The sequence below is a fragment of the Ictidomys tridecemlineatus genome, chromosome 7, assembly GCF_052094955.1.
Source record: "Ictidomys tridecemlineatus isolate mIctTri1 chromosome 7, mIctTri1.hap1, whole genome shotgun sequence".
In the NCBI taxonomy this organism is placed as follows: Eukaryota; Metazoa; Chordata; class Mammalia; order Rodentia; family Sciuridae; genus Ictidomys; species Ictidomys tridecemlineatus.
This window is the reverse complement of record NC_135483.1, coordinates 20318325-21471757: the sequence shown is the minus strand read 5'-3', so window position 1 is coordinate 21471757 and position 1153433 is coordinate 20318325. Positions and strand designations below refer to the sequence as shown.

Below are 1153433 nucleotides of genomic sequence, written 5' to 3'. Positions count from 1 at the left end.
AAAGGAGAAGGAAGATGATAAATACTGCATGTATGCTAACTGTCTGCCTGAGAGAATTTTCTAACATACAGCCAAAAGAAATATAGTCCAATAAAAGAGCAATGGTCCTGCTGGATCAATTAAACAGAGATATAAGTTTGAAGTTTCTAAGATACTAGGATTTTGGAAACCTGGTATTACATAGGAAAAATCCAAAAATAAGGATCACCAAAATCTATGTAAACATTCCCCCTGGGATTCCTGTCTAGCTATTAAAATGCACATTTATAAGGCAAGATTCCAAAAGTCGTAACAGAATAGCCACTAGGAAGCTGGAGAGGTTAGCAGATTTCAAGGCTGCACTGTTTAGAAAGCACTGGATTTTCTCAGGCCCAAAGAGAGACTTTGTGAATATCTCCGTCTTTTGGTGGTAATGTAGGAAGGGCCATGCTCTAAAGTTACCACCAGGTCCTAGGAGTAAGGGTCTAAAAATACGTGCAAAAGTGCAATAGCTCTGTCCCACTGAAACCTGAAAGCAAGTTCAGCAGGATTAAGGTAACCCTCCAGCAATTTAAATCCTTGCCAAAATATGACTTAACTCTTTTTAGAGGGTGATGATGTGTTCTAGAACTACTACAATTTATCACCCTACATACCCATCTTGTAAATTTAAAATCTACCAGAAAAGCAAAGTAAGAGAGAACTATGAACAGCAACCAGGAGATAAAACAGTCAATGGTAGAGACTCAGAGATGCTAAGATATTGAAGTTAGCAGACAGTCTTAAAAATTACTGATTACTGTGCTAAATATGAAAGATGAGATGGCAAAAGTGGACGAAAGCTGAAATATTTCAACAGGGCATAATAAAAAGAGGACTCTGACATTTAAGACTTACACAAAATATAATATCTGAAATTAAAAATTCATTGAATAACTTAAGAGTGGACAGAACATAGTGGAAGGTAAGATTGGTGGATTAGAAAACTATTCAATAGGGAAATGTCCAAACTGAAGAACTGAGAGAAAAGAACCAGAAGAGTGTATAAGTCATTCATGAGACATACTCAAACGATCTAACACACATATAATTGAAGTTCAGAAGAAGAGGAGAAAATGCACTATGTTTGAACAAAAAATTGTCTGAGAGTTTTTCCAATTTGATAAGGACAACAGTCCACAAATCCAAGATAGTTGGCAAACTCCAGGACAGATTTAAAAGTAAGTACTTACCTGGATACAATATAGTTAAGTTAATTTACCAACAAAAGAGCAAATGTCAAATTCAACTAGGAGTGGGAGGAAGCATATTAATTTCAATGAAGCAATAATTAAAGTGACAGTAAACTTGTGAATAGAAACTATGAGAGTTTAAGAAGCAGAAAGACAAAAAGCTGCCAATCCAGAAGTCTACACCCATACCATGTCCTTGTAAAGTAAAGGCAAAAATGAACAAAACTGAAAGACAAAAGATGGCACCTGAAATAAACATAGACTTGCATACAAGGGGTTATCCCATATGGAAGCGCAGAGCTACAGGAGTAAATGGAGAACAACAGAAAAGGGTAAAGATTTATGCTATTCTGATAATTTGTTCAATCAAGAAGTTTTCAACAAAGGCCTTCATTTTTCAAAAGATTTGCCATATCACCCAAGCATAGGAAAAATGTTATTGAAATATGTTCAGAAATTTTAATTCAAAAACTTTCTATCAACTTTAGAATGCATGCTTTTATTATAACCATTTGTTAGTAAGAAGATGAATTTGACCCCATCCAACATATTGATCATATGCCAGAATCTAATCTGCTAGTTTCCAAGATTCATTTGAGTTACCTCTGGGGACTATTATATAAATCAGCATGTTCTCTCGACAAACATTTCTGTGACATGTTGTCTGAGATTAACAGGGAAAGAAATGCAATGTACAATTATGGTTTCATTCTGTAAACCATAGGCATTGATTGTTGCCCACTGAGGGCAAAGTATCATGAGAAGCACCTTCTGCATATAAATACAAGGGGCAGAAGACATCCATCCATCCAGCCTTAATCAGTCCTTAATTTCCTGGGAGATAATGAAGATCAAAGTAGGAGAATAGTTGAAGATTATTATAGAATTCTGTCTCCCACACTTCCTATGCATGCATCATTTATTAATGATTGACATTTGTACTTGACGCTATCCTAAGCATTAGGGAAACAAATGTTAAATCAATGTAGTCTACTCTCTAGAATTTATAATCTAATAGACAAAGAGACAAACATAAAACCCAACAAATGCAATGTGTTGTAGGTGTCATAACAGGAATCTAGAAGGTTACAGGAGAAAATAAGCAATTCATCCCAGATGTGTCAGGAAAGTGTTCATGGGGAGGTGAACATAAGATCCAAATTTTGAAAGATGAGAGGCCATTTACCAATAGCTGTGAAGGAGAAAAGCATGTCAGGTAGAGGGCATGGGTCAGAAAAATAGTAGATCTCATTTGGGGATAAATCTGACACTGTGTGAGGTGAACATGATTAAAGGGGATGCTGGGAAAGTTCACAGAAAAGAGATTATTGAATATATTCTATGCCGTATATAAGATACAGGACCTTATTTTGATGTAAAAACTGCCACTACACAATCAAAATCTTCTTTTAAAGGAGAAAGAAATGTGGCTAAGCTCTGCTAGAACTCCTATGATAGCCATGATTCAAATGTGGCTATTTAAATTCAAATTTAATAAAATTGAAACGTCACTTCCCTAGTCGCACTCGCCACATGTGACATAATTATAAGAGACATACAACTCGCCACTCTTTGATTTCACTATGTACCCAATGGTTTAAGAAACCTTAAGTTAATCTTTCGTTTGAGCAAAAAGCAAAACAGGGGGTTCCAGACCAGTGGCAGTGGAGATTTCATTATCACGTTGTTCAGAAATCTAAACTGGCAGAATCTCTGCTGTCCTCACAACGCAGCTTCCTGGATCACCCTAGGCATCCTCACCCAGCTAGCTGTCTGGGAGGAGTGTGGAGGATTACATATAAAAGACTTTATGAGCCACAATCATAAATGACACATATCCTCCACTAACAGCTCATAGGCTAGAGCTCAGTCTCCTGGATGCAGGAAGGCTAAACAACATCAGGTGGCCGGGAACCCAGGAAGCAAAGAAAACCTGTGAAGAAGAGCCTCCAATCTCAGCCACCCCTGGATCCCCCTTGATAACTTGAGGTCTTATTAGTAGTATCAATTATTATCCTGCACCTAACACTCCCTGGGGCCATCAAGACCCCGCCTAGTTCTCCTGCTAAATGTTCCCAGACTTTGAGATTTAAAGAGTGTTTCTCTTTAAAGAGTGTTATAATGTTTTGAACAACCAATAAAAATAATAATAATAATAGTTGCATAATATGATCATAATTACTGTTTTTGAATTTAAAATGGTTTGAATGTTACATTTTATGTGGTGTTTATTTTATCACAATAAAATGATAATAGCCATATAGTAATAGCAAAAAAATAAATAAATAAAGAGTGTTTCTCAACCTTCTGCTTTACTGTTAACAATAGTAGTTGTCATTTTCCCCCCACTCTTGTATTGTAACTTAGATAAAAACAGAAATTAACATGAGAAAATAGATGCACAGATTTTTTTTGTATGGGTAAGTCAAATTTTCACTGTTCCAACTCAATTGGTTGCTAAACATTTCATTCTTAGAATATAGTGCACTGGATTTATGTCTTCTCTATTCACCTTGTTCAGAAATCGAAACTGGCAGAATCTCTGCTTCATTTATTTTAGAAATTTTTGACAGTTATGACATTGCTAGAAATCTGACTTCTGTTTAAGTTAGGCATTGTTCTTTATATCCCTGACTGTTATAAAAGACTTAATTTGCTGGGTGTGGTGGTACACACCTGTAAGGCGGTTTCCGAGGCTGAGGCAGGAGGATCACAAGTTCAAAGTCAGCCTCAGAATAATGAGTCCCTGAACAGCTTGAGATTCTGTCTCAAAAACAAAACAAAACTTAAAAAAAAAGGAGGAGGAGGAGGAGGAGAAGGCTATGGCTTAGTGGTTAAGTTCTCCTAGGTTCAATCCCCAGTACTCTCCCCCCACAAAAAAAAGAACATTTCAATTTATAAGATGTCTAGATTAGTAATTGGTAACATTTGCTCTATTGCAGAGGAAATTGTATGTAATAAATGTCATCACTAGCCAAGAGTGGGAAGACATCATTTATGAGCTAACTTGGACTTTCTGGAGTGTTAATATGCTTTTGCAAAACTTAAAATTTAAAACTACTGCACAGTTTATAAAATATGTATATATGAGAATATGCAATACTTACAACTACTATTTTAAATACACCTTCATGAGTAACTTATTCAGCATTATTCATTTGTTCACTCATTTGTTCATCATCTACTATATGCCAGAAATTGTTTTAGGCATTAAGGAAATAGTAGTGTACAATCCAAACAAGGTTTAGCTCTAGATGTTATGTAAATATCTAGAAAGATGTTATGTAAATATCTAGAAAGAACAGCATTTACTGGAAAACTGCAAAAACTTGCTATGCAAGTATTAAAACAAAAATGTGGTGAATTAATATTGCACCTTGAATTATGATTAGTATGACATATTTTGCAACATTTGGAAATGAAATGAGAGAAAAAATAATCAATACATAGGTATGTGGATAACAAAATGAAGTTAAAGTCATTGTCTTCAGTAAGTAAACACCTACATTGAAGTGAACAGAACAGATATATTCTCAACTCATCATCTGATAGGTTAAAATTTTCAACTCCTTAAACATATTTTTTGGCAAACTTAACCCTGGGATGAGGCCAATCTGAATGTAGTAATATTTAAAATCACGAGCCCATGTAGAAGGCCCAAGTAGAAAGTTGGTCATCATCTGTTTTAGTCAGCTTTTTCACTGCTGTGACTAAAATGTTCTCACAAGAACAATTTTACAGGAGGAAAAACTGCTTTGGGGGCTCATGGTTTCAGAGGTCACAGTCCATAGGCAGCTGGCTCCATTCCAGGAGAGTGTGGTGGAGGGAAGCAGCTCACATAATAATCAGAAAGGAGGGAAAGAAAGAGAGAGAGAGACAGACAGACAGACAGACAGACAGACAGTCCACTCTCCAGATACAAAATATATACCCCCAAAGCAAACCCCAAAGACCCACCTCCTCCAACCATACCCTACCTGCCTTCAGGTACCACTTAGTTAATTACATCAGAGAATTAAATCACTGATTGGGTTAAGGTTCTCCTAACCCAATCATTTCTCTTCTAAACCTTCTTGCATTGTCTCACACATGCGCTTTTGGGGAATAGGTCACATCCAAACCATAATACCATCTTAGTCTATTTCTGTGGCTATTAAAAAAAAAATCTTAAACTGAGTAAATTGTAAATACTGTAAATGTATTTCTGAAAGTTCTGGAGGTTGGGGAGTCAAAATAAAGTCACCAAGTCACCAACAGCTTCAGCGTCTGGCCAGGGCTCCCTCTCTGTTTCCAAGAAAGCATCTTGATATAAAGAAATGGAAGAGAAAAGATGATGAACTCCCACCCTCCAGCTCTTTGTGACGGCACTAATCTCACGATAGGGGGCCAAACCCACGAGGTCTAATCCTCTACCTCTTAGTACTGTTGCATTTGGCATTAAGTCTGGAGGGATGCCAACATTCAAACTACAGCAGTAACATTTGCTCTAAAGTTTTGGTGAGGAATGGTGAAATCTAGGTGGCGCCCTAACCCAAGGGTGATACAGTTTCAAATCACCTTGAGGTCCAGCCACATACAGCACTAGAAATACTTCAAAATGTTTCAAAGAAGTTGTAGTAAATGTTAGTGATAGAATCCAGGCCTTATCCTCATTACCCACAATCTGCCACTAACATCTCACTATACCCTTTTTCACATATCAGTCTTTCCATCTTTCATCCATTTATCTTATTTTAGATGCATTTCAAAGCATATTGCAGACATCTGAACACTGTGTATATCATTGACAAAAATTTAGTATTTGTTCTTGTTAATTTTTATAAAAGTCATGTACAATGAAATGCATAAACTCAAAGTGTATGGTTAGTGAATTCTGATAAATGAATGCGCTTGCGTTATCCAAATCGCTATTAAGATATAGAACATTTTCATCACACAAGGAAGTTCCCTCAGGCCCCTTGCCAGTCTATTCTTAAACTCAACCACCAGCAGCAAACACTGTTCTGATATTATTCTACCACAGGTTATCCAGCGTTAACATTTCATGTAATTGGCATCCCACTACATATGTACACTTGCAATATATATTATGCAGTTTAAGATTTCTTTCACTTGACAAAATATTCTAAACCTATATTCATGTTTTCCCATGTAGCGACAATTCATCCCTCATTACATTGGTATTATGTATAATACATAAATATTTCATAGTTCTTTTATTCATTCTTATATTGGTGAACATTTGGGTCAATTTGTGGCGGATATAAAGAAAGCTGCTATAAACATTCTTGTACAAGCTCTGTTTGTCAACATGCGTTTATGTCTGTTGTGTGAATATGTAGTAGGAGAATTGCTGAGTCACAGAATAGAGGTATGTTTACTTTCATAAGAAAATGGAAAGACACAGAAATTTTTCCTGTTTATTACGCAACAGATGTAAAAGCATGTTAGCATTTCTGATAACACAGAGAACAGTATGCCTGGTGAAATAAGCCAATAAAAACAAATACTGCATGATTCTACCTCTATGAGGTATCTAAAAATAATCAAATTCATGGAAGTGAAAAATAGAATGTGGTTTCCAGGAACTGGAAAAAGCGAGAAATGGAACATTGTTTTTTTTTGGTTTTTTTTTGTTTTTTTTTTTTACTGCATATAAAGTTTATGTCATGCTATGTAAGTTCTAGAGCTCTGCTACATAACTGTTTTAGTCAGCTGTGCCATGCTGTGACCAATATACCCAGCAAGAACAGCTTAGAGGAGGAAAAGTTTATTTTGATTCATGGTTTTGGAGGCTCAGTTCATAGTCAATCAACTCCATAGCTCTGGGCCCAAGGTGAGGCAGACCATTGTGGCAGAAGGGCATGGTGGAGGAAATCTGCTCAGTTCATTTCAAGCTCAAGGAGCCGGGGATAATATGATCCCTAGGGACACACCTCCAGTGACCTACTTCCCCCAGTCACGTCCTACCTGGCTACAGCTGACACCCATTAATCCATTTGAATTATTAATCCATAAAATAGATTAAGTCACAACTCTCATAATCTGATTATTTCACCTCTGAATGTTCCTGCATTGTCTCACACATGAGTTTTCAGGGAACAACTCATATCCAAATCAAACAATAACATAGCACCTATCACCATTAATAAAGCATGATACAATCAAAATAAAGTCCCCAAATATATTAAGAGGATAGATTTCAAGTGTTCTTACTACTACCCCTTAATAACCCCCACAAAAAAGGCATAGGGAAATTTTGGTAAGTAATGGATATATTTATTGCCTTGGTCACATCACTTGCATGTGCACGTGACCAAACTCACCAAGACTGATGCTTATGCACAATTTTGTAGGAACATAATAAGTAAGTTAATTGATTATTTTTAAGAAGAAACTGGTAGGCCATTTTCTGAATTGGATGTAAAATTTTAGAATCTCATCAAAAATGTATGAGGATTCCATTTGTTCTACATCCTCACCAACATTTGGTGTTTTCAGTCTTTTTAATTTTAGCCATTCTAGTGAATGTGCAATGGTATCCTATTATGATTTTCATTTGCATTTCATGATGATACTCAACATGTTTTCATATGACTATAGTCCATTTATATATATATATATTCTTTTCTCATATTTTTAAATCTTTTCTCCATTTTACACCGGGTTAGCTATCCTTTCATTATTGATTTCTGTGAGTTCTATGTATAAACCTTGAGTTCCATTTCTTTGTCAAATAAATGTTTTGTGATTATTTTCTTCAACCTGTCATAATCTTCATGGTGTCTTTTGATGGGCAAACTTTTTAATTTTGGTGAAATTTTATTGGTATTTTATTTTATGATTATTTAACTCTATGACTAAGAAGTCTTTACCTACCCCTAAGTCATGAAGATGTTCTCTTGTGTTTCTCTATAAAAGCATTGTCTTGTTTTTTCCATCCTTAGTTAACTTTCTGTGTCGGGGTGATATAAGGAATATAATTCATTTTTTCAATGTCATTCTAGCACTATTTGTTAAGAAGACTTTTCTTTCCCCACTGGATTGGCTGACAAGTAGCTGTATAAGAGGGGGACTATTCTAGAGTTATCTCTTCTGTTCTACTGATCTACTTGTAGATTTTTATGCCTGCACTCTAGTGTCTTGATTGTGGTAGTATTAGAATAAGATTGTAAGTTTTAAAATCAGGTAGTGTCAGTCTTCCCTCTTTGTTCTTCTTTTTCAATTATGCTTTGAATATTCTAGGTTATTTTCCCTAATACAAAAAATTTAATTGGCTTGAAAACTGTTGGCACTATATTTGGGACACTACTGATCTATAGATAAATTGAAATCTTGAATCTAGTGGGTCTTACAATTGATTAACAAGGCATGTCTCCACTTATTTAAGTCTTCTTCAGTTTTCCCAAGACCACTTGGGGAGCCTTCAGTGAAGAGTTCTTTTTGTTTAAAACTGTTTTATTAAAATTCATCCCTTAGTATTTTATTTTTTGATGCTAAAGTAAGTGGAATTGCTTTTTAAATTTAATTTTCAAATTGTTTCCTGCCAATATGTAAAAATATAACTGATCTAGTAGATATTTAGTAGATTTCTCAGAATATTCTAATTAAGAAATTATGTCCTCTGCAAATGGAGACACTTTTCTTTTTGCTTCTATATTCTCATGCTTTTCTTGGTGGCTTTATTATAATGAATAGGACTTGCAGTACCTAGTGAACACCTCCAGTACAACAGAAATCATGAGAGTGGGAGAGTTGTCCTTGTTTAACTAATCTGACTAGGAAAGCGTTAAACATCTCAACATTAAGTATGATTTTATCTGTAGAGCTTTTAAAATGATGGTTTTCAGGTAGTGGAATATCTCACTATTCTTAACTTTCTAAGAAATCTTTACAACAAATGGGTATTAAATTTCCTTCTTCCATATCTACTGATTAATTATATATTTCTCCATTTTTACTCCATGATATGATAAATTCTGCTAAATGTTTTTTTTTCAATATTAATGACATCTTGGACTCTAAAAATAGACTTTCCTTGATGATAATTTAATATTGCCAAATTTGATTTGTTATACTTTTAAGAACTTTTGATACATGTGTATGAGGGATATCAGCCCGTGACTTTCTTTATTTTGTAATACCTTTGTCATGTTACAGCATCAAGAATCATAAACTACTTAAGAATAAGCTTGACCCAGAAAAGGAAAGATGCGTATGCTGAAAACTGAACAGTACTGATGAAAGAATTGAGCATAACATGCTAAATGGTGCCGATGAGACCATGGGAAAAAGGAAACACACTGTTGGTGGGAGTGTAGATCGATAAAATCATCTCAGAAAACAGTACAGAGGCTCCTCACAAAATCAAAGATTGTTCTGAATTTTGGTACATGGCCCATCGTTTTTATTAATAGTGCTTTATTTCCAAGGTTTTAATTGAATTTGTATAATGATCATTGCATGCACCCTACCTAAGCCACAGGGTTATTATCTACGACCTTCAGGTGACAGGTTGCAAGCCACTGTATAAACATAAAATACTATGGCAATAATCTCTCTTTTCCTCTCCCTTCTTCCTTCCTTCTTTCTTTTCTTTTCTTCTCTCTTCCTCTTTCCTTCCCACCCCCTCCCCTTCTTCTTTTCTTCTTTCCCTTTCTCTCTACTTTGGAAATCATAATAAAAACGCCATACTTTATTTTACCTGGCATGGTATACATATTTTTAGTGCCAGAAAAAAAGTTACTTTCTAGATAAATTGCTAATGTAGTTTACCATTGTTGTTGCTTTGGGCCATTCCATCTATCAGTAGTAGATCATGTCCCCCTTCACCCAAAGTCTCTTTTTGCTTCCCTCTACTTCTTCAACCTTTTGTTTTTTTATTTGCCCTATTTTGGGTTCAGTTCAGCATTGTAAGTTTTTTCTGATTATGTATTTTCATTGTTTTTGTTTTGGTGGTTTTTAAGCACTGGGAATTAAACACTGAGCTACATTCCCAGGCCTTTTAGAAAAAAAAAATGTTTTTGTTTTGGACAAGGTCTCACCAAGTTGCCTAGACTGGCCTCAAACTTGCCATCCTTCTGCCTCAGTCCCTGAGTAACTAGTGTTACAGGAGTGCACCACCATCCCCAGCCAGCTCTGATTCTGTTTTTAATTACTTACTTATATTCCATCTCATTCTAGAAAGGATTTAAAAGTTAATATTTAGAAGTAAATTAAAAGTCATACACCATAAATGAGAGTAGTATATTCAATTTAGTAGGTACTCTTGGTTGACTCTGTATCTAAAAGTATTCTGGAATCTTCTCATGATTTGGCCTCCTCTTAAGAAATTCCCTTTCAATATGTTTCCGCTCTCTCTCCCACTGTTTCTCATTCTCTTGATTATCTCTCTTCATTCAATTTGCTCCATTCTTTCTTCTTTTTGTTTTTGCCTATTTCCGAATCATTGAATTTCTTAGTAGAAAAGATATAACTCTCTAAGATGTTAAAGTGCTCCCAAACCTCTCAACCGGGGTCAGTTCCTTATTACCTGGGGACCACGTCAAAATCAGGAGAATGATTCCAGGAATGTGTATTTGTGTGCAGTGTTCATATGTCTTAACTATAATCTGAAAAGTTTTTTTGGCACTATAATTGGGACACTACTCATCTATAGATAAATTGAAATCTTGAATCTACTGGGTATTACAATTGATTAACAAGGTATGTCTCCACTTATTTAAGTCTTCTTCAGTTTTTCTCAAGAACATTTGGGGAGCCTTCAGTGCAGAGTTTTTGATTGTGTGTGTGTGTGTTAAATCATGAGACTTTCTATGATCATGCTTCAAAAGAGACTGAGCATTAAATAAGTTTCTATCATGCTCACCTGACACCTGGGAGTTTTGAAAATTTGTTCATGATTAGACTAGGGAGAATTCTGGCTTCACATACTTTGGTGATGGTGTGATTCCTCCCCACCAGTCACTCTGCTTCAGGACCCTAAAAATACCGTCCATTAGACAAATGAAAAGTTTACAGCTGGTGCCTCCTCTTCAAATTCTTGGTTTTGGCCCAGTCTACACCTCTCATAATTTCACTCAAGCTGCACTGCTGGTAGAACTTGCTAACTATGAGTAATTGCACAGAAACCATTGGCGGTGAAGATGGTGTCCTCAGAGCAGTTCTTCTTTCTAATAGGAGAGAGAGCACACCTTAAAGAAGGTGCAAAACAGGGGCGTAGGTGATTAATTGGATGTAGAATTGGAAGCATCCAGTGTTTCCATTAAATCTTGCACAACAGCCCATCCATTGCTGAACTCAACTTCCTGCTTCCATGGCTTGAGCAAAGAAGGAAGAGCCAGAGGCAATGTAAACCACTTGTCTCATATTGTGCTGTTGCCTCACCAAATGGGTTATGGAGAGTAAATATGGGAAGACCTGAATTGTTCATGCAAAATATTAATAAAGGGCTGGGTCACCAAGGGAATGTGGCTGTGTGGCTCAGGTGGATGGTCTACTGCCAGAACTCTAACTTCTTTTTCTTTTATTCTTTTGCTAATTCCAGCCATCTTTCAAATTTCTCATTTTGGTCATAGACCCTGGTTTAATGAGGCAGAAAAACCTGGAAATATCTCCAATTTAACTGAAACAGAAGTAGCTTACAAATGAGAGCTCAGGTGGAACTTGAAGCTATTTTCCAAATGAAGAATATGAAAAATGAGGGACTTGTGTTCAACGAAATGTCAAATCATTCTACCTGTATCCTTTGTTTCACAACTATGATGTCATCTCACAAGATACTGACATCCAAACTCTGAGAAACAAAACAGGCTTCCTCAAACAAAACACAAATTCTCCCCCAGGCCTTATTCCATCTCCAAAACAAAAATAAGAATACCAACATCAGACTTGCTCTTTCCTTTCATGGATATGTTGAAGATGTGAAGTTACAACAAGCACAAAGCTTACTTGTTGATATTATAATACTGTGATCAGAGATATATTTATCAAGTACAATCTGATCCTATCACAGATCCTCTGGTTTCAAACATTTCAAGCATTCCTGTTTCTCTACGTGACAGATTTGGATCATTCTTCCAGAGTCAGTTAGGCCCTACATGGTCTGGCTCAACCTCAAAATGCCTCTTGGTTCTCTCTCTTCTAGTCACACGCATTCCCATTCAGCCCTCGGGGGCACAGTGGTCACTCAGGCCTCAGGGTCTCTGCAGAAGCGATTTCCTCTGTTAGCAGGACACTTTTCTCCTCTCTACCTATTTGCTCCCTCTCGTTAGTCTAAGTTCATTTCCTCAAGGAAACCTGGGTGACAAATCTGAGTAAGGTATTTTCCCCCTCAGGCCTGTCTTTAAAATTCTGCTTCTTGCAACATCCATCACTCACTGACTGACATTTATTTGCGTGATTCTGTATCTAATGCCTGTTCCCCCCGCCCTCAAAAAAAAAAAAAATCCAAGCTCTACCTGTGGTTCATAATTCCTCTTCCAGACCCTCAGCATCCCTGGTATATGGTGAACATTTAGTATGTAGTGAATAAATAGAAAATAAAGATGAAAGAAAATATTAGTGAAAAGGAGGGTTGGAATAAAGGTGAGCAAGCAAGGAAAGAGAGAGAAAGAGGAATAGAAGAAATATCGAGTTGGAGAAGAAACATCAGAGTCAATGATTATTTAATGTAAAGCTAATCTAGTAGCACAGTTTAAACTGCTCAATAGGCTCATAGATGTGGTTTTGATCCTTTTCTTTCTCAGGGTGGCACTTGATCCCTCCTTAAAGCCCACCTCCGCCACACATGGCTACTACAAGTAAAATCTTGTTTGCCGTATGGTATGGATTAAGATGAAACAAGATCTGAAAATAGTCAATAAGACAGACTTTTAAATAGACTAATCTAGCACTCATTACATGAGGTTGGAACCTTACATGTAATTACATAAACTGGAAGAATCTATTCTTTTTATTTTTTAATTATTTTGGGTTTTAATTCACAAAAAAAGTATCCATCCAATATAAACCCTATATTATTTTACTTTTGTTTTTTCTTTTTAGTTATAGGTGACAGTAGAGAATATTTTGACATATTTATACAGACATGGAGTACACCTTATTCTATTTAGGATTTCAGTCTTTTGGTTATACATGATGTGGAGATTCACTGTGATATATTTATATATGTACATGGAAAAGTTAAGTCAGATTCATTCCACTGTCTTTCTTATTCCTGGCCCTCTGTCCTTGTAAAATAGCCAATTCTTTTATGTAAATTACTGCACACAGGTCTGGGAAACTAATGTGGGTTCTTCTATTTTGTTTCTGACTCGCTTAATGTGGTATGTTATCCAGGGCAAGCTTTTGTCACAACTAAAAAGAAAAAGCAGAGCAACAGATGAGGATCTTGGGGAAAAATGTTGAAAAATCTGCAAAAGCTCTTTCCTTTAGTGCTTTAACAACATCTCTACCCATTCCACTGTGTTTGACTCACTGGCGAAGCTGCCAACACAGATTAAGAAACTGCAGACATTAACCCAGGTATTAAAACAATGAATTCGCAAAATAGGCTACATATTAGATCCAATATTTGGTTTTGATAAAATAAAAACAACGACTATCCATACTGGGAGGTCTGTGTCTCTAAGGAACAATAGAAGCTCCAGGACTTAAAGCTGCTAATGATTAGCAGACTCTTAAGCCAGATGCCAACACTCTTACAAGGCTAGCTATCCCAATATTTTTGTAGTAAAATTTTTTTTTAGTGCTTTACTTTTCAAATTTCACAGTTTTGAGTGGTTTTCTCCACCTTTTATTTTCCCCATCAGACTTGTTATTTTTGGTGTTCAATTTTGCAGAGTGTGAAGTTTTTCAAAAGCACAGACATTGGCATTATAGCAGAAATGCCCATAAATGCCACTGTCTCTGGCTAAAAAAGAAATAAGATTTTTGTCTGGATACCTGATTATGTTGGTGAATTTCTGAAAGCAAGGAAAATATATATTGTTTCAATGTTTGAACTGACTTCTGTACAATATTGTCTAGAGGGAACTTGGGACTTCAGCCTTTACATGAAGATTCAATTTTTCTCTAGTCGGCCAAATATATTCTTCAACCATCCCCACATGTCTTAGAGGGGTCGGAACTGCCCATCACCAAAATTTGTGTTTCAGACAGTCGTAATTGCAGATATTTTTGTAAAAACTACATAATCCTGTCTCTGTTTATAACTTCAATGTTCCCAAGGTCCTGGATATTAAGCCTTCTGATCCTTTTTCAGCTTCTTCCTACTTTCCCTAGGGATTTAATAGAGTTTCGTGGTGAGAGTGAGATATACCCGTATGTCTATGCATCATACACACACACACACACACACACACACACACACACACACACACACACACACATATACATATATCCTAGAGTTCTATACAGATAAGGCTCAACCATCACCTTGCTTCACAGACATATCTATGCATAGACATCTGTTAATTTGGGGAAGGATGCTGTTTTTCCCTCTATTGAACCAAATTACCTGAGAATGCATTTACACCAGCTTATGCAAACATGGCCTAAAAACTATCAGCTTTTGAGTTTCCTCTCCAAGAAGTTATCTCCTTTATAATCATTCCCCAAATCCCTCGCTCACAAATGTTAGTGCAATAAAACTCATAATTTTCACTATCAAAATAAAAGAGGGAAACCTCTGGAAAAACTGCTTCGAATTCTGGCTTTAGTTGAGAAAATTATTTCATCATTGTGGACCTCAGTTTCTCCATCTACAAAGGATTACAAACACATTAACAGTTGTTGCAAACAGTAAATAAGATGATGAAAGTAAATCCCATTATGGATCTGATGTTCAATACAAGTTTGATATTCCTAGGATCAGCAAGTTCACAGAACATTTTCCAAACATTAGACTATATTCTTGGAATAAAGAGATAAATCTGAGATCTCTGCACTTAATGAATTCCAATCTTAAAAGTGGTATTGATGAGAAAAACAAACAAACAAAACTGTCAAACTACCATGATTGAAGGATGTCCATGAAGGCAAGAGGCCCTCAAGGAGGACTATGCAAAACAGACTCAGAGATTCAGACAAGGTTCCTCTATCTGGACCTTGAAGACTATGTAGACATTATCTAGATAAAGAACAGGATTGATGCTGTTCCAGGAAGTAGGAACATGTTTAAACACATGGAGGCATGAGAAATTCAAAGAAATGCAAATAATTGGCAAACCATCTGAAGGACTGACAAAGTTGTCAGCACATGATCTTGGAACTTTTGCTTTTGTCGATTTCACTGTTTTATAATTACCTAGTTATTTATCTTTCTCATCCACTCTACAGCATTACCTGTGGACACAGGGAGAGTGTTTATCTATCTTGTTCAATCTCAAGCAAAAATCACAGTGTCTGGAACATAGAAGAAATGCAATGGATATTTGAAGAAATAAATCAGCATAACTTAATGCAGACTACTAATTTTAAACTATGGAAGTATAGACTCAGAGAGGTTAATTCACTTTTCCAAAGAAACATGGCAGATTGGATGTTGAACTCTGAACTCCTGTCATTCTTCTATTAGAATACTCCATGAGACTGTTTCCATTGTAAGTGTGTAAGAACTGCTGTGGATTTTATCATAGAGGAGTTGGGTGGGGAGCTGCTGATAGCATCCAGGACAGTTCTAGCACTTAACCAACCTGAAATCTTTGAATTTGGGGTGCAATGCATTCTTTTCACAGATACTTTGGAAATTGAGGACCAACACACAAGAGCACAAAAAATGGTAAAATTTACAAATTCTGTCCCAATAACTACAAATAACCAATACACTTTTTAGAAGTAAGTAGGTTTTTTTTTTCTTTCTTCTGAAGATCTCAGGACTTTCATTGCAAACTTTATTTATTGGACATAACAACATCTAGGGGGTGGAAGGCATGGCTGATGCCACACACAAGAGTCCAGGAACAAAGTCAAGTCAACAAGCTTTTTTCACTGTCTCCGAAGCAGAGGATTAAAAAAGCCTAAAGTAACCCCTAGTGCATCTAAGTAAGTCCAGATGAAAGAAGACTCTGTCATACAGTATTTCTTTAGAGTATATTTACATAGCCCACTTGACTCACCAGGAGTGTCTTGATTCAAAGTCAGCTGGGGTCAAACCTGTTAAAGATCTCTGTATATGTGGCTGTGGCTGTGGCTGTGGCTGTGCTCAGCCATAGCACACTTACCTGGTATGTGTGAGGCACTGGGTTCGATTGTCAGAACCACATGTAAATAAATAAAATAAAGGTCTATCTAGCAACAGTTTTTTAAAAAAATTTTTTAAAGATCTCTGTGTACACAATACATGAGGTGCTTCTCTAATGTACCTCATCAAGATTAATGAGGATTGTTTGCCTTAGAGTTTTTGGTCCACCTTTGGCATTAGTGTCCCTGCTGTCGATTTTTCCTCAGAGTGGTGACATCCTCAGATTCTCACTACATTCTGGGTCCTTATCAAAAGCATTCAGAAATACTTATGTCTCCACTGGGGGGAAAAAATCAGGATAAGAGCAATAAAAACCTCCCTGAATCATACTCACACACACACACCTCTCTCAAGTTACTGAGCTTACTCTTTTTCCCTCTGAAACCAACTTTCATCCCAAGAGTGTCTTTACAAGCAGACTTCATTTCCACATCACATTCACTCTCAGGTGATCTTATTCTAGCTTCTCTTCCCATCACTCAATAAAATTTGCGCTTGCTTCAATTGCAAACAGCCAAACAGCTCTCCTCCCTCCACATTGCTAAACCCAATCCTCATGTTAGGGCATTCTTTATCAGAGTCTTCCTGCTGAAAAGTTTCTTTGCCCTGGGATTCCACAACTATGTGCTCTCCTGACTTTCCTCCAATCTTTCCAACCTCTCCATTTCAGTCTCCTTTGGAAACGTCGCATGCTCAAGCTACCTTTCCGATGTCTTGGCTTTCTTTCTGTCTTTCCTCACTCTCATGACCACTTCTTACTTGGGTCTTCCTTTGTTCTATTTAATCCTCTCCACCATTCTCATGACTTCATATAACATTTGGTTTACTTTCTGTTGCCTTCCAAGAACGTGTACCGAGCTCTAAACACATGCAACCAGCTCATCTAGATCTCCACTTGGCTGTCTTACAAGTATCTCAATTTGAATGTGCCCAAAACAGAACTGATTTTCTCCTTAAACACCCACCACCATTCCAAATATGTGCTTCCTCTATTATTCAATAGCATTTATCTGGTTGTTCCTCCCAGAAACCCAGGAGGTTGGCCCCAATTATTAGTCCCTTGTCCCACCCATTACCAAGACCTGTCAACACAACCTCTTAGCTGCATCTCAAACCTGTCCATTTCTCCACTCCTCCATCCTCATCACCCAAGATCAAGGCACCATCATCTCCAAATAACTTTCTGAACGTTACACATTATCTTCTTCCAATTTACTTTCTACTTAGAATCCAGACTGTGATATTAAAATAAATGTCTCATTACTTCATCTCCCTACTTAACACTTTAGAGAATCTTCATGTCTCTTATTAGAATCAAAATTCTTGATATGATTCTTAAAATCTTAAACAATATAACTTACTTACTAAACCAACAACGTATATTTGTTTTGTATATGAAGCAAGCATATAAAAAAGTTTCCCTTCAAACTTAAGTATTTTAAAGTCTATGCAGCAGTAACCATCTGTATACCCATTATCATTCCTATGCATACATATACGCATAGCAGCTTGGATTCAAACCATCCTAAAATTCATTTTTTAACCTGTCTTTATTTTAGCTTTTAACATGTATTTGAATAAAGGCTTAAAAGCCCTCACATAAAAGAAAGTCTGAAGTACCTCACTCGGCCACGAGGCTAGAGACAATGGTAAGGGGTTCTACCTCTTTCCCTCTTTTCTCCTCTCTTTATCTCTCTGTCACTTGCAGAAACCATACTCTGAGACATGAGACAAATGAGCGTCTCCAAATAGTATTATACAGACAGTCTAGGCTCTACTTTTCCTTGATACACTGATCAATCTAGGGGTAGAAATGCCCTTTGCATCTTCAACTATAGAATCTTGATAAAAGCAGACACAGCTACTAGAACAACATATGTAAAATGTTGTCCTGTTCACCTTTAAATACTTCTTGTCAATCCTCCCATTTGCCCAGATGCCTGAGGTTCATGTGGGCAAGATATTTATGTCTATTTACTCAGGTGTTTGGGAAGAAGGGTCCAAAAAGGATCCACCTTATTAGCAAGTCTTTATACCATCTCAAATGGAGGATGCTTCTGCTGTATAAAATTTATTTAAATAAATCAGTTTATGAAGAGAAGTAAACCACTGACACCATTTATACTGCATGATGATTTTCCTCAATGAGCCAGAAAGGCTTCAATTAACTTGTATAGGTACCACTTCAGAAATGACATGATCTATATTAAGTTAGTTTTTATTGTCTTTATAGCCATCTTAATGGAGCCAGGTCTCAGTGTAATAGAGAAACTGGCTGGCATTAAAATGACTTCTTTGTACAAACTCTATCCCAAACAACTCCTGAGATCAACAGATAGAGGCCCTGTCCTAAAGCATCAATAATAAACCTACAGACACACTGCAGCATGCTATGTATTTGCGCATAGCCACAAGCATTCAAATCTTTACCTGTTACAGCAGAAATTAATGAGCACTCTCATTATATCAGGTAATAGTGATATGACTAAAAATAAGAGACTATCTCATAGCAGGCATCACTATGTTTAGTAGCAGAGCAATGAGTAGATGAATGTCCAATAATGAACAATAGAAAGGTAAAGAAAGCTCCAACTGGCATGGTGGAGCTTTAAACACATTTACCTGCCAGAGATAAATGAAATGCCCTCCAGAGTTAAAACTAAGGAGAAAAAGAACACAGCATAACCACAAATAAACATAATTCTAAAGATATCTGGATGAAGTAAAAAATTAGAAAAGAACATCTCTCACTGATGTAGGATGTTTAAGGATGTAGTTAGTGCTCACTGAAATATGAACTTTCTCTTGAGATTGGGAGAAACTTAAATTAGCCATGCATTTGTAGTCAATACACATATGGGTGTTCTGTAGGATGCACAGGAGGCCATATTGTGTCTCGCATGAGATATGGCCAAGAATCTCTCCTGTGGACCAACATGGACCAGGTGTCCTATTACCTTGCCTCTAGCATACAGCAGCTTGGAGAACTCAAGCAAGGGAGTGATGGTGTAAGTAGAGGCCAGAGTCTCAAGTCAGCAAGTAAAAAGTGTATGTCGTAGACAAAAAATCTTGAAGGATCTCTTTCTTATGGATCTCAAAGTTTGAAATCAATTGATCTACACTAAAGAAAAAGAACTCTAAAGTCAGATGCCAATCCCTGAATGCCATCTGGTTTTTAAGATAATCATGAAATCCCTAGTGGTAAATGAAGCATCAGTGGGGAATTCTTAAATATCACACTTTCCCAAATGGTTTGCCCAATTCTGCTTTCAAATTAAATCTCTAAAACATCAATCTGTAACAGGAGACCTCTGGCTTTTTTGATTTTTATGTGGTGTGGGGTGAGAGAGGTGGGATATTAAATGCAAGGACGAGAGCCCTCCGCCCTATCCCCAGTGAGCACAAGAGTGGAAGTTTTTAATTTTCTTTATTCCTTCCATGATTTCTTCCTCTGTATCACTGAGTCAAAAAAGAACAAAGAAACAAAATGACCAAAGTCAGTAGACTTCACCATTCGTGGAGAAGAAGGTCCCAGTTTCAGGAATCCCATTTATTAATATTGTCTCCGTGGGAAGGATATTCAGAGATATGGGGAGCAACTCAAATGCTTTCTCTTCTTCCCATCTGCCTCTGAGATCGATCTCTCTCTCTCTCTCTCTCTCTCTCTCACACACACACACACACACACACACACACACACACACACACTATAGCATATGGGAGCAAGAGTCAACTTTATGCTTCTAGGATGTAAGATGGTGTCTCTTTCCTTGTATGAATCTGCAGTCAGTTGCTGTGCAGATTAACCACTGACCTGCAATTAAAGATGAGAATTAAGTGAACGTTATGTGATGGTGATGGCGATAGTGTTCTCACTTGGTCAGCCCATTAAGAACACCACTTCTCGTAAAAACTCAAGAAGAGACATCAACTCCAGATGTTAAGACATAATCATGGGCTTCTTTGTCACGACACATCTCAGATGAAGATTTTTTTTTTCTTTCTCATCGTTGAATACGTCATTTAAGAAGAGATTAGCATGGCCAAATTAGCTTTCAATAAGGAAAGAAACCTTTATATAAACAATTGTTCCTCTCCATCATTAATTTAATGAAAATAGTGCAAATTATGGCAAGAGAGGAAATTGCAATCACAAACCCTTCTCTGCTGCTCACTCTTCCCATGTTTAAAAATAAAAATTATCCTTCTAGCGAATGGTCTTTACCAAAATATAAGTTAAATGATAAGATTATTACGTGACTTCAAATAAATTTGCTTATCCAAAGAAAACATTTCCCAAAGTTTCCAAAAGTTTAGCTGAGCTACAAGATATATAAGCAGTTCAGATAGGGCTAAGCCAGTATCTTCCCTTCCCATCTAACCTTTTATTAAAAACCACGCACTTTATTTCAACATTCTGAGCAGATCCTAGACAACTTTGTGCATATGAGTCCCAGAGCAGACATAAAAACCAGATGGGAAAGAGATTTACAAGAACCAATCTCAAAAGAATATTTGCCAGCAGAATGTCAACTCAACATTGATTTCAGCAATGTATTTTGATTTACAATACAGATGTCTTTTCAGAATTTTCATTTCTCCTTATGTATGAACAAAGTGCAAGGAGGATATAGTCCCAGCTGCTCACTTCAAATGTTCCAGCCCTAAACAAAAAAACAAAAACAAAAAAAATTTATAACTTACTCTTATCCCCTGGGAAGTTCAGAATTTTTAGTAGACTTATAAGCAAATTGTTAAATCAGGCAATTGCCTAAATACTTACAAATATTTTACCAAGGATACAATCTTGCTACATCTCAAGGATGTAGCAAGGATCTTTAACAAGGCAGAGAGAAAATGAAGGACTTTCCTTGGTCACTGTCTCATTATACAACAACAGTATATTGAGACTTGACATAGTCCAGTACCTGGTGGTAGCACCAGGTACTGGACTATGTGCTAAAAACTCAAAAACACCTTCAAAGTGTTCTCAATATCCTTGAAAGAGAACTAAGAAAAATGGAATGTAGTGAAATATAAAAAGAACCATTTGAACACTAAGAAAGAAGCATATAATTCTACTACATAAAGCAAGGAAAGAAGGAAAATGGAGGTAAAGGAGACACAACTGTTATAAAATATATAAGTAAAAAAAATTGAATATGGAACGTATGTATGCTTCCCGTTTTCATTAGTCATGGGGAACAAAATTAATTCTGAAATAATTAAACATTATAATCAGCAAACATTTATTGGACCACTTGCATAATCATTGCCAGTGGATAAGAAGCAAACAGCTCCATGGAAGACCTGAAGTATACTTTGCTGGCACACATGCAGAGTGCTCCTGATTTTTTCAGTGTTGGAAAAACTGCAATATTTAAATTCAGCATTTTTTTCCAGGAAGCTTGATGTTCTACCATATGTAAGTATAATGAGTACCTTCATCCAAGATTTATTGAGCTCCTCCTAATGTGATTGGATTTGTGACATGGGTAAAGGAGAAACCTGGTAAGGCATCAGTAATGATGAAATTGAATATAATGGATGTTGCATATGAATATTCACACAGCACTGTTGCCATATACTCTATTTTTGTAGGACAGTGTGTATCAATTGGTTTATGTTGACTTTTGATGGTAAAATTTCTGTAAATATACTCAAACTTCACTGACCCCATGATAAATTTTAAAGATTTGCTCACTCAATATAGAAATCCACAACAAACTTTTCAAGATGAAATTTCACTTTTTTCTTAATTTTAAAATGGAAAAAAATGGCATTCAGAAAATAAGATCAATTTTTGAAAATCCTTTTTGGGTGGTCTACTATGTGAAAAAGTAATGCTGTCTGTCTCTATTGGGCTGAATGTTACTTGTTAGCCACCTGTCTTTACCAACGGGTACTTGTACATCCTTTGGCATATAGTGTATCTCTAAAGTAATAGTATTAATTCCACATGTGCTACTCACAGATTTTATTATGAAGCTCAGTCACTCTGAAAGCAGCTGTCTCACTGCCTCTTAGCTTTACTTTATAAACACCATAATTTTCATGGTTTGAAAATCACTTTCACATTCATTATTTCATTTATTCTTTGAAACGGACCCTTGAGGTAGGGAAACAGTTAATAAGGCTCATTTTTAAATGAAGAAATATTTTAAAAATGCTTATACAACTTAATAAAGGTTACCCAGCTAGTCATGAATATTTATAATAGTGAACTCTAGACACCACAAGAATGGTTTCACCTGACCTATATTGTTTGTGTTAATTATCTGGTCTTATTTTATTGCAATTCTTTGAAAATATGCAATCTCAGTAAGATAAGAGGGGTCATTCTGGATTAGCCAGAATCTTTGATGGGCTCAAACATCCTAAAATAGTATGAAATCTCCTAACTTTTCATTTTAGAAATGCAGCCAAATTTGTAAACTTCTTCAAGAAAGCAGAGCAACCCTGGGGTAGAGTTTTTGAGGTGTAAATTTCTTATTTTCCCTTGAAAGCAATAATTCATCAAAATGTGCATTTGATGAAAAACTGGGCTGAGACCTTGGAGGCATGTGATTACAGTGAGTTTATGCTCTGAGCTTCCAAGACGGTATTCTGCACGGCCGACGTGATTCAGGAATGACAAGAGGAGCTGTACGAGTTTTTCTTTTCCTCCCCAGTTCAGCCTCCTTGGATTGATAAATGGGCTTAGCTGCGTCTCTCCTGAAGGACGTTATTCAATGCTCTGTTGGTTTTATCTCCCTCAGTAGGCAGGGCCCAGGAAGGGGATCTTCTCCAAGGAAGGTAAATACAAGGAAATGAGTTAAAGCTCAGGCTCCAGTGGAGGGAGCTCTTACTCAAGAGCTAAATTGGCCTTACTTTGAGAATACATTAAATGTCCTGGTTTTAATTACCTCTATTTGAGAAAAATTCAAGTAACACCAACCTATTAGACTGCCTATAGTTCTATGACTCTGTGTTAGAGAGCTAAATGTAATTTTTTTTTTTTTTGGCTTCAAGACTTATCTGGCAATGTTGCTGTTCTCTAAAGTGAACTATGGGACTACTATATTAATTCCACAGATATTTATTATTGCAATTGAACTGAAGAATTAACTCAATTATCCTCATCCTGAAAGCAAAATTTTGTATCAAAAGACCTCATTTGCTTTGTTGTGATTATTGCAAGTACAAGTGGTTTCATTGTCTGCCTGAAGTTTTAAGATAGGTCTAGGAGCAGTTTCACTATTTTTCCTGTTAGGAAATATTTTCAGTCTGTTGGAACTCAAATACTTGTGAAAGGTTTTAAAAGACCTGCAAAGAATAAATATTATTCTCCAAGGAACTCCAAGTCCTTTGCAGGCAACATAGTACTTACAATACACAGGTGAAGCTCATTGTAATGAATTCCGCAAGATATGCAATTCAGTTGTAGTGGATCTGTGTAGTAATGAAGACATTGATAGAAACAAGTTTCCTAGTCTTTTGGAGGACAGAATGAAATAGCTGTTCTGTAGCAAACCAACAGGTGCATGGGGAGGGTGCCAAATCAGCTCTGAATCAAACAGGAACAAAGTGAAATGTATCATGGACACAGCGTAGCTCTCATTCCTCTTCTCTCAAGTCTCCCCTCAGGTAAATTTTTTTGTGTGTGTAGATGTGGTGCTGGGGATTGAACCCAGAGCCTTGTGCATGTGAGGCAAGCACTTTACCAACTGAGCTATATCCCCAGCCCCCTCAGGTGAATATTTTGGATGAGGATGATGTTTATGGTGAGAAGGGGAGCAATGAGAAAATATCCAACGTGAAATTATCCTCTTGATTCTTTAGTCCATCCTTCACATAGGACCTTATCAAATATTTCTATATGTACTTCTCTTGCCAAATTATTATTTTAAATAAAACAAACATGAGGACAAAAATGGATGGTTTTCTATAGTCTATAAGAAGGTGAACATATTCTTGAGGGGAGCACTGAAGGCCACAGCCCTCTAACTTGGGTCCTTAACCTGCATCTATTTCCTGTCTTAGCTCACTCTTCATCCCATGGAATCTCTGACCCAAACACATGGAGTTCAAAAGGACCTGCTGGATCATTTGCTGTTTCAGTCAGTTTTTTTCACTGCTGTGACCAGAAAACCTGGCAAGAACAATAGAGAGAAGTAAAAGAACAATAGAGAGAAGTCGGGTTCGTGGTTTCAGAATTCTGAATCCATAGATGGCCAACTCCATTGCTATGGGCTCAGGATAAAGCAGATCAACATGGCGGAAGGGTGTGGCAGAATCAAGTAGCTCAAGACATGGCAAAAAAAAAAAAAAAAACCAAACAGAGAGAGCATTCTCCTCACCAGGGATAAAATATATACCCCAAAGTCATGCCCCTAATGTCCCACCTCCTCCAACCACTCCCTACCTGCCTACAGTCACCACTGGTTAATCCATTCAATGGATACATTCACTGAATTCACCCATAACCAAATTATTTCACCTCTTAACTTTTTTGAATTATCTTCTGGGGGATGCCTCATATGTAAACCATAGTACATGCTGCCTAAGCACCTGCATCCTGGACCTGCTACAGAGTCCCTTCCTATTCTAGATCTCCCTCAGAGTGGCAGTCTCAGTGGCCCTCACACTCTACCATCCAAAGTTGTACTCCTAGGAGTGTAATGCGTTGACTCCAGTCCCAGAAGTGGTGAACCAGGCATTGTGTCCCCTTCTTTAACGTAGAAAGTAAGATGTAAGATGCAACAATTTACTTTAAAGGAAATGACCCAGAATACTCTTAAATGCTGGACCCCCAAAATCTTAACTGAATGGCAGATGCTTAGTCTTCAAAGGATTTATCTTCTACTTTTTGGAGGGCATGTGCCTTTCCAAGATCTCTATTGTGCTGACCTCCTCCTGCTCATCCTGCCTGATCACTGTCACTCCATCATGTAATTGATCAATGTGGTGTTCAGTTGTATTCATGTGCTCTACAGTTTTTGTTGTTGTTGTTGTTGTCTTACTAAAACATAACAAGGGCTGAGAAAGTTTGTCTTGGGGCAAAATGGTAAATAAAATAGGGCTATTTGTTCTATCTGCAGGAGAACTATTTCTGATTCTCCTGCCTAATTTAAAAAGAGAAGAAAATATATTTAGCAAATCATTGACTATATATCATGTAATTGAGTCTTTATTAAGCTTCTGTAGCAATAAAACCACCATGCACAGCAGCTATGATCAGTGGTACAACTTTGTTGACTTGCGGTCATCTATGGTTATTTTCCAGACTTCATTTGGTTTATGCAGAGGCAAATGGAATTAAATGAAGATAGACTACAGACCACCAAAAAAAAACTGAATTCTTTAGATTTTTAATATTAATATCCACAGCATCTTCTGTTTTTTATTAGTGATCCTGGCCAAAGCATAGAAGTTTCTACTTGACCTTTCCAATACCTAAGACAATGACTATTATCCCATAAGACTAGAATACAATGTAGGAGTTACTCCATAAATAAACTTTGTCAATCCAAATTGTACATCTAGGAGTTGGGGAATGACTATTGGATGTACCTGCAGACTCAGTAGATCCACCATAGTCTGAATTTAGCCAAGATTTTTTTTTTGCATGCCTTCCTTGTACCCCACTTTAACATAACAATGATTGAGGTCACTAGTTATCAATGTTAACACAGACCCCATGTCCAACTAACTCTTAACTTTGGAGTGTTACCCTTTCTCCAGGATATCACTTGAATAGGTTTTGGTTCTTTTGGAGAAGGACTGGGAGGATCTTTGTGGTGTGTCATAGCATTTCTCCTTTGAAAACCCAACCATCTTGAGTCAGTGGGTCCCAGTCTGAAAACTGGCTCAGATCCAGAAACCGGGCAAGGGACTTTGGTTTTATTTGGGCAACATACGTGTTTGGGTCAGCTTTTTCCTTGCTGTGACCAAAAGGCCTGACAAGAGCAATTATGGATACATAATTATGGATACAAAATCATGGATACACACTGAACACCACATTGATCATGGAGTGACAGTGATCAGGCAGGAGGAGCAGGAGGAGGTCAGCACAATAGAGGTCTTGGAAAGGCACATGCTCTCCAAAAAGTAGAAGATAAATCCTTTGAAGACTAAACCATAGACAGCTGGCTCCATTCCTTGGGGCGTGAGATGGGGAAGAACATCATGGCCAAACTGTGCAGCAGAAGAAAGCAGCTGGAAACATAGCATCAGGAAGCAGAGAGAAAGACTCCACTCAACAAAGGCAGACAAAGTCCTGCCTTCAACGGCCCACCAGCTTCAGCCACATCCTACGTGTCTACAGTTACTACTCAGTTAATCTCTATCAGGGGATTGATTCATTGATTGGTGTAAGACTCTCATAACACAATCATTTCACCTCTAAACCTTCTTGCATTTTCTCGCACATGAGATTTTGGGGGACACCTAATATTGAAACCATAACAATACCTCAGCTTCTTGTTTTTCAATTTTTTTAATTTTCTATTGATTGTTTTGGCAGTCCACCTATTTTGCCCAAAGGTACAGCATGCTCTATTAAGCATCTCCATAGTTCCCCATAGGTAAGGCTCCCTGGCTGCTAGTCTGATGTTATCTGTTCTTATGAAAATGATTTCTAGGCTTCTGGTGTTAAAAACTATTTCCTGTTCTCAATGGCTTTGGAAACCTGTTATCCTCATTGCTATTAGTGAACCAAGTTCTCATTGCTATTGGTGAGTTTCCTCTTCCTCCAGACCTGACCAAGACTGAATTTCAAAGGATGCTGATTCCCTCCCACTAGTGCACTCCAGGTGTCCTATACTGAAGTGTTTTTGGAGTCCCTTCTATGGAACATAATCCTCTAATGGTTCTTCTAGCTTCATGTAACACATCCTTTTTGGCTTGTCCACTTTGTTCAACCTTTTAAGTATTTTCTCTATTGTATTCCACTAAGAAAAGAAGTATTTTTTACGTAAGGTTGGACCATTTTTCAGTCCAGGCCATGAGAGCAACACTTGCTGTAAGTTTGCCTCATCCTCCCAGATCTTTTCCAGGGTATTATATCCCCCAAAGGATGCTCTCAAGCTCATCTGCTTAAAGAATCAGTCATTTCTTGAAGGGGCAGTGTACCTCCCTGACTATCACACTGATGTTCTCTCATGTAAGTGCCTCAGGATGGACAGACCAAGCTCTAAATCCGTTGACAGTTGTGGCTGTACCATATGTTCAACAGAGGTGCCAAAACAATCTTTGGCTTGTTATTCACTAAATAACTCATTTTAAGGTGGGGAAGTTGGGTGGAATTTGGACTACTTTAGTGTTAAGGCAGAGTTTGTCTGTAAAGGTTCTATAGACTCATGCGGTTCTCAGATTGGCTAGGGGTTCCATGACAGAGTGTGATTGAAAAACAAACAAAAAACCTTACAGCCACACCACAACAGTGGTTATAGAGATGAACAGTGAGAAAGCAGTCTGTTCGCTGTATTGATAGAAGCCTTGCATAACAGTAGGGCTGTGTCCATTTCCCAAAGTCAATTTTCCACCTTTGAGGGGGAATAAAGAAGGTGCTTGATGGGGGCTGTGGCTGTAGCTCAGTGGTAGAGCACTTGCCTGGCGTGTGTGAGGCACTGGGTTCAATCCTCAGCACCACATAAAAATAAATAAACTAAACAAACAACAACAACAAAAGAAGGTACTTGATAATTGGTGAGTACTTTAACAAAAAGGAGAACAGGAGGCTGATGGGATTAGCTTATCTTCCTCAACCTCCCCTCAGATACCACCAACAGAATAGTGAGAATTTTGTATCCTAAAGAACAGATGTTTATATGTCATCTCTGAGCTGCCCCTACATCTTTGCTGTTGTGAACATTACAAAGCTTGAATTGTGTGAATTCAGAGTGAATTGTGTGAACTCAGAGTGAATTGTGTTTGACAGTTTCATATTTGGGATGATTTTCTCATTGAGTTATTTTTTTATGCCCTCATGTTTTATATAACTAATGTTTGTGTTTAAAAAATACATCTGATGATAAAGTGTGATGCGTTTTTAAGGCAGGAAGAAAAGGATTCCAGGTTCCCACATACCAACAAGTCTGATGTATGTATGATGAAAAATTACTATTTTCTAGGCATTCTGCTGCTCTGGTGAAATACCCACACACACAAACACACAATCTGGCACTGTAATGAAAACTCCTTATCAATGATTTTAGATAACTGGTAATCCAAGCTGTCAAATATTTCATGTATTATTTGAGACAAACAACTTAGAATTGCATCAAAACTGGAAAGACATATTTATAAGTCACATCCATTTGATGAGTGAAAGAAGTGGTTATTTTAAAAGCCAATTAGAACCTCTAAACAACAACAAAAAAGATTTTATTAAAAGGATTAATAATTATATTTAGTGAAAGATCTCAGGAGCCAATTTATTTAGTAGTATAACTTACTTAACAAAAAAGTAAACATAATTGGTAAGAACCCAATAATGTCATCATCCAATATTCAAGTGAATAAAAATTCAAGGACAGAGGCAGTATCAGAAGTAGAAAAGAGTCCACTGTTTCCACAAAAAGTCAATGAATTAATGACCTGTTCAAAAATTTTCATATTGTAAATGGCATTTATTAAAATCTTTATGTGACTTTTAATTAAGTTAAACATAACAAGCTATCTTGAGAAAATTTAAACTCCTTTTAGATGTAGGTCAATTATTTAATAGAAATTTATTATCCTTGCCTTATAAGCTTTAAAAATTAAAAGAAATATAGGGAACAAGTTAAAAAATGTGAGTTTACTTACCTGATTATCATCATCATCATCATCATCATCATTACTTGAGAGAACTCGATAATAAAGTGTTTTAAGTTTTAAATAGGGAATGGAACTCTGCTTGTACAAGTCATTTTTTGCCCAAAGGTACAGCAGAAATTAGTGACAAGATTTTCAAGTTAACTTGGATGAGGTTAAAAAGATTGAGCAGAAATTTTAAGAAGAAAATCACTGCTGTTTCCTCTGTCTTCACTTAGACTCAGAGAAGGAAAAACTGCATGAAGAATATCTCATTAGTCAGCCAAAGAAATTGTTCTCCAGGGAAGTGCCACTCAAGAGAGCACAGGATTCCTATTGGATGGCTATGCACACAACTATGCGTATAACTCACTGGTCATCCTAATGCAGAGAAAGCTGTAGATGAAATAATTTTACTCAGGGATTCCCAGGAAAGTGTTTCAAATGTTCTTCTAGGGTAAAAAGTTTACCCTGTTCTATGAATAATAATAAATGCTGGTGAGGATGTGGGGAGGGGAAAGGTACTCTCTTTCATTGTTGGTGGGACTGCAAATTAGTATAATTTGGAAAGCAATTTCCTGAAAAAAAAAATGAGGAATAGAACCACCATATGACTTGGCTATCTATGGCTCTCCTCAATGTTTATCCAAAAAATCTAAAATCAGCATCCTGTAGTGATACAGCCTTTTCAATGTTTACAACAGCACACTTCATCATAGCCAAATTATGGAATCAATCCAGATGTCCTTTAACAGACAAATGGATTAAGAAAATGTGGTCTATACACACAATGGAATTTTATTCAGCCATAAAGAAGAATAAAATAAAATAATGACACCTGCCGGCAGATAGATGGAATAGACAAAATTATGCTAAGTGAAATAAGCCAGACACAGGAAATCAAAGGTCAAATGTTTTCTCTCATATCTGGAAGCTAGAGCAAGATAAGGAAGAGAAGACAGTAGGGGAGGGGATCAGATATCATAAAAATAGAGGGAAGTTCAGTGAAGCAGATGTAGGAGATGTAGGAGAATTGAGAGGGAGGAACGGAGGAAAAGGGGGTGATAAACGGAATGAATTTAACAAAATCATGTCATATTCATATATAAAGATGCAAAATGGGATTTCACTTTAATTTATATGTAGAATAAGTTAATAGAGGTGGGAGAATAGGGGAAGGAGGAGGGATGGAAAAGGTGGGTAGGTAGGGCTCCAAATCAAATTCCTTGCATGTATGATTTTGTCAAAATAAACCCAATTGCTATGTATAATTATGATGCTCTAATAAAAAAATAAAGGCTGTTCTAAGTTCTTCCTTCCCTCTCTCCTCCCTGCCATGTCAAATATGCAAATCAGTGTGAAATTTCTAAAATTTTCCAAATTTAAACATTCTAAATTAAAAAATTAAATTCTATAAAGAAAAGGGCAACTTTGTAAAAAAATCATTGTGAAAAATAACTTGGGAACTCTTTCCTTGATTTTGTGCTGAAGTAAAAAAAACAAAAACAAAACATTATTCCTTTTTAACTACATAAAGACAAAAACTACTAATCCAAATCCTGGGAAGATGGGAAATAGGAGTGATTAATGGTTAAAATGGACAGTTCTCTAGTGAAAGCAACCAAAATACACTCAGGAGAAGGATCTCGGAATAAAATTAAAGTCTAAACTTGGAAAAATAAATTTGGAGGAATGCCACGGCAGATTTAGAGGCAGGCAAATTAAAGTTAGTGAATTTCAAATTAATTTCACAGATGGTATCCAATTCTGGTGTGGCTGGCATGATTCCAGGTTATATTGGAAACATAAAGAAAAAGCAAAAATCTTACCTCAGTTTTCTTTGGAGATGTGAGATGCCTAATCTTTATAATTGCGTGTTTATATGCATGTTTGTGTGTGTTTGTGCATATGAGTATGTGTGTGTGTTGTGGATATCTAATATTACATAAAAATTAACAAAGAGAAAAAGTAACCCAGCCTGCTGGTCTGTTAGGAAATAAATTCTCAGACACTTGTCAAGGGAAATATCAAGTAAATATTTATTGCATCTAGTTTTAAGAACTGCCAGACATATCTTGTTATGACATTGAAAATAAACTTGATCTTTACTCATAGGACAAGATTATATACCAATGACACACATATTATAGCCAAAGTCTGGATTCTATACTTCTTATGTAGAAATAGGAAAAATCATAGCTGCCTGAATAAATATATGTGATATTGAATATTTGATTTTCCAGTATCCTATATATACATAAATATGTACACTTCATTATTCACCTTTTGATTCACTCTTGTCTCCTGAGACACTTGGCTCTTTTTAGATTTTGGCAAGCGGATCTGTTGACAGTTTTGAAACTTCTTAGTTCCCCAACATTATAATATTTAGAGCTTCCCATCCTAAATTATTTCAAACATCCAGAAACGCAAGCACATCAGATATCAAACACAATTTCTCTATAATTTTTAAAAGTTTCTAGCAATTTTTAAGAATTTAAGTTTTCTGAAAGGTAATTTTCTTGTAGTTTGCATTTCTCGTGTTTACCCTTTCGTAGAGATGGACTGAAATACTCTTAATGTAATATTACATTTTGGAAGCATTTGATTTACACCTTTATTGATTTCAATTTTTCAGGGTTTTTGTGGTTGTTGTTATCTTTTGTTTTTTAGGCTAACACATGTTTTTCGATAAGTTAAAAAAGCCATCGACAAGCTGGTAGACTTGTCTAGACTCTAAGCCTAGAGTGCCTAATGGATAAACCTGCTGTTTAGTTACCCCTGGGGATGTTGTACTTGATATAAAACCAAGTTTTCTATCATGGCCTATTATGCTCTGCAAACATTTTTTTATGCTTCCTCTCCAGCCGCATCTCATGCATTCTTTCTTTTTCTACTCCATCCAAATCATACTAGCAAACTTTGTTCTAATGAGCATCATGTGTTGGAAAGAAAAAGGGTTTTAGTTAGAAAAAATAGCTAGGTTGAAGGAAAATATTTTAGGGTTTATTATTTTGATTTGTATAAGTTAGGGAGGGTCTGAGCATGCTTGTAGGAAGACAGGAAATAGCTTTGGAGAGAAAAATAGTGAGAAAAAGAACAAAAGACCTCCTATTATTATTATTATTATTATTATTGAACTATTGCTGTAGTTTAGTGCTTGCATGGCACATGAAAGGACCTCAGCTAAATCTTTTTTAAAGATGCCTTGATGTCAAGGAGAGTATGGTGTTAAATTGTTGGGAAAGACTTTCCTTCTCAGCTCTTCCTGTGGTGGTGGACAGCTTCAGCACTGAAGGCCTCCTTCCTGTCTTTGCCACAAGCTTCGCTCAGTTCCTTGTGAAGTGAGCCTGTCCCTAGGGTAACTGGCAGCATGATAGCTGACTTCCCCCAACAAACAAGAGAGAGAACAAGGGAGAGTGGCCCCCCAGACACACTCCAAAGCCTTTTTCTTAACTGAAGTTTGGAAATGACATTCCATCCTGTCTGCCACACTCTACATGTTAAGTAGAGGACAGGAGGCACACAAGGCCATGGCTGTCTGGAGGTGAGGATCTGTGGGGGCAATCGGAGAGCCACATTCACTCTCTAGTAGAAGACTCAGACTTCTCAACACGTGACAGAGGATGTGGAGTCATAATTTGAAAAGCAGATAACATATTTACCCCCCATCTAGAGCAGTGAAGAAAATTCTTCAAGGAAGGTGACTTTTGAAGTATAATTTGAAAAAAGAATTGAAATTCCTCAGGTCATGAAAATATTATGAAAAGAGGAATAGGTGCAGATAGTTATGGCATGGTTTTGTGATTTCAAGAACTTCAGTGTGCTTAAAGTCTGTGTTGGGGAAAGTGACCGGAAGAGGAGTTGAAGCAGAGAGATGACGATAGACCATGGAGTTTCTCATCTGTTATGCTGAAGAGTTTAGATTCCATCTTACACTTGTAAGAAGTTACCAGAAAGGAAACAATGAAAATCATATCTTAGAAAAATAACCCTGGGAACAGGAGGTAGGGTGACTGAGCACAGGGAAAAAACAAGAAGAAGTCAACATTCATGAGCTTGTTGTGACAGCAGAGACAAAATAAGTTGAACTAAACTTAGTGGTCACAGGTATAAAGCAGGGGAACATTCAGGGAAGATACAGGTTGAAAGAGATAAAGTGTTACAACTGCCAGGTTCCCAGCATGCATAACTCAGCAGATGTTGATGACATGAAGCACAGGTGGGTGGAGAAGGAGGACAAGTTTCCCTTTGGATAGGTGCAGTTTTGAGGACTCTATAGGACGTCATAGATAATATGAATAGACTTTTCATCCTAGACAGAAAGAGGGAAGAAACATAAAGCCATCATCCTTCTATGAAGACAAGCAGGACTGAATTCAACTTCATGGATATTTATAAAATGCTTGCTATATTCTCGGCACCACCCTGAATGTATTAACCTAAAGAGTCATACCTAAACAACAAATCCCATCATTATGTACAACTATAATGCACCAATAAAAATGTGCAAAGACAAAAAAATTAAATATTAAAATAAATTCAGCAAGCTGCAAAAAAGAGTCATATCCAAGTACTAATATATAGATTACATTCTAAAAGAATAATAAAAGAATCACCTGAACTATAAACAAACTCAGATTCACGATTGTAAGTATGTTATCCTCAGAATCAATTCTGGACTTCCAAAATAAATGTAGAAATCAAGATGAACATGAAGAAAAAAACATGATCAAAAGACACAGCAAGCAACTATTATATGACCACATTTGAATCACTTATATTGTTTTATTTTCCTGAATTTACCTTTCATGGTATGTATTTTTCTTTTGATTCAATTATAAATGTAAACCACAATTTGGGAACAATTCTACCTTTTATGTGATTCAGTTTTACACAAATTGTTAATAAAATGTAGGAAAAGATAATATTCAGTGAATCTCTTAAGTATGAACTTGATTACTAGAATTCCATTGGCTAGTTCCATTTAGTTCATAATGCTTATGTAGCTCATGTTAGTTTGCAATCCACAGCTTAGTTCATTAAAGTTTGTAGTCATTTGTTAAAATCAAAATTGCACAGTACTCTAACCGAGGGTCTCTTAAAAATTAAATTACTATTTACTAAAGTGATGCTGAGTTTTTAGTGTGTTTGTACATGCATGTGTGCACACGTTTTAACAGCACAATATTGAAGACTATTTTAGCCCTTATTAATTTTTTCTCAGAAAAAAAAAGACATGTGCTGCAGCTGCTTAGTTTGGGTGACAGGTTTGTGTGTGCTGTTCTCCAACACTCCCTTATCTGCTTTCCTCACACTCTTCAGAATCATGACTACAAGACCTTTGCTTTTCTTCCTGCAATCCTAAACATCACACATTTTACATAAAATTATGCATTTGCCATCGATTTCAATGTAGTCTGTTTGGACCACACAGTTTGAACCACAGATGTTTAGATTCCTGAAAAGCCCCCGACTCATGAATGCTCCCTCCTCTTTCATGGCCATCTGCATCTTCACAAACCTACAGTGCTTCTAACGATGACAATGACTAGGGGGACGAGGAGCTGTCTATTTCTAATTGTCCTCATCAAATACCGAACTTTTCTTTGTAGAGAACAAAAGTAAAATCAAACATGGCTATGTTTCCAACCATATGAAAATAACACACTCAAACAAGAAAGCAGTTTCAGTTTTGCAGAGTGGGATAACCAATGGATGGAGATGGAAGTGGATTTTCCCTCAGTTACACACTCCATGTGAAACAGCTATGAAAATTTATACCTTTGCTTGTAAAAAGACACAAAAATAATATAATCAACCTAAGCACATATTTATTTAACTAGCTTTAACTTTTCCTTTAATTCCAATTTGGTTGGCTTTTCATACAAATGCGCTTATGAGTTTAGTTTGATTCTTTGAGATGCTCTATTCATGCTTAAAATGCACCAGTAAATATTCTCATTTTGAAAATCTATAGAAGTCAGGGATGTTCATGAAGAAATATAAGCAATGCTCAGTACTGGAAAGAATCATGTCTATTTTATTCATCAATATATATCTAGAACATAGCTCAAAGCCAGACAACTAGAGAACACCCCAAGATATGTGCTCATTTAAATGCATGAAGAGTTCCAAAGTAGTGAAGGATCAGGCTACATAAATTGGTGACCGTTGGTCCTGTAATAAAAACAAGAGAGCCGAGGAAGAGAGAGTAAGTAGGTGCTGGAATTCTACCTACTCCACTCTGACATGGCTCAGTACACATGGGAGAGAGCAGGTCAAAATGAAATGCTTAAATATTGGCATACAACACATACCAATGTAGAGAATCCAACCTGATGACACTCGGAAACCAAGCAAGATCAAGACCCTGTGGAAGAAACTCCAAGGTTAATCACAATCATAACTAAGATAAAGCTGCAGTGCCACAGGACAGGAAGGGATAGGAGAAAGAAGACCAGAGCAAAACATGTGAATGAATGGGGACCAAAGTCAGGGCCCCAACGGTGTCACTCTTGAGGGACCAGGAGCATGAGTCTGGAAACCCAGCACAGTGTTTCAGTTTGAAGCAGAAAAAGGGCAGGAACAGGATGTTGCTGTTTGTGTCACTGAGAATTCACTGGATACCCAAAGAGGTAAGAAGAATATGAAGGGAGCTACAGAAAATGTCAGCAGAACCCAATCTCTTGGTTTCTGAATTCTGTGAAGAGCAGTTTCAGGTATCCATCCTTGTATGTGGCTCATACAAGCTAAACTCAAATTTTACTTGGTGTATTTCCAAGCTGATGACTCCCCACAACAATTCTTTCTGAGGACTACAGAGATTTCTGTCTAGAAGCAGATCCCCAGATGCTAAAAAGGCTTTATTGTCAACCTATCATTTCTCAACTTTCCACCTTCCTAAGGCCTCTTTCACAAGAACAAGAAAGCCCGAGCCTTTCCCTAAATCCTTCTGCCTTGAAAAAATCCTTAGTATTAAATAATAAATGTTCACTATCCATAGGGCCCTGGGCAAGTTACTGAACCTCTCGAAACCTCAGCTTACTCATCTGTATAGTAGGTAGGATGAAAATAGCACCTGCATTAGGTTATTGGGAGAATAAAGTGACTAGTGTCATTACTTTTAAATTTATCATGCAAACTTTTAACTTTGTATTTCCTTTTATTAAAAAAAAAGAAATGGTTTTGTATTAGTGGAAAAACTGCTAGAAACCCAGAACAACAAAATAGTTGAGAGGCAATCCTATCAATCCTGTCTACAAGATGGTTGAGATGGTGAGTTTGGGTCTCTGTGGGAGATAACTGACCGACTTTTCGAAAGATGGCCAAGATTCTACATAGAGACTCAAAGGAGACCCAGCACATAAACTGAGATAAACTGATCCAAGGATAAGAGCATGTGTCCCAGGGACAAATTGGAGGAAGGGAAGCAATGATACCCAATAGCTTTCTGCTTCTGCAATTCTGTAAAAACTAACTTCAGCTCCTTGGCTCATGGGTGTCAGGCACAAAAATAATATGAAAATGTGGACTCAAAAGTATTTGTATTTTAGCTCATTGGGTTGCGCATTATACAAGTCAGGATCTTTTCTTAAATCACAACTTTCCAATATCAGCTTTCCTTCTCACCAGTGATCTCAAGGTCTAAGAAAAATGAAAAACATTCTCATACATCAAAGCATCAGTGACTCTTACACACTTCATCGGAGTTTTAAGTGGAAACGATCCCAGAAATTTTATTTTCATCTCTTGTCTTCCAACATCAGTTCTCTTTGGTGTTTGGACATTTCATTTATCATTCAGAAATAAGGAGTTCAGAGAGAGTGACCTTGTTCCGAAAACTGAAATGTATTCCCTAAAATATTACAATATTTATTTCAATTGAAATTGACACCTATTTCTCTACCTTCACAGATGATGTTAAAAATTAACTTTTTAGATAACTCAGAAGCATAAAATGATATTCCATTATTAAAAGAAATAAGATGCACGGATTTGAGTCCGGAAACCTGGAATTGACATCTTGTTCTGTCCCCTATGGCTATGTCACTTTGGACAAGTTATTTAACTACTAACACCAATTTTCTCCTCTGCGAAATGGGTTACAATAATACAAACCTCAGCGGGTTGTATAATGCTTACCTGATATAATATGAAAGATTGCAACTCTTGCTTTCTATTACTTAGGAAAATATAATAAAAAGCTTATTTAACAATATGCTCTCTATTGATATAATCCCCCACCCCTGCCCGGAGAGACATTCCGTTTTCAATATGATATTTGCTAATTGGGAACCTAACTTTTTTTAAAGACCTAGTAGTAAAATATAGTGTGATATGCATAGGATAGGAGATGGACATCATCACAATTGATCCCACCCTCGATTCTCCAGATAACTAGCTGTTAAGTTCTTGGCATCAGTTTCCTCACTTTGAAAAATCAAAGAACTGATCCCTTCCAGGTTTGATATTTCCCAGTAAAATTTAAAATATTTATTATGTCTTATGTTATGTGTCAAATTAATTTTGAGTTGTTGAATCTTCCTTTTACCAACCAAAAGTTTTGGCAAGTGGAAGGAAAACCCCGAATGCACCGAGTCTCTGCCCATTTGTTCTGTCTTGCCTCCTGGGACGCCTCCCTGAGGCCAGCCCCCCATCTTGTGTGCACCGCACTCCATTCATTCTCCTTCCTTTCCTCGGTCCTTCTCCCCTCTTTCCTGCATTGCCACTTTACCCTCTGTGTCGGATCAATCTGAGGAGCAAATGTGTTGTGGTTTCCGCTCTAGCGCCTCTTTGTTCCTCTGCCTCCTTTTTAAAGACATTACTGAAAAGCTTTCTCCATACTCCATGTCTGCTGTTTCTTTCTTCCAATTAGTTCTAAAACATTTTGCAGCCCATCTTTTGGCTTTTTCACTCTAATTACACTGATTCCAATGACCATGACCGCCAATGGCCTCACATGTAGTCCCTTGCCTTATTTGGCCTGTTGGCAGCGTCCGACATGTTGATTGCCACATCCTTGAAATACTTTCTCAATTGGGGTTCCAGGTCACTCTAATGTCAGTCTGTTGTGCCTATTGTTCCTCTCCCTTGGGTTCTCTTAATTTTCAAGCACTCCAGCAATCAGTGGTACTCCTAACCACACTTGTGATAACACCCACGTTCTCTTGCTAGCCTGGACTTTACCCCTAAACTCTGGGTTCTTGTATTTAGCTGCTGTTTTAGCCAGCTTTTTTGCTGCTGTGACTCAAAAAACCCAACTGGAACAATTATAAAGGAGAAAAAAGTTATTGAGGGCTCACTGTTTCAGACGTCTTAGTCCTTAGAAGTCCGGCTCCATTCCTTGGGGCTCGAGATGAGAAAGAACATCGTGTGCAAGAGTGTGGCAGAGGGAAGCTGCTCAAATAATGATCAGAAAGCAGAGACTTCACCCACCAGATACAAAATATATACCCCAAAGGCATGCCTCTAATGCCCACCTTCTCCAGCCATACCCTTTTCATCTTCAGTTATCTCCCAGTTAATCCTATCAGGGGATTAATTCACTGATATCAGTGATTAATTCACTAATTTTTCCTCTGAACCTTCTTGCATTGTCCCACACGTGAGTTTTTGGGGGACAACTCAAATCCAAACCATAACAGCTGCCCACTTGATACCTCTACTTGGGTGTCTGAAGGACATGTAAAGACTATATTTCTGCACTTTGATCCCCAAAATAGTCCCCTATCTCAGTTAATGGCAACTTACATTCTTCTTTTTGTGCAGGTCATAGTTTTGAATTCATTCTTGACTTCTCTTATTCTCTCATGTTCCATTCAACAATTCCTTTTGCCTCTCCCTTCCAGATAAACCCAGAGCATGAGTACTTCCCTGTCCCCTCCCTCTGCCTGGTACAGAACTCCAAGATCTCTCCTCCCAACTATTTCAATAGCCTCCATTGCTTCTTTCTTCTGTTCTCGATCTCCCAATTTCTGTTCTATTCAGAGCCATCCTGCTAAAATAAAATCAGACCACTTCCCTCTGCTCATACCACCCCCGGGTCTTACTCAGAATCAATGCTTGCCATCATGTGGTACCTCACGCTAGCTGCCCTCTCACCCCCTTCCCTGCAGGGTGCTACCCCCACTCGCCTACTTGCTGAGTCCTAAACATGCCAGGCTGCTCCCTACTCAGGGCCTCTGAATTATCTGGTCATTCCCACGACTGGAAGGATGCAAGATATACACCAAGCTGTTAGTGACCTTCGAGCAGCCCAGAATGGTTCTACTCAAACATCCAAGAGCTTGATTCCTCATGTCCTTTAACTCTTTGTCCAAAGATTACTTGCATTATAAAGCCTCTTCTGACTACCTACCACCTAATCTATCCCCTCTCTCTGATTTATTTTTCTCAGTGCCCCTTATTACCACTGTCATAGTAAATATTTTATTATTATTTTATTTATTTATTTAATAGTGTTGTAGGTACAAACGAGGCAAGGCACAAAAGATAGCAGGAAACAGTTTTATTTGGCTTTAGCCAGGTTCAAAGGGCACAGCTTTTGCTGTGATCAATTAATCCCCTGCACCTCAAGTTCAGGGAATTTCAGAGTTTTATACGCAGCGTGTAAGGGGAGGGCCTCAGAAGTTCACAGTCTTCAGAAGTTCACATAAAAGCAACCTTTTCTTTCACTGTTCTGGGCATGTTAACTCTTCAAGGACATCACTTGAGAAGGGGAGAGCTTCTTCTCCCCTTTCTTTCCTCCCCCTGCCAGCTGTTACCATGGAGCCCATTTGTAACTTATCTTAAAAATGTAGACATCTCTGTGAAGCCCAGCTCAAGGCCAGAGGCCTTGTCTGCACATTTCTTCAAAGTACTATACTGGATATGTTTGTGAAAAACTAGTAAGGGGGTGTCCAGCACCTGGACTGCTGGTATCTTCTTGGCCAGTGGCCAAATAAACAGGGTGACATGAAAATAGGAAGTTTCTCTACATTGGACCCTTTTGCAGAGACTCTTTCGCTGAAAGTCCTAAAATCAGCCATAGTGAAGATTTCTGGAGAGGCCCAGTTAAGACTTTTCAGTGGAGAAAGGGGGTGCCACTTCAATAGTTGATAGTCTGTTGCTTTCACTCATGGAAACCGTAGTTTTTCTTTGCTTTCTTCACTGCCCCATGGGCTAGAGCAGTGCTTGCCCTATATTAGGTGCTAAATAAATGTTTGGTAAATGAACATTAAATGAGTCAAAGAAATAAGGAAAGAAGGAGTGAATGAGTCAGCTGTTTTGTGAATAATCAAGTTCCCTGAAACAAACAAAACTATAATATTATGTTAATAATATTCATAGCATTTTCTATCATGAATAAGCCAAACCAAACCAAACCAAAGCATTAACTCTAAAGAGGTAGGTCTTCTTAACTATGTGTACAGCGGCTCTGATCTTGGTGTGTTTATCCATCAGTCCTCATGTCTGTCTTCTTTTGTTAAAGAGAGCAAGAAAGAAAACCTTGTACAGGAAAGGACACCATCCATCATATGAGACAGAGAACAAGCTGTTAATGAGTTTCAAGTTGTTACAATGTATGTGTTAAGGTGTAATTGAAGACAAAAAGAGATCTCCCCAGTACTATATGATTTTGAATGGTCATGAGGTTTTTCCATGATTCACTTGATCTCATTGAGCACTTTCCCAAAGGCTCAATTCATTTTAACAAGCATTTATTGAAGGCTCGTATAAGCAAATACCTGAAGCATACCTTTTGATAAGAGACGACAATTATCTAGAGTAATGAGACAGGGCTCTGTTTTGTAATACATAAAAAAAAAATCTTCAGTGGTTCCCAGTGTCTGTGCGATTTGGAAATGTGTTGCATAGATGATTACCCCCTCGGGAGAACTCGAGCACTCACTAGTCAATAAAAGTAAACAATGCCATATCTGAATATTATGGAGGGACTCATGCAGAACTGCAACCTGAGAGGTGAGGTGATGAAGGGGAAAGGGCAGGGCTTCCGTGACCAAAAGAACAGGTTGTGCCCCAAGCTCCACTACTCACAAACTATACAACATTGCAAAATGCGTTTAACTTTTCCAAGACCTAGTCCCTAAGAAACAAAAGAGAACTAAAAAAAAAAAAAAAAAAAAAAAAAAAAAAAAAAAAAAACCAACTTTAGTCCTTGTAGATGTGTAGATTAAAGACAAGGCATGTAAAGCATCAAAACCTGGCACACAGAAGACTCCCAGTAATGGCAGGCGTTACAAACAAGCAGTGAGGGCTAGCTACAACCACTTATTGGAAACCCACTTAAGACTCACAATTATATGGCAATGCTTCAGAAAACTCTGACGCTTTGATTCTCTTCTCCATCCACATCTCCGGGCTTCCCACATTTGTTTGTCTCCTCAGTCTCTGTTCATTTGTCTTGGGTCCATGTAGTCATGAAGAAATAGGAAGGAAAATGTGACCTGATCTCCAAACCCCTGCTCTGACTCTAAAGAGACTTAAGAGAGGGAAAAAGAGACAATAGTTTATAACGGTGAGTTCCACTTCTAGGGTGATGGAGTACATTCCTTTATAGAACAATCCTCTCATTCACAACAGCTAGAGACCATGGGTTAATTCAAACTTGAGAATTTTGAAAAGAAGAAGGGAAAAAAAAAACCAGCAGCAGATTATGGAGGGAAGAGGAAACTGGGTGCAGCAGTAAGAACAGGGCGAGTCTTGTGTTTCTCTGTGGCTTTGACCCCAAATCAGGCTGCGGTGGCAGAGTTTCACTGCAGTATGGAAAGCTGAAGCTGTAAGAGAAGCCCCACCTTCCTGGCTGGAGGAACCCAGGAATGAAGCCACAAGGAGGACAGAGTCCCAGAGGGCAGAGAAACAGAAGCAAATCGACTTCTATATGGGAAAACCAAAAGTGGTTCAGGTCGACCTCTTAACTAAACATGTAGAAGACATTTTTAAAACAACCCAACAAGGCCTGGGAGAAATGAACTAAGACTTCAACAGCTTACCTCAGAGAGCCACCAGGCAGTTATACTACGTGTCACACCGGGTTCGTTGGAGAAAGGGAAAGAGAGGGGAGAAGGAAAGGGAAGAGGAGGGAAGAAGAGAGAAGATGAGGGGAGAGAAAACATTAACAAAATTTCTCAGAAGAATAAAATTCTATACCATTCTATTCCGAGTTCTATACAATAAAAATTAAAATTTCAGAATGCTCATGACAGAATCCAAAATAATTCATAATACAAAGAACCAAAACAGATGATGCACTACAAATGACAGTTTTACTTCAAGAAACTAAATTTAGTATTTAAAAGTTATATCAGGCAGAAAAGACTTAAAACCAGAATATATAGAGAATCCTTACAACCTGCCAATTTAAAAATTTAAATGATTTAGTAGATTTTTAATGGCAAAGAGATATGAATGGGTAATAAGAACATGAAAAAAATATTCATCATCTTTTGTCACAAAGAGAAAAAATTAAAACAATAAGACACCATCAGGTACATTTTAGAATAGCTAAAATTAAAAGACACTGATAGTATCAAACATGGTTATGTGCCCTACTAAATGGCTGATGGTGATATACAAAGGTACCATAACTTTAGAAAAACAGTTTGGCAGACTTACATGTTCACATTAAGACTTATACACAAATGTTCACAGAAGCTTCATTTGTAACAACCCCAAGGTGGAAATAACCCAATTATGCATTCGTAGTGAATAAACAAAATACAGTGTAATCATATAATAAAATTGTACCCAACAGGCAAAAAGTTTTTACCTACTAGTTAATACATGCATCAACATGAAGTTCACTCTTAAAATTAATATCAAACAAAAGAGTCCAGGCTCAAAAACAGGGCCTTCTGTATGTTTCCATTTTTATAGAAACCTAGAAAATTCAAATGGGCCTATAATGACAGAAATAGAACAGTGGTTGCCTGGGGTAAGAAATTCAGTGAAGGATGAAGTGCAAAGGGCACGTAGAAAGTTTTGGTAGTGATAGAAATGTACATCTTAATTGTGGTCATGGTTTTTGGGTGTAAAATGTGTCAAAATGTCAAAACTCCTTAAATTGTACATTTTATGTAAGTGAAGTTTTATTATATAGAAACTCCTTTAATAGGAAGTAAAGTATTAAGATAATTAATGCTATTTTAAAAAGATCTTTATCACTTCTTTTTAATCATACATGACAGTAAAATTCATTTTGATATAATTGTACAAGCATGGGATATATCTTGTTCTACTTAGGACCCCATTTACATGGATGTACATTATGGTATGATTCACTATGGTGTACTCATATAAGTACATAGGAAAGTTATTTTGAATTCATTCCACTCCCTTTCCTTTTCCTATCCTTCCTTAAGCAACAATATAGATTGTTTACCTATCTATAATCTTGAGATCAAGAAGGATAAAGTTGAAGCAATAAAATGAAAAAAATAGGGTAGAATAGGTCAAAAAAGTAGAGATAGACAATCATTTCGAGTTTGGAAATTTAAGTTAATAAATCTTAAAGTCTAATTTTTGAATGCATACACAAGGCTTACTCACCACTTACGATTTCTTTCATGCAAAGGTAAAAAAACTGTTATTAATATTCTAAATGCAAAGTATGTCCTAGTTGTCTGTTGAAGTTTTAATTGAAAAACACATCAGAACTATGTTTAAAAATGGACCTTAAAGCTCAGTGCTTGCTACAGAGCTCTGCACATGTGAACCTTGCATTCTCAATTTTTAGGACAATAATAGAAACCATGGTTCCTTCCAACCAAATATTTTTTCCTATTGTGTTAATAAAAGTAAATCTCTAGGACTTCATGGCATCCTGAGCCTCAAGGTTTTGACTCAGTCAACAAAAGGGACTTTTGATTTTCATGGCAGGTCTGGCACTGGGCTGGGTGCTCTGGGGAAGGACTGGGTACAAGGCTAAGGTTACTGTCACTGTCTTTATCAATATAAAAATTAACTGAGCACAGGTAAAATGATTAAGGAAATAATAGCACCATAATAAGTGCCAAAATGTCCATGGAGTAGTTAAACTACAAATGCAATTAAAGGATCAGAGAAAGCAATACTGAGGTAAAGAAATGAGTGAAAATGTTTGAAACTACACTCAGGTAGCAAGGAATGACAGAAGTGGGAAAATAATTTATTTTAATTCACCCATTCATTCATTCGACAAACATTAAAAATCCACTATCCATTCTGAGCTAAATGCTCAGAATACAGTGGTGAACAAATATGCACATAATCCTTATCCCATATGCTACTCCCAAACTAAGGGAAGGAGCAATCGTTGAATAAAGAAATATGCAAATAAAACCTTATAAAATATAATTGGTGCTGTAAAACAATGAACATAGACCACAAAGAATGAGAGGGATTATATTTCAGTTGGGAGGATCCAGGGAAGTGACATTTCACCTTGGACTTAAATGAAAGGCAGCCAGCCAAGTAAAGAGTAGGGTGAGGGGGATTGGAATAGGGTAGAGCCACCTATACAGAAAGAGGAACATGTGACAACCATAGGAAGGAAGAACTTGGTACCTTTGAAAAGGTTCAAGGACAATGTGACAATGCATAGTGCTTAGGTGAAAGAGGGACAAGGCTGGAAAAAGGTAGACCAAGGGCTGAGCATGCAAGATCCCCAGACCATGTTCAGAATTCCAGATGTTAAGGACAATGTTGTGACCAACTGGTGGAAAAGACAACTCTGAGGTCAAATAAATTAAATATGCAGTACAAGAGGCTACAAGTTCCTCAAGAGCATCTGCCTAAAACGACCAGCCTGCTTCTCTCTGCTTCTCTTTAGGTTCATTTCTCCCTGGTTCCTTTCCCCTTTCTCTAATTCATTTTTTATTTCACAAAAGTCCTATGAAAGACAATCTCATTGGCCCAGCTATTCCCTTCATCCTCCTTTGGGCAGAGCATCTTGCACCAGACCATGTTTCACATCCCTAGCCAGCCTACAGATTCGTAGCCTTTGGATCCCAGGGCCATTCCTAATCCAATTAGCTGTGACCAGGAGTCAAATAGCCCAGAAATGGTACAGGAGAGATGTCTGAGATGGAAGCTAAGACACAAGTGCCATGGTTGACCTGCTTGACACAGCGGGAATGAAGGCCGCTCTGGTGTAGGGCAGGAAAATAATGGGAGACCTTGAAAGTCAGCAAAGCTGAGACTTTTAATGGAGATAATTAGAATCTTATGAAAGAAATAGCAGGGATTAACATGATAGCATGGAATTTCAGGAGGACAAGTATTTGACATCTCTTTTTCCATTAGACCATGCATTGAGATTTAAAGGTTATAGTGAGAAACTGATGTGACTCCATTTTTGAAAACCCAGCTTCTACCTCAAGGCCTGTCCAGAGAGAGGGGGCATGACCCTTGTCCTTGGAAAAACCCACAGAACACTCCTAGGCAAATAGGAGTGAGTTGTTTTTCTGTTAATAATGGGAGAGATCTGCAGCGCCAGGTGTCCCTGACTCAGGCTAGGTGAGGACCCATAGTAACCCCCTAGCAACCGCCAATCAGCATGAGACAGGGAAAATACCTGGGATGCCAGATGACCCCCCAGTAGTCTCTATGGTTGATAACATGTTAGGATACCATGTAGTTTAGCACGTACACGCCTCACGGATTAAACCAATCAGTTCAAAGGAATCTCCCTCTGTACTGACCAATCACCCCTACCCAACTTGTTCCCGCCAGTGAACACTGTTAAGAGTTGTTGTTTGATTTTCCCATGGTGTGAAATGATTGGCTGTGTGATGTTGTGCCGCATAGAGTACCCCTCCCAAACTTATAAAATCTCACCGAACAAAGGACCCGGGTTCACAGCTCAGGACTGCTGCGTTGGAAACTGTGAGTCCAGGGTCGAGCTTGCAATAAAGACTCTTGTGTGATTGCATCGGATTCGGCTCCTGGAGGTCTACTGGGGTATTATGACAGGATTGCTTTTTCTCTTAACGTCTTAGATCAAATGTAGTGAGAAACAGGAACAGGTCAAAGGGGTGAAGGTAGAATCAGTCATAGGATTAATAAAGTTGGATTACAGGATTTGGCGTGGCTTTGTCTTCTTGAATTGACTGACAGACTCAGGCACAATTCCACAGAGGAGAAGGGACCACAAAGACCACAAAGGAGGGAGGAGAAGGCATTCCTCTGTCCAGAGGGCCTTCCCAAAGAGGGGACCCAACTGTCTTATCACCTCTCTGAACTTGTGAAAGATAACCAAAGTCAGGAGCCATCTGTCACGTCTGCTCCTTTCTGAACACTTAACATGGGACAACTTAGTATTTTCTCCCAACATTATCTCCATCCTGAGCATATGTGATTCCTCACCCTTGACTTTCCTGTTTCCTCCTTTGCCAATACACAGGATATTCCTCCTCACCATTACTTGGTACCCTTCTTTCAGAAGTCTGCCCAAATCTCAGCCTCTCTCTGAGATCTTCCTAAGAGGAATCTCGTGACTTATTGTACCTTTATTTCTAGCTTTTAGAATGTGCACAAATATTTTATGATACAGCTATTTTTCACCTAACATCATCATCTATCTCAACAAAATCAATGGTAAAATAATTACCCTCTGAAGCAATCACACTTTTTTTTTTTTTCAAAGAGCTTCCTTTTTATTTTCTAGGTGCAGACATAATATAATGAAACAGCACATTTTGTGTGGTTCGAGCCAGTGGGAGTGTAGGCAATATAGGTATTTCTGACCTAGTATCCAATCATTCTAATGCATTATGAAATCCGAAGACTACTCTGTAGGTCATTAACAATAATTCAGGACACATTCCCATGTAGTACTCTGAAAAAGTATGAAAGCACAAAACCTCAAGAGAACTTATAGCAGAGAACAAGACTAGAAACTCTAGCAGGTGGATTATTTGCTTTATTGTACTTCATTTATTATTTATTTTTGAAATGTCAGCAATCACAATGACCTTAATAACTTTTTACTAGTTAGTTTGATGCCCATAAAACCTTAAAAAGAGAAGTGGGATATTTCCTTTTATCATAACAAAGAAACTGCTCCCCATATGCTGGGATATATAGTTATTAAATAATCAACCACAGACAATGGGCAAATTTATATATAACTTAACTCCTTTAATATCAAACCCTGTGTCTTAAATTACAGCCTCATACCCTCAATAATGGTGTTTCTAAATGTCCTTTGATCCCAGCAAAGTGTTTCTAAACACTGGATTTGGGCTGGCAATAACTGTGACACTAATGGAAAGGAAATATTAAGCACTTAAATCATCCAAAAGTTGAGCAAGGTTTACAAATTCTTTAAACTTGGAGGAGGAACCACTTTTGAATGTGAAGTTGTGATTTAATTCATGCATTTCTTAAGTATGGGATTCTAAGTGAGCATTTGTGATGCAAAGGAAACCTTCACTAATGAACCTTCAGGGACCAGTTAGCACAGTTTGTTAAATTGGAATGCTAATTAGGTCTAGGCAATAGTCTAAATCAACCTAAATGCTTGTTAGTTTGACCAATTATAGGTGGCCAATAAGTGTTTGTTTAAATTCAATAATTCTCGTCCAGAGGGAATATTCTTGACTATGAGTGGCTGAATTGAAAAATATAGGCTATTAGTCACGAATAAATTGTGCACGAACTGGTGCTACTGGAGGCCAAGGTCACAGCAATGATGCTCAACCACATTCCTTTTACTTATTAGGTCTTGGGCAGCAATCTTTCCAAATGGACCCAGATTAATGTGAAGCTCTTTCATGGCATGTTTAATCCCATGAAAAGTACAAGAGTCTTGGAGTGAAACACCCGGGATATAAACTAGTCCTGAACGCCAGGCTATTTAATGACAAAGCCAAGTCTGGAACCCAATGTGATGATTTGTGGGGAGAATTCCTCCATTTTGACCCATTACACCTTGCTTTATTCTATATTTCTCTCTTTCATATCTCACCAACCTGCTGCTTGCCAACAGTGTATTCTTAAATATTAATTCTTAGGTTCACGCTAACAACTTCAGTCTGTAGCATTTTGATTTCACCACCACAGTGTCCTGACGCCACAAAACCAACCCAGAACTGTCCACATGACTCCGGGTGCTGGAAAATGCAAAGGACCATACTTTACATGAAGCACCAATCCTGCAATTACACAAGATCCAGGGGCATGCCTCTGGGTAAAAGACCCATTTAGAGAAATTACAATTTGTCTTTTGGGTCATTTAAAGAAAAGGGAGTGAATCATTGTATTGAGAGAAACAACTTTGGTATTAGATTGAACCACGTAGAGCTTAAAAGCACTTCAGCAGTTAGTATTAGACTTAGTTGCAGGTGGCAGAAATCCCACAAATAAGCGCTTATTTGAGTGGCAGCCATGGTATCTGTGTCCCGGGTAGTAGGAAGAAGGTACTGTTAGGACAACTGCCAGTAGTGTCATATATCACTCATACTTATAGCTGAATGGCCGGAACTTAATGAAATGGTCTTGTCAAGGCCAGGAAGGCTGGTCCAGCCTTCACACTGGGTGCCCTGATAAAACCCAGGCATTACCGGTAGGTAAGAAATAAGCTTATAAATTGCGGTTTTGGTTTCATTCCTTCACTAACTATGGACTTTGGGAAAGAATATTATGCAGAAAACCCTTCTATAAATTAAGAAACATCTCCTTTGGGTGAGTATTTTTCTTAACCTCTCAGCGGTGTCTGAAACAGCTTCCAGAAACAGTTTATTCTTCCTGTGACTTTAATTGAGCAATACTGTGCTGAGTTTTCTCTGACTTCTCTGATTCATCTCAATTTTTGTTGTTGTTGCTGCTTCTGTCTCCTCTTCCTCTTAGTGGTCTTATTGACTCTGTCCTGTGACAACTTCTTCCTCACTTTTCACCTTACCCATACTTCCCACTGTTACACATGGTGAAAGGAAGCACAGAACAAGTTTATTGAATACCTACCATATTCTAGAAACTATGAGCACTTTATTCATAGCATTGCAATTCTATCAGCAAACCAAACAATACCATTGTTATTCCTATCCTATGTTTAACATAAAGGTTGATGCGATTTGTCCAGTGCAGGGCAGGTACCAGTTTTGGATTTTAGTTGGAGAATGGTCTGACTCCACAGTTTTGGAGCTTATTATTAACCCCACTCTTCCCACCCACCCCCCAACAAAAGAAAAATAACCCGCCAGGTGCCATGTACATAACTCAATTCCTTACTGGATAGTTCTGTTTGCTTATCTTGCAAACATTTCAAACAGAAGACCCCCCAGAGTGAACTCATGGTTTCACCAACTATTTATTGAGCATTTATTAGGTCTCAGGCCCTGCTAAAGATCTACTGATGTAACCTAATGGGAAAATCTCTTACATCATGAAATTTGCAGTCAATTTGAGGAGACAAACAGTAAAACAAACAGCATCAATTTGTGATTTATGCTACAAAATGTAAAATAAAACAGGGTAAGTAGACAGAAAGATGGAGAGGGCTACGTGGCACGTAGAAAAATGGCCCCACAAAGATATTAAATGCTAATCCCTGGAAGCTGTGAATATGTTGTATTGCATGGAAAGGGGATTTTGCAGATGTGATTAAGGTTAAGGACCCTGAGATGCAGAGATTGTTCAGGATAATGTAGCTGAACCCCATATGATGGCCTGGGCTCTTAAATGCGGAAAATCAAAAATATGTGACACAGACAATTGAAAAAGAGGCACAAAAGGTATGAGGGAAACTCAACCACCACGACCGTCTTAGAATATAGAGGAAGGGGCCAGATGCCCAAAATGTGGCATCTCATAGAAGCTAGCAGTGGTCCTCAACTAACAACCATTGAGAAAATGGGGTTGTCTTAGATCATAAGGAACTTTCTTCCAATGACACAAATAAGTAGAAAGAAGATTTTCCCATACAGCCTCCAGGAAGCAGCATACCCTGGTGTTGGCCTAGTAAGGACCTATCATAAACCTCTACCCATAGAAACTAATACATTTCTGTTGCTATAAGCCAATGAATTCTGAAAACTTGTTCCAGCAGCAACAGAAAACGAATGTAGGCTATTTTAAGTATGGTAGCGAGGCAAAACCATTCTCAGCAGAGACATGGAAATGCAGCTGACGGAAGAGCTCCCCAGGCCAAAGAATGACCTCAAAAAGAGAGGAAATTGGTGTGTACAAGAAAGATCAATGAGGTCAATATGGCTGGAGGGAGGGAAGGAAAAGTCATGGGAACTGGGATGGATCCAGCACACCAGACAGACTCAGGACAGGCAACACTGGAAAACATTTCAGCAGATGAATCTCCACAAAACTCACCTCGAAACTTTGTTGTTGGGTATTCAGAAGTAGAACTAGTTGGAACCTTTAAGCAATGGGTGGGTCTTTGGGGCTCTGCTGTCTTGAATGGATTCATGGATTTCTGGGTTATTGAGGGATTGGCTTTGTTATCAAAGTGACCTCTCTCTGACACACTTGTTCTGCCTTTCCTTGTGATACTTTAGGCCACGCTGCAGAGAGCCCCGTCAGCAGAACGACGCTTGCAAGATGGGGCCCCTTGGTCATGAACTTCTCAGCCTCCGGAACTGTAAGGAATACATTTATTTTCTTTATAAAATCTACTAGAATTTTTGCTAGGACAACATAAAGCTGACCAAGACAGCCAACTTACATTCTGGAAAAGTTCCCTGTGGGTATTGTAAAGAGAGTGAGGTGAATGGGCCAAAAGTGGCAAAAAGAGAGTCTTGTTAGGACACATTTTATTTACTTTTTTTTTTTCCTTATTGTTTTCCAACAATTCAAACAAGAGCAGACAGCTTGGACTAGAGTAGAAGAGGTGAAGTATTAAGAAGTGATTACATGTAGGATATGTTTGAAATTTACAGTCCACTGTATTTCCAATGTCTTGGAATTGGGGTGGGAGAGGAGATGCCATATGAGCAACTAAGCATACAGTGGTGCCAGTTAGGGAGCTGGGTAAAGGGGTAGTAGAAGAAGGGGAGGGGGGCTCATGAGTCTGACTTGGGGCATGTTAAGTTTGGGATGCCAATTAGTCATCCAACTCATGTTGGTTACATGAGTCTGAATTCAGGGACAGTTTGGAGGCCTCTGGTAGGCAGAATAGCTACCTCCCAAAGATGTCTACATCCTAATCCCCAGAATCCGTGAGTATGTTATTTTTACAGGGCAAGGGAAAATTAAGGAAGCAGATGGAACGGAAATTGCAGAATAGATGATATAAAGAGGATTACCTGAATGAGCACAGTGGGATCATAAAGGACCTTGAATGGGGAGGAGGAAGGCAGAGGACTCAAGACCAGAGAGACGGCAGTGTGAGAATACTGGCCCTGAAGATGGTGGAAACTGTTTTTTAAGTTGGTGATGAAGCCAGAAGTCTAGAAACTAGAAAAGATAAGAAAATAAGATTCCTCCTGTTAGCCTCCAGAAAAGAACACAGTCCTGTCAACACCTTGAATTTAGCTCAGTGAGACTCATTTCAGACCTCTCTAACATAATTTGTTATTTTAAGCACCTGCATTTGAGGCAATTTGGTACAGCAGCAATAGGAAAATAAAACAAGGCACTGAATCTTGTTTTTTCTTCAGTGCACCCTATCTTGGTAAATAGCATAAACTTCACCTACTTATGCAAGGCAGAAATACGTGCATCCAGTGGAATATTACTCGGCCATAAAGAATGACTTTATGACATCTGCAAGTAAGTGGAAGGATCCTGAGACTATCATGCTAAGTGAAATAAGACAGTTCCCAAAAGCCAAAGGTTGAATGTTTTCACTGATATATGAAAGCTAACCCACAATAAAGCAGGGAGGGCATGAAGAGTAGATATTCAGTAGATTAGACAAAGGGGAATGAAGGGAAGTGAGGGGGTATAGGGAAATAAAAGAAAGTGGAATGATCCAAAATAATTTTCCTATGTACATATATTAATACATCATCATGAATCCCACTATTATGTAGAGCCATAAGAATGAGATCCTAATTAGAATATTAGATCCTAATTACAGATATTTCATGCTTGCATAATTACATCAAAATGACTTCTACTGTCATGTGTAACTAAAAATAATGAATAAAATAAAAACAGTGTAATGGTCAATCTGAATTGTCAACTTGATTGGATTAAGAGATGCGAATGATTAAGAGGCTTATAGGTGTATCCATGTGGGTGTGTCTAGGAATGATTGGCACGTGGGATAGCCAACTGAATTGGAGACTTTCCCTAAGCGTGGGCAGCACTGTCCGATAGGATTATGGCTTGGATGGAATAAAGGTTGGAATAACAAGAAATCAGCAACAGATGCAAGCTAGATTCTTCTCCAATAGGTTCTTAATTGCTGTTCTGATCATCTGAGGATATCGAACTCTCTTGCTTCTTCACTCTTCCAAAGCAGACTGTCAGTGATTCTCCAGGGAGTTTCCAGAAGCCTTTATTCTCACACTAGGGTAGCAATCCTGATCTCTCTTGTTCTGGGGCTTCAGCCTCTTGGATTGTGCAGCTTATGGTTCTTCCAGCTCTCCAGCCTGAAGACAGCCACTATGGACTACCCAGCTTCTGATCCTGTAAGCCAAGCTAATAAGTCCCCTTTTTATAATTATACTTCCTGTTGATTCTGTTCCTCTAGAGAACTCTAATACAGAAAAAGAAAAAAATGTAGAAGATAATTTTAAAATGCTATTTAAATAAAAAAGAATTATTTCCCACTTTAGTTACACCATGCCCTACTGAATTGTCAAAAAGTGAAAATACAAAGTACAGCTAGGAGAGGGGGGTGTAAAACCCAGTAATTCCCAGTGAAGTGGGGGGGGGGCTAAGGCAGGAAGATCTCAAGTTCAAAGCCAGCCTCAGCAACTTAGCAAGGCCCTAAGCAACTCTGTGAGACCCTGTCTCTAAATAAAATATAAAAAAGGGCTGTAGATGTGGCTCAGTGATTATGCACTCCTGAGTTCAATCCCTGATACAAAATAGATATGTATTATTTTATTTATAAATTTACATATATAGACAAAGTACATCTACTGAGAGGACAATAATAGGAAAGAATTAAGGATGAATTCAATATAAGAATGTGCTTTTCTTAAAAAAAATATATATATACATATACATACATACATCCTTGATTTTTTTCCTTTCCTCATGCTCCCAATGGAGTCAACATCGAGTCCTCTAGATTGACTAAGTGTTTATTCGTGGTTACCCACAGTGCCACTTCTCTGATTCAGATCATGGTGGTCAACATCGGCCCTCTTTTGGAGGAAGGAGGGAAACAGTACAGCCACTATCCATTCTCTGTTTAGCAGCCAGAGTAAGTCTTCTAAATTGAATATTGTGGGTAATTATTCCTTCCTTCTTGGGACTCTTCAATGGCTTGCAGTTTCACTCAGAATAAAGTCCAGACTGCTTGCTGTGATTTAGAAGAACCTCCCAGCTTTACCAGCCCTTAGCTATATTTCCTACCCCTCTGTCCTATCGCCAAACTTTCAGATTCTGTACAGTATAGGGAAAGCTCTTTACCTCTAAGGTTGCTGGCACCAGCCTTCCTTAGTCCCTACAAAGGAAAAACTCCAAACCCATTGTTCAGCACCCCTCCTCTGTCTACACTCAAGCCCCAACTTACTCCCTTCATGTTAGTCCTAATATCCTAAATTGTTAGCACCCTTGTATGAAGACCTATTCTTTAAGGATAGTGGAAGGAGATGGTCATCATTATATAAAATTCATGTATGAAGATGGGAATTTGGTGTCAACATACCTTTTATACAAACAGAGATTTGATAAATTGTAGTATAAAGGTGTTTAAAGAATTGTGATGCAAAAAAAATTATGAACGTAATGCACTCCACTATTGTTATGTAAGAAATAATAAAAAAGGACCAATTCTTTAAAACATCACAGCCGCCCCCCCCCATTTGAAATTTCACTTTGTACAGTTTTAGATATCCAAGGTCAATCGTGTTTCAAAAATAGTAAATGAGGGCTGGGGACATAGCTCAGTTGGTAGAGTGCTTGCCTTGCATGCACAAGGTCTTGGGTTAAATCTCCAGCACCACCAAAAAATATTAAATGAAAAATTCCAGAAATAAACAATTCTTAACCTCTAAATAATTTAATCACAGTATATTGTAATACTTATTATTTTTTTTGGTAGTGGTAGTGATGGGGGGGGGGGTGTTGATATCAGGGATTGAATTCAGGGGCGTTGGATCACTGAGCCACGTCCCCAGCCCTATTTAGTATTTTATTTAGAGACAGGGTCTCACTGAGTTGCTTAATGCCCCGTTTTTTTGCGGAGGCTGGCTTTGAACTCGCGATACTCTTGCCTCAGCCTCCCAAGCTGCTGGGATTACAGGCTGGGCCACCGCACCCAGCATACTTATTCTATTAGTTATTGTTACCAATCTCTTACTACTGACTAACAAATTATATTTTATCATACGCATTAAGGTATAGAAAATAGATCAGTATGTTGGGTCAGATCTGGAGTTCAAGGCATCTGGGTGTCTTAGAATTACCCACCTACAATAAAAGGGAACTACTATAGTAAATATTAGAGGCAGAAAGGAGAGTGAGTGCTTATCGTGCTCATTTTTACTTTGATTGGTCCCGGGGCCAAAAGGAATCAGACAGGTCGATACCGAGTCACTGAGAAGAACAGAAATTTTGTTCCAGTTGAAGGTTGCCAATACATGCTGCAGGCAGTTAACAAGTACTTTAGCCATTTCGCGCCCACCTCCTAGCTGCAAAATGACAATAATACTACAACCCTCATCGGTTTGTTATGAGAAAATGCTGAGCAAGGAACCCAACATTAACTGAAAGATCGCTCTCAATTAAAACAAAGGCCTGACTCCAGGTAAGATCTGTGGGCAAGTCTACCCCACCTCCACCACGAGTACCGCCCCCTTTGCCAGAGAGCTACTAGTGATTGGCTACTTCACCCTTCCGTCTCGCTCGGCCCGGCGTGCGGTCCAATCCCGACCGGTTGCTCATGGAGACAGATTCCCAGGCTTTCTGAGTGGGCGGTGTGCCTGTGACGTTCTTACGACGTATTGCGTCACCGTGGGCGGAAGTGGCGCCGGTTGTTTTGAAATCGGCTGGCCCGGGGCTTTCGAGTTCCTTCCCACGTAAAGGACCGCCGTGTCCCAATTCCGGGCCGGTCCCCTGACACCTGCCTTTGTGCTCCTGCAGGCCAGGGGTCGCAGCCGCGCCATGTCCACTCCTCCGTTGGCCGCATCGGGGATGGCGCCGGGGCCCTTCGCCGGACCCCAGGCTCAGCAGGCCGCCCGGGAGGTCAACACGGCGTCTCTCTGCAGGATCGGGCAGGAGACTGTGCAGGACATCGTGTACCGCACGATGGAGATCTTCCAGCTCCTCAGGAACATGCAGGTGGGCGTGCGACACGGGCAGCTAGCGGGGTGCTTCTGGGAGTGAAAGGCTGGGCGTCAGTGGCGCTGCCCTGGGCAAACCTCGAGTGCAGGTCACCCCGTGTACACCCCGAAGTGTCCCCCAAGGATGTGCCAGCCCCCAGATATCTGCAGGGGTGATGTTTTCCAGACCAGATTGCTCTACGATCGAAGCCACATTTTCTAGATTCGACTGGGTTCTCTGTGTAAATCCCATACCTTTCAAGACACGGTGGGTCGCACTTCACTTCCCTTTTCAGATTATTCGAAAAATTTTTCCAGCAGAAATTTTCCTGTGGAGAGGAGGGCAGTTCAAGGAGTTGAAGAATTTCACATTTTGCTAAACAACAACAACAACAAAAAAGCCCCTTCCTTTTCTTGGCACAACTAATATACAATAAAACTATGTTCATTTAAATGAATGGACTTGTGAAACCGCCCCACAGTCAAAACAGTGAACCTATCACCCCTAAAAGTTAACCTCGTGCCTCTGTGAAATCTTTGCCTCCCATTCTCCTTCGGAGTAACCACCGTTTTCTGAAATTTGTGTTTTCTAGAGTTATATAAATGAAATCATACTGTATGTAGGCTTCTTTTGTCTGGTTCTTTGCCTCAGCGTTCATCAATAAGTCATTCTTTTTTATCGCCAAGTAGTGGTCTATTGTATGAATATGTCACAGTTAGTTCATCTGTTGATGGACATTTGGGTTCTTTCCACCTGGGGGCCATTGTAAATAATGCTGCTATGAATGTTTGCTTACAAACCTTTGTGTGCACATGTTACACTTTTTCCTGAATGGATATTTTAGGGGTGTAACTGCAGGATCATAGGTTATATCTCTGTTTAACATCTTAAAAATTTTTCCAAAATAGCTGACCTATTTATATTTCAATTTGCACCTTTCAAGCGTCCTAGTTACTCCTTAACCTCATCTGCACTTGTTGTTATATATCTTTTTTGCTTTGCAGATACTTCTACCAGTGTGTGGCTCCTCTTTTCATTCTCTTCATATCATCTTTTAAAGAACAGACATTTTTAATTTTGATGGAATTTAACTTGTTGATTTGTTCTTTTCAGAGCTTGGTTTTGGTGTCATACCTAAGAAATTTTTACCTAGCCCAAAGTGACAAATATTTTTCCAATGCTTTCTTCCAGAAGTTTTGTAGTTCTAGTTTTCATATTTAGGTTTATAACCTATATTAGGTTAATTTTGGGGGGAAGATTATAGTAATAAGTATGAGTTTAAATCCATTGTTTTCCTTTTAGGTATCAAATTGATCTAGCACCTTTTGGATAACTGGGTAACTTGTTTTTTATTTTTTGCCTTGCCAGATATTGAACCTAATCTAGCAAGTGCTCTACCACTGAGCTACATCCCCAGCCCTGGCTGATCCATTTTTTAATGCTTGCTTATCTACATGCTATGAGATTCGGATTTCTTGTTTGACAGATGAAGATTCTGTAGTTAAGAGAGTTAAAGTGGCATACCCAGAGCTAGTCAGTAGTAAATTTGAAGCCAGGTTTTCAGATTATAAAAGTTTTATTTCTATGAGTGCCTAACACATATTTTATTGCTTTCTTTTTTTAAGTGGTTAAGAGTTTTTCTCCTGATTTTATGAGTAACTCTGTTCTGTGAAAATTTACTTTACCTTTACCACTGAGCTACACCCCAGTCCTTTGTATTTTTTTAGTTTGAAACAGGGCCTCACTAAGTTGCTGGGGCTGGCCTCAAATTTCCTATTCTCCTGCCTCAGCCTCCCCAGTCACTGGGATTAGAGGCATTGTGCCATTGTGCCCAGCTTTGTGGAAGTCTTAAGACCATTATCAATAAGTCAGTGTGAAATATAATACAAAGAAAATTCAAGAGAAGATCAAAACTCTTTAGCAGTTATTTTAAAAATAAATAGATTTTTGTATCTAAAATGGTGAAGATGTGAATTAAATGATGTCTTAGAGTTTAACATATAATGTATTTTTTGATTTTTAACCTGCTGTATGTAAAGTACTAAATTAGGGCCGGGAGAGGAAATAGCTATCATCTATCAAGTACTTTTCTTGGTGAAATATACAGTTGTAGAGACATTTTCAAGAAATATTTTTATCCCTATTTAACAGTTAAGGGAAATGAGCTTTGAAGAGAGAAGTAACTTCCTGTTAACTTCCTTATATTATAAATTTGCTATCAAATTGTCCATATTATTAAAAGAGATACAATGCAGGTCATGCCCACATAGAACTAAACTCTTTCAAAATGTGTTATCAATTACTATTCCATGTGGATCTATATTCAAAGCTAATTGGTAGGGGGCTAGGATAGTTATTTACATGGTCTAACTTACCTGAGGCCCTGTGGGGCACATTGCAGTGTGCCCCTTCCTTTCGAAAATACTGTTAAGAAGAGGTAAAAGGGTGCTCTTAACTGCGTATCATCTGGTTATTTTTTAATGCAGTGGCTCCCTCGTCAACATTTTGAGTTATCCATGGTCAACCATCATCCAAAAATGTTATCTAGGCCTTTTGAGAAAGAGAAGGAGGGTTAGCTTTCCATTTTTGTGACAATATTCCTGAGAAAATCAATTTAGGAGGAAAGAGATTTATCTTGGCTCACAGTGTGAGAAGTTTCAGTCCATGTCACTTTCAGTCCATTGATTCTGGGCCTGTGGTGAGGTAGACCCTCATGGCAGGGAGCATGTATTTGAGAATAGTTGCCCAGTTCATTGCAGCCAGGAAGCAAAGAGAATGCACAAGAGAGGAAGGCAACAAAATATACCCTTCCCCAGTCCACCCTCCTGACCTACTTCCTCCAGATAGACCCCACCTCTAAAGGTTGTGCCACTTACTAATAGTGCCACAGCTTGGCAACCTAGGCTTTAGCAGGTAACCTTTTGGGGACATTTAGATCCATACCATAACAGAAACCACATTTTCATGATATTTATTACAATATATTGTTATAATTGTTTTATTTTACTTGTTTTTCATGTACTGTGCCTGATTTTTTAAATTAAATTTTCTCACTGTTTGTATATGTAAGAAAAACTAGTATATATAGAATTCTGTACTATCGCTAGTTTCAGGCATCCATTGGGGATTTTTGGAAGGTATTCCTCTTTGAGAAGAAAGAACTACATTTTTTTAACCATTTAGATTTGAAATCATCCTCTGTATTATTAATCCATAAAGTTAGAGTTGTGAAGTACAAACTGCTAATGTTATTTCCAAGCATTTATTTTAGAGAAATGGTTTTTTAGATGTTAGGTGTCTGTTTTCTGCTTAAGAGTCTGATGAAAACCATGGACTCTTCTAAGAAAAATGCAAAAGCACATTTTGAAAATAAGTTTGAGAAGTTAAAGAATATATCCCCAATTATCCCTAAATCCCTGATTAAGATTCCCTGTGAAAAAATGGCATTGCTTTGGTTCTGTTAATTATCCTATAAATCTCTTATTTTATTTTTGGCATTCATAATACATTGAGAATTCAGAAATAAAACAGAATGTTTTCCCTCCCATTTCTATTAACTTGGTACCTAATCCATCTCTGCTGGCAGTAGTTGTTAACAATGCTTATTACTAATTTTATGTATCCTTTCCAGATATTTTTTGCATATTTAAGCAAATGTGTACATATATTTTTCATTTTCCCCTTTTGCACTGATAGTAGTATATTATACATATTTTGTACCTTGTTTTTTACATTGAGTGTATCTTGATACTTACTCATGTCTGTACAGAAAGGTCTACCTTTTGCTTTTTGTAGTATATGTTGTCTGCTGCATGGAAATCCTATGATTTATTAAAACTTTTCTCTAGTGAGACCATTTATACTGCTTTTAATTTCTCACTGTTAGGCTGTAGCACATCATCTCCTACACAAATGTGCAAGTCTGCTTTAGGATACATTTTTTAAATAGCTGTGTGCTTATGTAATTAGATAAGTTTTGATGAATTGTCCTCCACAGGGATTGTTCTAGTTTATGCGACCATATCTTGACTAAAACCAACACAGTACATTATTAGTTTTTGATCTTTGATCACTTGATAGATGCTGCAGTTTTTTACCTTATGTTTCTCCTAATTTGATTAAATTTGACTATTTCTTTATAAATGTATAAATCATTTATACTTTATTTTATGCTAAATGCTTATATATGTTATATATGTTATTTGCCCATTTTTTTTCATCATTTTGTGGAACATCTTTTTTACCTTGTTCACAAGTTTGTAGGACTTATTTATATGTTAGAGGAACTTGCTGTTTATGATATAACTTGCAAGCATATTTTTTCAGTCTTTTGATTTTTTTGTTGTTTATTTATTTATTTATTTGCTCTGCCTATGGTAGTTTTTGCTATGCATGCTTTTAAAAAAATGAATTTATTTATCTTTAAGGGTGTCTAGATTCTATGACTAGTTAGGAAGGCCTTCCCTGCTTCAAAATTAGGGAGAGTTCTGGGGGTTTTTGTTTCAGTTTTTGCTTTTAAAACTTTGGTCATTATAGAATTTACCCTATTATAAAGTGTGAGGTATGGCCCTAGCATTACTTTTTTCAAAAGGCCGATGAATTCATTTTTCTCCTCCATCCATTCCCATGCTACTTTACACAAATGACTCCATTTTTGAATGTTCTTTTCCACATATCTGTCTGTCTTTTAAGGATTAAAGCCAAATTTTTAAAATATTTTTTGAGGCTTTGTTCTGTTTACATTTATTTTTTAAATTTTTTAATATTAAATTTTTGAATTGTAGATGGACATGATACTTTTATTTTATTTATTTATTTTTATGGTGCTGAGGATCGAACCTAATGCCTCACACATGCAAGGCAAGCAGTCCACCACTGAGCTACAACTCCAGCCTTTCATTTATTTTTCAGAGTATTCCTGGCTCTTCCTGATTATTTAGTTTTCTCTGTGTTAGAATGAACTTTAGTTCTAAGAAAAACCTATCAGTGTTTTCTTGAGATTTATTAAACCTAGAAAGATATCATTATGATGTTGAGTCTTAATAAACCAGCCAAAGGCATGGAATATCCTTTATTTTCCTAAGAAGTATGTTAAGTTTCATTTTTATTTTTATTGAAAGTTGTTCCTAGATCTTTTATCATTTTTGTCACCATTATTATGACCATTTTCTTTGGGTTTATTTTTATAGGTAAAAGCAAAGCCATTTCTTTTTCTCTATTATTTTTGTACTCATCCCCTTATTGAATTATTTTAATTTTTGTAATCATTATCATTTCATTTATAAACAGTGACTATTATACAGCTTCTTTTTTATTGTTTCAACCTCCCCCTTACGTTTTCTTCTCTGATTATATTGGTTACCGCCTCTAGAACAGTGTTCATTAGTAGTATTACTGGTCTTAGTAGACATCCTTTTCTGTTCCGGACCTTAGCAGAATATTTCTGATATTTTCACATTAACCGTGTGCTGAGTTTTTAACTGAGATAAATATATTTTATTATACTGAGGAGTCTTATTATGTTTTATATTTATTTTAAGTGTGGATATTGAATTTAGTTGAATGCTTTTTTAGTGTCTAGATGTATGATGATGTTTATCGCCATCTATCCAAGCTGGTGACCTATGCTGGGTTCACAAAATCTGACTATTCCAATAACTTAAGAAAACAGTGAAGAAAGCACACAAACACACAGAAGTACCTTTTCAAAATCAATCTCTACCCCATCTACTGTAATTCATTTCTCTCTTTGTTTATTTTCCCATTCCCCTCACAACCTCTTATATGTAATTTTGTATAGCAATGAGGGTCTCCCTTCATTTCCATGCAATTTCCCTTTTCTCTCCCTTTCCCTCCCATCTCATGTCTCTGTTTAATGTTAATCTTTTCTTCCTGCTCTTCCTCCCTGCTCTGTTCATAGTTGCTCTCATTATATCAAAGAAGATGGCTCTGTGACCTTAGGGATCCGTGGAAAGAGAGAAAGCCCCTGGAATTCTTTATTCACATACAGGGGACACACAAGGGGAGGTTCCATGGAACATTCTATCCCAAAAAGGGCAAAGGGGTAGGATTACAAAGGAACAAGTGGATGTAATTCAGCCCCATCTGGTGACGGCCACTCCTGAAGCCACACCTTCCTTATCTGAGCCAGGTAAAGCCCAATGTATTGTTGGGTGCAATAACTGTTCAGCACCCCTTTACTCAGGACTTACAGGTGCTCACATGGCTTCTGTCCAGAGCAGCTCCTGACAGATGTATTTATGTTTTTCATCCACAGTCATGAGTGAGATGATTATTGATGAACTTTTCAGCTGAGGAGTGAGATCAAGGGATCTTCAAGGCTGTTACCATGTATGCTGTGTAATATGGGAACCTCATTTCTATCATGTTGACTGCTACCCCAGTTTCTAGAACAATGCCTCACACATTTAAAGTATGCAGGGGACTGAGGCTATAGCTCAGTTGGTAGAGTGTTTGCCTTGCATGCACAAGGCCCTGGGTTCAATCCCCAGCACACACACACGCACACACACACACACACACACAAAAAAAAAAAAGAATGGAGGAATTTTTTGACTCAATTTTTCCTTTCTTGAAGAAGCTGCTATAAAAGTAGTATCGAAATTGACTAAGTTAGGCAAATTGGAGAAGGATGATTCTTTGCATTTCTAAAGGATTGACAGATTTTATTAAGAGTTCTTTCATGACACACACTTCTCAATGAAGGGCTAAGTTTAGATTTGTGGATAAAATAACTCGTTAAAGTAAAATAATTCAGACTGCATGTTAAAACCTGTGGATGTGTTTGCACTATACTGCATGTGGTGATACAAATATAAGTGTCAGCCTTTATTAAATAGAAAATAGGGGCAAAGTATTAAACGTAGTAAATGCCACAAGAAAGGTTCAAAGTGCTTCTCTTTTTTTTTTTTTAAAGAGAGAGTGAGAGAGGAGAGAGAGAGAGAGAGAATTTTTTTTAATATTTATTTTTCAGTTCTCGGCGGACACAACATCTTTGTTGGTATGTGGTGCTGAGGATCGAACCCGGGTCGCACGCATACCAGGCGAGCACGCTACCGCTTGAGCCACATCCCCGGCCCTCAAAGTGCTTCTCTATACAAGATAAAATCATTATATTCCTTACTATCATCCACACATGAAAGCAGGGGTATACTTAAGTGTCTGGAAAAGTTCACACATTGAGAATTCATAGTAAGAAATCCTCCATTGTATTGGTGAAAGAACCCTTAGTAATATGTCCTTTTAGAGTGGGTTGCCTTTGGTAGTATACCACATTACCTTGAAACATGCAAAGTGTTTTAATATTTGAGAATTTCTGAAAAATCTTAATAATATTTCAGATAATTTAAGAGGATCTACCTCCTTTTAAACCATTGTATTTGGAAAATGAGAAAAGGGAAATTAATTATTCAAGCCTATCTTATATGTCTTTTATCAATAGTTTACTTTTATGTAGTACTTAAAAGTTTTTATTAGCTTTACCTATTAAAAATCTTAATTTACATTTCTTTATTTTCATTGTTCTCTTTTGCCTGCTAAGCTGCCAAATGGTGTCACTTACCACACTGGGACATACCAAGACCGGTTAACGAAGCTACAGGATCATCTTCGCCAACTTTCCATTCTCTTCAGGAAGCTGAGATTGGTTTACGACAAATGCAATGAAAACTGTGGGGGAATGGATCCCATTCCAGTAGAGGTAATTTTTTGTGATTCGGGCATGAATATGAGATGTAAGATAGTATTGGGACATTTGTAGTTTTTTTTTTTTTTCCTCTCTCTCCTTTTCAGCAATATTTTCAGATTTTGAATTTTTATTGGTTTCCCTTTTAACCAGAGAAGATGAAAATATCATATATATATATATATATATATATATATATATATATATATATAGAGAGAGAGAGAGAGAGAGAGAGAGAGAGAGTGTGTGTGTGTGTGTGTGTGTGTGTGTGTGTTACTGCTTTATATTCACATTAATAATTTCTTCTAGACTTAACTTCAAGGCTGCTTGTGGCTTTTGTTGGTGGCATTAGGAGGAAAGGGCTGTCTGTGACAATTTTTGTCATGGTTCTCAGCATCTCCTTTTATTTAAATCAATGCATGATTTTTTTAAGTAAGAGTTTTAATAGTGTTATAAAATACCTTTAAAATGGTTTTCATGAAAGTTTTTTACAGTTAAAAGATTTTTAATCAGTATTAATTTAGGTTTGATTTGTAGTCAGGTAGAATCACTCTGTTTGAAACATATTTTCTAAATTTAGTCTTGGGTTACAGATATATCTAGTTAACTAGGTGTGTCATATTTCTCTAAGTAGCATTTTCCTGTTGACATAACTTTGTCACCTAAGGTAGCTGGGAAGCTTAGATGCTCTCTCACTACCTGTAAAGGACGATTTTATGGACTCTGCTTTCTTTTTGAGTGATCAGCATGTAAGAGATGAACAGAGAAAGAGTTAAACGCAAAACAGCCTAAAAAAGAAGCGGTCAAAGATGTGAGAGGAAGGTCAGGAATGTGGTTGACATTGTCAGATGTTCCAGAGGTTGAGGAACATTAGAAATGAAAACTGTCCCCTGGGTTTTGCTAGCTGAAAATCATTGGTACATTTGAGTAGATGAGCTTTGGAGAAACATGTAGCATGAAGTTAGATCACAGTGGTTTGAAGATTAAACAGGAAGTAAAGAGCTGGAGCCAGCGATTAGAGAAGCATAAATACATAAGAGAGAAAAGAAGTAGATGGAAGGAAAGATGGAAGCAAGAGTTTGGGGAGTTTTTGCTCTCAAAATGGAAAAGACTGGAACATGTTTAGATGATAAAGGAGGAAAAGTGTAGGGAGAGACTGAAGGAAGAGGAATGAGTGAAGACAGGGCAGAAGAATCAGCACAGACTGCATACACATTAATTATCTGAAGAAGGAAGGACAGCTCTGTATTAGAGGAAAGGAACAAATAGTGAATGTCAATATGGGTAAGTTTGTATTTGTCCCAAGAACAGGAAGAAGTTTGGAGAGGCAGCTACTACTTTGACCAATTATATTCTTCTGGCCTGTTCCCACATACAGTACCAGATGGCGGAAGCTGTTAATTCTTTAATTCTGTCATATTTACAAGGGGCTTCTTTAGTGAACTTCATCACAAACCACCATGTTTAATTATAATTCTGCTATTAGTTTCACTGATTTGTAAATTTGACCTACCAAAAAGAGATTCTTGACAATGAAAAGAAGTTAAGACATCTAAAAATTTGCATGCATACTGAAGTTTCAGATGGCATGTTAATGACATTTATATAATAATGTAATCCATGCAGTTCTTTCCTTCTAGTATAGAGGAAGGAAAGAGCCTATCTTATTTATATCGAACTGTAACTCACAAATCTTACTTGACTTTAGTTTTGCAGTGTCTTATCCAGTGTCTGCCAATTAAATATTTGCTGATTGAATGAGTAAGATATTATTTAATTATATGTGACAACCAGTGTTATAAAGGCCTTTTGCAAAAGAAACACAAAGGGTAATATATAGAATGCATCAAAATGATAAACTTCTAAAACTGCTATTTCAGATAATTGTCAGAATTGAAATTTATTTTTAAACTACTAAAAATGTGAAAATTGGAATTAATCTGATACATCCTCTATACCAGTCTAATTGGACAATTCAGGTCACATTTTTTATTTTTAACTTTTGTTCCTCACTCTTTAGCAACTTATTCCATATGTGGAAGAAGAAGGCTCAAAGAATGATGATCGGGCTGGCCTGCCACGTTTTGCTAGTGAAGAGAGACGAGAGATTGCTGAAGTAAATAAAGTGAGTTATTCATCTGTATGTTTTACATTTCAGAATTCTTGATAAAAAAATACTAACAAGTCCGTTGTAACTCAAAACATAATTTAAATTGTAGAATTACATAAAATTGTTTTTGTGGCAGACTCATCCTATTTAGAATGAAGTCAAGAACTAAGGTAAGCAGAAATGTCTGAAGAGACACAAAATTCATTCAATAAAATTCTTAAAGAACCCCACAGGTCTCCATGACAACCCATTTACTTTTCTCTTTTCTAAGCACAAGTCTACCTTGCTTTGTATGACATATTTTGAGCAGCAAATGATAAAAATTTACAAATAGGAAATGTGAATGTCTCAATGCCGGAATAAGAAAGTGAGAATTAGCAAAGCATTAATCTGTTGCCCCCCAAAAGTTCCTGACTGGAATGCATTTATTGCCCAATCTTTTAAAAGTTCAGAAGACAGTGTTCAGATAGTTCTCATGCAATACACAGAACAATAGGGAGAGTTGTCAGTTCATTCTGTGGAAATGTGGCCTAAACTTACCAAAACCTAACAGAAGTTACACAGTGAATAGAACTACCAACCTCCCTCTTTCACTTGTAAATTCAGCTCACTTCTCTGACGTTCTGTATTCTGGTTAGTAGGATGCATCAGTGTATTAACAGTACACCTTAACTAAAAATGATTTTCTGAGGTTCATAAGCATAATTTCAATGTATACATGTAATATGTAATGTCAGTAGATTACACTGAAAAATATTTTCTCAGGTGTCTGAAAGACATTTGATAGAAATCAATACCAGTTGCTAATCCAAAGAACACTGAAAACAATTAGCAGTATAGTTTCTTTTTTCATCTTTTAATGTTGGATAAATAGCCAACATTTTTTATACAGGTGAAATAAAGAAGTATATTCCTACCAAAAATTGGCATAAAATAAGTTGCTGTATACACTAATGTTTAACATTATTTTTGAAGTTATAGGCAGTACAAAAAGACAATAAACAAATGTTAGGACATAAGAGTTGTAATATTATTTACAGGCTTATTAAAATGCTCAAAGAAATTCATTTGATAAATGACTAGAGTCTGTAAAAGTTCCATAAAATGGCTTAATACGAGATTGACACCAGGCTCTTATAATGCTGTAAACCAATTAGATTATAAGGTTTTGTTCACAATTACAAGAAATATTGAGTAGATAGGGATTACATCAATAATATGTGTGACAAACCTTACTTGATACATAAATACATTTAAATAATTAAAATGCCTAGAGAATTTTGAGGAGGGCAGTGGGTATTATAAAAATTCCAACATTGATCATTTCATTGTTTAACAAACTATGAAGGCAGTAACAGTCCAGATCCAAACAGGACTTTTCTCAAAATCATGCAGAAGTAGGAATTTATTTTAGTGCAGTGCCAATCAAGAAATAAATCCCAAAAAAATCCAAATGAGATTTTTTTTCTTGAAAGTAAAATTTCTACAAGAAAATTCTGATGAAAACAACGAAGTAGAATACTTTAAAAATTAAAATGTAATATGAAGATATTATAAAGATAGTAGTTAAGCATGTAATACTGGTATAAGTGCAGACAGATTAGTAAAATAAAAGCCAAAAAATAGCCTTCCCATTGACTATGACAGAAGGAGGATTGTATAGAAAATCCATCTTAAAAATAGGAAAGGAGAAACTAAACTAAACTAAACTACCTTTTACATTATATATACCATGTATCAAAATGAATTTCAGAGTTAAAAATAACATCTTCATGATAAAATATGAGACAATTAAAAGAAATATGTATTTCAAAACTTGGGAGAAAGGAAAACTTGGACTTTATGTCATAAAGCATAGTAGCTTTGTTTTAAAAGGTGAAATGCAACTTAAGAAGAGTATTTCCCACAAATGTGATAGTAGTCATGACAATTACAACAAAGAACTCACAGAAGGAGATTGGTTAAAAATGAAAAGGGGACTAGAAACTTTTAATTTTAGAACTTGAAAAATACATGGTGCTGGGCTGGGATTATAGCTCAGTTGGTAGAGTGTTTGCCTCGCATGCACAAGGCCCTGGGTTCAATCCCCAGCACCAAAAAAAAAAAAAAAAAAAAAAAGATAGTGTTTGCTACCCTAAAGATGTGAGACATTTATTTGTTAAGAAGTGGCATATTTCCATTAATAATATGTGTATTTTTTACTGCCTCTGCTCTCCTGAGCTCACCGATTCCAACTATTGTGCTTCCCTGTGCAGGAGGCCTCCTGTTCCTATGAGGGCAGGACGAGAGAAGGTTCACAGCCACCTGGTGACCAGGAGGTCAAGTTTGTGAGGCACCTCGGGCTCTTCTAGTGGTACACCTCTGTGAGCCCCACCCCCAGTTATCATGCCCAGGCCACCTGGGTGCCCTTGACATGGTCCTTGTCCCTCCTTCTCTGGGGTGGTTCAGCCCTATTCTCAGTGGCAGACTCCTGCACCCTTTGGGTTGTAGACTCCTCCTCTCTGCCAAGTCTTTGACTCCCCCTTCTTTTCTATTCGTCCTAAACTTTACCTTCTTGCATCTGCTGCTCTTTCTTCTCTAGTAACTTTTCTCCCTATGAGTGTCTCGCTTTTTATTTTCCTCCACTCTGCTATTTTCATTAGGGCTTTGAAAAAAAGAAGAGATACATATGTGTATCTTGACCACAAAATTTTTCTGGGTCAAGTGTTTTTTCAATACACTAAAAAAAAATGCGCAGCATTTCAATAGATAGCCAGCATTTATTTATGTAATAAAATTTATTAAAATTTTATTTATGTAATAAAATTCAGTATTCCAAATGTTATTTTCCCTTATAATTCAGGTGTTAAACCAGGTTCTGCTTTAACTTCAGGAAACACTTTTTGTTATATTATTCAATTGCTGTTACAATGAGGAAAGAATGAATTTAGATATTTTAAATTAATCAGATTAAAATCCACACTCTGAATTTCTAAGGCAATTGTTTTTTAAAAGAAAACTTAGGGGCAGAGTATCTTGTCTTGAGGAGCATGGGTAAGTGCCCATCCACTGGCCTCAAAGCACTCTTGTACTTGCTATTTCTTCTTATTTCTGTATTTTGAGAAAGCACTGAAGAATTAGGTAGGCAGAGGTGAAAGTTGGGACACAGCTAAGATCACTTAAACTTCAGTCCCCAAAAAAGCAGAAAGAAAGTAAACTACTGAAAAGCAACTTAATACCAATAATTCATGCAATTCTCCAACTTCTTTACACCTTGTGTCTCCCTTCTAAAATATAGGGTTAAAATATATTATCAACATTTTTTAAGATATGGAGCTCATGATTTATTGATACATGTATTTTTTCCTCAGTGGCACTCATACCTGAGAGTGTTTATGTGAAAACTATGTTAATTTAAGTAGCTGCCTTTGGATGACAGATTTCTTAATTTAATTGTTTAACCACATGGATGCTCTTAAAAATAAAAAGTTTTAATTTAATTTGTCAAGTATTGTTAAATATCTGTATTCATAAATTTTTGTCATTTCTATGTTAATCAAAGTACATTCTTATTATGAACTTAAAGGTTTGCTTTTTTGTTCATATACTTAATAGGTACTAGAGTTTTAAAGTTTACAGAATTTTGCTAGTGTTTTCATCAGCTTTCTGTTACTGTAGCAAATATAGGAAATAAATCAGCTTCAAAGGAAACGTTTATTTTTCGGCTGCCAGTTTTGCAGCTTTCAGGCCATGACTAATTGCCCCATTGCTTTGGGACTGCCTGTAGTGGCAAAATACATCATGGGGCATGTGTTGTAGTACACACATTCACCTCTTGACAAGGTAGGAAAGAGGCAGAGAGGAGGAGACCAGAATCCCACAGCCCCCTTCAAGGGCTCGCCCCTCCCAGTTACCCAAAACTTCACCACCCTCCACATTCATCGCCTAGCTAAGGGTTAGGGACCAAGCCTTTAAGAATTGGGCCTTCAGGAGACACTTATCCATACCACTGCAGCCATCTACACTGAAGCATCCAAAATACTTCTTGCCTACTTTGGTGTGGAGTATAAAAATGAAGAATTTTTAATAATAACCATCTCTTTTTTTAATACCAAGTGGCAATATTAAACAACAACAAAAAGAAGTTTGGAAATGATTGCCAAGGATTTTTGTTTTCTTGTTTTTTAACATTTTTCTAGGTTTGGGGGAAGCTTTATATTTTGCTCTTTGAATATTCGAATATTAAAGTGTATGAGTGCTTTTTGTGTACAAGGCATTCTCCCAAGTATCAGAATTTCTACCATGAAGGAGCCTGAAGTGTTGTCTGCCCTCAAGCATGGTTCAGATGAAAGGACAGGTTTCTGCTTAGAGAACCTAAGGCTCTCTAATGGAAAGCAGCCCCTGTTTCATGTACTCATGTCATGTTTTGATGGATCTTTGTAGAAACATCAGTATCGCACCATATTTTTAATACATTGGCATTTACTTATATTAAATAACTAAGTTGCTTTATACATCTATGATCAGTAATAGAATTGTTTCTCATATTCAATTAAATATCTTCAGTTTTATTGTAATACATATTTTTTATTCTGAATAAAATAAATATATTTATACTCCGTATTTCATCCACAATTGGTCATTTTCAATATTGCTATATCATCTACACAAAGTTGTACAGAACAGACTAGATGTGTGTCCTGTCTGGTTTCTAACAATGTATGTTAGCTACTATAGCACCTGAAACTTTGAGGCCTACTGTTGATGAACATAAATCATCAGATAACAAAATGGCCTGGTTTTATTCGCTTTTTTGGTTTAAATACTTTTCATTTTTTCTTTATATATCCTGGAATCTGTAAGCCCTGATGCCCAAGTAAAGGATAAATTCTTGTTTCAGAGTTTATGCTTTAGGGACATCAAAATATGTTTTATTTTGCTTAAGGCTATTCTGTTAATGGTAAAATAAAATTGAAAGAGATAGCAGGCAGCATTTACAGGGTTGACATATAATTGAGTCCAGGCATTTAGAAATTAAAGCATTTTGGGTCAAGTGTCACATCCTTTGTATGAATATTAAATTACATGGTATGACTTAGCATAAACATATTCTGTAAGTATCTACTCTGCTTACACATTCACCTGTTAATGTAACAAATTAGGCACAGCTGATGGATTTTGAAAATAGCAGCTGTCAACCTCTGTTAAAATCAATCAGTGGCAAGATTGTATATATTAAATCCTATATCATGTCATGAAAATTTATTTACAATTTAACCACTAATAAGCATAACTGTCAGCTCTGTGTTGATAGTTTCATGATGTGTTTTGACTCTAGATATTTTACTTGTATGCTAATTTTTTAATTTGAAACTTTATGGCATCTTTGAAAAAAACTATCCAAGTACTTTATATCATACTTTAAAAAAATCTTTTACTACTGCTTAGACTTCAATATTAATTTGAAAATACTCTTACTTAATTTTTTAGGAATTAATGAGGTGTTAAAAAGAAAATAAACCAGTATATTAGAATTTATATTTCCAAGTGAATTTTCTTGAAAGTAGTCTTATTGGTAGACTTTACATTTATTCCGATAATGGTATCATCTGCAAACCCTGTTCTGATACTGATATACATTCTGTTTTTAACCACCTAAGAATATAATTTTATTAATTCTAGTTCCTATTGTCTTTTTTTTTTTTCTTTTTTTGTTTGTTTGTTTGGTACTGGATATGGAACTTAGGAACACTCAACCATTGAGCCACATCCCCAGCCCTATTTTATATTTTATTTAGAAAAAGTCTCACTGAGTTGCTTAGCACCTTGCTGTTGTGAGGCTGGCTTTGAACTCGTGATTCTCCTGTCTCAGACTCCAAAGACATTGGGATTACAGGCGTGTGCCACTGCGCCCTGCTAGTTCTAGTTACTTTCTGAATATTCAGTCACTGAGCTTATTTACCAGACTGGGCCTTTGAATGGATTTTAACTGTGTCCAACACATAAAACCCTCCTCTTTCTCCATTGTCATGGGCACAGTTTGGTCCAAGGTATTTTGGAGAATCCATTCCACTAGAGGTTAATCTTTTCATTGCAGTTTAATCATTTCTCTTGTCTTTCAAGAATTTTAATGGGTCCCATTACCTACTGCCAAGCCCAAATGTATCCTCCTTGCAGTCTTGGCTCACCACTAACTCTTCTCGACCCGAACAAAAGTATTTTTCCTGTTTGCCAACCTTTTCAATCAGGCAGTGCCTTATCTTTTAGAGTTCCAGATCATCTGATATTTTTCCTCTGCCATCCACCTTACCAGGTTATAGTCTAAGCATTTGTTCACTAATGCTTAAACTTCCTCCTACTTGATGCTGAGGTTCTGAAACTTTCAAAAGTGATTATATTCAAGATGATTCAGAACTTAATAAAAATAAGTTTTTTAGAAATCAACTTACATTCTCTTCCTTTTATTCTACTGAGGTAGCTCTTGTCTTCATCTGTCACATGCCTCTGTAACCACTGTCCTCTTATGTGTGGGTGTACAGAAAATACAGGTGGAAGGAACCTTAGATTCTATAGTCCCCTTTTATTGATGAGATTGCTGAGAAGAAATTTATCTGAGATCACATAGCAAGGTAGAGGCAGAGTTAGAACTGGGACTGGGATTGCCTGTCTCTCAATACAGCACCTTTGTTCTTTGGTTTCTCTGTGGTACTTCTACCCTTGGTGGATGCAACTGTCTCTAGGATGAAAAAGACTTTATAAACTTGGCCATTCCTCATCTGTCCCCTAATCTGGGTCAACTTTACTTGATAGTATATACACTGCTTCAATAACTGATTTCCAAATAGTTGGGATGATACAGCTTGGAAGATAGGTCATCTGAAAACTGAGTGAAGAGACTGAGTAGCTAAAAGTACCAAGTTTCTCTTCCTAAAGGCCATGTTAAAAGTGAGGCTCAGAGTCAAATCTGTGTTCTGTATGGTCAGATGTGTTAGGACTGTGCTGTGCAAATTCTTTCAAATATGAATTAAATTTAACATTATTAAAGATTATTAAAATCTCTGTGAATTCTTTTTCTTTTTTCTAGTAGTACTTTTTTTGTCTTCCCTTTTAACCATTTCATTCCTGTAACTTCTCTAACTCTGGATAGAAGTAATATAAGCAACTTAATTTGCATATATTAATTTTTAGTTTTTTGTTTTGAGATGCTAAGGATCAAATCCAGGCCCTTATGCATGTCAGGCAAGTACTCTACTGCTGAGTCACATCCCCAGCCCTTAGTTTGCCTTTTTTTTCCCCCCAGTTTAATTTTTATATATATATAAAAATGTATGTATAATAAATCAAAATATATTTCTGTCATATACTGTCATATATATACAACCATATATTTTGATATATTATACGTGGAATATAACTCATTCTAATTAGAATCCAGTTCTTGTAATTGTACATGATGTAAAGTGTCACTGGTTGCGTATTTATATATAAACACATGAAGCTATGTTAGTTTGCTTTTTAATGAAATCAAAACTGAGATTTTTTAGACCTTTTGTGATGGATATATACTAGATTACTTGGAGGTAGTTTAATATATCTTTAAAATAAACTAATTAAATAATATATCTCCAAATGTAATGTTTCCAAAAGGTTATTGAATAATAATGATTATTGTTACAATAACTAGTAAACACTAACTAGAAGCTCCTTATTATTTTCTTCTTTTACCTAAGCAAATATTTACCACATAGGACTTGAACAATGTTTAAAATGAAGTTTATAGACTCTAATCTAGTAGAACCCAAGAATAGACACCTGCCGCATGTGGTCTAGGCCTGCAGCAGATCTTAGTTGTGAAGATCATTGCACTTAACTCTGTGCCATTCTGTCTTTGTTTTCAGAATTGGAAGTAGATTGCACTCCATGCTATGGGCAAACAGTGACTTCTCCCACATTTTTGAAAGACCAGTTGCATCAGGCATTCTATTTTTAATTATAGTTTTATATTGATGGTTTACATTTTGTTCCTATCACTAACATTTGTTGAATGCTTACTTACATGCCAGGCAGTTCTGACGTTTTACATGAATCAGATCATTTAATCTTCCTAACAACTCCTATGAGATAGGTTCAGTTATTACCTTCATTTTTCTGATGTGAAAATAATTTTGGACAATGTCATCCATTTAATTAGGGAAGCAACTGAGTGTCTCAACACTCAGGAAACCTGGCTCAAGTGGGTGTTCTCTACCGTGATGTTCCACTGCCCCTTAGAGAATCTAAGTACTTAGATTTTATAACAATTGAATACTTAGCTTATTTTCTTTGATGGTGGAGGTGGAAGAATAAATAGAATTGGGGACTGGAGCTGAATTAGAATTCAAGATGCCTATCAGGGAAGATCTGGGGACAGGAAAAGGTTGAGACCCGCCTTGCAGGAGTCTTAAGCTTAACTTCTGTCTGGATTGTTAGAGTCCTAGCTTACGACATTTTAATCTTCTGACTTCATGGTCTATATTTCATGAAACATTCTTGATAAATTCTTTTTGTTTTCACAGAAACTCAAACAGAAGAATCAACAGCTGAAGCAAATTATGGATCAATTACGAAATCTCATCTGGGATATAAATGCCATGCTGGCGATGAGGAACTAAACTGATATTTAAATTTCCTGCTCTACATATATTATGCATTGTTTTTTTCCCTTAAATATATTTTCCCTTTGAAAAAGATTATTTATCTACTTTAATTTTAGTTACTAGAACTAAAGTTCCTATATTTACATTGTGGCTTTACTGTATTCATTAACTTTTTTTTTTTAATGCTGTTGATTCAATGAAAGAGTATTATAATAAACTGTGATAGGGCTTGAGCTTTGGTTAGTCTTCATGATTGAATAATTGTTTATAAAAGCAAAATAAAGTTATATATATATATTTTTAAATTTGACCAATGGTTATACTCATTTCAGTTACCCTTTTAGAGTTTAAATCTATCATCTAACATCTCTACAATGGAGTAGTAACTAATGAGGCTGCAGTACTATAGCCCCACATTTTGGGAGGGTGTTCACTCAGAGTTGATGCCAGTTTACCCAGTCACTCACAGGCCTACTTGAGACCAATTATGAATGTGGTAAGGGTTATTAAACACATAGACCCCACTAACCCTCCAAATTTCAACTTTCTCTTTAGTGTATGGCAGTAGGTTGAAAAAGGTAAATTCCATTGTAACGTGCTTTTAGGCAAGCTAATCTCTTCTCATTGTAAAATGATATATTCTTATTTCATCACATTCTGGCTTAAAATTTTGGTTGCAGATGTTAGACACTAAGTTCAATATAGATTAAGCCAAAAAGGGGATTTATTCCTGCAGCAAAAAAAAAAAAAAAAAAGCAAAGATGTTAGAGAAGAGCTTCATAGAATCAAAGAAATTTGTGGGAACCAAGGCTTCAAAAATTAAAGCTAAGATTTAATGCCTCCAAGATTTTCTAAATCTTCTTCTACTTTCTTCTTGTTTCTGATGCCCTATTTCTTTTCACTGAAGACAGATTTTCTTAAAATGGCAGGAAAGATGCTCTCCACTGTCTTACCTTGATATCTTTTCTGTATCCTGATCATAAAGGATAAGCTGCTTCTTCCCCTGTAAATTAAGAAATTCTCTAATGGACTCTAAAAATATTGGGTAATATAACCAACCAATGGGCCAATTATGTAAATTGGCACTATGATTAAACTAACTTAGGTAAGAAATGCATTCTTATGGCCAGGATTGACTGTGGGAGACATGGAAGATTGTACCGGATAGGGAGCAAATTTTAGAAATAAGAAAAAGGACCAACAAGGAGAGTTTTCAAGTAAAACAATGGCAACCATGGTCTGCTGATGTTCTTCATTTGTATATAATGCTATCTTAGATATAATTCCAGTTATTCAAACTTCAAAAGCCAAAAAGCATTTGCAGAAAACCAAATGCATCTTTCACTATTATGGGAGAAATTACTGGTCTTAATTTTAATTTTTTCTTTCTGAATTTGTGGGCTTCTGTGTTAGCATTTGTCTTTGCAGCTGTTTCTTTGCAGCTGCTTCAATTAATTGCTGCGTGATTTTGTCAGGTCTTGGTTAGCCTGGGGTAAAGCATGTAGGAAAAGGCTAAGAAAAAAAAAAAAGGAGAGCTCCAGCATTCTGGTAAGGACATTATCTTTAAAATGATTTGGCAATCTATGGCCTTGATCATTCAGACGTTAGATTCCCTTGGCACCATTACACACCAAAACCTGTTAACTTGACATTTTGATGTAGTTCCAGCTTGAGTAATCCGTTTTTCTTTCCCTAAATTCCCACTGAAGTTTAAGCTAGACAGACGAGTTTTTCAGCCCTAGACTAAAATATGTGCTTGTCCTAAAGCTTCAAGTGTTTGTTATTCTGAGTGTCCTTAAATTTGTCTAACATTACTGGATGCCTTGAATTTTTGTCTAATCCTTTAAAACAGCAGGGCATCACGAACTGATTTTTTAAGCATAAATGGAAAGAATAAGAGGTCTTTTTTTTTTTACATCTGGTAGTCTCCAATTTTTTCTCATCTTTTTAAAATTAAAACATTAGATTTATTTTAAAGTTTATATTTTTACATAAAATTGATATTATATTCTGATGCAAGAGTAAAACTGTCTTCCAAAATTTCTTACTGTTGCCAATATGTAATTTGCACTCCAAAAACTATTAGAAAATCAACAGATATTATAAATCTGTTTTTCTCTGTGTTTTTAAGATCTTTATTATTCTTCCTCTGAGAGCATCACAAGACCACCAAATGGCATCCTCTTTGTTAGAACTGCCTAAACTGTTTTAACTTTTGTGGATATCTTCCTAAGGCTTATCTCTTCAATTTTAACATGCAAAGAATCACTTGGGTGTGTTTTTTAAATGCACAATTTTTAATATACTACAAATATATGGAATCAATCTCTAAAATGGAGGTCTAAAAATCTGCATATTTAACCAGTTTTTTAGGTAATCTGTTACTGGAACTGAAAAGTATTGCCCTCAACAGTTCAGTGAGAGTTTTAAGTACTGTAATAGGAAAGAACCTCGAAAATAGCAGTAGTGATATAAAATTAAACCCATATTCAGGCATTTTGAGTAGTTAAAAATTATATTCTATGTCAACAGTTCTCAACCATTCTTCCACAATAGAATCAACTGGGGAAATGTCAAAATTCCCTATGCCAAAGAAATACCCCAGATCAATTAAATCAGCATTCCATTCAGGCTTAAGGTGTTAAGGGTATCTTGGTGATTCCAACGTGAAGCCAAGTTAAGACCCATTGATCTGTATAGATTTATATGCCTTGAAAGAATCTTGAGCTGGGTGCAGTGGCACACCCCTGTAATCCCAGCGGCTCAGAGATGGGAGGATCTCGAGTTCAAAGCCTGCCTCAGCAAAAGCAAGGTGCTAAGTAACTCATTGAGACCCTGTCTCTAAGTAAAATACAAAATAGGGTTGGGGATGTGGCTCAGTGATTGAGTGCCCCTGACTTCAATCCTTGGAACCCTCTGCAAAAAAAAAAAAAAAAAAAAAAAAAATCTTGAGGGTTTTTTTTTTTTTCCAGTCATAAATATTTGGAGCAAAGAACTTACAGAGAGCAGAAATTTAAAACTCATTTATTCATACAATTGTATTGTTTTAAAGGATGTTCTTGGATGTCAGAGCAAAGAATCCTCACTCTTGTCCTCCATAAATGTACCACTACTGAAAACAGAAAATAGTTTTCAAAACGGGGGGCGGGGGGGGAGAGTGCAGTCATTTGTGAATCCACAGTACCTAAAATCTGCAGATGGCATAGCTAACAAATAAATCAATTAAAGAATGCAAAGTGTGAACAGCAACAACAACATAATTGTGAATTAAAACCATGCAAACTTTAACTGTAAGCTGACTCTTACAGTAGGTAAATTTTATAGGCAGAGGGAATGAAAGGGATCATTGCATGGTCTTCCATTCAGGACATTCCAGAGGTCTAGTGAAACCAAAAGGAAGATAACATTTTTCTGTTCCTGGTCCCAGGCTGAACATGGCCATATCTTGTTTTAGAAGTATACCTAACCTGGACTTATAATTTACTCATTGAACAATCATTTAGTGATTACTTACAGATTCCAGGCAGTAAGCTAGGAACTGGGCAGACCACAGTGGTAACCTTCACTCATGGTTATGGAATATAAGCCAGAAGACAGCCCTTTGTGAACACAGGCTCTAGGATTTGGGACTTCACATTCACCAATCAGGTGCTCATCAAGCAACCCAAAGAACCTAAGAACTGCTTTTATTCCATTGAAACTTAGGTTTTCATGGTGTCTGTGGACTAGGTAACAGAGCTCAATTTAGAGGTCTCTTGCCCAATGGAACATCATATAAATATTCTCTGGTTAAAAAGTTATTGTTGTATTTACCCAAACTTGTAACAATCTAACTTAGGATAAAGATCCAAGAAGGCAATACTATAAAAAATGTTCCCCTCCGGAACATGAGAATATAGCACATCCTTAATTGCAATAAGGTGAGGGAAAATAGTTTTCAAAACAGATTTGGGGGGAGGGTGCAGTCATTTGTGAATGTGCCGTACCTAAACTCTGCAGATGGCATCGCTAACAAATAAATCAATTAAAGAATGCAAAGTGTGAACAGCAACATAAATGTGAATTAAAACCATACAAACTTCAAGTTATGTATGAAGTAAGTATTTTAACCACTGGCACTAAAATTTTAAATTGAATTCTCTGATGAAACAGAAAGCTGGCATAATTGCCTGAGTAAAGGGTGGTTTGAGAATTACAGCTGGTCGGGGAGAAAAATAAATGTGTCTCTGTGCTTTGAATAGACAGTAAAAGCATGACAGATGAATAGAAAGGGCTTGCCAAGGTACCAACAATAGTCCAGGTGAGAAATAACTACAGCATAAAACACCGTCTCTGTGGCAGAACCTGAATTAGGTAGTAGCAAGATTTTCTCCCATGATGCCCATCTTGGTGGATTCCTATGTGAGGCTTATTCTTGATAAGCCCTACAAGGTTGTAGCTCTGCAGACTCTTGGCCTGATGAGGTCAGAGTTTGTGGTAGTTCCTGGAACTGCTAGCTTCTGCTTTGAGCATTTTTTTTTTCCTGGACCTACAAAAGAATTTGGTAATAAGTATTTCATACCAGTATCAGGTTATTTCTTTACTTGTTCAAAATACTTCCTGTATTTGTGGGGGAGGGGAGAGGATCGGGTTGAGGGTGGGGAGAGATGCCATGTGATATGGTGTGGATATGAGGTGTCCTACAAAAGCTCATGTGTGAGACGATACAAGAATTTTCAGAGGTTAAATAACTGGGTTATGAGAACCTTGGCCTATTCAGGGCTTTATTCCATTAATATGGATTAATCAGGTGGTAACTGCAGACAGGCAGGGTGTGGCTGGAGGAGGTGACCCACCTGGAGTGTGTGACTTTGGGGTTTATATTTTGTCCCTGGTAAGTGGAGCTCTCTCTCTCTGCTTCCTGATGGCCATATTCTGAGCTGCTTTCCTCTGTCATGCTTTTCCACCATGATGTTCTGCCCCACCTCAGGACCAGAGCTAGAGAGTCAGCCATCTTTTCTTCCAATAGTTCCTGTCAGGTCTTTTAGTCACAGCGACACAAAGCTGGTTACAGAGCCATGTCAGTTCACAGAGGGGTCTTGCCCTCTCCCACAGCTGAGCCCTGAGGAGTGGGTCGGAGTGTAGGCTTTGGACTTAAATATGTACCTGTATCCCAGTTCTGCTGCTTGCCAGCCCTCCCTTGGGCAAAGTTTTCAACCTGCTTATGCCTCAATTTTCTTCTGAAAAAGGAACAAACAGTGTGTCTTCACCAGGTTTTGTTTTCAAGTAGCTCCCATAAAAGCTTATATTTGCAAGAACTAAATACTCAAACTATACCTATGCCTTAGCTAATGGGCAACTCCATCACGGGCAGGGATGAGAGGAGACAGGGGTTTAGCAGTGTCCCTTCACTGAGAACAGGAGGGATCTGCAGATGTCACATAGCATTAGTCCTACTTGGGTAAAAACAAAAGATCTTTGAAAATGTATCCATGCTCATTTATTTGCCCCCTGCAGCTGCCTCCCCAAAGCAGCTCCAGGTTGCTCAGGTTCACAGTGGAAAGTCAAAAACTCAGTGCAATCACCACGGCCACTTCCCTGTCAACAGAGCCCTAACTCTCCACCCCACTCCAACCTGGCTCCCCTCTGTTTCATTCGTGCACTTTTGTCTTCAGTCTCTGACTTTGTCCCTCTTTCATTCCAATGTGTTTTCTAGACATTTCTCCCTTCCACACACCCAGGATCTGCACTGGTGGCCTCTCGGGATGCCCCACTCTAGCCTGTCAGTCACACACGCTGGCACACCCCCCGCTCTGGCTTGGCCTCTTCCACCTGTCTAAATCCCTAACCATCCTTCAAGGTTCACCTCAGATTCAATCGCTGCCCTTGAGATGAGTCCATGGTGACTCCCCCCATCCCTGCACACTGGGGACTCAACATCCCCAGCCCTCTGCTTTGTGTGCCAGTGTCACATGTTTGTGTTTGGTCTGCCCAGGCACATGGCAAACTCCCCACGGTCAGGACGAATTCTCCCTCTTTCCCCATTCAGCGCAATGCCGTGGCCATCATAAATGGTCAGCTAATAGTGGTAGAGCTTGCTTGATTCAAAATTCATTTTAGTTTGTAAATTCTCATGGATTAGAAAATAATCTTTTCATTTTGTACTTTCCATTTTGCCTCAAGCAGTGACTGCATGTTTAGAATCACATTTTATGCAATAAATAATATTATTGAAGTCACAATAATTTATGTATTAGTGAATACACTTATACGTTAATAAATATATTCTATTTGGCACCCATGAAACAAAATCTTAGAATAAGCTTGTACATTATGATATCAAAAGTTCAGACTCAGACTTTAGAAGATGGAAAGACCCATTCTGCTCTTGGATAGGCAGAGTTGACATTATCAAAATGGCCATACTACCAAAAGCATTTTACAAATTTAATGCAATTCCTATTAAAATCCCAATGGCATTATTCATAGAACTAGAAAAAGCAATCATGAAATTTATTTGGAAAAATAAGAGGCCCAGAATAGCCAAAGCAATCCTTAGTAAGAAGAGTAAAGTAGAAGGTATTACAATACCAGAAATTAAACTATATTACAGAGCCATGTCAACAAAAACAGCATGGCACCAGATACATAGACCAATGGTACAGAATAGAAGACACAGAGGCAAACCCACATAAATACAGTTACTTCATACTATACAGAGGGACCAAAAACATTCACTAGATAAAGGGTAGCCTATTCAACAAATGGTGCTAGGAAAAATTGGAAATCCATATATAACAAAATGAAATTAAACCCCTATCTCTTGCCCTGCACAAAACTCAATTCAAAGTGGTTCAAAGACTGAGCCACTAGAATGAGACCCTGTGCCTAATACAAGAAAAAGTAGGCCCAAATCTTCATCATGTCAGCTTAGGATCTGACTTCTTTAACAAGACTCCTAAAATGCAAGAAGTAAAATCAAGAATCAATAAATGGGACTGATTCAAACCAAAAACTTCTTTTCAGCAAAGGGAACAATAACAAGAAAAGAGAACCTACAGAATAGGAGAAAATCTTTACCACATGCACCTCAGATAGAGCATTAATCTCCAGAATATATAAAGAACTCAAAAAGCTTAACACCAAAACAAACAACAAACCAAATATTTATTAATAAATGGGCTACGGAAATGAACAGAGACTTCACAGCAGAAGAAACACAATTGATCAAAAAATATATGAAAATATTCCATATCTCTAGCAATTAAAGAAATGCAAATCAAAACTACTCTAAGCTTTCATCTCACTCCAGTCAGAATGGCAATGATCAAGAATACAAGCAACAATAAGTGTTTGCAAGGATGTGGGAGAAAAGGTAAACTCATATATTGCTGGCAGAACTGCAAGTCGGTACAACCACTCTGGAAATTGGTATGGAGATTCCTCAGAAAACTTGGAATGGAATTACCATTTGACTCAGCTATCCCACCCCTCGGTTTATACCCCAAAGGACTTAAAAAGGGCATACTACAGTGACACAGCCACATCAATGTTTATAGCAGCTCAATTCACAATAGCTAAACTATAGAACCAGCCTAGATGCCCTTCAACAGATGAATGGATAAAGAAAATGTGGTATATATACACAATGGAATATTACTCAGCCTTAAAGAGAAAAGAAATGATGGCATTTGGGTAAATGGATGGAGTTGAAGAATACCATTCTAAGTGAAATGAGCCAATCCCAAAGAACCTAAGGCCGAATCTTTTCTCTGATATGCAGATGCTAATTCACAATAAGGTGTGGAAGGGGCCTAGGGAAGAATAGAGTTATTTTGGATCTAGGCGGAGGGGAGTGAAGGGAGGGGAGGGGTTGGGGGCGGGGACAAAGGATAGAAGAATGGATCTGACATTATTACCCCATATGCGCATACGACTACGCAACTAGTGTGGTTCTACATCATGTACAACCAGAAGAATGAGAAATTATATTCCATTTATGTATGATGTGTCCAAGTGTGTTCTACTGTTACATATAACTAATTAGAACAGATTTTTTTTAAAGTTCAACCTCATAGATTGAGACCTCACCATGAAGAGGTAGTGTGTAGAATAATACCTGACCTACATTAAGTCATTCAACCAGGAAAACAAGTGCATGAGATGTTACGATTCCCTTTTTACAGATCAAAAACGCTAAGCACATGCTAGAAAAAAACAGAGTGAGGACTGAAAGCAAGAAATAGTTGCCTGAGAAGAGTCATGGATAATCAATAAAAATAACGGATTTTAGGTGCCAGGTCCTATACTATATATAAAAACTAATTTAATCTGCACAACTTCCTGAACAGAGCTACATTATTGTTCCCACTGCCAGGAAATGAAAGTCCAGAGAGAGGTTCGAGCTCTTGCCCTAGGCCACACAGTTAGAACAGATTAACTGGACTCACATTTTCATCACTCTGGCTGCAGAATCCCCATTCTTAACCGTACAACTAACTGCAGGAGTCAACAGTGTGGTTTTAACATAGCTGAAAATGTGTGGCCTGACTGTCTCCATTCCTCTGGAAGATTTGGATTCTTCAGACCTTGAACTCCTCCCAGGAATCACCTGAACCCTCGCCCTAAATAAATAATAAATTACCCAGGATATTGGAATTGCCTTGGCACGGGCCTGGTTCCGAGACAGGCTTGGCAAGTGTTCGGTGCTGGTCATCACCCCCACCATTGTCCCTGCAGCACAGCTACTTGACCCTGCATCACCTAGGACACATGGATGGAATCCTGCTGGATTTTCTGGGGTCTTATCTCAAAGAGGGGAATTTGGAACAATTGATCATCTTTTCTCCCTCTACAGCATTGGAAAGGACATTTTGAACAGGCCTTAGCCAGGAGAAAGAACATAATACCTGAAAGCAGAGCTAACATTATAGTCCTTTAATATTTTCCACCCTCAGAAATCTCCCCTTCCCCCTCCTCCTCTGTCACAAGCCAGATTTGATAATATAACACAAAAGTAGGATGAGCAACTGTACTTCCAGCGAGGAGGTAGAGTGTCTTCAGAAAAAGAGAACTTCCGGTATAGAATGAGCCAATGAGGACTGGCAGTTGCAAGGGGGAGATGGACAGCTGATACGTTGGGGTCTCGAGCCACACCTCATTCACAGTGGATGAAGTTTTCTGAACATCAGCAAGAAGAGAGTATTTCCTGGCACAAAAACAGTCCCTAATGCATAATAGGCACTCAATAAATATTTGTTGAATGAATAAGTGACCCATAAAGAGATTTCAGAGTATTTATGGAAATAATTATTGACTTCTGTGCCATGTGATTTATATTTATCACCTCATCTAAAACTTAAAGATGCTAGTGTAAGTAGGTTTTATTAAAACATCCTCATTTTACAAATGAGGAAACCGAGGTTAAATAACTTCCCCCTGGGAATTGTAACTACTCTAAGAGCTAAAAGATTCAAATTCACGTCACTATTGTCATAAAACTTATGCTCATGCAGAGTATATTCCACTGCCACTGTTCAAAGAGGCTTTGCTTGACTGGGTGTGCTCCAGAATGTTCTAGAAATAAGTATCGAGTGTCTACCTCTAAGGTCAACACTATTTGTGAGAGCTTAATTTTGAGTGACATTTTGGTTCTGCATTTGTGGGATGTCACTGTCACAGGCCCTCCACCTGCCTGGGCCGTGTGTGCACTGAACTGCCTCCCTGGTCTATCTCAGCACCACGGCCACTTTCACCAAAGAGATTGGTCTCTGCACCTTGGAGTGTAATATTGCAACAGGACGGATAAGAGGAAAGCAGACGCTGCCGGATCTACCCTCTTGAACATTTCCCAGGGAGGCAGGGCCGTTTTGCACACTTTGTTGGGAAGGAGGGAGGACGCAGAAGCACTTCACGCAGCACTTCTGCCACAGAGTCAGAGCCCTGGTGGCTACTTTCTTCCCTTTTTGAAACCAAAGGGACCAGTGCCTTTTGAATTCCACTTGAAGACAGAGAGGAGGCCGCCAGGGCCATTGTTGTCCTGACAATAGAAGATGATTTTCATAGACAAGTTGATTGCTTTCTAAGCAGCAGAAAAATAAAGCCGATTTCAACAACTACCCAAGAGCCACTCCTGAAAGGATCCAGAGAAAGGACACAAAGCCGAGGCGACTTTAGCAGCCTGCTGGCTTTCCCCCCCCTCCCCCCCCCACCCCCCCACCCCCGAACAGGGGCAAAATGGGCTTCGCCATGTTCCCTGGTAGATGGATGAACATCCTGCCTGGGGCTCTACTACAGTCTGTGGCCTGCAGAAGCTTATCCAAACTGGGAAAAAGGAAACCAGGAAAATGTGCTATAACAAGGCCTGACCCAGCCTAGACAGATGTGGAGAGAGTTCTTAAATAGATAATTATTGTAAGTGAGCAGAACGTGTTCTGAGCCTTTAAACACTCCTGTGATAAACCTGCCTCCCCAGAGAAGGGGGAGATGGCTCCCTAAGGACACTCTGAAAAGGGTGGTAGGAAAAAGACGTCTAAATACAAGTATGCACATCCGCACACACATGACATTTCCATACAGAGTGACGATGCAACGCAGGAAGAAGCAAAGACTTCACTGTCCTATTTGTTCATTCTGCATGTTAGAAGGTTCATCAAATAGCAGTGGTGATATTCCTATATAACCTAAATCAGTGCTTGATATTCACATATTTCTTCATATTTAAAATGTACTGAATACCTTTTTTAAAAAAAAATAGACAGCATTATATCAGGTGACCTATGTAGATCGAATCATTTAATTACTCCCAACTCTTCCTAGGTGGTGTCAGCTTCACTTTTTAAATGAAAAAGTTTAGGCTTAAAGAAATCATGTAACTTGTGTATCAGAGTGCTTTAAACGGTAGGTTAACTATTCCTTAAATGGACTTATATAAAAAATCACCTCATGTTATCCTCGATAACAAGAAGTCTGGAAGTCTAGTTGAGTAGGACTCTGGCTCTATCCCTTCTTCTACATCTCCTCCCTTAGCAGGTTGGCTGTTAGTGTAAAGGCTTTTTTGTCTTATGGTTGTATGATGGCTGCAGCAGCTCCAAATATCACTTGTTTATCCTGCTAAGACCACAGGTAAGATAGAGGAGAGCAGGGGCTGCTCTTGCTGTAGCATCCTTTTTATCAGGAAAAGAAAAATTTGCCCCGGGCCACCTAATAGACCTCTCCTTATATCTAATTTGCTAGAAATGAATCACATGGCTGTCTAAAGTCATACGGGATGTTGAGCAAGTGAGTCTTTTAGCCATTGTCATTGAAGGTAGCTTTCCAGGAAGAAGGAAAAAGAAAGAGAAGGGAGAAGAAAGGCAATTGAGCTGACCCCAGCCGTGTCTGGTGGAATCACCAAGTTTAGAGACCTGGCTCTCATTTCAAACGGCACGTACCTTTTGACCCACTCCATGCAGAAGAAGTAGGGAAGCCTTCCCTTGGAAAAGCACAGCCTGCCACTTTTAATACCAGGCCATGTGCTCAAAGTGAGTCAGCCAGGGGTGGAAGGTTTCCAGGAAGTCTGTCAGAGGCTGGGGATCTGGGATTCGCACTGTAGGTGCTGGGATTCTGAGGGTCCCTTGAGTATGAGGTCTCCAGGGAATCGAGCTGTCTTCTCCTTGGAGAACAGAAGGTCGTCCAGGCTTGACCAAGGCTGACCCCACGCTCCTGGGGTCTGAGCAGGGATGAGGATCTGAGCAGGGCATCTCTTGCCTGGTTCGCCCAGGCTCGCCGCTGGGTGAAGATGTGTGTCACAATTTCGGTGCTCTTCAGTTCTATGCCCATTTTACGTACAATGCTTCTTCACCTCCCATCTTCTGCTGCATTTTTAGGGGTCTCTCTGAGTGATCCAGATGTGTTCTTACTCCATAACATACACATTTTCTTGTGCACCATTAATGGATTCTGTCAGTTGCATATTGAGAAATTTATGTCTAATAATTATATAACAGCATTGGAATTATTTGCACATATTGACTTTTATTAACATATAAATACACTAAAAATGTGGATTTAAAACTTCTACTTTCATTTGCACATTTAACAATCCCCAAGATGATTCCCAAGAAACAAAACATTGCATATGGACTTTTTGTACATACATACAGACATCTCTCTCTCTCTCTCTCTCATACACACACACACACACACACACACACACACACACACACACACACACACGCACATACACACACCACCCCTACCAGGAAAGTCGAAAAGTCAATGGTAAAGTAAATAAAAGAAGTCCAATCCTCACTTCAAAAGATTATAAATGAGAAAAAGTAACTAAGAAAGCATCTTGTCTTCCCATTCACTTTCACCTTGACATTCGACATGCAACTTTTCACATAAGAATAAGACAATAACACTCATTCTGCATGATTGGTGGGGGACTTAGAGAAAAAGTGAATGGAGCATCTCACACAAGGTTTATCTATACCAATAAATACTTTATTATTGTTCAGGCAAGGAGAGGAGAGATTTATTGTTACTGACAAAGTTGGCTTAGGAACCTACAGTGGTTCATCTAAAACAGTGACATCAAACAGTAGCCCTAATTTCAGTGAACGTCTCTGGTCCTCCCAAGGTCCACATGCCTTCTATGGGCAATCAATTATTATGGCTGTGATGAGTAATTGATTTATTATGTCTAATAATTATATCATATCTATTAAAGTAGATTTCACAGTCAGCTTTTGTTAAAAATCCCTAATCTCAGTTTCCCACACAAGCAGGGAATTTTGGCCCCTAGGAAAAGAAGTCTTTCCACCTTTCCAGTTTGTCTGTCCTTGCAAAATAACACCATTGAATGGATTGGTCAAATACCAGTACAGTTTTTCCAGAGTTTGGAGTTATTTCTTTTTTCTCTGATGCTGGTTAGAGTATTGCTTTTTAAGCCCTTGGAGTAGAAAGGCTTTGTGGCTTTAGTTAGGGTTCAAAACAGGAAAAGTAAATCAACAAGCTTTGATTCTAGGCTGAGGTTCTCAAAGTATGGTCCGTGGACGAGCATCACCAGCCTGACCAGGAAGCTTGTTAGCCACACCAAATCCAGGCCACTCCCCAAGGGTACTGACCTGAAAGTCGAATTTTAACAAGATCCACAGAGGATTCATATGGATATTATATTTGAAAAAGGCCATGACAAGTCTGTAATCTGGCTTCATTTAGATAAAATAGTCCAGCCTAGCTGTCTGGACCACTCTGCTAAGATTTGGTATAAATTTCTGGTTGGTTTTTTAAAAGAGATCCTTTCCCATAGCATCGCCTCTGGGCCTGCTGTGTGAGGAGCTCCTTTGTGTGAACTGGAGCAAGGGAGAGAGGCTCTGAAGAGCCTGTTCTACATGTCTTTTTCCAACTTTGCATTCAGAGATGCCCTGCTGATAGCCAGGATTTGGCCATGGTGGAAGTATTCACACCACTGAAATAGGAGAACACTACAAATCAGAACATTTGCCCCCCGAGAACGCATTTGTAACTACCCAGTGTAAGCCAGAGTCGCTGGTTCTCTGGCATAATTACACAAGCATCTCAATCCTATTGTCCCTTCCAATGCACTTTAATTCTTCTTCCAACAGAAAAAAAAAAAAAAGTATGTTTCTTTTCATTCTATTCTTGGTAGAAATAAAGAACAATTGGCTATCACCTAATATCACTGAAATACTATAGCTCTGCAATTTTAATACTCATAGGAATCATCTGTGGTGTCCATATAAAATGCTTTTTTATAGCTTCACACCTATAATCTGTATTCAGTAGGCTTGTAATGGGCCTGGGATCCTACATTTTTAGAATACTCTCCAAGAAGTTGTAATGCAAGTGGCCTTCAGAATACCTTGAAAATCATTCAAGGCTGCAGCACACCCTTAGGGAAGCAGTTCTCTGCATTCACTGAAGAGCTCGAAGCAATTCTACCCTCACACCCTGCTCAACCTGTCAGTGCCCTGTGTCTCTTGGGAGAAATAAAACTCTGTTCATCAAAAATCCCCAACTCTGAACTCAGTGGCGTATCACTGAACTGCAAAGCCTATTGCAGACACCTGTGCAGATAGCAGTGAATGGTTAACCAGTGTGATTTCCAAACCCTCAGATTCTCCATCAGAAAATTAAGATCCTGTTGGAAAGCTGCAGGTTGCCAGCTTCCCAAGGATATCAACTCCAACTGAAATCAGCAATGAATCCTCAGAGCCTTTGGCTCAGGTCTCCTAAGTACATCATTATTATTCTAATGGATTTGGGAAATTACATGTTCCCTAGTAACAATCCATGAACAGACTACACGAATAGAAATGACTTGCTGTGGGCCTTTTGAAGGAGTTGGTGCGGAGTTGGTTTCAGGTGTTGTTAGCTGATAGATTTTTGTCTCATTGTCCTCCGTGAATAAAAAGCAGGTAATTTCCTGTTAAAATATATATTCTGGGTTTCTGAGCACAATGAGAAGTTCTGACATTGATGGACACTCATTCTGTGAAGCATCTAGCCAGACTGAGGAAGAGGATTAGGTCTTGGAAAGATGTGAATCACTTTGTTTTCCTAACTGGCCTTGTCCCTGAGGGTGTTAAGAGTTTGTAACTTATTCTAAGCTTCACTTTGAGCTCTGATCATCTTCCCCTTCCTTCTGTGCACCTTGCAGAAGGCCCAGCATTAATTCTCTGGAAATTGTCCTTGCTTGCCCTTACAGACTGGCCTAAGCCAATCTCACACTTCATAACTATCGGATCCTTTTTTTCCCTTTTTCTTAAAATTTAAATTTATTTTAACTAATACATAAAATCACAAATATGAAACGTAGCAATGAGGTATAATATCATGTTTTGATACATGTATATATTTTGTAATATTTAAACCAGGTAAAACACATCTATCTCCTCAAACATTGATTTTAAAAAGTTTTATTTTAGTATTGATATACCTTTATTTTCATTTATTTATACGCAGTGCTGAGAAACAAACCCAGTGCCTCACACATGTCTTTAATATCAATAACACCTAAAGTAAGAGGTAGGTAGAGTCTATAACAGAACTCCTCACACTTTAAAAAAATTTAAATTTTTTATTAGTTCACTTTAGTTATACATAATATCGGGGTTCACTTAACATAATTATACAAGCATGGAATAAAATTTGCTCCAATTCAGTCCCCAGTATTTACTCTTTCCCTCTTCTCCTCTCTCCCCCTGTTCCCTGGATGCTTGTATCCACCATTTCTGCAGTTTGGCCTTTTGAAGAAATGATAATGAACTGCTACCTGCGATGTGTAAACAGATTGGGGCAACTAACGGCATGTATTTTTATTGGAGTGTCTTTGGAGACATGTAATAAACTAAATTACGGACCACATCCTAGACTCTTGAAAAGAAATAGATTATTCCAATTGGATTCTGCCCCTGATCTGAGGCAGAAAGGATCAATTCTACCTTGAAAAGCTATCAATGTGGAGAAGACAGGAAGAAACTGTCCCCTGCAGTGAGATGTGACGCTCTCCACTACCACTTCGTAAAGCCCTGAGGGACCCCCTACACAAAGCCCTGTAACGTCCTCGAGACACTCATTTTTCCTACTTATTTCTGCCTGGTCCCCTTTTTCATCCTATCTCCAGTGCTTTATACTCTCATGACATCTCACAAGAAACGAGAAAACGAGAGAAGCAGTCCAGGAGCTTGCACAGCCAGTGGGTGTCCAACCTTAGCATTGAAGCCCTTTGTTCAGATCTACCTTCACCCCATGGTGCAGGTACATAACCCATGCACCACGCTGGGCGAAGCAGGGATGGATGTGGGTGATGCTGAAGTGAGACCTTTTTCTGCTCTCCCTGGCTCTTCACCCTTGAGTGGCTTCCAGTGGACACCACTCCACATCAATAGCCTGGCCCAATGTCATTCTTCCATCACCCACTTTACAGACTAGGAGACTGAATCCTCAGGGGGACAAGGACTTTTCCTGAGTTTGCAAAGTCAGATGGGGCAGAACTTGAACTCTTCCAGTTATGGTTCAGAGCACAGAACACAGGCTTTCAGAAGTGAGGTAGAGATGCCCAGTCTCCTGAGACAGAACTCTGGGGAGCTCAGTGGGATGATATGAGACAGATCTGCCCCCTCCCCCTGGGAGTGTCCATCCCCCTACCTCCCCCAGCCAGATTGCTCATTCCTTTAGTTCCAGGTAATGGCTTTACTTCCCCTCCCCTACCCCTATTCCAGATGGAAATTTCTGTCTTCATAGCCCTTGGTGTCACCTGATAATAAAAATGTCTCTTTTTTCTTTTTTTTAAAAAATTTGTTCTAATTAGTTATACATGACAGCAGAATGCATTTTGATTCATTGTACATAAATGGAGCACAACTTTTCATTTCTCTGGTTGTGCACGATGTAGAGTCGCACCATATGTGCAGTCGTACATGTACCTAGAGTAATGATGTCCATCTCATTCCACCATCTCTCCTCCCCAGTTCCCCCTCCCCTCCCCACCATCCCCTTTGTCCAATCAAATTCCTCCATTTTCCCCATGCTCCCTCACACCCATATGGATCAGCATCCACTTATCAGAGAAAACATTTGGCCTTTGGTTTTCGGGGATTGGCTAACTTCACTTAGCATGATATTCTCCAACTCCATCCATTTACCTGAAAATGTCATGATTTTATTCTCTTTTAATGCTGAGTAATAGTCCATTGTGTATATATACCACTGTTTATTTATCCACTCATCTATTGAAGGGCATCTATGGTGGTTCCACAGTTTAGCTATTGTGAACTGAGCTGCTATAAAAATAAGTGGCTGTGTCCATACTATAGTATGCTGTTTTTAAGTCCTTTGAGTATAGACCAAGGAGTGGAATAGCTGGGTCAAATGATGGTTTCATTCCAAGTTTTCTAAGTAATCTCCGTATTGCTTTCCAGTGCTTGCACCAATTTGCAGTCCTACCAGCAATATATGAGTGTGCTTTTCCCCCACATCCTTGCAAACACTTATTGTTGCTTGTATTCTTGATAATTGCCATTCTGACTGGAGTGAGATGAAATCTTAGAGTAGTTTTGATTTGCATTTCTCTAATTACTAGAGAAATTGTATATTTTTTCATTTATTTGTTGATTGATTGTTTATCTTCTTCTGAGCAGTATCTATTCAGTTCCTTAGGCACCCCCCCCCCAAATTTTTTTTAAAAAAGATTTGTAGCCAGACACGTGGTAACTTGTCATGTTCCCCAGGAGAACATGACTTTTCAGGTAAGTTGTGCGATCTTTAAAAACTGGCTTCAGATACAGCCCATCAGCTGATCCTGTGCCAATTGCTCATCTCACTTCCCCAAAACCATCCCTTTCCTCTCGCTCTCCACTTCCCATTCTCCCTTTCAACTTCCTAACCTTTCGGTGGCCTTTCAGAACCTCACTCCTATAGAAGTAGACCTTCCTGAAGCTTCCATTTACATTTTAGTTTATTAACCGCAGCAGCAGTTATAATCAAGGATGAATTCTCCCCGTCCTGTAAAAGACTAGAAAAACAACTCCATGTGTGTGTTCCTCACGGTGGGCACGTCACCCTAACGACGAGCCTCTGTGGCTTGTCTTCACCTGCTTCTCTTCCCATCCTCCCCTTTCTTCTCTGTCTCTCAGAAGACTCCCCCCACCACCCCACTTGTCTCATTCCCACCCATCTGTGTTTCAGTCAGCTTTTTCATTGCTGCCTAAGAGACCTGACCTGAACAATCGTAGAGGAAGGAAAGTTCATCTGGGGGCTAACAGTTTCCGAGGTCTCAGTCCATAGGCAGCTGGCTCCATTCCTGGGGCTCAAGGTGAGGCAGGACATCAATGGCAGAAGAGTGTGGTGGTGGGAAGCAGCTCACATGATGCTGTCAGGAAGCAGATACACACTATATACCCAAGGCCACACCCCCAGGGACTCACCTCTCTGGCTACACCCCACCGGCCTCCAGTCACCATTCAGTGAATCCCCATCAGGCTTAAGGCTCTTATAATTTAATCCTTTCTCCTACAATCCTTCTTGCATTGTCTTACCTATGAGCTTTTGGGGGCTCATCTCGGATCCAAACCAGAACAATCTGCCTTCTACCTTGGAAGGAGGTGTTCAGCCCCAGTAGAGTTGAGCCCTGTAACATGCTGACTGGACCAGCCTACACGCCATTCACCCTCCCACCACATCGTTCACCAAGAGCAATGACCTACAGCCTCTTCGTGGACCATAATACCGCCAGAATAATCATGGCATGATAATGACTAATGTTCATAAGAATATAGAAGAAACAAGAAGAAAAATCTTAGAGGAAGAAGAAGAAAGGCAAAGGAGGAAGAAAAGAAAGAAAAACAAAATACGAGTTGATATCACTAAAAGCAGTAAATGAGGACTTCTGCATCATGCAGTGTTGTGTGTATGTGTGTATATTGCACAAAGTCCTCCCAGGAGCCCTAATATTTTCTCTTATTTTGTGAATGAGAAGAATCTAGTACATGAGGAGGCTTCTGAGATGTAAATGGCCGACTTGCTTTCTATCAGCAACCCAGAGAGTACATTCTTGCAGCAGGAGGATCAACAAGCGCAAGGCTGATGTCCTGCTGATTGGCCCTCTCCAAATCCTGACCCAGTGTCCTCCCCAAATCCTGTCCCCGTGTTGGTAGATCGCTATATATATACGCTTCTCTCTTAGGATGCAAAGCTGATTCATTTTCTTTCTAAAACCCTTTGTGACCTCGGAGTTTGCTCCATCTCCAGGGTTGCCTTACTGGTACTTGCCTGTGGATTTCCACTTTGGAGACCATTTAGGGGCATTTTCTTCTTTTTGTGGTGCTGCACATTTCACCTGGGGCCTCATGCATGCTGAGCAAGTGCTCCACCTTTGAGCTCCGTCCTGTTATTTAAACTTGAGATCAAGTGCCCCAAGTCGCCCAGGCTGGCCTTATAATTCTGGCTACCCAGGATTGCCACCAGGTGCCACCACCCAGCATTTGGGGGAAGTTTTTAACACTGTGTTGGCTTGCACAGGCCAACCACTGGGCTCCTGACTCTTTTTTCCATCTCCAGATCTAGCAAAATCGATTTCTATATTCAGTGCTTCTAAGTGGTTTACTCAGGCATCCCCTACATGGTCCCCTGTCTATTTTGTCACAGTTCTTCCTTTCTGTCCACCCCTAAGGTAGACGGCTATCCTGTTCTTCTTTAAAACAGACCCTATACTGGAGGAGTTAGACTCATTGAAAGTTTGAAGAAACATCGAGACACCATTTCCTTCCTCTTTATTGTCTCCTTCTCAGCAATTGTAGACTGTTCTTGTGGGAAGATTTAGGAACCCAACATTTTAGTCTCCATCTTGAAGGAAATGCTGCTATTAGAATGTAAATGAGAAGTGCAAGTTCTCATCTCAGAATGCTTGCCTGCCTTTGAGGCCCGACTTGCTCTGCATCCTGTTTCTCATCTGGTCTCATCTCCTAATCTTTCCTCCTGCTCCCTCTGCTCTGGCTACCCTGCCCCCTCACTCCAACCCTTTGGGGTCCAGACATGAATCTGCCTCAGGACTTTTGCACTTACTGTTTTCTCTACCTGGAATTCTTTTCTCCCCACAGAGCTGCAAGCTCACTCCCACCATTCTCTGCTCAAACATTATTCATCAATAGGCCCTTCCCTGAGCCTGGTATAGCCTTGCTATCTCCAAACATTTTCTATTTCTTGCCCTCTTATTTTTTCCTTCACACCATGGCTCAGCATTTCATTCTATATTTCTTTCCTTGTTCATTGTCTGCCTTCCCGTCCAGAGTGTAAGATGCAGAAGCTGTTTCCACATTTAAAAACAAAACAAAAAGCAGCAGCAACAACAAAATCATGACCGAGTCTCCAACACCTAGCACGTGCCTTGGTGAGTACCAGCACGTGTTGAATGAAGGAATGCTGAGCTATGGTGAGGCAGAGACAAGGTGCCGCTGGGAAAGGCACCAGATCATCAGTGTCACACCTAAGAAGCTTCTGGATCGAGCGCTGATCCTAAGATGTAAATTGCTCAGCGGCATAAGAGAGTTCCTTTCACCTCTCCAGTGCCTGCCTCTGCAGCAGTTATTCTTGCCAGCTTGTTTTCCTCTTCTGCTGACCTCCTCTTCCAAAGGAAGGGTCATTCCCACTCATCCTCTGCTGAAGAACACTTGCCAAGCACATTCTGGCTCTCTCGTGCCAAGTGACTGCCTGGGCCATCGTAGTTAGAGGTTAAGGGGCCAGTTCTCGCTTTCCACTTCTCAACACTCCCTGGCAAGTCTCACTCTTAGCTTGTCCCTCGGGATTTCATATGGACTGACAAAGAGAATCAAAAGGAAACCGAGAGACAGACAACATGGTGTCTCGTTGCCACCTAGAATTTAATTTACTTTCTTAGATTTGGAATCTACTGTGAGCACCTGAAACGAGGCTCGTCTTTCCCCCATCTTTCTTCCTGCCTCACTTCTGCTTTGCCTGGCGGTCACCTGACTTAAACCTACATGGCCAGTGAGCCCTGTGTCCAAATCCTCATTCTGACGGTACTATTTGTGTTCTTTGGAAACAAATTAGCGATGGCTAACATCCGTTGTGCCACAGAGTCGTTTAATCCTCTTACACTTTGAGAAATGATATTTATTGAGCAGTTCCCTTCCTCTGGGGCCAAGTACTTCATGCACTCTAGTTCTAATCCTTACAATTCCAGGAGGAGGCAGCTACCGTAATTAATCAGGTTTTATATGTAACGAAGTCAAGGCTTAGAGAGGTCGGGTAACCTGCCTATGAGTCAAGATCAAAGCTCGTCACCATCCCACCCATCACCTCCAATTGCCATTACTATAATTATCATGTGTCCACAACATGGAGACTCTGACCCTGTGGCTGGGGCTCTCCTGCTGTCCTTCTCAAGTGTTTCAGACCTGATCTGACTTGCATGACTGCCCAGCTGCTGGAAGAAGGCTCAAAACTGGCTACAACTTCAAGAAAAGCAGGCCTTCCCTTCTGGTCTCCTGGCCCCTCAATTTTATCAACCATGAAAGAAAGCCTTGGACTAAAGGCTCAAAACTATTCATCAGTAAATCAATGACATAAATGCATTCCGGTCCATCCAGTGGTGTAACTGATAATATCCAGTGACATCCAACTTCCGGTAGATGTTGTTTCTGTGACCTCTTTGGCTTTGTTAGTAGGACTCTGCGCACATTGACCCATTTTCTCTACCACAGAAATCCTCACTCAGAACCATGGCGCTCTATTTCACAGACGATGCAAAGGGGCCGTCTTGGGTAAGCTGTAAATTCATCTCTAACATGTTTTTGCACTTCCAGCTATGACCATGTCGACTGCAAACAGTGAGGGCTAACATTCATTGTGCCACAGAGTCTTTTAATCCTCTTACATTTACTTAACCACTAATTTAATCATCAGAGCAATCCCATGAGTCAGCTACTATTATTAATACCCAGAGGTCAGAGGAGAAGGAATCATCATCCTAAGTTGTTGGAGCTCTGTTCTTGCTGAAGTTTCCCAGCAGCCTTTGGTTACTGGGCTGAGCATCTGCCAGGGCCTCTGGAATAAGCTACAGAGGTGGGAGTCACAGGGAGAGAGAGACAGAAAGACTTCCTCCTAGGTCCCCGTATATAGAGACTGCCCAGCTGCTGCTGGGGCTCCGTGTCCTCTCATCACTGAAGGGGGAGTGGCTGTTCTTCACTGGCTCCACATAAATCTGTAAACAGGGAGAACATCCTCAATCTGGGTCCTGCTGCTGTGGCATCTCTCTCCCTGGTGAGATGCCTCAGAGACTGAAATGTCCTTCTGTTATGCAATGTCAACAAAAGAGCCTGCTGCTTCGATTTCCATGTTCTTCTTTTCCCCAAATATCCTGGAGCACCAGATGCGTCGGGCCTCACCTCAGAAGGTTGCCTGGAGTCCTCATTAGAAGGCAGTGGGGGCACTGATGGCGGAGGAGGTGGCTTTCCGGAAGTCAGCAAAGATAATAAAAGACCCCAAAAGGGAGCTGCCATCAACCTTGCTCTTGACCAGCACTGTTGCTTTATAACTTGGGGCTAAATTTTCAGGCCCCGGCGATAGTCAAAGAGGCCATGTGTCACCATCCATTAGAGTTAGTCTTACTTACTGAGCTTTGCCTAATAAGGCTGCAGGATGACCTGCCCTTTATGCTTACTCCCTCAAGATTCAATGCATGTTGCCACTTTCCTGCCAGTTAAGGCAGCTCTCACAGTAACATTATTTTTATAACAAGAAGGGTCAGAAACTTTTCAAAAGTGACATAAATTCACCTTTAACTTTATTCAAGGGGATGGATTATTATTTTTTTCTCTCTTTCTTTAAAAGAATCGGTTTGGAAGTTTCTTAATCGCAGCAGTTTCCAAGTCATGCTGACAGAGTTCTTGGATTCGGCCATGCCGTTTAGCAGTCATAAATATGCACCCTGCCTAACCGAGCAGTGGTGTGTGCCTCAAAAGTAGCACAGGTGTCCAACTTTGGTGAAGGATATCCTTTCTTGTTAACTCACATCTCAGTACCCAAACTGCTTTATCTTGTCTTCTTAGAAGCCATTGAGCAACGACTGCAGCTCCTTAGCTCTTTAAGCATCTCTTCTCTTGATCTTCCCTATATGCTTGGCTGAGGTTGATATCTATAGATCTAAATGAACCAAAGGAAGTCCCTATTTAAAGGAATCTTAGAGAATATCTCAGTCAACTACGAAATTCTTCCTGATGCCAGACTCTTCTGAATTTATTTGCTCTGTTCATTTATATTTAGTTCAAATCTTTGACATTCATAAGGATATAATCAAAGACCTTCAAGAATTTCCAAGTGTAAAAAGATCATTCTAACAGACTTTTTCCCTGCCACCCCCCCAAATCAATAAGTATAATTGAATAGTCAAGCAACATTTTAAGATTCTTTTTCTAACACAGCATACTCCACTTTAAAAAAATCTATCCCAGACCTCCATCTTCTGGATAAGAACCAATCATCAATTTCATAGACCTGCTCAGTAACATTTTTTTCCCTATCCAATACTTTTTAAAAAATTCATATACACTTTTTATTTTTCAAATAAATTTTGATTTTTAGCAAAATAATGCATAAACATTGTTGAAAAGTCAAATAACAGTAAAAGCTTTATAATAAAAAAACAGCAGTTTTGTATCCTAGTGTCAAACACTTTAGACTCTTAACTATTTCTTCTAGAATACTTCCATAATTCCATAATGTATTTTCCCTTTTATTTCTTCTAGCATCCGTTTGAGACATTGATTTTTTTACATTTTGTTAAATTAAGTCACCTCCCCTTCCTTTATACACTGAGACACACTCTCTCATCCATATGCCTGTCTTAAAAATATTTCCGTCCATATGTTTAGAGTCAATCATATTATGTGTTTATATTTTATGACTACATGAATATTGTACTCTGCTGAGCAAAGTATACTTTCTTATAAAATTTTTATTTTTCCTGGATTTTTCAGTTATCTTTTGTTTTGTTTTGTTTTTTAAATTTGGTTAATGTGCTTGAGTCCAATCACAAACTCTTCCTATAGCCTTGGCAGATCTACGCTATTCCACCCTGACCAGCTGACCCACGCCGGCTGACACTATTATTCGCAAGGTTGAATGCATCTAATAATTCATCAGTTCCAACTTTTTCCTAGAGCTGGTCAATTTCCTTCCAGGTCAGCTCTTTCCCTGTATGCAACACCCCTTCATCTCATCTTTATGCTTTATGGCTTCTTTCTTAGATTCATGTCTTGCTCTTTCCTGATTTACTATCTTATTCAGCATCATCAAGTACTTCTTCTAGTACTTTCCTAAGAAACAAGGCCAAAAAAGTTTTTTGAGTTCTCAGATATCTCAAAAAAGCGTTGATCAAGGTTAGGCAGGATTTGGAATTTGTAACTGAAAACACCATGTATCCTCAAAAATTTTAATGTCGTCTCTCCATTGTTTTCTGAGATGGACTCTAGTGTTGTTGTTGAAAATCTATATGCATTCTGATTTCAGGATCTGTATCTCCTGTATCAAAAATGTTATCACAACACATCTGTGTGGATTTGTCTTTGTTGTCTTGGGCATTCCATGGACCATTACAACATGGAAACTCATAGAATTCACTTCTTGGAAATTTTCTTGTATTGTTTCTTGGATGGTTTGACCTCTTCTACTTTCTCCTCTTTTTTCCTGGATTTTCTACATATTGAAGTTTTCAAAAAGCAGTTGTATTCGATTCCTAATTTTCTTATCTTTCTTCTTGAGTTTCTTGCAGTTCTCTTTTTGTTCTCTTTTTGTTCAACTTTTACTTTCAAAACTTTGAATGAAACTTTTAAGTTTAGGAACACATTTTTGTACTTTCTAAGAGTTCCCGGTTTTTTTTAATTGTTCCTGTTTCCAGTTCCAGAATTCAATATACTCTTGTCTCTTCCTGAGGGGGGAGAGGATTTGTGTATGTCTCTCTTCAGTTCCTTGCATTTCTTCTCATACCCTCATCCCAGCTCCCTTTTTCTCGTTATGATTTTGGTCTTGTTTATTCATGTCAAAGATTCTCCTCAAATGTCAGGAAATACTTGGATGAGGAACTAAGAATTCAACTTTGTGAGCATAGATGGAGGCCGAGGACTGACAAGTTTTGCCCTAGGCTACCTGAGCAATGAGTTGGCTTTTTCTCTGAAGGACTTTGGTGTATCACTGTCTTTTCCCTGGAGCGGTTCAATTTGTTTATTAATGATTTCTTGCATCTCTTGCTTATATTTATGTTCTTGTCTGTGGAGATCCTAAGAGCAGGCAGGAAAACGGGGGTGGGGGGTGGGGTGGGGGATGAAGGTCCCTCCATTCTTCAGGTTTTACTTAGCTCCCCCATTTTCAGCCTCACCTTTATCCATTTTGGTTCAGTTCTATGGTTCTACTATGCTTGCCTTCTGCACGTGAGATTAAATTCATCTAAAATTTAAGTGTGTGTGTATGGGGATATTATGGGCAGGTAGAGAAGGAAGTACCTAAATGTCCAACAACTGATGTATGAATAGAGAAAATGTGGCACATATACACAATGGAAAACTCTTCATACATTAAAAAAAAAATTAAATCCTGTCATTTGTGATGACATGGATGGATCTGGAGATCATTATGTTAAGTGAAATAAACCAGACACAGAAACACAAGTACCACATGATCTCACAAATAGAGTCTAAAAAAATGTTGATCTCATAGAAATTGAGAGTAGAATGGTGGTTACCAGCAGCTGGACAGAATTGGAGGAGGGAGGGACTAGGAGAGGTTGACCAGCAGGTACCCAGTTATAGTCAGACAGAAAGAAGCTCTGGGGTGGTACTGCACTGTAGGGGGATCAGAGATGATGACAATATACTGTATATTTCGGAAAGCTAGATGAGAAGATGTTGAATGTCTTCCACATTAAGAAGTGTGTTTGAGGAAACAGATATGTTTAATCTGATTTAAACATACTGTATATGATGCAGTAAAACATCACATGGTACCACATTTATATATACCATTTTTAGTTTTCAGTGAATCAGTTAAATAAATTTTTTTAAAGAAAGAATATACTTGATGGTAGGGAGGAGGAAGAGGATCTGGGAATCCAGATGTATCTTCCATCAATGCGCCTATTTTTAGCCCATGATTCCCTCCCACTTCCCAAAATACTAACTTAGTATCTAAATTGCAGATACAATTTAGTATCTAAATTGCAGTTCCTGCATCTGTGGTCACCTAATTGTAAACTTCCTCTTGTTTGCTAAGTCCTTTCCTCCTCCTCAACCCCTGTCCATCTTCTAACAATCTGTCCTGATCTTTTCCTACTATCACCAACTTGGGCCTCCTAACTCTTTTTCAGTTCCCTTGGTTCTTATGAGATTCTACATTATAAATTCTCTCACTCTATTTCAGTGACATTTCAAGCAAGAAAGAAGACACCTCTCTGTGTCATCCATCACATTTGATCCGAAGTCCTATTAGCTTTCTTTACATTGCCAGTCTCAATCTGGCAAATGGCACACATTTCAGGACTTTTTTTTAATCAAACAAATAAAATCACTATTTAGCTTAAGAGTTGATATTTTCCTCCTACAAAACTGCACTGTTATGTGCTTGCTAAGTTGGCGATTAAGTTTATTCCATAGATAAATGACTCAAACCTTTCAGGAAAAAAAAAATTCAAATCTCTGCGACAGTGAAAAGGTTTTGGGAATAGTTAACAACTCTGAGATTAATTATCAAATACCATTCTGCAGGTCTAATTCAGAGGTAGAGAAGCCCAGAGGAGACTTGTTAGGGGGGTGCTCTCTCTCTCTCTCTCTCTCTCTCTCTCTCTCTCTCTCTCTCTCTCTCTCACACACACACACACACACACACCACACACACACACCACACACATACAAAAGCACACTTCTTTTCCAGGTCCTAATAATGAAAGGATACCTAGGTAAAAAAGGAAGCTGGTATACTCCCTGTATCTCTGATGGAGAGGAGTTCTCTTTAAAACAGAAGGCGCTGATCATCTACCCTGGGATGTCAGCTCTGTCTCCCTGGCTTGTAACCCTGCCTTTAGGCATCTTCCCTGATTGTTGTTCACCTGGAATGTGTCCTTGCCAAGTGGTACTACATTTGCTTTCTGCACCCAACTTCCCCTGCCAAACAAGGACACAGCTGCAGTCAATAACAGAGTGCTTCCAACTCCCGGCACAGTGCAAGCTCCAGGTGAGGAGGGCTTTGGAATTCAAGTCCCATAAAGAAAATTTAGAGCCCTTAGTTAGAGATAAAGCCTCATGTAGCCCAGCCATCAAAGACCCCCACTCCTTCCAGTCCCTTCTTTGGGTATGATCCAGGGCAGCAAGCATCGGTCAGGGAAATGCATACAAGAAGGAGTACGTGATTGTCTATAGGTGTTTAGCCATCACCCTGAGGCTTCTTACAAGTTCTGCATTCCTGTTACAATGAATCTTTTTTTTTATTCTAACAAACATTCTTTCCTGCCATAAAAAGAAATTGAAATAGTTATTTTTAATTGTGGCTATCAAAGTAGGAGAGGATGGACCATGGCCCAGTGGTGAGGGTGAGAGGCGCTTTCATGAGGACACCAGAATGAGAAAACCTCTTGGGGAAACAGCTAAAGAGGAACACTTTCAGCCACCTAGGTACCCAAGCTCAGGTGTGTTTTATAGAATATCCATTATAAAGAGTTTCCACTGCTGAGAAGTTTTTTTCTCTAATACAATTGGACATTTAGCCTCATGACTAATGTCACATGTTGGTAAAAGATGTCTTTCTTTCTGTCAGTTTCAGCTGCAGGTCCCCCGAATGGAGACGGCACATTATTACACCATTACATTAACTATTCAGAGCGAGTCAACAACAGCTTGACGAGGGACCTGATTTTGCAAAGAGAACAGACCACACTGAACTCTAGATTCCTTCACAAGCAGAGAGGAATCTGTTCTTTTGTTTATTGACATGAGGTCATTCTGAGGTGCAGCACCAGGGGCTCTATTTTAAACCATGTTTAGTAGCTCCTGGGACAGCCTGGAAATTAGCTGGTCAATTAGACATACAGCCTGGATGTACTTCTAATTGACAATGAATACATTTTGATACTATATCTGCCTAGGACATTATCCACAAATTGCTTTATGCACTGGATGGTTCCAAATTGTTATATGGACATCTGTTTTTGTTGGCCACAAACATGCTATTTACAATGACAATTTTATCATTAACTGAAAGCATGGCTCCACCTCCCATATATATTGTTCTCAAAATGTCTAACTTTATGATATATATACATACATATATATATATATATATATATATATACACACATACACACATATGTGTACATATATAAATGGTATATTTGCAAAGGGTCTAATATTTGTAGAGTAGAGAATTTCTTATGAAATGTGTCCCTTCATTCATTTACCCCAGAGTACATAGCTGTCTTGCAAGAACATGTGTATATTTTCCTGAGTGGCTCATTTAACACTGACCCTAGAGTAGGAAAGAATTGCAATCTTCATCTACACGGCTCAGACCTAACAATGCAAAGCTCATTCAAGAAATACTCGTAGCGGAGCTATCATGCATTTCTTTAATAGTCAAAATAGATCCCAGAGAAAACTATCCTACAGACACATATTGACAGACATTTTATAAAATACTGGTCAGTATCTCTCAAAATTGTTAGAGTCATCAAAACCAAGCGAAGTCTGAGAAACTGTCACAGTCTCAAGCACCCCAAGGAGATATGACATTCCAAAGAAAGGAAAGATTTTAGATGGGATCCTAGGATAGAAAAGGCAAAAACCTAAGAAAATACACTTCAATTATGGAAATTTGGTGGGTAGTAATGAATGGTATTGGCTTATGAGTTGTGATGAGTGCCCCATGCTAATGTAAGATGCTAACAACAGGGGAATCCAGGTTTGGGGTGTGTGTGCTATCTGTACTGTCTTTAACACATCCTTTAAAACTATTCAAAAAATTTAAAAATAGTTTAAAAACCAAATAAATAGAAAAATAGATCACATCAAGAGGGATTTTCCAACTTGCTTCTGAGATGGACATTGGATGCTGAGAATTGTTAGTCTCTAATCTAATTTTTGTGCTGTGGCTGAGAGTACACACCTGGTCTTACATCATTTGGACAAGTTAATTTCTCGAAGCTCTGCCTCCTTTCCTGTAAAATGGGAGTAATGATGTCTACCTCACGGCCACCTCCAGAGAAGCTGATGAGATGCGATTCAAAAATGTTACCAGATTGCCTGCAAACAGGAAGTGTTCACCGACATGGTGACTGTCGTAAATAATAATAAAAGAAACCTGAATCTTCCTGTTGGAGATCTTAAGGAACCGGGTTCTGTTTTCTTGCCAACAGAGCTTCAGGAGCCATGCCCTGCAGAAACAAGGCGGCGGGAGGAATCTCAGGGCAGAGGGGGAAGCTGTCTCTCTGCTAAGTTGAAATGAGAGCAATGGCTCAGAAGCTGTAGACAGATTAGTCACAGATTATTACTTGACTTAAATTCACTGACACATTTGAATGGCGGAACGGGTAGTGGAGGCAGAGGGCAGAGAGAAGTGAGTCAATAAGCCTGCCCTTGTCTGTTCTTGGTGAAGCATGTCCTTCCCTGCCATGGCCCACGCATCACGGCATGGCCATCTACATACTTGTAACTAGGATGGGTCATTGATTTTCACATTTGGTTTGATGCTTGCCTTGTGGTTTGCGATTTGAAAATCTTTTCTACTCAGAAGGAAGAGACAAATGATCATCAAACATAACAAATCTTGAACTCTAACTACCCAGAAAACAGCAGCCTCGAAGCTGATGGCCTGAGAGTCAAGGGCGTTTTGTTTGCTGTTTCCAGAGCTCTGAGAAAAAGATTGCCTCTATTGAAGGAAAACTGAATGCATCTTCCATTTTTCAACTACCTAATGAACATAAGTAAACTTTTTAAAGAAAGTTTTTGTCTGTCTTCTCTAAAAGCCTTGGAAGGGACAAACTTACTCTAAGAACTTATCCATTACAAGGTGATTACCCATTTGGGTTAGAACTTCACATTTGGTGATTGGCTTCCTGCACATCCCAGGGGTCTGCTGTATTAACCACCCTAAGAGAATCAGTGGCCAGGAAGCCTTATTTCAAAGTATAGGTCAAACCCAGTGGGTACCTAATAATCTTCTCCTCACCTTTCCATTGTTAACTGGTAGGGAGGCTTAGTAATTGGCCACTTTCAAAAGACAATGTTGTCACATAGGTTCACAAAACCTAGTTGGAAATAGCATTGCATTTACTAATCTGCAATTCAAGTTCATCCTAATAAAAGCATCACAGAAATATAAGTGACCTTTACAAATAGGCTAAGGAAAAAACTGGTATGTTTTCTAGCTAAGGAAAATGATTATAAAATCCACTCTCCCCCCCCCCCAAAAAAAATGTTGCAAAGCCACAGTATTCCTTTGGACTAAATTAGAGTATAGCAGATTCGATAAAAACTCAAGCATAATAGGATAAAAGATGGTGCCAACTTTCTCAATTAGGATGTGATAGAGGGCTTACAGGTTATGGCCATTTTTAAGAAGCATCTAACACAGTAAAACCCACCAGCTCATTTTCAAAAATGATTCCCAAGTCCCATTCCATATTGGATTATTTTAACTCATTATCCATTCAGGAAATTCCAGTACAGAGCGAGTTCATGTTACTCATTGGGTGTTTTATCAAAGACTGAAAGGAAATAGGAATTGATTTGTACAAGGGAGATTTTCAAACATCTATGAAAAACTTAGCTATTGCATGAAGTAAAGTACACCTCATGGAGATGCTGCTTAGAAGGGACAACCTTTGCATCCCCCCCCCCCCCCGCAAAACTCTCTCTAGGTCACCTTCTCCCCTTGCCTTGAGAAAGGACTCAGAAGGGAAGAGGGTGACAATTGCCAGGTTTCCTTAATAAGTACCAGCCCTGCACTTCCCTAAGGACTGAGCACCCAGGCACATTCTCTTAACTCTGTATCTCAGATTGTTTCTCCATAAAATGGGCATCATAGATAGGATGTGGCCCATGTAAATCCATTCCCTGTTATTGGTGTTGTCGTTACTGCCCAAGCTGAAGAGGATGGTTAGACTGTCCCATGCTGTTGCAGGTTTATGCTCTGGACAGAAGGAGAAAATGTCGTTTAGGTGGTCAGATACTGGGGTTGAAGGAGAGCTCTCCTCTAAAACACCCACTCCACTGGATGGCAGCAGGAGGCTCTGCATGCTTAGGCCTTCCCCAGACCCCAGAACCAAGCAATCCATATAGGGACAGACCCCCAAACTTATCATTGTGCCAACCCCCAAAGACAGAGGCCTCACCTGTCTTCCTCACTGTTCAATGATGGAGCCATGACACTCCGCCTTGCCCTGTTCTAGTAGAATCCTGAAGGAGAGGAGAAACTCCCTCCTGCAGTTTCCACCAAAGTCCTGTGGCCTGGACACTGAAGTCTATTGGTTCCTACTCCAATTATAAGAACAGAGAAAGGACCCAGAGCACACCTGGTCAAGCTTACCTGGCCGGATGCTCTTCACACCACACAATTTTTGTTCTGGATAGTTGTCATATTTGAAAAGACACAGTTTTGCTTCAAAATCATACCTTTTAGAGAAGCTTTTATTTGTACTTATGTATTGGTTTGGATGGAGCCACTCAGCCACTTTCTCTTATGTAGGAGGAAAACCTCTCAGTCCAAATCACTGAAGGTTAAGACAATATCTTGTTTGCAGTTCGATTCCTGTCCAGCAGGGGGCCAGGAGTCAAGCAAGCACTTCTTTTCATCAATTCCTGCCGTGGACAAGCCAGACATACTTCATCTTTTGATTGGACCCTCAGGGCTGAATTCACAAAGAATGCATCCTATGCCATTAAGCCAATAAATGAGCCTATTTTCAAAAGAATCATTTAAGTAGTTCAGTTGCTTATTGGGTATTAAGATGCAAAGCCTCTGGTTGAAGGATGTAGGGGAAGTAGATCAGGGCTCCTCTTCCAGCCCTGGCTGCCACTCTGAAAACACAGTTGCCCCACCCCTCGCTCTGACCGTGCACAGAAGAGGTGGCCCTAGGGCATCTGCCTCCCTGCCACTATATCTAAGTAAACACTGACATTGAATGTTCTTCAGCCGTCACCAAGTCAAATTTCAACAGAAAATGAGTGACAGTAAAGCAATATCTGCCAAAAAGATGAGTTAAAAGGTTTAATTCCATCCTGATCTTATCAACGCTTCTCCTGATCATATTCAAATCTTTCCAACTCCACACCTTATTATAATTGATTCCATGTTAATTATGATTGGATTAATAAATGGAACCTAATGGCCTGTCGGCTCTGTCCAAATGTGCAAGGAAAATTGAGATGTCTTCACTCAGCCTTCTCTAGGCTCCCATTCCAATTCTGCCTCTTGAGGAACTGGGGTGATTGGGTTTGTATTCTTCGATGCACCCCCATACAAGGAAGGGGTTTAATGTTCATGCTTCTCAATAATTTATACTTCTTACCAGCATTTTCCAAAAAGTTTTTCATAGAAGATGACTAGTCTTACAGAAGCCCTTGAACAAAGAAGGAGGGGGATTCCGAGGTCAAATAAGTTTGGGAAACATTACATATTATCTCTTCCCCCCTGAGATTCATAATATGTGACATTGCATGCTAAAGGCTCCACAAAGTCAGGCAGAAAACAAAACAAAAGGCTATTTGACTGTATTTCATCCAGCATTTTCAACAACATCAATAGAATCTTTTCTTCATAGGCCTCTATTAATAGTACACAAAGCTAGCAGACTGGCGAACAAGGTTTGGATTCTGCTTCAGAGACAAATGCTAAACTTTCCTTTAGGACTGGAGCTGAGGAAAGCGAATTTTTAAAATGAATTAGCAGTACATGTGCATTTGTGTTTAAGATAAGATTGCATTTACTTAATTAAGACCCTGGGCTTTATGCAGAAGCACTGAAGGGTATAAAAAGGACCAACGATTGTCGTTTTCTGGTCAAAAGAACAAGATCTTGCTAAGTTTAAATTTTTAAATGCACATTTTGAAGTAATGGTGTTAACACAAATAGTAAGATAGTTCGCGAAAAGTTCCTAATGCTCTTCTGTGTTGTCTAGGCAGGGTCTAAGGCCGGTTTCCCTACAAGCCTAACGGCAGCCCCACCTTCCAGATCAACCAGCACCCACCCTCATGCTCTGTCCCCAACGTCTGTGGCTCAGGCTTAAAGACAGAAGCAAAGAGGCAACAGGACAATGGTGGAGAGGCAGGGAAAGGAAGGCTCTGGAGCACAGGGGGAGCAAAGAAAGAATCGGATCATGAGTTGCTCCTCCCATTTCCCAGGCCCAAGTACCTCTCCAAGGCTGGTCATTCAGCTCCTTAATTCAATTAGTTACCTAAAAGAACCAAGCGATACTCAGAGAGGAAAGCAGTCTACATTTGGATCCTTATAGTATTTCTGAAACTAAAAACTTTAATGATTTTCTTGTATATTTTACCTAGATATAGAGATAGAAAAAATTCTTTTCAAAAATGTCCATGCCATTTGGATGTAGACGTGAGTGTTCTTATTTGGTTACCGAAATCCCAAGGTTTATATAATGAGTTCATTGCCCAAGGTTACAAAGGGAACCCCAAAGAAGGGTAAGTCCTCCAATTCTTCTCAGTGTACAGCCATGTGCTGCATAACGATGCTTAAGTCGACAGTGAACCCCAAATGCAATGGTGGTCCTGTAAGATTATACTGCTTGGTGATGTCCTAGCGGTCCTAGTTTGTGTAAATACAGTAGCAGATATCTTTACAATGACATCACCTAATGGCACATTTCTCGGAAGGTATGCCCCTCATTAAGTGATGTGTGACTATTATATTATGTTGCCGTGTGAGAACTTAAGCTACACACTTGTCTTAAACCCACCTTCTTATTTAGGAGAATGTGAAAAATCATTATAAGTCTATCTCCTCTAAATACAACCCCTTTTCTCTATTCCCCATCTCTCATTCCCTGTCCCTGTCCATATTTCTGAAAAAAAAAAAGTTAACATCTTTAAAGTACCTTAAATGTCTAAGGGCACTTTATGTAACAGCATAAACCACCATATAAAGCAGAGGAAATTCAATCTTCTTGCTGTTTTGTCTACAAATGTCAAACAACCAAGCACCTGGTTTGATTGATTTTTCTAAATTGTGCTGAAGGAGTGGATGGGCAGTTCTCATGTAGCAAACATGCCATTTTATCCTTCTCTTTCCTAAATGGAGCCTCATGTTTAGCATCAAGTTTTATTAACATTTATTATTAAGATGTGGATGCTGACATATGTCACTACATTGTATTAAGAGTTATCAAAGTGTTCATTAGACAGTTGGTTTTTTTTAAGTATGGAGTCTCTTTGTGGCATTGTGAAAATGAAAAAGGTCAAACTGACTCAGCCTTTGGCTTAAGAGCTCTGTAAAGGAGGGGATCTTTGTTTGTGATGGTCATGAACACAGAAATAAGGATCATGAAGGCGAGCTTCATGGAAATGAGGCATTTGACCTGAGCCTACAGATATACAAAGGATTCGAAGGTGTTGAGAGGAGTATGAGCAAAACCGTGGAGGTGGGAACATGGGGGTCTGCTTGGCCATGGCCAAGGTGTGGAGCTGAGGGTGGACACTTTGGAAAGTTAGGTTGGGGTGACCTGCAGTGGTTTGGGACATTGGCTGTGGAGGCTAAACCTCTCTAGGTGTGCACGGAGAATTTTGGTTTCTCGGAGCTCTTTCAGAGAGATAACACAGTGGCTAAGAACAGGGACTCAAACCCAGAGACCCTACTTCCTGGGCTGATTACTTGACCCCTCTAAGATTAAGTTGCCCGGCCTATGTACTTCAGAAAGCATTAAGTTTGTAGAGCACCTTATGTCTCAGGACCTTTTTTTTTATAAGAGTAAAAACTACCATATAAAACAGAGGAAACTCAATATTCCTGTTTTTGTCTACAAATATCAAACAAACACACACCTGGTTTGATTGATTAATGAAGAAAACAATAGGTTCTTTCTCCTAGGGCTGATGAAAGAGTGAGGTGAGTTTATTCATTCAAACATAAATACTTATTGAGCAGCTACTCTTTGCCAGGCATCCTTCTGCATGCTGCTGATACACTCCAACTTGTGAAAAACTCCTTAGAAGAAGTTATATTCTAATGAGAAAGACAGGATGTCAGATAAGTTAAACTTATAGATCATGCCAGAAGAAAAATAAATAAATCAAAAAAGGAAGATTTTAAGTAACAAGTTGATGGATTGGTCAAATAATAATAACAACAACAACAACAACAACTTACTTACTGAAAAGGTGACTGTTGAATAAAGATCAAAGATCATGGGTGCATAACCATAGATAATAGTTGTCAAAACATCCCAGGGAGAGGGAGGAGCATGTACAAAGGTCCTGAGACAGAAGATTGGCTGGGGTGTTTAAAGCAGATTAGGAATTCCAATGTGGCTGGAACAGAGAAAGATATGAGTTCATGTAGGTTACGGTTGGGGGGAAGGGGTGGTGCATGGACCTTATATTGAGGTTCAAAATAAGGACTTGTCCTTTTATTTTGAGTGATGCAGGAAGCTATTTAAGAGCTTTAGAAGGAGGTGATATGATCATGTGTTTTAATTATTTTTCTTAGTGTTGTCATAACAGGTTCTGGGGAAGATCAAAATCTCTAATGCTGGCCAGAATCCACAGAATACCAGAGTCTCCTCTAATACTTTTTCAGTACCATTTTACAAGGAGGACATGCATGACTGTGACCAATGGGCTGCTCACCTCAATAACAGCATCCGACAGATCCCCTGTTGGGTGTGCTCTTCCCCTGAATTTGCTGGGTGAGGTGATCACAAATGCAAATACCAAGCTCTATCAGCTGCCATGTGCAGAGCCAGTTAAAGCGTGAAGGCAGGAATTAGCCAGGAAAAAGCTTCCCTGGAAGTGCCAGACTCCTGGATGCTGCACTAGGTGATCCCCAAGCCAGCCAATGACATCCCGTCATTATCAAGCAACCCTGCAGAGCTCAAAACCCCCAGTTACCTGGGGGTGGGAGGTCAACTTTGGCAGGTTGGTTCCTCTTTTTTCTCAGAATCTAATGGTCATATAATGAGTTGATAATAATAATAACTCTAACACAGGTGAGCAACCACCAGGAGAGCCACTGTCAAACACAGACATACATTGGTAAAAGTTTTCTGAAACTTTATTTGGGTAATAGTATGAAAAGTCTTTAAAAAAATGCATACCCTTTTACCTAGCAATTCCACATATGGACAAAAATGTCAATATATGTAAAAGATGACTTAAATACCTACCCTGGTTCTCAATCACTTGAAACATGGATTTTGTATTTTTCCAGGTTGCTTCAAAGACTTTGGCATCACAGACAGAAGGTTTAATTTGCCAGTGAGTCGTATGAGAAGGAAACAGAATTTACTCTGGCTGGGGTCACCAGAGAAAGTGTCATTGGCAGGAAGGTTCTGAGCTGGGCCTTGCAGAATAGGTGCATGGTCTTTAAAACACAAGTCATTCTCTCACCTGATCATAATACCCCTGACCTACATTTTTCTGGAAAGTTCCCCCGTCTGTCTTCTCCTCTCTTTCAGCAATTACAGTTACCCGGTCACATTTGATAAACCATGTCTCAAGGAATGAGAGCCTCTTTTCCTATGTAATTTTTTTTTCTCCAAAACTGTGCTCTACACAATGTTAATAGGTGTTAATGGATATGAATAGGTACTATGGGAAATTATTGTACAATCAATTGCTTGGAGTCATGTGGTTAAAGCTATACAAGTATTTTGGCTACATAGCTTCTCAGAACTTTTGGTAGGCATCAAGAAATTCCAAGAGTGAGGCAACATGGGCAGAAAATTGTTGCAGACTCATTTGACTATGGAGTTCTCTTTTTGTGCCTATTAACATTCTACAAACCAAGTGTCATGTGGAATGCAACTTCGGAAACTTCTAGATTGGGCAGAATATTGGCCTTGCCAAGGTAAGTAAAAACCCTTTCCATATCAACCTTTGTTACCATTCCTTCAGATGGGTGTGGCTTCTGATGGGTGCCCTTTGGCTCAGCCCTAGTTAGAGTATGCACTGGCCAATGAAGAACCCAAACTTGGAGTAAATCATGGTGCGACAAGGAACTGACAGCTATGAAAAGCCATCACACTCGAGATTTTAAGCCCATTCTGTAAACAATACATGTGCCTGTTGCCAGAAGATTTACATGTTCAGACGGCAAGACTTCTGTGCTAGCTGTCAGTCAGAAAAAGCCTGGGGAATTCTCAAGGGGGTTTTAAAAAAAAAATTCCCCCGGCAGATGTGCGTCTGAAACACAATCCCACATTCCGTTCTTTCCCTGAACGTTGTCTGGAGGCAACGGGCCACATATTTAAAAGGACTGCCAGTTCACCTTGTGTTGTCAACAAGTAAATATGTCAATCACACTCAGAGAATGCCTGACAGACTGTGATTCACATTTGCATCCAATCCAAAATAGCGGCCTACAGCTGCCTTTGGCTGGGTGACAGTCTCAGGACACGAGAGAGGAGCTTGTCCCCAATCACATGGTCACCTTCTCTTCATTTATCATCTTGAGGGTGGTGTATGTTTGGCAACCACAACCTTGGGACCTTGAGCCTTAGGGTCTCTTCTTACATCATAGCATTGGAGGATACAGTCCCCCAGCATGACAGGACAAGATGAGAATAAGCCAAGCCAGCTCAGCCAGTCCCTTCCACAGCCTTGAACAAGCAAAGCTGCATAGATAGGTTCTGGCAGCTGACACATGATCAGATAGCTGTGGAGTAAATGCCCATAAAGCCTTCCTGAGCCAGCCCAGGGGATTTGGATGTACAGCTAGAATGACAGCAGCCTTTCAAATAAAATGCATACTCATATAAGAAGGTACATACGGTTACTTTAATTGTAAAGGTAAGGTTTATAGGGAGCTAGGTATATGTTCTGGAGGGGAGTTGCTTGAACTTGAATCTACTGTACCACCCATGACCTTTGTCCTCTCTATGCCTCAGTTATCACATTTGAAAGAGAAAATAATGATAGTCCCTAGCCCTCATTCAGATTCCTGTGAATTTTAAATCAGATTGCTATATAAATAGATTTTGGGAAAGCACAAGGTCTATAATAAGTGCTCAATACATTGTTAACTATTATTATAATTGAATTGCTCTCTTTCATGAGGCTTAAGTGAATATGAAGAGTGCATATTTTTTCTTACTTGAAAGTATATAAAGTCAGAATGCTGGATGCTTCTTCCAAAACTTAGAAATTCTATTTTGGAGCCAAGAATTAAATGAAGGATGCTGATCTTTTCCTTTGAATATTTTCTCTATCTCTCTGCTTCTCCCTCTTCTCTCAGGTACATTCCTTAATATCTAAATATCTCACACACACACACACACACACACACACACACACACACACACACATGACAAAACAACTCCACTCACCTCCCATTCTATGTCCCAAATGTGCTTGTAATCCATACATAAAGGATGAGAAAGAATCGTAATTTTCTTGGGGAGCCATTTTCAGGATTCCAGTTCATTTCATCCCCCCAAATATCCCCATCTTGTAATGACCAAGGGCTATGGTGAACAGAAGTGTCATCTATGATAATAAGGGCCTGGTCACCAGGACAGGAATTAAGTTTGAAACTAGTGCACCATGTCCTCACAGGACATGTGGCTCCTAAAGAGACAGCCTTTGTGCCAAATAGGGCCTCAGAGGAGGTTGGAAAGCAAGTACTCTGACATGGGGACCATGGTCAGCATCTCAAGGCAGGTGAGAAGAAAATGAAGAGGACAATGAAATAAAAAGCAGCAGGCAAAGTCAAGGCATGCCAGGAAAAGCACAGGACATGCTGTGGCTGCAGAGGCACAGGCTCGGGGGAAGCCAGTGGCAGAAAAGGAAAGGAGAACAGAGAAAGGGGAAGTGGACATCAAGAACAGGCCATTGGGAGAGTATCATCTGTATTAATGGGAGAAATATAGAGGGAGGGGGAAGTCTCTTGCACGTATCTGGAGAAAAAAGAAAAGGAAAAAAAAACCTTCAAGGTCAAAAGGTCACAGGAACTAGGCTGAGACCCTGACTTTGTAAGGAGGGATTGGAAGTCTGCTTATAAACAGTTCTTGTGCTTAGTTTAACTGCCTAATAATCTGATAAATATTTAATTTGTAGGATGCAACACATTATTTCAAAAAAATTATTTTGCTACTTTCTAGTAGCTTTTTCAGTTCTTTCTGGAAATTTCCAGTTCAAGGGGCTGAAGTAGGGCCAATGTGTATGGGCCTACCCACAGGAGGAGACATTCCCACATGTGGACTCTCCCCACATCTTTGCCTCCCTAGAGGGGAGAAGCAGCAGCCGACAGGGACTCTACAAAAGGTAGAAACACTTCACGTCCAGAGTTCTTGGGTCTCACAAGGAGATCAGCTGTTCAGTCTCCACTGGGAGGAAATCGACACTGGTTTATTATGTGAACGGAAGAATCTAAGCGTAAATAAGATACTGAGAAAACCAAACTAGAATCCAGAGCTCTCAGTCCTTTTTAGGAGGCCAATATTCAAATGAGTGCAAAATTTAGCAGCCCATTTCACATCCACTTTGGGATTGGAAATTAAAACAAGAAGACCAGTGAATACCAGGCCTGAATATGGTTCTAATAATGTGTTTGGCAGCAACATCTTCCCTGCCCCACTGGAGAGACTGGCAGTAATGAGACACTTTATACAGGGATAATAGGATACTAATAATAATAGCTACCATTCATTGAGAGCTGTTTTTCAGTTCTGAGCAATTAATATCAATTAATTCATTCATCACTCAACAACAGTCCTATGAAGTAGATCTTATTATTATTTCCATTTTACATACCAAGACACTGAGGCAAACAGAGGCCAAATAACATGCCTGAGGTCACATAACAGCAAACATCATGGCCAGGCCTGGTACTCACTCAGTCTGACTGCAGGGCCGGTGATCTTAATCCTCGTGTGCATTGTGTGCAATATTTGTACCATTGCATCCCTGGACAAGGTCTGAAAAGTACACTAAGTGATTCTTTTCAGATTCATCATCAAGCCTATGGATTAGAACTTTTTGCATTTATAGATTCAGGTGCCACTCAAGCCATGTGACCCATCCTCAAAAAAGATTTTTGCTTCTAAAAGACGATGCCCTGGATCATTCTTTTCTCTGTGCTTTTTTTGGTCTAATTAAATTCCTGGCATAGAGCAATGCCCCATTAACCATTTGGCAAATGGATGGAATGACTGCTGGTGAAAGATTGGCTGGTGCCCTCAACAACACTCAGATTCTGGGTTCTGCACTCGGCATAGTGCACTGTAATTAGTTGTCTAAAACATCTGTCTCTCCTAGTAGGGTTCAGGCTCTGTGAGTGTGGAAACCATGTTTTATTTTTCATTTTTATCCCAAGAAAAAGGAAAAGTACCTGGAGCCTAAGTGTACTCAACAGGTTTTTTTTGGCACATAGGTGAATTAGGTTTATAGAACCTCACACCTGCCCACAGAGAACGCTGGGTTCAGTAACACCAATTATCAGATGAGTGTTGCCTGGGTCTCCAGGATTCCACTGTGATCTCATTCTGACTGTAAGGAGGGATTTGTTGAGTTCAGTCAACCAAAGCTCATTTAAATGACAAAAAGCTCATTTTCTGAGCTCTGGGCCATGCATGCGGCAGAAGAGAAGAGGGTGACCAGGATGGTTGGAGTGGAAAAGATGCCCTGGGAGGAGACGGGGTTAAGACACTAATGAAATCACCAAGTATTATTCATAGGGAAACCTCTGCCCTCGGCAAATGTATGTAGCCTAGAATGTTCACTGGTGATGTGCTAAGTATGAAAATTAAAAATGGAAACAACCAGCGGTATCCATCTATGAAGACCGTTAAACCAGGGAGAGGTGACAAGTGATCAGGAGCTTTGCCTGAAAAGAGGAACCATGAACGGAAGCAGCAGAATTTTATAAAGAGTAGACACAGTCTTTATTGACAGAGAAGAGAGGACAGCAGGGAACTTTGTGTGTAGATATCTGGAATAGGTTGGAATCTTCTTAACTGCTATGCCCAATAGCATGGTCCAGGAAAAGGAAGAGAATTCTGAAAAGAAGGGTCATCTCAGTGCCACAAATCACACCTTCATAGTAGAAATGCCAACTCTGATACTCAACTGAGATATTAGAAATGCATTTGCTCAATTTCACACAGACACAGAATACCGCCCCTTGAATCATCAGTGATCCCATTTTTCATTCCCACAAGTCCCATGGATACAGAGTCAGACTTAGATTGACCTAAGTGTACTTTGAAAAGTAACTAATTGGCATTCTAAGAAAAATGGTTTAATGTCAAATGAGATTGGGACTTCTAGCTGCTGTGGAAAAAGCACTGAATCAGGAATCAGGAAATCCAAGTTCAAGTCCCCACTTTGCCACTTCTTGGCCAAATGACCTTGAAAAGTCACTTTGTATCTTTTTTATTCTCAACATTTAAAATCCAAAAAGCATAAATACCAATCATTAATTAAATGAGATAATGTATGTGAATCCTTTGAATATATACAATACAAGAAAGCCACAGGAACTATGTAATGAGAATTCACTAGGAAACCTTAAATGCTCATCCATTGCAATGGACTGAATTTTGCATATACCCTCAAATTTGTAAGTAGCAGCTCTCTCCCATTATGACTCTATCTGGAGATATGGCTTTTAGGAAGTAATTAAGGTTAAATGAGGTCATAAGGGTGAGGTCCTCATCTAATAGAATTGGTAGCTTTAGAAAAAGAGAAAATAAGAAAGCTCTCTTGCTTCCTGCACACATGTACACACACACACACACACACACACACACACACACACACACACACACGGAAAGACCCTGCCAGGACATAGCAAAAAGGCAATTGAATGCTGGCCAGAAAGAGCCCTCACCAGAACTTGACCAGGTGGACTCCTTGGTCTTAGACTTTCTAGAACTGTGAGAAAATAAATTTCTGTTGTTGAAGCCACCTAGTCTATGGTATTTTCTTATGGCAGTCCCAACAGATAAAGGCTAGGTCTATATTTGCTAACATTATTTTCCATGCTTCTATTTATATTTATATTTTTACAGTTGGTGTCAGATGTCCAGAAACAAGAGCTGGCATATGCATAGGAGAAGGAACGCACTCTCATCTCTGTCAGAAAAATTCTCTGTGGGAACAAAACTGGATTTGTGAGACTTACTAAGGAAGATGAAATGTCTAGAATTAAAGAATGGAAAATGATCCTGGATGACATAGGTGACCCGGTGGGGGAACTCAGTGCCAATTTTTTCAGATGTAGAGTGTGGCTAGAAAGGGGACAGGTAACACCAGGAAGAAATTAGCATGTCTGGCTGCAGAATTTAGGAAATAATCATTTTTGTGTAAGTGCCAGTTCAAGAAAAATTAAAGCTGATAAGCTTTATATTTTAACGGTGAGTTAAAACAACTGTCAAAATTCATATTTAAAAATTTCTCTCCTATGAACTTCTACTGTTCTAAAGAATGGTATGATAACTGTGTGTTTTAGTCAGCTTTTTCCCTGCTGTGACTAAAAGATCTCGTCAGAACGCCTGTAGAGGAGAAGTTGATTCAGGTTTCATGGTTTCAAAGGTCTCAGATCATAGACAGCTGGTTCCACTCCTTGGGGTTACCAGTGAAGCTAAACAACATGGTGGAAGAGTGTGGCAGAGGGAAGTGGCTCACATGATGATCACAAGACAGGAAGAAAGATTCCACTCGATAGCTATAAAACATATACCCCAAAGGCACACCCCCAATGCCCACCTCCTCCAGCCACACCCTCCCACCTTCAGTTACCACCCAGTTAACCCCATCGGGAGATAATTCACTGATTAGGTTAAGGTGCTCATAACCCAAACGTTTCTCCTCTAAACCTTCTTGCATTTTCTCACACACGAGCTTTGGGGAGTCACCTCCCATCCAAACCATAACAGATTGACAACAATTAATTAAATGTTTCAAAATAGTAGAGAAGATTTTCTAATCCCCACCACCACCAAATGGTACATGTCAGAGGCAATTGATACGCCAGTGACATGACACTTTATATATAGGAATTCAAGTATCATAGCATGCCCCATAAATAGGTACAATTACTATGTGTCAAAATAAGAATATATTTATAAAATTTAAAATTCATCTATCTGAGATAATCTGTTTTACTAAACAGAAAATTGTAAATGAGAATCTAGCTCAGCTATTTCATTTATTCTTTGAGAAGCCCACCCGGAGCTCTTAAGCCATGGAGAATAGGCCTATCATGGTAGCCTGCTATTTTATTTCCTTCATTCTCCTTTAAAATTTTAGGTTAACTTTCCTCCAGCTGTTTACAGTAGCAAAGGCAAATGCTGTTTTCATGGTCTCCTTCCCTGGGAAAGACTCTGGGGAAGCATGTTGGTGTCTCTAGGTGGCTGGCTCAGTAGTTTAAGAGGGTGCATGAAGTGTTATTATAAAGGTCATTATTGCCTCTTAATCCATGAAATTGATTCTTTAGTTCATTCATTGATGCATTCAAAGGTGAGGGCCTCATTAATTTCTTGGTTCATTCTTTCACTCATTTATTGGGTCAACTTGTTTTATTTGCTGATTTATTCATTGATTCATTTGTTTGGTTTTTTTTTTCACAAATTCTCATTATTTATACTAGTGCCAAGGAACTTATAGTATGAAGGAGAAGGAGAAAATAAACAGCTAATGACATAGTTCACTTTTTTAAAAAAATCATGATAATAGCTACAAAAAAAATATCAAGAGTATAAAATGAGGGATCCCATGGAGCCTGGGAGTCCCCCCTCCCCTGACACCGGGACATTTATCTAAGAGTAGAGCTGCAAGCCTAGGAATGTGGTCAAAGGGGTGGAAAGATACATCCCAGGGCAGGGGCCCAGGTGTGAGCAGGGACAGGGAGATCAAGAGCCAGGAAGACCAATGCGGCCAGAGTGTGGAGAGCAGGAACAAACCTCGCACCGGAGCAATGGGGTGCAGGAGGCCAAGACCAGGAAACTTAGGGCCTCCTGAGCTTTTATAAGAAATGTACACTTTAAGAGCAAAGGAAAGGTTCCGATGGGTTTTAAGCAGGGAGCAGAATGATCAAGGGGAAGGCTCTCTCTGCTTCCTGTAGCCTCTCCTGGCCTATCAGGACTTACTTCTCCAAAGCAACATAATCCTGGTGAGAGGAAATGGGAAAGTGCTATCTGGCATTTGGTGATGTCATGTGCTGGCCCAGCCAGTTTAGAGTTCTGTTTTCTTTTCTTGAGCACAGTTAAATATTTAAAGGCAGAGCATTGGATGGCTATCGACTTTGACCAGAGATGAGTAATTAGTTAATGGCTGCAAAGTGTTTTGTGGAGGGAAAGTAAAGTGGAAAATATTATTAAAATGACCTGCCTGGGTAGTGGCAGTTGACGGGGCCTCAGGGCAAGCTTTTTCTCTGTGATGTTCACCCCACATCAGAGCAGCTGGTCCTCTGCCATGGACAAGAACAGACCATTCGGCAGGAGGGAATATCTACAGCAGGACAGGGCTTCATTTGCTTCACTTTCATCTTAGATAAATATCCTGTGGGGGGATCTGTCAGAGTGGGCACTCCCTCTACTTAAACACACAGTCACTAGACACTCTGCAAATGACCTGCCTTCCTACTGTCCCTTCCCGGATGGTAGAAGGGAGCAAATCCTGAGACCATCCCTAGTTAACTATATGAAGTTAAGTAAATGACCTTAGCTAATTTTAGTTAATGGTCTTTAATTAAGCCAAGCCTTAGGTTCCTCCAACACAGATTTGTCCAATCATTCCAATGTTCACCAAATAATTTGAAGACCGTTTGCTGAATGTCAGGCTAGACCTGGAGACATAACGGTAAGCAAGACAGAATTCCTATCCTCGGGAGAGAAAGATGCGAGCCATGTAGCAAAGATATTGAAGATAACATCAGTTGCCGTAAGAGCACATAAATAAATACATCCTTGTGTTTAACTTTTCATTCTGAAGTGCTTATAGACTTGCAGGAAGTTTAAAAAAATAACACCAGTAAGTCTGGGGTACCCATCCCCCAATATCCCTAAAAGAAACATCTTATATAACTATGAGTATAATATGAAAGTCAGGACATTGGTATTAGTGCAATCTGCAGAACTTATTCAGACCATACCAATTTTTTTTCATATCTTTTACATGTAGTTTTGGAGCTTTTCCTATGACCTTGAGTCTGGGTTGGCTTATGATTTGCTTTATGCAATAGTATGAGGAAAAGGTGAAGGCCTGACAGTTTCATGCCTAGAAGTCAACAGGCCCTGAGAGCCTCCCCCGAGCAAGTACCTCACTATGCAAACCATCCTGGATTAGTCTGCTGGAAGATGGGAAGCCACGTGAGCAAAGCCAAGGCATCTGAGCCAAGGCCATCACAGACCTCTAGCCCCCAGAAGATCTGCTAGCTGACCACAAGCACATGAGTGAGCATAGGTGAGGTCAGCCACACCTACCCCAGATCAGTAAGGCCTCCTCACCCACCTACAGAAACACGAGCAAAACTAGATGTTTATTAACATATGCCACACTGGTTTTGATTGTTTTTATGCAGCATTATTGTGGCAATAGATAACCAACACGGCAAGAATTTCAATCCCTTTCCTATCTTGAGAATTTAATTTTCTCTGCCTGGATACGGTGGATTCAGAGCTTTGTCTGAGTTATGCCAGATTTCTGCCTTGTGCGAGCAAGCAGCACCCTTCCGGTAGAAGACAGTGATGTGTTTTGCTCTTGTGTACAATACAGCCTACAAATCTCTTGCAGGCTGCTCTGTGGCAGAGCTGGAGGCAGGCTGCTGGCATCATCCTTCAACCTGAAAGAAGTGAAATCGAACACTAGCTCCTAGGCCCAACCGTTTTCCATCCAATCCCTAGCAAGAGTCAGAGCTGACTAGGGAACTTCGGGGCCTAGGTTTCTAACTTGATGGGCCAGAGCCACAATATTTTCACATGCAGATATTTGTTACAAATATTTATAGGTAGGGGGGGATCATCTCTCAGCAGAGCCTGAATTGTGATATTCTCTACCGTCAGTAGATGTCATGTAACTCCATAGTTTCTCTGACCCTGATGGATTTTTTTGTAAAAATTGCTTCAAACAGAATATTGATCTCCTTAAATTTCTTTTCAAAGGCTGAAATTTTCTCCAGTAGACAAGGAAAGAATGCATTATGATGATCTATTAACAAGCACTTCGCCAATTAATTCCTATTCATATATTATGGCTAAATCTAGCACACCAACTAGCCCCGTGTACCCTAGTTACTGATTCCAAATGCAAAGTCATCAATAACTTTGATGACTACTTGCTTTCATTACCCATCCTCACAATAATCCAGTAAAAAGCTTTCATTTCTAGGCAAGCCGCAAATACAACCCAACAACTCAATATTGCCATTGCTACACATCAGCTGACTCAAGCTCACTTTAACCAATCAATATAAAGACTGACTCTCTCCCTCCAGTGGAAAACAGAGACCAAGGTCTCAGAATCAGCAAATCAGTCTGGGCTTGAGTAAACCTGAGAAGGCTTATTTGTATGCTGTCTCTTAAAAAAACTCGCATTTTCTCTGCTCAAAGTCTGTCTACTTCAAGGCTCCATTTGCTATATATAGGCTTAACAACAACAACAACAAAATGCAGGTCAAAGAGGTATTATTCTGGAACTTGCAGGCATCTATAAAAATTGGGTAAAAGATTATGTGAAGGTAAATACAGCTTAACCTTGTAGCTAGCAACATTCAGTGGACCTATTTAGAAGCTTCTAGAAACAGAAGTCTACGTTCTTATTTTTCTATTTACAGTCTGTATTTTTATGTTTCAGAAACACTAGTGGAAATGAGCTAAACTTATATATAAAAGTGAAAAATTTAAAAATTAATTTTGATAGAACCATGTCTGACACAGCAATTAAGTTCTGGGTAGGCTAAGTTCAGGCTGAGAAAATGGAATGTATCCCTTCTTCTACTAAGTACAGAGAACACATTCGCCGAGTTGATATTGAGCATAGGAGCTTATCCCATTTAAATTGTGAAGTCCTTTCTTCCTGAATGCAGATCACTTAGCTGGAGATTGTTAATACACACCATGCAGCTTCCCTCTAATAGTATTGCAATGATTTCTGTCACTAGGTTGAAGCTCCTCAAGGTCAGGGATCACATCTTCCAGTTTCATTGCTATCTATTCATTGCATAGAGAAGCAGTGTCTGCCACATAGTGGTCATACTCTACCCATTCATTGCATGAATGCATAAGTATGTGCATGAATTAATGTATCAATAAACTAATTAGTGAACCTAGGATTATGGCCATAACATTCACTGTCAGAAAAAGGGTTTAAGATCCAATACTCACAGTGGCTTCCTTAACCAGTCTGCAGAGACCTCTCTCTTTATAATAGAAGTGTTATCACCTTAATCAGATCCCTTTATAAGGCTAATCATCCATCCTCCAGGTTTTATGAATATCAACATCTAAGGGCACATAGCAGCACCATTCTCTGGAAAATTATTTTTAGCTGATAAGAGTGGCCTCACTGTAAATGTATGGAAGATTATGGAACCCCTTCCTAGGAATGGCCATTTGCCAAGGACAATGATTCAAGAATACAAACGATGGTCCCTTGCCTCAAGGTGGAGCAATTCTGTGGTGTCATTCAGTCACTAGAGCTCCCTGTAGGATCAGGATTAGACTAGATTTTAGCCAAACTCTTATCTGGACTTAAGTTCTTCCCATCATATCCTACATCCTCACTTCTTCATAGGTTTTCCTGATGTACTCCTTTAATAAATCCATCGCACAAGAATCCCCATCTTCAGCTCAGGTTGGTAATAATGACAGCTCCACCCCCCAGAGGTGGATGGATTATTGAGCCTAGGTAACTGTGTACCTGCATCTTTCACCTAGGGTGTACTAGGCGATGGTGCAGGTAGAGGGGCATGTGCTGATTTCTATGTAATATCCATGCATTTGAGAGGTGCTAAAAAACGTGGTAATTATATGGCTTGTAGAATTGGTTAGCTGCTTGCTGAAGAGACCAGTGCTGATTTAGGTAGATTAATCAATGATTTAAAACAAAATGTGACTGTCAGAAAGCATTCTGAATGGTATTTATGAAGACCCTCTCCTACAGCAAGAGAGCCCATCATGCTGAAAATCGAGACCAGAACCTAATTCTAAGAGCCAGAAACTTGTGAGGGAATTGAATTCTTAGCTTTGATAAGACTCCTAATCAAAAGTTAGAGCCCTGGGGGAAAAGTTAGACCTTGATTCTGAGAGTAAGCATTGGACAACATCCTGAGAGCTAAATGAAGGCTGATTTATTGATATGGGACACCTCTCATGGCACAGGGCTTATCCTGATAGGAGCCTCAGCACTGCTCCTGACACATTTGCTAGGAAGTCTCTAAATAAATTCAAAAGAGTAATGACCACAGTAAACACTGTAGAGATGTCAGAATTTCAATAACAGAGTAGAGAAGGAAGGATCAAGAAAGCTGAGAGAATTGAGAATGTAGGAATGGATCTATTCTCCACAACCAAGAGCCCATCATCATCCGACTATGTTCCCCTGGAGGGCCAGCAGGACAATTTGTTTTTCCAAGGGGAAAAAGCAGTCCTGTTGAGAAGCTCATAGTGTTTGTTTTCTGCAGATCAGTACTGACAGTATGCAATGCTGCTATAATAAAGTGGGCTCCCTGCAAGCAGTGTGGACCATGAGGGACCAGCATGGAAGAGGCCAGGTGGCAGCACTCAAACATCTAAAAGAAGGTGAGCCTAAGTATCTTAATTGGCATCCAAGTTGAAATCGCTGCTAAGCCTATTCCCTGCAGGCCCCTTAACTGCCTATATTTCCCTCTGTCTTTCACTGACCCTTCCACACTGAAATGAGAAGCCTGTTCATCACCAGAATTCCTACTCCTAAATCATAGATTCAATGCAACTTTGTTTTTCATATAAACAAGGGTATGAAATGATAAAAGGATATCTTGAGGAAAAATGATTTCTGCCACACTAAATATTATAACTAACTAGACTATAGCCAGGTAATTATGAAAAACGTATGTTTAATCAAACTAATAATTTGACATCACATAAATACACACGTACACACAAATGAAGCCAGAGATTATTTGATGGTGTTAAAAATGTGAATCTTCGCTTTCCACTCCCTTGGGTTAAACGATTTCCTATTTGTAAATACAACTTGGGAGCAATCCTGCAGTGTGTTTCTGGATTCACAGCAGTGAGGCATGTCCTCAAAACCATCAGATGTTTTGGAAAACACTTGGTTTCAGACCTTATCTTATGGAACTATGGCTGTATTCATTAAGGGAGTGTAACTGCTGTCACAAATATCCCCAAGTCCTGGCATGGTAAAAAATTTGTTTCTCATTCACATCAGGCACCATGGTGATCATGCATGGAAAAAAACTTATGGACCAGTCCAGGAAATGGCATCTATCCCTTCTGCCCATACTATGGCACATGGCTCCACCTAAGTGGATGGGTTCTGGGAATGTCAAAACAGTGGCCAGAAAGAAAGAGAGAAACAAAGATATGAGTGAGCACTCTCTCTCTCTGCCCAAGTGGAATTTCCACTACGTGTTGTGCTCTTTTGCTCCCTGGGACATTCATATTGATCCTTAGGGGAAGGGAGGACTTCCAATCATGTTGACCCTTCTTTCTTCTCCAAACACAAGTGTAAGCTGTTTACTCGTGGCCTTGCTAAGAGGCTGTTTGATTACCTTTTCTTGAGATAGATGTCTGCAATAGGTTTTCCTAACACACATTATTTTGGAAATGAAGATCCTACCCATTAACTCTTTAGGCACCCAAGTTTTTGTAGCACATCACATTCTTTGTGCCATTCCTTAAAATAGTTGCTAATAAGTTGATCAATACATTTTGTAACTGTCAACATTGGAAAGTACCTCTACTGTCCTCAACACTTCTTTCAACACAGTTTGAGAAGAAGAAGAAGAAGAAGAAGAAGAAGAAGAAGAAGAGGAGGAGGAGGAGGAGGAGGAGGAGGAGGAGGAGGAGGAGGAGGAGGAGGAGGAGGGAAGAGGGAGGAGAAGAAATTTATACTGTTTGGAGGCAATCTTATTTAACTAAACTATCAGTTGTTTTTCTCTGCCTTTAGTTAAACCTATCACAGTATGCCTGTTTTCTGATGTTTGTGCCCTTGTGTAGTCTCTTCCCCTGGAGTACTGGCTGAGCTTTTTGACTCACTTGTAGGGAAAAGAACATAACAAAAATAATTAGATGTCAGCTCCAACTATAGAGTCTAAAAAAGATTGTAGCTGCCATCTTGGGTGTTTGCCTGCTCTTTCTTATTTAGTTTTTTATTTTTTAAAATCCAACTGCTAGTTTGTGAGAGGACTTATAGAGAGGCAAAGTCGCAACTGAGAGAGAACTTCAGTCAGGCCAGTGAGGACCTGAGGTCCTTATTCCAACACCCATGAGGAAGTGAAGCTTTTCAAGAATGAGCTTAGAAGCAGATTATCATCCAATGAGCCTTCAGCTTTATTTCACAGCTCCACTGAAACCTGAGTCCAAGGCTCCCATCACTGTATTTCTGATCATCAGGAATGATTAGATAATGTTTTTGTTTTGTTTACTTTTTTATCAAACAGGAATAGTACAGAGAAGGCTCACTCAGTATCTCCCAATGGTTATATATTATATAACTATAGCACAATGTCACAACCAAGAACAAACCAGGTACCATGTGTACAGAGTTCCATGCTATTTGCCTAATGTACAGATTTGTGTAATCAATCACAACAATCAAGAAACAAAGACTTTCTATCACCACAAAAGTCTCCCTCACGTTACTCCTTATAGTCATATCCATGCTGAGCAGTGTTTCTCCTCCCTGACAACCACTAATTTGTTCTCCATCTCTGTAATTTTGTTATTTCAAGAAGGTTATATGAATAGAATGATATCACATGTGACCTGTCAAGGTTGACTTTTTCATTGAGCATAGTGCCCTTCATATCCATCTGTTTTTTGTTTTAAGCCATTAAGTTTTGTAGCGATTTGTTATGCAGCAATAGATAACTAATACACCACTCTTGTGGGGAAAATTGCTTTCTGATTAGAGTGAGCTGAAAAGAGATTTACCACTGTGTACAAAAACATGTACATGGAACGAATACCTCATATAAGTGTTCATACCAAAGAAAAGAAATTCACAATAACCTCAAACTCACTTTCCTAGGACTCCTTTGTTCATACCATGGAAGAATTAGAGAGGATTCTAACTGCACCGATGTAAACTAGTGTTTCTCAAAATGTGTCTTACCAAACAACAGAGGTAGCTCTTTTAAGACTATTCCCCTCAAGCTAAACATTGAGAGCACACTATTATGTCATAGTTGGTGGTTATGGTTGGCCCCTAAGTGTGCATAAGAATTGCTTTAAGTTCTTTGAGAAAAAAAAATGTGTATTTTTATATCATTGAGTCTCAGCCCTAAGAATTCTGATTCTGTAGCATTAAGTGGGGACATTTGGGATTTTTTTTCATCTTGAATAAGCTTTTGAGGTGATTCTGAGGCAGATTCCCCCAGCACCGTACCTGGAGAAGTTTCACTTTACAGTATTTTTCCTGTTCTTGGATTTTTTTTCCAGATTCAAAACACTTCTCCATTGCTTTCTAGCCTTGATAGCTTGGCTTGTTGCCTTAATGTCATGCATTGAATAGCAGGAAGCAAATGGAGTAGCGAGCCACACATGAGACATAATATTAGTTCTGCCATTACTTGTACAACTTTGAGATCCTTCTTCAAGAAATCTCAGCCTCCGTTACACTGCCACTTCACACAGTTGGTGTGAGGTTTTCAAAAATTTGTATGAATTGTGCTGAATTATCCAGAAAACTCATCCTTTCTTTTCCAGTTGTTGGTAGCCCCATGCTCTGCCATTGTGTCTGGGACACTGATAACCAGAATGCATTTTTTTTAAGCTTTTACCACTGTGGTTCATGGAGCAGCTTCATGGCATGACATTCCTCCATATAAATCATTTATTGGCGGGCCAACTGCCAATGAAAATAATCACAGGTAGAATCTCAAGGCTGATTTTGTTTCCTAATACATTTTCCCCTTTGTAAAGGACACCATTATTAAAATATTTTTTAACAATTTCTGAAACCAGTTGCCTCTTTACAAGAGTCTCTGGTTGGTAATGAACGAATGAACACTAAATGCTTTTACATAAGTGGCTGGGGGGGGGGAATAGGAATAGTTGTGTTAAGAACAGGTATTTAATTAAGAGCATTTTATGGTGCTGTTAAGGTAGCAGAACCCCACAGCTTGCTTCACTAACTCTACATTTCCAAATCTAGCTTGTGCTGTTTTCCTTCCATTTTCAACATTTCGTTTCCTGGGCAATTTGAAAACAGCAGGCCAGTTTGGGGATAAACATTAAAATACAAATACTTCAGCTGTAGTGATTTTGCAAAGCAGCCACACAAAGCTCTTGCAGTTTTAAGCATATTTTTAAAAACACACATTTCTTGGGGACTGCTGTGCCATAATATCTTACCATGAATAGGTTGTTGATTCGTGGTGACACATTTAATGTCAGTGCTTTTATTTCTTAACATAAAATTTGGGCAACAGACCTGGCCCAGATTCAGAGGGAGGCAATGCTGACAAATTCCTGTTTTGTTGAAAGGCTGGAGAACCTAGATTCGTAGAACACATTGGCCACTTCTGGGATCTTCCGGGACCTCCTCGAATGATGGGCAGTTGTAAATGCTGTTGGACAATTCTGGTTCTTTTGAAAATACAGTTAGGGCTAAGTATATTAAAAAGCAGATCTCACACACTGCTTGCAGTTTCCAAGGGGTTCTCTCTCTCACGTACTGGCCCAATTCTTGCAAAAGTTCAATGAGAGCAAATATTACTACTTCCATCACGGTGATGTGGACGCTGAGTCTCAGGTGAGCCGGGCAACCTGTATGGAGCTCCTAATTGTCAGAGAGAGAACTTGAACTTAGGTGCCTGACCAGCTATAGAACTCATTTTCTCTTGTTTAGTAAATGTGTCTGCAAAATGTCCAAAGGGTGAAAGCTTACAGATAAAGAACATGTCCATGTAGTAGGAACAAATCAGATGGGTTAGTTATTTGGGAGTGTTCCACTGGTTTTACATGTTCAAATTTACATTGACCCTAGGGACCCCTTCCGTACCCTTCAAAGCCCAGTTCTTCATCTGTGTGCGTTTTCTCAGTTCTGCCACTTTTATTCTTTCAGTAAAAGTACTTGGAATTGTGCTTAGGATTAGGGATTTAGCAAGAACAACATGGTCTTGTGTTTCAGGAAGTTACTGTCAAATGACGTCAGACAGGTATTAAGCTTAAAACTGCAGAAAGGATTTTTAAATTACAATGGTGGTAAAGGCTTCAAAAGATAAGGACATGGAGTTTTGAGAATGTGTAATAAGGACCACTAGACTCAGTGGAGAGAAATGAGAGAATAAATAGACTATGGGGAAGAGTTAAAGTACCAATGTTGGTTTCCCTGAGAAAATAGCATGACACTTGGATTATAGGTGATGGCTTATGGTTCTTCCCTCACTATTCTGCATGACCTTCGATGATGGGAAATATACTTTATTTCCTGGTGTTAACCAGGCTCAATATATTTAAATAACATCAATGATTATTTACTAATATTAATTGCATTAATATTTATAAGAAACTTATTTTGTGCTACACCTCCCTCTAGGCTTTTGTAAATATTTTATTTCACATAAGAAAGGAATTATTCTTTTACAGATGAGGAAACTAATGCATCAAAAGCTTACATAAGGGCTGGAGTTGTGGCTCAGTGGTAGAGCACTTGCCTAGCATGTGTGAGGCTCTGAGTTCGATTCTCAGCACCACATAAAAAATAAATAAAATGAAGATATTGTGTCCATCTACAGCTACCATTTTAAAAAAATCTTACATAACTTGTTCAAGGACACAGTAAAGGAGGTGGAATGATTTGAACCAGGTGGTCTGAGTCTGAAGCCTTTAGGCTCAGGGACTATTTGAAAATACAGATCTCCATGATTTGTTTACCCTAGAGTTCCATAGAAAGTAGCCTTCTTCATTAAGTACTGGATTTTTGCTGAATTTACTGCTTCAACTAAATAAATTGTTTTATAGGTGTCCTGCATTAACTGGCACGTCCTAACATCATAACCTTGAGGGGATGTTCGTCCACGAAGGGAGGTTGTCATTGCCCTGAATCTGTAGATGGGGAGGCTGGATGGTTGTATTCATCTTAGCTCACCTGATAATCATCTGGACTGAACCTGTCCATTAACAGAGTGGTCAAGCTGTTATTAACTGGGGATTGAGCTGCTTCTAACACAATGGTTGGCCTGTTGGCTGTTGGCTTTAATAGGCTGCACAGACAACTGGTGTTTCCATTGGCTAGGCTATCTCTAGGAATTCAGAACCATTCTCAGTTCGAACCCTTAGCAATTCTTAAGAAGCACAAGCTACAATCACCATTTCCTTTTTCAGTTCTATTGTTTTTTTCCCTTCACATTGAAGAAGCCTTATGCAGGCAGACCAGCTTAACTAACTGCTCTTCACGGTGCTACATGTGTCTGTTCTCTAATGGATCCAGTCCATGGACACAGAATGCTTAAGCTGACTTTCACTGCCTCTCCCACCTCCCTTTTTTTTCTCTCCCTGACAAGTTCAGTGTTAGATGTTCCAGAATGAGAAATATGAGGACAAAGAAATCTTTGGCTCATGCATTCATTCATCTCCTCGGAGGACCATCAGTGCATACTCCTTTTAAAATCATTTAATATCATTTAAGCACTAACTGGCTCCTTTCATTTTTACTTTATACACATGCACATCAAACTCCTTTGTTCTTTTGGGATGTTGCTCTATTTGCAAATACTTCCTGTGCAGCCTTTCTCCTTGTAGATTTTCTAGTTCTCTTCTATTCAGACTGTCACCTTCAGAGGATCCTTCTTCTCAAGCTAGGAATGATGGACAGTGCTGTGGGCCAACTGTCTAGAGCTTGGGCTTAGTTAGGGTTCTCCCCTGAAGCCAGTCACATGATTATTTTCCTCGGCAAAACAGGATGTTGGGTAGGTGATTGGTTCACTGTAAAATAAATTGCCAGCTGTAAATCTTTTTCCTGTTTCTATTTTTCTGATTTTAGCAAAGAAGTACTGGGGTTATGGAAGGTGGGAGTAGGTAGAAGGAGATCTGGGAATAGGCTGACCAGGTATTGTATGACTTGACTAAATTGCATCAATGAGGAAAGAGGGTTAATTCACAAAGCCAGTATCTAGGAAAACAAATCCCCCTGCCCTCCATGATCTCTCAAATGACAGAATATACTAGTGGCGAGGATAAACCTCTGGACAACTTTTGCCATGACCACACTTGGCCCCGTTGGCACATCTTGTCCAAGTGACTGTGTCCTATCCAAGTGGCTGTCGACCAAAAGCAGGAAGAGGAAAAATTATGTATGTCTCTGGATTTGGGTGGTTCTCCCTGATATTAATCACTTGTCACTGGATTTGTCCCTGAGCCCAGAGCTGGCACTAAGCATCGTACAAGAAACCGAAAGAAATGGTTTAGTTTATTTAATATTTCTAAAACTTTACATAGTCTGCCTGCACAGCTGTAACCACTGCAGATTTGGAAGCCACCTTTCACATACTGCCTGAGACTTCTTGGCTGTTAGCTCTGACAGGCATCTCAGTTCCTTCCATTTCTGACTCTCCAAAAGATCCATCCTGGAGCTCAGGCAAGAGCAGTGCATCAAAAATAGACACTAATATCTACACTTTCTGCTGTAACCATGGACATCTGTTGTAGTTGTTGGACACACTCTTTCGAATTTCCCCAGTAATACGAACCAGGAGAGATGTTCGGCTTTGGAGCTGACAGCTAAAGTCCTTCAACAGCTAATCCATACCCCCAATTAATATTCTTGACATGCTTTGAATCTTAAGTTGTTGAAGTTTTTAATTAAATATTGAAGAATTTTTGTGGCACAACATGACAGCCTGCTGCCAGATAATTTACACTATCGTGTTACATTATTTTTTTTAAAGCACTTTCCCTAGTATGCAAAATCCCTAAGACATGCCACCAACCCCAAAACACTAGGGTTTTCCATAAGCTAAATTTTCAGAAAAGATGCTTGTGAGCTTGGTTAGCATTTCTCCTAAAAGGCTCCAGAGAAAAATCTTTCCTTAGCATAGTTATTAATATTTAACAGCTCAACGGATTTTAGGAATTTTCTTCTTTATACAAATATTTGTTGAACGATTAAGTATATTTTAATACACTATCTTATTTAATCTTCATAAAATACTGTGGCATAATAATTTCACTTTCCCCTTGAAGAGGTGATAAAAGTGAGGCCTATCTTGTAAGCAGTTTGTAACAAGGTCACGAAAGGAGAAGTTGCAAAGCAAGGATTTATTTGCATTGACCTCCAGAGCTCAGAATTCTTTCTCAGATTCTGGCCCTTTACTCATTTTTTTTCTGGGGGGGTACCAGAGATTGAATCCATGGGTGCTTAATCAATGAGCCACATCCCCAGACTTATTTATGTTTTATTTCGAGACAGGATCTCACCAAGTTGCTGAGGGCCTTGACGGGTTGCTGAACCTGGCTTAAGACTTGCCATCCTCATGCCTCAATCTCAGGAGTCGCTGGGATTACAGGCGTGCACCACCTTGCCTGGCCATTTCCTCCTTTCTATTACATTTATTAACACTTTTTTTCTTGAGACTTAAGGGAATAACTAATCACCTCATAAACTTGCTTTCAATTCCATGGTGTTTTCTTAATAACTTGACATGCTTTGAATCTTATACACATGCACATCAAATTTCCTTGGCAAAACAGGGTGTTGGGTAGGTGATTTGTAAAGGAAATGGTTCTTTCTTCCACATTTTATTGATCATCTATTATGTGCTATATGTCAAGCCGGTGCATATGCACACAAACTCACACACACTGCCCTGGTCTAGGAGCATCTTCCAGAGGTAAGATAGTCTGGCATTCATCTATGCATGTGATCATCCATTAATTGAGCACATATTTATGGAGCACCTATTAATATATTCTATTAAGACCTAATGATTCAGCAAATAATTCAATCTTTGTTCCTGAATGAATGCAGTATTTGCTCTTGCGTCTCCACCTGGTTCTGTCTTCATTTCCCCTTTTCCTTCCACGTGCTTACTCTAGTAAGGTCTTTGCTGAGTCATGAGAGATTGGCATGCTATGGGATGAAGGTGTCCATTTTTAAGTGGAAACTGATAAAATGTTCTGTCCACCCCTCATTTCCAATTATTTCATAGTCAATTATGACACTGGAAGATATTTTTATTTATTTCTTCTCATCCTTATTTTTATTTAACCTTTTAAATGTGCAGTTCACACCTCTCCCATCTTGTCTGTGAGCTCTTTGAGTCACTCCATGGTGACTCTACACATAGTATAAGCTATAAAAATATCCACTGAATCAATTCCAAGTCCATTTCTCTGCCCCTTGTTGTTGCTATGTGTCTATAAACACGAGGTGGCAACTCTGAAGTCTTGTTATAACAGGGTGACTATAAATATGAATAATACATACATCCTAAGCAAATTCCTCAACCGGGCAGCAGATACTGCCACTAAACGATCCTGCCAGCGACTGTAACTTCTTGATAAATATAACAAGTGCTCTCCTAAAAGTTATGCTCTCCTGAAAGTGGGTTTTAGACATTTTTCCCTTCCCTTCTCAATAAAAAAAAAAAAGAAAAAAAAAAAGAAAAACTGCAGAACTGAATGGGATGGAGAGGGGCACTAGAACAAAAATTGTCACATTTGTATCTTGGTTTCCTATCTTGTACGTACTCATAATAAATGGACTCTATCTATACTTCTACCCTGGGAAAGTGTTTTTGTAAATAATAAGCATATTGATCTTCCAAACAAGGTCTAAAAATATTATTTTAGAGGCATAATTTAATTTTTGCTCCTTACTTCCCATTTTCTGCTTGGCCTCACCAGTTTTGTGCTCTACTTCCTCAGGATTGTTCTCCCATCTCTGATAACTATTTACACCAAGATGTTAGTGTCTGATAATGACTTCATTATCAACTGCCTCTAGATTACACTAATGATATGTCATCGCTACATATCGAAACTTTCCCCAAGAAAGAAAATACGGTAAAACAGAGAAATCTTGATGCTTTTCATCTTGCAATATATTGAGTTTCTGATCCCCCATCTACTCCAAAGCCAACATGGTAGGAGATCACACGTTGGAATGTTGCAGAACATTTAGCATATCGACAGCATTGAACATATTGATGTTCAAAATGAACGCATATAAGATTTCACGTTTTTTATACTCTTAGACCGGTTACAATCCTAAATGTCTTACACAGATTAATGAAACCTCCCTGCATCTCTGTGTAGGAGACAATCTCATCTTCCTCTGGTAGAAAATGGGCACACTTCCTGCTAGCAGGAAGAGAAGGGTTTGATCTCAGCCGTGTGTCATGTGAGCTGTCCAGTCAGTCACCATACCATGCTGAACCATTACAGTGGTGGCTACAGAAGGGTGACTGGAAGTTTACAACAACCCACAGAGGAAAAGTCCCGACCGTGGAGACTCAAGTCACCTCATCAGTCATATTTGGCTTCATGTTTTTTCTTCCAGCTCCTTCTCGTTGGGCCTTCTTATGCCCTCTCATGGCTTTTTGTGCATCATGAGCTTGCTGTGTGGATTCCCCTCTCACCTTTGCCTAATGTATATGCACTTTCCAGAAGTTAGCTTTAGGTTCACTTCCTACAGGCAAATATAGATACTTCCCCTGAGTTCCCACGACCCAAGATGCATACCTTCTCAGTGCATTTATCTCCACATACTGTCATCGACTGTTTACCTCCCTCTCCACTAGGGAGTCTTTCCTGGAAAGTGAGATGAGCTCTTCATCTCCATTTAACCAGCATCTAGCCTGCTGGCTGGCACAGGTCACATGGTTTGTACAAGCCCATCATCTCCGAGTGGGACTGGAATAAAACTGATTTCTTATTAATGAAAGCTACATTGAGAATTCAGAATTCTGGAAAGCATTAAACATTTCCATTTTCTTTTGTGGCTTTCCAAATCAAGAAACTACCTAGGAGGCATATTAAATGGTTTTAAAATTAAGTAATGAAATAAATCACTCATTTATTATAATCAGCTCTATGCCGTGAGTAACCAGAGTGAGATTTAGAAGTGTGTTTCCTGTTTTCCTCTTTTCCCTTCCTCTTCTGCTCCTTAAATTGAGTTTTTTTTTCCCAGCACAGTCATTAGCCTATTAGATGTGAACTTTGGAAAATGGATGGAGGGAGCAGGCCCAGTAAGAGAAGACGGGAGGACTAAGCCGAGCAAATAAATGGATCTCCATAATCAAGAGCAAGCCTATAGGGATACAGCCAGAGAGAAGAAAAAGAACATCTGTGACCATGAGAGGCAATATGGAGGGTGACCTAACCATTTGAAAAAGGGTTTCATACCATCTGTGGGATGAGAGAATGGGGATGTGTGGGGGAAGCTACGAGAAATGAGATAAGACATGTCTTATATTCTTTCATTTTTATGAGATGTGAATGAAAACAATTTTTGATTATTTATAGTTAATCATCTGTAATTCTTCAAGCATGACTCCTTTAAGAAACTGAGCCAATAAGGTCACCAGGACTTTTAAGGCTATATAATTATTATAGACTTTTATCTACAACTAAATGGGAGCTTTACAAAAAATGCTCAAAAGATACATCAACAAGTTTTCCGTTTTTAATTTCATTTAAGGGCGACATCTAGCAGGACTGAGATGAATTTATGTTTGTCAGCTCATTCCAGCCAATTTTCCTTATAGAGGAAATGCCAGGAAGGGGACTCTGGTCTGCCATTTAACCTGGCTTTGGCTAAGCTTAGAGATATCTTTGATTCAGAGAGATTTATGTCACTCATTGTAGAGCAGTAATTCCAAAATGTTCTGGGTCCTTCATCTCTTTGAAACTCAAAGAAAAGAAAGGAAAGTATGGACATTCCTCAGAAAAATAAATGCACACAAGGAACACACACAAAATTTACTTATACTTTGAATGCATTCATGAATATTCTGAAGCCTTTCTAGATGTCAATAAACTTATCCATTATCACTGTCCCTTGGGTGGGTTCCCTGGCCCACCAAGTTCCAGCATGTTAAAACATTCCACCTTACTTCCTGTCTCAAACAAGCCAAAGTTACTTTAGGAAAATTTGGATACCATTATCCTAATGACATCTAGCAATTCCAAACTGAATCTTTTCACCTATAACTGAAGACCACAGAATCACTCAGTGGGTTAAAGAAGACAAATGCTGGTCTTTATCCCTTCTGAGACAATTTAAAATCACTGTTCTACAGTAGACATTGTTAAATAATTGACATGTGGTTCTGAATGGCAGGTTTGTGAAAAATAGCTAAGGTCTTTGGGTAAGCTAGAGGAGGTTAGAGATAGCAGGTTTCCTTGAATTTTCTGGACAGAAGTTTTTGAGGGTTCTTTTGTGACTTCACAGGGTCAGATCTGTAATTAATGAATAGTTTTCAAAGCCATCTCCAACAAAAAGCATCTCACAATAATCCACTCAGACAGTATTTACCTGCTGACAATAAGCCCCATAATTCACACTGTCCATCTGAATCACTTTTCAAAGAATGTGAGTAGGGTTTCTTTCTCCATTGCACCTCCTCTCCCTCCATTCTTTCTTTCTCAGGAACATGCCAGCACTATCCAAGGCCAGTTAAGCTCACTGCCAATCTGACTGCCAAATGAAATGTTAAAATTCCCTCTGCCCCTCCAAAGAAACCTGCAGTCAAGTAACATAATTCCAGCCAGATGTCAAGTACTTTTAGAGTGCAATTTCTCATATCTTGCTTCTTTCCTCTAATCATCTTTATGGAATACATTTGTAAAAATAAAATATGATGCTCTTAAGAATTATATGACATTGCTGTTTTTTCCTTAACTGAAGCATAAAGCTTCCTTTTCCAATAAAATATCAAGAGCTCCAAATGTATTCTTAATGCTAAACCACAAACAACACTTACCCCATTAGGCCACAGTAATACCTGTGTTATAGCACATAATTGTATTATATAGTAAAGCAAGATTTCAGTATGGAAAAAAATAAGTATATTGAGTCCCTGTTATGCACCAGGTACTGTATATAAGACTGAGGACTTTCTTCTTGAGAAACATGAACTCTGTATCTTCTAAAGCAAAGATGTCAACCTTGGGTAAAATAAGCCTATATCTAGGTACATGTATGACCTGCACATATGGTGTGATGCTACATCGTGTACAACCAGAAAAATGAAAAGTTGTGCTGCAATTGTGTACAAGGAATCAAAATGCATTAAGCTGTTATATATATACCTAATTGAAATAAATGAATTAATTAAAAAATAAGCCAGTGGTTTTTACAAAAGGAAATTCAAGAGGTAAAAATTTTAAAAATGGATGAGAGAGGACAAAGATAGATATCTATATCCAGAATAAAAAAATATTCAGGATAAAATCAACTAAACAAAGGGTTCAATTTTTCCATGTATGTCAGAAGGTAGTTAAGCCTCATCAGGGATCATTTCTTCCATATTAACCTACTTTGAGCATACATGAGAGTTAGGATCCAATATCTGTAAATAGTTTATTCCTTTCAAGTTGAGATAAATGCATTTTCCTTCACTCCTTCCTTCAATGGGACAACACTCAGAGTGTATTCTAACATCCCAAGAGAGGAACTGCAAACATCTTCTCAGATCACGTGTCAATCTCCCCCTCCCCCTTCGGGACCAGGGATTAAACCCAGGGACACTAAACCACTGAGCCACATCCCGAGCCCTTTTTTGTATTTTATTTAGAGACAGGTCTCACTGAGTTGCTTAGGGCCTCACTAAACTCATCATCCTTGTAGGTTATGCAGTATAGAAACCCTCCTTGTGTGGGCAAAGCAGAACTTATGTGTCACTCTAGAGACCGAAAAACCGGACAAAATCCTTTGACAAGCTAACCTTGCACCTAGATACAGACTTTTAACTTGGGCTCTATCAATCTGGTTCCTGGACTTTGGACTTGGAATCTTACATGATGAATCTAAAAAAGCAAGGTCCCAGAGTTGGGTTGTAGTGATTATAAAGAGGTTAATCAACTGGGACAGCAACTTTGATGATGATGTTGTGGCATGTCCAGCGCTGGCCACAGCAGCAGGGCAAGCTGCAATGTACAGCACATCATGGAGGTGGCAGCATTGTCCACAAGGGTCCAGTTCCGTGCTGTGGTTTAGAGCATCCTTTCCTGCCTGGAAGTCTTTCTGCAGAATCTCTTGCAATCTTGTCCTCTCTTGAACTATTTGCTAAGTATCTTCCCTATTGTCATCAGTGACTAAAGCAAGCTGTTGGGACTCATGAAGCATTGCGATCTTACCTTCCATCTCTTTGTGCCATTAAACACTTCTTTAAAAATTTGGATGTGATTTAAAATTACACAAAAGTTAAGAGTCATTCAAAGAATTTCTGGATATCCCTTCAGCCAGTTTCTTCAACATATGTGTAATTTTTCTAAATCTGTTGAACAGTACATTGTAGACAAGATGCCATTTCCTTAAAACATCATTAAAAAGATTATCTTACATGATCACAACATAATTTTCAAAATCATAAAAGGAACATGGATACCATACTGTTATCTGGTCTCTGGATCTTTTCCAACGTTTGCCAGATATCTGAATAATTTCCCTTAGAGGAAAAAAAAATTTAAATCATTCTGGAACTACTTAGTACATTTTAAATAAGTTTCTCTCCCTTCTAAATCAGCGAGAGTCATTTTTTCTGTTGCTTGTGACAGATAAATCAAATGGATTTTTAAAAAATTGGAAACAGAGATGAGGTTCTGCAAGTAACAGAATTTAAACTGTCTAATTGCCTATGTGGAAAAAGACAGGAGAAGAGGGAAGAGAGGATCCCAGTAATGCTGGGCTGGCAATGTGTTGAACTATTTTGTAGTGAGCTCTTGAGACCATCTCCATGTGAAGGAAGCTTCCATGAGAGTGAAATCCATAGGATTTGTTCGGGAGGTTGGCTAATGCTAGCAATTCCTTATGCTCATCATAGACTCCTATAAGAAAGAGACACAGGGAAAGAGGCCTTTCTTCCTTCTCTAGACATAACTGTGTCTAGAGCTAATGCCTGGCACTCTAATAAGTCGTTTTGAGACCAGAGAGAGCCATGCCTGCACCCTGCTCTGAGGATGGCAGGCCAAAGATGTGGCATCAATGGACCCCTCAGCACCTGGCTACCCATCCCACCTGCTAGGCTCGCAGCTTTGTGAGACACATTTTTGTTATTATTTAAGCCAATTTTTATCACAGTTTTCTGCTACACACAGCTGAAAACACCCTATAGATAATATTCAGTTAAATGAGTCCAGCTCAGGGCTGACATTCTGTTTGATGGGTTGGACAGTCTCATAAATATAAAGCTAGAGGAGACGTCATCATCCTCTGCTACATCATATAGCTCATTTCCTAGATGCTCCTAATAGCTTCTTCTTTTTTTTTAAGCATCAGAGAATGTAATAAAAAAATGTAAACCTCTAACAATTATTTGAAATACTACTGGTGAAGACTGAGCATGAAAAAGCCTCTTAATATGCGCTTCCTGCATAGTTAGATAAGGAAGAATATGATGTTCTATGGCCCAGCGGGGTGAATATAATTAACAGAAACGAATTATATATCTCAAAATAGTTAGATGAAAGGATTTTGAAGTACTTGCTACAAAGAAATGATGAAAGTTTAATTTGATAGATATTTTAATTACTCTGAGTCAGTCACTACCCAATATACACATGGACTGAAATAACACATTGTGCCTTATAAATATGTACAAATATCAGTATCAAACAAAAAAAAATTTTAAAGTGCTTCTCCATATTCTTGCTTGCAAAAAAGAAAAAAATATCCCTTCAATATTTATTAAGTGCATATCAGTCCTTTGTACAGATTCATTTATCAACCTACACAGTGTGCTATATAACAGTAATTAATCCCATGTTACAGATGATGAAATTGAGGATTAGAGAGATTAACCAATTTCCTCAATTTCACGGAGATCGTAAATGATGGAATCAAGACTAAAACTGAAGTAGTCCAGTTCCACAGGTGATGTGCTACCTTTTTGATAATTAAGCCAACGTGATAGTTCCCCATCAAGGGAAAATTAACCCAAAGGGTTCATTTGAAATAAGAAATAGGTGAGTTGAGTGAAGGATTATGGCAAAGATATCATTTCCAAACCTCTACAAAGCCTTCAAAGAGACCGAGACTGATCATTGGAGGAAGGGGTATGTTCAATTTCCATCAGGGATGACTCCCTCCCAGAGCAGCCCCGACCACCCAACTGTCTCTGTAGTTAAAACTGGTTGGCACAGAGGAACCATAAGGGGAATCGCAACATTTTCAAAGAAATTGTTATGTTTAACAAAAACCTCTCAGAGAGCAGCTAAGGCTAACAGCCTCATTTTCTACAAAATGAAGCTGAGACACTTCCTCAATTATATCCCTGACCTGTTCTCTTGTGCTTCAGAGCATAAGATGGGCTGTGAGCTGCCCCAAGGTGGGGAAATGCTTGCTTATTTTAACGGAGTTCATAACCCCCTCTTAGCTCTGCAGGGGCCCCTATTCCCATCCTATCTGCTCACTGGCAGTTTGATACTCCAGTCTCAAAGACAGGCCTGGATAATTCACCTGAGAAGCACTGAAGTGTGTTCCTATCACATATGCCCCGTCTCTTAAAACATTGCTCATTTCAGTTTCAGAAATCGCAACACTGAATGAGATAAGTCACTCTATCAACTCTATGGTAGGGGATAGGAAGGCAGTACTGGGCTACTTGTTTATAGGTTGAGTACTTGACTTCTGTCTAATAGCAATAGTTGTGTAGAAAGCATACCTCCAACATATTCCTAAACAATTAACCAACTCATCTTCCTGGGATTACTTGATCCTGATCCAATTTCATAATTAACCAATCAGAATGTGAGGAAAAAAATAGTAAAAACTCCTACTGTGATCTACTTACCTTCTGCCAGGTGTTGAGCTTAGTACTTTCCATACATTATATCAATTAACCCCCATAACAAAACTGCAATGTGAGTATTGTAATCTCCAGATAACGAAGGAGAAAACCACCCTGTAGCCCGTGAGCAGTGGTGTTGATGCCAAAGTTAAAACCAGAGACCCAAGGCCTCCCTGGTCCTCAAGATGCCAATTCATCCACTTAATATGACTAAAAAGGGAAAATCATCTGAATATTATTGCTCTGTAGCTAACCTCCTTTCCAGTAAGATCGAATGCTAAGGAGAAATATATGAATGTTTTTGAGAGAAATATAAAGCAAGAAATGAGATGGGACACTCATCAGTTTCGGCATGTGACTTTCTTCTTGCAGAAACACCTCCTCTAGGTTTGTAGAGCACCATCAGCCCTGACTTTCTTATGGCCCAAATCTGACTTCTGAGCTCTTCTGAGATCCCATTTAAGTGCCTCCCGCTCTGTTAACCCTCAGCTCTGCCCTCCACCCTCTTTTCTCTCTAAATTCCTTCCCTAGGTGATCTCATTCACTTCCATGACTTAAAATAACATTTTTGTACTGATGACTCATAAATCTCTATCTCTAGCTATTAATAGTCCCCTGGGCTCTAGATTTATGTATCCAACTGCCTACTTGATATTGTCTCTTAGCTGTCTCATAGACACCTTAAATTTAGTATGTCCAAAATAAAACTCTTGGCCACCACAGTTATCTGCCTTATCTCAGTTAATGGTGTCATCACCACCAAGTTTCCTGTGCCACAAAAGCATAAATGACCATTATTTTTTCACCTTTCCCCACCCCTCTTATCCAATCTACCTACAAGTCTTACCAACGATTATTTTCAAAATACATTCAAGATCCCGCCATTTTTCTCCATCTCTGTTGTTACAACCCTCATCCAAGTGACCAGTATCTTACAACTGGGCTGCCGTGGTCAATACTCACTCTTCCCTTGTGGAGTTTGTTCTTCATCCAGCGTCCAGCCAGGGTGGTCATTTTAAAGCATAAAACAGATCAAGTCAATCTATGGCTTAAAAGCCTGCAGCAGTTCTGCTGAGTACAGAGGAAAACATTCTCCTCAACATAAGCATCAAAGCCGTACAAGGCACCCCCTGACCAAACGCTCAGACAACCCCACTCCTCTCTCCCCACCTCTCTCCTGCCTCCCTGGCCTTTCCCTTCCCCCCAGTGCATCTGAGCTCATTTGTGACCCTGAAGTGGGGGAGAAGTAATCTATTTTTTCGCTTGGTTTGATGATCAAAAGGAGCCACATCCATATCTGATATAGAGATGAACTGGTCAATATTCAGAAATCATGAACTGGAAGTTTTATGCATTGACTGGATAGACTTTGGGGTTGTCTCCCTAGGGAGACACTGAAGGAATAATGATGGCGATAAGTGGTCTCCTTAGCGCTGCTCATAAAATATTCTTAATTCCCTCTCTCCCAATCACGAGGGAGGATCGCAATTCCTTGCTCCCTTCTGGATGCATGAGACATGGAACTAAATTTGATCACTGAGTTGTAGGCTAAAGTGACATGTTTTACCTCCAAGTTCGAGCACTTACCTCCAGAGCTCCTTTTCCTGTGGTCTGGTGTACAGTGTTAGTTTTGATGTACTTTTCATTCTGCGATCCAGAGCAACTATGATCTGCAGAGCTTCTCTGCTATCTCATGGTGACCATAAGCATAAACCACTGAAATTGCAGTTTTGGTTTTTTTTTTTTGTTTGTTTGTTTGAGTTTACCAGTGTCTGAGCCTCTGGTAAGCTCTCTTCTTTGATATCATTTTTTTTAAAAATTCTTATTCTATCATCTTCTAACAAGAAATTAATGCTCTATGCACTGTTTTATGACCTAGTCATAAAATAGTCCCGTGTATCTTTTTCTGTCATTTATATATTTTTCTGCAACATCAGCATTCATGGCTGCCTAATAATCCATAGTCAAGATATTATATGATTTTTACTCAATCCCATATTGACAAATCTAAATGAGCCATTTCAAACTTTAGTATTTTAATATATAATGGATTTTTTTTTTCTTTCTGATGGTACTGCGAATTGACCCCAGGGCCTCACACATACTAGGCAAGCACTCTATCACTGATCTATATCCCCAGCCCATAATGTATATTCTTACAGCTAAATCTTAATGGTAGGGTCATGATAATTACCAATTCTTAAAACTTGAGCATTAAAGTATATGCAAAATATTAATGATTCGGACATTTAGTCATTAATCGAGCTACATTCTAGACATTAAGGATAGTGTAGTAAACAAGCTATGCAAAAACTTCATGAAGCATATTAACAAATTGCTTCCAGAGAGTCTACCAGTGTCCTTAGATACATCTTATTACCAACAAAATCTGAGTGCCCACTTTCCACACCTTTAGTCTCATTGCTCAAAAGACCATAAATATCTTCTTGCTACACATAACATCATCTATCTGGAATGTCTCAACCATATTGGAAAATAACAAGAGTGATAGTATCCCCTCAAATACAGTCTAACCAAAATACACATGTTTATTTTCAGAAAAGTGTACATCACAAACTAAAATTAGTGGTCAACCTTCTTTTTTTCTTTTTTTTTTAGAGAGAGTGAGAGAGGAGAGAGAGGGAGAGAGAGAGAATTTTTAATATTTATTTTTCAGTTCTCGGCGGACACAACATCTTTGTTGGTATGTGGTGCTGAGGATCGAACCCGGGCCGCACGCTTGCCAGGCGAGCGCGCTACCGCTTGAGCCACATCGCCAGCCCAACCTTCTTTTTTAAAAAATTATTTTTCATTGAAAACTGCACTAAACACTAAATGTCCACCTTCACAATAAACAAGTAGAGTAATGGTAACACACTAAAACAAAACGTACTTCTGATAGCCACTTTTCCTTTGGGGACAGGTTAAAGTTTTTCTTTTGTCACAAAGCCAGGAATGTACCTACACAAAGGCTCAAAATGGGCCATCTTTTTTAAACAAAAAGGCAATGGTTCACAAAAGACTATGAATAGAAATTGAAACTAGTTGATACAAATCTAATAAGATTTGTTAAAATCAGTCAGCTTGTGAAACAGGGCCAGTCTCACTTGATTATGGTGCTTTGTCCATTTTACAGCACTTTTCCGTTTGTAGAAGTTGTTTGTCTTTTTCCCTCCATTGACTGTCAGGTCCTTAAGAAAGAACAAGTAAAACTATTCCTAACTGCAGGAGATAGCGCTGCATCTCATCTCTACTTCTACTTCCCAGTCTGGACTTGTTTGCAGTAGCAAATACTGTATGCCTAATCGCCCTGTGTATCTTCCTCTTTGCTGAAAAGCAAGTTAATTATGCAAATAGAGGCAGGGACAGTTGTATGGTTGAAAAAGTGTAGTTACAATAAACTAGCACTCTTTTTAGACCAATAAAAATGGAGTTGGAGAAACAGCTATTGGTGGTAATATTTTGCAAGTAGAAACTTTTATATATGATTATGTAGAAATATCACCTAATATAATTATGTAGATAAATTTATAAGAAATCGGAAATTAAAGAGAGTGGAAAACTATGTTCTTTTTCCATTCCAGTTTCACATATATATGAAATGCACATACACAGTGATGGTAGAGGACAGAATTTGGAACCCCCAATCCGTGGAAGTTGAAATCCAAATCAAAAACACCTATCCTGAAAATTCACTGGCAATTTTGTATGATGGAGTTTTAGGCATGCTCATTTTAAGCCTCTCAAGGGAGAATTTTAGAAAGAGCCCGCAGGAATACGATTCCGATAGCTTATAAGGAAAATATTATTTTTCAATAAGATATAAAATATTTACTACCTGCCAGGGATGGTGTTCTGAGTGATTTATAGATACTACTGTGACAGCATAGTGTTTAAGGATGCATTTCATCCTACATAAGCAATAATGTGAGCTGTATATCAAAACCTTTACAAAGAATCCAAACCCCAGTAGAATAGAAATTAACTATTTCTGAAAGTAAAGTGTGTGAATAGCTTTAATATGATGAGTTCTCTGTGGAGTGTTTCAAGTATCTCCATTTAGATTTGTCCACCAAGCTTATAAATTTGGGTGTGTGCGCAACAGAAAGATGCAGATTCGAAAATGGAAACAGGATACACTTGGGGCTGTATTTATTTAATTTGTCAGGATGATTCTCTTTCTTTTGAGTCCCTTGCTGGGTCCTTAAGGGATATTTTTGTCTTTCCCTAGACTATCCAAACCTTCCCCAAATCTGGTTTAAACTTAGACTATTAATAACAGAAAAAAGATCTCTCCAAAAGGCCTTCAGCCCTTCTCCTCCACTGCTGTCTCCTCAATGATCTGACCTCCCTCCTCCTGCTCCTCATAGAGGCCTCTGCTACCCCCAGGCCTTTCTCAGCCACTTCTGCAGCCCTTTTCTAACCTACCTGCCTCTCTTTTTCTTCTCTTCTACGTAGATGACCTCCCTTTGCATTTGCTTCTTCTGCATGTCATCTCTGAAACGTTTCCTCCCTACCATTTGTGATCCCGGCTCTATATTCCTTTTAAGTTCTGCTGCAGACTCACCTCTACCTTTCAACCTGCCTTTGATTTTCTTGCTCCATTATGGAGGCTTTTGGATGTCCCAAAATATGGGGCGTATCTGGTGACCCCCACTTCCCACTTGCTTACATGATGACTGGGATTATTTATTCTGTAACTTTCTAGGCAGAGAGGCATGTCTGATTTACCCGGTAAATATCAAAAGAAAAATGACTGCACTAGTAGTTAGTGCCATGTGGCCCGCCATTCAATTTTTTTAAAAAAAATATTACCTTAAATAAATCACCTAACAACTGTTTCCTTATCTTAAAAAGGTAGTGGAGAGGTCTCATCTTTAAAGTGCCTTCACATTTAACATTCCTTGACTCTTCAAGGGGAAGAACTGTCTTTTGTTTCCCTTTTCCCTTGTATCTTTTATAATGTCTACTACAGAGCTGGACAAAGAGTTAAGTAATAAATATGATTTAATACATTCAATAAATGTCTTGGTAAATCCAGGGGAAGGTGGCTATGTGGGTGATATAGTTCTGTGATCTTCTTGACTTTGTTATCTCTCATTTCTTTGAACCAGTTAAAAATGAAAATCTTCAAACGTTTAATCATTCTCGTTCTATATTAATGACATGTATACTAATGAATATTATTTTTTCTATTTGCTTTTCAAATCTGTTTCAATAAAATAAAATTTTCTTCCTCTCTTCAGAAAGTCCTTTTGAATTTACCTGCTCCAAGAAGGATATATATTTAGTTGCTTTTATAAAGTTGACTTCTAAAAAAGAAATAATCCAATTCAACACCAAGAATGGTTTTTTTGTTTTTTTTTTTTAATTACTGATTCTTGGGAGGTGAGATAATGTTGCATAACTGAGACTTGAAATTCAATTCTCATCTATGGTGACTGACTGTTTCAACTTTGTGAAGTCATTTTCATTAACAATTTTTGACAGAGAAAAGCAAAAGAAAATGATCTTGCATCTTCTCACAGCTGCAGATTTGTGAGCGGGGAGTAAATGACAGGAGTATATTTGGATCAAAGTGTGAAGATGTACTCAATTCTCTTCCAACACTCATTCTCAGCCCCATTTTTAAGATATAAGAATTAAATCTTATGTATGCCAACCAGATCCATATTTCCATAGGAGTTACATTTCCAGGCAAATGCCTTATATTTCCAGGCCAAAATTACCTGCAAAACCTTGTATGAAAAGAACTGACTGAAAAGAGACATCTGGGTATCCCTCTGGAAGACCAGTATCTCCATGAGGTTGGAATGTGACTTTCTCAAGAGTCTGTTCTGGGCTGGCCACCATGACTGCTCATTTTCAGATCCCATTAGACAGTGGCAGTAGAACAGAGAGTCTTGTCAGAGTGACTACCAGGTGGGACAGGGAAGGTGGTTAGGACACCAACCCTTATCCAGACACCCACCCTATGAGCTAATTCCCCTTCTCACCTACCCAACACTCTATCTTGTTTCAGGCATAAATTAAATAACAGCTACCCCAGAATCAAGGCATGCCATGGTAATGGCAAGGAAACCCACCCATTCCGGGTTTTAAGACAGTCTCAATTTAAAATTCTTTGTATAACTATTCCTCAAGTTCACTCCATTAGTTAAGTTGTATTTTAAACTTTAGCTTTGATCATATGGTCTCCATAGCCGTGGGTCATAAACTAATTTTAGTGATGATCCTGACAACATCCTTCTCAAACTTGTATTTGCTCAACAAATATGTTTTGAATAAACTTTTATTCACTCCACAAATATTTATTGTGTGCTGACTCGGGGCCAGGTACTGGGCCAGCATTTGGAGATACAATGATTAATAAAATACAATATCAACCTTCTAGAACAAAGTTCAGCTATATTTTCTGTAAAGAACCAAGCAGCAAATATTTCAGGCTTGTGGGCCACATAGTTTTTTTCACAGCTACTCAACTCTGCCATCATAGTAGGAAAGCAGTCATAGACATAGAAATTAATGAATTTATTTATTTTATTGGCTGTGTTCCAATAAAACTTTATTTAAAACAACAAGTAGCAGACTAGATTTGGCGCACTGGCCATGTTTTGACAATGCCTATCCTAGTCACTTCAGGCTGAATCAGTACTAGCAATAAGTATATCACGTGAGGCTCAAATGTAAGCCATGTGTGTATTCTTTTAAATTTTCAAGTGAGCACACTTTAAAAAGTAAAAAGCAACAGGTAAACTTAATCCTAATAATATTTGACTCTATTCAAATTTTGACTATATTCAAAATATTGTCATTTCAACATGTAATCAGTATTCTAAAATTACTTATTAAATATTTTGCATTTTTGTGCTGTGTCTAGTTTACACGTACAACAGCACATCTCAACCCAACCCTGTCACATTCCAAGTGCTCAGTAGCTACCATAATGGCTCTTGGCCACCATATTGGGCAGCCCAAGTCTAGACAGAAGAATAGTCAGGCAATTGTTGGGGTGCGCATGAGATATTTACAGTGAGCATGAAGGAGGAAAAGCCAAGCTATTTCTCCAGTGGCTATGTCTGGTGGTCAGGGAGGGTCCTTCAAAGGAAAGAAATACCTTTCAGGTGAATAGGAGTTCTTTAGTTGATGACAGAGAGAAAAAGGATTCTAGGTGGAGGTAAAGAGACACCTAAGATCCCAGAGAAAGGGAAAGGTGCAGCTTCTAATAAGTCACCTGACAATAAGAAGCCTCTCAGGACACACAGTTTGGGTGGGGTGCTTTCGGCAGCACCCGCTGTGGGACTGGAGTGAACTGAAGTGGATGTGAGCGATATTAATGAGATAGAAGTCCATCTCGCAACTGGAGTCCAACTTGAAGACACACTGGACGTGGGGGTTGAGGAAGAGAAAAGAGGAAAAGCTGATATTGGGGGTTCGGGCTTATCCCAAATGCAAGGACGGAGTCAACAGTGGCCAAGAAGGGACATTCAGGAACAGGGGCAGATTTGGGGAAAGAGGAGGAGGTTAGCCTTGAACCTCTTTGAGGCCTCAGGGAGACACAAACAAAGATAACAGAAGACGAACAGGCAGCATCCATGCACAGAACAGACCTCCACCCCTGGGAATGGTCCTTATGTCAGTATCTGCTCTCTTCATGTGATCAAGTATCTCTTCCTACCCTGCCCCCCCACTTCTTCCAGTGGCTCTACTACCTCCTGAAGGGCTAAAATGCTCATTCTTTCTCTCTAGAATGCATGTTCCATTCCGCTTTACCTTATTTATCACTACTGTTCATTTTGGGGTCCAAAGTCTAATGTCAATTCCCAGGAGACTTCTCAAATACCCCCCAATAAGGTCAGAGCCCCCTTACTGTTCAGATTCCAAGTATTTTTCCTTAGTGACATTTTTTTTTGCACTTGTAAATCCACATCTGTTTGTGTAACTATTTGATGAATGACTCTCCGCCTTGAAAGTAAAGATCATTAAGCCAGAACTGTGTCTGTTCTTGCTTGACTTTGTAATACTAGCCTCTGCCACTGACCTGAAAAGAGTAGATGCTCAATAAATATTTATTGAAAGAATAAGCTAATATTAAAAGTCCCTGATGAAACCCAAAGTTATCTGGAAAGGATCATAAACTTTAGCATGAATCAGAGCAACGAATTCCAATATTCATCACAAATGCAATCAGGCAAGAAGCATTAACCTTCTTAACTTTCCTATAATTTAACTTTAATTTTTATTTTCAATTCTCCATTCATAGCTGATGCAGCAGAAATTTAGTCCCAGTTGCTTTATTGCCTCCAGCACTGGTAGAAGCAACCCCAGCCCAGACACTATGACCCTGGAACTGTGATAGAGCAGCAGGGGGGGAATCCTCATTTCTCTTGTCTTCTAATTTGGGGTCAATGCTAAGAGACCTCTGCCTTCCTTTGAGGGCAAGGTTTTCAGAACACACAGTCAAGACCTCTGACTTTACCAATTTTCTGTGCTGAAATATCCATTTCCTCAGGCTATAAATGCCCTAATATGCATGAATGGAGGTAGCAGGTGGAAGACAGGAATAAAAGAGAAATTCTGGGGCAGGGGATTGGTGAATGATATTTTAAAAATTCTGTCACATTTGCTTATTTAAAAAGTAAGCGATCAGGGCCAGGTGCGGTGGCGCATGCCTGTAATCCCAGGGACTTGGGAAACTGAGGCAGGAGGATCCTGAGTTCAAAGCCAGCCTCGGTAACTTATCAAAGCTCTAAGCAACTTAGTGAGACTCTGTCTCAAAATAAAACATTTTTTTTAAAAGGTCTGGGGATGTAGCTCAGTGGTTAAGTGCCCTTGGGTTTGATCTCTGGTACCAAAAACAAAAAGTAAGAGATCCAGTATGACTAAGTGAATGGATCTCACATTAGAGAATTTCAACCACCACAAAGAATGTGTGTAGCAGCACAAAATATGAGATAAGAACAGAAGTGCTTTCCAGGCATGGCCCAATTGCTGGACTTGTGCCCCCATGGCCTGTCACACGGTGTAGGACTAAGTAAATCCTGAGCTTATAGCTCCTGATTAAACACCATCTTACATTTCTCCTTCATAACTAATTACTCACTCAGTGGGCCAGCCGGGTTGCTGTCCTCACTCTTGGATCACAAGACCCATGAAGGCAATGTTCATGCGTGGCACAAAATACATTCTGGTCAAGTATTTGTTGAATAAACAAATGTGCTCATCAGAGAGGATAAAAGGTATAGAGCCCAAATTCTCCTTTCAAGTCCCAGCTCAAATTTTTTATAACTTTATTTTTATTTGTTTATTTATTTTTTTATGTGGTGCTGAGGATCAAACCCAGTGCCTCACATGTGCAAGGCAAGTGCTCTACCACTGAGCCACAACCCCAACCCTCCCCAGCTCAAATTTTAAGGATTCTAAGGAAGTATACATTCCTGCCTCTGACCTCCCCCCTAAAACATCATTCATTCCTCTCTGAGCACTTATCAAGCAACAGTATACAAAGTGGTGAAAGATCCAAGCCCTAGATCCAGAATGCTTAAATGCTAGCTAAGGTGTTTACAGCTGCTATAAATTGGGGAAATTGTTTACAGTCCCTGAGCACTGCTTCCTTATCTACACAAGGGAGTCAATGGTAGGATTCATTTCATTAGGATTGTTATAAGGATTAAGTAGGCAATAAATTAAAAGCTTTTTGTTCAATAGCTAGCCTATTTAAGCATTCAAGTATTACAGTGACCACTCTCCACTTTCACGATGACAGTTTCAAAACTGCTACCTTTATTGAGCATATACTATACATTGGGCACTGGAGAAAAAGAACCTTTTGTGGATTTTCATAGTGCAGCCATAGTTTTTGTTTTACCTCTCCACCATTATGAAACTAAAGCTCAAAGAGGTTACATAAATTGTCTGAGGTCTCGTAACTAGTAATTAGATTTATTGTCATTTGAGCCCAGATGATAATGCAGCAACCTTACATTACCACCTGGAGAGACATACACATCTTATGTCTTGTAGTAGGTCATAAATTCCATTCCAGGCAAGGATTTGATCTGATTTATCTTTGTATCCCCCAAAGCATCTAGCTTAATGCTTTATATGCTAGCAATGAGCAAATATTTATTAAATGATTGAACATAGAGTGAAGGGACCCCAAAGTCACACTTCATCAATGTCATAATTTTGTCCTGGCATTGACTCTGCTGAAGGTGCTCCCACGCATTCTGATGGAGAGACTCCTTTTCTTGTTTAAGCAGCATCCACACTAACCCTCACATTGTAAAGAGCTGTGTCCCCCTAATAGAAATGCCAAGTAAATAGGTCCCTTGTGCCATCAGACCCCTCTGCACCTTGGGTGGATTTATCAAATATGCAGTATCCTTAAAAGTTTGGGCTTACCCGGTGTCAGCAGCAGGAGGAGCACTATTCAGTAGTGCGCCTACATGATCCAAATTTTTAAAAAGTCATTTATGATAGAGCAATTTTTTCTCACACAACATGTTTAGGCAGAATAATGCATTAAGAACTTTGGAGAGGGGCTGGGGTTGTGGCTTGGTGGTAGAGTGCTTGCCTAGAACGCATGAGGCACCAGGTTCCATCCTCAGCACCACATAAATGTAAAATAAAGAAAAATATATATATTTATATATGTATATATATATATATATAAAAATTTTTATATATTCACATATATAAATATATAAAAGAACTTTGGAGAACTTCAGACATAAACCAGGAAGAGCTAGGCAGTGAATTGTCATCTTAGGAGTGGAACTTAGATGGGAAAGGTATAAGAGGTACTCAAAACAAAAAAAGGTATAAGAGGTCACAGGTCACTAAGGGAGCAGTCCTCAAACTCTGGTCCATGGACCGTCAGCATCGACATCACCTGGAATCTCAACAGCAACATAAACTCTCAGGCGCCATCCTGCCTTTGAAATCAGGGACTTTTCTGTGGGGCACAGTAATCTGTATTTTAACAGGGTTTTATAATAATTCTATGAATGCTCAAATTCAAGACCCACTGAACTAAAGCTCAGATTATTACAACTCATACCCTCATTTCACAGTACCAAGATACATGATTTCCCCCCATCACACAAAGAGTTAGTAAAGACCAGAATGTCTATCCCCCGATTTAGAGAGTGAGAGCTGAGAGAGGTAAAAGCACATGTAAGTCAGATCTGAAGATGATGAAGATACCTAGCATTTGTTCCTGGTTGAAGACCACAGGGACAGACTCTGACCACCATTGGATCAATGCATGGAAGCATGAGAGCAAGCCAGTGCCCTTCACTGCAGAGAACTTAATCCGATGGCGTGCAATAGTCACCTTCCTGAGGATAGCAGAATATGTGGCAAAACTTCTCAAATACTGAACCTCAAACTCTGACTAGAGTACATATTATAAAATTAGGATTTCCAAGGTCCACAAAGGGTACCTCATAATCACCATATACTTCCGATTCTGGCTTTTAATTCCAGAGATTGCTTTTTAAGGTAGAATGCAGGGGAAAAGGTGTGGGAAATTCTGGTCTACATTCTGTCAATACAGTTGGCAAATTTTTTTTATAACCGATTGATTCATGTTTTAAAGTGCCAATCAAATCAGTCTGAATCAAAACTGCTTAACTCGTAGTCTAGAATTCCCTACAGGGTCCCTGGTTCCCAGAGGTCTACAAATCCCCTGAAATAATAAGCAACATTTGAGGAACATGTGCAAATGTGAGGTATGTCTGGGGGATTTCCACATAATTTTATTAAGTTTTTTAAGGAACCTATGGCTTATGCAATCACTAATATTTTTGAGTCCATGAAAAGGCAACCAATGAAATCTGTGATTTTTTTCTCTAGTTTTGACTCACAAGTTTTTTAATTCATGCTAACTGTAAAACTCTCCTGGTTGTTAATTCTACTTCCCTCTTCAGTCTGTACTCTGAATTTTCTTAAATTCAAATTCTATTATGTTCATGCCTAAAAACCTCTAATGGCTCCACCTTTGCCCGTCAATCTAGGCATGAATGTTTCAGACTTCTCACAATATGGCTTTTAGTACTGGGTCTCACCTTCTTGTCTTTCGCTTTACCCACAGACATATGGACAGCTTGTTTTCTCTAAAAATATACTAACTTTGCCACTTTAATCTATATCTTTGGAACTACCTACCTCTACTTCTTTCAACACTCTTTACACACTTAACAAAAGCCTTCTTTTTCATGAAGTCATCTTGATTTCCAAAATATTCATTATTTTCCTGTCCTCCCATGTCCCCAAAGTAAGTATCTGTCAATCTTCTTATGAAGCTAACCATACTTGAACCTGTATCATCACCACTCATGTGCTTACCACCCTCCTGTGCTTCAGTACAGGAATTTCTCTCACTTTTGTTTTTTGATTTGTCACTGAATCCATTCAGGGCTGCCACCAAGAAAGTGATATTGACCTATCATGTGTTTTTCAGATTTTGTTAGGGAAAATTTTTTTTTCTTCAGCTTCAAACCAAGCCACAGAGAGCAGCTTCTAAGTTTAACTTACCTCTAAGATGAAAGAATACAATTAAAGCAGATCAATAAAACAACAAAGATTTTCCCCTTTCCCTTTGTTCTTTTTTTCCCCCTGCATTGGAAAGCAATCATATGTATTTTGAAAAGTCATGAGTGAAAAATAATCACTTTTTTATTTTAATCAATACATCCACCTCTAGTATTCATTATTTTCTTTTTCTACTTTTTTTTTCTCCTTCAGTAGAAATGGCTTTATTGGAAAAAAAAAAAAGAGGGTAGGATAAAGACAAGATGTTGGAGATAGGGCTTAGGAAACCAAACATACCTCATATATTGGTGGAAAATTCCAGCCAAAGTTGGTGTTCTCTGGGAAGAAATACAGAGGGCTAGAATCCCTGAGTTCAACCCCTCATACCAAAAAAAAAAAAAAAAATAGGCACAGAACTTCATGTTTTCATATTGAAAAAGGAGTTTACCATATTCATCAATTTGCACTCTTATGAAAGATATCTGTGATCACTATTTCCCTTTCATGTCCCTCCTTCCTCTCACTGGCTAACAGAAGATACCAATTGACAAATGCAAACAGAATGATGGCCACATGAATATAGTTGTTTAATGACCATCCCTCCAAGTGTTTTTTTTATAAGAACTCTTATTATTATTCCAGAATCCAAGAATCAACAATTCTTTCCAGTACAATTCATTTATTCCTGAAATATACTTCTCCAGCAAATTCAACTTGGGCACAGTGAAAATTGCAACCTACCAAGGATGTCTTTACTGGATCTTTATTTCCCAAAATTTCCTGTCTGATTTTTGGGCACATCTTTCCTCTGCCTGCCTGTCTTGGTTAATTTCTCTATAAAATGGGAATGATTTCTTGCTTTCCTCATAAAGCCCTGTGTCTGCTCTAAGTTATACGATGCTATAATTTACTACGTGCAAAAAGTAATGCTAACAGTTTGAATTATATCCTTTAAAAGCACTGTAGGAGTGCTTAGGATGAATCCAATAAATAATGCAAAATAAGTTTGACCCCTAGGAGAACTGCTTAATGGAAGAGTAACTGACATACTCCCAAGTTAATTGTTACCAACCAGGGTAGGTGGAGAGATGATTTGCTTCTTCCAACTTCAATTTGAAAGATTGCTTTTATGGTTTCTCAGGTCTCCTTCATTGTTGATTTTTAAATTTAAATTTTAAAAAATGAACAATGATAAGAAAATATATATTCTGTTGTTTTGACCTGGGTTCCTACTCCTTCTATCTATTCTTTTTTTCCAAAATTAGTTGCTATCATGGTTAACACCCTACAAAATCTGTTATGATTAAGAATCTGCATACCTTGCTTTCCTATATAATCCAAATGTGTGTGGGTAATGGTATTCATTGCAAAGCCTTTTACATGGCTGTGCATTATCCTAGAACATTGGAAAATTCACATTCAAATATTAAAACAGAAGCCTTGCATGAGACACATACTTATTTTCATTTGAGCCTATCTATTTAATAAGCCATTTGATCTGGAATCTGTTTTCATTACTGTGCCTGAAATTTAACTAATTTGCTACCTTAGGAACCACTATAAAGTTTTGATATTACAAAAATCATATTTTATTCTAATTTTATTTTATAATAATATAGAAAATGTGGTCTGCGGCACACAATGGCCGACTCAGTGCTATGGAGTAATGCCTCATTTATCCAGGATGGCTGGGTAATGAGGTGGTGTGTATTGTGATTTGTTCTGATAACTGAGGCTTATTCTCTACACATGCCAAAAGGGTTTATTTGAACTAATTTTGATGCAAAGATTTCTCAAATGCATTACACAGTTTCCAGCCTAATTAAGTATAGGCTGAAGCTATTAACCTGTTCTTAATGGTACAGTCGGCATGAGGCTATCAGTCATTGTACGGGACCACATCACCAGCAGAGGGAAGCCGGGGAGGGGGCAGCTTGCTTGCCCTTTTGCTCAGGGTTTCTGACTTGTTCTGCTTTCTGAGCCCTGTCTGTAACTGACTCTGTGTTTCCTTTCTCACGATCAGATCCCTTTTTATCCGTTTTCAATGCTCCTGCTCCAAGCAATTTTTCATTCCTTTAATTTCCCGTTTTTACTCTATAGAAAGTCAATAACAAATTCCTGCTAGAACTGCACGGTAAAGAGGATCCATTCTAGTTTTCATATGTAAGCTCAAAGGAGAGTCATCATTAGAAGTTGGTAACAATGCATGAGAGTGCAGTTAGGGAGTACTTTGTGTTCCAGCCACCTGGGACACCAGGCCCTGAGAATGAGGCTTCTCAGGGTCCCCTGGAGCATGGAACGCATGCCCATATAATCCTGCTTCACATTTTATCTCAGTTTTACACCCTAATAGTGTGTCTGTAGCTAGATGACAAAGTCTTTGAAGATAGGAAACTTATTTTATTTATTGTTCATCAGATTTGTCACACTATTTAATACAGAACCCGAGTGCATAAAAGTGTTCACGTGAGCTGGCTATGCTATGCCTTCCCCAGGTCCAGGGCAAATTCACACTGAAGTGCTAGTGCATGTAACACTTAACATTCTGTCCTTTGACATTATTTGTGCCAAACCTTTCCCCCCAGCAGAACTGATGGCCTTGTCTTAGGCATTGCTGTAAATAAATATAAAAACTTCTTGTTTGATTTTGTGGTATCATAACTGAAAATCTGCCTCTACCTCAGTCATTCTCTTTTTCTGACCCACAATTCTTTCACCGAGATGTTTTTTCTAGCCTGTGTAGTTTGTAAGTATAATCTCCAGCTCTATCCTGAAGCCTAACAGTAGCCTTTATTTTTCACTTTTCATGTCCAATTAACATATAAATATTTCTTAAGCTGTAAGTCAAACTGTTTGACCCATCACAGGCACTCCTTCCTTTGATTGTGACAGTCAAAACAATTTTGAGGAGTGCATGGTCCTCAGAAATGAAATGCAAAGGCACTTCATATTGATTTAAATGATTCTGGAACATTTAGATATTCATTCCGATTTTTTTTGTAATGTCCTGTGTTATCTAAATTCTTCTCACCCTGCAAAAGTCACTTCAGAAAATTATCTTTCCTTATGATATTAATTCTCTGTTTGCCCAGGATGTGAAAGTACATATTCTCCCAGCCACACTGAAAGTGTATCCTTCTTTTCTAATGGCTTTGGTTGCTTCTGAAAGTATTCTCCAAACCTGTAACATATCCATGCCACTTGTGTGTGGACTTGGAAAGTGGGATCACTAAATGCAAAGTGCTAACACCAAGCTTTACTTAGCATTTGGGACCAGCAGAAGGACTTGCAGAGTGGCACAGCCTTACATACATTACCTGAAACCAAATCCTCCCAGAGATAATAAGATCTGCTCAGCTTCCCGTTCTATTGCATTAATTCACTGGAAATCTTCTTTAACATGACCTTCTTTTCTCAAAGTTAACTTTTAAAAACATCATCTCATTTAGCTGCAAGAAAGCAGGGGCAAAAGTCACTCTTGTGCTCATTGTAAGCATTCATTTTTCTTCACAACACTCTTGAAAATCCAAAGTGACTACATCCTATCCTTAAGCTGTGTATAAGCAGAACACAGGAGCAATCTCATGGTTGGATGAATACATTTTATAGTAAAAATATGCATTAAGAAGTGAATAAAATATACATTCATAAGTATATCTTAGAAAGGAATAATAAGATGCTCACGTACTTACCAAAGATTAGAGACAATGAGATTCTGTGTGAACTTTCGTGATCAGCTTACTATATTCCTTCCTTTATCTGTAAGGTTCACCCACATTGAAGCAAATACTTGTATTTCATTCTTTTAGCTATGTGATATTATTTCAGTCTATGAATGTATAACAATTTAGCAACCCATTCAATTATTGGTAGACACTACGAGCAGTTTCTTGTTTTCTGCAACTATGTACAATGCTGCTTGAACAATCTTGTGCTGTCTTCTGTGCACACACAGTAGAATTCCTCAATAGGAGTGAGGTTATGGTTGTAGGAAATGCCCACCCACATATCTGCTACATGGGCATACTGTTTTCCAGTTGTACTTGCTTGTACTTTTACCTACAAAAAAATAAGAATTTCTATTGCCCATATCCTCACCATACTTGACGTTAATCACCTTTGAATTTCTTGGCAAGCTAGTAGGCATGAAATAATATCTCACTGAGGTTTTCATTAGCCTGCCCCTGATTCATAATGAAGCAGAGCCTCTCATTTCACAATTGATAGTTTGCATTTCTTCTTCTGTAAAGTATATGATTAAGTCTTTTGTCCTTTTTCTATTGTGTTGTTTACCTTTTTGTATGGTGTATCTATCCATATGTTTCCTGTTACTATGTAAGTATACCTGAGACTGAGTAATTTATGAAGAACACAGCTTATTTGGCTCATAATTCTAGAAACTAGAAAATCCAACAGCTTGCTGCCAGCCTGTGCTCAGCCTCTGGTGCATTCATAACATGGAGAGGGCACCCTGTGGCATAATAAAACAAGTGTTCTAGCTCCATCCTCTCTTCCCTTTCATATAAAGTCACTAATCCTATCATGGTGGCACCACCCTTATGACCTCATTTAATCCTCATTACCTTCCAATGGCCCCTCCTCCAAATACCATTATCCTATAAATTTGGTGATTACATTTCTAACACATGAACTTTTGGGGAACACACTCAAACCATAACAGACACAAATTCTTAGTCATTTATATGAATTGCAAATAACTTCTTTCAATCTTGGGATTTCTTTTCACTGCCTACATGGTGTTTTTATTCATAGAAGCTTTAGATTTTAATGTACATAAATATTACCAGAAATTTCTTTTGGACTTTGTGATTTGTTTAAGAAACAATTCTTTAAATTTATAAGATTATTCTTCTGGAAGTATTAAAATATCATCTTTCACACATATCTTTAATCTGCTTAGAACTAATTATAGTTTTCAGTGTGAGGTATAGAACCAATTTTTAAAAATATTTTCCATTTGAATAACCAATTTTCCAAGAACCATTTATTAAATAGTTGATCCTTGCCTCACTGACTTGCAGAGCTTGGACTGACATAGCTTAAGTTTATATATATATATATGTTGTGGGTATGTTTCTGAGCTCTTGGTTTTGCTCCATTTGTTTATCCCTGCAGCAATAACACAGTCATAATTACAATAGCTTTAAAATGAGGTTAAATCTGGTAGGGAAGTCTCTTTTCTTACATGAAAGCATTGCTGTTTGGAAATGTTTGAACTAACTTTAGGTTATTAATTTAAGGTCTTTCTTCATTTTAGTATGTATATTTAGAGCTATAGATGTCCTCTTAAGCAGTTTTTAACAAGATGAACAATTTAGAATCAAAGACACAAATAAGTTGAAAGCAAATTATAGGAAAAGATAGACCAGACAGTAACCAGATGAGAGGTGGAGTGACTATATTAATATCAAACAAAATAGACTTTAAGACAAAGAGTGTTACTGCAGGCAAAGAAGGACATTTTATAATGATGAAAGGGCCAATCCATCAAGAAGATATAAGAATTATAAATAGGTAGGCACTTTACAGAGGAGCACAAGAAAACATGAAGCAAAAACTGAGAGGGAAAAATGGATAATTCAATGCTCTACTCTCAATAATGGATAGAACATCTAGACAAGGAGATAGAAGATTTGAACAATATCATAAACCAACTATAGATTACAGACACCTGCAGAACACTCTAGGCAGTAATAGCAGAATGCATGTTCATCTTAAGTGCACACGGAACATTCTCCAGGAAGGGCTATATATTAAACCACAGAACAAGTTTCACTAAGCTTAGAAGAATTGAAATCATGTAAAGGATGTTCTCAGGTCACAGCGAGATGAAATTAGAAATTGGTAAACAGAAGAAAATTAGGAAATTCACAAATATATGGAAACAGAACCATGCAACAATAAGTAACCAGTGGCTCAAAGAAGAAATTACAAAGGAAACTAGAAAAATATTCACATATTAATAAATGTGCCATGGCAACTAAAATTCCACATGCAAAAGAATGAAGTTGGTCCTCTGTATCATACCATATTAAAAAATTAACCCCAAATGGACAAAATACCCAAATATAAAGGCTAAAACTATAGAACTTTTAGAAGAACACAGTGTAAGTCCTTACAACTTTGGATTAGGCAAAGGTTCTTTGATACGTCACCAAAAGCAGAAGCAACAAAACAAAAAATGTAGTCGTCATCCTTATCCATGGGGGATACAATCCCAGTCCCCAGTGGATGTCTGAAACCCCACATGGCACTGAGTCCTTTGATTTAGTGCCTTTCCCACCTTAACTAAGCACTTGCCCACTGTAGCTGTAACTCTTGTAGGAGCGACAGCAAAACTAATATAATTTTTTTCCCTTCTTCACAATTTCACAGATGGAAGATTCATTCTTACTGTAGACCTTAGCCAATGCAGAATACATTTTTTTTCTTTTCTTTATTAAATCAAACACTTTCTCCTTTTCACCTAAAGCGTTTTACAGCTTCTGTTTAGTATATCTGAATAACCAGCATCACTACTCTTGCTCCTTGGAACCATTATTTAGTCAAATAATGAACACAAGCATGCAATATCACTAGAGTCCATCTGACAACCAAGGCTGATGGTGGGTCATGGTACCACAACTAGTAAGTGCCGTGAAGCAGCCTATGGGAAGGTGGGGTACACAGAACAGATGCCCTGGACAAAGGGATGCTCCAATTTGCAGACAGTGCAGAGCATGGAATTTCATCACGCTACTCAGAATGGCACATCATTTCAAATTAATGAATTTTTTTTTATTTGAGGAATTTTCTGTGTAATATTTTAGAATCACAGTTGACTGGATGACTGGAACCACAGTAAGTGAATCAATAGATAAGGGGGACACTACTGAAGATAAATCGGACTTTAATAAAATTTTGAAAATTTTATGGTGCGAATGATACCTACCATAAAGTAAAAAGGAAACCTATAAAGTAGGAGAAATTAGGCATAAATTATTTTTCCCTAATAAGTCTAAATCCAGAATACATAAAGAATGCCTGCAATTCAATAATAAAAAGAACTGAATTTTAAAATGAGCAAAGAATTTTAACAGACATTTCTAAAAAAAAAAAAAAAAAGATATAAACACGTGAAAAGATGCACAACATCATTTGTCACTGGAGAAGTACAAAACTACAATGACCACTGCTTTATACCCATAGGATAGCTACAGTAAATAAAGGCAGAAAATTTCAAACATTAGTGTGGATGTGAAGAAAACAGAGCACTTAGTGCTGTGGGAATATAAAATAGGGCTGGTGCTTTGGAAGAGTGGTTTGGTGGTTCCTCAAAAAGTTTACCATCAATCTGAAATCTGCATTTGGGGTAAAAATTGGGAGTTCATAACCCATTTGAATCTAATGTATGAAATATGATATGTCAAGAGCTTTGTAATGTTGTGAACAACCAATAAAAAATAAAAAATAAATCAGTCAAAAAATAAAGTTTACCATCAACTTATCTTAAGACCTGACAATTCTACCTCTAGATATATACTGAAGATAACTCAGGTACATATAAGTACAGTGTAAACATATGCACCCTTATACACCCCTACACACCTTAGATATATGTAGATGTGAACACATGCCCATGCAAAAACATGTTTATTCATTTTCATAAAAGCATTATTTCTAGTATTGCCAAAGTTGGAACAACATAAATAACCATCAACCAATAATTGGGTTAATAAAATGTGATATATTCATACAATGGAAGATTATTTGAGCATAAAAATGAAGGACTGATACCTGCTACAAATGGATAAAACTTGACTCATTATGCTAAACAAAGAAACCATTTCCAAAGGCCACATTTTGTGTGATTCTGTTGACATGAAATGTCTAGAAAAGGCAAATCCAGAATGACAGAAAAGTAGACTAGTGGTTGCCAGGAACTGAGGTGAGGGGGCATTGAAGCCCGTCTACTTATGGCTACTGGGTTTCTTTTTGTGGAAATTAAAATGGAATGGAATTAGATAGTAAAAATAATTGCACTCATTTATGAATATACTGAAGATTACTGAATTATCCACATTAAAATGGTGAATCCTATGCATGTGAATTAAATATTTCAATTTTAAAAATCAATTTTTGGCTTATTGATACTATTTATTATGTACTTGTTTTCTATTTCATGGATTTCTGCTCTGATCTTCATTCTGCTATTATTCTTTTAATTCCTTAAATGAGAAATCTACTTCATTGTTTATGAGCCCTCGTTATTTTCTAATGTTAATATTTAAGGCTATCTATTTTCCTATAAATACTGTTTCAGCTGTTACCTACACTTCTTGAGATTTAGTATTTTAATTATCACACAGTGTGGCATACCTCCTGATTTTCTTCATTATTTATTCTTTCATCCATGAATTGTTTAAAAATGTTTTCATAACATCCAAGAGTATAGCTTATATATATATTTAAATATATATATAAATTTAGGCTTAATTTTTAAGCTAATTTCAATTTTGTCAGATAATGCAGTTTGTGGAATACTGTTCCAGTCAGCTCTTGGGTATTATAAGCATCTCTAAAACCTCAGTGGCTTGGCACTCACAGAAAAGTTCATTTGTCACATAAAACCACTGGTCAGCACACTTTTCTGTGTGGCTCACCTCCAAGTGACAACACAGGGATCCAAACCACATTCATCTAGTGACTTTGGCCCCCTAGAGAAAGAGCATGTGATAATCTACGGGCTGTGTTCAGGGCCCAGGCCTGGAAGTGGCAATCACTTTCACTTAGGTTCCTGTCACCAAAACTAATCCCATCTTCCCAGCTGGATGCAAGGAGACTGTAAAATGTAGTTTAGCTGCAAAAGAGGAAGCAGGAATCAGAAGCATTTAGCTTGTCTTTGCCACAGATACCCACTCGCTGTAATCGGTTGAGACCAATTTTGTGGCTTAGCCATGGGAAATTTCCATAAAGTTTTTATGTTTCTTTGAAAATTATATGTATTCTACAACTGTTGAACACAGTTTTCCATAAATGTCTATTAGCTTCCATTCAAATTTTCTACACTCTTATTGATATTTTTATGTGCTTGACTTAATAACTGGGAGAAAAATGTTACAGTCTCTCATTTTGATAGTAAAATTGTCACTTTCTTCTTATAGTCCTCTTAATTTGTATTGTACACATTTGAGACTATTAGGTACATACGAGTTTATAATTACTAATCTTCCTGGTATTGAATACTTTATCATCATTTAATCTATTTTTATCAATAATAATGCTTCTTTTCTTAAGGTATATTTTTGTCAAATATTAACAAAATCATATCAGCTAGCTGAAATCCTGTATGTTTTTCAACCAATGGTTTAGCTTATATAAGGGATTCTTTTATACTTGAGGTGCCTTTAAATGATTTCATTAATATCAAAAATTTTGATGATCTTTAAATTTTATAAAGTACTTTTATATGCGGCTTATGCTTTTTTGTTAAGATATTTCATTCAAGAGCATTTAGTATCAGTCTCTGAAAACATCTGATGCTACAAATTGCTAACCAACATACAGTCATGTCCACATCATGAGTTATGCCAAATGATATCAAAATATGTTGACTTAATATCAATCAATCTTCTTTAATTAATCAGCTGATGAGATGGACAATTAAACTGCTTTAGAGGTCAGAATTATGTACTCATAAGACTTGGCTTAAATATTTTCTTTGCTCTGTGGTATGTAAAATGTGCTTTGACATAGACATCAAAATATGTCATTTCTTTTTCACCAACACTTGCTCTGGACTTATACGTGCTCTACAAATATAGACCCTCTATTTCAGGAACTCCAATCCGCCCATTTATCCAATCACTTTCCTCTTCATCGCCTGCTCTTGATGACCTGTGTTCTCTCTGCAGTTTCAAGTATGGTGCATAACAACAATGATACCTTTCATCTCATGTGGTTCTTTGAAGTATGGAAAGCACTTGAAGAAATATTAGTAGATGCTTCATGCCTACTTGTTGGGTTGAATTCACCTGCTTCTTTGTTGCTTCTAAATATGAGTTTAACAAGGATACCATCAAGAAATTTTCTGTGCAGCATGGAGAGCTGAGTTCTTCTGGGGTCCTAAGTCCCACTTGAAATATCTGCTACAATTTCCTTATTTGTTATGTGCCAAGAAAGACTGCTCACTTCTATGAAGACCAACTACGTTGAAAACATTAAATTCCATCGTCATCATTGAATATGTTTTCCTATGAAAAGTCCAATCGGTTGTTAAAAGCTGAACGTATGAGCTGAAAGTAACTTACAGCTGGTTGATAAATACCCCCAGATTCAACGTAAGAATATTTTCCAGATTTATTGAACTTTTACACTTATTGGATTTGATTGACTTGTTTTCATTTGCTTGGCCCTCACCTCTCCTTGGTTCTGAACTAGTCCATGGGATGTTGCTGGCCATGTTGAGCTCTGTAACTCTGCTGCTCTCACTGAAATGATCTATTTCCACGGTTAGATTGCCAGCTAGAGATGGGCTCGGCTCGAGCCTGCTGAGCTACTTGCACTGATGGATGACACAAGAGAAGGTAGCACTTTCCAATTTGGCGTCTTTTAGGTATTAACTGGGTCTTTTATTCCACATCCTTTCAGTCTTACCCTTATTTTTCTTTGAACTCATTGTCTTCTAGACAAGAAAATGACACATTTCCTTAAGTAATCCCACCTGCCCAGCTAGGAGTTGATGTCAATTTTTTATAAAACTTTTTAGAAAAGACTGAAGTGATTCTTAAAACCGGCTGTTCTTCCATTAGAAACAAGAGGGAACTTTTGTTAAAGTAAGTAAGAATATACCAAATAATACAATATGTTATGGAAAAGGAATCACTTTAAGCTTGAAATATCTAAGAGCATTTTATGATATTAAGAGAGAATAATAATTTGTAACATTTACAGTAACTTGATACGTAAGCAATGATTATTGCCATTTCGCAAATATTTCCATTTCTCCCCTTCCACACACTTGGCAGAATTGGTTTCCTTGGGGCCCTTGTAGGACTTGGTAGCTTGTTCTGCCCAATGACCATCTGGGATATAACTTCTGAGCTGCAGCATGCAAAGCAAGATTCCCAAGAGCTCTGTTCCTCCCAGCTGGCAATGGACAAAGTTTGAGACAATGACTAACTGCAATGACTTGGATGAGTTTCCCCCAAAGGATCATGTGTTCAAGGATTGGTCCTCATAATGACATTATTGTTAGGTGGTAGAACCTTGGGAAGTGGAGCCTCATGGAAGGACTTTAGGCCATGGGGGCATGCACTTGAAGGAGAGTGTCTGGGCAGTATCTAAATCTCTCTCTGCTTCCTGGCTCATGATGTTAGCTGTTTGCCCTGCCACAGGAGTCTGTCATGATTTTCCACCCTTGCCAGAGGCTCAGAGCAACAGGATCACTCAATCTCAGATGAATTTCCAGACTGTGAGCCATAATAAACTTTTCCTCTTTATAAATTAATTGCCTGAGGTATTTCATATAGTAACATGAAGCTGACTAATACAACTATCTTGTCAATCAAAGTACCCATGTCACTGCTTTGGGAAGTCAACCCCTGTTGATTTGCAATAAACAGACAGCATGACCAAGAAATAATCCCGTGTTGCCTTAAACTACTCAGATCTATGTATTATTTGTTACTGCAACTTAAGCCCATTTTAAGCTTTATTTTGAAGACATTATGGAACTTGCTATTGCCAATAGGTAAAAATTACAAATCATCTCAGGATACTGCTTGCATAAATTTAGAGATGAACCAACCATGACAGAGTTTTATGGATTTCTACTTTTTGAGGCTGTTAATAAGTTGTTTGTCCAAAGGCCAAATATTCTTTCTGGTATGTGGATACTGAAACACAATAGAAAGCCGGGGAGAGAAGAATAGATGTTCATTGGATTAGACAAAGGGGAATGAAGGGAAGGGATGGAATGGGAATGGGAAAGACAGTAGAATAAATCAGACAGAACCTTCCCGGGTCCAAATATGAATATACAACCAGTGAAACTCCACATCATGCACAGCCACAAGAATGGGATCTTAATTAGAATAAATTATATTCCATGTTTGTATAATATGACAAAATATGCTCTACTGTCATGTATATATAAAAAGAATAAATAAAAAATAAAATTTTGAGTTCCAGGTTTTCAATAGCACAACCATTTTTTTTTCCTATAAAATTCTACCTAGTATTGCTGAACAGAACCATATTTGGGCATTCCAGATGTAGGATAACTGTGGACATTTTTAACTTCTGAGGAGTGATGTTAGGGATTATGGTTTCTATACATATATCCACAAGGCACTAATTTTAAAAAACACAATAAATAAATAGCAGAAAGATCAGTAGAATAGAGAGGAGGGAAGAGAGGGAGGGAGAAGAGAAGAGAAAGGGGAAGTACTGGGAACTGAATATATTCCATGCTTGTATAATTGTATCAAAATGAACCCTAATATTAGGTAAAACTAAAATACACTAATAAAAAAGCCTGGATTCAGGAGCATTGTTTTTTTATTTCTGACTGCATCCCTTGTTACTGCTCTCATTCTCTGACCTTTTGAAGCCCCAGTTCCCTAACTTGTAGATTGCAGATGATGATGACTCTGCTCCACGTGGTACTTCTGGAGAGAACCACCAGTGAGGACAGGAGAGCCCCATTGTGAAGAGGAGTAAGTGTTTGTTCCAGGGCTGGACTTAGAGGAAGCGCTCAATAAATTATGGCTCTCCTCCTGCCTTGAAGGGATAGCAGGAATTCAGGTCCCGTACCAATATTGCAGGGCTGTTACTCCACATTATTACCTACTTTTCTCCTGTTTTCTGTTCTACCTGATTCTTGCTGATTCTGCTTCATTGTTTTCATGAGAGAAATCATCCTGAGTAGCAATCATCCCATGGCATTTGTGCGGATAAGTCATTGGTAACAGAAGCCAGGCGACAATAATGACAGACCTGTCTCCCACAGTGAGCACTTGTTTGTGTACCTCATTTTTCTGCTCTGAGCAATTTTAACACACTTTTCTTCTTCCAATAGCCTGAAAAGGTAGAAATTTTTGCCCTTATTTTGCAAATAAAAAAGGTTAAAAATAAATCTATGCCTACAGTTAGGCCTAGTATCATGTATGAATTGATACTGCCAGAATTTGATCCAGGATGATCTGAAGATTGAGCTCAAAAAAGGAAGCATATATTCAGGTTTACTCCCAGTCTCCAGATCTAGTATCTTGGCATTCCATCTAGTGTAGTATCTGTGCGTATTTCTCATTTTGATAAAAATATTATTATTAATAGTTGCATTAAAACATGCCAGGTTATTAGTCTTGCACATTTACCTCCAGCTTCTCCAACTTCAGTTTCAACTACATGATGTGTGAAATGCACCTATCATAAACAAAGTCATCAATTTAATACATAATTGTACTTGAAAAACAATCAGAGATGACCTTTCTTTCTTCTGCAAACCTGTTCTGAATGCAATGTAACAAACGTAACAGCAAGAACTTGTGCACTAGGGGCTGGCAGAAACTAACTCCTTGCAGTCTGATGATGGTGGTCATGGTGGAACTGTCCAGTAGTGCTGCTATGATCCAACAATGGCACCATGACCAGTGCTAAGCAGCCTGCAAGATGCACAAAGCTACCAAATACCATGGCCACACTCTGAGAGTCACTCAGATGTTGTAGGTTAGGTATATGTAAAAGACAAGACGTGGGAAATAGAAACTCAAGGTCCTTCCACCGAGTGTATAGAGTAGTTCCTACTGCAATGGTTTTATTATTCACTACATACTATAAATCAAAAATATTTTTACTTGTTAATTTTTAAAACTTTTCTGATTACCTTTTTCAGCAGCAATGAATTCTAGGAGTACAGAAACATGTTTCATACAATTTTAAATATTAAATTTCCTGTTCTTAGGAAAGTTTGTGAACATGTAACTGGTATAAAACTTTTGCAAGTATTTGATGTCCAACATGAAGGTCATAATGATATTACTGACCACTTGAAAACTAAGGTGCAAATCTACAGAAGAAACATCAGCATCTGTTTCAAAGTTAGTAGCTCCTGGGTGCAGGTTTTCCTCTAAACTTACCATTAATACATCAAAGGAGGAAAAATCCTCTGGAGAGGTGCTGTGTGTAATGTCTGAATCTGAAATTCTGCAAATGCACTTGTAGTATCTCAATTCATGGTGAGACTCTTTTGATGAAACTCCTGTTTTTAGTCAGATCAATTTATTTTATGAAGGGGAAAGGAGTGAAAATAAGAATCCCTATGATTTTGCAACCTCTTAGTTTGGTTTGGAGAAATACTTGAGTCATAGAACAATTTAATTGAAATTTTTGGTTTAAAATGTTTTCAAAAGTATATACTCTGACTGGGCGTGGTGGCACATGCCTGTAATCCCAGTGGCTCAGGAGGTTGAGGCTGGAGGATCACAAGTTCACATCCAGCTTCAGCAACTTATCAAGGTCCTACGCATCTTAGTGAGACCTTGTCTTAAATAAAAAATAAAATAGGCTGGGGATGCAGCTCAGTGGTTAACTACTTCTGGGTTCAACCTATATATGTACATACACACACATCCACACCCTGAATGGTGGCCAAAAGGGTATATTATGTAAAAATATTTGGGCTTACATATCTACAAATTTTTATTTTTTAAATAGAATTGAGGATATCTTCCATGTAAGAGCATTTTCTCTGGGTTTATCAGGTACTTGGATATCTAAGGAAGAATTTTTATTCAATTAAAAGTACTTTAATATGCAGATGAATCAATGTAATTAGGGAGGGAATCAGAAATCATAAAGTTAAAGGGAAGATCAATTGAGTAGAGAGAGAACCAGATTGAGGGAGGGAGGAAGAGAAAGGGAAAGATAATCAGAAGGAATTTAGCAAAATCCTGTTATATTTACATATAAAGATACCAAAGGGAAGTTCAGCTTAAAGTGTATGTAGAAGAAAGGAAGCTGAGTAGAATAAAGGGAGGCAAATGGAGGAGAGAAGAGGGGAGAAAAAGAGGGAGATGGGACTTGAAATCAAATTTGTTGCATGTACGATTTTGTCAAAATGAACCCAATGATTATGTATAATTACAATGCTCTAATAAAAAAAAGAAAATAATAAAAATGGGTTTGCTTAAAATAAAGAATTTTTATTCAATTCAAAGTTTTTTGATATGCAGATAAGCATATTAAATATGCTAATAATTTCACATTTATTAACAAGAAACTACACTTAGAGTAAGACTGTAGGCAATTTTTTGATAAAAATCAGAGTAAGATCATGTTTAAAAAATTAATTTCTTATGCTGGGGATATAGCTCAGTTGGTAGAGTGCTTGCCTTGCACTAGTTCAATCCCCAGCACCTCAAAAATATATATATATATATTATTTCTTAGGAAAATATCAAGCAGTATTAGAAACAGATAAGGGTATGAAATGGATTAATGTATATGTAGTGCACTAAGCAAACATAGGTGTTCTGTTTTTGTAACTTTTGATGTTTCAGATAATCAATGTAATAATAATCAATTTTTATTTTACTTTAAATGTAAATGGATATGTCTTATTTTTATGCTTAGAAAAAATTATGTTTGAAATGGATTTTCAATAGAATTATCTAATAATCCTAGATGCATTTTATGTAAACAAATACATTAATTAATACATACTTATTCCCAAATAATTAATTTTTTTACGTATCCTCTCTCCAACTTACAGTTCTATCTGTGGCCACTCATCCCCAACAGGGAGTCCACATGCCATCTAGAGAAGCAGAACCTGCAGGGCGCACTGAGTGGTTTCAAGTAAAGAATGGAACATATTCATCTTGCTGCCTCTCCTAATTTTAAAAGTAAATCTCTTTCTCCTATGTTCTTTTTGATTCCAAAGCATCAAGGATTCCAGGATACAGCAGTCACCTGAGCATTATAGCTGATAAATGTCTTCATTGCCTCAAAGAAATGTTCCAGGGCCGTGGCGCTCTCCAGCGTTGCCTAAATCCCAAACGGAACTACATGCCTTTGTGACTCTGAAGATTAATCTCTGTCACTCACAGCTCGTTGGCTTCCCTTGCTCATTTCTGCCAAGTCTGCAGATGGTGTGAAGTTCCGTGCCAGAGTTATTTATCCCCAAGTTCACTTCTCACATAGCTCCCACTTTGAGCCATTCCAGGGAAAGTGAAATACTGAACAGTTACACAACTCTTTTGTTAACCTGTGGTCTTTACCGCTCGGGTCCAAAAGAACATCACTGAAGTCCTATCTGCTATTCTTGAAGGCTGTTGGGACATCCCAGCTGATGCAGCAAGACCGCTGTCCATAAGCAGTCTCTCAACCCACAAACAGAAATGTCTTCAGAATACACTTGAAGAGCAGAGCGTTCATTTTTAGACATTCCTAACACACTTCCAATGCTGCCTGGGCTTCACTGCATTGTTTTTTCCCAGAGCTTGAGTTGTGGAATTCAACATCCTCTAATTTTTAATCCTTATTATTCTACAAGTCAGCAAACATTTTGGCACTGAGGACCAAAGACAGAAAGACGTAAGGTGAATAGGAAAGCTGTAAAAAAAAATAATAATAATAATCACATCTCTAACAATGGCAGAACTAAGATTTGAATTCAATGGTTTGCATTTAGAGTTGACTCTTGTAATGCCTAAGCAATATCTCAACACTCATGAAAGTAGCAGAAGCAAAAGGAGGGGAAAAGGAGGAGAAGATGAGTGGAAAGGAGAAAATTGGGAGACAAGGGGAAGAAGACTGAGGTGGAATAAAGGGGAGAACATTAGAGAAGCAGGGAAAAAATGAGAGAGAGTCATGGTTTTATAGCTTGGATAATATGTGCACAATAGATTTTGGATAAATTTAGGAACCCTTAAAATTCTTATCATCTTTTCTCAATGTTTTTACCAAATTTTTTTTTCATACCATATGAGTCTCTTACCACTAATTTGCTAGAGAAGGCTTCAAGTATTAGAACAAGGCTGGCTTTAAAATCTGCAAGACTCAATTTCCTCTTCTGGATATTGGACTTATACACACCATCCTCCTCTTATGGATAAAGTTCTGTAAGTAAAGCATTGAAAATTTTGAATTGGCTTCCTTTGCACTGAACAGTAATGCTTTGATCTTGGAACCAAGGTGCAGAAATGGAGAAGTAGATGGGGGAAGGGCAACAGAAGAAATAATAACACCACTCACTGAGCACTTGCTAGGTGGCAAGGACCATGTGCACTACCATTACATGCTCAGAAGTCTATATTCTCTCCCTCTGTCCTCTCAAGTTAAAGCAAGGACTGAGTGGTCCATCTGAAACTAGACCTCCAGACAAGGGCTAGAATATTAAGCAGTAGCTATGGAAGAGGCTTAGGGTAACACTGGTTTTAAGTGCTGCTCCACAGTCAAGCTCATTATTACCATTGTACCCTAAAATGAATCCTCTGCTCTGTGCTGAGCTCTGTGGACTGCTTCACCTTCTGGCTGCCCATTAGTTAGACCAGCCACTGGGACACATGGACTCTCCCCTCCCCTATCCTTCCAGCCATTCAAGACATGGTCAGTTTGGACAGTATGGACTCTCATTCAGGAATTTCTCCCAGCAAGTTCTGCTGTTTCAGTAACACTGTATTTAGAGCTGGTAAAGGATTCTGATTATTGTCCACCTTTGGAGACTTTGGAGCTATCCCTTATTGGTTCCTTTAATCCTGTCATCACTTCTATAAATAGTCCTCCATTGAAACTTCTTTCAGGAGCTGGAGTTGTGGCTCAGCAGTAGAGCACTTGCCTAGCACGTTCAAGGCCCTGGGCTCAAGCTTCAGCTCCACATAAAAATAAATTTTAAAAATAAAGGTATTGTGTCCAACTACAACTTAAAAAAAAATACTTTTAGAAAAAGCTTTCAATCATCTTTTAGAATTTAACAACTATTTCCATCACAACTCTATTCCACACAGACATAAACAATGTGATCTTAGATAAGTTTCCTAGCATCACAAGCCTCAGTTCCATCATCTGTAAAATAAGGATGATGTACTTCCGAGGGAAGTTACAAAGAGTGAATGAACATTGTATGTACTTTGATGCCTACCCCTTCTTGGGCACATAAAGCATAGCTGTTATTATTATTTATAGCCTTCTTAGGAAATATGAATGCTTACAAGGTCAGGCTTATATACTAGTCCACCACCCTCCCATGCACACCTTTACCCAGGCAGTTCTCTCCAATACCCAACATCTAAGTGATTATCTTAGTTTCAAGGTCGCTGTCGTTCTGATTCATTCTATTTCAATTGGCCTAAAGTCCTTGGCATTTTCATTGAACTTGTAAAGCTCAGAGTATGTAGAAGGAAAGAATGTAGATATGTGGAATCAGTCCACCTTCCTGGCAAACAGATACACAAGTATATATATGCTAGTCCAAGATCCTACTGTGTTCTTCCATGAATCTCCAAAACTACCCTTTTAATTTAATAAATAAATTCCAATCATCTTCAATGGCTTAGTACCTACCATTATTGCCTCTTAGATATATCAGATTTGGGAACATCCCACTGTTCTACCATTGTTCTGTGTCTGGGGATTGCAATTAGGTTTCTTTCTAAGTGCCAACTTGGATCAATTGGCAGTGGCTGCCTGGAGTGCTGGGGTGGAGAAAAATTCTCAGGCCAAGTGCAGGCTCAGCAGGACAAATGAGAGTTGTGATTGATTAGTGATGTCTGCAAAGGACTTGGGGTGAGGGGGAACACTTCCACACTGGCTGCTTGCTTGCTGACCGTGCATTAAAGTATTAAGGGATTTTCAGGAAGACAGTAAAATGGGGTGGCAACATCCCAGTGTCTTACACTGCTCCCTGCCTCCTGGCACTTTTCTTTGCACCCTTCTCCTATAGAACTTACTTCAAATAAAAGGTAATGACTGAGATTACAGACACATTTTCTCATTTACACCTTTCATTTTTATGTGCATTTGCATTCAGCAGTGAAATTACAACACATATCTGGTATCTGTTGTAAGCATCTGGGGATGGTTTATATTAGAGAAATTCAAGAAATAGAGCTCTCTACTGGACAGTGATTCAGGCAAAGATGTTCAACATAGCTCACTGAGCTCATCTCATCAATGATATGTTCACGCAGCTAAAGGCAAATGTTTAAACATTTAGTTAATGCACCATATGTCTTAAATGTTTTAGTTCCATCTGACATTTTAAAAATCCATTTTAGTGGAAACTTGCCAAGTAAATTTACCTCTCTGGAAGATGATTATTCCATTCATCTTTAACCCAATTCTCCTGGACCTCTCCAACACAATGAACTCTTAATTTGTAGGTTTGCAAATCCAAAGACAGTGCTGTCTTCATGTTCTTCCTCCTGAGCAGGAGAAATGCTGGATTAGGTGACTCCCTGTGCTACAATTTATGTCCTGAGGACTATAAATCTAGATGTAGGCAAAGAAGGCTCTGGAAGGATCAGTCATTAGCCCAGGAGCTCAGTGGAATGGCAGGTGAAGGAAAAAATGGGGGACCAGTAAAATAAAAGGAATGAAGTCTGAATTAAAAAAAAAATAAGGACAAAGGCAAATAAAGAACGTTTATAATGGCATAATAGTTATAATCCTTATTTTTACATTCCAATGAATTAGAAGCAGTGGAGGAGGAAAATAATAGCCGTATAACTACAACCCTTGGTATTAATGGTTAGAAACCCAAACTTTGATAACTGAATAAATTGAAGTCTCAAATCTTGGCTCTACCAATTATTAGTTGTGACCTTGAGTAAATTATTTCAACTCTTTGAATCTAGATTCATCACTAGGTTGATTAATATATTAAACATGCATAGTAGATGGATATAAAAACAGATTTATCTTTTAAAAAGTAAGCAAATTCAACTTCATGTATAAACTCCCAATCTGCCTAGAGCAGAAGTTATATTTTATCACATTGCAGTACAATTTGTATTCAGTGGCTTTTATAAAGCCAAATTAAAGTATCATTCTCTCAGTCTTTCTCCTATTCAAATCACAGATGCTTTTGATCAAGAATTCATTGTTTCTAAGGTTTCCCCTAATGAATCTCACCTTCTACCTGAGGGTAAATAAGTCAGTTAAGAGAAGAGGTGTTTTATGTAATGTTGTTGAGGTCTTTTTCCAGTTGGCCTTTGGCACTGGCTTCTGCTCTTTCCCTTCTGCATTCTAGCTGAGCCCTGGGCATTGCAAGTTGGCCTCCATTCAAGGAAAGCTGATCTTGCTTGATCTTTGTGGTGTCTTGTTGCTCCCTCCTAGTGAACACCTCTGGTCAAAAACTCCTTGACTTCTATAGTGTCTCTGTCCTGACCTCAGACCCCTTCATCTCATGAAGCTATTCTACAATTCTGTAGTCCCCTTTGAAAGTCTGGAGAATGCCGTATTAATTCAATTCATGTAATATCAGAAAGTTCCTGAGAGGTGACCTGCAGCTCACCATCCATGCCCGACCCTTGATCACTGCTACTCCATACTTCTTCTACCATATAGGACATGGAATGAAGCCAGTAATGGAATTTACCTGAGCAGATATCGATTTCCCAGTCTGTCCCCACTCGGTAAAGGAAGGACTCTGGGTTAATGACCAACCCTTGACTTGGAGCTCCACTATCTTTACCTATTGAAACAAGATGTGCAGAGGTAACCAAGGAAGAAAAGGATGAGCAGGAGAAGCAACTTTAAAGTCAATTTCTTGAGACTTAAATCTTTGGAAGGACTAAAAGCTTTCTTGGGAGGTGAGGGCAATTCTAACAGCTACAGACCACATCATCTGTTCCTGAATGGGTGGAGGCATGGAGAAGAGTTGGGGAAATGAAAGGGAGTGAGAAAGTGTGGGACACAATTTGGACAGGCTGGAATGATGACCCAGAATTTGGGACACAAAAAGTAAGCTTCAGGTCATGGCACAGTACTCTGTCTCCCATCACCCCCAACCTCAGCTTCTGTTCATCTGACTGGTCTTGTCCTTTGGTTGGGAGGTGGTAGATGAATGGGTGGCAGCCTCCACTTCTTCTAGTTTTTAAGCAAATCGGCTGCTTACCATCCTATGGTAATTCAAAGCCCTGCAGAAGTTTATATCTGCTCCCAAAAATCTCTGCCTGCTCAGTGTGATTGAGCTTCAAAGACAAGAGGGAGAGAAGAGAAAACAACCTAGATGGATAGTAGCTCTCACTTTCTCAGAAGGGAGGAGAACACCAAGATAAGGGCAGAGATGCACTGGGAGGAGGGATTGAGGAGGAAGGCTTAGCAAGGAGAATGTCTTTGAAAATATTTAATCAATGGATCTTTTTTTAAAAAAAAATCCTAATTATTGCTCATTCCTGTTACCCTTGAGGCATTTAGTGCTTTAGGGGGAAGGCTAGAACATCTCAGATAAAATAAATCATTGCTTGGCTTCAAATTTTTAAAAGTAGGCTTCCTATAGTTGGTTGCAGAACCAGAGGCTAAATATAAGCACCTTTAAGTTTTAGAACCCAGAATTTTGATGAGGGGTGTTCTTCAAATTCCAAAAGCTGAGCCACACAAATCAAGAGCAAAGGTCAGAAAGACCGAAACCTGGGTTTAGCATAAACCTTAGGTGGGCAAAGGGGAGGATGGAACTGAAAAGCAGTTTTTGTCACTGCAGTTGGTGTGGAAGACCCAAGGATAGAGCCTGAGAGGGAGAGAAGTCAGACTGTAGACAAGTGAACTCACTTCCCTGTCTCCTGCATGTCAATGCTGAGGGAACAAGACACCTCAGGGGACACCGCCCCAGAACTCACACCTTGCAGAGATGACCTCAGTCAGCACAGCAGCCACACAACATGGTGTCTAGATGTTGGAGTAAAAAGTGCCTGATGGATGGGCGGACCCGAGAGTACATCTCCCACCTCCTACTCTCCACTCTCCTCAGTCCCATTCCCTGTAATCTGTGAGAGATTTGACATTCCCATGAGCCCCAGGGACAGACCAGGAGATGAACCCAGCAGCTCCTGGGATAGTTAAGGTGATGCCCAGGTCCACTGTGGGGGAAATCCCCAGGCCCTAATGTGATCGGCAAATAAGTTACCCTGATGCAGACAGGATGCAGCAATGAATAGAGCACATGCCCCTTCATAGGAGAGGACCAGAGAGAACTCATGCCCCAACATCTCAAAAAGAAGTTAGAGTCCATCTGCTCCCAGGCACCATCTTAAGGAAAGCAGGGAGGAGGGAGTAAGTATCCACATAACCCGTTTCAAACCAGAAAGTTGAAAACTCCTACTGGCAAGGTCAAGTGTTTTCCTCATAAGTAGGTTAGGAAAGTGAAAGAAGAAGTCATAGAAAACAAATTGAATTTTGGAAAATAAAAGAAGGTTGGGGAGGGGTTGCTATTTTTGTTTGAATATATGCATTGGTCTGTTCAGGCTGCCCTAAGAGAATACGATAGACAGAGTGGATTAAACAATAGAAATTTATTTTCTCTTAGCTCTGGAGGTTTGAAGTTCAAGATGAAGGTGTCATCAAGGCTGGTTTCTGCTGAGGCCTTTCCCTGTGTGCAGAGAGAGTGCACTGGTGTCTCTTCCTCTATCTCTTTCATTCCTATCAGATTAAGGCCTATCCATATGACCTCATTTAACCTTAATTACCTCCTTAAATTTCCTGTCTTCAAAACCAGTCAAAAGAGGGGCTCTATTCATTGCTCAGCGGTGGAGCGTTCACCTTGCAAGGGCGGGACCCGGGTTCGATCCTTATCACCATATAAAAATAAAGTCATTGTGTTGTGACCATCTACACCTAAAAAATAAATATTTTTTAAAAACAGTCAAAACAATCATATTGGGAGTTAGAGTTTCAAAATAAGGATTTTGGAGGGACACAGTTCAGCCCAAATGAAAACTGACAAAAGTTGTAGCATAAAAAAGTTTTGTCTAGGCCAGGTTTGGCAGCACATGCCTGTAATCCTAGTGGTTCAGGAGGCTGAGGCAGGAGAATCATGAGTTCAAAGCCAGCCTCAGCTAAAGTTTGATGGCTGAGGAGCAGAGTACAGCTAAGCAACTCAGTGAGACCCTGTATCTCAATAAAATGCAAAATAGGGCTGGGGATGTCGCTCAGTGGTCAAGTGCCCCTGAGTTCAATCCCTGGTCAATGCTGAGTGAATAAGCCACCTCAGGGAGTGACAAAAAATAAAAAAAAAGTTTTACCTAAACTTTGTAAGTAAATCTTAGTCCACTACTTGAATATGAGTCTTAATAAGAGAGAACTGTAATATAATATATCGTCATATTATATTAATAAAATTAGCTAATTTTTAATATATGCCATGCATTGTTAAGTGCTACACCGGTGCTATTGTATTTAATCTAATAGCAATTTTGTAGGACATATACTATTACTATGTGACTACACTCCTATCAGCTCTTTTGGAAAAATAACCTCCCACCCATCACTCTACAAAGCTGAGTCATACAGTTCTGATCATTTATAAGGGTGTCTTCCTTGGGACTCATTTATTTGGAGACCACAGTGTTCAGCTTTCTTCCTCTCCATTTCTCTGACTTACTGGGGCAATACCCTCAGTTACTCAACATCAAAAATATCAGTCTTGCCATTAGTCCCCATTCCGTGCAAGGCACCATGACAGGTGCTTTTGTCTGTTGAAGGTCCAGGTACTGATGCCACCACCACTGAGAACATAGACCAACAAGATCACAGAAGCAGCCACCACTGATGACCACAGCCAGTCATGTACCTGTCACCACCAATGTTACTGTAGCTATGCCAATCTTGATGCTTGTCTAAGTAATGCCACCTTGTCATATCCTAAGACAATGACTATTTCTGGGGATTCATTCATTGTGTTTTCCTGCACTGTGCCCAGTATCACCTGTCCTTTAAGACTTCTGCTTCTTTTCTCCCCTTAGCTATATCCGTCCTCAATACCTATGTAGACATTTATGATTTTATGATAAATACAGTGTGGGCTCAACTTTAAAGTTGAAAGAGCAAATAGAGACTCAGAAAACAGAATCAGAATATCTAAATGGATTAGCCATTCAAACTAAGATTGGAGGTGCAAAACATAAAATAAAAAATAATTTTGAATTAAATGATGGTTTACAGATTAAAGCATCCAGCACCATGGTTGCGTTTCTTGGAACTTAATCCAATGCAGATCATTCCTTTTGTGTTCAGTTGGTTGGTAAGTGGTTAATATCTCTAGAGAAATTACCTGTCATTCTCACAAAATTTTTCAAGAAAAATACACCTCAAATATTAAGTAAAAATAATCCTATGGGCAGATTCTGCTACCTTTCTTTTTTAGCTCTTTTTGATCTGAAGCTGCAATTTTTCTCTGAATATGCCAAAGCCCTGAGCCTAGAGAGAGAAATAAATCTACAGTTCATCTTCCCACAGATGTTATTTTGGAGCAACTCCATTCAATGTCTCCTAGATAAAGCAATCAACCTGGAGAGGAATGAGGAGCCCATATACTAAAAAGTGACATATAATTATTACCGTGCCTATTAACTGAATAAACCAGCCAGAGCCCAATTACATCGTTGCAACATACAATGAAATATCTCTTAAACAATTCTTCAACATAGAAATAAACCTGTCACGGAAGAAAAATTTGCTGTACATCAAGGCTATGTATTGAGGAAGTAATGTCGGTGTCAGGGTCATGCTGGCTGTAACTCAATGTGCAATTAAGGGAAATTAAAGGCAGTCCTCATTACATACATTTTACACTTTGTTTATTGTGCTACAAATTCTGTAGTGGAACCACTGACTTGTAGCAACAATAGCTCATTTAATGGAAAATGAGAACGTTAACAAAGGATGTTTGATGGCTGAGGAGCAGAGTACAGCAATTTACATTTTTCCCTTGTCCCCGCTCCAAAACTGCATCTCTGGATTGAGTCAAGCATGAAGTAGCCACACAGACACAGCCAATATGACATAACTGAAATTCTACCCGAGACTCAAGAGAAGAGCAAAACAAAACAGGAAATAAAGCATATCAATAGTTTTGGCTCAATGTATAAATTTCTAATCAATCATTTCACAGAGAATCAAGAAGAGAGGGAACAAAAATGGGTGAGACAGCTTTACAGATATGGGACTCATCAGAAGATTCCATTCTGCAGAGATCATGTTTGAAGGCTGTTGAGTGCCCTCTAAGAATATCTATAGAAAATTCCCTATATCTTAAATTCAGACACATTCTGTGTAAAAAAAAAAAACAAAAAAACAAAAAAACATTGCCAACAAAGTATTATTTACACACAGGCAGATAAATAGCAAGTGGGTTATATAAAAGGATGAATTGCTTGGCAATAGTGTGGTACTCAGATAGCTGTCCTACCGGGAACCTTGGGTTTGGGGAGATGGAGTGGAAACTGATACCATGGAATCCTGTAACAGGTAAGCATTTTAATCTGGCTCTTGGGTGCTGGATCACTCTGTAGACCTCCAGCTGAAAGTAAGTGTTAGATCTCCCAGTAGAAAGTATTCCCACAGCTTCTCATAAACTCACTTTGACTTTGGAGGAGGAGGTCAGGGTGTGTGATAGTAGCTGCACAGGAAGAAACAGCAGAGAAATGGGATCACATAGGCTTTTGAAAGCCTCTTGCAAGGAAAAAAAAAATATCCAGGACTATTTTTGGATGAAGGATCTGCATCTGAATATTTGAGTTTCCTCTGCCCTGAGCTTTTATAATCCCTGTCTCTTTGACCACTAACTCTCCTGAAATAAAACAAGCATTTGCATATTTAATGCTAACTGCCCATGTAATCAGACTATTGCCAACATTACTCTCTTTCGAGGAAAATTAAGAATGGCCCAATGACTTTGGAATATCTCTTGTCCATTCACTTAAGGATCTCTTCAAAGAAGGCAGCCTGGAGTCGGAGGTGGAGCAGGTGCGTATCATTGGAAGTGGGTAGAAGGGCAGAGAAGCCTGCAAGAAAAAAGTAAAAATGCCTAAATCACTTGCCAGAATTCTCAAGCAGGGAAGGTTGTGATTCTGAGCAATTAGAGGCATCTTCCAAAGTCAGCTCTGCCAAGCTGGAAAAGAGGAGTTATTTAAAATTCTACTTTTCTTCCATGGGGAGAAAAGAGGCTGTCACATCCTTCAACCCTTCTCAGACTCACAGTAATGTTTATGAAATGATGATTTCAAATTGTGTATTCTTGGACTTCTCTCATGCTCCTTTTGAAAAAGTAGTTTTGCATTTCTGGAAAATATTTCCTGTTAGTACTTCCGTGTCTGATCTTAATTGGGTTTTTGATTCATGGGATACTATGAGGGGAACTGGTGCCCAAGAGTGCTGAAAGGACTCAGTTGACCAAGGTTATAGAATGTGGTTCCAACCTTACCTACACTCTTTGGGTAAGTGGTTTAGTAAATATTGTCTATAAATAGAATTCTGAAGTCTTTCTTCCATGGCCCCTCACAGTGAGTGTGGCTTAGATCCAAGACCTGTGAGCTAGAGAAACAGCTCATTTGCCCATTTGCTCCCCAGTGTTTATTAATTTATTCAGCAAGTGCCTGTGAGCACCTGCTATGCATGCGGTGCTAGGTGCAGTTGGTAGTGAAGTTTCTCAAACTTACAGGGGGCTCACAGCTGTACAGTCACATCATTGCTAGAGACACAATCTATTAGAGAATCTCCTAAAATAAGATACCAAATTCTTAAGTTTTCTACCATCAACATTATCAAATCAAAATGCAAACATGACTAGGATTGGTAAAAAACAAAAACAAAGCTGAGTTATTTCTTGGTAAGCAAGCAAGGACCACTGTGGTCAACAGACAGTGCCAGTAATCACTCTGAGTTAAAAGCAAAATGACAAGAAAATCTTAAAGAGAGAGAGAGAGAGAGAGAGAGAGAGAGAGAGAGAGAGAAGGCTTTAGGAAAATGAGTCTGAATCTTGAAATGCACATTTTCCTGGTTAAGGAGAGGATACTGAGGGCTAGGGTTGTGGTTCAGTGGTAGATCACTCGCCTAGCACGTGCAAGGCCCTGGGTTCGATCCTCAGCACTACATAAAAATAAATAAATAAAATAAAGGTATTGTGTCAACTATAAATAAAAAAAATGTTTTATAAAAGGAGAGGATAGTGAAGTCTCCTTTGAGATTGGTCATTGTTCTTTGTATAGAGGCTTAGGAATGTTTTGCAGACAGTAGGTTCATGGTCACAGAGTGAGCAAATTTATATTCATATTATGAAAGTTTGGTGGAACTTTTCTTTGGTAGGATAACATATTTGTCCTACCTATATCTTACCTCCACCTATCTGAACCTTTGGGGAAATGCTGTAAATTCATGTGTCCTTGAACATGTGCATGCATTCAGACAGGAGGCCACTTTCAAAGTCTAGTCCAATTACTATCTGAACATTTACATCCCTTTTAAGTTCAAATGCTGAAATCCTAACCCCCAAGGTCATGGCATTATAAGTTGGGGATTTTAAGAGGTGATGCCCTCAAGAGTAGGATTAGTGCCCTTATAAAACAGAGTTCAGAGAACCTGCCATCTCCTTCACCATGTGGAACACAGTGAGAAGGCTTTATCTATGCACCAGAGACCAGGCCCTCAGAGAACACCAGTGTGCTGGTGTCGTGATCTTGACTTCTCAGCCTCCAGAACCGTGAGCAATAAATTTCTAATGTGTACAAGATACCCAGTTTAAGGCATTTTGTTACAGCAGGCTGAATGCATGGAAACTCCAAAGTCCCTCTCAGAATGGGAGTCTTTTCATATCTTTTTAGGAAAAACATTCATCCATTCTTCAGTCAGGTCTTCAGTTCAACCCCAACAGTGCATTGCTATCATCTTAATAAGCAAGCAGAACAAGAAGACACTGTGTGCTGGCTCTCTATGAAGGGCTTTATATACATATATACATTTAGTTCTCATAAAAGCCAGTACTACAGGTCATAATAGTATCCCCACTACTAAATAATAATGGTAACTAGCATTTATTGAAGACTTACTATGTGCCATGTATTTCATGGATCAAATCACACTTTGTGTTCTCCTGGATGCAAATTTTGTCAAAGTGAGGTATCAAGGTTTTGTTTTATTTATACCTTTGCTTGTCTCTTCCCCTTGAACAGCACTTCAATGTTCATTCTTGGGGGAATTAAATATAATTACCTGAATCATAATTGATAACTCAAAGGCCATCATCCTAAAAGCACAGTTTGGTACTCCATACCTCACAGAAACATTTCTATGTTTTTCCTTTGTTAACACAAGTGCAAAGCAAAAACCCCAGAGCTTCTCCCTGGGAAATCCCTCTGTTGCTTCTCCTTCTTTAGATGTTTCTCTCTGTCAACATTCCTGTTTGTAACCCAATTCCTTATATGACTGCCAAATTTCTAGGTCCTTCTTTACTTCCAAAATAATTGCTTTTCCTTTGCTAATGACATCACTGTTGACACTACCATTTTTCCAAGCAAAATATTTTTAAATGTATGTAGATATGTGGTAGATAAATTAAATACTAGCTTCATTAAATACTCTGCAAGAGGAAATGAATCTAATTAAATTCTTTCTGCTGAGACAATGTTATATGGTCTTGACTCTCTTAAGAATTACTGATTCATTTAACAAATAAATACTAGGCATCATAAGAAGGACAAAAGAAATCACAATTTGAAGATACAAACAGGTAAAGTAATACAGTTCAACATGATAAGAGTTAGAATACAATAAATAGAATATAATAAATTCAAGTCCTTCGGGGAGGATACAGCACTGGGGCTAACGGGGTTAAACTGCCCATCTCCCACTCAAACCCTGGCTCCATAAACTCTAATATGTATTGCTCTAGCCAAGTTATTTAACCTTCCTATGCCAGAGTTTCTCCATATAAAATAAAAATTATACTAATGTTCTTTACCATATAAAACTGTTTAGAAAACTATTTAAAACAAATATGTTCCTTAAAACCCTGCCAAGGCATAGAAAAATAAATGCTCACTAAATATTAGCATATTTAATGTTAATATTAAATGGCATTTGTAGCCCAGAAAAGTGTAGAATTACTTCTATCTTGACTTCTCAGAGATTTTACCAATGTCCGGAACATCAAGTCAAAGTGTACTTCACAAAGAAGATGGGAAAGCACTTTCATGTCAGAGTGAACATCAAGGGCAGAGGTCCAAAAATTTAATTAGCACAGCTTATTCAAGAAGTCAAGACAAATTTCAACAAAACTAAAAGTCATGACTTCCAGATTCCCAAACTTGTCTAAATTATAATCTCTTCTCCAACTTTTAACTTAGATGTGGCAGAGGTATTTTTAAGTGATGGCTATAGTGATGTCTACCATCTCACACTGATGTACTGTACCTCTTCCAAGTGACAGAGTCTAGGTCTCCTCCTCCTCCTCATTGCCTCAGCCAGTAGAGTAGGGCAGAAGTAACCTCTAAGGACATATTGTAAAAATGCCCATCACTTCATCCAGTTCTCTTGGACTACTCCCTCCATGTTGTAAGGAGGCTCAAATTAGTGCCTGAAGAAAGACCACAGGGAGAAGTCACACTTAGGTGCTTCAGTCAACAGCCTAGCTGAGGTTCAGCCCATAGCCAGCATTGTCTTGGTCTGTCCAGGCTGCTACAGCAAAACACCATCAAGTGGATTTTAGAAACCACAGAAACTTTTTTTCTCACATTCTGGAGGCTATAAAGTTCAAGACCAAAGTGCTAGCAGATTCAGAGTCTGATGAGGGCTAGTTCCTCACAGACAGGGACTTCTAGTTGTGTCCTCATGCGGTTGGGAACAAGCTAGCTAGATCTCTAAAGTCTCTTTTATTAAGGGCATTAATCTCAATCACAAGGGCAAAATCTCCCAAAAGCTCAATATTCTAATTGTATCACTGTGGGAGTTAGGATTTCAACATAAGAATTTTGAGAAGACAAAAACATTCAGACCATAGAAATGAACTTCCAAGGATGTAAGGAAAATGCCTCCAGGTGATGCCAACCTTCGTCTGTCACGTAACTCTCAGTCTCTGGGGCTTCCCAACTTACATGCCAAACCTCATGGCTCAGAGACAAGCCATCCTGCTTTGCCTGTCCTAATTCCTGACTCACCCATCCGAGAGCAAAATCCAGTGCTGGTCTTAGTCCCCTAATATTTGAGGTGGATTTTTACTCAGTAATAGTAGCCAGAATAGGAAATTTTTCATATCTTTCCATGGGGACAGATGCTGCTTGCCATGTCACCGTGCATGGTGACCACTCCCATCCTATGGGGTTGTCCCTACCTGAATCCATGGAGAAGCCAGCAAGGCAGTCATCACGGGTTCCCTGAAATCAGAGATCCCTTACAACAGCAGGAGAGCAAGCCCTAGGCCATGGTAGGGAAGGAGGAAGAAGGCTCACAATACATCCTTGATGGCACCCTTTACCTCCTTCCCTCTGTTCTGATGTTCTGTACTCAGCTTCTTTCAAACATCTTACTATTCATTTTCATAATTATCCTTTCAAAATACTCTCTTGAAAAAAAATGTTTCACATATATAACTTCTACCTGGAAACGCAATACCTCGGTATTCTTCCCAAGGATGCTCCAGAGCCTGACCCAGAAGTCACAGACAGTAGGCTGATTGTGCACCCACTCCCACAGAGAGCTCACAGCTGCAAGGAGGTGCTCAGTCAGGATTTGCCAGCTGAATGAATGCTCAAGACACTGCTCTTATTGAATTAATGTTCTCTTTTTGCCTCTGCTCATCCAGGCCCCTAAGTGGCCCAGAGCACAAGTTCCAGAGGAAAGAACACAAAAAGGAGACTGACGGTACTGTCCAGAGGTCAAACCCCGCCAAGCCACAGTTTGGAGAACACCCCTCTTTGGCGTAATGTGATGCTTCCGGAGAAGCATGGTGTAGTGTCCTGGGAACTGGGATCTGGGTGGGCCTCAGCTGTCTTCTGGGAGTGTCAGAGCTGGAGCACAGCTGGAGCACAGCTGCCGGCTACAGGGCTGATTTCCTAACAGAGCCTCAACTGGGAAATGGCTACATTTCACAGCTGTGCCCACCAGCTGGCCTTCACCAGCCCTTTCACCTCCGAGGGGAGGCTGTTTGACTTCTGGTAGGAATATGCAGATCTGACAAAGACCAGAGCTTGTCTGTCTGGCTCTAGCATATAAACACCACGCGGGGGGCCTCTTTACAGTGCATTTGCCCAGGGCCGATATTAGCCAAACTGAACAACTTATGGTAATTCAGAGTAATAATCAGAAACCCCTCTCTCTCATCATCATCATCATCCATATTGACATGAAAAGAAAGCAGTGTTTGTTCAGGACTATTCCTGTCACTATAGAAACAGCCTAGTCCCTGCCCTCCATGTGTTCACATCCCTGCTCTCAATAAGTTCCTCGTGTTGATTGACAACCCTCCATGCACACAAAGGGAAGTTTAACAAATACTTTGATTTGTGCATTGTAAAAGCACATGAGTTATGAATGGAGATGTGATGATCCCCTGAGAGGTAGGAGAAATGGAGGTATTGGCAATAACAGATTCGCCATAGTACACTTTCTGAACTCTAGTAGAAGGAGAACAGGATCATTTATAATGATCTGTGTATACGTAGAATTCATGGTTCTTCATGTGACTGATCTCGAAGTAGAGTGACCAACCATCCCAGTTTGCCCAGGGCTATCACCATGTTAGCACTGAAAGTCCCACATGCCAGGTAACTCATGAGGTCCCGCACAAATCAAGACTCTTGATCATCCTAGAAGTCAGAAGATTCCCCTGGCCAAAGTAGGTCCCCACTGGCATATTAATGAAAGGATCTAAAATGTTGTGCCCCTTTCCATTAAAAGACAGATTACTAATCAAATTGACACACTTTATTCAATGACTCAACTATCCCTCGGGATGAGGTACTAAGGGTCTGATGATAAATAATTCACACTGCCACATATTAAAGAACCTACACTCTAGTGGCAAGAAAGTCAAATAAATAGGGACTGACAACAGAGCATGATAGTTTCACACATTTTAAAAACACACAGTAATATTGGAGCACACACAGAAGGCCAACCACCTGGCCCTGGGGGACAGGCAGGTGTCTGGATCAGGTAATGTCTGAGACCTGAAGGCAACCAGGAATTAGTGAGGTAAAAAGTGAAGGTGAGAGAGAGAGATGCACTGGGAGGCAGGGGAGCAGGGCAGTAACAGCCTCAAGGGAAAAAGAGATCATTGATTCTCCAGACCAAGTGTGCATGTATGCATATATAACAACAAATCCCACCATTATGTACTACTATAATGAACCAATAAAATAATTTGTGAAATAATAAAAAAAAAGAATCACAAAGGACCCAGACCAAGGAAAGGCTGGCTTTTTTGGTTGGAAAAGAATAGAAAGGATTGAATTCTTCCCAGTTTTGCCTGGAGTCAGGTTTTTTTTTTTTTTTAATAGTAAACATTTTAAGGATATGATTTCTTGCTTTTCACATGGACAAAGTCAATTCTGGAAGAAAATGTGCTACTCTGTATTCCAATCTCTCAGAACATGTCTTTGCCCTGGTGACCCAGGAAGGTGAACCCAAGCAGCAGCTCCTCCCTGTCACCTCCCCTCACGCTTCTCTGCATCCAGGAGTCTCCGGGGTGAGCTCCCAGGGTGGGTCTCTGTGGGCTGGATACAGAACTCATCTGTGTTTTGTTTTTTTAGAGCCTAGGTATTTCTCATGGGCATTTTTTTTTCCACCAGGACTCATAGAACTTCAAAGGCATAATGATATAATGGAAATCAATCATCAAAGTTGGATTAAAATACTTGAGTTAGCAAATACTAAAACTGAAGCTTTTCTTAATATTTTATTAAGAGTAACCCATTTTGATGAAAAATTTAGAATAAAGAATACAAATTAAATACTAAATCTCTCTTCTATCTGTTCTGCTCCCAAGCAATTCCCAGTTTTGCTTAGGGTCGGTCAGCCTTGTTGGTGGCCAGTTGTCAGTTCCACCTTTTTAGATATTTTCTGTATGTATCATAAGCAAAGATGGGTGAATGGTTTCTGAATGCCAATCATATTAATAATGTCGCTATATAACTTCTTCTTTTTCAATTAGCATACTTCTGGTGTTTTCTCTACATTTTGTGTACCAATCAGGTTTTATTGCAGTGATGTTATACAACAACCAACCTCTGATACTTATTTCTTGATGTGTTACATGAAACACGAAGATCACATGTTGTTTGTGTGTGTGGCGTTGTTTAACTGGGATCTGGGCTGATTAACTGGATTTTCCCCCAGGGAGCTCTGCTCAGTTCTTCATTTTGGAATCCAAGCTGAGAATCAAGTGACTATGTGACATTAGGCTCATGACTCTTGTGACAGAAAGGCTATACCATCAAATTTTAGAATGTGGCAAACATCACACCCATTTATATTCCATGGGCAGGATATGGTGTATGGTCAAGCATGAGGTTAATAGAGCATGTACAGAAAGGAATTGAATAATTGTTAATTCAGAAATAGTGCCATCTTTCATATCTGAATCTACTCCATTCTTCTGAATATCTGCATAGTGTTCTATGGAGAAATATGTAGATTGTATCCCTAATTTTTATTTTTCCAATCAATGCTGTGATAGTTTTCCTCAAATCAATTCTTTAAATACTTGTGAAAGCGTATCTGTAGAAGTAGAATTACCAAAACTAATAGTATGTGCATGTAATTTGTTCAGACACTCCTAAATTGCTCTCTAAAAATACAGTATCAATTTATGCTAACCCAAGATATGTGAGAGTACATTTCCACAAAGCATTCCCAAACAATTTGTATTGTCAGATTTTTAATTCAGAAGGTAAAATATTGATAGTTTAAATTGCATTATTTCATTAATGATGGGGCATGCTTGTTTTTAACTGGAAGAGAATTCTATCAAAGCCCCAGAATTCAGATTATCCCAGAGCTCTTGGAAAAATCCTGGAACCCAACACAACTCACCCACCAAAGACACTTGGTTTCCTTGTACCTTTGGCCTTTTTTCTGGAGGATCACAAGGTAAGTCAGCTTGCTCTAAAACAGGGTTGATAAAAGGTCTTCAACTGGAGAAACAAGTGCTATAATTAGATTGCATCTAGGTTTAGTGACATAATGAGAAACTGTGAAACTGAGGACAGGTCAACAGGGAAGAGTGATGTGATCCATTAGTGATGTCTGCCATGAACTGGAGAATGGCAGGTGGCAGCATATATTGTATTTATTTGCCTTTCCTGCCCTTGAAGCTGCTAAAATTCTGCCAGCATTTTAATCTTCTCCTCTTCCACTTAATTCATCTCAAGTCACAGAAGGTAATTACTGAGTAAATATTCAGTGAAGGGATGACTTGTGCTCTTTGCCATGCCTGGAAGACCGTTCTGCATCACATGAAACTTTTTTTTTTTTAAAGGTCACAGAAAATGATATTGAAAAAATGTCCCATAAATACTTTGGTAATGTTTTGGTGTGGGCTTTGTTTGGTCTTTTTTATCTTTGCTGAGCTAAGTGGCTTAGGCTTTTAAAGACACTTTTACCATCAGTGCAATATTATTTTGATAACCCACTTCCTGGTGATGTTTGAAAGATATTTAATTATTGTGGGGGGTTTAAATACAGTGTCAAAGTAAATCATAACAGGATTCTTCGGTCAGACTCAAGGTTAAAGGCAACCACATTTCCCAACAACAGAGCAACATAATCATTCCTTCTCCCACAGATAACGATGGTCTTCCTGTCAGCCTACGGGAATCCCATTCCCTTTCCCTCAGTGTAACCAGACTCCCTGCCACAGAGAAACAACATTCTCTGTAGCTTCACCACAGGGTGATCAGTCACTGCTGCACAAGACCCATCTCCAAGTGTTGCAGTAACCACAGAAACCGCACAGAGCCAGGACCAAGCACGTGGTCATGAACACAGTCATCATTTTCAACACAGAGAGATGAAGTCACTTGATTTTTTCTCTGATGCAGATAAAAATGTTGAAATTCAACATCAGAAACAAATGCTCTCCCAAAAGAGAAATGTTTGTTGTAAAGACAAGACTCCACTGGAGATGCTTGTGTAAGGAGCGGGTGAGGGGACCAATGGGACAAATTCCTGAGAACCCTATAAAAGCTAGACTGATCCAGTTTCAGAGAAGTTAAGGGGGTGTGACATACAGGAGTAAAAGAGATTGTCATCTGCAGGAAAATTAGTTATGTCTCCCCAAGAACCAAGTGAGGGTTGCATCACCTCTATGGCTCAAATGTGAAGACCCCAAAGAAAGAGAAATAGAAAACTAAAAAACACTGAAAAATAACTAAGCAAGGAAAATCTTGGCTTTAAAAATGGCATTTTTTTTTTCCCAGTGACTGAACAGTAATCTGCTAAGGAGCATTAGCAAGAGCCCCTCCCAGTGGATTTCAGCCTCAGCTGGGGAAAGGCTATGCTTGGCTCACCAGCACCGCTGATGGGGTCTCACCTTGAGGCAGCTCTGTAACCTTGCTTTCTACCTCAGCTTCCCAGTCAGCCCTACTTGCAATCTGCTTCATTTGGTAGGATGTCATGAAGATTAATTAACCACATTAATACAGTAAATGTTCTTTGGGATGGTCAGGGAGAAATGTGATTATGATCATTATTGCTGTGGATTACTAAGTAGAACATCATCAGAAGTATTCAAAATGAGATGGTGGCAGGGATTATATCTGGGAATTGGAAAACAAGCCAAATGATGATCTTTGAATGGTTTCAAGTGCCCCAGCTTAAAAATACTTTCTTCAATATTCTTGTCCAGGGACTTAAAATGTCCACATTTAAACTAATTTAATGTTGGACTTAGAGTCAGAAGGCCTGCAGTGCATTCGGTTTTTGCCACTCCTTGGTTGTGTGATCTACTTAACTGTCCAACCTACTTAACTGTCCAACCTATTTAACTTTCCTCAGTCTCAGTCTTTTCATCTATAAAATAGGCATACTGACACCTCCCATATCTACAAACCTCACAGTGTTCCTGAAAAATCTAAGTGAAATGTGAATGTTTCTGAAAATGGAAACGTCATCTCTTCTAGGGTTCACTATTATGGACTTTTGATCCCTTACTACCAATTATTAGTTCAGGTGACAAAATTCACCAACATAAGTTTACCCTTTCTGACTGTGGAGAGGGATCAGAAAGGGTGATGTGGTTTAAAAACAGGGTCTCAGTAGCCAGGGACCTACATGGAGCGCCTGGGTGCTTATGAGAAGTTGGAAAGTCACCAGATAGAAACTATACCTTTGGCTCTTTCCTGTCATGAGGCTTCTCTACAAGGAATGGGGGCCAAACCTGTAATGGCTTACATACTGGTAACTTGATAATGTTAGGTCTGAAAAAAGAAGCAGAGATCATTCTAGTTCAATGTCTTTATTTATAAAGTAGAAAACCAAACCTCAACCTGACCCAGACAGGCCTTTCTTCTTGATGCGGGGACCAGGGTTATTTCCATGTCACACAGTCTCCAATAGGCAACTAGTTATTAGGTGCTCTGGGTGCAGTTGCCTTGAATTATTACTCATACCCTCATTTCCAATTCCACTGCCCCAACCCAGGTCCAAACCCCAACATTATAGGCTTGGGCTAGTATGACAATCCCACATTCTATCTTTCTTTTTTCTTTCCTGACCCACAACCTTCCCTAAACACTGCTTTCAGATTAGCTTTCTAAAAACATCCACTGAGTAATGCCTCCTCAGCCTCTGCTCAAATACCCATTAATGGCCATTGTGTTTAAGAGAAGGGTGACAGTAATATCTGGGTGCCCTACCCGAGTTATACAACACTCTCTGTACCCAAAGGGGTAACACTGTGTACCTTTGTCCCTCGTGTTCAAGTTCTAGAAAGGATTGACAAAAATGATAAATGCACCACTTCCCTGGGTTTGCTGTTCATCTTAAAAAGAAATCCAATTACAGTTTGCAATTGCATTTTGGTGAAACATAATGAGCTCTCTTTGGAGTTGCCTTATTCAGATCAAATTACTTCTTGGTAATTTAAAGTACATTACATTTCCCAGATACCTCTCAGTGCACCCACAATGTTTGAGGCCCTGTGTAACTACTACACAAACATCGACTAGCCAACTCTGGATGAGTTAATAACCACAGGACCATTACATGGTCACCCATAAACAAGTCACTCTTCATTTCCTTTATGCTGGGAGAGCAAAGGTCATGGAACTCCTTGGGAGCAAGTTGCTTCTCAGGAAAATTAGAGTTAGGAAAAGTCCCCTTCTAAAATCAACATTGCAGAGAGGTCTAAACACTTCTGTGGGGGTGATCAGTATTATCAGTCAATCACCCTTACATACTGCCATACATGACACAGCTATCTGATGACTAGCAAAAATGACAAACCCCTGCAACATCGACTAAAACTCTCAAGGATGACATTTCCTAAAGCATTTTCATTCCAAAAAAGAAAGAAAGAAAAGTGGCAGACAGGAATAAATAAAGCATGGGATCAGAAGTTGTGACAGTAAGAGAGAAGAAATAGTAATGAAACTTTATAATGGCATATTGTCCCCTGATTTCTCCAAGAAAGTTCAGCACATAAAATGTCAATACATCTGACAATCATTAAAATTTTCTCTGATAATTTTGACAGGCCAGAAAGGTCAGCTAGTAGTTTTTAAAGTGTAGCACAACCTGGTTTTTCTGCTATTACTGAGCCAAGAGTCTCATCAGGTGTTTTTCTCCTTTCTATTCAATGAGAACTACAACGTTCAAGATCTTTACTCTTGACACTTTTACATTCATTTGCAAAACTGTGTGCCACTGGACTTTATCAACAACTACATTTGACTTCTGATCATTTCTCTGCTAACTGTAAGCAAGAGTCTAGGGTGTGAAGAATTTTGGAAAAACAGTCAACTTCCCCTCAACAGCTGGAATCACATAAATATCATGTCTCAAAGATAATTACCAAACCATGCTTTAACGTTTTATATGAGCATCAACCATGTGGGACAGTGGTCTTTTGTGCAGAAGACTCATTTGGTTCCAAATTAAATTTGTTTTCTGTCTACAGGAAAAAAAAAAAAGTAAACAATATGTTAGCCATATAAGAACTTGGAGAATAATCACGTTACTCCTAGAAACAGAGAAGTAGATTGCCTCAGAGAGTCAGAATGCAAAGTAGAGCTATGGGTCGGAACACACGTACATAGAAACCCTCGATGGAGACAGCATGGTTTCCAAGCCAACACAACTTTGCAGAAACCTATTTTAATATATTATCGTAGTTTTGAGACTACAACATTCTTGGAATTGAAGAGGAAGAAAGGGGGAAATTTGGTCAGCTATGAAAACAAATGAAAAGGAAGTGACTAAGGCCAACCTTAGCAGTGCCCAGACAAGCACTGTCCAAGGAGAAGAAAGCTGTGGCTATTTTGGACATAAATTACTCTAGTCTGCAGGATAATATAATTCCAATATGGAACTGAATAGAGACAGCAGATTTTAAATGTGTCTCGGTTTCAAATTATTTATGATGAAACGGAGGCCTAAATTTAATATAACTTGATGGTGTATAATATCTATGTTCTCTTGTCCTTTCAGCCAGAACCATCCCTCACACTTGTGTCCAAAACGAGGTTGAACACCCTCAGTCCATCCTGCACTCCCTTTATCAAAGCCCTTCTTATCCAGTGTCTCACTATCTGTTCCTCCTTGTTTAAAGATCTCCTTGAGGATCAATAACCAGAATACACAAAGAAGTCAAAAAGCTTTATACCAAAATAAATAAATATGCAACCTAATCAATAAATGGGCAAATTAACTAAAGAGACACTTCTCAAAAAGAAGAAATGAAATTGCCAACAAATGTATGAAGAAATGTCCAGCCTCTTTAGCATTATGGGAAATGCAAATCAAAACTACACTGAGATTTCATCTCACTCCAGTCAGAATGGCAGCCATCTAGAACACAAACAATAATAGATGCTGGAGAGGATGGAGAAAAAGGAACACTTCACACTGTTGATGGGACTATAAATTAGTACTACACTATGGAAATCAGTATGGAGATTCCTCCAAAGATGAGGAATGGAACTTCCAAATGACCCAACTTTGTACCACTCCTTGGTATTTATCCTAAAATATTAAAGTTAGCATACTATAGAGATTCATGCCTACCTATGTGTATAGCAGCAGAATTCACAATAGCCAAACTCTGGAACCCGCCTAGGTGTCCATCAACAGATGAATGGATAAAGAAAATGTGGAATATATAACAATGGAGTTTTATTCAGCCATAAAGAAAAATGAAATTGTGTCATTTTCAGGAAAATGCATGGAATTTGAGAACATTGAGTTAAGCAAAATAAGGCAAACTCAGAAGGTCAAAGGTGGTATGTTTTCTCTCCTATTTGGAAGTTAGAGAGGAAAAAAGGAAAAGAAGTAGATGAAGGGTGTGTCATGAAAATCAAAGGGAGAACAGTAGCCCAGAGAAAAACAGTAGCTGCCAAGAAGAACAGACAGGAGTCTAGGAGGCTAGAGGAAAAGGAAAGGGGAAATACTGGGGGAAGAAGCTGACTAAATCATTGTTCTATTGTATGTGTATGAATATGCAACAACGAATCCCACCATTGTGGACTGATATAATCCACCAACAAAGAATAAAAAAAAAAAAAAATTCCTAAATTCCTAGGATTTAGATTTCCAACTAGAACAGTAGGCTTTTCAGAGATGCATTTCAGTTTCCCTCCCCCCCCACAACTTCATCATTTTTCCACAATTAATCATCAAAAATAGGTAGCAATTTGTGGCCTCCATGAGCCTCATCAGACTGCCAAATGTTGGTTAGATGCTTCAATGCCACAAACTACGCAATTGCTTGGTCAGGTCAGAAGAAAGATCCTTATGGACTCATCTTGATGAGCTGCTCCTTTTGGGGCACCAGTAGTGTTTCCAGAAGTACAAATCTGTCTGTTCTTCTTGGCAGCCATATAGAGGTTGGGGGTGCATCTCCAGGAGGAAACCCTGCTCTGCTTTCCCCATCTTACCCCCATGTCACATTCTTCTCTCCTGCTGTGTACCATTCATCCTCGGTTCCTTAGCAGTGGATTTGCTCTCTGCCCTCCTAGTGCATCCTTCCTACCATCCCACGTTGAAATCTGCCACCCTCTCTTACGGAGTACATCTCCCTCACTTTCTTGTGTCACAGGTTACTTAAGCAGCAAATGTGGTTAAGTCTTCAACATGAACTTCAGAGATCCCTAAAATGGTTCTTTGATATTCATTATCTTGATGGTCAGATTACTGTTCACTTCAAATCCTTATCACACCTCCTCCCACCTCTAGAAAACTCTGAAGCCTGCAAGTAGAATTCAGAAAAGTCAAGTTGTTTATCACAGAAATTATAAAGTTGAGAGATACAAATAAGGCTCGGCCTATGTCACATATTTACTTTATTAACAATTAATTTGCAATGTTAAAGCTTTATTGACATTAGATTTCATTTATTTGATAGGTGATACATATATAATGTCAATACTCTATTGTATTTATCATATATATAATGTCAATAAAGTAATGTAGAAGAAAATATCAGATGTATAAAATCTTGGGGAGACAATTGAATCTGCCTAAAAGGCCAAAGAGAGTCTGTCTCTAGAAAATGCCAAAGGGGATGCCTAAGAAAATGTCTCTCGCCTGACAAATCACTGAAATCTGAAGTGATCCACAACCAAAACAATTAACATTGGCTTGATCAACACATTCTCTTTAATCATTTCAATGGCTTTTTGGTATCTTTGATGTGCTAGAAGCTGTGCTGGGTTCTGAGGCTATAAGAAACAGAATAAAGACGGGTCCCCAAAACTCCAGTGTATTTGTCTTTATATCCCTCTGCATCCTTCTTCCAACTATTGTTGACAGCGAAAAAAGGAAAGACGACCTCAAAGTGTGATCTACGTGAAGACAGGGACATGTCTATTTCATTCATAACTATATCCCCAGGGTCTAATACAGAATCTGGAAAATAACCACTTCTCTGATTCAATGAAGGCAGAAAGTGAAAGGTTGGTCCCATAGATTACATGTAAGAGGGGGAGCTAATTTTCTGATTAACTACATTTAAGTTTTTATTGTAGCAGGGTAAAACATAAACAGGGTAGAAAGTAAAAGCCAAGATATCAATGAAGATATAGTTTTAAAAGCACCTCATTCATTTAATAAGTTTTCATTAGCAATACAAAATGAATTGCATTCCAGGACACTCAAGAAACTCAAAGGTGCAACCCTAGAGTTATTGTCATAACATTCAATGAATCATGAAAAATGGAAGAAGCTTCAAAAGTTCAGAGGTAAGAAAATATCATTCAGAGTTTTACAAGACACAAAAGGCGGATATTATGAATGAAAAATTATGGCTGCCAATCCATAACCAAATTGACCATTATCTGTTTTCTGAGCATTTAAGAAAGACGGTAGCACTCATGAGAATTCCTCAGAAAAGATGTCCAAATGATTTCAAAATTAATTTAAAAGAGTATGAGTATACTTATGAATGATTTCTCTTAAAAGAAGAACTATGAGGGGAATTTAGACTTATAAGATCTGTTTTTAACTTATTTTAAGCAATAATAATGAGACTCACATGGTTTTAGTATTTCTTTTTTTTTTAATTTATAAAATGTGTTATATTTTACCACTTCTACTTTTAACATATCCCAGGCACTTTAAACATCTAGAAAGTCTAGCTATTTTAAGAAAGTACTTAGCATTTTCAACTATATATATACAGTAATGAGGAATAAAACGCACTTACAAAACAACGGTTCTAACAGAAGAATGACTTTTACATAAAATCTATCTGCCAAAGACCTCTTTCTTCTCATGGTCAAAGTCTTCTCCATGTCCTCTAACCCACTGAACAAACGTGGACCCGGGCAGGTCCTAGAGGTGGTCTCACAAATCTATTTCAAAGACACTTCTGATTTTTTTTTTAAACAAATGGGCATTTACAAGACATTATTCTCTAATTCTATCACACGTCGGGAACCTCTTTACACTAAGAATGCGCAGATGTAGCCAAAATTTTAAAAGGTTGCGGGGCAAGTTGACAGCAGGTTTTTCATATTACATACACAGGCTTCTACAAATGACTAGTAAATCTTCCCAAAGGGTGGTGGGCATTTCCAATTGGTTAAATATAGTATGTTACTCTTTTTTTTTTTTTTTTTAATCTTTGGCAGAAGGAACACCAACTGCTATTTCAGAGTCGTGATCATGAGTGGAAGTGCAGGTCTCGAGGGTTGAGGTGCGGTCAAGGTGTGGTCTCGCTAGCTGAAGTGCAGGTCTGGCAGGAATAGGTGTCGTGAGGGTGCGTGGATCTCACCAGCTGGAGGGGGTCACACAGGCCCTAGTCCGTGGGCTCCGCTGTCTAATGCGTTGCTGAGCTTTTGGGCATTCACTCTCCTTCTTGGGCCCTGGAAGATACTGGCCTTGGTGGCATTCAAGCAGCCACCATTCTCGCCATCTGGTTTTAGTATTTCAAACTTTGGAAAGTTATTCCATGAAATGTGATAATTCAGTATAATTTTTAAATTCTTGCTATAAAAATCAGAGAAGGAAATATATAATATATGGGGTAATGATAATAATATGAAGGGAAAACATAAATTTTAGCTAAACAAAAGAAACATGCTTTAATTTAATCAAACAAATGCATAAGACACCAATTAAACACCTACACCATTAAGGAGACACGGTCAGTTTGAAGAGTTTGAAGCAATCAAATATATTTTGTATAATAAATATTACTAAGCTGCTTATCTGTGGTGGGTATTTTCTAGGTACTGGGGAGACATGGTAAACAGAACCCCAAGTTTTATACCAACCCTATATTCTAGGAGACAGGCAACCGACATTTGAATAGGTTAGGAAAGAAAATAATCCTGTAGAGCAAGAACATGATAGAAAAGTCATTGTAAACGTACATAAAATGAAAAAGAAATATAACTGTAAGAAAATATTTGCATCCAAAATGACAGAAAAGAACAATTCCTTAATGATTCCAGAATGCATATATGTATTTCTAGAAACTACCCCTCAGGGCTCCACTAGCCAAGCTATCAAGTCTCAAACCAACAAGATTTACACAGGAGAAAATACAAATAGGAAACAAATGTCTGGGAAAATGTTCAAACTAACTTGTAATCAAGAAATGCAAATTTAAGCAACTTTTTAACATCTGCTAAGTTTTTAAAAAAAAATGCTTGAAAAAATAAAAACCAGACTTACAGGAAGGATGACAACATAAATATAGTCTCCACTCCCTTCCAGGAAAATAACTGAAATTACCAAAGAAGTGGGAGATGGAGTGAGGGCAGGGAGCATCAGCCTTGGACCAGGGAATGGTGCCAACCACATATGAACTACAGAGTAAAAAACGTCTGCCATTTTCAGTACTAACTGTGAAAAAAAACAATGACCTTTCCGAGGTGGTGGTTGCAGGAAAGAGGAGAGGGAAATTATGGCAAAGCCCAGGAGCAGGTAAAGTGCTGGTGAAATGTGGTTGCACTTGGAGTCTTCCTCCCCTTAGCCGTGGGTCATCCACAGACCTGTTGTCAAGAAAGGAGGAGAAAGCTGCAGGCCACTCCTAGCCATGTTCTTCACAGTTGGCAACTTGAAAGTGGCTCTAGTGAGTTTAACAGGGAATTGAGGGAGAGAGGGGTGAGGAATTTTTGTAAGGTTTAGAAACAAAGGCATCCTGTGGGAGAGATGGGAATTAATGGTTTATGAGGATCAGAGGCAAAGGTAGGCATTTGGGACAATTTATTTGCAGCCAAATCAAGCAGGAAGCCCACAGGCCAAAGGATTTTTTCTTAACTGTATTAATTCTAACACTGTTTCTTTGCCCTAAGCCTGAGGCTCAACACAGAACTGGAAAGACCCTTCCCAAAGGACTGAATATTCCTCTGTTGGAAGAAGTCACCACTTCTGGGGTAGATTGAACAGAAAACAATTTTGCAAAGTACCCAGGATTTCAAGGCCTATGGTTCAAGGAGCCCTTTTATCTTTACAAATTGATTAAGACCTCCTTGCACATGTGATGTCACTTCAGCCAGCTCTCCACATATTTTTTTAAGGAGAGAAGCCCAGTTGCACCCAAACAATCACAGAAGGAAACTTAACTATTTGCATCACTTAGGGGCAAGTGATAAGTTTGGATAGAACTTTCCTCCTTCAAAGAGGGAGTAAAAAAAAGAAATGCCAATATGAATCTAAGAAACAGCAAAGTAACAGTGGGTGCATTTGAGCATGTAAACTCTAGAATCAGGATCCCAGCAGTACCATTTACTAGCCATGCAACCTTGGGCAAGATAATTAACCTTTCTATGCCTCATTTATAAAAAGAGGGTAATCATCCTGAAGATTAAATGAGATAAGTATTAAAATATCAAAATGTGTGACATATGGTAAATGTTAAAAATGTTGCCATCATCAACCTTAAATTACTATGCCTAAACAAAAATTTTGTAATTAACATAAAATAGATAAACTTAATATATTATTTCATTCTTTTTGCAAAGTATTTTTAGTTGTTCTCCCAGGCACATGTACTTATCACCTACTTTAGAGTTAGAGAGAATGGTGTGGAGTCTCCTTTAAGGTTAGGGAGACTTATTGTGATCATTGAAATGGATGGAAGTCTTGTATATATAACTTCTGAGAGGCAACTTTGAAAGTTGGTGCATGAGTTCACTAAGATATTTCTTCCTCAAGCACAGCTACTGCAGCTGATGGTGGTTGAATCCTGCGGTGAGGGTAACTTGAAGTTAGTTGTATAGCACAAGTGAAAAACGAAAATGTGATTGTACGAAGCCACTAAGACATTGAGTCCATTATAGCATAACATAGCCTATACTGACTGATACAGAAGTAAAAGGAAAAGAGGAGAATATTTCTGAAATATTACTTCAATAAAAAGAGTAAAGAGTTTTGGATAATAATTGCTTTACATATTTAGAGATTGAAGATAGAATAGGTCTATGGAACAACAGCTAAAACATGAGATGCCAAGGATCCAAGTGAGATTAACAGGGAGACAGCAAAGTCAAAGAAGAAAAATTAGGAGATACCTATGGCAAGAGCTGAGCCAGAACCAAAATTACCCTATACCATCATATTGGAATTAAGCTGTGGAATTTGGAAAATGATTATAGATGTGCCCAAAGAATGCTACAAAATGATTCATTGCAGTATAGTTTTCATTCTTTAGAATAGAATGAAAAAAAAAGGAAAACCTAATATCCAAGAATAAGGAATTTGCTCAATAAACATGTGCAAATCTTTATAACAGTGTTGTCCAACAGACTTTAACCATTAACAAAATTTTCTATATGTGTACTGTACAGTGCAATAACCTCTATCACAGGTATCTATTCAGCATTTGAATATTACTGTTATAACTGAGGAAGCATAGTTTTCAATATTATTCAATTTGATTTAATCTTCAAAAATTTAATTTAAATACCACATTAGATGGCCAAGTCTACAGTTTGTAGCTTCTGAATTCAATAGTTCATGTTTAAAGTGATGGCATAGATCTGTATTTGTTGGCATTAAAAATGTTCATGATTTGTCACCAAGTCTGGTAATTCAGAGAGCATTTGTAATTACTTCTTTGAATATGTACAAGAGTGTGCATGTGTACACAAATACTCCCCACCAAAAAGTGTCATTAAGCTGGGCACGGTGGCATATACCTATAATCCCAGCAATTCAGGAGGCTGAGGCAGGAGGATCACAAATTCAAAGTCAGCCTCAGCAACTGAGCTAAGCCCTGAGCAATAGAGACCCTGTCTCAAAATTAAAAAACAAAAAGGGAAGGGAAATTGCATGGAAATGGAAGGAGACCCTCATGGTTATACAAAATTACATACAAGAGGAAGTGAGGGGAAAGGGGAAAAAAAAACAAGTGGGAGAAATGAATTACAGTAGATGGCGTAGAGAGAGATGATGGGAGGGGAGGGGATGGGGGATAGTAGAGGATAAGAAAGGCAGCAGAATACAACAGACACTAGTATAGCAATATGTAAAACAGTGGATGTGTAACCTATGTGATGCTGCAATCTGTATACGGGGTAAAAATGGGAGTTCATAACCCACTTGAATCAAAGTGTGAAATATGATTTGTCAAGAACTATGTAATATTTTGAACAACCAACAATAAAAATTTTAAAAAAATAAAATAAAAATTTTAAAAAAAGGGCTGAGAATGTTGCTCAGTGGATAAGTACTGCCAGGTTCAATCCCAACAACTAAAACAAAACAAAACAAAGTGTCATCATTGTGTACTGGACAGTGGCAATGTAGATGATTTTTATATTCTTCTTTAATCCTTTCTGTATTATGTGAGGTTTACAAATGAGATTATAACATTTTTACATAAAGAAATGCAAAATGTTTTCATGTTAAGAACAAAAATTTTAAAAAGTTCTTGTTTGTAATACTGCCTGGACTGCCAATGGTATTACAAATTGATATAATTATTCTGGAAAATATTAAATAGGTTTATACCTCAAGAATATATCCTAAAATAATGTTTAAAAGAAAAGGAAAAGTTTTGTTTAAAAATTCTGTCCCCCCTAAAAAAAAAATTCCTCTCCTAGAGAAGAGCTGTTCCAAATTATTTTGCAATCATACAACTTTTTCAAAATATGTCCACAGATTAAAATGGAAAGAGAAAAGGGAAAAATATGTTAGAAGCTGATTTAAGATAGTAAAATGCTCTCTGGCTTATTTTCCTTTAGTAGTTTAGTTGTGCTCACTCAATAAACAAATCTTTGTAAAAGAGCTACTACATCAAAAGTATAAACAGTATCAACCATGAAAAATATTCCCCGGTTCTCAGTGACTCCACACAAGTGGGTTTTATCAGTAGTTCACTTCACAGTCTGATACAGGAGGCAGCTACCAAGATGGCTGTCTTCTGAATGGCTATGCTTTTCATTTCTCAGCCTCTGCAGCCTCCTTGGAAGGGATCAGAGAACAGGGAGGGTCATGCTGGGAATTAGATGGCCAAGTCTACAAGTGACTTATGTCCCCTCAGTCCACATGCTATAGGCCAGAATTCGATTGCCTGGCCCAGACTGCACTGCAAAGAATTTTGGGAAATATAATCTTCCTCTACGCCCAAGAAGAAGGTTGGAATCAGAGATCATCTACCTAGTCTTTGCCGACTTTTCCATATCAAACAGACTTTATTTGATTTCTTGATAAATTTATAAAGCAGCTCAATCAGGCTGATGGGTGCTGCTATTGGAATGTCCAGTGCATATTTTGAAATTAGAAAAAACTATAATGGCCGGTAGGTATATATGAAAGTATTCTCAACAGCACTCATCATCGGGGAAAATGTAAATCAAAGCCATAATGGGATACCATCTCCCAGTTGTCAGGGTGCCTGTTCAAAAAGTAAAAGATAACAAATGGTGGCAGGGACATGGAGAAGCTGAAATAGATATAAAGCATGGGTGGTGAGGTAATCATTATGGAAAATGATATAGGGCTTCTAAGAAAATTAAAACAGAACTACCATATGATCCAACAATCCCCCTTCTATTTATCTAAAAGAATTAAAATCAGAATCTCAAAGAGATATTTGTGCTCCCATGTTCTTGGCAGCATTATTCATAGTAGGCAAGATGTGGAAATAAGCTAATTGTCCATCAAGTGGATGAGTGGATAAAGAAAATATAGTATTCATACACAAGGAAATACTGTTCAAACTGATAAATAGAAGGAAATCCTGTCATTTGTGACAACATGGATGAACACTGAAGATATTATGTTTAGAGAAATAAACTAGTCACAGAAGGACAAATTCTGCATGACTCCACTTATATGAAGTACCTAAAATAGCAAAATTCACAGAAGCTGAAAGTAGAACGATGGTTTCCAGGGCCTCAGCAGAGGGGAAATGGGGAGCTGCAGTTCAAGTATAAAGTGTCAATCAGACAATGGAAGTTTGTAGAGATCTGCTATACAGCATCATGGTCATAGTCAACAATATTGCACCATACACTTGAGAAAAACATGAACAAGAAGGATAGATCTCATGTTGTTCTTGTCACAATAAAATAAAATCTTTTTTTTTTTTTTTTTGGTACCAGGCATTGAACTCAGGGACACTCGACCACTGAGCCACATCCCCAGCCCTATTTTGTATTTTATTGAGAGACAGGATCTCACTGAGTTGCTTAGCACTTTGCTGTTTCTGAGGCTGGCTTTGAGTTCTGGGTCCTCCTGCCTTAGTCTTCTGAGTTGCTGGGATTACAAGCATGCACCACCACACCTGGCTTGAAACCATTTTTTTTAAAAAATTCCCTTACATCATTCCTATTCAACATCACATTGGAAGCACTGGCTAGTGCAATAAGACAAAAATATAGAAAAATCACAGGTGTGATATAATAATCACCTATATGCCCATCAGCTAGAACTGTTTTTAGCATTTTGTTACAATATCATAGGCAGTGTGTACATATCACTTTGCACATTGCCTCATGCATGCTAGGCAAGCACTTTACCAACTGAGCCCTAGCCAATGTTTCAGGAATGATCAGTGCTCATACTTAGCACTCTAGCTCATTTTTTTAACTGCAGTAATGGAATTCATTATATGAATATGTCGCATGTTATTTATCTACTTACCTATTACTGGATATTGTGGTTATTCGAATGTATCTCTATAAAATTTCAGCAAGGGACGTCCTTCAACATGTCCCTTCATACAGATGTGAGAGATATGTGCATAAAGGAGATGTTTCAAGGTCAAAAACAGGATTTTAAAAACATTTTAAACATGTATAACTTACATACATGTGTAAAGATATAAAATACATATATAACAAATTTGTAGTTGAAATGAATTCTGAAAAGAAAAATGATGTGATGGATGATGAAAATCAATGTTCAGACTTTTCATAAGTGAGAATACTGGGTCATAATCAGCAAGCTGGGATTTAAGAAAGATAACATCTTGCATATAATTGAAAGAATTAAAATGCCCACTGCAAAAAAAAAAGGCAGAAATACAGCAATGTATTTGGAAAATACCTGTGATATTAGTTAACCCTCATTTTGCTGTGAGCCAACAGTATTTATTATCTATGATTTAGACCCTCAAAGTATATATTTATATAAATGTATTAGTAGAAGAAAAAAGTTTTGGAGAGTCCTAACTCAAACCTTAATGCCACACCACCAAGTCAGAATTCTAGGGCATTCAGATGAAACCAAATCCTAATAGCATAAGCAAAAAAGAGAAAACAGTCACTGCATATACTATGCTGCAGAGAGGATGGGGCTCGAATAAGGCTGAGAGAATTAAAGACAGGGCTTCAAATGCAGCTCAGACTCTCTCCCTTGTTCCATCTCTTATCAATACATCTCTGCCCACTGGATGTATTCTTTAAGCAACCCAGTGTACAAGAATGGCCATGGCCATAAGCAGGTCTAGAAGATCCTCATTTGCAGCTTCAAGTTGAGAAACTCCAGGGGAGGTCTCTGCTAGCCCAATAGGTTTTTTTGTTTTTTTGTTTTTTTTTAGCTTGGCATCATTGGGTTTACAGTTATCTGCCATCATGTTTAATCTCTTCACTCACTTTCTTAGAACCTCTTCTGATTCTGTGGTCATTGTCCTGTAGACAGTGAATCAGAGATATATGACACATGTAAATTAAAATACATGGTTTTATATAAACTATGTGATATTTTCTTTATATTGTCTTTATATTTTTAAGATTCACAAAATAAATTAGCTACTCATTTATCATCACAGGTATCAGGAAAAGTCCTCGTATCAGCCGAATGGAACTCTTCTAAGTGATTACAGCAAGTGTAATCAGAACACCTGCTTCAACTATGTGCTTGGATCATTACCAAACTTGATGTTTATTGAGCTCTGACTGTGTGCATCCCCACAGGTGTGGGTCTACACTTACAGGATTTATCACCTCACATGGCCAACCAAAGTAGAACCACCAGGGAAGATGAATCCATGCGGAGGAAACACTTGATCAGCTGCTGGTTTCTGAGCAGTTGTCCCAATCACCACCAAGTCATTAGGGGACTCAGTCAAATTTAGACAAGATGTTTGGAAGAAGTGAGATTTCCAATAAAGGAGTAAAAGCCATTTGTTTAAAGAGAGAGATAGAGACCTAGAATAGAGACTCATATTTAGAATATTTACTTGAACATTCTACCCCAGGGGTCTTCAATTAGATCCAGGGATAGAATCACCTGGAAATGCTTAATCAATCAATCAATCAATCAGTTCCCCAACTCCAGAGATTCTCATTGGGTTCATCTGAGCAGAGTTTTATGACTTACACTTTTAGTGATAACTGTGACTGATACTTTATAGCACTTACTCTGTGGCAGACCCTTCTCAATGTTTTGTTGTTTTTCTAAATCCTCTTTTTAACCATACAAGTTAGAAGCTGTTATGATATTCTTAATGATGAAACCCAGAGAGGCCAAATAACTTGATAAACACCAAACGGTGTTGGGATTTGAAGCCAGGGAGTCAAGAGTTTACAGATTCTTTGTTTTACAGATTCTCAAAAAAATAAAAATAAAATGAATTACGAAACTCACTGGGTGATTCTGATGATTCAGAATCTGAATCATTTAGAAACCATAGCACAATTAAATGTAAGAAAATTATCATGTACTGAATACCACTTAAGGGTAAGGACTCTCCCATCCAGTGCCCAGCATAGTAGAGAATGTTGTTGAATATGTTCTAGGCAGGAGTTTTAGAAGAGTTTAGGTGGAGAGATCTGCTGGACCTGCTACAGCTGGGAGAAAGTAGGGCAAGCGGAGTGATTCATCCATGTTTCCTTTCCCCCATTAAAGGGAAGTGCCAAGACCCAGAAAGTAAGATGTCTCATCCTGGTCCTCCCCCTCATGCCCTGCCTAGCCTCTTAAATCAGTGGCTCTTGAGGCCCACGTAATACCTTATTTGGAAAAACAAGATTTTCAATTCTTCTCCTTCAGTTCATCCTTTCCTCCAGTTCGATCTTAAAAAAAAAAAAAAAAAAAAAAAAAAAGGAAGATTAAGAGGATATAAAGCTCCAAAGATTGCAGGTAAATTTTTTGTACATCATAGATGCTTACTGGATGGATGAACACATGAATGGATGGATGGGTGAGTGGATGTCAAGCAAAAGAGATTGGTAGATGACTAATAGTAAGCTAGTATCCATACTCCCTATGGATTGGGCAGGGCTGGCCCAGCTCCAGTGACATGTAATATTTGATCATGATTAAATACATAATTTTTGGATCAGGAAGCTTAGTTCAATCTGTCTCTATGACTTACTAGCTATGTGACCTTGGGCAAGTGATTTATCCTCTCTAAATCTCAGTTTATTCTTTTTTCAAATGAGAAATAATAATAGCACTTAAATCTGAATTGTAACATCTACTTCCAAAGGTGCTATGAGATAATGTACATTCAGGCTGGAGATGTAGCTCAGTGATAGACCACTTGCCCACCATGTACAAAGGCCCTACGTTTGATCCCCAATACTGAAAAAAAAGATAACGGATTGCTAAGCATAATATTCAGCACATATTTTTAAATGCTCACACTTCATATCAATCAAAATTTGGTTGAAACTTCCAGCTGAGTGCAGCAGTACATCGCTCTGGTCACAGAGACTCAGGAGGTTGAGGCAGGAGAATGGCAAGTTCAAGGCCTGACTGGGCAAATCAGCCAGACCCTGTCTCAAAATAAGAAAATAAAAAGGGCTGGGGTAGAGCATCCCTGAAGCAATCCTCAGTACCACCAAGAGAAAAAAAAATATTTGATTTCTATTATTTGGAGGGGAGGTGTAAATTTTTATAGCCATTTTATTTGTTCAAAATACAAACCTCTTTTGGAACATGAAAGGCAAATGGAAGATCTTATTCAGGTTGTCATGGAAGAAAAGAAGGAAGGGAAGAGAGGGAGAGAGGGGAGGGAAGAAAAGGAGGAAAGGAAGGAAGTAAGGAAAGGGGAAGGAAGGGAAAGGAGATAGATGGAGAAAGAAAGAGAGAGGAGGGAGGGAAGGGAAGAGAGAGAGAAAGAAAGAAAAAGAAAGAAAGAAAGAAAGAAAGAAAGAGAGAGAGAGAGAGAGAGAGAAAGAAAGAAAGAAAGAAAGAAAGAAAGAAAGAAAGAAAGAAAGAAAGAAAGAAAGAAAGAAAGAAAGAAAGAAAGAAAGAAAAAAGGAAGGAAGGAAGGAAGGAAGGAGAGAGAGAAAGATAGATAGGGGTTGAGAAGGAGGGAAGAGAAAAGGGAGGAAAAGAAGGAGGGAAGAAATGTAAAAAGATAACTTTCCTCTACTTAAAAAAACATGAAGCCTTTCTTTAAACCCACATAATTCAAAAGTCTTAGCTACCAAGGACAAGGTTATTTCCAGTTACAAATCTGAACCAGGAAAGGAAGCAGTTAATTTCTGAGAAAATGGTTTGATTCTATAGAAATTCTCAAAGGTTTAAATAGTCCATGTGCAGGAAAGAGATCATTTCAAGGTTATGAGCTAAGGTCACTCCAGCTGAAGAGCTTGGTTAATACAAAATAACCGTAGAACTTAATTTTTTTTCTAGACATGCATATTATTAATTGATTTATCAATTTATTTATGCATACATTTATTTTTTATTTATTTATTTTAGTGCACCAAAATCAATGTAGTGTTAGAGTGAAGCAAACCTTAATTTGAGTCCTAGTTTCAAACTTTAATAATTGTATGGGCTTGGGTAACTGGCTGACAACTGTCCACCTCAGTTTCCTCATGGGCAGAGGGGAGATGATGTGATCACATCACCTTTCCAGATGTTGGGCTGGTCAAACCAAGTCATGCATATAAAGCACTAAGACCTGCTTATAGCAAGCGCTCAGTAAATATTGGTAACATTTGTAGGTCATGGATATTATCTCCACAATAGTTGTTCTTATCCTTACTGATACACATAATGTTCTTGATCACCCGTACAAACTTCCTGTGGCTTATGGGTGCAGGGGCCCTAGGCTTTTGCTTTGCTCAGAGCTCACACAGAGCACATCTGGGTAAACAAAAATTACCATGTCTTTCTCCCTCCTTTGGTTTCTTATTTCACACCCTTCAACTAGAAGATTTTTCTTATCGCTCTTTGCCAAAATGCCTTTGGGCTACCTCCCCTTCCTTGTTACAAAGTTCTTCAAACTTCCACTTTTCCCAGAAATCTGTCTCCAAACAACTGGAAGTGAAGAAAGACTCCCCTCTCTTCATCCAGCACTGATTTTTGACTTGTAATTCCATTTCAACAAAACCACTGGCACTGATGCTGATACACAATGTAAATAATTCATTAGAAATATATATATATTGGGCTGGGGATGTGGCTCAAGCGGTAGCGCGCACGCCTGGCATGCGTGCGACCCGGATTCGAACCTCAGCACCACATACAAACAAAGATGTTGTGTCCGCCAATAACTAAAGAATAAATATTTAAAAAAAATTCTCTCTCTCTCTAAAAAACAAAGATATATATATAATATATATATTATATTAATAGACTTGCAGTGTGTTTGCAGAGTCTATTATATCAATCAAAGGAATAACAGGACTCTCACTCTTTAAATAGGTAAAAATTTAAGGGGCCTGCAGATCCACCTTGGAAATATAGAATGCTAATACAGCAAGGGACTTTAAAATGCATGTATTTTAACACTCTCAGTTTGTAAATGTGGGAAATATGTTCCAGAGCATTACCACCACAGCAGACTTGGCAGCATTTTGGAATTTAGAGGCTGGATGCATGGAAGGGTAAAAATAGGAACTGCAAAGTCAGATGTATAGTGGCTAAAACCCAGGATGTCATGTAGCAATCAGCAGCAGCAACAGCAGCATCACAACAATCAGTAATGTTACATTTATTATAACAGTGATCTTGGCATTCAGCAAAATGTTTCACATTTATGTAGAAAGAAACTAAGGGTTAAGACTATATAGAAGGGACTAACTTAGATTTTGAGCATCACACCAGTGTTAGGTGATTGCTCAATGTCTTGTCTGACCTAAGGGTTAATTTACGCTGCTGCAAGAGAAAATGGTATTGTAACAGGGGTTCACTTGATGCTTTGACTATATCCTTTGTCGCTTTGAAACTTACATGTTTTCTTTTTCCCAATCTTTTCCCTGACCTTCTCCTCCCTGATCTTCTTTTCTCTAAACTTCTCTTCCCTGACCTTCTCCCTTATCTTCTTTTCTCTGAATCACCTCTTTAACCACCACCCCCCACAGCACTGTTCCCCAAGATGGGCAGAATCACAGTCCCCTGTGTTTCTCTTGAGCTAGCAAAGCAATGAAACATTTTTCTTTTTCTCAAGACCTTGTCTTCATTGTTGGATTGGGGTCGAGGACAAGGACGGAGCTTTCAGTCACAGTATTTTTCAGAAGGGAACAGAAGTTGCCATTACAGACCATCCTCAGAAGAGTTTCACCTTGAGCAGGAAATATCTATCCCCCAGGGGTAGGTCCTAGACCAAGGGACTCTTTGTCTTGTTTAGAAAATCTTTCTCCCCTAATCTGGCATGGAGCCAATTTGGTCTGTACTCCAAAAATTAGAGATAGCTAACTAAATCTTTTCCCCTGGTTGTGGGGAGCAACATTGGGCCACTTTAGAGCAGGGTATTAAGTGTCACTTAGGGGCCTCAAATAGTGAAATTTTGGGCCATTTTTAAGATGCCCTCTGCGATGTACTTTAGATCTTCTACCCCAGGGTTTCATGATGCCTATTTGCAGATGAATTAGAGGAAGTCAGGACAGTAACTCTGCCCTTCCTTGGGAACTAGGATAGAGCTTGCCTTTTCATCTAAGGACAAGGACAGAGGGGAGGAAGGAGAGTACATGTTTCCCAAGCCATCTCAGGAGACTCTCAGCTCCATAACACCTGATGTTACTCTGAACCTTTTATTATTTACAGGGCTGCAACATAGAAAAGACTTGGGCTAGGAGAAGTTTAGGGAGATGAAGCAAGGGTCCCCCTATGAAGCTGAGGAAAAAGACCTGTCCAATCAGCGCAGAGCTGGATGAAACAGAACAGTTTGCATAGCAGCGAATCCAGAGCCAGGGACCATCAAGAGACTTATCTGTCCTGTGGGAACTCCTGAAACTAGAGGGCCAGGGGAGTACTGGATTTCCTACCCCCTAGGCAATGGCATATTGAGACAATTTTTATTTGAATATTAATGAACAGGGGGACTTCACAAATTTGAAAATTTTTGAACAAGGCATTGGACATCTGTAATATACCTGTGTGTTAATTCATTAATCCTTCTAACAATTCTTTTTTTTAATATTTATTTTTTAGTTGTAGTTGGACATAATATCTTTATTTTATTTTTTTATTTCTATGTGGTGCTGAGGATCAAACACAGGGCCTCACACATGGTAGGTGAGCGCTCTACCGCTGAGCCACAATCCCAGCTCTCCTTCTAACAATTCTTCAATCTAGAAATTATTGCCTTCATTTTTACATAAAGAAACTGAAATTTAGAGAAGAGCTTTCCCCAAAATTTGCAGACATGTCCTCCCTCCAGGGCTTTTGGCTTTTTGGTCTCCTCCTGTGACAGAGGTACCCAAATGTTTCTCATTAATCCGGAAATACCTGGATAGTCCTCAGTCAGAGCAAGTCATCATCCCCTCGCTCCTTTCTCCAGCAAGGCCAAGAATGGAACACAAACTGGGAACTCTGAGTATTTCTTGATGCTTAAGAGGGACATGGTCACTAGTAGTCCTGGGCCCAGATCTCAAACCCATGGTTACATTGAGAGTGTCCAGAGCTAGGGGCACAGAGTAGGGTTGGCAGTACCAGTGTAAGTCAGCTTTTTCAATGCTGTGACTAAAAGACCTGAAAAGAATAATTTTAGAGGAGGAAAGCTCATGGGAACTCATGGTTTCTGAGATTTCATTCCATAGATAGCTGGCTCCATTCCTCGGTGCTCAGAGTGAGGCAGAACACCATGGTGGAAGAGTGTGGTGGGGGAAAATGGCTCAAGAGTGAGGATCAGTAAAGAGAGAGAGAGAGAGAGAGAGAGAGAGAGAGAGAGGGAGGGAGGGAGGGGGAGAGAGGGAGATGGAGAGAGGGAGAGAGGGAGGGAGAGAGTACTTAACTCAACAAAGACAAAATATATACCCCAAAGGCATACCACCAGGACCCACCTCCTTCAGCCATGCCCTACCTGTTTATAGCTATCATTCAATTAACCCCTATCAAGAGATTAATTTACTAATCGGGATAAGGCTCTCAAAACCCAGTCATTTAATCTCTAAACATTGTTTAACACAAAAGCTTTGGGGGGACAAACACCTAAACCATAAGAGTACCCCACTGTCAGGTTGAGCCTGGATGCACAAAGCCTCAAGACAGCAACCTGAAGAGGGCTTTGGAATCCAGAGAAGAAAGTTCTATGTGGGTAACATAGATTTCTTACAGGGCACCTGCAGTGATGTGGGTTTGACCAACTGTGTGGAGGCCCATAGGAACAAAATAGGGAATGTTTCCATGTCCGTGGAAGAGGGATAGCAATATCCCTTGGAATCCAGAGCCTAAGAAAATGTGATATTCAAGGCCTAACCTAGACAAAGGAGAGAGTGGGCAGAACCTGCAAAGGACCATGAGGAAGAAGAGGGAAGGAAAGAAGAAAAGAAAGGAAACTCTAGGCCCAAATGGTCAATTAAACTAAATACTAAGAATGTAAACCAATTCTACTTTGCTTACCAACTCATTCTAGGAGGCCAGCATTATTCTGATATCAAAAACAAAATGGCATTCCAAGAAAAGGAAACTACAAAGCAATATCCATATTTAAAGTAAGTTCAAGAATTCTTAACAAAGTTCAGCAATGGAATTTTATGGTCCAACAATGCTATTAATCCAAAGGGACCAGAAAGAAAGAGAGAAGTCAGGATGAGGCAGCAAATGGTTATACAGGAAACTCAACCCCCCAAAAAACTAGGTTAGAAGCAAATGATAGGTGGTATTACCTCAGAATTTCTGAGCATTTGATCCTAGTCTTCAGTGTTTGTCTAATGGGCCTTGCAACCTGGTTCATGAATATTCTTAGGTTGATCTACCAAGAAACAGAGCAGAGACAGGGATTCTGATGCATGTGATTTACCCAAAAGATGCTGTCCATTGAGCTGGGGCTGGGGCTCAGTGGTAGAGCACTTCCCTTGCATGGGTGAGGCACTCACTGAGTTCGATCCTGAGCACCATGTAAAAATAAATAAATAGAAAGATAGATAGATAGATAGATAGATAGTGTCCATCTACAACTAAAAAAAAAAAATTAAAAAGCTGCTGTCCAAGGAAAATAGGGAGTGAGGAGTGGATACAGAAGAGGCAGAAACATAGCAAGGATGTAGTCCCAAATTAAGAGTGCCCTTGACCTGATACACAGGTTTCTGTAGAATGTAAATTGCACCACAAAATCATCCAACTTGAGACAGGGGCTGGTTGGACATCATTTATACTCTACATGTGCCAGTCATCCAAGGCCCCTGAGGAGTAGGAGGTATCAGCTCCCAGCATCTCTGGGTGAGAATCTCATAAGCCAGTATGTGCTGCTGGCTGCAGCACTCACTGAATGGGCATAGCAACTGTAAAGGGGTTTAGGGTGTGACCAAACATGGCTTCTGCCATAGAGATCTTTAGACAACCACCCCACTCAGGAAAGCTGGGGTCTGAAGCAAGCATGTGTGGAGGGGGTGAGGGGGCATGTGTTCAACAAATATTTCCATTGTCAAATTGGGAGAACATGCAGCTAATTGTATATTGGAGACAAGGAAGAGGGAGTTTAGCAGATATAGGAGGTATAGGATCATGCTCAGGCCCTGGAGAACTGGAGAAATGGTGAGGCCATGGTCAAAGATAAGGAATAAAGAGCTAATGCAGGACTTGGGACGAGATATAAATTCAGCCTAAGTATTTTCATTGTGAAGAAGGAATTGATGGCTTATAAATAACATACCTGGAGTTCCACAGGCATTTCAGGGTCAAACTGTGCAAGGAATATAGGACAAGGAGAAAGTTAAGGGCTCTAATTCTGACCTTGCCCTTCCAACGCCAGAGCTCATCTTCTGTCCTGGTTCGATCCCACCACATACAGACTAAGGGAAGGAGTACTTCACTTACCAGTGAAGTAGGGAAAGATGATCCCAGGAACCAGATAGTGACAATGAAAATGGAAAGAGAGGGGAAAAAAAAAACCCACACACATAAGAGTTTATTCAAGAGTGGATTGTCCCAGCCTCAGCAAAAGCAAGGCACTAAGCAACTCAGTGAGACTCTGTCTCTAAATAATAAAATACAAAATAGGGCTGGGGGTGTGGCTTAGTGGCCCAGTGCCTCTGAGTTCAGTGCCGGGTAACCCACCACCACCAAAAAAAGAGGATGGTCTTTGCACTCTGCAACCAAAAGAGGCATGATTGGTTGGAGACTCTTGGACAACCTATGCGGCAGTCTCTCAGATGTTGCCCATAGAGGACAAAAAGTTGCATAATTTTCCCACCATGTCTGCAAATCATTGGTTTGGGGTGTCCCCTAGGGTGTCTCAAACCCCTCAGTGCCAGCAGAAAGCCACTCTTTAGGCTATGTGTCATGAGTGGGTGAGTGCACATACCTCAGCTGGGGACTCTACCACTGTCCCCTGCACTGTTTGCTCCACTCTGTTTCATAGATTAAATTTCCATGTAACTTTTCTAAAGAGAGGCTCTCTTGTCTAGAAGACGAAGACAGTCAATAGTCCAATAATCAAAAGTCCACAGCAGAAGGCACATTGATAGAGAGGCTATAGGCTCCTCTGGCCTCACCTCCAAACTCCGCGTAAAATTAATAGTGTGCTCTGGGGACATCCCTCCCATTATCTAAGTCTTGGTGAAAAGGGACAAGTGTAGAAGCATGGTAATCTCTGCCATATCGATTTCTCCCGTGAGCCTCTCTGTGCCTCCAGGGAGACACTGCTGCTCTCAGTGCCTATTAGCAGTTCTGTCTCTTAACCTCCTGGTCAGCCTGGCAGTGTGAGTCCAGCAGTGGCCCCAGCTCCAATTACTCCATCGGACATAGCCCGGCTGGACTCAGCTTGCAGCTCCACATGTTGGAAAGTGCCTTCTCCACCAGCACAGGGACAAGCCAAGAGGAGCATTCAATGAAGCCCAAGCTGTAGTCTGGCAGCGAGACAGGAGGGACCCATCCATGAATTAGCTGAGATGCTACAGCCATCCATCAAGTTTCACCTGGGTGTTTAACATGTACCTGAAGCTAGGACCCTGCCACAGAAATCACATGGAAAACGGGTCCCCAGAGGAGGCAGGATGGCTAACCCTGCAAGTGGCCATAGCTATCATTCCATCAGAGTAATGTGATCCCACAACCTAAACAGGAAGGTCCATACAAACAGAAAGGTATTGAAAATGTGCACCACTTAGAGGAAATAATTCTCTGCTTGCATTCATTTCTAGGAAATTTTTGGCAGAAACGCCTATCTTCCAAGTGAAATTAGGTGTAGAAGTGACAATAAAACACTGGCTATTTATTACCTTGTTTAAAGATGTATAGCTATCTTACCATGGCTAAGACAGGGATACATTTCCACAGTTTAGCATTTCATTTAGGTTGGCCTAGTGCCCAAATGGAAAATGTGATAATCTGCCACTTATTTATGTTTGGTGAAAATTTTCATAATGGCAATTTAGTTCAGTCCGTATTGTGTTCTTTGTATAAGGGGGAACAACCCTGTTAATTTGTGAATTGCTGTTAATGGCACCTTCCCTGCTGCTTTCAGGGCTTTCTTTTGAATTTCAGAAACATACCCAAACATGCACTCTCCTGGGCCAGAGATTTTGCCCTTCGACTGTGAATGGTCCTGAATGGTGGTGTGACACAGGGCTCTGGAGCCAGGCAGCCTGGGTCTCATTCCTTCTCTGCCATTTATTGACCATGCCACACTGTCCAACTTCCCCTCTCTTGAGCCTGCTTTATCATCTGTTAGATGCTGATAAACAGTACTTACCTGAGAGGACAGTTGCAAGAGCTCTCAGAATCATGCTCAGCATAGTGTGGATTTTTATCTCTTTTACTGAGGTTACTCTGTTTCTTGGCTCTTTACCCCCTGCTCCCATGGCCACAGGTATCATTATAAAAGTGCCCTTGAACTCTGTTAAGACTTTAGAATCTGTTCTATGAGTGGATCATGCCAAGTAGTTGGAGCATGGGGACAATGAAGAAAGCTAAGTCTGGGAGGCCAGTAGGAAGGTTAGGATATACTTCCAAGTCCACCACAGCAGAGGTGACCCCAGGCCCCCACCTCACAACAGAGCAAATGGCCCTTGATTCTGGAGGGAAGAATGCAGTGTCAGCAGCAAAGGTGAGTGAGCATGACCTTGAGCCAGAGGGTCAGAGGACCCAGGCTGGCTAGGACTGTTGTTTGGAAACCAAATTGAGGCCTGACAGTGGCCTCCGTGCCAAGGCTCTGCACTTGTCTCATTCTCCCTTTGCCAGATGGAACTAGCCCCATTAGCCAAGCTGCTGGCTGATCTGCTCTGGGCGAAAGGTGTTGGCGGAGCCCTCTACTCCTGCAACTTGGGAAGGCAGGCTGTGACTTCAGTGCCTGGGCACCTCCCCTCTCCTGACTCCATGTCTCCAGGAGCAAGTCTGCTTGACCTTGAAAATAGCTGATCATGAGATGAAAATTATCCCAGTTCAGCACAGACTAAGAAAACACTTCAGGAAAAAAAAAAAAAAAAGGAGCATTTGGAAGATTCACAAAATGTTGAAGTCTCCTGTTTTTAGGGGACTGAACGGGTTCCGTGAGTGTGTGTGTGTGTGTGTGTGTGTGTGTGTGTGTGTGTGTGTGAAATTTATTTTTTTTTATTTTTTTATGGCTGATGAGCTGTTACAAATGAGAACTTACATAAGGCCCCAGGTCTCAGGTCTGTAGGCCCATAAGTTGCCTCCTCTAGCTTCTCGGGTGCCTCCAGGAAGCCTCCACCTCTGGGGAACATGTTTTGGAGAAAGTGGCTCTAGTGCGTGTGTTACTGAAAGCTAGGTCCTTGTCCCGAATGCCAATCCAATGAGGAGGACATGGTTTTGAGGAAAAGGAAAAAGAAGTTTTATTGCTTTGCTAGCAAAGGAGAATTACAGGGACTCCTGACACAGTGGTTGCAATCCAGCCCATCAGGGGGAACCGGGAGGTTTTAAAGAGATGATTCAAAGGCTGTGGTCCAAGTGTTCTCTGTCCAGAGCTGGAATTCACCTGTTAATATGACAGCCAGTCATTTCTTAGATCTTCTGGTGCCATCCCCAAAGTGTGACTACTTGATTCCCGTGCCTGAGGTGGGTGTGTGTGTGCCCAAGGACAGAGAACTCAGCCTAGGATGGGGAAGAAAGGTAATCCTCTGAGATTAGGGAGGGTGAGACTAGAATGACTAGGGATTAGGGAAAAGGATGGTGGGTGCAAGAGGAAGAAACATGTCTGGTTTTAAAATAAATCACAGTGGCAGAGCAGCAAGGGCGACATTCAAAGCAAGAAGGAGCCCACTGCCACACCTGTGGCGCATCAGAAGCAGCAGGGTGGTGCCCTCAGGGTCCCAGAGGATCAAGATTTTGCAGAAAACTGAGCCCACCGACTGCTACAGGATGAGGAACAGGATGGGAAATGGAAAAGTGTAATGATGAAGAGAAAAAAAAAAAAAATCCTTGACTGTGAAATGACAAGATAAACGGATCAAGGCAGATTGGAATAAGTCTTTTTAAAAAGTATCCCAAGAAGAGCTGAGGAAATGGATGAGCTGTCTGCACATGCGCGGTGGGCTGGCCTGGGCAGCCTTGAGCTGGATGGACTGGCTTGGCTGCCTCTGCCAGACTTCCCCTGGTTAGCAGGCTTCTGCTTCCGTGCGCCCTTTTCAAACTGGCCACCCGCTTTTAACAGGCTGCCAGATTCCTGACAGGGACTGCCCTTTCTACACTGCTCTAAGTTTTGCTCTTTTAGCCAGCCAAATCATGAGCCCTTGGTGTCCTCCTCTTATAAAGAAGCATGAGGTGAAGGAGAAACTTCCCAGGTGAAATCTGAGGAATCCAAAAGGATGTCACAGGATTCTTTCCCCACGAGGTGAAAAAGCCTCTCCATCATTTCACAGAACTCTGTATCTGGTGAAAGAGATAAAAGGTCATTATCAGGAGTGACTTGGACAAACTGATACCAGGTTGTACCCCAAATCACTTAAAGCAGAATCTCTGGGGATGGCATTTGGAAACCAGGGTCAGGACACTACAAAGCTGTAGATCAGTGCTTTAGAAGAAGCTGTTAAGTCGAATTTACACATTTATGTATGTGTACACACACACCCACACACACACACACACACATACACATAAGCACATACAGATACATAAAAGATATTTATGTGTATGTACATACACACACACAGAATCTGGGCCAGAGGATAAAGAGTAGAAAACTGAGTCTGCCACCTAATAGTGAACGAGGAACAGGATGTGTATATCTATCTATCATCTATCTCTTCCAGATTTGTTTCCAAACAAGTCTCCAAAACCAGGAAAAAGGAAAGAGGACCACAAGTCCTTCACAGTTTCACGCTGCAACACCATTTCCCTGGCTGACTCAAACGTTATCTAGTCCCCAAGGGGAATACACTCATCTGACCAATAATTCCTTGCTATTGACTGGAACTCAAACACTGCTCCACGTTAACCCGTACACTTGTGTCTGGTACATCCACAAATGATTTATATCCAGCAAAACAGATAACCCCCACAGTTATGATTACAGTCCCGATAGGATATTGTGCAGCTCCATATCTTACCTAGCAGTCTCAGTTACCAATGTTAGTCTAACATTCTTCTTTTCATTGTCAGTTATACTTAGTTCATCTATTTTTCTTTGAAATTATCTTTGCCATGTTTTTGGTTCCATCATTAATGAACTGAATACATTTTGACATGCATTCATTCTATTTTCCATGGAGCTCTTTTTTTCTAACTTAATTTGAAAATTAGGCTTAGGAAATGAGCAGCCACTTTTCATTCTCTCATCTGACCCCCTTCACTTGCCTCCAACGCCTGCCCCCTCTAAAAATCTTCTCCGGACGGCTCCCCTGGTGCTGGAAATTCCCACAATGGAAACTCCTTGCGAGTTAAGTCAGTCCTGTTAGAAAGCCCTAGGTGAGTCTCGGAGAACTAGATCGCCCAGCCGGTGGCTATCGGGACTCTGTGGGAATAGAACCAGGGAGGGGCATGTTTTGAAGAAGTAGCAGGAGATAAGAGAAACTGAACAGGGAAGAGAAAGGAGGGGAGCGTAGGAAAATAATTAGCAAGCATGATGGCCAAAACACACGACAATGGAGAAGAGAAGCAGCCTGTGTTTTCGGAAGAGGAGAGAAGGCACAACAGAAAAATTAATTACCTACATTGCAGTTTTGGCCCCGGGGTTAGCCTCGCCCTGTTTATAAAGATGAATGAAAGAATGGGAGCATAAAGCATATCTAAATGATTAGAGACTGGACCAAATAGGCTGTATTGATCTCATCTTTCAAACGCACCTAACCTATTAGAGCTGGGTGACAAATGCCTACTGCCCAGTGTGTGCACCACGGGTAGGAAGGGCCCAAAGCTGAACCCAAAGATTGTTGACCTTGTCTTTTCTGTTGACTGTGACTTTGACAAAGTCCCATGCAGGCTGATTCAAAGGAATATTGCCTCTATTTGGAAATTCACCAGCCTCTCTGACCATTATCCCACTAGTAATTGCATACTATAATTTACCCTGGAAGTCACCCTACTTCCTTCTTTACAATAGCCAGGAGGACTTACTTCCTGTTAGTACTTCAGAACAACTCAACTGAACCAGCAACTTACAGGCCTGTGGAGTCCGGGTTATGCCCCACTCCCATCCCTGACACAAGTCCCATGCTGAACTGAAGTCAGCATTTTTCAAATAGTTCATCAGCAGTAGGAGGAGACCTTTCCAGCAAGGTCACTGTACCACTAAAGCAATCAAGTGTTTGAGTGCCCCCAGCCAGACTGAGCTAATTTAACATGAAGTCATCAGAGATAAGAAAAAGCCAGAGGAGTCATAAAAATACATGCGTCAGAGGCGCTACCCAGAAGGAAGGTGAAGTTTACTGGGAGATGAAAGGAGTGCACCAAAGTGATAAGAAAAGTGAACTGAGAATAAAATAAAGATTTTATGAGAAGATAAGATAAATAATAGAACAACTCTTTTTCTACTATAAAAGCAATGAGAAGTCAACTAAGGACTCAGTAAGGTTTTGCCAAGATAGGGAGGAAGGTCACTTGCCAGAGGAGTTCAACATTATGAAAAGAAAAAAAAAAATGGATGAATGTGCCTTTTTAGTGTTCAGTAGGGAGGAAAGTACACTGTGAGCCAAGGCAAAGTGTTTTGCTTAGGAAAGAAAACTATAATAGTGACAACCATGGGGACAAGAACATCTCCAAGAAGAAGGGAATCTGGACGTCCGTTTGGAACTTGAGCCAGGAATTTCCAGTGTTCACAAGGAGTACAAGAAGCAGTTATGAGCCCAAGGTCATAACTTTCCCTGGGAAAGGCTTCCATCTTCTCAGAGTCCCTGTTCCACGGAGGTCCAGGACCAGGCTCTTCCAATTCCATGATGGTAGGACGCCATTGATAGACCAAATGTCAAAACTGGAGATAAACTCCCTTCCTTGTCGCCAAGATTCATCACTTCTGCTGTTTCTTGCTCATTGTGGAAATTCAGTTGCATTGAACACTTGGTCTTAGACCAAGGAGAACTAGTCCGGAAGCTGGGAATTAGAGCTTTTGCCAAAAGTCCGTGTTCTCAATTTCTATACTCACCTCAACAACAAACAGCAATTTTCTGCATCGCGTTGACCCTACAAGGTCCCAAAGTCCTATTTCAGTGATACGTGTGAAGAAAATTCATTAGCCATTAGGAGAAGGTTACATGAAATCTTTACCTCAAACTCTACAGGAAAATAAATTTCAAATAGACTTTTAAAAGAAAACATTAAAATATTAAAAGAAAATATAAGCAAATACTGAAGACCATTTTTATTTTTACATATGGGCTAAGTTTCAGAAACAATGGAGCAAAAAGTGATGTTGTAAATGATGTATGCTCCTGGTCAAGGTCCCCAGGATCCTTTTGCTCTTGGGAATATTTCGTGCCAGTTTCTGCCGCAAAAGTTCTCTGGAAGATTGTCCTTCAAATACTTAAGCCTCCTGGGCTAGGGGCTTCCATGAGCTCCTCTTGCTAACTTCTTGTTTGTGTGTGTGCTGGGGATATGAACCTAGGGCCTTGTACATGCAAGGCAAACACTCTACCAACTGAGCCATATCCCCAGCTCCTATTAGCTTCTTGAAACTGAGGTTTACACTTAACCTTAAAACACATTCTTCTTCCCCTTGTCATCCCAATTTCCTCACTTCACTTACAGTTTTCTCCTAAGAGTGTTTCCCTAATAAATCACGTGCATTCTGATCTCTACTTCATTCTTTGTATGAAATTCGATTATGATATCTGACTTAACTAAATAAATCACAAATACTTATGTGGAAATAGGCCATAAATAAATTTTAAAAGGTATTTTTTATGTGTGAATCCAAGAATATATGTATAGCTCTGTATCAATGGCCTCAGTTGGGGTCCTCCCCAAAATTCATATGTACAAATCCTAGTCCCAGTTCTAAGAATGTGACTGTATTTGGTGATAAGATCTTTTAAAAGCTAAATAAATTATAATAGGGGAATTAGGGCAGGTCGTGATCTTATCTGAGTGGTTGGTGTCCTTGTAAGAAAAGGAAATGGAACACACAGAGTGACAGCAAGATATGTGTGCACAGAAGGACCATCATGTAAAGACACAGTGAGAATGTGACAACTTACAAGCAAAGGAGAGGGACTCAACAGAAACCAAACCTACTGATGCCTTGACCTTGGACTTCTAGCCACCAGAAGTGTGAGAAAATTCCTGCCATTTAAGGCACCCAGTGTATGGATCTTTTTAATGGCAGCCCTAGCGATTATATATACATATATATATACAATCCTTATAGAAGTGTGTGTGTGTGTGTGTGTGTGTGTAGTCTCTCACAAGTATATGAGAAAATATTTCAAAACATAATCAAAATATACAAAACCACATATAAGTCATCAAGTTAAAAAACATAGAAACATGGATAATAGGCAATTCATAGTAGAATAAATCCATTATATATATATATATATATATAATGAAGATGGATGGTCAGCTTCATTTTATCCTCCTTTTGGGCTGCATTGGCTCCACAGACAAGCCTTATTTTCCTACCATTCTCTCCACATTATTGTCCAACCCAGCTCTCTCCCATTATTATGCCACACCAAGTGCCTGGACAATTCTGTGCACAAGGTAGACACTAAATAACTACTTCAGGACAATGTAATCATGGTTTGAAGTGGGCAGAAAACCATTTTTAAGACAATTCAATTGAAGATGTTATCATGATGGTTCTGCAAAATCATGAAAGAGGAAGAACAACTAGCTTTGCCAAGTGCAAGAGAAGACCATTCATTACAAGTAATGGAAGAAATGCATATTAAAAGGCAGTGGGGTTACTCTTCACAAGTTTGCATAAGTATAACCAAAAGCTAGAGAGCTTTGCTACCTCCAGTGCAACAAAAGACATCTTTTCACTTTGCTGGTGATATTGTTCATCAGTAAATACAATCTGAAAATGCATTTCTGGTCACAAACTGTGAAGAGTAAGTCAAAATATGAAAAACACTATGTGAAATTAGAAATGCTTCCAAAAGTCCAACAATAAAGGAATCATCACATAAATTCCAGGACATTCGCTCAAGGGAATAATATATAGACACCAAAAATGGCAAATATAAAAACCAAACACCAACATAAAAATTAATATAAATTTACAAATTTGTATGTAAGTTACATATGCATTATAATTATAATTAGACAAACACATGCAAATAAAGAACAACTAGGAGCTAGGCTTGATGGTGTATGCCTGTAATCCCAGTGACGCAGGAGGCTGAGGTAGGGGGATCGCAAGTTCAAAGCCAGCTTCAGCAGAAGCAAGGCGCTAAACAACTCAGTGAGATTCTGTCTTTAAATAAAATACAAAATAGGGCTGGGAATGGGGCCAACTGGCCAAGTGCCTCTGAGTTCAATCCCCGGTACCCCCCAAAATTAAATAAAAATACAGAAAAAATTAAAATGTTAGCTTCTCTCTCTCTCTCTCTCTCTCTCTCTCTCTCTCTCTCTCTCTCTCTCTCTTCCTTTTTATGATGTATTTCAAACTTCCAAAATTTTTGAGTTGTGTATCTTGAAAAACTAAAATCTTATTGAGGGAAATAAGACATTCCTATGTATATTGATAAATGAAGCTTAGACAATGCCTGCAATTGGAAAAGGTATATTCTAACATAGGAATACTTAAATAAATATATTCTAACACAGGAATACTTAAATAAATAAAGGATGGGACATTAATAATAACAGCTGACACTTTCTGAAATCTTACAATGTGCCCAACATTGTTTCCAGAGCTTTACAGAACTCTCTCATTTAGTCCTCCAGTAAGCTCGTGAGGTAAATATGGTTATCTTCTGTAACTTAGCTGATGAGAACTTGAGACCCAGAGAGGTAAAGAAAACTATCCAAATGCAGACAAAAAGCAGTTATCAGAAAAGTGGCGAAGTGTCCCCTCAAACCCATGCTTCCTCTTCATAGTGCAGGATTGTGACTGGGAAGTAGCCACTGAGCCAGGAACGGTTCCAAATCTGCCTCCTCCTTTCTCCCTCATCCTCCCCATTCGATACAGAAGAGCCAGGTTACTGGAAATCAGCACATCCTGTAATCTCTTCTTCAGCAGGTCAAACACTGATCTATAGAGGAGAATTGGGTCTATAAATTAGGAGCCTGAAACTAAGATGAGCGATTAACTTCATTTTTTTAAATGATGTTAAAAAATGGCAATGCCTGGCTGAGCCTGTAGCTCAGCGGCAGAGCGCTTGCCTAACATCTGCAAGGCACTGGGTTCGAGCTTCAGCACCACATAAAAATAAAGGTATTCTGTCCATCTACAACTACAAAAAAATTTTTTAAAAAAAATTGCAATGCCTTCTTCACCAGTTCAATGGCCAACATTCAAAACATGTTACTCCCCAGAATTGAAGAGAGTGCCAGGAAATGATAATTTTACATCATGCTGGCAATCCTCCTGCCTCAGCTTCCTAAGCCGCTGGGATTACAGGCATATGCCACCGCACCATGCTCTGTAAAACTTCTGATCTGGGAATTCTTTTGGAAATTTTCTTAATTAAAAAAAATAAGGAATATGAGTCATTTTATTTATGAGTCACTATATTGTTTATCTCCAAAATTGTATAATAGAGACTAGTAAAAACCACTTAAATATTCAGTTAAAGGGAAGTGGAAAAATTATATTTTGGCCACACGTAAGTTACTATGCAGCTATTTTAAATTATGTTGCAAGAGACTATTTAGCACCACAGAATGATCATGATACATTATACAGTGCGATTCCACTCTCATTGTGTTTTAAAAAAAAACACATCTATATCAGGCATGAATTTGCTCTTTCCACGCAGGTGCAAGAACTATCACATCCCTTCATTTTTCTGCTTTAAATGAAATCTGACTCAGAACTCCGCCTCCGTGGCTGAAACTAAGCACCACATCAGGAACAGTTGGGGCACCCTCTCCCCACAACCTCCCCCACCTCCACACACACACCTCTATGCATCTTTATTTGGATTTTTGTGCTATCCCAGCACTTATGTGGCACCAAGAAAAGAAAGAGCTGCCTGCCTTTTGCCATGACCATTTCCTCTGCTGCTATTAACTCCTCGAACTACAGCTTGATGATGAAAAGGGACATGGGACAGCACTGCACCTGTCACAGGTCCAGCTTCAGAAAGTTTCTGCCCATTCTCACAGCAGTGGTGGTTGGAATTCTGTCCCCAGGGACACACCTCAGAGGCTTTTCCACTGCCAGGGGACTGGGAGGAGGAACCCTGCCATTCTCTCTTCTTAACCTCTTTGGGACACTTCAGCACTCTTCCAAGGTCATACTACCCCTATATTTAAGCTCCAGTTTCTCTCTGGCCTCCTCTGGGAAGGCAGTTCTGCCTTAATTCCATGGTAAGCCTAGTCTTCCAAATGAAGGCCTTGGTTGGTTATTTCTTTGATGACTCCTGAGACCCAAATAAACTGACCAGTCTCCATTCCCCAAATCCAACCCACATGGGTACACATACACTCAAAGACACATACAAACCCACACACAGATGCATTTAACCCTAAGAATTCAAAAGGATGAGGCTGGGATGTAGAATAGTGGTAGAGTGCTTACCTACCATGTGCCAGGCCTGGGTGGTTCTATCTTCAGTATCACACACACACACACACACACACACACACACACACACACACACACATAGGAATTTAAAGGGATGAGTGTCTTATTCTGCCACCCCACCCTCATCCCAATACTAGGTATTGAATCCAGAGCCTTGTACGTGCTAGGCAAACACTGATCTACAACAACTGCCTTTTTTTTTTTTTTTTTTTTTTTTTTTTTTGAGATAGCTCTCACTAAATTGCCCAGGCTGGCCTCCAAATTGTGATCCTTCCAACCTCAGCCTTCCAAGTAGCTGAGATTACAGGCATACACCACCACACCCAGCATGAGTGACTTTGTTGCAGTTTCCAGAAGAGTGTGTGTGTGTGTACGTGTGTGTGTGCACATGTGTGTGTGTACATGTGTGTGTGCACATGTGTGTGTACATGTGTGTGTGCATGTGTGTGTGTATGCACGTGTGTGTGTGTGTGTATGTGTGTGTGTATGTGTGTTGGGAGAAGAGAAATGGGAAGGGTGGAACGGGAGAAGTGGAGAAATTATCTTTCAGCTAAGCACTGAGAACATGTCACCAAACCACCACATATGTCTGCATTCAAAAGTCTGAAAATGTTTCAAGTAATTTTCTTTGCATGCTGGAATTAAAGGAATATTCTTATTTTCTTCTTTGTGTTCATATTATTTTCCACAAAAATATTTATCCTCGGCTGGGGTTGTAGTTCAGTGTTAGAGCGCTTGTCTAGCAGGTGTGAAGCACTGGGTTCAATCCTTAGCACCACATGTAAATAAATAAAAATAAAAGCCCATCAATAATTGAAAAAAAAATATTTATCCTCCTTTATTATTTTACCAAGTGACTTTTAGGGTATTATTTTTTGTATTTGTTTGGGGATGGAACCCAACACTCATACATCCTAAACAAGTGTTCTGCCTCTGAACCACACACCCCAAGCCAAGAGTACATTTTTCTTTTCCTGCTAAGATGTCAACTATATTTCTAATTTTTTGGGGGGGGGTACCGGGAATTGAACTCAGGGGAACTCAGCCTTTAGCCACATCTCCAGCCCTATTTTGTATTTATTTAGAGACAGGGTCTCACTGAGTTGCTTAGTGCCCTCGCTTTTCGCTGAGGCTGGCTTTGAACTTTCGATCCTCCTGTCTCAGCCTCCCAAACCACTGGGATTACAGGCGCATGCCACCACATCCAGCATCAACTATATTTTTTTTTCTAATTCCTTTACCAAACTTATTAGTATGCAAACATTCTTTTAATGAAGAAAAACTAGGAAATAATACTAATTACTTTATTGAAGGTCAGAGACCATGGTTGTAAAAGCACTTTGAAAGAAATAATGAGGACATTCCAAAACTGCCTTTTAAAATAACAGCTCCAAAGGAATCACCGTGTAAGTTTATGAAGTGACTAAATTAAAGGTAACAATGGTGTGGGATATGAGCACTTGAATTGATTTTACTTTTTCTTGATTTTAATCTTTTTTTTTCTTCTGTAGATTTTCCAGACATGGTTTCACTATCAGGCTGTGAACCCACATTGAAGTTAAATTTTTTTTTAATTGATTTTATTTTTTTAAATACATGCCAGCAGAATGCATTACAATTCTTATTACACATATAGAGCACAATTTTTCATATCTCTGTATATAAAATATGTTCACACCAATTCATGTCTTCCTACATGTACTTTGGATAATGATGTCCATCATATTCCACCAACATTGCTACCCCTCTGCCCCCTCTCTTCCCCTGAAGCTAAATTTTTTATACTTAAATAATGTTTAACCATCCCACTGAACTAAAACACAGCCCTTTTGGAACATGGGTTTACAGGTGATCCCCAAGTTTGAAAAAGAATCACTATTACCCTTTCTTTCCCTTCTTTCAGAATCAGAGATTTTCATGATGACTGTCAACAGTCCAAACCACAAAATAGGGATGGAGATGGTGACCACCTCACAAAAAAGGTCCAGCAGCCCTATAGCCAGGCCTGGGATGAAGAGACTGCCATGCATTCTCCAGTAACTCACTACTCTAGAGACATCCCATCTCAATGCTGTCTCTCATCTTCACACTTTTTCCCACTTAGGTACCCATCCAGATGTTAAAATGCACGTCTTTGTTTTAAGAAATCTCCATCACAAAGCCAGCATTACCCCTGGCTCCAGCACAGATAAGTCATGGATATGTGATCAAAGTTCCCTGGAGGGAGAAGGGAGGTGGAGGGGAAACAGAAAGGGCAAAGAACAGGAAGTATCAGCAATGTTTTCCCAGAGTTGGGCTCATCCGACTCAGGAATGCCTTGTATTCATTTACCAAACCCAGGCATTATTTGATGATGATATATTTAAGGGGTTCTTTCCTTCCTCTCTATTTCTCAAGTGGCCCTTGGTCACCTGAAATTTTGACCAGGTTTGGTAGTAAAGAAAGGCAGCCCCTGCAGCCATCTTGGTCAAGGAACCAGCCTGTTTGTAGGCCAATGGCCCCAAATTCAGGTCCTGCTTCCTGCCTGAGATCTGCAAATCCTTGGTCTTAGGAACAGACCCCATCCTCAGGGAGCTCAGAAAAGGAGAACAAGTGCCTGTGCATGTGAGAACTGGGGACAGCAGAACTGTGTCCAACAGTCCCTCCAGCTCCACCGATTCCAGGAAAGTCTTGGTGTCAGCTGTACCCAAAGTGGGGAAGTGCTTAGACCTTTCTCTTCCCAGTCACATTGCTCTGAATCTGAACTGATAGACTGTGGTGTCCCTGAGGGCTAAGTCCTTAATGAGTTCAATATTTATTGAACTGCTAAATGCCATACATTGTACTTATCTGTCTTTTTAGTAATAAAAGCCTTAGTCAAAATAAGTATATAGTTTTTGTTTATTTGTTTCAATGGAGGAATATTTCCCCAACTAACATGTAGGCCCTAGGAGATCATAGACTTGAACCTGACACCTCCCGCCCAAGGGCTTCAATATCTAAGGGTGACATTAATAAATTAATTAGTCAATAAAGTAATCAACTCACACACACACACACAAAAAATGTTGTAGTTGACAGTGGCAGGAGGTGGAATGTACCGTGGAAATATTTTAGCTTTTGGAATTGGACCTGTATTCAAATTTAGGCTTACCATCCTAATTCTGGTGTTCCAATATATAAAAGGAAATGATATTTATCTGATTGAATCCTGAAGATTTAATGAGTTAATGAACATGAAAGGCCTGGCATGTTTAATTGCTGTATAGTACCTGGTTCTTTCTAATGCATCAAGAAAATTCTAATTTCTCACCTCTTTTTCTCATTTAATTTTTGCTGTTTTGGGGGACACAGATTGTTTATGGTTCCCATGTGTCCATGTGTTGGAGGTCTGATCCTGAGGGTGGTGGTGCTGGGAGGTCCTGTGGGGCCTGGTAGGAGGATGTTAGATCATTGAGGGGTGTTCCCTCAAAGGAAATTTTGGATCACTGGTCTCTCCTCTCTCAGCTCTAGTTGGAAATGCAACACTCTGCTCTAATACACGCTCCCAACTATGAGTTGCCACTGTCCACTGCTGTCACCTGAGGCAAAGCCAATGGGGACCCCCTGCTTGATTTTGAACTTTGAACCTTCAACCACTGTTTAATTCTTAAGTAACTTATCTCAAGTATTCCGTTATGGTAACAGAAAGCTGACTAATACAATTGCCTTCAAAATGACAATAATGTTGCCTTCTTTGTGGTACTGTTGTGAGGACTAAGTTGCTACAGAAAGTTCCTTACACAGTGCTTTGCAAATATTCTCTCTCTACTCCTTATATTTCTCCCAATTTCACTTTGAAGCTAAAGAATGGAAGAGGCTGGAAGAAAGGATGGGTTTAGCTCTCGTTAAGAGTCTCAGAGCAAGCGTTTCTTAGTCTTTAATTCTTCAACACTTCCTGGGAAAGGAGACTGTAACAGACATTGCCTGTGCCCTAAAATTTATGCTCCTCTTTTTCTCAAGTCTAGAGTACCTGGGTTCTGATACCAGGATGCTCAGAATAAAACTACACTTCCTAGCATTTGCTGCAGCTAACAGTGGACATGTGACTGAGTTACCATCAATGAATAGCAGTGATGAATGCACTTCTATACCCTGTCTTTACAAGAGAGGGGTGTGTGCCTTCCCTTTTCTCTTTCCCAGGCCCGGTATTTGAGACTCAGTCATAGTGGTGAGCCATCGTGGACAATGTGGACAAGTACACTGACCTCTGGTAGGCAGACCATATGTATCAGTAGCTGTCTCAGTCCCTCCTACTACTGTCACAAAACACCCCAGACTGGGCAGTTTATACAGAACAGGTCTTTGATGCTCACAGTTCTGGAGGCCAGGAAGTCCAAGACCAAGGTGCTAGCAGATCTGGTCTCTGGTGGAGGCTCACTCTGTGTTTCATAGATGGGGACCCCTTGCCGCATCCTCCCATGGTGGAAGGGGTAAGGAAGCTCCCTTCAGCCTCTTTAATAAGGACATCCATCCAATTCCACCCTCATGACTTAATTATTTCCCAAAGTCTCCATCACTTGGTATGATCTATATTATCTGGTGTGATGGCACCCACTTGTAAACCCTCAGGAGGCTGAGGCAGGAGAATCCCAAGTCCGAGGCCAGCTTCAGCAAAACTTCATGAGACCCCGTCTTAAAATAAAGCAAAAAAGGGCTGGGGTGGTAGCTCAGTGACTGAGCACATACTGAGAAAAAAAAGAAAATTGATACTCTACACATTGGGTATTACGTTCCCACATATGAATTTGGGGTGAGGGGACCCCAACATTCACACCAAGGTAGCAGACTATGTCCCTGAACCATGGAGAAACCATGTCAGCCCAGAATGCTTCTATTCAGTCAGCAGAGTGAGAAATAAATATTTCTCTGGCTTCAACCACAGATACATTGAGTCTTTATTGTTGCCCGTGAAACTAAATCTGTCATAACACAGAGGAGATTCTGTGAATCTTCAACCTTTGTTGGTGACACATTTTGACCTTGGGCACTTTTTCAGCCCCCCCGGGAGGCTCCCAGTCACCAGACAAGGCTGATCTGCTTGGCCGGTGCTGGCTGCACCCCTCTTACTGGCTTGCCTGTCCACAGAGATCAAGTCCGGGCAAATGGACAACCCGTCAGAACCCAGCCTAGCTTTGAACCCCCTTCCAGGGCCACCCTTGTGTGAGAGGCCCTCCCTGCCACATGAGAGTTCCCGGGGGATCTCCCTTGTCTGAGCTCCACAGCAGCTTCCAGCGACACACTGTTTTCTAGCTCATTTTGGTGCATGCCCTTCCTCTTTATCTTAAAAGCCAACTCATTGACAGAAAGAACTATGCTTTAGACCTATTTGCCAGATTTTTGAATTTTGATCAGATTTTGGGAAGTCATTTTTAGCCATGAAGCATCATGCTCTGAACTCTCAAAGCTCTTGTGGTCCTTAATGGTTTGTTTATATGTTTTCCTAAATTGTGATGTTCTCAAATTCCAAAAAGTATGTCATAATAAGCTCTGCCTCCGCAGCACCTGACTCATGCGTGTAGCTCAGCCAATGTTTATTGATGGACAAATGATTCTTAGTTCAACCCTAATATCTAGAATAAAGCCTCGGACTTCATGACCAGGTGCCTCCAAACATTATAATGACTTAATGTGGGTGTTGCCAAGGAGAGAAGATTTTGATCTTTAGGTTTGTACTTATGTTAATTAAAACACTTTCAACTGTAAGCAATAGAAGCTTGACAGACGATTTATGCAAAAAAGAAATTTTTAGTCTTGCAGAGAATTCGAATGTGCACCTTAGCTATGGCTACATGCAGATATTCAAAATAAGTCATCAGATCTGTGTCTCTGCATGTGTGTGTGTGTCCATGTCTTAGACGTGTCTTCCTATGATAGCGCTCTGTTCATGATACTCCTTAGTTGCCCAAGACTTAGACTAGCAAACCCAGCGGCCCAGCAAAGAATATGTTCCTGAACACCTGTGTCAAAAGGTGACAGGGAGTAATTTGATTGATTGGTCCAGTCTGGGACATATGTCCATACCTGAACAGTTATGGCCAAAAGATTTTGGCATTTTATTGGACATATCTAGGTCACATTTCCTGAAGCTATAAGAGAGATCAGCCATATTAATTCCACACAAGTCCCAGAAGAAGAAGAAGAAAAAAAGAAGGATTATATTCCAAAAGAAGAGGAAAAAGATATAAAACAGAGATATCAAAATATATCCCTCACTGTGCTGAAGTTGATAACTCCTCTTAGATTCAATCTCACTAAAGTTATCCCAGATTGGAGCAAATTTTATTCTATGCTTTTATAATTATATCAAAATGAAACTTCATGTTATTTATGAATAATAGGAACCAATAAAAAAGAAAATATTAAATGGAAAATTCCAGAGATAAGTAATTCATAAGTTTAAAAAAAAAAAAAGCTGTCCCAGGATCAACACCATTCTGGATTTCTTCTCACCATATTCTTTCCCCTGTTATTATTCTGAATTCACCTTAAAGCCTTTGTTCAGTGTCTCCTGTGACTCAGACCCTCCTTGCACTGTCAAAGTGAAGTTGGTAGTTGACCAGATAGAAAGTGAGCAGCATCCCATGATTTGGGAAGACCTTAACATCTCAACCCAAACCAGACTTTGCAAGACCTCCTCTTTCAAACCTAGGATATAACTGGAGCAAGTCCCTGCTGATGGCACAGGAGGGGACTCTGCTTCTCGGCATGACCTTCTGACAGGAAAGAAATTCAGGGTGATCTTATTGACTGGCCCCATCAGCCTGTCAGGAAAACACTTGGTAATTAGTCAAACAATTTGTTTTATAATTGAAATTGGAGCTATTCTCCAAAATCTTCAGAAGACATTGGACCACTGCAACCCAACCACTGAAAAGATGGGATCCTCAAATAATACAAGAATCTCAAGGTACCTTGGTCCTTCAAATTTCCAAGGACTTGTTGAACACAATTAGTTTCCAGAAAGAGAAAATCTGTTCAACACTGAACATCGACATTCAAAATTGAATTCTGAAAAAAAAAGAAGAATTTTGGATATACTTCCTTCCTAGAACCCACACCACCACCACCACCACCCCTGTCCCTTTCCCTACCTTTGTCTCCTCCTACCAAATTGCACTTGAGACTTCCTTAAAATCTCAACCCAAACCAGACTTTGTAAGACATTTCTGAAGCACATAGTCCCAGTTGAGTGTTCCCTGGGATCAGTGTCTTGCTCTGCTTTTCTCTGTAGTGCTTTTTTAGTATCTTTAACACTCCCAGGATTTCATTTAGTTATTTGCATGACTTAGAGCTTCATAGTTTGCTGATCATTTTTCCCAAACATGATCATGTGTCACAACAGCACTGAGAAAAAAACTATGACCCTGTGACTGAGTTATAGTCACTAGACTAAGAATAGCAGTGACAAATGCATGATCCTGCCTTTACAAGGGATCCCTCTCCTCTCTCCCACTCTCTGTGTCTGAGACTCAGTCATAGCAGTGAGCCTTCTTGGACAATGTGCTCTAAGTGAGGAGGAAAATGAGATTCAAAGAGGAGTATGTTGTCGACACAAAACAGCTCTTCCTCCCAAACAAATAAAAGATGGTTTATTCTGAGCTAAACATGAATGATGGAGGCCCTGGAACACAGATTCAGGTTACCCTGGATAACATACTCCATCATGCAAGAAGTGAAATGAACTTTTATAGTCATAGAACAGAAAAGAGTTATTAATCAATATATTTAGCAAATGGATTAGTGGGGGTTTTAGGTGGGTGCAATATACGGAGTGGGGATAGCTCTTGTATACATATTAAATATTATCTTATGATGCTCTTTAATTTAGGATTCTCCAAAGAGGTCTGCTAAGCTCAACCATACATTCCAAAGTTTTACCTAGTAGTCACAAGGATGTTAGGTCAGAAATTGATAGTAAATGAGTATTAAATGGGACTAAAGGCATCCTCTGATAATTTTGGGCCTTGATCTACAAATTCCATCTCTCCACAATCACAATATTCTAGTCAGCCAAACAGTCTGCAGGATCAATACAGATGTGACTTCTTTAAAGAATCTGAGTTCACAGTGTAGTTCAAGGTCATGGCTCATCAGGGAAATAGCAGATTCAAAACCAAGTCCTCTCATTTCAAATCTCTTACTTTTCTTCCTATACGACACTAGCTCTAAATCATATGTTATTTGATGATCTTGACTTCCCGTGAAGTCTGCAGTGTTAGGAGGAAGCCCCTTTTTCCTCTGGATTCTAAGAGCAGAAAATCTAGTGCAGGTTTGTGAGATTAGTATTCTAAAATAATTTGTTGGCTGAGGAAATGTGCCCTCAGTTGTGTGCTCCTTGGGAGCTGGGTGGTCTTGGCAATTCCGTCTTGCAGGCAGGCAATTCAGTCTAGTCAACTACAAGAAATTTCCTACATTCATACATGAATACACAATCAGTGAAACTCCACATCATGTACAGCAACAGGAATGGGAGCCTCATTAGAATAAGTTATACTCCATGTATGTATAATATGTCAACATACACTCTACAGTCATGTTTACTAAAAAGAACAAATAAAAACAAATAAATTAAAGCAATGGAGAGGGGCTTGGGATAAAGCTCAGTTGGCAGAGTTCTTGCGCGTGTGTAAGGCCCTGGGTTCGATCCCCAGCACCACAAAACAAACAAACAAACAACAACAACAAAAAAGAAATGGCAAATGTATTGCATTCACAAACTTCTGGAGGGCATATGAAATGAACAAACAGTTTCCTATTTATTAAGTAGAGTTGGGTTTTTGCAACTTGCAACCAAAAACAAGTAAACATGGGGTACTAATCTCTGGTTGTGGGAAAATCCAAATTAGCACCACCCCACCAGAGACCAAACTCAGGGACTTGAATCTTAGTTCATGATTAATCTTCCTGAAAATTGAACAAATGGGCCATTGGGAATACCACTTTGCCTCCATATTGATTGGATGGGTCCTATCTGCCCCATGTTGGAAGCCAGAGACCAAGGGATCTTAAGACTGATACTGTGATGAGAGATGGGGCTATTCTTATTCATAAACTTCAGAAACAACCAGCTAAGTCTTGTGGCCAAGTTTTTCTGAGGGATACCAGGTGTGCAATTTCCAAGCAAATGACAATCGACATAACTATTGATTGCTCTGGCCAGCTAATTATGAGCCTATAATTCCCTGGGTCCTAGGACTTTTCCCCTGTTGCCCTTACCAGAAGTCTCCCACTGGATCTCATTTGTTTGCCTTCAAAGCATCCCTAGAGAGAGACTTCTCTTACCATCCTTCCCCTGTCCTTCTCTGGCCTGCTGGCCTCTCAATAGCTGTGTCACCAGATTTCAAAGGGGCTTTCAGCTTATTGCATAATCGGCTCCTCCTCTGAGACTGTCCCCACTCCCATCATTACCTCAGGGTGTTGGAACTTTGCTGTGAGCTGCTGACAGATCATTAAGGATCCCAGCTGTTCCTGAGCCCTAACAACCCCTTTCAACTGGGTCTCCTTCCAGGAACAGCTGCAAAAGCTCCAGAAAGGAAGGGAGGAGACACATTTAGCATGATAACAAATCAGTAGGGAGTGGCCAGTTTACCCAGAAAAACTGTGATGCAGATGTATTCACCCAGCAACTTTTCCCATCCCCCAGGAGGGAGGCAAATTTGTGCTGTGTGGAGACTTTCCCTAGCCAATGGAAGGAAACCAAGAATCACAGCCCCACCTTGGCTCCCAGAAGAAGAGTCTGGAAAAGCTTCTTGCTTCCTCCATAATGAAGCACAAGAAGGCCAGTCAGGGGTCACAAAAATATTATTATCTCACATATAATTGAAATGTATCTCATTGATACCAAATTAACAATATGGAAGAAGCCTAGGTGGCTGACATCTGGTCACATGCAGGGCACAGGGCAAAGTGTTCAACGCGGGTTTTCTTACGTACACTCACAGTAAGCCACTGATGGATGAGGAAACCAAGTATTATGGTTTGGATGTGAGGTGTCCCTCAAAAGCTCACGTGTGAGACAATGCAAGAAGTTTCAGAGGAGAAATGATTGGGTTCTGAGAGTTTTAATTCAACTAGTGAATGAATCCCCTGATAGGGATTAACTGAGTGGTAACTGAAGTGGTAGGGTGTGGCTGCAGAAGGTAGGTTACTGGGGGCATGGCTACGGGATATATATTTTGTATCTGGAGCATGAGTCTCTCTCTGCTTTTCTGATCATCATGTGAGCTGCTTCTCTCTCCACACTCTTCCGCCATGATGTTCAGTCTCACCTCTGAGCCTTGAGGAATAGCCAGTCTTCTCTGGACTAAAACCTCCAAAACCATGAGTACCCAAATAAACCTTTTTTTTTTCTTTTTTTTTTTTTATTGTTGTTCGTTCAAAACATTATATAGTTCTTGATATATCATATTTCACAGTTTGATTCAAGTGGGTTATGAACTCCCATTTTTACCCCGTATACAGATTGCAGAATCACTAGAATGGCAATGGAAGTGTAACTGATGTGATTCTCTAAATAAACCTTTTGTCCCCTAAAGTTGTTCTGGTCAAATTTTTTAGTCACATTGGTGAAAAAAGCTGACTAAAACACCAAGGGATGAGGAAAAAGAGATTGAGAAACTTGCCAAGTGTGCGCAGGTCAGAAGTGGAGCTGGGATCTGAACTCATATCTGTGTGAGGGAGTTTTAAGCTCAGAACTATGACTCCGTTTTGGCTGCCTGCATGCCAGCCAGTGCAAATTCTATCCAGTTTCCTAACTGGTGAGAGCCTGGACTTTAGGGGCCCCTCAGTAAAGGCTGGCTGGCTGGATTGTTTTTAAGGAAGACGTATTCATACCATTATTCTTTACAGCCACATGACTTAGAAAACATGTAATGATTCTTCAAAATCTATTTTAATCATCACATACGGTAAGAAAAGACTTTACAAGGAAGTCCCCTTCCCTCATCCAATGGGCAAACCTAATCCTTTCTTCCACACTCTCATGTGTCTCTATCACGGCATATGTGGAACAATTCTTTAAATGTCAAAGATTTAATCACTCTCTCAAGAGAGCTAGGAAAATTGATTTGAATTCCCCATTTCCATGGCTTCGGGAAATGCTCCCTAAAGAGTTTTGCTAATTTCCAAGGGTGCGATATCTCCTGATCTGTTCTCTATCATTGCTCCCCACCCCACCCCCACCCCATATCACTACACAATTTGAAACACCTTCTTTGAGCTCTACAATCAATACAAGTTTTTCATGACCTAACAATTTTGAGGGTAAACATCAAATGGAATCAAATAGTGTAGCACTCTGCCCTTGACCATCTTGTTTACCCCCACCCTTAGCCCTTTCCCTGTTCTCTTATGAGCAATATAACTCCCCAGATTGTTCACTAAGTCTGTACAGAACAACGTTCCCGGGAAAGATTCCAGGCACCGACTGCCATCAAGGCCTCCGTGTAAAGGAACCATGAGCAGTTGAAAGTGGGGTATGGGGAAGGGGGCAGCTGGCTTCTCAAATTCTCCTGTATTTACCAATTATTTATTAAGTGCCCATATCTGTGATTTAATTTAGATAAAGACATACAGAATAGATATGATCTCCATTGCTATGAAGATGACATACTGGTAGAGGGGACACTCTCCATTGCTATGAAGATGACATACTGGTAGAGGGGGACATTCAAATTAACAAATTAGATGATTTCTGATTGTGGTGATGTGAAAGTAACTTGGTGAGGTGGGCAGTGACCAATTAAGATGTAGTGGTCAGCCTGGCCAGATCACAGAGGTGACGTTTCAGCTGAGAGTTTAGGAGGTAGAGGAATTGAGCAGGTGGTAAGCCTGAGACCCGTGTTATAAACTGAAAACACTGTAAGGTGTATACTGCAAGGGTAGCAATAAGTTCTGTGTGTTCTAGGAAAAAAGTGATAAAGGAAAACAAAGACAAGTAGTAGCCCCAATAAAGAATTTTTTTTCCCCAAGTCCAACAGAAATCGATTGGAGATTTCTGAGATATGTAAGTGACAATATCAAATTATCAAAGCATTATACATATTCAGTTTGTATTTTATAAATGAAAGAAAAGTGATTTTATAAATGAAAAATTGTCATTAAAGGTGCCTGCCTGCCAAGCACCTGAACATTTCTGCAGTATTAGCCACATATTTGGTAACGAGGGGTTTCAAGATGGTATCGTGTCACAGAGTTCTTGGCCTTCTGCCATTTCATTGACTCCTGCTCCACCCCAACACTCCCTCTGGTTTTTCTCTTGTCCCACATCAAACATTAAGTCTTCTGTTTGACAACTACAGAGTAACAACGCCCACTGACCCACTCCAAGCATTTATCACAAGATTCAAGTAAATGGTAAGGAAATTCTGGTAAAGAATTCTGGCAGCAATGATTAATATAAAAATAAATATTAACTGTTTAAAGCAACAATAATATTAATGTGCTGTTGAATCTATCACATATAATGTATTTACAAGATAAATATTTACTTGATTAACCAAAAGAAGAAAAGAGAAAGAACAACAAAAAAATCCAGATGTGATTTTTAAAGAATTTTTATTTATGGTTAGCATAAAATTTATATCAGTGATTGCATTAATATAAATAGTTCTAAAAATCAAATTGAAAGGTAAATATTGTCAGATTAAACAAAAATCAACTACATCTTTAAACAAGATAGAACGTCTGAAAAACATGAATGTGAAAGAATGAAAAAAAAAGAATGGAATGGAAAAAAAATAGAAAACTTATCGTAAGAAAGCTAGCTTTGCAATGTCAATATCAGAGAACTGAGCTGTAAGGCAAAAGAAGAGCACTCCATAGTAATAAACAGGGAAACTCAACAGGGAGAACATAGCAATCCAGAATTTATATGCAATCAATGAGACACACTCCAAATACATGATGTTGACAGAACTTAATGGAGGAAATAAGCACATTCACAAAAATAATCCAAGGGCCAAACAAAAGTCAGAAGGAAATTTAAAAATCATTTCGAACTGAATGGCAATTCAATTTGATACTAAATACCAAAACTTGTGATGCAATACCAAAACAATGCACATAATGAGAAAATTTTTAAAGGCTTAAAATCAATGTTTAAAGCTTAGAATTTTTTTGAACTTACTTCTTTTTTATTTTTTTTATTAGAACTTTACAGTTATACATAGAAGTTAGGTTCATCCCAGCAAACACACTGGCATGGAATCCAATTTCAATTCATAATACCCACCCTATCCTTTCCTCTTTCCCTCCCCTCCTCCCTCCCCTCTCTGATTCTCCTTCCTCTACTCTACTAGACAGACTTCTTTTCATTCATCTATTAATTTATATTTGATTAGTTCTTTCTACCTAAGGGTAAAGGTGAGGGTCCCTGTGGTATATTTTCATGTGCACATAACATGCTTTTAAAAGATTTTATTCTACATCACCTCCCCTGGACCATCATCACTCTGCTTCTGGAGCTCCCTCTTCTACATTTCTGATCTTTCCTTTATCTTTATGATATCCTTTCCTTCCTTCTCTCTTTCCTTTATTTTACTCTAGTTTCCACACACAAGAGAAAGCATTTGATCTTTGAATTTCTGAGTTTGGCTTATTTCACTTAGCATGATAGTCTCCATTTCCATCCATTTACGAACAAATGTCACAATTTCATTCTTCTTTGTGGCTGAGTCGAGGTCCTTGGGTCCTTGTTGTTGGTTTGGGACTTTCATCTCCTCACTTCTCTGGGTTGGAGGAATGTCAGGGCTCAGGTGGAGTAGATTTGTGTGTAAAGTGAGATTCAATGTTGCTTAGCTGTGAGTATTTTTTACCTGCAGGATCTGTCCATTGTGATTTTGAAGTGTCCCAATCTCTTCCAGCCCCTCTCAGAGGGAGGGGGAAACCAGGAAGGGTACTAAGGACAGCAAAGATATACAGCTTTAAGTAAAATTGATGTCTGTAATATTATTTGCCACCTATATAGAAATGGTGAGGTCAGCATTTACCAACAGTTCCAACAACAAAAAAACAAACAGTGAACTAGATCAAGAATTAGGCAGCAGGTGTCCCCTATGTTGTCTAGTATATTAATGATCAACTCAACTTGAATGAGTGGAAATTACATAGTCTAACTGTTCAATATTTTTGTATTAAAGTATAGCTGAAGATTAAGTGTTATTAATTTATGTCTGGAGAAGGGAAGCTGTCTTTTGGTTGGGTTTAGTTTAGCAACAACAATTGCAAATAATTCATGATATTAAGGTAAATACCCAGTTCCTATTATGACATCTTCAACATTAATTACATCCAAAAAACAGGAATAGTGGGTCCAGCAATTGCCAACAGTAAAAACAATAACCATGAAATGGATCTGGCAAACAGCAGGTGTCAACTATATCATCCACAGCAGTAATGATTGTATCAGCATTAATAATGGGGGCAGGGGTTATGTAATTAGTTCTGAAAGATGGCGAAAATACAGTTAATTAAGGGAAAAGAAAATGTGTTCGAGTGTTAGAAAGCCTCTCCAATTTCAAAAAGTGAACAGAGAAAATGCAGAGAAGATATGGCAGGTAATGTTCACACGGAGGAAGGAGAAAAGTGGAAGGAGCAAAGTATTGGAAGAGGGGGAGAGAGAACAAATGAATTTGGTCATTAGCAGGAGTAGATAAATAAACAAATAAAAATAATGCAGTACCAAACCAAAATATACAGTCCAGAAAACCTCCAAAGACAAAGCAAAGAAAAAATAACTACATTTTAAAAAGCAAAAAAAAAAAGAGGAAAACAAAAATAAGTGTATGTATCTATGTCCCCGAAATTGACACAACAAGAATTCTCTTTTCTCTTTCCCTCTTCCCCTTCTCTCCCTCTTCCTCTCTCTCTCTCTCACACACACTCATGTGCGCGCGCACACACACACACACACACACACACACACACACACGCCAGAGAAAATAAAAATAAAGATGTCTTAATGAAGAAAGAAGGAATTGTTTCCACTGAGGTGATCAAAATAGTTGACCAGATTGGTTGGTCACTCTCTATGTCCAACAGTCTTTCTTTCCAATTCTTTTTGCGTTAAGTACTGATAGAGCAAGGGGTGGGGGTTGTTAACCCCTTTTTGTTTTTTGTGTTGCTCTCTGAATTGCCAGTTGAAGTGGCATAAGATTGAAGCTTTTTAAGATTCAACTTCCTTACTCACCTGTATGAGGGGGATGGGCTAGGAAGTACTGTCAGTGGGCATTTTGTTCATTCGGACCAGTATGGTGCACCCCCAGGGTACAGCTTCAGTCCTGTGAGGGGAGTTCTAGCAGGTGGGGCTTATGTCTAATCAGGCCTCAGGATTCTTTTGGGTGGTATCTGATTTGGAGAGATTAGAGGAACCCACCCCTAGGGTTTTGCAGTAGCAGATCTCTAATTCAAGTCTGGTTCCCAGGAGCCTCCCAAGAATTCCAATCATGGGTTGGGGGCGGGGGCAAATCTCCACTTAATCCTGCCCAAGAGCACAGCCTTAGTCCCTGAGTGTCTTCACCCCTACCCACTCAGATGCCTGGCCTACTTTGGCTGGCTCTGTGGGTTCCCATTCTGACTCAAATCCCCCTGGGTAGAGTTCACTCTGTGCCTGTTTTACTCACTTTCCACCAGGTACACCATAGGCACACAGTAGGCACTGCTGGAATATTATGGCAGTTTTCCTTCTGATATCTCAGCTCTCACAGCTATGATGGTGCAATTGCCCCAACATGGCTCCCCCTCAGCTCTCCATGGCCAATTGAGATACAGAGTGCACTTTTCAAATACCAGTGCACAATGCACCCTCTGGATCAGCTAAGATTGGGCAGCTCTTTGGATCTCAGTTTCTTCTGTACCAAACCTGTGTTCTTCCTCCCTCCGTCTGTGGTGAATCTATGCCACAATTGTGCCACTTTGGGCACCAATGTTTTCTTTCTTCTTTGTTTACTATACCCAAATTTCTGAGTCCCTAACCCACTTTGAATATTTGATATTGAATTTTGGTGAAATCCTTCATTCACCCACCTCACTGAAAAGCTGTACATCTCCTGCTCTCGTCCTGAGCCACGGTGTGCCTTGAAATGCACACTACTCTGCTATATTCCATCTCCTAAGCTTTCATTTTAAGAGGCAAAGAAAGGATAAAGAACCCAAAGTTAGTAAATAATAGTAACAATAATAATTGTGTTTTGACAAAGCAAAACTGAAAAGACAATTCAGAAAAGCCAATCAAAGTAAAAGAGGTTTTAAGGATATTGACCAAATTGATAAAACCTAAATGACACTGATCAAGAAAAGATTCATCGCTACAGTTCCAAAAGAATTAAGAGGATAATGCAATACATATATTCCACAAAATGTTCTTAGACAGAATACATAAAGAATTCCTACAAATCAGTAAGAAAAAGAAACAAAGCAACCCAAATTTTACAAAGCAAAAACCTTAACAGGCAGTTCTCATAAGCAAATATAAAAATGTCAACAAACAAGTGGATTAGTCACTATGAAAATATAATTAAAGCTACCATAAGGTACTACCACACATCCCTAGGGATGACTAAAATTAAAAGAACTAATTAACAAAACTAAGTTTTGATGAAGACAGAGAATAATTAGAACTCATAGATACTACTAGTGGGAGTACAAATTGATACTTTGGAAAACTATTTATCAGTGCCTACTGTTATGGTTTGGATATGAGTTGTCCCCCAAAAGCTCACCTCTGAGACAATGAAAGAAGGTTTTGAGGAGAATGATTGGGTTGTAAAATTCTTAACCCTATCAGTGATTCAATCCTCTGATAGGGGATTAACTGATCGGTATGGGTGTGGCTGGAGGAGGTGGGAATTAGGGCATGGCTTTGGTGTATATATTTGTATCTGGAGAGTGGAATCTCTCTCTGCTTCCTGATTACCGTGATGTGAGCTGCTTTCCTCTGTCACCCTCTCCTGCCATGATGTTCAGCCTCACCTCGAGCCCTGAGGAATGGAGCATTCTGTGGATTAAGATGTCTGAAACTGTAAGCCCTCAAACAAACTTTTCCTCCGCTGTAGTTGTTCTGCTCAGATCCTTTGGCCACAGCAGCAAAAAATCTGACTAAAACATCTACTAAGACAAACACAATTGTCTCTGTGACCACTCAATTCCAATTCTGTGTTTATAGCCCTCCTAAATGTGTGCTTTTGTCCAACAAATGCATCTTAAAGAATTTTTGTAACAGCTCTATCATAAAACCCCCAAAATAGAAATAGCCAAATATCTAAAAGTAGGATAGATGAATCTATACCCAAGCTCAGTAAATCTTACAGATAATACTAGCCAAAAAAGCTAGACAGAGTAGGTTCACACTGTGTAAGTTTATTTCTATGAAATTCAAAATTATAATACTAACCCATAGTGTCAGAGATGGGATACACTAATCTAGAGTATATTGGCTAGTAGAAGGCTGGAAATTTCCCACATCTTGATCTGAGAAATCATCTCATAATTGTGTATATATGTAAGTTTACTGAGCACTATACCTAAGATTCATGTACTTCATTGTATGTGAATTATACATACAATGTTGTATTGTATACAACATTGTATGTACAATTATACATACAAAGGTTGTAATGTATACAACCTCAGGGTATTAGGATTCTCTAAAGGAACAGAACCAATAGAAGGAATTTAGGGGCTGGGGATATAGCTCAGCTGGTAGAGTATTTGCCTCGTATGCACAAGGCCCTGTGTTCAATCCTTAACACCACCAAAAAAAGAAAAAAAAAATTTAAAAAGGGAATTTATTAGATTGGCTTACACATCCAGAGGCTGAAAGTCCACAATAGCCATCTGCAGGCTGGAGATCTACAAGAACCAGCAGCTTCGCAGTCCAAGAAGCTGAAGTCTCAGAACAACAAGGATCAATGATGCTACCCCAGTATGAGATCAAGACTTCTGGAAATTCCCTGGAAAAGCGCTGGTAGAGTTCACTTTGGAAGAGTGAAGGAATAAGACTCTGAAGTCCTCAGGCAATTGCAGCAGCAATCAAGAACCTGTTCAAGTACAACTGAATTTGTACCTGCTGCTAATTCCTTGTTCTCCCAACTTTTATTCCGCCAGACATTTGCTAAGAGCCATAGTCAAGCAGTATGATGCATGGCATTTTTGGTTGAAAGATGAAGCCATTGAGATGATATGATTATGTTAAGATCTGCATTCTTATGGATATTAGACTCCTGCTGTCCACCTCGGCCTGCTACGGGACTCCTGGAGAGTTCCCATTGGTTGGGGAAGTGCGGTAGGAGGGAATTCCGGAGGAGGCACTTCCTGTCGGGGTCCGGGAGAACGCTGAGTGGGTCATTCGGCAATCTTCCCGGGAGCCTATGGGGCACTGGATGCAGTTTCAAAAATAAAGTTTGTTCCTGCTTGAGTGGCTCGTGATTTTGTGCCCAGCCAGATTGTGGCAGACATTTAGGGAGGTTCTCCACTTCACTTTGCTACCCCACAAGCCAATCATTCCTAGACACACCTTCACTGACATACCCAGAAGCCTCTCGATCTTTGGCACTTCTTAATCCAATCAAGTTGACAATTCAAATTCACCCTCAAGATAAAAGGTACAACAGTTTAATAACAAATTATCTTTTAAAAACAGTAGTCACATAATAATATAAATAATGATGGTATACCTATTTCTACTCTGCAAGCCCATAAGCCCCCCATAACAAAATTACAGCTGATTCATAATTACACTCTTACTTCTTGGCACCAGCAGGTGTCCAATGTGTGATCATTGAATTTACTGAATTACAACAATGAGGGGACACAAAATGGGCATGCTTCCCCATTTAAAGCGCTCTCTCTGACTCACTGGATGGTGCATTCCTGATGGGAAATCTCTAGAAATCCATTGTTTCTGCTGTGTGGGGTCAGTCCTTCCAGCTACCAAATGGCAATAGTCAAGCTTCTGAAAGTACCAGCCTCAAATCTGCCAATACCTGGGAATGCTGAGATTGACAAGAATGCCCAATAATGCCAGGTGGCCTCAGGGAGGGTTTGGAGAAGGCAAAATATAAATAGAATTCAAAACAGGTTGGCAATAGTGTATGTCAAAATGAACGGACTTCAGGAGCTTAAAAATGAGGGAACTCTCTGAAGATAAAACCTGTCATGTAGGTAAGAAATAGATTAAAAATAAATCAATTAATTAAAAAAAATAAAAATTAAAAAATTAAATTTTAATAAATAAATAAAACCTATCTGTGAAGGATGACCTAACCTATCTATCAATGTTCACCAATCAGTACTAAAAGAGTTTGAGAAAATGCACAAAATCATTAAGTTATACTAGAAACCTCAAACTTCAAACACATAGTATCAGCTTGGTTCATGGGGTGAGCCACCTTATCAGAGAAAAATAAATCAATTCTTGGTAACTTGGCCGGAGCTGATAACATTATCTACTCCCTTGAACCTGTTCTGAAGAAAGGGTGTGTAAGCATAGATGGGCATGCCATCTATAAAAGCTACCCCATAAGGAGCAAATGTGCCAGCATTTACCTTGTCCTGTCTTGACTTGGGATCAGAAAGCAGAAGTATTATGGTTAATAGAAAGGAGTTCACTGTTGAGGGACAAGTGGCATTTTCTGTATTATTCTTGCCTACTTCCAATCCATTTGGAGTTGAACCACCTCTCTTTGTTCTGTTCCCTTACTTCGAAATGTCCTGAGAAATGTACAGAGACCTCATTTAATTTCTCACGTGGAGCCACCTATCTGGAGAGAATGTGACTCTGGACATCATGGCTGATAAGGATTATTAACTAACAATTGTTGATTGTTCTGATCTGCTAGGTACTGTGCTATATAATTCAGGATAGACTAAAAAGGCTGTTTCAGAAAACCTAAATCTCAGTGGCCTTACACAGAAAAAGCTTAACAATTTTTTCATCACTATGGTTGAGTATGTCTTTGGTGGGAACAGTTAGGGAGACTCTAGTTTCATCAGAAACCTAGACCTTTCTTACCATTTGCACCACCAGCCCCCCAGATCCATGGAAAGCTCTTTAAACAATTGGCAGAGAGAGAAAGAGAGTACGCCGGAGAGCTACTGGGCCAGTATGAAATTAAAACACTTCCTTGCAGTCACATTCCAATAGCCAGAATGAGAAATATTTCCTGAATGATTTGAAAGGAGAGCCTAGAAATTGTCATGCACGTCTTTGCACAGTGCACTAAGTGCTTTACACTAGTTATATCATATAATCCCAGTCACATTTCTTAAAGGCAGGATACACTCAGAGTATTCTAATTTATAAGAAAGTAAACTAAAGCTCAGCTGGGATAAGTATCTTGTCTAAGAACAGGTAACAAATTACATCTGAGCCAAAGCAACATTATAACATATCTAGACTATGTTGAGATTACATTTATTATGACAAATTAATGAATTGGCATTTAGTTTTATAAGTTTTAGGGCATTTACAAGACCATGAGTTTGAACTTGTAAGTGGAAGACTATGTCCTGGAACACAAGGCATTTCCTCTTTTAAAGCTATGATGAATGGCCAACTACACCCTCTAGATGACAGACATCCCACCTGAACAAACTGAAATGCATAAGGACACACGTCAACAGCAAATGCACACATACTACCAAGCTAGGTATTATTCTCAGGGTCTTACATGAATTGGATCTTTTAGTCTCTACTAACAACTCGATGAAATAGGTACTATATGAAGATATTGCAACGGAGAGAGGTTAAAAAAAACTTTCCCAAGACCACATAGCTAGAAAGGACCAGAAGCAGCTTTTCATCCAAGGCAGCTTTATTTGTAGAATCCATGGTTTGTGCCACAACGTTAAAAGAAAAACTACAACCAAGATGGTACCCACACTGTAGTATTCTGTTTTCATACCCAATAATGCCTGCACTCACTCACTTAGAAAGAAAACTCAGTGTTACTCAGTTATTACCGCCTTTTTCCCAGGAGGACAGGCCACTTCTTCACACTAAATAGGTATACAGGAAATATTTATGAAACTAGAATTATTTGAATTTTCTTATATTGAATTAAATGGCAACACTTTTCCTTTAGTCTAATCCATAAAATAGAAGTAGTTCAGCATTTTATATAAATTATCTCATTTATTCCTTATAAAACCCTACCAAGGATGGCATTTTGCTTCTATAACAGATCATAACACCATGTTTTAACATAAAAGAAATAAAGTCTGATGATATCTGACGTAGATATGAACCTCCAGGTAACACTTTCCTAATGACTTCTGAACATCTTTCCAAATGATAAGAAATCCTACTCTGGCATTCCAAGAATATAGACTGTTGAAAATTCAGGACTTTGCTTTCATAATTCTATCTTCCTTACTTCCAGGGAAGTCATTTCCGTGAAGCAATGGTGTGAACAACAGTCACAAGTGGGAAGAGCCATGGGACAAGGAGGAGGAGGAACTAAGTGCTCCTGTAATTTTAGAAAGACAGAAAAAAAATCTTAGACTTCTAAGTTCTATTTCTGGCTCTGCCTCTGTTTTCAAGCCAGCAGCCATCTCTCCACTTTTCTCTTCATTAATTACAAAAGGTAGAGAAGAATATAGACAGGATATAAAGCACTTTGTCCTGCTTGGATGAAAGATTCCCTGTTGTAGCCGGCACAAACCCAGAATTGATCATGTTACAAAATCCACCTTGTGTCATAATACATTGGTTTCAAATTCTGCAGGAATACTTTTACTCTGAATTCATTAGTTCAGAGAAGGAAAAAATTGCATTTTTCAGTGAGACCGCCAGAGATAGATGCAGCACATTGAAAACAATGCTGGTTTTGAACAAAGCTAGCCCTAAAATAACTCCTAACAGTGGTGAAAATTGTGGTCTATCCTATCTTCTTTCTTCCTCATTCAATGTGCCACTCTCCTAAATCCCGGTTTTTATATATTATGTCCTCAGTCTATGACTACATAGGTCACTCAACTCAGGAGCATTTCATGTTAGAGGAGAAGAAATTCTAAGGAAAGAAAGATGGCCCAGCACAGTGGCCCATTAGCTATCCCTCCCCTTTGATATCCACAGGAACAATTTCCTGTTCAGAAAAGATGGTGAAGGTAGATCAGAGCTAAAGAAGGCTGAGGTCCCCCTCATGATTATGAACACTTTTTACTGGTACAGAGCAGTTGTTGAACTTAGTGTTTTCCCACCGCTATCACTAGCAATAACCATCCTAAATTGCCTTGATTGTGGTTGCTTTGAACCTGAGCTCTGGAATTTCATGAAACACACTGAGAGACTCCACAGCTGAAAGTGTGATTGTAGTCCTGGGACTCTTCAGCCTTGGTTCAGAGATAGACCATTCCTTGGTCCAGGGATAACTATAGGCTGCTGAGATGACATAGTTTTAGATCTATACTGAGCACCTCCTTTCTCTAACATAAACAAATAGTCCAGAGCTTTGTCAGTACTGAGTAACACCCGGTTAATTCTTTGTCATCAACAAATAAATCTCTGTGATATCAAACGGCCTCCATCAGCAGAAGAAAGACAGCTCTTTACCAGGGTCTCCATCATATGTTGTCCCATATTTCTTTCAAACATGATTAATTTCTTCTAGTAAAAATGGATCTTCCAACTTCCACCAGGCTCTCCTACCTCTGTTCCAGGTCACAGAATAAATATGTGAATCCGGGTTCAGGTACTCTGATGTTCTCCTTCCTTCCCAATGCTCTTGCCCTTCATGAATGGAGGCATCGATCTCTTTTTAAAAGAAACCCTGTTAATATGAAGCAAATGGCCTCATAGGAAGTGGGTGATTGAAGCTGTTCTAACTCCACCATTCCATCAATATACTCAAACATCTAGAATTTTCTTTAGGTTCCCTTGAGACTTTCCTCCCTCATTCTACACACAAAAAGTACTCATGCCAGCCTCATGTAGCTCAGTGTCACAGTGTCTGCCCAATGCTTTCCCATTTAATTTCCAAAGAGTTATCAAAAAATAACAATTTTTTAAAAAATACCCAAGACTGAGACCCCTTTTTGAGTACTTGACTATATTTTCTCTTCCTCTTTCTTCAACAAACACATGTATGTGGCTCTCGCAACACCTAAATTTATTATTGAGAAAACTGACCAGAGCACAGCTTCAATTCACATCTCTTAATAATTTTCCTGGTGGCTTTCAGTATCAGGCAGAAAAAAAAATCTACATTTTCACTCACATTTGACGCTGACCCAGTCAACTGATCATTCAGCAAGAATAAAAATGTTGTTCTTGGTTTAAAACATAAACAATGTGTTACCCATCCTTGTGTTTTGGTGAATTCATCATTAGAGAGAAGAGTGAGACCTCAGTGGAGCTTAAGCCCTTTGTCTTATAAAGTATCTTAAAAATTCTTGGACAAAATTAGCTGCGTAACATCAAGTTCACACTGGTTCTATCGTCTCATTATTTCTAGATCCTCATTAAAAGCATGGTAGCAGTTACTCCAATTTCAAAGTGTCTTCTCACACTCTCACACACAAAACCTTGGTTAAAAAATAAAAAGCTCTGATCTTAGTCAGACACACATGAAGAGGCCAGTCACTTTAGTTCATTATTTGTAAATAATGCAACAAGCCCTTAAATTTTTTTTTTTTTTTGTAAGCTGAAAGCAGTCTTGAAAATGTATGTGAACTCCACACATCTATGTCTAGAATCATGGGAGCCTGTTGTCTCTCTTTGGATAACTTAAGGAGAAACAGGTATTTAAACACACACTTGGGGATTGGTTAGAGAATTACAGATTGTAATCATCATAGACTAACTTTAGTGATTCAGAGCAGTAGAGGAGATAACACAAACACCAGCAAAGGCAGGGAGAACTTCTAAGGAACTTGTAACTTCTAAGGGTATAAATAGAATCTCATCACCTTCAGATCCTTTTATTTTTTTTCATTTAACAAAAATCATTGAGTATTTAAAATGTGTGAAATTCTTCATAGATCTGAAAGCCACAAAAAAAAAAAAAAAAAAAGATTTGGAGTCAGATGTGGTGGCCAGCACACCTGTAATCCTAGAGACTCGGAGGCAGGAGGATCTCAATTTCAAGGCCAATCTCAGCAACTTTGGGAGGCCCTGAGCAACTTAACAAGACCCTGTCTCAAAATAAAAAATTATTAAAGGGCTGGAGATGTGTTTCAGTGGTTAGGTACCTCTAGATTCAATTGCCAGTACCAAAAAGAAAAAAAAAAGAAAAAAAGAAAAGACAGGGCTTTTCCTCCAAAGCTGAAAACCTATTGGGAGGCATCAATTCTTAAAGAATCTAACAATCTAAAATTATAAGAGATATAAAAAAAAATGAATATACAACATATAATGGAAAATCACTGTAATAGATTAAAGGAGAATATTATTAGGATGTTCCCCACAGGTGCTAATAAGGCTTGTGAAAGCATTCAAAGTCCTGGTCATAGGGGAGACTTTATTATGTTTTTTTCCTCAGGATCTGAGGAAATTCTAGTCCCTTCCAATAAGGGGTCTCATGAGAATTAGTGTTTAGTCTCTTTGTCCCACCAGCTACAGGAATCCTGTCTCCCTGGGACCCAGGCAATAACTGGGCTAATTCACTGACAGCCGGTGATTGAGGCCTTTCAGTGTGTCCTCCGGCTCTTTTGATGAGGACAAGGAAGAAAGTGTGCTTCTTTCTCCGCTATATCCGGTCTCCTAGAGCCCACTCTCACACCATATAATGTTCTCTTTCTATGTCTCTCTTTCTCTTCTCTACCTCTCTCTCCTTTTCTCCTTCTCTCTCTCTCTCTCTCTCTCTCTCTCTCTCTCTCTCTCTCTCTCTCTCCCTCTCTCTCTCTCTCTCTCTCTCTCTCTCGCTCTATCTTGTACTAGTAACTGAGTATGAGACTCAGGCCCCAGTTTCCAGGTTGGTAAGAAGCTCCAACCAGGTCACCAGGGGCCCAGATCACGGGTGGTGGTAGATTCTTGTTCAGCAACATGAAGTGGACACTTCATGGTGGGTAATTCTTAGGTTTCTTCTCTACAGTTGAGGACCCAGAGAAGAGGAGGAAAGAAACTTAGCTTCTTCATCTTCAGCCTACCATAGTGGCTTCCCTGGTCTTCTCTTTTGAGCTTTTCTGAACACTCTGATTCTCTTGTCACCATTTACACTGGGATTTAACTACTGCCAACATCATCTACTCATTCACTCACTCACTCACTCACCTATTCATTCAACAGATATTTGAGCACTTACTTTGTGTCCATTCTGTAAAATGTCCTTAGATATTCTACAGAACAGAAAAAAAAAAACAAAAAAACAACAAAAAAAGTCTCTGCTATTGTGAACCTAATAGCCTATTCTGGGCAATAGATCATAAAAAGTTACATGGATAATTGCTTTTGATACATGCTGTGAAAAAAAATGGATGAGCTAGAAATTTTAATCTGAGGAATTAGGGAAAGCTTCCATTGGAAAAGTCACATTTAAGATGAGATATGAATTACACAGAATGGGGATAGGGAAAATAAAATCTTGAATTCAGAAAGAAATTAAATGAGAGAGAAGCAAGAGGTGAATTGGAAAGCTATATCACAGAGGGTCATTTGGGTCTTCTTAACTGGATCCTAAATTTTAAAAAAATCACCAAAGAATTTGAAGCAGGAGAGGGACATGATCAATTCTGTGTTCTCGAAAGTTCACTCAGGTTATCACATAATAAATGAATTGCAGAAGGACTCCTGAAATGTCAGTCCAGAGACCTCCAGTTGGTCTACTCTGACAGCATTAGATGGAGAAAAGAAGATGAAGTCAAGATACATTTTGAGACAGAAGCAACAGCCCTGGTTGCAGAGATGCAGAGGATAAGAGAAAGGGACTAACAAAGATGGTGTCCAAATTTCTGGCTGGAACAACTGCATGAATGGAGGTGCCCTTTTAAGAGATGCGCAACTATGCAGAAGGAGCATAACTGGAGCCCAGAGGAGGGTCAGGAATTCCCTTCTGGGCACACTGAGTTTTAAGAGCTATATGCAGAAGCTACTAGCAGTCACTTGGATATTCAAGTCTGCAGCACACACACACACAAAAAAAGATAACTGAGATGAAGATATAAATTTGGAATTTGTCAACTTATTCATGGTATTTAAAGCCCACTGAGAGGGAAGATCCCCAAGAGAGGATGAAAAGTGAGAAGAGAATGAAGGAATAAGATCTGGTTACTGCTACAATTAACCACTGTTAACTGTCACCGGGGAGGGTTTGTCTTTGGATCCATAAAGAATAAGGGACAGATTTACTTTCAATTAAAATGATGGTGTTAGGATGCCAGGGAGGTTTTCTGTGACTCTTCCAAGCCATCTCAGGACCTTGAAGCTCCTCCCTTCTCCCAGTCTGAAATCCATCTGCAAAAGAATAGCACTATGATGATAGAAGAATCCTGGTTATGTAAAGTGGGGGCATATGTCTGGGGTGTGTGCTATTTACTTCTTGGTACTAGGATTTCTCCCCAAAAGTGCCATCTGCAAATTTTTAGTGTTGATGTTCTTACTAGCCCTGTTATCCTAGTGAAATCACCACCACGTATTGAGCCAGAAAGTAGCTATCAAATCCTACCATTCAGACACTTAATGGAAATCCAGTGAGTAGATCACAAAAGAAAGAACCAAGTACCAATAGGTATTCTTCCCACATTAGGGTTGATACTTAGGCAACAGCCTACATCTTTATTTCAAAGTCCTCTTAGTCTGTGAAGTTTTCTGAAATTTTTCAGAAATTTGTGAAGGTTAAATTTCTGAAAATTTTCAGAAAACTTCACAAACTAAGAGGACTTTGAAATTTTATTTTTTCCCACCGTGCTTTGAAAACATGATCATGTCAGCTAAATTGGGGTGTAATCATGGAAACTACTTCAGGGCACAGAATTAGTATTTACCTAAAAATACCTAGTCAGTTCATTCAAGGTAACAGTGTAATCATCTACTTCCCATATACTTATTTATTTATTTATTCCTTCCTTCATTTATTATGGAACTAGCAATTTAACTCAGGGGTACTATGAGCTATGTCTGAGCTATGTCCCAATGCTTTTTTTTTTTTCTTAGTTCTATTTTTGAGATAGGGCTCTCCAAACTGCCCAGACTGGCCTTAAACTTCGGATCCTCCTGTCTTAGTCTTAGAAGTCATTGTGATTAATGCAGGACCCATGTTCAGCTTTTTCTTTCTGAAAAACTTCAGAAAACTTCACAAACTAAGAGGACTTTGAAATTTTATTTTTTTTCCCCACAGTGCTTTTTCTTTTGAATGTCCCAAATGAACAGCAATTTGAAGGGGAAAAAAAAAAAAACACCCAAATTTCTGCTGTTCCTGGTGGATAGCACTAAGGTGTGCTCTATACCAGTGGTTCTAAAACTTTATGTGTAAGAATTACCTATCCTCACAGGCTGATATTTAGCAGAGCAGAACCTAGCCCATGAACCCACATCTCTAACTAACATGGCCTCAGGTGATGTGGTTCCTTCAGTCTTTTGTTATTGTGGTTAAAGTTCCTGGGGATTGAACTCAGGAGCCCTGTGTCACTGAACTTCATCTTCATCTCCAGAACTTTTTATTCTTCATTTTGAGTCAAGAATGAGAGGAATTGGGTTTCAGTTGCTGATGGTGGTAAATGGGCAATGTTCAGTAACTCACTTTTCACCTCTTTCCCTTCCCCTGTGCCGTCCCTCTTCCCCTAACAAACCACATACATACACTCAAGTCCAAGGTTCAGGGACTGCTTCCTGAATTAATCCAAACCAAGGCAAAGGCAGAGTCAGGACAAATAAGCAGAAGGGAAAACAGAGCCCTCTCCCCAGGATGCTGCTGCAGGGCCCTGCCTGATTCTGGGTTCCTGAAACATTCTGCCGGGCCCCAGATTCAGTCTCAGGCCAGAGCATGAACTAAGCCTTGGGTGCATGCCAGCTATTTGGCTGCCTAAATGCCCAAGTCCAAAATCTTGAAATAGCGTGGGCTCCCCGTTCTCCGTTGACCTTCCTCATTTATTCCATCATCACTCATTGCCACTTCAGCCCACTCCTTTCAAGAATGGTTCCTCATCCACGATGTTTGGGTCCAGTTCAGACCCTCATCATCTTTCCCTTGAAACACAAGAGGCAAGTGACTGGTCTCTCTGGTCTCTTTGTCCTTAGTCTGGAATCTTAAAAAAAAAAAAAAAAAAAAAAGAATCTTGCATAATGAGTTTTAGAGATGAAAATATGGCCAATCCCCTAAGCCTTCTACCAGTTCCTCAGATAAAGTCCAAGCTCAAAACAGGCTTCTATGATGAACTTCCTGCTGGCTTCTCCAGCCTCGCCTCTCCGTCCTCACAGTATGTGCCCCTTACACTTAAGCCATTGCATTTCCCTGGGCAGGTGCTCTTTGGCTTCCATGCTGCCTCCCACATGCTTGGAATTCATTTATGTGACAACCATCATGGAATCCAAAGGTGAGCCAGACACCATATTAGAATCTAGAATGTAGTCGTAGAGCTATGAACAAAAGTGATAAGAATCCTGCCCTCATGGAGCTTACTTTCTAGAAGGATAATGTAGGCAACAAACAAAATCAGTAAGTAGAATGTCCAATGGTGACATGTGCCTAGGAGAAAAATGAAGCAAGAAAAGGGATAGTGTGTGAAGAAGCAAGAAGTTTAATTTTAAAGAGGTTATAGAAGGAGGACCTTGATGGGAAAGAAGAGGCTATTTGAGCAAACTCCTGCTGAGAGAGGCAGTGAGTCTTGCAGATGTCTATGGAAAGGTGTTCCCACCCATGGAGCAAAACTGAAAGCTCTCCTCATCCCACTTCTCTGCCCAGCTTGACTTCCACAGTTCACCCTTCAGGACTCCTATTGGATCTCCAGCTACCTGATTCTTTTCTACTCCCATTGCTCATTTGCAATTAAGGATACCATCTCAAAGCTGTCAGACCTTCCAGTCATACTTGTATGATAGCCTTTAAAATATTGATGATAATAAAGTGCAGTAAACATGTATAAAGTCCTTACTGGATACCAAGTCCTTAGCTGATTGTTAACATAGATGATTTCCTTTCATTTCTTACCGCCATCAGAAAAAGATGCGCATTTTTATCCTTTCGTTTTGTAAAAGAAGAAATTGATAAACACATTAAATAACTTGTGTAGGATCACCATTAATTCTAATTTTCACTCTGTTGGATAACAGGAACTATGTGGTTCTCTAATTTATATGCTCCATGAAGGTCTGACTCTAAGCAAGGGTTTTAAGCTCAAGGCTTCAAATAGACCTTAATTAATTCACATAATAAAATGGAACTACTCTCTGCATGCACCTCATCAAGTCAGGCAGAAATGGCTATATGAATTTATACACATTTGGTGACACAATAGTTGATACACATTAGTTTATCACACATTTGTGATGGTCTGACTTAAAAGTGGAATTCATTTGGTGAGACTCTTGGGTCATGTGACAAAGATTGGTATCTTTTGGAGAAGCTGCAATGGAAATTCAAATTTGGCTGACAACTGGGAGAGACCTAGTCTATGTATTAAGGCTCCACAGAGTGAGGGAAACAACAGTGGTTTGGATTATGAGTTCCAAATAGAAAGTCTTTTGCATGGATGTTCTGAATCACATGTGTCAATGTATGATCAAGCTGCTTCTCACATGAACAACTCCACTTTAATCTCCAGGTGAGTAGCAAGTCTCCAGGTGAATAGCTCCAAGGAGTTATTTATATAACAATGGTCAACAGTTCTCCCAAGCAACCAAGCAGCTCCAGGGAAGCCTGTTGCACTACCTATCTTGCTAGCTGCATATTTCTCCAGTGAAGGTGTTTTGTCCCTCAGGGATCTTTGGCAATATTTGGGAACATATTTGGGTGAGAATGGGGATGAGGTGCTACTGGAATCCAGTGGGTAGAGGCCACTGATCTGCTAAATACTCTACAATGCAGAAGACATAATTTTAGAATTATCCCCACATAATTTTAGAATTATCCAGTCTAAAATGTCAACAGTGCCTTGATCTTGTTGTGTTGCCTTGTATGCATCCTAGTATCTTTTTTTATGTGGTGGTGGTGGGGGATACCAGGGATTGAATGCAGGGGCACTTATCACTGAGCCACATCCCCATCCCTTTTTTGTATTTTATTTAGAGATAGGGTCTCATTGAGTTCCCTGGGGCCTCAGTAAGTTGCCGAGGCTGGCTTTGAACTTTCAATACTCCTGTCTAAGCCTCCCAAGTCACTGGGATAACTGTCGTGAACCACTGAGCCTGGCCCCTAGTATTTTTTTCCATCCAATAATATGGTGTCGAGCATAAGCACTATCCTTCATGTTAGTTATTAAGGAGCATCCTTGTCGCATTACATTAATTTTTCTGATGTTATCTTGGGATGAATCATTGGAGCAAAATGATCCCCAGGTTGCTCCTGTAGCCTGCCTTGCCCCACATGCCCTATCCACAGGGTGAACCCTTATTCCTCTTAAAAGCTCAAAAGTGTCACTTTCAATATGAAGTCTCCTCTTACACTTCACAGAAAGAAATAATCCCCCTTTCCTTTGTACCCTAATTGAATCCCACTTATAACTCTGGGATAGGAACCACATAACTTCATTGCCACTATTGATTACCTGTTTGTCTCCTTCATAACCTTCCCATTACCTCCTCATTAGAGCTCAGAGACCAAGTCTTATTTTCAGTTTCCTAAGCCCCTACCACAGCACCTGGCTCTTAGTAGGTTCATAATGCAAGTGTTTGAAATGAATACATTTGTAGGGGGAAGTCTGGTTCCAGCATTTGTTCTATATTCAGCTACTCTAATTTTTACTGTAAAAGTCAATTTTTTTCTTCAGTTTCCAAATAGGATAGAAGCCAAGCAAAACCACAATGACCATCCCTCTGCCCACACTACTAACATTTCAGGTTCAAGAGACCTTCGACCAGTGCCCTCAAAGCAACTATATGAACTCCTAATACTGGTGGGAAAGGATGGTAAAAATAGGCTGCTAAAAAATCAAGCACTTTTGCCCAGAAAAACAGCCGCTGGCACCTTCCTGTGAGTAACAGAAGTTTCTATTTTAAAAGAAAAGCAGTCAAATAAGAAGTAACTTTATCACAATGCTGCTTTCCCAGATTTCTTGGCCATAGCAACATATCAGCCTGTATCTGGCTGTTGGCGGTCCAAGACAGACCCGGCTCCAGCGATGATTCACAGAAGACTTGTGAGGAATGAGACTTTCACACGAACTCACCCCTTTAAAAAGAAAAATGTAGCCAGTAACAGGCCCAGCTCTGCCAATCATGCCTGCAGCCCTCAGCTTCTCTCCCTGGCACATAACAAGGTGAGCGATGGGTGTTGCCAAAGGCACAGCCTTTCCATGGTCCCCCACCATGCATCTCCATCTTTCTGCTCTCCAATCACCCAGGATATACATTTCCTCTCTTGGTTCAGATGTTCAAGTCTCCCAAAAGGTCCATGGACTCAGTGGTGAATCTGGGTTCATGAATCTAGTCATTTTTTTTTTTATCATCCTTAAACTTTCCTTGGTTTTGAATGCTCTGTGTAGGTTTTGGATGACCTTCAATTTTGCAATTTAAAAAATACGTCCGCTGACATCATTCTGACTTCCAGGTATTAAATAGTCAAGATTTCTAAGTTTGTTTATCTTTTCATTCAGTCAAAGTCTCTTCCTCCATCTGCTGCTGATAGGCTTTGAGAAACAATCCTGACCATTAGGAGTAAAATAGCACCCAGTTCATCAGAAGGAAACAGAAGGGATGAGTGTGCTTCGTGGGCCTGAACTGAGTAGATTATCATTCTTGGGCAAAATGTGAGCTTCAAGTTTTCCTGAAGTCAAGCCAGAAAAAAAGGAACAGATTGCAAGTGCATGCAAGTCCCTACTAAAGAATTTGAACAAGCCAGCAGGGAGGTTGCCTTTGGCATCTTTCCTGAGAGAGCTTTATGGGCAGCAGGAGCACACTCCTGTCCCCACAGAGTGGGTAGTCCCACTGTCAGTGTGGAGTCCCATGCAACATGTGAATCCAGTCCAGTTGACACAATCAAAGGCTCAGAGCCAAGAGAGATGACCTTGAATCCCAAGTCACAACCTCCCAGGCATGATGAACAGCATGCTAGTTAGGGCTATAACACCTGAACTTTTGACAGTGGACCCATATTGGAATTTCTAAGACTCAGATAATTCCTTAATGCAATGATGTCCAACAGCCAAGTTGCTATTATCAATAGCTGTGTTTATTCAGCATTCCTCATAGATGCTGTCTTTGCTCAATCCCCTGAATAACTCAGGAAGAATATTGATTAAGAAAATTTGGGTGCCGTTCTGTACTGCTCTGTACTCTCAACATACCTCATAACAATGTATTAAACCCTCTCAGTGACCCCATCAAGCAGGTCTATGGTCTTAATTTTGCTGTGAGAAAGTGGAGTTGGAGATCTAATAGTGTCATCAGTACACAAGTGCTGACTGGGGTGATTCCAATATGAACTTGGGCAAAGATCTGTCTCCCAGTCTCTGTTTTTGTTTTTTAATAACAACGTTATTGAGGTGTGACTCATAACATAAAATTCACCTTTATAAAGTGTGCAATTCTCTCAGAAACTCCAGAGTCTAAGGTTGAAGGATCACAAGTTTCAGGCCAACCAGGCAATTTAGCTAGAGTCTGTCTCACAATACCATAAAAATGGCTAGGGTGTGCTAATATGTTCTAGGCCCTGGGTTCAATCCCCAGTGCAGCAAAAATAAATAAATAAATAGAGGACAATTCAAAAATTTCTTAGCATATTCACAGAGTTGTACAACCATCATCACAATCAATTTTAGCACATTTTAATCACCCCAGAAAGAAACCCTATCTCCACTAGCAGTCACTCCCAAACCTTTCACCATTCCCAGGCCTAGGTAACCACTACTTCCACTCCTAGGCAATTTATTTTCTGTCTCTATAGATTTTCCTTTTCTGGACATTTTATATAATATATAGTATATAAAATATGGTCTTTTATGGCTGGTTTCTTTCACTTAGCATAATGTTTCAAGGTTCCCCCATGTGATGGCGTATATTAGTATTTCATTTTTTTATTGTCAAATCATCACAATCTTAACCACTACACTGTGTTACTCTCTGAGGCTGGTATTATTATTATCATTTATTTTTTACATGAGAAAACTAAGGTTCAGCAAAATAAAATAAATCACCCAAGGTCACACAGACAGCCAAATGACAGCAAATCTAGCATAGCATCAAAACCATATTCTCAAATTCCTGCTATGTGAGCTCCAAAGCATGTCTTTCCTTAGAGAAGTTAAGTACACCAGGAAAACTGCCTCATGGGTCCTAGTAACTTTCATCTTACTTCTAGGAAAAGCAACAAAGAAATGGTTGAAAGAGTGGACTTGAGAATGAAGCTCAGAATTGAGCCATGGGACTTTAGACAAAGCACTTGATGTTTACAGACCAGTGCTTCTTCATTTGTAAAAGACATATAACTGCATCTACATCTTAGAAATGGGACACACTGCCTGTAGGCTGTCACCCAGCCAGGCACACCGTGAGGGCTGTACCAATGATAGTGTTCTATGGGCAATCTGTGTCAAATGGGTCTGGACAGAGAAGAAGGTTCAGCTGGAGAAAGAAGAAAAGAAAAGAGTAGGCCACATAATGATGACTCTGAATGCTCATTTGTTTTGATGCTTCTGTCTCTAGGAGAAATCAGCAGCATGGAACATTTGCAAGCATAACTTGATCTAAACAGACATCTGGAGAGGACCCCAAGGGAGAGCTGCTCCGCTCCTCCCTCCCTTCAGTCCACCCTTGGATGGCCCACTCCTTGCCTATGCAATTCCTCCCCTAAGTCACTTGATGCCAAAAAATTTAAAAACTTTTTTTGTGTGTGCGAGTGGAAAGTGCACTGCATTCCCCGGGAAGCCTAAAGTGGCTCAAAGAGTAACCTCAGTACAAGCATGCCAATTACATATTCAACCAAATTTATTTCTGCATTCCCCTTCATGCAATTAGAGAAGATAAGTATTAGGTTCAGGATTCACAGTAGGTTCCTGCATTTTGAAATGAAATCATTTATAATTAATTGAAAATTGTCTTTTTCAAAAGTAATACAAGCCTATTTTTAAGATCTTACAGGCAGGCTCTGTATCAATTTGGAAACTACAGATATAAAACAGGGGATATGGGAAAGACAACAATTAAAACATGCTCTTTTAAAAGAGGAGAGAAAGAGGGAGGTTAATTAACATTACAAGCTATAAAAGAGCAAGTTATTTCAATCACCTAGTGGATTTTTTCTTTTGCAAAAAAAGCCTTTTATTCATTTATTCAGGTAATGTGCACCTATAGGTAAAATACAATAGTTCAGCTCTTGATTTCAGAAAATTAATTCCTTGTCAATACATTTTTTAAAGTTGTTCATGTAAAGGGATCGGAGGGAGGTGAGTAGATCTGATGACATTTTTAGATAGTTCAGCTCATACTCATGAAAGTGGGACATATTAGATGTAAATCATTGATCCACCCAGGCATGGACTCTTTGCACATTAATCTAAAACATTTATATTTTGGAAAGTAGAGGGTGAAGGCAACAGCACATTAGCAAAGGCTGCTTGGCACCATCCAGGGCTATTTAAAGATCAGGCATGCATTGATTCAAAGAATAATTCATAAGCACCTATTACAATAAAGCCTAGAATCCAGTAGTTTGGGAATTTGTTCTGTTCTCACAGAATTCTAATTGTAGTATACCTTGCTTTTGTGACCAAAACAAGCCACGCATGCCAGCAGTCATGACTTGTGTCATTTTCTACCTTCTTCCCTCCTCCATTGGTCTGTGCTTGGCTGTGGCACTGACTTTGGTGGTCTATGGAACATCAGCATGTATGATATTAAAGAGGTTTATCTTAGAATGCTTGCTCTGGGGACACACACTCTCTTGAGGCCTGGGCACCACACTGTGAGAAGCCCAAATTAACCCACACTGAGGGCCCCAGCTGCACTCTTCACAAACACCCAGTCTCAATTCACCAGCCATCTTGGCAGAGAGAATCAACTTAGAAAAAGATCCTGCAGCCACCACTGAGCCTCCCCCAGTGAACCATGCTGGCCTGTGAAACACAAAGCAGAGAAGAGTTGATTTTGCTGAGCCCTGTCCAAGTTGCAGAATAACGTAGATAAATACATGGTATTGTTTTTGCTATCATTTTGGTTGGTTTGGTCATGTCTTTAGATAACCCAAAACAGTATTCTGAGCATAGTATCAAGTACAGCTATGAAGTGAACTCTGCTTTTCCAGTCTAGTAGCTACTTTTCTGAACCGTCAGGAGGAAGAGAGTCTACCTCCAACCTATGCTGAGAGTTTGAGAAGACTGGCTCATGCCCATATATTCCTAACAATGTCACCCTTTAATAGTCACATCATGAGCATCATTCATTCAGCTATTTCTAAGTGTCTGCCCTTTCTCTTATGCCAGGGAATACACACACACACACACACACACACACACACACACACAGAGAGAGAGAGAGATACATTTTATCATTCTTCCATGTAGCAGTCAATAATTAAAGAAATACCTCTATATAACAATGAAGAAGACCAGATTTAGAGATCTTATGTCAGTTACCCCAGATGTTCCAGTTATTGTTAACAGTAGTAGAGGTAAGGATTACAGTCAGTCCTCTACCACCAAAGCTGGGGTCCACCCAGGACACACTGTCTCTGCATGAGGAAGGCATTGCTGGCCACTTCTACAGCCTGGGCCTTGCGTGTCTTTACCAGCAGAGATAGTGGGGGCTTCTACTAACCTCACCACACCCTCTAGCCATTATCCTGCCAAGCATGTGTGTGTGTCTGTGTGTGTGTCTCTGTGTGTGTGTGTGTGCTACACACACATATATAAGAAGGAAAGCAAAAGGAACCCCATCTCTTCGGTACCCATGCCACACAGGGATTCTCTGCCCTGGTTTATATCCAGCCATTGACCACTAGAGAGCTTGAATCACCGATAGGAAAAAGCCCACCCCATCTGTCCAGTCACAGCCAGACCTTTTTCTGTTCTCTTGGAGATGCCAATACAGAGAATGATTGGGGGGGGGGGGAAGAAGTGTTGCTACTGGTTGAGTGTTGGGTCCCAGGTGGCAGTACTGGTTCTTATTGAACTAGAGTAGTTCACATGGCACGTCAAGAACATGCCATGTGTTGGCTTCAAAGCCTTTTATATCTCCTTTCCTCTTTCCCCACTAGACTCCCACCCACACACTCTTGGCTGTCTGACTGGTGCCTCAGAAAGAAGGGAATGAAGTCCAAGAAAAAGTAACCAAAGGGAAAAGGAGCCCAGGGTGGAACTGGTCTTATTCGTCTACCATTCCATAATGGCTTTTCAAGGTAGAAAAGCTTTGAGCAGCCGAATCACCATGCCTATTGAAATGTGCTATGGCATTTAAATGTTAATAATAATAGTTACAGAGTGACTAAAGAGGGAATGACAGAAGACAAGATAAATGGGGATGGATCTCATGAAGATGAAGTCTGGAGCTCTGCCTAGCAATTACTATCTGCTCCTAACCCCCCTCTTCCACACAGCCCTTCTCCCACTGATAATGGCCATTCATTTGTAAGTCCATCTACCTTGCTAGATAGTAAGCCCTTTGACTAAAGCATCCTATCTCAGGTACATTTGCAACGCTGTTTTATGCTATGCTGACATGTGCATTCTTTCAGTGATTGAGAACGAGTGACCCATTTTCTTCATTTCTATGATTCTCTTAGTGGCTAAATTTGGCCCAACATCCAGGCTAGTTGTTCTACCCATTCAGATTCTGTGGCCATAAATCATGATATGACAAGAGGGCATTGAGAAAGTCCTATTTGGCCATGACACAAAATCTGAACCCTTGAATTCTACCGAACTGCAAACTCCCTTCTCAAGAAATCCCAAAAGATATATGTAGAGAAGAACCACAAAACCCATATATTTAGTGCATGAGAATTTAGCTCCAACATCCGTCTTTGTCTCTAGTCCCCATTGCACAAAGCTGGAGGATTCGAAGAGCTGTGTCCAGGTTATAGCAAGGCCTAGCTGGACCTCTCTCCTCTTCATGCACAGCCAAGGTGAGGTACAATGAGTCCATGGAGAAACATACCAAACCAAGGAAGCTGAGACATGGCATTTGCCATTTTCCTGGGATAATGATCAAGTGCAGGACATTCCTTGGGCATGGTGACTTTTTCTACATTTGTGCAAGGGAAGAACAAGACAAAGAAAGAAAATCTCTAGAGCAGCTAAAGGAGTCTTGAGAAACTGCCACCCCAGGGAACCCAGGGCTTATCCCTTTTCTTGTTAGCAAAGATCTTCAAACATCTGGCATTGTGGACCCATAAAATGGCCTTGACCTTAATTCCTCATCAGCATTTATTTTTGGCAATAAAATTGGGGGCTGCACATAGAAAAGGAGCTACCCCAGAAGCCATGGATACTGATGATGTACTTTTCCTGAGACCTCTAATTCGCTTTGATCTGTGGCATCTGGGCTCTAAGGTTTCTCATTTTTCTGCCACTCCCCCCATCTGTCTTTATGTTGATGCCTGGTGTACATGCCCCATCTCTTGGCCATGAATTTTCTGGGTCTGGTCTTAGATAAAGAGAATGGCACTATTCAAATCTGTTCTGGAATCTTTGCCTGTGATCTCCCTTTCTTCTCATGTCTTACTTGCTGGAAGGTAGATATCAATCTATCAATTAATATATATCTATGTAATCAAGACTCTACAAGTCCCTTTGCCTTTCACTGATAAATATGATGTTTAGATACAGAACACATTTTCCTCTTGAGCTCTACCTTTTTTTGTGATATTTTTGAAATCAACTTAAAGTATCCTCAATATCACTTGAAAGTTTTGAAAGATTAAGCCTTTAAGGGAAGAGGCAGAGGGGCCCCTCCCCACACCTGGCACTCCTCCCCATTCCTATCCCTTGAGTAAGAATTTACCTCTAAAACATTAAGATGCTGTCTTTACCAAGAGGACCTCTCTCCAAAGCTCCTTCAATCTCCCCTCTCCAGAGAATCGGCTGACAGCTCACAAGACTGAGCATGAGTTAATACCTAATGTGAAGCAAAGTCAAAATCAAATACATCAATCGCTTAACTAAAAGCACATTTCGAAAGAGGACACAGCCAAGTGGATTGCAATCCTGAGCAAAGCTTGTCCTGGCAGGTGTCTGATGAAGGTACTGCTGTCATGCTACCGAAGACCTACTAAGCAGACCTCTTAACAGTACAGAGCCCTAATGGACAGAGCTGCCTCCAATTCTGGGAGCCAGAGCTGAGGCAGGAAAAGTAGACCACCCACCAGCAACAGCATACCTTCATGTCTTCCTGACCAACACTAGCACAGAGCTAGAATTCCCAGAACTAGATCAGGGGCCCCAGGCTACAGTTGAGGAAACAGATTCCCCTTTCTATTCACACTTAGTGGGTCAGCATTGCATTCAAGTTCTTGAGATCTAAAATCCCCACGCCTTGACCTCTAAATCACCAGTGTCTCATGCTGGTCAAATCCTGGCACTGTTGCCACAAATCAAATAAGAGGCTGGTGGGAATGGAAGGGAATGCTGTCACCAGAACTTCTAGGCTTTTTTCCAACCAGACAACTCCATCATTTGACAGGCCGTGCATCATTTCTCTCACCAAATCTTCTAGTGAATATCTTCAACTTAGGTTACCAAGGAGCACCCACAGAGGGGATAAATGAAGACTATTCTCCAGGCCAGAGGGCAAACCCTTGGTATCCTGATTTGCTCCATCAACCCCACTTCCCAGATTTATGTCTCGACTATTTGACCCCAGTGCTCACAGGAAGGAACAGGGCACTAGAATGTGAAACAACAAAATAAACTTCATTCTCCTATAGCCAAGCAATCTATAAGTCACTAAGATTGTCACCACGCTAAACACAGTGGCAGGAACAATGCCAGGCACAAAGGCCAAAATGAAGAGTCTGAGAGATTGAATTGAAAGGAAGTGATATTCTCTCTGAGAATTGACCTTTAGGGAATGCATACCTGTCACTGAAGGATGGTCACCTCACCCACACTATACCAATTACCACATGCGTGCTGCTGTAACCAGGGAGGGTCACCGATAACTCGATTCTGTAAAAAGCAGCTTTTAAAAATAAAATTCAATTCTTGGCATGTGTTGCAATACTTCTTCTGTTCCAAACTTAATACTGAAGTCACCCACAGGACCGCTGTCTTAGCCAAATACAGTAAGGAACAAAGCTTTGTCACAGAATACCCAAAGGAATGGCATCCAATGGCCAGGATCAGGTAATAATGCAAAAAGGTTCAGGAAGTCTCTTTGACAGCTCCACTGGATGTGCTCAGCTGAGCAAGCCAAAGATGCTCTGCTTGGCCTTCTCAAAGCACCACTCTCAAATATAGGTCCATAAACTACAGGGACAGGTGTCCTCTGGCTCTCAGAACTTCTGACTCCAAGAGAGGCAATTCCCAGTTTGTCAATCTGTTCAATACAGAATGATGACAATCAAGACTGTTCATTCAATCTCTATATAATCCACAATGCCTATTCAGTTGCCCGTGAGTATCTGCTTTCTTATATAATTTGCTAACCTTTCCCCATATATCATTCTTCTCTTCTTAGCTAGATCATAAGTTGTATGAGAGCAGAGACAGTCTAGCCCTATTTAGCAATTCTAATCCATGAGAACAGACCCCCTCAAACACCTCACACTTAGCCTTCAAAAAAAGAGGACTATATTTCAATATCTTGCATTATACATGATTTGGAATGAATCATTTGCTCTAATTCGTCTCATTTCTTGCTTCCTAAACTATTTTTCCTGGCTTTTAACCTTTTCGTCTGTCTTCTTACAGATGATTTTTCTTTGCTTCTTGTATTTAGCCTTGAACTTGGGACCTCCTTCAGTAGTCAGTAAGACAACAGGCCAACCTTCCTGAATCCAAATTCTGATACCACCATGTATTAGCAGTATTATGCTGCACGAATTATTTTAACTCTCCAAACCTTCCTTTTCTCAACTGTAAAGTGATGCATATACCTTCTTGAATTCTTTCTTTCTTTCTTTCTTTCTTTCTTTCTTTCTTTCTTTCTTTCTTTCTTTCTTTCTTTCTTTCTTTCTTTCTTTCTTTTTCTTTCTTTCTTTCGCTGAGGATTGAACCCAGGAGCACTTAACCACTGAGCTACATTCCTAGCTCTTTTTTCTTTTTCTTTTTTATATTGAGAAAAAGGTCCTAAATTTCTTAGGACCTCACCAAATTGTTGAGGCTGGCTTTGAATTTGCAATCCTCCTGCCTCAGCCTCCAGAATCCCTGGGATTACAGTTATGCACTACTATGCCCAGTCTTCATCCTTAGATGATAAACTGATGCATACGCAAAACAATCAGAACAATATCTGGCACCATAGAATTGCTCAGTAAACATGACCAATTATGGGGTCTTTTTCTGTCACCTCTTTAGCCACCTGGACACTTTAGTCAACCTGGGAAAATACCCAGTGCAAAAACCTTCCAGGTCCCTCCTTCCTAATAACCTGATGGAGGAGAAAGCACTTATTTCTGTTACATGGACACACTGTGGCTAAGACAGAGAAAGACACTATAGGAAACACTAAAACTTTCTTATTCAGTGATTAATTCCTTGTTGACTCCAGCTTATTTAAATGGAGTTCCACAGAGTCTTAGTTAAATTAAACAAGAAGGTTTTTCTTTCCTTTGCCAATTGATTTTCTATCAAAGAAACATTTACCTTGCTCTTCACTAGGTAGCAAAACTCACAAATAACCTGCTACATGTCTTACACGTCCACTCCTGGTCTCCACACTTGAGTGGACACCAAAAAAAGCATTATTTCTTCATTCAACTAACATTTATTGTCCAGGGACCCTGCTTTTCAGTAGTTAACGTCTAGTTGTTACAACAATAATAATACATGAGAGATTATCAAAGAACAATAGAGAGCATGAAATTAAGTGCTGAGCTAAGTAAATGGTGCTGATTATAAATCCAGTTATTCCGGAAAGACACGTGAGATAGTGGATTACAATCATTTACTTGTTCACTAAACAAACACTTCTGAGCACTGTGTGCCAGTTTCTGTGTTAGGCTCTGGTCACAGGTAGAGGGCACTGTGGCCTTTCTTCCCTACCGTCCTCCTCCACCGTGTAATAGTCATGCAGCTGGGGAAACGGAATGAGCTGTACCGAGCACGGTATCCTCATTCACCTAGGCAGGGATAGACTCCCAAATGGCCACTGAGGTTGAGAAGAGTTGGTGTTCTCATCATCTTTTGGATCACTGGGACCATAAAACCCAACAAAGAACAATCTGAAGGAGCAAAAATTTTATTTTGGCTCACAGTTTCAGAGGTTCAGCTTGTGGTGGCTGACTCCATAGCTCTAGGTCAAAGATGAGGCAGAACATCATGGTGGAAGGGCATGGCTGAGGAAGCAGAGGGAGTTCTGCTTGCTACAGACAAAATATATATTCCAAAGTGCACCCACCAATGACCTACTTCCTCCAGCCATACTACCTGCCTACAGTCACTAGCCTGTTAACCCGTAGACCTCTCCTCATCCAATCATTTCACCTGTGAAAATTCTTTCAGTGTCTCACGCATAGTTTTTTGGGGGACAGCACATATTTAAACCATAATAGTCAGTTTGAGGCTTCTGGGAAGTTCTTCCATCCCAGGAGGACACATAAGTCTCTCTCAGTTTGTTGCCAGGCGTGGTGGTGAAATCCGTTTTAGTACTTCTTCCATCTTGTCACCAGATTGAATGGAAAAAAGAGAGAGGGGCCAAGGAAATAGGGAAACAGAGTCAGTTCCCCCAGATCAAGTCAGACATCTGGAGTCCAGTTATGTCACTCAGCACCTTTCCTTGCTGCTCCTATTGGCTGGAGCCTTGCATTTTTCCTGTTGCTTACAGCCATACACATTCTAACCCACAGAACTCCTAAGATCAATGAGAGATGAACAACCCTCAGGAAGCTCCCAAATGAGAGCGCATGAGCATGGAATCATCGCACTGCCGTTTATTAGTTACATAAGGACAGGAGAATCATGTTCCAGAAATAAAAGAAGGGAGGAGTGAGACGTTGGCAAAGATACAAGAAAGGTAGCTTCATCGGTTTCAATGAGTCTTTGAAGAGCCGCCGGTGAATGATAGAAAAAGAGTGAGTAATTAGCACTGGTGTAGCAAATCACTGCAGAAATTGGCTTAATTCTTACTTCTTCATCACTTTTCATTGTTGACAATTATGTCTTAAGAGAGGGAAAAGAGAACACCTTCCTAGAATGAAGAGCCAAGAGTGAGCAGGTCCCTTCATCTTGATTCCTATTTCTGGACACAGTCTGGAAATTTCCCTTTTCAAAGGTTATTTATTTTTTTAAAATCTCTGAAGATGGAACAGGCTGCAGAATTATAGAAAATCAGAACACATTACCTACTGTGCATAGCTCTTGGTAATTATGTGCATGTAAGGAAAAAACATCTTCTCTGTTTGATATCATTAGATGGTTGAAACTACCCTCTCAGCTACCTTCCTCTGCAGAAAGAAACTTTTTCTTCCTGTTAAAAAAGCCAGACACCTGTTAGCTAGACTTGTAATTATTCATTTTACACATGGTTTGGGCCTCATTGGGGTGGTTATAAAATTGGAAATTTCCAAACCAGATTTGGGAAACACTGAAAAGTGTTGCAATGATTGTGGTTAGGAAGAGCCATGGACTATAAGCACTCAGCTTCTCAAATTAATTTCCATATTTTCCCAATTCTTATAGGTAAAATCAAAAGAAGTAATCCTTCTTCTGTTATGGTACTTTCTGAACAGGCCTCTCTGGAGTCCTCTGAGGTCCCCAGAACTGTTTGGCAGCTCCTTTTACAATGTGTGCTCTGCTGGGAAATATATTTGTAGATATTAAGAACTCAGATTTTACAACGAGACCAACCTGGGTTCAAATTTTACTTCTGTAACTGATAAGCTGTGTTACTTTGGACACATTACTTAATCTCCCTGATTCACTGCGTGAAATATAACTGACCTAAGATTATTTTCAGGATTAAATTAAATAATGTAGCCAAGATAAAATGCAGCCTGATATTCATTATCTTTTAAGAAATATATTGAGTTGAAGACATAAAGCAGACGAAAGTACCCCCATGGAATTTATGTAATAAATGTCCATTGTTATTGTTAATAATACTAGGTCCTTACCCCCACCGTATCCATTCTGAAGTGCTCAGAGAAGAAAAAAAAGGAAGGATTCTGTTCTGCCTCTTGTCTCCTACCTCATATCCATTCCATCTTCAGTCCTGTTAGCTCCACTGCCTTGCTTTTGGAAAGCATCTTATCTACTTCTGCTCCCAACCCAGCCCAGGCCACAATCAAGTCAATCATAGTCTCTAGCTGGGCTTCCCACAACCATCCTGGTCATTCATTTTCCTTACATCCACCCTGCAAAAGTTGGTCACTGATTTTTCTTTTTCTTTCTTTTCTTTTTCTTTTTCTTTTTTTCCAGACATGGTCTCACTAATTTCTGGAGGTTGGCCTCAAATTTGCAATCTTCCTGGTTTGCCCTCCAGAGTTGCTGGGATCACAGGTATGTGCCACCGTATCTGGCTTTGTCATATATTTTTTATACAATTAAAATCATTGATATTATTTGCCAAGCCCCAAAAATAGCAGCCCATGACACATGAAATGAATTCTAAATTATTCCCATGTTTCTGGATAGTCCGGATATTCTTAGCTCTTCCAGAGTCTTGAGTCCTCTTTATCACTTCATATTGGATGCTCTGGTCTTTATCCTGCTCCTCAAACCAACCAAGAGCTCTCTCTCTCTCTCTCTCTCTCTCTCTCTCTCTCTCTCTCTCTCTCTCTCTCTCCCCCCCCCCTCTCTCTCCCATAACATCAGATAGCTGGCTTCTGATCCTGATTCAAGAGTCTGCTCAAACGAACTTCCTCCAATGCATCCCATGACACTCTGTTGTCTTCATAAAACAAAGTAAGAAATGAGCCTGTTTGTTTGTTTGTTTGTTTATTTATTTATTTACCTTTCTAGGATTTTCTTGCCCCTGTGGGAGCAGGCAACTCCCCTGGCTGCTGCATCTCCTGGAGTAGGTGCATAATGAATGTTGGTTGAATAGTACAATACCCAGATTCCAGATGTTGCTTCAGCTTATTAATCAGCTTCCCAAGTCCAAGCTTTACTCAAGAAGAGTTGGGGCCCTTAAAGTCCTAAGTTCAAAGAGCAGAGGCCCCAGAGGTGTCAAGACTAGTGTCAAAGCCAAGGCAAGAACCCAGAAATCCTAAGGTTTCAATGGTCCTCCTCACATGACCCTTTCGTATGACTCTGCTAACTCTGTGTTCCTCTGACCCTCTAGATTAGCAAGAAGAAAGCAAAGAAATTTGAAATCACACCAACTTTCAGAGGAATTGAAAAAGAACTGGGGTGAGAATGAAAATGAGCTATGGGAGGGTCAAGGGCAGAGGCACTAAAGCTCAAAACGCTGCAGAAAGACAAACGAACGACTCTTCAGTCGCCATGAGTAGTCTTTTGCCACAGGTTAGGAACTACAAGTTGTTGATGTGGAAAATGTATTGCACTCTATTCTGATGGAAAGAATTTAGGATCTCTGCATGGAACGATATTGCCATAGTTCTTCAAGCCTCCTGGGTTGCTTTACTCCATTTAGAAATATGTCTACCTACAAGTCAGAGCTTTTTTAAAACATTTCTCACAAGGAAAAACTCATTGACTCCAAATGAAGCTCATTCTGTCTCCCAATAGCTCTGATGAATAAAAACATGCTTCATTACACTGAGCTAAAGTCCTCTCCTAGAAATTTTATCGATGGTCACTTTTGCCATTTTGAGGTATTGAAGGGCAGCTATTCGTGTCACCCTGAGTTTTCCTTTTCCCAGGTCCTTCAATTACTTTCACATGGATTGATCTTTTAATGGACATCAGGGTTTTCCTTCTGGTTGCTATCCATGTGGCTAAACATATGAACACGACTTTTAGTTGTGTTTCAGGTGTAGGGTGTAGGTTAGCAGCTCAGAAGCCAGAACAATCCTTGCTCTAGAAATTCCATTTATGTGACATGAAAATTATTAATCTACATCAGTCCTCAAAGCCACCTCCTCTTCTCCAGCCAATTACAAATAATGAGGAACACTGGCTGCTCCTTCCCACTCCTTCCCAGTCCTACTATGAAAGGATTTTTGCTTGCTGGAAGAGGAGCTAGGGTGACCTACATAACAAAGTGATAGGAAGCAGGGTAAAGGTAGGAGAGATTGTAAAACTTTGTAGCCTGGTTATCAAGGAAAAGTATTTTTGGAGCTGAGGTTTTTATAAGTAGGAGACACTGGAGCAGCTGCAAAGTGCAAAGGAATCAGAGAGAAAAATGAAAGGTGATATTGTAAAGTGCCGAGGTAGCTTATCAATGAGATTCTCTTTGATGTTCTCCAAGAAATGTAAATGAAAGACTTCAATTGCTTTGAACCACTTTTAATTGTTAGACTATCTTCTCTTAAATATGACACACCATTATATGACTGGACCACATGGGTCACTGAATTTATAAGGTTATGCACATTGATCCGATAGCAATTATGATGATTTGCACACCTCGTGATTTTACTGTGTACCATGAACTGTACTAAGGCCTTTACATTTGTTATCTCATTTAATTCTTTCAGCAACCCTTTGAGGTGCATACTATTATAATTCTCATTTTTCAGATGAGGCAATACAACAGAGGAATAAAAGAAATTTTCTACAGATACACAGATAAGTAATGACAGGCTCACGTTTGTCTGACTCTAAATCCCCTCCATCGCTTCTCACAGGAGCCCCTGAGCAGGACAGCTCTGTAATTGTCCTGAAAGAAAAGGGAAAAGCCAAAACTGTGAATCTAGAATCCAGGAACCTTCAGATGCACCAGGGAAATCACGCTCTCTAAAGCTTGTCTCATGACTAATGCTTAGTACTGATGCAACATGAAGATCAGACCCAACATCAAAGTGAGAATTGAGGTTTCTGGCACATTCTGTAGAAAGGGCCCCAAATTTTTAAAGCTGAATCTCATTTTTCACATTGTTGATTGCACAATTTCAGCGAATGGGTGCTTCTTTTTTTTTGTTTTTGTTTTTCCCTTGAGCCCATCAATTTGGAAAACTTAAAAAACAAAACTGGGTTCATGAGAATGTAATTGATAAAGCTAACTCTTTCCTAGCTGACTTTTTACGGTTTCAGCTAAAATGCAAGCTCAACTGAATTCCATAATGGACTATACTTCATAATAATTGTAGTCTATTTGTATGCAAATAGCTGAACGGCATCTCTCAATTTCAGACTCTGGCTGTAAACTCACATCAGTTTTGGATAGATTCTAATTATGCATCTGATATAATAGGTATTGAATCAATGAGAAATTCCAGCACCAGTTTTGAGAGTTAACTCTCATTATTCACGATTTGTACCTTGGGTTTGAATGGTGCATCTTTATGATAAAATGTGTGGGGGGTGGTACCATTATTTGGTAACTGTTTGAACTGACACGGTTATTTACTTGCTCTGAACCACAGTGTTGGAAAATGGGAACAGTGATGACTCCCTGATAGGATTATGGGATGATTAAATAACACAATGTGTACAAAGTACTCAGGAAAATATTTGTGGATCAGTAAATTACAATTTTTCCTATTCTCTGTTGCCAGATCACCCTGATGGTCACTTGAAAACTGCCAAGTAACCAAATCTTAATGTATTGCCTTGTTAAAGATGCCTCAAAAAAAAAAAAAAAAAAAGAAGAAGAAGAAGAAGGAGGAGGAGGAGGAGGAGGAGGAGAAGGAGGAGGAGGAGGAGGAGGTCCCTTCATGGCTCCAGCCCAATCATTAATGTGAAGACAAAGACAGTATTTAATAGGAACCAAAGGAGCAGGAATCAAGCCCACAGGACGGGGCTGGGCAGACCCTTACAAAAGGTCTGCTCTGGACCCACATTTGCACACTCGGTGTCACATGATATCCTCTGGCATGAATGATGACCACCCAGTCATGCATCTCTGAGGACAAGAGCCATAGAAAGAAAGCAACATTCTTTATAGGAGATGTTTATTTCCCCATTAATAAAAGGAAATTACTTTGTTGGTTGGGAGCCCAGATTTTAAAATTACTCCCATGGCTGTATCTAAAACCAATTCAATATTTTAAAACTCAAATTTGTTTGGCATAATAGACTTGAGGCTGTCAGATCTTGTGACATGGCCAGTCATAAAATGTTCCATGGGAAGAGAATGGGGCATGCTGCAGGGAGTGGGAAGAGGAAAATTGTAATTACTTATGTCCAGAGGGGCATAGTAAATGCTCAGGACAAACTCAGTTTCAGAAAATAGTAAAAAAAAAAAAAAATCATCCAAAAGGGTGGAAGATGTTTATACTATCTGTCAACAGTATAGTGTAATTAAAGAAGACCAGGCAGTGGAGCTGGATCTTGGTTTAAGTCCAAGATCTACTATTTATTCTCCAGGTGACAATAGAGCTTGCTCAGCCTCTATTTCTTTATCTGTGAAATGAGAATCATAATATTAATGTTGTTGTAAGGAGACACATAATATAGAAAAGCACTTGGCTTGATACTCACAGATTATAAGTACTCAGTAAATGATAGTTGTTGATGTTATTTTGTTGTTATTGTGTATTAGCAGTTATTATGTGTTAGATCATCTCCTTATTTTGCCTCTGATCCTTCAGGATATAACAAACACCTTGTCACGTTATTAATATCCCCATTTAATTAATTAATTAATTAATTTAATAGGCTGCTGTTTATTTAAAGTCTTATATATACTTTCATATCCATCAATAAGTTTCCAAAAGTGTGTTAATGGTGGCCATTTCTTTGTGCAGGAGTTGAGGGCTTACATCCCCATTTTATAGAGGAAAATATGGACCCAAATATCCAAAGCCACATGGTTAAGAGAAAGTGGAGCTGAAAATAGAATCTGGGTCTTCTTATTTCAAAGCCCACATTATATGCATTGCTAAGACTACCATTCGGGTAAAGCATCATTAATGAGATGCAGGCTATAATCTAAGAAAAACTCTGGCATATGGAAGTAAGAGACAGCAAGACTTCCTGACAGATGAGTTTGTAGAATTCAAAGGAAAATTTGTTTCAGAGATCTGGACAAATGGGGCTGTTCGGCATCAACAGCAAGGTATACCCCAAGGGTAGATTCAAGAGCCCATGGCCACGAAGTAAGACTCAGAGCAGAGTTGCCTCAGACAGCAGGATGGGGGGCTCCAGGTGATCTAGAAGCCCACTAAGTTGTTAAAGAATCCCTGTTGACAGTAGGAAGGATTAGGCTCAGAGGATGGGGTGGCACCAGCTGAGCTGCAGGTGGGACTCAAGTAGATCCAGATGTGGGAGGAACAGAGGAAAAGCAGAAAATCAAACAAGCTCCGACATCAGCAACCAATTGATTGGCACTTTTTTTTTTTAAACTTTGCAAACAGTTTCTCTGAAATTGTGCAGACAGTCTTAAACCTGTCAATTTGAGATGCTCCAGATTTACACATGCACACTGCGCTGCCGTTCTCCAAAGTATAAGACTTCAAAATGCAATGTTTCTTTCTCTTTATAGCTATCCACTGTTTCATGACCTTGAATTTAATGACAGTGACTTCTCCAGCTCTTCAAATTAGCGGATAACTTCTCCATGAGCAATGGCAATTCTGGAAGATATGTCACACTCCTTGGCCTACAATTTGCATCTGTGACTCATGACCTCAGGGTATATCACAGAGTCAACATATAAACAGGGAAATTCACTACCCTAACCATGTCCTCGGCAGACAACACTAGTCAATCACATCCCTTCTTTTAAAGTATCCTACAAAATTCTCATGATCATCCCTCAAGAATCACTAGATTTAGCTTGTAATAAAACTTACTGACCAGTGAGGCCCAATGGTTAACCTTCCAACATGTCCCTGAATTTAAAATAAAGCTAGTGATGGCAGTTTTAAATTTATCTCCTTGTTTAATTCCAAGGTACATTGGAATCCTGTGACAGGATGAAAAAGGAGAATAATACGAACCTGAAAAAAGAAAAGAAAAGAAAATCCTTTATGGCAGAAGGACAAGGAAACCTAGATTCTCACCCTTGCTGTCTAATGGGATTTAGCTATGCGCACACCTATTATGTGCTGTGCTGTATTCTAAGCACTTATGTTTTAATCTCATTTAATACTCATGACATATTAGACACTTTTATCATTCATTTTCACAAATGAAGAATGGGGTATTAAAGAGGCAAAATAACTGTAAAGGTCATGCAAGGTCATCAATGGTAGCAATAAGATTCAAATCCAACACCACCCAAATTTATAAAAGAGCTCTTGGCCTCTGCATTTTATACTGTCTCAACCAGATATACCAAGGCCAGAACAGAAACAAGCAATTGTTCAACTTACATTTCTTCTACTTGATGATGGTGCAAAAGCAATGTATGTTCAGTAGAAACCTTATTTTGAATTTTGAATTCCTGGGGCTGGTGAGATGTGGCAGCATCCTCCGTTGCAATGCTGGCTGTGGCTGTGAAGTATGGCTCCCCTGGGGGTAAACAATCCATGCTCTACAGCATGCAGTGTTGCTGAGTTACAGCCTGCAGTAGGTTAGGTGTATTTAATGCATTTTCAACTTATGGTGGGTTTACTGGGATATAACCCCAACATAAGCAGAGGCAGGTGGGCACTGCCAAGATTGTGCCAGTTCTTTAAGAGCTTCACATCAGCCTGCTCTCTTGGGGCCAAGGAATAATAAAGAGCCATGACAACACAGGACGATCACTTTGCACAATCTCAATGGGACCAAGACATCAGAAAATTTCCCCTTGGGAAATTTCATTACAGCCGTTAACTAGGAGATGAAAGAGAGATTACATGGGCACATGGCCCATTGATTCCCCCAACTCTGTCAGGTTCACAGACTTCTCATAACCTGTCTTCTCCCCAGGGCCACATGCATAGCCTCAACAGATGTCCTTGCCAAGTGGGGGAGTTGGAGATATGACAGTTGATGCCAAATTTTCAATGACAATGCAGAGATCAGTCCCAGAGTCCTAAGTTAGTTCTGCAGTTTGTTGCTACTGCCACTTCTCCTTTCCTTAGCTGCTGAGTAGATCCAGGCAGGGTGGCCACATAACCATTAGCTAGTGGACCCTACTCCTGTTTAGGCTTCTGATCCTTCTGTTGTGAGAAAATCATGGCCACCTTAACAGGAGCTTCCTCGATGTCTTTCCATCTCTATTTTTCTCCCCTTTTGCTCTCTGAAGAAACCATCTCCCTGCTTGCCATTGCTGTGCCCTTCTGGGGCTCTCATATCCATTTCTCCTGGGACACTTCTTCACTGGTTGTCTCCTTCCATCTTAAAGAACAGAGTGAGAACTCAGGCATTCACAGTTTTCCTCTTCCCCACAAAACATTCCCTCCCTTGAGCTGGCTACCTGCTAATGCCTGATCTCTTTCTTTTCAGGCCCCTCCAATATTCTTGCAAGAATAACAGAAACATAATGGACTCTATCTACTTCATCTCTACCTCTTCCTCTATTACCTTCTGTAATGTCACCTACGTCACCATGATCCAAGTGAGAGGGCTTCATAGATACTTGTATTAGATTGTGCCATGGAGAAATCTGTTTTATGAGTGACAGAAGGATAAAGGTGGTCAAGTGTTAGTTTACTGGTTCACATACCCAAACCTTGGAAAAAGCAAGACTGGATCTTGCCAGCACATCATTGGGGTGTTCTGTCTGTCACGACTGTCCATCTGTCTCTCATTTTTGTAGTTGTGTGCCAACATGGAAAATGAGCCACAGACCATTTTCATTGTGTCCACCGGTCTGCTGGGGAAATCCAGAGGAAGGTCAAAATTGGCCTGCCTTGAGTCTTGTGGCCACCTCTTAACACATTTGCTGTGGCCAAGGGAAAGCTATAGTGGTTGGGTCCATCTCGGTCCTGGGTTTGGAGGCTGGCTAAAATCGAGTAACATCTGGTACTAGAAGGAGCTGGGGAGCCACATACATGGCTGCTGGGGAATCGTGAACTGTACATTTTCCGTGATTTGTGTGTACTAAATAGACCTATGTTGTACCACTAAGAATCGTGCAGAATACAATCATAGATGGGGGAAGAATTGGAGTCATTATCAAAATCATACAGTCACTAATACTGAGCAGAAATACTGAGATAATGCCTCCTTTACTAGTCAATGTGTATTTAAGATCTTGGATTAAGGGGGCCTGAGGAATCTGTGAAGCCTGAGCAGTACACTTTGAAGGGTCAGATATTCTAAAATAGTACATCCATCTACCTGTTGCTCTTTTGCACCTGTAAGATTCTGTAAGTTTCAAAATCTCACAATTCAAGCACAAGCCTTTAAGAGAGGGCTCCTGCCATAGTTATAAGTTATGGCCAGATGGATCTGACTCAAAGATCCTGCAGCAGCAAAATAAGAAAATGATAGGAACTGAGGCTAGGGGAAGGAGGGACAATGGGTCTTTCCCAGTTTGAATTTAGTGCACAGTAATGTCATACGTCAGGACAGTGCTTTGGTGTTTTCTAAACACTAATGTCCCCCACTAGCAGAAGAGAATAGTGAGGCTGAGAAAGATTTGTAGAGAAAGGGTCAGGTTGTCAGATGACCCTCAATACTCCCTGGGATTTAGCTCAACCACATTTTATGGCTAAGGAAACTGAGGCTCTGAGAGTTTAAAGCGGCTGTCCATCTTACACAGCCAGAGAGCGCAGGTGTGTGGACTTCTCACTCGGGTCTATTAGCCCAGTTCCAAAGTTAATGAACAGGAACAACTGAGTCTGAAACAAGGCTGGCTGACATCCTGTCTCGTGCTCTTTCAACCCAGCCAGCACGTTTCTTATTTATGCTATCAGGGTGAACAAAGTCTTTTTGCAAGACTGATGCCCTCTTTTCCCTTTACCTCCACTGGCTGGGTAGGAGGCAGGTGATTTTCCCCACTTCTTAGCTAAGGGGACCAACACTGTGATGATAAGCTGAGCCCAGTCAGGAAGCCACTCAACCCAGCTGGGCCGGAACCTTATCTTAGGAATTGTGATTCCCCAGTTCAGCTGATCCTGAAACCAGCACCGGGTGGGCTACTTTCAAGTGTGTTTGTTTCTCCCTGTTCTCAAGTTCAGTATGACTACTTCATATTCTGGGCCTTCCATTGACTTTCAGTATTTCGTGGAAAAAAAAATTGTTAGAGTAGAATGGAGTGACTCTGTCGGCCCCATTTCTTATCTCACTCTGTATTTTTACATCGTCACGTAAATTAAAGCCATACATTATAGATACGGGACATGTGCATTATAAACTCATTTAAAATTCTGTTCAGCACACATTTGTAGGACTTTGCTGACTAAGTGACACTTAACCCACCAGGTGTAAACCAGCATGTTTCTGTGGGGCCTATTCAGAGCTGGCTGACCTGGCAAGTACTTTCACAAGTCTCAGGCTGTCCCCAGGCTCTTTGATCTGAGCATGTATCTGAGGGGGAGCCCAGGAAGGCAATGTGACATGCGGCATGTGCCCATGATGTCACACTTTAAGGAGAAGAGTGAGATGGCCTGTCCTCCCCAGTGCTGGCAACGTCTCCTGTAGTTATCACAGTAATAGCAATGCCATTCACAGCCAGGGATGGCTTTGCAGGTCCCAAGCTTGGCTTATTTCTCTGCTGCCACCATCTTGAAATCCTTGGTGTTTTAAGCCAGGGGCCTTCATTTTTGTTTTTATTAAACTCTGCACATGACACAGCCAGTTTCATCAACAGCAACCATTTAGTGAATATTTTCTCCAAGCCAGATATTGAGCATCATCTCATTTAATCCTTATGATATGCAATTATTCAACAAATGTTGAACAACCCATTAAATTCCAGATATGGTGCCAGGATACTAGAATAACCAAGACAGGCATGGTTCCTACCTTCATGGAACTTACGCTCAAATGGTGTCGACACAAATAATTTAAGATGCAGAACTGCTTTCAAGGAAATAAATAAAGGACTGAAGGAATATAATAAGAAGGATTCGTCTGAAATAAATTAGCCAGGAAGGAACTTTCTGAGTGTCTACGAGATAAGAATTCTTGTACCTATTTTAGAGATAAAATACTTTTTTTATCTAACCGCAGATAGTTTCAGTGTCTTAGCCAGCATCATAGAGCCAAAAAACATCAGAGGAAAGCTTCAAAGTCAAGTCCATGGATTCAGTGGCCACAGGTCTAGAATAAATTTTGTCAAACTTTTATTTATATATATTTTGTCTGGGGAAGGGGGAGGGCATAATCAACTTCAGATTCTTATTTGATGGATCTGGGTTGGTGCTGATTCTGCTGGACGCAGAACCACATGTGAGTACAAGGCCCTACACCCCTGTGCTAGGGGAACATGTGTGGGGCTGGCCCTAGGCAAAAGTCACAAGTACTGAGCCACGGAGAGCCAGCTCTTGCCATGGAAGTCTGTGGCAGTGGACAGGCCAAGCAGGGCAGAACTGGATTCAGGGGCTGCCAATCTTCATGAACTTGTGAACCAGCATTCAATTCACCTTCAGGAAAAGAATGGAAACACCACCACAGCAGTTCCCTCTGTGATGGTGCAGAGGGGAGCTTCCCCCCACAACCCTGGGTTGATCACCCTGAGTGCTGAGGAACATTTCTCTCTTCTGTCCAACCACAATATGTCTGACTGTCCTTTAAGCTCTTTTATTTTAATTCTTGCAATGTTCTCTATGCAAGTAGAGCACAAACGGTTAATGGTTTCCTCATACTCCAATTGGCTCCCAGTACTCTCTTAGGTTTCTAAGTTCAAATCTAAATAGCTCATTCCATTTTATTTTGGTCCTTATAGGAATATGGGTGTCATTTTTAAAACTCCCTGTAATAATCTCTTTTTCTTATTCTTCTGCAGTTTTTATGAGCCAAATATAACATTATAAGATCTGACTAATTTGTAGCAAAAAATAACCACTTCTCACCCCTCATAGAACATATTCCTCTCCTCCCCACAATGTTATTAAATTTATGGCCACTGATGAATGCTAGGTTTCCTTCTACTGTATGTGTATATGTTGAGTCTCTGTTCTCTGTCTTTGGTGATTAACACAGTACCTGGCACAGAGCACATGATTGATGTATATCCATGGAATGCATGAATAAACAACTATGGATTAACTTCTGTGGAATACAATCTGTTTTTTAGAGTATGCCTGACTTTCAGATTACTAAGAACCTTTCTGAAAAGGGAAAGTGACTTCACTTAGAGCAAAAATGAGGCACCTAATAAGCATTTTTCATTAAGAGGTAGTTTGACCAAAAGGGGGGTGGGGCGGGGCAGAATCTGTAATTATTGTGTTGCTAATGGGAGAAGGACAGGGAAAGAGCCCTGGCAGTCAGGCAGCCCTGCTTCTAGCCTTGGCCCCACCCCTTATTAGCTGTGTGATTGTAGAGAATTCATTAGACTTCTCTGGGCTTCTGTGATCTTGGCCAAGAAATAACAGGGAAAGCTGGTGAACTCGAAGGCTCTCTTTAATATTAACAAGCAATCTAACACTTGGATTGGAGTTCGATGCTATATAAACCAGGTGTCAAAAGAGAAGAATTTGAATGGAAATGCATGTATCTGTTAGAGGATTCTAAAACCAACACAGGTCTTACTTTTTACCCTGGAGTATGCCTCTGCACCCATGTAGTTAGTACAATGGCCTTGAATGAACATTATTTCCTAAATGTCCCCTTTATATGCAAGGCATCCTCTGCCCTCCTTGGGCTCAGCACTGGCCCTTGTGTGGCTGAAGAGTTCATGGTTCTTCTGGAGCTGCATTTACTCTGCCCTCCAAGCTCCCCTGGCCTCTGCACAGCCATTGATGCCCAGGCTCATTTAACCAGCACAGCTACCCAATATGAAGGTGGATAATTAAACACCGTGGATTCCAACTGTATTCTCAAAGCTGTGAAGGTTTCCTGACTGCATTTTCTGCCTGAATCCCTCAGTGCTCCCCAAGGGCTCACCCTTCAGAGCCTAGGGATAAATTGTTTTCTCTTTCCCAGAAACACGGCTTCCTTTCCCTTTCTACGGGCCAATTCCTCCTTCCTCAGCACAGCCACTTTATTTGAAACTGGACATGGTGGGGACCTCAGCTCAGGGAGAGCCATGCAGAGATCACTCGGCTTCTACCTACCTTTGTCCTGTCCTACCTGCTCTCGCCTGGGAGCCCATTTTTGCAGGAGATTTTGGTTTTGTCTGTTTCCCATCCAACACACAAGCTTCCCACAGGTACCTAATGTGCCATCTGCATCTTAGCAAGTATTATCTCCTCCTTCAGCCTGGATCAGGGTTTTTTCTCTTAGCATCTGGAATTTGTGGGTAGCTGTGGGCATTGGCAGAGCTTACAACAAATGGAAACGAAATAGCATCTATGGAATGGGATGGTACAGGAGCACATATCACGGTGCTCCCAGTAAGCAAGGAGAACACTCCAGCTAAGCTGAAGGGAAGGGGAAGCAAAGCAACAGGTGTGGTATACTGTGGACCTACTATGTGCTTTTACTAATGTTGTCAAATCCTCTCAATGACTGCAGGAACCCTTAGTTTCAATTCAGAGATGGAAGAAGTAACAACGAGATAGAGAAACAAAAAAATTTACAAAAAGTCACAAAAATTTCACCTATGACCTTCTTTATGGTTTTTGGTTTATATATTTTGTCCTTGCTGAGTACAGCACTCGCTCTCTCTCTCTCTCTCTCCCCCCCCTTCCTGATCTTCATGTCCTGAGCTGCTTTCCTCCACCACATTCTTCTGCCATGATGTTCAACCTCACCTCTAATAAGTAGGTTCAAACCCAGGTTGGTGAAACCTCAGAATTCATGTTCTTTCCTTTTTTACCCAACTTCTGCGGCTGGTGAAGAAAGAATGAACGCGAGAACAAATGGAGAAGTGGAGAAGGAGGTATAGGAAGGTGATCCAAGGGCACCAGAGTGGGCTATCAAAGTCAGACACCACGTCCTGCTCCTATTATGACTTGATTTGAGAACAGCAATCATCAGAATGGGGGATTCTTTTAGGAGTCTTTCCTCATCAAGCCTTTGCTTGGGGCATTTGCCACAAGTGTATGGTGTCACATTTCACCTATGACCTACTTCACAGCCCATGTTTGGGTACAGATCACCCATCTTTGCAGTTTTGGGTCTTGCCCTCTCACATGTGAACTCTGTTATCCATCACTGTGTAAATAAGCATCAAGTGCGGTAGCTTACAACAGCATCATTTGATGATTATCTTTCATGATCCTGAGGGATAACTGGATGGTCCTTGCTCAGGGTCTCTTGTGTGGCCACATCAGGCAGGCACAGGTACTGACAGCATCTCCAGGGCTTCCTCACTTATATCTTTGGTTGATGCTAGAATTTGGTGCCTCACCTGAGGCTGTCTTCCAGAATATCTGCATGTTAGCCTCACTATGGGGCTGGGTTTCACAGACTAGGGGCAGCTACATCGACTTTATGACCCGACCTTGGAGATCTCATAGGTTCTCTTCTGCCACCCTCATGGCTCTGCCTACATTCAAGGGGAGGGGCTTACATTTCCTTTCCTGATGAAAGGAGTGTCACTGTGACATTGTAGAAAGAGCATGTGCAGAGGGGGATCTTGTGAACATCTTGGATACTCTTCTGCCTGTGTGCCCTCTGCTCATTTCACCTGTCTCCCACGTGCAAAATATACTCCATCCTTTTCCCCAAGACCACCAAATCTCACACCATTACAGCATCAACTCAAAGGCAGGGGCTCATCAACTAAGTGTTATGGTTTAGATACTAGGTGTCCCTCAAAAGTTCATGTGTGCAGCAATGCAAGAAGGTACAGGGATGAAAATGATTGGGTTATAAGAGGTTCAATCTAATCAGTGCATTAATCACCCAATAGAGATTAACTGGGTGGTAACTGTAGTCAGGTAAGATGTGATTGGAGGAGGTGAGTCACTGGGGGTGTGCTTTTAGTTTATATATTTTGTCCTTGCTGAGCACAGTGCGCTCGCTCGCTCTCTCTCTCTCTCTCTCTCTCTCTCTCTCTCTCTCTCTCTTCCTCTCTCTCTCTTCCTCTCTCTCTCTCTCTCTCTTCCTCTCTCTCTCTCTCTTTCTCTTCCTCTCTCTCTCTCTCTCTCTCTCTCTCTCCTTCCTGATCTTCATGTTCTGAGCTACTTTCCTCCACCACATTCTTCTGCCATGATGTTCAACCTCACCTCCAGCCCCAAGGAATGGAGTCGGCCATCTATGAAGATGACCTCTGAAACCGTGAGCCCCCAAATAAGCTTTTATTCCTATAATTGTCCTTGCCAGGTCTTTTGTTCACAGCAAGCTGACTAAAACAGTAAGTGAGGCTTAAGTACTTATCCAAGGGTGAGGCTCCTTGGATAAGTACTCTCTTCCTCCCTCTGAACATGTGTGAATGACAGAGACAAGTCACCTGCCCCCGACACATCATTTATTAAATCCCCTATGAAGCCCTGCACCTAGCAGTTAGGTGAGTTATCACGTTTAATCCTCAGCAGTCCGGAGAAGTTGGTAACTTTATCCCTCATTCCAGAGGATGAAAATAAGGATACAGAGCAGCAAGTGGAGGTCACTGGCTCCTCAGAGAAGTTAATTGAACACATATTCTACAAGACAAATTATACCTTAACACGTCAGTAATGCAAGCATGATTTATATTTAGCAATTAGTCGAAAAGTGTCTGGGTCTTGAAGAGTCCCTGAAACATTTTCAGGAAACCCAAGAGGTCAAAACCATTGTCCCAATAATACCAGGACTTTACTGGTTCTTTTCACTTGAATTGCATAATGATGGTGCAAAGGAAATGGAAGTGAGAAAGAAGGAGGCCTCCTCCAAGAAAGAGCTGAGCCGGGAACTACTTACCACACCCGCTCAAGGAACAAACATGATTGGCACAGTTAACAAAGATGCAGGAGACAGTTTGGAGAGACCCCAAGATCTAAGACAATTTTATTAGGGAAATAATTAACTGCAGGAATATATTATAAACAACCAAAAGAAAATGGGACTAAGTTTAGGTCAATAAGAGGTAGATAGATAAGAAAAAGATCGATCGATGGATGATGGATGAATGACAGGTCAAGAGGCGGCAGGGGCTCCTGCTCACAGCAGCATGCTGAAGCTGTGGTTAGTGTGGCGTGCATGCGGCCACCAGAGTCAAGGTTGGATCAGGCCGGAGTCATCTGTGGATACTAAATCTAGGGGGTATTTTTTTAAAAAATAGAAACAGATCAACTTTTATTTAAGAATGTCATTGATGAAACAATAAAATTATTAATTTTATAATGCTTCCACCCTGACCCATGCCCTTTTAACATTAGGAATGTTTTGGATGAGAAGCAGAATATTTCCTTGTCTCCCCACAAACTACTTACTGTGACCCAGTATTTTTATAGCAGAGAATTCGGACCACAACTTGACATGACCACAATTAGCATCACTAATGAAAGACATACAGTGATCACCTGCCTCCAGATGTGGCTCCTGAGAAGGATGCCTATGCGGTATCTGGGCCAGGAATGTATCATCTGAATCTAGCCGCAACAAAACATTACAAAATCCCCAAAGGAAGAATGTTGCTTCTTTTCTTTATTTTTATTTAATGAAGGAGGGTGGCGGCTCTTGCTCTTAAAAGTGTCACTGTCTTAAAAAAAAAGGGGGGGGGGAAGGGACAGGGGAAGATTGTAGAAATAATCCACATTAAAGGATGTTTCAAAAACAGGAGAACTAAATGCAGTGCCTGAACCCAGCACTGCATCTTGTACCTGTAGATGGCTTCATTAGGTCAACTGACAAAACTGGAATAAGGACAATAAAAATAGTATTGACAACATAACTTTGTAAAGGTGAAACTGCACTGTAGTTATTGTAGAGAAAATCTCATTTCTTTGGAAGTGAACACTGACATATTTAGGTGTAAAAGGCCATGATATATCTAACCTAACCACAAATGAATCCAAAAAAAAAAAAAAAGAAAAAAAGAAACAAATCAGAGGATCGGGGAGAGAGGATAAATGATAAGGCAAGTGAAATAAAACCGTGAAACTTGGGTCTCAAATAAGAGAGTATCTGGCTGTTCTTGGTGTTACTTTTATTTCTGATGCTCTTAAAAGTTTACATTTATTTCCCCCACCCCCAAGAAAAAATTAAAAGGAAAAATGCGGTGGGTCAAACCACTGGTACTTTTGCACAGAATGAGGCATTAATGCCACCAGATGGTATTTTTTAAAAAATAGAAAAAGATTGACTTTTATTTAAGAATGTCATGGATGAAACAATAAAATTATTAATTTTATAATGCTTCCACCCTGACCCATGCCCTTTTAACATTAGGAATGTTTTAATATTGAGAAACGGGAAGAACACAGAGAGCACTTCTGCTGTGTGCTCAAGGGTGATGCTCATGGTGAGGAAGAGTAAGAGTGCAAGGAGGTGTGAGCTGCCTTCGCAGCTTTCCTCTTGGAATTCAACTTCGAGTTAAAAGAATGACGGGTGGACAGACTATGGTGATTCGCACCTGGGTATTGGACAGATACTTTCTCAGAAATCAAGAAAATGAGACTTCACTTCAAGGAAAAATGATTGTTAGTATTTTTCACTGATAATAAAATTTGAGCTATCATGAACATTGGAAAGCTTAGGATCTACCACTTTGAGCTTGGCACTTCCAAAGCTTAAATATTTCTCTGATGATATTGGTAATGATCCTGAATACTATGATTTTATATATAATAAATGAAATGTGTCGAATTTGGAAGATCTGTATGACTCATTGAACCAATATCATGTAAAGGACCAATGCCTGATAGTACAAAATCATGCATAGGTGAGAATCTTTCAAAATACAAGAGATGCTAATGGATTTCAGTGTAACTGAGAATGAAAAGTCTATTAATAAGGCTTCAATGTTTTTTAAAAAATTACTACTTAATGACGTAGTATTTAAAACGAAGCTTCACATTGATCTGAGAGGTTATTAAAATATTCTGCCCTTTTTCTATTTCATATCGGTGTGAGACGAGCTTTTTCTTCACATAATTTAACCACAATAAAATAAATGTAAAAGCTGATATGAGCATTTGGTTGTTTTATATTAAGCTAAAAATTGGGGAGTTTTAAAAAAATAGACTAGAGATGTAGTTTAGTGGTAGTGCACTTGAATAGCATTCACAAGGCCCTTGGTTTGATTCCCAGCACCGCAAAATAATAACAATAATAATAATCAAAAGTAATACCCCTTTTCCCACTGATATTTTTGTTTTAAAAATAGTTATTTTCACTTAAAAATACATCATGTATATGAAATATATCATGTAAATGAAATGAGTTCACTGTTACTTTTAGATAAATTAACAAATTCAATTTTAAAATTTAATAAATAAAATTTAAAACGTCTCAGTTTTCATTTCTAAAGCAGTATCTACACAGAACAAATCTTTGGAAGACTCACTAACTTGAAAGAATATAAAGGTCTCCTGAAATCATGTGGGTTCTTACTGGAAGGGTGAGAAACCCAGGTGCCTACCCTCCCATCAAGGCGGCTGGCACTCTGCTGGGCACTACCGGACAGGTGCTCCCACTAACCACACTGGACAGTCAAGGCAGTCACACAACCACGGTTAGCCCGTCGGATTTTCTCCTCTGGGATTTTTAATTTTTGAATGAAATGAAACTGTGGTACATGGTGTGGTTTCTGTCCCTCCATTCTAGTTTATAAGACCATCTGGAAGTGCCTTGCTCTCTCTGTTCTAAACCCAGTTTCCTCAGCCTTCCTTTCTTCCTTTAAAATATTCATCTCTCTCTGTTTCATCCCCACACATGCCCTGCCCGATTTAGCTGGCATCAGATTCTGAAGCCTGTTAGCAAAAAAATTCTTGATAATATATTAATGACTTGCTTTACCCTAAAAACAGTCTCTCTATGTTTTCTCCACACGTTGTTGTTGTGTGCTTTACATTGAGTGTCCTGTCAATCAACAGGTCTGAAAGCCTTGTCCTCTGCCCCAGGTGATGACCAGGCACGGTCTGTCCCTTTTGTTTCAGTCTTCATGACTAGAAACCAGGCTAAGACATGGTTTCCAAGGTACTTCCCGTTTCTCATGGTTAAATTCCTCTTTGCCTGAAGGAGCTGAGGGCATTTCCTATTTAGTCAATTGAAGTCTATTGTTCTTGTTTTTTTCAATGTAAGTAGGTGAAACTATATTGAGCTATAAATAGCACTCTAAAAATAATTATGTTTTGTGGTTGTAATTATTATTATATGGTAAATAAAGAATCAAGACTTCATGGGGTTAGATTGAAGAATACCATGTTTGGAATTAAAAAAAAAAAAACAGAACTATCGTTCTAACTTTTAACTCACCTAAATATGTCCATGAACAAGGATTCAATGCTCTCCTCAGTCCCTTCCAGCTCTAGAGTTATATAAAGTTCAGCAAAATTTCAGCAAGTATCACTTCCTATTGTGTCCTCCCTGGACAATGGTTATTGAATCCTTTCCCTCACAGTGATGTCTAACAAATAGCACAGGCTCTGGACCCTAGAGGATAGGTGCCAAGCCTGAGCTAATGACCTCACCTCTCCGAGTGTCCATTTTCTCATCTGAAAAACGGGAGCGATGAGACCAAGGTATTGCTGTGTGGGCTAATGAGGTAATGTACACAGCCCACTTATCACGGCCTGTAACAGAACATGTGTTTAATGAAGGCTGGCCACAGTGCTGTTAAAGCTACAGCTGAACACAGATCACAGTCATCCTGCCACTGAATAAATATATTTTTGCAGAAAGCGTGCTATTTCTTCTTCTGGAATTCTAAATGTGTTTTACCTACAACTCAGAAAGAGTTAGGCTAAATTTATCACTTTGCATAGAATCAGCAAAAACAGTAATAGGGAGTACTGCCGGTGAGTAATGGCAGATATTTGTAAAGGATCAGAGTTTCTTGCCAAGGAGAGAAAGGATCCAGACCCCCTTTGTTACTGAACTTAATGGCTGCTGTCCTGTAGCCCATCATTTTGCTAAGAGGTGGTTCAGGAAACACCAAGGAGGTGCTGCCGGCAAGCAGCTCCTATTCAAAGGAAGCCACATCTTAGAACGTGCTTTCTTTGTTCCCCGATGCATGGGCTGTTATGGGCTAAACTCTGTTCACTTAATGGCATATTACTCAGCAATAAAAGAGAATAAAATCATGGCATTTGCAGGTAAATGGATGGAGTTAGAGAAGATAATGCTAAGTGAAGTTAGCCAATCCCCCCAAACCAAATGCTGAATGTTTTCTTTGATATAAGGAGGCTGATTCATAGTGGGATAGGGAGAAAGGGCATGGGAGGAGTAGATGAACTCTAGATAGGGCAGAGAAATTGGAGGGGAAGGGAGGGGGCATGGGGTAGGGTAAATAATGATGGTGGAATGTGATGATCATTATTATCCAAAGTACAGGTATGAAGACAAGAATTGGTGTGAATATACTATGCATACAACCAGAGATATGAAAAATTGTGCTGTTTTGTAATAAGAATTTAATGCATCCCACTGTCATATATAAATTTTTAAAAACCCACATGGCAAAATCATAATCCAAGTACCTCCCAATATAACCAGGCTTGAAAAGAAGGTCTTTGAAAAGGTAATAAAGTTTTAAAAAAGGTCTTTATGGAGGTCCCCAATCCAATATGACTGGCATCCTAACAACAACAACAACAACAAAAAAGACATTTGGACACAGACTTCAGAGGGAAGATCATGTGAAAGATATATGGAGAAGCCAAAGAGGAGGCTCAGGGTAAACCAACCGTGCCTACACCTTGATCTTGGCCTTCTAACCTTCCTTCAGAACTGTGAGACAATGCATTTCTGTTGTTTAAGCCAACAGGTCTGTGGAACCTGGGAAGCTAATGCAATTCCAAAGGCCTAGAAAAGTGTCAGACATGCAGTTGGTGTTCAATAAATATTTGTTGAATAAATACAACAGAACAGGAGCAGTTGACAGCTGGCACCCTGATTTTAGTAAAAGCACATTTATCTACAGCCTGCAGAAAACAGTCACCAGCATGTCTGGAAGCTCAGTGGACTCCCCAATCTCTGTCCTTTGTGAAACTGAGAAGATGCTTTGCACAAGAAGTCACTGGAGCAAAGGCAACACCATCCTGGGAGAAGAATCTGTCTGACATCCAGTGGAGTCAAAACCAGGGCCATTTAGGAGTCAAGAGGAAAACAGAAGCAGCTGCTTCTCAGATCTGATGCAAACTATGCAGCCACGACACTGAGTCCTGCCCAATGTGGAAACTTCTCCATCTATAAGTCGTGGGCCTTAGTAGAGGTAAAACACGAGAGTGCTCAGCTCTGATGATCCCCAAGTACCATAGTTCAACCTGAGAGCTTTCAAAACTCTCTGTTTCTTTCCAGTTTTTCCCTTTCATGGTTATCGATAGTGAGGTTTTTGTGGTGAAGCAATCTGTCCAAGCTTCCAAATTAGTTCTCGCAGTGTCAGGTAAGCGGCTTCCAGAGGCAGATAATTCAGTAATGATTCAAACAGCTACAAACAACTAGAAATGCACTGGCTTACAGAACTGCAAGGCAAAGACATGTACTAACTCAGGATGTCTTTATCCAGAAGCCCTATACTGTGCTCAAAGACTCAAATACTCCGGAGCTACATCCAGAGTGTCAGTATTGCCCTGAAGACTACGCCCTTCAAGGTGATAGGATCACATCTTCCTTCACATCTTACAGATAAGAGAGTCACTTTAAATTGCTCCTGATGGGTGAACAAGAACTTTTTCAGATTCCTCCCCAGACCCCTCTTCACATCTCATTGGCCCAATTTGGATTCACATGCCCATTTACAATCCAATCCAATCGTTGTCAAGGATTGTCTTCAGCCAATCAGGTACCTTCTCACCCCAGTGCAATAACAATACTTCTCTCTTAAGGAGGAAGGCAAATGAACATAAGGTAGGCGATCTGTAATGTTCACTACAGCAGTCCACCTGGAATAGGAACAGCTTTTTCCTGTCTGTTCTATGCCATTTTTAAAATTAATCATTTATTTATTTATTTCTATGGTAAAAGAGATTGAACCTAGGACTGCTTTGGGGGCTACATCCCCAAGCCCTTTTAATTTTTTTTTGTTTGTTTGTTTTTAGACAGGGTCTTACTAAGTTGCTCAGAGCCTCACTAAATTTCGGAGGCTGGCCTTGAACTTGAGACCTTCCTGCCTCAGCCTCTCAAGTTGCTGGGATACAGGCGTGTACCACATACCTGGCTGCCATGCTGTTTTAGTTAGTTTTTCATCACTATGACCAAAATAAATAAATAATAAAAGAAAAAAAGAAAGGAAAAGTCCCCCCCCCAAAAAAAAGAGACAGAAACCAACCAGAACAACCTAAAAGAGGAAAAGTTTATTGGAGCTCATATTTTCAGAGGTCTTAATCCATATATGGCCAACTCAATTGCTGTGACCTAAGGTGAAGAAGCACATATAGTGGGGGAAGGGCCCAGCTGTGAAAAGCTGCTCATAGTGGAGTTATATGCGGGGAGAAAGAAGAGTGGAGAAGGAAAGATTCAAAGATGCACCCTTCCCAGCCCCTCCCCCAGTGATCTATCTCCTCTAGCCACACCCCACCTGCCTGTGGTTGCCACCAAACCATAAAACATGCTATTTCTTATCTGAAGAAACTTTAAAACTTACAAATAAGTAAGAAATGGTTAGTTGCATCTTTACACAACTTCTTTTCTTATAAAAGAGCAACATAGTTCCTTTAAATAGTGAGCTTCTCACCAGTAATTATAAAAGGTTAGAAAACAGAAAGTTCTGATTTTCCTATGACTTTCAAGAATAGGTCGTTAACATCAATCCAGATCTTCCCGTATGAAAATCATCCCCTTGCTTCTCCTACCTTTCAGTATATTAAATGTAATTGGACTACTCTAGGAACACTAAAAGCCACTGTTTTATTACAAACAGTATTTTGCTGCTCATTAAAGTAGATGCATTACACTTAATGAAAACTCAATAACTTATCAGCAAGCATTCTCAGGAGGAAACCGTCATCATTGCCAGCCTGGAGCTGTGAGCTGCCGAGCATCCCCGGGGATGGGAGAGGGAGGGCAGGGAGGCTGTAGCTCCACCCATAGAAGCCTGTGTTCACACCAGAGGCTGCTCAGACTGAGCCTAGCCCTTGGGCAAATTATCCCCATACTTTGGCTCAGCAAATCATCCTCTTCAACTTTTACAGCAGGAGAGCAATAGAAACCTAGTTAGTCTTTACAGAGTCTTAAGTTTCAGCATAGAGCAGCCCACTGGGAAGGTTTCATACAGACCCCACCGCACCTTGGGTAACAGGTTACATTAGAAAGTATGGACTTCCATAAGGTAGAATGACATGGCCCAGGAAGGAAAACACCTGGAGTTTCTCAAAAGATAAAGGGTGCTCTGAATAATCCCAAGTTCAATGAAGAACCGGAATCTCAAATCAACCCTCAAAGCAGTTTTGCTCCCTTAATTCTTTTAGTCTGTTAATGTCTTCACCATCTGTCAGTCATTCAAGTTTAGAGCCTCCTAGTTAAATTTGACTTCTCCTTCTCCCTCATCCCCATTGCTAATCAGCCGCCAAGGCCTGTCAGTTCTACCTCTTCTACGCTTCTTTCTGTCTCTCCCTCTTCATACCATTTGTTGTCACCCAAATTCAGACCCCGTTATCTTTTTCTTGAAATACTAAAATAGTCTCATCACTAGTTGTCCATTTCCCATCTTTCAGCTGCTCTACCAATTGTTGCTTGATTTTCATCAAGACCAGCTCTATTTCTGACACGTACCTACTTACTGAGAAACTTTAATAGTCTACTTCTACAAAAATAACCCTCAACCCCTATCCTACATTTTAGGATTCCCAGGGTTCTGACCACCTCAACCTCAACTTCTAACCCTCATCTGTGTATACACACTCACAAAGGTTTCTCTGGGTCCCCCAAGCACATCCCAAACATTTTTTTTCTGTCCAGCTTCTACCCAAGAATTATTCCATATCTGGCATCCCATAAGTCCCCATTGCTACCTGCCACCTATCCTCTTAGATCTAGCCAATGCTGTGGTCTTGATGGACACAGATGCTCAAGCAACTAGAGGTACTTTCTGAGAATCCAGAAAATATTTCTTTTCACCTATTGCATTGATATCTCTATTTTCAAAGTAGAAATAATAGCTTTCCCATGGTTTTCAATTCATTAATTTAACTATTTTTTTTTATTGAGCACACTACTGTGACTTCTACAAGCACTAAGGATATAATAATAAATGTACACAACTTACCAAAACTTCTGTCTTGGAGCAGAAGCTTGACTGGCATGTTCAGAGAGGAAGGATGAGAACTGAACGGTAATAGAGGGTCTGAGGAATAAAAGACCCTGAATGCAAAGATCAGGTTTGAAATAAAAGATGAACACTAAGTAGAATTCCCCCAAAGCCATCATCAAATAGCATCTACTGAGTATTTTACTTTTTCTTTTCCTCCTAAGAATTCTCATTATTTATTTCCAGGCTGGACTACTGGAAATCAACTTGCATACTTTTTACGTGGAATTGCTTTATTTCACATTCACCTATGCTTCTCCTAGGGAAAACCGTACTATGGCATCATTTGCTTTTAGGAATAAAGTCCTTCTACTGCACATTCTTTCCACATGTCTTCCGGCTTCTGTGTTTTCTGTTATTAAATCAGTTGACTGTCTTATTAAAGCAAAGATTGCATTTTGATCTTTTTCACCTTGGCGGTCTTTCAGATTTTATTTATTTAGTTAGTTTTCAGCAGGTTTATTTTGACATTATTTCTTTATATTTGATCTGCTTAGTATTTATATAGTTTGTGTCATTAATTAGCTTGGGGAAATTCTCATTCATTTTCTCTTCAGATTTTTGCTCTGCCCAATTTTTCCTCTATTTTTCTTGTTAAACTAGAGTTAACACATATGTTTGGTATATTTACAGCCTTTCATATATTTTCATGATTATTACTATAATTTTATTTTTCATTTTTTTGCTTGTTTTGTTTCTCACCATGCTCAAACTGAATTTTTTTATTGGCTTAGATTTTCCTATTTACTAATAATCTCTTCACCTGTATCAATCCATTTGATTCTTTAAAAATAATCACAGGTTGGTCAGGTATGGTGATGCACACCTGTAATCCTAGAAGCTTGGGAGGCTGAGGCAGAAGGAGAGCAAGTTCAAAGCCAGCCTCAGCAACGGTGAGTTGCTAAGCAACCCAGTCAACTCCGTGAGACCCTGTCTCTAAATAAAGTATAAAATAGGGCTGGGGATGTGACTCAGTGGTTGAGTGCCCTTGAGTTCAATCCCCTTACCCACACCCACCAAAAAAATAATCACAGCTTGGATGGTAAAATTTCCATCTTGTCATCTATTTTCTTAAACATATTAATCATAGCAATTTTCAAGTTCATAGCAAACTACAATTTTGGATCACCTGTAGTTCTGTTCCCTTTATTTATCTTTCTCTTTGTCCAATTTTGATAAAACTTATAATGCTAGATCTTATATTAAAAAAAAAACTATAGACACTTTGGATGATATTTTCCTGCTAGAGAGGAATTGCCCAATCACATGGCAGGTAGCCAAAAGAGGACATGTCTCCATCAGTTATTGCCGTCTAACAAATCCACTCCAAAAGCTGATTGCATTAAAAGAAATGACAAGCACTTCATATCATAATTCTGCAAGTCAGGATTTCAGAGAGACCCCAGCAGGGATAGTTCATCTCTGTCCTATGTTGTCTAGGGTCACGGCTGGGATGGTTTAAATAACTGTAAAAGACTGGGACAATTTCAAGTCTTATGTCTGGGGCCTCTGCTCTCTTCCTCAGAATCTGCTGAGGAGCTGGCTCCTTTACATACCTCCTTGTGACCTGCATTGGAATGTTTAGAACAGAGAAGAACTGACTGGAATCACTTTCCACATACTGTGATCTTAAGATAGCAAGACTTTTTTTTTGTGTGTGTGTGTGGCAACTGGTTTCCCACAGAGTGGGCAAATCAATAGAGAATATTCCAAATGGCCTAGGTGGGGGCTTCAAGGCTTATTTTTCTCTTAGTCTCAGAAATCCCAGAAGGCCACTTTCTGGGTATATTTATGGCATATTTATATTCATGGAAGATTCAAGGAAAAGCAAATTGGCATCGAAAGAGAAAGAAAATTGGTGAAGTAGATTATGTCATTCCAATTAACAGATTCCAGGCTGGATAACAGACTTTGAAAGTTTTGTTTATTTCTGTTTGCCTTCAGTTCTGAAGTTTAGCCCTTTGGGGGTAACAGCCAAGAATGTGGGTAGGGTATCTATCAGGACCCCTCTCCTTTCTTGCATCCTGGATTACCATTTGTGCTCTCAGTTCTGGGAAGATGAAGACACTTGGTCTTTATCCTGATGTTTATTTAATTTCTTGGCCATTTCCCCTTCTTTCCAGAATCTTCTGCCTGCCTTGAAAGCTCTCCCATTTTTTCAACACAGTATTTTTGTGCTTTTATAGCTGTTCTTAATGGTTCCTAATGGTTTGATCCACTGTAAGCTATACTATCACAGTCAGAAGGAGAAGCCCACAGTCTTCAATGCAAATGATTTTCTCTAGTTCAGTTCTCACAATACTGAGTGTTCTGGTCCTGATTATCCTCTTCTCTTACACTGTGACATACTTTCAGAAGATGGCATCTTCTTGTCCTTTCACCCATGCTCTAGTTTTGATATGAATGATAACCCTGTTCCATTGGATCACGATGCCCCTTGTCATTAATATAGATTCTGCCTATGCTTCTTTTGGCTTCCCCCAAACATATACTTCGTCAGAAAATGTCTAATCACAAGCCTTACTTAAAGCTATGGGTATACCTTTATAGCTCATTCTGGTCCCTGGAGAAGGACCAGTATATAAGCCACCATCAGTGTCCTTCACATCTCACCCATGGCAGAATACTACAAGGAAACATGCCCTGGGACATATTTAGAAGGTGCTTTGTGATCTCATACTCTAATTCATAATTAATTGCATGGGTTTAAGATTTCTGCTTTGCATACTAACTACCAAAATAGAAAAAAAATCTAACATCTCTAATAATATTAAAAGATATTAATACTCTTTCCTCTCTTCAGAGCACAGTAAATTTCATTCTGGGTTGCTAAATATATCAATAGATGAACCACCACCCATCTGGTGGTATGAAGAGGAAAGTAATTGTCAAATACCGAAGAGGTAAAAAGGCCTAAGCTTCCTGATTCACCTGTTAGTGTTCTTTCCTGAGCAGTGGGTTTGCCAAGATTGATGTCAGAGGCAGCCTGAGAGCTCTTCTGCATTAGCAGAAAGCATTAGTGCCTCTATGAGAAAGTTTTTCCTCCTGTAGACAAATCCAGTTGACGTGCATGTTTGTGTGTGTGTGTGTGTGTGGACATGTGCACATGCATGCACACTTATACACTGTCTGGTAGATGAGAATGAATTTTTGTGATTTTTTTAAAAAAAATTGATTCTAGTAGTTTGAGGGATTTTTCTAGAAGAGGATAAGACCTCAGGTAGCGAGGGCTCAGCCTTTATTGACAAGCACTTCACAAATCATTTTTGAATGAATAAATGAGTTGATGAGTATGAATAATTGCATAAATAGTGGAAACACACATCCCTTCTTTAATGGGAATCAAAAGCAAAATAAAACAAATAAAAATCTCAACTCTAAAGACCAGCTGGGGAGAACCTCTAGCCAAGGAGTATCAGAGGACAGAGAGTCTCCTTTTAACCTTCTGCCCTAGATTCCTCGCAGCACAGCATAAATCAGGGGAAGTAGGTTCAAAAAGTATTTTATTAAAGTTGGGGAATAACTAACAAAGAACAAAAGAAGCACAGGGTTAGCTATTCTGATTGGCAAGACACAGTGTTCTCTCTCTAGGCTCCAACGTTCAGTTCCATGAACACATGGCCCTTGGGGAAAATGCTTCCAACTACTTTCTGTTTCTATGTTAGAGAGGGTGTATTTGACCATCCCTGCTTGAATATGGCTTCCTCAGCCTACTAATTCGTTCAAGTCATTTATTCCACAAACATGCTTTGAGTACTAATTGTGGATCAGGCACGTCTAATTTGAGTGTCCTCAAAAATGACTAAGAAACTATCTTGGTCCTCACCCAACTCCCCAACTTGTGCCAGTCAGACACCTACATAAAAAACTCCAGTATAATGTGATATACACTGTGAAAGAAAAAACGCACAGGATGCTATGGTAGAAGAGGTAAAGGAGACCTAACATATCCTGAGAAAGTTGCTGAAGAAGATGAACCAAGAAAGTCTGAAGAAAGTATTGGCTGAGTTCACTGTTGAGGAATCAGTGAACAAATGGCTGGGGTAGGCTTGGGAAAAGAAGGGAACAGAATCCCAGGTAACAGGGACAGCACAAGAAAAGTATAAAGGCTAAAAACAGCAACCATTCAGTGTTGCTGAAAAGAAAAAAAAAATGAAGGTGGAAGGACAATAAGAGACATCAGGTGGGAGATCATGGAAGACCTTGCAGATTGGTATTTAGATAAACCATTCCATGTTTTTATTTTTCCTATATTATGTATTTCAATGGTCTGAATGTTCATACCTCCCTAAAATTTTGTAGACTGAAACTGAATCCCCAATGCGACAGTGTTAAGAGGTATCAGAGGTGATGAGGTCTCTGCCTTCTAGATTGGGATTAGTGCCCTTATAAAATAGGCTTGAGAGCCTGTTCCACCAAGTGAGGCCAACATGAAGGCACAGAATCTGCTGGAATCTTGAAATTGGTCTTTCTAGCCTCCAGAACTGTAATAGTTTTCTGTTGTTTATAAATTACCTGATCTAAGGTATTTTGTTATAGTAGCCTGAATGGACTGCAACAGCATTCCTTTAAAAAGTGGCCCATAGCACCAGGCATGATGGCTCACACCTGTAATCCCAGCAACTCAGGATGGTAGAAGCTGAGGCAAGAAAATTGTAAGTTCAAAGCCAGCCTCAGCCATGTAGTGAGGGGGTCTAAGTAACTTAGTGGGACCCTGTCTCAAAACAGGAAATTGAAAAGGGTGGGGGATGTGGCTCAGTGTTGAAGTGCCCTTGGGCTCTATCCCCAGGAACACCCGTCCCCTCAAAAAAGATCCTGTAGCTTTCACCAGTTTCTGAAAAGCATCCATGACCCAAAAGGCTCAGGGACCTGATGTGAGTTTGGGCAGTAATTCTAAATATGATCACAAGTCAGAAATATCTAGCCATATTTAGAAACGTTCAGATGAAAGGACATAACCCCTGCTTTTTGAATCACATTCTGGATGTGGGCTTAGAAATCTAAATATTTTTTAAAGCTTCTAGGCCCTCAAGTCCAGGAGCTGCTGGTTAGGACTGAGAGGCGAGGCCTTCACCCTTGCCTGCCCCAGGTTTCATACACTCGGTTTCCATTTTCTTCTCCTTTTATTCACATCATAAATACGCTCTCAAGTGAGGCCCAAATGTTATATAAGAATGTGGTTTTCCTTTGAAGGTTACAATAGGGTAATCATAATTGAATAAGGTACTCTCAGTTTTTATACAAGGGCCATGGCCCACTGAGTAATGGAGTAGGGTGACTCTGAGATGACTCATGCTAACTCAAAAGCTTTTGGGTGGTCACCTTGGGAGCAGTCCTCAGCATCCACATAGAATGACTACAGCACTCACCTAAGTCACAGGAGAAAAGTTGCTTCTGCAATGAAAGATTCAGTAATATACTGCAGAGTCACTGCCGCCAAGCAGTTGGGTGCTTTATTTTTTATAGACACTACAAGTTGATGGGCGAGAGAAAAAAAAAGGGGGGGGGGCCCTCAAAATAAAGTGTTTAGACAATGTTAGGCAAAAAATAGCTGAGGGAATTTGTTCCTGCCAATATCTAGAAGCTATAAATAAGGAGTTAGAGTGTGAAAAGGAAGAAACCTAACATGCAATGCTTCTGAGATATGCTTGGCTTAAAAAGATTTCTTCAAAAAAGTTGGAAACAGATTGGCCATATATATGATATTTGATGAAAAATCTGAATGTTCTCTTTCTTAGCTAAGAAAGAGGGTAGAAGAGCACACTCATTAAATGGAAAAGCATTCATAGATGCTCTCAGTAAAGCTATTCTACATTTGGGGATCAGAAAGAAAAACAAAGATGAATACACACCATACAGATAATTTCCCACATCTGTTAAAAATGCAAAATGTCAACCACCCCAGAGCCCCCACCTCCTCTCCCGTCTCCACAAGCAGTTTTACAAATCATCACCATGGAGGCGATTATTTCCACCAAGTGACTCTTTGGCATGAGTTGTGGTTTGGGTAACTTCAGCATAATGGTTTATTTTTGGACTCAAGGTGACTTGGATTTAGAGGTGGGTTCATTTTACCAGTGAGAGTCCTCAGTCCAATGAACTAAATCTCATTTGATAACCACAAATAATTGGTAGTTTTTCTTTTGCTCCAAGAAGATTGTATAGCAAAAAAATCCAGAAAGCTTGGTGAGATTTGACATGCTATATTCAGTGTTCATGTCATATCAACTGCAGGATGCCTCGTCTTACAAAATTGAAATCTTTTGTTTGTAGAGACTGTTTAAGAAATATGGCATCTTGTTTAATAAAAGATGGGTTCTTCCTTTGGCAATTTTCTATGACTTTAAAGATTTAGGAAATTGTTTCTTGCCCTGCTATCAGTAGAATCCTGGGCGAACATGGATAACCTTCAGGGAGTCCATGAAACTCAACTTGAAAACCATTCTTTTAGCATCTCACAATAGCATAAAGAACCACATTTCCTAAGTTTCAAATGTCTCCCTAGAGGCATTCTCGTTGACTGATATTTGGAGTCCCCCACCAACCAAGGGTGGAATCTTTTGCTAATTATTTTCCAAAATTCTATTTCTTTTCTTGCTGGTTAATTTTCATATTCTGACAACTTATTTTAAATTGAAATATAAATAATACATAATAAAATGCAAGAGGTAAAGTGCATAGTCCTTGGGTTTTGACTGTCAGTCACACAGATATAACCACCTCCCAAATCAAGACTTCGAAGAGTTCCATTAGCCAAGCTCCCTCATTCTGCTCTCTGGTTATATCTTATCTCCATCCAAGCCCAGAGACAACCACTGTTATTATTATTACGTCAATTAGTTTTGCCTATTTTAAAACAATAAGAATATTTGTCTTTATGGTGTCTGTTGATAAGCAGAATCAAAACAAATAGTTTTTATTTTTAAATGTTTATTTTTATTCCTTTTTCAATTTTTATATTTTTATTTATATTTTTTAATAAGAAATGTTTATTTATGTCAAGTTTAGGGGAATGGTTTCCAATCTTGTCCTAAATGCCACATATTTTGATATGCTGATCTTGTATACCAACACCTTCATCTATTTGCTTATTTATTTTTGGGGGGTGGGTATATTCTTTGGGTTTTCTAAATACACTTAACACAGTTTTTGTTTCTTGTATTATGACACTATGGCACTGACTGAGATCCCATACAATGATAAATTGAAGTAGTGAGGGTAGACTGTTTTTTTTTTATTATTTTAGAAGGAAAGTACTCATGATTCACCAAAGACTATGATGTTAGCTATTAGGTTTTCAGAGATACACTTAATCAGGATAAGGAAGTTCTCCTCTGTTCCTATTTTACTGAGAATTTTTATCATGAATTTTATTGATGCTTCTCTGTATCTATTGAGATGGTCATATTCCTTTGCCCTTTGTTAACAGTGTGAATGACAGTGATTGACTTTCCAATGTTCAACCAACCTTGCACCCCAGGTCTTGATGTGTTGTTGTTATTAGTCAGCTTCCCATTACCATAGTGAAATACCTGAAATAATCAATTTATAATTAGAAAAGGTTGATTAAATTTGATTTTTGATCATGGGTTTGGAAGGTCCAGTTCATAATCAGTAAGCCTCTTTGTTTTAGGTTTGTGTAGAAATAACACATAATGCATAATGGTGTGAGTGTGTGTTGCAGCAAAATTGCTTACCTCATGGCCAGGAAGGGGGAAAGATAGATAGATAGATAGATAGGTAGATAGATAGATAGATAGATAGATAGATAGATAGATAGATAGATAGAACCACAGTCCCCTTTAAGGGCATGTCTGAGAACATTCAAGAACCAAACTATAGCAGTTATCCTTTTTATATATTGCTATATAAAAGGGTTTTTATGCTGTCTGTCTTATGAAGAATATCAATATGTAATTTTTCTTTTCTTGTTATATCTTTGTCAGGTTTGTTTAATAAGCATTATGCTGACTTTATAGAATGTATTAGAAAATGTTCACTATTTTCTGGAAAAGTTTGTGTAATGCCAATATTATTTCATTCTTGAATATTTGATAAAATTTATTAATGATGCCAATTGCATTGTGATTTTTCAAAAGAAAAGATCTTGTTATAAATTCAAAATTTTAATAGGTATAAAGCCAAATTTTTTTTCTTTTTGTGATGATTTTGGTAAATTATATTTTTCAAGAAATTCTTGCACTTTGACTTGCTAAATTGACATGATTTTTAATAATATCATCTTTTTAAAAAGCCTTTAAATAACTGGGAATTTGTAGTGATGGTCTCTTTGTTCCTCATATTAGTAATTTATGAAGTTAAAGTCTGCTGAAATGAAATTTCTCAGCTATTTTCTGTCTGAAATGTTTTTCCAACATTATGAGAATATTTTCATGGTGTATTCTTTATCTTTGGATTTCAATAACTTGACTATTTGGGGCTGAGGTATATTTTTTTTCATTTTTATGCTGTTTAGAATTTCATGTCTTGGACTTGTGGGTTGATGTCTTCCATCCACCTTTATTTTTCCTTTGGTACTGGGGATTGAATGAAGGGGTGCTTAACCACTGAGCAACACCCCCAGCCCTTTTTTATATTTTATTAGAGACAGGGTTTCACTAAGTTGCTTAAGGCTTCACTAAATTGCTGAGGCTGGTTTTGAACTTGTGATCCTCCTGCCTCAGCCTCCCAAGTCACTGGGATTACAGGAGTGTGCCACCTCACTCAGCTTCTGTCCACTTTGAAAAGTTCTTAGTCTTTGTCTCTTCAAATATTTTTTCTCTCTTATTCTATTTAATGGAACTTTGATTATTATTATTTCTTTTTAATGGAACTTTGTTCCTGTGGAAGCTCTGTTCAGTTTTAAAATTACTTATTTCTTTACATACTTTAGTTTGGATAACTTGTTACTACCTCTTTAGGTTCATTAGTTCTTTTCTTTTGAACCCAGGGGCACTCAATCACTGAGCCACATCCCTAACCCTTTTTTAAATATTTCACTTAGAGACAGAATCTCATCGAGTTGCTTAGAGCCTTGCTAAGTTGCTGAGGCTGGCTTTGAACTCATGATCTTACTGCCTCAGCCTCCCTGAGCTGTTGGAATTACAGGCATGCACCACCAGGCTTAGCTCATTGGTTCTTTATTCTGCTGTACTCAAGCAGTTGTTAAACCCATCAAACAAGGTATTCACTTCTGATGTTTTCATTTTTAGTTCTAGAATTTCCATTAAGATTTTTTCCCATAGTTTTTATATCTTCTGATGAAATTTTATAGCTTTTCAAAAATGTTATGTACCTCCCTCATAGATGATTTGACATTTATTATAATTACTTTAAAGTCTTTTTCTGCTAATTTTAACAGTTGGGTTATATATGGCTATCTTTTGTTAACTTTCCCCTCTTTATCATGGACACATTTTTCTTTTTTCTTTTGCATGTCTTATAAATTTTTATTATATATCAGATATTGTGTGCAAAATAATTGTAGTGATTAAAGTACTGTCCCTAGAAAATATACCTCTTCATCTGTTATGCTGCTAGTGTGAGGGCTAAACCAATGAACTGTAGTTGAACTTAGTCTGGACTTCATTGCAGCACTACTTGGATTCTATTCACCACTGACTTCAAATACTTGAGGACAAGGTCAAGACTTTTCCTTTAGTGGGCTTTTGATCTGAGCACCAACACTATCAGACCCTGAAGCTCTTTCTGTGCCTTAATCCCAGCTTACAGCTTTCCAATTTTCTTGAGATTTCTCTATGCTTTACAGCTCAGCTGCCAGCTTTGTTAGGAACTGAGAAGTTTCCTCTGCTTCTCATCTCTACTCGTAGATTTCTTCACCATGGGTGATCTATTTCTTCTCAAGCTGTTACATTGACCCAAGTTTTCAGAAAGATGCCACATTGCAGTAGAGAACAGTCCTATGCACCTCAGGATATCTATCTCAGCAATCCTGCTCTGCCTCAGCTCTCAGTGAGCCAATTCCTTGCATCTGATCGAGATCCTATGCACCTTGAGGGATGCTCAGCTTTGTGCCCTGGTCTGAGAATTTGGGGAGTCCCTGGTTGATGTCTCTGAACCTCACCCACTTATGGCAGTTTGCCTTGATTCTCCTTATACTCTCTTAGAATGGAGTAATGTCCTGGAATTGCTAGGGATAAAGGCAACCATGGGTACTCCTAGGAAGGGACCGTCACATCTAAGATTTAGTTCACTTAAGTTCCTTTGCATTTTAGCTCTCTGCAGGGTTTTAAGTGATCATGATATCACCGTCTATTTGACTTGCACTCATTGTGCTCATTATAAGGATGAGAGTTATGATCTCTTGAAACTCTCTACATCCTAACCAGAAACAGACGTCTATTCTTCCATTTCAAAAGTCTTCAGAGCTAGACCTTTCCTAAAGATTTTGAAAAGAACAAGTTTCCTACTGTTTCCTGCATCTTTCTCATGTCATCTGATATGATCCACAGTTCCGGGATTTTGCACCAAACTTGTGCATTGGGAAGAAGAAAAATGGGACTCCATGGAACTACCACTAGGAGTACCTCCTGTTAGCCAAGCAGCCATCCTGAGCCACGCCAAACAAACCTTTGAGCTATGGTCACATCTTTCACATCCATCTCTCACTTTCCTGTCAACTATCTATATCTGATGGAGGGTATTCAAGCCATGGCCCTTTGTAAACAGTGCCCTTCTCACTCTTCTCTTCTATTACATTCCAAGACATGGCTTCAGCATGCACTTGAATGTACATCTTCTATAACGTCTTCCCTAACATGCTAAATGCCTCTTAGAGTTTTGCTACACTGTGGATGTAAGCCTGACCCTCTGTAGGTGCATACAACGGACGGGAAAAGATAGCGCTTCCTTCTTCCAGGTGCCATCAAACAATCTAGGATGAGTCTCACTGACCTGACGGGATACATTAACTCCCCTGGAGTCAGGATGAGGGGTGGGGTCAGCAATGTTCAAATGAAGGGGACCAAAAGGGAAAGGAAGGTGGATCTCCTAAGAAAAACAGGCTGCTATTGGTAAGGAAGGGGCACTAACAGTCATGAAGAAGGCTAAAATTGCTTTTCTTAAAACATAACTGATATTGATATTCACAAAAGAAAGAGGAGAAAATTTGAGGGGGACTATCCATTTCAACCTGAAGACAAGATGAATGTGAAGGACATGGTACCTAGGAAAAAATCTCCAACATCCTAATAGAGGGCTATTATTATAAATTAGTTGCTGAGGAAAATGATACATGACTTTTTTTAAAAAAACACTGAAGACCATTGTTGTTAACTTTCTAAGAACCCAAATATTTTAAATATTTTGGCTGTCAAACTATTTTGATTGTATATTTTCTATACATTTTCTTAAAAAAATTTCAAACTATTGACTCTCTTAGCAATTATAATTCAGTATTATTGTCCCTTCTTTTTAATGACATAAATCAAAAATAAATATTTTCATTTCCTCATTCAAAATCTATATAGCTTTTTATTAAGTAAGTTTAAATTTGCTCCCAGTAAGTTTTAGCAAAACATATTGCAAATATACAGCAAAATATTTTTAAATATTGATAATATTTGAAATGCCAGCTTCATGTCTCTGACTCATTCTAAATGAATGGTTACAGATATGAACAAAGATTTCTCTTTAGGAATATATACCACAGCACTGATCTCACTGATTAAATCCTGATCAGATATTTACCACATAATTATATATGGTAAACACACCTAAATTTAAAATAAAACACCTAAATTTAAAATAAAATTTTAAATACCTAAAAATTATAAAATGCCCAAATTTCTAATGGTTAGGAGTTGATGAAAAAATTATGGAATATATGGAATGGCCACATAATGGAGTACTATACAGTCATTAAAATTTGACTGGATATAATTTAATGACATGGGACAATGCTTACTATAAGTTTTTTAAAATGTCCTGAGATAACATGTATATGGATCTTTGGGAAACAGATAAAATAGCCTCCAAGTCTTTCTCTTCCCAGCCTAATTTTTTTTCTACTCTAAGATAGGATGATCTAAGTCTGTCTGATTGAAGACACATTTCAGATCTGTTTCACAAGCAGATTTGGCTAAGAAAACCAGGTTATTGTCATTCAGTTTGGGACAGAATTTAAACTTGGCAAATGATTTACATATCAGTGAGGGTATAACTTATTTATTTAAACCACCAGGAAAAAAAAAAAAAAAAACGATCCATAAGGATTTGCACCCAAATGCCATTTCAGTCTTGAGCTACCTCAAATATATTCCACTGAGTGAGAATGAAAAACAGACCATCACTCAACAAAGTTCAGCCAGAAAAATAAAAATGCAACTTGGCGCAATTTTGGCTGACGGACAGCCCATTCCTGAATATTATGATGATTTCATGTTGTTAGGCATTAAAACCTGATTCTAAATGAAAACAAGAGGTGCCTGTGGCACTAGAAAGACCACAGCTTATTTGGGGTCAGTATTGAAATCTGGAACATTAGGCTAAGAATGTTTCCACTTTAACAGGTTAGGGAGAGATTCTTAAACCCCTTTTGGTAACATATTTGTTATTATTAACAGGCACCTATAACATACTGCTATTCCAGAAGCTAATATATTAATTCATTTAATCCTCATGAAAACTCCATGTGGTAGAGACGAGTCCTAACTGGAAGAAACTGAAGCACAGAGAGGTCAGGGAAGGTCATAAAACCATTGGGCGAAAGAGTCAAGATTGGAACGTAGGTGGTTGGGCTCCCAACTGTGCTTTTAACCAGCACATTTGGACAGTTAATCAGTGTGAGGTTAAAAACCAATAAAAAACCCAAATCCAGGGAAGCAGATGAGTCCTGTCTTACTCTGTCTTCCAAAGCAGATTTGCACTTCTAACATCAGGCCCGGAGCCTCCTTCTTCGTCTCAATATTTTGAGCTCCTGCACACCAGAAAGACTGCACTAAGTCAGGGGAGTCCAACACAGAATGACTCAGGTGTCTACAAATAGCTTCTAGTTTTCTCTTCTCTGGAGTGGACTTGGCGGAAATGCTCAGACCATCAAGCAGCACCATCTGTAATTTGTAAAGGAGGATTTTCTCAAGGTATCTCTACATGTTGTAGCTCTCATTGAAACATCTGTGCGGTAGGCTGAGACCAGATTTTTAAAAGGAACTTTTCCAACTAGCCTTCTCAGTCATTCTCCAATGTGAGGATGATGCTATCATTAGTCACACTTGGGGGGCTGGATCTTACAAGTTTCTCCACCTTCAGTCTGGAACCTGAAACTTCATACATTCGTTTCTGAGCCTACCCTGATGATTTGCCTTTGATTGGCTTGTGCAAACTCATCCTGATTCCCTCTTCACACAATCCTCAGTATAAAGTACTCATTCAGAAAATATGGATAAGTATCTTTCAGTCACCATTTTACAGATGGACAAGCTGAAATACATAAAATCCTGACTGATGCCCTGAAACCAATCAACTTGACATTCGCTCCCTTTCGAATATGCAAGGTTGGTGATGTGTCCTTTCTGTAAAAAATGTCCACTGAAAGAAGGTAGGTGGGTCATTCACAGAGATGGGAGGAGGGAGGAAGGAAGGAAAGGATAAGAGAGGAACATAGAAGGAGGTTCATTTCTGTCCTAAAACCTTACTCTAGTGGCCCTGAATCATGAGCTCCAACACACCTGGAACCGTTTATAAATTCTTTTGAGAAATGCCAGTCCAATAAATGCTTCACCAGCCGGTAATTCATGAGCTCCAGGCAGTAGTTGGAACCAAGGGGGGTAATGGCCACAGCTGTCAGGCTCCAGATGCTCTGGGGCCGGGCCCTGCCACTTTGTCCCAGCGTCCGTGTGGAGGAACGCTGTGAACTGGGCACATCACCACTGTTCGCACTGGCCAGCTTCCAACAGCACCAGCTGCATCTGGCCTGGAAGATGGCAGTTGCTGGCGGCCCTGTGTTCCCCACGAGGCTGGGTGCTGGGCTGCAGCCAGGCTGTGAGAGCTGGGCCTCCACCGGGCATGCTCAGTCCAACATCCTCTGCCTGTCTCCCCTGCAACCCCCACGGAGGCATTGGGTTTCCCAGCACACTGCATGGGAACAGGTGTCTTTCTGTAGTCAAGAGAAGAGATGGAATGAAAACCACGCAGATGAAAAGTTATGTCATTTATTAATAATTTCTTTTTTTTTTTCTTCTATAAATTGGACCGAAAAAGTCTTTGGTGACACTCTCTATAGAACAATCTATCTTGGATGGCAAAACCCAGACATAAAGTTACACAGGTCAGTGAAGTAAATCAAGAGCTATGGCTTTGTCATTGCTTGCACACTCCCACGCACACTTTAGGGCTTAATTGCATTAGATCATTAATAGTCTATAACAAATGGGGGAAAACACTTCCGAAAAGACCTGTGGTGACACTACAAAAAAAAAAAAAAAAACATTGGCAACATATTAGAAAATTCTGTCCCAAATGTACATTGTATACAAAATAAGGTATACTTTTTTTTTTTGGCTTTACAATCTGCCACCTAAAATAATTCCAGTTTTTAATGTCTTTCTACCCCTCAACATATCCTATACATATTTTTCTCTCAAAATCAATATACAAGGTTCATTACATGGTAACTAGGTCATTTGCACGGCTCAAATTTTAGTAAGAATTACAACCGGGGAAAAAAAAAAAGGAATGTTATTTTTATAGAACAGAAAACTATTGCAGAAATCAAATGACCTTTGAGGCCTAAAGGCAAATCATTACAAAAAATAGAGTGACTGAAAGGCTAGCTTGACTTGATTTTAAACAAGGGTGAGACGACGCCACTCTGGGAGCTCAGCCTTCTCCGTGGCTGCCTTCCCTTCCTATTCACTGGACATGGAAGGCCCAACTGTGGGTGTATCACCAGCCTCCTGCTATGGAATATATTGCAACTGTAGACTAGTGAAAACCATGGTCCCAGCTAAGTAAAAACCATGGAAATAAAATCCTTTGATTTTTTGGAATAGGTAAAAAGGAGAGAGCTTCCAGGAGTTATCTTCATTATCAAAAAATCATGCTGTAAATAGCAGGTTTTCTATCCAGAGCTTCTGGACAGCATTACTCAATTGGGTGTGTGTGTGGGGGGGTGGTTCTTAGGATACTCCATTTCTTTCCTCCTTTTAAATAGACTTGGAGTCAGGAATAATATAATCTCTACATACTAAATTTTAAATATTGAGTGAGACAAGTTTAGCACAGTCTGATATTAATGTATGTTCACTGAGAACTCAATAAATAAATAAATAAATAAATAAATAAATAACTTTGTCCCCCATCAAACATGCCTGAGGAAAGAAGTCCAGCTTTGAAAGGACTTCCTTGGTTAAATTTGGTCAAGAGTGACAAAGTATCTCAAGGGTTCTTGTCCGCAGTTGCTGTACATGGAAACTAGGTAGATGAATTCAGCAACTGGAGTCCTGATGTACGGCTGCATGGGGGTCATATAAACTATTAGAAGGCAGAGGCATTTTTATTTCAGAGCTCATGGCAATAAGTGGTCCTTTTAAGACTTGGAGCTCTCAGAGACCTGAAGGAACATAAGACACTTTGACCCTGGAAATTTCATCTCCGCATTTGCATGTGTAATTCAGCCTTGTCCAGCAAGAGTCTCATACAGATTCTAATCTGATAAAGCTTTCTGCCTTCTCTGCGTCCTTTAAACAGGTTGAATTAAAATTTTGTGAGTTCTTAAATCAAGTGCTTCCTCTTTTTTTTTTTTTTTGTTTTTGTTTTAGAAAACACTATATAGGTCTATTCACATCACTCATCTCACCCCTGATTAAATTAAAGTTCAGTAACCTTTATGAAAGGCCACCAGCATAATATTCCTTCAAGTCACCAGGAATTTGAGAATCACCAAAATAAAGGCTAACATAGCCTACTGTAATGAAAACCAAAAAAATCATTCCAAAAGGGAAATTGAAGGAAGCAACCGGAATTGATCCTTCTTTGAGCACCATTTGTAACAAGAAGAAATTAAACTGTAATGCACATAGGATTCCAGACACAAAATTTTCCTTACTTCTGAAGCATCATATCTGGAGGTGTGCTAATATGCCAGGTACACCCACCTAGTTATCTTTTGTGACATGCCTATAGTGATTATTGCATGGATTTTTCTATACAGTCTCAACTTTGGGTCATTTCATTTTTAACAATGGTGATCTGCTAAATGTATTATGTGTATATGATCTCTGGTATTTATAAGCCTTTTCATGTAAATAAATACATAGCCAGCCATTCTTTAAAAAGAATATTTTTAAGACCACATGTCCTAATGTGGGGCTGGAAAAGATGTGTGGAAATCACAAGGGCTGAGTCCTCTCTGGAGTTCCTGCATGTAATTCATTATGTGGTTGGCACTACTCTCTGCTTTGGCATCCTGCCAGCTCAGCTCATGTAGGTCACCTAGGGACCCCTGGTTATCATTAAAGTTGGCTAAGAGATAACTCCTGACATCCTACAGCAATGGCTACGATTTGTCAACTTGCTGCAATGCAATATACAACTCTTTCCTAAGAGAATTAAAATTACATCTTACTGTTGGGCCTCGCTGATTTGCTGAGCATTGTTCGATTCCCAGCTGCATATTTCAAATGAGAAAAGAACATGCTAGCTAGCATCCCCGAGAGATTTACCCAGAGAATGACAAATGAAACCGTGGAGATTTAAAGTAGATGAAAAGTGTGTCAGATGCTGTTCTCATTTATAATTACCATCTTTTTTTTTTTTCATATGGCACTTTTTTGTTGTTGTTGTTTTTGTGGGGACTATGTGCCCCGTGAGCTTTATGACAGGTAAATTTGGCAAGGCAGGTCCCTGAATGTCCTTATGTGACTGACTGGCACAATTAGGGACATTGCTTTGTAAGCCAAGATGACAACATGAGTTTTAGCGTGGCTTAGGGTTGTTGGATAAAGTATTGCATTTTTTTGTGAAGGTGACAGATACAAGAGTAATATTCCAGTTCTGAAAAAAAAATAGTTTAAATGCAAATTTGTGAAGGCTAGATGAATAAAGGATTAACTGCTAACCCTTTAACATGCAGCTTAGATGACATGAAACCTATTGGGCATTTAATAGAAAAATACACATGGACCAAGAGCTAATTGTATCAAATGCATAAGAGACATCACATCTACTTAAGGGACAATGTCACATGTTTGAAAGTGGGCTAAGGAGAGTCAGTCTGGAGGAGAGAGATTTAGGGAGTTGTTCTGAGTCACAGGTGACAGAGAAAAGTCCCTCTTCTTGAACTTCCTTGCCTATATACCACTCGCAGCACAGCATCCGGACCTGGGGGCTCTGATTCTTGCTCTGCTGCTAGGCAACTTGGAATTATCATCTCTTTGACCTCTAAAAACACCTGCTTTCACTCCTGTTCATAGTTCCCCACAAGATATCCAAGTTCCTCTTTCTCTCCCAGGTACCTACAAAGAAAGGATGAGTTAGCATCCACCAGACAGGATTTCCACTGACTTTAGCCACATACTTGACGTTATTGGAACACAGTTTTGTGATGAACTTTCCTTCTAAGACAAAACTGGAAATACATGTATGGAATATGGCAGGTGGTTTTTCTTTTGGGAGGGGGTACTAAAGTGCTTATTGTTTATTCTGCATAATATATCGTAGGGACCAATAATCTGTCTAGTCCCTGTTCTCTTTTGCCTCTTCCAAGCAGAAAAAAGCATTTGTTATCAGAAGTCTTTGTTTTTTATAATAGAACTGAGATATGATTTGTGGGTTTTTTTTTGTTTGTTCATTTGTTCTTGTAGTTTCACAATCATCATAAGCTCAAGACAGCCTTTGCAGCAATAGAAATGTTCTTTTTAACAAGAAGCACAACTGAACTTCTCACAGACTAAAAAATTACAATGAAATAAAAGAGTATTATGCCAGGCGAAGTGGTGCTTGCCTGCAATCCCAGCAACATGGGAGGATGAGGCAAGAGGATTGTTATGTTTGAGGCCAGTCTCACCAACTTAGCGAGACCCTGTCTCAAAACCAAAAAAGAGAAGGGCTGGGAATGCAGCTCAATGGTAAAGTAATCGTGGATTCAATCCCCAGTACCAAAAAAAAAAAAAAACAAAATAAAAAGAGTATTCACTTTTGTTTCTGATTATTTTGCTTGCCAGTTTCTTGCTCAAAAAAATGTTTGAGCAAAAATGGTATTAGGGTCCCTATGGTGAGGCATACTCTGTTTACAGCAATCCTCTTGTTCAATGGTGTGCATTGAATATTATTACTTCTTTCTCAACAAAGAAGCTTCCGAAACTTGAGGTTTTCACAAGCATTTAAGAGCTTGTGTTATAAATAATCTGTTCCCCCAGTACAGCCATTTTTCCTTGGCCTCTAAACTAAAGCCTTTCCCAGCTCTAATCAGACACAGGTTAATGGCTGACTCTGTCATCAGGCCCAAAACCTCTGAAAGGCATTGTGGGTTGACATTTCCATCTTACTAACATGCTGGTGGGTTGTGTGGATGGTTCCTTGTGCAATATGAACATTTCTTAATTATACTAGTAGTGTTTTCTTGGTACTAACTCCCCCCACCCCCCCAAAAGAAAAACATTATCATACTTATATATCTCAAACAAAACTTATATATTTCAATTCAGTTAGAATTGCCTACCTGAAAGTCATAATACTTGCTCTCATGCAGCGACATTTTAGAGATAAAAGTTCAAATGGGTTTGAAAATTCAAATTGGAAAACAATTTGCACTGGCAAAGTTGAATAATGAACTTGTCTTAACTTATGCTTAGTTACTTCTTGACACTGGGTAGAGTGACTTATTGTGTTTCCCGTGAAGTCTGAGCTTTTGCAACTGCAGGGGACCCTGCGTGACCAGCCGCATCCATGTCTGTGGGAAGCGGAGCAGCAGCTTTGAAATATTCACAACCAACACAATTTTGATTAAAGAAAGAACTCTGGTTTTTAATAGTTTTGATCATTAAAAAAGTTTAAACCTGCATAGCAATCATTTCAAAAATAATTATTTAATGTTCCATAATTAAACTGTACACAACCTAGTCTTGGGACATAGAAGCCAGTGAGGTGAGTTTGGTGCAGTCCCAGGAGCCAGGAGTCAGGTTCTCATTGGCCTTTTTTTTTTTTTGTCATTCTGTTCGTCTAGGTTTATTTGGATACTTGGCACAATCTGGCTCCGCCGATGAGCGGATCTGCACTGGGAAGAGAGCGCAGCTGGACCCGGGACCTGCTCGCTTCCCCTCCCCCACTCGGCCGCATTCCTCAAAGTCGTTCAATGTCTCGGTATTTCTTCCTCAGGATGGAGACCTGGTCTTTAAAAAGCACGGGGTCGAGCCTCATCTGAGAGTGGATCAGCGGCATGTAGCCAAACCAGCTGGCAAACGTATTCATGCAGCTCTGTCGCTGGGCAAAGTGGTCAGGGTCAGCCCAACGGGAAGCCCGGGAAGTCTAGGGAGAAGGAGAGACAGGACAGTGAGAGCTGTGCCCGGTGAGAGGGAAAGGCTGCAGGACCGTGAGCCAGGTGACTCACGGCCAGCAGCAGAGTCCAGGCCTGGGCCCAGCCTCACCTGCACACGGCAGGGGAAGAAGCAAGGTGCGGGGGCATCAGCCTTGCCAGCTGTCCCCAAGGCACCCAAGTTCATCGCTGGGGAAACACACCTATTTCGTTGAAGTTTTCTGAGTTGACTAATTCGCTTGTCAGGGAATGAAAATGCTTACCAAGTAAAACTCAACCACGATGGTCACTAACTGCACTTCTCTTGTCACCCAGGACCAACTACTATGACTAACAATGCTTTCTTGGTTTCAAAAGCAGTTTTTAAAATCCTTCTTGTTGCGGGGACAGGGTGGCCCACGCCTATAATCCCAGCAGTTTAGGAGACAGGAGGATGGCGAGTTCAAAGCCAGCCTCCAGACACTAAGCAACTCAGTGAGACCCTGTCTCTAAATAAAATACACAATGGGGCTGGAGATATGTCTCAGTGGCTGAGTTCCTCTAGGTTCAATTCCTAATATTAAAAAAATAAATAAAAAATCCTTGTTGATTTGAAGATACCAGTAGTAACTGTGAAGTCTGTCTTTCTACCTATTCCACTCTGGTCTTCTCCTGTCTTTCTACCTTTATAAAGATCTATGGAATCCCTTTGTTTAAAACTCATATGCATAGCTGAAGTTAGAAACAAAACCTGACACTTCATGCGGGACTAGTATCACACGGCCGCTAAAAATCTGACCTCCCCTCTAGAGACTTTTCTACTGAGATGACTCCACAAAGCACAAGGAGCTTGTCCTAAGGCTGTTCTTCTGCACTTAAATCCCCTAATTATGCTCTTCTCTTAACCCAAGAATGGTTGCATTTTCTATTCCTCTAAAGTGCCCAAAGATTACTTTTTAAAGGGCAATCAGTTCCTATAAACAGTCAGTGCTCACCTACAACAGAAAAAAATGTATTCTAGGCAAGTAAAAAAGACCATTAAAATCTTTTTAGCTCTCTATGTTGCCCCTAAGGTTGATTAAATATTTTTAGATCATGTAAATGATTGACATTGATATAAAAGCAAGCTTTAAATGACTTGAGTAACAAAATTTAAATAGAAAACTAAGCCTATTATCTTTAAAGCCAAGTTTTTATGAAAACAAAATATGGCTGCCCTATTATAGGACAAAAAATTTAGGTAAATAAGCAGCTCTTTAATGGTGTGTGTATATGTGTAAGTTTGTATGTATGTATGTGTGTGTGTGTGTGTGTGTGTGTGTGTGTTCAATGTGTTTATGTCCCCACACATTGATACAAATACACTTTCATGGGAAAGTACATTTTAGTGTGAAAATCATTCAGAGTCACTTTAAAACTGTGAGTGTCATCATCCTTGAAAATAACATCAAAAGTAAATACAAATGTCAAGTTATCTCTGAGAAGCAGAGGAGAAATAAACACTATCTATGAAGTGTTTTCATGAAGTTCATTTGCGCTCACAACCAGCGGGGAAAGTAAAAGCATGAGGTAATAACACCCCCATTTTATGGATGAGGGGGCAGGCTCAGGGACGCTCCAGTCATTTGCTTGCTCCTTTCCTTAGCACTAGGAGACTCCACATGGTAAATCAGGGAGAGGTCACAAATGAAGCCGACTGTGGGTTCCTATTGGAAGGGACACTCAGTCCCATAGGTGTCTTGCTTTGTTCCTAAATTCATGTGGGTTTATGGGCCATTTTGAGGGGCTCTTTCCCATAGTGGCTGACCGGCACACAAGGGCAGGAGTACTCACATATGCAAATGGAGATACCCAAGAGCATGGGCTCATTCTCATTCACAAATTAAAAAAAAAAAAAGGTGAATTGAATCATTTAAGTATCTTTTTTTGCCACTAGATTTGAACATTTATTCTGGTTCAACCAACATGTATTAGAAAAGACATCTTTCCTCTGTAATGAAAACTGAATCTTAGAGCACGATGTCTGCGTGCTTTACTAGGCACACAAAATTTCAACAAACTCATGGGTATGGAAGGGAGAAGGGGGCAAATGCAGTACCTGGTTGCATACAGGTAGATCTGAGGTTCCATCGAAATTTGCCCCCATGGGATTTGAAAAATTACTAGAAACATTGCTTTGACTGAATTTGGCAAATCTACGAGAGGGCACAAAATGAACCCCTAAGATTAAATATCCCTGCAACTCCTCTTGCTAGTTCTTTCAGTAACTGGAGGGAAGTAGAATTTTCCACTGGAATCCTTTGCTCACTAAGGACATCTCTTTTGTCATAACCAGGAACTAGAACAGTACCTGGTAACCTGTATGTGCTCAGGAAATGCTAGATGATTAAATTTTATTAACTTAAAATCCTATATATTGTTTGCTCTCACTAAATTAAGTAAATGTGAAAAAAAACCAATTTGGTTAACATGACCCTTGCCAAAACCTAGGTTATTAACACACAGATCAACACCTGTTAGAACATGGCCCATGAAAACACCCAAACTGAACTGACACAATCATGTTAAAGACTGCTTATCCAGGTGGACTCCAATCCTGCTGCCTACTCTGTGATCCAAGTCAGGTAGCTCTAATGGCCTTAATTTATGTTTTTTGATTCTTACATACAACATTGGTTCTGTCCAAGAAGAATAAAAATAGAACAACTTCAACATCTTCAAATGGGTACCAGGAGTCTAAGGTATAGGAAATCTATCAGTGCAATGAACAGAGTCTAGTAAAATTTCCTTTACTTTTAAAAAAGCTTTCCCTTCTATGAGAATGATTTCACCATTTTCATTTTAAAGATGAGCTGAATTTCAGAAGGCAATTGATGTGCCCACAGGTTGTTAAAGCTGGTTCTAGAACTGAAAATCAAATACTGTGACTCTTGGCATTTTACTGTGATACATACTCTACTCATGAGCAAACACTGGTGGGCTGTGTTGAAGACAATATTGTTTGCTTGCTATTAAATAAGGCACCATGAAAAACTTTAAAGACATTCTCATGGGTCTTCAACTCCATGGACCAAATGTTTGTGCAACAACCCCCCTACCACCACCACTGCCGCTGCAGCCCCATTTCCATATGAAGCCTAATCCTCAATGTGATGGTACTGCAGATGGGAACTCTGGGAAGAGATTAGGTCATGAGGGTAAGAGTGTTTAAGAATGGGATTAGAGACCTTATAAAAGGGACCCCAGAGTGCTCTCTTGCCCTTTTTCTAGCATTTGAGAACCCTGCAAGCAGACAGTCATGGATGAGTCAGGAAGCAGACTCTTACCAGATGCTGAATATGTTGGAACCTTGATCGGGCACTCTCTAGCTTGCAGAAGGGTAAGAAATGGATATTTGTTATTTAAGCCACCCTGTCTATGGTATGCTTGTTATAGCAGTCTGAAGGGACTAAGACGAACTCTAAGGACATATCTTTTGCAGGTCCCTGTAGGTTAAATGAGAGCTTTACGTTCATTCCAGAGCTTTCAAATGTCGGGTATTTCTGATATCTCCTCATCATGCTTCTACAGAATTCCTGGAGGAACACAAGTCCTCCTTACCTTTGGCTGCACCACCAGTGAGCTAAGCAAGGGAAGAGTTCCCTTTCCCTTACCTGTCCCATCATTGTCTCCTTATACTGCTTCTTCTGGGTCACTTTTATTGGAGGCAATTTTGTCACAGCAGACACCAGGAAATTCATGAGAATGTCCTCACAATTGGCCAGTTGGTCCACCATGTTCTTCAAGCTGGCTGGCAGGTAATGGGAGTACAGGTAGTGATAATATCTGTCAAAACCAAAGACAGGTTTCCCAGGGTGTTATTACAGAATGACAGGTGGACTTGATGCACATAACCCTTCCTTCAGTCCCTACACATGTTGCTGGATGGTGATGATGATGACCACTATCTCTCACCTGCTATATGCCAGATAATATTCTAAAGTGTTTTATAAATGCCTCCTCTAATCCTTATATAGAATCTATGAGGAGGGTGGTATTATTATTCCCATTCTACAGATGAGGAAACAAGGTACAGAGATACACATAGCTGCAGATACTGCTTGTTCGGCTAACTTTAATATCAGTCCGGTCAGTTAGAAACAAACTGAATACTTAGATGGTAAGAGAAGTTACTTGCACGTGAGACAAACCATAAGAAAGAATCAGATTCATCTGTGTGGTGGTGGAGGGGGAAGGGGAACAAGGAACTTTTGAGAGGTGAAATCTTGAGAACAGGGTTCAGTTTAAATGTTCACATATTGGGCATTTCCAACCCTGTCTCCGAGATGGCAAGATTTTCTATTCTTTACAACAAAGATTAAGGTATGACTGGTCTGATCCCTTCACTAAGACAAAAAAACAGGGTTCCACCAGGGATCCAGTGAGAAATGCTACCTATGTATACTCACTAGTCTGGCTACCTTTCTCTAGATGGCAGGTTTTAAAGATCAAATATACACAACTGAGTGCAAAATTTAAATTTCCATCCATGGCTTTTTTCAACATATCCTTTTGGATGTGTTTACCTGTCCAAGACTGAACTTTCTATATTTCTCACAATTCTCATTCCATCTGTAGCTTTCCCCATCTCTGTTGATGACTGCTCTTGTCCTTCTCATTCTCAGATCAAAGAAACAAAACAACAACAGCATCGAATTCCCCAAACACACAAGTCATTAAATTCTACACCCAATCTATTAAGGCATCATGCTAAAGCATCTTCAAAATATGCCCACAATCTAGTCATTACTTATTATCTCCACTGTTCGCTTCCTGGTCCCATGCTCCCTCATCTCTAGAAAATGCCAATCACCTCTTTATAGATGTTCCTTTTCTACCTGGTCCCTGTGTGGCCTGTTTTCAACACAGCATCCAGAGTAGATGCCTGAAACATTGACACGGTATCAGTTCATGTTCAAATCCCTGCACTGGCTCCCTGGGTCACTAAGAAGAAAAGTCAAGTCCTCTTGCATCTGGGCTCCCTAAACTCCCTGACCTGTTCTAACTTACTCCACTCTCATCAGACTGTTCCACCCACATTCTGCCTCTTGGTGTTTATTCTAGCTGTACTCCAGGCCAGAATGCTCTTGACCAACTTCATAGTCTCTGTGCATATCTCACCTGCTCAATAAGCATTGCCTTGGCCACCTGCCAACCTGTTCCGTCTCTACCATTTCTGATCCTTTACTCTTAATACGTCACTCATCTCCTTAACATCCTATTGGGTCTCCTCTGCATTGGCAGAAACTTTTTTTTTTTTTTTTTCTGTTTCACTCAATGGCAACTCCAAACATCTACAACAATGACTGGGGCTCTTCTATTAAGATACGGTTTTTATTGTCGCTATTCTCAAAGTTGAGTTACCCAATATACCCCTGAGCAGAGTTTCCACATTTCAGCTTAACTGAAAATACTATTCAGGAAATGCAGTAAGCCAAAAAGTTTCATTGGTTTAAAAAATACACTTGCCACAATGACAAAACTTATATGGGGACACAGACTAATGTTCAATAAAGTTTAGATTTGGCCCAAGTCCCTAATTGTGCAGTTGCCAGAAACTAAAATATGAGGAGAGATGAGAGAAATGTGTAAACTGCTCACTTGTGGTAAATAGCAGCTCCTGTCAACACCATGGAGTAGTCGTTCGTCCACTTGGATGTGTACCCCCACCGCTCCTTAGAGTTATCCCAGAAATGGCTGCGTGCGGGGTACCCCACAATCCTCTCGGGGAAGCTCTGCCACACTGTGAAGGCAAAATCCACCTGCAGGCAGAACACAAGCCAAATAAGCAATCAACAGTGTTAACAAATGTCAACAAAACATTACCTTCCCCCTCTAATTCATGATGCAAAAGCCCGAGACTGTTTCGAAACATTAATTCCATGTATTCATCAGCAAATTAAACTTACTGCTTGACATTTCGCCCCATAATTATGCACATTTTAATGTTTTCTGTTAAGGAAATTTCAGATTAGTGTGGAAATGAAAGGAAAAAAAAGTTTGATGATATGTCTTTTAGAAATCCTCTCTGTTCAAGCAAAAAAAAAAAGTTAAAAAAAAAAAAAGCAGTTATTCCCTGCCCCAACACAAGGTACATGTGACTATTGAGTCACAAGAGGCAGAGATGACACATCTGTTTTATAAATGAGAGCAGACTTCCTGTGTGCATCCAGAGTGAATCTAACCAGCATCATAACCAGCAGATATCAAGGCCAAAGTGACCGAAATTAAAGCATCTTAAGAGCAAGAGAAAAGATTTTTTTTTTCTTTTTTAAAGCACAAGTTTAACATGAAGACAGAGTAGATAACCCCAAAGAAAGAAGAATTCAGGCTTCTCAGGTTTGAAGTGCAAGGAAATTCCACAAAAGCACCCACAAGTGAAATCGCTAAGAGTAAGTGAGGACCAGGCCCAGGGAAGCCACAGGATTATTTTAAAGAAAAGGAAGCTGAGGGCTTTCCAGTGTTTATAAGGATCCAACGCAAGTCCTTCTGAACCTGCTTCTGTTTTCAAGTGTGTAAGCTCACTTCTGACTTGCTATGATCATTTGATGAATCAAAAATAAAAAACAAACAGAAGATAAAAACTATAATGCATCATATAATGCTCATAATGGTGTAGTGCTTATAATGCAATAAACCTACTTCTAGGTGCTTATATGTTTTTACTCAGTGAGGTATGTGCTCTTATAATCTTTAATTTACAGGATGGAATATGAACATATATGAGGCTCAAGTAATTTGTGTGCAGCAGCAAGTGCCAGGGCCAAGATTCCAACCCAGGCATTCTGGTTTCAAGTTCAATGTGTACTGTATTCTAACCTCTCTTTGGCTCTCTCGCTATAGTGTTGAAATCAATTTATGACTTATAAGGGTTACTATTTAAAGCCTTTGACCTATTTCTTCTTGATAAGCAAGGCAAATAGAAATTTCATTGATTCTGCAAATAATTCAAGTCTCAGGACTGTGATGGTGGCTGGGGGATTGAACGATGTTGCTAGGTCTTGCCATCAAAGAAGTTCAAAAGAAGAGCAAGTAACCATTCATCAAAGCCAAAAGCTGAAAACAGCCCAAGTTCCATCCACCGCAGAGTGTGATCATGAGACACACCCGTAAAGCAAGTGCCACAGCATGGAGACTCAGAAACATTATACTAAGAGAAAGAAGCCAGACAGAAATTGCCACGAGTCACAAGATTCCATGCACAAGAAATATCCAGAATAGGCAAATCCCCAGATAGAAGACAGAGCCAGGGGGTTGCCAAAGGCTGGGAATGACTGCTTGACTAGTCCAGGGTTTCCACTGTGGATAATAAAAATGTTTTCTAAGACAGAGGTTATCATAACTGCCCAATATTATGAACAAATGAATCAGCACAGAATTATACACTTAAATGTTAATTTTTTTTAAATGCTAATTTTACATTTTTTAAAATTTTTACCCCGAAGCCAGTGGGCCTTGACCAATATTTCCCGAGCTTTTTTGCCGCATTCTCATATCACATATTCAATGTATTAGGAAAGATTTTTCTTCAAATTGACTTTTATAAAAAAAAAATTACACTTATCCTAGGTAAAAATACCAGTAAAATTCTGGGTTTGATTATTGGGAATATTATTTTCTAACAAAGACTAAATTAAAAACAATTGTTTAAATAAAATACTTGTAATGAACCATGAACAACTCTTTTCTATTTTATGTACACAAACCATCTTTTTGGAAACACTGGCTTGGATGATTTTTAAAGATCCTTTTATCTCCAAATTCTTCAGGCTTCCAAGTCACTCTTTTTGTAAACAGCCATAAATTCTGAGTGAAACCTTGGTGTCTGTGATGGTTAATTGTATGCATTAACTTGACTGTACCAAGAAGAACCTGGAGGAAAAGATCACTTCTGGGCATGTCTGCAAGATTCACATTCCAATCAATGGACTCCAAGGAGGCAGACTGTGCTCCCAACCTGCCTGGGCAGCATTCAATGCATGGAGGGGCAGGAGGCAACAAAAAGGTGGAGGCATGAGGAATCCACTTTCTTTCCTTCCTCCCTGCCGGCTTCTGCTGGGCCATCACCTCCTACTGCTATTGTTCTGGGACTTAACCATTAGCTGCCATGGTTCTCAGGCCTTGCTGTATCCCCAGTTTACAGATGGCAGATGGTGGACATCCGATCCTCCACAATCCTTCAGGCAACTCCTCATAATAAATCTCCACTAGCTCTGTTTCTGTGGAAAACTCTAATACACTCCCCTATCTCAAGATGAAAAGATTTAACATGGCTTACTCCCCAGAATCGAACCTTGAGGGGAGTTGGGGGAGGAGGCTGGTGGAACTTACATTAAGAAAACTTGGTGGGGAATGGGACATCTCAAAAACTCAGCAGGGGGAGTGGGCAGCATTAGCCAGGAGACTGAAATTAGGTCACGATAACCTATACATTGTCACTGGCATCCCATACTAATGGCACCAACTGATGGGCCAGTACATTCTGCTGCCTGTTGTCAAAGAATCTGCCCGGCTGTCAGCACTCTTTGGGGTTTTCCGTTATTCTTTGAAAAGGAAACACATGCACGGGCAGCTACTATAGAACCCAATGGGGTGTTTTTTATCACATGAATTTCTTACCCTCTCAAAGCTGTTTCAAGTCATTTCAAAGGAACTCAAAAGTAAATTCAGATAAAAACTATGATTCTTGGGATAGCGCTGCTTTCATGGAGATCATTAACACATCAAAGAAGGCAGAGGTCAGCTTAAGGCCTGTTCTCTTAAAAATCAACATCTGTTTTCTTTTGAGGATTTGCAGCAACCCAGATAAATGTAAATAACTATAAACCAACTATATCTAATACCCTTTATAGGATGCTGTTTAAAACTCTATCGTTAGTGCTACAGAGAGACATTTACACAAGCTGGGAACCCTTGGAGAGGAAATAAGCTGAACCAACATCTATTCACCTAAAAAAAGAGAGAAGAGAAATCCTTGCCCATGACCATTTTAGGCAACATAACCACTCCACTGATGAGCGGGCAAAAGCAAACCCGACTGCCAGCCTCTTAAATTTACATATCATTTTCAACCCACGTTGACTTCTAATTACTTCACATACAACACATGTTCTTCCCAGCATGCACAGAGTGGTTGGAATTGCTATTCTTTGAAAGGAAATTCACCAGCACAAAGATGCATCACAACAGCTGAAAGTTATTTCACAATGGGACATGAAAAAACAAACCCCAGGATGAGACTAATTGCCTCATGCCCAGGGGAAGAGGTAAAGAGGAATCCATACTCCAGGCCACAGGACGATGACTCAGGTAGTGGTCTTGACCATTCAATCCCCCATGACAGTATGCTGTTCTTCAGTGTTTGCCCTCTGAGATGTACTGCCCACTCTTTCTGCCCTGCTCTAGGCACTGGGAATGATGGGACCTCAGGGCCTGCACCACCTGGTCCTCCTTACTGGCTGGTGTTTGGATAGGTCAGGGCAATGGGAAACACCAGCAAGAAAATGGAGACAGAACCAGAGAATGTCAAATGTCTCCTCCCTGCGACCTTCTTACTTTGGCACCAGTGTTCTAGCAGCAGTCATGTCTCTCCATGAGCACAGCCCTTGTAGGGAGGCCTCTCCTTTCCCTTGAGGTCTAGGGGTAGACACTGCTTCCTGATCTTGCAGGTACCTCCCCACCCATCCCTCCTAAGTAATCCCAGATTCTTCCACTTGAATCCTTCCCCTTGAATCATCTGATTCAAATTCTGTTTGCTGCCAGGACTTTGATAGATAGAGGCAGGAACTGTGTAACCAAAGTACCTGGCATAGAGAGCAGAACAAAGAAATCTCTCAATAAATACTTGTTGAATGAATGTGCTCCTGGGATGCCAGCTTCCCTTGCAGGAAGCAGCAGAAAAATGCAGGCTGGTGTGTCTCCCAGCTTGTATTTCATAGCTATCTTTCCCTCTGAATGTGAAGCATCTCTTCTGCCGGCAACCCTTGCTCCGGACAACTCTTGCTCTGGCCGCTGCACAGGCACAATTGGCTGTGTGTTCCCCCTTTAATCCACACAGCGCTCACTCCCTCAGCCATTCATTCAACAAGTATTTATAGAGCTTTGGCTACATAGAAAGCATTTTAACAAGGTGAGGTCCGGGACACTGTGTCCTGGGGTTATTTAGGTTGCCCTTGTACATAGCGTCTGTTCAAGTCCATTGGATGGAAATTGGAAGCAGCCGTGGAATTTCAAGAAAGAGACACTGAATTGGGCGGCCTAGGTCAACACCAAGGCCCACTGTTAGGGCCAGTGTGGCGTGGGTCCAGAAGAGTGTGTGCTGCTCAGTGCTTATGCTTAACTAGAAAGGAAAATAAAAATGAGTAAAAGAGGCAAAAGAAAGGTGGAGGGGGGAGGATAAACAGTTAAGTCTCTATGCTGTTTCAGCTAGCATGAATGGAATGTTTCTGATATATTACATTTTTATACAGTTGTCTTTGATCTCAACTATGCCTTAAAGTAAGGCTTCAGAGATCAATACTCATTCGAGTTGTAAAAAATTGGTTTTCTATCATATCTGTCTTCTCCCCCACATGCATTTTTTGTGGGGGGAAATCTTATTTTTGGTCAAATATCTGAACACCTAAAATAGCAGGGGTCTCCATTTCAGCCTTAAAGTCGGGGGGGGGGGGAGAGCGCTTTAGGTGAAGACAGGAAAACTGCCTTTAGAACCCAGAACAGCAATTCCTAACAGGGATTAGGATAAGTAGGGAAGGATGGGTGTCCGATTCTGGACTGCACAGTCTCAGGATAATGCATTAGAGAACCCCCTACCATTGGCAGTACTCACCTGCCTCCAACTGTGCTTTTTAAGAACAAAAAACAGAGGGCAGGCTGCAGGGGAGAGACAGGCCCAGTCATGCAAATGAGAAGCCAATTAGCAGAGAAAACAAAAGAAGAAATGCCCTCCTCTGGGTGCCAGGTGGAGCAAGGTGCTGGGTTAATTAAAACCAATTCTGCAGAAAGTTTTGAAAAATGTTTTCAACTTTCACCACAGCAAAGGCAAGAGAAGGGCTGGCACCTTGGGACGCGGGGCACTTGCTGGAAGAAGTCTCCAGCCCACTCAGGGCTGGCTCTTACCTCAGTTGTGGAGAGCACAGTGTCCTCGTCAAGGCTGAGCACAGCGTCTGTGATGATGTTGTCATAGGGCAGAAACCGGCTGCTCATCACCTGCAGATTAGGCAGAATGCAGGCAGGAGGGAGGGAAGGAGGGAAAAACAGAGGTATATTCAGAGTCCTGTTTTCAGGAAAATTCCCCCTTCCTCACCTTCATAAAGATGTTCTACTGCCTGGTCATTCCTCAACTTTGAAAGATTTCTGCTCCCTTTTGTTCAACAACTACTGGGCACCTTCCGTGTACCAGGCACCTTGCTGGTTGAAGGAGGACAAAGATAAATAAGGTATGTGCCCTGTCTTTGAGGAGCTCGTAGTCTGTAGAGATCACAAATCATTTGACTAGTTTTAGCTCAAACTGAAAAATGCCAAGAGACCAGAGGACAGAGCAGTCAGTTGCCTGGAAGTACAGAGGAAGACCTTGAGGGGCAGAAATCACCAGGTGCAGATGGCAGTGGGCAGTACACATAGGAGGCTCTGCAGATGCAAAGGGATGGAAGAGAGAATCAGCACCTGGAAGGCAGGATGGAGTGAAAAAGAGGTGTGGCCAGGCTGATCACAGGTCTGCAAATATTTACAAATTCCACTATATGTTTATTTTAGTACAGAATATAAAGAATATATTGTCATTTCTATTGTAGCTATACCAATCTAGGATAGTAATAAAAGTAATTTACAAATCATTTCATTAAAGTAAAACTAAGTATGGGCTGGGAATATAGCTTAGTTGGTAGAGTGCTTGCCCTGCATGCACAAAGCCCTGGGTTCAATCCCCAGCATCACAATAAATAAATAAATAAGACTAAGTTGACTTAAAGAAAAATTTTTAGTAAGTAATAACACATGTAATTCACAGATTTAGAAAAATTGTGCAAATAATATAAGAATAAATTCTGGCCAAATCCAGAATCAAGCATGGTGAGATGTGTGTGTATGTGTCTGGTTGGGGCTTTGAGAACAAGGGCATCATCAGGAACATGGAGACTGGGGAGACCACTGTATGACAGTCATGCCTCCTCACCTTTGTGTAGAATACATCACCCAAGAACTAGTACTTTTTGACCATTTAGTATGTACCAGGAAATGTTCCAAGTCCTTTATAAACATCATCTCATTTCATCTTTATTACAACCCATATTATAGAGAAGGAAACTGGGGAGCAAGAAGGAAAAGTGCTTTGCCCAAGATGCACCCTGGTTTCAACCTGGGAGCTGTGACTCTGAGCATTTCAGCCAGAGTGCTGTAACAGTGGCAGGTCTGGAAAGAACCTCAAAGTGAACATGGGGACAGATGAGGTGACTGCACCTTCACTGCTGTCCTCTGGAAGTATGTAACGGTTATGTCGACCCTTCTGAATTCACACGGAGAGACCTGAGACAAGACACGCTTGCCATGGCCTGAGAAGCACAAAGCCCAGAGACTGAAGTAGCTCAACAATGGAGATGAAGGGGAAGGGGAGGAGGAAGAGGAGACACCTAACTGGCTGCCAAGGCGCACACGCTCTGCAAATCAGAGCTCCGCAAAGAAGGCCCAGCTGGGCCGATATGGAGAAGCCAGCTCGTCTGCAGGACTCGTCTCCCATTCAGGCTCCATGCCTGCGAAGCACGGGCATCTTCAGACATTAAAGACTGGCCGGAGCCATGCTAACCTTTCTCTGAGAGCTCAAGGAACAAAGCTGCAGTGTGACTGGCTTCAGGGGCTGCTCCTACACATCTGTCAACTGAGCCAGGCTTTCTTCCCTAAAACATCTTTCTCAGGCTTTCAAAACAAAATAAAACACAAAGCGATCAGCAGCCACATACACTCGGCACTCGGAAATCTCAGCCCGAAGCAGTTCTCCTGGTCCTGTTTACATGTCCACTGAGGAAGGAAAGACCCATTAGCTGCCAGCTTAGCGTTGCCCTGACCTTTCCCTTGTTAGGCCTGTAGGGGAAAACTGCAAAGACAAGGCCCATAAATTCAAAACAGAATTTCACAGCCAAAGCAGCATACACACATCGATTTTCAATTCAAGGCTAGATCTGGAGATTTTAAATGGAGAAGAAGGAGGTCCTAGAATTCTTCCCTGTCACTTGCTCTCTGGCTTTAAAGGATCTGTTTTCTCTTTTCAGAACCTGCTTCATCAATGGGTCACGAACCCATCAGCCAGCCACTTTCAAGTGTAGTGGAAAAACAGGGGCTTTTTTTTTTTTTCTTTTTTAAATACTTTGTTTCAGTCACCTTCCCAAGTGGGTTAGTGGGAGAGGAACCAAGGAAAGTGCCAAGTCAATCATGAGTGAACTGGGTTTTCCCTGTGAGTTCACCTAAAAAGTATTTCACCACGTGAGCACCCCATTCCTTCAGAACTAACAAACAGCACTAGGTAATGACCAAGACTCAGGAAGTTTACTGTCTAGTGTGGCAGATAAGAAATGCCTACAAATAATTCCACAAAGCTTGGAAATACTCGTTGAGCATTTACTATGTGTCCATACTCCTTGGTACACCTGTATGCATAGCAGTGATCATTTGATCCTTTTAGCTACTGCATTAGTTAGGTATTATCAGTGCTTCCACTTACTGAAGGAGGAAGCACTTTTAGTAACTCACGTTAGGTCCCACAAGAGTAAGTCTGATTCTAGAACCTGTGACAAATCAGGATGTGATAATACCTCCCAGAAGAATAGCCAACAGCTACTGAACTCCTGGTGTGTGTGTAACAGGTACACTGGGCTAAGCAGTGATCCACAGTATTTCATTTAATCTTTAAGTAGGTCTCTGTAGTAGCTCAGGCTCCCTAAAATACGCAGTCTGAAGCGAGGCTTCAATGAAAAGTCTTCTTCCCTATGAGGGGCAATCACAGGACATTGACAGGGAGAGAAAAGACACACATCATGGGGCCCAGTAGATCAGTGGCCAATAATTAGCCTGTGACTAAACAAACTGCCAGGAGCCCAGACATAGATATGGCTGGGAGAATCTGAGGTATCTCATGAAAGACACTGGATAAAGTCCACCGGGAAAGGTAGTATTTTCATCATCATCATTTTACAAATAAAGCAATTGGGAAGTTTTTTTTTTTTTTTTCCCTCACCAAGAGTAAAAAAATAAAGTCAGTTAATAAATCGGTGCATACTACCTACAGGAGTCAGAACAGCTCCAGTCACTGAGACTGGATCCGATCTGAACATCCTGACACATCCAAACAAAGACATCAACCCAGAAAGAGATCTGGTCACCCAGGGCAGGGTACAAACCCGAGTTGCCTGCATACCTCTGAGCACAGACTAGGGCTGCAGGCTCTGTCACGGGATCACTGCAGTTACTATGACAGACTGTTCTTCTGGGAAGGTAGACATAAGGGGTTGGGGGCAAAAGAGTTTTGTGTGCCAGTCCCCTTGGGAAACTAGGGTTGACAGGGTAGAACGACTGATGCCCAGAGCATGTGGCTGGACTCCAGCCCTATGAACACTAACTGCATTTATCTGGTTCCTCATGGTGTTCTAAGCCTAGAACACAGTGCCCAGCACACAGTAGGCATCATAAATGGCAACTGAATAGATCCTGACTGGGCGACCACGGCAACTCTCTATGCACTAGGTTGAGCCATATGAAACTGTCACTTTTGAGGAGTTGGCTGATGATTTCAAATGGTTTGACCAATAAGTTGATATTCTGTTACTCTGGCTCAGGGGTGTTTTACTTAGTGGGAGCCAGTCCCTCATGACCTGATCCCTTGAGTAATGATAAAGTTGGTCTCTTAGATGACACTGCTTCATCCAACTTAATTTCATTTAGTAGCGACTGATTTCTTCACCAATGGGAAAATCTACAAGAAAGCAACAAGCAGAAGCTGGAGAGATGAGCTCGCCACCCGCTGCCAAGAGCCGAGGAAGTTTCCAGGAGTAGTAGCTGGTGAACAGGGCTTAAAGGACGTAGGGGAATGACGACAAACAGGAAGAGTTGAGGAGAGCAGTCAAGTTTTAAGGCAAATGGCAAGACAGAAAGTAGAGAGAGGGACACAATGGTCAACGGTGTCTATATGGTGAAACAGTGGAAAGACGAGAAGGCTGGGTATGGCCAGATGACACTTGGCATCCACTGTCAGTTTAGCACATTGGCAAACGAAGGTCCAAAGGGCCACAAGATGATCCAAGAGCGTTCAGCTGGGCAGAGTGGACTGGAGATCTGAAGCAGGGATCAGAGAGCAGCCCCAGTGAGAGACTTTGGATAGAAGCACCCAAACAAAATTAGGATGAAAATGTCCTTTTTAGGTAACTGTGAGGAAATCATCTAACATCTTTTCTGAAAGACACAGTTCATTTGGATTCATAATGAAGCAAACCCATGTAGCACTACCATCCTCAAGATTTGTGGAAAGGTTATTATTGCCAGGCCCTGAATTCATGCAACCCTATGGGATATGCATCGTTATTTCTACTTTGTGAATGAGAAAAATGAAGCTCTAAGAACTTACATATATATATACACATAAAGTCAAAAGTTACTAGTTTTGGGATTAAGACCCAGGTTTGCTGATTCCAAAGCTGATGGCTGTTAAAGCTAAGGATATTCTGAGACAAGTGCAGTTTTAGAAAGCATAATATGCAGAGCTCTTATGGGGTTGACTCTTCTAGGGTGAACACCGACAGTGGCCCGTGAAGAAATAAAGATTCCATGGTGGTTCCCCATGAGGAACTTGAGGCCTACCTTGCTTTCTCCTTCAATGACGATGACAGGCACAGCAGTGGCAGGCCAGCGGTGTTTGGCTGGTAGAGGTTTGTCACAATTCCATAGAACTATGATCTGAAAGGAACAGGTCATTAGATGGAGGGCCGGTTTAGGTGTATCTAATGCAGGTCTCCAACCCAAAGGCTCTTCGCTGGAGAGTCCAGTCAGGTAGAAGGGACAACACCAAAACTGAAATCCAAAGTGAGACTGCTCCCATACAACCCTGAGAATCTCATCACTTCAAGGAAAGGAACAGAAAGCACAACCTAAAAATGGGTCTGTGGGGTAGGAGGAAAGAAGTAACTTCAAGGTTGCTGGAGCTTAATAAAGTAGTTTCCAAAATTCTGATATCTTACGATGATGAGGAAGATCAACTCTGATCAAGTTAAATAAAAATGTATACTAAACATCTGAACATCTGTTGTACACTTGCTCTATGCCAGGCAATGTGGGCGAAATAAAAGAATTCAAGATAGATCTAGGATGAGCTCATGTTTGGAGTTTCCAGAATGATTGCTGATTTTTATGTGACTTTATAATTTCCAATAAAGACACTTAGTTCAAAAACATGTGTGCTTCAACATGATTTGATTCTTTCTACATTTATAAACCTTCTTACATATACTAATTCACAAATCAGAAAAACCACTGTTAAAGAGTGGGGCAATACTGATTTTAAAAATACTGTTATCATAGTCATGATCTTCTGCTCTTAATTTTATAGTCTTGGTTGTGAAAGAAAAGTTGGTGCCTCCTGACACCAACAAGGCCGTTTCTTCTATTGAACTTAGCATCCCGCAGCTCCGGGTGATCCAGGGGCCTTTCTGATATTACTCTTATCATTTTGACACTTAAAAACTAAATAATGTACTTACATATAGAAATGTGTAAAGCGTGCGTTTCTGAGTGTGTGTGTGTGAATCTACAATAGCGCAAAGGTCTTTCTGTAACCCACCCCTACTTGTGCCAGATTTTACTTCCAAGAATCTTTGGGTTGATGGAAACAATAACGAGGCTTGGTGCATGAAAGGAGAGTAACAGGGTCTGATGCTACATGAACCCTGCGAGCCAAGCGTCTAACAGGTAAGAAGCCAAGAGGAATCTCTGATCTGCTGAGGAGAAGAGGGCAGGTGCGCTCACCTGGGCACAGTACTGGGATTTGGCTGCAGCCACGAGAAGCTTCAACACTGGCTGGGACTGAGAGACCAGGGGGGTCACCGCATGGATGACTGCAGTGAATTTGGAGGGGGGCTTTAAACCTGCGAAGGAAAGCAGAGAGGGGCTTAATGGAACACTGAAAAACAAGACTGAGAAAATGACTCCTTTTTGCTCCATTGCTTCACCTTGGAGCTAATGTTCCCTTCTAGCATATTTTCCCTTTGCCTCTTACGTCCTGACAGAACAGAAATGAGGTGAAAAGCTGCTACTTAACTACTGCCTCAGTCTCGAGAGACCTCAAAACATGACAGATTAATGTCCATTCCCAGGTTCTTCCTGTGGCACTCCCTCCCTCCTTTAGTGATGTTTCTTGCATCTTTCTTCAGTTTCTCAGTCCCAGTGTCTACACACAAACACACACACACACACACACACACACACACACACACACACACACCACTCACACTCTCAAGCAATCTTCCAGTTCACTTCTATCTATCTCAACATGAATTTACACAAATGTGTTCTCTCTCCCAGGGGTTTGCATGTATCTGATTCTTAATTATGCAACTGACATTTTTTTTTGCCTGATTAATAATATCGAGCAACTGACAAAGGTTAAAAGAACAGCACCCAGAACCTGCCTGTCTAGGCTCGGGTTCTATCTAAGTTCTACCACGTAGTGGTGGGACCTTGGAAAAGTACTTAACTGTCTGAGTTCCCACAGCTGTGGAATGGGGCGTCAAGTAACAGTATAACACTTCAGAGTTACTGTGAGGATTAAATAAGTTCATGCACATGAAGCAATTAGAATGGGACTTACAAGTCATATGAGTTCAGTACATGTTGGCTGTTTTCCCCACATCCCCTCCCACCAGAATCATGATTTTGGAAAGGAAGCCCCAGTACTCCAGGAATCTTTTCTCTGTGAGTCAGTAACATATCTGAGACCAAAAGTATGTGATGCTGACTCCTACACACGGTGTGCTCTGAAGCCCTGGGTAGAGAAGGATCATACATATGCAACACAACCACGACCACCAAAGAGAAAGCAAAGCAGCGAGATGGCTTCTCCCGGTGAGTCTTCCCACAAGAACCCATAAAAAGTTAGAATTAGGTTAAGAACCTTTTAAAACTTCATTAGTTTAGAGCCACTGATTTGGCTTTAGTAGCTTAAATGAGAACAAGAGAGCACAGGGACATTGGAGTTAAGCTTGATATCGAAGGGATCAAGGTTAGAATCAGACTATACATGTTAGAGAGTCATATGAATGTTCTGTAGAGAAGATTAAATCATCTGAAAAGCACTTTATTTGTAACGTAGAAAGAATATAATGGCCCCGCTACCTAGGCAAACATTCAAGAAAGAATAAACACAACTGAGGAACTGCATTTTTAACAATGGGAACAAGTTGCTGGTTTTAGATTTCCCTATAATAGTTTAAGAAGCATCCTTGACACACTTCTAATGTGCTAATTCAGAGTAAAAACCACAAAGCTCTAAAAGAAATGAAATGAAAATTCTTAACTGCTGTCTTCACTGGACATTTACTAAATTCTAAATGTATTACCCTATCTGGATTATTCAGTGAATTTGATATGGTCCCCATAACACGATTGGTTTGGGTTCAAGGGTTCTGTGTCACTCACTGTGGGTACTTCAGGCTATGGATTTCTTTGTGTTTCATATTATTGGTTTCATGTTAAACATGAAAGTTTAAAATGGTGAGATGGTTTGGAAAATAATAGCCTAGAGAGAAATCTTGAGTCTTTCTGCCACAGCAACTTGCAAGATGCTTTACCATCTCAGGGTTTCTGTAGGGCTCTGGTGAAGGACAATGTCCAAGGCTCAGGTACCATGAGAGCCACCAGGACTCAAACCGTGGAAATATCTATGGCCGCAGAAGTGGCCTATTGTGGAGCTTTCTCCCTGTCGTCTCCCTTTCCCCACTGTGATTAGATTAAATGCTGCTTGAGAGCAGAGATGTATTTGACCTTTTATTCCATGCACCTAGCATTGCATTAGAACAGCATATAAGAGGAGCACCATAAATGTTCAGAGAATTTAATAAATGTGCCCTTGTCATACATTTCTAGTTATTTCTCCTTTACCTTTATTAATTCAGTTTTTCTTTGGTATAGATAGAGACTGTGGGAAAAAAAAAAGTTGGGAGAGCTCTTCTAACTCTAGTTTATATATGAAGAGACCTAAATTTATAGCTAACATTATTACATTCAAAATGACCCATAATTTGAGGGTCCTCTATTTTAATAAGAAGTAACTCTATTAAATATAAAGAGTAGCTTCTCCGATGAGAAACGAGGCTCCCCAACACCACCGTCCTCACTTTTCAGTGCTCTACTGGATTTATAACTCTTGAACTTGATATGCCATTTACAACGGGGCTCGGAAGGCAGTCTGTAGCGCAGGCTGTTGGGAAGACCCCACTATAGAACAGAAGAATCAGGGGTCTGTCCTTCTGGGTCACACCTTGAGTGTAAGCAAAGGCAGCTGTCTGCAAGGAATGCACTTACCTAAATTAGCATAGTAGTAAGGAAAATCTCCCAGATAAGATGAATACTGTGGTAGTACGAACAATCCTCCAGGATGTTTGTTCCATATTAAACTGTTACGTGATATGTGCTTGAATATTCTGTCCTGAATAATCTAGAAAACAAAAACGTTGCACATAGTGAGGACAAGAGCCCGATATTTGATCAGGATCTTGTTCATCCAAATCTGAGGGACTAAGGCATTCAAAGTACTGATACTACCCCCTTCCCCACCCCATCCCCCCATTCTCATGGATTAAAAACATCTGCAAGACAAAGAGAAGCAACAGGCAATGGGAAACAGGAGAGGAAAGAGATTATGGCTACACAAATGTCCTACTAAAACTTCAGTTTAACCATAAATTCCATCTTGTTGTTCTATGGATGAGTCGAAGCTCATTTAGAAGTAGAGTGTGTAGTGCAGACAACCTGTCCTTGATGGTAGGGCATCTAGTGTGGATCCAGATCAATAAAAGCAAGATCTACTCTCCATGTACACAGAGGTCGATGTGGACCATGCAGAGACCCAACTTTAAGCATATAGAAGGCAAGACACCTTCTCCAGGCTTTTGGGGTTTTGATCATTTCCCTTAATTCAGGAGGTAGATTTATTTGCTTATAATATTTTCCTTCCAAAGTCAATTGTGGGACTTTGGGTACTGATGAGCTGAAATTTTCCTGTATCTCAACCTCTAAAAGTACAGACTTAAAAATCATTCAAAACATCCTGTGTAATAGGACAAGAAATACAACATATGAAGACTAAGAATAGTCAAGCTAGTTTAAGTTTCTTTGGATTTTGGGACCTTGCAGATCATTAAATTCTATACGTTTAGAGTCAAACACTTTTCCATCCCAAATCATTTGTCAGTTGAAAGTGACTGGTTTACTTCAAGGCTTTGAACTCATAATTATATCATCTACTCCTTACGATAAGATTTGGATACATGCACAAGGCCCTGGATTCAATCCCCAGCACCCAAACAAAACAAAACAACAACCAAAAAACCACACACGCACACACACACACACACACACACACACACACAAAAGGTAAGATTTGGAAAATCATTAACTTGATACAAAATTTCACGTTTTCAGGCTTTTTTTGTTTTGTATTGAAAAACCAGCCTCTACCTCAGAGCAAAGCCTGTCCAAGGAAGGGGGTGTGACCCTTGTCCTTGGAAAGACCCACAGAACACTCATAGGCACATACCCACCCTACTACAAATAACAGGAGAAGTCTTTGGAGCCAGGTGTCCCAGACTCAGTCAGGCTAGGTAAGGACCCATAGCAACCCCCTAGCAACCACCAATCAGCATGAGACAGGGAAAATACCTGGGATGCCAGATGACCCTCTCAGTAGTTTATGGTGGTTGATAACATGTTGGGAAACCATGTAGTTCTTCATGTACTCCACTCGTGGCTTAAACCAATCAGTTCAAATGAATCTCCCTCTTGTACTAACCAATCAGCCTTACCTATCTTATTCCCGCCAGTGAATGTGCTGATCATGTTTTAGAGTTGTTTTATGATTTTCCCACAGTGTGTGATGATTTGCTAAGAGATGCTATGATATATGTGAAGTCCCTGCCTTCCCCAAAAGAGTGTATAAAACTGCTGCAAACCCTGGGCTCGGGGCCTCTCAGCCTCACCAGTTGCTGTGTGCGCGGGGGACCGGGCTAGCTCGCAATAAACACCTCTTTGCTGCTTACATGGATCTTGGTCTCTGGTGGTCTTCTGGGGGTCCCGAATTCGAGTATAACAGTACGCGTGCATGTGAGCATGTGCATGTGAGAGTGTGTGCTTAGCATGTATGAGGCTCTGAGTTCATACCCCAGCACCAAAATAAATAAATAAATAAACAAACATAAAAATAGGATAAAACCTTAATGTAAATGTTAAGGAGAGATTGAAGGTCCATATCACCATTTTCTAGATCTCTAATTAATACAATGTGATTTTAGGTATAAATAATTTGAAATGGAGTTTTATTATTTGCTAAATCATTTACACCCTTGTCTCATCCCACATGGTGACTCAACAAGTAATAAAGTGGGCTACATTAATCTTTGAAAATCTTGTCATATTTATTTTCCTAATGAGAGAGATGGAAGAAAGCAGGGAGGAAATTTAAAGGAGTGCGCATATCTTGGTCCAGTGATATCTGAACTTTATCTTTCACTCAGATCAAAATTGCTAATTTCATATGGCTGGGCAGAGATTTCTGACTTGGTGCAGATTCTAGGAACATAGCTAAAATATGGATTTTATTCACGATGGTACAAGAACGATGGGTTATAATGCTGTTGCCTCCCCATTAACTGTGAGAAAACTGTCATGGATATGAAGGGGTTTCACATGGTTAGCAATTTCACTTTGTACCTTCATTATTTATACCTTCCAAATCTAAACTCATTATCTAATTTATTTTTCTTTATGTATTTTTTTCATCTATATCCTGTTTTCTGTTGTTGTTTTTCCAAATTTATGTGCCTTTCAGTATATAGTATAGTCTGGATATCAAGACACAGAATGAATTGTTAACAGACAGCATTGAAAATCCAACCAACACACAAAGGACATGAAACTCAGAGATGTCAGAGGTGCACCTTCCCTCCAGGTCTCTGAGTGGTACGCTTTTCATTGTTATTATCTCTTTGGTTCGGTATCACAATATTTTTATCTTTTCAACTTCTAGGATATGATAATCAGTTAAGGTACTCTTTTGAAATACTAATAAGCATTTTATATTCTCTTCAAATGGTTCCAGACAAGAAAATACCAGAACAGGTATGAGAGCAATAGCAAATGTTGAATTTAACCTTGGCCAAGCAATTTGCCGCCTTATATCTCACTTTCCTCATTTGTAATAAAATAATAAAGCATCACATTAATTGTAACAATCTCTTAGGATTTAAGAATAGCTGCTTAAGTGTTTATACTTAAGACTTGAAAAATCCTTGTCCCTGTGTTCATTTTCTATGTATATTTTTTTCTTATTTGTGCACAGCTGTAAAAGATATTATCTATATGGATATTTTCCATGGTATTTTCATGGTTTAGTTATTCTAAATGATCATAAATAGGGCAATTTTTCCATGTAAAGCAATGAACATATTTATGCATGCATTTTTTTTCCAGATTAAGGATCAATTCTTTAGGACTTGGGTAAAGAATATGAATGTTATCGAGGCCATTCACATGTATTGCCAAGCATCTTTCTAAAAGGTTTATATCAACTTGATTTGGCAGAAGTTTGAAAGAGTAGGGACCTCATTTTATCAAATAGAAAGATCATTTTTCCTCTTCTAATACCCAGTTCTCCCTATCACTACACTGGACAGCTCCCAGAATTCTTTCATCGAACCTAGTGCTTATGCTTTATTGTTGTAAGAGACTTCACATTTGGATACTTCTTTGGCTGTAAAGAAAATCAATACTCACACACACACACACAAATACACACACATAATACAATAATATTTTGTTATGGTCCAAAATGGCACCCTCAATAAAGATAATATTTCTTTTTTAATATTGGAATAATTAATAATTATAATTTGGAATAAAGATGATATGTCTTACAAATTTAAATGAAAGAATGACAGGCTCCTTATTTTTTCTTTTTTTATGTGCCATCTTAACTTTTCAAAATAATGGGCAATCGGTTATAGGTTATAGTCATCCTATGTGGTCCTGATTTGAGCTTTTGACCAAAGCAATGTTGCCCAATACACAATTCCACCATATACCACCTTGCTGAAATAACAAGATCAATAATACTATAGTTTGAATATTCACAGTCTGATAACTGAAGAGGAAAATGGGAAAAACTTCACAAATCTCCCACAAACAGTGCTTTCCTAGTTACCATTAGCTGTTTCCATATATCATTATAATCTCATACTCTTTTCTTTTGCTCATCTTGATTCTGACTCAGCATATGGTTGAATCCTGAGTGCCAGGTAACTGTGCAATGCTCTGACAACAATGGAGTCCATGAAGGAATACTGTCCTGGTAGTAATTTACCATTGGCCCTAACATTACTTTTCAATGTACACAATATATACCTGCTCTAAAAAGCTTAGCACTGATTAAATAGCCCCTTAATTCCAAGAAACAGGACAAGGAAATTTCACTCAGACTGGAAAAACCATCAGAATTCCACTATGACAGTGTGCTTCACAAGTGAAATGTTCTAGTGCCTTGACCCGGGTTTTGGAAAGAAGGATGCGGAATCCTGTCTTCAGTTGTGTCTGGGAGCATCACATGAAATTCTAGAGCTCATAGTCTCCAAAGACCCAGTAATTCCATTTCCATGGTCTGGAATAATAGTAAAGAAGAAGGACTAAGAGTTCAAGTCTGAACATAATATCTTGAGCAAAGAATCCTCAGGTCTCTGCTGCCTAAAGGTAACTTTGATTATTCTCATACCTGAGGAGCTCTAGCGCTGATCAATTGACTTTTATCATACAAAGTGGGCATTTTTTACATACAATACTTAAATTATTCTTAACACATTAGCTTTGTTTATTTGTGTGTGCAGATGGCATTTTCTGCCACTTTCTCTGCTTTTCTGTTTATGCTGATTTTGGGGGGGTAATTAAAGTAATGAATTAAGATGGGAAAAGTGAATGGTTTCCCTACATAATTTGGTAGAGAGGTCAAATTATTACAACCCAATTTTGGATTGATATAAAGAGATTTGACAGCCACTATAAATCTGAATGAAGTATGTGATTTTTAGTGTTTTAAAAAATAACTGTGTTGATAAAGAACTACACAGCTTAAATTCAAAGGAAGTAGGCCTTTCAGAGATGAAAATGGCTGAACTTTACATTGAATTCAGATGAATATAACACAAACAACTATTAGTTTAGGATAACGGAGCACTAACATCAGAGACAAGGAAACAGATCCATGCAAGACCAAACTCTGAAGAAAGAAAACAAATGAGCCACTATCTTTCAAATGGCAACTTAGCAAAGTGTGCCTGTGTGTGCTTAAGTTACAACCTTTAAGGCTGATCAGAATATAGCAAGACAGGGTCTCTCCCAGGAAGCCTGTGAGGGTTTAGACTGAAACAATTTTTTTGAAGAGTAATTTGGCAAAATAAATTGAGCCTTCAAAATGCCTAGACGCTTTGGCCCAGTAATCTTACATTAGGGACTCCATCCTAAAGAAATAGGCAGAGATGTAGTTTAAAACACATGCAGAAAGTCACTGCTTGGATAAAGACTGTTACCTATGAAAAAAATAAATAATTCGAAACATCAATAGTAATTAATAGCAGACTGGTTAAGTAAATAGGTTTACCCTCCGGTGGCATGGTAGGGTAAAAAAAAAATTAAAACATATGATCCGGGCATATTAGAGATAGACACAAAAGGTCAGAATCAAAAGGCCAGAAACACACCCAAAGATGCATAAAAATGATGTGTGAAAATACTAAGAAGAGCTTAAGAAATATGTTGGGAAAACTAGACAAAAATTTATTAATTCAAAGAAAAGAAAAAGATTAGATTTTCTAACACAGATTGTACATAAAAGCAATCTGGATTAGATAGTTAAAATTCGTCATGAATGTATTAGAAAAATTTATTTGTGTGTCTGTGTGTGCATACCTACTAAATAAAAGCTGGCATTGTGCCACATACCTGTAATACTAATACTTGCGAGGCTGTGGCAAGAAGATCAAGAATTTGAGACCCAAATGAGATTCCATCTCTAAATAAATATTTACATAACTACACACAAGAGAAATAAAATTTTGAGTCAAAATATCTTTTCTAAAAAGTAGCAAGTGGAGAAGTGCAGATGAAAATATTGCCTAATCCTAAGGAAAGGATTGAAAAGCATGTCATAAACTGGGGGAAACATGTATAACAGAAGAAACAAAGGGTTATTTAATATTAATAAGCTCTTAAAAATTAAGGGCTGGAGATGTAGCTCTGTGGTAGAGGGGTTGCCTGCAGGGTTACCTGGGGAGGGAAGTTTCTAGCAAAAATTAATAAGAAAAATGGAATAATAATATCATGGCGATTTTTTCTTGTCTTTGTATTTACTAGCATCCCCAGAAATAGAAATTAAGAAAATGATTTATTATTTTAAAAGCTATAATGTCCACTATGAGTGAGAAGGGGTAAAAAACAAAATAGTCAAAATAAGTCCTCTTATATAAGCCAGAGGGAGTTTAAATGAGTTAAGTTTCTGCTGCAGGAAAACTGACAAGTCACATTAGAAATCTTAACACCTAGCATATTGTCTGAACCAGGATATAGAATTAAAGGGATTTTTCAGAAGGACAGAATCTTGACTTTGTGCAACCATTTAGCTTTCAAGCTATTGTTTTGATGATGGGTATGATGATGAAAAACCAGAGACAATTATAATGTATCCAAATTGGTAATTAATTTTTAAAATTAAGAAATATCAGGCCAGGTGCTGTGGTGCATGCCTATAATCTCAGCAACTGGGGACACTGTGGTAGCAGGATCACAGACTTAAGACCAGCCTGGATAACTTAGTAAGACCCCATTCCAAAGGAAGAAAAAGAAAATATAAAAAGGGCTGAGGATGTACCTCAGTGGAAGGGTGTCCCTGAGTTCAACCCTAAGTACCACCCTGCTCCCTGCAAATGTATGAAGTGATATTAAAAATAAAATATTAGATAGTCATTATGATAATTTTGAAAAATAATCAAATAGTTGAAAATCTAATGACATGAGAAAATATTAATGATATGTCATTATGCAGAAAAAACAGGTTATAATCCAAGTATAAACAGACACTGTTTTAAATTAAAAAAAATCAAAACAAACTGAAATTTGTGTATAAAAACACTAATGTACATGTGTTCATGGGACTCTATGGTATGCTGACAGTGGTTTTATATGCTTTTTTTTTTTTTAAGGCTGCAAGGATTTTCTATTGCTTTCTAAAATAAACACATACTTTTTTTGATAAAAGCACTATCCACTCCAAAAAGAAAAGGAAGAAAAGTAATACTCATCTTTGTTAAAGAAGGGCCTAGGCAGGATCTTGGGTAGACAAAAGGATTGAAGAAAAAAGTAGACTGTTTGTTAAATATTCAAATCTGCTGCTATGAACACAAATGAAAATCCATTTTAACTGAGGAGGTACTTGTGGAGTCATAAGAAAAGTTTGCTTGCAATAAGGAAGCACCTGGCAGTCACCATGTCCCTGCTGCCTTCCTGGGGATGGGGGCGGGTCCTGCACAACCCTTTTCACCTACTTCCAGCATGAAAACAATGTACGCCATGCAGGAGAGGACACTGGGCAGCTTGTCTCAGGGTGGCAGCAGGAGCTGCAGTAACGCTGGGGTCAGACAAACCTCCAGTGCACCATGACCAGCACTGACTATAGTACACACTAGGGTAAGTAAAGTGACATGTGGACCAAACAGAGTGATTTAGTTTCCTTGGTATAACTCAGACTTCTCGGTGTATGCTCCAAACTACATTAGATTCTAGAGTAAAAATAAAAAAGACAGTATTTCCAAAGAAAATATTCCTAAAGCATGGTGATAAATGTCCCCAAGTCCTTCTGTGAACACCTCAGAGTCACCTCCAGGAGGCAACTCCCCAGGGGATCTCCACCCCCACTCCTGCAAGCCTGTAACTCATGAGCGTGCAGTTTCCTAAATCTTTTCTTAGCTCTTTGCGTGGCTCAGGTGTAGCCTCAGGCCACTGCTCTCTGCTATACTTCCAAAGCTTTTTATCATTGGCATGCTTCCCGTTCCTTTTCCCCTCCTGCCTTAAAAAATAAAAAGCAATGTGAAGATGGGCATCCGTCTACCTAAAAGATTTTTGGCTTTCATAAAGTTTAACACTTTCTGCACCCGATGGGTGTAATCCTAATTTTCCTCTTAATATAACCTTGCAATAGAGGTGCTGGTTGATTAGCTTACATATGTCTTGAGAATTAGTTTTGCTGTCCCCCAAAGCTATCAGAGACTCTGGTGCCCAGTAAACCATTCATATTTTTAGAGTTATAGAGGACTTCCCTTTACTTAGTCTCAATCTTTTTTTTCTAAATGGCTCCAGAAATAGGTCTTCAAAGGATGCCATTGAGTGTGAATGACAGGAAAATAGTCATTACCCACATATCCCTGAAATGATGTAAGGCAGAGTTAATCTCAGAGTCAAGGAGCATAATTTCTCCCCCTGTTGCTTTTGCTCTTGGTGTATGTCAGGAACCAGGGTGCTTGCTGAGCAAGGAAAGCAGTCAAAGAAGGGTCACTGACATATCCAAGTACAGACAATTTGGTTTTGCCCCTTTGACCAACCACACACCACCAATAGCAAACTATAAGTGAATAAAGAATTATTATTCGAGATCAGGAGCCAAGCGGTCTCACTTACCTCTAGTGTAGTTAATACAATCTTCTCAACTGAAGAAAAATAAGCCTCCCACAAGAATTGTGTCTGCTGTCTAAGTGCTAGGATTTTATCCTGATGAATAGACCTGATTGTAGAAGGAATCTGTAACATAAGGTGAACACATAGTAATTATAATCGTAAAACAAAGAGATGCATTTGATCAAAACAACCCAACTGGGTTACATCTTAATTGTTTCCAGCATTCAGCTTTTAACACATAGGTCTAGTAAAATCAGCAACCCTTGAGTAGAAATGTGCCTAAGAGACAACAGATATAAACAGCACTTCAGGGAATCAGCCTCAAAGGCTTTTAATATGTGGAAGTTAGTTTGATTTTAAGATTCAGGAGCTCTCATCCATTGCTTAGGATGTTCCTATAGTCACCATTGCTATTTCTTCCTCTTGGAGTCTCAGAAATCCTTGACCTGAACATAGGCCACCAAATTGTACAGAAGAGAAGCCAAAGGCCTTGGGGAAAGTCTCCCAAGCACTAGCAAGACTTGTCACCCGTAAATATCTACAAAAGGACTTTTTAGAGAATGTTTCTGAGTCTCCCCATCCAACATGAAATTAGGTTAGTCCCTTCTAAGTGCCCAGCCTTGCTCCCTCCCTCTTGATCCTTTGCAGTCTCTGGATCTGTCTGGCTCTAGCCCACACCCCAATATGACTGGAGCTCTCAAACACCATATGCATTTAGTCATACACTACTCTCTGCCAAGCCGCACAAACCTGAAGAAAGGTCTCATGTCCTGTTCATATTGCTGCACACATCTTAAGGTCACGAGAGTAGCTTTTATGTAGTAATTACTTAAGACAAAAGAGGTGAACTGAGCACCACTACCTAAAGTCTCTACAGGAATATCACTGTTTTCAATAGCAATATTGCTTAGTGGTGAAGCACAGGGGCATAGGAGTCAAACAGACCAAGGAGAATTCTTGACTCTATCATTTACTAGCTGTGTTTCCTTGGACAAGTTAAGTGATCTCCATTTCCTCATTTATAAAATAGGGTGAACTAACATCATAAAGTTGAAATCAAGACTATGTGAGTACCTACTTAGCAAAGTGCCTAAAACATGGGAAGTTTAATCCATGTGGCTTATTGCTACTATTATCATCAGGGCAATGCTATTCTAAGCGGGACCATTGATTCTGCTTAAAGTTAGCCAAATGCTTAGTATCTGTATGTGAACCTGCTTGGGTCTAGACATGTAGAATGTATTTCCTGTGTTTCTGGCAAGTTTTCTGGGCTTACTTCCTATTTTCACCTACAGTTCAAGGTCTATTGCATTTATGGACTCTATATTCTTAGGGGAGATTCCTTGTGATTAGCAACTGCCCTTTTGTGCTCACCTCTTTCTGCATGCTTGCCTCTCTAATGCATGACTAATCAGACAGACATGGGAGCCTGGACTGAGAAGGAATGCTCTGTTAGCCGCATTAATAGGAAAGTTACCCATGACATTGACTAAGCGTATAACTGAGTTCCCATTAGAAGAGAAGAAAATGGTAGCACACTGTTTGAGTCAAGATTCTCCTTAAGAGAAGCGATGAAACTGCTTTGCAGTAAGAACAGAAGGAAAAGCTCACTTGTTTTGGCAATGCTCAAAACTAGACACTAAATCTGTGCCCTAAATGGTATATCTGGATTTACAACACTGAAAAAAACATGGGGCAGCAGGTAAAGAAGCAGCACTGGCAGGTAAACAGCCTACAAAGTTCAAGGTCAAGTGGAAATAAAATATCCTTGGAGGAGGTAAAGAGCATCATGCATATCATGAATCCTTGGTAAGTCAAAGAAAATTTATTTTTATTTATTCACTGAAAATTGCCTAGCTCGCCAAAGGAAAATTAGAAAGATAATTATCATATTCAATTTTCATAATCATGCCCTCTTCTAAATGTCAATGGCATTTTCTGAGTCATGTAGGTTAGCATCGTGGCAAGGAACCAATCCACTGGAAAGATGCCTAAAGCTATCATTGCCAGGTGGTCTCCAGAAATTGAGTCTGCTGTGGTCCTGAAGCAAGAGGAGTAGCACTGATCACCCCACAAGAGGGTCCCCTCTCTGACATAGCCACCGTTTCCTCTTCCCGCTCTGGTGCATGTGTCTTATCAGCTTGTGCATGTGATACTCGTGTTATGACAGAGCTCCGAAAAGGGCTCTGGAAGACAATTCCAATTGACTGAAAGGACAGAGTTCCAAGTTTTAATGGCATTTGGCTATTGGTTATTAATCTGCTTGTCCTAAGAGACAGGTATGGGAAAGTGATAAATTAATTCCAATTTGGCTGGATTGTTTTGGAACTTGAAGAACTCAATGAAGTCTTAATAAAAGGTCAGGTACGGTAACAAAACTAATAGAATCTACCAAGATAGATATAGGAAAGCCACCGTAAGCTCTCTCGATGACAGGATGACAAGAATATATGCAAATAAAAACATCCGAGCTGTTCTAAAACAGGAAATGAAAAATTGTAACATAACAAAAACATTTCCCAGAGCGCACATTTGGGCTCAGGGCCAACTCTTTAAAACCATTGTTAATGACAGTACAGTCGCTGTTCAATATGGAGGCAGCTGTGCAAAGACAGTGTGCAGATGAGATGGAAGAATATCATCAAGCCGGGTGAGCGAGGGGGATGGAAGACACAGTCTTCAGAGTCAAGCCAAAAAAGTTACTTCAGAAGGTGAAACACCCATGAACTTGGGTGAAATGGTAGAAACTAGACATCTACAACTGGGTGCTAGAATGCTCCCCATCCCCACCTGTTCACAGAGAATCCGTGGGAGCCTTGGTGTATAAATGGATAAATTATGGCTAGAATATTTCCTTTACTTCCCAAATTTTCTCTAATAAGCATGTATTTTGAAAAACATAAAAGAAAAAAAAAGGAAACATGGAAAAGGAACAGATCTATCACTTTTGTTTGGTCTTTACAAGTAGATGATTTGGCATCTACCTGTGCTCTGTGTATGTGGGAGAGTTACGGGGGGATCCCTTCTTCAGGATGTAAGCAAGGATTCCTTATGGAATCATAAAGGAGAATCATTGCTACAAAAGCAGCCCTTTCACAAAATCTCCAGACCCTTTCTCAGTGAACACCTAAGAAACAAAGTTTGAGCTCTCCCTAATACACAGGTTCTGCCATTTCCAGGCCACATTGGTTTGGAAATTCCTTGGTTTTGTTTCTGAAGTCCCAGAGGCCCATAAGACACAGACAGACCTGAGGACCAGACAAAAGGACTGTTTCTGGAGCTATAGTGGGCTGCGCTTGTTGAACCCAGGGCCCTGGGTTACAGACAGTTCACCTCCTCCTTTAGTGAGAGGACTGCTAGACTTTACCCACCCCCTGGCCAACTGGCCAGCATCACTAGAATTAGAATCAATAACAGAGTTAGAAACCCAATTTTATGGGTATCAAACACTTTTTTAAAAGCAAGGATATTATAGATAATCTTCCTACATATAATGCAGTAGTTCAAAGATGAAGTATACAATGCAATGAAAGAAAAGCATCAAAATATACTGTAATTTTCAGAGGAGAGAGTATGGCAACCATAGTGAACCTCAAATAATACTGCACAAGGGGCTTTAGGAATTCTGGATGGACATTCTTGCCCTTGGATTTCTCTATGAACATTGTATCCACCCCCCTTAAGCAGTTTAAATTTTCATTAGGGGCTGCTCTTTAAATGAACATTTAAAAGAGAACATTCAGGCAGGCCCACAAACTGGATCATCTGAGTAATGATAACATTAAGTGTAAGAACCCATCCACAGAGTTCTGTTCTGAAAATTAATCTGAAGCTGAATGCAGAAGGAGAGGAGAGGAATCTGAAGGAGCAGAGGAGTATTGTTTCCAAAAACTCTGGTTGCTGAAGCGGGTGGAGCTCCACTTCTTACCATTGAAACTCATGTTTTTTACCTACAATTTCTGCTTTTCAGAATACATTCTGTGGGCCTGGACAGATTTTTGTGTTGGAAAGTGAACAATACCATATTGAATGACTTCATGTGCACCGCGACACAGGTAATTTTCTGCTGATAAAATTTCTTTTATAGAGCTGACCTTTTGGATTCATCTTCTTTGAAAGTTTGGTTGGGGGCTGCAAGAATCTGCTGATCTATTGAAGGCTACACACAGCCCCTTCCTTACCTGTAATAACAATCTTTCATCGCCTATGACGGCAGCTTGGTTCCAATTAATCACTTCAGAGAATGGCAACTCCCATCCATTGCTGAGCATCACAGGGACACAGGCAGCCTGGGTAAAGAAGGGACTTCATGAGCGTGAGGTTAGCAAAAGCAGGATCATCCCAGCCACAAGTGAAATCAGTTCAAATCCAATCAATGCCCTTTCTTATGTTGCATGGTCCTGGGCTGCTTAGGCTGGGGAGAAAATGAGCTGTCAGAACTGTCAAGTCACATGAAGGTTGTATGTATCCAGACTTATTTTAGTATTTGCAAGTCTTGCCCTAGAATGCCAAAACGCCATTTCTGTTCTATCCCATGGCTTGGCTGACCTTACTTCCATGGAGACGACAGGCCTTGCTGCATAGGTTTTATTGATGAAACAAAAGCTTTCACTAACAAAGTTTGAGCACAACACCAACCTTGAATATAAACAGTTTTGTCAATGGAATTGCAAAGTGGTTTACCTCCATGTCATGAGCAACAAAGAGCAAAATGGGACCTGACCTTCCAATGTAGCATTTTGTAAACTTCATTATCACAGGGTGTCCACCTTTCCTTTGCTCTGCAAACACCTAACCCAGAACCTTGCTCCCTTCAGTGTGGAGTGATCGAAGGCACAGTCACACCAATTACCATCTGTACTGGAATCTAACAGCCGATACATATAAATAAGCTAATGATGAAATACTGGTTCTAGATAACTCATAATCCAAACCAGGGAAAATTCATTCTGTGCAACATCTCAGAAAGCTAGAACATTAGTGATGCATGCCTCACAGAACACACAGAGCACACTGGGAAAGACTTTCAGGAGAAGGAGGCTCTTCTGTTGGAGGACACAACAGAATGATCTGCAGTTAGGATGACAGGGCCAGAAAGTCATGAAGCACTGCAGCAAGGCACAGATTCAGACAGGGCACATAGCACAGTGGGCAAAGGACACAGTAGCAAGAGGACAGGAAAGGTCGAGAGGTTGAGAGCATGCTTTCTCTCTGTAGTCAAAGAAGGCTGGTTGCTACTGCCAGGTAGGAAATGCGGGCTACTCTCTGTGCAGAAGAAGGGTTTTCTGCAGAATGTGACTGATGAGAAGAGAAACCTCCACACAGGCTATAAAGTGGAGCAGAATCTCTGAATTGCAGAGCGTGGGAACAGTGGGGTCAAATAAGTAGCATCATCCTGTGGAACATCACTTTAAATTTAGAGAGACCCAGCCACAGAACCCATGATGAGGATAAAACTCATATTTTGTTTTGGGGGAGTACCAACAATATACCATTTTCATTGCTTTTGAGATTAGCTTCCAGAGAAAGGGCAAGGTTCCTTCCAGGAGCCCAGCAGGCCAGACTGGCAAGCAGATCTGCCTTCTGTTCACAATCATGTCCCTGAGGAACCCACTTTCCCTGGTGGCAAAGCCATTTCAACTTCTGTCTACAGGAAGTGAGTATTCCTTCCGACTGTGCCCGCTTTTCAGTAATGTTTCAGATTTTCTTGGGAAAAAAATTCACACTTTCAAGGAAAGTGTTTAACTTTCTGTTTAACTATCCCAGGAGTTGTTAAGGTCAAATCCACCAAGTGTGACTTCATCTTCAGCCCTACTCTGGGGAAGTTTCAAGGTCTCTTACCTGCAAAGCCTCCAGGAATCTGAAGGATCCAAGCCTGCGACCACGAGGAACCAGACAGAAAGTGGCATTGTGCAGCATTTCCCGATAATCATACCTAGAAAGAAAGGGGGCATCATCAGCACACGAAGATCCATCAGGGAAGCAGGGATGGCTAAGCATTGGTGGGTGTTCACATGCATGAGTTTACCCAGAACACTGAGGAGAGCCCCTGAGGTGGTTGGTAGGGAGCAGCTCATGCTTTTCCATTTGCGGGGAGAGGCAATGTGGTACAGAGGAGAACAAATGTGAACAGTCACATTGGACATGGCAATTGTGTTCTCTTTTGCAAACAGTACACAAAAAGACAAGTCTGAAGGTCCTAGTAACAATTTGCCTTGTCCAATCTTTTCTTCCAAAATGATGGAATACATTGCTCCCATAGGCTTAAAAAAAAAAAAAAAAGTCACTGCTGTCTTCTCCTTTACCATGCAGCACAACTAAAACAGTTCTTGTTCCTTATCCTCCAAACCATGCTATTAAAAACTACCCGGGCCACTTGATCACAAGCACGACACAACACTTACTTTCTCCCCCAAGCTGGGTTTCCACATTTAACCAAGAACATTCAGCTAGAGACAATCACTGCTGTACAAGACACGACTTACAGGAGAAAGAAGAGATGAGACAGAAGGAAGCTAGCCCAAGAAATGAGACAGAATGATGCCAAGGGGGTGGGGTAGATGTGGGCATGGCAAACAGGATACAGAAGAAATCATGACTTTTTTCACTGACATACCATTTAGTGGTATTATACTGTTATTGCATTTTGGAAAAAAAATGCAAACTATGAGTATCACCTGTCTCTTATAATAGTGAAGTTTAGGAAAGATTAAATATAATACTTTGTGTAAGACTGTCACTTGAAAAGTGATGACCACAAACACATTTTCCCACACACATTCAGTTTCAAGTTCATTATGAGTTTGAGAAAACTTGGGCAGCTAGAGATGGCGCACGTCCTGTGAAAGCACTGGTTCCTACAGCCAGGAGGAAATCACTCTCATTTTTCAAGAGCTTCCAATGCTGAGCAGACAGGTGTGATTTTGACAGTAGCATATGTCACCAGCATTTTCTAACTCTAATAGTCTAATTTAATCATAGCCTGAAGGCATTGGATTCTTCCTCCTCTTTTTGGGATATTGATATATACATTTATATTTTTAAAGTCCACATCTATTTTTATATTCTCATACAAACTAGGCATATGGGAGTAAGCCAATTTTCAATTATAAACCCGTCATTAAGAAGAGACATCATGCAAAGGACCATTTGCTTAAACAAGCGTGTACAACTAATTTGCACAAGAAAAGGTCACTGTGAATAGATTAAGATTATCTCCATTGAGAATAAAATAAAAAACCCTTGCTGCATTAATTAAACTGCAAAATAGACTTCAAAGTAGAAAAGATTTTTAAGAAGCCTCAAATTTAGCTAAATAAAAAAATATTAAATTATGATGGTAATGACTTCTCTTTCCTCACCAAGCAGAGAAAAATAATTGAAAAGTTTCTTCAAGTTCAAATGTTGATAATAACTGAATCCGTCTTACAGGGGGAAATGTGTATACAAACAAACAAACACACACACACACACACATACACACACACACTTATATGTAAAGTTTAATCAGATTTTATTATAGAAAGGTCGAATATACTGTAGATTACAGCAAGGTTTAATGGATGCCCAGAATAGAAACCCCTGAGGGACTGGCAGAGAAGGTCCTACATCCTCATCATTAGGCTGCTAAAAATGTAAAACCCTATTAGTGTTCTGGGTTGTAACAAGTTTCAAAGTTGCCAGTTGCAGAATTTACTTTAGGGAATGGGTGGAGGAAGAGGAAGGGCAGAAAACGTATAGGAAAAATTGAAATGAGAGCTAAACTACAGTGTTGACTTAAATGGTTGCACAGAAGGACTAGTTGCTGATGTAGCAAATGAAGTGACATGACTGAAGCTTGTAGTCATTCTCATAATGAGATGTGGGAGAACATTCTGGAAGGAATTAGGAACCTGCAAGGTAGCTATGAGACCAAGAGCAAAACATGGGTGCTTTCTGGGTCCCAGTTTCCTCATCTGTTAAAAAAAAAAAAAGCCAGTAGGACTAGATGAATAAAGATCCAACTACAAAACTCCGTTAATATTTCATGTTAGCATTTTTTTTTTTTTTTTGGTAAGAGAAAGGAATGTCCTTTGAGAATATTCCATGTCTTGGAAGGTTTCCAAGTTTGTATGTCACATAGATATCACTTATACATATATAAGGCATGTTTACTATGTGTGTGTTCACCTGGACACATGAAGACATTCAGAACATACATGCATAATGTAAGAGTAATTCAGATTTCCAAGCATGCTCAGCCATGAACTCACCTCTCTTTTGGGCTTTATGGACAGTGAGGCTAGGCATTCTTGGTGTGCTCTAGCTAAAAGGTAGTGACACCCTCTCAGTGGGGACAATGGTGGTTTCAGTTGGGCCAATGGTAGTTCCGCTTAGCCTTGTGCTTGTTACCCTCCCATTTAGTCCACGGGATGCTCTAATTTCTAGATACCTAAACCCATTCATTTATTTAGTCATTCTTTTGGGAAACACGATGTTTCACACATGGTATCATTCCTACAGATGTTGTCCAGAGGTCTTCCCTAGTGGCTAGATCTACCAAAGAACAAACTGACCAGCAATTAAATGAGAACTTCAAGTTTTGTAAAACCTCCTGGGAGTGTTTGTGTCACAAGAGGAGATTATAGTCACCTTCCAGAATGTCACTTAGAGAACTCTCCTCAGCAAAACAATTTAATGGGCAAAAAACTATAAAAACATTTTATTTAAAGTCTCTAAAAACTTTTCTAGGGGGATAATGACAAATAGAGAAATGTTCATCTGAGAAAATCCATCCACTCTTGGCAAGAATCATCTGTGCCATCGGATCCAGGACCTGCCCCTTACACCTGCTACCCGCTCCGCCTACAGGAGCTCTACCCTGGGCAGCACCCTGTCTTCCATCAGGAAAGTGAAAAAGACAACTCACAGAAGGAGAGAAAAAATATTTGCAAATCGTGTATCTTCTAAGGGACTTTTAGCTAGAATACATAAAGAACTCTTCTGGCTCAGCAATAAAAAGATAAATCAATTTTAAAATATGGCAAGAATTTGAATGGATGTTTTCCCATATATATGTGTATATATATATATATATACACACACACACACAAATATATAAATATATATTTATAATATATAATACTACATATATAAAATAATAATATATAATATTTATATAACATATAAAAATATATATAAACATAAATACACACACACAAAATGCAGTAAGCACATGAAAAGATACTCAGCATCGTTAGTCACTGGGGAAATGCAAATCAAAGCCAACATGAGATATCACTTTTCATGCACCAGGATGGTTAAGATATTAGAAAGGACAGATGAGAACAAGTGCTGATGAGGATGGGGAGAGATCAGAACTCTTCATACACTGCTGGTAGGAAAGAGAAATGGTGTAGCCACTTTGGAAAACAGCCCGATGGTTCCTTTTCAAATTAAAAAAGGATTTACCAGATGACCCAGCAATTATACTCTCGGGGACATTTATTCCAGAGAAATGAAAACCTATTTTCATGTGGAAACTTGTCCACAAATGTGCACAGCAGTTTTATCTGCAATAACCCCAAAGTGGAAACTACCCAAATGTCCTTCAATGTATGAATGACATAAGAAATTGCAGTATATCCATAGATAGAATACTTCTCAGCAATAAAGCAGAACCGACTCTTGATGTACACAACAACCTTAAAGAAATCATGCTAAGTCAAAAAGCGAATCTCAAAGAGGTACACACTGCATTATTCCACTTACATGACATTCATGAAATAACATAATTACAGGGCTAGCAAACAGATTAGTGGTTACCATTGGTTAGGGGTGGGGGAGAAAGACAGGCAGACTTGACAGGTCAAACGAGGGAACAATCTTTTCAAACTGGCTCTTCTTCCCCTTACTTAAGTTTAGAAAAGTAAATCATATTCTAATCTTATATTACTTAGAAGTAAAAGATAAACATATACTATCCCAGACAAGAAGGTAAGTAGATGAGAATCTTATAGAATGTTTGGCTTCAATTAATAAATGGTTTTGTTAACCTTTTCACGTGGTCATTGTTCCTACTCTGTAGGTAATAACACAGAAGGTAGAGGGTTTTCATAAATGACTACAAAGAAAAGTGCAATAAAAATGACATGACCCTGAATTTAACCCAGAAACCAATACCACTCAATAGCCATAGTAATTTTCTCCTTAAAGTTGCATTTAACAATATATGGGATACAACCCATTTAAAATGGGCTATGTATTAATGCATAATGAAGTATTTATTTCCCCTCCATATGAAACACACTTTTGCTGGCAGCAATTCAGTGCAACTGGGGAAAGGAGACCAGAGTGGCACAGTGCCACAAAGTGTTCTCTCAGGCACTAGCATGCTCTGCATCACCTGGGAACTTGGTAGCATAGCAAATTCTCAGCTTCATGCAGACCTGCTGAGTCAGAAACTCCAGGGAAAGGGCCCAGGATTCTGTTTTAGCAAGCCCACCAGGTAATTATGATGCACCCTAAATTGAGAGAACCACTGGCATGGTAGTTAACAGCTTAGTAATTAAGAGCTTAGTGGTTAAGCAGCTTTAGACTCAACCAAACCCGGGTTCAAATTCCAGTTTTGCTATTTACAAGCTCAGTGATCTTGGGAAAGTTATTTAATTTGTTTAATCTTAGTTTCCTAGTTGGTCAAAGAAGGATAATACTTCCATTGTGGGGATTAAATGATACATTTTAACTAAAGCACAGGCACATTATAAGCAACCCATAAAGGGCAGCTCTAGTCATTACAGCTGAAAAGAGGCAACAGAACATAATGGAAAACACAGCCAATTAAAGTTAGAAAATCTGGGTTGAGGAATTGGGTTTTGAATTTACCACTTCCTGTCTGACCCCACACAAATCATTTAACTTTGCTGCATCTCAAAGTTGTGAAGAGCAAATGAAATTATGTACCTGCAGTATAATCAGTAAAGCACTATGCAATTGCAAGTTATTATAGTAAATTATATCAGAAGGGGGGAATGAAAAAGAAAAAAAACTAAAAACAATTAAAAAAAAAAAAGAAAAATCAGATTCCCAAAGATAGAGCCAAGAGACAAATGTGGAACAGACCCTTTAAAATAAAATGAAAACAGAAGCTGTGAATCACAACAGAACAGCAGCTTCTAATTGAAAGGATTTTGCCTTATTATCAAAAGCTACACAGACAAGGATGTCGCTGGTGGATGGAGCAGGTCCTCCTGTGGCTACCACACAGTCCCTCTGTAGCATGCACATTTGCCAAATGAGCTTGCTTTTTGCTGACTAAAGAGGGCAGGAAAGAAACAAGAGACCTAGTCTCTCATCTCTGTATTCACACAATTCTAGTCTCCCCAGGATGTTACAGTTTGTCTCAAGTATTTATTTATAAAGTAACTTAACATCTATAGCTGATCTGCTCCCTCCGGCCCCCATTCTCATAAGTAATTAAACTTCTCGGCTTACACTCAGGTTTAAATCATATTGCTTAAGGAAAGAAAGAAGGAAGGAAGGAAAGAAAGAAAACATAAAGGGCTTATGACAGTTGGAATTTCATAATTCCATAAAGCACTGGGATGAGGAAAATAAAATTAACATCCTTGGAGCAACATCTCTGTGCTTTTATCATGCATCCAGAAAACAGCAGGTGGATGATGCTTACAGTGTATCAGGCACTATTCAAGGAGCTGTGGCCCAGGAAAAGACAGACATGTTATCAAATGATTAGAACTCAGAGATGGGAGTACTAGGTAGGAGGCCTGGGGTGGGAGTGATATGGGGTAGAGAAGGAGGGCCACAGTTGGCACAGGTGGGGACAGGGGCAGGCAGGGATGCCCCTGGAGGAAAGGGCACTCCCATTAATTAGTAAAGATGCAGGAAAAGTCAGCCTGCTTGAGAGGTATGAGGAGGCCCTGGGCATTTCTGGAGATAGAGATAGTACAACAGGGACAAAGGCACTAAGGTAGGCACAGTGGGGGTGACGAGTACAATGACCTTGTGCAGGTGATTCTGAATCACTAAAGGAAGGGCTTAAGCTGAAGAATATGAAATGATATCAAAGGTATCTTCAGGACTCAATGTAATCCAGCTCCATAGGGAAGAAATGGTTCAGAAAGCTCAAAACCCTGTCAACATTGGTCATAGCTGGGACTAGTAGCATCCCCATTTAAATCTAGGCTTCTTGAGTCTAAGGCCACTTTCTTTCCATGACACCAGGCTGCCTCTGGTCAGCCACACAACCTGCTCTGCCTGAAAACCAACTTCCTACGAGGCCACACCCTCAGCAGCTCACCTGATTTCAAACATTGACAACAAAAGCCACCGTAAAAAAAGGACCCTTTCTTTTCTACTCAAAACCCTGTTCCAAGTCACCATGAGCAGGTCAGTTCAAGGTGGCCCTCTGTTATTTACTAAGCATGTTGCCTCAGACCCTCCTTAGCGGTCCCATATTTAACACTACAATTTCAATTATTTTTTGAGAAAATCTTAAAGTTTATAGCATGTAATATGAAACTGGCCCATGGCATAGATTCGAATTGAGAAATGCATGAGTTGGAGCCAATCATTTGGCTGGAAAACAGACCCAGCTGGCCACTGTTCTTCCTTTGAGTTGTCTTGAAAACACACAGAGCGGAATGGCACAGGCTCCTGTGGTCTTTGAGAATTCCCTGGGCTTGAGTCTCAGTTTCTTCATGACGCCTGCTCACCCAGTCTGTACACACGAGTGAGCTGCTCCATGTACTGGGGTCAGGTAGCTGCAAAGGAGCTACTCAAATGTATGGGGATGGGCCCTTGGCAGGGCTGATACATTTGGCCACAGCTTCAGGGACATTGGAGGCCAAGGGAGTTGCGGAGGCTTGTTCCTTGGAGGTGGTGCAGTTCCTCACACAGGCAATATGCTGCCTGGAGCGCTGCCTGCTGGTAGGACTGCCAGGGCACCCGGTCATGCCAAGGAGTAGCAATTTCTTTTTTATGATGCTCCTCAGCATGAGACAGCCAGTCCCAAGCTGTCCACCACAGAGAGCAATGTTCAGTGAAAATCAGGGAGGGGCAGGTATTTGTTATACTTCTTGGCTTCCCATGGAAGACAGTCTCCTCTCTATGTCCACTTATAATCCACGTCAGTATGGGCAAGGGAGGGAGATAACACTCCGGGCACTGTGGCTGGGGTGTGAGGGTCTGGAGAGGCACTCAGGTTCCCATACGTCGACTCCTAGAAGCCACATATGTTGTGCATAGAGTCACATCCACCTTTCACAGAAGAAGAGAGTTGGGAGGATCCTTGGAATCAAACATCCCCTCTGAACACACTGAATCAAATTCTCATGTCATTTCTAAAGTCCCCCACCACTGCCCTGTCTTAAATATCTATTGACAGTGCAGAACGATAAGTTAGACTAGGTGGTGATAGTGCAGGTGCCAGGTCAGCTTATACTTCCAAAGTGGGGGAAGACCATGTTGATTCCTGATCATTAAATAGCAGCTTAATGGTTAACGGATAAGGGTATGTGAAGAAATATGACTGCCATTAATGATAATAATTGTATTATTATCATAATATGTATAATGTATCATAATGTATAATTGTATAAATGATAATAATAAGAACTCCAATGATCAAATGTTTCCTGGGCAGGGGAGGGGGACACTGTGTTGTTCCATCTGTACTATTTATCTTGACAGCTACCATGTGAAACAGGGGCTGTCTGCCCCATTTCACAGATGACAATACGGTAGAGTGTAGAAGGTCTTGCGGGGTTTGTACCAGGAGGGCAGCAGGGTCTACAGTGTATTATGTTGCCTCAGAACCTTTCCTAGGAGGGAAGAGTAACAGGGAGCCAGCAAAGGTGAAAATAAGAGATTCTGAATACATTGTGTCCCATGACATTCATCTCAGGAAGCTTTTGAGAGGAGGCGAGGTTTAGCAGCACCAGCTTTTATACTTGGTAATGCCAAATTTCAAAACTATTTGGAGATAAATGCAATTCCAAGACACGTGGGTCTAAATTCTCTGGTTAGAAATAAAGCATTTCTGACAACGCTAAATAAAGAGCTACCTGGGTACAGAGAGCAAGGGAAGGCATTAACTATAAAACAGCCAACAGCAACAATGGCCTGGGATGGATAAATGGCCCAGAAGGGGCTTGTGCAGGCTGCATCCTGCACAACAGGGAAGACTGAGGTCATTATCTTACCATTAACCTTTCACCAAGCACTGCCCCATAGTGGGAGGCCAGGTTGCTTGGACCCAAGAAGCATGGCCTGAAGCCCAAGAAGAACAGCACAGGGAAGGCAGGCAGGGTGGAATGTGTATCCTCGGATGCAGCTCCTCCCCCAGGACAGGTCAAATCCCAGGAGGCTAGCTGTGGAAGGGCACTTCATGCCCCTGTTTCCTTCATCTCCTTAACTTCCACTCCTGCTGCCTGGAAGAAGCCTCTCTTGATCCTGGAGTCTTGGCCTCTATGTTGACTCTGAAGCTCACTCTATTAAGTCACCCCTTTTCTTAACTTCCTTCCCCTCCTCCAGGAAGGAAGGGCTTTGGTCCTACTTTCTGTCAACTCCACGCCTACTCACTCTAGCACTGGCCTAAGGTAGTCACTAAGAAGAGACATTAAGTGGTTGAAAGTGATTAGTGTGCACCAATACACCTTTTGCTGTATAAAGGGCCATTGAAGCAAGAAGGAGGAAAAGATTCAAGCCCCTGATCACAACAATCTCAACCCCAGCTAGTAATCTATGCCAGGCCTGCCTAGATTTTCACTTTCATATTTAGGTGGAAATCAACTTACTTACGGGCTTTATTTCTAAAGGCCTAGCAACTTGGTAAAATATTTCATCTTCTCTCTGTACAATGACAAGGGTGGAAAATTTGTGTTTCATCAGGTCTGGTAAATAGCTTTATTTGTGAATTGAGCTGAATGCATGCAGAGCTGTGTTCACACCTTCCATGACCAGGCTGAAAAAAAAAATATGTATGGAACGTCCTCCATGGCTTATCCAATGACAAACACTTCTTGGTCCAGAAGCAATGACTTTCAATCCACAGAAAACCCTGAGCACAACCCAATGTTCCAACCACTTCCCTTCTTGATCCAAGACACATTTTCCTCAGAGGTCAACCTTAATCAGTCCCCAGATTAGGAGGATGCTTGGAATTCCTGCTGAGCTGTTTCTCGTAACCAGGGAAGGCCCTGTGCAGACAGAGGCTGTCTGGTGCCCTGAATTCTTTGTCAGTGCTTAAGCCTTTTGTCTGGTCCCCGAACTTAAGTGATTATGAAAATACCTTGAGAATCCAATGACTGTTCATGAAATGGTGCTGGTTCTGCTAACCCCACCTTCCCTTCTCCTCTCCCACAATTCCCATCACGGGGTTCCACTCTGTGGCTTTTGATGATCAGGGCCAGCTCCTTCCTGGGCCTTTTGCACCGAACATACTGTATCCTCAAGAAATTCTAGACTAGCAAGATGACATGAAATTTTCATGAAGCAAGTTTTCAATGGAAAGTTTGTCTTATCTGGGTATGTGAATGTAGAAACATAGATGCAAGGGGGTGTGGGTGACCCTAGGACATAAAAACTTGTGTTATGGCGAAAGGTCTGATGGCACATATTGATTGGCCAGATCAACCTTGCACAAGAATTGAATTCTTAGGGTCTGGGGAGGTCCAGAAGTCTTGATCCTGTCCTATCCTTTGGCAGAAGCTCAACAGCTCCCTGGGGAAGACAGTCTATGAAGTGAGTCCCCCCTCCCTCCTCTCCCAGCTGGCCGTACCTCCCACAGTCCCCTTGAGAAGCAGTGAAGGAGCTAGCCATTTCCTAGGTGGCCTCCTTCTGGAAAGAGGTTGTGGGACAGAGAGAAAATTAAAGCATCTGAAATGGGGAGCAGAAGACCAGAGGCCCTGACCTGAGGAGATGGCTCTCTCTCTTTCTCTCATACACACACACACACACACACACACACACACACACACACACACACGTGTATATATATTATGGGCCTTGATATTTGCTCACTGACTGACCCTTGGAAAAATATTCACACCCCTCACCTTGGCTGAAGGGGCCCATGAAAACTGCCCCACCTGCCCACAGCTGTTGGCCCCTGTCCTCGATTGCCACCTGCGGCTCTCAATTTCTCAACATAGCACACTCTCTTCCACCTCCTGCACTTGCTGTGCCCTCTGCCTAGAACATGCTTCTCCCGGACCCAGATGTCCCTGGGTGTTCAACAGCCTCTCTCAGAGAGGCTCACAGAGTGGTCTGGGTGCTGGGCACTCCCTCCCCACTGTTCTGTCTCATCTCTGGCCTGACATCTAATGCTGTCTGAAGTCATGCACGAGAGTGTTTTGCTGGCTTCCTGTTTTTCTCCCCAACACACCTGGCTCTTCTTCATTGCTCTGGCCCTAGACCCCAGGACTGTGCCTGGCCTAGAGTGATCTTTGAAGAAATCTTTGTTGATGGATGTCAGATCATTCTACCCTCAGCCTGTTCCTCGGGGGTTGATAAGGCCTATGAGGTCATGAAGTGTCCAGACTGCTGCAATATTCACAAGGAAAATTCACATGACAAGTTTCTAAGGATGTGGAGAAGTTTCCTTCATCTTTGTTGCATGCAATGCTAGCCTTATTTCTCTAATTAATGTTAAGATTCATCAACTTCTCTAAAAGCCATATGCTATAGAAGCAAGAGCCCATGAAAAATGTCTTCAGAAAAAAAAGAAATTAAAAACAAAAGAATGTCTTTATAAGTGTTTATGTAGAGTGATACAATGAAACCTGACCAAATTCATATTCAGAATACAGAGTTCCTGATCTTGATTTTGTCATTAACAGATTTAAAACAAGCAACTTAGGTTACGAGTCCACGCTTATTCTATTTACAAAACGAGATATCATTCTAGTCTTGCCTACCTAAGGATCCATCCAGGGAGGCAGTGTACATTGAAAGTACATGCAAACTCAGAGGACTTAATGGATATTAGGAGGGATGAAGTTAAACTTTTCTTGGAATGGTTTTTGTACATATGAGGCATCATGTAGAAGATGTCAAAGGCCTGGCATTGTTTATTTATTTATTTTTCATCTTCTATGAATCCCAAATTGCTATGGCATATACCCCAAAATCCACTTCAGCTTCAGAAGTACAGATCATTTTCCAAAAGAAGCATCTGGAACAGCTAATTTGTTACCAAAGCTGATGATGAAACACACCATGCCGTGAGTATGGCCAGCCATGATTCTCAGTTTTCCCTTGTATTAGGTTTCAGCTGTTAACCAATCAGTCTGTTTTCAGGGTATGAATTTGTAATGAAGATGGCTCTGAACTCTTGGCTAGGGGGCCCCTCAAAGAGAAAGCAAACCTGTCACATGGACCATCTTGTTGCCTGGTTTCCCTTCAGGTATCTTGGCTTTTAAATAACTGTCAAGTAAAACTTGGCATCAAAACACAAAGTGAGGAACTTGCTTTGTAGAGGAGCTGACAGCTCCGCTGTGTGTCAGATAGATAGCTGCCGAGAGTCCGCTCCAAAGGAGACTGTGTCCCCTTTATTAGGCTGTTGCTACCACAAACCACCTTTCTTGGGATTAAGTCTAAACAAAATTCAGGAATGATCTTTATGGAAAGTTAACCCAGCAACGGCTGATCAACCATATCCCTCTCCACAAGTGTTGGTTTTGGAATTAGAAAAGTTTTGGAGGTGCGAAAACATAATTGGAAAACTTTTTTTCCCCTGCTTAAAGGGCTAATTGATTTCACAGGTGTTTAATTATCATTTGCTGTGAGATAATACCTTGTAGTGCCATAAAAAATGGATTTAATTTTCGAGTGCTTGCAAAACCATTGCCAAAGCCAAGTTAGAGCTAAAGCTAGATAATTATTCTATAAATCAAACACACTGCCTCCTTTCTTTGAAATTTTTAATACTTGGGGATAATGATATCTGACAACCTTGAAACCGACATGAAAAGGATTTGCCCACCAAGTGCCAAAAGGCAACCATTGGAACATTTCAGGCAGTTTGGTCATTAATGGGAACTCAGGCAGCCTTGGGACCCTGCCTGCATGCTTCCAAAATAGGCCAACAGTCAGACCACTGGTGTGTATCCAGGCACAGTATTCTCTGAGGTCAAATGGCCACACATCTAGTAAGGTCTATGGTAAAGCAGACATGAAGCCCAAATGCCCTTAAGAAGAAAAGAAAGAAAAAGAATGGCAGCGGTGACGGACAGACAACTATAAACTCTAAGCGTCCCAGAACATGGAAAGTACAGTTTTTGCAACTTGATCCATGAATACTTTTTTATCTTATGCTTAAGGCACAACACTTGTGATTTCAGTAATAACAAGGGAGGGAAATCATGAAATCAAAAAAAAATGTTAACAGCTGGAAAGCACCACAAAGAGCATCCTGTCCAGACATCTCAGATGATCAGCAAAGTCAGAAACCTGCCCAAGAGACCACCAGGGACCTGACAAGATAAAAAGGGTAGTTCTGAGGGAGCAGAGAAAGGAAGAGATAGCTTGAAAATGCATTTGGAGTTCCATCTTGCCCAAGATCTAAAATAAAAGAGGGAAGTGTTTAAAAGAGACAGGAGAAAAAAAGTTAAGCTCATTCCATTAGAGTGCCTAATCTTCACCAGAGCCTAGTTTCCACAGAAGTGCTTGAGCAGCCTTAAATAACTGCACGGGCAGTTTAGTTGGTGCCACATATGGGATTTTTTTTTTCCCTTCAAAATTTTCTTCAGAAGCTGCTGAAGTCATAACAAGTTGCATTAGAATAAGTGTGCTTAAATGATTTACGAAGACAGGACAATCTGGCTGGGTGCGCACACACACTGTCGGCATTATTTATTTCATGCCTGTGTACACAGCAGGCACGTGCTCAAACCACTGTATGATGTGTATTTTCAGATGGATCAAATTGGCCTTTACACTTCTGGCTCAAATCTCATAAGGCAAGATGCAATACAATCAGTGCCATTCCTAGACAATGTATTTGGGCATGCTATTAAGAGCTTCGTCCAAAGGCATGTGGGCTGATAGGGCAGGGGAAACCCCAGCTTTACTATAGACTGAAAGACTACAATGGAAAACCATTCATAGAGATTGGATCAGGGTTGCAGTAGAAACTCCCATAATGACTGGGAACAGTGGGGAAAATTAAAGCTAAAATATATTGAGAACTTACTGCATTCCCAACCCTCTGCAGGGCACTTTATGTCCACTTGCCTGTTTTATCTTTCAGAATCCTAAAATGCAGGTTGTGATATGCCTCCCCTATTTTATGGAAGAGGAAATTAGGGATCAGTCTAATTTGTCTAAATTCACTTACAAAGCAGGCAGGTGATCTTTGAACTGAGGCTTTTGGAAGACAGAGCTCAAGTTATTATATACAATGCACAGAGTTTCCCTTGCTTAATGCTTTTGGAAATGTGCCATGAACTAGCCAAACGACCTCTATCTTGAAGGACACCATGAGGATCATTATGGAATCTACTGGATTAATTTACGGTCTTCTAACCATAGATGTATGTGGCATTGGGACGAGGCTCCTATGCAGTCCCAGTCAGATAGGGTTTCCTATCTATCACATCACTCTCAGGTGAATAGATAGTGAATAGATAGTGAAGATATGAAACAAATGTCCATTCTTCTGCTATACTTCATTCTAGCCAGGCCCACTTTTAGAAGATGAAAATCTCAAGACCTCTTTCTAAGACTTCATGTTATTTTTATTCTCCCAACTTGTCATGAGGCTTTGGTGTGAGGATCTACAAGCTGCCTTTTAATTCACCTATAAGCTTGTGTGGAGTCCCTGCTGTGTGTGCAAGTACTTGAGGCCACGCAGGCAGACTAGAGGACAGACATCAAGCCTGTAGAAGACGATGCTGTTTCATTCATCTATCCATTCCTCCATCTGCCAACGGTACTTACACTGGAACCCTATGTATTACCAGGAGCAGATAATACAGTGGTGAACAAACAAACAAACAAACAATAAAATCATGTTCATTTACCCTACACAATCCTCTACCTTGTTTGGGGAAACTGAGAGGAAATAACTAAGCACATAATAAAATCAACAGCTTAGAGTGAATGGATCAAGGAGAGAGAGGACATGGGAAAGAAGTCTGACCCAGTCAGGAGATGGGGATTAAACAGAGACCTAAAGGAGAAGTGTCAAACAGGACTGGGGTTGGGGATGCAGGGGTGACAGTAGTTGCAAAGGCCATTTACGACATTTAAAATACATCCTGGAAAGCAGAACATACCTGCCACAGCCAGTTATCTTGACAAGTCAAAAAAAAAATCTTGCTGTGACATAAACTAAATCCACAGGATGTTATACAAAACAAAGGCTGGGACTTCTTACTGCCTGGAAAAATGAGTGCTCCTAGGCTGGGAGTCTGGAGAGTCGAGAACTTTCCATTGACAAATTGATGGTAATCCAGCATTCCAGATTCTACAGCCCCCTGAGCAACAGCTGAGGGGCTAGAATTAACCCATGTTACAGACAGGAAAGCTATGGCAGAATGGGCCTTAGCAACTTGGCTAAGGACATTAATGAAACACACTTAGGACTGGGGCAGTCCATTTTACTTGCTCTGTCCCCTAGGACCTACCAACTCACCTATGGACCACTTATTTATGAACCCCTTTTCCTGTTTCCTCAGAATCCTACAGATTCTGTAGAGATGATGCTGAGTCCCTAAATAATCACATTTTCACAGTAATTAAAAGCCCAATTCCCTAATTCCCTAAATGCACGAGCAGCTTGAATGCCTGTATTTTGCCCTAACGTTGCACATCTCTAGGGTGAAGGAAAACTATGACTTAATTGCACAAAAAGGCAGCCTTCCAATAAAGTAGCATTGGACTGGGAGGAAAAGGAAACCTGAGCCTGCTGGAATGGGTGCCCAGGGAAAGAGGCTGCTCGCAGCATGGGCACCCAGGAGTCTGGCTTCTGCCATTCCGCAAGTACCAACTGCTTGTGGGGAGAAGCCAGGTGAAGACATCTTTCTGCTCCAGTGACAAGTCCTTCCTGCTGCCTCTAATCATTAAGGTGAGAGAGGTGGACCAGGGAATTTCAGTTATTAAGGCATTAGCTTGGATTGGAGCCAAGAGCCAAAGAAAAGCCACAACTGGTCTTCACCCCAACAAAGATGCCGTTTCCATCCATCTTCCTCTTAGACTAATTTAGGGATTATGGGACCTCCCCAAGAACTTCCGATGCTACAAAATAAAGATCATGTTATGAGGCCGGATCAGGTCACAGCACTGCCACCTGTATCTTCAAGGATGCTAATCCCTTAAGAAAAAACTAGGAAGAGTTGAAAAATACACACATGCATACAGATGATAGATCACAAAATACATTTTCTGTTCTTCAAATCAAAATCCTACTTAGAATAAGAAAGCTGCTAGAAAGAGTTCAAGGAAAGACTTATAAATAATACAAAACATGTTTAAAAATAATAACTTAATAGGTAGAAATAACAACAATGTAATGACCATGACAAAGGACAGCACCCCCGGGTGCTCAGCAATGTGCCAACAGCTTTACATTACAGTGTCGTGCTCCAAGTGTCACGACCTCTGAGGTTCATACACACCATGATGCCCATTTCACAACTGAACTCAGAGCTGACAAGCTGAAAGAGATCCAATAATTTGCTCAGTTATTTTCACAGCCAGTGAAAGAGTTACAACCTGAACGTGGCCCCTGAGCGTGAAGTGTGAGATGCTGCTGAACTTCACTGGCACTCCACATTGGCAACTCTGATGTCATGAGGAGAAATGTTATAAATGAGATCCTGCAAAGCATTTCGTATGGAAAAGATTTTGGTGCTCATTCTCATATGTACCATGAAATGTAAAACATAGAACTACATAAATGCTGACCTTAAAGAGGCTTATCTCTCTGTTTTCTGATAGCTGCATTTTGGATAAGTCAATGCATTCAGTTAGTTTCTCTCTCTGTCTCTGTCTGTCTGTCTGTCTGTCTGTCTGTCTCTCTCTCTCTCTCTCTCTGTCTCTCTGTCTCTCTCTCTCACACACACACACATCTCTTCTCTGATAGGGTTCTAGGCACATGTTCAGTTGTCTGAAATGATCAACAACAACAACAACAACAAATATATATATCAGCAGCAGGTGCTTTCAATTCACCTGCCACGTGAGATCCTCTTGTAAATTACTCAGTGATCAAAGGTATGGGCACCAAACCCAGCCACTGCTTTAAAACCTTTTGGAGGCTGAGTGGAGATGAGGAAGAAAAAGTCAGAAACTGCTCAATAGTTTTGTGGGGGGGGGGGGGGAGGAAGAAAATAATGAACTTCATTGAGAGTAAGTAAACTCAGCAGACTGAAACCAAATTAGAACAGCTTCATGGTCTTCTCACTACTTCTGATGTAGAAATTTGGAGGATATATATGAGGGGAAACTCTTTTGAATGGGTTTTGGATGAATCCTTACAAAGTAACCTAAGTTAAAGATATAAAATACCTACTTGGATTCAGGTGTAGGGTTTACATGCATATGCTGTCTCTGGACTATTCTATCAGAAGCAAGAACCAAAAAGATAAACATTCATCAATGAAATGTGTCCAGCAACCTTATTCTGAGATGCTACTGTTTATTATTTTGGTGGTGTTTTAAACATACATCTAGATCACAAACTTATATGCATATATGTATTTAACATGTTTTCAACACCATAAGCTGGTGACTTTCAGTAATGTTCTTTGTAAAGGAAAGAGAAGAACATATTCCACAGAGTAATCTGTTCCAGGGACTCTATAGTGAACAATTAGAGAAAATTACCAGCATGATCCTGCTCACAGATAGATTCAGTTTCACCCATATTTCTTCATATTTCTTCAAGTAATTGCCCATTTCCTAATCATGAGATTTCAAGTCAAAAGTCTATATTTCAGGTTACTCATGGAAAAAAAAAAAAAAGGAGGAGGGAAGATCCCGCAAGACTACCTACACTCCCTTGGGGCAAATTGGAAGGTGCTGCTCTCATTTGTGATGTCACTTACCTGGCCCCAGGAGGCATTTGAACCGGTAACCTAGGTCAATAGGTAAAGTGGCTGGAGGTCAGAAAAAACTTGCCTCAGAAGGAGGGAGCCCAGCTAGAAGCAGCTGTCCTATCCAGTAAGGATTAGTGATGTCGCTGCAATATGAAATGCTTTATGTGGGCTATAAAATTATCCAAACTCAACGCAGGACATTTTGAGCTTCTTTCCAAATGAGTCTGGCCTCTCTCTACCCCATCCAAACCATGTCCTCTTCCCTCCTGGGAACGTACTTTATGGCCCCAAACATGAAACCACAGACATCTACACCCCCTCATGCAACATTAGCAGAGTAGCCACTGCACACCATCAGTGCTACCCACTTAGCCCCCAGTTGACAGACCCTGATGGGCATCCTCTGCTAAGTCTGCTTACAAGCTGATTCATAATTTACACAAGGTATTCAGGCATGGAAGCTAAGACATAAAACATTTATTGACAAAGGGAACAGTCTGTCATTTTAAAACAATTATGTTTCTTTAAGAAAACTGACAAATTCCATCTTCTCCAATTTATTTATTGAGCCTTATAGGCAAGTTAATTCTTGAATTTGTGGGTGTAAAAGGAAAGCAAAAAATTCTGTGTGCTCCCGGAAATTTTTATGTTGGAATTCATGATTCCTTGAGGACCAAAAAAATTGGGTGCAGTGGCCATACCTCCTGAGCTCTCCTGTGGAGACAGCACTTACTGTATGCTAAAAACCTGGTCAACATAATGTATACAGGGGACAACTAAACAGTGAACATTGGTATTTAGGTATGGATTTTAGCCCCTGGACACGAGTGTGAAACTTTGCAGCTTCCAATTTATAAAGCCCACAGAACAGAATTTGTGCCCCGCTGATGAGTATTTATACACTAGAGATGCAGAAATGTGTGCTGTACAAGCAAACCATGCTTCATGGTTAATTTTGTTGCCAGCAGGATAACAATGTATGCTACAAACTCCAGCACAGTCTCCCTTGCTTTTAAAGAGACCGCATGGCCAGGAAGCATTAACTGCACACAGCATTACCATCCATTAAGAATGTAGCCACTCACTTCAACCAGTAGATGGGGTACATCCACATGGCAAGTGTTGCCACTGAACTGGCCTGGGGAGAAGGACACTAGATCCTTCCTTCATAACCCCCTCCCACATAGTCAAAAACTACCAAGTGGAGAGGGTGAGGATGCAACTTACCTCTGAAAAACACATTTGATAATTTCCTGACTTCTCTCTCACTCCAATTACAGTATAAATTGACAGGGGTAGAGACTAGTGGATGACCTGTCTAATATCTTATGCACACCACATGGATGACACACTATAAACACACACACTCAGTCAGTCACTTTTCTTGTTCTTGCTCTGGACCAATATGTACTAAGTGCTCACTCCATCATGATACTTCTGCAAGTGGACAATTATTGTGGGCTTCAGACACTGAGGACAGGCAAATGTACATTGTGTGCAGTTAGAATTGTGAGAGGGGTTAAGAACAGACAGGCAGTGGAGGGATTACAGGTGGGGATGGCCAGGGGAGCCTGGCCTGAAGAAGCAATATTGACCCTCAGGTCTGAGGGCTGAGGAGAAGCCCACATCCACAAAGGGCTGCAGGAAGTACAATTTAGAAAGTGAAAACCATAGGTTTCTTGTGCTGTAACACTCTTTCCACACTCAAGGAACAATGGAGACAAAGCCAGTGTGGGTGGGCAGGATGGCTTGGCAGAGGAAGGAATGCAAGTGACAAGGCCAAAGTACCTGTCTAACAGGGCAGTGGGTGTCCCTGGCTCTGATGCATGTTCATGGTCTTCAGTGAAAACACACACACACACACTCTGAGTGTTTCATTTTCCAGTTGCCACTTTAAATTCCACATAGCAACTTCATTTACTTCTCAAAATAGCCCTAAAAGGTAAGTATTATCATGATCATCCTCTTTTTTTTTATAGAGAAGGTAACAAAGACACAGAAGGTTCGGTCATTTGCTCTTCTTGACACAGCTAATGTCAGAGCCATGATTAAAACTCTAGCAGTGTGACTCCAAGGTGCATGCTTTTAACTTCCACATTCTGAGAAGCATCATTTGATTTAAATGCTACTCTCTATATTTTGATGAAAGTATGTTAAGTCTAGGCTACACACACACACACACACACACACACACACACACACACACACACACACATATACATTTGGTATTGCTTTGGTTTGGTGGCAGAGAGGACCAGTGTGACCCAAATAAGAAACCTTCAATTTGGCAATGAAAATGAGACTAAGCGGACTGATAATCAATCCCTACTCTTGCCAGACACCAACTTCCTCATGAGTCTGCCTTCTGTACACTGGTCCCCAAAGGACAGTAAATCAGAGTGCTAGATATCTCTGTAAAGTTTCCAACAGAGAAGCATCCTCTGCTTACTCTCCCAGGCTCCAGATGGCTCCAAAGCCTGGCTCCTTTCTCCTGCAGGTACTTCAGACCTTTCAGCAATGCAATTTGAGGGGGGAGACGGAAGGTCCAGAGCTGGTGTGATCTTTTAAGAAGCCCCAGAGAACCCAGCAGAATTTCTTACATGCACATAAGGCAGCATAAATCACTGCCCACTTTTTCTACCTGGATCCAATTTTCCAAAAGATGAAGTTGTTTTATATATTGCAGAAAAGGTTTCTGATGCCAGTTAACAAGTTGCCTGCCACAATTTATCCCAACCTCTTCCATGAGCAAGAAGGTGCACAGAATTTTAGCAAACTCACATATAGACCAGACAATTCTATAACTACCCCACTCTCTCAAAAGGAAGAAGAGTAATGGTGAGAAATGGTTTCCAGCAAGATGTTTAAAAAAAGATAATCCTTAAAGTGCATATTTCAAACCAATTGAAAAAAAAAAATCAGGGGTCTTTACAAAAAAAAAAAAACTCCCAGACCAAGGAACATTTTAACAGGTTTACACATCTTTCTTTATACCTAAATTATAAGTATCCTTGACTTCATACAGTAATTTAATTTATGCACATGTATAAGAAGCCCCAGCTGGGAGTGGTGGCATATGCCTATAATCCCAGAGGTGCTCGGGAGGCTAAGGCAGGAGGATTGAAAGTTCAAAGCCATACTCAGCAAAAGCAAGGTGCTAAGCCACTCAGTGAGACCCTGTCTCTAAATAAAATACAAAATAGGATGGGGATGTGGCTTAGGAGTTGAGTGTCCCTTAGTGTCCCTTATCAATTCCTGATACAAAAAAAAAAAAAAAAAATTAAAAAAAGAAGCCCCACAGGACAGATCATGGTTACTAAGCCTGGCACACTGTCAGGATGGGCTAGATATCCCCTACTTTCCTTCCTCTTCTCCAAAAATACATGGATTTTTCAAAAAGTAGAAGCTGTGGTATTTCCTGAAGAGTTCACAGACCTAGCATTCACTCATCTGCATAAAAGATGAATTTCTATGATGGAAGCCCAAAGATCTCAGGGCCAAAATGAGTGCTGGGGATGAGCTAGCCACGCTGCGCAAAAGCTTTGTCTCCTACTTATTGGATTTTTCATGGAGGCCAGAAGGATCACATCAAACCTCCATTACTTCAACCTCCAGGAAAGAGGGCCCTCTCGCATCATCCTCTATTCAGTGTTACCCAGGCCTTCTGGTCACAGAGGGAGGAAAACATCCACGCCTGCCTTAGAAATGACTTCCTTTTGTCTTTTCTTGGTGACAGCTTTCTCTATTTCCCTCATCCCTTGGGGGCCCTTGGAGCTGGAGTATTCCATCCCCATTGTTTCTGTCGGGGTCATTCTACAGGCAGAGAGAGTTATGGGGTAAGAGTGTTCGTTGCTGACATCAGGACTCACCAATCCCAGTCCTGTCTGGAGATGATGATGCTGATCTATAAATTGCTGTTAAGGAACCAGGTGGTGGCATGCACCGAGTGTCCCAGAATGGAGTTAAGAGTACTTTAAAGCTACTCTCAGCTGATGGGGAGAAGGACAATATTACACTAATAAAGGAAATGGGCATTATGGTTACTTGTTACACAGAACTTTTCCTTCCTCGTATAAATCCTAAAAGTACGAAGATTTAGACTGCTGAAATCTGGGGCTCAAGATGTACCTCAGTGTAGAGCACTTGCTTTGATCCCCAGCACCACAAAACAAAAACAAAACCAAAAGGCAAGTAAATAAAGCCCACAAGCTATCAGAGAATCATTAAAAAGACATTTTTAAATTGTAAATTCAGCAGAAATTTCATCTCAAGGATGACTGATAAAAACGGGGTTAAGTGGCTACCTGAAGTAACAGAGCCAGGATTCAGCCCAACTCTGAAGCACAAATATATCTGCTGCAGTGTGGAACTGTCTGTCCGATAGGGAACTAAGGTAAGCATTGCCCACCACACCTTTCTCCTAGAATTGCCCAGAGAATCAGCTGAGCTTGCACATGGGAAGGATGGTTCAGAACCAGCTGTGCAGATGGAAAGTATAATTATTTCATTAGGAAGCAGCATCTATTAAAATTACAGAAACCTAGACTTTTATCCCTTTTTGGTTATTTCCCAGTAGCACATGATTAGCCATTCTTGGAGATGATTCTATGAGCTGGTAAGAAGTTTTTGCGGGTTGGTAAATCTTTCTAAAACTATTTCCAGGCTGTATGAATCTTTGTCTAGGAATCTGTTTCCCTGGCCTTTCAAAAAATGAAGGGCATTTTCCTTTGTTCATAGATAGCTTCCCTTCTTACCACCCTTGGCAATAAAACCAAATCTAAGAATATAAACCACCCTGAAAACGTCCCAAGGACATCTAGTTTGCTTCCCTTACATATAATCCACCCCTTCTTTCAAAAAGAAAGCTTCGAAATTTATAGTCCAGGAAGATGGGTGGAAAAAAAAACTGATGTTATTTGAATGCAAAATCACTGAAGTGTGGATTTTTTTTCAGGGGTGGGGGGCAGGGAGGTAATCCGTGGTGGGAGCAGACACAGAAGAGGAGGAGGAGGAAGAAAGGGGTGGGTGGAAGGAAAAGCCCACCTCTGCGGTAATTCAATTTTTAGCTGTTCCATGGAGACAAACCAATTAGTGTGGATTGTCGAGGTGGTTTGTATGAATTGGCTACCTGCCCATTATGAATTGGATGGGGATTAACTAGCTCATTCCAAGCTCTCCACCAAATAGCAAATGGCCATATGAAAATGATTTTCAGTCAGTGAAAAATTGGCTGGATTAAAGACTTGGGGGTAAAATCCTTGATAACGTTCTACCACTCTTCAAAGAGAGTTTGACTGTTTCAGATCTACCCACTCCCCCTGAATATCTCCCTACTCCTGTGTTTTTCCTCTTTAAAAGTTCTCTTGCCCCCACAAGGAAACATCCATTCTTAAACTCGACTACTAACCAACCAATGAACCCAGCCCTGGCTCCTCTGTACTAACAAGACCATTTATGTGCTCCAGCATAAAGCTGGTCAGTTCCTAGCCCTGCACTTCTCAAAACCTCTTGGTGAAACGCATGACCATCTAATTTGTGGGTCTCATTCAACCCACAGTTCTAGAACTGGTCCACCTCGAAAGTGAAACCTGGGCTCCGTATGGAAGGATTCCGCCCAGAAGGTTGTTAGCCCTTTTAATCACTTGTAACTGGACTTTTCCCTTATTCCGGGGACCAAGTCCTTCCTTCATATTCAGGCTCAGGAGCTGAGACCCAGGGACCACTGCTGGCCAAGAGCATGTTTATTGGCTTTTCTCCAAGTAAAAGATCCCTCCACCAGGGTGAACACCTGATGAAAAAAGCCCAGGCAGTTGTCAGAGGCAGCCACCTGTGGCGTCCCATGGGTTTAGATGGCATCCCTGTGGGTTTCCACACGAGAAGATCACTGCCTTTCTTCCTGCCATCCAGTCCCCTCTGGGGAGCCACCTGATCCTTTTGGCTTAGGTGAGACTGATCACCCTAGCGGCAGCACATGATCAACGTGTGAGCCAACAGCACATGGTCACATTCCCCAGCCACATAGGGTGCTGGGAATCATTTAGGAGACATGGCTGCTCCTCTGGCAAGCTCTCAGTCAATGTTGGTGCCTGCACTAGGGGTAGGAAGGGTGTGTGTGTGTGTGTGTGTGTGTGTGTGTGTGTGTGTGTATCCTTCCACATGTCCTCGCCACCAAGTGGTAGACTGCAATGAAAACATGTCTCAGAACAAATTTTGAAGTTTTGTCAAAATCACATCCCAGGAAGCAGGGTCTGTTACCCATGCCAGACTCTGAGCAGCCATGTGGACAAGAGTTCACTCCTTCGACTTCCTCCACTGACCTCCCCACTACCCCCAAATCTCACTTTTTGAACAACTTTGTATTCCCGGGCATGTGTGTTCTTCCTGGAGTGTTGGACCTCTTGTCAACACCCACAGGCCCCCTCCCAGTGTCTCCCCCACTCCAGCAGGTAAGGCTTCCCTCCAGACCCCAATTAACCTGCTGGAGTTGGCCTCCACATCCAAATGGGGAAGAATGGAATGGAAACCAATTTGCCGATATAGAGTATTAGAACAGGAATTCCAATGAGTAAAGAAACTTGACTTTTCCATGAAGTAGAGGTTTGTTTCCTCAGCCCACAGGATTAGAAGGACAAACTTCTACACATATTCCACCCTAACTCAGATCCAAGTCAGAGCTGGCTAAGGGGCTGGTGGGCAGTTCAAGTTCCTGAGTATTGGATGCTTGAGAATGTTCTGGTCTCAAATGCAGGATGAAATCAATTAGCAGAAACTTCTCAAATCCTCCCAAACATCAACCTCCTCACCATAAAACATCAAATAAACTTAGTAAATTTATTTTGCTCTAGCCACATTGGCCCTTACTGAAGGATGGCATACTGGGAACAAAGCCCATTTTTCAATGTAATAGTTCATTTTATAGTATCATATTCTAATGTCAAACATAAAAACCACCAGCATATAAGTTCCTGACTTAAAACAATCCTATTTGATTAAGCTACATTTTAGTGGATTCTTTTTGGAAAGAAAGGGTACTTCAAATTCTTTAGCCATAAATATTCATATTCCCTTGCTCTAGCATAGACTTCCCCCTCTTGGGAATACTCTTATGCTAGGTGAGTAGTGAGTGCTTTCAATATATAGTTGAGAAAATGACATCAAACACAATTGTCTTTTAGATCATGAATTACCTTTTAAGATTTAGAGAAAAATGCATTTTACCATGAGAGATTAAGCAAGAAAATAGCATGAGGTGATATTACCACCCCTAACACAAGAAACAATGGACCCCAAGCTTGAACACTGCTGAAAGTCAATCATGAAATGATTCAATGCCATTTCTATACTTCTAAGGCTTTGCTCCTTACTTCACAAAAACTGGATTTATGAAAATGAAAAAAACTTTATCTAAAGATGACCAAATTATTCATCGGCTATTACCATGAGGGCTCATTTTTCTGAATACATAGCAAAATTAAAATTGAATTGATCAAATGTGGTAACAACATATTCCTGAAATTGCAGGGTAAAAGGGGAGGCACAGAGGTATTCACACATGTCCTGTACCCTAACTTCTCCCATGATTTTAAGAAATGGGTCGCCTTTATTCAAGCACTTGAGCACTGCTGTGCCTGGATATCCACCTACATTCAATATCTGCTGCCTGCTAAGGACTTGCCGGCACAGGGAACACAAAGGTGATCTGAGAGCTGATATTGTAATGATATAATGATGGGCATCAATCAGAAAGAGCAAGGAGGGGTCTGTGTTGATCTTGGGTGTACCATGTGTTTCCAAATTCTAGCAAATTGTCCAAAAGTCTACACTATTTGCCATACAGTGGCTCTGCTCACAGTGAATTCATAATCATGCCCAGGCAGTTCATTCATAACCAGTCCTTGGTCCACATTTAATTTATTGTTATGCAACTTGCTCTGGAGTAGGAGGCCTCTACCCACTGCAAGTGCTAAGAAATAGAAGGCAATTTTACCACTGCATGAAGCATAGAGAGATTGGGAGCCTACTGAAAACAGGCCTTTGCCACTCTTAAAGAAAAATCATTAAAAGCAGCATTTGGAGGAATTCATGAAGTGAGTTTTCATTCCAAGAAGGCTAAAGCTATAGAGAGGAGGAAAAAGCAGAAGGGTAAATACTAACTAACCAGGACAGCTAACTTCAAGGTCAGAGCTCAGGTTTTGACATTTATAAGGAATTTCCATATGAGTAGTATCTAACACAGATATTTTAAAAATATACCCTAACATGCTTTCCTTTTCTTTCTTTCTTTCTTTCTTTTTTTTTTTTTTTTAAGTTTTTTAGCAGTGCTGCGTGTTGAACCCAGGGCCTCATGCAAGGCAAACACATGCTAGGCAAACACTCTACCCCTGAGCTACACCTCCAGCCTTGCCTTTCTTTAGTTTGAACTTTATCCCCATATGGTTTCCTAAAGTAATTGAGAAAGAATCAACCCTAAAAGCCCTTTGATTATTTCATTGTACAATTATGTAGATAGTAGGGCACCTTTTAAGCATGTCCCTCTAAAAATGAATGGCAAGGCAGAAATGCATATACCGGAATATCTAGCACCAACCACAGGCTTAAGTATTAGAGCCTTTCCTTCAGAAAGCTCTGTAAGAAGCTCTCAGCCCCAGCTCTGTGAGGGGCTTTTGCACACATCTGTTTCAGCTCAGTCCCCCAGAGATGTCTAAAATCTAATTAACCAATTAATTTGCAAATATATTCTAATTTATTCAAGGCAGATTTTCTTGGTTGTTAAATTATCTGACAGTGAACCATATGCAGTACACACTCACTGAAATACCACAGGTTGGTTGTCCTGTTGCAAGAATGGATATGTGCATTCTGGTCCACACATATTTCTATCTCCCAATGAGAAAATGAGTTGGCATTTCCTCCATCGTCATTAGGTTGTGCATGCTTTGGGGGAAGCATTGCACAGTGTATTTGTGACATCAAAGGATGATCTTGCACACTCAGGTAGTTTCCTAAATGTGTTCCCATAGTATCCCCTTGTCAGGGCTGGAGTGGGTGTGGTTGCTTAGGAGCAAGGAACTAGAGATGACAGTGTGTCTTGTCTTAATCTGCTTTTCTGGGTTGGAAGAGGGAAGTTTAAATTATAATAGAAGAATATACTGTCATACTGGGAATTACAAACCGCTGTTAATTTGCATGCAGAACTCTGTTCTACAACAAGGCAGCCACAGCAGGTAATATTGTTTACTCAGACAATCAAGCAGTAATTTACTGAACTTGTGGATTAAAAAAAAATAAGAAGGGATAGGATGTTCTTAATTGCTACATTGCAACATTTTATCCAGCTCAATGACTGTATAGCTACAGATAAGAACTGAGAATAACACTATCAAATGTTAGGGGATTGCCTAATTTACAAAATGAAGAGTATCTGGATGCACAGAGTTACCTAAAATTATGAAGCGTGGATTTTAATGTTTTCTGTGGCATGTTTGGATAACTGCTAATTGTGTATCACTAAAAGAAAGGCTAAATTTTTTTTTTAAAAAAATATTGTATTTATTCAAATTTGTATTTTATTATTTTAATATGGAAAAGAAATGTCAATAATGTACTATGTGTCTAACATAAATTCTACTATTTCATTAATTTCTAAGACCTTCAAATACATAAATCAAATACTGAGGTAGGGGAAGAATTCATGTCCAATTCAGGGCTGAGGAGACCAAGATGGGATTTGACATAATAGAGTCTGAATTTTCTCCAAAGATGAGGGAGAAATGAGAGAAAAAGTCGTAGAGTTTGCTGTCCTCTTAAGGTCTGTGTCTCCTACAAAATTCATGTTGAAATCCTAAGAGTGATGGCATTGGGAGGTGAGCCTTTACGTGGTGATTTGGTCATGAGTGTGGAGATCTCATGAGCCCCCAAAAGAGTGCTCACGTCAATCAGGTAAGGATACCATGAGAAGCTGGCAGGTTGCAACCAGTAAGAGGATCCTCAACAGAATCTGGCCATACTGGACGGGCACCTAGATCTCAGACTGCTAGTGTCCAGAAATTAATTTCTGTTGTTTATCAGCCATCCAGTTTATGGTATTTTGTTCTGAAACTCAAACAACTAGGAGCACAGTAAATACTTCGGTCAGTTCAAAGTAGTCCACCATAGAATCATCTACAATTGCAAATTTTTCCTGTCAATAAAATTACAATTTCCTCTGAAATAGGGAAGCAATAAGAAAATGATTAAGCATGACTAAGACCAACATGGACTTCTCTCTCATTTGTAAGAAGAGAACTAAAATGTTGTCAGAAGGTAAGCACCCCTATGGGATTAGGGCGATTTTCAAATTTCACATAAATAAAAACAGCTAATCAATATTCAGAGGAGATTCATTTGGCATCTCTGTTTTGTGATTCTGGTTGTTTGTTAAAATGCCATCAAAACATAACATACTATGACTCCCTTTACCAGGAAAGACAGGCTGTGTGGCTTATGAGAGGCTATAAGTAGCCTAGGAGAATTTCTTAGCTATCTTCTTTGCCAAGACATTGATCCTCTTCACCCCTGTAAACCTCAGTATTAGTATAAACCAAAAGGTAAGCAAATTTGGGCATAATGGGTCAGTCTTATAGTAAGAAACTCCTAAGTTTAAATAACCATTTCTTTTTAACATCCATGTCATAATGCTAGACTGTGTCATAATGCAGGATGATGAATGGATATATATTCAATGTCTTTCTATGACTTTTTAAAACTATAAGTAATAACCCTATCTTCTTTCTTCTTATTATCCATAGTAATTGGCTGATTAGCTATGTATGATATAATCCCAACAACTGTCTGCTAAACTCTCTTAATCATGGGCCATAAAAATGTAGGTAGCACTCTACTGACAATATGAACTTAAAAGTTCTCTCAACCAAATGGAGTCCAATATTGATGACAGCTGAAACTAACAAACACATCCCCTTTCTATCTTCCTCACTGTCAAATCCCAGATACAGGTGATTGCATTTTAAACACTGCCAGTTTTAAAACACCATTTTAATTTCTGAATTACTTCTTTCTAACCAGCCCTAAAGGGATCCTATAAAAGGGTCAGGCAGTTATTTTCCTTTCTATCTATATGTCAGACAAAAATGTAAGAGTTTAAATTGCAGGTCAAAGGAAAAAAAAATATTGTTAAGTGTTGGTCAGGTTTTCTATGAAGGAGGCATCTAAAGACACTGCCAACACAAAAGGAGATGCTCTTCTCCAGGCTTTGATATTATAGCTGGGAATCACCTGCTAAAGGATAGAGAAGGAAAAAAAAAATGTCAGGATGAAAAGCAGAACTGCGGTTCGGAGTCCTGGGTGCTAACTGCACATGTCAAACTGTTTCAGGCGATGCCTTTACTATGTGAGAGTTGCTCTTTTATTTGCCTTATTTCCAGAGCCTTGTAGTTTCTAAGGGAGCAAAATAATCAGTTATCAAGTCCCTCTGTTGGGGGAGGAGGAAAGGGGGGACGGGGAAAGACAGGGAAGAATACGATGGAAAACTGAAAAAACCCACACCAAGACCTGGAATTCCAGATTTCCAGCTCAACAAATGTATGTCTGGCCTTTCTTCCCATGTAGGCAATGGACAGAGGTCATGGGGGGGGGGCTGCTGCAGCAGGTGGAACCAGGCTGGAAATTCAAACCTTCCAGGGAGTGAAGGGGGCAACTGCTTAGTGGGAATTTGGATGCTACTTATACTCTAAGCCTAACTGTTTTCTGTACGTGCTTTCTTTAGCCAACACAAAAGGAGGTGCTCTTCTCTAGGTGCTTTCTTTAGCATGTACAGAAAACAAGGGAATTCGTGCAACAAATATTCTGAGCACCTATTGGTGCAAAGAAACTACATGAGATGCCCACCGTGCAGAGATGAGTAACATCCAGGTCTTGGCCTAGAGGTGCTAAGAATCTAATCATCTTACCGTGGATCAAACAGCAACAATAAAGAGTGATGAATAAGATGTGCTGCAAGAGTACTCCAAGTGCATCAGGGTGCAGTAAGATAGAGAAGCATCTAATTCGTGAGGGGTGTATCCAGAGGAAATGACACTTGAAATGAATTTTAAAGAATGATAGGATTTAGAGACGGGGGAAGGAGGAGTATGTGTGTGTGAGCAGAAATTGCAAAAGAGCACACAAAATTGAGAACTTCATAACAGAAACAGGCAGAAGCAAGAGCAGTTTATTTCAGAAACACTCAAATTTATTTTAAAACACACTAGACTCCAGACCTAGAGACTAAGGATGGATCTTATAAAACTGCTTTTTAAAAATGCCCTCACACATGTGGTCCAATGGGATTTTGGAGAAATGCATTGCATTCCTTGTCTACAAAACAGATTTTGAATTATTTGCTATTTCTAAAAGACATTTTGACGTGTTAATAAAAGTAAAGACACAGGATGATGATGATGATGATGATGATGATGATGATGATGATGATAATAAAAGATGTGGGCCATAGTGTTACAACTATTTGCAAAAGATCTTAACATGGGTTTTCTCTCCATCTGAGCCTTTTTCATGACAAAGTACAGAACTGACAATAAAGTAGAAAGATGACATGAAATTAAACAATTACTCATCACTAGTGATTGGAGATTTGCCTGTTTACTATTCATTTTTCATTCAATGAATAATTATTAAGCATATATTAAGTCTTAGGCACTTTTCTTCATACTCGGGATTGAACACAGGATTACTTTACCACTGAGCTGCATCCCCAGCCCTTTTTTAAAAATTGTTTAATTTTGAGACAGTGTCTCACTTACTTGCTGAGGGTCTTGCTAAATGGTCAAAGTTGGTTTCAAACTTACAATCCTCCCGCCTCAGCCTCCTGAGTCGCTGGGATTACATGACTTGGGCACTTTTCTAAGGTCTTAAAAACTACAACAATAAACAACCACAACAAAATCATGTAAAGAAATGTCATACGCAAATCCTTATCTTGGTCTGTGGGAAAGAAGATGAAATTTAAAATAAGAAAACTATGTGGCCAATTCGAACCTACTTTTCTATATATAGTCCTTGGGTGAATCTCAAAGCTGACCATGGCTGAGTGTGTGACAGAGGGGGCATTTAGCCCTAATGACTGAGGGTCTTGAAGACCTTGGATGGTGATCCTAGTCTCTTTTGCACAGGGCTCTTCCTCCAGCTGGCTCAGCTTCGTCCAGCATGAACTTCAGCATCTGCAATAACTAGAGACCAGTACAGCTGAAATGGCCAGCCCTTCCCTGCCCTCACAAGGGAGGGTCACCAAATTAATAAAGAATCAGACGTAGGGTGTCATAGTTGGAGCTGCTGCCCCGAGAAGCCCTGGAGGCGGGGGGGGGGGGGGGGGGGGGGGGGAGGGGGGGAGCCAAAGCCCAACTCCACGCAGAACCCCCTGGGGGGCAGGGTGTGGAGGGTGCTGGCTGGCCAGACTCTATAGGACTCTAGTGTCACTACTGTGAAGCTGAGGTGGGAAAAAATAATTAGGTCCCAAATCTGCATTAAAACATTTTTGCAGGATTTTGTTCTTGAAGTGGAAAACTGTTCCCACCGGGTCTATTTTTAACAGTTTTATTTTAAAGAGATCAGAAAACCTCCTTGTGTTGAAATTTCTCAGCGGGAAATTTTACAGTAATGCTAACTTAAATGCAGACTGAAGGTGACAAAGCAGAGGAGTGAGTGAATGGCTTCGCTGTGGAGATGCGGCAGCTCCCCCCCCCCCCCCCCCCCCCCCCCCCCCCCCGCCTGAGCCGGCATCTGGGCCTCAGAAAGGCCCAGGACACAGCAAGGTGGTCAGATTCCATTCATTCATCAGGATCCTGACAGCAAGCAGAATCTCAAACTTGGGCAAGGAAGGAGAACATAACCAGCTCTGTTGTTGTTGTTTTTAAAATGAAAGTTTTAATACCCGCCACCTGAAGTGAGGCAGAGGCACTATTTGAAGTGAATGGCGACACTTGCCTGTAATACACTGAGTCCACATGGTGACAGAACCTGTGGTAGCAACTGATTTACTATGAGAAACACTCAGCCTATCACCTAGAGTCAGACTTTCTACTACAGATTCAGAAACGTTAAGAAGGGCGATTATTCTGACTACCCACTTCACTAAAATCGAATCAAAGGGGAACTCATTGGCAATAAGTGACACTGCTCATTCATTTGCCAGATATTTGGTGAGTGGCTGACTATGTGCAGGACACTTGAGATACATCATCAAAAGCAAACCCCCACATTCATGGAGAACTTATTCTAATAGACCTGTAAATACACAAGCCATGTTCCAGAAAGTAGGTGCCCTGGCCAAGTCACCTGCAATCATTTAAAACTCTCCCAAATGCTAATCTGAAGAGAATTAAGGCAGGAGAAAGAAGATTTTTAAAACAACAGACAGGAAAAAAAAAAAAAAGCCATCATTTTAAATGCCATTGGCCCTCCCCGTTTCCCTAACACATTGGTCTAGGTTTACAATCTTCCTAGGATTCTACTCTGGAACATGAGAACTATGAAAAGGCACTGTAGTGACCGAGGTGGCACACCAGTCAACTTGGGCTGTTACGTTGCTGCAGTTACAAATGACCCAGTTCTCAGTGGCTTTCAGCATATCTACTGAGGGTTGGCTGTGGGCCACAGTCCACATCGTCATAGGGGGCCCAGGCTCCAGGGCAGCCACGCCTTTGTGACATTACTGCTTTCATGGCAGAAGGAGCAGAGAGAATGGAGGAGCCACTCAGCAGGTCTCCAAGCTTTCGCTCCTACGAGGGGCAGGTGACTGCAGCTCACATGGCATTGGCCAAAGCAGGTTAACACAGCCAGAGGTCAACAGTGGAAGAATATAATATTATCCCTCAGCCAGGAGTGGGGAACAAAACAATCGATGATGAGTGTGTTGTAGCATTTATCAGAGTGCAGCCAACTACCAAAAAAAGATAGAAAATATTTCCAACCCTTTCATTTTCCCAGACTTGTGATTACTATTAAATTGTGACCAAATCTTCAGAAGGGAAATAACTCCCTTTCACATCATCTTTCTTCACCAGACCAGATGTGCACAGGATGGAGAATGAAACAAAAACAGCCTGGAGAAGTTTGAGGAGAAGAATTTTTCCTTCTGTGGTTAGATGTCAAACGGTTTCTTTTCCCCCCTCAATCATTCCTTTCAACACGAAGGTAAAGAAACTCAAGAAATGATAGCCTGGAAGCCTACATTTTCCTTTGCAGCTAGGAAATTCTTTCTGAGATTCACACGATACCTTATACTGGCAAGTGAAAGAGGGTAATGTAAGTCTCCTGAATTTTTCGACATAGCCATTAAGTGGAATTAGACTACTAGAAAGACACACCTCAGCCAGCTGTAAAAATCATGTCAGGGCTTGTTTCTTAGCAACATCCTGAAGAATAAACTTTAGTATTCAGTCACACCAGTTCAGACCCAGCCTTACAATTATTGATACTCATTTCCTTTACTGTAAGCCTTAGCCATGATGATTCTACGACACCAAAGAAACTTAACAGATAATTTTTTTTCCTCTTTAAAACAAAAACAACAACAACAACAACAAAATCTTTGAAAGTGAGAGTGAGTATAAGGGTATGCACAATAATCTAGAGCAAATACATATTTTATGAGTTTTCCCAAATCAACAAAAGTGCTGGTGGCTGTGTGCACACCTGTAGTCCCAGCTACTAGGGAGGGAGGAGCCAGAGGATCACTTGAGCCCAGAACTCAAGAACAGCACAGAGAGACCCTGTCTCAAAAGAAAAAAGGAAGAATAAAAGAGAATTAGAAATTGTTCAGTACAGTCTCTGGTCAATCCTAAAAAGATCTGAGTTGGTATTCTTCGTGCCACTTTGGGAACAGAGGGCCAATCACTTAGGACATTCCTAAACCATGTGTTTGTGGGGCAATTCTTTGCATATGTAGAATATGCTACCATGCAACCCATTATTCTGTATGATTAAAAATGTTCTATTAAAATTCATAACTAAAGAATTCAAGTTTTATACATGTTTGAAATTTTATATTAATTTATCAATAAGAATTTTAGGGAAAATTGCATGTAAGCCTAGAATTGAATTAGTTTTTGCAACCCCAGGAGCAATGACTGTCGACATATAATCATGAATGAAAGTCCCGTTCCATGTAGGAATTTTTGATAGTGTGTATGACATAAACAACTAATACCATTCCACTAGCAAGTCTGGTCCCATGCGTGGACTCAGCCATTTATCCAAAGGACATTTTGAGTCACAACATGGACCTTATAACTTCACTTATCCATTCAGCTTCATTTGCTAAAGATCATGATGTCAGGCTACCAAAGCAATGAACGGCCAATTCTCCAAATATGCATGCTGATTGACCAACTTGCTGAATTTACCAAATTTATAAACATTTTTCTTTAAATTATTTATGGAGTTTGCAGTCGCTTAATGTGATGGGAAGGAGCATTCTGGTAGTGTCAGGTTTTCATGCTACCTTCAAAGCATCTTGGGGAGGGTCAAGTCATCAAAAGCTAAAGATGATTTAGTTTTCTTCTGAATGTTTAAGATCTAGAAAAGTATTTTCCTTAATTAGTAACCAATGAGTCAGCAGGAAGCTTAAAAACACATAAGTTTGTTTGGACTCTTTTGACTCTGTTTGGCCTTACAGACATTTTAACCTTTTCAGGATTCTTTTACCTTATGAACCCAAGTTTTCAACAGTTTTGAATGAGGTGCAGTATTTAGGGACATATCTTTCCTATAACATATAATCACTGAATAAAAATCAAGGGCCTGTGACTAGAATATATGCTCAACAAGGGCAGCTATGGTCTAGGGCAGGTATGATCTCGTTTGGAGGTGATCAAGTCCACGTGTTGCCTGTCTTTATAAATCGAGTTTTAATGGAACACAGTCAACATTTGTTTTATTACTTCTGTGGCTGCTATTGTGCAAAAATGTGGCATAGTTGAGAGGCTACAATGCAACAATAAAACCTAGAGTCTAGAAGAGCTTTTATTTGGCACCTCAAAGAAAAAGTCTATGACCTGGATCCAGTTCATTACCATATCCACAACTCCTGATGCCATGCCTGGCTCACTTGGGAGGCTCCCGAAATGCAAGCTGAATGAATAAACTTGAGAGTGGCCCTTGGTTTCTGATGCAGGGCTGAAGAATTACCACCCATTTCAAAGCTCACTCCCTTGTGAGCTCCCGGGTGGGGAGGGCTGTTGGTTCTACATGGTGACACACAAGTGAGGTAACTTGAGTCAATGGGTAGATTCAACCACTTCTGTGGTTCCAGGAAGTTGGCCAACCCCGAGGCAGACGATCTCGGTTCACAGCCATGTGGAAACCAACCCACATTTTTACAGACTATATTGGGAAACACAACTAAGCTCGCCAGTCTCTAAAAACCCCCGTCACTCTCTATCTCTAAAAAGAAAAAGAAATCATAGGCTGGCCAATATGTCTTCCGCCTTCCGAAGGTTGACAGTGGTTGAGGTGATGAGATTCTCCAAAAGAAGGAAGGAAACCGCAAAACCCATGCCCAGGGAGGGCTCTTCCCAAAGTGCAAACCACTGCACACATCAAAATGTGCATCTTCTTCCAGAGAGCCCAGCACTCTCCTGGCATAACACAGCTTCCATAAACTTGGCTTGATGAAAAATACTATTTATAAGTCAAGCAAGGGGCTTCGGCTGGGGCTCAGTGGTAGAGAGCTCACCTAGCACCTGTGAGGCACTGGGTTCAATCCTAAGCACCACACAAACATAAATAGATAAATAAAATAAAGGTATGGTATCCATCTACAACTAAAAAATATTTTTTAAAAAAAGTCAAGCAGGATGAAATCTAGTAGGGATTTTCTGCCATTTAATGCTTAGGTCAAACTGATGCCTATTAAAGAAACCAAACCAAACCAAGTGCCTCATAGTTTTGTTCGTTCATTTATTTCAAATGGCAAGCGATAAGGTTTTGCTTGCTTGTTGCAAGGGGGTGTTCAGTAGCTTGCTTTAATTTCCTATGGTGGACTAACTCCTCCAGCCCCACCCCACACTCCAATTCGCAATTAGCCTCAGTTAAAATGCCCAGGGTAGGATACAGACATCCATGATGACTGTGAGGCTTCAGAGGTGCCCTGAGTCCACTCATTTTCTTCAAAGCAGGGCCACCTAGTCCTCGATGTCAATCACTGTGCTCTGGGTATGAAAATATAGTATGACATTATACTTTTGAGCAAAGATATTTTATTGTCTGCCAAGAAAAGGGACTAAACCCACACAATACCAAGGGCTGAACAAATAATAAAGAGAAGAAACTAGCCAGGTGTGGTGGTGCACACCTGTAATCAGGAGGCCGAGGCAGGAGGATCAGAAGCTCAAATTCAGTATCACCAACTTATAGCAAGACCCTGTCTCAAAATAAAAAAGGGCTGGGGATGTGGCTCAATGGTTAAGCACTTCTGAGTTCCATCCCTGGCACCAAGAAGAAGACGAAGAAGAGAGAAGAAACCAAGAATACTACAGCCATATCCCATATTCAAAGAAGTGCTCTCACCCAGCAAACCCACTCGAGAGGTGTACATCACCAGGAAACAAAGCATCCATGGATGTGATTTAAATTTTCTTTTAAGTACTGGAACATCTAACAGTGGTCCTGGGCACCCAGCATTATGGGGGGAAATCGGCTCTTAAGGTTCCATTTGTCTCACATCATCTACTGGTCAACTTCTACTTCCATTTTAAACTTCCTTTGGCCTCTGTGCTACATTTCTTGAGATTACAACCCATTTCCAAGTAATTTCAGAAACTTCTCTTCAGCAAACAATGCTTAGCCTTATTGCCCTGGATGGTGCTGCCTGGGAAAGCAACAATAAAAGCCCATCAAAATCATCACAGCTCTGAAGCACACATTGGTGAGGCGGAAGGGCTGGGGCTAATGCTTGGGCCCACTCAGGCTGTCTCCTAAAGGCACATCTATTGATACCACGTCTCTTTCTGGCTTTTGGAGGGTCCTTATAGCCTTCATAGTAAGCAAACTGACAAATTTAAAGTTGAGCTATCCTCCATAATGCCACAAACTCAGCACTGGTCGCTGGCATGCACCTGGAGAGAGGACTTTTGGCAGGTAAGGAGCTGTGCAGGTGGCTTTGGGGGTCTTTGCAGAGACCACAGATCTGCTAGAGTAAAAAGTTGGATAGCATTCTAACAGCATGAACAGGAAAATTGCCATCAGACTTGAATGTACATCTAAAATTTTGAATTATACAAAATAGTTCATCTGTGAGAACACTTCAAAGTTTTCCCACCAGAAAAGTGCAAATCTGCTTTTGCCTTCGCTTCTGTGAGGTTTTCACCCTCTCAACCACCTTATAAGTGGCATTTGGGGATTTGCAGAGGGTCAAAGGGAGGAAGGAAATCTATTCTGTCTGCCTCTTCAAAGAGACTGGAGTTTCTGCTTATGTAAGTAGAGGTTAATAAGTGACTCTGATCAGAAAATGGCCTTATACTTGAAACAAGATTCTGCTCTGGAAATTCCTTAACTCTGTTGGAGATAAAAAGAATAAAACTAAATATTATCATACCTCCTTCTCTTTTCTCCACCCCATTTCTTGGCAACTGCTGCTCCATGTCAGGCAGCAGGAAGAAAAAGAGGGATCTTTTATTCTGAACAGCCACCAAAGAAAACTGGGGAAGAGATTGACAAGTGGGCCTCGGTATCAATGCTTGGTAAAGGGTGAAAGTCAAGTCTACCCTTAGCGTGCTCAGCTGTTGAAATCTGCACCCACTTAGACATGGTGAAGATGAGGTTCTCTTAAATGCAGTCATCAGTGCCAAAGGTACAACGTGAGCATCCAGCTCCATACCACCAAGGAAGAACAGCCACTGATTACAGCAAACACACAGCAAATACATCCTACTTCAAATTACAGTGGTGTCATTAATGTGCAAAGATCCATACACTTTTCTTAACAGCATGCTGGAGATAGCCCCCATCCCATAAATTCTCATCTCTGCTGTCGATTGCACTGAAATGAAACTGAATCCCACTAACACCTAAATGTTCACCTGCTGCTTTACTTTATTAAACAAGCACTTAGGAGAGCGGGTTTGTTGGGGGAAAGGGGTGGGTATGGAACCAAGCTATATGCTAAATGATTAATAAAAAGGAAACTTGCCATTACATCCATTTCTTTCTCCAGCTTTCTGTAGTAACAACATGGCTCAATTGCCCTTGATTACCACAAGGATTTAGATTTGCTTTTCAAAAAGTGCTAATCAGTTTAGGTTTAATGGAAATGCAGCACAAAAGTGGTCACTCTGTTAATACAGGTCTGCTGACCCACCCATCCATCCACCCGCAGAGTGCTACATTAGGGACTAATTTAAAAACACAGCTACAAATAGTTGTTTATTTTGAAAATACTCAGTTACCATATACTACTAAAACACAGAAGATGGTATCAAAACACAGCCTACCATCAATATAGCCTTCAGGATGAAGGGTAGCCAATATAATGACCCCCTTTCAACCCATTTCCACACAGATGGCATTATCTACTCAAGAACTGAGCAAATAAATCAACACTCATCTTAAATGCATTCCTACAAAGAGCTGTGTATATGTGTGAATGCAAATATTTTAAGTAAATATTAAAAGATGGGAACTTGCCTAGAGATTCACATGTAAATTTAACAGCAAAACCAAATTATTGTATTAAGTCAATGTTTCTTAATATCTAAAATTTGAAACTGTTCTGGCAATATTGACATTAGTCTTGGCACAGGAGGAGAAAGGAACCCTATAATAGATTCTTTTATTCCCCTGAGAATGAAAAGTAACAGAAGAAAAAAAGGGGGGGGGATCTAGAATGTTAGTTCTAAGATATCGTGATGGAGACACAGGTCAGTCAGTACCTCCTACAGGTACAAAATGAGGAGGGGCTCAAAGTATATGCTGAAATTCTTGAAGGTACTCCTACCAGTTGATACCATTGACAGTTTCCTTCCTGCCCTGCTTCTAGGTTTCTGATAGCATTCCTGTATTTGGAGGAAATTCAGAACTCTTTTAATGGCTACCCTATGAAAGAATTAATTCATTTTTTCCTCCTTATCTCATATTTTGCTCTAACCCAGGTGCATCCTTGGAGCCCTCCCCAATCCACTGTCTCTGTGAAAGCCAGAATTTCTGTGGCCTTTTCCAGTGGACATTGGCCCTTTGATTTTTTTTTTTTTTTTTTTTTTTTGGTATTGGGGATAGAACCCAGGGGTGCTAAACCACTGAGCTACATCCCCCATATCCCCAGTCCTTTTTTATTTGAAGACAAGGTCTTGATGAGTTGCTGAGTTTGGCTTTGAACTTGCGATCCTCCTGCCTCAGCCTCCTGAGCCCCTGGGACTACAGGTGTGCCTCACTGTACCCAACTGGCTCTTTGATTTTTAATCAAGGGTTGATAGATACTAGGGATCAGCAAAAGGAACTTAGAATTTTGAACCCATAGAACTTGGCTTCAAAACCTGTTATAAGTCATGTGACTATGTATAAGTTCAACTGCACAGCATCTCTCTGTACCCCCAGTTTTCATATTTATGTGATGCATTTAATAATACACCTCTCATGAGGTTGCAACAAGCCGTGAATGAGATGATGTGTTTTTAAATACCTGGCACATACTAGAGAAATCAAAAATGGCAACTGTGTTGTATGTAAAATTATACTTTATTAAGTCAGTTGGCCTGAGAATAAACTTCCTTGGGTATATCTGGAATTAAATATTCCTGGATGTATTTCAAAATGCTCCACCTTCTACCGACTGAACTCAGTGCCCTGGTGAATACTATTCATGAGGGCTCCAGTGTCTGTTAGTTCCTTTCCATCCCACAGGGAACTCTAGTAGAAACACTACACAAGTGACTTGTCAATCAATTCAATTCCACAAATAGTTGGTGGCTACTCAATGTTCCCATGTAACAATGACTGTGAATGTTCCTATGCTCAAAGACAAAGCAGCTAAACTGTCGACTTGGTAAACACTAAGATGAATTGTCAGCACTATTTGACATATGTGACTGATTCACTGCAAATTGAGCACAAAAAATATATATCAAATTTTCCAAAGGAAAACTACACTTTGGATATTGAAACTAGATATTTATCTAATCATCTGCCACCCCTGGGAAAAACCCTGCAGAAACTCCCACATCTCTGCAATTTACCCCAGCATCTTGCTCTATACCTAAGCTAATTAATTAATTACATTCATCCCATTTATCAATTTCAGAAGGCAGGCTTGCTACCTGCTAAGATGGGGTGACCAAAATGGGCAAAATTATTCAAAGGTCTCAATCTTCCTATCTGGAAAACCCAGGTAAAAAAACAATGAAAAACAGGAGAGATGTAAAAGCTTAAGACCACCACTACCAAAACCAAAAAAGCTTAGGATCTGAGCCACAAAACAGAAGGGTTGGATCCCTGACCATCATCCCTGACCACTGCCAGAGTTTGATCCCCAAATTTGCAATTCACTACCTTTATGACTTTGGGCATGATAATCTCACTGAATCTCAATTATGCATCTGTAAAATAGTAACAATAAATCACAGGGAGCCTATCATTGATAAAGCAAACTTTGTTTAACAGTTCAAAGAAAGCTTTCTTTTCATGAGATGTAATCACCTTTGTGTTTTGTTTGTAATCTATAACAAATATTACTATGTTTTTGTTCTGGGCCATACCTTAACTAAGACATCTATCAGCTACTTATTTTATAAGTAGGTCTTTTAGTTCATTCAGAACAATATTTATAAAGCCCTGTGACATTTCTTTATCTTTTCTCTATTAAGAATGCCATATTCAGTCTTCCAAAAAAATCATAAGGACTTAGTACCAAGCAGAACATTTCTAATCCATTTATTATTCTTCTCATTCAGTAGTTTCTTTCTTATTGCTTATCTGACTTCTCCCTTTGATTAAATATCTACAATGTAAAGGATTGTTGTCCCCAAACTGATAAGAGTAAGAGTATTCTATTCAAATATAATGTCACTTCTCAGAGTAATTATTTTTAAAAGCACATTGAAAGCAAAAATTCAGCAGACTTGTGGCACTGAGACAAACAAATGAAGTTAGTAGAGATACATGTAGTCATTTTCATGGAGACCATCATTTTATACTATAATGAACTGTCTCAAGATTATGGTGATAATAAAAATAATAGATGATATAATAATAGATTAAATAATACAATTACATTCATATAGATTCATGGTCCTTGTAGATGGAGACAGCATGAGTTTCAGACCTTCAAATTTGGTTGCTTAACAGCTTGGGAAATAGGCTGAATAAAGTAATATGAGATTTCTCATTCTGCAAAATCCCAAGGCCATTGTCACATACAGTTACAGACACATCACTATGTGTGTGATTGTGTGTGTGTGTGTGTGTGTGTGTGTGCACGCGCATGCACATGCACACACATTGCCTTAAAGAATGATATGGATTAGTGCAATGTCCTGTAGATGGTCTAGAGAAACTTGAATGCTTGCTAGACCCTGAGGAAGCTGAGCGTATTCTACTCTCAGATCTCAGCTAAATGCCCTTGAACCCTGGCTTCTAAGAGGCCAGAAGCTGGGTTTCTCTTTCAAACTGACTCTGTTGAGTTCTCTGTTACCCAGGCTCTAGCTTTCTGTCAAGACCTATTCAAATCTCACCTCCTCTCCCTTGCATTTTTCCACTGCTTCCAGGCCCTGATGTCACCCTTTGCTGTCATTTAGCCCTTACCACTCCTCCCTCAACTAGTAAGCCGAGCAGTCTGCATTCAAACCTCGACTTGTCCAGTCCTGTGCTCTTTCCACTTCTGATGACCCACTCTTCCTCCAAGGCAAAAACCACCTTGATGATGTTCATGTGGTCAATCCAAACACATCCCTAACCCTGATGGTGGATCACTGGGAATTCCTGCAGCCACCTGAGGGTGGTAGAGAGTGAAATTCCCAAGAAATGTTCATGGGCTGGGGGGTGGGGGTTGATGGGTTCTGTATTCCTTTTCTAGGATATAAAATAGTTGAGACAGCTGGAGCAAGGGCAGCTATATTGGATCCAAGGTGGAAGCTACATGCTTTAATTGTTGGAGCAACAAAACAGAAGGGTTGGATCCTGGACCATCATGCAGCCTCCTTAGTAGCCCTGGGCTCCTACACTTCAGAGAGTAAGAAATGAACTGTCTTATTTGAGCCACTGTTTTCTTGAATTTTGTTTTTTAATCACTCCTGGCTATTTTTAATCTCTCCAACACTATAACTGATGCAAGTTTTTTAAATATATGCTTTGAGTTAGGTAACAGGTGTGAGCAACAGATCTGGGACCGGGACACGCTGCTCTGTAGCTTGTATAGGTATTAACATTTAAAAAAAAATGAATAACCATTAGACCTTAATTTCCTTAAAGAGCTGGGATTGTTTTGTATGGGAACGCATATCCCAGGGGACTTATAAGGGTCTGGCTTGGAGGACCCCCCAATAAATGTCTGACTGAATATGGAAGGACGTATATTTTTATCTTCACAAGGATACGCAGGTTTCTAAAAGCTGACCATCGCTTTTAATCCCTAATACCATGAGCACACACAGAAAAGGGGCCTCATATACCTTTTAATATCGCTGGATGATTAGATATGTTCAGCTTCCCCTTTCATCCTCAGAAAACAGTATCTAAAAATAACCGCATCCAATGGTCCTATATCATGGGAGGAGAGCAATGTGCCAAGTTACGGAGTCGTCGTGAGGTCTAGCTGCACAGGAAAGGTCAACATCCCCTTTGTTCTGCTCACAGCATCTAAAGCCAACTCTCAACCACCTAGAGCTGCATTTTGGCACATAATTACAGTTTCTACATGAATAAAGCAATTATTTCCCTTATAAACTTGCCTTAAATAACTTTCAAAAATATATGATGAAAATCTGAAAAAAACTGTCCCATCCTCCCTTCCAATTCAGTATGATTTGGGGGATATATCATTGACATCAACAATGTACGATATGCTGGCACAAAATAAGCATATTATTACCTTATTTTGGTACCTTCCACACTGATTTTTATACAGTGGATATTTACTAAATATTTGTTACAAGTACAACAAAGGACATATATTTCAAAAAGGTACATGAATAACATCAAAACTTATCTGCCATTGATAATGTGAAGTTTGAATCACTCAATAGTAAAGTTCCAAAAAAAAAAAAAAAAGTAGAAGTCCTCAACTGTGGGTGATTTTGCCTCCCAGGGTCCTTTTGCAATGTCTAGAGAGGTTTTTGGTTGTTGCATTTGGGATATGGGCAGGTGTTTTAGCATCTAAAGTAGAGGCCATGTTTAGAAGCTGCTAAACATCCTCCAGTGCATAACACATTCCTCACAATAAGAATTTTCAGGCCCAATATGTCAGTAGTGCCAAGGTTTAGAAACTCTGGTTTTACATTGGCTTGAGGTCGTGGGTGTTAAACTCTTGAGATTAAACTCCTAGGAGGCAGGACCATGTTGACTTTCCGATTGATGCAGCACCCTAAGAGCTTGATAAAATAATAAGTACAGTCTGTAATTATCAATGAAGGCCAGATAGCAAAGGAAGCTTAGAATAAACAGGGTATCCCCAGGTTCAAGCCTTCTGATTATTCACTTAATGACAACAGTTCCTCAGATCCATCGGTGAAATTGAAGGCATGGACAAGTTTAAGGTGACAGGTCCTCCAAAATCTCAAGAGTCTATCTAAGGACTTAAGTTCTTCTTTTCTTTTTTTTAGGATAATTCTTTTCGTTTCAATGCAAACACCACTACAATAACCTTATGCCCTTAGATTGAAGGCAAAACATAAGGCAGTAATTTTTTCCTCTCACCCACAGCTCTCCTTCCTCAATGCCAAGCTGTACACCACACTCTGCCCTCAGGCTCGCAACCCCTTCAAAGGACACTGACTATCAAGTTTCTCAGGGAACTTATAGTCACTTGGCACTAATTTGCATACAACTTACAAGGACCAACCCAAGTGAAACGGAAATTCGATAAGTCCCATTTTTCCTAAGCCTTGGTCATTGGCACACTCAAAAGCCCTACTTCCTTTTGAAAACCCATTGCTTCTCCTAATTAGAGTCAGTTTTGCTAATGAAGATTATAGCATGGCTTTACACGCAACCCCGAAGAGGCAGCATTTATGCAGGTGAGTAGCAGTTTCCCTAAACATTTTGATTATGGCTTTAAATGCTCTAAAATACATGTAAAAGTCCTATCATTAAATTTAAACAGCTTGATGATATGCGGAACAAGACTATGAGAACGGCAAATAAATTGCTGTAATCTGCCATACTGTCACTTACCCTGCTCCTGAGCAGCTATAATTGGCTAATAGGATAATAAGGTGGCAGTTTACAAATCTGAAAGCTATACTCCTTTGTTGGAAATGCCCTTGAGGAGAAAAAAAGCCTCCGAGTCAAGAAGGCAGAGTAGGTATGATCAAAATCATCACCCTGGATTCAAAATATATTTAAGTGTTTGTCATATAAACTCAAAAGGAGTCACCCAGCACTGCTGTAGGTAAGGGCAGTCACAATGTCAAATGTAACAGTGTTTATTTAGCCTTTAATTTTTCCTGACGTAGCAAATGTTCATTTCAGAAGCGCTTCCCCCTTGCAGAAGGCGTGCAGGTTAAAGAGGATCAGGATGAGGCCACCCTGTACTGAAAGACTGAGGGCAAGGAAAGCCTCCTTAGCACCAGGCCCTGGACAGCGGCTTCCGTTTCCAGTGGACCCTTCTCCTGAGCAGCTTCCAACCCTCTTCTCAGGCCTGCTGCCCCTTCTACTCCCACAGACTGTATCAAGTTCCTCAGGGAATTGACAGTTTCTTGATATTTACCCGCACGCAACTTTTGTCTACATGGGCCAATCCAAGTAAAACATTTCCATTAGCCCCATGTGTCCAGAGCTTTGGACACAAGCCTTGTCCACTAACACTCAAAGGAAGATTCCTACAACACTAAAACCACAATTCCTAGAGCTAGGCACTGCCTCAACTCCTATCAGCCAGGTCCCAAGTGTGCCCAAAGGAGAATGCCCAAAGTAAGTGCTCTCATAAGACTTGGCATGTGAGGATTCTTACCAGAAAAGACCAGATTAAATCTGGCAAGAAAACTGTTTCTACTCCTACAGGTTGAGCATCCCTAATCCAAAATTTCAAAATGCTTCAAAATCGGATTTTGGGATTAGGAATGCTCAACTAGTAAAATCTGCAAATATTCCCAAATCTGAAAAACTCCAAAATTCTAAAATGCTTCTGGTCCCAAGCACTATGGGAAATGCAATATTCAACCTGAACGACTACTGTTTAGAGAAACCTGTCAACTGGGAGACCAGAGAAGAAGAGATGCAGTGCTATGAGATGGCATCGAAATATAGGACCATGAAGGTCATAGTAAGTGGATGTTGCTGTCACTGCGATGGAACATCATTGAGGATTTGGAGCAGAGGTGAGGTAGGGGCTGAGGATTTGTTGGGTGGAGTAGAATTAGTGGTGGAGGAAGATGGGATGTGGGAGCTGTAAGGATGGAGAGAAGGCTGTTGCCATGATCAGGTGAGGGATGACTGTGGCTGAAACTAGAGAGGTAGCAGCAGAGGTGGTAACTAAGGCTGAACCCTAGACATACCCATAGCTGCAACAAACATCATGTGCAAATGTGGCCGATGTGGTCCATAAGGGGAAGAAGGGTGTCAAGGACGACACCAAAGCTTCTGGCCTGAGCAACTGAGAGAAAGGACTTGTTTTGACTGAGATGAGACAACTGCGGAAGAAGGATCACACTTGGGGGTGTCGTCAGAGGGAGAAATCAACAGCTTGGCTTTGGACATGTTATTCCAAAATATCATCATGATCTTCTATATTTAAAATCATGCTCTCTGCTTCACTTCTAGACATTCCTGACTCTTTATGGCTGCATTTATATATGTGCACATATGTATGTGTACATATGTACAAATATGTATTTATATAGGACCATGTGTGTATTGAAAGTGAGAACAGATCAATGGATGGCTGGATGGCAGACTCTTTTCTTGAGCTGGCCATTTCTTTCAGAACCAAAAATGTCTGATATGCCATCCTCTCTCTTTCTGAAGTGAACTTTCTACTGAATAAACAAAGAGTATAAGTACAATGAAGTAAAAGGAAAAAAAAACATTAATCTATTAACAGATGAGGCACAGAAAAGACATTTGGACAGAAGCAAAGGTCTCCAAGAACAAGTAAAGCCATGCTGTTAATACCACCAGGCTACATAAACCTGTTCCATGCCAACGCCATATGGGAAGCTTACGGGAGAATTGCACGGAGAATTGAAAGGCCCCTGCACCCCTCTGAGGATTGCAGAGTGAAAATGGAATTTGGGCAGTGAAGCAAGAAGTATCCAGGTTGACCCCCATGGGGTACAGCACCAGCAACTCAAGATATCTGCACTTGAGCAGGCTGCTAAACCCCTAGTGCAGCCCGACATCTCTGCTCACCCTGAATCCCTGTCTACACGGGCCCTCCTTTTCTCAGCCCAGCTGGGAGGAACCAAGGGACAAGTAACAGTCGCTGTACTTCTGGCTTACATTTGTTGAGGTTTGACAGTGATGAGACTCCCATCCGGACTGAACTTTAGTCAGGCTCCTCAGAGCCTGCTGCCCAGGCCTGCATCACCTGGTTTGAGCACAATCCACTGAGTTGGTTTAGAAAGAACCACCCACCCTGGATATCTGGCCCAATTCCTCATCCCCCACTGTCCCCCAAGGGACATTTCAGCACCTGGCTTGCCTTCTGCAGGACTCCAGGCAGGTCTATTTAGCAGTATCCCCCTCAGCCCTGCTGGATTCCCCAGGAGTCATCCATTGACCACTCCAACCCTGCTTCTTGGTCATCAATCATGACTTATCCCTGCAGTATCCAAATTTGGTCCCAGTTCCAGGGAAGGTCTCTTTCCCCCCCGTTGCAATAGTTCCTGACTAAAATCTGTTTTTATTGCTTTAACTACTGTCCAGCTCTGGTTTTTCTTTGACACCAGCAGAGTAAATAGCCCTTAGAATATTTCTGTCCCTGGAGGTCCTGTTGTTGCTATTTATGAGGCTGCTGGTAAGACGGGCAAGGCAACTGAGTGCAGCACGGGATCCTGATTTCATCTCTATTTAAAATCGTGTTCTCAGTTTCATTTCTGGACATTCCTGACACTTCATAGCTACATTTATAGATATGCATGTGTGTATTACTAAATATATATATATACACACACATACGCATATATATGTACCTACATATATACGTATGTATGTGTGTGTATATATAGCTCACAAGGTTTCTGATTCCATCTTTATTTCACAATGCTGTTAAAATTAACAGAATCAGTCCAGAAAGAATACAAGACAGCTCTATCTGTAGTTATATTCATAGTGCTGCTGCCCGCCCCCTACTGCTCCCCTGTTCTTTTATTCCTTTTTAAGTAATCCAGGAAAAACAAAAAGTCCCTCTTGGGAATGAATTTAAAGTGATCATGAATTAGTTACGCCACTTCCTTCCCACCACGACCATGATGAAGGAAATGTTTCAGATTAGAGAGTGGACAGCGTAGGTTCCTCTTCCTAAGACTGTCATCTCTGCTACCTGGAATTAGAGAGACCTCAGCTGATCCTGACTGTGGCAAATTAGCTGCATTATGGGAAACATGTGCTCCATGATGCTGCCTCCTTTATCACAGTGTCCAGCGTGATCCTGGCCCCTCATCTGCAGAGGTGAGGAGACAGCAGAGGAAAACGATGAGAAATGGCAAAGGAGCTAAAAATAAATGTGGAAGTGTGTGTAAAGAAGAGTTTAGCTGAATGTAAACAGACTGACTAGCCTAGCCTCGACCAGTGGACACAATATCTATAAGTTTGGTGGGCATGCTCTATTAAAACCTCCGATGGACACACCCTCTGTCAACAGAAAATCTTAGACAACGGAATCAAAATGGCTACCAATCAGGGAAGGCTTCCAAGTTAGGGATGTGGTCACATCCTGACTTGGTGGGCTCAGTTTTAATAGCATCTCTGTGGGGCTTACCTATGATCAGGGAAAAAGGATTCTACAATGCAGAAATGTCAGATGTTGTCTATGGACATCAACCAGTCCTGACCAGGAGAGTTATCAAGGGACTTTAGTATTTTAGTTACAAATAATGTAATACCTGCTAACCATTTATTGGGTGCATACACTAGCTAGGTATTAGGCTAGGTTGTAAAGAATGAAGACAATCTAACAAGCTTGATCAATGCAATTATATTATAAAACATAGCAGGGCCTGCAGAGTCTATTCACAGTCAGAACCCTAAGTAGTTTCAAGCATTCAAAAATCAAACAGTAAACAACTTCACGCAAGATTGAAGGCAAGTCATTAAGACCCATCCAGGTCTGAGTGTTATATAAAAATGTTAGTGCCGTTAATTACCTTCCAATAATAATGCAAATTACAGAAAATAATGAGACTGTTTACCCAGCAAACTAATAGGGACTGGCATTTCAAAGTCTACCAAAATAACCTAGCCAACAAGAAACGTTTTTCTTCTCCCAAAGTGTGGCAGCTTGCCTTTTTCCTACTTTCCTGCTGACCCACTTCAAAGGTTTCATGCTGCAAACACTAATCCTGTCCTCCTTTGCTGGAGTAAGTCATATCCTTTTGCTTCCTGCCTAGTGTCTCCATTCACACCCAGAGTAATGCTCATTACCAAACAGTCAAACCTGCAGCAGCCCACACACGCATCCCAGCACACAGGGCCTACTTCCACACAGGTCCACTGCTTGTGCAGGTCACGTGGTTTTCTCAAAGTTAAGAAAGGGGCACTTGAGGAAAGAAAGCAGCAATACTTTAAAATGCAATCAGGGCTATGCACTTTTATTTTATCTGGAACATCCAAGAATTGATAGTGTGTTGGATTTTATTGCTACATATACAAAAAATACATATTTCAAGGATTTAAACTTGGAAAATCATACACAGGCATGCTTTATATGTGTGCTTGCAATATGTACACAGGCTTGCGTGTGTGCATGTGAACACACACACACACACACACACACACACTCACACACACAAATTGAAGAATTTCTATTTAAAGAAATAATGTAACCCACTTTATAGTGCAAATAACGATCTCTTCTATTTTATCACAAAGCCTTCCAGGTCATATATTGACTTCTAACCAGCTTAAATGCATAATCGATCATACACAGACAAGTCTCTCTCACGCACTATTTTGGTAATAAAATTCAGATTCAGGAGTTAAAAATCAGTCAAAAAGAAAACAAACAATATTGGGGATATGGGAAGGAGTGAACTTGGAGCAAGAGGAAGCCAGCTGGTTACCTGGCCTTTTAAAAGGTATCAGGGAATCAGGCCTAAGGCCATTAATCCCACAGTTTTGCGCTCCTTTGCCAACTCTCAGGGCTTACAATTCGGAGCCATCATTCAGATTAAAAATGGGTTTCCATAAGGACTTCTGCTTCCCCAGGAACCCTCCTCTCTCCCGTCCCCACCTGCTGCCCCTTCACAGAGCAGCAGAATGAAATCCAAAAGGAAAATATTAAAATGGAGAGAGGCTTTAGGGATTTGGGGAAGTAGATGGAGAGAGGTTCTTATCTAGGCTTTCACACAGTATTCCTTGTACAAAGTCTTCTTAATTACATGGAGAGGAAGAACAGGGACCAACAGAATAGCTGCTTCTAAATCCACTGCCCTTCAGTGAAGAGTTCACCTTCACAGGTTTCCACCCTGAGGGGCCGTGGACTCCCTGCTCTAAGGGTGCCTCACTTGTTATTCTGTCCACAGAGTCTCCCTGCTGGGCAACCACATCATATTTTTCAACTGCAAAGAATACAAGGCAAGGCTGTGTTTCTATAATGCCAAAGCAGCAGACAGTTAAAAACGGAATGATTCCACCTGAGTAATTCCAACTGAATAGTTCTGGTCGTGCTGTCCGTACAGGCTGCATGGGGCTTTCTCACCTGCAATCCACAGCCTCTTGGAAACCCAGTATCTGAGCGAGAAAATTAAACTGCATCCAGCAGGGCACAGAGCATGCATCCTGCCCGCCTTCAGAGGAGGTGATTTCAAAAGTGGCTGGCAGTCATGTCACAGGGCTGTGGGAATCTCACTGCCAACGGGCAGACGAAAAGCCTGACTGCTTCTCAGTGAATGGAAGTGCCAAGGGGAGCTCGGCATTGCTGCAGGGCGACCCTGGGCCAGAACCCTTGCTTGGCACCTTCCTGTGTTGTTTCAACTAATGCTGCAACAATCTCCAAGGTCAAGTGGGTGAAGGACCTGAGCCCTGGATCCAACCAAAGCAGGCCTCTGTTTCAATCCCAGGCCCACCTTTCCCAGAGGGTCTTTCTGGCCCCACACTTTACATTTTTAAGCCTCAGATTCGCTCCTCTGAATGCAAGAACCTATCTCAGGGATAAGACTGTTACTGACCAAAGGGCTTTGGCACAAAGACATGCTTTCTAAGTGGTTATTGTTCTTCTTCTTATTGTTATTATACCCATTTTATAGATGAAAGGAAGTCCTTTGTGTACGAGGCAAAGCCAAGAATTAAGGAGCCCTCCTTAATTCGTTTGACCCATGTGTACTCTTTCTACTGCATCTGTTGTCTCCCCATGGATCCAACCTGCAGGGACAAAGCCCAATAGCAGAGGTGTCAGGGCCCATTAAACCATCAAAGCTTCACTTACCAAGCAACCCTTGGCTGCCATGATCCCACAGGACTTTGTAATCTGATGTCCTTTTCAGAAGTACAGTTGAGGAGCTAGGTACAGTGGTGCATGTGTAATCCCAGCTACTCCAGGAGGCTGATGCAGAAGGATCACAAATTGGAGGCCAGCCTCAGCAACAGAGCAAGAACTTGTCCACAAATAAATGAATTAATTACTTGAAGTAAGCAATGGGAGACGTGCCAGTTTTGGGGGGAGGAAGTAGTAGCCCTGGATCCAACCAAAGCAGGCCTCTGTTTCAATCCCAGGCCCACCTTTCCCAGAGGGTCTTTCTGGCCCCACACTTTACATTTTTAAGCCTCAGATTCGCTCCTCTGAATGCAAGAACCTATCTCAGGGATAAGACTGTTACTGACCAAAGGGCTTTGGCACAAAGACATGCTTTCTAAGTGGTTATTGTTCTTCTTCTTATTGTTATTATACCCATTTTATAGATGAAAGGAAGTCCTTTGTGTACGAGGCAAAGCCAAGAATTAAGGAGCCCTCCTTAATTCGTTTGACCCATGTGTACTCTTTCTACTGCATCTGTTGTCTCCCCATGGATCCAACCTGCAGGGACAAAGCCCAATAGCAGAGGTGTCAGGGCCCATTAAACCATCAAAGCTTCACTTACCAAGCAACCCTTGGCTGCCATGATCCCACAGGACTTTGTAATCTGATGTCCTTTTCAGAAGTACAGTTGAGGAGCTAGGTACAGTGGTGCATGTGTAATCCCAGCTACTCCAGGAGGCTGATGCAGAAGGATCACAAATTGGAGGCCAGCCTCAGCAACAGAGCAAGAACTTGTCCACAAATAAATGAATTAATTACTTGAAGTAAGCAATGGGAGACGTGCCAGTTTTGGGGGGAGGAAGTAGTTCTCTCTGGTCTCCCAAGCACAGGAAGGCAAGGCCCTGCTGGGGAAGGTTAGACACTCACCCTTTTCTAGTTTCAATATTACAAATTTGGTGTCTAGAAGGAGTGAGGGACTTCAAAGCCACAGAAATGCTGGATTCAATGGCAGTCCCTCAGCAAGGTGGCCTGTTGAGTGGTCAGGTGCCTCAGATTGTCAAGGCTCCCGGCAGCCACCGTCTAACTCTCCCCCTATGACAAGCTGCAGTCTAACTCCCATCCCCACCACGGCCTTTCCAGGGCTTGTAAAATGCGTGAAGGGCCATAGGCCAAGTGAAGTGGGCTGCCAGCGGCTTTCCCTGTCAGCACAGGAAACATCCTCAGGAAGGGACCACCTGCCTGACCAGGCAGAGCAGGATGTGAGAAAGACCAAAGCCCGGGTGAAGGTGAGCAGGGACTCCAGGTGTGTTTGATACCTTGCAGCAACGCATTGATGAAAGATGGTTTCCACATGACCTACTAAATCCAGTTTGCAGAAGAAAAATTAAAGTGAGTGAACATGCCCAGGCGAGGAAATGATAACAATCAGGTCAGTAAAGAACTTGGAAACTACAGTTTTGCCAATTTTTGATTGTTTTGATTAAAACAATAAAAATAAAAACCTGCCCCCTCCCACCCCTCGCCAAGCTTCCTTTCTGCTCTCCAAATTTAAAGCTGGAGGAAAATGAAGTGATTTGAGTTTTATGGTCTGGAGTGTGGAGGGTTTGAATAAAGGGCCATTTACTCTCCTATATTTTGAATACATTTATTCCATTCTGATAAACACACATTCACACTGGAGAGAAGATGGTCTTCAGAATAGGCACTTGCTAGGATTAAATTTACATTCTCTGTCCAAACACAGACACACACATTTTTAAACTGACAGTGGTACATGTTGAGCTCACATCTGCAAACACTAGAAAGGCCAATTGTTTTTTTTTTTAAATCAGTTTACAACTTTAAGTATTAGAAATACTCTTTTCTACTATTCACATTAAGATTTGAGAAAACATAATAGAAAAGTGACCTATTTTAATAGCAACACATTCATAACATTTCTTGCTGTACCCAAGAGCCAGCTCAGTCTCAGTCCATCACCGAGAGAGAAATCTGTGCGCATAAATAATTAGGCAATCTCAAAATGAGTCTGCAGATGCTCTGAGATGAGCCTGCTGACAGTCACAATGACAGCTTGCTAACGTGTTCACAGGACACCAGCTTCTCTTAAAAGATGCTTTCGAAAGGATCAGCTGGGTTCCTACTGGGTTAAAACACAAGCATTTGAGGCAGTTGGTGTTCAATAGCTACAAAAATCTATTCATCCTATCTAGAGAGTAGGGGAGACCAAAGATTGTGTCTCAAAGGTACTCAAGGCCTGTGTTTCGAAGAAGCAGCAAGATAAATGTGACCCACATAAAATCAAAGCTTATCAGCTGTCAGCGTTTTTTAGATGATGCCACCTTTTGGGCTGGGGAGTCAAGAAAGTACATATTTGAGTAAAATGTCTATCTACGACAACTTGAGCAAAGAACACTCTATGTCAAAATGCACTTTTATGTGTGCTCCTAAGAGTTAGTCTAAATCCAACCTGGAGCTACACAGGCAAGTGTCTCCTGATGAATGGGAGAGGTTTAGATTAACCGCAGCAAAACAGATCAGGCCTCCACTCCACGCCAGATGTGGACTAGAAGGGGATTCACCAAGATGGCTATAGGGAGGTTCTTGCCTTCCAGGAACATGAGGCTCAGTGGGGTGAACCAAAGCGTGAACAGTTCATGTGCACACAGTATGGAGGGTGCTCATCGAGAAGTGCTCTGCGGGAGCACAGAGGAGAGGGAAGTCCTGCTGGAGCTTGAGTGGATGGTCCGCAGCCAACATCTGGGCTAAGTCGTGGTCTAGCAGTACCCAGGTCAGCAGAGCCAATAATGTTTGCTAAGGCAGCGTAGGCATTGCTTCTCCACAAAGGCGTGCTTTTTGTGTACACTGTGTGCCTTTCACATATAAAACTCATGGGGAAGCTCGTCACACATTGTATTTAAAAACGGTTTTATTGTATTATTATTGTCTGCCAAAGAATGCCTGGGCATGGTTGCTCAGTGAGTCAGTTCCAATTCAAGATCAAGAATGGGTAGAGACAGGGCAGAAAAACCAGGGCTGAAGTCAGGACATGAATTCACTGTTAGTGGCTGTTGTTCATCACAAGTCTAATTCTGGGGTAGGAATCCATTCCACCCTGCGATTCTTCCTACCAACGATAAATGGGGAAAACTACCACATTTTGCCAAGACATAGCTACCAAGTTGAGTGAACTCAAAAACCCTTTGATTTGGAATCAGCAGATTCCTAGAAGATTCCTGGAGACTTCCTCATCATGCTCTGCTCTAAGTCCCCAAGCCTGGTGTGTTTTACTTTTATCGATCACCTATTTCGTGGCTACTGAATCTAGGAGTAAGAAAAGGCAGAAGAAAAAAAGTGAAGCAGTAAACTACTAGCTACTTTTTATAGGTGTGTTACTATGTGTTCTCAAGTAATCAGCACATGTAGGGATTAAGCTCAGGTTACCTGCCTTAAGGGCATTAAGAGCATCCTCTGCTTCCTACTGAGGTAGACACTTGGGTAAACCCAGTGCTAAGGTTCAGTCCTATATGAAGCAGAAAGGACTTGTAAGAAGTCCCACTGAAGCTAGAATTCTGGTCTGCAAGAAATGAAACCTACAGTGTTAAATTTAGCATTTTTCAGGAAACTACTTGGCAAAATCAGAGTAATGACTTTTAGAAGATTTGGCCATGTACTGTTATAATTTTTTTTTTCCCAGCACTTGTATGGCTTCCCAGGCAAACAAGGGGGTAATGGTAAAACATCAGGAAAACAATACAGAGACCCACCACAGCCCGCAGGAACCCTGGTCCAACAGCACATTTGGCATCTTCTTCCACTCATTTTATGTTTCCTTCCTCCTCCATTACCGCCAAGGAGCAGCTCAGGCTCTTGATTTAGCACACATATCCTTAAATAGAATCCTCGTCATTGTTGTACAGGGTAGGGACATTGCAAATACACTCAGCAATCTGGACACAAGGTTTTTCTTTCTTTAGCCCACAAGGTAGTTCTTGATTCTCCCATCAAGTTCCTCATCGTACATAGATGAGCTTGTTTTTTATTGCTCAAAGACATGATTTCAGGATGTGTGAGTATTACCACCAAACTAAACAAGCTTCATTGTCATGAATCATTCATTCATCTGTATTTATTAAGCTCTTAATATGCATGCAACACTGAGTTTGTCTAAACCTGTGCCCGACACAAAGGAGGCATGAAATTGTATCTGTCACTTATGGGAGGAGGGTTCTGTTACTTTCAGCCACATCTGAAGGCTCACACCAAGGAAAAGAGGGAACAGGAAGTTGCAAACGCAGAACCTCAACATCCTTAAAGACACTGGGGAAGGAACAGAGCAGGGGAGGGTGCTACTTGATTCTAATGCCTTATTAGCTGCACGGATGGCCCAGACACTACAAAATGCACTCCCTCGGTGAACCAAAACTCCCTATGCATGAATGATGGGAAGAAAGAAAATAGCCTCTTTTCTACTTTAAAACTTCTATGTCTATTATCGATATATTAGGACATTTTATAAACTTCCTAATGTTGTCAGATCACCCATGAGTTACAACTGACAAAGTAAACGAATATTTAATGATTTATCATGGAGTCAACTAAACATGAATCAAAATGGCATTCCTGAAAGCAGTCAGACAGTGTTAAAAATTATTTTCCATCTCAATGACCTATACTTAAACCCCATTTCCTCCTTTTTGTTCCAACTCTTGCTTGCCTAGAGAAATTAGTCTTATAACAACTTGACACAGACAGTCTTTATCAAAATATCAAATTAAATGGCGCCTCTAATCAGAATCTAAGGACAGGCTCAATCCCAGCATGACCATATTCCCAGGTTCCCAAAGGCATGAGAAAGAACTGAAAATAATGAAGTGGGTCCTCAGCCAAAGAATTCAACTGTAAAAGTTATACTAATGACAGCTGTTGGAAATGTTGAATTCTTAGGGACACTTTTCTCAAAGTTCATTTGTACCAATTCAGAGTATGGAAAATATTTCCCAAGAACCTGGGTCATTCGAGCAACAGTAAATACCTTAAGTTTTTATAATCTGTTAGAAAGCTGACTTAACTCTCAGTATCTCTTCAGGATCTTCTGATTGTGCCAAGAAAACCAGTTGCTACCATTTCCATCTGAAACAGTGATACTAAGCAAGCCTGCAAAGACCAGCTTGAAGGAGAATTGGAGATGTGAGAACAGCATCTCAAATATGAGACTCTGTCCTATTTCCAGGACTGCAATTATCTGGAATCAGAGTTCTTACTCTAAAAAAGAAAGGGAAGAAGAAAAAAAAAAAAAAAAAAGCAGTTCCTGTAACAAACCTGGTATGCCCAGGCCTTTCTTGCTTAATTTAGTTTTATTTTAAGGATGCAAACTTATGTTTAGCAAGGAATGACGGTAAAAGAAGGCAGCTATGGTATTATTTTAAGGAAAAATGGATAATTGTAAAGAAATCTACCATTTGGGGGAGTGTATATGGTCTTGAGCAAATCATTAAAACGTCTTTGGATTTCAGCTTCTTCGTATGAAAAACAGTAGATTTGGGAAGAATGAAACCGGTGTGAAGCTGGCCCAGTCTAGGTCTTCGGTGAACATTGGCAAGACTTGAGGTAGAATTAGACCCGCACACATGATGCCTGTCATTCTTCCACTTATTATCAGCACTCCCAGAAGAGGGGTACCTCAGAGCACCCCCTGCCAGGTATCTTCAGGGATATTCTTGTTACAGAGTTCCCTGAGCAAGAGGTCCAAGGGACCATATCAGCCTGAAGAAAATGGGGGGTGGGGGTGGAGGCAAGAGAGAGGGGAATAAGTGAGAAAGAAAGAAAAAAAGTGTGCAGAAAAATTACCCTGTGGTTACATTTCATTCACTTTAAGTGAGATAAAACTGAGTTTCTCTATGGAAGAGTTACAGGATGTGTGGTCTCTCTGGGAAACTACTCAAGCTGCACACGTAAGTTTTGTGGACTTTTGGTATGTGTGTGGTGCTTCAATTAAAAACTTATTTAAATGTATCTTTAAAAAAAAACTGAACAAACTAAAAGAGCATTCCATTTTTATCTCTGGGTAAAGGAAAATTTAACTCAAAAAGGTCCATAAACATACCACTTAATCAAATTTACTTATTAGAAACTGGTGAAAAGTCAGAATCCCAAGTGGAAGAGACACGGGTTCAAATCCAGGGCTGCCGTCTGACCTGGGGCAAGTTAACATGCTGGGGCCTTGGGGTTCACAGTGAGCCTCTTCAGGAGGCATGTGGGCATTGCAGTGCGATTCCCCTTTCTCATTCCCACTCTACTTTGAAAAGCCCTTGAAGTCAGAGTCCCTACCAAGTCCCACCATCTTGATATGGTGTCTGACACATGGCGAGCAGCTTGATAAATCCTTGCTGAATGAAAGCTGATTGTTATAACCAGTGTCTTGCCTTCTAGGGACCTACCACCTACAACAAAGTGACAAGAAGAAGACTGTGAAAAATACTCATCATTTTCAAGGTCCTCTACTAGCTGGTGGCTCCCAATTTTTTTCTAAATCACAATCAACCTCTCCCATTGGCAGTGGTCCTCACATTTCTTAGAAAAGGCTACACTTCCTGCCACTGCCTTCCCTTACCCCACATCAACTTTCCGTTGCCGTTCTTTAGTCTTAACCTGGGATTCTCTGCTGGCGAACCATTCTTCTCCCTTTGGAGTCTCCTCATACCTCCCTTTATCACTGCTATTTATTTCTTTCATAGCATTTAGCACACAGTAAGTAATCATCACATATTAAATCTCGATTAATTTACTTCTTGGGCTTGATTTAATTCTTGGAACACTAACTTAGAACCTATCTAAAAAACAATTTATATTAAGTCTCCAATCAACTAGTTTCGTGTAGGAAGATTGAACATACCAGGAGGAGCAAACAAACAAGAAAACAAAAAGACAAGATGGATGCCCAGGCAGACATAAGTAATAGATTTCTTATCCATTGAATTCTGAGGAGCATTCAGAATCCTTCTTACACAGCAGTCTAGGAAGCCACTACCAATCAATCTGACCTGTCATCAGTTGAAATCTGTTAGTCATTCCAAGGGATATATATCCTCTCGTATGGCAGCCCTCCAAGACCTCATAATCTCAGAGAATGTATCTGAAATCTGCCCTAATATATTCAATGTTTCCTACATAATTCCTTAGAAGCACAGAACATTCATGCTTTGTGTGTTAAACCCCTTACACACAACTGGTATGTGTCAAAACCAAAACATCATCTTATACACATAGGCACCTGAAAATGAATGAATGAAAAATATCCTACGGGGGAAATACTTGTCTCCCTGGGAAAGAACAATGTACAATGTGCATCTTGTTTAAGGAGCACAAGCAGGTGTCCCGTGTGAGAGCAAAGAAGACACAGGTCATGTCACTCGGACCCCACCCCCACCCCCAAACTCCATCCTATATGACTTGACAGATTCAAAATTGAGAGAATCACAATTCTGAGCCCAGAGAGCAAACAAGAGAAGAGAGATGGCCTGCTTTTGCACATCTCTCTGGGTATGAAGATGGCCCAGACCACGTGCTAGCCTGTGTGCTCACCCACAAGCCACCTGAGTTCTCTGTGGAAGACCACATCCCTTAATGAACTTTCTCCTCTCCAGGGCCAAAAACACTTCTAAGATCAGACAAGAGGACTGCCAAAGCAAAGATGCTTTCACAGAAGCAAGTCAGATAGCTGCTGGAACACCAGCAGGTGGCAAGGAGTTAGTCCCCAGCATTTCAATAGCTAATGCAATCAGCCCATCTCCCAGGGTGGCCATTTTCCTGTCTCCACACCTCTCTCTGCTCTCACCCCTATTTTTCTGAGCTTACTGTAAAATGCTGGCTCTAGATACCTAGCCCCAGAGCCCTGTGCAGAGGGTTGGGGGAAACATTCCACAGGCCTCTGTCTGCCTGAGTCAGGACAATGCCCCTCTCTGCAGTGTGTTTCCTCCCAGCTTCAGACTTTTGTTATTGGTGGGAACATCATTACCTTCAAATAACATCCTGAACTCACACGCTTACTGCTGAGCACACTGGCACTTTCCGTGGTGACACTTAAAAATGAAGAGCTCTATTAATTATTAATAATGGAAAATGAGATACTCTGAATGGGAAATCAGCTCTCACTCTGCTGATTTTAGTCGCCACAAGTTCTGCGGTCCTGTGTATGAATCCATGAAATACGGGGTGACTGTCACAGCATACTTGGCAAAAATCTATTCTAGGTCTTCCTGATTAAATTCACATTTTTTAAAAACAAATTAACTGATAAGTTTTTACCCACTATTAGGAAGCTCTCACTTTTTAAAGCAATCGATAAAGTTTGGTAATCAGCCTGTTAGTAAGTTCAGGTATTTACAAGCCTGTAAAACACACCTGCTGCATGTGCGCCATTTTACACTTGAACACAGCACGGGTTCTGTAACATTTCGCAAGAAGGCAAAAACCTCCTTCCACATCACTTGTAATATCAGAGGGCCATCGACCAACATGGCTCACATTTCTCTTTCCCAAATAGGATCTAAACTTTAAAGAAATGGCTTCCTGGCTTATTTTAATCAAATATTAAAGCTTTTCTAATTTGGACTATATTTTTCTGGTATTCAGAAATTAGCCTCAATACTGTATACTAAAAAAAAAAAATTAAAACAAAGAAATATTGTCAATAATGGAGAATTAAGGGGAATGATATTTGTTCCCTTAGGAAAACTATTTTCCAAAACTAGATTTACAAAAGTAAGTAAAAGTTAAGATCACTCTGTATATCCTAAGAATTACTCTCTTTCATCATTGATGAAAGACATGATGAAAATCAGAACTTGCCAGGTAAGGAAAAGTGTGGTTAAAAGAGAGGGTTCCTGCCCCTGATTCACAGAAAATTGGCAACAACCTAAGTTTGGTTGTTCTGTGAATGTGAAATAAATATAAAACAAAATGGTAACAACAACCAAATGAGTCTTTTTAGAGTATATTTATCATTCACCTAAGTCACTAGATCAAGTGAGTATAATCCCTACCCGTCCATAAATAGGAACAAATACATTGATGTTCATAATTTTTTAAAGACTTTAGTTCACCCTTTATTACGCACTCCCTTGAACTATGGTGCTGTGCTGTCATCTGTAAATTGGATTATAAGGAGAACATGCTGGAAGTTGTCACTAATGATCTTCAGTTATAAATGAAAAGGATACTTGTATATTTCCAATGGCGACTAAATGCCCTGATTTGGTATTCCTCACCCTCTCAATCTTTGTTCAGAATAGGTCACAATTACATATGTTTTGTTCTTTTCTAGTCCTGTCAGCAGACTTATCTACAGCAGCCTTCTGTAAATCATGCCAAATAAGCTGGCTAAGTAAACGCCATAAAAAAATGTATTAAGCAATGAAAGGCTGCCCAGCCACTCACATAAAACAGGGCGCCATCCAGCTCTAACAATGCAAAGTGTCCCCTGGGCTGGGGCACATGCCCAAGAAAGGAAGCCACTGCCCTTGTGCTTCTGGCTGGTGCATCCTCAGGGCCTACAGCACTTCCCTTCTTTTGATCTGCTGGTAAAGGCCCTTTCACGGCCCCTCAATTGCCACTCTTACACAATGGAGCTGTCAGAACTGTGTTTAAACCACGGCATTTATTATCCTTTAAGAAATCTAATTCACCTCCAAAAGGTCTGGGAAAGAGGTATCCCACTGTAACACCTTTAATGGACAGGGGGTTAGGTTTCTCAATAAAGCAGACACACTAGAGGCCTACTGGCAGAGCTGACATTAATTTAAATGCCTCTGAAATGCTCATCTCATTTTGCTATCTGTCCCTTACACTATTCAAGTTAAACAGAAAAAAAAAAAAAAAGGAGGTGGGCCGCTTTAACAAAAAACTACCATGATGCCAAGCATTATAAAGACTTCAATAAATTCTTGTTGAGGAGATGACCCAGGAAAGATTTCTCAAGTGCTCCAGAAAAAGAGTAAGGAGTGCTTTCTGTCTCCTGGAATCACCTCTCAGAAAAGGGATGCAGTCAAACAGATATTTATTGAGCTACTTCTCTGGTGCCAGGTACAGTCTTGTCCTAAGGGCTACACACATGGGCAAAACAAGAGCCATATTCTCATGGGACTTAAATTCTAGGGGCAGGAGGGACAAGCAAGAGGAAGCCGAGAAAATAAAGCAGGTTGCAGCAAGTGAAAATGATGTGGAGATGCCCACACTAGATGTGATGGTCAAGGCAGTTCTGCCAGGTTGAGGCCAAAATAGCCAGAAGGAAGAAAGTAACCCTGAAGATCAGGCAGAAAGTAATGGAGGTAGAGAGAAAGACAGGAGCAAGGACCCAGGGGTGGGTGGGTGGGGGGCGGGGAGGCCAGCATGGGCAGGAACAGCAAGAGAAGCAGAACATTCTGGAGACAAGGTGCTGGTGGGAGCCGGCCCAGGCTGGACCTCTCAGGGCCTTGTGAGGTGAACAGGCTTCATTTCAACTACAATGGGAAAAATGGTGGAGGTTTAAACCAAGGCTTTTAACCAAACTAACCAAACCCTGAAATATGCCTCAGATGGAACTTCTAGCCACTTACACAGCTTACATCAGAAATTTCATTCAGCGGGATGCTCAGCCAATAAAATAAAACGACAGTACAATAATGATGACCATTAAGCACAAATAAGGGTTGAATGGAGCTTCCAAATCAGTAATTAGTGTCAATGTCGTGGGAGATAAGCAAAGCCTGATGCTGTCACAGAGCCACAGAAGGCTAAGAAGACCTGAAGAGTATAAATGCAATAGCTCTGGATGCTGGAACAGAAAGGAGAGTTGTGAAAAAATGCTGGTGGATTTCTAACAGGGTCTACGGCTTAATGAAGAGCACCACACCAATGCTAATTCTCAGTACGACAGATAGCAAAATGAGGTGAGCATTTCAAAGGCCAACTTTAGGGGAAGCTGGGTGAAGGATATAAGGAACTCTATACTAATTTGGTATCTTTTTTGTAAGTAATAAAATGGTTGCAAAATCAAAAGCAAAGACAATGAAAAGCTGGTTTGCAATCATATGATTGCTGGTGATCTAAAACTCAAACACATTTTCATTTCTTGTGTTTTTAGCTCTATGTTACTAAGACTTTGAAAAGAAAAATACCATGGTTGGATGCTAAATGTATTTGCCACCATTTACTCACTATCACCATTCTCTGCCTCCATTTCTAAGATTGGTTCCCTAGAAATCCTGCTGGGGGGAAGTATGTCAATCATCTAGACACTGGCCAGGAAGATGGGGCCCAGTGTTTTCCTTATGGTGAGCACTATCTGCATTCTTCTCTTCCATAAAAGGGTGTCCCCAGAGTAGATTAAATTCCTCAGCCAGATGCCCACAGAAGTTCTCATTCCACAAGTCCCAGTTAGACCACACCAAAGAAGGCAAAGAGGTGGCAATGGATTGCTGCCCATCAAATCACTCCCACAAGAAAAGGAAATCAGAAATGTTTCCACTCATCAGCCACCTCACAGGTACTGTGACACATCTGTCTACTGGCTGAACAATCCTTGCTCTCCAGAACTTCTGGGGAAATGGTCCCCTGGTGTAGATGTGACCACAGCTGACAAGCACAAGGAACGGCCCCCTGAGAGCTCACAGCTGCTGCAAACACATCCAGTCTGCTTTCTTGCACTCAGAGTGTCACTGGGCAAGAGATATGCTGAGTTATTGTGACAGTAAGAGAGAAAATTCAAGAAGTACAAGGAGAGATGAAGAAGTGTCCGTAGGGAAAAGGGGAAAGAAATAAACCGAAAGCCAATTCCATGTGAGTCTGCCTCTGATCCATAGGTTAGCCATTTAAACACTATGACAATCTGGTCAAGGGTCATTGTTCTCACTTTACAGACAAGTTCATAGGACTGAGTGTTTTGAGACTACCTTGAGGATTCTTTTTATAAGATCATGGCAGGATCCACAAGACTCTGGACTAACAAAACAATACAGTCAACTGGTGCTCTCCAAGGTCCAGCCTCTTTAGCTCAAAATGGATAAGGTAACAGCGCTTGACTCAGGTGTAATTGCACATTTAGCCCAGGTTCAGGCACATGGTAAATTTTTTAGAATTACTAAGTACTTCCAGGAATAAATTTCCCCAGTTGTACAATTATGCCAGTGTAAGAAAAGATCACAGATGATTAGATGATCCCTCAATTAGCCTTTGGTGCAGGCAGGCACCTCCTGCCTCCCAGCCCACCTAACTCTCCAGCAGGTGATTCTCCAACTAGGACAACCTGAGGGATAAAACTCCCTCAGCCTGAATGGCCTGTTCAGATTCTCTATGGAATGGCTGGTTGAGTCTGAACATTAAAACTAAAACACCCAAAGGTGTCTGCAACTGACCATCACAGCCCACTCAAGCTCAGAGAACTGCTCTGGTCACCAACAAAAAACAAACGGAGAGCCAAGAGCAAATGGGAACCTTCTCTGTGCCTTGGGGAAATACAAATGGTGGATCCAAATTTTGAATTTCTCACATGCTTTTTCTTGAAGATCGTAAGAAGCATTCAACATCTGTGTCTTCTGAAAGCAGCAAAATGTGCCAGGTCCATCTCTCATCTTTCACTCCAAACTGGACTGGCCAGCTGCATAAATATGCTGTTAATTCCACATGATCACATCTTCTTCTAGTCCTCAGCTCCATGTCTTCTACAGAGCAAGGCTCAGTCACTATTTTCTAAGAGCACCATTTACATTTTTAAAAAACACTGACAGTCAACCTGACCTATCAATTGTCTTTCTTATAGGGAACCACAAGTATTTGTTTATTTTTAGAGTACCCCTGTGAAAATGCAATAAAGAGGAAAAAGCAAAAAAGAAGAAAGAGTATAAAGAAGAGAAGATGAAAGAGAAGAGACAGAGGTAAAGAGACAAAGAGCTGATTTTTAAACACATGAGGAAAAAAAAAAAAAAAAAACACTGCTGACTGATGTGGTATTCAGCAGGAAGCCTGAAGGATTTGTGCTGGGAATGGGGTGGGGGTGGGGGAGGGTGGCGGCCGCATTGCAAGTGAGAGACAAACCCCAAACAAGCGCTCCCTTCTTGCAAGTGGCTTTGCCCAACTGCCGAGCTCAGGAGGGATTCTTCATAGGAAACTTCCAGGGCTATGTACTACCATCAAGATCACCCAATGATGTTCAAATCCTGAGACTTTCTCTTTAAAATTTTATATTTGGGGACTTAGGGAAGGGGCATGAGCACTCTCATTTTGCTCTATTCCTTCTTATTTTATTTATTTATTACAAAAAGCAAATACACATTTGCATCTAAAAAAAATATAATGATCTCCCTTCACATCTAGAAGATATGTGGAAAAGAAGCTATTTCAGGGGTGTGACTCATTGGAGAGACAACTCGGGTAAAAGAGAAGGAAGACCCAGTCTGGCTGGGGTGCAGGCCTCCTGATTTGGGGCCAGTCATTTTCAGCTTCCTATACCATACCAGCACTCTCAGGGCACTGGGTGGCAGATGCCAGGGAGGAGCAACAAGAAATAATCGGTTTATTCTGCTAGACTGGATCCTGACCCCTGTGAGTGAGTCATCCATGATTATACAACGTGACTTCCACAAGGCATATAAATATAATGTCCTGAAGTCAAGACCCATCTGAAGGAAAATTCTTTCCTGGAATTTATGAAAATATCTGGAAACCTTGTCTCTGACAACATTGGCAGATGATCATGCAGAAGCTCTGAAATGGGCTCCAGATCATTCCAGCTGCAGCCTAAGAATGAAAAACAATGGTAGGTGATAGAGCTGACAAGGGGACAACAGGGAGTTGTTAAAAGATTTCAAGGAGTTCAAGGAAACCTCAGGCCACTCGGGGGTCCTGGTCCGCCTTGCTCATCTGACTCCTCACCGCAAATTAACATCAAACTAGGGAGAGAACAGAGTATGCTTCAGTAGTTGCAGCCTGGACTCAATAGTAATTCATTCTGTCTCAGATGTTTCCACCATTCTTTTAGGAACACCAGGGTACAATCTCCCTCTCTTAAATCATTTAGAGGATCCCTTCACTGTTGATGCTAGTCGAGTAGAAAATCAAGAGTGGAGACACCCGTCACCCCACACAGCCCCTTTCCCAGAGAATGCCAAGGAGATCCCAACCTCTCTTTGCCCTAAACTGTTCCCTGTCCCGTGACTCATGCCATTAACGTCATCTTCAGCAAAGACAGAATCGCATGTCTGCTACTCTTAGCTTCTTAGCTGGATTTCAGCTGAAGGAGTGGGAAAAAAATAACTCCTTGGATTTACTTCATCAACGATTCTATAATAATAGAAGTAGCTTGCAAAATAATTCCATAAACATTATCTCATTTGTTCTTTACAATAATATTGGAAGACAGCACAACTCACATCATTTTTTTTTCCCATGAGGAACTTAAGGCTCCTGGATTAAATGCAATTGATTCTAGGAAAGATTAGGTGATTTGCCCGCGCCTTGTGACTTGAACCTTGGTTGGTTGGCAAGTTTAATACTAGTAGTCTTCTATATCAAAGCGACGCCAACATCAAAGCTGGGGCTGGACTTCCAACCTAAGGACAGATAGAAGACCCAGCATGTCCTATTTATCTCCCGGGGGTGGGGGGGGAGGGAGGATAAATGATTGCTTTACTTTGAACTATAATTTGTATGGTTTCTCTGGCAGGTTCTTCGACACATAAAGGGATATTCCACTATGAAATTCAGGCTATTTCAACATGGTTCTCATCCACAGACTAATCATTAGAAGCTTATCAGCAGTTTTCTGCTGACATTGTTTGAATGTAATAATTCTACACATAATGTTTACACTGTTTTTTTTAACTTAATAGATGGTAAAGCTATTTCTACACACCTAAACAAACAGCATACATTTATATCTACCCTTGTTCTCTTAAAATTCTGGCCAGTATTCTTTCATATATATATATACTATAATTTTTAAACCAATCGGTCAATAATAGAAATTTGGGTTATTTCAAATTTTATATTTTTACCAAAAACATGAAAACATTTCTTTCTACAATCAAATATACAAACAAATCAAATATACAAATAGTCAGCAAGTGACTATTTGAGATAAAATCCTGAAAAATTCTGTTTGAGCTGGATATAAAAACCTGAAACTCTGATGCAGAGATACTATTGACTGCAAAGCTAGTTTTATCACAGGAAACCATTGTCTTTTGTGGATTTTCTTCATAGAAACTGTTGGGTTTGGGGTATTTCACTATTTTTTTTTTTCATGGAAAAGATGCTATTCTGGAGGGACTGAATGATACAATGTCTTGACACAGAAAAGTTATTTATACATAAATTACAGTAACGTCACCCATGTTAACGAGGCTGTCATCCTCTTGTGTGATTTACTGTGATCTTGTAATAGAAAAGCTTCATTTCTTTGGCACCTGGGTGGTAATGGGACCGATAATTCCATGCTGCAAATGCTTCCTTCTCTCTTCTGATAGAGGGTTGTTAAAATCTTGAGTGCATTTTTAGGTCAGAGTAATTCGGATACCCGTCTCCAGGGCACCAGTGCCTGGCCTCTCTCTCCCTCCCTCATCTACCCTGTCTCTAATATACACACACACACATACAGTTACTTCCACTACTCAGGAAACCCAGTGGACCCTCCTCTACCTTTGAGATAAACAGTTCTCAGGATGGGGACCTACACTTGTTCTGCAACTGAGTTCTGGGAATGACAATATATGCATAATTAAAACGCAGGACAAGGTAGCATGAAGTTAAAAATGACTAGGGATTCAAGCTGGAAATTAGCACTTTAACAAAGTGTTCAGACTTCAGTTTAAATTTTAACAATACTATTTAAGCAAAGCTACATCAAAGCATGATGGATAAAGAGAAATGCAAATAATTTCAGAAAGTCTATGGAAATTAATTTCTTCTCTCTGGACATTACCAAAATAGTTACATTGGTAATAATACCATGGAGAAGAAAACCAAAGGAGATGAGAAAATGAATTTCTATAAGTTTCCATCTCTAAAGATCTTTTCATAAGTAGCCTCCTATAGCTATGCCCTTTTTTATCTCTATCTGAATGCTCATAGAAAAAAATCTAAAAATCTATGGATGCTTCTTTAATATTTTCATTGTCAGTAGGCTTTCATAAGTGCTCACTAGAAAACTGTGGTCTAATACTAATTTAACTGAGTTAATGGGGGTAGCCTCTAAGATGCAAAGCTCTGGCCACATCTGAAATAATTTGCACATCTGCACCTTCTGGTTGCATGTAATACTTATGCCCCTCCAGAGAACTGCAGATGAGGGTATGCCTGGGCAAGCAAACAGACATTCCATCCTAGAGGTAATTGCTAATTTGAGTGTGTCCCATCAAAAAGTGTGTGCTGGAAACTTAACCCCAATACAACAGGGTTGGGAGTAAGGGCTAGTGGGCAGGGTTTAGGTCTGAAACTCACACCTTCATGAATGGCTTAATACTGATTATAAAGGACTAGAGGCTGTATATAAGTTTAGTCTCCTGCTCCCACTGGCCATGTTATGATGCTGTAAAAGGCCCTTACTAGATGTGGCCTCCTGACCTTAAACTTTTCAACATCCAAGACTATAAGCCAAATAAACTGCTATTGTCTAAAATTCTCCAGTCTAGTATTCTGTTACAGAAGCACAGAATGGAGCAAGAGATTATTCGTGGGGAGTACTATTAGTGTACAGAATCAACATTCCCTTCTTTCTTGACACTTGTCCAGTAGCTCACTGTCACTCACTAGCTTAGCACTTACTGAGTGCTTAATGTGCTCTGTGCCCTCGGTGCAAGGTTCCAGAAATACACAAATGACCAAAGCTTGGTCAGCACATGTTTGAGGCTGGAAACAGGATTCTACCATAAAGAACATCAATGCAGAGAGTCCTATGCCTGTTCCAGAGATGCTGCATAAGCCCCCAGTTAGCATTAATACCTACCAAATGACTTTCTGTCTGAGCTTCACAGCCTCCTGTAATATAGCATTAAACAGTATGAGATGCTATAACAAAAGAGACATCCCAGCAATATTACTTCTTGGAATTTATATTAGATTTAACTTGCTAAATTTAATAGCACATTCTTTCATTCAATAACAGTGAGCTTTTGCCCTACACCTGACATGGTCCAGGTGCTAAAAGAATCATTAAGAACATTATCAATGCTTTCCCAAAGGAGCTCCATAGATCATTCTCACTTGGAAATATGGCCCCAGTAAGCAGTAATGACCATGCTGCTTAGGCATAATGCAGGAACTAGTCTCCAAAGATGGTCTCCATCAATTGCTCCCTTTTCTGAATACATGTACTAATTCTTCCTTCTAGAAGTGAAGTCAGTCCCCCCTCCTCTTGAATCTGGGCTGGCCTTAGGAATTGCTTTGATCGTAGGATGTTGCAGAGGTAGCACTGTGTCTGTTTGGAATGCCTACCCACCCCCTTATCAGCCTAGTACTTCTGCTTGCACTGTTTAGGATCTGCCCTCGGAACCTAGCTGCCATGTTGTGGGGAAATCAGATTCTCCTCTGGAGTGGATGCTGCATGGGAGACAGCCAAGGCTTTCCAGCTGAGCTCCTAGGTGAACACAGCCACCCAGGGACCCCAGCTCCCACCACAGGGAATGGAAGAACCATCCAGTCAATGCGCAGAATCTTCAGGTTGTTTTTAAACCACTATTGGGGGTGGATGTTTTATGATATGCACGAATAATCATTGCCATGACACATTAGGCACACTGTAGGAGCAGAACACAAGGACAATATCTGTAGATCAGTTTACCTTAAATGAAATATCTAATACCTATTTTTTTCTTGATGAAAAAAAATAATCTATGGGTCAGCTAAATTCAATAGTTTACTCCCACTGTGGAAGAGACCCTTATTTTTGCTCCACAAATTCATACTCATGGAGAACCAAGAAAGCAGCTTTATAGACAAATAATAAAACAGTACTTTTCTTCGATGCTCATTAAAGTGAAAATCGAGAAGACACCCGAGTTTTTAAGGACTGATTATTTGATACTGATTCCAAGCTCAAATTATAATAAATGCATCAATGATAATATATTTTACGAATCATGAAAGTAGTTTTTACATATGTATTTTTCAAGAAGGTTTTAAAATTCTCATTTCTTTTTGTTGACAGTTGCTATTGTGAGGTGAAAAGGGGGAGAAGGGAGTGAGGTTTGAAGAAGAAAAGGAATGAGAACAGAAGCGGGGGGTGGGGGGTAAAATTTTGTTTTTTAATCAGCATTAGTAGTGAGACTGAACAGGAAAATCACTCCACAATTAGAAACACATTCCTAAATGGCAGTCTCCTGTGTTCTTGCCCCCGTGTTATCTCCTAAGTAGGGACAACAAGGACAATGTTGTCATTTAGCAAAGAAAACACCACAGAAAATAATCATTATGCGAAATCTCCTGGGCCATCAGAGGGGCTGATTTCTTATTAGTTATTGCAGCTAGGGTTCGCAGCATGCCTTAACAGGACCAATTTACAGACCCATCACTCAGTAGTTACTTTCCCCCAACCCCTGGGGAGGGAGGTCAGCAAGTCATGCCAGGGACTACTTAGGGGAGGAAGAAACAGACCTGTGACCATGAAGACAGCTTCACACAACTGGCCTGGAGCCACAGGAAGGGCTGGTTCAGAATAGAGCCCTGGATGCCGCCTGTTAACTGGTGCACCTCCTGCATGGGATCAAGGAGGAGCCTACCCCCAGCATGGAGCCACAATCGCCCCATCCCAAGCATACACCATGTGAATTTTGAAACAAGTTACTATCTTCAAATTGCAAAATGCAACATCACAGTAACAAGTCATCCGTTCACATTTGACATCAAAAAAGTGATTTTTATTTTCCTTTCCCTATTTTAAAAATGTAATTACAGCTTACAAAGTAACATCCTGGTGGAGATGCACTTCCTAAGAGCAATGACTAATAAAGGCTTCGGGCAAAGTCCCATCTGCAACTCCTCTGACCAGCTTCATTAACAACAAGGGCTTAGATAATAAATACTAACAGGTGTTGCTTTTATCTGAAGATTCTAGTGCACCTTACACATGCTCCTCATTAAGCCTCATGCCGCCTGGCAGGGACAGACCCAATGAGACACATAAAGGCAAATCCCGACATTCACCAGAGGAGAAAACAGCAACCAGTTTATATACTTGGTAGAGCAGCAACAATATTACTGGAGGACATCATTAGGAACATTACCTAGAAATCTCTAATCTAGATGCTTTTTTTCTGAGCATCATTCCCTCTTTGGCAAAATAAGAATAATGACACCCATTCAGTCAACTTCATGGGGTCTGAGTGAAGATCAAATGAAACAGCAGATGTAAAGGTGCTGAGTAAACTCTGATGTCCAAGCGAATAAAAAGCTTTATTTCTATTATCTGAGCCAAACCTAGACTTGAGGCAGAAAATGTCATTTCTAAATACTGTGACCAGTACAGTTTTCCTTTCCTTCATACAGCTTGGGCATTATTTATACAAATGCAAATTCTATTTCTATGTCTGTGATCAGATTCCTAAAAGGGACAGGAGGAGACCAAGTCAAAGAAAGCAAAATGAGAGTCAGAGCATACAGACATGACAATGTCCCTTGATTGTAATGTTTGCTTATCTTCAGTATTAAAAAAAAAATTCATCTGTCTAGAAAACATTCATGACTGAAGAAATAGAACTGTACAAACTCCTCAAAGGATTATCTTGCCTTATTCAGATTTGTTCTTCTCTTCCCACCCCACACCAACTCCAGTTAGAAAAACTGCAGCTTTAAAAGTTTCATTTAAATCTCTATATAAGAACTGCAAATGTTCAGTTGCCAATTGGTTTTGCTGCTAGAGGAGATAATCCACTTTGGTTCAGATGCAGCAGCTTTTGGAAGGACCAACATCTTCTTAAAAACTGTCATGGACTACTAGGACCAAACAACCCTAGCACTTCCTTCCCCAGTTCTGGAAATTCCAAGCCCTTCCTAAAAGGGAAACAGGGCATCTCCATTATTTGAACTAATTTATATTCCCTGGTCTAGTGAAAAAGAACTCTGGTGATTTGCTTAAAAATATCAACAGTACTTTCCCAAGATGAGAACAGATGGACAAGTAATCAAAAGTCAGATCTGAAAAGAATGGGGCATGCAGAGGTGGGCAGAGGGATTGTTCTAGAGCTGATTGGTAGTCAAGGTTTAGTTTCATACAGAAACTTTTACTAAGTAACTTTCCATAAGCATGAATGTTATGGGTGACATCGGTCATCCTTGGGCTCATCCCCCTTGCCTATGATTGAGGAATTCCTAACCATCCTGCCAATTTCCTGAACTGTCCAATATTCTTTAATAGTTTCTTTTTCTGATTAATGTAGCTGGACTCAGTTTCTATTGTTTGCTGCAAAGATCCCTCACTGGATTCACCACAGAATGAAGAGGGAACTTTCTACTGTTAATGCCAGATGGGACCTGAGCCATTCTCAAGGGGCAGTTCATTTCCCAGATCCAAGAACCAGGAGAAGGCAAGAGGAAGGCGACTGACCCAAAGTCATTTAGCAAGATCTTGGCCAAAAATTGACAGTGAAAAGAGGGAAAAAGGAAAGGATAACAAGAGGGAAGAGGCTTGAGGAGACAAACAGGGACAAATGGGCACTGAATTCTCAGTATGTTTAACTGACTTAAGCAACATGCAATATAAGGCAGACCCCATCATCCACCCTATCCCCCAGGTGCCATCTGAAATAACTCTACTTAGTCCACAGAGCTGCATGAAGCACACATTTAGAGCCATCCCAAACCTGCAGCTTGGCTCAGTGGGTATGAGCTCACCAGCCAATTAACATCGCAATCACTTAAGGAGAGGGGAAACACAAGGGCATGTGCTTGCCATCAGTAACACACTGAAAAGGTCTCTCAAGACTAAGAATTAAACAGGTGGGGTTCTGGCTCTAGCTCCGTGGAGCCTGTAGGCCCCTGGATGGAAGGAATTGTTCTCATGTGGAAGTGTGTTCAAAATATGGAAATTTAGATATGCTGACTCACAATCTGAATTTGAAGAGAATAACTAAGTGATTCACATAAAGCCAATTTTAAAATTGCCTGCTCTGGGGGGAAAAAATCCTTTCTTTGTCCCCACTTGACTAGTGAAATCTTTATTGCAAGCCCCACCTATGCATGGCCCTGGATGAGGGAGGCCATTAGAATCTACAAGGGTCTGACCTATCTGGTCCAGAGTTCACATACAATTAAGAGATTGACTTTATGTGTCATCAGCCACCCTCCAGAGTAGTACTCAGGGGGTTTGTGTTCGCTGCTATAAAAGCCAAGAGGAACAATGCTAAATGAGTGAGAATCCCTCTGGACTGCATGCCTAACAGAATCTAACAGGAAATTATCCATTTACGCCTCTATGCTGCTTCTTTCCAAATCTTCTGAGTACAAAGGCAGTCAGCAATTGCCAGTAATCACTGGGCCATGTGGATACTACTGACCTCACACTGGCTTCCTTGGTTACATCATGCCCTGAACAGAAAAATAATTATCACTATAGGCCAAAAAAGGTAAAGTAGAAAACCAGAGGACCAGGGCCTCTACCCTACGGCAGACATGGAGCAGAAGAGGGAGGAAGGAAGGAGAGATCTGCTATGGTTTGAAAAGACATAAAACTCAACCCTAGATCTATTAAACATTAGGCAAAACTAGCATCTCTTAGTTTTATACATTGGAACCTGCCTGTTTAAAGAGGATTTCCTACTAGAGGTAAGAGTTATTAATAGGGTATACTCGTAAATGACTCTCTCTCTCTCTTTCTCTCCACCCCAACCATATACATAAAGAACATAAAGTCCATAATCTCAGTAAAACTTTTTCCATGCAACTGCCTTAGCAGACTTTGGTAATGTTCTCTACATCCCTGAATGGTGGAACTTCTTTGCTTCTCCTTTGTCCATTTCCTCCTTTTTGTATTCAGAGTATTTTAGAAAGATTTACTGGTCCCAGATGGACGTAAGCCAATGGCTGCTGTACAGTCTATGAGCCTGGGGTTGAGAACTCAGGTGATTTCCTTTTAAACCGAATGGGATAAAACTCCAGGCTGGGTCTCTTCCTCCATGTTCTGCTCCTCACACAAGTTCTCCCTACTTTCCTCCAGCTGCATCAGTAGTGCAGAGGGTCAGGACAGATGCAGGAGTGCAATTGAGGTACTAAGAATCAGTCCCCCCATATTCATTAATTACTATAATTATCGAGTAAGTCCTGAGGATCCAAACACAACAGTTCATAAAGACATCAGTTTCCAGGAAACTGGAAGGAGGCAGGGATCACTGAGGCCAAAGTGACAATGCATGGTGACAAAGGCAGAAGAGAAAGAGAAGGCAGCCAGAAGATCCTCACCAAACAGAAACACTCTCAGAAAAGCCTCTGCCTATAAACATCTCTATTTCCCTTCCATTGTGTGGATCTCTAAATCTTCCTGGAGAGTCCAGGTAACTGAACATAACTGCACTGCTGATATATCTTGGTTAAAAGATCTGCCAAAAATTCCGGAAGTCTAGCAACTAAAGCCCTGAATGTCAGAATCCATTTCATCAGTCTCACGGCAGAAGCTTCACCTTCAGTCCAGCCGTTAGAGGTACAATTTATAACCCCTTCAGCACACCATCTTTGGCTTCTCTGCCAGGTAGGTTCTACACAATAATGATGAGCCCCAACATATCAAAATGGTTTACTTAACATATCACATGGAAGAAATGCAGAGTTACAAGCACCCTGGGCCTGTAAACTCTCTTCCCTGACTTTCTCAGCCCTGCCTCAGCTGGCTATCCTCCTTTCTGAAGGTCCAACTGGCAACACAAATAATAATCTCTCTGTTGCATCAAAAATGTTTCCAAACAAAATTTGCAGTCTTAGGCCTCTTAGCATTTAGGCTGCAGGGGCTCGCTTCTATTTCAGAGCATCTCAATCCATGGCCCATCTTAGTTCCCATGAATACTTGGTTAAACATTACTTTGACCTCTCAAAGATGGGTTTTAAAAATCGATTTACCTGGAAAAAGTGATCTCTGGAAAAAAACCGATCAATTCTCCTTGTGTCAAATGAATATTTTTTCTACTCAACAAATTCATGGGTCAGGGCGGGGTGGGGGTGGCAAATTAAGTAAACTCTAGTTCTTGTCCTTTTTACTCTCTAAGAGAAAAATGGGCACAGGGGTTCTATCATTCAAAATACAATCTCAGTAAAAATCACAAAAATAACATTGTGGGTTGGTAACCTGCCACTCAATCGGGTTGTAAACTAGGAAGATCCTTCCATTTTTAATCAGATTTATTTACAGGTATGGATGGCCTTATGGACGAATAGTCCATATGGTGACAGAGGAACAAAAGGGGTCAGAAGGGTCCTGTTCTTGGTTTAATGCTCTGCTATTTCTTGACATCCATAGCAGTTTTTGAATAAGAGGGTATGTGTTTTCATTTTGTGCTAGACCCAGTAAACTATGGAGTCAGTCCTGCTTTGCAAGCTAAATCCTCTAAGCCTTAGTTTCACTGGCTTATGAACAGCTCCCTTTCATGTTCACTGCCATGGGTAAATGAGAAGCTAGAGCAGAACAGAATGCTACTTGTTCAGGAGGGCCTGGAATGAGAGGCCACTTCCTCCTTATAGCAGAGGCCTGGTGTGAATGATGCTGTGGATCACAGGGCAGCACATCCTTATCATGACATCTCAGACCTTTGGAGTGGATTAAGAGCACCTAGGCCAATGGCCTCATCTCCCAGGTGAAGAACCTGGACATGGGGTGACTCATCAATGAACAGTTATTTCCTGGCAGGGAGGCTAAAACCAAGGCCAGGGCTCTTTCCAGGACTTTGGGTTCTATCTGATAAGCCTGTTGAACCAGGGCAGGAACTTATCCATCCAGCTCCTTACTTTACATCAGCACTTACACCCAGTGCCTGGCATGCAATAAATATTTGGTGGATTCCATGCATCTAAACAAACAAGAATGCAATAGACAATAAATTATATCCCACTAGACAAAGAATCTAAAAATTCTCTCTCTCTCTCTCTCTCTCTCTCTCTCTCTCTCTCTCTCTCTTTTTTTGTTGTTGTTTACTTAACCTCAAACTTTCTCAAAGTCTTCAGTTGTTAAACTCTTTCTGGAAAAGCTGAAGAAGAAAAAATCCTCCTCTGTAAATAAAGTGGGAACTGCAGAATAATCATGATGATGATAACAATAACATTTATTTAGGACACCACACTTGAAGAAAAGTTAAAGTCTAGTTCGCAATTGGCTCAGATCTCACACCAATAAAAATCAGCAATATGTCTTCTCCCCTCAGCCCCTGGTAACCCTTGAGTATGTGAAACCTCAGCTGTGATCTATCAGACATGACTGAGACGGAGTCTACAGGATCTCTTGACAATATCAATCAATATGTAATAATAATAATAATAATAATATCCACTGCATTAAAGGGGAGGATTTTTTTATTTGGAGAGAAAAGTAAAAATGAGACTATTTCCTTATGGAGCAAAGACTTGTGACAAAGAGGAAAATGGGCATGAGAAGGCCAAGGACTTTGAGTTATGCACCCATTAAAAACAGAACAGACACACAGAAGGTCAAGGCCAAATAGAAAACTGAGGTAATTGAGACCCAGGTTGACTAAATAGCATCCCAGGTAGTAAACTACTGGCATTAAGTCTGAATCCTTTCTGACCCTTCGTTTTTTCAGCTGTGGTGTAATGGATACAGCTCCCAGGCTGCCTGGAGGAAGAAATCAGCTCATATGTGTATGGTGTGTGGCAGGGCATTGGGTAAGGGAGTAATAAGTGTTGTCTGCCTATAATGCAGGGCCCAAGAAAGAATGACCACAGGGAAGGTAAAGAAACGCACTGGCAGTGGAGGCAGGAGACACAAGCTCAAAAAGGAAATCCACAGGCAGCTGGCTAAAAGCACAAGAAGTGCCCCACTCTCCAAGCGCCTCCCCATTACCCCGTGCACAAATGTGAGCATGCCACATGCCCTGCCGTGTGATGTGAAAGCCCTCGGTGGGAGACATCATCTCTGGAGGTGATGCTCAAGCTAGCCAGGAAGCAGCTATGCCACATGGAGAATGAGACCAATATTTTCTGAATGAACTAACTGAAAATAAATAATGCCATCCCCCAAATACTCAACAAATTATAAGTAGTTTTTCTAGTGAATCATCATCATGCCAAAGTAATGATGATGATAACCATTTACCACTACTGCTCCTATTGAGGTCACAGACAAAGAGAAAGAATAGAGCAATGTACCCCAAATGAAGGTCTTCCAGAAATTCCTGACTGCAAAGACTGTAGCCATATTCATGTGCTTTGCTTAATGTGTCTAATATTAGACTGGAAGAGTAGGTCAAATGGATGATCTTGTCACTGATCAAGTAGGGTCAGACTGTCACTCAGTGTCACCCCCACCCCTGGGGCCGGTCAACACCTTTCTCCAGATGCTCACAAACTGAGAGGAAGAGAGAAAGTACCAAATAAAATATGGGGGTGGGCACAATGAGTGACAACCATCATTTCTCCCCAGGCTATGAAGAAGTCTCCTTTAGGCAGTGCAATGCAAATTAATTCTTTTATCCATGGAGCCACCAAATTAGGACATTCACACACACAATCAAGCTGTCAAAGATCATACAGGCTTCTTCATTTTGAAATTTTACTTTAGATTTCTTTCTAAAAATCTACATCTGGTCAACCCCCACCCCCAAAAATCATTTCTAAAAATGGATGAGGGCTAGAGGGATGTGGGAGAGGAAGAGAGAATGTGATGGCAAAGTGTCTATCAAGTTTTAAATATATATTTCTATATATATGCAACATGACAAGTTGACAAAGTCCTCTCCAACAGGCAGGCAGATTGATAATTGGATACATTTCCTGTACATACCCACACATACCCAAGCCCAGCAAAGGAGACATGATTAGTTATACGGTAGGCTGAGATATCAAGAATTGATATATCTTTACAAAATACAAGCTACATTGACATCTATGGGAGGGTGTGTGTGTCTGTGTGTGTGTCTGTGTGCACATACGTGTGTAGGGAGAGGGAGAGAGAGGTGGCCAGCTCTTGATATGTATGATAACCAAGTTTATCATTCTTTCAGAGACCAAAAATAAAATGACAGGAGAAACTGAAAATACCTATTTTCCAAAGACACCCAGTGCCAGATACCAGTGGAGAATAGCTGCCCCTGGAAAATCTACTTTTATCACAACCACATCAGATCAATGCATCCTCCAGATATATTCCTTTATGAGGACATCACTGCAATACCAGTTCATTCCTCGGGGTCCTATTGCAGCTAGGGCCGAAGTCTGAGAGCTTTGCACTCACCCAGTCTGGGATCTAGATTTTTCACCCCTTGAAGTGCTCTGCAAATTAGAGCAGTAAATCACAAACTTGAGTAATTAGAATCACATGGGATGAAGAAAGTGCCCATGTGGAAATTAAATTAAGCGAATGCATTTACTTATTTTTGCTGAAATGTTACTCATGATGCACAAATATTTTTTAAACAAAAGAATCTTAAATCATTTTAATTTAGGATCATGTGTTTGTACTAAAATTCAGTGGTCCATGTTGAGTTTTATAGCAGAAAAAATGGAGCCTCTGGTTAGGATCTGTACTTAAGGCTTTGAGGGGCTAAAACTTCAAAATGTTAGTGTCTGTTTACATAAGCACGTTGAACAGGGAAGTTATTAGAGACTTCAAAGCTTTGTTTGCCAGCTCGGGATAATTAGACTTCAACTTAACCGCATGTTAGCCAGGGAGCAATCCCTCCAGGCTAATTTAACAGATTTTACAGATTTATTTGGTAAATCTGAGACAGCATTTTGTTCACCTGATGATAAGACTAGTTTTGAGGCACTGCAAGCTGTATTACATGGTATCTAATCCAATTTCTGGGTCTGGGAGCAGGGGGAGAGAAAAGCTAAGCTCAGGACTGCTAATACTACTTCCTACAGGAAGGCATGGAGGCAGGACTCGGGAGGCTGAGGGATGGAGTGGGACATGGCTGACTTTATAAGGGAGGAAGTAAGTGGGGATGGAGAAACCTGCCTGGGGGTTGCAAGCATGTCCAGGGCTTCCACCGAAACCTGGAAGTGACTTCCCATTAAGCTCTAGTGTGACCAGCTGGGGAGGCAGCCCCTACTGGGGACATGCCCTCAAGAAGCTGTCACTTTCCCTTCCCTTCCTTCTTATCTGGATGACCCTCTTTACTTCCCTGTATCACCTCAAAGGGCTCCTGGCTACAGAATGAAAGGCAGCCAGCGAGCTGGATGCTCAAAGAAACCAGAGGTGCCCCCTCCAGCTCCTCCACGATGCACACGGGCACCAGCAGGCACAGCACAAGCTTCTTTCATCTACTTTTTAAAAAAAGCACCAAAACTTTTTATCCCAATAAAAGATACGTGGGAACTCAGGATACAAACTGGTTAAGAGGTGAGGTTAGGAGTGGAAGCCACTCCAGTCCTTTCTCCATGAATTGATCCCAGTCATGCATCTGTTTGAGAAAATCCTTAGGAGTCAGCAGGACACAGCTTAAGGAGGACCATGAGGGAGATAGCATGGGCACCTGGCTGTCCAAACAGATGGGGCTTCAAAATCACCCTGTGGCTTACTAACTCTCTGGCCACTCTTCGCCTTGATTTCCTTATCTCTAAAATGAAGGCCTGCACATTTCCTGGGATATGGTGAGAATTAAATGATAATGGAGGTTAAAGAAGACAGTCACCCACGGTGAGCTCTTGAGAAACCATACAGCAGTGGTAGGAGCTGATATTGTCACTTCTATGGCTGGTACCCTGTCTCTATACACACACACTAGTGTCCTCCCTCCCTCCCTCGCCCCCTTCCTTCTCTCTCTCTCTCTCTCTCTCTCTCTCTCTCTCTCTCTCTCTCTCTCTCTCTCTTTTCCATCCCTTAATGCAAATCATTTTTCTCCAAAAACCTACCAGGTCACCTTTCTTGTGACATCCAAACTCAATTGTTTTGAATAATCCAATGCAAAGATGTCATTTTATAAATCATAACTCTATTTATTGATTTACTGATTGATTGATTAGACCTCTATAATAGTTTCTTAACATAGATTATCACAGGTACAGAGAGATCCTGGGTTGTCAACATACTGGGCTATAACTATTATGGGCAGGTATAAGATTTGAGGAAAACTAGACCCTCTGGCACAATGCTGTGTTCTAAGTTCCTGGTTTGCAAGAAGGAACCTTAACCAGGGGAACCTAAGGCACTGCTCTTAGGAAACACTGTCTCAGTAGAAGAAGTGCATTTACGCCTCCCTCAATTCAGATCATTTTCCCAACAACACCTCTGTCTTTGAACAACTGGACAAAGTCCATGTTTGCCCAAGTACAATGGTGGTCTAACTTCACAACATATTTACACAGAACTGTACCAAAAAAACCCAAAAAACAAAAAACAACAACAACAAAATGGGTCCTGGGAGGAAGGTGGAATTATTTGCATACCCATGTTTTCACAAACAAAAACCTGAGAACCAGGATTTTTCTGCCTGTCTCCTGAGTAGGTGAGGCCAGGGCCTGCTCTTAGTCAACATCTCTGATGGGGTGTGGATCCAGAACTCCCAAATCCTGTCACAAACATTGCAGGAATTTGTTTGGGATCTTTCCCATCCCAGACCCCTCACCAGAGAACCTTTAGTGGTAAAAGAAGTGTGTGGGCAGCTGCCATTTTTACTTCTCAACTAAACGCCACTAAAACCCATCAAATTTAGAGAAAACATAGAGGCTAAAGAAAAGTCCAACCTGGAGCCCTGACATCATCCAACTGCTGATTTACAAACAAAAAAGCACAATAATAAGCATTGTGTGGGTTAGGGTCCCATCTACCTCCCCAATTCTTTTAAGGCTCATGTAATACATTTTCTGTATTGTTTAGAGTTGGACTATGCTCTAAGATTGACCTGGGACACTCTTAGCTACACCCTGCCCCTGTCGCATAGGAGATCAATAAACAGGACCAATAACCACTACTACAATCTCCTCCACTTCCTCATGTTCTCCTGCAGCCCCCTGCCCTAAAACACCCCACTTAGCTCATTCAAAAACCTTTTTCAGATTTATGCTTGTTTGGCATTTTTTTCCCAGCGTGGCTGTGTGTATTTAATATGATTAACAGCTTTAGTCATTAAAGAGTGTTTCTTTAAGAGGATTGTATGAGATTACCCTTAGGGTCTTGGGCTGAAGTCACTGCACATGTACACAGCCCAGGTAGGCAGTGGAAGTCCATCATAACATAACAACTTTACTCAGTGCTTAATATACCCGACGACACAACCCATAAAAATATTCTTCCTAAACTAATCAAATCATTAAAATGTCAACTTCCACACTCCATGGCATGCCTGCCCCTGGCCCAGATTCAATTCAAATGGAATCTGGCTGAACTGTCCTGATTTATGAAGTCTATCTCTGCGCACTACCCCTCCCTGTTGCTCAACTCTGCCGGCCTGGAGATAGTCATCCCACAAAGCAAACACACTGGCTGCAGGCCAGAAGCCACGACACAAACTGAGCTCTTGTCATTAGCTGTTCCCGCACAATAAAGGCTGTAAGGTTTTCTCCTGAACTCAATGTGCTTCAGAGCATTTTTCCATTTGTTTAAAGTCTGAGTCTGGGAAGAAAAATCACTCCTATGCACCATGTGCAGAGAGAGCACTGGATTGAGAGAGAGAGGAAGCATGCAGGAAAGTGTGCATACTGGCCTGTTGTCTCTAGTTTATTAGCAGGGCCTGATTATGACAGTTACTTCCTGTGGCTCTTACAGCTTATTCTAGCCACAGACTGCCTGAACAGTCTCCAAAACAATACCGACTAAATCGGGCAGCTAGTTTTGTGGTCCTTTCCTCCTGGGATCCCAGTACCAGAAGCCTAACCAGGAGATAGATACCTCCCCTCACCGAAAAGGGTCACCAAATCCAGGCTTCATATTTGCACTTTCCCTCTGTGGACATCCAAAGTGGTTTCCAGACTGCTGTGTGATGCAGTATGGTAGCCCTGAGCCACCTGGGACTACTTCAATTGAAAATAATTAAAATTAAACAAAATTAAAAACTCAATTTCTTAGTGAAATTAGGCATACTTTGAGAGCTTGATAGCCCCGTGTGGCTTATAGCTGGTGCACTAGATGGTACAGATACAGAATATTCCAGCATTACAGCAAAGTCTACAGGAAAGCCCTATAACCCAAAGCACAGCATTATCTTCAAGTGGAAGCATCAAAAAGTGCCAGATGTTAAGCAGTTACCTTTCCTTAGGGTGGTAGAAAGGAGTGAGCCACCTATCAAAGTATACCTGATTATTTTCATTGCAAAATTTATCTTTTTGCAAAATAAGCATGCATACTGGTCTGTTGTCTCTAGTTTATTAACAGGGCTTGATTATGATAGTTACTTCCTATGGCTGTTGGGATTTTTCAAACAGTCTCTTGGAGCTTACTCTAGCCACAGACTAGATAAGATAAATTTGGACTCCATACCCCCTGGTATTCTTTAAGACAAATGAACATTAACACATAAATAGAGAAAAGTATTCCGAGGTCTCTAGATCAAAGAGATTCAAGAAATACTGAGCAGTCACTATCTACCTTACAATATCTTTCTGGGGGAGCTGAAACCCATCAAACATTCATCATCCCAGCTAATCCAGACCATTTGTATTTCCCAAATAGACTACATGATGTCATGCTCTGTCCTTTCTCTCAAGCTGTTTCTTCTAGTCGGGTGCCCCCATCACGTGTGAACATTCTAACCCCATTCAAATGCCAACTACTCCATGAAGAGCTCAGCACCCCATACTCACTGGCCTATCCATAATACATTTATAATATCAGCTAACACTTAGTGTGTGTACCAATTTGTATTTTTTACAAAGTTCATCTTATTTAATCTTTAACCCAGCTAATCTGACTCTGTGAGGTGGGTATCATTGTTATTTCCATTTGACACAAGAAAAAGACAAAATTGAGAAAATTAAATTACTTGCTCAAAGTCTCACACCTGGAATTTGACTCAAGGCCCTTTAACCTAGATTAAATTCTTTTGTCGTTGTTTTCTTTGTGTTAGGGATTGAACCCAGGGCTTTGCATTTACTATGCTTACACTCTCTCAGAGAGGCCTCCTCCCCTGGATGATAAACTCTTAACTGATGCCCTATGCACTCTCCTTCCTGCAGTGTGTATCCCACTATTCCTTTGATGAGAATGAGTAAGGTATATTTCTGTCTCAAACCCATCTCCTTCCTTTGATTGTAAATTCCCTGAATGCAGAAAGTACTTGTTGCTCATTTTGCCCTCATCCAGCACAAAAGATAGAAAACAAGGAACAAACGATTTATGGGTAAGTGAATAAAAGAATGAGCGGTTCCATTAGTTCATAGTTACCACAACTTGCATAATCTAATTCTAGACCAAACTGGGAAGTGGTAGCCCTTTTCAATACCCTAAGATGATTCTTGGGCCTATCAAAGATGTCTTGGTTTTCCTCTGAACAATTTTAATAATATCACTGATAAGCCATGGCCCTCAACGCCAGGATTTACCAGCTCCCAGATTCCTAGTATCAGCCCAAGTACCATCCAAGAAGTGGGACTCTTATGGGCCAGTCTATATGGGCAATGACCAAACAGACTCCATTTTACCCTGAGACTCCATATCATGTAAGAAATGCTTCTCTCATGGGAAAGCCCCCCTTCTGTACCCATTAATAGTTACCTAGCATAGCATACTTGGCAACACAAAATAGCAATTCTTATACAATGTAAAATTGTTCTCTTTGGTTTGCATTTTTCTTAAGCAATGTACCTTGTCAGAGATTGATGGTCTAGACATTAGTAACCATTCTCTAACTTGTACTGAACTAGTGTCATTTTGACCCACTTCCCTTCTGCTTGCTGGCTGCTATGCCAACCTGGAAAGTCCTGTGGGAGATACCAATATGTACCCATTGCAGTGTCTCGCCAACTGCCCAATTCAGCTTCTGTACCTGTTTGCTTGCAGTTATGTCAACCTAGATATGGTTTTTGCATTTTTAGCCTTTAAATATCCTAAAATGCTCAAGCTCGGGGCTGTTCCTTGCAGAGACAATATGAGTCCTGTGAGGAGCAGTTGCTGGCAGGCCAGCTAAATAAATACTCTTCAACTGGGACCTTCAACTGGGACCCTCCCCACAACAGTACTTCTGTCAATGCATCTTCCCCAGGGCCCAGCCCATGCAGGGGATAGATGACAGCAGCCTGCCCAGTAAGATCAAGCAGGGTGCTATCCAGGCAAACAGGTAGAAGAAAATGCTAATCCAGAAAGAAGATCCAGAGATTGGGATGAAAAATCTCAACGGTTATGGGATTCTGGGGAAAAGAGAACAGTAGGCTGAGCTAGCATTCCTGAAGAGCCGGGCAGGCAGGGGAGCCTTGGAGAAATGATCTTGTAGGGCCAAAGCACTGGGCAGCCTGGAAAGATGTCACAGCTCATTTCAATTCAAACGACCTTTACTAAATAGCTACACAGGGACAGCCCTGGGGTCTGGGGAGTAGCTATTTAAAGGTGAATTAAAACATGCTGTACTCTCAAGAAACTCATTATTCTAGCAAGGAGCCAAATGCTAAGTCAATCCACCAAGATAACCAGGTAGATATTGATAAGGCCCTTATAATGAGGCGTAAAGAAGCAGAAATAACATCATTAATTCAGAATGAGGGTTTCTGGTCTGGGGAAAACTTCACAAAGGTGAAATCTGGTCTTGAAGGATCAGTACGAGCCTGCCCTATGTGCACAGTGGAAGTTGCTGTACCCTGCTTGGATCCCTCTTACTAGGGCAGTGCCATCATCCTCCAGCTGCTGTGAGTGTTGGTCACTAATTCTCCAGAGAATTGCCCTTGAAGCTGAGCCCCTTTAGTGTCACCTCTAGGGGAAGTGCTTGCACGATTGCCTCCTCTGCCCAGGAGTAGCTTGCTAATGCCAAGGACTAAAATGATACAGGAGTCTGAAGTCTAGCCTTCTAGCCCTGAAGTGGGACCACTGATCACTTCATGGGCTTGCTCTATTCAGCTGCCCTCATTGCTTTACCGGTTTCTATACAGAATACTCTCAATAAGTCACTCACACAAGAATCCTCACCTTGAGCTGGCCTCAGGGGAACCCTAAGACAGCAGGCCCATGAAGTGGGCAAGAGAGGGTTAAGGTGAAGAGGCTGTCAGGGGCAGGGGATCCAGGTGTCATGCTAAGAAGTTTGGAACTATCATGTAGGCAATGCAATGCCACTGGATATTTATAGAGAAGAAAGAACTTCAAGTTTATAAATTACTAAATTTAATATCTATAGAGGGGAGCAAGGAGCGTGAGCTAGGCTCATCATGGAGAAAGTTGGTGGTCCCGGCAAACTCCAAAAAGGCTGGATCTAAGGCAGAGGAACTAGGATGTGGAAAGGGGTGGGAAGAAGAGCAAAAGGAACAACATGCCTTGAGACCCATTGCTAAGGAAGCAAACTGAGGCCTCGACCACATAGGGTTCAGGAAAGTTGATTGTGAATGACCCTTTTTCAGCTCAAAGGGGCTCTGAAGAAGCTTGGAAAAGAAGGTCTCTATTCATATCCAATTATACCCTCAGGCTCAAACCTCAGCTATTCTACCACGGGTCCGGCAAAACACTTCAAACACAAAACTGTCATTTTTCTTCAAGTGCTACTCATTTTTTAATTAAAGCCCAGGGTAGAAATCATGACTTCGAGCCTCATGCCATCCAAGCTACAACATGTGTGTCAAATGTAATAATATTTGGGCAGCATCCCCACACCACCTCCTCCATCCTGCTAATGAAAGCACTGAGCTCCAACAGGTTCTGCCTGCCCTGTACTCGCTCAGGCTCTGTGCTAATTCTACAGTCTTAGTGCTACAACTTAGATACACATTATCATTCTATTTTCAGATGGGACAACTGCGGCTCAGAGAATATAAACTGTACAAGGAGCCAGGTCATACACACAGGCTGATCTGGCCCCAAAGTCCATGAGCCTTTCCCCACCTCATCCTGCTTTCTTAGCCTTGTTAAGGCCCCACCCCATCCATTTTAACATGAAACCCCATTCCTCACCTCTTTAAACTCCATTCTACCTTCACGTTTTCTATTAGGTACACCTTGAAAAGAATTGCAGCTTTCCCTGCAAGCTCACTGTACCCTGTGCACGGCCGCTAAACACCTGCCTGTTTATGTGAGCCTGAGTCTCTGAGCTTCTGAGTCTCTTCCCAGGGTTTGTTGTCCCTAATGGTACAGGGCAAGGACAGAGTGGCCCCTATCCTTTATATCCCAAGTTTTCCACAGTGAGAAATTGATGAGAAAATTTCTACGTTCAATCCAGAAAGAGCTGCTGAACATTCCTATCTAATAAAAATTACATTTGATAAAAAGTCAGATGGTCTAGGGTCTACTTGTCTACTTTCAGCACAGGGATTTAGCAATCAAGGGATGCTGGGAAAATCTGTGGCTTCCCTAGACCCAGTGATTATTGGATCATGACACCACTGAGACAGAAACTCTTGAGATCTTTTCCAATACAGGTTGAATATGCCATATCTGAAATGCTTCTGTGCAGAAGTGTTTTCAATTTTGGAATTTTTGAGATTTTGGAATGCTTTCATATATATAATGGCACATATTGGAGACAGGACCCAAGTCTAAACAGAAAATTCATTAATGTTTCCTATGCAACCTGTACATACCAGCCTGAGGTAATTTTACACAATATTTTTGGTGCTCTTATTTTCCAACTGTAACATGAGGCATAAGGTCAGGGTGGAGTTTTCTACATGTGTTATATTGGTGGCTAAAACAGCTTTGGATATTGGAACTATTTAGAATCTGCAGTTTGGGACTAGAAAATCCTATACGAATAATCTAATCAATATACACATATATACTAAAATGAAATAACCCCTAACTTTTTACCCAGCAGTTTATTTAAATGTGTATGTGTGACAATATTCATGTAGAAGCCCTAAGCAGTTTAACCAGAAACTCTGGCCACTTTCTTCTTTTCTAAGTGTTTTCTATGGAAGCATTTATTTAGGCAATTAAAAAAATGGTTTTATTTAAATCTTTAAACATTTCCTGAAATTGGCAAGAATGGAGTGAGCAAACACTCTTACAAACAGCTGGAAAGTGAGTTGGGAGATCTTTTGGTGGAGAATAATCTGACAGTTTATAATAATGCAATTACAAACAATTTAATGGCTGGCAATAAGTAATTTGATAATTACTTATTGTAATTATCAAATGCGCCACAAAAAGGAATACTGCATCACCACAAACCCTTCAAAATGCATGCATACAAATCTATTTACTAGAATAGGAAACCTCCTATGGTAGATGGCTTGGTTAAAATGATGATGATGTTATTGCAAAAGAAAGAGTGTGTGTTTGTGTGTGTGTGTGTTGGGGAGGGTGTTATATCTAGTACATGGGCATATAACTGCAATCAGCATTAATGTCCGAGAGATAGAAGTACGAATGTTATTCAATTTTCCCACTGATATTCATTACATGTTTAATACTGTGTGTGTGTGTGTGTGTTTTCTTATTTACCATGTGAAACCACCTCCTGGCATTGGCCCAGGAAGTGGAAAGCTAGGGTGTGATGCCCCCTCCCCAACACCTAGTGTCACCTGGCTCCTGCTGCAAGGTAGCCTATGCCAGGGCCCCAGCAGGGACTCCTGCAAACCTCACCAAGCTGTAAGGGCTTCATCCCACTGCTCCCTGGGCAATAACCTCATCACCTACTGACCCGTTCAGTTCTAAGCCTTTCTAAGAAATCTTCATTTCTGTAAAATGGGAATTAAAAAGATAGAGAAATTCTGGAGTTTTTATTTGTTGCTCCTTGCCAACTATATTCTTAACTTTCAAAAGTGGGAACAGGGAATCTATACCCTAGAGTCAGTAACAGTGTTGTCCCAGAACTCAGTTACTTTTAATTTTTTTCTTTTTGTTCTTTAGAGCTGATTTGATATTTCATTCCCACTTGATTGATAAGAGAAAATTCAGTAGATAACAGCTTTGCCCACTATGACTATATGTACATAAAAGACTGCTTAGAATGACATACATGATAGATTTTTTTTTAAAGAGAGAGTGAGAGAGAGAGGAGAGAGAGAGAATTTTTAATATTTATTTTTCAGTTATCGGCGGACACAACATCTTTGTTTGTATGTGGTGCTAAGGATCGAACCCGGGCCGCACGCATGCCAGGCGATCGCGCTACCGCTTGAGCCACATCCCCAGCCCCAACATACATGATAGATTTTAAGGAAGAACTATTCCATGACTTTTAAATTAAAAAAAAAAAAAAAAAAACAGAACATGGTTGGGTTAAAATGCTTACTAATGAAGAACACATGCATTAAAAGAACAGGCAACTATTTATTGCTGATATATTTCTATTTTTATACTCATTTCCCAAACTCAAAATATAGCATTTATTATTGGCCTTTTATACCAACAAAAAAATAAGAGAATATTACCCTTACTTCCTGGGAACCTAGATTGGGCTCATGCATAATGCTATAAAACAGATGCTCTCATTTATTGTTCCCATTTTATTTATTTATTTTTTTAGAGAGAGAGAGAGAGAGAGAGAGAGAGAGAGAGAGAGAGAGAGAGAGAGAGAGAATTTATAATTTTTTTTTTTTTTTTTTTTTTTTTTAGTTTTCAGCAGACACAACATCTTTGTATGTGGTGCTGAGGATTGAACCCGGGCCGCACGAATGCCAGGCAAGTGTGCTACCGCTTGAGCCACATCCCCAGCCCTATTGTTCCCATTTTATTAATGAGAAAACTCAGACTTGGGAAGGTTAAGAACTAATAGCATATTGCAGGTGAGCAAAGGTAGGTATTACTGCCAGAGTTCCAAGCTCCTTCCACCTTTCCTCAACCAAATCACCAGGCTGTATTATTTAGCTTTCCATAAATGTGAAAAAAAAAATACCTGAGAAGTCAAGTTAAGATAGGAAAGCCTTATTTGGACTCACCATTTTGGAGGTTTAGCACGTGGAAGCTTGGCCCTATTGCAGTACATCATGGTTGCGGGGGTGTGGTAGGGCAAAGCTGCTCCCTCATACAGCTCAGAAGCAAAGAGAAAGGAGGCCCCAGGTCCCAATATCCCCTTCAAGGGCACAAATGCATTGACCTACTTCCTCCAACGAGACCCCACCTCCCACAGGTTCCATCAACCCTGCCAATGGCACGACCAACCTGGGACCAAGCCTTTAACACATGAGCTTTGGGGACCCACTGAAGATCCAAACCATAACACCCCTCTCTCTGAGGCTCTGTGGTAGCTATAATTGTCCAGGCTTGCTTTTCTCAAGCTGAACTCTGTGGAGCCCTCTCCATGGCCGAATGGAAAGAAAGGGCCAAAATGTGATAAATCAGGGGGAACTACCCTCCTCTTTTTTCCCCCCCAGTAGCATGGATTGAATCCAGGACACTCTCCCACTGAGCTATACTACCGTCCTTTTCATTTTTTATTTTGAGACAGGGACTCCATACATTGTCTTGACTGGCCTTGAACTTGTGATCCTCCTCCCTTGGCCTCCCAAGTCGTAGGCATTTCAGATGTGTACCACCACACCTGGCTCTACCCTCTTCTTCTAATTGAGGTGCTCTATGATTATTTAATGCTGAATTTTCCCATAAAATTCTACATCTACAGAATATTTGAAAATTGTAGATGTGCAAAATTTCTACATTATGGATAAAGAAACTAGAAATGTCAAAAGAATGGCTGGAGTTTAGACAGTATCCATTTTAATCTGGACTTGTTGGCGAGGTATATTTGTGCCTAACTCAGTTTCCCTCTTGGCATTAAAATCTGAGTAATGATTTTTTTTTCCACTTTAGGTCAACATTCTGATGGAGAACCAATAAAAGTCACTGTAAAGCACTTAGAACACAGTGAAGTGCTTTGTAAATGCTTTCTGGTGCTTAATTCTAGCACCCTTCAGGGCCTGTTCCTGAGACTGGTCACAAAGAAGAAAGGTAAGGCAGGCCAGGGCCTGCCAAGGCTCAACTGGGAGTTGAACTACCCATAGGAGCCAGCACACAGTGTAAGCAAGCAGACACAACCATCATCAACAAATAGAGCAAATCCTTGGCTTGGAGATCAGGTGCCGGCTGGGAGCTTGCTTCAGCAGACAACAGGCACTGGTCCAGGGGAGGGTGAGAGGCCCACAGAGTCTTGATTAGGAACTCCTCCTGTTCCCATGTGACTCCTCCATCAGCTCTGACCCCCACCTGGGACTGTGCTGAGGGATTTTCCACCATCCTCTTTTGAGAAAAGTGAAACTTATTTTGGAGAACTGAGAGAATTGACTTCTGGCTCCTTGAGAACACTTCCTTGTTCCACAATTGCTTCATCAGCATTTCATAGAGGAAAAGGGGGATGGCTTTGAGGCCAGTTTCATGACATTTATGGGGCGTATTTTGGAGAAGCATATGTGCTACCTGAGCCAAGAACTGTTACAAAGGCAACTCCTAAGCCTGAGGTAAAGTCCTGTTCTGTCTTGTTAAAGAGGACCACAGTGAGCTATTCATTCCACTTAGGATTCAAGAAAGGAAAAAGGCAGACGTGATTAAGCACAGATGTGTGTGACCCACAGAAATAAGGAGATAAGCCACTCTCGTGGGCAAATACACTTGCAATCCCACCACAGTATTTCCAACTATTGCCTAAAGATCTAGCATTGACTTCAGGCTCAAACACATGGGTTACACTTTGCATTTACCCAAGGTCACCCTCTGCTTTCTTTCCACTAATTTCTGTTGAGAAAATGCACCTGTGAAAAACACACAAACTGCATCCTATCATTTTCAGGGATTAGGTCTGTGAATTAAAACTGATCACCTCTTTTTTAAGAGGGGACGTTTATCTCTTCAGTGCTGGCGCAGCAAGTTGTCCTAGTAAAACACAAATCACCACTAAATTCTGAAGCTTCCCCAAAAGCCAGTGATGCTTTCGCCACAAACAACCCCAGGAGGTTCACTGGAGGGTGCTTCACAGGGAGGACAAGGTCAGGGTTATAGATGTGAAAGTCAAAACTTGCCTAACTTGCAGGAATCAGAGATTAGTGTCTTGATCATTAACTTGAATCTCATTCCTGCCTGGCTCTGGGGAGAGCCAAGCCCAAAGAACAAATGATCCCCAGGGAGGGAGGGAGGGCCTTCAAACTTAGGGAGCTCAAAGTCTAATGGGGGTAGAAGATAAGCCAAGGCAAGGCCCGAACCAGCCTGACTGAAGACAGTAAAAGTGACTGTGGCCAAGTAATTAGCCTGAAGTTGTAATAGGAAGGCAGAAATTATTATCTCAGTTTCACTCTGGAGGTCAGCCAAAGTCCCCACTCCTACCCTCGGAGGCCTCTCATTTGAAGAGAATTTTTCCCAACTACCATCAGTACAACCAACACTTGGAGGCTATTTTTCTGCCCCCAGGGATAATAGAGCGAATGTCAGCATCTCTCTGTTATCAGTCCATCAGCACTGAGTATGGGGAGGCATGTGTTTTATTTATGTCCAATCTGCTTCCAAAATAGGTTTAAGATAGCTTACAATCAACACTCATATCCACGAGACAATTTCAAAGAGAAAGAAAAAAAGAGATATCTAAATATTTTATTGTAAGAGGAGATAGAGAAGGATGCTGTGGACTACTAACAGGTTGGTCTTGCCAGGAAACACCAAATTTGGTTGAAAGCATTCTGCCGTCCACAGTGAAGAGAGAGAGACAGAGACAAGACAGACAGACAGAGGGGTGGAGGAAGAGGGATGGATATCATTCCGAGAAAAGTAGCAATAACAGTTTATGAGAAGGCATAATCTTAATCTTAATCTTTGGTTAATCTTAAATGACCAGAGAACAAAGGCGACAAATATCCATACTGCTCAAGCAGCATCTTTCAATTCTGACATTTTAAGACCATGAACTCTACAGACAGTCTGAGAAAAATTCTGGAACCTTTCTCAGGGTAAACTGTCAATCACACTCTCTTGCTCCTATGGTTGGTCAGTCTTCATGGATCCAGATAGAACACTGTCTTTGGGAGTTTTTTTTTTTTTTTGTAAAGTTTAAATTCATTCTAACTTCAATAAGCATTCTCACTGAAGGCACACAAGGCCACTCATTAAAGCCACCCTGTGAACGTGGTTTCTTCCTCCTGCCATGTACAGCCAACAATGGCTTGTAGCCATAAATCAGAATCATTCCGCCTGAAAGGAGTTTTAGCTTTAGCAAAACCCTGGTAATTTGTCTTGATCTCATTTTTTTTTTCCCTTCTTTATCTTGGGAGGTACTTGTATTCTGATGCTGCGATATATTCCCTGTTTATCTACTTATGTTTTTGAGTTGTTGGTTTTGAATTCTTGGCTTTCAGATATTCTGCATCTTAAATTCTCCTAATTTACTGTGTAATTAAAACACCCATGCACATTTGTTCTCAATTAATAGAGACAAATTATTCCCCAGTGGAAGACAACTCTACTCCAACTTGGAACTGAAAGGGCGGAGAGGCCTGAACTGTAAATGCTATCTAAAGACTCAGTATTTAAAACACAGGTTATTGTCTCCTGGGGAGATAAATATTCCAGAATCCATTGCCCCCAGGACCAGATGATTCCACATAGTCCCAATTTCCTAATATTAACTGTTTTTAAAAATTAGTAATTTGTTTATAAAATCATCTTCAGGATTAAGGAAACATTAAGCCAAATAAACGAAAAGGCAACTGAAGCTCATTAAGTAACATTGAGCCTGAAAAACAAATGCCTGTTTGAAACCAAAAGATCCATCATGAGCCGACACACCCAGAGCATGAGAAAAGTCATAATGGGCAAAAGAGATAGCTGACATATTTATAATCTGGAATTCTATGTCAGTATTTTGTGTGTGTATTTGTGTGTGTGTGTGTGTGTGTGTGTATGTGTGTGTGTAAGTGTGTGTTTCCCAAGTATAAAGGTAGGAATTCCTGTAAACATCTGGAAGTTATTCATTTAGGCTTCATTATGAATCATTTGTGAAAATATACAGAATAAATTAGGATTAGAGTTCAACTGTTTCATATGTAAGTAATAAAATGAGAGAAACTTTCCAACAGTACAAAATCCGGTCATAAAGACGCCATTAACTTTTCAAGACTTTCCAAGAGACCTTTGGAAAAGGAAAGACAGAAAAAGAATCACCCATTCTCCATCTGCTAACCTGAGAAACTCTGCTGAGTACTTCATTTAGGGTACTTCTTTTAAGCCCAACATCAATCCCATATGAGAAATGAAATTATGCCCATTCATAGACAAGAAAAGTGGAGCTCAGGGAAAGAAAAACTAAATAATGTCATCTAAGTATTTTAAAATTACTGACAAGAAAATTTCTAGAAGGCTTGCCATAAAAGCTACAACACGTCCTTACAGAGGCCACAAACCTGCCAACCAGCAGGTATTTCATACAACTGACTCTGAGCAGGCTCATTGTAAGGGCCCAATGGGGATTTACTCTGAGTGCTCTGTTCAGAGTTCAACACACTTTACTTACATCAGATAAGGTACTGTTCCCATTTTTCCTGGAAATGGGGTATGAGTCCAGTTTCTGTTTATTTAAGCTTCTGCCACAATGAACCTTTACTTTGTCAAAATATGAGAACATAACGGCTAAATGAAAGTAGCCACAATAGGAAGAAAAGCTGTCTTGTGCCAGTATCATGGAGAAGTCCAGATTGTCCCTGTGGAGCTTAAATCAGCTTAACTTGATAGAATCAGGATGAACACACGGGGGAGGAGATGGATAGAAAAGACAGGCATAGAGTAAGGCCAAAAATCAGCATACTGGAACAGTCAAGTGGGTGAACTGTGCACAAAGGTATTGGACAACCTCACCTTGATTGTTTTAGTGGGAACCAGCCAGAAGTTCTGCGTCACTCAACTGACGATAGTCCCTTCTGGTATATTTAATATGAAGATTTGAACTGGCTGTCTGCACTGTATTCATGGATAAACAAAAATCTAAAAAGAAAAAAGTGGTCTCTATACTTTTAAACAATGGGGCCCATTATATTTAGGGGAAAGTCTTATTGAATTTTGGACTTCAATTGAGATAAGAATAAATTAAATCAATGTCAGAACAAAAGTTACAAAAACACACAATGATGGTTCCTAGATTAAAAATCTAATCCTATTTGAGATCGTTTCCATATGGAAACTTTTCTGAGGGTTAATAAGTTCCTTGTAAAAGCGGAAAGTGGGAGAAGAGATAAGATTTGATAATATCATTATGACCCATCAATGTAGGGGAAGAAGTGAAATACTCGAGCAACCAGGAGTCAAGAGAAGTGGAAGATTTTCTTCAATGCTGTGTATGCTTTGCTATTTGAGAAGCTCCTTTCACTTGTCTATCTTCCAGATGCTACACAAACTCTGTCTATGAAGGTGAAGAAATAGGTTCAGGGTCTCAGTGGACCAGTAGCAGCGTGGTCGGAATTCTGTTCCTAAGCTTTTCTCAAAAGATATTTCCTCCTTTGCATATCAGCAGTCATAAGCACCCATCATGCCATGCACATTTGATCAATTCATTTATTCATTCACTCATATGAACTGCACCCTAAGAATATAAGAAAAATGAGCAATGACTCTGCCTCATAGAGGTTACCTGCTGCCCACAGGGAAAGACCAGCAGTAAGAACCAAGGGAGAAAGGGTCAGGGGCTGTAATCCTAGCAGCTTGGGAGGCTGAGGTCCTAAGCAACTCATCGAGATTGTGTCTCTAAATAAAATACAAAAAAGGACTGGGATGTGGCTCAGTGGTTAAGTGCTCCTGGGTTCAACACTGGTACAAATAAATTAAAAAAAAAGAGTGGGGGGAACTCAGTGTAAAGAGATCTATGCAAAAGACCACAAGCAAGTCTTTTTGTCTGCCTACCCCTGATTTAAAAAAAACTCTTCATATGAACTACTCCCTCAACTGGTAGCACATTTGGCAGGTAACTTGATTCACATCAGGGGTCTGGGGCCTGTTTTGGTACAGCCTGCAAGCTAAGAATGTTTTCTTCATTTTTCAATGGGTTGAGGTGGGGGCAAGGGAGATAAATATATGAAATTCAAATTTCAGTGTCATAAATAGCTCTATTGGAACAGAGCCATGCACATTCACTTATGTGATATTTATGGCGATTTTCAAGCTACCATGGCAGATTTGAGTAGTTGTGACAGAGACCATATGGCTTACAAAACAAAAAAAATATTTACTATTTGGTTTATTAAAGAAAAAAGTTGGCTGACCCTTGGTTTTGATGGTTGAGATCTTATCTAACATAAGAGTAAATTAAATCATGTCAGAAATTATTAGGATCAGAACACATCAAATATGGCTCTAAGCAGCTTCCCATGGAACTTGGGTTGTGATTACCCTAGGACAGCAACCCAGCACATAGTAGACATAAAGAATCCTTTTTTTCCCCCCCTACTGCACACCACCATCTTCTGCCTTGATTAAATAACATGCATGTTGGTGGTACAGATGATAAATTATAAATATGTTTAAATGTTAATTATGTACAAAATTAGTGTTATATTACTTTTTGGGGGGTGGGGCGGGTACCAGGGATTGAACTCGGGGACCCCACTACTGAGCCACATCCCCAGCCTTAATTTGTATTTTATTTAGAGACAGGGTCTTATTAAGTTGCTTAGCACCTTGCTTTTGCTGAGGCTGGCTTTGAACTCGAGATCTCCCACCGTGCCCCGCATCATATTACTTTTAAGATACAATTGGTTCACTTGTTGAGCGCTTAGGAGTGGAGATAGAGAGAGCAGGATACCAATTTCCTGAAGGAACCTACAATTTAGAAGGAAAACAAAATCAACTTCAAATACAGCCTTGATGTTCCTCCCCTCCTTTCAGTTCCGCATTGGCTTAAGAGAGGCCAGCCAGGAAGAAAGAGAAGACAGATCTATGCGCAGTGAAGAAATTCATCAATTTTATAGTAACATAAAGGTTATTCATCCACTGACACACTACAAGCCATATTTACCAAGTGACTGAATAATACAGTTAGAAACCAAATACTTAATAGCTTTTAATATTGGCAAGGATGTGAGTGTGTTAATTATCTTCACTAATTTGCTTTTCTTCATTTTTCCCACTTTTCCCACTGTGCCCCAAATAACAATTTCCTCTTTTGTTTCTAGAGGCTTCCAGGGATTTGTAGATTATCTTACTTTGAGCTCCAGCCCAGTTGGCTCCTCAGTTACCACTTAGCCAAATATGCACCCTCCCCCCAAGTTTACACACACACCCACTATGTACGCTGCCTCAAAAAGCCATGGGGGGCAGTGTGCTGGGTTGCCTTGGCATTTAGGAAAGCTGGTCTTTGGTACTGACTGGGAATATGCCCTGAGGCTGGGAAAGGGTCATTCTGCTCCCATGACTGTGAATGGTCTTCCCCAGTCTGGGAGCCCCATGAAAGCACACAGCCTCACCAATGCCCTGAGTGCTCCCAGCTGCCTGCTGTCCCCATCCTGCCTATAATGAGGTGATCGATTTGGCCACACTCCTGGTGACAGTGCCACCTTGAAAGCCTCCAGTACTTGTGGCTCCATGTGCCAAATGACCAGCCCCAAACCATCAAGACTGAATGATGCCTTTGCTCCAGTTCTGACCACAGTGTGCTATGAGTCATTCCTGCAACTGTTTGATCACCTTTCCTGTTTTTAGCATTCATTATAAAACCAACAGAATATAATGCTTTCAGTATCCTAATAGCACCGTGCATATACTGAACATTTATCAGGGGCTGGCACTGCCTTGGGGACTTTGTACACATTAACTCATTTGATGGTCACAATTCTCCTATTAAGTGCTATTATTATCCTCATTTACAACTGAGGAAACAGGTGTGGTGAGTACCTTGTCACCCAACATCATTTCCAGCCACCTTCCCCGCCTTCTACAAGCTTCTACTCTTCTCTAAGGTGCTCTTTGCTTCAGGGAGAATGGCCTAGTCCAGCTCTGACTCCCAGCAGAGGATGGCTCCTGGTGGTTTAGCCATTTGTGGTGCGGTTCTTCTGCTCCCCAGTGAAGGGTGTAGGCAGAAAACCTGGAGGACGTCTGCCAAGGACACCAGGAAGGTCTCCTGTTCCTAGAAAAGCCGAGGAGGGTTTCTCCAGGCCCTGCCAGGCCCTGATCTGAAGGCTGTCATGCTCTCAAGAACAGAATCCATTTGTGAACCAAACTGGAATGCTGAGATGACAGGGTGGGAAGGGTAAATCCCTCGGAATCTGGTTCATGTCCTAAATTGTAACATGAGCCAGCCCTGGGCTCCCTATCACTCTGCTCCTTGTGTAGGTGAATACCTACCCTTACTAACAGACAGCAATCCAACCAGGCCTACATTTGGAGCCTTATTTTTTACCCCCGCGCCCAATGCTCAGTGGGGTGATAATGCAAAACTCATTACAATTTAGCATGTTCTCTGCAACTGTGAATTATTTAAAACAAATGCCCAACCAAGTGCATGCTACCATCAACCTCATGAAGGAAAACAACTGCTTCTCTACTCACAACACTTCTGACACCAAAAACCAATTCTCCAACTCTGGACACCAATGAGTGGTCCAGTGATTCCATTTAATCTTGACACTAACTACCCTTAGTGCAGACCCCACAGGTTTGTGGCTCAGTCTCAAAGATGACCTCCAACTTCAAATGCAAATTACAAGTCTGGGCCTCCCTCACTCCCGACCTTCTGGCCAATAGGCTAGAAATCAGAAGTTCCCATGAGCCTCTGGGTGGGGTCCATTATTTTCTAGCACAGATCACAGAACTCAGGGAAACAGCTTATTTACTATTATCAGTTTATAATAAACATTACCAAAGAGGGTGCAGATAGATAGCCAAGTGAAGAGGTCCAGAAAGTCCTCAACACAGGCTGAGGTCCAGAAGAGATCCAAGTGCTAGTTTCCATGGATCTGAGGTACATCTACTCCCTCTCAGCACGCAGATGTGTTCACCAACCCATTAGACTTCCAGATCCCACATTTTTCAAAGAATGTGAGAATATTTACACTTTAATAAAAATGTAACATAGGGGGATTTTTATGAAGGCTTCATTAAGCAAGCCTTGCTCTCCTCTCTGGAGGGAGAGGGGATGGAGATGAAGGTTCCAAGATTCTTCTAATCTAATCTCACCAGAAGTGAGCAGCCCCCACCCTGATGCTGTCCAGGAGCTCACCAGGACTCCATCGTAAGAACAAAAAATACCTCTGCCACCCAGGAAATTCCAAGAGATTTGAGAGCTCTGTGTACTATGATCTTATCACTCAGGAAATTACAAGGGTTTTTGAGAGCTCTGTATCAGAAACCCAGGTCAAAGACCAAATATCAGAACAAAAGATGCCCATAGCATCCCTATCACTCAGGAAATTACAAGAGTTTTAGCAGCTCTGTTTCAGGAATCCAGGGCAGACAGGAACCATATCACCCTCTAGCCCAGTATCTCCTTATAACACTGGCCCACCTGGAGTGGACGTGGTGTGCCAGAGTTCTTGCATTACAATAAACAATGCCCTCAAAGGTGGAATGTTAATGAAAGAACAAAAGCATTGGATTTAAGAAGTAAATCAAAATGATTTTAAAGTATCTGCGTTCACACATAATTTAAAGTTCTGGTATCTATTTTAAGCATGGTTATTAATAAATGATGGCCCCCAAAAGGTCCCAAATGATAAGTATGGATTTCAAAAAAGAAAAAAAAATGGAAGTTCCTCACTACTGTTGGAGGATCCCAACTACCATCCTATGAGCAGGTATAGATGATTCAGGGAAGTATTTTAAAATAAAGAACAGAGATCCTTTTGCTTTCTTGCCCTAAGATCCTCAAGTGTGAGGTGACAGGTATTCTCAGCCACGTTCCTTATCAAAGGATATAACTCCCAATGGGGGAGAGGGGAGAAAGAGGAGGCCTGGGCATGGGAGGACAACGCAGGGTGGGTACCAGACACCCACCTGCTCCTTGGGGAAGCCTCTTCTGGCTAGGAACCGGAAAGTGTGGTGCAATTCAATCCCCTGTCTGACTGGGGCCATTTCTCCCCCGTAGAAAAAGTGGCAAGTCTGAAACACGCCATTTCACTTTTCCCAGGCTGTAACAACACAGGCTCATAATTTCCTCTTAAACTCCAACCATCTGACAGTTCCAGAGACGCAGTTCGTGGCATGTTCTCCTTCTTTGTGTCCTGATGGCAATACTGTGTTAACAGTCACCCAGAGTTATACACATACCGAAGGGAAGAGGCTTAAAAGCGCAGAGAAACCACAGAAATATTAAAAGCAGACAATCTTGTGTGTGTGTGTTTTAGGACTTTTCGACATCACCTCATTATTGCTGTTTTTAGAAAGGGCTAAAGCCTGGAGATAAAAGCAGAGGAACTGGTTAAATCCATTACTTTTGACAAAGTTGCAAGTGATTCAAACAGCAAAACAGTGTAGCCACTTAATTAAATCATCTACAGAGAAGCCAGGGCCTCTAATAAACAGCCAATAACTCCTTGAATGGCAATGAGTTCCTGATGCCCCTGCCCAGAGCACAAGGACTACTCTTCCTCAGTGGCAGGTCCTCCCCTCTGAGACAAAGCACCAAAACAGGAAAACAAGAGGCCCTTGAACAAGTCTTGCTCTGCCTTGGCCTCAGTTTCCTCACCTAGAAGATCAGGGATGCGATAAAGGTCTATCCATCAAGACTCTGCTATGCACTAATAATATAGTTATGGAATGAAAAATTCGAACATGTGTTGAAACTGTAGGCGGAACAAATTCTTATTAGGTACCAAGCAATGTTTTGATCAGGAGTAGTCAGTACTGTAACATGATGCCTGCAAACTGACTCCTAATTTTATTTGAAAAGGACTGGGGACTGGACCAGGACAGGTCTGTGTGGAGCAGGTACATATGTGCACATGCTGCAGGGGAGTGGTTCATAAACATGCAAATTTCTCAAGGTTCCCTGGTATGTTTTTGAAAGAGCAAAACCCTGCCCTACTTATCCAGTGAAAATGTTTGAGACATTTGAATGGTGCATGCAGACTTTCAAAGAATGTGAGAATATTTGCACTTTAATAAAAATGTAACAGAGGGTTTGGGGTGCAGGGAGTGAAAAAAAAAAAAAGATCATTCTTCTCTCTTTGCTCATTCCTCAAAGAAGATAAAAATGCAGACTTCCAGCTCAAAGTTGAAAGTATATCAATGCAGTTCAGATAAGTTAAGATACTTAACTATGTTTCTGTTGGAGTGGGCTTCCTTAGAAAACACACACACTGTCAGATAACACTAGGCCAGGAGATACTGAAGTGATATGATCTTAACCAACTACACAATCAGCTCACTGGAGAAATGGCGTTAATAAGAAGACTAAAGGTGGATAGTTAGTTTGGAAGAGAAAAGAAGAAAAGGGTCTTTAGGGCCCTTAACTAACCCAGCACCTCCTCAAGAGTTCTTGTTACCAAGTCCTTTTTTTTTTTTTTTAATAAGTGCACTTTATTTTCAAAGGTAACGGGGACCAAGGGAGATGCCCTCAAGGCTTTTCTCAAGTATAAAGTGTTTTTGTGAGCAATATTTCAGTCTTCTAAGAAAACATCCAGATGTTGAAAGTACACACAAAACAAGAATGGAGAAAAATAGAGAAAGAGAAATGGAATGTATGGACTGGGCCCAGAAAATGAAATCCACAAGGACACATCATCACAGTTCACACAGGACTGTCAGCCTTCTAAAAAGACCTTGATTTCCAAGAGGAACTAAACTGTTGTGTTCTCTCCCATCCGAATTAGACACAAGTTGCCCCTATTACCCAACACCAGAAACACACAGGAAATGGACAGAGAGTGAAGCTGAACACCTATGGAACCCAGGTAAAACTAGGTTGTCAAAAAATACTCTCTGAATCAAATCCAGACTTAAACTAATCTTTCCTTCCATTTAGATTGTCCTAACAATAATTAGGTTGCTTTCAAAATTAAAATGACAATAATAATAATAAAAATGAACTAGATTCCCAAAATGTTCTATTAGAGGAACATAATTTTAAGGCATTTGTTAGTAAATAATTACTGAGCATTTACTATATACTCACAGGCACTGGTTTTAATCCCTGCAATTCAAACTGGATCCTCTTTTCTATGAGACTAAGGGGAAATATGTAATTTACTGAAGTTTAAGTTATTCAGGAAAAAAAAAATTGATGCAAGATCTTCCCCTGTCTCCCTATTTCCCTCCACAAATCTCACATTTATCCTCCCTAGCTTCTCTATTAAACGTTTCCATTTTATTCCACATGTGAGTCCCTTTTTCTGAAGCCACTAAGACCAAGCAATGTAATGGGTATATCTCACTGATTCTGCCCTGTACTACAGAGTCCAGCTGAGGCATGTTAGCTGAAGTCCCATATGTGAACAATTAGCATCACTCTGCAACTGGGAGATTGCAACAGGTTATACACAGGTCAAAATAAAAACTAGTTTAAGAATGGCTAGTGCCTAGCAAGTTGTGTTCATTAGGGAAGAACAGGCAAGGGACAGGTGGCCTTGTAGTAGGCATGGAAACTCATGCCAGGCACATTGTCCTACCTTGACCAGAGGCCAGCCTGCCTTCCTGATCTTGCCTCTGCCTGTCAAACCTCTCGGCTTCAGCTTCCCACAGTCATTTCATTCCTCTGTGCCTTGGCTAGCTAGCAGTCTTTGCCAGTTGAAGCTATAACTATGGGGGGTATACCACCCAGGGAGAGAAAAATGCAACCCCAAGGAGTTATCAAACCAACCTGAGCCCTCACCTCTATCATTAGCATCCTCTGCTTAATGCAGACACTGAATAGCACTTTCCATTCAACCTCCCTATTTCACAGGGCACCAGAGGTCATAGAGAGTAAGAGAAGGAACCATGTTACAACCATATTGATTGCAGAGCCCTGTTCGTTACAAATGAACTGTAAAGTTTCTTTATAATAAGTCATACAAACCACATCAAATTAGGTACATGAGCCTGGTGTTAGAGTCTAGAAGCCATGTTGAAAGAGGCTGGATGTCTAAATTCAAATCCCCCTTCTGTCCTAGAAGCCTAATTTTTCCACTATCTTTCTCTAAGAGACATTTAATGTCTCAAAGCTTCTATGTAACTGCACAGAATTGTCATGAATGTTAGATAGAACATTAGATTTAGCACAGTGAGTACATACAATAAATATCCCCAAAATACAAGTTACAAATTTTTTTCAAATTGGATACACTTTGACCTTTTCACAGTAAAACTTTACACCTAATCTCAATTCATCCCCCAACAGCATGTTATTCTCACTATAACTATGCTTCAAGATTAGAAAATTCCAAAGATAATGACCTCTTCCAGGCGTTATTTGCCCCAATCAAATACAAATTATTCCTCTCCACCCTAATCCCATTTTACAGGAACAGAACCAACATCAGATAAAAAAGGAAATCAGAAAAATGAGAAAAACTTAGAAAACAGTTTCATTTCCTTTGCATAATATAAGTACCTTGAATTGTTCAGTGAAAAATTTTCGCCATGGGTAACAGATGAAAACACAAGGTGACAGGAGGTGTGTAAAAGTAAAATAGCTCAATTACAATTTGGTTAGGAGTGAATGCACTCCTTTGATGGTCAGCCTGGGTGAGTGATAAGAACAGGGGGAGAAGGCATCAGCAAAAAATGTCAAAGCTGTAAAATTAGACATTTGGGACTGCCACTTATGAGAAGCCTGGGGCAAATTTTGGGTTAGTGCAGGAAAGGGCTAGAAGGAAGCCATTGCTTTCCAAATAATGGGAAAGAATTCCAAATTGGTGAAACATGCCTGAGTTGTACTGTACCCAGACCCTGGTGATTCCAGTAGCTACAAAGGGAACCAAAAAATATGCAATATTCTGTCCAAGAGCACAGACATTTTGGGGTCGGGGTGGAGTGGGAGACAAATAGTCATTTACTTTGGTATTAAAGAGATGCTAATATTGGCCAAATTTCAGCATTTACTTTTCTAAAATAATATATTGAGTTTGAAACAGATGCTGAGCAAGAAGCATATGGAATTGGGGGTGAGGAGGTGTCCTCGCATACAACCCTGAGGATAGTTGTCTTTGACAATAATCACCGACTTGAATATGTTTTGCAGTTAAGATTTATAGTGAATTTAAGTAAACCCAGGACCCAGAAATGTAGATGTACTAAAAAAGAATATTAGGCAGTAAGTTGACATTTTATGAGTTTATACATGTGAATTCTCTAACAGAGCTTTTAAAATAAGCTTTTCAAACAGGATGCTATTTGCAAACATGCAACTTACATGCACTTATTTGAAAAATTCACATAAGGACAAACATTTTTCACATGAGGACAAACATTTTTGCAGCAACTAAGCATCTTTCTGAGAAAATTCAAGGGAAATTGCAGATACCTACAAGATGCACAAGGAATAGATTTTTTCATGGCATCGAGCTGCTACCATCTTGAAACATGATATTTAAACTACTCCTTTTATTGAGTTCACCTTGCACAGAGCCACAAATCTGTGAATGCGGCCTAGATTCTCAACTCTCAGTTTGAACAAGGAATTTCCCTCAGTATCCTCTGTAAGTTAGTGATGCAAAATCTGTTTTATAAATAAGATCTCACATATTAATTAAAAATTATCAGAACCAGGGAGAAAAATTAACAAGGCTATCAATTTCTTCTTTCCATTGTCTCAAATTTTGTCCTCTTATGCAGTGCTACCCTCAAGGTGCCCATCTTTCAGATTGAGTCTGTTTTTTTCCTCCTTCACTGACTGGGTAATCTGACAGAACCGCCACCTCCTGGTAGAAGAATGTACTGCATGCTACACAGTGGCTATAGAAAACCATTCTCAAAATACTCTTCTTTCTAGGAATCTCTGCTATGAAAAGGAGAAACCGCTTAAGTTGCTTCTGTAAAGCAAAGGAAGTCAAATTTAACCACTGTTAGCTACTTAATTCCCAAGATTATTATGTGTGTGGCTGTTTGTCCCCAACAGAAATTGATTTTATCACACGCAACTCTGCTCACAGCCCCTTCCAAAGTTAGATCCTTTTGATGAAAGTCTCAATAATTTTGACTAAATGGTTATGCTGATTGAAGGTAGTAAAAACTACAAAATATGGAATATTAGTTTAAGTACAAACCATTGTACATTCTCAAAGAACCTGCTTTGGGGAATCAGTACTTCTTATCACTTGTTTACTTATATACTTTAAATATTTCCCCTCCATCCTTTTAATTTACATTATCTTTGAAGATAGCCATGTAAAGCAAAGATAAGCTTCGTCTAGACAACCCTCCCAGCTGATCCTAAATCCAGAATTAGTAGAATTCCAATGAAGTGTTTATAATTCTTGTCTGTTCAGTTCTTATAAGGATTCCCTGAGGTCGACTATCACCATGGTGTTTTAGAAAACAACACAGAGTAAATTTCAACTTTGTCTTCCCTTTCTCCTTTGTCCAAGGTGTATGCATAGCAGGACATTTATGGGCAGTGGTAAAGAAGAGATAGGGAGTAAGAGTGGGGAGGAAGTCCATCAAATCACCAAAATACAATTCCTGTAGTGTATTTTGTCTTCTGGCTCGATCTTTTATCCAAATACAACCACAGGAGGCAAAAAGCACCTTGCAGAATTTCCAACAACCTTCACTTAGCAGGAATGTGAATTTCATACAAACAGAAATCTTTTGTTTTACTCATTATTATAATCCAAGTGCACATAGTAAGCATTTGACAAATATTTATTGCATAAATGAACAAAGGAAAATGGATACACAGCAATAATCATTTATTTTTAATACCCTTCATGCTGGGCTTAAGATATCAAGGGTCTTGTTTTGTTTAAGAGTTAACTCGACCATAAAAAAAGATACAAACCAGCATATCCTCTGGAACTTGAGGATAAAGATAAAACATGGTCTAAAGCATGTGTTGTTTCTCTTGACTTAAGAACAGAACAATTTCGTATTGGATTACAGAATGTCTGCTCTCTGGGTACCCGTCAGCAGCATTAGAACATTAAAGATCAGGTGGATGATTGCTCGTCAGTTAACAACCTGGAGTGGGACCAGGGCCAACTGGAGGACTCCCTCAGCCCAAAGTACTAAAATCTCCTTGTTTTTCAATGAATACATGAAAAACAAGGGGAAATTAACATCAAAGACCACTGCAAGTGATGCTGGATAGCGCTCTGAGGTCCGTGGCAACTGGTTAAATAATTTCAAGATCTGCGGAGGGATACCATGCCTTTCAGCAGACCCTAGACAATTTGGGGGAAATTAAAAGATAGTTTTCTGATACAATAGAATAATATTTTTTCCCTTTTGCAATTATTTTTTATTCAAGTTAGAAATAAAGCAGAATGCATGGTGATCAGGGAGTCTTGGGCTTTTCCTCTAACACCCAAAATGAACCTACTTTCTTAGATTTAGGGAGGGAAATGGGGTTTCCCTAACTAGTTAATTTTCAACCATAAATATGTGCTAACTAGTCAAACAGAGAGTTGAGATAGGTGGAGGAACTAAAACCTTGCCCCAACAGGAACAAAGGGCAATGTCCAAATGTCCTCCTGGGGTGGGTGACATGGCAAGGGTTTCTTCTTCATCAAGAGCAGGTCCAAGGCAGAAAACTCTACATAGAAATCACCAATTTTATTTTGACATAGGCCAAGGCTATGTGTGTGGCTGTTTGTCCCCAACAGAAATTTATTTTATCACATGCAACTCTGCTCACAGCCCCTTCAAAGGGGCTAATAAAATCTAGTTTTGTTTTTCATTTTCAACCTAATACAATCCAGGCATCAAGATCTGGTCTATTTCATAATTTAATTCTCTACCAAAAATAAAAATATAATGATCCAATGAGCAACACACACACACACACAACACACCCACACACACACATACACACACACATACACACACACACACACACACACACACTCTTTGCTAGTCAGTCACTTTTAATCAACTACAGCCCCTTGACAGCATAATAACAATATCTAATATTAATTTAGCACTACTATGGGATAGACATATCTCCTTAAGTGCTTTATATGAATAACCTCTCTTAACCTTCAAGACAAGGTCTGTTAACATAAAGACACCGAGGATCAGAAAGGGTAAGTTACATGGAGTAAGCACAGAGACTGGTTTCAACTTTGGGATTCATTGACTTCTGAAGTCTGGCTTTTAACTACTTACATACTATGACTAATATAAGCTTTTTTTTTCATTACAGATTTATTCATTTCCGTTTTTCGTCAAATCTGAAACATACCAACTCCATAGCTATCTAAATACAAACAAATCATTCTCTTCTTTAGTCAAGATAAAAACACTAAAGATGTTTTTTTTCTTTAAGGCTAAGGATAATATCCTTTGATAATTTTGATAATTAAATCTGGTTTCCTTTTTTCATTTTCAACCTAATACAATCCAGTATGTCCCTTAAATAAGGTATTCTGCTACTATTGGGAAACCAATTTTCTCTCAAGAGTTTACTGCAATATTATCAGGAAACTGGCTACTTAAACAGCAGGTAATCTTTTATTTCATGCATAATTACCATGAACTATATTTTGATTTGATCCTAATGGCCCTAAGTACATTTTAAACAAACCCTCAACCTGCCCAAATGGAAAACATTTTGCTTCCTCTGTTGCACTTGTGTGGCAATGATAATTAACACATCTTGGGAAATTGGAGCTACCTCTGATTAAATCATAACACACCATAAAGGTCTTTACAAATAATCCTTTGAAGAACCCAGCTGAGAAAATCATGAAAAGAAGAATTATGAGAAAGGAAGCTCATTATGGTTTGCGCCTGGCACTTAAAGGTGACCCCAGCAAGGTGAGCAGTTTGAATTCAGTTAACTCTCCCAGAATGCACCTGAACGCCTGAGGAAGGAGGGCTGTCTGCAGAACCACTCGCTCACACACAAACTCCACAGTTCTATTACGTCCCCAGTCCCTGTATCATGTCTTTGTTTTGGCCAGTGGTCAAGGAAATATTGTCCTTTCCTCAAACAAAAAGAAAACACCATTCATTGGACTTCCATTCTTAAAATTTCAGCCTGGTCAACTTGGGACAATGTGTTTAAGATGACTATCACCAAATATGGATGTGAACTGATCAAACCAAATTCTGAAAAGAAATATCAAGCCTAGGAATTCAGCCTCGTTTGTTGTTTCCAATGGCCAAAAGTCAAGTGAGATGAGCACCATTATTCCCTCTGCATAATGAAACTACTATTATAAGCCACTTGCCCAATGTCACACAAGGGGCAATCAGAACAAAGTGGCAGAAATGTAAGGTAAATGAGTTTAGAGATGGAAGGTACATTGTGAGGACTGTAGTTGATGATACAATACTAGATTCTATATTTTTTGCTAAATGAGTAGATTTTAGTTGCTCTTGTTCCTTCCACACACACATGAGGATGACTGTGTGAGTTGACAGCTAACTTATTTCACTACAGTAATCATCTTACTATCTACATATATATCATATAACATCCTATTGTATGCCTTAAATACACATAATAAAATTTGTCTAAACGATGCAGTAGAATCAGAGCTAGGCCTATCTCACCCCAAAGTTCACGATCTGATTAACCTCTGCCTTGTTTGTAGAAGTAACCATTTAACTACCAACTGTACTGTATAAAGCTTTGTTCAATAACCTAGAGACAGATATTGATATGTGATACTGAACACAGAAGGCACTTGACAATGTTGTATTGAGTGAAAGAACAAATAAGTCTTTTCAGCTGATGTCCAAAATTATGTATTAAACAAAAATGAGCTCTATTCCATGATGGTATACAAAAGGAGGAAACTGTAAAAAGCAGACCCAGTCCAAAGGAGTTTGCATCTTTGTTGGAAGGATAAGACTTTACAAGTAATCCACTTAGGGAACAAAAAAGGGCAGCCATATTGATTACCAAAGGCCAAGGGCAGAGTGCAAGTTGGCTACTAGAAGCCTTGTTACTTGGAATCCAAACACAGTGAAAGTGTGAACAAGCAGGGTTTGGTCCCTTCTCTGTCACCATTCCGCCCCCAATCCCACACAAGAAGATTCTTTCACACGATGTTAAGAAAAATCATACGTGATAAACAAGTAAATTGTATTCAGGAATTTAATGTTTCTTAATCGATTGTGGTTTTCCAAGCAATCTCTTCCACCTTTTCCTTTACAACAGTATTAGGCAATCAGTTGTTCAGCCCTACAGATTAAAACTACCAGCCACAATGTCAGACCCTTGGTATTATAGAGAATGAAATGTCTCACTTTAAAATATGCACATCAACCCTAAAGATGCAAATTCTCTTATATTTCCGGTCATTGTGAAACTACAGCTTTATCTTTATGGAACTGTTTCTATAGCTGGAAAAATACTGAAAACTCTGCATAGGTTCTGCCTGTTTGCCAGTCCCCTCCCTCGTGTTGTGACAGATCTGGGCCGGATGGTTTTGTGTATGTGTGCGCGTGCGTGTGTGAGATGGAAACCTTTTTAGCAAGCTTATTGAATCTTTCCACCTCCTACGGAGAACTCTGAAGAAATGCACTGCTTTTTTTCAACATTCAAATGAGTGTGAATCAGAATGGTGGTTCTCACAGGACTCATCTTTCATGGTGAGTGGAGGGTCACTGACAGGATTGAAATGGATCCAAGTCGCCTTGATTAGCTGATTTTTAAAAGTCTGTAGGCAGCAAGCTATGGTGTGGAAGGAGAACTGGTTCTGGTCTCTCCCTGCCAGGAGAATTTTAACAAGTTACTAAAATTCTCCATGCCACAGTTTTCTTTTGTATGAAATGAGGAGAAAACCAGATGCTCTTTAGGCTGAATTCCACACACTGGCAGAGATATATGGTTAGACAATTCCCACCATAAGACTATTTCTATGTTGGAAAATTATAAAGAGGTTTCACTGTATGGCTCTCAAACTTTTAGTACACAATAGAAGCTTCCAGAAAGCCTCCACCTGAGTCCTCAACTCTAGACATGATCAGGGAATCTGCATTTTTGACCAGGGGGCCCTCAAGTGACTCTAGGTTACTTGGTCCATGGATCATCCTTTGAGAAAGCATGGTTTAGATGAAATTCATGGCAATCTGGGTGCTTACATCATGAATTAGCAAATTCAGACCAAATGGAGATGAACCCACTATCTGATTTAAATGAACTGAGAACATGCATTAGACAAGCACATGTAGCACATTATATATGCAGAGCAAGGATCCAATTCTGCTACTTACAAGCAGCATAAATAATACAGGGTATTCTCAGTTTTTCCATCTAGAAAAACAAGGGCAGGCAGGATTATCTCCCAGAACTCTCAGGAAGCCAAGAGCCCCCAGAGGTTACCTGCATGGTTCTTGATGACACAGAAGGTCCTCAAACTTTATGATGGACGGCCTCGCCTGGCCTCATGCCCTGCAGAGGCACTGTACTGTGTGTAGCCAGCCTCTGAGAAGCCACCAGGTGTCTGCAGGCTTGCCTATCAGGTCCTACCTGTGCAGACTTGCTTTCAGTTCCTCAAAAAAGCAAAATGATCTTCATTTCTCCTGTATGGAAAGGGAGTGCCCTGCACCACCTGCACTCCTTTCAAACCAGACCATTTTATTCATTATGAAAACTGGAAGGAAAAGGCCCCCATTCCTCCCCTCCCCCAGCACTGCTGCATCTCCCTGTCTCCAAGCTGGAGGAACTGGGGCAAATTCCTCAAGTGAAAATTCAATGCTAAACTTTAGCTGAGCCATAACTATTGCAGGGGCTAAATCAGAGAACAATTACTGTCTTATGTTCCCTGATCAAAATCATTCCAAGCCACTCGCTTATAGAAGCTGGTCCATAGAAACCTGAAGGAAGGAAGAGAGAGAGAGACAGTTTTGAGGATAAATTAGAGGAGCCGTCTATTCATAGTCAAATAGCATTATCCTTTGTGTTTTATATATTAATGAAGATTAAATCCAAAGTTTATAAACTCCTTTGTGGTTATTAATAATTCAACTATAAGAAAGTAAAGAAACCATTTAAATTAATATTGGTAATAAAGATAAGGAATGAATGCTCAGCATACCTCCTCTTCACCAAGAAATAAAACAACACCCATGGAAAAATTAATTGTGTGCATATAAATTACAGATGGTTAATAATCACCTGGGTGGGACTCTTTTGGCAAATGGTACCCCATTTCTTGTGGGTTTTTTCACCCAAAAATGGTCTATGCCAATGTGTTCAGAATCACCAAGAGGACCATTCATAACACATGACAACCTGACCAGCAGAAAAATGAAATGCACTTGGGCACCAGGAAAGGCTCCTGGATTTCCACAGAGCAGCTCAGAATCCACAGTGCAGCGTGTAATATTTTATAACTTCTGCCCATGTATTTTTTTCAGCGCAATAAACACTATTGAAAAACATTTACATTTTCTGCTTGAAAAGCAAATGTGTGGCAAGAGGGCTGGGCACAGATGAAATTAGTAAGTAACAGACACTGGGAAGGTCCATTGCCAGAAGATGATATAAAAAAACCACTCTTGATCAGATGGCAGAGGCAGGTAAAGTATCAGGAGAGCAACTTCATTATTCTTCAAGTACCTTTTATTCATTCCAGGGGAAAAATGCACTGTCTCACACCACACACACACACACACCAAAAAAAAAAAAAAAAAAAAAAAGCATGGCAAATATGGTCTAATGCTAATAGCTTTTCTGAAGAGATTCAGAAAACTAACAACAGACTGGTGTTGACCTCTCCTTAAAGTGAAAGGCAGTTTCCAGACACAAACTACCTGCCTGGAACCAGAGTATTTCAGATTTTGAATTTTGAAATATTTGCATTTATATAATGAGAGATCTTGGGGATGAGACCCAAGTCGAAACACGAAATTCATTTATGTTTTATATACACCTATGCACAGAGACAGGAGGGTAACTTTGTAAAATACAATAATCTGTGCATGACACTCTCACAGAGTGGAACTTAACACTTGTGACATTGTGTCCAGGATCCACATGTTTCAGATGTTAGAACATTTAGATTTGGAATTTTCAGATAAGGGATGCTAATATGTGGAGGTTCTAGAATCATTGTAAAATATTTGATATTGTGAGAAATTAAGTGCTAATGCTTCTTGCCTGGAAGTGTAAAGTCTCCTTCCTAGATACCCGCTGCTGTCTTCCACATGGGCCACCTCATGAAACAAGGAACTGGTGGCAACATGTAATACAAGATAAATGATGGTATAAACTGCAACAAGTCCCTCACCTTCTAATGCACCTGCTAGTGGAAATCCTCCTGGCTAGGAGGTGGGGGCCGCTAGGTAACCCTCAATTCTCCCCAGGAATATGTAATGTATGTGAACAAAGAGATAAAAACTCTGACAGCCTTCAGGATCTCCATCCCCAAAGGTGTTGATAGCAATTTGCGAATTAACGGTAATTACTCTGATTGATAATGGGGGACTTTACAACTTAAAAGTCATTACAAAAGACTTCACAACGTAAAATACATCTAGAAGAAAGATACTAGCAAAGACTGGCTTTAGAAATCCAAAGTACTTGGTATATGTGTTTATAATCAAGACACGTCAAAGAAAACTCACATGACCTTTGGTAAAATGGAAACAAATATGTGACTCCACAGGATCATAAATTCGGGGAGTGGTGTAGACTAGCCCCAACTGCTTAGTTCCTCAATCAGTAAAGTGTTTATGCAGGTGAAAAGTATATCATTCTTTCCATCCTCTCTCTCATCCCACAGGGTCATACAAATCATTCCTATCTTCAAAAACAACTAGGGTTGACTAATTTAATGGGAAATTAGATAAGATCTGTTCAGACAGTAAGGCTTTGGGTTTGTTTATTTACATGCATAGGAGTGGATGAACTAAGAAGAGGTCAACTTAGGATATACAGTTGGAGGAAAACATGTAGCTGACTGTTGTCAGAACTGGGCCAGCTCCTGTGATACTCTAGTCTCATCACAGGCCTTCCCTAGCCTCTGCTCCCACCCCCACCCCTGGCCTCCCATCGTACCCTTTCCCACCTGCTCCATGTCTTCCTCTAAATCCTATTTTCTCTAATCAGGCAGACAGCACAAACTACAAACGCCTTGATTCTGTTTTTCCATCCTGTCTCTTTGGTGACTCTTTTCCATAGTCTACAACTTCAACCAAATCTAGGGCTACTTTAGTATTTCAAGAATAGAGTTCTTCCTCAAAAGCAATGGGGCTTGGTATAAAGCACATCTCCTCTCTCCCCACCTTCCCTTTGCCCTACCCCCTGCCACATAAAATGATCCAATTTTGACAGAAAAATCTCTAAAATAGAAACTTGGTTGAAAGGCGAGTCTTTGGGAAACTGAACCTCAACGTTAGGAGGTTACAGACTTATTCCGATGATAAGTGCTTTTTTGTGCACAACTGGCCTTTTGCGATTGATTTCAGAGTTCTGGGGCACGTACACGCTTTTGAATGTTCTCAATAGTGCTAAGTCTTAAACCTTCTGAAGACAGATTGCATTTCTTTGGAATGAGCCAAAAGTGTTTAGAGACAAATCTGGTGAGTCTCCAGCTGGGGAATACCATTTGGGTCAAAGCTATAAAGTATCAAGAGTGATTTTCTGGTGTGATTGGAAAATTAGTTCTGAAAGTCATTCCCAAAAAGTCATTCCAGAAATGTATATAGCAATAACACCACCAATGGAATAAAAAAAATGTTTTATCCCCTAACTTGACGCCTAGATGGATATGGCTATTTCACAACTGCCACTCCCTTTAATATGCCATTGGTCCCTCAGCCTCATGCAAAGCCTTCTCTCCTGCTCTGTCTCCCCAGAAATCTACATTTTTCTCTTCTTTCAAATTGTATTCCTTTGGGAAGTATGCTCTTAAGTCCATGCTTTCATGTCCCCTGACTCAACCCTGTGCTCCCCCTGATGTGCAGGGTAATATTTAAAGGACGTTACAAGCAATGGTTTCCTTTCCTGCCCCCAACACCAAACTGCCTGCTTCCTGCAAATAACAGCTATGTTTTATGGTACCTGACAGAGTAACAATGTCATACGGTGGTTCATAAATGCTTGCTGCTGAAATGAATCCATTTGAAAAATCAACCTCCTTACCCTTTTACCTCTTGTGATCGGACGAACTTGTCATCTGTATTTGAGCATCAACCCAGGAGTAATTCTTGAAGAAAGATTGACAGCAATGACCCTGAACCAATGTGTTATTATTATTATGATTATTACTATTTTATTTTATTTTATTTTACCAATAATCTAAATGCTAGAAGAGAAAGAGGGCTAATAGAGAAAACTGTCCCATGAGCCAAGAAAGAGGCCTAGGGTTTAAAAAACAAATACACATGAATTCATGACATTGGCAACTTGGAGAAATAGTTGATCTCAGAGTAAGCAAATTAAGCAAAAATGTATCTGGGCCCAGTTTAGAGCAATTTCTCAGTCCGCGAAAATGTACTCCCCAAAAAAACTTACCATGGAGCATAACTATCAAGATCAAATTCTCTTATCTTCCATTAAAAATCTCATGCAAATAGCCTACCACCTTGTAATTCCACTAGGGGCCATGTAGCCAACAGAAATAAGTGTTCAATTGCTTTGAGATCTGCACAAGAACATGTAAAGAAGCTTTATTCATTAATGGCCCCACCCTGGAGACAACTGGACAGTTCACCTATACAGAAAAGGCAAACAACTCAGACATATCTACACAGTGGGACATCATGTAGCAACAGAAAGGAATGGATCACAGGCCCACGCCACCTCTAGGATTGACCTTAGAGTCCTAACACTGAGTTACAGAAGTTAGGCCTAAAGAGTACAGGCAGTAGGGCTCCATTAATATGAAACCTAACAACACACCCAAGGAAAGACTGACTGAGTGAATGTGCAACAGGGCATCTAGGTGCTGGAAGTGGCCAATTTCTTGAATCTGGTGGCAATTACATGGGTGTATAGAGTCATCAAACTTCATGAGGCTGTACATTTAAAAGCTGGCTTTTTATGTAAGTTTATACTCCAAGGAAAATTTAAATAAATAAGAATTTTGTTTTAGAAATGTCAACTCAAATGGGAAATTTAATCCTAAAATCAAGTAGAAGAAGACAGGTTGAAGGTCCAGGGGGAGTTGGTAAAGGATCCTGCAAGCTAGGGAGGGAGGGCAGCAAAAATAATGATGTCTTGGCACCGTTGTCCTAGGTCTGACCTCAGGAGGGAGAAAGAGTAGGGATATTAAGGTTCTAATATTTACAGCCTGAGATACAGTGAGTAAATTCTTTGCAACTGATCAGTCAAAAAAGACTCTGTTATGTAATTCAATGGGGTTTATGAAGACACTAAAACCTGAGATTTTTACCATATATACTACCTTATATCCAGGTGTCCCCCTTAGTAAGGATACCAGATGGCATGGCAAATAAGAAAAAATTAATAATAATAATTTAAAAAAAACTGTTAGTAGGTAAAGAAATTACCAGATACTGGGATGAATTTACAATGAGTTAATAATGTGAGAAGTAAAGTTGATGTGGGGCTAACAGTAGACCATGCGCCATCTTAAATCTGTCAATAAAATACCAAGTAAAGACATAAAAGCAGGGAGAAATACAGATGGTAGAAGGGGCAGATGAAGCCTTGCATAAAAGGAAACACCATTTGATCCTTCAGTTGAATTTCTGAGTCCTCTTAATCACTGTAGGCCTAGCCACTCCTCCACAGAGGATCAGACTAGAGGAATGAGTGTGAATTGTAAACTTCTCCTCCCCCACTACCCAAGACCAGTGACCTCGAATGTACATAATAAGGGATTTAAATATAAGGACCCAAACATTGAAGTTAGCCATTAGGTGTTCATTCTCCACCAAATTTGGGGAGCTCCCATTATCCAGGTATTCAACAAAAGAGTAAATGAGGAAACACCTGAAGCTGCTCTGGGTTTCATTTCAAAGCAAAGAATTCCCGACCCGGATAATTATCTAGGATCTTTGAGATGAAAATCTGCCTGAAGGAAGGCAGTAGAAGGCACCATCTTGCCGTCTGTTCTGTCCCCATGAGGGACAGGAGCCTCTGCGGGTGAAGGTGCAGGTGCAATGCAATGGGTAGAAATATGCTATATACCTAGCTTCATAGGAAGGGTCACTAGATTTAGCAACAACAGTAAATGACACCCAGTGAAATGTGGATGTTGGCAACCCTTAGCTTAATGATTTATGCACAACCATATTCTGGCTCTAAAACCACACCATTACAGTCATATTTTACACATACGCTTATTATAAGTGGTTACAAAATGCAGACTGAGTCAGGAGTTAACATTTTCCCACCCTCAGCCAGCTTCCTTCAGCCAGCTCATCACCCCTTTGGAATTTCAGTGTAAATGCTTGCACACAAAGAGGAATCTAGAGGTCACACTCAACTGTGTTAAAGCACTTCTCATCTGGAATTCTCTCCCTAGAAGTCATGAGTTATGTAAACTAATGAAAACAAAAATCAGAGGGAGAAAAGAAAAGAGAAAGGAAGGGAAGGGAATGAAGAGAGTTATGTTTTTGTATAAGGATGTGGGGGGTGGGGTAGGAGAAAGGGTTTATTTTCTAGACAATATGGGAATAACCAAGCACATTCCCAGGACAGCCCAGAAAGATTTATCATCTGTCACAGATTTGCGAGTCACACTTTCAGTGCTGACCTACCGGGATGTACAGAGAGGCTGGAAGGGCTTGTTTGGTTTGGGACATAGCCAACCACTTCTGTAACCAGTCTGGGGAGATGACCAAGAAGCAGAGGTGGGAACATCTGCGGCACCACTGACAGCCGCTCCATGCTTGAAGCTCCCTGCAACCTTGATGGAGGCAGGACAGCAGTTGCTCCCATGGTACACAAGAGGAGACAGGAGACCAGAGCTGAAAAGCCACACTGGGTTCCACCACTAGAAACCAGCAGAGCTCTGTCTGCATGGACCCCGTGGAAAGGACCCCAAGTGACATGCTCCTCCCACAGTCCATGCAACAGTCTCAGGCCCCGGACCCAGGAAGATATTATTACATTGGGTTTGAATAGAAAGGGATCATTTGTTCTCTACTAGCTCTGACTTCAGGAGCTCAGTTCCAAGCTGGGTGTGGGGAGAAGCAGGCATAGCAGGGCAGGTGGCAAGAGCCCCCAAACTGAACCAGGCCCCATATAATATCAAATATGAAAAATGAGAAAATATCCTCCAGATAAGAGAATAGCCTGAAGCATAATGGAAAATGGTTACTAAAGAAGAGGTAACAAAAACACAGGAGAGACTACAGTCTAATAATTACGGCAGGCAACACGATTTATACAGGTTGCATTCTTTTCTACAACAGAGCCTTCCACATTGGGCCCCAATCTTCTCTTTCCACAGCTCTGTCACAGAACCGAATGCCACAGGGAGCACACAGCCAAGACTACATATGTTTGGGTCACTGTGCTTTTAGTGAGTGGCATACAAAAGATAGAAAATAAGTTCCCATTAAACCAAATGGCTTCATTATGTCTGCTTCCCCAGAGCCCCTCACAGGTAGAATGAATGATGAATTAGGACCAGAGCCCTCAATGCCAAGCTTATGGACACTGAGGACAAGGCGGCAGGCTATAATGGGCAGACCCCATGGTGTAGTAGACTGTGGTGTCCCAAGACAGCTTGAGCTGGTATTAACTAAGGAGGGTGGACATTAACACGCAGAAGCTTCGAGATACTCAGAACAGGATTCCTGACCACTGGATGCTGGCTCCCGAGGATCAAGGCAATCACCTCACAGGCTCTTCCCTTCTCCTCCAGATGTTGATATAGGGGAAAGGGCAAGGGAAGGGCAGGGAAGAAATCACCAGGAGTCATTTCCACACTTCCCCTATCCATTCTCCCCTTCGCCACTGCATGGTACAACTCAACCCCAGTCCTTCAGAGTCCTCCCCCAGAGTACTGCTCCAGTCCATCCCCATTTGTGCCACTGTGACTGTCACCTGTCAATTAAAGTTACCATCATTGCTCTCTAGGCTATAGAAATAGCCACTACCTTGATTCCCTGCCTGGCTCCTGCCCTCTTTCTGCAATTTTGTATAAAAGAAGGCAAAGAGATGTTTAAAATGAAAAACAGAGCATGGTATTCTCGTGCTGTCTAGCCTTCAATGGCTCCCCTGACACTAAAAGAAGAGCAAGAGCAAGTGCAAGGACATCCTGCTCACCTTCCATCCCATCTGGCCACACCCTCCCCGTGATGCTAATTCTTCAACATGCTTCTCTCTCAACTGGAAGATTCTTCCAGTTCTTCACAGGGATGGTTCATCCTGAATTTCAGTCTCTGCTTAAATGCCACCTTCTCAAAGAGGCCTTCTCTGATTGCCCCATCTTACTGTCACCCGGCCTCCCCCACCATGGAACACATTTTGCATCCCTGAGCCTTGTTTGCTTTTTTCGGTATCACAGAGAAATTTCTAGTGATAAGGTTATGGTATACAATTATTATATTTAAATTCCAATTTTTGAATGATTGTTATCCTCCATCTCCTGCAGCAGAACACAAGCTCCATGAATGCAGAGTGAGTGCAGAATTAGAATCCCACAGAAAACAGCCCAGGTCCTCCACCTGATGAAGAAGTGAAGGGATCCCCACACTACGCGGATGGGCTCAGCCCTAGATCTCTCCCCAGACGTCAGCCACGCAGTCAGCTTCCAAGCACTTCACTTTGTGGGGAGAACTCACGGGCGAGGATCCTTTACCAACATGCACAGTTAATGCCACTGTTAAAAATCTTCCTTCCCAACTGCACATGTGCCTTCCAGCCAGCTTCCTGTTTTTCACCACTGGGCCCTCTTCCAAACTTAATATATGGAAATCCCACTCAGAAAGTTTGCTAAAGAACAACGATTATTCTCATTACATTTTCCCGTCATTTGGCTTCTAACCCAGTGGTCTCCATTTTAACCCAGATGGTCTTTTGTTAAGGGTTTGTTTGTTCGGGTGGGGTTTTTTTATTTTTCCCAGAGTGAGTTCTTAAGTGGAAACTTTGCTCTGGTTTTCCAACACTGTTTTCACAGCAGCTGGAGGACAGAGGCCACTGTCCTCTCTCTTGTAAACAAAAAGGCCAAGCTGCACTCCTCTGGTCACCAAGACAAACACATGCTCCAGCTGGGAGGGCAGCCCCCTGCAGCGTGTGCTCAGAGGGGCTGTGGTGGCTCAGGGAGCAGTTGTCTTTTTTTGTATTACTGCACTGTCATTCATGTAGAAGCCAATCCTCGAATGCACTAGTGGCTACCATTCAAATGGGCCCTTTTCATCAGTTTATCGACTGCACATACACAGCTTCTTCTATAAGGAGGCTTCACCCTAGTCTCAAGAAAGAGACCTTAGTTACGCAAACCCATTTAAAAATTTGCCTCTGTAAGAAAACATCTATGGGCATCATAATATTCATAACAGTCTATCTTCTTACACAAAACCAGCAACCCTGGGAATTTTAAATGCCTTGTTTACTATTTTTTTTAAGGCTATCAATTCCCACGCTACTAATAAGGAAACTACAGTAATTCAGACAGGAGGAGGGCTGTAACTAATCTTTGTGCTATCTATGAAGAAAGGATTGCTAAGCAAATTATAATGCATGAATAAGGTTGTTCCAAGAATAGATAAAACACTTGGCAGAGACTATTTTACGTCCCCTCTAGTACTGTAGAGCTACCCATTAATTTATAAACAGTTGATCTACTAATTACAAAAACTTTTTATCTACTCATTTAGCCAGGTCCCTAAGGAGCAAGGCAAGCAGCGCTGAGCCTGACCTTGTTGGCTTGTGTAGATGAACTCTTTGTTCCTGAAAGTAGACTTTCTTTCCCTGCATTTCATTTTTTAAAGTTAAGATTTTCTTTATCCAGATTTGAATCTGAATGAGTTTTCTGTGCTTTATCAGTTTTCAATTGCTGTTGTAATAAATTACCATAAACACAGCAGATTAAAATGACACCCACCCATTGTTTAGCTCATAGCTCTTCGGGTCAGAAGTCTGGGTAGTATGGCCAGTTTCTCTACTTAGGGGCTCACAGGGTACAGGCTGGGCTCTGTGGTCATCTGGAGCCCTGGGTCTTCTTCCATGCATACGTGGCGTGGCAGAATTCAGTTCCTTGTGGTTGTAGGACCGATGCCTCTGTTTCCTTGCTGTCAGTCAACAGCCACTCTCAGCTATCAGAGGATTCTGAATTTCTTTCTACCAGCTCCCCTCCTCAACTCTGCAACACCATTGAAAGAGCAGCTTCCTCCCTGTTTGGATCTTATCTGGAAGAAGTGTCTTGATACTTTTAAGGGCTCATCAGATTAGGTCAGATCCACTCAAGGTTAACTTCCTCTCTGAAGTCATCTATATAGGATCCTAATTACACCTGCAAAGATCTTTCTAGAACAATGGCTACATTAAGTGTTCCATGAGATAACTGGATAAGACACATAACCTGCAGGGTATGAAAGTGTCAGGGGCAACTATGGAGTTCCACCTGCCATTCCTTCCAATCTTCAAAAGTAATAAATAATATTTTCCACAAGATGAAAAGCAAATTTGAATTTGATGTCTGGCACTATTTTTCTCCTCTTGACTTAAATGTCTTGCCACTTTAACAAGGCTAATAAGAGTTTTATTTTAAGACCTTCCCCACCCACCCATCCATTAAGATTTGTGGTCTTCTTAAAGACCACTAGCAAGGCCTACCTCCCTTTTCTAGTCTTCACTTACATAACACCAGCCAGGGTAAGCTGGAAGAAGAAGTCATAAACATCAGCCTTAGGTATTAGAATAAAAAATATGAGAAAATCCAAATGTCAACATGCAAACTCGGTAGTAATAGCTTCGATGTCACGGGCATCTACTTAACTTGTTCCCTTCCCCTCAAACTCTAGAAGCAGTCCTACTGAAAACTAGGTCAACATTACAGGCATTAAAAAGTTAAACACCATATTAATGAGCCCTTCCCTCCATGTATGCCTCTATTTGCTGCAAAGGGTTACACAAATAGGCATGCAACTATTTCCAGAGGCAACCATCCTATGGAAGCAGAGGTGGCATTCTGAGCCTTGATCACACCCCTCTCTGGCCCTGCACACTCTGAATGTATCCATCTTACCTTATTCTGTCAATGGTCCCCCTGTCTTCTCAGGTTCTCCTCCTATTAAATTTTTCAGAGTATATAAATAAGAAATGGAAAGCTCACACACCTGCAATTCACTATGGTAACAAATATTTACCAAGCCCTACTGTGTGCCTTGGCACTGCTCTGGGTGCCAAGGATGGATGAGTCAACAACAGAGGCCCAGTTGCTGGGGAAGACAAGTACCAAGCCGGTGGCAGCAGGGAAAGCCAGGCAGCACGGTGGTGGCACAGGCTGAATGGCCTGCTGGGGTGTGACAATGGAAGTGGCCTCTTGTAACTGATTTTGAGCAAAAGGGAAAGGGTGAAGACAGAGCCATGCAGAGACCTTGGGAAGAACTCGGAGACACTAGTGTTATTGGACTAGTGTTGGGAGAGGGCACAAAGTCCAAGATGGCCGAAGGAGGACGGTGACAGTGCAGCATGCAGGAAGGCCTGAAAGGAGTCTAGAGCCAAGTCACTTGTGCAGAAAGCACTGATGAGTTTTGCTCAGAAGTGGGTTGTGATCAGGCTTAACACACAGAAGAGTGCTTTGAGGGGTTGGCAGGCAGATAGACGGGGGCAGGAAGAGGATAGTAGCTCAAAGTCTCTTGTAAAGATTTTAAAAAGATACAGTACTGATCAAAAGCTGGCTGGTGAATCTCCTACAATCAAACTGGAAAATAAATAAATAAAAACAAACAAATAAACAAACATGTACTCTTTTTTTGGGGGGGGGTACTGGGATTGAATCCAAGGGCACTTTATCACTGAGCCACATCCCTGGCCTTTTTTATTTTTTATTTTATTTTATTATTTTTTTTTTAATTTTGAGACAAGGTCGCTAAAGTTGCTTAGGGCCTTGCTAAATTGCTGAGGCTGGCTTTGAACCTGTGATTCTCCTGCCTTAGTCTCCTGAACTGCTGGGATTACAGGCACGTGCCATCATGCCCAGCTATAAATGTGTATTTTAACTGCTTCCACCACTTCAAAAATGATCAATGACCAGAAAAGCCCAGACTGAGGCTGAGAAACGCCAACAGTGAAGCTGTGATGCAGTTGGGCACAGCAGTGGGAGAGGGCCGGCGTGGTGCACTCTGCCAGCTCTCTCCCCCTGCAGTCCTGAGGAAAGGTCTTCCGGGCAGCTGAGTGAGAGAGCGAGTTACTCTCCTCCCTAGTTTCCCATACAAAGCAACCTGGTAACTACTCTTTGGAACTTCTCAACATGGAAGTGCTGAACACAAAGAGCCATGTATGCAAATCAAATCTCTGGGGGGCCCAGAGGGGCTGGTCACTTTGGAATCCTACCCAAGCTGTGCTCCCCCGTGCTGCCAGCTCTCAAAGACTCAAGCCACAGATCTCTCCCCACAACTTCCCTTCTGCTCTGTACACAGCTGCTCTTTCAGTGTGGTTTTTCTTCCCCTGATGATATCAGGGAGAAAGCCTCCGGCAGGCACAGATCTTGCCTGTTATCACCTTGTAGCTCAGTTCCTAAAGGAGGACTTTGCAGCACTTAGCACCTACATGGCATGACACTGGCAGGGCATCTCTAAAAGGGGCCTCCTGGGGAACAAACTGGGCTCCTGGTGTGGCAAACAGCCCAAAGAGATGGTCACACCTGCATCCTCACATCCAGGCTGCTCTAAGTGTGAGAGATTCCATGCCCGTGAGGGAACAAGGAACTGAAAGGATATTGAGAGGCTGTTAGAAGGAACACAGTTACAAAAGCTTTGGTTACGGACCCCAAAACGTGAATCTGTTCATCTGAGCTACCTTTTCTAACTTGGGTCAAGCATTAAGTGATACAAGTTAAGGTAGCTACATGGATTCCATTTGTTTTAAAAGTCAAAACTTATGCTATCTCCATGTAAAATCAATTGCTGGCTTTTTGGCTAATTTATCAATCTTGTGACTTTAACAAATCTAAAATGTGCAAAATGATTCACAAATCATTTTGCTATAGGATTGCATTAACTTCTAGCTTTGTCTTTTCACCCAGCCCAGTATTTTTAGGTTGAACAAAATAATTTGATGCTCTATCCTTATTTCAGCGATTTCTGACAGCAAATTTCTTCTGTGACATGAACCTATTATATGCTTGTCTTTTTGAGAAGGAAAATGGTGGTCCTGAATGTTAGGCCTTTCCTTTCACAAAGTTGCTAAGTTTTATTACTATAGGTTGCCCTAAGTATTCCGAGTGAAAAGAAAGGGAAACAATGAACAGTCTTTCCCTTGTGCATCTCTTGCACCTCACTTACACAGTGCAATGATACTCATATATAATGCTTCCTCTTCCATGCATTTGTGGGGCCCTGGCCACCCCAGGGCAGACACATGGAAATCTCCACACTGGGCCATCTGTCCCTTCTCTGATGACTCCAGCCAGATATTATATTTGTTTCTATTTCAAAATTTGGCCTCCACTATGGAGCATGCTGATTTCCTTAATACATGGAACTAAGACACCCATCCCCTAGGACATAAGTAAGGTCCTTCAAGCATATAAGGATAACTGATTTCAATATCTTCAACACCCCTGATGGTCATCACTCTTTGTTCTGTGCTCTTTACTATCCAGAATGTAAAGAATGAGAAGTTAGGAAAGGATTGGGGTTAATCAGAAGAGATGGTTAAAACTAACTTTTCCTCCCACTTAAACAATTTATTATGCTCCAGGCAACTGCAACATATCCTAGAGCTCAGCAGGAGGACCTTAGTGAAAACAGCACCTAGGATGACACCTCCTTGCCCTGGTCTTGCTTGTTGGGTTGACTGCTGTGTGTGTCCCAGAACCTACACCACACTGAGAGCATCAGGATACTCAGAAAACATTTCAAGCTTTTAGAATACTGAACTTACAATCAAGTAACTAACAGTAATATAGTTTTAGGGGCAAATTTTTATTTACTTATTTATTGTTTTGTACCAGAGATTGAACTCTGCCACATCCCCAGTCCTATTTTGTATTTTATTTAGAAACAGGGTGTCACCAAGTTGCTTAGCACCTCACCATTGCTGAGTCTGGCTTTGAACTCATGATGCTTTTGCCTCAGCCTCCAGAGCCATTAGGATTACAGGTATACGCCACCACGCCGGGCTTTAAGGACAATTTTCCAGGGTATTTTTTAAAATTATACTTTTCTTTGGTACTTAAGGATCAAAATAAAATATTTCCAGTGCTCAGTATTAGGACAGCAATAAGTTATACACTCTAACCTAAGATTTCTCTATCTCTGCCCTCTGCCCCAATAAAATTTCAAATTTCTCCAAGAAAGTAAGCAACAAGATGAGCTACACTTTATTCTTTGATCCTCATCCACCATTATAGAGACTGAAGGACTGAAAATAGGCCCAGCCCCATTAATCCAGAACAGTCTCTGGAAAGCCATACCTCCCAGGTAGGGCTTCCAACAAGGAGAGGAAAAACTCAAAAGTAACAATGAGATAGAAGTAAGTTCTAGAGAAAACTGTACATTGTTCATAGGTTCTAAAAACTTGCCCAATAGTATCATGAATTGTTATTCTAAACAGCTTGTAAAATCCATATCAACTACATGGAAGCATTTGGCTAGTGGCTAATCAGACAATTTAGTCATAAACCTTGAGGCTGCCACAACTAAACTAAACTTGCCATTGTTGAATGGGACCATTACATGTTTAAATGACTTTTTAGTAAAGATCAGGCTTGGGATTTTCAATGTGATATGAACTGTAGGTCATTAAAGTAAACAAAACTACTTTCAGAAAAGCAGATTTGGGCCAATTTGAGGAACAAGTAGCACTTTTTGAAAGGTTCAGGACCTGAGAAGCAAGGAGAAAATGTGAGCATAACCCCCACACACACTCCAAATAATATCCACTCAAATATCGTGGTTGACGCATACCAAACCCTCCCTGCACCTGAAGTCATTTGTGAGGTTGTTTCATTAGCAGATTCCTTATGGGGTAAGAAACAATAGGAACCCACAGAAAGAAGGTACTATGAATGGAATGATTGATTTTAATCTTCAAACCTGCTCAGGCTGGTCCTGTTTCAATGGCCAACTTTTCTCAGACACTAAGCTGAAATCACTAAGAAGAAAAAGAATTCCTTCAGCCACCTCCAGACATTGGGAAAGCCCCAGATTCTCTGATTCCTTGCACAGCCTCCCAAGATGCACCGAACAGCAGGGGTGGGGGAGCTATGGCTCTCTACCTGTGCAGGTACCGGCCCGTTACACAGAAAACGTTCCAGAAGCAGCCCGGGCCAGCACAATGCCTTGCCACACACACAGGGGCACAGCACTACAAGTTTCCAAGAAAAGCACAGTTGTACAGTGGGTTCTCATTTAGCAAAGTGAGTGAAGGAGAACATTTCTTGAGATAACATACTCAGGGGGACATAATTCAAGTCGAACTCTAGGCTTTGATATCAGTTAAAGTTCAATTTAAAAATACTCTGTGTTTAATGTGTCACCTTTTACTCAACAGGAAGTTGAACTAAGTGCTATGTTTGAACAAAGAACACTTTTTCGTGGAACACCACTATGCAAGGTAGGTTGGTTGGAGAGAATAGGAGAAAGACAAGGCTCGGGACCAGGGCTCAAAGGCTGGCTCTTCAATCAGTATTTGAGCCAGACCTTTCAATACACTATGCCTCAGTATTCCTGCTGGTAAAACAAAAGATAATCTTAGTATCTACCGCACACTGATATTTTTGAGGATGAATTTGGTTACACAGTGACGTTATGTAATTAACCTTCGATAAAGATTAGCTGTTACTATTATTCCGTCAGTAAAATCAAATTTTCTAAATAAAAGATTCTCAAAATGTTAGAGGGCAGAAGGCTCATTGAAAGTGCGGGCTCTGGGCTGTGGATGTGGCTCAGGGATAGAGTGCTTGCTTGCTTTATGTAAGGCCCTGTATTCGAGCTCTGGCACTGAAAAAAAAAAAAAAAGCCCAGGTCAGGTCCTTGGGTCAGCCCAAGGATTATAAAGGATTCTAATTTCTAATTCAGTAAGTCTGGGGTAAGACCAAGAGTTTAAATGATTTAATAATCCCAGATGATGCTGATGCAGAGGTTGCTCAGACCCCATGTGGGGAATACTGCCCTATAAGGTAAGCACTTGTCAAGAGAACCTAGTGGTGGCTGCAGGGAACTGAGACAAGACAGGACCACCAGGCAGAGAGAGGAACACCACTCAGGCCTATGGCTCCTCATTCTACCCTCAGTGGCTCCATTTACATGTCCCAGCCTTGCAGAATCCAGAGCAGGATCTGCAGAGGTGGAAGTGGGAACCTCTTTCCACGGTGCTCCAGGTGAGGTCCAGCTCAGCCCAAATAAGGAGCAGAGGAACACAGCTGTCCATGCAATGCCAAACTCCAAGGTGGCTCCCAGGGACAGATGAGCATGAATCCTTCTGGTCTATCTCAGAGCCGGTCAAGTGGCCTCACGGAGAAGATGAGGGTCTGTCTTTGAAAAACCAGGGTGAAGTGCTCATTCCCACAAAAATACTTAAAGAAAACTGAAAACTAAAAGGTGATTTGGTCTGAACCACAGCTCTTGTGCAAAGTTACAAGTATGTTCCTTTTATAGAGGAAAACAAATAGAGGTTTTAAAGAGAAGTGAAATAACAGACCCAGGCCATGACAGAGGCAAGACCCAGCAAGTCCCACTGGCTCTGCCTCCAAAACATAGAATGAATTCTTTTCCTAGCTTCCTGGTTTCTTGTCTAAGCTACATTGCGGTCTAGAATACATCAAAAGCCTAAAACAGGGTCTCCCTGCTTCCACTCCACTGCCCCTTGCCCAGTCTTATTTATTTATGTTTTATTTTTCCTTCCCATGTGTCATCCACCTGTCCCCACTTAGACTACACTCCTTGAGAGCAAAGACCCTTCACTGTCTAGTTCATTCCTGTGGCTCTAACCCCATCATGGAGCATGCAGTCTTCCATTCCTTGTTCTCACTGATCAGCACCAAGTCCCTTCTGTATGTTAAACTGTTTCTCTCACGTGGAAACACCACTTGGGGGAAGCCCTGCTGAACATCATTTGCAGACTGCCAAGTCACAGTCTGGTATCTGAGAACATCACCCACTCAACCACTCAAAAGAGAAATGCCCAGAACAGGAAGCCGACTTTCCACACCAGCATCCAAGCGAAGGAAAACCAATCTGGGTGATATTATCCAAGAACAACAGGCTCCATCCCCGCAAGAAGGCTTCTCTTTCCCTCCTACTCCACTCAGGTGACACCAGTGATGCTACAAATCAAAAGCATTTTCTCATGTGAAAAATGGAAAAAAAAACGAATGACCCTTTGAGAGACCAGTTGAGTCTCCTCTTTTATACAGCAAGCTAACTTCTCTTGTCCTTGAAGAAACAGTAACAGTTTTTAGAAAGGAGAGTAATTCTCTTTCAAGACTACAGATAAGAAATAACTGACTTCATTTTAAGCAAATTTCAGAAAAAAAAAGATCAGCAGACAGTTGGGTACAGTATCCATCTAACCAAGTTACCCAAAAAAGCACATTCCTCAGCTGAACAGACACATTCCAGCATGTCCACCTAAACATGGACTTATAATAAATGCTTATCCTGACAGCAAATACTCAGTAGCCATTTGCACCCTACTCTAGAGGCCACGATACTGAAATGCTCCAACACTGGTGATGGGTCCACAGGCCCATTTCTGGGGAATGAAGAAATGTGTCCCTGTGTGTCTGTGCTGCCCCAAACCTGATGACCTTGAGGCCTTAGATAGTCCACAGGTGCTTCATCTCCCTGTCTGCATGACATTAAATCTTTTTCATGCCTTGTTTCTGGGGATGGGGGATCTCTTGGTACCTGCCCAGTTTGAGTGGTGCTGAAACCCTTGCAAGGAGAAATCACTCAGGAAAACCACAAGGGAGGCCCTTTCTATCCAACCTGCCAAAGTGAAGGTGGCCCAGGTCTCTAAGGGATTTGGCAGAAATAACTTCTTCTCCAACTCAGGAGTCCACCCAGACCTGCCGCTGGGCTTGCTCCATTTCTAATCTTCATGCGATGCGCAAATGGTGCCACTTCAGATGAGGAAAGCCAAGGTCCATACGAGGGATAAAGAAAGGTTTCAAACTCACTTATTCCTTTGTCTTCAATGTACAGACATTTTCTCCAAAAGCCTCACTACATCTTGAGTCTGAGAAAAGGAGAAAGTGAGGCAGAAGACCTCCACCATCAGAATCACCAGTCCAGAAAGACCCCAGGACACCACATGCAAATCAGGAGGCCATCGTGAATGCTGGTTCACATGTCATTCTGAAAAGAACATCTGCAGCTGGCATGAAACTTTTGGCGAACACAAGCGTCTCGCCTATAAAACATGTTGGCAGCTGCTCACAGAGGCTCCTCCCTGCTCTCCCTCGATTCATCTCAACTTGAACAGTGGCTAAGGTAAATATGGCTCAGGTCTCTTAGGGAGAAAAGTCTCCTATAAGTGCAAAGAAGAATTATTGCCCCAACTTCAGAAGCCTCCCAAACACATTATAAACTCTTCCTTATGCTATTGTAAATATTAAGGTTTGCATTAAACATTCAGGAGAGCTGCTCTGGGTACATAATTAGGGAGAGCAAATATTTGTTCAAATAAGCCTCCATGGGACCTCCTCTTTTCAGCAAGCTTTAAAAAAAAAAAAAAAATGTTTAAGCAGATGGATATAGGAAACAAAAGCTTGGCCTCAAATCTTCCCCTAACCCTGATTCCTCCACTCCTCAGGAGACCCATGAATCTTCTTAACAAAGAGGCTTCAGCCTCCTCACCTCCTCAAGTACTTTCTCCCAAGGCTTTTGAGCTTCCAGTTCCTGCAGAGCCTCTGTTGACTCTTCATAGGCCCCGTACTTTGCAGATCTCCAGACAAGATAGTTAGCCCAGCCCAGAAAACCACTACCAGGAGGAAGTGGGTATGACTCTGCCTGGGTAAGGACGAAGCTGGGAGCCCAGAATGACATGGGAACAAGACAGCTCTAGGCACCCCCCTCTCACACTTTATCATGTCTCTTCATGGGGAATTCTTCCTTATCCCACAATGGTGACATTGTCAAGCAGAAAAACACCCGTATTTTGCCACTTTACTGTCATCTCAGAAAGCTCAATATTTCAGCTTCACAGACAGCATCTTGCTGATTGTGTTTCTGTCATGGGTAAAAAAACTCTTCTGTCCAACCAGAGGGTGATGAGTGGAGTTCAGAAATCAAATTATATTTATTCTTTGGGAGACAGATGTTTTCTGCAGGTAATTTTAACAGAGAAAAGAAGAAGAAAGAGGAGGAGGAGGAGGAGGAGGAGGAGGAGGAGGAGAAAATATCTCTCTCCGTTTCTTTCCCCCTCCTTTCATAATTCATTTGGTAAATGAACAGAGAGCTGTGATCTAATGTATTTGCCTCCTGCTAACTTACCAAGTTGCTTTGTTTTAAATAGGAGAAATAAGTAAGCATTTAATCATACTCACGCCCATGTCTACATGAGGATCAAAAGAGAAGGAGAATGAATACTTATGGATGGAGGAAACACTAGCATTCTCCCTGCCAAATGGGAACTAAATTCAGGGACTCAGAGAGTCAATAGTACAGTAGTAGTGAACATTTAAAAGAAAAGACTACATTCAGGTCTTTACTGAGGGATGTCACAGCCCTGGGGTAAAGGGACTAAAGCTATACCAACAAAATACTCATATATCTATATTTTCCAAAGAGGTACAAGGTTAGCCAGGCCAACCTAGATAGTTATGTCCATGAAGAGTTACCTAATAATAGAAACACAGTGAAGGCAGATCAAGTCAAACCATAAATGCAGACTTTAAATTCCACAGAAGTCCAGATTAGGGATATATGAACTACTATGATATACATCAAGTTCATCATCTATTGTGGCAGAAAGTCTCATTGCTTAAGCCAGTCTTCCCAAAGGAATGTTCATAGGATAACCCCAGAAAGAGAAAAGAGGTTCAGATCAGATCAAATATCCTTCACACTGATACCATGCACAGCATCATCTAGAGAGACTAAAATCCACATTAGTATATTTAAAGCTGAGACAAGCTTCAGGAAAGGAAACTTGCAAAACTGCAATCAGCTTGGCCTTCCCTGAACTTCTGTGGTTCTGAAACCTTCTAACAATGTCCTGGTTGTCTTACAGAGAAGGCTTTAGGAAGATGCATAAAGAAGCAAAAATGAAGCTTAGATTAGTGGCCCTACCTCACTCAGTTCTGCATCTCAGCCCTTGATTTGCCAGCGATCCACCTTAGCCACAGCTTCTTTCTATAGATATCTGCTTAAGGAAAAAAAATGACCCCTGAGGTCAGATGCCGTTCAACAGAGAGCCAGCAAAGTTCTCACCACATCTCAGCCAATGCCATCTCTAAATGCAGACCCTGGGACCATGCTGTGCAGTAGAGCAGCCACCAGTCACAGGGGGCTCTCTAAATTAAATAAAATTAAAAACTCAGCTCTTCATTTGCACCAGCTACATTTCAAGTACTCGATATCCACATGTGGCTAATGGTTACCATGCACCTTCTGAACATTTTATCATCACAAAAAGTTCTCCTGGAGAGAATTGCTCCACAAGGACAAACAAATCATTGGTTTAAACATAAAGACAGCAGATTTGGAAAATCTTCATTGAAAGCGCTCTCGATCAGACTTCTGAAGTCCTGTATTTCAAACAAATGACTGAACCAAATCCAGCCTCATCCATGGAGTAACAAGCTGTTTCAGTCTGTCTAGATCCATGGAGCTAGCAAGTCTAATTCACTAGAGAAAATGCTCCTTTTACAGTATCTTGTACATCTGGCAGAGATGGAAATATTTCTAGCTCAGCTGACAGTCAAATGCAATGAGATATAGCCAGAGCATTTTTCTACCAGCATAATAAGAACACCCAGCAGACGGTCTGAATCCTAAATCTGAACACCACAGAACACCGGCTGTTTGGACATATACTTTCAATTAAGTGGATTTTCTGCAGCATTAAGAAATAAGTCACAGGTCCAGAAAAAGCTATGTAGAGTAGGAAATGAAGAAGAGGCATGATCCAAGACAGGGGCTAGAGTCACAACAGCCAACCAAGAAAGATCGCCTGTACCCAGTCTTGGGTTCTTACCATCACTCTGCCCTTCCACCTGCTTAAATACCCCACCCTCATTTTTGAGATCTCAAAAATAGATGGCTCTTTCACTCTGGTCAATCAACACAGTTAATGGTTTTCCACACCCCAGCACTTTTTGACTTCAGACTCTAACCCACTCTAGCTCAGCTCCCCAGCGGGGGCCAATCAATATTTGTTTTCAATGCTGACCATGTGTTCAGGCATCTTTGGTTCGGAGCCAGATCTCTTTTAGAAAAGCCGGCATGGTATGAGGATTCTCTAATCCAATCCATGTTTCCTGCTGACAGGCAACTTGTCTGTAATTCATCAATGATATCCCCTTGGGCTATGGATTTTTCTGGATTGGTGACCTGCTGGGTATGTGGCTGGTTCTCAAATGTATAGTGTGGGTGGGGATACACACTCCACATAAAGGATGTGAATGGCTTTAACCCACAAGCAAAGTGAAACGGAGCAATCTACACAGAGTAGGCACTCGATGTCTGCTGAATGAAAGAAGGAATGGATGGACCAGTTACCTGGAACAACTCTGACAGGTTATTTTCACATATAGATCATAGAAATACTTCTAGTTCTAACGTTTTATGGAAACTTACCATTTGTCATCAAGAAATAGTCTTGCCCCTGCCTTTTGTATATGGTGGGGGCAAGACTGGTTACTCCAAAGCTATGTCACTTGGCTCCTTCTGTAACGATGTTTGCCCTGTGAAACCAGGCACCATAAAATGAGTAAGAGCAGGACATAGAAAAAAGTACACAGAAGCACTCCAACAGAGAAAACCCAGCTGAATCCTCCACCGTCAGTCAGCAAACCTCTAGGTGTGAGCGAACAGGCCTTCAGATTTGTGCTGCCCAATGCTGTGGCTACTAGTAGTAATTGAAAATGAAAAACAAAATTTTAAATTCAGTTCCATAACTGTACTACTTATATTTCAATTGCATAACTAATAGCTGCCATATCTACAGGGTAGATAGTAGTCAGTAGTCAAGCCCCTTATCCTTGGCTTCATTTATTCAGTCAACTGCAGCCCAAAAATGTGAAATGGAAAATAAGTTTTAAATTGCATGCTGTTCTGAGTAGCATAATGAAACCTCATGCCTGGTATGTGAATCGGCCCTTTCTCCAGAATATCCACGTTATGTACAGTACCTGCCTGTTAGTCACTTAGAACCTTCTCCATTATGAGAGCAATTCAAGGTTTCCTAGTTAAGTAACCCTATGTGCTAGCCTAAGGCCCCATCGCAGTTCCCTTATCAGTTATCTCACTTTATCTCATTAAAAAGACAACATATCACTTCATATCACAAGAAAGGTAAGTACAGTACAACAAGGTATTCTGAGAAAGGGAGAGGTCACATTCACACAAATTTTGTTATAGCATCAAGTTATGATTTCTCTATTTTATTATTATTGTTGTCAATATCTTGTTGAACATAATTTATGAAATATCCTTTACTATAGACATGTATGTACAGAAAAAAACATAGTATATATAAGGTGTAGCACCACCTACAGTTTCAGATATCTACTGTGGATAAGAGGGGACTACTACAGACTCATTTCCGAGTTACAGAAATCCTACTGTGCTGCTTCAGATGCTCTGAGCCTCAGCCTTTGAGTTCTTCGGTAGAGGCTCTAAATATGGAAGAGCACAGACAAGCCATCTGCACTCTGCCCTGTCTAAATGCTTGACCCCAGAATCCATCAATTTAATAAACAGCTGTTTATGCCAGTAAATTTCAAAGTAATTTGTGACGCAGCTACAGTAACTGGAAAAACAATCTTTCATATTAGAATTTCTGATATCCTTTGCAAAACTACATTATTCCTACATTTCTTAAAGCAAATTGGAAAAGGGAAGGGAAAAGCAACAAGAATATGGGAAACAGTCATTTCTGAAATGGTTTATTATAATGTGATTGAACATTCACTCTCTATCATTGACCCTCTACCCAGTCTGGGCCAAGAAGTTAATATTTTATAGGAGATGCAGCTAAAATTTCCACCAGTACCTTTTCTGAGAACAGGCCAGCAGAGTGCTTTTATTCCAGAGGAATTCTCTATGATCTTGCTTTGCTCTTGCACACACTTAGGTAAGATGCCAAAATGCCCATTGATGTCACATCCACACTTCTGTGGCAGTTGTTAAACCTGGAATGTCATTTGAAGAAAATGCTGCCCTGCTCAGAAATACTCAAGTGCAAGAATGGCCACTAGTCAGAGGAGAGGGGAGTCCTCTCTGTTTATCTGATTTAGGTGGTGATACAGGAAGTTAGGCATTGATTGGCCTTTCCCTATGTGGTAGGGTTGTCTTATTATGCTTATTCTTTACAAATCTCAATAACACACAAGAAAGTGAGAATTCCCACCTTTCAAGTAGGATATATTGATAGATTATATATTTACATTTCTATCCCCACCTACTTTCAGGATGGATTTGCAGGGTTTTTAATAATAAATGCAGAAATACAATAAAACCAAAGCCATTAACATAGACCAGGGTCACCACCCTTTTCCATATGGGGTCAGATGTGCTCTGTATGCCTCCTTTTTCCAATCCCTGACATAAACTAAAGAATTAGTGGTTAATCTCTTAATTCACATGGAAACTGCTTTAAGAAAGAAATTAAGAAAAATAAAAACCTAAACAAACTGACTCTACTCACACATTTGCCATCACTTTTTAGAGACTTTTGTCTCTTTAGAGTAAATAGCCTATTGTGGCCTTAGTCTAAAAGCATTAGCTCAGATTACCTCATTCTGACTATTTTTTTTATAGGTTAATAAGTACAACTTCTGTTCCATTAATATCCCAGTGCACAGGAAGCCACAAAATTACAAAATCTTTTCCCCTTTGTGTGTCAAGGATTTAAAAAGGCAGAGTTTGCTTGGATGGTGTCTTAGTTCACCCAAGCCACTATAACAAAATACCACAGACTAGTTAATTTACAAATAAGGGAAATTTATTGCTCACAGTTCTGGGGGTAGAGGAGTCTAGGATCAAGGCACCAGCAGATTCAGTGTCTGCTGAGGACCCATTCCCTGTTCACAGATGACACCTTCTTTCTGTAACCTTACAAAAAAAAAATCTCCTTTGGGTCTCTTTTTTCCCATCCCAGCAATAAGGGTGGAGCCCTTGCAACCTAGTCACCTTCCAAAGGTTCTACTCTTAATGCTAAGCCCTTGAAGATTAGGTTTCAGCATATGAACTGGGGGCCACCAACATTCAGAACACAGCAGATGGTTCCTGGATTAGTTAACCATCCAGATTGGTCCCTTTTTATTTAAGACAAAAGAAACACATCTCACAATATCAAGGTTAGGAGGACCAGAATGCATCCATACAGATGTGTCTGGTGCCCATCACACAAATATAGAAGAGCTAAATAAAGACTAATGCTTCTGGCATTTCTTATCTGAGGCAAACTCTTAAATATCCCAAAGGAATCTGAATGAACCCATTTTAGTGAAACTGAAGCAAAAGATTATACACATAAAAGTCAGCACAGATTCCAATTCCAGCTCAGTTACTCCCTGAGGGGCTTTGCCACTAACTAGCTAACCTTTCTGGTAAAAGAAAGGTAAGACCACAAACATGCCAAGGTTCTGAAAATGGAGAGAATGTAAGTCACAAGTGACACGATGCCAGGGGCACCACAGGCCCATGGCAAATGTGAACTCTTCCCCCTTCCTTTCAGAAACTCTGAATGAGAGGCTAACCTAGCAAGCCAGCGAGGTTTTTAAAGGAGAATGTGAAGGCCAGTAGCAACTAAACAGTGCCATCATTTTAAAAGTTGGTTCTTTTAATTAGTATTTCATAGAATTATTTAAAATAAGGGATTGCCGTATTTTAAGGCAAAAACAGATTCAGCACAGAACAGCTCCCACTGACTAAACCAATGAAAATTTAATTAAATAATACTCAACCAAAAGACAAGTTAATATTTGATTCAGATTTTAAAGGGAAATGGTTCTGATCACACAGAAATGACAGTGGCACAAACACTGCACCCCCACCATACCTTCTTGACTCAGGCACATGCCATTTATCAACTCTGTAGATGCATTAAACATGATTGAGCAAGAGAATCCCAAACACATCTGTGTTCAAGTTTCATATGCTCTTTTGAACTGCTAGTGCCATTCCAATCGATGCCCCCCCCCAAACACATCATCTAACATACAAAAAGTTCCCATTTTAAGGCAAGGGTTAGACAAACACATGTCTTTTGAATTTTAAAAGGTTCACACAAGTTTAATCCTCATGTTATTTTAATTCCAGGAACCAAATGAAAGGCTATCTTAGGGGGAGGGGGTAAGATACTAGTTTTAAATCTGTAAAGCCCTTTCCTGATTCCTATTGTTTTCTTTCTCCTGCCTCATTCAGTAGTTCACAAAAATAGCACTTGTTACACCTAGGAATAAAAAAGAAAAATAGAAATAATCTTTAAAAACTTCAGAAAAACATAGGGCTACAATTGTAGCTCAGTGGTAAAGCACTTGCCTAACCTGTGAGGCACTGGGTTCAATCCTTAGCACCACATAAAAATAAACAAACTAAAGGTATAAAAAAATACAACAACCCCTCCAAAAAAAATTCAATCTTATTTTCAATATAATGGTCATGTATGTCTTCTGCAAATAAAATTAATTTTATTAAAAAAAAAAACTTCTGAAAAACATTTTATTTTCACAGCCAGAACATAAACTCACACTTGTGCTTCAAAACACAACAAAAAGCTAAAAGGAGATTTTTCTTCATTATATATTTTCATACGTATACATATGTGAGTGTGTACATACACACACATGCACATTCACATATTTGTGTCTGTGTATGTGTGTGATCGACCAACACACCTTCGAGATTTCTTATTCATTTAAGCACATGCAAAACCTGCTTGTAGTTCATCAAATGCAATCAAAATCTCTCCTGTCCCTCACTCACCCAATGTTAAATTATACTTTCAATGGAAAGGAAACTGTAAATAATTTCTACAAATAAGAGATGAAAGAAAGGAAAGAAAGAAAGAGGGAAGGAAGGAAGAAAAGGGGAGGAGGGGAGGGAGAGAAGTTGGTTAGCATTAAGAAACATGGATCAGGAGCTGGGGCTATAGCTTAGTGGTAAAGCGCTTGCCTAGCATGCATGAGGCACTGGGTTCGGTTCTCAGCATCACAAAAAAATGAATAAATAAAATAAAGGTATTGTGGCCATCTACAACTTTAAAAAAAAATTAAAAAGAAACATAAGTCAGGGCATCTCATTAGACAAACCTTTGTAGTAAATTTGAGATACCTATAGAGGTTTGAAAATGAACAATCTCTATCTACCTTGAGAAAGGCTGAGTCCAAAACAACATAGCATCGTGTCTCAAAACCTTTAGACCACTCCAATAAGCTGAAATGCTTGCAGCATGTGGGAAACCCACAGCGGCGAGCCTTGCTTCCATTTTGCACACTGGCTATGTAAAGGGAAGTGCCTGAGGTGATCGCTTGTCTTCCTGCCTAAGAGGCAATGTCCTGGCGGGTGAAGCTAGGCACTATTTAACTTCTTATTGGTCAATAACATGCCCCAGCAAGCAATAAATATGCCCTGACCCTGCAGCTGCCCTTTAGCACTACATGCATCATTGATCTTATGGGTCCTTGGAAAACAGCCAATCTGAATAAAGCTAAGCAGAGGCCAAGTGCTGCTTTCCAATGCCTCCTTACAATTCCTTAGTAACTGCAACCAGAAATAGAGCACTTGGCCAATCACCACATCATGGATGTCAGTGAGAGCGTTACCTCCGTGAGAAAGAGAGGGAGGGAGGGGGGAGGGACACAGATTCCACATTCACGAGAGAAAGTGATCTGACCCATAAAACAGCAAAAGCTCCCAGTCTACACAAGTAAAACTGAGAGTCCAATGTATCCTAGAAAAAGGTAGATCTAGAAGGATAGAAGAAGAGAAAAATCACTCTCTATAGTCCTAAATTTTTATTCACTTGATAATAAAAACATTTCATTCATAAAACATCTACAGTAAAACATACAAGGAGCCAGTTCCTGGGAGTTCCCTGCCAGGTGAATAGCACCAGACAGTATTTTTAATTTTTTGGCATCATCAGGATATCATTTTTAAATAATTTTATTTATTAATAGTAAGAAGAAATGTAGTGAAAGCAAAATATGATTTTTAAACTCAGGTTACACTTTCTAAGCCAATGATTCAAAGATTGGGTTTGAAATGGAGAGATTTTCTTCTCCTGATGCTTGGAATTAACAACCATCACAGCTGCATGGGAAATCTAACAAAGTCATGGGAATCTATGCAGAAGAGCATTTGGCACTGAACATATTAAACCACGCCTGAGTTTTTGAATCTCACCGACTGATTTCAGAAGAAAGTATTTTACTGAAATTCACTAATACACGGCCACTTCCCTGACGTCTATTGGTTGTTCTTAAAAACTTACCAGGAGAAACTGAGTTTCTATGTTTTTAACAAATTTTTAAAAGAAAACTACTGCAACTCTTGTCAGAACATATTTAGACAGCGTAAAACATTCGTTTTTTTCAATGGTGCTGTAAAATGAGAAAATCTAACAATGAAATATTTCCAAATAAACTATTTTAAAATTCATTTTTCCTCAGCGCTAATTTCTTTCCAAAAATTGACATTTTTAATGCATTAGCTGTCATCTACACATGAAGAGTTAAACTCAACATCTGTTTGCTTTTTTCCAGATGTTTATTAAAATTCCAACAGGCCACTAAGAAATGAGACTTTTCTAAATCCCAAGCACCATTAGAACTTTTGGCACAATGTTTATGGGAATCTGGACTCTTTAAGTCGAGATCTGAAAAAGAAAGAAGGGATAAGGAAAGAAAACCATGAAGTTCCTTAAAAGCACAGCTAAATGTACAGCAAGCTCAAAGATTTGGCCAATTGTATCCATAAACTCAAAAATATTTTATAGACTTTTAAATTTTTTCATTGCCTGCAAATCTTATTTTCCCCATAATCAGACATAAATGTTCCAGTCAAAATATACATTTAATCCACTTTGGTTTCAATTTAAATATTGTTCTACATAAAAGATGCCAACACACTATTTGTTAGGTTTTTAAAGGAAAAAATCCCACAGAAAACCCGAACTCATTTGAAATTGACCTCCAGCATAGCTAAATAATAGCCTTCATTTTCAGTTTTATTTACTTTCAAACAAGGTATATTTTCATGTTTTTGTACTCATCTATACTTTTGCTTTTAACACAAAAGAATAGAAACACAATATTACCACCACATTCTAATATGTTGACAATTTTTTAATGAATTGTAGATTAAACATTTTTTCTCTGAAACGTCACAGTACTGAACAACTAGGCCTCTTAAAGAGAGTTTGAAGAGATTTTGTAAAGTTTAAGCAAAAAGATCAGAAGTCCCTGAAAGAACTGAAAAAGAATAAATGCACCAAGAGCAGAAGTAGAAAAAAAAAAAATGAGAAACCCGCAATGATCCAAAAAGGAAAACCTCATATTTATTTATTTAAATTTTTTATCTTCCTCAACCAGAATGTAAACTCTCAAAATGAGGGATTCACATGCATGTGGGTCCATATATGTCTATATGCATGCATGTGCTGTTGCATAAGTGTATGTGCAAGCATGTGTGTGTAAGCATGTTAATTACTGGTCCATCTTGAAGACCCGGCAAATAAATATTTAGAATCTAAACAAATATCCGTTGGAAGGATGGGTGAATGCATTGAGAAAAAGAGAGATTGGGCAGACTAGAGAACAAGTAAAAACAGTTTTTGGCTAAGGAGGAAGGAACATTAACATTCCAAACCTTTTAGTCACTAAGCAGAGAAAACTGACCAGGGTTGCACAGTGCAGATGTCCCGCTGATCAATCCTTGCAAGCACATGTAACCCCTGTTCTCAGTCCTTGTGTCTGGAGTTTAGTGTGCCCAGTATGCTAACCAACACCTTAGGCTTCCCTTCCATCACAAACCCAGGAAGTTCCCTTTTGTTTTAATCTCAAACAATTCACCCCTACCTGAATGCAATTAGCTTACCCACATTCTCTAAGAAATGAGTAATCTGCATTACTGATCTTCAGATATGCTGACAATTTTCCTGAGAAGTTAGGGTGAAGTATTTTGACATATGGAATCTGGGGCCAGAATTTGTCATTCATAATGATACTGAAGGTTCCAAGCATTTACTGAGCACCTCCTGGGCCACCACATCCCACTGTGTATTTAACCAACAGGATCAATTTTTTTCCCCACACCTGGAAGGGAATACTGTTATCCCACTTTTACATGGGGATGGGAGAGACAAAGCCCTCAGATAAAATTAACTTGCAGGAGATCACAGAGTTAGAGAGTGGCAGCCAGGACTCAAGGTCCAAAACTCCTATTCCTGTGTGTGAACACCTGACTTGTGAAAGCTGGTGGTTTTTATGCATGTGGGTGGCCCAGCCATGTGGATCATCACCTGTTCAATAATGTTTCTTGTGACTGAAGCACACCTCAGACTTGCTGGCAACTAGACTACTCAGGATTACAACAAACCCCTTAAGTTAGAGCTTAAGAAAAACAACCTTGAAGGGTACTCATCACAGATTGTATGCCTGGGTTCCCAGCAGTTTCTTAGCTCTAGGGTACCAAGCACTATTGACTACAGCACAGCAAGTCAGGAACAGCACCGACAGGAACAGGAACAGCAGCAGCAGGTAACAAGTATATGCTACTGAGCATGTGCCAGCCTCTGTCCTAAGTACTTTGCACATGCCATTCACTGACCCTCACAGCAGCTAAGTTAGGAAATTTTTATTCTGCCCATTTTAGAGCAGAAAATTCAGGCAATAGGCTATCAAGGAAGTTCATGATCCAAGGTCACACAAACTAGTAAGAGAGAGAGCCAGGATCTACTCATGCCAGACTGGGTTCTCCACCATTATATAAATTGTTTTCTGAGAAAATAGGTTCTTTCACTTTTCCTTCTACATCACATGTAAGTGAAGATTCACTTTGAATTCTTCAACAGGGAAAGGATCATCTGGGAAAATAGTACACCTTATGCTCTTCATTCATGACAGAGAACCTTCCCCTTATAAATATGGTCTCCACATGGCACTTATTAATATGCTCCAAATATCACTAGGCAATGGTTTACAGCAGGTGTCCATCAAGCAGCATCAATGATACCATGCAAGAGAACACTGCTTGTACTTTACAGGTGGGAACACACTTAAAATAATGTTAACATGTGCTCGTTGGGGTGCAGCCTCTCTAAAGGTGTTAAATCCTTCAGGTGTATTCAGCTAGGTTTCTCATCAAGTTTATAGGGCTCTGGAAAGCAATTTGTTATCCCTCTTGCATCTCTCCCTCTTTGCAAGCCAGGCTCTGCAGCAGCCCAACCATTCAGTGTTTCACAAGGAGTGGGTCTCCTTCAAGTCGCTGTCAGAATGACCCCAGGAACTTTCTTTCTGCCTGTTGTGTGTCAACATCAACAATGGGGGCACTCCACCTTTCCTGCTTCTGTTGAGATCAGATGTGTTAGAATCATTAATGTCTCGGCTACAGAGAATCTCAGAATTCATATCAGGCCCTGAAGTTACCGAGTACAACTAAAAGGATAAAATGTTTGAAGTCAGAAAACGTGGGGGTGGTGGATACCAGCACTACCTTCGGGGCACATCACCTGTTGTGCCTTGCTGGCTGTGAAGGGGATGTGATACTTTACCTACCTCTAGTAATGCTGCAAGGGTCAAATAAAATAATAATGGAAAGCAACTGTGGTTCAAGAACACCGGAACAAGGGCAGACGGAGTTCAAGTTTCATGTTGTCCTAACACCTTTCAATGAAGGACACGGGCTAATGTCATCTAAACTCTGAGACTCATTTTCATCATCCATGAAACACTAGGCACCCACCTCATCTTAACAATTGCTTTTGGGAGGAAAAAAGACTAGAATCCACTTCTCCTGAACCCAAGCCAACACCACAGACGAGAGCGTGCTGTGACTCAACTTGAGAGGGTCTGGGAAAATTAGGGAATTCATGCCCCATGAGAGGGCATCCCTCCCTTAGGTCCAGGAGACTCTTTCCAGATAGAAATACAAGCCTTGTATTTCTGCCAAATCTTCCAACTTTTCTATATAAGTACAGAATCCAGATTATTATGTAATATCTCCCAATTGTTAGAGTTGGAGATTAGTTTAATTAAAAAACAAAAAAGCTGATGGCCATAGAGAACATGTCTACAGAGAGATTACATAAGAACCACTGTACCTGTTTGAGAGTATAATGAAGAGTTGAGTTAAAAGACTCCAAAGAAATCTCTGAGGATCTTGACTAGCTCTGAAAACTTGGTGAAAACCAGGGGCTCCCACCCAGCAAGCCAATACCAATGAAAGCATGCCAACAGTTTCACGGAGCTTCAGAGATTTGGGATACCATTTTTTTTTTCCAGGAATGTGAATCTTGCCAAAACTAATCAAGAGCAGAAGAGCTATCAAAAACTCCTAAAGGGCTGGGATATAGCTCAGGGATTAGCATGCATACGGCCCTGGGTTCAATCCTGGGGATACTTCTCAGTTGAAGGAAGAAAAAGAAGGTAAGCAGGCAGGTTTCTTGGGAATAAAGAACAAAATCCATCTACAGATTCATAACTCAATGGTCTATTGGGAGGCGGTGGAAAATTTAGGAGGTGGGCTGTAGAGTGTAGTACACCACTGGGAGAATGCCTTGAAAGGGTAAATTTTGTCCCCTGCCCATTCCTCTCTTTTTTCTTCCTGCTTCCTGGCCCCCATGCCAAGTGACAATAAACATCCTTCAAAACCGTGAGCCAAAATAATTCTTTCCTCCTTTTGAGTTGATTTTCTCAAGTATATTGTCACAGTAACAGAAAGGTGTTAGCACACATGTCATCCCGTATCATACGTGTGTACACGTGAGATAAATGCTAAGCGGATGATCCGCCAGGACATTTAAAAAGAAATGTGGAAGCAGGCATTAATATGGAGGTCCTAAAGATTTGTGGAAACCGACATCTGAAATGAGGTTTATATATAAGCCATCAGCTTACCAGGGACAGAGGCCAACAGTGCCCAGAAGCCACAACAAAATAGTGACTTCAGGAGTCTGCATGTCCTTTCTGTTAGTCAGCTCTCTTCGTTGCATTGACTAAAATAACTGACAAGAACAACTCAGAGGAGGAAAAGTTTAATTGGGGCTCATGGTTTGAGGTTCAGTCCATGAGTGGCCGACTCAGTTGCTCCAGGCCCAAGGTGAGACAGCACATCATGGTGGAGGAACATGGCAGAGTAAAGCTGCTCACCTCATGTAGCCAGGAAGCAGAGAGAAAGTGAGAGGAGCCAGGGACAAAATACATAACCCTCAGGGCACAACCCCACCTCATCTGCCTTGGTCCAACCACACCCCACGTGCCTATATTTACCACCCACTGCTTCACTCAATTTATTAATCTGGAGCTGGGGCTGGGGCTGAGTGGCAGAGCGATTGCCTAGCACATGTAAGGCACTGGTTTCAATCCTAGCACCACATCAATATAAACAAAATAAAGACATGCTGTCTATCTACAAAAAAAAATTTAATTATTAATCCATTAAATGAACTGATCCACTGATTAGGTGATAGTATTCATAATGCAATTATTTTATTTCCTGAATGAACATAAGAACTTTTGAGGAATGCCTCATATTCAAACTATAACATCCTTTCAGGTTGAAAGTGCCTCCTCAGTGCCTTGGGAAAGTAACCACATCTCTCAGATCCTAACACTCATCTAATAAACAACCAGTGTCCTGGAAATGCCAAGTTCTAGGTAGCCAAGATTACCTTAGATTTGGAAGGAAAAACAAAAATTTCTCTAGGTCATATGTTCCCATTTTCAATACTGGAAAACAAGTCTATAGGAGATTCATGCCTCTGGTCCACAAAGGAAAAGTCAAGAAAAGGAGGTGGAGAAAGAGTCAATCAAAACAGGTAAGTGATCAGATACCAGCCAAGCTTCCCAGGCTCCAAATTCGTACACAGTATTTGCATACTCCAACATTCCATCTACTGGACCAAAAGTCTAGCTGGTGGTAAAACAGGGGGCTAGGAAGAGGTATTGAAGGAACTGAGTTCTGGAAAGTAATCATGAATTACAGATAGGTGAAGAGCTTGTGAGGCAAATCCGTGGGCTCAGTTATAGAGTTAGAACACTCTTTGTACATCGTGTCCTCATTTGCCTATTGAAAGACAGCTGTGAGGACTTGGAAGTTGGAGGGATATCTATACATTTTCTAATATTTTTGCTTACTCTAACCAGCAGGCTTCAACTTCACCTTTCCCCAAATCTCATGCAAATAAGGAAAAAAAAAAAAAAGGCATTCTGACCACCAGCTGGGAAGAATTCCAAGCATTAAAACTGTTTACAAAGAAAACCAACATAAATTTCACTTGACTGTGTTACACTGACATCCCGAAATACATCTCATCTATTTAAAAGGGGAAACTTTAGAGCATTTACTCCTGATATTAGTCTCCAGGTCCTTAAGTAGCACATTTCACCTGGTGCATCACACTTAGCTGGGAGGCTTCTGCTGCACTGAGCAATTCTCACTGTCAAGGTCCTTAAGTGTTATCACAGCCTCCCTGGAGCTCCATGGAATGTGCAAGGACTCTCAGCTCACTCCTTCTCACCCTACCTCATCTCAGGCTTCGGCTTCTGCTTTTGCTAGAAGCTACTTCTGTGGCAGACTCTGCCAGTGCCAAAGTTCACTGTGCCACCCCAAGGCAGAAGCAAGATCAACGGCAACTTTCTGTGAGGTAATTCAACTCTGTTAACATGACACTAAGAAGACAACTGGAGAGTGAGGGAAAGAAGAGAAGCAAGGGAAAATGAGAGTCAGAGACACACACAAGAAAATCTGCATGCAAGCAGGAAGACATCTATTGGTCAAGCTCTGCTGCAGCAGCCAATTCACAAGAAGCATTAAGCTTATATGTCACCTTCTCAGAAAGAGTCTCACTATAGTCAACCCCCCATGTGTCCCTATCTCCTGCCAGAGTATTCTCCGCATGACACCTGCCATTGAAAGTGTTCTCCCTCTGCTGATGTCTATTAACCACCTCCCTATCCAGAATGCAAGCTGCAGGGAGGCAGGAAGAGTGCTGGTCTTGCAATACTCTATCCCCAGGGGATTGAAGTGTGGCTGGTACACAGAAGGCACCTACTAAAGAGTTCTGTAACTAACACCAATGGGTGCATAGTTGGAGTTACACAATAGCTATCTTCATTTTAAAATGTACCTGCAAAACCAGATTTCTATGAATCGAAACTCATTTCTCACACCACCTTAGGGTGTGAAGTGGAAAAGAATTGAGCAAATACTGGATCCGAGTCACCATGTCCAGCATTTGATAGACTGAATTTCACTGAATTCCCAGGAGATCAGCATTAACAGTATTTCAGAGTAGGAAAATGGGTTCAGAGAAGAATAGAAAATAACTTACCCAAGTCCCATATGTGGAAGGTGATCATTTCTTCTCTGCCCGACTCCAAAATTCCACATCTTTCATTCTCCTCCTCTCCCACTCCTGGCCCGGGTTCTGACTCCCTCCGAAAGGCTTTCATTTGGGTTTCCTAAGATCAGGTTCCCCTCTGACATGCCTCCATGACATGTAGTTAATATTCACTTCAAGACAAACTCTGAACTGCATCTTTGATCTCACTGTTTCCAGGAACCCCTTTAATCACAGTTTAATGGGAACAGTCTGTTTTCATAAATGGCTCTAGAAGGGAGGACATTTGTGGCATTTGGGGTCCTATGGAGAGGATGAGAGACCATGAGAAGCAGCTGGCCCTGGTGGGCAGAGAGATGCTCACACCTGTAGCAGCAGGCACCCTGGGGACGAGCAGGGGCAGGGTGGCACAAAGACCTGCTCTCAGGCCCAGGGCTTCCCCCTCTACACACAGCAGGAACTACCCACCACTGTTTCTCCTTTCTTTGAAGTGCTTGGTTTTCACTTACTAATGAAGGAAGCTCCCAGAGGCAGCCCTTTACTGGCCCTCACCCAGAGTAGGGGACCCCAGGTAAGCACATGCCAGGTGCCAATTTTAAATCCAAAGAGACTCTGCAACCAAGGAGAATTAAGGCTGCTGAAAGTCCCTCTGTACACAGAAGGCAGGTGACAGTGCTGCTTCCCAAGGAGGACCAAGAACTAACTCCTTGAGAAGTCCCTTGGTTTCCTAAATTTTCACATCTGGGGTGACCCCTCTCCTGGAAGCTGCTATTCCTAAGACTCACTGGAGTCCTGACTTCTTAACTGGCTCTGGGATTCAACGTCACTTAGGCTGCTGGCTTCCCAAAGCCACGCAGCAGATTTCCCCACTACCACCTGACAAGGCAGTCAGCAGGGGAAGGGACATGCATCTGTGGCAGTAGCAGTAATGAGAACAGGGCCAGGGAAAACTGCAGCTGTGCACATCACTACTATGTGGTCTGGGGCTGGGCACATCACCTCTTGATCAACGGTTTCCTCATCTTTAAACTGGGGATACTAAGGGCCGGGGATATAGCTCAGTGTAAGGCACTTGTTTAGCATGTGCAAGGAAAGCCCTGGGTTCAATCCCCAACACTACAAAAAAGGTGGGGATGATGGGGGGGAGCAGTGGTGACAATTTAAAAAAAAAAAAAAATCTCCCAGGGCAGCCTATAAGAATGATGTGCAAATTAATCAAAAAATAATTATTAATTTTCTCAGAAAAATTTTACACTAGGATTTGTGGTTGTATTCTGTTATTTAACTCACCCTTGTGCTATGATTCTACTCATACCCAAAACAAAAAAAAAGCCTTTTCCTCAATATGTTGTAAAAAGCAGTGGCCTCATTCTCTGTATCACTAGGAAGGTGTCTGATGCTCTTGTTCCTAACTCTAAATGTAAGCAAATGAAAACATCTGTGCTGGCAGTCAAGGAAGTATGAATATCTGTGAGTGTTCACTGATTTAGAACAGACCCTATTCTTAACCTGGGCCATGTTATATTTACCTAAGAAGAGAGAACTGGAGTAGTAAAGCCATTCACTCTAGCCCCCCAAGAAAGCACACCAAAACGTGGCCCTCAGAAAGCAGGAATGGACTTGGAGTCAGAAGTCAAAAGGGTACAAACCCATAGCCTGAAAACCCACCATCTGTGGAGAAGTAAGTTAGACTTAGTAAGTTCAAATACAGGATGCACAGTTAAATGTCCACTAAAAAATGAAAATGAAGGTCCACTGATTTTTTAGCATAAACATGTTCAGATATATTATGGCATTTACTAAAAAGTGTTCATTATTTATCTGAAATCGATACGTCACTGGGCATTATTTTATCTAGCAGCCTTTATATCCAAAATCTACCTGATATAGGAGAAAGATCATGGATTTGAGGGTTAAACAGACCTGTTTTGGAATCCTGGTCCTACCACAAACTAACGGTGTAGCCCCTGAGAGTCACCAGAACTACCCACCAAGTGACATATCTGCAAAGAGCAAAAATAACACCTCACAGGTTAAATGAAATAAAGGCGATGATGATGGAAATAATAGCTACTAAATGAGGCTGCTTCATTCATTAAGTGCTCGTAAAATAGTTTTCTTGGCTCCTTGATCCTCAAATACTTCTCAAATGTAAAAATGGGGTTAAAGATATTAGTAATAAAATTCAAAATACATTTTTCTACTTGAGCCTTCCTCTCAAACACCTCACGGGAAACCTCAAGAATTTACTTTCTTTCGGTTGACAAAATGCCCCCTCTCTCCTACTCAAAAACAAAAAGAAAAAAAAAAGTCATTTTTGGTCTGTCTGGTTATGATAAATGTGTTTTATAGGAAATAGCCTTGAATTTCCTTTCAAGAGTTCATATACTCTCTCCCTCACATCCTTGCATACCCTAAGCCAAGATTTTTTTAAAATGTGGCCCAAGGACACCCGTATTGCAACCAGCTGTGGTTTCAAAGGACTCCTCCAAGCCTTAACCACAAAACTAGCCAATCAGATTTTCTGAGGTAGGACCCAGAAAGTGCCATTCCTAAAGTCTGGGCACCATCACACTAAATCCTCAACCCTGGGCCCAAGAGTCACGCCTCTAGGCCAGACTCACTATCCTTCAAAGAAAATAACTGGGCCCGGAATCATCCACAAGGGACGAGAATGGCAAATTCTAGAGCCATCTGGTAAAGGGAGTTTCAAAGCTTGTATATGAGGAAGAGACCAGCTCATCCAACACTCTGTTTTGGAGCATTTGTGTCAAATTGACATTCCAATTTCAAGACCGTACATAAAACCCCATTCAATTATTTAGCACTATACAGATTTTACATAACTCTTGAAGTTACTGACTCAATTCATTTTCCTTCGAACTACAAGACAGATTAATCTAAAATGAATTAAGACAGGCAACCAGCAGTAATGTTAGCACAGCCAGTAAACAGTCTTCAAACTGCTGGATCAGTAAGCGGCTTACAATCCTCACAGGCACGGCCGCCACATCTGCTCAACAATCGAATCTCACAAGCCAGAGAGTCAGGAGCCTTGTTTGTCCACCCCCATGGAAACTCAAGGGAGTGAATAATACTTTCGCTCTTACTGATAAGTATTATTTCTTCCCCCAAAAAGAATATGAAGACAACTTGGGTACCAGGATTTCAAGTTATATAAAAATTCACCAATGTCTCTACTTGTCTATAATGTGAGGCTTCCCACAATCTGAAAAAATACATATTTCTGAAATATTCTAATTGCTTAGAGTCCAGTAGGGAATAAAAACAAAGAAACAATTATAAGAGATATTAGAAAGTATTACAATGGGGGGGGATTGCAGTGAGGAGGAAAACATCAAAGCCAGATGCTGAAGGAAGGAATATCAGAGAAGATGACATCTAAACAGGAAGGGGAACTTAGATGCTATGAGTTGTGTTTCCCAAAAAGATATGCCAGTATCCTAACACCTAGGACCTCAGTATGTGACCTGACCAGAAAAAAAATAGTGTATTACAGCTATAACTCCTATCCTGGGATTGGCTGGGCCCTTAATCCAGTGTGATCTCTGTGTGTGTGTGTGTGTGTGTGTGTGTGTGTGTGTGTGTGTGTGTGTGTGTGTGTGTTGCTGGGGACTGAACCCAGAGCCTTGTGCATAAGAGGCAAGCATTCTACCAAATGAGCTATGTCCCCAGCCCTGATTGGGATCCTTATAAGAAGAGCTGAGAGAATGTGAAACAAAACTCCAGAGGCACACAGAGGCAGAGGAAAAGGTGGTGGGGAGGGGGACGGCAGGGCAGATGCAGAGACTGGAGTTAGCTGCCCAACACCAAGAAGGACCACCAGAAGCTGCCATAGGCAAGGAAGAGTCCAGAGGTGTCCAGGGAGCAGGGGCCTGCCAACACCAGGATTCTGGATTTCTGGGCTGTCATTTAAAGCCAACAGGTTGGCAGTACTTTGTCACAGCAACCCTAGGAAAGTAACGTAGTAGGAGTGAACCCAGGGATGGGGTCCCTGCAGGAGTGCCAACAGAGTACAAGACCTGGAGGAGAAGGGAAGACTACCTTGGCCCAGGAATGCAGTCAAGGCCACCTTCTGCTGTGTCATGCCATCCAGAAGGCTCCCTCCAAGGAACTAAGCCAACCTCCAGCAGAGCAAACAAGAAACATGAAAAGCCTGGTAGTAAAAATTAACCTCCAACTTAAGAAACACAGTTTTCAACATTGTCAACATTTCTGACGGCAAAAGACAGTGTTCAAAGCCATCACAAAATTTTGAGTTAGTGATTAGGGGAGAGAGACTATAACCAGCCTTCTCTGGTTCTGGTGACACTTTCTGCTTTATTGTTGTTGTTGTTGTTACCAGGGATTGAACTACGGTGGGGGGTGGGAGGGCACCAGACCACTGAGCCACATCTCCAGCTCCATTTTGTATTCTATTTAGAGACAGGATCTCACTGAGTTGATTAGCGCCTCATTTTTTGCTGAGGCTGGCTTTGAACTTGCGATCCTCCTATCTCAGCCTCCCGAGCAGCTGTGATTACAGGCAGGTGCCACTGCACCCTGCAACGTTCTGATTCTTGATCTTAGTCCTAGGTACTGAGATGGATCACTTTGTGAAAAAAACATCAAGATGAATCCTTGTGACTTGTGTATTTACCTGTATTCATGGTACATTTACAAAATCTCCAGTGAAAGGGGGAATAGGTACCAGTTTAATGAGCTGGTGAGATCACCAATAAAGATGGCAGTCATCTAGAACTGAAAATATGGCCTTCCATTTGTTTGCTTGGGTGCAAATCTGATCATGGTAGAAGGATTTTTAAGCCTCCAAGACATTACTAAGTAAAACCTACCTCATTCTCCCTACACATTAGCCTCTCTTTTGTAGGCTAATTAAAAAGCTTGTCTCAGCTGGCCTGGGTTAATAATAGAACATTACTTCATATTTAAACAACAGATCTCAGTTTTGAAAGGTTTTGTGTCTTATAAAACCTTGGGCTTTATGTAAAATGGAAGAGTTCTGTGATGCATGTTTTTACCTGAGTTGCTAAAGTAAACAATAAGAAAGCCACAAAGATTCAGGATTCTGCCTCTGTATCTACCTGCCTTTCACTGGCTGGCATGTGAACACTCTCGCCACTGGTTTGGAAAGCAGATGAAAAATATTTAAAATGAGCCCCACAGCCTAATGAACAAAACAGGTATCAGATAGAAAACCTCCTAATTGGAAGATTACATTTTTAGTTATAACCCCAAAATGGCTTTTGCAAATTATCAAAGCAACTCAAATCTGCACAATCTTAATTTAAAGCAACATAATTCGAGGCTGCGAGGAACCTAATTGCTGGCTAAGCAACTGTTTCCAACCGTAATTGGTTCAGCACAAACCTGCACACAGTCATGTACACACATGCTCAACCACCTGACGTGGTCGGCATCTGGAAGGAGCCCAGAATTACCAAAAGAATCTTTGGAAAAATGCAATGAAAGGAATGAGCCCTTGTGCAGGATTTTCCATGCATGGGCTCAGAGCAACTTCACTTTCCAGAATGTTTCCCCGAAATGTCAAGAAGAAAATTAATGCCATTTCTTACACAAGGTCCCCACCTCCCAACCCCTATGACTAATTTCCACACTTCTGAGAAATTCTCAATAACCTATAACAGAACACTGTGACATATACACATACCAATAAAGACAAATGTTCAGGTGTATGTTAGGAGTTAAACCCCAGTACCTCTGCATGTGAGCTTATTTGGAAATAAGGTTGTTGCAGATACAATAAGTCAGAATGAGGTTGTACTGCATCAAGGTGGACCCCTGAGCCTGTCTCACTAGCATCCTTATGAGAAGAGAATTTGGACACAGACACACACACACACACACAAACATAGAGAAAAACAAGGAATGCCAATGTTTTCTGGTCAACCGCCAGAAGGTAGGTGAGCAATATGGAAGGTACTATAACCTCCTGCAACACTTGTAACCCTGCCAATATTTGATCCTGGATTTCTGGCCTCCAGAACTGTCATGTTTGTGTGCTGTAAGCCACTGAGTTTATGGACTTTGTTATGGCAGCCCTAGCAAACACAGTGTAGAGACACAAACCTCTGACTACAAAGCTCTGTGTGCCACTCTGTGCTACTTGTATATGCATGTACAGAGAGTCACCTACCAGTGAATAACCTCAGTTCTTCCTAAACCCTTGGTTGTCTGATTTACAATAGCTCTGCATAGAAGAGGGTAATCACAGGCCTGGGGAAACTCTGACTCACAATCCCAAGAGACTGACGTTCCAAACTTTGTCATGCAGCCCTGAATTCACTTCAGCTCTGGGAAACTTCAAATCCCAAAGAGAACACAATCTGGTTTTCTCTCTCTTCCTTCCAATACAGATGCAGGTATAATTTAATAATAGTGCCCTGCTTCCTGAGTGCAATTAAAAATGGCCTCCATTACTCCTCTGAATGAGTGTGTTTTATAATCCTGCAATCTATGGTTCAATAAAAAAGCAACTACAGCACCTATCATGGCTAAGCTGTAAAAAAGTGATCAATGTGCTTTTGGTACCTCCAGAGGCAGAGGAGGGGGGCGGGGGGTGGGGGGAGCAGAAAGAAACTTAAAGAAATAGACACAAAATAAGTTGGTATAGTAAATGCTTTAGAAATTCATAGGTTTTCCATTTTTGAAACTTTTGATTACCCTAACTTTAATTGATCCTTTTCACCTCTCAATTAAGAAATAATAAATCATGGTAGCGGAGGAGAGGAAAGAGGAGAGAATGGGAGAAATAGATTTAAACTTTATACAGGGGGAGACTGAAGTCCTAAGCCCATTTATCTCAAAGTAGTCCTCTGAACTACTGTACTCAAAGTGTGTGGGGGAGAGAGAGAAAGAAAATACGATTCAGGGACACGCTTGTCAGAGGAATAGTCATTAATATGCGAAACCCAGCATTAAACTGTTCGGGCTTCAAGGTAAATGATGGGTGCATACTCTATTGCAGGAAAGCTTCATTTCCTGTGTCTGTTCATCATTCATCATTTGGACCCAGAAAAGGAATCTTCTACCAAACCTGAAGATTCCAGGGTCTTGGTGTCTTTTTTCCCCTCCATCCCTTACAATTCAAACAAGGCTGTACTTAAAAGAAGGAAATTTTCTCTATACTATACACTATTTAAATACTTGATATGTACTAAACATTATTAGCATCCTGTTTTTAAACCTGGGCAAATGAGGCAAAAATTAAAAGTGGGTAAGTGGAAGAGGCAAGGCCTGAGCTCATGCATCTGGGATCCATCCAGGCTCTTCTCTCAAGCATCCACAACACTGCTTTCCAATAAATGGTGGTTAAATAACCAACAGCAGTGAATCTAATGCAAAGAAAGTCTTATTCACAGTCTGTTGCTTCAGACCTCTGCCTAGTTCAACGTGGCAAAGATTCCCCAGTGAGCCCTGGTTACTAATTTGTATGTTAGTCTGAATCTCTTCCACCTTTGCTGACATCTATTTTAATGTTCTTCCAATAGCTTCAGAAGCAACTTGCATTTTTTTGTTTTTGTTTTTGTTTTTTAAGGAATAGAACCTAAAATCTGTATTGGGGTCTTTATTAGTAATCCTTTTAAAAATGCTTATCTTGAAAGTATCTTAACAGAACTTCATTTGGAAATTATCAGCTGATGTCATCAACCCATCTGGTCTTAGTTCCTGTATCACATAAAAGATAAACGGTTCACTCTAACGTTATTAGAGATTTTAATTAATTTACAAATCCTCACCCATGCCAGCATGAAAAAGAGACATTTCATGGTCTTTTCTCTCTACACCTTTGCTTTTAGCTTTTATGCTAAGTTTAGATCTAGTCCTAGTTTCTCATCTGTGTGTGTCCAAATACAGGTGGCTTTAAAAGCACCAAGTAAAAGCAGAACTAGGTTAATTGTCTTATCTAAAATGCATTATAGATGCTATGATAATCCCCACAAAACTACACTGACTGCATAATCTGATCAAAGACACAAATACAGAGCTTTTTCAAATACTCAGCTACTCTGAATTAGACAAAGGGACTAGTGCAGTTAATCCTAGCTGTCATAGTCATCTTTGATTAAAACACAGCATATGCCCTTCAGCACTGAGCACTGTCAGAGGTTATTTCAGGACTGCACCGGATCGAATAGTATTTTATTGAGGGTTAGCATGGCCTGGATATGTGACTCTCAGAGTCTGTTATTCCTAAGCTTTACCTTCTGTCTTGGTGAACTTTCAGTCCCTTAACCTCCCTTCACCATGGCTTCCTTAGCTGTAAAGTCAGGATGCTAATACTAGCCCCCCTGCCCCTTCTGACTGCAAGGGTAGTTACACAGCTCCATTAAAACACCACAGGTAAAGAGTGCTTTGCAAATTATTCAGCATCAACCAAAGTTATCACCGAGTCATGTGGGGAAGATGGAGTTAAACCAAACCCACATTCTTTAATGTAGCTTAACTGTTCCATGATAAACTGTTGCACATTTTTACAGCTTCTAGGGTATTTTGTATGTTAGAACAATATTTATGAGTTCATTTCAAAGCCTTCTAATTTCAGTTAGAGTTGGTGGAAAGTGTACACTTTAAAATTTCTCCATAAATCATTTATTGCACAAATACAAACTTTATTTTGAAATTTTTAAAAAGAGGAAGGACTTAATTGGTAAGGACTGCCTAACTATATACTTTGTGTTGCTTCTATAAAAATATTTTTCATAAGGCTGGCAGTTGATAATTTATTACAAAAGTTTTACTTCTGACCAACTGCTCATGTATTGGATCTTCAGATGTCTCTCCCCAAAGTCTTATGAAACTCCTTCCAACTTGAAAATTCTGTCTGGGTTAAGTCATTTGGTAGCTAAGTTATAAGATATATGTATTTAATCTCTCTTTGGGGCTAAACATTTAGCTAATAATTGTCAGGAAGGTTTTGACATTAAAAATTTATGACTCAAATAAAACTTCTCTGCAGAAGTTCAGGTACTGATATATAAGCTATAAAATGGACACTTCTGGAAGATGGCCAATTTTAAACACATAAAAATTGTCACTCTGGGTCAGACCAGAAGTCCATCCGGTCCCCACCAGACCTGATGTCTGACAACAGCATCCAAACATAGCCTGCATGAGGATGCAGCTCAAGGTCAATCAGGGATGTGGTCTGGAGAGCTCTAACTTTTCTGGAGGAGCTACAGGCCAGGCTAGGCCTCCAATGTTCTTGAATACACAACTCAGACTAGACCAAATGGGTGCTTAAGCACATGAACTCTATTTTTGCTAATTATCCTCTGGGCAAAGACACTCAATTGTCCTTCATTTGAACTAAAACTACCTCCTTCTATCTTAAAGAGGTGTCTTTTCTTTGCAGCACTCTGGGATTTGGTGAGGGAGTCTGACTTTGCCCTACTCACTTCCCCTTAGGCTCTTCCGTCCTAATGTTTTTGCTCTTTATCTGGTGCCACACTATACTCTTAATCATTTTTGTTGCCCTACTGAACCTATTTTAGTGAATATGCAGAGAGAGAGAGAGAAAGAGAGAGCATGCACACTGGGTCACACTTAAGGGTTTCTACCTGAAATAAAATAGAAAATTGGCTGAAATCCAAGAATTTTAGTAAAGTCACTAGGCATATAAAATTCCAGGCAAATGAACCATCAATGAACCTTCCAGCCTTTATATTAGGTACAAATTATGTTACCTACAAGCAATAATGTATCTGGTATCTGTGAAGTTGGTATATGTGAATATATACAATGGAGAAAGCAAGAAGACAGACCAATGCAGGGAGCAAGTCCATTATGTAAAAAATAATACATTCTTAACTTCCTTTAGGATTAGCTATGGACCACCAAGCTTAACCCAACAATGTCTATGATCATTGTTCATTATGTCAATAATGTCAAAGTTTTATTAAAATAATTTTCCAGAATATAACAGGGCAGATTAAAAGAAACAGCCAATTACTTTCATGACAAAAAGAAAGTATGCCCTACAACATTTATGAAGATGAACACCTGGGAAGGCTGTGAGGGTCCAATATCTTGACCCTAAGAACATTTACAGCAGAAGGCTTAGCACCTAGAGATGTTTTGCTGTGATGATTTTATCAGCAGCCAAATGAATGAAGGGTAAAAAAGACGAACAGGTGCTTAAGAAGATTTAGTTCTGTGAGCATTTGGTAACATAAAACAAGTCAAAATCCACACAAAATTTCAAAGCAAGGTCCCAATGTTTCCTAGAAAAATCACCAAATGTTATATAAGCACTCGAAATGTTTCATAAATGAGCAAAAGGGTTTCATTATTTAGGATGAATTAAAGTTCACTTTTGTATGGTTTAAGGAAGCAAAGGAAGTTTGCTGTGGAAAAGGTGAGCAAGGAGCAGTCATTTACCTAAGAGACATTAAACTATTTTCAAGCACTTCATATACAACAACAACACTGATATACCAACAATGGGCTAATTATAAATAACTTGAGAATTCCTATTAAGCAGGAATGTTCCTGACCACTGGCAATTAAGTATGGTGTTACCACATTCAACGACAATGGGAAAAGCAATCTTCTTCCAGGCGAAGCAGAAGGGAGCTCTAAAACAGGCTTGGAACTCCCTGAGTCACGTCAGGAGCGAGAAGTAGACTGAAGAAATGAAACTCCCCAGCCACAAGAAAAAGGTGGGGTTCATAAACTAAGACCTCAGCCTTCAAAATGAATGAGGACCACATCTGGGTGCAGAGCCGAGTCATACCTAAAAAGTAATTTTTCTGTCCCTGCTCCAAATTCTCTGCATTTTTCTTCTTTTTTTCTTTTTCTTTCTTTTTTTTTTTAAGAAAGAGATTAACATTGAAGAGTCAGATGGAAAAACTAGAAAGGAAAAGAAAAATGATGGCAAATTTACAGAAATAGCGGCTGCAGGACTGAACAACACAGCTTCTGAGGAGTGAGACTGGCAAACACGAGCTGCTCATTAATGACAATGTCCACGCTGGGATCAGCAGTGCCACTGCTTCCCTTCGTCCTGCCTCAGTGTCATCCTCATCTCAGGACCTCGCTGTGTGCTCAGTACGACCTTATGCCAGATGCCCGGAACACAGCGATATCCACCACCCACCCTGCCTTCGGCGCACGGGAGTCCAGAATGTACTTTCTAGTCAGGACTTTCCCCATCTCCTTCTCTTGTCCACCCCTCATCATCTTGTGGATGCTGCACAGAAGGAGGTCAATGAGGAGGCAGTTTCAAAATGAAAACAGGAAATCCTCAAGGTTTCAAAAAATAAGCCATAGTAGGAAAAAAAATTAAAAAGATAAGGAGAAAAGTTGTAAGCACTGTAAGTGAATACCCTGCGTAACAGCTGACTTCTTAGGAATTGATCAGAAACAAGGAAGAGAAAACATCTAGGGTCTAGAGATAGAAAATGGGTGTGGGTATCAAAGTACTGCTGTATTCCAAGAGGCAGAATTTCCCCCTACCCATGAGTTCATGCTACATCATGAGTTCATTCATCCAGCCACCTAGCCATGTGTCTGCTATTCCTTCAGCTATCTATAGACACCCTGTTGGATCCCAGGCAATGCACAGATTCTAGGATAAAGTGCATTTTAAAAATGATTAATTAACTAATTAATTAAAAGCAGCAAGGTGTCTGTCTTTATGGGACTTGCTCTTTACTAAAGGGTGGAAAGATACCAGTTAAGGGACCACAGAAATTCTAAACTGATTAAAGTTACATTTAACAGTCCAGGACACTACAGGCAGGGTGATGGCCTAGCAGGAGGAACTGGGGAAGGCATCTGTTTGAGGAAATAACAGAGGGACAGGCAGTCCCTGGAGGGTTGAAAAGGAGGGGAGGGCGGTATTAGATGAACTGGAGAGTCAGAGAGCATTCTCATCATGAGACCTGGGTTTTGCAGCATGTGAAGGGAGGCTGTCCTGTAAACAGCAGGAGTCAGAGAGTAGAAACTAGATGTGTTTTAAACAGTAGAGAGCAAGTCCAGGTATACGCCTTCAAACCATATTTTGAGTCTGTGTATGTATGTGTGTCTGTGTATGAATCTGTTTCCATGAATGTGACATCAATCCTTACAGAGGCATCAAGTACCTCTAGAAAGATACAAAAGGCAGTGCTAATAGAGGCTGCTTTTGAGAAGAGAAACTACAGCTGGGAGAATAGAGACTTCCCTGTCACTATACTGGGGGCTGAATAGGAGGGGAAAGAGGTCAGCTGCTGTAAGAAGTTTCCTCTGAATTAAAAGATGCCCAGGGCCGAGGTGGTTGGGGAGTATGGAGGAGGGGATCCATTCATATATGAAGGGACCAGAGACATTCCTGTTGATTTTTGGAGGCTTCACCATGAAGAGAACTTCAAAGTGCAGGGACAGATTTCTAGGTTGCAAAAGCAGCCCAGGACCTGGAGAGCTGACATTCCAGCCAAAGAAGGTTGTAGAATATAAACAGAACCAACCACACCAGGTTTAAGAGCTTGATAGCATCTATTTGCACCCCACTTGATGTACCTTGAAAGACAGCTGAGGGGAGAGCTGAGAAACTTTGTCCAAAGTGCTACTTCCAACAGCTTTTACCATCTGGGTTAGAAAAGACCCAAATAAGCAAAATACATGGCCCAGTAAATGCAGGCACAGGACTGTAAAAGAGGAGTGAGGAGATCAGTTTGCCAGGTCAGCAAGTCACAGGGAGGCTGAATGATAGGGCTGCAAACCTCAGGCAAAGCAGTTTTGGGCACAGGGTGGGGGAAATGTAGTGAAAGAGTCTCATTTTTTTCTCTCTGGTTAATTTTTTTTTTCAGATATACCACTTCAATCAAAGCTTGACAATTATGAAACGTGTCAGCTGATGGTGAGAATTCATCAAATGTGCCATAAATGACAAGAAATAAGAACCTGAATCCTGAAATTGGATGGGCTTCCAAAGTCCCTGACAATCACTGCCATAAATCACCCAGGCACCATCAATCTCTGGCTAGGAGGCTTTGCAGTCAGTAAAAATGGAAGAAATGGGTGCCCCTCTCTGGATGGGAAAGGTTGGTGCTCTTCAGAAGGGTTTCCTGCTTTACAGAGGTTGGGGCTAGTGACACTGCAGTTATGGTAAGTAATGCCACCCACCACTGTCACCAAAGTGAAAAGGTAGATGTTTCCACCTGTAAGGGCAAGAGACACGGGGGCTAATGGCAAGGCCTACCATCTTCTTGGGGACCACACAATGCTACTGAGAAAATGCTAGTTGACTGGCTCACAAAAAATACACACACTCCCTTGCCCACAGCTGTGAAAAAGTACTAAAACTTCAGCATGTATTTCATTAGAAGTCCCAAGCTGAACACCTTATTATTTTTTATTTATGTAAAGTTAACAGCATGCTGTTTCTTGATAAAGGTTTTAAAAAAATGCCATCATCTCTAGGTTCTTTTTCCCTTTCCTTTAGTTGTTTTTTCCATGCAAGCACTCATAACCCACCTATTTCTTAGGTATGGGTTTTTAATATACACTCTTAAATTTTCAAAAGTGCAAAATGAACTTTTGAGATCTCTCCTTGAGTCAGTAGTCAATACATTCATCATCATAATCATTAATAGTCTGACCCATGCCAGGCCATTAGGGAACAATGAGGGGCAGTAGTTAAGTTGACTTTCATTTGATTTCCAGCTCTGCCATGGATGCCATGTTGGAGTTGGAGCAAGCCCCTTAATTGGTTTTTCTTTCTTTCATCTTCCCAAAAGGGAAAAGAAAAAAAAAAAAAATGTCAGCTACTATAGACAACAGTCAGTTGCTGACTCACTAAATTGTTCAGGCCATGTCCAGCACCTTCAAACAAATCCATTGGCCACACATTCTGGACAGTGTCTTTTCCAAGCCCTACACTGAGACACACAGAAAACAGGGTCTCCTCGGGCATCAGATTGTCCAGGGTAATGACCCAATGCACAGCACAGGAATCACAGTCACCAAAAAGGCACCGGGAGAGAATGGGTCATAAACTGACTGCTAATGATAATCTTTTAAGAAAGAAACTATAAGCACTACTCGGTGTTTTGAAAGAAACTCAAGTACACAAGAGTCAGACTCAAGCTCAAATCCTCCCTTCCATCTTCACCTCTCCGTCTCTCTCGCCCCACCCCAAATACATGACTTCCATGATCCATTTACATAAAACGTAGGTCCAAAAGCAAACCAATTCCTTTTTGACCACACAAGGTTTGTGCTGAGCTGTAACTTTCCTGGAAGCACTTGCCACTGCCCTCTGAGTTCTTAGCAATTGTCTGGGGAAAACTTTTGCACCATCATCACATTCTGTGTCCCCATATCCATGCAAACTGTTCCATCTCCAATTACCCGTATTTAGTCCAAAAGAATTCACAGTGCCTGAACAGCACTGTATTTCCCACCCATTGAAACATCACTGACCAACCCAGCAAAATGGCAAGGGCTGGATTTGCAAGGGTTCCCCAGTCCCCTTCATGGTTATCTGGGGAATACCTTTTTTTAGTGCAATCTCAGAGTGTACAGCTATCAACAATGTGCAATTACCGATACATATTAGCTACACTGCTTGATGCTTAAGCATATTTTTCCAATAATAGAAATGCTGCAGTTTCTGAATGAATTACAGTGGGAATTAATGGTTGCCAAAATGAGTTTTCATCTACAAGTGAAAGTTTTACAACTAATTATGTGCTGTGATGGGGAGAGCAGGAGGGAGAGTTGTGGCCCCAACCACCGAAGGCCCTTGGGACAAGGACAACATCTAAAGCAATGAAAACTTACAACACTGGACAGATGGTGAAGGGGCCAGTGCCTGGGCACCTGCAGCAGCCACTGCCTTCCCAGAGCTACCAACGCTTCACTGGTGGCCCAGGGCTATGTCAGAGAAAGGTCAGGGATGCATCTGGCCTCTAGAAAAATAAATTCTTTATAAAACCATACTTCCAGGTTAATTGGGAGAGTAGCAGATATCTCCATAAAATTGATGCATGAAACAATTCTCAATGGGGGGCTGGGGCTGTAGCTCAGGGCAGAGCGCTAGCATAGCATGTGTGAGGCACTGGGTTTGATCCTTAGTACCATATTAAAACAAACAAATAAAATAAAGGCATGCTGTCCATCTACAATAATAAAAAAAAATCTAAAAAAAAAAAGAATTCCCAATGGATAGTCTAACATGCTTCATTCACCAGACATTGTGCTTTGTCCGCCCCTCGCCCCACAGTATAGAAATCTGCCTGCTCTATTTTTGTGGGTATCTGAAACCCTGGTGTTGTCCAGTTTTTCCAAATGTAAAAACTGTGTGTGTGTGTGTGTGTGCGTGTGTGTGTGTGTGTGTGCGTGTGTGTGTGTGTGTGTGTGACTGGTTAATTGTTAATGAACTATAAAAATGGAAAAACTAAAATTAAAAAATAAGCGACAAAGCTGTGTGTTATAAAATAAGATGTACTCACCATAAATAAATGTCAATATACATTTAAAATCAAAACATTTTATTGCTATTGCCTAGCCATATAGACACTATGTCCTAGGAAATATAAAAACAATGATACACACTCCACATATGAGTCTAAAATAAGAAATTTTAAAGATATATTTACATTTAAAGATTTGACATTGAGGAAGATTAAAAAAATAAAACAAATAATCTTCTTTTAAGACATGACCTTTACAGATAATATGTGATTTGAAATGTGGAATGATGAAGAGCTGGACCCAAAGCCTGGCTCCCTTAACACATAAACCACTGCCACTTCTCCAAGAGCCAGTGTCCCCATCTCACAAGCAAGAACTGGAGAATGCTGAGAACCTACGTTGCATTATGTGGCACCAAGTAAACACTGAATATACCATAGTATATTACTCATCTGCTTGTGAACTTGACCTGGGCACCATAAGCCAAGCAGCCATTGGCAGTGCACCTCAGGCAAGCCAGTGTGCCCTGGAGAGCGTCATCATCTCCCTCCTCCCACTGTGGTTCTCTCACCCACTTCTATCTACAAATGCCACTTGGCACTAGCTTCAGGGGCAGACTGCAGCTCTCAGAGTGGAGGCAACTCACTCGCACATTCCTTATTGATTTTGAGCACAAATATTTCCCACGAGTATTTGCTGTCTCCCAGGTAAAAAATTACAAGTCTACCCAAACTCTTGAAATATATTATTTGAATTTTACCAGAGAGTTTATGCCTCACAAAATGTGGGTGGTCTAAATTCTGCATACTGCCAAGACGTAAGAACAATATTTATCCAGAAAATTCCCAGGGATGTTCCCTCATGAAAGTTGCAAGGTAGCTAGCTCTCAATCTGATAATGACTAGATTGATAACCTCACTTTTCTCTCCAAGACGCTTCAAGCACGTTCCTTCTTCTACCACCTTCAAATAAAATAACCACAGAGTGGCTGAGGCAGGTGATTTTGTGAGAAAGGTTTTCATCTACTCTGTTTTCCCATACCAAAAAAAAATAAATAAATAAAATAAAATAAAAAGCTACGGATAGGAAAGTAAACCTGGGCAGAACAGACATAAGATGCTGAAAGAAGAGAAAATGGAGGAAGAAAACACTAGAATGGCAAATAAATAATAGAGTTCTGAAAAGAAAAGTGTGTGTAGCCCATAAACAGTAATTAAGCCACACAGGAGCACGTAATCTTATCAGGAAGATCCTCACCTGGGTCCCAGGTCTGTAGTTTAGACAGAAAAATTAAAGGATTCTTAAGGTCTTGGTTTCTGCTTCTAGAAAGTGAATTCCTCTTTCCTCCTCTCCCTCTACCAAAGTAAAGGGAAGAGGAGATGAAAACAATAGAGAAAGGAACCAAAGGAATACCTGCCTCACCTTCATTTGTTTTTAAAGATTTTTCAAGGTCATCAAGTACCTACCCCAAAATATGCACCCAAGGAGGGAAGATGCAGAGTCTCTAGGTCAGGATGAGCATCCTCAGAGGTACAGAGCGTGAGGACAACTGCAAGGTTCAGGAGTGTCAGGGATGGATGGCCATGACCTGAACACTGTCCTGCAGTCTAGAGGAGGCAAAGGTGGGGAGCAAGCAGCTGCTCCTCGACTCCAGCTAGTGACTGGTGACTAAGAATAGGTGTTGGAGTTGCTACCAGTTCTCATTTCTTCATTCATTTTTTTAAGAAAAAAAATTTATACATTTTTTCCATGTTAAAAAAAATCAGTTGAGAGTCAGCAACTAATTAAAAATTAAAAGACTTTTGGGCCAATAAAACCCCTTGGTGAGCAGCTGTCAGCTGTTTGCTGCGCACATCTCCTTGCTTCCTCCAGGTGTAAATGAGGTTATTTTTCATACACACCCCCTCCAGTCCCAAAAGAGATGGATGGTAAGGGTACCAGCTAAGGTTAAATTTCTACATGTTCTCCAACACTTCCCATGGTTGATTCAGAGGTGTCCTGAAGATGACTGTTCAATTTTCAAAAAAAAAAATGCTACCAGCTGGTTGATGTCTTATCAGTAATTCTAAATGGATCATGATGAGAGTATTTACACCACAGAAACTGGCAACACTTCAAATCAGGGCTGTTCCCCACGCCTATAACCAACCATAAAGCATTTACCACACACCACTGGTCTTGATGGTCGACATAAGATGCTACAGGCTTGAAGCAACTGGCTGAGTAACTATATTGTGAATAAAATAAGGCACCAAATTAAATGCAATACCTACATTAAATTCAGCAAGTAATCCAGTTCCCTCTAATGCAGGGATCCACAATGTGTAGTCCCTGAGTGGCAATAGCAGCAACTCCTGGGAACATTTCAGAAATACACAGTCTCATACCCCCAAGACTTAGTGAACCAGAAGTTTCAAAGTGAGGCCCAGGAGTCTGTGTTCCATAAAGCCCTCCAGGGGATTCTGATGCACACTAATGTCTGAGAACCACTGCTGTGGGACAATAAATTTTTTCAGGGTCTGTGCTAATTTTTATGTCTCTCTTATAATCTGGTATCTTTAAAATCCTATCAAAGCCTCACGACATCTTTCACAAGAGAGTAAGAATTTAACATTTAAACTAAACTGAAATTTTATCCCCAGGTATATAGTTTAATTAATAGATAACCAGGCAGCAGGTGTAAAATTTGCTCTCAAGCGGAAAATTCTATGCACACTTCTCCCCACTTCAGCCTCTTTAATTATGAAGTATATCACTTAGAAAAATGCAGCACAGTTTCAGTTTGTACTTTGTTACAATGAAGTCCAAGGAAGGGGTTGCTCCCTACCTGGCTATGGAGAGTCCTACCAGAGGTTAAGTAGCCCTAGGTATTTCTGCCCACTGCAATTCAAATACCTACCCACTCCACGTTCTCAGGCCAGTCTATATATTTGTAAAGTCTGTCTGGCCACTGTAGCGTGTGAGCTTGAGACTCTGGCATTCAGGATTGTCCTAATCCTTTGCTATTTGTGAATTCAGTAATTTTTTCCTGTTGTCCAGTGCTCTGAAGTCTTTTATCACATAAGGGAATGTGAAGATAGTGTTGGTAATAATCTGTACAACACCAGGTGCTCTGTCAAGAACACTATTAAAACATATTCAGGTTCAGGCCATAACTTCTGTCTCTAGCTATTAGTAAAGATTCAGTTAATGAAAAAAGTTTGTGTATCAACTAGCTCAGTGATAAAGAGCATATCTAATGTGCAACGGGCCAATGGTTCAATCCCTGGACCCATTTCAAAAATAATAATAATAATAAGTTTATATATTATTAATTTCCAAGTCAAGTCCAGTTTCTATAATGCTATGCATAATGAATATATTACAAAATCCATACCCAGGGTACAGACAGCAGTTAAATAAAAATATCACTATATAATATTAATAGTTTATAAATAGGGTGGAGAGAAGCTAAAGGATTAATTGGAAATAGAAGGCAACAAAAAACAAAAATAATACAAATAATAAGGCAAGAGGAGAGGAAAGCTACATCCAGGTAAGATTTATTAAACATCCAATCTAGGAAAGACTCAAATTACTCACAAGGTAGCTCCCTATATCTACAATGTACTGGGTTTCTGTTTTAAAGTACATTTTTTTAAAAGGCAAATCCTCATGTGCTCATTAACTCTTGACACAGTTTCTGGAAGTGACCTTGTTTAATTTCAAATCCCTCTGGACTCTTGCTGTGGGTGATTCTGAAATAATCCCAGAAAGGTACCATCATTTTTTAAAAAGCAGCTTTGTGTCAGGGACACGTTTCCTTGGTTACCAGAATCACTAGCACATGTGCCGTTTCAAACACTTCCTTCCTTCCAGCTCCCACAAGACCATGTCTCAGGAAGCTGTGCAAAGTCTCCTCAAAGAGAGAATTGATAAGGCCTATAACACTCTTGAGTTCTGGGATGGGGAGGACTTGTCTGAGATGGTAATTTGAGGCCCAGAGGCAACAGCAGCCCTGATGATGATTGAAATCACACAACATGCATGTGACAGTGGCTTGGCCTCACTCCCACTCCTGAAGTCGCAGAGCTCCTGATGACCTGAAGCATCTGGAATCTAAGTGGCTGGTGGAAGAATCCCCACCTGCTACTCTCCTGATCCAGCTATGACCCTAGGCTGCTGTGACATCATGATGACTACCAATCCAAATGGGACTGTGGGACAGGGACCTCCTGGTTCCACCCTTGCCACAGGCTGCAGAGGTAGGGGAAATAATTACCCCTATGTCCAAAGCATGTGGTCATGGAGGGAGTGACAATCGTCACTGGAAGCACAGAGATTCAGCTGCCACCAGAAAAGCAGCAAGACAAACCAACTCCCATAGGTGCTAGCAGCAAAAGGTATGTTTTTAATTTAAAAGCTAAATTGGAAATTATAAACTGTACCACCTGTGCTGGGGAGCATAGTTTCTGACAAAACATTAAGTACCATATCACAGTGTTAAAAAAAAAGGGGGGGCGGGGGTCTTAACAGAAACAGAGCAGCAGTTAGGTTTCTTGGAAAGGAAAGAGAAACTGAAAAGAGATTGGACCTGTTTTGAATACCAGCCCTGGGCAGGTTAGAGCAACGCTGAGACTTTTCACCCACAGTGCAACTTAATCCTCAAACGACCCTGCGGTGCATGTGGGCACCCTCACTAGCAAACATGAGGCTTGAAACTCACAAGCACCCAGCCACTCTCCAGAACAAGGTCTGACCTGGATCAGCCACTCTCCAGAACAAGGTCTAGCCTGGATCAGTGGCACATGCCTTAGTGCCAGCTAACTGGGAGACTAAGGCAGGAGGATCACTTTGAGCCCAGGAGTTCCAGACCAGCCTGAACAACACAGTGAGACCCCATCTCAAGAAAATAATAACTACCAAAAAAAAAAAAAAGTGTGAAAAATTAGTATACTTTACAAAACTACACAACTGGAATCTACCACAAACCCACTTACAAATAACACAGTTACATGGCTATTTTAAGTCTTAAAAATAAAGCTGCCTTCTTTAAGTTCAACAGTTTAAAACCAGGATGTAATCCTTGTCATTACTTTCTAATTGAGAATATTTAGAGGACTAAATAGAAACAAACGGATTTCAAAAACAAACATTCTCCCCAGAAGTCGGATGATTTATTTTAGATGTAACGCCTAGGAATTAATTTCAATACACACAAACATCCAATATAACATCTCTAAGCTCAAAATAGTCATTGTTTCCCAGTGGTATGCTTAAAAAAGGCAGCTTCCTTGGAAACACAGGTTTCTTCCACCATTTAGCTATGGGAATGACCATGACTGAAATCTAAATCAAACATTTCTTTAATCCATAAATATTCCATTTAGATTTCTTCCAAGTTAAAAAAAAAAAAAGTTGGCATGCTGGCTCCTTTAGGAATTTCCTACATTTAGAATGAGAAATTAGAGTTTGCAAATTCAGATGAGAACCCATTCTGTCACCTGTGTGACCTGTGGTGATATTTCAGTCATCTCTTCCACTATTGCAATCTGGGTGTTGGCTCTATCTCATTAAACCTCAAAGACAGAAACACTCCGGTGCAATGACCCTTCTGCTGTGGTGCCTCATGCCTTCCATTCATACAGATTCTTAAGATCACAGTACCACCAAAAAAAAAAAAAAAAAAAAACAATAAAGTTAAAAACAAAAAGAATTATAAAAATTTAAAATAAATACATCTTTGTAAAGGTGAAGCTCTCAAGTTTTATGATATTATCCGATTCTGAACAGTGGAAGTGTATAGGTTTTATATACATATATTTATATATTTCAATATATGGAGGGTTAGATATGCCTTGATCATTTATTTGTTGATTCTTCCTTCTACTCCAACATTAAACCCATATTTTATTTCAACATAACCAAAATGTGCAATGTAAAGACCTCCAACTGGTAATATCAAGTCAAAATGCCAAAAAAAAAAAAATGAGAACTTTTTGAAGAAAATGCTGAGGAACTGTTTTCACTGAACAAGGAAACAGGCACCAAGGAGCCACATGATTGATGGATGGAGGTGGAAGGGCCTGCAAGTCTGCTCAGCTGATCTGGTAAGATGGGCCACTTACTAAGCAGGCCTGATGATTTCTTCCAAGAATAGATAAACAAACAAGCACATCAACAAAACAAAACCACTACAGCAGAAAACAGCACTTCCACTAAGGCCATATGAACATTTTCACCCTGAATCTTCATTCTAAAGTGAGGCTACACTTCAAAAATTCTATGGAAGCCAACAACAACTCAAAAAAAAAAAAAAAAAATCCTGCAAGGTTAAACCTGTTGTGTAATGAAGAAGCTTTCTTGCTCATAAGAATCTCAAATAAGAAGTGGAAAGACCCAAAGTTTGACTTCTGGAACTTTCACTCTCATTATGGTGAGAAATCTTATTTGGGGTGTGTGTGTGTGTGTGTGTGTGTGTGTGTGTGTGTGTGTGTGTGTGTGTGTGTGTTTAAACAAATTGCTCTACAGTTCCATAAAAACCTGCTGACCTAATTAGTAGTCCTCAAACTATGATTCATGCTAACCCCTATTTCAACTGTCTTCCTACAAGTGTCATTGTTCCCCAGAAGTAGGAATCCCCAAGGGTATTTAAAGTGATGTAGGATGTGGGAAACAATCTTTCTGTAACTCTTTGTGTATCTCCTCCTTAGGAGGAGATTCTAGGCAGATCTGTTTGTGTTCCTGTTTCTTTGGGTGCTAGGGATGCACCCCAAGGCTCTGTGATTGCTGAGCACCACTACTGGGCTCTACCCCAGCTACTTGCTTGGGTTCCTGATTATTCCAAACATCCTTCCTTTCCTTACCTTCTTCTCTCTGTTTTCACCCTGATTCAATAAATTGGACAGCAAACCTAGAGGCCCATGACATGTTTGACTCTTATCAGTTTAAGTGTCCCTTGTGTTTCCTTCAAGAACACCATGCCAAAGCATGACCAGGCAGATAACAGTGATGTGCTTCCAGATTCAGGACCACAGATACACAGGTCCAAAGTTCATCTCATTCCACCCCCAAGCCCCAGCAGCTTCTAAGTAGGCACTTCCCACTCTTCCCTGGCTCTATTAGTTGTATCTCTTCCATCAAAAAACAAACTCCTGGGGGCAAGGAATTGTCTTTCCCAGGCCCCCTTAGGGCATGAGCTCAAGGTCTAAGAAAAAGTCTGTGAATTAAATGAACTGTCTCTTTTGAGGAAGAAATGGTAGCAACTGTTCAGAACAGTTCTGCCACTGAATTTCCAGCCCTTGGGTCACTGTAGACTCAGGCCTAATCAAAGAGACAGGTTCATATTCTAAGCCATGGGCACCCCCCATCTGTCTGCTTCTGCAGATGTTATTGCAGGGTGTACAATTCTCATGCAAACCAAGCATTTTCAGTAGAAGGAATTAAGAAAGGTACATACACAAGTTGCTGCAAGTGTTCAAAATACAAAGTCACTTTTAAATATTACCTGATTTTAAACAAATTTTTTACAAATTTTGTTTTATAAGAAAAAGAAAAGATTATCTTCAACAAATTAAAAAAAATGGCCCAAAGTATCTATATGAGGCATTCTACAATTTGACCATTTAAAAGGAGTCCTCAGGGATGCATGGGTGCAAAAGCTCAGAACTTCCTCTTTAAGCTAAGCATCAGAAAGCTGACAGGTACAAGTTTAGAGTCCAGACTTTGAAACTATACAGGCCTGGTCTCCCACTCCTACATATAACCAGTATGACTTGAACAAATTATGTCTGCACCTAATTCATCCGTTCAAAATCCAGCACCTAGCTATGTGAGACACCTTTTCAAGCTCAAGAGATAGAGCAGGAACAAAACAGATAAGCTCCCCACAATAGGGACAGGATGATAAAGAGTCCCTATCTCAAAGAGATATTAGAGGAATTCTAGACCAGGCATTACAGCTCTGTGAAGCTCTCAGTACAGTGTCTGGCACATGACTCATATTCCTTGATGAACAGTAGCTCCTATTCAAAGCAGGGAATGTCAATTCACACAAGGCAAAGAAAGCATGCTAAAATTAATTAATTGATTGATTGATTAATTAATTTTCAAGGAGAATGTCACCTCTGTCACCTTGCTAAGCCCTGAACTGGGTCAGGAGACCCTGCAAGCTATATGAATGAGGCAGGTTCCCCCCAACTCCCCCCACCCCCACCCCCCCGCTCCCTCCCCCCACCATCCTCACTGTTTGCCCTGGTGCAGAAGGTTTGGGATACCACTTGGCCTTTGGTGCATAAAGCCCAAGGAGGGATTCCAAGAGCTCTTCTAACTGTGGTTCTTGCCCCAAAGAACATCAAGAAGTCAGCAGCACAGGAGCTCAGTCACCAGGGGGCTTGCTCAAATGCACCCTGCTCTTCAAGTCCAGTGTGGCTCAGAGTTGCCATTCCTCCTGCTAGGCATGCCTTTCCTTGCTCTCCTTGCCCTGATACACAGAATATTACTCATTCTTAAAGACCAAATTCCTGAAGTCAAAGATGAACAGTTGGTCTCACTCACTTCTGCCTCTGAATGCTCCATCTTGAATTCATCTCACTTGCTCTCCATCCCTTCAGTCTGTAGGAACATATGCCTAACACTGAGTTTAGGACACTTGGCATATCACAAATATTTCTCTCATTCCCTTATTCAGAAATCACTGGGCACTAACTCTATGGCCCACTGTGTTCTAATATGTGGGTACATGGCCACAAAACCAGTGACCCCAAATGTGTGCTCTCTGGAACCTCCACCCTAGTGGGGAATTGCTCCTCATCTCTTTCCCCACCACTGTTTGCATCAGATGAGCCTAACTGCACTCAACAAGGATTCCAGGAACAAGTAGCATCTGAGTGGGGCATGTTTTCATGAATGAATAAATCACCTTCACTTTTCAGTCTTTGAAGTGTGGAGCAAAACAAATGCCTAAAGTCATTAAGGTCACCACAAAGTTCTACCTCCTACACCACCGCCTTGGAGACTGGGCATCCAGTCTTTAAAACAAGGAGACACTTTATCCACCAAAGATCAAGCTTAATGCCTCCAAGGCACAGGGAGGAATTACTTCCTAGGAAAGAGATCTACTAAGCTGAGATAAACCACACTCACAAAGCCCCATCCAGATCTTTCTCCATGGCACTTCCAGCAACTGATTCCATTTAATATGACTTTTTTCCTCACACTGATTTCCTTTGGCTCCTTTATGTGGTCCACCTGCATCTCATAAGCCCTATATATTCACACATACTTTTTTTTTAAATCTTTGGGGGGTTTTATTTATTTTTATGTGGTGCTGAGGTTCAAACCCAATGCCTCACACATGCAAGGCAAGTGCTCAACCACTGAACTACACCCCAGCCCCTACTCATACATACTTAAAAATGCACCTCACTGCTCCACACAAGTGTGTGTATTTTTCTTCCAACTCCATTGCAAGATCCATAAATAAAACTCCCTGTAGTAGCAACACTTCACCAAACATGAGTACACAGTAGGCACTCAATAAGTGCTCTTTACATTTCATTTCTAGGAAAAGCTTATACTTCAGCTATTGGGGGAAGGGGATCCCAAAACTATGCCAAAAAGCAGGTAAAAGTTTAACTCACATCCAGAAAGAGTGAAACAAAATTTCCAAGAAGAAAAACCTTCCAAAGAACAAACAAGACTGGCCATGTGGATTCCATGATCTCATTTTTTTTCTAATCTGTTAAAAGTCAATATATGCCTTTTTACATGTGTTCATTGTGTAGAGTTGCAAACCTAAATGGTCTTTCAAAAATTCTGCTTCGCCAGTCTCTCCTTCTAACCTTTAAATAATTGCAATTAAAGATCAAGGTCACCATGAAGACTGAAAGACTGAAATAAATAGATCGTCTCTCATTTAGTTAACATTTTTCTGTACCCTTATTCTGCATCAGCCACTAGGCAAAGTTTTGTGTGGTTTTGCTTAATATTAAAGTAGCCCCATGAAGCTGGTTCCTCTATTAATACTCTTTTAATAGCTGATAAAATGGACAGAGAAGGTTAGTCACACAACACAGATACTAAGCCTGGGGCCAGAAGTCTATAGCCTGAGGGTCAAACCCAGTCACTGAATGTTTTTGCAAGCAAACATAGTGAAGTTCATTTGTTTACACATCGTCTGTGGCTGCTCTGCAGGGTAAAAGCAGAGCTGAGTCCTTCGGACAGAGGTCCTAGGGCAAAGCCTAAAATATTTACTATTTGGCACTTAACAGAAAAAGTTCACCAACCTCTAGTCCATGCTACTCTGGCAAAATAAAATGCATTAGCAACCTTCTCAAAGGCCTAGTTGTATCATATACAAAGTACAGAACTTGCAATGAAATAAGTTTCCTAATGACCTTAAAAACCTAGAGTGGGGACAGTCCCCGGGAGCATCTACCTTCTGTTTCTGAATTATAAGCTGAGCCTGGCATTAGTGAATGCCTCACTACTCTAACTCTCATTTAGAAATAAATATACTCAGGATATTAGAAGTATTTATTGCTTTTGAAGCCAGATTTAAAATTAGGTAGTCAGTGTAGTTAGGTAAATCGGGTCTAATATTGAGTGAAATCTAAAGTGGAGGCCATGTTGAGAATGAATTTCCAGAAAAGTTGAGCAATTCTTGGAATGTTAATGAAGCCCAGGAAACAGCACCCAACAGATTTGAAGACAGCCCATCCCAAAGAAATGTTAATGAACAGCAAACTTGACTAGGAAGTGCCCAGATTACTTCTTTGGCCCACCAGTGTCCCAACCCTTTGGACCTTCCCACCTACAATCCATCACTGAAAGAACTATAAAAAGGGGAAACAACCGCACTTCCATGGATTCCACCTCTTGGGTCCCCTTCTTCCTCCGGGAGAAGACTTTTCTGCTGTCCTTTAATAAACTTCTAATTTCTACTCTGACCTTGCCTCTGCATGCTTCTCTGGTGTTATTCTTCAACATTGGGGAAGTAAGAACTCGTGACCCGTCAACAGCCGTAACACTTTCAGATTTGTCTGGTAATAAAGAAACTGCCCCATCAGTCAAACCGCAATGGAAGATTTATCAATTTCCTATGCAAAGAATTATATTCAGACCTAAACAAACTCAAGGAAGAAAAGCACAAGTTGGACATAAAGGACAGATGGGACGGGAACAGTGGTGTGAAGCCTTCTTCACACAAGCTCTGAAACCACTCAGAGTGAGGTGCAGAGAGACTCCACATTATCCCCAAATGTGCAATCACAGCATGTGCATAAAACACAGAGTGTGGTTTTGCATTGCTTGGGATGAACCTGCAATGTAACATTGCTCAGAACCTAATTCATCACCTTTTTCCCTTTAACAATCGGACTCTTCTCCTGTGTTTTCCATCTGTGAATGTCACCAAGACTGGAAGCCTCCATCACCCTCTCTCCTCCAACCCATCATATGTAACATGTATCTGAGTTCTTGCACCAAAAATTTTCTTCTCAATATCTGCAACCTTTAAGCTGTGACCCCATTTGGCCTAAATGTGGTTTTTTTTTTTTTTTTTTTTTTGGTTGATTTGTTTGTTTCCTGACCTAACCAGAGTCTTGATGTCCCATGGCTTCCTGCTCCACTACCTAGTAGGTCACAAGGTATCTTCCAGGGCTCTGTCTAGTTTCCCATTCACACACTTCCATGGATCTTCACTGGTTAACATGTTAAGGAAAAGTCATGACCTTGCAATTTCAATGAGCAATAGATAGATAAAGCTTGGTAACTATTCATGCTTCAGGCCCACAGTGGGTAAGGGCAGGCCTGCTGGGGAGCTCAAAGCCATGCCCAGATCACGGCAGTTGACACTGTTAAGCCTCCTTCCAGGACAGGTCAGCTCTGTGCAATCCACCAGTCCACAAGCATTCGATCACTGTGTCTCCCAGGGAAGAACCGGTGTGACCACTGTGCCAAGGAGGTCACAGAGATGAGACAGGCTTGGGAACTGGCCAGGGTGCTGCAGGGAGTTAAGTGCTGGGGCAGGAACTCAAGCCATGGAGGGACTGCAGAGGCCACATTCCACACCACTTCCTCTCTGCCTCTGAAGACGGGGGAAGTCCTTAATCCTCTGTGTTCCTCTGAAGTGACTTTTAGAAAATTAAACCTAGAATTACATTTATATACTTCCCTTCCCAAATTGAAAACTCCTGGAGGGTAGTGGTCTAGTTTTATTAATCTGTAAACCTCACAAATACCCAGCCTGGTACCCAGCTGGAGCTAAATGAAGAACAAAGGGATATTCCCCTCCTCCAGGAAGTACAATGGGGGAATGAAAAAGTAAAGATCGCTCAGAAAATCCATCAACAGAATACCCCCAAGAGGTCTTTCTTTGTGGTTTGTTTATACCCCAACATATATCCACCAGGACTTCCTGAAAATAATTTTGAAGAAACAAAGACCATGAAAAATTAGCTGCCAGATTTGGAATGGTGTGTTTCTGTGGAGGAGGGGTACAAACTAAAAGAGCGGCCACATAGAGCGACCAGATTTCCTAAGGAGAGTAATTCATTTCACTCCAAAACTGGGAGAAAAAAAGCAGTGGACCTCAGCCCTAGGCTGCACATCAGAATTGCCTGCGGAGATTTGATAAATCCTCATGACCAGGCCAATCTCAGAGGGACTAAATCCCACTCTCTGGGGGTGGACCCAGGCATCTGTGTTTTCTAAAGCTCTCCAGGTGGTTCCAATATGCAGGTGAGGTAAGAACAGCTGGCAGAAAAAGAGTTGCCTTGGAATGGGAGCTCCATAAATGACTCCCGTGACCTTAAGCAAGACCCCAAAAGGACTCCTCCTGGCTATACAACCTCAGCCCAGTTTCCGGCCTTGTAACAGATAACAGTATTTAACCCTCATTGGGTTATTTTAAGCACAGAATGAGGATACATGGAAGTTCTGAGAACAATGCCCAGCACTTAGATGGACTCAATAAATGCCAGCTATTCTCATCACCAGAGGTACGCTGCTTGACAATAAGTACTTCACAAGCTGAGGACTAAATAAAACACTCGATATAGAAAGCGCTTAATAAATGGCAGTCTTGTACAATTATTTTCCCATTCACAATAACCTCTGAATAACTGACCTAACTGGGGGGGACTTTAAAAATAGAGAACCCCAGCCTCTCCCCGCCAACCAACACTCACCCTCTGCCATCAGATAAAATACAGAGCATACTTAAGATTAAAACATTATCTGCTATTTATCTGAAATTCAAATTTACCTGGGTGCCCTGGATTTCTCTTTGCTAAATCTGTCAGCCCTAGACTCCCCTGTCATTTAAGTTTTGGCTAAAATTAAGAAAGGCAATCGAATCCATGGAGGCCCCAAAGATAAAAAATAAAAATCAGTACACAAGGCCTTGACATTTTCATTCCCTGAAAGCCAAAAGACATGTTATTGCAACTCACAAGCAAGTAGCCAAATCCCCTACACAGGGCAAGTCCATGCATTGTTCCCATGAACAAAACACAGGAGGAAACTGTTCAAAGGCTGAGAGTAAGAGGGGAGAAAGCTCTCCTAAACTGACCTCTCTATTTCACAGTCACTTGGCGGATACATAAATCAAGTGAGTGGCAGATTGGAACAGAAGGTCCTGCATCCTGGAGAACACGCTCCAACCATCCCACAAGGCAAAAGCTCAGCTATAAATTATTTACCCCTATAAGGGATGGGCTGCCAAAACCCAAAGCCACGTTATAAGCTTTGAGAGTCCTACGCCATACAGGTCTCTAAGGCATCCCTGGTTTGTTGGCTTGTTTGTTTGTTTGTTTGCTATTGTTGTTTTGTTTTGTTTTAACCCTCCCTTTCCAAGGGGAGCTCAGTTTATTTTACCCTTTAAACATATTTTTTTCTATCCCATCAGAAGCAAAGTAGGGAGGTAAAAAAAAAAAAGACCTATCAGAAAACGACTTTCTTGAAACCCATTTCACAAGGTATTTATTTTGAATTCCTGGAACAAAATCCTTGGGGAAATGTTAAATTCTGAACTATGTCTACTGTAATATTGGTGTATGTGTAAGGAACTAAAGATTTAAAACACTACTGAAGACACTAAGAAGCATTAAGAGCCAGCAAATCAGCTGGTTCTGTAAGAGTTGAATTAAATCAGCCACTAGATCGTTCACTGATTATCACAAACAGCAAAAGCGCTCCTACAAAGGCATGTTTTCCAGTTCACTTGGCTAATCCCTTCTGAACAAGGATCCAAGGAATGAATATTATTTATCCAATGGCAAGCTGCACAAATTAATCACACCCAAGCACCATGCTGGCAGTCAAACACAATCTATAAAATAATTCCAGACTATCACCCGAAACCAATAACAAGAACTAAAGCTCTGCTCTACTACCCCCACCTAAAAAAAAAGAAAGAAAAAGAAAGAAAATCCAAAATATTAAAGGTTTGAAATGGCACCACTCATTTATAGCCAACTAAGTCATACTAGCAGGTCCCAAGAAAATATTTTTTTAAAGAAGAGAAAACTAATAATGTAAAAGATAATTTTTAACGGAACATAAAAGGGCACACGGGTATACCATTCATCAATCTGTGCAAAATTCACATTAAAATCTAAATTGTAATGAGCACATGGTAGTTTACTTGGCTGAGCACATCCTAGTCACCTAAGTGGGTTTGATACAATCCAATTATTTTTTTCTATCAACAGTACCACCTAACTCATTTGACTACACAAGCAGGCGGCAGATGCAGATACCAACCTCCAGGACCCAGAAGGAAGGGCTGGCAAAGCTCCAACTTCAAAAGGTGGCTAAAAATACATGGAAAAGAGATAGCACAAAGCGACAGGGGGCCAGGAGGACAAGAAATGCCCCATTCATGATGCCCCACATCCCTGGCGCAGCCCATCTGAATGGTGCTCTTATGAGGTTGCCAGCTTTGAAAGTTAAAAAAAAAGGGAGAAAAATATGTGTAACTTAAGTCGGAAAGAAGGGAGGTCTCACAGAGGAAGAGCTTGCCAATGAGGCTTCGTCTTCACAGGGTAGAGCTTTTTCTTTCTCTCTGGCCACTGGATCTGCAGTTCAGCAAGCACGCAGACCAGCTTAACAAGAAGCAAGGGAAAGGCAAGAACTGGGCTCTTCAGGAGGAGGTGAGCTTCTCTGTCATTCAGGATCAAAACCAATGCCATATACCCATTCGCCTCCAGGTAAAATGACATTTTGCTGCCCGCAGGTGCACAAACACCACCAATTTTGTGGAGGAAAGGAACTAAATACAGGAAGAGACGGAAGAGAGTGAGACAAGAGTCTGCCTCTGCTGCTACTGTCAGGCTTGGAAAGGACATTTTTTTTGCTCCGATTCTGTTTGAACAGGTGACCTCAGGCAAGAAAATAAATTTGAAATACTGGTAACCCTGAAAGGGAAAGAGACACCTGGCAGCAGCCTGTAGGCACACTTCATGTTTTATTTTAGCCTCACCAAAACCATGGGTTACCTTTGTTTACCCAAATGTGACCTTGTTTTACACTGAAGGAAACAGGCATGGCCTAGACCTATCCCAATGCCTAACTCCAAAGACTCTGTGTTCTTTCCAGAGGTCAACAGACTTTTCTGTGAAGGCCCAGACAGTGAACATTCCAGGCTTTCTGGGGCCATATGGTTGATATCAGTTAAAACTACTAACTCTGCCATCGCAGTCTGAGAGCAGCCAGAGATGATATGCAAATGAATGAGTGTGGCTGGGTGCCAATAAAACTTTATTTATGGACACTGACATTTGAATTTCATATAATTTCCACATGCTACAGAATACTAGTCTTCTTTGGATTTTTTTTTAATAATTTAAAAATGTGACCACCTGCTGGGCATGATTGATACATGCCTATAATCCCAGTGACTCAGGAGACTGAGGCAGGAGGATCTCAAGTTCAAGAGCAGTCTCAGCAACTTAGCAAGGTCCTCTCTCAAAACAATAACAAAAAAAGGAGGGGGGGCTGGGAGTGCAGCTCAATAGTAGAGTTTGCCTGGGTCCAATCTCTGGGAACAAGCAAAAACACATGAAAGCCATCTCAGCCTTTGGACCATATAAAACATGGTGATCCAAAATTCAGTTTACAATTCCAGTTCTACATCATTCATCAATAATAGCTTTAATTTTTCTAATTTAATTTTTCTAATTTTCAGGGTGGGCAAAGAAAGAAGGACATTTCACAGTCCTAGGAATTAGATGAGAAAATGCAGAGTACGGTAGAGATGTATCCTGTGTCATTTGATGTTGTTTAAACCACATTCTCACTTCACGATGACTATTTTCTCCATCATGTCACACAGAAAAAAAAATACAAGAAAAAAAGAATCCCTACTATGTATATTATCTGAGAAAGGGTAATCTGTATCTTAATTAAATTCAGTCTACATTTTCACATACCATTTAGGAATTCTTTTTTTCTTTCTTTTCTTTTTTTGTTTTTTAATTTCTGAACATTCCTATAAATTCATTCTGAGCACAACTCCCTCTCAGTTATTCCACAGGTAACAGGGGGATGGGCTGAATAAAGCCAGTTTGCTATTTGTTTGTCTGTTTGTTTGTTTTAAATCACAAAAGTTGGGGAGGGTTGGATTGGCAGGAAAAAAAAAAAAAGAAAGAAAGAAAGGCCACCCTGGCAGGGTATCAGTGAGATACATGGCATTACAAACATCCTTCCAAGTTAGCAATGACAGGAGGATTTCCTAATTTTAGAGAGTAAACTAACCAACTAATCAATGTATTTTCTCCCATGATTTTTCCTAAACACAGGGTGCTGCCTAGTTGCTGTAAGTAAACCCAGTCAGCTATAAACACTACACTAACAGCATCAGTAAGATCAATCATGCACTAAATTGGTCCTGAAAATATACTGTCTCTTCTGGCTTCATTTCTCCACATGGCTGGCCTACTGTTTTCTGCTATACATTCCCAGCACAAAGTGTGACCACACTGTGAAGTCAGATGAGGCCTTGCCATGGGCCTTTGGAAAGTGGGTTACCATGCTGATCGCTTCCTACAGAGCAAAGATACCTGAGGGTGTGTCTTTCTAAGAGCCAAATGCAGTGCTGAGGGTAAATGATGGACCACACTCCAAGGATGAGGGTCTTCACCCTCTCCTTGTCTTTCTCGAGGAAGGTCATATGTGAATCATATCAATTAACCCTTACTGATTCCCAACCTTTAATAATAGGATTGGGCATTGCTAGCATAGCTGAATAAGATCACTTCTTAGAGCTCAGGGGGTTAAGATATCATGAAACATTGAAAAGTAGGCAATATGATGGATTCATATCCCTTGTCAATCAGCTTGAGCTATTTGAGGAAAGACTGTCCAAGAAAATCCTCAGGACACTACTTACGGTCCAATTTTTTTTTTTTTCAATCTTTGCACTTTTTTCCCCAATCAATAGGTTGGGATGACAAGATATAGAGAAAGATATTGCTTTTATTTTTGTGTCTGCCATTCTATTTCTTTTAAGTTACTTGTATTTCTATCACTTTTCTCATTCCAGTCCTAAACCCAGAAAATTCAGCAAGAATGTCAAATGAACTCAAAACTGCTGGGAGGATTTTACATACTTTTAAGACAACTGGGCTAATATTGGCATCACATCCCAGGATGAGTTGTGCGAGGTCACGGAATGAGCTCCTAGCCTGAGAGGTAAAAAATATACACAGAAAATAAATAAATTTTTAAAAAATATATATTTAAACCCTGTTTAAAACTCACTTCTCCAAAAGAAGTCCCAGGCCAAATGATTCTTGTTTTGTTTTGGAACATTTCAAATGATGTTCCAAGCAGTTTAGGTTCAGTGGATGAGGTGAGTAATGAAAGTTAAGAACAAGATGCAAACATTATTAAACAGCCTCTATTTAAGATGGAGAAGGTCCATCTGTCTGTAATGAAGGCAACACAAGGGCTTAAAAATAATCTTCCTTCCAGGGTTCAGAAGCTTCAGGGCCAGGGCATCTCCTTTGTGTGTTTGGAATCTGTGAAATTTGACAATTCTTGGACTGTTGCAGTTTGGGGGGCTCTTTATTCGAATGGGGGATACATGGGGCCAGCTGCCACTCTTGACCTTGATAAGGCCGTGTATCTGTCCCTCTGCCAGGCTGCGCTGGCCTCACCATGGTCAGGTGGAGAGGGAGAAATTCTGATTTCTGGAAGCCCGACACATCCTAATAGTGTTTCCTACGCAGCCTGTAAAACAAGTGTGATGTAACAAGAGTGGAAGGCTCTGGCTCAAAGTGGTCACACTCCAGCTATCACAGGAGGTCCCGAGTGTCACTGAGAAGTCCTGGCAGCATGCAGGCCCATTCTGAGCCCTTGTGTGGTCTGGCTTGAAGTCTGGGATGGTCTCCGGTCTCCCTCCAGTGCTGAGAAGAGGGACGTTTCCGTCAGGCCAAAGTCACTCTGGGGAGCTCCCGGTGGCACGGCGCCACTCACGTCAATGACAGCCACTTCATGCCTCCATATCGCTTTCTGCTCAGCTCAAGGAGACTTCATTCTTTCTTAACAACATGAGGATCTATCCGTGGCCCAGAGAAGAAGAATCAGCTCAGGGACAAAATACCACTTTCCACACCTCTCTCTCAATGCCTTCATTTCAGAAGAATAATTTTTTAACAGGTCTTTTCAAGAGATGGGCACTTATAAAAATCAACTCAGAGAGCTGGAGGCAGTGAGGCTCCCTTTTCTTCCTTCAGGCTGCTTTCAAGGACTTCTGAATAAAGGAAGAGAAGCGTGGCTGTTTTCCCTATGCAAATACTCAACACAGTTCAACTTATTTGGTCCTCACACCAACCCTAGGAGGGTACTACCACTGCCCCAATTTTATAGAGAAGGGAATCAGAGTCCAAATAGGTTATTGGTTAAAGTCCTTAGGGCTTCTAAGGGGCATCCTGGTAAATGCTCTGAACCAGGCTACTTCTGCCAAACCCATACAACTAAAGCACTGCATTCCAGGACTGTAAATGAGCTCCACTCTCTGCTCTCTCCCGGCATTGAAAAAAATACCTCATCGTCACTGATGCTTGGTCTAATCACGAGAGCAATGGTTTCCAGTGCCCCTGCCCTCAAGCCCCCAGCAGACATCTGGAAGTCAGGAGAGATTTTTGATTATTCTAAGGATGTGGGTGGGGGATGCTACTGGCATCTAGTGGGTAAAGGTCACCAACACAGCCAAACATCCTAAAGACATAGGGCAGGTATCCACAACAAAGAATCACCTAGACCAGCATGTCAATGATGCTGAATACAGAAAGACTTTCCTAACATGGATCTTCCTCCTCCCACCCTTTCTGCCAACATTGCATTTATGTCGGTTCAATATTTGCACCTTAAACTATCAAAGAAACCATCTTTTCTAGTCAGTAGAATTCCTTGCTCTTCTCCTACACTATCACCCACCTCCTAAGGGAGCTTGCTAAACATCTAGTACCATTTCTGTACTTTCACGCAGCTGGTGTACTTCATCTCACTCCCGTATGGTCTTCAAAACCTACTCCTAGTGAAGGTCAGCCCACAAAGCTCCCACCTCCTCCTCAAACACACCTTCAGCTTCACACTGAAAACACGCCAACACAGCGCTGACAGCAATGATGTCTGCCTCCAGCTTCCTACCATGTGCCCATACTTGGGCCAAGCGTGTGGCACATGTTACCACTACTCCTTAAGACAGACCTGAAACAAAGGTACTGTCCTCTCTGCTTTTCCCAGGACGAAACTGAGCTATGAAAATGTGAAAGGACTTCAAAAGATCCCATTCCACACAAGGAAGAGAGCCAAGATGTAACTCTCCATCAGACCAATTCATTTTTTTTTTCCAAATGAGTCCTATTGGCAGGCAAGCTCATGTCTCATACACACACCTCCAGTTCTCCCGAAGTACCTGACAGAATGTTTAATAAACTTCTGATGATGGGCTGACCAGACTATAATCACATCTCTATGGCTCAGAGGCTGCTCAGACAATGAGGCTCCCACTGTACAAATTTCTCTTTTTATGACCCCCCACATATAAACACATCATTCTCTTATTGCATATATATATTACCAGCTTTAAGGAGGTACAATTGACATGCAATAAATTGCACATGATTATATTGTACATTTTGATATGCTTGATATACACGTGCACTCATGCAACCACCTCCAAAATTAAGTTAATGAAATAACCACCCCCCTTGAAGTTTCTTCATGCTCTTTATCCTTACCAACACCAACACCCACCACCCACCATCCCCAGACAACCATGATCTGCTCTCTGCCACTGTCAGTTAATTAGCATCTCCTAGAACTTTATGTAAATGATGTCCTATAGGGTACACACTTTCCTTTAGCTTTCTTCACTCAGCACAGTATTTTGAGATGCACCCACGTTGGCATGTTCACCCTCCCTTCTTGCTGCCCATTACTCCATGGTGTGGATACACCAGCCTGTTGCCCACTCACCTGGTGATGGGCCTCTGTGCTTTCCAAGAGGACACATCACCACTGTCTTTTAAATTCATCTCTATCCAAAGAAAACTTTTGCCAGATGGTAAAACTGTATTCAATCTTGAACCCTTTTGCCAGCATAAAGAAATGGAGATGAGAAACAAAACCTTGCCCTCTTGTTGAATCCATGTGAAAGCCAGGACAGATGGCCTGTCCTGCCATTTGCACCCATCCCTTCATAACAAATGTATCTAATTTCATTTTCCTTATGTATAAAATTGGTATAATAGAGTCTCCTGCATAGAGTTATTGTGAAGATTAAATGATGACCATTACCCACACCAACTCTTAACTGTGCCCGATGCATGCTGAGTGTTCATAAACGGGGACACGGTTACTATTAACGTTAATATCCTATAATGTGAAATGACTAAGCCTCTTTACACTTTCGCACAGAAAATTCTATTATTTCTGCCACATTTCTCTATACCGATTTTACCTTTCGTGGTTATTCTACCACTTGGAGATCATATAGCAAACAAAAGATAGCCTACCATGGTATTTCTCAGACCTTTTCAAAATCGCACTTCCTCTAGGGGGAAAACACAGTAAAAATCTTGGAAGAATGGCACATTATGCTCACAAACACAGGCAACACAACCTTTTCCCTCGAGTCTAGTAGGACAGAACTAGTGAGAACATGTTGTAACCTTCTAACTAGCAGCTCGGGTGAGTCACTCATCAGTGAGAAGGAAATGAATGGACCCAGTGAAACCCCAGGAGTTTCCAGGAAGACTTGAGCAACTATCACTGACACACCCATTTCCTGGTCCCACCTCCCCATCTATCAATCCCCAGAGAACCACCCCTGTCCTTTCACAGGTGAGGGGTGAGTCTGCAAAAGGAGAGAAGTCATTGGCTCAGAGTAGGGAAGAGACAGACTCTCACTGAGCCTGGGTGACCACCTGTGAAAGGACCTGCACTGGGCAGTCTGGCCCAGACAGCCAGCTCCCCAGGGAGACGGCAGGGGCCATTACTAGACACTGAAGCCATCACAGGCACAATTTGTAAAGGTTCCTACTAGGGAAGTGAGCCTGGGGAACTTTGTATGCTTCCAACCTCAGCTGGGAATGAAGTGTCTGGTGGCCTTGGCAGGAGAGCTCAAAAGCAGAGGAGCATGGCTTGGTCAGCCTGGAGAACAACTCCTCAGAGACAGCCAGCTATGCCCTGTCACCAAACAACCACAGAGATGTGATTTAGTTTCCAAAATCAGGGCCTGCATGCAGGGCAGGAATGTCCTCACGGTACTCTCCTTTCTGATCACAGCAGGTAGAGGGCTGCAGTGTAGTCTCATGCAGACGTGGAGGGCAGGACAGCTCTTTTTCCAGCTCCCTGATTCCTGTCTTTGCTACACAGCCTTTCCTAAACCCCACAACTGAGAGTCCAGTTCTTGCTCCCACTGCACTAACCCTGCAGAGCCCTTACCATAGAAATTAATATTGACATTTATTTATATAATCATGTGACCACTGTCTGTTCTCCAGCTACACTATAAGCTCCAACAGGACCGCCCTTTTTTTTGCTTACTTCTACATCATTAGCACCCAGCCCAATGCACATAGCAAGTGCTTAATAAATAAGTGTCTCATTAATGAATGTTATAGGTTGAATTCATGAATATTCAAAGTCCATTCTTTTGTTTTGCACCTGGGCATGACTGGTATCTTAAGGGCCTTGAAAAGACAATCTTCCCTTTGAGCACTAAGGGTAGTCAAACACCTAAGTCAACATCTAGTATATCAAGGAAATTAAAAAAAAAAAAAAGTCTGCTCTCAGCTGGTCACAGTGGCACATGCCTATAATCCCAGTGGCTAAGGAGGCTGAGACAGGAGGATTGCAAGTTCAAATCTAGCCTCAGCAATGGCGAGGCACTAAGCACCTCAGTGAGATCCCATCTCTAAACTACAAAATAGGGCTGGGGATGTGGTTCAGTGGTGGTTGAGTGCCCTTAGTTCAATTCCCAGTACCAAAAAAAGAAAAGAACAACAAAAACCAAATGACCTGCATCTCCACACCACTCTCTCTGCCAGGAATGTTTCATTGCTTCAGGAGAATCTTCTCGGATGACTCCCTGGGAGCAGCACTTCTATACCATACAACTTCTCCACCCCCAGACAGACAGACACACAAACAGACTACATAAGGAGCAAAGCTACCAGTCATCTTATGGCAAGGAAAACCATACTAAAAAGCATCTACCAAATTGGGAATAGGTGAGAAAGAATTTAGTTCCCTCTGTAGGAAACAAGGAGGAAAAACCTGTTTCTTGTGCTCCAGGACTTCCAAATGAATGTTCTAAGTTTTGAAAGTAATTTACCTTATCTTGTTCAGCAGCCACACCACTGACCAGTCAAGAAGTAGAAGTAGCCAATAATTCAAGAGAAAGTTGAAGTATCACCTCAAAGCAGCTTCTGCTCTGGCCAAAACTGCCACCTCCAACCACCAGCTTACAAATGTGCTTCCCTTCAGTGTACAAATTTAACTCAACCACTCTGTAGTGAGGTAATGGGGTAGCAAAGCAGGTCGTAGGAGTTCTTATTTACCCTAGTACCTGCTCTTAGAGAGAGAAACCAATTATTTCACTAAATGGTTGAAAAGAGAGAACATCTAAGACTGGAGTTTACTTTGTGATAGAAAGCTCAGACATCTCTCTCAAAACTAAGAATTTCTAGAACTAGAGATTCCTTCAAAAGAGGATTCCTAATCAATCTGATGTAGAATACATTTAACATCAGTTAGTCAAAAACCCATAAAATCCTCCATTGAAAAATTTTTGATGTGTGTGTATGAATTGATATACGTAATGGTACAGGTTAGAAAAACACACTGAAGATAAGTTCAAATAGATAAACACATGCATAGATATATGAATACAGATATATAGATAAATATATGATTGATAGATGGATGGATCAACAGAGAGAAAGGAAGACAGAATTACAAGGCAGAGGATTTATGTTGGTTGGGCCCAAGGCAAAACTGAATTCTGCTTCCCTCAACCCACCCTCTAAAATTCTTTATCCCTCAACCCACCCTCTAAAGTTCTTCATCCCTCAACCCACCCTCTAAAATTCTTTCTCCCTCTCTCTTTCCTTATATGAGGTCTCAAGTATTCCACTTTCCTTCAGTCTACTAAACCAAAATCTTTCCAGGAAGAAAAAACAGATTAAGTCATTTACCTTAATACATGCAAATGACTGATACAAAGTTAGGAAGCTTGTAAACAGAAAAACACCTCCTAGGGCCGAAGATGGAAATCCGTTATGTCAACCCTACTGAGCCCTATGTTTCAGAGTGGGTGGAAGTCTGGAGGTGGGAGGTCCAGCAGTTCTCAGTAGCACTGCTCTAAGGGTGTGGTGATTCTTACTCACAGCATATGCTGAACTGCACTCTGCCCACATGGCTATCTGGGAACTCCCATTTAACAGAACCTGCCCTTTACGGTTGGAGGTGACAACTGGCCACAAGGTGCTTGTGTGAGATTTGGAAAGGGAAAGTAAGGCCATAGCCACTCCTCTCTGAAGGTGCATGGTGGACTGATGGAATTGCCCATGGTCCCAACTCATCCTCGCTTTCTTCTGCTCTCACCCTTGTGTCTTCCCAGCAAATGGTCCTGCTGATCAGCAGTGGCTCCAGCCCACCCCCAGCCACCTGGCTACAGAGCACAGAGTTGGGACCTTAGGCAGAGAGGCAACGGCTCTTAGAGCTCTTGGAGAGTGCACCTCTCCCTTGTCCCCTTGGTCAAGAACTTGGGTTGGAACTTTCTCTAATCTTCTCGCTCCCCAGCAAGACCTTCACTTCCCCCAAGATCCTCTCCCATGTGAAGAAGGGCCAGTTTCTATAATAAATCCTTTAATCCCATAACACCATGTTTCCGTTTTCTTGGACGGGCCACTTGTTGAAAAATAGGATAATACAAAGAAAAGTCCATAGTCCCCTGTGTGTGCTATTTACTGTCCCTTCTATGAAAAAACTTACAATCTTATGCCACTGGATGGAGGGACTGAAAATTTTTTCAATAAAGAACATGTTTCTACAGCCCCTCCCAAAGACATACACAGAGGAACCACAACAAATATCACCATCATCACAAATGGCTCCCTACCATCTACAGAGTGCCCAGTGACTCCTAGGGTTCCAATATTTTACAAGACGAACAAACAACTCGGAAGTAACATTGAAAAAGTGACTTTATCCTTGGGCGTTATATTTTTACCCAAAAGATCTTTCCTAGGTTCCATTTAGTCAAGTACTGATTGGTCCGTGTTATCATGTCTTAAACCAGTGGTCACAAATTAGGCTCCTGCAAGTAGATTCTGGCCCACAGATGTGTTTAGTTTGGCCCTTAGACTGTTCCACATATTCCAACTGGTTCTAACTTCTGGAAACTGGGAAAATTTCCCCTCAAATTTCATATATCCAACGATTGAAAGATCATAATATGTAGCCCCTCCACCCCCTTTCCAGCAAGACAACCACCTAGGCTGTCCCTCTGCACTCCCACAGGCAATAATTCCTTGGATCCTGAGAACACTTAAAATTGCAAACACCAATTTGAGCTCTTAGAGAGCCAGTTCACAAAGGGATCCATGGGAACTTTCCCGTAATATCAGAATCTCCTCACCTGGAGATTTGTGGGTCTGAGTGGTCTCTGCTGGCGTGGACCCTTAACGCTTGGTGTTGCTTTTAAAATAAAAGCCTATGCTTTCCAGGTCAGACTGTAGCACAGCTCTTGCCTTAAAGGAGAGACGATTAAGAAGAGGCACATACCGTTAGCAATTAAGAGCTGTATCAACACGTCCAGGAACAAGCCTTAACACCACTCAGCACAGCTGCTCCAGCTAAGAATCACACCATCAGAGCCTTTCCCAGCATAACTACTGTTCTTTACCAAGCACGGCAGTTTGCGGAAGATATCTCTGCTTTCTATTATTAAAAAGACCCTGTCTTGTGTCATTTTCTCTTTCTTCACATCATAAGGAAATAAAAGCAAAAGCAGAAATGAGTGCACAGTGCATGCTCTCAAGTGAAAGTGATTTGCAAGCAAGATGCCTGAATCAGGGACCCATCAAAAAGAGACAGACAAAAACTTCCCAAAAAGCCCTTTCTATAAATGTGGCTGAAAGACTTGGAATAAGTCACCCCCGCCCCGACACACACACACACACACACACACTGCCCTGGCTTTCTCATCTAAAATCAGTCATTATAAAAGCACTATAGTGTGAATGGATTAAATACTATAGACAGCATATACTGTTTGGTTCCACAGCTGGCACATAGATATAACAAAGGTTCAATTTACTGTTACTGTTTTATTATTATCAACAAAGATAGCTCATTCTAAAATTAAAAACACATTCAATCAAAACAGAAGGAGATTCCTTTGGCAATCACTCCCATCAAAGATACACTTGTAAATCAAAAGTTGCCAAGTTGGGGCTGGGGTTAGGGCAGTATAGGCTATAATTTAGAGATTGTGTTTGCTTTGGATCAAGAATAACCAGCAAATACATTCCATACAAAATGTGCTAATAAAATTGTCTCTTTGTAGAATCATAGTACAGCTCATTACACTATTAAAACCATTTCATAACCCACCTATTCAACATCCCAAGCTTTTTATCCAAATATCCAAACACAAAACAGTAAATTCTTAACATAGAAAGGTAAGTTGTCCCATGATTACCTCAGGACAAACTAAGGTGAAGGCTAGGTCCTGGAGTAATTTCAAAAGGAATTTGTTCAACTCAAACATCAAGATTCAGCCACAAATCATTTGTAAGGAGACATACAAAGCAAGATACTTATATTTAGTTGTTTAGCCATTCTTAGACTTTAAAAAGCACAGATTTCTAGTTTAAAAGTACAGGGTTGTTTAATTCATCTTTTTTGGTGTGTGCCAGGGATTGAATCCAGGGGTGCTACCACTGAGCCTAATCCTCTTTTATTTTTTATTTTGAGACAGTCTTGCTAAATTGCTTAAGGCTTCACTGAGTTGCTGTGAACTGAGTCTGGCTTTGAACTCACGACCCTCCTGCCTCAGCCTCCCAAGCCACTGGGATTTAAAATAATTGCGCACTACCACGCTAGACGAGTTGTTCAACCCATCTTTTAAAATGACCTGTAGGTCAAGTGATTCTTCCATTCTGTCTCCCTTAAGATAAATAAATAACAAGGACATCCATTCCATCTTACAGGTTAAGAAAGCAAGTAACTAGGCTGAATCTTGACAAAAATGCTTCAACTGTATTTTTTAAATTCAATATTTCAAAGTATCATTCCCTTAATAAGGAAACGAGTTATACAAAAATCTGAGAGGACATGTCTTGCTATGGTAGAGCTTCATCAAGTATCAGGTAGCAGTCATTGATGTCTAAGAACTTCCTAAGAGACCCATGTTCAATGAGTTTTTATCTAGCTTCCTGGTCATTATGGTCTCTGAGTCTCAACAATCCTCCTCCAAGTGAAAGAGATTCCATGAACGATCATTCACCACATGCTCATTCATTGACTTGCTTAACAGTTAGACCAACCAAAAACATTAGGCTGTGGTTAGCCCAGGGGTCCAAAGAAGAGTAAGCTATATCTAGAGAGGAAGGTGGGTCTGCAGACACACAAGTCCCAAGGCAGTCTCTACTCCATTCAGTAGAGAAAGATGCTCAGGGGCTCAGGAAGCAAATGAAGGGCATACGGAGCCAGCTTTAACCAAGTCACTGTCCCAAGACTCCACAAAGAGAGGCTATTTGATCTAAGTCTAAGTAAATGAACAGAAGGTCACCAGCTGGTGGAAGGAAGCATGGGATCTGCGGGGCATTCAAAGTAGAAGACTTAGCATGCTAACAACACAAGTCGGGAGACATTCGTGACTAGCAGCAGCAGCAGTAAAGATGAACTCAGAAGAATGATTAGAGCTGATTCAGGAAGATGTGTGCCTCAAAGCTGGGGATTTTGCCCATGGGAAAGGGGCAGGTACAGCCCTACTGGATCAGTGTTTTAGAAAAAGTCATTCTATACACACATTCAAGGAAGCAGGGAAATTGCATGATAGACCATTTGCCCCCCAAAAAAATACATAATTTATTTTGCTTACTATATTTCTGAAACTCCCCCTCTCTTCGGTCCTCCCCAAACACCTTTTTATTACTAGATTACTAAGAATTCTTAAGCTCCAAATAATGCAAATACCTAGCTTTTTGAAACATTAAGATATCAATCTGGAAAGTAGAAGTAGAAAATATCTAATCACTACCTGAAAGAAAAAAAAATGAAATGTAACCTTTTGGATAGATCATTGTTTCTGTAGAATTTAGTGGGTTGGAGATGGGTGTCTTTTCTTTCTTTCTTTTTTTAACCTGAGTTACTTTTAAAATTTGCCTTCATTGACAAGCACATACTAGGTGGAAATTCATTTACAAAAAAAGAAAAAAAAAAAAAACAGACCAGTTGGGCACAGGGGCATATACCTGTGAACCCAGCAATTTGGGAGGAAGAGATAGGAGGACCACAAGTTTGAGGCCAGCCTCAGTAATTTGTTGAGACCCTCTACAACATAGTGAGCCCCCCTCTCAAAATTGAAAATTAAGTAAAATAAAAAGGACTGGGGATGTAGTTCAGTGGTAAAATATCCCTGGGTTCAATCCCCAATACCAAAAAGTAAAAAGAACCAAAAACACAGACCAAAGGCAGTAGAGATTAAGCAACTGGCAGTTATCGTTTATTTAAAAAAAAAAAAAATCGAGTTCCCTTTTAAAACAAAGAAGTGTGTATCTGCTTAGTAACTATAGTGCTAATCAAGGCAATCACACATCATTCAGAGTTATCACAAACTGGCATTTCCCACTGCAGTTCCAACGAGAGATGTGTGTGAAAGGTGTACACCCACACTTTAACATGGCTTGCAATGTTCACTGAAAGCAGCTCCTAAGTTATTTTTACACCTGCCACAAAAGAGGAGGAGGCTTTATTTCTCCGGTTTGCTTACTTGATCCCTGCTCCTCACACAATCTCGGTCTGGATGGAGTCGAACTTGGCAACGGCTGTGACCAGCAGCTCCCGGCACTGGCTGATGTTCTCCACATGCAGCTGTCTTGCTCTTCCTGGCCCTGAGAATGGACTGCTTCACTTTTCCACAGGAATTCTTAGGGTCTGTATAACTGACAAACTGAAAGCCTTTTACAGATAACCCTGCAATAGTAGCTATAAATTCTCACCTTCAGCTTACAACTAGATTGGCCTATGGATCGATTCAAATTCAGGAAAACATTCAAAGTTATACTTGAAATAGTAATTTTTCAGATTTTTGCATTACTATTATTACATGAAGACAAACACCATACACTTAGTAAGACCAGAGTTTCATGCTTTAAAATATGCTTTGAAGGTGGGCATGGTGGCACATGCCTGTAAACCCAGCAGCTCAGGAGGCTGAGGCAGGAGGATCGGGAGGTCAAAGCCAGCCTCAGCAACAGCGATTCATTGAGACCTTGCTTCTAAATAAAATATAAAATAGGGCTGGGGATGTGGCCCAGTGGTCAAGTACCCCTGAGTTCAATACCTGGTAACAACAACGACAACAACAAATAAAAACACTTTAAATATATGCTTCTAGATGGAGTCCTCAAAAAGGTTGTTAATTCCCCAGGAGCCAATAAACAGATAACATTCCAGATACCCTCTAAAGTGGATATAAGGAGAGATCAAGAAAGGAACTAAAGTGGAGCACCAACAGATCAGAAAAGTCAGGACATCATAATTTCACAAAGTTCTATTTAAAAAAAAAAAAAGTATTAATTTGCTTCTTTCTCCTTTGGATTCAAATCAAAACTTTTTGCTGTTGTTTGTTTTAGACCGGGTCTCACTATGTTGCCCAGACTGACCTGCAAATCCTGGGCTCAGCAATCCTCCTGCCTCAGCCTAGCGGGTAGTTGAGACTACACATGCACACCATCATATGTGGTGTCAGGGTTTAGTTGAGTTTCAGACAATCGCCAAGGGTTTTAGTTCAGAGGCTTCACCAAAGGGATCTAAGAACATGGTAGGTGTTGTAAAACTGCGCTATGTTAAGGCATTCAGGAAAAGAACAAACTGCATTTGAACCTACATGCTGGGAGTCTGCAACCATCAAGGTGGTTACGGTCATCCTTTGTAAACCAAGCACAACCAAAGGTAAGCTTTTAAGAATTTAAGCATATTTGTGTGTAAGGAGAATAACATTTGGAGGGAAGGCATTTTTAATAACCCACTTGTTTCAAATCTTCCAACTGGAGAGGGGGGACCACAGACGTGGACTGGAGTCCTCATTGTGGCACTAAATAGCTACTGGCCTTGGACCCGGGACTGAAGTCTCTAATGGTCTCAGCTGGCATATGGAGAGAAAGATGATCTATAAGAAGGAGGTGAGAAGAAGCTTGATTCCAAGTCTAAGGACCATCACTGCTCTACTGCTACTGCAATCCTGAACTGTCTTAAAAGGTTTCTTCCCTTGGCCACCACACCTGTTTGAAAACTAGATAATTTTATAGATGTATACTAGAGAATCAAATACTTATAGATAAACTTAACCTTACTAAAGAAAAACAATTTAATAATTAAAAACAAATTTGCAGGTTGTTTTTCCCCTCTTCCTGCTTAACAAAGGGCAGTTCAGGGATGACAAAGCAAAGGGAAAAAGACAGCTGCTACCACCAAGTTTCTGGCAGACCCTGCAACACATGGCCAGGATGATTCTCTCCCCACATGGACACTGTTGAGTAGCCACCCTCTCCTGCTGATTCTAGTTTAGCTAGGTGACCAGCTTGGTTCAAAAGAATAACTGGAAATGACACAGTGAGACTCTGAAGCCTAAACTTTCAGAAGCCCTGCACTTTCCACCATTGCCCTCTCTGGAGGCCACCATCACGTGAGCCAAGTCCCTGCGAGAGAGGCTTTCACTGGGGAGGACCCCCTCTGGCAGAGCATCTGGTTCACAGCGAGTTTTCCTGAGATGGTAGTTCTTATCTAGAGAGACAGAACTTTGATTAGCTGAAGAGAGCAAGTACTATGGAGTAACAGAGAACGAGAAAGGCAGGTGGAAGGAGGTCTGTAGCGTTCAATGTCTGATTGAAGGTCTTGACAGAGGGACTTAATGCTCTGTCCCTTGCTCAGTGCACTCCCCAGGGAGGATAAAGAATAAAGCAAAGCTAGCTTTAAACAGCTGAGGACATCAGACTAAGATATAGGAGTTCATCCTAGACCAAAGCAGTGGTCGAGTCAATACTAATTGGAAATAATGGCAATTATCCTCTTCCAATTACTAAAATTGCAAAGCAGCTACTCAGAGATCTTATCTCAGCAAGAATAAAGCCAGTTAAATGCTGGTTGGTTTTCAGATATTACCCATTAAATCAGAGACCTTATCATGACAAAGGCTCTTTCTGCTACCTCTCTTGTAGTTGGATGACATTTGTGTTGATCCATGCCCCGTGTTGAAGCTTTGCAGAACTGGATCTACAATGTGACAACCATTACAGGAAAGTAAATCATGTATTTCCAAGCATGGAAGATGAGCTACAGTCACCATTATAAGACGCAGCCATGGTGGCATGCTTTCATAATATTTGATGTAACAATAACAATAATTGCAATGACCATTTTCTGACTAACCAGAAATGGGCCCCCGAAACACCCTCTGGTTTCACCCTTATGGCATCTGTCAATGGAGATGCCACTCTTCATTCTGCAATAGGCAAATCGGTTCAGCAAGATTGTGGGACCAGAGAGCTTATAGTACCAGAGCTTAACTTGGAATTCAAGTCCAGCTGACACCAGTCAACTTCTTAACACTTCTTCAAATAATGTGGCCAACCACTTTCCAGCATCTTGAAAGAAATTAAAAAATGGAGATATGCTTCTTGTCTAGGAAAGATCACATAGGTTTGTTTTTCAATCCACATGTGAAATAATGTAATGAGTGGAGTAACATTCAACAGACACAGAAACCAGAACTGATGAATTGAAACACTTGCATAACACTTAAATCTGGAAAAATGCTCCCTCTTTTTAGGTGGCAGAATGTACCACCAAAAAATAAAAATTAAAAAAAAAAAAAGGTATTCCAAGTCCACCTTCCTAAAAAAGAACATACACTCACAAAACAATTTTTAAAATGATCTTCATGGTAAATATTTTTGTTGTTTAATGGACAAGAGATCTGTCTCAAATTTCTTAGAAAAATTTTTTCCATTGTTACCATTACCATTGCTGCTTTGTTTCAGTTGCTATTTGTCAAGTCCAAGCCTAAGCTGCTCTGTTAGGCTTGCAGTGTGGGGACAGTTCCACCCTGTGATCAAGTCCAAGCTCACCTAGAGGGGATGTTGTCCCTGGAATACCCACACCCCTTCCAGCACAGTAACTGCTCATAGGAGCATTCAAAATATGGCAATTCTTATTTAGACAGACATAGCTTGGACTGGCCAGAGGCAGGTAGTGTGAAGTGACAAAGAGACAGGCTAGTGTACTAAAGTAAGTCCTTTAGTTTTTGCCATTGCCCAGGACTTGTCTTGATCAATATTACACAGCAAAGGGCAACAATCTGTCGTTTTTAGCTTAAATTTTTCTTTAAACAAAATGAAAGGGCAATCTCCTACCTGGCACTCTTGTAGTACTAATCACTAAGTTTTTGTTCTTGGGATTCCATTCTCTCCTCCCTAGCCTAGTGATCTCAGCACACCTGCTGGAGGAGGCCAGTCTTGTAACCCTAGCACTCTCTCCCATTTGCAAATCATGAAATTCATTAAATTCTCCCATTAAGCAGATGAGGGGGCAAAAATGATCACAGGCATTGATACATTGGCTAGGATGCATTTTTCAGATTCTTTTGATGGTTCTTGTTTGGTTGGTTGGATTTTTAATCTACAGCTCTGCACTACACGCAGTACACAAAATGGTTCATGGTAGGATCCAGGAAGAAAATCCACCTCTAGTCACAATGTAATGAAATAACCTTCTCTTTGTGAAGACTAGCTATGATCCAGGCCACTACAAAGATTTTATTTTTTTAAATGCCGGAAATTGAACTCAGGACACTTAACCACTAAGCCACACCCCTATCCCTTTTTTAATATTTAATTTAGAGACAGGGTCCCCCTGAATTACTTAGCACCTCACTAAGTTTGCTGAGACTGCTTTCAACTCAAAATCCTTCTGCCTCAGCCTCCTGAGCTACTGGTACAAAGATGTTTTTGACAACAACCCAGTGAATTAGGTAATGCCCTCACACATGCCAGGTGAGCACTCTACCTCTGAGCCACAACCCCAGCCCCTCTAAAGCCTCATTCTTATCAGTAAATTGGGTATGTTCGGACATTACCTAGTTCACAGTGTTGTTCAAAAAGCATCTTTATGGCTCTTGTGATTTCTGTTTCAATCTCTTACACATAACTAGTGTTTGGCATAAGAATATTATTAAGTAAATATAAATTGAGGTTACTTTTCACTTAGAAATGTCAGAACATGGAATTAATTGGGGCTACCCAAGACTTTGAAAAATCAAAACTGAAAATAACTGATTTAAGAAAAAAAAATGACCTCTAAAGGAATCCATCACATGTGAGGAAAGATTCCATTTTTTAACTCAGTACAAACATAAGTAATAAATTTTAGGAGTTAGGATGAGAAAAATTCCTTTAAGACTGCTGAGTGCAAATTAATGAGAATTACATTTTATCCTATACAAGTAGTATACTAAATTCACAAGAATGACATCCCTAAATAAAATTTACTAGAGAAGAAAGAAGAGCAAGAGCCTTCCCAAAATCTCCTGAAATCATCATCAATGGAACCTACCTGTAATGTTCTCTCCAACCCAACTAACAAGGTATCCAAAGTTTTCTCACTAAAAAGGGAAAGGAGACTTTACATAAAATACCCAATCTAAAAATAAAAACCATATAAAATATTGAGGATGCAATTTGACTGTTCCTGAGGCAGTTATAAAACCTCCATTTGGGATCTGACCCTTTAGAATACCGATTTGTTTTTTGAAGTAGTTTTTATGAACAAAACAGCCTCTCATTTCAGTGATGTAAGTGGGTACAATAAACGTAGCTAAGAGTGAAAATGAGGATTTAAATAAATAAAAATAGTATCAATTGTAAGGTACTTCACTCTGCAAATGATTCCATCATCCAGACTCTGTAAATTGGTAGATAGTCCTTTCCCAGGGTCTGTCAGCACTGCCATTCTTAGGACAAAATAAATAATTGAAGAATAAATAACTGTGCCAGTGCTTGGTCTCGGAAGCCATTTTACAGATTGCCTTCTGATGGCAGTGCCTTCTTTGTGGCCTTGTGTTAATATGGGATAAAGTTACAGTTCTTGTTTGCTCTGACACTGTGATGTTGGTTTAACACTGTCTGCAACAGAAGGCAGGGGTGGTGGTGGTACATGGAAATTTACTGTTAAAATCTCCACCACAGGAAGAGACAGCTTTGTGTTTTCCAGAGAAAATAAGTCAGGACCTAACCATTACCTTCACAAAAACAGTAGGAAATGAGGCTGAAGAAAGGGCTGTTTTCATAAACAAAAGCATGGGTCGAGACCAAGACAACTAAGCTCAATGGAAAGATGGCATTGCTTGCTCTAGCTTCTGAGCCCTCTCCTAGTCCATCTACCCATCCACCCACAAATATTCTACCAAGAACTCACACCACACTTGGTGTGGGCTTTGAAAACTTACCAAGACAGAAATGTGGCCCTTTCTATACAATTCCAACAGGTCTCTTTGGATAGAAAATGTGACAATTATTAAAGTGATAAACAAGAGCTCCCACTCATTACACACCTACTGCTCAGAAAGCATTGAAACCTGCCCCATTTTACATTTGAGAAGCTCTGAAAGGTTCAGCAACTTGCTCAAGTCTTATGTGCCTATATAAGTAGGATAAAAAAAAAAGGCCAGGATGAAAATCTAGGTTCTCTGCCCAGAATGCACTGCCACCTCTCCTCATCCATCCTACCCCGAGACCCACCATATCAAAAAGAGAGGGGAATTCATCAGAGCTCATGTGGGACCAATATCAGCCTCCCTGTCTTAGTTTCCTCATCTGCAAAATGATAAAAAGGAGCATAGTCACCTCAGAGGTGCATGGTGATAAAACTAATATGTGTAAAGTCAGGGGGCCACCAGTCATTCCCCTGGAGCTGAGTGGACAATCACAAAATAGTAACTATAATCACGGCTTTCAGAAAGCAGAAAGAGCTGAGTGATTGTCAACCACCTTGGAGTAAAAAAAAAAGAGAACTGCATGAAGCAGTTCCGCATCCTACTGAAGATATTAGAATTGTTGTGCAAGTCATTTCCCCATCCCATCGTTGGTAATCTGCTCTTCATAATGCAGCACTTAATTATATATTTACACTGCTACCTAATTATCTGACCCAACAAGACTTCAGCTTACTCTAACAGAGACCCTTTTTGTTTCTCTCCTTCCTTCCCCCCTGTGACCAGAGCCTTAGTAGTTATTGAATTAACATCAATTAATATTTGCAGGGAACCCTTATTTTCAGAAAACACAATGGGGCCAGATCAAAAGCAAGGTGGAAATTGGTTTGTTGTAGGGAAGGGTCCAGCTGTACGTTTTCTCCATTCTTTCAGCCTAATCATTCCCAGTGTGTCAGGGTTTTAGCAAGACATTGAACAAATCTTTTAAGGTAGATTCATGAGGAAAACACTGTTGGTGGGAACTCTCTCCCAAAGGGACCTGTTAATGGGTCTGTGCCAACTCAAAGCAGGTAGGTCCACAGAGATGAATGGAAGGGCTTTGACCTGCTACTACTTTATCAACACGGCCATCAAAAACATGGGTGGCATTCTTACCAAATCTCAAGGAAACCAGAAAATAAGAATGACCCAATACTAGTCTCGAGGGACAGAATCCAATAGTACCTTATTAGACTGGGATTATTTGGGGTCAAATCTATTAAAAAGAGTTTCAATACAGAAATATTGAAAAGTTGTAAGCAAATCCACCAAATGGGATAGAGAAATAATGTTCAATTAGTGATCCCTGTAGAAGTCTTTAATAGATTTCAGTTGATAACTATGATGTGAATTCATGAGACAAGGTTACACATGAGCTAACTAATTCAATTTTAGGTTACCCAAAGAGAAATAAAGGAATATCCCCATCAATTAAGCATACTGAGGTAGGCATTCATCAGTTAAGTAAGCACTGGCCAGGCATAGTGACACATGACTGTAATCCCAGGAACTCAAGAGGCAGGAGGATCCCAAGTTCAAGGCCAGTACCAGCAACTTAGTGAGACCCTGTCTCAAAATAAGAGATGGAGGTGTAGCTCAGTGGTAGAGCACCCCTGGGTTCAATCCCAGCACCCCCCAAAAAAGGAGGAGCAATTAAGAAGAATAAAAGGATCTATTAAAATAATTCTTTCAGAGAAAGTGAACCACTCACGACCACTCAAAGCCTGGCATATGTTTTCTAGCATGTACAGGTGAATAAGCTGCCAGAGCATAAATCCTGCCTTGTTTCCATACAGTTCTTTGACAGCTGTGTGTGTGTGTGTGTATGTGTGTGTGTGAGTGTGTGTGTGTGTGTGTGTGTGTGAGTGTGTATACCTGCATATGCAGGTACGTGATGATTAGTGCCTGACCTCACCAAGTAACAATTACCACTGTACCCACACTGGAAGGAAAACAAGATTCTAATAGTATTCTACATGGTTAGAGTAACACAGGCTCCTATGGAATTTGGTGACTTTCTCTAAATTGCAGCATTTTTTTTAACCTCTTCTCTTTAAAATAATAATAATAATAAAATGACCACTTAATATTTCAAAAGAAATGTGACTTCCACCCATCACTGTTGCCACTAGGTTTTTTTTTTTTTTTTTAAATATGTTTCACCAGAAAGACTAAAAGGAAAATAGATGTTGGCTGGGACACTGCCATGAAAAGGTGGGAGGAGACAGTTTTGACCTTTCTAAGCAAGGCAAGAGGGGAAGGTATGGAGATCAATGGATGCTGGATTAGAGAGAAATACAACTTTGGAGGCTTTTTATCCTATGTGCTTAGTGGGTTAAAATCACATCAAGTGGAACTAAGCATAAGGTCTAACCCAACAGGTAGAAAAAGAAGCAAAGAAAAGGCTGAGAATTCACGGAGAAAGTGAAGAGCCGGGAAGAGAAAAATCCAAGCTCACAATCTTTGGCTTTGTGCTTAAACAATGTGCAAAGAAAGCTCTATTTGTACATGTGAAGATAAACAGAATCTAGCTCAGTAGCTCTAGCATTCTTCCATTTTATAATTAATTAAACAGAAAAGATTTCCTTAAACAACAGGAATGTTTGAGGCCACAATGAAGAATTTCAGAAAAAAAAAACAGTAAAAATGTATATAACAACATACAGCTAATACGTATTGAGCAATGGCAAGAGCCAAGTACTGTGTTAACCATTTTGTATGGATTTCCTCATCTCATCTCTGAAACAATCCTTTGAGGCAGGTGCACCCAAATCTCATCCCAAGCAGAGGGATTTCCATAGTCCTGAACTTTCCTTCTGCAGATAACCATTTAGCTCTGCAGTTCCCACTCCCAGCCTCATCTGTTTTCCACTCCTTTAGTCCTTTATGCTTTAGACAAAGCATAAAGGAAAAAGAGAAAACCGGGATGGGGGAATGTGGGAGAGGGGATGAGACAGGAATAGGGAAATTCCATAAGTAAATGCTGGGATGAGGGGAGGGAGCGAGGAAGGATGAGAGATGATCTAAAGGACCAACAGGAAAAGTGCATTTTTCTAAGACAACAACCAGAAAAGTTCAGAGGTTGCTCTAGACACGGTAAATCTTTGAGCTGTCTTCAAAAGTCATTTTGTGTCCCAGACATTCGCCCTTTTTCCTGTTGCAAAGAGAAAGGAGGCAGCGATCCGTGGAAGCGTCAGGAATGCATCCGAGGGAGCCCCAGCTAAGTTGCAGGGAAGCTATTGTGCCGCTGTGAAGTTCAAAGGAAAAGACCGTCGGGGAGGCAGCGAGGGGCGGAGAGTGCAGGGGACCCGGGCGAGGTGGATCCCCTGTAAGCCCTGCACCCACTGCACCGCACCCCAGACTGCTATCCAGCAGCAGGGAGGGGAAACTGCAGAGAAAAAGGGGGTACCGTGCAGGCTGGTGGGGAAGGAAAAAGAAAAACCCACCAGACAGGGTCAGAACTTTGGGAACTGAGGAAATCCAGCACTATTTGGGATCCCGCCAGCCAGCGGGTGAGGGGCCAAGATATTTACATTCTCCAAGCAGGCTGGGGGTGGGGGGACAGGAGCTGGGAAAGAAAGTGAAAGAAAACAAACTGTTCCCGCCATTAAATATTCATGACAGCAGCTTTGCTAAGGCTAATGGAAAGCACATAAATCCCTTTACAACTTTGTTTAAAAAAAAGACGGATGAGGGTCACAGCATGCTCTGAGGCAAACACAGGAATATGAAAATCTGGACCACAGGATGCTGGAAGCTCAGGGAGAAGGGCAGGAGATTTTTATTTAAATGCATTCCAGGAGGTGTGGACACAGTGCCATTCATTTCTCATCACTACAGTAAAACACTGCTCAGAAAGTGGGTTTTCAATTATTCTACACTCCTAAAGGACATTTTTGGTCTTGAAAGTTTTGACCCCCTCCCCAAATGAAGTAGCATGGTTCCATTGGACAGATGTTACTGTTTTAAATCTTGCTGAAAGTCAGGTATAAATTCTTAAAACAGAAAATCCATCCTGATCAAAAAAAATAAAAAATAAAAACAATATCCAATAATCTTTGATCAGAGACATCTTTCCAGGCAAAATCGGCAGGACTCTTTCAGAAAGCATCCAAATTCCTGGGCCTGAGAGGCCAGGCTGAGAAGTCTGCATTTAGCAAAGGACAAAGCCAAGGAATTCTATCCAGGCCTAATGGAGCTTGACTTCCCTGGTATGGGGCAACCTGACTGCATCCAGTCTCCACCCCTCACACTCCATCTGCTCAGAAGGAAGAGGCTGGTCTGTGATCTTCAGGAAGCATCAGGGGGAACATGCTACCAGGTACATTTAGAAATGTCTGAGTGAGGAGATACACCACACACCACTGTTACTAAGGACTAATTTGTCACCATTTAACAAAAGAAGTCCTTTGGAAGAAATCGTAATTTGTACTGTAGGTTGTTTTCTGGGATTCTGGGGTTTTTTGTTGTTTTTGTTTTACATTTTTATACTCTTCAAGGGAAACATAAAACAACTATGTACAAGGTTATGTTTTAAGGTTAGATTTCTTTGTCTGCACTATTATAAATCAGGGGAAAGGGAAGCAAAGCCATGAATAAACATAAAACAATTCCTAAAGGTCTGCAGAAAATTCAAAAGTTGTTAACCGAAGAGTTCAATGACCTCAAAGCCCACATGCACAAACTGCCTTTAATGAAAATGTAACGCATCATTTTTGATAAGTTTCAAGAACAAATTTCATTTTCCTATTCACTTCCCATTCCAGAAGGAAAAGGGGATAGTGTGCATTGTGGTGTTTTAAACATTGTCTACTGTAATCACTTAATACTGTCATTTCAGGGACTGTAGGCATAACTGACTGCTTTTTTGGATGAGGGTGTGTGTGTGTGTGTGTGTGTGTGTGTGTGTGTGTGTGTGTGTGTGTGCATGTGTTACTGGGGATGGAACCCAGGGATGCATGTAAGTACTCTACCACTGAGCTATGTTCCCAGCCCACTTTGCATGAATTTTAACAGCAAATGTGAATGGGGATGTTTTCCATGGGCCACTCCATCTCTGTCTCTCCCCTAAATCTTTGTGGACACTTCTATTATCACTCAGTAATCATTCCGCCAGGAAAAATGTCTGTGTCAGTCTTCTCCCCACAGTGTGCTTCCACCTTGGAGCTCCCAGAGGCCCAAGGATATTGTTTGTGCATGACCCCAAGAACAGTGCTGGGCCTATGGTCCCTCAATGAGTCCCAGGCCGGGCCCAGAGTAAGTGACCCAGTAGTCACAGCATTCACACTGAGTTGGTGAGCTACGATTACAAAGATGTATCTGTGGAACGAAGGCCTGATGGAATTTGCAGGAGATGGAAATGTCTTTAGGGGAAAAAAAAAATCAATCATTTACTTAAATTATAATTATCTTATATTTAGATTATAGAATTGACTGTGCAACCAAATAGGTAATAAAGAATTATTAATGGAAAAATAAAATAAACATAAAGTTAAAACAATAAATGATTTTATATAGATTTTCCTTTTTGGACTTTAAAAAAAAAAAATACTTGGAAAGCACTGTTTCGACTTCCTCCCTTTAAAAAAGAGAGAGAAGGGAGGAAGAATTAAAATCAGCCTCCAGAGAGAATTTTCAATTAAAGAAACAGTACACAGAAAAGTCCAAACTGTTGTAGTTAAATAAATAGGTTCATTTTTCTTCTAGAAAATGCATTTTAGATGTTTTAAAACAAAACATAAAATAAAATAAACAAATGATTCCAACAAAATCCAGAATTCCTAGAAGGCAATAAACCATCTTTCAAGGTAGTATGATAGGAATGTCAAGGGCTTTGCTGTACATGGAAAAGGTCACAGTGGGCAATGAGCTCCTGGCTTGAGGGCTTCTGCAGCCTATAAAGACAACTGGCTCTCCACAATCCCCCAGGACTCAGCTCCAAGGCTTCCCTGTGAGGCCTCCACAGTTCAGGACTCAACTGAGACCACAGGGGTCAAATTCCCAGTATGCAGGGACTAAATGTATATTTGAACCAAAACAGAAGAAAAACTATTCCCATTTAGTTGCACCCTAGAAACACTCCATAAAGTTCTCTAGCAAAAGAGAATAAATCCTTACTAGCGTACAAGGCCCTATTCTGGGAGATCCTTTTAAGCAGTGTTACTTTACTGTGTTTTTCATTATAACCTTGGCATAAGGCTTGGTACCTTGGTTATACTCAATAACATGTGTGTCATGAATGAAAAAGGCAAGAGGAATAATGAAATCAAGCAGATTCAGCAGATTAAGGTATCAATTATTCTCAAAATCAATAAATCCAGAACTCAAACAGGGACTCCAACAATAAATACCAATGCGATAATGATAAAAATTTCACTTCATGATTTATTTAAAAAAAAATTAAGAGTCACCTTTCTATCTAGTATTTCTGGCTAGGTCCACATTTCAGAAAATATCCTTCATATTTTTACTAGCAGTGCTTTCACATTTACTATAATTCACATTACAATCTCTGTTAGGATGTCAATTATAGTTTTTTTTTTAAATAATGAAAATTCTGTTGTCATTTGAGTGTATATTCCCTGTACTATTGGCAACATATCTACAGCAATTTTATAATTATCATATTTGGTAATATAACATTTTGCATTTATATAGTTTTATCACTTAAGTATGCCTCCCTCAGCACTATTATTTAGTCTTGCCCATTTTAAAAAACAAAAATTTGGCCAGGTACAGTAGTGCATGCTTGTAATCCCAGCAGCTCGGGAGGCTGAGGCTGGAGGATCACAAGTTCAAAGCCAGTCTCAGCAATAGCAAAACGCTAAGCTTAGTGCAACCCTGTCTGTAAATAAAAATAGAAAATACGGCTGCGGATGTGGCTCAGTGGGAAGTGCCCAAGTTCAATCCCTGGTACACCCCCCACCCAAAAAAAAAAAAAACAAGAAAAAAATTTGCATTTGCCTTTAAGTCATTTTGAATCCACAAGTTTCTCTTTCAACCCTTCTTTATAAAACTTACTGGCTACCTTTTGAAAAACAAGAGCCATTTGACTAATTTTTCATTTTTAGATTTTATTAGTAAGTCTTCCTAGGTCAACATTATTTTAGAAAATAAAATTTCAACCTGAAAGGTCATTACAAAAGGCATTTCACATGATAAATATGCAAGTCAACTTTCTAAAAATGAGGGGCAGAAAAGAAACAAGAGTGGGCAAGTAGCCACTTCGGGTTACGTAATACACATCACACAAGAGCATGTTAAGAATATTTCAATCAACTTTATTCACATATAGGGAAATGTGGCATGATGGATATGCTTAGTTTCATTTTGTTCTGTTTTTTAATTAAGAAAAGGAAATCCAGGAAAGGACAATCCCTGCACACAGCTGTGTAATTATCATGTTTAAAACTCCTAACCACCATTCATGAATTCCATATGAATATGGATATGTGCACATGCACAGAACAACTCAAATAAAGGACAAACCAAAACTCTTTTGAGAACCCAAAGAATAGCCAAACTGGGTTCCTACTAAGAAACTACTATGTGCAAAAAAAAAAAAAAAAAGTCTGCAAAAACACAAGTTATGATTTTTTTAAGTTCCATTTAGAGAGAAGTTACAGTAAAAAACATTCAGTGATTTGTGGTTTTGCTATAAAAGTTGTAATATACTCTAAAAGTGTTATTAAAACATGTGGTTCATAGCTGAGATTTTTCAGGAGTAAAATTAACACAACCAGATACATTGGTGCAATTGGAATATTCAAGTAATCAAATAATTCAGTCAAGTCACTTCTGCACAGAAAAGAACATCATTTTAAGGGTATGAAAAAGCAACACATTGAAACATTAGGGAAATTTGACCTCTCCATCTTTTAAAACAAAAAAAGAAAGAAAAGAAAGCAACCGTAGTCTAAATATATCAAACAAATGGGAAAATACTCCTTTTCACCACATCCACAAGTTTGATGCTAATTTCCTTCTGTGCCTCAAGAGCATTAATGACTTGAATAAAACTTTTTTTTCCTGTAAAGCACAGAATTCCTTTTGATGTCACAAACACAGAAAGTTCAAAGGTTAGACTGCCACTCAACATTATGACATGTCAAAAACCTGAAGAGAAAACTGATTTCTAAACTCACACAAGGTGCTGCACCCTAAAGCTGGAGCTGCTGGGCATTGTTCCGCCTGCTGGTGTTTTTGTACTTTGCTTGAGGATTTATTCATAAGGGTGACAATGCCTACCTCATCACCAAGGAGAAACATTCTTTCCTATACAAAGAATCCTGGCCATTTCTTCCAAGGGGGTGGGGGGATACCCCACCCTCTAATTACTTTCTCAACATTCTGGAAGACTAAGAGTCTAGTCAAGTTGAATAGTCCCAGATTTAGCCCACATTATAGTCTATCTTGTACTTCACACTCCTCTAAAAATTAAAAAGAAAAACATTATTCACATGGGGGGGGGCAGAGAACAATAAGATTTCTGTGGAATTAGAAAATAACTTCTATAGAAACAAAGATTAGAAATTGCTCTCCTACAAAAATGGTTTCACTTACAAATGGTTATCAGGGCGTATGAAGGCAAGGAAACCAGGTTTGGATACAAAGTGGGCCATTCTTTTATTCAATGAATGTTCACTCATGCCTCCAGACACATGGCTAGGCACTGGATGAGAACAATCCCTGTCCCTAAAGAGCTTACTATGTGACAGGAAAGAGAAGCCACTAGACAACAATTATAACACCATACCATATATTCTAGAAAAAGAAACAGAAGAGCCCAAAGGGGGGAGCCTCTGGCCAGAACAAACAGACAAGAAAAGACAAAAGAATTTTTTATAAAGGTGATGTTATGCCATAGTTGAGCCTTCAAAGATAAGGGTGGGCTGGGGTTATAGCTTGGTGGTAGAGCGCTTGCCTAGCATGTGTGAGGCACTGGGTTCGATTCTCAGCACCACATATAAGTAAATAAAGGTCCATCAACAACTAAAACAATATTAAAAAGAAAAAATAAAGGTAAGCAAAAAATTGAACATGGGTGAAGCCAGTGGCAGATGATTCACCAGATCATGGAAATAACAGAACTCTGATTTGACCTGGAAATACAAATACCAGTATCTATCTGTTCAGTAGAGACCTCAGTCACAAGTGCAATACAAAAAAACAGGATGGGGAACCCTCTACTAGTTCCAATCCTGCATGCTCCAGCAGTCACTCAGCTAGGGAATACCACCTGGCTATTATCAGTGAGAATTTCCTCCCAACCCCAAAACTCATCTAATAGCAGCTTCATGAAGTGCAAGAGATGTCATGCATTTTTAAATACTTCTTCTCTTGCCTATCACTGTACTTTAGCTTTAGTACACCAAATTTGGAAGCTAATAGGTGAATTAAGTAAATAATTGCCTTTTCTTTCACTTCCCCATAAATTGGCTCTAGCTATCAGCAAAACCCATTGAAGTTCCCCTAAAAGAAGTTCTGATAGAGATGGAAGCATTAGTCTTTGCAAGAGATTGGTTTTAATCAAACACTTGCCCTTTTATATCACTTGTAGTTTAAATGGTATTCTGCAGGCCTCAGGCATAATCAAAATGTATGCATTTTTCTCTGAAGGTAGTTCTTTTAAAACTCAGCCAAGGATAATGCCTTCGAAATGCAGGGATTTCTGCCACCAAAAGAAGTGGAACAATGGAGAACTTGAAACTACTTTATTAAGAATATTTTTAAAAATCGTAATTCACTTATAATAATGGGATGAAGGAGGTGTGGATCATTCTTTGCCAAATGTAGAACAGTCCCTTACAAGGAGAGGCCCCAGGTCCAGAGGGAAGTCCTGGAGCAGTAGCTTCTAATTCTGGCTCCTCCACTAGTTCACAGCATCTCTCTGGGCTTCAGCTTCCTCACACCCTACCCTTCAGCAGACAGATAAGCTCATCAACTATTTTTATTTGGGGAGAAGGACTTAAAATTAAATCAATAATAATACTAATACTTAGGAGACAATTTTGCTACATGTTGTGTTAAATGCTTTCCATTTATATGGCATTTAATTCCACAGAGCAACACTAATAAGATACTAGAATCCCATTGTACTGATGAGGAAGTGGGGCCTCCATAGCAAAGAGACACTAAGACAGCATGAAGCACTCCTGGCCACCAAACTCTTCCGCTTCTGCAACTTCCCCAAGCCTCCAAGTCCTCACAAGGTCACGCATCGGACCTCAACTGATTTGTTTAAATTCATGGTTTTTACTGAGCGCAGTAGTACATGCTTATAATCCTAGGGGCTGAGGCAAGAGGATCTCAAGTTCAAAGCCAGCCTCAACAAAAGCAAGGTGCTAAGCAACTCAGTGAGACCCTGTCTCTAAATAAAATACAGAATAGGGCTGGGGATGTGGCTCAGTGGTGGAGTGCCCTCAAGTTCAATCCCTAGTATCCAATAAATAAATAAATATATTCTTTCCCCAAAACAAATATTTTTACAGTCTTTTCATACAAAATTACAAATATGAATTCAGTATACTTTTGGATAAAAAGGTTCCAATATGAACTTTTCCACAAAACTCTCTCTTTAACCCCAAACAGATTGACTCTGCCTAGGCACCTCCTTATAAAACCAGAGGATACTCTAGAGGGCGGACCCAGAGCATCCCCTAGGATACCTTATTTTCATCCCCCAGCGTCTACAGATAAGAATAGATATTTGGGGGTTGGGGCAAGGCTCAGTGGCAAAGTGCTTGCCTAGCATGTGTGAGGCACTGGGTTCTACCCGTAGCACCAAATAAAAATAAACATATAAAATAAAGGCATGCTGGCCATCCACAACCACAAAAATTTTGTTTAAAAAAAATGGATATTTGGGGTCCTTTCCTTCCAAAGTCTTTCATCAGGAAACTAGCTCCCAAAGCAGGAGGTGAAGAAGCAGACTGTGAGTGGCTCCTCTCTCTGGCAGTCTTCCTGGTCTTTGCATATCAGTCTTTCATTCTACACTCACCAAGTCCCAGGAGGAGAAAGAGGAAAGAGACTTACAAAGAAATCGCCACTGTCATTTAATGAATTGACGCGTGAGTGCTTTTAATATCCCCATTTAATTGTACAGTGGTATTTCTGCAGAAGCCCTCCCACTACTAATGTATTAAAAGTCTCTCATCCAGCCTCTGGGGAGTTACAACTGCTCCATTTTCTCCCCTTTCAACCCAGCCCCTATACTACTTGCCTTCCCCTTAACACTGTCACAAAAGCTGAGAACAAAACAAAACAAAACAAAAAAAAAAAACTTTACAGGATTTTAGGTAAGTATTACTTAGGTATATTAAACTGTGGCATTTAACTTCCAGGGGTAGGGGGACAGGGGGAGCATTTAATGAAAGAAGGGTATGATTAAGAGTATAAAAATAATAAAATACTACAGCCACAATCATGGGCACAAGAAATGTTAACTTTCAGTTATTTTAAAACCATAACATCATCAAGTCCATTATAGAGAACTGATGGCTACATATGACCTCACACCCAGACAAGGGGACGGCTCTTCTCACCCGAATAGAACATGCCAGCCAAAAACAGCAAAATGCATTAAAAATAGTAGATGTCTTAAAACGCTCCTGTACCCAAGGGCGTGTTATTTCTAAACCTTCACATCATGATTCCAAACACAATGCAAAAAGGATAATTCCCAAGTGATTATTCTCACTATTGTCCTAAGAAGCATTGTTCTTCATGGGGTGAGGTGGGGGCGGTGGGTAGAGGGGTTCTAAAATGAGACACCCCGACAGGATATTTTATGTTTATGGCCAGAAGCAGGGCACAGTGGTGCACACCTGTAATACCTGTAATACCAGCAGCTCAGGAGGCTGAGGTATGAGTTCAAAGCCACCCTCAGCAACAGTGAGGCACTAAGCAACTCAGTAAGATCCTGTCTCTAAATAAAACACGAAATAGGGCTAGGGATGTGGCTCAGTGGTTGAGTGCCCCTGAGTTCAATTCCTGGTACCCTCCCCCCCAAAAAAGAACAAGTACACTAAAACAAGGATACGTTAGCAGATTCCCACAATTTCCTTTAGCAAAAAACTGATGAGCAATTTAAGAACCCGGGGGCTACCAACATGTACTACCTAAAAAAGTTCCAATCTTACAGACAGTGCAACCAGGAGCCTTAGATCAGGCTAAACATAATACGGGAGCTGACCACTTTTTAAAAAATCCAACTTCAACTAATTTTCACTTCTCTTCTGTTCATATGCCCCGTAAAACATTCACCGGTCTTCCCAACTTCATTTTAATGTCCCTCACCCATTCTACAGTTCTTCTAAAACTCAAAACAAAGTTTTTGGTGAAGAAAAGAACCTGACATCTCAGAACATGGGGTATTCTGATTAAACTTCTCTTCCAGTCTGTTTCTCTGTCTTACTACCATGATGCACCATGGAGGACATACCTGTGGCCCAAGGAAGCTGGGAAACTTTACAGCTGACTGACAAGGACCATCAGCAGGAGAGCTGGTGGGGCTTAGAAGCTGGACAGACTTTTCTCTCCTTATTTTACAAATATAATCAGATAAAATTCCCTTTTCAGCATAAAATAATGTTTTTTGTTACTCCAAACTTGGGGAATCCAAGTACTACGTTTGAAATTCAGGCTGATAAATGGGCCTGGCACCCAAAAAGCACTTTATTAAATGCATATTCAATGCAAGAACGAATAAATCTACAGAACGACATTCTCCATAACATTTATAGAGAGCACGTACTATTTAATACTCTCCATCTCATCCCCACTGCTCCAATTAGCTGTTACACATCAGTCTTCTTATGTGGCCAATCACCCATCAGTCACCCTAAGAGTTTAATGATTCAGGTTGTCAAGGCCAGTCTGGCCCTGATCCACATCCAGAACATAAAGAATTTCAGACCTCAAACCCATGTCCTCGGACTCTGTCCATGTCTTGGTTGGTCCCTTCACACTTCTCTTCCCAACCTCGCTTAGCTGTCTCCTAAGCAGCCCCTCTCAAGCTGGTGGACTCACTATCCAGCACATGGACAAAGCCTCCAACACAGATTTTCTTAACTCGAAGAATCAAGCACTACTTTTTGGTTGATCGGCCTCAATGGCCATCAAAGAGAACCCCACCAACGGCCTGGATAGCCCTCCCTAATCTGTTGTCCCTAACCTATTCATTGAGGCAGACCCTGAGGAACACACCTGTTAGTGTGGAGACAACTGACAAGTTGCCAAACTCTCTCACCCAACCTGAATAGGGGGATTTCAAGATCCCCAACTAGGACCTTCCTGAGAACCTAGACGAAGGCCATCTGGTAATTACAAGGTTTACCAAATAAAGATGCAAGGAACTCTCCAGAACTAAAATAAACAGGACTTGCCAAAGTGACTAGGCCCCAGGTACTACCTCCTCTGACCCTCTGTCAGCCCCCTCATCATAATCCCTGAAGAACACAAGTGACACATGACCATCGTTCCAGTGAGGGACATATGCCTGTCTCCCTCACTGGACTACAGATCCCAAAACACAAGGATCAGACCTTCATTCAGCAGTTTAGGTGCCTAGCTAGTAACGAAGCTGAGCATGCTATATAATTCAGTCACTCTCAAGCCTGCCATCAGAGCACCGTGGTCACTGGTGAAGCCTCCAGAAGACAGATGCCCAGCGCACAGCACTTGGAAATGCTGGGTCCATGCACATCAGTGTTTTGAGAAGTCCCTGAAGGACTCTGAAAGCGCAGCTCTAGATGAGACCCAGGGCCTGGCACTGGTAAGCATTAGGATTTGAGAACCCAATCTGAGATGGGTTCAAATCCTGACTCTGTCTCCTATTCTTTTAGGATCTCTGGGCAAATTATGGAGCATGCCTCAAGTCTCAATGTCCTATCTGTAAAATGGAGATCAGCCCAACATACACCTCAGGGAATTTTTACAAGGTACGTGTGTTAAGTACATACCTTTGCAATACAAAGTAAGTAATTAATACATGGCAGATATCTGGGTGGGGGACACAAAGCACTGTGCCTTCTATAGTTCATACTGCATCAAAATAGTTCATCAAAGGAGCTGGGAGAAGCCCTTATTGCTAACAAGATGTGTAAGTTTCAACTGTTAAACATTATATATCATCAGCTACTGCTGGTCCTCCAAAGACATTGTTAACACATTAATAAAGAGTAAAGATAAAATTCAACTTTTATATTTATGTTAATAAAACAAAACTTGGATATCAAGTTGACAAGGTCTGAAGATAAGGATGCTGAAGTTATTAAAATAAGCTATTTGCTAAAGCATTGGTGATGGTTCTCTCTCCCATAGGGACAGGGCGGGGAAAGGTGAGGATGTGCTTAGTGTGTGTCACCATTTCATCACTGAAGTCACATGTCCCACAGCTTCAATGGGGGCAATATTCTGAGTGCCATCAGAAGCTTCATCCGAAAGTTGGTGTTTTCTTTCTTTATGGAATTTAAAGGGTTCTGTTTTTTGCTGTTTTGGGGAGTGTTTTCCTGTTCTTATATGGAAACATATAACATTCATAGTCTAGTAGATGGCAATACCATTTTTACAGCAGAAGTCACCAGGGGGAAATAATTCGCTGAATAGATACTTACTTTTCTGCAAACTTTAATGAAAGGTATTTACTATACAATTAGGAGACAAGAGCCACATGTTCACATACACTTTTCTATCCTATGTTAATTGTATGTGACTTGAGAAAAAAAAAAAAAGGAGTGTTTTTACTGAAATCAAATGGACCTGATTTATTGCAGAGCATTAAGAAAGTAAAGCTCTACCTGTCCTGTACAGAGCAACAAATTTCGTGTCCCTGCTTATCCCCCTGGATAAACTATTTTAAAGGAACATTTTGAACACCAGAAAAATAAAAGAATAATATTCCTTAGGTGAATCTGACTTATAAATAAGGAAAGCTACTAAGTGCTTAGTGTTTTTGGTCTATCATAAACTCCATAAATAATCTCAGATATACAGTTCATCTTGCTCTACTTAATAAGGCTTCGTTTTTGAGTAAGGAAGAGCACAACACTGGCAAATTCTCTGATACCCAACCCTCATCTCTTAATAAAAAATACATCAAAGATGGGAGAAAGAGATTGTCAATTAGATAAAATAGAGAGTCCAGGAATTTAAGGAATTCTTGTATCAGGTTATATATTTATTGCCTATTACTTTTATGGCTAATTAGGTATTGATTGCCTAAAATTTTGTGAAAGAATGTCTCCAAAACTTTCTCACGCCATCAACATTTTTCTGGAGAGAGGAGACTCTTTAGGTAAGCCATTTTAGGAGCAAAAGTATAGAAATAATCCTCCTGAAAGGGCCTTTTATTCTAAGCACCTGGCATAAAGCTATTGTGTCCAGTGATTTCATATTATGGCCTTCCACACATAAAGGAAATGCTCTGAATCCTAAGGACTAATTGCATATCCACAGATTTCCTCTTTCCACAGAGCTTTTTAATTGGGCACTTTAAGTTGCCAAGTATGTTCAAAAATGGTATTTCAAATAAGCATGCAAAGTGACTGCTGATCTAGAATTGGAATATTCAGTTTCCCTCTGGATGAGGAACCAATGCACTTATTTTAGGCTATTCATTCTCCACAAGATGACAAGATGAAGGGAGAGATCAAGTATCTTTGTCTATTTAATTCAACTTACATTCACAATGATATGAATGGTTCCATTCGATTCCAATGCAAAAAGCTAATGCAAAGAGTTAAGAAATCTAAAATTAGAAACGCCTTCTCTAGTGGAATATAAATATTAGATATATGTCCTCTACTTCTTGTAATCAATGGCTTTATAGAAGAATGGCATGCATACATAGGGCCTTAATTTTGCAAAAGGCTGTTATTTCTGAAGCCACCCTTCTCCACTAAAATCCTGTGCTTTGATTCAAAAGAAGAGGGTCGATATTACATGCAAGACTCTGCAACATCACACAACCACATAAAACTGTCACATGAAATACTGCGCTGCAGGACTCTGCTACTGCTTCTTTTATTCTTGCAGCAATGGACACACAACCTCAGAGGATGAATTCACCACTTCAAGGCTCATGCCTAGCACTGTTCAGAAACAATGAAAACAGTTTTGGGAACAGGAGCCCCGAGGGATGCAGACACTGCCATCCAATTTGACAGCACATCCACCTTTGCATTAGTAATTTTTATAGGAGCCACACTCTGTATCCCCCACCCCCAGATGAAAGAGGTCCTCCATTCCTAGAAAGGAGCCCAACCCTGAAATTACTCCAGTGCTTTCAAAATACTGAATGGATTTCTTCCACCAGATATTCATATATTAAAATTAAAATATTAGCTTCAGATTATAAGCACAGTTTTTAAAATAATTATTAGGCAATGGCGGAGGTCATGAACCAAGCATCAGAAGGTGTATGAACCCTACAAAACCTGTGTTAAGTTTGATGTGTATTTTTCTAAAAGGAGGTTTGGAAAACTACAGAGTGGTCTGTGACCTAAAAATCTCAACGGGCAGCTATGAAGTCATTTCTATGATTACGCTGAAGGAAATAAATCATATATAAAGCTATAAGACTATACAGAAGATAGACAAGGAAATAAATAAATCCTTCAACCTAATGTGCTTACCTAGAAGCAATGTAATGGCAACCTTTTACCACGTACCCTATAACAGAAAATAACATTTGTTTAATAAAAGATAAGTTGGACTCATGCATGTAATTGGGAAGCATTTGTTGCTATTGTTGTTATGTATTAAAGTACAATGAGATTCTTCATCCCACGAGTAGAATTTAAAAACCTGATAGAAACAAGCCCATTCTCAGGCTTATAAAACAAGCCTTTACAGATAATTATGTTTTATTACTCCTCATTTTATGGGAATTGTGTTATACAAAACAAATACCAGATGCCTATTTGTTTTATTCATTTCAGGGAAAAAAAAATCCTACAAGTGCCTCTGCGAATAGAACTGCTTTTAATTAAACACAATGCACAATGAGCACATAAAAATTAATACCTTTTGAAGCCAGCAGGTAAAAAGCAAATGTATCAAATGGCAACTGCTGAACACCCCTCCTTCTCCCAGCTGAGAACATTCCCAAGCTTACTACCTGAGAACTGAAATGAGCCAGGGACACTTGAGCAAGGTCATTCCTCATTTTGGGGGAAATTAAGGCCAATGTTCATGGAAACATAAAACCAGGACATGGAAAAAAAAAAAAAAGTCAGTCTGCCTTAGTGGAGCTATATTAAATCAGATCCTGCATGAGGTCTTCTTTAGAAAATCAAGCAGGTCCCTTCTAAGCCACTTGGGTAAAGCTGTTGAGAGCGAATAAACTGGGTTCATTTCTGCTACACCAGAAAAATGAAAAGTGATTTCTGGCATGGTTCAGACTTAATTCTGCAAATGCTTATCACAGAAGGATGTGCCCAACAGTGGCTGCTCACTGATAAATACAACCATGCTTAAAAAAAAAAAAAAAAGAAAAAAAGAAAAGAAAAGAAAAGAAAAGAAAGAAAGAAAGAAAAGAAGAAACAGGGGAAGTAAGGAGAGACCCAGAAAAGAGAACAATCAAACCAAAACTTGACAGTTTCTTCCTGACCCCCCCCAAAAAATAAAACCTATCTGTTCAACTGTCAGTTCTAATCATAAAGAGAAAATTCAGCAGGCAGCAATTTAGCCCCATGATGAGAAAAATGTGAAACCTCTTTTTACTTTTTCTTTTTTGCTTTTGCTTTCTTATTTGATTTTGAAACTAAATCACAGTAAGACCCATGCACCGCCCAGTCAGAGATTTCGATCATGTGGCCAGTTTTGATTTGTACTCACTAGTGCCAAGTGACAAAACAGACATTTTGAAAGCACTGTGTGAAATAATGAGAAACAGCGGGTTGTATCTTGCCACCCATTTTCCACCAAAAACACCTTATTTAAGGGACTTATTTAAGTCACCTTTATTTAAGGGTCCTACCTTAACTTCCTCTATTTGCAATTGCAAATCCCAGAGTAATCCAGATTCAGAGAAAAGCTTTTTTCTTCATGTACATAAGACCTGAGACTAATAGTCTTCCGTTAGTGGACTTTGGTCTTTCAGAGAAATGGGGGGGAGGGGACACTATTTTTAAAAAAACATTTTTAAAAGTAACATCCCAAGGCTTTTGGGGGGCTTTAAAACATATTTTTAAACAGTTGTGGGCAATGTGAGGGAAATAGCATTTAACTTAGATATCCCCCCTGAAATTCATTTTGCTAAAAAAAAAATCTAGAGTGTTACTTGTTATCAAAGAATGGGGGTGCGACTCTACAGAAACAGAAGAAACCGCAAACAAGAGTCAGATGTCAATCTTACCTCAACCCTAATCTAATCAAAGTATTTATTTTCACAACACATACCTCAAAACTATTGAAACAGAATGAGAAAGAGTGATATACATACAGGCATGAAATAATGCTTGAAATGTAATTCAGTGATTAAAAGAGATATCAAAAAAGAACATGTATGTAATGATCCTGTTTTCAAGAAAATAAATAATATGTACTCAAGACAAGAAGAATTAAACACTCAACTGCCAAAGGTGGTCCTGGAAAGTTTAGTAGGGAAACTTTCTATAATGTTTATACTTTTGGGGGGGTTGGGTGAGGGGCGGTGCCGCAGATTGAACTCAGGAGCACTAAGACACTAAACTACATCCCCAGCCCTATTTTGTATTTTATTTAGAGACAGGGTCTCACGGAGTTGCTTAGCACCTCGCTTTTGCTGAAGCTGGTTTTGAACTCTCGATCCTTCTGTCTCTGCCTCCTGAGCGGCCAGAATTACAGGTGTGCACCACCACATGTTTGTACTTTTAACAATGCTAAAGTCACACTTCTGCAGACAGATTTTTTTTTCCAACACATCCACTAATTGTGGTTTATGCCCTAAGTTCTCTTTAGTGAAAAGTGAAATCTGCAGTCGAGCTTATGAGAGGAGAACTCGCATGTGCAAAGAAAGCTTGACTTGAATGGCAATATGAGGCCTGACCTAGAATAAGGGAGCATCAGGGCACCGGAAGAGTGTGACTGTGAGTGTGCATGTGTGTGTGTATGTGTGAGTGCATAAGCATACACAAGCCTTCAGAGGAAGGAAGGAGGGTTCCTGAAAACAAGATTAACTAAAAGGAAGAAGCAGAGTGAAGTAGTGTGACTCAGGCAGGAGAGAGGGCTTTTGTGAGAAGCCACAAAGAAGGGCCCCCAATGGTCCTTTGATAGTTGCTAGAGAACACCCAGGAAGAAGAAGTGTGCAAAATCCATCCTTGGCAGGTGTGCGCAGAAGTGCCAGGTATGGTTCTACAGAGATGTGAATTTCAACCAAAGGCCTGTAGCTAAGTGGCCTTAGGATGCAGCATAGAAGCGGAGGTCAGCCTGCAGAAACCATGCCGTGCGGTCACACCACAAAATCACATCCCTACACCTTCCATGTGTGGTTTATGCTGTGGGAACAAAGTTCATGGCATGTTGTGTCCATACCACCAGCAGGGAGATGGGGATGAGCTCTGCTCTCAAGGGCACAGCCTGTCCCTTCATGGCGGGAAGCAGCCAGGGCACCAAAAGAATGAACAAGGGCATCCTTTATGATGGAGTTACCAAAGAATTCTTCCACAAATTCTTCATGGGGATCACCATCTCTCAGCCTGCTCCCCAAAAGGAAGCCAGCTTCCAAGCAATATACACTGTATCTAGCCAATTACTGGGGCCCATCTCAAACAATGCAATGCAGACTAGGTTCCATAAAGCACTAGTTTATCAAAATATGAATGAGTTACAACCCAAGAACTCCATGGTAGCTAAAAGGACAATAAAGGCTTAATTTAAAGCTGCAAATCATCATCTGATTTTGGTAAATCTCTAATTTTACTCCTATTATCTTAAATCTCCAAGGGGGTTAAAAAAACACACACACACACACACACCTTTTCTAAATATATTTTTCCCAATCAACATTGTCTTTGAGATGTTTATTCAAGAAAATAAATAAATAAATAAACTCTTAACAATTCAGTTTCCAAAGTCTTCCTGCACTAACACAAAGAAAAATGCTCATTCAACAAATACTCCTTGAGGACCCAGTGTAAGTTTAGCACTGTGCTTAGTGCTAGGGAAACAGAGTAAAAACAAATATACACCATCCCTGTTCTCCTGGAGCTAGCTGATATTCAAGGGTAATTGATGTTCAACTAACATACAACTAACCATTCTGAGCCTAAGTCGTGTATAAAATATGAACCATTCAAATAACTTTGCAGTTAAAATATATTTAGAAGCTAATGGTAGAAAGCAAAAGCCTCTCAGGTACATTTTTCCACCATGAAAGGAAGTGCTATATACTTTGAACTCTAATATTTTCTATATCTAATATTTTCTATATTTGAAAAATACACATATCAAAGAAAGAATTATAATAGATTTTTTTTTAAAGTATAGAATTTGTTTTGGTGAATTTCCACATGAAAGAAAGAACTACAGAGGGCTAATCAAATAAAATAACCTTTAGTAAGGACACATCAAGCAAGTCACTGTACTGGGAGGAGGACTCTGGGGTCCACAAGGGAATAAGTCAACTCTACACCTAAATGAGTAACAATCTAGACAGATAGAAACTAAATAATTATAGTGCAAGGCAGAACAATCTAAGGTCCAAAAACAGATTCAAGGGCTACAGTCTAACTTCCAGAATTTACTTGCCTGAATGACATAAATAGGACTCGCAAAGTCTGCATGCCTGGACCCCTAAAATGATGCAGGTTGAGGGAATAGAAAGAGGAAGGAAACTTCAGAGAATCCTTCAGTACATGTTGGAACCAGACTCCCAGATTACCATCTCACCTGCGTGGACCGAGTAATGCTTAATAGAAGCTGCTGCAGATGAAGCTGATGATTAACAAGTAAAGCCCTGGGCTGAAGGGCAGGCCAAATGGCCTGTTGATTTGTGCTCTGCTATCTGAAAAATCACTAGGCCATTTTTATACCCCTGGGGGGACCGAAATGACAGGCTTCAAATGATAGTTCTTGTACCATGGCCTAAATAGGAACAAACTGAGAAAGCTCCCAGACCATCGTACCCAGGAGTTCCAAAAGTAAGTATTTTATATTTTCAGAGACTTATTCAAAATGTCCACTTAACACATCTCTTCTAATACAGTGAATTCACTGGAAATACAATGTGGTCTTTTTACCAAGCTGCTACCTGGATCTACAAATCAGTTCACTGAAAAAAAAAAAAGAAGATCTTGATTTAATAGAAAAGAAATGAGGAACTTGGGACAAGGAAAAGGAACACACATGCCCCTACCACCAAAACAAGGTTTTTAAATTGTCCCTTGATTTTTGGTGTAAAACAATATTCAATATCAGTCTCAGGAATATTCCTAGAAAAAAAAAAACAGACATAGAATACACATCCCACTTCTTGTCTTGAGCCACTTAATATCAAATTTGGGGATGAGAGCAGGAAGAGCTCACTTTAACCTGTACTTAGTGAACCACTCAGCACTCAACAGAGGCCCTTTTAAAAAACTGTATGTTAGGGAACACTCTGCATAACTCTACGATTTATAACAATATAATCCTATTACGATATACATATAAATATATAAATATCTATAGAGAGAGACATATATATATACATGGACACTGAAGCTTCAAGGGGCCTAGTTGATCCAATGACAGTGAAGCTTGCTATAATGTGGATTCCAATAGGAATCAGATCACATCTGGATTTGGTGGCAAACACAGTACTACAGAAAAGCTCTTACATTATGTTTGTTCATAACTGCAGCTGTCTCTTGGGAGATAAAATGAAAATTGACCTTCTGATGTGTCTGAATGCTCCTGGATCTTCAAACCACAGGTTTGAGTTTCTTTCCTTTTACCTTGGCTGCTCTTCTAGGTTTAGCATCAAGGACAAGTGCATGCTACTTAAACATGACATGCAGAAACAGCACCCGAGTCTTGGTTCTGCAGTGGCCAAAAATGCCATCCTAGAGGAAAAGTCATCCATTGGTAATAGCAGTGCAAGTTATTAAGAGCAGAAAGTTATTTCCTGTTATTGCTTCAGGATTCACCCAATGCCCCTGCATGACAGGATCTCTTGTGTGGCTTCTTGGATTGCTTGAGAAAGAAATTAATTAGTTTATATTCTCAATCTTGCACAGATTTATTTCTGAAATTTATTTCAGGGGATACCATTAACACACCTGCCACCCATTTTAGTGTTTTCTCGGAAGATAGGAGAAAGACTTAACTTCACAGAATATAATACTTTTGTGAAAGGAGAAAAAATTTTCTTGAAGACACAGTCATATTAATGATTTGCTCCCCTGACTGAACGACTTCCAGACAATGAAAATGTATTTTGGCAACAGTTCCAACAGGTGGTTGGAATTCTGGGCACTTGCCAAACTACCATGAGCTTCGATGTGACTGGCAAGCTGTGTTATCATGTTGCACACTACAATTTTAAAGAGCTGTAAACAGGTCAAAGGAAAGAAAATGAAATTAAAACAATGATAAACACAAATGGTAAGACTGGAATTATTTGGGTCTAATGTGGTTTAATGGCAGAGATTAATAATGACAGTAACAGTGGTTCTTTATTGTTTACTATGCACCAAGCACTGTCCTAAGCATGTCACACATTATTACCCACTTAATCCTCCCAATAACAACCTGTGAAACAGAAATTATTATCATCTCCATTTTACAAATGAAGAAATGGAAACAGAATATGCCAAAGGTCTCACATCTAGTGACAGAGCCACCTCTGGAATTCAAACCACCAGTATCCAGGACCCATATGTGTGACCGCCACATGCCCCTGTACTGGAAGTCAAGAGACATGTACTCTACTTTCAAGTCTGTCATAACTAACTACATGGCCCTGGGCAACTTGCCAAACTTCCCTGGATCTTGATCTCGTTATGTACATGATGCAAGACTTATGCTAGATCTTAAGATCACCTCCATAATCTTACTCCTCTCCTCTCTGACCCAAGTATTCAGGGTCAGTTGAACACCATGCTCCCCTCCATGAACACATATACAACAGACAGACAGATGTGCACAAAATATACAGAGCCATTGTCCTCAATCAGCAGCTAGTGAGCAGGTCTCATGCAGGAACATCAAAGGAGAGAAACAGGTCCAAAGAAGCTCCAACCCTCACCAACACTCCTTGGATTATCATGTCAGTTTCTAAAATTTAAAGATGTACCTTTCTTTTCTTTTTTTTTTTTTAATATTTTTAGTTGTGGATGAACATAATACCTTTATCTTATTCATTAATATGTGATGCTGAGGATTGAACTCAGTGCCTCACACATGCCAGGCAAGTGCTCCACCACTGAGCTACAACCCCAGCCCAAAGGTGCACATTGCTTAGATTACTTTTATAGAAACCTAAAATGTATTTTGGCATTGAATCCTTTCTGCCCTCTTTTATCCCTACTTGAGTTACTCCTTAGACATAGTGAAGTCTAAAATAAATACAGGAAAATACTACTCCCATCTTTTAACTGTACTAAACATTGAGGTACTTAAATTTTATCTTAACATAAAATACTACTCATTTTTTTAAAAAACACGTAATATAACTCTACAATCCAAATACAAAAAATATTACACATTTCTACTCTTTGAATCAATAAAAGATGACTGCCCTACATTTATGGGTTTGCAACATTACTCTTGCATACTTAAAAATGCAGTCATCATAAAAAGTGCTGCTTAAAGGTAGCTTTTTTAATGCAATGTGAATTTTAAAGGAGCATGTAGCTTATAAGAAATGGTGTTTTCACGAAAAATTTATTCTCTGCCTCTCAGGAAAGCAGCAGCATTTCAGTATTAGATTCCTTCTGATTGGATTTTCAGATTGCTTCAGATATACAGACCTTGCAATAATTTTGGAAAATGGCCTTTCCAACCTTAGGATGAACATAAAACATAATTCACATTTAATCAAGTGCCATATGATTGTCACCAAATCTGAATCAATTTTTAAGACCCACTAAGCAGTCAGGTAATTGTAATACAGTGCACCATCCATTTTGTCTATGCACCCTGGGTTCTTTAATACGACATTCCAGATGATTCCACTTGCCATCACAATCAAACCAGGAGAGTTTAGAAGGAGGAAGTAGAGGCCAGTGGGAGAAACAGTGACACATCTTTCTTTTGCTTTTTTCTCCCTTCACTTTTTAATTAAATGATAAATCTCAATACGAATTCATTAGAAGGTTGATAGCTCAATTAAGCACTATGCTGGTAAACGCCCTAGGGCAACACTTCAGTATCAGTTAACAGAGTTCAGGTGTAACCTGAGGGGGGAAAAAAAATGTAGGCCATAAGATCTACTCAATCAACCTTTGGGGAGAAAAATTGAAATGAAAAGTGCAGGGGGGGTGAGGGTCCAATATCTACAGACTGTTAAAATTAAATGATAAAAAGTTCAGAATGGTTTTGCCTATAGCAATAAATTCTTTGGATTTATATAATACAGCAAACCCCCTTGCTTCATTTTAACTTGATTTCACTGATACATCTAACACAACAATTAAAAAAAAAAAAAAAAAAGGGAAAGGCAGAGGGGACTGGGGTTGTGGCTCAGCAGTAGAGGGCTCCCATCGCAAAGGCCCCAGGCCCTGGATTTGATCCTCAGCACCACATAAAAATAAATAATTAAAGATACTACTAAAGATATCCAACTACAACTAAAAAATAAATACTTTTAAAAAAAAAAAAAGAAAGAAAGGAGAAGGCAGAAAATAACTTAAAAATTATAAAACACCCAAGGCTGGGGTTGTGGCCCAGTGGTAGAGGCACTGGGTTAGATCCTCAGCACACATAAAAATAAATAAATAAAATAAAGGTATTGTGTCCATCTACAACTTTAAAAAAAAAAATTAAAAACAATTATTGGAAGAAATTTCCTATGACAATAAACAGAAACTAGGAGAATATGCAAATGAATAAAATGACCTTGGAAGGGGAATAGAAAGGGCCTATGTTATAAAGCAAGAAGAGTGACGTTTTTGTTGTTATTATTTTGTACTAGGGATTAAACCCAGCAGCACTTTGCCACTGAGCCACATTCCCCATCCTTTTTTTTTTTTTTTTTTTTTAGACAAGGGTCTTGCTGTTGTTCAAAGCCTCCTTACATTGCTGCGGCTGAACTTGAACTTGAGATCCTCCTTTCTCAGCCTCAGACCTGGTACTTTGAATCTACAGTGGTAACATTCCTGTTTATTAAATAAATGTAACTTTTTTCATTTATTCAACAAAAACGCAGTGCCTACTATGAATCAGGCCTGCAGGGAATCAGTTCTGAAGGGAAACAGCTCAAGGCCATTTTCCCAGAGGCCTTTCTCCCCCTCCATATTTAAAACTGCAAAGTCCTCCCCGACTTTACCAGCTCCCTGGGCATGCAATACACCTGGTGAACTGTGCAGAAAGCTGGACCTTCATCCCTAGAGTCTGACTGGCCTAAATTGGGGCCAGGACCTGCCCTCAGAGGTCCTCCCTTAAGATCCTGTTGTACAACCAAGGTTGAGAGCCACTGCCTTTACTTTTTTTTTTTTTTAACAGCATCTTCTTAACACATGCCATGATTTCTACGGTCTCACCTCTAGCCACTAGTCTGTAGGTGTCCTGAGTGCAGGACAAGTGTCTCTTTTATTCACTGTTGAGTCCCAGTGCCTGCATATCTTAGGAACTCAATAAATATCTGTTGATTAAATTAACACACACTCTCACACACACACACACACACACACACACGAATCCTCCCCTCAGGGCCTATACAATCCATTGGGAAGAGAGAAAAATAGTTAAACCAATGGAAATTCACAGCTGGGGTAATTACTAAATATTCTAAGAGAAAGCATAGACCCAGGGAATTTGGCCTGGTCTTAGGCTTCCAGGAAATGACTCTGGAAGATGGAGCTGAGTGGCAGCATTCCAGAAAGAGGAAAGAGGGTGTATGGGAAAGGAGGGGGAAGGAAGAACACAGATCTGCCATAGGAATGGAAATTGGGGAGTGGGGAGGCGGGTGAGAGGCTGGCTCACCACACCTTGCCAACACAGGAACTAGGAGAAACCCCCAAAGGTACACTCCAGCAGGATGGTGGTATGATCACTACGGATGATCTCCACCAATCAGGATGCTGGAATGCACATAGGAAATCCATTCTCCTCCACCATCATCTGCCATCCTGAGCCCCTCAAGGAGTATAGAAAAAAGAAGGCAATGACATGAGCCTCCACATACCTCCCAGAGTTCCTGGGCAACAGACTAGATGTCCTCTTATCACCTCACAGGCACCTCCTTTTTCCAAACCCCAGAATGCATATGTTACACCTTGGACAGAAAGGCCAACCTTGGCTTAGGGCCACTTTTTTCAAAGGCATTTGGGCGCTAGTCAATCGAGATAAGCTAGCGCTACAGACCCACATCACAATCTCATGTCTCGAGTTCACACTACAGGTACATCATTAAAAAAAATTTAAAAAAATTAAAAAAACAGAAATCTGAGTTAGCCAAACCCACCAGAAACCCAAAGGAGATCTTCAGAGCCCTTGAGAATGCACAGCAGTTGGTGACATGTTTATTCTTAAGGGACTCAAAATATTTTTATATTACCCACATGGTTACAAAAGTTATCAAGTGGATTGTTTGTTTTTCTACTTTCTTAAAGGACAGTAATCCCAAATGATGCCTCAGGGTCAATCTTAAACCTTGCAGCAGTTCATCAGATATTTACAGATGCTCTACTGGGTGACAGGCAAGGATGTAGGTACTGGGACTCTTGAGGAATGAGGAGGCCACTCCTGGGCACTGGGCCTGCAATTCTTAAATTGCCATGCTTCCTTACTTCTGGGCTTTATATTCTGTAACTTTCTGACCCACTTCCTTGTATTTTGGTTGACAGCTGACCTTTCTTCCCAGATCCATCTACAAGAATCACTCTCTCATCTATAAATTTACTGCTTCTAACCTATTGTCAAACTAGAACCATCTCTCTAAAGTAAGACTGAATTAATTCTAGGAGAGACACCCAAATGATACCCATAAATCAATCACATTATTTTATGTGAGTGCATGATCTTGTTGACATCAATGCCAGCTATTCAAACAGTAAGGTTGGTGTGGTTAAGACCACAGGTTTGGAAGTCAGACAATTTTGTTTATATCATAACCGTGTTATGTCATAACTCTTAAGAGTTCATATCACAATTCTTAAATGGGTCAACCTGAGACACTGTGACTCAGTTTCAACATCTATAAAATTGAGATAAAATGGATATCTTACTTCAAGGTAGACATAAAGATTAAAGAAGATGCTGTCCATTACCCAGCATATAGTACACCCTCAATAAATATTACCTGCTGTTGCTATCATCATCATCATCATCATCATCATCAACAACAACAACAACTGGGCTCAAATACTAAGTGCCAACAGGATATGGCTTCAACAGTGCCTGCCACAGACAACTTCCCCTAACCACAGTCCCCGGTTCCAGGAAGCCACTCTAAGCTGTTCTTTGCAAAAGGCTGTCCACCTAATAAATCAAGGGTAGTAAGGTGACAGGCAGTCCTTTCACTGATCAGGTCCCCAGCACACTGAAGACATGACTTAATACAAATGGCTCTCCCAGAAGCACTGGAAAAGTTAGACTGATTTTTTTCCAAGGTCCAGATAAGAGAATTTAGGAAAGAACCGGCCAGTAGTTGGCAGACACACACACAGGCAATGATGTCGGCCAAAGCAGGCACAAAGTAGCCTGTCCCAGGTATTAAGCTGAGTCCTGAGAATTAACCAGACCAATTTCAGTTCAGTTTCCACTTCATGACCCCTTGTAATAAATCTTGTGACTTAAAATGGACTGGGTGATTCTTCTCCCCCTCAGAGAGGCTACCAAGTAGCTGAGCTCCATTCATACAAGTTGTCCCTCCAAATGTCACCCTCAACTGGTTAGGTGTACAAGTTAACTGCAAAAGGGATAACCTGCATTCTCAGAGCAACTGACCAGGGAACATGGAGGTAAGGAAGTACCTGGTTCTCCTCCTTCTTCTGTCTCCATCCCCTGCCACCTGCAAGCTCCAGCTCAAAGATACTAAGTAGGTCTTTCCACAGCCCACAGAGCAATGGCTGAACTTCCAAGGGCACCCACCACAACTGCCTGAGATTTAAGTTTCAAGGAAAAGATGAATAGAGTTCCTAGTTAAAAGTTATGAAACTTAAGTGAATCCCTATGGTCATTAGAAAAGGGCAGGAAGGGGCTTAATAATAACAACACCCTATAGAGCATATTAGCTTTTACGAGGCACGTTCACATACACTCCACCTCTTTTGATCCTCTTAATGACCCTGTGGGGCCAGTATCGTGGTCTCCATTTCCAGATGTGGAAACTGAGGCCAAGAGGTTAAAAACCTAGACCAGGACTCTTTGTGAGTCAGTAACTTTCCTGGTCCAGGGTCACAATTTCCTCCCTTTTACAAGTCTTCAGACAAACAGATACACAAAAAGAGGATGTGTATTCCTGCAAATCTCTCAATACTATTAAAAGCAATAATTAAGCTGAAAGGGGAGGGGGTGACTGAAAATAACTAGGTATAAACTGTTGGTTCACTTTGTTTTCTGTTTTGTTTTTAAAATAATTAAGAACAGCACATTTTCATTTAGAATGTGACTTGGAGGCCCAAAGGGGAAGGGACCAACACAAAGTCAGGTCCTATGAATCATGGATTCACCAACCCAAGAGAAAATAGGAATGTGGCCTTGATTTACTGATACAAATAGCTAGAAGAAAGATACCTCCCCAGGTCAGGCCTGCAGACTCTGAAATCCTAAGAAAAGGAGCATGGTCCTTGGAGAGAGAAGTCCGGCCTCCTGCTCAGTAAAAGATGCAGGGAGGTTTCTGACAGGAGCAAAAACAAAACTTCAAAGGGAACACTGCCCAGGAAGCTTCAAAGACCCCCTGCAGGACCAATTAACACCTACAAATGTTTATCTAAGCAGTCATTTAATGATGGCTATTTCCCTGAATGGATGTTCACTGGCACCTTAAAGAGCTATTGCCTCAATGGGATTGGAATGGGGTGGGGGGAACAGGGCAGGAAGTTCTTTATTGTTTGGGGGTAGGGACCTCAGTCAAGAAAACACTCAACATGGATCACACTTTATTTCTAGTGAAAAAAAAAAGATATATATATATATATACATATATACACATAAGGTAACTCGGTATCTAAGAAAATGTAAGTGGTTCAATGGTTAAACTGTGGGGTAAGTATGAGTTGGAAAAAAAAATCACATCTTAAAAATCCTATTTTCAGGGCTGGGGCTATAGCTCAGTGGTAGAGTGCTTGCCTAGCATGCACAATCCCCAATGCTGGAAGTAAAAAACAATTCTATTTTCAAAGACTATTTAATAGGACAGGTAAATACATGCTTCTGGAGAATGTTAAAGGAAAAAAAATCCAAATTTAAAGTCTGGCTTCAACTTTAGAAAACCAATAAAAAGAAGAGGTCAGGAGACAGTCAGGAGCCCGTATGGCACACTGTGGTGGCCCCAGGTCCAAGGAACACGGGCATCTGGTACAGACAAGGAAGTTAAGAAAATTGTGCTGAATACACTTCTTATTAGTTAAGAGTAATTAATATGTCTACACAGGCACTTGGATACGAAGAGATAGAATGATATAAATATACAGGTGCATTTATGTGTTAGAGTAGACCGAATGCAGCAAAGTTTCACAAGAATAGCCAGCTCTTATAATGGGATTTGAAGTTTAATTTCACCTCATATATCATCTGAACCTTCCCAATTTCCCACAAAATTTAACATGTTTTAATCTTTTCTTTTTTCCCTCCCCCCTCCTCTTTCCTTCTTAGTGCTGGGTTTGAACCCGAGGCCTAGTGAATGCCAAGCACTTACTCTTCCCCTCCGCTATACCCCCAACCAGCAGTACTCTTCTTTCAGGAGCTTGAGGTCCTGGGAGCAGGTATCCTGTGTTCCAGGTACAGAATCTTCCATTTCTTCACCATTGGATCACACTCTCCACCTTGGGTCACAGTTACCCCAGTCTCCATTTCAAAGGTTCACTTACAATTAAAAGAGGAAACACTGTAGGGGCTACCAGTGAGGGCAAAGGTCACTCATGGAGATCACTTGTGGCTTCCTCACTCAGAAGAGCTCTTGGAGAGAATTAAAAACAGAATTCATATAGACCACGGCACCATGTTGCTTGAATGGAGGAGATCAAGGAGTTCAGAGATTGGTGTCAGAATTAAGGGCCACATCTCCAAGCCAAGTTCTTTCCTTGGGAAACATGTTTACAAAGTAAAGGCATTAGGGGAAAGGGTTAAAAAAGAAAAAAAAAAAGAGTTGATCCACAAACCCCTGACTCAACTGGTTAAAAATTTGCATGTAAACAGATGGAAAGTTTGATCCTTTAAGATGGTAACATTTCTGACAAGGAAAATGAACTCTGAAATCTAAGATCCCTTGTTGGAAGCCATTCATGCACCAGGTGTGACACTGAGCTCTTACTTGACCCTCTCTCTGGAGCCTACATTATAATCTGTAACATGGATACATACCCCCAAACTACTGTTGAAAGGCTTAAATGAAAGAAAAACGGTAAATTCAAGTAACAGGCACCCAACAAATCTTTTAGTTCACAGGGAGGCCCTGTTTATCACAAGAGCTTGGTAGAGGTGCAAGAGCTCTTCCATAAAAACAATTAGTCATTATGCTCAGGGAAACAGGCGCTTGGATGGTCACATCTGAGGACGGCAGAATCCAGGAACCGCCTCACCTTACCTGGTTCATTCTGAATACACCTGCCAAAAAGTGAACAGAACCAAGGAGCAGCAGACCTCAGTGAACAGAGAACTGGGAGCCAGAAAACCTGGACTATAGCCTCAGTTCAGCCACATACAAGCTGGGAAACCTTAGACGAACCACTTCACCACTGCTGGCCTCGGTTTGCACCCTAGTAGATGACCTCACAGGCAGCTGGCAAGGTGGCCGTGAGAAAAGCAGCCGACCATCAAGCACAGCCTTTGATGTGACACTGACATACTCAAGGTCGCTATTGGCAGGGCTATCTGGCACTGTGTTCTGAGGAGACAGATTCTCAGGCTCTGGCCAAAAGAACAATATCCACCTTGTGGCATCTCCTCTTTTGCCAATTCTGTGACTTCCCACTGCGGTCATTGTCACAGGGACTGAAAGTGGCCTCCTATTGGGAGGGCCTGCCCATGCCTTAGTGGCAAGCCATTCATGATCTGTAGGACAAAACCTGTAGGCCCCTAGTTCAGACCACAGATTCTACTTGAACCCTCATTTTTTGCCAGACTGGACTCCCGTCAACATGCACATGTTCTAGAAGTGGCCCATCACACCACAACCTGGATGCAGGGTTTCCTTGTGAATGAAGCTTTCAGGTGCTCTCCAGAAAGCAGGTTCAGGGAGAAGTGAAAAGGGGAGGAAATGAGAGAACTAGAAGGTCAGTGTCAGAAGACGCACATGCCAACTTCGTCATTTTGCATAGAGCTGATTCTACCTTTATTCTTTTTTTAAAAAATATTGTTTTTAATTGTAGTTGATCACAATACCTTTATTTAATTTTTTTATTTATATGTGACAGTGGAATGCATTACAATCCTTATTACACACATAGAGCACAATTTTTCATATCTCTGGTTGTATACAAAGTACGCTCACACCAATTCATGCCTTCATACATGTACTTTGGACCTTTATTTTATTTTTATGTGGTGCTGAGGATCGAACCCAGCACCCCGCATGTGCTAGGCGAGTGCTCTACCACTGAGCCACAACTCCAGCCCCCTCCCTTTATTCTTAATATGTGCTCATGCAGTCTATTTTAGAAATGCTTTTGTGCTCTCATACAACTGTGGAAAGAAAAAAATGCTAATATTTTACATTTGATACGTGTGAATCACAATTCTCATCTTTCATTGCAGGAGAAGAAAACATTTGCCTAAGGTTCACTGCTGGATCATGAACTTGCTCAAAGTGTCTGTGAACAGTTTGGGATAATAGGAAAAAACAAAGTGTCATTTATATTATTACTTTTTTGTGCACATTTTCTTTTTGCTATAAAGCATCTGAACACAACTTATTGTATGGTCAATCTAAACCCCTTAGGACCAAACCAAGAACTCCTGTCTAGGCAAAGCAGCTCCAGGGACCCATCCACCTTAGTTAGGAATGATAGAAAAAGATAAAAAGACCCAGGGCAAGAGTTGTAAACCTGAGGATGGCCTTAGCAGGAGTGTGTCAGTCCTTAAAACCAGGTGACAATTTGTATACATATGTGCTTGTTTTTTTGTTTTTTTTTCCTTCTCTTTTTGAAGCTTGTCCAAGTTCCCATTAGGCTTCCAAAGGGTTCCAAGAGAAGTCTCACAAGAAAGACCTCCAATACAGAACTCCTAGTGGCTGGAGAGCTTTTAAGGGTGTCTGATGGCTGTGATTAGAAATTCAAAAATGCAGATTATGGGGAAATCCAGGAGGTCTGCATTGTAGGGCTACTCCTGCCACTAACCAGATTTCTGATTGGTCAATTACATATTCCATCTCTCTGTTCAACAGCTGTGAAATGAGACTGGTAGAAGTTGAATGACTACCTACCCTTAAGGATAGAGGACAGTTGGGTACAGCTTTAGCAAAAACAGAAAATGAAGTTGTCAAAAAGACCTGCACAGAATTTTCCCTATTCCCAGAATTTGCTTAAAATAATTGCCTCCACTTTGCTTGGAGGGGTCAAAGATAGAAGCCACCTCCCATTTCTTTTCTTTCTTCTATTTCAAATAGCCAAATCTGAAGTTTTGCAATAATGTTCTTTGAAGGGATATGAACTATGAAGCTCATGCAAAATACAGTAATAAGGATACATAAGAAGCTCAAAGAATGTAAAATACAAAGAATTTCTCTAAGGCCTCATTACAAATCATCTAATCACTGCAGCCACTTATTTTAGCTGGTGTCATCTACATCTGTTAAAATATGTAACTGATGAAAATTAATTATGGGTGTCATAAAAATGAATGTTTTAATATAATCTTGGAAGTCTGGGTCAAAAAATGACAGGAGGAATTTACTTTTTCTGTATTACAAAAGTATTTTCATTCATTCCATGTAGCTCTTCTATACCTTTATATAATGTCCATTTTCACAAAATGAATCAGTACCACATAATGCTGTGTTTCTCAAAAAGCAACTGTTTTTAGTAGATATATTTGTATATATTCTATAATATCCTAACTTGGCCATGACACCATAAATTTTCAATCTAATTATCAGATACCTTTAAGCCCAAACATTATCAGATCCCTTTAAGTCCAACAACATGTGGTTGTTGGCGGGAATAAATTAAAATACAGTTTTTTCAAAGGCACTTGCTAATAAAGAAGAGAGATAGATGAAAAAAATCAATCATTTTTTTGCAAGCCATTACCAAATGAATGTTTACAAGCAACCTGAAGCTTCCTAAAATCCATTTCACAGAAGGAAACATTAATGTTCAAGATGAGAATCAAAGTCACAGGAGTCTGTAAGCCACTAAACTTATACAGACCACCCCTATAGTCCTAACTTCTTTATCCCCTCCTCTGTAAAGCCCTGGAAAGATTAGCAGTAGACTTGAGGAGCTGCACATCTCATGTATGGGAAAATAACTTCTAGAAAGCATCAATATTTACAGCAGTTGCTCTTCCTCCAGAGCACAACACACTCTTGCTAGGAGAGCATGTCACTTATACATTTCAGAGTTCTTGCTTCATCTTCATGGTTCCGAAGTCATAGTAGAGCCAATAGTTTCTGCAAGCTTCATTTGCCAAGAACAAAAATTCTGACAACCCAATGAGGGTATAGAAACTGCAGGTATGCCAGGTTAGTGAATGCAAATGTTCTGCAGCAGCATCCTGTCCTACTGAGCAAGGTTAGGGCTGTAAGGTGTGCAGAAGGGGAACATAAAGCAGAGGTGACCCTGCTTAAGAAAGCCCTGCTTGGGATAAAGAGCAAACTTGCTTTCCTTCTAAATGCTACTTTTACCAGGAGATCCAATCTGAAGCTCCTGACCCCTGGTGGTCTTTAAACATAAATCAAAACAGGGTGTTGGTGTCAGATTTCTTGGCCCAATCACAAAGAGGTCAGAAATTAGTTTAATTATCAAAAACTAAAGCTGCAAGGAAACAAGCCCCACCTCTAACCAGTGCCAATCTCTGGAAATCTAAAACTTCCACTCAGGAGAAAAAGTAGAGATTTAATATTTACTTTGGGAATAAGAGGCCAAGGAAGATATAATTCTTTTATTGGATTGCGGGTATTTTCCAACTAAATATATAATTCATGTTTCCTAGAGTGAAATCTCAGCTAGTTCTTTCAGTAGGAAGAACAACACAATCCTTCTACAAAATTTGGTAGGATTGCTTTAGGAGACATAGAAAGGCTAGGCTTCAGACTGAGTTACTCCATCATACACACTAGACAAAGAAATTCCTGAAAGGCTAGGCGCATTTCTTCTTAAAAGCACCCACAGGAACAGGTCAATGTAAATGTCACGCAAATAGAGCAGTTCATTACTAACCATAGTTTAAATTTCTTTTGTGAGAGATTTTAATCCATTGCTACTGCACCCAACATTCACACATAACTACCCCTGAGTAAAAGTAAAATAGATTCAGAATTGATCCTAGCCTCAGGCTTTTCTTATGCTTGAAAGCAAAAGGTGTTGGGCTTGAGGATCAGAATCCCAGAGCTTGCTACTTCCTCCCTCACTCTTTGTGACCAAGTACAGGAGGACTTTAATTTCCCTTCCCATCACTCCCACAGAGGCCTGAGAGTCTGAGGAAATCCACAGACTACAATCAAACCTTTCTTTTCAGGCTGCTTTCCCACCATGCCCCTTCCTGTTCCAGGCAGGTTTGCGAAGCATTTTCCCTATTCTGCATTTCATGAATCAATTGCAAAATCTGCCAACCTCTGCCAGTTCCTCTTATACTCAGCCAAGAGGTTCCCCTTCCTTCCCTGGGTAGCACAAGGCTGCTCTGGTTTTTAACTGGCGTAACGTGGAAATGCACTGTTAAGAACTCACTAACTCTTTCACAGCCAGAGATTAGGGAAAGTCTGGGGTTGGGGAAGACCCTATCTATTAGGAAACTGACAGGCCAAGTTCAGGTTAAAGCAGATTTGTGGATTCTAGCTTTAGTCCCAAATCCACTTTGTCTGTTACTGTCACTGGAAAGGAAAAGGAAAGGTGAAAAGGGCTACAAAGTAACCAACTCAGTTACTTAGCAACTGGACAAAACTTGCCTCACTACAGAGGCTAAGGAGGCATCTCACACCCATTCAAAGAGTAACAGTCTACGATTTATATGCAAATGAATAAAGACAAAGGGAAAAGGGAAATCTAAATTAGCCAGCAGCATTTACAGCAATGGGCCTGAGGCCCAGATTTTTTAAAGTTTCCCCTAGGAAGGAGACAGGGCACATACATGTAAATGAATGAATGAATGAATGAATGAATGAATGAATGAATATGAGCCTACGTGCCCTGACAGGCCTACAGTCTCTCTTCATAAAAGTCAATGCCATGGAGGAAGGAGGAGACAGGCACACAAGTTTAGTAGTTGTAATTAAAACACTCTCCCAGCTAACATGAACTGAAGGCTTAGGAAAAGATGAAATTTTGAAGCAGGACAACTCCAGGAAGAACAGGTAAGGTGTTCATGAGTTTTGCAAACAAAGCATCAATCTCCGGGGAAAGATCTGCTGATTGTTGGTAGATCAGCCCCTTTCAGGTTCTCAAGATACCCTCAGAAACATCCTTCCATGCCCCAAGCTTAAGTACAGTTTCCAAAAGAGATCAGAACCCATCCTTAACAGAAGACACATTCCCCTGAAGGTTTTCTAAGCAAGAGGGAGACACTCCGTCATCCACTTGGCTCAAAAAAGTGCTCAGGCTTTTCAGTTTACCCAACTTCTGGCCACACACTTGAATCAGGGTGCTCAGTCCCAAGCTTCAAAAAGGAAGGAAAAAACCTGAGACTCCTGAGCGGCTCCCTCCCCCACCCTCACACCTGGCCAAGGTGGGCGAGATGGGCCGGGCCCAGGGCAACTCCTAAAGGCATCCAGCCCCACTACTTACTTCTCGTACTCGGTGTTGTCTCTGTCACAGCGAGCATCCTTGTGCTTTTGCCAGTCTTTGCCATGCTTGCAGGTGGTGAGGAGCAAGACGTCCTCCCCATTGTGGACGTGATATAAGGCATTCCTGGTGTCTGACCCTATCCCTGTCAGGTACCTCTTCCCCTTGAATACCAGCATGTACTTCCTGAGAGGAGGGATGGTGTTAAACTTCAAAAACCCCCTCTCCCCTCCTGTCCTGGGATGATCCTTAGAAAAGAGGGGAATAGAAACATCAAAGTTGGGTCGGAAGTTTTCAGTACTGATGCTGGCTTTGGCCAGCATTGCCTGGCCGATGTCAAACCCCACGTCCTCGGTGTAGTCAGGCCAAGTGCCGGAATATAAATTAAAAATTAAATGATTCCTACCATTGTTCCACAAGTGGAGACTCTGCACTTTGGATCTCAAATTGTGCACATACTGAGGTGACAACTGGTCTCTGTCTAAAGTATCCAGACTCAGGACAAAGAGGCACGCCTGGCTGGGGTCCGAGGTGTAGAACCTGGAGCCCTCGATGGCCGCTAGAATGTTTTGGTAACTTTCGGCGATTTTCTCCCCTTTTTGCTGCGGGTATACGTAGACTTTGAAGCCGTTTTTCTTGCAAAGGGTGAAATCGAAGCAGGACTCCATGCGACACTTCTTGCCTTTGTAGATGCTCGAGTTGGCATCTCGCTTCTGCCGGGGGGAAATGTGCACGCTGGAATCCTCGTTTTCCAATTGATCCCAAGGAAAGAAGGGGCGCAGAGCGTCCGGGAAGCGGGGCCAGAAATGATCCGGACTGGGCTGGTGCAAGCCATTCCGACCGCTCTGCTCTTCTCTCCGGCTGTGGCTCCTCGATGCCCTAAACTGCAAGCCTCCGAAATAAAACAAAAGGGCGAGACAAGAGCCAGCTGAGAGCAGGATGAAATAGCGTTTTTTGGCCTGCATGTGTCCTGCCTGGGTCAAGAGGATTGTAAATAAACACAAGAATCACCCAAGTTTCCCAATCAACACTTTCAGCTCCAGTCCGCCATCTTCCCGCCTGTAAAGACTTCAAACTCTCCGCTCCCACCTTCTCTGGATGCCTTTCCCCAAGCCGTGGACTGATCCAGCGCATGTGGGCGATTTCTTTAACTTTCTCCCCTTCGGTCTTTCATCTTTGGGTTGCACAATGCACGGGAGAGACCGGGGCTGAATATTTCGCACCCAGGGCGGGCGAGCAGCGGACTGTAATTTTCTTGCATGCAACAAGACGGAGGAAAAGAAAGAGAGGGGGGAAGAAAAAGCTCCCGATACCCAATCAATGGCAAGACGAAGTGATTGCCTGGCCTCTCGGATTCCTCTCGGCAGCGTGGAAAATGAGCCCCGGGAAAGCAACTTCAACTCATCCACGCTCGCGTGCAGAGCACTCCGGTTCCAACAAGTCAGCCGATCCCGGGTTCAGCCGGCTAGTGCATCTTGCAGCTGGGGCGCCGTAACCTCACAAATCCCTGCATCTCTCTTTATTCCCTTCTGCAGCGGCTCCGAGACTCCGGCGGTGTTTACTCCTGCGCTCGCGGGGCCGGCCCCCGGGACGCGCGGCGGCCCGGCTGGCGGCGGCGGCGGCGGCGGCGCTGGGCGGCGGCGGCGGCGCGTCCTCCCCGCGGGCAGTGCCGGCCCCGAGCGGCGCTTCGCAGGCCCCCGCGCGATCGCTGCCGACCGCCGCGTTCGGTCGCCGAATGTTACCCGGTTCTGAATGTTACACTTACACATTCCATTCCCGACACGACAGCGCTGACCTCATCCATCCACGCAGCCCGCGCTGCCATTGGCCGAGCGTCACGTCCGGGGGGGGCGGTGCTTCCGCTGCGCCCATTCATAACCCCCGGCCGCCGGCAGAGGCGCCGGCGCGGCTCGGGGACGCGGGGGCGCGGGGACCCCGGAGCGCCGTGGCCGTGACTGGCCGGCTGGATGGCCGGCTGGCGGGCGGGCGGAGCGGTGCGCTGTGCGGCGCGGCCCCGGTCGGCCCCCCGGGCGGGTGGGCCCGGAATCCGGGCTGGGCAGTGCCGGGAACCTGGGGCACCGCTGGCCTGGGAAGCCAGGACGACCAGGCCCGCCCCGCGCTGCTAGCTGCTCGGGATACCCCTGGCGCTCTCGAGAATCCCGTCTCCTTTGGTGTCTGCCGGGAACGCCTCCCCTAGCAGGAGGCTCTGTGTGTGCGGATTGCTGGAGAGGATGCTTGAAAATGGAGAAGTGGGGAGAACCCGAGGTGGGGGAGCGTAGGGACTTCCAGGAAAAGACCGCGGATGAGAAGAATGCTATCCCAGCCCACTTTCGACCCTCCAAGGCCCAGTATCTTTATTTCCTATTAAGCATTTAAACACTCTCCCTTATTCCCCTATAGAGCCCGTCCATTTTTCTTTCTTCACCACGGAGACACCCTAATCCCAAGAATAAAAAGCAATTATCATAATCGAGAAGAATTGTTAGAATTCTCCATGCCTGCTTCTGTACTAAGGAGGAAACAACTATTCCAAATTCTCTGTGTCCTTTCCTCCATCCCTGGACCCCCTCCGTCTATTTTATTCAATGACAGCGGGAGGGCAGAGGCGGGGGGATTCTATTGGTTGGAGAGAAGACGGTTAACTTAAGCTACTGTCAGTCCTCAAAACTGATGTTTATTCTCTTGGTGGTGGTGGTGATTTTTAAGATCTCATAAGCATAGATGACTATAGAACTACCAGCTGTCCCGGTTGTAAAAGGGAACCTTGAAACAGGAAATATTTTATTTACCATTAGTATAGATGGTGGGTCCTTCATTCAATTGACCTCCCACTCCCCACCCCCAAGCTACCCCTGTCTCTGGTGAACTTCACTGGATAACTCAGATGAATGAGTCCTTCTAAAGATCCTCTAGGACCACAAAGACGCATCTGTGGTCAAAGTCAAGCTCCCTGGCCTCAGAGCCTGAAATCCTGGTTTACCACTCTCTTCCTTAGCTAAGTCTCAGGGCCTGGCCTAGCTGGACAGGCAGTTGCCTAGGGCAGCAAGCTGTTTAGTGATTGTTTATTATGGGAGTGACTGAGAGCTGGGAGACACTTCCCGGCTTCCCTCAGGCAGCAGAAAACCCCAGCGGGGTGTGGACTAAGGGCACAGTTATAACAAGGCAGAGTAAAATGATAGAGTGGAAAGTTTTAGGTCTTTGTTGTTTTAAATTTGTTTTAACAAAGGGAGTAGGGTGAATGGGTGGGACATTACTGTACATTCCTGAAGCCTCTCCCTATGAAGATGAGGTAGCTTTTCCAGATTTGATCTGTACCCCCTGCACAACTTGGAGAGGCCTGGGACAGAAACAAGGATTCGGTCATCTTCCAAACATGTTGACAATGATGCTCATAAATGCAGTGATGGAGACCGCATGTGACCTAGGGTTCCCCCACCCTGGGTTGCTAAGAACAGTCCTTCAAGACAGTGGTCCTTCTATTAAGATCAGGGTGCAAATGATCTCCCCGGCAGGGAAAGTGGAACTGTGTGTGCTGCAGTCCCTCTATATCCTACCAGTTGTCCTGGGTGACCTTAGCAGTAGGCTAGCTGTTCTTCTTGCTCTCTTGTGTCCTCTTCCTCTTTGGCAGGAGTTCCTTGACTTTCTTGCCTGATTCTGGCTGATTCCCTCATCCCATGCCCAACTATTAAACTCACATTCCTTCATGCTGTATATGGTGAGAAAAACTTGGGTACTGAAAATTAGAAAAGCTTAAATTGGGACCCCAGATCTGCCATTCACTCATGCCTTACATAGGTGGCTTGATCTCACTGAACCTCAGTTTCTCACTTGAAAACTCAAAATAATGCTCGTCTTGCCAGCCTATCTCAATTGGTAAACTGTAAATTGTTCTCCATGTGTAGTATCCTTAGCTCAAAGTCTTCATTTCAAAGTCACTGGAATCAAAAGTAGAACATTCAAGAGTATCATCATTCCATCTCCCTTTGCTTTCCTTTTACCCTGCCCTCTTCACTTGTTGAACCTTTTATTTTTAATTTATTTATGTATTTTTGACTGTGTTTCTTCACTGTAAGGAGCATGGTCTGTTTTACTCCTTAATCCCCAGTGCCTAGGATAGTTCAGGGACTACCTAGGTGGAGTCAACCACTGATTTAAATGAAGGAATAAATGACCAAAATTTTATTTCAAGGCCCTTGAACAAGCTTGAAAAGTTCCCCTAACTAGGGACAACAAAAGCAAAAATAAACAAATGGACTACAGAAAATTAAAAGATCTTCTGCACAGCAAACAATCAACAAGATAAAAAAGGTGACTTAAAAGTCAAAAATATTTGCAAACCATACAGCAGATAAGGGGTTAAAAATTTTAAAATGAGCACAGGGTTTAAATATACCCCTTTTCCAAAGAATATATATTAATGGCTCCAATGGGCACATGAAGTGGTGCTTAATATCACTAATCATCAGAGGATACACATTAAAACCACAAAGAGATGCTACTGCAATACCCATTAGAATGGCTATCATCAAAATGAGGTGACAAGTGTTGAGAGTGTGGAGAAAAGGGAATCCTTGTACACTGTTGGTGGGACTGTAAGTTAATGCAACCATTATGGAAAACAGCATGGATTTCTTTAAAAAAAATAGAACTACCACTGGTCGCAGTGGCACAGGCCTGTAATCCCAGTGGCTCAGGAGTTTGAGACAGGAGGATTGAGAGTTCAAAGCCAGCCTCAGCAATGGTGAGGTGCTTAGCAACTCAGCAAGACCCTGTCTCTAAATAAAACACAAAATACATCTGGGGATGTGGTTCAGTGGTTGAACACCCCTGAGTTCAATCCCTGGTACCAAAAAAAAAAAAAAAAAATAGAACTACCATCTGCTCCAACAATATGACTTCTAAGCATATATCCAAAGGTAATGAAACCACTGTGTTAAAGAGCTATCTGCACTCCACACTCATTGGGTTATTCACAACTGCCAAGATATGGACTCAAGTGTCTGATTAATTGGTGACTGGATCAAATGTACTTATATAAAACGGAATATCATTCAGCCAGGCCCACACCTGTAATCCCAGTGACTCTGGAAGGTGAGGGAAAAGGATGGGAAGTTTGAGACAAGCCTCAGCAATTTAGTGAGATGCTCAGTAGCTTAGCGAAGAGCAAATAAAAAGAAATAAAATGGACTGGGGATGTAGCTCAGTGGTAAAGAGCCCCTGGGTTCAATCCAAAAATAAAATAATAAGAAGAAGGAAATCCTTCCATTTGTGACAATATGGCTGAATGTGAAGGACAATATACAAAGAGAACTAAGTGAGATGCAGGAAGACAAATACTGCATGATATAGACTTACATGTGGAATCTAAACAAGTCAAACCTGGCTGGGGGTATAGCTTAGTGATGGAGACTCATCCAACATGCTCAAGGACATGGGTTTAATTCTTCAGCACCCCATAAAATAATAAATAAGATGAGAGTCAAACCAACAGAAGAGAGAGTAAATTGGTGGTTGCCAGGGGCTGAGAGGGAAATGGAAAAATGTTGGCCAAAAGGCACAGTTTCTGTTAAAAGATGAGGAAGGTCTGGGGCTCTAACGGAAAGCATGGTGACAGTAATTAACAGTGCTGTATTGTATACAGATGTTCCTCGACTTTTGATTATGGTTAGGTCCCAAATGCATTGTAAACTGAAAACATCCTAAATTGAAAATGGATTTAACACACCTACCCCACTGAGCATCATGATTAGCAAGGCAGTGCCCTGTAGGATGTGTGTCATTCTGCCCCTTATGACAAGGGCTGGCCAATGCAGCCTTGTGTCTCAAGATACCATCCTACTGCACATCTCTCGGGGGGGAGAGGGATATTAGAATTCAAAATCCAAAGTGTGGTTTCTGCTAGATGTGTATCAATTTTGCACTATTATAAAGTAAAAAAAAATCATTATGTTGAGTCCTCCCAAGTAGGGGGACCCTTTGTATTTAGAACTTACTGAGACAGTAGATCTGAAGTGTTTTCATCACATGCATGAAAAAAATAACTGAGGTAACAGGCATATTAATTACGTTGATTAGGGTAATCATTTCACAACGTACACATGAATCAAAGCATCATGTTATATGCCTTAAATGTATACGTGTTTAATTTGTCATTTACGCCCCAAGAAAACTGGAGTATAAAAATAAAAAACAAAGACACTGTAGTAGTGCTTCAACACAAGACTGGGTCTTTCATTCTAGTGGAGTTATTACTAAAATTATCTTCACAGAGCTCAAATTAGGCCATTGTAAATCCTTCAACTAACATATGTAAGTAAGAAGCCCGACCAGGTTTTCCTAGGACAGTCAGGCAGGAGAGCCAGTGCAAGGCAAAGCAGGAAAATTCGATACCCATGTGTCAAATCCGGGACCCAGGCTTTACAGGCATTATCTTTTTGATCCTAGGGAGATCCCTAGGACACTGGCATTGTCCTTATCCACTCCCACAAATGAGTAAACCGGAAACTTGAGAGGAGGTCCCAACAATTCATTCACACACTCCCTGGACAAATATTTATTGAGCAGCTACTCTGTACCAGGCTTGGTGCCAGACCTTGGGGCTATCTGTATACAATTCTTCCTCATTTACAATATACTCATAGACTTGGTGAGGATTTTGCTGGAGTGTCACCAGCTTCAAAGTAGGAAGAGAATATTTTTCTCAGTTTTACAAGGGAGAAAATAAGGCTGTAGGTCAGGATTTCTGAGCCTGGGCACCATTGCAGTTTTGCTCCACATGATTTGTTGCTGTAAGGGGCAGTCCTGTGCATTGTAGGATAGTTAGTCACTTTCCTGGCCTCTACCCTCCAGGTGACAATAAGCACTACCGGCTCCCACCTGCACACCCAGCTCTGACACCAAAAACTTCTCCAGACTTTGTCAAATGCTGCTAGGAGGCAAAAATCATCTCCAGCTGAGATGCACTAACTTAGTTAATTGACTTGCCCAAGGTCAGATGATTTTCAAATTGTAAATTTAGAATTTGACCCTCATCTTCTAGCTCCATGCTGAGGCCTTGCCACAAGATTACAGGTTCCTTTAGAGAACCTAATTTATCTTCCTACTTCAAGGTAGGCTGATCAAAAACTCTCATAGACATAAATTTAAGAAAGTGTTATTAAGAACCTACTGGGTACAAAGCATTATTTCAGGTACTGGGGGTCAACAGTATAAAAGACAGGTGATATTTTCTGTCATTGAAATGGGGATGTTAGATTTTAAAATAACAATGAGTGAGCAAGTTACTTTTGGGTAATTCTGTGGAGATATCTAAAAGATAATAGCATGGGTGGAGATGAGGAAGAAGAGGGAAGCTCACTTTAAACAGTAGAGGTCTCTGTCATGAGGTGACATTTCAGTTGTTATATGAGAGGCAGGAGAAAAGTCTTAAGAAGAGTGTACCACGTCCAGGGTCTAGCCAGTACAAAGGCCCTGAGGCAGAAATGAGTTAGAAGAATGGGAACAGTGTTTCTCAAACTTCAGTGGGTATCAGAATCATCTGATGGGCTGGACAAAACACAGATTACCGAGTCCCAATCCCAGAGTTTCTGACTCAGTAGGAATATAAACCTGTAATTTGCATTTCTAACAATTTTCCAGGCAAACAGTGAGCCCACCGATCCAGGGAGCATACTTTGAGAACCACTGAGTTAGAGCATCAGCAAAAAGGAGACCACAGCTGGAGTCTTAGTGCAGGGACAAGGGGCAGGAGGTGAGGTGGGAGAAGCTACAGGAAGCCTGGCCAGCTTGCACCCTGCATGCCAGCCTAAGGGTTGGGGTTTTATTTCAGGGGTGGGAAGCCTTGCAGATTATTAAGAAGGGGAGTGATATGATCTGATTTCTATTTTCAGCATTTCACTCTGGCTTCCAGGAGTCAAGGTTATGTATCTAGTACATGAGTTTTAAAGTCTTGACCGCTTACACTGAGGCCTACAGTAAGCCGTGACAGTGGCAAGGCAGGATGAGAAGGGAAACGTCATATCCCCTTTTGTTGTTAGAGAAACTGTGACAGAGTCCTTAAGTACTAGTCACCGGACAATCAGCAAGTGATGGCTAAGTGAGACAGATTGGCTGGCTTCAGGTTTTTCAAAACTGCACCTTTAAGCTGGGAATGCTATGGTGTTGGCTCTTGGGCTTGATCTGTGGACTTGCTGGCCTCCGTCATTTTTAACCGTGTCTGGGGTGTGTTCAACAACTTGGAGCTGGGTGCCATTTCCAGAGACAGGACAGCTTCTTGTTGGTGGGTGTTCTCTGAGGGGGCAAATGGTGACAAAGCAGTTGCCCTTGTCTTGAGTCAGGATGTCATCCTGGGAGTCTCACTAAAGTTTTACTGACCCCTGGTGGAAGGTACAGAAGTTCTTCCCTGCCTGCTACTCTGGGTTTTCTTATTTTTCTTCTTTTTTTCTTCTCTTGTTTGCTTCAAAGACTTGCATTCCCTTAAGAAGATGTATGTCCCCACAGTCCCTGCTTTCCAGGGCCTCCCTCGGCAGGAGGAGAAACAGACTTGGGAAGAAATCATCACAATAAAACGGACTTGTGTTATAGTTTACAAGAGGAGGATGTGGCTACACTTGTGTGGGTCCGTGTTAACATCTGTAGATCCATTTATGGATGGAGTAACTGAGAGAAAATGAGAAATCAGGACATGGGCCACAATCCAACTCCCCTTCTCTCATTGGGTTTGAACTCATTGCATTACACAATGGTCTGTCAACACTGCCCGGAGTTTTTCTTTCCATCTTTAACTTCTGCTGCCCAGTAGAATCAAGTTTATCTTACATTCCATCAACTGAAAACAATTTTTTATCCTCTAGCACTTCTATGCTATGATGCTACAATAATTATTGGTGCTCACAACGATAACCATGAGACCCTGGAAGATCTTTAAGTACCTGCCAGCTGACTCAAGTGAGGTTAAATCACGTCCAGTCCTACTTCAGTGAGTTAAATGCCTTTCATGATCGTCCAAATCATTTCTAGTTGATGATCCGTGCTTAGTGTGTGGGGTTGCTTGTTTTTTGCACACTGATAAGATGGACCGCAGAACTAGTTATCCAAATGGCCCCTGAATGTGCCAAGCTTCTTTCTTTGGTTTAATTTCTTCTCTTTTCTCTGAATCCTGGATTCTTGAGGTCTTTATTTGCACAAAGCATGGAATATTTCTAAATAGGTAAAAATGCACACATATATCTAGAAACGCATAGCTGCATAGCTGGGGACTCTCCTTGGCCTAGGTAAATCACCATTCTGAAGCCTTGCCCTCCAAACAAGCAAAACCATTCCTTAAATTACAAACTCAACTTGACTTTATGTCTACCCAGTATAGCAACTTCCCAGCCATTTAGCCTGAGCTCTTGTCTCTTTGAACACAGCTTTCTTCATTTCCCAGAGACTAATCACATAACAGAAATTCAGCTCAGAAACTATCAGGAAAAAGGTATGAAAATGACTAATAAATGAAATATATTTTGATATGTTTATATGTAAATTTCAGCATAAGCCTTATCTCCCTGAAAATCTGAATATTTAAATCTCACCAAAGTAGACTAAAAATATCCATCCCAGCTTCAAATAATCCCTGAGAAGGGAACTGCTCACAGAGGCAAAATTCACAGTTTTCCTAATTGTTCTTTCCTACTGAGGATTTCAGCCTGTGGTATAGCCTACCTAGCTGCTGGCCCAATAATTCCTCATGACATGGGAAAAATGCAGACTTCAGTCCTGTTTACGACTGGATAAGCCTGCTTCCTTTTTTGTTCTTTTCTGGCCTGTGGAGACCTGTTGCTAATGGGAACCCTCAATCAATGCCTGCTGCAGGCACCAGGCACGGGATGCTTTGTAAGCCGTCCCCTCCCCCCACTTCATGACCCTTCTCCACCCTGCCTCCAACAACTCCTCCATCTGAGCTCTGATCTGACCTGTCACCCACTTGGCTTGTCTGATCTTGGAATTCCTTGCGACAGGAACTGCCGATTGCTGTAAATTACCCACGGCCTTGACAAGGAGAATGCTAATCCTTTGAGTTTCGGAAGAGACCACCAAACCATTTTTTCCAGGGTGAAAACACACTCATCAATTGGAGGAGAATGGGATATTCAATGGAGCTCCTGACTACAAACAGCATGGGAGCCCTGGGTGGAGGAAGGGGCCCCATAAATAAGCAACCACTGGGCCATAGCCCATTCTGTATCCATGGTGAGCATCTCCTAGCTGTAACTTTGAGACACATTTCTGGTATTTGTCTGGTCTGGTGTCACAGTGTCATTTGGTCATTCAAGTGTGTACACTTCTATTTGTGCAGCATATTTACCTAGAGAGTCGCATTCTATTGGAGGAAGGATGTAAAGGGATTAAACACAAGAACTTTGGAGTCTGAGCTCCTGAGTTCAATTATGGCTCTGCACCATACTGGTTGTGACTTTGGGAAAGTTACTTAAAGATGCTCCTTTTTTTAGGGGGAAGGTGGGGTGGGGGAGGTAACTGGGGATTCAGTTCAGGGGCACTCAACCACTGAGCCACATTCCCCAGCCCTATTTTGTATTCTATTTAGAGACAGGGTCTCACTGAGATGCTTAGTGCCTTGCCATTGCTGAGACTGGCTTTGAACTTGAGATCCTCCTGTCTCAGCCTCCCTAGCTGCTGGGATTACAGGTGTGCACCACTGTGCCCGGCCCTCCATTCTTTTTCAACCCTCTAATTTCCCCATATGCTAAGCCTTTCCTTAATGCCTTTGTCCAGGATAGAACTGATATCTTCTGGACTCTATGCAGAAGTCAGTCTTAACATCTTTTTCCCTTTAGTGTGCTTATTCTTTTATATGTCTAGCTCCCCTGTAGGACAATAGTGCCAGAGAGGTGGACTATGGCTTATGCATCTTTGTAACTCCAGTCTCTAGCACCATGCCCACCCTTGGTTGGTGCCCTATACATGTTTGTTGAATGAATGAATCATCACTGAATTTATTGTGCTAGCTGTTACCAGGCAATAGACTAAGTGCTTCAGCTATATTAACCTAATTAATCCTCTTTACAACCCTAAAGGTATAGGCTAATATTAGTGACATTTTACAGAAGAAATTAAGGCTCATGGAGGTAAGAAACCCACTCAAGCCTCTACAGCTAAGAAGTAGTTGAGCTAGGATTTGAACCCAGGCTCTAGGGCTCCAAAGTCCTTGTTCTTGCCTTAGGCACAAAAGTGATTCTCAAACTCCTTGCATGAGAATAACCTGGAGAACATGTTAAAATACACATTCCAGTTTCCCTCTTGCACAGTTGGTAGTTGTATTAGTCATCTAATGGTGCCTAATAAATTAATCCAAAATTAGAGACTTGAAACAACAAACACTTCTTACTTCAGGGTCCTGGTAGGTCGGGGGCTGCTTAACTGGGTTCTCTGGCTCAATCTTTGCCAGGCTCCACTCTGGTTCCAGGGGCTATGGTCAGCTCAAGGCTTGATTGGGGAGGAACCAATGGCGTATTGGCTGTTGGTAGACCTCGGATCCTCACTGGCTCTCAGCAGCAAACAAGTTTCTTGTCACCTGGGCATCCCCAAAAGGCTGTTCGCAGCATAGAAGCTGGCTGCCCTCAAACAAATGAGGGAGCACACTAAGACTGCACCAAGCCTTTATGTAACTTCACCTCAAAAGTGATGTCCTGCGACATTCGCCAAGTCCTAAAGACTTCCCACCAAAGTAAGTGTGGGGCGGTGTGACAAGCTCCCAAGAGACATTGACACTGACAGTGGAGGACCACACCCTGCACAGCACCAATCTACTATAATGCCTAAGTCAGTGAATGAATGAATGAATGAATCAGCAAATCAAAAAAAAAATTACTAACCTTAACTGGATCATGTGTTACCCTGGCTGTCCTCTGCACCTAAACACCATTTGATCCAGTTATCTTGAAGGAGTCTTGCACCTTCAAGACTCCTGTCAGAAACTGCCAAGGAGACAGAACATAGGAAACCAGGACTCTCCTTGGAACCCGATGGACTGAGCTGAAGTAAGTCTTCAGGTGCTACTTCAGGTACTCCTATAGGTCCCACCTCCAGGTGCTCCACAACCTTTCCCTGATAGCCGAAAACCTCGCCTCATGAGTCACAGACTCACAGAGCAGAGAGGGATGATTTTGACCGAGTCTCTTTCCCACTCGTTGCTCTTCAGCAGACACAATAAGAAGAGTGGATTTGAACTCCACCAGGGTCTTTAAGAGACTGACCAAATGAAAGCCAGTTTTATCTTCCTCCTAAATTAAACAGGACGCTGACACCAGCTCTCCCTTGGAGCAGCTCCTGGGAGCTGGCTTCCTCCCTAGGGCTGTGTTGGACCCCAGTTGCCTGGCGGGAGAGGACAGCTGGGAAGCCTGGTCCCAGCTCTCCCTGGCAGTCCAGCAGGCTGCTGGGCACACTCTTCCCCTTCTCTGGAAGGAAGAGGATTTGCTGGAGCTGAGCAGCTGCTCAGGGTACAGGGAGACCAACAGACGTGACTAAATATATGTTATTATTGTACATTGGTGTGTCAAGAAAAATTCTATACCCTTGTTCTCCACTTAGGTATTAAAAAAAAAAAATCGACAACACTCCTTATCCAACCTCCTTGGATCTCTGGACTCTTGGCCGCTACATGAAAAATCCAGTTGCAGTCTACTTCATTTGTTTCCCCACACTCTTAAAATAAATGCCCCTTTGCCACATTGTGACATCTTCTAGGGCCTTCTACATGTCCCATTTCACATGCTCAGGTCTCTGAACCTCTTGGTACCCCAGCTTCCTCAGGGTGGCACTCAGGGTATCTTGGTGACATGGCCAGGGAAGAGTTTCTTTACAGTGCAGGCGAATTATCACTCTGTTAGTCTTTCCATCTGAACCATAAATTGATATCCAGAAATCTCTAAATATATTACATGAGTGTGTATACAGCACAGTGTGTGTTTGTATATGAGCAAAGGCGTGACCCTAAATCAGATCGTGAACTTGATGTTGATAGGGATGTTACCACGGGAAGCTGGCTTACTGATTTAAATATAGCACTGAAATTCTTCCCTTAATTGGAAAGAAAGTGGTTTGTACCACTTGGCCTGTTAATCTGAGGTGGGAAATTGATTTTCAAATTTATAAGTCTCCAGCTCCTAAAAATTCTCTTAGCCACAAAGTTGGAACTGACCTCCCTCCCCAGCTGTCACCTTCCTTCCCTTCAAGTCCGTCTTTGCTTCTTCACTCTTGGCCTCCTATGGGGACTCTGAGTTGTCCCACCTACGTGCCAATGGTATGCATAAATTTCCTCTTAGTGAATGGCTAAATGAATAAAGTCATATCCTTAAGAAAGGCCAATTAAAATAAAATAGAGCACATATGTTATCTAAGCCAAGTCCTCCTTTAAGACAAATTGGCTTATTGAATTCTGACTAAAAATGGGTCACTTTGGTGAGGGTTACTAATGTCGTAAAGAAATCGGGTTTGCTTGGAACGGAAACACCATTTGATTCAGTTATCCCACTCTTCAGTATAGACCTAAAATCAACATACTGCAGTGACACAGCCACATCAATGTTTACAGCAGCTCAATTCTTCAATCACTAAGCTATGGAACCAATCTAGATAGATACCCTTCAACAGATGAATGGATAAAGAAAATGTGGTATATTCCACTGGAATATTACTGATCCATAAAGAAGAATGAAATGATGGCATTTGCTGGTAAATAGATGGAACTGGAGACTATCATGCTAAGTGAAATAAGCCAGACCCCCAAAATCAAAGGCCCAATGTTTTCTCTGATATGCAGATGCTGAAACACAATAAGGGTGGGTGGTGGGGGAGGGAAGAATAGAAGTTCATTGGATTAGACAAAGGAAAATGAAGGGAAGGAAGGGGGAAGGGAATAGGAAAGACTGTAGAATGAGTCGGATATAACTTTCCCGTGTTCATATATGAATATGTGACCAGTGTAACTGCTCATCATTACAGCCACATGAATGGGAAGTTATACTCCATGTATGCATACTATGTCAAAACACATTCTGCTGTCATATATATCTAAAAAGAACAAATAAAAAAATTAAAACAAAATTTTAAAAAAGAAATCTGTTTTGAATGGAAGACCTCCATGTGAAGTGGGTCACACCTGGTGCACCCATCCCTGTGCCTTGCCCATGCCTAGGCAGTAATGCTGTTCACCTCTTCTTCCATTGTTGATCAAAGTAATGTAATAGTATACACTACACCTATTACATTTCCTGGTTCTGCACTTTGCTACTCTTAGAAGCATTTTTCCCCACTTTGGATTCAACCCAGGGGCACTTAGCCACTTCTTATTTTTATTTTATTTTTTTTTATTCTGAGACAGGTTTTCATTAAATTGTTTAGGTCCTCACTAAATTGCTGAGGCTGGCTTTGAACTTGCGCTCCTCCTGCCTCAGCCTCCCAAGCCACTAGGATTACAGGCATACATCACCATGCCTGGCTTAAAAATTTCTTTTAAAAATTATATGTAACACAACAACATAATAGAAATCTCAGAAGGAACATTAACTTCCTGAGGACCCAGGTGATTTAGCCCAGTTATCAATACACAATAAGTGCCCATTAAATAAATATGTGGTGAATGAATGAAGCAGTGATCGAATCCTTCTAATAACAATGTAATACAATGTGATGTAAGTTGGATTTGGGTAGGGGAAAGTTTGGGAAAGGAAAAGAAAATTTTAAGTTGAAAGCTTGGAAACAAATACTACCTGAAAATTAATCAGCCTGATAAATCATCTTTGAAATATACAGGCCAAAAGGAAAAATGGGCATTTCTTTACAATAAATTCACTCTCATTTGTATTTCAGGGTTGCTTGTAATCAGTAAAGGGAGGCACACATTTAGGATTGCTATATTATTCTGTGAGCCCATTTGCCTTATTCTCAATAGGTTTACTACTGACTGGAACTAATTTTCAAAGCTAAATCCTTCACCTGTGTATGCAATTTATTTGGCTCCAGGAGAGGTCATTAGCTTTCCCAGGGTGATGTCCCTGCAGTCACAAAGCAGCCCCATGACCAAGAAACCAACACCAAGCCCTGCATTGTAGCATCTCCTAACTCAGCCTGGCCTGGCCTCCAGAGGAGGAAAGGCTTGGAGGCCAGTGCCAAAGCCCAAGGCTATACGCGTCTCCTCTGCTTCACAGCCAATGTCATCAATAAAGTGTCCCCTACTGTAGGTCTCTTAAAATAAAGGCTTCTTTTGGAGACAAGAACAGATGAAACTTACTACAAAACTATAATGTCAAAGAAAATCATTTTTACCCCTTAGAAGTTGTAACTATTGTTTTCTTCCAATAACCCAGAAAATCCTAGTGATCAGCAGCATGGATACCACCTGTGAGCAACAGAGAAGAGGTCGTCTTCTCCTGCTTTCTCCTCCAACTGCAGGGATGCGTCCAGCCATGCATAGTGTGAATAAAACATCATTAGTGGAAGGCATCTATGTTTCCTTAGAGTTCTTGTCTTCCTGCAGAGATGACTTTCAGTGTCTGCAGGCAAACATGAAATGATACATTTGTTAGTTTCTAATTTGATGACTTAAATGGTTATAAAGAGCAAACTGTAAAAAACAGATTAACAAAATATGATGATAAAAGAAAATTGAATTTTCTTTTCTCTGGCTGGCTCACGAAACATTTCCCAACTAAAAGTGGCCTAACTGGTGGTCTAGAGACAGGCACTGGTTACTGTGTTAGGTCATCACCGTGACTAAGAATCCAGGGTTTTAGCATACTACAGGGACACAGCTACATCAATGTTTATAGCAGCACAATTCACACTAGCTAAATTGTGGATCCAACCTAAATGCCCCTCAGTAGCTGAATAGATAAGACTTTGGTATATTTATACAATGGAATATTACTCAGCATTAAAAGAGAATAAAATCATGGCATTTTCAGGTAAATGGATGGAGTTGGAGAATATAATGCTAATTGAAGTTAGCTAATACCAAAAAAAACAAATATCAAAAGTCTTCTCTGATATAAGAATGCAGATTCATAACAGGGATAGGGGCAGGAAGCATGGGAGGAATAGACGAACTTTAGATAAGGCAAAGGAGAGGGAGGGAAAGGGGGGTATGGGTGTAGGAAAGATGGTGGAATGAGATGGACATCATTACTCTAAGTACATGTATAAAAACATTAATGGTGTGACTTTACTTTGTGTTCAACCAGAGACATGAAAAATTGTGCTTTATTTGTGGAATATGAATTGAAATGCATTATTCTGACATATATAACTAATAAGAATAAAATAAAAAAATTAAAAAAGAGAATCCAGGGTTTTGATGATTTCCTGTTTCCCAATTCTTTTTATTTTTATTTGTTTATTTTTTTTGGTACTGGGAATTGAACTCAGGGGCACTCAACCACTGAGCCAATTCCCAGCCCTATTTTGTATTTTATTTAGAGACAGGGTCTCACTTAGATGCTCAGCATTTCCCTTTTGGTGAGGCTGGCTTTGAACTCAAGATCCTCCTGCCTCATCCTTCTGAGCAGCTGGGATAACTTGTGTGTGCCACTGTGCCCAGCATTCCCACTTCTTACTGTGTCTGTCTGTGAGGTCTGCACTAGGTCCCGCCTCCATGCATCTTGTTCCCACATAAAATTAAGCAAAAACCAAAGGAAAGGTAAACCACGGAGACTTGCCCTGGTGCTTCACTCTTTCTTATCCAAGATGAAAATGTCCTCCGACATCGCATTCTCCTTACACTTCATTGACCAAAAGTTATCATGTGGCTCCTAATCACCAGCAAATGAGATTACAATGGTCATGATTGGCTTAGGCTAAAAATACTCTGCCACAGCTGAGTCTGCTTCTCTGTGTGTTGCTGCTCAAGACCCAAACAAAATTTGGATTGTGTTAGCGGGAAGAAGGCACAGTGGCCCCCATCGGCTGCTTCTGCACTCATCTATGTGTTCGTGACAACTAAGCTCTGAAATACTGGTTGACAACAAACCAATAGCATATTTGGATGACAGTCATATCATTGTCTCCCTGGGGCATCATTACATAGAAGGAAACAGCATTTGGGGGGATCACTTGGGTATGGATATGCTTGAGGTCTCTTGATGGATCTTAGTCTGGTGTCAGCTGCTAGTTCCAGGTCCACAAGATATCTAGGCTTTGAAAGTATCAACTATGGCATGCATCCTTCTTTCTGTATTTAAACTAAAACAAAGGTATTTTTAAATGCAAATTTGATATTGTCCATATAGCTCCCATTCGCCTTCATTTAGAAAAAAACTCTTTTGGCCAAGGTAATTCGGACCCTGGGACTCGTTCAAACACACACCTGTCCATATGTCCTCTTCCCCAACTCATCCTCTTTCTAATCGTACTGCCTGTTTCCAAAATAACCTCTGTAGTAAGAAACCAGGAAGAGGCAAATTTCCAAACGGCTTAGTAGGAGTAGTAGAAAGAACACACAAAATTCTACAATTAATGTTGATTTGGCTGCTTCCTCGGAGTGACACCCCCCTCCCTTGAAAAGACACCATCCCAAAGAAAAAAATGACCTAACAGAAGTACAAACACTCCGTGCAGTGGCGAGCTTTCAGTACATGTTGTTTATCCTGGTGATAAGAGAAATGACATTTGTTCAGAAAAAAAAAATATTTTTACAAGTTATATAGGCCTATAGAAAATTCAGAAAACATAGATAAGCAAAGAGAAAATAAAAATGACCTATATCCATTATCAAGTGATAATCAAAGTTAATATTGCCACACATATTTCCATCATTTTTTCCCATTCATATTTGTACATTTTAAAGTAAAAGTGAGATCACATTGAACAATACTGCTTTGTAATTGAAATTTTCTCCCTACAGTATATTTTATACATTTTTCCAGATTGATATAGACAGTTCTGCCGCATGGTCTTTTGTGTTCAGAACATTGTTTCACATTTTACTCAAGCATTTTCACTATTGGACATTTGTGTTATGAAACTATTTCTACATTAAAAGGAACTCTGTGGCCCAGAACTTTGCAATACAGAGAGCTTTCCCCACTCTGATTAAGTGCTCCCCACTCACAGTACTGTACTTGGTTCTAATGACTGGGGAGCACTATTTGAAAGCACTCTCTCAATTTCTTCTCATCTCTTCTTCCTTAGGGTGAGCATTGTTGTTAGTCCCATGCTGCATTGCTCCATCCTCAACACAAGTTTTCAGAGCAGTCATGGGACTGGAACACCACTCCCTACAACTGCTCCACAGTAACTGTGGACACCTATGCACGGCAATCTGGCAAAAAATGACATGATTAGCACTATTCATGGGAAGCTTCTAGAACAACTGCTTCTAGAATCCTGCATGGAGTCCCTGGGTCCTAGATTATAAATGGCTAGTTCAAAGCCTCAGCAACACTTGCTTCATTCAACAGCTCCTAGGAGCTATTGGCTGGAATACCCAGAATTCTTCAAGGCAATTCATATGTCCACTCCCATCCCAAACACTGGAACCAAATGTAATTTTTAATCCAGGAGCCTTAGTAGACGAGATATACTTGTATACATCTTCATTCCAGAACTGTTAGTATCTGCTTGGTTGGTTTCAGAATATGACTACCTACCAGGTAAACAAATATGTATCGTATGTATTTGGTGGGCAAGAGGATACTCATGGTACGTGGTGTTATCATATCATTGTACTTAATATGAGCCATAGACCTTATCTGAATAATTTCCACATTGACAAAATTCCCACAATAAGCAAAATTTTCACTCTTTGCTTATTCCATTCTCTTTAATGTTTGTATTTTTCTAAAACTTCTTATGTATATTAAAATATGACAATAAAAGTAGAACACCTAGCTCAGAGGAGAAAATGCTGAATAAATGCCTTTTTCCTTTCTTCTGTTGCTTTTATAAGGTATTATGGCTAATAAAGCATTTAGATGTCCATCATTCATTTCGTCTTCTTAACCCTGAGAGGGAAGCCACACATTTTTATACCCATTTTATATATTTTACTTTTCTTGTGCTTTCTTCCTTGACCTCAGAGATATTTATAAATGTGCCATATAATTTTGAAATTGTTGATGTGGGGATGTGATTCTATATATCTTAAGGCGATTGATTTCTTTTTTTTGGGAGGGGTACTAGGGATTGAACTCAGAGGCATTCAACCCTGAGCCACATCCCCAGCCCTATTTTGTTTTTTATTTAGAAACAGGGTCTCACTAAGTTGTTGAGCACTTTGCCATTTCTGAGGCTGGCTTTGAAACCTGCAACCCTCCTGTCTCAGCCTCCCGAGCTGCTGGGATTACAGTAGAGTGCCACCGCACCCAGCTAAGGTGATTGATTTCTAATGGAATAAATCATGCAGAAAACACAGTCTGTGTGATTTCAATTTTTTAAAAAAATAATGGAAGTGCTTTTTATATTGATTGTATTAGTTACATACATGTCAAAACGATCAAATTGCATACTTCAAATATGTGCATTTTATTGTACTTCAGCTTTATCTCCATAAAGCTATGGGGAAAAAAGAAAGTATTTAAATTGAACTGTGTCATTCCTACTTCCTTGTTTACATCATGAATTCTTTTAGGACAAATACCTTCCTTATGCTTTTTACCACTAGCTCAACGTGTCAGGGTTCAATAATGGATACACAGTGACAGTGAGAAATGATTTTTCTATTGAAGTCCACCTTAAAAGAGGATGGTGGTTGTTTTCTGCTTCCAGTAGTCCTGCAGCTGATAGAATAAGACAAAGTACCCTTTCTAATGTGAATTTATGGAATGATTGTCTGCCCATAAAAAATTATTCTCCAGCTTGGAGCAATTAAAGTGGTCTCTCTCCTCTCCAAATTAATGTAATTAATACTATAGTCTTGGTTGTTTATCATGTCTTGATAATATCACAAGGGAATGAAAATATTGGCTCTTTTATCCCCTTAAATAGCTGAGATGAAACTGTTCGAGCTCTAATGTTACAACAGCTGTTTCTCATGTCCCAGAATATAATTGGTTGGTACTGAGGTTACTAAATTGTAAGAAATTGACTTTGGTTTTATGCTCGCCTGCTTTTGGTGGAGGGAGAGATGGGAAATGTTAGCTTTCTCTTGTAATGAAAAGGCAAAATCTTCCCCAATGAAATGGCAGCTTCTGGGCCTTGTCTGTATAATTTTCTTCCACAACCCACTGTCTCTGCATTTGCTGGCTCACGCGCCTGGGAAAGCAGGACCATCGCAACCTCCCTCCTAATTAGCTCTCAGCCCAATGCAGAGGCCTGAAATGCAGCCCGGCTTTCCCATGTGGGGCTCTTTCTGGAAGTGACTGTAAAGTGGTCCGGTCTCCAGTGACAAATTCAATAGGGGATTTGAAATCATCATTATCCCCAATAATTTGTAGGACCCGAGATTCTTTTATCAGAACGTCTTCATTGCTTTGGGCAGTTGTTCTCCATAAAGCGCCCCACCCCACCAGCATCACCTAGCAACTGCTTTAGATAGACAGATCTGCAGGTCCACTCTAGACCTATGCAACCAGAAACGTCAGGGGGAGGGTCCAGCAATCTGTGTTTTAATGAGTTCCCCAGGTGACAGTAATGCACACAAAACTTTGAGAACCACTGGTTTAGGGTACAATCAGGTTTTACTGGTTTGTGGAGGGCGATGCTCTTAGTCCATTATCAGCTCATCCTATTTCTTCCTTTTTTTTTTTTTTTTGGTACTGGGGATTTAACTGAGGGGCACTCAACCCCTGAGCCACATACCTCTATTTTGTATTTCATTTAGAGATAGGGTCTCACTGAGTTGTTTAGCGCCTCTCTATTGCTGAGGCTCAGCTCCTCTATTTCTAATCTTCATTAGTCTTCCTACGAATAGAACAAAGTACACACCACCCTCCTCACAGCAAACCCACCCCTTTATTCACTGTCAGTGGCTTTGCTCATTCTTTCCGGGGTTGCAGGGCAGTGCCTCTGAATTTTTAAATCATAGGGCGTTCTCGTTAAAATGCAGAGTCTGATTTAGCATGGCCGGAGCCGGACTTGAGATTCTGCATTTCTAACAACTTGCAGATGCTGCTGCTGGTGCTGGAGGTGGTCTAAAGACCACACAGCAGTGGCCAAAACACTGGAGGAAAAACAAACAAAAATGGTATAAAGGACTTACTGGTTAATGGGTACAAAATGAGAGAGCTACACAATGACTACTGTAAAGAGTCTGTCAGGTCGGGATTTGAAGGAGCGCCTTGGACAAGGATTTTTCCGCTGCAGACACATTTTTTTCTGTCTGCTTTCCTGCCCCTTGGGGTTCTTGTGCTCCCCACTCTTCCCTCTCCACTTCCACCCCCGTAACTCCTCCATCCTTCCTTTCTCTCCATTCCTCCACTTTGTCCCTGGACACTGTTTACTTCTCTGGTTCTGTCATTCTGAAGCCCTAGCTTTGGTGATGCTCACATCAGTTCTCATGAACTGAGAAGCTGGAACCCGTGCCAAAATTTTGGAGCAGGTCACAAGGGAAAGTCATGAGGTAGAACTGAAGGAGAAGTCCTAACTTTACCCCCTAAAGAGATTTGCCCAATTGCAAATATCACCATTGAGATGCTCATTGCTAACTTCTCAGTTACCTGGTGTTCTCCACCCAGTGGGCTACAGTTTCTCGAGCCTTTGGACTCACCTCTTTAGATGGGACAAAGTCAAATGTGTGTTGGATTCTTCTGGTGGTTTCTAGACTGGCAAGTTTCCTTTAACCTTTGAAAACTCTTCAAAGTTTCCTTTGCAGAAAGCCAGCAGCAGGCACAGCTGATAGCTTTGTTCTGGGGTCTGCTTCCCCTAGCCCAGCTGCACAGGTGTAAATCAGGGGAGGGAGAGTCACTTTGAAGTGTGCTGTAAAATAATGGCACAAGGAGACTATAGAGGACACGGAAAATAACGAAAATAACGCAAAAGGGTGACTAATTAGCAGGGGAAAAAAAAAAAAAAACCCAGAGCCTCCTGTATGAGAAAGTTCTAGGTAGTTTCATTCTGGCTTCTCCTCTTCCCCCATTTTGTTGCCAATATGGGTTCTTTATTCACCAGGATGTGCGCCCCTGTCTCCCAGTAGTCCTCAGAATTGCCCTAGAGTTATTTGGTTTGGAGAAGTATCAGCTTAAATTGAAGATTGGTCATTTTCCCTCTGGATTGCATTATTGTGCTCTATGAGATAGACTGTATATCCAACAAATATTCAGAATATCCATGAATAGTAGGGAATGATATTGGCCAAATTATATTGTAATACTTTGTACACATGTGGATATGTAACAACAAATCCTGCCATTATGTATAATTATGATGCACTAATAAAAATGTAAAAAAATAAAAATTAAAAAAAAAGAATAACCATGAGAAAGCATTTTATCTTGCTCATAAGAGCTAACTTTCATTATCTTTTCTTTTTGTGTGGCTAAGACTAGAGGGGAAAATTAAATATCAACATTAGACCAAATGAGTTAGCAAAAACAGGTGTGAGACAGACATCAGTTTGGAATGGAAAATCAGGGAGGAGGAGAGGATGGAGGTGAAACTTGATTATTGTCCCAAAGGATAAGAAAGGAAGTAGCATAGAGATAAGAATAGGGTCTTAACATCTGCATCCTGACTCTACCCTCACTGAGTGGGCGACTTTGAATAGGCCGTAATGTCAATGAGTCTTGGAGTAACACGGGTGTATAGAAAGACTGCATAAATCAAGCAATAAGAATGGGAAATAGAAACTACTCTAGCTATTAGGCATGGGATGCATGTTTGTATAACCTGAAGTTCATATATTGAATTCTCACTTTCAAGGTGGTAATAGTAGGATATGGCACCTTTGGAAGCAAAGCTCTCATGAATAGAATTAATGCTGCTATAAAAGAAGTTGTTCCTTTCACCATGTGAGGACACTTCTATAGGGTATTGCCCATGAACCAGAAATCAGGCCCTCATTAGACACTAAATCTGGGGACCCCTTGGTCTTGGATTTTCTAGCCTTCAGAATGGTGAGAAATAAAATTTCCTGCAGCTCAGGAGGCTGAAACAGGAGGCTTGCAAGTTTAAGGCCAGCATCAACAACTTAGTGAAGTCCTAAGCAACTTAGTGAGACCCTTCCTCAAAAATATTTTTTAAAAGGACTGGAGATGTGACAGAGTGATTAAGCATCTCTGGGTTTAATCCCTGGTACCAAAACCAAACCAAACCAAACCAACAAAAATATTTTAAGCATAATAGGGTTTAAAATAGGGAGATAAAGGGTTGTACATTTATAGGTAAGATGGTCTGAATAGGAGATACAAGTCCACCAATAGACCATAAATATTCTCTTGCACCTCTGGTCAGGAACCTGCAGGAAATCACAGTCACTAGCACAGCTATCCCAAAGCCCCAAACCTGGTTCCCAAACCCGCACTGCAAAAGCTCTCATTTGAAGAGCATTTGTATCATCCATTGGCAACACTGAAAAGGATGTTCCTCCTCTCTTCCATGTTCCAATGTCATGAAAGCAGGTCTCAGTGGCAGACCCTATGTTTGCACCCAATTTCACAGCAAGGGAGCCTGGGAAATGTAATTTTTAGCTTCCTGGCCCACATGATATAAGGCATAGTGGAGCTAGAGATGGTAGAAGTGGATGTTCACAACACCTAGTACAAGCGTCAAGAACAGCAAAGAAAATTAAGAAAGTCTGTACTGGAGGAGCAATCCATGGTGGGTGAAGTCAGCTCAGAGATTAGTGACAAGGTTTTACAGACATTGCAATAATCTTTCCTCTAGGCTGGAGGGAAACGCAATGACAGAAGACTCTCAGAAGAAAATTGTGAAGAAGGAAATGTGACTGCAGGGTTTTCTCATTCACCTGATGAAAAGGAACAATAGTTTCCATTCTGTCAGGTTGGAGAGTGAAGAGGCTAATCACAGCTTGCTCACACCCTGAAGCTGGGCCCCACATCTTCCTCTTGCTCACCTTCCAAAAGGCTGAGGCCCATTTTTCCATTAGCTTTCATTCCGATCCTATCAGCTGGGATCTTCTCCTTCCCACTCAATCCCCTAGGGTGATAAGCTCATTTTGCAGCAGCTCTGGAGTCACGGCTGCTTATGGAGACCATGCCAATCCAAACAAATCCAGCTGGGAGGCGCTGGGCTTCCTTCCCTCTGCTCTCCTCCCTGCTCAAACTACAGGGACTCTTGAACCTCAGGACCTGCAGACATGAGCTGAAGCAAGGGAGGCAAGTCACTTCCCTAGGGAGAAACACAGAGCTGTTACAATGGTCCCAGACTCATTCTTTCAGAAAACTTTGACACCCTTGAAAATGGCACTACTAAAGCAAAAAGAGAAATAATAATCAAAGTTAAAGAACAGTCCATGGTATTGTAAAACTGGAACACAGCCTTCGTTTTTCACTTTCAGTTACCTTCCACAAAATCAGGCAGTTTGTCTGTCTTATGTATTTTTCTATTTCCCTGTGCCCAGAACAGTATCTGGGATGTAACATACAAGGACTCCTTCTGTTAAACGGGTGGGCATCCTGTTGCAGGAAAGTTGGCATTCAACAAATATTTCATTTGCTCCCCTTTATTTTCTAATCTCCTTTGCACTTTGGTAGGGTTAGTTCTGGCCAATGGGCTGTGTGAGTGGAATTGACATGTATCACTTCTAAGCCAGCATTGATGAAGCCCTAAGCTTTCTCCCCTTACCCTTCCTTCCGACTTTGGAATTCATGTCTTAATCCACAGTGCAGACTGGTCCTGGTTTTCTGACTCATTAGGAGTCTCTTCCTGCTGCATGACTTGCACAGGATTTTACATGAGTGAGAAATACTGGGTTAAGTCACCTAGATTTGGGGATATATCTGTTATTGCAACATAGCCTAGTCAATCCTGACTAATAAACATTGAGTTACTCATATATTAATTCACAGACATTTACTGAGCACTCCAGAGTGTTAGTCAAGGGACAAGAATATTTAGGAAATAATGATAACATAAAAAGTTATAGAAATAAATTCTAAAACATTATGAAGTTCAAAGAACATTATCATCACTTCCCTGACTCAGGTGTTTTGAAAGTCTTAGTATTTTAGTAGCTCTTTGTATATACTCCTGTAATTTGAGACTGTCATATATACTTATAGAAGACACAAAAATGAAAAGAATAGTTTCTTCATGTACATGTGCCTTACATTTGCATGATCTTATTAGATTCTTCTTAATATTCCTGTAAAGATGAGGATAACTGCTCTCATTTCACCGTGGATAATGAAGCTTGGTCAGAGGAGGGTCACATTGCTGATAAATGACAGAACCATGCCTCAAAAACAACTTCTACTCTTTCGAAGCCAGTAACCCATCCAGCAAGCTGCTTGCTAAGAGGCAGTCTGATGTTTGAATTTCCATGATACAAAGAAATATAGAAACCAAGATGTATGGTAAGGAGACAGAAATAAGGTAGCCCATGGAACTCTGGTAAATAGTTCTGAATAAAGACTATGAATATTAGTTTTGACTCAGTGAGTAACAGAAGTCTCATGGATCTTAAATGGAGCGTCTTCATACTTAATTTACATTTGCTGTGCCACTGGATTCCATGGTAATTACTAGGCTGTGAGCAAGGAAGAAAAATCAGATTTGGATTTTTAGTTCCAGAGACCCCAAGTCCAGGGAGAAGAATAAAAGAGAGCTAGGAAGAATTAGGGTACAGACACTGTCCTGGTCATTCCTGTTGTTATTGTTGCTAGAAAATTTTAGATGCTTGTTAATGGCCTGTGTTCTAGGAATTGTAGCTCCAGTCAATTTTAACATGAAATTATGCCTTCTTAGACTCAGAAACTGATAGCCACAAACATCGTGTGGCCTCAACTAAAGATCCTCACTGTATATCTGGAGGTTTTGGAGACACCTAAAAACACGAGCACTGGATTAGGAAAGTTTTTCCATGTTGGCCTCAGCAGGAGGCCATGCAGCTCTCCCTGGACCTTGAACCTCTTGCTTCCACTGCCAAAATTAACAAATGTTAGAAGCAGGCTCTGACTATTCAACAGTGTAGAAGCCTGAACTGAAATGACATTCACCTTTTAAGAATCCATTTTGCATCCAGATTCTGCTTTCATCTCTGCAAAAAAGAGTCTATTTCTGGAAGTTTCCTTATATTCTCTCTAGAGGGGTCCTCTTGCCTTTGGTCATCTCACATCTTTTCATCCCCCAAGCCCAACTTGTCCTTCTTCTTCTGGGAACCTTTCCCTGACCATTGCTCCTCACTTCTGACCAAACCTTTTAGCCATTCCATTCATATCTATGGAGTGCTTGCTTTAATTGCAGAACCCTTGCTAAGACTGGAACACAGTAAGTGTGTTGGATGGCTTAGATCCCTGACCTTAACTTCCAGCCTAACAGACCAAAGTACTTGCTTCTTGTCTGTGATTCTACAACAAATTCAAGTCCTCCTATGCTAGCCCTAAGAATAGACTGCTGACAGCAACACCTAGCATTATAAGCACAGGTAAGCTCTTTGATGGCAGGGGCCATTCGTGTGTCATACATTTTTGATACCTGCAGTGCCAGGTGAAGAAGTAGGTTCCTTGATGAAATCTGCTGCTCTATATAAGTGACTAATATTATCCCATGTCACAGAGCTTATAGGAGGTGCAGAGAGAGAGAGGGAGACCAGTGAGAGAAGAGGAGATATGTTCAGACTTGGTCTGTGTAGAGCACAGACCCAGCAACTTGTTAGAATAATGAATAATAATAACGAATAAACCACAGGCACCAGATAGGCACTGTTTATTGCCAAACTCATTATGGAAATCTGATGGCAAACCTCTTCTTGTTGAATAACTCAGCTTCTATACTATTTGTTCAAGCTTAACAATAGCATTTGACGCTATGAAATTTATAACATTTTAAAAAAGAAAAGATTCCCAAAATATGACTTTAAGGCTTGTTTTTTGGGGGGCATAGTCAGCTTGTGATTACCTATACACCTATTGGAACTCATTCAGGTTGTGCAAAACCAATAGACACACAGCACTTAAGCGGGTGGATCCTATTCCATTTAGGTAATGGGTTTTGCAAACTCCTTATTTACAGAATTGGTGATGTAGGACACCAAGCCAATTACATAAATGTTTTGGAACAAAATATAAAATGTATTTTTTAATATATATATATATTATTAAGTTTTAGTTGTTGATGGACCTTTATTTTACTCATTTAGTTATAGGCAGTGCTAAGAATAGAACCCAGTGCCTCACATATGCCAGGCAATCACTCTATCACTGAGCCACAATCCCAGACCCTGTAAAAACTATTTATTATTTAATTATGATTATTTTTAAAGCCAGAGGAGAACTTTGGGGTTAAATACATCCCAAATGGATTTAATTTCATACAGGAGGAAACTGACCTATGAATGACCAAATGACTCAATGATTGCACACCAATTGGTATCTGAAGCTGGATTAAAGGCTCAGACTCACCATGTCCATCTGTGCACTTTGTACCACATCACAGTGCAAAGTACAAAAAAATCTTAAGGGATACAGCCCAGAATATGAAATGATATTCTAAAGTGCCCCAAAATACAGAAGGTAGGAAGACACAGGATGGAAAGGATGGAAATCTCTGCCCTCATTTCCCAAATCCCCTTTCTGAGTTACAGCACCTTGTTTATTTACTCCCTTGCATTGGCATCTTGTGAGAACAAATGATCACAAACCTGGCTTGAAATACCAGCCATGCATTTTTTTTCACAGTTCTGGAGACCAGAAATCCAACACCAAGTGTCGGCAGGGCTATGCTCCCCTTGTTGGTTCTAGGACAGGATCCTTCCTCCCTTCCTCCAGCTTCTGGTGGCTGTAGGCATTCCCTGGCTTGTGGCCTCAGCACTCCAGCTGCTACCTCTTTGGTCACATTGCCTCTTCGACTTCTGTGTGTCTCTCCTATAAGGGTACTGGTGATGGTGTGCGGGGCCCACCTCTTTTCTCAAGGTCTTTAATCATGCTGGGCATGGTGATGCATGCCTGTAATTCAAGTGGCTCGAGAGGCCGAGGCAGGAGGATTGAAGGTTCAAAGCCAGCCTCAGCAATTTAGTGAGGCCCTAAGTAACTTAGTGAGACCCTGTCCCAAAACAGAAAAATAAAAAGGGCTGGGAATGTGGCTTAGTGGTTAATCGTCCCTAGGATCAATCCCCGCCTCCCCCCAAAAAAAATCCTAATCACATCTGAAAAGAAATGTTTTTCAAATATGATCATATTCTTTGACACTAGTAATCTGACATGAATACCTTTCAGAGAACTGGTTTTTGATGATCACACCACTCTATTTCTGTTACTGCAGAAATTCATGATTTGGATAGTTATTTGGAATTATCCTCACCTGTGATGTGAGGGTCCACGGAGGGCATAGCCTTCTCTGTTCAACTAAACGCTGCTTCCAAAGCCCTTGGCACAGTGCCTGGGACCTAGCAGATATTCAGTATATATTTGTTAAGTTAATAAAATGATCTCTTAGTAATAAATATTAACATATTAAGTTATTATATGTATTTCAATATATTATTTAAATTTATTATATATTATAATGTGTCATATTTATTATATATTATTTAAATTAATAAAATAAAGATTTATCATAAAAAAATGTGATGGAAGGGGGCTAGGAAGATGAAGGGAGGGAAAAAGACAGAAGGAAAAGGAAGGAAGGAAATATTATTTCCAATCCTCACTACCGATTTTTATTAGACTGGGTTAAAAGTGAAAGACCAAGATGCGTTTTTCAAGCTGGAGGCCACCATTGCTGAACAATAAAGCTTGTAAGTCAACTGAAGTTCTCAAAATCCATGTGTCTCCCCACACCCTCACTGGATTCTGGAGGTTAAGTCAGGGTGGGGTGATGGGATTCAGAGACCTGTGTGGTACATGAGCCTGGAAGAGCTTACAGTCCAATGGGGAGTCAGCCAGCTAGGTGCTTCCTACAGATGGTGGTGGGTGTGGCAAGTGACAAATGAACAGGGCCTAGATTCTGAGTCTTTTAATGCCTTTGGATGTTATTTTATAAAGCAGCATTTAGATGAGATTTTTCAGGCACAAGCAGCAATATTTAAAACTGGCTATTTTTATGGTAAATAACAATTTTTATAGCTATTATGTAATTTCAAGTACAAATATCTAGTGTAGCTCATGTTCAACTACCTTAGCCCAAGGGATTATCCTAAGGGGAAAATTACATATTTGGCATAAATCCAACCATTGAAAAATATCCATTTGAAAATGCACAATTATATCATTCCTATAGCACATTTCATAAACGAATCTAAGTTTTCAAATCAGAATGCTCTCGAAGGTTGACCAAGATATCACCATTCAATGAGCATTCATTCATTTATTCATTCCTGCATTCATTCAATGGTTATTTAGTGAGATCCCATTGTGTGTTATTCTGGGAGTTGGAGATAGAATTGGGTAAGAATGTGGCCTCTACCTTCAAACAGGTCACTCTCTATGTCAGATGTTTTTGGGAGGCAGATGCAAAGTTAGGAGAGCAACAGACTTATTAGAAAGAAAGCCTGTGGACGTGAAAGGGTGAGGAAGCAGGAGCAGGCAGGGAAATGTTTCAGAGCACACAGCAGACAAAGAGGAAGGAGACGGGACAGGGAAGAGAGAGCCTAGACCACAAGGCGGACCAGTAGCAGTCTCAGCCAATGCAAAGATTTCCTACTGAAGGAGTCTGGAGTTGGCCCTGGTTCCACTGTTAGGCTCACTCATTGGCTGGGGCTGCCCAAAAAGATGGTGGCGTCAGCTTTCCAGCTGAAGCAGATCCTGAAGGCATTGACAGCTGGAGGCTGTCAGCTAACTGCACTCCTTGCGGCTAAATAGCAAGTTCTCTCTTGAAGGGAGATCAACGTGACACAACCCCATGGCTGCCACATCTGATCAGGAAGAAGGCAAATAAACAGGCAATTTACATCCAGTAAGGATAATGACAAGGTGCCAGGGAGCCTAAAGATGGAGCACCAAACTCAGACTTGGGGACAGGGAATCTTATGTGAAGATATAGTGCTTAGGAGGGTGCCTGGGTTATAAGTAGGAGCCAAATGAAGGAGGGTAGGGATAGGTAGAGAATGTTCAATGCAGGGGAACATAGTGTGCAAAGCCTCATGGCAGTGAAAGCATGGCACATTTGAGGGAATGGCAAGGCCTACGGTATGATTTCAGTATCACATTACAGGAAAGTAATTGCAAGATGGAGCTGGAGAAGTAAATAAGGGGTAAAAACATGAAGGGCTTTGTGTACATGCTAAGGGATGCAGGAAGTACAGCCACATGGTCTGTGATTGGAATTAAAAAAAAAAAAACCACTAACATTTTTTCCCATGAGATTTTTTGGAGAATCACAAAGACCTCATATTCCAATAGTCTGGGTTTGTAACACTAATGGTCCTTGTGGATTTGGTACTGGGAATTGAACTCAGGGGCACTCAGCCACTGAGCCACATCACCAGCCCTATTTTGTATTTTATTTAGAGACAGAGTCTCACTGAGTTGCTTAGTGCCTTGCCGTTGCTGAGGCTGGCTTTGAACTCAAAATCCTCCTGCCTTAGATACCACCCCCCCGGCCCCCGAGCTGCTGGGATTACAGATGTGCACCACGGTGTCCAGACTTTTGTCCAATATTTTCATCCAAGGCCACTCATTCCATTCCCCAATGAGAGAGAAACCAAGACTGATGGCTTTGATTGGAGGCATGGGCAACAAAGAGCCATGGAATTCTCACAGCATTAGACCAAAGCATCCAAGCAAGAATCTGAAGAACCACGTTGCGTTCCCAGTATCAGAAAAAGGGTGGAAAAGAGCCACGCATGTGTTCTGCCTGGTTATAATTTAAAAAGCAATGTTTAAAAAATGACCCCCGGGATTTCACTTCCATTATTCCATCCTGAGGAAATGATCATAAATTTCAAGTTTGAAAATCATTGCTGATGACAGTAATGATGGCTAACATCTAATTGGTGTTCCCTGTTACCATGCCGAGTGCTTCACAGTTGATTTTATGTAAAGCTCACAACAACCGTATTGTACCTACAAGGCAGGAACTATTAATCATGCCCATTTTCCTTTGAGAAAATTAAAACAAAAAAAGGTTGAATAACATGTCTGAGGTCACACAGATAATGTGCATAAACAAAACATTGTTTTAAAAAACTATAAATGATCTAAAGCGAAAATATTGCATAAAATCTGACTATGTGTATATGAAATACATTTATGTAGTTATTAGAAAAATGTTTTCAAATTGTCATTAACAAACTTCACAAATATTTTATGGTATTATTTTAGTGAAAATAGAGGAATGCAAATGCTAGGAATATAGCTTAGCCATAGAGCCCTTGTCTGGCTATGTGTGAGGATCTGAGTTTGATTCCTAGCATCTCTGAAACAAAAAAAATACATGATTCTTATTGCTGGGTGTGGTGGTGCACGCCTGTAATCCCAGCGGCTGGGGAGGCTGGTCAGAAGGATCAAGAGTTCAAAGCCAGCCTCAGCAAAAGTGAGGCACTAAGCAACTCAGTGAGACCCTGTCTATAAATAAATACAAAATCAGGCTGGGAAGGCAGCTAAGTGGTTGAGTGTCCCTGAGTTCAACCCCTGGAACCACAAACCTCACCCCCCCAAAACAAAAGCAGAATGCAAAATGGAACACACAAAAGATGCTTTTTAAAATTGAGATCATTGAGGTATAATTTACACATTGTAAAATTCACCCAGTATAAACGTACAATTCAATGATTTGGGGGAAATTTACAGAGTACAGCCATTACCACAACCCAGCTTTAGAATACGTACACTTTCTCGCAATCTGCCACACCGTTTGCATTTATTGCTATTTCTACCCCAGCCACAGACAATCCCAATACTTTCTTGACTGATTTGTCTTTCTAGACATTTCGTATAGACACAAACATATAATGTGATCATTTGTATCTATCTTTCTTTTACTTAATATACTGTTTTTGAGATTTATCCTTGTTATAACATGATCATTGTTTGTTATTTTTTGTCTACTGAGTACTATTCCCCAGTGTGGTTATCCCGTGTTTTATTAATCATTTTATCAGTGGATGGCCATATGGATTGTTTCTACGTTTTGACAATTATGAATAATACTCTCATGAACATTTGCATGTAAGTCTTTGTATAGATTTTTAAAAATATCTTTTAAATATTTTTTTAGATGTTGGTGGACCTTTATTTTATTCATTTATTTATATGTGGTGCTGAGAATTGAACCCAGAGCCTCACACATGCTAGGCAAGTGCTCTACCACTGACCCACAACCCCAGTCCTACATTTTTCTTGAGTAGAGATTAAGTGTAGAATTGCTGGGTCATTTAATGGATACACATTTTACTTTGAAGAAAGTGCAAAACATACTTCCATTGTGACTGGTACCATTTTAACATTCCCACTGGATAATTTGTGAGAATTCTAGTCTATCTATATCTTTCCCAACATTAGTAATGGTCTACAACTATTTGCAGCCATTCTAGTAGATATGAAGTCATATCTCATTGTGACTTTAATTTGTATTTATCTAAAGACTAATGATGTTGACAGTGTGTGTGTGTGTGTGTGTTAGTTACTGGGAATTGAACCCTGAGGTACTCTACCACTGAGCCACATTCCCAGTCCTTTTTATTTTTTATTTTGAAACAGGTTCTCACTAAACTACGTAGACCAGCTTTAAGCTTGTGATCCTACTGCCTCAGCCTCCCAAGTAGCTGAGTTTTATGCCACCACACCTGACTTTGAACATTTTTAAATAAGTTTATTTGCCATCTCTATTACTTCAAATCTTTTGCTTTTTAAATTGGGATGTTGTTTTCTTATAATTGAATTTTGAGTATTATTTTCTTATGGATACAAGTCTTTTATCAGATATGTGACTTCCAAATATTTTTCTTAGTTTTGGCTTGAGTGTTTTTTTAAGAGTCTTCCAAACAACACAAGTTCTTAATCTTGATGAAAAAAATGGAACAATTTTTTCTTCTGTAGATTGTGCTTTTGGTGCCTTATCTAAGAAATCTCTAATTAATCCATGGTTCCAATGATTCTTTTCTGTTTTCTTCTAGAAGTTTTATAGTTTTAAGTTTTGCATTTATGTCCATTATACATTTTTATTACTTCATTTTTTTATATAATTGGAGGTATGGATTAAGTTATTTATTTGCATATAGATAGCCAATTGTTCCAGTACCACTTGTTAAAAGACCGTCATTCTCAACTGAATCACATATGTACCTTTTTACAAAATTCAAAAAACTATATGTGTATGGACCTATTTCTGGGCTCTCTAGTCTGTATCACTGATCTACTTGCCCTTCTTACCACCAGTATCACAGTGTTTGATTGCTTTATTCCAGTGATTCTCAATTGAAATAATTTTCCCTCTCACCACCCACAGGAGGGAGTATTTGGTAAAGTCTGTACACAATTTTCAAATTTATTACTGGAGAGAAGTGCTGAAAATAAGTGAGCAGAGGGCAGGGATTCTAAGTATCCTGCTATGCACAAGATAGCCCCACAGTGAAGAACTGTGTAGCTTCAAATGTCAACAGTGCCACTATTAGAGAACTATGTTTTGAATATATAGAAGTACATACATATTTACCACAGATACATTATTATTACTGTTATTTTAAATAATTGGTTATCTTTAAAACATTCTTAGTTTATATTTACCCATTCTAGGGCTCTTCTTTCTGTTGTATAGCTTTAGATATCCATATGGTATCCTTTTTCTTCTGGTTGAAATGCAAGTCTGTTGCTGATGAATTCTATCATCTCACTGTAAATCTGAAAAAGTCTTTAATTTGTCTTCATTTTTGAAAAGTATTTTTATGGGGTAAAAATTTTCTAGGTTGATAGATTTTTTTATCTCCATTGCTTTATAGCTCACATTATTTCTGATGAGAAATCTGCTGTCATTCTTAGTTTTGCTTATCTGTACATAATGGCTTTTGTCACAAGCTGCTTTAAAAAGTGTTTTTTTAAAATCACTAGTTTTAATAAGATTATTATAATGTACCTTAGTGTATTTTTCTTTATGTTCCTTGTACTTGAGATTATTGAGCTTCTTGAATATGCAAATTTATACTTTTCAAACATTTTGGAAAATATTTAACCATTAGTTCTTTTTATGTTAACTAATTTATTAATAAGTTGTTTCTTTACTCACGAAATAATGCAATTTTAGCTTTGAAATCATGATGTAAAATAAAAAGGTAAATAGCTGAAAATTACTAGCTAAAAGTAGATGGAAGTAACTCACACTGAACCATCAGCAATTGCTATGTGCTTTGGGCTGTAACTGGGGCATCAATCAAGCAAGAACTGTAGATGCATTGCTAACTCAACACCTAGGCTACCCTTAAAAACTGCTTAGTTTCCAAACGTTGTTAGTCTGACATCTTTGGGAAAAATTCACCCTTTCTCTTGCTTTCCTTCTTAACCTTTAAGTGTAAGAGCAGCAGACAATAATGCTTTGATGATAACCTTTCTAGTTTTTAGGATGGTGTTGTTTTAACCTGCATATTTTTGACCTTTTAAAAAGAAAACTGCCCAAATCAACTGCAGCTGAAAGTCATTTCTATTTTTAGTCTGCTGTAGCCCAAGTTTCATATAGGGATTTTTATTGCAGATTTCTATGACTGCATCCCTAACAAGCTCAGTAAACATCCATGACCATGGCTTCTGCAAAGTCCCATTTTTCATGTTGATTTCTATGACTCTCTTCACAAGATCTTCTCTATACATCCTGCAGAATTTCCTTTTTTCCCCCCTTTATTGTCTCTAGCTTTTCATTATAAAAGTCTCTTGTGGTATAATTTAGTGTAGCACAATTTGTGTTTTCTCCTACAAGTCTTTTGCTCTCATTACTTTCTTTGTTGACAGTACCAGATTTCCCCCCTTTGGTTTCTAGTAGATACTGTAATAACTTTTATCTGCCATCACGCAGAATTGAAATTAGACAGTACTGGGGTAACTCAGAAGATGCTACATGTGCTAGGATTCCACTTTCTCAAATGTATTTTTAGCCTCTCCCCTCTGAGACCTCCAGTTACATTTATACTTGACTGAGAAGTTGTAATATAGTTCAACTTTCAACTCTGTTCATTTTCCAAGTTAGTTCTTTTTTTCCTGTATTGCATTTTGGTTAATTTCTATTGCTATATCCTTAAGTTCTTTAATTTTTCTGAAATATCTAAATATCTAACTGCTTTATTTTGTCCAGTTAATTTTCCATGTTCAACATTTTAGTTTTCCCTTAAGATATACATGTATCTTATATGTATCTTATATATACATCATATATATAACATACATGATATATACATATATACATACACATACATATAAAGGGATATATATATACTTCATGTATCTAATTCATATATTCAATCTTTCCTTCAGCCTTTTAAGTATGTGACAGTCAGTTTTAATAATTAGTTTAAAGACCTGTGTTCAATTCCTGACACAGTAACAGGGATTTGAGGTCAACTTCTGTTCCCTACACTAACTTTCTCCATGCGTACTCTGGGCCAGTCACTTAACCTCTTTGTGACTACTTTCCCTAACCAAAATAAAGGAGGTAGATGGGTTTGGTGACTTTCACCTGTGTTCAGTGGAGCAGTGAGGTGGCATGAAGAAATCTCAAGCATGATTAGGAAAGCTACTTACTTTCCATAGGAGCCCAATTTTTAGAAGGGGTTCAGTGGCTCAGGACACTCTTCAAACTAAGCTTCAGAATAAACTTTCTTTGGTAGAACAAGAGTAGGTATAAGAAGTGAGTGGGATCCAGGAACAGAATATCTGGTTTTGAATTCTTGATCAGGCAAGGTTCTTTACCTAAGCTTCAGTTTTCTCAACTGAAAGGCAGATTATAAAATTATGAGGAGGACAGATGAGACAGTAAGCTGTAGTGACATTGTCAGAGTTCTGTCCTGATTCTCCGCAATCCTGTTCAGCCTTTCTTTGTATTCCTCCCCTGGCTTCCTTGTGCTTCCGGAAGGTCAGTGCCTGAACATCTTTCTAAATGACTAACTTCCGGCTGCTAGAGCTGCTTTGCCAAGGCACAAAGAAAACAGAATTCAGACTGCCTTAAGACTTCACCCAAAATAAGTCTTCTCCTCTCCTTTACTTATTTGTCCTGGGATCGTTCACATTAATTCCTTATCTGGGTCTTTTTGTAGAGAGCCTAATGTAAAATATGAAAATATTACAGTACCTGGAACATCGTAAGTACTCGAGAAAAGTTAGCTATTATCTTTACTATTGTTATTGTTACTGTTGTTAATTTTTTTTTCACCCCAGTTTTTGGGAGTGGCTTTTACAGAAATGAGAAGTCATGTCACTTTGCAGTTTTATCCTGGGATAAGCTAAAACTTTATGGTAGTGTTTAACTAGTTGAATGCTGTATTTGAAAAGTATTACAGGAATGGTGGATGTTCATTCTAACTCCATCCTGTGAGTCTCTTTAATTTTTGAAACTGAAGAACTAGGTTATATAGATCATGGTCTTAGCAGAAGGGATAATAATAATAATAAGCATTAACAATCTGGAGTGATGATGGAGGAGAGCAAAAGCAGATGCAGATTTTGAAGTACCCGAAATCAAGGCCAAAATGGGGAGATATAAAATGGGGAGAGTTGGGGGAAGCTGGGAAATCTGAAGGGAGCACAGATCCTCTGTAAAATGGAGTGGAAGTCACCCGAACCTTGAGATGTCTGACTGGGTGCTTCTCAAGGATCTGAGAATAAAGAGATTGTACTTGGAACCAGTTCAGATGTAAAGACCATGTCAAATTTTGGTCTTTACAACTCAGAAGAAATATAACAAAGTAGAAGAGGGTTCAGAAAAGAGCAGGGAGATGGTCAAATAATTGGCAGATGGAACCTCGGGGGAAAAGTTAAATGAGTTTGCCTTGTTTGTCTGGAGAACGAGAGGCCAAAGGTCTCCTTAATACTCGTCTTCAAGAATTTCAAGTTGGGATCTGACCAGATATTCTACGTTCCCAGAAAACAAAACAGGATGCCCCTTTAACTCTTTCCCCTACCAAAGTAAGGGATTTAAGATTAAGGACTGCAATAAGAAACTGAGATTTAAAATAGCAAGACTTTCTTGACTTAGGAGAAATTAAGATTTGAGAAAGTCCACCATTGGCAGAGATATGTCTGTTCTTAGTGGTTTATGAAGCACAAGTGCAATGACATTCTTATCAGAAGATTTTTTTTTCAAATGGTGGCTGAAAATCTAAGAAGAGTCACATACTAATGTGAATAGATTTGACTTCAATTATTGCCTGCTTCAACTGCCATTCAGTTGAAATGCATTTATTGGTTCTCTTTAGTTGTACATGACACTAGAATCCATTTTGATAAAGTTATACAAAGATGGGGTATATCTTTTTCTAATTAGGACCCCATTCTTGTGGGTGGGCCTGATGATGGTATTTTCACATATGTGTATAGGAAAATTATGTTAGATTTATTCCTATTCCTATCTCCTCTCCCTTCCTTTCATTCTCCTTTGTCTAATCTATTGAATTTCTCTTCTTCCCCCTCCCCACTTTTATTGTGGTTTAGTTTCCACGTATCAGTGAAAACATTTGACCTTTGTTTTTGGGGGATTGGCTTATTTCACTTAGCATGATAGTCTCCAGATCCACCCATTTACTGACAAATGTCATAAAGTCATTCTTCTTTACGACTGAGTAATATTCCATTGCATATATATGCCACATTCTCTTTATGTATTCATCTGTTGATGGGCATCTACATTGGTTCCATAGCTTAGTGGTTTTGAATTGTGCTGCTATAACAACAGCCATTGATATGGCTGTGTCACTGTAATATGCTGAATGGCAACTATCAACAAAACAGGTAAATACAAATGTTGGCGAGGATGTGGAGGAAGGGAGTGCTCATATATTGTTGGCGGACTGCAAATTGGTGCAACCCCTCTGGAAAGCAGTATGGAGATTCCTTAAAAAATACTAAGAATGGAATCACCGTTTGACCCAGAGCAGCATTTGACAAACTATGGGCTATGAGGAACTCTCCTAACCCTAGGCTGGCTGAAGAGAGTGGGAAGGAAGCCCAGAGGATCATCATAGCATATTTTCCCCTTGCTGACAGTATCAGATAGTTTTCCCTGCATAACAAAACACACCCAAACTCAGTGGCATCTAATCCTTTTTTCCTCACGTAGACTTGGATGGCTGGGTTTCAAGCTGTACCTGCTGGGTGTCTCCCCTTCATGATTCTTTGTTGTAGGACCTGTGTGGGTAACTGGGAAGCACCTGTCCTGAGGAAAGCATTCCTGACAGTGACGATGAAGGGCAGAAGGTCAAGCCCCGCTGTACCTGCACAGCCTAGGCCCTTGCTTGCTTCTAATCTCCTGACATCTCATTCATTAAACTCAAAGTCAAGGGAGAGTAAAGTGCCATCTGTCCTTTGTGGGAAAGACTGACAGAATATACTGCAGAGGCTATGCATATAGAAATTGGTAAGGGACTTGGGCCTTATAACACAGTTTATCTCTTTTTGCAGAGAGAGAAGAGAAAGGTCGGTTTATACAGGTAGCTCCAATTCAAATGGCTTGGCATTAAGGTACTGGTTGCTTCAAGATTGGTCTGTTCTGCAGGTACATTCTTGCTTGCATGGATGGACTTAGCTTAATTCCCCTCGTAGGTCTCAGAACTGAACTTGACTATTGATTGACATTGCTTTAGAAGGGGGTTAAACAGAGGTCAGACTAGGAGCCAAGGATTACTCTGGGCCAGAGATGTAGCTCTTCTTTTCCCCTTCCTCCATATTCCCCCAAGGAAAAAGTACATCCACCACCTATATCTGGAATCTGAGCTAATAGTTTTACAACCTATCCAGTCATTCAATTTAGATGTGTGAACTTCACCCTTGATTCCTGTTTTCTTCAGCCTGTCATCCAATTTGTTTTAAATCTCTTTAATCTACATCTGAAATGACTTTCGTTTTCTATTTTCTCTGCTGTGGTCGTCACTGAGCTCTTCCTTGTCTTTTATCTGCACGACGGCAGTGACCCTAACCAGGCTGCCTGCCATTGTACCTCACCTTTCTCTGGACCATCTACAGCTCTGAAGCCAATTTCCTTTTGAAAAAGCAAGTTAGATTATGTCAAAACCTGTTTAAGCAAAAATGAAAGGATACATATGTTGGAAGACAGATATTATATAGAGTGAAGCGTGCATGCGGGTGTGTGTGTGTGTGTGTGTGTGTGTGTGTGTGTGTGTGATGTCAAAATCTTTACCATAGCCTTCAAGGACTTCTAAAATCTTGCTCTCTCATCTCAGTGCACCTGGACTCCAGTACTCCTAATAAAGACTTCAGATGAACAAAAGGATACCTAGCAGAGCAGAGGAAGGAGAAGGGGAGAGGGGAGGGAAAGGGGGTTTTATGAACCAAAATCCATTTCTATGCATGTATGAGTTTGTTGGAATTAACCCAACTACTATGTATAACTATAAAATTTTAATAACAACAACAACAAAAACGGAATTTAGAATCAAGTATGAATTATAGTTAAAAAAAAAAGACTTCAAACTTGAACTTGCACTCCAGTACAGGTACCGAACTACTTGGTCATTAAATGTGCTATTTGCTTCATTAAAGTCTCTTATTTGCTTGTACTATTCCCTAAACTTTGAATGTCCTACCATATTTACTCTCCCAGAACAAAATCTCTTTTTTTAATTAAATTATTTATTTTTAAAAATTTGTTATACATGATGGCAGAATGCAATTCATTTCATATTACACGTATAGAGCGCAATTTTTCAAGTCTCTGGTTGTACACAAAGTATTTTCACATCATTCGTGTCTTCACACATGTACTTAGGGTAATGATGTCTAACTCCTTCTATTGTATTTTCTACCCCTTGCCCCTTCCCTTCCCCTTTTCTCTATCTAAAGTTCCTCCATTCCTTTCATGCTCTCCTCACATCCCCACTATGAGTCAACATCCTCATATCAAAGAAAACATTTGGCCTTTGGTTTTTTGGGATTGGCTTACTTCATTTAGCATTATATTCTTCAACTCCATCCATTTACCTGCAGATACCATGATTTTATTCTCTTTTAATGCTGAGTAATATTCCATTGTGTATATATACCCTATTTTCTTTATCCATTCATCTACTAAAGGGCATCTGGGTTGGTTCCACAATTTAGCTATTGTGAATTGTGCTGCTATAAACATGGATGTAGCTGTGTCCCTGTAGTATGCTGTTTTTAAGTCCTTTGCGTATATACCAAGAATGGGATAGCTAGGTCAAATGGTGGTTTCGTTCCAAGTTTTCCAAGGAATCTCCATACTGCTTTTCATATTGGTTGCACCAATTTGCAGTCCCTCTAGCAATGTATGAGTGTGCTCTTTTCCCTACATCCTCGTCAACACTTATTGTTGTCTGTATTCTTAATAGCTGCCATTCTGACTGGAGTGAGATGAAATCTTAGAGTAGTTTTGATTTGCTTTTCTCTAATTGCTTGAGTTGTTGAACATTTTTTCATATATTTGTTGATTGATTGTATATTCTCTTCTAAGAAGTGCCAAAACAAAATTTCTAATTATTATCAAACATTTTTTGCTATTTTGCAATGAATCATTTTCTCCTCTGTATTCCCATGGCACTATCGTAGATGTCACCTAAGCATGCATGCATTTATTACTCACAGAAACCCCAGGAAGAAATGAAAGCAATGGTAACTTCTTCACAAAAAGGAAACTTTCTGAAAGCATTTAATATAGAATTTATTCTTTCCCTTTGTGAGGTCCAGAGTATTCTAGAGAACCCTTCATATCATAACATTTTAGGATAGATGAAGAGTGTATATAACTGTAACAGATAACCATGCAGAGCAGGCACTAGAAGAGAGTGAGCCTCCTGTGACCCAGCACTGTGTACCTTAGTGTAATTGCAAATCAGGAACAAAAGAGATGGGGTTACAGTGCAATATCCAATAGAGACTTAAAAACAATTGTCTGTAAACAGTATTTCAGTCTTGGTGTAAAAAGTTAAGCAAGCAGCCTAGCAAGGGACCAGTTCTTGACACCAAAGGAACTGAGCTGACAGACATGGAGCCAGAAATGAGCTGCAAAGACCACACCAACCAAATGACATCCTCTTGGGCAACCCTGTTAGCAATGCTGCTCGTGCTATAATTACATTGTACTTAGCTCTGCATATTAGTTATGGCTTAGTTATTAAACTTTAAACTGTATACACATGTGTAGTGAATGAGCACATATTTATTTATTTGTATCTATTTAATATATCTAATCTAGTTTAAGGTGTGGGTTCAATAGGCTAGTTAATTCTTTTCATTGTTTTTTAAAATTAAGTCCTGGGTATAAAACTCTGCTGCATTTGCCAACCACAGGATGAGCCCAACTCTAAATAAAAACAACGATGCAATGCTCAGGACCCACAGACCAGATACACTATTGAAGAATGTGGTGCGTGAACAAGATATGTGCGTTAGGGTTGGGCCACATCTAATAGTGCATAATTTGGTATTCTAAAGTTCTTTATTGTTCTATTCAGTTGTGACAGTCTCAAAAACACAGAACATATTGTATTCACTGTAAAATCTAGTTCAGTGCCAGTTGTATCATCGACAACCAGTCAGTGTGCATTGAGCTAAATTCATGACTGCCAGAAGGTTCCCATGGATGCACCTCAGGCTGGATTGGAAGTGGATGTGCTCCAAGGAAAGGGAAAGCCAGGAACCTCAAGGTATTCCTTCATTGCCACACCAAGTGAATGGACCAGGATGAGGAGGTGCCCGAGGCAGAGATTTGATGCTTTTTTCACAATATACCACAGCACATCTCCAGTCTGTTTAGCTTCTGGGAGGATGAATATTTAAAATGAGATGTTATGTTTCCAAATCAGCAGTGTCCATACTTAAAGCTGAATAAGGTGGAGCAGGCTGGAATTTCTATCCTGGTTTTAGATTTTTTTTTCCATCTTATTCTTTAGTTAATTCACCAAGCTCAGTGAAATTGTCAAAGACATAAACCCAAGCATTTCAATCCAGCACAAACTTTTGTTTTTTCCTGTATCATAAAGCATACTTTTCTTTCAAAATGTGTAGCATTAATACATGATTTATTTTTAGCTTTATTGCCATGAATATTTTCAGTCACTATCCTATTTTAGTTGAAGGCAAAGGAAACTATAAAATGGCCTCAAACTTGCATGGAATTTTCTGCAGAATCCACTGTATCCATTATTCCAGGTCGGGCAGGGCTGCACTGCCTCTGAGTGACTATAGAAAAGGGCCCATTGACAGCAACGTCTTTCATTTCAGTGGCATTTTACATGGTGACAATAATAACATATAATCACTCAAACCAACGCAGAACAAAGCATCCGTGGTATAAGATAACATCAGATTGTATCAGTGTGAAAATTTGGCCTAATATCATTGCTTGGATCCAAATGGTCTTTCAACCCACTTGCTTTAAGATGTCAATGCCATTTTCTGTGGGTGGAAGGTCAGAGCTGAGATTCTCTTTTGTGTTTCAGAGGCTGGTTTTTTGGAGAAACACTGGAAATCCAGTCTCCACGTGGGCCAGAGCTCTGAACGTTTTGAAAGGACTGTATGTACGGATCTAAGAAAACTTTTGTACTCAGTATTTTTAAATGACTGAAAGGAAATTAAGAAAAGTACTGCCATATTTATACCACTTCCCACATTTTCTAAGCTATCCAGATCTTGAGCGTGTAATTCAAATTAAAAAATCATTGAAAGGGACGTATTATGTGCAAAGACCCTGAGCTAGACATTCATAGCAATAAAAAGATAGCTACTATATAGAAGAATGGAAGCATGTATACAAAAACACTATAAAATACTGCAAAATGTTGGGGAAGAGATAAAAAAAAAATGACTTGCCTCAGGGCTGAGTGGCAGAATGCCCAGATGGAAGGAAGGAGAAAGGACACAGAGAACCATTGGTCATCTGCTGTTTGCTATCCATATTTGACAGGAATAAATGAATGAGTGAACAATGTGGTTTTCTTCTCAGATAAACTATGAGGGGGTTGGTATGATTTTTTGACCTATGGAAACTGGGAGAGGAGGAGATTCCAGACAGAAGAATAAATATAGACAATGACACAGCCACAGGAGAACCCACTGCGGCACTCGGGGAAATAACAAAGGTTTTGTTAGACTTGAGGAAATTTGCATAGAGTAGGAGTCACTAAGTACATTGAAATCATGCTTTTCCAGGACCGTAAAGTCAAGATGAGAAACATTTAATTCAGAGGTGCCAATTACAATTGGGACAGGATATGATTTGAATAGGATTCAGGAAGATGAGTTTTAAAAGGAAGTACTTGGCTTTGGGCCAGGAGATCTGTTGCTCCAATATGCTTCCGTAGTTATAAACTGACCCAGTGCATGTTATTTAATCTCTCTAAGCACCAGATCCTCCATCAGTAAAATGAAGACAAGAATCCCACCATAAATAGTCAAATTCATGGACATGAGGAATGCTAACTCCAGGATAATGGTCACCTAAAGGGAATGGGCCTGGAAAGAAACCTCAGCTGTTGCCAAAGCAGAGGTGGCAAGAGAAAGTATTATGGATTCTAGGCATGGAGAACATTTATATTACTTTCCACTTTTTTTAAATGAAATATTTAATAAATGTTTAAAAAAGCCCAACTTGCCATCATGGTTGCTGGACATACTATTTATTAAGTGTGTGATCCAAGCCCCAGGATACAGCAGGTTTTCATAACTAAAAGTGACTTCATCGTTGTTTTTACAATGTTCTAGTAAAGGTACTAGATAGAAAATATAGCATGAAAGAGAAGTGACAGAACACAGTTGCAGGCCTTCCACTCCCAGCCAAGAGGGAAAAACAGAGACTAAATCCGCCTTTCCGCTCATTACAACATATAAAAAAAAAATGAGCAAAATATGTGCAACAGAGTTAGAGGACACCAGACAAAGAATGGCAGTGTTCCCAGAGATATGGGAAACAAATGAGGTGAGCCCTGGGATTGCCCCAGGTGTTTCCAGGTGTCAGAGCAGGAAAGGAACTCAGGGGGATCCTGGAGGTCTCCCTGGGTTGAGAAGACACAGGTGAGAGTCCAAGGGGGCCAAGTTCCCAAGTGATTAGTTAGCAGGAGAAAATACCAGAGAAGAGGGAGCCACGTGGAGAATGGGCTCTGGGGATCTGTAGACCCCCTGGAGTATGCGGCTGAGTTATAATCAGCACATGTGTGCAAAGAAACAGCTCCAGGCCAGGAAGAGAACCATCCAACAGAATTAGAGGAGACAGCCCTAAGATCTCATGTAGGACTACGAAGTTTGCCTGCTCACACCAGCAAGAACAGAAAATGTCATATTCTTGAGGCATCAGATCGAGGTCTCAGAAGGGCTTTATTTCACTAGTGGGGGAAACTTAATTGCAGACCAAGTTCTCCTCTGGCTCTGCCTAACCAAACTTTATAGCAAGACCCCAAAGAATCAAACTATTTTCATTTTCCAAGTTACTATATTCCAGAACAAATCTCAAAAATATTTACAGGAATATAAAAATATACAGCACACAATGAAGTAAAACTCCCCAAATTTAGGAATTAGTCTGACAAAGGATATACAATGCCTGTACACTGGAAACTAAGAAACATTGCTGAAGTTATTTAGCCATACTTGAACAAATGGAGACATGTACTGTATTCGTAGATCCGAAGACTCAATATTTTTAATATATAAATGTTATCCAGATTGGTTTATAGATTCAGTACAGTGACAGTCAAAATCCACCATATTTGTTTGGAAATACAATAGGCCAATATCAGTGAAATAAATTTTCAAAATGAAAAAAAGTGCATTACCTAAATTCAAGACTTATTATGAAGTTACTGTAATCATGATATAATGAGCCAGATGTGGTGGTGCACACCTGTATTTCCAGGTACTCAGAAGGCTGAGACTGGAGGTTTGCAACTTTGAGGCCAGCTTGGGCAACACAGAGAAATCCCATCTCAAAACAAATAAACAAACATAATTGATATCAAGGTAGACAAATAAATCATTGATGCAAAACAGAGTTCAGAAACAAAAGACAGACTCACACATGTGCATAATCAATTGTTTTTCAGCAAAGTAGAGAGTTTCATAAATCATACCAAAAAACTTGCATATGCAAAAAGAAAGAACAGTTTTGATCAAGCTATACACAAAAATCGACTGAAAGTGGATCATAGATCTAAATGTGAAATCTTTAATTATACAACTTCTGAAAGAAAATATGGGGGGAAAATTTTATAACCTTAGGCAAAAATTTCTTATATATGATACCAATAGCAGGATCTACAAAGGAAAAAAAAAAGGATTTTATCAATATTATAAACTTCTCTTCAAAAGACACTGTGAAGAGATTGAAAAGACAAATCATAGCCCCAGAGAAAATATTCATAGATTGTGTATCTGCAAAGGGCTCATATCAGGTTGTATAAAGAATCCTCAAGGGGCTGGGGTTGTGGCTCCGTGGTAGAGTGCTCGCCTAGCACGTGCAGGGTCCTGGGTTTGATCCTCAGCACCACATAAAAGGAAAGGTATTGTGTCCAACTACAACTAAAAAATAAATATTAAAAAAAGAACCCTCAAACTCAACAATAACCCAATATTTATTAATTATTATAATTTACCGTTATCGTTTTAAATATATTTAATAAATAAGTTGAAATTTTAGCAATATATAAATGGTTATTTTACTCAATAACATAAATAGCAAATAAATACAAGAAAACTCAATGTCATTCTAAAAACTGTAAGATAAGCTGCAGTGATAGAAAGATGACATTGCCTGCCTGGGCTGGGGAGGGCAGGGATAGCTAGGAAGGAGAGTCTGAAGCACCTTTTAAGGGTTCTGGCTATATTCACCATCTTGTGTGTTTCACAGATGTGTATGTATGTCAAAATTTATCCAATTCAAACTTCAGGTGCAATTTGGGTTGAATGTAAATTATATCTTGCTTAGACATTGACATAATTTTGAGACAGCACACTCTTTTTTAAAATTCTAATTTGTTATATATGACAGCAGAATGCATTACAATTCATATTATACAAATAGAATGCGATTTTTCATATCTCTGGTTGTACACACAGTATAGTCACGCCATTCGTGTCTTCATACATGTACTTAGGGTAATGATGTCTAACCCATTCCATCACCTTTCCTACCCCCATGCCCCCTCGTTTCCCCTCCCACACCTTTGCCCTATCTAGAGTTCGTCTAATCCTCCCATGCTCCCCCCACCATCCCCATTATGACTCAGCATCTTTGTATCAGAAAAAACATTCTGCATTTGGTTTTTAGGGATGAGACAATGCACTGTTACGGGAAGGAAGGAAAGAAAAAAAGCAAAGATGACTCTAAGAAAATGTCAAGGTTTCAACTTTGAATGATGAATGAATATAGTGGTTTTATAAAAGAGAAGAGAGAGGAGAAAGAGAATGGGTAAGAAAATGATGAATTCATTTGGGGAACATATGAATTTGAGATCCTAATGGGATGTTGGGTGAAGATGTCCAAAGAAAACACTTGAAAACGAGGTCCAGACTTTCAAGAGGCATGGGTTGAAGATAAAGATGGACCCCTTTATAAAGTGATTATTGAATTCCTGCAAATGGATAAGATTGTGAAGGGGAGATGGAAATATATGGAGCTTTAAGAAATTTTGTATCTACAGGGGCAGAGGATGAGAAAAGAGTAGAAGTGATGAAGAAAAAAAATGATTGGTAAGCTATGAAAGGCAGCTTTGAAAGATGTCACAAATTCAAGGCATGAGAGAGTCTCAAAGATTAAATGGTCTCTAGCATCAACTGCAACATTAAAGTTAAGGAACATGAGGACTGAGAAAAAAGTTGAAGGTTATTGGAAATATGGCCCAAATCAAGAGCAAACCAACAGAAACACAGCTTTGGCAGGATGTTAGAGGCTGATGCCTGATTTTGAGGTGCTAAATAGGGGAATATAATCTGTTACATATTATTTTAAGAATGTTGGTGGACAGGCAGTCTGTAGAGATTCAGGGTCAATAAACGTACTTTCTATTAGAGTTTGGGTGATATGGGCATGTTTTTAGGCAGGGAGGAGAAAGGTAGCAGGGGACAGTGTAGACTAAAGAGAAGTTACCACCCAGTGGTTCTCACAGTAGGCTACACAGAGGAACCTTCTGGCGGGAGGAGTTTTGAAGAAATACTGATGACTTGGTGCATCAATTGATCAGAATCTCTTATGGGAGCAAAATCTGGGAGAGCTTCAATCTTCTTAAAATAGGGAGCAGGGACATGGTAGGAGCCAGAGCATTGGGAAGAACGGGCTTCCTTCCTAATGCTACCCAGATGCTCTTGGCATTGGAAGTAAAATAGTTTTTCTTCATCTGAGGAGGAAGAAGTAGAGGAAAAGCAAAAGGAGAAGCAGAGGGAGGATGAGGGAGAGGAAGAACTCCTTCCTCCAGGTTTTGGTATTTGTTGTAGTCAGGAGACACCTTCTCTGACTTTCACTCTCTCAGCTTACACTTATAATTATTACTGGGGTCAAGTTCAATGGTAGACATGTAAGGCCTTTGAAGAAAGAGGAAATGTAATTTTGAAGCATCTACTTTTGTCTTCTCTGGCTTTGGAAGGTCATGCCAGCCAGTGTCTGGTTCAGCTCAAACAAAGAGAGAGCCAACAGGAAGGCCACCCATACCACTGTCAAGGGTCATTCCAAGCTATAAAACTGTGTAGCTCAGCACTGGTACATTTCTTGGGTCTGAAGAGGGTCAGACTATATTGTCTTTTCTTAAAGACCTCTGGTATTGTGTTCTTTTATCTGGTTTCAGTTAATTTTCAAGCTCTTCCAACTCTAACCTGTAATATATATATTTTTCTCTTAGCAGGTGACTAACTCTCTTGCAGAAGTACAGAGTTGAAGGTGGAAAGAGCTGGCCACTGATGGAGACTGCCAAGGGTTCAAGTCTCCAGTCTGACTCTTGCATATTATGGGAAAGTTTTTACTTCTCTGAGCCCAGTTCTAGTTTTTTTTTTTTAATCTATAAAATGAAAATAGTGTCTATTTTTGCATTTAGGCACACATGAAAATTAGACTCATTGTATCTCTATGTTTCCCTGTCTCTGTCTCTCTCTATGGAATGCAGTAGGAAAGAACCCTTTTTCTTACTCTATGCCCACTCTCAATACTTCACATTTGGGTTCCCTTCACACCCAACATACATTGGTTCTCCACAAATGTCAACTGAGTCTTACAGTTTAACTCAATTCTGACACTATATATCCGGAGATAACATCACATTTCACATATTAAGGCCTCAGTCCCCCAAGACTGCCCTCACCTCGGGTGCTGATCCCAAGTCCCAAACTTGTTGTGCTTGCCACAAATGGGATGGACATGGAGGCTCCCACAATCCTTTTTCTGGGTAGGTCATTTGCTAAAATGGTTTGAGAACTTTACTTTTTCCTATTTACTATAAAAGGATATAACTCAGGAATAGCCAGATGGAAGACATGCACAGAGTAAGGTGTGGGGGAGGGGTGGGGAGCATCACGCTCCTTCACTTTCCACATGATCAGCAGTCTGGAAGGCCTCCAAACTCTGCACCTTGTAGTTCAGGGACCCCATAGTTCAGGGATTTTTTTTTTAAATAAAGGCTTCACCACATAGGCATGATGGATTATTAACTCAATGTCCAGCTCCCATCCCCTTTCGAGAGGATGAGGAATGGGACAGAAAGTTTCTAATCATAGCTTGCTCTTTCTGGTGACCAGTTCCTACCAAGAGTCACCTCATTAGGACAACAGACATTCCTATTTCTCAGGAAATTCCAAAGGATTAATCACTCAGGAATCAAATATTAGAACAAAATATACTTCTAACACTCCTATTGTTCAGGAGATTATAAAGGGGTTAAGGAGTTCTGTGTTAGGAATTGGGGGCAGTGTCATTATATATATACATACATATATATACATATATATAATACTTGGAGACTGTAACAGATCCACCCAACTGATGATTTGAAACACAGTGGTATAATGGCTACAAAGTAAATGCTCCCTGTTATTAGTGTCCTCTCTCATGGTTTGAAATTGACTTATTCTATCTTATAAACCAATGGACTTCAAAATGTATCCATAGCATGGCACCAAATGGGAACACATCAGAAACTGAAATTCTCATGCCCAGACCTAGTGGGGTGACTTAGTGGAGCCAATGACTTGTTCTGCAGGTAACAATGATGCACCTTGAAGTCTGAGCACCATGTTCTCCTCTACCAGACTGGCTAATATAAATAGATTATGAGCAGCAACTTATTCCCGGGCTTGGTACTTCTCAGCTGGATTCTCAGGATCTGAGAGTTCTCACTTTATGGAACTAGCACGGGTGTACCATAGGGCTTGCACTGCATTACACAATTCTTTACCATTCAGTTAGCATTGATAGAGTGTTTGTCTTATGCCTGGCATTGGTTTTAACTAATGATTTTTAGGGCCTTGTGTCTGATTATTCCCCACCTGTATTTCCAAACTCATCCCTCTGCTTTCTTGAGGCAGAAACACAGGGTCTTACACAGTATTTGCATATGCCATTGTACCAAATATACGATTGTCACTTGCTATTTAATTAATGAGTACTGCTAGAATTTTCTTCCTTTTCAGAAATAGGAAACTTCTGGACATGGAATCAATATTTTTCTTCTCACTTTTATGATTTGAAACATGATAATGACATGATTAAGTCCAGATTTTTCAACCCTTTATCTTTTCCTCCCACCTCCTAAACCCCTGGCTCCTATTTGTCTTTGGATTTGTCCTTGAAATATGTCTGCTTTGTGTGGCATTTGGCTTCTGGGTTGGTATGTTGGGTTTCTTGACTTCATCCGATTTTAGTTCCGTGCAATAAATAATAGCCATTTTAGATAGAGTTTTAGCTATGAATAGCTTCTCTCCTCATAACTTCATCTTATATTTATTGCCCAAAATGATAGATTGAAAGTCATCACCTAGCAACTGGCACATTTTTCTCTTGTGGTCTGGTTACTTGTAATGATTGACTATTGCTATCGCTTCATTTGCTCGTCCTGGTCAAAAATGGATATTAGGGGCCTATAAATAGAGGTCCATTTGCATACTCTCAGGATTATCAGTGCAACTTACTGAAATGAGTTCATCTGTGCAAAATACTTTGTCTATCAATTTATTTCTCACATCTGGAAAAGGGGTAGCTGATTCAAGCCTATCTCGGTTTTATACTCACAGAACCTTTATTAGTTCTGTTATCTCAAACCTCAGATCTCCTGTTGGAGACTGGCTTTTGTGGCTCAGTAAAGAAAGCAACTAAAAACTTAAAGCAAGAAAAGAACACAAAGATTTTTATATCGCTTCATGTTCATTTCTCTTATATTGCTCTGTCACAAAAAATTAATGCTTTGTACTTTAAAAGAGCCTTTCATCCAAAAAACCTCAAAGAACTTATAAATAAGTAAGTATGATTATCCACATTTACAGGTTGGGAATGATGCACAAAGCTGTTAAAAGTGCATTGTACGTTATTGCCAGACTCAGAAAGAAATTCTTTTTAATTAAATGCATATAAAATTAGTGGATTTGTGTATACTGGCTTTGTATATGCATACCAGGTTTTTTTTCTTTTCAGGCCTCAACAGACTACAGATATTAACAAAAGTTCAATAATGGCAAACTAAAATTTCTCTGGCTTTCCCCTCCTACATAATTCAAGACCTCAGCTTCTTGCAAAGCCCCCTGTGAGTATCTGGGTGTTCCCAGGAGGCATCTCCCCTGTACTAAGGAACTGTCCATGCCTGCTGGGCTTCTCCACTTCACTGAACATTAGTTTCCAACCAAGTGCTGGAATATGCTTTTTTTTCCTCATTGCTCTGACAGATCCCTCACAAAGTTAATTATCCCTACTAGGTATCTGGGTGCACCATGCACAGTGACCTATAGTGATGTAGGAGAGTCTTCCTTCTTCCCTGTGCCTTATCTGCTATTAGAAGGCAGTCTGAGGAGAAGTATTTTGAGCTCCAGGGTTTTGGAAGTGGCTTTCTTTTCAAGGGAAACCATTCTATTGTCTCTTACTTTCTACCTAGGAGCTGGGCTCAGAAATGTGGCTTGATGAGCTCCAATCTGTTGGACCAAAGAACTGAGCATCTTCTGTGTGCTCTACGCCACGCTCTGCTACTCTAGATCCGTCATGGTATGGGCTCTGGAGAGCTGACCTGTGAGCAAGAGCAGAGCAGCTCTTATTCTCCAGGACCTGGCCTAATACCAGCTACTAGGCCTCAGCATTTTCCTGTTGAAACATGACATTTTCACAGAACCTCAACATCAGATCAGATCATCCTGTTACAGGATGGGTCAAGACAACAGCCAGACTACCCCGTAGTTATGGTGGAACACACACAACAATATGAGCATTGTCTGAGCCACAAAAATGGCTGACTAGAAGAGGGGGATCGTGTCAGGAAAGGGAGGTATTTCTATGATTGAGTATTTTAATAAATCTTATATAGAATGAGGGATCAATGAAGTGAGGTTACAGCTGTAATTGATAGAGAAGTTGCTTTAGTCCCCCACCCACCATTTTTTTTTTTTATTTAGTGCTGGGAATTATACCTAGAGTGTCTTAGGAAAGGGCTCCTAGTCCCCCTTCCTGACAACCTCCAATCCAGGGAAAAGCCTTTTCCTTCATCCAGTCCTTTGCAAAATACCCGCCGTGAGCCCAAATACTAGAGATGGATCCTTTCTAAATTACTTATTGAGACTCCTTAAAAGTCTCTATGATATTCTTGCTGTAATGCATAAGGAACTCCAGACATCCAAGTAGGAGGTCTGTGGTTGGAGGACACTGGCACCCAAGTGGACACAAGAGTGGACTCCCTTCCCTTCTGACATTTTGTTGGGTGTGGCCAATGGAAGAAACAGTAGATAATGGAGTATGCGAGAATGAAGTCAGGGTACTTATTGCCCATCTTCCTCTGCCTACCTGTATCCTCTCTCCACATTCCAGTAACCACACAGGCTCCCCTGTGTAATAGCCTGGAAATACCACACCATCCTTTTTTGATTTCTGACCACACCTTTGCATATCATCTCTTTGTTAAGAGCTCAATTTACCTAGTCTAAGAGTGCTTTTGGTTTATCGCTGGGATCAGCAAGGATCAAAGCTCTCTTACCGGATTCTCTCTTCATACTCTGACCCTTTTCTCTTAAGTTGTGTTCTTATGATGCACTTTTAAGGCCTTTTACAAGGAGGTCTCTGGATTGCCTGCCTCACTGTTTGCCAGGCACATCCCACATAGGGCAGAATCGTTCTTTGGCAAGTTATCCTTTTGCTGTCATATCTAATGTGATGAATAGACTTAGGAAAGATCTTCAGAAATTATTATGTTTCAAGATCAATCGACTGGAAAGTCTTACTTTTCTTTTACTGTGAAGTGAGAAATGTGCAGTTGCACACCAGTTGTGAAAAATCAAGTCCAAGAGGGGAAAAATTAGAGTCATGAAGATGTACATAGAAAGCAAACCCATTTTCACTACAAAGAAGGTACAAAGGACATTAACCAAACACATCAATGGTGTTCACATGGATCACCCAAGAGGTCATCCTTAATTAGCACATTTAAAGATGTTTAGCATTGTAACACATTTCCCCCTCCCCACTTTAAAACCAGTCATGGACTGATTATAGAGTCCCAGGAACATGGTAGACAAAATTCCTTTCCTCAAAGCTACTCTACCAAAACCAAAAAGGAAAGCAAAACCAACAGAACCTGGTTCAGTGCTTGAAGTTTTAGCACAATATTTGTTCTCCTAATGATTTAATTTAGCTCTATTATTGTTTTATCAAAAATGATACGTCTTTTTTAAAAATAGGCAAGTTTTGAAAAGATTTCTTGCAAACAAAGTTGTATCAAAATTACATGATGGGGTAACATTTCTTTTTGTTCCAGTGGGAATACATTTCCACTTTTATAAGTCAGTATAAAAATAGGATTTGCTTAAAGGAAATTGTTTTGTAGTTATGTTTTAGGATCATGTGTAGTCCATCAATTAGCCACTCCAATACAGCTGGCAGAGAAGAGGCTCTGTCAGGGAGATGGAAGAATAGTTTTGGAGACTTTAAAAAGAGATGATATGTTCAGTGTCTTAAACATTTTAATTGCAATTAAAAAAATAAAGTCAACAGGAAGGGGAAGGGAATACAAAAAATCCCTTGTTTCTAATGTGAGCAGGGACTTGAGTAGACTGAAAAGCTACATGGAATTCTTTGGGGATAATTATCTTCTGAGAAATAATAAATAAATAAAATTCCCCCACTTGTTCCTTGTTTTCATGTACAGTTATTATTTTAAATAAACACATACATTCAGGAGATATAAAATTTTGCATGAACTTAACAATTAGATATTGAGCCTTCAAGAAAATTTCAGTCTTGTGGGCCATGATCTCAAACCCCAAGGGAACATTTAAACTTTTATTTCTGCTATTAGGCAATATCTATAAGTCACCTCATTATACAGAGGGCAAGCAGCTCATCTGGGACTTGGGAATGCACGAGCGATTCACTGGCTGTGTGAACAGGTTACTTAACCTCGCCAAGTCTCAGTCTCTTCATCTGTGAGAGGAAGAGATCTTGTGGAGATTAAATGCCACCCATAATGAAGAAAGAGCTCATCACAATTCCAGGCCTAATTCATGTTAGCCATTACTATTTGTATGCTTATTGCATATATATTAGTGCAATAATTTTATTTGAAAACTAATATCATATAAAATGTGGAGGGTGTCATTATTAAGATGTCATATTCTACGTTTATGTATACAGTACTTTGTAATTTCTCTTCTTTGCAGTTTTCTAGGGAAACAGATTTTCCAACCAATAAAACAGAATAGTTTAATTCATTGTAACTTTTACAATATGGAAAGGCATGCTACATTTAATATTTATGATTAATTGATTTTGGTGCCAAGATAATTCATTTGGGGAAAGTCATCATTTCAACAAATGGTTCTGGCCCAATTAAGTATCCACATGCAAGACAATATAGTTAGACTTCTATACTGTACAAAATACTCTTACCATGCACAAAATTAGCTCAAAATTGGTCATAGGCCTAGATTTAAAGGCTAAAACTATTAAAGATAATATAAGAGAAAATTGTTGTGTCCTTGGGTAAGGTGATGTTTTCTTGACAAATTTGACAAAAACACAATTGAAAGAAGAATAAATATATGAATAAATTGGATTATACCAAAGTTAAAAACTTTTGTGCTGCAAATGATACTATCAAAAAGGTGAAAAGACAACAAAGAAAATGAGAAAATCTGGAAAGTTATATATCTGATAAGGGATTTGTATCTGAACTATATAAAGAACTCTTATAACTCAATAAAAGATAAATAACCATATTAAAAATTGTTAAAGGATATGAATAGACATTTCTCCAAAGAAGATATACAAATAGCCAAAACATACACACACAAATCCTCAGTATCATTAATCATTTTGAAAATGCAAACCAAAACTTCACTGAATTACCATCACATTCTTATTAGAATGGCTATAATTAAGAAATTGCAATGTAACAAATGTTGGTGAGGATTTAGAGAAACTGAAACTCTCACACATCATTAGTGTGAATCTAAATGGTTCAGCCACTTTGGAAAATAATCTGTGAAGTTCTCAAAAGCTAAGCATATAATAAATATTTGGTCAGTAATTCCACTCAGTAGATGCCAAAGAGAAGGAAGAACGTTTACCCACAAAAAAATTGAAGATGAATATTTGTAGCACTGTTATTCATGACAGTCAAAAGTGGAGATGATGGGCTGTGATTGTGGCTCAGTGGTAGCGTGCTTGCCTAGCACATATGTGGCACTGGGTTCAATCCTCAGCACCACATACAAAAATAAATAAAGTTATAAAAAAAGTGGAAATGACATAAATGTCTATCAACTGAGGAATGCATAAACAAAATGTTTACCCATGCAGTGAAATATTACTTGGCAGTAAAAAACAACAAAGTACTGACATATGCTACAAAACAGGAGAACCTTGAAAACAACATGCTATGTGAAAGAATTCAGAAAATATTATATACCATGTGATTTCATTCCTATGAAGTATTCAGGATAGGCATAGCTATAAAATCAGGAAGTAGGTCAGTAGTTGTCATGGGCTGTTGGGAGGGAGAATTGGAGGGAATAGGGAGCAGCTGCTAATAGGTATAGGTCTTTTTTTTTTTCAGGTCATAAAAATGTTTTAACAATAAAGTATAGTGGCGGCTATCGAATCCTCTAAATATATTTAAAAATATTGAAGTGTACATGTAAAATGGATAAATTACACGGTATATTTATTATATTTCAATAAAGCTATTTAAAAAAGGAAGGAAAAAAGCCAAAATGGGTCTTGAATGTAAGCTTTATAGTCAGTTTCCTAAGTATAGGTTTTAAAAATATATATACTTCATCATTCCATTGGTTGGGCCTAACTCTACATTTTAGAGTAGTCAAAGTTGGCCTGTCAGAGTAAATTGGAAGACTTTGGAAAATACGGATGGGAAGGGTTTTAGTCGGCTTTTAAGTTGCTGTGACTAAAAGACATGACCAGAACAATTTTAAAGGAGAAAAGGTTTCTTTGAGGGCTCATAGAGGTTTTAGTCCATAGAAGGCTGGCTCCATTTCTTGGGGCTTGAGGTGAGGCAGAACATCATGGCGGAGTGTGGGCAAAGGGAAGAGCTCACATCCTGGTGATCAAGAAGCAGAGAGAGAGACTCCACTCGCCAGATACAAATGTATACTTAAAGCCACAGTCCAATTTCCACCTCCTCCAGCCACACCCTGCCACTTCAGCTACCATTTAGTTAATCCCTATTGGGATTAAATCACCGATTGGGTTAAGACCCTTACAACCTAATCATTTCTCCTCAAACCTTTTTGCATTGTCTCACACGTGAGCTTTTGGGGGATATCTCACACCCAAACCATAACCAGAAGGTAATTACCTTGGTCCAAAAGCATTCTACTCTGACTGCAAGGTAGGTACTATTGGATTTTTTTTTTTTTTAAGAACAACTTCGTTCAGGGTAATCGATATACAAAAAATCTGCAGCTAATGTGTAAAATTGGATATGTTTGAATAGACATACATCCACGAAATCACTTTCACAATCTTGGTGATAAATATATCTATCAACTCCAAAAATCTCCTTCTTCCCTGGTTTTTGTGGTAAGGACACTTGCCTCAACATCTAGATTCTTAGCAATTCAGTGTATGAACTAGTTCTGTTAACCATAGGTACTGTGTGGTACAGCAGATCTGGAGAAGTTAAATTTCATACCCACCGAGCAACCCATCACCCACCCCCCGCCAGTCCCTGGTAACCACCATTCCACTCTCAACATCTACAGATTGGACTATTTTCTATGTCTCATGCAACAGGGATAATGCAGTATTTGTCTTTCTGTGACTGGCTAATTGCACTCAGCGTAACACGCCGGATCCTCTAGTGTCAGACTTTCTATCCCTCGCACCAGACAGGAAAGCTGCTTTCCCAGCAGCCCCTCCCTCCTATCAGGCACATGGCACAGTATTGACTCAGTTAAGAGAGCCACCTCCCCAATGAACAACACGATTCCTTACAAGGCTTGAAATTTCTTTTCTGTCTTTTGCCTTCTGTCCAAGTATTGATCGGAGCAGAGTTCTATTTCTCCGTGCTTATATAGCGTTAGGTTTTGTCAGACAGTGATGTTAGAGCTCCCAGGCTTCCTGATATAATGGGTGGACTGTCTTCACGGGGTGGAAGTGCAGGAAGGCAAGCTGGTGGATTACAGAGCTGAAGCTCTTGCCTTACAGGACCCAAAGGCTTAACTTACAACCAGTGCCCCTTCACCTCTGTCTTATTGACAAAGTCAGTGGTTGTCATTGTGCATTAGGAGGCTCTGTCCTTTAGACATGTCATCTCCGCTCCCTTTAATGTGATCACCTATTTGGAGGTGTGCTTTTGACGTATATATAAAATATATACATAGATATGTTAAAAACTCAGCAATTAAAATTCTGCCCATTATTGTAAATAATACTTTTAGACGATTTGATGTATAATGAAAGGATAAGCCATACAGTGATTCAGGATCATTCAGAGGTAGAAAAGTGGGGTTCAATCTTGGCGTTGCTAGTTAAAAGTAGTGAATTTGAGGCAAGTCGTATAAGCCCTTCTTGTACTACAGTCCCTTCCTCTGTTCACAGGCTAATAACCTGTTTTGCAGTGCTGATCTGATCTGAGGGAAAGAGTTGCTGAAGTGCTTTTGGAAAGGGAGAAGGGTTCTCTCGGTCATCTTTGTTGTATATGGACCAGTTAATGCCCTTGCTGAGACTAAGGTTCCTAGCTTTTTTAAGTCCACGGAGTAAGTGTAGAAACTCAGTTCAGATTTGCTGATTTGTTAGTTGTTTGAGGGGCCCTTTTAGTTGTTGGCGGGCTGGTCATATCCAAGTCACATTTTTCTGACTCATCCTGAAGGGACCTAGGGCAAACCATGGATCAGGGGTATCCGGGTGGATTATTCACTCACTCATTCATTCATTTAACAGCCATTAACTGAGTGCTCCTTGGTCTAGATGCTGGGGATGAAGTGGCTGACTAGACTAACAAGGTCTCCCCTACCTTCTGGTATATATTATATTATTCTGGTATTATATTACAGAGGAAGAAGAAGATCCAGTGGTCAATGAAATAAATATAAAATTTCAGAGAGTGTTTGGTGCTTTGCAGATAATACTGCATGATAAAATGTGGGAGTGGAGAGTTCTTCTTTTTTCTTTTGAATAATTTCAAGTCTACAGAAAAACTGACATAATAATATGCCACCATACTCATTTTCTCATCACCTAAATCCACCAGCTATTAGCATTCCACCATATTGGCTTTCTTTCCCCTTTTATGTGTGTATGTGTTTATGCACATGTTTATATCCATGTGTGGGTTTTCATGTCATAGAGTAAGTTATAGGTAGCATGAAATTTTATTCTTATATAGTCCATTAAATATTTCCCAAGACTGGTATCTTCACTTGTGTAATCACAATGCCTTTGAGACCCTCGAAACTCTTAATAAGTTCCAATAACAATATTCTATATGGAGTGGAATGAAAATTTTCCTTAGTGATCCCACAAATGTCCTTCATAGTTGTTTTTGATATTGGTGTGGTGTGGTGTGTGTGTGTGTGTGTGTGTGTGTGTAAGAGAGAGGAAAGAGAGAGAGAGAGAGAGAGAGAGAGAGAGAGAGAGAGAGAGAGAGAGAGGAGTTGTTACTTGCATGATGGAAAAGGTTTTGCTACAGATGTGTACCAGAATGTTTGGAGAGAAACAGTTTTGTGATGATCTAGTGCCTGAGCCTTCCACACATGGAGAGCAGCAAGGCCTCCAGGTGGGCATAAATAAGTGTGTTTGAGAAGTCTTGAAATTTTCTGTGAGCAAAAGGGACAGCACTGAGCAGAGGTAATGTGGAGGTGGTGGCAGGTGACATTGAGCCTCCTGGCTGCTGGTAGGGAGTTGAGTTTTAAATCAAGTCTAAAGGGGAAAAAGCCATAGTAGGATTAAAAACTTGGAAGGGATATGGCATGACTTACGTTTTAAAAGATAATTCTCTCTGTTATTTGGTGACTAAACTGAGTGGGTAAAAAGGGAACAGGAAGGGCCTTTCAGAAGCCCAGGTGACAGACACTCATGCAGGTTTACCTGCTCTCGTCTGGTGTCACAACAAAACTCTCAACTATGTTCCTACAATGAATGGAAACTTTTGAAAATTTGAAAGCTTTAAGTTTGGAACATCCAGGTATGTTTGGGCAATCTACAAGTATTTTCTTATGTCTTTAAAATCTATTTTATAAAGATAAATGGCAAACGAAACAATAAATGTTTTGAGACTAAAGTTAAGAAGTGTGTGCCCATAAGTTAATACAGTTAAGATCTAAACTGAAGTTTATTAATGTAAAAAGTGGTAAATATTTAAGCTGATCAATTCTGTGTTCAACTGAAAAGGAAAGAATAAGATTTAAATCCATATGCACACTTATGGAATTATGTAGTGGGAGACATATAAAAAACTGAGGGTCAGTTAGGAATTATGTGTTGAGTTTCAGCTCTTTGGGAGCAAAATACTTTCCAAAAAATCATAATGGCTTCTTGGGTAAATTTTCAAGTATCAGGATTTTATTTTACACATTTTTTCATAGTTAGTCAAGTAATTAGTGCTAACTGCTACAGTAGACAAATCCTGAAATCTCAATGGCTTCTATAATGAAATGATACCTCTTGCTTGTATGAAGTCTTCTGTGGATGGGATATCTCTCTCCTTGTTACCTCACCATCTGGCATGTGTGGGTTTCACAGTGGCCTGGGTACTCAGAAGAGAAGGTTGGAAGGAGGCATTCTGGGTGTGCACTGCTTCTGCTCAGTAGTAGGGAGGGTATTGCCACCTCTGATCAGAGCCCATGGGCCCCAGCTAGTCCCAGGGCTGCCAATGAAGGGGGCAGCTGGGATATTCGATGAGTGTCAGTGTTTTATCCACAGTATTACATGTGAAAGTCTGGGATCTCAATAATAAAAGTTTTCAAAACTTTAACACCATTGGTGGGCAATGGTGTTAGAAGTAATGTTTGGAGTAGGAGAAAAGAAGTTGAGAGCTAATTCTTCTTTTAGAATTATCTTTTAGAAAGCTTCCTTCCCTTTTTCCCCTCAACCCAAGGTTTTCTCCTTGTCCCTTTAAAGACAAGTCATTACTACAGTAGGGCCCAGGTGAGAGAGGCCTAATGCCAACCAACCTCTTAGACCAAATTCTGGTTTAGGCCACAAGAGGCAAAAAGAAGGTGCCTATGATTTAAATTTGGCTCATACAAATGAGGGATTACATAAAAGTTTAGGATCAAAACTGTGGGTATTAATGTGGGTTTATCTGGATTATTTCTCATGCCATCAAATACTGGCAAAGGCAAGGACATGAGGCAGCATTTGGAGTCAGCCCTGGCACCACCTACCTGGTATCGAGGATCACAACTTAGTATTGTCACTGCAGACTGAATTCAAATCATGTGAATTGTTAAACAGAAGCAATGTTCAGCTTCAAAGTAAAACTGCTTTGGAGATTTAGCTCAGTACCTGGTGGCCACGTGGGTGGACTCAGCTCTGTGAAACCCTGTAGAATTGGCAGTGACTGTGGGTCTCCAGGTCAGCTCCCTTCTCTGTGGCTCCTGAGGGGATGGTAGGGTACCGAAACAGATCTTTAGACAGGGTGCCCCAGCCAACTTTGTAAATTTACTGTGCTCAGAACCTATTGTCCTGTGATCTTTTGAGGAGCCAGAGCACCTGGGTATTTGCCATTTATGGCTGCCAAATTGGGATGCTCACCAGAAACTGACTTCTAGGGCCCTGGAGGAAGATGTGGCTGAGGTATCACAGGTTTGGAATTGTATAGATCTAAATTCAACCCATTATAGATCTAATTGCAACCCATGTGCACACAGCAACCCTGCCCTTGTGCCCTATCCTTAGTCACTTCCTAACCATCTTCCAGCTAGACAGAGCCATATGACTCACTGTGTCTGGTGAGCCACAGCTGAAGTGTTTCAGGCCTCTCTCTTATACTGCTTTATGGGCAGGAACTCAAGTTTTCCAGATGCTCGAACTTTTTTTGTCAGTCTGGGTACCCCAATATGGTAGGCAACAGAGACCCTCACCACCACCCACTGCTGAGAGGTGGGCATGTAATAGAAGCAAGAACTAATATTTTGAAATGGTAAGCCATTAAAATTCCAGCTTTGATTTCTGGTTACAGCAGCATAAGCTAACCTATTCTAACTAATGCTGAATTTATAATCACTTCTTGGCTCTCCTGCTTGCTATTTTGATTCTCCATTTTCTCATCTGTAAATAAGAATGTCCCCTGTAAGGACTGGCCGATATTTTATGTCTGCCCTGCATGCTCCCACATCCACATTCCATGAGATTCTTATGCTGGCAATCTAGGGATCCACTTTTCCACTAGAGGTCAGTCAATTTTAGGGGGTCATATTCTCATGGACACCCTGGCTGGTCTAAGGGATGGGTTGTGACACCCCCTAAAAGCCAGTCAGAATCCTCCTTCAAAATTGGTTTGAATATTGTGAGAGGATCTCTTTAGGGTAAACTTGGGGCTGTGAGGTACTATTCTTCCCACTCACAGAAGAAAGCAGCACCTGAGGATTTCAGAGCCAAAAGGTCCATCTAGCCTTGAACTTTTACTACATCATTCAATAAACCTCTCTGTCTTTTTCTCTTTCTGCTTAAGGTAGTTCGAGTTTGGCTCTAGTCACTTGCAAATAAGAGTCATGATCAATGTCCCTACCTTGTAGAGTTATTACAAGGACTAAATAAACAATGCATTAAAGTGCCTATCACATTACAGATGCTCCAAACACAGTTGCTATCATGGCTGAGGTTGGTTGCCAGGGGGCTGCAATTATAAGCATAGTATCTTGCTTATTCCTCATTCTCAATCCTTTAGGTAACCTTAAGATTTGATGAGTTCATAAACTGAGACTACATTATTTTGGCCCCCACAGAATTTTTTACACCTGGTTTCACACCGTTGCTTTGTCCTTTGCTGCCTCATAAGAAGCAGCTATCTGAAAACCTTTACTGTATATGCTACGGGGACTTTATTCACGGATTTGCTCAGGATCCTGCCTATAAAGATCTATTAAGACATTTTTTCTCAGACTTATGCAGGAAGGAAAACTTGACTTTCCCAATAGCAATACTTTTCCACCTCTCCTATCCCCCACCTTAGAAGATGGAACTTGTCCCTGAGGGTTCAGAGGTATGACTCTGAGCACGGGAGGTACGATTTCTATTGCTTTACGTTAAGAATTCATGTGAGTTTTGTATTCATTCCTCTCTGCTATACATTCGTGTTTATTTTTATGGACATTGTAAATCCTGTATCAAATCACTTTGATTGCCTCCAAGGTTGACAGGAAGTTTATGGATCCTCTTTAATAATGATGGCCGAAGAGTTGGGGTCAAACCCTGCTTCCTTGTCTTGTTCTTTTAATTGGTCCACATTTTCTCTGATCCTGATTTTAGTTTATTTTTAGCTTTCTGTTTTATGGTGTATTTTCTTATGAATTGTCTCAAGTACTTTGCGGAAATAAATGGGTTATGAATAAGTAAAAGCAATCCTATAAACATAAAAAAAAAGGAACTGACAAGCTTTAAATTGTACTGTTTGAGGGCACACGATAGATACCTGGTTTCCTATGAACAGCCCTTCACCCCCAACATTAGCTGAATTGGACAACACATTGGACAAAAAAAAGGCATTTAAAATCTTAAAAAAAAAATGGCACAAAAAGGCATAGCCGACCTTCCTCTTATACACAGAAAATCAAAAAGTCCTAATTTGAGCAGAATACATTAATATCAATTTTGGAGAACAGAGGTTGGAATCACCATTTGAAAGAATAGATTTAATTTGTTTCCTTTTTACCAAAGGCAATGAGAAAAATATATTTTTTTTTTTTGTCAACAGAAGTACCCATTATATATTCAGCTTCACACACGGGAACCGAAGTTATGCAGTAATCATATCTTTACTATGAACATCCAATTCCTCATTAGCTGGTCTTTTGGATACCCTTAGAGACATGAAAACACTCAAAAATCAAGAATGATTACGAAAAATTTAATGCCTGTTTACTTACCTGGCCCCTTTCCTGGACAACATTCCCCATACCTTGTCTGAACAATTTCCTGTTGCTTCCCCAGGGCATCCCATGGGAGGTCCCCAATAGCTACTTGAGGAATGAATCATAACTGTCCCTGCCTCCCCCCCCCCCCCCCCCGCACATACCCCGAGAGGGGAGCTCTGTGTTGAAGGCCAAGTTGTGGCTGGCTACATTTCTTCTATCATCTTTTCTTCAGCAATTAAATTTATGTTGTTACTTAAGGCAAGAATTTAAAAAATGGAACGGGTTCAGAAGGCTCTTAAACCCATTGAAAACCTATGCCAAGATTTGTGTGTTGGGTACATTTTTCAAATACAGCATCCACAGCCTTCAGCAGTGTTTCAAAAGTACTTTGCACAGCGTGCACTTGGATAAGAGGGAAAAATGAGTGTTCTATAGCATAGCAGGGTGACACTATGGTTGACAACAATTAATTGTATATTTCAAAATAGCTAGTAGAGTGGGTTTTGAATGTTTTCAACAAAAAGGAATGATAAACGTTTGAGGTGATGGATATGGTAATTATCCTGATCTGATTATTATACATTGAATACATCTATTGAAATGCTACGTTGTACTCCATGAATATATACAATTTTTATGACAATGAAAAAGAAAAAAAGAAACCCCCTCCAAACCGTGTGATTTTTGAAGAGGTCAAGGATCACTTATACAAGGATTAATTGCCGAGCACAATGTCTTATGTGTAGTATGTGCTCAGAAAGTGGGTGTGTCGATCAATGGTTGAGATTTTGAGTTTTCTAGTTGGACATAGCTGGGTGAGTTTTGTGAACTGGTCTAAGATCTATGTCTCTTTAAACTTTAATTTCTCTTTCTGTGATGGGAGCAATAATATGTAAGAGAATGTTGCTAGAATTAAATAAGGTGATGTAAGAAATGCTTGACCCATTGTGAATACTCAGTTAATATAGCTCTTTTTAAAAATTATTATAATAAGTTAAATTGTACTTCAGAGACTATTTTTATATTCTCATCAGGACTCTTTCTCACTTAAATAATTTTTATTTTACAAATTATATAAAGTGTATAAAGAACTTTAAAAAGGATTCTATTTTCTTGTAGCTTCATTATTCAATGATTTTGGAAAATAATGAGAAAAGACACAAAAGGAAAATAAAGGTAGGGATGAATCTGTCTTGTCCAGGGTCAGAGAGAGTGTTAACCTGACTGAAGGAGAATTAGGTCTTTATTTGAAACTCTCCCTTTCTCTTCCTCCTTCCCTCCCATCTCTGCCTCCTTCACCGTGTGTCTGAGCATGCGCACATGTGTGAACATGTTTTCAGAAACATCATCTCCCAAAAGGTAGCTAGAAATCTTTCTATATACTTTAAAAAATACATAGTTCTGGTCAGGTGCAGTGGTGCATACCTGTAATCCCAACTACTCAGGAAGCTGAGGCAGGAGGATTGCAAGTCTGAAGCCAGGCTGGGCAACTTAGGGAGAACCTGTCTCAAAATAAAAAACAAAAAGGTCTGAGGAGGCAGCTCAGTAGTAGAGAGTATTTGCCTAGTGTGTGCAAGACCCTGGGTTAAATCTCCACTACTGTGAAAAAAAAACATTCCCCTAATTTAATTTTTTAATAGAATGTTACCAAAGGAAGAATACCCAAGCTATCAAGTTTGATACCATTTGTTCTTTTTTTTTTTTCCAAATTATTTGAAAGACTTCCGTCTTTCTTGGTTTTATTGTATCCAAGAACAATTTTTAAAGATTTTTGGCTTAATCAATAAAAATCAACACCTGCTCATGTTGGTGAAGTTACCAACTGTAGGCCTATGGGCTTGCAGGATTGCTCAGATTGTGGTCCAAGTTCTTGTTTTCTTTAGAAAAACTGCCTCCATAACACTTGTGAGGCAAAAATATATAAAGAAAAAAATATTCTTCAGTCTCAAGAAGGAAAGTAAATTACAAAGTACTAGAAGCTTCTGGTTTTCTAAATGTGTGCCTGCATATCTTTCAAAGCAAAAATAATTGAGCAGCAAGTGTGTGTTGCAAGGCATGATGGGGTCAGCTATTTAAACCCTGAATAATCCAGAAGAGAATACCAAAATCTAGAGGGATGACACCCTGGACCTAGGTTAGACCACTATCTGTTCCTCGCCCATACCTAGCTGGTGACAAAACTCAGACGTGATACTTTCAAAGGTTGAACCTATAATAGCTGATGAGTAACTATTTTTATTAATAGAAATTGGCAAGTTTGTTTTTAGCCCACTTTCTGGACCCCAAGTCTCTATCTCCCACCCAGAAGCCCATCCTTTTGCACCAGTTTTTCCTAAGGGGCTTTAGACTCACCTGATTATGAGAACATTGCCATCAAAACTAGTAATTGACTAAGAACTGCATTTCCAAAAATGCTTGTCCCCTGGACTGTTAGCTCGTATTCTCTGGTAGAAAGTAGCTGATGCTCAATTGAATTTTGGAAATGCTGCACTGAAAAAAAAAAAACTGTAGGATTGTTTCCTGCAAGACTTCTCAGAGCCTTTAATATGGCAATGTGCATCTTGAATCTCTGGAAGAGAGAAAGTACATGTATCATGTTTGTGAGTTCGCTTGGCTGTGTGCATTCTTGCATCTCTGCACACTCCCAGCATCTGAGAATGAATGGGGCTTAGATTATTATCCAACCAGAGGTACTTACATTTTAATAAGGGATATTTGAAGAAATTATTTGTCACACTGTTTATTTCTCAATCTTAGAGTGTAAGACCTTGAAGGTTAGGAAAGATGTCATTTACTTCTGAATCACCAGCACCTAGCCCCATACCATACCAAATTCCTGGCACATACAACAAACAGCATAAGATCTATTTATGTTTGTTAAATGAGTAAACAAAAAAGATTTCATACTGCATAAGGCTACGTTCCAGAGGTAGAATTCGAGCTATCCATGGTAACTACATAAATTATTCTTCACTATAGACCATTGATTCCATAGTCCTGGGGCAAGAATGACTTAGAAAAATCTAGAAAAATCAATAAAGAAAATCATCAAGAAAATATTATATTACTATAATCCTTTTTTCTCCTTTAATGATGGAAATAAAATCCAGTGTTTCCTGGTTTGGTTTGCATGCTTTGGGGAGGCAGAATCAAGGCTACAGGTAGAGAAAAAGCAGACTCAAGAAACGAAAATGGGAAAATTATATGGAAAAAGAAATGAGATTTAGAAGGGATCTTCTAAAGAGGAGAATGGAAATGGAAGAATGCAGCTGTCTTTGGGTAGAGGTAGCATAGGTGGGAAGAAGAATGTTTTAAGATCTTTACTGTGTAACACCTATGTGCACCCACATCCACCCATTCTGCCTTGACAGCTTCATGAAGGACAAAGTCAAAGCCAGCCATGCTTTCACACATATTTTCCCCTCTCGGACATTCCTGCAGAGACTGGGCCATGAGGGGTGGGGGTGGGGGCTAAGAATATTTGGGTGATGAAACCAAAAGGAGAGATTGAGTGCAAAATTGAGTCCTGGTAAGTTTCCATATTATGAGAAAGGGGACATAGGGGACAACTTCACTTGTGAAACAACTGTCTAAGACTCACTCTCCACGCCCACCCTACAGAGCCCCAGCCCTCACAGCAACAGAAGCATGTGGCTGCTTTTATTAAAGCTCTTCTGACGTTAATTTTTCAGTGTTTATACACTATTCATGAAAGGTAATGGAAAGCTATTTTACGATGTACATACGTCTATATGCCTTAATAATAGATATACAAGAAAGAGAAAGTATTAACGGCCCTAATGATTTCATAATCGCTGTATGGAAACCTCCTCAATCAGGGAGACCTCTTGGCAAAATGAATCCACAGGAAACCGGGAAGCCTTTTAGGATTTCTCTAGCACAAAATGTCTAGCTCTGTAGTCTCATGGAAGGATTTTGTAAGATTCTGAATAATCTTAGGTCAATAAATTATTTTGGTGGCCTCCACTGAACTAAAAAATATCACTTCCCTTGATCTAAATATAGCTCCCATGTTTACCCAGAAAAGTATGAGTCCCCCAAGCCCTGGGTCAGCAGAAAGGCTTCTTTTTGTATTGGTAAAGTTTTATTTAGGGGATCGGCCTGCTTCAGGCTTTGGGAGAATCTGTTACCTAAAGCTTTCATCTATCCAGATAACACAGCTGACTTTAGTCTCATGAAGCTCAGAAGGCAGAAGGAAAATGAGCTGGGGAGGGTGTGGCACCAACTTAAACTCAGCTCACCTTTCATTTGTGGAGCAGCTCTGATGTGCCAGGAGATGGGGATACAAATAAAAATGGACATCCTACCCTAAAAGAAAGGAGGAGAAGGGGAAGAGAGAGACTGAGATGGGAGAGAAGGGAGGGAGGAGATAGAGACAGATGGGGGAGGGAGGGAGGAGGGCACAGCAGAGAAAATTATCAAGACAATTGCATAATCAATTAAAGGGGGAGGACTGATGTAGACAGAAGAAGAACTAGAGAGAAAGAGACAAGAGAAGGAGTGGACAGAGATGATCCCAGAGAGGCCAAGATGATGACAGTGTTACATTTGCACGCTGTGGTTTTAAAGTCTTCTATAGAAGCTACCCAACCAAGGTGCCCTATTTCCCCACATCCTTAATCCGAATGCAAAGAAAACGGAAGAAACTTGTGCTATTGAGTTACAAGGTCCATGAAGAGTTTAGAGGATTTATACACCAAGTCAGTGAGCTCATCTAGCAGGTTATCACAGGTTTTGCTTTTGGAAACCTCTTTTGGAAACAAAAACAAAACGAACACTAGATTCATGGTAATATCTCTCCTCTCTCTCTCTCTCTCTCTCTCTCTCTCTCTCTCTCTCTCTCTCTCTCTCTCTCTTACAGAATTTATAAATGCTCTTTCTTTTCTGGGGAAGGTGCCTTTCACTACACCAGGCAAGTCATCATACTGAATGCAGTCCTGGGTTCCGTGGGTGCTCATTATCATGTCTCATTGAAAAAGAGTGTGGAACATGGGAGTTTTGAGCAGGTCAAATTGTCTGCTGTTCACATTTGATGCACCCTCTTATTCAGAGGATTTCTTTTTTAAGTTGAAGAAAAAAGTTTGGCATCTGTAAAATATGTGGATGATCGCGGAGAGTATGCAGATGTTTGCTGAGCTACCAGTAATGCCAAATCCATCTGGGAACCTCAATTTCTAATCCCAGCTCTCTTGGCAGGTGGTATTTGAAGGTCAGTATCTCTGTTGGTAGAAGACAGATAGCTTACATTTGGTCATCACCTGAGAGATGCAGACAGGAGGTGCACGGAAATACCACCAAGCAGGCAACTGTAAGTACTTAAGACTCCTGGGGGTGAGAACAAATTGGTGAGCTAAGATCTGCTGTCTTCTCTCCCTCAGGTGTGTTCCCATGCCTAGGAATGAAGACCATTGTGATTTTTGTCCAGCTGTACTCAACACTAAAGTGATCAACAGTACGAGTCATCACACTGGTGGGACCTGGTGCTGGGGATTCTGTGTGCTGGAGGGAGGCCACCAATTCATTTCACATATATTATTTCTCCAGGAAACGCAGCATAATTGAGGACAATTTTCCACCATGAATTGCATCATTAGCTAACACAGGGAAAGTGAAATGCTGTTAACTTTTCTTTTTCTTCTGCAAAGCTGATGAGCTGAAGAAAATAGAAATGAAAAGTTTAATGTAATTTTTTTTTTTGCAGGATGTATGTTGAAAATCAGAATCAAAACACTTTTACACGGTAATAGAAATCCCACATTTTAATACATTGCCATGCACATAAGGAGTCAAGTAATGCTGAATACAAAATAGTCAAATATACAAAATGATAAAGCAGATTTTCAAGCCTGATAGAGATCATGCTCACGGATACAAGGGGGCAAAAATCTGTACAGTTTCATTTTTATCAATTTAAAAAGAATCATGCCCCCAGTTCTTCTTGAGGAAAACCCAAAACAGAAGGAAATATTATAAGAAAATAGAAAGAAGACCCAAAGGGAATTGGCAAGTTGATAGCTGCTTAAGATACAGAAATCAGTGGTTCAAAATTGTGGTGCACAATAATTCTTATGTTTAGAGAAAAAAAGATTCTAAACATCTTAGGCCCTGGGAATCCAGGGAACGAATGTGAACATCCAACAGAGAAGGCACTCTTGTTTGGCCGATAACTTGGTTGTATCCTCCTAAGTCTGGGTGTGGGAGTCTTCCTAGGGTGCATAGAGAGAGAACAGCACTACAGTGTGGGCAACGAATAAGGGAAATGCTTATTTCATTAACCACTCTTGGGAGACCAACGGAATTCAGACTGCTCATTTAACTGCTCACTTAAGGAAGCTATAAAAATGTCTACCATCTACACAGGCTTCTGTGTTATGAAATGTGCTTTTTAGCCAGGTTAGTTTGAAAACAATGAACCAGGTTTTCTTTCTTTCTTTCTTTTTTTTTTTTTTTTTTTAAGTCAGATTCCCTCCTCATTTACTGTAAGGAATGCATTGGTCTTATATTTAATTCACATTGTGATTTTTTTCCTTCCTCTTGCTCTCCTCAAATGAATATTAATTCACGATACGCAGTTGCTCCTTCTGCAGGAAGCTTGGTGTCTGTCTCTGCATCCCATAGCCCTCAGCTAGTCGACTTCATACTCTCATGGGGGACTCTCCCTGGGCCCTGGTGCTCTGAGCCTTTGGGAGGTGGAGAGGTGGAGATGAAGGGACACCTTGGAATGGGCTCTACAGACTGGCTTCCAAATACTGGAAAAAGCATATGTGTGTATGTAAAATGGTGATTGTTACTTTTGCATCATTCTTTCTTTTTCCTTTCTAAATCCCAGAAATAAAAGCTTTGAGGAGGAAACCTCATGTTAGGAAAGATGTCATTAAATAAAGCCCATAATCCAGCTTGCCATGATAATTCTGCATGCATTGGTGGAGTGGGATAGCTTCTCTCGTCAGCTCCATTTAGTCTCCAAATAACATGATCTGCTGAGCAGGGACAGAGCATCCCAGACAAGCGGAGGCCCAGGGAGACTGGGCAATTTCCGTTAGTCCAGCATTCTCAAATTCGGACCATTTTATTGCCCTTATCAGAGCAGTGCCAATCCCTACAAAGTCCTAAGAATAACTCAAGTATATAAACCACAACAGATCAATATTTTCTTTTCTCAGGTGCTTTTTACTGCTAATATGTAATTTTGTTACAATATTGATCTTTTCTAAAATTTTGTATAAAGCTATTTAATTTAGTGCCTAATGATATTAAATAGTTGGATTAACTGGAACTACAGTCGTGTGATTTAGTGATATGAGAGTTTCGGTGGAATTAGTTTCTAAACATTTGTGCTGGCTTGGTTTTTTAGGAGATCAGTTACTTCTGCCCAATCATGACTGAGGCTCACAGTGCAGAGTCAAGAGCCTGGTATTATTCAGCTCTTTGCAATGCAAGTCTCTTTCACTAGCCAAACCTCAGTCTCCTCAAACACGGCCTTGTAAGGACAGTATTTCCCTATTGGTGGAGGAGAAACTATACAGAGTAGAGAGAGCGCCTTACGGTTGGTTGCCTGGTGTGAGTTTAAGCAAATGGAATTCCCTCCTGTCCCCAGTGGGGACCAACACCTACTGCAGAGGTTATAGCTTCTGCTTGCTGGTTATCAGAGGTGGGCAAGGGATAAGAAGGAAAAGGACAGGCTAAGGCTGTAGCTCAGTGGTAGAGCACTTGCCTCATTTGCCTAGCTTGTGTAGGGCCCTAGGTTCTATTCCAAGGCAGGGGGTGGGGAGAAGAAAGAGAGAGAAAATGAGAAAGACAAAAGTACCAGCACTAAAACATGGCTGAAACATGAACAACCTCCCTGTCTCACATTTTCTTCAGTATCCACCTGTATCCAGGGACCTCTTCAATGTGCCCATCAAAACCCCTTAGCTGGTATGTGGGGAAACATGCATTATCTAGAATCTAGACACAGGAATTGCCAAAAGCTGCCAGCTTGGATTCATAAGCAGCTCCCAATGCAGACTAAATGTAGTTAATTGTGGTTTTAAAAAATACTGAAAATAGATACCAAAGAACTAGAACTGATTCAGGGATCCTAGAATCAAGGACCGTGGCAGCGTTAAAATTCTAAATCTTATTTTTGCAATTGTGTTTGAGCTTAAAAGGTGTTTCTGTGGCATCTGTGCTATTTTAGAGGATGGGCTAAGCTCTGAGCAGATGGCAGTTTGTGGGACAGGAGCAAGCTCGGTGGCTGGAGGCACTTAATAGCAAGCAAAGTTTTCTTCAAAGTTATTTTCCAAATGAGTTTCCCCACCCCAAGTGAAATAATGATCGAATAAGAGTCTACTGTTTTAGATTTTTTTTTTTAGCATAAAGTGTTTTAATATATTTTCACAGAATTTGAGAAGGGTGGAGGTGATTAAGTGCAATCCCACATAACAGATCTGTGAACTCTGGCACATCAACCCAACCTGGAATTCTACATCTGGTAGCTATGTGTATGCTGATGTGGCCAAACTATTCAAAACCAATTTAATTTCTTGATCCAAACAACTAAATTTTTTCTTTTTTTTTTTTTTGTTTTTCCCTGTGGTGCTGGGGATTAAACCCAGGGCCTTCTGCATGGGAGGAAAGCACTCTACCAACTGAGCTTTATCACCAGCCCCCAAACAACTGAATTTTTAAAAGCCTATGAACAATGTGTCATGCAACCAGCAATGTCTTCAGGGTTATAATCATTTTAGGTATGAGTATCTCCAAGGTCAGATTAATTTAATTGAATAATCTTTTTATAGGTCGCAGTAGGTAGGGCTGTTTCTGATACTGCATGTTAGGCAGAAGGCCTGGGTTTCAGTCTTTCTAAGGCTCCTGGGTATGTTTGAGGGTTGGGAAGCAATCACAAAATAAACAACAACAAAGTGAAACTCCCAAACTATTGGCATCATAATATGCAGATTCTGTGTGACTATGAACAGTGTCTAAATAGCAACAACACTTTGTGATATCACCCACCCAACTGCAGTCCAACACAAGACATAGGGTGACGGATTATAATTTAGGAGTAGGCTGTTTTGCCTTTTCATGCTGGATGTAATTAGGAGAGGGAGACTCTGATCTGGGAATGCTTGGGGTGCTTCAAGGTTTTTAAATAGCCTTATGTGGCAAATGAAACTTCAGTTTTACACTTGTTCCTTGGAAGCCATTTCTTAGTCATTTTGCGGCTGGGTGAGAGGACTAGAACGGGCTCATGCCTGATGACTCTTTCCTTTTGCATTGGTTGTTGATAAATTTTACCCTAACATTTTTAGAAACAGTGCCTGTCTGCTCCTACTCCCCTGTCCAGGATTTCACCTGTGGAACTAAGGAATGGGCAGAAGACACCAGTATTGACACTGTCCCTTCAGCTACCTTCTCGGATGAGAAGCATCTATGTTGTTGTTCTTTTTATTAAGGTGTGGCAGAACCCGCCTGTGCTCTTGACCAGCACAGCTCTCAAATTAATGTACCCTGCCTCCTGAATATTGAAAGTCACCGGAGCAAAAATAATGGAAATATAGCCCTCTTTTACCTTGAAGCTGCCAGGGGAATCCACAGGACAGTTCTCTGGCTCTAGGATTAGATGCGGATTTAAGGAGAGGAGGGGCAAACCCTGCCTGTCTTTGAAATAGAGTCTCCAGCTGTGTCCTGGTAGGAACATCTCCTGGCCTGTCCTCTCCCTGATGATCAGGGCTGACCAGTCCCCTCCTAGAGATGAGAACTCCACTGCTGTTTGGGCAGATAGCAGTCACCAAGGTCAAGCTTAAGAAGGAATTATTAGTCAGGACTGGGCAAAAAAAAGAAGGTAAGGACTCTGTTTTTCTATTGGAGTTCTTTAGAGAATGCTTGAAATCTCCCCACAGCACTATGTTAAAAGAAAGAGATGAAAAGGAAAAAAAGAAAATCACACACGCATAGGAAACAAAGCCAAGGGAGAGGTGAATAGAAACAGCCTTTGGGGAATAAAGGAATTTCTGTCACTTTCAAAGATTAGATTTTTAAGGGTCTATGGCAGCTTTAAGTCTGGTTGTCAAGTAGCAAAATTACTCTAAAGAATGAGGAGGAAAACATCTCAAAGATGGAGGCTGCAAATGCTCTAGAAGAGGAGGGCTCAGTAAAACGAAAGCGCTCAGGGGGTCTGGAAACTTTAGCTTCCCTGAGACTTTTATTGTTACCACCCTGAATCAGTTATGTGACATTTGCAGGCAAAAAAAAAAAAGCATTTGCAAACAAAAAGGGTGGGGGCTTTAGAAGTTTTTATCCTTAGTTTATATTCCCATGGAAGGTAGATCTCTCTTTTTACCTGGAAGAAATAAAAATGGTGCATTTCCCTCAGAACGAAGGACCATAAGCCTCTCTATTTGGGCAACTGCAAAGTGACTCTGGGGGTGGGGGAAACTCCATAGGGGATAAAGGAATTCATCTATGTCTTTACTTTCTGGAAGTCGAAGTCAAATCTGTGGGGACACACCTCGCAGAGCCTGCGCAAGGACTGGAAGGAAGGCCATTCCTCATAAGGAGAGCTGATATGACCCCTATCCCCCAGGCATGTCTCAAGCTACTGAAGTGATCTGCTTTTACTGGAGCAGAACCACCAATGCTCTGCATATTTAAATTCAGTTCTGGAGCTGGGACAAGCTAATCCCCTTGGCACCCTGGAGAGTCTGATAATTATTCATTTCTGTTCATTCCCAAGACTGCCTTCCCTGCACAAGTGTGGGTGTGAGCCTTTTAATAAAAGGTGTAGCACAGGTTTAAGTAAAAGTTAAGCATCAACAGTTTACGGCCCTTAGACATCAAAATATTTATCCCTTAGCTCCCCATCTCTTGCTTCTTACTAAACAATACTCACTGCATAGCCGTTTCTGAATTTCTGGGAGGTAAAATTCTGCACAAGCACATGTGCTTGAGCGCGTGCGCACACACACACACACACACACACACACACACACACACATTCCTCTTGGGAAAAAGGTATAGGTCAGCAGGAAGCAGCATGGGAAATCACAGAGGATCACCATGGAAGCCAGAGGCTGTGAACAAAGTCACTTCTCCATTTTGCTGGTGTAGCTTGTGACTGCTCAGATTTTATTCCACCATGTCTCCAAAGCTATGCCCCAAAATAATTTCAAACAGAGGTGGGCAGTTTGGAAAACAGGAGTAGTCATACACAAGTAAGTGGTGTATGCCAGGCATAAAGGTATTTTTAGACACCATCTTCAACTGAGTTCTTTGATGGTCATTTTTACATTTGCCTTCTCCCATCTCCACCTTTCCCCATTGTCTTTTCAGTAATTATCTAGCACTCTTTTGACAAAAAAAAAAAAAATGCAAGCTAGGAAACTCTATTTATTTAATATGATCAGATTATTAAAGCCAAAGTAACAATGCACCACCACCACTTAGTGAACATCTGCACCATAAAGCATGTCCAATTTTCCAGGGGTGTAGTAGTAGTCCCAGGATGTCCCTGGCTGGACCAGTCCATTCCCAGCTACAATATCTCAGCACCTGGCAGTAGTTCTTTAGGATTCATCACATCCAATTCATTGTCCTCAGGACTCATTATAGAATTGGAGCTTTAGAGAATCCAGCATAGTGATCAATGGCTGTGTCTGTATAAAGGAAGGATGGGGATACAGGTGACCAGGGTGGATTTCAAGGAGAGTAACCAGAAAGCTGCTCTGGGAAGCTCTAACCAGCTCAATCTGGAAGGGCTGGCTGTACAGGAAGGGTACATCTATGTGCTATGGTGCTGTCCACTCCTTCAGGCGAGGGACCTGCCTGCTGCCTTGTGCATCTTCCTGGGTTAATCTGGCAGAGAGTGAATGCCGTCTGAATTCAGTTTTCATTGTGGAAGAGTGGGGAAGGGACAGTGTTTGGGAAGAGGAGGTACAGCTTTAGAAGGGCAGGAGAGTCTGCCTGGTACGCTGCAGTGGTCCCAGCTCAAAGATTGGCTCATGGTAGACACTCAAATGCTGGCTGATTAAGAAAGGACTGGAAGGACAGAGAAGTCTTGCTGTTGGAACTAGGCCTCAAGAGATGGGCAATGAGATAGGGATGTTATATCCTGAGGCACTGACAGTTAGAATGTGACCTCCTAATTCTGAATTTGTAGAGTCTTAGGGTTTGCTGTGGGCCCTGTGGTCCTGGTGGTGACAGGTCAGAGGGTCAGATCTCAGTGGTGACTGGCACTTCTCTGAGTTCCCTCTTGGACACCCCTTCTGTGGCTTTACAGTCTGACAGGCTTGTGGTCCAAATCACATCTGGATCTCTCTCCCTTTCATGAACCCCAAGTGGAGACAGTGAGGACCCAAGGAACCCCAAAATGCCCTGCTCACTTGTGCTGGAAGGGGTCCAGATGCTGTCACATCTATTTTAAAGAGAAGTCTCTGATGCCTTTCGGCCTCAGGTGGGGGTAGTAGGCACACAGAGCATACTCTGCTGAGGTTTTCATCCAGTCAACTTTGTATCCAGGGAAAAATGAGCTAAAATAAAATGTAGGGCCAGTCAGTATCAAAGATAAGCAGTCACTGAGTAGACAGTTCCTAGGACTGTGCTTTGTTATTAGAGAGTGAAAAAAAAATTAGTCATGAATAAAATCCCAGAAAGGATTAAAAGGGAGTCGAAGGTTCTATGCTGAGTAACGAACCTAGTGTGGGACTGAACCTTTCCTTCTTTAGGCACAAAGGGGTCACTTGATACTGTTTCTCTTCAGAGAATTGTGATTGAACTTGACTTAGAATTTTTTTTCCACTGTTTAAGTGGGATCTCACACAGGAAAATCGCATTCTGCTGCCCTTAGCATCTATGGTCTTTGATTAAAAAGAAGGCCATCCTCCTTCTCTATAGAATGAGAGAATATGTACATTGGCCAAAGAGAAGCCCCCTGTACTTGAGTATTTGTATGTACATGTGTTAAGTTGTGCCTTGGTATCAGGAACCAACAGCTTCAGTGTTCCAATCCCCCAGGCAAGCTCCTACTTCCCTTTGGTGTTACAAGTAACCCGGTTATTCAGTAAAGTGTCAAGAGGTTAGGTCTAACAGTATTGTGGCCATATTTACACCAACCTACCACAAACGACTGGGGATATGCTAGTAGTAGAGCTTATCTTGGACAGTCTGAGCCAGAAATAAGACAAGATTTATAAAAGAAAAAAACAAAATACTTGTATTCCTACATGTACCAAACGTGCTAATTCATCTCAGCGTAGTGTTCTTTTATAAAGTGCTTCAGAGTTGGACAGAATACCTTTGGACATCATAACTAACATAACCAAGACACGTTTACATTCCTATCAGGGCATAATATTGTGAACACTTCCACCGAGACTGCAGAACTGCTGTAATATTTTTTCTAAAACATCATGCCATCTGCACACATAATAAAATAATCCAGTAGTTGCCATGCTAAAACAGGACTGGTAGTGATGGGCACAGACAGTGCCCCAAGGGGAACTTGAGTTATGCACAGTGATGAAAACTGGAAGCCATCTTCCAGTGAAGGGTCTGCCAATGACCACTTGGAACAAATTGGCACTGTATAATTATGCACCTCATTTAAAAATCCACAGCAAACTAAGATTTTTTTTTTCCCCAAAGCTTATAATCTTGACTGAGTGGGTGTTTTTTCATTTAATCCGGTTAATCTGTCAATGCTCCAAGGATCTCTTCCGGCTGGGCCATGAGTTAGTCTTTCTGTGGGGAGCAGGCAGGCCATGTTCATACCAACTGGCAGGACAGCAGCTTGGAAGGCTAACCATGTTTATGGAGAACCCTCGGCTGAGGCTGCAAGAAGAAAAAGGAGGAAACGTGGTGAGTTACTTCCTTTCTGCTCCCAGATACTGGCATGTAGCAATTATCTTATTCAAACAAACCCTAACACCCTTAGGTCAAAGAGAAAGCTCTAGCCAGGATGGTGGTTACTCAACTGAAGGGTGGATTTGTGGTGGCTTGTGTTTATGGAATGTCCTTTCGCCATTTGGCAGGGCATGGAAGACACCCATCTCAGAGGTGGGCCAAGCTGCCTGGAAGGAAGGAAATTGGCATCCAGCTCTGTGACTGTGACGTGGGTTGGGAAACCATTTCACATTTGTGGGGTCCATGCATGTACTTGACCTGGGGGAAGATCAGACCTGGGAAGGGTATGAGGCTTTTTGGGGGGGGGGGCGGGGGGCGGAATAGAGGGATGGTTTCATGCATCGGGAAAATGGTCTGGGATGAAGCTGAGAAGGATATATTGGAAGTTGTATGGCTGGAACTCGAGTTTGTTTGTTAAAAAGTCAGACTGGTTGAGCAGGTTAGGGACTAGGAAGAGAAAGTCATTAAAACTGACAGGAGATTGAACTATTTGAATTGCAACTCTGCTCATGTTTGGTCTTGGGAATGTTGGTACAAATATATTTTCCTGATTTAAAATCTTTAATTTTCCTATTATTTTTATCTGGGTACTTCCTATAGTTCCCTATGCTCAGATCTCATATAATTCATTATTATATGAGTACAGCTATTTTGCTCAGAAAAATATTAATATAGTCTCATTTAGTACACAAAAGTATTGGGCAATGAGAGCGAAGGACACTAAGAGTTGTTGATGTAAAAGAAAAAAAAAACTACTGGATTTCAAATCAAACTGGTTCTACAAAAGAGAAAATATATGTAAAAATTTGCTACTTCTGAGAAAATGCAATTAAGAGGTACAAATAAATGTATTAAATATCAAATAAAACTACACACTTCCGATAAGGTTGTAATGTAAGTGGGATACTAATATAATGCTGATGGCATTGTACACTAAAAAAATTATGTCAATTTATTTAAAAATATTAAAAAATTATATTTCCCAATCCAGTGATCCCAAAGGAAATAATTTTATGAAAGATGATATATTTACATATATGTAACCTAGAAGTTATTTATAATAGAATAAAAATTGGAACAACCAGATTCCTATTGTTGAAAATTTAGGTTAAGTAAATAGTGATAACTTAATAAAATGGATGAGCTGGGCACAGTGTCACACGCTTGTAATCCCAGCGGCTAGGGAGGCTGAGACAGGAGGATTTCAAGTTCAAAGCCTATCTCAGCAAGTTATTGAGGCCCTAAACCACTCAATGAGACCCTATCACTAAATAAAATACAAAAAAGTACTGGGGATGTGGTTCAGTGGTTGAGTGCCCTCAGTACCAAAAAAAAAAAAAGATGGATGATTATGTGGTCATTAAAGTAACACTAATTACGATGATTATGAAGCAACTTGATAAACAGTTATGATAAGCTACAGTATATACTGACACACCTGCATGAGAAGAACTGTGAGTGAAAATGGTGCAGCTGCTAGGAGTTTTACTATTATCATGTTATTTTGCAAAATAGCCCCCTAAATTAGACTCACAACACTGTACACTTGACCCATGTGTATTGACTGACTGAAGCATCATGATTATTTTCATTCTCTAATACTGTCTAGAAAATAAATACTTTACAGTTATTCTAAGAGATAATATTCTAGTATTATTGAAGGGGAGGCGGAGACCAATGGGAGTAAAACTCTTTGGTCCAGGTCAACTCACAAGGGAGCAGCACAGCTTGGAAGGACAGCAGAGATTTTCTAGGAAACCAATACAGGACATTATTCTCGAGACTTTTGCTAAAGTCAGATCTGGAAAATGGATGACACTAAAAATGACTATGAATTGAAATAAACATTATGAAGAGAATGATAATAAAGAGGCAGCTCTATTGGATCACTATACTTTAGATCCTTTCCAGCAATTGATAACTAGGTTTATCATCCAAATAACCATGTGGTTTTTTTTTTTTTTTTTTTGGTACTGGGGATTAAACCCAGGGCCTCTTGCATGCCAGGCAAGAGCATTATCACTGAGCTATATTCTCAGCCCTTTTTAATTTTTTTTTTGTTTGTTTTGGGACAGGGTCTTGCTCAGTTGCTTAGGGCCTCACTGAATTGCTAAGGCTGGCTTTGAACTTGAGATCCTCTTGCCTTAGCCTGTCAAGATGCTGGGATTAAAGGTGTGTGCTACCATGTCCAACCTCCAGCTCTTTTTAGAAATGTTGGTTTGAGGAAGAGTCTTGCTGTGGCACAATCCCCTTTGCCATCTTTCCGGGACACTTAGTGATTCTCCATTGCTCTTGGATATTTCTGCAGCCAGCACTCTGTTTGGAGTGGGTCATGGTGATGCATGGGCTCTATGTGAAAACAAGAGGGTCCCATTTACCTCCTTAACAGGAGACACGTGTTGGGTTCCATCCCTGTATGCTTCAGCCACCTTAGACTCCTTCCAGCTCCCTGTATACACTGGGTTGCTCCTGGCCTTTGCTCAGACTTTCCTTCCCTCTAAGACGGCTTGTGTGTTTACCCTCTGACAACAGTGAATCCAAACCCCTCCATCTTTCCAGGTCCCCTCAAAGTTCACTATGAAATCTTCTCTCCCTCTAGATACAGCTAGCTACTCTCTTCGTGAGCTAGCATGGTTTCTTAAACTTATTACCATATACTTCATTTTAATGTATCCAATACTCCCCTTACACTTCTTTTTTTCTGAGGGGCTAGAGATTGAAACCAGGGTCGTATCCCTAGCCTACCTCTTCAACTTTTTTTTTTTAAATATTTTTATTAGTTGTTGATGGACCTTTATTTATTTATATGTGGTGCTGAGAATTAAACCCAGTACCTCACACAGGCTAGGCAAACGCTCTACCACTGAGCCACAACTCCAGCCCCCTCTTCAACTTCTTGAAGGTGGTTTCAATGAATTCTTATGCCTTCCTAATGCAACATAGAGTGTCATGTATACAGAAAGTGCTTAATAAATCTTTGTGAAATTAAGAAAGAATGCTGTTAGAGAAAAATCTTTGTGTGTGTGTTTGTTGAATTCAGGAACTAATTTTGCATTCTTGGACTCAATCATCATTTCTGCCTAGGATCTGGCACAAGTAGGGAAGCTTTAGGAGCATGGGCTGTGACGGATCTCAGTTCACATCCCAGGCTCACCACATACCAGCTGTGTGATTGCTGAAAACATGAATTTCTCCAAACCACAATTTCTTCACCTTTAAAATAGCAAGCAGACTCCCTACCTCACTGGGTTGCTGCGATGATAAAATGGGCTCAGATGATAAAGAACGCCCAGAGGTCAAGGCTTTGCACTCTCTGCCTGCCTGCAGAGGTCACGGTTACCACTCTGGCTTTCACTCTCCCCCAGAGTGGCACAGACTTCAGAGACAGTTCCAATTAGGAGAGGGTGAAACACTTCAAGGGCAGCAAGGGGCTGCCCGGAGGCAAGGCAGCCTGCAGAGGGTTCAGGAAGAGATCTGGACTTGCTATCAGTTTCCCTGTTTCTCACTGCAGCAGCCAGGGGCTGAAGGGCTTGGTAAGGGCAGGGAAGGAGAAAAGGTGCTGTGTTCCAGCAGCCCACATGCAATGGTCTGAAGGGAGGGAGCAGGACTTCAGTTCTTAAAAGGAGGTTCCGTGTCTTCATTCAGAAGGAAGGGGACTTGTCTTGCACCTGAAAGTGTCCTTTATGGAAGTCAGATTTGAGGTCTTTGGGGTGGATCTAAACTGCACTGGGATGTGGGACAATGTGCATCAGGTATGAGATCCACAACTGCCCCAGCACAGCAGCTCATGAACAGAGCTCACATTTCCTGAGCAGCTACCCTGTGCCAACTACATTTCATAAGCAGTCACTCATTGCATCCTTGCCATCAGCTCTGAGGATTACACTACCCACTAACACAACTGGAGAAAACAAGGGCAGGTTCCTGAGCTTGTCACTGCTGTGCTCTGGTCTCCCACAGAACTGAGACTGGCACCCAGATCTGCTCTCACCACTAGGCTTTCCTGAGTCTGTGAGAAGGAATGCGTGCGAGGAAAAATGCAGGAAAGAAATCAAGTAACTCCTGGGTAAGAGTTCTCATTAACAGTAAAAGAGGTTTGACCTAGAGCCCCCACAGCAAAGAATGACCCAGCTCACAATGTCATCAGTGCTGAGGTTGGTTTAGCAGATAGAGGTCCTTGTTTATTTTCTATTCTTGGTTGTGAGCCAAATACATCCCTCCCAAAATAGGCCAAGATAGAAACCAACCTAAGTGGGCCTCTTATATGTACAGGAAATAAGGTTAATTTCAAACCTCATTCCTCTCTTCTATCCATCATCTTCTCATTTTATTTGATTTTATATTCAGTGTAATCAAACCCTCTAATACTAAATCACTTCTAACTTCTAGAACCCTCACAGGCATACTGTCATAGGAATCAAGATTGGATGATTTAGACAGGTATGCTCAATTAATTAATTAGTATGTATGGAAGAAGTTAGGAGATAAAAAAAAGGAACAAAGCATGATTTATGTGGCAATAAAACTAAAGTCTGCCATCAGCCCTTTTGGTGGGAGAAGTCATATGTCTTTTGGGTGGCACTGATTCCATTTCTGCCATTCCTGGACCACAAAAGGTTGAGGGGGTATTTGCTCCCTGAGAGTATGATTAAGTAATCAACTTTACCCTCTGACTACATGGAAATGATGGTCAGAATCTGAATGTGGGTAAAGGGTTAACAATAGAACAGATGATGCTTACAAACTAGGATATAACTCTCCTAATTACTTGTCAACTGGGAACCATAATGAGTCTGTCTTGGTTAGTTTTATGTGTCAGCTTGACTGGGTCACAGGGTGTCCAGATACTTGGTTAAACATTAACCTGGGTGTGTCTGTAAAGGTGTTTGTGGGTGAGATGGATGTGTGAATTGCTAGACTGAGAAAAGCAGAGAGACCTCCCTCATGTGGGTGGCCTGTCTAACCCACAGAAGGTTTGAATAGAACAGACCTATATGGGATAATTCCCTCTGTGTTTCTTTGAGCAGAGACTTTGTTCTATATCTGCCTTTTGACCCAGACTCAGACTGGAACTCTACCTTTGGCTCTTCTGGGTCTCCAGCTTGTGTATCTTGGGACTGCTTGTCATCCATAATGATGTGACCAATTTCTTAGAATAAATCTCTTCTCTCTTTCTCATATCTGTCTGTTCATCTGTCCATCCATCCATTTATTTATCCATCCATGTATCCATCCATCCATGCATCCATCCATCCATTTTGTTATTCTGTGTCTATGGGGAACTCTGAGTAACACGGAATCTACAGACAACAATAACCTCGATACTAAGCACTATCATGAACCAAGTGCTTACCATGTGCCTAGCATCTTGCTAAAAACCTGTGTCCACTTTGAAGCAACCAAAGCAGATAGTACCACCATAACTCCCACTTCCAGATAAAGAAAGCCAGATTTGGAGACATAAATAACCTAAGACAGGCTGTGGTCTTTAAATCAGGCTATCATCTTTGATCTGCCTAAAAACTGTCAGGGACTTGTTGATTCCAAAGTATTAAGTAGGAAATGTGAGGCCACAAGGCCCCATGGGACAATCATTAATATGTAGATGGGCTAAGAGGACCTTGGCCCCCATCTCTTACTCTCTCAGCCCTCAACTTTAAGGTTTCGTTTAGAATATGATTTGCTGCCTGGTTTTACACTGGCTCCAGGGGCCAGGGGGTAGAGGGAAATTCTCTCTGGAGGGTTCAGGTGACCCTGTCCCCACTTATGCATACTGAATAAAAATGCACTTGTGAGCAAGGTATTTTTCCCCCTTTCCCTCAGTCCTGGGGGGTGGGGTGGGGACAAGGACACTGTGTTTGTCCTCATTAAGAGGCTCAGAACCCTCTCCATATTAAAGATGGGGGTACTAGTTATGCTGATTTGATCACTACACATCACGGACATGTATCAAATCATTGCACTATACATAAAAATCTAAATTATTATATGTTATAAAAATTTCAGTTTGATTTATGGGACCCCCTCCCCTCAATAAACAGTAATTCTCTCAGAAATCAACTCTGGTTCCTGTGGGTTAAATTGAGTCTCTAGATTCTAGGGTTTCAAGATTCTGACATTTTGACTGGAAGTTCCCCAACTTGCTTGCATTACACTCACCTGGGAGAACTTCTTAAAATTCTTATTCTGTCTAGCCTCTCTCCGACTCCACCGATTCAGAATGTCCAAGGGGAGGATCGGAAAACTCTATAATAAACAAGAGGCTCGGTAATTCTCATGAAGCCAGCCTGCCTGGCAACAGTCCATGGAAACACCTACGTCTTTCCCCTGGTACTTAAATGGTAGTTATTTGTCCTTTGGACAGAGAAAAGTGGTATAGACTGTGGGAAAACTTGGTTTATAGCCCTGCTCTTTTCATATAATAAAATATCAAGAATCTTGGATATAATATAGTATAGTCACTTCCTTACAATCCAAACGCTGGTTTTAGAGTGGGACAGGTGTGTGAGGCTTTGAGACCTGGCAAGCCATTCAACCAATCCAAAGTCCCAGGGAATCAGGCATGCTCTGTCGTCCCCATACTGTTAGCATCTGCCAAACAACAGATATTCTTTTAACACTGAGTAAAATTTCCTTCCCTGTTTGGCGATGTAGGCCTTGAAGAGTTTCAAATTTGGGTCATCATACTATACTAGAACCTGTAACATAGTTGATTAGAACTGTCTGATGATGCCTGACGAGTGCTTCTCAGACTTCCTTGTTTAGAACTCCTCTGGAGGGTGTGGTAAAAACACTTCTCCGGGTCCCCAGTGGGAAGAATGCGATTCAGTCGGTCTAGGGTGGCCCACGAATGTGAATTTCCAATAACGTTGCAGGGAAGACTGTTACTGCTGGTCTGAGCAGCTTCCTGAAGCACCACTGCTCTGAGCCTCAAGTTCCTTCAGGCAAACAGTATGTGTTATTCTCCTCTTTCTGTAGTAAGGGGTAGAGTGTCTGCGATGTCAAAGGCGCTCTTGAAATGCTTGGTTCATAAATGAATGAGTATAGAAAAAGTCTACATGAGTGAAGTTATCAGTTCCTTCAGGTCTGGGGAGAATGGATTAGTGGGGGACAAAACACTGTTTCTTGATGAGAACTGATTTAGGAATATCAGTGTCTGCAGGTATCAGAACTTCATAAAATCTCTGTGATCACTGGGGATATCTATTCACCTCTTTATCTAGAAGACTGCTGCCCACAGTGGACCATCACTTTGCATCCCATGAACTGGAGATGATGTCTTCCTGGGAGAGAGATCCTGTGCTCTCAGCAGGGATGTGTTGGTACAGTCAATTAGTCAGTGGAAACCCTGGCGATCTCTTCTACGCCAGACAAGGGCAAGTGTCTCAAGTCAGTATATCCTGACAGCCACTGTAAAAGCCCACAGAACTTTCCAGAAGAAAACTCTGTCCACTGGCATAAACAACAATGCATTTCACGAGAGGGCATGAAAATATACCTAGAAGTTTAACCCAAGTTGTCACTGCAATTCCCCTCCCTCTCCGCAACGCTCGCCAGTATACTCTGAGGGATTGCTCTCTAATTTCCCTCATCACTCTGTCCCTCAGCTGGCTCATTCCCAGAGTACGGGGCCCTGCGTGTTTGTCACCAGCATGGGGAAGTTACTTAGTTACCTTCCTTCCTTCCTTTTTTTTTTTTAAGTACATCTATTTTTCTTTGTCTTTTGCTTTACTGAGTCTTATTTAATCGCAAGGGCTTCTCTGTTGACCAATCCAACAGCTTCTCCACTGGAAAAATGTTCTGTAAGATTCACCTCTTTAGAAAAGGTATCAAGACAATTCTCCAGTTTCCAAGAGAAAGAGGAAATCATTCTTCAAAAGTAGTCTACAAGTTGTAGACTATAAGTGGTTCTCCTTTTTGCATGCCAAGTCTCAAGGGGCCAAAAGTCTCTCTTTGTGAACTAAGGCTAAGCAAGCTGAAAAATATCAATAATAAGGCTGATAATAAATTATGAAATTCAGCATACAAAATCATAGAGCAGAAGGGTATCTTAAAAACCTTAGATAAGTGCTTATGAATATGCATATGAATCACACCTAGACATGTTGTTAATCACATAGTTCCAACAAGTCCTCAGGTGAATCTGTATCATACTTTATTAGAACTGTCTGATAATGTCTGACTAGTGCTTCTCAGACTTCATTGGTGAAACCAGTGCTACTGGTCCATGGACCACACTTTGAGTAGCAAGGCCAGACAGTTCCTTGATCTGTAGCAGCACTGTCCAGTGGAACTTCTGCAATGATGGAATGCTCAATACATGTTCTAATATGGCAGCCATTACTCACATGTGGCTACTAAGCTCTTAAATTATGGTGAGTGCATGGAGGAAATTACTTTAAATTTTATTTAATTTTAATTCATTTAAATTTAAATGGCCATATGTGCCCCATGGCTACCCTATTTGACAGTGCCACACCGCAGAGTAGAAAGCTGAAATTCTGAGAGAATTAGTAAAAAGATTTCAGAAAGAAGAAACTGAAACAACAAAAAGAAGCTCCAAATCTTCTCATCTATACTGTAAATATATTCTTATTCCAACCTCCCTTTCCTGTTTTACATTGGGAAGACTCAAGGCTTCCCCTCTGTTTTCTATCATGCTCCCAGAATCACTCCATATACAAAACAGTAATTAGGAAAACTTTATAAACATTCTGAAGTGCAGACATTATCTTGTTTACACAAACCTCTTTGAGTTGGCAAAACCAAGCAAGAAACCTTATGAGAAACAGTTCCTTTGTTATGAGTCCTTTCACCTTGGGGTCTGTCTAGCAGGACTCAGAAGACAGGCCCCCAGGTCACATCGCTGTGGGTTCTGGTTCTTTGGCTTGGAACACAGGGGCAAATGCAAATAGTTCATCCATACAGAAAGGTTTAAAGGAAAAAAAGTGCTAAGTTCAAGTTGAGTTACCCCAAATGAGAAGGTGCTGAGGGTGGGGAATGGGTAGGGCTTAGTTTTGTCTAAACTGGAGCCGTCAGCTCCTAGCAGGTTATAGTCTGTATTGCAGTTAACGAGATTTGGAGATGTTCCCTGGATGGGTGAGTACTAATTTCCATTGAGGAAAAAGTTATGAGGCTTGGATGTCTTAATGATAACAGACAACTTCTCTGTGTGGGCTGAGCTACAAAGCATGTTGCTATGGAACTGCATGGATCGGGCTCTTTCTTTTGTGCACAAAGTTTCCCCTTAAAGAATCCACTTGGCATGAGGCACAAACCTGCTTGGGGACTCTTATGATTAATTGCTTGAACTGGCTGGTGGCCATCAGCAGGATCTTGCAATTTACCTGTTTCTATACAGAATTATGAAGCCAAAGGTTTAATGGGATTTCAGGTAATAGAGCCCAGATGTCCAAGACTATGATGTTTGAAATTACACCGCTTGCAAGGCTGCGGTGCTTAAATCTTATTTATTTCTTGCTCAGTAGATTTCCCCGTTCCCATCTTTACGTAACCTTGGACCAGTCAGATGCTAAGACCCACACCCTGACCTACCATATCCACAGAGAAGTCATTCACACACACACACACACACCTGTGGCCAACTGCCCAGAGACTCAGAGGCTCCCTACCCTTGAGCCTAGGCTTTTGGGATCACCTTTCAGCCAAGGATATGATAATTAACAGCCCCAATGCTTCTATGCAGCACTTAACTTCCAATTGCTTTCACACATATAATTGCATTTTTTTTTCTGTTAGGGTCCAAAAGAAATGGGCTGGGACAGGTATTATTATCTCCATTTTGTTGAAGAAACCAAGGTACACTGAAGAGAAGGGACAATAATAGGTAATATTTGTGGAAACCCTTGCATGCAAGAAGTACTGTTCCTATGGGGTTTATGAGCATCATTTTGTTGAAGACTGGTAACAGTCCTGAGGTTGATATGATTATCTGCTCCACTGTGAAACTGAAGACCGGAGTACAGAGTTTGGGTGACACTACTAATAAATGACGGGGCCAAGATTGAACTTGTTACTCTGGCTCTAGTTACTATCCACCGATGCCTCTCTGTCATTAGCATTTCAGACAAGGCCAGGAACCTGTTGTAAATGTGGCCTTCTCTTTACATCATTTGCAAGGAGTAAAAAATCCTAGGCACCTCTTTCTTTTATTATTTTTTTTTTGTAATTTTTAGTTATATATGACAGTGGAATGTATTTTGACATATCATACATACAGGGAGTATAACTTCCCATTCTTGTGGTTGTACATGATGTAGAGTTACATTGGTTGTGTATTCATATACAAACAGAGGAGAGTTATGTCCTTCTCATTCTACTGTCTTTCCTATTCCCATCCCTCTCCCTTCCCTTCATTCCCTTTTTGTCTAGTCCAATGAACTTCTATAACCTCCTCCCCACACTTATTGTATGTTAGCATCCACATATCGGAGAGAACATTTGGCCTTTTATTGGGGGCGGGGGGATTGGCTTATTTTACTTAGCATGATTGCCTTCAGTTCCATCCATTTGCTGGCAAATGCCATAATTTCATTCTTCTTTATGGCTGAGGACTATTCCATTGTGTATATATACTATATTTTCTTTAACCATTCATCTGTTGAGGGGTATCCAGGTTGGTTCCATAGCTTTAGCTATTGTGAATTGAGCTGCTATAAACGTTGATGTGGCTCCAGGCATGTCTTTTTTTCTTTCTTTCTTTTTTTTTGATTCCAAAGATTAGATTGAACCCAGAGGTGCTTAACCACTAAGCCACGTCCCCAGCCCATTTTTATATTTTATTTAGAGATAGGGTCTTGTTGAGTTGCTTAGGGCTTCACTAAATTGCTGAGGCTGGCTTTAAACCTGTGTGTGACCCTCCTGTTTCAGCCTCCGGAGCCGCTGGAATTACAGGTGTGCGCCACTGCATCCAGCCCCAGGCATATGTTTCTAATCAGAAACTAACTATGCCTTTGTTCCCTGCTCTCTTCCAGAGCAGTACAGCCTCCTGAGGGCTCTGATGAGAGCAGGGGGGTTCTGTTTAATGACATCCCATTTGAAAAAAGGCTTGGCCTAATAGTCCAGGCCCTTTATGATCACGTCTCAACATCTCCAACCTATCCCAATGCATTTGACTATAGTAAGTGGTCACAGTTGCCCAGTATGGCCCCACCTTTGTTGACACAGTGTCTTCTTTATTCCTCATCCTCCTGCCCAAATTCCACCCTTCTACAAGGGCCAGATGATAGGTTGCTTACTGCCAAGAAGTTGTCACTCTTGCATATCCTCTCTCTCTCTGTTGTAAGCTTTCATATGATTTTGTTGAATAAGGGAATGAATGGAGCAAACCTCATTTCTAGTTTTTAATGGTGTTGGTGATCAAACTCTCAGCCTCATGTTTGCCAAGCAAGTGATAGATCACTGAGCTACAACTCCAGGTCGACATCATTTCTTGATCACCATCCCAGGCACTATGAGAATTGTTGAGGATATAAAATGAATAACTAATAGCTCTTGCCCTTACCCTCAGGCAGCTCCCTGTCTACTGAGATACACACACACACACACACACACACACACACACACACACACATAAAAATCACTATTGCCTAATGACCCGGGCATTGTTACAGAAGCACAAGATTCCAGGGGAGCAGAGGGTGCAGGAGTGCTCCTTGCTTTTGCAGATAAAACTGGGAATTCTGTCCAAGTCTTATCCCCTCTTCTAGGAAAGGAAACCTCATGGGGCAAAGGGACCGTATCGTTGCACAGCTCTCAAGCCCTCAACATAGTCTCCTAAATTAAGAAAAGTGACAACTAGTGAAGATGGGGTCCTTACATTCTGGCAGAGGCTGTCCAAGGGCCTTCCTTCCCTTATCTGCAGTGGAAATGGAGAAGAGGGAGGCAGGCCCTAGTGGCTGTCCACGATGGCCCCATTGGTACTGGTCCACGAGGTTAAGGGAGAAACCCCCAGCATTTTCTCAGGATCAGTGAGCAGCAGAGGCCAAAACCACAGCTCTATTTTTCAAGGTGTCAAGGAATATTGAATGCACTGCCTTAAAATAAAAATCCAGGAAAATCTCCCCCAACCTGCACCTGTTCTCAAGGGTTGGAAAATATTTCTTATTTTTCCTATTTGAGAAGAGTGACTCTGATTATTTAGGATCATACGCCCCCTTATAAAACACTCTGCACAAATAAGCTTTTTAATTAGTGACCCTTTGAATTTGGTTTTGGGGACTACAGCAGCATTTCATTTGTGTTTCTCAAGTCTGTAGGATATGGGAGGGGGAGCCTGTCATTGCAAAACATTCATATCTTTCCAGAAAACTTGGGTTGCCCTACAATGTTAAAGAATCAGTGTGGAATAATGAAAATAACAGGTTCTTCCCCTTGCTAATTTTGAGACTGGTCAAATTACTTAAAACTCTCTGAGCCATCTGAGCTAGAGCTTCCTCACCTGTGGGAAGAGAAGAATTTGTGTGTGTTTTGCATAGTTTTTGTGAGAACTACTATATTCATGAAATCCAAGGTGCATTTAAAAAAAAGTGTCACTAAGAAAGAAAAGTAGCAAAAATTACTGCCAGTTAAATTACGACGCTCTGTTTTGATTGTCCTGCACAAGGCAAAAGATGAACTTTCTGTTGCTTTGAGGTTTCTTTCATTTGCTCTGAAGAAACCTGGCAATTTCTCTGCTCAGACACCAGCTTCATGTGCAGCAGGAGGTTCTTTTGCATGTATCTTAGTAATAAAAGGTGATATACCTTCATTTCCTTGTGATATCTTTCTATCTGAGCGCAAAGCTCAGATTTCTGCTTTGCAAAACCTGTAAGAATGTGGTTATACCTCCAATGTCAAAATTCGCCTCATTGATGGTGCTGTTTCCATGTCTTTTGGCTTAAAGATACATTTTCATTTCAATGCCAAATTATAGTGTAATATTTCTCAAACTATTATAAATAGCAATTAAACTTGAATGAAGTGATAAAAATATGAATAACTGCAGCCAAATTCATGTGTGCAAGGCTGCCATATGACCTACAGTGATTATAAGCCTTCCTAGATTATAAAATGTACAATTCAGTAAGGCAGAAATACGAAAAAATGCATCTCAGAGGCAATGAAAAATGGTAATTGAAAGAGCATATATCATGGGTCTTGTACCCAATAGATGCACAACAAATTTTAATCTTTTGTTTCTTAATAATGAATGAGAATGTGATGAAGTTCAAAAGAGTGTACAGGGACTGGACATCATCATTTGAAAGAGCTATGAAATGCTAGGTTTAAATCTGATTCTTGTTGGATAACATTTAGTAGCAGGAACTACAGAACCACAAGTGGTCTCTATATACTGAAAGAGATGGCTGCAAGTTCTTTGTCATAGACTCTCTTCCTTCCTTCCATTGAGAGGTGAGATTTCTCTCCCCTTCTCCCTAGAATCTGGGCCATGCCTATAAAGTTGTGACCAATAGAATATGGTTAGCAATGGCTTTCCACCAGTTGTGGGGTTATAATCTTTGGGAGGACTGGAAAATTGTTTTTTTCTCCTTTGAACTAGTGGCCGTGCTGCAAATAAGCTAAATAGCTACATGAAGAAGCCATGGGTGGGGAATTGAAGTGCTAAATGATAACGTGTGGTTAAAAAAAAACGAGAGGTCCCCATTGAGGCTTGCCCAAACTGCAAAATTATGCCCAAAGAATAACCTTGTTTTGAGACCCTAAAATATGGAGTGGCTTATTTCATAACAATAGATCATTAAATTTCACTACCTTGTTAATTTTCACAGATGCTCTGAGCAAGACTTAACTAGATTCCCAAGAAGCAGAAACCGAAATCCACTTTGTTCTGAACTGAAGACCTTTCATAATTATCCTACACAGTGGAGCTTGTCAGGGGCTAAGCAAAGCTCTCCTTAGCTCTCATGTGACTATATAATGAGGGGAGCCAAGACTCATTGCTGGTGGGTTGAGAAAAGAAACAGAAAAGAATCAACCCTCAAGAGGTAAAAAGTTTCAGCACATCTCTCTCTTTCTCTCTCTCTTTTTACACACACACACACACACACACACACACACACACACACACACTGAGTCTTGTAACTTACTTGGAAATGGAGAGCAGAGTCCACAAATTAGATGCTAACTGTACTTGTGAGACTCTCAAACATTTTTAGGTTTTCCATGGTGACCCCAGGGAATAATATTATATTGGAGGCAAGCAAGAATTGCTGAAGTATTCATTCATCTCAGTCACAGATTATCCAGAATGAAATCTTAAGAAGGTACAGAAGACCTTGTTGACAGAATAAAACACAGAGACTGGAATCAGTCATGTTCTTCTGATGGGAAGACTCCACATGGAGACAAAGTCTGGAAGATGATAATGTCACCTGTCACTTAAGGCAGTCACCAAGTATATATCATACTGTTGTTCACCATGGATGCCACCAGGCTGAGATCTCCCATTTCAACATGTAGCATCCTGAGTGCCAAGGTTACAGTTTGTGCAGCATGTTAGAGTAGATGGTAACTGTGTGTCCTTGGTGTCAGGGATGCCTGCAGAGGCAACACTGTCAAGCTTTTCATCCTTGGTGCAAGCTTAGGAGACGGATCTTTTTTGTCTCAGAGAACCTTTCAATAAGGGTGCCTTTTAATAAGGGTGTAGCAGGATGCTATCTACTATGGGTGTGGATGTTAGGAACTGGGTGTTTAATTTCATTTGGAAATCAGGAGGTGGGAAAAGTAATTTAAGTTCACTTAGTGTTGAATTCAATACAAATAGCTGTTATTTATCTTTGCTAAGCTACAGCAGTCATAAAATTATAATTCTTTCCTATGACTTGCTAGTTTCTTAAAGAAATCAGTAGTGTAGGACACAGCATATGGCCATTCGGGGTAAGTGTAAAGTGTACTCAAACAATGACTGAAGGTGAAATTGAGGTCAGATAGGATCAGTCCTCAGATGAGAGGTTATAAGGAGACCAGACTCTGTTGCAATCATTATATGGTAGGAGAATTTATTCAAAAGATTTTCCAAAAAATCGGAATAAGAATGATCAAGCCAGCTGTATGCAGTAGCACACACCTCTAATCCCAGTGACTTGGGAGGCTAAGGCAGGAGAATCGCAAGTTCAAGGGCAGCCTAGGCAACTTAGCAAGGCCCTAAGCAATTTAGCCAGACCCTGTCTCAAAGTAAAAAATCAAGTGCTGGGGGTGTGGTTCAGTGGTTTATCACCCCTGGGTTTAACTCCCATAATGTGCTCACTTTTCAACAGATCATATCCCTACACACAAAGAAAATCTTCCTTATAAGTCAAGTCGATGTCAAATACTTCTAGGTTCTGGCAATTTCAATAATCTAAAACAGATATTGGCCAACTATAGCCTCTGGAGGACAAATTTGATCCGCTGCGTGTTTTTGGAAATAAAGTTTTATTGGAACGCAGCCACGTCCATTTGTTTACCTACTGTCTGTGGCTACTTTCAAATTACAACAGAAGAGTTGTCACAGAGATAGTATGACTTACAACCCTCCCCCAAATTGACTATCTGGTTCTTTACCAAAAAAGCTTGCTGACCTCTGATAAAATAAATCTCACACTGAAATAAATCTAGTGCTGAAATAAATCTACGCGTTAGTGAGAAATCTTGGGGAAGTTTAGGGATTGCCAGGAAAACAGCTGTCCCTGTGCACTTTGCTCTCTGCAGATGAAGCATGAGTCTTTCATCTCCCCTAAGAACAGGTTCTGTGAAGCGGGGTAGCAGGATGGAAGCAGGAAGGACCTACAGAGAGCATCAATAAGTGGTAGTTGGTCGAGGAGTAAAGTCACAGGAAAAAGTGTGAAATTGCAGCAATCTGGGTCCATTTAGTGCAGAGGCAGAATTAATAACTGATATGCATTATGTACCGTGGAAGAGTAAATAACCGATATGCATACTGATAGATTTTTAAAAAAATCATTTAAGGTCTTAGAAGGGTAAGTTTCAGCAGCATGGAAGACTCTAAAGTTTGTTCTCAGCATTTCTTGATAAAGTATTATCTACATAGACTTTAGAGAATTTCTGACGTGGCTTTGTGTATCTAACGTGTATGCATAAATATTCCTTCACGGTATCCGCTCTCCACATTAGTTTTCCTTGCTAGTCCCTGGTGTCAACATTCATCTCTCAGACACTTGCAGTCGTTTTCATCTACCTTCTAATGCTCTCCTTTCTCTATGATCTATTCGAGACACTTTTCAACAGATCATATCCCTAGAAATCTACCTGTCTCATTCATCAGCTCACACGCCACAAACAACTCCAGGAGCAACAGATTGTGCTCGATTCTGAGAGGGATCCAGAACTTGCTGAGGGAGTTTTTTTTTTTCCACCAAGTTCTTAAAATATTTGGGAGGAGACACAATGTATTTACAGAGACATAATTGACAGTACAAGATATTAGCTGTTTTAGCACAAAAAGATTATCAAATTTCATGGGAGTGAACACCGTGGCAGAGACTCGTCTGAAAGAGGCTGGAACTTGACCCAGGCCTTGAAAGAAGGGAGAAAGGATATTCTAGAAAATTAGTGATGCTCACCTACATCCAGAAGCCTCCAGTGGTTCCACATTTAAATAAATTTAAAAATACCATGTTATATCTGAGGCTGTCTATACTCACGACCCACCTGCACCTTTCCCCAAGCCCTTCACAAGTAAGTTCTCCCCAATTCTTCTTGGTGCTTTTTGGGTGTTGTGATCTTACGCATATGACTGGCACGTAGTTTGTGCCAAATACAGCTCTGACCACATTATGTAAGTTGGTCTGTATTTAATAAAACAAGTGCATTGGTTATAATTGCTATTGAAGCCTAAACAGTTATTCTCAAGTAATTTTATTGAATGTACTGTGAATTAGTAAGAAATAGTTCACAGCCTAGTATCAGTGCTCAGCCTTCACTTGAATATTTTTAAAAATTTAAATTTAAAAATTTTACTTATTTATCTCTGAGACGGGGTCTTGCTATGCCAGCCTCACATTCCTGTGTTCAAGAGATCCTTCTACCATAGCCTCCTGAGCAGCTGGGAATACAGATACATACCATCCTGTCTGTTTCTCAATTTTTATTTTTAACTCACAAATAACTGTATATATTTATGGGGTAAAATGTTATGCACACACACATATATACACACATACACACACACACACACATATATATATAAATGATTAAATCAAGCTAATCAACATATCTATCACCTCACACACTTGCCATTTTTCTGTAGTGATTACTTTTAAAATTCACTCTTTTAGGTATTTGAAATATATGATATGTTATCATTAACCATAGCCATCATTCTGTATAATAGCTCTCAAAAACTATTTTCTCCTGTTTAACTTAACTAAGTTAAGTTGACCAACACCCCACCTCCACCAGGTCCTCCTGGTAACCACCACTCCATCTGCTTCTCATCTATGGGTTTGATGTTTTTTGGTCTATGTATATAAGTGAAATGTGCTATTTGCCTTTCTGTGCCTGGCTTACTTCACTTAGCATAATGTCCTTTAGTTCCACTCATGTTGTAACAAATGGTCAGAATTCCTTCTTTTTAAAGGCTGAATAGTATTCCATTGTGTACATATACCATGATTTTATCCATTGGCCCACTGATGGACATTTGGGTTGAATCCATATCTCATCAGTCCATACTTTAAATAGTGCTACTCTACTCTACCTTCATCTCTTCTCAAGTATCCTAAAGCACATACTGTCCATTTTAGGGGCTAAAAACTGGTGCCGTAGGCTAAATTTGAAATGGTCATTAATGCTTAGAAATTGGGAGACTTAGACTTCTTTGGAAGTTTGGCATTTGTGACATTGCTGCTCCACATTCTCAAATGGCAATACTTGCTTGGAGCCAAGCAAGTCTGCCCCTTCAGATGCTGCATGAAGCCTCTGGGTCCCCACAGTCCCCATGGTACTTTCTACCATTCTCAGGCCAGCTCACCTTACTTATTCTTGAGTTCGCCTGAACCCTGCAGGCATTTATGTTGGCCACACTAGGCTATGATGTGCATTTTGGCACTTTGATCACATGATTGTATACTCTAATTGCTTTCTGTGTGCTTGTCTTGTGCTGGCATCTAGATGGGAATTCCTGGAGGGGAGAGACCGTGCCCTCTATTTCTTGATCTCTCAGTAGACAGCATGGTAAGTGCTAGCACAATAAGTAAGTGCTTACAAAACCTCTGAAATGGAAATAAGGAAAACCACTCCATTCACAATATCCTCAAAGAAAATAAGATACTTGGGAATCAACCTAACAAAAGAGGTGAAAGATTTATACAATGAAAACTACAGAACCCTAAAGAGAGAGATAGAAGAAGATCTCAGAAGATGGAAAAATGTACCCTGTTCATGGATAGGCAGAACTAACATCATCAAAATGGCGATATTACCCAAAGTTCTCTACAGGTTTAATGCGATGCCAATCAGAATCCCAAAGACATTTCTTGTAGAAATAGATAAAGCAATCATGAAATTCATATGGAAAAACAAAAGACCCAGAATAGCAAAAGCAATTCTAAGCAGGAAGTGTGAATCTGGAGATATAGCAATACCAGAGCTCAAACTGTACTACAAAGCAATAGTAACAAAAACAGCATGGTACTGGTACCAAAACAGGCAGGTGGACCAATGGTACAGAATAGAGGACACAGAGACTAATCCACAAAGTTACAACTATCTTATATTTGATAAAGGGGCTAAAAACATGCAATAGAGGAAGGATAGCATCTTCAACAAATGGTGTTGGGAAAATTGGAAATCCATATGCAACAAAATGAAATTGAATCCCTTTCTCTCGCCAGCCACAAAAGTTAACTCAAAATGGATCAAGGAGCTAGATATAAAAACAGAGACACTGCGTCTGATAGAAGGAAAAGTTGGCTACGATCTACATATTGTGGGGTCGGGCTCCAAATTCCTTAATAGAACGCCCGTAGCCCAAGAGTTAATAACAAGAATAAACAAATGGGACCTACTTAAACTAAAAAGTTTTTTCTCAGCAAGAGAAACAGTAAAAGAGGTAAATAGAGAGCCTACATCCTGGGAACAAATTTTTACCCCTCACACCTCAGATAGAGCCCTAATATCCAGAATGTACAAAGAACTCAAAAAATTAAACAATAAGATAACAAATAATCCAATCAACAAATGGGCCAAGGACCTGAACAGACACTTCTCAGAGGAGGACATACAATCAATCCACAAGCACATGAGAAAATGCTCACCATCTCTAGCAATCAGAGAAATGCAAATCAAAACCACCCTAAGATACCATTTCACTCCTGTAAGATTGGCAGCCATTATGAAGTCAAACAACAATAAGTGTTGGCGAGGATGTGGGGAAAAGGGCACACTTGTTCACTGCTGGTGGGACTGCAAAATGGTGAGGCCAATTTGGAAAGCAGTATGGAGATTCCTGGGAAAGCTGGGAATGGATCCACCATTTGACCCAGCTATTGCCCTTCTTGGACTATTCCCTGAGGACCTTAAAAGAGCACACTATACGGATACGGCCACATCAATGATTATAGCAGCACAATTCACAATAGCTAGACTGTGGAACCAACCTAGATGCCCTTCAATAGATGAGTGGATAAAAAAATTGTGGCAGCTATACACAATGGAGTATTATGCAGCACTAAGAAACGACAAAATCATAGAATTTGCAGGGAAATGGATGGCATTAGAGCAGATTATGCTAAGTGAAGCTAGCCAAGCCCTAAAAAACAAATGTCAAATGTCTTCTTTGATTTAAAGAGAGCCACTAAGAATAGAACAGGAAGGAAGAGCATGAGGAAAAGACTAACAGTAAACTAAGACGAATGGGGGGAGAGAAAGGAAGAGAGAAGGGAAAACATATGGAAATGGTAGGAGACCTTCAGTGATACACAAAATTATAAGAGGTTATGAGGGGCAAGGGGGTGGGGGGAAAAAAGGGGAGAGAATTGAACAACAGCAGAGGAGGTAGAGAGGGAAGATGGGAGGGGAGGGGAGGGGAGGGGGGATAGTAGGGGATAGGAAAGGTAGCAGAATACAACAGTCACTAATATGCCATTATGTAAAAATTTGAGTATGTAACAGAAGTGAGTCTGTATTATGTATTTGGGGAGTTCAAAACCCAATTGAGTCGAATGTATGAAAGATGATATGTCTTGAGCTCTGTAATGTTTTGAACAATCAATAAAAAAAAAACAATAAGTAAGTGCTTGATAAAAATACTTTAAAAATAACTAAATGTGTAAATGGTCTATTCCATCTAGGCTATACACCCAAAGTACAAATTCTAAACCAAATATGCAGGTGATTTTGTTAACACTGTGGATAGATTAATGACAGCTACGAAGTCTCTGACATCTTTTCCTGGTAAGAGGTGAAGCTCTCCTTCTATCCCCTCACATTTAAATGCACGCTGGGCTCTGGCTGCTTTGACCAGTGGAGAATGGTGGAAAGACTGGCGGGTTTTACTTGGTCTGTTGAGAAGTCCTGCTGGAGAGACCATGTAGAGGAGCCCAGAGAATATATGGAGGGAGGAGAGCCCCCCAAGTCATATCTTCTAGCCATCCTTGCCACCAGCTCAAAGCCACATAGGAGCCTCATGTGATGCCATGTGAAGCTCTAGAGCTGCTCAGCTGAATCTTGCCCCCAATCTCAAAAAACTGTGAGATATAATAAAATGGGCATTAAACAATGTTACACAGTAATGGGTCGACGAAACAGAATTTATCTCAGGGTTTCCATTGTGAGCCTGACTGGTATTTTTATGAATCTTTTTAAAGCTATGGCATACACTGGGCATGATAATGCTTGCCTGGCATTCCAAGTAAATGGCTGAGGCTGTTCAGGAATGGAGAAACCGAACTGGGAATTCTGGGTCCGAGGCTGAGAAAATCCGTATCTCCTGGCGCACATACAGAGTGAGCACTTTGGTTATTTATAATCCATGGTCACGTCCTTCAGGAACGGAAATGGGGAACAGTATCTTTTTCTCTTCAGCAATTCTGCTGGGTTATTAACTTTTTATTTTACATTTTATAAAGGTATTTATCCATTATTTTGATCTACATAAATAATCTGGCCGTGATTCTGTGTTTTATGGCTTCTGTGTCAGTTAGGTAGTGGAATATAAAATTTGATAGTCTGTAAGAAAAGTTTCGTTTCAATTGCTAGACTCTAGGAATCTCTTAAGCCCCTAAAAAGTGCACATTTTTAATAACAGCCTACCTTCTCCCTGAGAGTGTTTTTAGTTAATCACTACATTTTTCTCTTCAACCCATTCTTATCAGGTTGTAAAATCAGATTCCCAAAGAACTATTCTCATGTGTTTTTCAATTTCCTGTTGCAAACCCTGGGAGCCAACAAAATGGGTCACAGTAATAACTGAAGCTACCTTTACAGAGAAGCGTGATCTAGGCTTGTCCAAGGTCGGAAAAGGCAGTGGACAGAGTTGACAGTTGCCTCATTAATTCCTGATGCTTTACTCCCATTAAAAACAAAAACAAAATAAGAAACAATCAGATAACATCCCAAAGAACAGCCTTTCTATTTGATATGGCCATTTTGTAATCATTTGGCTTGTCATGATGCACATATGCTGAACCTGTCTTTGTTCCAACTGTCTCAGAGGTTAAGTGAAAGGGGTGGGGGCATAAAGTTCATAAAGAAGACCTCTGATGGACTGTGAAGATATGAAGACCTCTGGAATTATTTGCACATCATTTCTAAAAAAAGTTAAAGTTATATATATATGTATATACACACACATACATATATATAATAGGAGGGAGAAGTTATTGAAGTTAAATTGGGTGAAAGGAGTGCCTAAGAGAAATGAAAGTCTCATAATGAAAGGAATCCAAATATTTTTGTCTTATCCATTACATATTTCTTGTCCAGCTCTATGCAATAAACTGAAGCCCATATTCATTAAAATGACTTCTACCCATAAGTGGTTCACAGTCTGAGTGGTGGAGTGGTAGAAAGAGGAAGTGACTTAACTGTTTTACAGTGGGAGAAGGACTATGTTAGTGGTTTGGAAAACATGCTAGAACACACAGGTAATAATTAACTACCTGCATGGAGTGGGAGGGGTCATTTAAATAGAGCCTAGAGCATGAGTAGGACATTTCGTTGTATAGCTAGAGGAACAGTGTTTCTTGGCTTAAGCTAACATTTGGAAGAATGAAGAAGCAGAGCTGTTTCTGGCATGCCAAGAAGAAGAAGAAAAAGAAAAAATCATCAGATATTGGCTTAGTCATAGGATGAGTTAATTGAGTGTGTGTGGTGGGGGAGAGAGAGGGGGTTGGTTCGGCTTGCAACCTAATCTAGTGTTTGGAGCCAGAACATGAAGAGACATGCATGCCAGGCTAATGGGTTTGGATTTTATCATGTAGGCATTGGGCATTTAGGAGTGTTTCAAAACTAGAGGGTGCGGCATAATCATCGTTACGGCTTAAAATATCACTGCTCTGCTACTATAGGGAAGGTGAGCATGTGGTGTGTCTTTGCAACAATTGGTACAGTTGCTCTTTTACATTTGTTGGAGTAATTATTTGATTATTCCTTCCCTAAATACCAGAGCATCATTCAAACAAGGCCCATGTTTTGCTTTTGCACAGAACAGGGTCCCCAGCACCAGGAACACAGAAGAGTTTCAGAGATGATTGGTGAACGGATCAAAATTATTGAATATTCCTGTGGGCCAGGCAAGGGGTGCGGAAGGCCTGATCAGGGTGGTGACTGTGTCAGCAGGTAAGAGGAAAGAGCTCCGGCATTTCAAAAATGAACTCATGGGTTCTCTAAGAAATGTGGCAGGAGAAAGGGAAGCCTCAGGTTTCCAGATGGGTGACTAGGGGAAGGGAAGCTATTACATAAAGAGTGAAAACAGAAGGTGGAGGAATGGATGTGTTTGATACAGGAAGATGGTAATTTAGTTTTAGAGATGTCTTTGAGGTGCCATTGGGACATCCAAGTGAAGCTATAATAGGCAGGAGACAGAACATCATAGTGGCAGGAACCGAGAGGACAGAGGACCTGGAATTCAGGCTTTGTCATTTACCATCTATTTGATCTAGATGTTCCATGAACTTTTAAGTCAGGTTTATAACATATAAAATAGGGATGATAAGAATTTCTGCCCTGACCAATTAATATACCTTATAATAAGAAAATAGCTTAATAACTGGGTCAGTACCACATGCCTATAATCCAAGTGGCTCAGGAGACTGAGGAGGAGCGCAAGTTTGAGGCCAGCCTGAGCAACTTAGTGAGACTCTCTGTCTCAAAATAAAAAGTAAAAAGGACTGGGGAGATGGCTCCGTGATTAAGCACCCCTAGGTTCAATCCCTTGTAAACAAAAGAAAGTATAACAACAACAACAACAACAAAGACCCCCTAAAAACCTTTATAATAATCTAAATTAAAAAAGTATATGAGAAAGTGCTTTTACATGAACAGAACTTTATGAGGAGTTGTGGTTATTATTACTGTCACTGCACTGAAACACTAAAGTGCATCCCTCAGGAAAGCATGGCATTAGTCATGTCAGTCAAGGTCCAATGCACAGGGCCACCTGCCCTGTTAATACTACACACAAGTCCCTGGTTTTGGCCAGCAGCCTTGTGGATGGGTGTGACAGATGGGTAGTGTATGCTCATCCTCCTAAGTAGAAAAATCTTTCTTCCCTTGTCTTCTACTAAAAGTGACATATTCCAGTTTACACAGAATGAAGAGAGATTAACATGAGGATTAGGAGATGTGTTCTGTTGATGGGGATGAAAGAACAAGTTAGGCTCAAATCCATGTATTTTCCTCTTTCTCTTTTTTCCCCGTGTATTTTCTTGACAGCTTCTGCAGCCATTCTTTACAGACATGGATTCTTTAACATTCTCTTCCTTCCAAGCTTGTCACTCTGTTCTTCAGCCATCATCCAAGCTTCATCATCCCCTATGTTCCAGGCCCATGGATCCAATTCCTGGCTCAGTGCAGGCCTGAGCTACCCTTGCTACTTCCTGTACCATATGAGTTTCCCCTAGAAGACACCAGTTCACTGAGAACCCAGAAGCGGAAAACACCTCATTAAGATGATGTTTGGTCCCTTCTAAGGTTCTGTAAGAGCCTGGTGGACAGGAACTAAGAAAGGTTCTCAATTCAGGTAATTGGTTTCAAAATTCCTAAAACCAAGTACCACAGCAACCCAGCCCTGAGGACTTGTTTGAGACAGTCTTCTGGTGGAGAATGACTCCTGTCCCCTAAATGAGCCACAAGCAAGGATTCCTTGAGGGACAGAAAAGTTGAGTTTCTGAGGACAATCAATAGGCTATATCTTTGCCCGTCTCAAGTTCTTTGATGTGATATAAAAGCAATAATGTGCCTGGGAATGAACTCATAAACGGTTATTCGTTTTATAGCATCATAAAAGGGCGGCAAGATTGAGTTGGGATTTAGGCAAAGAATTGGGCTGGTGATAAGGAGATCTGGTTTTTCTTACCAACCTGCTCACGGTGTCATCTTCTGTAAATCACCAAGTGGCTCTTGACCTCAGGTTTTCCACCAGTGAAACACAGACAGAGTGACCAGGTACCACAGTCAAGCAGGTAATGGTCACTCCTGCCATATATAGTGAACACTTAGTAAGTAGGGGCCTGGCCCTGTTCTTGAACTTGGGACACACCAATGACCAGAACAGACAGAATTCTTACGTTCATGAAACATATTCCATGAGAGGATACCATCGAAAATAAGCGCTGATTATGATACACAGCCTAATTATTTTGTCTGCTGGACTTTCTCAGGAGCTATGTTAAAAGAAAACACATGGAGCAGGTAAGGGGGACGTGGAGGCAGGCTGGGGAAACTGGTAGCAGGCTCTGCGGAGGCCTGGGTTGTAACCTGGCTAGTGACTGCTCTCATTCATGCTTGTGTCTTATGGTGATTGTGATGATTCAAGGAAGGGCTGAGAAAGCACTTGACATGCAAAGATTCTACCATGATCCTTCTTTTCTACTTCAAATACTATAGGCCCCAAATCACCAATTTCATATCAGATAGTGTGCTTCAAGAAGTGGCCGGCTGTGGGAACAACAGTGATGCTTTTTGAGACCGGGGTACCTCTAAGATCACACAGGACAGGCATCTGCAGCCTAACTTTTTAGTCCCAGGATTAAAAGGAAAATAAAACAATAAAACAAATAAAGGGATTTATAAATTTTAAAACAAAGCTTTTTAATTTTATACTGACAAGCCTCCAGAGGCTGGCTCTTTGGAGAATGAGACACCTGAATGATCATCAGAAAAGGCAAAATTGCCTCCTTGAGGTATTCACACTAACAGGTTTGACTTTTTCTTTTTCATGCCAGGAACTGAGTGCTTGTGGCAGAGGTGTGAATTTCAGTGCATCACTTGCAAAACTGCTGACCTCTGTGGGAAACATTCAAGTCCTTTGATGTAACTTATTGTTGAGCAAACAGTATTTCTGGGACTAAAAACATTTGGGGTTTATATCTGTTTTCATCAATCTTTCTCCAATGACATTATCGTTGCTCACCTATTGCAGATATTTCTCAACTGAGAATTCACGAAAGGGCAGAAGGTGGCACAGAGTATTTATTGAAATGACCAAAAGATTTTGTTCCATTCTTCTCCTTGCCCTGGGCTTATAGAGGTCATAAAATCACTCATGGGAGAAGATTTTTTTTATTATTATTATTGGAAAATAGTAAAAGTGTTTTTTTCCCCTAGTCTTCTTCCTTTATTAATTAAATGCCACACATCTCGAGGCTAAAAAAACTATGCCTCATTCATTCATTCATTCATTCACCATATGCTTTATGTGCCAGGTGCTGTTCTAGGTAAGCATAGGTAGGCACAAATAAGGCAAAAGATAAGAACTCCCAGGTCCAGGCAGAGCTCTCCACCCCTGAACTTGGGGGCTGGGTTGTCTGGAACCTCAGAGAAGGTTACTCCATTAAGTTTACAGAGAACATGACCTTGCTTCCCAAATGCTACTGGGGAAGCATTCTGCTGCCGGAACTTTTGGAGGCTGCTGGCTCCCAGAGAGGATCCAGGAATGATCCATGAGGGAGTGGGCTTTGTGCCATGCTGGGGGCAGCAGGATCATTAAGTCCACTAAGTGCTTGCAGGGGAATAGGGTTAATGGGCCAGAACCTTTCTGGAGCTGAGAGTTCAGGAGTTCCAGTAAGTTCCTAAAAGAGTCTGTTAAGCGATTTAGGGAAGTTTATTTCAACTCAGCAAAACTTTATGAAGGGCCTCCTGAGGATCCAGTTGGACTCCCAGTGGGCGAAGGTGAGGCTGAACCTGTCCCAGCTTCAAGGAGCTTACAGTCCAGTTCACACAGAGGACGGGCCAAGTGCAGCAGGGCTACTCAGAGTGTGACCTTGAGCTTGCTGAAACAGGGAAGCGGCTCTGCAAGGACAGATGACGGCCACTTCTCAGAGAGGGAAGGAACTTGCCTACGCAAACAGTGAATTACGGGTAGTGTGGTTCCCAGAGTGACTTCAACCACCCCTTCAGGCTTTGTTGGAACCGAGTCTCCAGAAACAGCAGACTCAGCCAAACTTTCTAGGTCACAAAGACTCATGTGCTTGTAGTAGGAAGAAAAAGGAGCCCACACGTATTGAGTACTCACCGTGTTTGGCACTGTCAGAAATACAGGTGCATGCTAGATATTTTATATTGATTATCTTATTTAATTATCAACAAACCATTTACATAGAAAATACCATTTGTATAACCATTTAACACACAAGGAAGATGAAGAATGAGGAGACCAATTTACTAGCAATGATTCTGACCTTCAGTAACTCGAAGAACCAGTATTCAATTTGTGTCTCTCTGGAGATTTTACTATCCCTACTACTCTGCTGCCTGGGATATAAGCTATTTCCCTTAGACATCCTAAAGCTTCATGCCAAATATATATTTCAGCAATGGAAATCAGAATATGGATAAGAAATCATGGTGGAAGTTCTAAATCAAAAGCCTTAGAAGGATTCTGTTTTTATCAGAAAGATAAGAAAGTACTATTGACAGCAGGCTGTCTTCTCACGTGTCTCTTGACCTTGAAGGGTCTTACCTCTTATTTATCATGTCTATTCACATGCATCCATTCTTAGGTCCATTCATTCAACAAACATTTTGTAGGGTCTACCAAATGCTCTGTGCTTTGTAAGAAGCTGGGGATACAAAGATAAGCACTTACACAGCCCTGCCCTCATGAAGTCATCTTATAAAAGAGGGAACAGAGACCACGAGAGAAGAAGGGGACAGAGGGAGGGAGAAAGGAAGAGAAAGGGAAGGTGCTAGGGAGTGAAACTGACCAAATTCTGTTATACGCATGTACAAATATGACACAATGAATCCCACTATTATGTGTAATTATAAAACACCAATAAAAAATAGAGATGGAGGGGGAATCAAGAAAATCATCAAAGGGAGGATGATTAGAAAGAAAACGATCATTCAGCAAGTTTTGTGGGATAAATGAACAAGTTCCGAGGGTCCACAGAGGGAGAAGGTAGGAGGTCAGTGTTGGGAAGCCTGAGCCTTCACAGGAAGGATGACATGTGCGCTAAGGATGAGCGCTATGGAGAGGGACATGGGGACTTTGGTGTGTGTAGATGTCTCATTGGGGACGGTGAGAGGGTGAGCAGGACCCTCCATAGACCTATGACACATCAGTAGCTGAGGACACTGGGCTAGGGATCAGAAGACGTGAATTTCCTCCTGGGCTTGGCACAACAGGGCTGTGACATCACTCTGTGATTCCAAGACCCTCTCTCCTCATCCATTAGACAAGAATACAAAAGTATGATGTGGCTCACTCACAAGATGTGGCTGAACATGGGACGGAGCTGGAAGAACATTTAAATACAGAACGTTAGGATTACCACCCTCCCCATTCCCAAGTGGTCCCTCACCATACAAGGACAGGCTCAACCTAAATGGAAAGTGACCAAGTCTAAGAACCAAGACTAGGGAGAATGACTCTCCTGTACCATGTGCAGAATGGTTAAATCTCCCACTTACTGATCTCATCATTCACTGGTGTCCATGTTGCTTTCTTTCCCCTCTTTTCCAACTCCACAATGGACTTTTGGACCCGCCCTTCCCAGTTTCCCAGGGACTAATTTCATTATTTTGCTCCTACAGTGTTGACTTGGATGACAAAAGGCTGGATATCCACAACCAACTCCAGGAACTTCATGAGTTAACCGGCACCGAGTCTCTACCAGGCCTGTTGGGATGAAAAGCATTCAGAACACAAAGCCCCCATACCCCCTCTCTGGTTTCCCTCTTCATTACAGACATTTGCATGTAGACTCCCCTATGGGAAGTCTTCCCAGAATGAGAAACGACACACAGCTGTCCTACCATGACCAGTAATGACTGGCCTCACAAGTTCAGAGCTGAAGCCCAATCACCCACATTTACTACATCAGATGTTTCAACTCATACTAGAACTTTTGATTCCTGAATAAGCTAGATGATACACCGACCAGAATTTCTAGGGATGCCATGGGGGACAGTGAAGTTTCTTAAGTTTCCCTTGTGGTTCTAATGTGTGCAGTCAAATTTGAGCATCTCAGAAGGACACATGATTTGTATGACTTATAGGGACAGAGTAACTGGCTGGGGAGTGAGAAACTAGTCTAATTTTTATGATCCGAGTTCCACTGAGAAATGTGCATTTGTACTGAGAACTGCATAGCAAGAAATAGTCAGTGGAAGAAAGAACTGAGGGCAGAGGGCTCTGGATGGGGAAAAGAGCAAGTGTAAAGATCCTGGGGTGGGAGCCAAGATGAACGGGCTTGCCTGGCATCGTAAGGATTTAGAATTTCTTCTAAGTGCAACTGGAAGCCACTGGGGATCTGGAGATTTTAAGCAGGAAGGTGGTGTGGTCAAGGAACACAGTTGGAAAGCAGATACTGCCGTAGTCCAGGGTGGGAGCACGGTGGGCAGAACCCCAAGAGATTCTCTGCTTCTCTGAGTTGTTATGGAAAGTAAAGGAGATAATGTAAATGCATCTAGGATAATTCCTGGTACAGGGTGGATATTAAAATATTTGAATCTGCCTACTATAGTAGGGAACCAGGTTTCAGTTCAATGGAAAAAAGAAGTTTCTAGAAGTCCAGCAGCAGGTACTTCTCTAGGAGTGAGGGGTCACGAGAAGGTCACCTGGCAAGCGTAGCATAAATACGGTGATGTTGGGGTCACCTCCCCTCTCAATAATTCATTCATCCAACCCACATTACGGAACATAAACTTCAGGCTGGGGACCATGCCAGGAATGGTCAATCAACTAGTAAACAAGACAGTGACTAAGGCCATTGAGATTTTTATCTGCTTCTCTGACCATTGATAATTTGCAGTTGTTTATCTGAAGTATCTATGAGAAGGTGAACTGTATCACAATTTGGTGTATATTAAGGTGATATAAATATGAGTGTGTGCGTGTGAGCATGCATGCTTATATACGTATGCCTACATATATGCCCTAACTCATTAGTTCATTTATTTAAGTACCCATTTGATTGGCCACTGTGTGTTAGGAACTAGAATTCCAAAAAGGTGGCTAACTACCTACCAACGTTTTAGCCCTCCTTTCTACATACCTTTTAGCAGAGCTGCCTATGGCCCAGCATCCCTTGCAATCATGTGTGGCCATGAGATTGTGTTTTCACCACGAGGATACAGACAGCACTGATGTACACACATCTAGACCAGGTCCACAAATGCCCTCCCTCACGAGGCACTCCTCCACACTCTGCATTTGGTTGGATGGAATGGAGAAAACCACTGGAGAGATTTGAAAGCACTTATTGATGGTGGCAGCACTTCTGTTGGCTTGGGCTGTTGAATGATGGCGTGGATGAGGGCATGTGCCTGTTGAACTGTTCACTTGCCTACTACTATTATCTGTGCAAGAAATAAAGGTGTAATGTCTTGAACTTTACACATTTTTTTTTTTTTGGTCTGCTTTAGCAGGATCTACCCTTATCTAGGAGGAGGACTTGATATGGATCTCAGAGCTTGCAGCTGCATTGGGGAGACAATTTAATGACAATCAAGGTTGTGACAAGATAAGCTCAAGCGCCCCACAGAAGCATATAACAGGGGCATAAACCACCCCGGGGGATTGAGGAATCGCCCAGGTTGACATCTGGAGGGTGAACTGGAGTTCCTCAAGAGGGGAGAGAGGAAGGGTTTTCCCCTCAGAGGATCAGCAAGAGCAGAGTCTGGGGCATGAGAGGGCACGGGTGCCTGGGGATGTGCAGCATGTTCAGCTGGGCTGCGGTCAGGGCAGAAGTAAGAATAAGGGAGGAGGGAGGGATAGGATGCTGCTGTATTGTGAAGAGCAGCTGCCAGAGCGGCAGAGGAGAGTTCTCAGGTCCCTGTTAGATTATCAGGCGGAGAGGCTCCAGTGTTATCAGGGTAATGCCTTTTCACACCCATGTCCAGCTCTGCATAGCTCCTTTCTTATTTCTGCTTTGAGAGAAGGTCCACAGTGTGTGTGCATGTGTGTGTGGTGTGTGTGTGTGTGTATGTGTGTGTGTGTGTGTGTGTTGGGTGTGACCAAAGGAGGCAAAGAGAAAAGGGAGGAAGAAGGCTGGTTCAGTCACTCTTGACATGAGCCATGTCAGAGAGCCAACAGAGGGTGTGGGCTCTCAGGGTGTCGCCAGCTCTGCTGGATGAAGGCCATGGCACTGGGGATTTGTGCTATGGGTTCATCAGCTTTGACGGGTTTAACAGAAATGAAGGGTATCAGCCCAATTCCTTTCTAAACAGACCATATTGAAACTCTGCCAGGAAGAATCTGAGCAATATTCTGCAAACTCGAGTAAGAGCTCAGAGCAGCCGATCAGAGCATTTGGCTTTGCAGTACATTATTGCTTAGCTGAACCCAGGTAGCAGCAGAGAGGAATGAATCCATTTTTTTTTCCATTCCCAGAGAATAATATTTTTCTTTCTCCCAAACGGAGAGGAATTTGGTAAAGTCTAAAGTGTATTTGTCTTGTTTCTTATTTCAACTTCTCCATAATTCATCCATAGGGTTTGGGTACCCACTGGCAAGGCGGTTGGTTTCCTGCCTGAAATATCTTCTCCCAGTGGAAACTGAGACTTTCTTTGGTTGAGATCTTACTTTGTCACTTTGATGCCAGACACTGGCCGTGAGAATTAGGTACAAGGTTTTGGGATGGGCCGAGCAGTGGGGGCATTCCCTATATTATTTCCCTCTGGGACAAAGAAGGGTTGACAGCTTCCTGGACCCATGTAATAGGAAGAAGATGGAGAAATACTTAGCGTCAAATCCCAGATCACTTACCTATGAGATGGCATTGCCCCTCCTTCCCCTAGAGGCTGAGAGAAGACGACCATAAAGCCCTGAAGGGCAGCACGGAGAATTATTTCCAGGTGAGCATTTGCCCAGCTCCACCAATGGGGAAGGTCCACAGAACACTTTATCACTCTGGCACACAGGTAGCTCTGGGGCCACGTGGTTTGGGAAATGGTAAAGTGCTTCCCATGGGGACAGTGGCCTCTCAAGAGTCCACAGGGTGATGCCGCCTCACTCAAAGAGGAGACCTCCCATTCAGGGGCCACAGGCTAGTCCCTGGGGTTCTAACGGTGGAGCTGCTCAAATCTGGGCCTCCTTCAGGACAAGTGAAGTGCTTTGACTTCACTTTGGGAATAATGTTAAAGGAAGGTGAACTCAGATGTTTTTATCTTAAGAGAATTGTTTTCTACCCCACCAAAAAAAAAAAAATCAAAACAGACTGACAACAACAACAAAAACCAGAAGTGGAAAGACAGCAGGGGAGGAGATAGGAAAGGATTACTCCCCTCTACCTAGGGCTATGGTGACATGTTTTGGTGAGGAGTTTGTACCTGAAAGAATGCTACACTCTTTCCCATTCTTCATTCTGTCTTGGGATCTGATCCCCTTAAAAGGCCCTCCCTGGCTATTCTTCTCCCCAAAGAGGGCAGGGTCTACCCCCTGACTTTATATGCACCGTTATCTGAACACTACACATATTGGTTTAGTTTTCTGTTCATGACTTGTCAGCCCCCATGGAATGCCCCTGTGATGGTGGGTACTGTGTCTCTCTTGCTGCTGTCTCTCTGGTGCCAGTGCCTGATAGAGCATGTAAGAAATATTTATTAAATAAAGCAATAAATAAAATAATATATGTCTATGGTGATTGGTTTTTGTAGGTTATAACAATTAAATAAATACAAAATCTGTTACAAAATGAGCCATTAAAAGTGGATAATATCTCGGCAGACATAGCCACTTTTGTGACTAAATGTCACAAAAATATTTTCAGAAGCAGAGTTTATTTCTGCCTATTTTTTCCTTACATAAGTATCATCAGAAAGTTCACTATCTGGCTGATGAATTCCAAGGTACGTTTAGAAAAATATGCTTGCATTTTAGAATTTCATCCCACTTCTTGGTAATCAGAAGGCATTATACAAATAAGGTGTCAATTCTATCATCATTTATCTAAAAATCTTCTCGATTGTCTCAGATGTAGAAACCTCAAATCTGGGGTCAGTAAGATGCCACTCTCAGTCCATTAAGAAATAACATATATGTTATAAACTCTTTAAATAGACTTGATGACCATAAGTTTATTTTTTCAACATATGTACTGGTGTCAGCAAGATTTAAACATTTTGATAAAGGAAGAATCCCGTTTCATCAGGTAATCAAATGTGGGTCTTACTACAAAGGGAAAGAGATCTTAGCTGTGGGAATTGATAGAGCTTTGTAAGATACTTCACACAGCCGAGTAAAATCCATTTTATTCTCAGCTGTTGGGGCTGTGCCTGAAGAGTGGATGGGAGAACAGAGAAGCAAAGACAGCCCTGACTGGCAATTAGTGTCACGATAGTCACTGGGGAGACAGGCAAATAAACATCTGGAACTGACAACTCATTTGGGATTTCCTTCATTCCTCACAAGGTGTTACATGTTGAGTTTCCTGTCTATTTCCTCCTTAGTGCTCTGCTAAAAAGAAAAACAGAAAAAGAAAACAAAACCTTGGAAGACAATATAATAGTGGCTGCAAACGTGCGACTCCGGGGCAGGCATTCTCCGTCACAGACTAAGCGACACACTATGAACTTAAGCTCCCATAACTGGGTCAGAAATGGTTACTTGCCTACTACGGCTGTTGTGAGATTAAATAAGCTAACGGTACAGTGCCAAGCACTTAGTAAGACCTTAATGAATGTTAGCAGGTATGAATGGCTCTGTCTAGCGATTACTTTATCCCCTTAACGGATTCCTCCACAAATCCCATACTGTAGCAATATTTGTTTTATTAAAATAATGAAGCAGAAAAGCCCCACTGAGTAGTAATGTCTCATTTGTGAACGAATCTGCGACGACTAGGGCAGTCAGCAGCCATGTGCCTTCATGGCATTATAGCAATTATACCCTGTGTTATTAAACTCTGTGGTACCCAGTTCAACTCACTAAATAATAAGAATTAAATACAGTCCCAATAGTAGCACTTTCCCCTATCTGTGAAAAGAGTGGCACTCAACGGTGAAGCTCTCTAGCTAAATTACCAAGTGCAAGGCCTAAATTTAGGATGAGGCCATTCTGAAACAGTTGATTACCGGATCTAAGATTATAGGTGTTCTTGGGAACTGTTGAAATTGATGAAATAAATATCAAATGGTAGATTATTACAGACACAATAATGGGAAAAACCTTGCCTAGGCTGGCTGAAAGTGTTCTGCATTGCTATAAGCTAAGATTATTGAAAAGAAATGGCAACCTGTGCTTAGAGAAGACGCCACAAATGTATCCATCTTCTGTGGGAAATCTGAGATAAGAACTGAATAGAACAGTATATTTAAAATTATCCCTTAATTTTATTAGCAAACTAGGCCCTTAAGATGAAAAGACATGTGTTAGGAGATTGGAGCCTTCCCCCACGCCTCACCTGGGTGACAAAAACAAAACAAAACCCCCCCAGAAACTCACGGCACAGAAACCTCTCCGGAGAGCAGGTGGGAGGATGCTGCAATATAATCAGAAGTTTGCCTTCTGGTTCCTAAGCAGTTCCTCAGGAGACTACGGAGCCTGCAGCCTTTCTTTCCCCATCTGTAAGCTGAGGATGATGGTAGTAATCCCATTGGTGGGCTAGTGTGAGGCTAAGGTGAGATGGTCACATGAATGATTCCATTCAAAGCTTACCACGACCTTTCATGAATGGTAGCCATTGTCCATGGTAGCATTCTGCCTCTGAGACTAAAACACTTTGTGTACTTGGGCAAATTATGTGCCCTTTAGGTTCCCTGTCTCCTCATGGGGGGCAAAGATGACTGATGGTTGTACCTACTCTACCCAATTGTCAGGAGAAATGAATGAGTTCCACAGAATGTACTTGTGAGACCCATGTTTAGCCTTCCATGTTTTAACTGCTGTTTCTGTTCTAACTATGATCATTGTAAAAACCAATCAGGTCCATGGGGAGGATGGGGAGGGGGAGTTATAGTCTTAATAGCTATTTTTGTCCAGTGGGTGATGTGATGGATGCCTTGGACTTGCTTTCCTCTCCACAGCTATCCTGTCCTGAAGCACTGTCCACAGTTGTGCTGAGAAGAGCCACCTGAGTTCATCACAATGTCTCTCATTATGGGAGGCCCTGGAGGACAGGAAGCAGAAGGAAGATGGATGGGAAGGCATTTGATCAGGGACTTTAATGGGACTTGATGTCATTGCCCAATAAGGTGTTTTTTAAAGCGCTCAAATATATTAATTAAATGCAAACATTTAGAAAAAGCAAAATACAGATAATTGTGCCTTGGCATTGGCATTTTTTCTTCTGTTCCTATCTTCCTCTATTGCCTTCTTTCCTTTCTTCCTTTGTTTTGATACATTGGAAGCTTCAAAGAATGAAGGCAGACGGACTTTCAGGTCTCAATACTACTTTGCCTACCAAAGCTCACCTTGGCCAAAATTTGAGCTGCCCACATTTGTAATTCAGTAATTTGTTTAAAAACAACAACAAAAATAAGAAAGCTAAGCAGTAAAACACATGAACTCACTAATGAGCTACAAGTTAACTCTAACTCTAGATACTGCATTAAGTGACTGTTAAATAGGGAAGTGGTCATAATACCTCATTCACAGGACCACCGAGAGGGCTGCATGAGATTGTGTCTGACATCTCAGCAGTGCTTAGCACACTGTAAGAGATCATACATGCTAATCCATGCTGTTGGGTTCACACTTTTAGCATTCTAATATCCGAAGGCTAGAGACCTAGCCAGTCAAGGTTTACCTTTTTGTGTGTGTGCTTGGTAAAATATACAAAAATTTTACCGTTTTAACTATTTCTAAGTATACAGTTCAGTGGCACTAAATACATTTACATTGTTGGGCAAGACCATCATTTTCTCTTATTTTGTGGTTAGGACCCCTGAAATTGACTTCTTAGATAACTCCTAGAACCTATGTCCTTCACCCAGTCAGAATCCCCTAGGGTATGGAAGGCTCTCTTCTCTTGTGCTGGCTCAAATGTAGGAAAAAGTTGTGAAGTTGAGCGCATTAAACACATCATTTATTCCGTCAACACATTCATTCCAAAAATATTATTGGGTGTGTACTGTGGAAGGGGCATACAGATGAAAGGTGGCAAAGAGAACCTCAGTTATTTCTCACTACAGCCTCATTGGTAATTTTTTTTTTCACTTTAAAAATGAGGTTGTAGAGGTCCAGAGAGGCTTGGCAACTTACCAAAGCCACATAGTAAAGAACAGAGATGGAATTCTTTCTCAGAGGATTATGATTCCAAGAGATTTCTGAGTGAACCTAGTGGCAAGGATTGATATTCTTATTAATAGGGGTACAATTGCTTCTCCCTCAAGGCATGACAACATGACACCACTATGGTTGTTATCATGAGAAAGGGAGTCGATTCTCTTGTGAATCAAAGGCACCTGAAGTGGAAGAGGAATGATGTCTCATGGTCATAAACTCAGAAATAGCTGAATTATCACAACAGGGTGTTCTTATGCATTGGAATGAGGATGCCTCTGAAGGTGGCAATGACTATAATGCTGATAACTGTCACTATGCGGTACCTATTATGTGCCAAGTTCTACAATAGATATATTCATACCTGTAATATCTTCTGGGCATCTTGCTCTGTTAGATACTGAAAATAGAGTAGTAAATAAGATTGACACATGAAGTTCCTATCTTATGGAACTTAAAATCTAATGAGTAATAAGGATAACAAACAAATAATTGCATACCTTAATCCTTATAGCATCCATATGAAGTTGGAATGATGATGCTAACAAAACTACAAGTACACATTTATTTCCTCCAGGTTTGAAAAATCTCTGAACCTCAGTGAGCACCAGTTTCCTCACTACAAATATGACCACGGATGGGTTTGTTTTACACCAAGACTTTTCTACTATACTTTAGTCTCCTCTGGCTCCATTTTTTTTTTAATGTTTACTGAGATTATTTGTTACCTGTGGCTTCCAACATATAAGGCCAGAATATCTAAGGGTCTGGGTATTCTCTTTCAAGAAGCCACCAAGTCTTTATAAACAAGAATCTTCCCTCCCACTCCAGTCTTGCATAAATGGATTCTCAGCCAGAACACAGGGCATGAGTTGCTTCCTGGTAGCTGTGTGCCAGAAACTAGATTTTTCTCATCTGTTTTATTCTGTAGATTCCTGATTAAGATGACACCTTCATAAAAGCTGAGCTCAGGGACCCTGAGAATCTTGGTCATTGTTGGGCAGAAGACAGGAATATTTCCATATCTCTGAATATCCTATGCAAGACATTGATAAATTCATTCTACTGCTAATAACAATATTCAAAATTTGTGCAATTCATTACTATCTCATAGGTTGACTAAGTTGATTTTCAGAAAAACCTTGAGGGATATTTTTATTTACAGATGAAACTTGGGCAGCCATGTGGAGAGGCCTATGTGAAGAGCAGCTAAAGCCTCCTGCCAACAGCATGCATGATGTTGAAGCAGAACTTTCAGCTCTGGTAAAGGATTCAGATGACTGCAGCCTTGCCTGACACCTTAACTGCAACTTCAAAAAGAACTGCCAGAAATACCAAGTTAAGTCACTCTTAGATTTGTGAATCTCAAAAACCATGAGAGATAATAATATTGTTTTAAGTGGCTCACTTTTGGGGTGATTTGTTACACAGCAACAGTTAACTCATACAAAATTTGAGAATACAGAAATTCATCTTTGGAGTCACCCCGCTCTGGATTTGCATTCCGGTTTTGCCAGTTATTGGCTTTATAACCTTGGGCAACTCATTCTATCTCTCTACAGCTCAATTTCCTCATCTTCAAAATGGAGATAATAATACTATTTATGCCCCAGGATTTTTTTTTTAACCAGAGTAAATGAAATAGTGCTTGTTAAACACAATGATTGGCACACAGTATGCAGTCAGAAAATGAAAGCTATAATTATTATTGTTATTATAATCTTTTGAGCTCATTTGGCAAATATTTGAAGTACTGAGTCTTTTTAAAGTACCGACTATAGCCTTGCTCCATTGGATTATGCAAAAGGATTTATTTATTTATTTTTAATGAGGCAGACTTGCTCAGTCAGTGAACACAGATCTGCCTGCTATTACCTGTGGTGCTGAAGGACATGCCAAGATTAAAAAGCCCTAACCAACCAGCAGTTGACTGGGCTTTTTTTCTCCTTGTCCACAAGATGCTGATGAAGAGCATTTTGTAATGTAATTAAGATTTCACTGAAGAATGAATCTTCCTTCACCCCTCATTCAATCACCTTTCCCTTCACCAGCGGGAGCCAAGAGCTTGGCTTCACCTTCTCCTACAAACAACCACCTGACCCCCAGCTCATTAGTCCCAACTCTGGAATGGTGTTCATTGATTTTAGGGGCCAGAGTCCAATACTTCTCTCCCATCTGTCTTTTATGGTCTGCCCTGAGGTCAACATTAACTACATGCTCATTTTCTAGGAGGGCATTGTTGGGTGTGAGGGTGATTAGAATCTTCTTCCTACTCCTCGTTCTTCATACCCAAGTTTCTGTTCTGCCTGGGCCTCGTGGTGGTCCATTCTATCTCAGCAATCTGAGGTCAGGTTCATAGGATGGCTCACCTTGACAACCAGAAAGTACCTGTACTCACACATTCAGAGCAGAGCTCAGGAAGGAAACCTACTTCTCACCACAGTGCTCTGGGAGACGAGTGACCCCTTACCACTCTGCCTTTTAGGAGAAGGCCAGGGGCTCACTGTAGAGACCAGCGAGATATGTCAATGTGACGATCTTATTAGCTGACATGTTAGTCAGCTTTCTATTATGAAATACCTGAAATAATGAATTTGTAAACAGAATTGGTTTATTTTGGATCACAGTCATGGAAATTCCAGCCCCAGGTAGAGGGGACCTATTCCTTTGGGCCTCTGGTGGGGGTGCCAGAGAGCAGCGGTGGGGGAGTCTGTGGTAGGCAGAGTAAATTGCTTACCTCATGGCTGGACAGCAAAAAAGGAAAGAGGAAGAAGCCCTGATCCTATTTTCCTCTTCAGGTGACCTAAGAGTTCCCATAAGGCCCCTTGCTTTTAAGTCTACAGCACCTCTCAATAATGCCATCCTGAGAAACCTTTAACACACAGACTCTTAGGGAACACTCAATGTTTGATTACAGTAGGTGATAGACAAATTTCTCATGGAGAAGTTTAAGATGACCGCATTTGTTAGAAATGATCTTGATTCTTGATAAGCCCCATGGAGATGTTGATGAATTTAGGGGCCAGGAACTTGACTATTAATCCTGGCTTGGCTGCTGCTGAGCTGTGTAAACTTGGGCAGGTCATTACATCTCTGAGTCACACCAGTTTCCTCCATAAAATGGGGAGAATAATACTTGCTTCACCTATTTTTCACAGAGATCAAATGGGATGGAATCAACAAGACTACTTGAAAATAATAATTTAAATATGTCCAATTAATATAGATATTTCAGTTATAACATAACAGGGTCCACAATAAATAAGAAAGGCTTAACTAATGCTTCCCTCCTCCAGTCCCATACAACACAAAGCAATGACTTTTGAAAGATAGGTTCCACAAGTGTAAGTAAAACTGAATGGACAAGAGCCAGATGTGGTGGTGCACACCTGTAATCTCAGTGGCTCGGGAGGCTGAGGCAGGAGGATTGCAAATTCAAAGCCAGCTTCATCAAATTAGTGAGGCCGTAAGCAATTCAGAGAGACCCTGTCTCTAAATAAAATAGAAAAAAGGGCTGGGGATGTGGCTCAGTGGTTGAGTGCTCCTGAGTTCAATCCCTGTTACCCTCTCCCCCCCCAGAAAAAAGGGTATGGACAAAAGAAAAACTAAGAATTTATATTTGATAAGAGACACTAAAAAAAGTAAGTATAATACAATGAAAATAGTTTGTCAAAATGAAGGCAATTTTGAAAATCTTAAAGTAGATATTTTCTCAAATTTATAAGAGAAGAAAATAAGCAGGAAAAAAATAAATACATGAAAGGCATTAAAGTGCCCTCTACTCCTTCAAAATCTAAGAGTTAGAACAGCTAGTCTTAGAATGGAGGAAATCAAACTGGCTAACAAGTAGATTAATTTATGCCCCAACTCCCTGATTAGCAGAAAATGCAAATTAAAACAGACAGGTACCATTCTGCATCCTTCACATTGGCCCAAATTCGAACTCCGAATAAGGTCATGCACTCTGGAGGGAGTAGACCATGGCTCACCCACCTGGGTTGTAATCTGGCAGCACCTAGTAAAATTGGGCACAAGGTAGCTTTATGATCCAGGAATCACCATCCTTGGTCTAGAGCAGATAATTTTTTCCCAGTTATTTTTATGAGGCAACCCAAGTGCATCTGACCAGGGTTACTAGAGTAGTAGCTAAGCAAAATGTAATGGAAACTAGGCAGCATCTAGAACCACAGACTAGATGTTCATGGTGCAATATGAAGAGATTCAAAATGGTGTTGAATAAAGAAAACCTATAAAGTCCACAGCACAATATCATCTGCATGGATTCAATACTTTCACACTAAAAACAATAGTGTGTATTAATAACATATCAATATATTAGTACATGGGCATTTTTGCCCAAGGTGGTGGATAATGGAAGTGAAACCTGAGAGAATAATACAAAAAGAAAGAAAGAAAAAGGAAAAATGAGGGGATAAGCTACAAGAGTTTCTTGAAAGAGGTGAAGAAATTTTGCACCATGAATCAAATAGTATGGTTAACTCAACCTGGGTAACTGAAGTGTACAAACACCCCTGTGTGCATATATGATTTCATTTTTGTTGAAATTATACATGCAGGTGCACAATACACTTGAATGATCAAAAGCATGAGCAATAAAATATTAACAATGGTTATTTCTGGGTCCTGGCATGGAGTATGACTCTCATTTTCTTTATTTGTCTATCTGCATATTCTAGATTTTCTACAATGAACACATATTTCTTTTATAGAAAGGAAAACAACTTCACTTAAAAGATATGTAACTGGGCTGGGGATGTGGCTCAAGCGGTAGCGCGCTCGCCTGGCATGCGTGCGGCCCGGGTTCGATGCTCAGCACCACATATCAACAAAGATGTTGTGTCCGCCGAGAACTAGAAAAGAAGTATTAAAAATTCTTTCTCTCTCTCTCTCTCTCTCTCTCTCTCTCCCTCTCCTCTCTCACTCTCTAAAAAAAAAAAAAGATATGTAACTTCACTAAAGATCTGTACCATATATCTTTTCTGTCTTCATAATCTTTATAACATGCCCATGATATCGACTTTGAGGACTTGTGTCCTAAAAGAAGGACTCGAGCCTTCTGGTTCTTCTTAAGAAAATGGACATCTGAAAACTTCAAAGAGCTGGGCTTTTTTTTGCATTCGTATTTATCCAATTCTGCAGAGAGAAAATGGCACTTTGGAATAGTATTTTTTTGTTCTTACTGTTGACTCCTCAAAGAAGGTCAAGAGTGCATAGTTAAATGGCATTGCCTTGGATCCATGGCGTTTTTCATGCCCTGCTAGAAATTTATAGACCAGGAGCACTCTGAATATCTTTCCTTCCATTTGGTATCAAATAAAACCATTAGCTATTTCTTCTCCTTATTCTATCATACTACTAGTACTACTGCTACTACTACTACTACTTGGATTGAGCCCAGGGCTGACGACGACGACGACGACTACTACTACTACTACTACTACTACTACTACTACTACTACTACTACTACTACTACTTGGATTGAGCCCAGGGCTGACTACTACTACTACTACTACTACTACTACTACTACTACTACTACTTGGATTGAACCCAGGGCCTTGCACAGATGAGGCAAGCATTTTACCACTGAGCTACAGCTGCAGCTGTAGCCTAGGCTTTGTTTTTTTAAAATGGTTGGAATTTTAGAACATGTGAATTCCTTTCTATGAGCTGTCCTCTCCTATAAATTTTTGCAAGGAAAAAAAAAACCACTTACATTTGAATCCAAAATGAATGTTATTAATAATGACTATTAATAACTGAGATTACAACTCCTCTGAGGGAGGAACTATCTTTGTTTGATAACTTTTTAAAACTAAGATCTATAGGGTAGGAGGGGACTAGTAGTCAAAACTGTGAAAATGGATGGTAAAATGCCCTGAATGTGATATTAGGAGAAATTTTGTTTTGTGTGCAAAAGGAAAGTAGAGCAAAGAAGTAGGAAAGGGGAGGGAAGAGAATATATACAGAGGAACCAAGAGGGGACATAAAGGTGTAAAGAAATAACTGAAGTGTCTAAGGTCTGTCTACAAACAACCTCTTCCCTGCTGCACATTTTCAGTAGGTTTATTTTTGGAAACAGGAGATGAGGTTGGCTTTTATATCACGGAGGCAGCACTCATGGAAGCACAAGTCCAGAGTTAGAGGGACCCCGAGAATGCTTCAGGCTCTTTAGAACCCACAGCAATCCTGACTTCCACATCCATCCTATAGGTCTCCAGAGTGACCACAGCTGGCAAGCTCTTTACTTTCTTCTTCACCAGGCAAACAACCAGGGCATGCCAAGGTAGGCAGATAACTGCCTTTTGGGGGATCTGGACAAGATATTAAAGATTGTTAAGAAGCCTCAAATTCCTAAACAACTTTCAGAAAAGCTTCTCCACTGACACTGGGCTTCGTCAATAGCTTGGAGCACTTGAAGATTGGAATTAAGGGACCAACAATAGACACTCCAATAATGCACCACGGACGCTGCAGGGAGAAGAGGGGAGTGGCATCCAGTCGCACACATGGCTCATCTTATTGAACTCATATTATAATCTTAGGTGGTGGGTACCATTAGCCTCACTTTACACAGGAGGGAGCAGAGCTCAGAAGGACTCCGTCATTTGCTGCCCAACATTTCAGAGAGTTAAGAAGTGGTGGTACCAGAATTTGACCCAGACCTCTTTGCAAAGTGTAGTCTCTTTCTACTCTTTTATTCTCTTTCTTTTGTAAGAACAATCAAAAGATATATAAAGCAGCTGCCTTCAGGGAATATTTAATAAAAAAAAGGACCGACTGGCAAACCGATCTCTTTTGATGTTTCCATCACTTCTGGTGATATGTTCTTACATTTATCACAGAATCTTCCAGTTGTAAGGGAAGCCTTGGAGGGTCTTTAAACACACGACTCTTTCTGGGATGGGATGAGAAGGTGTGGGTGAGGTTTATGGTACATTTTGATTGAGAAAAGGCCAACTAATATAAAGGAAATGGGAACCCACTTTGGGTAGAAGGATTCAGGTGTAGGAGGAGGAGAAGTAGCTACAGGGTGGGATCTTGGAGCTGGAGAGGTGAGAAAGGCTATAGATGTGTTTTCAGTTCTAGGCAGGCTCATTCCCTTCATCCAAGAAAATATGCATTGATCAGCTACTATGCAGGTATCAAATACTGTGCTCCATGCTGGGAATCCAAAGATGAATATGGCAGGGGCCACTGGACCATCAGCAACCTACTGCAATTGGAATATAGTAGATACTATTGGTGGCCAACAAAGTATCTATTATTCTCTCCCTATCCTACAAGGATCTGAACTTTCCAGCTACAAAATCTCAGCCAATCTTTATACCATTATCTTTTGCATCAGTTATTGGTTTAGGAATGGGTCTTCTGTTGATCCAATCAAGAAGCTCAGGACTTTGGTCTGCTTGTAAGCAGAAGAGAAATCCTCCCTCCTCTTTTTTTTTTCTCCATAAGAATATCAATGAGGAAACTTGTGCTAGGAGCTATGGCAATCAATTTTATACCATGAAGGGGTAATATGAGTTGTTAGTCTAGAAGACAGGGTCAAGACAAACAGAGCAAAAGGAAGCCCCAGGGCTGGGGTTGTGGCTCAGAGGTAGAATGCTCGCCTACCATGTGTGAGGACCTGGGTTTGATCCTCAGCACCACATATAAATAAATAAAATAAAAAAATATTAAAAAAGGAAGCCCCAGTGATCTATTAAATCTTTGGACCAAAATATACATGATATCAGCATATCTTTTTTAAATTTATGTGCATTGGTATTTTACACGTAAAGTTGAATTTTCTATAACATTCAGTAAAAACATTATAACCATTTAAAGGAAAGTAAAAAAAAGACCATCCTGATATTATATGCTGAACGTTATACTATGAACAGCCTGATATGAGATTTCACAACAGAGGCTCAGACCCCAACTCTGGGCTGCTGGGAAGGCTTTCTAAGGCAGAGATGATTTAGCTGAGCTCCGAAGAATAAACTTGAACCAGGTGGGGAAGGAATTCCAGGTAGAGGGGGAGCATAGTATGGGGCACAAAGGCAGGAACTATATAATATTTGTGGGAAACTTCAAAGGGTTTGGTCTTACTTGGTTTTTCAGTACAACGCTTGGCCTGCTGGCTGGCAACCCACATACTGGAGAAGAGCTTGGGTTTCCTTCACTAGATGAAAAGGCAAGGGAGTGATGTATCCAGATTTGCATGTGGCTGCCTAAGGAGGACACAATGAAAGAATGCAAGGCTGGAGGCAGGGAGCTCCATTAGTGAGGGAGTTGGCATTTCATACTGCACCAAATGATGCTACGCATTCACGAAGAATGAATGAGAGGAGAGACACAGTCCCTGTACTCAAGGAGGCTATTGCTGACTGGGACTGTTGTAGATGATCAAATGAGAGATGGTGTTATAGTTCGGATCTTGATTGTTCCCTAAAAGATCATGTGTTAAAGGCTTGGTCCCCAATCGTTGGCAAAATTGGGAAGTGGTGGAACATTTAGAATGTGGGGCTAGTGGGAGGAAGTTAGGTCATTGGGGGCATGGTCTTGAAGGAGATATTAGGACCTCAACCTCTCCCCATCCTCCCTCTTTGCTTCCTGGTTCCTACGAGGAGAGCAGCTCTGTACCACCACACATTCCCTGCTCTGATGTACTCAGCACTACAAGCAATGGGGCCAAGCACCCTCACACTGAAACCTCTGAAACTACGAGCAAAAGATACCTTTCTTCCTCATAAGTTGATTATCTCAGGTATTAACTGATAGCTGACTAACACAGATGTAAGAATCAGAATGGGACAGTGTTGGAGATGAACTAGTAGGAACATTTCAACACTGGAAGGTGTGAAGTTTATATATATCAAGAACTGTGCTTTCTTACCTCAATATAGCCCAATTCCAAATGGTGAATCACTTTCCTACACTAAACACTACTACAGGTTGAGTATTTCTTATCTGAAATTCTTGGGGCCAGAAGCATTTTTTTTTTCAGATTTTGTAATATTCGCATAATATAGTGCAATTTTGGGGATAGGACCCAAGTCTAAACATGAATTTTACTGTTTATATACCTTATACCATAGCCTCAAGATAATGTTATATAGTATCTTGAGTATACCTGCATCTCAATTGTGACTTGTCATTCTGAAGTCCCTGCACTCACAGAGGCTATTGCTGATTGGGACTGTTGTAGAAGATCAAATGAGAGATGGCATTATAGTTTGGATCTTAATTGCTCCTCAAAAGCTCATGTGTTAAAGGCTTGTTCCCCAATCGCTGGCACAGCTGGGAAGTGGTGGAACATTTAGAAGGTGGGGCTAGTGTTATGTTGGTGCTCAAAACACTTTGAATGTTGGAACATTTTAGATTTTTAGATTTTAGGACTAGGGTTGTTCAACCTGTATTTCCTTTTTGCTCACAAAATAGGGATCACATGGAGTGATTTCTACAGCAAGTATTTTTTTTTATTATTTTGCATTACGCATGGAATTCTATCCTTACTCTTGGCTGCTCTCATGTTAATATTGGCTCTGACTATAGAGAGATAAGAGGACTGTTATCTAGGGGACAAGCTGGTGGCCACATGGAGGGTGATGTCAGAAGAATGTCAAGATCATCTGGATTGATTGTTTATGTCTGCAGTGGGTACTGGCAGGATCTAATGTCAATCATGGCTGTATATTAACTCACCTGGTCTTAGTCTGCTGCTTGTTTTGGCCATTATCTGATAAAGTGACTAGCAAGTAGGTGCCTTTATTTATTTATTTATTATACATCAGAAGACATAGAACCTCTTCTGGAACAGAAGTGGCAATAAATAGAAGCCAATTAAAGTATGCTCAATGTTAACTGACAAAAATCCCCAGAAAGCTTTCCTATTAAAACAGTCTTTTAACTTGTTAACATATACTTCTCCTTAAAATACTCATCTCTCTAAAACAGATCCAGTTTAAGATAAATACAGCTATGAGCACCTCTTTATTCATGAGAATCTGTTCATGCTCAAGGGCCATCAGCTGAACGGATCGGCTACTATTGTCAAAATACTACTTGAACTAACAATTATTTCATTTTTGCAGATAAAAGGTATTATACATATGCACACATTACATGATATTTTCCTGAGCTGCAGTTTCTGTTCTCATTAAGTCATTTCAGATACCCTATAAAATAGTATTTTAGAAAGTGAGAAAGGTGAGTCTCATGGCAAAGCAGCTTCTTGCTAACAAAAGACATGCAGAGATTCCAGGACTTCTGTGTATTGTCTGGGAGAAAGCAGACACAGACCCTTAAAATGATTGTAGATGCAATGTCAACTTTAGGATTATTTTTCAGCAGTAGCATGAACTTCTGATGGAGGCACGGAGATGTTACTGGAGGACGTGGAAAATAAGATCTGGTGTGCTGCTGGCCTCCTGACTAATTGGTGATCATGAACAGGAGTGGCCTCTGAATGAATGAGAGTGAGTCCACATGCAGGTGTTGCAGGTGTTGGTGCGATGGGCTTGACACGGGGCCAGCGGAGAAGCTGAGCAGATCTTCACTGGGGTTTCACCCTAGGCTGAGTTTCCGACCTTTGGGGCAGGAGGCGCAGCCAGTCAGGCTAACTAGGAATTTCCCTGATTGTGTGGGGAGAGGGGTCTGAGGGGGCAGGAGGCTGATGAAGCAGCACAGAAGTGGCACATCCAGTGTTTGAATCCTGGCTCACCCAATACCGACTTCCCCCTTAGGCTGACTGTTTCAACCCTCGGAGCCTCTCTTAATATTTGAAGTGGGAAAAATAAGAATCCTACATAATAATGAAATTGAATATTTTACATAAGTTTCTGAAACAGTGTTTGGTTTGCAGTGAGCACTCAATACATGGAATTGACTTTAACGGGTTTAGTGTAGTAAAGACCCCAATCACCCTCTGGCTTAAAAAATAAAATGTTGGGTAGGCTAAAAATTGAGATAGAAAGTTAGTTAATAAACTGCTTTTCATCTTGTGAACACATGAAAACCACTGGGGTAAGTCCTAGGGAGTGAAAGATGGAGTGTGTGCTCCACAGATCTCAGATATTCACTAAATGTTTCTCTGTGCCTGTAGGACTCTAAGCAGTTTTCACTCAGTCCTCACGACCCTATCACTGAGATTGCCACTTAAAAGTACAAAAATGAAGACACCCAAAGGTAAAAGAACTTGCCCAAGGTTGCAGAGCAATGCTACAACTTACAACAGCTGCAGTCACAGACAGGTGCAAAGGGACTGAGAGCGAGACATTCAGTGCTGGTGGGTGAGGGGCAGAAAGCAGGAGACGCTTCATGGGGAAAGTGAGCTATGATTATTTCTAAAAACCCTTGAGTCTGGTCTTAAAATCATACCTTATTCAGGTGCATATTGTCATAGCAGTTAAGGAAGTTGAGCAGCTAAGCTTCAGTCCCCACATAACAGAGTAGCACCAGGTGCCTCAGATGATATAGCAGGGTCCCTGCTGCCACAACGAGGGCATCAAACCCAGCCCTGCTTTGGTTATAAATAAGGCGATTATCTGGCTTGAAATGAGGTGGCAAAGGTAATCTCGCCCCTGAAGGTTTCTTGTCTGTCTATTGCTCACTGGACCTTTTTACATCTGCACCTTTGCTGTGTGCACGGAAAGCCTTTTGCTTTCTGGCTGCTTGTGCTTTAGAAGTTCTATCCCCAACTACTTCTTTCTCGGAATGGAAATTTAATCTTCAAAACTGTTCTGCACTGCTGGCCCCAGAATTAAAAGCAAGCACCTTCAATGGGGAAATTAAATTTATTTGATATACCTGCACATGTATAAAATTGGATCCAGCGCCTGTTTGGTTTGCAGGTTCTCTTGGAATGCTTTTAGCTATATTCTGCACCTAATACCCAGCTCACAGCTGAGAGGGGGGCCAACCTCAAAGACCTTGTCTTGTACTGATCCCGTGCAAGGTGATCATTAGCCGAGAGCAGCATCATTTTCTGCTAGAGCTCCCCATGTACTTGGCGTCATTGACAGCAGAGGAGTCTTCCTTGGGGAGCTCAATATTCAGTTGGCTGAATTTTCATTAAAAAAAAGGGGGAAAGGAAGGAAGAGATAGCTAGGGGGAAAGATACTTCAATTATAAATATCTATATTTCATTTTACATCCTCCTCTCTGAAGCTTCCTAGTCAGGCTCTGCCCAGTGCCACAGAGGGCAGAACTTAACAGTTTGCATTGGCAGGTACTTTGGCTTTCAGAAGAGGCTAAATAAAATAAGATTTGTCCTTCTAGAATCCCTTCCATGTTCTGCAACTTAGCTGCTACAGAAACTGTAGTTGTGTTTTCCTCCTTCACCATGAGTGAGGCGGCTTTGGCTGGTCCTTGGAGGACAGGATAGGCCCGCAGTGATGCTTGTGTAGAAGGGTTTGATCTGGCCTGATTGCTTCTGGTAATAAATAAGGCCTTGCTCCATGATCCAGAAAGGCTGGGTGACTTGGTCCAGGTCCCACAGCTTGTTACAGGTCGAGGGGGAGAGCCACATCATCTTCTCCTGCCTGGGGAGTGCCTGTCTACCTTGATTAGCACTCATCTGTGTTCCCTGCTCATCTGCTGTCTGTGGTGTACCCAGACTCAGCACCGCCTTCTAGCTGTCTGCTTTTGCTGATTCTTGCTCCTTTTTCTTCTCTCTTGCTTTTCTCCCTTCTTTCTTCCTCTTTCTCTCCTCTCTTACCTCCATTCTCTTTTCCTCCTCCTTTTCTACTTTCCTCCACTTCCCAAGTTTCCCCCTCTCCCTAGCATTTACCAAATATTAGTTGATTTAATATTATGGGCAGTGAGGGTACTAGGCACTGGGGACTCACTGGTGGCCCAAGTAGTCTCCATTCTGCCTGCAAACAGCTGGAATCTGAGCCAAGCCTTTTGACAGATAAAGCAAGTCTCTCCTTTTCTCCTCTGTGGGATCCTGGCTGCTCTGGGCACTTCTGTGAAGTGTGGTGATGGGGTGAGAAGAGCACAGTAGTGCTGCCAAGAAAGGAGACAAATCCTGTGCAGAGAGAATCTGAACTGAACATGGGTACACCACAGACAGCAGCGATGGGCAGACCTGGCAGCCCATTAAGGATGTCCGGGCCAATGTGGGTGCCTTGGTGAGAGAGAGATGGAACACTGCTTCGGAACCAGTTGGAGATTATACACATACGAACACACTTAATCTCTGTGCTTGGCAGAATTAAGCTGGGTGTAGCTGGCATTTCAGTGAGAAGTTTGTGAAAAAACTTTATGGAGGAACAAATTTAGGATTACAGAACTCAGTTTTCTCAGTGCCAAAATGGGAATAGTTGACAATAAGTATTCTGCACTATTTCTGTGCATAATTATCTATGGTAAATTATCTTAAACTATAATGTCGTGTCCTACTATTATAAAGTAAAACAGTCCACTCTTGTTTTTATGAGGACATTCTATAAACTTTTTTTTTTTTTTTATGAGGACATTCTATAAACTTGCATCTCAGGGCCTAGTAGGTAGCCTTGTCAACAGCAGGTCACCAGTATGTCTTTGCTATCAATTCTGGTGGTGACAGGCATTTTAGGAAGTTTAGTTCCTGGTATTGCTGCTGCTCAGGTGGGAACATACCATAGTAGTGCATTCTCTGTGCCTGGTATGATCACTGATGTTTAGCATGGGTTCAGTTAGTTGAATGGATAAATGAGTCCACTTATCTCCCAATCAAGGCCAGGAACCAGGAAAGAAAGTCTGACCCATAGATCTAACATTAAAAGGCAACAGAGAGGTGATAAATGTGACATAAAAATCCACTTATTCTTTTTAAAAATATTTTTCTTTGTATATGGACACAATACCTTCATTATATTTTTTATTATTTCTGTGTGTGTGTGTGTGTGTGTGTGTATTAGTTGTAGATGGACACAAGACCTTTATTTTTATGTGATGCTTAGGATCTAACAGTGCCTCACATGTGCTTCACACGTGCTAGGCAAGTGCTCTACCACTGACCACAAACCCAGCCCACTTATTCTTATTTCCAAAATATTTATCGAGTAACTGCTATGTGCCAAGAAGAAGATGCCCAGCATGGGAAATGGAACACTTAGGCTTGCAGTATATCACTTCTGTTAGAAAGTTCTCATATTTCAATCTCTTTTGAAAGGATCTATTATTTTCAAGAAAATTGTCTCCAATGCTTTTTAGACACAGGCGAAGTTTAAATGACAATGGTAACCTGCACCATGACAATAAAAATGTTTAAACCATAGTTCCCAGCAAGGAAAGAAGATTTCATCCATGTAAAAACTGGTACATCTGCTGTGGACATGGAAGATGTATAAGAGGATGGGGAGAACTGGGACCATTAACCACTTATTTTAGAATATAATTAAAAAAAATCATTGAAGAGTCAATTCCCTCTATGTCAATTATTAGGCTGTAGTGATTTTCTACCCAGGGGTCTTTCTGACCAGGGTTGACAGGAGGGCGAGGAACAGTTGCAAAAATGGTAGTGAGGAAACACTGAATCTTCCCAATAGCCTTTATCAGTGTTGCAACCTTCCTGCTGGAAAAAGGAAGGTTCCAGAAGTTATGATTCACGCCTCATGGAGACCCAGTGAGCTATGTTAGAAATAATCATAAGTAATACCTCCAATGTCATCATCTATCTGGCTACACCAGGCTGCTTGGAGACAGTAATTAATAACACATATCTAAATTGCTTCCATCCCTGGGTCCTGGGCCTCAATCTTTCCTCCCACACAAACCTTTCCCCCACATTTTGTCCCCTGACAAATGAGTCATGAGAGTTCTTCTGCTTCCTCCACGACCACACCACAAGATGGGCCTTTCCAACACGCCAGTGCCCACTGCATGGCTGTGCTGTTCTTGAACTTTCCACCACACAGTTAGTGTGTGGGACTTGTCCTTAGTTAGTCCCTTGGGCCTGTGTTCTTCCATCTTTCTGGACTCCTCCCATGCTGAGATCAGTCTTCTGTTCCTCTCCCACATTGATTCCAGAGGCTGAGAGCCATTCTGTTGTCAGCCCCCGTTTTCTGAAGCAGGGATGCCTTCTGCTTGAGGGTCCCACAGATCAAGTATTTCTCTTCTCCTTTGGTTCCTTCTCATTGTAAAGAAAAATTAGCAAAGATGAAAAAAAAAAGTTACCTTGAATCCTACCTTCTGGAGATGACTACTGTCAATACAATGAAGATCTACTCTTCTGGCATTTCTGGGTATGGTAGAAGCAGGATAAATAATAAATAAATAAATAATAAATATGAAGACACACATATGCATATAGTTGCTTATTACATAAGGACCTTATTCTTTATATCTGGTGTAAACAGGTGCTAGGCCTACAAGTTACCAATGGGTTATGTTTCCACAGCTCCTTTTCACATTTGCTGTGAGAACAGTCTCCTCAACGAGACGGTGCTATTCCTGGTATTTGGTTTCCCAAGCTAGACCTCGAAACTTATTTTAACCTATGAAGTATAAGGAGCATTTTATCTAGGATAAAATGGACAAAACAGAACCAGAGAAATCTGTTTTTCAATTTTAGTTCTGCCAGTTCCAAATAAAGTCCACGTAGAGGTCAGACTTTGGTTCAGAGTTAAGACCAATTGGAATGAAGCTCACATTTCTCAATATTTAAAATAAACAATTCATCTCTCAAAGGCTTGTAAAAAACATTTTCTTAAATTGAATATATGTAAATGACCCACACCTATCAGTACTCAATAAATAATTACAAAGTGGTCAGCAGAAGCCCTTCACTCAATCTGCTTAGTCCTCATTTTTATGTAGCCTCTTTTAGCCACAGGACTCTTGGTTTAGTGTGTCTTTTAGGATACCATGGACTCAAGTAGACTGTATAAATCCAACTCCAAATTTAGCAAATGTACTGCTCCCACTTTTTTTTCCCCTTTGGTCCCAGGGATGGAACTTAGGGGAACTTGACCATTGAGCCACATTTCCAGCCTTATTTTTGTATTTTATTTTAGAGACAGGGTCTCACTGAGTTGCTTAGCACCTCACGGTTACTGAGGCTGGCTTTGAACCCACAATCCTCCTGTCTCAGCCTCCAGAGCCCCTGGGATTACAGGCTGTTCCTATTTTTGCTAAACTGCCTCATTTCTCGTTCCCTATGAGGTTGCAATCCTGAACTTGAACTGGGTACAATTCATCTCATACCTCCCTACTGAATGCTCGGGCTCCTGACACAAGACTTCAAGGCATGGCCCCCAAATCTGTGTAATCATCCCATTAGAAAAGGAATTTGGAACCAATGACAGATGCTCTTTTTTTACGAACATACACAAACATGGCCAAGTATTCTACAGGCTTCAATGTCACTACACTATAATTCCTGCTCTGTTTGGAGGAGATGAAATGCCCGGGGCGTGGTATCTTTCATCGCCCAGCTGCCCACAATTCAGTCAAACGCTTTCTGCTAGGAAAGTGATTAAAAGTCACTATAGTAAAAAGAACATTAAACCAGCCCAATTACCTAGTGATCCACCTAAAGTTTTGAGACTGTGGAACCCCGTGGATAATTAGGAGATCTCTTTCAACTAATGCTGACTTTTTGGAAATAAAAGCAGATGACTACTATGTTCTAAGAACCCCTCCCCTTCCCACCCCCAACTAATAACTGGCTATTTCCTTGCATTTGGTCAAGTCAAAGTGACCTAATTTCATCAAGAGTATGCCTCACTGAAATGACCTTATGAAATCTGCAAGTTCAAGTTACATCATCCCTGGTTCATTCAATTCACAGATGAGCCTGGACTCTGGACCTGCGACTGAGGATGATCTGCCAAGAGGATGGTCTCAGGTTTCATATTCCCAGGTGGAACCTAGTCAGTCTTAGCCTCCAAGAATCTGGGTGACTAGATTCACATGATCTAGAAGCCTATTACCAATGGGGACTATTAAAACCAGTCCTGACCTTGAAAAGACACAGCAAGTCAAATGCCTTTCTTCTCCCAGTGTTCACAGTCGTATTGAATGCTGATCCCTTTTTTATTATGTACAGAGCCATTTTTAAATGAAATGTTTTCCCATGACCTTGCTCACCATTCAGATAAGTGTTCCACTGCAGGTTGCTTTATTCTGGTGTGAGGGATTATTCCTCGCAAAGGCAGACAGAAATAGCCTGACAACATGGACAGTGAGCTGTGAGAGATACCAGAGGTTCTATCCACTGGAGTCAGGCAGAGCTGAGCGTTTTCACCTTTCTCCCTATCCATTGAAAAACACAAGCGTTTGCAAGGGAGGCAATAAAAGGAGGTGAATTTGTCCCAGGAGCTGGACTCTACGGGGCCATTCCCAGTCTGTGAACTTGAAAGAGAGCTGCAGCAGAACAGGAAATGGGTTGAAGTTTGTCATTTCATTTCCCCCCTCTGGGACTATTACAGTTCTCCCTTTATCTGTGACATGAAAGATTGGTCTGTGCTTTCATTACAAACCACTTTCCTCATCTGGATTTTTGAAGTCTTATCTTTGGCTTGCCACACCTTACATGAGATTTTTTTTTTCATACCAGCAATTGGGAAGTTAGGTTATAGTTTTGCATTCATTCATGTGTTACCTTCCATGAATTTATTTTTGAGTGCCTGCTATGGGCCTGGCACTATGCTGCTGTGATAAGTGCGAATACACTGAACTTATTTTAATTAACCTATCAAAGGATATCTTATTGGCTCACATTATTCTGGCTTTGTGCAACTTCATAAACCATAGAGATGACAACATCACCGCCCCCCCTCCCCCATATAATTTCTAAGTAGAAACAGGAGTAAGGAGGGTGGTGAGAAAATTTAAAATGAACCACACCCTAAAATGGTTGTACATGATTGGCAGGAATATTGGAAATATTATCAGGTGTTCCATCTCTCTTATTTCATCCTAAATCAAAGAAATGGGAATGATGATGTGGCAAATGTCACACCGTCCCATTCATAGTAATTGCGATGACGCTATACAGGAGATGCCCCTGAGAGGAGAAGCACTGAGAACCGAGGGATATGAAGACCTCTTTGTGGCTCCATGTGCACACCCAGGCCCAGACTCAGGGACTGGGGATTTTCATTTTAGATTCATTATTGAAACCTGGCTAACCACTGTTTAAATTCTTGACTAATTAGAAATCGCAAATTTAGCTTGAACGCTAAAGGAAAATGACAGCTGTCAGCCACACAGGCAGAGCGAAAGGGAAAATAAAAACCAAGAACCACTGACACAAGGGCTACAAAAATAAAGCTGACTCAGGGACGCAGGCGATCCTAACATGGCTTAATGAGGTTATAACTGCTATAACTAGTTTCCCAGCAAAACAAACCAGGAGCCCAGGAGGTAGAGAGGGTGAAAGTAAAATCCCTATGTTAGAGGCAGGAGAGCTGAGAGACAGAAGGCTAAAGGATGCTTCCAGTGATAAACACATGTCTTACAAGTCCTGACTCCCCATCTTGTGCTGGCTCCACAGAACTGCTGTTCTTGAGATCTATTTACTTCTAGAACAAAAAGGAAGAATCAAAATGGTACCAGGTGCTAATGTATATCAAGTTTTTTAATAAAAGAAGACATAGGTTCAGGTACAGACGTTCTTTTCCTTACTCCTTCATTCATTCTCCAAATAACTCCTGGGTAACTAACCCGTGCCAACCACTATTCTAGGTGCTGATGTGCACGGTGAGCCAAGCAGATGTCTCCTCTCAGGCAGCTCGTGCGTCATGAGCATCCTATACTTGGTTATAAACATGCTGTGGTTATTCAGGATAATATTCACCAATAGTCAAAACAAAACCTCACAAAATTCCAAACCCATGACCTGTGTGGCCTATATGGAACATTCCAATCACACTGATGACTTCTAAGCAAGCTTTGTATATCTTTGTGACTCATGTCACATGCCTTTTCTTCTGTCCCTTATGATAACCTTCCTCTTTCTCCCATCACCCAGAAAACTTGTACTTATCTTTGAGATTCAGAATAAATGCTCCCAAATACTAGAGCTAGTAGCTTTATTATCTGGGCTGTTGGGTTGTTTTGTAGACATCAGTACGGTGTTAGTTACAGGAGTATTAGAACCGAACAGCTCGTGTGGCCGTCTTCTCCCACTAGACTGAGTATCATAATGGAGCTGGTGGTTGTGCTGGAATCGTCTCTTTGCCCTTTCCAATTCCATTCTTCACCTTCTCGATCCTGCCCTGTGCTCTAATCAGCACACCTTCCCTGTGACTCCCAGTGGGGAGGTGTCAATGGGAGGCAACACCAGGGGTTCAGGAAGGCAGAAGAGTGGCATTTATCCTCCTTGGCCACCTGGCAGGCCACCCTGAACTGTGAGCATCTCAGAGATGGTCTCTCTTTAGGTTGCTTGGCCAACCCTTTCCCTTGCTCATTTAGCCAAAGGGTGGTCACAGCTCCTCGCTGTTAATGATCCCTTGGGTATTGCACCATGTTTTATGACATTACCTACCCAGTCCAGACATTAGCAATGAGCCTCTTTCTGGATCTCTCCTCAAATTACAGAAAATTTAATTGCCCTTTCTCTTTCCTTTTGTAATAGTCTTACTCATTTTAGTATTCCAGTGTCTGACAAAACCCTGGCTCAAAGAAGATGCTCTATAAATGTTTGTTAAAAGTGTAAATGAATGAATACAGATGTTTCGATCAAATTTTAATCAGTCTTAGAGTTTTTTGTTTGTCAAAAAAAAAGCTGCCTTCATCAAAGACTTCAATTTCCTCAGAAGTTGTAAATTACTTTCTGAACTTCACTAGACATAGTACCACTTATTAGCATTACTGTTCTTTGTCATTTTCAACTTTACAGAAAACAGAAATAAGGTGATGTCTGGACTTTCCCCTAGAGCATCCAACAGTTCTTCTTTTGAATTCTTCATCACTAACCTCAAACACAAAACAAAATCAAAGCATGAAACTTCTGTCCTAACCAAGCCTGGGTCAGAAAACTTCCACCTTGGAGGATACATATAATGACAGTTGGGTAGACAAGAAAGAGAAAAAAAATAAATTCAGTGAGACTCTCACATTTCAGCAAAAGTTTCTTCCGAAAGTGAAAATGACACATTAAGTGAACGTCAGCCTCAAGGACCTTCTTTGGGAGCGGCACTGGTAGCTGTGTTGTCTAAGTTGGCAAATTCCTGCTGGTAATGTGAAAATTGGTTTCAACTTAATTTGGCAACCAAGAAAATACATTATTTTTTTTTTGGGGGGGTGTAGATATTACTGTCCACAGTTAACACTTTCCTGTGTTACTTTCCTGGCATATGCTACCTGTAACAGTAGCATTAACAGTAATGATGGCTACTGACCATTCACAACTTTTTTTCCAATAGGTTACAGGTCCTAAATAGGAAACTTTTCCAAATTTATCTTTGCAACTTTACTGTAAGATAGGTATTAGTCCTGTCATTTCAGAGGGCAAAGCTGAACCTGGTGAGGACCAGTCAGTTGCAGAGGACTTGAACCATGTATGCTGACTCAGAAGTCTCAGATCAGAACTGCCCCTCCTCTGGTCAATACCACTCACCCCTTGTAGCAGAGGGAGGCATGGAGAAAGAGGGGCTTCTCAATTTTCCAATCACTATATACCCGTTCATTCTGTGCAGAAGTGTTTGCCTGTGCAGGGTCTATTAGTGAGACCACATTGTTTAGTTCTAAGAAGGGGTTTGGATGACGCCACAGGAGAAGGTAAAAAGAAAACAATAAATGCACCTTTGCCGATTTTCAGAGGTGAACTGGTTTCCACCTAGTAACAAAACACCATTTACATTTCTGCTAAGAGTCTCAGAAATTTTCCCACTCAGGGATAGAAAGCTCGAGGCCCACAAGAACTTGACTGTCTCTTTAAATGTTACCCTGCACCTAATATATTACAAAGAAACTATAATCCAGAACAGATGGAAAAGCATAAAGCAGATGCAGAGCTGAAGACTAAATAGAGATGAACAATTCTTCAGTTAACAATAAGAAAATGAGATGGCAGCGCAGACAACATGGGAAGGCAGCAGTCTGCAAGGGAGAAAAGTTTCGGGAAATGCGTGCGCCACCAGAACCAAAGAGCACACGAAGATTACTTACTTCCTGGTACTTGGAATGATATTCCTTTGTGTCTTCTCGGGGTACAAAACTGGCTCATGTAGAATACTCAGGAGGAAAGCTACAGGAACTCTGAAGACATTAAGACCAAGGGAGGTAAAATAGTTGAACACATACTTCCCAAGTCTGGACTTCAAGAATACAGCTTGGCTCTTAGAGAGTATTTCCATACCAGGAGGAAGCACTCAAATAATTTCAGCCAGATCAGTCAAGAAGAGATGTTGTTTCTCCTGATGAGTTTTTTCTATATCATTAATTCAATTTTTATAATGTAACACTTTTTTGCTTCATGGGTATATTCAAACATATGCAAGAAGGGGGAATAGTCCCATGAACCCACGATTCCTGCCACCCAGTGTCAACAACCATCCACTGCAGGAAGCCATCCCCCAGAAGTAAACTGAGCCATGTTTGAGCTATTAGGCATGGAAGCCTGGTCTCAGGAACTCCCAGTAGGAATCCACTGGTTCCAGAACACTAGCTCACCGCTTAAGTTCTAGCACAATACCAGAGTGACCAGTTAAGAGCCAAATAGCCTGCTCACCCCAACCATATTCTATGAGGAAGCAAGCACTGAGACAAGACGCCTCCCACATTGAAACCTTATACCCACCAATCTTTGATCTGTAACATTAAAATGAAGCAAGCAAGGGTCCCATCTTTGTTAGACACAGTACCCCTCTGGTGGGCTTAACCTATCACTGCCCCTGTTCTATAAAACATATTTCTGGTCTTTTGTGGTTACTTTGTGGCACTACTTTCATAGCTTTATTTCACAGCCAGCCCATTCCTCCATTGGGAACCCATTCCCTGGTCCACGTGAGACATGAGCGAGAATCCACTTCTGCTACACTCGTTTCATTGTTATTTCATCTCTGCTTATTTTTCTTGATATTTTAACTCAGTCTTGATAAAATGCCCTGTTTTAATTTCCCTGCTTGTAAAATGTGCCTATTTCTTAGAGCTATTAGTTGGAAGAGAAGTTGTAAACTGTTCAGCAGAAGGACTCTGCAAAGGGGGAGTACATCATCAATGTTGATTACAATTCTTTTTTTTGTGTGTGTGGTACAGGGAATTGAACTCAGAGCCTCACCCATGTTTGGCAAGTACTCTACCACTGAACTGTATCCATAACCCTTTTATTTTTTGAGACAGGCTCTCACCAAGTTGCCTAGGCTGGCCTTGAACTTGTGATCCTTGTATCTCATTCTCCCAAATAGCTGACATTACAGGTGTGCACCACCGCACCTGGCTGATCATAAATCGCATATGTGGACATATAAAAACAATACGAGATATTATGGACAGCTGAGATTTCATTGTCAAACACCGGGGCAGAAAAAAAACTGGAGCTTTGGGGATCTGTCATTGTTTAAGTATTGGATATGGGGAGATGGAAATTCTTTCGACACACATTTTACTGAAGGTAGATGAAAAAAATACTGTCCAGGAGCACAGGCACATGTTTCCCAGAAAAAAGTCTGCTAATGTGTCAATCCCCATGTCCACAAGCTAGCTTTTTATCAGCACTATTAACCCTAATGCCACCAAGAGAGGGAAGAAACCTACAAATACCCCAAAAGATATCATGGCTGACTTCTTTACAGGAAAGTCTCCAGCAAACACAGAGCAAAGCATAAGTGAAAATATAATTTGAAGAGCATTATACGTAAAACTGTATATGCCTAGGAGATGCTGAACGACCTCCCCTGCTGCAATACAGACAGCACCAGAGACGAGGAGAGGAGAGGAGGGCAGTTGGCCCTGCCTGCAGCCAGCCAGCAGAGATGGAGATGAAGCTCTCCATGTTGGAGACTCTTACAGTAAATGCACACACAGTTCTCAGAAAGCTCCTACCAACTGTAAACGCTCCTCTCCTAAGCCAGGAGGAGACAGTTTTAATCATGTAATTTGAGATTTCCTTTACTTTGGGAAAGCTGTAGCCATATTCCATTGTCATTGAAATAGTGCTACGTTCTGTTGCTTCTAAACATAAGTTTATTTCCAGTCTCAAATCTAACTTTCTTATACTGTTTCTTAAGAACACCTGCAAAAATCAACACAATCCTCGAGCTCTCCGTGGCTTCTGTCCTCCCAGCTCCTTAGTGTCCCTTGCAGGCTCTATAACGTAAGCTCACATGCACCCTCCTCTGCCTGCTCTCCTTCCCAAGTCCCAGTAATGGATGTTCTCAAATCCTGGACTTCTGGCCATCTTTTACAAAAAGCATGTTCTCATATTCTACTTTAATAACATAAATAATCATGTATTGGAATAGTCTTTTTTGTTTTTAAAGCCAAAAAGGGAATACAAAAAATTATTTTCATAGAAAACATTCTGCAAGCCCTGGTGACCTGCCACCAAGTCACCAAGATACTCAGAGCTGGTTGTTTTTCTAAAGCTGGTTGGAATAACTTACTAGAGTGAAAAATAATATGGCTGCTGTACACATAAGTGAAGTGGGTGAAGGTGGAAGGCCAAGGGCAGGGAGTAAACAAAGTCTCTGTGACAGAATGAGAACTGGAGTCTCTGAATGTGGCATGGATATCTGTACTACTTTACATATGTTAGCAGAGGCAGGGGACGAAAGACTTTACTGCTGTTACCTATTGGCAAATCATGGAGAAGGGAATGACAGTGAACTATTGTGGAGCAAGTGGAGCAAGTTGCAGACTTCAGTTGACACATGATTATCCTCTATAGAATGGATGGGGACACCAATAAGGGAAGGTTTATTCAGAAAGTTTCTTCCCAGGCCCTCCATGTTCATCCTGCAAAGGGTAGGGCTTGAGGAATGCTGCTCAGTCACTCTCAAGTTATCTGGGTGGATGGAACTGCACTGAATGAGGCATTCTCATAAGGAGGACATCCTTAATCCTGTTATCCTGGCACTGTCATCACTATTAAGCTTATTGGGCATCCCCAACTCTCCTTAGGACTTGTACATCTTTGAAACATCCACAAATGGCTAATTGATTAGGACTTGACCAGACAGCTCCAGGTGGCTAATTGGTAAGGCGATATCACACACAAAAAAATTGTTCTTTAATTATGGACATTTGACATCTTTATGTAAGTTTTGTGAGATATTTAATATATTTCCACTAGACATCCATTGAGGCCATATGGCAGCCTTGAACATGTAGTACAAATTGGATATAATGAAGTATTTATTTATTTATTTACTTTAGCATGGCGAGGCATTCTGTGGAGGGCACTTTTTAACAGTTGAGGCTGGAAATTTAGGAATTTGGGCAGTAGACAGTCTTTATGTATTGCTACAGGCTGAACAGAGGTGGACACAAGGGCAGACAGAGTCCAAAGAGCAAAGAGGAAAGAAATGCAGAATCAATCCTTATTCCAAGGGGAGTATCAAAGACATAAAATAAAATAGTGCATTCTCTCAATGTCCTTGTTTTCAACTAATAAATCAGTTCAAAATAGTTTCCCTCTCTTTGCATCCATTCAGTCACTGGATTCAACAGGATTTAGAAAATGATGTGGACTAGACTCATAAGAGGCTCAAGGACATTTAGGTGGTCCATGAATGAGCATCGGGACCCTGTGATTCTCCCAAGGCATATGTAAAATCTGTATATAGGATGTCTTTTTGAAGTTGGTGTTTGTAGCTTTCACAAGAATAAGAACTTCATACCTGAAAAAGAAAAGTCAAAAGCTATAGAGCTTCATATCTAAGACTGTAAGATCCTTCAGTGTGAGACACTAGGGTACCTGGATGTCAGTTCACACCTGTGAGAATGGCAATTCTCAAAGAGACAAAAGATAAGTGATGATAAAGATTCAGAGGAAAGGGAACCCTGATACACTGTTGGTGAGAATGTGAGGAAAACAGTATGGAGATTCTGTAAAAATTAAAACCAAAACTACCTAACGATTTAGTAATCCCACTTCTGGGCAGATACCCAGAGGATATGAAATCAGTATGTGGGAAACATATCTGCACTTCTTGTTCATCACAGCATTATGCACGGTTGTCAAAGATATGGAATCAATCTATGTCTCTTCATCTGTGGGTGAGGAAATCAAGAAAATGTGGTACATGTGCTTAATGGACTATTATTTGGCCTCAAAATGAAGGAGATTCTGTCATTGTGGCAACATGGATGAACCTGGAAGCTATTAGGTGAAATAATCCAGGCACAGAAAGACAAAGACAGCATGATTTTCTTACTTATGTGTGGATTCTAAAGGAGTCACACTCATAGAAGCAGAGCAAAGAGGAGCAGAGACTAAAGTGGACAGGAGTTAGGGAGATCCTGGTCAAAGGATATAAAATTTCAATTAGGAGTAATAAGTTAAAAAGATCTATTATGTCTTATGGTAACCTTAGTTAACTATAATAGACTGTATATTTGAAAATGGCTAAGAAGGTAGATTTTAACCCATTTAAGTCTCGAGTTTTCAATTCTGTGAATATTTAAACAAAATTGACATAGGTGCATTAAAAGAGACTGGAAATTATAATATAGTGCCTATATATTATTATGTGGATGGGTATTATTTTATAATATAATATTGCTATTATACAATTATAAATTATATGCATTTTAAATTTTTTATAGGGGTTCTACATCTAAGATGATGGAACAAATGGGTTAAATGCTCTCACAACAAAAAATAAATTGATTTAAGGTAATACACGCATGTATATTTGCTTGATTTACATTCTAAAATGTTTACAGATATCAAAACATCATGTTGTATACTGTAAATATCCATAATTTTTATTTGTAAATTTGAAACAAAAAACAAAAAACAAAACAACAACAACAACAACAAAAACAAACAAACCCACAGAGCTCCATGTTCAAGATTGTAAGAAATCATGCAATTTAAGACACTGATATGTGCAAATGACTTCCTCCTCCACCCTGGCCTTTTAAAGTAGACAGCATATATGACATTTATTCTAAAGAAGGCAGGTAAATAGATTGCATAGACCACCAATAAATTTTTTGAGCCTTCATAATGCTATGATTTTTCAGAAGATACTTTTTTTTTACTCTCTGCAAGATCAAGTACTGCCTCAAAGAAATGCAACCCAAAGTGGAGAATAAATAAAAGCAGTTAACATGAAGTGCTCTGAGAAAGCAGTGCCATCTGGTTCCTACCATTTGTAAGCTCGGGTACATCATTTTGTCAGCTCAAGGGTGAAGGCATTGCTTCAGTAGCAGGTGGACAGAGTGGGTTTGTGAAGAACTATGTGGAAATGGGGAGAAGAAAAATTCATGGTTCCCTTCTTAGCTCTGGTGAAGATAAATTAATTTGTCTCTTTAGCACTTATTTTCATCTTATTTTATTAATTAGTTTGAAAATATTTATTGCATTATTACAATTTGCAAGCATTTCCCCTTGATTATGATTTCATCTCTCTATCCTCCAGTATACAGGCCTACAGTTTAAAGAGTCAAATTATTCTACATGGTTTGTTTGCTTTAAAAGAAGTGTTGCAGTAACCTTCTTCCTCTCGCTAACCTAATTATCTGATTATTTCCCACTTTCTTCCATATCTCTAAAAGATGTGCTTTCATCATTGCTTTTAAAAAGTCCATTTCCCACTGTGGAGTACCAACCTCTCCTTCCTCCTTCCACTTCTACCATGTTTATTTTCACTTATTCAATATTCAGTGCAGGGAGTAAATGACCTTCACAATTCCTTTCCTGCTTAAGATATGGTTTTCCTGGGAGATGATGAGCTGTGTCTTTTTGTTTGTTTGGTTTTCTAAATACTTAGCACTACTCACCTAGCCCTAAACTCTTGACTAGCTAGCTTCCAGTTTCCTCTCTAGACCTTCCATTCTTCAGCTGCTCTGTCTCTTTCACACTCCTGGAGACTCATGCTCAGCTCGGCCTGGTGTGCCCCATTCCCAGAGACCTTCACTTTCACTCTGTTCAGGATAAAGTCTCAGCCTTGGGCCAGGGTGGCCAAAGTAGCCTCCTGAATATAAGGAACAGAAGAGAGGATTCGAGGATCTGATTGTTTCTCAAACTTTCTAGTAATGTTTATTTTAGCTCTGCTATCATTTGCTAGAGCCTGTCAGTGTATTTTTCCATGGGTTCATCTCCTTTCAACTCTCAGAATTTTCTAAAATTTTATGCTGTTATCGTTCCTTTGATTTTCCATGTCCTGATGGATTTTATACCTTCCACATTTTTCTTTGCTGTTGTTTCTCTGGGGTTTCTCAGTAGGGAACAAAGGTAGAAGGGTGCATTCAATCTGCTATGGCTGTTTTGAGAGTGCTTTAGAAATCAATATTACAGAAACCTAGGCAAATATTTTAAGCAGGCATTTTATCAACAGCTATTTATAAGACAATAACCAACATATGCTCATCTGTGACTTATAGGTGAAGAAAATGAGACCCATTGTGCCGCAAGTAAGTCATTTGCCAGCCTGACACAGATATCGAAAACCTTGTGCCTCAGCCCCTTTTACACTTAACCTCCCTCATTTTAGGCTTCTGTAGAGCATCGCCTTCTTGGTAGTCTATAGCTGTTTTCAAGTTCCAAATACCTGAGAATTGCCTCAGTCAATCAATACCTTTTGTCATGCTCTATTACAGCTGATCAATATGGACAAGGATGCAATGAGGTGGAAGCAAGATGTTTTATTCAATCAAGTTTTTGGTCTCTTTTATTGATCCCAGTGCTTTAGTAGTGTTTATAAAACTTCTATATTCCTCTCATCTAATTTGTTTTATTCTAGCTAGCGAGAATTGTTTGCATAAAAATACCTGCTTGCTCTTACCTTCATAGTTTCAGACTGAATCCATCAGCAGGAAAAGATCTAGATTCTAGACTCATTTTTGCCCTGTTCAGGTAACCTTGGGTGGTTAATCACTACCCCTATAGGTCTCCCTCATCTGTGCAATGGGAATTGTTAAGTCTCACAGAGTAAATTCCAGGGATGAGTTTTGGTCAGTAGATATACTCAGTGTGGCTACCACAATAAAGAAAAAACACTGAGGTGGGGTAATGTGATTGCTTTTAGTGATGGGGGAGGGGAAGTACTCTTTAGTTTTCTGCAATGATAGCTGCTTCTTATAAAATCACAAATTCCTATAAATTCTCTGCCACTTCACAAATTATTATTATAGGCCACTTCACAAATTCCTATAAACTCCTTGCCCCCAAAGTGTATTTGATTTATTTTTTAAGGCATCGTGACTAAATGTTCTCTCATATTCTCTTTAGCTCTAACTTCCTTTGAGTTTACAGACCCTGCAAACAACATTAGCCAAAATCATCAGAATCTTGGAAGTAGAAGAAGTAGACTTGCTGTGTAACCAGCCAAAGGCAGAAGGAAAATGTTGTAAAATAAAGTGTCCTCCCCTCCTCTCCTTCTATATGTTTGTGTATTTTTCTTTGATGAGGGCCTAAGAACAAGCTGACTCCTCTTTCTATATATTTCCATTTCCTGAAGAGACATTAGTGCTGGCAATATCATTACCACCTCCTTTCCTTTCTCCTATCTCACTTGATATGTTTGTCATATTTACATTGTGACTCCTACAAGCTTTGATGGTACTGAGTTTTTATTCGTCTCTTCTACATGTTTATTTAGATTACAATTTTTGCACTGCAAACATAGCACACCGAATGGAAGCATTCCTCATTTTTATTTGGGTTTTTCTTTGGGGGGTCAGGGAGCCACAGAACACAGTGTATGCTTTTAGTACTTTCCAGGGCTTGTTAATTAAAGAGGACATTCATGCCAGTTATAAGCTACTCTTTTCTAGAAATCTCTTGTGCATATCCTTGATTGTTTCCTAGACACACATTTGATTCCACTATCCCAAAGACAACAGTGACGTATATTCTGAATCACAGCAAGAAAGAAAATGAACACAGAACAAATGAACAGAGAACAAACGAGCTTAAAGAAGAGATAAGATAAACTATTTGTACCATAAGAAGGCCAAAGGGATATTGCATCAGTTGAATGTGATGATTGGTAAGCGAAGGTCACAAGGAGTTTCAAGCTTAAACCAAATGGAGCAAGGGTGAGTTATCATCTCTCTTTTTATTAGGATGGAAAGCCATAATTCATTGTTGGAAGTATGAGACTGCCTGAATGCTAGGAAAGAATGTGAGGGGAAGAGGCTGTGGAACAAAAATAATTTGAGGATCTTTTGGATGTTATCTATGTATAGTAGCTTTTATACAAAGGTACCTCGCTGAATTCTATGTTAGGAAAAGGACCTGTGATGACTGACTGGACAAAGTAGGTGGTCAGCAAAACCATTTGAGGATGAAGAGGATACAGCTCAGAGTGAAGTGGATCAGGAAGTGGAACCCTCCAAGATCGACCTGCAATGAGCTCTGAGATACCAGGTGATGACTCTGGGAATCAGGTTGTTAATACATGGCCTTAAAAGTGAATGGGATGCATTGGTCCAATCCATTGAATATTAGGGATCACCCAGGCAATGAGGACACAAGGAAGAGAAATTGGAGAACCTGCCTCAATGACTGTGTCCGACGGAAACAGGACTGAGAAGCATGGAAATAGGTACAGTCCTGAAAGTAAGGACAGTTGCCTGCAGCTCATAATAAAAGGGACACAAACAAAGCCTGGATCCACGATACTAGGCGTGGCTGCAATGTGTTCAAGATCTGCCCTGTGCCCACCATTGGGCTGGCATTCTACAGAAGCTGTTTCACTTCTCAACTCTAAACAACAATGAACACTTATTTGGTGCCTACTGATTTCCAGGCTGATATCATTTTGTTTAATTTTGACCTCCTTGATATAAGGCAGGTATTACATTTTCTGCTTTGTAGTTGAGGAATTAGTCCAGGGAAGTGAAGATTTGCAAAGGATTGAGTGAGCATGTGGTTTAGAGTACTGCATGACATGGATGTATGATTTCATTGTAAGTGAAGGTGGCATGGATTTAGAAAAAGGAAAAGGCAAGTAAAATAGGAGAATTTGACCATGAACTACATAAAGACAAAAGGACAATAGTGAAGTGGTTACTCTGTGAGATTTCTTGCACCAGACGTGGGCAATTTTCTAAATGATGCCTTTGATGGCATCATTTAGTACATCAAGGACAAATGTGTATTCTGTCCACATTCAAAATGACTTTTTGTTTGGTTTGGTACATTGTGAAATATCGTACAGATAATACAAAATGTAGGCTAAATGGCAAAAGAAATCATTATGCCTGTGTATCTATTACTAGGTGAAGATTATTAATTATATGAACCTTTTCCTGACTCTTATCCCTGTATTCCCCTTAGATGTAACCAAGCTTTTGAATATTGTATTAATCCCTGACTTATTTTTTACAGTTTACCTATATATTTCAAAATAAGCATTAAAAATTTCCTGTTTATTAACTTTATATAAATTACAAAATAGCTGCTTATGTAGTCTCTGATTAGCTTTTTTGCTCAATACTATTTATCTAGGTGGACAGTCAATATACAGGGTCCACTTGTTTTCCTGCTGGATAGAAGGCCATTAAATAAAAATAACACAATTGACTTTCCCATTCTAAGTCAAAAGATAATTGGGTAATTTCCAGTTTTCTGCTATGAACATTCTTGTGTATATCTCCCGGTACACAAATTACACTTTATTGTTTTTCTCTGTTAGAGCCTTCAAAATTATGTTCAATAAAGGTGGTGATAGCAAGTATCCTTAATTTATTCCTAAATTTAAAGGGGATTTTTAACAACTTTTCATTATTGTCTATGATGGTTTCCATGTTTTTTCATAGACTGATTTGATCAGATTAAGAGAATTTTTATCACAAATAGTTGTATAATTTTATCAAATGATTTTTGTTATCTATTGAGATAACCAATGGTTTTCTCCTTTAATAATCTGATAGGATGAATGACATTAGTTTTTTTAAAATGATGAGCTAAACTTATTTCCAGGGATAAGATCAAATTTATGATCTCTTATTTGAAAAAAATCTACTTGGTTTGATAGTGTGCTATTTACTTATTAATGTTCTAGGTATTTGAATGGCATATAATTGTAGTTTATTATATTGATTATGTCAAATTTTGATTCAAGGTTAATGATGTTCTTATAGAATATATTTGGGAATATTCTCTTTTTCTATTGTCTAAAATATTTTATGTATTTTGGAGATGAATACTTAGAAAAACACATGTCAAACATTTTGGTTTAGTGTTTCCCAGTGGGGAAATATTAATTACTGATTTCATTTCTTTCATGATTATAGTAGGATTATTCAGATTTTGTTTATTTTTTTCTCAAATTAGTTTTGCTAATTTGTGTTTTTAGGTTGTCCATTTTATTGAAAATTTCAAATTTGTTTGCAAAGTTCGTAAAATTGCCTTTTTATCAGATAACTTCTCATATACATGTAATTATAGACCTCTTTATGTTTTTATTCATGCACTTTTTGGTCATCAATCATTTTTATTCAATATTAATTTCAAAGAATCCACTTTCAGTGTTTGTGAGCCTGAATTTTTTCTCTATAAGTTTTTGTTATCTTAATACCCTCAATACTTGTGGGTTGATTCTGCTATTTTCTAAAAATTTCAATTGATGACTAATTCATTACACTTTTTTTGTTCTTACATAAGCATTCAAGGCTATAAATTTCTCCTTAAGTGTTACTTTAGCTTTATCTACTTATTTTGTTAAGCAGTGCTTATATTATCATTTAATTTCCATGATTTCTACTATGATTTATTCTTTGACCTATGCATTATTTTAAAGTGGATTTTTATGTTCCATATTTATGCATTTAGGTTACATTTTATAATTGATTTGTTTATAGTCTGTGTGATGAAATGGACTCTTTAAAATCAGTTGAGACTTGCTTTGTGCTCTAGAACATGATTAATTTGTACACATTTTCTGTGCTTCTCTCAAAGGAAAAACTTTTCTTGACCTGTGGGAACAGTATTCTGTATATACCTTGAGGCTAAGTTATTGTGTCCTTCCAGTGTTATGTATTCTACCAAAAGCCACATAAAGATTTTCCTATATCATGTGGAATTGCATATTTTTCTTTGCAGTTCTGTTGATTTGCCTTTAATATTTGAAGCTATACTGTTCAGCATACACAAGTTTAACATTACTGTAGTTCCCTGAAGACTGTTAACTTTTAAGAAAACACAGTATACCTCTTTATTTTTAGTATTTTACAGTTTACTTTTAATCTTATTTTGTTTGACATCATCATACTAAAGAAAGTTTTTTATTTGCCTGAAATACAAAATTTCTAACCTTTATTTTCAACTATTCTGTGCTTCTTACAAACAACACATAGGAAGATTTTGTCAGATTGTGAGTTAATCTAGTATGAAAATTTTTGTCTTTTAATTGAAGAGGATAATGTAGTTGTATTGATTTTGTTGACTAAAATACCTCGGCTTGTTTTTACTATTTTTTTCGGGGGGGGGGTAATCTGTTCTATCGTTTCAACTTTTCTATATTTTGTCTATTAACATCTTCCTTTGTTGGTTTATTTTTTGTTACTGGGGATTGAACTCAGGGGCACTAGGTCACATCTCCAGCTCTTTTTGCTTAGGGATGAGTTGCTTAGGGCCTCATTAAGTTGCTGAGGCTGGCTTTGAACTTGAGATCCCCCTGCCCAGCCTCCGGAACTGCTAGGATTATAGGCATGCAATACCACACCTCGCTCTTTCTTGACTTCTTGTTTAAAAAAATTTTTTTCTCTCTCTAGTTTCTCTTCTGCAAACTTCACAAATTGATCACAAGGACCCTCCATTATCTGGAGTTTGAAATGCAAGTGTTCTCTGTGGGTTTTTCCCTAATTCATCTACTGCAAATGTCTCCCTTTGGATTCCTGATTTTCTTTTTTGGAGGGGAAGTATGTGAGGTACAACCTGAAATCCTGCTCAGAATCTAAGTGTTAAGTTTTGCCCATCTCTCTCCCACACAATGCACAGCTCTTAACCTAGACCACCAAATGCCAGTTTCAAGACATCTGTGAAATAGAGCTTTCTGGTTGTTTCTTGACTTTGACTTACTTTCTTTCTTTCTTTTCATCCATTTATCCATCATGGAGCACTTTAAGTGTAGACTGGGAGGATTTTCTCTAAATATATGGTCAATCATCTTGCTAGAAAGGGAAGACCATGCTTCGGTTTTGATGCAATCATTCCCTTATGTAGTTTTGACAAGTTTATGGAGGTCTGGGATAAAGGGAGGAGAGTAGTATTTGTGTGTCCTGAGTAAAAACATTTGCAGATTTCTACTTCCAGATGATATTATTTAGGGATCAAGAAAACAAAAGGAACTAACCCTAATGAAATATTTTCTGTCTAGTATATATATTCTTTTCATATGTTCACTTTAATCCTTAATAACAACTCCATTAAATAGTTATTGTTACTCATTTTATAGATGACATATTGAGACAACATTTTGAGTTAAGTGACTGAACTGGGATGCAAACTCTTGCACATCTAATTTCATAGTTCATGTCTTTCCCCAGATATATTTCATAGTTCATGACCTCCTAGTGATTCTTTTCAGAGCTTGTAAGAACAATCCTAGTTAGTATTTCACTGGTAATTTTCATAGCAAACAATGCAGTTATTTACCGGGCACTGGTTAGAACTCTGCTAATTGCTAGTGCTCATTATGTTAGTACACATGATATTTACTGACTCCAGAAAAATTCCAGATTGTGGGAAAATCTAAACAGTGATAATATAAACAACTGCTTTCAAAGCAAACCTTTGTTTAGGTTCCAGTGTTAATCAATTTTAATTGTTATTTTTACTTTTGACCAAATATCTCATATTTAAAATCCTTTAAACCTTTGAGAGCAATTAAGCCTTCCATGAAATCTCCTGATGTTGGTTTATATAATAAATCTCACAAAATACATCTATCTGTTTATGCAAGAGCCCACGTAGCCCTGTAGACTATTCTTAAAATGTTAGTGAAAGCACCTTGCCAATTCTCACGGATGACCCAGGAGAGTCATATATGAGCTAATCTCATTTTATCACTATGCTTTATCACTGTGGGACTTAACCACAGGCAAAGGGCTGAGGAAGAGGCTTTCTTTCCTTGTCTTTCCATGTGTTCTCCCTTCCTCCGAGAAATGTGAGTGTCTAAAGTGGATTGCAGAGAGCTCCAACATCTGGGTATCCTAAAGAGCAAACCATAAAGATGGCCCTCAGGCCAGTTCTCATTATTTACTGGATACTTGCTGTTGCTAAGTCTTCACCAGTAGAAGGTAACCATTTCTGCTCCAAACCAGATTGGAAACAACACACCTCCCTATGGGAAAGAGAGTTTGGATCACTATAATTTAAGGGTCAGTGATGACAAATAGAAAACCAAGTTGGGTAAGTTTTCCATTTGGGAGCTTCATTCATGATCAAAGAGACCAATATGGCAGTATAAGGGGAAGTACAGGGAAGCAAAGATGCATTATTTCCATTATACATCGCCATGTGTATTTCCAAATTTGCTTTTAAAATGTGTTAACGTCCAAGGTTATAAAAGGCTTGAAATCCTTCTTTGTTTAAAGTTTGTCCCAAAATATAATAGAGAGAAGTATTAGCATGCTTCCCCAGTGGGTGTCTCTTGCTCTGCTATTAAAATGAAATGGGTGTGTTTATATAATCTGGTCATTTATAAAAAAAAATTATGCAATTCAGTATAATTTTCCCAAAGGAGTTGAGACTGAACAGAAACCAACTGCACATCTGGGTCTGGGTCTGCTTCAGCCTCTAATGAGAAAAGGAAGATGACTTCCAACTGGTCAAAGAGCTCAAATGTTCACTCCTGACAAATTTTCCCCTTGCTGGAATAAAAAGCTTAAAACTATTTTTCTGAAATATAAATTACAATCAGCTGGTGTTAGTTCTGTTTTTTCTTAAGATTTTCTACTGATCATAAAAAAAGTCTTTTATTACTAACTGAATACACATGAAAAGGAAAATACCCTAACACCTCCCATGCCTTTTGCTGGAATGGAAATTTAGATCACACTTGGGTGTGCCCTGTGTTTGTCAATATGAGGCAAGGATCAGATAGAACTGTCTCCTCATTAATGTTCATGAGTAACACTGACAAGAAATGGTTACATGAGAAGTGATGCAAATGCTGTTATCTTTTAAAACTTGATTTTAGTCACCTTCTGGACTACATTGCATTATGCTTTGAAATAAAGCTATCAGATACAGAATTGAAATAGTTAATTCACCCACCACTTCCTTGCTTTGACACTGTGGAGGGTACTTTCAGTGCTTCATATTATTTATATAAGAGGCAATAAGTAAGAAGTCTATTTTAATGTCATAATTTGGATTTGCATTTATGATGCATTGTTGCTGATTTCCATGTGCACAGTCTTGTATCCCATGTGTATAGTATTGTATCCCACGTGTCTAAGATGTCAATGTTTCTTTTCAGGGCAGCTTGTTGGAGATGAATAGTCTGGCCTCTTGAGATTCATTTCATCCAAGAGGCACTTGGTTAAGTGGATCATTTGAGTGTAGACAACATAGAGAAACAACATACAACCTATGATAACAACTTTCTCATCTGCCAAAGATTCCCTTCTAAAGGAGACCACAGAGATTCAGAGTCGGACCTTGCACTCTCTAGCCATGTGTACACGGGGGCTAGGCCATTTTCTCCTTTTAGTGGTGGTGATGGGGATGAGGAGGGAGACTGCAGACAGTAAGCTTACAGGCTTCAGTCCATTGCAAGTATTCACATAAACAACAAGATCAGTAGCCATAATATTTTCTTTAGCTGAACAAGGCATTCCAGGGGCAACCCCCTGTGTAAATGATAGCACAATGTCCTCATTCTTAGTCAAAATATATTTTTAGTCCAGTTGTTATGGTGTCACAGCAAATGCAAAATATTCCGTTAGTGCCATTTTGTAGCCAAGCAACATGGAGAGGAGCATAGGCCCTAAAAGTACAGTGCACTTATCTCGAATCAGCCACACTGCCCGCTCCATACTACATGGGCAGGGATAAGCCTGAGTTTAGATAGAATCAAGGACAAAAATTATCATCGTCAATACCTCCAGGGTGTTTTTGTATTACAGCCTTCAACAGAAATATGGTAAAGGTGGCCTGGATGTTGCTGATATTATTTACTGACCTGGAGGGGGTTATGACTCTGTACTATCAAGCTTAGGAGGAATAAAAAAGTTGTAGGTCAGATCCCAAAAGCAAGCTCCAAACAGCAGCAAAAGGGAAAGAGAAAAGGCTTAGCCATTCTTCAGAAATGAGAAACCGGTTTGAGCTCAGCTTGTAGTGAACACACATAAATGGTGACAGGAGATTATTTTCTCATTAGGGAACTGAGACTTATCTCAATTGTATTATTATATACATGCTGTGCCCCAAGCATTGGGTGAGGAAGGTTCTCTAGAAATAAGAGTGCTTAGTAATTGCAGGCTGTGTTAGCCACCTGCACAGGGGCAGGTGTCCCCATGCTTTTGGCTTACATGGTGGGAGTGTACCTTCTGTGTCCTGAGCAGAAAATGCAAGGCTGCTTTTGTTTGTTCCATGTTGATGATCATAGCCCAGTCATAGCCTTAGCAGCACCTCAAGTTTACATGCACATGTTATATTGTTAAAACTCATCCATATATATCTAAATTCAATTTCAGAAACAGCTAGTGATGCTAGCAGCACCCATATCATCGTTTCTCCTTGACAAATATGGAAACCATGGCACAGAATTTCCTAAGGTCCAGGAATTGTTATTCTAGAATTGAAGGGTTCTGGGAGAACTCATGTCAGCCTCTAATTTCACAGAGAAGGAAACAGAAGACCAGAAAGTTCACACAGCAAATCAGTAAGAAAGAAAAAAACTGAACTTGAACCAGGACTTGGAATCTACTGCTGTTCCAAACTGTAGCATTGCCTGTGTCCAGTGGCGAGAAGCTTTTCTTCCTTCAGGAGCTTTTCCTTGTGCAGTGGCTGCAAATATCCAGGAATCCAGATGCTGTGCAACAGAGACTGCTCCATCACTACTGACCTGTCATTTCCTAGCACAGGCCCATTCTCTAATGGGTGCACAATAAATATTTGGTGAGTGAAATATGTCTTCTATTAGATACCAGGCATTAGTAGGAATAGATCTGCTGACATTTGGCATAAAGTGACAACCTCTAGGCCAGACATGAGAGAGTATGTGTCACCTGTAAGTCAGTCTTCTATGTAGATGACATGATATATGCAGAAGTAGTTTAGAAACCTGATTTGGGGTGGGGGGTAGGTAAGGGTTGTGACCTAAATTCTGAGACAAGCTGGTTGAATGTTGAGGAGCCTCAGTTCTGGGAGCCCCGACTAGGTATGATTCCAGAGCTGTTCAAAACTCTTCCCAAGTTCTAAGCTGAGATTGCTTCTACCTTCCTTTACATCTGCTCATCATCCATATTTTCATTTTAAAAGCTCTGGTTATCTCCAGGGGGTCATTTCAAACTGTGTCTCCTCTCCCAATCAGTTAGTTAGAGACAGCTAGTTAGGCAGCCACTGTTAGAGACAGGCCTTGGATCCTTAAGGTGCTTTTGGTAGAAATGAGGTCAATAAGCACGGAAGGAAGACATTAATGATCCCTGTTTCAAGGCAAGTCATTTGGAGAAGAGGGTAGCAATTGGAGCTGAGTGATATTGGGCAGTAATAGCTTAATTTGCCTTGGCTTCGGTTCATCAGGTCCTTTCACTTCGATTTTCTTATATGATCATCATGACTTTATGGTGTAAGTAAAAAAATAATTTCCTTTACATAAAAGGGGAAATCAGGTTTGGAGTGGCCACATCACATGCTCAAGGTCAAAAACTTGGGAGGAACTTGAACTCAGGTCTTCTGACTCCAGGACTGCTGTTCTTCCCACTTTCCTGAGGAACTGAGTCCCAGGCAGGTGAAGTCTGTTTCTTCCTTTCACTTCCCCTGCACAGGCTGATGGGAGGTGTTAGAAAGCTGGACTCCAGCCGCTGCCTATTCCTTCTACGGTCCAAAGAATTGCTGATCCAAAGAGAGGGAAACCATGTAAACCCTGTCTTTCACTCTCCTGCAATTTATTCCTCTTGCTTTTCAAACACACAATATTTTTCTCTAAGCTTCAAGAAATTGTTGAAGTTGAAATTCCAATTAACCTCGGAAGTAAGTGCTGTAACTATAGGGGAGCTTATATCCTTCATGAAATGAGAATGAACCTCAAATATTACTGGAATTTGCTGAAACTGGACAGGGATAAGGATGCAGATGCTTAAGTTGACACCATCTAGTTGTTCAGACTGGAAATACAGGCAAGAAGTGCAGGTTTTAAAAGCAAATATGACTATTTTTATTATGCAGACTCTTTTCATTAACTGTGGTTCTCTATGATCTTCTGATTTTGTTTTCACAACACACATATGATATACAGATGTTTACACAATATACAGGATGCATATCCACATGCATGTATAGGTATGTGTGTATATTTGGGAGTTATGGATTAGATATGAAGTGTCCTCCAAAAGCTCATATGTAAGACAGTGCAGGTAATTTCAGAGGTGAAATCAATGCATTAATCCACTGAAATGAATTAACTGGGCAGTAACTGTAGACAGGTAGGCTGTGGCTGCACAAGGTGAGTCACTAGGGATGTGACTTTGGGATTTATATTTGTCCCTGGTGTGCTGAGCACTCTCTGCTTCCTGGTGCCATGTTCTGAGCTGCTTTCTTCCTCCACACTCTTTAGCCATGATGTTCTGTCTTACCTTGGGCCCTGAGCAATGCAGTCAGCCATCTATGGACTGAAGTCTCTGAAACTGTGAGTCCCAAATACACTTTTCCTCATCTAAGTTGTTCTTCTCAGGTCTTTTAGTCAGAGCAATAAGAAAACAAATCAAAAGCAAAAGCCTGACTAAAACAATGTGTATATATTTATTTATATTTTTGTTTTCTCTTGTTCCTTAAGAATATCATTTAAGCCCAATTTAGGCAACAGGTAGAATGAACTGGACAACTGATTTGGTGAATAAAATACACAAATAATAAAAATTCCAATGGGTCTAGACCTATCACAAATAAAATCTATGTGCAGCTGCATGTGGAATTTCACATTATCTTGATATTTCGCTAGGGCTCATGGAGAAAATACACAGGACTCCTTCTTTGGCACTTTAATTTTAAAAGAAACATTATCCTTCAGCAAACATAACACGCTGCTTTTGCAGCCTCACTTAGATTTTACTCCTGATAAGTTAATGGTACCTTTTGAGAAACTGGTTATCAAATGTGGTTTGAGCCTCTGTGGTGGGGTCAGAGCCACGTTAGGTAGCAAGGTAGACACCATACTCTCTGGACACTCAAGGGCTAGTTATGAAAGGGCAGACATGGATCCTAAACATTCCATTCCTTTCTGCTAAGCTAATCCATCACAACATTTCCTCTATCGATACTGCAATCTTTCCCTGATCAGCAATAGTCAGTCTGAACTGGCATTAGACCCCCCCTGCCTGATTCTGTGAGGTAAAGCTAAAGACAAGAGCAAGAAGCACCCAGCACTCAACTCCAGGGAAAGGAGATCCATCTTGGGCTCCAATGATGAATCTGTAAAGAGGATGGTGTGTACTGTGTCTTCTAGCATAGCCAGAACTCAGAGAGATGGAGGGAAACAAAATGAGCAAAGATGATACAGAGAAAATGCATGAATTGAGGAGACCGAGAAGATGAACGTCGAATAAAAAGAGGGCTAGCCTTCGGGCTGGAGAGTAAGGTTCTCTTGTCATTATCTAGGAATTTCATTCAGAAACTTCATCTCTTACCATACACTCTCATTCATAAATATCAAGGGCAGAGACAGAGTGATTTCTAGTTTATAGATGTCCACTGGCACACTAGCGTAAACTGTATCACATTCTGATAGATATATGACTCTGAGTCACAGCTTTCATGTAATAAAATGGATAATATAAAGGGGACTTCAAAAAGACTGCCTAAACTTCCTTCCACCAAGCTCATTAAGTGAAGCACTTTGACATACAGTCTGGATTCATTATGAGCAAACATGATGATTACTTTTTTTCTCCTTCTAATGATAAAATGAAGAAAGCTCCAGGTTTCTTGCACTTTTACAAGACAGATGAAATAATCAGCCAATCTCTTTACCGTTTATAGTTTGGGTGTACACCTGGCTTGAGGCAGAACAGATTGAGATGACCTCATTACTTCCCTTCAAGCAACATGAGTCTATAAATTTTCACACTGAATTGGACAAGAATCAGCATATCCTGTTTTGAACATCTGCACAATTAGACTGATAGGTGAGTGATTCTGATTGCCTGGGGTATCCTTGTCTCCTCCAATCTTCATCCACAAGGACTCTTACTTTTTCTACCTAGACAAAAATGGAACACCAGGATGGACTGGAAATGATGGCATAAAATTCATTCAATTCCCTTGCAATTTGCCTGAAGTAACATATGTATACTCAACATAATTTTTTTTTTATAAAATGGGATATAAGAATCTTGGAAAAGTAATGGATCAAAATCTATCTGTTTTTGGAAGCCACATGATCCCAGGCAGACAAATGACCTAGCCAATAATTCTTTTAATTCTCAAGTGATTGCAAGAATTTACATGCTGCTATACCCTGTTAGATCCTCCCAGGTTCCTCCTCATCCCCTATTAGATTGTTCTGCTCTGAGCCATGTTTGTTTCAGAATGGTCAATAGTGAAGAGCCTAGGATATAAATTGCATGACTACGTTTTGGGATTGTATCTCCTCATTCTGGTTTGCAAATCCTTTGTGTCTTACATTAACTTTCCATGAGAGGTCTGATAGAGTCCATGTTATAGTGATCACATAAACTTCAGAAAGGATATAGAGATTTATAAAAACAACACCTCAGGTAAATAGAAAAAGGCAAACAATCCGTACTGCAGCTTTAAGTTTTCCTGTATTTAATGAAATATGAATGCTGCCAATAAAAAATAAGGAACCAGTGATATTTTCTCAGGTCACTGTGGCATCAATAGGCTTAAGACATCTGTTTTTCACCCCATTTCCATTCCTCTAATGAAACTCTCTAATGTGGCTTGTCATGCTTGAAAAACTGTCCGGCTTCTGATCATGTGGGAATGGACACAAGCTTTTCAATAATGGGACTCACTTGTAACACCAGATCTGCCCTTTTCTAACTGTGTGACAGTAAGCAGCTTTCTTAAGTTCTCTCAAGCTTGGTTTTCTCATCTGTAAGCAGGGAATAATAATCTACCAAGCCAGACATAGTGGTGCATCCCTATAATCCCAGTGGCTCAGAAAGATGAGGCAGGAAGATCTTGAGTTCAAAGCCAGACTCAGCAATGACAAGGCGCTAAGCCACTCAGTGAGACCCTGTCTCTAAATAAAATACAAAATAGGGCTGGAGATGTGGCTCAATGGTTGAGTGACCCTGAATTCAATCCCCAGAATAGTAATAATCATCATCATCGTCATCATCATCATCATCATAACAATTTCACAGAGTTACAGCAAACAATCAGTGGGATGCTATATGTACAGGACCCAGTTTAGTACTGGGCACTGTGGGTATACAATAATTGGTGGCAAGTACTCTTATAATGCCTGGATCCTCTGAGAATGCATTTGACACTTGGGAAAAGACCCAGCACCACTGGCTGAATCTGGTGGGAGGGGATGAACATATGTTAGAAAGCTGTGCTGGACCCTTCTGTCTGAGATACAATTAGGAATGGCACTTTTTTGGCTTTGTTAGGTCCTGTTCATCTCTGAGCATGGTTTGTTTCCTGTTTCTCAACAAATCCCTCTTCCTTCCTTCTGAAACCCATCCAACCTTCTTTTTCTTTCCAGCATCTTAAAAGAAACAATAAAGGCTGACACTGCCACTCCCTGAGCCTACTGAGAACATTTTCTTCCGTTACCCCTGGGGCCATGTGTCATTAGCTGGCAGGGTGCTCTATGCTCCTTTGAACTGGAAAGCCAGGGGGGCATGACCAGGAACTGAGTATGATGGGGAATGACTAAAGGAAGAGGGAATAAAGTGTGAGAGTTAGATGGATCTGCATCTCTTGGTCAACCCCCAGGCACCAGCAGAATTGGGTAGATTCTTTTGAGAATGGTAAGGAAGGTTTGGAGAAGCACAGTTTGTATGCTCATCACACTGTCCACAGTCAGAATCGACATCTGGCTTCTCCTGTAGGAATCCCATCTGAAATCACAAACTTGTGTCCACCATGTTGAATATACAGCCAGGAAGGCAGCCTGGTCTGAACCTGAACGTCTCACTCAAGTCCTTGCTCTGGCCCTTACTATCTGGATGTCATACACATTTTTTTTTCTCAGCTGTTAAAAAATTGAATTGTTTTAAGGATTAATTACATAGCATATGTAAGGTACTTCATGCTTGGAATATAAGCAAAAATCAGCAAATTTTGTATCTAGCAACCAAGAAACTGGCTAAGAAAGAATGTTCTTTAAGCCAAAAGCAAAATGAAAAATGAGAAGTCAGAGCAAAGAGCTAAGGAGACTAAAAGGAAATAGTTTATTGATGACAAGAGTTGCGATAGTGCTGGGAGTTAGAGGGAACCCCTGGACCTAATATTCATCATCTCTGCCTCCTGACAAACACCTGGTGCCCAGCTTTTACTAACCTGTATAACTCATGGCATCAATTTGTAACAAAGAGTAAAGAAAGAGTAGACTAAGGGAAAAAGGACATTTATGAGGCCCATCTCTAGGGCTTTTTCTTGTTGTTTGATGTTTCAGTTTTCTATGATCGTAGTTCACCTTTTATTTATTTTCCCCATTGTCCTAGAGAGATGGTGGCAAATCTTCATAAAGTTGGGATTGGGTAAGCTCGCAAGACTTGTTGGTTCATGGTAGAAAGCCACTAATAAATAAGTGGCCTGAACAGTCATATTTTCTACCCATGTTTGACCTGACGTTGGCCCCTAGGAATAGGAAAATGATGTGAAAAACTTCTGCTTTTATGGATTCACTTAAGTCCCATGTTCTTGATGGATACAAACTTGCCATTGGAAAAGAGAATACTGTCACAGGATGGACTGACTGTCTTGAAGACCAAGCATGAGCATAGGAGCAGCAGTAAAATTTATCATAAAAATAGCAATGGAAAGGACAATAAGTATAATAATAATAATAGCAACTAATGATGACAGACTCTGTCCTAAAATTTTATTGACATTATCTTTAATCCTCAAAACAATGCTGCAAGGTAGATATTATGATTCCTTTTCTACCAATGCAAAAACAGTCTGAGCCTCTAAAGTAACCTGCCAAAGGTCAGTGTGTAATACAGATGGAGTGAAACTCAGACCCCTGGTGACAATAAAGCTTCTTTTATGTCATCTCCCTGCACAGCTGTCTATGATGATCTTCTCACACATGAGTATTCTAGTTGCCTGAGACCCCTTTCCCATCATTTTGCTTCCTTCTGGTTTGAAGCTTGCAACCATTGGAGACTAGGACTCTAAGGCAGTGATTTCAGAGTTCTTGAAGACTATCATAAACTACAATTAGTTTACAATAATTAGCAAGAAGCAAATACTTTAAAAAAACCATCCATTCACTTAAAATGATTTTTAATTTTATGATGACTAGTATATAATTATAGCAGAACAAAGCTATTTAGTTAAAAAAAATAACTTCAAAGATGAGAACCCATTTAGTGTTTATTTGCTCCAGGGTTCTAATTACTTTGAAAACTACCAAAACTTCATATATGATTACTAACGGCATTCAATAACAGCTTTGAGGAGTTGAACCAACCATTTCTTTTTTGAGTTCCATTAACACGAGGAAAATAAATAACAAATGATAAATATGAGGGCAAGTATAGATAGATGACTTCATTGTTACTTTCCCACTTTGCTAACAGTTTCTCAGGCTGGAAAAATGAAAAATAATACCATTCGTGTCTTCCTGGTCATTTTTGAAATGAGACCAAAAAAACAAGATCAGCAAGGAACAATAAACATGGTATTGTTTTTCTGAAATATATGAGCAAATCTTGGTAGCTCCAATTTGGTTTCATTACATTTCCAATATGTGCATGCATCCATTCATCTTCTTTTCTTTCCATAGTTAAGATTTATGCACTTTATTAATCACCCCGCGACAGTCATCTCAGCAGTTTCATTTAGCAGAGTAAACCAGTCAAACCCCATCAGACTTCTGGGGATGTCACATGGCAAACTTTGGATTCCTGGCAACTTGAATTACTCTTGACAATATGAGATGTTTTAGAGTGATCTGTCTTAGGGCCATCTAATATATCACATCTGCTTCTGCTCTTTTCCTAATTGATAGGTTGAAAGAGAGACACCCTCTAGACCATTGCAAATGTCCCCCTGAGGAGCCTTGGCATGTAGGCTCCTTGATAGCAGTGGCTCAAAATCAGTGGCAAGCAGCTAAATATTGTTTTAAAAATGTAATGTGCATGGTATGAAGAACATACATGGCATTTAGCAAACCTAAACTCTCTAAAGGGCTTTGGTGAGCAATAGCAACCTGCCACACATTCTCTGCATGCTCGGTAGTCTCAAAATGGGATGCTGCTAGGTGTGGTGGACCAGTCCCTGGCACCGGCTCTTTAGCCTATAGAATGCTCACCAGAAGTGCAGGCTACCAGCACCCTACTTAAATTGTTGTCCTCTCTTCTAATTTTTGATGGCACTGTATTTTTAAAAAATCACTTTCCCAATGTCAACTTCACTCTCTGTAAGGATAGAGTTTTAAACTAAACGTGGTCTCAAATAATTTTCAAATACTCTTTATTAAATCCCCAACAGCATTTCGGAGTTACCTGCCAGCTTCCTTTGAGATACTGAGGGTACAGAGGTGGATTCCAAATGTAGTTATTATCCGAAAGAAGCAAATTTTACAAAATTATTCATTTACGAGAGGTATCTTCTGAGGCTTTTTGGTCCTGCCTGTTTCTATGATCAAACAGAACAGTTTAGTGGGGCACTTTTCACATTGAAGAACTCAAATAAGGAAGAGTCAATGACTTGGCAAGCTTGCAAAGGACCAGCTAAGTAAAAATTATAGCCTTTATATAACAGCATGGCACATGAGACCAAAAATAAAAAATGACCAATTTGATCTTAAGAAAATTTAATGAAAAATCCAGAGAGGGAAATGGGTTACTGCAGTGCTATTTCTATGGTCTTTCAAATGCAGTCACACTTTCAAATCTTGGAATTAACATCATTTGAAACTCCCCAGCCTCATGAGTTTATAAAGTTGCGGTGCAGTTTAGCCAAGAGAGTACTTGACTAGAAATTGAGAGGCCTGCAGTTTAGCTTTGACCTTGCACTAAACTATATAAGGTCTGAACCATTATAGCTGCTATGCAAAAAGGGACTGGAATAGACAGTGGTTATCAACTGGTGGCCCCCAAAGGTAGCAGGCAGTTTCCTTTCTTATAAAAACTAAACAGATGTCATGTGTTTATGCATAATATGATTGAACAGGTCAATCCAAACATTGCACTTTATTTGCTTCATATGTAGATTATATTAGTTGAAAGAGGTGACACCAGTTATTTAACATAAATTTAACACTTTCATTGGAGGATGCTGTTTTTACTCACTAGGAATTCAAGTTTATTACTACTTAATAAGTGCAAATTATAAAGAGAATATTTAAAAAAATGAAATTCATAGGGAAAAAATAGTTTAAATGAAAATTCGTGGCTCCCAGTTTAGACATGGTTTCATGAAAATCTTGGGATTTCTAGGATTTCCAATAAGTAAATACGAAAATAAATTCTTTAGTCTTTTTCCAGTGTCCTTGGAGTTTCAGTGTAGAATTGTTTTTATTTACTAACCCTAAGCTTTACAACTCTTTCCCCTTTCAATTCAGTGTATACCTGCAGAGAGAGCACTTCAACCAAGCCTCATGATTTCCTAGGCTTGCTCCTTGCTTCACTGGCCTAATTATTTTAATAAGCAGCTTAACTGAAATGCTGGCTTACATTTACATTTCAATTTAATTGTGCACAGTTCCTAATACAATAAACCTTAAAAGTCTTTTCCCATTTGTGACAGGGTTTCACTGTGTCTATTAGGAACGCTAACAAAAAACATCTCTTTACTTCTGTACATACACCTTTTCTTTTCTCTTTCTTCTTCATTTGTTTTCTTTCTCTTTTCTTTCTTTCTCTCTCTTTTCTTCTTTCTTTCTCTCTCTCTCTCTCTCTCTCTCTCTCTCTCTCTCTCTCTCTTTCCTAAATTAACAATGCACATAAAAAAGAATACTAAAGCTCTATTATTTGACCCTTTAAATGAGAAAAAAAAAAAAGTCCCCGTTCAGGTCTGTAGGAGAGCAAAGCTGGTGGCTGTCAATGAAGCAGTAGCAGCATTCCTTGGTCAGCCATAGCTCAGGCAGCTTGGGTTCCCATCATTCAGCAAGATGAGTTTTCTCAAAAGGGGAATGAACAGGAAGTGGAAAAAAGAATGACATGGAAAGTCACTTACTAATCATAGTCCTTGGGGACTGGAAAATAGAATTCCCCTTATGGTCTAATTATTCTTTGGTATCTTTAATGAAACCAAATCAGGCGAGTTTCCAGCATCTGGCTGATGTTTCAGAGGCCTGGTTTCTGTGTGTCCTTAGCTCTGAAAGGAAATATTTACTAACTTCCTGGAGTTTTCTTATTATTATCCATTAACATTAAGTACCCAGAAATATCTTTGCTTTTTTTTTTTCTAACATTGAAGGAAAAACTTAGAAGAACGTATAAGATCTATGTAAATCGTCATGTATTTTCCTTGCTCCAAACCACAAAGGAGTGACTTTGGAATGTGGTTATCAGGTCAACAAAGAGTGGCTGACTCTTGGCTGACATCCTGTTAGGCACTTAGCAATGGATCTCAAACACGACCCTGTTTTGCCTGGCAAAAATAGATATTCACTCTCATCTGAGCTTCTACATGTGGGCCTGTCAAAGTAGAAAATGCTACAGGGTGATGCTTTAGAAACTGAATCCTATTGCCTACTATTAATGGCAGCAGGCCAGCATCAGGGATCTTGGTTAATCTAGTAAAACACATTCTGGAATCCTTGGATCAAAAGCAGTGTTTACAGAAACATAGAAAAAGCAATAATAGCTACCTCTACTCCATACTACTCTGGGCTAAACTTTAATCTTCACTCCATTAAAAAAAATTGCACATTGGGCATTATCTCATTTTATTTGTTCTTCATTTGAAGCTCAGAAACTTTAAGCAGTACCCCCAGGACCTCAAAGGTGCTAATGGCAGCACCCAGCTGGATGTTTTGCAGGTACCTTAAGGACCATCCATCTCTCTTTTCTTCATTTTACACATGAGGTGCAGCACAGAGGCATCTAGACAGGACAGGGAGTATAACTGGTAAAGCTCTGGGTTTTTCACACAATCAACTTTGATGATTCATGCTAACAGCAGGGAATGTTACTTTGATGGTTAGCTTCTTGTGGGTCAGAAAAATGTCTATTTTGCTCACATCAGTGGTGGTACAAGCTGGGCATTTAATCAATATTTGTGAATGTAAAGACAATATAGAAAACTAAAAAGAGAAAAGGGAGAAGTCAATTTGCCTTCTTAGTGAATGATATCTTCATTAGTATTATCATAGCCTACTGTTTTTTTTTTTTTAATAACATTTTGGTGATGGAAACTGGCACCAGATAAGGGCAGCCTGCTTTCATGTCAGACACATCTTCCTGTCAGGTTACGTGGGAAAGACATATATGCAGCAATGAGGTATGCGCTGACATTCGGGGACATAGGCAGAGAGTCTGCCATGTAACACTGGAGAGTCAAACCCTTCCTTCCAGACTAACAGCCAGGAATACCATTTTCTTGTTCAATGAGTGCAGATCTTTTTATTTCTATCCCAAAGCTCTGGAGCCTAACAGTACATCCTCACTCTCCCCTGAGCTGAGCAAGCTGAAAAGACTGACACGGGTCAGTCAAACATGATCGACTTAGGCATGCACCATTGTTGGCAAATGGAACAAAAAGTAATTGCCTCACCAGTGAGGAGAGTGGGGTGCTGCTTGTGCCTTGAACTCTGCAGAAATTGAGGATCTAGTTTCGCAGTTTTTTTTTTCTACAGTGCCATTAATAATTTATGTGTAGGCTAGTACACTAAACCACATGTGTAAGAGGGGCCTAATGGTGGGATAAATAGGGACTCAACTTCTTGTTTTTTTGTGTGTGTGGTGCTGGAGATTGAACCCAGGGCCTTGTGCATGCAAGGCAAGCATTCTACCAATTGAGCTATACTCCTAGCCCAGGACTTAACTTCTTAACAAAAATAAAACAGAAATACAGAAGGATGAAAAAGAAAAGAAAAAGTAAAAATTCAAGTAGGTAATTTGCAGAGCACAAATATTATCTTTTACATACTGTCAACAATCAGAAAATATAAAAGAATCATGTAGTTATGTAACAAAAGGTAAGACTTTGTAGTTTCTATTGTTATGTGTTTGCAGGGCATCTGATTTGATCTGGGTACATTTATCTGGCTAAAGGGTGTTTTTACAATTATTTAGACTCATCAGTTAAGGAAGACTAGGTGCATTCCACTCTGTGTATGTACTGTCAACAGAATTGTCCCCCAAATTTGGAGTGCAGGAACTTTATTAGATAATCATGTGAGAAGGAAAAAGAGAAGCCGGCTTCTAGTTTTCAGAATTGGTGGTAAAGAAGAGGAAAACAAACTTTTTTTTTGTTTTGTTTTTGCAATTGGGAGTCATCTAGTCACAAAAGGGGTGGAACTTGTCAATTTGGGGCATACAGATTAAATCAGAGTTCTCCATCAATTAGCAATAGCACAACATGAAATAAAAAGAGAATTGGATTCCTCTAATCAGCTGAATTGCAAGGTCAGAGCTCTAAATTATTGCTTGGTTGCTTCAACTGCAAATTATTGCTTAAAGGATATTTTTATGTTTATGCATTCATTTAATCTCTGTATTTATATGCTTTTCTCATAACTATCAGAAAAATGCTGTGATGCAACTATGTATAGTAATCCAATATGTATAGATTCCATTTTTTATTATCCTAAATCTTAGAGTTGCTTTGAAGATCTGAACTAACCAATGTTCCACTATTTGAAAATGGAATCATGTCCAAATAGCACATTTGAACCCCAACTATCAATGGGCAGTAAAGTTACATAATTCCACATACATGAAAGTATCAGATGCTGGAAACTCAATTTAGCATTTTAAAAGTACACAGCAATATTTTACTAAATATAAAATACATGGTGAGAAAATATATGTTAAATCCCAGCTCATAGAAGATTGCTCAGTAAGTGTGATGACAATGCCAGCTATCATTTAGTGAGCATTGACTAAGCAGTTCACATAAGGACAGGTGCTAAGGAGATCCGCTGAAATATAAGACTGAAATCTTGCTCATAATGAACTCAATATAAAGGTAATAGAAGAAAGAACAACAACAATAACAAAAATGAGCATCACCAAGCATTTCCGATAGACTCTGCACTCAGCAAGGAACCATGACAATAAACTTGACACAGTAAATGAACCAGGTAGGTGCTCTCCTGCTCAAGTTGCTGGTAGAGGCTCAGAGTTGGTGGGACCATGGTATAGCAAAGCTGCATCTTACTGCTCTCCACCCGCCCCTGAGCTCCCTAAACTTGCTTGCTCTTGGTTCCTCTAGTGCAACATGCTCTCGTTTTACTGTTGTTGTTCAAACTGTGTTCAAAATGTTCCTCTGCCTCCAAATGCTAAAACATTCCCATCTGTCTATAAGAAAGGCTTCCTTGAGCACAGGCCAGGCGAGCCTCTCCTGTTATATGCTTGGCATATAGAAAAATTAGAAATTTCCTATTTATTTGCAAGAAGGTTTGATTTCTGTCTTTCTCCCCCATTAAGATGCAAATTCTTTGAGGTACAGCCTGCATGCACCATGTTCTTCACGATCTCCAGCATTTGCCAAGTGCAAAGCACAGAGCATGTGTGCAGTGACCACTGGTGGAGACAACAGCCTAGCTATTCCTTGATAGAGCCAAGGCAGAAGCTCTGCTTGCTTCCCTTCATACCATGCCATTCTCCCTATATGGTGAGCTCCCCACTAGTGACACCTGAAAGCCTCTGCCAGCTTGCATTATCCTGCAACATAAGGCAAGCACAGTTCTGGCCTCGATGCCCAGTGGTTAACTGCTGGTTCCTCATTCATTCGTTTGTTCATCCTCTATTCAGCAAACATCTTTTAACCATCCAATCTGTGCTTGGCACTGTTCTAGATGCCAGGGATACAATAGCCTTAAAAACAGACATGAATCCTTAAAATGAATCACATTCTATTCTAAAACATTTTACTTTACCATCTTGATCCAATTTCTAGGTGTCTGATGTATATGGCTATGTATTTAAAGCTGTATGCAGACAAATAGCTATTAGTTAATATAGATATATTTAATATGAGGTTTATCTAAGAAAAAATAATGTAATGATAAGCCCTTCATGGTGGATGTATATGAACGGACATAGTGCTTTTCAGGAGCCAGGTGTTTATATTTTGTTCATGCTCTTGTGGCTCCATATGTAAGTGGAATGCTTTCTCATAGTGGCTTTCGGGCTGGTTTATGCAGACAGAAGAAAACTGAGGTCATTGCCATGCAGTTGCTCAGCATTTTGTCCTTAATTTGATGTAACTGATCCTAAGAATATCCAGACCAATGTCACTAGAGTCTGATGGCCATTCAAAACTCAGAGTGACCCAAATGTTTAAGCCATGGTCACGTCATTCGTACCAGAACACCACCTTCCAATGTCATGGAAGAATGTATATTAGATGAACAAGTTCTGATATGCTCATTTAAAAAGCCAGAAGAGTGAAAGTATGTGTCTAGTAAATAAACTGTGACTGAAATTTAATGTTATTAGTAAATAAATGTAGATTAAAATTGAATTCCTAATTAGAAAAGGTTAAAAAAGAAAAGACCTAGTTAATGGAAGTTTCAGGACAGGAACTGGCTAATACACACTTGGTGAGAGAGTAGAATCATCAATTTCAGAAGGGCAATTCGTTCACATGGGTATACAATATGGATTCTTCAAAATGTCTGTGTAGATTTTTTTGAGTGCATTAAATGTGTCTTGTGAAAAAAAATCACATAATTTTTATAATATGTTTACTTCTAATTATATAATACATAAAGAGAAAAAGTTAGATGTAGTGCTTATAATAGAAAACATCTGTCCTAGTGACCTGATTTCTAGATGTAACCACTTTCAAGTATTTTAGCTATTTCTAAAATACTTAAATACAGTATTTACCCCAATTTTTCATAAACTTATACCAAGGGAATTATTTGCTAAGAATCAGTTCTAGAAATATTATCAGGTATGTTCATAGAGATTTAGGTATAGTTAGGGACATTTATCCTATTGTTATTTAGAATAAAAAAAACCCCTGGTAGCAGCACTTGTTTAGAATATTTGATTAAATGATGATAGCCTAAGTGTATATAACAGAACATAATCAGATATTTTTAAATAGCATGCTAATAAATAAATACAAATTACATAAATAAATAATAAAATATCGATGAGGATTTTCTTGGGATAGTGGCTGGTATTAAAGATGAATTTTTCCTTGTGTACTTTTTGGCCTCGAAATTTTCTTCAGTAAATACCTGCTTACTTATAGTCATAAAAATTAAGAGCTCTAAAATATGAGTTATCTATTTTATGTAATCTTTGGGCTTTGATGTCAAAGAAGTAATGTGGGGTAGCACGTGAAGGAGGAGATGAGGGAAGGGCATATTTTAATAAGGCATATTTAGGACACCTTAGTGATGTTGTCCTATTCTATGTCGGGGAAACATCACTGGGGCAGTGATACAGCATTTGCATAATGTAAGAAAGATAGCTTGACTACTATCAAGATCATAGGGTATAATGTATGAGGAGATCTGGAGCGAATTGGTGTACTAGAGGTTGGAATATACCAAGTCCTTAGCTGGGAAAGCAGTCAGGCTCACTGGGATTGCAGAGGGCAGGGAAGGAGAACATGCATCTCTAGGCAGAGTTTGGATTATAAAATGGGCAGACCAGACATTCTGCAAATAAAGTACAACTGGCCTCTGCAACCATGGGTTCCACACCTTTGGATTCAACCAACCCTGGGTTGAAAATACTTCAAAACCCAAACAAGCAAAAACTAAACCAAACAAACAACCCTGGCTGTTACTATACTGAGCACCTACAGACCTTTTCTTGTCATTATTTCCAAAAGAATACAATAAATATTTACACAGCATTCACATTGCATTAGGTAGTACAAATAATCTAGAGAAGATTTAAAGTCTATAGGAATACGTACATAAGTATGTGCAAATACTAGACTATTTTTATAAGGGACTTGAGCATCTTTAGATTTGACATCTGTAGGGGTCCTTAAATATGACAGCTATATGTGATTTAGATGGCTTTCTCCAATACACAATTCATAAATGGAGGTGACTGCATCTATACAGGTTGCCATCTGCAATATGTGGCCATTGGCCATTGTGTTCGACTAGAAAAGGGGAGAGAATGGAGGACCCTCAGGGAATTGTATGGTAAGTTTGGAAGTGGTAGATACATGCTATTTGCCAGGATGCAGTCACTTGGTGAGGCTGGGAAATAGTCTTCCTGCATGTTCAGGGAGATGAGGATAGCAGCTGTTACTCATGTATAGTCCCAGATCAAATGCATCATGATCAACTGGGATCTTGTTTGAAATGAAAATTCAGAAGCTCCACCCTAGACCTACTGAATCAGATATTGAGCAGTAAGTACCTAAGCAAGCTCTTTGGGTGCTTCTGATGCACATCCAGAGATGCTGAGACACTGGGATGAGTGGTTATCTAACCAGTCACTTTCACATCTACTTGTTAATTTTTAAATGATACAGATTACTGACAGTGCATGTTCAAAAAGTTGTATGCGATTCCGAGCATCTGTATACTTATTCCACTGGGAATTAAACTTACAAGTACTACAATGCACAAACGTAAACACATCTTACCTTTTTTGAACTTAACATGATGCATAAAGATGTTTGTTAGAACTACATGTATTTTTAGGGCATTCACTTATGGAATCAAATAATTTTATGCACTTGTAAGCATTTCTTAAAGGTCAAAGGGTTTACACATGTCTAACAATGGCTGAACTGTTAATAGACTTTCAAGCAAATATACTGGAGTAGAAATGCTATCAACAACTTAGCATCAAATAGACTGACATGAGAAAAAATCTGGAAACTAAAACAATCTAAAAACCTTAAAGAGAAAACACCATAGCAAATCCCACCATTGTGTATATCCACAAGAATGGGGTACTAATATATAATATATAATAAGATATATTCCATGCTTGTGTAATTACATCAAAATGCATTCTACCATCATAAATAACTAAAAAGAACCAATTAAAAAAAGAATAAGAAAGATCCACTGGTTGTTAATAATTAGCAAGGTGTATTCAATGTGTAGTGACTGCATCTATATAGGATCCATAGCATGTGAAATGCTAAAACAGTGAGCTCTATTAAGGGCAAAATGAGAAGTAAAAAAATAAAAAGCCATTACAATGGAAGTGGTTCTCTTGACCCATTGATCCACTGAAATATTTTCCAGCTTATTAAAATGCTCACTGGAGGCAGGTCATTCAAAGCTAAAAGCTAAGATACAAAAGCAGCTGGGCCCTCATATGCCCACTAATGTGTCATGGGATGAGTCACTGGACAGTATTTATCATGGACACCTTTGAGTTACTTTGAAAGCTGGAGTACTGCATTTGTGAAATGCTGTACCTTAAAAGAAAGAGATTGTTTATTTGTTCACACTAAACAAATGCATAAGCAAAATGCCTTAATGTTTCATTAATTATGTAAGACCTATCAGAATGGCATGGGTCACGATGTGCATAGATACTTTATTTATTAACCAGCTTTTCAATCATAAAAGCCATACAGCTTTCTGGATAAAATGATCCACATAAATGGATATAGCATGAAAAGTAAATATTCTCTTTTGCATTCTTAGACATAACCACTGCCATTTGTTCCAAATGCTATTCTTAGAGAAGTTTCCTACAGGTAGAGTTCTTAACTGGTGTTTTTGGAACATTTCATTTAAAAACAAGTATCTTAATAATCTGTCCCAAAGAGAGCAAAGATAATATGCAGGAGATGATGACAGCAAAAATTGATAAATTTGAAAAACTCAGGCTAGGGCCAAGAATCAAACATATGAATACATAAATGCTGGAATTGGGAAAGCTCTCCCTAATATTTTCTAGCACCATATGTTTGAAATGTTTTTTTTTTTTAAATTTTTTTCTCCCCCCTGGAGTGCACTAAAAGGGAGAGGACTTGAGGGAGAAAAATTAAGCCTGTATCTTAGCCATGGAAGCAGAGAAGAATCTGGATTCCTTTCAGGAAAGGAGAGAGAACATCCTCAGTTGTTTACCCTTCCTGAATTTCTGAGGTCACGTCTCGTAATGAGACTGGTAGCATCTTGAATCTGTAGTTGCATTTGTTTACTCTGTTGCTCAAAAGCTCATTTATGATATATTTATTGAGTGTCTACTGTGTGACATTAGCTCTGGTCTCCAAGAGCTGACAACAGAGCTGTAGAAAACAAGACTAGTGTACGTGAAATATTTGGAAAAATAAAGAGAGATGATACATAATAAAGGGCTAAACTGAATATAATTAAGTGCTGGCCTGCATGGTGCCATGAGCAACACTTAATTAAATCCAGGCCAGAATCCATGTCCTGGTTCAAAAAAGAAAAAAAAGAGTCTTCTACAATCTCTTACTTTCCACCGTAACTAATACCTGGGCTCAGCCCAGGATGTAATTTAACAATGACTGTATTTCCAAGTTCAAAAAGGAAAATCTGTTTTTCTTGAAATGTGTACGTGTGTTCAAAAAATATGTTTAGTTTTTTAGAGGAGGGAAGGCGGATTTGATTGCATTTAGTGATTGATTCTTCAAATTTAATACTTCTGGGAAAAAGATAACTTAGGCTCACAAAATACTGAGAGAAGCCTGAGAAATCAGCAGGGCCAATTCCTGACCTCCAGATGAATGAAACCTCTGACCTGCTGCCTCGCCAAGGAGTTAAGGTGAAATTCTTGTCTAGTTTTTCTTCCTGCATCTATTGAATAAAAGTGCAAGTTGGCATCTGGTATGGGAGCATTATAAAGCCACATGTGATGCTCACTAATACAAATGCCTGGAAGGAAGCTAAGTTAATACATATGGTTTTAAATTTACAAAGGAAGACTCATCCATCATCAAAGACCCAGAACGCTCTCTGCCATGACATTAAAAAGAAGTGATGACGGATATCTGTTTTCATTTGTGTATCATCCTCATCCACACAGGCAAGCAAGAGAAGGACATGTGTGCCTTCTTAGGACTTAATCTGGGACATGCAGCACATTCTTCAAAGGAAATAAAAGGTCTGAGATCTCTTAGACTTGCTATGCCAATCTTATGTCAGGGACACTGATGTTTTGGGGTCTTCAGAAGAATGACACTTATGCATCCTACCAAAGTCATCCAACTAGAGGTTTTTTGAAAAGGAAGGAAAACACAATTATATGCAAGAGACAAATTCTGGAATGGAATCCTGTGTTATACCCCTGGTACTGAACAGTTTCCTTTTCTAAGAGAAAGAACATGTAGCCTGCACCTTACCCCCATGCATATTGATTGGAGTAGATATTAAGGAGAAGATCTGTTTGGGCTATGACTGACCAAGTGAAAGGTGAAACAGAATATTCCATGTCTTCCCTGTTGGCAGGACCTCCTTAGGATCTCCAAACGAAACTTTCTTTCCTTTCCAATTTTGGCCTTTTCTATTTGGCAGATGTTGATTTTTTTTTCTTCTGCCTGTGTTTCTAATGGAGCTTGAAATTAACATGGCTTTTTGTTTACCATCTAATTTGTGTGCCGCCATCATCAATGCTGTCAGCATAGTGCTGGGAATAGGGTTTGCTTACTGCTACTGTTGAGCCAGCAAATGGAGAGATACAGAAAAGACGGTTCTGCTCATCCCATGCCAATGCAAATTCTTTTTGCTGTCACAGAAATGGCTTTCACTAAGCAGCCAATGACCTTCTGCATTGTCGGCTATAAAAGCCAACGACCACCTTCAAGTGCTCATCCTCAGAGACATTATATCATACACTTAGCCTTCGACCCAGGAAAGCACATCCTGACTACCCTCCATTCCCTGTGAATAGTGGTACCCAGACTTAGAACCTCTTCCTTATGATCTCCATCCTTTAGATCATCCCCCATTTTGGCCCTTGGGTTTGCTCCCCTTCTGCTCTTCAGATGTTCCCGATATGCAGTTGGCACCCAATCCACCTGTTTTCTTTGTTTTGCCTTCGCCTTTTCATTCTAAATTATGTTTATGTTTCATGGTCATATCAGGTTCAGTTTGGGAAAGAGAGAGGTGATATTTCTTCCTCCAGAAAGCATATTGAAGCTGCAGCCACTCTTGGAAACAGAAGTTGTGCTTTGGTTTGTAAGTCTTCACTGTCATTGACCCCACGACTTTGTCTGTTAGTCAGCTTCTGTTGCTTCCTTACCCACTCAGCTTCTCCATACAGGGTTTTCCATCAGCAAATGTATATGAGAAAGAGAAATGCCTTTATGTTTATGTTTTAATTTAAAAAATATTTTTAACAATTTACTATTTTGACCTTTTGAAAATGTACAGTTCAGTGCCATTAAGTACAGCCACAATGTTATGCAACTGTCACTGGTATCCCCTTCCAAGAGAGCCTTTCCATTATCCCCCAAAGAAACCCTGTGCCCAATAAAGAATTACCCTCCATTGCCCTCCACTCCCAACACCAGGGAACCTCCAATCCAATATAGAGATTTCTGTCTCTATATTTTGCCTATTCTAGATACCGCCTATATGTGGTATTATGCAATATTTATCCTTTAAGCATCTGGCTTAATTTACTTAGTATAAGGTTTCAAGATTTATTCGTGCTAAAATATGTATTAGAAATGTAGTCCTTTTATGGCTGAATAATATTTCATTGCCTGTATACACTACATATTGTCCATTTGTTTGATGATGGAAATTCAGGTTGTTTCCACCTTTAAGCTATTGGTATACGTGTACTTTGTTTGAGTCACTTCTTTCACCAAAAGGACCCTCTTCTGTTTTGTTAATTTCTCACCTTTATTCAGAAATAACGTCTGATGACATCTCAGTGATTAGCAATCTACGGGTGTACAAACTGGGTCTGGATGTGGCCTCAGTTGCTTACCTGTTCACTTTCAGGTACATGCTCTACTCTCCTCACCTGCTCTGGTTGTGTGGATCTACGTTTCCCAGACTCCCTTGCACCCTGGCTCCTAGGCAGTTCTAACTTGATGTGCGGTACTGGAAGGAAACTGAGGGGCAGGAGAAGGGAAAGGCAGCATATTTCTTCCTCTGCCATTTGCTTCTGGTGGCATCTTCAACAGTGGATGCATTTCTCCTGACTCTAGATTCCACTAGAACAGCCCACTGGATTCTGAGATCTGCCCGGCAGCCTGTACTGCTAGGCTCTGCCTTCTCTGTCTCCAGGGAAGGTAGAAACTTCCTACTGTTGCCAATCTCTCGGTCGCCTCATTTTTGAGGTTTTGATACTCAATTCTTTTATTGCTTGTGTTGCCTGTATTAGTTCCTGTATTAAATTTAATTCCTGCATTAACTTCCCTCTGTTTCCCAACTGATGATTGTCTTATTAGAAAAAGAAGGTACAAAGTTTCTTAGGCCACAGAACCTGCGGCAGTGACTTCCAGTTGCCTACTGAGCATATTACCTACCTAACAGAATAAATAGCTGGGATTCTATTTTATCAGTCTCTTTGGAAGTTTTGTGTCGTCATGTGAACAATTTTAGCTAAAGTTATATAATGAGATATGCTGCATGGCAGATTCTAAACTTTCAAAAGTTAGTTGCCCCATGTTTTGTCTGGAGTTCTACACTGGAACATGAGAGCATGGACCACATTCTAGGGAGGTCAAGACCAAAGGCTAGAAGGAGCCCGAGTCCTTGAGAGTATCTAGAGTTAAGCTACCACTGCAGCCTTGCTCTGCTTACCTCTGCAATTTTACATGAGCAGCAAGTAAAACCCTTTTTTTGTCTAAGCTGCTGTTATTTTGAGTCTGTGTTTATGGCAGCCACAGTGGATCCTAATCACTTCAGCACCCAGATCATGAGCTCGGTATCTGTCTCTGACTGCTGATGAATTTTCCTGTATCTTTTCTTAATTAAAGCAAGGTGGCTGGCCCTCTGATCTTAACTTAAGTCTTGGCCTCCTCCTGTTTATACTTAGAATTGACCTGTTCTCCTCGAGAAAGCTTTCGAAAAGTTGAATTCCATTTAACAGCTTCTGCTTTGCCTATTACGTTTTCTCTGAAAGGGGGGTAAAATCCAAGCTGATATCCAACCTAGAAAATGATTAAAGTCTGGATGTTGGAGAATTTTTAATTAAAATCCTGAGAACATTGTTCCTCAGGTATTAATAAAGTCAGTAAAATGGAGAACCAGCGTGACCTAACATCACGAGACAGGCTGTTAGTGTCCTAGTCTGATGGCCCCTTTTCATGGAGCTGATGGGCTGTAACTGAACCTAATGACTGCTAAGCACACATAAATCTCACCTGCACTTTACCCAAGTGGGCATCAATTAGAAATATGGACTTTTAGCATGGTGGTTACCAAAGTTTATTGTGTGTGAAAATCATTTGGGGGAACTTGTCCGAAATGAAGATTCACATCTGTCCACTCATGATTTAGTTGCACTTGGGTGGGGGGCTGTGGACTGCCTATTAAAAAAGGAAGGACCCCAGGTGCCTCTCAAGCACATGGTCTATGGGCTACACTATGAGGAACACTGTTTCAGGGGAATTCATAATGGCTATGAGGCAGCCACAAATAGAGAAAGCAGTCATCAGCTGCGGGTGGGATTATAAGACTTTAATTGACATCTGTCATTTGCCAGGAATACTGCTAGATGTTATTCATACACTACATTAGTTTATGCTCATAACAAACCTGCATAACTATTATGGTTCCCCTTGCTTTACAATAAGCAACCCGAGGCTTGGAAAAATTAAGCAACTTGCCTAAAGTTACAGAGGAGCTTCAGAGCCTGTGAGTGATAGAATGAATATAAATATAAGTATAAATATAAATATAAATATATATATTTTGTACCTTTCTCTGTCATGCTCAATGTATATATATATTCATTCTGTGCCTTTCTCTGTCATGCTCAATGTCTGGCACACTGACCTGTATGGAAACCATCACAGACCCTTCATCTCTGGCTTCCGGTTGACTGGATTCTGCCAATGTGAAGTGCTGACAGAGGACAGGAAGGAGGGAGGGGAGTGAGCTCAGGATGTTTATTCCCTCAGCATCCCTTACTGCAGGTGGCCAGTGATGGTGCCCTGACCAAAGGTCACAGCTCTTGTTGCTGGCTCTTTCTACATGACTGTTTCCTTCCAGGTTCCTCTAACTGTTCCTCTCTGCAGAGGGAATACTGGCCTCAGCTGGTAACTGACACCTTTCCTCTTTTCCTCTTTAACTAGTTGCATTCAAGTATGGAGAAAATAATTTGCAAATCAAGAAGGAGCTTAGCCTTGAAGTCTTTGTATCACCTGCATTTGAGCTTATTCTAGCAGTTATCCTTTGAAATATATTGATCATTTCCAGAAGGATGACCCTAATTAGAAGAATTACGGTCAGCCCTTTCCCTGCTCTGCAGATTGTGCATGACTTTGGAGTCACAGTAGTTTCTTTATCAAGTTCTCCAAGTCATTCTGTTGGTGTTTCATCTGATCCTTGCCAGGAACCTCCCTGACTCAGACTGCCTGGTTCTGAAGTCTTCCTCTGTCCACTATTCTATATCCCTCATTCTGCCCTACCCACGTGGTGGCAGTGATGTAGTAGTGCCCCTGGCTGAGCACTTACATGCAAGGTGCTGTGATGAGTTTCCTATACTGACATTTGTATATAATTTCCACACCCTTGCTATGTCTGAGGTACTGTTTCACGCTCATTTCACAGAGGAGGAAAACGAGGTTCAGAGAGGTTGCTGCTGACCCCAGCAGGCGATGCCAACAATGAGCAATGCACACTCCTACCAGGCACGGGGCTAGCACACATTGTTTCCCCAATGAAATGTGTGGATGAAATCCTTGAAAGTAAAGATTTTGAAAAGTCTATGCCCCTTATTTTTCAGACCTGTATTGGGAAAAATGCATTGCACCCTGTCCTCGCATCTCAGTTCAGACCCTTCCTCTGCACAGCTGGGCAGCTGTAATAGCTGTTTGACTTGTCTCCAGCCTTGCCCTTCTTTCCCCTGCATCCTGCTTATCACACCACTGATTTAGTATTCCTCAAATTCCTTCTGATTATAGTCATCCTTCTGGAAATGACCAATATAATTCAAAGGATAACTGTTAGAATAAGCTCAAATGCAGGTGATACAAAGACTTCAAGGATAAGCTCCTTCTCAATTTGCAAATTATTTTTCCAGCCTTGAATGCAAGTACTCCCTATATAGCCAGAGGCCTAAAAAGAAAAAAACAAAATATATTCATGATTAAACCATAATCCACGAGGACATCTTATATTTCCAACCTATAGGCCTTTGCTTGGGGAGTTTTCTTTGCTTAGGATTCTATTCCTTCTCTTAAAAATTCCATGAAGTCTTTTCTTATCATCTTCACTTAGTTCCTGAGTCTCTGATTGTACTCGTCCCATATTTCCTGTCTCACTTGATCACAATTTGTGCTCCTGGTTAGGACACGAGTTCCATTCCTGTTCATTGATTCACTACCATGCTCTCCTCAGTGTATCTGCTCTCATGAAATCTACTCCTTGAGGCAGGCAACCTCGGAGGTACTTAAGGAATAATGATTGAAGGAGAGAAGATCTTTAAGGCTTTCCTACTTAAAGAAAAGTTGAATTCACATCCAAGATGTTTGCTGTCACTTCCAAGAATGAGGACTGGCATTTTGCCTATAATGTGCCTTTTGCTCAGAAGATGTTTCTTTGATCTGTAGTCCTCCTTAGTATCTACTCACCCTTCTACCGAGGTATTACCTCTCTAATTAGAATCGCCTCCTCCTGAAGGCTGCCTGTTTACTTTAAAATGCCTACTTGTATGTGGCAGCCTGATATCATCGGTTTATCTGCTTGTTTCTTTACCTTGATGGGTAAGTGGTGTTCAGTATCTATTCCATTTTGGAGCACAGTGTGCCTCACTGTCCTGAAGAAACTACAAAGCCAGAGAGCTACTTGTTAAATATTCCCTTGCAGCTAGCCTAGAGATGCAGCCAAGTAGGTACTCTTACGTGAGATTTGGAGAAGAGTAGAGAGGTGGCGGCTGCACGTCCACAGCTGTGGAGACACTGAGTTCCACTGAGGCTATGCTCTGAGGAACAGCCAGCACTCATGGTAAACAGAGGCAGCTGCACTGATGGTGGCTTCCTGGTCTCTGGATCCCAGCAAAGACGGTATGCACCTGGCTTCAATGGTTTTGCTGATGTTCTTCCAAATCCCCACCTCCCTTACTGAGGCAGAGTCACCAGGTGGGTGTCTTGCTCAGGTGGCCTTTCTAGGATTCTAGCAGAAAGCCTGGACTTCCTGTCAACAATTTTGTAGGCATCCAATTTCTTATGTTCAATATTTTCTGCTTAAAATTGTTAGGATGGGCTGGGCACAGTGGCACATGCCTGTAATCCCAGGGACTGAGGAGACTAAGACAAGAGGATCACAAGTTCAAAGCCAGCCTCAGCAATGGCAAGGTGCTAAGAAATTCAGTGAGACCCTGTCTCTAAATAAAATACAAAAAATAGGGCTGGAGATTGTGGCTCAGTGGTTGAGTGCCCACGAGTTCAATCCCCATTATGGAAAGAAAAAAAAAAGCTAGGATGGTTTCTAATTCCTATACTTGATCCTTGATTGAAATTCCTACAAAGAAAGCTTGTTGAAAGCAGGGTCTGTATCTTTCTATTTTGTTTTTCCCCTGAGCCTAGGATAGTGCCTGTTACACAGTAGAAAAATTTTAATAGTATGTTGAAGTGAATAAGCATTTTACTAACCTAATGATCACTTACTGTTCTCTACTAACACATTTAATTTTTAGATCTGTGAAGTTAGGACAATTTGTTTCATTTTACAAATAAAAAGTTGAGTCTTGAAAAGGTTTAGCAAATTGCTCAAAGCATCTCAAACAGGACATGGTAACATGATCAGATTCCAATTCAAGTCTGCAGTCTTCAAAATCCTTACTCTTTCTATTACGCCTTTACTACTATCTATGGTAAATGGAGCACTACCCTTTCACCTGATTTCAATAATCAGAAGAAAAAAATAGAAACTAATTTTTTAGTACTACTCATTCTTGATTCATTGTAAACATCATTACTTAGCTGAAAATGTTGACTTTTGAGAACGAGGATGGGTTACCTTCTTGAAAAGTCAAGTTTTCTGCTATGTGCAAGATACTGAATAGGTGGTCCAGAGCCTTCCTCGGAGTACCTTCCCTGCCCCAAGTAGCCTTTGTACTCCTCACAGTCTCAGATCAACAGAATGCTGCTGAAGGCTTCCTGTCAGGAGCTGCCTTAGTGAAAACCAAAGGAATTCACAGCCTTTTAGGATTTACCAGTGGCTGGGTGGAAGATAATTGACTTGAATCCAACGGAGAATTCCTGGGACACTGAACTGGTCGACCCAAAATGGCATTCTTCAAAAATGAGAACCCTTAGGAATTTGCACTATTTTCCAATCCCATTATGGTAATTGCAGACTGAACATATTTGTCTGTTTTCACTTAAGATTTGCTACTAGACTGATGCATCGGAATTTTAATGCCATATGATTGTGTATTCTGTAAATTAAAGTTGCATGGTGTATTGGTTGGGGATAGAATATTTTACATTTCATTACATCTGCAGCAACTAGACCTCAGCTAAGCTGTGAATTTCCTAGAACCTCAAGACATCTCTCAGACACGTGCCAAATGCTTGCTTATTGTAGGAGATGCATCAAGGTGTCCTACTGCAAACACAGACCATACAATTTGGAGAAGCTGGATGTGGAAGCTGCTCTGTCTCCCCTTGGATTATGGAGCAATCCAGAGGGGACACCCAGAATGCAAGAGAAAGACATGAGCTGGGTTGAAGTCATATGCATTCTAGAGAAAGGTCAAGGGTCAGCACACTATGGCCTCTGGCCCAGTCTGGTCCACCACCCCAAAAAAGCTTTATTTTTATCAATAAAGTTTTATTGCAACATAGCTAAATACACACTTATTACATTTTACTAATGGCTACTTTTGGGGCTCTACCAAGCAGAGTTGCATAGTGGCAACAGACTCAAAAATTATCTGGCTCACGAAACACAAAATATTCATTATCTCGTCCTTTATAGAAAAAGTCTGGGGGTTCTCTGTTTCAAAGCATTTCTGTAAAATGTAGATATGCTAGATTCACATTAAAGTTTCAGGTTCATTCCAAAAAAGCAGGTTTAGGTGACTGAAAATAAGACAGAGATGCTGAGGCTCACGTGAACTTGGAGTCTCTACAGGGACCTTGGTCCTCAAGAAGTGTACCAGAAGAACCCCTCTTTTGAATTTTCTTAGTTGGCTTGTTCTTTATTTTTTTTTTTCATTTTTTTAAATCTCTGCACTGTGACCTCTGTTCTGTGGAACTCTTTTCCCTTTAGCTAAATTCTCAGAGAGTGCTAACCTTTCACCTGATTTCAATAATCACTGGTTAATTTCCTCTGATTAATTCCCTTAGAAACCGATAGCCATGCTCTAACAGCACGTCAATCTTTTGTTTTACCCCCTTTCTTGTGAGATGAGCCTGGGCAACATAGCAAGACCATTTCTTGAACTCCTGGGCTTAAGCGAGCCTCCTTTTCTAGCCTCCCCGTTTCTGTAACTACAGGTACAGGCCACTATTCCAGGCTTGATTTTTGCTTTTACATTTTACTAGTACCTTGAGCTCAACATGTCCAAAGGTGATTAATCATCTACTTTCTCATTAGTGTCTGTCTTTACCACCATCCTATGAGTCTTCTTATATTTGACCTTGAAACCAGAGGGGCTTTCTCAACCTTACTTGCCTTAGAAATGCATCTACAGAATGGTATTTTCTCTTCACTCAGGGACCACTACTCCTTTACAAATTTTCACCACCTTATATCTGGATTGTTCAAACAGCTACTGTCTTTCTCTTGCATTCTAGGTGTTCTCCTCTGGATTTCTCCATAATCCAAGGGGAGACAGAGCAGCCTCCACATCCAGCTTCTCCAAATTGTATGGTCTGTGTATGCAGTAGGACACCTTGATGTGTCTCCTACAATAAGCAAGCATTTGGCATGTGTCTGAGAGATATCTTGAGGTTCTAGGAAATTCTCTCCCCCACACACCCAAAAGCATCTTCTAATCTTTAGCAATTGCTACTTTCATCATGTTACATAGCTGCTCAGAATTTTGGGCTGTTTATTTGCTCCTTCATCGAATAGAAACACCCTTCAAAGATGAAAGTTATTGATACTGTGCCTCTGCCTCCATTTTCCTGGTTTCTACCATGCTCTCAGCATTCCAAAATCCCTTAGTCTGTGTGCCCACTGCTGCCTAAATGTTCTCCTTGTCTCCTCCATGTCACCAATCCTCATATCCTTCAAAGCCAAAATCATGCCTCACCTCATGAATACTTGCATGAACACTTCATCCTTGCTTTTGTTCTGTTCTCTAAATTCTTACAGAATTTACGACATTAAATTATAAATGGTCTTAGTATATTGTTCCATGTGGGCTCATTCTTCTCTTCTTGCTAAATACCTCTATTCTCCCCTCCTCACTGTTCCTACCATCCCCATCTCCAACAGCAGCTTCTATTACTCTATTTATAGGGTGAATATCCTTAAAGAACATGCTCTATACATTCTTAAATGTATCATGCCTGATACTACAGGTATTTGGTAATAATTTTATCTAAAGTGTAAGACTGGGGAAACTGATATTCAGAAAGGTTAAATAATATGTTCCAATAAAAATCAGTACGAATTAATCTGGCAAGAATTAGAGCTAGATTCAAAGGCTGGGATTACTTCAAAACTCCTGGTCTTTTCAAACTAGACTCACATGATGTATATAATGAGCCAGGGAGAGTTAGTCACTGTGGTTTGATATTAAATGAAATAAGTATATTACTATAGTTATGACTGGTCCCTTTTTTTTTTAAAGACGAAACCAAATTGTTAAGCATATAACTATGGAAGAAAAATTTGAAATTTGCAGCTATCGGATCATTGTATGGACCATAAGATTGGAATTTTCCCTTCTAGCCAGAGCCACTGGTACCAAATCACTAAGAGGCACTTAAGAGATTCCCTCAGTCTCAAGTCTGCTGTGGGAAATAGGGAAGGCATTTTTCTACCACAAATACAAACTCAAACTAGAAATCCATGTAGAATAGAAACCAATTTATGCCCCTGTATCGACGTATTAGCAGAAAGCACTGATGGTATGCAGGTGTGAGAGCAGCAGGGAGGAAAATTAGATAATCTGATGGCAATTTGCTAATTTATAAGGGGAGAGAAGGTGTTCTGGCTTTTCTTCACTCATGCTCGCTTGCTTGGCCAAGTACAAGACAACAGCTCCAACAGCCGAGGAGATGGTTTTGGAGTTCATCCAAGATGTAAATGTGAGACCTGCCGATCTTCCCTTCTTTCCTGCAGGTACCTACCTACAGAGACTCTGCCAGCAACCTGAAAGTGCTAGGGTTTATGAGGAAGAACATGAAAATTAACAGTTTTTTTTTTCTCTATAAAGAGCATGCTATATGAGGAACCATTTGGGACAGAAGACAGGATGTATAATTAGTGACTTCAAAATGCAATACTATTCCTTCAGGCTGAAGATGGTGGCTATGTAGGAGTTAATCTAAGGGGTCAGATAATATTGACTTTTTAAGGAACTTCTACTGTGACCTCATATATTACATTTCCTCCTAAGTCTGAAATAGTCATTCTGGTTTATATGACTAAATGGAAAGAATGCATGCTCCAATTTATAAAGATTTTCACTAAATAGATAATTTAGGAATTATCTGGTTTCTAAATGTAGCTTTTTTATATGTAATAGTGTTTGGGGGATGGGTAGAGAGGGGGAAAGAAGGGAAGGAGAGAGAGAGAGGAAGGAGGGGGTCCTATGTTGATGAATAATTCTGCAGTTTTACTTGAAAGATATTAAAATTAAAGGTACCTGAGGTGATTTTCATCTTTAATCTTGCTAAAATGGACAATGAAATATTATTACAAACACTTTCAAAAGTCCCTATTCCAGATTTCACAATCTCCATTAAAGTGGCAGGAGCAGATACATTTTTCTATATATTATTTTCTACATATTTTTTTTTGTTCTGGGTCTATCAAGCTATTTCAATTCAAAAAAATCTATAGAATAACATCAAATCTAAATGTCATTCATTAAGTAGGATGTAACTCTATTGCCAATGGAAATCTGAAGATGTTTTATTTATCATCTGTCTATACATTTTATTATTCACAGGAAGTCACAGAAAAATGGACACAGAGAGGTGTTTATACATCCAAACTAGGAAACCGGTAATGGCACAATCCTCTGGTGTTACTTTGTGTGTGTGTGTGTGTGTGTGTGTGTGTGTGTGTGTCTGTGTGTGTGTCTGTGGAATTCCACCACCTGTGGTCAGGTAACCAACTCCATGGTCCTGTCCCAACACCAGCAGGGCTCCCTCATGTTGCATACATTCCTACAGCCACATCCATTACCCAGTCCCCATCCCTCACTCCTATAACCACTAATTTGTTCTCCATCTGTATAATTTTATTATTCCAAGAGTGTTGGAATCAGAGGGTATACAACTGTCTGAAATTAGCTTAATTTCAACATAATGTAGCATAATTCCCTTGAGATCTATTATCTCATATTTTGTTGCCATATATCAATAGTTTGTTCCTTTTTATTGCTATATAGTATGTCACAGAATGGAGTTACCACAGTTTACTTAACCTCACACCCACTGAGAGGTATGGGGACTCTTTCCAGTCTTTGGCTATTACAAATAAAGCTATAGCATACAGGATCTTGCATGAACAAGGTTTTCATTTCTCTATGATAAATGTCCAATGGCTTTCTTTTTAAAGGAAAGAAACTTCTTAAAAACCTTGGGATGCTTTATTTGTGCTTTATGTAATAAGTAGAATAATATAATATATTGTATACTTAGTAATATTATGTATTATTATATGTCATATAATATACAATAATATATTGTATATTTAATATTATATATTATTATGTCATATAATAATATACAATAATATATTATGTAATAATGTATTATCTAGAAAATATATATAAAAATATATTATCTAGTATATATTTATTAAATGTCCCTGATCCATACTTAATAGCATAACTATATTATCTAGGGTTTCAGAATGATCCTTTTCCTCAGTTTCCTAATCAGAAGCTTTGGAAGACTGGCTTAGTGTGTCACTCTTAGAGATCCACTCACATGGAACTATTGTTGTGTGCTTTTTGTGGATACTAATTTTCCAACTGCTTTTTGTAGCTCTTCTAAAAACAACAACAAAAAGCTCCATATTTTTTTGTCGTTGTTGTTATGTGAAGTCCCATGTTTTTCTACCAATTTAAAAACTAGAAAAATGGCAAATTTAACCACCTAATCAAAATATCAGGTCAATTATAGATTTGCTGACTTACCCCTTGAAGTTATAGACTACTTCTATAATTTGCATAATTAGCTTCCCCTCCAACTCCTAAATTCTTGAGTGTGGATTTTCCCCAGAGGAGTGAGATTCATCATCTCACCCTTTGGTAAGACATCAGTGGAGTGAAGACATTTCTCTGAGCCAAGAGATGGCCATGAATTTGTATCGTGCATTAAACACTGGCAACAGGATCCTAGGAGGTGGCAGTGATATTGCATAGACTTATTCAAATGTGGGTCCTGGAGGGTTTTAGTTAAGAGCTTTGAAATAGTTATTTTAGAATGAACCTCAGGAAACTTAAAAAAAGAAAAAAAAAACCTTGATAAGAATCACTTTAAAGACTGTTGGAAAAACAAAATTGAACTCCCAGCTATGGAGGAGAGATGAGGAAGGAGAAACTGCTTTGGGCCCACAATGAGTCTACCACTATTAGAACTAATAGAAACTTCTAGAATATAGTGGTGGGGGAAGCATCTGCTGAGAGGAGTTACTACTAGGCTTCATCCTTAGAACTGCATTTTCAATATCAGATTGAAGAGATTAGAGATTTCTGGCACCATCTTCCCTTTGGGGTGAGTTACCTTCAAAATGCAGAAGGAAGGCCAGTCAACTTTTGAAAATACAACAAATGGTACCAACATTTCTAGCTTATTTTTTAATTTTATTTTGCCTAATTATATAAAAATATAAATTCTATAACTAGCTAATACGATGTTAGAACCAAAGTTTCCATGAGACTTGAAGGTAATAGAGGATCTATACCAAAGGAGGGTAGAAGACTGCAAGGCAAAGTTTAAAAGAGACATGTGGAAACCATTATCTTGACTTCTTGGCCGGAGAGAATATAAAAGAGCATATAAAAAGGTTGGGAGTTTGTGTTTAAGGAAGATTAATTTTAAACCTTAGATAATATCAATAGTTGGTAAAGATGTGGAACAATCAGAATTCTGATACACCCTGGAGAGAATGTTGATTGGCACAATCAGTTGGAGAGAATAGAAGAATCTACTTTGAAGATATGTATAGTGGACTGAATTGTGTTTTCCCCGCAAATTCACATGTTCATATACTATCCCCCTAGTACCTCAGAATATGACTGTATTTAAAGATAGGGTTAAAGATATAATTACATTAAAATGAGGTCATTAGGGTAAGCACTGATCCAATGCAGCTGGAATCCTCATAAAAAGAGGAAATGTGAACATGATACAGAGAGGAAATACCCTGTAAAGACAGGGAAAGGATGGCCTTTTCAGCCACGGAGAGAGACCACAGAAGAAACCAACGCTGATCTCAGATTTATAGGTTCCAGATTTGGGAGAAAATAAATTTCAGTTGCTCAAGCCACCCAACCCATTATACTTTGTTCTGGCAGCTACAGCAAACAAATATGACAGACCAACCCTATGGCCCAGCCATTCCAGTCCTAGTCTTACCAAGAAGATGTATAAAAGTGTTCCCCCAAAGACTTGTCCAGCTATATTCAAAGCAACGCTTTTTATGGGTTGAAATACATGGAATACCCATGGACTGTGGAATATGTAAATTAAGTGTGGTACATTCACATATCGAACAGTTTGGAGGAAGGCACGGATACTCTAAAACTGCAGGCAACACAGAGAATATCACCAAGAAAATGTTGAGTGGAAGGCAGATACCATGAGCACATAAAGTATGATTCCCTTTATACTAAGTTTAAAAAATTAGATGGCACTATTCTTTACTATTAAAATCATATTCACTCCTTGGTGGAGGGGGGGGTAACTGGAAGAGAGCAAGGAGGGAAACTCCTGGGGTGGGAGTAATGTTCTATTTCTTGATCTGGGTGGTAGTGACATGGTGCATTCAATTTGTCAAAATCCAGTGAGCCGTACAATTAATATAGCTGCACAGAAAGTGCTATATTTCAATGGAAAAGTTTTAGAAGGAGTTTGGTTTTTTTTATTATAAAGAAAGCTGGCAGAAGCTCTCTTTCCCTAAATTGCTTGTTTTTACTTGAGGGATAGAAAAAGGAGGTGCTGTTTCCTGTCCTCAGCTTCAAGGGAACTCTCAAACAAGGTGGCATGTCTCTGAAAGCCTGAGGACAGGAAACAGCACCTCCTATAAGGAACCTGAAGAGCCAGACCTGTGGCTCAGTAACTGCTCTGATGGCAGAATGCACGAGAGGTTTTGATGCTGTGGATAGCCTCCAGTTTGTCCAATGGGCATTTCCTGTGGACCAGATCTGGGCCATCAGTGTATGAGCTGGTATGGAGAAACGAAGGTGTCCCCAAGAGGCCACTTAAATGGAGAAACACATCTCAACCCAGAGGTGATGAAGCATTGGAATACCATGAGTCAAGGAAAACACAAGTTTGTGGAAGGACACAGGTGCATTTGCCACTGGTGAGCTCCCTGCAGCTGGAGGTGATGTTTGAGAAACCCATCAGAGTAAACAGCTGCCACTCCTCAAGGGCAAGGGCCCGCTTCTGAGAGTTGGTCCAATGAGGATTTTCCTGACTCATTTCCCCTGTCCTGTGCCAATCAAGGAAAGGTGAGAAACCCCTAGTTAGCAAAGAAAGGAACACTATGTGGCTGGTTTTTCAACAGGTTTCACACTGAGAAAGAGAGGAAAACCACTAATATTTTTATGCTTGATAAGTTTCCTTATCAAAACTCAGCCATCAGACTCCTGGTGGAAATTGTGGCCCAGAGAAAGATAGCTAAAAAAAAAAAAATCAGAGTGATTTATAAATTGCTATTATAAATACTTACTTCTGTCCCGGTAGTACACATGATCTGGAAGTTGGGCCAGTTGAAGCCTACACCCTCAATACCACACAAGAGGAACTGTGTTCAACATAAGCAGGGGTGAAGGAGAGGTTGAAGTAACCCCACAGGATGAGGCAGAAACTCATGTCAACAATAAAATATGGACACAGGGAAAGAGAGCCCGTTCAATGGTCGGGGCATTATACCAGTTCCACTTTGATATGCTGAGTTTGGGGTGCCTCTGGGATATGAAGATGAAAATTTTCTTGGAACAGCTGGAAATTTAGTAATGAGGTTCAGCAGAGCTAGCTGGGATTAGCATTATCAGCATGTGTGTGAATTTCTATCCAAATTCATCAGCTCCATGGAATTCCATCCATGGTTCCCTTGTGGGAGGGAGGAGTTTGGGAATCTCAGGCTGAGAACCCATGGCTAAGGGAAGAGCAGTCTTCTTTTTTGGAGAGGAAAAATTATTTATGAATAGAGTGAAATTTTCATCTTGCCCTGGTAGTGTGACGGTACACTGCATGTAGGGGCAGACTTGGAGCTAGACTCTTTGGGATTAGATATTACCCCCTTCTGTTTATGAGCTGTGCCAGGCTAGTTATTGAACTATGTGACTTCTTTATGCTTCAGTTTCTTTATCTGTATAATGAGGAAGACAACAGCACCCATCTCACAGGTGATAGTGAGGCTTGACGATGACTTTAGCTATTCTTATCCTGACCACCTCCACTCATAGATATCTCTGGCCACACCAGATGCCTTCAGTTCCTGAAGGTCTGCATTCTCTTTGCCTCCAAATTGCTGCTCATTTTTCCTGGGTTCACTTCTCTTCACATGACTGACTCCTTCTCACCCACTGAGATGCAGCTTAAATACTCCCTTCTCAGAAATACTTTCCCAGAAGCCATGTCTGAAGTCAGCCACTCCCCATTACTCTGTCTTTGGCATCCTTCATCACAATTTGTAATCTTTTTGTTAGCTGCTGTTGTCTGCGATGAGCTCCATAATCGCCGGATTGTGTCTGCCTTGATCCTCTCTGTAACCTGTGCCCACCACATAATCAACTCTCCACAAATATTCATTAAATACACAGTGGAACAGGGAGCAACTGAAATACAAGAAAGATCTCTGGTTCTATTCATGCCTGTGGACAGTGCATAAACTTTCAAGGTGGGTATGGGCTTTATTTGTCTGTTTTCAGTCCTGTTTTGGAACAAATAAAAGGCCCAACACATTGTTAACATTAAAATGTTTTCAAGATAGCATTTAGCATTTCTTCAAGTATTAGAAGGACTCTCTCTCTCTGTCCTAGGCTGAAGTAGAGTAAGACATTTATATTAAATCCTGGAGTGTGGTATAACAGTTCATATCCACATAGGCAGTACACACAATATTTATAGGAAATGTTTCTACCAAGCCAGTATTTTGCTATCAAAGTAATGGAAGAGAGATTGATCCAGTATTCAGGAGCCACATTTCTAGTTCTGATTATTCTTGTTTAACTGGGTGACTTTATCCAATCACCATTTGAGCCTTAGTTTTTCATCTTACAAATGACAATCTAAAAAATATATGCTAGCACAGAGACTGAAAAATGTTCATCAAAATCCATTTTCCCTTTCACACTCTACAATCCAATTCAAACTTCTGAGACTGGTGTGTTTTTGTGATTAAGGTCTTGCCAACAGAACGTGAGCACAGGTGACATTTGTGACCTGTTTGTTTCCTTGCTCAAGGCCCTTTACTTTCAGGCTGGATCCCTAACTGATTATGTAGCACAGAGTTACCCACTGACCTGTAACCTTCACCTAGAAATATGAAATGACAAAGAACTAGGTCACTGACTTATGGAACACCTTTGTTACACAGCTAGTTTTTCTATGACTAATACACATGTCCAAACTACTTTATAGGATTGAGAAATGGTCCATGTGATGTATGGGGAACAGCTTTAAGAGGTAACAAGGGCTATAAAAATGTGTCCTCATTATTATTAATACAGAGAAAAAACATCTAGAATGTCTGACTTAGGGTCCATATTTAATATTTATTTATTGGATGAATAAATGAACATCTTGTTGGAAAAAAAGCTTGAGATAAAAACAAGTTCTATATAACACAACAGCATTAGCAAGTTATTTGTTTGGACAGGGAAAAGTTCTGATTCATTTGGATTCATAAAGTTAAAAAACAAACAACTCCTGGATATGTTCTCTTTTCAAGGAGATTCTTATTTTTAATATATTTTTTTCCATAAAAATAAATACTAGGGGCCGGGGTTGTGGCTCAGTGGTGGAGCGCTTGCCTAGCATGCGTGAGGCCCTGGGTTTGATTCCTGGCACCACATAAAAATAAAAACAGAATGAGATAGTCATCATTACCCTAAGCACATGTATGAAGATTCACACACACACACACACACACACACACACACACACACAATAAATAAATAAATAAAGAAAGAAAGATACTATGTCCATCTACAACTAAAAAAATATTAAAAATAAATACTAAAGAACATCTTGACAAAGGAAAACATCCCTGATCCTATCATCCAAACATAGCTCTTTTATTTCTGCCCATTGCCTTCTTGTATCTACATGAATATCTCGTTTTTATAGTTACAAATTTAATTATTTTCTACCTTATTTTAAAAATACATTTAATTTGCACTAAGGAAAGCACAGTCTTGGCAATTCTCCAGAAGTGATTTCAACAAAGAACTACCTAATATTTCTAATGCTTCCAATTTAATTTTGCCAAGGGGTTCCATTTTTTTATTAAAAGGCATACCATGGAGGGAAGGTGATTTTCATAAAAAAAATACATAAGGGTGTTAATTCTCACTATAATCAGGTGATAAAGATTATGAATGTCACAATTTTTCTACTTTCAATTTAACAGCTATCTTGTGGGTCTTATGAATATTTCATGAGGGGCCACTGAGTACATATGGACCATACCCAACAATAACAATGACTTCAATGGTTAATTCAACAAATAATAAATATTTGTTGAGTGCTCCCTATATTTCAAGTAGGAAGTGAATTATAATGAGTCAGACCACCTCTGTCCTTGAAAAGGTGTCATATAGTAGGGATGAAAGACAAGAAGACACTGCAGTGAGTTTAGGGTAGGGGTGAGGCTAGGGGAGGTACACGGAGAAAGTGAGACCTGACATTTGGCTTGAAGTCAGACAAACAAAGGATCCAAGCTCCCTGAGCACAGGGACAGGAAGAGAAGCCAGAAAGGTACGACGTTGATGGGCTGCAGGTCATTCTACCTAACTGGAAGTGAGCCAACGAGGACGGAGCAAGGCAGAGGTCAGTTAACACACACAATGACTAAGCTTCGTCAGAGTAGTGATGGGGTTTGTTCAGCAATGCCCAGGGCAGCACCTGGCATGCTGGCATTCAGTGTATAGGTTTGGAATGAATAACCTGCACCATGCCAGGTAGGTGACTCATTATTGGCCATGGGGATTGGCTTCTGGGTACAAAGGAGGAACACTCATGGCTGGGAGGGGACAATCACTCCTCTCTTTGTAGATACTGCATTTGTGATGGTGCTCATTTACAAGCTGACCATGGCTGCTTGCTTATTCTGGCTGGTTCAACCTGTCTGCTGCTAACCAGGGAGGATGCGGCATCTTGAGGCCTAATCTGAGAGTTGCTGCTTTCCCTCAAATTCATTTTTGAGTAGCCTCAAGAAAACCACGAATGTAGCCTCTCAGAACATGTTTGCAAAGGAAACGTATTAAAGCCCCTTCTAACTCTGAATTTTAGAAGAAGAAAGTTGGCCTGAGTGCAGAAAGAGGTGGGGGAGTGGCAGGTGAAATAAGATTGAAAAAGGAGAGAGAAAGGCTATAAAGACATCTGCTAGGTTTTTTTTCTCCCTCCACCTTTATTGAGGTATAATTGACAAATAAAAATTGTATACATTTAATGCAAATGTATAAAATTGTATGCATACATTGTATGATGAGATGTTTTGATATGGGTATACCCTGGGAAATGCTTGCTACAAGCAAATTAGCGTAACTATTCCCTCATGTACGTTTGTGGGGGTTGGGGGGGGGTAACATCTACTCCCTTAGCAAATTTTAAGATCTACTCTCTTAGCAAATTTTAAGTCAAGTCATCCCTCAGTATACTAGGGGTCTGGTTCCAGGTCTATCACACTATGCTAAAATCTGCAGATGCTCAAGTCCCTTAGACATGTTGTGTAGTATCTGCATATAATTCATGCACATCCCTCCACGTACTTTAAATCACCTTTATATTATTTACAATAGATAATACTATGTAAATACTGTGTAAATAGTTGTTGAACTCTATTATACATATAGTATATTGTCATTATTCCTTAATGACAATATATTCTTCAGTATTGAGCGATGTATGTTCAGTGCAGGTGCAACTCTTTCCCCCTGAACATTTTCTATATATGGTTGATTCAACCCATGGGGGCAGAACCCGAGGACAGTCAACAGCACATGACACAGTCTCATTAACTGTAGTCACCATGCTCTGTATTAGGTTTCCAGACCATTTCTTACTGAAAGTCTGTAGTTTTTGACCAACATCTCCCCATTTCCCCCATCCCCAGACCTTTGGTAACCTAATTCTTTCTTTATCCTTGATTCTAGCCCTATTTTTGAAACTACTTTCTGTTGAAATTGAACGCCAATGATGTAAAAGTGTCAGAAGTCTTACTCTCTAGGGAGATGAATGGATTAATAAAACAGGTCTAGCAATACTGAATAATTTGGAAGCAAAACCAGCTTTGACTCACAACAGCCCAGCAGGGTGGTTTAATTTGGAACCGTTTTGCCACTGCTCTGCTGGGCATACTAAAAATGCATGGTGCTGCTGACTCTGTGGGGAGGGGGCACATGGATTCAGCTGCAGAAGAGTGATGTGAAATTAAAGACAGAATGAAATGTGTGATCTTATTTAATCACACCTGGTGCTTCAATTTCTCAATAACAGCACCCTGCTCCACTGTGTCAAATTAGATGGGACACACACACACACACACACACACACACACACACATTACAGGTAAAGGATGGATTAACTCTCTAATGCCTGTCAATCATTAACAAGGATCTAAAATGCAAATGAAAACTGAGTATTCTCATAAAGAATTTGGGTACAATCATTCCAGGATCTGCATCAGCACACAACTGCCCCAACTGAAGGGTAGATGGTAACATGTCATTTCTTTACAAAGGCCAAAACCTCAGGTTCCCTGACCGGGAAGTGGTTTGGAAAAGAACATATATTTTTACACCCAAAGTATGTTCTCATTCATATTCTTCTTCTGCTTTGCTGACCTAGTGAGTGGTTTATGTACTTTAGATTTCTAGAGGGGTGACAGGTACCAAGAAGAAGGGAAGAGAACCATTTCAGTCTATTTAGTAATGTATATTTTTGAGGAGTTTAAAAGTTCATAAACATGTGTGTTTTGGGGAGATCACCATACCTTGCCCCTACTTTGATCTCTCTCTCCAGATAAGGAGTTGTTACTTTGGGGCATCCTGGGGTTTGTCCTGAGTATCAAGCAATTTAATTGTGCAGGACCTACATGTTTCCCTGGCTAGTCAAATAATTTATGGAAATGGGGTGCAAAATGACCTATAAGTCACTCTCCGTAAAGGACAGCATTGTGCTTCACCTAATATAAAAATGGTTAAATGTTCATTCCTTTAGGTTGGAGTCGGGGGATGCCTTCTACATTATTCCATTTAGTAGCACAAGATAAATACTTAGATGTAATTAGTCTAAAACATCCAGCTTTATATGATATTTACAGAAAATGTAAATATGATAATATTTGAAGCAAATCAAAGATGAAAATAACTAGAAAATAGCTATTTTGGTCCTTTCCACTGAGTGACCATGTGCTGGCCTGTAAACAAGCACATGAGTAATCCCTTGCAGATGCACGGCTAGATCCGAGATTTGTTTAGAAAGACTGATTCAGTGAAGGGATGTATGCAGGGAAGCCATGAATGCATTGACTAGAATTTTAAAGTAACCAATTTTTCAAGAGCGTGGACTTTCAGTTCTCTGTTCTTAAACAACCTCCTAAAAAACTCCTACTGTTAGAAATCCACAAACAACTGAAAGACCTTCTAGTTTCCTTCTTGCTCCTGAAAATCCAGAGTGTTTGCCATCTTGGTAGCATTCTGTCACCTGTCTGTGATCCTGGTCTGTTCTTCTAAGATTGGTCACCTCCTGAGGGTAAAAATCCGACCTGTTCATCTCTGCCATCCATTCTCCAGACATACCCTCTGGCCATAGGTGCACAATAACACGGGTGTGAATGGAGCCATTAGTTATTTCAGATGGCATTATTCTGGAGAACAATTAGTAATCTCAGTCTCACAGTGTGTGGGAAAACAATGGATACATGTGAGAGGAAGGAAGAAAAAGATGGCAGAAAATCAAGTGAAATCCTATTGAAATTAATTCTCTGATATTAAAAGAAGTACTGAGCAGGTCCTTTGTAGTGACTGAGGATCTGCATTAATTTTGCCATGTGGTGCTGTTCTCTGGCTCTTGATGAACTTAGGGGTCTTCAGGGACTGTGGCCCTGACCTTGACTGGTAGGCAGTGAAGTCTGTTTTGCCTAGGATGGGCAGAGGCCAGGCTGACAGGGCTTGTACCAAGGCTCTGATATCTCCTTTCCAGAAGACAGATTTCCAACTTGAAAAGTCACAAAATGCTAGGGATGCTTTCCAAAGCTTGTCAGATCTGTTTTCAGTCTTTGGTATGTAAATTGAGTGTGCCATGTTTTCAACCACTTGAAGATTTTTACTATTGCCGTTTACGGTGGCTCATGCCTGTAATCCCAGTGGCTCTGGGGGCTGAGGCAGGAGGATCTCAAGTTCAAAGCCAGCCTCAGCAACAGTGAGGCACTAAGCAACTCAGTGAGACCCTGTCTCTAAATGAAATACAAAATAAGGCTGGGGATGTGGCTCAGTGGTTGAGTGTCCCTGGTACCCAACCCCCTAAAAAGATTCTTACTCTTGATACTATATGTTTATAATCCAATATATTATAATGTAATAGATAATCAGATAATCATACTAATCATTTCTGAATACATTTTGGCTCAGCGATAGCAGTCTGTATGCTTTACCTCTCTGGAGAAGCAGCAGTGGATAAAACCATGCCTTCCCTTTTCTTTAAATCCTGCAGAAACTTGTCCATACTTTTAGGGTAAAACTACAATCTGAATTGTGACTTTTCCAGGCCCTGCAGAGTGTGTCGCTCCCCATCCTGGGTCATTGTCTGGCTTCCTTATTTACTGGTTCATTAATTGTATTCAGCTCACCAAGTATTTTTCAGCTTCTGGGCTCTTCCTACAGTCAGTACCCTGTTACATTACTATTCTCCTTGCTTCTTTGCTTTACTTATTTATCAATAGTGGTTCTGAATATTGGTCATTTCCTTAAAAATCATTTCCATGACCCTTTAGTTTAGGTCCCCCTTCATATACAACATACACAGCTGTTACTTGGTAATTATTTATGCAATCCTTTTTCTATTCCCTAGGTTCCTTTTTATATTTTCGATGTCATGGCAGCAATGGAAAGACATGTTTTATTCATTGCTGTGTCCTCAGCACCTGTCCCAGCACATAGAAGGTGCTCAATAAATCTTCGTTGAATGACTAAAGTCCACCTGAGTTGACTACAGATTTGCAGCGTCAGGCTGTGTGATATAGGGCATAGTGGGTGGACTTTGCACTGTATTTGAATCTAGTTTCTGTCCTTGACAGTAAGGGGAATAAGTTTTCAACTGTGTGATTACAAACCCACTGTGGAGATGACATTTATGCACAATGCCATTTGAAGATGATGATCCTTCTTGTTCATAGTCATGTTGCTAGTAAAATCCCCTGGCCTGTAAGCCCAGCCATCCTTTTGCATTTCTAGGGGAAATGTCTCCCATAAAAGCAAGTTTCCCACCTTCCTTTCAGAAAACCAAAGAGAAGCAAGAATCAGGAAAAGCTTGTACTTGGTACAGGAAAAGCTTCTACTTGCTAACAAAGTCACTTTGTAAGCTTCTAGAAACTTGTATCAGATGCCACATAGATGATCGCAAGTCTCCAGCCTGAGAGCAGAGCACAGCTGTTTGATGAGAAATTAACTGGAACATATTTTGAGAAAGAAAAAAAAGTTCACTAAATTAGGAAGTTGGGTATCATGAGTAGGTAGAAGGAACAAGGCACCCATGAAGCCCCTTCTATATCACCGACATGTGAACTAAGACCACACTGAAGGTAGCCAGGGACAGTGAGTGGCTACCCCTAAAAACTTTTTCTCTTACATGTTTTATTTGGATGTTAAATTTTAAGTATAAAATAGCAAACATACAGGAGTGACTAAAATCTTTCAATTACAATTAAATGGTAAGTTAAAGTTTTAAGTATATAATTATTAAAAATCACTATTAAAATTAGTATTGCTATTAAAAGTTACAGTAAACCAAAAACCTATGCACCAACTAGTGACTTCAGAAGTAGAATATCAGCAGTGTCTTTGAAGCCCTGGAGTGCATCTCCCTGATTTCACCCCCAGCCTGCACCTGCAATAACCACTATGCTGCAATTTTGTTCATCTTTTACCTGATTAAAAAAAAATACTTCTAGCACCTATGTATGTATGTATGCCTCATAATACCCAAACTGGTGCTACTTAGCTTTGTCTGTTTGTGAAATTTAAGTGAAGGGGTCATACTGAATGTCTCCTATGATATGAATCTTCTGCTCAATTTTGTATTTTTAAACTTTTATCTATAATTATTTGATAATTAGTGGCTAATTAGTGTTTGAATTCCATTCTATAAATATACCATATATATTTTTTAAAGTATAACTGCAGATAGATGTTAGGTTTATTTCCAGTTTGGGGTCATTACTTGCCCTTTTTTGTGGACTCACTTTGACATCTGAGGAAGAGGTTCTTAATACCAAAGGCTGAGATCTGGAGTGAAGAGCAGTCCTTAGTCCTCAGAAGGAATTAAAAATTCACTTTTAGAGAAAAAGGTGGAAAGTACAATGCAGGAAAGAAAATACACACAGCTCAACCACACAGAGTTCCTATGAAGGTGGGGATTTTCTCTAACCAAGTTGCCACCAATGTGGACACTCATTTAGAAACAGAGCAAAACCCTCTGAAACAAGACAGCAAACTGCCTCTATGTATGTAAGTTCCATCCAACTTACACAGACATTTCGTGTAAGATACTAGATGCAACAACATTGGGTACAAAGAATAGTGGCAAGGTGAAGTACACGCAGACATGGAGAGATGGGTCTTCATGAAAGAATTCCTAGATACGTAGAAAGATGCCAAGGCAAAGTTCTATGGCTGAGTCCCGTGGACTTGGCTCCTCTCCATTCTCCTCAGGTGCTGCATGATAGAATCTACCACATTGATGCACATCATGCAGGCCCCCAACTTAAAAGTGTCTGGGAATATAGGAAATAACCTCAGGCAGAGTTATCAAATAAACCCCCATCATGGAATTAAATAAGTTCCTTTACTTTAAAAAAAAAAAGGAATAAATACAACATCCAAAAGAAGAGAATAGCATGCTTTGGAAAAGATTTTACCACAATGCAAAAGTCCAACCTCTTTGTATTTTGAAGGTGATTACTCAAAACACAAATGTGCTGAAAGATAGGTAATGAGGCCACAGATTGAGATAAAAAAAAGGTTCTTAGGAAAAGAATATAAGCAAGAAAATGATTCCATTAATAGAATATAGGACTACATGGAAAGCTGTAAAGAGGAAAATCATCCATAATTAAATAGATTAGACTGGGGAAGTGGGACAGTGGTTCCCAAGTGTAGAGGATCACCAGAAATACAAAGGGGCAGGAGGCGTACGCTAAAACATACATGCCTCGGGAGAAATGTGGGAGATTTTCATTCAGTAGGACTTGGGTGAGGCCGGGAAATCCGTACAAAAACTCTGAGATGATTCTGAAAATTGGCCCGGTTTAGAGCACAAAAGAGAAAATTGCTCAGAGTTCAGAGGGAGGAAAAAGGCAGGTGAAAAAGATTAAAGAGAAAAAAAAAATGGACTAGAAACATGGACATGGTCAGCGCAGCTCAGGCACAGGGAGTGAAAGAGGAAGGAGTCAGAGTCCCCACCACAGAAGCAACGTTGAAAATGCACGTTGAAAAACATATCCCTGAGATGGAAAGAGAGCTCCAAAGTGCTTTATTATTGGGGATTTGGTAAAAACCAATAAACACTCAGATCCAATGAATGTTAAGTCTAAAAGAAAACACTTCCCAATATCTAGGAAACAGATCCCCCACAAGACGGAAGATGCCAATAGACTCTGTCTATGTGGTTTTCAGGGAGGACAGCTATTTTATGATTCCTAAACTCTCACTGTCTGCCCAAAGCTGTCAGTAACAAATGAAGCAAAGAGAAGACATTTTCAGCTAGGAAAGGGATCTGGAATGCCAATGTTCTCCTCAGTCACTGAGCATAAGCAAGAATGTGGAAATGGAGGAACACAAACATTGTTATATAACACCGTTTCTAAGAGAAATGCAAATAAAATTCTTGAAAACAGAGGATCTAATTATGTGAGAATCAACAATTCAGCTATTACAGACTGGGACAAAAATATCACAGAATAACACAAACAAAGAGGGAGGTATAGTGTGTGTTTGTGAGGGTGGAGTTGGGAGCAAAGGGAAGGAAGGTGTGGTCATTTCTTGTTATGATTTGGATAGGAAGAATGTCCCAAAAGCTCATGTGTGAGACAATGCAGGAATGTTTAGAGGTGAAATGTTTGATTAGATTATGAGAGCTGTAACCTCATGAGTGGATTAAGCCATGTGGTGGATTAATGATATGAATGGATTACTAGATAGTAACTGTAGGCAGATGGGGCACGGCTCATGGAAGTAGGTCAAGAGGCCCTGCGGGTGTGCCCTTGGGGATTACAGTTTGTCCCTGGTGTCTCTTATTCTCCTTCTGCTTCCTGGCTGCCGCGGGCTGAGAACATTCCTCGGCCATGCCCCTCCAACCTGATGTTCTGCTTCACCTCCCACCAGAGCAATGGAGTCAGCCAACCGTGGACTGAACCTCAGTAACCATGAGCCCGAAATAAACTCGTCCCCCTCTAAGTTGTTCTTGTTGGGTATTTCATTCATGAAAAGTTGACAAATATATTTCTTATTTGTACAAAGGGATGAATCAATGGGTCTTAGAAAAGATATTTTAAACAAGCGTCATTATTATTTAAAAAATTGAAAGGAACTGTCAGAGGAACTTAAAAACAGAAACCGTAGTTTCCAAATTCTTGGGATGGGAGGAAGGAATCAAAGAAAAACTTCAATGTACAGTAGAACCAGCCCTCCTCAAAAAAGAGGAGGCAAAAAAGAAAGCAGCAACAAAACAAAATAATATTACAAAAAAATACTAAATATTAAGCAAAAGATATTAAACAAAAATATTAAAACATTAAATGTAATAGTTTGAATCTGGAATGACCCCTCCAAAAAACTCATGTATTTAAGGCTTGGTTCTGAAAGCTTCAGTCTTCAGAGGCCGGGCCTTTGGGAAGTGATTGAACTTGTAGGAAGTGCCCCGTTGGAGGGGAAGGCAGGGGCCCTATCTAGTGCCCTCAGCACCCTCTGTCCATCCCCTTATTTACCCCCTCTCCAGCCCCTCTTCTCTCTGCTTCACAGCTGCCGTGTGGAGAGCAGCGGTGCTCACTATATTCTCTCTGCCATCAATGACGTTCTGCCTAGGCACAGACCTAAAAGCAATGGAACCAGACGGTGATGGACTAAAACCTCTGAAACTGTGAGCCAAAATTAGCCTTTTTTTTTTTTTTTTTGCCTTTTACTCGCTTTTCTTGGCTATTTTGTCACAGTGATGGAAAGCTACCATACTGAATATAAGCTAAGAGAACAGAAGAAACAACAAAAGGATTATTTTTAAATAAATGTTCCTATTTATGAAAACCTAAAAATATGTCCACCAAAGTGCACAGCTAGCTGCTTTTGCATGGTGGATTCAGAGTAAACTTAAGTTTTTTTTTTTTTAATTTGTGCATAATTAAATTAAAAAATTTCTGACACCGATTATATACGTTTGTGACAGAAAATAAAATGTAAACTTAAAATGTCTCTTCTTTCATCAGAATGAACACACACATCACGAAGCTGCTCATTAGAACTACAAATGATCAGCATGGCTTCAGTGGCTGAGATTTGACATTTGCTGTGATTCTTCCACCTGTTTCACTGATCTGACTCATTTCCCAGAACAGGATGCTCAGGTGTCATTCACTTATGCAGTCCCAACACTAATTACTCTTGCAACTGTGCTCCTCCCTGCTTTTCTCAGCATGACCGCTGGGGTGATAGGAAGGTGCCCTTGTTATGCTGGCTTATGTCTGTGTGCAGAGGATAATCTCTTTAGATGGCACCCTGTCCTGGGGTCAGTTCCCGTAAGGTCATGAGGGTTTCTGGTGACATTCTAATACTTTAGCACCAATATCTTTAGACCATAAGCTTTTATTAATACTTTAATACTCAGTCCTCCTAATTGACCCTGCCACAGACATCCAACTCCAGCAATCCTGAGCAAGTCACTTCTTGAATCTTGCTTCCATCCCTGGGATGCTTTACCTTTTTTCAGTCTCAGTCCTGGAGTCCCCAGCTCCCTGAACTCTGGAACTTCTTTCTCCCTTGCAGGGGAAGGCAGGGGTATCTTCTAGTGCCTTTGGCACCTTCTTCCTATCCCCTTATTTATCTTGTGTTATTGTGACTACTTAGTAATCTGTCTTCCTGAGGAAATGTCTGTCTCACAGAGAAAAACACAGGATTCCTGCTGGCAGAGAATGTGTGGTATTTGCCTCTGGCATTACCTCAGTGCCGGAGAAACAGAAGTCTTGATGGTTACCACAGGAAGGGCTTCTCAAACTCACCTCTCCCTCACATCTCTTTCCTTGGTGGGAGGGTCTAAGAGACAGCAGTTGCCAGAAGCTTTTACCTGGAGCGTCTGAGCCTCACAGAGGCACTTTGTCCCTTGCACAGCTGAGCTTTTTATGTGACAAGATAAGTTGGCAGAGGCTCAATGGCAAATTGGTTATGCTGTATAGTTCCAGCCTCACCGAAGACCCCAGGGTACTTCATGCTGCTTCTCATCTACATCCTACCCTGCCGCACCACTCTTTGGTGGGACACCAAGCTTGCACAGCTTCATTATGGTGCCAAGGGTGCCACTATGAAAGAGAAGGGACATTCACAAATGTTCAATGTTGATGTCGAATATTCCCTAGGTGAGGAATTACCTTGTGTACACTTACTTAATTACCTTGTGTACAATTACTTAAGATAAATAAGTAATACATTCTTTTGTTTCATGTATGTACAAATGAGGGCAAGAAGGAGAGTCCTATTTTCAGGAAAAGGTCAAGGGAGTGTTAATACAGTAGAACTTACAGTAAATGAGTCACTCATCACAAGGAGCTCAAGAGATACTAAGGAATTGGGGTTGATGTATTGCATCCTCCCTGGTATCTTCTCTGCTCACTATCCCTTCTTAACCTCTGCTGAATGACCTATATACTCCATCACATTGTACTCAGTTCCAAACCACCCAGGCACCACAACTCTGGGCTGTGGGCAAGTGTGTGTGTGTGTGTGTGTGTGTGTGTGTGTGTGTGTGTGTGCGTGCGCTTGCATGTGCATGCGTGTGTACCTGAGTGTCACAACCCTCAATGCCTGCCTCATGAGCCATTAGGCACCTTTTAAGATGTAGTCCACATGATGAGTCTTTTGCAAAACACTCCCCAATTATTTCACCTACAGAAGTAGAAACATAGCACTGTGGCATCAGCCATTAATACTATGTCACAGTAATGTAATTTATTTGTTTACACATCTTCATCTGTGCATTTATTCAACAACTAGTTACTGAGCTTCAGGCATGAGCTGGTGAGCTCTCTGAGGACCTGGCCTGCATCTGCCATACTTGTCACCCTAGACTTAAACACTGAACCTGGATAGGCTATGTATACTCTTTCTCTTTGGTGCAGGAAAAGCTGAATGGAAACATTAACTCCAGCTCTTTGATATTCAGAAATGACTATGCTCATTTTATAGCAGAGAGATATCAGCTTTAATATCTATGAGATGTAGGAAAGTCATCACAACTTTCTCCTCCCTCCTCTTCCTCTTTAATTGATTATTCTTATTGCCAGGAAATTCTCTTTGAATCTGATCTGATTCACATCTCCCATGATTCCAAGCCTCCTCTAGATTCTTCCTGTCTTTGAAATTGCAAATGTTGCCCTCCATGACTTTATTTATGTGAAAATTATTCTACCATTTTCTCGGTCAGTCCCACTTCCAAATAAATGTGGTGTGAGAATCTCAATGAATTTTACTCTGTTCGTGGAGATAACTTTTCAAGTCTAGATCTATCAAAAATATTTTTTCCAGTGCAATGTTGAAGGGTTTTACATCATCTTGCAAGGTGTGGGGGCCAGACATCGGTAACCCTGGTGAATGCACAGCCACTACTAAAGCCAGAGGGATGCCCAGCTCTCCCAGGAGTACACACCCCTGCCTCAAAAGCCCTTTACCTACTGTGGGACACCCCTGGTGAGGCTCAACTAGCTCCCTTATTGCTGTATCATCCCAAAAGCCAGGTTTTCCTTTCCCGTCTTGAATGTGTGTGGCTCTCTGTAGCTTTTCTCTAACACATTTCCCTACTCCCCTAGCTACTGCAAGATGCTTGCTGGTCTTAAAAGGAATTGTCTTCCCTCACTATCTAGGGGGCTGACCACAAGGTACTTTGTTAAGCCCCAAGTACAATGTCAAATAATATCTGACAAAGGATTTTCAGAAACTTCTAACTCTCCCATGACTTAGTGTGACAGACAAATGTTTTCCCCCTTGTCTTGCTATTCTGAGGATGGCAAGCAGTTAGCTTCCCTTTAAAATTTATGCTGAATCTTCCAGTTGTCCTGTGCTGTCTCCCATCTTATGGAATGATCAGACATCTGACAACCTCCCTTCACAAGGAGCCTGGAGAACACTAGCACTGCAATCTGAGGGTGTTGGGTTAGGCAAAGAGGAAAAACTAAGTAATGGGTATTGAGGGCAGCCCCTGTCTGTGGTGGGCACCATACATGCTTCCCTCCACTCCTTAAAACTAGGTCATGATATAAGGAGACTGTTACTTATTCACATGTTGCAAATAAGTTCAGATTTGGCAAAATCAGTCACAGGGAATGACAGCACAGACTTTGGAAACCAGCTCTTTCTGACTCCAGAGCCATACCAGGTAATTAAACATCAGGATAGGTTCTCTATGAAAGCTAGCCCTTTCTTGAAGGGTTAAAAGCAGACACATTGCTGTCATTCATGGCGAGGTTATACATGATTTTACCTTGAGTCAGGACATGGACAATATCCTCTTTCAAAGTTCCTTTTGGGTCTATGATTTTTACAATGGGAGAATCATCTTTGTGAATTGAGGAAGAGAGAGCTTTATGCTTCCAGAATTTTATCTGTGTCATCCCCCTTTGAAATTTTTGTCACTCTGGATTAAGGGAGAAGACTATGCAATCAAGCGGGTCCTTAGTAATTGCTGGCTTGGGACCAGTCATCCATGCTGCATGCCAGCTCTACTTTTGCACATCAGTGTTCCTGTATATGCCCTGGGTCCCAAGGTATTGATTGGTTCAGACCCCTTAGAAGGAAGGAGACCAAGCATGAGATCTGGATATGCTTTCTTTAACCTTATTTCACCTTCTAATCACCTCCAATGTCTGTTCACTTAAGGTAGCACCTTCTGTAAAGAAGGTTGACCCGAGGGATTCTAGATTTAAATGTACTAAAATCACTGGGGTGATAGATTGTCACAGCTAAGAGCAATGAATAGTGAATCTATAGGCCAAAGAAAGGTTGTGACACTTAAAAGGACAGAAACAAAAATCAGTAGGCAAGTTATGTTTCCATGAAAATTTAAACTTCTTATTTTCTGAAAGTTGATCTCTTTAACCAGAACTGGATGAAATACACCATTAGGGTCACACTATGTGCAGCTTATAATCAATCATTTTCTGTCAATAGTTGTTGCCGTTGATATTTTGTAATAACTTTAATTTTATAATTTTATGAATTATAATTTAAAATTATAATTTTATGAGACAAGGAGTTTATATTTACCTTGGATTCTAATGTTAAACTAAGAAGCTACTCTTTATAGACAAAGATATCTCTTATGACATTTTTTCCTCAAAATGTTAAGAGGCTGATAAACTTTTAAACTGTGGAGAAGAGAGGAGTTGGGTTGCTATTATTGTTTTACCTTTTTGTTAAGGTATTTCTACTTGAGAGAACTCAGAGTTTATTGAACAAAGGTGGCAAATTGGTTGAGGATGTCACTGGGTTATCCTCTGTAAACAGGAAGTCATTTGCACCTGCAGGACTCCACTTGCAGAGCTAGACCACAGCAATGGCCCAGACAGGGAAGTGTCCCCCACCCCAACTTCCTGACACCCTCCTGTCATTCAACAGAAACAGAAAGAAATCTTTCAAGACTGAAATGTATTTAATCAGCACTCTACAAAAGCCCAGATATCAATACTCAGTCTCCCTGGCAGAATAAAGACCTAAAGGGCCACTTAACTAGAAGACTAAAAAAGGTCTTACTTCTCCTCTGACTTCAGTGATTGTAAAGAAAGAATGGAGGACAATTTCAAAAGTCAACACTTTGTCAAACATACTTGAGAAGGAAAAGAGAATTCCTTGAAAGCCCAAGGCAGGAGTGGGGGATGATTAAAATCAAAGGCCTCCCTCAACTCTTTTTAATTACCTTAATTGTACATATTTATGTACAATCTGATAATTGATACATGTATAGCACGTGTAATGATCAAATCAGGGCAATTAATATTTTTCATTCCTTTAGACATTAAAAAAATTTTGATTAACAATAATGGTACATATTTATGAGGTACCATGTCATATTTCAATGCATGTATACGATATGTACCAATCCAATCAGGATCATTAACATTTTTTTTCTCCTTGTCATTATTTGTTGTTTGGAGAATTTGAGCTCCTCTCTTCTAGTTATTCACAAAATATATAATAGGTAATTGGGCACGATGATCACCTCACTGTGCAGCAGAATTTATTACATCTAGCTGCATTTGGGTCCCATTAACCAATCTCCCAGTATCTTTCCTTCTCCCCACCCTTCCCAGCCTCCAGTAATCACGATTATGCATCCTGACTCACTTTAAAACAAAACAGAAACAACTCACACCTCTTTTTATAAAGCCAAACAAAACTGGTGTCTGCCCCGAATCTTTCTTCGGCTCTAGCTGTGGCTTTGAGAAGTGTTGATGGAGGGGCCTGGCTGCTGTTTTCTGCAGTCAGTCGGTGCAAGCAGAGGCTGATGGAGTGATGCATCAGTGGTTTTGTTCTTGCTTTTCTGATGGGTCCCTGAGGGTGACTCTGAGAAATTGTGTCCAGCTCTGGTGGGGTGTTACTCTCTTCCTCCTTCCCCAGCACCACTGGGTGCAGCAAGGCTGTCTCATGGGGAGGGGGGGGAGTGCTGTGCAGCCCCCTGCCCCATGCTGGGTATGTTTTCGAATAGCTTGTCATTTCATCTGGATGAAAGTGTGAACAGCAGCTAGACGGAGATAAAATGGTGTTTCTCAATAAAAGAATGTGCTACCCAGGAGGCATGACCAGTATTTAATTTGCTGCCTGTGTTCAATAGACTATGAGCTCCTCAAGGGCAGGGGACCGTGTCTCATTTGTCTCTGTATCTGCGGTGACTAACACACATTCATTTGTTCATTCATTTATTCAGCAAATATTTACTGAAAGCTGGAGGTGCAAGATGAATAAGGCCCAGGCTTTAACAAAGAATTAGACATTTTGTTTGTTCCAATGGCTAGATTGTCATGGAATAAAATGATTTCTAATATGTTACAAGAAACATAAGTATACACTCAAAATAAGTAATACAAAAGCTGAGCTGTCTTACTCCTAGACTCATCAGTGTCAGAGATGAATGGGACCTGCTTTTACAGATAAGGAAACCCGCTCTCAGAGCTCACCAATCCTGGGCCTTGTGCTCTCTTCACCCTGAGCAAGGTGGCCCATTGAAGATAAGATACTCTAAGTAGAAATTTCCATTGCTCTCTGTTATCTTTCCTGCCCTCACTACCTAATTTTGTCCTATACAGGTATGCCTCTATATCTGCAGGTGACCCGTTCCAGGATCCCCCATCCACAGTTGTTCCAGTCTCTTAGACAAAATGGCATAGTGTTTGCATGCAATCTACACACACCTCCCACGTATCTCCGAATCATCTCCAAACTACTTACAATACCCAATACAATGTAAATGCTATATAATTAGTTGTTTTACTCTATTGTTTAGGGAATATCTACCTGTAAGACATAATTTTTTTTTTCAGTCAGTGGTTGGTTGCATCTACAGATGTAAACCCTATAGAGATTTTATATACCCCTCCCTCATATGTAACCCTCCTTGTATATAAACATGTCTATGAATACATATACATAACTTTTTAATATTTAATTCCAAAAGTTTACATAATTCAAGGGTCTCTAGAGCATGGTTTAAATAAAAATCACGAACCCAAATTCCTTTAGGAACCAGGATATAAAACAATTTAAGTAAAACTAGGCGATAAAATGAGAGTCCAGAAGAGAGGAAATTAGAGTTTCTTGATTCAATTATTGAATACAAATTTGTAGCTTAAAGCAACCATTTTATTTTACTTATGCTTTTGTGGGTTAGGCGTTCATGAAGAGCTCAGCTGGGTGGCTCTCTGGTCCACGTGATGTCCACACACAGGGCCGAAGGATCCATTTTCAAGATGGCTTTTTCATTCATATGTGTGGGACCTGGATGCTTCCTAACCTTTCTTTCTTTCTCCACATGGTGTCTCTCTCACTAGGGCCTCTTCCTATGGCTTTGTCTTCTGCCAGCATGGTGGTCTTAGGGTACCCTCACGTGTTTCAAGAGATGGAAACAGAGCACTACTAGTTTCTTAAGTCCTGGGACCAGAAACAGATTTAACCTCCCCTCTGCCCTATTTTACTGATCAAAGCAGTTATGAAGGCTTCTCAATTCAAGAAGAGGGACCCTAGGCCCCGCCTCTCAAAAGAGGTTGTTAAACAACTTACAAAGGTCTTCTGTGTGCCATAGTCTGTTAAAAAAATAACCTCCACATACCAGGTTGTTGCCCTGAGAGACTATGGCCCTGAATACGTTTGCTATAAAACAGGCCATCAATTGGGTGGCTTTAAACAACAGAAGTTAATTGCTCATGTTCTTAAGTCTAGAAGTTCAAGGTCAGAGTGCCAGCATTGCTGGGCTCTGGTGAGGTCTCTTTGCTGTACTACAGTCTGTTGACTTCTCATTATGTATAAAGACAGCGAGAGAGTTCACTGGGGTCCCTATTCTAAGACACTAATCCTATTTATGAGGGCTTCATCCTCAGGATGCAATTTATAAGGGAATCAGTGTTTCAACACAACACATGCGTTTTCGAAGGACACAAATATGTAGAATATGACAGGTCCAGTGTGAAAATATTTTGAACTTTATAAATACAGGATGAAAATTTATGTTTTAAGATGTTGAAGTCTCCTGAGTTTTACATGCTGGAAACTAACTCAAATTTTTTGAAGCCCTCTGTGCAGCAGACATGAACATGTGTAGACACCGCCCATACTTAACCTGTGTTTACTTTCTGCTTCATGCACTAAAGCCAATTCTTATAAAGAAATTTGTAGAAAATACTGACATGTATCTGGAAATTTTGCCCACCGTGGAAAATGAAGATTTTTAAGAGTGTTCCATCATCTCTGACAAGAGACTTTCACTGGAAACACACCAGTAGTAAATGGAATCCTTCTATACAACTCTATTGTGACCCATAAGAGAAAATTTATTATCTCCTATTGTGAGAATTTCCTTCTCCCAGTTCTATCCCGGCCAAATCACAGTTTGATAAAGAATATAGTGATTTTCATTTCTTAATGAATTTGACTAAGAACTAGAAATATGAGATGATGAGGGAAGTACTGACTTGGTGCCCCAATGGAAAGAAAAACCAAGAGAAGCTCATAAACTCAATAAGAAATCACTGATATCAAAAGTCCCAAACCTAGATTAGTAGTTCTTCAACTCCAGTGATGCAAACACCTCCTGATTCAGAACTATGGAGTGTCCATAAATCTACACTTGAATACTCTAAATGATTCTGGCAAAGGTAGTCCATGGACTTCATCACTGATACTCAATGACACAAACAGTGCTATGATTTGGATTAGTGTTTCCTAAGAGTGTGTATGTTAAAGGCTTGATCCCTGGGATGGTGCTGTTGGAAGGAGGTAGAACCTTAGGGAGGTGGACATATTGGGCAGGTCCTTGGAGGATATCCTTAGGTCATGGAGGGTGTGTTTTTGAAGGGGATTATGAGACTCTACCCCATCATCTCTTTCTTTGCTTCCTGGCTTGTTATAGGACCACTTGCTCAGACATGTGCTCTTGTCATTGCCATCTGCCACCTTTATCAGAGACCAACTGGCTGGGCTGCCCAATATTGACTTTGAATCTCGATTTGTGAGCTACATAAACTTTTCTCTTCATAAGTTAATTGCCTTAAGTGTTTTGTTCTGGTAACACAAGCTGATTAATACAGATAGACTTTTGAAAGAGAGCAAAACTGGGCACAGTTATAGTATGGATAGTAATTCCTTTTATGAGTTGGTAGTGGCAGTGGCTAAACTCGAGTTTCAAGAGAAGAATTTGTATTTAGTAGGCTTTATTTCCCTGACTCAGTGTGGAGAATGTTCTAGGAGTGAGAAATAGGGTTTCTAGCTCTGACTTTGCATCAGCTAACTAAGTGAGTTTAAGGGAGTCATTTGCTTCTCAGAGCCTCAGTTTCCTCTTCTGTTCAGATAAGGAGGGCTGGCCTGGGTTCCAATAATGGCAAATACAACTCCCCCGTCTCATACCTGAGATTGACCCTACTCACCCAGTACATCAATCATCCCACTAAGCCTTAGCCTTAACCACTGTCAACAGCATGGAGTTGGCAAATGGTCGAAACTAATTTTCTAGCCTTGTTAGAGAATCTGGGTGATTTCTTTCTCTTCCTGTTTCTATAGTTTTAGAAACAAAACCAGGTGGGGAAAAAAAACATGAAAGCTAGTTTTGGAGGGAAGAAGAAACAGTTTGGGGGGCAGAAGCTATCCAGAAACAGCATCATGCAACCTGAGTAGATAGGAGTGTCAGTGTGCTGGCAGAGGTCCTCATCAGGAAGGAAACCTTTATGTGGTTGCCTTGAGAGAATTCCAGCAGCCATATTCCAGAACCACCCATAGGAGAGGGAAGGCTGGGATTAAAGTTAGCAAAATTGTGGGTTTGCACATGCATGAACTTGAGGGTGAGTGTCCCTTGGCATTTTGTGCCTGCAGTCATTTTGATTGACTTACCCTAGTCCTAGTTCTGAAGGGGGATACTGGAACTATAGGGACACAATATTGCTGTGAGTTTCCCTCTCCATCATGGACTCCTTGGGCAGAGTGGGAGTGGGTTATATGTAGAAAGGAAAAGGCAGACAGATCTGGCCAACTAGGCCAGAAGTTTCAAGGAGTTGATTTATTGAAAGATTTTCATACAGAGGGCAGAGGCTCTGGAATACCTATGTCATTTTGTTCAAGTTATTCAACCTCTTTATGTCTTAGCTTTCCAATCTTTAAAGTAGGAATGAGAACATCTTCTTGGTAAGAACTATGAAAAGTTTGAGAATGTGTATGTGGACCCAGGACATGGTAAGTGGACATTATTTCCTTCTTTTCAACTTCTATTCTGCATCAAGTGACTTAAGGAAATGAAGCAAGCTAGAAACAGCAAACTTCAAGCCAAAAATGGATGTGAAAATTCATGTCCTTGTACAGAGGAAGCTTGGCCCGTCCTTACATGCATTGTTGATTTTCTGACTCATGATTCCATTCTCTTTTAGCTCCTACCATCCTGGTCAGGTTGGACCCAATGCAGGAAGGTTAACAATACAATGCTGGGATCTCGCCCACCAGAAAAAAATTTTCTAGTGCTTCCCTGAGGCCAGAATTCTGGGGAAAAATATCTCACACTCTTACATCATAGGCTGCATTAGTAAGAACTAGGAATACTATTTATTTGACTAGTATGTTCTTGGCATAGTGTTGGATATTTTAAAAGCATTATCTAAGTCAGCCTTTGCAACATTTTAAGTGGTAAATGTGACTATTACCCAGTTTACAGATGAGGATATAAAGGCTAATATCTTTAATAAACTGTGGAAATTAGGATACAAACTGAATCTGTTCCTGAATTATTAGCCATTATTTACTATTAGTCATTCAGCACTCTGGAAATGCAAAAAAACATAACAGGAACTCACCTTCCTCAGGGAGTTTTAGAGATAAAAATAAAAATCAGCATTAACATGTGATTGAAAATAGTAGCATAAAACAGTGTCTCTCAACTCAACTGGACAGTAAGCTCCCTGGAGGCAGGGACTTATCCCCTTGCCAGTGAAATGAATGTTCTTAGTAGAAGCTCAATCACAATATGTTGGGTATATAAGTAAATACAATGTAAGTGCTAAGGTGCATGTTATGGATGGAGATATCAATGGGAATCCAAAGGTCCCTAGGGGTATACTGGAGAAGGATAGTTTTGTGAAAGACAGAATGGAACCTGCACTGGGATTTGGAAGGTCAAAAGGGACCAAGATATAGAAGAAACATGTACATGGAAGTCAGATGCAGCATAAGCATGGGGTAGTGAGACAGGAAGATGAACTGCTTAGAGAATGAACTGTTCAACTAGTAAGCTTGGCAAGGAACCAGTTAAACCAATAACTGGTAGTTCCTGGTGCAAAACTGTACATTATTTGGAAACAGGTCAAAAAAGGCAGTGAGGACAAGGTCAAAGGAGAGCAGTAGGCTGGTCTGGACATGCAACACAGAGGAGTGAAACGGAGTGGCTGGACCACAGGAAACTCAGTGTTCCACAGCCGTAGGGGATATGCAAATGGAAGTTTTGGCAACTGTGGGAGACCAAACAGGAGGGCAAGTGAGCCATGAAGAATATGGAGGAGGAGGAGGACCAGGAAAGGCACTTGAAGGAATGCATGCTGGGGCCAATCACCCTCTCCAGTTGGTTTGTCATGCACCACTGCAGCCTACCTGTTCTCGAGAGACCCTCAGTGCAGCTGTTTGTTCAATAAAATGAACTCAGGGAAATCACATTTATTGAGGGATGACACAGGCTTAGTCATGAGGCTTGAATGGCATGTAGTCCCCTTAGTAGGGTTTTCTGATTAGATATATTAAAAATCACAAAAAATGTTATTTTAATACATTTTCATCTAAATACTTTTGTATAAATAAATTACATAAGAAATTTTAATCTGGGCTAAAGAGCTAAGTTTAAAATGGAATACAAAGGGTGGTTATATCTTGGGGCTACAGGCTCCATGCTTATCCTTCTTACCCAAGTATTTTAAAAGGACAATGAAATTATACTATTCAAACTGTCAGTATATATGTCTGTATATATTCAATCTATAGGTTCCAGCCAGAATGTAAACCGTTACTTGGTAATATTCTCCACATGGGCCTGAAGAATTCTACCATCTATCACCCAAAAGCCTAGAGTAATGGTGTGGGGTGACCTTTGCCTGTAACTATAGGATCAAACAGTCCTCTATGGCCCACACTGCATGGTGTAGAACCCCAAAGGTCCATGAGATGTTACAAGATGTAGTGAGGAAAAAGGGGTATGGATATGGCAAGGGTCCCTCAGAACACTCCCAGGTCTGGTGATTCATTTGGAGGACTCACAAGATTTGGTGTCTCGTTATACTCGTGGCTGACATACTGCAGCCACAAAGCAAGTCAACAAAGGGAAATATGCATGGGCAGAGACCAGAGGAAACTGGGTACAGCATCCAAGATCCCCTCCCTGTGGTCATGTACATGCATCTAATTCCTCCAATTATATGTGTGCAACATCTACCAGGGACCCTCATTAGAAACTCATGGCTCAACATTTGTACTTGGAGGCCAGTTACTTAAGCATCCTCTGCCTGGCCTGGTCCAAAATTCCAGGATCCCAGAAGGAGGGCAGGTGGTCAGTATAAGTGACCCTGCCTGTACAAACAGTTTAGGATCTCAATGACCTATTCTGGGAAAGGTGAGAATCTTCCCCATACCCAAGTTTCCAGACACCAGCAAGGATCAGCCTTCAGTGAGTGAGGGCCTTCTAGGGAAAGCCATCTCAGACCTACTATGTGAAAGATTCTCTCTATGATGGTCTAATAAGTATAAAAAGTGGGGAAAAGTGAGGGAAGTGGGTAAATCCTGGCCACAGCAGCCACTTTTTGGAGATTAATTATACAGGCTAACATATTAAAGGCTTTGAGAAGTCCTGCAGTATATTTGACTTTTTTCCCCCTAACCAATATTTTCAACCCTGATAATTTTTTTTAAAATGAAATACTTATTGTACCCTCTAAGGTACTAGCATTCTACAGAACACAATTTGTGGAATCATCAACTAAATGTCTGACCTTCCATCACTTCTCTGGCTCACCATTCACTGAACACACTCATACAAGGCCAGCATCTATGTAACAGTCATAGTGTTAAGCACTTTTGATGCAGCTCACAGAATAAAACAGGATGTTGGTCTGGGTGACCCACGACGGAGGCAAAGCAGCAGGCAAGGGGTCACAGTGCAGACCCTCACTTTGACTGCCTGAGTTCCTTTTCCATCTTTGAGATCAGCCGTGTGATTATGTTCTTAACCTTGCTATGATTCAGTTTCCTTATCTGCAAAACCAAAACAGTGCTTAGTACACAGTGAGGTCTGAATGCTACGAATGTGCTTATTATTATTGTTTTCTTAAGACAAATGAGATTCTTTTCAGCTCAAGAAATGGTGATCACAGTAAGGCATGGACAACAGATGCTGGTGGCTCCAGAGACTTTGGGATGGGCTGGCCGGATGAGAGTGGACTGAGCATTCCAGAATGGGCCCAGCTTGAGCTGCCTCTAGGTCTAAGAAAGCCCTGACATCCAAGGCCAGTCAAGGCAGGGGCCAATTCTCAGGAAGAAACAAGACTGTCTCAGGCCAAAAGCACCGTTAATCTCCCGGGAGTCTAGGACGGAGGCCAAGAATAGAAGTGATCTGCTTTTGACGACAAACAGAGCAAGACTCTAAACAGCTTTCAATCAAACTTGGCAATTTTATCCATGTGCTCAAAGAAAGGCACCTCGCAAGAAAATCACCCCCTGCCCCGAGTCAAGTCTCATTCAGCTCTACGTGGCTCAAGAAAGAACAGGGAAAGATGCCAAATTGAAAAAATGACAAACTGCCATCCGGAAAAAAACCAATTTTTAATATGCCTTAACATTTTTTCTTTATTCCTTCTCAAGCTATCTCAGGTTGAGGAATGTTCCAGATAACTGAATAATCCTTTATGAGATACACGAGAGTCAGCGGTGGCCTCCCTGAAGACGAAGGACAGTGATATATATTTCACAGAGTGTGGACATAGGTGGGGTGTAAAAAAGCAGGAAAAAAGCCCTCCAGGCACAGGTTATGATAAAAAAACACCCTGGAGAACTTTGAAAAGGCCATCGCCTTGAGATAATCCTAGGTTTTGTCATGTCCATAATTGTTCTCAGATATTTCCTTGCAGTCATTTTCCTAGGATTCTTCTGCTCTCTGAAGCCAGGATCTGAAACACTCCTTACACTTTCATGGCACCTTGTCCACCTACCTCCAACACTGAGCTCAGCGCTTGGCACGGAGCATGTGCTAATGAATGTGTATTGAATAAATGAAGGGCCTTCAGGGATCCTTCTGCTATCAATGTCCAGTGTTTACCTGCTTACCACGGACACATGTGATGTGTCCCTGCCTGCTTCCTCTCTACATCCTGCCTGACTCCCTGGGGCAGGACCGATTCTCATAGTACATGGTACTTTCTGGATAATGACAAGGGAGCCCTGACTTTGTTCTGAGCAACTGTACCAGAACTTTTACATAGATCACCTCTTTACTTCACAGAACCACCTGTGAAGGTAGGTCAGTTTGTTCCTTCTAGATGCATCTCATTGAGGTCCAGTGAAGAATGGTACTTGCCCAATAACTCAGAGCTGGGTAGTAGAGCCTCTTCTCCAGCTGCCTCATTCTCAGCATTGACTACATTATGCCATGGCTTGACATGGGTGAGCCACTCACTGGTCTGCCAGTGCTAACCTGTCAACCTGTCGTGGTGGTGGGAGGAGTGTCCCTTATATAATTCCTCAGAGAATCAACAGACCAGACTGAACAGCCCATGATAACATACAATCAATAAATAAAACCTAGTGTTTGTGGTCAGACAGATGTGGGGTCAAGCTCCTTCTTCTCCAGTCAGTTCTTAACTATGGGACTGTGACCATGACCGTGTTATTCAAGTCTCTTGCAGCCTTGATTTTTTTTTTCCTCTACAAAATGGGAGTTAAAGGGGAGCATACTTCATGAAGTAGTTTTGAGAATTAAATGAGTTAAACACTGTGAAGCACTTATTCAAGTGTCTACCAGACCTTAAATAATACACTGACTCATCTAAAGGTCTGTTTCATAACCACAGAGCCTAGGATTTGCCTGAGGCTCGGGAGGTGTTTGACCAATATCTATTAGATGCATGAATTCATATATGTCTTTATTTGGGATCCAATGTGGTAAGATCCACAAAGAATGGCTAGTTGCATTTTGGCTGCCTCAGAACGAATCATCTTATTTCCAGGATTCAAGCCTCATAAGATATGTGTAGGATGTGTCTGGGCCAGAGCACAGTAGATTCTCAACACACATGGTACCCAATGACCACAGTCAGGAAGGGAAACCAGTCTCGTGCTGGCTGATCCTTCCTTGTCTTACTTATCTTGGTGTCATTCCTAGTTCTGGTATTTTACTTCATATCCTTTGATCACATCCCATCATCTTCCTGACATATCTCCGTGACAATCTCCTAAGAATTAAAACCTCCTCTTTCTTGCCAGGTAGGACATGAGTTTTCAAAATTCACTTTTTTCCATGGCTCTCTGAGCTATAGACATCTTCCTCTAAATGTTAAAGCATGGGGTGGGGGAGATGCTAGTTTGGCAAATTTATATCTTTTTTTATTAAGTATGATACAAAAATCAATTATGTAATAATTATGGCCAACACCTGTTAAGCTATCTGACCACCCCACCATGACCACAGCTTACAGGGACACCTCCAGGATGCAAGGGACAGACATGCTGTCCCTGCTTCTAGCTGTTGCTGATTGGATCAAGTTTGTCCTCTGCTGCCCAAGGAATTTGGAACTGGAATGGGAAGGGTCAAAACTCTGTTGGGAGCAGAAAGTTGCTAAATTAGGAGAGCACTTGAGATAGTGCTGAAGGCTCCAGTCATTCCCATGAACATTTGAAAGGAGAGGGGAGTCATCTTCTTTCTATGAAGTGAGTGGTAGATAAATCACATCTAAAGAGTGAAGAAGTAAGTAAACAGAAAAGCAGAAAAAGAGATCAGACTATCCTGAGGATTCTTTCTGGCTTTATAGTTAACAGTTCCAATCTTTCCAGAGACTCTGGTTGCCTCTTATTCCTGAAGCCCTGTCGAAGACTCCTCTGTGTGCATTGAGACAAGCACACCATGCCCATTTACTTTGCTGAAGTCACGTTGTACTGTTCTTTGCAACTGCAAGAATTCTAACATACGCAGCGGTAAAACGACGATTACAATTATGCTTATCAATAATAATCCTTATACACATTTAACACGGTGCACATTTACAGAGTGCTTATTATTATTAATATCTACTACAAGCAAGTATTACAGTAATGCTGCTGAAGCAGTCATCCAAGAACTAATAATTGGGTAGCAGCTGGAGGTTAAAAAGCATGCCAGGGAGAGTGAGTGAATTCACTGAAATGATAACTAATATGAAAAGTTATCAAACCACTGGAATTAATTCCATTCACAAGAGTCCATCAAGGTTAGGCGGCCAGATCAGTAAGAGGGTAGGGGGAAATTCCTTCTAATAAAAATGATAACACAATGGAATAGATGGATTGCTGTTTTTTAGATTAAGATTACAAGAGCACAAGACATTGGCTTTGCTTAGGTGATTCAGAAAAAAAAAAAAAAAACGGCCACCATCTCCATGGTTCCTAAGAAATACACACCATTCTTACAGATGCCAATAAAACATTACACAACTGTCAATTTAGTAATGAAAGTGCCACCAAAGATTCATATTTAACAGAGACCGAATGTAATAGAGAATGGGGAAAGGTGGTTGGTGGAGACCTAAATTAACTAACCGTGATTGAGGAAATAATTGAGGCAATAAAAAGATCAATAGGAAATCAGGCCATTCTCCAAGACCTCAGGGCTTCTCAGTGGAATATTTTAAAAGAAGAGCATTTCATTGACTTGTCCTATTTTTAATGCACTAAGAAATGCAGCTCAGGTGCCTGGTCACTGCTGAAATGGCTACACAATGGGAATTGTGCTAACTGCAGAGCCAGCAATTGATGGATGGGACTTGGAACTTGATCACATCCCTGTCTCAATGCAATACAGCCCTACAGACAGACCAAAAACAATACGAATATTGTTCCAGATCACAAAAAATACAGTAATTATGTTGCTTTTGAAAATATGAAAAACTCAGGAGAATATAAAGAGAGTAAAGTTTATCCTTAAACCACCATCCAGAGACACACCATCTAAACATTGCTGCGTTTGTTTTCAGTATTTTTTTTCTCCATGAGAATAATTATACTTAAATTTTCTATAGGTATGCCACTTAAAATCAATATCATGATCTTCCTGAGTATGTTTTCATGTTCTTCTTTTTACTTTTTCTCTAGTGAGGATTTTCTCTTGTCATTACATGTAGTTTCAATGCAGCATGACATTCATTGTACACTTTTCTTATAATCTAGCCAACATATTAGATAATTGAATAGTTTTCATTTTGCTACTTTGTAAAGACTTATTTGTATAGACTTATCTGCAGTCCTGAGATATTCATAAGCTGAGACCCAATTTCCAATGTGGTGGAATTTGAAGATGGAGCCTTCACTAGCTAATTAGATCATGAGGGTGGAGCACCCATGACGGGATTGGTGCCCTTCTAAGAAGAGTGATTCCTTCCCCTCTCCTCCATGTGAGGATGTGGCAAGAAGGCAACTGTCTGAAAACTGGGAAGAAGGTCTTTGGCAAGAGCCAAAATCTGCAGGCACCTTATCTTGGATTTCTAAGCCTCCCAAACTATTAGAAATATATTTTTCTTGTTTAAGTCCCTCTTTAGATTTTCTTGTTTAAGTCTTTCTTTAGACTTCTCTTTAGATTCCCGTATGACTTCCCTAGTTTATGGTATTTTGTTATAGCAGCCCAAACTAAGAAATGGCTTTTAAACCTTATTTTTTAAGTGTAGTTTATTTCCACTTCCTTTTCCTGCCCTTCCTCCAGGTTCCACCCTCACCTCTGCTGGGCTCTGTGCTATGCAGGCAATCCCTATGGACTGCACAGTCCCTACAGATCCTTTGTACTCTGCTTTTGGTCTTTTGTGGCCAGTCAAGAGGCATCAGCAGGAGGCAAGCAGTAATTACGTTGCTTTTGAAAATGTGAAAAACCCAAGAGAATATAAAAACCCAGGAGGTTGGGCTGTGCTTCCCTCTACCTGCCCTGCGTGCACTGTTGTCCTGGTGAACAGGATTGCCCTGAGCGGTGGGAAAATGGAAGTGGAGGCAGACCCAAAGGAAGATTGCAGGAACGTGCAGACTTAAGGGATGACCAACAGCACTGATATTTCCTAAGGCCCGATTAGCATAAATTTGGACCAATAGCACTGGTGGTTTTCCAAAACCTGATTAGCATAAATTTAGACCAATAACATTGATATTTTTCCAAAAACTGATTAGCATCAATTTGGACCAATATCATTCATGCAAGAGCTTTATAAACCTCTAGACTGGCATACTCCAGTGGCAACCTGCTACTGGGTTCTCATCTGCCCTGTGAGAATTTTGTTTCTTTTATTCACACTTGAATAAATCCTATTCCTTTCACTCTTGCTTTCCATCATCTGTGAATTTTATTCTTTGGCTTTGAGAGACAAGAATTGGGAAGGAAATTGGTGGTGAGTTTCTAGGGTCCCCTGTTACCCTGGAAGGCATGGTCCACCATAAAAGCTTTAACATTAAGAGCGGACGTTGGATATAGAATATTCCAAGTTTGCCAGTTGCAACCCTCAGCACTGATGCTGGTGGGCATACTCTGTCGTGATTAACTGCTCTCAATAAAACAGGCTTTGTTGGCTGCAGAGGTCTGCAGCTTATGTAAACCCCCAGCCACAGCAGAAGCTGAGAAACTCCGGTTTCACTGGCATCAGCTGCAGCCCACCAAAATGATTCCTTCCCTCCTAATAGCAGACCCCTTCCATGACTTCAGCTTTGCACATACTCTGAGAGCTCTCTCCTTTTGTGCTCTCAGGCTTCTGTTGTGCAAGCCCCTGGGAAAACTCAGCAACCTATGAGTTCCTTTAACCTAAGTAGCTGCTTTGACTTCTCTTTAGATTCCCCTATGACTGGTATTGAAAATTACAATGAGCCGCTTGTACATTACATGGTACAACACTGTGGAAATCATTTATTTATAACAGCATTAAAAAGTCAACATTATAAGCCCTATTTCAAATAATGGAAGGCTCAATGCAGGTAAAATAACTCGTGAAATAAGAGAAATGGTCTAGATTCTAGAACTCTCTTCCGAAATATTTTCATTAAGTCCCTCTCATCCTATTTCCTTCAACCCCCTTCCCTCTGCAATTTTCATAAGACAGGCACTTCCCACCTCCCAGTTCTTGCTTATCCCTTGACCTTAAATGGTGCTGTCTTCCAGTTTCCTCCTCATTTCTAAGCTGAGACTGAATGCTTCCTTCCTTCCTTCCTAAATTATTGGAGCCTACTACCTTCTTTCTTTGGAGAAATAGTTATGTTTTTTTATATGGTAGCGGAGAGTCACATGTAATAATTTAAATTGACATTAATTGAAATTACATTATAAATTCAGTGTTCTTCTCTGTCCAGCTCTGTGCCACGGGAAGCTGGTCCTCATGGATTACCCCAATCTCTGCCCTCTAATTCTGGTCGTCTTTGGACAGTGAGGAACCAACAGAATGCCTCAACCACAAATGAAATGTTCACTAGCCCCATGTGCTTAGTGGCTACTGTACCAAACACTATAGACGTAGAACTTTCTATCATTTCAGACAGTTCAATTGAACAAAGATGTTCTAGAGCACTTAATTATGTATATGACTCAGTGGAGTTATTAAAACACAAATATTATTATCTTGTCCTTCGCTGTATTTGCAGAGTGAAAAAAATAACAAGGAAGAAATTCTGCCTTCTTTGTTCTGAATCCAAACAGTGTGGGGCATACAGGAAATTTTAAGAACACTTGCTGATGTGGGTAATTATCATGACTATTTCTCAATAGAATGTTCAAACATAAGGAAATTTTAATACTTGAAGCAAGGGTATAAAGTAGGATTATAAATTGGAAAGTTTGGAGGTAATGGTTGTAGGGATTCTTCTAGCTCCACAATAATATCAGATTAAACTCTTTGTGTTCTGCAAAACAATTATCTTATATACTCGGAAACGTATCTAAGACATTAGAAGAAGTTCTTCAACAAGTCATACATTCTGATCAAACAAAGTAAGATCAGCAAAAAGACCTCAATGTAGGGATTGAGTTTGCTCAGTGGTAGTGCGCTTGCCTGGCAAACATGTGGCTCCAGGATCAAACCTCTGCTCAGGGAGAGAGAGAAAAAAAAAAAGAAAGACTGAGACAAGATCTTCTGTATAATCTCATCCTTTAGATTCATTCACAAAAAAAAAAAAACCACCAAAAAAAACAACTGTCTTTAGATATTGAAGCACCTTTGATTTTGATTCTAGCTGACAAAGAAACTAGCCTGTGTCTGAAGCAATTTATTGGAAGCGATAAAGCTATGCATCCTGTACAATGCCTTCTCTCATCTCACTGGCTTGAGATGACACAGAAGTTTAACAAAACTTGATTCGGCACTTGACTGATTGACTTGTAAAATATCCACTTTATCCTTATATTAATCTCTAGAAAGAATGTGTTCCTGGAGGTAGATCCACTTACTCTACACCATTTATTGACATCTTGGCTCATAATCACTACAAAACTTTCTCTTTTGCTCCTCATTGCAACACTGTGAGGTAGGTATTTCTGTTCTGTTTTATAGCAGAGAAAAACTTATTTTCAGAGAAGACACATCCTTTTCCTATGGTCATACAAGTACTAAGGGGCAGAGCGGTGAGAAGGAGTCAGATTCTCTGAATCTATAGACCATGATGGGAGCCACTCTGTGACAGATTATCCCAACACTGGAATAAGCAATGTGTGAGGCATGGCATGATGGCCATTCTGAAGTCTCCCTTCGTCTGCACAGCTTCTTGTCCCCCTGAAGGCCTTTCCTGACATTCATCTCAACAATACTTCATCAGAAAAATTTCATGATCTGCACAAATGTTGACCTACATGGAAGAGGGAAGGACCCTTGGCACTTGCACCTCTTGTTTGATATAAAACAAAACCTGATGGGCATAAACTCAGGAGTCCTTAGTGGTCAAGTGATGACAACCCCCACCCCTAGCATTGTATGTTCTGATTGCTACAAAACTACTCTTTCAGTGCAGATACCTATTTGTAGCTCTATAGTCTGACATCTGTCTGCTTTCTTAGGTGTGTCTAAGGGACCTCAAACTTAATATGTCACAAATGGACCCTCAGTTCCAGGGCAACCTGCTGCTCATGTGCCTCCTCTAGGTTCCCCCCACCCTGTATTAGCTCAGGTAGGGTCCCGAGACTCACTTTTGACTTCCCACCCTACCTCCTCCCACTGACACACACAGTGCATCACCAAGTCCTGATACCTCTACCTTCAAATAGATTCATCCAGGGTCAGTTCATTGGCCTCCACTCTAGTTCTCACTATCATCTGTTCTTACCTGTATTCTGTGAAATGGATAATCTGCCCCACCCCTGATTTCATTCCTATCATCACCCAGGACACTCTTCTGCACAGCACCTGGCACAATTTTTTAATAATGTAAATGAGGTCTCCTTTCTCCTCTGCTTATGACAATCAAAAGGGCAGATGTCAGTCAAAGGGTAAAAACTTCCAGTTAGATAGAAGGAATAAGTGGTCATGATCTATTGCACAGTACAGGAACTAAAGTTAATAATAATGTATGTTTCACAACTGACCAAAGAATGGCTTCTCAGGTTCTCATTAAAAAGAAATGATAACTAAGTGAGATAATGGATCTTATCTTGATTTAATCTTTCCACACTACATGTATACACACCACAATATCACACTATATTCCATAAACATATACAACTATTTTTTGTCCACTAAAATACATAAATTAAAAAATTCTTTCTTAACTGCTCATTGTATTTAGGATTCTCTGTGGCTCTGAGGCCCTGCAGGATCTGGCCTTTGTCTGTGTCCTGGACATATGTCTCTCCTCCTGGCTCTGTGGTTCAACCTCTGGCCTTTGTTCAGTTCTTAAAAGATACTAAACCCTCTTGCCTTACTCTTAGCATGTGCTTTTCCACTCGTGGGCTTGCTCTCCCCCTACTCTTCTTCTTTTATCATTTGAAGGCTGCTATCACTCCCTAGTCTAAGTTAGAGCCTGTCCTTGCATTTCATATTTTAGCTTCATTGCCCTTCACACAATTTAACAGCAAAAACACACCCATCTCATTTCCTGCAGGAAAGACCTCAGATAGGGTTATGCTAAGTGGACAATGCTGTTATAGGGACAGCATTGGATCACCCCATTGGAGAGATCTGATGCAGGACAACTTTTAAAATTCTCCTAGATCCTGTGAAGTCTCTCATGTCTATTTTTTTTTTGACGGGGGGGGTAACAGGGATTGAACTCAGGGGTACTCAACCAATGAGCCACATCCCCAGCCCTATTTTATATTTTATTTAAGGACAGGGTCTCACTGAGTTGCTTAGCACCGCACCTCCCTGTTGTTGAGGCTGGCTTTGAACTCGGAATCCTCCTTCCTCCGCCTCCTGAGTTGCTGGATCACAGCTGCTGGGATTACAGGTGTGTGCCACCGCGCCTAGCTTTTCATGTTTTTCACCATAGATTTTACCCCCAAACCAGTGACCAGTTTTAGGCAGTAGTGATATTTATGCTGAATTTCACTAGGTTCAGAAAATTCCCAAGTTCCTATTTATATTTACCCTGTCCTGCTTAGGCTATTATATGAAAACACAAATTTAAGTGTCTATAAAATTGGGATTTAACACCTGTAATTATGTAATTTTTGTTTACTGGCTTCATGCTACAGTTCTAGCACTACCCCTTGAATACCTTTTCTTTCTGCCATTGTGAGTCAACATTGGTCACCAGGTGACAAAAGAAATGGTAAGAAGAAAGGCCAAAGAAGAATACATATAACCTGGGAAATATTTAACTTTGAATATTAAGAAAAAGTACTGATTAAGCATGTTCCAGAATAGTATATGGTTGCCCCAGAGCCAAAAAAAAAAAAAATGCTATGCTAACACATTAGAGAGTCCACGGGCATATTCAGAGAACAGAAATTATATTAAAACTGTATTGTACACCTATAGATGTAAAAGAGGTCTTTTAAGAAAACACTTCAGAAAGACATAGCTATAGTGGATCGGTGACACAGGGTATGGCACTGAATTATACACACAGTTCTGTGCTGCATGACGATGCTTCAGTCAACAAAGGACCAAATATGTGGCAGCGGCCCAAGACCACACTGCTGACTCCTGCAGTAGCCACCTTAGTTTGTGTAAGTAGACTCTACGATGTCACACAACTACTACGGCACCTAACAAAGCATTTTCTCAGAATGGATCCCTGCCATTACATAATGTATCACTACAAACACCCCCCCCACACACACACACAGTCAACTAATAATGGTTTCACTGATGATTTTTTTGACTCTAGGATGCATTGGTAAGTTACACTATTTAGTAGGTGAGGCATATTAAATGCATTCCTGACATAATATTTTCAGTTTATGATGGATCTATTTGCATATAACCTTACTGTAAATCAAGGGAAATCTGTGTGTGTGTGTGTGTTCCTTCTCCTTCTTTAAGTCTATTTCTGTTACGGGCTTAGTTGTTTCCTTTCTAAAGTTCACATGTTAAAGTCTTAGCCAATATACTCAAGTGTAACTATTTGGAGGCAGAGTCTTTAAAGAGACAATTAAATTAAAATGAGCTCATTAGGGTAAGTCCCAACCCAATATGACTGGTGTTCTCATAAGTAAAGGAGACTAGGACTTTGCCCCCAGAGAGAGGACTATGCGAAGACACAGGGAAAAGTTAGCCATATACAAGTTGAGAGAGAGCCCTCAGAAGGGACTCACCCTGTCACCCTCTTGATCTAGGACCAGTAGCCCCCAAAACAATGAGGAAATAAATTTCTGGTAAGGTACCTACTCTGTGGTACTTCATTATAGCAGCCCTAGAAGACTAATGTCATCTCCCACCCGGTTTCAAAACCAGCTAAGAGGTACTGTGTTCCCAGCTGCATCTCTGGTTCCCAGCACAAAGCAATGGATGAAATATTATGTATCCAGTGTATCCAGAATTATCACAACAAGCATGGAACAGCATTTAAGAACATCAGATCCAGAGAGTGCCTGGGTTCAAATCCTTGCCTGAGATGTTATGGCCAGGTTCAAATCACCTAATAGCTCTGGACTCAGTTTCTTTCTTTCTTTTTTAAATATTTTTTAAGTGGTCAATGAACCTTTATTTTATTAATTGTATGTGGTTCTGGGAGTCAAACTGAGTGCCTCACACATGCTAGGCAAGTGCTCTACCACTGAGTGACAACTCTAGCCCTGGACTCAGTTTCTAGATCTGAAGAAGAGAGGTAACAATAGCTCCCTTCTCAGAGTCATAAGGATGCAATGACATTGAAAGTAGAGGGCTTAGAACAGTGCTGATGCACAATGAGCATGCAACAAATGATAGTGCGTATTGCTAATGATGCTACTCACCCTGGCCTCATGGGCTAAGGGGCTGTGGACCAATCCTGGTAAGACTTGGGGAAACTACAAGGCAGGACAAGAACTTTAAATACAGTTTGAAACAAAGAACGACTCATACTTCCATTAAAGTTTAGTTTTAAAGCCATGAATTTTATGGCTTTATAATGCTTAAGGTTCTTAAGGTTCAGATAACTAGCACCAGAAGTCATGTGGATACATTAGCATTATACAATAAACATAGAAAATGGAAGTATATCTTGAGGCTGGGGTGTTGGTGGGTGGCAGAGCACTTGCTTAGCAAGCGTGAGGCTCAGAGTTCCATTCCCAGCACAGAACACAAGTACATAGCTAACTAAATGTATATCTGACTTACTCATAATAACCCCAAAGTGAAAACAACCCAAATATCCATCAACAGATAAATGGATAGCAAATGTGGTACAGACATTGCAAGAAACATAAGTCAGCTTTCACAAGAAATGAAGTAGTGAATCATACTAAACATAACCCCTGAAACCATGCTAAGTGAAAGAAGCCAGTCATGCCAAACCACATATTATGTAATTTAATCTCCATGAAATGTTCAGAATAGGCAAATCAAGAAAGACAGGAAGGACAGAGTGGTGGCTGCCAGGAGAAGGAGACATGGGGAATGGCTGCTAATGGGCTTTTTTGGGGGAGTGATATAAATATTGGGGGGTGATGGTAGAGCTGGCTACACAACTCTATGAATATCCTAAACCCTGCTTTAACTGGGAAAGTTGCATGGTACATGAATTATATCTCAATAAAGCTGTTATTTAAGAAAACGGAAAAAAAGAGAAAGAGTTGGGGGAATTAAAGTTTTAAGCTTTTGAATACTCATTGGGCTAAAGGATGCTTTAAAGTAGGGGCTGTCTTGGGCCTAGTAAGTTTCGAGCCTGTAATAAGGACTCCATAAATGTTAATCTAATCAAATACTGGGTAAGTTTCTCTTGTAGGGTCTGGGACAAAGCTCCCAGGTTCAATCCATTCTCCTACCTCGATTGGGAGATGTTTAATCACCTTTTCCTCTTCACCTGGGTGGTAAGATTTCAGTTGAAGTCAACACCCTCAACAGCATCAAGGGGATTAGGAGTCAACTCCTTCTCAACCTTTTCTTTCTCAGCCCAGGGCTTGAATAGAATGGGCTCCCTGGAGTTTAAGTGATAATTATTTCAATTATCTTTACTGTCACAGCACTTACTATCTTCCAGAAGCTATTTTAAGGATGAGGAAACAAAAGTACTGGCAGTTCCTGACCCCAAAGGCAGGGTTAACCCAAGGGACCAATTGACTCCGGGCACAACGGCTTCTCAAAATAGAAATTGCCGAGCCACCATAATTTTAGCTCTGATTATGATACAGAGAAGAAAACAAAAGGATGACTTATTTAAAGATTGAAATTGTGCCTACTTTATGGAGTGACTCCTCAAGTCATTGGAAATTAGACTCTCTGGCCCTTTAAACTTGGCTTCTTCTGCTGATCTCTTAAGGAAAAATCATACAAGACAGGGAGTCAAAAGAGTGGTTGTTCTACAGGAGGAAAAATGGCAATAGGTGTATGTGACCTCAGAGTTGTGCAACAAAGGGTGGGTGATAAGGGAGTTCATACTTGTGGTTGTAAATAAACAGAGAGTCTAAACCTAAGTCTCCCTGTACCCGGTGGGGAACAAGAGAGTGTCTGCACTCCTTTTCAAAGCTGTGTATCGAAATGACCACACACTTAGCATCTTAAAACAACATGTGTATGATGTTGCAGCTTCTGTAGGTCAAAGTCCTGCCATGGTTTACCTTGAAGGCCATCTCTGCTCCACTCCGGGGCTCATCAGCTGCGATTGGTGTGAGCTGTGGGATTTCTACCTCTGGAGGATAGATCTTCTTATCAGCCAAATTGTTGAGCAAATTCAGTTCTGGATGGTTGTGGGACTGAGGGTACGGTTCTCCCTCTGGCTGTTGGCTGGGGCTGCTCTCATCATTTGGAGGTATCTGGCAGCTCCCTGTGGTCCCACAACATGGCAGATTACTGCTTCAAATCCAGCAAGAGAACCGCTCCAGCTTAAGGGAGGACCCAGTCTCTCTTTAAAGAGCTTTCATTTGATTAAGTCAGGACCACCCAGGATGATCTCCCTTTTGATTATCCAAAATCCAATAGCTGGGACCTTAATTAATCTTTAAAATCTCTTCACCTTTGTCTTACAACATAACCTTATCAAGGAAATCACACTATATAGCGTATGTTCGGCCCACCCTCAAGGAGAGGGCAATGAATGGTGAGTACACTGGATGAGGGGATCGTGGGGAGCCACCAGTGACCAAATCTTTTGTAATTTCAATATTCAGAAAAATGAAAGAGTTCTAATATTTTCTCATTAAAGTAAAATTCACCAATTTAACCATTTAACGTGTTCTCTTCTATGAGTTTTAGTGTATTCACAAGGCTGTACAACCATCACCAGTCTTTTGCAACTGGTTCCTTTTATTTAGTATAATATTTTGAAGGTTTGTTCATGCTGTAGCATGTATCAGTATTTCATTCCTTTTAATGGCTAAATAATATTCCATTCACAGAACAATATTGCATGCTCTCTTGTTTATCCATTCACCAGAATATGGGTATACAGGTTGTTTCTGCATTTTGAATATTATTATTGTTAATACTGTTATGAACAACTGTGTACATACTTTAGTGTTGATGTATGTACTCTAATTCTTGGGCAGATACTTAGGAGTGAAATTGCTGGGCCATATGACAACTCTACTTTTTTAGAGGTCAGGTTTAATTTATAGTTACATATTATTTGAATTAAAACCAAATAAATACACTCAAATCCATTTTCATAGTCCTCTCAAGCCAGAGAAAAAAGTCTTGTGTTAATGTAAATACTTAAAGGATAGATGTTTAAGATAGATAGATAGATAGATTTAAGATAGATTACTGACAACCTCCCATATGGTATATGGAGAATGATCTTCTAAAAATGTACATTTTCTAATTCTCAGATCCTCTGAAAAATATTAGATTGTGCGGCAAAGGAGAATTAATGTTGCAGATGGATTAAAAGTTGCTCTTCATTTGATCTAGGGATGGGAGAGGATCCTGAGGTATTCACGGGGGCCCAGTCTACTCAAGGGTCCTTGTAAGTGGAAGGGGAAGGTGGAAGAGGGGGACTAGAGGGGGGGTAGTGTGAAAGGACTTGGCCAGACCTTATTGGCTTTGAAGATGGAGGAAGAGAGCCAACAGATGAGGGACACAGATGGCCTCTGAAGGCTGGGGAGAGCAATGAGATGGAATCACCTTTGGAATCCCCTGAAACACCGTCTGCTGACATCTTGCTATTAGCTCAGGGCAACTCATTCCAGAATTCTGACCTCCAGAACCCCACAATCATGAACTGTGTTGTATTAAGTCACTGCGTTTGTGGTGATTTGTTAGAGCCGGCATAGAAAAATCATGCTGGCTTTCTCCCTCCCAAAATGTTATATATCCTCTATGGGGAAGTCAGTTATTGTCTCCAAATGGAACCTGATTATGTCACTTCTTTGGTTAAAGCTTTGGTTAATGGGTGCGTGGAATTCTTAGGAATACAGTCCACATGTTTAATGTGGTCTAAACAGTGATGGTGGGCTAGTTTTGGTAGAACCCCGCAGGCTCACCTCACACAATTCTTGGGTCTTCTGTAGTGAAATGCCTTAGCATCAATGTGTTTTCCTCCTGGACACACTCCCTGACATCTCCTGTCCAACCACGACTGTGTCAGTTCCCTACTCTACAACCTCACAAGCCCTTACAATCTTCTCTGAGGAGTCATGCAATTATAACTTCCTAATTACTAGTCTACTGTTTATTTCTCTTGCAAGACTAACTCATCTATTTGCTCATTCAGTTTGCTAAGCACCTACTATGTGCTGGGCACTAGATGCTCCACAGGAGAATGGACTCAGAATGCATTGTTCATCACTGACCCCCAACCCTTCATTAGATACACAGTAGGTACTCAACAAGTTGTTGAATGAATAAATACATGTTTATTCCATTTTAATCTTTTAAAGTATTTATTATACTGATAGCTACAAAGACTATATTTTATTTTATTTTTAAATAATCCCTTTAAAAGTGTGGAGGGAAAGACTGGACAGAGTTCAAACTTGCACCTTCAATTAGGATTTTGAAAAGGCAAATATGAACACGCAGGTGGTTAACATAACACCTTTGACACTTAACGTCCCAAGGGACCACAGTGAGGGGTACTCCTCACCTTCCTGATCCAGCACCCACAGCTGCATGTGTGCACAAACATACTCAAACATGCACATTTCCATGAGAAAACAACATGTACTAATCACAGCTTTGCTTTCATAAGACTTCTACATGGTGGAGAGGTCATTGATGAGTCTTTTAAACTGATGCAAGAGACATTTTCCAATTTATTCTGTGAGCAAATGTGATGAGCCTAAGTCCCCTGCTAAGAAATTCAAGCCTTGAGAACTGGATAAATAAATATAAATGAATTCATTTGACAGAGTGACATTTTCATTTAATTAAGGCAGAAAATCAGCTCTAAAACAAATGATTACCCCTGACAAAGAAGCAGAAGCTAGTCCTTAATTAATAAATTTCTAATAGCTCTTCCCTAGGCTTAGAGCAATCCTTAGGCCATGAGTACATTTGGGGAGTGAGAAGGAGGTGGGGAGAGAAGTTGGGGCAAAAAGGGAGAGGAAGAAGAGAGGGAGCACAAAAGGTAACGCACATGTAAACTTTCAAAGACAGGAAAGACCATTCATTTTTGCTTTTCTATGTGTCAAATCCAGCTTGACCAAAGTTACTATAGTAAAACTCTGTGTAAGAAAACAAATATTCAGCTGGGAGGGGTGGCCGACACCTGTAATCCAGTCACTTGGGAGGCTGAGGCAGGAGGATTGAGTCCAGTCTGGGAAACTTAGATTCAAAATAAAAATAAAAGAGGCTGGGGATGGAACTCGTGGTAGAGGGCTTGCCTAGCAGGTGTGAGGCCGTGGATTCCATCTTCAGTATAGGAAGAAAATTAAAAAAAAAATAAACAAATAAAAGAGAAAAGAAAACAGTCTCAGGAGAGGATTTCTCAGGAGAACTTTTTAAAAAACACAAAACGATTTTAGGTCAACAATGTTTTTTTTTTTTTATTAGTTCATCTCTTGTCCTTTTTTTGTAATTTAGTCTCAATTTTAGGGACACAAATACCAAAAGAAAAAATCAAATTTCCTGATACTTAAAAGGATAAATATCTACATAAGTAGCTTGAAGGAAACATGAATCGTGACACCGACCACAAGTCATGTCAGGAATGTGAAGAACTGAAAAGAATACCCAAATGCTTCTTCGATATTTTCAGAATTTCCACATATTACTCTCAACAGTGCTTAAAAGTTTTAAGAGCTAAAAATTAGCTTTGTTCTCTGATATCACCTGGAAAGAGCCAATATACAAATGTATAGCTCAAAGCCACGTCACCTCTTACATGGCAGCCACCTGAATTACTCAAGGTCACTTAATGATTCTCTGTGCACTCATTTATGCAGCTTCAATTTCAGTTACATGAATTAAAATGGCAAAGAGCAAAAATTTTATGGCCTGGACCCTAACAAGGTAGAATTACTCAGGATATTTGCAGGTCATGAGGAAATGCTGGGCTCACATCTCTATTTCTTTATGTGTTTTTTGGAGACCAACAAATTTGATTTTTTTAGTGACCCAGAACCTCAGAAATGCAGGAGGTAGCTCAGGAAAACCACACCACCAATTCTTAGCTGTCCAAACAATGGAAATTGGGGGGGGGGGTAATAACTATGTTTTTAATAAACAAACTGTTAAAAGAAATAATTTGTTTGAACAGGTTCAAGTGTTAATTTTTTTAAAAAAGTATATCACAGACAACAATTTATTTGTAAAGACAAAAAAAAATATTTGAAACAAGAGATACTTCATACCAGGAAGATAGGCTGAAGCTTTAATTGACCAACTGTGATGGTCAATTTTATATATCAACCTGACGGGGGCGGGGCAGTGGGGTACCAAGATAGTTGCTCAAACACCATTCTGGGTGTATCCCTGAGAGTGTTTTTGGATGAGGTTAACTTCTGTATTTGTGAAGCAGATGGCTTTACCCAATATGAGTGGGTCCCATCCAATTAGCTGAAGGTCTGAGTACAATAAAATTCTGACTTTCTTGCATGCAAGAGGAGCTCCTACTACCTGCCTCTGAACCTACACTGGACTTGTCCCTCGAGAACCATGGAGCGCAGATCCTTTTCTTAGATCTTAGGGATATAACTTGCAAGACTAGGTGATAGAGAGCTCCACCCTGGCTTGGGCCTGAAGATGAGATTCCTTCACGTACCCCATGGGCTAAAGGCTTCCTCTTAATAACCTGGTCAGGACAAGCAAGCTCATTAAGCCCGAGGGGAGTGTTCCTCTGATGGTATTAAGCGGCCAAGATGCAAGCCACATTGATGTCCTGTATGCTTCAAACCTGTACCTTGCTAGGCAGTGGCCCTCAGGTTTCACATGCACCGTTGTCACTGGACTCGGGCCTGAGAGTCTAATTCAGCAGTTTGGGGGTAAGGGCTAGGAATCCGTGTTTTGAGGAGGAATGCTCTCAAATTCTGCTTCAGTTAAGTCTTGAATTTGGGGAGGAGGCCATATGAAGAGGGGTGAAGGACAGCACTTAAGAAAACTTTTTATTGTTTCCCAGTCTATCACTGCTGAGCAGTCTCCGGAGCTGACTTTCCTCCATCGATCACCAGCACTGAAGTCCAGGCTGTCCCTCTCTTCTGCACAGACAGATGCAACAGCCCAGCAACTGGATGCCTGGCCTCACCTCTGTCCCTCTCCAGGGCATATTCTCATCTTTTGTTATATGAATCTCACTAGGACAGTCTGGGTGACGGCCGCTTAGTAGTTCCCCGCTGTCCTCAGGATAAATTCTAGATTCCTTGAGGAGAGCAAGGCACTCACTTCACCACTGGACCTTCCTTGCCCGTGCGGTTCCCATCTTGCCCCTCTCCTCCCTTCTCACCCACTTCTTGACTCTCTCATCACATTAGCCTTTTTCATGCTCCTGGGATGCATCAAACTTTCCCTTCAACCTTGACCTCTGAGATTGTTCACTGTGCATGTCAACTTGACTGTTGTGGGATGCCCAGATAGTTGGTAGGAAGTTACATCTAGGTGTGTCTATGAAGGCATTTCCAGAGGAGATTAGATTTGAATCCGTACGCTGAGCAAAGATGATCAGACCTCACCGACTTGGGTGGGCGTCACCATATCTGTTGAGAATAACAACTGAACAAAAGTGGAGGACAGCAGATTCTTTCTCTCTCTTCTTGAGTTGGGGCTTCTGTTTTCTCTTGGACATCAGAGCTACTGATTCTTGGGCCTTTCGACTCCGGGACTTGTACCAACCATTTCTCCGATCCTCGTGTCTTGGGACCCACAATGAATGACGGCACCAGTCTTCCTGGTTCCTCAGTGTGCGGATGGCAGCTCATGGGACTGCTTGGCTTCTATAATCATGGGAGCCAGTTCCAACAATAAATCTCCTCTCCTCTGTCCATCCATATCCAGTGGGTTCTTTTTCTCTGAAGAACCCTAACACAGGCTCAGAACAGGCTGTGCCTTCCAACCGGGACACTTTTCTTTCTATAGTGCCCAAGCACCCCCTATCCTGGCTAGCGCCATTCTTTTTTTGGACCTCAGCTTCCTGAGGGAGACTTTCCTGATCTCTTGTAGCCAGGGAAGTCCCTTTGTTTACTTGCTTCCCTCTCATTTCACGTGGCTGGTTGCTATGATGCCTTGATGAGTGTCGTCCCCTGAAAATCTAAAACCCTTGTGGGAGGAATGGGTCAGTCTTGTTTAGTGCATTTCACCAAAACAGAAAGGCCTGCCGCACAGCAAACACTCAGTAAAGATACATCTACAGTGACAGCATGGTCCACTTCTCCAGGCTCTTAGCACCTTGGTAATTTCACATTTGCTTTATGTCTAAAGAGAAACTAAACACACCTTGCTAACTATAATCCCTGGCTCAGCCCAGAGGTTACTTCCCCTCGGAGACCTTCTGGACACTTTCCTTTGGATCAATGCCCTTCCTATGTAGTCCCATGGACATCTCTGCTTATGTCTGTCATTCCTCAGATCTTCTGTGCTATAACTTTATATATATATATGTGTGTGTGTGTGTGTGTGTGTGTGTGTGTGTGTGTGTGTGTGTGTCTTTTTCACTTGGCTTTCAGGGAAAAAACTGTCCTCATTGAATCATCTCTAATATATAGCCTAGAGTGTGCTTATACTGGGGATTAAATATAGGGGCTACATCCCTAGACATTTTTATTTCATTTTTGAGGCAGGGGTCTCACTAAATTGCCGAGCTGAGTCTGGCCTTGAACTTGCCCGAGTACCTGAGATTACAAACATTTGTCCCCACACCTGGCTCTCCATAATTTTTTTTTTAAATAAATTGTTGAATGGCTGTATATTGTTACTATAACAGATGAACAGAATGAAAATTGGAGACTAAAATTGCAGGGTTTATTTCAGAGAAAGAGAGAAAACTTTGCTCTTGTTTGGGTCATGAGGCTGGACAATGGTGGCACAATCACTGAGTCCCCTCGGTGTGGTCTAAGCCCACTGTGCCTCCTGAAACTGAGATGTGGAGGCCGATGTGAGGAAAGGCTTGCACAGCCCCATCAGCAGACACTGAGAACTGTCACCCCAAGAAAAAGGCAGGAGAAATTTGGTAATATGCAATACAAGGAACAGAAATCCTAAAATTACACAGATGACATATTTCTGTTTTCTTCTCGGAAGAGCTGGAACAGCTCAATGTATCTCTGAGAGTGGCCTTGATTTCCTCTACTCTAGTCCATGTGACATTGTCCTAATACATCTGACTCTCTGAAAAGCTCATAGGAGATTTGGCCAGACTGCAGGGTCTAGGCTTACCCGGAAGAAAGAAACCAACATCAGTGGTAGAAAACCCACAATATACCTGTCTTCAATGTAACATCAGTCCTTTGAGATCCTTCACATCTATAGTCAAATCACAACATCAAAGTCACATAACAAACCCCATGACCATCCCAAATTGTCCACATGAGACATTAAATAATATTGTTTCCTCTAGAACATTTAAACACAAGGGTCACTGGTAAAGAATTTTGAGGTTGGTGAATCTGCAGAAACAGAAACACTGGGAGTCTTTGGGACTTCCCCCAAAAATCATTCATTACCTTGAAAAGAATGATATAAAACAATGAGCAACAATGAAGAGAATTCCTGATAGAACAAATACAAATTAGAATAACACATGAATACTTCTTTCTTGTATTGGTTAGATAAAACATCTGGGGGAACAGAACAGGCAAATATTTGTCCACCATGAAGACTGCAACAGGTCTTACTTCAAACAAAACACACTCTTGAATGAACAGGCCAAAATGGATTCCCAAAATAAAATAAGAGTGGATGCTAACCGGGGAGCACATGACACAACTGTAGACCCTTCCCACAGACTGGCATGATTTTTCATAGTTCCTTAAAGAAGTTTGTGTTCAGACCTCTCTCTGTAAAGTTCACACCAGGAAGAACTTCTCTGGTGGCTTGTGGATTTGATAAAATTAGAAATACTCCTCAGCACAGAATCTGCATAAAAGGATACAAAAGTTTTAAAGTGTGTCAACGGAACACCGGGGAAGCAGCATTTTGGGGAAGTGCTAGTGTGCTGGAGGATACCGGGAAGGTGCACACAGTAAGCAGACCATAATCAAATCATACTGAAGTCATGGAAGACCCCAATCACAGAAGAAAAACCTGCACAAAGTCCTATAAGATTGCTCATCTTTATCGACCATGAGCTGCTGAGCAAGTAACTGGGCTGCAAGGGAAAAAGTTCACTTGACTGTCACTTGACAGTGACACCCAGGAGAACACTAAGGATTGAAAAAATTAGGGAAAAACAACTCAAAGCAGGTGGGTGGTTTCTATATTTCAGTTCTTGCCATTGTCTTTACTGGTCAACTCAATACAAAAAGATCACAAGGAAGTAAAGGAGACTCTGAGACAGTCTGAAAAAAAAAATAAAAGAACTTCTGGTTAAACGTTGTTCATGGAGAAAGATGATCCAAAATGGCTTTGTAAGTACCCTTTGCTTTCTTATTACAAATCCATACAAAGATTGATATTGTATTCGCTGCAATGAGAAGCTTAACTGGAAAATGAAATAGAGTTAGAAAATCAGATAAAAGTATGACAATGAAACTTAAATCAGTCAAATCACACAAAGGATCCACTTTCTGCCGAGCACTATCCTAGGAGGTAGGCGTGCAAAGAAAAATCAGAGCAGCATGGGGGTTGTCCCTGGTCTACTGGGGAGATAGGGACACTTCACCACCGTGTCTCCACGCAAGCTCCTCCTCCTGCCTCAAGCCAGCCTTTGTGCACCTGCCAAATCTCTTATCCTTCAAGAGCCAGTTTATGTGTCATACCTTTGGCAGGTCTTTCTCATCCCACCCATTCCCTGGGGAGGCTAAGTTCTAGTTCTCTGCCATCAACAGATATAGACAGGTCCATAAAGGCACCCACCACCTTACTCTCATTGCTAGATGAGGTGCTTTTTTTGTCTCTAGTACCTACTATAGGACCTAGAGTGCATGGGTCAAGGAGCAAATGGGCGCGGTGTGATGAACATGTCACTGTATGAACAAAGTACTCAGTAATGCAGAGGGGGAAATGATTGGTTCTGCTTGAAAGATGAGGTGAAACTTGTCAGAAGAGGTGACATCTCCACAAGACGAGGTTCTTCATGAGTTTTATTATGCCACTACCATACAAATCCTATGAAACAGATCCCACCCCTAACTTTACAGTGAAGGTATCATAATAACCGGCAAGTAATGTCCTCAAAATTAACACATCTATGAAATGTCTGGAATGGCTTTCCCAGGGGTTGCTAAGACATACAAATTTTATTCTGCAGGCAATTGTAAGACACTGAATGTTTTAAGGTTAGAAATAATGTTGCCAGAAATCTATGGATATTAACTATGGCAATAGAAGTGGGAAGTTAATTCAAGGATAACTGAAGGAGCAGAGCAGACATGAGAGATCAAATGATAACTAGGAGGGAAGGAAGGACAAATTCACATGGTGACAAGGGAGGTAGGAGCCAGGGAGAGGCTGACAACCCATGTCACAAGCAGAGCTTGGGGCTTGTTCACTGATTTCCATGTGAGTTCTGAGGAAATGGAGCAACGGATGGCCACTGTGAGCCTTCTGCGTCAGCTTCAGGGGTGGAGTGATGGAAATATTCATCTTGAGAGGAAATGCAGGGGGAAGAACAGACAGGGAACATTGGTGGAAAAGACAATGGGATTATAATGAGAAATTCTAAATTTGATATCTCTGAAGAATACTCAGAGGTTCACATTTTCTAGGGAAAGTAAAATAAATCTGAAGCTTCAGGGAGGTCTAAGAAGTTTAAATCTGAGAGCCACTATGAATTAGGGGAAGACTAATGGAGTGGGTGAGCGTTTCTGGAAGAGTACTAAGTGAGAAGAATGAAGGACACCCATCCCCAGTAGGTACGAACAGAAGAACATTCAAGGAGTGGTAGAGGAAAACAGCCATTAGAAAGGGAAGAGGAGAACCAGGAGAGTCACTATGATCACTCCGTAAGTGAAAGCAGGTGATCAGGGGTCATCTGGGTTATCTGACCATAAAGCAGAAATGCTGAGTGTGCCGGGAACCTACGTGAACATCATATTTGAACACCGGTGCCACAACTAAGTAAAAGACACTGAAGAGCTATAAATTGAGATAGTGTAATTTGACATATACTAGAAAACAAGGCCATCAGATATCATATGCCTAAAAGAGAATCTGATGCTCATATTTTCTGTTACAGGAGTAGGGCATATTAATAGATTTTCTTCCTAAGACAAGCGACACAAGGAAGGATTCCTCACTGACAACTGGGGAAAGCCATAGAGTCCTGCCTGGGACATAGATACTGAGAAAATTTTTTATTGAATATGTGAGTTAACAGTGTACACGTTTGGCCTTGATCTTACTACAGATGGTTTACAAGTGACTCTCAGGAAATTAGGGGGTTCTTAAGATAGTAGTGGCTCCAAGAAGCAGTTGGTGGGACTTCGACACAGATGCAGTGAGTTTTCAGAAAACCTTCCAACATTTTTTTAATGTAGGATGGCCAATCTCCAACCCCATTATTCTGCTTTTATTATGTTAAGAACACTGACCTGGCAGTTTCTTAGGAGGCAAAGCATATTTATGATACAAATCAGGAATTTCACTTCTACATACTTCCCCCAATCAAATGGAAACCAATGTTTATACAAAAACCTTTATGTGAATCCTTATGGTAGCTTTATTGGTGTGCTACAAAACTGCAAATGACCCAAATGTCCCTCAACTGGAAAATGGATAAACAAACTATGGTCAGGCATCCAATGGAACACAAATGAACAGCACTGCACACCCGTGTCCTTCCGTCTCAGTGCCTGTTGGTAAGGAAAGGAGCCAGACTCTATCATGTCAATTATATTCCACTCTGCAAAAGGCAAAACCCCAGGGACAGAATGGATCAGTAGTTGTGGGGGTGAGATGGGGGAAGACTGGTGGGACCAAGAGGGATGATGGCAAAGGAACACTGGGTGAATGTTTTTTTGAGCAATGGAATCTCCGTATCTTGAGCATAATGGTGTTTATGCAACCATGGGCATTTGCCAGTGCTTGCAGAACTATACTCTAAAAATGACGAATTTCTCTATATGTAAATTATACGCTAATAAAAATAACAAGAGAAAAAAACACTTGAGTGGGAATTAAGAGAACTGAGATCTAGTTTGAGTTATGCCGCTAACTAGCTATGTAACCTGGGGGAATCTTCTAATTCCCTCTGAGTCTTGGTGTTCCCATCTGTAAAACGTGATCAGACAATTTCTCAAGAGTTGATTGCTCTATTCTACAAAGACTCCCTCCTTGAAGCAAGGTGGTGGACCAGATGGCCCATTTCAGTTCAGCTGGCCCACTTCAGTAGCTGAAGTATCACTGCGGAGGTGACTGCACTAAAATACCCATTCTGCACACAGTTCTGAAAAGTCTTCTTAGATTAGAATGCGGTGTTTCTAATTTTTGTCATTCCAAAAGATGGAACTATGGGAAAGTCCATCTGGTCGCACAATTCCCAACTAAATTTTGACACATATATTTGGACAATGTAGGAAAAGTCCTCTGGGAAACACTAACATTTAATGAGCCAAAACTGGCCCTGGTAAACAATCAGGCTTTTCTTTTTACATTTTGCAGGCACTAATTATAAAGGCAGTTGAAGATGGCAGTGTTTACTACCATCATCTGCCTTATCTTTCAGTTGGGACACTGCTTTTCTTTGAATGTACCCAAATCTCACAGCTGAGAAATTTTTACACTAATCATTATTTATAGCTAAGAAAGCCACTGAAACAGACACCCTAGGAGTGGGTTTATATTATAGCACCCCTTGAATTGAGGGAAAAACTTATAACTTAAAGGGAAAATACCAAGAATAAAACAATAATCTTCATGTCAAAAATGTCAAAAGCTCACACTTTTACCTTATAAAGCATAAGTCCATTAACTGTGGTTTGGTAAATTTTTTAATTGTGGTAAAACCATGTAACATTAAATTTAGCATCTTAATTTTTAAGGCTACAGTTCAGTATTGATAAGTATACTGAAACTATTGTGCAACAAATCTCTTACATTTTTCCCCTTGCAAAACTGAAACTCTATATTTGTAAAAACTTCTTCTTCCTCCCCCGAGTCCCTGGTTGCCACTCTATAATTCTGACTACTTTAGACACTTCATATGAGCCATGGAATCATACATTATTTGTCCTTTTGTGACTGGCTTATTTCATTTAGCATTATATCCTTCAGGTTCATCCATGGGGCAACCATTGACCAGATTTCCTTCTTTTAAAGTGCTGAATATTATTCCATTGGCTGTATATATGATGCTTACTTTATTCATTTATTGATAAACGCTTGGGTTGCTTCCAGTCTTGGTTATTGTGAATAATGCTGTAGTAGACATGGGTGTACAAATATTTCTTCAAGATCTTGCTTTAAATTCTTCTGGATATATACCAAAAAGTAAGACTAATAGATCATATGGTGATTCTCTTTTAAATTTTCTGAGGAAACTCCATATTGTTTTCCTTAATAGTTACACAATTTTACATTCCTACTAATAGTGCACAAGGGTTCAATTTTTCTATATTCTTTTCATTTTTGCTATCCTAGGATAGAACATAGGGCCTTGCATAGGTTGGACAAGTGTTTTACCAGAGAGATTCATATACCCCTAGCCCTTTTTATTTTACTGAGACAGAACCTCACCATGTTGCCCAGTTGGCCTTGAACTTGTGACTCTTCTGTCTTCGGCCTCCTGAGTATCTGGGATTACAGGTGTGTACTACCACACCCAGCTCAATTTCTCTATATTCTTGCCAACATTTGTTATTTTTTTAAAATTTTTAAAATTTGTTTTAATTAGTTATATGACAGTAGAATGCACTTATATACTTTGATATACATAGATGGGATATAATTTCTCATTTTTCTGAGTATACATATTGTAGAATCACATTGGTCATACAGTCACATACATACATAAAGTAAAAATGTCTGTTTCATTCATTCTACTATCTTTTCTTTTCTTTTGCTAGTGTTCTAATAGGTGTGAAGTGATATCTCATTATGGTTTTCCTTTGCATTTATCTAATGATTAGTGATGATCATTTTTTTCTGATGGTGGATGGCCATCTGTGTACCTTCATTGAATAATTATCAATTCAAGTGTTTGCCTGTTTATAAATTGATTATTTTTATTGTTGCTGAGTTGTAGATACTAATCCCTTACCAGATATATGATTTAAAACATTTTCTCCTATTCTATACGTAGCCTATTCATTCTAATTTCCTTTTATGTGTATCAGTAATTATTTTTGTAAATAAAGTTTTACTGGAACATGGCTATACTCAATTCATTTAAGTATTTTCTGTGGTTGCTTTAGCACAGTGCAGCAGGTACATCAGACACTATTTAGAAACTGCAAAGATTAAAATACTGTCTGATCCTTTACAAAGCTATGTTTTCCCACATCTGGAATAGTTCATATGTCATGAACTGTGGTATATGATTTCTACATAAAATCTCACTGAATCAGCACTCTGAGATGGGCATTCTTACCTCATTTGAAAGATCAGAGGCAGAGAAGTATGATGGATAAAAACTTACTGGGGAGTTGAACCTCTATCAGGCTTTTTAGCATTTGTCTGATTTTAGATATATTACTTAGGTTCTTGGTCCTTACCTTTCCCTATATGTGCACTGAGGCTAACAAATAGCAGCGGTCATGGTAAGAAAAAAGGCAGGAATTGATGTGACAGCTAGTGCAGGCTTTGTAGATAATGAATAGTTAATACATATTAGATATATGAAAAACAGCATTCGGTTTCCCTAGGGAGTTTTTCTTCCTAGAAATGTCCATTATTAAAACGTTAAGAATGTCCTTCATATCCTTGATTATAAAATGACTTGGAGGATCCTACAATAATTGTTCACCACTGCTGAGTGTTATGTAAGGCACCTTTCCCCCAATTTCTCATGAATCAAGCAGAAGGAAAGTGTAATAATGATTTTCCAACTCATACTCTGTTTCCCAAGAGACAACTAGAGGTATCCTGACCCTGCTGAGTTTCCAGCAGGGATGTGCAATCAAGCAAGACTATCAGATTGACACCTGGCTGTTCTGTGGACAGGACACAGAGGACCAAAGGCTATTAGAGGAGAAAATCACCTTGCCGGCACCAGAGGGATGACATGAAAGCAAGGCCAAACATCGATTATGTTACTTGCAAATGTCAAGTAATTGTGGCAACCTTGAGAATAAGAGCCAGGTGTGAGAGGCCAGGATTTCAGCTGAAGGACAGCTCCAGCTTCACACCGTGAGTTGTTTCAGGAGACTTTGCCATGATTCATTGATAGTGATTATGAGCGGATGTACTATGCTTCCACTACACAGAAGGAGGGTGGAGAATTCATGTTTCCTGTGCTCAGGTAGCCCACAGTGGCTAGGTGGAGCTCTTCCGCTCCATTTGTGAGTATCTTGGCTGCAGTCCTGGGGCTCCTAGCCAACTGTGTGAAAACACTGGTGCAGAATCAGAAGCTCAAGAAGACTTTTATACCAGCAACCAAAAATGGGAGAGGTAGGCTTAATTATTATTTTATTTTTCCTAGAAACATGCAGAATGAGCTTTCATATGCAAGTATTTAATTCAGAGGTTGCACACAAACAGATGCAACTCTGTGTGTGTGTGTTTAGTTTCTACAGCTAAAAGTGTTGAGAGAAAATCTGTGGAGTGCATTCAGTTGTTTTATTTTGGAATTGATTTTCACATTTGTGTCAGGCTCTTTTGAATATCTCTAGTGGGGTAGGATTTCATACTTTGAGTGTGGAATTACTCTTTGGAAATAGCAATGGAATAATTAGCTCCAAATTTTAGAAATAAGATGGGTAGTAATGCACGAGGAAACAGTGGGTCAAAGACAAAACTTAGAAAAACACAAATAATCCCTCTAAAAATGAGCAAAGGATTTGCAATCTTTTTTTTTTCCTGAAGAAAATATAAAAATGACCAATAGACGCACGAGAAGCCATCAGAAAAATGCAAATCAGAACCACAATGAGGCATCACTTCATACATAGGAGCATGGCTTTAAGATAATAATGAGCTCTGGCGAGTAGCCGGGAACCTGGTACACTCAGACACTACAGGTAGAAATGTGAAGTGGTGAAGCACTTCTGGCTTTTGTTATGTTTGGAGTTGCCATATTAGCCAGAAGTTCCATTCCTAGGATAGGCCCAAGAGAAACGAAAACAGGTGTTTACACCAAAACCGGCACATGAAGCAGAATTAGTGATCACAGTCAAAATTCAGAAATAATCTCAATGCCTATCAGCAGATGGATAAACAAAATTTGGTATAGTCATACAATGAAGTAGAAAGAAGTTAAATACTGACATATGCTTACATCATGGGTGAATTACCTTAAGGATTACCTCGGGTGAAAGCTAATCATAAGAGACCTTATGCTAGATGACCTAATTCACAGGAAATGTTCAGAACAGGAGAATAGAAGAACATTAGTTCTTTCCAGGAGCTGGTGGCTAGGAATGCTGGAAGGAAACCAGGAATGACCACTGATGGTAGGAGACTTCTTCCCAGGCTGATGAAAATGCTTTAAAATTTATGACAACAATAGTTATCTCTGTGAATATACTAAAAATCACTGAATTGTACACTTTACATGGGTAAATTATATGCTATAGGAATATATCTCAATAAAGATGCTAAAAATAAGACTTGCTGGAATTTGTGAGTTTGATTTAATTATCTGATTTCTACTCTTAGCTAAGTATCTTCTTTACTGTCACCCTACTCTGAATGATTTATACATTTTGCTTCTTTGATTCTCTTGCTATCTCCTATTGGTTGGGCAGACTGATTGATCTCCATTTCAGAAATTAGGAAACTGGAACACAGGGTGATTAAGTAGTTTCCCTGAAGTAACACAGCTGGGAGTATTGGGCCAGGATTGAAAATTCAGGCCTATCTGGTGTTAATATTCACATCTTTTTTTTTTTTAATTTTGAAAAACTTTTATTCTTTTGAATAGTGCAGTTTCTATTAACTTCTAGGGGAATGTTCTGAATGTCCTTACACAAACAGAGCCCACACAGATATTTCTGCATTGTCATTTCTTCGCCTTTGGCAGAGGTAGTACGCTATACGTGTGGTTCTGCACCCTGCCTTCTTCATTTCTCAGGACATCCCAGAAGTTCCTTCCATACTGGTATGCTTCGTTCTTGTGTTTACGGCTCTAGAGGACTCCAGTGCCTAAATGAGGCACCATGATTTAATTAACTGTTCTTCTTTGATGGCTACTTAAGTTTCTTTCCAAGATCCTGTGTTTTGAAACTACCTTCAAAGGCAGAAGGGAACTCATAAGAAATTCAGTCATTTAAAAAATAAAAGCCTTTCCTCAAAAGTGAACTACTTTTATCAAACATGTTGGTTGGTTAAAAAAACAAACAAACAACAACAACAACAAAAAACAACTGTTAAATTCCAATGTAATGGACTGATGTTATGTGCCTCCCAAAGTCACAGGCTGTAGTCCTAATTCCCAAGGTCGTGGTGGGGCCTTTTAGGACCTGAGGGTAGGGCCTTCATGAATGGAATTAGTGCCCTTCTAAGGCAGCTCCAGAAGAGAGCTTCTCTGCTTCTACCCCTGGGGGAGACAGTGAAAGGGAGGTCTGCGTTCAAGCAGGCCCTCCCCAGACACTGAATCTGCCAGGACCCCGATTCTGGACTTCCCAGCCTCCAAAAATGTCAAAAATAAGTTCTTCTTGTTTACAACCTACTCAGTTTGTGGTATTTTATTGCAGCAGCCTGAATGAATCAGATAATCAACACCAACAAAAATTAATTGCATTATGCCAGAGTTACAGCCCCATGTGAGCCATGAAAATGTATTCCATTTCTATAAACAGGAGAGGCCCAGGGATTTCCAAAGACTAAACAGCATTCAGTTGTTCTGAAATCTCTGTACCTATTTAGCATATTGTTTCTGCTGATTAATATTTGTGGAAATGAAGAATAAGACATTCCTACTGAATCACGGATCACTCGTATGGTGACTCTCCATATGATACCTATGTTAAACCAATCAGATTCCTTGAATGGAATGGAATTCCAATTCTTATTTTAGCAAAACGAGACAATGAATATTTTAAGGCTTCCCAGCTGTCTTAAGAACTTCTATTAGCAGTTTTAAAAAAAACTTGTCAATTTTATTTCCCTTTTTCCTCTTGTAAAGAAACTATCACGTTAATAAGGCAATGGATTTTCTAATGGACGCCTACCTTAAATGAGTTTGAGCATTTACAGGTAAAGGAGAAGCAATAAGAAAAGTAAGATGAGTGCAGACAGGATATCCAGGACTAGAGACCGGGGATCTCTTCTAAGGGGAATGAGAGGCAAGAACACCAGTGTGGAGCTTTTCAAAGGGAAAGAAAGTGACAATTGAATTGAAAAGGCAGGACAAGAACATATATTGAGCTTGAGTATCAACTTGGGGAAAATCTTATGGTACACATCCAGGGTGATGAAGACTGTGGAAATTGATTTTGCAAAGCGAGTGCAGTGCAGATGGTCAGGAGAGGAGGACAGGTGTCAAGGCCACAGTGGATGAGCAGTGAGTATGGGTCTCATTCATGGGAAACAAAAGAGCCCAGAAGCTCAGACACTAACTAGAACCTGGACAGAAATATGCTGTGCTGAAAGCTTAAGAAAAAGCGTGTGCTTCCTATTATAACCATCATGTGGATTTGCAGTGGGAGATTTGGAAAATAGAAGAACATAAAAAGAACAATTAAAAATCACGCGCAATCCTACCACCCAGTGAGAACCATGATTAAAATATTGGCACACTGACTTGCATTCTTTTCTTTATGTACATGTAAGAAAAAAAATATATATATACTTATATACATATATATTTCTATCTGCAAAATTGGGCTCATATTATCATATTATAAATAAATTTTATACACATCCTGCCCCCCCAATTCATGAGTAGTTTCACATGTCATGTGTTCTTCCAGGATGTAATTTTAATGACAGCATTATATGTCTCCTATAAATTTAAGCAAAATCATTAGATTATTTCCATACTGCTTAAACTCTAGGTTGTTTCTAATTTTTTTTCCATCTTATAAATAGCACTGTGATGGATTTTCTTGTCATAAATCTTTATTTATTTCCTAAGAGAAACTTAAAAGTATATCAGTATGTCCCATTCAAAATTCATTCACTCAGCAGACCAGTCAGTACCTATAACCTCACCACTGGAAGCCTCTTGGGACAAGATTCAAAAAAACGCATATCAAATAAACAATGCTATTTCCATATCACTTGCAGTCTATATTTATCCTTCTGGAGCAGTCATCTTTCAGGCAGTACATTATTTCCTCCAGGCAAATGGACTATTACTGGGTTAATCTAAATGCAATAACAAGAAACTTGGCTGACCCAGATTTCTCCAATAGAAGTGTGCAAGCAATTACAACATTCTGCAGATTGAAGAATACTCAAGGCTCTCAAAAACACATATTTTATCAATCCTTTCATTTAAAATGATGCACAATTGAGCATTAAAAGAAAAAAAAGGTTAGAGTCAATGTAGGATGATAGCAACCACATCTTAAGTAGACACATATTTACACATAGTGTGACTTAAGGTTTTCTTCTAACTTTAGCTTTTTCCCTCTGTCACTTCTATAGTTATAGGGCTTTTAAGTACTCTAAAACATGTTGAAGTTATTAATGATTCCTATTAAGAATTATATGGTCTTAATAGTCTAGTCATAAATTCTTTACAGCATATTTTTAAATTACTCTATTTTCAAGACACTAAAGTAGGGTTTTCATGATCTCTAGAGTACGTGTGTGTATAAATTCATTTACATAGGGACATTCAATTAAAATGTTTTTCTAAGACTGGCCAATAAAAAAATAAAGTAAAACAAAACACAATAAAACCCCCACCTGCACCGCTATTCACATTAAGTATGAAATCACTCAAATTCCAAAGGCTTCTCAGAATTACCAGTCAGATGAAGATATCTAGGGCTCCATGGTATAGTTGTGCAGAGTGCACACTGTACAACTGTTGAGGACACAACTGAACCCTGATCTATGTGACTGGTATCTGGAGTAGTGCAGTATGCAATCTATAATAGCTATATGTGAAGACCTTGAGGTTAGTTCTAATAGTTCTGTTTGCTTATCCATTTCTTATTCATGCATCTTTTCCTCTAGAGAGCTATGAAAAATAAAAGTTTTGAGGGAGGGAATTGGGTCTTTAAATCTATGTAGCTTTTTTTTTTCTTTTAATTTTAAATGAAGGGAAATTCTGCAAAGAAACAATAACAAATTCTCCCTGGCTCCCTTTTGTTACTATGAAAAGACTTTCTGTCTTCCATCTCCCCTTCCAGCCATCCAGTAGGAAGCAATGATGTACCTTGTGTGAGTAACTGCAGATTTCGGACTTCTTCTCGCACCTTCAGCTGGAGCACCTGTTGCAAGATGTGCTGCCGGAGGTTCTCCTGGGCTATCCCCATCCGCTCAAGCTTTTTGTCTGTGAGTCTCAGCAGAGCTCGCCCTGAAGGGTTAAGAAATAAAGAACAACAGATGAGCAATTCATTGGAGAAGAATTCCGTCTTGGTCCTAGTTGGTCCCCACATAGTAGAAGTTTCCGACCATACATACACTGCAGAACAGAGGGCCCTCCATTGTCCTTGTTGACAAGAATGGGCAATTGGGACGAAGAAAATCCATGTGTGTAAGAAAACCCCAATTTGTATCTAATATATTCCAACTAACTTAAACGCTGAGTCAGATAAAATAGAAAATGGATATTTGGGTCACCAATGCAGGTTTCCATAGAAACAAAGCTCTTCATTGAGGGACAGGTTCTCAGGGGGCCACAGGAGCCCAAGGCACCAACAGCCCAGATACAGAACTGGATGCTCTAACTGGTTCTGTAGAAACCCAGCAACACGGAGCTCAAGACACAATCTTGTCTCTGTGAAGCATGCATTTAGAGTTGGTTTTGAATCTTCAGGGCTCTCTCTCTCTGGCTGCTCCTCTGGCACAGGGCTGGAGTCCATCTCCAGCTGCTGGGGCTTTGCCTTAATCTCAACCACTGGCCCAGAGTGAGGGTTCCAGCAGGGCCAAGGGCAGGAGGAGTTGGGGAAGCTCAGCAAAGCAAGATAGCAAGCCTGGGTTGGAGCCCTCAGTATCCACACCCTGGGTGGCCAGCATGGCCTCCTTGGATGCTGCCTTGCCCCAGAGGTCTACCTGCTTCCCCTGTACCAAGATTTCTATTAATGTTCTTCCCAGCTGGGCTTGCCCTGAAATAAGCACTTCCATTTTGAAGGTTTACTATAAGAAATAAAGGGAATGATGGTTGTTAACTTCCCATGGCACCACCCTCTAGTCTCTCCTGACATCCCTAGGCATTACAACTGCAGATCTTTTCTCATTTCCATGACTGAAGGAGAGTCAGAGTCAACCACATGTGATCCATGGTAAGTCTGCGGGTACATTATTACATACTCCAGAAACTAAATGTTCTACCACGGTTGAAAAAAAAAAAAAAGACCACCAACCAGATGGTGAAGTTAATGGGCATTTTCATCAAAGGAACAGGAAAGCCCCTGTGGCCTGTGAGTGAGAGAACCCGTGGGGCACAGTCTGTGCAGCCTGCTCTTTTTGCTCCCTTCCCTTTCGCCCTTATAAAATGCACCAGTCAGGATAAGTTAGCTTACATGGTACAATAACAAACAACCCCCAAAACATCAGTGAGTACAACAAAGTGACTCTCAGCTTGTTCAGCAAGTTGACTGCAAGACCACCCGCCTCTAACCCGGCTGTTTAGAGAACCAGAGGGAGAAACAAAGGCACTAGAAGATCCCATTGATGACACACTCAGCCCAGAGTCATCTCTGGCCAGAACTAATCACAGAAATCTTCCCACTCACAGGGCTGCATCTTTCACTTCCAACATGTTCCCAGAAGTGGGAGGGGGGTGGTGTAGGAATATTGGTCAGGAATATTGGATGGGAACTGTTTAAGTCAGGTTTTGTGTCACTGTGACCAAAATACCCGACAAGAACAACTTAGAAGAGGGAAAGTTTATTTGAGGATCATAGTTTCAGAGGTCTCAGGTGTTAGATGGCTGACTCCATTGCTGTGGGCCCGAGGTGAGACAGAACATCATGGGGGAAGGGCCAGTGGAGGAAAGCTGCTCAGCTCACTGCAAGGTCAAGAATCAAAGAGAGAGAGAGGGTGAAGGGGGGCACAGGGAAGAGGCATCCTTCCAGGGCAGACCCCAGTGACCTTCCTCTTCCAGCCATGCCCCACCTGCCAATGGTTACCACCTGGTCAGCCCAATCAAACTAGGATGGACTGATTTGGTTATGGCTCTTCCAATCTAATCATTTCACCTTTGAATATTCCTGCACTAACAGAAGGAGCTCTTGGGGTCATCTCCTATCTAAACCATAACAGCAAGCAGTGGCAGAACTATACCATTACAGATGTAGCCCTGGAGTAGTTCCTGCAAGGAAGTGAGCTCAGAAGTGGGCATGTTGGCAGGGGTGTCGGAGGCTTCAACAGAATCTGCATTTGACCCAGGGACCCAAAGCTGAACCTCAGGCTGGCTACCGAGGGGATTAAGGTAGTCGTAAGAAATCAGGGAAAGGACAAAAGCAGACTCCAGGGCTTCTACTACCTTCTGGGATGGGTGAAATGAGGGACCATGAGATGTTTGCAGTCTAATTTCTATGGATTTGGCATTTTCCACTACAAAAGGGGCTTTGCATCCTTGATTAAGGTAAGGACCCTGTGATGGGAGATACTCGGCATGATCCAGGGCAGGGTCCACCCAGTCTACCTACAGGACTCCTCTAAGAAGAAGAGGGGGATGGTAGAGGGAGAAGGAGAAAAGATGTGGCAAAGCAAGCAGAAGTCAGAGGGAACTGGCCACTAGCCCAGGTGCTCAGGCAGCCGCTAGAGGTTGGAAAAGACAAGGAAACGGCCTCTCTCCTGCCCGCTCTGGGTATGCAGCACTACCAACACCTTGCTTTGAGCCCCAGGGGACCCATTTTAGACGCGTGACTTCACTACTGTAAGATAATAAATTTGTGTCACTTTAAGCCTCTAAGTTTGTGATAATTTGTTACAGCAGCAATTGGCCTTGTGACTGGAATTTACACGTTCTTAAGAAGTCAAACAGATGGCTTTAGATTTCCCTTGCTTTCACAGTTTCTGGGTAGTGGCCATAATCAAAAGCAGCGAGCGGAGGCCTGCCAAGGAAGGGAGAGCCAGAGTCCCAGCTCCAGGATGGGAATGGCTTCTGTGTTCCACCCACTCTTAGACCCTGGTCCTGAAGTCTCACCTGAAAAACAGTGAGCGGGACTCCGCTATCAGTTTCGTGGATACTTGGTGTCCAAATACCAGAGATTTGGCATGCTATAAACTTATAAATACTGCATGATACACTACCCAAAATTCAGAAGATCCAAATCCCTCCTAACACCAAAAGGTAACTCTGTGGTTTCCAAAATCATGACATTCTACACCAAGAGCTGCTGGGGCTCTGCTCAGACCCTGGGCAGCTGCAGTCTGGAGAGGACACTGGCCCATGATTAGAGCTTAGTGTTACTAAGTGATATCAGGGCTTTATTCCAATGCACTCAGCTCAACTGTTCCTTGTTTGATGAACCCTCTTGTCTCAGCCTTCCTATAAATATATCTGATTGCTCGAAGTATGGGCACGTGATATAGCAGAACAGTGATTAAATACATCAGGCTTGAATATATGAATTACAAAACTATCAATTATCAAAGTCTGGGTGTTTTCTGACTATGTAAGACAATCATACTTAGTAAGTGTTTTATACATGATACTTGTAGCTGTTCAAATTGTTTCATCCAAATCCCGATACTATAGATCTCACTGTTTTTATTTCCATTTGGTAAGAAAGGGAAATTAAGAAATTCAAGAATTTTTAAAGCATGAAAGGTTTCCATGATTCTTCCCACTATTTCTTCAGTTGTGCTTGATCTTCCTTGATGGAAAAAAATAAAAGGCTCAGACTTCAGGAAGAGAGATGAAGGTTAAAATGTTCAGCATTTCCTGACAAAACAACATCTAGAACACCTTGGATCTTATAAGAAAATCTGATTCATTTCCTTGGATGGTTTCTTTCAAGTTGATGGTTCTGGAAAACCCCTGCAATAATTAAATCATTTCCAGGAGCAAAATGTCCCACCAGTTTTCTATCTCGCCCCTCCTGCTGACTACAAAATGAAAAAGTGTCCAAATATGCGTGGTTCTGCTTTTTTAATGCAGGGAAATGACAATTAGTGAATCAATAAATTACATCCTTTGTTTTTAAACATATAATGTTAATTTTCATTAATCATCAAAAAAAATCAGTATTTTGTTCAACAAGCATTATTTCGGCACTAACGAGGTGGTGGATATAATGATGCCATCCTGGGTACAATGGTGAACACAGAAGACAGGCAATCTTGAAGCCTTCAGGTTGACGAGGAAGGCAGCCCATGACACAACCATGGGTGTGTGTTGAATGCTGTGAAAGGGCAAATATGGTAGGTCCCCTATTTTGGGCACTAGGAAGCTGTCATTGAGTGAAGGACATGTAGTCTAAGAAAAGGAAAAAGGAAGAACGCATTTTTATAGCTTCAACAGTCCCAACACTCAACACAAGAATGTCTCGGCCACCTTGTTCTGCAGTCAACTGCTCAAGGAGTGAAAATCAACCCAGTCTCAGAAAAGAAGTAGCAACTGAGTTTCCTGATTACAGGTAATGGTTGGATGGCGGACTTCCAGGCTCTTCAAAGAACCACACACTCTTGGGGTCAGGAGAATAATGAAGTCCTTATTATTGACCTTACTCCTCTTCTGTCAGTCTTTCCTTTATCTAGTATTTACTGGCCACCATTACAAGGTTGGCATTATTCTGGATGCTGGACATGTATACATGCATAATGCTTTTGCCTCCTCAGAGCTCACTGTTCAGTGTGGAGAAGGCAATGCACAAAGAGACTGAGGCCCAGGCATTGATGTAGAGATGGAGATATGACGGTAGGTAGGTAATAGCAGCTGCTGTGAAGACGAGGCAGGAGCAGGCACAGGAAAGACCCATTGGAAAGATGGGGCGCTGTCACAGTTTGGTGTCTCCTGAAGGGGAGACCAATGGAACCAGAGAGAACAATGAAGGAACAGAAGTGTCAATCAACTGGAGGAATGGCTAGCATCATGAAGGCAGAGCAGACAAGATAAGAGAATGGTAAGGAAAGTGGGTATAACAGAGGGCAGGGGCCAGACTACAGAGGGTTTTGTAGCCTAGGGAGGACTTGGGACTTTATTCTGAAGGTAGTTGGTTACAAGCAAAGGTAGCTTGGACATGACATCAGGCATTAAAGAATCCCTGTGGGGGCTGGGATTGTGGCTCAGCGGTAGAGCGCTCACCTAGCACGGGCGGGACCCAGGTTCTATCCTCAGCACCACTTAAAAATAAAGGCATTGTGTTGTGTCCATCTACAAAAAAAGATTCTCTCTCTTGAAAAAAAAAAAAAGAATCCCTGTGGTCACCATGTATGGAATGGATTGAGGGTTAGGGAGGGAAAATCAGGAACATGGAGAAGAGTCAACAAACTACCACATGGTCCAAACAGGAAGCCGTGGTGCCTTCAGACTGGGTGGAAAGGAAGAAGTAGTAAGAAGAACTTTGAGCTATTTTTATGAATTTACAATGCCAGCAGTAGAGTCTGAGGATAGGCAGACTTCAGAGATGACTCAGGTCTTTGCTTTGATCTACCAATGGCTAGAGAGTCCATTTCTGAGCAGGAAATTGAGTCAGTGCTCTAGAGAGGATATGTTGGAGGGAGGAAATCATGGTCATGTTAATTGCTATTTTTTCTTTTGAGAGCACCTGGGAATCTGCAGAAGTAATGAAAATGCCAGAATTAAACAAAAGAGAACAATTATTCTTTCTTCCCCTAGTGCTCTCATTCCTTCAAGATGTTCCTCAAATTCCAGAGCTCTGAGTTGATGGGCGTAAGGCGAGCACAGGCATAAAATGGCAGAATTTAGAGAAATAAGTATTTCCTACAGCCCAAGCTCTCTACTGATTAGCCCCATTAGAAGCCTCCAATGCTAAAAATACTCCCTAAGAGTTCTAATGGAGGCTTGGGCCAGGGAATATTCAGTGAGGATGTTCATCCAGCAGAAACATGGCTCTGGTACTGTGTTTGCATTCTTGGAAAATTAGAGTTTTGCTGCAATCTGAAGTTGGAGCATTTATATAAGGGCACTGTTGCCCACTAGAATGCCGGCTCCAGAGGAGTAGGAGGACGGTTAATTTTCTATGCCAACTTGACTGGGCCATGAGGCACCGGATATTTAGGTATGTACTATTCTGGGTGTTTTTATGAGGATATTTTCTGATGAGATTAATATCTACATTGGGAGATTGGTTAAAGCAGAGTATCTTCCAGAATAGACTGTACCTTCTGCTCTTGGGACTCCCATGGGGACATCAGTTCTACAGATTCTGGACTTGCCATCCTCTACAATCACATGAGCAAATCTCTTACAATTAACCTCTCTCCCTCTCTAAAAATATGCATACATATACAAATACACAATGTATATCTCTTATTGGTTTTGTTTCTCTGGAGAACTGTACTATGGTAAGAAATATTTCCTGTTAGGTTTCCTATGTGGGTACACAGTAGTGCTCATAAATATTTATTGAACATATGCACTTAGTGCTACTAAAACAATGTAAAGGTGGTGTTGTTAACCCACATACGAATGATCTCCAGGACATTAAATTACTGTCTCTTCTGATGTAAGAGTCTTGACTGGAAACTGATTGACAGGAAAAACAGAAACAAGAAGAAACTGGACATAGTAGAGGGAAAAGGTTGATGGTGACCACAGTAGCAAATACGAAGTCCAAGGAGCAGAGACCATGAGGCTGAGTGCTTTGCCTTCCCACAGGCTTAAACAATGACATGGGTTTGGTTCTGATTTTGAATGCACGCCATGTGAGGTTGAAAGCCCCTTGCTTAGCTGATGAGCAGCAAGGACAGGTGAAGGATCATTGAATCATGGAGCAATTTATTAGTTTCCTTTGGTTTACATAGCAAAAAAACTACAAACATGGGGCTTAAAATGGAAATTTAATCCTCAAAGATCTGGAAGCTAGAAGCTCAACATCATTTTCACTGGGCTGTCAGGAAGCTGTAGGGGAAAATCTGTTCTTTGATTTTGCAGCTGCTGCTGACCACCAGCATGCTTTTGCTAGTGGCTACATCACTCTAACTTCTGTTCAGTCTCACACCACCTTCTCTTGTGCATGTAAACTCTGTCTCTTACAATTAGATTTAGGTTCCACCTGAATATTTCAGGATAACCTTCCATACAGAGATTCTTAATTTAGTCACCTCTGCAAAGACCCTTTGCCTTATACGGTAACATTACTGATTCTGAGGATTAGGACAGCTGCTTTTTGAGTGGTTATTAATCAGTCTGCTGCAAGCTAAAAGGAGCCTTTGAAGCTTCCAAGTATGTTCCATATGAAGTGAGGCCTGGAACCTGTGAATGTAAAAGTGCACAGAGGATGAGACAAAGACTACTCTAAGCTCCTTGTCTCTGACCTTCAAGTCCAATCTGGTCTCTGGCATACTGCAGATGTCCCCCAGTTTTGGCTCAGAGAATCGAGATAGACTCCCTGTCATAGTTTTCTCAGACAAATGACTGCATGCTATATGACACAATTGGAAATGACAGGGTAGGTTGGAGGTAGCAGTGTGGCTTCAGCCCCTACCCTACTGGGAAGTCTTGGTGCCATGGCAAGTGGTTGGGAGCAGGGGTGCCAACCAGAAAACGGGCTGGATTACAAGGCTGCTTTTCTTCTAGAAGTTGGTATCACTGGACAGTTCCCCCAGTAAATGGCCCTTTGTTTTCTGAGTTAGCTCCAAACCTGCTCTCTGGTGATGGTCTGTGTCCTGTACTAAGCAGATATCCTTGGCTCTACCCTAGCCCCAGCAACAGAGCAATAAGCACTGAGCACACAACAGAGTCCCACACCCCAAACCTGTGCTTCTCCAATCATACCACTATTCCCAAATTGGAATTTTTTGAACAAAGAAAAATCTAGAAAGAGAACATCATGAGATCATGGGATTACAAGCAAAATGGTGTAGATTAATACTAAGGAAACCACAATTTGGGTCATAAGTTCTTTATATCTCAGATGTGGATGAAAATGACACTATTTCACTAGACTGTGAGGAGCAAATGGAATACATACATACACGTGCTCTCTGTGACTTGGAACCTCTATAATGGTGCAATTTGGGTGTAATGGTTCTTTGGCTGGCTGCTACCTCTTTATAGCCTTCTCCTGCGGCTCTGCCTCCTCCTTCTCATAACAATGATAATAACAGCAAACATTTACTGAGCAGTTACTATGTGTTAAACACAGTCGTAAGAGCTCTATCTGGATTATCTCCTTTTTTAACAACTCTCGGAAGGTGATCTATTATCTATGACTGACAAAGAGCTATAAAGACAGGTAAAGGTCATATACCCAAGAAGCTGCAGATCTGGGATACAAATACAGCTATAGATCATGCTGTCAACCACTTCTCTACCACCACCCGAGGAGTCCTCAGATGGACCTTAGGTACTCCCCCAGTCCATTTCTGCCATTCTCACACAGGAAGCCCCATTCAGGCAGGTGAGTCTGAGGCTCAGAGCAAGACCACCATCTCTGGGGACATAAAGGCAGAGAGTGGGAACACCTGTACAGCATCCCATCACCTCGGTCTTCACTCAAGTGAACACAGCTCTCAGGAGCCTTTGACAGCAGTCACTGAACAGACTGGTCCCGTTCCATTACTGCAGACTGTGTGTGTGCGCCTCCGACTGAACAGGTCCCTCTACTTCCTAGCAAGACAGAGATAAATAAGCTAATTTTCTTGCCAGAGACACAAGCACTGGTTCTTTGAGAGTCATGGGAGGGGCAATTAACAATTCAGTGGGGAACCTTGAAGAAAAGACAGAAGTCAAGGTGTGCACGTTCAGGGCTCAGAACAGGCAAAGATAGGCTAGAACCATAAAGGTGCAAGGCCCCACCTCAGCATGCATCACTGGGCAGGAGGCTAGTGTCAGGAAGTAGACGGTGCCAGGTCTCAGTGCCTCACAGACCAGACTTGGGCCTTGGGCTTTTTCCCTCTTCTCCTCCCACCACAAGGGAGCACATGTTCACGGTAGTAAAACATCCCACTGCAGAACTCACATCAGGAACACCCCAGTTGCCTATGCTGCCTCCTTGCCCATTGCTGCTAAAGAACCTCTCTTTTGTCTTTTGGGAGCTACTCTTCCGCTCCTTGTGGGGCTTTGCATAAATAAGAAAATAAAACAACAAAACAACGAGACCAAAGTATCTTGTATTTGTCAAGTACTGAACTATTTTCTTAATTATTATATTTATTTTTGTCTTCTAATTCCCTCCTACCTCCCCCCCCCCATAATGGAAGCCCCACAAGTGAGGGCTTCATTGCTGTTTTCAAGGACCCTGATGAAGGCATGAAATAAATATTTGCTAAATTAACGCTGGGTGTATGACCCAGACAGAGTAAACACAAGTTCTCGACTGGAATTGCTATGGTTTCTAAGGGGAAAAAGTTCTCTTTCCTTCTTGGACTATGTACCAAGGCACAATGCAACGCTATACATGCTGTTAGTGGTTGTCTTTGCTGCCATATAAAGAAAATTTGCTAGAGAATTAAGCCAAGGCAGAGGGCCGTGGGGAGCTCAGACAAGCAGAGAAAAAGTGAAGTGAGAGGAGGAAGGTGAGGGAGGAGGGAGAAAGATCCTCTGAATGCAGCTTGGCCCGAGGTCAGATACCCTGGGTGTCTCTGTTACGTAAATCAACACGTGGTTGGGGGACAGGGCTAAGTTGTGGAGTCCTTTGTACCACTTGCACTTGGAGAATCTTGAGCCACAGATTCTAGTTTTTGTGTTTTCAGTCAAGTCACTGAGCTGTCACTCCATCCCCACCTCAAGAAAGCCTGTCTGGTATAGGTAAGAGAGAGTGATAAGAATCTATAGTAATTTGATTTAAAAAATCGATTACTGGCAAATGCTGGTGTTTTAATTATTATTCCTTAGAAATTATTTGGACTGAATCTTCAGTTTGACCCCATACTTGTCTGCTGGATTCACCTGGAGTTTGTTCATATTTAGTAACCCCAGAGCTCACAGACTCAACGGCTCTGCTTGTCAGGTAACACAGCTGTGTGACAAGGTCTGCCCTGTGGGACCCCTGAGATAAGGTGGACCCTAGTAGACCAGAAAGTGAAGTATTTTTTTCCCCCAAATTGGCCACTTTAACTCATCTTTGCTATGCAGAAACACAGCTACAATACAGATGAAGTGTTGCCACTTATGTTTTTAAGAATGAAAATCAAGAGTTTATGAAATCTTCTCATTTAAAATTCACTGATTTTTGTTCTCTACACTGTGAGAGCCAAACAAATCCTGGGCTTGGGTCATAGTTGGCTCATAATGTGCCACTTTCAGTCTCCGATTCTTTTTGTCTTCCTTTCCCCAGCTCCCTCCTGCTTTCAAGACTGGAGTCTGGGCAGTCTTGCTCTGAAGCTTTTAACTGCCTATGGGCACAGAGGCCAAACCCTCCCACTCCCGATGGACAGCTTACTCTAAATTAACAGCCAATTGCCAGGAAAGGTAGTTGTGTACTGGTTCTGCTAGTTCAAACTAGGCCTTGTTTTTTTATAACCTAAAGATAGGCTTCAAATCTGTCTTCCTAAATCCCCAGCCCAATGTCCAATGTCTGTGATTTCCTAAAGGTGACTACGAATCACCCAATCCCAGAGCTAGCAGGGACTCAAAGGTCAGCCAACCCATTACCTCATTTCCTGGCAAGAATGCAAGCAAAGCCTTCCAAGACCAATAAGTCTTCTCTCACTTCTAGCCCAGAGCACAGCCCAGTGCCAAGCCTGGTCACTTGCTTGGTTACAGTTAGAATCATCAGCAGCTAAATGAAGGCCCTTCTCTGGGCCAAGGAAGAGAAGGGTTAATGGAAATTTGCACAGTGGTTACTGTAAGTAATTTACCGTACTGATGGGAACTGTATATTGATTTTTTTTTTTCCAGTCTTGGGTAAAAAGACTGTTTTAGACAATCTACTTTTTTGGTTGACTATATTCAGGTGCTGATGATGTTAATAGGAGGAAATTGGAATACCATTAATTCCCTTCTGAAATATAAATTCAGAAAGAAATTTTATTACGGTGTTTTCAAATGGAGTAAAAATGTGAACTCGCATTATTTTTAGTGCTCCAAGAAGGAAAAACAAACAAACAAACAAACCAAAAAAAAAAAACAGCTCCCTAACAGTCAACTAAAGGTTAAATATTTTTATGTTGTTTGTAGTATATGAAGTTAAAAATTTCCTCTAAAAATTGATTTCAAAAAGCCCTAAAATGTTGCATTTGAGGATTCTGGGAAGAATTCATGAGAAGACTCAATAATTATTGCTCTTGTAACTCAGAGCTGATTTTTCAAGCAAAGAATTCTAGTACCAACCTAATGGAGACTAGAGCTGAAGATTTATGATATCATAAACAACTTTCAAGGCCTTTTCTGGTTTTGATGCGTAGACTAAATCTCTTGGTGTTTCTGCTTGTATCTGTCAGCATTTGTATGCATTGTTTGGGGACTCTTTGTCACTAGATGAGTCGTGTCATTGTTGTGCTATCCACTGTACGTTTGGCATCTTTTAAAATTAATTAGCAAGAAGCATGAGAGGTATCTATTGACAAGCTGCCTCCTCCTCCTCAATATTCTGCTCATGGCCATAACAGCCAACACACATAGCATTCGTATATGGAGGAGGAGAGACACTGTGCATGCTAGTTCTACACAGGAATGAATTAGAAACAGTACCCCACAAATAATGTTTACAAACAAGTTTTAAACCAACTTTGACTTTCATTCCCTAATACCAAGGGATTTGTTTTCCCTTAGAATTTTGAATGTTTATTACTATCAGGAATTCACAAGTGAGTATCACCCCAATTTCAGAGACATTCAGTAGAAGAAATAGAAAGTGTTCGTGCTTTTACATAAGATGAGCAAGCAATAAATACTTTAAAAATTATGGGATAAAATTCTGTATCAAGGACCACAAAGACCGTGACATTGATTAGGAAAATTTTGATTAAAAATAAAAAGGTGTTGGGGGGATACAGTTAAAAATCCAGAGCTAGTCCAGGGCTGAGTCACTGGTCATTAGCTACATCATCATTGTTGTGATCTTCAGGCTTCTGTTATTTCACTAGTAAAATGGGGATGATGAGACACCCTCCCTCCTGCAGGAAGCAGAATAAAATTTATTGCCTTCAGTGCAGAACCATATGGGAGACCCGAATGGGCAGTGACCTGCTGGTGATACTGGGAAGCCTTTCTCAGAAGGGAAGGGTGAAAAGAAAAAGGCAACCCTGTTTACACAGGAAATTTCAAAGTCATCAATGTGATATGCAAGTAGAGTTGAACTCTCCTGCTTGACTTCATCTAGAACAGTTTCTCAGCATTATTAATATTTATCTTTCTTTTCTTATAGTCCATTTTCATATAATTACACAAGCATGGGGTATATCTTATTCTAATTAGGACCCCATTCTTTTATTATTTATTTATTTAAGTTTTTTAGGACCCCGTTCTTGTGGATGTAACCCGTGGTGGGATTCACTGTGGTGTACTCATATACGTACATAGGAAAGTTACATCAGATCCATTCTACTGTCTTTTCCAATTCCCCCCTCTCTTCTCTTAATTCCCCTTTGTCTAATTCACTGAACTCTATATTCTTCCCCCATTCCCTGCAATTGTGCATTGTGGGTTAGCTTCCACATATCAGGGAAAACATTGAATTTTGGGGTTTTTTTTGTTGTTGTTGTTTATTTCCCTTAGCATGATAGTCTCCAGATCCATCCATTTACTGGCAAATGTCATAAAGTCATTCTTCTTTATGGCTAATACTTCATTGTGGATATGTACCACAATTTCTTTATTCATTCATCTGTTGATGAGCACCTAGGTTGGTTCCACAGCTTAGCTATTGTGAATTATGCTGCTATAAACATTGATGTGGATGTGTCTCTGTAGTATGCTGATTTTAACTCCTTTGGATATAGATTGAGGAGTGGGATAGCTAGGCCAAAATGTGGTTCCATTCTGAGTGTTTTAAGGAATCTCCATACTGCTTTCCAGAGTGGTTGCACCAATTTGTAATCCCACCAACAGTGTATATCATTTTACCCACATCTTCACCAATATTTATTGTTACTTTTATTCTTGATAACTGGAGCTGGGTAATTCTTTGTTGTGGGGTTTTGTCTAGTGCATTGCAGGAGGTTTTACACTATCTCTGGCCTCTTATGAGAGAGATTGCTCCCATCATGCCAATAAAAATGTCTTTAGATTTTTGGCCAGTGTCTGATAGAGAGTAAAGCTGTCCTGGTTTAGAACCATTGATTTAAATGTTTGCAAGTGATTCTCAAATTGCCAAGAGGCAGACTAACCTTCAGAATTTGAAGTTTGTAGGACTTAGGTGTATGGGGAGGCAAACAAACATCAAACTCACTTTTGGGAAAAGCATCTACTAGTCTACTATGTGTCAGGTCCTTTCTCATCTATTATCCCAGTTTAACCTATGACATTGCCTGGAACAAATTCTTCAAGCATTTTAAAGATGAAGAACATGATACAAGTAAAATGGAAATTTGCACAAGACTACAATGTGAAGGATGAGACAGACAGGAGAGGAGGAGGTTGAAAGAAGTTTTAAAGCAAAAGAAAAAAATACACAGAAATATTTTTGTAGACTAGGCCTTCAAGTGAAGGCAAGAAAGTCAGTGATGGCTTGAGATGAGGATAGAGAGGCAGACCAGGGCAAGGTCATTCAAGGTCTTAAATGTACACCAAGGATCTTGTTATTTCCAATGAGTGAAATGGGAAGTCAGTAGGGAGTCATCCTCCTGCCCTGGTATTGGGAATTGAACCCATGGTTTCATGTGTGCTAGGCAAGCACCCTACCGCTGAGCTACATCCTCAGCCTGTCAGTACAGAGTTTTAAGTAAGGGAGTGACATGATAAAATTAATATTGCTTATTACTGGTTTCCTATAAAAAGTAATCTCAGTTGAGGATCTAGGTGAAGTTTGGAATAGAAACTAGTTAGGAAATTGGAGCTGATGTTGAGCTCATAAATGATGCTGCTTCTGCTGGACAGTGGGTGACAGGAAGAGGAACAGGGAGAAATTTTGCATGTAGAATCAAAAAGAGTTGATGAGAGATTAGTTTTTTGACGCAATATGGAAAGGGCTATCCAGGGTAAGCCCTGTGTTCCTGGCTTGGCAATAAAATAAAGGAAAGTTCAACTGCTGTCATGGGAAACAGAGAGGGAGCAAGTGAGAGGGGAAAGAGCAATACTGTTGATCTGGATGTATAATAAATCTGAACTGCCCACATCTATGTGATAGTCAATAAAAAGGCAAAGTGGGCATGTAGGTGAGCAGGCAGGAGCTCTGAGGGCAACTCTGGAGTTTTAGCCAGCATCATAGTTGACAGATAAATGCAGGGGCAAGGAGAAACTGGGTGTGAGCACAGAAGGGATCTTGTAATGACCCCTGGAGGAATTCTAGTACTGAGTGGAAGGTCAGTGAGACAGATCCACCTGGATACTCCTAGTGAATGGAGACATGAAAGGAAAATCTGGGGAGAAATAGTTGCCAGGAACAGTCACCATCTACTCAACGGGCAAGAATCTAGCAAAATGGATCATGAGAACATACCTCTCAACGAGAGGCCCTTGAGGCACAGGAACCCTGAGTCTGCAGACTGCATGAGGAGTGGCATACAACATGTCTAGGTCGCTCAATGACAGTTTTTCTCCTAGGTGACATTTTCTTTTGTTTTTGACCCAACAGATAAAGAAGTTGCATGAAAATGGACACCAAATGGAAACCTCTGACACCATATTATTGTAATAAAATATCATCATAAACAAAAAAAATGTATTGGGCCATTATGATGGGTTGGGTGTTAACTGTTAGCAATTTCTCATTTTTTAATGTATGAACTCTCTAGATAGGTTCAGTTATCATCCCCATTTTTATTTATTTATTTTTTTTAAGTAAAGTAGGGTTTTTCTTTTTCTTTTTTTTTTTAAAGAGAGAGTGAGAGAGGAGAGAGAGTGAGAGAGAGAATTTTTAATATTTATTTTTTAGTTCTCAGCAGACACAACATCTTTGTTGGTATGTGGTGCTGAGGATCGAACCCGGGCCGCACGCATGCCAGGCAAGCACGCTACCACTTGAGCCACATCCCCAGCCCACATCCCCATTTTTAAAATAAGAAATGTGGAGTTTGAGAATTCAAATAATAGGACTATGATTATATAGATAGCAAGGGATGGTAGAATTTCAAAGGACTATTTTTCCAATTCCATAGTTCACATTCTCCACCCTCTCTGCTGTCTGGACTTTGCACATACAAAGAGATCCTTTGAAAAGGAAGAGAATCTTTCCATGTCTTTTTATTGCTAGCCCTCATTAGAGTGGCATCAATTCCATTCATATGCAATTCTAGAAAGTGAGAACTTTACCCGACAAAGTAGTTCAGTGGTGTTGGTGGGGAGAAAGGTCATGGAGAGAGGAATGGATTCAAAAGGAAATGAAGAAAGTTGTAAGTGATAGAAACGTTCATTAACTTGATCCTGATGTTTTCACAGGGGTTTTCAAGGTGAAACTCATCAGATAGTACATTTAAATATACATAGCTCATTGGGCATCAGTTATACTTCCAAAAAGCTGTAAAATAAGGAGAAAGTGAATAAATGGTTGGTGAAAGTGTGGGAGAGAGGAACAGAAGGAGGAAGACCAGAGAAAAGTAGAAATCAGAAAAGTTGGGCCAAATCAAACCCGCGATAATTGATTCCACTGATTGGTATAGACTTCATGCTGTGCCATGTAGATATTCCTTATGGGCTCCTTCCAGTGGGGCATGCTCACAGCTGTCAGACCTTCTGTGAATTTCTGAGAGCCACCTTGTCCAAGGTCATGCCCCCTTCCTGACAGCAGCCTGCAGCCAATGGCTGGTGGGCAGGGGTGTGAGGGAGAGAAGGTATGAAGGTCCAGCTCCTCCGTGCATCCTGCTCCCAACCCATTCAACTTTGAAGGGCAAATCCAGCTCCAGTGTTCCTCACGGGGTTGGCCGAGGTCTTGTTATGGCTGAATCATGCCTGACTTCTTCCTCTGCCCATTCCTGTTTTTTTTTTTTCATTTCTCTCCCTGATGCTGAACATCTGGATACCATTGAACAAACCTGTGACAGGTAGATCACTTCTCTGGGTCTGCTTCTTAGGGAACCTATGCTCGGACAGGGTTTCCAGGGGTAAAGAGGTATAGACTGCAGAAATGTTACATGTTGCCATGGTGATTTGAAAACAGCCCAGGTGGCTTCACTGCACCCTCCAGCACGTTTCTAGGTCACCTATCTCTTACAGTAGGGGTGTGTGCAGGGAATGAAAATGGATTTTAATAGTGGCCTTTGTGGCACATAATTAATAAGATAAATCTGTCAAAAATTCTATGTGTACCTCTTCTATTGTTTTTTTAAGTGTGCCTCCTTTTATATAAAATGCTATGAGCACTACATAATCACAGTACACAGAGTATCTGAGCTCTATGTAAATCATAATGCATATATATGCATACACGAGCACGTCTTTTCACACACACATAAACAGTCACGCATAATCTACTTTGCTGAAGGCTTCTATCACAGGCACTGTGATAAGTGCTTGACATGAATGATCTCATCAGGTTCTCACAGGTGGGCACAATTACTTTCATTTTTTCACATGCAAAAACTAAAGCCCAGAGGTCAAGCATCCCTGACAACAACTCCCCAGCCAGCACTATGAATCAAATCTGGGACCAGCAGACTTCAAGCCCTATACCTTTAAATTGTTATGCCACAATGAATATTGTTTTGAGTGTGAAAGAGAAGAACGAAAACAAAGAAAACCTCACTGACCTCTCATTTTGTAAATGTAGGTTTTATGTAATGGGTTTCTTTCATTTGGATATACCTGGATACGTTAAATAAGTAAAAGTCATAAACAACAAAGCCACGGGGAAATGTGGCATTGTCCTCTACCTCTTGCAGAAACTGGGACTTCTCAGCAATTGAAGTGAGCCTGCTTCTACAATTGAAATGTCTTCCTTTGTATGCAGAGTAATGGAGCATAGCAGAATACAGAATTTTGTAGCCTCCAGCTACAAAAATCTGTAAATCAACACACCCTCCACCATGTGTGACTGTGAGAACATAGACCCTCACAAGCCAGGACACGGCCTCTGTCAAAGGCAGGGCTGGTTCCTATGAATACTGATCAGCCACTAAAAACAGAACAGAGATTGAGAAAACATCTTATCACCCATAAATGTATTGCTATCCTAACACCAACAGCTTGAATTCAATGAAAACTATATTGGTTAAATTAAGTCTTCTACATAAAGATGTCAAGTGTTACAACTTCACCATTACAGTGAAGAATAGCTGTTCAATGTGCCTAAACTGAAGAATGAGACGACACCATCCTTAAAATGACTTTACAGAACTGTTGGGTCCGAAATCATATATCTCTAATGCAACATCAAGTTTCTTTTCGGCGGTTGGGGCTGGAATTTTCAGTGCCATGTCACTCCAATTCAAGACACCCGGACCATTTTTGAATGCTGCTTCTAACAAAAAGAAAGTGAATGTGTGTAGTGAATATTCCTGGAGTTCTCCCTTGTTCATAGAGGGCTATGAAAACTGGACACAGCTGAAAATTTACATTTATAACATTTATTTCAGATTTTCTTTGCTAGTTAAGCAACAGTCCTCCTGGTTTCCTTTTGCCTTAGATACTATGTATTCCTGGGTTGGATTATTATGGTTATGGGCTTTTTAAAAAAATATAAACATTAAAAACTCATGGGGATGTCTAAGTTGGATCTGTGAGAATTCACCTTTATATGAGCTAAGACATGAGATTTATTGTGAAGATCTTTCTCACACATTCACACACACACACACACACACAAACACACCCCTTTGGAAGATATTGATGTTGCTTAAATATCTGCTACATGTGCTTCTCCATTTAACCTTGAGATATGATTTTCAGAATGTCTTCCCATCATTTACAAATGTGATCCAATCCAACTTTTAAGATGAAATTGAGCCTTTCTTGAGCATGATTTACATCCCTTTCTTCTTGTTAAATTATATTTTAAGCTCAAGAATCTGCTTTCTAAAGCTCCATTTCGTTGTCTTTCCATACAAAAAGAGGCACGTGTTTTCAAGATTAGATTCTAAATAATCCACTGCATTTAATTATGAAAACCTATGCCACACAGGGAAGTGAAAGGAGAAGAAAATGGTAATGCTATGAAGAGAAATAATTCAGGATTACAAAATTATTAAAATTAGAGATAGAAAAGGCTTATTAGGTCATCGATCAAAGAAAGTATAGGCATTTGGCACCTAGATTTAATACGCCAGAGAAGTTGGGTCACCCGAGGTACCTCCAGTCTTCTGATAATGTAGAGAAACTGAAAAAGAACATTTAAGGAGGGGAGCCCTTAATCAAAGGCAAGTCTTCACAGATCAAAAAATCAGAGAGAAATATGTAAGATGCAGAGGAGAGGCAAATGGAGAAAGAGGGCTCAAACATCAAGGAGACAGAAATTCACTTGAAGGTTTTCTAGATAGAGATGCAAGTCATGTCTCTTGCCCACACTGATCAAGTATCCAGGGATGGGGCTTATGAGGGAACTCTTACAGCTGGAGGGGTCAAGGCTGAGGGATGTTATTGTGTTTGTCAAGCCTCAGCCTTTCATCTATGCAATGTCACTTAACCCTTAGAAATCTCTGGGCCTGTGTTTCTTGTAGCAAAGAGCAATCCTGGCAGAAAGCGTTCTTCTGAGTGTTTGTGTTGGGAAAGGGGCTATGAAGGAGGCATCGGGTCAGGGGTTCTGCACTGATACAGTGAAATTGTGAAATAATGGAGGCTGAGATTACCAAGATAATCACAGTACAGTTACCGAGAAACCTGAAGCATCTACAGATTTCACTACACAACCTCTGCTCGTGCGAATCTTGGAAAAGGCACAGTCTTGTTGATCTTTTATTGCTTTTCTTCATTTAAAAAAATTCAGACACTAGTAACTAGCTGCTACAAGCCACTAAAAACCAAGTAGCCTGCTAGAATACAGAATGAAATTGGGTAAAAAGGTGCTGGTGAGCAATCTCGAAAGTGTATCAACATCCTTGTTAAGAGTCCACCCACACACTCTGCACTGCAGATTGGGTGCTAGGCTTCTCTTGTGATTTATCACATCTCTCCACACACTGAGGCCAGCAGCTGTCCCTGTAGGGAATGCTACATCTTCATGCCAGCCCTCCAACTCCCTTATGCAACTGTGAGAATTCAAGAGTATTTGCTAATTTTAACCAGGTCACTGTTGCAACCGAGCTAATGAAAACAAAGAGAAAGAGATAAAATACGTCCTAACTTGTTGAGCAAATTGGGCTGTAATTCTCAGTGAAAATGGGGGATAAAATTGGCTATACCTCCATAAACGTTATGTATTGTATAGCCCTTGTGCATGTCTGACATTTTTTTTTACCCTGTTGGGACATAGTATAGCAAAATAGTTGTTATAGAGTAAGATTCTCTGGGATTAAATTCTAGATGTTTCATTTATTACTTTGGTAGATTTGAGCAATAGGTTAAGTTCCTTTATCCTTATTTTCTACATCTGTTAAAAATAACAACCCATGAAAAATAATAAAAAATGAAGAAAAGCAATAAAAGATCAACAAGACTGTCCTTTTCAATGGCATCTAACAACATTGCCAGGAAGATGAGGGCTAATTGAAATGTTCTCCACATACCTAGTACCTGTCACACAGGATGGCCCTCATAAGAGCTGCCATTAGAGTAGAAACAACAGCAATAAACCAGTTTCCTACAATAAATTTTGACTACTAAGAGAAAATGAAATTAAAGGGTGAATTTTAAGGATTTCATGTCTGTCTTCACATAACACAATGAAGAACACTAGATAAGTAAATGAGAAGAAGGGAATCTCTGAGGAGGGAGAGAAACAATAGGGGCATCCTCTGACAAAAGAGCACCATTAGCTTGAATCCAGAAGGCCATTGGCTCTTCATGACAAAAATGTTTCCATATTGTTGTAATATGGACAATATGTTGCCTTTGGTCTTGAACAACATGTCTCAGAGCGATTTTTTTTTTTAGTTGATTTTTGGTATCTATCCTGCATCATAGTTCCTGAATTTCTTGGATCTATGGTCTGGTGCCTGTATCAATTCTGAAAAATTCTTGGCTTGCTGAAAAAAAAAATTAAAATATTTCTTCAGACTCATTCTTTTTTCCATCTGGAATTCCAATTGCCCATATGCTAGACCATTTGATAGGAAGTGCAGCGGTGATTTTCTCTGGCAGTCCTGATTTCAGGGTGCCTCAGTCCTTAGCTTGAAAATAGAGTCACCATAGATTTAACCCAGTTTTATTAGTTTCCATTTGAGGTTTCTGGCACTCAAACATTTAAGTAGTGGTGTACATACAAACTTCAAGGCTGGAAGTGTTAACAAAGGAGTCCTGCTGATTTCATGGGCTCGAATTCTGATACAACAAATCTAGAATCTAGGTGAGGCCTGGGACTGTGTCCCTACCAAAAGCCTCACTGAGGTGGGACAGATAGTCTGTGGACAACTCAACACATCTGTTACTTTTTTCTACTTGTGGCGCTCATAAGGTTTATTAGATTAATACCCCTCTTCTTGAACCTGTTCTTTCATTCACCCAAAAATTAGTTTATGAATGAACTGTTCTTACAACCCAACCATAATGGCTGAAATTAAAAGCTCTGAAAAAAATCAAGTGTTGGCAAGGATATGGAAGATCTTGAACTCTCATATAATGCTGGTCAAAGTGCAAATTTGATTAATGACCTTTGAAAATTCTGGGGTATCCTTAAGCTTAATATCTGTAAACCCCATCAATTTCATTTCTGAACATGAAAAATGAGTGCTCAGTTCCATCAAAAGATGTGTACAAGACTGTTCACGGAAGCTTCATTGGAAATAACCCAGTGATTCTCAGCAATAGAATAGACACGTGAGGATACATTTGCATAATAAAGTAGCGTTCACCAATTAAAAACCCCAAGACAAAAGCTATATTCAATAACATGGATGAATCACAGAGGAAATGTTGAGTGAAAAAGAAAAAACACAAAAGTTATTAAATAAACAAACTTATTTGGTGGTGGCAGAGTTGGAATAGAGTACATCAACTGAGAAGAGGCCTGTGAGAGTCTGCTAGGGTTATAGAAGGATTCTTCGGCTTGAGCTGAGTAATGTTTATTTAAGCGTATGCACATATGTCAAAATACACTTAGCTGTATAAGTAAGTTTGTATATTTTACTGTATATAAATTAAAACAAAAAAGAAAGAAAGAAAAAGAAACAAAGGGAGGAAAGAGAGAATGGAAGAAAGGAAAAGAGAAAGGAAAGACAAATCATTTTGTCCTAGAGACTGAAAGTTAAAAAAACAAGTTTGAAAGCCCTTTGGGTCTTTGCCATTAATGATTTCACAGACTGTTATGCCCCTTCTCAGCATATTTCCAAACTAGGTGGAGATAATATTTTCCATAAATAAATATTAACAGTAGATGGAAATCATATGGGCAAATAGATAATACAGCAAAACTCTCTGACTTTTTTTTAGTGTTCTCTTGATTGTTAGTCATAAAACTATTTTCCACAAGGCAATTTCAATGAGTTTCAGACATCAGAAAGCTAAGGAAGGCTGGTGTAACTAGGTTACACACTCTGGATCGAATCAAATGTAAGTATTTCCCTCTGACTACAAAAGAGAAATCTTCTATAGGAAATATATACAATTTTTTGAGACTTTCCTTGAAATTCCTGCCTCCTATGATTCTTATGAGAAAATATCTTTTCTTAAAAAAAAGTGTGGTAAAAATATAAAACAATTTACCATCCTAACCATTGATGTGTACAGTTCAATAGCATTAACGATATTCATACTGTTGTGCAAAAGACTTCCACATTTATTGCATCTTTAAAACTGAAATTCTATACCCATGGACTTATATAACTCTGGCATTTCCCCTCCTTGTAGCCCCGGCAATTAGGATTCCACTTTTTGTTTCGTTGAGTTGGACTACACTAGACATCTTAGGTAAGTGGTCTCCTATATAGTATTTGTCTTTTTGTGACCTGTTTATATGACTTAGCATAATATCCTCACGTTTTATCCATGTTGTTCAAGTGATAGAATTTCATTATTTTTAAGACTGAATGATGTTCCTGTGTTTGCATATGTGTGTATACACAAGTTTTCTTTCATATTTTCTTTTTCCATTATCTGTCAGTAGGCATTTGGGTAACTTCTACATTTTTTTTTTTTTTTTTTTTTGAGACAGAGTCTTGCTAAATTGCTCAGGGCCTCACTAAATTGCTGAGGATGGCCTTGAACTTGTGATCCTCTTGCCTCAGCCTCCCAAGTATTTGCCACTGAGCGTGGATGTTTTGATAGTGGCCATCCTAATGACTATAAAATCATCAGCCACTCTGTGTTCCCAGAGAAGGCCAATCACAAAATCAAATAAACAGAGGGGAAAATATTAAAGGTGGAAGGAGCCCAATCCTGTTTTGTTGTTTTGTTTTTTTTGCATTCATTAAACTAGAAAGGATAATGTGTGGACACAAGTCTCAACTCTTTTGTTTTTCAGTAGCCAGTTAGGAATCCCCTTCTTGACAAACGTCACAGAAAGGACAGACAGGAAGAGGAGTCCAGGCTGATTTTTGGTGACAGCTTTCAACTGCAGTTTGCAGATCATCGCTCTGTCTCATAAAGGACACCCTTTTCCTGTGACGAGCAAGCCACCTTCCCTTTGCCTCTTCACCTCCTTTTTCATTACTTACTTTCTCAGCCAGATACTCACACCCCATGAGTACATTTTTTGTCTCAAATCCTACTCTCTCACACACAAATGTATCTATTATCTTCATAATACCCTAATTCAATCATCCATCCTCAGAGCCATATTCTGGACTTGTTTATCCCTGTGAATTATTCAAGCTCTTAAATCTTTAACTTTATCAATACTTCCTATGGGCTCAGCTGTTCTCTCATCCCAGCTAACACTGTCTCCAACCTCATCCACACTTAAAATCCTTGTGCCTCCTTTTCCCCACGTCTATAAATTCCCTGAATTCATTTTCTAATCCTATATTTGTTTATGTATCAGATTCGCTGAACAATGTCCCTCAAATTCAATGTCCCCTGTATTTAGGCTGTAAAAGACCAGCTAAATGCCATTCAAAGATTACACGACTTCCCACATAAGCTAAGTCCTTTACCTGGACCCTCACATCTGCCTGCAGTTTTTACTGGGAGTCTCTTCTTAACTCTGCATCATTGCTGTTCCAAATTCTCTAGGATCATCAATATCTTTATCCAGCCACCGGTTAGAGTGACAAGGTCTGGTGGCAGAGAAGTATTGGCAAAAGAGAATTCCTTCAACTTTATGCTTGAATACCAACCATCAGACTGCTCTGAGACAGAGGTAGACCAAGTGGTGAAAGTTTCAGTCTTCCTAGGTTGTCTGCTATCTTGTTTCTTCCAACTTAATAAGATGTTTGGTAGTAATTTTATTCCAAAAATATCATTTTATTAAATTTGTCATGCTGTTTTCACTTTTAAAAGCTCCATTAATTGCTGATTTAAAGGAAAATTCACTCATTTAATCATCAAGTATTCTTTTATTTCAAGCAAAGATCAAAAGCTATAGTGGCTCAAAGGAATATAGGTAAAGCCTCTGAGTCAGAATTTTTAAATTTAATCCCAGTGTGGTTACCCATTCTCTATGTGGCCTTAAGCAAGACATTGTAACTCACTTTTCCTTAGTTTTCCCATTAAAAAGAACAAAAATGATATTAATACAGCTAACTCAACTTAGCAAATTGTTGAAGAATATTAAATCATTTATGAGGCTTTTATGAAATGTAAAACCCAGCACACGGAGTCAGAAATGGGAAAGGAGTGCACGATAGGGTAAAAAATGTTAATCTTTGCTAATATAGAAAGTTAATTTTTCAAATTAGCCTCCAGTGGGAAAGCATCTCACAGGAAAATAAGTCCTGATCTTCTGCAGTGTTTTACTAGATCACTGAGGAGATGAGCCAAGAATGAGAGAGTTCTGCATTTTTCTTTTTGCCACAGACAGAGCAATTTCATTGTTCATTCAAGAAACACCAAGTGCCTACGTTGTGTCATTTTTTAAAAGTTAAGTTGACAAATATTTATTGCATGTCCCTTATGTCAGTTGCTTTCATTATTTGTATGTTTGTACCCTAGGGGGATGTGCAGGTGATTCATTAGAATGTGGCAAGAAAATCTTAGACTGTATGTTCATATTTATTTTTCATCGGAAAAAAAAAATCTATTAGCTGGAAAGTCAACGAATTTAAAGTATCCCAGGAAAGGTGAATTCCACAGGCTTGAGGAGGTTGTAATGCTGCCCACACTCACTGGCTCCAGATTAGTTCCCTGAGTCATGTTCTTTAACTGTGCCTGGTTACAGGGGTTTGTATATATCTAGCCTTAACTAAACTGGCTTCCATAAAATAGACAAGAAAATTAAAAAGTTCATGAAAACCAAAAAAAAAAAAAATGTTGATGCTGGCATTTTTCACTCTTAAAAAAGAAACACATTTGATTATCTGTATAATGAGGTAAAAGCAATAACAACGTTCCATTCTTACAATAAGATGGTCCCTGAATTAAAAGTTATCAAGATAGACAAACTCTATATCTATATTCACTACTGCTTATTATGAATGTATCTGAAAGTATCTTTTTTTCCCTTGAAACATTAGCTTGTGATAATTTGAAGCCATCATGATTAGCATACTTAAGAATGCTTTATATTTGTCTTTTTTGGATCCATTTTTATTTTCTTTTTAGAAGTATGCTTTATAAGGAGCACAATCCTAAGGTTGTTTATAAAGGGTATAAGTGTATTTGTACATGTCAGGGATATATGCTCAAAAGTTTTTCTTCAATAGGTTGTGTGATAGGAAATAAACTGGAAGTATGTGATGGAGATTTGGAGAAATGAAGGTTAAAAGAGAGCTGTGGGAGATCTGGCAGAATACAAAGGGGTGTGAACAGTCTAAGCTCAAGTCTGAGTATTTCTTCAAGGGCCATGAAAAATTTCTCATGTGGAATATTTCCTGTTCTAAAAACTGTGTGGTGTTTTTAAAGCATGAACTTTCATACTTTGAGACTCTCTTCACTGAGTGGTCGGCATCCCTAGGATCTGTGTGGATTTACATCTGTCTTATCTATAGACTTTGTTGTCAATAAAAGCCATTCATTACTTTCCTAGTACTTTTGGGATGCTTATTATGCCACAGAGGAAACTACCTGTCACATGTAAGAAGTTCACTGACCACAAGTCAGTCACATGGGTGAGGTCCCAGGCTGTCCACTGGTTCCAACTGAGCCCCATCTTCTGAGCCACACACCTAAGTGAGACCATGTCAGTTTTTTCTATGCCACCTATTTTCCAGGTGAATCCCAGTGAAAGACCTCAGACAACACTGCCAGGTGCACAAGGATAACCTGGCAGAGCTATGTGAAATTTCTTATGCATACAATCTGAGATATGAACAGGTTTTTAGTTTTTTTGTTGTTGTTGTTCTGTAGCAATAGATTAACTTTCAACATAATTTTAAGGAAAAGAGTTTCCAATCTAACAAAAAACTAAACAGTTAACATTGACTCTGAGACTAGGTGTGGGCAAAGATGGAAAGACCTTGAGGATATGCTTTCAGTAAAGAGTGTGGAAAATTTTATCAAAAAGTGGGGAAGGTGGAAGAAAGGAGAGTCATACTGTTCAGTGTGGAAATTTTTGTAATACTGTTGTGTTGTTGTAGAAAACAAAATGTACCAATACATTGAAGAATGTGGCTAAGTAAATTTCCAGAAGAATAGCAAAAGTTTCTCTTCACTGCTTCAAACTTACAGGAAAAACGGTTGAGTGAAAAAAGGAAATTTGTAGTTTTCAAGCAGAATTTAGAAAAAATAATGAATGAACACTTGCTTAGCTGAAGAGCAAAACTATTTCTCAGTTCTGCTGTCCCAATAGAATATGATCAAAGTAAGAAAGGAAACCAAGGCTCAGAGACAAAATATAGAACATTATAAAAAAGATAAGTCTCAGGATAAACAATATTCAGAAGATTTAAGGTGGGGTCTCATGGATCATTTTAGTATACAAACAAATAAATAAATAAAAGACATATTTTTTTCTCAGGAGTCTTCAGTGTGCCTTACAGATTCTGTTTAAAAATAGGGCTTCAAATGATCTTAAGAGCATTGTCACAAAGCAATCTTACAAAGGAACCACAAGAGAAAAAAATGCATATTTCAAAGATTTTATGCATGCAATATTGTGTAATAGTGTGAATTTCAGTAAGATTTATAGAAATCTGCAATCTTTTTAAGAGAATTGTATTGGCAGAATATATTGAAAGCTTGGACTAAAAGAAGCAGATATGGAATAAAACAAACAAACAAACAAAAAGTAAAATTCTATGGGCCAGAAATTCCATGGGGAAACAACAGCTTATCTATACATAGCCAATTTCTTATGGGAAAGGAAAAAATGACTCAAAGGATAGAACTACCAACCTATAATAGGAACTGGTAAACGATAGCCTGTAAGTCAAATTTAAGCAGTGGACTGGCTTTATATGTCCAGTGAGCTAAGAATGTTTTTTATGGAGCTGGAGTCATGGTTGAGTGGTAGAGCGCTTGCCTAGCACATGTGAGGCACTGGGTTCCATCTCAGCACCACATATAATTAAATAAATAAAATAAAGGTATTGTGTCCACCTACAACTAAAATTTTTTTAAAAAAATAATGCTCTTTACATATTTAAGTCTGTTTGTAAAAAAAAGAATAAAATTAAACCATGTTGCAAACAAAGCCTAAATATTATTGTATGGTACTATATAGACAAAAACAATCTAACCTTCACCTAGAGGAAAAAGCCAAGAAACAGAGAGAATTACTCCCAGGAAACAGTAACAGTGGGCTGGTAGCAAGGGCCTAGATACGTGTCAGAACTGATATGGTCTTGTGTCTACTGTGGCTAGCCCATGCCTAATCTATCAATTTGTGCTGGAGGGAGGATAAGTAATCTCTTTCATTCATTGATATTCAGATCAAGAGGAACTATACCCAAGGAATAACACCTTCTTGGTAGGAGTCTTCTTCTTTGAACGTGAAATGGAATCCGGGTAGCAAGATGGCTGATTTGTGCATGGGACTGACATTGTAATGGATGGGTCTTTAGGTGGGTGGGTCTCAGGAGGGGCCAAGTCTAATTCACATATAAAATGTAAACAATCTGTTTCTCGAGCAATAGCTATGGTGATTTCAAAACGTGCCTGGAAAATCTCCACTATTCTCTCCATAGGGAGACGATAACTCTGCAATCTGGGAGGATGTGTATCTACACCAACCCACAGAGCACGAGAAAGATTACAGCATAAATTTTAAGATGAGGTAAGAAAAGGCCATACAGTGAATATTTGTTCCTTTTGGTAATTTTTCCCCCCCTGGGCAATGTCTCTGCCATGTCAAGATTTTGATTACCCTAAGACTCTGCCATGTTGGAGTCTAATATAAGCCACTCTTCTTGACAATCTGAGTCCAAACCTCTAGCCAAGACACTAGACAGGTGAGTGACCTTGTTTTGGGCCTCCCAGACCTGTCCATCTACCTGCTGAACACCACTGAATTCTTGACCCACACATTCTGAACATAAAAGAAGGTTGCTATTTTAAGCTGCTAAGTTCTAGAATATTTTGTTGTACAGCAGCAGGTAACTGGAACGCTTCACTGTGTACATGCAGGATTACTCTATGGGGTGGTGCTGTGGACCCAGCCACGTGATACACATTGGTCAATGATTCCATTGACCAATAAGATATAGCAGTAAGATATAATCAGAGGCCCAAGAAGCACTTGCAAGATTGGGTTCTCTTCTCTTGACCCCTACCATGGCTAGGAGAAGAGATATCTGGGACACACACACATGCACGCACGCATGCACGCACGCACGCTGGAGAGCAAGAAACATGGCAGCAAAGCAGAAGTGCCCAGATATTCCTGCCATGTAGACTATCCAAAAATGTACAACAGGCTGCCTCAAAGAGAAGTGAATGCACGTAGCCAAGACCAGAAGGAATACTCATCCAATCTAGCTTGCACCACCAGGAGGCAAACTTGGTGCATTTGGGAGGGTGTGTGTGTGTTGTTATGTACCATTTTAGTAGTTACAGAAAATGCACACAGTGACAATTTTTATTTCAAGGCACTTCTCGAATAAAAACACTTTGTTTCAATCATATTTTCATGCACTGTCCCTAAGGTACGTGGGATATTCTATCTACTGTTTTGTCTTATGATGTCCTTTCCTTCTTTTTGCCTCTTCAAATCCTACATATTCTTAATAGCCTAACTTCAATTCTGCAATCCTACAATCAGCCTAGAGTATTCCATATCATAATGGCCTTACCTCTGGATTTCTGTAGAATTCATTTGTTGTATCATAGTCTTGACAGTTGCTAATAGATTGCTTCGAGGGGTACGTAAATTACTTTTGTGTTCCGTATCTCCCAGCCTACATTTTAAGATCTCTGAGGACAGTTATCTGTTTCACGCTACTTTTGACCTTTCACCCGAGTCCAGCAGCATTAGCCCAGTTTGAAGTACATAACAGTCATTCAACAGATATAGGCTGAAGGCACAGAATGAGCCATAGCTCTTGAAAGGATGTTAGATAGGCAGAGACAACAGAAAACACATTTTATAACACTGCTTTGCCTCGCTTTCTATTACTTCAAATTTGAAAGAATAATAAAACTCTTTATGGAAGATAATTGAGCAATTTGGTGCAGGGTCAGGGGGTGGGAGGGAAATCTGCTGAAATCTCAAATGTTTTCAGTGAATCAGAGTCTTTATGGGTAAAAAGGTATTAAACAATTGCTCTCAGGCTTGACTATCTGCCAAATGACTGATCATAACGGCATAGCTGTATTTCCCAACTTGGAGGTTTTGCAAATCATTAATAAACTGTGCAACACTTACCAGGTGTTTGGCTAAAGCATGCTTACAGAAAGAGTTTGCAAATATTTATATTCCAGAAAAATCCTCCCACTGTATTTAGAGTTGAAACAGAAGAATCATTTCCCTTTAAAAGACTGTATTTCTTTTGTAGGGACAGTACATTCCCAAGAATCATACAGAGAACTACTACCATGAATTTTCTTGTCTCAACTTTATCCCCAGGGAAATTACAAATGAGGATGACAGGGAGGCTGAATTAGAGCAAGTAGTCACCTGCCAAAAACTGTTTAGTGACAATGCACGGTACCTTATTTATTTATTTTTTTTAAGGAGAATAGGAAGGACAGTCTTCTTAACAGCCCATCTACCTTGACTTCACTTGCAAGAAAAGGCAAGCACATTTATTCATTTCTTTTCTTTGGAAAAGGAGTCTATGGTTAAGACTAGGGTTGAGCCTTCCATCCAGAAATTTAGAATGAGGTTCAGTATGTATTTTATCACTTCTAGACTTGGGTGGAAGAGGTGGAACTTGGAGGTGAAGTGCAGAACACATTCTGAGGTCCGTTAAAGGATGGATGAGAGTAGCCCTTTTTGTGTGAGCCATGTGTGTGGTGCTGCTTACAGAGCACTAGGAGATGGTGGGTGTGAAGAGTTCGATCCACAAAGAATGTTCTAATTAAAAGTATATGTCTAGGGTCCACCTGCCACAACTTTTTGAGCGAATGGGGACCCATATGAGACAGACCACTTCCCTTGCATATAGTGGAGTGAGTACACAGCATACACCGAAGCTGATTAATTTATGTCCCAGACTGACTTGTAGATTAAAAAAACAAGAACCTGTGGCTGTCAGCTCATCTCACATTAATTAAAACAGTAAAACATGCCTCTTAAAGGGGGAATTATCCCAGGGTGAAAAAAAAATGGATCAGGAGTACCCAACTTGTAGTTAGGATGATGAACGTCCCAGACTCAATCCCTAGAGTGGTGCTGGGGAGGTGATGGGAACTTTAAGAGATGGGGCCTAGTGGAAGGCCCTTAGTCACTGAGGCATGTTCCTAAAAGGGATTGTGGGAACTTATCTCCACGCCTCCTTTTCTTTCTTTCTTTGAGATGAGTAGCTTGCTTGGCCATGCATTCCCTGTCATTTCCATCTGGCTTGCCCATCAGAGGCCCAAAGCAACAGGGCTGCCTGATGTTGGACTGGAAACTCCAAAACTGTGAGCCAAAATGAACCTTTATGCTGTATAAGTTAATTACCTCAGGTATTTTATTATAGCAATAGAAAGCCAACTCACCTTAAAGGTGAGTATCCTACTATTAGTTGATGTGAAAGCTCCCCCTTGAGGAGCTCCAAGCAACTGCAAAGCACAACTGCAAAGCTGCCATCACCAGCTGCGGTCCTTCAGAAAGCTGAGCACTTCTTTGGGCAAAGGGGAAAAAAATTCCTCACAGGCATTTCTGCCAAAGCCGATTCCACAAAAGGATGATTTCTGCCTCCTCCACCAGAGATCTTTTATTGCTTAACTGGCGCTCTAACATGAACTAAGATACATATAACAAACCCTTCTGCCCCACTTGCCCTGCCACCTGCCAGGACGCGTCTCCTTCAGACCAACTGGAGGGAAAAGCCTTTGTTAAAACAATAAAGATAACCCTGTTCTCAGATGTTTTTTTTGGTACATGTAGACTGCTGCAGATAATGAGGTGTTTTATATTCTGACAATGACATGAGGGGTGGGGAAAGATACTTCTTGACAAAAGGTTGTACTTAATTGGAGGAAATCTCACTTGACTACAGGAGAATTTGGAGATTCTACATTTCGTTCAAGATGAGCAAACCGCAGAGCTGACTCTTAATGAGGTTTGGAAAGGATTCGATTTCCTCCCAGCCCGTGGCCCACGGCAACCCATTCTCCTCTAGAATAAATGAGCTTCTTTTCCAAGTATGTTTTGGGGATGAGCTGTCCAACCTGCCCACATGCATCAAGGAAGTCCCCCGGGGCACATTCCACATGCCCAAGTGGTAACTCACATGCTGGGATCTGCCTGTGAAGGGCTGGACGGACAGGGCCTGGCCTCCCGTGGTGACTCAAATGGATCTCCCACTAGAGTGGTCTTCATGTTCTCTTTTATCGGGGGGGGGGGGGGGGAGGATTTTTTTCCTTTAAAATTTCAGGAGACATCTCCCACAGAACAGTGAAGAACTGATGTCAGTGGTCAGTGTTATTACAAAAAAGAGCCGGGTTTGCTTTCTATCAAAGGAGGGAAGCTCGGTTCCAATAACAGTTCAACAGTTCCTACTGAAGTGGCATCAAGGCAGCAGTTTACAGCATGCACTATCACCTAAGTCACAGCACGACAGCATTAACTGCAGGATGTAGGGAACACAGGGAGAAAATGTTATACGAAGTGATGACCTTCATACTTACATTATTAACCACATGAATTATCATTAACTCTAATTATATTACATTGCTCAGACCAGGAAAAGGATTTTGGTCAGAAGTCATTAACTCCCCTCCCCCCCCCCCCAGGGTCTATTACTCAAATTTTGGCAAAGGGTAATCAATGATACTATCCTTTCACCCTATATCTCTAATATGGCCGTGGGAGTCAGCTGGAATCAAAGAAATCTTAAAACTTTGGGCAGAATCAAATAAGGAAGACTTGGTTTGATCTAAAATAACACAAAGCTAGTTGAACTGAGTGTTTTAGCCACCAAAATTCCAGATTGAAGGAATTGTCCTATGTAAAAACTCAAACCATCTAGTGGTACCTAGTTTCATTCTTTGGGGCTTGATTCTCCTGAGCAGCGCTACCCATGATAACCAGCACAATAGAAACCCAGGAGAACCTGTAAGCCCCCCTCAGTGCCTCCACACTTGTCCCCCAGGATCTAAATCCATCTCCACTCTTTCACGCCTCAAATACTTGGGGAGATACATGTATGTTATTTGTGACTATATGATACAGAAGTCTGATTCTGATGATTCAGTTAACTTTTTGCACTTTGATTTTTCAAAGTGTTTCCAGATTGGCCAATGTGTGTTAACAATACTGCAGGGTTTTTTTTTTTTTTTTTTTTTTTTTTTTTTTTTTTAGGAGAAGTTTTTAAAAAATGGAACTAAGTGGAACTGGGTTAGTGAAGAGAGACTGTTGGTGTGCAGTAAGGAGTATCCAGTTTCCCAGAAGCCAGAATTTCTGCCTTCAAGAACAAGCCCATTTCCCCCAGGCTTCTTGGTGTCTCCATTTCACTAGAGCCACCCTCTAGTAATAGCTCAGCAAATGTTTATTGAGTAAATTAACAAGCAGTAATTTAAAGATAATTGAACAATTAGTAGATAATGAATGATTTGTAAATTAGCAATTTATAATAAATTACAAATTATTTAGTTAATCAGTAAATAATTAAACTTCAATGGAGATAACTAGGAGATATTCCGGAAGGAAACAAAGGGCCAGAATTAAAAAAAAAAAAAAAAAAAGATTCCCCTAAAAATTAAAAGTCCACGCCACAGAATATTTGCAATGAAAAGAAGTGTTATTATTTTCCAACACTGTAAGATATAAATGCATACTGAAACAAAATTAGATAAATTAGTGAGTAGTACAATTCACAGTGCCGTCTTGCATAATAACCTATTATTAACAATGATTTATTTAATATTCAACTGTTAAATGCCCAATTTAGAATCGTACAGTTAAGACCTACTTGAGGAGTTTCCAATTCAAATTCCATTGTTTTGTAGATGAAGAATCTGAGTCTCATTTCAGATGTTCAACCTGCCCCCAGCCCACATTCCCAGTTGGTTCCTATCTTTTCTTTTCCTCTATTCCTTCCATTCAATCCCTATCCTTCAGTGCTTACCATGTATTGTTTCTATGCACTAGGCCATATTTTGTGATTTCAAAGGTAGCAGGTCCCAAATAAATAAGGGTATATTTGTAAAGAAGCGATGAGCTTCATAATTACATTATTATTATATAATAACATTATTATTATTCTTTTAAACCATGATGTTTCAAAACAGGCACTATCTATCAATGACCTTCTAAACTTGGTATGGTTTGGTCCTAAATGGCTTATGCAACGTTTGTGTCTAGTGATACTTCTTACAAGAAGTAGAGCAGACCTGTCTGTAGACCCAATTTACTTCCTAGCCTTTCTTTTTAAATGTACTAAGAAAATCCAGCTCCATGTGATAAGGAAGAATACAGACTGCAAAAAAATTCCAAAAAAGAAAGCCAACCAGTTTCTCAAATAAAAAAGCAGAAATGACAAATATAATTTTCCAACCAGGAAATGCTTTTGCCATCTAGCATCCAATACATGATGGAAGAGCATTAATAAAACCTGCTCTTCCACTGCTTCTCGTCCAACTGACTGTGGTATTTTGTTAATTATCTCAAAAAAAGGGTTCTGGTATCGTTTTCCTTTTTCACTTATTCTAATTAAAGATAACAATTTCTCTTGTTGAATTGTAGCTTCAGTACCATACAGTCTTCAACAAAATGTGTATATATATATCCCTAGAAGTCTTAATCTCCTAAGACTGGTAGATTGGTGTCAAAAGTCTTCCCCTATGGTTTGTCTATTAACAGCATGTCTATAATTGGTAAATATGACTGTTCTGAGTATTAATAGAGGCAAAATGATGACAGTACAGAAGGTAGAATTTTCCTTGTACTGGAGCAAAAAATTTCGCCTTAGTTGTCAAAGGAGCTGCGTACTGCCATCTACTGGCCACTTAGTCTGGGTAATATTTTTTTTCTTTTTTTAAAAAAACATCTCTGAGTTTTAGATTCCTCACGTGGAAAGAGATTCACACTAATATTCGATCAACAGGGTTCTGAGATTAGAAAATGTGTGTGAAATACCACTTTACAAATTTCAAGTGTGATACAAATCTCAGTGGGAAATTTCTTATGAGTGACAAAGCTTATAAGCTGATGGGGACGTCTTCAAAATAGTTAACCACACATGTCAAGAAAACTGCTTGGAGAGACCAAGTGGCCTCCTGGTCCTTTCTGCAGCAGTACTTACTGTCTGCACCCTGCTGTCACTTCCGCCTGTAGTGGGCAGCTGTCTCCATTTGTGGGGAGATGGGCCAGTCTTTGACTTGGACTTAGTGGGGGCACATTTTGCAGAGTGTGTCTTGCTCCCCTTTTTCTATATGCTCCACTGATCATCACTGTAATCTTACTACAAAATGGAAGACTTGGAATGACTAGAGCGGTCTCTCCCACCCCCGCCCCGGCCCCCTCTGGATTTGCCTCACCATTCACTGAAAAATTTATAAAGAAGGACACTGTGCAACATGTGACCTTTTGAAACTGCTCACAGTATGTTCTCCCCTGGCAGGAATTCTAATGTCTCATGGCTTATGTTACCTGCTGTGTACCAACCACTGGGGAAGGACGTTGCAAATTCAATGAATTGAAGAAAAGATGTTCAAGCTTCTCTTTTGGAGGAGTCTTGGGGGTGAGGGAGGCAGACAAAAAGAAAATATTCAAAGAAGTGACACTGCCCCCCCCCAGGGTGGCTTCTGCAGAGGACAGTGACAGGGACTTGGAGATGTATGATTTATCCTGGTGCTCACTTACCTACAAGGGCTGGTTTTGCTACTGTGGCTGCCCACAGCTATGGCAAAGGGGCAGGAACCTAATCGATATCAGATGCCAATGCTAGAGCGAGGAAAGAGTGACTGAAACTACTGACATGGAGATTAAGGGGCCTGGGTGCTGAGTTTCGCATTTTCCTGTGTGTGTGTGTGTGTGTGTGTGTGTGTGTGTGTGTGTGCGCGCGTATATGTACGTGTACATTTGTGTGAGTATGAGTATGAAGTTGAATTCAGAATACAACTTAGGAATCTAGGACATGGACATAGCCAGGAAAGAGATGGTAGGTGTTGGACAGAGGAGCAAAGGGACCAGATTTACAACTTCTCTGGAAGTAGAAATACATACAACAGCCAGAGAATAACTACCATGAGTCACAGAAAATAGTTGCATTAAATGGACACAGAAATGCATTTACAAGATGTTTTAAAGAGGAAAAGAGAGGGTTATGCCACCATCTAAGGCACAATGACCTTTCTTAGCAATAAACGTTTACAGAGAAAGCAGTCTGAAGGGATGCACATCAAAATGTTTATATGAGTGATTGTTGTAGAATTAGAGAAGGAAATTTTATGTTTCCTTTTTGTGTTTGTTGTTTCTAATTTCCCTACATCAAAAAATGAGGGAAAATGTGGCACAGGCTTTTAAAAACTATGACTTCTAAATTCCTTATGAAAATATTACTGAGAAAACAGAACAGGCAGAGGGTGGAAGAGGTCTAAACAGGCCTTGGCAAACCACAGCCTGTGGGCCACATCTAGCTTGTTGCCTTTTTTTTTTTTTTTTTGTAAAGAAAGTTTTATTGAAACACAGCTACCCTACCCACTCACATGGTACAAAGACAGAGTTCAGTAATTGTGACACAGACCACAATGCCTATGTGGCCAAAAGGCCCCGCTGAATCTTCTACAAAAATGTTTGCCAATCCCTAACTAGTTGTATGAGGTCGAGAAAGTTGGAAACTCCATATCTCAGCTTCCTTATTTCCAAAGAGATGGATAATATATCTTAGAGTTACATGAGTTAATGAATTAATGCATTAAAAGTGATAAATTGCACTTGGCATACAATAGATGCCCAATAAATATTTTGTGCCTACTTCTTTAATATTTATTTTTTAATTGTAGTTGGACACAATACCTTTGTTTTATTAGTTTATTTTTTATGTGGTGCTGAGGATCGAACCCAGGGCCTTGCACATGTTAGGTGAGTGCTCTTCCACTGAGCCACAACCCCAGCCCTTGTGCCTACTTCTTATTACCTACTTCTCTTCAATAAGATGCAAAACTCCACTATTTCCCTTAAATAAGATGCAATACTGTACTATTAGGTTAAAACTAATGAAATTACTACTTTGGGTGGTCATGATTAGTAGGCATTGATAACTTATATGGTTCAAGATATGCATTAGACACTCTTTGCACTTCTCCTATTTAAATTGTAATTTCCAAGATAGTATCCACCAATGACATTAGGCAGTTTTTGGTTAGCTAAATTGCCATGAAGGACTGGAAATCAAACTCCAGCATTGTTGTGTCTAAGTTCAGACATCTGTGTGACTGAAACAACCTGCTATATTGATACTGCATTTTGTTGCTTGTGAAAATCAGGCCAATAAGCACTTAACGTCCTTGTGGTGTGACCGATTCTATGCCCATGCCCTGAACAAAAGTGTTCAGAGAAGGGAGATTCATGTCCCCCCTATGATATGGCACCTGGCTCTTAAATTGTAGCAGACCCAGCAGGCTTCCACAGCACTGTGACAGTCGCTCTTGATCTGAGCAGAGTTCCAGACAGCCTGCCAAAACATTCTGGGAAGCCCTGCCGGAAGAGAATGTGGGACTCGGGACACTGCGAGTTTGGAGAGTCTGGCATGAGCACTTCTTCAAGTACACTTAAAGATGACATTTTGGGACTTAGTTCAGATCCCAAAGAGGAGTTCTTTACAAAAGTAAAATGGGACTTTTCTGAGAATGAGACAGGAAGACAGACTTGAACATCAATAGAATGTAATTATAAGAAGCTGAAGATAGGAAAGTATAGAATGAACTTCATGAAAAGGAGGCAAATCAGGAAACTGAAGGACTAATCAAAGTGTTCTTATCAACAGAAATGAAGAAAGGCTTTAAGTTCAGTGCTAAGACTATCAAAGGAAGAACAAACTCAATTTAATCCAATCAACACTTATTAAGTACCTATTTTATGCCAGGCACTGGGTTCACACAGCTAGAGAGATTAAGATAAATCAGACAGTTTTTCTACCCTGGAGGAGTTTCTGGGCTGGTGGGAGGGAGATAAACACATAACCAAATAACTTTAATATCATGTGATAAGTGCTATAATATTAGCAATACTAGCTATCACTCACTGCATAAAATGTAAAGAAAATGCATCGTGGAAAAGTTAATTCTGCTTGGAGAGCTCCAAGGAGGGTAGGGAGGAGGGAATAAATAATGGACGAGATGGATATTGAGTCAAGAATGAGAGGGATTGGTTGGAGTCCTAGGACAGTTACAAATGAAGCTCAGGAAGGACATCATATGCTAAGCTAAAGAACTGGGATTCAGTAGGCATTAAATCTGTGCACAGAAAATGACCCTGTAAAGTCTGATTTTAAAAGTCAGAAGAATAGATGTCTTCCTAGAGGCCCGTGAAGCAGGATCATAGGGAGAAGAGACCACGATGCCCAGGAGAGACAGTGAAGACACCCTGAGGGACGGTAGGAAGAACAGACAGGAGGGGTCATATGTGGGATGCAGCCCGTGTTCAAATTGAAGTGCAAAAATATAAATAAATAAATAAATAAATAATTAAAAAAACAAAGGAAATGTGAAAAAAAAAAAATTGAAGTGCAAAGTGAGACAGAAGGTCCAAAGATCCAGAAGTGTGTGTGTGGGGGAAACAGATGAATACAATTATACAATTCTCGTTGTAGGAGAAGGGAGGAGAGCCAAGGTTTCAGCCCTGGGAGAGAGGGCTTTTCCTCATACATTAAGGAAGCAGGGAAGGAGGGGTAAGGAGGCAGCCCATCTTTTTGGGGTGGAGGTAAGGGAAATTCACTGCCATGGGTCTCCATTCTTAAAATAATGGGAGAGGGGTAGAGGCTTGTGCAAAGGCTTGTGAAACTACCAATGCAGCCTGGGAAAGGGAGCAAATGAGAGACAGATAAAAGAGCTATTCAATAGCTTCAGGATCTAGCTAGACCGATACGTCATGTGTTGGTGATGGCACTCATGAACACGCATATTTGACTTTTACCAATAGTGCATTGGGCTCATCTCATTCATTATTAATCACGAATTTGCGAATTTGCGTGTCATCCTTGCGCAGGGGCCATGCTAATCTTCTCTGTATCGTTCCAATTTTAGTATATGTGCTGCCGAAGCGAGCACGATTATTAATCAAATCATATCCTTAATGGGTACTGATACCCAGGGAGGAAAACCTAATTTCCTTTCCCTGGATCTCAAACCTATGATGTAGTTCCAATCCATCCTTCTATCTTTACCTTTCTGAAGTTCCCCTTTCAGGATCCAGAAATCCAAATGCCTCTCAGTCTCAGGCCAGTGCCCTGGAATGTGAAAACAGGGCTCTGAGGCAACAGCGGGGTAAGCCCATGGCTCAGGCGCTCTCATACTTTCTTCTAAAATTTTTCCAAGGGGCCAAAAGATTATATACACACAATCTGATGTTTGAGGGGCTCTACCTTTATTTTTAGGGGCTTTATCTTCCAAAATTTTATGTAGGATAAATTTGGCCACCTTTGAGCAGACTTCCCAATTAAACTGGTCCAAAGATAAGAGTTCCTTGTCATTTCTTCTTCCATACTAAGTTCCATGTTTTTTGGTTTTTTTCTATACTTCCCACTTGAACTTTTAAGAGGCTTTCTTTTACCATGTAGAAGTCAAAATATGAGCTCTGGTTTAAAATCCTGACTTTTCTATTCTGGGCTTGCATGACATTAGAAAAGCTATTTAAGTTCTCTGGGCCTCATTTTCTTCATGTATAAAATGGGAATAATAATACCTACATTACAATGTTATTACAAGGATACAATTCAAAAATATGTGCAAAATGCTAGCTGGAGTGACTGGCATATAAATACTTAAATACTTTTCTAAATTGCGTGGTTTTCCCCAACACGATGATAATTTGTGGAAGGGCAAGAACTACATCTTTTGAATTCTTTATATCCTGAGTAACTAGGAAAATACCTTTGGGATATGTAATGTTAAGTATATAAAAGATGGAATGATATTTATAATAATCATTACTAAAAAATGCATTGGACAAGGCAAAGTTTTGGTGGGTTGGGGAAACTGAAGCTGACTGGTAGGTGTTGGAATGTTAATTAGAGAACTGAGATATTCTTCTTACACAATGAACGCAAAACCAACCCATATAAACAAACATGTGTATGTGCTTATGCATATGTGTGGACACACAAATCTATATTTATATAGTTCCTTACTACTTGCAAAGTGCTTTGCTTTACACAAAAATTTGTAGGAATTTCATATAGCTACAAAATAACAGTAATAAGAGCTAATGTCAATTTACTATTTTAGAGAAAAGGAAGCCCAAGGCTCAGAGACATTAAATGAACTTGACCTAGGCCACAGGCAGTGAACACTTGGTGGATCAGACTTTATAGTCTTTCTCTAATATTTCATAACCACCAAAGATATGAAGTTTGTCAAGCGTTTTGTAAAAACTTAACAGCAACACTGTCTTAAAGTTAGTATGGGAATTGAAGGATATCTTTAAAGAGAATCTTCATGGAGAACAAGTTTGAACAAAATGCCTTAAAAAGATGCTGGCCAACTCCTCTTGAAGACAGCTGCAGTTCATCAAAGTAGTTCCACAGGATCTTAAATATGATTAGCTCCCGCCGTGTGGGCTTCAGTTTCCTCCATCACTAACGTATTTCATCAGACTCATCACCAAAAATAATGACATCCAAAGAAGAGAGCCATCGGTCCACCTAGCTGATGGCCTCTAAAAGCCTAATCTCCAGTTCCCCCATAAGTGCTGCTCCAAAGATTCTGCCCTCACAATCCTGGGCTCTGTAAGAATGGGAGGATACTCTGTCTTAACAGGAAGGATGCCTGTGGTATATTAATTTCCATACAGAAAATGGGAGCAAACCTCATTGGGGAAGGAATCTTCGATGATGCAATCTGACCCCAGTGCTTTCCAAAAACATATGAAACACAAATGAAAGAAACTGACACAGTAATTAACACAGTCATTAGTTTTAAAGAAAAAGGGGGGGGGAATCAAATGGAAACAGAATCTAAAAAGCAAATCGGGACTTCTCAGAATGCACCCCATGTAGTTGCCTTGATTTGTCTGACAGGGTAAAAAGTTCAATGTTCAAAATATAAACAGAGGATTTAGACCTTTAGTCACATTTTATTTAGTTCCATATGACATTCTCATAGGGGACAACAGAAGTACAATCTTTATAAAAACAAAAACAAAAACACGAGGGCAAACTGGATTTGGTTCAAGGTGAAGAAGATGAATTCCATCACTAGAACACCTTCACTTTGCTCCTCCAATTTGCATGGCCACCTATGGGACTTTTCATAAGAATGGGACTTCTGTTCTCCCTTAGCAATGTGGCTAAGCTTTGAACATTTTCTGGCAATCCAAAAGTTGTGTGCCCTTGTACAAATCAGTTTAGCTCTTGGACTCTTTTTGTGAAGACAGGAGACATGAGGAGGTCCCCTTCAGTCAGATGGTATAGAACCAACGATGCTGGGGTTTTCTATCTCACTGTGATGGGGTCAATGTGATCCATCTCCATTAGCATAGTATTTAGTGAATAGTGGTGCTCACTAAATGCTTATTGATTTAACTATAGGTAGACCGATAATGATGATCAGAGGTGGTTTTTATTGACTTCAATAGAATGTGCAGGCACTTTTGTAAGTATTTTCTCCATTTTCACTCCCTAATCATCCCCAAAAGCTGGAATGGTAGATCCTGCTGATGGTAAATGGTCATCTCCTCTATATATTTTGAGTGGCCCACTGAACCCTGAGCCTCACACAGTCCTCACCTATAATAGCTTGCAAGATTGTTCTGATTCTTTAACATTGAGCAGTTCTAGACAGAGTTCTGGGATTTTTGCAGCCAACTGCTCATCATGTTCATTCAAATCAGCACAGCCCCCAGCACACAGAACGCATCTAAGAAATGACGTGTTATTAAAGACATCAAGGTTTTCTAACACAGGACTGCTGCATAGTGCAATTCCTCCTTCTGTTCTAACCGTCTGATCTAGGAAACACATTGTTTATCTGGTGGCAACTTCCACTATTAATCTGCCAAATATTATCACTAATATTAAATAAACCCTGCATTTAGAATATCAGTAAACGTGTCCTTGGAGCAGTAGCTTCTTTATGTTAGGCTACAAAGTGTTGGTATTCTATGATGAAAATGGGAGAAATAAAAATGATGTACGTTTTTCTGAGAGCAACATTTATTACATTTTTAAATATTGAAGGTTTTGGGGGGTACTAAATATTTCTTTGGTTTCTAAAATGGTGAGAGTCATTTTTAATTCAAAAATTTTTCCATTAAGAAAAATATGAAGTTGGCAACCACATGCCATTCAAAAAGCTATCTTCTGCAGTTTAACTCATCATGAGTTCCGAAGGTCTTGGCTGCACGAATGTAGACTTCAAATACCAGAATCTCAAGAAGCCAAGAGGGTTCTTCTTTTGTTGCTCCAACAAAACTAGTAAAACTATGCCTTTCCTTACAAGAATGCTTTAGTAAAAAAATAAAATAAAATAGGGTAGATTTTTCAAACTTTATCTTTATATGGACAATTATCTATGTTGTGAATAGATGAATATGAAACCTTATCCATTCATCCATCCATCTTTAATGTAAATGACCCAACAGCCAGGATAGAACTATGTAGGATAACATTTTCATTTTTTCCCTTTCAAAACAGTATGTTATCTAAAATTTTAGAAAATCAAATCAACTTTATTGACATATAATTTATATAAATTCCACACATTTGAAATACAAAATAGATGATTTTTGAGGCAGGTATAAAATATTTTCTTCACCATGCAAAGTTCCTTGCTCTATCTCCCTTCCATCCGCTACTCCCATCAACATTGATCTGACTGTGTCATTCACTATAGGTTATGCTCGCCTGTTTAGAATTTCACATGGAATCCCATAGTATGTGCTTTTGTGAGTTTCATCCAGCACAGTGTGAGATTTATTAACACCAATGTGCATCAGTTGTTGGTTCATTTTATTACTGAGCAGTGGTTTTAGTGTAAACATACCATGATTTATTTTATTCCTTCTTGAAGGACATAGTGGAATAAGAAGTTGCCTATTCTAAGTTCTTTTGAGTATTAGTGAACTATACTTTATTATATATATTTGTGAACTTTTATGAAAGTATTTTTATTCCCCCTCCTTCTCTTGGGGGAAATACACCAGAGTAGAATTGCAGGATCATCTCTCAAGGTAGTGATGAACTTTATAACAAACTTAAAGTTCTTCAATTAGGTGACACCATATTGTACTCTCAGCAAAGGACAAAAGATTCATTTGCATCACATCCATAGGAAAGTTTGATATTGCTTGGTATTTGAACTGAAGGTATTCTATGGGTGTAAAGTAGCATCTCATTGTGGTTTTATTTGCATTGTCCTAAAGATTGGAATATTTCTGAGCATGTTATTGTGAGCTCATTACCCATTCTTGTATCTTTTCTCTAAAGGGTTGGTTCAGATCTTTTGAGCAGTATTATTGGGTTATCTGCCTTCTTGAGTTTTAAATGTTATTTATCTTTTCCTCCTCCTCCTCCTTTTCCTTTTTCCTCCTCTTCTCCTATTATTCTGCTCCCTCTTCATTATCAATCCGTCTCCTTCTCCTTCTCTTCTTCCTCTTTCTCTCTCTTGCTCTTACACACACACACACACACACACACACACACACACACACTTTCATTTCTTAATGAATTCTTTGAAGAACAGAGGTTTTAATTTTGAGAGAAAAAACACTAATTTTCATCTTTTTTAAATTTTAAAGTTTATACTTTGGATGAGGGGTTTATCTAACCAATCTTTGCCTATCCTCAAAGTTCTGAAATTTTTCTCTTAAACTGTCTTCAAGAAATTTCATAGATTTGGGTTTCACATTTAGATCAATGAATTCAGATTAAATTTCGTGTGCAGCATGATGTAGGGGTAGAAGTACATTTATCCAGCTATTCTGGGACCACTTATTGAAAAGAATACTCTTTCTTCTGTTGATTTTATTTGCTATCATTTAAAAAAGTAATTTTCCAAATATGCATGGGTCTATTTCTAGAATTTCTATTGATTTATAAGTTAGATTGTTTTTTTAGCAACATATTATCTTAGTTATTGTAGTTTCATAGTAAGTTTTGAAATCAGTAGGTAAGTCCTCAAAAATTTGCTCTTTTTCTAAAGTGCTTTTACTACTCTTGCTTCTTTAAAGTTCCATAGAAATTTTAGAAATGAATGTGTTTATTTCTTTAAAAAGCACTGCTGAGATTTTGGTTGAGATTGAAGTGGATATATATGTCATTGAGTGAAGGAACATGATTTTAATGTTGACTCTTTAAACTCACAAATGTAGTACATCTCACCATTTATTCAGAGTTTCAATTTCTCTCATCAGCTTTTTGCAGTTTTGTGAGTAGTCTAGCGCATATTTTATCCAGGTTTTATATATTAACTTTGTATTCTATGTGATGCTAAATTAAATCATTATTTCTTGTAAAATTGTTTTCTTGAGGTATTTGTCTCCTTGGTATCTCTTAGGGTTTTCCATAAAAACAAAGATGCCATCTATGGGGGGAAAAAAAAAGGAATGAAAGGTTTTACTTCTTCTTTTCCAATCTTCATGCCTTTAATTCTTTTTCTTGTTTTATCTCACAGTCAGAATCTTCAGTACAATATTTAATAAAAAGGAGAGTGAATGTGCTTGCCTTGTTCTGGGTTGTAGAAGAAAACATTCCATTTTTCATTACTAAAAACTATGTTAGCCATGGGTTTTATTATAAATGCTCTTTATCAGGAAGTTTTATTTCTAGCTTTATCATGAATAAGTACTGCATTTGGTCAAATGCTTTTTTCTGCCTCTATTGAGAAGAATGCATATTCTGCTCCTGGATAAAGCATTGTATAAATGTCAATTAGGTCAAGTTGATTGATAATACTATTCGGGTCATCTATATCCTTACCGATTTCCTCCTTGCTGTGTCAATGAACTAAGGAAAGTGAAACTGAAATTTATAGCTATAACGGTGATTTTATTTATTTCTTCTTTGAATTCCATCAGTGTTTGCTTCATATATTTTGATACTCTGTTGTAAGATATGCAAATCTAGGATTTTTATATCTTTGTGGATAATTCACTGCTGGATCATTCTATAATGTCCCATCTTATTCTTTTTTACATTTTCTTATTCTAAAGGCTGCTTTGCTTCAACTTCACCCAGCCACTTCTGCTTCCTTTTGACTGTGGTAGCATGGTATAGTTTTCTTCAACACTCTACTTTTAACCTGAGTCTATATTTAAAGTATGTTTCTTATAGATAGCATATGTATAAGTTTTCTTCCACCTAAGATGATAATATCTTTAAACTAGCATTTTAACATTATTGAATTAAAACTCATCATCTTCATAACTTTTTATTTACATATTTCTCTGACTTATCTTGATTTTAATTGAGCATTTGATATGATTTCATCTTATTTTTCAATTTCTTAATATGTCACCTATATTTCATTTAAAAAGTTTTTTAATTGTTATCCTTGAGTTAACAATGTATGTTTTTAAAGTAATCTAAGGGGAATGGGGAATACTGGGGAATGATATTGGCCAAATTATATTGTTAACTGTGTACATATACAAATATGTAAAAACAAAATTCCACCATTACGTACAACCATAATACATGGGAAAATCTGATTTTTTTTAGGATTCATCTGTGTCCTTTTTTTTGGAAGATAGGTAGTTCTGACATAATAAGCCTAGGTGTGATTGTTTTGGTATTTATTTTGCTTGATGTTCTCTGAATTTTTCGGATATGTGGTTTGATGACCATAATCAATTTCAGAAAATTCTTTCATTATTACCTAAAGTATTTTTTCTGCCTTCTCTTCCCTTCCTGACAACTCTAATAATGCATATTAAATAATTCACATTTCTTAATATGGTTTTAGTTACTGGATGTTCTGCTCTGTGCTTTCATTCATTTTCACCTAGGTATTTCATTTTGGGCAATTTCAATAGATCTATCTTCAAGTTCACTGATTCCTTCCTTGGCTGTGTTAAGTCTACTGAAGGTCCCATTGAAGGGACTTTTGTTCTTGTTTTTAATTTACAGTATTTTCTTTTGGTCTTTTATGTTTCCATATCTTTCTTATGCTACTTACCATTTCTTGTATATGGTATGCTTCTTACATTAGAGCCTTTAATGTATTATGTATAGTTATTTTAAGTTTTATTTCTGAAAATCTAATATCAATACTACAGTTAAATCTGGTTCTATTGACTATTCTCTTTAGTCTGATTTTTATTGCTTCTTGACATGCCTTATGACTTTTTGGTGAAAGCTGGACATTTGCTTGGTAATAAGAACTATATTAAATAGGTCTTTACCATAAGTGTATATGCTACCCTGGCCAAGAAGTGAGATGTTTGGTTGTGATAGCCATAGGCTCCAAGACATTCAAATTCCTCTTTTGGATTCATTTTTCCTTCTGCTCTTGGCTTTGGTTCTTCCTTTTGTTCTGCTCCTCAGAGAGAATCTTCACCTGTAGGTTCTTTCAGTCACATCCTACTGCTGTTACTATTGTAGACATATTAGGGTGATTTTAGATTGTGGAGCAAGGGTGTTTTTAACTGAAATTCCAGTAAGTATGTCTGGAATATTCCTTTAATAGTGTTCCTGTCCATCCTTTAGGAGTGGAAAGCTTTATTTTTGTCCCTTGCCCCTTACCTATTTCCTGTTCCCAGATTACTTTTAAATGCCCTCTCACCTGTTGACTGTGTTATGTAAGCATACATAATGTTCTCCTTAAGCCAGATTTGATTTGTATCTTGTCAAGAAATTTTAGGTCTATACCATAATATTCTTTCAGTGTCTTTGGTAGTTTTTTGGCATCTGGGTTATTGTGACCTAATAAAATGAAACTGAAAATATTTCCCTTTTTCTCTATTTCCTGAGAGAATTTGGAAAAATTTAGTATCAGTTCCTTCTTGATTATTTGAATTCACTGGAAAAGGCTTCTGGGCTTAGAGTTTTCTTTGTGGGAAGTTTTAAGCAAAAACTTAATTTATTGAAAGATATGTGGCCACTTAAAACAGACTCAAAAAGGATAGAAAATCTTCAGTTGTACTTTTTGAGGAATCTGTCCATTTCATATAGGCTACTAAGTGTACCGACATAAACTTGTTCACAATATTTTCTAATCTTTAAATGTATGTAGGGAGTTTAGTGATGACCTACTTTCTTCTTGATACAAGCCCCCCTCCCGCCTTTTTTGTCTTGTTTTATCTAGCCAGGCATTTATCAATTTTACTGATCTTATCAAAGAAGCTACTTCACTTTTGTAAAATTTTCCTCTACTGCTTGTATGTTTTGTTTGTATGTTTTGTTTTGTTTTGTTTAACAATTAAGTTTATTAATTCTTTATTATTCATTTTGGAATTAGTGTGTTCTTTCTTTCCTAACTTCTATGATGAAAATTTTATTCATTAATATCAAGTCTTTCTTTTTTAATACAGGCTTTAATGCTATAATTTTCCTCTAAATGCTGCTATGGCGACACCATACAAATCGTTTGAATAAGATATTTCTATTATCATTCAGTTCCAAATTATCTCTAATTAATTTTGTGATTTTTTTCCTCCCTTCATGTATTTACTTGGATATATGTTAAGTTTCTAAATATCTGGGAAATTCCAGATATCTTGTATGATTTATAATTTAATCCTGTTGTGGTTAGAGAATGTGTACCCTGTAAAAGTTCAGATTTTTAAAGTTTATTTAGCTATGCCTGGCATTTAGTGTATCAGGATGAAAAATTCTCATGAGATTGAAAAGACGGTGGATTCTGAAGTCCCTGGGTGTAGGTTTCTGCTTGCACTGAGGTCGGAGGCCATATGCATTTTTAAATAAATGAATTAACTATGATTTATAAATGAATTGAATAGAAATAGGCTAGTCAAGGTGGCTAGAATGGAAATTCTCAGTAAGAAGAGAGGAAGCCTGCATATCTAGAATGAAGACAAGAAGGTCAATGTAACTGAGGGAACAATGGCCCAGGAAATGTAGGGGATGTCTGGTTAAAAAAAAGCCAGAAAAGGTTTGTAGAAGAACGTCTCCTGAAACGTCGAGAAGGTGGAAGGTTAGAAGTTTTACGGAAATCCAATGAGACTGTCTCTATCTTCTCCATATAGAAGGAAGAACATCAACTAGAGACAAAGGAAGAACTTGGAAGGCAGTATTTGGGGATATCTGACCAACAGTCCCCCGGGACAAAGGAAAGGGTTGGATAGTGATGTGATGGTTCCTCAGAGGCCTGGCAGAAAGAGTCTGCAACGGTGGCTGTCATCTGTGGCTTTCTTGGGCAATGGTTTCTAACCTGGGGACCTAAAGAGGACCCAGGACTGTGTTTCAATTAAACCTCCTATGAACCTGCTAATAATTTTCAGCTATCAACTTAATGTGTGATAAGTCCAACTATAAGGCTTATCCCCAGACTTAGGGGATCGGATACCTAATCCAAAATGAGAATTAAGGAGGATTTTCTGTAAGAGCTTGCATCTAAACCCAAGCTGGAAGGAAAACTGGGATTAACTAGGTTAATGGCTAGGTTCGAGGATGGCAGAGAGAGTATGGTATTTGAAAGACTTCAAAGATGTTAACAGGACTGCTGCTGAGGAGGAGGAGAGAGGAGAGGAAACAAGACACCATGACCACTAGCACACAAGTCCAGAACCTAAGTCAGAAAAAGAGGGTGCTTTCTAACTGCGAATGCTTGAGGTGCTTCAGCTAAGCTGGCCGGCCACGCAGCAGGATGCTGGAAGGCACAGACAGGGAGATATCTGGTTGAACTCCCGAGGGACACATACCCTCCACCCCGGCCCTAGTCCTGGGGGCGGGTAAGGGACTCCACTGAATAATGCCCCTGGATGCTCTCCTGCCCTTCCTATGGTGTTTGCTTAGCTCAGTCCCATGTTGTGTCCCCTTTGTGGACTCATATGCCTTGATTTAGTTGCTTAAGCCAAGAAAGGAAAGAGAGTGCTTGGGTGTGTCAGCAACAAGAGGGATGCTCGACTCAGAGAGGAAATACTCTTAGCAAATCCATTTGTCCAAAGACCTCAGTGGCATTCTCTAAAAAGCTTCATCAGGAATGAAGTGAACACTGATGTCCATTTGCCTAAGTCCTGTGTTTATTTCTCAAGGAAAGAATTTTTTTTTTTTTTTATTGACCCTGTAAAACTTTGGATGGTACTAAAAAGTCCTTTCCAACATTCAGAAGCCTATCATCCAGAACCCATCAAGAAAAACTCATTCAGAATCCTCCATTTAAGAATGCCGAAGGGATATTTTTCAAAAACTAAGTTATTAGGAGTAGAAATTTAGTAAGCTTTCCAACAAAACGGATTCAAAACAAAGAATAAAGGCTATTATCGGAAAATTAACTTACGAGAAATAACTCAGGCCCTAATCATGTCAGGAACTTTACTATGTAGATATAAAATAAAGCTGGAGACTTCATATAAAGCACAGAGCAGTTCACAAGAAAGAGAAATGGCAAAAAAAAATTACAAAGATTTCGAGAAGTAGAACACAATATCCAGAGGGAAAAGCAATAAAGACGAGAAAATGTGCAGATGAGGCACTGTGGTAGTTAAATACATTCACATTGTATTTGGTTACACTGGATTCTACTAAGCAGTATTCTCATAGGTACATCACATAGAGTAATTATTCTACTTCTTTTGACACTTGTTAACTACACACCCCATTGGTCTCAATGGGGAACTCTAGCCATAATAAAAGACTGAGAAGACAATAGCGAAGGATAAAGGGGTAGAAAAGCTCAGAAAAATCAGCAATGAATGGAACAATGTTTTGCTAGCAAATGCACAGAGCCACATTCCAAAGGTCTGAAAGAGACAAAGTGGTTTCCCTTTATTCAATAGCATAAGTAGAACTGCCAGATTTCAGGGTGCAACTTCTCAGCGGAATACTTTTAAAAGGGGAAAGAGGTACAAATGGCAATGGTGCAAACACAAAAAAGGACCAGAGGTATTCATCTATTTTTACAGGAGGCCATTTAGAGATATGACAAATCAATATGGGCCATTTATAGGGGATACGCATGCAGACATCTGTAGGATAGCCATTGTTGTTCCAAGAAGCAGACCCGAGGAAACCCTTTACACATTCAAGGTAGCTTTTAAAAAAAATATTTGATATTCTCAAAGAGTTCTAAGTACTTCACCCATGAAAATAACTCTTTTAAGCTAGCAAGGGAAAGAGCCCTTCACAGATGGAGGATTTGAAGGAAAAGGAGTGGAGGGGACTTAGCCATAGGAAGAATACCAGGCACAGCTTGGGGCTGAAATCTCCTCCAACCTGAAAAGATTCTTAACTGTGCATAAAAGAGAATCTGAAAGTTGCCTGTGAGCTTTCACCTGGTCCCAGTAGAGCTTCCTCATCAGCATTCTGGGCCAGGCCTCAGAAAGCTAGGGGAAAAAAAAAATCTTGCAAGCACAGGAAAATAGACAAATTTCTTTCCTTCAAGTCTAATCGGATGATTTAAATCTATATATCCTATTGCCTCTCCGGTATTCTAACCATGGTACTCCTTCTAAAGAATGCTTAGGCAGAGTTAACGTACGTAACTTCTCCTCTGATTAAACACATCTGCCACAAAATAGCAGGTGCTCTCTGGACACAATGAAATAATCAGAAATTCTAACAGGAAATTTACAAAAGGTTTTGAACACGGGTGGATTAAAATATAGCTGGTGGTGGTTGGGGGGGGTGGTGGAATTTGTTTAGAATTTAAAGTCCTTTGAATTAAAGCATAAGAAAAATGTTAATCTAGTAGAAATGTTTGTAAAAACACATACAACCTTGTTTTTTAAACTACAAAGGTTGATTTTCAAAAAAAAAAGTTAAAATGATGATCCTCATACAAATGAATGTGGGATTAAGATTTTGATTTAACTCATTAACGAGGAAACCAGTATGATGTTACACCCAGCTTAAGAGAGAATCCAAACAGCAGACACAATTAAGGATCTGGAAAGCCGAAATCAATCTGCAAACAGGAGGCAAAGTTCACCTATTCTGCAGTGGCTAGAAAAGTCAACTAAACCTCTGTGGGACAGAATTTACATGTCAAGAGACAAGAATTTTGTTGGAGAATAGTTTCTCCTTTCCCACAGGACATTTGTTCCAAGACCACTCTGTAGATGCTTGAAAACACAGATGGTACCAAACCCTAAACATAACATGTTTTTTCCTACACAAATATACTTGGGATAAAGTTTAATTTATAGTCACAGTAAGAGATCAATAACAGTAAAATGGATTGTAGTTGATGATGTATAACTAAAACTACAAAAAAGCAAAACTGTGCCAGGCATGGTGGCACATACCTATAATTCCAGTGGCTTGGGAGGCTGAGGCAGGGGGATCTTGAGTTCAAAGCCAGCCTCAACAACAGCGATTTGCTAAGCAACTCAGTGAGACCCTGTCTCTAAATAAAATACAAAATAGTGCTGGGGATTTGGCTCAGTGCTAGAGTGCTCCTGAATTGAATCCCCAGTACCCCCTCCCACCCCGCAAAACAAAACAAAACTGTGGATTGGGGGATGAACTACGGTACTGCTGTCAGTCTACAACTTATATAATTGTAAGGCAACTCCCTAGAATCGCAGTTAGATAACACAAGATGGTGTGATACAGACAATGATGCATGGTTTTCCATGGACAATTTTTTCTCTACATGGATCACTGACAATCTTATTTACTCACTCCTTAAACCTAGTACCTGGAGAGGTCCCATAAATACTTGCTAAATGAAAGAATGTCAGCATTAAGCTAGGCCCTTCACACGTGTCATCCTGTTTAATCTTCCCAACAACCTTTTAAGATAAACATTCTTCTCACTCTACTGATGAGAAACTAACTTGCAAGACATTATGCAGCTACTGTGTCTTAGAGGTTGGGGTGAAAGACAATGGAGGGTTTGACTCAGGCATATAATTAGAAAACATCTCTCTCTCTCTCTCCTTTCTCTTTCTCTATCTTGTCTTCTTTCCATTTAGTATATGTCCTTTTTATTTACTATCACTGGACCATCTGCCTCTAAATCAAGGGCTGTTTATGTTATGTTGAAATAACATGTTTCCCTAATGAGCATGATACTGAAAATCCTTGCTTTAAGAAAAATAAATGAACAGCAGCACTTGGGAGAATCTCAGCACAAACAAGAGACTCTCGAATGCTCTTGTTTGCAGCCTTGCAGATTAGCACAGGGTATTTACCAGCCCAGACTTTTGTTCCTCCTTAGGTGCTCTTTCCCAATTATCAGGATAACAGCTAGATGAATCCAACACTGCTTCTGTGTGTTGTGTTGTTTTCACAGAGTCAGGGCAGCACTTAGAAGCACAGCGGCAGTTTGTACTTACCGTATGCTTGGGGTAACCAGGGACTCCCTCCATAAAACCACGTTGAGGCAAGTGCTATAATCATCTCCATTTTACAGTTGAAGAAAGAACAAGTGACACAGCAGCCTTTACAAAGTCACACAGTGTGTTGCAGCTCTGGCTTGGATCTGACCTTTGGAACCACTGCCCTGTCCTCTCCTTGAGTCACTCTAGATCTGTACAGACACTGGAGGTCATGTTGAGGTTTTCTCTATCAGTGCATCTTGATTTTTTTTTTCTAGTACTGGGGATTGAACCCAGGGGTGCTTAACCACCAAGCCACATCCTCAGCCCTTTTTATATTTTGAGACAAGGTCTCATCAAGTTGCTAAGGACCTTGATAAATTGCTGAGGCTGGCTTTGACCTGGAGATGCTCCTGCCTCAGCCTCCCAAGTCACTGAGATTAACAGGTGTGTGCCACCACACCCAGCACAAATTGATTTTTCACAGATGCTTTGCCCTGGTTATTATCATAGCCTCCAAGGGCACTGGGGTTTCCACTGCTTCCAGCATCATGGGGCTGGTAATCACCGATTCAAGTCCTAGCAGCCATCTTCTGACCACCAGGCACTTTGAATCATTCTTACTTTAAATTCATTCCAAGAGAGGCAGGGGCTAGAGAACAGGGGAAGAGAGTGGGATTCTGAGGACTCCAACAGATGAAGGTCAAACAGATGTGGACCAAATGTTAATCTGATATCATTCTCTCTGTTCCCCAAGTCCCCAAATAATTCACTTTCTTTGCTTGCCAGAAAATAGGTTTCTCTCAGAATGAAGTGAGGGTGTGTTTTTCAACAGCTCTGAGTGACACTTGATATGAATGACAGCACAGGACTTCAGGCAGGAGGTCTAAATCCACGATTGGCTCTATTATTCCATTTAACCTTCATGACCACTCTCTGAGACAGGCAGTATTATGCTCTTTATTTGGGCGATGAAGAAGTGAGGTTGAACAACTGGCCCAGGTTAGAGTTTGCTCAAGATCCCAAGGAAGCTGCAATTTCTCCAGAGCAGAGGTGTTTCCTAAGACCAAGGTGCCACCAATAGCAAAACGACAACTGTTTGACCACACATCTCATTGCCTCGCCCCTTTCTCACGTCACATGGCACAGAGCCCCGGGAAGTGGGTCTTTTACCCCATCAGCCCAGAAGCATGAGAACTTTAATCCTGAGAGGCGTATGGCTCACCTTTCCTCCATCTGTTCTGAAGCCTATCTGTCCTGGTAATTCTCATCCCTAATGAGGGACAGCACTGCTTTCAAATAAGATCATGAATAGGCTTTGCCATTCCTATCACACAACCATTCAGGGACATTAAGCAGTCACTGTCTGTAATCAGTCAGTTACTGACTGGCTGCTCACTTTGTGGGGTGGAGCAACCACCCCTCTGTGGGCTTGTCCTATACACTTATGGGGACAACTCAAAAAATGAAATCTAGACACCTGTAGTCTAAGCTAAGCATCCTCACTGCCTTCAGGACTTCTGCAATCTCATCCCAAAAGTTCATTAGCTCTAGGTTAGGGGAGACAAAACGTGCAATGAAGGACCACTTTACTACTTGAGAATTTAACTCGCTTGTGAACTCAGCTTAAGCTACACCCGACGGTGTTCTTTGTATATTCATTCGTTGTCAACTTGGTAAGCAGAAATCTAAAATAATCTGGCTCAGCTTTTAAAAAATATTTAGTGTTAGAACCCTCTTTACAAATTGAGTTTTCTGTATGAATGGAATATGTAAAACAGATGTAAAGGGAACGGGTTTGAGTGATACACCTACCTCAGCCCCAAAAGCACTGCCCATCTCCTTTGGCCGTCAAGGGCTCCATGGAACACACTTAAAAACCACCAACTAATTCCTTCTCTAGGGCAAGAAGTACACTACAAAAAGAAATACTTTCTGCTAAAGTGTCCCTTTCAAAACAACAGGAGTGCTGAGCACAGTGGTGCATGCCTGTAGTACGCCAGCAGCTCTGGGGATGCTGAGACAGGAAAATCCTGAGTTCAAAGCCAGCCTCAGCAACAGCGAGGAGCTAAGCAACTCAATGAGACCCTGTCTCTAAATAAGATACAAAATAGGGCTGGGGATGTGGCTCAGTGGTCAAGTGCCCCTGAGTTCAATCCCTGGTAGCAAAAAAAAAAAAAAAAAAAATAGGAGTAAATATAGCAAGGAGAAGGGTTAGGATTTCTCAAGGTAGATGGTGGGTTTGGAAAAAGGTTTGGAATCTGCAGTGCTCACATATTCCACAGCAAGTCACTTTCTCATGGGGACATCAATTTTCTCTCAAAAGAGAGGGAGGAGCTGTACTAGACTTAGATTTCTCAACATTTCTTCCACACAAAGCCCTTAGCGTGGTGCTCCTCAGCCTTATCTTTCATTGTAGTGTTTGTGAATGAGGGGATGGAGGTAGAGCCACAGGGGCAGATGAGGCCTGGAAATGCCCCAACTCCAATCCACTGCCATGGTGGGTGGTGTACTTTCTCCATCTCAGCCCCCAACTGACAGACTGGTCTGAAGGGTCCTTGCAGTTCACTGTACTGTCCTGTTTTATGCTTCAAGTGCCTTTTAACCCCCCTATATAATACTCCAACAGTCTTGATCTAAGGCAAACTTTACCTTGTCCCCTTAAAGGTATTTATCAGGGGGACACTGAATTAGTATTATTTTTCACTCAGAATCTTGGAACATCTCAGGGTGTGGACACAGAGGATGGTCCTCAGGGAATTGGATGGCCAGATCATAGGAAAAGTGACTTTCCACCATAGACTCTTTTTTTTTTTTTTTTTTTTAAAGAGAGAGTGAGAGAGGAGAGAGAGGGAGAGAGAGGGGGGGGGATTTTTAATATTTATTTTTTTAGTTCTTGGCGGACACAACATCTTTGTTGGTATGTGGTGCTGAGGATCAAACCTGGGCCGTCGCACGCATGCCAGGCGAGCGCGCTACCGCTTGAGCCACATCCCCAGCCCCACCATAGACTCTTCTACATCATGGAATACGCAAGAATAGCTCACCAGTAAGAAAAGTCAATAAACTTTAGCTAAAATAGCAATAGAAATAAAAAAAAAATAAAGATTTTCCTAACTGGAAAACTTTCCTGCTTAGATCTTTATAGGAATCCTGTAAGCAAGTTGCTTTGGAGGACTCCCGTTTTTCTCTAGGAATAGTTTGCTTTTCTTTTCTTGAGGATCCCCCAATACCTTACCTTGAATGTACTTTTATATTAGACACTCAAAATTCACAGTTTTCCCCTCAAAACCATTTATGTTTGTTAAATGTCATGGTTTGTGTGAATCTGGAGTTTATCACCCTTTTAGAGTAACCCCAGGCCCAGAACATTTTAGCAGGAAGATACTGTTTCCTGGCAATGCTATGGGTGTGTGTGTGTGTGTGTGTGTGTGTGTGTGTGTGTGTGTGTGTGTGTGAAATATCTCGAATACTGCATACTTTACCAGTTATGTCATGCTGTTTGAATGACTCACTGTAGATCTGATACTGATTCGGACAATGTTTCTTCAACCACTTGCAGACATCCTGCTGGGTCCATAGAGCCACTGGTTTTGACAGCTTCACAGTAGATGACTATAAATAGAGAGAGAGACAAAAAAAAAAGAAGGTCTGTTAATGCCAGCCCCATGCCTAGGAAAGCACTATTGTTGAAAGTCCTAGAGTGGGGATTCCCTGATGATGATTATCTGGCTCTCGTCTTCCTTGTGACCTCTACAGACTTTCTCTGTGTTGTTAAAAAACAAAGAAAAGGTCCAGGAAGAGGGGGCCATGAAAATCATACTTATTCTTGAGTTATCATCTCCACTGGGAGAAAACCTTAGGAAGTAGAGTTTTCTACTAAAAACTCTAACAACAAGATCATGGGGTTACTAAGCAAGTAATTAAATTTTAGGGGTAAAATAGCAGCCCCCAAGGACCTTTCTCTCTACTGGGAAATGCATTCATCTCTTATCTCTGACATCCCTAGGGCCTAATGCAACACTTGTCCCTGCAAATGCGAATAATTATTTTAGGATCGAATGCTATGGAATTTAGATACTTGCATACTAAAAAAGCACAAGATGGCTTTCAGGATCTGGACTTAGGGTGACCCTATAAAGCCTAGGAACATTAGTTATGCCACAGTGGGGAAGCCAACAGTCAATTCTGCCAGCATGTGGAGAATGGTAATAAGATAATGGAGTAGTTAGGCTTTATACAGAAGCCAGCTAGTCAAGGCCTTTTATTGCTCTCTGGTTCTTTGAGGGAAGTGTTTCTAAGGGAAAAATATCAAAACACACAGAGGTGTAAAGGTCCCAGCCTTTGAGAAATGGTGGATTTCAAATACATTTATTAATAAGCATTGACTCTGTCAGGGGCTGGTCTCCCCCATGGATCCCAGGAGTTTGGTTTAGGTGAGATGAAAGCATCAGCATCAATATTTTTTATCATTCTGGGAAAAGTGTTTGCCAAAAAAGTAGGTCTACAATATTGAGAGTTCTTTAAAGGGTCTTGAGTGGTACAAAGATCCGCCCTCAAATATCACTGCCCTTCTCACTAGGCATCATTTTCTTCTACTTCTCTTTCCATGTTTCAGATTAAGGCAAGGAAAAAGCCTTAATTTGGAAGGAGTGTGATTTAGCATCCTTCAAACACTTCCTAACATTTTTTTTTTCCCCAACAAAGAGCAGGTTTGCTTCAGTTTCAGAACCTGTAAGAAAAAGCAGCAAATCTAGCAACATCTACTTACTCTTCTTTATTCTTTGATTATGTTTGAGGCAAACTTCACTTTATGGAAAATAAAATACGGGATAAAATATAATTCATTTTCTTCAGTAATATCAAGTTTACTTTTAAAACAGATTTGAGCTAAAAAAAAAATTCACTGCCCCAATTTTAGGAAAAAAATTTAAGGAAAAGTGGTACAAATGGTGAGGAGAAAATAGTAAACATAGTGGGAGGAATATGTAGTGATTCTCGTTTGGAAAGCATAGGGCTCAGGTATTATTTTTTTTTTAATCAATGTATTTTCAATTGAATGGTTCTTTGAGCCATCACAAAATAATTCCAAAAAATACTTAACCAAATTTTTTTTTGTACTATGATATTTGTTTCCCCTTTCACTCTTATTAAGTGTGACAGATTCTATTTTTCAAATATGACCATACATATGCAGGAGGGTGAGGCTATATATATCATTCTATGATTTCATATGTAAATCAGACATAAATGTGTGTATATATACATATATATACACATATGTGTGCACGTGTGTATATATGTGCACACATATGTATATGTTCTCATTCAATGTGACTGAGCATACTTATTTGCACTGGTATTGGATTGATGTTTCTACCAGTTGAATTTCAGCAGGGTATGTTTCTGCCAGTTGAATTTCAGCAGGGTATGTGACCAAGGTGGTACAGTGGAATTGATGTTATGTGATGTCTGCTCGTAGCACTCACCCTTAGAACATAGCCACCATGGTATGTGGAAGCACAAGCCACATGAAGAGACCATGCACAAGAATGTTTGCCAATCCTCCAGCTAAGGTTTCAGCTGACAGCCACCACCAACCACTTGACAAATGAGTAAATGAGCTTCATATGATTCTAGTCTCAGCCTCAGAATCTTCTCATTGAGGAACCCAGACACCATTATGCAAATACAAGACTTCTTTGCTGTATCAAGTGAATTCCAGACTCATATAATGGGTGAGCATCAAAAATAATTGTTGCACACTACCAAGTTTTAGGCTAATTTGGTTTGCAACACTAGTAACTAGTGAGGAGAGCAGCTGCTATAACTTTGTGTTCCTTAGAGTGCATTGCATTTAATAGATGCTCTGTGAGGGCACAATGAAAAAGTGAATGAGTAAAAATAAACGATTTTCACTTTATCTGTGTTCCCAGGTACATGTGACTGTTCCGTCTGCAGTGAGTTTCAGGTCCAGCCCTCCCTGCTCTTCCCCACAGTGTGTTGTGCTTGCATAGCTCCTAATCAGCACGGCTGCCTCTGCCTACCACCCTTCTTCAGTCCCTGGTCTCGGCCACCACTTTCCTTCTAAGCTCTGTGTGAAACCATATTGACTGTTTCCTAATTTTGTTGAGAAAGGAGAACCTTGGGCATGTGGGTACAAATAAGCACTTGTTTTTTTTTGTTGTTGTTGTTGCTACTGATGTTGATATTCAGTCTTTTTTGGCCATCATTACTTTCTTTCTTTTGCAAGATTCGGAAACCAGAATTTAAGATCTTTCAGGTGGAAATGCAGTTACCAACATGTTTCACAAGTCAGCATCTCTGAATCTGGCTCTCTCCTGCTCTAAAAACTTTCCTTCAGATTAACTCAATGAGTTTAGAGCTGACACATCATTACCCTGAAACTCTTGCAAGTTTCTTGCAAGTACAGCTAATCACATTTTTTGAAGACTCCCATAAACCAGTCAGAGAAGGCTGTAAATTAGGAAGGAAGAGGCAGGGGGATGGAGTTGCTTATACATCAATATATTAAACTTCCTTCTTCCTGAAAGGTCATTCTTTAACTGGCTCATTTCCCACGCAACAGACGACTCCGCACCACAACTAACCCATTCTGCTAGGCTTCAGCTAAAGATTTACCCAAAGTTGCCAAGTCAACTCAGAACAATCCTCACCCTATATGCATTTGTTATAAATTTTCCTTTGTCATAAATTCAGTAGCTCTGAGGCTAACAGTCAAGGAACTGGTTCACTTTTCCTTCAGAATATATTCTCGCTAAGTAATAATTTAGAATCAGTTGCTTGGACAGGAGTAAATACAAAGCTTAAGACTTTACAAACCCAGAGGGAAATGTCTCCATATAAACTGGTATAACAAATGAAACAGAGAATAAAGATTCCTACTGTTAACAAGGGTTGTTTATCTCCTCTTAACCAAAGGGCAATAAAAATATCAACCCTATTTATCAACTGATTCTTAGCTTTGGTTGAATTATAAAATTGTTAATAGTTCACCACACGTTAACTTGTTAAGCCATTATGACAATGTTTCTGGGTTCTCAGAGATAGTCTTCATTTTTTTTTTTTAATTTATGTCTGAGCCTCTCTTCTTGTAGCACCTGGGTGAACCTCATACCTTCTTCCATTGTCAGTCTCCTCCCCAACAGCAGTCAAGTTTGGGGAGTAAATGCTGTAATCTGACGCCTTTAAGGATCTCAACATTTATTTCTGTGTGCAAAGTGGAACAACAATGAAAGACACATGTTAAAGTACCCTCTGTGGCATTTAACAGACTGCCCCATGGAAGGTGGGGACAGAAGGCTGGAAGGTACCATATCCTTCCACTATTCTCTCATCCTTTTCCTCCCAATATTAACCCCTCCCTTTACATCCATCACTAGCTGATCGTTTTCTCTGATTTGCTGCCAGGTCTTTTTTTTTTTTTTTTTTTTTTTAATTTCCTCACAGGAACCTCAACCAAAATAAGAATAGTTCATAAAACAAAGAGATAAAGCATTTCACATTTACAAGGAACAGTAAGCTGATAAGAAAAAAAAAATCCTGCCCAAGGCAAACATTAAGAAAACATTTACTCCAGTTTTCTTTCTCCATGTTCACTTCTAGAACATCATTCTTAGATTTACAACTCTGGAGACAATTTTGGTTTGTTTTGCTACCCTGACAGAGGATGGAGGCAGTTTATTATGGTAACCTATATGCATTATGACACCAAGCAGAATTCCAGGCACTTCCTTTCGGAATTGGTCCTGGCCTTTCTACAGACAAAAGGGAAAATGCATTTCAGATGCCTTTAATTTCCATTTTACGAGACTTTATTAAAAAAAATACACATTTCTAAGGAAAAGGTTGTTTGCTAAATTGTTTTTGTTTTTTTGTAAATGATTATTATTTTAATTTGCCTTCATACAATAACTTCAACTGTGTTTTATAATAATTTCTGATTTGTGTTTAACTGGAAAGAACTCTTAAGCATTTAAGTTTTCCAAGATAAACACGAAGCTTTTCTGCTAAATAATAAAAGAGTTAAATGCTTTAAAGAAATTTGGTATGGAAAGGACATATTACAATATGCATTTGAAGTTAAATTTTATTTTCTAATTAAATTATCCCTTATCTTTTTGCCATATAAATTCTCTTTTAATTTACTTGGCTTTGGTTTATAAGAGAACACTGCAATTTTAACTTCCCAATTGCTGAATAAGCTCTTAACCAGGCGAACTTACATGAGACCCCATCCATAGATTGTGAAAAAGTAGAGAACATTCAGATGGATTCTATCCAATGGTAGAACAAGGGAGCGTTATGGCTAAGCACCAGAAAGTGGCAAATGAGGGAGGGAGAGAATGAAGAAAGAGAAAGGAGGAGAGGGAATAAGAGGGGAAAGGGAAACATAGAATCAACCATTGATGTCTACTTTAGCAGTTTTTAATGTTCATTTACCTGAAGAAAGGTAGAAAGGTCCTCTATGAGCAAGAGGAAATGCTCAGCATTTGATCTAATTAATTTTAAATACTAGTAATGCCCTCTTCTGTCACTCTGATTCTTTCCTGGAAGGAGGTGGCTAGAAAACTTTTAAAAATTTATCTTGCCTGCTTTATCTGATTCCAGGGTAGCCTGGGATTCACTTTTAATGCTCATTCTTTGGTTTGAACCAAAATATTTCAGAATGAATAAAGTTGTTAAACTTCCCATCTTTCAAAAAGAAACCATCTCACTGCCAGAAGGTTTCTAGGTAAAAGATAAACACATTTATTTCCTCTTGGGTGAATGAAAGACAGATAAATGTAGTGCTATTTGACATTCGTTCATCTTTGCTGCTTTCACATCACCTGGATCATTTCCTGCTTCCTAAACTGTGATGCTCCTGAGAAGGGTTAATAGTTTCTAAGTAGCAGCACTGGGGAAGCAATTTGATCAGCTTTCCCAAATACATACTGTGGCATCATAAGGTACCTTTTTTTTTTTTTCCAACTGTTTCTCATATGGTATCTGTTGCAAAACTTTTACCATTTTCCTCCATTAGCTACTGTGACTTACTGCTATTTCCTTCAAAAGGTAGTGTCCTAAATGTGCTAACTACAAAAATGAAATCTATCTGATGAAAAGCCTACCTCTTTATTATGACTGAGACACATCACAGACTCAAGCTGCACTTAAGAATCTCACAAATGAACTGCTGTCAAACCAGTGATCTCTTATCCTGAATGTAGATTTTTCTGGACCTCAATTTGTGTTACAGGTGTCAACTCGTTATGTCAAATCTTTATTAACCAGGGTATTGGTTATTTCCCCACATTTGCATCATCCATCTTGAAGAAAAAAGGTTCTATTTTCTCTTAATTTGCCTCTATCAAATTTAGGGAAGATCTTTTTCATTCCTAAATGCTGAGAACCACAGACTCACAGAAATTGAAAGTTTAAAGGTATTTGAAAAATCAATTAGTTCAAGTTTAAAACTGAAGTAAGAATCCAATTCACTGTACGACACCTCAAATAGTGGCTGATAGAGCGGAACAATGATGACTATATCAAGTTGTGTAAGTGAGAGTGTCTACGTGTGTGCATTGAAACAACTTCATGTGGATAAAGACAACATGTCAGTTTCCTAATTGAAAATGATTATCCCTCTCTCTCCCATCTTTTTTTTTTTTTTTTTTTTGCTGCATGAAATTTGAGGAAACACTGATCTAGATTCAAGGATCTCCCTGAAAATTCAAAGCATTAGGAAAGTATATCCTATGAAATAGGCCACTCATTGCTAATCAGCATTCCTGGTTTAAAGTTTTCTTTCATACTGGAATTAAAGTCAGACCTTCATTATCTTTCTCACTGATTGAGACCCATCTTTAAAAAAAAAATGCAAAACAAGCTTCCTTACCACCCTCTAATTTCTATTTCACAAGCAAATCAGTGCTCTTATTTCCTTATCATTAGATAGGCCGATAAACCCCACCATGTTGCCCACTCCTCTCCCTACACTACCAAAGCCTATATGTAACTGACCATGTTCCATGTATCCAATACGTCAACAAACTCACCATGTCCAAGATGAACCTCGTATTTTTTACCCCCAAACTGCTCTACCTGCCACTTTCAACATCTCATCTGATACCAATCCAGCTGATAAAATCTCTTATCTGATAGAAACTTCCTCCTAGTACCGAGGCCTGAAATCTTGGATTCACCATTGACTATTCTTTCTTTTATAGTCCACATCGAATTTACTGGAGAAACCTGACGGTTCAACTTTCAAATACATCAAACTCCATCTCTCCCAACACCCTCACCGCCACACTCCTGCCCAGAAACTCCATCCTGCCTCACCTAGAGAGCTGCCTCTGGGTATCTCATACACTATCAAGGTGTTCTGTTCCTTCCTGGACTTCATTTTATTTTTATTTTTAAAATATTTTATTTTTTAGTTGAAGTTGGACACAATACCTTTATTTTATTTATTTTTATGTGGTGCTGAGGATTGAACCCAGGGTCTCGCATGTGCTAAGTGAGCGTTCTACCACTGAGCCACATCCCCAGCCCCATGGACTTCATTTTAAATCTTGGAAATGACTCACAAGGTCTCACACAACTTGGCTAATGAGCATCTTTGATGTCATCTTTATTAATTTTCCTGCTCCATTGCTGTTGCCAAAAAATGCCAACCATGACTACTTCTTGCTCTTCCCCTAGACACCTCCATGTTAATTCCTCACTTCAAATGCTCCCTTCTTAGCAAGTTATATCTGGATCTCCCTGTTTAATAAAGCCAACTTCTCTCTGGTGCATCCAGTACCCATTACCTCACTCCAGTGTTTCTTTCCCCATGACACGTACCATTAAACACACCACATAATTCACTTATTTTATCTCCTGTTTATTATCTGTCTCTTTTCACTGCTTTGTGCTCGGCACAAGGGCTGGGGACTTATTTTGTGAAGAATCTCAAACTTTAGAACAGTGCCTGGCACAAGACAGGCACTCAATAATTATCTGCTGAGCGAATGGAAGAACTGTCTGGTCCGTCATCATATATCACAGCTCCTACATCCTTTGAGTGTCAGAAAACTGGTGCAGGTCCCAGCTGTGCTCTTGACATTCTCAGGTTGGGACTAAAACAGCCTTTCCTCCAATTAGATTTCTCCTAGACTGAGCCAAAAATGCAGAGGCAGTCTAGCACTATAATTCTTAGTAAGATAGCTCACATCTGAGATCCTCATTTTTTTTTTCTATTTTTGACAGAGAGAGTGATATGATGAAACAAGCTTGGCATTTGGAATCACGCAGACCTGGAATGAAGGGCAGCTCTGGCATTCACTAGCACTGTGGACACTGGGTCAATCACTGAACTTTTCTAAACAGGTTTCTCAATACACTGCAGTTAATTCCTACCAATGGGTTGTGCAGATTTAAAATGTTTTTTTTTTTCTAAAGCATTTACCCAGGGTCTGCCCCATACCACGTGTTCAGAAAGTATGTCTTAATAGCTCTTGAGTGGTTTTCATATGCTCTTTGGCTGGATTTTCCAGGCGGATTTGGGGAAATGGGAGGGCAGCACAGTGGGCCATCTTGGGAGTCTGGGTGATGGGAGTTGTGGGCATGGTGAGATGATGTTAGGTGTAGTCACTAAGACTGATAGGAGAAAAAAAAAGCTGATAGAAGACTGGAAAAAAAAGTTGATAAGGAGGAGGAAGAAAAGGCACAAGAGGAAGAGGTAGGTGCAGGACCAAGAAGAAACATATAGAAAAAAAGGGAGAAAAATGATAGATACTGAATCAAGAGTGGAAAAGAAATGCTCCTTCTTATGTGGGCAACTCCTAATTATCGTTAGAACCACAGAAGCATCACCTTTTGACTTCCAATGAGAAGTTGTCCATTGGTTTCCCTCTGAGACTCCAAGTTAGCCTTTCCCTACTTTAAGGGACATTGTGTGCAAAGTGTCCTAATCCCATGCCAAAGATACAGCCAGATTCCCTAGGGACCTCACAGAGGTGTACAACCCAGATGTGTACATATAAGGGTGTACAACCCAGATATGCAGATGCTGCTGCTCAAAAGCTGTAAAACAGATGCTCCTAGGCAATGCTGGTGAGATCTGCTGGCCCTACATGCATGCCACTGGGCATCGGGTTTCCAAAAAACAAAGGAACAAACAGATGTGTCCGGGCAGTCAACAAAGAATTAGGTGTCTCTGGCATCCTGGACAGCTCTGCTTATCGAGGCCTGCTCCTCCTACTGGCCCAGATTGTGCAGTCTGACAAGAGAAATCCAGGAGGAAAGAATCACACTGTACTTTGTGTCTGCTCTGTCTTAACAGGAAAATCTATCACTCAACTATGTCCTATGGGAAATGCAGGGCATGCAAGACACAAAGACACACTTACACTGAGAAGGTACCTTAAGAGCAAAAACCCCTGTGTGAACGTTGGATGAATAAAAGCATAACAAAAACAAAATGTGGACTAAAAAATAAATGGTTATTGATCATCATTATCTCATACTTCAATGTTTCTTTTGGAATAACAATATGTTAGGCTGTCCTCAGTGCCAAAGGAACCAAATGTACTATGGTTGGCGGTCCTCAGTCGTAAGTTGACATCTATATCCCCACCTCTTTGGTCTGGGGGAAAAAACGGGGCCATGTGGCTTGCTAACAAAAGATTGTGACCATGGTGATGATGGGCCAGGTCTGAGCTGACAACTCCAGAGATCTGGCATCCTTGCACATGTTCTTGCTCTTTTGAGAGCCCTATGAGAAAGGTGCAAGGTCCAGGCTGGTCTAGGAATGTGGCAGAAGAGCAGTCTGGTGCCATTCCAGACAGAGGATGAGATACACTGTTCTAACAGATCATGGGAAGAAGGATTTTGAGGATTTTAGATAAATCATCTTTAATCTTCCTAACAACCTACAAAGAAGTTATTGTATCTAGTTTACAAAAGAAACAAGCTAGGAGAGGTGAAGGAGCTCATCTGGAGTTACACTGCCAGTGCATTTCAGAGCTGCATTCTGTCCAGGTCTGCAAGAATGCCACACTCCATTCTTCACAATGTCACTCTAGCTTGATGGATATAGTGGAAAAAGGAGGATCAGAAATGTGAGTTATCTTTTTGAGGTTCTCACCGCTAGACTTCTTCTTTGATTACTCAATTAAGACAAACTTGTTCAAAGACAAACTTGTCTTTCTTCTGATCTGGGTATGCCAAGAGCAGAGTGAGGCTCAACACCAGTCTTCTGCCCCTAGTCCAGGGCTCTTCCCATTCTCCGTGTGGTGGAAGGAAGCACATTTTCTGCTATTTACATTTTGCACTGCTAATCTCTTTCAGTTGTATCACCAGTAAAGTGAGAAAGAAAATACCTACTCTGCCCATATTACAAAGTAGTCAAGATCAAATTAACTAATCAAAGAAAAATAAAGCTGAATTTTTAATTTGGAGGCTTTTAATTTTTTTTTTAAAGAAAAGAGAGGGCTGAAGGTCTGAGGGAAGACTCAACCACCCTTCTGTTGGCCCTCAAGAGAAAGCAGAAGCACTACAAAAATGTTGATGCAATGACTGTAATAAGGGGGTGGGAATGGGGACTTTGGGGATTGGAGAGCCTAAAAACTCTAGAATCTGTTAGGGTATTGGTCTGTGCAAAGTTTCCAATACTAGTTTTGGGCTTTAAAAGTTAAATTTACTCAAATGATAGCTATTATGGTTTGGACATGAGAAGTGTTTCCCTCAAAGCTCATGTGCTAGAAACAGGATATCCAATGTAGCAACATTCAAAGGTAAACTGATGAGATTATGAGAGCTGGAGTCCCGTCAGTGAATTAATCCACTTGATGGACTCATAATTTGAAAGAACTACTGGGTTGGTGGGCAGGTGGAGCATGGCTGGAGAAAATACATCACTGAGAGCCTCTGTCCATGAACCTTCCCCCCTCTGCTTCCTGGTTTCCATGAACAGAGAAGCTTTCCTCTGCCAACCCCTCCATCATGCTGGTCTGCCTCACTTATTCACAGAACAATAGAGTTGGCCAACCTAGCCTGAAACCCTTGAAACTGTGAGCCCCAAATAAAGTTTTGCTCCTTTAAGTTATTCTCATCAGCTATATTGGTCACAGCAATGAAAAACTGACATAATAGCCAAACCCCCAGCTCCATGACTTCTTGCTCGCAAAATAGTTTGCCTCTCTGTCCAACTCAACCATATGATGAATTGATGTTATGGATTGAATATCATGTCCCCTCAAAATTCAAATGTTGACATCCTAATTCCCAACTTGAATTTGGAGATGGGGTTCTTGGGGGAAATAATTAAGGTTAAGTGAGGTCATAAGGCTCCAACTGATAGAATTATGAGATGCCAGACAGCTTTTACTCTTCCATCACAGAGTGAGTGAGTGGCCATCTTGGAATCAGGAAGAGGTCCCTCATCAGACCCTGGCCATGCCAACATACTGATCTCAGATGTCCGGCTTCCAGAACTCTGAGAAAATACATTTCTGCTTTGTAGGCCCCCCTGTCTGTGGTACTTTGATTTGGTAGCCTGAGCTGCCTTAACATAAGGACAGACTAATTCAAAGGGAATGCTAAATTCAGAGAAAATAGTCCAAGAATCTAAGATGGATGGAGCTTTGAAAAAAATATCACTTCTAGTTTAGCTTTTTCCTGATTCTAGTGAGAAGCATTATAAGTAATCCAGAAAACACATTTTGTTACATATATGCTTTTACTTTCAAATACTGGTTTTTAAATAATTAAGGAAAATTTTGACTGAGTATTCACACTATCAACATAAAATTATCATTATTTTTTTATAAACTGCTTATCCAGAATCTGTCCATGCACACATCTCCACACAGCCATATTGTCTTCTAAACAAATAATTATATATCTTTATTTGATTAATGATTTAATTAATTTTATGCTTCTACAGTCATCTTGCTTATTTGTAATCTTCTTTTGCTATCAAAGAAAGTATGCATGTGGTTTAAAATAATAAGTTATACAAAAGGACTTATATCAAAAATATGCTTCTTGTCCTATCTCTTTACATTGGCAACTTTTTCTTAACATTAGGACCCATACCTAGTCCTAAGTCAAAGATCTTCCTTTTCCAACTTCAGTTGCAATCTCCAGGAGCAACTTATAAATGCTATTTCCTTTTGGCCATTTTAGTTTATCATGTTTAGAGATTTACCTATTGATATCCCAATAAATAATTAGGAATTATCACACATAGTAGCTATCTTATCTCATCTACTATTCCAAATGTTTGCAGCTGGTATTATTAATTAATATAATTAATTGTCATTGAAACATTTAATAATATTCTTAAATTAATGATTTTCCAAATAACAACTTTTTTATTTTTTAAAAAATCTACTTGTTTCCTTTTTTCTAAGTTCTCTTTTGTATTATCTACAATATTACTTTTCTATTGTCAAGGTTAATAATGGATTTATTCAGTCTTACAACCTCTATCTGGTCAGTTATGTTGTGATGGGTTGATTCAAAGTTAAAAATATTTAAGCAGCATTTATTATGATCATGAAGAACTACTCAAATAGGTGATAATTAGTCTGGTTTGGATCATTTTTTTTCTCCTATAACATTCAAAGTCATATCCATTCAGAATCTCAAAGTTTCTCAGCATACGAAGCAGATTGACTTTGTTCTTTTCTTTTTAACACTTTTTTAATTTTTAAAATTTTCTTCTAACTAGTTATTCATGACAGTGGAATGCATTTCATTTCGTTGTAAACAGATGTAGCACAACTTTTCATTTCTCTGGTTGTACACTATGCAGAGTCGCACCGTTTGTGTAATCAAACATATACCTAGGGTAAAGATGTCTGATTCATTCTACCATCTTACCTGCCTCCGTGTCCCCTCCCCTTCTCTGCTTCCCCTTTGCCCAATCAAAGTTCCTTCATTCTCCCAATCCCCTGCCATTCTGGATCAGCACCCACTTATCAGAGAGAACATTCAGCCTTTGATTTTTTGGGATTGGCTTACTTTGCTTAGCATGATATTATCCAACTCTATCCATTTACCTGCAAATGCCATAATTTTATTCTTTTAATGCTGAGTAATATTCCATTGTGTATATACACCACAGTTTCTTTACCCACTCATCTCTTGAAAGGCATCTAGGTTGGTTCCATAGTTTAGTTATTGTGAGTTGAGCTGCTATAAACATTGATGTGACTGTATCACTGTAGTATGCTGATTTTAAGTCCTTTGGGTATAAACAGAGGAGTGGGATAGCTGGGTCAAATGGTGGTTCCATTCCAGGTTTTTTAAGTAGACTTTGTTTTCTCAGATGCCAGCCATTGCTTAAATTCATGCCATAGTTTAGTTTCCTTCATTTTTGGAAGAAATATTCTTATGAAGTTTTGGGGTCTTTGTGGTATCTATTTTCCTTTCTTTTTTCTCATTTTTTGAAGCATCAACATTTTTCAAAGACTTTAATCATATTCTTTATCAATCCCCCTTTCTTCCCAAAGAGCTACCTCATGAAGTCTTCCTTGCTCTAGAATAGATTGGCTGCTCCCCAGATTTGCTATGTAGGGGCCACGTAGGATTTACCTCTCTTGCTCCAGGATGGGTGAGTGGATGGATGTGCTATTTCCTAGATTCTTGTTTTCCCATTTCTCAGTTTATGTCTTCTTTCTGCTGGAACACACTCTTAAGCACTTTCCTGAGCAAGGGTTTGTGGGACATAAACATTCTCAGTTCTTGCACGTCAGAAAATCTTCACTCTTCCTTTACACTTAGATTGATAGGATGGGAAGATGTAGCATTCTAAAGTTGAAAAATAGATCCCTTGCAATTCTGATGGCTTCTCTCTCCAGCTTTCTATCTTTAAATAGTGCTGTGAGAAGTTTAATTTGACTCTCTTTGCTTTTTGGGGTATCTTGGTTACATTTCTCTGTACAAGGCTTTAGGATATTCATTGTTTTTTATATATTGACATTTCATGAGAATGTACTTAGATATGGGTTTTCCTTCACTCTTCCTGACAGGCATTCAGTAGATGCTTTCAACTTAAAGGTTGAGCTCTAGTGATTTTGCATTACTATTTTTGTGTTATATATTTTAAAATAAGTATTATTATTATTTTTTAAAAAATATATCCTCCATTGTCTATTCTCTTTTCTAGAGCATGTTTCATTAAGTATTGCATCCTCTAGATTATTTTTATTAATATTTTTTTAGTTGTTTTAAAATATACATTACATCAAATTGCCATCTTAACCATTCTCAATCTAAGTAATAACAACTACATTTATACTGTTCTGTACCCATCACCAGCATCCATGTCCACAACTCTTTTTACCATGAAACTTTATACCTATCACACAATACTTCTTTATTTTGTCTCCCCCTAGTTCCTGCCAACAACCATTCTACTTTGTTTCCTATGAATTTGGATACTGTGAGTATCTCCAATAAGTGGAATCATGTAGTATTTGTATTTTTGTGACTTGTTTATTTCATAGCATGATGTCCTCAAGTTCATCCACCTTGTAGCCTGTGTCAGAATTTCCTTCTTTTTGAGTATGAATAATAAAATTCAATTGTAAATGTGTATCTCACTTCATCTACTCATCTACTTATGGACACTTAGGCTGCATTCACCTTTTGCCCTTGTGAGTTATGTTGCAATGAACCTGGATGGGCAAATGTCTCTTTTGAGATGCTGCTTTCAATTTTTTTCAGGTATAAATCTCAGAAGTGGAATATTTTCAAAAAAACATTTTTATCACATATCAATTCATATCTTCTACATTAGGGGCCAGCAAAGTGAATGATTGTGACAAAGACCAGGTGGCTTGCAGAGCTGAAACTATTCACTTGCCCTTTGTAGATAAAGCTTGCTGAACCCTGTTTTACATGATGAAAGATTTTTCTCAATTTCATCTGTCAAATCACTTATTACCTTTTAAAATTTATTTTAAAATTTTACTTTAATTCCCAAGGACCATCTTAGTTCTGATTTCTTTTTCAAAGCATCCTGGACACACACACACACACACACACACACACACACACACACACACATATATATATTCACATGTATTATCTTTTTATTGGTTCTTTTTAATTTAAACATGACTGCAGAATCCATTTTGACAAATCATAAAAGCATGGAATATAACTTTTTCTAATTCCATCTCCAGTACCTCCTTTTCCCTGAGGATACTAAAGTTTTTCAAAGGAGAATTGATGTTTTTCAAACATTTTCTTTCAGCATATTTGACTTGATCTCTGGGTTACCTGCAAATAACTGGTTTATATCTTTGTTTCTTAACAAACAAGCAAAAAAAAAAAATGAAGCAATGAAGATCTCACTGGGATTTCTGCATACTTGTATTGGACTTCTTGACTGACGGACTTTTACTCCGAGTGTCCTAGGGCCACAGTAAGGATAATATTGCTCCGTGGTGCTAACATCCATGCAATATGCTCCAATTCATCCCACGTGTGTTAAACAGACACAATCACATATACATTTCAGGGACAGATGATGATGATTTGCTTTTGCTATATTCTGGCCATTGGGCTTTCTTCCTATAAGCTGAAGTGGGCAGGGAGAAGAATGCTTGATAAATATTTCTTTAATTATTCTCCACTTTATGTTCTGTTTCTCAGTCCTGTCCCCAAGTCTAGAGCCTCTTTAAAAATTTACTGTCACACCAATTCTCTCCTGGCGCTACAAATACCTGCTCTGTGTATATTTTGGTCACAGTCTTTTCTACTTGGTTTCCCTGTATTTTCTTCACTCAGTCATTTCTCTTCTGCTCCATTCTTATTTTTACTACTATCTTATATTCTTATTTTTTTTTCTAATGGAATTCAATGGGAAAAGGAACTAGACATCTATGTTCAGTTTTACATCTTGTACAGGAGATTTCCATTTGCTTAAAAAGTATTGCCTTGACACATTTTACAAGTGCAAAAAACTATGTTCACATACAAAAGTATGTTTGCATGTACTTACATTCCACTAAAATGATCCAATTTAATCATTCCCCTATGTGTAGACATTTAGATTTTTTTTTCCAATCTTCTGCCACTATGTATTGTGAAAGTCCTTAACCTCTCCCTATGTCCACCTCCAGCCACTACCCCATTTGTCTGGTCTCATCCCAGCTAAACATCATGGAAGAGTTGTCTAGGTAACGGTCTGCTTCCCTTCACATTCTAGTTGGGCTTCCCTCCCCATCCTTCCACTGAACATGCTCTTGTGGTGGTCTCCAAGGCATATAAGTTGCTAATTCCAATACTACTTCTTTCAATATCACACCTTTTATCATGTGGTCTCTTGGAGACATCTGACTCAACAGCGTACACTTTCTTCTCGAAATGCTTTTTTCTTTGGCTTTCATAAGCCCCTCCCCCTTCCCGCTCCCTCTGATAGTTTCTTTCTGGGTCACTGGCTAATCCTCTCTTCACCAGCTACTCCTCCTGTGACTTAAATGATGTATTTGGGGGTTTAGACCTGGAACCCTTTCTACTCTCTCTATACTTTCTACTGAGTAATTTCAAATACCATTTGTTTTAAATTTTGTCAGATGTCAACGACTCCCAAATTTATACTTTTCCTCCACTGTTTCTCTCTAACTTTGTAATGGTTATGTGTGAGACAGTGCAAAAAGGTTCAGAGGAGAAATGATTGGGTTGTGAGACTCTTAACCCAATTAGTAAATTAATCACTGATGGGATTAACTGAGTGGTAACTGGAGACAGGGTATGGCTGGAGGAAGTAGTTAATTGGAGGTGTGATTATGGTGTATATATTTTGTATCTGGAGAGTGGTGTCTCTCTGTTTCTTGATCACCATGATGGTCAACCTCACCTTGAATCCTAAGGAATGGAGCCAAACTTCTCTGAACTAAGACCTCTAAAAATGTGAGCCCTCAAATAAACCTTCCTGTTCTATAATTGTGCTGGCCGGGTGCGTTAGTCACAGTAGTGGAAAACCTGACTAAAACAAACTTCAGACTCATCTACCGGCTTCCTTCTTGTTCTCACTTGTACATATAACAGGACGTTCAAACTTAACCAAAATGGAATTCATGACTCCCTTCAAATCTGCTCTTCTATTCATCCATATTCATCCTTTCATTCTTTACCCTTCCATCCCTCCATCCCTACCACACAAACACCTATTCACCTACCTACGTGTGTCCATAAAGGCCACAGAGTCTTCTTAGAAGGCATCTCTAGGGTCCATGCACTAACATCTACTTTTCTAGCCCAGTTCAAAACACAAATGTCTCTCATTACATCAGGCAAAAGCCTCCTGATTTTCCAATTTCTACACTTGCTATTTACAATTTTTCCTCTATAGCATGAAGTACACTTTTAAATACATAAATCTGATTGTGTCCTTCAATGGCTTACCCTTGCACTTGCAACAAAATCTAAAGTTCTCTCTGCTATGTGGGTGCTAAAACACAATGGGGGGGGGGTGGAGAACAGAAGTTCATTGGATTAGACAAAGGAGAATGAAGGGAAAGGTGGGGAGATGGGAATGGGAAAAACAGTGGAATGAATCAGACATGACTTTCCTATGTTTATATATAAATATACCACCAGTGTAACTCCACATCATGTCCAACAACAAAAACTGGATCCTCATTAAGATGTTACACTCCATGTATGTCAGTCAAAATACATTCTACTATCATGGATATCTAAAAATAAAAAAGATTAAACTCCGTTCTGCAGTGTTCAGGGACCTCTATTGGCGCATCCTCTACCTTTTCCCTACCTTGGTCTTGATGACCCAAGACCCAGAAAGTGTTGTCCTCTTATAACACAGCAAGCCCACCCATACATGAGGGCAGGTAACCAAAGCAAGCTGTTCTCTCATGCCTGGCTTTGGCTTCAGGCTTCATTTGATCTCTGCTAGGTATCATCCTCCTCGGAATCATCTCCCTTGACCACACAATCTAACAACCCCCATGATATTTTTAACATGTTGTGTTTTCATCACAGCCCTTAACGTTATCTGATAGGTTCCTACACTCATTTATTTCCCCAAATCAGGCAGAAATAATCTTTATATGAATAACTTATTCAGTAAATATGGACCTCTTTTCATTGTCCAGCTTTTCTTTTTCTTTCTTTCTTTCTTTCTTCTTTTTTTTTGTGGATGATATGTAAATTCTAGATGTGGGAAAACAGAATAAAAGTTTCTATCCTATGTCTTTGGTCCCAATTTGATAGAAAAGCAGGATTTTAGCGTTAAGACAAAATAAAGCAATGAAGCAACCTGCAATAGCTAGGAGTGCCTTGTGCATCTGAATTTGAAAATATGATGGTTCTACCCTGGCTTATTCATTCATTCAAACATATTTACTGGACACTGAATGCCTGGCATCACATTCAGTGTTGAGCTTCTGAATAACACAGAAGACTTTCTTTCATTCTATATTTCATATTCACAAGTAAGAAACAATCTGACCGAGATGTCTAGAGAAGGCTGAGTGACATTGACAGAAGGCACTCTTTCTGATTGTGCTCAAATGGAATTTCACAGACGTGGGTTTGCATTTTGGTTTTTCTATTTATTAGCTATGAGCAGGTGATTTAATTTCTCTAGGATTTTGTTTCACTATCAGGGTAAGTGGGATATAATATTTTTCTCATAAATTTGTTATGAAGATTAAATTAGAAAGTAAGCACAAAACATGCTGTTTAGACACTGGCACCAGTGAGCAGGAAGAAATGTCAGTCTGTACTATGACCATTATTTCATGATTCCTACTATCCAAGTTACAGCTGCTATTCCCAGTACTCTATCATTTTTCTCTTTATTCAAGAACGGTGGAGCAGGTAGAAATCAGATTTAAAAAGTGTTTTCAGAAATATTTATTGACAATGACATTAAACCAGATTAGTTATTTCCCACTAACAGAATCCACTCAGACTGATAGGAAGGCAAAGATGCAAAGAACTTGGTGGTTACCATCTTATAGCTCTTTTTCAAAAAATAGCATGAAAAGATAAGAAACACCACACCACATCCTGGTTATTTTTTTTAAAGACCTTGATATGAAACAGGCTCTTGTTATTAGAAGGAGAAATTGTAGCATGCTGGCTGATTGGCCAAGAAGATCCAATGATACACAGATCCTCCAACCAGAGCACACACCTTGGCCAGGAAAAAGTGTTAGGAATTGCTTGGCCTTTTTTTTCCAATATGATCCGTCCTTTGGGTCTTCCAGGTTGACCCACCTTCTCTAGGGAGGATTATTCAGGGCCATAAATAGAAATCTGGAATCTCAAGGAGCAATGCTCAATGGGCTCACATGAATGCTGTTTGTGGAAGTGAAAGCTGTGATCTTCAAAGGAAGCGTTTAACCTTAAAGAAGAAATACTCTCCCATTTGACAAACATCACCTAGAGTCCATGTGAATGAATAATGAAATGAAAAGATAACACCACAAATTAAGTTTCCCAAGTTAACTAAATCACATTTCTCCACAAAATATCATCTAAAACTCTCTTGCACATTTTTATCCTTTCTTCCTCCTGTTTCTTCCCTTTTAATAAATCCCTTTCTCATTTCTGTATTCGATTCCCATTTTCCCCTTGATCATAGCCGGGTTGTTAAATTAAAAACCGTCATCCTCTGTCTTTGCATGCACATTACTTTCTCTTTCTATTCTGGGGCCTCATTCTGGTCCGTCAGCCACTTGGCATTCTAAGCAGGTGCACAAGGAGGCTGGAGGCTCAAAGGTGTCTCCTACCTTTCTTGACCTCTTTGATTTGAAAGCACATTACCTTAATAATAAAAATATCTGGGTTATACATTTGATATACAGACCAGAGAGAATCAAGTGTAGGACATTTCTTTGATGCTTAAAGAAAGGCCCTGAAAAGGATTCCAAACTGATTTTCCACTGATTCTCTGTCCTCCATTACATTATTTTTCTGTACCTTTCATACATCAGCAGAGCCCTTCAGAGTCATTTGGGATTATTGATTATGAAGCAGCAAAAATCTTTCACGTTGCCAGCAGGGTGATGCCAGACTCTCTCTCGGCTAGCTTTTCAATCAAAGGATTTCTACTCATCAAATGTATTTTATTCCATAATTCTTTTGAGTCAAACTAGTTTTCAAGTTAGTGTTATTCGTTGAAAAGTGACCATATAAAAAGTTTAAAATCTGTAGATTTAATGTGTCTGACACTTAATTTCATGCTCCGTTTGCCCCATTGTTCAAAGCAAATAGTAGTTAAGTCTCCAGCTATATATATATATGTGTATGTGTGTGTGTGTGTGAGTGTGTACGTGTGTGTATGTATGAGTGTATGTTTGCATTCAGTTCATGACTTCAGTTTTAAAATATTAATATATTGCTTTTTTAAAATATGCTACACAGGAAAGGTGTCAAACAGTAATTTTTAATCTATCACATTAACGCTGCCGTTTCTATTTGCAGAGTGTTCTGATTTCCAGGGTTAACATATTCAGCAGCACTGCTCCATAATTCTTTATTTTCTTCTTTAAACAAGACTACCTCCCAATGATGAAGGACTGGACAAAAGGGCAGCACAGAAAGCAGGGAAAGTGCTTTGGCATATTGTAATTCCAATTATTTAAAAGCCACTTAAAATAAGCACACCATTATTAATAACTAGGGATGATAATTTTGTGTCAGGTGCATGCAAAGATCTTCAAATCTGCCAAGTAAGGACTAATTCCCAGAAGTTTAAAAGAAGAAAACATAAACAGAAAGGAATTTTAATATTAAGCAGGAGGCAAATGATTAGCTTTTTCTATAGAATAAGTAGAAGATTTATGCAGTCATGAAACATTTAGTCAAGTATCTACTGTACACAGGCCCTCTGAGATGCTCCAGGTAAGGAAGACTGACACCTCCCACACATGGTTTATGCCCCAACATGAGATATCCATCTCAGGTCAACCATAGCAGTGACCAGTGCCGTGGGCATAGTATAGCTGAGTGAGGAGAGCACCAGGACACAGGCAAGGGGCACTATAGGACAGGTCTGCTCTAGATGGAACAATCAGGCTTCCTTCATATTTTATAGCTAGACACTGAAAAAAAAAACTCTGATAAAAGTTGGAGGTATTTTGCATACAATTAACATATCTAAACCTCAGCATGTGGAAATGAAAATTAAAAACTGTTACAACATTTTTTGATTTTATTGAAAAGCTTTTACTTTTCTAAAGAAATGTGGGTGTTTTTTTTTTTTTTTTGGAATAATAACATAGCCTCCAATCTGCTCTGAATTCTAATATGATATTTCCCCTCACAATGCTCCCCTCCATTATTCTTGCCCTTCTATGAATTATTAATATTTATATTGTCCTATAATCACATAATTACAATGTCCCATCACTACACAATGGCATTGTATTATTGGATGGACCAGGTATAAAAAGACAAAGTAACAACAACCTGCCATCAAATGGAGGGAAAATTTATTTATTCACTTAAATTCATTTATTTAACACTTACTGTATGTAAGGAACTATGCTATCTGCTGGAGACACAAGATGAAAAATCGGGATTTGAGGTAAAGGTCTCAAAAGAGATGAGGAGAGAGAGAGGGAGATGCAATGAAAAAGAGTCGAATATAGAGTTGCAAGGCCAGAGGAAAGTTTCAGAAGATAAATGGGGCACCCTAGGAACACATTCCTCCTGCTGTCTGACAAGTGAGGGTAGGCATGGAGTCGGTGGAGGAGGAGATAGAGCATATGGAGAGTACTTTTAGAACAGAGGATATCAATGACATGAAAAGCAGAAACCTCAAAATTGAGAGAGTGGGGACATTCTGAGAAGGGAACCCTGTCAGATGGAGAAGTGTACAGAAGAATGAGAGAAGAGCTTGGGGAGATCAGAAAGGATGAAGCCACCAACAGTGATATGGCTTGGTTCCCACATACAGTACTGAGGTGTGCTTGCACACAATCGCTCAGTCTCTCAAATGGATCCAGTCTGGGCACTTGTGATGCCAGGGTGAAACAGACCCATCTCTATGGCCCCATCTGTCATATCTAACATCACTGATACCCACCATATCCCCCAGCTTCACCACCCGGCATGTCCCCAGAAGTGTATCTGGGGCCAACTAAATGCCTACCCCTTTCATGCTTCTGTGCTCTTGCCTGTAATGTTTTATCTCTCTAGAAAGTCACTTCTACCTTCTTTACCTGGAGAATTCCTGCACACCTGTAAGCCCTAAATTAAATGTGACTACCTTTGGAGGATTTCCCCTGCCTTCTTCCCATAGCTCTTGGCAACCATCTCCAATTAAATCCCCTTTCCCGGTGAAGCTTAATTATCTGCCTAAATGTCTGCTCCCACACAGAACCATGGGCATTTCCAGGGTACTGACAGTTCTATCCATCATTTCTACCCTTCGTGGTTCCAACACATGGTTGGCCACATAGTAGTTAATGATTATACTGTTCTCTTATATAAAATTTACTATTCCAGCAGTCATAAAAATTCATGTACCTATGGCAGAAGACACTATACTATGTTTTTAAAAATATATATATATTGCAATTCTGAGATATTTTCTCACTATAACATTTCAAATAATACATATATGCAAAGAACCTCAACACTGTTTTCATACTATTCTCTCGATTCTACTTTTCTCAGCAAAGGTAGTAACTATCATCACTTTGAGGTTTAACTTTATGCACATCTTCTTTCCTATGTATTTTACACATATACATAAGTAAAATAGCAATGCATACTTTTCTAGGAGTTCAGCCCACTCCTGTCAATGGGACAGTGCCATATGTAATGCTTTCCAACTTACTTTGACTTAACAATTGGTTTTTGAGATATTTTCTTTTCTAGAACACACTGATTACCTTGCTATTTTCAACCACATCATATTGTTCACTAGCAAGCACAGACAAGCAAAGGAAAAGAATAATTGAGTTTTGCCCAAAGAAATATGCAAATATGAAGAAGACTGATTGTGTTCAAAGGGAAAATGTACCCTTAGGCTAGATTGCCTTTCTGAAGTGCAAAAAGTATTTTTCTAAAAGTCTGCAATGTATAATTACACATCAAGGTCTTTACCCATTAGAAACATGGACATGTATGTTTAAAAGCACACACTGGTGTGTGTTGATAGTATTTGCAGTAGTGAAAATTTGTAAACATGCCAAATATCCACAAGGGTTAAATAAACTGCGGAACCACCTGCAGTTGATTCTGTCAGTCTTGGGTAGAGTGTATGAGATGAATCTGATTTTATTCTAATCTCATGTCTGTTCCTTCCTAAGGCTGCTTGATTTCAAATCTCTCTTATTTCTAATATTTTCAAATTCTGCCAATTCAGGATTATGTGCACATCTGATAATATGATTCCTTCAAAGACACTGCTTATTTCCAGAAATTTTTAATAGCCTTGTCTTGCTTCCCTTCCTACACAAAGTGAAGGATATGGTTATTCTGGTAAACTTGTACAAGTCTCTCCTTCATTCTGACACAAAACTTGAATATGACAAAACAACAACAGTTTTTTGCTTTATTACTAATAGGCAAGTGTTTAACGTCAACCGTATTTAAGGAGCTGTGGAGAGGACAGGGATAAAACTCAAAGATAGACCTCTCAGTTTCACACACATCATCTACCCTCACAGCCATGGATCATTAAAAAGGAGATGAACAGAGTATCGGAGTGCCTGTGTTTGTGCATCCAACTGTCCATGCATCCTTATGCTGGACAAGAGATGGATTAAACATCCGTCTGCAAAATCAAACAAGAAAAAATGAACCAATGAACAAATCAAGGAACTTGATACCATGGCTGAAAAAAAAAAAAAAAAGACAATGAGAAATGAGAACCAGTCGCTAAATCAAAAGCAAAGAGGAAAAGCCTCACTTGGAAATACAAAAGGCAAAAGGCTGTTTTACTCTCAGATGTCAGGATAGAAGCTTAACTCCTGGTAGAAATAAATGAAAAGTAGGGCAAAGCACTGGATCCAAATGGAATCTCCAACGGGTGTGGGGAATGGATGGCTCATTTTCAGACAAAGAAACTGGAGCTTCACAAGTGATGGGGTAAAGCTAGAACCATGTACCTACAGCCACCCAGTTCCAGGCCAGGGAGAAGCCCAGGCCGGCAGAGCTGCACAGGTCCTAAGGGTCTGGTGAGACACAGTGGCTTAGGCAGGCACCACCCAACCAGGAGGTCTGGAATAAGGTGGGGGTTTATCTGGGGATCACAGGAAGCACAGGAATGGCAGAGGACAGATCCGGTGTACTATGGGAAAGTGAGCAGGTGGCGAGTTGGCGGAAGGAGGCAGGGTACCCACCACTTAGCAAAGGCTCAGAGAAGGAATGTAGACTCTGAGAGGATGGGCCAGATGCCAAGGAAGAGAGACCTCAGTCTTCCAGAAACTGAAGGACAAAAGGGAGAATCCCATGAAGAAAGACAGGAGAAAGCAATCCTATCAATTAGAAGCAACAGGCTACAAAATGGGGCTGGGCAATTCCTACAAAGGCCACGCCCACAGGAGCCCAAGTAGCAAGACCCTGATTCCTGTGAGGGTACCTTAAATTCCTTTTGATGAATGAACAGCATGCTACACCCTTGTCCTGGAATGGAACCTTTAAATGTGGTCAAATGGCTTCAGCTGTGGGGATCAGAGGACTTCCAGGGCAGGGGGCCAGGCAGGTCATCATACTCAATTACTAGGTTTGGCAGGAGGAGGAGGGGAGAGTGAGGTTTTGGCAACACTGCTGGAATTATAAGACCTTAATTAGATTACTGGATCAACCTCTGACTAGCAACGAATGTCCTTGGGGAGGGCGTTTAATCTCTCTGTTAGATTGCGCCTGAGTTTTCACAACTTAAAAAAATGAAAATAATATTTCAGAGGCTGCTTACAGAAGAAGCTCATAAGAGCAACAGTGTTGCTAAAAGGATTAGGATTTTAGCTGATCCTTCAATTATATACAGCCCTTCACCCTCTGGCCTTGCAAAAAATAACGGAGGGCTGGAGAAGTCCCCTCAAATAACCACTGCAAAGAAATGCACTTGCTTTATATTTATGACAGGTGATGCAGCTAACTCCGCTGAACTGAAATTGGTTGTGTTATAAAATAGTATAATATGACTGAGTCATTCACCTTCAAAAAACCTATAAATGAGAAACCGCAGGGACAGAGGGAGAGAGTGACTTTGTATTTCTGATGGCCCATGAAACTTGGACAGAACCACTACAGAGAACACTTCAGAGAAAAGAGATTAGAAGAAAGGCATTACAAGTTGACCATACTTAGAAGCAGAGAGAATTAAAAAAAAAAAAAAAAAAAAAACAGATGTAGAGGATAGTTGTTGATACTTGGGAAAAATGAGATCAATTTGGAGTCCGGCCAATGGAATGCTGACTATGTAGCTAAGAATAAGAGCCTTCTTCTAGAAGTTTCCAAAGGCATGTAAAGAAGATATGGAGAAAATCTTCAGAAAATGGAGTGAAGGATAAAAATGGTTCAATTTGATACTATTGGGCTTTTTCTTTTTTAATTTTGGTGAATTATAGTCCCTGTTAAAGACTTAAAATGGGCTGGCCCTTTTAGCTTTTGGGGGAAAGAACTGTAAGTGCTATTGTTTAAAATTGGAGCTAATAAAAACTAATTATCAGTGGAAGATATTAGCAACTCAAAGAGTTATCCCACCATAAGAAGTCATTTGTAAACACACCTAAGTTCTGTTGAGTCAACTTAGTGTTGTCTTTAGGAAACTGCAAATAGACAGTAACTGTAATGTGTTAGCAGATTGGTTCAATCTTTATGGAGATAAAATGGAGGCAAAGTGCTTGGGTATCATTATGTTTACTACTACCCAGAAGAGAGTTTTCCATGTTAGCAGTAAGAAGTGATTTCTATATCCTTAGCCATAGCCCTGGATGAAAATTAAGAAAACCTAAAAAGCTGTTGTTTTTAAAGAGCAATGCCTGAGACCCATCCCAATCAAATTAAATCAGAATCTCTGGGGACAGACACAGGAGCAAAGATTATACTTCACAGCCAGGGTTGAGACCCCTGCCCTAGTATGGGCCTTCAGATGTGTGAGCAGAACTAATAAAACTTGATGTCTTTCCAACATGATTACTCAGTGCCCTCTGCTCTGGTACCATCCCTTCGTATGATTATTTGATTTTCTAGACTGACTGTCTTTATAGAAGCTAAAAGACAGTGGCTGACCCATGACTTGCTAGCTATAGTTCTCACTTCAAATTGATAAAAGAGACATCTCATTTTCTCAATTTTCCTCTTGTTATTCTTAATAGTCCTACAGAGTCTCCAGGATCTGTTGTACTAGACAGAAAAAGAAATACATAGCTTCAGACTACATAAGGCAAAGAATAAGGGGCATCCAAAATGGTAGAGAGGAGGTAGGCTGCAGCTCTTGATTCCTCTGCAGGCTGGAAACAAAGAAGGGAAAGAAGAGCTGATCCAAGAGATCAGTGGCAGAGGGAATGCACTGACTTACAATACTGGAAGGTCAGAAGTTTGGAGGAACTCCACTAATTCTAGTTACAAGAACACAAAACAGGAAAGAAGTGGTTAATCCAGAACCAGTATCTGTATCAACAGGGCAGGGTGGAGGGGTCAGGTGGCAACAGAGGATAAAGGGGGATTTCACAGGATTCTCTTAAGTGCTACACTTGGGAAAAACTATGTAACTGTCTCCTCTGTTGAAGAACTTTAAAGGCAGTTATTGTATTTCAAAAGGAATAATTAAATTCCTATTTTTATTATAGTAAAGCAATTACATACAAACAAGATGTGAGGTGCACTTGCTTGAATGCCATGTTTTTCTGCACCTGGGGTGACCAACTATCCTGCTTTGCCTGGGTCCAAGGAGTTTTCTGAAACCTGAGACTTGCCCTTTTAAAACCAAGACAGTCCTGGGGAAACCACGCTTTAGGAGGTTCTAGGGACTCAAGACTTTCTATGCCAAATGGATCCAGGATGAGGTAGCAATACCACGTATACCCTGAGTGTCTATGATGAGTCTGCTTTATAAAAGAGGCTTCCCGGATCACTTGATAGTAACTAAAGGGGAACAAGCAGATTAGAGATGTACTTCGTCTCATGTCAACTCCTCAACCCTAAGAATGAGAACACCTGTGAGCACTCTACTACACTTGTAACTGACACCTTACACAGGGACTCTGTAGATTCATCTCAGTTGAGGATTAAGAATGGTCATGGTTCATGCACAAGCAATATGGAAAAGAAAAGAGAAGACTCAAGAGAGGTCTAGAAGCCCCGAGATTCAGGGGAGGCCTTGGACTAGGGCCACCAGCTAGTTCCACTTCACAGGGTCACAAGTCAAGACAATCCCAGGCCACGTAGCCATACCTAACATGTGTTGAAAACTCAGCACATGGACAAGACTAAGATATTTACAAAGATTATATAATATCATCAGAAGTCTGTGAAATAAATCTAATTATGAAATTCATTTTTATGAGAGAAAACCTAAAGCTTTATAGACTCTCAGTTTCTGCATGTCCTGCCCATAGTAGATAGAAAATACATCACACAAAAATACTAGTGATGAAAATATTCTAGTGGAATAAATATATGTCTATTGAAGGATAATTTAATAAAACTCATTGGCTTTTATAGGTAGTCTACAAAATGGCTGATGTCTATTTAACCAGGCCTGTAACCGACCATCCTCTACAAATTACTTAAAGATAAGATGAGAGAAGGATTTGGATTGATATTATTAACCCAGCACTCAAGAAAAGAGAAATTACAAATGATGTGTTCTGGCTAGCAGTAATAGAAAAAAAAAATGCAGCATGTGTTAAGAAGGGAAATTAAACTGAAAATTAGATTCCCTGACCACAAATTTTGACAAAACTTAAAGGAAATTAATCAACCACTTTACACTTGCTTTGCTGATCACAGAAAGCCTCTGACTCCACTTGACATAAGCAAATAAAGATGGTAACACTTGACATGTAATTCTTGGCTCAACTTAATTGGATTGCTTCACAAACCATTTTCAGTAATCAATGATTCCTAGTAGGAATCACAAAAGAGGATATCAGGCTGTTGGGAACCAAAATGACAGGATGGCATTTTCTTGAGGCACCTATACAGAGGCATGGTCCAAGAATCAAATACCTCTGTTCTGGCCTGCAGCTCCTTGGGAGCCCCTGTACCCTCATTACCCAATAGAGCATGGGGATCCTAAAGTCTGACTCTCAGGCTTATGGCCCCACTCAGTATCTATATGACCTGGAGCAAATCATCCTAGTATGTCTGTGTTTCCTTGTATGTAAAATGGAAATAACTGTACCTACCTCAGAGGACTGTCAAAAAGTGGTATAATCCTTGTAAACTGAAAAGAATAATGTCTTCTCATCAAAAAGTCTATATGAATGCTTATTGCTTTTATTGTTTTATTGTTTTTGATATCTTATTTATAAAAAGATGTGCTACCTCTACTGTGTTTTTGATCCACTTGGAGTCAGAGCAGTGGTAGAACCTATGGAAAGCCATGGGGCTATGATCTTTCCTGAAAAATAGTCTCAGTGTATAATTACGGGTATCAAGACATCTAGACTGCAGTCACTTTGTTTGATGGACATCTAGTCTAAGACGGCCTTGGGCTCGGCATCTCCTAACCAGTTTGGAGCCTGTACAGGCCAAATGTGCTCGTTGGTTGGAAACTGCTTGAATCCTGCTCCATCAATTATGGTCTGACGCAAAAATGCAGAGTAGATTGTTCTCAATCTATTTATTCTAGGGTCAATCCATTTATGAGTCAAGGTTGCTACTTAGACTTATTTGTTCAAATCACCAAGACACTTATCCAATTCAAGAGTCTAAAAGCCTCTGACAAGATCATGAAACTCATGGCTCTTTGAGCCTTACTGGAACAGATGGATGAGGACCAAGTGACACATTTTGCACATCACTTTCTCTACCCAGTGGGAGATCAAGACCTGCTACAAGCCACCAACTATGTCTCCTTCATCAATCCCATCCTCAACCACAAATTCACATTGCCAATGGTAAAAATTTGGAGATCTCTGAACAATATCAGGGTTCCCTAACAAAAGAAGTGTGTGTTATAATGATAATAAATAATAATATCATTCCAGGCCTGACTTCTAAATGATATGAAATGATTGTGGATGGTGGTCAAATAGCTGTGGCAAAATAAAAAATCTATCATGACCTTTGGCATATTTTCTAGGAAAAAATAGGAACTAGCAAGGAGGGATGGGTTTTTTACCAACTGCTCCATCTTCACATGTGAACAAACAAATAACAAACAAAAAAATGTTTTGGCAACATCACCCTCTCTAAAAATGCCAACATGTCTTTCAAATATCTGGCTACTATTTTGACAGGCTCAGAAATAACCTTCAGAAAATGACTCACTGCAAAGGGAGACCCAAAGAGGCACGTGGTCCTTCACAGAGCTCTGATGATATGAAATAATATTTTATTTCTAACATGAAAGTGTTCAGGGCACTGCAAACTGGTCTTAAAAATCTTTCCCCCTTGAATCAGAAGCAGGTTGCTGGGCACAGAGCAGAGCTGGTGAGTTAAACTAAAATTTAGCTTTAGGATGGCAGCAAACCAGATTTTTTTTTTTTTTTTACTCCAATTGCAACTCTATCACTGACCTTTTTATGAACACTATGTCCTGCTGAAGGAATATGCAGGACTTTGGTAATTTATCCATGGATGTATAATTTTGTCACTGTGCAGAGAAGTCAGGTACAAACAACAATGCCCAAACAGAGAAGAAAAAGCCCAGAGATGCAAAGTTCAAGTGTTCTTTGAAAAGTTTGCGGGTTGTGGTGAGAGGCCACAACAGCATCCAATCTAGAGCGTTTTGCCAGTCTCCCAGCAAGCTCATATCTTCAATGCCCCAGTCCACACATTTCTTTCTGCCTGGAATGTCACAGCCCAGCACACTTTTTCTGGGCAGGTCAAGGCTCACTCTTCTGCTAGAAGTCTCTTGTCTTCCTCAGATCTCCTCAAACTACTCCTGCCACCTAGATGCCCCTTAGCAGTGACTGCCTTGCTGTGTGCTTTTCTGTGACTCTCTCTTATTCATGGAAAAGAATGAAATCCCACAGGGTGGCCACTATCATCACTTTCCTCTGCAGAATTCCCAGACGAAGTCTGTGAGGTAAGTGCTATTTCCTACATTTTTATAAATGGAGTCCACAGAGGGTTCAACCATGGGTTCAACTTCCTTTGTGGACAGTGAGGCAACAGAGACTACAATTTAAGCATACTTGTCTTTGAACCCCCCTAAATCCAGGCAGCTAGTCCACAAGTATACACATTTGCACAGACAGACATGTCTTTGGTTTCTATATTGTTACTGTGGCATTAATTATAATTGAAATTGCATTGGAAACAAGCCAAATGTGTCCAGAGACAGGAAAATGTTGCAATAAATTATGGTATATATATTACTAATGCATACACACACATACATATACATTTTTTTTCTTCATTTGTTGTAGGGGGCAGAATGAGCTGCAACTTCATAACAGGATTTCCAGTGCTGAGAACAGTAGCTATTTGTTGAATTAATGAAGAAACCACCAAGATATAGTGTAAAGAGAAAATCAAATCACAAAATACTATATAAAGTATGACTTCATTTATACTAAAAAGCTATTAAAACACCACACACTTGAAATCTAGAAAAGGGGTAATAGGATAAGGATACTTAATTTTTTAATCCCATATTTTCTCTCTCTTTTAACAGTGAGTTTGTTCAATTATTTATGCAATTATAATAATTAGCATGGAATCGATAATCTGGCCGGAGCAGCCTGGGTATTGGGCTACAAAGCAGGCCTTAGACTAGATGGTGCTGCCCACCTGCTTGGAAGCTCCTGCATTTTACACGACTCTTCTCTTTTCACACAGGAAAGAGGAGACCTGGAGGTGGGAGATCCAGGGTCTGTTCTGTGCACCGCACACACTTACCAGGGCAACTTCAACCTTCACAAGGTTTGTCACTGATTCTTTAGCCTGAGTGTAGGAATAATGTCTCCTTTCCAAGGTAATTGAGAATAAATAAGATGATGCATGCAATCGCTGTGGCTACACTATAAAGCACTACCCACATGTAGTGGAAGATATTATTTATCCCTGCGATTATTACTCCCATAAAGTACTAACACAGTGTCTCACATAGATAAGGCACATAATGTAAATTAGAGAAGTGAATGACTGTATTAGAATATGTGAATTTAGTCTTCTGCATTTATTCAGCATTATGCCCTTCTGAAGAGATTTGTTTTTTTTCTTTTTGTATTTTGGGGATATCTCATTGGGAATTTTTTTTTTAAAATAAAATCTGAATCCCATATGCCATCCAATAGAAGATGCCACTGATTTTAAAATATGCATTAATATTATATGCCACTAAGGCAAGGAAAGAAAGATGCTAAATAAAACCATGTCACACTACAATGCCCGATTCTGAAAATATACATTGAAGAATCTTTGAAATATAGTATTTAAATGAAAGGCTTCAGGCAAATTAGCTGATCAATTATACATTGTGTCTCTCAAATGAAATTACTAATTTAATAATAAAGTCTGGTTTTCTCATGCCACTGATGTTTTAGTGTCTTTTTTCCCCTTTGGATGTGCTGGCCACAGCATTTTTTTCATGTTTTAAAAATTATAGAGAATAGATAATTACGAGTGAATGCTGACCTTTTCTTATTATGAATAATTATGCTATTAAAAGCATCATTTGGGCCTTAATTTGATATACAAATTATTCAATTACCTAGTCTGCAGTTGTAAGGACTTTTAGCAAACATCAGTTTTTGGTGAGAGGGGAAGGCTAAGCTTGACCATGGAACAAATTCATCTTGCACTCTGTTGCAGAAATTTGCCTTGTGTCAAAATAGAATTAAAGTCCTGGCTACACCAATAACTCCATCGAAGTGCTTTAAAACACAAAATCATCACCAACATGTTATCACCAAAAAACATTTCCAAGAAGCATGGGTCAAAGAAACTTGATAAAAATCCCCTTTGCAAAGGCATAATTGAAGCATATCATTGAAAAATAAAACTAGAGCTAAGTAAAAACATCTTCCTGAAGATGTTTGAATTTAGTGTCCATAAAGCTTGTTTCTGGTCCTATCTATTCATGGTCTCCATTTTGGTGGTCGTCGCTCTGGTGGTGATGATGGTGGTGGAGACTCAGGTGCTCAGTATCTTCTACAAAGCAGAGAGGTGGATCTACCCCACAGATCACCACCTACAGCCAGAGGGGTGTAGACAAAAACCCAAACTGAGTTTGATTCTTCATTTCATTATTTACTAGCTATAGTGTCATTGAAAAACCCATGCTTCAGTCCCTTCCTGATTGTTGCAGGATTAGGGATCCATCTCCAAAGCCTGTCCCATAGCCAGGATTCAATAAGTAGAGAAGAAGAATTATTGTACTTATTCTGTGGTTTTCTATTAGAATTCTCTATTAGAAGAAAGTAGCTGGTTATAATTATTTTTTAAGGAAGGGGAAAAATAAAAGAGCCTGGTATTTTCTGAAGCAGAATAGAAAGCGGGTTTGAAGTATTCCGTAAATTCTCATCTTACCTGTAGCTATTGCCTTACTATAGATTTTGACAGTTTCAGAATTAAAAAAAAAAAAAAGACTTCAAGTGGTCTGTTCTAAGAGGAGTGCTGATTATCTCTTATTTGTCCACCTGGCATATTCTTAGTCCCCGTTGGTCCCAGGAGGCTGACCTTTCTATTGCTCTCCTGCTTCCTGTGAGGATGAATCCCTGGGAGGGACTAGCAGGAGGTGGAAAAGGGAGAAGCTGTGTCTTGCTCCCTGCCTGTTTCCTGGCTCTTCCATCCGGCAGTTTCCCTCTACAGGGCAGCTCCTGCTTCAGGGTTTCAGTTCTGAACCAGGCTCTGTCCCATTCTTCCTCCAGCTGCCCTGCAAGCTCCTTCTCTAGCTGCCCCCAGGTCTCTCAGCATGCCCTGTTGGTTTCCTAAGCCCTAGGCCTACTTCCAAGTAGTCCCCTGCAACACCTAACTGTAGGACTGCAAATTGGTGCAGCCAATCTGGAAAGCAGTATAGAGATTCCTTGGAAAACTTGGAATGGAACCATCATTTGACCCAGCTATCCCACTCCTCAGTTTTTACCCAAAGGACTTAAAAACAGCATACTCCAGGGACACAGTCACATACATATTTATACACAATTCACAATAGCTAAATTGTAGAACCAAACCAGATGCCCTTCAGTAGATGAACGGATAGGGAGACTATGGAATATATACATGATGAAATATTACTCAGCATTAAAAGAGAATAAAATCATGGCAATTGCAGGTAAATGGATGGAGTTGGAGAATATAATGCTAAGTGAAGCAAACCAATCCCCAAAAAACAAATGCCAAATGTTTTCTTTAATATGAGGATGCTGACTCATAATGGCGATGAGTGGGGAGCATGGGAAGAATGGAGGAACTTTAGATAGGGCAAAGGGGAGGGAGGGGAAGGGAGCAGGCAAGGGAGTAGGAATGATGGTGGAATGAGTTAGACATCATTACCCTAAGTACATGTATGAAGACACGAATGGTGTGAAAATATTTGTGTACAACCAGCGACTTGAAAAATTGTGTTCTATATGTGTAATATAAATAAATAGCATTCTGCCATCATGTACAACAAAATAAATAAATAAAAAAGATTTAGAGAACATAAAAAAAAAAAAAGAATCCTTGGTGAGTACACAATCTGTTTCCTACCTTATTGATAGAGAACCCCCAAAGAGGGTGTTGCGTCCACTCCTTCCAGACTCAAAAGCACGACAGAGACCCGGACGCCCTTCAGTCCCCAGACCACATCTTCTGAGCAGAGGGAACAAGTCTGAGTCACGGGTGTGTCTGTGAGCCTTCCATTCTTTGATTAGTCCTTAGCCTCTTGCTTCAGAGCTCCCAGATTAGTCCCAAATTGCCCATCAAAGTACATGAGACAATTCATGCATTTTCCTCTCCAGCTCTAACCCTCGCCCTGCTTTGCTTGCACTCTCCTGCTAACTAATCATCCCAAAACTAGCTGCGGTTCTCTAACTCATCATGTGCCTTCACAGGAGCCAATTCCTCTGCCCAGAGGATGTTGCCATTGAGACACTGATGGCACCTGAAACCTAGAATGCTTCCTCTCACCCCACATCCAGGGCCCTACCCTCTTACAGTACTGCATCTGTCTACCCCTACACATCACAAATCTGCAAAAAAAAAAAAAAATGATTTCACGTCTTGGTTATACTCCCATCCAAGATGACCAATCACTTAATAGTAGAGCTGTATTTTTAAATTCCAAACCTAATGACATAATGACTATGATCATCATCAATACTGTCATCATTCTCTAGTCATCTAATAAACACCCAAAACAGTGCTAATTATATGCCAAACATTGTTCCAAGTGCTTTTGTACATATTAATCCACTTACTATTTCCATCAACCCAAAACGATACAAATATCACACTCATTATACAGAAGTTGAAACTGGGACATGGAATGGTTAAGTAAAACTATTGGCCTCTGAAGGTAGCAAGTTACAGAGCCAGGAAATCCAGACAGCTCCAGGGTGAGCACTCCACACTTGACCACCTCTCTCAAAAGCACTGAAATAACATTTGCTGGATTATTTCATAAATGCTAATGAGGCTTACCATAAACAAAATTGGATACTGAGAAAGCAAAAAATAGGAAGAAAAAGCTAAATTTGGTTATAGAAAGCCTTTTAGAAAATCTTATTTGGGGCTTGAGATGCATTAGTATCACTCTATAATTTTCTGCCCTTTTTATGAGCAGATGGGATCAACGGATTAACAAATCGTTCGATGTTCACAAAGCAAGGCACTGCTAAGATCTGTATGTCTTTCCCCAGAAGACTCACTGCACTTCAACAAGGCAGGAACGGACAATGTAATGTTTGCAAGATTCCTATGAAAAGTCCTCCTTCATAGAAAACATTCCAGTAAGTAAAACATCTGCCACTTGGTATCCCAAATGATATGAAAGGTGATGCTTGGGTGTCACTATTCAACCTGTTCCCAATGCATCAAAAGAATTTTGACTTGTCACCCATGGTCCTGAGTTTCTCATCCCTTCTGGGCCACTCAGTGTGAAACCTGGTCTCACCTCCATGCTACAGGTATGTCCTCTGACCTCCTTGTCAAAGCCTGAATAGACTGAGCCAGTTCTTCACATCCTGGATTGCACAAAAAAAGGAAAGATTCTCATCTTGTGACAGGGCAGGAACAGCATGAACAACTTCAACAGTTTGCTAGGCACTCTGTCTTTTAGGGAATAAAGGGATAGTAGGATTGTTTTAGAATATTTTTGTCCCTTGGTGCCTGAAATGTTTTATCTTTCAGTGATAAAGAAAGAACCTAGGTAGAGCCTAGTCCAGAAAGATGAGACATCATCAAATTCTTTCAAAACCCCCAATAGTTCCAAAGCTCCCAGATTCCAATTCAGAAACATCACTTATCACCGCAAAAATACACAAGAAATGGCTGGAAGTCACGCAGAAGGTCTTGGAGACAAGATGCCTGACATCACTATCATCTCAACTTCACGAATCTGAACAGGTGGCTCTAGGAACAAGACAATACTAGGCATGTTCTTAAAACTACTAAAAATAAATGCTAACATTATTTCATGCCCTCATTCACATACTGGCAGCCCTAACTACCAAAGGCTTCTGCCAAGTAACCTCCATGCTCTGAAAATGTTCCTTAGCTCCAGTGGCTGTCTGCCAGCTCCTGAGCAATGCTCGGTACCGTGCCCCTACTGATGGCAAGAGTGCAAATGCCAGTCCTCTAGAGAGCCTGCCCCCACTGGCTCCAACCTGGACACATCCCTTCCTGTACTGCACATGTCAGCAGGCCTCCCTAGTCATCTGGGTGACTGATGGGACCAAGGAAGAGCAGTCAGATGCTGTGGTCTGTTTGATGCCGAGTTCCAGATGGCTGCATACAGTTCCTCCGGCAGCAGTTTTTGCTTATTCTCTGAGACAGGTGCACAAAGTTAGCTGACAGTAAAAGATCCTTTGCTATAACAAAACCCAGAGATTTTCGGTTTGTTATTTGCTTTTTCCATTTACCTATCTTAAGTTAGGGTCCTTAATCTTTTGCCTTTATATGAATGGCTCAAATGATCCTTTGGCCTAAATACAAGTTCAAAGTTCATAAGTCCCCAGGAGCATTAGGAATGGGATAAACACAGGGGTTATTCCCAAGTCATTTCTATAATATTGTCTGTGGGATCTGTACTTGACAGTCTTTCACCATTGTAATGAAATATTTGAGGCAATTAACTTACAAAGAGAAAAGGTTTATTGAACTCACGGTTCTGGAGGTTCCTGTCCAAGACTGGTTGGACCCATTTGCTTTGGGCCTCTGGTGAGGGTACTGAATGGCAATGGTGCTTAGAGCAAACCATTTCCATCATGAGCCAGCAAAGGGCAGGGGGTCCCATACTCTTCAAGGGCACATCCTCAAGACCTAAGGACCTCCCATTAAACCCTGCCTCCACAGGTCCACAGCACCTCCCAGCAGCACCACCCTGGGGACCAAGCCTTAACCCATGTACCTTTGGAAGACACTCATCTAAACCCCATAGCAAGATCTAAAATTCTGACAGGGAAGCACCAATGTTATTTAGCAGGATGGAACAGAGTAAGTCCTTTGATTTGGGTAGCCCAGCACTAATCTACCAAGGAAGGCAGGAAAGACCGTGGGAAGATGGCTCTTGAGGGCAGATATAGAAAGTTATGAATATTCGCTCCTCCATTTATAGCTGCCTTCCTAGCTTCTGCTTCCCCAGACTGTATGTAGGGTGACACTATCCACCTCAGCAAGGGAGGCTTAACTAAGAGAGCTTTTCACAAAGCCCCTGGGATAGGAAAGTACTCAGCACTGTCAGCAATGGTCAGACTACCTCTAATTATCTGATCCTAGATTTCACACACACACACACACAAACAAACAAACAACAATAAAAAAAAAACCAGACACTGTTATAAGCATAGTATCACACTGATGCCAGTTCTTCAAAAATTAAAAAACCTCTGGGTAGTTATATATCCAGTAATACAGCCTGCCTGGCCCCGTACCCCCAGCTGTCAATCAATATGTCTTCATTCTTATTGTAGCCACCATCCAGTTCCTTAAATATAAATCCTTTTCTATTACATTAATTTAATAAACAATTCTTTTAAAAGGCATTGAGCTCAGTGATGACCAGAAAATTCATTCCTTTGAGCCTTAGATAATTAGCAGGATGGGTTGGCCAAAATATTTTCCTCCAACAGAGTTTTCCCATTGAGAGAAAGCTGCTGTTCCGTTTTTCAATCAGGACTGGAGGAGAGCCCTGAAACATCAAACTTGACTGTAGGGCCATCGACTACCTGAAGGAGGAGGAGGAGAACATGGGCACTCATGGAGGGATCAATGGGCTTTGAGGAGAGCAATCTCATTTCTTTAGGCTATAAAGAAATGAATCTGGTGCATAGATCCAAGGAAAGGGAAGTTGTAGATGTCAATTTTATTTAAAACATTTATACAGCACTTTGTAAATGCTAACTCATCCTCATGACTACTCTAAAAGATGCCATAAGTATTCTCATTTCATGGTTGTGGCCACTTAGGCACAAAGAAATTAAATAACCTGATCTCCTACAGCTTGCAAATGGCAGAAATGGCCAAGCGATGGGCTCAAGAACCTCTGCTATTACCACTACTCTGGACTGCCTATCTACTTCTGTTACATCTGAGTCTCTTCCTAATGACCAGCTACTTGGGGCAGATTCTGTCCTTGCTGTCTCTGAATCATTGATCTACTTTTCTTGATACTGAGTGTCTTCCTTCAGCAGTGAGGGGCGCTCCAGGACTTCATTAGAGAAGAGCTGACACTTCATTATTTAAGAGCTGACATTAAGCTACCTGTGCAATGAAAATGTGTCATAATTACTTAAGGCCAGCATCAGCAAATTCCTGTTCCACACTTGGGACATACATTTCAAGACAAATGAATTTGGTCAATTGTTTCCCCTCTGTGACTCGACGAATAATTAATAGTCATTATGCCTGTATTTCCTTTGCTTATAACCCTTCATTAGATACCTTCAAATTAAATTCCTCCATTCCTCCAAACATATCTTCTACGAATCTCCCTCCTTTTACTCCTGTCTAGGTACATTAGTCTCTTTGTTCTTTCTCTAACTTGCCAGGCATACTGCATCTCAGGACCTTTGCACTGGCTGCTCTTCTCATCTGTAATGTTCTTTCTCAATATCCTCAGAGCATTATTCAAGTATCTGCTTAGGTGATGCCTTCTCAATGAAGCCTCTTCTAGCCATCAGTCTACCCACTTGCAATTTCTTTTGTCTCCATAATACTCATCATCATCTTATGAAATTGATCCCAGAAAGCAAACTGTACAACTTTCTGTCACTTGCACTCACTACACGTCCACAGAAACTATCAATTGCTTCTTTCTCCATAGTTATGAAAAGTAACTATTTGTATCCTGAAAACAGGATACAAAGGCAGAATGGCAGAAGGAAGAGATGCACACATCTAAGAGAGTCACACTTGGATTCAAAACGGGCAAGCTCTTGGAGAACCAGAATAACATCAAACATCAACAAACCATCAAAAATGAAGTGAAGCGAGCTGTATACTTTCAGAAAACCTTAGCTTTGAGTAACTTGACTCTCCAGATAAGGAGAGGCAAACGGTTTTCTCCTCTACCAGCTTCAGCAGGAGGGAGTGCTGTACTTGATCATGGCTGTTGATGGAGAAAGGGTTGTATGGCACATGTCCCCAGTAGGAGACAGCAGCAGTCAACCATGGCACGGTGAGCAAATGAGGAGGTTGGAGAGAGGCAGCAATCCCTCCAGCCTGCAGTAAGAGCAGCCTTTAACTCAGATGCTCATCCTCCAGTGCCTTCCGACATATGTTAGGCACTGTTGGGACGCAGGGATGCAAACATGAAGAGTCAACTAAAGTGGACATTAAACAATACAACATGTTAACCACAGTCATAGAGCTTGTCACAGCCTCTTAACTGACTGACCCTCTACTTGACTTGGACCCCTACTAAACACTCTCTGCTGAAGCCAGCAGAATGACTAAAAATGCAAATCAGAGTCTAGATCCTTCAGACCTCTCACTTCCCACTCAGCTCGGATCCAGTCCTCCATGGAGCCTGCAGAGTCTCCTGGGATCCACCTGCCTTCCACTTGGGGTTCACTCTGGACTCATCTGCAGGGGTGCTTCCCCCTTCAGTCCCCCAGAGGTCCCTCCTCCTGCTGTGGCCTCCCTCACTGTCCCTCCTCCCCATCAGTCTAACAAGCCTCCCTTGGAGCAGCCCTTCGCTGAGAATACTGCCATTCCCATCATGCCTTCTACAGCAATTGATCATCAGGTATTAAACTCCTAGAAGCATATTATAGCCCATGGTAAGTTCCATGAAAACATGGACCATCTCGACTCAGCCAATCTGTACGTTTAACACCTAACACTGTTTTCAGCACAGGGCAGAAACTGAAAAACCACATGCTCAAGAGTTGGCTAAGTGTTTGGCCAGCTCACTAGTAAAAGGAAGAAGAGGGAGGAGGTTAGGCCTACAGGGACATTAAGAAAGAACCAGCGAATCTTCCACAGAGATAGGAAGTAAAACCTTAACTGGCTTTTCAGAGGGCTCTTTGGGTCTATTTTCACCTATGATTTCAAGTCAAAGACTTCACCAGCACTGTGTTCACTGTGTTAGGTGGTACTGGGCACAGGAGGGGTTTAAAATGGTTGATCACAATTCTTAATAAATGTGAGGGCCACCCTGACACACAAATGGGGAAAACATAGTAGAGGCACAATAAAGAGTTCCACGAAGTATAATAAGCTTCTCAATGTAGGATGCAGACAATGAATCGCATAGGCAGCCTGAAAGGGGAGACCTAGAAGGTACCCTGGAGGCAGCAAGACCTGCAGTTGGTCTTGAAAAATACTTGCTTGTCCCAGTGTGACAACGTCAGGTGAGCCTTATGTGTATTAACTCATTTAATTTCCCCCAAACCCCATGCGCGAGATTACAATTATCGTCTATCTTTTACAAAATGATCATATAGCTGATTAATGCAAGAGTAGACGTCAAGTCCCAGCAAACTTGCCTCCAAGAAAGATGCCTAATGACATTTGTTAGATGACCATTATTATTTTCATTAAAAAAAAAACGATCATGAGTAAAGTGTATTTTTAATTCAATGGGTACAGGAGCTCATAATTTCAGACATGAAATGAGTCCGTAAAACAGAAAGTCACACCCCTGATACAAGATGACATGTGCCCTCCAAAAAACAAGCAGTGTTTTTTCAATCTCATCCCTGCAGTAATGGAGACTTTTTTGAGGAAAAGATCGTCTGAACATGTTACAACTTGCTCATACATGTCAACTCCAACTTTTACTGAATGCCCACCAAATGAAACAAAGTAGGGAAAATATAATAAATATATTTTATTGCTTTCTTTAAAGCTGTCTGAGGATCACTAATTCGGGACACCCACAGAAGTCACCTTACCCTGTAACAAGGACATTCTGATCCATTTGCAATGAAACTCCTGAGAAGGGGTCGAAGAAGGAGCTACCTGCTTTTACTGAGCAGTGTTTTCATTTGGCATTTTGAGTATTATTCCCAGGGAAGCCACAAGGAAGAGAAAGTAAATACATTTTACATTCAGTAAAATTGGCAATTAGAGGGCAGTGCGGCAAAGTATTTTTAAAGTATCTGATCTTTGCCATCCATCTCAATCTAAAAAAAATTACAGGTGCAAATATAATCATGCTAGCTTTATGCAGAATATGATGAGCCTCATGAATAAATTATTGGAGAGACATGGAAGAGGTATAAGGGCATTAAACAAAATTATTTAATAAAGTAATAATCATGTCAGAAAGCATACCTGCTATTTGTAACAATCAAGACAATAACTGGGAGTGTTTGAGGTTAAAACATAAACCATCAGCAACATCTTAGTAATTCACTGCACTTGACATTTTAAGGAGACATTATTTTGCATTAGCATGTACTCTTTATGGAGAAACATACCACTTAGATTTGTAAATCGAGAAAGACTGACATTATAAAAACCTTTCTACATTTATTGCCCTGCTTGTGTCATCTAATGTGGTCATTTACAATTTGCTTTAACGAATGAGAACTTCTGTCAATTACTCAAGTCTTGCCATATTGAGACCAAGATTGCCATCTAGTGAATTTCATTATAACATTTAATTTGCTGGTCAGTGGCCAACTTTGATTTTCTGTCTTATAGATGAAATTGATCATTACAAGTCACATTTAGATCATCAATATTATTATGTTTCCTAAATACCTAATATTACCTTTATGTAACAAAAATGTGTAGAATCCCAAAGAATACACATAACTAAAACAGTGTTAAATATTTTTAATGACCTATGAAGGACCGGAAGTTTCTCATATTGTCCCTTATTTTATTTTTAAGATAATGCCATGCTGTAATTTTTATTCCCATTCTATAGATCAGAAGACTGAGCATCAGAGAGAAAGGCGTGCAGAAGGTCACCCAGATAGTTTCAAAATCATACTGATTCATTCAGCAAATATATAAGGGGTGTCAGCTCTGTGTCCAGTGTTGGTCTCAGGATAGGGACATAGCAGGAAGCTAAACAGAGAATGCTAAGAGCATGGAAACTCATTCTAATGAGGATAAACAGGTAATTAAAATGATCATGTAACACAGTGACAGATCCTATTAGGAAAAGTACAGTAAGGTAAGGGAAAAGGCAGGAGTGGGTGGGAGATGGGATCTGAGAAAGGAACTATGAGCAAGCACCCACGTGGATGAAGTGCTCTTGTGAACTGAAGAAGGGTTTTAAAAGTGTCTGTCAAGTTGAATTCCTAACTAAGCTATGATACCCTAGTAAATCAATCTCTCACTCTCTAACACACACACACACACACACACACACACACAGATGGATTTGTGGCTCCCCAAAGTTTCAGTTATGCAAGATTAACGAGTCCTAGAGATCTACTCTAGAAATATGCCTATAGTTAACCACAATCTAATGAACATTTAAAATTTTGGTAAAAGGGTAGATCTTTTTTTTTTTTTTTTTTTAATGGTGCTGGGATTGTACCCAGGGCTTCATGCATGCAAGGCAAGCACTGAGCTATATCATCAGCCCAAGAGGGTAGATCTTAAGTTTTCTTATCCCAAAGTAAAAATAGTAATAATAATAAATAAAGAAGGTGGGAGGAAACTTTGGGAGGTGTGTGCTATGTTTAGGGCACAGATAGTGGTGATGGTTTTAGGGCTATATACTTATTTCCAAGTTCGCTGGGTTGTTTACCTTAAATATGTACAGCTTTTTGTAAGTCATACTCCAATAAAGTAATTAAAACATATATCCTTGTCCCCTTATGAAATAGAACATATTAGTTGAGGTTCCCTCACAAAACAAGCAGCTAACATATCCTAGCCCTGCCCTTCCCTTCCCCTGGCTGCTACTACACTGCTGTCAATTCTTGGAAACTCTACTCACAGAGGGATAGAAGACTGTCAAAGCAAAACAGTCAGCTTGCATTTTTGAAGTTGTAGTTACAAATTTGAATCTCCCTATACTTCTTCTTTGATTCATTTATCATTATTTATGGGCTATCTGCTCAGGGCTTTGGGAATATGGAGGTCAAGGAACCTACACGATGAGCCCTGGTCCCATATAACTTTTTCTCTAATGGATCTACCCAATGATGCCTGTGGGTAATCTGGGCTCCATGCTTCGGATCTGCTTTGTCTCTCTACAATGGAAGCAGGGTGATCTGTGGACCCAAGGCATGGCTTGTCCCTTGGATGTTTCTTCTTCCATATGCTCCTTCACAAGCATGATCTTGGTGTCATGTTGGTTAATCTACACATGGGATCAGCACCAAGGAGATGAATGGAATGGCTGTCCACCTGATGGGGTTGAAAGCTTCATGGAGCAAAGACATCTACTAACTTTTGGGAAGTAAAGTGATGGCCTCACTTGCAAATATCCCACCCCTGGGACTAATTCTTTTCCTCTTTGACCACATCAATACTCCTGGGACAGGTGGCACATTACAACATTCCACGCCAAGGCTGCAATGGCTTATTCAAGGCATGTTTCCCCTGCGAATAGCAAAGGTGGTGGTGGGAGATGAAGGAGAAGGAGGAAGAAAAAAACTCAGTAGACTGGATGGTCAGAACAGGCAGAGGACAAAGGAACCCAGACCAAGTTTAGTCTACTTGTTCCGAAGCTTTCTTAAGCTAAATATTCTCAATCAGATTTTCCCTTTCTCATCCCTTTTCTCTTTTAAACTTTATTCTGTTATGATCTTTGTGCTACAGAAGTCAGCAGGTGGCATGCATATGTGCATATATATGTTTGATATATACATATCATAAGCCAGACATTCTGCCTTGGGCTAGCCAGGATTTATGAACTTTATATGCATTTCTAGAAGCTCATAGGCATAAATTATTTTGGATTTTTGATTTAAACAAATTAACCAATATCATTATAATTACTCAACAATGAGGTAAATTCAAACTCAGATGATTGATTTCTGTCCTGAATCTCCTCATGTCAGAGTCACTATGGGGTGGAGGGGTAGAGTTAATGTTGTATCAATCAGGGTCCTGGCAGGGAACAGATGACACAAAGGGGTAAATGCTGGAGCGAATAAGGTTTAAGAACATTGAGATAAAGCTATTATAAATTATCTGGGTGGGCTCAACCTTAGAAGTTGAAGAGTGTGGTGGAGGGGATCGGAGAGATGTGACATGAGGACTGCTACAGTTTGGATCTTGATAGCCCCAAAGGTCCTTGTGTCAAAGGCTTTGTCACCAGCCAATGGCGCGACTGGAGGTGGTGGAGCCTAGGAGAAGGAAGTTAGGTCACGGGGGATGTGCTCTTGAAGGGGATATTGGGACCCCTGTCCTTTCCTGTCTCTCTCTGATTCCTGGTCATCATGAAATGAACTGACTCCCCCACACCCCCTGGACAGGCACACTCCCTGCCATGATGTTCTGCCTTGCTACACACCCAAAGGCAATGCAGCCAAGTGACCATGGACTGAAACTCTTGAAACCATGAGCCAAAATAAACCTTTCTGGGTTAAGAAAACCTTTTCTAGCCAGAAGTATATTTCAGTATTTTAGAGTGCTTGCACAACATCCTTTCGGTTCAATTCTCAGTACTATTAAAACACAAACAAACAAAAAAACCTTTCCTCTTTTTAAGTTGCTCATCTCAGGCATTTTGTCACAATAATGGAAAGCTAACACAGTGCTTGATCTGCTTTTGCTGGCTGTGAAGATGAAGGAAGGGGCCATGAACCAAGCAACAGACACTTTCACAAACTAGAAAAGACAAAGAAACTGATTTTTTCCCTAGATTCTCCAGAAGGGAATGTAGCTCTGCTGAGAACTTGAAGCAGGGCATATAACTGTAGGAAAGTTTACCACCTCTTGGCTCAAGAGCAAGGGAAGAGAGGCACAGCAAAGTAGAGGTGGTGCCCATCAGGAGTCATTGTCTTGGGTAAAAGTAAGCTGCCCCTAGCTAACTGCAGCCCACAGAGGTACAGTAGGAAGCAATACCTACTCTACCTCGCTCTCTTCCTACCCTCTGGCATCCTGCTGGTGTTTGCCAACCAGAAGTCAGGGAGCAAGGCAGCCAGTGTGATCTGTTTCTGCCACGATGTGAAGAGAGCAGAGGTGGGTGCAAAGTGGGTCTGGCAGGGCGGGGAGAGGGGAGAACAAGTACCCAGTACACGTGTACACAGATGATCTGGCAAAGAGCTGGGCACGGTGGGCTTTCCCACCTCGGTAACTCATTCCACCACTGGAGGGTATTAGTGGCTCCATGTTTCTGGTATTGTTTTCCAGCTATTTTATACAGTTTTGCTGCATATGAACTGAAGAGTTAACATCCTCTGGAAGATGGATCCAATTCAAAAGTGTAAACACATTTAGGGGAAGGCACCCTGAGTTTAATGAGTAAACCGAGTAGGAGGACCAGGAGGGGATGGAGGACAATCCAGGCCACGCTCGGGGCGCATCCAGGCTATGGAGGTCCCCTGGAAACATGAGGTTGAGAGCAGGCCAGGCTTCTGCTGTCCAGGCTGAGAGTGGCCAACAGTGTGAGCACTTCACAAAGGGAAGACATCCACATCTGGATGCCTTGTGTGGCTTTGGGAAGACAGAAGTAAGGACTGCAGTTTTATTGTGCTTTTAGCGTAATGCAGACTCTGTGTTATGCTAAGCACTGTCACAAATATTATTTTATTTTAGTCTCACAGATGACCTTTGAGGTGGGTGTTATTGGTCCTCCTTTGGAGAAGAAGAAAATGAAGCTCAGGGGTGAAGAGTAACTTGCTTAGAGCTGCTGTGCCACAGACTGGGATTTGACCCCAACCCTTCCTACTCCAGTTCCATTCTCCTGTTCGTTATTCAGTGGTCCAGCATGGCCTCAAATCACAGCGGCAACATCTGAAAGGCAAGCCACCCACTGCATGCATGATGGTGTTCAATTCCTGCAATCTGATTAATTCCACCAGTGGGCCATATTAATAAAATACATCGTTATCCTATCACCACACTATTCTCCACCAAGTGCAATGGTGCGTCTGGGGAGTTGTCCTGGAAGGGTCCTTACCTCCCTGAGCAATCATGAAGACAGACAGTCCCTGGAATCAAAGGCACCCAGTCAGCACAGATATTAAAAAAAAAAAAAAAAAATCAAGAACATGGTCAAATGTGGGTTGACTCTAGTAGCAGGAATTTTCAAATGCCAGCCATGTCAACCTCTAACCTCCTACTAAGTTTCTTCTAAACCAAAGACAGATGAGTTTCTTCCCCTTTAAAGTTCTCTAGAGAAACCACCTTTACATTCCTTTGGTAATCTGTTCCGGTGCTTTAAAACCCTTCCTATCAGGATGTTTTTTTTCTTTATATCGACTGGAAATTACAATTCTGTTCACATGATGGACTTATAATGCCTTTCATTTTCATATTAAAAACTCATCTGAAACATTTTCTAGTTAATAATATCCTTCTGTTCTAGGTAACGTTGTTGTAATGGCTGTTTTAGTGCTTCCTGTGTTGGTGGGTTTTCTTTTAATACATTGAAAGGAAGTAACAGGACTTAATAGCTCAACACAACTAAACAAATTGCTGGTCATTTTTAGGACACTGGGTGGACACTGGGTGGGGGGATGGGAATAAAAGGAACAGCTCTGCTTTCCCGAGACATTCTAGAAAATGCAGATTAACATGGGGGAGGGGATGGCACTTCTGCCTACCACCTCTCTGCAAGTTCCCTGCCTCTTTGTCTTCCTCCTGGCTGAGAGAGAAAGTCTTCATTGAATAAAATGAGTTAAGTCCTTAGTCTCTGGGCATTTTTTTGTATATAGAATCTGATATTGTTGATGTAGCAAATCATTATCATATGTTAACATTTTGCAGCTACTCAGATATGGGAGTCATGTAACTTTGCTATTTAAGATGCTAATCAACTTTGTTCAGTACAAACTAGAAGGAAAGAGAACCCATTTATTGTGATTTGGTTCTGCTATTCTTGGCAATTAGCTCATAATTGTGGACCTTGTCTATCACCTTCCTATTCCTTAAAGCAGCCACTACCAGAAATATAAAGTAAATCCCACAAATTGTTATTTGTGTGGAAGAAGGATGTTTCATTTCCATTACCTTCATCCTGAGAGGACAGAGAAACAAAACAGAGCAAAATATCAGAAAGAAGTGGATGACACTTGTGTCCAAGGGTAATAATGAAGCTAGGGTGGTTTTTTTTTTTTTTCAAAAATGCAAATCTGAATGTGCTGGTTAGGATTCAGGGTCAGCAAGGAATATCAAAGCATCTCAAGTCCCTTTCTCTTCTCTCTTCTTCCTCTCTCTCGTAACTCAGGATGCTACACGCAATCTGTCCTTGGATGTCCAGAGTATTTGACCATAGCGTGTGGCCCGCATCTGTAAGGTCCAAGGCCACCTCTAAGTTCCCGGAAGCAGGAAGGAGAGGAAATCAAGAGACAGGTGGCCTTGCTCCAGTATGTCCAGAGGAGTCCCCCAGGAACCTCCACAGGCCATTTTTTTGCAACCTTTGGTCAGAACGTAGTCACAAAGTCATAGGCTAGGAATGAAGTTACACCAGCCATATCCACTAAAAACGTCAAGATTAAGAAATGTGATGAGCTCTGGTGGAAACCTGGGAGGCACTGTGACTCTGATTATGCAATTCTCCAGAGTAAAACCTGGCACCCTCCTCCCATTGCCCCAGGACAATGTCAAGGCCTTTCACAGGCTGCTGCCCCTCTTGGGTCTTTCTCCATGCTTCCATCAAGCTGGATTTCTCCAGTTCTAGAAGAAGTGTGTTCGTTCTCACTCTCCAAACTCAGGGAATTTCCTCCCTCTTTTCCTTTTTTTTTTTTTAATTCATCGGAGTCACTTCTCCTCCTCCTTGAAGGATCTGCTTAAATACTAGTTATATTTGAGCAGATTTAAGGGTCTGACACCCCTTAGGTATTTCTGTGGTTTTATGTTCCCATGAAACCGTATCACAAGGCTCATCCCACAAGTGCTTACTAATTGAAAATCTCAGTCAACTGCAAATCCATGAAGGCAGAGGCTACTTTGTTCATTATTGCCTTCTTGATTATCATGGTATTTTTCTTTTAGGTAAAACTGGCTTACAGGAAAATGTACATATCTTAAGAAAACAATTCTGCAAGTTTGCTTTTACCTATGTAACCAATAACCTGATCAAATGAGGAATATTTCTACCCTTACCCTCAAAATTTCCCTCTTGTCCTTGTTCAACAAGTCCCTACATCTTCTAGTAACTTCTATTTTATTTATATTTTTATTACTATAGATATATTTGCCTCTTTTTCTACTTCCTACAAATGGTACCATATACTTTGGGTCTGGTTTTCTTCACTCACCACGATGTCTATGAGATTTAATCATGATTCTGTGTAGATAAGTAATCTGCTCTGCTTTCATGCTGTAGATTCTTCCACTGTAAAAATACACCAGTTGGTTGATCTGTTCTCTTGGTTGATGTTTGAGTTGCTTCAATTTGGGGAGCATTAGGAAGAAAGCTGTTCAGGTTCTTGAGCATTTTCATTTCACTTGGAAATACCCAGGGGTAGAATTGCTGAGTCACTGGATAGTTGTGTGTGTGTGTGTGTGTGTGTGTGTGTGTGTTTAACTTTATATTTACTGTATGTTTATGTTAAGGAATGGTATCCACTTTTACAAAAGTAAAACCATTTTATATTCTATAGTCCTATGCACAATATTAAGAAAGTTTTGGTTGTTCCACATTCTCACTGACATTTGGTGCCATTTTTTTTTTTTTTTGGCCATTTGAGGATCAAGTAGTATCTCATAGTGGTTCTAATTTGCGTTTCCCCACTTCAAATCTGAAGTGTATTTTCATGTGCCTACTGTATACCTTCTGCCTAACTCTGGGCTGGGAATCTAACCCAGGGCCTCACATGTTTTGGACCTTCTTTTGTTTAGAAGGTCTTTGTCAACTTAAAAAATCTGGGGGGTTTAATACATTTTTAATGAATTTATATGACATCATTTTATATTCTGAATACAAGTCTTTTGCCCGATACCTACATTGTACATATTCTCCTCTCTCAGTAAAAACAGTGTTTGACAGTAAGAATTTAAGAAATATATTTTAAACTACATTTGAAAGGATGGAAGTTACTTGATTCAGAAGGGGGGGTAGAGTACGTGCACCTGAACAATCATTGGCTCTTTCCCTCTCAGTGGCCGCCATGCCGTCCCTGCTGTTTTGACATTTAGTCACAGATGACTAATACTCTGTGTGTGTCTCCTCAGCTATTTCAGTTGTATTATTACAGGAGTCCAGTGTATCCTAAATTAGTTGAGAAGAGAAACATATACTTCTTCCTTACCTGACAAAATCATGGAATAAGTAAACATGATGGGGGACAGAAAGAGGAAACCCGAGGAATATTTTGAATTGAACAGCCCTGGGGAGTTGTTCAGAGTCTTGCATGTCCAAATCCTGCTGCATAAACCTCACACAAAAGCCAGTATTTTATACTTTGACTACAAAAGATGACTTATTCATGACTTGTGGCTTGCTTGTAGCGTGCTTGCCTACATGTGTGAGGTCCTAGGTTTGATTCTCGGTACTACAAAAAAAAAAAAAAGATTTCCCTAAAATGAGTATTTATAAAAATCATTTTCCTAAATGTACCAAAAGTCACAAGAGTGATATACATAGAGCCTTATCATTCATATATATAAGACAAATATATATATATATATATATATATATATGTATATATATAAAATTTGATACCAGGGATTGAACCCAGAGGTGCTTAACCACCAAGCCACATCCCCAGCCCATATCATCATAAAGTCCTAATCATAGGCTAGCTTCAAGTACCACACTAAAATGCAATTCAGGCAGGAGACATCTGTGTATACATAGCATTAAATAATAGCCTACAACAGAGGAAAGGAAACTATTAAAACCTAACACAGGAATAACCAGCTGGAGGGCCTAATACCAGCAATCTGTTAGAAGTGAATACAGCTGACATTGTACTGGCCTAAAACATTCACGCTGTCATCAAATAGTTCAGAATATATCATTTTGAACTGAAAATTAAGAATATTTGCTAGGTAGCTGACCAAGTGATAAATTGGGGGGCTAGCCTTGAGTCCTCCCTCTTCTTCCATCCACTTCTCTGGTTAACTGCCAAGGGCTCTCTACTAAATTCCTCTCCAATCAATTACTGCCTTTCTTCAGATCTCATCAGTGCTACCAGCAAAGGCTCTCAATGTTCTCTCCTAGCCTCTCTGGCTTCTGCTTGTCATCCATGGTTCCATTAGATAAGGCACAGGTCCTCCTAAACCACAGGTCACTCTTCATGTCTGCCCCCACCCCCTTGGTGGCGACACAGCCCTGAGGACATTCACTGTCCTAATCCTTGAAACCTGCAAGCATGCTCCCTTCCGCAGTAAAAGCAGCTGTGCAAATTTGACTATGGCAAAGGGACAATCACATGGGTATTTTTAAGAAGGGGACAGAGGGTCAGACCAGGAAGGATGTGAAGAGATTGTGCTTCTGGCTTGGAAGAGAGTGGGACTGATCAGGAGCCATGGAAGGGGAGTGTGCTTTAGAAGCTGGAAAAAAACAAAGAAAAGTGCAGTTCCCTAGAGCCCCTCGAAGGGGTTATTGATGCCTTGCATTCAACTTTAAGACTTGTTTTGGACTTCTGACCTCCAGAAATGTAAGAGAATAAATTTGTGCTATTTTAAGCCACTGTGTCTATGGTGATGTGGTATAACAGCAACAGGAAAACAGTACAATAGATGCACCCGTTTTCATGTTATAAACACCAGCAGGAGCTCTGGGCTGAGGGCACACACTTTTATGGAACTGCGTTCATGCTCTGGTGTGGAGTCTGCAGTCCATGTGGCAGTCCCTAGGGTCCCCATTGAAGGTGGCACTTGGAAACACTTGCTGAATTAATCAACGATGGACATGAGGCACCTCCACAGCATCCTTTCTGCTCTGAATCCTGTTTCCTTATTCATTCACTGGGCTAATTACTGCTTAATCATCACTTGTCTTGACTCAGTTCCCAGCATTTCCCCCAAGGAGTTGGTCTGTCTTTCCCAGGAAGCTTCATCTCTTCATCTTCTGAATCCTTCTGTGCATGCATGTCTGTCTCCTCTACAAGGATGTGAGGGTCAAACCCGCTTCTACCTTCTGAGTGCTCAGCACTGTCTAGCACAAAACACATCTGCAACATGTCTGATGAAAGACTCTCTTCCATCCACCCCAAAACACAGGGCCTAGCCCATGCTAGTTTCTCTAACCATCAGCTAGAGATACAAATGCCTGTATATTATGAAATTCTCCTAAGAATCATACAAGAAAATACCCAAAAAATACAGGGCAAGTGTGTCTGACACACAGTAGGTCTTCAGTGTACTGGTGGTCCCTATTTTCTCTAATAGAAGATATGAAAGAAGGAAGGGTGAGCTTCAGCAAAAAAAAAAAAAAAAAAAAAAAACCAAAAACCAAACAACAACAAACAAACAAACAAAAAAAACCCGTATAAATGGAAGAGAACCAAACCTGTCAACTAGGGACACTGAATTGCCATGAGACATATGCCCCAACCACACTAGAACTGTCTGGGCATTAAGTGAGCCACAGCATGTAACTCTTACAATCCCAAATCCCAATGCTTTGGGAAAGAATATACATCATGATTTTCACTTTTTCTCTCAAAGTCTAAAAAAAAAAAAATCCAAATATATTGACTCTGTCACACACTTCTTTTCACTCAAAATTAGCTAGGTGTGATTTTTACATGATCACTTCAGCTAATAAGTGAATATGTTAATTACCAGTTGAAAACTGGCCAGAAAGTTTTTGACATTGACAAGAAGAAAATTAATCTTCCTGTTTTTGATCATTTACCTAATTTTCTTTATCTTCTAACTTACAGTTTAATTTGTGGCTAAGAAAGTCGAGATACAATCTCCACAATTACTGACGCTTCTCTCGTCAGTTTCTTCATCTGTAAAATGAGTATAACAATAGTAGTTACGTCTTTTTTAAGGTTTTAGTAAGAATTAAATGAGAAAATATATGCAAAGTACTTCAGAGGTACCTAACACGTTGAGTTATTAAGAGTTAGCTATTAAATGTTAACTATTACTGACATTAATCTTTGTGATATGTTTTCAAACAATAAAATGTATAGGTCAAAGGGATCACATTGGATATGTGCTCCAGATTTAAGTGTATAAAAAAATATAAGAATCGTAAGCATTAAGAATATTAATTCACTCAAAAGTGATGCCTTTTTGAGGCTCTATAGTCTCAATCAAGGGTGTATACATATTTAGACACGTAAAAATGGCTGAGCTGACTGTAAAAATCTGATAAGAAATGCTAATGAGATCTGAAATGTTAGAGATCAATGAAACTTAAAGACCAAAATGAAATTTCTGAAGACAGAACCAGATGGAGAATATGAAAGAAAGGAAGAAAGTCAGGAAGTGGAGGCAAGGAAATAACTCAGGATGAATTACATAGGAGGACAGGAGTAGATAATTAAGGACCTGGAAGGAGGCGGGGCACATGCTAAAACAGGGTGCAGCTCTGAACACAGAAACCATTCTCAGGCCCAGCACGCTCCTGAGTCCAGCTGAGACAAATGTCGCTTTGCTTTTAAAAAGGCATTTACAATCCATTTAATCTTTTCAATGACCACCCAGTTTCCCCTTAAGGACCCTGTTTACACAACTATATGCTGTTCCCTTGAAGACAGGCTCATTAGTATGGTACATAAGACATAAAGAAAATGAGAGAGTATTTGCAATGAAATATTAAAAAAACCTTAATATACACTAATATATTTTATTTAAGATCTGCTAGATGGGCATGTTATGCATGTAACATTTATTACCTTACAACACTCCTAGAGGTATGAAGATAGCTCCAGGCTTGTCACCAAATCAAACTGGAGAATTGCTGCTCTGAATTTCTAATAACATCACTACACCATCCCTTTCTCTTTCTGAAATCTACAATGCTGGCTGTTTTGTGGTAACGCAGATTTATCTTACCCAAACTAAATTCCTTGGGAAAGGTCAATGTTCATATCTAGCCTTCGTTGGCTTACAATGAAAAACATGAAAATTAATAGAAATAGAAATGATATTGCAAAAACATGTCACAACAGAAAACATCTGTAGAGGTTTAAAGAAATAATATTTCTTTAAAATAGAAATACATGTTTGTTCGTTCATTCAACATCTATGGAGAGGGCATCTGTCAGGTGGGAGGTATATGGTAGAAATGGTAGATACAACTAGTAGAAAGAAAAACACAGTATCTTTCCTCAAAAAGAAGTATTCTAGGAACCATTTACTATGGAGTGTTATAATATGAAATGCTCTAAGAACATGCTTTATACCCCCTCACTCTCTACTGAATACATGTTGGGTTATGTATGTAGACATTTGTGTGTGTCAGTAAGGGTTAGGTTATGCTGCAGTAACAACCCCAAAATCTGAGTGACTTAATAGCATTTTATTTCTGACCTATATTCCACATCTACTACAAGGGCTCAAAATAGCATAGGGACTCAGGGACTCAGGGTCTCAGGTTGACAGAGGCTTATCATGATATGAGAGTCTACGATGACCACAGATGGGGGAAGGGGAGTGCTTGGCCTCCAATTAGAAATTAAATGCTCAAATGGAAAATGACACAAATCCCTCTATTTACATCTCATTGGCTAGAACTACTCAACTACAAGGAGATCAGAAGGTCCCGTCTCTAAAGGCCCACAGGGAGACACGATGAAATACTGTTACTTAGCATCAATGATCACCACAGAGGGTCAGTACAAGGACGGAGAGGAAGTTTGAGATTGTGGAAGGAAAATTAAGCTGATCTATTCCCAACTCCGATATCTATTAGCCACACGCCCACAAAGTCACTTAAGTCTCCTCCAGCCAAAGTAATGTGGCAGTGCTCTCCCTCCTGCCTACCTTGGATAGTGGGGCTGAGCATCAATGAAGCAATGGTAGATGAAACCACTGTGAAAGCCTAAACTTTCTCCAGAAATGTAAATTAGTGTTGAATAGGAGTTTCGTGGGCTTGAAGAAGACAGAGTGGAGAAAACCTGAGTGCTCCCATAAAAGATGAGTATGGATAAAAGTACAAATCATTTATGAATCTTGGCCACAAATCCCAAAACTACCGAGTTGAAAGTCAAGGGCTTCCAGCATCCCTTCCCTTGAGTAACAAACAAACAAAAAGGGTGCTGACCTCCTTGACCTTGAGTTTCCTCATTAGAACAAGGCTGTCAGGGGTAGACACAGAATAGTGTCCTTCAGAGAGCTTCCGGATCCTCCCTACTGGGACAACAAAGCACCTTTCCTGGCCATTCTTGCCACATGCCTCTTCTCCACCCACCTGAGAGAAGCACCTGGGGCTCAGGACCCAGGTCATGTTCGTGGGTTTTTCTTGTCTTTGACTTTCTCCTCCCGGTCTTTTCTTGCCACATTAATTTTTCTCTTCTGTGACTACAAAAATGTCCAGCCCACAGGGAGGGGGCTCCTCTCTGAAACCATTCTTGAGTCTTCCCGACTCTGTGGTCACAGTGCCATTGCTGTCTTGACTTGCTTTCACATTTATTTAGTTCTGATAGTTGTTGATGTTCGGGTCTCCACTATTACGTTGTCCATGGTGCTGAGCATGGCGGTCTGTAGAGACCAAGAACGCCATCGTAGACGTATGTTCTGGCATTTCCTCTTACCCTTCTCAAATGGCCCCTGATTTGATTAGCATGGAACACTTGAGAGCCAATCTACCACGAGCTCTTTTTCTCAATATGAACCTTCTCTTTACCCATTATCTCTTCACCCAAACGTTTAAAACTGTCAATTTCATATCCCATTCTCCCAATGTCTTCCTTTCTATGAAAGTAGCTGTTTGTCACAAGTGCCTGGGAAGCGCTCCAAAATATAGTCAGATTCGAGTAGATTTTTAAGTGCTCTCATAATAAAAAAATAAGTATGTGAAGTAATACATGTGTTAATGAGCTTGATTTAGTCATTCCATAATGTGTACATATTTCAAAACATCATATTGTAATTCATAAACATATATAATTTCTGTCAATAAAAACAAATTAATTAAAAATGTTCTTAAAATATACAGATTTCTGATCTTCAAAAGACCTACCAAATTAACATTTTCTGAATGTGCCCTGGGAATCTGTCCAGCCTAGACAGATGCCTCTGAGTGACTTTGGAAAGCATCTTTAGTGTATATTCATGTGTGATAATGGGTTACCTCCATAAACCTATGGTAATACAAGTGTATTAGCAGGGACCTTAGTCTAATGCAGTGTTTTTGCAAAATTTAACATGCAAATAAATGACCTGAGCCTCCTGTTAAAATGAAGATTCTGATTCAGCAGGTCTGGGGTGAGGACCAACCTTATACAATTCTAACAAGCTTCCAGGCTGTCGACATACAGACTGCTTTTAATTGCTATATTAGTTTGCTTATTAGAAGACTATTAAAACTATACTATGTTGGGCAAATCAATCTTTTATTATCGTAAATATATTAATACAAGTCCAAATATGTAACTCTTCTTTATTATAAATTCAGTTAATTTATAAGAGCAGTGAGATTGTTTGATGAATACAAAATTTGAAATCTTGAGTTATGTGAGACAAATGCATATTAGCATTAGTGTTTTAATTTTACATACTGTTTCCCTGATGAGTGTCCTGATTCACAGAGACAAAAAAAATAATCACTTACAACTTTACAATTTAGCAGCTTGTCATATAATCTTAGGTGTCAACAAAACAGAACAGCAGCAAAAGCTTTTTTTCTAATCTCTATGTAAAAGTCAGGGTGAGTTAAAGCACTAATAGTCTCCTGTGTATTCAGATCTGGAAGATATTTAAGGGCACATTTGATTCAAGTTTTTAGTGAATAAAAATGCAAAATTAAATTCAAAGCAAATATCAGTTGAACATCATGGCTGCCTAGGCAGTTTTAAGAAAGACATCTTAGAAACCACACCTGGATCCTAAAAAGTAAATTCTCTAGGCTCTTCCAGCATTGAGTTATGGTTTACATGGAGGATAGGTCTGTGAGTGGGAGGAATGGCTGAGAGCAATTGAGGGTCTTTCAAATGATGAGAGTAGGACTTTTGCCCCACTCTTTATGGAGGGCCAACTACATAGGTTTGGTCTCCAGAAAGTTTTAAGACAAGGATTTTACTCCCTCTTTTATTGAGGGTCATGCCCAAACAATACATTTGCCACAATAAGGCACTAATGTGACAGGCACTATAAATAATCATGCAGCACAAAGAAAACCTGTAAGTATGTATGTGAGGCAGAGATATTAAAAGCATCAAGGTAATAATTTTTTTATATTTAGTTGTTGATTCTGTCTCAATATTAAAGAGCTTGGTGGCTTTTAATGATGAAAAAATTATGCAAACATTAAAAAACAATTTTATATAATTATTTGGAGTTTGCTTCCATTTTACAAACAATAATTTAAAATAAATCCATTAATGCTGTCTATGGGGAGTTCTTGCAAGTAAAAGAAAATGGATCATGCACTGCAGTTCGGTTTAATGTGAGAAAATAAGCTCTCCTACCAGTAGTGCATTATAATGGAAAATTGAGAAACCTAAGTGATTTTTTCTGTGACTGGGAGTGAGTCTTTAATGGGGCAAGTTCTTGAATGGAAAGATATTAGAAACATCCATTCACTTACTACTTACGAAGAGTAGAATCAGCCATGCACAGGAATCCCTTCTTACCAGCCAACACTTCCAAGGCTCATCCACCCAAGCCCTCTTGATCTTATAGAGAACATGCAAGAAGGTCAATAGATCCTCCAGAAAGAGTCTACAGAGAATTGGCTTCTTGTTTCAAAATTATGTTGTCTTTCATCATTTCTGAGAAAGTCAATGTTTTGAAGCTAAATGTTAGTGGGGAAACAGGCGCCACCTGGAGGCGAAAGGGGGGATCACAATATTGCCATCCTCTCCCTCCCGATCTCTTCCTGGGTCAATCTCTCAAGTTGATCCTCCTTCATCATGATCACCTCTTTTTCTGCAGCAGGTGAAATCCAGTTAAAATAAATACCAATGTCAAACTAAAATAAAGAGATAATCCTATCACAAAATGGTTGCTTGGGAAGATTTTGTAGAGTCTAAGGATTATAATAAGACTATTTTTGCAAGTTGGCATTACAAGGCAGAAGTCATTCCTCAGACATCTCATTTAACTACCTTTTTAGAGTGTTGTAAAGGCTACGTCCTGAAACAGTTTCTTAAGTTAAACATACCCAAAAAACATCCTGTGTTATACATTTTCCTTGACTTACCTTCATCCCCTGCTACCATTTAAATCAGTCATTTCTTATCCCCTCTTGTCCCGTCAGCATATTATGAAATTCATATTCACTATAATGTATACTGTAGATACAGCTGAATGGGAGGAAAAGTCACCAATTGTCAATTACTTCTTCACTAGCCTCTTCAGCCCACAGCAAAACAACATACTCCTATGATGTCTTCTAGAAGAACAGACATTATAGAGAAGTCCAGATGAAAGCAACACAGCTATAATGGGTAGATTCTCTCTTTCCTGAGCATATATTCAGTGTCAGATCCATCTAATCTTTAACATTATCTTATAAGGCCTATTAACAAACAAAGGGGACCCAGCTATAAATCATTTCCTCACCTGGTAAAACAATCGATTTGGAATTAGGGTGACTTTGCTAACCTCAGCACTTAGCAGAAGGTATAGTGGGTTAAATGGTGTCCCTGAAAAACTATATCCATGTCCTGTGAATACGACCTCAGTTAGGAAAAAGGTCTTTACCAACATAATAAAGTTAAGGGTCCTAAGATGATAAGACCATTCTGGATTGTCTAGTTGAACCCTAAATCTGACAAATGTCCTTCTAGGAGAAAGGCACATAGATATTGGAGACAAAAGCAGAGATGACACAGACATGCAGAAGAGAAGACAACATGAAGTCAGAGCAGAGAGAGAGGTAACCTCAAGCCAAGGACTGGGAACAGTTGGTGAAATTGGAAAAGACAAGGAAAAAATTTCCCTAGAGGGTGACAGCCCTGGTGACCTGTATTTTGGACTTCTTGCCTCTAGTACTTCGAGAGAATAAATATCTTTTGTTCCAAGCTACTCAATTTGTTGCAGTAGGCACAGAAAATTTAGAGAAGTGCCTCCTCTTCACGAGTGACTATTTTTACTTCCAACTCCTGCCATATCTGGTATGCTGATAGAGTCTGAGGCTGGGTTTTGGTGAAAAGCAGCAGAGGCTGAGCAAGCTTAAGAGACCACAGCCTTGTAACATTATTCAGACTTAATTAACCTTGGAAATTTGGCTGCTCTAGCATATATTTTTTTCCTTTCTTATGAACACAACCCACCCCCCCCAGGGTGGCACAATGAAAATCACTCTCCCTAGGCTCCCAATCACGTGACTGAGTTCTAGTCTGAGAAATATAATGGCAGTTTTTATTTGGCACTCACCTTTGGCCCTTAGGTCTTACCCCTCTTGGGACTTGGCATGCAAATATGATGAATGAAGTTGAAACCATGCAAGTGAAAATGTCTCCTGCTAAGGAAGGCAGAGGAGGAAGACAAAAGGAGCCTGTGACATAGAAGACTTCACGCATCTGGGCGTCAGCCACGCATCAGATGCTCTAGGCTTCATATCATGTAAGAGAAGTCAGCCATGTACTTATGCCACTGCGTAATTAGATTTTCTGTAACTCACAGCCAGATGCTATCCTAGCATGTCCACCAGCTTAGAAACACAGAATGTCCTTTGTGAATTGCGTTACTAGAGCTCTTCTCTACATTAGGATTTACGGGGGAAAACAGCCAAAAAGAATGTACTGTTTTGCCTCTTATTTTCTAGTCACTAGGGTATTGTCCTTGGGCCCCATAGGATTTGGATATTCCTTAGTGCCCTGGACATAATTTCATCCTTTAGCATCATGATTACATTATTAGCCCTAAACAAAGAAACTTTTAATAAAATTTAGCTCTCTTGCTACTGTTATAGTCACCAACAGGACTCAGGACTTATAGGTATGGTCACATCAATGAAATAAATCAATTGATATCAACACTGGTCTCTATATACCAGTAGTGGAGATCAGAAGGAGGGAACGAGATAGAAAAGACCAAGCTCCAGTTTTGAAGACTGGCACCTTGTTTTTCCTAGAGACTTCTTGAAAACTTCTAACTTTCTACTTATTCTTGATTATAGTTAGCCACTAGTCAATGGCTGTATCTTTAGTCTTTTAGTATTTTTATTCTTCTAGTATGTTAATAGGTCTCATTAAGCCTAATAACTTATTCACTTTTTTAAGCCTGAGTACTTAAGAAATCCTACTTGGCTTTGGTCTCTAAGGAGTAAAACATCTGTACCTGATGTTGGAAAGACCATTTTGGAGGAGCACATTCCCTTCTGACAGTCTTTATCTTGCCTAACATTGTAGGTCTTCCATGTTTTAGTGTTACTTCACAATTTTCCACAGGGAAAGTTGGGTCAACAAGAACTAGAAACAGCTACACCCTCTTAATTTGGGTTTCTCGAACCATAAATGGATAAAAGCATTTGGCCATGACATGATGCACAAAGAGTCCTATGTAATTGTCATCGTTATCAAATCTAGTTGACAGGCATTAGAATCACATTCTTCCAATAGTTTCCTAGACCAACAGTATTTACAAAAAAAATTCAGCCACAGCTCATGTTTAAAATGTTAGCTTATAACTTGGACAACCTGAAAAAAAAAAAAGTCTTTTAATGACTACACTGTTGTGGTGTAAAGTGTGACAAGCTGTATATAATGCAGAAGTCCGGAGCTGATAAGAGACTTCAGCTATTGGACTGTTGGCATATATCATGTGCTAGCCTGAGGCCTATGAGCAGAGCTGTGACTGGGTCTAAGTTGTGACTGGGTATGGTGGTTAGAAATTAACTAGCCACGTACTCTCCAAATAATTAGAGTGAAAATCCATTTCCACAGCTTAGATACAAAACTTTCAAGCATAAGGCATTTGGGTCTTACACAATCAGTCTAGCTACCACCCACTTTCTTTTCCCAGTCTCCACTAACATAGCTGTAAATCTCACAACGCAGTCACAATGGGAATTATACGGGAGTCGTGTACTTTTTCACCTTTGCAGCTGTTTTTGTACAATTTTTCTCTATCCCTAGAAAGGCTTCCCTATTTATTGACATATTACTTATTTTACTCAAAGATCAAATGACATATCTTTCTTTGTGTCTTCTGGGTGAAAGGTGATCTCCTCTGAATATTACTTTGTATTGAATTAGAACATGAACACATGTCATACATTGACGACTAGACTGTAATCTCCTTGGAGTTGTAAGTACTGCAAACATCGACCACTAAGTTCATATTGAGGGCTTGTTATATACAAACATGGTATGACCAGCATCTCACATATTCCTCCTTGTTTCTATTTTTGTAGATTTAAAAAATGAAGCCGATTTCATTATCATCCCTAAAAAATATACTACCTAGAATTTGTTCAAGATCTCAGAGCTAATTAAGATTTGCACTCTGAACTATAATACCAAGAGCAAGAGTTAATTATAGATTAGCTATTGTATGGAACATAGTGTCTAGACATAGAAACAAATGGAAAATAATCTCAACTTCTAATTCATGAAAGAAGGACTCGGTAAGGCCAAATCCTATTGTCTCTCAAAATGTGAAGGTGAGGCCTGCTTGGTTGAACAAATTCCCAGGCAGCATAATCTTCTTCCCTTTTATAAAAAGTAATGAATCATTAACTGGGCGTGGTGGTGCACACCTGTAATCCCAGTGGCTTGTGAGGCTAGGCAGGAAGATCAAGAGTCCAAAGTCAGCCCCAGGAACAACAAGGCACTAAGCAACTTGGTGAGACTCTGTCTCTAAAAAAAATACAAAATAGAGCTCGGGATGTGGTGGCTCAGTGGTTGAGAGTTCTATCTCTAGTACAAAAAAACAAACAAAAAAACCACCTAATGAGTTAGACTAAAGCAGCCTTTTCCCAAAGGAGTTTTATATTTTCTGCATTTTTCCATCTAGAAAGTCACCATTTGTACAACCAATTATAAACTGACTTGTTCATGCTATTTTGATTTACCTCTTCCAATTTCTGCCAGTCTGAGAACATGAAGCAAGAAAGACATCCATCATTTCAGATTCTCACCTCAACATCTCTTGCACAACTGCTGCTTCCATGAATTCATTTTTCTCTCTTTGTGCAAAGGATTGCTGATTTTCATTATTTTTAAGTAGGGGGCTGTTTGGGGGTACACAGCAAGTACTCAATGAATCCATACTGTCTTTTATTTTCAACCAAATTTTGGGGCACAGTCAAAAAGGTAGGCAGAGTATGACAGAGGTGGAGAAATGAAAGGGATGAAATTCATTTTCTCCAAACTCATTTTATTCTTCAACTTTGAACATTATTCTGGGCCCAGGCAACATTAAAAATGGAACTTTAATGTTACAACATGATTGAAAGTCTGGTATCATCCTGAAGTGATGGATCAAATTTCTTATGGAATCTGCTCTGTAATAACATTTCATATTCTTAATAATGCTCTGGTCTAAATATTGACAGTGAATTGCCACTCGGGAGGCAGGAGGATGATAAAAAAATATCAAGAATATTAGCCTTCTTCCCTTAAGGTTCAATAATTTTTTGGTAAAAGAAAAGCACCACTTTCTTAGGTGATTCTAAATTGATCTTCAGTGAGGAGGTGAAAAGATCACAAGTCTAGGAAATGTGCACCTGTGTGTGTTGGTGTCCCATAAATGCTAAATAATTACATTCAAACTTCAAAAGTTCTTGTGTGAATCGATTTGGCCAACGACCCAAAATTTAATATTATTTAGCCCTCAAGGAGTGATGCAGAGCCAATACAACCATGGAGTCTATCCTGATTAAACACACAAGCCTGACCAGGGAAGGCAGGGGCCTGAGTGGCTGACACCAGACTGCAGAACAGCCCCAGGACTTCAAAAACCTCCTCCCCAAGGAAAAGAAATTTTATTGTGTCTTCATAAAACTTGCTCTTTCTCTGAGGACAGGAGCACACGTACCCACACATGTTCTGTTTCTGAAATAGTTCTATCTCTGAAATGTAGGTGCATGTGAATTGGTAAGTCCTAGACATAACTTACCCCAAACTGAGACATGAACATTACACACACAACACCCCATCCGTCATTCCTTTTGTATAAACTCCAGATTTTGGCAAGTTTATTTTTAATGAGAATTTAACATCAGTAACAGCTTTAAGCTGTCTTAACATTTACACTTTCAAATATTTAGTTTATTTGATTTTTTTGTTCTTAACGTAAGTCCTAAATACCAATGCTGACGACTGTCGATCTTAGGTTATAAATCCTGATGGAAGGACGATGCCTGTGCATTAATACATAATTTCACCCTAAGGCACAGCATTATAATTAATGTTCAGTAAACTACTTCAATAATAATGCGTAATATTGCCATTGATATTTAAAGGGGATAATATCGAGAGTAACAATTATCTGTGCAAAGTATAGCAGTTAAACACACACACACACACACACACACACACACACACACACACTTTGCTACACAGAGTTTCCTAAGAAACAAAGTAATCACCAGTCCTTCTAATCTCCCATTCTCAAATAATTAAAAACAAACAAAACAATGACAATAGCAACAACAACAACAACAACAACAAAGAAAACCACCTCTGCCTGAGTAGGCTGAGGTAGGGCATAAGGATCTCATGATTCTGATGCAGATTATACACTGATAAACTTAGAGGTATTACATGAAGTGGTTCAGTAATACAATCAGTTTTTAAAATAGGGAAGGGAACTACACAAATTTTACAGAGGCTTTTTTATAATATGTCATTACTGCTCAAGAAGTAGGGCAATGATTTAATCTATATAACTTATCTTGAACTTTGAGGACAGGTTGGGCAACACAACTTTAGGAGGAACCACTCGTAACATAAATCAAGCTAAAGCACTTCCTTTCCCTAGGTAATTCAGTGTACAATTTGTACCACAGCCATGGACAGTGGATGAATAGACGTTATGTGTTGGAGAGTGGCACCTACTGGTCACGTTGAGATATTACAGTCTAGCTCTACTAGGCACCCAATGCCCAGAATCTTCCCAACCACCCTCTAAAAAGCTGAATAGGGGAGAAGTATTTGTTTAATATTCTTCACAGTTTCTATGAAGAGTGTGGGTTAATAGTTAAAAGGGTTAATAATTCTCAATACTCAATATACAGAATGCATTTCTCTCAAGCAAAGAAACTGTGAATGTAGTTACTTCACTGCTGATTTTAATACTATTATAGCTTGAAGTTTCTCAGGAAATTCAAGTTAAAAGGTATAACAGCACTGCTGTCATTTATAAAATAAACTGACTATGACAGTCTGGGATATTATATTTTTCTTTACAAAGAACCTACTGGAATTCAAATATTACTTTGCTTATCATTGACAACTCATCTAGAACGGTAGAAGGAAATTGAACTGTTAACAAAAGGGATGTCTTAGTGCAATAGATTCACCAAATTACAAAAGAATAAATAAATAAATACAAAAACTCAAAGCTACAGAGATTAAATTAATTTGATTATTTCCCTGGAAAGCACTCAGAATGATGGGAATAGGAAAGGGGAAAAAAATCGATTCTTATTTAGAGGGACTGACAGCAATTGAAATTGAAGTGTTCATATGAAAGAGGAAACCATTAAAAACTGTAGGTGATTTGACAATTCCACTTCTTTTTTAGTTTGCAGTGTTATTTTAGGAACATAATATACAATGTCTGGCAGGTCAGTTGACAAATTTAGAAATCTCAATGTTTAAAAACAAAATATGTGAATAGATGTTTTGTGGAATGGAAATCTGGGTAAATTTGATAATTCAAACTTCAGAGCAATGTTTGCTAAACCTCTTCTATGTCAATTATCATGGCAGGGCCCAGGCAAGTCTATAGTTCCAGTTGAAGAGGTACTTTCTTTAAAGACTTACATTTAAGCTTCTACAGAAATCTCTAAAGTGAAGGGGAAAAAATAAAATATTTTTCATGTAATACAGAATCCACAATGGAATGAAGGTTTGCACAGGGCTTTACAATGTCATATAGATCATTTAGTGAGAAATTAAACAGACAAGCTTTGGTTTTGTTAAATCATTTCCCATTGTGCTGACTTTAAAGGAACCCATTTATTTTGTAGAAGCACACAAAAGTATTACATCAGAAATCTGTAGTGAATAGAGAGCCAGCCTTTTGCAAACAATTCTTAGCTATTTTTAGGGAAGGCAGAGAGACAAATCAAACTTGCTCTTTTTGTTCATCAGTGAAATCTGAGACTCTAATTCTAAAAAATAAGTAGTAGTTTTAAAGAAAGAATAAGGGGCACTGTTGTGGACATTTCTTACCTTCCAACTCTACCCATTTCCCTTTATCTGGGGATGGGATCTACCTTGTTTTTAGAGCACCTAACACTCCCAAATCCATGTATCAATTAGACAAGTAAATAGGGTCAAAATGCTTCTGTAATTCTGGAGAGAACTGTCTGCTGGAGTTGAAGGTTGAGGGTCATTACATGCACAGAATGGGTGAGAAGCAAAGCAACAAAAGAAAAAACAGAACTAAAAGATGAGATTTATCATGCTATGTGAACCCTAAATCCAGTCATGCCAGAGCTCATTTCTTTTTGTTTTGAGTATATAAATGCTTACTTTATTAAATGACAGGATGGTTGGTTGATTGCTTTAAATAGTCTTGGTTACAATTATATCACTATTAAATAAGTTCTAGAGAATTCAAACAGATCAACTTGCACTCAATGGGGTCATATCAGATACTCAAAATTTTATGAGACTACACGAAGGAAAATAAAATTGCCAGATTATATTTGGAAACACTGGCTTCTTTTCCAATTAATAAGTTCCTATTAATAAGTTCATAATCCTGAGCACATATTCTGAGGTCTCTCTGATCTCTGGCTCCAGTCATTTTTCCAGTGGTATCACCTAAAACATTGGTATCTATTAAGATCCATTCATACTGATCTTCTACCCATACTCAAATGTACCTTCCCCTTTGTGTCTGTACACTGCTCATGTCATTCTCCTGGCCTAGAATGTACCCTCTTACCCTGCTGGCTCCATATTTCAAAGCCAAGTTTAAATATCATTTCCTCTGTAAGGTTCTTCCACAGTCTTCTGGTCAGTTATAATTATTCCTCCTCTACAAAGCTCTTGCTTATATCAAGGAATACATGCCAGAACACATTTTTTTGCATTATTAAGAACTAGCTATAGAAAGGTCAGTTATTTTTAATATTATTTTGCACTGGTGTCATTGTTTTCTTGTAGTTATGTCATGTATGGGTTTCATCTTGACTTGATTATGAACATTTTGAGGACAGGGACCATATTTATTTTCCCACTGCCTAGTTAACTGCCTTGGCAAAGTTAATATTAAATAGAAGATTCATATTAGACATGTGTTAGCTATTTGATTTTTCTCTTGCAAAACCAGAGCCCATAAAAACTAAATGATGTGCCCATCCCAAATGCAACTCAAGGACTGGGAAATTTAAGATAGCATTTTAGAAATAAAATATTAAAACCACCCAGTAAAGATGAGTAGATTTGAACACTTCAAGGGGTAAAGTATCTGCACACATGGATCAAGAAATATTAAATCAGAGGATGCAGGAAAGTCTATGGGGATTGCAAATGGCCAACATGGTGCTCATGGAGTATATGTGAAGCTGCAAAATTATAAGTTGCCCGGTTAAAGAATATATTTCCCCAAACACACAAATATAGGTCAACTACATTGACCCTGCCAACACACATAGAAAGCAGCAAATCTAGTAAGCACATATATGCAAATAAAATAAACATATAACATGCATGCACAAGTTAAGGACCGAACCAAACAGCAGTCTTCCTGGTATTAAAAAACCACAATATCTATCTGCTAATGGTTGCTCTAGAGAGAAAAGAAGAAGGAAAATGCCTGCAAGGCAAATAATAAGAGGTGGTAAAAGAGCCTCCAGTCATCACCTACAGGGAGATGGAGGTAATGTGAACACAAAGCTCCAATACCAACAGCAAATGGCACCTGCTCTCACTTTTAGGGGGATACAGGCAGTTACAGGAGTGGTACCTAGTCAAAAAGGAATATGCCACCATTGCTCCTTTCAAACTATTATTTCTATGTGGGAATTTGGGTTCACAGTTTCCAGAAAATCTCATTTTCCAAAAAAACACAAGATTCATATTTTAAGTGAATTTTTTTATTATCAGATAATAGCAAGTTATTTAAATCAAGCTTCTAAAGCACTGGGCAGGCCAAGGAAACACATGTGCTGATTGAACTTCTAATTTGCGCAGGACAGCAACCCTCTGAGGGTTAACCCACAAGGCACTTAAAAAGTTATTTTATTTTAAGCTCCCATGCTACTCTTTAATGGGTTAAGCATGGAGTGCCCTAAGATGAGTTGAGGGATACAGGAGAAATTTTGAACATTTATGTAGTTCCATATGTTTACAAATTGCCTTGTCTTCCCGTCTCTCACTTTATCCTCAGAGTAATTTTGGATGAAAGGGATTATTGTCAGATTAACTTTATAGTGGGCTCTGGAGAAAGCAGAAGAGAGTCCCATGAGTTGCCTATATCCCTACTTTTCATTCATTCACAGCAAGTATTTATTGAGCACCACTTATGAACCATACTTTTTCATTCCTTGATTTTCTTCAGTGCTACAGAATGAGAAGGCTAACAAGCTGTTGAATATTATTCATACCCCTTTATCTATGATTTATTTAGAGCAGTTCACAAATTGTGAAGGTGGTAGACCATCTGTGAATCATGTTCTTTGCACATGAAACGCTGACTTAGTCAGTATGACACATAATTAAACAGAGACAATAATGGGTCAAAAGAGATACCTACATTCAACTAGATTGTCGTATGGACAGAGGCACTGACAATGGAGGCCAAGAACGATTTAAAAGAGAAATTCCTTCCAGCATTATTAAATTAGCATGCAATTGTGCCCTGAAGAAGGCCCACAGATACTTAGTGTCAGTCACAGAGCAGCAAGATATTATGGGGCATAACTCAAAAGCCACAGGCTGACAGACTGAATCTGTGCCTGTGAAGCAGTGTGGACAGGTATGCGGTCAGGGCACTGTTCATCTGAGATCCCCTTCTCTACATCTTCCTCATCAATGAGTCCCTCTTCAGCCCCAGTTTCCATTCTTTTCCATCCTTCTCTCAGGTTTGTCAGATTACCGTGATGCTTTGAAAGCCTTTACTCAACACCTGGATTCTCCAGGAGACTGCAGTCCCCAGCACTTGGGTTCCCATGACTGGTGGTTCCAAACCCAGCCTCTCGTAAAGGTTAGCCACAGAGTCATATGTGAGAACGGTGCTTCCTGATGGCATCCCCAACTCTCCATTCACACTGGGATCTGTGAGTTTGCTGAGAGCGCTTTCCAGGGCCCTGGGAAAGACTCAAATGTCAGACCACGCACATCTCCATGGCCACCTCCTCCCTTGCCACTAACTTCTCCAACCCCACCTCGTCTCTATCACATACTCACTGTATCTTGCCCTCTCTCTGTGGGGATTTCTTATCTAGTTCCACTCTAGTATCACCTACTGGACAAACCACTGCTTGACTTCATAAATGTTGGCTTTGGCTATTATGATGGCATCTTAAATGTTTATAAAAAGCTTGCCCAGAAATTTTTATATTGTCCACAGTATACCATTTACATTAATTTCTAGGAATTCCATCTTTCAAGACAGAAATCTAGAACCTTCTTTTTGGTCTGGTTCTTCTTTTGCTGTGGGAGTCAATAGCCCTCCCCTAAATAATCAGTGGGAAAGACGCCATTTTCATTTCTGAACGGTTCTTAGCTCAAAGGGGTCCTTGACATACTCATCACCAGGGAAAACAAAGCAAGTGAGAAGAGCAAGATTCTCTGGCCAAACTGCTTCAATGCACAGACAGGTGCCACCACCCAGTGGTTATGTCACTGCTGTAGAGTCAGGTTTAAGGGTCAGCCACAGTATAGCACATCCTTGCTTAACTGGGGAAATTGCTTCACTGCTCTTAATTTCCTCATCTGCAAAATGGAAATAGGAACAATACCATCCCCCATAAGACTACAGAGAATTTTGAGGGCTATAATACTAATGGCTAATAATAACCCTTGGTACCTGGTAAGTGGCCAAGAAATGTCTAAAACAACAAATCAAAGGAGAGTATGTCACCCCCATAAGGCCAACCTGGAGGAATTCCTGACACTGTATCATCAAGCACTTACAGAACATGTGGTGACTGATAAGGAACCACACACACTGCTGGTGATGCCCATCAAGAGGACGTGAACTATCATACAAAGATCAGAATCGATTCTACACACATTAAGTGGTTTCCAATGACATTATGGCCTGGAGATTTGTAGACTGTTGGTCAGTTGACCAGTATTTATTAGTAACTCCTTAGGTTTTGAATAGATGACTTTGTAAGACATATTTTGGTTGTCACTCAGTCACTCCAAGGTAGCATATACCCACCACTCCCATCATGAACCTGGGGAGGAAGGTGTTGATTCACATGCGTAATATGCGTAATTGGCAATGTCTTTTTTTTTGTGGTTGAATGAGGCCTTAAGCAGTATCCTTTGGTTTGTGTTTCTCTCCTTCTCTCCAACAGACAAAAATGATGGCAAATAGCACCACCAAACTCATCCCCTACCAACTTAGCAAGTCCAAGGAGAAAGGGAAAAGGGAGGTTATTGAAATAATTTTGAACCCTCCCCCCACCAAAAAAAAAAAAGGACTGTTTGGAATTCTAATTGGCCCAGCTTGGGTCTCACATCCACTTCTGAACTAATCACTGGCCAAGGGGAGGTATTTCTTTGAAGGGCAAGGCATAAGTCACATGCCTACTGTGATGGTGAGGGACAGTTGGCTCCACCAAAACCCATGGGTGGGCTGCCTGTAGGATTGAGGGCCTGAGTTACTCAAGGTATGGGAGAGGGGTGATGGACCAGTAAGCCGAGAGAGGCCCCTTTCAATGGTGAGACAGAAAATCATCATCCTCAAAGCTAGAGCTCTGTGATGATGAAATGACAAAGCAGACATCCCTGCACAGGTAAAATCCACATCCTCTTGGCTATGGTGCCAAGATTTGTATCTTGAGAAATTAGAAAACGGCCTCTTGTATCCCATCTCTTCTTCCAATTTTCCCCCCTCTGCCGTGATGCCCAAAAGGCTAGAGAATGATTCACTGATTTTTAGCTCTTGTTATCATTTAGATATGAAATAGTCCTCAAAATTTCATGTGTGAGACTGCAAGAATTTTCAAATGTGAAATAAATGAGAGATGTAACCTAGTTAGTGGATTAAGCCCTGATATGGAGTAGGTGGGCAGTAACTGTAGGCAGGGAGGGTATGGATGGAGGAATTAGATCACTGGGAATGCGCCTTTAGGTTAATATTTTGTCCTTGGTGAGCGGAGCTCTGCCTCAGCTTTCCGATTGGCCTGACCTGAGCTGTTTTCCTCTACCACGACCTTCCACTGTGATGTTCTGACTCACTTTGTGCCTAGAGCTATGCAGTTGGCCAACCATGGACGGATTTTCTGAAACCATGAGCCAAACTTTTCCTCCTCTAAGTTTTACCTGTCAGTTATATTGGTTACAGAAATGCAAAAGCTGACTGAGACAGTTCTGTATTTCAAGCATCTAGCACCATGCCTGCCTAACATTTTCTAAATGATAAGTTTTTATCATGTTAAACCAGGAGTAAAAAGGAATCGCCTGAGGATCAGTCACCCTTCTCAGTCCTTTCTATGTGATCACATTCCTTAAAATAATCTTTTTTCATACCCTATCATATTACCATTACACCAAGCACCTCTGAACTCCTGGGGAAAAAGACATAAGGAAGTTTGTTCCAAGCAACACAGACAACTAGGTCTTGGTGAGGCTTCTGACCAGGTAACAAGGACTGGAACACTGCATGCATTCATTCCCCATTTGTGAAAAGTATGAGTTCTTATAAAATAATGTGAAAACCAAGGGCTTCAGACAGCAGCTTTGCATGACACAGCTACACTTAAGAGACGGGAGACTTGAAAATGCAGATAACTGTGACCATCAGGGGAAAAGGCAATAGTTGCTAGAGACCCAAGACCAGACACCCTGGTTTTATGCCGGCAAACAAGACTATCATGTGAGAATGAAAGAAACCTCCTCATTTAGATCATCAGTGGACAGAAATCTTTCCCAAGTTCTGAAAGATCCGTGATTTTCCACACACCCTAAGTTAAAACTCTGCTTCCCTCACTAAGCTCAACAGAACCTCTCCAGCAAAATTCAACACACAAGGAGCTACAATTTCCTGAGCACATCTGTCTGTCATGTATTTGCCAGGCACTTATGTACTAATCTTTAATAAAGAAGAACCTAAATGGCTAAAGTTCAAAAGTAAGCCTAAGTTACACCAGCGCTCAATGCAGGTCTGACTGATGTTCTCATGTTCTTCCTTCTGCAGAGAAATTTAAAGTCCTCTGGGGCTACTTTTCTAATCAATGTTCTGTAATATATTTATGACTACTCTAAAGTATATGGAGCACAGTTTTACTCATTTTGATGATTTGTAGAGATGCAATGGGTATTCCTTCCCAGCAACATACAATATTTGATGACTTTGTGCATTGTGGGATGCTGATACACCATCAAGTGGGTCCCCCTTATCAGCCACAGCTTTACCATAGGTCATCTGCTTCATGATATGGCCTTTGGGGACATATTACAATTAAAATAAGGAAAAAGAGGCCCATAGATTGTCTCCAATGTATACTTTTAAAATTAGTACTTGCTTTTACTGGTCACAACTAAACAAAGTGATTTTACATCTAGTCTGTATATTCTAGATAATTTGACTAATAAAGCCATAGCAACATCGTTTGTATTGAAGCTATTAGAGTACATTTAAGTTCAGTGTTGAAAAAATGTAATAATTATGTTGGTGCTTCCATAAGTTATAATTGCCTCTTGTATGATTGCTGATAATTTCAGGTAATTGTCAGGAATATGAAAGAGGTGTCTGTGGTCCCACAGTAGAGAATACTCTAGGGAAGGCCCTACACAACTGAGAGGGGAATTGAGGAAGCAGAGCGTGACTTTGTTCCTTGCATAACTTGCATGGTTTTTTTTCTCTAAAAAAAAATATATTGCTAGACAAATTATTTAATTACCTTATGACAATCATGAACTGAAATACACCACCACCTTTAAACCAAAAAAGAAAAATAGGTATAAAAATAGCTATCTTCAAATTTCTGCCTTTTCAGAAAATGCAGCCAATTTAAATCATTTAGATGCCTACCTGAACATTCTTCTTGCACCTGGAATGTCTAAGCTGGTAGGCAGGCAAAAGATCACACGACATGGGTGTGAGACACTTCAAAACATCACCATTACCACTGTCAGGGACAGAAAGAGCCCCTTAAGACTAGTCAATTTTCTCCACATTATTAGTATGAGGATAAAAAGGGTAAAAAAATAATAACTTGAAAAATAAACCCATGAAATCTAGACACTGCCACGTTAGTCCCAGGCACGTATGTGTATTAAACATTTCAGAAAACACATAGCCCACCTGTGAAAATACAGGCTCTTGATGGCAAACTGCTGACAGCGAGGACTAGATGTCCGGGAAGAATAATCAGGAAACCAAGTGGCTTATGCTCCTCTTCTTCGAGACTCATCAATAAGATGTCTAAAGACAATCACTTATATTTTTGCTTTTTCCAAATACCAAAAGGTCAGAGTGGCTCAATTTGCTGTTTCTTATACAAACTTTTTTTTCATTGATTTAGAAAAGAGAAGAGCAAAAAGATAGTAAAACTCCAATCAGCCTGAGAGAAAGGTTAAAGCCATTCTTTTTTATATCCATTCTGGGTAGTGATCCATAAAAAATAATTAGGACAAGGGTAAACCTATTATGTAGCACAGATTTGCCATCGGTCTCGTCAATCTGTATTTGCTCAGGCACTAAAGATCTGGTGGATCCTGTAAATTTATAATTCCAATGTATATTAAATATATGTATAAATGTCTCTTCCTTCATGCCATCTAGATGAAGCCTGTGTGAATGCCTGTTTCTTCACCTTCAGACCCAACTAGCATCCTCATGCATGCTGATCGAAAAATTGTAGCATTTCCCCCTTCATTCTATTTTTTGCATTGACCAATTCTTCACACATTTCTGAACATCCATCATGCAGCTGTTATCTCTACCCAGCACTCACTGTCTGTCACATTTCCCTTGATCCTCCCTTTAAGCTAAGCTCCTTTAACACTGGCTGCCATGTCTCTTTCCTTCATCCCTCTGCTGAGCGGAGGTGGCTGAGCACAGGGTCCCTCACTCTCAGGTTCTGCCTATGTTTTGTGCAAGATTTTGTATTAGAGACCTGTCAGAGCTGGTCTGAAGGAGGGTGCATTTGAAATCATTTCTCTTATTGAGAGATAAGTGCTCCCTGTCATTTATTCTTCCATTCTTGCTTTTACCTTTCACACTATTCCATATTTATCCTCCAGCTGCCTGCATATTTGACAATGTCGTTGCCGATAGTGTTATTCCACCAGATATGCACACGTAGGGCTGAAGTGACTGATGTGTGACCTTCCATGCTTTCTATGCTTAATAGGCACATTCAAGCTTCATCCAGGACTGTTTGGGACATTTTGATGATCCCTATCCGGGTCCTTATAATAATAATACTAAGTGAGAAGGCCAAGAATTTATTAAGCCTCTGTTTTTCCCAGGTAATTAAATGTCCTATCTCTGCAGTCAACTCATTTTGTTAGCAATTCAGCCAGATAAAAATATAGAAAAAAATACAAAAGTGAAGCTTTCCTTTTTCGTGGTTGCAGGGGGATTTTTTTTGCCTGTTCTTCCAAATTCCCATTGGATTACTCAATAGGGAACACAAACACATGACTGGAGGGTAAAAGAGAGGAGAGCATATGAGAGCAAGACACAGGATGCGCTAGAGGAAATCTAAGCACATCATCAAATTCCATTTCACTTCAGGCTGTTGAGGCTACTCCTAATGGTTTGGTGGGCAGGGAGGGTAATTTCAGCAATAATTTGGGTGACATTAGCATATCAATGCTAGTTTACAGTAAAAGAAATTCATATACCAAACTAAATTTAAATTAAAAAAAAAGAAAGAATGCCCAGACAGATGAAATACGAAATGGTCATATTTCATCAGCAAATACGACCTTTAATGATATTCCCATCAAAAAGAAACAGACAAGAATCATTTCATGAGAAAAGAGATAAGTTTTCACAAAGTTGCTGGGAATTTTTTAATCTGCTCATAAGAATTCAAGGTTAAGGAATTTAATCACCAACTTAATTGTAAACTCATCAGCATTATCTTTCCCAATTTGTTATAGTGAGAAACTAATGTATCATCAGACATGAAATGCATCCAACAAACACAACACAGTTTAATGGAAAAGCAGTTAAAGATGGGTTTCTCTTTATTTACCCAAGTTAATAAGACAGAAAAAAAGAAGACATGGAGTTGTTCCTGGGGACATAACCAAGTAACCCCGTTAATACCATCCCCAAATGAGACCGTAAGACAGATAATTCTGATGTAAAGATGTTTTATACATATCCACGATGGATTTTGTTTAGATCTCTCTACTTAATAAAATACACAATGTTCCTGGCTGTTTTGGTCCTTGGGGGTCATTGCAATATTTGATATTTCTCTAGCTGAAAATGCAATTTTATTGGGCTTTACAAAATGTACTTTTTAGATATATATCTAACTCATAAAACATATTTTATACCTGAAAATAGTTGGCCCAGGCGAACTGAAGGGATGCACAACATGTGTGCAATGTCATGCACAAAAGTTTTAAAATGAGCTCTGGGAGTTACAAACCTTTCAGAGACTGACGACTCTGCACATGGTTTATTGAAGTCTGTGGGGAGACAGTTATGGGGGGTGCGGCGGAGCATTTCCTCAATCTATTGTGGGATAGAAGTTTTTATTGCTTGTGGACAAAAAGACATCCAGACTTGGAATAGTCTGGAAACTCGAGAGTAGGTACCAATGACATGTTCAGACTCAGAATAGTCAGTAAACTTGAAAGTAGGTACCAATGTTGGAGTGGCTGAAATGGACACAATGACAAGATGGCTCTCATCACCTAGTGCAATAGTATATAGGTCCACTCTGCCCCACCCCCTCATTATCTTTGCAAAACATGTGTGTAATCCTAGGTGAACCAGTGCTCATGGAATGCGGCATATTTTGCCTCTCCTTCACTTTGTCAACATACATGCTTGGAATGCGAATCCAATCTTACACAAATTTAGCTCTCTTTATTCAGTATCTACAGCTGGAAGAGCTCAGAGAACACTATGCAACCCAGCTGGCCTCCCTTGAACTTCAGGGCCAGTAACTCAAAATGCTTAGTGTTCTAGTGTCTCTACAGCTTGTCCCTGATCCACTCACTCACTCACTCATGCCCCTTCAGCACCCACTCTCCATTCACATTGCTGAGTAGAAACTCCAGTTCTCATTTCTGAGACTTGGGAGAAGCTGTCAGAATAGTGCTTCCTAATCCTTCCACCACCTTGGCTGTGGCTTGCCTCTCTTGCCTCTGGCCCATTTCTTTTGCCTTCTCTTTTATAATGGTGGACTCTCCTTTCTATCAAATTGTCCAACACATGTCCACTCCTTCCCCATGTCCTCAATTTCTCCCTCTCTATGGGATTATTCCATCAGCATTCAAACATCTTTTTACATTTCCCAACTTAAAACAACAACAACAAAAATCCAGCCTCTGCCCAAGTCCTGCTCCAGTTCCCATTCCATCCCTCCCCTCTTTTGAGCAAAAGGCCTGGAGGGTCCTGTCCTTGCTCTGTTCTCCAGATCTACTGGTCCATTCTCTACTGAACCCTGAACCCAAACCAAACCTGTCAGGCCTTTCAGGGAGAGTCGGGCAGGCAGTGCTGGGAATTGAACCCAGGGCCTTGTGCAAGGCAAGCACTCTACCAACTGAGCTATATCCCCAGCCCCAACCTGTCAGGACTTTTACTCCCAGCACAGTGACACTGCTGAATCACTCTCAGCTACCCCTTAGCACATGAGGCACACATATTTCTATGGTTCCTCCTAGAAACATTTGTTTCTGCACCCAGGACGTGACTCACCACTTCACCTCCCACTTCAGTGATTTTCGTTTCCTTCTTATCTCCCTGGTTTCTAAATACAGGATGTCCCAGCATTCAGTCCCTGAAGCTCTTCTCTATCTCCTCTCTTCCCCAGGGAACCTATTGGTCTCCAGGCTTTAAAACCCATTCATAAGTCATTCCCTCCAAGATTTTACATGCAACTTGGACTTCTACCCTGAACTTCAGGATTATCTAGCTGTGTGCTCAACATCTCCAACTAAAAATATGTCAAAGAGAATTCCCGATTTCCACCCTCATATGACAGCTCTGTTCCTCTTGCAGTTCTTTGACACAGTTAATAACTATGATCTACCAATTAATTGCTTAGGCCAAAAACCCTGAGTTAATCTTAACTGCTCCTTATCCCTTGGGTACAAACCCATAGCAACCTATCATCTAAACACATTGGCTTTACCTTCAAAGTGTGTAAATATCTGAACCTCTCCTCCTCCCCAGCACCATCACTGGCTGGTCTAACATTCTCGCTCCCCTGGGATGGTTAATAGTTTTCTAAGTGGGATGCCTGCTTCTCTCTTGCAACTGATAGTCTATTTTCAACACATTAGCCAGAGTGAGGCTTCATAAATGCTAAGTCAGGTTATAACACAGCACAGTGTTGCTTTACTCCCTCAGCATAAAGGCAGAAATGTTCCCAGTGGCCTCCCAGCCTTTACAGGAGATGTAGTCCCTTCTTCATCCCCTCATCTTGTTTCTTGCCATTCTTGGTTTTTCCACTGAAGCCACATTGACTCTTGGCTATTTCTCCAGAACATCAAGCAAACTCAGCTCAAGGTATCTGTCTGGCTATATTTTTCAGGTCTGATCAAACGTTAGCTTTTTAGCAAGACCTTCCCTGGCCACTCTTCGTTATCCCTGGTCCACCCACTGTGCCATGCACGCCTCTTCCCTCTTCCCCCACTTTGCACTACTTCTGCGTGGCAATCACCATCATTTCAGCACACATTTGTTTGTTTATTCATTGACAAAAACTCCTGCTAAAATGTGCATTGCTTCAAAACAGGTAGTATTTTGCACTCATCTGTGCCCCTTGCCCTTGGCAGTGGTGAGAGTACAGCACAATAAATATCAGTTCAAAAAACAATGAATGGGGCTGGGGATGTGGCTCAAGCGGTAGCGCGCTCGCCTGGTATGTGTGCGGCCCGGGTTTGATCCTCAGCACCACATACAAACAAAGATGTTGTGTCCGCTGAAAACTAAAAAAATAAATATTAAAAAATTCTCTCTTCTTTTCTCTCTCTCTCTCTCTCTCTTTAAAAAAAAACAACAATGAATGGCCCAAAAATTCATTAGGTATTAATAATGTTGTGTTCTTACCATTCCAAATGGTGCCCTGTCCCAGTGATTCACAATTTCCCATTCCATGTATCCTGTAAGCTAATACCTATGACCCAAACTTGTCCTTGCCTCCTCTAACAGTTGGAAAAGCTTGAAATGTGACATCTCACAGTGTTTCTAACCTTCTCCCAACCTCCTCTGTAGTGGCAAAGCAGTTTTCATAAGAAAACACCTCTATTCACTTAGACCCACCAACTTTGCTGATATTTATGAAGGTGCCTAATTTAGAAGTTTAAAAATACTGAAGCATCTAGTCACATTTTATTGTAATTGTTTTACTTCTCTATGTCCTTCACAAGACCAAGGGACAAAGAATTCTTCTTTGTCCTAGGCTGGCAACATTCGAGTGACTGTGTGGAGATTGAATGGATACTATCAATAGATAATAAATAACAGTTTCTAGAAGCTCATCAGAATCCTGCTGTTTTACATGGAATTTCTCATTTAAGCCTCTGAACAACAATATGAGGTAGAAACTATTAACTCTCTTTGCATTTATGGAACCTGAGGTTTAGACAGCTAAATAATTTTGCCAAAGGTCACACAACAGCAAATGGCAGGGCTGTTCAATCTCCATCTGGCTCATGATATTAACGAGCCTCAGAAGCATCACAAGAAATCCAGGAAAAGCTCCCCTACCTGGCTACAGATCAGAATCACCTGAGACATTAATAAGCTGCAGTCTTTGGTATCACCCCTAGAAATTGTGTTTTGGCAGCTCTAGGATGGAGTCCAGGGATTTAAGCATGCTTCCCAGGTGATTTTGGTACTGCCAGTGTTCGTAAGCAGGAAACGAACATCAAATGGGGTGATTAAGAGGAATTCATGAAGAAACCATTTAGAAAGTTGCAGGCAAGGAAAAGTAAAATGGGGCACTAGGCAGAGATCATTCAGACCCCCAGGCTGAAAGGGATAAGGTGAAGGAGCAGTTGCCAGAAGGTGCAGGGTAGCTAAACCTGGAATAAAAGACTGCCAAGCAGGAGCCTGAATGTTAGGTCAAGGTCAAAGACAATTAGAGGCCAAAGGACAAGTGTTCCTTGTGGATATATGCCTTCTTAAGTACGGGGCAAAGCAGAGAAAGGAGGAGGTATATCGATCCAGGGAGCTGGGAGGGAAACATTCTGCGTACTACTCATTTGAGAATTAGTTTCCTATGGAAAGAAAGGTTGGTCCAGTGATTGCACCGAGAATGTCAAACAAACCTGCAAACACAATCAAATGTTTTCCTTGAAGGCAGTTTGGAATATGTATAATCCCCTGCCTGCTGAATACCTACATGCTTTGTACATAATACATGTCCTGCTGAACTCATACATCCCGCCCGCCCCCCCACACACAACACATGTCATATGCAAGTTGCTTTGTTCTGCAATCCTAGCCATTGGACAAGAGTCTGTTCATGCAGGCTCTTGACCCAGGCTTACTCACCTGCAAACCTTCCTTTTCTCTCCTTTCCAATCAGCTAATGTGAACCCTTCTTTATTCTCTAACTTGGTATCTTGGATCCTGCCCATTTACTTCTCAGGGCCACTGCCATGGCTTGAAACCACATGATCTCTGCCTGGATCATTGCAGAAGCCTCATAATTGATCTTTGCTTCCAGTATCAACACTCCAAACTATTCTTTTCAGAGCTGCCAAAGCATCCTTTTTGAAATGCAAACCTGATTGTATTTCTTCCAGAATTAGTACCCCACATCTGTTCCCCACAGCATGCAGGTAAAGTACCAACTATGCACACAGTATTTTCTTATTTCTATTTCTAGGTCATTTTGCTAATAGAGAGGGAAAATTATTTATTCTTGTGTATTTATCATGAATTAAGCATTTACTAATTCTAGTACTTTGTTTTATCAACCTATACTACTCCCATCCAAACCTAAGAATAAATATCCTCACTATTTTCTCTCTTCTCACTCAAATATTCCCCCTTCTCAATCATCATTTTATTTTATTTTTATTTTGGGGGGTATCAGGGATTGAACTCAGAGGTATTGAACCACTGAGCCACATCTCCACCCCTATTTTGTATTTAATTTAGAGACAGGGTCTCACTGAGTTGCTTAGTGCCCTGCCATTGCTGAACTTATGATCCTCCTGCCTCAGCCTCCTGACCAATCATTAATTTAAATTCCAACTTTCCCATGACTGGTTCTTGGGGTGACCACCTTGCTGGTCATCTATAACCTCACTGGGCAGCTGGCTATACATGGTTAAACAGAATAGGTCTGCACAATTCTAAGAGACAACATGACCTCACAGTCCTCAGTAATGCAGTACCCAACCTATGCCTTTGCCAATTACCCAGTAATTTTTATTGGTACTATTCATATAATGTAAAATAATTTCCGTTTGTAAATTCTTACTCCAAGTATATCTATGTTATCTTCAGAGATATAATGGAAGGTCTAGTTCTTCCCAGAATGCACAGTGGGTACTAACTGAAAGTTTCTTAATTCATCAATGCTTATCCATTCTAGCACAGAATTAAAGAAACACACTAATATGTATCAAGGACTCATTAGGTGCCAAGCCCTTTCTGAAGTGTCATGCAGTTAATACTTTATCTTCAAAATAATAATGTTTAAAAATAATTTATGTTTCAAAAGAAGCAAATTAATATTTCCCACATTATGTGTCAATACCAGATATTTTAATGTTTTTAAGTATTTTCTAATTGTATGCAAAGTAATCCCATTTAAAAATAAATTTCTTTGATTAAAATTAAGTTGAAACATTTTATAAGTTTACTGTAACATAAAATTTCATCTCTGAGTTGCCTATTTCGTCCTTTATTCTATTAATGTGAGTTTGTTTAGTCAGTGATTTTACTGAATATGTCATAGACATTAATTCAATGCCTGCAATATGTCACAAATATCTTCTCCCATGTTGTCACCTATGTTTAACTGTTTACAACACGTTTTTATATTTGGAAATACTTAATGTTGTGATGCTAATAAAATCTTTCTCCTATGTTACTTTCTAAAATGTTAAAGATTTGTTTTAGCATATTAGATTGTTAACCCACATGGAATTACACACACACACACATATGTGCGTATGTTAATCTCCTAAAGGGAGATATATATTAGTATTTTCTTTTTTTTCTACCCAAATGTCATTATCTCCATTTTGCAAATGACAAAACTAAAACTCAGAAAGGTTAAGGAATTTGTCTGATATTGCGAGGTAGCAAACGGCCTAACAAGACTATAAGCCTAATGAGATTTTCTACCAAACCAAGCCACCTCTCAGGAGGCACGATCCATTCCACATTAAAACATTAATAAACTCAGTGCAAACATCCCCAAAACGTCACTCACACTTGTGTTAGTAGCAAGGAGTGCCTCAGCATTGCTGATCATATATAGACATACCTGCCAAGATCTGCTCTGCATTTGCTCAGAGATGGAATCACGAAGTCCAGAAATAGAATTCCATTATTATTCAGCACCAACTAGCTGCTATCGTGAAAATGAGGATGTCTCAAATTGACACTTTCTCAAATGGCAATTCTGTGTTTTCTGGTCTAGCATCAAGTCTAACTGATAATAACCAGAGAAGAAGAGCAGCATTGACCTTCTACTCAAAATCATGAGGCTGAAGTATCCAGCTTTGACCACCAGTCCCCAGGAAATCCCGTCCCCCTGCATGTTACATGGAAGATGCCTTTGGTATTTTTTTATCTCACCTACCTAATGGGACTCAGAGTGGACACTTTGGTTGCCTTCCCAGTTTATAATGAATTTCTTGGCAGTTGGGAATGCTCCCTCTACCCCTACCCCAGAACCACAGAGCCTCAGAGAAAAGCCACTGTTCACCTTGTGTCACAAGTGATTTCCCAAAGCTGCAACAATAACTCACACTGGACCCATCACATTCTCTTTCTCTTAGAATTTAAGGTTAGGATGAGGGAGTCAAGTCAACTGCATCACAAGGCTAAAAAAAGATTTTGTAAGCTCAGGAGCTGTGAGTGGTCATTTACTGCCACATAGCCTGGGAAACAGAGAAACTAACTGCAGGAAAGAAAAGGGGAAAAGGATGTCTACACTGAGAAAGCCGAGAGCTGAAGACAGAATATGGAATGGGTTTCCATGACATTCTGGTTGGGATCATGCATTTATTCAATAAATATTTACTGTGCACCTAGTATGTTCCAGATGTTATTTTAGGTGACTGAGAACTATAAGATACCACTCCATCCTTGAAATGGTTTCTTTTTTTTTTTGCTTAAGCTAAATGATAGCGATTTCTGCTTCTTTTAAGCAGAGATTTATTGACTTATACAGGTCCAAAAAGACTCCTATCTGAGGTGTCTTACACTCTCAACTCTTCCAGATGCCAGCTCCATTTTTTAGGAACCCCTATGCTATCTGTACAATTACTCTTATTACACACCTGTCACCTAAGGTGATTCCAAGTTCTTCCAGGGTAATGGTTTTAAACTGCCATGACACAGGTCTCCAGTGTACTATGACAGATGATGAGCTATGTCATTAGTAATTTTTAAATCATAATAAATTGCTAAAGTTGGCTAGCACTTTACTATGTTTTTTTTTTCCTGAGTAGATTCAAAGTCATGTGCAATGTCAATTTCACTTGCATCTCTGTATGCTTTCTTAGTGCAAGGGAAATCTGATATAACCAGCATGCAGGGAATTTTGTCAAACCTGGGTGTGCATGCAGGGTATGTTAGCTATGTGAAACTCATCCCCACTATTTGCCAAGGAAGATGGAAAGTGAAGAGCCTCAGAGACTGTCTTTTTCACAGAATTCTAAACATCAGAGAAACTCAATAAATGGTCGCTGTTGCTGCTCCAGAGGCTGAAACTAGGGACCTTTCTGCTCCTTAAGCCTGTACCAGAGTAGTTGGCTAGGTAAAACATTTGTGTGCTCTAAGCCTCAACCCTTGAAAAATTTTGTCTCAAGCTAGAATATGTGCAAAAACAGGGTAAAAAAAATCTAGTGATACAAAGAAAGGTAAGAATAGGGCTGTGAACGTCACTTTTTGACTTAATTCCTTTTTGATGGGAAATGTCCCTCTGTTGGGTCCCAGGATTCTGGGAGGACCACTATTGGTCCAGAGATGGGCATATGACCTGAGTAAGGCCAACTGGGGTCCTTTTTGAGAAGCTGAAAGGATGCAGGCAAAGAAAACAAAATCTTCAATCTCAATTGATAGAAATACAAAAGCCTGGAGTTACAAGGATCTTTTACAGAGAATAAACCAACCCAGAAAATCTCCCACACTAAGCTATGTTTACTACATGTATGTTAGCTCATTAAATCCATATAACCCAGGAAGTACACAGCTAGTAAGCTCACTTTTCTGATAAGTAATCTAAGATTTTGAGTTTAAGTCACTGTCCAAAGTCTTAGAAGTTGGCAAAAATGTGCATCTTTTTGTTTCTAAGGCTCACCTCTTCCAAAAAGACAGAAAAGATTTTATAAGCCTTTGAAGCCAATCTGAAACTTCCTATCCCTGAGAATGTAGTCAAGTCTTTGATTATCAGCTGACTTACTTGCAGTGCAAGGGATCAGGCATACTTCATCTGTAAAGGACCCAAGGGTAAAGACTTTGAGGCACAGATGATCTCTGTCAAAACTATTCAAATCTGCCATTGGATTGTAAAGATAATTAAAGACTTATATAAATAAGCATATTTGATTGTATACAAATAAACTTTATTTGTAAAATAGGCAGCAGAAAGAGGCAGGATTGACCTTGTAGTAATAGCTTGCTTTCTAAGCTATTACTTGAGGTGCAACTAGATTCAAATTCCATATAGAAAAATTTCATAATATTAAGAATTTTTCATTTACCCCAGGATGAAACATACACATTTGTTTAAGAAACTGACAAAACACACAAACACACTAAGTAATCAAGATGATTAATGGGCTAACCCCCAGTAATTCTGGTATTTTGATTCTTGAAAGAGAACCATGCCAATTATCTAACTGAGGATAAACCAGAGAAAGTTGAGGAGAGTAGGCAATCATAGATAGCAGACATATGTCCACTGAAGGGTAGTCCATCTTCCTCCATGCCATAAGAAAGTACTACGAAGCTAATGAGAAACAGACTACACTGCCTAGATAGAAAAATAACTGCCAGGGACTTCCAGACAATAGCAGAATTAAAAAAAAAAAAAAACAAATAGCAAGAAAAGAGCACCAAAAAAACAAGTTCTTTCCATGAGATGTTTAAAGATGATTAGATCATTTCATTCTCAGTGAGAAAACAGACACATTTCTACTCATTTTCTAAGTATTTGTTTTAAAAAATTAAATCACTTTGTGAATAATTCAATATGTTTAAGACATAAATTTAAATATCCATGAGCTAACAATATTTGCTACAAATATGAACTAATACTTAAAATACTGCAGTGAAGAAAGTGTACAATCTTTGATCTACCTTTCAAAGTCTGGTTCCTAAGGGAATGCGGTTCTAAGGGCAATTGGAGCGAGGAAGCTCTCTCATTTCAACTCCCCTCATCTCTGCATAGGAACACAAGGGAATTATCCCAGACCTTCCAGAACTAGGAAACTAGAGAACAAGAAGAGAATTTTATGACAATCACTTTTATGAGATTACTTATAACTAGATCCAAGTGAAAGTTAATTTCCCAGCCCACACACATTTGGGTAATGATAGGCTGCCTGTAAACACCATTTAACAAAACACATTTTATTTCTATTATGAGGAATAATTTGCCCTTGAGGGACAAAGTAGTCTTGTGTGTAATATAAAAACACAGAACCACGGACTTCCCAAGGTTGTCTATATTTTTCTGTCTCCCCTTCCCGCTCACATCCAAGGTTAGCCCTGCTTTCCAGCTAAGTATCCAGGCATCTTTGCACCAGTGTAGGAAAAAGGAAGACAAGACAGAAAAAAAGAGAAATGGAAGAAATGAAGGAGGGAAGAAGGGAAGGAAGAATGAAAAGAGGAAAAGACGGAAGAGGATGAAAAAAGGGAAAAGATGAGGAAAAAAAGAATTAAACTACCCAAGAATGAAAAAGGGGGAGTCTGTTTTTATATAAGCCTAGTTCCTCCCATGTCCCCAAATTGAAAGGTCATTCCCATGCCTAAGGCCCTGGAGAATCCCTGCTTGCCCACTTCCTAATCAATCTGGGCATTCCCAGAATCTAGTTCCCTTACTACACTCATGATGCCAACTATACCTCTTGGTGTACAACCTGCAAACCACTTTATCTCTACCAATGACCATCTCCAGGTCTCTTATTCTGAGCCTCTAATGGCCAGCTGGTATTTCCCTTCATTCAAAACCTTCACATGAGAAACAGCTCCCCTTTCCCACACCAGTATTGCTCACTGTGGAAACCTCAAGGATGGCGACCCCATACCTCTTGGCCACATGGAACATATTTTTGCATCTGTTCCTTCCTTCCCATCCCTTCTGATACCACTCAGAATGTTAGGCATTCATGAATTTTTGGAGTGGTCTTCATATTCATCCATCATCCCCTGATCTCTAACATCTCTGCATGCCAAGCCACTGGGGCTAAATTAATCTTACTGAAATATCATTTTCACCCCATAATTCTCCTGTTAAGAAAAATCTTCTGCAGCCTCTGTAGACACACACAGAGTCTGAAGTCTTGGGTCTGGTGTTCTAGGTCTTTTACTATCTGTTCCCCATCCCATCTGTTCCTCACCACCCACAAACTGAAGCTCTCCATGGTCGGAGCTAGTCTATAAATTCTTCTCCAAGGGGCATATATGTTGCCACCTCTTCCCAGCCATATATTCAACTAAATATCACTAACATTTAATCATCCTATGTGCTAGACATGTGGGGACACAAGATAGGTCATCCTTCACTTTTACAATACAGTACAATAGTTTAAGTGCAAAACACTCTCATTGCAAAGTCTAGAGGGACATCGGACCAGATGCCTGTCAAATGGAAAGATGTAAGAAAACCAGAAACAGAGAGGAATCCCCACTTTTTCTTTCCAGACTTGATTAAGGGAATTAATCTCCCATGAAGACCTTCAGGACAGGGTGCTGAAGGACTAAAAGACAAACTGTAGGGCCAAGCGAAATATAATAACTAAGGCCTAGCTAAGGAGGAAAGTGCATAGAGGCATTGTTTCCAGGGTAGGAGTCATACTGTCCTTTAGTCAAGAACAGTGTGATCCTAGGGCTTCATAAACGCTGGGTGTTCTAAGCACATGACCTTCGAAATGGTGGGAACTGCAAATCAGTCTAAGATGGTGCAGAGGTGCTCTGGGAATTCCACCCAAGCCTTAAGTCTTGGAAATCCAACTGAAACGGAAGGACCTGCTGCAGACTGTAGAGAACCAACGCGAGCAGGGCAGCAAAGAACAGAGACAGCCCAAAGCCAAGAGCATAAGGGTTTAGCTTCCTCCTCCCGCTTCAGTCTCCTTCTTTGCTAGGGACTTGGCTGTCATCTCTTCCTCCACATGCCTCCGACTCTGCCCTCTGCACATTCTATTCATCTGCTAACTAGGAAACATTAAGGGGGAAAGAAGTTAGATTTATTGAGAACATACCTTGTGCCAGGGATTGTGGTAGGTGCTTCCACCTTGAAAGAAGAGAGGAAGAAACCAAATAGATAAAGGTCAAGTAGTGACTGGAAGTGTTGAAGGCAACTGCAGATGAATAAAGGCATGGGTTCTCAAAATGTCTCTAGCTAACGGCAGCAGAACCCTGGAGGGCAACTGAGAAAATGCAGATACCCAGGCTCTAGTTATAGATCAGCAGACCAGGGATAAGGCTCAAAATGATATGTTTGTATGTGTACATGCACATATATCCCATATAAACATGAACATATATGATGTCATGCTGCTGCTGCTGCTGCTGCTGCTGGGGATTGAACCCAGGGCAAGGCAAGCACTCTACCAACTGAGCTATATCCCTAGCCCACACACATATTTTTAAACAAATAGCCCAGGTGATTCTAAATACCACGCAGGTATTTGTTCATGAGTAACTGTTAGAACTGAGCAATGACAGTAACTACTGCTTCCTTTAGACCTCAAATTTTTGGTCCAAAGTGATAGAACTTCAATGTTTCCTGATGCATCCCCTGCCCACCCCCTGCAGATTAAATCATGATATGTTAGCAATCATATACTGCCTCCCAGTTTCAGAAATGTTAAAAAGTTAAAGAAAAACATATATATCTTTGCATTTAATGAGGTATAGTTAACATAACTCAAGTTCCCACCACAGTCAATCCGTGGTTAATCTGTGGTTATTTGCCTGGTGATTGAGATACACAGCTAATAAGAAACAAGCCAAGACAGTTCTCAGCTCCAAAGTCTTCATTCACTCCTCAGAGTTTACAAGAGCAGTCAAGCTCCAGAACTGGGCTCACCCTCTGCCCCACACCTCTCCATGACATACATTCATGAAACGTTTAGAAGAGTGGTTGGCACAAGTTAAGCTCTCAATAAATGCCGGTGTTCCTACCTCAACACAGCTTGCGGCTCTGGGAAGGAATTGGGAATAACAGCTACCAGGTGTGAGAAGAGGGAGGCACAGAGCACTATCAGAAAACATCATGTGGGACTAAGTGATCCTCAGCTTATCAGGGGAGGCTGCTGGACCAATGAACAGCCTCTGAGACCTGAACAATGGTGAGTGGCATCTCACTATCAAGTCAAGACGTGGAATGTGGGGAGTTCTCCAGAAGCACCAGCAGCCTCCCCTGATAAGCTGAGGATCACTTAGTCCCACATGATGTTTTCTGATAGTGCTCTGTGCCTCCCTCTTCTCACACCTGGTAGCTGTTATTCCCAGTTCCTTCCCAGAGCTGCAAGCCGTGTTGAGGTGGAAACACTTTTTGACTTGATAGTGAAATACCACTCACCATTGTGGCATTTCACTATCAAGCTTTGCAATCTGCTGCTCTCCACCAGAAATAACACTAAAGCACACCACCATTCCTGGCAGCCTACCCTGACTTTGTCCACAGGCCTCCCACCAGCTCCCAAGGTGTCCAGCTGAGCCCCCGCCCCCACCAAGGGAAAGCAAACTTGAACCACCCGACTGTCAAGCCATCAGATGAATTGATCTGCTTGTAGGACAGGTGGCAGTGGAGCAATAAATTAGCCCTATGAAATACTTCAAATTTAAATGAGTAATCTCTCTTAATTACAATGAGATATTTCTACAGAGGGTTTTTTTATTTTTTTAAGCAGGCAGATAAAATGACAATGTTGAACTAACTGGCAAGTCCCTCTGTACCTCCCCAACTCCCAGCCCTCCATTTGGGCAGCTCAACTTGCAACATTTGGGAAGCTTTATTATTCAAGGTGATGATGTCAGCCTCAGCAGATCTGCAGCATGGGGTGGGACAGAAGGAGCATTACACAGACTCCGTGGGAACCCAGCCCAGTCAGCTCTTGGCGCCTGGAACAGAACAGAAGGCCACATTGGTTTGCTTTACAGTAGGCTCCTAGCAAACACAAAACCAAACTCACGCATTTAATTACTGATACAAAGTTTTTCATTGTCCAAGATCTTTGAGAATTATTTTTTAACACAAAACCAATCAAAAAGCCATGTTGAAAAAAAAAAATGTTCATAAGATATGCAGACTTTTGCTTGAGACTCATTTAAAGAGCAAAGAAATAAAAGCCCCAGGCCAAGTAACAGGTAAGTACAGAGATGGCAAATACACCAGAATTTAATCTGTAAATACTGAAAGATTAGCTCAAACTGGGACCAGGGACAGAGATCAAAACCAGCACAGTCTGCAGGCATTTCCTTGTGCGCATGCACACACACATGCACCCGTACCTATTAGAAAGCATCCAGGAGTTTGCTGAAACTCTGACATACTATTCCTTGGACCTAGAAAGGCCCATCCCTAATTTGTTGGTCAGATTAAGAATAACTTTAGCAGCTCAGGAAGCTGAGGCAGGAGGATTCACAGTTCAAAGCCAGCCTCAGCAAAAGCGAAATGCTAAGCAACTCAGTGAGACCCTGTCTGTAAATAGAATACAAAAGAGGGCTAGGGATGTGGCTCAGTGTTTGAGTGGCCCTGAGTTCAATCCCTGGCATTTCTCCCCACCCGCCAAAAAAGAATAACTTCAGTGATGCTTTTCCTGGTGTCCCCAAGGCAGACTTAGTCTCTCTCTTCTGTGCTATCCCTGGTCATGTCCCTAATACATCTATTACTATCTATATAATACTGGTATGTAATAAATCTACATTTCTGATGCCCCACTAGACAGTAAACTACATAGACTAAATGTACACCCCATTCACCCAAGGATCCTGGAACCTGGCATAGTACTTAGCACATGACCGTACACAATGCAGGTTGAACAAAATATTAAACCAACAACAGTCTACACTACCCTCTGCTAAGAAGAATCAGTCTGTATGCATTTCTTGGAAAGGAGCATGAGAGCACACTGAGTTAAAGTCACAGGTGACTGTGTTACATGCCCCAAGCTTTGGTCATTTCTAGTATCAAATTGAAGACATGTGCTTTCTGAATTGTTTTCTTTAAAATTAGTCTCTTTTTTAGTTTTTTTTTCTTGTCCTAAGTAACAACAGCCAGGACATTGTGATTTGGTGTGCTAATTACATTCTGTTCAAATATATAATAAAATATTAAGTTATTCCATCAAGCACTGTTCATCTGTCTGCCACCTTTGAAGACACAGTGATAGAATGGTGCATGTAACCCACTTGAAGAAATCTTGCACTAATAAAATATTCAAGCTGAAAAGGTCATTGGAGATTATCAGTCAAACGAGTCACAACAAAGGAAATCAGCTCCAGAGGATCCTATTTCTTTCTCAAGTAATGAAACTGGAGAGTTGTAGACATTGGACAAACATCCAGAGCCCCAAGCTCCCATTTTAGTGTTTTTGCTCTGACAAATGGGTCAAATACGGAAGAAAAATAAGAGCTTTCAAACACTTAAAGGACTATTGCAAATATTTTCAAGATACTTTAAAATATACTCTCTTTATTAAAAAGACTGGAAGAAAACAAAACACGCTCTGTAGGGTAATGGATGTATTACTTTTTTCTCCTTCTTAGTTTCCTAATAAGTTGCAATATGGTCACAGTTACTGCATCTTGAAAAAAGTTCAAAGTATGTCATATGCAATGGGTAATTTATTGTACCAATTTGACTAGATTAGGGTGCCAAGTTGTTTGGTCAAACACTAGTTTAGATATTACTGTGAAGGTTTGTTTATTTTTAATATCCACAATCAGCTATGTAATATGTAAAGCAGATTACTTTAATAATGTAGGTGGAGCTTACCCAATTAGTTGAAACCCTGAAATGCAAAGCATGAGTATTCCCAAAGAAGGAATTCTGCTTTGAGAGTACAACATAGACATCTTGTGTGAGTTTCCAGCTTGCAGGACTGGCCTATGGATTTCAGACTTTCCAGCCCTCAAATCATATGAGCCAGTTCCTTAATTAATAAGTCTCTCTACACATAGGTAAACTGACCCTAGGCATTCCATTGGTGCTGTTTCTCTGTAGAATTCTGACTAATACCACACATTTCCATGCTTGTGCTTTTAGGGGAGAGAGGCTTACACCTAGAGAAGATCCAGTAGGGTCTGAAAAGAAAAGAAAGGAAAATAATAATTCATCTACAGAAAGAGCTAATATTCATCTGTTGTTTGTTAACACAACAAATGTGAGAACAAAGCAAATCAAGTCCCACACAGGATACCTCATCAAATCAATTAATTATGAATTAGTTTCCATGAAAACCTTTCCAGGGCACATACTGAAGAATTCTTTTCCTGATGTTGTTTATCTTTACACTTGATTTCCATTCTTTGTTTTGTGATTTAAACAAAACAAAATAACTAAAACACTCCTACCCAAGTTTCACAGTTTGCAAACGGTATTTTTCTCTTTTTGAGTGGGTGCCAGAAAAAATACACAAATCTCATTTCCCTAAAACTGCACATTCCTCCTCTTCCTCCCCCTCCACAATGAAGCCAGCAGGATTTCTTCTAGGGCTCACTTTGCATTATTGATGTGCAGTAGCAGGGCTTGTCTTCCTGCATGCTGTCACAGAGCCACCACACACAGTGAGTGACAAGGGAATGAATTCTACAGCTCTTAGGGACAGCCAAGTCAACATTCAAAAATATTAATGAAATAAAATTTAAATAAGAAGTCTTCTTCTCTGCAAATCAGCATATCCTCAATTTCCCCGTTTCCTTTCAAAGACTGAAAGTATGGATGAAGTGCAGATCAGCTCCTGGATGTGTTGAATGCTTATCATGACACTTGCTAAGCAGAGAGACGAACCATGACTAAGTGTTTACTACATGACCCACGAAGCCCCTTGTTCTCTGTAGCATGGAAATGGGTGAGAGCCATGACTGGGTCTTTGAGCAGTGTGTCAACCCACCTCTTGAGTAAAGTGATTTTTAAAATGATGCTTTAGGTACAGTTCCCAGGCTTGATGGTTTCCAGTGAGTATCATAGTAATTAGTGATGTTCCACTGAACTGGTTTAGAAAAAAAGAAAAGACTGAAGTCACATCCCAAGGATGGGGAACTGAAAAATGGTGAGGACAAAATACTTATGGACCAAGCTCAGAGCAAAAGACATAGAATTTAGACGTGAAGTCTTCTCTCTTAGGCCTCATCTATGATCTCATCTTAAAATGCAGGGAAGAGAAATCTATCTACCAGTCACTCTGTAAGGTTATGTTCAAGTTTTAAATGGAAAACAATTCCACTTAGAGTATGTTTTTTTTTTTTTTTTAAATAATCCTAAGGATCAACAGTCCTCATTTTACATTCTGAAACTAAAAATGGCACTCAGGTATCCTTCCAGAATTTCTGGGAAGGCCATAATGAATTGAACAGAAAGTTTCAGAATGCGATGTGGCATTTTCAGGACTCATGTGACACATCAAGACTCCCTGGTTGACATCACAGCCACAATATTTCAGGCATCTCAATGACTTACTTTTTCCAACTGGTGAATGACAATGTCATCAAGTCCCTTTGGCTATCACCAAAGATTAATTTTTAGGCCCCAAGATTCTTTGAATTGCAATCATCCATATCATTTGTTAATGTTACATTCAGAATCTATAACACGTAAAGGGATGACAAAGACAATTTATCCTCAAGAAACCCAGAAGCAATAGAGACAGACATGGACTCAGTTACTTACGATGTAAAAGAGCCATAACAGACAAATGAGCAGAGAAGGGACACTTAGCAGTGGTTTCCCCCCTCCCCCAAAGGCATAGATGAAGGTTTGTTTAAGAAAGACAACACATAACCAAGGGAAAATGGGGAAGATCTCAAGAGAGATGCCTTTGGGGTCAAGCAAGGAGTACATACTCAAGGGAGAAAACATCTATTTCCAGAGGGAGAAGCAGCCTAGCATGAAGAATCTTTTTACATTTTTAACTTAATATAAATGTCAATGTGCTGAATATATTATTCTACAATTTGACTGTCACCATTATGAGTTCAGCTCATTTGAGTCAGATAACTTTAACCACTTTGACTAATAACTTAGTATTTCTTATATGGACATAACACAACTCATGTACCTGGTTATCTACTTATGGAGATTTAGGTTGTTTCTTATTTTCTGTCATTAAAAACAATACTCCAATTAGCATATCTGTAAACGTCATCTTTCCAACATTAGAGCTTCTCCATGCAAGTGGAATCTCTAGGTCATTAGCATGTGGATCTTTCACTCTGTCACCTTAGCTTATTGGTTTGTGTGCAAAAAATAATGTGCATTCTTTAGTTTTTAGTCCATGGTTGAACTTTGTCCACTAGACCAAGACTCTTCATTAGAATGTTCACACTTATTCTATATCTATCTGTTTTAACTCTGGTCCACAAAGGGCCTCAATTACTAAGAAAAGGAAGTTAAAACTTCTATGAGTTTGAAATTGCCAATTTCTCTATTCAATTTTTGAACATTGTGAGTCTATCTTATTAGGTGCATATAAGTTTAGAATTGTTCTATCTTACTAGTCAATAGTTCCTTCTATCATATATAGTAAAAAAGTTGACAACTGAACCATAGACAATCTTTGTGCAATCACCGTTAAGCGCCTGGTCCATGAGGAGGAGCCCTGCAAAGGTGATACTGAGCTAAGACTCAACAGACGAGCTGATTAGGTTGGAGGGCAAAGTGCTGCAAGCTCACATGTACACTGGCCAGCCAAATTTGTTCAGAAATTCTGATCCAAATGTTCCTACTAGATACCTTACACTTTATTTGGGTTCAGGCAAAAAAGAAAATTATTGGTTGATTCCCTACTATCTCAAAAGACTCCCTTTTTTGAGTCTTTTTGAGGCTAGACTTTGGCCTGGCACCCGTCCCAAGGTTATCACTCACACAAAACTAATTTGAAAATTAATTTTTCAGCTTGTAGCTCCTGAAACACATAGGAAATATAAATAAAGATGCCAAATACACATGAAGATGGGTATATGAACTCAAAATCTCTGAGGAAAATCATTTTTCCCCACCTTGAACCCAGATGAAGACAAATAAATATTCTTTTGTGAACTAGTGGGGAGACTCTTTGCACCATACTTTCCAATGGAGTGCAGCCTTTGAAGGGTTCTTGTTCTATGGGCTGCTTCTAACAATGAGCATTTCAGGTCAAGCATCTGCCCTCTAGCAAGGGTGCCACAGGGTCATCCCATACACTCACCTCCTGGTTTTCAGCACCCTTTGTATTTAGCACCTGGTGGTTTACTTTAGTTTCTTATAAAGTCTTCCATGCATCGCTTAGGATGTTTGTCATATTTCATCTGTGTTTGAGATTCAAAACTGGGAGGACTTCCAGCTTGTCTACCATGCAATTCTGCCGGAACCAGACATGGTAACATAGATCACATGCACTTGAAGCTCCATCTGGTCTGTGGTAACTACTACATAAGTGTTTGTTGTTATTAAAAGCACTTCTTGGTGTAGAAGGTAGACAACTCAAATAGAAAGCTCAGTGCATTGCAGTGACCTGAATGCTTCCACAAAAGTATACATCTTGAAATTAAGTATATTCCTATGGGATGTATAGAATTGTTTTTTTTAATTCAAAATGAAATCAATTATGTGCTCTTTGTTGGGCAGAGGGGGATGGCTTCAAAAAGCAATACATTTCTGTGTAAAAATACAAATTTAAAAATAAAATTTTTCTGGGCCCGGTGGTACATGCCTATAATCTCAGCAGCTTGGGAGGCTGAGGCATGAGGATCATGAGTTCAAATCCAACCCCAGAAACAGTGAGATGCTAAGCAACTCAGTGAGACCCTATCTCCAAATAAAATACAAAATAGGGCTAGGGATGTGGCTCAGTGGTTGAGTGCCCCTGAGTTTAACCCCCAGTAACCCCCCTGCCAAAATAAAATCTCAAAAAGTGATCATGTAAAACTAAGACCACATCATAAACTATGAGTAGCTAAAATTTAAAACTCCAGTGCTTTTTTTTTTTTTTTTGGAAATCATTATGTACATTTAGACTAACTAGGGGCAAATATAGTGCAGCCAGAAGAACTTAAACTTCAGGACCTTTCATTTGCTCAGAGACAAGAAAAGGACCTTCCTATGGATTTGCACACGTTTAAAATTTTTTTTAATATTCATGTTTTAGTTGTAGTTGGACACAATACCTTTGTTTTATTCATTTATTTTTATGCGATGTTGAGGATCCAACCCAGGGCCTTGCACATGCAAGGTGAGTGCTGTACTGCTGAGCTCAACCCCAACCAGGATTTGCATGATTTTATGAATTAGTAAAGCTTGTAAAATTTGCAACAGAAAGACATTTCACTCATAGTCAGTTAAGATCACTTTTTCTGTCTCCACTCACCCATCATACCTTCCTTATGGTAGTGCTAGATGATCCAGACATTTTGGAGATCCAGCTATGGAGGAATTGAGATGGCATCACATTTAGTTTAGATTTAGTGAGATGTATTTGTATAGTCTGCATGCCATTTTCTAGTTTACTCACTCCTGTATCTAGTTACGTTATTACTAGCTGTCCCAAGATAGGGATGACTTTCAAGATACTTCCACCAAGTTCCCGCCCATAGTAGCCCCATTCAATCATGGGACACTGGCATTTGGCACTGGAAGTTGTTGTAGAGCAGAGGACGCAAGTTTTGAAATGTAATGAAGAGCTGACCATCTCAATATCAGTTAATACCAAGAAATTCTGGTCAAATATACGAGAGGAAAGATTAAATTACCTATCTATTCTTATTACAGAAAATACTACGAAATCACTGTTTCAGGAAGACACCATCAATGAGAAGTCAAAATATGCAGAGATGTATCACGGAGGGATGTCAGGTAGCAAAAACATTTTTTGCAGTTTGTGTTACTGGCTCCTTCAAATTTGCACTTATGCTAAAATCATACTATGCCAACTTTTATGTTTGAAATTTTGTAGCAAAATTCTCAAAACTATATAAGCTTCAGAGCCCACCAGACCTTCATGTATATAAGGCACAAACAAAACAAACAAACAAACAAAAAAACAGGCAATGAGAGTAAAAACAAAGCACGCATTTAATTAAATAATGAATAATTGCATTTTGGTCCCAATATTATAAAAAAAATTTAAACTTTTGATACTGCACAGCAAATAAATCTTTTTATTTATCTATTTGGTAAAAACAAAACTTTAGGAAACACACATCTCTGTATTTTAAATTATATCTACTTTGCTCTTCTGTAGGGCCAATCTATAATGGAAGTTAAAATTATTTATAAATACCCCAAACTTTAAGTTTTACCATTGTCTTAAAACTGCCTTCTTCAATAAAATAAGCCAAATGTTAAACTGCAACTCTCAACTTGACTAGAAGAAAAAAAAAATTAGTGTATTAAAGTTTATGGTTCAGAAGACTATCTGATTAATAAATTTGGTTCAGAAAGCTGTAAAATACAAGAACAAATTCTTACTCCACAAATACAGAAATCAATGCCTGGTAATCAAGAATAAAAGAGGATTTTAAAAAGTAATTTTAGTTAAATAAGTCAGGTTGCAACATTTCTAGAAAGAAGTACCTCCTGGAAAATGATGAGATAAATGAGGGATGAGTTAGCATCTAGTATGATGTATACTGGATTTCCCTCCTTGATTTTCATGTCAAAAGCTATGTATTACTAAAGATGGGTGCAGTCTTCTCTCTGTTGCATTCATTTGACATTGTCATTTGACCTAACCACAGGATGTCCTCATGGAAAGTCCACTAGGCATCTGAAAATGAAGGAAGCGGACTCAGGAGAGAGGTCGGGCCTGTGTGGAAAGAAGGATCCAGATGTCTTCTGCAGACACTGCCAAGGAGGGGAGTGGTGAGAAAGAAATAAACCTTGGAAAAAGGTCAAGGAGGGTGTTGGAAATCACCAAATTTGAGGAATGAAGTATTAAAAAAAAAAAAAAAACAAAGAGAAGAAGAGAGGCTATCACAATTGTGGTTGTTCTAAAGATAGAGGACGTGCATGCTCAGTCTGCAACATTGTGTAGAAAGATTAAAGTGGACAAAAAGAAAAAGCATACAGCAAAGAGAACCAGTGGTGTCCAGAGACATGAGCTAGAAATTTAAGAGCAAGAATATGGATTCGCCAGCGCTAATTTTACTGTCATAAAAACACATATTACATGCTATTGTTTATGTACCAAATAGTGCATATTTATTTTAAAAAGTGTGAGTGGAAACATGTGCTTGACCCTGAGAATCACTTTTAAGAGCAGTGGGAGTGGCCAGGCCTTTCCCATTCCATTCTCAGCTGTCTCCAACCACACCTACCGCCTGAAGCTAAAGGCCTGTTCTGCCTTACCCTATCCAAGGCTCTAAAAATGAGGAAGGACAGGAAACTTAAACAGCCCAAATAACTAACCTAAAATGTGTTTGTTCACATTTTTCTTCCCTCAGTGAAAGAAAAGCTAGAAACTGATCCATGAACAAAAAAGTATCTTTCCCCATAAACATTCTTGATAAAGTCCCAAGAAAGAAATCCACAGTGGAGTGATAAACCAAGAAGCAAAAAAATCTGACTCTCACTCACATCTTGCTTCTTTTGCAGGCTTTTGCAAACCATGTGGCTTCTTTGCCCATCGATATTCTTTCAAGTAAAATGAGAAAGCTAGAGTGGAAATAATGTCTGTTGTAAATGTAACCATCCCATTTCCCTATGTATCTGTAATTTATTTTTTCTCATCAAGACATACAAAACTCTGCAGCTCAAGAAATGGCTGTAAAGCCCAGGGCGCTGCAGGGGACCATCAGCAACAAAATTGTGGAGTTGGCTACAACATGCCATGACTCACAGAAACGCACTAATAAGCATTGCTGCAAATAACCTCCATACTCAACTCCAGATGTTGCCCGATAAATATTAGCCAAGTAAGCCCAAGAGGGGAAGGGGGTCATTCAAGGAGAAGCACTGTGTTTCAGAAAATAGTTGTGTAAATGGTAAGCGAGATGTGCCAGATTTTCATTTGGGAGGGGAAAACAGGCCAGCTTCTCCATAATAAAATAATTGCTGAAGCAAATTAAACCCATCCCCACTCTCCACTCCCAAAACACTGTCACACAAATAACACTGGACAGTCATCTCTAAATTTCAAACCCAGCAATGGGTGCTGACCACTCAGTAGTAAGACTGTAAAAGAAATCATGAGCTACACAAAAGGATATCACAGGCTCAAAAGGAGATGGAAGCAGCAGTTAGATGCTGTCAATTGCATACAAACTCAAAACGGGGCACCAGGAAGATGCATGCGCCAGACGACGTCTTGACATTGGTAACAACTGCTAGGAGGGATCTGGGAGAAAAGCTTTAAAATCTTTAAATGACAATTTTCAGAGCAAAAAGAAGGCTGATAAAAAGAAAGTAATGATCAATACTGACTTGAGAGCAATAGTTTGTCAGGTTTTGCACATGGCCTGAGATTCAGCAAGATGCCTGCCTGAGGAGCTTCACCATCTAAGAGCATAAAACTATGCCACCTTGACCAGTCCAGTTAGACTAAGCTTCTGCTGTAGTAACAAACATCCTTCAGAATCCAGCACCTTATCAAATGTTTATTTCTTGCTTATACAAAGTGAGCTATAAGTCAGCTCCTTGGCAGCTGTCCCCCATGCAGTGACTTAGTGATCAAAATCCTCTGGGCTCTGTCACCTTTACATGTCGGCAACACACTCTTCAAAGGAAAGGAGTCAGGACCACTGGGGCACCTGGGTTTGCTGCCCCAGCCTATAGTACAGCATGCCAATTTCTCTCATAGGTCACTAGTTTAAAGCTAGATATTCTCAGAGACCAGGAAAAGAGAAGTGGAGACTGGTGAATGTATGTAACATTTACCATGACAGCAATGTGAAAAGAAAGTACACAGCCCTGCAGGGAATTAGCAAGCCATAAAGCCACCATGCAGTACCAGCTGCTTGTCACCAACAGGCCTAATCTTGAAGGAAAAGTATCATTGGCCTCATTTCACTAGATGTCTACAACAGTTAAAGCAGGCCAAATGTGGTTGAGGGTGGAGGTCAAAATTAGACAGGGAGGAGTTATTCTAACCAAGTGTTTTCATTCTGTGTCATTACCTTCAATCTGAACATTGGTGCCCTGGGTCCATCACAGTCCAATGATCTGAGCAAAGACAGCAGTCATCAAAGAAATAGCAGCTGCCCAGGAGGGAAACTAAAGGGCTACCACCTTGCAGACATCAGGACCCACAGATGTTCTCTCAGTTTCTAAACACTTCATCGCACGCACAAATGCACACACCCAAGAATGACAAATGTGACCTATGGTCTTTATTGTTAGCAGAGACCTCCCCTTGAAACCTGAATTCACGTGTTCAACAACCTATCTGATGTCTTCTCTTGGAGGTAACTCAAATTGTAAAATGAACATGTTCAAAAGGAAATTTCCATTCCCATCCCAAGCTTCCCCTGCCCACACTCTCTCTTGCCAGTTTTCCCATCTTACTAAGTCTCACTAAATAATACCAACACCCAGTTAGCCATGCAAACCGGAAATTTAGAAGCCATCTTTCATTATACTACCTTTGCCTCATGAATTGTACCTAATCACACCTTATTAATTCTATCTCCAAAATAAATTACAAATTTTTCCACTTCTCTCCATTTCTATTAACACCATCCTGCAGAAGACACTAGCATCTCTCAACTGTATAACCTCTGATAGCCATGTTCCAGTCTCCCCATTTCAATTCTTGCTACTTTATAATCAACTATGGGGAGTAGCTAGAGCCTTCCCCCATGTCTCTTCCTTCTGTAAAAGCTTTTCAGTGATTTTTCCATTGTAATAAACATCAAATTCACACAAAACCTCCAATTTCATCTTGAGATATTTAAAAGCCTGCCACATTGGTCTTCTATCTATTCCTAAACAGAATGCATTCATTCCTACTTCAAGGTCATTATTATGCAGAGGCCGATCCAGGTTTGTGGAATATTCTTATTCCCTTCCCTGGGCATGGCTGCTCCCTTTTAACACTTTAGATTGTATCTCAGAAAACACCCTTCTTAGCTCACCCTTTCCATCTCCTCTCCTCTACTCCATCTTTACTATTTCAGTTTCTCAGATCTCAGTTTCCTTCCAAATATATATTAAAATTTGCATGATGGTACTTGTCTGATACCTGGTTACCCAAACAAAAGGGAAATTCCAAGGTAGGGGTCAATTCTGTCCTGTTCAATATAGTATCACCAGAGAAAGATCCAGATATACACTTTCGGATGTAGAGTATGTATATTTTTAAGGATATAAGAGCCAGTCTCACCAAAGGTGGTTAATAATACCAGTAGCTGGTGTGCCATGGGTCATTAACTCAATGCCCCTGGAATACTAGCAGGACCAAAGAGTGAAGAGAGACAGACATGAGCAGCACACACCAGAAAGACTGACCATCTACAACAGGAAGCTTCTACACAGCCCAGCTGGTGCAGAGGCAGGCTTCTCCTTTCCAGATATTTTCATTTTTTTTTTCCCAAGAGAATGAAAAATCTGGACCTTATAAATGAAAAAAAAATGAGATTTCTACTGCAGAAGAACACTTTAAACTTTGAATTTGTGTGGGAAAACAAACAAAACTGCAGACAGCCAATTTGGATCCTTTGCTAAGGCATGTGTGCATGCATATATATACACACATATCTGTGTATGTATGTTCATGCATGTATATATACATTTTTTTCAATCCATCTTGCCAAAATATCTCCCAAGGGTGATGATGATATAAAAAATAATAATTGAAGCAAACTTACACAGTGCTTTCTCTGCCAGGTGCCTTTTTAAGCATTCAATATATAAACTTCAATGATCCTAACAACCACCCACTGAGACAGAGAGTATTATTATTCTTCCTGGACAGATGAAGCCAATGAGGCACAGACAGATTAAGAAGTTGTCCCTTGTAATGTGCTTGTAAGTGTCAGGGCAGAGCAGGGATCAAACCCCAGATCCTGGAGACTGAGCCCTTTCTATGTTTTGATAAATCAAAACAGTGAAATCACGTCTTCCCCATATAAACTTTCTTCTGGATAACAAATTCAAGAATTTATGTTTTTCTGTCTTCTATTTGCTTCTGATCTGTCAATGGCAATCTCTAAGAGGTATCCTGACATGTGTTAATGTTAGAATTAACTCTTCATTATTTAAGAGAAAGGCTGGAATCTGATGTCCCCTCCAAATAACAGATTGCCCACACAACATACAAATTTCACAAGTGAACAGACATGAATATTTAGGAGCCAAACTGATCAATTATTTGAGGATAAAGAAATGACATAGACCAGCTTTGGTTTTGGTATTTGTCTAAAATCCCAAATTCGCTATTTGCTATTTGTCTGCTGTTAGGATTTGGCTACAGCTTTGGTTTGGGGTGGGTCACAAAGCCAAATACCATTTTATACTTTTGGCAATCCTGAACTTGTATATAATAATGATCATTTGATAGTACAGGTTATTTGCATAGCTAATTACGATAACACTATCAATAACCAAGGGATATCCTTTGGTTTTACTGTGGTTTTACTGTTGCTATATGAAAATTCCTGTTTCCAATATAAGTAAAATTATATACATACATACATATATATATATATATATATACATACATATATATATATATATATATACATATGAGAGCAACATTCTCCCAGTTTGTTTTATATATTAAAAGTTTAGGGCTGGGTTGGGGCTCAGTGGCAGAAAGCTTGCCTCACACATGTGAGGCACTGGATTCAATCCTCAGCACCACATAAAAATAAATAAAACAAAATAAAGACATTATGTCCACGTATAACTAAAAAAAATATTTTTTAAAAAAGAAATAAAAAGGTTTTATCAGCAAACTAGAGAATAAATGTGTATTGATTATTATAAGGATTCATCCAAACAATTAATATTGACCCCCTTCCTTAGAGTAGGCATGGTTGTCAGTCATGGAGGGGTGTCCATCAGAGTTCAGCCTGTTTATATTAAATAATAAAGAAATTATACATTGTTTTGTTTTTAAAAGTAATGAAGGCATGTGGTGGAGGACAATAATAGGACAGAGTCAAGTGATCAGGGCTTTGGGAAAGAGGTCACTCCCCTAGAATTGTCTCATGAGGAGGTTACAACGCAGCAGGGATCAGGAGGAAAGAGTGTGGATTCCAGGCAGAGGAGGCAGCCAAGACCAAGGCTCTGAGCTGAGCAGGTGCCTGGTTTGAGCCAGGAGCAGCCTGAGCATAAAGAGCCCAGTAGCAGGTAACATGTGTGACTTGTCAGGAGACAGATCACACAGGGTCTGGAAGGACACTGGAAGGACTCTGGCTTTTAATCGAGTGAAATGGGTAGGAACAGCAGATCCTGTGCAGAGGAAGGATATAATTTTACAAGATGATTTTGGTTTTTTAATTAAAAATCATGTTTTATAATAAATATTTTGAAAAGGCTGCCCTTTAAGGGGGAAAGACAACCCTACAAGGGATAGCAATAAAAATAAAACTTATTTTTGAGAATTTTTAAAAATCATCTTTTCCAACAGCCCAAAGCTTTAGTTTACGGAATTGTTTCAATGAAACTGTATCGTGACCATCAGCCAAGATGGCAAGTCTAGGAGTTGAATCTTTAGTCAGTTATTATTGGAAAGATAGAAAGGTTAATGACTGGAGGGTGGGGGATATCACCATTGGAACTACTATGGTAATCACAGAGCTTGACAAAAAGTCTATTCTGCTCCTTTGTTGACCTCAGGTGGAAAAGGGCATATTTTCAGTTATCATAAATGTATAACACAAAAACCACAGGAGCTGACAGCTTTGAGAAATCATTACCACTACTCCATAATGCCAGTTTTAAAAAAATCTGCTTGGCCTAATTTTAATTAAGTTGTACTAAATAGGTATTCTTATTAATATCTCATATTTATTATTGTATGTCAGACATTCATTTTATGATGGTGACATTCAACTTCAGTCAAATAATGATTTAATGCTCAAAGACAGTTGGCTTTTGACCAAAATGCATAGCTGGCATACATCAAGGACTCAATGTCTGTGCCGTCTAAATTTCACACTGAAGCCCTAACCCCTGATGGGATGGTGAAATTGGATGCCTTTGGGATGCAACTGGTTTAGATGAGGTCAGAATGGGTTGGCATTCCCACAAAAAGAGGGTGTCTGCCAAATGAGGACAAAGCAAAAGGTGGCCATCGGCAAGCCAGGAAGAGGATCCTCACTGGAACAGGTAAGCCAGCACCTTGAACTTAGACTTCAGAGCCTTCTGTCAGAACTGCAAGAAAGGTCTGCATCTTCCATTAAAGCCACCAGTCTATGGAACTTTGTTAAGGCAGTTCAAGCTAAAACAGTGTTTGTCTAAGGGTATAGTTGGAAACTGGAAAGAATATTGGAGGTTTAAGCCGGTGTACCTGGTGGTCTGACTTTTTGGTTTAAGTGGGAATTCCTAAAGAGGAGAAATTGCTTTCCATGTCTCTCAAGTTTGGACTAGATCAGGAAGATAGAGGAGGCTTCAGGGAAGTCATCTGCACTCGCACTGAAGATCCTGAATGACACTGGGGTGAGGCTGAAGGAACCTTGTTGGCATCTGAAATCTTGGCAAACCATATACAAGCGAAGGCTGGAGATGCTTTATCTGAACAAAGGAAGGAATGCCTGCATCAACTGTGACCCGATATCTGCCTGGCCTGAAGGGTCAGTTAGAATTTCGAGGATGAAGGGTAATGAAGTGGCAGCCATGGGAGAATCCCTTGTCCATCACGTGGGTGCTGAACCACCTGTACCTGCCAGTACAGGAAAGTACTGATAAGGTCAACCATGATAGCACCCAGTGAGATTTATCTTCTGCTCACTTGTGGAGAAGCTGAAAATAATGAGGCAAGGGGTTTTGTGACATAGAAACCGACTTACTCATTTATCAAAAATCCCATCTTAATTAAGTGCTGGACACATTAGCAGGCACTGGTATTTGAGGAGGGAATAAGATAGACAAGAAAACCACTCTCAAGGAGTTTAAATTCCAGTGGACAGAAAGAAAACAAACAGGATTTCAGACAGAAAGAAGTTCTTTGAGGAACATGAAACTGAGTGGTGTCGGAGCAGCTGGGGCAAAGGTAGTTAGGGTGGTCATGGCAGTCCTCTGGGAGAGACACCGTTGGTCCAGGATCTAGAACAAGCTGCACAAAGACCAGGGAGAGAACACAGGCAGAAGGGATGGCAGTCCCCACCAGCTCCAGAGAGAATGAGCTGAGCATATTCAAGAAACAGAAAGGCATGTATGTCTGGAGCTCAGAGAACCTGGTTGGAGGCAAAAGGGCCCCAGATATCTGAATTTCTTATCAATCATGATAACAAATCTGGATTTTTATTTGAAGCACTCTGAGAAACCATTACGCATGCTCAGCAGGTGAGTGGCATTACCTGATTCATGACTGCTGTGAGGGAAAGGGAATCACAGGAGGGCAAGAGTGAAGTGGAAGCCCATTAAGAGGCTGCTCCTGAGCTCCATGGCAGTGGGAGCCCAGCTGACGGCAGCAGAGGCAGGACATGCATGGATTCCACAGTATAACGGAGAAGAATCAATGAACATGGCCAATCCACCTCTGAACAATGGAGTAGTGTATGCCAATTCAACATAACAGTCTCTTATTTCCAAAGTTTAGTCATTATTGTGAAATCTTTCTTTCTCCATATAACAGTGATGTAGGGCAGTTTAAAATAATTACTTATTATATTGTTTCTTTACAACTATAAACGTTTGGCAAGCTATATACCAACAGAACAGAAGTTATGGCCATTTGCATATCTATAGAGCAGAACAAAAAGCAGGTGTTTCTTAACACAGTTTCAAGTACCTCCCGCCCTCCACTCCCCTCCTCCACACAGTTCTTAGTACCACTGGATAGCAGTCCAGCATCTCTGATCCGCCATTCTGAGGCAGAGCCAAGGTGATATGACACAGTGAGGACATGCAGCTGCCCGTCTAAACTTAGCATCTCAATGAAAGGCAGCTGCCTCCTCAAAGCCACTTGGGCTATCAACACTCACCATGCTGGACCGTTTACTGTCTGGCCCTTTGCAGAATAAGTTTGCAAACCTGTTCTAAATGGTCACGAGAATCCAAATAGTCACAACTTGAGCAGCAACTATAATGCATGCTATTAGCAAAAGCCAAAACCAAGAATTTCTTGAAACTCTTACTAAATGATATGCACTTTACAAAGAAGATATATTAGTAGATACATGTCAAGATAGAGAACAGGAACAAAGACTGGAGAGAGAGAATAAATTCTATGTTACAGATGTGTGTTTGTTGAACCATCAAACCCCTCACTAGGAACTAGTATCAGCCCTTTTTCTACAGGTGTAGGCAAAGACCAAACCTTGCCTTCTTGCAAAGACCACCCTCCACTATTCATCTTGCCCTGACTCGTCCTTTTCTATGTGGTTCTGTATTATCTGCTCTATGTCCTTCACCTGGCCAGATGGGACAAGGCATTTCCAAAATCCCCTTGTCAAGGATTGAGAGACTCTTCATTATAACTGCAGAATGAGCTCCATGAGCGCAACCTATGTTCATCTCTGTCCTCCTCGAGTCTGAGTTGAACAAGTTGTTGTCATATAGATGCATGAGTTTTGAATTATGTCAATCAATTCTGTTATTGACCATGATTCCCATGGTAGGAAGGGCTTTACTTATGAAGATTCAGAGTCTCTGGCTATAAAAGAACATTTGAGCAGAGTGCTAATAGACAAGCCATCTCTAGAACTCAAATACCTTTTTCTTCAGAGGCCTATCTGTGCTGTGTCAAAATTGTCAGTAGAATTAGAACTGGGCCCTGTGATCTTCCCAGTCTCAAGAGGCTCCACCCCATTTTGCATCCTCAAATGGCACACACTATAGTCTCCATCCACCAGAAAAGTACCATAAACCAAATGGCTCCAATCGCTTATTACATAGAGTTGTAGGCAAAGAAAAGTGGAAAGCAGTGGTTATGTATTAGAATAACTGGGTTTTAGTAGGGCATAGTGGCACACTCCTGTAATCTCAGTGGCTCAGGAGGATGAGACTGGAGGATCACAAGTTCAAAGCTAGTCTCAGTAACTTAGCAAGGCCCTAAGCCACTTAGTGAGACCTTGTCTCCAAATAAAATATAAATAGGGCTGGGGATGTGGCTCAGTGGTTGAATGCTCCTGGGTTCAATCCCCAGTACCAAAAGAAAAGGAAGAAGAAGAACTGCCTTTTAAGGTCCACTATTCTGACACCCTCAAGGTCTTGGAAAAGACATTTTTGCCTCAAGATCTTGGAAGAGCCATTTTTTTTTTCTAAGTCTGTAAATGAGTGAGATTGTCAGATGCTCCCTAGGTTTTCTTCTTTGTTGATCATACCATGAATCTATGGTTCAGAAACACCCTGTGTATTGTCACGCTTTTCAGAATTTATCACATTTATAATAAATGCTTACATCTTCTCATGTGAGTTCACTGTAACTTCTTCTGAGATCTGTTCGAGTGCCCATTGTAGAAATATTGGGGCCCTGGAACTCGCTCTGTATGAAGTCATTCTTGCTTTCCTCTCTTGTTCTGACCCTTATGACAATCCTTAAAGTATGTACTCATTATGTTTCTCATGCATTATGTCCTTTCCCATCATTGGTGACATTATATCGGGTTGGCAGCTTTGTTTGGAGACACTGGTTCCTGGAGCCAAGAAATACAGATAGCCAAGAATGAGATCATTGTGTCCCCAAACTGCCGCGGACCTTCTCAGAGGCAGCTGAGCAATGTAATTTGATCAAGGTTAAGTACAATCCACGCTTCATCTTTTAACCCAAGTCCAAGTTCTTTTAGCTTTCTATTTTAATCCCAGATTAATGGCTCCTGCTCATTGTTACAAACGTCCACCAGTTGCCCTGCAGTCAAGTTCATTTGTCTGCCAGTGGCTTGTCCAAAACACCCTCTCTCCTTCTGCCTCCAGCACCAAGGTCCAGGCCAGCTCCTTTAACTCTGTGCCAAAGAAATACAAACTACATCTAATATCAGCCTAATGAGAAAAGGTGATCGACTGCCAAAGATTCACTTGACGTATCCCAAGGCAAGTGCAGGCAGTTATTCACTGTTTTCGATGCTGGCATTGTTTCTCCCTTATATAATACAGCAATCAAGATTTGCTGTGTTTCCCTCTGAGGAGTAAAGAATACACGCAGCGTTTTAACCTCTTCTTTTGCCTCGTTGGCCAGATTCTCAGTGTAACAGACTATATTTTCTTTTCATATAAATAGATCATTTGTTCATTTATTGTTAGGGGAATAAAAGCCCTGGATTTAGAGCTATTTGAGTTAGGTTTGGGTTCCCTCTTCTTCTAGTTATTAGCCAGAAACTGAGAACTGAGGAGTCATTTAAATTCTTGGGTTTCTCAGCTGTAAAATGGAAATGCAGATTTTATAAATAAAAAGTGTGAAGCAGAAATACAAATTTGAGGGACAAAGAGCTTGGGTCCTGCCTGGATTTAATATCATGTCAGGGAAAATCAGGATTATTAGCTTTATGAAACCTTTGTTGGAAAAGCAAAAAAAATACATCTAGAAATGTTTTCTTATATAAACACCTAGAAATTTCAGAAATACCCAGCTTCTAATTTCCTAATGCTGTGTTTAGGTCACTTGTGATAACACAGCCCGGAATTCCAGGATGGGGAATAGCCAGGATCCTGCCTACTGATGGGCTGATGTTGTTCCGTAGCCAGAGTTGCCATGGAAACTCAAATTCCAGCCATCCAAGCATTTAGGAACATGACTTTCAAAACAAACTCCTGAATATTTTAACAAATTTATTTTTATGACTGAAGCATATGTCCACCCAGGCCCAAGGACAAGGGTCAGAGAGAATGTCAACCAATTTCATTTTTCATATCATTCCTGGACTCAACAAATTTCAACAATTTTTCCAAATTAGAGCTTGTCATCCAACAGAATTTTCTGCCACGACGGTCATGTCCACACTGTCCAAAACATGTGTGCCCTAGACATAGGTGTTATCTAAGCTCCTAAAAAGTCACTGGGATAATCACAGAAATGATTTTTTTCATATTATTCAATTTAATAATAAAAGCCACGTATGGCTAGTGGCTTCCATATTGGACAATGCTGGTAGAAAGTAAATCTATGTTCTTTGTTTAGACATCCAAATCCCATACAGCTTGCTCCTAGCCAACTGATATGGCTTCAATTTCTACAACATAAACACTGACTCTAAGAGAACCTGACCAATCCATTGCCTCACCTTGGATCACGGTGCTTAGGAGGCATCATTACTAAGGGCATCTTCTATTCTTGGTGCTATGTTTTTGAATTCTGCCTGTGCTAAAGCACCATTCCTAGCAGTCTTCTCCAAAGTGCTGAGTAAGTAAAGGGTTAGTAAACCTCAGGGCTAGGCCTGTCTAGGAAGGACCTGTCTCCCACAGGGTTGTTTTCTTGGAAACTGTGATGTGGAACTCCATCTGGTCTGCAAGATCTGTGACTTGGCATTAAGCCCAATGACTAGAATGGTACAAAAGGCTGCTGGGAAAGAGGCTGTGCCTTCTCTGTATCAGAGGCACACCCTTACCTCAATCTCACCTGTAGCAGCTGTGCATGCCCCATGTGAATCAGAGGCAAAAAAGCTGTGCCCTAGAATAGAAGACACAGACACACCCACCTAAATTCAGTTATCCCATACTTGACAAAGGTACCATAAACACACACTGGAGAAAAGATAGTCTCTTCAACAAACGGCACTGGGAAAACTAGAAATCCATATGTTGCCAAATGAAATTAGAACCCTATCTCTCACCCTGCATAAAACTCAACTCAAAGTGGATCAAAGACATAGGCATTAGACCAGAGACCCTCTGCCCACTAGAAGAAAAAGTAGGCCTAACTCTGTATCATGTCAGGAAATAACTTCCTCAACGAGACTCCTAAAGTCTTAGGAATAAAATCAAGAATCAATAAATGGGGCTGGTATCAAACTAAAAAGCTTCTTCACAGCAAAGAAAACAATCAAGAACCTGAAGACAAAGCCTGAAAAATGGGAGAAAAATCTTTGCCACCTGCACCAGATACCGCATTAATCTCTAGGATATATAAAGAATTTAGAAAACACCAAACACACACACACACACACACACACACACACACAATCAATAAATGGGCATGGGAACTGAATAGACACTTCACAGAAGAAGAAACATGATTGGTCAAGAAATATATGAAAAAATGTTCAACATCTTTAGCAATTCAGTGTAGTTTTAATGTGCATTTCTCTAATTGCTAGAGATGCTGAGCACTTTTCATATATTTGTTGATCAATCACATTTAATGCTAAGTGAAGTTAGCCAATCCCCCCAAAACAAATGCCAAATATTTTCTTTGATATAAAGAAACTGATTCATAGTGGGATAGAGAGCAGGAGCATGGGAGGAATAGACGAACTCTAGAAAGGGCAGAGGGGTTGGAGGGGAAGGGAGGAGGCATGGAGTGATTAATGATGGTGGGATGTGATGATCATTATTATCCAAAGTACGGTATAAAGACACAAATTAGTGTGAATATACTGTGTATACAATCAGAGATATAAAAAATTGTGCTTATATGTGTAATAAGAATTGTAATGCATTCTGCTATCATATATAAATAAAAAAACTATACTGAGATTTCATCTCACTCCAGTCAGAATGGCAATTATCAAAAATACAAGTAACAATAAATGTTGGTGAGGAGGTGGGGGAAAAGGTACACTCATGCATTGCTGGTGGGACAGCAGATTGGTGCAACCACTCTGGAAAGCAGTGTAGAGATTCCTCAGAAAACTTGGAATGGAACCTCCATTTGACCCAGCTATCCCACTCCTCGGCATATACCCAAAGGACTTAAAATCAGCATACTATAGTGAGGCTGCCACATCAGCATTTATTGCAGCTCAATTTACAATAACTAAGCTATGGAACCAAGCTAGGTATCCTTCAACAGATGAATGGATAAAGAAAATGCAGTAGATATACACAATGGAATATTACTGAGCCATAAAGAAGAATGAAATCATGGCATTTGCCAGTAAGTGGATGGAACTAGAGCTATCATTCTAAGTGAAACGAACCAATCCCAAAAAAAACATTTGCTAAATGTTCTCTCTGATATGTGGATGCTAACTCACAATAAGCAGCAAGTGTGGCGGGCGGTGGGGGTGGGGGTGGGTCAGAGAGAAAAGAAATTCACTAGATTAGACAAAGGGGAAGGATGGTAAAGGCAATAGAATGAATTGGACATAACTTTCGTATGTTCATACAGGAATACACGACCAGTGTAACATCTAATATCAGCCTAATGAGAAAAGGCGATCCACATCATGCACGATCACAAACAGCTCACAGTGACTGTTCTCCTGGGGCCATCTTGAGTATCTGATGATTAATTCCTTAGCATGAGTATCTAGAGGGCGATTTACTGGCCCCAAAATTACATACATTTAAAATTTTAATAACTGCCATTCAGACTGTTCTCTAGAAAAACTGTACCAATTTACATGACTGATTAGCTTTAAATGCATGCACTTCTAGCCACAGGTTTTTGTTTTTTTTTTTTTAACTTAAGTTTAGAATAGATCAAATTACTAGAGATTAAATTTCCCACTCAAAAGGAAAGAAGGTGCCTCAAACCCCACTAGCCCCCTAAATGGGACAGAAGAGAAAATGTAAGTAAGTTTGCACATGCGCAAAACAAGCTCACATTGTCTACAGGACAGAAACTTCAGGGTGTGTGATGCTGATAGAGCCCACAGTAATCCCAGAGGGTGCTTCCGATTCTGTCTCCCCAGCAACCACATTTGCCATCTAGTTCTCCATAAGAAATGGGCAATTACCTTGTCTGAGTTTTACCAAAGTTTCTAGTCTATTCAGCCATCAATATGACATTCATGTGAAGACCCCAAAATCTTCCAACTCTACTAGGGGGTTTTATTACAGATAATCTGGACGAAGTGAATCTGGCTTCTTTCTAATATGTGGTCCATTCCTAAAGAAAGGTTCATTATCAACTTTTATGTGTATATATTTTTAAACACTTTTTTGGGGACACAATATCAATAAACAATTTTTATATAGTGTTGAGGATCAAACTCAGTGCCTCATGCGTGCAATGCAAGCACTCTACCACTGAGCTACAACCCCAGTCCCTCAACTTTTATATTACCAAAGAATTATGTTATCAACAAATCAGCCATGAAGGGATCTACAGGCCAAGACAAAGAACTGTGATACAAAAAATTCAGAATATTCTCTAAAATCACATATTCAAAATAATTCAAGAGTAATGAAGTCATATTGGATTAAAATCAATTTTTTATATTGCCAATTTTGGGGGCAAATAAAAAAGATAATTTGGAAGTGTTCAAAGTTGAATTAAAATGAAGTACCCATACTTTTCTTTGTCACTCTGATTTTTAATATTTGAACCATTCATTTGAAACGATCTTACTCAGACAAATTGGATTTATCTTCCTAGCCAAAGAAGACCCCGGGGGCATTTGTTTTCCTGGCTCTTTCAAGACTTGTGTGTGGCCCCCAAAGATTGATCAAGTTTAGATGTCACTGGTTCACTTGTTTCCAACTCTGCTCACAAACCAAACGTGAATGATCATCAGCCATTTCCTATGAGGTACAGCTTGTCATCCAAGAAGTCTAGTGCAAAGTACCTGCAGTATCTTCCTCACTCATCATTCCCCACTTCCTGCCACACACCCACGCAGACATACATAATAATGCCATCAGTTTTTAAATTATCCAAGCTCAAGAAGGGAGCAATAATAACGCCTATTCAAAAATGTAGGTAAAAACAATCCATTGTGATTTTAATTTGGACCACATTATGTGGAGGAGACAGGAGTGAGTCATTGGAGGACAGCCAAGTGACCTTCCTACTTAAGATATTTCTTGGGTGCTTACATTTGCTGTCCAAGGTTGGAACGTGTGGATTTGCTCAACAAACCTATGAAAGGAAATTCTCCTGCAAGGACTACATGAAGGGAGAGACCAAACGCTATGTGAAGACGAATTCCCTCAATTTCCAACAGAAAAACGGAAAGGAACACCTTCATCACTAGGCACCAACATCTTCACTGACTTCAGACAAAAATCTAAATAGTGACAGTTCCAACACAGGTAGCTCTTAGAAGAGGCTGTCCTCAGCAAAGAATCACCTACCCTCAAAACCCACATTTTGGTATCTTTACCAATCCATATTTTGTCAGGTTTTTGGTACCTACATTTAAAGAGAAGACTAAAAAGAACTAAGTGTCCTATAGCAAAATAGGTCAATTTTATCTTCCTCTAATTAAGGATCTGTTTACTATCATCCACCTCATAGGATGGTTCTGGACACAGATAAGCCAGTACATCAATATTCCTTCCAACAGTGCCTGCAAACATATATATTTCATAAAATGTCAGTTATTGTAATTAATTTTTCAGCAAAAGACCCTCATATTCGGGCTTTTACAAAACAGTTCCATAAGCACAAAATCATCCGATCAGCTCAACCTGACAAAGGAGGTAGGTTTATGATTCCCACTCTATAGATACAGAGCCTGAGCCTCAGGGAGTCCTGTGATTTACCCATCATGAAGGGTTAACTCTAAGCCAGGAAGGTCAATCTTTGAGCTTCAAGTCTAAGACATCCTTCTCTATAAGCCATAGCTCAGAGCCCCACACTATTAGACTGACCACAAATGTGTTTCAATTCCATCCAAAGGAAGGCAGTCAATATTTTCGTTTATTGTTACATATCAAGATGCTGTGCTCCTTTAACCCAAGATACGACAGTGCTTAGTGAGAGTAGCATCAGGTCTTCTCTGTGGCAGAACCACAAGAGAGTCTGCAGTTGCAGGAGCTGCAGCTTCAGAAACCAATTCGTTAACTGGCTTATTACCTACCTTAGGCGTCTCAGCTTCTCCCTGCAGTCGCTTGGGGGTTCCTTTTTGGTCAGGCACCTTCTGGAAATTTTTGCTTTTAATGGATTGAGACTCCACACCTTCACCTTCAATTTGCAGTTTAATACCTTCGGCCCGGGAAGGGTGATCAATACCCCGTGGATTCAAACCACAGTGGAGAGCTAGGAAAGAGGGACAAATAGGACTCAGAAAACAACTCACACAAAGAAAGTGTCCAAGACAGAAAGTATCTCATCAGGCCTAAATGGGAAGCAAAAAGACATCTGTGAGTTAAGACGTAGTGTGATAACTGTGGGAAGTAACAGAATGAGGAAGGAGCATGGGGCAGTAGGGAACCCTGAGCTTGAAAGTCAGGGAGACTTAAATGCAATCAGTTGCAAGTTGAGCAAGTTAGCAATCCTCACATTTCTGATGAGAATCCCAAATTAGGCAGCTTCATGACTGCTTCTAATACATTCAATTATTGCATTTAGCTTATATCTCTGCTTACATCTGAAAAGTGCTCATTCCTGTCCCTTTCTGAATCTTCTGTATTCTCCAAATTTCCACTTAAGTTCACCCTCTTCCTTTCAGTCAATGAATATTTAATAAGCATTTACTATGTGCCAATCATGGGGCAGGTCCCGGAACCATGCACTTAAGTAGGACAGAAGCTACCCTCAAAAAACCCACAAGCTAAGAAGAGGCAGAAAAAAGAACTAGTGATTTTTTAAAACAGTCATCACCGCTATGGGAAAGAGAAGGAAAAGACCAGGGTGAAGAGATCAGCAGAGACAAGCCCCAGTGGCTTGCATTTTTTCATCTTACTCTCCCCACATCTCTAACATGTATACCCTCACAAACAAAACCTAAAGTTTATTTTCTGGAGTATTTATTCACTCAACAAATCTGTATTCATCTCCTCCTGTGTTCCCAGTATTATCAAAGAAATAGCAGTCAATGTTACGAGAACCATACATGACTGCCGTGTGTGTGTGTGTGTGTGTGTGTGTGTGTGTGTGTGTGTGTCCAAGTGCATGTGACAGGAATGTGTGTTTTGAGGTCTATGAGAAAGTATTTTGCCTCTGTATGACACCAACCCTTCAAATTTCAGTTCCCATCCTCATCCCCTTCCCTTTGACCCCAGATAATTTAAGGTCAAATACTTAACCCCCCCCCCACACACACACTTACACACATACCACCACTCACACACCCTCTCCCTCAAGACTGATTTATTTTACCCAATATCTTTGGCCCCCTCCTTCCTCACCATTCTTCCCCTTATCTAGCTTCTGAGATTCAAAATCCTGGGTGAGGATTTTGGGTACCCAGGCCTCCTCTTCCCCTGGCTTCTGAAGAATGTTTCACCTTGAGGGAAGGCTTCCCAAAGTCAGGTAGGACCTTTCCCTTCCGTTCTCCACTTCCTCCTTAATAGGGGCCATCTGTCCCCACGGCTCTTGATGCAATGAATGTGCAGGTGACTCCAATTTTCACTCCAGCCTGGACAGACCCGAGGAGTGCTGCTCATTCTCTATGTCAACACATGGCAGATGCCTCAAACTTAATATAGTCTAAACTGAACTTTAGTTATTGTACAAAAAAATTGCTTCCTCCATTCTTCTCGATTTATGCACACAGAAACTGAGGAGCCATGGAGAATCAGCATGCGTCGCTCTCGCCATGCTTCACCACATCCTTTCCTTCAATCACTGCAGCCAGGAGCTCTGCACCCAAAGCTCAGATCCATGGCTCCCACCATCTCCACCGCCACTGTCATCCTGGCTAACATGTTTCACATCCAATCTGCCAAACTGATCCAAGAGCTCTTCCTCAACCCTGAAGATCCATTAGAATAAACTGTGAGGGGAAGTGGGGAAAGACTCTTCTGCTTAAAACTTCCTAATGGTCTGGCTTCACACTTTTATAATTCCAAAATCTTAAACTTGGCCAGCAAGGCCCTCGTTATCTGTCTCCTTTTTATCTTTCCAACTTCCATCTTCCACCACGTTATTCCTCATCCACTTACTTTGGACACATGCCTCCTTTTCCCTTCACCAAGTTCCTTCTTACCTCCTGGACTTTATACATACTTCCTTGCCTGGAATGTTGTTCCCTATTCTTCACCTGATTCCTACTTGTCATTCGGGGTTTGGCTTACATGCAAATCCTTCAAAAACGCTTTCTCTTTGTCCCCTTTCTCATCCCACTCTTCCATCCTCCCCATGTTGGGTCATGTTCCTGGAATAGTAAGCACTCAACAAATACAATCTTGAAAAGAAATCTAAATAAGAATGAGCTAAAAAAAAATCGATTGTACAGAGGTTCTTATGCAATGTGATCTTATTTCTACCATAAAGTCATTATCTGTGAATTTCTCTTCTCCTGTTCTCTAAGCTTCCTAAAGCAAAGAAACCAGCCTACGTTGTGGTACACCATAAGCACTCAGTCTGTATCAGTTTGTGTGGCCTCTCTCAGGTTTTGTTCTGGTTCTCAAAAAAATCTTTGGGGAAAACTCTGTGAGACACAATTATATTCATTTCTCAGATAAGGGAAATGAGGCTCAAGGCAGGTTCTGGCCACAAAAGTCGACACAGGTGTCTATGGAAGGTCATAAAGATCATGGATCATTTAGGATGTACATGATTTCAAGTAAGAGATGAGAAAATTTAAACTGGATCAAACAGTGAGAAAATATATTAGTTTTCATTACAGGAAGTCCAGTCATAGCACAAGTATAGAGTTGGTTGATTTTTGGCTCAATAGTGTCGTGAAGAACCTTGGATTTTTCTTTTTTCCATCTCTCTCATGTTGCTACTCAGAGCACCACCTTTATCCTGGACTTGGAGGCCCTTAGAGTACTCAAGAGTTACAAGCCTCTGGTTTTTATCTTGCAACAACGAGAGCCTGTCTGATCAGGGTCTTGTTTTCCCTAAACCTCCTCCAATATTGCTTCTTTTCTCATTGGCCAGGAGTAAATGACATGATCATCACTGAATAAAACCCAGGCAGTGAAGACAGGGTTACTCCTAAACCAACTGACCTTTAGCTAGGGACAATTCTCCAAAACACATGGCCCAAACTCAATAGGGCCGGGGAAGAATCAATGCCAGGGAACCATCTACAATGTCCAAATTAGGCAGTGGTGCAAAGAACTTGGTAGCCAAAATCTATAAAATATGAGGTCAATCACTGTTTTTCCAAGTCAAGGAGTGGCCCAATTACAATCCATATTCAATTAAACATACAAAATCTTGATTAATTTTAAAAGGTATGCTTCTGTAGGGAGATGGCAGATTGGCATGGGAAAGATTTAGATATTAAAGAGGAAAAGAAAAATGTCTGCTGTTCATCTTTCTCAACAGTATTAACCCTGATTGCTTTCTGCCTGTGAATCAGGGGCTAAGAATACCAGGGAACTTCTGGTAACATCCAATACCTCCTCTTCCCTTCCCCCATCACCCTTCATCAAAGAAGACTTATATACTTCCTTCACCTCTGGCAATGCTGGTCCCTCTCCCTAAAAGAGGTTCCGTTCCACTGTGATCACTCCGAAGTTTCACCTGCCATGTACCTGGTTTCCAATTTTTTGCACATAAAAAAAAGTTGGCAGCTTCAAGATGACAACTCAAAATAATGCTAACACACACACACACACAGTGAAATATTTTGCCTCAATGTTTAAAGAGCAATGTTGTAAAATCTGTTTTGGATTTTAATTCTACATTTGTATGAATTTAATGTTAGTGACCTTTGAACTGAGCGACACTGGAAGCAATTCAGGTACAGATCCTGACCCGGCTACAGTGCCAGTTCAAGAACTAGAACTCTGGTAGGCACAAGAGTGACTGGGAAGATGAGGAGAAGGTGGAGAGGGTTTTGAAGTTGACCCATGAGGGATTGAGCCCGCCAAATTGAGTAAATAACTAGAGTGAAAACAAGGAAGTGTAGTGATGAGGACAGAAGAGATGGGGGCATCTTTTACATGATGAGCAAAGAGAAGATGGTCACGCCCTGCAAGAAGCCATTGGAGAGTTGCTTGATTTTAAAACATTAGAGACATGAAATTTCAGGGAAAACAAAACAAAGGGGGTGAGAAACAGTTTTAAATAACCAAGTCCAAGCACAAAAACCTAAATCAACTACTGGGCTTGCAGTCTCAGAGGGAATAGCGATGGAGGATTAGAATATTTCTGTGAAGAATAAGGCAATGTGTGTAGGAGTCAAAAATCATTATTCTGCCTGTAATTCCAGTGGCTCAGGAGGCTGAGGCAGGAGGATTGCAAATTCAAAGCCAGCTTCAGCACAAAGTGACCTGCTAAGCAATTCAGTGAGACCCTGTCTCTAAATAAAACACGAAATAGGGCTCAGTGGTCGAGTGCCCCCGAGTTCAATCCCTGGTACTCCCACCCCACAAAAATCATTATTCTGCCTCCCAGTTTTAGATACCTGACATTTTTGAGCACAAATTTTTTACTAGCAGGAAAGTTCTTTGCGATATAAAGCAAGATTGTGGGAAGAGGAGATTTCTGTTTCATCCTGCATTGGATCAAAGGTTCCTTAAATGCCTATTATTCTAAGTTCTTGCAGTAATAGGCATTTAAGTGGAGTGGAGACCAAGCAATGAGTAGGAGATGGTAACTGCCCTCCAGGAGCTTACAACTGTGGTGGGGAGGCAGGTGGATCAATTTGGTGGACATGCTCAATGCTTCAGTAGGATGAGGCACCTGGGCGTGGTGAGCATGAGGCAGTACAGGCTAAAGGTTCTTGCTCTGGTAGCCAGAGACTCCTAGAAGGCTTTCCAAGGAAGAGATCTGAGCTGACACATGAAGGGTGTAGGTGTTAGTTTCCTAATAAAAGGAAGCAAAACTGGGGTGGAGCAGAACTTTTTAAATAGAGAGATCAGTTTGAGCAGAGTGTTGGAAGTATGAGAGTTTGATTTAATGGGGAGAAGGTGTGACCAAAAAAATAGGAGGTATTCTAAGTACAAGGTAGAAAAAACCCAAATGCCCATCGATGGAAGAACAGATAAACATATAACCTGTTATGGATATGAGATGTCCCCCTAAAGCTCACCTGTGAGACAATGCAAGAAGGTTCAGAGAAGAAATGATTGAATTGTGAGAATCTTGACCCAATCAGTGAATGATTCCCCTGATAGGGATTAACTGAGCAGTAGCTGAAGCATCAGAGTGTGGCTGGAGGAGGTGGGACATGGAGGTATGGTTTGGGGTATAAATTTGTATCTGGCAAGTGGAGACCTCTCTGTCTGCTTACTGATCATCAAGTGAGCTGCTTCCACTACACTCTTCCACCATGATGTTCTGCATCACCTCAAGCCCCGAGGAATGGAACATGCTCTCTGTGGATTGAGACCTCTGAAATCATGAGCCCCCAAATAAACATTTCCTCCGTAAAGTCGTTCTACTTAGGTCTCTTAGTCGTAGCATCGAAAAACCTGCCTGAAACACATACAATGAAATATTTCTCAGCCTTTAACAGAAATGAACATACTACAACATAGATGAACACGGAGGACATCATTCTAAGTGAAATAAGCCATACATAAAAAGACAAATATTGTAGTATTCCTCTTATTTAAGGAATTTAGAGTAGACAAATCCACAGAGACAGAAAATAGAACAGTAGTTAACCTAGGATTTGGGTGTGAGAAAATGAGGAGTATCTGGCAGTTATATGTGTAGTGTTCCAGTTTCAGATAAAGAAATGGCTTTGGAGACGGGTAGTAGTGATGGTTATACACAATGTGAATGTAATAAATGCCACTGGAAGGTACACTTAAAATGGTCTGAGCCAGGTGTGATGGCTCATGCCTGTAATCTCAGTGGCTTGGGAGGCTAAGGCAGGAGGATCATGAGTCCAAAGCCAGCCTCAGCAAAAAGCAAGGTGCTAAGCAACTCAGTGAGACCCTGTCTCTAAATAAAATACAAAATAGGGCTGGGGATGTGGCTCAGTGGCTGAGTGCCCTTGAATTCAATTCCCAGTACCCAGAAAACAAAACAAAATGGTTTGAGTAAGGCTGGGGTTGAAGCTCAGTTGTAGAGTGCTTCTTTAGCATGTGAGAGGCAGTGGGTTTGATCCTCAGCACCACATAAAATAAATTAATTAAATAAAGATATAAAAAGTAACAAATATTTTATGTATATTTTAACCAACAAATTTTAACAACAAAACTAACCCCCCGCCAAAAAAACCCCTACTCACTCTCATTTTAACACCCAATTGTCTCAGTAAATGGAAAGACAAGTTCCAAAGATATCTTTATTCAAAAGTTTGTTTTTTCATCAATGATCTCTTTGTGATTTTCAGCTACAGCAGATTTTTTTTGTGTACTTCCGTACATATGAAAGGTGGATAAACGAAATGTGATGCATACCATGAAATCCTGTTAACCTTAAACAGGAATGAAATCTCAATGCATACAACACGGATGAGCACCCAAGACGGCATGCTATGTGTGTGTGAAGAATACAGTTCAGCAGCATCAGAGTACTTTAGAGATTTTCTGGAGAGAAAATTTTTTCTAAAACATGTCCCAGCCTAATGGCAGAAAGGGCTTCTGACTGCTAGAAGTGATCCTGGGCCCCCCGGGGTCTGGCCTGGGATGGATGCCCTTCTGGTGTGATGCTGGTTACAGCTGCAGGAACAGACTGCCTGGAAGTGCCTCTTCTTGATGATGCTCTAGGAGCCCAGGGATCCACCAGCACTACTATATTCATCAGGGAGAAGAGGTCTTCCTCACCAAAAAGTCAAGTGACTTTCCAGTCCTTCCAATCCCCACTCACTCCACATCTCCCTTGTGAAGCAAGGGATGGAGCTGTGTTCAAGTTAAAAGTTCCTTTATTCTGATGAAGCTCTGCCTCGAAGAGGGAGGTGTGCAAACACTCCCACCAAACACACGAGATGACCTGGGTCCTGTACCTATGGTTCCTCCACTTCCACCATGCAGAATCCTCTCCCAGCTCCCTGAAATGCTTAGTGCACCTCTGCTTAGATAGAACCGATTACTTTATATATGGTATACTTGGTCCTTCGATGATTTGCATGGATAAACCCTTCAGGAAATATTTTTGCTTTTTTGTCACTGTAAAGCTTTAATTAATCTTGCACCCAATATATCCTCCTAATCAATGTTGATAATTTACCTCTTTTTCTTACTAGAGGATCTGAATGTGTCTCCATGTGTATGCACCATGAATTGCAAATATTTATTAATACGTGTGCCTAGTCTATAACTAGGAGTCCATGGAAGCACTTTACTAATCATTGAGCTTTTCTGATGTAGGGTGTAGCCAAGTAACTAACTTCCAGTAGGTACCCAATTATTGTTTAGAGGATGAGCATAGATGTGAAAGATATCTTTTTAATCATACTCATTGCCACTTCTTATGAATAACTTGTACTTTTTTCAAAAGAGCAAATAATAATTGCTTCTAACATAATTGTATAATTCACCAAAAATATGTTAAATCACAGAATCATAGTGCTGTCCCCCAAATACTGATTTTCTTAACTGCCACCTGCACAGCAGACTGTCTTATTCATCGGTGTACCTGCAAAGCCTAGATAAACAATTGTACACATTCTGCACCCAAGGAATATTACTAAATGAAACAAATACACTCCAATTCCCCATAATTCATTATTAGAAATGAGATGGTTTGTTTAAAGATTCAGGTATATGTCTTGCTAGATCTAGCAAGAGACGAAGGTCCTGGGGGACATGGTTCTCCTTTCACACGTCCTTCATATACTGTACTTATAGAAGACCCTCTAATATCTGTTTAATGGAGATGGCTCGTGTATTAAATTCTGGATTCAAGTTCAGAAGAGACTCTGCAGAAGTAATCTGAGCATCACAAAAGGTCTACAACTCTTTGTAGCGGACACTTTTGATTGGCAGCACATTCCTAACAGTCTCAGTCATCTCCTGCGAGAGGGCTACAAAGTAAAATACTAAATTTCCCAGTCTTCCTTGAATCTAAAAGTGGGTAAGGACAGGTCATTGTCTAAGAAAATAAGACGTTAGATGGGGAAAAGTAGTACTGGAACTGACAAAACCAGGTCTTAATACATCCTGCCCTCTTCTACTACCTTGACTGCAGGTGTCCAGACTGGCCCCAGACATTTTGCAACCTTTGGGCTGTACCTTGAGAGAAGGTCAAATGACTAACAGCCACATTGACTCCAGCATCATTGGGCTACTCAAACTTTGTCTTTAACGCCCACCTCTGGACCAGATACTATATGAGAAAAGTAATCGTCTGCTTACTAAACCATTGTGAGTGGGTTCTTCCACGACTTTCAGATGAACTATTACACAATGTCACATAATTCCATTTCTTTTTTAAGAGAGAGAGAGAGAGAGAGAGAGAGAGAGAGAGAGAGAGAGAGAGAGAATTTTAATATTTATTTTTTAGTTTTTGGCGGACACAACATCTTTGTTTGTATTTGGTCCTGAGGATCGAACCCGGGATGCACGCATGCCAGGCAAGCGTGCTACCACTTGAGCCACATCCCCAGCCCACATAACTCCATTTCAACTGTTAATATGATTAATTAGCTTGCTTTTAAAGAAGGAGAAAAGAAAACTAATATCCTAGGGAAATATTTTAACCCAGGTTTCATAATTCCTATCATGATAGAAGTTGAGGTCCATTATAAATATATGCTGCTGTTAAGAGACATTACCATTAGAGGTGGAATCAATCCAGATGACACTGTGAAGATCTGAGGGCAAGGCTTTATTCAGCTGGAGGTCTTCTGGTGTCCCTCAAAATTGCCATGATCATTCATGAAATTTTTTGCATGAATGAATGAAAACATATTTATTAGAATCAATCAGATCACTGATGTTTTCACATGAAAAATATATCGAGTGCACCAGAAATGTTTGTCTAAGGATCACCGGCTTGGGTTTAGTTAATAGAAAGGGAGTGTAATGTCTCCTTGGGCAAAGGAACCTACCCAGAAAACATCTGCCAGGACAGAGGTCAGAAAACTGTCCTATCAACCAAATCCAGCCTTCCCCCTTTCCATATGGCTTGTTATTCAAAAATAGGGTTCACATTTTTAAATGATTAAGGAGAAAATATAAAGGAGAATATTTGTAACACAAGAGAATTGTACAAAATTCAAATTCCAGTGTTCATAAAGTTTTATTGAAACACAGCCATGCTTATTTATGTGTTACCTATGTCTAATTTGGGGCTACAATTGGTGAATAATTGAGGCAGAGACCATGTGGTCATTGATGAGTGAAATGTTTACTGGCTGGCCTTCTACATAACATACTTGCTGACCCTTGATCTAGGGTAGAGTGTACCACATCCTGGAGGACACCAAGATATGGTAGAACCCAGCACCTTCCACCCTAACAACATTGAGGAAGAACTCACAGGTCTTTGCATGACTAGCCTCATTTGTTTCACACTCCTCCATTTCCAGGAAATGTAAATGAGCTCACTTGTATTTAATTTTATTATTTGGGTCAAGGTCTAAAGAGCCAAAATATGATTTTTAACCTCTCATTGGTCAGCTAAATACAGCTTTCCATATAAGATGCTAAAACTTAAACTCTCTAAATACAGGTAGAAGTTCTTTTCTCCCTATTAAAACAATAGGGTTAAAGGACTTAAAAACAGCATACTACAGGGACACAGCCACATCAATGTTTATAGCAGCACAATTTACAATAGCTAAACTGTGGAACCAAACTAGATACCCTTCAATAGATGAATGGATCAAAAAATATGGCATATATACACAATAGAATATTACTCTGCAATAAAAGAGAATAAAATCATGGCATTTGCAGGTAAATGGATGGAGTTAGAAAAGATAATGCTACGTGAAATTAGCCAATCCCAGAAAACCAAATGCCGAATGTTTTCTTTGATATAAGGAGGCTGGTTCATAGTGGGATAGGGAGTAGGAGCATGGGAGGAATAGACAAACTCTAGATTGGGCAGAGGGGTTAGAAGGGAAGGGAGGGGGCATGGGGTTATTAATGATGGTGGAATGTGATGATCATTATTATCCAAAGTACAGGTATGAAGACATGAATTGGTGTGAATATACTGTGTATACAACCAGAGATATGAAAAATTGTGCTCTATATGTGTAATAAGAATTGTAATGCATTCCACTGTCATATATAGATTAAAAAAAGTAAACCCCCCACACACAAAATAGGGTTAAGATACAAACTTTCAACAGAGTTCAGCAGCATTAAATGATAAGATGTACATCCTCAGCAAGTCTAAGTAACTAGTAATGGAAAACTCCTCTCTTTCATGCAAATAGGAGAAGGAAGACACTCCATCAATGTGAAGAAATAATGGGGATAGTGAAGGACTAGACCCATAAAACATACCCATTTGTCTTTACAAATTTGTCCAATGGTTGCCCTAAGAATAGTGTGACCCTTGGAAATGGACTCAGATGATGGTCCAACCTACCTGGATGTTCAAACCACATGCCCCTGTATCAGGATATTGACCTCCCTCAGCCACATGACACACACTCACTCTGGTTTGCTTGCCAACAGAAACCATTTCATCTTTGTAAAATATTTGTTATAAGGGAAATCCATTCCCCAAAAGCTACGTAAGTGTAATCACCACATCAAATTCACCTGTCCTACCCATAATACCAGGACTAGATAATCTAAATGGAGTAGACATTACAATGTTGCTTGAATTACGTATTTCAGCATCAGCAGACAATCTCTAAGGCACATAAACTTTTCTTATTCAACAAGAGAAAACATGAGCAGTTATACTTGGAGGTTCTGTTGAAACTGTAGGCAGGGGTTTCTGGTAACAGACTGTAAAAGTAATACGTGGTCTACACTGGTGACTTAAAAACGTTTTTAACCATGGTACTAAAAGAAACAGATTTCATCTTGTGAACCAGTGCCCAAACACGTCTATCTATATTTATGAATTGAACAAAGTTTTTTTTTAATGACTAATACTTTCCTCCACTGCATGCCATCTACTCTTTTTTCCCCTCAATCCATCCCACCAAAATAAAAATGACTGACACTATAAATAAGTCCAATAAGAAGACTGAACAGGAGAGAAAAGGCAGATTATCTAAATAATTTGAAACTAGAGGAATGACATGATAGTGGGTTCTTGGGCTTTCTTTCTTTTTTTTTTTTTTTTCTCCTCATACACTCTAGACTTGAAGGTGAAGACACCTGGAAATGCCAATGAGTACAAAGGACAAGAGAAAGAACCAGAAGAGGGGCTGCCTAGAAAGAAAGAAAACTTTCAGACAGCAACTGCTCTACTCAAACACTACAGAAAGAAATGTGACCTTAGCATCCATACTAACAGAGGCAGGATATAAAGACTTCTACCCTCACTGCACCTTAATAAGGTATCCCACTACTCCCAATAAAGCAGTCTCATAGGAGGTCAAGCCGAGACCCCAGACTTTCACGACCATCAACCTCCTCACCCCCAATGTCAACTGCGATGTGGCAAGGCTTAGCTTTACCTCTCCCAGACAAGAAGAGCCAGGCCCTCCTTTCTCCATGGTGTCTCTGGTGGAGAATCAGGGTTTCCAAAATCACCCAACCATAACAAAGTGCCCCTTCCTCTTGGGCATCAACTGAGGTCAAGGTGGATATGGTTTCTAACTCCACCTGGAAGTAAGTAGCTCAGCTGCATCTTCTTTTTTCTCTGGGCAGAATTATGTTAAAGAAAACCAACAAAAACAGAAGGTTCTAAACAAGATTCAGACTCATAAAATAAAATGAAAATACCCAAGTTTTGATCAAAAATAACCTATATCCAAGAACTAGAAATATATCAAACTGAACAGAAAAAGACAATCAATAGATGACAACATCAAGATGACAGTGTTGTGAAATTATATGACAAAGATTTTAAAGTAGCTGAATTAAAAATGCTTCCATGAGCAATTATATCTGACACAAATAGAAAAAAAAAGCTGCAGCCAAGAAATAAAATCACAACAAATGGAAATGTTAAACCTGAAAAATATAATAGCCAAAATAAAGAATTTAGTGGATGGGCTCAACTGCAGAATGGAGGAAACAAAAAGACTGAATTGGAAAGGCACTTCCTTCAGTGAAAATGTTCTGTATCTTGCTTTTGGTTATAAAATACTATATAAAAATAAAATTCACAAAATTGAAACACTTAAGACATGTGCTTTATTATAATCATATAAAATAAATTATTATATATCTTTTATGTAACAAAAAGGCACCAGAGATACTTTATAGCATTTACAAATGACTTTTAATTTATGTTTTCATTCATCTCTCTGCCCCACTCAACATACATTGATTTAAGCCCTAAGCTCTATCACTGTCATGCGATAAATATTTAAGCACAGGCAAGTTGTATCACTTCTTTTCTATAAAATGGCAATAGTAATATAACCTTATTTTTTACCCTCACATTGTTATTTGTATTGATAGAGGTACATATAAAATGCCTGAGGCCTACCATGTGTTCAGTGAACATCAATCCTCCATCTTTACCCCTCTGCCTTCCTTCTAGAGTGAAGCAGTGTCAGGCATTAACAACTTTAGCAACTGTTAAATAAACAAAACATTAACTGCGTACTTCTAAAGGATAAACATAGCGTAGACTTGAAAATGCAATCTTAAGTGAAAAAGACAACCTAAGTGAAATTCAGTTAAAAACCAAATGGGGAAAAAAAGAGACAGCTTTTAGAATATATACACAACATTGGTGGGAACTGTGGAATGAGGTTATAAATAAAGATAAAGCAAATAAATATCTGCACATGTAACACAGATCCTACTGACGAGATGACCGTATTCTCCACCAGACCAAGTGAATGAAAAAAAAAAAAATTACCCTCATCTTTTAGGAAGTCTTTACATGTGACAATCCAGTACTTCAGGAATAGTAGAGGGCCTCCTATGGAAGTACTCTATATGGAAATCATTTCAGCTCCATCACTAAGGTAGGTGTTAAGAGGAGGAAAAAACTTGGAGATGCTAAGTAATATGTCAAAGGCCACCATGAAAATGGCACAAGGGAAAGGAAAACCAGAAGTGTTCCCAGCCACCCATGGTTTTGCCCCACCATACCTTGCTACTTTGGGAAATGAGTTTTCTCCTCTACATCTTAATCATTGCTTAGTAGGTAAAATCATGGGTTCTAGAGTGAAACCAATTGGGCTTTACTACTAAACTGGCTGCATGTTCACTCTAAGTGTGTTGCCTTTATTAATGTTAGAATTTTAAAATTAAGACAACCTATAAAATTATGAACAATCATAAGTTCTTTATAAAACCTAAGTAATTAAGTGAAAATATATGTAAGGTGCTCAGTTGATTCCTTGCATATAGTGAGTGCTCAACAACTACCGACTGCTGCTAAATTAGAGATGCACACAGCAGGCTATTTCAGGGTGTCCTTCAACATGTTGCTTAGCATCTCTAAGTCTTGGCTCTTGTTAATGTCAGTGTAATGATAGGATTTCTTCAAAACCAAATACTTGAATTATTTTGAATATATCAGTATGTACTTATACACACAGCTCTATTAAGAAAGAAAGAAAAGAAATAAAGAAGGTGGATGGGTAGGTGATCAGTATTTCTAGGGAAGGTAGAAAGGGACAGAAGGTTATATAAAGTCTTTGGAGGGAAAAAAAAAACTTAAAATTCTTTTAAAGGGGTAACCCCAGAAACTAAGGAAAGAATACATAAGAAGGAATACAGGCAGAAACAAAGTATTCACTAAAGCACAGAGTCATGGAAAAAGCCGGATAGGTTCTAGTCTGACTTTATGAATATGAGCATTTCCTCTTTCCAGGGAGGGTGGAGCAAGACTATCCAAGTCAGCAATTTTGTTTGCTCACTACAGAAATGTCCAAAGAGGTACTCAAGTTTAACAAGCTCCAGCCCTCGTTTCACTTGAGCTTCACAAATGTGTATACAATCATCTCTCAGTATCTGGACACAACTGGTCCCAGGACCCTCTAAGAATACCAAAATCTGCATATGTTCAAGACTCTTATATTACATGGTATAGTATTTGTGTACAACCTATGCATGCCCTCCTGTATTCTTTAATTATTATTTATAATAATATGATGCTAATGCTATGTAAATAGTTACTAAACTGACTTGTTTAGGAAGACAAAAAATATTCCGTGCATTTTCAATACAGATGTAATTTTTTTTCCTGAGTATTTTCAATTCATGGTTAAATCCACAGATGTGGAACCCGTAGATACAGAGAGCTGACTATATACGCACTTGTGTGTGTGTGTGTGTGTGTGTGTGTGTATCATATTATCTAAAACAAGAGTTATAATAATGAAAAACAGATCTTAACACAATGAATTGAAATCAGCATTTGTACAACTTATGGCAGTCTGAGGGTGAAAAGTAGCTGAGAGTTCAATAGAGCCATTGATTGGTAGATATATAACCTGCTAAAGATGTCGCAATAAGAAAAATTACTCCTTTCCTAATATCTCAAACATATTAAAAAAATTGATAAGATGCCATCAAAGTTGGTGGATCAATACTCTTCAGTATGCACTGGTCAATCCTTTGAAACCACATTATCCAATATGGAAGCCAATAGTCACAGGTGGCTATTTTAAATCAATTATACTTAAAAAACAACTTAAAAGTTAGTTTTGCAGTGGTGCTAGGCACATTTCAGTAGTCCCACGTGACAATGGCTGCCACACTGAATAGGGTGAGTTACTGAACATTACAATTATTACAGAAAGTTCTATTAGATAGTGCAAGTTTGAATGATCATCAGTGCCTTTCTCCCCAGCATTAAATCAATTTGTTCTGTTCTGTAAACTTTGAAAAGAACTGAGAAAACAAGAATTTGAGGTCAGAAATTACTTTAGAAAATTCTTCCATGATTGCATAATTGTTTGTAATCATCCAAGTAATCATATCCACACTTTAGAGATAAGAAAAAATAATCATCATGCCATAATTAGGGGTTTTATAAATTCCTAGCTCTTTGAGAATAAACAGGCTTTGTAAGGAGTCCACTCCTTTTTCATACACATGTCAGACATGGTTTTGTAAAAGTAAGTGACTCTCTGCTTAGTTATTGGAAACAACTGTCAGATCTTTGAATAATCTTCTCCCCAACCTGGTTCCTTCTGTGTGACCGATCACAGTTATTTTCCTGTTACAAGCTTTTAAAGACCCAGGATTATCTCTGAGGGGGATAGAGATAAAGCGGGATTCAGAGATAAATCGGCTCTGGTAAGGCTCACAGCCTACTAAATTAACAGCTCCAAATGCCTGTCCAGAGAGGGGAGGAATACAGGATGCAGCTTTGCTCAATGTTCAGCAAAATCCAAAGGCAGCCAGCCACAGGAGTGTCTTCTGCCAAATGCTTTTAGTGTACAGTCTGTCCTATATTCTGATACTGTCTTTCCTACATTCTTTTGAGGTTAACTGTGCATCTTTCATAAAGTTTTAGGTAAGAGAGGTGGGGGGAAGGTGTGTGTGCATGTGAGAGAGGGAGAGAGAGAGAGATTGAATGCTATAGAAACTTGTACAACATACAAGTGATCTCCATTTAAAATTTCTTATCTATGAAAGTGAAAAGTCTGAGTATTTCTGTGTTACTGATCAAAAATAAGCCAACCAATAGTTATGTTACAGAGAATATAGGGGAAGGGAGAGTGGGAACAAAAAATGCAGAGAAGGTAATGATGAGAAACTGCAAAACGGAGAAAGGAAATTATTACCCCTCCAAGACTCCACAGAAACCTGGTATTTCAGATGAGTCTGAAAAAGAAGTCGGATTTCACAGAGATCAGGGGAAAATGTCCAAGCAAAAGAGAAAATTTGAAAGAAGGTACAGACTAGGAAGAGGTGGGGCATTTACAAGGAAGAGCAAATCAGTAAGAAGGGAAAAGGAAATGGGAAAAAAAGTGGATCTGAACTTGTAGCTTAATGGCACAACACTTGCCTAGCATGCATGAGCGCTGGGGCTTGATCCCCAGCATCACCAAAAAGAAAAAAGAAAGCATGGAGATGAGACAAGAGGAAAACGTGAGTGTCATTATAGTGGACCTTGGGTATTAGAAGATTGTGTAATTGTGTAGTGAAGAAGAACTACAATCAATACATGCTTCAAGCAGGAAGAAACTTCATTCACATTATTTTAGTATAAAGATAAATAAGCACACATTAACACTGTTCACATTCCATGTGCTAATACATGCACATCCTTCAAGATGTAGTTTATCTTATTAAAATAATTCCTGCCAGAACCTGCGAGCATAGCTCAGTGATAGAACTCAAGCTTAGCATGTGTAAAGACCTGGATTGGATCCCTGGCACACTCGAAAAATGAGAACCTCTTGCCCTATTCTATACCTACATTCTCTACTCTGAACTCCTCGTTACCCACACCACCCAGGGCAGTGAATTCCGGCTTTCCCAGTCACTCCCACAAAGTTAGGCAGCCAATCAATGCTTTTCTTTTTAATCAATGTCATTGCCTATGTCCCTTTAAATATTCGGCCCATCTTAGAGGCTAAACAATGACTGCCAAGCCTCATCCCAGAGCCCCTAGGTTTCCAATACAGTGCTACAGCTGAGCACTGGTAGGCGTGCATCCCGGGGACATCTTAATCACACACGTGCACATCACTCTAAGAGATAAGTAAAGCACAAGCAAACAACAGGAAACACAACTGAGTACTTAAGAAAGGATTTATGTTCCTACTTAGCTTTTCAAATCAGACAATGCTCCTGAAATATTTTACCAGTTTCCTCATTGGTCTATATCTTCTTGGCTGATATACAAAAACAAACAGCAAAAGAATACACTCTGAAAGATTAGCAATTCATTTTATGGTGGTGTAAATTATTTCTAAAGATGCTTCCAGTCACTTCTCAATATGATAGCCATTAAAACATCGTAAACACCAACTGTTACCACTTAACTCTCTCCTTAAGATTAGGGAGGGAGGGTGGGAATCAAGAATACAAAGCTGATCAGAGAAAGTCTATCTATCCCATTTGCCTCCAGGGCTGTTGCTGCTATCCACAGCCATGAGGTCTGTAAGCTCATGTTTTTTTTACCTTCCATGAGCCTACTGACTCCTTCCCTGAAGTCTGTTAACAGGCTCACATCTCACTGTATATGACAATCTTCCCTCAACCCTCCTGTTCATTTATCAACAATCCACTCTCTTCTTTTTCTTCCTCCCATTAGTAAAATTGCTAAAAGTGCTCTATGGCTTAGAGTGCAAACAGACCCATATGGGCACTAATTTAAGCATTTTGCATACTAGGGTAAACTGAACTATTGTTTAATAAATATACACTCACCTCCCCTTTGGGCAGAATATATGTCCCTATGCAAAGACATTGGCCTTGGCCATGGGAGTTCATTTAGACATGGACATGAATAGACAAGATGTTAGTAGGAATGTTAAAACTAGCTTATACAGTTCAGTTTAGCATCTTATGCACTTGTGATGGCCAAAGGAAAGCATGCCCAGAGACAACCCCCCAAAACGGGGCAAAGTAAAAGTGACCCCCAAAGGAGGCCTGAAGCCAAGGCCAGATAGATAGAACACTGTAGATTAGAAAATAAATGTGTGCTCATAAGCCACTCAGACTCCACAAGGATTTGTTAGTAGTAGCTACTGCATATGCCAAGAACATTTAAAGTAAAAGAAATAGATATGTTAGGATTCCATTTAACAGATGAATAAACCAAGACAAGGAGATGAAATAACTCACATGCTAACAAGTGGCAGAGGCAGCATCTGAAACCAGCAGTCCAACTGCAAAGCCTGGACAGGAAGGATTTCACCTCACTGCTCCCAAGAGCACCAACCACCTGCTAAATCCAATCCTACCAGCTACCCATGCCTCAATCTGCTGTACCCGGATTTTCCCTGGTTGCTGATTCCATTAATGATCCTTAATTGCTGACCCCACAGAAAGCTTTCGGCCTTTGGCCTTCCTGGCGTCTCAGCCACAGTAGGCACTGTGGATCATGGGCACCTCCACCCCTCCTCTCTTGGCATACGACACTTTACCTTTCCTGATTGTCCTCTTCATTCCCTGTTACCTCTCAGATTCTTTATTCTCTTTTGCCTGTAACTCCGCCCCAACTCCCACTCTCAGTTCCTTTTCCGTATCTTCCTGGCAGCTTACTGCTCCCTCCCTCCCTCCCTCTCACACTTTCTATTGTGATTGGACACTGGTGAGCCTCTGGGGAGCAAATCTGGTGCAGCCATGCCCACAAAAGAAGAGCATGCCCTTGCAGAGACAAACACACAAACTCTAGAAATGGCTCAGGTGCCAGGGTATATAAAAGTGTATGCAAAATTGACAGGCTTGGGTGTGGTACAGGGGGTGGTTGGGAAGGGAGAAAACCCCACCCAGTCTAGAGGCCAAAAGCCGCCTCTCATGAATACAGTAGCCATTGGTAATCTGCCTAGGTACATGGCACCTGTTTGATCTCTCATGCTTTTTAAACTTGTCTGTCCTTCCAGAAGATCCCAATAAATGTACAGAATTTAACCTCTGCATGACCTCTGCTAGTAGCACTCTGGAATTGTTTTAGTCAAGTCTTTCAGATTATAAGAATGTATTATTACCATGGATCCAGTTGTCAGGTATTATTATCAATTTTGAAGAAATAAATTTTGAGGAGGTATAAGAAAAGAATGCATCTTATGAAATGTTACAGTTAAGCCTACCTTTGACTATTAGGAGTTTTAAGTGAATTAAAGTCTGTAATGCACAATTAAGGGAATTAACCAGAATTGTGAGCTCACCAAACAGATTTCAGAATAGATTTTGTCTTTATCAAATGAACTTAAAGAACAAGTTGCAGTTAAAGTTTGAGTAGAAGAGCCGGCTGACGTTGTTCCATGTCTGGTTGTTGCTGTTTACATCCCTTTGTTGAGCCTACCTCTTATAAGCCTACACCTTCATTTTAGCAGGTAAATGTTGAACACTTCTGCTTCCCGGTCAAGACACAATCAGAGGCCACTGATATAGTCATGGAAAAAGTAAACAGACAAGTTGCCCATATCTACTGCCTTGTCTTGATTTATACACAAAACCTGGAAAACCTACAAAACTAAATGTTTTGCAGTTTACCTAGAAATAATATAGAAAATATTACTTTTATTTTTGGTGAAGAAAATCAATTTTGTACAGTTTATTTCAATCTAAATAAAATGTGAATTTTGTTTGGAAAAAAAAAAAAAAGACTTCCTGAGAAGCTGCAGGAATCCACTAGGCAAAGAGATAACCAGGCAGATGGAATCCCATGTGTAAAGCCTGGGAAGTTGGAGGACGGTGATACATCCAAAGAACAATGGAAAAAGAATATTTTTAGACCTTTATTTAACTTATTTATTTTTATGTGATGCTGAGGATTGAACCCAGGGGCCTCAAACATGCTAGGTGAGCACTCTGCTGCTGAGCCACAACCCCAGCCCAGAAAAATAATTTTTGTTTATGCATTTGCAACACCATCAGTACTGATGATACCCTACACAACACACACACACACACAAAAAAAAAAAACAATAACAACAACAATGGGTGCTCTCATTTAGGCTAAAGACAATAGTGACTAATCTCTTGTAATGTCACTGAATTTAGAGAAACAGATGTTTGGAGGATCTTGCTCCTTAGAACACACAACCTAGAGATTTCAAAGACAAGAGAAAAACATACAAAGAGAAGTAATCTCTAACAGCTATGCCTAGCACACAGCAAATCCCAATCCCTGCTCTGCAGGCAGCAGAAGAGAACATGGAAGCAAGAGGGGCAGGAGGCGGTGGCTCTGCCTGCTAATGCAAAATTAGACCAAAGTTACTGGCATTTCATCAGCCACAAATCCCATGCCTCCAGTTTCAGGGCTGACTCTATGTCATTCCAGCCTGAACTTGGACATCTACTCCTCAGTGAGGACATTCCTGACCACATCATCTAATCATTTTCTCGATCTTCTTCAGGGCACTTGGTACTCTGACACTGAATGGCTTGCTTGTTTACTGTCTTATCTCCTGGAACAAAAACTCAAGTCATGAGACCGAGAGCTCTGCAATATTGTAACCCTGGCACAGAGGCTGGCACCTGGGCAGCACTCAGTAGATAATTATTGAACAAATGAAAGGGAGTAGGATGCCCCTCCTCTTTTATAGACATCCTCCTATTCTTTTCTTGGGTATTCCCCCCTGCAAGCCTGCCTCAGATATTCCCTTTATCAGGGACCTTTCAAGCCTGTAACTGTACCCAGGTTTTATATGTACATGTCTCTGCATTTTTCTGGGTAAATGAATCAATGAATCATAGCTTTCATCAGAGAATCAAATGATCTACATCGGCTATGAACTAAATAGTGCTCCCCCTTTATATGTTGAAGCTCAAGCCCCCAAAGTGACTACATTTGGAGACAGGGTCTTTCAAGAGGTAATTAAGGCTACATGTGGTCATAAGGATGGAGCCCTAATCCACCCAATATAACAGGTCCTTTATGAAGAGGAAGAGATGCCAGGGAGGTACATGTACAGAACAAAAGGCCTTCTGCAAGTCAAGGAGAGAGGGAGAAACCAAACCAGTCGACACCCAGAATGGCCAGGTGACACAACTAGAAACCCAGACCAATCGTTTCCCAAGGCTAGATCTACAAGTAGACATCTCAGGTAGGAAAGGGAATAGGTGGTCTCTTTGCACTCAGAACTGGTGGGGTTAAGTGGGTTTCCCGTGACTTGCAATTCATATAGCATATGTCATGTCACACAAAACCTGGTTTCTTAGGACCAGAAGTGTCTTCACATATCTGTAAAGTATACTGGTTTTCTAACTTTGAACTTGGACCTTATCAACAGTGCTGCAGAGTGCTCTTGAAGAGTTTTAAGTGAACAAACTGGTGTCTTAAGATTTTTTTAAATGATATGATCAAGGCACAAAACTGAAGTCAGAAAAAATTAAGTTTAGAGGCTCTTGGATTCTCCACATGAGAAGAGATGAAGGCAAAAGCTGTAACAAAGGTAAGAAAGATGGGGGGCAGGGGAGAGGTGCTTACAAATCCTTTATTCAGACGGGAGGTTTGCAAACTTTTTCTTTAAAGGACCATATAATACATACTTTAGACTTTGCAGACCACACTGTCAGTGCCATGGAACCTTGCCACAAACACACCACGAACCATACATAAACTAATGAGCACAACTACATTTCAATAAAACTTTATTTACAAAAACCAGGCAGTCATTTGCCAACCCCTGACTTACAAAGTAAAGTGAGTCAAACTTGGCAATTGACTGGTTGTGAGAAATGAGGGAAAGGCAGAGTCAAGCTAACTACTAGGTCTGGGGATCCTAACATTCTCAGCGTTTGGTTCCAGAACCATAAATTCATCCAATCACTGAGTGTCAGAGTGGGTTGGAAACTCATTAAAATTATATAGTTCAACAGTCACAATTTAATGGTGGCAATGTTAAGGGCAGGTGTTTCTGAGGCGGTGCCTAGTTAGCCCAGAGAGGAGCAGAATTTCTAACTTGGGTTCAATATTCCTCTTTGGCCCCATATTCCTTTAAGTTTCCTCTAGGTGAAAAGATTTTCCTTTTGCACCTTGAGACCAGCATGTAACATATACTAATAATCATTTCACATTTAATACATATTACTGGACATCAATATGTGTCCTAGAGAGACTGCGTCCTATCTCAAGAACCTCAAAGTCTTATCTTTGTGACACACTTCCCCCAAGCAATTTTTGTGCTTCTGATTTTTTTTTTCATATCCGATCAATTTCAAATGGTTGTGAAACATGTGCCACACTTCTTTGCTCTAAGGATTATTCGCTTTCTAATCTGAAGAGTGTTTTATGTTAAAAGCATATAGAAGATTTATTCAAGCCAACAACTGAGGTGCTGCTTATTCAGCCTCATGACAAGAAAAGAATGAATCACAGACATGCATTATCAGAACACAACCACAGTCTGCTCCAATTGAAGCCCAAAAAATTCCACAAGGCAAGAAAAATGCCTTTGACTGTCAGACAAAACCAAAAACCATGCAAAGAGAAAAGGGCTAGAAGAAAATATGCCAAATTCTAAGAGTGACTGTCTTTTGAAGGCAAATCCATGGATATTTTTTTCTTTCTGCTTTCCATAGGGTATATGTAAGAAACATGAAATTGTAATTATTTTAAACAGTCAATTTTAAAGATAGGAAATATTACTATGTTGTATATTTTTTAATTATTGAATTTCTAATATTTTCTTGCTCTAAGATATTACAATTGGGTTTAAAAACTGCAGTTCACAAACTATACTGCTCTAAACATGTAAGATGGCTGTAAAACCGGATAAGTTCTTTTTTCTCCATGCCTAGAGACTCATCTTTATTTAAATATTTCCAGATACCATACTTTCCTCTTTATTATCCTCCTTATTATCCTATTTTCTAATATCACTCCCTTCCCTCCTCATCTAGTAATAAACCTAACATGGCATCAGCTTAGTATGGTGAGTCCAACTTTTTATGGACAATCTTCTTTAAGCATGGTTTCTCCTTCTCAGAGAAACCTTAGAAACACTGTGTTCTTGCTCCATCCTTGCTTCTTTCAGGCAATCCTTACTCCACCAATCCTTCCCTGAGAACGGGAGCAAGGATGTCAAAATAAAGGGAAGAGGCAGTATCAAAGCAAATGACCATGCCCATGGCTGAGCCCCTTTGGTTGACAGCTGGCCCTTCCAAACAGACCAGTTCAGCATTGACAAGTTCTCAACCCATTCCTACTCCAACAATGAAGAACTAGTGGATAGAGGCAGAGATAAAGAGGAGGGAACCCTAGCAGGGATGGAAAGAGATAGCTGTGGAGTGGCCCATAGGACATCTCTCCATGCTAAGTTTAAAAAGACCAAGTCAGCAGAGAGGAACAAATGGGAGCTCTCTGGGAAGCAGTCAGCAGATTGTATGCTTGGATCAAGATCTGAAATACCATAATCTTAAGATACAAGTACCCCTAGTGTTCCTAAGCCAAACACTGCTGTACCCAATACAGTCCTTTTTCTACTCTCCCTTCTGGGCCAGTTTATGGTTGGTGCCCACAATAATACCTCCTATTTCCAAATATAAAGAAATATATTTTTGCCCCAAGAAGTCCTATAAACAGGAAACCTCTCTTTGGGGCTGGGTGTATTCTGGTCTGCATGTTGCCTCTGTGAAATCTGAGTGTCCACATAAAAGCATGGCAGCACCAGGATGGAGCTAGGAAACTCTGGCTTTCCTCCCAACCCTGTGGATACTGTGAAAGAGATCCGAGTTCAATCAACAACTCTTTTCTGAGCACCTTCTAAACACCAAGTATTCTTCTCAGTGCTCAAATATGTCAGTAAAAAAACAAGATTACAATCATGGTGGACAGATACTTTGGGTCAAAGGAGTCACATTCAGGTGATGAAAAACCTGGATAATCTGTATTTACACTATTCACTTGCTTAGAAATAACACAATTGAATGTGCACAGATATTGAAGCTTACCTGGAAGTTAATAAAAAAAAGGTGGCTGTGGGCATGGACTTCTGAGTCACAAGTTGGTTCAAGTTCTGTTTTTTTTTCTGGGTAATTAACCAACTGAATATACAGAGCTAAATATTCTGACGGAAAAACATCTCTTCTTTTGCCAGTTCATCATATGATGAAGACTATGATCAATAAGCCCATTCACACTTACAGCGTTTTCCTTATTTTTTATTTTTAAATTAGGCCACTCAAATATGAACAGAGATCCTAAGGTTATTAAACATTTGAAGAAAACATTTAACATGAAAGACAAATTTAAAAAAAAATCAATTCAGAAGAAGTGTGGAAAGAGAAGATTAATTAAAAACAATAAAAATATCATTAATACTCAAAGAAAGAGGGGAAGACATTAGATCTATAAACAGGATATTAGAAGATTTTTAAGAAATTCTTGAAAGTTAAAAAGATAGTAGAAATTATGAATGCCATAGAAGTTTGAAAATAAAATTCATATGCCAGAAAATAAAAATTTAAAAATAGATGAAAAAATAGCAAATATAGACTTTAAAAAATAAGAACCAGCCTAGCAAATTTATCATCTCAAAAATGGGAACCGGCGAAAGAACAAAATGGATAAAAGGAAATCAAATAACCAATTCCAAGAGTCTCAGAAATGAATGACAAGTTTCCATTTTGAAAGACCACTAAAAATACAACACAGCGGACAAAAACACACTTGCACCAAGGTATATTCTTGCGAAATTTCTGAACATTAGATTAGAGAGAGGATTCAATAATTTCAGAAGGAAAAAAGTCTCTCTTTTACAAATGATCAAGAATCAGAATGGCTTCAGGGTCCTCACAAACAAGTCTGGAAACTAGAAGATATTATGTGCTTCCAAATTATGAAGGAAGACAACCTCCAACATTAACAAGAATGAAATGTAATCAGTCATCAATCAAGTACAAAGGTAGAAAAAAAGACATTTCCAGATCAGCAAGTTATCACAGGTATACTTCCCATGCACCTTCGCTAGAGGGGCCACTGAGGCAGGCTCACAGCCACCAAAGCCACAGGGGGAACAAAGGGAAAGAGGATCCTGCAACAGGGAACCTCACACCAACACTTCCAGGAAGGCAATGGGTGGTGGCGGGAGGAAATCCAAACAGATTTCTGGGAAGCAAGACTGAGAGACCAGACCTGCTGGGAACAAGTCTGAACCTTTCAGGGGAAATTTCTTCTATGGGAAGAAGTTGACAGGATTCCTAAGGTATGGCTCCACTGGAATGAGATCGACAAATGGCGGAACCTTTTGATTTGAATCAGTGGTAAGTTTAAAGTACACTCAGCAAACAACAATAACAAAACTTAAGCTATTAGAAAAAGACAATGATGTTTTAAAAAATTTATGTTCACATATAACTTGAATAAAAATAATTTTTAAGGTTATAATGTGCTTATCATACTTCCTGATAATGGTTTCAATTCAATTCTATACACTTGCCCAGACTTCTCTCTCAATTGTCTTCATTCTACCTTTGTACTTTATATACACACACACACACACACACACACACACACGGTGGCCTCAGATAACTTACTTACACAGAGCCTATTTCCTTACATGCAAAATGGGAATAAGTACAAAGTTTAAGGTATAGAAATTTGTAGAAGCCACACTCCTTAGTATACAGTAATCATTTAATGGTAAAGAATATTTATTTGTTTGTAGTTGTACATAAATATTTAGGAATTTTATCATCTGAAAAATGAAATTCTGATTTTGAAATATTAACCAAAGAGGCCATTTAATGGCTGATATAACAACTGAAGTGTTTCCAAATGGACTGAATCAAAGATTCTAAAACATTAGAATAAAGATGAATGCACAGTCCCCCAGAGTATACCAAGAAAAAGACAAGACTAATCAAATTTCGGGAAGATGACTAAATAGAGGCAACCAACATGAAACTCCAAAAGAAAAAGATGGGAAGAAAATCTTGTGAAGAGAAAATATTGAAGATTCAAATAATAAAAAAGTATGGCAATAATTGGGTAAAAGTAGTGCATATAAATAATCAATAAGCTTCAATGAAGGTAGAACAGCATTTAGGAAGTGTGTCATAACTCATCTCCTTAGCTCACCAGAATGCTGTCCTTGTATTGCAAAGACCTCTTGTTCCATCCAACAGATACACCTTTCATTACAAAAGGTGATTTTTATGTCTTTAGCCTAGATGATGGCCACCAATGAATGACAGGACAGAACAGAAAATAATGACTCCTTTGGAAATTTGGACAGCTATTTATTGCCCTCTCAAGACTTCCCATTACTGGCCTCATTAAATGCTATCTCTAAAGAGAATGAGATGATTTGTTTTCCTTGTACATATTTACAAAAAGAATGCATTGATTTTTTTTCTAATTTTATCAACAACTATTAAGATTTGCTAGAATAGTGTTACTCAGCTAGTGATGTGGATAAATCCCAAAGGTTGTTACCTCTCCTTGTGTGATCCCCTGAAATGTCTGGGTAGCAGATTTGTTTAGTGGCAACAGAGCAGACACTCTAAGTCGTCTGAACTTGGGTTTGAATTCTTACTTCATCATTTTCTACCTGGTGACCTTGGGGAAATTATTTAATTTCTCTAGGACTTCATCTCTTCATGTAGAAAAGAGATAATACTAGTAACCATTTTTAACTGTTGTGAAAACTGGAATATTGAAAATAACCAACAATCAGTATGGCCTGGACACAAACCCACCAGAGCCGCACTAGGATTTACCTGCTGATACCAGTGAGTGCCTAATAAGTGTTAGCTACTCAAATCTCTGCTGTTACTGTTAGTTCTTTATTAGTATTTTCATGATCTTTTTATTCCTATGGGAAATATGAAGAATTTTTATGCTCAGAAAAACATTTTTTTAATTATTACCTTAATATGACTATTTAGAAGATCTGGTAATGGAGGTGAATTAACAAAATATTGGGAAAGATAAAGAACTTGACCTCTCATCCCACTAAGCCAATGACTAGGCACCTCTGGAGAATTACATGACCTCATGCCCCACTCTGGCTACTTTCAGCCATAATTTAAGAAAGTTTCTGGAGCCCTTTTAAAATCATAAGCCAAGTACTACAGACAGCTGTTAACATCTCATTTACAAACGACTTCAAAGTGGGCTCTGTGCCATCCCTTGTGCTCATGGCAGCAATGACAGAAGCCACAATAAGAAGCCTCAAGACACTAAGTTCTAAATCTAAGCTCTACCACTACTGTTAGGTTACCTTGGGCAAGGGATGCTTCACATCCTCATTTATGAGAAGGGGGCAGGTGGGTCTGCTCTGCTTGCCAGTGGACCCGTTGTGGCTCAGGGGAGAAACTACTCTGGAAAGCACTGTGCAGTGTAAGGCCAGGGCAGGGGGAATACAATGATGATGGCCTCAGTGTGAGCCCCAGCTAGCATGCAGGTGCCACCACCTACTGAGTTTCAATTAAGAACCCTGGCCAGCAAGGCCAGTCAGAGGGCAGGAGTGTCCAGGGATGGGTAGGGGTACTTAGTAAGCAAGGCACTCAGCTCCAACCAGGGAAAATCTCTCCTTTATCATTAGAATCAAGGACAATGACCTCAGTACCTAAGCCTGAATCTTAAAGCTTCTGAGAGCAGGAAGTCAAGGCAGCAGGGGATAGGAGGATATGGAGATGGTGTTTCTGTCTTGGCAAAATTGTATAGTTGACCAAATTTGTTTCCGGCATCTTTTTCCCCTTTCCTTTCTGAGACTAGACCTGTTGCTTCCCTAAAACCCCATTCTCAGTCTGCAGGATTAGAGAGCCCTTGAGTACCTCTTGGCTAGCTGGTGCACCCAATCCTACTGAACAGGCAGGCATGCCCCCAAGCCTAAGCTCTCCAGAACATGTTCTAAAAGCTATGTCCTCCCGCAACACTTTAGCAAGAGAAATCTTCCTGCTCCATCCCAGCCCTGCCTGTTAATTACTACAGAATCAACCAACTTACAAGAAACTGTCAAAGACCTGCATGTTCTTCTAGCTCACACTTCAACAGTTTCATTTTTAAGAAAAAGTCTTAAGATGATAATGTCTTAATATAGTATTCCCCAAAGAGTCCGAACTAGGAAATTGCATAATCATCTTTTTAGACAGCATCTTGATCAAATTTCAGCTCCATCATTTACAAGCTGTGTGACAATGGGCAAGTTATGTGACCTTTCTCTTCTTTTCATTATTTGTAAATAGGGATTATAATGGCTTTTACCTGATAGGAATGATGTGAAGATAATGAGTTAAAATATGAAAAGTATTTAGAACAGTGTCTATTACATAATAAAAAATTAATCCCTGTACTATGTATCTATTTTGCAGTTTCAACACTCCTTAACTGCCAGAACCACTGTCAGAACATTGCCTTCTCTAGGAGTTAACATCTAAACTCTTAATGGCCCCTGCCCTATGGGTGATCTCTTCTGTCCTTTGAATCTTCAAATTCTACCTCTTCACTAAGCCAACTCACTCAGTCCATAACCACTCTCAAATATCTTCTAGCTTTGAAAGAAAAAAAATAAAAGCTTCCTTTGAACTTACTTCCTGCCTAGGTACAGACCTCTGCCTTGGTTCCAGCTTTTCTCCCCATATTTTCAATCTCCGAGACTTTGATCATTCATTCTCTCTCTCTCTCTCTCTCTCTCTCTCTCTGCATGTACTTCAAGAGCAGCTTCCTCATTACCCACTTAATCCTTCAACCACAGTCATACAGATTCGCCTCCCCATTCATTTCATTGTTTTCCAAACCCAATGGCATGTCCCGACACACACCTGGCCAGCTCCCTGTGCATCAGGTGATACCAAGACTCAGAAAGGGCACATTTCTCCCACTGGCTATTTCTTCCCTGTTTCTTCTAGTTTCCTCTTCCTGGTCCCATCCATGAAACAAGGCAGCTGCCTGGTGGTCAGGCTCTCCCCATTAGGAATCTGCTCTTGCTCCAGTGATCTCTTGCCACAAGTGTGCTCAGAAGAGGATGTCAGGAGGACAACATGTGAACATGTGGGAGAAAGACATTCAAGGCAAAGGAACCACATCAGCAAGACAAGGGATTCCAGGTGTGCTGTGAGTACCTAGGATTAGCCCTGCAGAGGAAGCCACGGCACCCCGGAGAACTTGGACTTTGTTTTATTGACAGTGGAGCACCTGAAAAATTGGGAGCAATTATGTATCTGCCACTCCCTCTGCCACTCCCTCTAACAGTCCCTCATCCTAGCTGTTTTCTTCTTAGGAAACATGTCCAACATTTGCTCCCATTTCTTTCTTTTCCCTTATCACTCTATTATCACTTCACCTTCTCCCTCATCTTTTCAGTCTTTCCAGACTGCAACCACATTTCCCATAGCAGCAAGTTCACTCTATTAGGAAACAATGGAAAAACTACCATGACTTCTCAAGAGGAGTCCAGAGCACTATGGGGACCACTGCTGTGGGCACGGAGGCTGTGCTCTGATGCAGAGGGAGAGCAGCTCTCACACAGCCTCCCCTGCCCAGGTTCCTGCCTTTTCTCTGGTGATATATTTAGCACAGGAGTCTTAAATCTCTGACTCAACCATAAGCTCCCAGAGGGAATTTTATATGGTCCTATGACATTCACAGTGCTGCGTTCACAGCAGGTGCACAATGAATACTTGTTGTCTAAATGAAACGGTGATTTTCACTAATTGCATGTGGGGTGTGCAGGTGAATTGAAAGGTAGCATGGAAAAACAACTTTAGCAAAACACCCAAAGACCAGGAAAACCTTACAAAGAAAGGATGCAAATGTGCAGTCAATTAATAGCCAAACACTGAGATTTTACCCACTCAACAAAATTTTCCCCTATTGCAGAGCACGATTAATGCTTTGATTTTATTATAATGCTGTTTTTTTTTTTTAAGTTACCAAGGTTTCCAAAAGACAACTAGTAACCCAGAACCAAACTCCCACTCTGAGACAAACGAGAAAGCAACACAGTAAGGTGAAAAAGCAAGGACTCTCTGCAAAAGGGGGCATTTGCCTTCCCAGTTCGGTTCTGCCACGCATTATAGCAGTGTGGCCCTGGGAAAAGTATCTGTCTTCTCTGGACCTAAATTCCCTCTCAATTATTAGATAGGGGGAAATTTCCACCTACCTCGCTGCATTATAAGAACTTATTTTTAGAGAATGACATAAAGATCTTGGCTCAGAGTCGGCACCAAGTAACATTAATTCTTTTGTTTTTTCAGCAAATAGTCCAGTGTTTTCTATGCACCAGACAGCAAAAAGCACGGAGGGTAGATCAGAGAATAAAAAAAAAAAAAAAAAAAAAAATCAAATGACAGTTCTCATTAATCTGAGATTATTCATCTTTAGACCCTGTGAAAAAGGATAGAAGCCCTAGATCATTTTCCCATGAAATATATACATAATGTCCATACACAAACTATGCCTACAGCTGTAAGGGGATTAAACACCACATGAAATTCTTCAGTCCCTCTTGTTATCTTAGACAAAAAACCCTGCCTCTATATCAGTCTCTCTCAAATATATTTGATAAGAATGGCTTGGGACACAGGTTTGACTTAGGGTCCCATTTATTTTACCCAAAAAGAATAATCCAGAAGACTCATCATATAAGGGAATATTGCCTAAGAAGATCTCACAGTCTGTGGTCCACCTAGTTTTCCTAAATTTACTCACCTTAGCATATGACTACAAGTCAAATTCTTTTAGAACCTGGCACCTAGTAGGTCTTCAGTAAATTTTCTTAAATATATTTTTAAGAAACAACATTACAAAAATAAATGAATGTGATACCCACATCCATTTCCTAGATGATTCTAATACCAAATATCTATCTCACAGATGATCCAGGTGAAATATTTACTAAATAACGACAATGGAATAAAGTCGGGATTTCTCTGTAGAAAAGAAACAGAAAGAAAGACCTAGGCCACCACAAAGCACTGGCACACATCTAGTGCTGCTTTCAGAGACTCAAGGCCAGGAGACAGACATGTCATCTCCACCTCTGTTCTTGGTTACTGATTGTTCAGTCTCCTGCTCCAATAAACCACTGGTCAACAGAAGCAGTAAAAAGCACCAGACAAAATCATGTACAAAGTACACATACTACAGCCTGGTTAAGAACACATTTTCACTTCTGCATAGAGCACAGGTGTCTCTCCAAAACCAAAAACAAAACCCTCACATAAAATGTTCACATTTTACAACTTCAAACAACCGTTAAGGCAACTGTGTGTCTAGGAGTCAATCTGTAGCAATCCCAAATTCAAACATTCTAGCCCATGTCTCAGAAGCCAGGGATAAGTCCTAGAAATCTCAGAATGTTCCCATCAAAATGATATGTAGAAGACTATCTTTTTGAATTTGAAAGCAATTCCACTATCAGGCTCCATACCCACTTTTTAGCAATTCTTTGTAGTTCTTACACAGGGTTTCTGTATAAGAACAAGCACTGCTCCTACTGTACAAAGACCCATTTGAGAGATTCAAATCTGGGGCAGAATCACACGCAGCTGCAAAACCAAAGGCTGGCCCCTGCCATTCTCAAAGTTTAGCCACTTTTAATTATCAATAGTCAACAAACCTTTTCTTAGGCTTCACAAGATGCAATCCATCTTGTAGCAAGACCAAGTCACCTTGTTTGACAAGACCAACTCCTTTCAGGAACAGAGTGATCTTTTCCCCTCTCTGGCTAAACTCACTTTCTGTGGCCTCTCAAATCTGGTCTTCCCTTCCCAATTCTTGCCCACTTTTCCTCAAAATTAAGTCTTCTTGCTCACTTTTCCCCCAAATTAAGTCTTCCTGGCCTATTTCCCTATCTGATTGTTTTCCAAAACATCAACAAAACCATTACTTAGAAGTTGATAACAAATTCTTATGCTACTTTTTATAAAGTTAAATTTAAAAGGTATGTCTTTGGTTTGCTAAAACTAATAGCATGTTTAGACTAAAACCATGAATGAAGACTGGACTAATGCCTGGAAATCAGGGGTGTACACATGCCATAGTGACACTGCACATTCAAGGAACTCATTTCTGGAGAATTGTCCCTTTCTGATTCCACAACTACTTGCATGGTCCCATTAATGTAAGTCTCTTATTTTCTTGAGGCCTTCTTTACCAGATGATTTCTACAGAGAAAACTTCCAAATAAAGGAGAGTGTACATGAGGCAAAACCACTCTAAAAAATTATTTGGCAGTTTCTTACAAAGGTTAAGAGTGTGTGTGTGTGTGTGTGTGTGTGTGTGTGTGTGTCTGTCTGTCTGTCTGTCTGTCTGTCTTGAAAATCCCACTATTTGCACAAGAGAAATTAACAGGTTCATGCACCTGTAAGCAATTGTTTACAGTGGTTTCCTCATAATCATCAATTACTAGAACCAATCTAAATGTCCTTCAGTCAGTGAGTGAATACACTTCAGTGTCCATTCAAAGGAATCCTAATCAGCAATTAAAAGGACTGAACTATTGCATGCATCAACATAAATAAATTTCAGGGCTGTACACCTAAGTGAAAGATGCCAGTCTCAAATCTGGCAGAATGTGATACCATTTATATGACATTCTTGAAAGGACAAAATCAGAGGGATAGAATTCAGACTGGTGTCTTCAAAGGCCATGGGTGAAGGGGAAGGTATAAGGAAATGTTGTGGAGAGGTCTTGGAATTGTTCTATATCTTGATTGTGGTAGGGATTATAATACTTTTAAAACTCACAGAAATACAAAAAGTGATTTTGCTGATTATAGAATCATACTTAAATAATCCAAATATAAAAAAATTTAAATACTAGTATGAAAGCATAAAAGACAAAGTGAGAAAGAGAATATATTTGCAATGGGGACTAGAGTTTCAAAAATAATAATGAAACAGTTTGAGCCATACTTTATCTTGAAAAAAAAGAAGCTGAAGAGTTTGCTTTATCTCCTATTTAACTTAAGTTAGGTTATACTTGTGATATGTGTTGATTCTTAGAATAGAAAAAGAATCCATTTTTATTTGTTATGTAACTTCTGCAACTAGATCTATGCCAGCAGGAGGAAACATCTTCCATTTCACACTTGATTTTTCATAATCCAATTGTGAAGGAGATCACTTTCCCCCCCCCCAAAAAAAAATATTTCAGGGCATCTCTTTTTGCCCAAGACTTATCTTAGTTCTTGGAAGACACTAATGGCTCTTGTGAATGCCTTTCAAGCCAACATCAAAGCCCATTTTTCTCCTGTTTCTTGATTATCTGGCCTACTTTAACTGGACCATCGTTTTATGAGTTCAGCAGTTTTACAACATCATTTTCATAGAGCCCATGAAATTTTTCCTCTTTGGAAAGAATTGAAAATTTTCTTTCAAATCAACTTACTAGGCACATTTATTGTGTGGCGGGATGTTGATCAGCTAATCAGACATAAACCTACCAAACTGCTGGTGTTAAGAGGCAAGTAAATTTTTAGAGGGGAAAATTATATTAAGTTATGAGCCTTTAATGAATAGCTCCTATCATGAGAGTTTTACTTCCCTCTGTTGCTTCATAGCTGCAGGGATTCAGATAATGAATACATCAAAAAATACAATTGAGGATGCCTTACATTTTATCCATATCTTAACTCTAAGAACCATCAATGAGTCTTCCATCATCCAACACCTGTTACCCCACACACTGCACTAACATGGGGATATAAAAACGTCTCAGATATTTTCCTATGTGGCAGAAAAATCAGGTAAAACAGCATCATCACCAGCAGGATTATTCATTGCATAGTCACTGAGCACCTGTGAAACCAGGTCTTAAGACCTTTCTTGATACAAACTTAATGCTATGACATGCCTATGAGTTCATTACTATTAATATTCCCATTGGATGGATGAACAAAAGAGTTCTGAGCCATGAAGTGAATTAGCCAGGCAAACATTGCAGGTCCTCAGAAGAGATGATCAACCCTTGTCTGGCTGTAGAGCTTACATAAAGCCAACACTGCCAAAGCTGTAGCACCCTTGGGGACAGCCACACACTGTGGGCGCAGTGACAGACCAAGAGCCCATTCTGCCCCAAGTCTCCAAGTCAGCTGTGGCTCTAAGAGCCCCAATTCACAGCAGTCCACAAAGGCTGTCAAATCACTTGAGACCCAGGATGTGCTGAACAGAATACCAGGAACACCTTCTCCAGCAGCAAGGCAGGCCTGAGGATCAGGGAGGGACAAGGAACCCAACCTTAGTAGCTCCCCAGGCCCAAGTGCCCTGGGAAGAGGGCTGCGGGAGGCAGTGAGGCAGGCCACCCTTGTCACCAGCAGCTGCCAGCCCATCCTGTTCCTCACTCCGGGAGGCAAGCCATGCGAGCAGCTTCTTGCACCCACACTTTAGAAAAATCAGACTAAATATAACCACATTTGCTCTTATGAGCCAGCTCAGAGCAGAGGGTGGGGGCCTGCTCCATTCCACTTGAGGAAATCATGGAGAGATCAGCTTGATTTACCAGGGAGGAGCTTCCCTTGCTTGCTCCTTTGGTTTCAAAAGGGCCATATTCAAGATCCAACTGGGCTGTGGCGAGTGCTGAAGGTTTGGCCAAGCAGATAACAGAAACTATAGGGGAAAAAATATATATGTGTGTGTTTGTGTGTGTGTGCCGGCACGCGCGCGCCAGGCAAGACTTAGAAATCTTCTCATTCACTTTTATGACCACAGGGAAGAACAACCACATCAACCTAATGGAAAAAACCCATTAGAGGGCCCACATTATACACACACTACTGTTTCCTGCCCTTCCCCCCACACACACACCCATCAAAATCCTACTCAAAGCCTTGCTCAAAGGCTACTCCTTCCGTTAGGCTACCCCGTCCAGCTGAGAACCAGCTCAGAACTAAATGCTACATTTGTTCTCTGCCGCCCTCCCACGATATGGTGTTTGTGCTTTTATTTAGAACTGATATCATTCAGCCTAATCTGCTTCTCTGTCTCCTTCAGGAAAGTGAGGGTTGTGGCAGGGGAAGGGAGTTGAAGGGCTCAGCTCCCTCCTTTATTAGATCCCCACCAAATCTAGTAGAGTTCTGGGCAGCAGGCAGCCCTGTACTGCTTATCCACAGAAATGCAAAAGCTGCTTCAACACCAGTGAATGAGAATTTGCAACAGCCCCCCTTTCCATGAATTAAATGCACAACATTCCTGGGGTTCAATCATGGGCTTCAGACTTCAGGCTGACTTCTTGTAACTTGTCACCACAGCAGGTACTGTGTGACTCAGCATTGTAGACTCTGCTATGCCAGCAAAGTTTCGCACCATCTCCCCTCCTTAGCACCAGCCCTTGTTTCTTTTAGCCTAAGAGAACAACAGCAAGGCTGATGAGAAAGAAAGGGTGGCAGGAGAAGAATTAGTAAGCGCTGTGCTATGCATGGCAACCCTGGATTAGACTGAAGCCCTGTCTGAGAGGGCTGCGGAAGACATGGGAGTGGCAGGAACCTCTGCCACAGCAAGTTCCACCCAGGATTTGAGGCCCCACTTCTGGTTCACACAGTCACTGCACAGGAATTCTCAATGAGTGTCTAGTCACCATTCTCAGGTCCTAAAGCAGAGTGCTCAACAGAAACTGCTGGGATAGGAAGCTCAGATCTGATAAGTTAGAGAACAAAAGGAAAGCAAGTAAGAAGAAAAGAAGATACTTGGTGATACATGAAATGGTAGAGGACAGGGAAGCGGTTAGTTTAACAACACCATGGCCCTGCAAGGCTCAGTACCTATTAGAGAAACTTGTCCATAGTCCCACTGCTTTTATGCCTACTCTGAAGATGATACAGTTGGGAGCTCTCCTGAAGCATTTTGGAAGCTACTGTGGGAATCAAAAGCACTCACAATCCCACCTGGCAATTCGATTGTCATCCATTCACTCATCTAAGCTTTCCAGAGGGTCTACCATGGGCCAGGCCTAAGACCACAAGAAAAGGTACTTAGAAAAGTTCAGGTGGGCTGGCATTGACAGAAAGTCACCCAAGGACAGGAGGAAGCACCTCTCCTTTGCTTCCCATGCCATATGCGGGGAAATTCTTCAGAATGATGCTTCTGGTCTCTATCTACACCTTCTCAGGGGCTGCTCTCAGGACAAAAGGAGGCAACTATTTGGTGATCAGTCCCACCTAGCTGCTGGGGGAACACATACTCTGCTCTCGAGACTGTCAGTGTTACAGAGGGAGGTGCCCCTGAAGGTCACTGACACAAAGCCAGAAAAAGTTACCCATATACCCTTGTGAGGAAGGTGACATTTTACTGTCCCATTATTACTCCTTTAACTCTGGTAAAGTTCTCAATTCAAGGTGGGTGAAGAGTCAGCATCTACTGGCCCCCAAAACCCAGGCACCTCTTTCCACATTTTCCCCCAGACTTAAAAAAGACCAGTGATCAGTAGTCTTTTTTTCCACTCTTTTACAGCAGAAAAACTATAGAATTTGAGCACCAAGTGACTTATCAGAGGTCATTTGATAATTCAAGCACTTAAAATGGAAAAGTCAGATCCTCCAACAGATGTCACTTCAAGTGCACTCACTTCCATTTGAAATATTGGGAGGGGTACTGAAAATTGGAAATATATATATATATATTTTTTTTGCCATGTAAGAAGACTATTGTATCCTACCTGGAATGGAAACACTATGTACAGTGCTCACCCGCCCTACTCTTTTCATAAAAATCTAAGGATGAAGGAGGAGAGGAACTGGGAAAAAGAAGAAAAACTCTTCTCTGGCTTGGGGGAATCAGGCTTTTATATATTCCATTCATGAAACAATTATTGTGGGGGTCCTAAGTGCCAGGCACTGCTCTTAGATAAAAACAAAACTTATGAGTCTACATTTTTCTTCTTCCTGTGTAATACTGCAATCTCTTTCTCTCAGATAAGGTCTCATCAGTCACGTGGTCACAACTATCCACACAGTCTGGCCATGGAGAATGGGTGACTGTAGTTCCTGCATGCTACCTTCTACCTTCTATCTAGGGGTCCTATGTCTCCATTAAAAAAAAAAAAGACAATACATGCCAATATAATCCCAATCCAATACAGACCATAAAGTGGTGCCCTTTTCTGTGGTTGGAAAACACACTTTTCAGATGCTCAGCTGCCCATAAATGCAAAACAAAGCATAGGTCACAATAAGGCTAGGGACCATAAGTAGGATGTTCTTAAACTCCAAGATGAAAATATAACCCAGGGAAGCCATAAAACAATAAACAAATGGCACCTCTTTTTCATCTTAAATACAAAGCTTCAGATTCAGCAAAACGAAAGAGTGTCCTACTTGCAATTAACACTTTTACAAGTTCAAGTTTACTTAAGAGAAAGATTACACATTATAAAATCCTTCAAATTTGTTACTAATTAGAAAGACTGGCAAGCATGAATTAGTGAAAAATTGAGATACAAAACACGTGCCAAATACTATGACTTTTTCTAAGGAGAGGGTGTACACGCAACACTTCCCGAGAATCTTGATTCTAGGGACCCTCCTATTAGACCCTTCATTTATTTAATTCAATTCTCACAATGTTCCCAGGAAGTAAACAATAGAGAGCCCATTTTTATTCCAGATGTGGAAACTAAAGCTCAGGTGGTAAGTAACAGTTTCTATATTTCCTCCTCCAGTTCCTCTAGCAAAAGTCCTTATTCTCTGAATCAGTGTTTCTCAAGGGGTTTGGGTAAAGTGGTCATTATGGTCTTGGCCTGGAAACTTTGTATGGGATTATCAAGCACTGCAGGACATTTAGCATTGCCAGCTCACCGGCACAAAATACAAACAGCAGCTCCCAATAGCACTTTCTACACATCTCAGATGTGTCCTTGAAGGACAATGCCATCCTCAACAGCAGAGGAAAACCACAGCTCTGCTTCTTTGAACATCAAGACAAAAGACTGAAGGGAGGAGTACTTCATTTAAAAGACCCCCCTATCTTCAAATATCTCAGAAGTCCCTGTTTATGGCATTTAGGCTAAGAAAGCCTCAGACGCTCTTCTGAAGCCAGTTATCAAAGCTCCATAAATATATGTATTGCCATGTAATCTGCAAGAATTTTTTGAGTACTCATGATGGGCCAGGTCCTATGCTATTGGGCGGGAAGATGAAATCAAAGAGCACATGGTCTCTACCTGCCAAGGGCTTAGAGTCTAGTAGAGAGACCAAGTATGGTAAATTCTAGGGTAGATATAAGCATGGGTGGGTACTAAGGAAGCAACGGGAAGGTAGAGAGACAGGGAGGACTGGAACAGGTTCCCAGAGGAAGAGAAGCTTGTCTTAAACCTTGCAAGATGACATGGGAGGAGCCAGGAAGGTCCCAGTCCCTGCGGAGAAAACTGCCTCTGCAAAGACCAGAGACAGGAATCACATTTTCAACAAAGCTTAAAACACTTCCTTCATTTTTCAAGTTCAGAGCTCATTGTGACTCAGAACCAGGATCTCCTGTTTACTAGATAGGCACTTCAGCCAAATAAGTCACTAGAAAATAAAACAAATTCTCTGTATTCCACACATACTTCTTTTCAGAGCTTATTTTGGTAAGGTCTGGCTCCACTGGTATGATTACCCATTAGACAAGAAATATGAGTAATTCTATACTTCTTACAGTGATCAGTAAATTGTCTTCAAGAACACGGTGGACTGAGGTGGGGTTGTGCCTCAGCTGAAGAGCGCTCGCCTAGCACCTGCGCGGCTCTGGGCTGGATCCTGATCCTCAGCATCACATAAAAATAAATAATTTTTTTAAAAAAAGGTATGCGTCCAACTACAACTTAAAAAAAAAATAACACAGCGGACTGCCAACAAGTGGGAGTATCTCTCACTTGGGGACACAAGAGAAGCAAAAAAGATTATAATCAATGTCATCTGATGAGTGAGTGGAAGGGTTCCAGTAGGTCAACCTACCGTTGGTCTCAAGCTCAAAATGAACTCTACCTCAACTTTTTGTTTTTGAGGTATCTGAAATCTTGTCTCCTTAATCAGATGTCACAATGCACAAAGACAAATTCTTGCCCTATTTTCATGTTTGCACAGAAAAGACAAACTAGAAAAGTCTTTGGTTATTTTTTTTTTTTTAATGGCAGATCAATCTATCTCGGTATCTAAGAGAGGGAAAGAAAGAATGAAGCTCATTTTTGTGGATGTGGTTGGAAAAGCAGGTAGCGGCCAGCTGAGGATCTCTGAACCTGAGACAGCTTAGAGGCAGTAGTTTCCTGAGTTCATGGGTTCTGAGTACAGGAGCTGGGCTGTTGCTACTTTAGGTTGTTAAGACAGTAATTATAAGGAAAGCAAGAGTCAGGTTATATCAATTTCTCTCTCCTGGGACAGGAAGGGGAGGCAGAAGCAAGTAAGCCCATGTGGTTGCTTCTGTTCTACAAGGAACAGGCTCATTTCCCTTTGGCAAGGAGCCTGCTGCTGCTGGCAGACATGCCCTCTTTTTCCTACCTCAGTTCCCCTCTGTAGAAGCACAACTCTGGTGGTGAAGGTAGGCTCCCACTTAGGTCCTTGATTTTATCACTTTATCATTCAGGCACACTTTGATCCTTAATTTGACATCAGAAACCCTTCTGGTCCACGTGTGTCTCCTCTCCCCCAGAAAGTACCATCAATAAGAAAGCCCTTGTTCCAAAGTAAGTGAACCTGAGATGAAGAACTGGAAACCCTTCAAAATCACCTGACTCTACTTTTAACCAGGAAGTTCAAAGGAGGTAGAGCTGTGCAATTAGCAAGTCCAAAGTTCAAAATTAATTGGGGGGGGGGGCGGGGAAGGTGGTCCTCAACGTAAAGGCTTTCCAAAGAGGCGGGTTGTCTTCCTCCAGTCCCCCCACCCCAGGCTGATTCCACTTCGTTTCTGTAAACTTTACTAATCCCTGAAGAGCTGTATAAACACGGACAGGTGTAGGGACACCTTCACCCTCGGGGTACATCTGCTGCGCTGTTGCTGGGTACACTGGGTGCAGGGCCCTTGACCCAATCGCAGTCCAAGCTTCCCGATGACGCACCTGGTCAGGGTCCTCTCCCACGTTTGAGGGGGGGCAAAGTGAGCATCCCCAGTCCAGGGGACACCCAGTCTGTCTTGACAGGAGTGGGCAGGATAAAAGGGCACCTTGGGGCTGAAACCTCATGCCGAACTCCCCGGCTTTCCCTCCATTTCCAGCATATCGTTTTGAATTAGGGGCACTCTTCTACCCTAAAGTCCTGCTCACCCAGAGTCTCTCCAAAGCAAGACAATAATGCGCCTTCCGGCCTTCCTCGCTCAGGTGAGTGCCAAGTGGTGTAGGAGGAAGGGGCCCACTCTCCACCGCCCCCTTTTTTCGCCTCCCCACGATCGCCGAGCTTCAGCAGGGATGTGTGGATTGGGGTGCGCGGGTTAAGAGGGAGCTTAAAATGCCCCAAGCGTCCCTTACCTTCCACAGCCATTCTCTCAGAGCTTCCCTAACGCATGCATAATTTTCTTGGCCGAGGTACTCCTCCTGCCCGCGCTACCCCCCTCCTCTCGCTTTCGCCTAAATATTCTGCGCTCATCTGCTCCAGGACCAACCTGCCGCGGTCACGCAAAGCAAGCAGCCGGCTCCCTGCTCGGCGCAGGGCGGCTGGGAAGTGTAGTCCCCTTCCTTAGCCGGGATCCCGAGACACCCCGAGTCCCCGCGGAGCGCGGCTTGCGGCCACCCTCGGACGGCAGCTTGGGCATCAGCGGGTTCGGACCAAGCAATCTCTCCTAGGGGACTCGTTAAGAGGACAGGGTACCGCGGAGCCTCGGGAGGTGGCTGGACTACATCTCCCAAGATGCCATGCTTCCTTCTTTCGGTGCTAAGAGGAGGGATCGGTGATTGAGACCTTCCCTGTCATTAGGAGCGCCTAGGCACCTGGCCCCCAGCTGTTCTAGGCAGAGGGCCGCCGGGTTGCGAAATGCTCTGGTCCCTGGTCCCCTCGTTTTGGGGGGCGAGTAGAGCCACCCGCTGTCTGGGGTGCTCCACCTGAGCCAGAGACCTGCTGCACAGGATGCGGTTGAAACTTGTTCCTCTGGACCCCGGGATGTGTGGGGTTTGTGGGGAATCCCGCCAGGTCCAGCTGCGGTCTTCTAATCCTCCAGGGTGGTTCTGGAGGCTAAATACTTATCATAGGCGTGGGTGAATTCGGGAGTGGCCTAAAAATACCCAATAGACAGCATCCCCAGGGGATTATTAGGAGCAAAACCTAGGAGCCAGGATTCCATTGAAGGACATCTGACCAAGAAAACCTCCCTGGCTACTGAGGTGTGTGAGGCTTTCACCCTCCCCGGCCTAGGAGTCTGTTGGTGGCCAGGGATAGTGCCCATAATAATAGTGCCCAAGAATTAGTGTTCTTTTGACTTCTGAACCTCTTCTCTACCTTCAGAAGCTGGTGATGCTATAAGAAGAAAGGATAAGGGGAATCATGTAGATGGCAATATAATTCCAGAGCTGGTAAATATTGAAAAAAAAAAATTAAGTTCCCAAACTTTTTTTCTGCTGCATGAGGAAATACAGATGCAGTTATGACTGGAAGGAGTAAGGAAATGATCATGAGAACAATCTGATTTAGGATTGGATTAAGACTTTAAAGGCTTGGAGCTCAGAAATTTCTGGTACTTCGATCACCCAACCTTAGCACTAGTGCCCATCCTCCCCCTTTTTAACCCTGCTCTGCAAAATAACTCCAAGAAAGTTCAAAGACCAGATTCCATGATGACTACTTAGACTTTTGTCTGTCTTGGAAAAATTCTAAAAGAAAATTTTTCACAATAGTTTTGTTTCAGAGTGTATGGCACACCTGTTTCTCTGGTCACTATTTACTCACTTAGTCCTCCTGTTGGCTAGCATGACTGTATAGAGAATAGGTACTTTTAAAACTACCTGCATGTAATCATTAAATACCCTTGGTGATACTTTAAATCTGAGTTCATGCAACTGTGTACAAATCAAACCTCAGGCTTCCATCCTAGGTACAATAGAGAGATCTATCCAGAAAGACAAACTTTCCATTGAAAAGAATTGTTGGATTTAATATACAGCTACATATTCTAAAACCTGGAAAGTGCTGAAACCTAGTGCTTTCCTCCTGCCTTGTGCATATAGTCATCAAAGTGTTAAGTCTTTCTTTAGACTTAATAGATGGAAAGCAGAGCCATATGTTTTAGTTATATTTTTTTTGCTGCTGTGACTAAAAGACTGACCAGGACAATTTTAGGGGAGGAAAAGTCTAGGTAGGGGCTCAAGGTTTCAGGGTTCTTGAGGCTGAACATTATGGCGGAAGAGTGTGGCAGAGGGAAGTGGCTCACATAATGATCAGTAAGCAGAAAGAGAGAGAAAGAGAGAGACTCTTCTGGTCAGATACAAAATATATACCACAACAGCACACTTCTGGTAACCCACCTCCTCTAGCCATACCCTACCCACCACCAGTTACCACTCATTGAATACCAGAAGGGGATTAATTCACTAATTGGGTTAAGGCTCTCATAACCCAATCATTTCTTCTCTAAACCTTCATTCATTGTCTCACACATGAGCATTTGGGGCACACTTCAAATCCGAACCATAACACCATACTATAGGCAATGTCAGTGGTTCTCAACATTGGCTGTACAAATATATCTCTATTTTTCACACGTTAGGGGTTTGGGTAGAAGCACTTAGGTTTTAAAAGTCCACAGGTGATTCTAATCTTCAGCAAAGCTGAAAATCATTGTTCAAGCTCTTAAATATCTGAGTGATATTAAATGTATAAGTCACTGAAATTTATTGCTAATGCAAAAACTTTGTTTTAGCCTAAGTCTTTAATAACTTTCCCAACTGATGTGTGTGCCTGTTGAATTTTTAGTATAAACATAAATAGGATGTGAATGAAATATTAGTTTGAACCACATGAAGCAGGCTGTTTGACTATTTTAAACCAATAACCAGTGTGGTTTCATGTGCTTCAAACTAATAAATGATAAGCAGCAGTTAAGCAGAGGTTTCTGATTCTAGTGGAATATTAAAATCACCTGGGATACTTTTGAAAAAATTGCAGTTCTCAATAAAATGGCCAAAATAAAAAGACAGGAAATACCAATTCCTGTTAAGACTGTGAAGCAGTAAGGACTCATATTGCTGCTGGTGTGTAAATGGATGCAACCTCTTTGGAACAACTCTTGACATATTAAGCTCAACATCCTCTTGTCTCATGACCTAGCAATTCTACTTTTACATGTATGCTGTGTTCTCTAAAAGACATATATAAGAACGTTTATGGCTGCATTGTTTTTATCTTTCCCAAGTGGGAAACAACCCAAATATTCATCAATAATAGATTAGATAAATAAATCATGATATAACCAAATAGTCCTAGAGATCAGAAGTCAATAAAATGTTGCTGCTATGACCACTAGGCACCACCTATTTAAGAGCTAAGTGTGATTTATATTTTTAAATGTTGGGAGAAAAAGCATAATATTTTGCAACACCTGGAATTTATATACAAGTAAGTACATGATGTCTTCAGTTTTTCTTCTTCACCTACAAAGCATAAAGTGCCATCCCTCAGTGTTGCTATATTAATGAGAAGCAGGTTCCTCAGGAGGAGGGAATTAGGCAAGACTTTGAATACAGAAAGTAGGGGGCCCTAGTAGCCATCTTAGAAGCTGCATACAAGCAGAATGTTGAGTGAAAAAAAAAATCAGACAAAAAAACATATATTACAGTGCTTCAATTTATATGAAAATTAAAAACCAGACAAAGCTAATTGATACTATTAGAAATTGGGATAGTAGTTCCCATACTATTAAAGGGAATTTCAGGGAAGAACAGCAAGCTCTGGAAGCAAGCCTCACAGGTTCACATGCGATGGTGTCCTTGGTTGTTATGCAATTTACAAACATGTATATTGTTTGTGAGCACCTACTGAGATATATACATATGATTTGTGCAAGTTTATATGTGCATTAGAGCCCAACAAAATTTTGAAAAGGAATAAATGCTTAAATTCCACCAGGTATGATCAATGATCCATTTACCATCCACCCTTTAATTTTCTGTGCCTTCTCAGGTTCTTTCTTTGCCAGAAAAGTGGCAGTTCCATTCAATTTCATTTAACAAGTGTGTTTGAAGGACTTACTATGAGCCAGACATTCATCCAGGTACTTGGTATATATGGTAGACTACATCTCCAGAAGAAGGCCTAAAAATGTTATACCACGACAGTTGATCTTTTAAAAAGTAAATTATTTGGGTAGGCCTAAAATTATCATATCTTTCCTTAGAACCAGAGATCTTTCTCCAGCTACTAGCAGAAAAGGATGGTAAAAGAGGAACTACAAAAAATCCTAGGCATGAGAAGTAATCAGCACTCTTTTACTCCTTAAAAATGAAGGGAACAAAATGTATGATATGTCAAGATCATTGTAATGTTTTGAGCAACTAATAAAAAAATTTTAAAAATGAAGGGAGCAACATGAGAAGGGATGCACTTGGCCACTAACTGTTAGCCCATAAGGTAGCAGAAGCATTGGTTCTGTGGTTATCAGGAGCTGGATTCTGCCAACAACATGAATGAGCCTGCAAGAGAATCCTTCCCCAGATGCTTCAGATAAGAGTCTAAGCCAGCTGACGCCTTGATTTAGGTTTTGTATACACTTAGCAGAGAACCCAGAAGAGCCCTCCCAGATGTCTTGGTTCCAGGACTAGGAGCTAACAAAGAGCCATTGTTTTAGGTTGCTAACTTTGTGATAATTTGTTATGCAGCAATAGAAATGAATACAGGACACATCCTGTACAAAACAGACTGTAATCCTGGCCATATTTTTGTGGGTTGAGACAGTTAAAAACAATGATAATATTAATAATACCAATAGTGACCAAGTAAATCAGATTCTGTGGGTAGCTTCACTCCCCAGATTTCTCTCTCTTTTTTCAAGTTCTTCAAGTGTTTATAATCTTCTATTTTGCAAAATTGTTAATAAGAGAGCACAATGCCTGGTAAGAAGAGACACATTCGACAGTTCTCTCTCATGTGTTCCAGTAAGCTCTTACTGAATCTTGTCATGTTCCTTTGCAACACCCCTCTTGAACGAAGGCTTCTTCATTCTCTCTGCCACCATCCTGTGGAAGTCAGACAGACCTGGCTTCAGAGCCTGGTTCCGGTGAGTATGAGTTACTTCTCCCTGGATATGGTATTTGAAAGCATCAAGCATGTTTCCACAATTATAATTGGCAGTGAAGATTCCCATAGTGTTTTTCTTAGCCAGCTTCTCACTGCTGTTGACAAGTCCCTAAGAAAAACAAAGGAGAAAGATTTACTTTGGCTCACTCACGGTTTCAGAGGTTTCAGTCCAAGGTCAGCCTGTTCCATTGCCTTTGGGTCTGAGACAAAGCAGAATATTATGGCAGAAGAGCATGATGGAGGAAAACTGCTCAGCTTATGGTAGCCAGGAAACACCAAGGGGGGTGGGGGTGAGAGAGAGAAGAGAGGACTGGGTGGGGACAAGAAATGCCTTTCCAGGGTACACTCCCAGTGACCTACTTTCTTTAACCTGGTCCCTCTTCTACAGTTTCCACCGCCCCCCAGTAGTTCATTCAGCTATTAACGGATTAGTCCCCTGATGAGGTCAGAGCCTACATGATCCACTCATTCCCCAATCGCTCCATCTCTGAACTCTGCTGCCTTGGGGACCAAGCCTTCAGCACATGAGCCTTTGGTGAACACTTCATATTCAAACCATAACAGGGTTATTTTAGGATTAAATCACTTAACTTGGGTAGATCACTTAGAAAGGTACTTGGAATATAGTTAACACCACACATTAGTTAGTTTTCTTACTAAGGAAGGTGAAGTGTACAAATTTACCTGTTCCTATCAGGTGCTCAAAAATGTCACTTTTACTTCCTTTCCAAAGTTCTAATCATCACTTCACACACAAGTACATGTGCTCTCTCCCTTGTTTTAATCTATTAAACAAACGTTTAATGCAAACGTTTAAACAAACGTTTGTTACGCAGTCACCATGAATCCAGTACTGTTGAAAGGCCTGAGAATTCAGAGATAAAGTCTCAGACTCAACAGGGATAAGACTCAGGATAGAGGAAGAAGAGAGGATATGGTGGAAATAGGTAAGTCAATATACTGTCAAATAGCATGGAATAAGGGCTGTGGTCAGTGTGATGGTTAATTGTGTCAGTTTGGGCCACAGGGTGCTGAGACACTTGGTCAGAGATTGTGGTTGCTTTCGTGAGGATGTTTCTGGATGAAATTTACATTTAAATCAATAGACTGGAACTACATGATTAACTTTCCTGGTTCTCTGGACTTCAGATTCAAACTGTAATTAAACCATCTTCTTTTCAGGGTTCCAGTTTGCCTACTCCCTTTGCATATCTTGGAACTTGCCAGCCTTCATAAACTCATGAACCATTCCTAATAACATACCTCTGTCCATATATCTACATCTTCTTGGTTCTTCCTCAGTGCAACCCTGACTAATACAGTCAAATCTACACAGAGTGTAGATCTCCTAGACTCTAATAGGTCCTTAGGGATAGAGGAAGTCAGAAGAAAAGAGAATCAAGAGGACCTCCTCCGTGTCCTGATTCTGGAGCCAGGTGGCAAGAAGTGCTTGGAGGTCACTGGAGAAGACAAGGGCATTCTGAATGGAATTCACAGTGTGTGCAAGGGTGGGGAAGGGAGAAGAAATCAGGAACCTGCAAAGAGGGCCAAGCACAGAATGTGCATATAAAGATGCTGAGAAATGTCCAAGAACACAGATGTCTTGTATTATATCCAGTTTTGGCTTCCTCAGTAGTAAAAGTGAGTCAATGAAGTATAATAAGTGGGATGGCAAATTCAAATTTTCCCAGCCCAAAACTAGTAGCTTATATGCATAGGAGCCTCCATTGGACTCTTTTACATAAATGTATTTATAGCAGTATTTCATGTTTTTATCCAATAATTATTAATATAATAATTGCAATGACTATTGACTGATTCTGTGTGCTAGATAGCTACAGTGCAAGCATATCACACATTTCTCATTTACCATTCATAATAACTCCTGGAACTGGATCAGAGCATATATATAAATTCAAGCACAGAGAAGTTAGTGATTTGTCCTTGTGATTTCAGAAAAGCAGAGTGTGAGAATTTCTTTCTTGATATTCATTCTCTCCTTCCTCCTTATTAACAGAATCTTGTTTTTATTTAGGATGATGATGATCCAATTAAAAGGCCAAATGTTCCAGCCTTCCTTGTGTGACTAAATTCTGGCCAACTGGATCTAATAAAAATTTTTGAATGGGATTTCTAAAAAAGATTTTTAAATAGAAATGATAGCTAGTGCTAGGCTCATTTTCCTTTAGTTTCCTGCTTTGGACATAGTGTTGATGGTTGGAGCTCTGATAATCTTTATGGTTGGTGACATAGGCTACAAAGAGCTGAGCAAAAACAGGGCACTTGATTAATGTTAGCCAACCAACCTTGCAGTAACTTTGTCTTGTATTTTTTTAACTTAATTGATTTTATTTTTTAAAATACATGACAGCAGAATGCTTTACAATTCTTATTATACATATAGAGCACAATTTTTCATATCTTTGTATATAAAGTATGTTCACGCCAATTCATGTCTTTATACAATTCTTATTACACATATATACCACAATTTTTCATCTCTCTATATAAAGTATGTTGATGCCCAATTCATGTCTTCATATATGTACTTTGGATAATGATGTCCATCACATTCCACCATCCTTGCTAATCCCCTGCCCCATCCCTTTCCCTTCCACCCCTATTCCCTATCTAGAATTCATCTATTCCTCCCATGCTCCCCCTCCCTATCCCACTATGAGTCAGCCTCCTTATATCAGAGAAAACTGTGGCATCGAAACATAATGGAATTTTACTCAGCAATAAAAGAGAATAAAATCATTGGCATTTGCAGGTAAATGGTGGCTTTGGAGAAGATAATGCTAAGTGAAGTTAGCCAATCCCAAAAAAACAAATGCTGAAAATTTTCTTGTCTTGTATTTTGTATGAGAAAAAATAAAATTGCATATTATTCAAATGACTTTTACTTTTTGTCTCTGTTATCAGCAACCAAGTACATTTCCTAACTGATACATACAATATTAGCAAGGGACAAAGTCTGGGTCCCATCTCATGCTTCTCATGAAATTTATTCATTATTATGCTGTTATTGTATATAAGCACTTCAGGTGATGGAACCGTGTCCCTTTCTTGTACTTTCACATTCTCAGTCACAATCTCAGTCATAGTAAGTCCTTAATAAATAATTCATTATTACTATTTTCATTATTATCAGCATTTATCAAGTGATTACAAATAATGAGCTCTTTAATGAGTACTTTCATTTACTCTGTGTCATTTGATCCCTGCAATATTGTCAAATATCACTATTTATAGATGAAGAAATCAAGACTCAGTGAGATTAAATAACCTACTCAATGTGTCAAAAACACAAAGTAGTAGTGAGATGAGTCAAGTTTAAGTGCAGAGCTTTGTAGCATCAAGTTGTTCCATCTTGATTTCAGTACTAATGACATGATCATAAGTCTTATTTCATGAGCACTTCAACAGTTGTTAATAATGATAAAATGAAGGGTTTAAAATATTTCAGTGTAAGAAAGTGTGATGTGTACAGTTACTCAGTAATTTCTGTATATATTGGAATGTGCAAAATAGTAAACATCAGCGTATCACACTGTTTTAGTGATTTAAAAAGTAAAAATACTAAGATGTGCCTACAGGTTTTGACAGTTGCTAGCATTTAAAATAATTTATATAAATATTTTCCTGAATTTTGGTCTTTTACCTAAGTTGCCTTATTTATAAGTTTCTATAGAAAACATTTGAAAGTCTCAAAGTGAAATGGTTGGTCATGTCTCTATTCCATGTAGGGTGATCTTATAAATGTACTAGAAAGATCCAAATCCTCAAATCTAAAACAGTTTTTAAATTTCGCTCTTTTTTTAGTTGTAGTTGGACACAATACCTCTATTTTATTTATTTATTTTTATGTAATGCTGAGGATCAAATCCAGTGCCTCTCACATGCTAGACAAGCACTTTACCACTGAGCCACATCCCCAGCCCCTCAAATCTAAAACTTTTGACATGATCAAAAGAGAGAAAAATATGATTCCCTATATTATTGAAATTAAAAACAATAACCCTTTCTATCTTGAGTCTTAAACAGAAGTGCCAATCATTCTAGCTATATCGGGTTTCTGTTGGAAGGACAGAGCATATTTTTTAGCAAAACATAGCTGTTTCTGCTTAAACCACATTGCGTATGATTAAATCATGTGTATTGTCTGTATTTTGATAAGTTGGTGCGAGAGTTTCTATGCCTTGTTTTTTGCTTTCAAAATCAAACACTCAAATTTCATTATCCACAAATGGGCAGAATCTATTTCTTTATTAACCATGGTTGCCTTAATATTTGGTTTAAGTACTTAAGCTTCATAGACATAAGAACTAGGCTGTCATCCTAAACAGATTCTTACTGGTTCTTACTAATTCTTGGTTATTGATCAAGTCCTTTGACATATCTGTGTCCCAGTTTCCCCACATATACAGGAATATAGTTAATTGAATCAGGCACAGATTATCTAACACAGAAAACTGGTGCTCAGCAATAACTAGCAGAGTGTAGAAAGAGTCCCAGGCACTGGTCCTGGAACACACTGAACATCCAGTAAGTGCTGGCTTTCACCATCCTCATGTTCCAAAGAAGCCTCAGGAGTCATTCCCAAGAATGCAGATGCACTTTCAGTTAAGTGTTGATGGGCCTCGAGGCCATTTGCAGAGTCTGATGCAAGTCTTCCAGTCTGACTTGCAATTAAGTCATAGGATGAGCTTAAATTGGTCTGTACAGAGCCTTCTCAGTCAAGCAGGAAAACATGGCTATGCAGTGGGAAAGCCAGTACTGGACTTTTGCCCACTCTTTTGATAGATTCTGTTGATAGAATTGGGTGTAGGATTATTGCAGATCATAATGGCTGATTACATGCAAACATGTGCTGTTCTGGAGTTGGTATGCTCACGTAGATTTGCAGTAGTTCTTACAGGTGTTGCCCCCCCCCCCCCCCCCCCCGTGGAGATCTTAAACAATGCTAGCAGCCCAGGAGTGGTCCTCTGGAAGTGCTTGTCATTTACACACACCTGCAGAACACTAGAAGGGCTGCAGCTGATTTGCATCAGGTTTGGAGGCTACATTTTATTCCTTTCTCTGAACTGACTAGAATTCTTTGCTAGACATGCTAAAGCTGACGGGTTAATGTTATAATTTTTATTTTATTTTATTTTTTTAGTAATTATTATTTTACTTGTACAAATTTATGAGGTACATTGTGATATTCAATACATGTATACAATATGTACTGATAAAATCAGGGCAAACATGATTTTATCATGATCTTATCAGTACATATTGTATACATGTATTGAATATCACAATGTACCTCATAAATTTGTACAAGTAAAATAATAATTACTAAAAAAATAATTTGAAAAATGATATTGAAGCTTACAGTTTGAAATATGTACTATTATACTATAACTATGTATCAGATACTTTCCAGATATCTAAAGTATAAATACTGATAAGATAGCCACTATATTAAAGATGGCTAATAACAATAAGGCACATGAGATACACTTCTAAAAAATTTTTCATAAAATAAAAGTGGCCTACCACACACAAAAAATAGAATTTTATAAATTTATAAAAATAAATTTAAACTCAGACAATTTAATCATAGATCCTTAAATTTTATCATAGAATTTAAGGGTCATAACAACATCCTGAATGACCCTGAGTATATATTTTCCCATCTGTTTATTACCTTAGTTGTGTCTTTTCTTGTGTGTACTAAGGTTTCTTCAAGTGGAATAACATTTTTGGAAAAAGAATAAAGAAGGTGTTTTCTAATAGTAAAAAAAAAATCAGGGCATGCCATTATTTCTTGGTTATCTCCACTATGTTCCTCTGTTAATAATTATCTGAATTTTTTTTTTACTTTTAATGGTTATATACGTTACAATGAACTTTCAACTACATTATTGTATTTTATCCTTAAGTTAATGGTGAATGAATATTATTTACTCCATTTTATGGGCATGAATCTGAGGCTGGAGAGGATAGAGGAGTTGTCCAAATTCATACAACCAAATTCATACACCTGACTTCAGCACTTTCAACTTCCAAATCCACTACTTTCCTCATTCCATCTCAATGCATTATCTATCTCTTCAGGTGTAAAAGTACAACTTATTTGGCTTCTCAGAATATACAAAAATGCACTCTGAGATGGAAAATTCCATTTGGTATTGAACATTTCAATATAATTCTACCTGAATTGTGCAAAATAACCCACAGAGAGTGAAATTTTTTCTGAGCTTAAAAAGTGCAGTAGTCTCAATGGAAGATTCTAGTAGGAAGGTTTTCTTGTTCAGCATTCTTTAAGCCTTAGCTGCAATCTTCCAAGTTGACTGCCATTGTTTACTAACTTCTCTATCTGCCATACATTCCTGCCCTGTGCAGTCCCTTCCCCATCAGTAAACACAATGATAGGACTCAAATCTAATCATCTCACTCCTCTGAAGTCCTTTGATTACATTCTTTGCCCTTTGGTTGTTCCACAAGCCCTAAGACAGCTGGCCTCAGCCTTCCATGACAGGTTACTTTTCTCCATTCTTGCAGAGCTAAAAATCTTTCCTTATCAGCACTCACATAAATTTGTGAGAATATATTTATTTTTGTTTCCATTTAAATACTGTTAGTGTCTGCTCTGCTTCCCTGAGTGCAGGGATGAATCTGACTTTGCCCACTGTTGACATTCCAGCCACTAGCACTCTGTCTGGCCCATAATAAATACTTAATATATGTATTATGTGTTTATAAATAATGAGTGACTGGAGGAGTCCATGGATAAACTATGTAATCCTGAGTCTTTATTTTTTTCCAGTGATACTGCAGATTGATATTTTGTTTTTGTTTGTTTTAATATTTCATGTTTTGGGAAAAGATAATTTTATACATAGAATAAGTTTGGAAATATCTTAGAGAAAAGTTCATCTAAGCCCTTTTTTGGAGACAAAAAAGTGAAAAGGTTTACCCAGTTTATACCATGGCAGAATAATTCCTAGAGTCCAAATCTGGGTCCAATTTTTTGTTGGTGGTTTGTAGAAGGTTTTGAGTGTGTCTCTCAGGTATTCATTGATTGGAAGCTTGGTCCCCAGTGGGACAATGTTAAGAGGTGGTGAGACCTTTAAGATGTGGGGCCTTGTGGGAAATTGTTAGATCATTGGGGATTTGCCCTTGGAAAGGATTAATATAGTCTTCATGGAATCCCAGTCACTCTCTGGCTTCCTCTCTTGCCATGTGATCACCCTGTCATTCCCAGGTTCTCAATACTATAATACCATCTTGCTGTGAGGTCCTCACCAGAGTCAAGCTGATGCCAGTACCATGCCCATGAACCTCTAGAACTGTGAGCTAAATAAACCTTATTTTTTTCCTATATAAGTTATCAAGTCTCAGCTATATCAGTATTGTAACAGAAACTGACCAATAGAGTGTTTGTTTTAAGGTGGCGAGATGATAAGGGAAATTTTTGTTGTTCTGGGCTCATCTTGACTTGGTGGCTGAATGTCAAGCCAAAGAGGCTAGAGCAGCTGTGCTCCTCATTCAAGGTATGTGGGTAGTTTACAGTATCCTTTTCCCAGGCTGATGGGGTAGCAGCTACCGGGGGAAATTTCTTCTCATAATAATGGCAAAGGAACAAGAGGGCAAAAGGAGACATGAAAGATGTTTAAGGTCTGACTCAGCCTGGGCATTTTCATTTTTTCTCCTATGTCATTTGTCAAAGAAAGTCACATGATAAATCCCGAAGGTGAGGTATGAGGAAATATACTCTGCCTTAGCAAGGATATGAATGCAGGGAAGGATGGAGACAAATTTTTTGGGATTGGCTAACTTCACTTAGCATTATCTTCTCCATCCATTTACCTGTAAATGCCATGATTTTATTCTCTTCTATTGCTGAGTAAAATTCCATTATGTATATATGCCAATTTTTTTAATCCATTCATCCACTGAAGAGCATCTAGTTTGGCTCCACAGTTCAGCTATTGTCAATTGTGTTGCTATAAACATTGATGTGGCTGTGTCCCTGTAGTATGCTGTTTTTAAGTCTTTGGGGTATAAACCGAGAAGAGGAATAGCTGGGTGAAAAGATCATATTTTCAAATATGTTCATATTCACAAATATTGGAGGTTAGTAATTCAACAGATCTATTTGGGTGCACAATCAATCAACAAAACAGAATATGGTGCTATCTTTTATAAATCACAGTATTTGTTTTAAAGTCTGGGTCCTAGACTCACTGTAAATATCATCTGAGAGCTGATTTGAAATTAAAATTCTTGCATCTCACTCTAAACCTACCTAATTAGAAACTTTGGGATTTAGGACCTATTAATGTGAGGTGTGACAGGTTCCTCACATGATTTTAACCCATGCTAAAGTTTAAGAACCACTACATTAGAAGACACTATAACTGAGATTTAACTATTGTTCTGAAGAAAGAGTGAGAAGCAAGACTGTGTGTGTATGTGTGTGTTCCTGAGAATTTAGTGTTATTAGAGCAGAAATGGGGGCATCCAACTACTGATAAGATGCAAAGGAAAGGAATTGCTCACAAGGGTCAGGTGTTAGAAGTGCAGGGGGTTTAACCAATCCTTGGAGGAATATGAAAAATCTTGGTTCCACTTCGCCCATGATGGATGGAGATGATCAAGTGGAGTTCTTTCATCCCAAGTCATCACAATGAATATTCATTTCTTTGGATGTGAGGAAGCTGGGAGAGGTGATCCAGGTTGGCTCCTGAGTCACACCTGAGCTACACTGGGTAGAATCAATAAGAAAACATAGGCAAGATGTTTTGCAGTGTTAGATATATTTATTACCAGAGAGCTATTGATGACTCTGTAGGTCTGTCTTCAGTTAGTTCTGGAAAAGAATGACCTTGTGCAGAACTAAGAGAGTAAAGGTGCCATACCTGAGTATAGCATTCAGGCACAGGACACAGGAATTTAATTTACTAATAAACTCACATCTAATATAACTAAATTTAAGAGCTTCAATTATCTTAAATTATCTTAAGTTTAAGAGCTTAAATTGTAGAAAGTCAGAGCTTAGATGGGGTTAGATTCTCAAGTTAAAAGTGTAGTGTAAATACCAGAAATGGCCAATTTTGCACTTTAAAATGCTTTAAATTGCCCATAAAATATGGCACTGGACAGTAATTTTATGTATAATAATCTCATAGCCTAATTTTCTGATGTGCCAGAATTGGGGAACATAGAGGAAAGTCAATAAGGATAATCTTTATGCAAATGTATGTTTATTAAAAACATTATTCCTTTAAAATAATAAATTCCTTGTTATGAATGGGGGCAAGGATAGATAGATGTGATTTTTTTTAACCTGGCCTCTAATGTCTTAATATGCTTTTTAGTTTTATGAGGTTTAAATGAGAAAATTAAAGCTTCATCTTAGAGCAGTGGTAGGTCTGTAAATAAATTGGAATTCTGTTCAATAGATTTAACCTGCCTCTATGTGCTAAACGGTACTCCCTTAGTGGTTATGATTTTCTGGAAGTTCTTCTTAGTTCTTTAGCAGCATCCAGGCATTGTGACTCTGGAAGCCGTGTGCTTAACTATTCCGCTACTCTGCCTTTCTAGTTTCTCACCTGTTTTGTTCCCACCACATATAATTTTGGAGAGTGGCAAAAATCAAAACAAAACAAAACAAACAAACAAAACAACCTAGAACATGAATCTGGACATGTTGCTCTCAAGTGTGGGCCCAAAGATGTCCCTCCGGTGCTGTTCTTCTTGAAGGTTGGGAAGTAATATGGCTAAAACCTCAGCAGCCTCTTATTCTAGGGAGAAAATAGGCTTTCTTATTCTCCAGAGGGGCAGGGAAAAACTGCATATCATGTTGATGCAAAATAGAAGAATGGATTTTGGATTCTTCTGTGGTTAAAGACGAGAAAAGTCTGTCCATCCGTGGTTAGAAAGTAAAAGTCTTGGAGTTTCGTGCAGTCAGAGCCAGGCAGCAGGCTTCCCCAGTGCTGATGACAGATTAGTGCCCTCATAAACCTGAAGGCATGATCTAAGGCTCAATCCTAATGTCTGCAAATGCAAAGAAGTAAAAGAAAAATGAGACATGGGAGATGATTTAGATTGTACCTGGGAGAGAAAGAATGTAGCACAGCCAAGATTTGCCTGGGAGATAAGGCCAGCATTAGCACAGACCAGCACAGGTTTTGCCTGCTATGGGTCTTTTCCAGCCTGTGGTAACTGTTAGGAGGAGGCATTTGAAAAGCCTTTCTTTGAGGTCCGTTTGATTCAGGAAACCTAAGAGATGGAAATATGAATCTTCTGGGATAGGGGAAATTTTGGGTTAGGTTTTACCCCACAGCTTTAAGTGCTGATGGAGTCATACCTATTAGGTGTCTCAGGTAATGTATATTCCTCAAGGTCATCCTGCATCCTAATACAACTCTTCTATGGACTCTTGGTGGTACTTTCTTCTCACTCATGGGCTGGTTTCTGGAAAAAGAACAACAAACACAATGATGAAGACTGCCTAAGGCTCTGGTTCATATGAGGGCTGCCTTATGTGTCTTCATTATTGACTCTACCTAACGACATATAAATATACATGTCATGTGCATATACATTTAAATATAACAACATATACAAATACTGCGCACCCTGGAAACAGAACGAAGTTCAAACTCTGCCTGTTTCTACGTACTGGTTGGGCAAACTAAAACAAAATATTCACATCTTTGACCCTGATTTTCTCATCTATAACATTGACAATAATCTGTCCTCTACAGGATTTTTTATTTTGTTTTGTTTTGTTTCTGATAAAGGGGATTGGACTCAGGAATACTTTAGTACTTAGCTCTACCCCAAGACCTTTTTATGTTTTATTTTGAGACAGGTTTTTGCTAAGTTGCTTAGGGCCTTACTAAGTTACTGAGGCTGGTTTTGAACTTGCGATCCTCCTACCTCAGCCTCCTGAGCCACTGAGGTTAGAGGCATGGACCAAGGTGCTTAACCCTACAGGGTCTTTTTGAGAAAAATGATCCCTCTATATTACCAACTAACCTAAAATGTAGAAGCTTGATATAATAAACACTTATCATTTCACACAAGTTATGTGCTTCATGGAGCTGAGAACAGAGTAGGTATGTTGTCCCAGCTCAGGGTTTTACATAAGGTTGCAGCCAGGATGTTGGTTGGTGCTGATTTCATTTGAAGGCTGTACTGAGACTAGTGGAGCTACGGAAGTTGACTTGTTCCACACTTAGAAGTCAGTGCTGGTTGTGGGCAGGAGGCTTGAACCCCTCACAACATGGCCCTTTTCATTGAATTTCTGGATCCACTTCAGAAAATGACAGCTGGTTTCCCCTAGGGAGTGATCCAAGAGAGCAAGGAGGAAGTCACAATGCTGACTTGCTAGAAATGAGATACTAAGGTTAGCCCACACACAAGGTGGGCAGGATGAGGGTCTACTTTTTGAAATGCATGTCAAAGGGTAGAAATATTTGTAAATTTCCATTAGAAGTAAGACAGTTAAAATTCTTGTAACAGAATTTAAAATTTCACTAAATGAGAACAATTATTAATTGAAAGTTTTAGCAGTATCCGTTCTATTCTACCTCTTTGGTCCCCAGCATAGTGTTATATCACAGCCTTTTAAGATAAGGAGAGAAAAGTGTTGCTTGCCTTGTGTCTGGTGTTGTGCTAAACATTTGTGTGGAACAGAACATTTAATCTTCATGATGACCCTGGAAAAATGGGTGCCAGTCTATTAGAATCCTAATTCTACAGATGGAGGTAAAGTATGACAGAGAAGTTAAGAAGTTCATTGGATTTTTATAGAGAGAAGATTTTTTTTAGACCCCAAATTGGTCTCAAGTAGTCCTCTCGGATTCAGCTTTTAATCGTCTTACTGTGAATATTCCCACCAATCAAGGAGGCTCCCAGATTTATTCAGGTGAAGCACTTCTATCTCTGAAGTTTATTTGTCTGGAACTATTTTGGAGGTCAGAGAGAAGATATTTGAATTGTGAAGTCTGTATCTTGAGGCCCTTTGTTCAGATCTAGGTTGCCCTAGAAATTCCCAGTTAAAATTTCCCCATGTGAAAGACAGGAGGTCCTCTTTTACCCTCTTCCTTGTCCATCTTTTGATAAAAAAAAGTACCCCACAGCCCTTCTACTTTCTTGTTTTACACTTTCAATTTCTCCTTGAAACTTGGATGTCTGAAAGTCCTATGGCTGCATCAAAAGTTTGAAAACTACAAAAACAGATGACCTCAGAGGTCGTTTTGTGTTCCAAATTCTTATGATGACAGGAGCCCTCTTTGTCCCTGCCTCCCCATCATTACAGAAGTCAGTGACCAAGTCCAGTCAATTCCATTCTCACCAATTGCTCTCGTGATTTTCCTTTTCTCATCCCTTATCATTCTACATCTGATAAGAGCTGAGATTGAAACATTGAAGCAGTCCCTTAACAGGGTCCATATCTCCAGTCACTCTCAATTCCAAATTATCTTGTGTCCAATGGCCACATAAATCTCCAAGAATGTCTTGCTCGGCTTGCCACTGTACTGTTAAAATAAATCCTTTTTTTCATTGACTATGTCACACTTACTTCAGAGAGAGGTCCCACTGGTACCAGTCCACATCACTAGATAGCTTTTGCAGAGATCAGCCTAAAAGAAATTAAGTCATTTTCCTTACTAATAGAATAGCATAAAGGCTCTTGTATGCTGATGTGCCACGTGAATCTTCTGGAGAGAGAGATTATGTGACCTAGGGGTTTCTTTCTTGGCTTGTTGTGGGCAAGCAGGTTGAAGGTCATGGATTTTTTGAAGTTATCCACATGGAAGATGTTTGTTATCACCATGCCTCTTCCCTGATGCTTTTCCCTTGGTGACGAGCCCCCTACTCTCAATAATGCACCTTAACATGAGAAAGTTCAAAAAGTCAGAACTCACAGGCTGTTGCTCTCTCTGTCCTTTGTGCCTCACCCTTAACCTCCCCCAAAACCACCACTTCAGAATGTCGAGATGTGTTTGTGCATGTACACATTAACCTAAGTTTCTTTACTGAAGGACTGGGCATGAAGGACGGTACTGAACCGGATGAAAATTTTCGAAGCCACAAACTAACATAACTTAGCGTCCAAAATATGTGTGTGTGTGTGTGTGTGTGTGTGTGTGTGTGTGTGTGTGCATGTATTTGTGGTGTATTTCTAATCTGTGTGTATGTGTGTGTGTGTTGAATAAGAAATTAACCCTTCACTAACTTGGTCCTCTTTGAGCACATTGACAGTTTCAAACCTGACTTCCCTATCCCTGGCTTTGTCCCTCTATCTGAGAATCTTATCTTATGGACTTCCCCAATGAAACTCCATTCATATTATGGACAACCCCTATGCCTACCCATTGGGTCATTCCAAGATTTATTGTGATTTCACTCATTAAGACAGCTGAGATGACCCATAGATGCAAGGAAAGCAAGCCTTTGCATCCCGAAGTTCAAGTCAATGAATCCAGAGTAGAATCCTGTGCTTGTTTGTTTGCTTGTTTGGGGGCAAGTAATGATTTCTTTTGATATCCCAAGAGATGAGGAACAGGACATGAGGACATTTCTGGTGGTGCAGACCTGTGGCATCATCCAGGTAGGCATGTGTCCCCCAGCGCAGATTTCTTTGGAGGTTACCCTAAAAAACAAAAAAACAACTCTGATGATTAGAAATTAGATTGGTTAGAACAGCACTGAACTTACTTTAAAATTATCTTAATCCTCAGGGAGAGCAGAGTCCCTCTAAACCCTACTGAAAAGCAAAGTATTTTCTAACTGCTTTGTAATTTGCAAGATAACTTTTTTTCTTCTTTTAAGGGCAGAAAAGTCCATTATTATGCACAGTGCTATTGTATCCCTTCAATGCTTTTCACTCGTATCACTTTGGACATTATGAAAAGGGAAGGAATTGTATGCTCCCTAAGATGGTTTCCTTAGTCCTATAAAGAGAACATTTGAAGGATCATTCGAGCAAGCAGTCAAGAACTAAGTAGCTGGACACTAGAAATGAAACATCAATAATGTATTTCCCACCCTGAGAGTTGGCCTTAAAGGCATTTATCCACTCATTTGTTCATTTGTCAATTACTTTGGATGTTTACTATATGCTAGAGACTATGTCGGGTAGTGAGGAGTTCTTAGACTGAATTCCCTGAGATTAAACTCTGAGACTGGGAATTGTATGAAAAGGATTATTCTCTAATAATAATAATAATAATCTTGGGAGATACAACTAAAAGAAAGTAAGGGAGGAGGATAGGATTGGTCAGAGAACAAAGTGCTGCTTAATGCAACTGAACAGAGACCTAGTCCAGACTGGAAGCTCTGGAGCTGAGATGACCCTGCAGAGCTGTCCCATAGAAGCAAGGACAGCAAACCTTTGCATCCCCATGTCAGTTAGTCATTGGGGACCCATTCTCCCTGAAAAGGGACTATAACATGCTCCAAGGAAGTCTTTGCAGCCTGAAGTTATGTCATGACTTTGAGACATTAGCAATCAATATTCCCAGTAGCTGGGAGATGGGGAGAAATCTGAGAATACCATACCCACTACTGGGATATAACAGGGACATGGATCCATTCATGCCTTTAGAAATCCAATAGTCTGGATAGGGAGATACAATAGGAAATAGGGAAGGGCCAATGCAGATAGGTAAATTCCAGGCTGTGGAAAGTGCTGTGAAGACACAGAAGGGCACCTAGCCCGGGCTTTGATATGAGGACTGGGCTTGTGTGGGAGGGGGTGGGGGAGAACATGGCACGGGCTCCTTTCAGAATCAGCTATGGCTGGATAGAAAGGGCAATAGAAGCAGCAGCAGCACAAGGGGAGGGAAGGGAGCTGGCCCAGGGCTAGACCCTGAAGCATGGCTCTAAGAGAGCAGGCAGGCCAGGCCCAGCATCTGGGGATTTTTATCTGGATTATTCTGACAATCACAGATTTCAACAGGGAGTTACACGATATAATTTGCACTCCAGGAAGATCATTCTGGCTGCAGTGTGGAGAAAGGATTGGAAGTAAAGAGCAACACAGGGCTCCTCTGAGGGACCCTGTGGGCGACTGGGTCATTAGTTTCAGGTGAGAAATGATAGTGATTAAAATGGAGGCATGTCAGTGGGGATGGAGAGAAATGGATGGATTTGCGAGATATTAAGGGGCCAGAATCCACCTAAGACTTGACTGATTGGATATGGGTCATGAGGGAAAAAGAAGAGTCCACCTCAAATTTGTCTTTGAGCCCAAGCAGGCTGGCGAGAGTGGGAAGAAGGGATCTCAGAATGTCAGACTGAAGCAAGGGAACCAATTAGAGCCATGATAAACAACATCTTTTTGTACAGAGACCCAGCTGGGAGGGGGATAAGGCTAATGGACCTAACTCTTTCCATATAAGTGAAAATGGCACTATAGAAATCTATGAAAATTATATATATATATATAACAATTTAAATACCTCTTTTTAAAGAAAGCCAATGAGAAAATTGGCTCTGCTCTTATCCACTCAAATATTAATATGTGAACCACATTTAGACATCACAATGTGGAGGCAGCTTGCCAATATTTTTGGTGCCTATTTGTGAAGTGCTTTGACCTCACAGAGAACATTCTAGAGCCTGTTCTTTTTACCTTTCAGGTAGAAATTCTTACATTCCTAATGAGAAAGATTGTAGAATGAATTGGACATTACTTTCCTATGTGCTTATATGAATACACGACCAATGTACATTCACATCATGTACAACCAGAATGGGAAGTTATACTCCTTATAGGTATAATACGACAAGGCGCATTCTAGTGTCATGTGTAACTAAGAGGAACAAATAAAAAGAGATGTAAAAAAGAAATTATTACATTCCTAACTTATAGAAACAGGAATGGAGGATCAGAGAAGTGGCATGACTTAACTTTCCAAGGGCCACAAGTTGAGTCTAGAATGTCGATTTCACTCAGGGCAGTGGTTCCTGAGGTAGTAGCCACGGTTTGCCAGGCTGTTAGGCAGAGGCGACACAGAGAGGAGATCATTGTGACTGCTGCCTGCTTCAGGTATCAACAAGGCCTCTTTCTCTCTGCTCAGAAGAGGAGAGGCTAAGGGGGCAGGTAATGTCTGTTTCCCTGGAGGTGCAGAGAATATCACCTGGGCATTCTTTCTTCCTGAGAGCATTCAGAATACTTCTGGGGCCGCTCCCATGTTTCATCTTATCAGCCTGGCTTTAGCCTCAGATTACTCGGACCACCACTGCTGGGACCCACAGAGGTGGTTTCTCCAGATCGCTGGGCTCTGTAGGCTGTGAAAAGTTGCAGTTGAACTTGGTTTCTGGGTCATGTTATAGACAAATGAACTAAAAGTAGGTCCCACCCCCAGGTTAGAGATGTGGTAACCATAGTGGATCAGACAACTTCACCCTTAACTAGGCAGGGAAGGGTCCCTTCTGAAACTTCCGTGGTCAGGCTCCATCTGGTTGGAATCTCAGGCCACGTGATGCACCCCCTTTCCTTTGGCAGACCACGTGTCAGATTTTCAAGTACAATGAAAAGGGGATTTGTTTCTTACTCTGGTATTTTAAAAATTCAGATGCAATTAAATGACTGTGGATTACCCTGAAATAGATTTTCTGACTATGAACACATACATATATAGATGTAGGCATTTCAGATCTTGCCATGGGTGGGATGTGGTTTGAATGTGTTCCCTCGGGTTCATGTGCTGAAAGTCTGGTGGCAGGATAGGGGGATGATGTGGAACCCTTAAGAGGTTGGACCTCTCAGAAGGTCCTTAAGTTATTGAGGGGGTGGTCCTCAGAAGGGATAGAGGAGGCTCTCGTGGAAATCCCTATGCTCTCGCTAGAGCCAGCTGATGTATGGATATGAACAAGTTCAACCTTTGAACTGCTCTTTAGTCTCCTATTTTTAGGTATGACCTCTTCCTCCCACAGGAATTTCTGCCATTGAGACCCACTGTTAGGTACCAGTAGTGGCAGAACCAATGGACCCTCCATCACCTGCCTGATCTTGGATTTTTGAACCTCGAGAACTGTGAACTAAATGAGCTTTTCTTTATAAGGTTAGCTTGCCTAAAGTATTTCATTATAGTAATGTAAGTGGACCAACACAGGTACCTTCATTAGTCTCTCCATAATCACTTTTAATCTTATTTCTATAGCTGGTTAGTTCCCCCCTCCCTTCATTCTTCTTCTTCCTTATTGCCTTCGCTGTTGAGATAACTTGAGCTACCTTATCTACCTCCTTAGTACCATAATATGATCTTTGAAATAACCATAAAATTGAGCAAGAAACCACCCTTACCATTATAAATACTGGTTGTAGGGAGTCACAGAATGTTTTTAATTTAGTTGGAGATTAGTAGTAATACTTATTATTAAAAGAGCGTTTATTGAATAATAACTAACTAAAGCTAAGTACTATACACACACTAACTCAGTGATATGTTGGGACTAAATTATATAACAATACAAGGATTTGCAATTTTTGTATCAACAATTTAGCCATCGGCCATGCATTCTTTCCTAACTGCCTTTATCTTGTGTTTTTGAATTGTACTTTCTGTGCAAGGTTCAAAATGCTAATTTGGCGACATTATCTGCACAACCCAGAAAGTGGGGAAGATGCCTCTTCTGACATTTTAATGCATTGCTTTTGGCTTCACATCTCTCTGTTTATTTCATATGCCACTTCTGCTCTTGATGATCTCTTCTTGCTTCCGGGAATCTTCCCTAAGGACATGTGTCCAGCCATGCAATCTCCCAAGGGCAGCAGATCTCCCTGTTTGTCCCCTCTGACACTTTCCTGCCTGTATGGGCACATTTCAACAAATGCTTCATCTACAAAGCTCTCTCTTATGCCTGTAGAGGAGAGAAGAGGGACTTCCCATGTCACATGATTCCTAGCATGGCCCCATGACACCTCTCCCACTCTTTAGGCAAAAGCTTGTAAGTTGTAATAATCTAGGGTATACTTTCATTTGTTTAATTTAAAATTAGGTTACCATGAATCTTATTTTATAAACATACAAGTGTAAAAAATGTTTTGTGCTAAAAATCCTAAGGGATCTACAAGAAAAATTCTGCCAGAAATAATGAGTTCACAAGGTCACAAGATACAAGATCAATATATAAAAATCAATCATAATTCTACATACTAGTGATGAAAAATCTGAAAATGAAACCTAGAGAACAATTATACTCATAATAGCTCCCAAAAGAATAGATTACTTGGTATTAAACTTATCAAAAGAAACGCCAAGCTTTTAAGACTGAAAATTATACAACTATGTGACAGATTTCAAAGACCATCTAAATAAATGGAGAGAAATTTCATGTTCATGAATCGGAAGATGTTAACTGTACCCAAATCATTCTATGGATTCAAGTCAGTTGCTATCAAAATCTCAATATGTGCCTGATGGACCACTTTTCTACTCTCATGAGAGGCCCTGTATTCCCCCCTCCTACTCATTTCATGAGGCAGAAGCTGTATCTGAGTTATGGAGATACAGGTATTTGTGCTTTGTAAAGGTTTCAGTTCGATTGGCTGTGTAAAAATTTCAGTTGGATTGGCTTCCCAGTTATTTGTGACAGCCAAATGAACTAAATTTAGCTGAATGAAGCCCCTGCCACAACCTGAGTAAGTAGTTATTGTAACCATCCAGGTTTAGAGGGGCTCAAAAGATATCATTAAGAAAGAACAAGCCACATACTAGCTTGAGGAAAACCTTGGAAATCATATCTTATAAAGAACTCTTGTACCTCAATAATAGAGAGAGAAACAATTCAATGGGTCAAAAGACTAGAATAGAATCTTCACCAGAGAAGCCATAGAAAATACTAGTAAATACAAGAAAAGATAATGGGCATCCTTAGCCATTATGGATATGCAAATTGAAAGCTCACTAAGATCCTACCTTTATGCAGTTATAAACTATAGAATGACTATTATAAAAAAAAAGAGTGAGAGAGAGAAAGACAAAAGCAACAGTTGGGGATGATATGGAGAAACTGGAACTCTCACACGTTAGTGGTGGAAATGTAAATGATGCAACCATTTTGGACAACTGGTTTTCAGTTCCTGTTTTCTGCTGTTAGAAAGAATGTCACAGTCTGGGTAAATTATAAATAATAGTAGTTTATTTGATGATGGTTCTGGAGGCTAGGAAGTCCAAGACTGAGGGACTGCATCTAGTAAGGGACTTCTCGCTGACCTTATTGTGACAGAAGAGATAACAGGGCAAATGAACATGGTGGGAGAAGAGGGAAAGATGGCTGAATTCCCCCCTTTTATAACTCACCTGTTCTCTCAATAACAGCCTTAGTTCATTCATGAGAGCAGCACCTCAGACCTAATCATCCCTTAAAGTTCTCACCTTTCAACATTGTTGCATTGGAAATTAAGTTTTCAAAATATGTATTTTGTTCATATATTGTTCAAACCAGTGTCTGACCACAAAATATGGAAATATGCACATGTCAAGACTTACCAATGAATGTCTGTAGCACTATTATAATATAAAACCCCTAAACTGGCAACTGTCTAAATGTCTCTCAACTTGTGAATGCATAAACAAAATGTGGTACAGCCATACAATGAAATATAATGCAGCAAGATAAAGAATTTAACTTATGCACCTCCAACATGAATGACCCTCAAGAATGTGATAAGTGAAGGAATCCAGACACAAAACACTGCACATTGTATAATTCTCTACATGTGAAATACCTAGAAGAGGCAAATCTACAGAGACAGAAGGTAGATTCATGGTTTCCTGGGGTTGGGAAGGAAGCAGGGTTTAACTACAAATGGGCACATGGGTCTTGGGGATATGAAAGTGCTTTAAAATTGATTATGATTATATTTGCACACCTTTATAAGTTTGTTAAAAATCATTGAATTATAGTTTTATAATGAGAGAATTTTGTAAGTTTTATGTCTCCATAAGGCTGGCTGCTTAATAAAAATAACCAGTGTACTATGGAGAGTAGGAGATAGAGATGGAGTAAGGTTGGTAAGACAGTAATGATCCTCAAGAATGGATAATGAATAATAAGAATTCCTTACATTTTTTCCTTTTTACATTTCTGTATATTTGGAATTTTTATAATAAAAACTTGTAAATATGATTTGAAAGAGGACATGTCAGACTTTATCTCCTTTAACTAACATCAGATCGGAAACACAGCTGGAGGAAAATCCAGTCTCAGTCATGATTGTGGTCCCCTTGCTAGGGTCATTCAACATGGGAGGTTTATGTATGTCCCCAGATTTTTAAGTCACCAGGCCAATGTGATGTGGCTATTATCTGGTGTGAATGAGCTTTAGACAGAAGAGAGTAGTGCTGTGTTTATGACTAGGCTGGACCCAGGACTCTCTTCTGAGGTCAGCAATACTCATGTGTAGGGCAACCTTCCTCAGGTCCTCTCTAGATTCTTGAGAGGCTGTTCCTGTCTGAGTACTGGTCCGTTTGTTCCCAAGGGTGGTGAGACTTTCTGTGCTGGGGGAATCACAAACTTCCTTCCTGCTTTCAGTCCTGGGAATAACCTCTGCAGTCTCTTTCCAGGTCTCTTATGTTAATGAATTAACCCACTTGTGCAACACTCTCAGGTAAGCACAAACAGATCACTTTTGGGGGGAAGCAAGGGGTATAAAAAATAAGCAATAAAAAATAAGCAAAAACACAAGGGTATTTTTAAGGTATTTTTTTAACCTGGATTTACATTTTCACAATGGCTAGGTAAGGAATTCATTTTATTGCTATTTCTTTATTATGTGCTAATGCACCTGAGAGTCATGGATACAAAAATATTCTCTGATTTAAATGTGTCTGTGCGTGTGTGTGTGTGTGTGTGTGTGTGTGTGTGTGTGTGTGTGTAAAATTCAGAGAGTAATACACAAGTAACTTCCACTATTACAAATTTACCTTGAGTGTGCCAAACCTTGGTGCATTCACTTATTCAGTCATTCATAAAACACGTATTTATTGTATTTATTGAGCCCTTCCAACTAATGTCAGGCACTGTATGAGTCACTGGAAATACAATACTGAAGAAAACCAGCAAAGACTTTGCTTTTCTGCAACTTAGACTCTGGGACTTGTGTTTTCAAACTTTAATGTGTATGAGATTCACATGGGAGGCATTGTAAGAAGGTAGATTCTGATTCCTGAAGTTCTTGAGATTCTCACTCCTCTGGAGACTGTAGCTGGTACACAAAACACACACTGAGGTGCAAGGTCCTAAGGCATAAGGTGGGAAAGTTGAGAAAACAGAAAGGTTCATTCTTCATCCCTCTATACTGAATGATTTGTAATTTGCTTCTCACCTGTGCAGAGTGATGGATATTGACACACTCTGTACGAGAGCCAGCACACTCATCACCTGGCCCCTAAGTAAATTATTGCTCTCTCTTGCCAAGAGACCACCCTGGCCAAAGAGCCCATGCCAACCACACCCACTGAAGTTCTGTCTGTTCACACCCATAGCTCCTCTGATTAATTCTCAGGTCAGGACTTGTGTGTCAGCCTTCCCTTAGGGATCTGCTCATGTTTTGCACTTCAAAGGCCCATCTGGCAGGTATCAAAGGCTTCTCTAAATCTTTGGAGCTAAACTTGAGCCTTTTCTGGTCTTACATTTTAACTCTTCCCTGCTCATTTCAGTCAATGAGGAGAGAATGCAAAGAAAATAAACAAGTTAAAAAGATACCCTTGTGTTTTTGTTTATTTTTTATATTCCTTGCTTCCCCCCAAAAGTCATCTGTTTGTGCTTGCCTGAGAGTGTTGCACAAGTGGGTTAATTCTAATCAGGCCTGGGGCTATGGTTCAAAATAGCAAGCTCTTCTGAATAGCCAGGTTGCTCAGCACTTGACCTGCCATCCGGGCATACTGTTAGATGGTTCAAGGTTACAGGAATCCTGCTTCTAGGAATTCATTCTAATGAATTCATTGGAAGGGTCAGAAAAAAGTATCTGAAAAGGAGATTTATCACAGAACCATTTTAATACCAAACATTTAGAGAAAAATAAAAAACCTAAAAAATCTGTATTAGCTTCCTGTTGCTGCCATGCCTTTCAAGAAAGCAAACTTATTATAAAGTCAGAAGTTTGAAATCAGGTTTGCTGGGCTAAAGTCAAGATGCTGGGGCTGGAATGTTCCAGGGGGCTGTCAGGGGGTACTCCTTTTCTCTTCCTTGTTAGATCTGTTGGCTGCCAGCCCATGTTCCTGGGCTTGTGGCCCTCTCCCATCTTCAAGGACGTCGTTCTATCCCTTTCCATCATCCCAGGGCCCTCTCTAACTCTGGCTGCTCCGGCATCCCTTTCCAAGGATTGCTGTGATTATAGCGGGACCTGTGCATAGTACAGGAAAATTATCCCATCTTTTTAGCCTTGACCATTTTAAGATTAAGATCTTTATCATAATCACATCTGCAAAGTCCCTCTTGTCTATCAGGTAACCATCACAGGTTCAAAAGATTAGGATGTGGAAAATGGGGGACCATGAGTTGGCCCATCATAACATTGAACCAGAAGGAATAGCTAATCATTTTCATATATTCAATGGAATATTATGCAGCCATTCAATTTATTCAATGACATTTAATAAAATGGCCATAACTTATTCAGTATTTGCTTACCCAATCTAACACTGTGTTCCAGGCCACATTCTGAACACTGGGGAGAAGGTCAGGAGAAAAGGCCCTTCTCTCTGCATTTTATATCCTATTTAAGAAAATAGAACATAAACAAGTATTTTTAATCGCCAATCAATGCGATAAAGCAAATGAGGGAGAAAGGGAGGGAGAGTTCTTGTATAGGGAGTTAAGGAAAGCATTTTAAGGAGGTTCCATTTCAACCAAGTTCTAATAAAGAGAAGGAGCCAGATAAGTCTCTAACACTGTTGCAGATACCAACTCATTAATCCTTACACCATCCATGCTGTTTAGGCATTATTTTATCTGCATATTATAGATAAGAAGACTAAGGAGTGAAGAGATGAAATAATTTTCTAGTGATGGGGGTTGCCATCTTGTGTGTGTGTGTGGGGGGGTGGGCATGAGTATCTGGATAGGGAGATGTAGATGAGGACAATCCTAGAGAAAGACCAGCAGGAGATGTACCAAACATGTTAGACGGACGTTCCTCTCTGAGAATCAATTGCCCACAATTTTTCTTCTTCATAATTTACTCATTTTCAATTATTTCTGTTGTGAACATGTATAATTTTACATGTAGGAAAATAATTAAAAGGAAAAGGTATTGTGTTTTAGCATAGCGGTCTCCCCCTGTGGATTTGACATTATCTCAGCTCTGTTTGTAGGAAGAAGAGAAAGATAAATGGCCTCCTTCTATAGTCCAGACTGAAATCACATCAAACTCCGCTGGTCAAATTAAGTCATAGAGCAGGTTAATTTCCTAGACACCCAGGGCATAATTATGGCTTTCTCGTCCCAGTCCAGTAATTTTTTCACTAATCAGTGATGTTTCTAGGAATATTCTTGTTCAAATAACCAAATTCTCAGCATTTCCAGTTTCTGGTATTGTAGAGAAACAGCTTTGCAGAGATATCCCTATTTTTTTTAAATGTTCTCTCCTAAGTTTGGATTCTGTATGCCAAGTTGGCTTTCTTTGAAGAATTCCCCTTGTCTAACTTGACATCATTTAGTTTATTTATGTTGGAGAACCCTTAGGGAAATACTATACCTGTGTTATATATGTATGTATGTGGGTGTGGATATAAAATTCAGAGCAACAAATCATTAGAAGGTGAATTCACTTATCAAATTCCTAGTCTTGGGAGCTGTTCAAAACTAAACTGCATAAATCACCCCTCTGTACCCTGCGCTAGACACAACAAATAAGAAGAGGGCAAAATCCAACCCAAGGGGTAGAAGACTCTGTGAACACATTTTAGACTCCAAATCTTAAAAGTGTCAGGAGCTATATTTTTAAAATCTAGATTCTAACCTCCTTGCAGGCAGCAAGCTTTTATTTCCTTTCTTAGGGCCCAATCTTTCCTCCAGTTCCTTCACATGTCTATGATTTGTCTAGTTCTTAGCACTGAAACTTGCACATTTGTACCATAAATATGTTAGAAGAAAAAAAAATACAATCCTTAATCTATCAAAAAAAAGAGAAAGAAAACAAGAAATACTAAAGTAGTAGACTTATTATATACATGCTTATATTCCTCACTAATATACAAGTATCATTTTATTAAGAATTTGAGAACATTTAAACATGCATATTTTGCTTTTAATAGAAAATTTTAGAAATACAAAATAATGATAATTTAAAAGCTTGGATTAAAAACTAAGGACACAAGTCTAAGCAAATCATAGTTTATGCCTTAAAAATGACTCCCTGTTCCACTGTATTTTGTGCCACATTTAATTAACATTTGGACAATTCATAAATGAAGGCAGCCATCAGATTATATAATCAAAATAGATGGAAAAGAAACTAGTAATGAAGGCGTAGTGGTCATTAGCAGTCCTGAAACATGGAAAGGATAAGCATAGAAAGGTTTTTGGAACCCAATTAACTGAGGATCAGAGAGGCTTTTTTTTTTTTCTTTCTGTTGTTATTTTTCTTTAAAATAGATACGAGAGCGTAGTTTAAGCTTCATGACAATGCCCATGTTTGAGTAAAACAGAGAACAGATTTTAGTTGAGCAAGGCACTACTTTCGAAATGGAGTCATTCTGATAGATTCCAGACAATGGATTTACACAAAAAGAAACAAAGCCCCATAGACATTTTTATTGTAGATGTTCTCACTATGTCAGTACAAAGCTATAAAACAAGCAAAGAACTGAGTGTAATTACAGCCTCTCTCAACAGAGCGAGGAGAATTGGTTTGAGAAAAGCCCCATTGTAACTCATTGCACGAGGGGGTTCTCTTAGCAGGACCATAAATCAGGCTCCAGTGCTGGGTCCACATCCAGGCTGGGGGGAATCTTGGATTTGATTCAGAGAGATGAAGTGGGTTAGCTGTGGCTAGGCCGTAGGATGAGGGTTCTAAATTCTGAGAGCAGTGAGTGAGAGTTGGATTTAGCTTTTACACTATGCCCAGTTTCCATGGGGAGGTCAATCACCTTCTACCAACAGTTGTTACTGCGTGAACCACCAGGGCCTTCCTCACTTGGCCATTCAGAATCTTGCTCTGCTCTAGAACACTGACTTGTATTCTTTTTTTCTGACTGAAAAGCTCTGCTGTAAAACTTAATTTCTGAAAAAATGGAAAGTGAAAGTCTAAATGTGCAGAACAAAGGCTTGAAGCCTGCTGATCCCAGGTGTGAGGGATTATATTACTGTTTATCAAAAATTCACTTTCGTTTCTTGAATAACCTCTTCCTGTGTGAGCCTTATGCTTCCATGTCATGTTGAAGTCAGGAGTGGCCATGTGAACTTGCTTTGTAAAATGGGCCCTGGGTGAAAGTAGCATGTATACCACTTCCAAGATGAACATTTTAAATGTGTCATGTTTCCAGATCTCTTCTCTCTGTTATGTTGGCCATAGATGTGTCTGAGATAGAGGATATTCCAAAAGTCTGAATCCTGAAGTAACAAATATTTAGAGCAGCTAATGGTCATGTATTATAGAGAATAATTAAACCTTTATTTTAAGTCACTATAATTTTTGATATTTGTTACCACAGCAAAAGTTAACCTCTCCTGACTGATACACCTACATTCTATGAAAAGCAGTTCTAATTTTATGACTATGATTCTAACAGAAAATCAAAATTCCAAACTTCTCTTTAAGAAGTGTCTCTCTTTTCTCTAATCTTTGTTTAATCAGTCTCATGACATATATTCAACCAGCCAGTTGACATGGTTGGGAATATCTGTTTAGGCTCCTGCTTCAACCCAGGCTGGGTGCAGTGGGCAGGCAGCAGCTTGGCTGGGGGGGGGGGGCGGCAGGGGTGGTGGTGGAAATAAGCCTAAAGCCATGCTTTGGCTATGACAATTTACTGTCTATGTGTGTCAGGCATAACCCTAAAGTGACATCAGTGTCCCGCTCCCTTAAGTGTGGATGGAAATTGTGAATATGATTGGATACTTCTATTGTGATTAGGTTACTAACAGGTTCACTTGAAGTTAACTAATGGGTAAATTATTCTGGGTGGCCCTGTTTTAATAAGAGAATATTCTGTAAAAGTTCAGAAAGGTAATGATTCTGCTGACCTGGAATGAATCTGCCAATGCTTGTATCAGGTGTTCCAATGCAGGTACGAGGACACCTGAGCAGTTTACTTTCTATTCAGTCTCTGATACCTGGAACTTTTCTTCCATAGTGCATGGACAAGAAGTTGTCTCTGTATCTTTCTTCGTATCCAAGTAAAGCTTTGAGAATGTACTGAATTAGTAAACATTCAAGATGAAGAAGTAAAAAGATAGTCCTTGTTCCTTAACTTGGCTGTGTTGTATTTAACTTCCAGTAGCTTCAGAAAGGCAGGTACACACAGCCTTTATGTGTTTTGACCACTATGCCAGAGAATACATAGTATGCTATAGAAGTGCTTAGGATGAACACTCTAAATCAGACCTTTGGCACTGAGGAAAGCTTTCTAGAGTAAGTTATGTCCAATCCAAGACCAGAAGAATATGTAGCAATGATGAGAATAATGAGAGAGAGAGAGAGAGAGAGAGAGAGAGAGAGAGAGAGAGAGAGAGAGAGAGAGAGACTCTGTGTGTGTGTACATGTGCATGCATACAGCTGTGGAAAGATGGGTTCAGGTATCAGGATAGTAGAAGTACATTGGTAAAGAATAATCCAAAGGAATATCCCACATGTGAAGGACCAGTGGTGAATCTAAATGGCAGGTACAAAGGGACATTGTCTATAAAGGAAAAAGTCAGATCACACAGGAACTTCTAAGTCATATTCAGGACTCTGGACTTTAAGTCAGTGGGGACTCACTTGAGGGGTTTTAAGAAAGATATTTCCTCTTTCTTCAATTTCCCCTCAACTGATCCCCCACCCCTGCATATTCTCACCTGATCCACTCAACAACCTCTTCTTCCTCCAAGAGTTGGATCGAACTCTGTGGAATCTTTCCAGACTCTTTCAGGTAGACACAGTGTCTTCCAGATAGAGAGAGACATAGATCTCTCCCAAAACACATTTATTTTGCATTTATTCACTTTTATGCCTTTCTTACAAGACCTACAAATCTTGGGTGTCTGGTCTTTTCATCTATGCATTCTCATTCTCAGAGTTCTTAGCTTACAGTGGGCACTCTATAAATATGGCAGAAAAGAGGAGAAGGATGGAGGCAGGAGCCTTGGGATGATCGACGCTGTGAAAAAATTTAGCCACTGAAGCCGGGTCACTGGATGTCTCCTTACAGTCTGCAGCTTCTGTTACTGGGAACATTAGTTTTTGAAAAAAAACTCAGAATGGTCCCATTCAGAGGTGACATATGGCAGGGAATCTTGGGTACTAGAACTTGCCACCACCCATCTCCCTGGGTCATCATAGGCCTTGACCCCTCTGTCCTCATTCTCTGGACCAGTTGACATGGCTGGGAATACCTGTTTAGGCTCCTGATTCAACCCAGGCTGGGTGAAGTGGGCAGGCAGCAGCTTGGCTTTGGGGTGGGGTGGGGTAGGGGAATAGGCCTGAAGCCATGCTTTGGCTGGGACATTTACTGTCTATGTGTGTCAGGTACAACTCTAAAATGACCTCAGTGTCTCACCCCCTTAAGTGTAGATGGAAATTGTGAATATGATTAGATATTTCTATTGTGATTAGGTTACTAACAGGTTCACTTGAAGTTAACTAATGGGTAAATTCTTCTGGGTGGCCCTGTTCTAATAAGAGAATATTCTGTGAAACATCAGAAAGGTAATAATTCTGTTGACCTGGGATTAAATAACCATGTTGTGAACTGCCTATGAGTGTCACATGACAAAGACTGTATGTGACCACAAGGGGAGAGGGGTCCTGATTGACAGTTGGCAAAAAACCTCAGTGGTACGGCCACAAGAAGATTAATTCTGCCAAAAACTATGGAGCTTAAAAAAGGAACCCTGCAAACTTTACATAATTCTATCCCTGAGCAGTATCTTGATTGCAGCACCCAGAAATCCTGAACAGAAAGGGTCCAGAGAACTTGTATATGGTCTCCTGACTCATAGGAAGGCTGAGATAATGAATTTGTGTTGTTGATTTAATATTGTGGCAACGTGTTAGCAAGAATACAGCAGTAGAGACAATGCATTGCATGATGGTGACTTCAGAGAAGCTCTGTAACTTCCCTGAATCTCATTTTCCTCATCTGTGAAACAAGGATGATAATTAGATTCTTTCATGAGCTGTTGAAATCCATTGTAGTATTATATACTGAAGTACCTAGTAGTTCTTTTACATAGATTAATTACCATGTCCAGTCCCCACACCATTGATGCAATCATTTTTCTGGAACATTCTTTCCTATTGCCCTTCAAGAATGGGCATGAGGATTCTAGCTGCTAGGTGTCACTTGCTCAGCAGCCTGTCCTGTGGTCAGTGTTCTGATGAAAATTCCTATTGTAATGCATAACCATGAGGAGTCCAGAATGAAATTGCTTTGGGAGCCTTTGTGTGATCAACATTTCAGCTGTTTATGGAGTCTTTGCCTGATCATTTCCTGTTTTAAAAAATTAATGTGCCAGTTTCTTTATTATTAAAAACCAAGAAGGGGAAGCACAGTTGGAGCACAGGAAATAGTGTCATGTAATCCAAATAAAAGCTCCCGACAGTGAGAATATTTGGGAGACACCATTTATATTTGAATGCTCTTTGAATCCCTACAACTTTTTCCTTGGCTGTCATTCTACTTTGACTCCAAGCTCTCTGCCTTCTGCCCCTCCTGCCCCTGGACTTGAGTTGGAAGAAAGCACTTGAATCGAGAGCATTGTGACTTTTTAATAGCATCAATCGTATTGTATGTGACATGATTGCAAAACCCAGAGAATGAGGTTTAGAATCTGAAGAAACTTTGCAGGGCATATAGCTTGTCTCCCTCATTGTACCAATGAGAAAACGGAGTTTTGGAGGCTTAATTCCCCATTGAGACACAGCTCATCAGTGAGTAGGTTTTCTCTGAAAGAAATCTGAGCTCCTGACACTTTCCTCATGTAACCCAAATCTGTTGCTTTTATTTCACATATGTTTAAGTTTAAAATTGATTTCAGGATACAAGGCTCAAATGCTCACTTTCTGGGGATATGCCTTAATGTAGATGTCATGATGGGTCCTGATGGCTGTCGTGCGGCTGCCAACAGAGCTCCTAAGGGGAATAGAAGGCTCTCCTAAGTCCAGATAAAAAGGTACAATTCAAGAAGAAGGAAAGATTTAGGCTATATTTAAGGGGCAGAAATATCTTGGTAGCAGGAACTAACTTATGGTACCGGAAAATCACGTTCTTTAAAGATCTTTGAGAAAACTGTAGACTTAGGCATCCAACAAGGGGATTCACCCATTAACTACTGTATCTCTCACTTTGCTCTGTCCACAGTCCCAGTTTCTGATGACTGGTGTGTATATATTTGGAGAGCCTGCATTCACTTCTTCCCAGGGGGATAAAACAATTCTGTTCTAGAATATGATCAACCTGAGACCCCAGTGAAGCCTTTGGCTTGACTGGGCATTGACCCCATGTGCGTAGATATGTTAACACAGCCGGCCTGTGACCACTATCCTTAGAACATTCTGCCTCATGGTTGAATGTCATTGGGGAACTTCACAGAGAAGCAATTCCCTGCACTGATCTCAAATGGCCCCTAACCGATAAAAACAACATTGTCATTCATGTGGAACCCCTGCTTTCTTTCTCTCACCTTGGAATTTTGATACATGACAGGCAGTCGATGCTGCCACGACCATCTCCCAATAAAATCTTGTGCACTAAGTCTCTGATGAGCTTCCCTGGAAATAAAACATTTCACACACTGTGACAACTGTTGCTGGAAGAGTTATCATGTCCTATTAGGATAGGCCCCTTTAACTTGGCTTCTGGATCCTCCAGACTTTATCTCATGAACCTTTTCCCTTTGCTGATTTTGTCTTATAGCCTTTCACAGTAATAAATCTTAGCAATGAGTAGTACAACTTTGTGCTGAATCATGGCAATCTTCCTACAAAATCAGCAAACTTGGGGCTGGTCTAGAGGCTCCTTCTATTCTTTACAAAATAGATTTGTTTCTGAAAAACTTCCCTAGTACCACTGAAGCAGGACGTTCTTGTTTTAGGGAGCTCAAGTTCAAGAGCCAAGACGAAGGGAGCAAATCTATTATAAAATATTCAAATAATGTATCCTACCTCCTATATCATGCCTCCCTGTTTTACTCATCTGCTTCTTCTCAGATAGCATATGCTTCTCTTTTAATTTTCTAATTTAGTTCTTATTTCTTACTCTCCATTTGTTCTATCTTCTATCTTGGATTGTGAGCTTTTATGACAGAAGGAATTATACAAAGGTTATTATATGTGGGAATTATATATAGGTTAGCAAAAAATGAAAAATTAATTACTTTATGGAAAATTTGTATTTATGCACAGAAAGTTTGTTTTCTAACTAAAGGGAGATAACTAATATTTTTGCTCCATAATTTTTGAATCTTATAAGTGGAGTTGATATTACCTGCCTACTTTACAGACTTAGAAGGGCATCATTCAAGGTAGTTTTTATGCAACAATTTCAAAACTTTGAGCCACATGAAAACATTGAGACATCGTTCTGGAGCTCAGCACAAGTGGGTGGCAGGAGAAATATCTGCTCTTGAGATGTGGAATAAGCTCTTTTTATTCATAAAATGACAAGAGAATATAAATATTCTTGATGAGAAAGGAACTTAGGAATAGATAGCCCTGAGGGTTGTGAGTATTGTCTTCAGATATTGAAAGGACAGCCATAGAAGGGGACTTTAGAGTAATTCTATATAGTTTGGGAGATGGATTCCATATTAGTAGGAAACAAAACAAAACAAAAAAACAAAACACAAAACAAAACCATGGAAGCAGAAGAGGCAAGACCTGGCTGAGCTGCAGGGAGGTAGCCAGAGAATTTGGCTTTCAGAGCTGTTTGGGATGAGATTGAACCGCTATCTGCTGACAGTCTCCTAACTTTGTACACGGGTTACATGTCGGATTGATGAATGAGCTTCCTCTGAGAGCCACCCCCACAATTTTTGCTGTAATGCTCTCTGCAGTATTATTTATTGAATCATTCTCTTGAAATGATTCACTCTTTTTATGAGATAAATTTTGCAGATTTGATGCTTTAGTTATTTTTTGTAGTGCACACTAAAAACATAACTATGTAAAAAACAGATTTGTCAATAAACCCCAAACTAGATGCTTCTCTACCCTGATATTCCATGGATATTCTTAAGCCACAGGAAAGTCAAAAATTAAAACAAAACCATGGCCTGGAGACCCTGACTCCTGTCCTTAGGCCAAGAGGATCACACAGTCTTTCTTAAAAAAAAGGTTGGGGGCTGGGGATGTGGCTCAAGCGGTAGCGCGCTCGCCTGGCATGCACGGGGCGCTGGGTTCCATCCTCAGCACCACATAAAAATAAAATAAAGATGTTGTGTCCACTGAAAACTAAAAAATAAATATTAAAAAAATCTCGCTCTCTCTCTAAAAAAAAAAAAAAGAAAAGATTGGCACCCCATATGTGGGGTTGAAAATGTTGCCCTGTGCCTCCTTATGGGAGACCACAAGGCCCTGTTTCTTCACTCATGAATGCGCCCATCACAGTCCATCAGGACAGCAAGAGTGAACCAGGACTCCCACCAGCTAGGATGTGTGGAAATCCTGCCTTAGCCCTGGTTTCACTGCCCAAACCTCCCAAATAAAGACTCGGCACTTAATTCTTTTTGCTCTATTTTCTAGGGATCCCGTTATGACATCCTGTTCCCTCATACATACACTTTGTCTGCACAAGTTTTAATTCTGCCCTCTTGACCACAGTTGATCGGAGCAGAGATGGATAATTGACCCAAATGGATCAGCTTTCTTTCTTCTGGCTAGAATCTACATCTGAACCTGGAGACATGTTAGTTTGCACTACCACAAACCGGGAGGCCACTGGGGAAGAGCACTGAATGGTTTGTTCCAGGTCGGACCTAACAGCAGGTTCAGCTGTGTGTTCGATGAAGAATAAGCTGTGGACAAAATAGAGGAGGTCGTCCTACAAGCCCTGCAAACACTATAGTCCGCAGAAGCAAATGCCTGCAGCAACCAACCTTTACTCATCAAGGCTGCAAACAGAGGTAGAAACTTTCGACACCTGTTGATATCTTAAATGTCCTGGTATCATTTGAATCTGGAGTGTCCCCCAAAGGCCTATATGCTAAAGGCTTGGTCACCTGTCTCTGCCCTTTGGGAGGTGAGGGAACCTTTAGGAGGTGGGGCCTGGTGGAAAGAAGAAAGGACACTGGAGGTCTTCCCTTGAAGGGGATATGGGGACCCTAGTCCCTTGTTTTCTCTTTCTTTCTGCTTCTAGGCCACCATGAAGTGAACAACCTTCCTCTGGCTCACACTCCGTCCATGATGTTCTGTGCTGCCACAGAACCCAAGCAGTAGGGCCAACCATCTGTGGACCGAAACTTCTGAAACCATGAGCCAAAAGAAACCTTTCCTTCTTTTAAGTTGATTTACCTCAGGTATTTAATCGCTGTAGTAAAACGCTGACTAACACAAGTACCTTGGATATGTTATATGACAGGTCACCTATTGGAGAAATGAAGTCATGTTTAGAAAAGCCCATATATATATATTTTTAAAAGCTTGATTAGACAGAGTTACCTCCTTAGACTCTTTAACCTCAAGGTCTTTGTAGGCCTTGGTTCCTCTTTTAGAGACACACATCATATCACATTTAATACATTAAATTAACCACATTTCAGTAAAGGAAGTGTAATACTTTAACCTATATAACTGTCTAAGCATTTGTCTATAAATAGTTAACAAAACAAGGCCATCTGTAGATATAATACTAGTGTTTATGAGTTCCTATATTGAAATATTCTTTTTCCTATTTTATAGAAAATTCATTTTTATTGCTTGTCTTTCCTCTTTTTTTGTAGGTTTTGAAATTTTGTAGGCCTACCCACTTGTATGTTGATTGCCCTAGTGGAAGAAATGGATTTATTTGAAAATCTCAACCTTTAAAACATTTTCTAATCTTTCTATAATTACATTTCCTCTAGCAGCAGCAAAGCATAACTAAGAGGTACTATAGCATTTAATGGCTACAATATCTGCTCTCAAGAGTAGAAAAGTGATGGATACTGTTTCCACAAACATGAGAATTGTTCCAAACGTAAAAAGCTGCTATCGATCTCCTCCGCAATGAAGAATACTCTCGTTTCACTGTTTATTTTTTAACTTATTTATTTAATTATTTATGTTTGTGATTGGAATTGAACCCATGGCCTCAGGCGCACTAGGTAAGCATCGTACCCCTGAGCTATACCCCAATGCTAATCTCGACCCTTCACAGAAGAAATACAAATTGATCAACGAATTTATGAAAAAATGTTCAACATCTCTAGCAGTTAGAAAAATGCAAATCAAAACTACTCTAAGATATCATCTCACTCCAGTCAAAATGGCAATTATCAAGAATACAAGGAATAATAAATGTTGGTGAGGATGTGGGGGAAATGTTCCACTCATGCATTTCTGGTGGGACTGCAAATTGGTGCCATCATTATGGAAAGAGGTATGGAGATTCCTCACAAAACTTGGAATAGAACCACCATTTGACCTAGGTATCCCACTCCTCAGTTTATACCCAAAGGGATTAAAATCAGCATATTACAGTGACACAGCCACATCAATATTTAAAGCAGCTCAACTCATAATAGCTGAACTATGGAACCAAACTAGATACCCTTCAATAGATGAACAGATAAAGAAAATGTGGTATATATACACAATGGAATATTACTTAGCCTTAAAAAAGAATGAAATTATGGCATTTGATGGTAAATGAATGGAGCTAGAGAATATCATGCTAAGTGAAATAAGCAAAGGCTGAATATGTGGATGTGACTCACAATAAGGGAAGGGTAGGGGCTAGGGAAGAATAGTTACTTTAGATTAGGTACAGGGGAGTGAAGGGAGGGGAGGGGCTATGAGGGTAGGAAAGATAGTAAGATGAATCAGGCATTATTACCCCATGCACATATATGACGATTCAACTAGTGGTATTCTACATTAAGTACAACCAGAAAAATGAGAAATTATACTCCATTTCCGTATGATGTGAACATCATGCATTCTACTGTCATGTACAATTAAAAGTAGTTAAAAAAGAGAATGCTTTATTAGAAAGGATAACTATGTAAGGCACATTTCATAACAAGCCAGCTTATGTGAGCATTAATGTATCTTATTCCAATTTAAAATGTGTGAAAGCACCACATGTAATAAGATGCTATAGTTCAGGCTGCTTATTTAGTTTCAATATTTTTGACATAAAACAAAACACTTCAGTGATCATGAAATAAAAATAAAATGGTTAGATACATTTACAGGTATTGCATTTGCTGCTCCAAAATAAAAAAGACAGTTAAAATATACCGCCTTTGCAAACATTTTACCTTTTCTGAATTAGGTGTCATCCAAGCATGAGCTAACCAAGACTGGGAAGGATGTGCTCCATCGATTCAATGTGGTTACACAGGAAGAATCTCATAGCATTTGTGGGGGTTCAGCTCAGGGTCTAGCTTTCAGGAACTTTCTCTCCTCACAGACCTACTCTAGCATTTGTGTAGACCGGATATTGCTAAGGCTTGGATATAAAATGTCCCCTACAAGCTCATGTATTGAAGGCTTGATTGCCAAGGCAGCAGTCTTCAGAGGTTAGGTGTTTGGAAAGTAATTAGATAATTTAAAAAAAATTATTGGCTCTTTTTAGTTATCCATGACAGTAGAATTCATTTTTATATAATTATACTAGCTTAAGATATCTCGTATTCTAATTAGGATTCTATTCTTATGGATGCAGCAATGGTGAATGTACTGTGGTGTATTCATATGTGTACATAGGAGAATTATTTCAGATCCATTCCACAGTCATTTCTTTTCCTGTACCCCATCTTTTTCCTTCACTCCCCTTTGTCTAATCTACTGAATATCTATTCTTCCCCTCTCCTCCCTTATTATGGGTTAGCTTTCACATACTAGCAAAAACCTTCAACCTTTGGCTTTGGGGAACTGAGTTGTTTCACTTAGCATGGCAGTCTCCAGATCCAACCACTTATTGGCAAATGTTAGAAAGTCATTCTTCTTAATGGCTGAGTAACACTCCATTGTGTATATATACCACAGTTTCTATATCTTTTCATCTGTTGATGGGCACTTGGGTTGACTCCACAGCTTAGCTATTGTGACTTGAGCTGCTATAAACATTGATGTGGCTGCATTTCTGTAGTATGCTGCTCCTTTGGAGAACTCAAAAAACTTAACACCAAGAAAACAAAAAAACCCAATGAGTAAGTGGGCAAAGGAACTGAACAGATATTTCTCAGAAGAAGAAATATGATTGGTCAACAAATATATGATAAAAATGTTCAACATCTCTAGCAATTAGAGAAATGCAAATTAAAACTGCACTGAGATTTCATCTCACTTCAGTCAGAATGGCAATCATCAAGAACACAAGAATAATAAGTGTTGGCACGCCTGTGAGACAAAAGTGTTTAGATCTTGAGGCTCTCACCCATCAATGAATTTGCTTATTGATGGATTGATTCATAGATGAATGGGATATTGGGGCTGGTGGAATCTCTAGGAGGTGGCAACTAGTTGGAGGAAATAGGTCATTGGGACTGTGCCCTTGAAGGGTATGTTTTGTTCACAATCCCTTCTTCCCTGTCTCTTTCTGCTTCCTAGCCCTATGAGGTGAGTAGATTTGCTCCACCACATGCTCCCCACTATGAGGTTCTGCATCACTAGTGTCAGAAACAATGGAGCAAAGTGACCATAGAAAGAAACCTCTGAAACAGTGATCTAAAAAAAAAAAAAAACTTTAGATCTTCAAATTGATTTTTCTCAGGTATTTTGTCACAGCAATGGAATACTTACTAACAGATACTATCATGCATTATTTTCTGATTACTTTCTGTCTGGCCCTTCAGAAATGGTAAGAGTCTTGAGGGAGCATCTGTCAGCTCATGTCTGATTTCAAAAAGAAACCCTATTGAGCAAAAGCATGTTTGCTGTGAATTTTCTCATATGCATTAGCAGACATTTGTCTTGCTTTTAATAGCCTCGGGGGCCCTACTGTTCTGCTGGTATGTATCCAAATAGACTAATCAGTTCTGTAGATCAGGTTTGAATTAATTTCTCTTTTTTTCCTCAATATATTCATTCAACTATCAAAAAATACTGGTTGAACTGCAACTATTGTCCCAAAGAGCAAACCATATGCAAATCTTCAAAATCATCATTTTGAAGAGAATGGATTAAATAAATATGAATTTATAATCCATAACTTTGGGACATAAAGTCTAACAGTATGTGTTGGTCAATGTGAGTTGATGTAAGGTGAAGTATACATATTGTATTACCTTTATAAAATTTAATGATAACTATTGCAACTCTTCCCCAAAGACAATTTGGAATATGACTAGGAACATACACTTGAATTCAAATCTCAATTTTATCACATGTTGTTTGTGTAACTTTGGAAGTTAATCTTGCTTCTTTAGTTTTCTCATAAGGAAAACATGTAACACTTACACTTCACAAGGATACACTGAACTATTATTGTTTAAATTGAGAATAGTATTTGTCACATAGTATGTTTTTTTTTTTTCAGTAGTGGAGATTGACACTAGAGACTCTCACACATTAGGCAAACACTCTGCCAATCAGCTACATTTCCAGATTTAAACAAATAAACAAACAAACAAACTTTTTCTATTTCTTCTTCTTCCTCTTTTTTTTTTGCACCAGTTTAGAAACCCAGAGATGGTCTTACTAAGTTGCTTAGGGACTCACTAACTTGCTGAGGCTGGCCTCAAACTTGTGATCCTTCTACCTCAGCCTCCTGAGTCACTGGAATTACAGGTGTACCATGCATGGCTCTTAAATAACTGTTTTTAAAAAATATTTTTTAGTAGTTGATAGACCTTTATTTTATTATTTATTTGTATGTGGTACTGAGGATGAACCCAGTGCCTTACATATGCTAGGCAAATGTTCTATCACTGAGCTACAACCCCAGCCCCTTAAATAACTTTTTGACATAATGCTTGGTCTTACTGAAACTCTGAGAATAATCATATGTGAGAGCAAGGATCTCAGGGTAAACAGGCAAAATTAAATACATTTTAAATTCAAACAAGATGAAAATGATTGTTATTATGATATATCCATGTTACAAATATGCAGATGTTAAAATAAAACTTTCAAGGAATGTTGGAATGAAGAATATATATATATGTGTGTGTGTGTGTGTGTGTGTGTGTGTGTGTGTGTGTGTGTGTGTGTGTATGTCTATATATACAGTATGATGTTGTTAGAAGGCACACTGAAAAGTGCTAGTAAGAAAATCCAAATACTAACGGTGATTATCTCACAGGTATTAAAATTAGGAATAATATTTTATTTTTATCTTTCTACAATTTCAAAACTTGTCGCAAACATGTACTTTTTTCTTATATTTGGAAAACAAAACTCAAGAAAATATATTTTGAAGAAGGAAACGCAGATAAAGAAAAATAGATGACCAAAGAATTATATTTCCTATTTTTTTTTCTGAGTTGCTAGTTAAGCATACTGAATGCAAATCACAAATCACTTTGAAGGCGGCAACTTTGAAATCAAGAAAATGTTTTGAGATATAATTAATTAGAGTAAGTGTCCTTTAAATGAATAACATTGTGTGTGTGTGTGTGTGTGTGTGTGCGTGTGTGTGTGTGCGTGTGTCATTTGTTTAAAATTCTAACAAGAATTTTAAACAAATCACTTTATATCCAGGAGGTGAGGAAGCCAAAGCTGATGAGTTTTGGATAAATTCAGCAATAACTCACGTCGGTAGACCAGTAGGAGCCAAAGCCAAGTTCTGGGAGGAATAAAAACTCCGCTACAGACTGATGATCTTGGGAGTTGGTAAAGTAATTTGCAAAGGCTAAACATTATTACAGATGTGACAACTGGTGATACTGAAAGTCACTCCATCACCTGCCAGCTAAGTGAGAGTCCCCTTGCCCGTCTATGGAGGTCACTCATTTCACCAACAAAGTCCCTTCCCTAGATGTGTGAGTTATGAGCCCAAATCCCCAAGTTTCTTAGTGAAAGCGTACCTTCAAATGTTTTGAAAATTTTTCTCCTCTTATTTCCTAGCTTGGAGGAGAATGAAATATGCCTTCATGGTGGGTGTCTAAGGAATATTTATTGCCTAAGCAATTCCTATCTAAATTTTCTTAAAATAATAGGGAAGGGAAAAAAATATGCTCTGAACATTTATAAACCTATGTACTGAATTAAGGAATATGCAGAAGCAGCTTAATAGCCAATATAATAATTGCCAATTGTAATGGTGGTGGATGGGGTATCTTTCTCATTTTTATAGTAGCTGTTTGTGTGTGTTACAGAACCCTAGAGACAGTTACATAGTTAACAAAAGTTACATATTAAGGTTAAGACCGTTCTTCATATGGGAGACAGGCCTGGGAAACATGCTTAGCCACTTTTAAAAAAGAAATGGATAATTGTAAATCATTTGAAAGCAAGTGATCTTAATTTATGACCTTTAAAAGAAACTGTCTTTATTATACTGCAGAGGATTCTAAGTGTGTATCATAGCTAATATTTTATGCATACATTTTTTTCAGTTGAAGCATTTGATATAACTCAGCTTTAACAAACTCTGTTTTCAGCCATATCTCAGAGCAGGACACATGTCTATCGCCCAGCTATAAATCTGAGGTTGTTATGATACTTTTATGAATCTGATTCATGCAGAAAGCATTATCCCTGTAACTTTAATTAAGGAGTCAGGAATTTTCCCATCTGAATTCCTAGCATTCTGTACACTTTATTGCATCTTCCCCCATGAGTCCCCAATGAGATATTTGGATTACAAATCCTTAGAAGAATAAAATCCATAAGCTCTAAATCAGGAATGGGTAAGTGGATTTGATCCAGCTTGAGAACTGACTTTGATGCTTCAAATTGCATGGAGTCTCTTAGGATTGGCTCCATCATTAATGTCTAACTTTTTAAAGCTGTAATTTGAGGTGTTTGTTGGTATCAGGATATTAAGATGAAGGCTTTTGTTGTTTGGTTTCCTATTTCTGGAAAGCACTTCAGTCTCTTACTCAGGTTCTCTTAAAGCCAAGATTCTGTTTGACTCAGGACCAATAAAACAAAATCAGGTACTACACAGAGAGAATGCAACGTATGGCTTGTTACATTATATGCTGTTATTTTAATACAATAAAGTTGTGGATATATATTTGTGCATCTGTGCAGGTGATTTTGCACAAATAAATGGAAACTATACAATTTTATGCCATTATATCTTAGGTTTGGCTGCATCTTTAGACATTTGCCATTACCCCATACAGCCCTAATTTCCTTTTATAGTGCTAGTAATACAAACAATATAACAATAACAGTACCAGCTCTTAAATGCCAGCCCTGGTCTAAAGGGTTTTACATGGGTTAACCTATTGAATGCTGATAAGAAACCAGTGGGCTCATTACTAACTGCTCCATTTTCTAGATTAAAAACTGAGACAATAAAAGATTAAACATTTTTGTCAAGATTACAGAGATAGAAAATGGCAGAGTGACAAATATGTGTCCAGGCGTATCTGTCTCCAGAATTCATGGTCTTGTGCATTATGTTATGCTATCCTAACTAATATATTGTCAGCCCATGTTTATTGAGCATCTTTGAAGTAGCACTGTCCTATTAGGGAGGAGAAAAAGTTTACAACTGTGCCCTTGATCCCAAGAAGCTTGAAACCTGGGCCTTAAGACCAGAGATACACACGGGAAAACTTAGGAAGAGGACCTGACATGTTAATGACATTGACAAGAGGGGCTCTGCAGCTGCTACCACACTTCAAACAAAATCCTTGTCATGTGTCTGGGTTATCCATGGTTCACAAGAAAGGAAACTGGAGGTATTGGAAGTCCCATTTCTAGTAATCAGCAGAGAGCCAAGACTTGCACTTGGGCACTTTATGTTCACAGCCCCTGATCTGGACCCTGTCTCATACTGGTTGTGAACCCTTCTCCAACATATGCAGATAGCAGAAGACAACTCTAAGAGCTGAGCAAGGGCAAGAAAATAGTGGATCCAGTGAATCAATTTCTTAGCTATTTAATTAACCCGTTATTTATTGGTTATCCTCACTGTCTCTAGCCATATTGAAGTGCTTTTGGCTCTCTGAACTTCTTATGCCTTCTTTTTGTTTCCATATCTCTGCATATTCCCTACCAAAAATGTCCTTCATGACTTGCTTCCCCCAGCACCATCTGACCCACTAATTCTACTGCCTCCACTACCTCTACCAGCACCACTGATTTCTACTTACCCTCAGGTCTCAGCTTAAATCCCCAAACTGCTGGGAAGCCTTCCTGTCCCTCCATGACGTGAATGGGTTTATTCATGTACTCCCACCCCTTAATTACAATACTCTGCCATTATTTCTGCTTTTCTTACCTATTTCATGCCCCTGTCTATCACATACCCCCATTCAATACTCTCTAGCCTACCTCAAAAATAGTCTCTGTACATCTTGAGTGCTGGAACTGGATCTTGGATCTTACTTCCCTGCTGGATTACAGGCTCCCCACATAGTGCCTGACATATATACCAAATGCTTTATAAATATTTTTATAAATGTATGTGTTTATAAAGAGCGGGCACTGTGCATATAAAGCACATATTATGTGATAGGCATGAGCTAAACATTGATTTCCACAATCTCATTGAACTCTGATAATAATCCTTTCAGATATCAATTCTATTTCATAAACAACAGAACTGAGACTCAGGGACATTAAATAACATCTGAAGGTCCCATAGCGGGTAAATGAGTTGGAATTAGAAATTAGGTCGATTTTGATCCTTATCCTGTGCTACATGAATAAATGGTTGCAGTGTAGGTAATAAAAGGCATAAAGTAGACCTGGTAAGGCTTGTGGGTAAAGTAAAGAAATCAGAAATCATTTTCTCATGGTCGATTTGGGAGGACAGCAGGGTCTTTCTCAGGAGGTAAATCTGAAGATTAAGTCTGAGTTGGTTTGAGGGAGAACAGAAAGAGGGTTCAACAGGTATAAAGATCTGAATTTAGGAGACCCTGCTCTCATAAACTGAGAGATTCCCCCAATCTCTTCCTTCAAAGAGCAGTGAAGTATCTTCTATAACCAGAACACAGGGTGCAGCAGAGAAGCAGCCACAGGACTTGGAATGACATGTGAGGGGGAGAGGCAATCTCATGCAAGGCAGGAACTGGCAGGGTTAGAGGAGTGGCAAAGAGATGCACCCACCTTAACTCCACCAAGGGGAGTGGGAATGCCTAGGAAAGGCCTGGAGTTATCAAACCCTGGGAGGGAGGTTAAATTTTGCATGAAGTCAGGGGGAAACAGTTGGTAAGTAGAAAAAAGCACTCTTCCATACTGTAGGAGAAATATGAGAGACATGAGTACAGAGCTTTTCACTTTGTTCCCAACTCTTCAACCATGTGCCATTGACAGCTGAGTAGACCCAAGAGCGTGGGAGATGCATCAATGCAATGGAGACCCGGCACTCATTCTCTTCCTGTAATACCTGCCCCTTTATCTATTGTTATATTTGTTAATGTGCTAGAGTCCCTAGGACTAGAAGAGAGAACATGAAGGACCATATACATATGCTTTTATTTGTGCATTTTGTTTAATCCTTCCAACGTGAAGAATGTTATTAGAGAATAGAAGATCCGAGAAGGAACAGGAGTGATCAAGTTTGACAGCTAGTAAATACCACACATATGTGATATGCAAGTCTGAGGTCTTTTCCTGTACTATAGATTTAAAAGATAATAGGTACTAAATACTCAGGGTCTCTTTGGAGTCAAACACTTTATCTAGATAACACATATAACAAATGGCACAAGATATTTTCTCTCTCTGATCATTTAGTCCATTAATTTGGAAAGAGGAAAATTTTGCCTAACATTCACTTGATGTATTCGCTGCAGCTGTTTCTTCTCTCTGTTTTTCTTGACCTCATTTTCTAATTCCACATTTAGAAGGAACGGGATATTTTGATTAGTTGCCCAGACATTATAAATTCGTTTTTAGAATCTTAAATTTCTCCTACAAGTTCAGAGCACGGATCTCAGAGAAACTTCATGAAAGAGCTTTCTGAATAAATGTGTGGTGCCCCTTGCTCTCTCAGGTTCCCTATGACAAGAAATGGACAGGTTATCATGCTATTACATGACACCCTGTTCCTGAAAGCCACCGTAAGCTGCTCAGGTTCATGTATTTCTACACTGTATTAGCCTCTTTGTTCCATTGATGCTATTTTTTTTTTTTTAGAGTTTTGTGAACAGAAAATAGCTCCTTAGGAGAACATTGTAATTGCTCAATCTGGATTTTCCAGCCATCTTGGTATAAGGGATGATAAAAGGCCCACGAGGCAGTGCCAATTTGAAAAGGTTGATTAACTCCAGGTTGCACACGCTTGGAACACTGTGAGTGCCTGGATCAAGGGCTGATGTGTTCCAGATGAGGTATGAACACTCAGGCTTCCATTGGGAGGGAGACGGGAACTAAAGGGCATTATCAGTCACTCATTTAATCTATCAACAAATAGAGAAGGAATGCCTGCTCTGTATCGGGCACTATTCAAGACACTGAAGGTACAAAGTCTCTACCTTCAAGATGCTTATGTCCTTGAGAAAAGAAAAGCAACAAATACATGCATTAAATCCTATCAGGAAAAATAAAGGATCATGAGGAGATAAGATGTAATAAGGGAGAGGCATGTTATTTTATACCAAATGAACAGAGAAGGGCTCTGTAAGGTTACATCTCAGAAGATAGTTGAAGAAAATGATGGAGCAGATAGGCAGATGTCCGCGGAAGTAGGCAAATTACTTGGAATAGGAGCACAAATGAGGAACAGCATGGATGTCCCTAGGACTGGAACAGAGAACATGAAGGACCTTTCTCCTCACATCCTCACCAGTATTTATTGTTCTTGTGTTCTTGATCATTGCCATTCTGACTGGAGTAAGATGAAATTTCAATGTTATTCAATTTGCACTTTTCTAATTGCTAGAGATGTTGAACATATTTTTCACTGAACATTTGTATTTCTTCTTTTGAGAAGTGTGTGTTTACTTGTTTTTCCCATTATTAAATGGGTTATTTGTTTTTGGATGTTAAGTTTTTGTGTTATTTGTATATTCTGGATATTAGTGCCCCATCTGAGGAGCAGGTGGCAAAGGATTTTCTTCCATTTTGTTGGTTTTCTAAAGGCACACTCATACATTGCTAGTGGGACTGTAAATTAGTGCAACCACTCTGGAAAGCAGTATGGAGACTCCTACAAAACTAGGAATGGAACCACCATGTGACCTAGCTCTCCTACTGCTAGTATATATCCAAAAGATTTAAAATCAGCATATTACAATGACCAGACACATCAATGTTTATAGAAGCTCAATTCACAATAGCCAAGGCATGGAACAAATCTTGGTGTACTTCAACAGTTAAAGGATAAAGAAAATGTTGCATGTACACACAATAGAATGACTTTATGGCATGCACTGGTCAGTGGATGGAACGTACTAACATGCTAAGTGAAATAAGCCATTCCCAAAAGTCAAGGATTGCATGTTTTCTCTGAAATGTGGAAGTGAATCCAATATAAGAAGGAGAATAAAAAATTTGTAGAAGAAAAATTAGTGGAGTACACAAAGGGGAATGAAGGGAAGGGAGGTGGGAGAGGGAAAGCTAACTTTCCTGTGTACATATATGACTATACCACAGTGAATCTCTCCGATGTGTACATCCATAAGACACTAATTTAAAAAAAATATTAAAATTTTTTTTTAAAAAGTCTGCTGTGTAGACTGGGAAGCCACTGCAAGGGTCTGAGTAGAGGAGTGACATGATCTGACTCACCTTTTATAAAGATTCCACTGTCTGCTCTGTAGAATAGATGTTGGGGGCAGATGTGGAGGTACAAAAGCCACAGGAAGGGAGACTCTTGGTCCAGCAAGGAATGATGCTCTGTGGACCAGAGGTGCAGTGGTAGAGATAGCACAGGGATAGAGTGGGTGTCATATTCTGGAATTTTAGAAGGAAAAGCTAACAGAATTTGCTACAGGTTGGTTGCAAGAGAGAGGAACCAGGATCTGTTACTCTTATTCCTGGTTTCAGGAAATTGTTGTTTAGTGAGACAGAAAAGTTTTCATGAGAAACGGGATGAAAGCAACATCTCAGGTTTGGACATGAGCAGTGAGATGCCTGGTGGCATCTGAATGAGTTTAGAGGACACTTTTAAGTAGTGAGTCTGCAGGCCAGGGAAGAGGTTGGGGTTGAAGATTTAAATATGTGGTTCATTAGTCCATGGTAAACCCATGGGACTAGATAGAACCGTCTAGTCCAGTTTTCAGAGGAAAATGAGTTCTTGACGGCTTCTAGGGGGTCAGTCTACTGCCAACTTGGGATATAACATCCCACGTGGTTGCTTTCATACTGTCCCTTCAGAGGGCACCACGCTCTTAAGCTTTGTCTAAATCAGCTTTCAGTGTCACTCCAGCTAACCCCAAATATTTTTTTTCCCGAAATTCTAAGAGCCTTAGGTGAACCATAAAATGGTTGGTATACTTTTTTCAGCAGGGAACAATTCTGAGCTTTACCCGTTTCTTACCTGTTATGAGATGAATCAGTGTGGCCTGGCCTCATAGAACGGCATTCAAAATGCTCATTCCTCCCAAACATCTGCCAGTTATCACAAATGTGTTTCTGGGTTGTTAGTGGCAATGTAGTTACTAGGCAAGGACCTGGAGACATTTAAGTGTATGACTTCATTCTAAATGCACATTTGAGAAGGTGGACACTTGAGAGGGGCACTGTGCATGTCTCATAATAGGGCCATATACTATTAATCCCTACTAGAGGAAGTGAAGGAATGCTTTGTAAATCACACTGCTGAAAGTGAATGGTGGCTGCATGCAGTTTCGACTATTACTTTTATCTATAAAAGAAAAAAAAAAGAAGGTATCAGAATGATAGTAAAAAGGAACATATGAACTATTTCTACACCAAGGTCCCAAAATAGAATCAATTGTGACATGGATGCAATTCAGAATGTTTCATTCAATAGGATGAGAGAACAAAGAGAAAATATATCTAAGAGGCTGGATCAAGTCCATGCAGCACAAAGAGCTGCCAGAAGTTGGAGAAGATCTATCCTGGCAAAGATATAAAAGGCATGCAGTCAAATAATGGCAGATGACCGTGCAATTGATAGATGGCATCTGCTGATGGAGGTGCACTGACTGCTTCAGAGTTTGGAAAAGGAGGATTTAGGAACACAACACTTAAAGAACAAAAACAGGCAGTTTTAGCAGTTCATAGCAGGCAATTAACTAGCCACAAGCCTAGAAAAGAGCCAGGACTTCAGTGTTAGGACATAGGGTATTGGAAGCCAGGGCCACTGGAATAGAACCAAAGGGGTCATTTGACCTCATAAGGGGTGATTTACTAGGAAACTTAGGTGAATAATGTTTGCTTTATGTCCTGTATCAGTCATAGTCGCAGCAGGATATAAATGACACTATCAAATAAGATAATTTTTGGAGATGATAATGAAGGGACTATTACCAAGGTGTATTAGTTGGCCTTTCACTGCTGTGACGAAAAGATCTGACCAGAACAATTTTAAAGGAGGAAAAGTTTATTTGAGGGCTCACAGTTTCAGAGGTCTTAGTCTATAGAAGGCCAACTATATTACTTGAGGCTTGAGGTGAGGCTGAACATCATGGAGGACGAGTGTGGCAAAGGGAAATGGCTCACATGATGATCAGGGAGCAGAGAGAGACTCCTCTTGCCAGATACAAATATATATACCCCTAAACCATGTCCCAATTCCCACCTCCTCCAGTCATACCCTACCACTTCAGTTACCACTCAGTTAATCCCTATCAGGGTATTAATTCACTGATTAGGTTAAGTCTCTCACAACCCAATCGTTTCTCCTCTGAACCATCTTACCTTGTCACACACGTGAGCTTTTGGGGGACATCTCACATCCAAACCATAACATAAGATATTGGCAACATGTAGAGAAACCACAAGGGATACTGCAGTACCCTGGATCTAGTGACAATGGGAAGTTGTTACCATGCCTAGACCTGAAAGTATAAAGGGAGAGCTGTAAGCAACATTTGGAAGCAGAGAAAGAATAATGAATCATATGCCAATTACGGAGACAACAAACTTATATGAGCTACCTTGGTAGACTGAGAGAGGCAACCAACGCACAGTAACCTAGAAAAGTTGGGGTTGGGGAATTCTATTTCTGACCCCCACCTCACCATCCTTCCAGTCCCACGTTAATTTTCTCCATTGGCAACTCAACAGGAAGCTGAGGGTAAGAAAAATGTTGAGTTGTTCATACAAGCCAGCCCCAGCACAGAGCAGGGTGGGCGGTGAAGGACATATCTTCAGGGACAAAGGAACATTATCCAGCACATCTCCCATTGAGGTTGCTCACAGCATGGTGATCAAACTCTGGAGTCATTGGTTATGTCATTTGATATCGGAGTCCTGTTGCTACTATATTTCTCTTAATGAATTTTGAATTGATTTTATAAATTAATTCTATAATTTTCTTGTGACTAGTACAGTAATAGTGTGTTGAAATTTTGGCATGTTAAAAGCATCACTTTTTCAAAGCGAACATTTAAAAGAATACCACAATTTTAAAACTCTTGGAACTGTGTGTACACATATGTACATGTGTATATTATTACTATTTAATTTTTGGTACTAGGGATTGAACTCAGGGGCACTCGGCCACGGAGCCACATCCCCAGCCCTATTTTGTATTTTATTTAGAGACAGAGTTTCACTGAGTTGCTTAGTGCCTCACTTTTGCTGAAGCTGGCTTTGAACTCCTGATCCTCCTATCTCAGCCTCCCCAACCACTGGAATTACAGGCGTGTGCCACCATGCATCCCCAGGAGACTTTTTAAATAAAAGGTTCACTTCATTTGGGGGATTTTTCATCTCGAAACAATTTTGACTACTTCAAAATATTTATTTTTTAAATATATTTTTAGTTGTAGATGAATACACAATTCCTTTATTTTATTTTATTTATTTATTTTTATGTGGTGCTGAGGATTGAACCTAGTGCCCCGTGCATGTGAGGCAAGACCTCCACCATTGAGCTACAGCCCCAGCCCCCAAAATATTTTTAGGTTGTTCTAAAAGCTGTGTCTACATAGTCTCTAGTCCTCAGAAATATCAGAGAAATCCCTTTTCTACAAGACAGCTGACCAAACACAAAATTAAATAAAGCCATAGATTTCCCCTGTCCTCAGCCTCTTTCTCTCTTTGGTCTTCTTTAGCATAAATGTTTCTCATTCTCTTCTGTTCTCTTTATATTTCAGTTTAAAATACTTGACAAGCTATTAGAAATAAAGGACAATATTATCTTACTATTATAAAAACCAGCAGTTTTATTAGTAGTGTCGTGTAAATTAGGCATAAATTTGTCATAAGAAATAATTGTGATATTTACTTTTTCTAGAGAGATAAAATTCAATGAATTGTAATATTGAAATTGGGTGATGGGATTTGCCATATTTACCTTTCAGTGACGTTTTATTGGGCTATTAAGACTCATACTTAATTCAATAAATTGGATTTTTTAAAAGGTCTTTTTAGATTCATTTTGTATATTTATGTACCACCAGTCATTGGATATGGAATATCCCTGAAATTCTTAGCTCCTTAACTATCCCAGCACATTAGTGGGATAATATATAATTTTACAAATTATCTGGTATTAAGTTTGAGTTCTTTGAATACACTGCATTTAAAGGCAAAAAACTTCAAATCTGCATACTTAATTACACAGCATTATCATTTCTATCCCTAATTCCTTAATCAAAATAATCATTAGCAATGCAAATCATAAAGGAAATTGGATTAAGACGGAAACAAAGATTAGTGCCTAAAATCAGATAGCTAGTTTTAGAAGGTCAAGTTGAAATTGGGTTCTATTTTATAATTCAAGTAAACAATGCAACTTCCTTGTCATAAACCTTTTCAATTTTAATGATAAAGCACTGTTTTTGTTTGTTTTGATGAGACTTTTACATGAAGTTCATGGGTAAAAGAAACTAATTGGATTTAATTTAACTCATTAAATTATTATGTATTTTAACAGAAAGACCAATAACATATCAAATCATCCCAAGTTAGGTAATATTGCATTTTGGGGGTGTGATATATGTAAATGATTTTTGGTAGATTCAATCGAAGCTTTTCTTGGTCTCAAGATTTATACTAGTTGGATGTGTGACTGTAATTCTTTCAGTTGAAGCATTTTTATTTTGAGTATTCAATTGATAGCAATGCTTTACTACAGAACAAGGGTTCCAAATAATTATTGAGAAATCCAGCAGTACTTGGGAGAAATATAAACAAAATTAAAGCTTCAACCAAGGCAAAGTTTAGCAAAGGAGCCTCTCTATTAGCTCCCATCTCCTAGACAGTCGTACTCAGCGTCCGGAAGGCTGGATAGATTCAATGGGCTGATGTCTGCATAATGCAAAAAACATCTCCACTATTTAGATTTCTAGATTGTACATATTAGGCATATAAATATTAATAAATTTTTCTGCCCTTAAATATTACATGTCACAGTTAATATTCTGCACTCTCTATCTAGCTATTTGCTTTTCAATATTTGCTGCTAGAACTTTATTAATAAATTTGAAGCTTGTTTTTCCCTATGTGTGAATTTTATCTGGAACACTACATTCAAACAACTAAAGGAAAAAGGAAAACTTGCTATCATTTACTGAGGATAGCAATGTAGGATGTGCCCTATGGTTGTCACAAAGTAAGATGTTATTGAGATAAATGGCATCTTAGACACAAAGTGTTTCATCTTATGTTAAACATAGCAGAGGATTTTTTTTTTCATCTCCTGGAGGGACTGTGTTCCCCCTTATTGGGGAGCTAGTACAATGGGGTATTAAGGATGCTTAAGCTTCCTGCATTTGTGGGAGACTCCATGGCAACAATAGTGGTTCTCAACTTGGCTATCCAAGCTCCAAGGGATTCTGATTTAATTTGATTGAGGTATGGCACATGTTTCTCATGTAATTCTAATGTACAGCCACCATTGAGAATAGCTGGTCTGGAATGTCAACTCACTAAGATCAGAGATCTTTCTAATCTGGCTCAGTGAGTTTTAAAGTCAAGCTCCCTAAAGAAACCTCTAGGCCTGCTGAATCCTCAATGAAAAGAAGTTCTGTGGTCAAAAAACACTTGGGGAGTGTTACATATCTTATCTTCTTGGAGAAATTTAGTTCACCTTCATGTTATAGACAATGATAGATCTCTAATTTAGTATTTTACAGAATTTTTACAAGGATTTTTTTCACATCTTCATACATGTATTTTGTATAATGATGAGGGTCTCCTTTCACCATTCATTTTTTATAACAACTTATATGACCTCACGCAACTAGCACTCTGTGATCCACGTGTTGGCTATATTAGTTTATGTTTTGCAGAATTGTTTCTGATCTCTGTGTTTAAAAAAAATTGCCCGCTATGGTTGCTTATTTATGAATACACCAAAATATGTGGTATGCTTCTATTGGTCACACTGTCTTTTATTGGTAAGTTCTGTGTCTGTGTGGTTGTTGAGTAAAGTACATATTGCTGTGAACCCAATTGAAGGTGAGCTTATGCTCTGGGCTACTTTCTTTGGACCTGAAGTTTATTAATGCAAAGGAATTGGGATTAAGGCCATCTATCTTTAGTGTCCAATTTGACAACAGAGAAAACTCTGTACCATTATTTGTTTGGAAGTTACCATCTTCCCAGTAACTTAAGTCTCCCCTTTTTTGACACTCTCTGCATCATAAGTCTGAATCTATGAATTCCTAGTCATGAAATGCCTTAAAATACTGAAAGCATCATGAAATGTCTGTTTCTCTCTCTCTCTCTCTCTCTCTCTCTCTCTCTCTCTTTCTATTTTTTTTTTGTTTGTTTTGGGGTGTTCTTGGGAGGAAAGCTGGGCAATATGGGCTACGGGAGGAGTGGAGAATGGAGTGACCACAGTTGTGGGGGTGTAACCAAAGGGGAAAGGGTTTACTCACAAATCAGAGTTAGGTTGAGGGGATGGTAAATTGGCTGTGAGGCTGGAGGAGGCAGCAGACATGCCATTTATCATTTCTCCTTGGATAGAAATGAAGATGTGACTAGAATACTCACTAAAAAGCAAAGCTACCCATCCTATCTGTTGACTTCACATCCCAGGTGTTGACTTATTCTGGTTTTTGGCAGTGTGACAACAGACCCCCACCTGTTCTCCTTTTCTTCTCCTGGCTTCTGTGGCCCTGTGAGTCTCTTCTTTTCCTTTTATGGCCTTAACAGCTCTTTCTGGTCTCCTCTGGGTTGGGGAAGGCACTCCTGATCTTTGCTCCCATGGTGGCATAACCCCACTTATTTTTGTTACGTTATGGGTTCCAGGTACTGAAAAGTTTTCTTTAGCTTTATCTGCACTGAAATATCTTTATATTGAATGTAGTACATATTATAAGATATAACTTTGCATTAGCTGTAATATCTTTGAGAGTAGGAGGTGATTGTTCACTCATGTCTCTAGACCATGGTAGACACCTAACAGAGCATGGATACATGTTCGTTAAGCTAAAGTAATTGATTGATTCCATTAACACTCAAGAGATACAAAAGGAAAATGAAGTAAAGGCCAGCAAGGAGCATCACCAAAAAGAATAATGAGTCACATTTCTAATATACAGTATCCTTTGCTACTTAAATAGATTAAATAGATTGTTATTTTGATTTGGTATTTATTATAGAAGAGCTGAAAAACAAAGAAAGAAAGAACAGCAATATATATACTCACTGCCCAAAGATAACCATTGTAAATAATTCTGTGTATTTCCTTTCAGGTCTTCATCTACATATGGTGTGTGTGTGTGTGTGTGTGTGTGTGTGTGTGTGTGTGTTTGTGTGTGTGTGTTTATAAGAGAATTTGGATCATAATGAAAAAATGATTTTGCAACATCTTTTATTCAAAATTCTTTTACTTGACAATATTTAAAGAACTTAATTATAATGTTCTAGGCACTACTTTATGTTCTAAATTTAAATTAGTAAATAGTATCTTAAGTATTATTTATGAAACTGGATTTTTAATGACTTGCTAATGCTTCTTATTTTAAGATTAGTCATAATTCATTTAATCAATGCCTTACTGCTACGGTTACCCTTTCACACTGTCACTAGTAATCCTGCCACAATCATCTGTATTCCCTAATCTTTGTGCACTTCCCTGATCACTCATGGGATGGAAGGGGAGTTAGAAGTTTAGTTATCCTGACAAGCTGTAATAATTTGTAAGTTCCGGGCCACATTTGTATATGACAGTACTCATCCTGTCATCCTCAGTAGTGTTAACTTTTATTCTCATTGTTAAATATATGGTCCAGTAACCTATTGTTTCCTATTAGAATGTATTTTATTCTAGTATATCTAATGTTCACATCCTTCCACAAAATTTTTGTTGATTTCAGTGTATGTGAACATTCAAGAAATAGGAGCTTTAAAAGAAATGCCTATGAGTTTATATTTGAGGACGTTTTCTTTCTTTTTAATATTTTTTTTTAGTTGTTGATGGACCTTTAATTAATTAATTAATTTACATGCAGTGCTGAGAATTGAACCCAGTGCCTCACACATGCGAAGTGAGTGCTCTACCGCTGAGCCCCAGCCCCAGCCCCAGCCCCAATAGGTCTTCTTTTGAAGATCTCAGTTCCACTTTGGTCCATGGGCAAAGGTCTTGGGGTTTTTAGAATGGCTCTGTGCTCACTGCTTTCCTTGATCAACAGCCTCAGTGCAGGTGTGCACATTCAGTTGGAGTAAATTAAGCAAGGCAGATGGTCAATGAAAGTAAAATGTCCTTCAAAGCATAATAATAGCATCCCAGGGGCTCCCTTTGAGTGTGGAATCTTCTCTGAGGCTGAGCACAATAATTTGCTGGGGAATCCCGACACATCAGTCCTTCACGAGGAAACCCCAGTTTCGCTTCGATCAATATGGATAGTACTGCCCTTTGTGAAATAATATCACTGATCTTTCTAGACAGAAGTAGAAAAAGTCAAGATGTCCTTAAAAAGAACAGCTTCACATTTCCAAAGGCGAATTATTAATTTATGGAAAGGAAGGCTCCTCCAAGGACAAGGCATGCCATTCCTTGGGGATTTCTAAGTGTTAATACAATGTAATCAAAATGGAAAGCTGTTTAATTAAAGTAAAATAATAAATAGCTTACAGATTCTCCATCTGTGTGGGTTTTCATGCAATATAAAATTAAAGGGAATTTAGCTGGTCTCTAGAGAAAAGCATCTTTGCCTTGGGTACAAAAGCTGACACTAGAGTGGATGAATCCATGTGTGGGGGGGACTTGAATCTAGCTTTACAGTTTCCTCTTGTTTGCTCTTTTTCCCCCCATAAGTTTGCATTTTTGTTTCCCAGGAACACATACATCTTAGAATTCATATAACTTTTATGTTCTATTGATCCCATCATGTAGCCTGGAAGTCAAATAGCAGATCTGAGAGGAGTTCATTAAGTTTTCTCCGCATCATTGAATGGATGAGTGTTGTAGGATGTTGAACTGCAACTAGGGCCTCTGCCCACTGGATGCCAGTAGCCTCCCTCTCCCTACTTATGACCACCAAAAATGTTTCCAGATGTTACTAAATGTCCTATGGTAGGCAAAAATCACTCCCCATAGAGAGTTTCTGGGGTAATGTAGTTCAGCCTTGAAGAATATTCCATTTCATCTCTTGGCAGACCACGTTCCACTGCCTACCCACGAACCAGAGTGGTCTTTCCTAAAAATAAGATTTTATAGTCTCCTTGCTAGTAATAGGTCAGTGGATTCTCATGACACTGCAATAAAATATCAACACCTGTATCTTCTACACAACCCTTCATGATTTCACCCCAGCCCACTTTGCCTCATCGGACATTCCTTTTTTTCTCTTCACTCTTGTAGATTCATGCTGATTAAAGTCACCTTGAAAAGAGGACTTCCCTCTTCACCATTCATGTAGCTTCTCCCTCTTTCTAGTGACTCATTCACATGATGCATTTATTTTCTTTATAATCACTTATTACAACCTAAGATTATTTGGGTACTTTTATTGATGTACTAATTTATTGTCTTTCCCCACAGATAGTAGAAATAAGCTCCACAGATTAAAAAGAATTTCTGTTTTGTTTATTATTCCTTATCCATGCCTAGGATAAAGTCTACTGCTTCATAGTTGCTCAAAATTATTCAGTGAATAAATGGGTACAAATAGAGATTGTGACTCAATATATATATTCTCTTTTGCCATATTCACACTTAATGTCTCAGCGGTATTTTAGATGTTCAAAAAGGCCTAGAGAAAAAAAAATGCAACTTTATGCATCTTGTATCCAGATAACATGATCTAGAGGTGCAAAAGATGAAATGTACCACTATGTATTTGATGGTATCTTGTGTATATTTATGTAACAGTTTACAAAAGACCACTAAGATTTTGTGCATCCATAGAAATCAACATTCCTGTGTTAAGTATTCATTAAGAGGGGAATATTCAAAATAGCCAGATTCATTTTCCTCCTTCCAGGGGATCACTGTCTGGTGGAGAGGTGGGTGTGGACATCAAGACCATTAAAGATGGTCTGGTAAGTGCTTCAGTATGAGACGAAGCACCTGAGCTAGAGCAGCACTTGAGAAACTCTGGAATAGACAAACCTAGATTGTATGTGTTAGAAATCAGGGAAGTCCAACTAGAGGTCTCTCTCCAAATCTGCTGATGAGTTCTGGTAAAGACACTCTCCACTTGGGTGAGAGAAGAGTGCTTATGCATCTGGCCACACCATGGCTGAGCTCCATGCCCACAAAGCCTCTAGACTTGGAAATCCTTCAGTTTCCTCACTTCCTTTGCTTGGTTTCTATTTTTGACTTGAAATATGTGCACTCCTAAAGTTCTTTGCTTCCAAAAAGGCTTCTGAGCCAGTAGGGGAAAAGTTTGCTTTGGGAAATTTCCAAGCCCTTGTGGACTCATTAATTGCTTTTTTTTTTCCTCCCCCAACTGAAATAGCAAGGGAAATTTGTACCATCAAGAAATAATACAAACTGGAGGGGTGGGGGAGAAATAATATAATATTGATATTCTTCCCTCACTGTGTCCAACATAAATATCATGCTCAGAAATTTCCTTTCATTTTTGAGCATGGTATTATGTAAGTAGGGACAGTGGTCTTTTTAGGTATTTTCCACAATTCCAAAAATGTGACTAAGGTTCTGAGGTGTGGTCAAGTAATGGGAATGCTATAAGAATATTTTCTAAAACAACATTGTGGCATGAGAGTTTATAACCTGGGGAGTCTGGCTCATCAGTCATTCATCTGAGTAGCTGCTCCGGGTGGTGTAGCGGTTGCAGTGTGGTGTAGTGTTGGAACCACCACCAAGTCAGTAAAGATTCCTGTAGTCATTGCATTACAGTGTGACACAGGTACTTAAAAAGAAAATATCTATCAGATTAATTTAATTCATGAGAGGGAATTCATGCTTTTTTGATTTTGGAATCGGGCAGATGCTCTGAGCTTTTCCCCCAGTAGTGCTTTCTGGGTGAATTCTAATATGCCAAAGTCACTCAGATATTTTTAACTTGGGAGGACAGACAACAGAGAGGAGCTCCAACAGAAGGTACTTGAGTTTTCTGCTCCTTAAGATGACTGACTGATCATCAGGAGGATACGATTCTTTCCTCTCTTTGTGCTTGGAATTTTCAACTACTCAAAAGTGGAATGCGGGAATCATTTGACTTGTTACCTGTGGTTGCCTCCAGACACAATCTCCTTTTAAAATCTTTTAATTTAATTTTTAAAAATTATTTTTGACAACATCTGTGGTTCCAGTGGTGTCCTGAGATGCTTTTTGTAATCTTTGCTTTTCTCGTTAGCTGAATTTTTACAGGGCTTTCTTAAATTGCTTTTATAACACCATGTCTCCTCCACAGGCAAAAATGGTCACATACCCTCAGCATGTCCAGGGCAGGGAATCACTGAGCTGGAGCTTCTCTTCTTCCCCAAGAGCTAAAAACATTCACTTTCAGGTCTGCTCCTGTCCCTGTGAAACCATGTGTCAAAGTCTGTATTGCTGATGGCATTTGAAATGGTATGTGCATAGTTCAGGAAGCATAACTGTTTACCCATTAATCACTCTGGGCCACCAGTCAAAATATTTTCTCTGCAGAATGCCTTTCCTATTTTGTACCAATTAATATTGGATGGAACTCAAGAGTCACAGTTAATCTGTGGCAAAGCTTTTATTTGCTGTCAGGCATGCAGACATGAAAAATGCTCAATGTAATATTTTAATTAATAAAAATATGCTGAGAAGGGTATTTTTTCTGAAGTAGATTTTTATTACACTTCATTACATTTCCAAATTTAATGGACACATATATTATGTCCTATCACCATGGGAACCACATCAAGACAGTCTTTTTATAAGCTTTTGGATATAGTTATAAAACTCTCACAAAGACAAAATTGTTTCTTGTAAGTTTAAAAGAAGCTGTGCTCATTTACAGTATGTATAATTTACTACAGAGCTTGAGGCAATAGAGAGGGTCTTTATTTGATTTAGAGACTAACACTTCTTTTTATGATGCTCTTACATTTTAATTATTTCAGGTCTATGTTCATGAATATATAACTTGGTTGACCGTGAAAGCAAATAAAAAACACACAAACTTTGTATAACAGATTAAAAAGATGAAATTCTTTTTTTAACTGCTTAAAATCAACCCACTTAAAAATTTCCTAACATACATAAAAGTAGAAACCACAATGAACCCAATATCCAGCTTCTTCAATAACCATCAACATTTTGCTGTATTTATTTTATGTATCCCCCACAAACACCATGTTTTATGGTTGAAATATTTTAAAGTAAATTCTGAACATTATATCATTTTACTATTAAATACTTTAGTATATAGTTTAAAATTGAAAGGAGGAAAAAAAGAAGACCAGGTAGTGGACAACTTTATATACTAAATAAAAATATCATAAACAATATGAAAAACAGAAACCAAACATATTGAACAAACTAACACATGTAAATGTGAACTGGTTGACTTACTATAAAGGAAAAAACAAGAAATATCAGACTTATCCCCCATTAAGTAAATTCTTGCTCTACACCATTTAAAAGGGACATGCCTAAAATTGATTTCAAAAGCTAAATATTTTTAAAAATAGGCAATTGCAAATTAAAATAAATTAGAAGTCTTAATATAGGCAAAGTAGAATCAGAACCAAAATCATTAAAATAGATAAATAATATTTTATGTTATTAAAGGCAAAAAATATAGCTTCAGAAAGCTGTAGAAATTTCTATATTTTAACCTAATCATACAACTTTCAGAAAGCAATGACTACAAGATGTGAACTAGAAATGCACTAATAATAGGAGATTTTAACACACTTCTCAATGCTGGGAAAGTTGAGGACAAATCACTGGTAAGAATAGAGAAGACTCAAATAACATTGTAATGAGGTGGATCCAATAACTCCATATTGAAATTTGAACCCAAATAATGAAATTATGCCTTGCTTTTATCAAAGGCTTTGAAACTAAAGTTAGTGAAATCTAATGGGGAAAAAAGTCATAGAGTTTGATCCCTGGCTTAGAATTCTCCAACTCTTTCAAAGTTAGAAAAAAAAAGTGTTCGTTTTTTTATACTCAAAATTATTTATGCATCTTCCTTGTTCCAGTCATATGGTCTGCCCCATCCCAAATAGGAATCTGTTCTATCCATTTATGATTTTCCATATTAAAAGGAAGCATTGGTACTGATTTTTAGATCAGACAGAGTTTGAAATATTTTCCTCAAGTGTTTCCAACCTTAACTTCCAAGAATTATCTAGGGTAGCCTCATCTGAGCTTTCTGCCTTTTCTGAATGCCAGGAAAGAAACATGAGATTTCACAAACAGTCAGATTGCTTTTCCATCTGTCCTAGCCCATGTATGACATATATAGGGCACTTCTTAGTTCAGTGGACAGGTAACCAACATGCTTTTTTAAGGAAGGGAAGTATTAACCTGTTTTGTAGGGGTGCTACTTCTTTTCTTTATTTAAAGACTCCCCCTGTCTCAGAAAGAATCAAATTTTAAGGTGGAGATTGTGAAAGTAAATTTTAAGGTTAATTTTAAGGTGGAGTCTTCACAGTAATGCAACATTGGTTGAAATGCACTACCTTTAGGATTTTTGTGGTCTCTAAAGCATAGCCTATTTTTTTCCCTTTCAGCTTTCATAACATGAATATGAGTGACGTGACAAGGAGCATAGTTTACGTCACAGCAGCCAAGATTGGTTGTAATGGGATTACAACTGGGTACCATTGATCTATAAAATGATGAAAAGCTTCTGTAATATATGGAACTCACAACCATTTTGCTTAAGTGGCTAGCTTAGCATTTATCTATTTTTTAATTATTTTTTTATATTTATATATGACAATGGAACACATTACAATTCTTATTACAATCTATATAGAGCACAATTTTTCATATCTCTGGTTGTTTACATACATGTACTTTGGATAATAATGTTCATCACATTCCACCACCATTTTTAAACCCATGCACCCTCCCTTCTATTCCCACCCCTCAGCCCTACCTAGAGTTCATCTCTTCCTCCCATGCTCCTCTCTTCTCCACTATGAATCCGCCTCCTTATATCAGAGAAAACATTTGGCATATGTTTTTTGGGAACTGAATAACTTCACTTAGCCTTATCTTCTCTAACTTCATCAACATACCTGCACATGCCATGATTTTATTCTCTTTTATTGCTGAGTAATATTCCATTGTGTATCTATGCCACAGTCTTTTATCCACTCATCTATTGAAGGGCATCTAGATTGGTTCCACAGTTTAGCTATTGTGAATTATGCTGCTATAAACATTGGTGTGGCTGTGTCCCTGTAGTATGCTGTTTTTAAGTCCTTTGGGTATAGACAGAGGAGTGGGATAGCTGGGTCAAATGGTGGTTCCATTCCCAATTTTTCAAGAAATCTCCATACTGCTTTCCATATTGGCTGCACCAATTTGCAGTCCCACCAGCAGTGTATGAGTGTACCTTTTTTACCCACATCCTCCCTGACATTATTGTTGTTTGTATTAATAATAGCTGTCATTCTGACTGGAGTGAGATGCAATCTTTCTTTTTTCTTTTGTCTTTCTCTAATTGCTAGAATTGCTAGAAATGTTGAACATTTTTTTATATATTTGTTGATTGATTGTATATCATCTTAGAAGTGTCTGTTCAGGTCCTTGGCCCATTTATTGTTGGGTTATTTTTTTTGTGTGTGTGTGTGTGTGTGCTTAGCTTTATATATACCCTAGAGATTAGTGCTCTATCTGATATGTGAGGGGTAAAGATTTGCTCCTATTCACCTCACAGATTGTTTCTTTTGCTGAGAAGTAACTTTTTAGTTTGAGTTCATCACACTTATTGATTCTTGATTTTAATTCTTGTGCCAAAGAGTCTCATTAAGGAAGCTGGGGCCTAATCCCACATGATGAAGATTAGGGCCTACTTTTTTCTTTTATTAGATGCAGGGTCTCTGGTTTTATTCCTAGGTCCTTGATCCATTTTGAGTAAAGTTTTATGCATGTTGAGAGATATGGGTTTAATTTCATTTTGTTGCATATGGATTTCCAGTTTTCCCAGCACAATTTGTTGAAGAGGCTATCTTTTCTCTAATGCATGTTTTTGGCATGGTTGTCTAATATAATATAATTGTACCTCTGTGAGTTAGTTCTCTGTATCATTGGTCTACAGTCTGTTTTGGTGCCAATACTGTGTTGTTTTTGTTACTATTACTCTGTAGTATAGTTTAAGTTCTAGTATAGTGATGCCACCTGCTTCACTCTTCCTGCTAAGGATTGCTTTAGCTATCTATTCTGGGTCTTTTATTTTTCCAGATGAATTTCACGACTGCTTTTTCTATTTCTATAAGGAATATCATTGGAATTTTGATCAGAATTGCATTAAATCTGTATAGTGCTTTTCGTAGTATGGTCATTTCAATAATATTAATTCTGCCTATCCAAGAGCAAGGTAGATCTTTCCATCTCTTAAGGTCTTCTTTGACTTCTTTCTTTAGGATTCTGTAATTTCCATTATATAGACTTTTCACCTCTTTAATTAAGTTGCTTCCCAAGTATTTTATGTTTTTTGAGGCTATTGTAAGTGGGGTAGTTCTCCTTATTTCCCTTTCTGAGGATTTGTCACTGATATTCAGAAATGCATTTGATTTATGGGTGTTGATTTTATATCCTGAAACTTTTCTGAATTCATTTACTAGTTCTAGAAGTTTTCTGGTGGAACTTTTAGGGTCTTCTAGGTATAGAATCATGTAACCAGCAAATAGTGCCAATTTGAGTTCTTCTTTTCCTATGTGTATCCCTTTAATTTCTTTTGTCTGTTTAATTGCTTTGGCCAGTTTCTAGTATATGTTAAATAAAAGTGGTGAAAGAGGGCATCCCTGTCTTGTTCCAGTTTTTAGAGGGAATGCTTTCAATTTTTCTCCATTTATAATGATGTTGGCCTGGGGCTTAGTATAGATAGCTTTTATGATGTTGAGTTATGTTCCTGTTATCCCTAATTTTTCTAGTGTTTTGAACATAAAGGGGTGCTGTATTTTGTCAAATGCTTTTTCTGCATCTATTGATCATATGACTCTTATCTTTAAGTCTATTGATGTTATGAATTACATTTTTTGATTTCCATATGTTGAAGCAGCCTTGCATCCCTGGGATAAATTGCACTTGATCATAGTGCATGATCTTTTTGATATGTTTTTGTATTCAATTTGACAGAATTTTATTGAGAATTTTTGCATTAGAGATATTAGTCTAAAGTTTTATTTTTTTGATGTGTCTTTGCCTGGTTTTGGAATAAGGGTGATATTGGCCTCATAGAATGAGTTTGGAAGTGCTGCCTCTTTTTCTATTTCCTGAAATAAATTGAAGAGTATTGGCATTCGTTTGTTCTTAAAGTTCTTGTAGAACTCGGATATGTAACCATCCGGTCCTGGGCTTTTCTTGTTTGGTAGACTTTTGATTTGATGGCATCTTCTATTTTGTCACTTGAAATTGATCTGTTTAAATTTTATATATCATCCTGATTCAATTTGGGCAAATTATATGGATCTAGAAATTTGTCGATGCCTTCAATATTCTCTATTTTATTGAAGTATAAGTTTTCAAAATAATTTCTAATTATCTTCTGTATTTCTGTAGTGTCTGTGGTGATATTTCCTTTTCCATCACATATGTTAGTAATTTAAATTTTCCCTCTTCTTCTCTTCGTTAGCATGGCTATGGATCTGACAGTTTTATTTATTTTTTCAAAGAATCAACATTTTGTTCTGTCAATTTTTTCAATTGTTTCTTTTGTTTGATTTCACTGATTCCAGTTCTGATTTTAATTATTTCCTGCCTTCTTCTGCTTTTTGTGTTGATTTGTTCTTCTTTTCCTAGGGCTTTGAGATGTTATGTTAAGTCATTTATTTGTTGACTTTTTCTTCTTTTAAGGAATGAACTCAATGCAATGAACTTTCCTCTTAGAAGTGCTTTCATAGTGTTCCAGAGATTTTGATATATTGTATCTGTGTTCTCATTTACTTCTAAATTTTTTTTAATCTCCTCTTTGATGTCTTCTGCAACCCACTGTTCATTCAGTACTATATTATTTAGTCTCCAGGTGTTTGAGTAACTTTTATTTCTTATTTTATCATTGATTTCTAATTTCATTCCATTATGATATGATAGAATGCAGGGTAGTATCTCTACCTCTTTATATTTGCTAAGACTTGCTTTGTGACATAATATATAGTCTATTTTAGAGAAGGATCCATGTGCTGCTGAGAAGAAAGTGTAGTCTCTCATTGAAGGATGCAATATTCTATATATGTCAGTTAAGTCTAAGTTATTGATTGTATTATTGTGTTCTATAGTTTCTTTATTCAGCTTTTGTTTGGAAGATCTATCTGGTGATGAAAGAGGTGTGCTAAAGTCACCCAAATTATTGTGTTATGGTCTATTTGACTCTTGAACTTGAGAAGAGTTCATTTGATGAACGTAGATGCTCCATTGTTCGGGGCATATATATTTATAATTGTTAAGTCTTGTTGGTGTATAGTTCACTTGAGCAATATGTAGTGTCCTTCTTTATGCTTTATGATTGACTTTAGCCTGAAGTCTACTTTATTTGATGTGAGGCTGGAGACCTCTGCTTGCTTCCGCTGTCTATGTGAGTGGTATGATTTTTCCCAACCCTTCACCTTCATTCTGTGGTTGTAGGTAGCATATTGTTGTGTCTTTTTTTTTTTCATCCAATCTGCTAGTCTATGTCTTTTGATTGGTGAGTTTAGGTCATTAACATTCAAGGTTATTATTGAGACATGATTTGTATTCCCAGCCATTTTTGTTTATTTTTGGTATTTAATGTGACTTGGTTTCTTCTCTGAATAGATTTTCTTTTAGTGTAATACCTCCCTCTTCTGATTGTCATCATTGTTTTTTATTTCCTCTTCTTGGAATATTTTGCTGAGGATATCCTATGCACAGGCATTCTAGTTGTAAGTTCTTTGAACTTTTGTTTGTCATGGAAGGTTTTTATTTCATCATCAAATCTAAAGCTTAGTTTTGCTGGATTTAAGATTCTTGGTTGGCATCTGTTTTCTTTCAGAGCTTGGTATATCTCCTGAATTTGAGGGTTTGGGTTGAAAAAGCTGCTGAGATACAAATAGGTCTCTCCCAAATGTGATCTGATTCCTCTCTCTTTGTGGCTTTAAAGGTTCTATCCTTATTCTGAATGATAGGCATTTTCATTATAATGTGCCTTGGTGTAGATATGTTGTAGTTTTGTACATTTTTGTGTCCTGTAAGCCTCTTGTATTTGGTTTTCCAATTTGTTCTTCATGCTTGGGAAATTTTCTGATATTATCTCATTGAAGACATTGTGCATTCCTTTGGTTTGAAACTCTGTGCTTTCCTCTATCTCAATAACTCTTAGATTTGGTTTTTTGATGCTGTATGTTCTGTTCATGGTTTCTTACTATCTTTACTGTGTGATTAACTTTACTTTCCAGATTGCATACTTGGTCTTCATTATCTGATGTTCTTTCTTCCATGTGATCTAGTCTGTTGGTTATGCTTTCTATTGAGTTTTTTTTTATTTGGTTTATTGTATCCTTCATTTCAAGGATTTCTTACTGGTTTGGTTTTCTTTCAGTCTCTATCTCTCTCTCTTGAAGTATTCTTTTGCTACCAGTATTTGCTCTCTTATCTCTTTGTTAGAGTGATTAATTTTTGCCTGCATTTGCTCATTTAGGTCATTCTTTAATTCACAGATCATTTTAATTATGAACCTTCTGAACTCCTTCTCTGACATTTCATCAACTGTGCTGTCCATGGGTTCTGTTATTATAGTATCCTGGTTTGTTTGGGGCACTTTCCTCCCTTGTTTTTTCATGTTGTCCATGTGTCTTCCTTTCTTGTAGTGTGGATCTGAGATATTACAGTTTATTCCCTATGTTCTTGTAGTACCCATGCAGATTGTCTGTACCTTATCTTGATGTTGGGCTTCCAGATCCTGCTGGTATCCCTCAGTATATGCTACTGCATCTAAAGGTGGTGGCGGAAATAGTGAGGTAACTCAAGATAATAGTTAAGGTGCCCCAAGATGGAAGCAATGCCTTTCAGAGATAGGGCTGAAAGGGTGGGCCTCATACTCTCTTTGGGATGCCAGCTCTGAGGTGCAGCTGCTTCTAGGCCATGTCTACTGTCAAAAAGTTAGGGGGCTACTGCATGGGGAAGACAATGGCAATGACTGCCATGTCCCAAGATGGAAGTGGGTTGGGCTTAGGCTCCCAGGTGTGGGGGGACTCAGACCTACCCTGGACCTGGGTCCTACACAAGTTGCTGTGGGTGGATCTGGGCTGGGCCTGGTTCCCGTGGTAGTCTGCTAGTCCGAAGGTGCGGTTCTATGTTAGGGGCTGGCTTCTGGAGATTGTCTGCCCTGCTAGGTGGAAGGATGGACCCAGGCTTACTGTTAGCCTGGGTGCCACACAGGCTGGCATGGGTGGACCTAGGCTATCCACTTTTTTTTTTTTAATTCTTGGGTGTTTATTTTATGTTGTTTTACTGTGGTGAAGTTGTGAACCACTGCATGTGACATTTGCAAATATAACAAAGTAGCTGTGAATATGGACTTTTGGTCATATTGCTTTGGAGATTAGAAACACTTAGCAGCATTGGCTTCAGCTCTGAGCTTTCTATTTGCCTCCTGCAACATGGGAGACAAAATAATTATTTATTTGACTAAGTTGTTCTGAGGATTCAGTTGAAGAATTTTTGTGCAATGCTTAGCACACACATACATAACATTCCACGTTGGAAACTACATTAATAATAAGTGAAATTAAGCTTTTTGAAGATATTGTAAACTTTTTAATTATAGTACAATTACATAATGTCTATCATCTTAATCATTTTTAAGTATACATTTCAGTACCTCACCACTTAGGGAGAGACAAAAACATTGGTTGTTATTAATGACAATATACAGAATTAAGCCAAATAATTCCTGCTATGACATCTACAATGTTAATTGTCACACTAAACAGAAATGATGTGAACAGTTATAACAGTAATAAGAGTAAGTTTGCAAAAGTGTTTACAATTTTGAATGGTGGCCAGGGAGAGAACACAAGTGATGGGAATATGATGATTATGAGGGAGGAAGAGAGAAAAATCAAAGTAAAAAAAAAATAAAGGAAGAGTGAAAGAGAGGAAAAAGAGATTGGCTATCAGCAGAAGAAAAGAGAGAAAGAGAAGCAAGGGAAGCAGATAAAGCAAGAGAAAAAATATATAAAGTAAAAAATTTAAAAAATTAAAAAAGGAATACAAAACCAACCCCAAATAATCAAACATCCTAGCTTAAAATACTGATCTATGGAAAATACCTGGCTTCAAAAATGCTAGAAATGAGAGAAAAAATGAATATAAATAAGTGTTCATGAACCATTCAGGTCACAATTAAACAGAGGAAAAATTTTTTTAAAAAAGAAGATCTTGATGAAAAGTTAAAGAACTGTTTCCATTGGTTCAAAAGACTCTTGGCTTCCCTTTTTAGCAGTGTTAGGTGGGGTGGCCTGAAGGGTGGGATTGCTGGGGTGTGAGAGGAAATTCTGTAGGGGGACCTCCTGTAGGTGGGGTTTAGGTTTAGGTATGCTCCAGGTTTTATGTTGAATGCCAATTGGTCTGAAGATACTAACTCAGTGCATTTCCAGGGCCCGGCAGCTTGCTCATCCAAGCTGGAAGACTGCACTGCAGGGATCTCCCCTGGGCCCACTCCTGTGCTGGAGGAGCCATTCTTAGTCTAGTCCATCATCTATGGACCCCACATTTCCTGGTCTCTTGGGTTCAGTCTCCAAACTCAACCCTTTCCATCCCCAGCCCTTTTGAATCCCCAGCCAGGTGCATCTCTTCCAGCTGCTGGATTGGAGGAGGATGAAGGGATGCAGGTGGGATTCCACAACCAGTAATCCCAGTATAAATCCTTCTCTGCATTTGATTTTAATGATGATGATGATGATTATGATGGTGATGATGATGATGATTTTGGGTACTGGGGATTGAACCCAGGAGCGCTCAACCCCTGAACCATATTCTCAGTCCTTTTTTATATTTTATTTAGAGACAGGGTCTCGCCGAGTTGCTTACTGCCTAAGTTGCTTACTGCCTAAGTTGCTAAGGCTGGCTTGCAATCCTTCTTCCTCAGCCTCCCGAGTTGCTGGGATTACAGGTGTGCGCCACCACGCCCAGTGCCTCCACCTTTGATTTTCTCCTAGTCATTTAGGCACACTCTACATCATGCAGTGTGGGTTTGTCAGGCCTATATTTCAGGCCAAACTCGGGTTTGCCAAGAATCTGCTCCCCCAGCTTCCTGGCCCTGTGCTGTAGCTGCAAAATGGTTGGTTCCTTTCTCTGTCCTCTGCAGGCAGCTGGGAGAGATGCAGCTTCTTTCCTGTACAAAGACATCGTGCAGCATGCCTTTCAGTTTAGTTGGGCAGTGTCTTTGATCTCTGGTCTCTCTGTGCCCAGACACACATCAGGCCTCCTAAAAATTGGGGTTTCTTTAATTCCCTTATCCCTCCACTTTGCTCACAGAGGAACTGCTCTGGCTGGTGCCTCCAGCTGTGGCAATGGCAGTGGCCCTGGGGATTTCTTCCTTATTTTATTACAGTCAACATCCCGTCCCTGATCTGCTTTGAATGTCCACTATTAAATCCCAGTAAAGGCCTCCAAGCCCCCGCCCCCCCTTTTTTTTTAAATCCATCTTGCTGAGAAGCTGCCTGTCTGCTTTCTTGGTTTTATGCCATGGAGCCGCCAGGAAAGCAATCTTGTAAAAACTCCAAAGTATACAATTAAGTAGTGTGAAGTATACTCACATTGTTCTAAAACACACTTCTAGAATTTTCCATCCTGCAAAACTGAGACCTCATTAAACAAGCCTTTCAAAAACATTTAAAAGCAGTTTTAAATTTACAGAAATTTTGTGAAGAAGGTAGAAGAGAATTCTCACATACTGCAAGCCCAGTTTTCCCTATTATTAACATTAAACATTAATATGCTATATTTGCTGCAATTGTAAGGTCAATGAGTTATTGTTTTCTAAAGCTAATACCTCATTCAGATTTCCTCAGTTTTTACCTAATGCTCATTTGACTTGTTCCAAGAGCGCATCCAGCATTCAACATGACATTTAATTGTTGTGTCTCTTCAGATTTCTCTTGGCTATAACATTTTCTCAGAGTCCTTGTTTTTGACGGCCTAGACAGCTTTGAGAATTATTGGTTATGTATTTTGTAGAATGTTTCTCATTAGGGACTTATTTGATGTTTTTCTCATTATTAGAATCTGGTAAAAATACATATTATCACTATGCTCTCATGTTGAGCCTGATTGCCTGGCTACAATATCGTTTTTCAGGTTTTTCTGCTATAAGTTTACAAAGGTTTTAATTTGCAATTTTCTGATAAAAGTGATATTGAGAATCTTTTTATTGCTTGCTTTCTTTCTGTATATTTTCTTTGGTGGGATGTCTAGTCAAATATTTTTACCCATTTAAAAATGCTTATTTTCTTATTTGGGGTTTTTAATAATTTTTTGTGTATTTTGGATACAAGTCCATTATCAGATAAATATTTTAACCAACATTTTCTCCTCCTCTGTAGTTTGTCTATTTATTTCAATGTCTTCTACAGACATTAAAGTCCAACTTGTCATTTTTTTTCATGAATTGTCTTCTAGCATTGTTTCTTTCTAAAAACTCACCACTAATCATAAGTTCAAGTAGATTGTACACTTCATCCTTTTCTAGAAGTTTTATAGTTTTTTATTTTGTATTTTACTTATAACATGGAGGTGTATGATTCCTTTTGAGTTAATTTTGTAAACAGTGTAAGGTTGATGTCTAGGGTCTTTTGTGTCTACTTGTGTGTGGATATTCAATTTCCCTTCCATCCTTTGCTGAAGGGAATGTCTTTTCCTTCCTTGCATTGCATGTGCTCCTTTTTCAGATAACAGTTGACTGTGTTTGAATCTATTTCTGAACTATTTTTCTACATTGATTTACGAATCTGTTCTTCAGTGAATACAACATTGTAATTTTACAGAAAAATCTTAAAATAAACTTGTGTGAGTTCTCCAGCTCCATTCTTCAACATTGTGTTGGTTGTTATAGGTCTTTTGTATTTCCATATAAACCTTAGAATAAGTTTGTCAAGATCCATAAAATAGCTTGCTTTGAGTCTGATATGGATTTCACTGAATATACAAATTTATTATTGAGGTACAGTAATTTTTATAATACTGAGTTTTCCAATTCATAAACGTACAATAGCTATCTATTTATTTAAAATTTTCTTCCACATCTTTCACAAGAATTTTGTAATTCTGTGTAAATCTTTTCAAGAGTGTTTTTACAATATTGCAATAAGTGTTGTTGAGGAAGTCTTGGGGAAAAAAAGAAGACCATTGTATGCTGCGACCAGCAAGGCCAAGCTAGCAGGTTCCAGTGAGGGGTGATGGGAGATTGGAAGAAATAAGAGTCAAACACGCAGATCTTGAAGATAAAACAGCTGGGGTTGAATGGAGCTCTGCTTTCTAATGAAAAAGCAGGTCTAAAGAATTACACCAGCAATCTTTATTATATATGTCTCTAACTCAGATTAAAGACTATGGGAGCATTATTCTTTGTATTCATGAAAGTTACAGTTAGCAACAGTATGCAGCTATTTCCTCAGTTCCATTCTACAGTTGCAGTGTGCAATGTTAGAAACATGGTGCAGCTCTCAAGAAAGTTTATTTTTTAGAGTCACTAATTCACATGCAGATTCAGGAGCAGCAGAACTGGTGAAACATTGTGGTTATCTTAACAAGGAAGTTCCTTCATTCCCAGGAACTGCAGTGCCTGAGAATAAGGTCGAAGCTGATAAGACTCTAGCATGAAGGACATCTCCATAGCAACTAGGCATCCTATGCCTTTGCACAGAAACTTTCCCAGTCACCAAGTATGCCTCAGCCATGAAGTCATCAGGGACCCCAATTTCAGACCCTGATCTCCCAGTCACTGTCACTGCTCTCCACAATTGTACTCTATTAGTGGGAATATAAATTTGTGCAATTGTTGTAAAAAACAGTGTTTCTTTTTTTTAAAAAAAAAAAACAACTTAAAAACAGAACTACTATAGTATCCAGCTGTCCCAATACAGAGTATCTACCCAAAGGAAAGGAAATAAGTGTGCTGAGGATATATCTGCATGCCCTTGATTGTCATAGGCCTATTCACAATGACTAAGTTAGAGAACCAACCTAAGCATCCATCAAAAGATGAACATATAAAAAAAGTGGCATATATGCACAATAGAATACTACTCATAGTTTTTCTTCTGCTATATTCCTTTTAAAAATTATTTGTTCTTTTTAGTTATATATGTCAGGACAATGTATTTTGACATATTATACGCACATGGAATATAACTTCCCATTCTTGTGGTTGTACATGAGGTGGAGTTACACTGGTCATGAACAAAGGAAAGTTATGTTCAATTTATTCTGCTGTATTTCCTACTCCTACCCCTCCCTTCCCTTTATTCTCCTTTGTCTAATCCAAAGTACTTTTGTTCTCCCCCTGCCCTTATTGTGTATCAGCATTCTGCATATCAGAGAGAACATTCTGCTTTTGGATTTTGGGGATTGGCTTATTTCACTTAGCATTATAGTTTCCAGTTTCATCCATTAATTGGCAAATGCCATAATTTCTAGAATGCTACTGATATCCCATAATTTGCAAAAATATGGGTAAATCCGGAGGATACTATGCTAGATGAAATAAACCAGGCACAGAAAGACAAATGTCACATGATCCCATATATATGTGGAATCTAAACATGTCAAATTCCTGGAAATAGAGAGTAGAATGGTAAAACAGGGTAAAAGAAACAGTTGAAGTAAGGATTTTGGAGGTAGTAGCAAAGGGTGGAAAATTTTTGATACAAAATTTCTGTTAGGAAGAATAAGTTCAAGAGATCTATTGTAAATCATGGTGAATATAGTAAATAATAAAGTAACATATAGTACCTGAAAAGTGTTGAGAATGGAGTTTGAATGTTCTCACTACAAAGAAAAAAAAAAGACAATTATGTGAGGCAATGCATGTATAATTGGCTTGATTTAATCATTCCACGATGTATACAAATTTCAAAACATCATGTTGAACACCATGACTATATATAATTTTAATCAATTAAAAAATAAAAATAAAATTTATAGATTAAGATAATGAAAATATGTCTTTATGAAATAATAAAGTCCTTGTATACATAGGACCCAATGTACACAGCTAAATGTATTTCAGTGGTTTTGTGCCATAATAGAAATATACTCTGGACTTAATAGAGCACAAAAGTAGGAATGGTTGATTCTACAAATAGCCTACATTTTCATGAAAATTTTATGAAATATTTCAAAGAATAAAATGGACAACATTTGAAATTAAAATACGAACAAAAGAGAAAAGGAAGCTGAGAAAATAAGTTGGTAAAGTACAGAAAAGTGAAGCAGCATACTACATTCATATTCTTTAAGAAAAAATTTGTTATAATTCCCCACACATTGGCCTACTATATTTAACTTTCCAGCTAAGTATTTTATATTTTTGGTACTGTTGTAAATGATATTAAAATTTTAAATTTTTATTTATTTATTTTTGAATGGTTTTAAATTCAGACTATTGATTCCTGAGATATAGGAAAACAATTGACTTTGTATAGCAACTCATATACTGGGACCTTGAAAAATTTGCTCATCAGTTCCAGAAATCTTTCTGTAGCTTCTTTTGGATTCTCTACATAGACAGTCATGTTATCTGAAAATAATTGCAGTTTTCTTTCTTTCTTGAAAATGCACATGTTATGGGTTTGTGTTTTCCTTTTTCATAATACCTTTATCTGGTCTTCATGTTGGAGTAACATTGGCCTCATAGCAGAAAAAAAAATGAGAAGATACACATTTGCAAATGTAAGAAATTAAAGGGAGTTTTCACTACTGTTACCAAGAACATGAGGTGTTCCATCCAACTTATTTATATTCTGAAAGAGAATGTGGAGAACCTTTATCGTATCTTCATTACATGTCTGATAGAATTCTCCAGTGAAACCATCTGGGCTAGGTTTTTCCTTCCTTCCTTCTTTCCTTCCTTCTTTCCTTCCCTCTTTCCTTCCTTCCTTCCTTCCTTCCTTCCTTCCTTCCTTCCTTCCTTCCTTCCTTCCTCCCTTCTTCACCCCCTTCTTTTCTTTCCTTCTTTTGCAACTTATTCATTTATTTGATAGAGGCCTATTCAGATTCTCTATCTCCTCATTGTATGTTTTAGTACTTTGTATTTTTTTCAAGGAATTGATCCATTTCATCTAAGTTATCAAATATTATTTTACATTTATTTTAAAGGTAGTAATCATTCCATTTTCTTGGCATTAATAGTGATAATCCTTTAATTTCTGACATTAGTAAACTTGTGTCTTCTTCCTTTTTATCTGCTTCACCTGCCTAAACGCTTATCAATTTTATTGCTTTCAAAGACAGAACATTCCATTTTATTAATGTTCTCCATTGTCTTTCTGTTTTCAACTTTCTTTTTTTTTCTGCTTTTAATTATTTTTCTTCTGTTTGCTTTGGGCTTGCATTTCTTATTTTTCTAGTTTTCTAACCTTAAGTTATTAGCTTTAGATCTTTCTTTCATTGTACTATATGCTATATTATATTTAATTTCATTATGGAATGAAAGTACACTTTTAAAAATTTCTATTCTTTGAAATTCATTGAGGTATATTTTATGGCCCAGGTATATTTGTTGATAAATATAATGTTTTAAAATTATTCAATTACATAATTCATTTTATTTCTCAATTGGAAAAATGCACATATGGCATAGGTTCACCACTGAAACTTGATAAAAACATTTTTCTCTATTCTGAAAGCCTCTGACCAGGTCTCCTTTGCTGGGACCAGCTGGTCTTGATACATGAGTGTTGATAGTGATAATATTGAATTTGGGAGAGGAAGCAGCAGGCCTTATTGAGTGCCCACTAAGTTCTAAGTACTGTGCTTTACCTCTCTCAGTTCTCACAGGGACCCTCCCTGGATAGATGCCGTTACCTCCACGCTGCTTCTGAAGTGATTGAGGGTTGGAGGGCCATTTAACTTGTCTGATCACCTATCAAACAAGTGGAAGAGGAGGAATATGAACCTAGTCATTCTGGGCACACTTGATTCACTGTTGTATCATGACTTTCCTTGTTTAACATGGTATATTCTGTATTGTAAATTTCTATTTCTAAGAGCATGATCTCATAAAACTTCCTTTACTAACTCTTTGAATGACATTTGATCCTCTGATCTTAGATATCAAGACCTAGGGATAAAATAGTGAGCAAACCAGACAAGATCCTTCTAGAATAAGAAGCTTCTAGAACAATGAAGACAATAGGCATTAAACTACATAAAAATAAGTGTGAAATTATGTAAAGTAGCAACTTTATATAAAACTTGTTGGGTTTGATATGGCATAAAATAGGAAACGATTCATCTTTTTCTGTTTTTTTTTTTTCCTTTAAACACACTTGGGTAAATTGCTCTCATTTTCAAAGAAGGTATCTTTGGTATTTCTCATAATTTTTATTTGAAATATTTATGGATATGATATTAGATTTACAGAGTAATAAGAAACGATACAGAGAGAGTTCATGCCCAATTTTCCCCAATGGTAGCATTTTACAAAACTACTATCACAACCAGGATATTGACATTGTTAAGATCCATTGATCTTATTAGTTAATTCCAGTCTTACTTGTGTTAATGTGTGTATGCATGTATTTATTTCTATGTAACTCTATCACATGTGTAGGTTCACTCATCCACTGCCATTTTAAGATACTGAAGAGTTGTGTCACCCCAAGGGACCATTCAGGTTATAATATCTACCTCTTTCACCTCTTCTCATCCCATCCCTGACTCCTGGAAACCACTGATCTGTTTTTCATTTCTAATAAATTTTGTCATTTCAAAACTGTTATAAAATTGGAAATATGCAATATATAATCTTTTTCTGTTGTCTTTTTTTTTCCACTTAGCATCATTGTATGAAAATTCATTTAGATTGTTGCCTGTTTAGTTCTTTCCTTTTTATTGATGAGCAGCATTCCGTGGTTTGGATGTCCCTCAGATTGTTGAACCATGTACTTATTGAAAATATAGAGCCCCTATCCAAGTTTCTCCATTAAAAATGAAAGTGGATTAATATTTGTGTACTTTTCTTGTGTGAACATAATTTTCATTTTCCTGAGATAAATGTTCAAGAGTGTGATTGCTGGATTATATGGTAAATGCATGCTTAGTTTTTTAAAAAAATTCATACAGATTATAAGGTGACTATCTGATATTACACTCATATGTGCCAAAGAATGAGTCATTTGGTTTCATTTTACTAGCATTTATTACTGTCAATATTTTTAATTGTAACTGTTATGATAGATGTATAATAATATCTCATTGTGTCTTAGTTTGCATGTTTCTGATCTATAATGATGTTGAATGTCTTTCAAATGCGTATTCGATATCTGTATATCCTCTTCCTTGAAATTTCTAAAGCATGTCTTTTGACAATGTTCCATTCAGATTTTTTGTTTACTGTTAAGTTTTAACTGTTTATGTGTCCTAGATATGAGTTTTGATAGACACACAGCAGGCAAATATTTCTTCCCATTCTGTAACTTGTCTTTACATATTCTGGACTTTCTTAGAGAAAAACTTTTGAAATATTTTGATAAGCTCTAACTTATCCATTTTTCTTTTTTAGGAATTATGCTTTTGTTGTCAATCTAAGAATTCTGTCCTAGCCCTAAATGATTTTTCTTCTTTTTTTTTGTAATTTTTCTTCTAATAGTTTTAAGTTTTACTTTTGACCATTAACTCAATGATCCATTTTTAGTTTTTTTTATACAAAAAATGTAAGATGTAGGTTGAAATTGATTGATTGATCTATTGATTGCTCTGACTACATTTGTTAAAAGAATTATCCTCCCTCTGTTGAATTGTTTTTGCATCTTTGCCAACAGTCAGTTGAGCATTTTTGTGTCAATCTGTTTCTGTGATTTCCATTCTATTTCATTGCTTTGAGGCTGTGCTGCTTATACCATACTGTCTAGATTACTGTGGCTATGGCTAAGCCTTCATGTCAGCTTAAACAAGTCTTCCCAGGGTATAATTCTTTGTCAAGGTTGTTTTATTTGTTCTATATCTTGCCTTATAAATTTTACAATATTTGTCCATGTCTACAAAAAAAGAACTTATGAGGTTCTGATAGAAATTATAGTATGCTTTCAGATCAATTTTGGAAGAATGGATATCTGTACTATGTTGGGTCTTCCAATCCGTAAACATGGTATGTTTCTTTATTTTGGTGATTATTTCTTTCATCATAATTTTGTAATTTCTAGCATGCATATTCTAAACATTTTTAAAGTAAAGCCTAAGAATTTAATTTTTACTGGAGCATTTGTAAATGATATTGCATTATTAATTTCAGTTTCCACATTTTCATTGTAAGTGTATTGATAAATGAATAATTTTTTTATGAGATCTTATATCTTGCAACTTTGCTGAACTCATTGTTAGTTTTAGGAGTTTGTTGTGTGTGTGTATTCCTTGGAATTTTTGATGCAGACAGTTATGTCATATGCAAATAGGGATGATTAATATTAGATCTTTCTAATCTATTTGACTTAACTTCATTTTCTTGCTTTAGTATCCATAAACCATAATATCATATAACATTTAGGCTTTAAAAGGCCTGTTTTCAGATATTAAGATGTCCATACCAATCTCAAGCAAAATTTTAGTCTCTCCTTAGTTACAATCTTCAGGCTAGTTGTGAGTAAAGGAGATGCCCTTTATGCTCCTTGCTTCCCTTTCTAATCCCCTCTGCCTAGTATTAGACAGCATGTGTCTTATCATCCTTTCCTAGCATCTGCTTTCTTGAAGCCCCCTCCTGGTTTCTCATGGTCGGCAGAAAGCCCTGTGGATAGGATTCTAGCCTGGCTAACTTCAACCACATCCACTTGACCCTGGGATAGATATTGCACATCTTTTGCCCTTCTAAATTCTAGGTATCCAAACTTATGCCACTGCTGACTTCTCTTCTTGTTTGTACCCAGAGAAAGCTCCAGCTAACTTCTCATCTCCAGATTTTTCCTGAAGAATCAGGTTCAGGTATTCATCTTTTCTTTGTTTTCAGGGAATACATATAAGGTATTCTCAAAACCTCATGAGAGTTTCCAGGGAGCAAGCTGGTAATTTCTTCTGTTTAAACAATACTGATCTCTTATGAAAATTTCTACAGGGGACTTTTCACCTGTCCAGAGATGGAGGGGAAGGGAAAGAGCAGGGTAGGAAAATATCCCATATTCTCTATATCTGCCAATTCCTGTCAAATCAGTGTATCTTTTTCTAAATTAATTTATCTAGATAAGAGTAGGATGGACCAAGCTTGATCATAGCAAGCTTGATCTCTTCATAAATATGAATCTAGCACTTTGTTTTACAACTTAGAGACTCATCACTTTTTGTATCAGGCATGTTTCAGAGCATCTTGAATTTTGTACATGAAACATTTCTGTTTATTATCCCACTTCACTCTGACTGATGTAAGCTAGAAGTACAATATGGTTGGGGACTTTATGCTTGTTGGGGGAGATATGATAGAAGGCTTCCTTGAGAAGTCATGCTTGAATTGAGATCTGAAGGATGAGCAAGTATTAACTTGTCAAGCAGAGCAGAGGAACACTCTAGAAGGAAGGGGGCATGAGTAAATGACCAGGAGATTGACACTGCTGAGGAATGTAAATAGCCAGTGTAATAAGAGTTCAGAAACTGAGAGTATTATTGCTGTATATATACGTGACTGTATGACCAATATGGTTCTGCAACTGTACACTCAGAAAAATGAGAAATTATACCCCATCTGATTCAAATGTATGATATGTCAAGATCATTGTACTGTCATGTGTAACTAATTAAAAAAAAAAAGAAAGTGAGAATATGTCAAGAGCTATGAATGGGATGAGATTTTACTATGCTTACAGACAAAGTTAGCCTATCACCTTTTTATGGATGCTGGCAGAAGACTCTGAGGTAAGGGACAAAAGACACTATTATATATGGCTCAGCAAGTACATCATATGCAAATTTATATTATTTTCTCTCTGCTCCCTCCAAGTCTCAGGGAGGAGACACCTGTGTGTTTCCACTCAGAGGTGGAGCTGCAAACACAGTGAGTTTGTGTCATTGAGTTTTGAGAGCCCTAATCCTTTAAAACAGGCAACAAGCCTGCCTTCCCTTGGCCAGTATCATCTTTATGTTATTGGCAGTATCATATAAGGCAAACTTACATTCTCCTCCAGAGAGAACAGCAATCTTTAACTTTGGATCAGTATTTCTCCTTTTATTCCATGGATCCTAGATGGTCTCCTGCTTATTTTTTGAGAGTCAGGTCAAGTCTCCCTCTTGCCACTTTGCTTAGCTATTTCCCTGGTCTCTCCTACCTTCTGTATCAAATTAGTGACTTAGCTTTTAGCCATCCCTCTAACTCCTGTTATTTGTTCATTGCTTTTGAGTCCCAGTAAATTCTGGGATCCTGCCAATAAAATATCTCCCTCACCTGCCAGATGAGAGAAGAGTAACTTCTAGGCTCCAGTTTTCATCTGGTTTGTGTGAATGGAGCTCTCATCATAATTGTCACACCAACACACACAAAAAAATGCCTCTTTGGGAAGCTTCCCAACAATTCTTTCCCTACTGATTATCAGGAGAGAGGATAGTATCATTAACTGGATAGTAAAAGAGGTGGAATCACTCAAGGTTTAAGTTCTTTAAGGGATTATGTTATACCTCAGGGTTTTGGTGGAATTGTTTTGTTGTTGTTGTTGTTGTTATTGTTTGTTTGTTTCTTTTTATACAGATCAGAGTTAAGCAAAAAGAAAAACAAACAAACAAACCCAAACAAACAAAAACAAAAAAACAAAACAAAACCCAAAAAACCCTATGTACATTTCTTTAGATAGATACTATCAGAAACAGCCAACATTTTGTACTTATATATCCGAAATACTTTATTTTACCCTGTTTCTTAATTTCGTCTTACCTCTGCGTTCTTCAAATGCATGGTGTACCCTTTGCTTGGCTAAAACTAAATATAGAACTTAATGCCTTCATAAGGGTAGTGCTTGAATCTGTAACTCTACCCTCATTTTCATCAAGACCTTGAAAGAAAGAAGGACAATCTGGGAGCCTTGAAACATATAAATACTCATCCTTGTCTGAGCCTTACAGGCATATTCCTTCAACAGGGCAACCAATTTTCAGTCTCGGTGACTATATTCATCTCTGAGCCAATTCAAACCAATTTAACAAATAAAATTTTATGAGACTTTGTCACAAGCTTCACCAAAGGCCAATTATGAAACATCTACTTCATTTCCTTCAGCCATTGATTTTCTAATTTGTTGGCAAAAATCTATGACTTCAGTCTAATGTGATATTTTCTTTATAAGCCCATCTTATCTTTTGCACATGATTCCAGTGTGTTCTAACAATTTAAAGATTTCTCATCTTACTATTCTCGTTTCATTATATTGCTAAGGTAGAGTCTCTGAATTACAATAGCTGGCGCAGCCATGCTTACCTGACTGGTGGAATGATACTGCATCTGTTTTCCTCTAATCTTGTGGTGCAGGTCTAGAGTGCTTTGTTTAAAGACAATTATAGGCAATTCAAGGATGCTTGTTAATTTTCTTATTATGTTAGGATGCATATCATGCAGACTAAATGTTTATGTTCATTTTTACTCTACACACTCCCCACCTGAATTTTGCCAATACTTCTTTTGCAGCATCTCTGTTATTCTTATTGTGCAAGTTTATTTTTCTAATTTGACTTGGTAAACAGGAGTTGAGAAATGACTACAATCATTTAGCTAAGTTTAGAGTCATAATAATTTAGTACTCTATCTTTTTATTAGCAGACCTGTCTTCCATAGAGTTTATATTTCTCCCCTGGTACAGTTGTTTGATTTTTTTTCCCCTCCATTTCCTCTTCTTTGCCTCTTAGCATTAAATTTTATTCTGAATTTTCATGCAAGAGAAAAATTCTGGCTAGATTCTTACAGAGCAGGTATTTTTCCTTGTTCTTTTGCTGTCCCTCTCAATGGGACCATAAAGCAAATTATAGACATTAATTTTTATGACTTGGAGACCAAAGTTAAAGAAAACTGTCAACAAGAATTACACAAATGACTATAATCATTTGCCTTGATAAGAACTTAAGCTTTTAAATGCTGGCACTTTTAAATCCTGCCTGCAAGTATGAAAAATCTTCACTTGGCACGAATTGGGCATTGTAGGAAATCACTATGGCATTCAATATGTTAAATAGGGGAAGTGAGAGAAAAATGAAAGGAAGAAATTATTCTATACATATATATCATGATTGACACAGATCCTATGATCTAAAAGTTAGAAAATATACTTCATAATGAGTGCCTAGAGAATTGGTTTATAATAAATGTAGTTATTAAGGTGTTCTTAATGTATAAGATCTTTCTTTGAGAAAAATCTTAGGACTGGGAATGTGGATCAGTAGCTTAGCACTTGACTACCATGTAGGAGGCCCTGGTTTTGATCCTTAGAACTGTAAAAACAAAACAAAACACAGAAAACCTCACCATTTGCACACATAATCTTCCACACTTTTTAAAATTAGGTTGGTAGAAGTAGATAATTACCCAAAGGGACCCAACATACCACAGTACAAATAAGGAAATTGAGGCTACCAGGGTAAGATTAGCTAGGGTCTTTCATCTGGCAAGACACTGGCTGAGACCTTGACTTTCTTCCCAAACCATTATGTGGAATGTGGAAGTCTAGACATGGAGATGTCAGCAGCCCAGTTTGGCTGTATCAGAGGGGACAAAAGTAGAACCAAGCGTCTTAAATGCCTAATAGAACAGGTCATAATTAATTAATGGTCCACTGAGATCTGTTCCACATACTGAATGAAAGTATCATATGGTCAGAGAAAAGTTGTCAAACCTTTCTTGAACAATGTTCTCATTTCCCAAACAAGAAAGATTTTAGGTTTCTATGTCAGCTAGAGTTTAATTGGAGAAGATTTACTAGTGTGTGTGTATGTGTGTGTGTGTGTGTGTGTCTGTGTGTGCAAACATGTACATACAAACATGTCTTGTTTCGGGGATTTGGCCATGTGCAGTGGTGGGAGTAGACTGAGATCTTTCCGTAAAGCTGCTGTTTGCATCTGTCATTGGTGGTTGAAGTTCACACTGACAGCAGCCCTGAAGGGAAGATGTATGTAAGTGGGTGAGAGTAAGATCGAGATCAAGCTGTCGTCCTCAAGCATGAGCAAAAGTTCACAAGAATAATTGAAGCCGGTGTCATTTCTTACTGTTTCTGATCTTGGTGCATGCTCTACAAAATCCAACATCCCTTGTCATGGACCAAACATTTAGTGAAAGAATCAGAAATCTTGTAATGAAGAGATTGACTTCATTTTTGTTGTTGACTGAAAGCTTACAAGACCTTGCTCCCCTCTTCCCTTCTGTCCCACATTGAGCAGGCTGATAAGAAAGCCTGGATGATCCTTCCTCTGTTAGCAGGAAGTTCAACCCATGTAAGCCCCTTCCTGTGTGAGGACCATCACCACAGCCCCACCCTCTAGCCACCCAAGCCAATCTCGTTGCCCTGCTTTCTCTCAAGCCATTGTCCAACCTGCCTGAGAGCCTGCCTTGCTCTCCCTGAAAACCCCATTATGTGAGCACCCTCTTGGTACCAGTGTAGTGTAATCAGTCTCAATATTTGAACCACATTTTAGGTGTGTGGGGTCCATTCCACCTCCATAGGGTGACCAATACAAAGTTGGAGGATTCAGAGGAAGGAGAACTGTTGTAGGCCCAGCCACTCTCTCATGACAACAAGAGGAACCATAGATCACCAACAACATATATGAACAACAAATGATTGATGCTTTACTTCTACCCTCCAAACCTCTCATAAGAATCTCCATTATGACCTACTCTCACCTGAAATACACAAGAAAGAGAATTTGGGGACATATTCCCCCAAGCCAAGTTAACACATTGCAAAGCCATTGTAGCTCACCTTTAATTGTCCCTTCATCTTGATATCCAGAACCATTTAATAACTGGAATAATATAATACATGCTTTATAGATTTCAGCAATTCCTTCCTTTCTTTTCTTAGATGAGATATTATTAAAGCACTGTACACAGTGCCTTGCACATACTTAACTTAAAAATTGGCTATTATTATATTATCATCGATTATGATTTGATTTCCACTATCAGTTCTTAAGGACTGAGTTTTCCTATCAATCACTAAAAGGTTCTCTTGACTTTTCTTGTCTTCACATTCTCTTAATTTGCAGTTGTAACAAATTTAATGTACTGATTTGGTGCTGCCAGAGAGAGAGAGATAGACAGACAGACAGACAGAGCAGTATTGGGCGGGGGGGGGGGCGGCGGGTGTGAGGATTCTGATTCCTAGCAGAAGTGGATTTCTAGTTCAAGTAGTCCATGGAGTCAGATATCCCCATGGCAAGTTGTGTATGTTTTTCAGGGGATGCGCAAAGACTCTGCTTTCCTAAATGCTTGTCCATCCCTTTTTTACTCACCCTTTGATTCTCCTTTATGGTCTCTCTTCTGGTTTTCTGGTACAAGATGTAGGGTGTTGGGTTTATCTTAAAGAATTTGGATCTGTTAATTTCTTAAGTACATTTCAAGAGAAAAACAAAACCATTGCAAGGGGAAATAATGTGTAGAGAATTTAGTGCAATCCTGGCAGGAAGATCGTTTTTTTTGTTGTTGTTTGTTTTACGATAAATAGAAGGCATGTTGGGCAGTGTCAAGTAATATAAGTGTGCATTTGTTAGGAGCTTTCTGTGAGACAGGCTGAATGCAAGGAGAGTGGCCTCTAGGATGGAGATCAACACAATGTACTTTTAGTAGAGGGTGTTCTTGGGATTGACCTGTGCAAGGGAAGAGATAGAACTAGGATTGGGGAGAGGGAGAAGATGGGCTAAGACACAGTCTCAGTGGAAGCCTTGCTCAACCCTGTGGGGCATTCTGAAGATGGCCTGAAGATGGCCAGAACTGCCCCTGGCTGGGGTGAGAAGGCAGGTCTTCTATTGGCCTCTCTTAGTCTTTACTGGACGTGGGCCATTCCAGGACCGGGAGAAGGTGTAGTTTCTGGTAGTGGCTTTCTTCAAGCTAAGGCAATTCTTGGGGGGCTGGCTGAAGGCTGAGAACTGTTTGCCAACGGACAGTTCAGCAATTATAGGACTGAGACCTTCATTTCCAATGAGGAATCTGATGGTTTATCACTGAATCCTGAGTATTCTGAAAGTAGTGCTCATACAGGACTGCTTTATAGGACTGCTGTTTTGTTATCCTATTATGAAATATTCTCTACTAACCCAATATCCAGTACCTGCACTGCTAGTGGTTAAAGGGAATAAAACCATAATAAAATGTGTCTTTAATACTTTTTTATGAGCCTCATGGCCAATTTCACATTTTTTCCTATAATGTCTTTATATCACAGTGCTATAGCCATGTCAGTAGGTTACCTTGACAATGACTGGAGAAAACTGTGACTTCTGCAGGATCTGTGAGGGAGAGGGACCCATGTCTGCTCTCTCCTAGCTGGACTTCTGGTTCCTGTCTGATTTAGAAGATCCAGGGGGATCTCCAGAGTCTTAAGTAGAGATACAATAACTAAGATAATTTCCCCTCTGCTCACCTACCACAAACTTGTTCTCTCTTTGCTCTGAGCCCTGTTAAGTTGACACTAAAGGGTGACTCTCCACCTCCTTTTTGGCCTCCTTATTAGGCTTAGCTGATGGGAAGCAAGAAAGAGACAGAAAGCACATGGAAGGAGAAAATGGTTGAGTAATTTCTTCCCTGCTTCCTCCATATGTCACATGTGTCACTCTTTTTGGCAGTATCAGGGTCCTCCTGGGACTGCAGGGCAGTCCCTCCTATAGGTCCCCAGTTCTCATTGGGCTTGTTACACTAATTTCACTCTTTTTGTAGGGGCTAAGGTGGGAAGCATTGGATGGATCACTACAGTGTATAGCCAATGTGAATTTTTTTTTGAAAAATTTTAAAAATCATCAATGGCTTTTTAACTATATATCATTTCCAGGAGATCTGCCCCTGGAAACCCAGTTAATTAGATGTGGATGTCACACAGGATCAAAACAATAACTGAGTTTTTATGTTATAAGATGATCCATGCTCATCTTCCTTAATTGGTATCTGTGGTTTGAAGGTGATAGCAGGAATAAGCCCATATGCAGTGCAAAAGCAGGGCTGTGGATCCTGAGGCAACAGTTTATCATCATTAGCAGAGGTGATAAGGCAGGTACCAAGAAAATCTGGAAGGTCTCCTGCTGAATTAGCAAGGGCGCCTGCCAAGCTCGGGCACTGTGACTTCCGCACACCTTGCTCTAGGCTGCCTGTGGCCAGTGTCTCCTAGTTTCTCCGCACCTGCCCTCTCTCCTCTCAGACAATTTTCTTCACTGATTTGTCTCATTATAGCAGCCGTTATTACCTAGTGACAGGGTGAGTTATTAGGGGGAATGCACCTCATAAATGATGAGAGTGACTCTATTCTCCCCTCCTAACCCATAACAGAGAAGCCAGTGCTGTCTTTATGCTTCTGAGCTCTCTCAAAAAAAAAAAATGGAAGAATTAGAGCTTTGCAGGCTTGGGTCCACACAGGAGGATTAACTGTGGGTTCCTCAGGGGAGAAGGGGTGAAGGAGTGGCCAATGCCAGATGGGCAAAGTTAGAGTGACCACTAGGGCTGAGAACATGGCCCCGGTATAGGAAGGGAAAGTGTGGAACGTCTCAGGGGACAAGTCCTATAAGCTACATCCCTGAGTGTGCCCCAGGCAGGTATAGATGGAAAGATGAATTGAAAAGTTCACCAAATGTTGGTCATGATGTGGGATGTTTTTGACAGACATTTATTTATTTATTTCAAAGTGTACAGGATAAATACATACTTTGCATATTAAAACTGTGGTTAAAACAACTGTTATTTTTTCTACTAAAGACATAGAGTTGAAGAATATATCAAGAAAATAACCACATAGATAGTCCCAAAATGTGTAAATGCCTGAAGTAGGGAAATAGTTTGTAGCCCCAAAAGCAAAGTTATAGATAGCAATGACCATTAAGACCTTGCAACATAACAAATTACTAGGATTCTTCTATAATCTTATGGAAGAGGAAAATGAGAGTTAGATACCTACTGAAATTGAATTTCTCTCCATCTGAGTGGATGGAGACATAGAGCAGATAAAATTTGATTTATAAAAATAAAAGCAGGTGTACTGGGTATTCCACATGTTCCCCTATCAATTTACTCTCCACTAGCACAGGCCTGATCTGTGCCCTGCCTGACACACATCAGCTGGCTGCTTTGCCCCCTGGCTTTAATTGGATTTATCCAGTGCCAGGGTTAGGTCAAAGGGAATAAGGCCCAGAGCACCATGAAGTCCTCTTTAAAGTTTACTCCAGGCACTGGCCATGTATACTCTGGTAGGAGACAGGACAGGGGAGAATCAGGTTAGGGTATGTATTGCCCAGCTCCTTCCAGCTCAACTGTTGGGAAGAAAGAGAGGGGAGGTGGCAGAAGGAGGAAGGAGGATCCTGGAGGTAATTGCTGGCCCTCTGCTCTTCCTGGACCTTGGGTACTGTACCAGCCCTTGTTATCCGCCTGGAGGACTCCACCCTTCCTTATTACTACCCTGGAATACTGCACTGTTCTTTCTATGGCATTGCATCCTGTTCTCATCTTTGTAAATAGTACCTTTGATAAAGTCTTCCATTTGCCTGTTGAAGTATAACTTCTGTTTTTTTGCTGGGACCCAAGATGATACAGCCTGTGCCATGTTGTGATTCCTATAGCCATGACCCGCAAGCAATTTGACTGCTTTACATTTAATTAAATAAGTAATTTCCTTAATATCTTCCTATTTGTTTGCTGGCTATATAGTGGGTAGGGCCACTATCTGTTGTTCTTGTCTGCAGGGCCTATATGTGTAGCATATAATGATTAGGTGCTTAACAATGGCTTGTTGACTGATTTACTATCCCAACAAAATCTAGGTCACAATTTCCCCAAGTAAGAAGAGATTCACAGAATATTGGATACTTGTCTGTTAGAATAAAAATCTTGCAGCTCAGGAACAGAGGGGTGAGTCTGTCCTCTGTTCCTATGCTACGAATTTCCCTAAGCCCTTTAATGTCTCCTATGTCATTTCTTGCCTCGAAACATCCCTATCTGGTAAATATGGCAAAACAGCTTTCAGTAAGCAAACTTCACGGGGGAGGGGAAGCATGATAAGTACAGCACATGCTCATTCTTCCTTAATTGCTTGATTCTCCATCTGTTGGCCTGGGATAATATTGATAAAGGAATTAAAGACACAGTACTATCTTCTGAGTCAAATAAAAACAGTTATTCTCAAGTTACGAGTATGACATTTTTATGTTTTACAACATGAAGAGCAAGGACTATTTAATTTATTTTAATGTGGTTAATTTAAAGCTAGATTGAATCATCTAGTTAGCTCATAGGTTCTTGACTTTTAAGATCAAACATTGAGTAACATGTCTTTTTTTTTTTTTTTTTTGCAGTGACAGTTGCTACTGTTGATAGTGGCTTATATCTAATCAACTAGGAAGGTAACCTTGAATGCCAAACACAAAAAACTATAAACCAGAAGCTAGAACTAACATGATTTGCGGAATAGAGTCACTCTTAAATGAGAGGCAGTTCCATGTTTCAAAATTTGGTGCTTGAATATGTCAATTCATTCTCTTAGTGAAGAACTGATAGAATGGTGGAAAAGTTCCAAATAAATAAAAGCAAACCAACCCTGATAGTTGTTATATGAGGACATTCCTAGGGTGGCTGGGGAAGTGAACAGATGTCAACACAAGACATCTTCAGTTGCACTGGACGTGTCCTCTGTGGAAGCCAAGCTCATCCAGCTAGGGCCACTAAACCAGATTTGGAGTTGAGCCACTAAACCAGATTTGGAGTTGATAATAAGCAACGGCAAACAATTACAGTTTGATACCATGGTTTAGAACCTATAATCAGAAATGAAATTGAACAAATATAGTATTTCAACATCTTATAATCCTTTTAATTAAAGATTACATATAATATTTTTTAATTGTATATGAACTCAATACCTTTGTTTTTATTTATTTGTTTTTATGTGGTGCTAAGGATGAAACCCAGTTTCTCACACATGCGAGGCAAGCGTCCTACCACTGAGCCACAACCCCAGCCCTCAATGTCTTATAATTTTGAGATTCCTGAAGACCCCTGTTTTTGAAGACAAAGATAAAAAGATGTGAATTTTAACTTTCGTGTGACACATGAGCCATGAAAACTCTTTTTAAAAATACTTTACATATCGAATGAGTAGCAAATTGATTCTAAATTTGCACATAATTACCATTCTGTTTACCAAACTCCAGTTTATGTTCAAGTATTAGCAGATAATGTTCAGAAGGTCCCCAGGTCCCTAGGAGGTCTCAGGTTGGCCATCTCTCTCTGGTTGGTTTTTGCTCCTCAACCCTTTCATCCCACCAATATCCTAATCTTACCCTGGTGGTATCTGGTTTTCTCTAGTGAAAATTATAAAGGGTATCAACTGAGTCCAGGCTAATCAGGGAATGAATGCGCAGTACATAGTCTCTCCTTTTGGTGTCCTAGAAAGATTATTTCCCTTTGTTTGTGTTTCCTGCAGCCTACTTTTATGTATCTGCTGTAATGTGAATGTTTCCTTAAAAATTTCATGTGTTAGAAACTTAGTGCCCTCTTCAAGTACTGATGGTATTTGGGAGGTGGGACCTTTGATGAGATTAGATGGTGGCATGGGAATGGACCCCCTGTGATGAGATTAGTGGCTTTATAAGAATAGTAAACCGGAACCAAATGAACAGCTTTCTCTATCTCTCCACGATGCACTGTTATGTTATGGTGCAGCGAGAAGTTCTTTACTAGGTGCTGATGCCGTACTCTTGAACTTCCCAGACCCCAGAATCCAAGCAAAATGCATCTCTATTTTTTTACAAATTAGCCATTCCTTGCTATTCAGTTATAGTGACAGAAAATGAAGTAAATAGTATCTTTTGATGGTATTTTAATTATTGATTATTATCGTTGTGCTTATAATATGCATTGAAGTCTGTTTTTATTTTGCTTATGTTTAATTTGGCATGCTCTCTAGTTTTGAGCCCAATCATTTCAAGACATCCATCTGTCACAGATGGAAAAATCCAGAATTATTAAAATGACTTTATGGTCCACCTATATTAGGGCATGAAGAAGTTGAAGGACTAAAGTATGAAAGGCCTTTTCAGGCAGGTAAAGTCAGAATGTGGACGACAGTGTCTGTGGTTGAAATATGTCCACTGTTGTCAGTTACTTGGCTTTGGGAGCTGGGGAAAGATTTTATAAAGCTGAATCAGATGAAATGATACAGGAGAACAGATTCTGCCACAGTATCTTTTTTTTTTTTCCAGAAGCTCTTCTTTCTTGCTAAACACTATGGAATCAAAATCAAGAGCAACTCCCAGTGCATTTCACAGAAGAAACCAGAATGTCTGTGCCATTTTAAGAATAGGATAGATGGATGCCATCTCTGGGTCCACAGTCACAACATGTGGATAACATGGTGACCAGAGTTTGATTGTATTGAATGATGCCCTGTGTAGGTCAGTACGGCTGCTATCAAAGATACCCAATAGGGAGGAGCAAGTCCACCGGCAAGAGGGAGCCAATGGTTGTGGCTATGTAGTCCAAGTTCCCTGGAGAAACATGAAGCTGAAAGTCCATCCCTAAGGAAAAATGGCCAAACAGAATGGCCATACTGAGAGTGAAGAAGAGAATTAATTGATTGACACCAAAGAAGGATGCACAGGTTAAAGTGGAATGAAAGAAACTAAGCCTGGCCGAGATCAATGGATTTCAAAGGCTGTAAGATCAGAAAAGTCTGCAATATTTTGGATTACAAATTGAGAGAGTGGCCTTCACTTAGCAAAAACACAAGAAGACAGATAACAGAAAGGTAAGAGCAACAGATGCAGGTTTGGGATAGAAATTGAGTTAAGAAAACCGAGGAAGATAGACACAGGGCAGCAAAGCTACTCTTAGACACCATTCTCCCAGTAAGAGAGGAGGATGGAAACAGGGAAGCCAAGGATGGAGGATGATAGGCTCAAAGGCCTTATTAACTCCTGGCCAAGGGAAATTACACAAAACTCCCCCCTGGGGAAAGGTCACTGACAGGTAGACACCTCACAGACAGAAGGTAAGCTGGCAACCCCTGGTCTGTGTCTAGCCTTCAGATAGCTTCAATTTGTCCTTTTCTGTATATTTATGTGTTAGTCAGATTTTATTGCTGTAACAAATGCCTGAGATGAATTAATTTACAGAGAGAAAAACCTTATTTTGGCTCACAATTTTAGCCATGGTCAGTTGGCCGATTATTTTTTGGAGAACTTGTGACAAGGCAGTGCCTCATGGAGGAAGCACTCAGCAGAGGAAGCTGCTAACTTCATGGTGACTAGAAACAGAAAGAAAGAGATGAGGAGGCCAGCGTTCCATAATCCCCTTCCAGGGAATGTCTCCAAGTGCCCTAAAACCTCCCACTAAGCTCTGGCCCTGAAAGGTTGCCACCACCTTCCAATAGCATTTGTTAGGGACCAAGCCTTTCACATGTGGGGCTTTGGGGGACATTCCAACTCTACACTGTAGCAATTTGAAAAGGCCATGGCAATCTGAGCAGGGCCACTTCAATCTGAGGAAACTAGGATGGCTTTACTAAAGAGGAGATGTTTTTCTAAATTAGCAGCTTTAATTTTAAATGCCCTAGAGGTTTCCGATCTTCATGCAGGTGGTGGTTACTATAGAATCTTTGGGTAGGTGAGCTTTCTGTAACTGTGACAAAATACCTGAGAAAGATCATCTTAAAGGAGAAAAGATTTATTTTGGCTTATGGTTTTGGAGGGTTTTCATGGTCATGTGGATTCATTGTTTCTAGGCCTGTGGTGAGGCAAAACATCATGGTGGGGTATGTGTGATGGAGCAGAGCTACTTACCTCATGTGGTCCAGAAGGAGAAAGGGTGGTGGGTTCAGCTGGGGAGAAGATATACTTTTCAATGAGTTGCCCCCAGACACCTACTTCCCCCAATTGGGTCCCTCCTCTTGAAGTTTCTACCACCTCCCAATGTTCCACCAGCTGTGGACCAAACATTCAGCACATGAGTCTTTGGGTGACACTCCAGATCCAAACTTTAACAATGGGCAAACTCCCTTGATACACAACTATGACATCTAGGTGCCCATTCTTGATGGTTCTGGTCAGACTTCTAGTTGCAATTAACTGTTGAGCATCTTTAGCTCTTCTGCACCCTTTAAACCAACCACTTTTTAAAGTCTTGTTTAGGGTCCATTTCCAACCTAGTTAGACAATCTCACTTTGATTGTGACAACTTGCTTCCTTTCCTGATTGTTAGGCTATGTTCTTAAATAATGATAAAAGCAGCCAATAATATGCTAACCTGCTTTGTGTGTTCATGGCAGCCAGGGAAAAAGTCATGGGACCCACAGCAGATTCAATGCAAAGTGACCCACGTCACTCTATCTACTCCATCTAGGCCCACCTCTAACTCAGTATCAGTACTCCCTTTTTCTCTTCCATTTTTTTATTTTCTGAATCAGGTATGGGTTTGAGAATTGTGCCTGGCATAGTAGAAGTGATGTCTGCAAACCAAACTCCCAGATAATCCTGCATCCTGTCACTGTATTTTAAATATTTGGTAATTACAGAACTGTTTCCCTGCTTTTATTTGCACTGGAGAAATTTTTAAATGAGCCTCATTTCTGAAAATACCTAAGTTTAGGAAGGGGAGTGATTACTCCACTTTTTCCTCTCATTGTTGGTAGGGTTTGGTCACGTGGCTCCTGAACTTAGACTTCAGATCATGGCACTTCAAGGATGATCAGATGGCTGCTGAGATTCAGATAAAACTGTCTGTCTTCCCTACTTGAGTGACAAAGGAGGAAGGGAGCCAGAGAAAGGACGGTACCTGAGTAGGGTCACTTATTAAGTGTACTGTGTGTCATAGCCTTGCTGGGCACTTCCTTCCCCAAGTTCTCCCTTGGCTCCCTTGGCCTGGTGCCTAACCTCTCCTAGGAGATGGTTTTAACAGTCTCATTTTACAGAGCAAACACTGGTGGCTAAGCCAGGTTGTCTTAGGCGAGTCTGGATTTGAATCCAAGTCTGTCTGTTTCAAGGGATGAGAGCAGTTTCTTTTTTAAGACAGTGTCACCATGCACAAGGCTATCACCCCACAGAGTATGAGAGGTGAGTGGGCAAGGAAAAACATTGATCTCCTTCCTGGTAGGCATTAACAAGCCATTAAATTAAACAGAATTCCAAAGCCCTTCCTCCCCCTGAGCCTGCTCACCCCTGGTGAGGACCTCCTGCTCCATTCAGCAGCAGCAGCATGGCTCAGTTTTGTCATTAATCAAGTCAGGCAGTAAGATCCAGGCACACGGACAGCAAGCATCCTGTCTCCTCCCCAGAGCCTGCCACAGTGCCTGCCCCCAGCTGGACCTTGTCAGTTTCAGGCTGAGTGGAGAAATGGCTCTCCATTTACAAGGTGAGAGGATATTTGCAAGGGATTTCCTTTTTCCTCTCTTCAGATGGAACACCTTCCTCTTGAAAAAATGTGCTTAATTTTTCATAATCCCAAAAGTTATATGTTTAGATTGTTGAATATTTTAGAAAAGATCAAGTTCGAAAAGATTATATAAATTTTTTAAAAAAAGAAAGAAATTAGCTTGTAGTCACAAAGTCAGCAAGAATATCTGTGTATAATGCTTGTACATGGGTAATCTCCAGGATACATTGTTGAATGATAAAAATTGATTTTCAGCACACTAAATATGTTTTGAATGTGACTTTTATATAACTTTTTAAAAAATGCTTTTTTAGTTGTTGATGGACCTTTATTTTTTTATTTATTATAGGTAGTGCTGAGAATTGAACCTAGTGCCTCACACATGCTTGGCAAACACTCTTCCACTGAGCCACAACCCCAGCCCTCATATAGCTCTATTTAAATAAATATGAATATTCTGAGGAAAACATTTAAAAGGACACACACAATACAATCTCAGAGTGAGCATCTCAGTGACAGAGATTGGAATCTGTGAAAGTGGGCTTCGTCTGTTGCTTTATATCCTCCTAGTTATGTTCATTTTTTAATTAAGTTTCACTCTTGTAGTTACAGAATTACTTTTTAAGTTATGATTTTATAATTAAACAAGGCAGCATCAATTCCTAAACTGAGTATTTATGTCCTTGTACCAGAGATAACCAATTTCACATTGCTATGTTTCATTTTTAAAAGTTTGGGTCTAACCCTAGAAAGAGTTTTACTTCAACATTTTCCCCCTTCTTATTATTTTCAGGTGTGTATTGCTTCTTCCTCTGAATTCTTCATAATTTACTATCTCTCAGGTATAAAAATCTTAGATTATTTCCAAGTTTCTGAATGACAAAAAGGGCTTCCATGAAGATCCTTAGACAGACTCCTTGGTTTGCATGGCTATTTCACTTGGTCATCTCTCTAGAAGTGATATTACTGAATATGGAGACTTGTGATAACATGTTGCTGCAGACCTTCTTGGCTGGGCATACCAAGCCAGTGGCCCCCAGATTTTGTGTCAGCAGACACACAATATGGCCTGCAGCAGTGGGCGATGCCTGCTGTGGTAGAGGAAGAATGTAGGAGTGTGCCCTTAGCAGTGTGTAATGATGCTAGAGTTCCAGGCTGGCTTGGTTGAGTGCACAAAGGCAGAAAGTGTCTGCTTTGGGCTTCCCATGAGCGGGCAGGACCCACTTTTACCAGTTCCACAGACCTCTTCGGTTAGACTATAAATTGTCCAATGTATTCAAAAGAGATTCCTAACTAGTTACATTTTTTCACTATGAGTTTTGCCAAAGCATCATCAACGTGCAGTTTGTCATTTAAAACAACTTTGTCATTTGGTGAGAATATTATTTATTGTTTCAATACTTTGATTCTTTATGAGGTGGAGATTTGTACATGTGTTTACTGATAATTTGCATTTTGAGAGAGTTGAGTATTTATGTCCTTGGCCTATTTTTTTCACTGGAGGTTTTCTCATTGATTTATAAGAACTAATTATATGTAATAGATACTTGTCTTTTCTATCTTAAACATTCTTGCATTTTCTGCATTCCATATTTGCCCAATAGCTTTATTTACAATGTTTCATGATAGATGAGAATTCAAATTTTCATGTAACAAATTCTATTAAAAATTCCTTTGTGCTTTTTTTGCCTCTATGTTTATAAGGTTTTTTTTTTTTCTCCCTGTAACTTAAATATCCACCAATATCATCCCTGGGTCTTGTTTATTTCTTACATTTCACTCTTGAATCCAGATTTCATTCTGATGTATGTGTGAAACAAGTTGTCTAATGTGACAAATTTTCCTAAAATAATTGAATTTCTCCTTTTCGGCCTTCTACCTCCTATTGACCATGTGGCTGGATCACGAATGGGGATAATTGATGGAAAAGGAAGAAGTGCCAGTGCCCATGTGCTAGAAATGGGGTGCTCACCTTGCTCGTGTCCTGCAGGGAGGCATTTAATACACCATTGAGTCTCCTAAAAGGACTGCTTTTCAGACTGCCTGGGGTCCTCATTAATTCTAGTCCATAAGTAGTGGTACTTATCTCCTTTGTGCTACTGACTATTATTTTTCCTGCTCTAAGATGTGATTTTTTTTCTCTTTTGTTTTAATTCCCATGGTCACCCATGATACTCTTTTCAAAAGAGGTGGATGAAATTGACTTCCAGCTTCCCCTCTGCCCTGGAATAGAAGCCCTGCTTTCATGATAAATTGCACAGAAAAAAAAAAAGGCAGCAGGAGTTGCTTGTACCAAAATGAGAGTGGCTTTTGGCTCTGCTTCAGTGACTTTGTTCCACATTTCTCTGTGAGCTCTCAGAGAAAAGTGATAATGAGAGTTTAATCTCTAGACTTGTGCCATCAGCTCTTTATTTTCCTTGGAATATTTTAAATCCTACAGGGCCTCAATTTCAGCCACTAGACACAGCACTTTCATGGTAGTTCTTTCCTGGGGTGGAAATAATCAGATGGTAAAAATCCAGGGTTTGCCATATCTTCCAGCTGTGTGATTGGGTCTGTTTTCATTATTTTGAAAAGATTGTGAAGACAAAAAAGAAGCTTAGTAGGAGTGAGATGAAGGTTGTAAGGAAGCTATTCTTCAATTTACGGGAACCCAGTTACCCTTATGGAATAGTATTCACCATCTTTGTGGACGTGGCTACTTTGATCTTCACATTTCTCTGGGCTTTCTGCTCTCGTGCAGTACCAACACCTGGCCTGTATATCAGGGAAAGCGACACTAGACTTCAGCACCACATGAACTAATAGCCCTCAGAACCATATGAGCTAAAGATTCCTTCAGGTGACTCCTTCTTGGAGAAAGTAAAGAATAGTGTGACTAGAGGAAGTGTTGAGGTCCAATAAGGGTGCTTCTCCAATGTTTTGAAAGCAGTAACTTCCCTGTTCCAACTTTTATGCAAATAACCCTTTTAATGACCACATGAAAAGTGGGATGCAGATTGTTGCAGACTCATCTATTTGTGTAAACCAAATCAAGTCTGACTTCAAGCATTTTCTTGCCAATATCAATGCAAAGTCCACTTTTCCACTGTTCTCTGGCTCTCCCTTCACCCAACCCAGCTCTGGGACTATTATGGCTCTGGTCGTCTGTCCACAATAGCCATTGCTACCCTGGCTCCCTGATCCATCAGAAGAGGAAGCTGCTGGCTGTAGCTCTTCCTTTTATCTCCTTCTCAGCTGCAAAGCATCTTTGCTGAGGTTACAGTGCTTAAATCCCATCCCTGATAAGTACCCCCTGTTGCCAACCCCTCATGAAGACTGGCTTGTCCCAGAGAGACAGAGCTGGTCAAGGGTACCTAGCATTGCCCTTTTATTCAAGTTCAGGGGATTGAATATTGCCCAGGAGCCCAGAAGCTTTCCCTGCCAATCTTCAAACACAAAGCCTTTATTATTTTCCCCCTTTAGGTGATTCAACTTAATTTCAATATTATGTCTAGATCTTTGAATTTCAATTGTCTCTATGAGATATCATCAGGGTATTCTGCTGATGTATATGTATATATATATATTTGTGTAAACTAGGTATTTTAGTTTTCCTTAACAGAGGCATAGACCTTCTATAATGTTCTTACTATGCATCAGGCTGAGTGCATGAACAACTGAAATTTATAGAGCACTTACTATGTGCTAGGCACTCTTTCAATTACATTACATATAGTATTTATTTATTTTTACTTATAACAATTTAAATATGCTGGGAGTGTTCTAAGAACTTAATGAGTATTAGCTTATTCACAAATGTGTAAGAATCTTTTAACTAGGTAGCATTGTTATCATCCCTATTTTCCATACGAGGAAGAGGAGGCACAGAAAGGTGTAGAGAATTTTTCAGGAGCACACAGCTAGCTGCCAGCAGAGCTGAGGTTTTAACAGTGACAATGTAGTTCCAGAATTCAAATTTTTCACTTCTACACATTATCCCATGATGGAATACAGCTCATTTAGTCATCCCTAGGAGGTGGGTAACATATCTCCATTTTACAGACCATAAAACTGGGACCCAATGTATTTCAGTAATTTTCTTGAAATCATATTACTGCTAGAAGGAAGAAATATAAATTCAAATTCTCTTATTTGGAGCCCACAGACTATATAGCAGCAATAGAATCTTCAAAAGGTAAATTTGCTAAAGACATGCTGTTGGTAAGAATAGAGACAAGAAATATATCCAAATCTGCAACCCAAGTCTATGTATTTATACATGAATATATAACAAATATATAGTGAATTATGAATATAATAGTGAATACATAATAAATTACGATTTATCTAAATGTTTTGGGAACCTGTTTAAAAACTTCCCTGATTATATGGACTAAGATAATATTAGCAATAGCTGGCATTTGCTATATTTTAGTAAGTAGTGTTAAAATATGTATGCATATTTTTTTTCATTTTTTAATATAATACATGAGCAAAATTCACCAGAATCCCACAGGCCTAGAGAGTACAGTTAGCATTCTGGAGAGCATCTTTACAGTCATCTTTCTCCACTCATTTTAAGCACACCCCAAATGCACGCTCATACAATTGTAGGTAAATGGAATCAAACTAAAGATACTATTTGTAACCTGCTTTTATCTATTCATTCCTTCAGCCAAAATGTTTACTGAAAGCTTAGCATTTCCACAATGATATGCTTGAACGATGTATTGTATACATTTTCCTATTTTGATGAACAGATCAATCTTTACATGGGCAATGAGTCATATTAGTCAGAATAAGCAGGGGTATTTTGCAGTAATAAATTAACCCTGCAACTCAGTGGCTTTATGAAATGAGAATTATTTCTTGCTCACATAGTTGGTTGTGGGGTTAGTGGCCCTAAATAGTGATTCAGAGACTCATGTTTCTTCTATCTTCTGATTCTCTTCTCAGAGAGAGGCTTCTGCTCACTGCAGCAGGGGAAGAATGCTGAAACTTCACACACAGGTTTTCCATGGACTCGCTTTGTAAATAAAACAAAACTGGTGACTCTCAGCACTCTCACCAGAAGCAGCCTAAAGATGTTGCCTAACATGAGGCAAACTTGGACATGTAGTCCTCTGTGTACTCCGAGGAAAGTCCTCCCAACCATCACCTATTCCAGCATTGCAAGGGACTGAGCTATTACTGGTGACACTTCACGATCCCACAGTTCTGGCTTTCCTGAGAGACACCTCTCTGTTCCATGGTCCCCTAGACTCCCAGCTATGGAATAAGTCTCAGAAAAATCTCCTGTGTCACTCCTCTTACCTGGAACTGCTTCTAATCTGACTCGACCTTGACCGATTTAGCATCTATTACTAGCACAGTCTTCATGCTGTGCGCCAATGTTTATCATCTTCAGCAAAGTCACCCTCCAAAGAGAGAAAATTAACGGTGGCTTATATTTGCATTCCTTAGTTTCAAAATATTCATTAGATTTTACTGGCCATTTTTTCTTCTCTTGTGGATTGTATAGTGAAATCTTTGCTGGTTATATTTCCTCTTTTGATTAAAATTTTTTCCAAATGTTCTCTTCAATAACAGTTCTATTTGATATTGCTTTGCTGTTTTTGGAATTCAAAGGGTAATTATTTATTTCAAAGTATTAGATTTGGGGAACAAAGATAGTACGTAGGTAAGCAGATTACTAAGTCACCAAACTGAAGTTGGGGCAATCACTAAGAGAAAGATGGGAAAGGCCATCACTTAGGGTGATTCCTTCTCTTTGTACCGAGGAAGACAAGCCCTTTTAAATACGAGGCACATGTGGAAGTATTTTGAATACAAACAGCTTTTAGGGATTTCCAGAGGCATTTGTTCATCACTTCTGCCTCTGTTAAACCCTTTTATCAACAGTTCTCCTTAGACCAAGTCTGTGGCATATCACAGTTTCTGGAAGGAAGGAAGAAAATGGCTGAAGACAAAGGAGTTGGTGGGATTAGGACTGCACCATATTGCTTCCATGACAGTGAGAGAAAGATTGCCAACAGAAAGGTTTAATTTTCCTTTTGAACCTGACAGATGGAAAAGCAGCAGCAGAAGTAGATTTTAACTAAAGGAAATGAGGCAAAAATATACAATAGCTGTAGACAAATGGTCATAATTTGCTGAGTGTTAAAACTGGAAGAAAAGACAATTTCAGGGTGGTTTAGACCCAGAAATGGAAATGAAGATTTGCAAGTCAATTTGATTGGCAACAGCTCCTGGAGAATTGGGTTGAGATAGATTCTGTGACAAAGTCAACATGCAATGATAAAGAGTACTGTTGGTCACCTTATGATGGCTACGAATGTTCAGGAAGGGAAGGGAGGCAAAACAGGTGCCACATCTTACTATTCTTTGATTAGAATGTGGCTTACTATTGTGGCACATGATAGAAAAGACCTTTTCTGAGATGAGATTGAATAAAGGTGAATGCATAATCTTAAGAGTGTATTTGGGAAAATCAAGACTTTGTAATATAGGGCCCTGCCCACCCGATATCTGCTTGGTTGAATATGGGAACCAAAGTGTTTTAATTTTTTGTGTGGGAACTTAGCATTTTTTTCAATTTTCTATAGACCATGGACTGCTGTCATGAATTCACACATGTGATCAGAAACATCAGGTTTGTTTGAGAATTGCTTATTACTGAAAGACATCAGTGAGTAATGGACGTAGGTTTCATGGTGCATAAATTATTCCCTGACCATAAACTAAGTCCTTGGGGAGTTTCATTAATCTTTCAAGTTGGTCCTACACTGTGCCTTATTTCCAGAGATCTCAATAAAGAGCAAACTAGTCTATTAATTCTTGTATTCACTTCGCATGTGTTTTTACTTCCTACTAGGTGCAAAGTACTAGTATTTTCAGTATCTCTAGAGTCATAAAACATAGTTTTCACATGTGAGGAGCTTGTATTCATTGAGGAACAAGGATAACACAAAGAGATACCTAAAATATATACACAACAATGAAGAAAGATCCCTATGATAACAAAACCTATACAAGTCCAGTAGTTGGTGGATGCTCAGGACAGTCTTCACAATGGGAATAAAAATTAAATGTGGATAAAGAAAGAAGTAAGAAGAAGTAAGGAAATGTGCATTTGGTTGGGGTGGGAATAAGTGCAGCAGAAGGAGAATGAGCCTGTTGTATAGTTGTCTTACTGGAGAGGAGAAAAGAGTTGGACAGGGCCATCCCATGCTTTCTGGCTGGTTTGGGGTGTGTCTGACTTAAGTCCACAGTCTTGTGGAGCTTTAGAACTCTTTTGATGCCCCAGGATTCCTCTGGAGATGTCATTCTGATTGAAAACCATTCCTCAAGTTTGTCCTTCTGGCAACTCATGCTTCAGAATGTCCCCAGATCTGCATTTCTCAAAACTATTTGAGAGTGCTGAAAATCTGCTTTAAGAAATCAATGTTAACCATATTTTTCTTTTAACGTTTTAGTGTATTGGTCTGAAATAAAATAATAGTTTGTGCATGTGTATATTTTTTATTATAATGTAACAGTATCTATTCCATATAAAGAATGTTGTGAAGTTGCAGAAGAAACTTCCTAATGCATGAATGCATGATATTTAATTATTTCTAGGGGTTGCACTTATCAACATGAGAATCATGTTGATGTATATTGCCTGTCAAGTGATTGCTGGACCATTATGTATCTTGTTGTGGAATACAAATACATTTTAATGATAGTTAATGTTTATTGACTATAAAATATTTATACTACACAAATTGGTTCTCATGCATCTGTAGCTACCAGAAGGTCTTTTTACATGAAAATCAAATGTAGACATTCACAAACTGTTTCAAATAAAACCAACCAACCAAAAGGCAGAATGCTTCAAAAGTGAACATTTCTTTTAAAAATAGAAACTGGACTCTCTGAGTCTAGTTAGCCAATTTTTATCTATTTATTTATTTAATTTTTTTGCGAATGCACTTAGGTTAAAACAGACTTTTCTCACTATGTGCAATTAAAGCAAATTATAGGAATAGACTTGGTGCTACTCTTGATATGAAAAATCTGACCTATCAGTGGTTTTCCTCAATAAAAATTATGCCAGCTGAAGTAGGTTGAATTGTGTCTGTGCCAGAGGCGCACACACCTGGAATGTGTAAAAATGGACTTATTCTGAAACAGTGGCTGCAGATGTAATTAAGTTAAGGATCTTGGCATGCGATCACACTGAATGATGAGACAATGAGATCCCAAGGCACCTGTTGGTACTTCTTGGTAACATAGTTGTACTGTAGTAACATCTTTCTTGTGACTTTTCTTAAGCTACATCATAACTAGCATTTATAGTGTGCAAAACATTTTTAAAAGTCCCAAAACCATAAGACTGAAAATAACCTCCAGTTTTTCTGGTGAAGAAAATGAGATCGAGTGAGGTCAGGAGACTGAGCAGTTACAGTCCTATAATTTTTCATTGACAGAGTTGGAGTTAAAACCTAGGATCCTAGATTTCAAATTCAGGGCATTAAACAACAACAAAATCAACATAGCAATGAACAACTGAACAGCAGATGTGCACTTCTTAATTTTGAAGAGGAGCCTGAGCAAAGGAAAGGAGATGAATGGCTACAGGTAAGACGTCAGCAGACATGTGCTAAATTTCACACAACTCCTATTTTTCACCCTGACACTTAGGTTTGAAATTTGTGCAACAATTCTCTTACTGGGGGCCTGATAGATTCTTAGACATATGAGACAAAATTGGGATTTTACTTATTAACCACTAGTTTCATTAATATTCTTAAAGGAGACACACAAATTATCATAATTTCAATAAGAAAACATATATCAATAAAAAACATAAAAATCTTTTGGCACCACATTCAGTTACTTAGGTCCAATATGCTCTTAGTGATAAATTACTATAATACTACTAATTAATAGTAGCAATTAATTATTAATACTAATTATAATGAAACCATTCCCAGTAGTCTCAGTTATAAGAACAATGACAATAATAATGATGATAATAACTAATGGCTTCCATGTTTATGCTCATTCTGTTTCCATGACACTGTAGGATATTTTGTGTGAATTATCTCACTTAATCCTAAAATTACTCTGATTTCTACTTTAAAGAAAAAGATTCTGAAAAATTGGGGGAATGTGCTGCTGGTGCTATTGCTGGCAAGTGGTAGATCTCATATTTGAAGTTGGGCTGTGTGAATCCAAAGACCGTTTTCTTAAGGTGTAAGACAACCTTAACGTAACCTATACCTTGACTGAATTTAGCCAAACATTTGACATAAGGATGTAACACATTAAAGTAACAGGGAAACTAAAAAAAAAAAAATTATTATTGTACTTTATTGTCAGAAAAATTCCCTAATTTCCTATCATCATGAAAAGATAACTGCTTAAATAGAGAATGAATACCAAAATAAAAATTATGAGGTTATTCAGTATTCTTTTAAATAAGGAAGAACGTCATGGCAACAGTTTATCATACGTTCACAAATGCAGCTTCAAGGAGGCCTGTACTTGTCTGGCCAGGGCTAATCTTCTGCAATATTTCCACTTCATGTCTTTCTGTTTTTATAAAAAGTGGATCAGCAGTCAGGTCTACTGTTATCTTGTACCAACTGTGGGAAACGATGAGACCTGGGAAAGCTTCTCTACCTTCCTGGGTTTCATTTTACTCATGTGTAAAATGTGACATATGCAGACTCTAAGGTCGTCTTAGTGCTTATTATGGTTTACATGTGATGTCCCCCAAAAGCTCACCTGTGAGACAATGCAAGGAAGTTTGGAGGAGAAATGATTGAGTTATAGCCTTAACCTAATCAGTGAATTGCTCCCTGATGGGATTAACTGAGTGGTAACTGGAGGCAGGTGGGGTGTGGTGGAAGAAATAGTTTATGGGGGGTGTGGCTATGGGTATATACTTTGTATTTGGAGCATGGAGTCTTTCTCTGCTTCCTGATCATCATGTGAGCTGCTTCCCACTGCCATATTCTTCCACCATTTTGTTCCTGTCTCACCTTAAGCCCCAAGGAATGGAGCCGACCTTCTATGGACAAAGACCTCTGAAATTGTGAGCCCACTAATAAACTTATCCTCTCCTGCAATTGTTCTGGTTGGGTCCTTTTAGTCATGGCAGCAGAAAAGCTGATTAAAACAGTCCTGAAGTGCTCTCTTGCCTTTACCTTACCTTCTGACTTCACAGAACTTTTCTTTTACCAGTAGCGGGGGTTCATGAATAGAGCATCTAAGGGTTATCCTGGGGTACCAGTTTCTTAGGGGTAGCTGGTAGATGCACATTGTGTCAGTTTTGCTAATCTGGAAAGGCCATTCCCAGAAGTCCCTTCATGGATAGCTCTAGGCAAAGGCACCAAAAATGCTCTGCACAAGATTTGGGAGGTGGAAGTGAAGCAGCTGTGACATTCCTTTCATGTCCATGTGGCTCCTTCTGGCCCTGAAGTGCTGTTTCAGCTTCTCCATGTTTCTTTTATTGCTGGCTCATCCTGTGGGCCTGTGTGGCTCCAGGCAGATTCTCAATGTTCCTGATTCCCAGGGTCAGGTGTAAGTTTTGCTCCTTGACAAAGGAGGTCATGGCTCCTACATTTCAATCCAGTCATCAAAGTTGGAGGCTCAGAGGCAGCAGGAATGCGATGCAGGTTCTCATCCATCCTTGGGCCCAGTTGTTCCTCTGCTCCTTCTGAACCTGCTTCTCCCACCTCACATCCTACTCTCATTCCCAACTGCCAGAGGGGCTGACTTCCCCAGCTGCAGAGGATAAAGCTGAACAGAATCTTTACCCCACCCACAATCATCCAAGATCAGACACCTCTAATAACCCCCTATGATATAAAATTCTGCCTGGTTCTGTTTCTCTGAACTAGTTTTCACTAATCTGAATTGTTAAATCATCAAGGGGAAGAGAGCTAGATAGAGAGAATAGAATCCAGCAGAATCTTTGGCAGGGAAATAATGAATGTGTTTGGAAAAAAGATTTTGCTGAGCCATTTGAGGTGCCCTTTAATGGGAACTAGGGTAACAATTTGTATTTACTATGTTTCCTTTAAAGAAGAGGAGTTTAGTTCAGCTCAGGGCTTTTTATTTTTATCTTGAATGAGATGCAAGTTAGGGGGCCAGAATTAAATCATTTGGGCACATCAGAAAGTGAAGACTCTACTACTGATGCTCTCATTGCCCTCTTTTCCTTATGCAGAACTCTGAATCTTCATGTTTAAGCCTATCTTAGGAATATGGACTTGACTGATTTCTGAATGATCAGGCTGCCTGAGGGAACTGTGTCTCCACGAGACTCTGAATGCCATGTGCTATTTCTATTCCATCAGGGACAGAAGCTGCACGAAGAATTTGCAAAAGTGGCAACTTTGGCCATCATTGAATGAAGAGAATTTTCCTCTGCTTTGGGGGCACTAGAATCAGCAGTCAGTCCTACTCCCCAAGAAATCACTCTAAAGCATCGTTTCAAACAAATAAGATTCTTCACTAGTTGATTAGTGAAGAACTAATTGAGCTGGTTGATTATTGCTTGAGCTTCCTGTATATGTAATATTTTGCTTCTTAATTTGAGTAACCTTCAAAAACTGTTCTCAAATTTCCAGAAAATCAAGAAGGAAGTATGAGGCCCAGGCATCCCTAATTACATGGTGCTGACTAATTCAATTTGTTCTTTTGTTCTGTCACCTATGGAGTATAAAAGAAATTTCAAAAGATTATGAAGGAGGGAAAATCCACAAACTTAACCTTAATAGATTACACTAAAAATTAAACAGAATAATAGGGAATCTTGGTAGGGATTTTGATACTTATTTTTTTTGTGTGTGATTTAAGGAGCTGAGTCCCAAAGGCCCATGCATTGAAGGCTTGGTGGCCAGCCTGTGGTGCTTTGGGGTGGGTGGTGAGTGGTAAGGAGTTATTCATCCTCATGGGTGAAGAACAATTAAAGACACACAGGGTAATCTAGTAACATTTCACAAACACGTACAGAAATTGTGCTTTGCCTGGAAGAATTGTAGTGACCTCTGTTTTCTTTTTCAGATTTTTTTGAGGCCTCCTTGTTAATAGGTAAATTGACCTTGATAAGCTGAGCCATGTGAATGTAAACATAAAAAGATATGCTGGCATTATTAGGCATGTTATTAATAACAGTAACACACATTTTCTCCTTATTTTCTAATATTGGGCATATTTTTGTTTTGTCTGAATATTTTGTTTCACATAATGGTTAATTTTGATGTGTCAGCTTGCCCTGGGCTTTGGTGCTCATTGTTTGGTCAAACAGCCATCTAGATGTTGCTGTGTAGGTACTTGGAGAAATGTGATTGACACTTACATCACTAGACTTTGAGTTGATCAAATTACCCTCATAATGAGCATGTGCTTCAATTAATCAACCGAAGGCTTAAAGCAAAGACTATGGTCCCTCTAAGAAAGGAATTTTGCTCCAGACCTCCTTTGGCCTAGACTATAGCATCAGCTTTTGCTATAATTTCCAGCCTGCCTTCCAGTCCTACAGATTTTGGATTTGCCAGCTCCCAAAATTTGAGTCAGTAGTTTAGAATAATTCTATCTATCCCCTCTGGATTTCTGTTTCTGTCTCTGTCCTCTCTGTCATCTATTGGTTCTGTTTCTTTGGGGAACCCTGAATTCTAGCTCACTGAAAACTACTTTATCAGAAAGTAGATGAGAGACTTTTTAGATCAAAAGGATCTTAGAGTTGGATCCCAACTTAGCAATTCATTAACTTTCTATCCTGTGGGAACTCTTTTGTTCTGTTTTTTTTTTTTTTTTTTTTCCATGCTGGGGATTAAACCTAGGACCTTGCCTGTACTAGGCAAGTGGCTTTACCACTCACTGAGTTACTCTCCCAGCCTGGGAACTTTTTGTTGTTGTTGTTGTTATAATATTTTTTATTGGTGAGTTTTTTTTTTAAATTTTAAAATTTCAATTACATTTAAAAAAATTATTTTTTTATTTTTTATTTTTTTAGTTAAAACCCGGGGAACTTTTGAAATGCTCTAATTCTTATTGTTTCAATAATCATGAAATAGGAACAATAAAGATAATACTTATTGGTCTTTCACTATACTCCAGACACTGTGCTATGCATCTTACACTTATTTGACATTCACAATAGCCCTAACAAGAAAGGCAGAGACTAGGCACATTTGCATCTTATCAAGTCACCCTGTCTTCAGTAAAGAACCCATGGTGGCTGCTGCTTCTACAGGTACACACCTACAAAGAGCAGGTACCAGGTTCAGCAGTGGGAGAGTCAGACACCCTGAACAGTGTGTTGCACCTTCAGTGGTTGGGAGTTTGGTAGTTTCTCCTGATTTATCCCATATCCAACCTCTGGCATTTACTCAAAGATTTTTTCTGGTTTAGTAAATAGATCTCACCAATCATAGATGTAAAAAAAAATGGCAAATAAATCTTTTTCTTTGTTCTCTGAAGTGAATGCCTACATCAGAATCCCCCTAAGTTAGCCAAAGAATGGACTCTGGTTACATTGGGGATTGAAGATGCTCCAGCTGCGTTTTTTCCTCTAAGATCAAAGTAATTCTTTGGCCATGCATGCTGAAAAATGCAAGATGAGACCAATAACTGTTCATAGTTTCTCTCAGTACAAACATAAATATTTTAGGTGGCTAGACACAGGTCTTATTATGGTGACACAACCCATTTCTTTTATACTCAGGGAGCTGAGAGCTGTTGGACCTCTCACTTCCAGTATGCTCAAGAGGCTGAGTTGCTGTCTCCTCTACTAATATTTCAGCACCATAAGGGACCTCAAAAGAAATTGTACAAGAACATTTGTAAGTGAAAGCTAGCATTGTTTCATCATTGTATAGTTACTATGATGTTTGTTTTGTTCTCTTGAATCACTTGTTTTCTCTCTCCACAGTACGGTCTACAGTATTTCTGTTTTTAATTTTTTTAAATTTTTTTAGTTATTGATAGATTTTTATTTTGTTTATTTATATGTGGTGCTGAGAAAAGAACCCAGTGCCTCACACATGCCAGGCAAGTGCACTACCACTGAGCCACAGCCACAGCCCTCTGTTTTTAATTTTTAATACATATGGCTGGATGACATGCCAGAGGTGTTTAGTTTCTATCCTTAAATAAGAACTTAACTTCCCAAGCATCCCTTCCAAATCCCTAAATAGCTTTAAAAAACAAATCATAAATAATAGCTATTTTCTAATTCTGCTTATGCATTATTTAATACACAAAATTTCTCTATTGGAAAGCTACTTCTTTGGGAGTTCATTTAAACTAATGCTGACAGTTGTTATTCCATGCTCCTCCCAACCCCAGTCAGACTGAGGAGTGGTGCAGCTGGGTGGTTGCTGGAGTTGCACTGCCTGTAAGTTTGCATGGCTCCTGGTGGCTCTCAGCCAATGCCTGCCAGCCTGGATTAGGAAATCCTAGTTTCTTGCCTCAGTTAGAATCATTTGGTACAACTCCAGAGCTCCCTTTTGCAATTGAAATAAATCTGATTTCTGTAGGTCTTTGGCCAGAGGCCACGACTTTGCCTGACATCTCCCCTGCCCTATTTTTCTTCTTTTGACCCTTTTGGAGCAACAATTTATCCAACAAACTTTACAAAACTTGACATTTTCTCCCTACCTCAAAACCATACTCCCAATTTTTTTTTAAAAAAACTTTATTTATTCTAATTTGTTATATTTGACAGCAAATGCATTTCAATTCATAGTACACATAGAGAGCACAATTTTATAGCCTTTCTCCCTATCTTTCCTCAGACGGAAATAGTTTTTCCTCAGATATGAGCGGTGTTTTTTCCGTCTCACTCATCTCCAGGGACAGACAACTTAAAACAAAAGTGAAGCAAAACAAAAGAGGAATCTTAAAATGGCTACCCATCCTCTTGCCCTGCCCTCAGGGGCGAGCAGTTTACTTACCCTCAGTTGCTCCCCGAGCAAGCCACCAAATGCCACAGTCTGGCTGGGCACAATCAGGAGCCACTTGTCAAAAGAAACTAACTTTAGAACCACACATGCCAAACAAAACAGCTCCCCAGGAAAAACCCTCAGAGCCCAACTGCCACCACCGGCTTCCCACCAGCCTCTCACACCAACCCAAGCCTCTCACTCTCCCACAATCCTCCTGCTCTTGAGGCAGATTGGCTGGGTCGCGTGGGCGGAGCCAAAGAAGTCCCCCAATGAGCAGCTCCATGGTCTGAAAGGGCAGGGAAACAGCCCAAATGAGCATCACCGCAGAGGAGCCAATCAGCTAGATGTTGCTGGGGCCGCTTGAGCCAATCATCAGCTGGCAGTCTGAAAGTTTGCTGAGGCCCCTTCGGCTGTGGCTCTCAACATCAAGTACAAGAGAAGGTCTCTCGAACTAGTCAGACAGAGGAAAAGATTCAAGTAAAAGAGAAGGTCTCTCATACTAGTCAGACAGAGGAAGAAAATTTAGAGCAGAAAAAGCCATCAGGGGAAAAGTTACAACAGGAGACTGCTACTAACACCTTTCTATCACCAGAGGATGTAAATGTCCAACTAACAAGGCCACCTCCATATGCTGGGAGGCCCCCGCAGTTGATAGTTGGGATCCTGAGACAGGATCTCAAGTATTAACATGCCCTGTATTTGAGGTAGGAGGGCAGCGAATTTACCATGCTTTAAATTTCAAAACAGTGAAGCAGCTAAAAGAGGCTGTAACAACCTATGGTCCTCAAGCACCCTTCACTGTAAGCTTGGTTGAATCCATTAACAACTTGAACAAGACGCCAGCAGATTGGGCTAATATGTGTAAAGCTATGCTAAATGGAGGACAATACCTGTTATGGAAGGTTGCCAATGAGGAATTTTGCAAGGAGATGGCTAGGCGAAATGCAGCAGCTGGTTATCCTCAGAAAAATCTAGATATGTTGTTAGGAAAGGGACCTTATGAGGATCAGCAGCAACAAATTGCATATGATCCTGGCATATACTCACAAATTGCTGTAGAGGCGATTAGGGCATGGAAGACTTTACAAGGACATGGAGGTTTACAAGGTCAATTATCTAAGATAATACAAGAGCTAATGAATCTTATGCTGAATTTGTAGATAGGCTTATTCAAACAGCCCAATGAACATCACCGCAGAGGAGCCAGTCAGCTAGCTATTGCTGGGGCTGCTGTGAGCCAATCATCAGCTGGCAGTCTGAAAGTTTGCTGAGGCCCCTTCAGCTGTGTCTCTCAACAACCCCCCATCCCCATTATGGATCAGCATCCTCATGTCAGAGAAAATATTAGGCATTTGGCTTTTTGGGACTGGCTTACTTCATTTAGCATAATATTCTTCATATCCATTCATTTATCTGCAAATGCCATGATTTTATTCTCTTTTAATGCTGAGTAATATTCTGTTGTGTATATATACCACAGTTTATTTATTCATTCTTCTACTGAAGGGCACCTAGGTTGATTCCACAATTTAGCTATTGTGAATTGTGCTGCTATAAACATTGATGTGGCTGTGTTACTATAGTATGCTGTTTTTAAGTCCTTTGGGTATAGACCAAGGAGTGGGATAGTTGGGCAAATGGTGGTTCCATTTCAAGTTTTCCAAGGAATCTACATACTGCTTTCCATATTGGTTGCACCAACTTGCAATCCCAACAGCAATGTATGATTGTGCCCTTTTACCCACATCCTCACCAACAATTATTGTTGTTTGTATTCTTGATAGCTACCATTCTGACTGGAGTGAGATGAAATCTTGGAGTAGTTTTGATTTGCATTTCTCTAATTTCTAGAGATGTTGAACACTTTTTCATATATTTGTTGATTGATTGCATATCATCTTCTGAGAAGTATCTATTCAGTTCCTTGGCCCATTTATTTATTGGGTTATTAGTTTTTTTGGTGTTAAGATTTTGGGGGTTCTTTATATATCCTAGAGATTAGTGTTCTGTCTTATGGGTGTGTGGTAAAAATTTGTTCCCACTCTGTAGGATTCTCTATTCACCTCACTGATTATTTCTTTTGCCGAAAAGTAAAGAAGTTTTTTAGTTTGAATCCTTCCCATTTATTAATTCTTGATTTTATTTATTGCATGATAGAAATCTTATTAAAAAAGTCAGGGCCTAATCTGACATGATGGAGATTTGGGCCTGCTTTTTCTTATATTAGGTGCAGGGGACCCTGTTATTAATTAATTGGTTGCACATGAATCCTTTCTCAGGGTCTAATACTGCATATCCTGATGTAAGACACAACCTACAGTTGTCAGTATCAAAGCTCAAATTTTCATGCACTTTCAAATTTGAGATTAATCCTAAGAAGATTTATTATAAGATAAAACTCTGATTAGGAGTAAATGTAATTAGATGCACAATGTATACACTCATTCACTCTTTGGTCATATATTTATTAAGTACTTCATATGTTTTAGGTCTAATAATACAATGTTAAATGAGATTGCAAGGTCTCTGTCTTTGTGGATTTACATTGTTAATTCTAGAATAGGAGAAATAATTTAAAAAGGACCAAGATTATCACTGGTGCTAGGTGATATGAACCAAATAAAACAGGGTTATGTTAGTAGTAGAAGGAAGGGCATGATTTCACTAGAATGGTCAGGAAGGTGCCCTGAATTGGGTGGAGATGTTCTCTGTGAGGCCACAATGGAAAGAGGGAGCAGGGCATCTGGTGCCATGAGAAGGAATAGGGAAATCCAAACACCTAAACAGAAGCAACCTTGGAGAGCTGGAAGAACAGAAAAGCCCAGAGTATCTGAAGCATGACTGAGGGAAAGGGGAAAAGATGAAGAAAGCAAAGGATAGTTGGTGGTCAGACCATGGGAGGCTTGTAAACCAAGCTAAGGAGATTGGGTTTTATTCTTGGGGTTATCAATGGTGATTTTTATTTAGCAAGATAATTCCAATTGTACTGTTGAGAGTTGAAGATGGAAGGTCAAGAGCAGATGCAGAGGCCATTTAGCAGGTTATTACTTTAGTTGATGAGAAAAGATGAGAGTGTAGTGGACCAGGCCAGCTGCTGTCATTAGAAGAGGCAGGTGGATGTGAATTTGGAGGTAGATTGAGATGGACTAGATGTGGTGACCTCTATACCTATGAGGGTATAGAGCTTGCAAAGATGACTTTGTGCCTTTGGGATTGGAGCAACTGAGCAGATATGTGGCCTTTTACTAAGATGAAGAAGGCTGGAGAAACAGGCTTTGGAGATGGGAGAAATCACATTTACATAAGTTCACAAATGTAATATTTATTATATACCTTTGGTTTTAGAGCATTTGAAATTTGTTTTGGTTCTCGTGGCCTTTAATGAAGAAATTGTGGTGATTAACAGCAGACAGTGCCTTCAGTGTAGTTTTTGTAGCATTTATTGCTTCTACCAGTGAATAGGTCCTTTCAAGAAGTTTAGTTTTATTCTAGCAGTAGGAGAGTACTCTAAGGGAAATTTGTCCCTGCTGTCCTCTATTCACAATTATACAAGGTCCCATTCTTTGACACAGGAATAGTGGCAACGCCCACTGAAGTCAGCAAGAGGAACTCGGCTTTTTTTGCCATGAATAGTGCAGTCCCACAAATCCTGAAGATAAGAATTGGAAAAAGAGTCAGGACTACCCATCAGAGCTTGGCTTGGATTTCAAGAGTGAGCTGCATAAACATTTCTTAAGTATGATTCATATTCTTAAATACTGAGACACAGCTTTTATTAATGAGGGGGAAAATTCCCCCATAACCCAATGTGAGTCCTTGGGATTCAGTCATTTAGGTTCTAAGAAACAGATTCTTTCAATGAGAAAGAGGCTACATTCACTGTCAGTATCTTGAGAAGCATTCTCCACCTGTTGCAGGTTTTATATCAGCTCCTAACAGGCTTCAGAAGGCAGGCACTTATGACCAGAGTCGAGTGAGGTTGTCTCTTAGGTTTATAATAAGGACTTTGCTATAGGAAGAGGTTTGTAGCTGATAAACCCATTCCTTACTGTATTTAGCAGTTGGAAGTCGGCCACTGGCCAATTTTCCACTCTTCTTTAGTTTTTTCAGAGTACAAAACTTTTTTTTTCTTTTTGGTTGGTGTGTTTGTGAAAGATGGACAAAGTTTATTGGGAAACTTGCTGTCCATTTCTCTAGAGAAGGCTTTGTTTTCCCAACAAGGGCTTCAGGTGGCGCGTGCTGTAATGTCAGAACCCCGCCAGCAGATGGCAGTCGCACCACACTGCGCTTTGGCAGTAGGGGAAGCTTTAGACCAGGAATTTGCTCTTTTTGGAGCGGGAGGGTCTCCTGCGCCTTTGGGCTTGATGGGTGGGGTCACTTGTACGGAGACAAATTCTGGGGAACCCACTGCATAAATCTACGAATTGGCCTTAAAATTAAAAATGTTCTTAGTTGGAGATGAAAACAGAACTGAGTTAAAAAAAAAAAAAGACTCCTTAAATAAATCTGTCAAAATGAGCTATGAGGTGAGCATCCCAAGGACCTGGGCTTATTCTGGGCTTTGTTTCACTGATACATGGATCAATATAATCATAGTTGAGGAGCTGGCATGAAAACATAATGGCCAAGAGAATAAGGCAGGAAACAACTGCAAAAGTACTTTATTTTCAGGAGGATTAACTGAGCTTGGAGTGACTGGTGCAGGGTGGGTAGGGGAAAAATACAAGAAACTCAGAGGTGAAATTAGAAATCCTAGAGGAGTTTTTTCTTTCCCCCTTCTTCCATGGAGATGGCATTTTCATAGGAATTCTTTATAAAAACTAGGGAATTTTACCAGCTCAGAGACATTGAATACCCCACAGTCATTCCAGCTACCACATCATGGTGCTTCCCTGAATTGCTCCAGCTGTGACTCAGTTGGTTGTAGTTATTCTCCCTTTCCCACTTGTTAAGTGGTTGCTTTACTTTTTGTTGAAGATGTGCTGGCTTTGGCGGCAGGTGCAGGGATTAAATGGCATCAGAAAGATGTTCCTGTTTCTTAACCTGCAATGTGTTTTTTTGTGTCGAAGCAAAAAGCATTTATCTCTGTCCATGTTTGAGTTGGTCTTTGGAGACCAGTAGCTGTGTGGGAGCAAGGCTCTTTTTAAGGCAACTGGCCACAATCCCTTGTTAGAGAGAAGCCTTAAGTGTCGTGGAAATGGATCACACAGGTCAGAGATTTATGGAAATGTTTCTTTTCCCAGGGAACTATTGAAACTAGGACTATTGTGGAATTACACAGTGACAGAACCATCTCTAAACAGATGAAAAATGGCAGATATGATCATAAAGGCATTGCCAAAGGAATTAGTGATTCTTTTAGGAATTAGGATTAGTTTTCTGGTTCTAGTGTGCTTTTCTGGTCTGTGGAGGCTAAGGGATTGCTTATTTTTCCTTCAATAATTATATAGGTACATGATCATCCATCTATATTTGAGCAGGGGTCAGATATACTTGTCCTCCATGCCCCAGCCAAAGTCGAGGCAGTGGAAACAGTCTAGTTGGCATAGAATCAGAGTGGGGGTGGGCATTATCCACAGAAATTTAAAAGCATAATGGAATGGAATAAAATTTGATCTGCTTTTAAATTGTCACTATGCCCAGAAATTCTTAAGTACTGTCAGTGAAGAAACCTTTTTCTATTCTAATTTCTAAACATTTGCTGTGATTGCAGCTGAGTTTCAATAATATATATGTGCAAGCTTGAAATTAGCACATTTAAATCACTTATTTAATAAACACAGGATTCTTTGTGGAAGCTAATTGAGAAAACTCCCAGCTATGCACTTGGCCTTCAACACATGTGGGCTTAGCTACTGCATTCATTTTGAAGGAAGTTCCTTATGGTTCAGAATCCTTCAAGCTTGCTTCTGGTGTAGTTTATATTTCCAACACCAATGGTATGATATATTCCTGCACTTAAACAGTACGTTTGAGGTAAACAAAGACATTTATATATAGTTTTTCTTTTCTGAGCTGTATCTTTTCTATTGTGAAGTAAACCAGACAAAAAAATATTTGCAGACATTCAAAATCAGTTTAATGAAGTCATGGAAAACTCGTTTTATGAAGACTGATGCATAGATATGGCAGAAAAGACCATTAATAATACAAAATGTGAGACTTTGCACATTTACATAGAAAAAGAATCAAATTAAAAGAAAAATACTCAGAGAACAGAAGATACTGGGTTTGCATTGACAGAGGAAATAAGAAGGTAGTGCTTGCATGTTCTGATCAATTTCACCAAGATCTGGACACTAATTCTAAAGTAGAAAATAAACTTAATTTTTACCAAATATAATAGAAATTTATGATGTGTTTCTGGTGTATGTGCATTTTTTTTGACTGAAAACATTTGAAAGTGACTGGAATTGATACCAAAAACATGGAGAGTAAGTGATTTTTGGAATTTATTACAAAATGAAATTGCTATGAAACTTTGCCAGTCTTATTTATGTTTAAGAATTTTCTTAGCTATTTTTTATATCTATTGCCTCATGTGAAAGATATTTTATGACATTGAGATTAACAAAAAAATTGTTTCTTTATCAACTATTGGAGAACAAACTGGCTAAAAGCCTGTGTTGTTTATTGAACATAAATACATGGAGAAAATTAATTTGACCAAATTAGTTAAAAATTTGTATAAAGTTAAGATTAGGAAATATAAACTATAAGTTGATTATTTATTATTATAGTAGATCAACTTGTACATATGTTTTTCTTTTAAAACCACAGCAATGCAATTAAAACAATTAACTCATTACTTTTTTATTATAGTCATATTTATTTTATTTAAAAATAAATCAAATCATTACATATAAACATTCCATAAAAGAAAAAAATCACCATACTTTTCTTTTTGACCACTAGTTTTTTTCATGTGATAATTGTTGCTCAAAGTAATTTTCTTCTATTGAGGAAGTGCTATTTAATGTTATATAATGTTCCTCTAGATGTCAATGATGCCAGGTAGAACATCATAGTTTTTGTAAGGAAGAGCTTTTTGTACTGAAGAGCTCAGAGACTCACCATCTTGGGCATCCATCATGTTGACACTTCAAAGTTTCCCTAGAATCATCCAGCTTGCATATGGGGAAGAAGAAATTAGGGATGAGACAATGCTGAAGATGAGACTAGTATTTAATGGGCATTCCTGGCAATGACACACATCATGCCTCTCCCTATTCACTTGGTCACATTCTGCCATATGGTACTCACTGAACTGCACCAAGGTATGGGAAATGCAGCCTCCAGTGTGTCAAGGAGGAAAGAAGAGGTCTGGTTAGGATCTAGCCAGCTCTGCCACTTTGTCTGTGCTGGGAACACCTCTGTGTTTATCTAGTATTGTGATAGCTTGTTAAGTGCTATCTCTGCCTGTTACTAACAATGCAATAGCATTCCACTAAATAGTTAATAGGTTTAATCAAGCCAGTGAACTGCATTTTTTCAAGTGACATAATCTGTGTAAACAATACATTAAAAGTCAATAAGTATATTGCTGTTCTGATTGGAATACAAGTGACAAGTCAGGAACACATTAGTCTTTTCATTACCTTGCACACTTCCTCTCCCTTTGCATCTTAGCCATGGGACCCTAAGCTACCTGTGGAATTCCTAGACTGTGTTGATCAGAGTCAGAAATGCATTACAGAGGCAAAGTCGTGCTGTGGAAGCTTGTGGAGCAGGGAGCATGGTGTGGAGAGATTAAACTCTGGCTGGCTAGGTTGTTATACCCTGCTGGTACTTCTCAGCTTAATTATCTTCATCTCTACTTAACGTCTCTTTAAAATGGACAGCCCTGCCGACTTTCATGTTCATATATACAACTTTTTCATGCAGTTCTTCATATTGAGCTTATTTTTTTCCTTCAAAATTGAGTGCCAGGCATCAGGAAAACTATTATAGAGACTCTAACTTCAAAGGAAAGACTTCTCATGGTATAAAATTAAAGCAAAAAATATCTAAATTCAAAGTTGAGTAACAATGTAATAATCATAAGGTACAAAGAACCACTTTATATCTACAGATATATATTGGGTTTCTTGATTGTATAGCCTAAGTCCTGGGCTGGGCTCAAAGTCCCACCAAAAGCAATCAAGCCAAATGTCTGCCTTAGTTGTCAGGACTCAAGCCAATCTGAAGTAGTTGCTGTGTCAGGAGAAGAAGCTCTCTACCAGTTTTGAGATTTCTTTCCATAAAAGAAGGCAACTGGGAACAGCAGGCATAACTACATGGATATTAAGTTTAGTTTATTTTTGCTGGCTGACTAATGCAGGGCTCCATACTGAGCACAGAGCCTGGAGGTCTGTCTTGTTGATAACCCAAAACCAACATCCCTGTGAGCTTACATTTGTGAGTCTTCTCTTCTTTTTCTTAAACCTTTCCATTAGGCAGAGCCAGCCAGTGCAATCTATTGTACCCAACCCATTGTTCCCTTTATCTGCACAGAGTCTTTTTTTCTTACAACATCACTGAAATGAGGCAGAGATTTATATCATGCTGTGAGTTGCAAAGCAGATAGGGTTGTTTCACATTTATAGGGACCTTTGATCCATTTGGCTCTAACCAAAACCTTCCTGTCTTAACATGTTCTTGTGATTTCAGAAATGTAAACATGGAACCCTAACAAATTCAGACACTTCACACTCAAACTGTTTCAGAATCCATCTTTTTGTTTATATGAAATTTTTTTCATCTGCAACAAGTCTTAAAGTGTTAACTCAGTTTTTTATGTATTTCTGACCTCTTACACACCAGATATCAACTCTTCATATTGTTGTCAGAACAATGGATGGTCAAAACATCCTTCTGTAAATATGCATCTTATCATATGCTATTTTCCTTACATATTGTAAAATTATATACTAGTTTTTCCTTTCTTCTGTTAATGTGGTAAACAGCATTAATTGATTTCAAAACCTAGCCTTCCATTCCTAGAATAAACCCAACTTTGCTGTGCTGTTTAATGTTTATATATCACATATCTTTTGTACTAGTTTAATGAATAAAATTAAGCAGATTAATTTTTATTCTGGTAATGTTCTCTCTGGCTTATTGCCAAGTTTATGCTGATTGCATAAAATGAATTGGAGAAGTGTTTGCTTGTTTTTCTGTTCTCTGTAAGATTTTTGTGTGAGATTGTTACAATTTCTTGCTTAAATGTTTGATGTAATTCTCAACAATTCCATCTGGGCCCAGAGCATATTTAGTTTGTCATGAGAAGATTTTCAATTATAATTTCAATATCTTTAACATAGATAAAATCATTCTAGTCTATGTCAGATAAACAATATTTGGGATGCACTTGTACTAAAAATTATTATTTGTTTCAAATAAGTAAAATTTAACCACACATCCTATATTTTATCTGGCAATCATGAATGGCAGTCATTGGGTCTAAAGGAATAGTGACTGTCCCTCTTTATGTTAATTGTAGTTATTTGTTCTTCTTCTTTCTTTTTTATTGACTAGCCTCACTGGAGGCTTATTGATTTAATGAGTCTTTTCAAAGGAGTATACTTTGAGTTGTTTATTGTTTTTACTGTATTTTTTCTTTCCCATTAATTTCTACTTCTACGTTTTTTTCTTTCTTTTTTTTTTTGTATTTAGCATTTAGTTTGCATTTCTAACTTCTTGAAATAGAATATTTGACATTTGATTTTCAGCTTTTGTTTTTAGTTTTAATATATAAAAGTAATTTCCTTCTAAGCAAGGTTTTAAGGCATTCATAGAGAATCATGCTCATGGATTTGGATTTTATTTCTAAGGTCATAGAAACGATTAATTTTATCCTGAGGAGTGATGATTTTTACATTTGCTAATTTTGACTTATGTAATTACTGTGTTGTGAAAATAGGAATTTAGGAAGTGCTATTGTCTGAATGTATGTAGTCGCCCCTCACCAAATTCACTTGTTTAAATTCTAATCCCCCAATATAATGGTATTAGGAGGTGGGGCTTTGGGGGAGTGATTAGTTCACGATAGCATCCCTTATCAATGGGATCAGTGCCCTTATAAATTGGCCTTAGAGAGGCCTTTCCCTTCTCAATGTAAGGATACAACAAGAAGTCGCCATCTCCACAGAATAGGCCCTCACCAGGCATAGAGTCTGCTGATGTCTTGGTCTTGAACTTCTAAGTCTCCAGAACTGTGAAAATAAATTTCTGTGGTTTACAAACCTCCCAGTGTGTGGTGTTTTGTAGTAGCTTCTAGGGACTCAGGAAGACAGCCTAGAAGTGAAAAAGCACATGGTTGATGATAATAGGACATTGGGAAGCAGGCCTCAGAAAACGGGCAGTTGAAGAACACTCTCATCATTATTGGAGGGAAAGAATAGAGAAGCAAAAACTGGTTCATCTTGGAGCAGAGCTGAGATCACAGACAGTAGGTAAAAGAAGCTCCTTCAAGTTCCACGTCTGACAGCTGTGTTTATGTTTAAGATATTTCACTGTGTTGTACATATTGTACATATATATCATATTTGAATATATAGCAAACCTCTACAATGAAGAATACTTTTAACAACTGTTTTAAACATGGGTGCACAGCATGCTGGTACTTTAGCTTCCCAGGCATAGCTAAACTCTACCTGTGACCCTTCGACCAAAGGTTCCATTGACTCAGATCCTCAAGCATAGAGCTCAGCACCAATCAGTGGCCACCCTGAGCTTTCCTAGATTGATGTGCCAGTGTAAGTTCTGGACTGGAAACCACCCCAATCTGAGCCAATTCCTTTATCTTTGTTTGTCTCATTTAGTGATGTAGATGCTATCCGAAACGTTTTGTGCAACTTGGTGAGAATTAGCTTAAAAATAAAAATCATTTTTCCTTTCAGCAGTAGATGATAAAGGATACAGTGTCTTGTGTATTTTAAGAGAAGGTGGTTACATTTAACTCATAGCACATCAGATTCTGGATTGATTATTTTTTTCATTGAAAGAGACATCGATGGGCTAAGAATAAAACTTCAGGGGTTTGTTTATGAATACCGCATTCCATCTTTATCTTAGGTGGAGTAAATTTGTTTTCACATAAAATGAATAATGACAAGATGTATCCTTTTTGTGAGGCCACCACTAGAAATGGCCAAAGTTTGAGATATCAAGAAGAATTGAACACAACGATCCCTCAAGATTAAGTGAGATTTATAAATGGGTGACTGTCCTACCACATTCCAGCGTTCTGAAAGTCTCACTGTGCTCCTCAATCTGGCCTGTGGTGAAGAATCTCAGGGCTTATTTCTTTTTACCCATTCATTCCCTAGACCTATCAGGTCCAGGTTGCTCTGCTGATACATACACGGGAAGGGAAACTTTCTTCAAAGGAATTGTTTTTTGTGGCTATGAATTTGGATGTTGGGGTAGGTATTGGGCTGAAATTTGATGACACCCTTTAAATTTCCACCATTATATAAGAATTTATAAGAAGCTGAAATCCTTGAAGAATGTGTAGGGAAAAAATCCTCACTTTTAAAACCACATAACACATTCCTATCCTGACTATGTGACATGTTGTGGTTGAAGTTTCAATGATAGAGGATAGCTTCATTATATTTAATGCTAAGATGTGGGTTTAGGTGTAAACACAGGAGAAGGACTTTTTCCTTGTTTATATTCATTGTAACTCTTTATTATATTTAAACTCAACATAAGCAAATAGTAAACCTGTGTTCCATTTGACCACATCTTTGCTTTAATTGTAGAGTTCTTGCTAACAACTTAGTAGATAAAACTCAAATAAGGACTAGAATTATTGAACCATCTATGGTGGTTTCAAGGTACTGATTTACTTCTCCATTTTTTAAAATTCTTTCATCTCTCTCTTCATGGGTGAATGGGGAGAAGGAAGCCTTAGAGATCTGTGCACAAATAAGCCATCTTGATGATTGGGAGGGTATGAAACTCGCTACTCTCTATCAAGGCAACAGATGGCAATAGGGATGAATATGATAAAAACACCTGCCTTCCTGAACTTCCTGACAAATCAGTAGTTAGGAAATAATGTAATATGTGCTAACAATAGGGCCATCTATGGAGTCGAGTGGCTTCAGCTGGAATAGGGAAGGAGAAGAAAAATAGAACAGGGCAAAACAATGAGCTTTTGGACCAGGGTAGTAGCAGTGGCAATGAAGAGGGAATGGTGGATTGAAGGCTCTTAGGAGAGGAGGATCAAAGACCTGCAGAGTTTCATTTTGGCACTACCATTGTTGAGCTTAGTTTTTGGACCAATGCAAGGCATGTCTGAAAATTCTCTGAATCTTCATTTCTTCATTTGTAAAATAGGACCAGAGTACCTAACTCATAGGGTTGCATTGTGTAGATTAAATGGAGATGATTCATAAAAGTTCTTAGTCTGTCTTAGTATCCAGTGCTTCAAATGTAGCAATTCAATGGACATCAGCTATTACAGTTACTGTCAATACAGGACTTGGGTGAGGAGTCACACAATGTAGGTGAAAGGCTTGGGATTTTAAGTCACATAGTCTTGCCTTTAAATTCCATTATTGCTTTGTACTATCTCTAGGACTTTGCGAAAGCTGCTCAATATCTCTGAGCCTTATTTTCATCATCTATGAAACAGGACTTGCAGACACTATTTATGGGAATATTTTAAACAATAACAATCAAAGTATGAAAAGCATGTGACCCTTAGCTAAATTCTGTAAATAATTGCCACCATTATTGGGAGCTGAGAGAGGAGATGTTTAGGGTGATGTTCTCAGATTTATTTTGAGAGTGCTAGATGGATAGTTGTGGTATGTAGAAAATGTGGGGGAAGAGTGGGCTTGTTTAAAGATAAAGCCAGATGAATTTTGTTTTCATCTTGGATGAGTACTTCTGGTGCTTCTACTGGGTAGTTGGAGATAAAGATATGATTCTCAGAAAGAACTTTGGCATGGAGTTCCAGCTTTGTGTATTAGTAGTCTATAAATTGTATTTTATACCAATGGATATGGATAAGATTTTCCAGTCGGAGAAAGAATCCAAGTTTTGGGGGGGACACTAGCTTCTAGGAGGAATGATGGAGAAAAAGAAGTCTATGATGATTGAGAATGAACTGACGCAGTGGTGTCAGGAGGAGAGCTGGGCAGGAGGTTTCTGTGATGCTAAAGGACGAGAGATGTTTTCACAAGAGCTCCCAGTGGCAGATATCAGACGGGGAGGAAACTAGACAGAGCTCACTAGAAACCTAAGCAATATCTGTGGAGCAATGTAGGTGGGAGGCAGATTGCAGAGATTTGAGGGAAAAAAAAAAACATTGGGCATGGGAGTTGAGAATGTGCCAAACTCAAATTTTACTGCTCATTAAACACCTGAAAGAACAGGCCTTGAAGATATGGTATTTAGATAGCAAAGGACTGATTGGGTGGTCGTCATGGAAAAGAGGTGCTGGAAAGAGCTGCAAATCATAGCAATGCTTCATTCTAGTGTTTTTTGTTTCTGTCAGGGCTGGGTTGAAGAAGGTATTGGGAGGTTCAAATTGCACTTAGCGTAAGAAAAACAGGAAGTCAGAAAGCACCGAAGATAAAGATGGAGACTACTGGGTCTTGTGGGAGATCATCCAGCTCAGGGAATGAGAACGGAGGGGTGGGAAGAAAGGAGAGGGTAATGGGAGTAGGAAGGAGGAAGACTGGTCCAGTGTGTTTGGGCAGCAAACCACTGAGATACTGTGGACAGAGGATGGGTGAGCAGGAAAGAAAGTGAATGCTGGGAGCCAAGGGGAGGATAAGTGGTCATAGCAGATATCAAAGCAAAAATGCCAACTTCATATTTGCCCAGTTTTGGTCTTTTTTGTGCCGTCTACTTTACCAGCTGAGTGAATCCCTATGGGCAACTCATGAGGTGAGGAAGAAGGAGTTAACATCTTGCATTTACATAATCACCTTTCATTATCCAAAAGAGTTTAAGCAACCAAAAGATTTAACATGTCCAGTGTGAGCCTAATGACTTCAGATGACATATATGTATCTTTCCCTCTGGGATATTTTTTTTTCTTCTTTGCTAAAATAGAGTTTCCTGAGTGAAGAAAAAAAAATACCACTGCTCATCAAAAAGTCAATAAAAGATAAGAAGTACAGTGTTGCAACAAGGATAAGAGAACAACAGGGCCAGAAAAATGTAGTTTAGATTTGAGATGGCATGAGGTACCTTTGATACCTTATGTAAGTCATTTGAACTCTTGAGGGTCATAGATCATGTGTGAGGCGAGGATTCTTATTTCTGTGTGAAACGCAGTTCAGTTAGGCAAGGGATTCTTTTGATAGCAATGAACATGGCCAGAAGTAGAGCAAGAAATGAGAAACAAAAGATACAGGTTCCAAAGCCATAGAAGGTAAGTAGCAAAGAGTTAAATTTTGGAGTCTCCTTGAAACAAGTTCAAATTATGGTTTTACTATGTCGTGGCAGATGGCCTTGTGAAAGTTCCTCTGTGCCTATTTCCTCAGAAATAAAACTGAAGATAATGATAGGTATCTAAATGGTTGATGTAGTGAGTGATAAATGAGATGATAGGTGTTAAGTGCTTAATGATGCCTGGTAACCTAGAAGGGTTCAAACTGGTAGAAAATAAAATAAAATGGATCATATCTGTTTATATAAGAGCCATACTTTTCTTCTTAAATTATGTTGTTCTCTTGGATAGAAAAAAAGGGGGGGGGCGGGGGGAATATGAGTATATTGGCAATAAAAGTACAAGTAAATCTGGTAGTAATTTGGCAATTCATAGTAACATACCATTTCACAGCAGGAAGAAGGGAAGGAAGAACCAAGAACAAGCAAAAGAAGAATATTATTTAGACAGAGAACTAGTCAGTCAATGGCTAAAAATACTGTGGGATGGCCAAAGAAATTGAGTAGTTCCTTGGGTCAGGAACATTGTGATTTATTAAAAAAAAAAAATAGAAACAAAAACAAAATGCCTCCCTCCAAAGACCATTCTGTAGTGTCCCCAGGGTCTTTCCATTTCCAGGACTACCTTGCTTTTCAGCTTTACTGGGCTACTCATGGAGCTTTGTGGAAGCTGTTTTCCTGAAAAACAATCCACATTTCATTGTTACTACTTCCTCAAATTCAAATCATGGTCATTGTTAACAACATCTGCACCCCCATTGTCTTGTTATGGGTGGAAACTGAGAGAAGATGAAATCCTTCCATCTGCAATACTTTATGAGAGAAAATGAAGATTTCAGAAATGAGCAACAGTGTACTTGCATGCAAATCTTTGCATGCGGCAGTCTGTGAGAAACTAGCGTTTTGGTCAAATTAGACAAACAACAAATATTTATCCATTGCCTTCTAAGTGCTGAACTTGCAGTCCAGTGGCAAGGCACAGGAATTAGTGTTTAGAAAGAAAAAAGGACCTAATGGTGATACATTGAGATAAATGAGAGCATTTCCTATGTTCTAGAAGCTCACAGCTGATGGGAGAGACAAAGTACATGAGGAATGATTTTGTGCTGTGGGCTCCATTGGGTACAAAGGAAGAGATGGAAACCAAAGAAATCTGTGGGAGGGCTATATTGTGTATCCATGGGAAGCAGGTAGAGAGTTTCCGGATGTGGTGGAACTTTTATTGGAATATTGAGGGAATTTTTGGATGTGTTTGGAACTCTTATTGGACTACTGGGAGAAAAGATTGGCTATAAAGGTGGAGTCGAATCTCTTGCTCCTATTTCAAAACTATTTTTTTTCCCCCAACTAATAGGTAGGCTTTGTCTTCCCCTATACCAATTCTTCTGGTAAAATCTTTGGTTATCATTTGTTAGCATAAGTCAAATCATGAAAAAAAATGCAGAAAACATCCAACAGTTGTCTGAGCTCAAAATATATTACAGAAGAATGCTGTAGAAAGTGGTGGTTTTATGGTCATGTCACTCTATTATAATTTGCTGTCTTGGACCAGCAGATCTGGTCTTCTACCTTGAAGTCATGTCCTTGCATTCACACAAAGGGCCATAAGCATGCAATGGAGGTAGCCTCATGTTGGTCTCCAGGAGTGTCCCTGAATGAGCCATCACTTGTGGGTACCCATAAAGGAGAAGGGAGGAGAGAAAAGTCCTGCCTTTTTGGTAAGACGCATTTGATCTTTCCCAACCACAGCAGAGGACAAGGCAGGTTTCCTGGAAGAAGCTTAGGGGAGGGAAAAGGAAAATTAGAAGGCTTCATCTGAAAAGTTGGGGCTAAGCTTGAATTTCTAATTGCCAGAGGTCTTTTCCAAGAAGCAGGTCTGTCTGTGGTGTACCAGCCTTCAGTGGGTGGCTCCTGGATCATGTCTCCTTCGTCAACCAGGCTGATGGCACCAGCACTGGCAGCTTTCTTCCAGGAACGCAGCAGCGCCCATCCTCTCTGGTTTTCTATTGAGTTGGTCTGGCCCTACTTAAGAAGAAAATAATTGTTATTCTTTGCTCTGTGTTAAGCAGTAATTTTTTTGAGACACCCTTCACATCAACGCCAGCCCTGTGCAAAATTGTGCAGTAAGACAGTTTCTTTTAAGCATTGCTTTTCTTTTTTATTTTCTAATGCCCGTAAGTCAACCTGGGCATCTCTCCTTGATCCAAAAGTTTGGAGCTGTCATGTTTTGACTGTCAGAAATGTTTTCACATTCATCACTTTGCCAGAAGGATATGACATTGGAAGCATCAAGCATGATAACGCACTCACTCTGGGCTGAGCATAAAAAGCCCATAAATCCATGGGGGATTTGACCTGGAGAGACTATCCAGGAAGTTTACTGTGAAGGTACGGATAAGTGTCATCATTATTGTGGTGGCTGTGGGAATCCCCAAAGAAAGGTAGACAAGAAGATGACAATATTGTTTTGTAATTTAGGAAAGTCTTTTAGCTAATAGGAATGCTTAGTTCACATCAGAAATCTACATGTGGTATTGAGTGGCCTGGATTGAAGCAGTAGTGATAGTGTGGATAGAAAATAGGTGACAGATTAGAGAGATATTTTAGAAACAGACATTGTATCTTTTGATGATTGCTTATATGCCCAAGTTTGGGAGCTGTTGAGGGAGATGGAGAAATCTAGAAAGCCTGTAAGGATTATGATGAAGCCCAGGTATGAGGATGCCTTCCTAAAGGTGAGGAATGCAGAAAGCAGAATTAATTAAAGATGTTTATTTTGATGGTTATGGGTGTAGGTGAGGCTTAACCCAAGCTCAAAAATGTACTGATCATGTCCTGCCAAAATGGCATTCACTTGGTTTCATTACATTAAAATACATCTCTTTTTTTTACCCTGTTAAAGAATTTTGGTAATTCTGGCAGTTTTAGAGGCAATGAAAAATTGATTGAAGAAATGTCTTTTATTTTGGTTAGACAGTGGGGTGGAGTAGGGTATGGAGGTACCTGGAATTAATTTGCATAATCTGGGACTTTGATTATTATGTTTACATTTAGCTGTACAATTAATTTTTCCCTCAATCCTGTAACCCCAGTATATGTCCCCTTCAACCTTTAGTCAATTATTTTATTTCCTTCCATTTTAGCACTGATGAACCCTACTGTCTGTACCAAGCTTACTGGTTATAACTCAAGAGATCTCCCATCTTTGTGTACTTGTAGTCTTAAGTAAAGCAATGAAGATTTCCTGGATTCAGGATTCAAAGATAATATCTACTGTTATAACAGAAGATATTGGGAGTCAGGTGAACATAGAACCAAGTGAAAATATCCAAATACTTGCTTTTTTTCAGGCCAATAATCCTAATATTGTTGATAGCTTACAGAAGCAAGATACTTGAGAAAAGAGAAAGCTTTAGATAATGTTATAAAAAACTTGATGTCCCTTGATTCCTTTCTTTATATCAATGTGATACTTAAATACTCATTTTATTTCTCCCTTATTTCTTGATACAAGGGTATTTAGTAAAGGCCTTAAATTTCCAAGTTCCCTTCTCTGACAAGAGTTATATCTTGTTAGGATGTGAGGGAAAAGAGAACAGTAGGCTCTTCCCAGGAGTAAAGAAGGAATGACAGTTTATAGAAAACATTCCAGTAAACAATTTAGAACCAGAAATCTTGCAATTTAAATATAAATACTTTCACCATTCATATGATTAGGCATGATGCTACCTAATGCCACTCATCATGAGCCTTTCATCTTCAGAAAGAGCATATCCACTTGTCATGCAATGTGGACCTAGGAAGTGGTTTTGGATTGGTTTTGGCATATTTGAGATGGTTTTGGATAAGATTCTGTTATGAAAGCTGAACACAAGTCATGATTGCATGCTATAAGAATGTTCTGTGTTCTTGGACTGTTCAATCCCCTAAACCCACACTGAGATCCTGCAGGGCAATTAATGTCAGAAGCAATTTAGAAAGAGGATAAACGCTAGCTACTGAAAAATATGTAAGTGGCTCTGGGTCTTGATTCTGCAGATCAATGACACAATTGCTATAATGGACAATGCTTGGTCCAGCTTGGCAGAGACACATACCTTGGATGACCTCACCAAGTGGTACTCTAGGACCCCAACAAATTAAATGCCACAGTAGTGGGTAAGCATGGGAGGGAGAGGTCACAAGACTCTCCAATGGATTTAAAGTAGGAGAGAGAGATGTCACATTTGTACGTTCTAGTTTTCCAGCTGAGATTGAAAATCAGTGAGTTCATCAACTTTTATGTAAAAAAGCTGTTATATGACATCAATTGTGATAAAAAAATCCAATAAGCAATAATAGCGGTCAATTGAGTGGGAGAAAGAAAAGAGCATATTCATGTGAAAATTTTCATAGAAAACCTTTGTTGTTAAGTTCAACCAAAATTACAACAAAATAATAAAATTGATTTTTTTGAGAACAATGACAATTTATTTTTAACTTGTGTTTTCTCATCCAGGACAAAAAGATAATAGAACATTCTGGTGTATGGTCAGTAGTCAATAAATGTCTGAGTTGGATGAATACGTGGCTAATAGTCTAACACAGTCATCTGCATATCATATTTATAATATTTGCATGATTATAGCTTTGGTAATACAAATTTTACTCATTATTTATAATTAAAAGTTGCTCAAGTTTTTCTGTATGATCCAGATAACAAATATTTTAAGCTTCTCAGGCTGAGATAAAATTGAAAACATTATGTAGGTGATTAAATAACAAGAGAATAAATGAATTTCCATGAATTTTTTTATTGATGAAATTTTAAATATAATGATAATAACTAAGTAACATTTTTAAAATGGAATGTGAACAGTTGAAATATTTGTAGGGGATAGCATTTTACTTAAGAGTTCCAAGTTTTCCCTATCATCAAAATCTATTGCAAATATTATCTGCTAATGCTGATCTTTAATGAGATTTTAATTATTTCATTTAGAAATTGAATTTCAGATAATTCAGATTCAAATGGAGTATAATGTTATTAGTCTTTTTAATTTTTTCCTACCATTTAAAAATATAAAAGGCATTCTTAGCTCTCTAGCCATACAAAAACAAGTGATAGACTGAATTTAGTTTGTTAACTGCATGTTACTGACCCCTTATTTATACCTACTGGTTTTGAATGACATATAGTTTATTTATGTGTATGTTTTATTTTTGAAACCTTCATGGAAAGACATGGAATTAGAAAATTTCATCTATTTGCTGTATCTCACGTACCAGAAAAAAATCTCTACGTTGGAGAGTTGTTCTTTATTTTTAAAAACCAGTTATTTCATAGGTATTGGTCTGAAAACAGCCAAAAAAAAATTATTATGGTTAACCTGATAGCTTTACTCTTCAACTGAGTTTGACTTAGTGAGATCAGGCTAGAGGACAAGGGCTTCACAAGAATTTCCTCTCTCTGGGATAAAAATACAGCGACAAGGACAGAATCTCAAGGAACTGCCAAGTACACTGTATGCCCAAATTTGAAGTTATGTTTTTGTGTAGTCTTTTGGTCGGAAATGCTTGAAATGCCTCTGTGCGTTGTAATCCCTGCTCCCCACTCTCTCTTCCGGGCGGTCTCTCTTCCTTCCTCCCTCAAAACCCTAGATTATTTGAAGTGCATGTCATGGGCTTCATTATCCATTCCCCTTCCTTGTTGCTTTCATATCTCTGCCTTCAAATGTCTTGTCCTCGTTTATGGTGTCCCTCCACCTGACCTCACTTATTTCCCTGTCATTTCTGTGTAGGATGATGGTTTTAGGCAGAGAATCTGGAATCAGATTGACTGGACTGAAAGCCTGGCTCTATCATTCACTGGCTTCAACTATAGTTAACAATAGCATTTACCTACTAAACATTAGAATTAAATAAGATTTTGTCTTAAAAGTTAAGTGATTAGAAAAATGGCTATCATTTAGTGAATCCTCAATATATTCAGAATCTTCACCATCACTTAAATATAAAGTAATAAATGCCTAATTCCAATATAAGTGGGGCTAACTGCTGACACTTACTGAATGCTTACTATGTACTAGGCATGGTTGAAAGCACTTTATATATCAACTTGAGGTGGTTTATTAATTGGTTTATGTTATTATCCTACTAATAATAAAGAAACAGGAGAAACAGGACAATAGACTTAAATGACCTTGTCCAAGGTCACCAGAAAATAATTAGAGCATCCAGGAAGTGGATGGTCAGTCCTTCATCCCGGTGGCCCAGCTCTTCAACCTCTTCAGCTCTACCTGTCTTTTCCTCCATTCCAGTTCAGCCATCTGGTCGTCATCAAAGTTACAGCACCTTCACACTTATAATATCAAGCTTTCTATTCTCTGTCTTCTGCTCCTCTTCTAACTTTTTATTTTATGTCTATTATATTCCCACACCAAATATTTTCTAACCTTATTTAAACTTTAAACCCTCAACCTGACTCCTTTTGCCCATTTATCACTGCTAAGCAATTTCTCTTTTCCCATTCAGCCTGCATTATTCATGGGCTAGTCCTATAACACTCCCTTAAAAACACCTGAACTCCCTCTCTGCATTCTCCTTTCTTTCTACTACTTATTCTAAACCAACCAAATTAAATTATCCACTTACTCTGTAACAGTGCTGTAACACTAAAAGTATTGCTGAAAGTCTAAACTTGGTCAGGCTGGGCCATGATATGCCTCTAGAAAATGTACTTCCTTTCTCCAGAGGCTCACACATTTCCTTCTCTTCCCAAATTGTAGACACCTCCTTTCTATATGACTTCTTTCTGTTTACAACTTTGAAGCTTTGTAGAGAGCAAATAGATACAACTGGATGGGAACAATCTTATCTTCCTATTTCCAATCATGCAAGGAGTATGATTGCTAGACTGTGTAGTAAGAGTATGTCTAGTTTTGTAAAAAACTGCCAAACTCTCCCCCAAGCTAACTGGTACCATTTTTGCATTCTTGCAGTATTGCTTCACATCCCACCAGAATTCAATTAACATTTCAGGATTTGTATTTGACTTCAAATATCCACTCTATTAATAGGATAGTCTTATTTCTGTTGCCAGGACCAAACCCTCTACCAAAGTCTTAAATCCTTTCTATCACAAGGAGTTGGCTTCTACAAGTGTCACATTTACTTTATCAATTTCTTTCCTTTTTTTATGGTCAATCATATTGCCTACCAACATCTCACAATATCATTTCTCTTAAGAATCAAACCAACTCAAACTTGTTTGACCTTCCTTCTTTGGAAGCTGTTGCATTTTTCTTCTCCCCTTTATATAAAGATCCCTTAAAATGTCATTTTCTTACTGTATAAATTTTCTCACTTCCTTTTCTCATTTTTATTTGCTTTGATAGAATTAAAAATTTGACCCTCTACTGAAATTGCTTGTATAAAACTATGGCAGCAGATCCTGTTGATTGTCTACTCTAAAGATGTTTTTATTCCTTGCCTTCCATTTTTCCTCATTTTCTCTTCCTTCTTGACTTCATTCTCTCTTTCTTCTTCGACTTTCTTTAGGTGGGATTTTTCTATCAGATTTGAACCCTTTCTCCATGTAATTCTATTTTTCTTGCCAATGATTGTTTTAGACTTTGGTGTAAAACCAACAAATTAGGCCATGGGTTCTGAGTGAAAGTCATATGTAGAATTCCTGGAACTTCCTAAAGAAGAGCCAAGAGAGAAGGAAAACACCTTGGTTTGGGGTGTGGTCATGTCTTTTGAACAGCTGGGGGAAGACAGACAATGTGTGGTATGCAGGAACACCAGAAAGCAGGTAGCATTTCTTGGAGATGTCTGAGAGCTCTTGCCATTGTCAGACTAGGAGATAGATGGAATGTGGAGTTGATGAGCAATGAGAAGATAGAATACCAGGGCTGACATGGTAAAGGGTTTTTGTTTGTTTTTTCAAAGTTCTACCTAGTTTATCTGTAAAGTATTAATGTATATAGTTTTGATCACATTTTTTTTAAAAAAAACTTTTAATTGCTACTCTCAAGGCAGCAGATTTTTTCCCCTTATTTAACATATGCTATTTACAGAAGTAGTTGGAGACAGAATGTGAAGATGATAGAAAACAGAATAAGAATAAAGAACCAGCTGTTCTAAAAGCAATGATAAACAGAACCATACCCATCCCTCTAAGTAAGAGAAGAAAGAAAACTATGGTAAGATACTAGTGTTAGTGCAATAAAAGCAATCAATTCATGTTTTTAATCAATAAACTATCTTTAAAAAATAGTTTTAGTTTCCCAGCAAAATTTGAAAATATACAGAAGTTCTCTTGTCTCTCTCCCTACACATATACATTGCCTTCCACATTCCACACCAGAGTGGTACATCTGTTAAGATCTTCCTTCACTCTGTAATGCATTTGAAAGTTTTCTCCATGTCTTTTTGTGGTTTGAGAACTCATTTCTTTTTAGTGCTAAATAATATCCCATTGTCTGGGTGGAACCACAGTTTACTCATCCACTCACCGACAGAAGGGCATCTTGGTTCCTTCCAAATTTGGATAATTATGAATCAAATTTTATTAACACCAATGTGTAGTGTTTTGAGTGGATATATTTTCAGTTTATTTGGACAGATGCTAAGGAGCATGATTGCTAGATTGTGTAGTAAGAGTATCTAGTTTTGTAAAACACTGCCAAACTCTCCCCCAAGCTCACTGTGCCATTTTGCATTCTTACAGTATTACTTCACATCCCACCAGTATTTAAGGTTGTCAGTGTTTTGCATTTTGGCTATTTTAATAGGCATGTAGTGGCATATCATTAATTTGATATGAAACATCTTTTCATATATTTACTTGCCATCTGTGCAGCTTCATTAATGAGATGTCTATCCAGAAATTTCATACAAATTTTAATTGGGGTAGTTTGTCTTCTCATTTTTTTTTGAGTTTTACATTATTTGTTTAAGTTATATTTTAGATAACATTCTTATTTTCTTTGCTAATATTTTTCACATCCTATGACTTGTTCCCCAGACATTGTCTTTCCAATCCATGTTTTTGAAATTGAGGATATAATTATTTGGATGTAAGAAATAACATCAATGCCTGAGATACTGATATGCCTCAAGGTAAAGAACATCTCAACATTTATGAATGTCATCATCACTCCATCTGACTCTGATTGTAGGGACAACAATTTCTGTGGGCTAATCCAGACAATTACCTCAGCTATTACTGTGTCATTCAGCCTATTTGCCAAAATTAAGGTAAGCAGAAATATTGCCATGATGAAATGCATTCCATCTTTAAGCAATATCAAAAAGACCAAGTGTGATCTAGCACCTCCCTTTTAAATCTTTATCAACTTAGTATAAGCATGGAATGAAACGACTTCATCTGTTGTTGCAACAAAGAGAAATACCAGAGTGTGCCTTTATGCTGATCATCTTGTCCAATCTTGAGCTGAAGAAGCAGTATGGCTCTCCCATCATCTGTCATCTCACTTCCATAAGGCACAACTCAGCATAAAATTCTGCAAGACAAAACAAAAATCATTATATTTAGTAGACATTCAATCTTAAATATCCTTAGGCAATAAGTCGATTTATTATGTCTTTTGTAGGGATTCAGTCACTCTCAGGGCACAGTGGATTTATTCTGCTATTCAGGCATGTGTTTGGCTCTTAATTCATCCCAATGGCTTCTGAGGATTTAGTTCTTAAAATGAGATATTTGCTAGTTTATGTATTAATGTTCTTTTGTAGATGAAATCAACAGCTGTTCACATACACATGTGTGTATGTGTGTGTGGTAAAGAGAGAAAACTTACACAAGGCTAAATCTTTTTATTTCATATTGTCTCATAGTAAACTGTAGGGTTTAAAACAAATGCACATGCTTGAAAGAATCAAAGCTCTGTTCTAAGAAAAAAAAATCAACTTTACCATTAGGCCTCCCTGCTGCTTTACTTACACTATTATAATTCTTTTTTAATGAGTGGCATATTTCCATTTTTGCCTCTCTTGCCAGGAAACAGAGTACCATTCACTGCCTGTGAAAGGAACTGATTATTTTACAGGACTGTAGTCCCTAGACAAATCTCAATTGCTTCTTTATCCATAGGATAATTTTGTTTTTATTGCCCTTTATCTTATTTAGCGATATGTTAGATTTCCATCAATATAAACAATTTTTGAAGACGCTCTTACACTTTTCAATAATTTATTTCAACAAGAATTGATTGAGCACGGCATAGGCTAATATGTTATTGTCTCTTAGCTTTAAACCCAACCATCTGTACTCAGCTTTGCAATGCTGGGGCTAGGGTGGTAAAAACCACATTTCCATCTGGCCAGTGATCCATTTTAGGTTCTACCTCTAGGGGGCGGTAGAAGGAAACCAAAAGACTTGAAAGGATTTTTGTTTGTTTTCTGTTCCCGGTAATGTCACCCAAGTAATATTTCTTTAACCAGCAGAAGTAGTTTCTTCCTAAAGCAGCAGCTGGCTCCAGTGTGCAGTTCGTTCTTCCGACACAAAAAGAGCCCATTTCATGACTTACCAGCTCGCCAACCGAGCCTGCTGGTAGTCCCTCTTCACAGACTTGCCACCAAACCCACAAGACCATTCCTCTGAGCTCAGGGACACCAGCATGGAGAGCCTCCTTCTTAAGATCTGAGTTTCAGCTCCCTGAGGACCCTCTCTAGCTGTGTAAGATGTAATCATTCCAACATCTTTCCTGTTCCTTCCTCAGGAGAAGGTAGGAGCTACTTCTTGTAGTTGCAACTTCTGAGATACAGGAGAAGTTTTCTTTGTGTCCTTTGAAGTACCTGGTAAACTTTATAGCTAGTTAATACTTTCTTACATGAAATTCCTTCTCTTCAAATAAATGACGTGGTTCCTCATTGCCAGTGGGCTCCTCATAGGGACAGGTATTCAACATGTATCAGGCATAGTTCTGAGTGTCAGCAAGCAGTCATGACCCCAGTGATGCCCCTGCCTTCACGGAATAGATCTTGTAGGGTTAGACGGGCAACATGCCTAAAAGCACAATATGGTTAACGTCACTTTCTCCTTTCTTTTCTGTACTGTGAAAGATCAGAACAACAACAAGAATGAAATCCAGGAATGAGGAAAAAGGTTAAGCAGGTGGCAGAAAAGGCCTGCTAGTGTATGAAAATGTAGAAAAAGGCCTCTCCAGGCAGGTGACATTTGGGTCGATTTGAAGGAGGTGTATGATCAAATTAGGTGGAGCCAGGGTGTTTCACACACAAGGAGTAAGAGGTGCAGGCCCTGGAGGTGAGGCATGGTTGCTATCATCAGGTCCTGGAAAGGCCAGTGTGTCTCTGGCAGAGGGAGTAGGTGGTGGGAAATGAGAGCAGAGAGATTAGTGGAAAACCAGATCCTAAAGAGTCCTGTGAACCATAGGAAGGATTCTGAAAGGTTTTGCATAGAAGAAAAGGAAGCAAATCCTCAAAGAGCATATATATATATTTTAATATCTATGTTGTGCCAGGCACATTTCTAAAAAGCAAAAAAATATAGCAGTGAACCAAGTTAGAGGATTCCTGCTCAACCTGTGGGGAGATACATGAAGAACTTCTAAGTCAATACAGACTTTGTTGGAGGACAAGTGCTATGGAGGAAAATAAGAATGAAAATAGAGGGAGTTTCAAGGGAGAGGAGCCCAGAAGGAACAGAGAAGGTAGGAAGGCCCGTGAGGAGGCCATTTCAGTAGTCCAGGCAGGATTTAATATCATGATGGGGAAGAGATTCTGGATATATTTCATACGTAGGATTTTCTCATGATTTAGATGTCTCCCCATTACTCTTAGAATAAGGTTTAGAAGCCAATCACGAACTACAAGATTTGCATGATCTCATTTCTGTTTAAATTTCTCACTTTCTCTCTCTCCACCATGCACTCTGATTTTTCATTCTATTGGACTCTTTGCCAGTTTCCCAGAAGAGCCACGCTGCCCCTAGTTGCTGGTCATGTACAGTAAGGGTGGGTCTCCTTCAACACCTTATTTACCTGAATGGCTGGTTCTGCTTCTCTTTATGTAATGGCTTGCATTTCTCCTATCCACAGAAACCTCCTCTGCTTTTTGGACATGAGATTAGATGTTACACCTCTGAACCAACCCCTGGGATGATTTATTTTATTTTTTAAATTGTATTTATTCTAATTTGTTATATAGGATGGCAGAATGCAATTCAATTCATATCACACAAATAGAGCACAAGTTTTCATGTCTCTGTTGTACACAAAGTAGTCACACCATTCGTGTTTTCATACATGTACTTAGGGTAATGATGTCTGTTTCATTCCACCGTCTTTCCTACACCTATGCCCCCCTCTCCCCCCTCCCTTTGCCCTATCTAAAATTCATCTATTCCTCCCATACCTGGGTTGATTTCTATAGTTACCCAGAAAGATATTCACATTCTTTTACAAATCAAGAGCTTCAATTAGTTTAGGTGTATCAGTAACTGTTTTGCCTTCTGAGCTCTGGGTTAACGGAAGGTTTCAGAAGGGTCAGTTAGACCATGCAGAGCAATAGAGATGTTTGGCAGGTATCATAACATTCAAATGAGCCACTTTGTGTATACACTCCTCCCTGTGTTCTTATTTAGGAACAACTGTACACAGATGAAGAATGACTGGATGCGTCATTGAGTTTTTGATTTTAGACTTTCATTTTTTTTTGCCATGATGACCTTAATATACCCTTCTTTTCTCAAGTTTTAATGAACTATATCCACTTATTTAATGCTTTGTTTCTATTTTGTGATAAACATATAACAGCTATTGATCAGCAGCTCACAGAGCCTTATAGAAGGAGCTATTGCTGTTTCTATTAAAGCAACATGTAAAAAGTATCATATGTTCATTTCCTGAAATATGGAGTGAATTTCTTCAAACTTTGGCAGCATTTCATTTACATGAAATACAACTCCCCAGACTGGTAAATTCCCTGAGATTATCGGTACAGACCTGTTAAACTGAACTGAGAAGAGGTTTCTATTTTGAGAAACTACTGCTTTTGGCAGCCAGGAGAGCCTTCTGTAGACATCTTTTAGAGAATGGGATAACATATCTGAATTCATCCTAGCCAGAAATAAAGATTCTTGGTGTCTGATGTAGGTGCATTACCGGAAGGATGATAAGTCTAGATTAGCATTGCTTGCAAAATATATTTATGATTGGCACTCCCAATGTGTATAAAAAAGCCTCTTTTCACCTTTGGTTATATGTTTGTTTCTTCCTTTTCATAATTTATTTGAAGTCTACCTTCAAAAAGCTCAAAATAAGGTTATTGTTGGAAGACCTCTATCTGGAATCCAGGAAACAGTTTTCATTTTGGCCCCAGCCAGAGCCCACATCATGTATATTAATGCACCTTTCTCATACTAAACTACTTTTTGTTTCTCAGTTTTGGTCAGGCATTTATTAACATGCTTAAACCAATAAATCATAATATTAACCAGAGCAATCTAATTGTGTCCCATAATAAAAACTCTAAAGTTAATTTGTCAAATTGGTGTCTGCATAAAGGCCACCCCACTGAAAGCAAACCAGCTTAAAGAGTATTTTCAACAAACTGTGTTAAATGAGCTCTTTAAAAATCTTTCCTTGCTAATGACATGTTAAACAACTTAATTCTGTAAATGTTATTTTTTTCTGGAGGAGTGCAAATTCTTCCTACCCGTGTTTACAAACCCACTTCATTATGTGTCAGTTTACACTGCTCAGAATGGTCATCTTACTGACAGTGCTTTGGTGAAAGACAGATAATCATCAGCCTGTTTTCCTACTTCCCCTTAGAATGAACTCTCTGTTCTGCTTTGTCTCACTTAACTTCTGTTCCCTCTCAGTCCAGCTGAAATCTCACTACCATGCAGCCTTGAGTAGTTACTCCTTATGATTTAGGCAAAGCATTGTTCGAAACATGGGGGGGTTACCAGGACATGTAATGTGTGTGATATCTGGAGTACACATAGGCAAATCGTTTCACCACATCCAAGATCTTTCTGGCAATGAGTTAGTTGGATTTGTTACTTGTCTTAATTAAAATTACAGACACTAGGATAAGTTTTTTTTTTTTTTTTGCTTGCTTTTGCAACAACACAAAGGTGCATATCATTACAGGGATTATTGGTTAGTTTCACCTCTCCTGAAGCCATATGTCTTTATCTAGGTAATAATGTATGCCATGATTCCTTTCAGTGCTGCTTTCAGGTATAAACAAAGGATCTGAGTAAATGGGTTCATTTCCCAAACTCCATTTAAACTTTTGGCAAAGAGATGTCATTATCCCACTGGACTTGGTACTATGAGGATATGATCCTTTAGTTCTGGGAGATACTATGATAGGAAAGTTTGAAAATTAAGCCATCAGAATATATCAGACGTGGGGGGAATATTACTTCATAATATTGAACACCTGGAGGTTCCTGGGGTTTTCAGGTACTGAGTCAATAATTTTTTACTATTTGACTTTCTTATTTGGGATTAAGTAAATTTGGGTTAAATTTTCAATATTTGCAATTGAAAGAACTCTGAATAAATATAACCATTAGTCCCAATTCCATAGATGTGGAGATGAAGCAAAAAGAAGTTAGAAAGCTGCAAAGCTACTAATGAATGGAGCTGAAATTAGCAGTTACATATATCTATCCACTTTGGAATCCATTCTCCCCTCTTTTATTTCATATTTCAATAAAAGTTTTTTTTGTAAGTTTTGGCTCCTACAAATTACTGGGTTTTTTTTTTTATGTTTTGGTAGACAAAGGCCATGACTTGCAGTTGTATCATTTTTTTTTTGCTTGCATTTTGGAGGGAGACACTATGAAAGACACAGAAGCATTTGTGTGGCACTTTCAGTAATCAGCATGCATCTTATGTCGTCTTTCTCTACCTTCATAGAACCTTGGGTGTAGCCAGGTATTTTTGTTCGTAGCGAAACCTGCTGGTCTTTTTGAGTCTCTATTACTTCAAAGTCCCTAATTCGCAATGTTGATTTCCACCAGTTTAGGTTACTTTCACACATTTTATTTTATTTTATTTTTTCAGAAACAAAAGCAAAGGATTGAGTGAGACCATCACAACAACATTTATATTGGGAATGCTGGGAAAATCATGACTACTCCTTGGCTGGGTTGTGACAATTTGCAAGAAACGTCTCAATTTTATTCCTGGAATTGTCATTGCATTTGGAGGTGGCCTTGGACATTATTCTATTTCTAGGTTTCGCCAAGGGGAAGGTAATGGGGTGGGAGAGGAATGACTAAACGTCCTCAAGTGAATACATTTACTCTTTGCAGCAAATATTCCCACTTTCCTGAAATTACTGTGAATTCACCAGCTAGATCTCAGAGTCTTCGGTAATTTCAAAAATAGCCCTTTTAACTTATAGGTAGACAAAAACAAACAGACAAAAAATCCAAACAAACAGGAAACAGGTTTCGAGCCCAACAAAGACAGGTGGACCAGTCAGTGTCATGTTCTAAGACCTAATTAGCTGACTGCCTTGGTGGCATTTTCCGAAAGGAAACGGGAATCTTTTGCCTGCAAATGTCTCCATTAGCTCAGTGTGTGTTTTCATTGGCCTTTGGAGAGGGCTCAGTTCTATTATGGTTGGTTAATGGCTAACAGTGTTCTTGGCGCTGAGTGAGATATAGAAGAAGGTACAGGAGCCGCCCAAGGCCCTTGCAACCCAAGTTA

General features: G+C 39.8%; 3 protein-coding genes, 3 long non-coding RNA genes and 2 other non-coding genes across 17 annotated transcripts; 5 read left to right on the top strand and 3 right to left on the bottom strand.

The window, feature by feature from the left end:
- Window positions 1-50461: 50461 nt before the first annotated feature.
- On the top strand, window positions 50462-53042 carry LOC120892919 (uncharacterized). The gene is made up of 3 exons (XR_005737739.2): window positions 50462-50600; window positions 50727-50809; window positions 52569-53042. It is a non-coding gene; the product is annotated as an uncharacterized LOC120892919 (long non-coding RNA).
- Window positions 53043-55318: 2276 nt separating this feature from the next.
- Med30 (mediator complex subunit 30) lies at window positions 55319-74351 on the top strand. The gene is made up of 4 exons (XM_078016766.1): window positions 55319-55629; window positions 63173-63331; window positions 65337-65441; window positions 73961-74351. Exons 1-4 carry the CDS (start codon window positions 55453-55455, stop codon window positions 74054-74056), a joined length of 537 nt encoding a protein of 178 aa, XP_077872892.1. The 5' UTR covers window positions 55319-55452; the 3' UTR covers window positions 74057-74351.
- Trnaa-cgc (transfer RNA alanine (anticodon CGC)) lies at window positions 67457-67525 on the top strand. Its single transcript has one exon. It is a non-coding gene; the product is annotated as a tRNA-Ala (tRNA).
- Window positions 74352-306468: 232117 nt separating the features above from the next.
- On the bottom strand, window positions 306469-570334 carry Ext1 (exostosin glycosyltransferase 1). Its single transcript, XM_005316213.3, has 11 exons — window positions 568747-570334; window positions 340820-340913; window positions 339160-339267; window positions 334982-335101; window positions 326576-326708; window positions 324023-324141; window positions 322862-322957; window positions 318140-318229; window positions 312623-312783; window positions 310636-310807; window positions 306469-306996 (listed from the first exon to the last, which is right to left on the bottom strand). The coding sequence occupies exons 1-11, from the start codon at window positions 569706-569708 to the stop codon at window positions 306811-306813; spliced, it is 2241 nt and encodes a 746-aa protein (XP_005316270.1). The 5' UTR covers window positions 569709-570334; the 3' UTR covers window positions 306469-306810.
- Window positions 336388-341341, top strand: LOC144365429 (uncharacterized). The gene is made up of 4 exons (XR_013423838.1): window positions 336388-336787; window positions 338949-339033; window positions 340495-340634; window positions 340745-341341. It is a non-coding gene; the product is annotated as an uncharacterized LOC144365429 (long non-coding RNA).
- Window positions 570335-584049: 13715 nt separating the features above from the next.
- Window positions 584050-1014966, bottom strand: Samd12 (sterile alpha motif domain containing 12). 9 transcript variants are annotated; one of them, XM_078016763.1, is made up of 6 exons: window positions 1014829-1014966; window positions 974848-975026; window positions 864360-864489; window positions 809610-809750; window positions 696573-696636; window positions 637421-645485 (listed from the first exon to the last, which is right to left on the bottom strand). In XM_078016763.1, exons 1-5 carry the CDS (start codon window positions 1014839-1014841, stop codon window positions 696620-696622), a joined length of 480 nt encoding a protein of 159 aa, XP_077872889.1. In that variant the 5' UTR covers window positions 1014842-1014966; the 3' UTR covers window positions 637421-645485; window positions 696573-696619. The 9 variants fall into 9 exon arrangements, with proteins under 9 accessions (XP_077872883.1, XP_040149640.2, XP_077872890.1 ...); XM_078016762.1 differs by having other exon boundaries at window positions 696585-696636; XM_078016759.1 differs by lacking the exon at window positions 696573-696636 and adding an exon at window positions 651717-651803.
- Window positions 847441-847547, bottom strand: LOC144365739 (U6 spliceosomal RNA). Its single transcript, XR_013424525.1, has one exon. It is a non-coding gene; the product is annotated as a U6 spliceosomal RNA (small nuclear RNA).
- Window positions 1014323-1022480, top strand: LOC120892916 (uncharacterized). 2 transcript variants are annotated; one of them, XR_013423837.1, is made up of 3 exons: window positions 1014323-1014681; window positions 1015799-1019561; window positions 1020764-1022480. It is a non-coding gene; the product is annotated as an uncharacterized LOC120892916 (long non-coding RNA). The 2 variants fall into 2 exon arrangements; XR_005737734.2 differs by lacking the exon at window positions 1014323-1014681 and having other exon boundaries at window positions 1014940-1019561.
- Window positions 1022481-1153433: the final 130953 nt, after the last annotated feature.

Bases quoted from the DNA above. Each gene is read 5' to 3' on its own strand.
- Ext1 (XM_005316213.3), bottom strand. From the start codon at position 569,708: ATGCAGGCCAAAAAACGCTATTTCATCCTGCTCTCAGCTGGCTCTTGT. The intron at 322,958-324,022 runs GTGAGCGCACCT...TGTTCCTTTCAG, and splicing joins AATCCCAGTACTGTGCCCAG to ATCATAGTTCTATGGAATTG. The intron at 310,808-312,622 runs GTGAGCAGTTTA...TGGTTTTGACAG, and splicing joins GGAGCTGCTATTTACCACAA to ATATTATCACTACCTGTACT.
- Samd12 (XM_040293706.2), bottom strand. The intron at 864,490-974,847 runs GTAGGTAATAAG...CTCTATTTATAG, and splicing joins GAGAAGCTGAGACGCCTAAG to TCATCTACTGTGAAGCTGTC. The intron at 584,298-809,609 runs GTACATCATTGC...GTTTGCCTGCAG, and splicing joins TCTGCAGTTACTCACACAAG to ACACTGAAAGTCATCTCTGC.
- Med30 (XM_078016766.1), top strand. From the start codon at position 55,453: ATGTCCACTCCTCCGTTGGCCGCATCGGGGATGGCGCCGGGGCCCTTC. The intron at 55,630-63,172 runs GTGGGCGTGCGA...TTGCCTGCTAAG, and splicing joins AGCTCCTCAGGAACATGCAG to CTGCCAAATGGTGTCACTTA. The intron at 65,442-73,960 runs GTGAGTTATTCA...TTGTTTTCACAG, and splicing joins AGATTGCTGAAGTAAATAAA to AAACTCAAACAGAAGAATCA.